Genomic DNA, 1,153,433 nt, shown 5'->3' with positions numbered 1-1,153,433 from the left:
TGCCAGAAATTGATTTAGAAGAGTGAGTACATAGTCTGAAAAAGAGTGTCTGTATATTTTGTAATATAAAAAGTCCCTGGACAGCTCTGGATGTCACAGGGAGATATAAGAGGGCATAAGGATGTAAATGTGGACATATAAAACCATACAAAAAGACTGAATACATTGTCACTAAAATAGACATTTATTCTTCTACAGACATACACACTGACATAGTTTTATCTGATGGGAGGTTATGAGGTTGTGATCTCGATGAAATGTCATCTCCTGTGAGCTTATTATGTCCTTGACCTAGCTGGGTAGGCCCTCACTCTCCAGTACAGCTCCCTATGACTGCCTGCCTAGCACTTTTCAAAATCTCTAATCACTTCCCCTTCGTTCTCCCACTAATTGTGTAGCACTCCTTTGTCTATCAGGTTCTTTGCAGGATCACCAGTGCCTAACTTGGTGCCTGGCAGCAGTTAGGAGATTCTAAAATATATTTGCTGAAAGAATGAACAAAGCTGTGAAGGGCCAACAGGATACAGCACTCCTTTGAGTTCATTTTTACAAATCAGATTTGATTTCATTTCCTTAAATACTTTTATTTACTGGCATTTTCTGAAATTACTCTGGGTTCTCATTAGTCAGGAGAAACTGATTCTATCTTCAGAGAGGAAGAGGAAAAAACTTTTAGGCACTTGTTCCAAAGGTCTTTCCAAATGATGTTGTAGTATAATTTGGCTTGAAAGCAAGGTCCAACATTTTATTACCTCCAAATTTATTCAGAAAAGCTGAAGGCCCGTGATAAGGCTCATTAAGTCGCTGAAAGACCTATCTTCACATGCCTTTCACACAAAAGGTCTCAACTTAATGCTAGGTAATTACCGTTCATTTTCCCCTGGTTATTTCTATTTCCTGAAGATTCCCAGGGAAGTTGGCCTCACTGGACACTCCCAGTCTGAGATGTGAGAACCGTAAGAAAGACCCATGCTTACTGGAGGATGTTTTTCGAGCTGCAACTAAGGAAAGACGATTCTGACTCTAGGGCTTAGAATTTAAACTTAGATCATCTACTAGTCACCCTCTTTCCAGAATCAAAGTCAAGAGAGATAAGTTCATGGCAGCTGTTTACATGTGAAATAGATCACTTTTCACCGCACCTGTTCCAAGCCTAGATGACTTTGGCTCAACCCTCAACTACATCACTTTCCAGTTGGTGACTCTGGGTCAGTGACTGATATTCACTGCATGTCCATTTCCTCATTCATAAAACAGGGCTCATGGCACTTACTATAGGATCGTTAGAATTAAACGTAAAGCACAGGGAATTATATCTGGTACATGTTAACTGTTCAATAATGTTATTTACTTATTAATATTAATTAGTGTCATCACCACCATCATCTCTGATATCCCATTTACAAGCAGGAAGTATCCCTGTTATTTATGATAAATTTGATCCTAGTCCCAACGGATCCATCAATGCTACTAGAAGAAAATTTCACTAACTGTAAAACAGCACAACAGAGGGTAAAGGCTGACCAGGGAAAACCCCTGCTGGGTATCTTCATTTCCGTTCGCAGAGCAGAGTGGTATGTAGCCCCCTCAGGACTTACGGAAGTCACCAGCCCCAAATCTACACCTATTTTTATTTTCAATCAGCTGAGGACTACAATTCATCTGTCTCCACTGCATTGGTCCTGCCAGCAGCCTTCTCTCCCAATGGGCTCTCCTCACTCCAGCGGTGTCCATGGATGATGAGCCACGTCACTCATAACTAGCTTCTTACGGACCATATCCAAGGCCCAGTAGACTTCTGGGAAGAGCAATAAGTAGATATCAAGTGAGCTTTCAGTAAATGTTGGTTATTGTGATTGTTGTTCTTGCCAAGAAAGGCAACCCATTTCCCAAAATACTTTTACTCCTGCCTATAGCTCCACAAAGATTTTCTGATTAGATTTGGTGCTTTGGTCCTTTTTTACTTGAGGTACAACGGTGACAAATAGACTGGATTCAGGGAACCTTGGACTTGAATCCCTACTCAGCCTCCTTTTTTCACTGGTTATTCTACTTATGTATAAAGCTGAAGAAAGAAGCTCATGGGTTCTCTGTGTTAGACAAATGAAAATCAGTGGAAACAATAAAATAATCTTCTACTTAGAGGAGAAAACAAGTCTCTCCATTTGTTTTCCAAAATCTCCAGGCTACTGAATTTGTCCTGGCCTCCGCTCCTCCCGTCTTCAAACCTCTGCACCTCTTTCCCCTGCTCCTTGATGCTTTGGGCTATGAGAACACGAACAGCTCTCTGGCACAAACATCTTCAGAGTTCTGCCACAAACACAGATTCCTGCAAAAACCACACGTAAACTGACCGGTGAGGAGAAGCTAAGCAAAATTGATTTCGTATATGGCCCCTAAGCTACAAGAGATAAGTATAGCAACTAAGAACATGAGCCCTAAACTCAGGTGACCTAGGTTCAAATCTTGGCTCTGCCACCCAGGGCATGTCCCTTAATACTCAAAGACTTAGTTCATTATCTAGAAAGAAGGCTGATAATAATATCAACTTCAAGGGACTGCTTTAATGATTAAATGAGATTATTGTGTGTCACTCTGTAAAACTCTTTGTATGGTGTCATGTATGTAGGTGATATTCAATAAACATTATTATGTTTAGATGTGTCCTGAGCATGTGGATTCCAAAAGTCTGTTTATATTAGAGGGTCATTATGGAAAGGCATTGTAGACTAAGTCCTCCAGTGGAGCAACCATTACCATATTTGAACCCAGAGCTTTAACCTCAAAGGGCTACAGAGATGTGGTCATTCAATAGCAAATCAAGACTCAAGTTGGAGCCAATCTGCTAAAACATCAAGAGACCTTTCACATTTTCAGAGATGTTTCCAGAAATCACCAGCCACTACGTCCTCGGGATTCATTCTCCAAAAGTGGCAGTTTTTAAAGAATTTTTAAAATCATAAGATGTTAACATGAAACTTGCTAAGAAGATAACCAGAATGTATTGGAAGAAGCAGGAACAGATGGTTGGCATGGAGTAGGGTCTTCTTGACCTAACTCTTTCTATCCTATCCTGTACGCTATGCTTTTTTCCCTAATGTAGAATGTGGATACTCTTAAGTCTAGAGAAAGAAAAAATGTGTGAATCACATAGTATCAATAGGATCTAGTTTCTTCCTAAGCCACCAGACCATTCTTGCCAGGTTAACAATTCAGAGAGTGGAAAACTACAGGAACTGAAAGTTAGCACGGCAAGGTTTAAGAGAGAGCATCACACCACTGAAAAAGAGAGATAAGTTGTATTTTCTCCTACACAACAGGTAACACAGTACACAGACATATCAAGTCTGCACTGGAGATGGTTACTGGAATATGTTTTAGGATCAGAATTTTACACTTGAAAACCCTATGTCTTAGGATCCTATATTTTGGATCCTATGTTTTAGGGTCAGAATTTTACATTTAAAAATCTACTGGCACAGCACTGGCCTATAGATCTGAATGGGTTCAGCATCTAGAAGAGGCCAAAATTCCCTGTGGTCCAGGACTTTCCATCACACAGACCAGGTAGAGGCTTTCTTTGAATGCTCCATCTCTCTTCAACCTCCACCCTCCCTATTTAACAGGGAGCAGTTAGTACACATACACGGTAGTGCGGTGTAAATGTTTAATAGCTAGCTGGGGGGTAAAGGAGATGATCTTATTGTAGTGTTTGCCACTATGGCAACACTTCCACCATAGCTTGTTTCAAACTAACACTGATAGCACTGAACAAGGAGTTGAGAAGAGATGCAGTATAATCTGCTCTCACAAATAGGTACAAGTTGACTCCAGCAATGCCTAAACTGTGTTTTAAGGGGATGAAAACCTCACTGACAAATATTTTTTTCAGATCCATGTGGTTGATGTAAAAGCAGTTTTCATATGGCTAATTGTGAGAGTTCAAGTATCACTTCCTTGAAGTACTAGAAACAAATATCATTCCTAATCCACTTTCTATCTGAATGAAATGCTAACTCTTATCATCCATCTGTGCAGTTCCTCTTGTAGTAAATGTAGTTTTTTTAAACTTTCTTTTCTCTTTTCAGTTCTACATCTGCTAGTGTTTTCCATTTGCCAGCTCCCAACATGTCCCCAATTACTTCTTTTTTATTTTATAGCCGACATGCTGATGTTTCATCAGTTACGACTGCTGAGTTCCACTGAGCATTAACAGTCTGCAGTGCCTCCAGGAGGGTACATAATTCACTAAGTACACCAAACCATTTTTTCTCCAAAGAATATTGTTTAATATAAATACATAAATACAGTGTGAGGTTAACGTAGTACAGAAGAAAGGTTTTTCCCTTGGAATCATCAAAAAAAAGTGAAAAAAACAAAACAAAAACCACGATTCGTGAAAGGCTAGTTTATACACAGGAACAAGAAATCACTTGCATTTAAGAAGTATGATTTCAATTGCCTTTTTTATCCTAACTGAACAAAAGGCAAAAAATTAATATAATTGAATACATGAACAAGTTGGTATTTTAACCTATTCAGTCAAAATATTTTTACTGCATGGAAAGGAAGCTAAAGTTCATAAGGCATATGAAAACTTGAAAACAGGATACAATAGATCTCCAAAATTATTGCTAAAATGATTTGGCTAACAAAAGCAAAGTAAAAGGAAGAATCAAGAAAAAAAATTGTGTTTGTTTTCAATTCTATTTTTTCTTATAAATATATAATCATACTCTATAAAAATTCCTGAATAACCTAAATGGACGAACAACAAATTTCCAAGCAGGTAGGAGGAACTCAGAAGTAAATGCCCTTAAAACACCAAAATTCAAACCACTCAAATCTAGTGGTGACTTAAAAGTGGGTACTGTTTCCCAAACTTTTATCAGATCAGTTTTTTTTTTATCAGTTGTATAAAAATCGGCAAATAACTATATTTTCGTCAAGATGTGAAAAATGAAACAATGAGGTTTAAACTGTTTAAAACAATGTAGTCACATGTTCCACTGTAGCCCAGAGTTCTATGTGAGGAGGGAGGATGATAGAACAATCATGATTTTCTGCTGTGTGTGGTGGGGAAATGGGAAAATGGATGGGAGGAAGGATAATCTTCGAGGGACATTTTTTTAAAACAACAGCAATATTTGATATTTATGCAATATCATTCAATGGGGTAAATCCCTAACATATGTGATCTTCTCAAGTCCCCGCAACCCTATGAAGTATTACTGATCCCATTTTACAGATGAAGTAACTAGACAGAGAGTCCCCACCCCAAGCAAGAATTCCATGACCAAGATCCAAGCTCAGCCATGTCTCACCTCTGGTAGGGGTAGACCTGGGGGCAGGGCACACAGGCTTGGAGGCACCAGCCACTGACTTTCATATTGCAACCTCTAATTTTCAATCACAGTCTTAGCAAACACCACCTCATTACCTCTAAAAATCTTAAAATAAAAAAATAAAAAAATAAAAGATGCTACTCCCGCAGGATAGGCTCTAAGGCCAAACTGCTGCTCCCCCACTTTTACTTCACACCAGCTATTCATCTGCTGCAACGCCACAGTGAGTAAGTGGCAGAGTTAAAATTCAGATCCAATTATGTCTGACTCCAGAGGAGCAAAAATTTTAACATTCTAGGCCAACTGTATTTTGCTTCCGACAAGAGAAACAATAGTAGTGATTATATCAAGCTCTCAAATCTATGTATGTACTCAGAAAAAAATAAAAATAAAAATAAGTCATTATCTCCAGTTCCTCCTATGCCTACCCTGTGGTTTTCAGCAACTATAACTATCTGCAGAATTCCTTGCAGATGGCCTTTTCTCCAAGATCAGAAGTCTTCCTGGCTCTTGCCTCAGAATAAGTTTCCCCATTTTGGGTAGAGACATGCCAGACTCATCCTCTAACCCAGTTATTCTCAAAGTGCGGCCTCCAGAATAGCAGCATCAGCATCACTGGGGAATTTGTCAGAAATGCAAATGCTCAGGCCCTACCCCATACCTACTGAATCAGAAATTCTGGGGATGAGGCCAGACCTGTATTGTAACAAACCTACCAGGTCATTCTGATACCAATCAAGTTTGAAAACCACAGTGGCTTGAGAAATCTGTGTAAAAGTTTCCCTGGACCTGTGGGAGTAGCAGCCTAGCAGTCCTGCCTTCATCCCTTGTTCATAGCTAAGCTTACAAAGCAGGGATAGACAAGTGTTCTGCAGGGAGGCCTTCCGCTCTCAATCCCAGACTAAATCAGGCACCCGTTCTCTGCGCTCCCATCACAAGTGTAGCACTGCATAATTAGACATTCATTCATGTTGAATGTCACCCCCTCCCCCCCAACCAAACAGTGAGCTCCAGAAGGCCTATTGTAACTCCAGGGCACAGCCTAGGGTTTGGCATATAGTAAACCTTCAATAAGTATTTTATGAATCAGTAAATCTTTAAAGTTCATAATGCTCAAAAAGCTTCTACGACATATATAAGTCCCACAGCTACATTTTCACACATTGTTCAGTCAAATATTTATCAAGCATCTCATTTGGTCAGATACCATTCTAGGCGCTAGGATCCAGCAGTGAATGAGACAGAAAACCAAAACCAAAACAAAAAACTTATCTTCCTGCCTTCTGGGTCTTATTTCTAGTTGGTAGAGGCAGAAAATAAAAAAAATAAACAAACTGGTAAAACCCAGTGCCATGTTAGATGGTGATCAATGCTATAGGAAGGGAGCCAGGGAGTCCCGGGGTGGGTAGGGAGGGAGGCTGCAGCTTGAATGGGATGGCCAGAGTAGATCCTGGAAGAGTCTTTAAGTAAAGATCTCAAGAAAGTGAAGAAATAAGCTCTATCCTACAAGTACCTCAGAACACACATAATGAGCTGAAGGAACACGGGGACAAAGTACCCCCTCAAGAGGCTGGAAGAACAGCAGAGAGCATGGAATGGAGTGACCAAGGAGAAAATAGGAGATGAGGCCAGAGAACCACAATGGGGTGGAGGCAGGCAGATGATGTAGGACCTTGCAGGCCACTATTATGACTGTGGTCTCTTCTCTGAGGGGAATGAGAAGTTTGTGAGCAGAGGAGTGATCTTGTCCCCTGTGTAATAACAGAATCCATTTGGCCTCTGTGTTGAGAGCCAACTGAAAGAAGTGAGGAAAGAAGCAAGAGAAGACCAGTGAGGGGACTGCCACCATAATCCAAACAAGAGGTGCTGGCAGCTTGGCCCCAGGTCATAGCACTGGAATGCAAGGAGCAGGTGGATGCTGGGTTAAAGCCCGGACACTCCCATGGCTGCCAATAGTTTTTTCTGCCACTTAACTGTTCCACATGATACAATCAAACTCTCAGGAAAAAAATGTATTATATAAGAGACTTGTATAGATGAGATGAGCATCTTGAATTCTTAAATAGCAAAGAAAATATAAAGTTAGCAAGTGGAATGCCAGGAAGACATACCTGGAATAATCACATGCAAGGGATTGGTAACCTAAAAGGGTGAGGAGAGAATAGAGCCCCCTGACAGTTGTACCTCTCACAATTAAATATTAAGCTTTCTTAAGGATACCTCTTTATATTTACCACCTTGCTCTACACATAGAAGATACTCTTAATGCCCATAGGTTGTTGATTTTTTTTTTTAATTTTTTTTTAAATTTATTTATGATAGTCACACAGAGAGAGAGAGAGGCAGAGACACAGGCAGAGGGAGAAGCAGGCTCCATGCACCGGGAGCCTGACATGGGATTCGATCCTGGGTCTCCAGGATCGCGCCCCTGGCCAAAGGCAGGCGCTAAACCGCTGCGCCACCCAGGGTTCCCAGGTTGTTGATTTTAAAAGAGGTTTTGGTAACAAGAAATATAAAAAACGGATTAAAAGTACAACATAAAGACTGTATGACCACATACTATACTTTAAGTTCACTTATTCAGGTATTTTCCTTTTCTTTTTCTTGTTTTAAAGATTTTATTGGGCAGCCCGGGTGGCTCAGTGGTTTAGCGCCAACTTCGGCCCAGGGCGTGATCCTGGAGACCAGGGATTGAGTTCCATGTCAGGCTTCCTGCGTGGAGCCTGCTTCTCCCTCTGCCTCTCTCTTTCTCTCTCTGTCTCTCTCTCATAAATGAATGAATGAATGAATGAATAAATAAATAAAATCTTTAAAAAAAAATTCCTCTCCCTCCCTCTCCATCCCCCTTGTCCTCTTCCCCTGTGCAACCCCTAACCCTGGTCCCTTGCACATGTTCTCTCTCTCTTAAATAAATGAATAAAATCTAAAAAAAAATTTTTTTAAAGATTTTATTCATTCATTTGGCAGAGAGAGAGAGAGAGAGAAAGAGTACAAGCAGGGGGAATAGCAGAGGGAGATGGAGAAGCAGGCTCCCCACTGAGCAGAGAGCTCAACTCAGGGCTCCATCCCAGAACCGGAAGATCATGACCTGAGCTGAAGGCAGATGCTTAACCAACTAAGCCACCCAGGTGCCCCCATTCAGGTATTTTCTGAACACTTCTTAGGGAGAAGGTGCTAAACCAGAAGTTACAGATTCACAAAGGTTCATACTGTTAATTTTTTAAACCTGAAGAGTAACCAAAAAATTTTAATGCAAGGACATCATGAACAAAATAGGTCATAATTAGAAAAGAAAAATGAATAAATGCCACTGACAAATAAAGACCATGTAAGACCTATTCGTTTAATATAAGATTCACAGAGGACAGTGGAAAGCCAGGGAATAAATGGAAAACCTACAATTTTGAAGTGAAATAGTCATGGTTCTCATTCTAGTTCTGCCAATTACTTGCTGGGTGACTGAGCACATTACTTCACATTCTTGATCCTCTATTTCTCCAATTATAATAAGAGATAAAAGTAAATATTTCTTAAACTTGTCAGGAGGATTAAATCCCATAATTCTAGGCAGAGAGTAGGTAGGCAATACAGGTTAGCATTCTTCCCAAATTTCTTCTTAGTATAACCTGCAATGACTTAAAAGTGGGAATATCCCCAGAACTGAAATATGCTTTCCATGATTTCATGACTTACATGTGCCTTGTGAGTCTGTCCCATTCACATAGGTCATAGGCGGGCCTGTCCTCATCAGGTGCTCTCTTCGTGTGCCAAACATGATAATTCCCAAAACAACAGCAGCTGTCACTTGAGGCTTCTTTAGTTTGTTGATTTCAAACCCCTGCACTACTGGGATTTCGACTGATGTTTTAAGTTTGAACAGAATAATAAACTCTGCAGGCTCTCAAAAGAGAAACACTTATCTTGTGAAAAAAAAAAAAAACTAGTTGGGTTTTTCTTGTTTGTTTGTTTAATTGTCGGGTATTTATTCTGAGGGATTCAAGGCTATCTCCTACCTGTTTTTTCTTCTTCTCCAATGCTCAACTTGAACATCAATCAAAAGGTTTGCCAGCATTTACAAGTACAGGCTCTAAACACGCTTTCTACATGAAATCTGTTCCTACCTAGGAAGAGTGCTGTGCTCCAAAAACTGTGACTTACAGAAATTCAAAGGTGCAAATGCCAGGTCTAGTGAGCCATTGCTGAATTATATATGTCGCATCATACAAGCTGATCTGTGATTCCCTCAAAGCTTCACAGCCCTTGATAATTGTGAATAAATAACATCCTTAAATCCAAAAAGACTAGAACATCCTATACTCAGAGTATGGATCTTGGAAAGCATCTGCCTACTTTGTATTTCCTAGAAATGTTCTTTGTGTTCATCTACAACGTGGGGGTTCCAATCTAAAACACAGAAAGGCAAACGTTCAAGCCACATGGTCCCTGAGTATGACACTGCCAATATTGAAATCATTGTATTTGTTCACATTGAGAAGATTAGAAGGTGACTTGGGGCATCTAAACAGAAACATGGGGGGATCCCTGGGTGGCGCAGCGGTTTGGCGCCTGCCTTTGGCCCAGGGCGCGATCCTGGAGACCCGGGATCGAATCCCACATCGGGCTCCCGGTGCATGGAGCCTGCTTCTCCCTCTGCCTGTGTCTCTGCCTCTCTCTCTCTCACTGTGTGCCTATCATAAATAAATAAATAAATAAATTTTAAAAAAAATAAAAAAATAAACAGAAACATGTTCTTTTCCAGCCTGGTCTTTGTTCTGGATCTGTGGAACCTGAAATAATGGGAATGTGTGAAAGCACATGCAACTGCTTGGTGACAGATTGCATGGAGATGAAGGACCTCAAATATATGAAGATTTCAGAGCACGTTTTAGCTCAGGAGTGAATGAGCCGGACTCCTCCAAGGAACTAGTTCCACTCTGGAGATGAAGCTCAAGGGGAAAGCTAAATTCACTTTTTTACACCACAGGGATCAATTTAGTTAATAACCATTCTGCTGGGTTTGTGAACACCTGGACAAAAAAAAAAAAAAAAATCCAAAAACAAAATCTTTGAAGCTTAGGGAACCTGCATAGAATCAGGAGGGAAAAAGACTTGAACTTTGGATATCACAGCTACTGCATGCCATCTCCCTCCATTCATCAAGATGCTGCAAAAGTAATTAGGGTAATAAATATGAAAAATGTTATACTTTTTAGGACACTAGTGTTTTAGATGTTCAGTAAATGATATCTTGCTTCTGAATTTCCTTAGCAGCCTCACATTCTTAATCATGCACTTATGTATTTAATCATCCAGAAAAATCTTATATCTTTTCTTTTCCTGATTGCACGGTAATGCTTGCCTATTATAAAATATTCAAATGAAATAATATTACATAAAGAATAGAGTTTCTGGAAATCCCAGAAACATGTATATTTGTTAATCATTACATTCTAGGCTCCATATTGTTGGTGCATTGGAGTTGTCAAACCTCATCAGACAACTCCTCCTGTCTTAAAAGAAGAAATAAAAAAAGTCTAGTAAAAGAGATGGTAACTATAAAACATAACCAAAATATGAAGTAATGCAAGCCATAAGAAAGAAACAAGGAAATGCTACAGAAGTCAGAGAAGGAAGAAATTACTGCTAGCAAAGTATGGCCAAGGAAAGCTTCCTCTTCCTTTGCAGATAATGATCTCTGGTTTCCACCATTCCCTGTAACTCCATGTGTCACATTACTCAGGAGTCCTGCTACTCTGCACTAGACTTCCTAAACTAACATCTAAGAGCTTTCATCTAAAATTCTGAATTCCACTTTCTGACCACTTCCCCAAAGATTCAGCAATTCTGAATTCACAGCATACCACCAAATAAGGCAAACATGAAGGAAAGAAATCACTTGATCATTTACCACTTCTCATTATCATTGTTCACAGGAATCAGGGAACATAAAAACAGTAAGACTAGAAAAGGAGAAATGTCAAGGTGTCAAGTTTCCTCACACCCCTTTCCAAAAAAAAAAAAAAAAAAAAGACAAAATAAAGAAGGCCTAAGTTAGGAAGATGGGTAAGAGATAGAAACATGGGAGCACTCCACACACATTTCACACTTGATACACAAGAGCTAGGTAGAGCTGGAAAGATGCAGGATAAAAGCAAGCTTGAAATACATAAACACTGTGGTGATGGAAAAAATCCAAATTTATGATTAGATCTAGGGAGGGAGATAGCAGAGTATGAAGAAAAGAATCAGGAGACCAAAAGTCACAGAAAGCTCTGTCTCTAATAAGCTGGGATATCGAGAATGAAATCCTTAACCTGGACATGATGATTCTCATCATTAAAATTAGTGATGCTAGAAAAATAATAATAATAAATAAAATAAAATTAGTTATGCTGATGCTGTATGTATTCAAATGAGATAGTATATTTGAAAGCATTTTACAAAAAATCATATAAAGCATTTTGCACAAAACACTGGGTTTAGATAGTTGGCCTAAGTTCCAATGAAGATCTGTAAATTCAAGACATACATCTGAATTCTCCAAAAGACCAGTCCCAAATTGCTACTTCCACTGACATTTAGAAGTGCAAAGGACTTACATGACTCAGTAAATAAAGACAATACCTCCTTAAGGACTAGGACCATGTCACACCCCCTGTGTTCCCGTAGCATCTACATAGCACCCAGCACAGAGTAACTCCTCAATACTCTGGAAAGCTGAACCAATCTTCCTCCTATTCTACATTCCTGTCCCTTAGCAACAACTAATTGTCTGCTGCACTGTTAGTGGACATCAGTAAGTTGCCATCTCAGAGACAAAGTCAAATGGGCAGAAGGGCATTCCTATAGCATCCATCTTTGGTTGTCATTTACACACTTCCCTTTCTGGGCACACTCAACTGAAGGTAATAAGCAGTCTGTCTGGGCTGAAAGCCTCCCTGACACTGGCATAGCTTACCACTCACAGCCTTGTTCAGGAGAGGACGGCATGTGTGGGTACAGGACCTGAGAGGTGGCCCAGGCACCGAGCAGTCTTGGCAAACATGGATAGCAACAGCCCACTCTTGGCCCTCAGCCACTGCCATTTGCCTGTCATTTGTAAAAACACAGAACAGAACACATGCCTGCTCTACCATGCACTTGCTTCACAGCAACATCCTGACAATTTTGAAATATAAAACAGATTTCTTTGTTAAATGGATATAAGCCAGACCTGAAAAGAAATTCTTTATAGGTCATTGGTATAATATTGGAAAGGAGCTTTATACAACTGAGTCTGCTTTTCTTGGGATCTGAGCAGGACTAGCAGGAAGACTGGCCAGCAGCTGCCCAGGATGCCAATCAGGAAGAGGTACTAAAGGGGACGCCTGGGTGGCTCAGCGGTTTAGCACCACCTTCAGGGGTGATCCTGGAGACCTGAGACTGAGTCTCAGTGGTTGGGCTCCCTGCATGGAGCCTGCTTTTCCCTCTGCCTGTGTCTCTGCCTCTGTGTGTGTGTGTGTGTGTGTGTGTGTGTGTGTGTGTGTGTGTCTCATGAGTAAATAAATAAAATCTTAAAAAAAAAAAGAGGTACTGAAGTATCTCTAGAAAAATAACACAGTGAAGAAAACAGCATTCGTCAGGACTTTCTTCAAGGAGGAAATTGTGTTTAATTGTAACAAATACTTTGATGAGACAATTAAGACAGGAGGAGAAGTAGAATGCTCTAGAACAAAACAAGGTCAACAAAATGCTTTTATGTAGGGTAGAATCAACCACCAAAGTTGATTGAGGTGAATTGGGTAAGGAGACCAGGATGCTGCAATCTGTCATCATCCTTTTGAGTAGCATTGCTCAAATCTGGCATTTCATTTGATTGCTGAAGAGACACCAAAAATTGGTCTGCTTGGGCAACCTACATGTCTTGATCAAGCCCTGCTTGAGGTTAGAAAAGGTCTGGCTTTTTCTTTCAGCTCTCCTCCCATTCCCCAAAGTCCCTGCCTCCTCTATACCATGGACACATGTACAATTCAATTACACGTATTTATTGAACAGCTGGGAAGAGAGAGATGAGCATGGCACAATCCTGATCCCAGAGGAGCACATACTCTAAACAACTAAGTTAATATAAGGCAAACAGATGACAGCTCTGAAAGAGAAATGTCCAAGTACAAATATGGGGATATAGAAGGGGCCAAGGAAAGTCTCATGGAAGATGTGACATTTATGTAGGGTCTAAAGGGATCATAGGAGCTAACCGGGTGCAAGAGGATAGAGGAACTCAAAGCTGATAAATGAATGTATCAACACATGACAGCCTAAGAGAACATTGTGCTTTCAGCAATCTGCAGAGTCTATAGTGGCCACAAAAGCAGGCAATGTGCTATGGAATAGCAGGAGATGAGTCTAGAAACAAAGGTCAGAGCCAAAATTTGAAAAGTCTTTGGATGCCATGCCAAAGAGTTGGGATCCTACCATGGAAGCACTAGGGAGCTACCAGTGATTTTAAGCTAACATAGGAGAATATATGTGGTCAGACTTGTGTCCAGTAAAAGCATGCCAGTAGCAATGTGAAAATTAATGAATGGAAGTGGAGTGCCACGGTGAAGGTGAGAATTGCCATGGTCTAGGATGAGAATGGGAAATAGAACAATGGAGACATTTCACAGATACAGTCAATGGGACCTGGTGACTCTAGTGCACAGTGATAAAGAGGGAAGAGTTCCTCTCAATTAATTAATTCCTACTCATCCTTCAGATCACAGATCAAATGCCACTCTTCCCAAAGGAAGCTGTGCAAATCCTAGGAATAAATTAGGTCCTTTCATGACATACTCTCAAAGCACATTGGACTTTTCTTCCACAACAATTACTTCAGTTTGTAATGCTACGTTTGTGTAATAAATCAAATGAATATCTATATCTGCTATTACACTATGAGCCTCTTGAGGGTCTATTTTGTTTTCCGTGTATCTTGAGCAAATAGCAGAGTGTCTGACTCATAGTAGGTACTCAAAAATTATTTCTTTGACAGCAATGGTTGAAGGAAGGCAGTGAAGGATCATACAAAGGCTTATATACTGCAGTATACCAGCGACATGATAAGCCCATGAACTAAGGGTACAAAAAATGAGGAAAAAATGAAAATGGTGAGAAGAAAATGAATCCCAGCTTGAACATGGGGACTTAGAAATACCTGCAAGAATTCCAGATGGAGATTCTCAATAGCTTTCGACTCAGGAGAGTCAATCTGGAGATTACAGATTTAGGAGCTATCCACCAGGCTGAAGAAATAGTAGTAACCGATTTACTCAAGTTGACTATGCAACTCCAAAAAGAAGAGGCCCAAAGGTGGAACCCTTGAAAAAAGCCAAATGTAGAATCAGCTAAATGAGACAACAAAAATTCTTGGAAAGAAAAGTTTGAGAGCTGGGAGAGGACCAGGAGAGAGGTAGATTTCAAGAGACCAAGCAAGGCAGAGTTCAAGATAGAAAGGATGTTTGACAAGTTCCGATATTCCAAGGCATTAGGAGGTGGCTAGCAGGAGTAATAAAGAGGTGGGTTCTGTGATCAGGCAATGATGTCTCCTTCCAAGGCAAAAGACCCTTTTTTTTCTTTTTCTTTTTTTTTTCTCCAATAGATTTATTTGAAAAGGAATGGATTTTGAGGAGAAAAAAACATGAGGTAGAGGTATGGAATAGAAAATAAATACAAATGTAAGCTGTTTTACTAATTGTTTTATAACCACAACAAATTCGTACAGAGAATGCCCTGTACAAAACAACACAATAAAGTTTCAAAGCTCGAGGTGTTCCCCCAGGCAGGGCTGAAGATTTCAGTCTCTGGTATTTGGAATTTAGGCTGCAGTCCTTAGTTTTGGATGGATCACTGGGTGTGTGACACAGTCCATGCTTTCAACCAGATTTGAACAGAAGAATGGCCACTTGGCCCAGGTAGAAGTAGATGAAGTGTTTGGTTTCATGTGTCACATAACTACTGAAGTTCCTCCCCACAATGCAGTGCCAGGTGGGGTTGTACTTCTTGTCAAACTCCTTCTTAATATGGGCCGCAACATCCTTCTCTATGTTATATTTCTCCAATGCCTGAGTCACACACTCCACCGAGTCCTGTTGCATCTCCTCCGACATATCAGCGTTTTTATCACGGCCTTTTGGTTGCACATGGTTACCAAGGAGCAGGGGGCGGCCAACTGCAACGGTCTCCTGGGGGAGGGGCTGGCGATGCTCAAACCTGGCTGGAGCTACGGTCGCTAAAGAAAGCCTCCAAAGAAAGGCTAAAAGAACAATATAAGATGAGAACAACATGGGTGGAGAGAAGAAGACTGAAAAACATCCAAGAGAAAGGGATTAATTCATTCTCTTACTCATTTAATTAGCTCTTACTATGGGCCAAGCACTCTACATTAGAGGTGTAGCAGTAAAGAAATTATGATGGTCTGTGGGACAGAAGATTTAAGAGGGGACAGGATGAAGATCAAAGAGAAAGAGTCTGACCTTGAAAATCCATGAGATCTCTCCTCCTTCTGGGCTAGAAAGGAAAGAGAAATGATCCAAGCCTAACGATTACAGATTAAAGAAATACTATGGAGGCAGGAGACTTCAAGGCTGTATTGGGTTGAGTTTCCCTGAAGGCAGAACCTGAGATGAGAGCTTGGGTGCAGAAGTTTAATTATAAGATGATTCCAGGAAGTAAGGATGAGGGAATACAGAAAGACAGGGAAGGATTAAAACCAATGGAAGGGTATGTTATCAAGTTTGCCACCGAGAGCAAGGGTTTTGATTGGCCAGGACCTCCTAAGAATGCATACAGAATTATGCACCTAAGAATGAAAGGATGGAGCATGTATTCACATGTTCAAATCCCAGGGATTGATGGGAGCCCCTGAGGGCAGTTACTTCCCCCACACTTCCAGGTTCCTCTTTGGCCCAGGCTTGGCAGGCTCGTACCCTGAGAGAGGGTCCTGGGAAGGAAGCAGAAAAGGCACACATCAGATGCTACAGCTGGGAAGCTGACTGGGACAAAACTGGTTACCACAGTTGTAGCTGAAATCAGAGATGATGAGCTGTGACAATTGCTACCAGGGGAATCAGCCACAAAGATGTTATTGGTGAGAACTATGTAGAAATGATAAATCTTTCAACCTAGGCTGCTTAAGGAGGCAAGGGATGCTGGAGAAAATGGCTTGGGTAATTCTTCCAAGGTTTAAGCTTTTTGGCAATGCTTCTGGCCTCTTTATGAAGGGATGAACTTAGGGACTTATTAGTAGCTAAAAATTGAGATCATGAAGAAGGCTTTCATTCCCACAGGACAAGAGCCATGATATTAACTGCTGATACTTACTGAGTATTTGTTATGGGGCAGGCACTTTGCAGCAGCATCAAATGAATTATCCCTACAACCATGTATTGTAAGAACTGTCATCGTTCCTTTTTTACAAGTTAAGAAACTGAGGCTAAGAGTTTTCTAAATGTTTAAAATCTATGGAATAACAACCTATTTCAAGTATGTGTGTCAACAATCCACACTTGCATACTTGTGTCTAAACACAGATACACACACATACACAAGATAAAACAAGATATGAGGATTTCCAGAGAATATAGTTTGGTTAGCTTCCCCATCCATGTCTTCATTATGTGGACAATAAAATATTTCTAAACTCTATGGAATGAACTTCTTTAATTTTTTTTATATATACCAAATGATCAATCTATTTTCTACAATTATACAAGACTAGAAATGAAGAAAATAGGGACCATTAGAGACGGAGACTGAAGTAAAAACCAACAACAAAATACCACTCAGACTACAGAGCTAAAGTAAGTCAACAAAAAGCATCACAAAGGGGGAAGCTAAAGCATGTAAAGACTTTTAAACTCATTACACATGAAAATGTAAATCTGATTGCAAAATTATCTGCATCTTTAATCTAGAAGTTCATAATCATGCTGGAGGTAGGAGCCAAAATTTAATTTAAAGAGCAATTTTGGCCAATCACCCCCTATTTTCCTTAACAAAAGAGCAGGGAGGGAGAGAGAAATGACATGGCTGATATCCACAGAAGGCCAGAGGAAGGAAAAGCAGATGTGTTCACATCACTGACACACTCGGGTCTGGCTTGCAGAGGCTGGTTAGGCAACGCTGCCCTCCCTGGAATGGAGCTGGTTTATAATTAGTTTAGGCTGTGGAGGCCTGTATCATTAAAAAGATGACAACTGGACGCTTGCCACAATCAAGATAATGTTTCATAATCAAATTAACTCGGCTCAAGAGCTTGATTTGGAGCCTGTTTATGGCTAACCATCAAATGGCTTCCAGGGTACATAGAGCATAAGATATGAAAAAGACACTAGGAAAATAAATAAATAAATAAATAAATAAATAAATAAATAAATAAATAAATAAATAAATAAAAGAAAAAAGAAAAAGACACTAGGTAAGGAGCACATGAAGTAAAGAAGCATGTGATGATATGGCCATTTGTTGGCCACAGAGCATTCCTGATGGGGGCGGAGGGCAAGGGGACAGTGAGCACAGAAGGAAGGGATTAGAAAAACCCCTCTATCGATCCTCAAAGAACTGAATACATTTTTCATAAAATCATATTAAAGCCACATGCTTTAAACTGTATATGGTTACATACTTCAGCACAAGTATTCCATCAGATCCTAAGTTGCTCAAAAGCAGGAATCTTCCAGTCATATGTAATTGCTGTACCATAACCTCATACATTGGCGGGAGCTATGTGTGGATCCAGAAAACCCTGTGTCTGTAGCATGCTGTTATAATAATTAGGAAAGGCCAACGTAGAAACATAGAAAATCTTTTTGATCTACTGGGAAGCAAAAATCATACATAGATGCACTGTGACCATGTATAAAAATAGGCATGTTTGAGGACAACTATAATGTTGATAATGTGCAAAGATGAAAACAGTAGTGTGGGATGTTAGAATTCTGCATATGGTGGTGTTTTTCCTAAAACTGTCTAATGTCAAAGTGTCATCTTTTCCATTTCAAAAGCTATCAATATCTTCATGTTGGAGGGAGGGAAGGTACCTGGCAGGCAATGAATCATTGGCATACAGGATAAGGTTCAAACTCCATGGCTTGGAGATCTGGTCCAGCCAGGAATGCCAGTTGCATATCCTGTCCCTCCTCCTTCCTTCTTCTCCATCAGACTTAATTACTTGTCTTTCCCAAAATGTATTATAGATCTCACTTTCCATTTTGTTCTTTCTTTTTTTCCCCCTGCACATATCATGCTCACTACCTGGAATACCCTTCCTCCCACCCATTCTTCAAGAGCTAAATTCTTCAGAAACAGCTAAAATGTCTCCTGACAAGGCATCCCTGATTCTCCATGCCCTACACCAATCTCATTTGTTTGCCCCACATCTGTGTTTCTAGAACAACTTATGCTTAGATCTCTCAGAGAGTCTGTCACACTATGTTCCATTCACTGGTTTACCGTCTCTCTCTTCCACCAGCCTACACACCATCTACAGATAACGTAAAGGTACCTGGGGTCACAGAGGCCAATGGATGACCCAAGGTCCTATTTAACAAATTGTGAGTGTGGTCACTTCATCAAGACTTTTTTGGTTGCAAGTAATAGACATCCATTGAAACTACTTTGTGCACCAAAAAGGGAATTTATTTGTAAGGAGACAAAGAAAGATACTTCTCAAAGCCCAGCCGTGGGAAGTGCAATCACTAAGGTCTGGACCCTGGAGCCAGAAAGCTTAGAGAATCAAGGCAGCTTGTCTCTTAATCAATCAGCCTGATTATCCTCCCTCTGCACCCCCTCCCACCTCACAGTCACTTAACCTGCATCTCTCATCTTTCCATAGGCCCGTTGTCTTTCTCCCTATTTCTCAGAATGACAGTTAGTATAGCAGCTGAAGGCCTGAGATCATACCACCTGGGTTCTTGCCTGGTCCTGCCACTACCCAACAATATGATCTTGGATAAATTAATTAACCTCTCTGTAAATCAGTTTCTTCTTCTATAAAATGGGAATAAGGAGATACCATCACAGGGCTGCTATGAGGATGATGAAATTAATCCAAGACTGGCTTTCCATGGTTCCCAAATTCACCTACGTATCCAGCGTAACTACAAATGCCTTAGACCCAAATTCACCTTCTGGGAGAGACAATCTGACTGGCCCATCTTGAGTGGGCTGTGCATCCTTGATCCACTGAGATATGGCCATGGAAGCCAAGTTACACAGTAAAACATGACTGCCATGGCTCACCCTTGAAGGGGAGAGTCAGGGCAGTTTTCAGAGAACAGGGCCATGGTCTAAGCCCACACCACAGGCAAAAGCCTACTGTAGCCACTACTATCCCCTCATCTTGCCCATGCAGCCACATCTGTGGGCCTGCTTTGGATTACAGCCGGGGCGCTTCCCCTCACGGCCTGCATGAGGCTCTCATCTACAACACATAGCTGCCTATCTGTCTACAACGGCACCTAAGGGAGCTCCACACGCCAGCACTTAATAAAGCTTAATGGTGATGATGGTGACACTGACAAGAGTGACGGTGGCACAACAGGCCACACCACAGGCTGCTATTGCTTCCCTGCAGTTTGCTGCAGGGCCCCGTGGCTTGAAGTGGAAGCCAGCACATCCTTCTAACTCGGCTAATGTGGCTCGACTCTGGGGCCACCCCTCATCAGCTCCTATCCAGCTGCTAGTTAGGTAGATTTATACCCCACTAAATCTATTGTCACACAGGGATTGCCTTCCTTGCAGCCAGGCCTTAAAGAACCTAGGCAAGGCCTCCAAAGACAATTAACCATTTGATTCAAAGTATGCTGTTGCCACTCCAGAATTTCCAAGTAAATGAGGTCTGCCTGGGGAAACTGCATCTTTGAAACAGAAAAAAAGTCACCACAGCCTTAGGCTCTAACCTAGCCCATAAAGTCCCACTGGCAGCTCTGTATCAAATTTTTGCTATCCTAGTAAAATCTCCCCAACAAAAACTAGATTTGTAAACCAGTACGTCTTTAAAGTCCCTTCACAACATGTTAGCTCCTGCAGTTTTCAAAACAGCCCTGGTGGGTAGGTATTGCTGTCATCATTTCACAGAAGAAACTGAGGCTCAGAAAGCTTATGACAGTTGCCTAGGATCATGCAAGCTGAAGCAACAGAGCCCTAATTAAACCCAAATCAGCTAGCTCCTTGCCCATGGTGCTTCCTCTACCATACCACTGCCTGCTGTCACTTGCTTTCCTGATTTCAAACCAAGAATCAACATCTCTAAACTGTTTGTGTGGACACATTTGAGCACCGTTGCTCTGTGGCAGTGCCAGATAAGGTAAGCTCTGTACCCACCCAACCAGAATACTAATCAGATTCACATAATTAGCTTTCATATAAGATTTCATTGGAAGAAATGAAGCAGCATACCTTATTTCTTTCACCATCACCACCTCCAACATCATCACATTTATTTGGCACTCCCTGGATACCAGACACTACGCCAAGTGTCTTACAAGCACTATCTTAGGTAACTCTCACAATGATGAGGTACTTTTATTACCTCCTCATTTTACATATTAAGAAACTGAGGCACCCAAAGCCATTAGCCTTGCCCAAGGTCACTACTATGTAGCAAGTAGCCAGATAGATACTTGAAGCAAGAATTCATTCTAGACCTTAAATCACCATTTCTAGTGTTTCAAGAAACCAATTCCAGGACTAGTATCAAGATCTTAATACTACTCTCTTTCATAAAAATATTCTGCCTTTGAATTTCTAGCTTGCAATGATAAGTAAAATACACTAGAGTAACTACCTCCAAACATTTCCAGAAGGAGGCAGGAAAATAAATAAATAGCCAAGGTTTCTCTAAAGAATTTGAATAGCAGGGTATGCATTTAATAGACATTACAATAAATGCTGCTCATAGCATGCAGAACAGTCTCACTTGCAAATGGTGAAAATCCCAGCTCATGTGTATGTGGCTTCATAATCATTCAAGTAAGGTTGCGATATATACATACATACAACTTTAAGGAATGCTGGTACTTTAAGTGGATTTGAAGAGCAAGAGCAGCCTAAAATCAGCCACCATCACTGAATACAGTCACTGGAAGGCCCAGGAATTCACTTTAGAAAATTCATCTAAAAAAGGACTCAGAAAATGGCAATGTTCACTCGTGAAATCAAAGACAACCTAAATATTCAACTCATCACCACCTATGAGGTTAAAGACCTTCAATGTCTGTTTGTACAAGACAATGATTGGTGGCGGAGTGTAAGGGGCAAGAGCACATTGGGGACAACTATCTCTGGGTGGGAGTCCTGACTATGTCATTTACCAGCCCTGTAGCTTTAGGCAAGGTGCCTAAACACACTAACTGGTTTGGTTATCCATAAATTTGAGTAAAAGTGGCACCTACTTTGATGGGATTTCTATGCTTAATAAACAACTATCAAGATGATGATACTGGTGATAATGATGATGATGACAGCAACAAAGATGATCATCCGACTGCTTTTACTCCTGGCAAAATGAGTAGATGGGAAATGGGCAAGTTCAGCACAAAAAGAACAATCTTCCTTTTTCTCTTTCCTGTTTTTGTTTGGAAATTCTTTGCACTGTTCATCTCTGTTCCAAAACCTGATCTCCTCTTGAGAGTCCCTTCATAGCTTCTGTTAGCAGAGAAAGGCATGTTTCTTCTCTTCCCAACTGGGTGAGAGCTGAGGACTTTGCCACTTGATGTAAGGTGACTCTCCTCTTTATATATAATTGTAACCAATGACAGCTGGCTTGTTTTGCAAATTTTCACAACAGGACCCAAAGTACAAGGCTCACTAACATTTGAAAATGTTACAGATTGGGGCCCTTGGCTGGTTCTATTAGTAGAACATGCTCTTGATCTTGGGGTTGGGAGTTTGAGCCCCACATTGGATGTAGAGATTACTTAAAAACAAAGTATTCACAATGTAAACACTGGAGCCATCTAGTTCAGTGCTATTATCACTTAGGTGACTATGAGGAAGAGGAAGGGAAGAGAATGAGCATCTTGAACACACCAACAGTATACCAGGCAGAGAACTGGAGCATCAGATACAGTTGTAGGTAATTGAATGCATAATCCGAATTTAGGTGAAATAAGTGTGAGAAAATGTACAGAATAAGTAAGGAGATATTTTCTTCTACTGCCCTTATCAAAGAATATCTGATGTTTGCAATAGCAGATGAGGGTGTATATATAAGCAGTACTGAACACATCATCCTCTCTGCTGCTACTAAGGATGTAAAAGAACTATAAAGAAAAGCTTTGATCATAATCAAAGGGAGGGGCAAATTCCGTGAGGACAGGAACCATCTGCGTCCTAGTAACCAAGGCATCTCAAGCACCTAGAACAGAGTTGGAGCAGTAGAAAGTGTACAAAGTGCTGGATAAATTAAAGTATGCATGGATTCTCCCAGTATGTGACTGCAATCAAAGTCCAAAGCCTCTGGTAGGTTTCAATGTCTTCTTCCTTATTCATCTAGAAGAATGCCCTACCTTGTTAGCCATCACCACCATTGACAATAATGAAAACATAAGTTCATAACAAAATAATATTTTAAAAATACATAGCATACTAGGTCATTAAAAATAGACTAGGGAGTATTTTACATTGAGACACTAGGGAACATCATTACTTTGAAATGTCACTTTCTGCTTTAATTAGTACGCTCTAATGATAAGTATATGTCATTCTAATCTAATGAAAGTCTTGAATGCTTATGGAATCTGGGTCACAGCCCTCTCTGGGAGGTACACGGATGTACAAAGAACAAACAGAATGCATGTGTTGATGTCAACCAGCTTACTTATCTTTATTAATATAATTGCCAAAGTTTCAAGTTTTAAAAATCTGAGAATAAATCTGTCCACCACACTGAGCACTCCCAGCATAGCAATTTGATCTCCGTTCACATCTCTCAAGACGGCCTAAGCTGTTTTAGTAAGGGCCACGTGAAACTCCCAGATTCTTGGAGGTATTCAGAACAGGACCACCTGCTCAGAGGCATATTTTTAATAAAGACGACAATAGTTCTGCTTCTGCACAGGGAAATTGATAAGGCTGTCTTTGCTTCCTTCCACCTATTAGGGCACTTTACCCAAGTACAGTGTGCTCACTCGTCAAAGCTTCAAAGACCCCAATAATGGACTTATCCTTTTCAAAGATAAGTTTTAGTTGTTGCTCCTTTCATTTAGCAGTTAGAATATAAAAGAACCAAGAGGGATACCACAAATACCTCTGATCTGCTTGTTGTGGCAATGTCAGATAAAGAAATTCTGTAGCCTGGAGAGATATCTGATTCTTTCATTTGAATGTCAATACCAAACACCTCTCCCAGCCATTCCACCAAAAGCCTGAAGAATGTATCTCAGAAACAGAACACAGGAAGCTATCGCGCCTGGATGTGGCTTCAAGTTCCTTTTTACAGCTTCTGGCAAAAAAAAAGGAAGATAGAAAGAAAATCAAAGACTGATGTCCTCTGCTTCATGTTCTCCCGATTCTGTCAAAAATGGAGGTCATTTATAGTTTCATCAATTGAGTGACCCACAGTGGACTCCAGCTTTCTCAGGATTGTAATGGCAATGTCAGTTCTCAAAAACACTCAAGCAAGTTACTAAGCTTTTAACCAGCTCCTTGCAATAGCTTGCTTGGTTACCCAGGGCTTCATTCTGGTGCAAATCTGCAACCCTGTGGAGACGACAGTTCAGCCTGGCCCCACCAGGGTCTCTCATTTACTATTCAGGTTTCATGCAGATCAGCTCATTCACACATCTGCAACGACCAAACCACCTCCAGCAACTCAGCACCCTCACAATTGCAAAGCAATTTCTCGGGGAGGGGCGGGGGGGTGGGGGGGCGGGTGGCGGCGAGTGAAAGCTTTACTAGCTTTTCACAGAAATGGCTCATGTAGATATTATCTTAAAATACCTTCTCTTTAAAAATTTTTTATTTTAAACTGAGAATTACATGCTGTGCTGAAATAGAATGGTGGTGGGTTCTGATTATATCTTTTTTTCCCCATTTCAGTTTCACTCTTAGCATAGAAAATACCAGGTTGCTCTCTTCTGCTCTCCTTTTTCTCCCTGATATTAAAAGTTTAATCTGCTGAGTCAAAAGCAGCTTTAGTATTAAACTTTCATCTTGTATCTGCCCCCTCCCCCAATACCTAAGAACAATGCGATTTTACATCAATTCCCACTATGGATGTGCTCCTGAGAACTGCATGCTAAATAAATCAAGGCAACTGGTGTGTTTGAATGGGACTCCAATCACTGAAGTGGGAAAAAGATACCTGGGTTTCCTAACCAGCTGTGATTACCTTTCCTTCTCTTTTATTTTTAATTTATTTATTTTAAGTGGGTTCCGTGCTCAACATGAAACTCTTGACCCTGAGATCTAGAGTTACAAGCTCTACCAACTGACCCAGCAAGGCCCTCTTCCTTTCGTCCTCCTTTAACGAACGGGCAAGAGATTTTCCAGTCCATCTATGAAATTCTTGTATTATGCTTCAATACCTTATTGGGTGACAATATGAAAAGATCTGCAACCATAAAAAAATGATTCTTATAAAAATGACAATGAGGGAATCCCTGGGTGGTTCAGTGGTTTAGCGCCTGCCTTCAGCCCAGGGCATGATCCTGGAGTCCGGGGATCGAGTTCCACATCGGGCTCCCTGCATGGAGCCTGCTTCTCCCTCTGCCTGTGTTTCTGCCTCTCTCTATGTCTCTCATGAATAAATAAATAAAATCTTTTTTTAAAATGACAATGAAAAATAATGTTTATAACATTTAAATCTCTTTCAAATGAAAAATTATCCCACAAAGTTTCTATAAATTACCTTGTTTTCACTAGGATTTTCTTAAAACATGCCATATCAAAAAGAGTGATCCAAATATACTGGAGTAATTGTTAACATTTAAAATTAGGCTGTTAAAAAATAAGAAATTGTTTAAAAATAATACAATCAGGCTATTGGCCTTTAAAAACCATATTCAGGATGCCTGGGTGGCTCAGCGGTTGAGCATATGCCTTTGGCTCAGGGTGCGATCCCAGGATCCAGGATGGTGTTCCACATCCTGCTCTTTGTGGGGAGCCTACTTCTTCCTCTGCCTGTGTCTCTGCCTCTCCCTCTCTGTCTCTCTGTGTCTCTCATGAATAAGTAAATAAAATATTTTTAAAAAGAAGAGGAAAGAAAGGAAAGGAAAGAAAGAAAGAAAGAGAAGGAAGAATTGATATTTGAGGCATAGCACACGCAAAAAGGCAAAATATTAACTACATCTATTAAAGTGAAATGTCCAGAATAGACAAATCCATAGAGTAGGTTCCCATTTCATATCAATGGAATCATATAGCATGCGGCTTTTGTGACTGGCTTTTCTCACTTAGCATATTTTCAAGGTAAATTCATGTTGTAGCATGTATCAATACTTAATTCTTTTTTAAGATTGAATAACATTCCACTGTATGGATATACCACATTTGTTTCCTTTCATTGTAATTGGACATTTGGATTCTTTCTACTTTTTTTTTTTTTTGGCTATTATGAATAATGTTGTATGAACATTAATGTATAAGGTTTTGTGTAGATATAGGTTTTCAGTTCTCTTGGGTATAACAAGGATTGCAAATGACCTAGGTGTGGAATTGCTGGGTCATTTTATAATTCTATGTTTAACCTTTTGGGAATGATAAACAGTTTTCCAAAGTGGCCATATCACTTTACAATCCTACCAACAACACATGAAAGTTCTAATTTCTCCATATCCTCACCAAAATTTGCCATTGTTAATTTTATGCTAGCTGTTTTGGTGCACATAAAAGTGGTATTTATATTTTTATCTTATTTTTTTTAAGATTTTATTTATTCATGAGAGAGAGAGAGAGAGAGAGAGGCACAGAGACACAGGTAGAGGGAGAAGCGGGCTCATGCAGGGAGCCCAGCATGGGACTCGATCCTGGGTCCCCAGGATCACACCCTGGACTGAAGGCAGTGCTAAACTGCTGAGCCACCCAGGCTGCCCTAAAAGTGGTATTTAATTATGGTTTTGATTTGATTTGCTTTCCTCAATGATGAAAATTGTTGGGGATGTTTTCACGTGCTTATTAACCATTTGTATACCTTCTTCAGAAAATTGTTTCATCAGGTCCTTCGCCCATTTTTCAATTGGACTATTTGTCTTTCTATTCTGGAGCTGTAAGTTTTTACGCATGTATACAAAGTCTCTTGTCAAATATATGATTTTCTTTCATCCATGGGCCATTTTTTCAATTGCTTGATGGTGTCCTCTGACAAAAGTTTTAATTTCAATGAAATCAAATTATTGATTTTGTATTTTGTTATCTGTGCTTTTGGTGTTAGATCTAAGGAACCTAACCTAAGGTCACAAAAATTAACTCTTATTTTATCCTAGGAGCTTTAAATATTAGTTCTTACATTTAGGTCTGTGATGCATTTTGACTAACTGTGAGGTAGAAGTCTAAATTCATTTTTTTTGCATGTGTATATCCAGTTGTCCTGTCAACGCTTGTTGAAAAGACTGTTTCCCCCATTGAACTGTCTTGGCACTCTTGTCAAAAAACAAATTACCATAAACATGAGGGTTTATTTCTGGACTCTCAATTCTATTCTGTTAATTTATTCTTACATTAGTATCACATAAACTTGATTACTACAGTTTTCTAGTAAGTTCTGAAGTCAGGTAATGAGAGTCCTACAACTTTCTTCTTCTTTTTCAAGATTGTTTTGGGTATTCTGGGTCCCTTGCAGTTCTATAGGAATTTTAGGATCAGTTTGTTCACTTCCAAAGAAAAAAAAACACCTGGGACTTGAAAAGGATTATGTTGAGGCTGTGGATTATTTGGAACAAAGTTTTCTGATCCATACATATAGGATATATTTCCATTTATTCATTCTTTAATCCCTTTCAACAATATTTTACAGTTTTTAGTATATCAGTCTTGTACTTCCTTACTTCCTGTGTCATGTTTATTTCTATGCATTTTTTTTTTTGCTACTGTTATAAGTGGGATTGTTTTCATAGTATCATTTGGAGATTTTTCATTGCCAGTGTACAGAAATAAAATTGATTTTTGTATATTGATCTTATATCTTGCCACATTGCTGAACTCGTTTATTAGTTCTAATAGTTTTTTAGTGGATTTGCCAATGCACTTTTAACTTAAACTTTTAAATTATTTTGACCCCCACTATACTTCCAAACATTAGTGTATGCTACTCTTATGCAACAATTATCTTCAATATTGAGCAATTAAATTTTGTCTGCTCCCAGCTCTCATGGCAGCCCCTTCAATTAACCCCTTAGCCTAATGACCACTACACTCTCCATAGGAAAGTGGAAAGAACAACATCAACAAGAAAAATTACTTCTTCCTTAATTCTTTCTATTTCTAGAAGTTAGTAAAACCATTCGGTATAGTAAAAGTAAACATGCTAAGCTACTAAAACTCTTCTGCCTAGCATTACTTTGCTAAAATGAAGTCAAGCAAAACGTAACCAAAAGTGGATTTTGACATTTCATATTTTGTTGAATACTGCTAGGGTGCTGGCAATCACTGTCTCTTACATACAAATTAACAGCCTACCATCTGTCAAGTGTTGGGATAATCACAGGGTTTAGTGCACAATATGGTTATTAGAATATGACCTGACAAAAAGGAAAAGAACACAACCTAATTTGGACTATAAAATCTATGATCTCACTTGCAAATGACAGTTTGACAAGCTATTATTCTGCATTTTGGCTTCTACAGTAAAAGCAGTTTTATGCATACGTAATTCTATTAGTTATACAGGCAACAGCCTGTGGAAGATTGCTTTAAACTATAAAATCAATTTGGTCATACAGTATTTTTTAACTAATTCTTAGACAAATATTTGCACCACGAGTAAGTGGGAATGTAATGATCTGAGCCTTCACATTTCCAAGTAAAGCACCAATCATTTGGCAAAAATGTCTTTGTGATATTGCTGCCAGCGATTCCACAGAATTCTTCAGGGCATATGCAAAGAAAGGGTTGTAGGAACTTATTAATAAAACCATTCACGTGAACATACATCAAAGTCAAAAAGTTGACAGTTTTGAAAAGTGTAATATATGAAACACTTTGGCATAGAATTTACTTCATCCCCAACAGTGACATCTGCTAATGAGCATCATTAATATTGCCTACTTTTATTTATCCTAATGCCTCATGGGTGCTATCTTTATGTACATTCCTCTGTAACACCTTTTGTTTTCATCCAGGGGGAAAAAATCCATACTGACAGCTGCCTCTAATAAAGAAAATAACAAATAACAACAAAATAATTAATAACAAATAATAATTAATTATTAATAACAAACAAATAACAAATAATAAAATAACAAATAAAATAACAAATAATTAATAACAAATAATAACAAAACTCTTCTCTTCTGGTTACAGAGAGAATATAGAGTGCCAAGTTCTTTTTATGGTTGTTTTCTGCCTCTCAAAACAGTGCATAAATGTGTAGTGTTCCTGAAGGTTATTTAAGGGTACACCCATTGTGTCTAAAACACATGCTTAAGAGAGAAATGCATTAATTAAGTCTCAAGGCAAAATGTTCTGTTGAGGTGACAAAACAAAACAGATTTTTTAATATTAGCAATTATATTACCTGGGGAGCTTAAGTGAGATAATAACTATATAATACATTAAGCAACTCACAGTGCAAATTATGTTGCTTTGTTTTAAACTGCACATCTTTCCCATTATTTTCACACTTGTTTCCTTTCACGGTAGAGAAAAATGATGTATTTTTCTGTCATGTTGGCTCAATATAAGGTGAGTCAGGGTGCCAAGGCTCTTCCACAAAGGATCTTGGGATCCAATTTTAATATGCTGAAATATGAATTTTAAGAACAGTGTGTGATGAATTGTAAGGCTGCACAATACCCCCAAATTTCGTAACACCGAGTCCTTCATGGCTATTCTCTGAAGACTAGAAAAAATTGATTAAAATTTGAAGAACTTTAAATATATAAAAACATATAAAATATTATTTACATCCATGAGTTTAGAATGATTCATCTATGGCAGCAACCCTGCTTACAAGTACAATATAAGATCAGTGAACAGAAAAACATAAACAAAAAGATACGGAGAATCAGGGAAATTTATTATTCATTTACAGAAGAGCCAGTGCTTTTTTTCCCTTTAGAAAAGAAAAAATTAAAAAATCTCAGGTTCAGGGCAGCTGGGTGACTCAGTGGTTGAGCATTTGCCTTCAGCTCAAGGCATGATCCCGGGGTCCCAGAATCGGGTTCTGCATCAGGCTCCCCACAGAGAGCCTGCGTCCCCCTCTGCCTATGTCTCTTCCTATGTCTCTCCTGAATAAATAAAATATTTAAAATAATAATAAACAAAATAAAATAATAAAGTAAAATTAATAAAATAGAAAATCCCAGGTTCTTTCTAGCTACCTTTGCTCTTATCACTTAGTATATTTATGAAACTTTTTTTTTTTAATGTGAAGGCTATCTGTCATGGATGTGACTTCATAAATGAACAAAAAGTGCCCTCTGGAAATCCTTTTCTCTCAGAAAGAATTATTCCCAAATTTGGAAGTCCAGTTAAATTCAAGCATTAAATATGTCAAAAAGAGAGAAAGAGGGGAAAAGAGGGATAGAGGGAAGAAAAGGGGCAGTGTGTGGGGGAAATCAATGCCTGGTCAAAAGACAGGAAAAAATTAACCAAATTATTTATGTGATGAGACTATGAATAATTTAATGTCTTTGGACTTTTATTCACTTTTCTAAACAAACACACATCGCTTTTTAATGAAAAAGCAACTTTATATGTATTTTTCTTCTCGGTTAGAGGAATGATTTACATACAATAGAATATGCAAATCTTAAGTCTACAGCTCCTTGACATCTTCATATGTATAAGCTCAAGGATCCTCCACCAAAAACAAGATATAAATTTATTTCCAGAAAGTTCCCTTGTGATCTTTTCCAGGCAATAGCTTTCTATCCTTCCATGTTTCTATCTTCTATCACCATTGATTCATTAAGTCTGGTTCCTGAGTTTTATATAAGTAGAATCACACAGTGTAGACTCTTCTGAAGTTTGTGGCTTCTTTTGTCAACATAATGTTTTTGAGATGCACTCATACTGTTGTATATATCAGTTGTTACCCTTTATTGCTGAGTAGTAACCCATTGTATGACTACACACCACAATTGTTTACTTGTTCACCCACTGAGAGACATTGGATTTTCTCACATCTTGGGCTATTATGATAAGCTGCTATGAACATCCTTGTGCAAGTCTTTTTTGTAGGCATATATACTATTTTCTCTCAGATTAAATCTTACAAAAGAAATATATGACATAAAATTTTTAATTTTAAAGTGAGATCTAGTATTTTTTTATGGCCATTGTATTTTAAACTAAAAGAAAATACTTAAAAATCAGAACTTCACAGTTTCAATCTAAGAGAAAGGGAACGTACAAAACTCAAAGCATAAATTTGTAACAATTTTATGCTCCCAGATGCAGAGTTCAAACCAAGATAAAAGAATTATAAACCTTGCTGGGACCCTAGAAAAATACTTATTGCTCCTCCTCCTGAAACTTCGTTGCTTCCAATGGAAAGATTTCCAAAGGGATGAAATTTGCCATAGGAACATGATTTCAATTTTTAGTTTTAACAATTAAAACTTCTCTCTAGCTGAAAGAATAATGGAGAAAGAAGTATAATTATAAAGTTAAAAGTAAACCTATCAAATAATCAAGAGGCCAATATGTCAGAGCTGAAAGGTCATCACCATTCAGGGAAAAAAGTTAGGGAACTGAGAAACCACTGAAATGGGACCAGTGGATGTGGAGTCATAGATGACATGTCCATGGTATCTAGCCTATGCTAGGGAAAAGAAGGGTTTTCTCTAGGGATGATGACAAATACAATCTTGTCATCATGTTGCTAAGAATCACAGATAGGATGGCTATAAATTATCCTCCAGACTGAAAAACTGAGACTAAAAGGGGTGCTAAAAATAAATATTATTTAATTTTGTAAAAAGATTTTATGATATTTATTTATTTACTTATTTATTTATTTATTTTAGAGACAGAGAGATTGCAAGCAGGGCGAGACACAGAGGGAGAAGGAGAGAAAGAATACCAAGCAAACTCTGCGCTGGTCATAGAGCCCATATGAGGTTCAATCTCACAACCCTGAGATCACGACCTGAGTCAAAACCAAGAGTCAGAGGCCTAACCAAATGAGCCACCCAGGCACCCCAATATTACTTAAATTTTAAAATATTTACTTGCCCATTTACAAGTTGGATTTTATTATAGTGGAAGACATTTAAAAAATAGTCCTATTCCAAAATAGTTTCCAAAAATAAAATTATTTTTATTTAAAATATGGACGTGTGTTTTTGTGTGTTTGCGTGTGTGTGTGTGTGTGTGTGTGTGTGTGTGTGTGTCGTAGGGGAGGAAAAATCCTCCTTTCTTCCTCCACCTTCTTTGGGTGTCTAAGATAGATTGACAAGAGAAAATAAAACTTCAATAAAATATAAACTTCAGTGACTTTTTACATGTTTATGAGAGCCTTTACAAGAGAATAAAGACCCAAAGAAGTTACCAGAGAGGAAACTTTTATCTTTTAGATGAAGAAACAATAAATATGTGAAGAATTGATATGACAAAAGGGTTTGGCCTATAGGTCGTAAATCGTGAAGAAGTAACTAGGAAAATACGGGTTCTGTCTTAACAAGGTTTGTTAATATAGCCTTCTTGGCCCTAAGTTCCCTATAGATAATCATAAGGATCCCTGTACCCATGTTGTACAGAACAGATACCTTTTATAGCAGAGATGATCTACTACTTTCAGGACTAAAGAGGGTCAGAGTATCCCCCTTGCACTGGCAATTTATTAAAGTATCTTTAATTCAAAATAATCAATATGCCAAAGTGACATATTTTGGGGTGATGATCTGAACCCCCGCTATCTGCATATTCAGGATAAATGCTAACCTAGACAAGATGCAGAGGCAACTGATATAAACTGAGACTCTCCCAAGTAAACTAAGACTCCAGTCCTAGCCAAGTGGGTACTCTTTATCTAGTGAGGTGTCACCTCCAACCCTCTCCAATGGACTGAAAAAGGTAACTAAATGGAACCTAAGAAGCTAAGGTCTTTTTGTGCATTCAGTAAATGATTTGTGAAAGTCTTTGGTGTGTTTGCCATTGCCCCAGACATAGGGAATACAATGGTAAATGGTTCAACCATCTCTGGACTTATGGGACCTTCAATTTGCCAGAGAACAAGAGGCAAGGATCAAATTATTAGAAGTGTGCTGTAAAGAGGTAAAATGCAGAGCTCTCTGAAAGCTTTTACATTGGTAGTTCTCATTGGGGTGGATATCGTCCTCTAAGGTGATTTTTTTTGGAATTGTGAGGGGCTATCTCACCAATGGGGAGTGTGACTCTCTGAAGGTCTCCAGGGATGCTAGATGTACAGGATAGGCCCACACAATGAAAAATGGTTTCCTGTGCCTCATGACTTTCACATGTCCCACCAGACATTCACACAGGTAGAAGAAAAACAATTTATGGTTATCTGCTTTATATATTTTTTGCACGTTTTTAATTTTCATTGAATTTTTCAGGCATGAAACTGACATGCATACCAAAGGAAGACTGTACTTTTTTGTTCAGCCCTTTACCAATTGTTCACTATTTCAGAAAAATCACAACATTGACAGCAGCAGGGCTTATGAGACTCAGTCTACCAATATAAAACACAATGGCATTAGTCTGCATTGGTATCTGTCCCATGCAAATATGTAAGAGAAAAATAGGCTAAGCAGCAAATAGTATTAAGTTGGCCATGACCCATGACACCTGGGGATATTCCAAAATGTATTCATTGAGAGCATCTTTAAATATTTCATTTTATTGGCATAATATATACCTTTTAAAAATTCTGCAGCACGGTGATAAAAAAAATCTGTATTGTAAAAATTACTGATTAAAATTATTTACTTACTTTGGATTTGCCTCTTGTTTCTCCGTCTTACACTGAAACTGTCCCTAGAGGTCTCCCACACAACTTCTTTATGACTTTTTATATTACTGTTTCTTTTTCCAATCCATTTCCTATTCCCTGTTGCCTACTGACAGGCTTTTTAAGAACTAGAGACCAAATATATGCCACAAGCTGAGGAAGGATTTCAATATTAGAGGTATTCTTGTGATTCTTCGATACTCCTTGGTCTCTCATCATAACAGAATTATTTTGCAACTTGCCGTACAAATAAGTCCAACTAATTTCCAGGAAGGCCAGACTTGCTTATGGTCTCTACCTCAAAGCTGTGTAATTAATCTCAGCATGTGAGCCCTACTTCAACTACATTTATTTCCCTCTTTTTCTCATCACATGTCATTCTTTCTCCCAAAACTAGTTTTTATTCTAGTGTTCCCATACCTCTCTTCTTCCATTTCTGCACTTCTTCCACAGAATAGCTTCTAAATCTTCTCTTAGATCCAATTTTATTCAGATCAAGTAGATAAAGCAATCAACTGATTCACTGTCTTCAAGTGGAGCTGTGCTTTGCCATTTACACCAAAATATTTTGTTTATTGTAACTCACTTCCCTTTTCTCTTTCCTTTACCTTACTAGTTAAAGCATTATACCAATTTTTAAAAGTATGTGGGGAGTGGGTATAGGCAATATTATCAAATGTATTTCATTCTATGATATAAAGAGAACATAAACTGTTTTTTTTTATAAAAGGAAGGCACTCATCTGATGAGATTAAATAGTTGAGTGGTAGTTGCTTAAGCTAAAACTCAGAAGATAAGGAAGAATTAGCTAAGTAGAGAAGGGATCGGGCAAGATAGGAAGAGAGGCCAAACTCTCAAAACCAGAATCCTCCTCTTGTAAAAAACACTGAAAGAATAGACAGTTTTTTACTTGAGCTCAGAGAAATCTGCTGCTAAAAGGTGGTGAGTGAACCAATTAAGGCACAGAGTTTTGTTGAGTAAAGGGCTAACTTTTCCATTTTAATAAGCTCAAGTGTTTTAAGATGTGTATTAGAAGAATACTAGTTTCCACATAGTGTCATGAGACAAAGTTTCCTTTTAAAATAAATTTAAGAAAAAAATAAGTAAACTTTTCTCTTTTAGTAAGTATCAGTACAGGTAGGGGTACCTGAGTGGCTCAGTAGGTTAGCATCTGACTCTTGATTTTCACTCAGGTCATGATCTCAGGATCCTGTAGGACTGAGTACCACATGGGGCTCCCCGCTCAACACGGAGTCTGCTGAAGATTCTCTTTCTCCGTCTCCCCATCCCTCCCCCCACTCTTTCTCCCTCTTTTCTCTCTCTCTCTCAAAAAAAAAAAAAAAATCTTAAAAAAATGATTTTCACCTAAGTTTCCAATATATATGTATTAGTACAGGGAGAACAAGAATATGGTAAATATATGGCTCCTATTGAATAACTGAATTTGGGGATGCTCTGAGTCATAGCATGGAGGTTGGCAGTGGAGGAGAAGCTCTGAGATGAGATGGATGAAGGAAGTAAGTGCCAGGTCAGGCAAAGTTCTGTAAACTGCTGTAATGTTTCAGGACTCTATCTTAGAAGCAACAGAAGGCCATTAAAGGATTTTAAACAGAAGAATGACAAGATTGTATCTGTGCTTTCATAAGATCAGTATGGCATCAATATAGGATCGGAAATAGGTAGGCCAGTTAGACAGCTGTTCCAATGGTCTAAATAAGAGACAGTGGTGGCCTAAAGTCAGGTGACAGTAACAGAGATGAGGGGAATTTGAGATATATATCCTGGAATCTAAAATGTCGTAAATTGAAATATGCCACTGGCTTTTCAGAGAACATGAAGAAATATAATACTAAAGGAACATATCAATTTTAAGATGTCATTATTCAAGACACAATAAACTATGGAAAATCTATGCTTCTTAGAATGGAGGAAGTATAATTTTTAGAGGGTAGAAAATAGGGTGTGGAGACTAATCATATGACTGATGATAATGGTCAACCAGTTGGAAAAAGTTGAAATTGCTAAGTTCTCCAGTCCTCAAAATTCTAAACAAACTGACTTCACTCCTTGGCTTTGTGGCTTTGATATGACAGATAATTTCAGTGATGCATATGGAATCTAAAATTCAGAAGATCACTGGAGAAATAAAAAGCAGAAATCCCTTCTCATGTAAAGATATACTTGAGAAAGGAATGTTTTCCTGGCCTGCTGGCCCTCTAATATCAGATACCTAAAACTTGTAAGTTAAAATTTGCTTCCAGGAAACAATGTTCACAGCACTCTGAAAGTCAAGGCCTAGTTGTGGCTATTATTATGACAATGATGATTTACAGCCAGTGCCCCTGGCCTAGGCCTCAAGGTTTGTTTACAATTTACAGTAAGAGGAGCCCAGCCTTAAATTATTGTTAACAAATCCTTGAAGTTAAAAAAAAAAGTTATGTAAATACATACATATCATCATATCTTTGCACAGTGCCAGTATCATAGCCAATGAGGTTTATCTGAGGCACAATTATTGCTAATTGAAAATACATAGTAATATCATCTTTTAAATTCATTGCTTAGAAAACAAGAGGAAGAAACATTTACAACTATATACGTCTCCTCTGATCGAAGTTTAAGTTCTCAAAAAAATATGGGATGCCTGGGTGGCTCAGTGGTTTAGCACCTGCCTTCAGCCCGGGGCATGATTCTGGAGTCCTGGGATGGAGTCCCAAATCAGGCTCCCTACATGGAGCCTGCTTCTCCCTCTGCCTGTGTCTCTGCCTCTCTCTCTCTCTGGCTCTCTCTCTCTCTCCTGTCTCTCATGAATAAATAAAATTTTTTAAAAAAATTATATACATATATATATCCTTTGACTCTGCTCCCATCATTAGGAAATTTCAATTACTCTATTCCTTTTGTGACTGCTTATCATTTAAAAAACCCCAAATCAGCTGACATTTAAAAAATTAAATAGGGCACATTTTCTGGGGGGGTGGTCCCTGTACTCCCACGGGTCAGTCTAGCCAAGCACATCTGATTATTCACGAAGCCATTTCTCACTGGGCCCAAGGAAACCTCCCAGAATGATAGGACCATTTACACCAAATGAACCCAACATATTACCAGAGTAACAATTGCCGTTACGGAGTAGACTACAGCTGCCAGGAGCAGTACCAGGGAAAATCCTTGGATGACAGACACCATGACAAAAGAGAAGGAAGAACCTTCAGAATCAGAAGGGAGGAGGAAACTCCTCATACAACAATCTTAAAAATATATAAGGAGGAAATCATATTTAAAGCAAACCTTTAAAAAAGCAGGGAAATTTTGTTATTTTTTTCCCCTCTGCCAGCAGTAGCCTTCTGGTATTAGCGCTGCAATGCATTTGCTTCTCCGTAATATTCTCAACACTAACAAGATCAGAGGAAATGATTTATTCCACCCCCTCTCCTGCTACTTCTGAACGGCAACGGGTGTCCTTGGGGACACAGGATTTCTGAATTGCTTTCGGCCATCTGATATTGCAGCTCTGCAGCCTTCCCTAGAATGAGCCAGAAAAATCAAAATAATTACATTAATGTTGGGAATCAAAGTTTATTGACTCTCCCTTGAGGTGGAAAACCAAAAAAGCTGGTTACAAAAGTTGCCAGCTTATTTAATGATACCACTGCCTCCTCCCCTGTCTTGTCAAAACAGCTTTTGAAAGCATTTTCAAATAAAGCCACCTTTGGTGTGCTCCAATTCAATAGCTTATCTATTCTCTTTTAAATAAAAGCTAGCGCCCATCATCTCGCCTTCCACTCCAGATCTCAAAGGGAAGACCCGACAGGGACAGGCCCTCTTCCTCTGCCAAGCCACTGCCAAAGGCAATTCTCCAGGGCAAAATCCCTGTCATCATGTCTGCTCCCCTCAGGAAGGTTCTGCCTCATTGAATATTCTTCTAAGCCAATGAGAGAATCAAGTGCACACCTCCCTAAGGTAGCAAACTGCATTTATCATAGCACTGATGGCTGCTGATGAAACTGGCAGCAGCTGGTTTCTCTCACCTTCCAACAATTCTTTGCAACATCCAAGTGAGGGAGGGATCTCATAAACACACCCATTTCAGAGATGAGCCCACGGACACAAAGACAAGGTGTTTTGCTGATATGTGTACCATTCACAGGATGGAGTAAAGGCCCTGCCTGGCAAATAACAGGCTTAATATAAAAGATTTCTTGAATTGACCAAATTAAACTGAAGTAGGTACTCAATTACTTGCTTTTTTAATTAAAATGAACCAAACTGAACTGAACCAAGCAAAATGTAACTCCCTTTATGCCTCGTCAACACTTCTTTTTCTTCTTTTTGTTTCTGTGGTTTGGTTCTTGGTCTAGGTTTGGTGAGGATTTTTTTTTACCTTTTTTTTTTTTTTTCAGATTTTTTTATTTGATTATTTGACAGAGAGAGAGAGAGAGAGAGAGAGAGAGCCAGTGAGCACAAGCAGGGAGAGGGGTAGAGAGAGAGAGAGAAGCAGGCTTCCTGTTGAGCAGGGAGCCCTACATGGGAATCAATCTCAGGATCCCAGGATCATGGCCTGAGCCAAGGCAAACGCTAAACCACTTAACCTACTGAACCAGGTCGGCACCCCTTTCTTTACCTTTTTTAATGAAAATTCCCAAATGCAATGAAAGATAAGTATAATGAATTTCCAAGTTTCCATCCACCCAGGGCCAACAAGGATCAAGATTTTCCCATATTTGATGTCATGTCATTTCACCCCTAATTTCTTCAAGCGTTATGCTGTGTAGAAAGAACACACTAGGCCTGAGGCTGCTATCCTTAGAAAGTCCGGATGCAAAGTTGACTCTTGACTGGTATCTGGAAACTTGGATTTCAGGAGGGTTCTTATGACCCTCAGAACTGAGAAAGATGGTTCATTATGCCTAACCTGTTTGTACAAACAATACAGTTTATCCCAAACACCTGCTTTCCTTTTGGGAGGCTTTAGTGTTGGTACATATTAGGCGAGCCACTTACATGACCAGCCCCTAATAAAAACCTTGGGCACCGAAGCTCTAGTGAGCTTCCCCATTAGACAACATGGCCCATGTATTGTCACAATTAGGAGAATCCCTGAGTAACTCCACTGAGAGTAGACACTCAGAACCTTGTTCCTAGTATCCTCTGGACTTCACTGCATATGCTTTTCCCTTTACTGAGTTTGCTTATCTTTCTGCTCTAATAAATCATAGCCATGAGTATGACTATATACTAAGTCCTGTGACTTAGTCCTGTTCAGCAAATCACTGAACCTGGGGGTGATCTTGGGACCCTGACCCTTTGCCTACCAACCAACTTAACCCTCCCTTCTTCACAGAAACAGCACTGACCCTGGAGAGATACCAAACTGGGAGAGAACCCTGTCCCGCTTTCATAGCACACTGAACTTCTCCTTCATAGCATTTATCAAAACTGTCCCTAAATAATGTTGAGATTAGGGGTGCCTGGGTGGCTCAGTCAGTTAAGCGGCCAGCTCTCAATTTGGGCATAAGTCACGATCTCATGAGATCAAACCCCACATCCAGTTCTGCACTCAGCAGAAGTCTTCTTGAGGATTCTCTCTCCCTCTGCCCCTCCCCCTGCTCGCTCACTCTCTCAAATAAATAAATCTCTTTAAAAAAAGTAATATTGAGACTATTTACTCATGGTCAATCTAAGTACCACCCAAGTACCTAAGCTTCTATTAGTCAGGAACCCTGTTTGGCTTGCCATGTATCCTTAGCAATGAGTACAGACAGAATTTTAAAAATCCAAGGGAATACAATACCTTCCCTCCAAGTACAGTATAAGAGGTACAGTTTCTATGATTTCCTCTGCATTTTACGAATTCATTCACTGAATATCACAAGCTTACTGTGTAATACTTACCATGTCCCAGTTCAGGTTAATATCTACTTCATTATCATCATTTTATACTTAGCAAGATCATACCAATGTTTTATCTTTTAGGTGAGGAGGCACAAATCTGCTCCCATCTAGGTAATGGTGACTAATACACCTATTTGCAACACATTGTAGGACTCTCTTTTCCACCTCAGAATCCTTTAGACTTTCTCATTCAAATGAAGACTCTTGGGATGATTTTTAGATGTCCACTAAAGTTTGAGAACCACTGCTCTGGGTCACTCTTAAAAGCAGAAGGGCATCTAAAAGTAAAAAACCCACATGGATATGACTCTTCAGCTGAATTTTTTAAAAGATGAATGTATCACAGGCTAAAATACAGAATAGATTATGCTAAGCACCTTCCACTATTAAAACACCACGACAACTGATAGAATAAACATATAACTTCCTTTAAAGGAAAGAAGGGAGCTGCCCAACTATTAAAGAAGGGACACATCTAATACATATACAGACAATTGTGTGCATTTAACTTGTGTGCTGAAACAGATCAAGTAGACTTTTTTCATAATGGATGAAAATAAAATGCGATAGAATACACTAGGATGGAAATTAGCAAGATTTTTAAAAATTGTTAAGTTTGAGTAATCCTGTACCCTATCTCATCAGGAACAACAAAAGGCCAACGGGAACACACTGATAGTTCAATTTGTGTTACAACTTCCTATAGCAAAGGAGGACTCTTAGAGGGGCACCTGGGTGAGCTCCGTCATTTAAGCCTTGGACTCCTGGTTTCAGCTCAGGTCATGATCTCGGGGTTATGAGATCAAGCCCCGTGTGGGGCTCTGTGCTGAGCATGGGGTCAACTTGAGATTTTTTTTCCCCCTTCCTCTGCCTCTACCGCTGCTCCTCCCCCCACTTGCACTCTCTCTCTCTCTCTCTCTCTCTCTCTCTCTCAAATAATAAAATCTTTTTTTTTGTTTTAAAGGAGGAACCTTGGGGGCAACTCCCAAAAAGGGGAATTATCAGAGCCTTCTTCTGGGGGGTTGTGGGATCAAAGGACACTGGAGTTGTTCTAGAAGCAGGGACCACTCAGAGCAAGGCACTGATGGTCAGAAGAGAAGGAGTCATTTTGTTTAGTCCCTTATGGGGTCACAGAATGACTCTGTTTAAGTCTTATTCTGAGTATTGTTTATGTTCCTGTTGCCAGCAAGGCTATGTTTTACTTTCTCTCACATATACTAGGAAATGTGTATAAAAACTTTCATAGTGGCACCATTCATAGCAGGAGGAAAGGAAAAGGAAAAGAAACAAACCAAACAGCCATTGATGGAAGTATACGTAAAACTTAAAATTAGAAAAAAAAAAAAAAAAAAGAACAAGGAATGATGATCATGAGGTTAGGAGTTACCTCTTAGGAGGCAGAGATGCAATAAAAAAGGCACACATTTGGACGTGAATTATTGGTGCTGTTTCCTTTTTAGGTTTATGACTATTTGTTATGTTGTGAAATAAGTAAATCAGAATGGGGTTAATGCCTGAGTCAAGGATGACGTTGTGCCATGAACTGAGGACTATATAATTAATCTATCTCTGTGACCTGAGGTCCAAGCTGTTTTCAAACAAAAAATAACAGTAAGTACTGTCACCTACATTTCCTTCTCAGGTGTACATTCTCCACATAGCATTTTTAGCCACGGCACAGTAAACATCAGTTGCATTTATACAACAGCCACAATAAACATGACTTTTTATTAAATGTAAATGTCACCACAAAGCAGAATCAACTATTAACTTTATGCAACCTCTCATCAATGAAACTATCAATGTGCCAAGCAAGTCACAGGATTCATTATCTATGCACATCTTTCAGAGGGCTTCCTAAAACACAGCTAATTTCCATAATTGGTAACCAAATAAAACCATCGGCAGCCAGAAGAACACCAGTCTTTTCAGGAAACTGTATGTTACATGGAAATGTCTAATTAAATGTATAGTGGGACATTCACACATGCATTTCATCTTTTGCTCTTTCATAAACGCTGTACTTGCTTCTCTATGTCACAAATATGATATCATCCAGGACATGAAGGCTGGAACACTTCACATGGCCCCCAGATGTTCACTCCTTCTACATTTTCCATAACATTTACTGCTTTAGAAATGTCCATATATTCCATGACAGTTGATTTTTTTTTAAGATTTAATTTATTTATTCATAGAGACACAGAGATAGAGAGAGAGGCAGAGACACAGGCGGAGGGAGAAGCAGGCTCCATGCAGAGAGCCTGACGTGGGACTCGATCCAGGGTCTCCAGGATCACTCCCTGGGCTGCAGGCGGCGCTAAACCGCTGCGCCACTGAGGCTGCCCCATGACAGTTGATTTTAAGGACATTTTTACAAAATAGCAACACCAGGTCTAAGTTCACTATGGCGGTAGGGTCTAACAGAACTGAAGGAACGAAAGCCTTTTAGCAAATGAGAACACGCAAATGACCCTTATTTTTAAAAAGCTCTATAAACTATGTCAGAGAGGGGAATCACATTGCCAGACATCATAAAACAACATACAATTAAACTCTAGCAGTCCATTAGATGACCCTTCTAAGCAGTTCTGAGGAGTAGATGGCTTAAAAGAAGTAGGCTGGGGAGCGCCTGGGTGGCCCTGTCGGTTAAGCATCCGACTCTTGATCTCAGCTCAGGTCTTGATCTAAGGGTTGTGAGTTCAAGCCCCACATTGGGCTCCATACCCCATGCTGCATTTCACATCCAGTGTGGAGCCTACTTAAACAAAACAAAACAAAGAAGTAAGCTGGGAAAAGTCTCATGATTTGCACATTGATTCAGTATTGCTGGTAGTTTTTTAGACCTAAGTGTAATTGCCCAATACTATTATCACTACAGAGAGGGAAAAAAACGGGGTCATTTTAATAAATATCTGATTTCTCTCTGGCTTTGGTCCAGCCCCCAGTTGCACTTTCTCTTACTAATATTGCAAAAATAATTGTGTCTCTCCCGATGCAATCTGAGGTGATGCTATTGGAGATATGTAGGACTAATGTCTTCACAAAATGTTTGATCTGTTGAGAGAAACACTAAGGAAATTAGCCTGCCTCATTGTTGAAAACGGGTGGGATATGTTAGGCTCGTGTTTGATGAGAACTATACAAAGGCAAATTATGAAAAAGCTCCCCTTCCTTCAGAGACAAAGTCTCACCCTAGGCTTGAACAGCCTTTCAACTCCATCCACATCCCCAGATGGGCACCTTTTATTCAGGGTATTATATAGGCCACCGGAAGTGTGGTCTAGGTGTATCTGCCATGTTTCTTCCTTACTCGCTTGGTATTTTCCCTTCCCCCCCCCCCCCCCCCCCCCCGTTAAAATAATCCTATCAGATAAAGAGTTCCTGAGATGTAAGGAGCATGGATGGCTTTCAGTGGATTCATCAACTCCCTGAAATTAAGTGCAAAATGAGATGCCTGTGGGCACATGCCCACCTTTGTGAGGAGAAGTTCCCAAGAACTCTGGTGCCAGTTAAAATGACTGTGTCTTGAGTTTCTGACATCAGGAAATGAGGGAAGGAATAAGATGAAGAATACACACCATCTGCCATCAGTGCTGCATATTTTCTTCCCAAATCACATTCAACAGTTTACTCCAATCACCAGGCTTTTCATCCCTATAAGCACTATTTAGACGTTAAATGTGCTAATGACTCACCTGGATAACTGGAGAAAACTGCATGTTCCTGCCCCTACCCCCACCCCACCACATCCCAGTCCTGAGGTTCAGACTTCTAAGGTCCGGGATAGAGCCCAGGAATCTGAATGTTTCCAAGTGCCTCATGTGATTCTGGGGCAGATGGCTGCAAAATCAAGCTTTGAGAAACATGCCACGATCCACCATCAGGCAGGAATCATGCCCATGGATTCATCTACTCACAGGAAAAAAAGAACAGTATTTGTTTCTTTGTAAAGATCGGACTTTGGAAATCTTAACTTCAATTATTCTGTGAGCCACAGGAAATTAGAAAAAACCTTTTTTGTCTGATTTGATTTTTTAGCAATTGCTATTACTTGACAGTCCCTGCAGTATGTTAACATGGTTATTATTGATGACTCTTATTACCTTTTCCTATGCAGTAAAACACAGGAATGTACACTGGAAGAGATGAGTATTATTCTAAAACAATCCAGGAAAGAAAGTTAATGGCAGTCATGTCTGCTCATTATTTGTGCAGAATGACTGCCATGAGGAACAGTGAAACCCCTTTTTAAAAGTTACATTGTGGCTTTAAATTGGGTTAACTCAGTGTGTGTAGCCATGAAACAAGTGGCTATAGAGATGTAAAGGATAGGACACTTTTCTCCATTCCTCTTTTGCCTTTTATTTTCCCTATGGTCTTTAATGCTTTTCTCTTTGGAATGGATGAAGTTATAAAGTTGCCTTACATAAAAGCTTTGCTTGAAAGATTGGTAATCGTGCACTTTGCTACTGAATTGTCCAGTCTATTCAATCTTAAAAAAGGCTCTTCTCTTTTGTTCAGCCAGGATTATCTCCTTTGCAGAGTATAACAGAAATATCTGTGTATAAAATTGAGAAATTGTTCATAAATATTATGGAAGGCTTTTTGAGCTGTTTACTCTTAGAGGTCTGACTTAGCAAACAGTAAGAATGCTTTCCTGGGTTGAGGACATTTTTACTTTTTTCTTTTAACTAAATCACCCATAATTCAAAAAAAAAAAAAAAGATACACATTTCACAGCATTTTCACCCATGATTACAGCAGAAGGAAACAAATTGCTATTTTTAAGAGGCAGTTTTAATATCTCTAACTACATTTGGGGGAAAAAAAAAATATATATATATATATATAATCAGCAGCGCTATCTCTGGTAGATAACTTATCTTACCATTTTTTATTTAAAATCTTTGTGCTGGGATCCCTGGGTGGCGCAGCGGTTTGGCGCCTGCCTTTGGCCCAGGGCACAATCCTGGAGACCCGGGATTGAATCCCACATCGGGCACCTGGTGCATGGAGCCTGCTTCTCTCTCTGCCTGTGTCTCTGCCTCTCTCTCTCTCTGTCTGTGACTATAATAAATAAATAAATAATAAATAAAAATAAAAAATAAAAAAATAATAAAATCTTTGTGCTGAACCAGCCAATGAAATGGATTATCCACTGATTTTGTTTCTAAAAGAAACAAAACTAGAGACAGCATGCATCACTGAAAAGTCAGACATATTAACACTAATTCAAAAGAAAAAAAAAAAAAGACCTCTCTAGCTAGAGGTTAACAACACAACTCGATCAAAACCAGTGACATTTTTTATCAAACATTTATAAAACTGCTGTTTTGAACTCTGACCTGCTACAAATTGAATTAAAAGGTGCTGTTCTAATTCTGTCTCCTGGTACACAACGGCATTGCTATAGAAAACAACAGACCCTGTTCTGCACACACCCAGTTTACAAGGTTAAAGGGAGAGTGATTCTTTCATTCTCTCAAACAACAAGGAAGTTTTTAACACATGGCTTCTGAGTGTGGCTGCCAATTAAGGAATTGTAGTACCTGCCAATGCTGGTTTAATATTTCAACAGAGTAAATCATCAATTTCAATTCACTAGCACCAGTCATCCTGTCAATTGACCAAATGATTATCCCTCTCCTAGTGAAGAGTACACCTGCCACAACTGAAGGAATTTTTTCTTTGTTGCAAACCCTCTGGAGGCTGTGCCAGACCTCAACTTGGCAAAACTTGTTTGGTTTTCAGGCTCACTGGGAAGGTGTCTCCCTTTGTTCTCAGAGGGGCTCCTGAATGAAGGTCAAATTCTACTGTCTCTTTCTGATTGCCACTCTCAAAGATTTTTTTTTTCTTGCTTTCTGCCATGAGAAGGAAGAAACTGTGCACAGGACATCTGTTAGGCTTGTGTTTAAAGAAATTTAACAAGGAATAACCAGCTGGACAATCTCCTCATTGTGGTGGGTCATATTCAAGGTGGAGTATAAATGGTCTGGCAGTAAATTCTACCCATACTTTTTGGGGAGTGTACAACAATTAAGCCATTGGCCTCTTGAGATCAAATTGAACTAGCTCTAAACCATAAATATATATTCATGATTAAAATACCTGTAGGAAAAGATATTGTTCTTTAATGGATATCTATGCATTGTCTAGATCATAAAGGGCACCTCCTCCCAGTTATCAGGTTTTCACGTTCTGATTCTGAGAGCTATTTCACAACTCAGTAAATTAAAGATAATGGATAATAATGCAAGAGAATTCTTGTCTACAAACACGCAAATGCTGTTCCATCCATGGTAGCTTTAATTGACCCTACCCCCACCCCAGAAACCACTTTTGCCTCCATTTGCAGTATTCCTGATCTATAAACGTGTTCTTTCGATTCTCTTTAGACTTGTTATGAAGATCTGGCTGGTTCTCTCATCATGAGGTGAGTATCATCTTTAATACGTGTTCATTTTACATCACTAGGAAAGTCATGAATTTTCCTTTTTTGAGAATAATCCTTTAATACACACATAAATCTTGGACTCAGGATATCCAGTTTAGAGTCCTTTGCTATTTGACTATGCCATGCTCCTTCTCACAGCCTCTGCACATGCCATTTCTCTGCCTGGAATGTTCTTCCCCACTCCCCGCTCTAGCTTCTGGACCTACTTTCTTCCTTCAGATTTTGACTCAACCATTATTTCCATAAGCAAGCTTCCTCTGACCATCCCTCCTCTCCATAGACTGGCTCAAATCTCCCTTTGATTTATATGCTTTCATTACACCACATACCTCTCCTTTGTTGCAATTTACACCATTGAAGCTTACTGATCTGATTTTTCTTTTTTGAAAGATTTATGTATTTATTTGAGAAAGAGAGAGCACTAGTAGGGGGAGGTGTAGAGGGAGACAGAATTTCCAGCAGACTCCCCGATGAGTGCAGAGCCCCATGTGGGGCTAGATCTCTCAATCCTGAGATCTTGACCAGAGCTCAAATCAAGAGACACACTCTTAACTAAGCTATCCAGGCACCCCTTGATCTGATTTACCTGATATCTGTTCTCTTACTAAAATAAATGTTCCCAGTGGCAGGAACCATATCTGCTTTTACACATCATTCTACCCCCAGCTCCAACCAGGTACCTGGCACACAGAGGGTTCAAATGTATGCAGCCTTAATATTTGCTGCATATATCAATGAAGCAATAGATCCAGGATTGGTGAATGGACAGGGTTATGAAGACTCCTGCTACAAATCAGAAGACTTTGAGACCAAACCAGACTCAAGCGAAGGAAAAAGAGACACCATACTTTGATGCAAGTGCCAATAATTTTGGAAGATCATGGAGATACCTGTTAGAGGGTCCAACGGCACTCCCTCAGCCTTTATACGGGACCTAGATCAATATAGAATCTTTCTGAAATTCTTCTCCCCTCCTCCAAAGGATTCTAAAATCCAAGAGAAGCTAGGTTTTCCTGGGCATTCTGAACCAGAACAAAGGCAAAGCATGTAACGAAAACAGCTTGAGTTCTTTATGGAACAAGAACAGCATGGTATAGAGGAATGCTTCTCAATGTACTCCCTATGCTGGCAGTATCACTGAGAAATTCTAAGGCCTCACCTCAAACGTACAAAGTCAGAAATTCTGGAAGAGAAGCCAGCCATCTGGGTATTAATAAGCCCTACAGTTGAATCTGATGCTTGTCAAAGTTAGAGAGCTGCTAGCACAGAAAGAATATGAGCCTCAAAGTCCCCCAGACTCTGCCATCACATAGTTGTTGAGGCCCAGGACAAATACTCAAACTCTCTAAGCCTGACTTTACTTATGAGGAAAATAAGAACAAAACTTATCTCACAAGACTGTTTTGAGAAGCAAAATGACTGACAAAATATGGACACTAATCATAACTGGTTTGTATTTCTCATTAATCCCATCATCATCACCACCATGTCCAGACTCCTAAGGCCTGGAAACCCAGAGTAGGAAAAGACAGGGTACTTCCTTTGCCTGGTACAATCAACAGAATTTGCATAGGAGTCTTAGGGATGGGGTAGGAGAGATTCAAAATTGTGTACCTTTACTGCCTTCTAGCTGATACCACCATTTTTGCCAGTGATTTATAATTAATTTCTTTATAATACAATAAGTAAGATATGAAATAAAACACAGTAAGATATTAAAAATAAAGCAAAATAACTTAGCTGGATACAGCACTTAAGAAGCTACACAATCATTTGGCAAACTAGTCGATCCCCACAGAAAACCTGAGAGCTATTATTTCATTCAGACAAGTGGACTTGCCCAAGGTCACAACAGCTGGTCCTTCCAGGTCATCTGCAGATCCAGAACTTGAACCCAGGTATTGTGATTCCAAATTCAGTGATATTTTTTCCCTCTATTTCTCACTGCCTATGCTTCTATTTTTGCTTATATTACTTTTCCAAGGAAACAGACACTCACCAGACACACTGTAGAATAAAATAAGCCTGACATTCTTTAGAGCACTTCTTGGACCCTGACATATGGTTCTTCTGGTTGTCTTTACTTATAAACTTCAAATTTAAAGGAGCAGTTCGTATTTTTTAACTCCTTATTAACAATAATTAGTCCCTTCTGACATAGGTTGTTTTTACTACAAAAAACATTTCATGCTGAACTTGAATCTGTTGACACCAGCCTTTTTAAGACCCAATCATCCAAATGTTTGCTTATAATACAGGGAGCAATGAAGCCTCTTCCCTGCTTCTAAATTATGATCACTTTCATGAATGTCACCCATTCATTGTGGCAATGAGTGTTCACAGAGCACTTCCTCCTTGCCTGGCACCATGTGAGAAGCGCTGGGCACACAGTGATGAACAGGACAGCCATGCTGCTTACCAGCCTGTAAGAGTTGGGGAATCAGCCAATAAGCCAAGAGATTAAGGAAGAAAGCCTCTGACCATAGTTAGCGTATTGGCAGAGGAGCAACAGGTATGAAGTAAGGAAGTGGCACCTACATCTCTGCAGGGGCTAGAGAAGCCCAGAGGACCAACTCCAGACAGGATGGTCAGGGAAAACCTCTCATCAGAAAAAAAACACTTGACACTAAACCTTATCGTGACACTAAATAATCTAACGTGAAAATACAATACTCAGAAATATGAGCTAACAGAATGGGTGAGTTAGGAGTGGATTATCTGCTTTAACATGAGGATTCAATCCAGGGTTTTACTTCAGCAGACTCTCCTAATATACATATATTTTATATCCCTACTCCTATTAAATATCATTTACATTAAATATAAATATAAAAGCTGGATGCTTTTTACACAAATTCGATTCACAATAAAATGAAACAGCTACTGCCAAAAACTTGTAAAATAATAATAAGGTCCAGAGGTAGAAAGAAACAAAGGAGAAAAATAAAACTGTTACTCAATGCTTTTTAAGGTCCAAGTGTGAAGCTACATTTTTTGACATAATTTATTTAGTCCATAAAACAATTCTGAGTTTTGGGAACATCACGTTTTACAAAGAAAGAAATCCAACTTCAGTGAGATGAGCTTATTTGCCAAAAGGTCTCTCAGTGGGTAAGCCACAGAACAGAAAATCTGCTAAAGCATAACAGAAACAGAAAAATCTGATCTTTATGTAGCAACTGTATCCCACCCACTCTGCAAAGCAAGGGGTCAACAAACCAGGGCTTAAGGGCCAAATCCGAGCAGCTGCCTCTTTGTACGGCTGCACACTAAGAATGATGTTTACATTTTGAATTTGGTTGAAAAATGCAAAAGAAGAACAATATTTCATGATATGCGAAAGTCATGCAGAAGTCAAATTGCAGCACCCTAAGTAAAATTTCACTGGGACTCAGCCACAGTAGTTGTCTAAGGCAGCTTTCATGCTACAAGGTGGAAAGAATCCACAGGGTCCCAAAGCCTGTAAGACTTTCTCTCTGGCCCTTCACTGGTTGCAAACTTGCAAGGCCAAGAAGAGAATTTACAGACATACAAGTAACAAACACCCTTGGAAACGTTGTTTCAAATATGACAGACAAACACAAATGCAAAGGGCCATAAAATGCCTCTGAAAGAATTTTTAACCTCATGGCAATTGCCTGAGGCTCTACTTTCCCAATTTCACCTGGAGGTTTCATTTCACTGGCGCTCCCTCCTACTGAGGAAGTCAGGAATCAAGTCTCCTAGGAGGGATTTAGCACGGTTCAACCAGAGCAACAGCTGCTGTGTTGCAGCTTGCATTCTCAGAAAGGAAGCAGCACAAGGTCTCCACTCTGCACTAGTTGGCTCAACTTGGGTCTTAGACAATACCGGTTGAGCTCCGGGAATGGTTTCAAACTGTTTTTGCTGATTTCCAACTGTATAGTCTCCTCTAAATATTTTCTGGTTCAAGTGAGTATGCTCAATTGTGAAAATGAATTCTTATAAACAGTCCAATCTGGGTGGATAGTCAATTTATACCACGAAGTTCAATTTTCCCAGTTAAGGGGGAAATGCACTTTTTCTTTCCAGTCTTCAGGCTACAGAGTTGAAGGCTTGAGCTACAGGCTATAAAATGTCTCTGGTTTTTCCAACATTCTGTGGCCATATATAATGTGTTGGTCTCTATGCCTTCTTTGTCATCTACCTATGTATGGACATTGTCAAATATTGGGTCATTTGGTACTTTTTTTTAGATTATTTATTTATTCATGAGAGAGGCAGAGACACAGGCAGAGGGAGAGGCACGCTCCCTCAGGGGAACCCAATGCAGGACTCAATCCCAGGACCCTGGGATCACGACCTGAGCCAAAGGCAACGCTCAACCATTAAGCCACCGAGGTCCCGCATTCTGTATTTTCAAAGGTAAACTGCAAGTTAATATTTAGGGCATATACCTTAAGGTCAAAGATGGCCTTTACCCTGTATGGCAACAGGGCTGCATTTCAATGGAAAACCATAAATCAGCTACAGCCCATTCTTCAGAACAGTCCAATTCTAGTTCTGTTAACGGTCTTTTAATGGTCTTCAAGCTCTTTTGCACTACCTAATTATAGGTAGCAAATAGATATGTAAAGTCTATCCTGACAGGTACTGATTTTAATTGACTTCCTCCCACACGGGAAAAAGCTTTTGTCTCAATTTGCAACTCATCTCAACATTTGTGTACTCTATATAAATTTGTGCTATTTTAACTTTTTCTTCAAGCCAGTTCTTATATCTCCCTGGTTCCCTCTTATCACACAAGTAAAATAAAATCTTTAGTGCATGCTCCTTTTTATATCTATAGGAGACTTGTGATTTTACCGTTTTCTGAAAATTATCTTCTATCAACCTAAAAGGTTGGTAAGAATCTAGAATGCATTATTTTAAAACTTTGAATTTAGAGTGATAACATGCCTTTTATGTGATGAGTTGCATCACATAATGCAACTCTGGTCTCCTTTTAATGCCGTTGGATGGCATCACGAAAGTTGTAAAAGAAAAACTGTACAGAGGAGCAAGAAACAGGTGTTAACATAACAAATTATTCAAATGCTCGTTAGGATGGAAGGAGAGTTTTTTGGGACTTTTTTCAGAGAAATCAGTCTCAACTCCAAATACAACAAAGACAGCTGGAGGTTTATGGCCAGGGAGCAGAATAAGGGGGTTAGTGGTTGGAAAATCACTGGAAGGAGACATCAAAAGGAGAGGATTCTTGCTGAACTGGTGTAATACGATCCATGGTCAAAGCAGGCCAAGGACCCAGACATCCGGGATGGGAGATGAAGAGATGAAGATCATTTAGGGTGACCACATATAACTCAGCAGGATTCTTGCTAAAAAGGGTTGGCCAGGTCAAAGACAGGATGAGGGTCAAAGTCAAGGCATAGTAGAGAACGAGACTCAGAAGCCAAGCCTAACTATGTTTGGTCAAAGAGAGAGTCACTGTTACAGGTACTAGCAAATGTATAAAAGGACAAACAAATCAAACACTATTTTAAAGTGAAGTGAGGGGATCCCTGGGTGGCTCAGCGGTTTAGCACCTGCCTTTGGCCCAGGGCGTGATCCTGGAGTCCCAGGATCGAGTCCCACGTCAGACTCCGGGCATGGAGCCTGCTTCTCCCTCTGCCTGTGTCTCTGCCTCAGTCTCTCTCTCTCTCTCTCTGTGTCTATCATGAATAAATAAATAAATAAATCTTTAAAAAAAATAATAAAGTCAAGTGAAAGACATAAATAAGGCACCTAATAACATGACCACACTACCTTAGTTTTAATTTGCAATTAAATTTTATTCCCAGGTTATCCTTATATAAGTAACCACTTAACAGAAAAATATAAAATGGCAAATTAAATGTTGTTTCAATTGCTACTGTCTCATAGACTAAAAGAATAATTTGACTCCTGAAACCAATATCAACTACATTGTTTAAAAATTTAGAAAAAAAAAAGAATTCAATGATATGTCAACTAAAGTGTGCCATGTACCTAATGTGTATCAAGAATTTTATAAAACATATGAAACAGAAACTAAGCATATACTATTCCCCATACTTTCATATAAGCAAAAGATACCACTATTAATCTCCAAATTCACCACCTCCAGCCTATAGAATAGAACAGGAGGATGAGGGCTATTTGTGAAATCTGAATGCCACTATTCACTACATTAAAACAGAATGGCAACAAATGGCAACAAGTCTTGTCTCTCAAAGTGTAGTCTGCTTCCCTTTCCCTGGACCAGTAACCTGGGCATCACCTGGTAGCTTGTTAGGAATGCACAGTCTCAGGCCTTACCTGCTGAATGAGAATCTGCACTATAACAAGATCCCCAGATCACTTTTATATACACCACAGTCTGAGATACCCTGCTCCAGGACTGAGGGAGAACAAAACTACCCCTAGAATTATTCTTAGCACATTCCTTCAGTTATCCCTTTTTTACATAAGAAGAGTGGTTTCTTCTGAAACAGAGTCAGAAGGAGAAAAGGTTTTGATTGTGACCCCACCAGCCTTCATTTGTTGCCTGGGGGTGGGCCTAGAGGTTCATGTTGATTACTTGGGCTTGTGAGTAAAATCAAAGTCATGGGGAAAAGGAAGAGGGTACAAAAACAGGAAGATGATGGACCCACAGGCTTTTGTCTTTAGAAGACAGGAAACAATCTCAATTACACATACAATATATATACATCAGTATTCAATATAGTAATTGTTAAATTATGACATAACTGTACAAGAGAACATAATCTAGGCATTAAAAAGAACAAGGTCATTCTTCACATATCAGTATGCAATGACCTAAGATATGCAATGATCTAAGATATGCAGTCTGCTAAAATAAATTTACCTTTATATTTTTTTTATTTTCTTAAAGATTGTATTTATTTTTTTGACAGAGAGAGAGAGAGAGAGAGCACAAGCAGGGGAATCGTAAAGCAGAGGGAGAAGCAGACTCCCCACTGAGAAAGGAGCCCAATGCAGGGCTCTGTTCCAGGACCCTGTCATGACCTAAGCTGAAGGCAGACTCTTAACTGACTGAGCCACCCAGGCACTCCTAAACGTAGCTTCAAAAATGCAAGAGACTGGTATGTCAACTACACTTCAATCAATCAATCAATCAATCAATAAAATGGATTTCTTAAAAATGTAAGGGAAAAATAATGCAGGGGCAGCACGGTATATACAGTGAGTTATTATTCATGTGAGGAAAAATACCTAATTGTGGATTTGCATAGAACACCTCTGGAAAGACACATATGAAAGGCACAATATTTGCCTCCTGGAGGGGAGCTGAGGCATAAGGGACACAAGTGGAGGGAGGCTGACCTTCCATTGTGCACTTAACACTTTTTGACTTGTGTGATGATATTATCCAATTGAAACAATTTTTTTTATATCCTGAGCATTAAAGAATACCTTAAAAAGGATATAGTCCAGTTCCCAAGGTAACAGAGGAATCCCTTCTTCATTTTCCCTGATAGATGGTCATCTATAGCTGTGTCCAAACACTTTCTGTGACACTTTCAGGGCTGAGATGTCAAGTGTCTAAAAATTATTCTGACACTGAGCTAACGTCCATGTTCCTAGAATGCTGCCCCACCACCCCACCCCCCAACCCCAACCCCTGTTCACCTTCATTTGATGCTAGTTTTCTCTGCAAAACAAACTAAGCCCCTTCCTCTCCCAGCCTTTATAACATTCGCCCAAGGCTTTGGTGGCTTTCTTTAGTCGGAGGTCACAAAAGCTGGCAAGGTAGGCGAGGAACGTAAATGAATCAGGCAGGCCTAGCCGAGACAAAATAGGCAGCGCATCCCTACCCCTGCAGACGAGGACATGACGAGGAGCGGGGAGCGCCACGGCCAGGAGGCCAGAGAGGCAGCCGGGATTCTTTTCCAAGGAAATACTGCCATAGAAGAAAAAGGGCCAGCTGTGGCTGTATCTTCCAAGAGAATTTGGAAACTGACAAATTTATTTTAAATACCTCAATTTTTAAAATGTTGGCAACCAAACTAATTCTTTAAAACACTGTACAGATGAAACAAAATACATGTGCAGCTGGATGTGGCCTGCAGGTCCCTGGTCTGCACTGTGTTCTGTCACCTTTCCTCCAGGGACCATGAGGATTTCTCTCTGTGTTGCCTTCTGGTTAAATTTGCTAGAAAGGAAAACAAAAATATCCCTCTTCAAAAACTTAATCAGTTATATTTTGATTTAATTTGACAATTTACTAACCCATCTATTACTCCAAAAGATGCTAGATAATTTATTTGCCAGTAACTGTGCTTGCAGACACAATTGTGCCTACAGACTAAACACACCCACAGTGTGTGTGTGTGCGTGCGTGTGTGTGTGTGTGTGTGTTTCTTCTAAAGACCATTGACATTATTACAATATCCTTGGTGGCAGGAACTGCAAGATCACTCAGATGGACAGTATTTCACAGTTGATTATGTGTGTACATAGCCCATTATACCACTGGGGTTTATTTGCAAAACATAGCTCTCATTTTCTTTTTCTTTTTTTTTTTTTTTTTTTAGCTCTCATTTTCCAATAGACTTTCAGTAAAAGAAAGTTTCTAAGAAAGTAAAATACAAATTTCCTACCACTCTACCCTGTGAGAACCTAAAGAGACTATTAGGCAATAAAAAAAAAAAAAAGGAAACTGAGGGATAAATTTAACACTTAAAAGTGACTCTTTTAGCAGGAGGTTTGGGCACCCAGCCAGGTTAAGGAGAAGTAGCTTTATACGCACATCTTAACAGCAGCCTAATCTCTGATCTTCACTACTCCTCACTTAAAGCCCGGCAACCCACTGAGTCATCACAGCCAGTGTGTCCCTTCTAACTTGTCATCTGTTTGTTGTCACCCTGTGCCATCTGCAGTGCTCTGGACTCTAACTGTGAAACTGCTTTATTGAAATAAACAGCAAGGGGAAAAGAACCCTACTGGTGGAATCATGACCTGCATTCATTGGGAACTTATGGCAGGGACCACATGACACTCGCATAAGGCTGATGGGGTAGGGGGAGGTCCCACTGCTAATAGGTAGATGCAGAATGGTGGCTAAAGGAAAGTGCAGTCGCTAGAGAAACACCACCATACATCTTCCCCTTGATACAGGGACTCAATTTTTGCAACTATATTTATGCTTTCGCCTCTGCTTCAGGTAACGTAAAAACAGACTAGGAAACTCCAAGGTCTTGTGGCACACACAGAATATGCTTATACTGATTATGGTCTAACTCTAAATACAACAAATGACAACATTTGCAGAGTCTCAAAACCAAGAACCACCATGATAAAACAGTTTTATAGTAATTCTGAAAAAAGAAACACTTATTTACAGATATAATTTATGTAAATAAATATTATCATTTTAAATCTCTTAATAAATAGGCATGTCATTTGATATAAAGCATCAGGAAAGGATTTTGAAACCTGTAATATCTATCTATATGGCAAATGGAATAGACACAGAGAGTGTGCAGCAGGGAAAAAACTGAGGATTCCATCTTTATAGATTAATTCTTGGTTAGCTTCCAAATGAAAACACTCTATTTGGCAGGTATTTTCTGTAGAAAGTGAACTTTTCACATGCAATAGCCATGTCAAACTTTGTTTTTAGTTGTTAAGACACTGGAGTATCTTTAAATCTCTTCCACTCATTAATTCTAGGAGATTATTTGCACACATTTCTCAGGATATTCCATTTTAGACATCTTGAAAATGTTATATAAATGAAATGGGCAATTAAGATGTCACCAGGAAATTCTATGTGCCTTCTTGCAATGGGATGCTTGAGAAGGTCCCATGATCCAAATTGGCCTATTCATGAGTCTTTCTGGAGCAGTAGAGGTAGGAGGTAGGGAGCCAGGTCCCAGTGCTGGTGGAATGCACTGCATGATCCTGTGGAAACCATAAAAGCACATCTTCCTATGCTTGCATTTCCTCATTTGTTACAGGGAGAAGAGACCTGGATCCTAATGGAGCTGCTATGCAACCCACAAGAAAGAATGAGAAAACAATAAAGAACACAATGATGATAAGGTTATATACTGCTAATGTGGAAGGAAGATATAAGAAAAACAAGGTGGTAATGCATAAAAACCTTGTAGTCTGTCACACAAAGCATATTTTTTTTTAAAAAGGCAAAAAAAATTAAAAGTAGCTCAAGCAATTTGAAGGCATATTCTCTCTTAAAGAAATGACAACAGGTAAACTCCATTTCCTAAGCCACCATAAATTTTTCTAACACCTTTCTCTGTCCATCTCTGCCACTCTTGCTCTGCATCCAGACAGCAGCTTGACTGCTCCATCAAAGGCACCTCACAGCTCTAAGAAATCTTTCATTAAATAATGAGCACCTGCCAGGTACTAGTGACTCAGCTTGATCTTATGATTTAGGTAACTAATCTAAGTTCCCAAATTAGTGGGATTTTGATGTGCCCTGGAACTGCAAAGATAAAGCAGGTCCCTTTTCATCTTTGTATAAGCCAATCATAGTTGACAAACACTAGTGTTGCAGAGTGTTTAACAAAGTGACTGGTGACAATTGTTCAGATAAGTGACAAATGTACAAACTGGAAATGTTGACTTGGGTTTTAGGTTTCCGTAGGTCTCGAAACATCCGTGGCCAAGGACTGAAACTCTCACCTGAATAAATACCTATCTTCAGAGTTTGAGCACTGGAGGCCACTAACGTGACAAAGACAAGAGGTATGCTTAGACCCATCAAATAACAGATCAGCGATTCATGCCCCACTGATGGGAAGCCAGTGCCGTAATCATCTTATTCCAAAGATAGCATAAAGATTTACACAGATGTCAAGGCTAGATGTCACTCTGCCGCCAGGGAGCTTGCCATGCGAGTCATACAAAACAAGTCAACACCTCAGGAAAAATCTTTCTAGAAAACATCAATTCCTTCTCTTTTTTATTAATATATTTTCTAGGGACACCTGGGAGGCTCAGTGGTTGAGCATCTGCCTTTGATTCAGGGTGTGAGCCCGGGGTCCTGGGATCGAGTCCAACATCAGGTTCCCTGCAGGGAGCCTGCTTCTCCCTCTGCCTGTGTCTATGCTTCTCTGTCTCTCATGAATAAATAAATAAAATCCTTTTAAAAAAGAAAAAAATATATATTTCCTAATGAATTTTTTCCCTGCAACAACTTCTTCTCAGATGCTACATATGCTGAAATTATTCTACCTTTTGAAAACTACCTTGAAAGCTTTACACTTTATAAAATCTTTCCTCTTCAGTTCACTTAAGAATCTATAATATCTGCCTTGAGGTTGACTTAATTTCGATTTATTCCAACTGGAAGCCTTCCTCCACTTTCTAGATATGATCTAGCCAGGTACAGTTTCATAGATTCAGCAGCATTTTCAAATAGGCAGCTGAATGATACTGATGCAGCTAAATCTTCAGGGCTCCTGCTGCATGGGCCCCTGGGGTGCTGGGAGTTGCTGGGAGTCAGTGGTCTAAGTGGGAGGAGACATCAAGAAGCATTCCTATTAAGCTTTTTTTGGGAGAGAGATGGTGAAAGAAAGGGAACCAAATTATAGAACTGTAATGTTGAAATGAAGATTTAACTTTTCTATCTAATTTTGTATTCATAATTTTTTTATTCTTTTTCTTTTTTCTTTTTTTTTTTTATTGGGGGGCAGGAAGAGGTGGAGGGAAAGAATCTCAAGCAGGCTCTGTGCTGGGTGTGGAGGTCATAGAGGGATCTCACAACCCTGAGATCACGACCCGAGCCTAAATCCAGATGGGATGCTTAACTGACTGAGACACCTAGGCGCCCCATTCCTTTTCTTAAAGAGGACTGCTCTCACCCCAAATAGTAAAGTTTCTGACCTCGGAAAACCTAAGACTGCCCTGACACAGAGGAAGGCATGTCAAAACACTTCTCTAGCTTGTATTCTCCATTGCTCAAGTATTCAAACTATGAGAAAACTCTGGGTCTTTAAAAATAAAATAAAGGCAAGGAGAAGAGCGAAAAGTGATTTTAAATGTACATCTTTAAGACAGCTGATTTTCATCACTATATTTTCTAGTACCAGAGTGTAAAGTAAAGTGAAACCGACAGAACTTTCTGGCTCTTTGACATTTCTTCCCCAATAACCTAAACTTTTAAATGGATGGGACATCTGGATTCTGAGAAGGACGGTATTATTACTCTTCCCCACAACATCAAGCCTAAGTGGATTTTTTTAATGTTTAGACTAGTGAACATAAAAAGCAAACATTTCTCACATGACTGATAAGTTTGCCTTTAACAAAACAACCCTGACCAAAAATTATTAGGAAACAGATCAGCAGCCCCACTGGACTCTGAAGCAATGTAATTAGGTAGTCCAACACTACATTTTGTCAGAAAACTCTGACAACCTAATAACCAGATTGTCATCAGATAGACATTGAAAAATGATACTGCGTTTGTTCCAGCATTAAAAATACCACTGCTTCCTGGGGTTTTTTGTTCTGTACAAAAATTTTTAAAAAGCTATAAGGGATGCATCCTGTTAGTCTGGTTGGTGTTTAAATGGGCCTGTTCCACTTAACGGATGGTGTAGGGAGGCTTTTTTTTTTTTTTTAATATATATGTATGTGTGTATGTGTGTGTATCAAGTTAAAGCTTAAGAATGAATTATTCTGAGGATCACTTGCCTGATTTGAATCATTAAAACATTATGTGTTAAGAGGAAAAATACAGAAGGGAATGCTTATAGTAATACTAACTGGCAATTAGTGAGAATTGAGGTTGTGCCAGATGCCATGTTCACTTCTCTGCACTCTTGGACTCCTCCCAATAACCATCAGTGAGAGGTGTAGTTGTTACTTTCAGAGTAGGAAAGGCAAGTTATTCAAGGCTAAGAACCCACTTACACACCCAAAGACACAACCCCATGTTCTTAGGTACTACAGTGTGCCACTGAAGAGAGAGCATTTCATTTGGTTTTCATGGGAGTGGGGTAAAGGTGTTGGGGTAAGAGATTTTCTTTTCAAAAAAATCATTACATGGGGTGCCTGGGTGGCTCAGTTGATTAAGCATCTGCCTTCAGCTCAGGCCATGATTCCAGGATCCTGGGGTCGAGGCCCCCGTAGGATTCCCTGCTCAGTGGGGAGTCTGCTTCTCCCTCTCTCTTTGCCCTCCCCCCTGCTCATGTTCTCTCTTGTGCACACGCACTCTCTGTCTCAAATAAATTAATAAAATCTTTAAAAAAAAAAAAAAAGAAAGAAAATCATTACATATTTGGCTGCCCAAAACGGGGTAATTCCAGCAAGCAGTCTAACATGTAAGCCAAACCCTATGTATTGTATGACAGTAGAAGAGAAAATTTTATAGATTCTTCACACAGATATGCAATTAAATACAGACGGATAGAAATACTAAGATATAGCCTTAGGTTTAAAAATACCTTAATTAGTCAATTATAAGAAGTTATCTACTAACCTGTACAAAAATGAACCTCAGGGAGTACATTTCTAAGATGACCTTTGAAATTCTAATTTCCAAAAAATTTACAGTTTTATCTATTAAGATATAAATGAGTTATCCCATGTAAAACACTGTCAAATTTGCACATGCAAATTGTGTGGCTGAACTAGTCATACTAATTTTTTCCAAAGCACATTGAAATATACTCGAATGCCCTATCAACCAACCTAACATTCTAGTTGCAAGGCACTTTAAAGTTTCTAAAGTGTTTTCCCCACCCTATTACTTTAATTGACACCCATGAGCCTACATTATTTCTTAAAATTAAACACACAAAAAATCATTCCAAATTTCCAAACATAATGTTGAGCAAAAAATGCTACATACAAACAAGGCTATTCTGTATGATTCCATTTATATAAAAATCAAAACCATGGTAAAACCAGTTTGTGATGTTAAGATTCAAAATAGTGGTGGCCTGGGCTAGGAGCAGAGTAGATGGCATGAAGAGGGTCATGGTCTATATTTTATTCTGGATGCTGGTTCATTGGGCATGAACTTTGTGAAAATTCATCAATGTGTACACTATGGATTTGCAAGTGTAAAAATCCTGTATTTTATAGTTACATAAAAAGTTGACATGGGGTGCCTGGGTGGTTCAGTGGGTTAAGCATCTGCCTCCAGCTCAGGTCATGATCCTGGGGTCTTGGGATCGAGCCCCTCATCAGGCTCCCTGCTCAGTGGGGAGTCTGCTTCTCCCTCTCCCTCCCCTGCCGCTCCCCCTGCTTGTGCTCGCTCTCTCTTTCTGTCAAATAAACAAAATCTTTATTTAAAAAAGTTGACATAAAACAATCCTTCTCTTCCTTCAACAGTCTGCCAGCTAAACCAAGACAAAAAATATACTGTGGGCAAAAAGTGGGCAGTCTGAAAACACACAGAAGTTTGACTTTGCAAACTACAGAGCTGCTGATAGTCTCATTAGGACCCCTTAGCATTCCTTTCCCTCACAGCATCAAACAATTCATATAACAATTTACTATATGAATTCCTGTAATGAAAGTGTGGGGAGGGTTGTAGTCAATCATGATGGTAAACTACAAATTCCAGAAAATGTTTGTTGGGATTTAGGCCTCTGAGGTTTCACTGAGTGGATGTACAGCAATGCTGTAGTAAATTTTCACATGACAGCTCATTACCAATGCATTTAGGATGTAAACACTTGACACATTTTTAGCAACACGAGTAGTGATTAGGTTCATTTCACTTTACCGGAAGTCAAAGATAATATATCAAATAGATTTTTCATTTTTTTCCCATCTCAACAATCAATACATTAAAAAGTAGCTTAAATCTAGCTTTGTTCTCTGCCTTCATAAATATGAAATATCCAGAAAATGAGAGTCCTTCAGTTTCTCTCATCCAATCAGTTTCCAGCATTTAGGGAGCACAGATCTGAAGTATGTTTTGCATATCTACCATGATTAAATACCAAGGTTCAGTTTATGTAGCTCTTTGGATAAAATTCATGCTGTTTCAAGGAATAACAGTTGATTTGGACATAAAAAATACATGCAATGTGTTAATAGATTTATTTGCCCGGTTTTTACTTCAAGCTAGACCACAGGAATTATAGGGCAGGGACATTATCGATGATGTTAATGGCTGTATGTCCAGCCCCTAGCAGAGTTACAGAAAGCACTGGAACTGATTACTGAGTCACTTCACCAATCTTGATGCCAAGTCAGAGATAGTGAATGATAGTTACCCTTTTAGGCCTGAGTTTCTCTGTTACCAAGATAATATTTCTTATAAGATATCTATGCATATATGCATATTCATTTCTTTCTTGTAAATAAAGTTTTATTGGAACACAGAGACATCCATTCATTCACATATAAGATATATGCATTTCATGTAAGTATATCTCCACCATTTTTTCAAAAGTTAGGATTATTTTCCCTTGCTCATACCTAATGTAAGAAAAATGAACATTATTAAGTTAAAATGATATTCTTAGCTTTACAGAACATCTTTTGGAGACACAGTAATCTAAATTCTGAAAGTAATTAATTGTTCTTTGTCAACAGAAAGTATTGGGCCCCAAAACTAGATTAAAAATCCAACCAAGTAATAACCAACAATAGTAATAGTTATACTATTTACCATTCACTTTTTCTTTTCTATCTCTTGCTCATTAACCATTAGGAGGCTCTTACTAATAAACAGATATATACTATAGAAACACCAATGTTTGTCTTTACAAACATTGTGTAGTTACAGCCTCTCCAGTGCATTTAGAAAATGATGTTAAAATAGACCTTTAGGAGTAAGTATTCCTTCTAGTACTTCCACAAAGCACCCAACTGAACAAATAAATTGGAGGACAGGGGGGAAAATAATCCAAATCACAAGCTAGAAAGAAGCCCAAGATGTCACTTGGCCTGTCATGTGCACATTATAAGCAAATTCAATTTCATTCCACCAGCACAGACTGTTCTTATTCCCCTGGGTCCCCTCTCTTGGCTCTGCCTCAAGACAGACCTATTCAAAGACCAAAAAACCCGCCAAAAGCCCCTGAATTCTGACACATCAAGCCCACAAAATTGCAGTAGCTTATTCTCTGTCCTACCCTAATTACTATTTCAGAGGAAAATCTCTCTTTGTTTTGACAATTTTTCCTGTCCCTTGTTTAAAATGGTGCAAAAGTAGATTCAGGTGCTATTTTTGGTACATGAAATAAATATTCCATTTATTCTATTGTATTTCTGGTACATAATTGTATGGTTAGGTGGTCACTACTGTTCATTCTGGCTGCTTTAGATACCACGTCTACTTTACATATTCTAACCAGCATTAGTCCATGCTCACATGAGCATTTAAGGAAAAACCCCGTGGCCACATGCCTCATAGTTGAAGCAAATTGGGTACTACAAAGGAACAATCGCTTCCTCTAAAGTATAACCATTAACTAAAAGAGAAGGTGTGACATGAGCCATCTATGACACAAGACATCTCTAACACTGGCAAATCATAATCCTCTAGGGTGAACCAGGTGGCTGCCTAGGAAATACAATCGCAGAGGAACTCTTTCCATCCTGATCAATTAAATTCTCTTCCTATGAGACAAAGTACAGTATTCCCCAGTTAAAGACCAAAGTTTTAAATGCAAATACACCCAGGGAAATTGTTCTAAAACTTCAGTAATTCACGTACTCCTTTCATGATTCTTATATTTATGAACATATGATCTAGCATTAATTCAATATTTTTCTTTTAATCAACTCAATTTTGCTAACCTAAATTTTTGGAAAGACAATTTTATATTGCCACTGTAAATATACACTATAATTTGTATCCAGCCAATATCACTCACCATAAATAGAAAGAAACTTTAAAAAAATGAATGACTACCCCAAAAAAAGGGTCCATTCATGTATTATGTAACATGTCATGTGCCACATGAAATACTGTAATAAATTGTTGGTCTAAATTCACACTAAAGAATACTAAATGAGTGATATCCAAATTCTCAACACTCCTCCATCTTATGCTCTGATTAAAGGAAAGACCACCAAAAAGAATAGGAAGGGCCTGAGAACCTGAAGAAGCAGGTGTGAAGGCTGCATGCTTGGGGTGGTATGGGGTACATGTCACAGGTTGAGAAATAAGGGTGCCAAGGAGCAGGTGGGTGCCCACTGCATAATCATTTGTATCTGGGGCTGTCCCTGCATATGTGTCATAGAGAAAGTCTGCTGTACTGGTTGATATGAAGGCCTTTCTCCACTTCTATGCACCATCTCTTTTACATGTCTGAGCTCACAAATTACCCATCACAAAGAAATCGCACACTGTTAATAGGTCTCTTCATTGTGGCTGACAGTGCAGAACAAATGTCAGTCCCTGTGCTGAGACCAAATTTCTGGAATACTAACAGGGGATCCCAATAGGAGGAGACACATTACCTAGAGGTCACCCCAATAACTCCTGGAACAAGCTCCTGAATTCTGCTGCTTCTTTGCCATATTTACCACAAAGTGCCGTATGTTCTAGCTCTCCCTTGGCTACCTTCTCTCCAATCAGAATCTCAGTTCTCAGAGCATCTTTCCATTGCTCTTAACACCTAGCTCTCAGCAAAACAGGTGACTAATTTATAGAAAAAGCAAGTGTGTGAATCTGAATGCATCAAGCATAAATGAATGAATGTATGAAAATAAATCAGCTTTGCAGAGAGGAGCACCCACAGGCCTAAGGCATGGCCCTCAGATTACCTAACCTGTCCAAAATTATCAAGGAACATAGAAAAACTCCCATCAGTATGCCAGAGAAATAAGTTCCTCTTCTTTGCCCTAGCCGAATAAAGATCTGCTACATTCTCTCTTTTCAGGTGCCTCCTTCTTACAAGCTGTGCAACCTTGGTACAGTTAGTTAACTTCTCGGAACTTCCTTCCCTCACCTGCTAACTTCTGAAGAAAAATATCTGCCCCATGAGTTGCGATAAAGAATAAAGGAGATCGAGCACTGGGGGTTATACTCTATGTTGGCAAACTGAATTTAAATAAAAAGTTTTTTAAAAAAATAAATGAGATAATTTTTTTTCTTAAAGATTTTATTTATTTATTCATGGGAGACACAGAGAGAGAGAGAGAGGCAGAGACATAGGCTGAGGGAGAAGCAGGTTCCCTGCAAGGAACCTGATATGGGACTCAATCCCAGATCCCAGGATCACACCCTGGGCCAAAGGCAGAGACTCAACCACTGAGCCACCCAGGTGTCCCTAAATGAGAGAATTAAAGAAAAATGACTACCATATTGCCTAGAATATATCATAAACTAAAAAGATGCTGGCTACACAATTTGAACCAGATCACAATACCACAGTAAGTATCAATGGCATAGGTTTGTTTTGTTGTTACAGTTTAACACCCACATGCTTTCATTCACTGTCCTGACATCTCCCTGGTTTCCCAGTGTTATAAAGAAAACCACATGCCCCAAATGGCATCACTTAGGTTAATGCCCCAAGTCAGTAAACCATGACTTAATACCTAATCTAACTGCAGTTTCAACCTCCAAAGAATATAACCTTTACCCACTCAACATGGGAATTTCCTGGTCAGCACTAGAAAGTTTACTGAGAAGCTCCTTCCATTCCCCTTAGGAGGGCAACCTTGCCTAAAACAAAAAATTCTTTGCTAAGGACTTCCTTTCCCCACCCTCCTACCTTTAAAAACCCTTCCTTCTCCGTAGCCCTTTAGAGCTCTCCTCCCTTGCTAGTTGGGAGGCTGCCCAATTCATGAATGGTATAATAAAGCCAATTAGATTGTTTTTATTTACTCGATTGAATTTTTGTTATTTTAACACAGTATCAGAATATGATGGTTTTGGTGTTCACAGAAAAAAAGGGGCAGATTAGCAGGTCCTAGTGGCATAAATAGGTCTTCATAAATGCATCTTACCAAATGCATCCTGGGTTGAGGATGGCCACAATTCACTCCCATCATGAAGCCCCCTGCATTTTTTTATTTATTTTTTGCTCTGAATCTCCTGTGCTTGCAATACTTATACAGCACTCCTCATTTCTAAATCAAAAAGTTGAGTACCTGCAGCCACAGGAGGGGAAGTTTAGGATCTGATGCCTGTAATATTTTTCAGACAGAAAACACTCTCCTAATGCCTCTACCCAGGAGATGGTAAACTACTCTGACATCTCAGCTGTTGCCCCTCCAAGCAGATTCACACACCTCTTGGCTAACACCCCCTTTGGGCAGGCATCTAATCATGTTTACAGTTATTCATTATGACTGGCTATACACAGATAGTGCCTTTGGTGTCAAACCGAATGGCCCTGTAGACCTCTAGCCCAAGAGAGCTGGAAGATACAGACATACATTAAATAAGACACAGGCAAAAACATAGCATCCACTTCCCTGAGATGGAAAGAGACTGAAGCTAGACCTGCTAGAGTCCTCCAGATCTCCAGTGTGGGGAGGCCCATTGCAAGCAGAGCAGGATCAAAAAATCTGAGTTGCTTCGGGATCAGAAAGCTTGCCAGAAAGCTTCTGTGGGTGTCTGCAAGCAAATATGCCAGCAAGAAAAAAGATGAACTGTTTTGCAGGGGAATCATCTTGCAGTAGAAGGATGAATATGCATGCTAAGTGCCAGGGCGTGTCCCTGAACCTCCGAGCTAGTATACATATAGTGCAATTTCATGCAACTCTCTGTCCGAGACCATGAAGTGGAGAAGTGCTTTTTACCATCTGCAATAATCTAAATGGGGAGTCTTGGGGGTGGGGGAGAGGGTGGAGAGATAATGACATGGAGAGATGGCCTCCAGTCCTCAAAATCCACTGTAATGCACACTCTGTGTTTAAACAAGGCGAACTTGCATTTCCTCAAAAGTCATTTAGACACAGTCACATAATTGGGAGTGAATCTAAAACCTCTAGAAAGAGCGGCACATTTTCCCACTGACACAGCTGTATTGAAAAATCAACCCATGGCTCTAAGGGAAATGAGAAAACACAACTGGTGATTTCTAGCAAGGCATCCAATCTTCATTTTTGTGATCCCTCAATTCTCAGTTCAAGTATAAACAGAACTTTTTTCTTCCCCTGAAGTAGGAAAAGGATTAAGTAGGCAGGACGCTTTCTGAGTTCTGTGTAGCATATGTTCATAAGCTTCCCTTTTGTAGCATTTATGGATTCATTCTGGAGTAGGGTTAAGCTGGAGCAAAGCAATTTGGCATGCTTGCATTTGCTTTATCGGGAGAAGCAAGTGCAGTCTGCAGGGGCCACCCTGACCAGAGTGGCAAAGAAGCTTCCTGGAACCCTGAGGGGGATGCTGATTATTTTCCTTACAGGGATGCTCAAACTGAGCCTTCCTCCTTGCAAATCGGAAAATGAGCTTCATGTAAATCACCCTCAGGAAAGTGGCGCCCCCCCCCCCAACCAAGAGTGATCATAATCAGGTAAACTTAATTTCTGACCAGCTTCAGCAATCACCCTGCAGTATCTGCACTGCCACACAACCTCGAGGTCAGCATTCCAATCCGCCCCAGTCCGAGGCCCGCATTCAGTGACAGATGGGATTTCCCAATCTGTATGTGGGCTTCCGTAGGCTCCTTCCCTGTGACACATACAGTGCCGCTCTCAATAGGGGTGTGGTAGAAGGATTTTTAATGCTCACAATGCAAATTTAAAAAGCAATTATTTACTTAACATTTTTAAATGGAAAAACCAGCACATGCCATTTTTAAAAATACATATCCTCACAGAAAACTGAACAGAAAGAACGACCCCAAAATGCCATAGGAGGTTGTGTCTGGGCAGTGGGATCTTGAGCAATTTCTACTTTGTTCTCTTGTGCTGATCCATTTCCCAAATAAACTTAAATGCAAGGGTATTATTTTTGTAATACGAACGAAGGGATTATAAAGTGGTTTAAAGATACAGACTGGCGTTTACCAGAGTTTCTCATCTGCAAACAAGTATTTCCATCAAAATAATACGATTGACCTGCACCCTTAAGAAAGCAGTACCACCTATCTCATGGTCCACTTTACTATTATCACCATCACTACCTACTTCGTAAGTACCTCCTGTATGCTGTACCCGGCAGCAAACATCAGTACTCAGCGAAGGAACTTAGGTAATAATTAAATTATTTACGTCACTGGGACCCTCCCAGTGTTGTTTAAGTTGGAGAACCTGAAAAACAGAGGAGTTTTAAACCCATCCACCTGCCCTATACTGCACCTCACCAGAGAAACTCTCCCAATCCTGCTGAGAGGGATTAACTAGAATTAAGTAGGCAGCCAGCCAGCCAGACCCTGGGCCCAGACCACAGCGGACTCCAGCAAGTGTGAGCACCTGACCTAGATCAAGCTATTCAGATACTTGCCCCTAGGAAATAGGAACGGGAGTCATTCCTGTCAGTCTCTAGCCACCCCTTAAAAAGGACAGAGGGAGCAGCAGGAATAGTCAGGGTGAACCTGGCTACACAGAACAGAACAGCCAGTATGCAGGGAGAAGCAGTGGGAGAGGATGTACCGTCACTGTGCTTTAGGATGGAGCCACTGAGAGTCAGTGTGGCTTATCCACTCACTGCACTTGCTCTAGAGGGTTAACCACTTCCCAGTCCAATGCCTCAGAAGCCCTCAGGCCAACCTGCCCTCAAATCCGTAAGCTAGCTGGTGGTATTAGAGCAAATGCCCTATCTTTTGTTGTTTTTGTTGCTGTTTTGTTTTGTTTGTTTCTTAAGAACAAATGATTCTGAACCAAGACGTAGGTAGAAGGGTCAAAACTATGAACCCTCTTTCCCCATTCTGCATGGCTGATTCCTACCCACAGCCTGGTCCTTCTTTCATATCTCAACTAAAATGTCATAAACTCAAGCCCTCTCAGACCACCAAGTATGAAGAGGTCTGCTCTGTTTTGCCTCCTATTGCAATAAGACTTCACTTTTACTTATATATGTATTATTTGTGATCTGTCTCCCTCCCTAGATGTAAAATCTCAGTTGGGCCCATGTTTCTTAACCTCCTGGCACATTTCAGGAGGTCAGTGATGTTGAAAACATCAGTTAGTCAAATACATGAGTACATATTCATTCGTTCAATATACAAATAATCATTGGGCACTTAACATTTGCAAAACGTGGTCCTTTCTCCATAAAGAACTAATGATCCAAAGAAGGATATTAGCTCTATATACAAAGACAAGAAATATCTACACAGCATATCACCCAACAGCCATCCCTTCTTCTGCCTTGAAAGTAAAACCTCATTTTTTAAAAAATCTTATTTATTCACGAGAGACACAGAGAGAGGGAGGCAGAGACATAGAGGGAGAAGCAGGCTCCATCCAGGAAGCCTGATGTAGGACTCGATCCTGGGACTCCAGGATCACACCCTGAGCCAAAGGCAGATGCTCATTCGCTGAGCTACCCAGGCGTTCCATAAAACCTCAATTATATTGGAGTGTCCTCCCTCCACAAAGCCATGTACCCAGGGAAAATGAGATTAACCTCAGCTCAGGGGTAAATCCTGATTAGTTTAAAGCAGAGAATGGGTTGCAGCTGCTCAGATATCATCTCTTTAGCCCCTAAGGCAGCTGGGCAGAACAGGGTCAAGAAAACCAACACACACTCACACCCACCTACCCACCAGCCACGTCCAGATATAAGCAGCCTCATCTGTTTAACAAACATGCTGACCAAATGTTATCATTTTCTAGGTGTACCCTGACAAGAATAAATTAAAATTGGAGAGCACCAATCCAAGCCAAACAAGGTAATCTCATCCAATGTGCCAGTGTCTGATTTAGGAAGGAGTACATGGCTGTAATCAGCCAATGTAACCTAACAAGAAGCCTCCTAGATGGGTTACAGGAAAGGTCCTTTGTTTTTAAAAAGGAATACAAAGAATAAATGTCTCCTATACCAATGGATGCTACCATATGTCCAGGTGACACTCCAGAATTTAACAGCCACCTTAGAACCATTAAGGCAGCCAGTCTGAGGACCAAGTCAAAACAGTGAAGATGGCAGAGGAAAAAAACAAGAAATGAAGACTTAAATGACATTGTTGAGCCACCAAATTAACACAACCTAGAGCTGCCCCCTTGGGATATCTTGTTCCTTGAGATAATTCATTTGCCTTATTCTGATGGCTTCTATTTTGCATTCAAATGGAAGTTGGTAGAGAAATTCACAAAATAATTGACAATACTTAGCAATCTGTCAACAACTTAGTGCTCAAAATCCTCTCATTGCTGCACAGTGACAACCATCAAAGGCACCCTGGTGGGTCCCCAGTCGCTTGGCACCAGGAAAAAGTGGATTGAGATTGGATTCCAGACATTCAGAGCCCACCTTCCCATCAATCATGACATCCATGGGGCTCAGCAGGTAGACATGGAGAGGGTTGGAAGCTTTTTTTTTTTTTTTTAATTCCCTTATTGTTTAAACCATTTCAAGTTACTTTCTGATTATTTACAGCCAAAAGCATTTTCACTTTTAAATCTATCTTCACATAATTAGCAACAAATTTATGTGACCTCCTGAGCAAAAGACTCAGGAGAAAATGGTGCAAAGATTCATGGTTCTGCCCACATTCCTCCAAATCTACAGATGATGGGCCTTAGGGGAATTTTTCCCGAAAGAGAAGACAATGAAATGCCACGGAAAGAATTAAACACGTGATCATCTGATGCTCTCTCCATCCTTAAGGTCATAAAACACACCACAAACACTGATCCATCACCTCGTCTCATTGATGGGCAGCATATTTTAAGGATATGAAGCTGTACATTTTATTATCCCTCCATATATCCCCTTTCTTATCTCAATTACTTTGAGAGAGTTTGCATTCCCTTTGTCCAAATGCAGAAAGTACTAGAAGGCCATCTCTAATCATCCCCCCAAAAATCTGGTCTCCACTAAGGATTTTTCTTTCATGGAAGGATATATGCTAGACACCAGCAAAAATGACAGGGATAAAAACAAATTTGAATTGTGTTATTCAAAACTGTTCTGTCTCCTTTCACCTTGTTTAGGTGGAATACTATTGAAGAGAAACTGGAGATTTTCTAGGTCCTGAAAGTAGTGGAGGCTAGCACTCAGTTTCCCAGGCAGATCTCCAAGGAAGTCACAGGACATTTGATGGGGATGGTAAGGAGATGCTGGGAAAATGAATACTGAGTCCCTGAAATCAAAAAGAGCCCAACCTCCTTTGGAAAGACACAGCAGGGCCACCCAACACTGCATGGACAAGGAACTTTCTAGAGTGACCAGCATAGACTAAGGAACAGAGGGCCTTTCCTGAATGTTCTGTGGAGAAGCCAAGGCAGCCCCAAGATAGGCCACTTTGACATGATAATTATTTTCAGTTAAAGAGCAATGAAACCCAGCAGATTTGAGATAAAGCTCTTTACCTGGTAGATAGGGAGGAACCTAGATAGCAAAGCCTGTTTCATGAAAGTCCTCTCTTTGACCCACCATTTGAGAGATCCAGCAAACACTTGTTTACCAAATATTTACTCTTTTTCATCTTCCTGTGAATTACAGTCCTTCCCTTTAAAGTCCCAAACGTGGGATACCTGGGTGGCTCAGTGGTTGAGCATCTGCCTTCAGCTCAGGGCATGATCCAGGGGTCCTGGGATAGAGTCCTACATCAAGTTCCCCACAGGGAACCTACTTCTCCCTTTGCCTATGTCTTTGCCTCTCTCTGTGTGTCTCTCATGAATAAATAAAATCTTTTAAAAAAAATAAAGTCCCAACCTCTACCCTCTTCTTAATTCAGAATGACACCTATACCTCATTTTGCCTATCTTTGGAATTTCAATGTGTATGTGGACTCTCCATATGTATGAAATCAAATGTGTTTCTCTCCTATTAATCTGTCTCATGTCAATTTGATTCTTAGCCCAGCTAGAAGGTTCTTGAAGGAGGAAATTTTTGCTCCTCCACATGTGCTATGGCAGACATGCAGCACTTCTGCATCAATGACACTCCCAACACCACTGAAAGTTCCCAACATTTTGAGGAAAAAAAAAAAAAAAAACCAAGTAGGCATGAATGTATGATTAAAATTCAGGTATGCAACATTCAAAGCAATTTTTCAAAATTAAACCTTTAAATAAGAATGCAAACTCAGTTTGTATTTTTAATTGGCTTGACATGTCATGAGCTCCCAAAGGACACATTACCAAGTCAAACTCCCACTGGTTATCAACATATTCCCACAAGTCTTGCTACTTACAAAAAGGAAAATTAGCTGTAAGATAGACAGTTCCATAGCTGGTGAACATTACTGAGTATTTTCAAAAAACATTCAAATAAAAAGCAATAACAAAATGCTTTTATTTCATTTCTCACTAAATAAATACCACACCTATTCATGGGAAGCCAGACTCTATTTCCCTCAATGGCTGGGAATTAATGATGACTGAATATAAAGCAAACAAGTGCCCTATATGCATGGCACTTTAAGTAGTTGAGATTCCCAAATAATACAAAAGCATTTTCAAGTCACACATGGGATATGAAGTGAAAATGTTCTTGGAGGAAATCTTCTCTAATAATACTTACCTACTTCAGAGGGTGCTAGGAAGCTCTATTAACACCAACAGAATACTTTTAGATCTTCAAATAAAAGGACTATAGAAATGCAAAGTATTATTATTATAGTTCTGAAATAATTTCACACCTAGGGATGAGAAAACCCCAGGCCAAATTTTACTGCTTCTCTCCTGCCTGATAAACAAGAAATGCCACAAGCATGGGAGGAAGGGGGGGTAGAAATCAAATAGAACAAAGACATCAAAGTTTCTCTTTTACTTGAGCTTTGTATTCCCCCTAGATGTCATTTTAGGGGACTCAGAGAAAAAAAAAAAAAAAAAAAAGAGTCCCTATGAGGTCAAGGCTGAGTACAGAGACAAGGTTCTTATTGCTTTTTTACCAGATAAAGTAACAACCGAGGTGAAAAAATACCCTTGTCTACATCTGTGGGGCACATTTCTTCCCAAAGCACTGGTCAAACTTAAAAATGGCCAGATAAATTATTACCTGAATCACCCACCAGTGTGATCTCACCTAGCAGGTCAAAAAGCAGCTGCTTTACCAAACACCAGGATTTCTACTTAGCTACTAAAAGCACAAGACTGTCATTTGCTGCCGCTGATGGAGGTAGTAGTGGTGATGATGGTAGTGGTGATGATGTTGAGGACGGTGATTACAGAAATGATAGGATATAGAACAGAAGTTCTCAAACCCTGCTGATCAATGGAATCACCTGTGGAGCTTTCTGAACTACAGATTCTTGGTCCCTATCTCAGATCTACTGATTCTGAATCTGAGAGACCTCAAGTTTTGTTTTGTTTTAACATAGCCATTAGGATAACAACTGAAGTGACAGTGTTAGTAAACAATGTCATGATTAAGAATGCAGGCTTTGTAGATGGGCTGGCTGGTGCTGAACCCCAATTCTGACACTTACTAGCTGTATGATTCTGGGCAAAATACTTAAGTCTCAAATCTCATTTATACATCTAAAATGGAAATGCTATGACTACCTACACCTCCTAAAATAGATGCCTAGGAAAGTGAGCAAATTTTGAAAGCATATGTTAATTCTTCTAAGGAAGACCAAAAGTTACATGTTAAAGAACACATTACCAACCAGACCAACATGATAATGTAAATACTACATATTGATTCAAATAAAAATTGTGATATAATTATGTTTAGGGGGCTGAGGGGACTAAAAGTGGTAAGAATGGGGAGTATCAAAAAATATTGCTAAAATTGATGTAGATAGGTTGCTTTGATAAAAATAAAAGTGAATTTTAAAAGATAATTTGTAACATGTAATATTGGATGCCTTTACATACTAGGGTTACTATAAGGTTTTTCAGTTTACCAAAACTTGCTTTTTAAAAACCTGATTGATATAATCCTTCCAAGTGTACCACCAAAATGTCCAGTTCTTTAAAGTTTACAATAACCATTTACTATGTCCCTGGCACACAGTAAGTCCTAAGTAGACATTTGTTGAATTGAACTGAGAATGGCAGAAATAAATACAAAGAAAGAAGTTCCTCTCTGCAATCAAGGTCACATCAGGAAAGAGACAGCAGCTCTGATATCTGGGATATCTGGGATGGATTTAACAAAAGGTGTGGGCAAGGTTAAGGGAAGCCAGAAGGGACAGTTCAGTACCAAAGAGCACAAATAAACCTGCTGCCACTTCAGACTTGAAGTGGAAAAGGGATGGTGCAGCCCTCAGAGAGTGGAAAGAGTTCTAGCTGCAAAAGAAAGGCCCACAGCAGGAACCGTGGCCTTCCTTAGAGGGACAGAGCCACTGCCAACTGCACTGCTGCAAGGAAGGTAAGGAATAATTTTCCAAAATCACATTCATGGATTTTAACCCAGTGCCTTCCATTGGCTAATTCAACAGAAAGCCAGAGAGCAAAGAAGACCAAGGAATGCTGACAGTAGGGGTTAGCCTCCTGGGGCACAGAGCCTTTCAGAGGAGCAAGGAGCTGGAGGCACAAAGAATATCCAGCACAAGCACTAAGCAGAGTTTTATTTTTGTTTTTATTTTTTTTAAGATTTTATTTATTTATTCATGAGAGACACAGAGAGACAGAGACAGAGGGAGGGAGGAGAAGGAGAAGAGGCAGAGGGAGAAGCCGACTCTATACAGGGAGCCCGATGTCGGACTTGATCCCAGGACCCCAGGATCACGCACTGAACTGAAGGCAGACGCTTAACCTCTGAGCTACCCAGGCATCCCTTACTTTTGTATTTAAATTTATGTCCCTTTTCTACCCAACCTTACAAAAAAATTTTAAAAGATACCTTCATTTTTCCACCTGGTTAACATAAATGGCATCATCACCATCATGCACTGATGTTATGCAGCACTTGACAAGTGGCTAAACACTTTCACATACATTATCTTTATGTCAACCTCAAAACATCTCTATGGAGTAGATAGAGCAAGGATTATCCTGGTTTCATCGGTGAGGAACCAGAGACCTTAAGAAAAGTTAAGATATTTTCCCCAGAATCATAAAGTTACCAACAACAGAGCCCAAACTGGAAGGCATGTTCCTTAACATTTCAGCTAAGGCTCTTTCTACCATATAAGGCAGCAATGCTACTTATTCACAGTAGGAGTGCAAAATTGATGTTCCTGTGGAAAAAATCATTAACCGACTTTGTTCTAGGCACTGCACAGAACGCAGAAGTAGTCAACAAACAAGACACAAGGGGAAACAGAGCAAACTTGCCCATTTCGTTCTCGAAAAACCACAAGCAGTGCCAGAGACCAAAATAATTGAGTTTTCAATCACATTTTACACATCGTTGACAAGAAGGTGTTCAGTAGGGCAAGGCAAGTGTTCAAAAGAGGAATAAAAATTCAGGGGAAAGTAGAAAAGTATGTAATGAGTTTTGTTTGGGGAGGCTGGAGTAAGTAGAAGGAAATCACAGTTCCTTCACAACCCCCAGACCACAGAGAGACCAGGGCCCCCAAAACTGGAGGAAAGACCTCTCTGCTCCTCTTGCTATTTCCAGCTCTACCCCCACATACACACACATCCTTTGAGAGCTGAGAGAAGCAGCCAGAAGTGACTTCACAGTGTGAAGTCCAGCAAAATGGCCCATTTTTGAAATAGAAATTGAGATCTCTACACCTTTTATAATCTACTGCAAAGTGTTCAGGTGCTTACACATGATGGAAGAAAGTAATGAATAGTATTTTGATTGTAAACCTCCAAACACATCCCGTTTATCCCAGACCTAGCTCCCTAATGTATAAACTACTCTACCACTTAGGCGTCTGTGATTACAACCAACTGAAGCCAGTTGGCTAATTTGAGGAAGATCACTGGAAGGAAACTATGGGCTCAGTGAATCTACAGTAGATTGGAAAATAAGGCTTAGTAATCATCAGTTGCCAAGACAGACATAGAGACTAGGGGATGGGGACTGCTAAGGTGGTTTCAGAGTAGGTATTTTCAGAGCAGAATGCCCACTGGAAGAATGGAGAATCCCCCAGCTCAAGATTCAGATTGCACATGCACACCCACTTAACCAAGCTAGTGATCATACACCCATCCCTAGGCTGAGTGTAGGCCCCTGGGTGAGGCCCCCGGTTACAGCTCCACTGTTAGAACCACCTCAAAATAAAATCAAGGTGCTGTTAGGAAGAGAAAACAGAAGACAGGGAAAGCAAGGGGAAGAGGGAGAAGTTCCTCTACACTTGCCAAGACTTAGATCGCTAATTTCTTAAGACTAGATTAATTAGTAATTGCCTACACACAGCCAAGGAAAAGTGTTTACCCTGATGCCTACAAAACTTCAACATGACAAATTTGACATCCAGAGGCCCCCTTCTCACTTTACATGAAAGTAAGTTTTTCCTCTCATTCCTAAAAACAAAGTAGAATATCTCCTTTTTTAGTACTGACATCCTCATTTTGAAAACATTAGCCTGAAGCTTCCAAAAAGCACAGACTTCTCAAAATGTCTAACAAATAAATTCAGAAGGATGCTGATCTGATGATAATGATGATGACGGTAGTATTAACAAGAGCAGCAGCAACTAACATCTCCTGAGTATCTGTTACAGGCCAGGACCTGTTCCGACCAAGCCCTTAATACCTAATAATAATTCATTTAACCTCCACTACAACCTTATGAGAAAAACAATATTATTACCTCCATTTCACAAACTATGAAACTGAGATGCAGAGGGAGTAAATAATGTGTCCATGGTCCAACAGCTGATAGAAGCCAACCAAAGACTAAATCCATGTCTGATCAAATACCAATTTAACAAAGGAATTTCACTGAGAGCAGAGGAAATGGAGTACCATGTGAAAAACAGTCTCTAAGAAAAATGGGAGCACCGTAACCATACCTAAAGATTGCAAAGTTCTGAAGATTGCCACATTATCACCAACTCCAATAATTTATGAGAATTTATTTCTAAGAAGCTATCAAGTACTGCTTTATTCCAAGATATGGCTCAGTGGTCCAGGGATGTGGAAGTTATATGGCTGAAAACCATTAGAGAAAGTTCCACGCCAACCAGACTTCATGCACCACAGTTTAGTCATCCCAAAGCAAATCCTCAAAATGGTGTTTTTATAGCTCATGTTTTGATCATTCAAAAGAGGCTTTCTCCAATTTCCTTTGTAAAATTCTTTTTCACCCTCGAAACAAACATTAAAAATTCAGCCTCAGAAGTAGATTTTTCATAAAGTTTAGGAATAACTTAAAATAGAAGGTAAATCAAAATGGCTTTTCAACTTTAACTAAAGTGGTCACGGTCATGATTGCTGTAATAAAAATGACAGGAAAAAAACCTAAAATTGTCAAAAACATAATTGATGATGAAAACAAATGTAAAATTATGGCATATTTCACCCTGGCCACCAAAGACTCTTGATGAAACTGCAGCCCTATAATTTCCCAGAATGAATTCTTTAAATTAAAATACTTCATGCAGAACAGAAATTAAACAATGAATCAAAGAACAATGCTGTACAGTGGTATGCTTATAAATATACCTAGCAAAGAGGAAACAATTACATTTTTCCATGTAAAACCAACGCGATTGCAATGTTTCACAGAAAGCTGATAGGTACTTTTCCCATTGCTTCGAACTTGGAAGTTCATTTCCTGTAACTCACTTAGATTCCACAGAGACTGGGCTGAATGAAATTAGCTACACCAAACTGGCTGGCTTGCTCCTTTCTACAAAACTAGCTCCTCCACACAACTGCACAACTGACTTTCATGATAAATTTCATCCAACCCAATTCAAATGCCACTCTGCATTTTAGTTTAAATGCTTTATTTGGCCAGCTGGTTTTATTTAACCATCGACTAGAAGCAGTACGAGTGCATTCTTTTTCCAGCTAGCATTAATCTTAGTAAACTTAGCTCCATTGGAATGTCTTAACTGCTGAGAAGAAAGCAAAAGTCAGCAAGCATACAATTGCATTTGGCTACTCTCAGCACATCATTTTATTTCTTCCTGCTCTCTGCTAACTATTGCTCAGCACTTTTGCCTAAGAGGGAGGACAAGCAGGTGGTTAAGGAAGTTGTCCTGTCAGCTATATCTTTAATCCAAGTGTTTAAATCTCTGAATAAAAGAAAAATCAATGTTGTAAAGGCAATGTTTGTCAAGGCCATGTAATAAATACACTTACCTTTACAGACTGTTCTCAATGGATTTTCCTTCTTTGCTGAGCTTCAAAGCTACAAAGAGATAAAAACGAAAGCAGGGAGTTATCTGCGAGTAAAACACCAAACGTTTTCTCTCTGTGCCTCTAAGTAGAATTTCCATATGCCATCATATGTGGTGACACTGGCCAAATAAGCCATTGATAAAACCCATGCTTCATACTCCACTAACAAAAGGCCAATAAAAGACTGTCATCAAATGAAAACAGCGCACACTTCTGGCCAGAATTAAGTCACACAAGCCAGTCAGACCAACAGTCAAATCTTCTTGGGAGTGAACTCCTGAACAGAATGAGAATGGCTTCTAAAGTGTAGAGATGAAAATAAAGTTAAACGTTACACAGCACACTCAACCTGACCCAGCATTTTATTTTCTTACTTTTTCCATTGTCATCTTTCTTGCGTACTCTATTTCCATTTCTCTGAAAATGTTTTCCATGGGAGAGCCTGTTCCATTGATATGAGGCCCCTGGTCCTTCCAATCCAGACCTCACCACTTGCGCCCATGAGTACAAAGATGCAAGATAACAGGTACAGTTCCTTTAACCTAGGTAGAAACTCACAAAGCCGAGGAAGCCCCACTTGATATTTCAAATCAAAATTTGACATGTTAAATTAAGCTCCCTGTGATCAAAAAATACCATGTACTCAGCATACATTGGTCAACACAGCAAGAGATGTGGTAAATGAGAGTTGTTAAGCAATGCAGGAGATCCACCCCCCCCCCCCCCTTATTGGAGGTTTTGCTTTCCATGGTTTCAGTTACTGATAGTCAATGGTGGTCTGCAGCAGATGATCCTCCTTCTGACAAACTGTCAGAAGGTCAATAGTAGCCTAAGGCTACTTGTCATGCCTACATCATTCACCTCACTTCGTCTCATCACATAGGCATTTTATCATTTCACATCATCACATGAAGAAGGGTGAATATTCTAAGAAAGACCACAGGGCAGCCTGGGTGGCTCAGCGGTTTAGCACCGCCTTCAGCCCAGAGCCTGATCCTGGAGACCTGGGATCCAGTCCCATGTCGGGCTCCCTGCATGGAGCCTGCTTCTCCCTCTGCCTGTGTCTCTGCCTCTCTCTCTCTCTCTCTCTCTCCCTCTCTGTTTCTCATGAATAAATAAATAAATAAATAAATAAATCTTTAAAAACAAAAAGAAAGACCACATTCTCCACATAACTTATTATAGAATATTGTTCTAACTTATTAGTAGTTATTGTGTTAATTTCTTACTGTGCCTAACTTATACACTAAATTTATCATAGTTACATATATGTATATAGTATAAACAAGGCTCAGTACCATTCAGTTTCAGCCATCCACTGAAGGCGTCAGAATGTAACCTTAGTCGATAAGCAGGGGACTACTGTAGTAATGATATTTCAAGGGGCTGATATAACATTCTCTATCAGTACATCATTACCCAGAGGGTGATTCCACATGGTCAAATACAATTGGAATATTCCTCTTTCTGTCATTCTTGGCTAGGTCCTCACATCTCCTAAAGGTGCAGTGGTTGGGAATGGCCAACTAATCCATGGTTTTCCCATGGTTTTTTCTTCCTTTCCTTCAATATCCTATATACCTCCTTTAGCCCTTACCGAAGAACCCATTACTGCTGATGCATGATCACTGAAGAACAAGACCAGACTTCTGGGCTGTGACAGAAATCTTGGAATATTAATGCAAGATATAAAGCCCCTCCATGAGACAACATCAGAAATTTCCCTATCCCCCTGTTACATGGATTGCAATGGAATTGGGGGAAAGATAATTTGGGGTGAACATAATCTTGGGAAGACTAGACAAAATAGTACATTGCAATTTGTAAAATATGAGAGATTTATGGTCTGGCATAGACACTGACCTATATATGCCTTTCCACTTTAAACACAAAGAAATGCTAAGCAAATCTGGTGATAATTTAAATATGTATATATCCAAATAGCCAAGCTCGAAAGAAAAGGAAAAGACAAATATAAAAAGATAATGAATGTAAATTTTCTAGAGTGAGACATGAATCCTCCTGAAAAAAGTACACTAAGACCTCAGAAGATAAATAAAAGCAAATCCACAGGTGGATACATCAGAAAGAAACCACAAAACACCAAAGATAGAAAGTCTTAAAGTCAACCAGAGAGAAAAAACAGACTCCTTGCAAAACAACTTGTCATCAGCAAAAATAAAAGCAAGACAGCAATGGAATAACATGTTCAAAGTACTAAGGGGAAGAAAAAAAAAGTTCAGCAAATAATGCTACAGCCATGCTAAACCAATTATCATTCAAGAATGACAGAGAAACAAGGACATTTTTCAGTGCGGGGGGGGGGGGGGGGAGGATTGTTTCCTGATCACAGAAGTTTACTTTTGCTAAAAGAGATACTAAAAGACATATTTGTTTTTTTTGTTTTTGTTTTTTTTTTAATTTTTATTTTATTTTATTTATGATAGGCACACAGTGAGAGAGAGAGAGAGAGGCAGAGACACAGGCAGAGGGAGAAGCAGGCTCCATGCACCGGGAGCCCGACGTGGGATTCGATTCCGGGTCTCCGAGATCGCGCCCTGGGCCAAAGGCAGGCGCTAAACCACTGCGCCACCCAGGGATCCCTAAAAGACATATTTGAATAAAAAGGAATTGACCCCAGGTAGAAGAGATGAGGAGCTAAAAGCAATGAGAAATAAAGACATTAGCAAGCATGATGATAAATCTAGTAAATTTAATAATAAATAATAAGTATTGAATAATAATTACTAAGCCTTGGTTCTAAATTCCAATAACAACTACGACCATTTTTAGGGTTTGCAAATAAGGTGAAATGAGTTGTTGGCTGCAATTATATGGAATAAGGGAGGGGAATGAATTACTTAGAAGGAAGAGATAGATACTGATTAAATTATTAAAGAGCATCATCGCTAGAATGCCAAGAAATACTGAAAACAACCCAAATATCTATCAAGAGTACAATGAATACATACATTTTTACAGTCTTACAATGGGATATTACACAGCTTTGAGAAATCAATGAAAAAGTCACACCCATAACATCTATGCCTCTCAAAATTATATAAAACAAAGACCAAATCACAGAAGACTATGTATATATTATTTCATATATACGACATGTTCAAAAGGCAAAAATATATACTATCTTGTTTTGGAATATAACATATAAGTGGCAAAAACTATAAAGAAAAGCAAGGATATGACTTACATGGAATTCAGACAACATTTAGCTTGAAGGCAAGGAAGGAGATGTAATGAGAAGCATTGGGGAAGATTCTAGAATATATGTAATGTTCTATTTCTTGGCCAGGGAAGAGGAATCTAAAATGTTCAGTTTATTATATATTGTATTATAATATAAAACAATACAATAACTATAAATAACTGTAGATAAACACCTCCAAGAATTATCTTATATGTATGGTCTATTTCACAATTTTAAAACATTTAAGAGTAATCACCAAAAGAATAAAAATGTCCAAACCAACTGAGAGAACAAAATAAAGAACAGAAAATTCAGTCGATTCTCTGTAGAAGACTAGAATGGAAGCAAAGGAAAGCACAGGCAGTAGAAAATACAAAAGAAAATACTTAAAGTAAGTTCAAATATATCACAAATCATAGTAAATGGATTAAAACATCTGTTAAAACATATTTTTAAATGGATTTTTTTTAACATTGCTACATAATGTTTAGAAGAAATATTTAAAACATAAAGGGAGTTTGAATGGGAAAGTATAGAAGACTATACACTAAGCAAACAGAAACCAAAAGTAAGCTGGTGGAAATACTAGTAGGCAAGTAGCAGTGATAGAATAGATACTTGCATCAGCTGCCTACTACTACATAACAAAATACCCAAGATTTAATGACTGAAGTTTAGTAATTTATTGTTTCTATGGAACAGGAATTCTGACAGAGGATGGTGAGCCAGTGCTTCTATATGCCACAATGCCCGAGGCCTCAGCTGAAAACCTTGGAAGCTGGGCTCTGGAATCATCTGAAAGCTCATTCCCTCAAATGTTTGCCAGTTGTTACTGAAGGTTAGCTGAGACCTTAACTGGGGCTATTAGCCAAAACACCTATATGTGGCTTCTCCACGTCTCACAATGTGGTGCTGGATTCCCAAGGCAACAGTTCCCAAATAAGGAGCCAGGCAGAAGCTGTATTCTTCATGGCCTAGGCTTGGAAATCATATTAATACCACTTAGACGGCATTCCATTGGTCAGGGCAGTCACAAACCCTCATCGAGACTCAAGGAAGAACAAAGAGAACAAAGGGTCCTTCTCTTGGCAGGAGGAGTGTTAGTCAGTGTTCAGTAAGATGAGCACATGGACTGGATAAATATGTTGGTGTAACCACCTGTGGAAAAAACAATCTGCCACAGCATTCTTTACAAGTGCATATGGAACTAAAGGAACAAGTGAACACATATTGGGCCACAAGGGTTGTCTCAACAAATACCACAAAACAGATATCAAACAAAGTTCTCTGATCACAGTATGTTAAGGTTAGAGATCAATTATGAAAAGAGATTTTAAACCTATGTTTGCATATTACCATCTTTAGGACAATTTTCCTTTCTGAGTTGGGGTTGGACAAGACCATTGAGTGAATCCCATTGGGTTCACATCAGGAGCCCAGATCACCACTTTGGTTGTGGATATAATGCATGTGAGGTGCCTGAGAGAGCTGAAAGAAATGTCCAGGTCAGAGGTCAGGAGATGGATATGTGTATCTATAGGTCAGACAGGAGGTTTGGGAGCGGTGAGTCTTCTGTGCCTAGAAAGTAACTGCAGATGTGAGTATGGACACGGCTGTCCAGGGAGATGCCACCAAGTAGGAAGGGAAAATCTGATTCTTGAGGAAGTTAAACAGTCAACAGTTTGTTGAGGATGATCCCCATATAGCAGAGAGAATAGTTGCCAGAGAAGTGAAACAAAATACCTTAAGTATCACAGAAAGGTCAAGTAATATAAGTACTAAAAATACCCAATGTGGGGTGCCTGAGTGGCTCAGTCCATTAAGCATCTGACTCTTGATTTCGGTGCAGGTCATCATCTCAGGCTCAAGAGATCGAGCCCTGCATTGGAACCCATGGTGAGCGAGGAGTCTGCTGGAGATTCTCTCTCTCCCTCTCCCCCTCGCCCTGCATCTGCTCCCTCTTTCTCTTTCTCTCTCTCAAATGAATAAATAAATCTTTAAAAATACAAAAAAAAAAAAAAAAGAAGAAATTTAAATGCCCAATGTGAAGATCACTGAAGAACTCAATGAGAACTTGGGACTGGTGGAGACAGAATTCAGTTTGGAGTCGGCTAAGAAATAAGTGGAAATCATTAAAAAAGAAGATGGCTAAGGGCAATCCTAGATATTTGGGCATGAAGGGGGAAAGAGTGAGAACAGTAAACAGGAGGAAGATTAAGGACAGAAAGAATGTTTTCTTGTGAGGTTGTAAACAGTAAAAAACCTGAGCATGTGTCAAGGTGATGAGAAGATCCAGTTGAGACTAAGAAGCTAAGAGCAAAAGAGCAAGAATGGGTGGCCAGGACTGCAAGTTCTCAGAATGTCATAGGGATAGGTGGCAGGATTGATCTTAAAACAGAACTTTGGGCTCATCTTGATCACATAATGCCTTATGACTGGCATACATGGTATTGACTTAAATTATTACTTCCTTCTGTGCATATGTTTTATCACCTTGATTAATGTCTAAACCCTTTAAGACCTATGGCCTTTATTGTTCAAACCAGCCACACCAGCCGGTGCATTGTGAGTCCTGCAGTAAACACTGAAATTTAGTAATTTGTTGAGTAGACAAGTAACATGGATTCTATAGTCTCGGTGCACATCTCTGGTGCCCGAGCATTTTCCACATAGGTGTGCTACGCATCCAAAATAGGAGCAGGTTAGAATAAAAAAACTTTGGTTTCAATGCCCAAAGAACATATCTCTAGACAAAAGTCAGAAACAGCCACTCAAACTAGTCTTCTCTTTCCCATGTCTGCCTTGACCAAAAAGCCAAGGAACTAAATTTCTATAGGCCATGAATACATTTTCACCTGCAGCAATAAGGCAGTACACCACCTCCCAGTCCCCTCAGGCCTAGATCATCCTCATTTTGCTCTGGAGCACACAGACTCTGGAACCTTCATATGACCTCCTGCAAGACAGATTAGATTTAAATCAATCCAAATAGATTTGGGCTTCAGCTGCTCCTAAAAGATATAAACACGGAGGTAGAGCAGAATTGGCCTGATTTACCTTGGTGGTTGTTCAGAGATAGCCACCTAGAAAATCTTTTTTTTTTTTTTTTTTTTTTTTTTTGCCACCTAGAAAATCTTGACCAACCCCAAACCCTTCACTCCATTATCCAGCATCCAACACCCTTTAAAACCAGTCTGAATGTAAACAAGCATTGTTGTCAAATATGGAAAGTTCCTTTGCCATTCATCTTCTCCCAATTGAAACCCATCTCTGGGAACCAACTGCCCCTGACTTACTGCAACACTGCCTGGAACTGAGGGGTTTCCCTCCACTGTTGCATTCTACAGCCCTCACCAGACCTGACTGCCACATTAAGGGATTGGTTATTGACCTTTAAGTCTTTAACAATTATCCACATATCTGGGAAAGAAGTCTGTTGGCTCAGGAATGAGGACAAGACACAAGAATGAAGACACTGAATAAATTCGGCCCTCGTCTTCCTTCTTATGCTACGTTCAGTGAGCTGTTACTGCCGACAAATTGTTGCAACATCCTTTCAAATGATAGCCAATTTTCAACTAAGAGAAGATTCTTAAACCTTTTTCTACGTATCAGTGAAAACCAGGCAGCTGGAAAACATAGCCCTGGTTAAACGACCTGATGATAAATGAATATTTTAAACACATGGAATTATTTGCAAATCTGCATACTGATTTAAATGCTCATAAGAAACAGCAGCAAAGATATCTGAAACTTGACATTTCTCAGATATATTCCTAGAAGTTTTATTTCAATTTATATGTATGTATTTCTAATAGAAATTCTAATTCAGATTTTGTGAAACTCTGATATATTTAGAGTTCAGAGAGGTGACCAGAATAATTCTCAGTTTTGTTATTCACCTAGAAAGCTGATCAATATTGTCAAAGTATGTGTAGAAAATCTTTCCACTAGACCCTAAGATCAACAGAGACATGGACAACATCTATCATGTTCTTTTTTTTTTTTTTTTTTTTTTTTTTACATCTATCATGTTCTGCATTGAATCCACATCCTCTAGAACAGTATCTGACACATAACATACACTCAATAATATTTGCTTTATAATAGAATATTGTAAGTTTGCTTTACTATTAACATTGAAAATTCTTTTTCTTTTTAAGGTCTTATTTTTAAGTAATCTCTGCACTCAGCATGGGCCTTGAACTCACAACCCTGAGATCAGGAGTCATCTGATCTCACCACCAACTGAGCCAGCCAGGCACCCCTAAAATTGAAAATTCTTAAACTAGGGCTAGTTTTGTTTATTTTTTTCCTTTTCTTCATTTGTATTCTAGGGCTTTCATAAGTTGAAAAGCTCTCTCTCTATGGAAGCCTACACTTGTATAGACACACATACACACACACACACACCCCACACCACTGCCACACCTGTTCAATGCTGTCATATTTGCCAGACACCGGAAAAGCAAATTTGCCAAGAGTATGAGCCCTGTGGAAAATCATTAGGTGACGTCTAAGGAGCTGCATACCAATCAGCCAATAATTAGCATGTTAAAATTCAGAGAACTAGTGACAAATCAAATTCCATGAAATCTCAGGGAGCATGACCCTGGCCGGGTTAGTGCCCTGGCCATGGGGAAGCAGTGGCTTTGTCTGACCAGTCAGAAGGACTGGGAAGTACCATGGCCAGTCTAATCCCAGGGGGAGACACTTTGACAATGTGACATTTGCACAGGGATGCCCTAATGTGGCCCTGCTATGTTTCCTCAAAATGGGATGACATTTCAAGTCAAACAGCTCTGCTCCCAAGAAGAAAAACCCTCCCCAAACTCGAATATAACCTGATTTTGAGAAAAATAGGGTCATCTGAGAGAGAAACTGAGGTTGTACAGAAGCAACGTTAAAATAATCAATTTTTAAGGAAGGTCAAACTAGATATTCAGTGTTTAACCTCATTTGTTATCATTCCATCATGACATAGACCTCAGAAAGCCTTAGTCTAAAAAACGGTTTTCATTTGAGCAAAATCTTGTTCCTGGAGCATCCACCTTGGATACTTTTTAATGAATGCCGAAACCAGTTACAAAATTGCGCTACCAAAAAGGTGTGGAGAGTGGCTGTCAGTGCACTGTGCCTCACCACCCCCCTGCTGTCTGGAACTGCTGTCCACATGCGAGTCTGTCCAAGGATGTATGGCCACTGCTGTTTCTGCTGCTTCCAGACTATCTAAGGTCACCTTCCTTAAGAGGAAGGTGAAGAACACCACCTCCCTATTTGGTTTGGTGCCCATATGCATTGGGAAACACACTCTTAAAAGGAGTCCAGGAGGAAGGGCCCATCCTTTAACCAGATTGACCCAGCTCTCAGGGTAAATGCTCTGCCTCCACCACATGCCTGCCTGTGCCCGGTTTGAATACATTCCCAGCCCAAGCCAAGGGTGACCATTCTGCTGGGCCTCCACTCTACTACAGGGTCAGGCAGCAGCCTGTACTCCTCCTGGCTCGTGGCCCGATGCTCTGATGGCCCAGCTACGTCACTGCGGAGAGGGAGTCTGGTTGTGCCCTCCTCTGAACTCTCCATCTGGAAGATTCTCTGGCCTCCTTCCCTCTCATTTTTAATCCGACAGACACTGCTGGACAGGGAAACTCAGAGCACACCAAAGTTCATCTTCCCTTCCCTGCTTCTCAGCTGGCTTAATCACAGGGGCAGAACGAGGTTGGCAGGGACTGGGATGCCAGGAATTAAAGGAGGGTCCCTGGCCACTGGATCACATGAGTCCTGCCTTCCAAAGTCTTAATTAGACTTCCTCTGCCTGGCACACCCACTTCGGAAGGTGGAAACCAGGAAGGTGGCAGAGTAAGATGCCAGGCTCACAGCAAGTATTCCACAAAACATTGGTTGAGAATGGTGGTCGCAGATGCCTGCTGGCTCATGGCTCTGCAACAACAGTCAGCTTTGAGGTCTGGGCCCCAGTGGCGAGATTTCTGCTCCCCTTTCTAATGCAAACAGTTATGCAGCGTTACTGGGAGTGATATTCAGCCACCAGCTCAATTTGGAAGCAAAATGATCTTAACAAGCAGTGGCAGACTTACAGATAGGCTGTGGAGTCTGGGGACCAAAATAAAGGACAAAAAAGAAGACCAAAAAAGAAAAAAGAGAGAAGGACTGATGGCGAATAGAAGAGAGGAAAATGAACAGAGCAAAGAGAAATGAGAAGGATTATGGGACTAGATACCTCAGTTCTACGACTCCAAAATGAGCTGTGAATGCAACAAGGGACTCAGGGGTGGAAGCAGTGTGGGGGAAAGCACAGAAAGGAGACAGAGCAGCAAATGTGGGGATTTTGATGCTCGGACAGATTCGAGGCTAGCAATGGCACAGATTCAACAGTAAGTAACATTTGAGAGGTCTCAAAAGACAATGAGTCTTAATTCTGTCCCGTTGTGCACCCTTTGAATTAAAGTGACACACCAAAATTTGCTATTTTTCTAAGAGGACATTGACAGATACAATGGGAACTCTGAATACATTTTTTCCCTCTGCATTCATTATCTCTGGCCCTTATCCACAGGCCTATTGCAGACTAAATTGGATTTTGGATCACTGGTACTGAGGCGCTGCAATTAATTAACAATAAAAACATAATATTTATATCCAGGCCTAACAACATCTGACACTTAAACCATTCTGCCAGTCGGGCAAATTCCATCCGACAAATTTTCATTTTAATGAACATGACAGGCCATGGTTTACATGATAGGCCAAGGAGCAGAATAGAGTTGATCTCTTGGCATGTGCTCTCAAGGCCGGGCCATGCTGCAGGAGAAACAAGCTGGGGAACTGTCAGAGAAAGAAAGACCAGACCCCAGGTCCACCCAGACAGACCAAGAACACATGTCCCACAACCAAGATCCTAGAATGCAACTGTCCTTGTTTCTGTGCAAGCTCAAAGTTAAATACCTACTGCCCTTTATGACCCACTGGATGATTTTTCTATCTTTGGGCTGCTGACATTTTCTTTGGGGTACGAAAATCCCTTAGTCCTTCCTAATTAAAAAGTGATAAACGTTTTGCAAGGCATCCAATAATGTGCAAAGTACACAAGTTGGAACTGATGCAGCTTTGTCAGTTGGCACAAGACTGGCCTTCCGTGTTCTGCCAGATGGTGTATCTCAGTAAGTCCCCAATCCCTGACTCAAGTGAGGGGCATTGTCAATATGATGCTGAAGCTGAAGCAGAGACTATCTTTAAATGCTATCTTATTTTGCATTATACTAATGCCAAAGGCCTAACATTTTTTCTTGCTGGAACTTTCACAGCTGAAGAAGTTTTCTTTTTTCTGTGACGCATTATTCAAGCCAACAGAGGATAGTACAGATGAGGAAAAAATTTCATCCCCATAAGAACCATGTAAATTTGCTGGAAACTAATGTTAGAGAACACATTTCCCAGCCTGACCTACTGTCGCTCCTCTATGGGTTATAGGTCAAAGGATATCGGGTGAGATAGTGTAGATTTCTCCAAATCTATCTCCACTACCCCAAAAATGTGGACGTAAAGGACAGCATTAAGGACAAAAAATGCAAAGAGAGCAAGGCAATTACAGAAGCTTAACAGATGTGGGAAGGAGCCAGTGAAAAATTAGCAACAAATTGTCAGTAGGAGCCCTTCTTATTGGAAAGGCCATATATTTCTAGCTCACTTATCTAAAACACTCTTTATCCTAGCTTTTACGTCAATTCAAAGGAAATGAAATAAGGTCCCAATTTAAAAGTAAGACTTCTTTGGAATATGGATTTGGTTCTTGAGTTCCAATCTCAGCAACTGAAAGAGCCACCTTCATGATGACTTATCTTCACACTGTGGCTCTGAATAGATCCAAAATGGTAACCATGTTTCATGTTACTTCTATATATAGCCATGACATCAGAATATTAAATCCTGAAAGGATAACAGCATTCCTGCTATTATAACCCAAATTTGAATCAGCATGGGGTTTTAGTTAAAGTGACAACCCATATGTAGAGTGTAGACACACATACCTGCACACATACACACACATACAAGTTACTTGAATAATCATACGTTTGAGGACTTTATATGCATTCCCCCACATATAACACTATGAGATAAGTACTATTAAGAACTGTATTGCACACTGAGGAAAAGTCAATTAGAGATCACAGACCTCCTGAAAAGGTGAAGTCCAATGTCACAGGCAGGTGAAACAGCAGAATTGGGGTACAAATTCAAGCCCGAGCCTGAGTTCTACACAACACAGCAGCATATGATGGCATCCGTAAGGGAGACAGCATGAAGGAATTGATTCCTTTTGGCAATAGTCAAAATATCTTTTAAATATCAGGTATAAAACATTTTCAGCCCACCAGATTCTTATTTAATTTTGAAAAATCAATTTTTATGGAGCTGTGATGTTTGTTAATGCCTGGTTGTGTTTTTGAAAAGGAAGGCCTAACAGAGAAAAGATGCATTTCTTAAAGTTGGGAAGAAACGCAAGACCCTAACTGGATTGAATTGAAAATATTGGACATTACACAAATGAATAGAATCTACAACTTTAACGTGCCTTTGTGGGAGGCATGGACTAAAATGGTCATATCAAATTCAGAACACAAAAGACTTAACATGCTTATTGTCGTAAACAAAGGTATTTGGTTAAATGAAAGTTCCATCAAAGCTTAATAACCAAATTCAAGTGAACACAAAGTAAAGGGTTATATACTTTCTGCGGTTTCAGTAATAGCTAATCTAATAATAGTAAATGGAGGGTTATTGTTGATTCCTTTGCCTCTGTTTCATAAATTAGATAAAGCAACCTGGCAGTTACAGTACTTTGAAGTTTTATTCGACTAAGTGATTTTAAAGCTATCTCGAAATATAACAAAGTCATGACTCGAATGACTGCTGAGCTGTACCTTGCTTCCCATCACCACGTTGGTACTTTTGACCAATGTTAAGTGGAAAGCTTCCTGTGAACTAAACCTATTCTGTAAAGCTCTGGTTACATCTGCAGAACTGACCATTTAGAAGGCAAAGTGTCACTGACATGGTGTTATCTGATACTCTGTTTCACCAGGGCCAAGCCGGTAAAATATAAACTGTAAGAGCAGTCAAGTGTTATTTATTTCTTCTGATGCAAAACTTGGGAACAGTAGAATTTCTCTGGTTAATGATTTTTTCATAGCGCATTTCCAATTTTCCACTACAGTTTATTGATCTGGAATACTAAAGCAGTTTTCTTCCTTAGCTAACGAACATGCCAAGCCCATGCCTGGGGTCCCACGAGAGATGTACCTCCAAAGGCAGCAGTGGTGGTAGCTCAGCAGGGAGCTAAGGAGCGGTACCATGAACCAAGGCATTTTCCTTACTGAAAGAATGTACTGGTCGAATCCTAGGCCTTTTGATCACAGGGAACACTTCCGTAGCCTCTGCACTCGGAGATGAGACTCTACCCCACAGTACTGAGAGCCAATGGGTTGCCCTTCCCAAAAGCAGTCTATTTTCCTGCATTTTCCCTCTGGTCCCCCGATATGGTTACTTTCAATTACCTTGATAGCCTAGGAAGAAAAATATCCCTCTCTCCATATTTCATTCACATAATAAGAATCTGCAAGCTGTTCTGTATGACAGATGAGAACTGTGAGCTGAAGCAACTTGTTCCGCCTGTCAGCCTCCAAGAACCCACAGCAATGAGATACAATCGTGATGACATTACTAGAGAAGAAGTGGGTCAAATACATGGTCACTTTAAAACAGAATGTCAACTGTTCTTTCCACTTCAGTAATTTGATGCAGTGGTGCCCCTCTCCCTGCCCCCCAAAGAAAAACAGAAAGAAAACAGCACTCACTGCTATTAGCATGTACATGTATACATACATACACACACACACACACACACACACAAATGCAACTATTATTAAAAGTATTGCTCCCAAAAGCCCTTTTTCAGCTTCTGACCAATCAGTCAACAAAAGTTTATTAAGTATTTACTAGGAGTCAGACACTAACTGAGGCAGAGTATTGAAAAGAGACACAGCCCCTGCCTCACAGAGTTTACAGTCTAGGGTAAAGGACAAACACTAAGAGATTGAAATAGATGTAATGAAGTACAAGGTACCGAAGGGGCTTATAAAATAACTAAGTCTTATGGATTAGAATGAGTTTCCCGGTGGAAGAGGGAAGCTGCCAAGTAGAATTAGTAGCCAAGTAAGAGGTGAGAAGGAAGAGCTCCAAGCAGAGGGCCTTTGTCTTCAAAAGGTTTCCTTGCCAAGAATCTAAGTCCTCAAGATGCAGGAGAAAGTATAATGGAATATAGGAAGCCATGAATCCACCACTAGGAGTAAGTCATCCTTTCCTTGTTTTAACCCCTAGTTCAAAAATTAATTAAAAGAAACATTTTTAGGGGGATCCCTGGGTGGCGCAGTGGTTTGGCGCCTGCCTTTGGCCCAGGGCGCGATCCTGGAGACCTGGGATCGAATCCCACGTCGGGCTCCCAGTGCATGGAGCCTGCTTCTCCCTCTGCCTATGTCTCTGCCTCTCTCTCTCTCTCTCTCTCTGTGTGTGACTATCATAAATAAATAAAAATTAAAATGTTTTAAAAAAAAAAGAAACATTTTTAAAAACACTAGTATACCTCAGTCCTATCTTGCCACATAAAGGTAAAAATTATCATAACCACATCTTCTTGCCGATCTAAATATTAAGGTAGATTTTAACTTTTAAAAAAATCTAATTGATCTTGACTGTACTGGTTAAAACCCATGGGCCATTTTTAAAAACATGTTTTGACAGCAGTGAAACATGCAGCACATACAACACCAAGAGCATAAATTTGTTCAGGGTACAAGAACATGAAAATTAACACAAGCAGTGGTAAATGTGATTTACAAAAAGACGCTACCAATGACTTGCCCCAAAGGTGGAAATTAAGAAAGAAAAGTTTCTCTTCTCAAATATTTGGTCATAAAGGTCCTGATTTGTTCTTGCAAAAAGCTGCTCATCCTTCTTATAGCACACAACTTTTTTTCCATGGGTTTAACAAATTGGAATGAGGAAGGAAACTGGATTTATTCATGAGTGTGCTTGCCCTTTCCACTAAACCCCAAAGTGTGACGTTTAGATTATTTTCTTTCCAATCTCATAATGCATCCCCAAAATCCAAAATCAATCAAAACTGCATTTACACTAAGGACTGAATTTGGCCCTAAAAACTCAATGACTGAGTGGGGTTACTAGTATATGGAGTTTGTTGTTGCTGTTGTTTTATGTCTTTATCTAGTAATTATCAGCAATGAATTTAGCAGTTACTCTAAAATGAACACAAGCCAGGGCTACTTTTATTTGTTTGTTTGATATTAGTTTCAGATATACAATATAATGATTCAATAATTCTACTCTTTTCTCAGTGCTCATCAAGGTAAGTGTACTCTTAATCCTCTTCAACTATTTCACCCATCCTCCCATCTACCTCCCCTCTGGTAACCATCTATTCTCTATAGTTAAGAGTCTGTTTCCAGTTTCTCTCTTTTTTCTTTGTTCGCTTGTTTAATTTCTTAAATTCCACATATGATGAGATCGTATGATATTTGTCTTTCTCTGACTGACTTATTTCACTTAGCATTATATCCTCTAGATCCACCTATGTTGTTGCAAATAGAAAGAATTCAATCTTTTATGCCTGAATAATATTCCATTATATATATACAATATATATATTGTATATATATTCCAGTCTGTATATAATATTTTATTTATATATATATATATATATATATATATATATATATATATATATATCACATCTTCTTTATCTATTTATCTATCAATGGACAGTTGGGTTGCTTCCGTAATTTAACATAATATAATGCTTCAATAAATATATATCTTTTCAAATTAGTGTTTTTATATTCGTTGGGTAGATACCCAGTAGTGGAATTACTGGATCATATGGTACTTCTATTCTTAATTTTTTTTAGCAACTTCCATACAGCTTTTCTACATTGGCTGTACCAGTTTGTTTTCCCACCAACAGTACATGACTGTTCCTTTTTCTCTACATCCTCACAACTAGGGCTACATTTTTTAAAATACCGTATGCTATTAAAAAAGATATACTGTATGCAAACCATGAGAATCCTGTTGCTTAGTTTGTATCTAGAGTTCAAGGCATATTTTAGGGGAAGTACTGGTCAAGTTAGAAAGTACCTACAAGAGGGCAACTAGATTTGGCGGAGGGTTCTGAACTTCACACAAGGAACAACTGAAGTACCTGAGGAGATTCAACCCAGAGAAAAGTAATAAGAGACACAAAAACCTACCTCCATATAGTCAGTGGATCACTATTGATAAAGGCATTCCATTTGAGCACTTCCTCTGCATAAGGCACTGGACAAGACAATGAAGATGCAGCACTGAGCAAGAAAGCACCAGTCCTTTTATCATGTCGAAGAGAAGATAGAGTTTTTCTGTGGCATTTCCCAGGTTATAGTGTAGCAGAGCAGAGCACAGATTCTGGAATCAGAGTACTAAAATCAAAGCCTGAGGTGGGCCAAATGGTGGCCCCAAAGAGACATGTCTGTGTCAGACAGAAGAGGAAAAAGACAGAGACAGCCATGTGAAAGAAATATGGCCACTTGGGGATCCCTGGGTGGCTCGGCAGTTTAGGGCCTGCCTTTGGCCCAGGGTGTGATCCTGGAGTCCCGGGATCGAGTCCCACGTCAGGCTCCCTGCATGGAGCCTGTTTCTCCCTCTGCCTGTGTCTCTGCCTCTCTCTCTCTGTCTCTCTCTCTCTCTCTCGAATAAATAAATGTTTTATAAAAAGAAAATTTTAATAAAAAAAAGAAAAAAATATAGCCACAAGCCAAAGAATGCCTAGAGCCACCAGAAGCTGGAAGAAGCAAGGAAGAATTCTTCCCTAAAGCCTTCTGAGGGAGGACACAACAGGCCTGAACTGTGACATTAAATTCCTTAAAAAAGGGGCACCTGGGTGGCTCAGCTGGTTGAATTCCTTAAAAAAGTACACAGGAGCTACCCTATGACCCAGCAATTGCACTAGCAGGTATTCACCCCAAAGATACAAATGTAGTGATCCGAAGGGGCACCAGCACCCCTGTTTATAGCAGCAATGTCCACAATAGCCAGACAAGGGAAAGAGCCCAGATGTCCATCAACAGATGAATGGATAAAGAGGATATGGTGTGTGGGGGAGGGGGGGAATAATACTCAGCCATCAAAAAATATGAAATCTTGCCATCTGCAACAACGTGAATGGAACTAGAGAGTATTATGCTAAGCAAAATAAGTAATAAGTCAATCACAGAAAGACAACTGTCATATGATCTCACTCTTTTGTGGAATTTAAGAAACAAAGCAGAGGATCACAGGGGAAGAGAGGAAAAAAATAAAACAAGATGAAATCAGAGAAGGAGATAAACCATAAGAGACTTTTAATCATAGGAAACAAACTGAAGGTCACTGGAGGGGATGAGGTGGAGGGATAGGGTAACTGGGTAATGGAAAAAAAAAAAAAAGAGTTGGGTTGATTAAAGAAAAAAGAAAAGAATGAAGTCTGAATCCTAAATCCTAATTCTCTCTATATTTCTAGCTCTGAGAATTTGAGCAAGTTACTTAACTTTTCTGGGTCTGTTTTCTTATCTGCAAAATGAAATTACAATAGTAATTAGTCAATATTTTGTGTAAACATGAAAAGCTATTAATAAATGTTATATCCAGAACAATGCAGGAAAAAAAAAGTACACAGGACATAATTTCTAAGCCACCATCCCTTAGATAAGAATGGAGGGGTTGCTCTTTATGCAAACTAGAACACGACCTATCTCACAGGCAAAGCTTCTTTATCTTCAAAGAAAATAAACCTACCTTTATAATTCTCTCCCTTCTTGGATTCAGAATGTTTCAGACACTGCCAACTACACCCTGGGAGACGAAGTCAAAATGTCCAGCAGGCCAGGCAGTAGGTCTAGGAAATTAAGATATAGCTGCCTGCTCCTATTAGTGGTATTGCTGCAGGGCCAGAATATCACGGTTCATTTGGGCCTGGTTTGGCTGAAAAGATACACGTTTCAAATAAGGCTAGACAGGAGAATAGATAAATAAAACTATGGAGGATTCACATAATGGAACATTATACAGCAGTCAAACCAAATAAAGTAAAGTACAGAATAGTGTATATTGCATGTTACTTTTTTTGTAAAAAAAAAAAAAAAAAAAGGAAGAAAAGTAATTTATATACATATTTTCCTATCTACATTAAAAGATACTAAAAAAATTCAAAAGAAACTAACCAAAGTGACTACCCCAAGGGAAATGGGGGCAGAGATAGGGGGATGGGGGCAGGAATAGCAAAACCGTATCTTTTTCTATGGTTTTGATTTTTGAACCAGATAAATACAGTACCTACTCAGAAAAAAATTTAAGTCAGCTGAAACTAAAAAAAAAACAAAATAATGTTATAACTCACATTGTGGGTAATAGTATAAAATGGTACATACAAAGAGGGCAATTTGATGATATATATCAAGGACTTTAAAACTGGACCTTGGACCTAGTGATTCCACTTCTGAAAGGAATTTAAGGAAATAATGAGAGATTTGTACACATGCACACACACACACACACACACACCACACATAGAGATGTTCGTTACAGAATTGTCATAGTTAAAATTTTGAAAAATTCCACAGGTAAAATAATAGAGAATCAGTCAAAGACATTAGGAAACATTCAAACAATTGAGTGTTACGCAGCTGTTAAAAATTATATTCTAAAACAAATACTTGGCAATAAAGAAAAATATTCAAAGCATATATTTGAAATGATTCATTAATTTTTCAGTAAAATTTGTAAAGCATCTACCAGGTGCTAGGCGCTAAGATGGATGATGATTAAAAAGGCCAGTTACGAGGCAGTACATCAATGGGTAATCCCATGTTTCTGTGCACTTATGACTAAACTAGAAGGATAAACACCAAAATGAGAGCAGTGATTACCTCCTGGTGGCAAGATTATGGGTGAAATATATTTTCTATAATGATCATACATTACTTCTGCAATAAGAGGGGAAAAAGGCATCACTTTTTAAAATCAGGCTAACAACTCCTAGGATCAAGAATGTATCACTTCCATCTCTCTTTGCTCTGCCCTCTCTGATTCCCTGAACACATACATGATGTCTGCTTCAGCCACAGCCATCCTGTGACTAGTAAGGAAAAGCCAGGAACACTGTAGATATGTCCCTGACATCGCTGAGCTGCTGAACTAGAGCCACAGCCAACATCCCTCGCCCCCTCCCCCATACATCTAAGTTCTCTTCTTCTGGGGAAGAAATGATCCTCTGTTTATTTAAGCCATTATGAGTCACGTTTTCTCTTACTTGCAGCTGGAAGCATTTTGTGCTAACAGGGTAACATACTAACTAATAAAGGGCCATGCGAAGGCTGGACCCAGCAGTCCAACATGTTTATTTTGATCACCAAGTAGAGCCTGAAGATTGACATTAATTACCCTGCCAGCTACTGGCTCCACAGTCTTCTCTGATGTCCTTGGGAAGCAGAAGCCAGGAGAAGCTATTAGTGGGGAGAAGCTGTTAGTGGGGAGTCTACATACACAGGGAGCAGCACCTGCAGTGAAGTGTAGCTTACTGCCACCACTTATAATATGATCCAGCATTTCCACTTCCAAGAAGGTAGCCTAAGAATCATGAATGTGACGATGCATTCACATAAATATTCTTCATTAATATATATATCAGAAATAGCAGTAGGAAAAGACAAATGCCAAACAATTGGAATAGGATGACAAATAATCACATGGCCCCAACACTGGAGTACTCTGCAGTCATTAATGGCATGGGAACACACACACAATACATTGATGAGTAAGAAACAGGTAACAAAGATACATGTGAAGTATGATCCCAATTTAGAAAACTAACAGAACCAACAAATATACACATGCAATAAAAAAGGATGGAAAAATTAACCTCTGAAATACTGACAGTACTAGCATGAGGGTGTGGAATGCCAATGTCATTTTTTATTTTTTGAACATTTCTGTCTTTTTTTTAATCTCCTAAAATAAATGTATTTTCTCATGCAGTTGGTAAGAAGTTTTTTTGTGTTTTTTAATAACCCCTTCTCATAGAATCATGTGAGTCCTCTGACCAAGATGTTGGTCTCATCAATGCCAACTTGGTCTAGTATCTCTGCCTGCAGATCCAACAGAATTAACAAGAAACAATTTACATTTGTGTTTTAAAAGCAGACTGATGCCAACAGCAGCAAGCTGAGATACAGAAAAAGATAGGGAAATTTTAGGTTTCCAAGTGAATTTGCATTACATAAATGCAGTATGTTTTCTTTAATTCCATAAATACAGTTTTGATGCTGCCAATTTGAGAAAAATATTGATGTTTCCTTAAATAAGTCTATTCTATATTGAAATTCATTCCCTTACATGAAATGGAATGATCTTGGAAACAATAAGAATGAATGCTGATGTGCTGTGTCATTGATAAAAAGCAAATCATTTACATCCTTGTCTTGATCCATTAGACTTCATTACACAGAAATAGTAGCTATCATGCAGGTCTGACCTTTCCACCATCTGAGGACAGCAGCCAGCAGAGCTCAAGCTCCTGAATCATACAACCTGGGTTCACATTCCCAGCCCTACCTCTGGCCAGCTGGATGTCCGTAAGCACTTACTCAACCTCTCTGAGTTTCAGTTTTCTCATGTATAAACACAGATAGTGAGAGTATCTACCTCGTGGAGTTGCCCTGAGGATGAAATGAGAGAATCCACACAAAGGTCTGAGTTTCAAACCCAACCCACAGTAATCTGATAAAAAGTAAGTTCTCTTTGAACATGGTGTCAACCTATATGTGGAGATAGATCATGGACCTGGAACTTTTTGTTTTACTTTTAATAAAGTACTTTTTATTTATTAGAAGGTACAGTATATAACTGTTAAATGCTAATGCATAGCTTTGAAGGGAAAAAAAAGTCTCTTGCCTCATTTCTTCCTATTTTCCAGCTGTCATCCCCAGGGGTATCTGCATTCAAACATTTTGGTTATCCTCTCTTCTCACCATTTTACCATTTGAGATAAAGCTCTTTTCCAGTTTTACTGAGAAATCACTGGACATACATCATTGTAGAAGTTTAAGATATATAGCATGATGGTTGGATTTACTACATATATTGTGAAATGATTACCCGAACAGGTTTAGTTAACAACCATCCTGTCATACACACACAAGAGAAAAGGGAAAAAAAAAATTCTCCTTGTGATGAGAACTCTTAGGATCTAGTCTCTTTACAACCTGCCTGTGTAGCATTCAACAGTCATCACGTTGTATGTGTCAGCCCTAGGACTTAGTTTGTCTTATAACTAACTGGAAGCTTGTACTTTTTGACAACTTTCTTCCCATTCCTTCTCCCCTGCTCCCTTCACCCCCTGCCTCTGGTAACCACAAACCTGATTGTATTCTATGAGTTTAGTGTGGGGTTTTGGTTTCGTTTTTGTCTTTAGATCTCACAAATAAAAGTGAGCTCAAACAGTATTGTCTGTCTGTCTGATTTATTTCACTTAGCATGATACTGTCAAGGTCTATCCAGTCTCATTTTTATGGCTGAATAATACTCCAGTGTGTGTGTGTGTACGTGTGTGTGTGTATCATAACTTCCTTAATCATTCATCCATCAAGGGACACTTACATTGTTTCTGTATCTTGGCTACTATAAATAATTTTGCTGTGAGGGACACGTGGGTCTCAATAAGTTAACCATCTGCTTTGGGCTCAGGTCATGATCCCAGGGTCCTGGGATCCAGCCCACACCAGGCTCCCTACTTAGCTCCCTCTGCCTCTTCCCCTCCCCCATTTGTGCACACTCTCCCGCTCTCTCTCTCAAATAAAAAAAGTAAAATCTTAAAAAAAATAATGTTGCTACGAATACAGAGGGGCAGATATCCTCTCCAGTTAGTGTTTTCACAGCCTTTGTATATATGGAACATTAGATTCTGAAGAGGCTCCCATATTCTAAGAACTCATTTTGGATAGAGATACTTGACTTTGAAGTACAGATTTGATATCATTTATTCCCTAGGTTAAATGAGATGCTTAGAGAAAACGGTGGATCTTACAGACCACTGCAAGCAGGAAGGGGAAAGCCTGACCGCTTCACAGTGATGCTGCCAGCCTGTTGTCTCTCCCACCGTTCCCAGCTGATTCTGGAGACTGCTGCATATGCTTCTGGCATTTAGAACTCGGAAGAGTGAAGAAGCTGGGGAAGGAATCCACAGCCAACACAGAGAGCTCCCAGTGCCATTCCATGATCTACAAGAGCCAATTCCCAGTATGATTCTCCTAAAGTTGAACTGGAGGAAGAAAGTGGCTCTGGCAACATACAGGTCTCTGTTGTAGACACAAGACACAAACCAGCCCAAGTCTTTGAGAACATGATTGAAATGAGCAAGACCCCTGAATCTTTTCCAACTAAATGCATACCTTTCCTAGCTTTTGTGATGGATAAAAATAATTAAATTGTCCCACAGAGAAATTTTTTAAAAAATAGTGTTTTTGGAGGTGTCGAATTAAAATTCATTCAGTATTATGTAATCCTTCAAATACAACGATTGTTTACTCTGCTTTGATTTCTAAGCTTCCCTTTGATGACAAATATTAATATTTATCATTTTTCTGATGTTGGACTAATGAGAATCTTAAGTGTTTATGAGAAGGCATTTAAATATTACAGTACGAAAAAAATAAATAAATAAATAAATAAATATTACAGTACGGTGAATGTGTTTGTTTTCTGATTCATATTCCTCTGTCTTAAACATCAACCAGCATTTATTTTTTTGTGCTGAATCCTGGGTGGCTGTTCATCAACATTTTCAGTAAGCTTTATATGGCCAGAACTGATGGCTTTTACATTTATTTGATGACCAAAGAGAACATGACAGTCCACCAAATAACACAGTACTATGGGAAAGATGTAGCTCTGATTTTCAAAGTGAAAATTGGCATCCATGTGTACAACTACCAGCCAGCAAAAGTAGACAGAGCTACCTTCCAGGTTTAATCAAGATAATATTTATTGAGTGCTAATCACATGTCAGGCACTGTGCAGGGGCATGCTTCACATCAACCCTCTCATTCGATTCTCACAACAACTAAGAGCTAAATAGTATTATTGTCTTCATTTTACATAAAAGAAAAATGCAGACAGGCTGAGTACTTTGTTCAAGATTATACAGCTAATGAGAAGCACAGACAAGAGGAACACCTGTGTGGCTCGGTGGTTGAGTGTCTGCCTGTGGCTCAGGGTGTGATCCCGGGGTCCTGGGATTGAGTCCAGCATCAAGCTCCCTGGAGGGAGCCTGCTTCTCCCTCTGCCTGTGTCTCTGCTTCTGCCTCTCTCTCTGTGTGTCACATGAATAAAAAAATAAAATCTTAAGAAAGAAAGAAGGAAAGAACAAAAGAAGAAAAGAAAGAAAGAAAGAAAGAAAGAAAGAAAGAAAGAAAGAAAGAAAGAAAGAAAGAAAGAAAGAAAGAAAGAAAGAAAGAAAGAAAGAAAGAAAGAAAGAAAGAAAGAGCAGGAATCAGTCCTCAGAGCCAGAGAGTAGGCTCTTATCTCTTAACTCCCAGCATTTGAAAATTCCTCTTATCTGTACAGCATAAATGGCCATCTGCATGAAGCAGCAGCCTTCAAGGCAACTCAGACTTTCAGATCTTGATGGCAATGATGAGACAGAACATCCTGTCCATCACAGGCCATGCGTTGCTTCACGTACAGAGACAGAGCAAGATCCACACCTTCAGGGAGCAAACTTCTAAAGAGGGAAAATAGACATTAACATAATAAACAAGGCACTCTCTCCAGTAAGGGGAGGAAATGGGAGGCTGTACAATTCAGGAAATGGTAAGAGGAGCTGAGGTCCAGGACTTTAACACATTTCACTTACCTCTGCCCTCTATGGAACCAAGACTTAGCTAACAGAGAAGTAATGGAGCAGAGCCCAGAAGTAGGAAGCACAGTGTGAAGTTCAACATCAAATTCTAAGTTAGGGACCAGGTGCTGAGCACGTGGCATCAGCAAAAGAGCCACCACTCCTGCCCTCACAGAGCTTACAGTCTGGAGGGAAGAGGGCACTGATCAAAAATAGAGGTTAAATAAAGGCTGAAAAAAAGTATAAGAAGTCAAGGAAGCTAAAAACACAGGAACAATTAACCTACAGAGGACTAAGGGAAAAGGTCATCATTCTGCTGACCTACAGAGGACTAAGGGAAAAGGTCATCATTCTGCTGACTCCATCTGTGACCCAGAGCAAGTCATTTCCCCTCTCTAGAACTAAGTCTTCAAATTTGTAAATAGAAGGGACAAGACTAGGTGAATCCAACAAACTTCCTTCAAGCTTCCTTCCAGCCTATAAAAATTGTACCTTATCTCTTCTTCCACCCACTCACCCACCTACCAATAGACCCAAACTGCTCTTACTTCCTAGTTCTCTTTTGTTCTCTGTTCATCTGCACCCTTCAAGCAAGGGCTCTGTTCTTGAATTTCATTGCCATGTGGCAGTTCAGGAAGCATATGGGTCTGACAGCCCATCAGAGGCAGAACTGGGTGCAGCAAACACTCTGCCCAGAACCCAAGTGAAGGCAATGAAAAGGGACTGAGTTAAACACATGGAATGCAGTGTCCAGAGAGCATGTTAACAGATAAAAAAGAAGACTTTTAATGGCAGGCACTAGGGAGGCATCAGCCAGGACCATAGCTGATGTTTTGACAAGAGGGAAGGAGAAAAGTGGAAGCAGGTGCTCAGAGATGTGGGTCAACAGAAGGAAGACCTGGGCAGAGCAAGGCTCCAACCACAGTACTGAGGATCAGGAAGAGGGCCATCACCCAAAGAATACAGTCCAGACTCCATCCTTTGATCTTTAGGCCCTGTGCAGCCAGACCAACCTCACCCAGTGCCAGCCCCTCTTCAATCTCTATGGTCTACCACAGATGCTTCTCTCATCCCTTTGAGCATGTCAAGCTCTTTCCCCATGTAAGCCCTGGGCACGACCTGGAATGCCACTTCACCAGCTCTTCATACAGCTCCTTCTTGCTCATCCTTTACTTAGGTCTCAGCTCAAATATCATCTCCTCCTCCCTGGCTACCCTACCTAAATAGGTTACCCATCCCCTTTTTGCTATCACAGTACCTTAAACTCTTCCTTCCCAGTACTTGGCATCTTATAATTACATCTGTTTGCCCAAGTATTGTCCATGTCCCCCACTGGACTCCTCAGGGCAGGGAATGTCCCCACCTTGTTCACTGATGTAGAACCACAGCCAGCACAGTGCCTAACATATAACAGGCCTCGGTAAATGGTTACCAAGTGAATAAATCAATGATGAACAAGGGAATGACTCACACACCCAATAAGAACTGGCAAGAATATAGTTGGAGATTAGGTACAGAAAGTGGGATACCAGGCCGATCAGAGATTGTCCAGACAGGAACCCAGGGAGATCCACAGTCAGAGCAAGCAGCAGCATCAAGTCGGATTTGCTACTGCACCTGTTAGCAGGCTATCATCCCATGTTCCACCTGCCTGCTTACCTTAACTTCCAGATATTACTTCCAGATCCTGAACCCACTCTCTGCTTACCTGCCACTAGTGTGAGCAGCCCCTTCATACCAAGAGAGTCTCACAGAAACCTGGCCAACCCGAAGTAACAGAAGCTGCTATGCAGACCTCTCATATCCAGTGATTAGTATTCATAATCATGAGAATAACTAATACATGCCAAGGGCGTTAGACATACAGCCTTAGTCAGCTACCACTATAACCCCCAATTTAAAGGTGAAGAAACAGACTTAGTCTAGAAACCTACCAATGGTCGCACATCTGGTAAATGGTAAAGCCACATGCCTTAGGTTTAAAGATCTGGATTTCTGAGCTCAAAAATAATAAAAATGTAAAATAAAATAACAATAATAAAAATAAAAGCTAATGTTTACTAAGAAATTCCTATATGAGAGATGCTGTGCTAAAATTTTATATGAATTATCCCATTTTATTCATATCTACCTATGAGGTACATACTACTATGCCTATTCTAGAGAAGAAAATAAAATTCTGCAAAGCAGAACAACTTGCCTAAGATCACCATCAGCCTACAGCAGAGCAACACACGTATTTGTGAACTCTAAACAATGCTATTCATTACATTAAAACAGAATGGTAACAGAGTAGGAGCCATAAAGAACCAGAACCTTGCCTTCCAAGTGCCTTCCATGGACCAGTAGCATCTGCAACACCTGGGAGGAGCTTGTAAGAAATGCAGAAGCTTCTGGCCTCATCAGGACCTTTGCATACAGTTTCAGCCAGTCCTCAACCCAGGAGTTGGACACAGCTGTTTCGTCTGTGCTAGGAAGCCAAACACAGTTAATTCCTCTAGGCCAGGGAAGTGTTGGCTAGTTGCCTCTTGGAAGTTCAAGAGCTGAGAGAAAGCCATAGCTTCGAAGAAGCTTTCTGCCCTGGTCAGAGGGGCCAAGAAACAGCCTCAGCTGCAAATTTATCTGTGGCCACTGGCTGCCTTGCTCTTACCCACTCAATCAGCAGATCCTAGCAACTGGGATTTCAAAGTGCAGTGGCCACCTGCTATTTATATAGCCCAGTATCACTTCCCCTTTTATGAAGGTACCAGCACCTCCCATTACTCAGGGTCTCTGTGTTACACCCATGCAGGCTGTGCACTGCACAACTCCAGAGGGAACCATTCACATACATATTTGTAAAAACAAAAAACTACCCAGAGCACCTGGGTGGCTCAGTGATTGAGCATCTCCTTTGGTGCTTGATCCTTTGGTCCTGAGATCAAGTCCCACGTCAGGTTCTCTGTGGGGAGCCTGCTTCTCCCTCTGCCTATGTCTCTGCCTCTCTCTGTGTCTCTCATGAATAAATAAAATCCTAAAAAAAAAAAAAATTTCCATCCCCCTCCACCTATCTTTTTGGTTGTTAAAGGTCTTCATAGGCTCTGCATTTATTTCTACCTTTCTGTTGCTTTTTCCTGCCCTCTTTAGGATCACTACCTCTCCATCTACCAGCTTCATTCCTGGGAGAATCTGAACAGGAATTGCCCGTGTTCCAGGGTTGAGAGAAACAACCTTACTCCAGCAGGTCCTAGCCCTGTCCTCTGTCTGTCCTCGGGACTCCACACACATACACAAACTCCTGCTTCTGGGTATCATTTAAACATCTCCTGGCACAACCAAGCCAACCAAGCAGGTACAGTCCTGCTTTATTTAATGTGGAGACGTTTTGGGGTTTTTTTTCTTCCAAAAATGAAGACACGGGAAGAAGACTTGAAGTCTTGCAGAAAATGAAAATTTTGTTCTTACCATATAGCACACACTTCAGTGATTAAATGGCTGCAGACCATACTCTCCTCCAAACTGCCCAACTAAAATATGCGTGCATTAAACCTCATGAGGGAGTACTGATACTTCCACATTATCTATGATGGGTTTTAACTCCAATAGCTGTGAGTCTGAGAAACTGCAAAATACACTGCATTTTAATGGAAATCTTACTATCAATAAAAAGAGGTAAATCCATAACAAGGAACACTAATAAACATATAAATAGACCCAGAAAGAGTCTTTAAGTTCCAGTATACTGTCAAATGTGTGCCTTCTGCAAAACTCTTAGCAAGTTTCTCATTTTTCTCTTCTATTCCCACTTATACATCATTAAAAGAAAACCTTGGCCTACGTACAAAATAATCCCTAAAATATGTAATTTTTTAACTGTATTTTAAACCCTCCAAGAAAAACACTTTTAAAAATTTTTTCTATTAAGTCAACACAGTAGAAAAATAAAACTACTACATTGTGAAATGACCTCCTAGTGAGTAAAAAAGCTCAGGAAAGGCTGAAAAACGAAATTATGGTTCGGGGTAATAGAAATTCAGGCCAAGAATGCTCCCAGATGCTGGATATAAGATTTTAAATGTAAATATTCAGATGCAAACAAACCTAAGGATATACATTTTCTGTAAGGAAAAAAAAAAAAACGTTTAAGAGGAAAGGACCCCCATATATTATGGAACACCCAGCAAATTAAAGATATTTCATCGAACTCACCTAATTATTCTGCCCTGAAATGGAGGGTGAGGGTAACTATTAAAAAAATTAAAAAGGAAAGTAATCTTTATAACAGGTAGCCTCGCTGGAAGCCTTCATTTCAGGCTACTGAATTAGAATTTACAAATGTTACTGGTTAAGCCTCACGTTAGGCCTGGAACCTACTTAATTTTTTTTTTAATAAAAATTTAAAGAATGTTACTGGTTAAAATGGTTTGTAGTTTATCTGAACAACAGTTTAAACCTTTACAATAATGCAGCCACAGCTCATGAAAGCACGTAACTCAGTTTCTTTCTCTGGAACGTAGTTGTAATGGTTAATAATTTTTTTCCAGCTATGAAGAATAAAACAAACTAAATATCAGGGAGAGAAACAAAGCCTGAACAAAATTGAAAATCCTGATTCAAGTGAGCACACATAGAGATACAAGGGCAGGGTGTGGGGAGGCCTTGGGTTTCACTTCAAGGAAAACCCAGGACACAACCTATAGTTAGTTCATCAGATTCCAGGAGAGCTTTGTGTCAAGGCTTATCATCTCTTTCACACCCAAAGTCTTAAAAACGCTCCTTTCTAGATATTTCCTTCCCCACAAAGGCCTTTCACCTATTAGATTGTACCTGATTCATTTCAAGATGTTCTGTTGTTAGAATCTATGCTTCTCATCCTAAATGCACTTCAGAATCACCTGGGAAACTTAAAAGGGAAGCTACCAATGCCTACCTCCCGTCCACACTCTAATTCGATTGCTCTGGATGGGACCAGCGCCAGGTGACTTGAACTTGTACCGAGGGCTGAGAACCACGAGTTGAAAAGCACTCCAAACAGGTTAAAATTATGTAAAGAAGGAGGCACTATAATTGGGCTTAAATAAATTTACATGAGGAGGCAAAGTGCCTCAAATTCCCACCTTAATCAGTTATAAGATGGTACTTTAAGAATCCCAGGGTAGGTTGTTTTTTTTTTTTTCCATCAAATTGAGACAGTCTCTTATGGGAGAAATGTATCTAGTTGCCCATAATACTCAAGTTTTTACCAAGGATCAAAGAATTTCCTCACTTCACATGTGAGACAGAAACAAAAACAGCACAATTAGAAGTGATCCATTTCAGGGGTGCCTGGGTGGCTCAGTCAGTAAAACAACTGACTCTTGATTTCAGCTCAGGTCATGATCTCAGGGTCATGAGATGGAGCCCTGCTTCAGACTCCACACCGGACATAGAGCCTATTTAAAATTCTCTCTCTCCCTCTCCCTCTGCCCACCTCTCACAATAAAAATAAAAAATAAAAAAAATTTTTAAAAAGTGATCTATTCCATGTAATAATTTAGTATTCAAAATATGATTTTACGAGATGCCTGGGTGGCTCAGTGGTTAAGCATCTGCCTTTGGCTCAGGGTGTGATCCTGGAGTCCTGGGATTGAGTCCCACATTGGGCTCCCTGCATGGAGCCTGCTTCTCCCTCTGCCTGTGTCTCTGCCTCTCTCTCTCTGTGTGTGTCTCTCGAATAAATACATAAAATCTTTTAAAAATATATGATTTTTAAAACATGGAACAGGGTGCATGAAGTTGTCGTTTTTGTTAATAACAATAAGAGTAGGGATCCCTGGGTGGCGCAGCGGTTTAGCGCCTGCCTTTGGCTCAGGGCGTGATCCTGGAGACCCGGGATCAAATCCCACATCGGGCTCCTGGTGCATGGAGCCTGCTTCTCCCTCTGCCTGTGTCTCTGCCTCTCTCTCTCTCTCTCTCTCTCTCTCTCTGTGTGACTATCATAAATAAATAAAAATTAAAAAAAAAAAAAACAATAAGAGTATATTCAAAGCTACCATTTGAGTGCCCAGTTATGTAAATATTCAGATACAAACAAACCTAAGGACATACATTTTCTGTAAAACAAAAACAAAAACAAAAAAACGTGGGACACCTGGGTGGCTCAGCAGCTGAGTGGCTGCCTTTGACTTGGCATGATGGGGGGGTGGGGTCTGGGCTCCTGCAGAGAGCCTGCTTCTCCCTCTGCGTGTGTCTCTGTCTCTGTCTCTCTCTGTGGGTCTCTCATGAATAAATAAAATCTTCAAAAAAAAATAAAATAAAGAAAATAAAAGTTTAAAAAGAAAGGACCTCAATATATTGTTAAAATTAAGTTAAAATTTAAAATACCACCCCACAATAGGAATTATTACCTCTGTTTCACAGATAATAAGGAAACTGAGGCTCGGCAAGACTAGGACACTTTCCCCAGAGCCACCCTGCAAGTGACTGGTAGAATCAAGACTAGCATCCAGGTCTTTGGCTCCCTAGGGTCCATTCTCTTAACCACTACCATCTCTCATCTACACCTCTCAAGACTCTCCTCAGTACTTGCTCCACAAAGTTACAGCCCACGGACCAGCAGTATCAGCCCGTTAGAAGTCCTGAATCTCTGGCCCATTCCAGATGTACTAAAGCAGAACCTGCAGCTTCAGATCAACAGGAGATTGATATGCATATTAAAGTCAAAAAACACAGGCCTACATGGACAAGTCTCTCTCACAAACTCATCGTCTTTACTGCATCCATACTTTTAAAGAAGAAATCCTATCATTTCATTTCCCAGTGGTTTCCCAAATGCCCTTGGAATAAAGTCCAAAATGCTTTCACAATACAGGTAACTGGACTCTGTGGAAGATTGCTGGTGCCTCCCTATCCTCTCATGTTCCCTCATCCAGTGATTTTTATATCCCAGACAGAAATCTTTCTGCTCCTCAAATCCCAGGATCTCCCTCTTCCTTTCCTATCTGCTCCTCAAATCCCAGGATCTCCCTCTTCCTTTCCTATCTTCCTCCCTCCCTTCCCTCCTTCCTGCCTTCCTTCCTTCCTCCAAGCCCTTCCCCGCCTAAAACTGATCACCACCCACCACCGCGACCAATTCCATGTTGGCCACATTCACCACTGCATCTCCTGCGTGTAATCGTGCCCCACCAACACAGAGCTAGGAGCAGGTAAATGTGCTGAATACATCCGTGCTTAGGCTACTGAGGGCTTCTGATGTTCCCTTTGTCCATTTGCTCTTTGCTCTTTCCTGTTTCTCCTTCCCTGTGCCCTACACCTCTCTTCTCTCACTGAACCTCATCAGTAACCTCGTGGCTGTTGGAGTTGTCAGCTTTCGAGAGACACACTACCATGTCCACATGTCCATTGCCCTAGGGTTATTCACCAGCAGGGTGATGACTGTTTCATTTTAACCCAGAGACAACTGGAATAGGCCCAGCCCTTTCCAGAAGTAGACAGAAGGCTCCACTGACAGGGGCAGGCCACTTTTCAATCTGAGATTTAATATATAGATGGAACCATAGATCAAGGACCTCTCAGCAGGCAATGTAGTCAAAAGCTTCACTATTTCTCTACCCACACAAAGAGTATCACTGTGCTGACAAGATCGATTATCAAAGTTGTGGGTAACTTCATACTTTAAATATGATGGCCAACCTTGCTATTCTAAGAAACCAAATGGCAAATCTTTTCATAAAGCAGATACCTGCCTCAAGTTGAAATTGTGGATAAACCTGATACATTTTCATATATTGTTTTCATTAATAACAAAAATAAGAGCTACTATTCATCTATTGAATACGAACTGTTGAGTGCATGATAACATGCTCAAAGTTTCAAAAACATTCTCTTATTTAATCTTTATCATCACTTTATGAGGTAGAAATGCTTATTATCCATATTTTACAGAGGAAACCAATAGCTAAGTAACCTGCCTCTTAGGGCAGGGCTGGGATTTAAATCATAGGCCTCCAGACTACCACTCTCTATGGCTTCTTTGCTATGTTTTGCTATTTGGATCACTTTCTCGTCTGAGAAATCATAGACATGGACATTCCCAAAGAAACAGCCCCTTGGAAGATGACCTCAAAGGCTGAGATTTTTCTTCGCAGTGTAGACATTGAAAGGAAAGCAACCTGCTACATCTTCTATTTCAAAGTATTTCTATCTTAAAAGAGATTCAAGAAAAAGATGTGGGAACAGAGCTCAGGGGTGCTTATGAACACAATTTCACAAATATTTTTTCAGCATCTACCAGTGGTCAGCCATGTGCTAGAAGCTGAATGATCAGACTGTTAGCTAGGAGAGCGCTGGGCAGGGCAGGGGGTACAGAAAGCAATGGGGAAAATATTTCCCATAAATACTGTTTCAGAAATGTTTAGCCAATAATTTATAAAAATGTTAGTTTATTATCTAATTATGTAGAAAGCTTCTTTCACGCACAGAAGGTGAGATACCTGCTTTATTATCTGTGACTATGTAAAATGTGTCTTCTAAACAGAAGTTTTACATAATTCTAGTAACTCATGTGTTCCCATATTAGAGGGTTAGACTATAACTTGTATAAATGCAAACAGTGTCAGATTTTGTTCTCAAGGACCTGAAAGAACGAAAGAGAAAAAAAAAAAAAAAAAACCACTGGGAGCCAAAATGAGACATTCCCAAAATAGAAAGGAAGCACTTTGAAGCTGCATGTATATACAAATAAAGAGAGGAGAAATATTTCCGAAAGTATTTCATCAAGTATTTACAGAGATATGGATAGGATGAGAACACCAAGTAAAAGAAATCATGAGCCTGAAAGGTCACATACAGTACTATGAGGCCTCCAGGAACCTGGCTCCTTGCAGAAACAACATGCCTTTGACACAAGGCCATGACATAAAGACCATGGATCTCTCTCCTCATTTACAAAATGAAGGACTTAGAATAGGTGGTTTTTAAGTTCCTTCTAGCCCTACTTTAGCACTTTAATCCATGTGGCCCTTGCACATAGAGATGAGCATATAAAGATTCTCAAAAAACATTTGTTGAATTAATGAAACATTACAACCTTACTACTAATAAGAAAAGAGACTTTACAACAATTGGTCCTGGCCTGTGGCCTACAAAGAATAAATTAGGAGAGCAACCATTTCCTAAACAGCTTCACATCTGGTGCTCCTTCTAGCTGACTGCTGATAGAATGAAAATAACCCTGGACTTGGAAATAAGACACTTGGGTCTAGTCTCAGCCCTGACACAAACCAACTGTGTGACCTTGGGCAAATGGCTTTACCACCTGGGCCAGTTTCCTCATCTCTAAAATAAAGGTATTATAAAGCTATATATAGCTAACATTTGTGGAACCTTTACTATATGCCAGGAACTGTTCCAAGATCTTTGCCTTAAATTTAAATAATCTCAAAGGTTTTTTGCAGCTCTAACATTTAGTCTGACTACAGAGAAAAAACATGGTATAATGGAAGGATTCCAAACTCTGTACTCAGAAACGTCAGGCTCCCTCTCACTGTTGGGTGGCGTCTTTTTTTAAGCAGTGACTGTTGGAAGACTGGGTTGCAATCTGAGGACTTCTTGTCCCTAGATGAGTTAATTTGGACAGGTTGCTTAACTAAAACTTTGTTTTCTAATATGTGAAAAGCATGTAAAATGGTTATGTCTCTCATGTAGCTTTTGAGTTATAGTTATAAAAGTTATAATAGTAACTATATTATAGTAACTATATAATAGTAACTATATTATAGTAACTATATAATAACTATATTATAGTAACTATATAATAGTAACTATATAATAGTAACTATAATACTAGCTATATAATAGTAACTACATAATAGTAACTATATAATAGTAATATATATATTATTATAGTATTATATATTATATAATATATATTATAGTAATTATATATATGTTATAATTATATATATTATATATTATAGTAATATACATATTATTAGAGTAACTATATAACAGTAACTATATAATAGTAACTATGTAATAGTAACTATATTATAGTAACTAATAGTAATTATACAATAATATAACTGATATATTACAGTTATATATAGTTATATATAATATATAATATAGCTATAAAAATTAATATAATTTTTATTATAATTTATATTAATTTATACAATAAATAGTATAGTAATAGTAATTTATATTAATAAATACATATTTATTTTATTACTGGGTGTGTGACCGTGGACAAATCACCTTCTAAAGGTTTTTCCTTATCTACTGATGGGAGAGGTAGTGTTATGAAAAGAAGTAATGTAAACATTCTGTAAATTGAAAAAAAAAACAACAAACAAAAAAACATTCTGTAATTTGTCGAGTGTTAGCTGTGTTTGAAAACATGCATATTCCCTAATACTTGGAAAAGCGTATACAATACTCTCCTAAGGCTTGTAACAGCATACACAATCAATGACAACGACGACAACAATAATAAAAGACATCTTTACAAGACACATCTCTCCAGTCCCCCAACAACAAAGGACAGCTTTCCTAAGCATCTCTCTAATCCCCGCTCGCCGCAGGTGGACACAGCGGCTGGCCCTCAAGAACGCAAGGCCACATGGAAGTTGTAGTTCCGAATCACACAGCGGACCCCCAGAACGGCTGGAAGTGAGACTTCATCTCCCAGGAGACACCTCGCCGCACCAAATGGCACGCTGGGAGATGTTGCTCCAACCTGCCGGGAAACAAGCAGCGGGACTCCAACTCCCAGAAGCCTCCGCTCCTCAGGCCGCGGGCGGTAAGATGGAGCCGGAGAGGGAGGTTACAGGTACACCACCTGCCTAACAGGTGCGAGTAGGGGCCTTTCTCAGTAGCCCCAGGCCCAGCACGGGGCAGCGCCTTTCTACAACCACCACTGGGATGGATCATTCTCTGCCGGCCCCCAGCCCATTTCTTGAGAGATCCGGAAAAATAAAGTAGCAAGCTTGCAAAGGGGCCGACTTTCACAAACGGAAACGGGACCTCCTTTCGCTTTCGGCTCCAGCTAGCATCCTTGGGCCACTTGGGCAGAGACCTTTAAGCTCTTTTTTTTTTTTTTTCCCCCAAGATAAAACACCATGAGTGGCTGGTCCGAGGTCCAACACAAGGAGGAGCATTTCGATCCTGGGGAGGAGCCTCCAACTTCGGTCCCCCTCCCCCCTCCCCCCTCCCCCGGCCCCACACGGATAGACCTTTAAAAATCCCTGCATATTTTTATACAAAAACTATATTCATCCATAAATAGTCCAAACGGGTGGTCATGGAGTTCCCCCACCGCAAAGAATCCAGTGCGGTGGTCAACTACACCGCCAGCCAGGTACGGCTGCTGGGGCGTCCCTGGAACCCCGCTGGCATGACCCCGTGCCTCAGTTTACCCTCTTACGCAGCACATGAGGGGCGGGCTAGGGTTAGGGCTGGTGGTCAGAATGGGTCCTCGGGACAGACGCCCCCACCCCCTGCACACACACACCCTCACCCTCTAGGAGCTGTGCGAGCCAGTCCCCGCCCCATGGGACCACGGTGGGGCGGGGGTGGGGGGGTTGTAAGGACCAGACGCGCCTGGAAACCAAGACCCGCACCCCAGAAACACTCTTCGACTGGGGCTTGCCCCTGCCCCTACCTTCCAAGATCTTGGCAGCTGGGAAGTGAAAGGCAGAGGGAGGGAGCGCGGGGCAGGAGCGGCGCCTGGGCGTGTGCCCACTGGGGTGGCCACCTGAGGGACCCGGGAACTGGAGGGCAAAAAGTCCCACGACGGGACGGAGCGGAAGGCGGACTACAATTCCCAGGTGGCGCCGCGGTGGCGAGGGGGCGGGACCTAGGATGGCCGCGGGCTTGAGGACAGAAGCGAGGGCCAATAGGCATAAAGTATGCGCCTAAGCCGGGCCAATCAGAAGCTATAATGACAGTGACGCTGAATAAGGGGTGCAAAACCTTGTTTCCCCAAGGGAAGCAGCTGGGGTGTGAACATCCTTGCAAAGGGGTTTTTGTCATGAACTTCACAATCTCGTTTTTTCGAAATGGCAAAAGAAATAAGATTCTTCAGGCTATGCTGCTTTTTTTTTTTTTCCCCTCCTTATTTCCTCCCAAACGTGTTGAGCTTCCCCCGCCCCACTACTCCTCACTGGCTGGATTTTCTTGCACTTCCTCTACTCAATCTGGACCATTCTTGAATCCTAAAGCCTTCTTTTCTTTATGCTTCTCTTATAACACGGGCTCGCAGTCTTTTACTTGATCCACTCTACGACTACACTCGGCCTTCCCTGGAATCCTAACTAAAATTGCACCGCAAACACCCTCGTCCCCTTCTTTTCTCTTTTTTTTTTTTTTTTTTTTTTTGGTGCTATTTTTCTACTCAGCACTTTTCCTTACCAAACACTGTGTGTAATTCATTTAACTTTTTTTTTTTTATCGTCTTGTCCTCCAGAATGAAAGATCTATGCAGATGAAGATTTTTTTTGTTCTGCTCGCTGCAATATGTCTAGCACCTAGAAGCATACAATATATATAGTAGGCACTCAGTAAATATACTTTGAATAATGGAATGAAATCTACAGAGTAGCCTTTGCTTTCTGTTCTCCCTTTTTTCGATGCAGATCAATTAAATCCATCCCTGACAACCGTGGAGGGGGGTGGTCCTGTGCTTGCTCCCTTTTCAAATTCAAAATCATTCTCGAAATAGTGCCTAGGATGCTGGAGCCATCACTGAGTCAGATGCGGTTCTTAACTTCAAGATGCTCCTGGCCTAGAGGAGTATGAGAAGCAAACCTAATTTTGCAATAAATAAAATTGCAAATTGCAGAACAGCTAAATTGCACAAGGTCATGCAGCTCATGAGCAGGGATTAGAATCCTGGCCTTCAGACTCTTGGTACTACACACCATGCTCCTTATAGCAATCTCCCTTCAGGATTGCCTGCTTCCCTTCTCTATCCTACCAATCCTAGTGCCAAGGAAGAAGATATATTTGTCAGTCATCTTTTACATTTAAGGAGAAACAAAGAGCAATTACACTTGACAAACACTGAGATATGTCCCTACTTTCCCTGACACCGTATCCTTTTTTCTTTTACTTTTTTTTTTTTTTTTTTTTTTTAATGAAAGAGAGAGTAAGAGTGAGCATGGAGCAGCAGAGGGAGAGGAGAGTAAGAATCTTTAGCAGGCTCCACACTCAGCACGTTGCCCAACACAGGGCTTATCTCACAGCCCTGAGATCATGACCTGAGCCAAAATCAAGAGTCAGATGCTTAACTGACTGAGCCACTCAGGTATCCCAATTTCCATTACTTTTTTCATCATTTTTTTCTTTGGCCTGCTTCATTACATGCAGGTGATTACACCAAGTCTTAGATCTCTCATCCTTTCTGACTTTTTTTTTTAATTTATTTTTTATTGGTGTTCAATTTACTAACATACAGAATAACCCCCAGTGGTTTCTGACTTTTGAACCCCACAGAGAGTAGCGAGGTGTCCTACAAAATGTCCTGGTGTGAAATACTGATGTCCCAGGAAGCTTGGCTCTTAGAGAATGTCACTGTGGATTATGGTCAATTTACAGGTCATCACACAGACACTCTGGCCACATAGAATACTAGAGAATTGTGAATAACCCGGTGAAATTGAAAACAATCACAGATGAAACAGAAATGTGATCAATATGTATACAGACTAATTTTGTGCATAGAAATTAAGACCCCTGTTCAGGCTTCCTAGCCTAATCTTTTGTCAATTTGGGGTTGTTTCCTATAACACTACAGTTCTTTCTAGCTTTCATGAGCACAGACTCAGCTCATCAGTACCAGCTTTTCTCAGGCTGAGTGGCATGAGAGATTTCAACATACGTGTCAGCAGCCAGACTAAATGTGGAAGGAATCATTTGAACCATATGAAAATGGAAAGTTCAACAACTAGACTCTTCTGAGACAGTATCAACTTATAGTCACTACATCTTCTACTTAGCAATCAAAAGGAAAATGTCATGAATATACTCAGGATCTAAACAGTGATATCTAATGATTATTAGATCACTGTTAGGCAGCCTAGTTTGAACATACATGTATAACTTCAGTTGTGCGTGATGCTGTTTGCTGGGCTCAAGGTCAGCCATGACCTTCAGCAATACACATATACATACGTAAGAAGCATCAACACGTGACACTCGCCTTGGACACGGGATATCCAAGTGCCAAGACAATCAGTGGGGGATGGCTGTCCGATCTGCAACTTGATTAATAATCACCAGGAGATGGTATCTTTGAGTTTTCCCAGGAGTATATCCTGAGATAGGTATTCAAGTACAAGCCAGTAATTGCAGGAAACACTAGTAGAATAGGAAAGTGAAATAGGGAAGGGAAGACAGATAAAAAAGCATGTTACTACAAGAGGTGATTGAGCTTAATCCTCCTGAGGAACTCTAGGAAACAATGTAGAACACAAGCCATAGACTGAGCTATCCCACCAAAGGGACAAAAGAACTCGGCTATTTAAATACTAATTCCCATTAGTCAGTAATTGGGGCCATTTTCAGCAGCAGTTAAATACCTGGCTCTTTAGGCCTGCTGTATGAAAAGGCAAAGTTATCTCAGTGTCCAAAGAAAGCCAGAGATACAGGTGCTGCCACTGGAAGTCAGACTGGTATATCCTGAAATGATAAGCAAGAGTGTCTGCTCCAGGTGGCTTTGGGTCACCATAAGCTCATAGTGCTGAGACTCACAGAATAAGAATAATTCAAAACTTAAAACACCAAAACAAAACAAAACAAAAAAGCAATTTACTACCTTGTCTACTTCATCATGTGAATAATTAAGATAGATAGTACTTTCTAAATTCTCACTAACACACACAAACAAAGCAAAATCTACAGCAACAAAAGCCTCTCACACTGGGAACTCTGGACACTTCAGGAGAGGCTCCGGTGGCACTGGGGTTTAGTAGAGAGGGGAGGAGAGACATCAAGAAAAAGAGAAAATGGAATGTAAAGAAATATTGCTGAAGACAAGATGTTACTCGTTTTTACAATATCGAAGAAACACAACTAAAGGGCTTCAGATCTTGGAGAAATTATCACTCAGTGCACATACTGGTCTTTAGACCTAAAAGACAGTTTTGTGAAAGACATTTATGGGTTATGCCATTAGAGCATAGTAAGTAGCTTTACTTGATGTTAGTTACCATTTGTGTGTCTTTCTCTCTATCATCTATCTCCTCCAAATAAAATGTAACCTCCACAAAGGCAAGAACTTCATTTATGCCTACTCAATTGTAGACAATAAATACAAAGCAAATAGGGTAAATAGTAGAAGGGTCTGACATTATACTACTCATTACATTCAGCTAAGCCATGAAGTAAAGAGACAAAAGTGACCCTGCAAAAACCTCCCATGATCACATAGCTTAAGATTATCCTAAAGTGTGGAAAGCCTGATGGTCACATACTCTTCTACTTAAATTAAACATTCTCAATAGCATCCTCTCCAAGCACACAGGACCTCCAGGAAAATCTTCACCATGGAAATAGAATTGCAAAAATGGAAAGGCATTTGAGGTCAAAGAGTTCAACTCCCTGCATAATTCATCTCAGCCGCTTATTACAGGTCATAATCTAGAAATTGGGGATATTTATTTAACTGGAAAAATCATCTCTAACAGGAAAACATTGTATTGGAAAAAATGATGCATTATATCTGTAATACAAAGCATAAAAAGGTTGGGAAACTCAGCTGTACCCAGATGCTCACGTCTCATTAACAAATTTCTCAGCCCATAATCATTCAGCTTTTTTGGCTGTTATTGGAGAAATCTGGTTATTAATAAGAACCATCTTGTGATATGCTGAAAATTCTCTAAATTTTTCCCTATCTTTTTTTACTCTCTGCTCTTACTTATCCCTTTGTTGTTCTGTGTTAAATATATTCCTTGGGTGGATTTGTTCATCAGATATTTAGAGATCGGTCTATTCCCTATAGTTAGTGAACATATGCATGCTGTCTCCTTTTAACTATGCCTCATAAATAATCACACTTAATCCTTCTTACTGCCATCTTTTGCAATCATCTTCCAGTTACCTAGAACATACGGTGCATGAAACTAAGCTCAGTGTCCAAGCTGTGATCTCACTAGGGTGGCTCAAAGATAAGCTATGATTTTTCATCACTCTCTTTCAAGAAATTATGCCTCTACACACATTACCCTGGTTTCACTGCAGCTTTAAAGACATTTCATCATTCTCGGGGAAAAAATCCTTTAAAAAACATTTCCTAAAAATTAAAAAGTATATTTCTTTAGTAAAAGACTTAGTGCAGAATAGGATGCAACTTGACTTCAGATCAGTTTTTCATTTATTTAAGGTTACTCAGGGGCCAGCCACCATGCACTGGGCTGGGATGCACTGATGAATCAGATAAAATCCCTGAGACTGTACAGTAATAGAAATCATAAACCAGTAAACAGGTGAAGAAATCTATGTGATGCTTTAGAAGTTGATACCATAATGAGTCAATTCTGCTACCTACAGTGGAGGAAAAAGGGAGTTCTAGGGAGAAGCAACAGCACGTGACAAGTGCCAGCACTCAGAGAGGGTAGATTCATCCATCCCCAATCTACAGTAGAAGTAGGGCAGTGTCCTAAGGGCCAGCTCAGGATGGTTTCACAAGCACACTTCTTAGTTTGCTAAAGGGCAATTGAGAGCTTTGTAACTATTAAATAAATTGCTCGATTTTGAGGCAAACAGAAAATGCATTTAAAAATTATTTGTTGAGCACCTACTGTATGCCAGGCATTGTTCTAGGTTCTAGAGATGCAATAGTAACTAAGTCATAAAAATTCCCTACCCTGGGGTTACCTGAGTGGCTTAGCTGGTTATGTGCCCAACCCTTGGTTTTGCACAAGTCATGATCTCATGGTCAGGAAATCAAGCCCTACCTTGGGCTTCCAATCAGTGGGGAGTCTGCTTGTGATTCTCTCTCACTGCCCCCCCCCCACACTCATACACATACTCTCTCTCTCTCTCTCTCAAATAAATAAATAAATAAACCTTTAAAAAAATTTCCTGCCCTCATGGAACTTCTAGTAGAGAAGAAAGATCATACCCTAATATACAAATTTATAATATATATAAATATATAATATATATAAATATATATAATTTATAATATATAATATATGGGGAAATTATATATAAATATATATAATTTATAATATATCATAGGATGATATAATATATCATTTATTATAATAAATGCTGTGAAAAAAATGCAGTGAGGGGCCAGAAGATGGCCAAGTAAGGCCTCTTTGAAGAAGTATCATCTGAATGAAGATTTCAGTGAGGTGAGGGGGCCTCAATGAAGTGAGGAAATCCATGGAAGAGTGTTCCAGACTGAGGGAACAGTATGTGCAAAGTCCTTTAAACAAGAACAGGCTGGGCATGGTGGAAGAGTAGCAAGAAAGATATGTGATAGGGGAGAGCAAATTAAGGAAAAGCCATGCAAAATGAGGTCAAAGGCAACCAGAGGCCAGAGCATGTAGGCCACAGTAAATCTTATGGGAATATGTTAAACTATTCCATAAATGTACTTGCCAGATGCTCTGTGTAGTCTGATCTATTTGGGTAATCATTAAAGGATTGTGTTACACATACAATTATCAAGGTCCGTAACCACTCATCCAAAACTTTTGGGACAGGTGTACTTTGGAAATTAATCTTACTGTTTTTAAAAAAGGTAATAAATTCCTATACCATCTAGTGAGTAACATTCCTAGAGCAGTCTTGGGACAGCACCCTGTCACAAATATTGATATTTCTTCATTAAAACATATATGGGATAAACAAACACTATAAATAGCCCCTATCAGGCCAGACTTTTGGTTTTCAAACCTTTTTGGATTTCTGCATTGCAAATAAGAGATTGTGAACCTACATTTTCCTCTGTGGTAGAAAACTGCGAGCATCAAAATGGTTGTAAATGATGGTTGGGGAAATAAGATGGGATGGGCAGCAGGAATATCTTTTATTCTACTTTATGCAATTCTGAACCTCTGAACATTATTTTTTTAAGACTTATTTATTTATTTATTCATGAGAGACAGAGAGAGAGAGAGGCAGAGACACAGGCAGAGGGAGAAGCAGGTTCCATGCAGGGAGCCCGATGCAGGACCCTATCCTGGGTCTCCAGGATCAGGCCCTGGCCAAAGGTGGCACTAAACCGCCAAGCCACCTGGGCTGCCCCTGAACATTATTATTATTTTTTTTTACCATGTATTAGATATGTCTAGTTTAAATTAAAAAATAAAATAAATGTGGATTCTAATGCTTTTATTCTTGTAGTCTTTGGGCATTCAACAATATGGATAAAATAGGAAAATATTTTAATGTAGTGAGGGGTAATAGGAAATAGAGTAATAGGAGTAATAAAGTAATAGGAATAGAGTAATAGGAAATATTGTTATTATGAATTATAAAATTGCTTCTGAATTTGAGTGTTTTAGCCATGACATTCAACTTTTGCTGTGTCCTCTGTATGCTTTTCAGATAATTGTTTTTCAAATATGTTTGTGGATTAGAGAGAGTCATAGTACCAAGATGACTTTGTAAGGAATGGGAAAATTCATTTCTAAAATTCAGTATAAAATGTATTTTTAAAATTTATGGTAAATCCTCTTGCCTAATGTTATAAAAAGTTTCTTCTGTTTCCTTATAAAACAGGGTCCATTCTCTGGACTTGTGGTTGTTTTTGTTTTGTTTCATTTTGTTTTTAAGGCGAATCTGTGGGGTTTTTGTCTGTTTTGATAACAGGATGTCATGCTTGTGATAAATACTTGCCTGAAAGAGATTTATAATGCACAAGCCCCTAAAATATTTAGACATTCTAAAATTATAATTTGCAACCTCCCTATTTCCTACCACTCTCCCCCAACAAAAATTCAGAGAGATGTATTTAACAGATGCCGTGTTCTGTGGTGAATATTATTGGCTATGTGGCTGAAAACTGTAATTAGCCATGCCTCACTGATTCATACATGAATCGTTTTGAGGTTTATTATTCCACCAGAATGTTAATGAACATGAATACAAAATACTCTGAGAGACTTTCTTTTTATCGTGGTAAAGTATATATGAGAAGGGAAAAATAGTCATTTAAAATAATTAATGATAAAAATACTTTGTATATAACTAGACCTTTGATTTTTTGAATAGTAAATAAGACTGTATAATTTGTTGGAGTCTCTTCTCTATGAAACACACAGCAACTTTATACACATCAATTAATAAAGCTTCCAGACCCTTACCAGGTAAATTTTAATAAAACCCATGAAGCCAAACTTTTCTGACCTTTGCTCTGGTTTCCAGCTAAGAATCTAGCTGACAAAGATGCTTACACATCTTTGAAAACAGAGTGGGCATGAAACCAGTGTTCACAGTTCAGGTGTCATTTATGAGTAGTGTTCTCCCATGAATCTAGTTGGAAATAAAAGTAATTTAGGGGAAATGGTATTTCAGCACTGCCTTAATCTAGCAGGGATTTTCTTCGTGAGAAAATTAAACCAAACACAAACTGGAAGTATGACTTAACTGGGCTGGCTTCTGCATTTAGGGTCACCAAAGCATACTGTAAATGGAAATCAGATTGCTTTAGAATCCAAGAACAAACTCTACTTTTGACCTTTAGAAAGCTCATGATGTATATGCCCACAAAATAAACAAAATAATTTCAAAGTAAATTCGTTGAGTGCACCTGACCTTTGAAACAGAGCAGATGATGTTAATCAGATTTGTACAACTTTAATCTAGCTCAGCCTCCATCTCTCCATGTAGTTTTTAAATATCATAAAGAAGAGTCTCACAACAGGGAATCTTTCAAATCAGAATAGATTTAGAAATGGAACAGAATGTATGACCTTGCCTCAAACAATGAAGTATAACTCGGACATGTAAGCAAGTGAGCATTATGACTATAACCCAATATACTGTGCTTCTGAGGAAAGTGACTTTTTCAAAATATTAACTTAAGCACATTGTAGGCAGCTTTTCAATATTACGGTAAAATATGGTTTGAGTTCTGATACTGTGTAAGGCACCTTGGGGAAAACTTTGAGTTGGAAATGACCTACATATTACAAAAAGGTGTTCCATCTGACCACTGCATATGTTTTTGGCCAGTCATTACATTTTTGCATTTCGGACTTTGAATGTCTCAGCCACAGCCTTTTTAGAATAACCTATTAAGTAACTTGGTATACATATGCTTATTTTCCCAGCATCACCTCTTTGGGTAGCCAACCTTGACCCCATTCCACAGTAATTCTTCTCAATCTGAGTAGCTCAGATGGAGCTGATCATATTTGTTTCTTCCACCAAGGTAGGGTGAAGGGCCTGCAGGGTGGTGGGAGGGGCCAGAGGGGGACTGGGCAGAGGGTGGTTCACAGAAAATAAGCTGGATCAAAGCACTCCAATGTACTTGGCCAGGGATGGGCACATGACCCAAGCTAAGCCATTCTCATCAGGTGTTCTTTGAGAGAGACCAAAGGAGATAGTCCCTCCTTTTCTCTGATAACAAGCTATAATGTGGGGCTGCTGGCTACTCTGCCCACTGAGGAATTAAGTCAAACAGGGGCAAGCAGAGCTGAGAGATGAAAAGATGAAAAGTCCCAGCTGGCATTGCATCACAGAATCCAATTTTGCCTAAAGCCACCCCTTAGATTTGCCAGTTGAATGAGCCTTTTCTTACTTAAGTTCATTTGAATTAGGGTTTTGTTACTTGCAGCCAAAGGAGTCATGGCTAATTCATAAAGTTCAGCTAACAGATACACTCTTAAACTATCCAGAATAAGAAAGTTAAATGAAAGGGATAATAGTCTTCCATTTACTTGTAACTTGGGAATTCTCAGAACCAGAGCCACACCAGCCTCTGCTCTACCCACATCAAAACTGTGCATGAAGCACACTCCGGTCATTTGAGGACTTGGAGATGCTTAGCTTGGAAAAGAGAAGACAAGATATTCCTGCTGGACTCAACCATGGGAAGGACTATTTTCTGAAAAAGAGTTTGGATTCATTCTGTAGAGTTAAAACTCAGACCAACCAGTGCTTGTCACTCAGAGAAATTTTCTATACAGTGTGATGGATAACTTTCTTAACAATGAGAGCCATCCTAGCAGACATAATGTGAGAGGTTACACGAAATGACATCTGAGATGCCATCCAGTTCTATAATTCCTTGATTCAATCAAAGTACGGTCATGATGATGATATTTGCAATTTATCATGAATCATCTCAACCTTTCAACAAATCACAAATCAATACAAATCAATCATATAAAAGGAGACCCAAAGGATGGGAAGTGTCAGAAAAGATTTCCTAGAGGGGTTAATACCTGTACCGTTTTAAATACAAATGCGACTTGATTTATATAACACCATGTTGAACAACACTGTATTCAACTCTCATTCTTTAAAAAGGAAAACTATTTTCCCTATGATATCTTTAATTAATGTCTTTAGAAATATGTAAATACATTTGTAATGACAATACAATAAAGTGTACTATAAGCAACTAACATTTTCTCATGTCTGGGATGTTTAGGTAGGCAAACAGCTAGCAAGCATTGACACAGCAGCATATGCCAGACAGTCTTGGCCAATGAATGTGAGTCCTCCATTATTGCACACAATCATTCACCTCTGAGTTGAGAGTGTTCTATAAAATGGTTGATCCTTGAACAATGCAGGGGTTAAGGGTACCAACTCCTTGTGTAATAAAAAATCTGAATAAATTTGACTCCCCAGAAACTCAACTACTAATAGCCTGCGGTTGACTGGAAGCCTTACCAATAACAAAACAGTTAACACATGTTTTATATGTTCTATGTTTCATATAGTGTATTCCTACAACAAACTAAGCTAGACAAAAGGTAATGTTATTAGGAAAATCATAAGGAAGAGAAAATACATTTATAGTAATGTACTGCATTTATTGAGGAAAAAGATCTGTGTGTAAATGGACCCAAACAGTTCAAATTTACGTTGTTCAAGGGTCAACTGTACATGTTTTCACTTCTCTTTCTGCCATTATTTTGAGTACTGGCAATTTATTTTGTGTCCTCAAAAGCATTTTTGACACTCAATGCTTAACAATGCATAACAAAGTGACAGCACCATGTTAGATACTAAATTGCAAGTTTTACAGAAGTTCAGGGTGCCTTCAAGAAGTGTTTAAGAAGACAGAATCAGGCAAATTGGAACTGAAATATATCTTTTGACATTATGAAGGGCAGCATTATGCAGCCAGGGAGAATCAACAAAAATTATATGGAAGCTACTTGGAAGAAATTATTGTCAGAAGCCACATCATGATAAAAGAGTTTTACAGAGAGCAGAGTGTAGTTACCATGTGAAGGACTGGAACACATCTCCATGGGGACAGTGGTAAGAAGACCCAGTATAGTGCCACTCACAGTAAAACTCATTTTTAGGAATGGAACACCCCATCCATCTCCTGCCTTCTCTCTAAACAGGCTTTACGAGTGCTGCCAACCAAGAGGGAAAGGCATTCAAGACAGAACACAAATGAAAAGGAAAAGAATTATAAAACAAGGCATTTTAGAGAACTGTAAACAGTTTCACATTACTGGAGAGGAGAAAGGGAGGAGGGTTAAAAAACGAGACTAGAAATGTAGGCAAAAGCCATATTAAGAAAGTGCCAATAAAAAAACAAAACAAAACCAAACAAAAAAAAATCAAAAAAAGAAAATGCCAATAAAACATTCTTTTACATGTAGGACTTGACCTGTTCAGCAACAGGGAGCAAATGATTGGCATTAGCAAGCAAGTGATACAATGAAATTTGAATTTTAGAGAATAATCTCTCTAGAAACACTGTGGAGGCTTGATTGGAGCTGAATATAACTCCAAGAAGGAGATCAATGAGGAGGTCACTGTTAACAACTAGATAATTTTTTCTGGCCTGTCAAATTACCAAATTAAAGTAGTAGTAGCAGTAGTAGTAATAATAAACATCCCCATGGTATAATAAATGGGTAAATTTCCCCAAAGCTATTCGCAATATGTAAATCAAGTAAGAGCTTTTGAAAGTTCAATACAAGGAGTTCATGTCCTTTGACCTAGTTATCCTATTTCTAGGAATCTACAGCAAGAGAATAGAGATGTAGACAAGTATTTGCTTAGTGATATTCCTTCCTACAGCCTTATTTCTGAAAATTAGAATTTTAATGTTCAACAAAAAATAATGGTTAAATATGTGAAATGTGTACTGCCATTTAAAATGTTTCTAAAAATATTCAATGACACGGAAAATTGCCCAAGGAATAATGTTAAATGAAAAAGCACAACACAAAATCAAACATAGAGTATGAGCTTAGTCTTCATATACATTTAAAAATTGGGAAATATATAAAAATGTAATTGCTGTCTATCCCTAAGTGGTGGAAATGTTAGTGATTTTTATTTTCATCTTTCCATATTTTTGATTTACTATCATGACCATGTATTACTCTTGCTAAAAAGTATTAGGTTGAATCATCTGAAACTGCTTGCTATGGGCTGAATCTTTTCATCAAAATTCATCTGTTAAAGCCCTAACACTCAATGTAATGATATTTAGAAACCAGACCTTTGAGAGATAATTAAATTTAGATGAAATCATGAAGGTGGGGCTCTCCTGATGGTATTAGTACCCTTACAAGAAAAGGAATAAACACCAGAACTCTCTCTATCTCACTCACTCTCTCACTGTCTCTCTCTGCATGTGCCCAAAGAAGGGGTTATGTGAGCTCAGTGAAATAGTGGCCATCTATAAGCCAGGAAGATATCCTTATCAGAATCTGACCATTCTAGCACTCTGATCATGGACTTCTTGTTACCAGAACCATGAGAAAATAAATCTCTGTGGTTTAAGCCACCCAGTGTGTGGTATTTTTGTTATGGTACCCCAAGCTGACAAATACACTGCCAAAATTGACTCCAAAAATAACAGTTCCATACAATTCAACCTACTTAAAAGAGAAATAAAACAAGAGACAATCATTGAAAATGCCTTTGCAATGGATGCTAAGGGCGAGAATTAAAGCAATAATAAGGATGAAAGATGCAAAAGATATTAAAATAGTAGGTTCTGTACCTCACGATTGATGGGATTGATAAGATACTATTAGTAAATAAGAGAGAGCATCTAGATATTGAGTCCAAAGTGTTTACACTAAGAAACTGGGTGGTGGCAATGATATTATCCAAGAGAAAACATATTTAGGGGCACCTGGGTGGCTCAGTCGGTTGAGTGCCTGCTTTCGCTCAGGTCATGATCCCAGGGTCCTGGGATTGAGCCCCACATCGGGCTCCCTGCTCACCGGGGAGTCTGCTTCTCCCTCTCCCTATGCTCCTCCCCATTCTGGTGCTCTCTCTCTCTCTCTCTCTCTCTGTTTCTCCATATCTCACTCACTCTCTCTCTCAAATAAGTTAAATCTTTTTAAAAAGAGAGAAAATATACATTTAGAAAAACACCTTCAGAAGCTAGCTTCTTAGATGGTCCCCAACAATCCCTACTTCCAACTATCCAGTCTTGAAGACTGCCTTTCCTCACATGTAGGTTGGTCAGGAATCTACCTCACGTATAATACAGCAGAAATGATGGTACATCACATCAAGATGGTTACTCTGGAAGAAGCCAGCTGCCATGTTGTGAGGGCACTCAGACAGCCTATGGAGAGGTCCATGTATTGAGGGACTGAGGCAACCCATCCAATAACCAACAACGAACTGAGGTCTGACAATGGCCACACAAGAGAGATTACAGGCAGATCCTCCAGCCCCATTCAAGCCTTCAGTTAGTTAACTGGATCCCCAGCAGACACTTGACTATAACCTCATGAGGCACTCTGAGCTGAACCACCCTGCTAGGCTGTGCCTGGACTCCTAACCCACAAAAAAGTGAGATAAAAAATGCTTATTATTTTAAGCTGCTAAATTTTGAAGCAATTTGCTACAAAACAACAGATAACTAATGTAACCAGAGTTGATTAATTTGCTCATCTAAAGAGCTGAATATTCCTTGAGGACAGCAGTCGTGTCTTAATATTTAAAGCCTCTTGTTGCAGATAGCTTATAGTTGACATTCAATAAATAATATTGCAAGCTAGAAAGTTTCTACCTTTCTCTTTCCAGGAGACTGGAAAAGCTGGCAAAGTAGTTTGGACACCTCCTGGTGGGGACCTACTAAAAGGTCATAAGATAGAACCATTCAAGACAAGGATTTGTTTGAGAAGAAGTGTGGTGAATGACTTTAGTGCTTGATACTTCTTTAAGGACTTGTCTTGCTTATAAGTGTACTTTAATAACCTTATGTGCTTTAGAAGCCCATAAATTCCAAATGACTCAAAATTGTAGCATTCTAAACCTGTAACTTATTCTCTCTTATAGAACAAACTTTGGAAAGTGTGGGCCTAAAATTTTTTAACTATAGAAATGTTTAGCATGATATTTTTCTCCAAAATCGTTTCAGTACTTTGAGTAATTTGAAGCCAGCAATTTTCTGCCAGCTTTCCTTTTTACTTTGGACTATTGCTGACCTTGATTTAAAGCCCAGTGTTAGTGAAATTCAAATTTTTATAGGTTATTTCACAAATTATATGATGCAATAGTTGGTTCAAGTAAACTATCTTTTGCACGGGGTCCATAACTGTTCTTTATTGTTCTATAAACAATTGATTGGTCCCATTAATGCTTGGACACATGTTAGAACCAAGGAGAAACAGAATGAAATGGACTAGATGTTTGTGTTTCTCCCAAAATTCACATGTTGAAATCCTAACTCCCAATGTTATTCAGAAGTGGAGCTGTCTGGAAGTAATTAGGTCATAAGGGTGGAGTCTTCATGGATGCAATTAGTGCCCTCATATAAAGGACTCTAAAGACCTCTCTAGCCTTCTCTTTCTGTCACATGACGATATAAGAAGTTGGCAGTCTGCACCCCATAAGAAAGCCTCACTAGAACCCAAACAAGTTAGCACCCTGATCTTGGACTTCTAGGCTCCAGAACTATGTAATATAAATTTCTTTTATTTCTAAGCCACCGCATTTATGGTACTTTGTTATAGCAGCCTGAGCTAAGATGTAATAAAGAAAGTCAGTCTCTTTTAACTGAGCATACAGACAATGATATCTGGTATCTATTCAGATATCTGTTACTGAGATAATTCCATAAACAGGTTTTACAAAGCCAACTCATATTCTTTTCATCCCAGGGCTCAGTGAAAAATAGAGGGAATTTGTGAATCTCTGAAATACACTGTACACCTGGTGAGAATGACATGGAAAAGTCTGGGAGTACTCTTCCACAATCCCCTTATTGAAAACTAAGGAATGAAAATCTTGCATTCTAGCCAAATGTAAGCAAAAGTTCACACGAAACATTGATGTCTCTGGATAGAACCACAAAAACTGAGAAAGAAGAGGTAGGAAAGCCAAGGAATAAATCCCCTGCTCATCTGAGGGAATGGATCTTGCAACCCTTTCTCATTTTTATTGCAGTCTAGTTCCATTTGACATCCCTTCAACCACCCAACTCTCTTAGCTCTTGCTTCAAAGACTACTTAATTAGGTACAGCAAATAAGAATTTCCCTTCCAGAACATAACTGGTTTTTTCTTTATTTTATATCATTTCATAATTCACTTTGATATTCCTTGTACTACTTCCATATAATTTGCAACTTTCAAACATTGGAAGATAGCATTACCATGTAGATTTCACTTAACTAAATCATAGGTAGTTTTTACCACCTTTAAAAAGAAATAGCGAGAACATCTTTAACCTTGTGTCTTACTGCAATTAAGATATCATCTTCAATGTTTTCCTCTTGCCAATCAATAAATAAAATATGAATTGATACAAATTCATTCATACTGAAAAGCAATAACAGCATTTTCCTCATCATCCTGTTGCACGCAAACAGCACTTCTACCTGTGTGCCCTTTAGAAAAGCATTTGACCTTTCTAGGCCTCTGCTCCCTAATCTGTACTAGGATAATAGTTCTTACCTTTAGGATTGTTGTGAGAACTAACTGAGATTATGTGGCTCTCTCCCAACAACATAGGTAGTATTACGTATAATATCTCCCAGGCATGAATAGAATTCTTGGGGTTTCCTTTTTCAAAAAGAATACATACTATTTTCATTTGTGCTTCATCATCTACAAACAAGCATTATAAGAAGGTTTTGTTGATTTTTAGATTTTGGATTGTAAGCAGCTACTGAGTTACAGCAACCCAAGATGCAATGGGCAACACTGAGAGAGGAAGTACGTAGGAAGTACGTAGGAATGTACATGTATGCACACATATGTAACTCTCTCTCTATATATATATATTTCACCTTTGCATATATGCAAAACACCAACCACACCATGTGGTAAGAAAAGGTAGAGATATTTATATTGAGGCAATTACTTGTATATTTACATATTTTGCTGTTCTGGTTGGAAGAAGGCATGGTTATTCACATGTACAACAATGGCTAAGAAAAAAATAGTGCATATAAGCTGTCCTTTCCCTGCCAAAGTGACTATTACAGACAGTTCATTCCTTTGCCCCTTCTCTTGATGGGTTTACTCCCCATTTCTCCAAGAGAAAGCTTGAGCTGAATTCAGGTGAGACAGAAGAATAAAATAAAAGGATTCAGGCCCTAAAGACTCTTTGATTTGCCTTTAAGTCCCACCCCTGCTCTGTTTAGTTCTGAAGCCTTGGCTAGTTATTGAACTTCTCTGAGCTCAGTTGACTCCTCAGCAAAAAGGGAATAATGAGACTAGCCACCTCCATACAATTGTAACAACGATCAAATGAGATAACATGAACAGCACTGTGCATACTACAGAGTAAGCAGTCAACAAAATGGTAGTGGTAGTGCTTCTTTTTTTTTTTTTTAAGATTTTAAAATTTTTATTTATTCATGAAAGACATAAAGAGAGAGGCAGAGACATAGAGGGAGAAGCAGGTCCCCTGCAGGGAGTATGATGTGGAACTCGATCCCAGGATGACCTGAGCCAAAGGCAGACTCTCAACCACTGAGCTACCCAGGTGCCCTGTGGTGGTGCTTTTTGCATGAGACAGGATATATGCTCTAGCTGCTGCAGTGAATAACAAAGATCGAAATATAACAAAGGTGTAAACAAGACAGAATTACATTTCCCTCCACTCAGAACCAATATGACAGCTCTATAGTGTCAGGGACCCAGGCTCCTTTCATCTCATTATTTTGCTGTAATCAAGTGGTAGCTTCTATCTCTGAGTCCGCATGGTTCTTCCAACGTCTCCCATCTTAACCTCAAAGGAAAAGTGGAAAGAGATTGGGTAGTTATTTGTTCATTTGTTTTTCTGGCTGTGTATTTTTGTGTAATAAACCAAAAAAAAAAAAAAGTGACATAAAACAGCAATTAATTGTCTCTCATGGTTTCTGTGTCTCAGGAACTCAGAAATGGCACAGTGAGAACGGCTTGTCTCTTCAGGGGCCTCATCTTGGAAGATTCAAAGGTTGGGGGTTACTCGATGACTGAGCACTGAAGCTACTCTAAGGCTTCCTGACCCACATGTCTTGACAGTTGATGCTGGTTATATCTGGACTCTCAGTTGAGGTTGTCAGCCAAAACACCTAGCTGTGTATTCTCTGTATGATTATTTGAGCTTTCTAACTATACCACACTGGGGTTCTGAGAGTGACCCAAAGAAAACTAGGTGGAAGCTTCATCACCTTTTTATGACCTAGTCAAAGGTCACATAGCATCACTTCCACAGCAATTGCAATCCTGTCCAGATTTCAAGAGGCGGGGGAAGCATAAACCCTACCACTCAATGGGAGGAGTTTCAAAGTCACGGTGTAAAGAGATCATATGGGGAGATAAAACCTGACAGTAGCAGCCTGTGATTGATAGAGCAACTTTATCATAGTAATTATTTGTTCATTCATATTTTTAATAGATATTTTTTTCAGTGTCCACGATATTTGAAGCACCATTCTAGGTAGCAGGGATTCAGTGGAACAAAACCAAGTCCCTGCCTTCATGGTAATTACATTCTAGCTGGGGAGACAGACAATAAACAAACACAGGTACTCTCCGCTTTGCAAAAGTTCACAGTACACCGCTTGGCTCTTACCAAAGACTCATTTTAGTACCTGTTTTCACCAACCAAAAGAAATCTGAAGAGGATTTTCACTTTAACAAAAAAAGACAAAAAACAAAACTAGTGTTCAGCATTTGTATTACAGGGAGAATGAGAGCTATTATAGAAACAGCGCACACCCTCACATTGAGAGTGACCCACCAAGCTCCCTCCCTGGGAAGTACACGCAGCATCTCAGGGTCAAATCGCCAAGAGCTTGGAACTGTGTCTATGAGCATCTGTGCTTTACCTCCATATGTACTGTGCATCCAATAGCAAGATGTGTCTTAAGATATTAGAAAAGCCTGACAGAAGCTATTTTTGGGTGTGAGAACAGACCTCAAATTTTTCCATACAAATTAATGGTGATTGCTTCTCCACTTTACACCATTGAGGCTTAGGAAAGGTTTCAAAGAATGCTCCATTTTCGGGCAGTGGGAGAAAACTGCATGTAATATATCCTTCAGTAGCGATGAACACTGAAGGAATTAAAGCAGAGCAAGGGCACAGCACGTCAATCTTATTTAGATAGTGTGGTGTTTTTTATTAAAGGACTAGCTGAAAAGGTGATGTCAACACAGATCTCAGTGGTAGGATGGACCAGCCATACAAGCTGAGAAAGAGCATTCTAGGCAGAGGGGGATTGCCCACATAAAGATCTGAGGTATGGGCAACCCCAGGTGGCTGCAGCCCAGGGCCTGATCCTGGAGACCCGGGATTGAGTCCCACGTCAGGCTCCCTGCATGAAGCCTGCTTCTCCCTCTGCCTGTGTCTCTGCCTCTCTCTCTCTCTCTTCTCTGTGTCGCTCATGAATAAATAAATAAAATTAAAAAAAAAAAAGATATGAGGTAGAATGTGCTTGGCTTGTTCTCAGCACAGGAATAATCACTTGAGACTAGGTTATTAAGGTGCTGTAGGCAGGAGTCAGAGTCTACACACAAGTACTTCAGGTCAACAGAAGTCCAGATGAGTCTGGACTTTATTCAAGGTGTTTTTAAAGCAATTAGATTAATGAAACCAACAGATAGATGATAGAGATAGATAGATAAATAGATGATAGATAGATAGATAGATAGATAGATAGATAGATAGATAGACGATAGATAATTTATCTGGTTTTGTAAAGGTCACTCTGGCCACTATGTAAGAGGGTAAGAGTGAAAGCAGAGGTTATTCTAGCAGTCCAGGCAAAAGGTAGGAGGACAACCCTGGCAATAGAAATAGTCAGATATGGAATCTGTTTGGAAGGGCAACAAGACCCACTGCTGGTCTGATATGGGGCATGAAGGAAAGAGGGACACAGAGGATGATTGCTGGATTTGAAGCTCTGGTTTCCATTGGAACTCTCCCTGGCATCCCAAAGCTAAAGGAAGTACCATGCAGTGGTTCACAGGCCCTGACAGAGACTCGGGGTCAGAGTGTAAAGACCTCCTGCAATGACCTCAAGTTCCTCTCATTCCCACCATGGGAGAACAGAACCAGCCCCACACCCTGAGGTGTAGCTGGCAGGGGGAATTACACTTCTCAGATGAGGAAAGCAGGAAGCAGGGAGTGGACCAGGAGTGGAGAAGGTTATTTTTGCAAGTAGCTGTGACACAAAAGAATCAGGAGCTCCCAGAGCAAAGCACTGTGGAGCACAGTGGAAATCAGGCCTGGTAATTCTCTAGGAATCGTGGCCTTTGCTTCATTCATGCCAGGCACCCAGTGGGCATTCCCTAAACACCACTGACCACAAAAATGATGTTGACTGGACAGCTCTGCCACTCACTGGACCAATTATTTATGATCGTTCAGCTGATTTCCCACTCTGGAAATAGTATTCAATTTTACTGCAAACACAATTAAGGCACATTAATGCAAATGCTTTAGCACCACAAAAATAGATCTTACCTCCCACTGGATGCCTTTATGCACTAAATTTGTGGCTAAGAGACCCATTATCAAAGTCCCAGGCAGGGTTCCCCTACGTGCAGATGAAGGCAGTATAGGAAAAGTCAATAGGCCCAGGTCAGTCCTACTGGTGTAGAGTCCACATTTTCCTTCCTAGCAGTCTTAGTCTACTTGTTTCTTCCTTAGCATCTTATTACAACTTCTTAATATATATATTTTTTTCATTTCGAAAACTAAATCTCAATTGATCCAGAATGGCAATCTTTCTATTTTTACTTGCTCTCTTATGCACTCACTCTCTCCCTTATGTTTCACACTCAAGTCAAACTGAGAAGAAAAAGTTTAAAATTACATGCCTTTTCAAAGTCATACAATTGAACCATTTTTCTTTAGAATATCTATTTTTTTTCCTTTCTAGATTTTCCCCTAGTGTTTATTTATTCAATGATTATGGAATGTTCCTTTTGTTGTTGTTGTTGTTAAAATTTTATCTATTTATCTATTTAATGAGAGACAGAGAGAGAGAGGCAGAGACAGGCAGAAGGAGAAGCAGGCTCCCTGTGGGGAGTCCAATGTGCTACTCATCCCGCCACCCCAGGATCACACCCTTAGCCTAAGGTAGACACTTAACCACTGAGCCCCAGGAGTCCCCGGAATGTTGTTTATTGATGTCAAAACATTTTGCAACTTAGATCCTATACATATCATCACTATCCTTCTCCACCAATCCCAATTTATGGAAAACAGAATGAGACAAGTGCAAATCTGAAGTGAATAGTAAGGACAGACTGGCTTCCTTTTGTGTTACATTGTACCTTCCAACCTCCACTCCAATTCCCTTAATTAACACATAACCAGAGAAAGCAATCTCCTGATAATGATCCCAGAACATGAGTCAAACAGAAAAAGAATTGTGGATTCTCTGAATCATAATATCCAGGGCTAAATGGAAAAACAGTGGGAATAATCCAAATATCCTCAATTAGCACAGTTAATCAATATTTGATTTATATTTCTTTTTTGCTTTTTTAAGATTTTATTTATGTATTTGACAGAGATTGAGCACAAGTAAGGGGAGTGGCAGGCGGAGGGGAGAGAGACAAGCAGTCTCCCTGCCCAGCAAGGAGCCTGATACAGGGTTCCATCCCAGGACCCTGGGATTATGAGCGGAGCTGAAGGCAGATGCTTAACCAACTGAGCCACCCAGCAGCCCCTGATTTCTATTTCTTTGAGACATTTAAACTATGGATTTTCTTCCCTACCTTAGTGATCTCTCAAATACAACTTTGCAAAGCCACTCTATGTGTGACAGATAATCTCATCTTTCTCCTGGATAAGATGGTTTAAGCCTTTTTTTCCCCTCAGGGCTTCCCTTGTCCTCATTTAACTGTTTTAATTTTATTTTTAGATCAACAATAAAGGCATATCTTGTCTCATTAAATTTTACTTATTAAATATTTGTATGTAAATAAATAACTTATTGATTCTCTAATCGTAGACACTGAAGACTCAGTTGTTTTTCCAAATTGAAACTCTAGCCCTTACCATCTTCTTACTTCCTGCTATTAAAGAAGTAACTCTATTCAGCTCTCCTAAACACTCATTGCCCTCTAAACCCTATCACTTCATTTATTAGGCTCATGAGACAATAACAGTAAACTGAAAGAGGGGAAAAAAAGCATCAAATTATACTTTCCATAGACTGTTACAGTTTTAAAATTTGTCTACAATGTTTTGATATTCCTCCTTAGAGTATGAGCTGAATTTAGTGACTGACTTCCAACAAGTGAGATATGCAGAAGTACTTGTGTGTGACTTTCAGGATTAGGGCTTAAAAGTCATTGCAGCGCCCATCTTGCTCTATCTGGATCCCTTCGACCACAGGAACCTAGCTGCCATGTCATAAAAACACTCAAGCAGCCCTTCAGAGAGGTCCAAATGACAAACAAGGCCTTCTGTAAATAACCCATCTTAGAGGTGAATCTTCCAGCTACAGTTAAGCTTTCAAATGACTACAGCCCTGACTGACGTCTTCATTAAAATGTCATGAGAGGAGTGTTATACTATATGTTGACAAATCAAACTCCAATAAAAAAATTTACAAAAAAAAAAAAAAATGTCATGAGAGACCCTGAGCCAGAGCCACCCAGTAAAGTTGCTCACTAATCTCCAGCCCACAGATACTGGGAGATAATAAATGTTAGTTGTTTTAAGCTGATACATTTTGAAATAATTTGTTATACAGCAATAGATGGCTAATATACTGATTATTTCACAGATGTATTACCCTCTTCTCTATTGAACTTACAGTACTTACTCATCCTACACTTACACCTCTGGAAGCACTTCTAATCATGGCAGTTGATTATTGCCTAGAATAGCTGCATATTTAATTGTCTGAAAAATATATGGCAGGGAGGCCTGGTTGGCTCAGTCGAAAGAGCATGCGACATGCTCTTCCACCCAAAAGAATAACCCAATGAACATGTGAACTTTGACCCTAAACATGTATCTTATCAAAATATCTCACAATCCTCTAATAACATAGTAATCAAGAACCTAAATTGTTATATTATCATCTTCATCCATTTAGGTTATTTCTGCATCCTTGTTAGCACGTTAGAGTATATCAAACTGATGTGAAAACCATTCATCTCAGCTGTGCCCCAAATTTTCCTCCTGTGGTGAAATTCTTTTACATTATAATGACTTTACTGGTACCATTGCTTACCAATCTCATTCTCTATTACTCTCACATAGGCTATAAAAATCTTAGTAAGTTGTTGGGAAAAATTAATTCAAACATCTATATCATTAAAGGTAAAATAATGTTCTATTAAAAAAATCTGTCTCAATTTCTGAAATAAGCTATGTGAAAATGCACTCAATCTTAGCCTCAATAGATTTTTTTCACCAGTAAAGTGATCTTTCAGATAATTAGGTCAAAACAATGCAATAAAACTTGAGATTATTGTTAAAATTTTTTTTCTCAAGCTACTATAACTGTTTTTCATATCAAGACTGGTTTCCTATATCTACAGGTGAATGATTTCTCTAATTTCTAACAGTGATCCAAAATGAATTATTTCCGGAGAGTTTTTATTATTTGTTTCTCTAACTTCACGGTTCATAATTCAGTTAAAGACTAAAGGGATTTTAAAATTTCTCAACAATGGGGGATCCCTGAGTGGCTCAGTGGTTTAGCACCTGCCTTTGGCCCAGGGCATGATCCTGGACTTCCAGGATCCAGTCCCACATTGGGATCCCTGCATGGAGCCTGCTTCTCTCTCTGCCTCTCTTTTTCTCTGTGTCTCTCGTGAATAAATAAATAAAATCTTTAAAAAAAATTCTCAACAATGGGTCTCATTGTTTTATATTATTATCGATATGATTCTTCATAGTAACATATTTTTACCTTTCACATTTTCCTTTTGACACTCGAGACTGTTCAATTTGTTGAAAGACAGAAGGCTTAAGAAACACATTAATCTGTTTTTCTAAAAATGTGGAATTCCTATAGTCTCCTCTTAAAATATGCATAATAAAAGTACATCTGTAGCATTTCTGGAAAATAACAATTTTTTCCAACTTAGCTATTAGGCAATTTCCTCTACTGTTTTCATTACTAAAGAACTTAAGATCAAACCAAGAATTACTATATAGTAAATCCCTCTACCTTTTTATTTGCAATTGGTTGTTGAAGGACACTCATCATCTTATATCTTGCCACGGAATTACTTATGCAAATGCCTTATTTTCTTCTCCAGTACATTATAATCTGTGTATAACTAGAGCTGTTCTTTCAAATGTTTGGATCTTTTTTCAGGTCCTAACTGAACCTCTCAAATTAACTACCTCTCAAATTAAGATCTTTTATGGGGCTTTTAGCCATATAGGATTTCAGAAACAATGTTAACAAAGAAATAATGGCTTTGGTCTTGATATAAAGCTTTTGAAATTTTCCACTTATTCATCCATTCTTCAAAGGTATCTATGAGAGATTAAATTATTGGTCCCAATTCTTCACTCTCCTGTGATATAATTATGTGCATAATTTTACATCTCTCTCCCATTTTGAATAAAACATATTTCTCTGCCTTGGTGATATCACACTTGGTCATTGACAGACTTGCTTTGGCCAAGGAAATGTGAATGGAGGCCACAAATGTGTTTACATGGGTTGGCTTGCCTCTTACGTTCTTGTTTTCTGTTACGAGAGCAACATTCTAGAGCTACCAGCTGGTTCAAATTGGGGGGAAATGAGAGAAATGAGGAGTAAATCTGGACTCAACATGTAGATTGTAAAAAGGTCAGATGATGCTAGACAAGCATAGCAGAATCATAGCCAACTGTAGAGCCATAAGCAAAACAAGATTAAATGCTTGTTGTTGTAAGGAATTGAGATTTATTTAAGGTGGTTTGTTACCGGGCATCATTGTAGTGATAGCTATCTATTACAATGTCCTCCCATTGGTCCTCCTGTCTTTGTTGAAAAAATTAAATGAGTTAATATACTTCAAGCACTCAGTAAATATTGGTTGTTGTAATCCTGTCTAATTCAGCAAATGGATATAAACTATGTAATTGGACATTGAACAACACAGGTTTGAACTGCATGAGTCCACTTACATGTAGATTTTTTTTCGATATATACAGTACAATACAATAGATATTTTCTCTTCTTATGATTTTCTTAATAACATTTTCTTATCTTGAGCTTACTTTATTATAATACAGGATATAATACATATAACATACAAAATATGTTAGTCAACTGTCCGTGTTATTGGTAAGGATTCCAGTCAATAGTAAGCTATTAATAGTTAAGTTATTGGGGAATCAAAAGTTGTATGTGGATTTTGACCTACGTGGGCATTTCACACCCCTAACCCCCATGTTGGCCAAGGATCAACTGTAAATTGAGAGATACAAGCCCCTAGATGTGCAAAAAATATATTTCCAACTGTTCTGCCATAGTAATATCATTCATTCATACTTACCATATGATGTAAGTACATGGTACAGTTGATTTCAGAGACATTAATTTCATTACAGGAAAATTAAAACATAGTACAGAAAAAAATCTAAGTTCAACTTCTGCTGAGAAGTAACTTTCTTGAAATCACAGGCAAATACATTTGTAGGGGAAATGAGAGGGTTAAAATGTGAGGCATTGATATGACTCATTTAATTATTAATTCAGCTTGGAAAACTATTTACCAGAAAGACAATGTTAATTTCTATCCTAATTGTTCACAACGATTTTTCTCTATAGTTAGCATTATTTTAGTAGCAAAAATGTTGGAAACAACATAAATGTATAACAATAGGAAGAATTAGATAAACTGTGATACAAACATTCAGTGGGATAGTATGAAGTCATATAACTTTCCTGTTGTAAGAAAAATGTTGCATAATATGAAAGCATGCCCATTATATATTGCTTAATTGAAAGAGTTATAAAATGGTATTTGTGGTTTAACTTCATAGTTTTAAAACTTATACTTAAAATGTGAAAAAGTACTTATGCTTATGCATTTATTAGAAGTATAAATAAAAACTACATTGAGAACCATTTTTATGTATTAGATTGCCAAAGACTCAAAGTTCAATAACACATTATATGGTGAGGGGTTATGGGAGAAGGTATGCTCATCCATTGCTCAGGAGAGTTGTCAGTTAGTGCAACTTTTATGAAGAGAAGTGGGACAAGGTCTATAAAAACCACAAATGCACATAACCTTTTATTCAGCTAATCAAATTCTAGAAATTTATCCCCAAATATACTTTATTATGAGTAAAATGACATATAAACAGATGTTATGGGTCCAACTGTGTTCTCCTCAAAATTCATATGGTAAAGCCCTAAACCCCAGGACCTCAGATTGTGATCTTATTTAGAGATGGAGTCTTTACAAGGTAATCAAGTCATAATGAGATCATTAGGATGGGCTCTAATTCAAGATGACGGGTGTCCATATATAAAGGGAAAATTTGAACACAGAGGCACACACATAGAAGGCAGACGAAGCTAAGAGGTATAGAGAAAAGATGGGCATCAACAAGCCATGAAGAGAGGACTGGAACAGATTCTTTCTCATAGCCCTCAGAAGGAACCAATGCTGTTGACGCTTCAATTTTAGATTTCTAGCCTTAGAACTGTAAGACAAGGCATAGAACAGTCTGAATATTAAGCTGCCATTTGGATGGGGTAAAAAGGAAAAAACATGCAGATAACTATTTGAATCTACTTAAAATATCTCTGCCAGAAGAAAGAATAGAGAAGAGTGGGAGCCTCTATAAAAGGGAACTGGCCAGCTGAAGTGCTAAAGGAGGAAGATTTTGTTTTGTTTTATCACCATTTTATTTTTTGAATTTTGAACTATGAGGCTGCGTTACTTATTCAGATATAATACATAAGTATGTGTGTGAATGTATATCCATACCTTAGAGAAATTAATTGAAAGGATATAAACATATAATCTTTGGGCAATGAGATAAGAAGTTATTATTTCTATTCTTGTCTCCTTTTTGCTTCAATTATTACCCTTGCAATTAGAAAAATCACTATGTTTTCAAAATATTAGATCATTCTTAAAATAGGACTGTTTAATTTTGCTTTGGTTTTTAACCAACATGGTAGAAGGAAGTACATTAATGGGACTTTAGGAAGAATTTGCCAGCCGTATTTTGGCCCGAGGAACAGAAAAAAATGCAATATTAAGTAATTTTTATAGTTATTATAAATTAACTTCTACTTCTACCAAGTCAAGAGTTATTTTTCTTTCAACAGGTACAAATGCAACAACAGAATTTAATATAAATAAATATAAATATAATATAAAACCCATCATTCATTAGGATGCCATTAAAACAAAATCCTCTTGTGTCTGCTCTGAGATTTAGTCTGCTTAGAACCAGTAACAGTCCACCACTATAATTTTGAAGAAGCAGGTACTATAGCATCATATGTTGAATAGCATTAACAAACTGTATCATATCTGAAAGACTGTCTCTCAGAGGAGAGAAGTGAAATTGAGGGCAGATAGTCGAGCCCTTTATCAGTTTATTAATGAAGTAGCAACCTCTTCTGTATAATAGATAACACCACAGGGCCAACCAGGCTAAAGCCAGCAGTGATACTATTGTACATGAAGTAAAACTGCTCCTATAGGCTTGCTGTAAGATAAACCATGAAAAAGAAAGCCCTGAATAATGTGAATTTTAATGTTGACTTTGAAAAGATTTCATTTTTCTATAGGATAATCTAGGTCAGCAATAGACCTTTACAGATTTGCTAGTATTAAAGGTCTATAGAAGGAAATTGCTTATAAAAAAAGACTGCACAATCTGTATTCTCTTGATTTTACAAAGCAGACAACATATCATTCATGGCCTCATATTTATCTTTAATATGTGACTATTCAAGAACAAGGTAGTTCAAATGGGTTTTCATTTTCTAGGTTAAAAATAAAATCTTGTCAAACTCAGGGGAGAATTTACAGAGCGCTAGGTAAGATTGGTTTTGCATTACAGGTGGATTTAACATCCCAATTTCTTGAGTCGGATCCAAATGCTTTTCAGTTCTTGTCCTCCTACGGCAGTTGGGATAAAATTTTTGGCTCTGCTTCAGAAGGGAAATGATACATTGCTGTTTGATGCTGGGCCTAAACAAAGAACATTAGGGCAAAATCATGTCTCCATAACTCCCAGTATTGTGAAGAATGCTAAAGTTTCTGGATAGAAGATACTCCAAAAATTACCTTGAGCAACAAGAGGAAGATATTTCCACATGCCCTTTGGAGACACTTTGCGAATGGTTTAAAGCATGTGTACAACTTTTTCCTACTCCTCCCTTGAGAGAGAGGGGTTTTTGTCCCCTCTCTCTGAATCTGGACTGATCTCAGTGACTTGTAAGCACAGAACGCAGTGAAAGGGAGGCTACATAGTTCTGAAGTTAGGTCAGAAAAAGCCATATAGCTTCTGCTTTTTTCTCTTGGGATGCTCAAAGCCAAGCGCTATGTAAAAGATCTGACCCCTGAGACCACCATACTGAAGATGCCATATACAGGCAGATAGTTAACATAACTGCAGCCATGTGAGCAAGCCATTTTGGATGTCCTGCTCACATATCTACAGCTCAGCCCACACCTGACTGTAACCTCATAAGATAGCCCAAGTAAGAACTGTGCAAATCAGTCCTCCATTTCCTGACCTACTTGGTCGGGAGTCAAATTAAGTGGGTATTTTAAGCTACTCAATTTCGGGAGAGTTTGTTACAATGTAATAAAAATCAGAGAACTCCTTTACACAAATTATAAAAAACAAGGGATCCCTGGGTGGCGCAGCGGTTTAGCACCTGCCTTTGGCCCAGGGCGCGATCCTGGAGACCCGGGATCGAGTTCCACGTCGGGCTCCCAGTGCATGGAGCCTGCTTCTCCCTCTGCCTATGTCTCTGCCTCTCTCTCTCTCTCTCTTTGTGACTGTCATAAATAAATAAAAATTAAAAAAAAAAAGAAAAGAAAACAGTATCTTTAAAAAAAAAATAGATGATGCTTCAGCTTTTTAATGTCTATAAAATCCAGAATCAGCAACCAGTCTTTATTCCTTATAAAGCAAGTGGTATTTTTCCAACCTGCTTGAATTTTTCTGGGCTCTTAATATTCCACCGATACTCAAATCTAGAATGTAGACTTGGCTAGAAGAGATTGGGCTGAGATGCCAATAACTTCAAGAACAATTGTTTGTCTCATTTACTAGCCAATACAACTGATTATTCATGAAAGCAGAATAAATGCTACTTTAGTGAGAATCAGCCCAGAGGAAGCCATTGTTCATGCTATGCTCAAGGGTCTAAGAATATTGACCATGCTGAAATACCTCACTTGAGCATAGACATTATGCTCATGTCTTTTCTTAACCCCTAAACATTTTCATTCTCTATATTGTTCAAGGTCAGAATAAAGTTTGGGATGTGTTTTTGTTTCTGTTTTTGTATTGGTCCTAGAGCACAATAACCTCAAAGCCTAATAACACAGGGCACATCTAGAGATGTCAGGATTTATGATAAAACTTAGTTAATAGCCCATGGTTCATCCACACAACTGATTGTTGCAGGACATTTAAAGCCCCAAACCTAAATTTATCCTGCATAAAGGTGGGATGGTTAGATAGATTCAGTGAACTTCAGTTCTCACTTGATTTGCTAATGAAGCTAAGAACTTCCTTAGATGCGTGAGCATTTTCAAGTGATAAATGACAAAGTACCTTGACCACATCCATTTAGATAACCTCCACCTGGGTTAGGATGAACTCAGGCAAAACAGACTGACTGGATTTCACAGTTCTGGGTCCAGTTGACTCATGACACTTGTCTCATCATAATGATAAATTCTCAAGCAGATAAGTAGGAGAGCTGTACCTGTACCTCAGCTAAGAAGGGATTTTAAGACTTTCTCTGAATTGTAATATTCTATATGAATAATGCACTGCTTCAAAGATGTTCTGTTGCAAAGAAAATTTAAATTTCTTCCTTACAGACATTTTAATGATTTTCAATCACCTAACCTCTTCCTTGATCACTTTCTCTATATATTAAGTGAAATTCAAGTCACTGGTTAAAGAGGTTATTCAAAATTATTCAAAAGAAGAGGTTAATCAAAATGATAAATCAGTTTGGGTAGTTGGAGATTTTCAGATAAAGAGCCCTAGATGATATCAGTTTCATGCTCATTATCCCTAATAAAATAAATCATTTACTGCGTATGTATTCCATGTCCATGATGGTTGATGCTAGATGGATGTAAACTGTGTTTTCCTGACTAGCATCCACTTCCTCTTATTCTGGCAACAGGGCCCTTATTTTCATTCAGGAAAATTACTCTTTCTTCATTCATAGGCCCTACATTTTGTGTGAGGCAGATCCCACTCCCTTTCCAAGTGTGGGGACATGATCCAGGTCTTGCCAAACAGAACATTTTATTTTATTTTTATTTTATTTTTTTCAAACAGAACATTTTAAGAAGGAGGTGAGAGAATCACAAGCCATGGGTAATTAAGAAATAGTTCATTCAAAGGACTCAACACTGTTGAACAGAAGATGAATTCCATGGAGTATGGAATTCAGAGGAGGAAGTGGGAAAAGGTGCAGGATAAGGGTCTTGGATGCTTGTTGAGGACTTTGGAATTTTTCCTGGGAGTCATTTGAGGACTAAAGGCAGGGAAGATACGAGATCATATTCATGTTTTTATAAAGTATTCCAGTCTGCATTGTAGAGAATGAATTTTGAGGCCCAGGTTGAAATCAGGGAGATAGTTGGGGAGATTGCAATATGAATCTTAGCATATAATAATTGTTTCCTGAACAAAGGCTGTGATAACATGGAGGGATAGAAGAAATGCTAAGGAGATAAAAGCTGATTTCTGATTGACTGGTGTTAGCTACTATTATTCATATAGTATACTCTCAATAAATATTATAATAAGCAATTGGCACTCCCCCCAGACACATGTTCCAGGGGCAAGTAAGATGTCTTTTGACATAATTTATCTTGGCTATCTGTTCCTTGGTGTTGAAATCAAGAAAAGTTACAAGCTGCTTTCTGTTCTAAAAAAACATTATAATAATATTTTAACAAGAAGAAAAACCTGACAGAATAAAAAATAACTGTTAACAGGCCAGAGTCAAATTGGGAAAAGCAGGATGCCAGAAGGCAAAAACTGAAGCACATGCTATTTAATATCGTTATTAATGATCTGAAGCGCAAAATAAATTGCATATTACTCTTATTTGCAGAAAATCATAAACAGTGAAAAGATAGATCCACAGCACAGAATAATCTAGAGACCTTGGAGAGGCACACGAGTTTAAGTGTGATGAGTTCAATTTACAAGAGCATAAAACAATGCACTTTGGGAAAAATACTATGAAGCACAAACATAAACTGAGAATTCTTCTAAAGAGTGAAAGGCTTAAGAGGATTTGGAAGTGAGAGTTGATAACAAATTCACAAGAGTTTACAATGTGCTGGTAGTAGCAAAAGAAAAAAAAGAAAAAGAAAGAAAGAGGCAGGGAGCAGGGAGGTAAATGTTCTAGAAGAGGAGCAATACGAAATTACTGGTACCGAGTGAGCAAAATAATACCTATGATAATCTAAATTATTCCAAGTCACCCTGTGAATTTCCAATTTCTGCTTTAGGAAAGTACCTAGCAATATATATCTCACTATGAAAATGTACCTCTTCATCTCTATACTTCTAAAATAGTAAGGAAACATAAATAAATAGGACTCTTTTCATGGTGAAAATAGGGCTCCCAAATACAAATTGCCCTTTAGCTTAAGGAATTGGGTGAACAATAATACAGCACTGTTAGAAGCTAGTTAACTTTTAAGAAGATAATAGTTACTATAGTTGTCAAGTTTCGCCATAGTTATCTGGAAGGGAACATCAAAGAAAAACACATTGTGTTCATTCATTTACTGATACAGCAAAATTGATTGAGAAATAATATAAATAATAATTAAACCGGGTATTGTCAATGCCTAGAGATACAAAAAAAAATGAATGAGATATAATTCTGCTGCAGGAAACAAGCCCTTAAGCTGATCATTGTAATCCCATGTGTAAAACCCAGTGATAGATGGACATGGGGACAGGAACCCAGAGGATGGAAAGAGCAGGGCAGTGCTAAGCTGGAGAAGCATTAAATAGTTGGTGAGGCTGGAGCATTAGGTCCAAGCTGAGAGAGGTAAGAAGTGACACCAGAAAATAACAGGATCCTCAAGGAGTCGCTGCAGTGTTAAACCAGGAAGGAAAATAGCCAGTTGGAGAGAATTACTCTGGCAGCCAGTATGGAGGCTGAATTTGAGAGAAACAAATTTGGAGAAAAATGACTTCTAAGGGTCCAAATGTGAGGTGCTGTAAGTAATATAAATTCCCCTGGATTTCCCTTAGGGAAGACCCGTTCCCATTGCCTTTAGGCTTGGTGGGAAGATATGGGTTGCAGACTCAAGCTAGGCTAATTCATCCTTTGTCTCTCCCTGGAATTTGAATTTTGAGCCAAGGGACAAAGGGATTGAAGACAGATGGAGCATCTTTATCCCTATGACAGTGTTCTCAGGGGATCACACTCTTTTCCCTGCATCCCCTAAACCTCACTATTGTCCTTCAACACCCCTGTTGGCCCCTCCTGAGGCCTCAGTTTTTCCCCTGGGTTGTCAGACCCTCCCTCTCCTTTTTGGGGGACTTAAGTTAGCCAAATACCCATTCTGGTACTTTTAACTGAAAAAATCAATCTAATTAATAAAGGTCTGAGAAATAGGAGTTAAAATAAACAGGGTACAGTTTCTAGAATGTTACGTTTGTTTAAGTAGGCTCCATACCCCATGTGGACTCTTAAGCAACTGAGCCACCCAGACACCCCTCATTTCTAGGTTTCAAACAACTTTTTGATTAATCAGCATTGGCTCAGAATATAACCATATTCATATATATACAAATACGTGCAATGTTTCTAAAAGAGTATGTACCAAGTTCCAAATTTTAAGAAGTCTTAAAACTAGCAAAATTAAATTAGCAAAGATTTATAAGTACTTCAAATGAATCGTTCCAAAAAGTTTATTTATGGAATTCCTGTTTTCAAGGCACAATTTAACTTTCATAGATACTGGGTTTTCCTAACTAGCATTCACAGAGACTTAAAGCTCTACTCTAAATCCCTTAAACACACATTGAAGAGGTATGTGAAATCAAGTCATGACATCATAAGAACCACTGAAAGGTGGGCGCCCCAGGCATTTTCCCTCAGGGAAAATGGGTAGAGTGCTTAAAATGATTTTTTTCCATTAGGTATGGCAATGAATCAATTTGAAATTATTGAGTAGCCGACATTGTAGCACAGAGGAATAATGTCCTGGAAGTCTTACTTAAATTACTGACATCAGATATTTGAAAATGAATGACTATGAAATCTGCCTACAGGTAAGACACTGTGTATGCAATTATTCTTTCAATTTCAACTAGAGAGACATGCTTTTAAAAAGCTTAAAAATGAAAGTTTTTTAAAAAAATTCCATTACCCATTGTATGCATAATTATACAATCATGGACACAGGGCTTTCTCTTTCTCTTATAATTGAAGATTGTAAAGGGAGGACCACCCCTACCCAGGAGTTAAGTACCAGCAAGATGCATACCATCGGGACACATTCCTGCTCAAAAATCTTTAAGAATTCTCCAATCCCAGAATGAGTCCACACTCCACATGCTGCTTTCAGGGATATCTGTCATCAAATCACAAGGTCTTCCAGATTTCAAGCTGTAGCACTGAACAAAATGCGCTCATTCTATTGCACTCTCTTGCCCTTGAATCCCTTCCTTGTGTATTTTTCCCCCACTACCACCATTTCTGTCTATCTGCCTGTCCATATTCAGTGCCTAAAGATCTCCTCAAAGCTTATCTCCTCTACAAGGGTCATTGCAGTCACCCAGAACATCCTGGTTTATTTCTCTCTCAAGCTCCCTCTACCAGTGACTGGCATTGATCAAACATCATTTTGTGTCCTTACTTTCTGGTTACATCTTTGCCTACTAGATCCATGAGTAGGGCATTCATTCATTCATCAAATAGTCCCTGAATTCCTACTGTATACAGACATACACCTCTAAGAAGGAATCCAACAGTGAGCTAATCAGACATAGACAACAGGCTAGTTGGCGAAGGAGGTAGAAACTGATTTTTTTATTAATCAAACAATCATGCAATTGAGAATGAAATTATTGTGTCCATTAAGATAGCTACAGTTTCGAGTAGCAGAAAAGTCTCCACCTCAAATTGGCAAAAACAATATGGATGTGTGCCACTTCTCATGAGAAGGTTGACAATAAGGTGACTCCACTTGTTTGCAGATGTCTCAGTGCTACTCACCTCTCTCTCTGGTCTGTATCGTTAGGTTGGAAGCAGATAACAAGCTGTTCCAGGCAACCCATCCTGGTCAGCAGAGGCCAAAAACAGAGTACTTTCTTCTAAATCCTCTTTTTAACAACAACAACAACAAATACTATCTCCCCAGCCAGCCTGGCACACATTCTATTTCATGTCCTGTCCCAAACTTGGTTATGGGCCAACCCCTTAACCAATCATTAGAAAGAGATTTACTAAGAGATCAAAATACAGACATCTTCTACTAAGTTACACAGGGAGGGACAGATACCTGAGCGAAATTTAAGTTTTATTACTAAGGAAAAAGGTGGAAACGAATGAGTAGGCAGCTAGCTGAGCCTGAAACAGCCATTTACTAACTACCGACTAGGTTTTATGAAAGGAAGAAACAGGATTCCATGAGACAAACAAGGGAACAGAGCATAGACTTGGTACAGTGAAGAGCAATGGTTGGATTTGCAAGACAGATAGGAGGTGAAATTGGCAAGTCTTGATGAACTGGCCAGCATAGTTAGGAGGATGGTAGCATCAGCAATTGCCTCCAGTTTTCTGGATTGCCTCTGCCTTGAATAAGTCAGATAGATGTTGGGGTCATTTCCCAATATAGCAAACATTGGAAGGAGAGTATATTTGAAAGGAAATCAAATCATAATCCTGGTTTAGTACACATGCTTTTTTTATCCTTTGAAACATCCAAGAATCAATGTCCATGAAGCAGTGGGTACATGGGTTTGGAGTTGGAGGAGTAATTTGAGTTGAAAATGTAACTTTGTGAAACATCTGTTTATGAAAGGTCATTTCAGCCAGGGTCATGAATGAGCTTTTTTTGACAGAGGAAGTAAAGACAGAAAAGGAGATGGATGAGTCAGGACTGAGTCTTGATGAATGCCAACATTTAATGACCACAGATAAAGATAACTGAAAGGGTTGTAGAGAAAGAAATGCCAGAGTTAGTAGCACATGCCCTACACATTTTAAGTGTATATCATATCACATCATATTTCCTATTTCTTGATTGGCTACAATTTCTTTCTTTCTTTCTTTCTTTCTTTCTTTCTTTCTTTCTTTCTTTCTTTCTTTCTTTCTTGTAGGCTCTATGCCCAATGTGGGACTTGAACTCATGACCCTGAGGTTGAGAATCACATGCTCTACCAACTGAGCCAGCAAGGCACCCCTACAATTACTCTTTCCATTTAATCCCATTAATTAATGATTATCACAAGAAGTACCTTTAAATAATACCATTTTTATCAGGTTATCTCCAATATACAACTTAGCACTTCATTTTACCCATGTATATTACCACTCTATAGAATTGCACTTGAACTACATACTTCTGTTTATTTCCCCAGCCAGATAGTATGCTCTCCATTGACAATGATGAGCTCTTGTATTTTATTTCCTTTGTTCTCAAGATCATAGCACAATATTCTTCCCACAGTAGTTATTCAGCAGATAATTTAATTGATTCTGACACTTCCTATACATTTATAATGTCCTTAATTCCAGGGCATGGAATAGGGTTATTGTTCTTGTATTGAGTTTAGAGTTAGGCGCATCTTATGGTAAAAAAAAAGAACTCAGATGAGGAATCAACCAGTCTATTTCTAATCTGCACCCATTATCACATTCCCGAGGTCAAAATTATCCAAAGGCATTTTTTTACTAACTATGGCTTTACTATTTAATCTGCAGCTCCTCATTATTTTTCTAATAGAATGCTCAATAATTTACAAAGTACGAAAATGAAGATTGTGACTTAGAAGAAACATGCGCCCTCCCTTTTTCAACTAAGAAGGAATTGCTAATAACATTAGACTGCTGTCAATCAAGCCACACCATTCTAATTTTATGCTCCTAAAATGTATTAGAATTCATTTATTCTCTGTCCCTTTAATGGCCAACATTTCAAATTAATTTTAGAAACTTAATGAATAATGACCAAAAGCTCTGCCACTTCTAAGGAGCTGGGTCTTAAACACAATCTGTGGTCACCTGGTGAACATCTGTCCCCTTTGGCATCTCCAGTAGAGACATAACAAAAGCAGTTGTCTTATGAGCCTGTAGAATCTTTTTAAGTAAAGAGGCAAATAAATGACTATCCAAATGGGCAACATAAAAATATCTCTGCCTGACTTTGAGGAGGGAAATGTTTTTACATCAGCCATTTGGAAAACAATGGCATGGTATGGTCAGCGAGGAAGAAAAGAATTGGTAACCACCCATAGTAAATCTTATAATGAAAACAGCCAGACCAGAAATTCCAGAATAGTTCTCTCCAAGTCTGTTGGAATTTTATGGCAGTATCTCTGATATTTTCAGTAGGAAAAACACTTGGCCCACACTTTCATCATTTGTGAGGATTCAAAAACAAAAGAGCTGGATGTGTTATAAGTTGTTTTACACCAACCTGGACAATTTACCTGCTTTGTATCCTAAAGCTCTATGTCCAACAGGCCATCAGCTAGGCTGTCAATCAATCCATAAACCCATATTGAGAGCCTTCTGTAAGTCCATGTGGAGAGGAAGCCAGGCTGTAGAAGCAAGCTTTCCAATCTGGCAGCTCTCATTAAATTCTAAAGTCACTTGTCTTTGTCTCTGTATTAAAAGAAATGATTTCATGTCCAGTTTCTCTTTTAAAAAGTGACAGAACTCAACCATGCAATATTCATTAGTTCTTTTTGGCAACTCCATTTAGCTAATGGAAATTCAGGTACATTCATGTGCAATTATTAGATATTGAAAAATTATGAAATGTCCAACTTTTCTTTTTATGACAAACAGATACTCACAGGTTTTACTCTAAGGTTGTGAAATAAACACATGCAGCTGTGACATGTCAATAAACTCATGTAACTGGCAAGTTTTCAGTTTGCTGTATCCACATATAATGTGGTAAGCAGCCAGTTACATCTTTTTTTTTTTTTTTTAAGATTTCATTTATTTATTTGACAGAGAGGGAGAGCACAATCAGGCAGGAACAGCAGGCAGACAGAGAGGGAGAAGCAGACTCCTTACCTGAGCAGAGAGCCCAATGCAGGGCTTGATCCCAGGACCCCAGGATCATGACCTAAGCTGAAGGCAGATGCTTAACTGACTGAGCCACCCAGATGCTTCCAGTTACATCTTTCTCAGCTTAACTCTACTGTACTTTTTCCAATAAAGCTGTGCAGCTACAAACCACAATTTACCTAAAATAGGAGAAGGTTTAGGAAGGTGGCCTGAAGTGGAAGACCGTGCATCATTTCTACACTTCCTTGACATTGTCGCCAAAAGGGCAGTGATTGGGAAAGAGGTCTGCACTGGAGGCTGATAGTGCTCTCTCTGGAGTCATTGGGTTGCCAATGACTTACAGCAATCTGTTTTGTGTGGCTGAGCCTTGGCTTCTTCATCTGGAAGATGGAGATAATATTAGTACCAAGGCTAGGAGCACTAGTTTCCAGAACAAAATTTAAGAGGGCACTGAAAACTCAATAGTCAGATAAATCATATTTTAATGCAATATTGTAAGAAATCAGATTGGCAATCTACAGCCACTTATTTTTGTAAATACAGTTTCATTAGAACCAGTGACAGCATTAGAGTGAATCAAGTAAGGTAGGATTATGCAAGTGTGGGATCAATTCTGTCTTTTTAAAAAATCTTAATATTTTAGGGGCGCCTGGGTGTCTCAGTTGGTTAAGTATCTGACTCTTGGTTTCGGCTCAGGTCATGATCTCAGGGTAATAGCATTGAGCCCAGGTTGGGCTCACAATGGGAGTGGAACCTGCTCAAGATTCTCTCTCTCTCTCCCTTTGCCCCTCCCTCTACTGTTTGTGGATGCTCTCTTCTCTCCCCCCACCCAATAAATAAATAAATAAAATAAAATGTTGCTATTTTTCATTAGCATGCTTTTTTGCATTAATTTTGAGTTTTTAAACTCTTGCACTAAAGTATGATTTATCTTGATTACTGTGTTTTTTTGGCACTCACTTGCTTTTCCCTAGTACCAACTCTCATGGCATTATTGAGAAAGTTAAATGAGGCAATGTGTCTTGATATTGGCCATTGGCTGCTCTGGGATCCCTCACTCTGAATCCTCTTGGTCCACCCCAACTGCAGTGCATGGTCTCCATATATACTGACAGCTTCCTATCTCATGTGTCCAACTTGTGTCTTCTGCTTGGGAGTTTTCTCCCATATCAGAGGAGCCTAAGTAGTTCTTGAGCAAGGCATTCAGAAATGCCAGGAATTTAGGGGGTTCCTGGGTGGCTCCATTGGTTAAGTAGCCACTCTTAGTTCCAGCTAGGGTCATGATCTTGAGGTCATGGGATCGAGCCCTGTGTTGGACTCTGCGCATAGTACAGAATCTGCTTCAGATTCTCTCTCCCTCTCCCTCTAGCCCACATGTTCTCTTTGTCTCTCAAATAAATAAATAAATAAAATATTTCAAAATAATAAAAGAGGGCAGCCCGGGTGGCTCAGCGGTTTAGTGCCTGCCTTCGGCCCAGGGCGTGATCCTGGACACCTGGGATTGAGTCCCACATCAGGGTCCCTGCATGGAGCTTGCTTCTCTCTCTGCCTCTGTCTCTGTGTGTGTGTCTCTCTCTCTCTCTCTGTGTGTCTCTCATGAATAAATAAATAAAATCTTTTAAAATAATAATAATAATAAAAGAAAGAAATGCCAGGAAGTTAGTACCTCCAGTGGAGAGATCTTAACCAATGAGGACAGTAGTTGGTAAATAGATACCTCCATTCACCATATGGAGCTTTCTTCCCAAAGGTAGTTGACAAGGAGAGATATAGATATAGCAAGACTAAAGGGAGGTAAGTGAAGTGCTCATCTTAGGAGCAATATTTAAGGGAGTGCCCAATACTCAGTATCAAGATAGAGCTTTCTTTTTTTTTTTTTTTAATTGAAGTGCAATGTACATATAACATTATATTAGTTTCAGGTATACAACATACTGATTTGGTATATATATATACATTGCAAAATGATCACCCAATAAGTCTAGTTATCCATCACCACACAGTTACAAAACTCCTTTTCTTGTGATGAATTCAAAATGTGAATTCAAAAATGTGAAGCAAATAAAAGGTTTCTATGTGTTTTAATTAGTTTCTCCAATTTAACCTAGTTTTTAAAGAGAAGCCAAATAGAGTCTGTCAAGAGCACATATCATATGCCTACTTCAGTGTCTGTTGGAAGGGCTGACTCTTTTCCTGTTTACACTCATCTCTTTACAACTTGGGAAACCTAAACATGAGATTTTTCTCTCCATAATCCTTCACAGTGGCACAAGATTTGAATATCTCACTTGTCTTTGCCAGTTTTACCTTACTCCTTTATTGAGCCAAACCCTTAGGAAAATCAGTGTTTTTGCTGCCAAGAGGGATTGGAGAAGCTATCTGGAACAGAGATGCATGGGAAGTGTAGTTTGTTTTGTATTTAGCTTCAAGGCTTCCATAAAAAGCATGTTATCCTAAAATAAATAATCCTGGAGAGCTGGGAATGTAAAACATGTATCTTTACTCTGTCAGAAGTGCAGCATCTTTTGTTCCATCTTGATCGGATTTCTATTTTTAAGGAAATCCTATATTCACTTGAGTAGTTCCTCACTGGGTTGTTTCTGTTCAACCTAAGACATAATCTTCTTCGCTCCCCAACTGCGTTTCACCACGGCTGCCTCCGTGATTGTAACATACATCAGCCAGCATTTCTTCCAACTCTACACATAAGCCACCAGTCAAGCAGATATTAGCTTTATCCCATTTGCATCTAAAATCGGAAGATCCATTCCTAGGAGAGCCCATGCAGAAAATACTGATGAAAGTCAATAATAAGTAAGAGTAGTCATGTTGGCACACTAAATTCAGCAATACTCCGGTAAACTTCCCCAAAATAAAAGCAGGCTATAAGGGAGTGTTTTTGCCAATAAATTTCAAAGTATTTTATTGAAACTCCATGCACAGCTCAGGAGGAAATTAAAAGATAGGCACGATTTCCTTTTTTTTTTTCCAGCAAATATCATAGCCTATTAAGCTACATTAACTTAATGCACAATGAATCCCATTTTAATATGTTAGATATCAAAAATACATAATGCTTTAAGCAGCTAAGAAATATGTTAATCAAAGTGCTAACCACACCATATGAAACCTAAGTAAGTGGGTGTTGGATTGTCGAGATGTGTAAAAGTTCAACAAACTTACCCAATCACAAATGTTGCCTCTGAAGAAAATATTAAACCTACCTTGAAATGTAAGCCATTCCAATATAGTTTAAATCATCGTGCAGAAAGCCAGTTGGAAAATTAGTTTTAAAAGCAAGTGATAAATTAATGTTATTAGAGTAAAATCTGAAATGGAAGAAATTGGTCAGATTTTTAGAAGATAGACTAAACAGGGCCATATTGAAAAATGTGTTTGTTGCTTAGCTTTTGTGATTTCAAAATTAGAATTTCCTTTAAACATTCTCAAAGTCTCTCCTGAATATTCTTCAAAATATATTAAGGGATGGATTAATCAGATTGCTTCAGGAATGACACATTCTGGTTAATCTAATTAACCAGAAAATCTTTTTCTCCAACCCATATCATTGAAATTCTTACTAGGATGCCTTATGAAGGAAAGTGTACTGAACTTCATCTTCCCTTGAGACTCTGTCATCTTGGATGATCAAGCATCACACAGAGCTCTGAAAGTGAAGCAAAGGTTCGGTTGCATGGATACAGATATATGGCCAAATTTGTGGTGTGTGGAACATAAGCCATACTCATGCCCTATCTCTTCCCTTCTCTCTAACATACAAAAAGCCTGCCTAGTTGGAATCAGACTTAAAAATAGATAGAGGTGGAGGTGGGTTCTCCACAGAACCAATAAGATGTATACAGAGAAATTTATTCTAGGAAATTAGCTCCTATGATTTGGGGGAATGGCAAGTCAAAAATCTGCAGGGGAGATAGGCAGGGCAGACAAGCTGGAAACCCAGGGAAGGGGTAATGTTGCAGCATGAGTCTAGTTTAGAGGCAGAATTCCCTCAGAGGAGGTCAGTCTTTTTTTCTCTCAAGATATTCAACTGATTGGGTGAGACCCACTCACATTGGGGAGGGTAATCTGCTTTATTGAATGTCTACTGATTTAAATGTTAATCTCATCTACAAAATAACTTCACAGCAACATCTAGATTAGCTTTTGATCACCTACTTGGATACTGTGGCTTAGCCAAGTTGACACAAAAAACTAACCATCACAAGTAGTGTAGAAGAAGTCACAAAATATTCACCAGGATAATAAAAAATACATGGAAGAGAGTTAGAGGGCAAGCTTGTCTACTTCACCTTCATATGTCAGGGCAAGAGAAGGAAAGGGCAGAAAGGCTAATATCATGCACATTAACCAAGGTCTTTTTTCTTTTAATCAGCTGGTTTAAATATCTCCTTAAGAGCCCCAAAGTATCCAGTCCATGTTGAATATTCTAGGATTCCATAGCTTTGCTCTGAGAACCTTGTGAAATGTCCAAGAGGCAATATAAAGACATCCTAATGGATAATAATGATTGAGTACTCATTTTCCATGCACTACCTGATTTCGCCCTCCTGGCAACCCTTTGAAGTAGACAGGAATACACTGTCATTTCACAGATCAGGAAGCTGAGGACCAGAGAGGTACGATGACCAGCCTAAGATCACCCACCAAGAAACGGGGCAGAATAATTACTCATAATAAGGTCCCTTGAATCCCAAAACTTACCTTCTTATACACTGTAGTAGACTGCATCCCTGTTTTCCTTCATTAATCATCAAACATACTAATTGTGTGCTACAAATAAACTATGTGCCAGTTAGGCTACAAATAAATAAAAAAAGGATAAGCTAAGGATTATTGCTGGTTTGTTCCTTACCTCTTCCTCTTCTGAATTCCCACTTAAAAAACTGAGCCAAGCCATCTACTGCATGCCAATTGTGTTAAGTCACTTCCTTATATATTTCCTTGAGCAGTTACTGAAAAGTAAAATGAAATCATCAGTCAGGCATAGAAAGGCAATTTAGGTATAAACAGCCAAAACAGGCAATATTGATCAAGGGAGCTAAATGTAACATGTATGACCTGGTATACTGTACATGAAAACGTATAAAAATTGCAATCACCTGAATTCTAAACTTGGAAACAAATGCTAATCGCTCTCCTCCTGAAGTGTTCATATAAGAGCAAATATGCTCTCAAGAAGCTCAAACCTTAAAAAATAAAAATTAAAAAATAAAAATTAAAAAAAAGAAGCTCAAACTTTCATTGGAGAAACAAAACTCTGCTGGATGAACCAGAAAGGGGCAAAAAGTCATTCAAACATAATTTAGCACAAGCAATCAGTATTTCAGTGGCCTCTAGGTGAGAAATAAGACGTTGGTTAAGAATTAGCCTCTTCTAGATCCTCCAAGAAAACTCTAGGAAAAGCTAGACTCCTGTCAAGAGGTAGGGAAAATCAGTCAGTGACACCATTTAAAAGCGGCATTCCTCAGCCCTGATAACAACCTTTTGTGACTTTCCAAATGGTTGTCCTCATGAGCTTTGCTTCCAAAGGTGTGTCCAAGGGAAAAAAAAAAAAAAAAAGCAACCATGAATTTCATCAATGTTAAGTAATAATATGGCCAAGTTGGCAGTGGCAGCCGGCTCTGGTCTCCAGCACCTGTGGGATTTGGACCCAGCCCAGGGTGTCCCTGCTATTGTGCTTCTAGATGGTCTATGACTACAGGATCTGTGCCTAGTTCACTCCAGTGCCCCCAGTACCCAATGCATTGCCTGGCATAGAGTGGGCACTCAGGAAATCAAGCAAATGAATTAAACTACTCAATGTGATGGAAAATTGCAGGGCAATCTGGCGATGGTATTCACTTCTGTAGGTTCTTCCTATATTTTTATGATTCTCATTTCAGAGAACTAGACTTTGGGCTTCCTTGTCTCAGGGGAGGTCTGAAGTCAGCAGTAATTCCTGTCTTATGTGGAAACCCAGTCACTGAACTGATTATTAATGGGTTTTCTGGAGCTAGTGGAGAGAGAAAAGTACCTTTAAAGGTTGTAGGAGGGGATCCCTGGGTGGCTCAGAGGTTTAGTGCCTGCCTTCGGCCCAGGACGTAATCCCGGGGTCACGGGATCGAGTCCCACATCAGGTTCCTGTGTGGAGCCTGCTTCTCCCTCTGCCTGTGTCTCTCCCTCTCTCCCTCTCTCATGAATAAGTAAAGGTTGTAGGAAGAGGGAGGGAGGTATTTTCAGGGAAGATGGGGAAGAGGACAAATGCTGAGGATCTTCTAAGGAGCTGGCCCAACCATGTCAGAACTCTGGAGTCACCAAGATCTCAGGGGGAATTACTCTGGAGTGCTTAAACAGGCTGAAATCTAGGCTCCCAATTTCCACCTCTGCCCTGATTCCAGTGCCCCAAACCTAAGCAAGTCATGCAGCAGCAGAGAATGATATCTCATGCTTTCTTTGTGGCCATGTGAGACCCACACTTGGTGGAGGGTAGTGGGGAGGGAACACGGGGTAGAAAAGTGTCCCAATAACGGTCAAGGTTAAAATTAGACTCACTCTGCAGGATGAGAAGGCTTAGGGCAGCCCAGGTGGCTCAGTGGTTTAACACCACCTTCAACCCCGGCCTGATCCTGGAGACCCAGGATCAAGTCCCACGTCAGGCTCCCTCCATAGAGCCTGCTTCTCCCCCTGCCTGTGTCTGTGCCTCTCTCTCTTTGTGTGTGTGTGTGTCTCATGAGTAAATAAAATCATTTTTTTAAAAGAAAAGAAAGCTTAAGCAAAGATTTAAGAAAATTAAGAAATGCAATCATTCATTCCACCTGTGGGATTGTAGATGGAACGTCATGCTGGCTATAGCAGCTTGGTTTACCAATTGCAAACAAGTGTAAAGTACTCAAGTGGTGATACATCTATCATCCAGTAAAGCCAGGTAAGTTGGTAAATATCACTTAGCAGGAAGCGCAGCCATGCAGAGCTGTGCAAGAACAGGGAGGTGCCAACATGCACCCTGCCTTGGTACAGCCTGACAGAGGGACCTGACTTCCATCACATGGGGTTCTTGTTTGGAGCTTCAGGGAAGGATACTCCATAGGTGGACACATCCAGCAGTTTCTTCAGCCCTTTCTTGCCTGGTAACTCAAACTATATGTCGGCTCCCCAGGATTTAGATGTTCCCTTCAGTGCTAGGATTTATGGTTCACCTTTGAAGCCCTACCACTGCCTAGTGAATGACATCTAATTGGTGCTAATAATAATAAAAATGACAATAATAACAGAAGTAACAACAAAACAACAGTGATACTACTACAGAGTTCTTACTCCATACCAGGGAATACATCCATCTCTTTACATGGATCAGTGAGGTAAACAAATGAAAAACAAAAAAATTCTATGTTACCATTTTTTATAGCTGAGAGGACTAGGATTATTTCCATTTTACAGATGAGGAAATGGAGAATTAGAATAATTTTAAACTTGCCCAAGTTCCCAAGACTAGCTGGTGGCAAAGGCAGAGTTGTGATCTAGACAATCTGACTCCAGAGCCTATGCTTTTAAGATATTACAGAAGGTTGCCTTCATATGCAGTTATTAACAAATAAGTAACTGCTAAGCATTCAAAGGTAGTCCCAGTTTCAGCGCAATGTATTCTCCAAACCACAAAGATCCAGACAGGCTAAATCCTGCCATGTCCCCCTGAAGTCCCCATTTTCCATGAAATACTTGAGAGAAGGTGATGGCAATGTGTGCTATGCATGATAGTTTATCACATCCTCTGTGCAGTGCAAGTAGATTTCCAGAAAGGGCATTTCAGCTCTGCTTCATGGAAAATGCTTCTTTTTAATGGAGAAATGAGGACAGTAAATCGGGAGCTCTCCCACTGGCAGGCTTGCATTCAAAAGAGAACCCAGTCCATACAATTAATATTTACATCTTTTCTTCAAAACTCCTTAAATATTGACTCATATTTTAAAACATGACATCCAGACCAATTCAATGTGAATGAAATTAAACCACAGGGACAACTTCATCATGTTGTTATGGCAACTTCTCATACAACTGTCCTTTTAGTCATTGAACAATTGCTAATTTCTTTGCTTTGCAAGAAGCCCCAAGTTGCTTCCTTAAAGGCTCATTCTGCTATCAAAGGAAATTGCGTATGATGGTGATAGAAATGTTCACAATGGTAACTTTTGGAAGAATACTATTTTATTATTAGTCACGCTTTGCATTTCAATTTCTTTTCCTCCTCAGCATGCCATTTGTGGTATCCCTGGCTTCCAACAGTTCAGCAGACTTTAGCAATAAAGGGGCTGGTTGCAACTTTGCTTTCCTTCTAAAACTTAGGCTGGCACAAAACACCAAAATCATTTGTTCCTGACAAGGGACTTTACATGCATCTGTGATTAGAAACTGAGTTTCTTAAAGGCTGAGAATGAAGTTATCTCTTCTCTGTGTCCTTCAGTTTAGCTAACTTGTTTACTGAGCAAACAACTTCAACAACATTGAAGCTCTAAGGTGTATTTTTAAATTATTTCCATCTTTTCCAAAATACATAAGAATTACTTTATTTTATTTTTTTAAAGATTTTATTTAGAGAGAGAGGGAGAGAGTGAAAGAGAGTGAGCAGAAGGCAGAGGGAGAGAGAATCTGAAGCAGACTCCACACTGAGCATAGAGCTCCACTCGGGGCTCGATTCCATGACCTCAAGATCATGACCTGAGCTGAAACCAAAGGGTCAACCATTTAACCAACTGAGCCATCCAGAGCCCCCATAAGAATTATTTTAATATTTTACCTTAGCAGGCCTCCATGGAATAATTCATGAAACAAATCAGGAATATGATGAGTAGTTATACCCAGAACCACATGCTTGGAATTAGAAGGCAAAATAAAGACGTTTATAACAGAGATGTTGATTCATGAAATACTAAAAAAGTCTGAGGAACCGTTCTAGATTAGAGAAAGTAGAGAGTAGAGACATGGTAACTGAATAAAACATGGGATCCTCAATTGAATCCTGGACTGGAGGAAAAAATAAAAGCAATTATAAAGGACATTATTGGGACACTTGGAGATATTTGAATATGGGCAGAATATTAGACAATGATCTTAAATTAAGGTTAAATGTCCTATGTATAATCACTGTATTACATATAACATGCACACATACACATGCATGCACATTTATGCACATATGTATATATAGAGAGATTTTTAAAAGCAAATGTGGTGAAATGTTAACAGTTGATGGATCTAGATGGAGTGTATAAAGTTGGTCGTTATGCTACTCTCAAACTTTTCTGTTCAAAATAAAAAAGAAGGGCTAGGAAGTCCTTGTGATGAACAGCTTCAAAATCTTCAGGGAGAAAAGTGGCAAAAAAATAAAGATGCAGTAATTGGGTAACAAAAGAATATGATAATCTGACAGTGTATGAAATTGTACAGAAATTCTTTGGGGACCAAAAGCATAAGTCTCCATAGAGATTAGAGACATTCATTACAGGAATTTTATTAATTAATTACAGATTTTATTGCACTTAAGAAAATACCTGTTGAATATCAGAACACAAATAAAATGATCCAAGATAGCTTTAAAAAGTGCCAGAAATGGGCATTAAAGCAAGTCAAGAGAGAAGACTAGATATCTTGGACCTGTCTACTTAAATGATGAGTCCATAGACAGATGAGATGCAGAGCTGGAAACCCAGGCTTTCAGCTGCTCCCAGAAGCACTGGCATCAATTGTGTGACCTCTCACCAAAATGTCTAATAGCCTCCAATGGCTGAACTCAAGTTTATAAGCTTTCCAAACAGCAGAAAGATCCAATAAACCAATATTGCTTCTCAAATTCATCTTAATAATGGATGCAAATCTGACAAATATTCCTTCTACTCATGTTTATTGTTCTTGTAAGTTGTTTTCAGATTTTAAAAAATTGATCAGTCTATTTCTTTTTTCAGTTACATTCTTCAGGAATCATTAAGACACAATATAATGGACCGGTAAAGGGTGTGTGCTCTGAAATCGCACTACCAACAGATTGAAACTTACTATCTGATCTTTCAACCTGAGCCCTAGCATCCTCATTTGTAAAATGGGGGAAATAAATACTTTGACTCTCACAGACTTTCTGTGCTTATTAAATTAGGTGATGCTTTGGGATAAGATGAGGCACACTTTAGACACGTAATAAACATCAGCTAATACTATTTATAACTCATTTCAATATATCTACATTACTTATTTCCTAAAACAATAGAGTAATATCTAAAAGCTATACACAGCAGATATACATTGCCTGTAGTTAAAAAAAGACTAATAAAAATAACAACTCATAACCATCTAGGATGTCTGGGTGCCACACAGAGTGGGAGAACATAAATAGGCTATAGAGTTTTAGAAATCTGAGTTTAAGTCTCTAATTTCTTTCTTCAGCTATGTGCTTTTTGGCAACTACCTAAGATCCTTCTGATTCCATGTCCTCATACGGAAAATGGGAAAAATATCACTTTTCCTAAACTGAGATGACAAACTGTAGGTACAATGCCTGTCACACAGCAGGCACTCAGGAGATTGTAGCCATGGTGATTCTCATTCTGCCAGCCTACTGAACAGGTGTGTCCAAAAACAAATCTATGTGAGTATAAATCAAATTTTTAAAATAATATTTCAGATAGCTTCAGATACAGTACACACTAATACAAGTATTTATTTCAGCTTTTGCTAACTGCCTTTGTAAACCCATCCATTGTTTTGTTTTACTTTTTAATTGAGGTTTAATATGCAGTAAAGTCTGTTAATTTTAAGTGCTCTAGCCACAAGTGTACAAGCTGATAAACTCTTACATACATACATATGCACACATCTGTGGACTCATTAGCCACATCAAGACACAGATCACTTCCAGCATCCTCAGGCCCATTTCAGCCAATACTATTGTGACTTCTATCCACCACACTTCAGCTGGGCCTATACTAGAAACTCACATAAATACAGTGGTACAGAGTGTGCCTTTTTTTTTAAATTGTGGTAAACAGTATGTGCACTTTTGAAGACATATTTTAAAATGTTAACATTTCCAGTGTGTTTCTTATAAGGTATATTCCTGAACTTGCCCCCCCCCCCTTTTTTTTGTACTTATAATTGGAAATCCCTTGTCTTAGTTTCACATTTTCACTCACTGTTTGTTTCAGATCAATTTTCTGGACATGCTCCGAAATTAATGGACTACATCCAACCATCTTTCAGAAACTAAATGATTGCTACTTGTGTAGATCCATTGAAATGAAAAACATGGGTGTGGGCATTCAAGTACATCCTCTAGAAAAAGAACACACAAGTGGCTGGTGGGTGCTATTATGTAACCAACAAGCATATTCTGATAGAGGAGGCTTACAGCATAAATGTTTCCTTTTGGAAGAAAAAAAGCAAAAATCCAATTGTATGTAGAGTTCAGGGGAAAGAACACCCAGTATGAAGAAAATATAACTCCAGGAGAAGGCTGAAAAACAGAATGAGAGAAGCAAAAAAAGCAAGAAAATATGTCAAAGCCTCTTAAAAATACAATGGGATGTTATGCCCAAGAAAATAAAGGCTACTTTTGCTAAACCAGGAGTGAGAACATATTATAAAAGATGCAAAGACGAGTGAATATGGAACCACTATTTTGTCTCTGCCTTTAACACGAGAATGGAGGAAGCAGGAGCTCCATAAGATAAATATTAATGAGTCTCTGGGAATATCAAGAAACAGAATTAATAAGAGGCAGGTAAAAGAATACTTATACAATTTAAATATTTATAAATCAGCAGAGCTGGATGAGATTCATTTGAACATATTCAACGAACCGGCTAAGGCAGGACGTACTTCCAATACTAGTGTTTGTCGTGGAGACTTATGTAGCAGAAAAATTTAAGCAGGCTGATTTAGTGTTGGAGATAAAGCAGCCAAAAGCAGATCCGGGAAAAGGTGGGCTAGTTAGCGTATCCAAACTACCAGTCAAAACCTTAAATGAAATCATAAATCAGTCCATGAGCACCTTGAGGAAAATAACATAGTAAGTAATAGCCAAAGAGGTTCATAAAAAATAGAGCTTGTCAAAGCAACTTAATCCATTTTTGGATATGCTAAGAAATTTGGGGAAGGTAATGGATGTTATAGACATAGTTTAGGGAGGCCCTGCAGATATCACCAGACAATTCATTTTGGACCTATCTTGTTGATGCAATGGCTATTGTTCTCATCCTTTCCAACAGTGAAGGGCAATTTCACCTGCACACTTAATATATGGGGATAGGACTCTCTATTCCCCATGACACCCCAGCATGGAATTTAGTCATTGGGTAAATGTAGTCCACCCAGAAGTACAAACTAAATGTTACCCAAATGACAAGGAGAAACACTGATAATACTGAAGCAAATCAGATTGACATCTTTTGGAGAAACAAGGGGTATGTGTGTGTGTATGGTGTGTGTGGATCTGCAATTATCACCATAATTCAGGAAAAAATGAATGTTTTTGCTCAATCTACTCATTTAATTATAGAAAATATAAAAGGATATGGAAACAGAGGCCTTTTAAAAAATATGCAGATCCAATCACACCACCAGGTTTTGCTGAAACTGTGCAAAAGCTTCCTGTTGCTCTTAGACCAGAATGGTTAGCCTGCTCTGAAAGCCTGACTAGTCTAGCTTGGGCTCACCTCTCCAGCCTCACTGATACCACACTCCTCCCCATTCTGGACAAGCCAGCTTCCCAAGCCTTCTTTCAGTTTTTCTAAAGCATCATGTTTTTCTTGCCACTGGATCTTTGCACATGCTGTCCTGCCTTTCACTTTCTTACTCATTCTAGTAAGCAGAGTTTCTACTCAAATCCCACTTATGGGGGGAAACCTTCTTTAACATCCCAGACCATATGCTTTCCATTGTAGTTTGGTCTAATAAAATAACATTTCTTTCCCAGAAGTGTTTATTTCAGAATGTAATTTGATGCTCATTTTAAATAATTAATATAGTCCATCCCTACCAAACTATAAGCTCCACAACTAAATATGGTTTTTGTGAAGATTGTATCCAAGACCTTGGAGTACCAAGCACAATACATATTTGTGATCAGGGAAAAAATAATGAAAACAGATGGGTTCTCTTCATAAAGGGTTAACTGAAAGAACATCTTTCCATTCTGAGTATTATAATATTCTCTTCAGTTTTCTTCTCAAGTAAGATAATGGGAAAAAGCCTTTAATGAGCGTCCTGTTGACAGAGGTATAAAAAACATGAGGCAGCTAAAACTTGAATTGTTGAATTCTATATTTGCACATTATACTTACCTCTGATGTGTTCCGAAATTTCATTTCATGGTGATAATGAATCTGTGGGAAATTAGCATTTTATCACTCTTCACATGAGAGTGTTAGTGAAGGTTTTCTAAGCCATGTACTGTGCAGAAAACAAAATGTTTTTCTGATAACTAACTTTGTGACATACCCTTACTGCTTCAACAGTGTTCATCTTTACACCTCAGAGCAGTCTAAACCTAGACTGAGGGAGAGCCAGTTAGAGAACAATATTCTATTCCCAGGTCAGTCACTGATGGGAAATTTTCTCCTTTTCCAATAATACTTCGATATTGAGACTTTTTAAAACACAGATTTGTAAGTTCCTAAGAACCCAGACCCCAGAATGCAAGGTTTTGATATATTCAAGGTCACACAGGAAGGAGTGACCCAAGGGGGGCTAGAACTCAGGTTTCTGGTTTCAGGGCATCGTTATTTCATTAGTTCATTCATTCAGGAAATGAGACCTCAACATATCCCACAAGCCTGGCACTGCTGGGAACCCTGGAAACAAAGATAGAGAAATTATCCTTGCCTTGATGAAGTTTGTTAATTTGTGTGAGGAACCAAGCAGAAGGGAATGACGACAGCACCTCTGTGGTGAGTGCTATCTGGAGAAGTTGCTGGTGGAGCCCCAGGCCCAAGGCCATCAGCCATTCTCTGACACCAGTGCTACTGTGGTGGGCAGCTCCAAGCCTGCTAACAACATCCCTCTGCAGGGGTTTAGCTCAGAAGGTTGGGTGTGACCACCTTGAAGACTGACCCTCAATCCGAGGGGGAGAGAAGTTGGTGGATAAATGTCCCACCCATGCATCCTTCAGAAGGACAGCTCTGAGGGGCATTCCACATGGTTTCTCAGAAAGTCCCCTAGAGATTTGGCTCCAATGTCAACAGTAATAACCAGTCAATACTGTATCTTTACTGGTTTTTTTGTCCTTCCCAGCTCACTCTCCCCATTCCTCACTCCTGCTTCCTAAGATTACCTCCCAAATAAACTCCTTGCACCCAAGCCCTTGTTTCAGGCTATTGGGAGAATTAACAGCACCTCACAATATCAGTGAATGAGATAGATGGATGGATGAATGAATGAATGAATGAATGAGGAGAAGACACTAGGGACAAGGTTGCAAACTAGATGGAGCATCTCTCTTTGTCTGTCCATAAGGTCACTATCTATAGGGCATGTTCTTAACTCTCTTGAAGAATATGTTGTTAAGTGCCAGTTGTGAGGATGCAAGATTGGTGCATCCATGTCAGAGCTGAAGTGCTTTCCTAAAGGAATGAAGATGTATGTGTGACAGGAAGGGAAAGACCCGGGAGCACAAAAATGCTGGGCTGGCACACCTGTGACCAAGAAAAGAAAGAAAAGAAAAGAAAAGAAAAGAAGAAAAGAAAAGAAAAGAAAAGAAAAGAAAAGAAAAGAAAAGAAAAGAAAAGAGAAAAGAAAAGAAAAGAAAAGAAAGGAAAACAATGAGCAGAGAAGGGTGTGGAAAAACTCTGAGTATTGAGGATTGCTTTTAGAGAAATAATTGTTAGGTGATGTGATTAAAATATCCCCTGAGCCTTTCCCAGGCATACACAGGCCCTTGTGCCTTCCAAGTGGCTGGGATTGTTCACACAGGACCATGTTTTCAGGGTCACTTTGACTCCAATGTGAGCTCCTGGGAACTGCTGTCATTCACAAAGATCCCTATCAAACAAAGGACAGTAAATGAGAAGTCAAATAGCAAAGGTGGAATAAAATGTCTGGCTAGAGCTAGCATTCCTTAGGCTTTTCTATGAAAACCACTGTTTCCTTACATGTCATGCCTTATAAGGGAGGAATAAAGATTCAGAGTGAGGGCAATACTGCTAATCAACATAAGCTGGATCTGGTCACTCCCCTATGATGTTTCCCATTGTATTGGGATGATGTCTGTGTTGGAGCCCAGGCATACAGTATAGTGCCTGGCACACAGTGGTACTCAATACACAATTATGAAAGAAAATCAGGAGAAAAAGGAGGAAGGGAGAGAATTAGATAATTTGATAATCAACCAGTGCATCATTAATCAAAAGATCCTGATGTATACTCAGGATCAATGCACATAGCCCATTCAATTAAATCTTTATAAGGATGAAAATATTAACATAATTCAGGATATCCTTGGATCTTTTGGTGGATAGGGGGACTGGGAAGTGGGTGAAGAAAATATTATGTTCCCATCGAAGAAGAAAAAGTGTTGTTTTTTTTTTCCTTCAGAAAACATCAGTGGCTAAGATGATGCTCTTATTGGTAATGAGATATGGGCTTTCTTCCAGAGAGTGACAGAGATCCTTCAAGCAAATCTCATGGCCTTTGATGTGAGCACTGCTGAGAAAATACTTTCAGCTGAACAAGTATGGGAGAGAAATTTGAAGAAGGCATTTCATGTTCTCCTCTGTTGCATCTTTGATGTACACAAAGGATTTAGTCCTAGAAGATGAAGACTTTATCTGTTTTCCTTCTTCCCTAAGGAGAACTTTGTTTCACATTTCCCTGTTGGGGCATGATCCTGGTGAGTAGGTGACAGATAATTACAGGGTTTTCTCATTACCCAACCAACAGGTTGCACAGAAAAGTATAACCCAAAAATATTTACCAAAGAACTTACCATTTATAATATCTATAATAATTTGATTTAAGTATTTCTTATCAATTGCAAATACCCATACTAAACTGTGAATTCAAAACAAATCAACTATTAGGGTACCTGGCTGGCTCAGTCAGCAAAGAATGCAACTATTGATCTTGGGGTTGTGAGTTCAAGTCCCATATTGTGAGTAGAACTTACTAAAAAAAAAAAAAAAAAGCAAATCAATAGCAAAGACAAATTGAAAGTCTCCTAAAGGATGCAAAGTTTCTTGAGGTCAATAAAAGTGATCTAGGAGAAGTGCTCCAAGTGTAAGCAAAGTCTCTGGCAAATGATAAATCAGCCTAGTTAAAACTAGTTAAGAGCTGAAAAAAATATGCAAAGTGGGTCAGAAGGCAAAAACTTCCACTTATAAAATAAGTAAGTCATTGGGATGTAATATACAACATGGTGGCTATAGTCAATAACACTATATTGCATATTTGAAAGTTGATAAGAGAGTAGATCTCAAAAACTCTCATCACAAGAAAAAAATGTATAACTATGTATAATAAACATGCTAACTAGATTTATCGTGGTGATCATTTTGCAGTATATACAAACATGGAGTCATTTGTTGAACACCTGAAACTAAAATAATGTTTTTTGTCAGTTATTTTTCAATGTTTAAAACCATAAGGGGATGACATAATAGCACTACAAAAAAGAAAATGATCTGAATATGAAAATAAGATACCCGTGGGAAAATTGACAAAAACCAAATATTTCCCTGAAAATGTTATTTATTATGAACTTGCTGCAAAACTTAAAATGAAGTGAAAGATGTCACTTTGTCAATTTGTGTTGAAAATTATGCCTTCTAAAATCATGACATGCTAAAAATTTAAAAAAAAGGGATCCCTGGGTGGCGCAGCGGTTTGGCGCCTGCCTTTGGCCCAGGGCACGATCCTGGAGACCCGGGATCGAATCCCACATCGAGCTCCCGGTGCATGGGGCCTGCTTCTCCCTCTGCCTGTGTCTCTGCCTCTCTCTCTCTCTCTCTCTCTCTCTCTGTGACTATCATAAATAAATAAAAATTTTTTAAAAAATTTAAAAAAATAAAATCATGACATGCTTTTTTATCTTAAAGATTAGTTCATAATTATGATAAATAATTATGTTATATTAAAATGGAGATTTAAAAACAATTTTAGTTAAACTTTTCAAGTTAGAGTTTTCATCTTTTGCTCTCACTATTTACTTAAAAAATTGATCCCTGCATTAGATGGCTTTACTTTCAGGGACCTCTTCCAGCTATCAGTTCTCCTTGAATGAAGAAGACCCCCTCTCTTCTTGAAATCTCTCCTTCTCCCACCTACAGCCACTTCCTTACTCCAGATCCCCAGTATTTCTCACTTAGGTGATTACACTACCTCCTATTGCCCTGCGTCTCGGCTCACCCCTCCACTTCTTCCTTCCCACTGCAGGCAGACAGAAACTCATAAAATACAAGCATGGCTCTCTCCCTTCCTCATGATCCTTTTATGGGTCCCATTGCCCTGTGTGCATACAAGCTTTTCATGATTGAACCCCTTTCTTCTACCTTCTCACCTCACCCATCTCTGACATCCTCAGCCCTCACTCCTATACAGCTGTGCTCTTCCTTCTAGCTTCTCACCAACCTCCAATGTGCTATCATGCCCGAAGCTCTGGTCCTTGCAACAGCCTAATGTCAATACAGCTGTCAATTCTCAACTAAGAGATCACTTCCTCCAGGGAGCCTTCCCAGATCACCTGCATTTGGTATCCCTCCCTTATGGTCAGTATCCTGCACTAACTGACAATAATAAAGCACTTATGACACAACACTGTAATTATCCACTAGGGATGAGAGCACCAGGACCAACACTTCAGAAGTCTCCAGCACCTTGCTCAGGACCTGGCCCAGAAAAGGGACCTAGTACATGTTTAATAAAGGAATGAATTAATGAAATGACTAAGCTAACCAAAGCAAAATTAAAGGAGCAAAGCTATGCAATTAAGCTGAGACATTTTCAGGTGTGGTGGATCAAGAGTATAAAAGTTAAGACATCAACACTGCTCCCAATGGTTGTTTTTGGGGAGTGGGTTTTTTTAACTTTATACACCTAACAATTATTTGATATTTAGTAAGAATGCACTATCATTATAACAAAAAAATTTAAAAATAATAAATATCCATAATCAAATGTTCACTCAGTTTTCAAACACTCTCTAATCTCCTTCTTAATTTGAATACTTCTACTTGTTCATTTGTTTCTAAGCTGTTAGAAAAACTTTAAAATAAAAGCTGTCGGGGATCCCTGGGTGGCACAGTGGTTTAGCAACTGCCTTTGGCCCAGGGCGCGATCCTGGAGACCCAGGATCGAATCCCATGTCGGGCTCCCATGCAGTGCATGGAGCCTGCATCTCCCTCTGCCTATGTCTCTGCCTCTCTCTCTCTCTCTCTCTCTCTCTCTCTCTCTCTGTGTGACTATCATAAATAAATAAAAATTAAAAGAAAATAAAAATAAAAAAAATAAAATAAAAGCTGTCTTAAAGGGACATGTTCTGGACATTTTTAGCTTGCCTGTTATGTGATGTTTACATAGGATCTCAAGGATTTTCATCTTTTATGGAATCTTATAATGTTCTTAATAATCACATGTTCTGATAATTTAATGCTGTTGTTTCAGAAGAGTGAGATCGATGGGGAGTTGGCAGGGACGACAGGGAGAATAGGATACGTTCAGAGGGAAGGGATTTCTAGTTTTCACAATATACCTTTCTGTGCTTTTCAAAAATGTTACAAGAAGCTCATCTTACTTTTGTAATAAAATAAAAGGTGATTAAAAATTCAAAAGCAAATATTGGCAAGCATTTTATGAGGCTTTTAAAAAATACATTAATGCCCCTGGCAACTCTGCAAGGTAGATATTATCATCATTTTAAAGATGAAGAAACTGAGACCCCAAGAAGTTCTATGACTTGTCCAAGGTCAAAAAGGTAATAGTCACACATGGAGGATTCAAACACGAGTCTGGTTTTAAGGTCAAGGTATTTTAAAAGTACTCTTTAAAAATGTAATATACCATATTTTCTTGTTTTATTAAACAAGCAGATAGTTGTTTGCTTTGGCGGATAAGTGTGTTACTTTAGGGATGGAGAGAGATTTATTTTCTTAGTTTAGGGCAGTAATAAAGCTTGGGGATTCAAAATAAATGCTTTCCTGGACTGAGGTACCAAAACAAGGAATCACACTAAGTGTCAAATTTAAAGCAAATTTCCTTCTAACGTTATTATTAGTATCTTAAACGTTATCGTATTTCCTAACTACTTGCTCAGCTTTGGCAACAATAAAGCTTTCATCATAGAGCCTCGACTGTAGGAGGTAAACAGTATTTTCTTCACATTTGTTAAAGAATGAATGTGGGGGGCAGTCCAGGTGGCTCAGCAGTTTAGCACCACCTTCACCCCAGGGTGTGATCCTGGAGACCTGGGAGTTCCACATTGGGCTCCCTCCATGGAGCCTGCTTCTCCCTCTGCCTGTGTCTCTGCTGCTTCTTTCTCTCTTTCTCTCTCTCTCTCTCATGAATAAATAAATAAAATCTTTAAAGAAAAAAAGAATGAATGTGGGTATATATGTATAAACATAAAATATATGTATTTGTGTATATTTTCATGAGTGTGTATTGTATATTATAGAGAAAATATGTACCAAATTTGCATCAGAGTTATGAAATTATAACTACATTTTAATTTCTCTGGAGTTTTCTGTACTTTTTCAATTTTCTAATTTCATAAGAAGAGAAAGAGTGGGTATAATTCTACAACATAGAGATTTATTATAAAATCATAGTAACCATGTGTATTGGCTCAGGAATAGACAAACTGACCAATGGAACAGAATAGAGAGCCCAGAAATACATATGGAAATTTGATATATGAGAAAGAGAATATGGCAGAGTCAGGGGAGAGGTTAGGGGCGGGGGAGAGATAATTCAATAAATTAAGCTGGCAGAAACCAGTTGCCCATAATAGAAAAATATGATTTTAGGTCCCTATCTCTAATCATACTCAAAAGTCAATTACAGATAAAGCAAAGACTTAAATGCCAGAAGGAAATAGAGAGGATTGAAATTATTAAGATACAAAGAACACTAATCATTAAAAAAAAAAGGCTGATAAATTCAACCCCATTAAAACTAAGAACTTATGCTAAGAACACCTTAAAGTAAGTGAAAAGGCAAGTCATAAGCAGGGAGAAAATATTTGCAATGATATAACCACTGTATTAGTCAAGGTTCTCCAATAGGAAAGAGATTATATCTGTATGAGATTTATTAGAGTAATTGGCTCACATGATCATGGAGGCTGAGAAGCACCACAATTTGCCCTCTGCTGGCTGGAGACTCAGAGAAGCAGGTGACATAATTCAGTCTGAGCCTGAGGTGTGAGAACCAGGAGCACAGGTGTTTGAGGGCAAGAAAAGACAGATGCTCCAACTCAAACAGAGCAAATTCACCCTTTCTCCACCTTTTGTTCTCTTCAGGTCCCCAAAGGATTGGATGATGCCCACTCACCCTACTTTATAGACATATCCATTACAGACATAACACCGTTATAGGCATATCCAGAAATAATATTTTACCAGCAACCCAGGCATTATTTTGCCCAGTCACATTGATACGTAAAATTAACTATTGCAACAGGCAACAGATTAGTATGGAAAAAATATCAAGAACTTCTACAAATCAATAAAAGAAAGCAAACAATGAAACAGAAAAGACAGGAACAGAGAATTCACAGAAATGGAGACACTTATGGCCTTAAATTAATATAAAAAGAGATGATCAACCTTATTAGTAATCAGAGAAAACTAGATCAAGGCCAAAATAGCATTTTATACCTGTTAGCTTAAGAAAAATAAGAATACCAAGTAAAAGGGAGGATGTGGTTCAACAAGGAAGGCTGACATGTTCTAGTGGGAGTATAAATTACTATAGCCACTTCAAGAAATAATTTCCTATTATCTGGTAAAATTGAACATGCACATACCTTCAGCCCAGCAGTTCTACTCCTGGGTGTGAACTCCCAAGGAGAATGTCCTGTTCATATGCCCATGAAGACATGTTCACGAAGGCCCATGAAAGCATTCTTCATAATACCAACAAAATGGAAATGACCGAAATGTCTATTGATAAGAAATCAGATGAGGGTATCTAAGAGAATGCCTTGTATATAGTAAACACTCAATAAACAGCTATTATCTTCAGCCCTGAGTATCCATGTCTTCATGCATAATATGGTAATAACAGTACCTGGTTTCCAGGAATGTGTAAAGAATTAAATGATAAGCATATGTAAGCTCTTGTCACATAGAAGGCATTTGATGAATGCTTCTGTCTCCTTACAGATCTGTGTGAGGGCTGGGCATGAACCATCTGGTTGGTAATGGAGGTCTGTACATAGGCTGCCAGTCAAAGCTTATTTACTCTCAGCAGGCTTCCAAGGCTAGTGGTTTTTGTTTTGAGTCAACATTTTAATGCTTACTTTATGCCAGGAAAGCACTATCTGAGGTCATACTACTGTTATCCCCAAATTTTACACATTTGGAAATCGAGTTCTGGAGAGCTGAGATGACTTGCCCCAGGTCACCCAGTTCGGAAGGATCCAAAAGATCTGGATTTGAACTAAGGTTGTTTGATCCACTCTCAAACCACCACTCTCTACCACTTTCCAAATGCTGCCAGAGCTGGACATAGACTTGATTAGGAAGTCAAGCAAAATCTCAACTGGCAGGGATTCCACAATCATCCTTCTATTACCTGTCCTGAGCTGAGGGCTTCTCTGTGTGTGTGTGTGTGGTGTTGGAGGAAGAAGACAAGTCTCCACAACTTGACAACCAATGGGAAACCTTAGAGCAAATGTCAATTTGGAGGAGCAGAAGCCACAAATGGTTAACAGCATAATTCCCTGAAGGGCATCAGAAAGTCAAGTAAGCAATTCTTGACCTTTTTGAAGCTATTATGAGGAAAACATAAAGAAACAATTCTGTGAGCTTAATGAAGGAACGCTGTGAAAAGTGTAATGGGCTATTTGTGCACATCTCAAAAGCATCATATAATTTGGCACAATTGGCAGTCTATTCTCCAGCATGACCAAGCAGAGTGTTGCTACTAAGGCCCAAAGTGCCTTGGCAAAGCCAGGTCCCCACCTCCATCCCTTCTCTAAAACCCAGGGCATCTATGATTTAATTCTAAGACTTAAAGAGCAGTGGCTGAAATGAAATGTGGCTAGGCTCATTCATTTTCCCCAAGTGCAAAAGTATGTTTTATGTTCCAAAACACAAACCCTATTTTGGTTTTGTTTTTTTCCTGCTACACATACAGAGTTCTTTTCTTTTCTTTTCTTTTCTTTTTTTAATTACATTTTCAGGCAATTAGTTCATTACATTGACTCAGCTCTTGTGATTTTGGTGGGGGCTGATGGAAGAGTGAGGTGGTAAAGTACTTCATTATTTTTAAAAATGGTTATTGGCCATGTTCAGTTCCCATATTTCATTCCCAATCTCATAAGGGCATTTAGTATGCAGAGTCTCCATATAGGATCATCAGCTGCTACATTAGCACAATGGCTCTTCTGGAACCGTAACAGTCTACCACGGAAATGATCCATGGATTATACAAGTTTATAAGGTCTGATACATTTACAAAGATTTTTTTCACCCTTTTCCATTATTTATTCCTCATTAGGCTTCTCCCTCCCTTTTTCTTTCTGCTTTTTAAAATGCAAAAATAATACACAAAGCCAGGAAGAAACATTCCCCAGTAGGTTTAACTAAAGCTAAGAGAATTCTAGAGAAATGATCCCACAAAAGCAATGGTTTCCAGTCAGCCCTGGGCTACACCTACATCATGTCCCTATAGAGTGTCTGTTTGTGGCACATATTGCCTTCCAAGTAAAGGAAGTATGTAGCTTTGGGGGCTAGAGTCTGCTAGCTTTTTGTGGTAGTTCCCAGTCTGGAGGACAGTTATGTTACTTCCATACAGTGTTGCTACGTTGCCTGTGAATGATTGGGGTCTATTCCAGGTCTATTCCAGGTTCTCAATCGTTCTAAAACTGAGTGGTAGAAGCAGGAAGCAAAACTGGTAACCCATGCTTTTGGAAAACGTGGGCATTTTTAATCAACTGACTTAAAAGAAAGGAAACTTTGTCTTAGGCTGGCAGAGATCAGAAGGCAGAGAGCAAACTGAAATATCTTCAGTGGCCTGAGAGATGCCGGAATTAGAGCCCATGTTTGTGAAACCCATAAACAAAAATTCACTTCAGCGAAGTGAATTTAATGATAACAGAATCTTGCCCTGGACAACTGTCACTGCTCATATTTGATTTAGATAATTCTTTACAAGCAACATAGTCTTGCCCTTCACTTCTGACACCAGAGAATAGATTGTTTTCTTAGAAATGGAATATTTGAGTACTGGGTATTTTTAGACATCTGTAGAAATGCATCCACTGGAATCAGAGGGTTGACCATAAGCATTCATCATCTCTCCCTGCCAAGACCCAATAGATGATAGTAAAAGAATGAACCCATAACAAAGACAAGCACTGAAGGGGGGTGGCTATCAATGAATAAGGCACTGGGACAACTGATCGATGAGTAGAGGATGGAAGCCTATTGGTGGATGAAGGAGAAGGAGCAGGGAAGTAGCTGCAGGGTGTGTAGGAGGAGACTCCATAGGAGGAAGGAGAAAAGAAGCTTAGAAACTATAGTCAAGATAGCCAGGATCAGCAGAGGCTAGGAATGAAAGAGAGGTTGACTGAAATCATCTTTGGGGAGACTATTTCCATTAGGTCCCTCTCTCATCCTCCCCTTCCCAACCCTGCTGCCGTGGTACAGCACTTGGTTGACAGAGCAACCATGGCTCCCACACTTCCCTTCCAGTTCCTCCATCCTCAAGCAAACAAAGCTATATCTCACCCTACTGCCATTACCCTCCAACCCCAGTATTTTACCTCCAGGCTGAGAAACCAGAGGACTCTTATCTGAAGAAGCTGACCTAAGGCCTAGGGAGGAAGGAATGCTAGCATGGATGCAGGCTGACCCACAGCACAAACCTCCACCTCCTGGCACTTGGAAGCTCCAGTTTAGAATCCAGCTCCCTGCCTCCTGAATTCATTCCCTCTCTGAAGTGAAATCAGGTAAGTAGTACTCCTTACCCTCACACTCAGAGTGCCCAGGCAGTCTGTCCATTCTAAGGCTGTCAGTACAGAGACCTACTGAGCCATAGACAAGAGCCATCATTGTGGTCATCATCAGTGTTGTTGCTGCCATCACCATCATTATCACTATCAGCACTATCATCATCATCATCCTCATTACCATCATCAGACACTTACTGAGCACTATCTGATATCATTTCTCAGATCTCTCAAAGGCATTGCAAACTCTTGCCTCAAACTGGGCTGACCACTTCCTTCCCCAACGTCCTCTCTAAACTCTTCCTCTTTCAATATTCTCTATCAGAAAATGGACCCACCAGATATCATAATTTACATTTATAAACCACATGCCCTATGCCAGGCACTGTTCTGAGCACATGACATATAATAACTCATTCAAACCTCACAACAGCCCTTGGTGAGAAGGGGAGCCAGGCTCAAACCAACAAGGACCCCCTGTAAGCATTTTGGATGACCTGGTCAAAGAGGTCTCAGAAGAAAGAAAATTAAATCTCTAAGATTCTGGTCATTTGTTGTGATTCTTTTCTCTGATTTTAAATAAAGTTCATACCAAATTTTACTTTTGTGTGTGTGTGTGTGTCTAGGTTTATAGTCCTTTTACCTACAAATGTTAGGCTCTCATTTCTGGGATTCAGCTCTGGACTATCTACATAAAACAAGAATCAGACTCATATGAGAGTTCTCATGGGAAACACTGGTACCTGACAAGTATATGGTGGAGCCAATGTGTACAGACTGTGCTTAAAATGAACAGGCACTTGTCTGTAGTGCTTTATGTATATTAACTCATTGGACCTATCCCCCACATTTCACAAAGGAGGAAACAGAGGCACAGAATATTTCAGTGATTTACCTAAGGTCCCAGGTAGCCAGGTTTGACAACTCAGCTGTTAACCACTACAGTACTGTGTCTTGAATAACTGAAAGAGAAGCTTCTGCCATTAAAAAATTATTGTTAAAAATCTTAGCTGTGCAATAGAACTGGTGGTATTTTTTTAAATTGTGTGCTCCCTCAAAAATTGAACATAGAATCACCATAAGATCCAGCAATTCCACTTCTAGATATGCACCCAAAAGAATTTAATGCAGCGACTCGAAAAGATACCCCTATACCCATATTCATAGCAGCATTACTCACAATAGCCAAAAGGTGGAAGCAATCCAGTGATCATCAAAGGATGAATGGACAAATAAAATGCAGTATAAACACACAATGAAATGTTATTCAGCCTTCAAAAGGAAGGAAATTCTGATGCATGCTATACTAGCTGAAACTCAAAGAAATGTTAAGTAAAGTAAGCCAATCACAATGAACAAATATTGTATGATTCCACTTATATGAAATATCTAGAGGAGTCAAAATTCACACAGACAAAAAAGTGGAACAGTGTTTGCCAGGGGCTGAGGATTAGAGAATGCTGAGTTATTGTTTAACAGGTACAGAGTTTCAGGTTGTAGAGATGAAGAAATTCTAGAGATGGACAGTGGTTGCATAACAATATGAATGTATTTAATGCCACTGAATTATACACTTAAAAATGGTTAAAATGGTAAAAATTTATGTTATTTTGTCACAATAAAAAAGCAAACACCAAATCAACAAACCCACCAAAAATATAAGTATAATCATAATTTTTAATTTATTTTTATTTTTAAAAAGATTTTATTATTTATATTCATATTTATATAAATATTATATATTATATATATTATATTTATTTCTATTATTTATTCATAAGAGACACAGTGAGAGAGGCAGAGACGTAGGCAGAGGGAAGAGCAGGCTCCATGCAGGGAGCCCGATGTGAGACTTGATCCCAGGACCACAGGATCATGCCCTGAGCCAAAGGCAGATGCTCAACCGCTGAGCCACCCAGGTGTCCCTAATCATAATTTTTTAAATGTGTGCTTGTCTGTTGGAAAAAAGATCTGAAGTATTAATAGATAAAAGAATATGCTGTCTGAGGTTTACTTTAAAATAATCTGGTGAGGAGAGTTGAGGGAAATAGGAGAATTGTAGTTAGGTTAGAGATGAACAAAGATTATTCAAATGTAAATAATTGTTAACACTGGGTTATGGTATATATAGGTGCATGATATGAATCTCTGTACTCTGGGTATGCTTGACAGTTTCCATTAAAGAAAAGAAAGTTTAAAGAATCTTATTCCAGTAGATAATGGGACAGCAGCTGCCATCACATTTATTAACCCTTCAAATAGAGACAGAGCCCAGGAGAGAAGCTGCCCACTTGGCCCATTCCACAGGCTCTTGAGAAGACCTCCATCTTCCACATACCCAACCACCTACCAGTAGGGTCACCCTCAGTGACCCTTAGAGAATTCTCAGAACCCTCGCTGTCAGTAGCTGCCCATCCATGGTGATCTCATTCTGCAAAATAAAAGAAAATGCCAGAGAAGACCCACATCATCAAGAATCTTACCTACAAGCTACATCTGCATCATGTCATGGAATTTACCAACTTTCCAACAAAACATGTATACATGTATTTTAAATTATAAAATTAAGGAATCTATTTTCTCTAGGGCATTATGAATATTTTTTTCTGAAGTTTCACATAGATGACATCACCACCACAACTACCACCATGCACGCATGTGCACACACAGACACACACACACACATCCCTGGATCAAGCAAACACAATAAATTACTGGCCACCATAAGCAAATGGTGATTTTTTGGAAATTCAACAAATCCAGAAATAATTATTTTAAAGCTTCCCCTCTCTAAACTTCTGGGATCATATGAGGCTGCCATAAATCTCCTCTTTGAGGTACCTTCACTCCCAGAGACAAAACTGAGGGTGAAACTGCCATAACTTGCCTCTTGGGGATGTTGTTACTAGCCAGAAAAAAAGGGAGAGGAATACTTACACCTGCAAAAACAAACATTACTACAAACTTTCCAACCTTCCATTTTGTTATCCCATTTGTTTTTCCTAAAGAAATTCATTTGTTCTTTCCATAAAAGCCTTTTCTCCCCACTCCCTTTTCCCTTATGAAGTGGGTGTATGAGCCTTTGGCTATTTTGTGAGTCACATTTTTCTGTTAACTCCCCCGTCCATAAATGAATAAAAATATGTCTTTTCTCATGCTAAGCTTTGGCAGTTTAATTCACGGCCCTCAAACACTGAATTTAAGAGGATAGAGAAAAAGTTTTTCCTCCCTGATAGTGACAAACACAGAAAAATTCTTGCTCTATTGGAAACCACATTCTACCAAGGAAATATATAGAAAGAGCAAATACATAAATGAGTATTTACAGATTGTAGTATTGCTGTGAATCAAATAGGCAGGTCAGTAAGAACTGGTATTCACCTGGTTAGCACTAGTACAAGGAAACTATTTGTTAATACTGGAGTCTGTTCTGAGTAGTTGGTACCTATGTGTAAGGATGGTTAAATGTGTAGACCGTCACACTTGGTGGTTTAGGAAGGCTTCCCCAAAGAGATGACAAAAGCATGAGAGAGAACCAGCATTGGGAGAACTGCAAGCAGAAGGAGGAATACACACAAATGGCCCCTGCCCCACTGAACTATAAAAGAAGATTTCAAAACGGATCAAGCAAGCCTGGTTAAGAGAGTCTTTCTGAAAACAGGGTCAGGGGGCCACAAGGGAGGAGAAATTTATGTCTTTCCTCATTAGAAGAACCATGAACTTTTTGCCAGCTGCAAGCCCTCAGCCTGTACTTAACCCCCTACTTACCATAACACCTGAGTCGTTGGCAATCTTTTTTTTTTTTTTTTTTTTTAAGGACATTTTACTTATTTATTCATGAGAGACGAGACAGAGACAGAGGCAGAGGCACAGGCATGGGGAGAAGCAGGCTCCATGCAGGGAGCCCGACTCGGACCCATCCCAGGACCCCGCCCTGAGCCAAAGGCAGACACTAAACCACGGAGCCACCCAGGCATCCCAGTCATTGGCAATCTTCATTTGTGAAAGAGCCAATGCAATCTGACAAAGTTTCCGTTCTTCATTTGCATATTGACTCAACCAGTTCCAGTTAACCGATTCTTATTCCTGTTTTGCTAACGGACCTGATTGAGAACTATATTCTAGAACCTTTTGCCTTTATAGCCCTGACCCCTCTTTGTCTTCCTGGGAACACAGATAGGGTTTCTCCTTGAATCTCTGTCTCCCAAATTGAAATGCCAAATAAATGCCTGTTCGATTAAATTTTTAGTGAATTCTCTCCTGGTCACCAAAACATAAAATGTCAAAGGTAAGTAGACGACAGGATAGGTGATAGGTTAGCAAGACCACATCACACAAAGACATGGCAATGCTTCTGTTTGTATGGGACTTCAGAATTTGGGAGGGTCACTACTGAAATCATCACTCTCCATGGTGGCAGTGGGGGAAGAAACTAGTGCTTATAGACAAGTAAAGGGAGATATCAAGGAAAAAGAGATAGGTCACATCTAAAGTCAGGAGATTAATAAAGTACTGGACGGCCAATTTAAGAGCTAAGACCTGGTGGGAGCTACAGACATCAGTTAGAAAGTTGAAGCTATCTGACCGTCAGAAACTATGGTTGTTGGGGGTAGGAAGAAGTCCTGATAATTGTTTTGTCCACTTCATCCCAGGGCCTCTATCACATGGTAGGCTTGAATACTGGAGAGGGTGTCAGTGAAGCTGAATTCAGAGGCAGAAATATAAAGACCAAGTGTTTTTATCAACCCATATAATATGGTTCCCAAACATCTGACCTGCCAATGTGTTTTGATTTTCTTTTATAGGAAATGTATAGAAAGGAAGGGTCATGCAATGATTTCTGGACTCAAAAGAAAAAAACATTAAAAAGGGCTCTTTAGCCCTCATCAAGTAAAAGGAGTCTGATCCCCTAGAGACAGGCTGTAACACCCAGGGCCTCCTAGAAGGTAGGCAAGTCTGTTGAAAGCACTATTTTTATGCAACAACAAAGGTCAGAGCTTCCAAAATTACATGACTCCAATATTCCTAGAATTCTGTCTGTAGTCATTTATTAAAGACTTGGATTTATTTTCTCTAAAGGAGAGTGAATTTTATGTCATCCTGGAGGAAATGCAGTATTTAAAGTTAACCTTATTACAGGAAGGATTCCTGGAAAGATATAATAAAATCCAACAGTTGGTGGATTGAAGCTGGAGGTCACTCTAATTAAGAAACTAAAGAGTAAATGGAATGCAAACAATCCTATTTCACACTAAACAATTTAATGTTGGGGAATCATTTTAACATAATGACTCAAGGGCAGAATTACATTCTCCCATGCATAGGCACAGCCCCCATTGACTACCACCAGAGATGCTGCTGATGCATATCTACAAACAGTTTGGGGCCTAGAGGCTGGTGAAATAAATTGTGTGAATCAATTTAAAATGCAGCCAGATGTTTTTGACTGAGAAAGCTGGGGCAGGGGGGAGTGGGGACACATAGATAGCCCACACGACAGAAGACTGAGGCACAAGCTGCTCTCCCAAGTCAGCCGTAAATTGGCTAACTTGACCTCTTTTCCTATTTTGCTATCTCTTGTTTCATTAAGGAAGAATTTAGATCAAGAAATTATTTCATTTGATAAGCATTCCTCCTCATTTTGAAGAACTCTGAGGAAAACAAAGATGGATTAACCTGAATGTTGATCTCAGGAAGCTTGGTTAATAGGAGGAACGATATGTGCATGTACAAGTTTAAATAAGGAAGACATTCAGAAAATAATCACCGATGTGTGAAAAAGTCACCTGCAGGGATTTCATGGAAGCATTATTGCAGTGAAAAAAAATGTTTTAAATAGGGAGTGGAAATGATACTTTGCTTTTTTAAAAAAGTGCCTATTAATGATGGAATAGTAGTCTATAGCCATTATAAAAGGTGTCAGAGAAAATATTTAAGAACTTAGAAAACTGTTGATAAAATATTAAGTAAAAAAAAAGAGCAGCTAAGTTAATGTTATCTACAGTGTGACTCTGTTTTTTAAAGAGAAAATATAAATATAAATAAATATTTTTATATTGATTTGTTTGTACAATGGAGGAAAAAAAGATTTACTGAAATATGAACAATGTTTATCTTCTGGTGGTATGAGTGGTTGTGTGCTTTCTTTTAACTTTTTTGGGTGTCTATATTTTCCACAGGAAGTGTATACAATTTTTTGACAACTGAAAAAGAAAAAAATATTAAAAGAAGGGTTTAAAAAGAAGACAGAAATGGAACACAAAAAAATTTGGAAGAGGCAGAAAATGTCTGCCTACCAGGCATCATCCATTTATTATTACAACATTTCTTACTGAGCGTCTCACAGAGAAAGTCGGTCTATGAGTAACTGGGAAAAGCAACAAAATACCCCCATTTTCAGGGCTTAATTTAGAGCATGTCTAAATACAGAAAGGGTCTGCTAGATAAGGATTCCTTCTAAATGCTTTTATGTGTGCTTGGATCATGACTTTCCCACGAAATGTTACTTTTTAAAAAAAGAATTAAAAAGGAAGAAAGGGAAGGGGGAGGAAAAGAGATTGTCAAATAGATTTAAGGCTCTTGTTTTACTACACATTTAACCGTTTGAGAATAAAACAAGCAGTCTCAGAACCAACTCACAGCTTTATTTTACAGCTTCATTGTTAAAAAGGGTTTGCTCACTAGTTTGCACGCTTTTTGTCTGGTTGTTTCCTTTCCCTTTCTCTCTGTGGCTTTCATGAGTTACCTTCAGAAGATAATTCAAATACTTGCTTCAGTTTTTTTGGTTCTTCTTGGTCCTCCATGCTTTGGCAGGTCTTACCTTACGTGGGTATAAGTGCTCATGCTACATCTCCTCTGCACCCACTATTTCATGAATCAAATGTTAACTAACTTTGTAGCAAAACAAATCCATCTGGAAATTGGCATTTCTACGATGTGTTCTTAAAACTGCTGTTCATCATTCCCGACGTGTGAGCATGTGTGAAAACTCCGAATACATTTAAAGCAAGAAGCACTGGAAAGGCAAGACATGCATCTAGAAGCCGGAATGCATGCCACAAAGGGAGGGCATACTCTGAGGGTCCTGGAGGCTAAGATCAAGGCATACTAAATATTTGACCATTTTGATTGAGTGCCATTATTCTGAACATGTTCCACTTTCTCTATTTACCCAAAGATTATTTCCCAATTGCAAAAAGGATTACAGTTATAACAAGTTAAAATACATAGCCCTTTTTCTTCATTAGTTAATTTATTTATACCCGGCCTTGCGTGCGGCAAGAGGATTTGAGGTAGCTCAAACAGGACTTGATGAACTGAATTATCCGGGGATGCATTCTTTTCCTATGTCGATTGCCACTTCCAAATGGATAATAGTAGTAAAATTAACAGCGAAGTAATGATTCAGCATCACTAACATCTTTGTACTGCCTACCAAGCTCCAGACTCTTTGCCAAATACTGTGCAAACATTTTTTCATGTAACCCTCACAACAACCCTATGAGTAGACAGTATTTTTGTCATTTCATTAAAAAGTAAAATGGGGTTTCTTTCTTTTTTTTAAAGATTTTATTTACTTTTTTGAGAGAGACCAGGTATGCACATGAGGCAGGATGCCAAGGGAGCAGAGGGAGAGGGACAAGCAGATTCCCTGCTGAGCAGGGAGCCTGACTCTGGGCTCAATCCCAAGACCCCAAGATGATGACCTGAACCAAAGGCAGAAGGCAAATGCTTAACCAACTGAGCCACCCAGGTTTCCCTAAAATGAGGTTTAGAGAAATGGAATACACAACAGCATTTAATTAGTAAGGGGTGAAATTGAGGTTAAAATCCAAGCCTTTGCAGCACCTGAATCGCTCAGTTGCTGAGTGTCTGACTTCAGCTCAGGTCGTGATCCCAGGGTCCTAGGATCAAGTCCCGCATCAAGGCTACCTGCGGAGAGCCTGCTTCTCCCTCTGCCTATGTCTCTGCCTCTCTCTGTGTGTCTCTCATGAATAAATAAATAAAATATTAAAAAGAAAAGAAAAATCTAAGCCTTTTCCAGAAAGTTATCTCCCTACCAACCCTTACAACTATATTCCTGGTGGGAGGTATCAGGCTGGAAGAAAAGTTTCTAATCAGTCACTTGAGTCCAGAAGCACCTTAATGACACACTAGACATAGATGATTAAGGCTGGAGGTTCAAAGACAAAATGTGTGATTATCTAGAGATGCTCAGAGTGATGGGGAAACATGATATAATGAGTTCCTATATGCTGTGGTGCCTGAGACATTCCCCTGGACTTGAGGGCAGTGACCACGTCTCATCCTGACCAATCTATCCCCAGTCCTAAACACACTGGTGTTCAGGGAATATTTGTTGAATGAATGCATGTAACATTGGGTTCATCAAATCAGAAAAGGAGCCTTCTTACGACGTGAGAATGTCCGAAGAGCCATGATCTTCAGGAATTAAAGAATGGGGCAGAGAGATAAGTCAATTTCCCTCAACAATTCTACTTCCTGATAATCACATTCTGTATAATCCTTCTCATGATTATAGACCAGACTTACTGGTCTGCTTTTAGTAAATAAAATACAAGAGAAGTGATGGGATGCCACTTCCAAGACTAGGTGAGAAAAAGGCTGTCTTCTGAGTTTGTCTCTTTCTGGTACTCTCTCAGATGACCACTCTCACAGGTGAATAATCAGGCAGCCTATGGAAAGGTCTAGATGGAGAAAAACTGGGGCCCCTAAAAAGGGAACTTAGAAATAGATCTTTAGAAGTTTACTGTCAGGGGTGCCTAAGTGGCTTAGTTGGTTCAGCATCTGCCTTCAGCTCAGGTCATGATCCGAGGGTCCTAGAACTGAGCCTTGCAGTGGGTTTCCTGTTCAGTAAGGAATCTGCTTGCTTGTGTTCTCACCCTCCTCTTGCTTGTGTTCTCTTTCTCTCTCTGTCAAATAAATAAAATATTTTTTTAAAAAAGAAGCTTACTATCAGCCATATAAGTGAACATGAAAGTGGATTCTTGAGACCCCCCATGAGCCTTGAAATGACTGCAGCTCCAGCCACATGAGGACTACACCCTCATGAGAGAATTGAACCAGAAGCACCCCGCCATCCATGCCTGTATTCGCAACCCAGAGAAACTATGAAATAATAAACAATTATTATTATTTTAAACTGCTCATTTTCAGGGTAATTTGTTAAAACAAACACATTAATTTGTATTCAATTAATGCAAAATACAATAAATAATACATTCCCTAGTAACTTTCAATGAAATGAGGACCATTAACATGCCTTGAAGGTATGAAAGTGGTATTACACCACTGATAACTGCCCCATTTATTACTTCCTGGCTGGTTTCCCCATAGTGATTAACTACAAACATCCTTACAAAAGAGAAGGACCATGTGCTCATTTGCAAGGGCAGCAAAGGAGTGGGGCAGGCTGAGGACTCTTGGTTCCATCCCACAACCAGTCCTAGGGAGAGAGAACCCTCAAAAAGATGTACTTGTCTCAGCATAGGGAATATAGTTGATGGTATTGTAATAGCATTGTATAGTGACAGATGGTAGCTACATTTGTGAGCATAGAATAAGATCTAGAGTTGTCAAATCACGTATCACGATGTTGTACATCTGAAACTAATGTAACATTGTATGTTAGCTATACTTTAATTAAAAAAAAAAAATGAACATGTTGTCATAGCTTTGAAAAGGGAAGACACCCAGGCATGGAGAATGTGTCTAGGAGTAAAAAAATGAAGTCCATGGAAAATTCATCTTGGTTCCTCTACATTCATAACACTTAAAAGTTGGGTGATGTATCAATTAGAATTAGGTTCAGCTATACAAAACAGAAAACCCTCAAGTAATACAGCCTTAAAGGAAAACAAGCTTATTTCTCTGTCGTGTAGAAACTCCCCCATAGGAGGAAGTCATTTGAGGACTAGTCTGACATCTCTAAGAAGTCATCCAGGTCCAGGCTCCTCTTATTCAGCCTCGAGGAGATACCTAGAAATCAGCCCCACCCTCCAAGTGTGACAGAGCAGATCCTGCTCCTAGATCCTCACTCCAGCAGCAGCAAGCAGGAAAGTGCAAGCAAGAGCACACTCACCACTTTAAATAGAGTTCCAAGAGTGTCATGAGACCCTTTTGTTTATATCTCACTGACCAGAACTTACATGGGCATCCCTAGCTGCAAATGATGCTACAAAACTTGCCCAGCTCAACGTCAAGGTCCTGTTACCAAAAGGAAGGGGAGAACAGACATAGGGAAGGCAAGCAGTACCCTCCACTACAGGTAATCAGACTGAGAGAGCACCAGTGGTTTATCATTCTAAGATTTCCACGATCTGACTCATCTCATATTTTTAACTTTCTTGTTCTTAAATTCCATTGAGCAGGACTAGACACCACTTTTTGTGCCTTTTCATCTTCATAACTTTGCCAACACCGGCTCTGTTGCTAGAGTCCCAGCCCCCACGTCACTATGCATCCAGCTCCACTGATGCCACCTCCTCTGCTGTTCTTTTCTTACTCTTCACCTTCCTCTGAAAGCTCATAGCACTGATTTGTGCCTTTGTCTAATTTAATAGAAAAAATCATGTAGCTGCTAGACATTGCATTAGGAATGCAAATATGAATTTAAAAAGAACAAAAAATGTACCCTCAAAAAATGTATCATAATCAATTGATAAATGTTTGTTAAATAATGAATGACTAATCTGCTTTGAAGTCTCACATCAAGTTTTGATTACATATGGTTTTTAAAATCACGTGCATAACAAAGGATGGAATGTGACACAATTCAATACAACTTCTTTCTTCTCCTAGGTGCTTGGCATCATGTTTTCCCATGATCCTGTCAGCCTTCATTCACACATTTATTTAATATCTACTAAATGAAAAAAAAAATCTACTAAATGCCCAACATTGTGCAAGGCACTGGACATAAATAAAAAAATAAAAGACCTGATCCCTTCCTCTGGGGACTTATCTCCTACTGTGAGATAATAGAGAATATATTCCCGGCACAGAGGTCCCAAACACTTGTCATTTCCTGGATGATGGAGCATCTTTTGTTTTAATGGGGCTTCTGGATGGGAGCTAGTGACCAGAAAGACCAAGTGATGATTAGAAGCTTAGAATTTTCAAGCCCAACCCCCCATTTTCCAGAGAAAGAATCCTAAAAATCCAAATAGCATGGGGTTCAGAGAACTTCCATGTACATGAACATATCCATGTACAAGGAGGGTGATGCATCCAACTCCAAGGGACAGAAGTATGTAGTATGTCAACCTTACTGATACCTTGATGATTAAACTTCTAAACTCCTGGAATGTGCAAAAATAAATTTTTGTTGTTTCAGCCACCCAGTTTGTGGTTATTCATTACAGCAGCTCTAGAAAACGAATTCAAGATTTAAAGAAATGTTAAGGAAACCACATCAACAGGACTGACTGAGTAAGCATGAAGGAAGATTTCGTGGTTTCTGGTTAGGCCAAGTAGGCAAATGATGGTGCTTTCATTGAAACATTGAACACACAAGGAAGGCAGAGTGGGAGGGAAAAAAACCAGGTTCAGTGTAGACAGGTTCTTCGGAGGTGTCTAAGGGCCATGGAGGTGACAGGTCTGGGAAGGGAATTAGACATAGCAGCACTTGAAACAACTAGAGTGGATCTTGCCCCTCAAATTGAAACTTTAACATATGAGGTGATTCAGGAATATTCCAAGACAGTATGTACTAATCTGCTAAAATGTGGAGCAAAACTATTTCAAGAAACTTGAATTCAGGGAAATTAATGTAGAAAAAATGGTCCATGTTTCTAATAGTAATGAGCAGGGTTGTTTCATTTTTATTATTAATTGGCACAGACCTGCATTAGCCTCTGACCAAGCAGGCTGTACCAACTCCAAGATTGGTTTCCATCACACACATGGATGCTCACAGAATGTTAGACCCAACCTCCCCTCCTAACAGATGGAAGAGCAGAGATTTTGAGGGAGAATGATTTGCCCATGGTCAGTAAGGTGACCAGGTGAGATTCCAGCACAGGCTCAGCCTCCACCCTGAAACTCACAGAATAAAAAGAATCTTGAAAAACCTCATCTGAAGGAAAACAAGGTGTAGTTAGATCTATAAAAGTTGAATGATGAGGGAAATGAATAGATGAAAATATTGTCAAGCTCCAGAGCCAGAAAAGCCTGGTTTCAAATCCAAATGCCATCCAGTATGATTTAAGATTTTTAAAAAATCTCAACAATAAGAAAATTATTGGTTGGCATAATTGGAAAAGTCCAGCGACAGGGAGGGGTTTGAATGTGGTTGGAGCAGGGCTCCAATTTTGTTTCCACTGCCTTCTAGGTTCTCTGCTTTGTGCAGCTTCATCCTCAGACTGGTTTCCTGCAGCAGCTTAATGCGGGTCCATCTCACACCCAGAGCACACAGCATCTGTATGTTGGTGTACAAAGAGCAGGGAGCAAGGGAGGTCTACCACGGTGCGGACCATAGGGGGCATGTTATCTGCAGAGAATTTTAAAATGACAATAAAAGCAACAAAAATGGATCTATTATTATCATCACAAAGCAGTGGCAATTTGAAACCAGGTCAGCGATAAAGTGCTTCTTCTAGCTGGACCTACTGCAACCACACCCAATGCTTAGCATATCAGTACATCTTGCTCCAGAATCTCCAACAAACGTCCTGACAGCCACACGGATTGGACTGGATTAAGTCAAATACCTGCACTTAGACTAATCATGGCCAATAGGAGCTTGGAATGTGCTGATTGGCTTAATTTAAGTCATTGGCTGATTCCCAAGGCAGAATCAGCTTTCCCCCATCTACTGGAGCTTTCCAGTTGAAATCTGGAATGGATGAGACGAGGAAAGGTGCATCACACCTGTGACCTCAGGCAAGTTTCTTGATACAAATCTCAGATACATGCTAGATACTGTCCTAGAAGCTCTACCTATATGTAAATTCCAATAGCAGGAGGTAGCTAATCTGATTATCCCTGCATATCAAGCAGGAGCCTAACAGAAAACAAATAGCATAGTCAGGTTAAAGCCCCTGGAGGAAGGCTTATTTGCAAAAAGGCTATTTTTAAAGTTGTAGGTTGGGTGTAGGGAACCACTAGGGAGCTTGCAGAGACCTAAGAATAGGAGTATTTTGTCACTACCTACAAGGACGAGGGGAGGGATGAATTGCCCCAAGCTGGAAGAGAGAGTGAGTTGTATAGGAGTGGTCTCAGCAACCTGTGAGAGGCCAGGAACATGTGGCTAAAAGCACAGTTAACCAAGACAAATTCACAGCACCAGAACCAGGAAATAAATACCCCACCCTCATTCTCCTTCTCCCAGCTATGCAGGGGCTCCTGTTGGCCAACCTGAACAGAAAGCATAGGGTGCCACAGCCTGCAGATGGCATTCATACAGCTAGCCTCTTAGAGCAGAAATTAGAGTAGAAAGGGTGGAGAGCAAATTTGGAGGGACAGAGAGAAGATATACAACACACTCCATTTTACAGATGAGGAAACTAAGATTTGGAGAGGTTAAGTCACTTGTCTGGTCCAGAGCACATCCTCTTTTTATTCCTTTTTCTTTTCTCCTCCCAGCTTTATTGAGGTACAATTGCCAAGTCAGAGTATACACTTTTATACTATTCAATCTCTCAGAGCAAGTAAAGCGTAAGGTGGAGTGCCGGACACATAATATTTGCTTCACAGATGTTATTTTTCTACTTCATTTTAGTCTCCACTGGCTAAGAGAAACCACTGATAAAATCAGAGTGTCCAGATCCTTCCCAGGCAGAAGCTCCCCCAGCAAATGAACTAAGGCTCCCTCCCAGGGAGTCAGCCCACAACTCACAATCCACACTGTGCCGAAGCACCCTGGAGACCACAATATAAATGTAAAAGACATGCTGCTTTTCCTCTCTGCATTTCTAAACGAACTGGAATTGCTGGCTATACCACGAAAATAAATCAAAATGTGAGAGTCTGTGAACAGTATCCATTCAAGGCGCAATTGATTTGTTACACAATGCACACCATAACCAGAGCCACACAGACTAAGTAAACAGGACGTCTGACGATATGCACACACTCTCACAAGCAGTGCCTGCATGCCCCCTCTTTCCAAGAAAATCAAAGCGTTTGACTGGCTTCCTCTTAATCCAATTCACACTCACCTCACTCTTGTCAGAAAGGTGGGTGGCAGATATTATTTATCATTCCAGTGTCACTGGTGGGCTCAGAAGGGTGACATGATTTACCTATTGTCAAACGAGTTTTCATAACAGCCTAACTCCATTTGACACATTCCTTTCAGCAAACCAAATATGCTGTCGGTCCATACCTTGAATGTGTCAAAATAATTTGCAAGCGACACCCACATCCCCATCCCATTTGATAGAGTTGGGTTAGTCATTTGGAAGAGTTGCTAAGGAGATTATTCAGAAAAGAAAAGAGGAATGCCAGAAAATCAGAGCTGCGGGGGCTTTGCCTCACTTGGACGAGGTTGATAATTAATTATAATACTGTGTACAAGAGATGATTGTGGGCAAGGGGTGGCTGCTAAGCCCCATGTTCCCATACCTTATTAAATGCTGACTGCATTTAAGCACCCAGTGAGGGGGTACTTCTGTCTCTACTATTTTACAGAGGAGGAATTTGAATCTAGGGAAATTAAGTACTTACCTGGAGGCAGGGTCAGTTTCTTGAGCATACAACTTTAGAAAGGACTTGCTTGGTTCAATGCTCTACTGTTGCCATCTTGGAATTCTTATTAACTTTTGAACAAAGGGACCTCCATTTGCATCTTGCACTGGGCCCTGCAAATAATGGAGCCAGCCCTGCCTGCAGGCATTCATCCTACAAATGTATGTACCAGGCACTGGACTAGATAGAGGGAGGTCAACAAGATATTCAAGTCCCTGTTCTCACGGAGCTGCCATTCCACTAAGGGAGAAAAATGACAATGAAGGGAACAGCAAGGTAACTATAGATTATGATGAATGCTATGAAGAAAGTAAACTGAGTGATGGGATAAAGTGCATGGGGCTAGGTAGGGTGCTATCTGATACAGGTAATCACCTCTAAACAGGTATACTTAATGAGGCTGAGGAAGAGCCAGTCTGGCAGGAGCGAGGAGAAAGGCTGGAGCCAAGAGAGTGCAAACAAGAGAAAAGGCCCAATGGAGGCAGGAGTCAGACATGCTGAAGAACCAGGAAGCAACCTCAGTTCCTCTGCTGCGTGACAGGGGCTGAAGCACAGGGAAAGGACAAATAAAAAGTACAACTGAGAATCAGACAGAGCCCAGATCTCACAGGCCTTTTTGGCCAAGGGCGGGAGCTTGGATTTGATGCCTCTGCCAAGGACACATACTAAGTGAGGGCCAAGAAGTGCTGATGCCTATTTTAAGATTACTCATGGGACACCTGGGTGGCTCCGTGGTTGAGCATCTGCCTTTGGCTCAGGGCATGATCCTGGGGTCCTGGGATTGAGTCCTACTTCAGGGTCTCCGCAGGGAGCCTCCTCCCTCTGGCTCTGTCTCTGCCTCTCTCTCTGTGTCTCTCATGAATAGGCAAATAAAATCTTAAAAAAAAAAAAAAAAAAAAAAAAAAGATTACCAGGCTATTATGTGGAATATAGGCTAGAGGAGGGCAAGGAGTACAGGAGCAAATCCTAACTCCAGCACCCACTACCCCTCACAGCTTCCAATAAGACCAACTGGCCAGAATGTGAGGATTCCATGAAGGCCGCAGGATAATCTACACATATACAAATATATTTATAGATATATATGTACATCTGTACAGTATTATGTGTGTATAAATATACAGATATATTTTAAGTAAAATATAAAAAACAATACACACACAAATATATCATTATTTCAAATTTACATCCAATGTATTAATTTGTGTTGGATTAATGCATTTTTATATGAAAACATGAGATTTAAAATTCCTTTGACATCTTTGCTTATTTGAAGAGTCTCCTGGGATTGCATGACGAGATGATTAACAACACCATCACCATTTTAAAACCATTATTAGGCACTTCCTAAAACTGCACAATCAGATCAAAATAAATAGAATGCTGGGAGCAATAGAAAACTGTGACTATTACCCAAAATCCACAATTTCACTTTTGTTGTTTCCCCGCTTGTCCCTGGCTATCTTTAAAGAACATAAGATGCTAATATATTTTTTTAAGATTTTATTTATTTATTCATGAGAGACAGAGAGAGAGAGAGAGAGAGGCAGAGACACAGGCAGAGGGAGAAGCAGGCTCCATGCAGGGAGCCTGACGTGGGACTCAATCCCAGGTTTTCAGGATCACGCTCTGGGCTGAAAGGAGGCGCTCAACCGCTGAGCTACCCGGGCTACCCAAGATGCTAATATTTAAAGACATACTTGTGTTTTGTACTCTTAAAGATTGATTTGTCTATTTCATATTAATTCAGCAAATGATAATAAAACGAATACTGGCAAATAAGACAGGTTCCTTGTCCTAAAGCTTCACACATATTTACTCATGAAACCTGACAACAGTAGAAAAACTCTATTATTACCCCCTTCACAGGTGATACAACTGAGTTCCAGAGGACTTAATAACTCCTCCTGTTAATAATTTCATAACTAGTCATACAATTAATAAGTGTCAGTGCTAGGGTAAACAGTCAGGCAGTCTAGCTGCAGGGCCATGCTCTAAACTAGAGGCTGGCAGATTGGGTTGATAAACTACAGCCTGCCCATGAGCCAAATCTGGTCCTTTTCCTGTTTTTATAAATAAAGTTTTATTGGAACAGCCACACCCATTCATTTACATGTTGTCTACCCCTACTTTTGTGACAACAGCAGAGATGAGTATTGTGGCAGAGATTACACGGCCTACAAAGACTAAAATACTTACTTGGTGGTCCTTTCTAGAAAATATTTGCTGACCCCTACTTTAAATCACATACAATATGATATTGCCTATGTGGCAGCCCCTGTTCTAGGCACTTGGAATAGAGTGCACACAGAATTAATGAGGCTCCTGCTCTTACGGTGCTTATAATTATATGGTGGATTTTGCAAGATTTTGTTTATGTGTGTGTGTGCAGAGGGACCATGTTCTGATGCTAACATTTTTTTTTGATGCTAAAATTTTTGACTGTCCAAATATAGATGATCCCTTACATCCCATTCCTTTGTTTAAAAAAAAAAATTGGTAGCACCAGAGCCTTGGGTGTCTTAAAATTACTTTGGGAGGAAAAGCAATTGATTTGATTCTAGAACTTCCATCACAGGCAAGTTACAAAGAGTGTGGCTCTGACCCAGCAGGGTAATTCTCATGTATAAAATACACCTGCCTATTAGAATTGTACAGCTGGCTTGTTCTTGACAAGTATGCCAATAGAAAGATAATTAATAGAAACAAAGATTGCTAAAATTGATAAACGTTTATATAACCAAATCTGAGCTTGCAACTGAAAAGGAAACCTGGCAAATACTGCAGGAATTAAAATATTTCTGAATCAAAACTCTACCTGCAATATTTATTTTTCCCCTCACACCCTCAGTAGTCCCTATTAAGAATTTGTGATTGTCAACGTTACCATGGCAACCTGTTTGAAGGGGCTGCCAATTGAGGCACCTCAGGCTTCCCTACAGCTGACACTCACCAATGATGCTCATCTTTGACTAAAGGGGTGGGGCACAAACTCTTGATGTAACCAGCATCCTATACCAAAGGACTTTTTTTTTCCACGTTATCAGATAATTAAGAATTCATTGAATTCCTAATATGAGCTGAATCCTGGTAAGATTTCACATTTATAATCAAAATGTGGTGAAAATCCATCAATAGAAACAGTTTGCTGATCATATTATCATAATTGTTGATTGAGTGATAGATGACATTAACAGTCTAAACACAGATTTTCTTCTCTTTTTAAAAATTCACTCTTAATTCTAACTTGTGGCCTTCCTTCATGAATTTTGAAGCCACTAATTTGGGATTTGTGATTCAAATTCAATCAAAATGTATTGAATTCCTACCAGGTGCCTTCACATGCATCTTTCATTTAATTCTCTTAGCTACACAACTATTCTTGGAAGTAGATATTATCACATCTATTTTGTAGATGAGTAAACAGAAGCTCAGAGAGGTTAAGTAACTTGCCCAAGCTCACCCAGTGAGAAAAGGGAAGAGATGACAGTCAAATATTAGTCTGCTTACAATATTGCCAGGTCCAAGCTAATGTCTGTCATTGCTTAGCAATATTTTCTTCATAGACTCTTGATGATATATTAGGGGGGGGAAGGGTAAATAGTAAATAAATGAGGCAATTATTTTCACATTGATCAAACTCTCTAACATCTCTATTCAAATCCCTAACATGTTTGATAATGACAAATAGCTCCCTTTCTTATCAGAGTAGTTTAGAGAATTTTCCAGTAAATACTTGGCTTATGGTTGAAATTATTGAATAACCTTGAAAGAAACAAATATTCACCATTTGTTCCTCTAGACATCATCATTGTCTGCCCTATTCTATGCTCTGGAAGGCCTTTAAGGACGAAGTCTTCCTTTCCCTCTGGCTTCCTTCTGGGCTCAGTAAATGGGCAGCACCATGGAGGATCAGAGGACAGAAAGAAAGCAAGGTATTTATTCCTTTTCCACAAGTTGACATTGGCTGTGTTTCTCTAGCAAATGCCAAGCGCCTTCTAGGGCACCTTATCCTAGAGCTGTAGTTCTCACCAGGTTTCTGCAGAAACACCCTCTTCTTATGTCTTCAGGAATAAAGAGTGGTAGAGCCTCTTCCCACTGTTATACTTGGGATGCTCCACCTTACCTTGATATTTTCCTTTTAACCCTGCCCTGCCCTTTACCAGCCATCCCTTTACTGAGTGCTCTTCAATCTAGGCTCTTGAAATGAGAGCTTATAGGTTTGAGACCATCCTCTTTCCTAATACAAGCATTACTGCTATAAATTTTCCTCTCAGCACTGCTTTTCCTATGTTCCATAAATTTGATATGAAGTCTTTTATTCAGTGCAATGCTGTTTTTTTTTTTTTTAATTTCCTTCCTGATTTCCCTTTTGGCCCAAGGATTACTTAGAAGTGTGTTGTTTAGTTTCCAAGTGTTGGGAGATTTTTAATGTTATCCTTCTGATATTGGTTTCTAGTCTGATTCCTTTGTGGTCAAAGAACATACTCTGTATGGTTCCAGTTCTTCTAAATCTGTTGAAGTTTGTTTTATGGCTCAACATATGGCTTACCTTGGCATATGTACCATGAACACTCACAAAGTATGCATATTCTACTCTTATTGGGTGGTGTGTTTTATGAATGTCAGTTCAATTCTGGTGGTTGGTGGTTTTGTTGAGTTCTTCTACATCCATGCTGATTTTCTGTCTAGCTATTCCATCAACTAAATTTTCAGGTGTAATTGTGGGTTTGTCCACTCCATCGTTCAGCTCTATCATTTTTCATTTCATGCATTTTGGAGTTCTGTGTGTGGCACCTCAGTTACAGCCTGGTGAGGATAGGGCTTGGCTTCTCATACCATCTGTGCAGACAGGGATAAGGATGGGCAACAACTTCTTCTTTATACCCATTGTTTTCTAAAACTTTTCTATTTTGCTAATCTGCCCTTTTCCTGCTTCTTTGGTTAAATAAAGCATGCTTTCACTGGGGCTCATTTGATCTGCATCGATGGTTTGGAACTGCCAGTTTCTTCAGCAGCCTTCTGGGATATATGAGAGAAAAAAGAAAATGCAAAGGGACTTACTGCCATGTTGTTATTTGGGTCCTAAGGTCCCTAGCCAGTCTGCTTTCTCTCCACCTTTCATAGTCTTCCTATATTTGTTTTATATTTGTAATAGAATATGCTATAACATAATAATTATACATACTATATAATTTATGTTTATTATATCAAATAATTACTATAATATCTCTACTATCTTTAGTAGTATAAATAGTAGAGATAGTATCTCTACTATCTTTATCTCCAGAGTTTTTTACTTAGAGAAGAAATAGGATGAAATATGTTATTCCATCTTCCCAGAAGCAGAAGCCTTCATGTCAGATAGTTTGGGGGGAAAAATTAATACAGAGAACTAGTTACAAAAGGTTAGATGACCTGAAAAGCTAAACAGAGAATAGTAAAGCCACCTCAAGATTTGCAGTAGCAGAAAGTGGCTACTACTCTAGGACAGATGGCACAAAGAGAGTACATGGTGTTACCAGAGCCCCAAAGCTGGAGCTGCTCAATGGGACTTTGAACCAAAAAAGGAAGGGGTATCCCACAAACAGCATGAACTATGAAGGAAATACAGCCAGTGATGGAGTGTCATCTCCATCTCAAATAGAAAAAGAAAGAGAAAAATACATTGGCTTATCCCCTCCTCCATCCCTCCAGTCTCCTTCCAGTGCCTTCCAGTGGCCAAACTCAGCCAGAAGCCACTTGTCAGGGGAGCTGGGGAAATGTCATTTGCAGGGGTCAGCAATATGGATACTGAACAGAGCAGGAGGAGTCAGGGAGCAGGTCTCAAGGGGAGCAGATAAATGGCACAAGGATGAATAGTTATTTCAGAAGTGCTTTGGATTTGGAGTTCAGAATCTCTAACAGAAGTATAGGATAATGGCAAGAACACAGTAACTATGTCAGAGGCCACAGGAAAATAACATTATTAGGTGGCTCAGTGTGTGCTGAAAGAGGAAGACAACTGGGCTGGCCTACCCAAAACATCTAGTTAACTTCCTAAAAAATCCATCCTTTTTCCTCTGGCTATAACCACCTAGCCTGAAAGATAACAAACACCAAATATTTATTCTTGTGACTATGCTATATTTAGACTCCAGTGTTCTGATGGGGGGGGGGGATGAATAACTCTAGAGGCATTAGGTGTGTCTCCTTCACTGATCCTTTTTAATGATGTGTTTTCTTTTCATTCATTAGTGAAAGCAACTGCGTGCACAGTAGTTTTCAGGCACCTAGGTGATCTGAGTAGAAGTTGGCTATGCTACCACTTTCAGATGGGTATAGAAAATTATAAAGAACATTAAAAATGCTCTGTTTGAACAGGGAAAAGTCAACATTGCTACAAATAGATGTTCTATATCTAGAAGTCTCATGGGTAGATCTATCCGCAGAGAAAATCAACAAGCTTCAGATGGACGACTACCATTGCACCAATGATATTAATTCGGTGGCAACTCATGCGCAATTTCTTGGAAAGGATCTAGGATAAATTTAATTCAGCAGAATTTGTGACGTTAATAAGAGAGAATGATGAATGGAAGAACTCCAGCCAAGTATTTTAAAGAATGCTTTCAAAGAACCCATTTTAATGAACAGCTACTGTATTCATCAAAATTCTTATCCTTTTATTACATTTGGAAAATATATTCTGGAAATGTATTTCTAAACCTAGGAGATTAAATCAACATTTTTATAAAAATATTTTATAACTCAAATTTATTAGTATACTTCTCTCAGGGGTCTGGGGGGGTTAGTTAGATACTATATGAAGGAATCTATGTACAGGACAAATAAGCTATATCTGTTCTCATAAGTGAGTAACTGCTTTGATTGATGGTTTTTTCCTAATTAGTACAGCAAACTATAGCCATACTGGTGTTGGAAGACCAGTGCAATAAATTATCCTTCAATTGTCATTCAAAGCAAAGTTCAAGAGAGAACTAAACATTAGGCTAGGGGAGGAAAAACCATAGTACGCATGGTTTATTAATAATGTACAAGAATGGCTAGCATAGTACTTGAATGAGATGGAGGTGATGAAAGTCAATTAAAATCTTGAGACAGTTTTTGAGATTTGGAATATTAATTAGAAAAAGCAACTGCAGAATACTGGCATAACCAGACACACATTTGAAATCTTGTTTGTAGTTCAAGAAGCCCATTTTGTAAAGCACACTTGAGAGACTGAGAAGATGCACCTAGAAAAAAGCAATTAAAATAATTCAGAGCTGGAAGACGTTAGGTCAACTCGGCACACGTAGTATAAAAGGATACGATGGCCATCAGGATACACCAGGAAAACCACTAACACAGCTACTTCTGTGGGACTCTTTAGTGGCTTTTTTTGTAGGTTTGGATTTTTTGTTGTTGTTGTTTTTTGTTTCTTTTTGGCAAAGGCCACTTTAAAAACACAAATACAAGAAAGTCAGTTATAAGCAGATAGTGTTGCAAACTATTATGAATTGCCTCATTCAAGCATATGTGAAAGAAAAGCCATTTCTGCTCTGGTTAAGCAAATCATATCTGTCTACAATAGAATTAGAGATGCCACAGACTGGGTAGCTTGGCTTTATTTCTGTGACAGGATGTCTAGTCTGCAAAAATAAAAATAACTAACATCTTTGAGAACCTTCTTGTGTACCAAGCCCTGCAGTAAGCTTCTCAATGCTTTAGGCTCTCCAGAATATAAGCTATAGGAAGGCAGGGAAACTTGTTTGTGCTGTTTTGTCCCATCTCTGGCACATCTTAGGCACTCAATAAATACATTGTTGATGCATAATGTAACATACACTGGGTAGCATTTTTTTAAAACAGTTTATTTACTTTAGAGAGAGTATGCAAACAAATAGGTTGGGAGGGGGAACAGAGGAGGAGGTAAAAGGACATAGAATCTAAAGTAGACACTATGCTCAACATGGGGCCTGATATAGGGCTCTATCCTACAACCTTGAGATCATGCCCTGAGCTGAAACCAAAAGTCAGACGCTTAATCAACTGAGACACTCAGGTGCCCCTCAATGGGTAAATTTTACTTACTTTTACTTTTTAGTTACTACATGACTTGGTTTCTAGCTCTACTACTTGCCTTCTAGCTCTCTCACTTACTCTTTCTGATGGAAGTTGGCTGCCATATTGTGAGCTGCACTCTGAAGGGGCTCAGAACTGAGGAACTGAGTGAGAAACTGAGGCCCTTAGTCCAGTGTCCCATAAGCTACTTGGCTCTTGAGACCAAATATATGAGTGAGGCTGAAAGTAGATTCTCCAGCCTTAGTTAACTTCAAGATGACTGTGGTCAGCCTTAGCCATGTATTCTTGTGAGAAATCCTGAATTACTTACCCACCCAATCCATACCTGGATTCCTGACATACAGAAACTATGAGATAAAAGTATTTGTCCTTTTGAGCTAGGTTTGTGTAATTTATACACAGCTATAGATAGTTAATACATAAAACTACAGAAAAGTAGTCTTTTTTTAAAGTTGAATTTTAGGTGTTTTTAAAAAATATTTATTTATTTATTTGAGAGAGAACAGGAAGAGGAACAGAGGGAGAGGGACAAGAAGACTCTGTGCTGAGCTTAGAGCCCAATGCAGGGCCTGATCCCAGGACCCTGAAATCGTGACCTGAGCCAAAATCAAGAGTCAGATGCCTAACTGACTGAGTCACTCAGGCACTCCTGAGTGTTTGGTTTTTTTTTTTTATTCTAACATAATTTTCTACTTTTACCTCTTTATGGAATGAATTATTGTTTCTCAAAAATTGACTTTGCTTTGGCAATGTGCTAACAGGTGCTCCTTCCAATGACCAAAAGATGGAGGCAGTATTATAATTGAAAATTTAATTTTCCCATTTTATATGCTGCCCTAGCTTATTGACAAAGGGGGCTTTATAAACCATTTGTAGAAAATTATAATTGAGTCCAAGTTCTAAAAATACTTTAAAATTCATTAGGTTTATTCAACACAACATTGTACATATCATAATGATACAAAGTGCGAAAATTGATCTTCAGACACCTTCCTATTGAAGTGAAAATGGGCTCTGTCGGGTATAATGACATCCATCTGTTTTCTTCCTTATAGGCAGACAACAGCTGTACAAATGAGTCCGAAGGATTCACACCATTTCACCATTCCATTCTAAATACAGTAGTCCCCCCCCCCCCATCTGTGGGGAATACATTCTAAGACCCTCAGTGGATGCCTGAAACTGTGGATAATACCAAACCCTCTATAGAGTTGACCCTTCAAAAACACAGGTTTTGAACTACACAAATCCACTTATATGCAGGGTTTTTTTTAAAATACAGTACAGTATTGTAAGTATATTTTATCTCCCATATGATTTTCTTAATACTTTTCTCTAGCTTCCTTTATTATAAGAATACAATATGTAATACATATAACATACAAAATATGTGTTAATCAATGTTTATGTTATCAGTTGAGGCTTCTAGTCTAACAGTAGGCTATTAGTTTAGTTTTTTTTTTTTTTTAAAGGATTGTATGTCTGTCTGTATGTATTTATTTATTTGAGAGAGAGAGAGGGCAAGGGGATGAGAGGGAGAGGAAGAGGGAAAAGCAGACTCCTCACCGAGCATAGAGCCCAACATGGGGCTCGAACTTACAAACCCAAGAACATGACCTGAGCCAAAATCCAGAGTCAGATGTTTAACAATCTGAGCCACCCAGGCACCCCACTATTAGTTAAGTTTTGGGGGAGTCAAAAGTTTAGGCAGATTTCGACTGTGCAGGGGGTGGTGCTCCTAACCCCATGATGTTCAAGGGTCAACTGTATACTGGTTTTTTCTCTGTACATACATATGTGCCTATGATACAGGTTTAATTTATAAATTAGGCATAGTAGATAATAAAAATAAAATAGAGCAATTATAACAACATCCTATAATAAAAGTTATGTGAATGCGGTCTCCCTCTCTCTCTGAAAATATTTTATTGGAATGTACTCACCCTTCTTGTGATGATGTGAAATGATAAAATGACAACATGATGAGATAAAGTGGGGTGAATGATGCAGGCATTGTGACCTAGCATTAGTCTACTACTCACCATCTGACAATAAGTCAGAAAGACGATTACCTGCTCCTGGATGGTAGTTGACTGCAGGTAATTAAAACCATAGAAAGCAAAACCACAGAGAAGGGAGGATTACTCTATGGAGAACTCCCTGTTTTCTGGCCCCCAAGTTCCAATGATACCTATATAGTAGAGCTTACTTTTGTACCACCAATGTTATAAACAATTTTATAAGATAAATTTAATACTTTAATGGAACCAAATAAATTTAATCTTTGAAATTGGAAGAGTCTGGGAATACTAACCACACTAACTCCATCTTTGACCCTCCATTTTGTTCATGCCAGGCAATGACCTTGGTCAGAGCACAATGCTCCAGACCTCAGTGGAGGTTAATGTATATCCTCACCGGAATGTGGAAGGCTTGTTTGGATCTTTCCTAAAATGGCACACAGAGGGCTCACTTTAGATAACTAACAGAGATCCTCTGGCACTCAGATGGTGCCACTTTAGATAACTACCCTGTGACCTCATCACCACGCCCCTCACTCCACAAAAGCTGGGAATTAAGGTCTGGACTGGGCAGAGAATGACGGTAGAGAATAGCTGTGTACCACCTGGATCATCTGTCAGCCTGATCCCCTCTGTAAGTAAGTATATATTTTTTTTTAAGATTTTATTTATTAGAGAGAGGTAGGGATATAGGGGCAGATGGCAAGGGAAACCCAAGAAGACCCCACAATGAGCACTGAGCCCAACATGAGGCTCAATCTCACAATCCCAATCACAATCTAAGCCAAACCAAGAGTTGGATGCTTAACTGACTGAGCCACCCAGACCCCCTGTCAGGAGGTTATCCTAAATAAAACTCTGTGTAAATGACATGGAGTGACTTGCTTCGTTTTTCTGTCTCAAAATGCCTACTCAGAAGGTTACTTTAGTGGCCCTCCTCTACCTCCTAACACAAGGGTCTTAGAGTTACCATTATGAATAGCAAGTATTATTCTACTTAATTAAAATAAGCCTCTTATCATGTAGCTTCACCAAAGCCCTTTTACTTGTCTCCTCAGACTAGAGGCATTCTGTTTTATCACTGTGAAGTATCTGGCATATGGTAGAAACTCAGAACTTTATGCCTAACGAATCAATACATGAACTCCACCTTCCTTTATTCATTCAAAGATGCTTCAACATAGTCCTAGTCCTCAAGGACTGGTGGGAAAAGGCAGGGAATATACAAATAATCATGATGTAAGATAGTAATAATAATTGCTTTGAGAAGTGTTCAAATTATATTGAGGATTTATTAAAAATACACAAATCTCTGGACTCCAGCCTTCATTTTAATGTTTAATTTAGAATGTAAGAGGTGTTGCAGTCAAACGTTTTCTGTAAAGGGCCAGATAGTAAATGCTTTTGGTTTTCCCAGCCATACAACTTCTGTTGCAACTACCCAACTCCACAATTACACTGCTAAAGCAGCTGTAGACAACACATAAATGAACGGATGTGGCCATGTTCCATTAATACATTATATATGAACATTTAAATTTGAACTTTATATCATTTCTCATGGTATGAAATATTGTTATTTTAATTTTTTCAACCATTTAAAAATATAATAACCATTCTTAGCTCATGGACTGTACAAAAACAGAGCTGGTCAGATTCAGCCTGAGGGCTATACTTTGCCAACTTTTGGCACAGATGAAAGAGCACAGACTCTGGAATTATCCTGACCTAAGTTTATTCAGCTTTACTCTTTACAACTTGTGACCTGAGCAAACTACTTGCCCATGTGAACATGCTCCTTCACCTGAGTGATGAAAGACTTCAGTATTACCTACTTCATCCTTGAGATGGCAGGAAACTTGAAAGAGAAAGAGAGAGAGAGAGAGGCTAAAAGGCCTGCATGCTAAAACAATGACTGTGCTACTTGAACTATCATAGTAAACATGTTTTCTTTTTACATGCCAATCAGGGAACTAATTTGGACATGGGATTTAATTAAATGCTGTTGGCTGCATCACTAATATACTCCTTTTTCTTCATCTTATTCTTTTACACAGTAGTCATTTCTTTTTGGCATTTGTTATTGTAATGTGATGAGACCTCAACATAACGTGTCATGGAGTGCACCAGGCAGCATCTTTTATTTTTATATGACTAGGTTTTAATGGGTTTTTACAATTTAGCTCTAGGACGTCTAGCCTGCCAAATCATTCAGCAAATGCTAAGGAAATTGTCTTAACTAGCACACTGCAAGTAAATGGTTCAATTTAATACATCATAAAAATAATAAAAAGAGGAAAATAAAATGGGTAGGGAAAAATCATTTTGGAGAAAAATCCTAGATTTCTCTTCAATTAAGATTTGAAGAAACAAAATTTACCTTTTATTTTTTCCATGTGAAGAGGGACAGGCATTATAGCTACTCTGATCATGATTCCTCCTCCCTCCCCTCAAAAAGACACATTTCTCATTTGATCACATTTACTTTACACTGTGCCTGACAAGTGGTCAATCCTCCAGTTTCATTTCAACAATCTGTCCCTGATAAAGGGGCGTCTTAAAGGAATAATGTCTTAGCTGGAGATAATGAATATTCTAATAACAGAATATTATGCATTACACTAGAGGCAAGTGGATAGTGGTGGGAGTGGTAAGGCAGTAGAGTTATAGAGAGAAAACAAGCCCTTCCCTGTGATATGTGGGATCCAGGGAAGAAAGTACAAATAGAAACCATGTTGAAATATTTAGAAGCAGGACGCCTGGGTGGCTCAGCAGTTGAGCATCTGCCTTCAGCTCAGGGTGTGATCCCAGGGCCCTGGGATCGAGTCCCACATTGGGCTCTCTGCATGGAGCCTGCTTCTCCCTCTGCCTATGTCTCTGCCTCTCTCTATATATGTCTCTCATGAGTAAATAAGTAAAATCTTTTTTTTTTAAAGAAATATTTAGAAGCTATAAGTCAAACTAGCTCCTTGCCAGCAACTCACCCATAGCTCTGCAGCCCAATGTCCAGGAATAACCCTCCAGCCTGAATGTTAAAAGCCTGTTGGACCTAAAACTACAACACTGCAGTAGCATGGGTATACTGGGCAGGGCAGGGTGAAAGGTAGACCTCAACTCACACCCAACTCTTCTGAGTGGTGATTGGACTGAAAAACTATTAGAACTCATGATCAAGTTCAGCAAGGTTGCAGAATAGAAGATCAATGTACAAAAAGCTATGGTATTTCTTTTCTTTTTTTTTTAAAGCTATGGTATTTCAAGACATTAACAATGAGCAATCCAAAACCAAAATTATGAAAACAATTCCATTCACAGTAGCATCAAAAAGAATACAAATACTTAGGCATAATTTTTTAATTTAAATTCAATTAGCCAACATATAGTAGTAGTACATTAGTTTCAGATTTATAGAGTTCAGTAATTCATCAGTTGCGTATAACACCCAGTGCTCATCATATCACATGCCATCCTTAATGCCTGTTACCCAATTACCCCATCCTCCCACCCATCTCCCCTCCATCAACCCCATATTTGTTTCCTATAGTTAAGAGTCTCCCATAGTTTGTCTCCCTCTCTGATTTCTTCCCATTCAATTCCCCCTCCTTCCCCTATAATCCTCTGTGATATTTCTTATGCTCCACATATGAGTGAAGCCATATGATAATTGTCTTTCTCTCACTTATTTCACTCAGCATAATACCCTCCAGTTCCATCCATATCGATGTTAAGATTTCATCCTTTTTGATGGCTGTATAGAATTCCTGTGTGTGTGTGTGTGTGTGTGTGTGTGTGTGTGAGAGAGAGAGAGAGAGAGAGAGAGAGAGAGAGATCTTCTTTATCTATTCATTTGTTGATGGACATCTGGGCTACCTCCACAGTTTGGCCATTGTGGGCATTGCTGCTTTAAACATTGGAGGGCAGGTGCCCCTTTGGATTACTACATTTATATCTTTGGGGTAAATACCTAGTAGTGCAGTTGTTGATCATAAGGTAGCTCTATTTTCGACTTCTCAAGGAACCTCCTTACTGTTTTCCAGAATGGCTGTACCAGCTTGCATTCCCACCAATAGTATAAGAAGGTTCCCCTTTTTCCACATCCTCATCATTTGTTGTTTCCCAACTTGTTAATTTTAGCCATTCTGACTGGTGTGAGGTGGTTTCTCATTGTGGTTATGCTTTGTAATTTCCCTGATGCTGAGTGATGTTGAGCATTTTTTCATGTGTCTGTTGGCCATTTGTATTTCTTCTTTGGAAAAGTGTCTGTTTGTGTCCTCTGCCCATTTCTGACTGGATTATTTGTTCTTTGGGTGTTGAGTTCGGTAAGTTCTTTATAGATTTTGGATACTAGCTCTTTAAATGATAAGATATTTTCAAATATCTTCTCCCATTCCATAGGTTGCCTTTTAGTTTTGTTGACTATTTCCCTTGCTGTGCAAAAGCTTTTTATCTTGATGAAGTCGCAGTAGTTCATTTTTGCTTTTGTTTCCCCTACCTTTGCAGATGTGTCTAGTAAGAAATTGCTTCAGCCGAGGTCAAAGAGGTTGCTGCCTGTGTTCTCCTCTAGGACTTTGATGGATTTCTGTCTCACATTTAGGTCTTTTATCCATTTTGAATTTATCTTTGCATATATTGTAAGAGAATGGTCCAGTTTCATTCTTCTACATGTGGCTGTCCAATTGTCCCAACATAATTTTTTGAAGAGATTTTTTCCATTGGACATTCTTTCTTGCTTTGTCAAAGATTAGTTGACCATAGAATTGAGGGTCCATTTCTGTGTTCTTTATTCTGTTCCATTGATCTATGTGTCTATTTTTGTGTGTGTGTGTCAGTACCATAGTGTCTTCATAATTACAGCTTTGTAATATAGATTGAAGTCCAGAATTGTAATGCTACCAGCTTTGGTTATCTTTTTCAACATTCCTTTGGCTATTCAGGGTCTTTTCTTGTTCTATACAAATTTTAGGATTATTTGTTCCAGCTCTGTGAAAAATGTCAATAGTATTTTGATAGGGATTGCATTGAATGTATGGATTGCTCTGGGTAACATAGACATTTTAACAATATTTGTTCTTCCAATCCATGAGCATGAAATGTTTTTCCATTTCTTTGTCTTTTCGTCAATTTCTTTCATAAGTGTTCTGTAGTTTTTAGAGTACAGATCCTTCACTTCTTTGGTTAGGTTTATTCCTTGGTATTTTATGGTTTTTGGTGCAATTTTAAATGGTATGGATTCCTCAATTTCTCTTTCTTCTGTCTCATTGTTAGTTTATAGAAATGCGACTGATTTCTGTGCATTGATTTTATATCCTGCGACTTTGCTGAATTCCTACATGAGTTTCTAGCAATTTTGGGGTGGTGCCTTTTGGGTTTTACACATAAAGTATCATGTCATCTGCAAAGAGTGACAGTTTGACTTCTTTGCCACTTCTTTTATTTCTTTTGGTTGTAGATTGCTGAGGCTAGGACTTCTAGTACTATGTTGAGTAACAGTGGTGAGAGTGGACATCCCTATCATGTTCCTGATGTTAGAAGAAAGGCTCTCAGTTTTTCCCCTTTGAGAATGATATTCACTGTGGGCTTTTCATATATCATTTTTATGATATTGAAGTATGTTCCCTCTATCCCTATACTGTGGAGAGTTTTAATCAAGAAAGAATCCTGTATTTTGTCAAATGCTTGTTCTGCATCGATTGTGTGGATCATACAGCTCTTGTCCTTTTATTAATGTGATGTATCATGTTGATTGATTTGCAGATGTTGAACCGCCCTTGAAGCCCAGGGAAAAAAATCCCACTTGGTTGTGGTGAATAATCCTTTTAATGTACTGTTGGATCCTATTGGCTAGTATCTTGGTGAGAATTTTGGCATCTGTGTTCATCAGGGGTATTGGTCTGTAATTCTCCTTTGTAGTGGGGTCTTTGGTTTTGAGAGCAAGGTATTGCTGGACTCATAGAACAAGTTTGGGAGTTTTCCTTTCATTTTTATTTTTGAAACAGCTTCAGAAGAATAGGTATTAATCCTTCTTTAAATATTTGGGAGAATTCCTCTGGGAATCCATCTGGCCCTTAATTCTTGTTTGTTATGAAATTTTTGATTACTGCTCCAATTTCATTGCTGGTTATGGGTCTGTTCAGGTTTTCTATTTTTTCCTGTTTCACTTTGGTAGTTTGCGTGTTTCTAGGAATGCATCTGTTTCTTCCAGATTGCCTAATTTATTGGCATTTAGTTGCTCGTAATGCATTCCTATAATTGTTTGTATTTCCTTGGTGTTGTTCATGATCTCTCCTCATGATTTTATTAATTTGGGTCCTTTTTCTTTTCTTTTTGATAAGTCTGGCTACCGGGTTATTGATCTTACTCTTTCAAAGAACCAGCTCCTAGTTTTGTTGATCTGTTCTACTATTCTTTGGTTTCTATTTCATTGATTTGTGTTCTAATCTTTATTAATCCTCTTATGCTAGGTTTAGGCTTTATTTGCTGTTCTTTCTCCAGCTGCTTTAGGTGTATGGTTGTGTATTTGAGACTTTTCTTGTTTCTTGAGAAAGGCTTGTATTGCTATGTACTTCCCTCCTAGGGTCACCTTTGCTGCAACCCAAAGGTTTTGAACAGTTGTGTTTTCATTTTTTTCCATGAATTTTAAAAATTATTCTTTAATTTCCCACTTAACCTATTCATTCTTTAGTAGGGTGCTCTTTAACCTCCACATATTTGAGTTCCTTCCAAATTTCCTCTTGTGATTGAGTTCAAGTTTCAAAGCAATGTGATCCAAAAATATGCAGGGAAAAATCCCAATGTTTTGGTACCCATTGAGACCTGATTTGTGACCCAGTATGTGATCTATTCTTGAGAATGTTCTATGCACACTTGAGAAGAATGTATATGCTGTTGCTTTAGGATGGAATGCTCTGAATATCTGTGAAGTCCATCTGGTCTAGTTTATCACTCAAAGCCTTAGGAACAACTTTAAAAAATGTACACTCTGAAAACTATGAAAATATTTTTTATTAAAAAAAACCTAAATAAGTGGAAGGACATTCCATGTTCAGAAGACTTAATATTGTTAAGATGGCAATATTTCCCAAATCAATCAACAGATTCAACGCAATCAATGTCAAAATTTCAGCTAGCTATTTAAAATAAATTGACAAACTAATCCTACAATTCACAGAGTAATGCAAGAGACTCAGAATAGCCAAAAAATCTTGAAAAAAGAAGAGCCAAGTTGGAAGAGTCCTTCTTCCTAATTAAACAAAAAAACCCTGAAAAGCTAGAGTAATCACTAATCAAGGTAATGTGGTATATATCTATAAGGGTAGATGGATAGATCAATGAAATAGAATTAAAAATATAGAAACATAATCTCACATTTATGGTCAATTGATTTTCCACAGAAGTGCCAAGACAATGTAATGAGGGAAATAGTATTTTTTTCAACAAATGGTGGGGTGGTGGCATATCCACAAACAAAAGACGGGGTTTGATCTCTGCCATATAGAAAATGTGACTCAGTGTGAATTATAGACCTCAACATAAGAGGTGCAAGTAAAAACTTCTTAAAATGTAGGAGATAAATAGTAACAATCTTTGGTTAGGCAAAGCCTTAGATACAATACCAAAAGCACAAATAACAAAGTAAAAATAGATAAATAAGACTTCATAACAAATTAAGACCTTTTGTGCATCAAAGGATAACTTCATCAAAATGAAAAAACAACTGACAGAATGGGAGAAAATATTTGCGGATCATATATCTGATAAGAGACTTGTATCCAGACTATACAAAGAACTCTCACAATTCAATTGTGAAAAAAGACAACCCAATTTTAAAATGGGCGAAGTATTAGAACAAACATTTCTCCAAAGAAGTTATACAAATAGCCAATAAATATATGGACAAATGCTCAACATCATAACTCATTAGGGAAATGAAAATCAAAGTCATAATGAGATAACACCTTTCATCCATTAAAAAGGCTATAACCAAAAAGACATGACAAAAGTGTGTGTTGGCAAGGAGGAGAAAAAATCAAAAAATTTTTTCAATGTTCAGCTTCCTTTAATGACCTCCATCTCCCTGAAGGGCAGGTACAGGTAGCTAGGTGATGGCAAGAGATGTTTACTTGAAGATCTTGCCCTGATTAAGGGTTTTCCCCACATGCTGGAAGGCCCCCTCCCAGGAAAAGTACTCTCGAACCAGCATCTGGGTCTCCTCACTGCCAGGATCCAGTTTCCACCATGTATAGGACTCGTAGTTCCACCTGCCAATCTGGACTCAGCGGAAAGCCTTGAGAAGACCCAGACTCCAGAAATGGAGCTGCTGTTGTTGGTTCCAAAGAGGATGACACTGGCAAAGGCATTCTTCCTCAGCTTGTACAACCGTTGGAACATTCCAGTGATGAGGTTACTACTCATAAAGGTCTGGGTGAGCTCCTCAGGGAAGCGGTACTCAGCGTACCACAGGGACCAGCCATCCTTATCAAAGTTCTCCTAGAAATACAGCAGCGCCACAGAGTGTCCTCATTGGAGTACTTGTGCTTAAATTCGTCCAACACAAAGGTACTCTTGGGCAGGTGAGCAAAGGGGTCTTTGGCCTTTGGCTCAGCAGCCAGTGCTTGCTCACATTCATCCATTTCCTCCTCAGGAGCAGGTGCAACAGCCGCCTTTTCCTCTTTCCGCTCAGCCTGGGGCTTCTGCTTCTCTTCCCAAGAACCCTTCTCTTTCTGTGGGGTGTCCTTTTTAGGTTGGCTCTCTGCAAACTTTTTAGCATCAAACTGGGCCATCTTCTCACAGTTTCACATCCCCTAAGACAGCCCGGAACTGGGGCTGGTTAATGCAGGTAAGGAACCAGCAGTTGGTACTGGGGAAGGCCTTGTGGAAAGAAGGTTCCAGGACCTGTTTATAGAGCCACAACAGGGTGCAGACAACTGTGACATCAGCCAGTGTCACACGTCCACCCACCAGGAAAGTCCTCATCTTCAAATGAGTATCCAGGAGCCCCAGAATTCGCCTCACTTCCTCCTTTGCATTCTCCGTGTCCTGCTTGTTGTGGTGCATGATGCCCAAGGTAGGAAACACCCAGGTACTGGCTGGGGGCACTATGTCGCTATCAGCAAAGCTCACCCACTGCACCACCTGGGCTGCTGCCTCTGGAGTACTTCCCCACAGCTCCTCATTGCTCACATAGTAGGCAATGGCATTGCTCTCAAACACACAGAATCCATCGTCACCCTCAAATGCTGGAACCTTGCCAGCAGGAAATTTACGGAGAAATTCAGGGGTGTGATTGGTTTGGCCAAAGTGGAAGTAGGGTGGTGCAGAGAGCACGCAGACCTGAGCCCTGCTATACTGAGCAGCAATGAGAGCCTTGAAGGCCCTCCGGTTTTCAGGATATGTGTACAGGGTCCAGGCCGCCATGGTGATTCCGCAGAGAAAGGGGAGGGTTTGTTTTAATGTATTTTAACTTAAATCCTAAGGTAACCTAAATGGTCTTGGATGGCAACTGACAAACTTTTTCTTCAAGGGACAGATATTCAGTATTTCAGGCTTGTTGGCTATATACTTATCTAGTCTATGGTTGCTTTCAAGCAACAACACAATTTAGACAAATGGGTATGGCTATGTTTCAATAAAACTTTGTTTATAAAATCAAGCAAGGGACCCACAAGCCTAGTTTGCCAATCCCTGGTCTATGGAAGCCCTGTACTATCTTAAAACCAAGACTTCTGGTGTGACAGAGTGCACAGTTGAGAAATAATCTGTCTCAAACTTTCATGGTATTTTTCTCCTCACCTCCCTAAAGTGAAGCCAAGGCTTTATATCCCAGCTTCCTTTGCCCCAGGGGAGAGTTAAATACTTTGTTTTTAATAACCTTCCAATCACAGAGCAATATAATGATAATTATAATAATAGCTGACATTTACTGAAGGTTTAGTAAGTACCAGACATGGTACAAAGCATGCTTTATGACAATTAAATTATTTCATCATCACCATAACCCTATGCAGTGGAATTGTTATCATTCCTATTAGCTAGGAAACTGAAGTTTAGAGAACTCCAACACATAGGTAGTTCTAGAAAGAGTAATGATTTCAACCTGGGCAGAGCCCATGATTTTTAACTGCTACATGTATAAGAGTACACAAATTTGTGGCACAAATAGAAGTTTTTAAAAACTGAAAGGAAGTTAAATAGTCTCACCCCTTAGAAAGCTGGGGCCTCTAAAGCCAGAGAAATGGAAAAGCTCAATGAAGGTGAGGACCTGTGCCCCATTCCCATGCAGAATGTATAGGATGACAAGAGCTTTGGTGGGACAAGTATATGGGTCTCTGTGGGACTGAGCAGCAAGCTTAATGGTGTTGAAGGATGGTATGAAGACTCGGTAGCCAGGGAAGAGGAGTGCCTTCAGAATTCCCCTCCCTCAAATGAACTCACAGGAGGAAGAATCTGAACAGTCACCATTAACTGGTTTTCCTGGACACTCTTGAGTCCCTAGAACCATTTTCTAGCACTGAGAGGAAGATTGGCCAAAATAATGCTGAGTAGACATCATGCCAACTACATTGCTGAAGTCTAAGTTAGATGTAGTTTAATTTGGCAAACTAAAAAAGTACTTGTCTCCTTGAAACCAAGAATCATAGAACAAATTCATAGTACAAAGTTGGCTGAGGCATGGAGAGGGATGATGAAGAGATGCTATCTGGTGACAGAAGAAAAAATAACTTTATGTTTCTTGTTTGAAGGAGTAGGGGAGTAAAGGTCATTGGAGGAACTAGTTCTGAGGAATGGGCAGGGTTGTGTGTGATGTAAACAACCTAATCAATCTTCATATATCATAGCAGGAAGTTACTTGATACCTAAGAACTCAGACCAAACTCACTTTCTGTTTCTGTACTAAGCAATACTGGGACAAAACTATAAATAACTTAGTTCCTTGCTCCAGGGAATACCTGCTGCTGGTAGATAAGACCAAACTACCTAGATAGCTTACTTATCAAGTCTAAGTCTGCTCATCAACATTTGCTTCAAAGTATCATCTCGTGCCCACCAATCTAAAATTAGTATCCCCCTAACTCAGCCCAATTCCTATCAGTTTCTGCCTTGCAAGACTTGCCTTAAATCACCCAAAACTTTATACATATCCTTCTCTGTTTTACCCTTCCTGAGAATCTAGTAAGATTCTGGGAAAGTGACCTTATTAATGCAGTAAATCTAATAAACCTAAATTTTCTTGATAAACAAGGCTTTCTAGTAGTCTTGAAAGGACTAAGGAGTTGGCAGTCGACAATCCAGGGTGGATAAATTAAAAAGTAGTAGGAAAAACATTTAGAGATACTAAAGGAATTCCCTGAAAACAGAAATGGTTAAAAAAAAAAAAAAAGAAAGAAAGAAATGGTTAAAAGAGTCTCCCTCTAGTGGTGGGGAGAGATAGAGCACGGGACAATTGTATTTCCTGTTAAGTCTTTCTGTACCAATAGCTTTTTAAACCATGTATAAATATTACTATGGTAAAATTTATTTAAAAGTTTTAAATACTAGTAATAGGAACACAGTGGCTTTCAGGCCATTCCCCCAAACCTTTGTTTATACCAAGAGAGCAGATATTCCTCTTTCTGGATTCAGCCCTGAAAACATAATGTAATACTGAGCTAACAAAGAAGCACTGCAAGTTATATCCATTCTTGTGCCACTATAAAGTCACAGCTAATAGACATATTTTACAAGCACGGAAATGAGGCCAAAAGAATCTAAAATATTTCCAGAGTCCATAATGCACCCTTCAACTGCTGCTGTACAACTTCTTAGGTTATCATGATATGTGTGAATTGATCTTATTTGGGATTGGGTCCTCGACCTGCCCCTGCTCTCACCACTCGCCTTCCCAGCCAATTCCTACTCTTAACTCACCTTCAACGAGAAAATATCGCAAGGGAAGAAGTCATTTTTCTTATAGGACAGACCTTTTCTCGCAGCTCCAATTATTTTTTAATCTCAAACCTTGGAGAGGAAATTACCTTTTCAGATTAGAAACCCCTCATTTGTGCCTAGCTCCAGCCTGAGTTTACATATTGAGTACCTTGCTATGAGGGCACTGTATTTGAGAAGTATTAGGAAGATCTATGGTGAGGGGGGACACCTGAGTGGCCCAGCAGTTGAGCTTCTCCCTTTGGCTTAGGTGTGATCCCAGAGTTCTGGGATCGAATCCCACATCGGGCTCCCCTTTGGGGAGCTTGCTTCTCCCTCTGCCTATATCTCTGCCTCTCTTTGTGAATAAATAAATAAATAAATAAATAAATAAATAAATCCTTAAAACACAAACAAACAAATAGGAAGGCCAATGGGGGAACAAGTGAGGGTTATGGAAGTCCATTGAAAGGTCTCAGCAGGGATCCCTGGGTGGCGCAGTGGTTTAGCGCCTGCCTTTGGCCCAGGGCGCGATCCTGGAGACCCGGGATCGAATCCCACGTCAGGCTCCCGGTGCATGGAGCCTGCTTCTCCCTCTGCCTGTGTCTCTGCCTCTCTCTCTCTCTCTCTGTGACTATCATAAATAAATAAAAATTAAAAAAAAAAAAAAAAAAAAAGAAAGGTCTCAGCAGACCAAATACAAATACACTTCAGTTCAAAAAATAGTTGTGTCTGTGAAAAACATCTTTGAAAGTACATTTTTGGATAAAAACACACACATACATACACAAATGGCATGTGCAAAGAGCCTCTTTCCACAGTCAAAGACCATAAAATAAGTTGAATCTGGATCTCAGAATGTCCCCTTCCTTAAACTCCACAAAGACCATAAAATAAGTTAAATCTGGATCTCAGAATGTCCTCTTCCTTAAACCTTGAAATAAAAAGAAGCTATCCAGAGTCAAGTTCCCCTCACTTCAGAATCCAATCCCAGAATTGACTAAGAGACACATTCATGATAGTGATGTAGCTTATTTTTTAAAATACTTCAACTCCTTGTTGGGGTGAAAGCTATAGAAATACTAGTAAGTGTGCACTGAATAATCATTCATTCAACAATATCTATCAGGTGTCTCCACATGGCAGGCACAACTCCAGACACTAGGGATGAAGGTGAACAAGACCAGAGTCCCTGACCACAAAAAGTCCCAAACTAGTCATCTGTACCCAGTAGGCACATCATAAATGTCAGGGGATCAAATGAATCAGTAAGTTTAAAAATTAAGTCAAAAGACAATAAAATCACTCGAGTGTTAGACTTTTCTGATTCTCTTATAACACATTTTAAAATGCTAATAGGGATCCCTGGGTGGCGCAGGGGTTTGGCACCTGCCTTTGGCCCAGGGCGCGATCCTGGAGACCCGGGATCGAATCCCACGTCAGGCTCCCGGTGCATGGAGCCTGCTTCTCCCTCTGCCTGTGTCCTCTGCCTCTCTCTCTCTCTGTGTGTATCTCTCATGAATAAATAAATAAAATCTTTAAAAAATAAATAAATAAATAAATAAATAAATAAATAAATAAATTAATTAAAAAAATGCTAAGAAAAAGTAAGTAATGTGGAAAAGCATTCAATGATGGGAAATATATACGACACTACCTTACAGAAAAAGGACAATACAAATTCTATACATAGTTTTGTTTGTCAACAAGAAATACATAGGAGGGGGAAAAAATCTGAAATGCAACAATCCAAAATGTTAACTGTGATTTTCTTTAAGATTAGAAATTACTTGTTATCATATTTTTACTTTTTCCTTTTGTTCAATTTTTCTACACCAAGCACACATTGTGTGTATAAGGAGGGAAAATTGGTTTTATAAGAGAAAAACATCGCTATAGTCATTCTGCACTTAGCAATGGAACGAAGAGATCCTCAGAAAACAGACCATTGACAGGCTAACCAGTTTCCATCAGCTTTGACCTCCGTATCACAAGACAACTTTATTTTCCTGTCTCAAATCTCATCTCTGTGTAGCATGATGGAGTTGCTAATGTTTAGAAAAGGAAACAACTCTGGGTCTAGGAGAAAGCCCCGCAGCACAGAATGCAGGAAACAATCAGGAACTTGTTTCAGGCAGGGAACACTTGGCACAGGGGAGCTCTTAAAATCACACATGGCTGAAAATGTTGTCAAATGATCTCTTGGTTTTTTTTTATTTCTTCAGTTCCCTAACTCATGAAACTGTAACAGTGTATTTCATATTTACTTTCTATTAAAAAAAAAAAACCTTTCCTTAAAACATAAATCGTAGGTCTTGTGGAACAAATAGACACTGACAACTACAATAATAGCTAATGTTCCTGCATACTTGCTGTGTGCCAGGCACTGTGCTATACTTTGTACATGCATTATTTTATTTAATTGTCAGGCCCATGAAATAGGACTCATCCAACACACTTAAAGATGAGGAAACAGAGAGATGGAAGGAACTTGCCCAAGATCCCATTACTAATGGTAGCAGAGGTGGCCTCAAACCCAGGCCTGGCTGCATCTCAGACTCCTAATAACTAAGATCCTTAATTATTTACTATGATTTTTCTCTGCCTGTAACAACAAGAAATTTTCAGGATGCGATATTAGATACTTTTTCCCAAAGCTGGGAAGAAAAATGCAAGGCTTAAGCTTTAGCCATCTCTATCTACCCTTTTATCCATCTCATTTTTTTCCAGAAAGTGAAGCTTTGGAGAAGTAAACGTGCTAAAATAATTTTTTAAGACTAAAAGAACTAACATATATTATGTGATCATTTCCACATCACTTTTTGTCTTGTATCTTGTACTGAAAAAACACATGCCATACCATTATTGGATATTTCTGCCAGTCTCCAGGGGTCCAATATAGAAAACTGTGTAGGCAGGATAATATTCTTGCTGATGAATTTATTGCTTCAACTTAACATTTAGGATGTAGTAAAAAGAATCAATAAGCATATACTCTTCTTGGGACTCATAAACATTTATTTAAATAAACTCAAAGTACCTTTTGTGTATATTCAACACATAAACCATTTGAAATTAGAAATTGGATCTATTCCCTTAAAAATCTCAGATGAAATTATAGTATATGGGAAAGGGACTGTATGAGACAACAATGACATGTACATACTCAAGGAGCATTATCCTTTTCTATTTGATAATTATGTAAACTGGAGAGGTCAGATGTCCCATTTCTATTCATGGTCAGTAGAGCAAAGAGTAGTGGTTCTCAAATTTAGGGCTCTTAAGAAAAATTGAGACTCACAAGTTCCCATTTCAGATTCTGCTGGCTCTGGACATCTGGGGATCACTACTTGACAAGTGTCCCCTGGGATCTCATGCAGGTGGCACATGGCTCAAGCCATGAGCCATTAATGAGCCATTATGTTGCCATGAACAACAGTGAATAAGAGCATGGGCTCAAGAGCCCACCACACCTGTTTGCATTATGGCCCCACCATGTATGAACAAGGTGTCCTTCATCAAGTAACTTAATCTAGAGTCTCTAAGCCTCAGTTTCTTCATTTGTGAAATGGAAAGATAGCAAAAGTGTCTTTCAGAGTTAGGAGAATTTTAAAAAATAGATTTTATATGTATATAAATATATTTTATTGTTTAAATTTTTAATTTTTAAAAATTAAAATATATATAATACAGAAATACATATATAGAGAGAGAGTGAGAGAGCATTACACAAAGTAAATGCTCAAACACTCTAGCTTGCTGATATTAAATTATTTTAAAAGATGAAGCCCCAAAGCTCTAAAACCTCCTGCTGTCATGTTCTTTTTATTTCTCAGCCTTCTCTCAGGGATACTGACTTGCCTTCATATTTTCTCTTTGTTAAATCTTCCATGAATATTAATCTTAACTTGCTTTGATCATGAGGTCCCCAAATTTTGTAAATGCAGTATTAGGCATTCAAACAGTTCTCTCTACACTTCAAAATATTAGAACATTAGGAGAATCTGTTGCCTAATTTGGCCTTCGTTGGTATAATAATTGTAACTGGTCTCCCTGGATCCGTTTAGGTGGTGAATAAAATAAATCCCAAAGCACAGAAGATCAATTAATTAGTTATCAAAGTACTGTGCAGATGTTTTCTACTAACAGCATTCTGCATATCTATTTGATTTTTTAAAGGTTATATACATGCATCCAAGAATTGATACTACAGTTTCTATGATTTTTGAATAACAGTTGGATTTTTCCATTTCTAAACATTATAGAATCTTTGCCTAAAACATTATGCTATAGTTTGTATTACAAAGCATGGTAAAATGTTTTAATATTGAAATTCAGGTTTATAGGGGATTTGTGTTTTTTACTTTTTATTGATTTTTAATATTCATACAGCTAAGTACACAAATCTTAAGGACATTGCTCGATGAATTTTGACCAAGTGAGCACATTCCTCTAACCACCAGTGAAACTGAAATTTAGAATACCACCAGCACCACAGAATGCTCCCTCTTGCCTCCTCAGTCACTACCGCTCCCACAGGTAACCACTACTCTGACCTCCATCACCCTGATTAATTTCATCTACTTCTGAACTTTAAATAAATGGAATCATGAAATATGGATTTCCTTCAGTATTAAGTCTGTGAGATTCAACTATATTTTTGTTTGTAATGGTAGTTCATATTTCTTGCACACACATATATCATATTCCATTGTATGTATGTATTACAAATTATTTATTGATCTATGGACATTTCTATTTGAGGCTATTATGAATACAGTGACTCTGAACATTCTTGCCCATGTTTTTTAGCACATGTGTGCACATAGAGCAGAATTGCTGGGTGGTAGGGTAGGCATTTGTTTAGTTTTAGTTAACATTGAAAAAAAAATTTTTATCAGGGTACCTGGGTGGCTTAGTCAATTAAGCGTCTGACTTCAGCTCAGGTCACGATCTCAGGGTCCTGGGATCAAGCCCCACATGGGGCTCCCCACTCAGCAGGATAGACAGGAAATCTATTTGTCTCCCTCTGTCCCCTACCTTCCACTTGTGCTTGCTTTCTCTCTCTCAAATAAATAAATAAACAAACAAACAAATAAGTAAAATCTTTTTAAAAAAATTTATCAATTTATATTTCCACCATCAGTATATAGAGCTCCAGTCTTCAACATCCTCACCAATTTGGGTATTTTCTGTCTTTTCGTTTTAGTCATGTTGGAGGTTATATAGTGATAATGCGTTGAGGTTTTCATTTGCATTCTTCTCATGACTGATTAAACTGACCATCTTTTCTTGTCTGCCTTGGACATTTGCATATCAGTTTTTTAAATTCCTCAGGTTTTGCCAATTTTTGTTTCGAGTTATCCATTTTTGGTTTTTATTTTTAATAAATTTGGGGGGATAATTTTAGATTTTCAGAAAAGTTGTAAAGATAATACAAGGACTTCCTATGTATCACTCACCTACCTTCACCTGGTGTTAACATTTGAAATTACCATGGTGCACTTGTGTTAAAGCTTAGAAATCGACAATGGTACTTTTTTTTTTTTTTGGTATATTTTTATTAACTAAATTTCAAGCTTTATTTGAATGTCTCCATTTTTTTCCACTATATTGTTCTTTTTCTTTTCCCTAATCCAGACCAGGCTAGCCATTGTATTTAATCATTATGTCTTATTAATCTCCTCTGCTCTACAATTTCTTAGTCTTTTCTTGTCTTTCATGACCTTGACATTTTTGAGAGATATCAGTCAGGTACTTTGTAGAAGTTCCTCAGTTTGAATTTGCCTAATGGTTTTCTTATTATTAAATAGAGATTGTGGGTTTTGGAAAGAATAATCTGACATTTGCAAACACTTGCTTTATGACCCAGAGTGGTTTATTTTAATAAACATACCATGGGCACGTGAAAAAGAATGTATATATTTTGCATTTGTCAAGTGTAGTGTTATACAACATGCACAAGTTTGTTAACTGATCAAATATTCTATATCTCAACTAAATTTTTTTTTTGAGACAAGTATTAAAACCTCTCACTATGAGGGAGAGGGAGAGACACAGGCAGAAGGTGGGCCCCATGCAGGGAGCCTGGCGTGGGACTCTATCCTGGGACTCCAGGACCATACCCTGAGTGGAAGGCAGGGTCCAATCCACTGAGCCACCCAGGGATCCCCTCTTTTGTTTGGTCTTACACATCGTATCGGTTTCCATCTTTGTATTACATCTTTTCTTTGCCTTCATTTGGAAATATGTAATGGAAAATAAATTCGTTTTTAATTTAAAAAAAATCCTCTCATTATGATAATTATGGATTTGTCTATTTCTCCTTCTATTTATAACTGATTTGTTTTTATATGTTGGAGTCTATGTCATTAGGTGCATACAAATTTAAGATTGTTATATCTTCCTGAATAGTCCATTAATCATAAAATGATTCTTTTTATCTCTAGTAATAGTTCTTGCATCAAAATTTGTCTACTACTGGTACAGGTAAACCACCTTTCTATGGTTAGAATTTACATGCTATATCTTTTTCTTTCTTTTTCATTTCAATTTTTCTGTCTATATGTTTAAGGCATATTTCTTACAAGCAATATATAGTTGAAGGGTTTTTTAAAATCCAGTCTGACAATCCTTGCTTTTAATTGAAATGTTATACCCATTCACATTTAATATAATTACAGATCTTCTTCAAACTTATGATGGCATTACATCCTGATAAACCACTATAAGTTGAAAATATCCTAAGCTGAAAATGCATTTGATGCACCTAACCCATCAAACATTGTAGTTTAGCCTAACCTACCTTAAATGTGTACAGAATATTTACACTGACCTACAGTTGGACAAAATCATCTAACACAAAGGGCAGCCCAGGTGGCTCAGCAGTTTAGCATCACCTTCAGCCCAGGGCGTGATCCTGGAGAGCCGGCATCCAGTCCCACGCCGGGCTCTCTGCATGGAGCCTGCTTCTCCCTCTGCCTGTATCTCTGCCTCTATTTCTCTCTGTGTCTCTCATAAATAAATTAATTAATTAATAAAATCTTTTAAAAAATCATCTAATACAAAGCCTAGTCTGTAATAAAATGTTGAATATCTCATGTAATTTGCTGAATACTGTTCTGAAACTGAAAAACAAGATGGTCATCTGGGTACAGAATGGTTGTAAAAAATGAATTGTCTGCTTACTTTCATGATCCTGTGGCTGAGTGCCAGCAACATTAGAGAGCATCAGGCTACATATCATTAGCTTGGGAAAACATCAAAATTCACAATTTGAGGTATGATTTCTACAGAATGCATATTGCCTTCACAGCATCACAAAGTCAAAAAGGCCTAAGTCGGGCAGCCCGGGTGGCCCAGCGGTTTAGTGCCACCTTCAGCCCAGGGCATGATCCTGGAGACCAGGATCATGTCAGGCTCCCTGCATGGAGCCTGTTCCTCCCTCTTCCTGTGTCTCTGCCTCTCTCTCTCTCCCTCTGTTTCTCATGAATAAATAAAATCTTAAAAAAAAAAAAAAGGCCTAAGTCAAATCATCATAAATCAGATATTATCTGTACTAATATATTTGAATTTAAATCTATGACATCACTATTTGTTTTCCATTTATCTGATCTTGTGTTCCTTTTTCTCTCCTTTCTTGTATTCTGTTTGATTAAATCAATTATTTTACCTTTTTATTAGTCATAGATTTTTGGTTCATTTAATATTTACATTTTGATATTGCAACATACATCCAGAACTTAATAATCTACCTTCAATTAGTAATTGTGCCACTTCCCAGCTAGTGCAAGAATCTCATACTTTAACTCCAATGACTCTTTCCCTGCCTTTTGTGCTATTGTTGTCATATATTTTAATTCTGTAGATTATTTTTTAAAATATTTATTTATTTTAGGGGGAGAGGCAAAGGGAGAGAGAGTTTCTGAGGGATGAGGCAAGCTCAGGGTCCCCCTACTACTCTGCCATATTAACTCACACTCTGGGAGGCGAGTGAGTCTTAAGCAGACTCCACACTGAGCATGGAGTCCCACATGAGGCTTGATCCCACAACCCTGAGATTATGACCTGAGCTGAAACTAAGAGTCCAACCCTTAACCACCTTAACCAACTCAGGCACCTCAGTTCTACATATTGTTTAAACCCACTTGACCTAATTATTATTGTCTTAAACAATAATATTTATTTGGAGTTATCGATATATTTATCTTTTCTCCTGCTCTTCATTCCTTCCTGCATTTCCATGCTCCCAACTAAGATCACTAACTTTCTATGAAGAATTTCCCTTAGTGCCTATCTTAGCATGGATTTTCTAGCAATGATTTTGCTCCATTTTTATTTGAATGAAAGTGTCTTTAAAAAAAAAAAAAGTGTCTTTATTTCATCTTCATTTTTGAAAGATTTTTACCAGGCATAGAATTCTTCTTTGGCAGTTATTTTCTTTCAGGTGTTTATATTATCATTGGCTATCTGCTAGCTTTCATCATTTCTTTTGAAAGGTCAACTGTCAGTTTATTGCTGCTCCTTTAAAGGACATTCACCTTTTGTTTCTTGGAATATGATTTATATTTTTTCTTTATTGGTGTCACCATTTTTTGCAGTGATATTTTGTATTTATTCTTTTTGGGGTTTATAGGGCTTCATGAATCTGCAGTTCGATATTTTTCATTAGTTTTGGAAATTATTTGGCCTGTGTTTTTTCAATATTTCTTCTGCTCTATTTTCCTTCTCTTATCTTTCTGGAATTTTAGTTAAACATTATTAGATATTATTACAAAGTATTATATTGTCTCTACTCTCTTATTTTTATTTTCTATTTTTCCTCTGCACTTGAAGCAATATTTTCTGTTTACCTACTTTTGGCTCATTAATTCTCTATTCTGCTATGTCTAATCTACAGTCAAATTCATCTTTTGACTTCTTAATTCTTTTTGCTCTAGAAATTCTATTTAGTTATACTTTTAGATTCCAATTTTATGGTGACATTCTTTATTATTTTCCTTGCTTTATGCAACATGTTAACCATGTTATTTTAAATAATATCTCTGTTGACCCCAATATTGTATTGCTTACAGACCTATTGTCAAGTTTTTTGTCTTAGCTTTTTGTCATTTGGTCCTGTTTCCTGGCATAGCTGGCAATTTTGGATTGAATGTTGACATTATGCATGAATGATTGTAGAGACAATAGATGATATTATAGTTCTCCAGAGAATATTTTATTTTATTTGCCTGAGAGGCCGGAAATTTTGATCCAATTAAAAACTGAAATAATTGGAGGCTAGTTTTAAGACTTTGTCAGGGCTGGGATGCCTGGGTGGCTCAGTCAGTTAAGAATCTGACTTTTTTTTTTATATATAGTTATTTATCTTAGCATCTGACTTTTGATCTCAGCTCAGGTCTTGATCTCAGGGTCATGAGTTCAAGCCTCACATTGGGTTCCATGCTGGGTGTAGAGCCTACTCAATTAAAAAAAAAATTTTTTTTTTAAACACTTTGTGAGGGCCGATCTATTACTGACTTATCCCTATCACCAGCCATGACACTTCAGAGGTCTATTTTTAAAATCTGGGAAATTTACTGAGATCTCTTCTCCTTGGCAGGTTCTAAATTATAATTTTTGTCTCTCCTTAGCACTGTGAGGCTGCCAAATGCTCTGATTAGCTTTTTAACTGCTTAGCAACTACTTTTTTCTGGGTTTCTCAGGCTCTCATTCCACTCATGCTCAGCTTAGGAATTAGCCTTATGTCTGATTTTAGGTTATAATAGATAATTCAGTGCAAACTTTGATTTGCTTTACCTTTCCCTTCATTTGAGGGGAAATTGTATGGTGAATTCCAGATCACTTCTCTGAAATTCCTGTTTCTTCAGGATCTTGGCTCCATAAGTCTTGGCTACATTAATAGCTCTGAAGTTAAATTTGTGGTTCCCCATCCCCAGTGAATATTGCTGCAAGCTCTAGGTTTCTGCTTTCTCTTCAGTCTCTATGCCCCACGAGGGTAATTAACAAATGTTCCAGAGCAAAAGCATCAGTAAATGTAGGACTCACCTTTTGCTTTCCTCCATCTTCTTGAGATGCTGGCCCTTCAAGTTTTGGACACCTTAATTATTATCTGATGGCTTCAAACAGCTATTATTTTGAATTTTACCGAGATGTTAAAGTTTTTCTCAGAGGGGAGGTTAATTTAATACTAGAGAACTTGGGGGAAGCCCGGGTGGCTCAGCGGTTTAGCGCTGTCTTCAGCCCAGGGCATAATCCTGGAGACCCAGGATTGAGTCCCGCATTGGGCTCCCTGCATGGAGCCTGCTTCTCCCTCTGCCTGTATCTCAGCCTGTCTCTCTCTCTCTTTCTGTGTCTCTCATGAATAAATAAATAACATCTTTAAAAAAATACTAGAGAACTTGGTTTTAATTTACCTTACTACTGGCTCAACCACTAACAAAGTTGAAATCAACCTTTAAGTAGAGCAATACTGTATCATAGTTAGTATCTGGGATGCATCTGATTTACATTCTTATTCTGGAATAACAATCACTAGTACCCTCTTTCACTCTCAAAAGTGTATGCAATAAATGATTATTCTACCTCTAAAGTTATTTTGTCTTTCTTCTGGCCTCCATTAAGATAATCATTAATTACTTATAGAAGAATGCTAAATGATAAAAAACAATAAAAGAGAGAGAGAAATTTTGCTTTTTTGCAGTTATTGTGGCATGAGGCACCATGAGCAGCAAAGTCTCCTGTGACACCCTCTATGAGGCAGGGCATGAAGTCCTACACAGGAACCAGTTGAAGCACTAGAAGTTTCTGGAGACCATGGAGCTGCAGATCAACTTGAACTATGACCCTCAGAAGAACAAATGCTTCCTAGGCACCATTAGGCTTAAGTCCACTCCCTACCCCAAGTTTTCTGTGTGTGTTGTGGGGGACCAGCAATACTACAATTAGGCCACAGCTGCAGATATCTCCCATGTGGACATTGAAACTCAACAAGAATAAGACATTCATCAAGAAGCTGGCTAAAAAGTATGATGCTTTTTTGGCTTTGGAATATCTGAGCAGTCAGATCCCATGAATCCTGGGCTGAGGCCTGAATAAGCCTGGCAAGTTCCCTTCTTTACAGACCCACAGTGAGAACAGGTGGCCAAAGTTAAGAAGTGAAGTCCATAATCAAATTCCAGATGAAGAAGGTGTTGTGTCCAGCAGTGGCCATTGGCCACAATAGATGATAGATTATGGACTCTTGTACATTCACTTAGCTGTTTCTTGATGTCATTGTTCAAGAAGAATTGACAGAATGTCTGGGCTTCATAGATTAAGAGCACCGTGGGCAAGCCCCAGGGCTTATACTAAGTTGGCACAGGCTAGGTAAACCTTACTACCACCACTAACACACACACACACACACACACACACACACACACACACATTTCATATATATTACTTGTGCATGTCTTAGAATTGTTTCTTCTATTTATTTGAATATCTGACACATCATTGTGGAACCAAAAAAGAAGATCTATTTTTAAATCAAGATCTCTATTTTTAAATCAAGGAGATTTCCACAGGTTCAAGTGGATAATCAATTTCAATGTCTAAAAAGTTATAATATGTGTGAAAACTTAAAGATGTTTATGAATACAATGTGTTCATTTATAAAGGTTAACTGTTTTTCTATATGTTTAATTCTCACAGTCTCTCAGGACTAGAAGAAACCTTAAAATGATTGAACTCAGCCATATATTCCTTTTACAGATAAAGACATTGAGGTTCCAAAAGTTAATTTAGGGTGACCTGATTTATCCAACATCACAGATAGATCTTGTACTCTTCTGACTCATAGTCCAATACAATTCCATCTCTACAAACTACCCCATCCAGTGTTTTCCTATTAGCAAGCTCTTCCTGTTCCTACAACAACAAACACTTCCCACTCCTATGTCTAGTACACAAAGATAAAAGGTTTGGGGATCCTTCCATATTGGGTTATGTAGAGGCAAGATTTATAAATTATAAAAAAGGGCAAGATTTAGGCCTTTCATACTAGGCTATAAAGGGCAAAAGATCTTCCGTGAATTTCATAAAGTAATCATGAATATTTCTATTCACTAAACGTTTGCCAGAATACCTACTGGGTAGTCCCCAAGGATTTTGAGATGCAGATGGTTCATTAGGATTCTTTGTTTATTTCAAATGGAAGAATTTACAGAGTACATGATTTATTAGGTAACTGCAGCAGACACATCTGGTGCCCTGAGTCGCATCCACCTAGTCTTACATCTGATTTTAACCAGATTGGAATAGATAATTCCATGCAAACTTGGTTTTGCTTCACCTGATAGCATCTCACCCATAGTCCACAGAGAATCTCTAGCTTCTTCCCCATGGTTCTCTTGGATACTAGCGGGATTTTTCTTGGCCCTTATATCTGTGCAGGGAAAGAGCAAACTTGACCAATGAACATGAGTTAATGGACAAACATTCATACTTCCTAATCATTGCATAGACAATTCTGGGAAGTATTCTGTGTATTCCTTAGGATGTTTCAGTAGAATGAAGCTCTGCTATCCACAATGGCAGTCTTGAAACATACCCTTAAGTTTCTCTTTTCTCTCATTTCTAACCTCTTTCTTCGTGCTCCTTCATTCCTGCCCCAATATCACCTCTCAAATAAACATGCACACAAGTCTTTGTCTCGGGGTATGCTTTTGGAGGAACTCTAACCACATAATGCTCAAACACTAAATCCTTCCCATATAAGATGTACCTGTTTCAAACCTCTCAACTTCAGTTTCATGTATGAAGGTTCCTCCATAGCTTCTATTTCTATGGCATGTTTTGCTAGACAGTAAAGGATAATAACTATAATGAATGTGTTCTATTATGATGCCATCTAGTGGCAAGGATGAATCAAAATTCATGGCATCCAAGTGACCATGTTGTAAATATTAAATATAAACCCTGGCAATTTCACATCACATGAGATAGATAGATGCATTCAAGAGCAGGCAATCTTACCACGATTCCATTGAAGGTCAAAAAGATAAATGTTTGTGACAGAATATTAAAAGGTTGGGATAATTTTATGATATGTAGGTAACACAAGCTAAGACAATGATAAAGATAATCAAATCTCACGCATGAAAAGGCAAAAGCTAATCGCCTACAAGGTCAGGTAGAGCTTTACCTCTATGTTTTGATTTAGCTGAGCATAAAGCCATATTAAGCACATCAAGTTGGTGCACACAGTATAGAAATCTGCCCCAATAGCCAGTACCAAAGAGATCTCAGGGTAGAAATAAACAGTAACATGAAATAATAATAATAATTATTATTATTATTAATAGCAGCTATCATTTAATGAGTACTTCTTATGTTACAGGCCCTGTGCTAAATATTTTATCCATGTGATGTCATTTAATTTTTAAAACAACCCTAGAAGGTAGGTACTACTAATATCCTCATTTGCAGATGAAGAGGCTTAGAAAAATTAGTAAAGTTCTCAAGGTCATACACCCAGTGAAGAGCAGGGGGAAGTTGAAACCCAAGTCTGTGTGGCTGGCTGCAAAGTCTGTTCTCTCACCCAGTTCTCATTCATGCTGCATCCGAAATCATGACTAATTTTATACCAAGTACATTGTTAGTGATTGTTATCAATAATGACCTCCCTTTTTACAGATAGAGTGATAAAACAGTCACTGTTAAATATCTTGCCTCCGGTCACCTAGAAATCAGTGGCCTGCCTGAATTAAGACTCTTTGGTCACTAGACTCCAGTCAAAACTTATACTCTTTCTCTTGACTGACTTCTGCCAGCAATTAATTTATAACCTTAAGCAAAAGATCTGATTGCCTTATCTTAGATTATGTAACTGCAAATGCTATTATCAGATAAGATATTCTACAGAACTATGAAAAAAATCTATCCCAGAGAGTTTAATTCTGTGACATCTTCTGACAGTGAGTTTCATAGTTCAATCAGGTTTGGCGTGAACCAGAACTCAATGGTCAGCATATATTTTCCTACTAGTTCATTCTAACACAAGAATCAGGGAAGAGAATGGATTTATCATCAAAGGGCATATGGAGTTTGATCATGATAAAAAATAGAATCTCCCCAGTTACAGGCATATCCTCTTAAAAGAGAAGAAAAAAGCTTCCAGATTCTGTTCAACAACCATTAGTGCAGCTTTGGGTGAAATATTTAAACTTTCTAGACCTTAGTGTTTCATCTTTGAATAAGAAAAATGAAATCAATGCCATGTAGTGGTGATGCAGATTCATCTACATAAATAACCAGAATAGCACATGATATGTGGTAGGACCTTAAATGATTTTTATTTTCTTTTATACCCTTCCTTTGTTTCATTAAGAATTGTTAAGTTGCTTATGAAAAAAAGTCTCCAAAAAATATTATCTCTCTTCTTCCTTCTTCTAGTCCAAAGAAGAAAAGTTCTTGCAGCAAGTTGAACACCATATAGGACTTGAGAAATTAATACACTTGGAATATTTGGGCTTCCCAGTAGAGGACAATTTAGCAATATCTAACACCTTACAAATGTAAATACCATTTGATCTACCAATTCCACCTGTATGAATTTTTCCTGCAGATAAATGATTGATGTATAAAAATATTCACTACAGCATTAATTTTAACATCAAAATATTTTTAAAAATCTAAATGCCCATCAGTAGAAGATTGGTTATATAAATTATGGTACATCTATAAACAAGAATAATACACAACTAGAAAAATTTCAGAATGTATTTTTTAAGTGAGAAAACAAGGCATGTAGAACATTATGCATCATATGCTATTATATTACAAGAAAGGAAGATAAATATATGTTAATATTTGCTTGTATGTGCATAAAAAAAACTCTAGAAAGGTACCTGAAAAATTGTGGTTTCTGGTGAGCAGGTTGGGAAGAAACTGAATCCATGTGTGAAAGGGGTGAAAAGGAGATTTTCACTGTATTTCACTTTTTCTAACCACTGGCAAAGATTTAATAAACTAGTTAAAATTTTTAAATATTTTATTTTAACTTTTTTAAAAGATTTTATTCATTTATTCACAAGAGACACAGAGAAAGGCAGAGACACAGGCAGAGGGAGGAGAAGCAGGCTCCATGCAGAGAGCCTGATAAATATACTCAATCCCAGGACTTCGGGACCACTCTCCAAGCCAAAGGCAGATGCTCAACCACTGAGCCACCCAGGCGTCCCAATTTTAAAATATTTTAATTGGACTTGTACCCACTTCCAAAAGATAATAGGATATTGAAGTTTGCTATCTTATCTCACATATCTTCAAATAGACAAATGAATTAAGTGGGCCATAATCTACTAGATTTTTCCATATAAAGACCGTCATCTTATCCTAGAGGCAGAGAATTATCACTGTTTCTATTTTGGTCACTATTTTATTTTTCTGATGCTGTTCCAGTAATAGAATCATACAGTAGCCATTTGTAGGTGAAGCACAATTTCAGGACTGACGTTTAACATAACTGGCAACACATGCCACATACCCTTAATTTCCACTCCAAGCAAACCTATGACATTTAATTGGACAGTGAATCACATTACTCATTTTTTTTTAAATGTCAAACTCTTGCACTTAAAATCAGAAGTCAGAGGACCACATGATGAACTCTCATTTGATGGTGTTCTATTTAGTGAGCATTTCTTTTTTTGAACTCTTATTTTCCCACTTCATATGTGTACTCTAGCATGAAAACATTAGAACAATAATTTTTTTTATGATGCCAAAGAGTCATCCCATTACATTCATGATACACACTCAACAATATAACTTAAACGTTCAGACCTAACTTCTTGACTTCCTATATTAAAAATGCTACTACCCTCACACTCCCCACCACAGCTCACCACACTACCAATTCACCTAGATGCTTAGGTCACAATCATTAGAGTCAACCTTGATTGCCTCTTTTTCTCATGCCCCACATCCAGTCTATCAGCAAACTGTGCCAGCTCTACAAGAAAATATGAAGAGCAAAGACTTGTAAACTAAAGAATATAATTCTAAGTAAATTGTTATTAAATGTTATTCCAAAGCAAAGAGAAGGAAGATAATAATAATTACAAGACAAGAAATTAATGACATAGGGAACACAAAATAATATAAAAAATTAACCAAAAAAGAAAAGTTGGCTCTTTGAAGAGATGATCAAATTTATAAACCTCGAGCTAGACTAAACCCAGAAATTATGACTATCAGGAACAAAAGAAAGATATCACAACAGATTCGATAGACATTAAGAGGATAATGAGGACTAACAATTTTATATCCATAATATTGACAAGTTATAGGAAATGAAAAATTGTTTTTAAAACACAACTTACCAAAACATATAGAGAAAAAAAATATAAAAATTGGAACAGGGCAGCCCGGGTGGCTCAAGCGGTTTAGCGCCGCCTTCGGCCCAGGGCCTGATCCTGGAGACCTGGGATCGAGTCCCACGTTGGGCTCCTTGTATGGTGCCTGCTTCTCCCTCTGCCTGTGTCTCTGCTTCTCTCTCTCCTCTCTGTGTATTCTCAGAAATAAATAAATAAAATCTTAAAAAAAAAATTTGAACAGCTCAATAAGTAAGCGCAAATGTAAAGCACTAAAGTAAAATAATATTTATCCAAAATGACTTAACTTTCTACATAGAAAATCAAAAGCAATCTATTATTCTAAAACTAGAATTAATAAGTGAATTTAGTGAGATTATAGGATACACAATCAAAATACGAAAATCAGTTGTATTTCCCTATATTAGCAGCAATTAGAAAATTAAAACTTAAAATACCATTTTTAATAGAATAAAAAACACTTAGGAATGAGTTTAAGTGGGAAAATAGTACAACTTGTATGCTGAAAACAACACAACATTGCCAAGAAAAAATAGAGAAGTCATAAATAAATGAAGAGGCATACCATGATTAGAACACTCAATATTATGAAAATGTCAGTTCTCTTCAAATAGATCTGTAGATTCAACAATCCAAAACAAAATTTCCTTGGGATTTTTTCTTGTAGAAATTGACAGAAGTAATTCTAAAATTTATTTGGAAATTCAAAGAGGATAGGATAGCCAAAATAATCAAAAACAGAAAAGTTAAATTGAAAGACTCCTATGATTTGATTTCAAGATTTACTATAAACCTACTGTAATTAAGACAATAGTTGCATGATTATTCAATGGGGAAGGAACATGTTTTTTCAACAAATGATGCTGAATTAAATATATATTGTATGAAGAAAGATGAAATTTAACCTCTGTGGCACATTATAAGGAAAGTTTACTTGAAATGAAACACAGATCTAAACATAAAACCAAATTTGATACTTCTAGAAAAAAATATGTATAACACCTTCACAAGGTTTTTGAGGTAGGCAAAGATTTCTTAGATTTAAAAAGCATTATTCATAAGGGAGTTTTTCCAAAATTCTAATTTTTTGCTTGAAAACTCAAGTTTTATCATTGGTAACAAATCTGTCGGTTGTTTTGAAAAGACAGGCTCACATTATTCATTCTTGAGAAAAATTTTGACAAAATGTCTGCCAAACACCTAGGTCTAAATAAACCATAGTTTGTTCTATGAGAAAAACAGCTACTCCAGCTTACAACTCAAACTATCACCCAAATGCTCCCCAGCCTAGACACAGACATTGAACTTTGTTATACAGCATAAATAAGTAGTTTATGCAAATTTCCCCCATTTTGTCATACAGAATATTAAAAAGACTTGAATTCAGGAGTGCAGATTTAATAAAAACAAATCATTTATTCTTTTCCAAAAAAGACATCCTTAAGCAAAGCTTTTTTTTTTTTCTTTAACTGTAATTACATGGCTGTGAGGAATACAATTTCAAGGACAGTTTGGTGCGCTGCCTTGACTCATGCTAAGGCACCAACAGTTTTATCCACCCTTGCTTTAGCACCATTAGAGCAAATGTCAATACAGTGAAGTCAGCAAATAGCATTTTAGTATTATAATGAAAATTCTTTTGACCTATGAATTGCCAGGGGTCTGCAGATTTTCTGAGCTACTGTTCTAGGAGACAGAAATACATGTAAAGGCCTGAAGGAGACAGATTAACGAAAGCCATAAAATCGGCTGCAACTTACATTCATTCATTCATTCAGTTAAGTAATTAGTAAGTGCTATGTTCCAGGCACTGCTGGCACTGGGCATATAATGATGAACAAAATAAGTCCTCTCTTTTCTCAAGGAGATTTCATGTAAGCAGGGGATTAGGTGGGTTGAAGGGTAGGAGTAGAGAAGAAAATACTTATGAATTAGTCCATTGTGTGAATATACTACAGTTTGTTTATCCATTTACCTATTAAGGGACATTTGGGTTGTTTACATTCTTGTTGTTATTAGGAATAAACATGATGCGAACTTTTGTGCACTAGCCTCTCTTTTTTTTCACGTAATCTTGACACCCACGGTGAGACTTGAACTCATAGCTCTGAGATCAAGAGTTGCATGCTCTACTGACTGAACCAGCCAGGCACCCTCACTAGTCTCTTTTTGGACATATGTTTTCATTTCTCTTGAGTAGATAACTAGTTGTGCAATGGCTGGGTCATATCATAGATAAATGGTTCTCAGCTGGGAGCAATATTGGCAGTGTCTGGAGACATTTTTGTCATGACTGAGGATATCCTTCTAGTGGATGGAAGCCAGGGATACAGCTAAACATCCTACAACACACAAGACAGCATCCACAGCAAAGAACCAACTGGCCCAAACTGTCAAAGTGTTGAGGTTGAGAAAACTTGGGTCAGATATATGTTTACATTTTAAGGAAACTTCTAAACTGTTTTCCAATGGAATTGTGGAATTTTGCACTCCCAGCAGCAAGGTATGAGAGTACCAGTTGCAGAGAGAGTGCCAGTTTCCAAAACTTTTTTTTATCATCCCAATAATTTTTGTATCCATTAAATAGTAACTCCCCATCCCCACTGCCCTCCAGTTCCTGGTAACCTCTGCTCTTCCTTCCGTCTCTGTAAACTTTCCTATCCTAGGTACCCATAGAGGTAGAATCACACAGCATTTGTCCTTTTTTGTGTTTGGCTTATTCACTCAGCATAAGGTTTTTAAGGTTCATCTGTGTTGTAGCAGGTATCAGAATTCATGCCTTTTTAAGACTAATATTCCATTGTGTGTATATACCACATCTTGTTTATCCATTCATCTGTCAATGGATGATTTTCTGTAAATAATATTGCCATGAATGTTGTACAGTACCAGAGGCAATACTCTCAATATCTTTGAGCATATACTTGGAAGTAGAATTTCTGGATCATATAGAATTCTATGTTTTACTTTTTGAATAATCCTCAATAACTTTCAAGAGTTATAAAAGAATTGGAAGCAAAAAAGTTTGAGAACTGCTGTCCCAGAACATCCCAGCTTTGTCTGGATAGCTCCTGCTTGTTATTCAAGGTAAAGATAGGCATCCCTTCTTAAGAAGATGTCAAGTCCAAGCCCTAGGTTGCATTATGAGGCCCTCCTCTGCATGGCCCATGCGTACCTACCTCTTGACTCTTAGTATACTGTATTTTATCAACTGTTAACATCACCTTCCCTTCTCTAAACTATAAGTTATTTGAGAGTGACATTCAGATCTCTTCATACACTTGTGTGTATGCTTGATGTCTGGAATATAATAGTGCACAAGAAATATTGTGACTTGTATTTGAAGGAAATTAAAAATGATTATTTGAAATGATCCATAGAAGCACTGACAAAGAATTTCACTCATATATCGCCTTTAATTACTTGACAATGGCTTCTTGGAAGACTGTGTTGAGAAGGATTCTGTGGGCATCTAGAGGCTCAGCAGTAAGAAAACAGGGACTAATTAGCAATGCAAGCAGGCTATAGAAAGATCTATACTTAGACTGAATGCTAAGTCTCTTTCAGTGCTAACATTCCATGAAGGAAAATGTCATTATTTTTGTCTTCAAATCTCATCCTTATTAGTTTAGCATAAAAATCTGATACATCTTTTATTAGTAAATTAAATGTGACTATGTTGCAAAATCCACTGGATAAAAAACACAAATATTCCATCTTCAGTCTGCATCTCTACCTCTGGATCCTACCAAGATCAAAAGTTCCTTACAGAATTCTTCATGGATTTTTACAAATACATCAATGCAATTTTATGATAATATGAGGCTGTTAGACTTGAAATGACTCACACTGCTTTCATCTGGGGACACATTCCTTACCCGAGTAGCATTCAGACACAAATATATACAGCCTACATTTTCCGTTTATTTCTAGTTTCATGTCTTTGGTTTTATTTACAAAAAGCTATACATGGCTAGAGAATGAAAAACATTTGAATACGTATTATTTCTCCAATCTCTCCTGTTACAAATGGATATTTATTGGACTTAAAGAAATTATTGGCTAGGCTAAAAAAAAATTAATGATGTCTTAGAAGAAAGACTAACAGGACAATTTAAATGGGGAGTCTGAAATCTTTATGGCCTCCATTTCAGGAAAAAAAGGAAGACATCTATAAATTAAGTGTGGGTATGTTATTACCCATGTGGGTGACATAATATGCTGGTATATCACAGTATTAATTTATCAACAGATTGATCCATAGATGTTCAAATTGGACTGGAGATGTTACTCCCAGAGAGATCCTTTCATTTGTGCTGTTTAGATGTGTTCTAAGATTACTAGACCTCAGAGAATGAGCTATGTGCTTATCTTAAACTCACCCTGGGCAGTGCGGAAACAATAAATGAGGAATTGAGAATTTCATGAAAATCTAAGTGATACTATCTTCATAAAGGAATAGAAAAACATCTTCTAATTTCTTGAGGATAAAAGACAAAGAACAGGGATGCTTTTTTTACATGTATATATGTAGGGAACAGCTGATAAACAAGGGATGGGATACCAAATGACCTTACAACCAAGGTACAAAAAATACTGCCCTGAACTATAGTTTAGCACTTTTTGCTAAAACACGCTCAGATTCATTATTTCATTTTATCCTCCCAAGAAACCTGTGAGGTAGGTAAGGCAGGTTTCATTATTTCCAAGATTTATCTAACACTCTTGCCACTATTTTGTGATGAGACTCATGGATCCAGAGAGAAGTATTCCTTGCATTATGACCATATCTGGTGACTCACAAGAGCTGGAAAAAAGAATTAACGAGTATGTATTATGAGGGATAGGAACATGCCCTCTTCACTTGGGAGTCTGCTTTCCCTTAAAAATATTCTACCAACAAAATTAACAATAAACATATTTGTTCTGCTGTATTGAAGTGGGGATTTCCAGACAAACAACTTTTGACTTGCCAGCACTGGGGATAACCATAAAAGGTGACCCCAATGACTACGTGCAAAAAAATACTGGCTCTTAATTTCATATCCCCTTCTTAACTCTCTCTCTTATTTAACCCTTTCCCTGACCTGTAGAAGATCAAAAATTGATAAGGGGAATAGGAACATTTTACATGAGACAATGCAAAGACTATAAATTGCCCTGTGTAGACAAAGCCCATATTTCTATTTAATTTAAAACTAATATATGTATTACTTATTCCATACCTTATTAGAAATATAAATGGGGGCAGCCCCGGTGGCTCAGCGATTTGGCACCACCTTCCGCCCAGGGCCTGATCCTGGATACCCAGGATCGAGTCCTACGTCAGGCTCCCTGCATGGAGCCTGCTTCTCCCTCTGCCTGTTTCTCTCTCTCTCTCAATCTCTCTCTCTCTCTCTGTGTCTAACAAATAAATAAATAATCTTAAAAAAAAGAAATACAAATGGATAGCATTTATTAAATCTGAATAATATACCAAGCAGAGTAAAGAAACTTAAATATTTCTTTTAAAAATTCTTATGTAAAAATGTTGCTTATGAAAACACTAGGTCCATCTCCAAATGTACTCTTCTGTTACAGTGAACTGAAGCATTTCTTTAGCAGCAGGCGGGGAAGAGTAGTGGGTTAGCTGTGTTTATCAGGATAGCTTGCTCACTTGTTTATGGTAGACATTATTCTGACACATGACTGGTGCCTGTTAGACATTTCACATACCATGCGTGACATAAACATTTGCTATTTTGTTCTTCCTTTTATATATGCTTGAAATTACACATGTGCATACATATATATATATGTGGATATATATTATCATATGTGTATTTATATGCATACATATATAACATGTATATTACACGTTTTTAAAAGAAAAACAGATATCTTTAAAGCATTTCATCTTGGCTTGTAAAGTTGAAGGCGCCACTGCATGAGGGGGTCCCAGCTCCAGTGCCCACTAGGTTCTGGTCTCTAGACCCCTACTAACCAAGTTCACATTAGACAAAAATGGCTTTGAGTCCGTCCTCTACACTAGGTCTTAGAACCAAACTCAATTGTTCTGCAGATGCCTTCCATTTGTGGAGGTAATAAGAATGTTACATAGTATCATATAGTAAGACACATATTTTAATTTGACAATATTTCAGAAAGCCTATACTGACTCTTGTTTCACCTATAGTTGAACAAATATGGCCAAAAGGTTTCCTTGCTCCTCGTTATCTCCATCAATTTAGCCTGGTTGCGTAATACTGTTTAAGAGGACATAGTGCAGCTAGACTTGGTCTTAGCTATCAACAATTCACTCTAAATAGATAAGAGGGGAATATCATTTCCTTTCCCTTATATACTAGTGGGTAGAGCCTAAGTTCTGGAGTCACATGAGCCAGGATTAATATTCCAGCACTTCTCCTTTTTAACTGAGTGACCTTAGAAAAAAACTACCTATGTGGGCCTTAGTTTCCTGATTCATAAAATGAAGACACTGAACGGCCCCACGTCAAAGAGTGGTTGAGAGAATTAAATGCTTCGGACATAGGAAGGCATATGTACATAGCTATAAAACATGGATCCTGATCTTGACAGCAAACAATGTTATGAAAGAGTACTCCAGTCTAAAAGTCTTATATCCTGACATCTTTTCAGTTAGACCCCAAGGTGGGTACATACATATAATGACTTCTAAAGCCATGCTGAAGTTTAATGTTGTCTTTTTATACCTTTTGCAATTAATTATTGAAATTAATAATTGAATTTCCTGGGTCTATTTTGCCATTGAACTCAGTTGACTACTTAAGTTTTCTCAAAACTTCCTCTTTCTGAGATGTTGCTCTCGACTAATTCTTCTCCTGCCCACTAATTTCCTCTTCTCCTTCTCTCCCCAACCACAAACATCCATCTTCCCAATGGGCAACAGAATAAAAGAAAGAAGTAGTTCTGTGTTGATATAGACAGATTTCCCAAACATCTGGTAAAATGAAACAAAATTATTTTCACTAATAATTTACTTTCTTTATTTTTCTTATTTTTAAGTATCCTAAATATGGAAATATGTATTAGTTTCCAAGGGCTGCTATAACAAAGCACTACAAACTAGATGGGTTAAACCCTAGAAATTTATTCTCTCATAGTTTTGGAGGCTAAAAGCCCAAGATCAATGTGTCAGGAGGGTTGGTTCCTTTTTGGAGACTCTAAGGAAGGAACTTTTCTTTGCCTTCTTCCTAGCTTCCAGCCCTGGCTGGAAATCCTTGGCATTCTTTGGCCTGTTGACTCATTGCTCCAATCTCTGCCCTGTTGTCACATGGCATTTCCCTGTGTTTCTCTGTCCTCATGCAGCATTCCCTTCTCCATGTGTCTGTGTCCAAGTTTTCCTTATTTTATGAAGTCATCAGTCACTGACTTAGTATGTGCCCTTCCTAAACCTGTATTACCCTGTTAATACTTAAAAATAATTAAAATCAAGGGTGCCTGAGTGGCTCAGTCAGTTGAGCATCCAACTCTTGCTTTGGGTTCATTGATCATAGGGTCCTGGGATCAAGCCCCACATCAGGCTCCATGCTCAGCAAGGAGTCTGCTTAAGGATTCTCTCCCTCTCCTTTTGCCCTTCCCCTACTTGTACCCATACATTCTCTCTGAAATAAAATAAATCTTGAAAAAATAATTAAAAGCAAAGCATATAGTTATGGGTTAAACTGTGTCCCTCAGAAAGATATTTCAAAGCCCTAACCTCCAGAATCTGAGAATGTGACCTTATCTGGAAATACATTTGCAGATGTAATCAAGTTAAGATTAGGTTACACATATATACAGATATAAATTTACATATTATATAATAATTAGTGCCCTGTACATTTCTATTCTGGTTCTTCCTTCTCTATTCCCATCCTGTCCAGAGACAATCAAGCAGGATGTCCTCCTTTGAGGGCTCCTTTTCACCACCTGGCTGATTCTGCTCATTAATATCTCTCAATTCAAGCCCTCCTTCCAGCCTACTTGGGCTATGCTTGAGTCCAAGCACTCATTATCTCTTACCTGCACCATTGCAATCACTTACTAATTAGTCCCCCGGCATCCAATCTTGACCCCTGAAATCCATCACTTCCAGGGTAGCTACAGTTATTTATATAAAATGCAAATGAGATAAGTTGCCCTGCTACGTTGCTTCCCTTCCTTCAAGTTCTTCAATCCATACATCCAACCCTCATTACTTTCCTTAATCATCCCTTCATCCAGATAAGGCTGTCTCTCCTTCAACTAAACTACTAACATCAATGGATTGCAGATCATACTTCTTTTCCTCTGCTGTGCTAGTCTCTACTAGGAATGTCCTGCCTCAGCCTAATTTTTACAAACTTTAGGATGTATTCCAGACAGGCCATGTCCTCCATGAAGCCTCTCTATCCCAGGCAAGGCAAAGTGTTTTTTTCATATGTGTGACCAGAGCATTTTGAGTACATGCTCTCTTAAACTTTCCCATGTACATTAAATAGCAAATTCTGTCTTTGTCTGTAAGCACTTCAATGATGAATGTCATGTATTTTACACCATGTATTTGAAGCATTTACCCCAGTCCCTGGCACAAAGTAGGTGCTAAAGAAATGTTAGTTGAGTGTTCAGGAAGATACACTTTATTATTCAAGAATTTCCAAAAACTGTTAATTAAAAAAAAGACCATTTATTTTTATTTTTATAATATCACAAAACATTTATTTTATATAGACCAAAGTTTCTCAACCGTGGTACTATTTACACTTGTGCCAGATAATTCTTGTTGCAGGAGCTGTCCTGAGCATTATAGGATGTGTAGAAGTATCACTGGCCTCTACCTATAAATTCCAATAGCTCCTAGTCTCTGTGACAACCAAAATATCTACAAACATTGTCAAATATCCCAGGGAGGGAAGGGAAGACAAAACTGGCACCCATTTAGACTCACAGATATAGACTGAAGTTCAATATAGATTCTGAATTTCATAACACCTGTAAAGGCAGGAATTCCCATAACATTTCATTTAGTCCCTTGGGATATTAATTATCCTTTGTATAAGCAAATCTGCATAGTTTATCATATTTTTAAAGGCATTTAAGGGGCACTTGGGTGGCTCAGTTGGTTGAGCAACTCTTGATTTTGGCTTGGGTCATGATCTCAGGGTCATGGGATGGAGCCCTGAGTCAGCTTCTGTGCTCTGTTGGAAGTCTGCTTCTCATCTACTCCTTCTGCCCCTCCCCCTGCTCTCTCTCTCTCTCTGTCTCTCTCTAAAATAGATGGATGAATCTTTAAATACACACACACACATAAAGGCATTTAAATCAGCTGCATCTAAAACTTTTAAGAGTTTTTCTAATATAATTACCTTATAAAAAGATGAGATCGTGTCATTTATTGTTCTATAAAAATACAGGTCTGTTTTTTAAATATAATATAAAACAGGGGATTCCTGGGTGGCTCAGCGGTTTAACGCCTGTCTTTGGCCCAGGGCGTGATCCTGGACACACAGACATAATCTCTATTCTCTGAAAGTTTATGGTCTAGTAAGTGGAGATAAAAAATAATGAAATAGTCACACTGATGGGAATATAATTACAAACTGAATAAATACATGCTATGAAGTAAAGTGAATAAGGAACATGATCTAAACTTGAGAAAGTGACACTTGAGTTGAGACCTGAAGAAGAAATCTAAGAAATTAACTAAAAGAGAGATAAAAAGAGGAGCTGAAGGTGGAGGGGATGGCATGAGTAGAGGCCCTTAGCTGGATGGAGCATATTGGGGACTGAGTGAAGAGAAGAGTAGAGCCTAATGGAGCTGAGGGAAGGCTAGGGCAGCCAGGCAGGGCCTGTTGGGCTGTGTTGAGGACAGAAAGAAGGGTCATCAACTGTTGTAGGTGGAAGAAGTCACTCTGGTTGTGGTGTGGAGAATGGATGGGTAAAATATGCAGGGGGACCAGCATCTTACCAACATCAACATCCTTATCATTCCTTAAAGCTCAGGCCAAAGATTCTCTGTTCTATAACATGGATGAACCTTGAAAACATACTAAGTGAAAGAAGCCAGTCACAAAGGGCCACATACTGCATGATTCCATGTATAGGGAAAAATCAAGATAGGCAAATCCATCAAATAGACAGTAGATAAGCGATGCCAAGGGACATGGTAAGAAGGGATGGGTGACTGCTAATGGGTACTGGGTTTCTTTATGGGGAGATTAAAACGCTTTTGAATTAGATAGTGGTGATGGCTGCACAACTGTGTGAATTGCTGAAAGTCAATGAATTGAACGCTTTATAAGGGTAGATTTTATGGCATGTGAATTATATCTCAATAAAGCTATTACCAAAAAAAAAGCCCAAAAAGCTTTATTATGTCTTGGGAGAAACGGGGTTCTAAATTCCTAAGTAAAAACAAGGTTAAGAGCTAACTTTTAAATTCTAAATTTTAAAGTCATGTTCTTTAAAATGCTCCTTGCATTCTAAAATTCAATTAGCTGAAATGTAAGAATTATATTGAAATAGAGGGATTTAAACAAGAGCAGCTGATCAATGATTTAAAAAGAGCCCCATAATTCCCAAATCATAGTTTTTGTTAAGAAAAATTGTAAAAGTACCAGCCACTGGGAATTAGATCAATTGGAATTTTACTATTTTGTCAATTCAGTCAAATAGTGGATTTTAAATTTCTGCACGATTTTCATTTTCTACCCAGACAGCCACTTAGCAGATATGTGATATCAATCTTGATTTCCAGCCTCAGCTTTCTCTATGAATTTAATGGGGGAAGTAATTGTGCAAGAATGTGTTTTAAAACACAAATCTCAACCACCCTATTATTACATTTACAGCTGATTACCATGTGAATTGCTTTTATACTATGCAGAATATCACTAACACTGTTCTTTCAAGGGGTACAGTATAAAGTATAGGATATAAGGAACAGCCTTATTAATAGTGATACCAGCTAATATTTATTTTTAAATTCATATTTGAATTAAAATTATTATCTAGAAAAAAGAACTAATGTGAGAGGTCACTTTCTACATCAGGACTTTTTTTGGCATGACAGAAAATCCAACTCAAAACAATGTAAGTGAAAATATAATTTAATGGCTTTCTTAACTGCAAAGTTCAAAGGTGGTGCTACCTTCAGGCATAGCTGGATTGGTTTTCTGCAAATTGGGAATTACAAATTTTCTGCAAATTTTCCCATTCACCAAACTCAACCAGAAGTCAGAAGGTGCAAGAACTTTTATACTTGCCCATTCAAGTCAGCCTTTGGAACAGACTCCAAATTGGTTTCATTTTTGTACTCCAGGTTGTCTTGTTATTTGCAAATTGGTTTTATTTTCATGCTTAAGGTGTCTCTCATGATGGCAAGATGGGAGCAGCAGCTCTTTCTTTCTCTTTGCCTGCATTCTTAGCAAAAGACTCATTGTGTCTCTCAGGTTTAAACCACGCCATGTGTTCAGTTTTGGACCAACCACCAGAGCCAACAGGACTGGCCATGTTGGTTAACTCAGGCCTGGGCCATATGCTCAGCCTTGCAGGACAGAATCCCATTTCAACTCATATGGGCTTATAATAGGGGAGGGATAGGTACGGATACAGATATTGTTGCTAGAAAAAAGAACAATGGTGGCTGGCAGGGAAAAATAACAAATGTCTGTCAAAGCTTCCAGCTAAAAGATGGGCCAAGATACAGGGGAGTGGGTGGGCAAATTGACAATAACCTAGGAAATTGAGTGGATCCCTCCTGGAGTATCTTCCTAGCTGACCACCCTTCTCTGTAAATCTCTCCATTTGCCTCACAGGTTGAGCCAAAACCTTCCACTTGACCCTCTGTATCCACTCTGCACCCTTCTAATCATGCTTTCTGTCCCAAAGGCTGATTTGAATGGATAAGAGTAACAGTCCCTATACCTTTTGACCTCTAATGAGTTTGGTGAGTGGGGAGCACCCACAGTAGATCTAAGGGAAAAAGGAAGGGTTTCCTGCAGATTCGTTACAACCCTCAGTCAGCTATTACAGTCCCTGCTTACTTCCCCAGCTTTGTTGAGACACAACTGACATATGATAGTGTGTAAGTCTATGTTGTATAACATGATAATTTGACACACATATATATTGCAAAATAATGACCACGAGAAGGATAGTTAATATATCCTTCACCTCACATAAATACTTTAGTTGTGGCGGTGATCAGAATATTTAAGATTTACTCTCTTGGCAACTTTCAAGTATAAAATACAGTGTTGGGACACCTGGGTGGCTCAGTCGGTTAAGTGTCTGCCTTCAGCTCAGGTCATTGTCCCACGGTCCTGGGATCAAGCCCCAAGTTGGGCTTCCTGCTCAATGGGGAGTCTCCTTCTCTCTCTTCACCCTGCTCATGCTCCCTCTGTCTCTCATTCTCTCTCAAATAAATAAGTAAAATCTTTATTAAAAAAATATAGTGTTGTTAAATATTGTCATCACAATGTAGATTAGGTCCCCCTTTATGACCACCTTCTCTTCTCAAACTTTCCTTCCTGGCACTGGTAATCCCTCACTGACTTGCCCTTTTAAGTGTAAAGATGGTAAGGGTTCCTGGGGTACAACACTTTTCTTTGTGGGGTTTCCTAAACCCTGCCAATAGTTTTGGAAATAGTCCCATAATTAAGCCCTCCTTGAATGATCATAATTTGAGTACACCATCTGTTCCCTTCTGAGACCCTGACAGATATATGTATTGAATGTGGCAGACATGCATTTACTGTATGACCTCATTTTATGTGTTGTTCCAAATATTCACATTTATTCTATGAAATAGGTATTTTTTTAAAGATTGATTGATTGATTGATTGATTTGACAGAGTGAGGGAGAGAGCACAAGCAGGGGAGTGGCAGAAGTAGACTCCCTGCTGAGCAGGGAGGCCAATGTGGGGCTCCATCCCAGGATCCCAGGATCAAGACCTGAGCCAAAGGTAGACACTTAGCTGACTGAGCCACCCAGGCACCCCTGAAATAGGTATTCTTAATCCTTGTCTGATAGATGAGGGAAGTTAAGCTCAGAAAGGTTAAATAAATTGACAAGGATCCCACAGGTAGTATGGGAACCAGATGACACCAGTCTAATTATTCACTCTGTATGTCCAAATTGCATTATCTCTGGCCTGGACTGTGACTTTCATTCTTGCCTTCTTATACTTTTTCTCCATACAGCAGCCAGACATCCTCTGTTTCATAGATTTGCCAAGCTTTTTAGGAGGAATCAAAGAAATAGCAAACAATACACATAGTAAAGAGCCTTACAAATGTAGCATATTAAGAGTACATTTCTCTTGATGAACATTAAGTAATGTTTAGAATTGTTGAATCACTATATTGTACACCTGAAAGTAATATAGCATTGTATGTTATACTGGAATTAAAATTTAATATATATAAATAATAATAATAAAATATAACATATATATATACACACACACCATATTTATATATATACACACACCATAACATATATATGTATCACTGAATATATGTAGATCCTCTGGTCACCCTCACAATTAGATTCCTTGAAGCTGGAGGATCTGAGGGAGATATCAGAGGAATTGAATCTAGGCATCCAATGTGTCTGCACTCAGCTCATCTATTACCTTCTTCAGGAAGAGTTTGCTGATGCTCTGGGATGGAGAGGTGCCCACTCTGTGCTCCATAGTATTTATCCAACCATAGCACTTATTCCATGTAGTGTCACTATTATTTTCTGTACCCCACATTCTACATCATGATAATCATCCATTTACTTCTCTGTCTCTTTCTATATTACAAGTTTCCAGAAGGCAAGGTCATAGCCTAGAATATAGGATATATTCAATGTGCTGAATGGGAAACATCTGCAGCCTAGAATATCCACAAAGCTAAAATTCAGAATAGAAGGAGAGATAAAGAGTTTCCCAAACAAACACTAAAGGAGTTTGTGACCACTAAACCAAAACTGCAAGAAATACTAATGGGGACCCTGTGAGTGGAAGGGAAAGACCAAAAGTGATGAGAACAAGAAAGGAACAGAGAAAATCTCCAGAAACAGCCACAAACAAGTAATAAAATGGCACTAAACACATATCTATCAATAATTACTCTGAATGTAAATGGACTAAACTCTCCAATCAAAAGACATAGGGTGTCAGAACATATTTAAAAAACAAGATTCTTTTATATGCTGCTGACAAGACACTCATTTTAGACCTTAAAAAGATGCAGATTGAAAGTCAAGGGAATAGAAAACATTTATCATGCAAATAGGCATTGAAAGAAAGCTAGAGGGGTGCCTGGGTGCCTCAGTCCATTAAACATCTGACTTTAGCTCAGGTCTACAATCCCAGGTTCTGGGATCGGGCCCTGCATTAGGCTCCCAGCTCAGCAGTAAGCCTGCTTCTCCCTCTCCACCCTCCACATACTTTCTCTCTCTCTTGCTAACGATCTCTTTCTCTCAAATAAACAAAAATAAAATCTTTTTTAAAAGAAAGCTAGAGCAGCAATATTTACATTGGATAAACTGGACTTTTAGCCAAAGACTGTAACAAGAGATGAAGAAGGGCACTATATCATAATAAAGGGGACAATCCACCAAGAAGATCTAACAATTGTAAATATTTATGTCCCTGACATGGGAGCACTCAAATGTATAAAACAATTAGTAACAAACATAAAGGAACTAAGTGGTAATAATACAATAATAGTAGGGGATTTTAACACCTCACTTATATCAATGGACATATAATGAAGCAGAAAACCAGTAAGGAAACAATGGCTTTGAATGACACACGGGACCAGATGAACTTAATAGATATATACAGAAGACTGCATTCTAAAGCAGCAAAATACACATTGTTTTCAAGTGTACATGGGACATTATCCAGAATAGATCACATACTAGGTCACAAAACAGGCCTCAACAAATAGAAAAAGATTGTGATTATACCATGCTTATTTTCTGACTGCAATGCTATGAAACTTGAAGTTAATTACAAGAAAAAGTGTGGAAAGACCACAAATACTAAACAATGAATGGGCCAACCAGGAAATCAAGGAAGAAATAAAAAATACATGGAAACACATGAAAATGAAAACACAGTGGCCCAAAACCTTTCAGACACAGCAAAAGTGGTGTTAAGAGGGAAGTATGTGGCAATAGAGGCCTACCTTAAGAAGCAAGAAAAATTCTCAAATAAACCACCTAACCTCACATCCAAAGGAACTAGAAAAAGAACAACGAATGAAACCTGAAGCCAACAGAAGAAGGGAAATAATAAAGATTAGAGTGGAAATAAATGACATAGAAACTAAAAAAACCAATAGAAGAGATCAATGAAACCAGATGTCGGTTCTATGAAAAAATTAATAAAATTGATAAACCCCTAGCCATAATTATCAAAAAAAAAGAGGAAGGACCCAAATAAATAAAATCACAAATAAGAGAGGGAAATAACACTCAACACCATAGGAAAATGATGAGAGAATATTATGAAAAACTATATGCCAACAAATTGGACAATCTGGAAGAAATGGATAAATTCCTAGAAACATATAAACTACCAAAACTGAAACACCAAGAAATAGAAAACTTGAGCAGACCAATAACCAGCGAAGAAATTGATTCAGTCGGCAGCCCCGGTGGCGCAGCGGTTTAGCACCGCCTGCAGCCCAGGGCGTGATCCTGGAGACCCGGGATCGAGTCCCACGTCAGGCTCTCTGTGTGGTGCCTGCTTCTCCCTCTACCTGTGTCTCTGCCTCACTCTCTCTCTCTCTCTCTCTCTATGAATAAATAAAATAAAATCTTAAAAAAAAATTTAAAAAAATTGAATCAGTCATCAAAAATCTTCCAGGTCCAGCTTCATATGTGAATTCTATCTAACATTTAAAGAAGAGTTAATACCTATTCTTCTCACACTATTCCAAAAATAGATATGGGAGGAAAACTTCGAAATTCATTCTGAGGACAGCATTACCCTGATACCAAAACCAGATAAAGACTCCACTAAAAAGGAACAATATCCCTCATGAATATGGATGCAAAAACTCTCAATAAAATACTAGTAAGTTGAATCCAACAGTACATTAAAAGAGTCATTCACCCTGATCAAGTGGGATTTATTCCTAGGTTGCAAAGGTGGTTCAATATTCATAAGTCAATCATGTGATACACCACATAAATAAAAGGATAAGAACCATATGATCCCCTCAACAGATGCAGAAAAAGCATTTAACAAAGTTCAACATCCATTCATGTGAAAACCTTCAACAAAGTAGGGTTAGAGGGAACATACATCAACATAATAAAGGCCATATATGAAAAACCCATAGCCAATATCATTGTTAATGGGGAAAAACAGAGCTTCCTTTCTATGGTCAAGGACAAGATAGGGGGGACGCCTGGGTGGCTCAGCAGTTGAGCTTCTGCCTTTGGCTCAGAATGTGATCCTGGAGTCCTGGGATCGAGTCCCACATCGGGCTTCCTGCATGAAGCCTGCTTCTCCCTCTGCCTATGTCTCTGCCTTTCTCTCTGTGTGTCTCTCATAAAGAAATAAAGTCCTTAAAAAAAAAAAAAAGAACAAGATAGGGATGTCCACTCTCACTACTGTTCTTTAACATAGTACTAGAAGTCCTAGCCACAGCAATCAGACAACAAAAATAAATAAAAAGCCTCCAAATTGGCAAGGAAGAAGCAAAACTTTCACTATTTGCAGACAACATGATACTCTACATAGAGAACCCAAAAGATTTCATCAAAAAATTGCTAGAACTAATATATGAATTCAATAAAGTCACAGGATACAAAATCAACGTACAGAAATCTGCTGCATTTCTATACATCAATACTGAAGTAGCAGAAAGAGAAGTTGAGGAATCAATCCCATTTAAAATTGCACCAAAACCATAAGATATCTAGGAATAAACCTAACCAAATAGGTAAAAGATCTGTACTTTGAAAGCAATAAAACACTGATAAAAGAAATTGATGACGATACAGAGAAATGGAAAGACATTTCATGCTCACAGGTCAGAAGAACAAATATTGTTAAAATGTCTATATTACCCAAAGCAGTCTATATATTTAATGTGATCCCTATCAAAATGCCGAAAGTATTTTTCACAGAGCTAGAACAAACAATCCTAAAATATGTATGGAATCTCAAAAGAACCCAAATAGCCAAAACAATCTTGAAAAAGCTTGAGACACCACAATTTCAGACTTCAAGTTATATTACAAAGCTGTAGTGATCAAGACAGTATAGTACTGGCACAAAAATAGACACCTTGATCAATGGAATAGAACAGAACCCAGAAATGAACCGCAAATTATAAGGTCGATTAATCTTCAACAAAGCAGAAAAGACAGTCTCTTCAACAAATGGTGTCGGGAAAACTGGATAGCAACATACAAAGAGTGAAACTGGACCACTTTCTTACACCATACACAAAAATAAATTCAAAATGGATTAAAGACCTAAATGTGAGATAGGAAAGCATTAAAATCCTAGAGGAGGACGCAGGTATTAACCTCTCTGACATCACCAATAGCAACATTTCTAGATATGTCTCCTGAGGCAAGGGAAACAGCAAAGATAAACTATTGGGACTTCATCAAGATAAAAAAAACTTCTGTACAGCGAAGGAAACAATCAACAAAACTAAGAGGTAACCTATAGAATAGGAGAAGATATTTGCAAATGACATATCTGATAAAGGGTTAGTATCCAAAATCTATAAAGAACTTAAACTCAAAACCCAGAAAACAAATAATCCAGTCAAAAAATGAGAAGACATGGATAGACATTCTTCCAAAGAAGACATACAGATGGCCAACAGACATATGAAAAGATGCTCAACATCACTCATTGCCAGGGAAATACAAGTCAAAACTACAATGAGATATCACTTCACACTAGTCAGAATGGCTAAAATTAACCACACAAGAAACAACAGGTGTTAGCAGGGTTGTGGAGAAAGGGGAATCCTCTTACACTGTTGGTGGGTATGCAAACTGGTGCAGCCACTCTGGAAAACAGTTGGAGTTTCCTCAAAAAGTTAAAAGTGGAACTACTCTATGATCCAGCAATTGCACTACTACATATTTACCCAAAGAATACAAAAATACTGATTTGGAGGGATACATGCACCCCAATGTTTATAGCAGCACTATCAACAATAGTCAAATTATGGAAAGAGCCCAAATATCCATCAACTGATGAATAACAAAGGTGTGGTACACACACACATATTTATACACACATTACTCAGCCATTAAAAAAAGGAACAAAATCTTGCCATTTGCAATGATGTGGATTGCACCACAGAGTATTATGCTAAGTGAAATAAGTCAGTCAGAGAAAGACAAATACTATATGATTTCACTCATCTGCGGAATTTAAGAAACAAAACAAATCATCGTAGCAGGGGAAAAAAGAGGCAAACCAAGAAACAGACTCTCAACTATAGAGAACAAACTGATGGTTACCAGAGGGGATGGGTTAAATAAGTGATGGGGATGGAGGAGTGCACTTTTGAGGAGCACCACGTATTATATGTAGGTGTTGAATCACTAAATTGTACACCTGAAACTAATACTACACTGTATGTTAACTACCTGGAATTTAAATTAAAACTTTTAGGGTAGCCCTGGTGGTGCAGCGGTTTAGCAACGCCTGCAGCCTGGGGTGTGATCCTGGAGACCCTGGATCGAGTCCCACGTCGGGCTCCCTGCATGGAGCCTGCTTCTCCCTCTGCCTGTGTCTCTGCCTTTTTCTCTCTCTCTGAATAAGTAAATAAATCTTTTTTAAAAAAAAAAAAACTTTTAAAAACCTCACCTTAAGTAGTTTCTACTAACATGGATCAAATAATTAAATATATTGTAAATAACAAGACACAGGTTATTCACTGTTGGACACAAGGCTTTGGTGGAAGAATGAATGGATGGAATTCAAATAAGGTCTTTACTGTAGTTAATGCTGTCAGAGCAGTGTTAATTCCCTGGTTTGGATTGTTGCGTTGTGCTTATGTAAGATATTAACATTAGAAGAAGCTGAGTGAGGGATAATGAAACTTTCTGGACTATTTTAAAAACGTTTCTGTAATCTAAAATTGGTTCAAAACGCCACTGTTTTGTGGCACAGTCTTTTAAAGCCATACTCCTGGAATCTAAATAGGTGATAAAATTTTACCAAGAAGTTCACAGTGTAACATATTAATAGCTCACTGTGTTATTCAGAATCACAGACTTCACAGTTGGGATATGAGCTTGGCAGTCACAGTCCATCATTCTACTCTTGAGGAATCCCCTTGGTATTGTCCCTGACAGCTAAAACCTTTGCTGGGACATCTCCAGGGACTGCAGTGTACCAGTGCTCCCCATAAATGAATTGTGGAAGAAGAACTTGAATTGCTAGAAATGTCTTCCTCTTTCTAACTACCAAGCTGAAATCGATCTCTTCTTGGTTCTCTGAACCCACATGGCGACACTTCAGATACATAAAGAATCATCATCATTCCTCCTGTGGTTTTTCTTCTTTGAACAAAACATCCTCAATCCCTCACCCTTTCCAGATGGCATAATGATGTTTTAGCAAGGGGCTCTGATGCTTTGACACAGCCATCTCCGAATTTTTTCTTCAAACACAGAACTCTTCCTCAAAGAAATTCTTATGGAAGCTAGTATGTAAAATAGATGTAAGTAAAATTCCTTTGCCAAAAGTCATGAGTGAGAGGCCTGAGGACTATCCAATTCCAGCACCCCCCTTTCCCTAGTGGCCCTTGAAGTATATACTTAGAACTTTAAAACTTCCAGAATATGTCATAAACTCCTCCTTAAACCAAAAACAAACCTTTTCTTAAAACAAAGATTTGAAAGGACATGGAAATCCCAGACCTTCCAAGGCAGGTTTGTGGGGGAGAGGTTTTTGGATACATGCTTTCTACCACCCCCAAATTATACCACGTGGACAATTCCTGACTGTAGGGTGACACATGGTGGTGATCATAACAACAACTAAGGCTTTATATGTATTAATTCAAGAACCAACTGATGTGGGTATTAGGATCATCCCACTTTATAGATGAGAAAACAGAAGCATGAAGGCAAACCAACTTATTCAAGGTCAACAGAAGTGATAGAACTAGGTTTTTAACCTAGATCTCTCTAACCCTAAACCCTGCCCTTCACCGCTGTACTCTCCTGCCCCTCTGGAACAGAAATCTAGAGGGATTATGAGACTCCAGCCCTCTCATCTCTTGTACACTAGTTACTTTACAGTTTGGAAGTTGTCCTGGAGTGGATTCAATAGGGAATCCATCATAAACACTGGGTCTCTGACATCAAGGCTCTACAATATAACCCACATCTCTTCCCCTGGATATACCTAAGTTTAAACAGCATTATCTGGCAATGTACTTGCTCTGAGGTCCTGAGGATTAAGGACTCTTAGTGTGGCTGGTCCATACATGAGGAAGGGTGATCTATAGACATACTCAGGTGAATGCCTAGCAAGGCAGTGGTTCACCCAAGAGCCACTTGTGGTCTTGACCTGTGGCTGTTCTATCCTTTCATTCAGGACAGATGCTTCATGAGCCTTAGTCAGCAGCCTCCCTTCCCCAAGCGAGGGCTGGGAAAGCGGTGATCTGTTGTCACCGCCTTTCTGGCATCCATGCTCCCTTTGCTGCTGGTAACACGTTTCCTTTTGATAGAAATCTTCCACTCCCACCCTTCAGTATCTGGGGTTTGGGTCACCAGACCTCACTTCCTCAGCTCTGCCACAGAGCATATACCTGGCTGAGCCTGGATAATCAGCAGATTCCCACTTCCATTTGATCCAAGCTAAATCAACGAGATCCAATATTGGGACAACTGTCGGAACCACTAGAGAAGACATCTCCCTTTTCTCTAGGGCTTCTCTGTAGAGAGGTTGTAAATCGAGCAGCCATCTTGTCACCAGGAGACAAGCTGGATATCGAAACCAAGGAGGGGGGAAAAAGTCAACAGATGAAAACAAACAGATTTTCAGAAATCTTCCCAGACCCAGGATCCTGCTGTGCCTAGGGAAAGCGTATTACACTTACGTGAACTTATTTTTTTTCCTCAGCACTAATCTAACACACTATATATATTACTTATTTGTCTTATTTATTTTCTCTCTCCCCAGTAGGAAGGTAAACTCCATAAAGACAGAGATTTTGTGTATTTGTTCATAGCTCTATCTGGAACATAGTTGGTGCTCGATAAATATACGTGGAATGAATGAATGAATGAAAGAATGTCAAGTGAAATAATTTTAAATGCTTTTTGACCATTATAAAAAGAGTCTTTCTAGGGAGAATCAGGATGGAAACATTCCTTGTGACCTGAGACAATTTCTCAATTTCAAATATCTATTCAATAAACATTTGTTGAGCATTTACTTATGGCAGTTTCTCTGCCAAACACAAAGATAAATAAAAACGCAGTTGGTGCTCTCCAAGAGCTCTGAGTCTGGTCTTCCCCAACAGCAAGTAAACACAGTGGGAGAACAACCAGCTTTGAAGTAGGAACATAACATCCATCCACAGGAAGACAGGGTGCCAATCTCTGTGTGTCTCCATCTGTCTCTCTGTCTCTCTCCCTATTTACAGACTGACCTGCAAACTCAGAATGAGGAGTCATAAATACCAGAGTCTGGAAATTGGCTACACAAGTTAGAAAGACAAAGATAGAGTTTAATTAAGGAGAGAATAGGAGAAATAATAACTTAAAAAAAAAACACAACTCAATAAAAACTAAACTTGGATTTATGTGGCAATGGTGAAGCTGACTCAATACTTGGCCTCCACTCCCTTTAGGTAGCAGGGAAGCTATTGCTACTAATTTGAGAAGATTGTGGGGATACATGTGGCAGTGAGGGAGACAGGAGTCTCAGAAAGAACAGTAGATCTAACTGTCTGTCCCCATGGGGGCAAATTGTGGCTCCATCAGGATCCAAGGTGCTTAGCCATCTGGTTATCTCATGGTCTCCTCAGTGGGAGCCTGCAGAGGTCCTCTCCTAGAGGCTGCTGTAAGCATGACAGCCACCCCCGGTTTGCTTCTCGACTTCCTTTTTCCTTTCTTCCTTTTTCCCTTCTGCCCTCTCCCAACTCCCTCCCTACTTCCTTTCCCTCCTTCTTTCCTTACTTAGCTTCGTTATTTATAATTGACATATTTAAAATTCATAGTATAAGATTGGATATATGTTTACTCCGATGAATCCACTACGATCAAAAAAGTAAACGTATTTGTCACCCCCAAAATTTCTTAAACTCCTTTCTAATCCTCTCCCTATCCCTCCCCATTCCCATTCCCACTCCCAATCCCCAGCAATTGTTGATATGCTATCTGTCACTATAGATTAGGTCATATTTTGTAGAATTTTTAATAAAAGGGATCATACTGTATGTACTCCTCTTCTTTGGTCTCTTTTGCTCAGCATGTTGATTTTGAGACTTATCAATGACATTGTGTGTACCAAAAATCCATTCCTTTAAAAAATTTATTTATTTGAGAGAGAAAGAAAGAGAGCAAGCATCTGCAAGCACCAGTGGGGAAAGGGCAGAGGAAGAGTATCTCAAGCAGACTCCCCACTGAGTGTGAAGCCCAACAGAGGGCTTGATCTCATGACTCTGAGATCATGGCCTGAACAGAAATCAAGAGCCAGATGCTCAACTGACTGAGCCAGCCAGGTGCCCCAACAGTCCATTTCTTTTTATTGCTAAGCTGTATTCCACTATATATACCACAATTTGTTTATCCATTTACCTGTTAATGGATATTTGGATTTTTTTAGTTTTTAGCTATTATGAATAAAGCTGATGTGAACATTTGTATATATGTTTTTGTATAGACACATTTTCATTGTGACTGGGTAAAAAAGCTAGGAGTAGCATGGATGGTCTTACAGTAAGTACAAATTTAAGGTTGTTTAAAATGCCAAACTTTTTTCCAAAGTTGTGTGCCATTTGACATCCCTACAATTGTGTGTGAGAGTTCCAGCTGTCCCTTGATAGTATATCCATTTTTTTAACTTCAGCCATTCTAATAGATATGATGGTATATACTTCTGGCTTTAATGTGCTTTTTTTTATGAATAATAATATCCAGCATCTTTTCATGTGCTTAATTTACCATCCATACATCTTAGGTAAAATGTCTGTTCAAATCTTTGCCCACTTTTTTAATTAGATTGTTTGTTTTTCTTATTGTGCTTTGAGAATTCTTTATATATTCTAGATACAAATTTTTCCTAGTATTTATGATTTGCAAATATTTGCTCGCAGTTGGTGGTTTATTTTCTCATTCTCTTAATTGCATTTTTTTAAAAGCAGAAAATTTTCATTTTTTTGAAATATTTTATTTATCTGAGAGAGCACGAACAGGGGAGGGAGGGCAGAAGGAAAGGGAGAAGCAGACTCCTGCTGAGCAGGGAGTCAGACACAGGGCTCAATCCCAGGACGCTGATATCATGACCTGAGCCAAAGGCACATGCTTAACTGACGGAGCCACACAGGAAACCAAGAAAATTTTGATTTTGATACGTCCAATTTATTAACTTTATTATGGTTTGTGTTTTTGATGTTGTCTCTAAAACATTTGCCTAACTCAAGGTCACAAATATTTCCTCCTTTTTTCTTACAGAAGTTTTATGGTTTGGGGGTTTACATTTAAATCTACATATCATTTTGAGTCAATTTGGGTCTGTAGTGTGACGTATGGATTGAGGTTCATTTTCTTGTATACAGATATACAAATCATTCCAGCACAATTTGTTGGGAACACTATCATTTTTCCATTGAATTGTTTTTGGAATGGCCTTTGTCAAAAAAATCTTGATTGGGGCACCTGGTTGGCACAGTTGTTAAAGCATCTGACTCTCAGTTTCTGCTCAGGATGTGATCTCAGGGTTGTGAGATCAAGCCCCATGTGAGGCTCCACACTTAGCGTGGAGTCTGCTTGAGTTTCTTTGGCCCTGAGCCAAAGGCAGATGCTCAGGATGCCTGGGTGGCTCAGTGGTTGAGTGTCTGCCTTTGGCTCAGGGCCTGATCCCAGAGTCCTGGATTGAGTTCTACATTGGGCTCCCCACTGGGAGCCTACTTCTCCCTCTGTCTATGTCTCTGCCTCTCTCATGAATAAATAAAATCTTTTTAAAAAGAGGGGGGGCATATGCTCAAACACTGAGTCACCCAGGTGTCCCCTGGAACATCTGTTGACAAATTTATGCCTAAGCATTCATTTTTTCTGATGCTGTCATAAATAGCATTGTTTTTGTAATTTTACTTTCCAATTGTTTGTTGCTAATGGAGTTCCTTCTGTTTCATTTTTATTTAGAGAAGATCTCATAAAGCCAGGCCATCTTACAAAGCACCATCCTGAGTTGCTGTCTTAGATGAGCAATCAGCTCGGTCTAATCAGCTGTAGCCAAGAGTCCAGAATCATTTGGTAGAGAGCAAGCCCCATGCCCACCTCGAGGATTAGCCTATGGTCACTGACCCCCAGCAAGGATAGCCATTGATTAACCCATTCCATCCACAGGATGAAATTATCACTAGCAAGCCAGTGAAATGATTTGAACCAAATGTAAACACAAAGCTTTGAAATTTTGCCTAGGAAACCTCTCTATGGCTGTGGGAAGGGCCAGCAAAAGAGAATCTTGCAGTAGAAGTTAATATTTATTTCTTCTGGCATCTCTAAATACAACCATCTGGTCCTAGAGACCAGAGTGTTACAAATTCTACCTACTGCAAGATCTAAATTCCTAGGAAACCATATATCTAATGATATATCCCAGACCTTTAACTTACACTCTGGTCTGTCAACAACTCTGCTTTTAACTGGTCTGCTAAGCATAGAAGACAAGACAGTCCACTGAGGGGAGGTTCAGAGTAAAGATAGGTGAACTCCTATCTTTGAGGGGACTTAGAACTTTGTAACTAAGCCACCACCCACCAAAAACGGGACAGCTGAATTTTAAAGGAAGACATTTCTAAGCCCAGCTTATTGGTGAATTATGAGGTCTTTCAGCACAACTCCTATGCCTTGGTTTTGTCTTTTTTTTTTTTCATTCATTAATTTATTTTTTTTCATCAGCAGATATCCATGAAGAATGACATTGGGACTCCATGCTAGGGTGGCAGTAGGGAGGCAGGAAATACCAAGATGTATATAATACAGGATTCCTGCTCATAAGGAGGGGAAACCCACACACCACTACCATACGAATAAAGATACAAGGTGGAGTATTTGGAACTGTGACTTGTCAAATATAAGGCACTGTTCTGATGTTCAGTATTTTATATTTCAGAAGAGGAGATAATGCTATGGAAAGCTAAGGAAAGACCTCACAGAGGATGCAGGAGGGTGCAGTCTGGCCTTACAGTAAACAGGGATTATTTCACCAGGAGAGAGGACACAGAAGGAGTCTTGGTTTTTGCCTATCCACTTCACTGAAGAGCTTAGTGCGTTATGTTGGAGGGAACCTAGAGAAGAGAATGTGGTAGAAGGGATGTGGTCAATTGTTTTTCCAAAGATGGCATATTTCTCACCAAGAGAAAGAGTCTAATTCCCTGCCCTGGAATGTGACATGGTTTCTGTGACTATTTCAACCAAGAGAATACGACAGATGCAATGCTAATTGCAAGAGTAGGTCACAAATTTTCATTTCTGCCCTTTTCACCAAAACACTCCATCTAGAGCCCTGAGCTGCCATGTACCCACTCCCACTGCCTCCCCCCCCCCCCCCCCCCCCACTCCCCACCCCACCCCCCCCACCCCCCCGCCCCGGGATTGCCATGTGGCGAGGAAGCCCAACCTAGCCACTGCTAGGACTGTATAGAGAGAGTCCTGAGACAATATAAAGAGAGAGAAATGGCTGGCTGGCCCACGACTGCTCCAGCTCCAGTCACCTCTGATTGCATGAGACACCCCCAGCTAGAACTGTCCAGTCATGCCCTTCTCAAATTACGGACCCAAAGAACGAATGAAAGGTAAGGAAATTACTACTGTTGATTCAAGTCACTGCGTTTCTTTCTTTCTTTTTCTTTTTTTTTTAATTTTACTTATTTATTCATGAGAGACACACAGAGAGAGGCAGAGGCACAGGCAGAGGAAGAAGCAGGCTCCATGCAGGGAGCCCGAGGTGGGACTCGATCCTGGGTCTCCAGGATCACACCCTGGGCCAAAGGCAGATGCTCAACTGCTGAGCCACCCACGTATCCCAAGTCACTAAGTTTCAAGGTGATTTGCTACACAGCAATAGATAACCAGAAAAATGAGATAAGAACTGCCTCAGCTATTTTCTTTTTATTCATTTCATGTCAGATTTGGATTTGGTAGAATCAGCCAGACAGGGGCTGATTGGGACATAGAGACAAGACTGAATTCTCCAGTGCAAAGGACAGAGATTAAACCCAAGAGTAGGAGTAGAATCCAGATAATTGGTTAGAGACACTGTAGACCAGGCCCTACTAAGCTTGGAGGAAAGACAGAATAACCATGAAAGCAAGGTTGCTGCTAAACTTCTAAACAAAACAAGGACTCGTGCAGAGGGCAAAGACAGGGACCTCACTACTCAAACCACTGGCAAAGTCACATGAAAATAAATAATAATTGAAGTTTCAAGATGAACAAGAAGTGGGACTTGACACTGAGTTGCAAAACTTTGGCCATAGTGTTTCTCCCAACTAGGAAAGCTAATCTGTCCTGAGCTTTTAGCGGTGTGGGGCCTGTGATCCCACCTGTGCGGTTTAGGTGGCGGCAGGATCAGGAGCTGGGTGCCAGTCAGATTATTTTGTTCCCAGCCAGCCCTGATAACTACTTCCCTCCACCAACACCCCCTCCCAGAGACCTCTAAAGAAGACTGAAAGAAAATAAAGTCAAAGGAGAAAGTGGAGGGGACTATAGGTGGTAACCTGGAATAGTCTACACCCATTGAAAAATCAATTTGGGCACACACCACTGAATTGGCAACATGTATCAAAATATGCCTGGAAGAGATTTTGAAAAAGACAAAACACCATGCAAACATATAAGTAACCTAATGATTGCTTTGACAGTGTTCACAGTAGCTACATCCAAACCTAAAAGGGGAACATTAACAATCATATTTTCCAATAATTAGGTGAATTACCAAACACTATGGAGGCTGCTTTTTAAAATGATATTTGATAGCACAAATAAATATTCTTATGATATTGCTTAGTTTTCAAAAATTTCCTTGAGAGCAGGTTCTTGGTCTCTGTATTTTTATTTAGTCATTGGGAAGGGAGGAGCAGAGAGATTGGGAGAGAGAGAACCTTAAGTAGGCTCCACCCTCCGGGCAGAGATCTACTCAGGGCTTGATCTCACAATCCTCAGATAATGACCTGAGCAGAAATCAAGAGTCAGAGGCATAACTGACTGAGCCACCCAGGTGCTCCACTCTCTATATCTCTAAACATTCCTGTAACAACTCTCTACACCAGCAGGTCCTCAAGAAATGTTGGTACAATGAATGAATCCTTAGTTAATTTTTGGTGAGGACCTACTATGCACCAGCATGGTTTTAAGTTCCCTGCACATGTGAAATTATTCCACCTCCACATAACCCTAGGAGGTAGATACTATTATCATCCCTGTTTTGAACAAGTGAAAATAGGAGCAGAGGGATTAAGAAATTTGCCCAGTAAGTGGTAGCACAGCCAGGTAGGGACAGGTAACCTGGCTCCCTGACATTGTATTGTCTCTTGAGCTGGATGAGTCTTAAAGCAGTGATCTGAAGAGAGGTCAAAAAATTACAATTCAGTTTGTCTTTACCAAGACCAGACACCTAAATCATCAAGAAAAAATACCATTTACTAGATCTCATGATGACTGGTAACAGTAGCAAAGATTCCAGAATTAAAAAGGAGTGGGAGGGATCCTAGGATAGTCTTTATTTATATTTTTAATTTCTTCTCACAGGCTAGGGAAAATGGAGAAGGCAGACAGGGAAAAAAGGAAAACAGACTTGTTACTGGGTAACTTGGAATCACTACATAGGAAAGAAAGACTCCAGTAAAAATATTTTAAATGCATTATTCTGGAGTCCTCTACTTCTGGATCCATGCTATTTCCCTACTTCTCTGTACGCGTTTGTTTCAGCACCTATAACACGAGCATAATTTCTCGTAAATTAATTTAGGTCTGTTCAGGCGATTAAAAAAAAAGCTTACCATCAAGAATTAAGACAAAATGAAACTAGAGAAATAGGCAATCAACTCCTCAGGAGATTCTCATGCTGTTTCTCGGCTGCTTCCAGCCTCAGCTTAAGACAGTCCCCCCTCCCCCAACTCTGAACCAGGACTGATGCTGCATGCACACTGGCCACTTGAGGTGGCGAGGGCACCTGCACCTCGTTCTTCCCCTCCCACCCTTCTCCATTTCTCTGCCAGCATTGGGAATTTGGACCTGAAGAGTCAGTGGCGGTAAAGTAGATGTGAACCCAAATCCTCCTCCTCTCTACCTTCTGCAGGTGCAACGCAGAACATTCCAAAGCTGTGGGCTCCCTACACCCGCCAAAGTGAGAGGGCATATGGAGCTTCTCCTTGTGTTTCCATCCATTTCTCCCTTCTCTCTGCACTCAGAAGGAAATGGGTAAGGTTAGATAAAATTGCTACTTAATAAGGGGTTACTGAGTGTGTAATTGCTCCCAGAGTGTCTTTAGAATGATAGTCCGCTGGTAGGAGCCAAGCTTCCTTCAAAGAATCTCGCTGAACTGCCCAAAGACTGCAATTCCGTTCATTTGTGGTTATTTGAGTAACACACTAAAGATTAAGGAGCATCATTTATTAAAAGCTTTCTCCTCTCACCTCGTCTCAAACAGGTCAGCAAATTCAGAAGTTCCAGGCTTTAATCCTCCAGTTGTGGCGCGAACGGGTCCTGAAGTTAGTGCAGAAGTGACTCCAGAACCTTCCGTGGAGCATCAGAATTTCCTATAGCAAGTAGATGTGATCTTTGACAGGGTTGTAGGCAGATCACTGCACCATATAACCTTTTAGAGCTTCAGAGAACTTAAGGATCACGATGAAGCTCACCTGCCTTATTTCACAAAGTAGGTCACCCGGCTGGGAGGGGCAGTTAGTGCTGCTGAGCGCTAAGCCACCAGTTGCTCTCTTCCCTCCAGGCACACAGGCCTGGCATGACCACAACGAAGTGCCTGGTGGTCCTAGAGGGGTGGGCACAGTCTGCCGCGGCAGGCCCTGGCTCCAGTTGACACCACTCTGTCGTGTTATTAGCACTTCTCTTGAGGAAAAGATGGTCCCCCTCCCCTACCCCCCCCCCCACTTATTGTTTTCAAGGCTTTCCCCTCAAGGCCCGAGGGTGCCAGTGGGACAGTGCAGGCCTCCGCACGTTCACAGGGATGCTCACCGTGCTGCTGTAGGCCCCCATTCCAATTCCCGGGCTGCGGGGCGCATGGTGGGGGGGGGGGTCACTCCGTTTGGACTCCTGATTTGCCTCGGGTCATGATGGCAGGGTCCTGCGATGGATCCCAGGGGCAGGCTCATGCTCCCGCTATAGGTGCGGAGCCGGCTTGAGCATCTCCCGCTCTCCCGCTGCTCCTCCCCCTCTTGCGCAGGTGCAGGGAAGCGCAGGTGCAGGGGGCGGGGCCTAAAGCGCAGGTGCGGGGGAAGCAGATGCACCTGCTGGCGTGTGCGCCCAAAAGCATCATCATCATCATCATCATCATCATCATCATCATCATCATCATCATCATCATCCTGAGCTCTGCGCTCTTCTCTATGGTGAAATTACCTGAACCCACTTCACCATATCCACTGGAGGAGTCCCCCCACCCCGCCCCAGGTAGGGATGCGGTCGGACTTCCAAGTTGCTCCCTCCTCACATCTAGTCGTGGGACTTGGCACTTCTTACAGGAGGCAGCCCGGCCAGTCACATCGGAATTCAGCTGTTTTCCCAGCGCTTTTTCCAAAGTGCCTTACTCGGGAGAGCAACAAAAGCAAGGTGACCTTTCAGGAGTGTCTGTGTCCCCAGATTGGGGGTATCCAGAAGTCTCAGACTTCGTGCGCTCAGCTTCTGGGGAGCCAAACAGGATTAGGGGTTAGACACCCCCATACACACACTTCCATCTTTCCATTCTCTCTGGAATCTTGGAGGGTTTTTTCTTGTTGGTGGGTTTTTGTTTCATTTTTTGTTTGTTTTTGCTTTGGCTTTTGTTCTGCGCCCCCCCCCCCCTTCCGGAGCCACTATTCTGGGGGTTTTGTTAGCTTCCGTTAAAGCTGTTCTAGGGGATCCCTGGGTGGCTCAGTGGTTTAGCGCCTGCCTTTAGCCCAGGGTGTGATCCTTGAGCCCTGGGATCAAGTCCCACATCGGGCTCCCTGCATAGACCTGTGTCTCTGCCTCTCTCTCTGTGTTTCTCATAAATAAATAAAATATTAATAAAAATAAAGCTGCTCTGTTCAGTTGCTATAGGCAAATTACTTTTGTTCTTTTTTGCTATAATTTATTCCTCAGGTCTTGGGGAACAGATTGGCTGCAGGTTAGCTCTCAGGAAGGCATCTTCACTGGGGCACAATTCACAAGGGAAATAATACCATCATGTGCCATCACTTGTTTTCTTGTATCCATGCTGTGAATTATCCACATACAATTTTAATCTTTCTCTGTTACTCAGGGTGACTCTAGGCTGCCACTCATGGGAGAGCTCACTGAAGGCAGGGACCTCCTGTTCCCCTCACCTTTCTAGGATTATGGACAATGTCTGAAAAAAGCAGGCAGTCAACAAGTGTTTGTTGAATGAATAATGGTGAAATGTTCCGAGGATACAAATTCAGAGGATTGTTTTTTAATCTTACAAAAAGAGCTATGAAATTTAATGGGGTGCCTGGCTGGCTCAGTGGGTAGAGTATGTAACTCCATTTCATGTTTGTGAGTTCAAGCCCCAAGTTGGGTGTAGAGATTATTTTAAAAGCAAAAACAACAAAGAGCTATGAAATTTGAGAGGAGGGGGAGGTGACCTAGTGATTTGGCTTACACATTTCACCATTTACCATTACTAATAGGGATGATTAACCACTGTCTGTGGTATCCTGCTTATGCCTCTGCCTCTCTCTGTGTCTCTCATGAACAAATATATAAAATCTTAAAAAAAAAAAAAAAGAAGAAGGAAATCTACTCAAAATAAGAAACAAACTGAGAGGGGATCCCTGGGTGGCTCAGCGGTTTAGCACCTGCCTTTGGCCCAGGGCACGATCCTGGAGTCCGGGGATCGAGTCCCGGGTCAGGCTCCCAGCATGGAGCCTGCTTCATCCTCCTCCTGTCTCTGCCTCTCTCTCTCTCTCTCTGTCTATCATGAATAAATAAATAAATCTTTTTAAAAAATCTTAAAAAAAAACAAACTGAGAGTTTCAGGAGGTGAGGGGTTGGGAGGATGGGGTAACTGGGTGATGGGCATTAAGGAGAGCATGAGATATAATGAGTACTGGGTGTTATATGCAACGGATGAATAACTGAACTCTGCATTAGAAACTAATGATACACTATATGTTAGCTAATTGAATTTAAGAAACATAATCAAAGTAGCTCAAATGAAAATGGGAGGTGGGGGTTCATTGTAATACTATAGCAACCTCACAAAATTCAAGAAGAGGAAACAAAGTTTAGCTGGGCATTATGCAAACCAGAGCCTAAAGAAGATGACCAAGATTCATAAGAGACTCAGAAAGAGAGGCAGAGACATAGGCAGAGGGAAAAGCAGGCTCTCCGTGGGGAGCCCAATGCAGGACTAGATCGCAGGACCTTGGGACCTCGGGATCATGACCTGAACCACTGAGCCACCCAAGTCCCCCAGTACACTTTTAATTATAGAGAACAATCAAATGGTTACTAGATGGGAAGAGGGTGGGATGGAGGAGTAAATTAGGTGATGGGGATTAAGGAGTACAGTTGCATGATGAGCACCAGGTGATGTATGAAAGTGTTGAATTACTATATAGTACATTGAAACTAATACAACACTGTATGTTAACTACACTGGAATTTAAATTAAAACTCAAGGGGTCCCTGGGTGGCTCACACAGTTAAGCATCTGACTCTTGGTTTTGGCTCAGGTCATGATCTCAGGGTCCTGGGATGGAGCCCCACATCAGGCTCCATACTCAGAGGAGAGCCTGATTAAGGATTTTCTCTCTCCTTCACCCTCTGCCCCTCCCCTGGTCTCTGGCTCTCAAAAATAAAATAAATAATTTTTTTAAAAAAACAAAAGTAACACTTAAAGAAAAAGATGTTGCTTTATTCTTCTTTGTACACTTGGTACCTAGAATAGAGGCTAGTACATAGTAAATATTCAGCAATTATCTAATGAATGACTGAATGGTGCCTGGCTGAGAATGAATGTCCATTAAAGAATATCTATCATCAAGAAGACACACAATAAAAAATGTTGACAAGGATGTGGAGAAACTGGAACTCTCATAGATTGATAGAAGATAAAATGGTGCAGCCCCTTTGGAAAACAGTTTGGAAGCTTTTTAAAATGCTAATTATAAATTTGCTGTGCAACACAGCAAAATCACTCCTAGGTATCTAACCAGAAGAACTGAAAATATATATCCACATTATGGCGTGCACACAAATGTTCATAATGGCGTTATTCATGATAGCTAAAAAGTGGAATATATCTATCAATTGGCAAGTGGATAAACAAAATGTGGTGTGTTCATACAATAGAATATTATAAAAATTAATTATTAATAAATGCTAAAATGTAGACAGACCCAAAAAATATTAGACTGAGTGAAAAAAAAAACAAATGCAAAAGACCACATATTGTATGATTCTACATATATGAAATGTTCAAAAAAAGGCAAATCTGTAAAACAGAAGTAGATTACTGGTTGCCTGAGGGTAGGTTTGGAAACAAGAAATTACTGCTAGACGAGTATTTCTTTTGGGAGTGATAAAAACGTTCAAAATTTAGATTGTTGTGATGATCACACAACTGTAAATTAAAAATCATTGAATTATACATTTTAAATGGTGGATTTTGTGATTAGTGAATTATACCTCAATAACAATGTTTTAAAAATCTATGAGACTAAAAATGTCTTATATAGGTTAGATTAGATAACCAAACCCTTTGGCTGGTTTTTAATTGTATCATTTTGCACTGAATCCACTGTTAGTTTTACATCCTCCTGGCAATCAAGCTTGTATAAAAATTATCTGAGCAGCATCAGAGCTAAAACTAAGATGATATTGGTTGGAGTAGCCTCTTCTTCATCTTCATGGCCTGGATGACCAGTAAACCATTCCTCACAACTTAGGCAGTTTACTCATCTGAAGAATTATTATACATTGCTATTTTATGGGCTGTTTGTTTGGTCCAGAATACAGAGCCAGCTGGTCGTTCTAGATACCCATAAAAACTAAAGTAACTGTCTAATACAGAATGCAACATCACTGTATGGAGAGGGATGAACATTACATTCTTCAATAATACATACTGTGATGCTGCTTCTATAATCTCTTAAACATGATCTTGCCATGTAGAAGAGATTAGGGCTGGAAATGGCATAAGGATATAGGAATAATCAAATATTTCTCAGCCACCAGCACCCTCCTCTCTCCTAAGTGGTAATGGAGGCCTGGTGTTGAGTAAATAGCAATTCTAATAATAACAATATCATAGCTAGATGTTGTGTGCTTTTATAATTCAATTTAAAAAACTAATTTTATAGATGCAGGTGACTCTAACTCCATCTTTGCCATTAACATGATGCTTGAATACATGAATTGAAGTAAGCAATCACCCAACTGGTCTACCGTTTTCCAAAAAATACTTGTGCTCTAAAAAAAAAAAAAAAAAAAAATGTATGCTTTGCTCGGTATTCTGTATGGGTCATAAATAATGTGAAGTATGATTCAAAGAAAACTGACTTCCAGGGCGCCTTAGTGGCTCAGCAGTTGGGCGTCTGCCTTTGGCTTAGGGTGTGATCCTGGAGTCCCGGGATCCAGTCCCACATCAGGCTCCCTGCATGGAGCCTGCTTCTCCTTCTGTCTAAGTCTCTGCTTCTCTCTATCTGTGTCTCTCATGAATAAATAAATAAAATCTTTTAAAAACAAAGAAAACTGACTTCCTTATTTTTTAAATAAAGAATTGAATCACATAGACAAGCTGATCGGTTAGTTAAAAGTTCTTAATGCATGTATAAATATGCATTAAATATGTATACATAAATGTTTGTATTTTTTTCCACAATTGCTCCAGTGGATTTGATATAGGTACCTTCTCTGATGATCAAATTGAGCCAATAAGTGTTTGATTAATCTCTGTGGTGAACCTCTAGCACTGTATAGTCATAGACAAGACAGTGATAGGAAATGCTAGTCAAGGAGATTTTTCAAGGCAATAGAGCAGGGCCTTCAGTCGGGTAGAAAAGAAAAGAATTAGCACCAAAAAAGTGAAGAAACAAAAGTACTGGCCATAGTCTCTAGAAACACACAGGGGAAAAAAAAACAAAAAACAAAAACGGGTTAAAGATTCTCAAATGCAAAATCAAATGATAAAATGTTTCCTAATTAACCAAAGCACCTTGTAGGTATTGATTATGACTTAGAAAAATAATAAACTTGTGCATCATAAATCAAGCAGAACATATTCCTTAAGGCATGATGGATGGAAAACAATGGGTTGAAACTTATTAAAAGCTCATTGCAAAAATAGAACATTTTTGATAGTAAGCTGTTGATACTTCCTGTTTATCAAATGATCTTCCTAAATGAAATAGATCTTGAAACACATTTTTCAAGATACTGATCTTTCTGCATTAATAGGGAAAAAGGGGGGAAAAAACATCAGTCCAAAACATTACATGACTCAATGTCTTAGGGACATAATGGGATTATAAGTAATGAGAGTTTGATACTGATTTTGGGGGGCTATAAACAAAATAAACTGTGGAATTGAGGTGTCTGTCTTTATATGCAAGATATTTATCTTTATTTTGATCCATTTAAAAGATACCTGAGCTTAAAATGGAAGACCTGGAAATAATACCATTTTTGGAACTCTAAAGTAAGAAAACCATGTTTAAACAGCGTGAGAAATGGAAGAATGAGTATTCAAGAGTGTATGTATGTACTGGCACTAATTTGGATTAATGAGGATAAGGCCAGTCTAAATTAGTAAAATATAAACTGGAAAGTATCTGAAAATGAAATGAATGTTGTTTTTCTAGTATATGCCCCTGAAATGGAGGGAAAAAAATGGCTAACGAAGTGCTGGACCTGATGTTAGGATCAGTTTTAATTGGTAAATGAGACTCATTTGTAATATGCATTAATTGCTTCTTTTCACCTATATTAATCAACAAGTATTTACTGAGCTCCTTACCACATGCCCACCCATGTGCAAAATGCTGGGGAGGACACCAAAGGGACACAAGAGGACTAACATAAATCTGGCTGTCTTAGAGATCAATTAATTTATAAAGTAGCCTACCCAATTAGAAGCCAAATATTTCTAAACAGTCAGGGATCCCTCAACATAATAAAAGAACATATTTCATAAAGAGTCCTTTTTATGGGCATTCATCGTTGGCCTGTACTATCATTCATTGATGCCTTGGGACTGTCCAGGAGCAAACAGTTCTGGAATATTTTCATTCATTTTTACTTAGCATCTTCTCCAACTGCTGCTGGTCTGCCTTCGGTAACAACCATCTCACTTCTAATTTCCTGCTTATCCTCTCTACCCTTCTCTCATGGGAAACAGGTTGTTTCCCATTTTATTTTTGTTTTAATGATTTTCATCATTTTAATCAAATCATGATTTCACAATTTCATTTTAATTTATTTTCACTTTAATCATTTTCAGGGTAATCATTACAACAACAATAAACACTTCTGTATGTCAGCCTCTGGAGTAACCTGCTCAGGTAGACATCTACTCTTTGCCTATTTCTTTTAGAAATAGCATCCAGATTTTACTTTGAAGAACTCCTTCCACTTTTCATACGTTAATACACACACACACACTTACAGTTCATTTGGTTTAGGGAAGTGGACATGTGATCTTTCCTGGCCTCTCAAAGTATTCCATCTCCCTGACTATAGTCATTGGTCAAGCTTGGCCCAAGTTGATCCAATAAGAATTAGTTGCACTTTTGCTGGAACTATTAGGAAGGAGATTATCTCTTTCTTCTGTGGTGATTAACTATAAAGATAATAATATAAAACTGGAGAGGCCTCTTAGTAACAATACCAACACAGAAGAAAGTAAAACCTAGGAGATGGGAAAAGGAGCTGAATCCTGATGATATGAAATTTCCTAGATTCAACTATACCTGAAATCCACTTCTAGATTTTTTTGGTTATCTGGGTCAGTATAGCCTCTTTTTTGCCTTATGGCTTTTTTAAAAAATATTTTTATTTTATGTATTCATGAGAGATACAGAGAGGCAGAGACAGGCAGAGGGAGAAGCAGGCTCCCTACAGGACTCCCAGCATTCCAGGGTCATGACTCAAGCAGAAGGCAGACACACAACCATGGAGCCACCCAGGCGTCCCGCCCTGACATTTTTTATTCAGTTTCTAATCCTTGCAACTAGAAATACCTGCTTAATAAACATACTGTTACATTTGATTTCTCTAACTATTCTCTGGGGAAGATATTATAATTCTGTACAATTTATCCATCAGAAATCTGAGACTCACTGAAATTAAGAATTTTGCCTAGTGACCCAACTATTAAGTGACAGAGCCAGGACTCAAATCCATGTCCATCTAACATCTATGGCTATGCTTTCTAACCCTTGAGGTCATCTTCCATCACGCCTCTTTTCACTCTGTGTCTCCAGTACTTAACACAGCTCTGACACATATTTGGTATTCTGTTAATGTTTTATGATGGACTTGCATTAGAAGACAGAGGAACAAGCTTCCTGCCTAATGGTCAAAGACATATAATAAAATAACATGGAACTAAATAAACTGGGGATTAGGGATTGTAGGGGGTGGGAGAGAAGAATGAGGCAGATTTAGACTAGAAAAAAAGAATTGGGGAGAATTCCTGGCAACTGGTCCAGTTAAATCATTTAAAAACAGTTGATTCTCAAAAGTGGGTTAAACATTATCTAAACTATCTTATTTATCTCATTCATTTACATTATAACCCAATACTTCACAGATAGTACAAAGGTAGACTTCAAAATTGCTAAACTTGCCCAAATTCCTAATGAGTAAAGGCAAATCAACATAATCTTCTCCATATTCAAGACAAGCTTTTACATTTTGCTATTATATCATGACATAGCTTTTTTTTTTTTTTTTAACTCACACTAGTTAATGATCTCAAAAGGCCTACTTTCTGCTCATGTTCTAAGGGCTGTGATGCTTATCTGAGGACAAACCTCTCACAGAGTTCAAAGGGAACTCTGCCCTCAGATATGCTCTGTGGAATTGTGTAGCAAGACAAGAAACAGCCTCCTAAACGGGCAAGAAGACACATCTGTCCTAATTAAGTAATACCCTCTGTCGCCTCTGGCTTAATCATACCCCAAATGTCATTAGTCCCAATGTACATACAGTCCTATGAGGACCAGCACTGCAGTGCTAGGCAAAAATGTGCACTATGAAAATGGCTGCTAAATTATATCCACATTGTGGATCTCTGCCAAGGATGGCTGACAAGCCTCACCTGGCTAGCTCGCTCATCCTTTGCAGGTCTGAGTCCATTAGGCAGATGATGGGGGAGTGAGGCTAAAGCAAACTGAAGATATTAAGACTCCATACATCCATGAAAATGGATGATCGCATAGAGATTTCATCCCAAGTGATAGCCCAGGAGGCAAAGAACTCATTGAGAAACTCCATAAACTGTACTGATTATTTAGCATATGTAAAATATGTGAAATCACACTAATAGCTTAGGCTCACAGAAGGCTTGCTGTAATCCAGACAGTTTGCTAAGTTTCCTGCACTTCTTGTCTCATCCTCATAACTACCCATGGGGTTGTTACTGTTCTTTACCACTCTGATTCCTTGGCTAGGGAGAATGAGGCTTAAATGAATTAAATAATTGGCTCAAGGTCACACAATTTGTGATGAGGCTGGGTTCAATCTTTTTTTTTTTAATGGGGTTCAGTCTTATGGCTGGCTGTCTTTGTCTGGAATGAGAGTACTTCACCACCACATTATACCATTGCTATAAAGGATTGAACAGAAAATTAAAGATGTCCACTGCAATGCAAATTGGTTCAACTGCATTTCTTTTCAATTTTTTTTGGTGATAAAATTAGCATAACATAATACTTACCATTATAACCATTTTTAGGTTTACAATTCAGGGGCATTAGGTGTATTCAGTGTCGTGCAACTATCACCACTATACAGCTCCAGAAACTTTTCAATCCTCCCAAACTGAAACTCTGTGCCTATTTAGCAATAATTTCCCATTATTCCTCCCACTAAGCCATGATAACCACCATACTACTTTCTGAATTTGATTATCCTATGTATCTCATATAAGTGCAAATAAACAATAATTGTCCTTTTGTATATAGATTGTTTAATTGACATAATGTCTTTAAGGCTCATTCATTTTGTAGCAAGTATCAGAATTTCTTTTTTAAGGCTGAATAATATTTAACTGTGTATATATACATTTTGTTTATCCATATATCTGTCAGTGGACATTCAGATTGTTTCTACCTATTGGCTATTATGAATAATGCTATAATATCTGAACATCAGCATACAAATATTTATCCAAATCCCTGCTTTCACTTTTTTTTTATTTTTTTTTATTTATTTATGATAGTCACAGAGAGAGAGAGAGAGAGAGAGGCAGAGACACAGGCAGAGGGAGAAGCAGGCTCCATGCACTGGGAGCCTGATGTGGGATTCGATCCCGGGTCTCCAGGATCGCGCCCTGGGCCAAAGGCAGGCGCCAAACCACTGCGCCACCCAGGGATCCCCAAATCCCTGCTTTCAATTCTTTGGGGGATATGCCCAGATATGAAATGATGGATCATATGGTAATTCTATGTTACATTTTTTGAGGAACCATCTTTACTGTTTTCCACAGTGGCTGCACCATTTTTCATTCCCACCAGCAATGCCCAAAGCTTCCAATTTCTCCACATCCTCATCAACACTTGTTATTTTCTGGTTTGTTTTTTGGTTTTTGTTTTTTCAATAGCTATTCTAATATGTATGAAGTGGTATTTCATTGTGATTTTGATTTGCATTCACCTAATGATTAATTATGTTGAGCATCTTTTCATGTGCTTATTCACCATTTATATATCTTCTTTGGGAAAATATCTATTCAAATATTTTGTCCATTTTTAATTGGGTTGTTTGATTTGTTTTTGAGCTGTAGGAGCTCTTTATATATTCTGGATACTAATCTCTCATCAGATAGATTATTTGCAAATATTTTTTCCCATTCTGTGGGTTGCTTTTTTACTTCGGTCATAGTATCTTTTGATGCACAAAGGTTTTTAAGTTTAATTGCATTTTAATGAAAAAGTATTTATCTCCTAGGCACACAGCATTATAGTCAGAAAGTGAAGCTAAGTTGGGTGACTAAAATATTCTGCATCAGGGAGTGAGGCACACAAAATGCATTATATAATTAAAGCCATACAGGGACATTAAAAACTTGTGGAGAGCAAGGTACAAAGGGAATGATGACTTATATCAACAAGAGGGACCTGGAAATCCTTGTAAGAGTCATCTCAAGTGGGAATTGTTGCCCAAGAAGTAAAGTTGGAGAAGGTAGAGATCCTTGATGACTATCTGCATATTCCCTGAGGGAGAAAGAATAGGTCCGGCCAGGGAGACTGAGAAGTTAGATGAAAAGGAAGGGATCTGCTGATTGCTATAGGAGATCGGCATGTACTTTGGGCAAGAAGTCTTTGCATTGAAAGACTAGCATTCAAGTCTTAGCTTTCCCAGATATCAAGGATGTGGAACTGTTTGGAACAAGTCACCTAATAATTCTGAATGTCAGTTTCATTCTAAAGACAGGACAAGACCTGCCCTTTCTATATTCATGTTTGCTCTAAGGATTGGGTGAGATAAGATACTTGTCATAAACTGCAATGCGCTGTCCTTATAGAGTTATGAAAGCCAAGAAGAGATATCAAGCAAGAGGGCATGCTCAGTTCTTTAAAATTTGGCAAATTATTGAAAATTTTAAGACAAAGATACAGCAATCTGGAAATCCTCGGTGTCCAGAGAAGCCTCTTTAGTGGCAGAGGAGGAATGAAGAGGCCAGATTACCATTGGTTGAAAAGTAACTGGGAAGAGGAAGGAGTGAATTCTGTGGAGAATGCCCTCAAGGTGTTTGACAGTGATAATTTGAAAGAGAAAGGATGTGGGAAAGTCATGTGGATCTGATAGGGATGGCAAATTCATGGGATCCACAACTGCCACAGGAGTCCATGTCTACAAGACTTTTCCCTGGATGACTAATCAGAATATCTCACCCATTTATCACATGATAGCATATAAACCAAATCAATCCCTTCAGACAAGATTACAGTTGTAGGTACTGGAAGATGAGGCATTCTTTCCTCTGAGGTTACCAAATCGAAGTAGTAAGGTGAGAGTTCTCATTGATCTCACACCCATTCCACTTTCACTCACCTGGTCGTGTGGTAAAAGTCTATCCATAGTAGAAAAGAATGAGATCAACACTGAAAGAGGAACAGAACCATGTGAGGAAGAAACATGCACCCCAATACCAGCACCTGACAGTGCTTTCTGGGTCTAGGACATAAAGTCATCAGACTAATATCCAAAGATCACATCCAGCCTTCCACCTGTTTTTATATGGCCTGTGAGCTTAGTGCAGCTTTTACATTTTTATATGGCCGGGGGAAAAAAATCAAAGTAAGAATATGTAGTGACACGTGAAAATTGTATGAAACTCATATATAGTGTCCACAAATAACGTTTTATTAGAAAACAGTCATGCTCATTTATTTACATCTTATCTATGGCTTTTGTGCTTCACCTCAGAATTGAGTTGTTGTGACAGAGATCATAAGGTGGATAAAGCTGAAAATATTTCCCGTTTGGCTATTTCAGGAAAAGTTCACAGATTCCTGCTCTAGAGTAAGGCCAGTGCCAACCCTGAACTGTGACATGAGTCCCCCGAAATTTAAGCTAATGGGAGCTGAACCTCTATCACTCACAACATAGTGATTCCTTAAAAACATCCTTTTGATTTTAAAGATGAGAGATGAAGTTTTGATGGAATAAGTGCCCGACGTGTTCATACAGTTAGTGACAGAAGTTTTCTAGCATCCTGTCTCTCAGTTTTGCCATATAGGCTGGCCTCAAGAATGTGCAACTGGAGCGAGTCCCTGGCCTCCTTCACCCCCAAATCCAGTTTAGAAGGATTCGGTACTTGGATTAATGCTATGTTACGACAATCTTGAATTTCTTAATACATTTTGAACAAGGGGCCCTGCACTTTCATTTTGCACTGGGCCCGTTAATTATGTAGCCAGTCCTCATGCCACCTACCCAGCCTCCCCAACCCTGTAAACTGTAACATTTTCTAGTCACTTTCCACATCCACATTATAATTTTCTACCAGCCTAGCACATTAGTATTAGAGAAAATGCGATTGTAACAGCCATCATGTTGTAATTCCAACATAATTTATATATAGTTAAAAGCACACATTTTCCCACTTTTATAATAAAATTAAACTTCTCCAAGGTTCAAATAAAATAGCAATAATTTTATTTTTCATGTGATTTCATCATTCTCTTCACCATAATTGTTTGGTATTTATTTTTGTATTTCACTTGTACTCCAGGAGGGATATGGTACAGGAAATAGATTCAGTAATTCTGCAAGTTCGTAAATTGTGAACAGAATTTCCAAAATGGTGCCTGTTATTGAAGCATGTGCTCATGATGATAATTCAAGTGAAAACATTTATGAAGTGTTTCGGTATCCCCACAGCAGAGCAATGTGTGGGTCAAAAAATTTATAGCACAGGGCAAACCACAAGACTTAGCTGCCTAGTCAAACTCCAATCTCTGCCCAAAGCAATTGGGTTCACAAAAATGAACCTAAGAAATATAAGAGAAAGGAAGAGTTAAATCACATAGTATAATGTGACTCTCCACTTTTTCAAACATTAACCTATTCAAGCTATGTTGAGTTTTTATGTTTGCAAATTACCAAAGTAATACATGTTTACTATAGGATATTTTTTAAAGTAAAGGTAAGGAATAATAAGAATGGAAAACCATCATCATTTTACTACCCAAGATAGCCATGACTAACATTAATTTTGCCCATTACTAATATTTAGAATATGCCTTTTCTAATCAATTTTCTATGCATACATAAAACTTTCAAAAATGGAATCTTACTGTATTCCATGTTAGGAATTTGCTGGGGAGCATTTCCCCATGTCTTCATTATTCTTCCTCATTGCCATTTTAATGACTACACTCTATATCACTGGGATGATTAATTTTTTCTGTCATCTGGACTAGGTTGAGAGATGCCCAGATAGCTGGTAAAACATTATTTCTGGGTGTGTCTGTGAGGGTGTTTCCAGAAGAGATTAGCACTTGAATCCATAGACTGAGTGAAGATCCTCCCTCACCAATGTGGGGCAGCTGGGGGGGGGGGGAGGGGGGGGCATCATCTAATCCTTTGCAGACCCAAAAAGAACAAAAAGGCAGAGGAAGGGCAAATTCTATTTCCCTCTCTCTCTCTCTCTTTTTAAATCTTTTTTTTTTTTTTTTATCATGATAAGTGCACTCCTAATCCCCATGCCTTATTTCCCCCATCCTCCCACCCACCTCCCCTCTGGCAACCTCAGTTTGTTCTCTATAGTTAAGTGTTTGTTTCTTAGTTTATCTCTTTTTTTTTTTTCCTTTGCTCAAATTTCCTTTGCTTAAATTCCACATATGAGTAAGATCATATGGTATTTGTCTTTCTCTGACTGGCTTATTTCACTCGGCCTTCTCTCTCTCTCTATACCACCTCTTCTTTATCCACTTATCTTTTTTTTAAGATTTATTTATTTATTAATTTATGATAGACATAGAGAGAGAGGCAGAGAAACAGGAGAAGGGAGAAGCAGGCTCCATACCAGGAGCCCAACGTGGGACCCAATCCCGGGACCCCAGAGGATAGTGCCCTGGGCCAAAGGCAGGCGCCAAACCACTGAGCCACCCAGGGATCCCCCTTTATCCACTCACATATCAATAGACACTTGGGTTGCTTCTATAATTCAGCTATTAAAAATAACGCTGCAATAAACATAGAGGTGCACTTATCTCTTTGAATCAGTGTTTTGTATTTTGGAGGTAAATACTCAGTAATAAAATTTCTGGATCATAGAGTAGTTCTATTTTTAATTTTTTGAGAAACCTCCTTACAGTTTTCCACAATGGCTGCACCAGTTTGCATTCTCATCAAGAGTAGAAGAGGGCTCCTTTTTCTCCTCATTCTCACCATCCTTGCCTTGCTTTTTGTGTTTTTAATTTTTAACCATTCCAACAGGTGTGAGGTGATATCTGATTGTGGTTTCGATTTGCATTTCTCTAATGGTAAGTGATGATAAATATCTTTTCATGTGTCTGTTGGCCATCTGTTTTTGTTGTTGTTGTTGTTGTTGTTGTTGTTTTGAAAGAGAGAGTATGAGGGGGTGGACGGGGAGAGGGAGAGGGAGAATGAGAAGCAGACTCCCCACTGAGCAAGGAGCCAATGTGGGGCTTGATCCCAGAACCCTGGGATCATGCCCTGAGCTGAAGGCAGATGCTTAACCAAGTGAGCCACCCAGGCAACCCCATATCTGTGTATTCTTTGGAGGAATGTCTGTTCATTCTTCTGCCCATTTTTAAATTGGATTGTTTTTTGAGTATTGAGTTGCATCAGATCTTTATTTTTTATTTATTTTTTATTTTTTGCATCAGATATTCTGGGTACTAGTCCTTTATCAGATATGTCATTTGTAAATGTCTTCTCTTATTCAATAGGATGTCTTTTAGTTTTGGTGATTGTTTCCTTCACCATACAGAAACTTTTTATTTTGGCATAGTCCTAATAGTTTATTACTTTTATTTCCCTTGCCTCAGAAGACATATCTAGGAAAATGTTGCTGCAGCCAATGTTGGAGAGATTACTGCCTGTGGTATCTTCTAGGATTTTTATGATTTCAGGTCTCACATTTAGGTCTTTAATCCATTTTGAGTTTATTTTTGTGTATGGTATAAGAAAGTGGTCCAGTTTCATTCTTTTGCTTGTGGCTGTCCAGTTTTGTCAACATCATTTGTTGAAAAGACTATTTTTTCCATATTTTTCTTTGTATATTAATTCCTCCTTTGTCAAAGATTGACTATGTAATTGTGGGTTTATTTCTGGATTTTCTGTATTCTCTATTCTATTATATTGATCTATATATCTATTTTTATGCCGGCATACTATGTCAGTAGTTTAAATGACTACTGCTTTGTAGTAGTGCTTGAAATCAGGAATTATGATACCTCCAATTTTGTTTTTTTCTTCGAGATTGCTTTGGCTATTTGAAGTCTTTTATGTTTCCACACAAATTTTAGGATTGTTTGTTCTAGTTCTATGAAACATGCTATCAGCATTTTGATAGAGATTACATTAAATCTGCAGATTGGTTTTGGTAGTATAGACATGTTAACAATATTTGTTCTTCCAACCCATGAGTATGGAATGTCACTTTTCTTTTTTTTTTTTTGTATTGTCCTTAATTTCTTTCATCGATGTTTAATAGTTTTCAGAGTACAGGTCTTTCATCTCTTCGGTTAAGTTTATTCCTAGAAATTTTATTGGTTTTGGTGCAACTGTAAATGTGATTGTTTTCTTAATTTCACTTTCTGCTGCTTGGTTTTAGTGTATAGAAATGCAGCAGATTTCTATACATAGATTTTGTATCCTGCAACTTTACTGAATTTGTTTATCAATTCTAGTAGTTTTTTGGTGGAGTCTTTAGGGATTTATTGTTGGTTTTTTTTTTTTTTTAAGATTGTATTTATTTGGGGATGCCTGGGTGGCTCAGCGGTTGAGCATCTGCCTTCCACTCAGGGCGTGATCCTGGGATCCTGGGATCAAGTCCTACATTGGGCTCCCTGCATGGAGCCTGCTTCTCCCTCTGCCTATGTCTCTGCCTCTGTGTGTGTGTGTGTCTCATGAAGAAATAAATAAAATCTTTAAAAAAATAATTCTCACTTTTTTTTTTAATTCTCACTCTTAAAAAAAAAAAAAGATTTTACTTATTTGTTTATTTGAGAGAAAGAAAGCACAATTAGGGGGGAGGAGCAGAGGGAGAGAGTAGGGCTCAGTCCTGAGATTATGACCTGATCTGAAGGCAGATGCTTAACTGACTGAGCCACCCAGGCACCCCTAGGGTTTTCTATATACAGTATCATGTCATGTGCAAATAGTGAGAGTTTTACTTCTTCCTTATCAATGTAGATGTCTTTTATTTCTTTCTGTTGTCTAATTGTTGTGACTTAGGACTTCACGATGTTGAATAAAAATGGTGAGAGTGGACATCCTTGACATGTTTCTGACGTAGGAGAAAAGTTCTCAGTTTTTCACCTTTTTAAAAAAAGGTTTTATTTATTTATTTGACAGAGAAAGAATGAACACAGCAGGGGGAGGAGCAGAGGGAGGATGAGAAGAAGGCTGTCTGCTTAGCAGGGAGCCCAATGTGGGGCTCAATCCCAGGACTCTGGGATCATGACCTGAGCTGAAGGCAGGTGCTTAACCAACTGAGCTACCCAGGAGCCCCAGTTTTCCACCTTTGAGATGATGTTAGTTATGAGTTTTTCATATAAGGTCTTTATTATGTGAAAATATGTTCTCTCTAGACCTACTTTGCAGAGGGTTTTTATCATGAATGAATGTTATACTTTGTCAAATGCTTTTTCTGCATCTATTGAAATGATCATATGGTTTTAATCCTTTCTCTTATTGATGTGACATATCATGTTTATTGTTTTGCAAATATTAAACTGCCCTAGCATCCCAAAAATAAATCCCATTTGATCGTGGTTTATGATTCTTTTAATATACTATTGGATTAGGTTTGCCAATATTTCGTTGAGGATTTTTGCATCTCTATTCATAAGAGCTATGGCCTGTGGTTCTCTTTTTTATAGTGTTTTTATTTGATTTTGGTATCAGAGTGATACTGGACTCATAGAATGAATGGAAGTTTTCCTTCCTCTTAAATTTTTTGGAATAGTTTAAGAAGAATGGGTATTAACTCTTCTTAAATGGTTGGTGAAATTCAGCTGTGAGGCTGTCTGGTCTTGGTCTTTGGTTTTTTTTTTGGAGGTTTTTGATTACTGATTTCATTGCTGGTGATTGGCCAGTTCAAATCTACTATCTCTTCCTGCTTTCTCTCTCTCTCTCTCTCTCTCTCTCTCTTTGTAAGTAAAGACATCTATCTTCTCTTCACCTCAGATATTATAGAGTTCTGATTCTCCAGCCTCCAGAGCTCCTGGTTCTGGGCCTTCAGCCTTAGATTGGAAGTTACACCATCAATTCTCCCATTTCTCAGATCCTCTGTCTTAGACTAAATTATACCCCGCCAGGTTTCCTGGTTCTCCAGTTTGCAGACAATATATAATGGGACTTCTCAGCTTCCATAATTGTGTGAACCAGTTCCTATATAAATATCCTCATGTATATCTATCTATACATATCCTATTGATTCTGTTTCTCTGGAATATTCTGCCTAATACAATTATTTATTTAACAAATTCCCTATTGTTGAATATTTGGATTATTTCCAATTTTCAACCATTCAAAACAACACTGCAAAGAACATCCTTATAAGTTCACCTGTGTTTCTTTCTTTTCTTCATTTTATATCGAAGTCTAAAAGAAGTAATCCTTAATCTCTGATTATACAACTTTCCATTTCCATAACACTATTGACAAGAGAGCTTAGTTGAAAAAAATATATATATATATACTTTCCAACAGTTGCATAGCACAGTGCCTACATATAGTATTTGCTCAACAAATGAAGGTTATTAATAGCTCCAAGAGAGCATAGCCTCCTTGACATCAAATTCAAAGAATGGTTTTCCTTAGCTGCCATTTATACACTTTGACATAGCCTTTTTAAAGGGATTTAAATGTTGGTGTTATACTATCCCTCAGGAAATAGGTTCCATTTGTTTCATACTCATGCAAAAAGTATATTTATATGTGTTTTTGCTCCATTTATAGTTTAGCAAACCCCTCATCTCAATATTTCAAGATTAGAAAAAACCATTCTTAAAAAATTCAAAGAACACATAAAACCTTTGCGCTTATAGGGATGTATCATATGCAAAACAGAGTTCACTATTATTCCTTCTAAAAATGGATTAAACTGGTTTTAGAAACAAATAAAGGGAGCTAAGGATTTTCACTTTTTATGTTACATTTAAAATACTTTATTGGGATCCCTGAGTGGCACAGCGGTTTAGCACCTGCCTTTGGCCCAGGGTGCGGTCCTGGAGACCCAGGATCAAATCCCAAGTCGGGCTCCCGGTGCATGGAGCCTGCTTCTCCCTCTGCCTGTGTCTCTGCCTCTCTCTTTCTCTCTCTCTCTCTCTCTCTCTCTGTGACTATCATAAAAAAATAAAATAAAATAAAATACTTTATTAAAACTGGAAGCTATTTTTAATTTTTAAAAATAGATTAAACACTATTAGTAAGAAGGTGAAATTTCTTCCCCACTTGTTCCAATAACCAAATGAGCTACCCTCAGTTGAGCTATGGAGAACTTGGGTCTTATAGATTTTTAAGCAACCAGGCTTCCAATGTGGCAAATCTTCATTTAGATGTCAGCAGAGAACTTCTATATATTTCAGGTTTTTAATGAGTGTCTAAAATAATCATCCCTTTAGGCACATTAAGGATTACCTTAGATAATGTTATGGCTTAGAACTCAATTTAGAGCCTGGTATAATGCTAACAACTAAAATGTTATTAAATAAACAAATTAGTCCATGTCATCAGATAATGCCTTTGACCATTACCATCCAAGATAACTTTTATTTCTTCCTTTTATTTATAATCACCATTGATTTATAACTTCTCTTGGTCCCCTCATCTGTAAAATGGGAACAGCAACGGTACTTTGTACAACTGTGAGCGTCCAATAACGTCATATATGTAAAGCACCTAGCAGCAAGCATAGAACTTGATAAGCCCTCAACAAATATTAGCTGCTCCCATTAACAGCAGCATCATCATTAGCATCACTATCATCATCATCATCATTATCATTCTAGAATGGAAATGCCATCTGTCCCACTCTCTTTTTAAGCAATCATGAGCCTTATTTTCTCCTTCTGAAAAAGATCATTTTACTACAGTTGATTTTCCAATACATTCCCCACCAGAGGGTACAATGTGGAAGGGAGTCAGAGTGTGAGAGCTGAAGGAGAAAGGGAGCCTGTTAATTTGGAAAAAGCAACATGTTCCAGAAAACCTTGGCCTAGTATATGAGAAAAATGGACTTAGCAATTACAACTGTTATGAAACTTGTGTTTTATGAAGCCAGAGGCTGGAACTGTACAATAAAACAACTCAAAAATATCAAAAGACCACTTTGGGTGGCCTGCCAGTGGATTATAGACATGACTTTTATATTGAGAGGGATTGTCTGGCATTGAATCAGAGGAACTATACTGTTTGAGCAGCAGGATATCAGTAGCTAGTTTGGGCTTAAATAAAAAAATCAAAAGTGGCAAATCAGTACAGCATAAACAAAACCTAAGAGATTTGTTATATACAGTGTAAAGGAAGAGGGAGTTCTCTAAACATCCAACTCTGAAGAAAATGCTGGAATTTTTTTTTTTTTTCTTAAAACCCTGCCTCTCAGTGCACTGCAACTTTTAAGGACTTAACTGATATTTAGGAGGACATTTAACATTGCAATCTGTATGGGAACATTCTTCAAGTTAATTTAAGAACAAATTTATTATAAAAGCTCATTTCTCTAATTATGAGGGGAGAGAAAAAAAGATTACAGGTTGGAAAGAAATGTGGCAGAGCCCAGAGGGGGGAAAAAAATCTCTCCAATTTCCTAACACAAAATAAGAGAAATGCAGAAATTGTCCTTTGTTGAAAACCACACCTGCAAAAGCTAATGAGAGCAAGGCATACCTCTGTGTCTGTCAACTGATGGTTGATAAGCAGCTAGTCTTATAAATGTTACTAGTTTAAAATGGAAACAAAAACATGCATGAGTTTTAACTCATAATTGGTGGGAAAGACTACTACTGTTTCCAGAACTCAGCTGCTTGCTGCTCCCTCTTTCCTAGACAGAATACTGATACAGGTGCCATTCAAGCTTTAAATTCATTTCTGCAGCAACCATGGCCATTTCTCTCAACCACTAGAACGTAACATATACCAAATGTACAAGGTAGCAAAAGGGAGTTATGTTTTAGGATGCTTAGGAGCCTAGCCTTCTGTTAAAGCAGGTAAATTATGAAATAGAAGAGGATACCAGTGCTAAAACTGAACACAAATAATTCATCATTTCTACCTGGAAACTTTCAAAATGAGTTTGCCAATAAGTTACTCCATTCTAACAAAGAGGACATTTCTGGGCATTGTAAATAATGTTGCTACACCTGCAGAAAGCCATCTCCGAGAAATAGATTTTTATAATATTAATATATTTTAAATGTTTATGACTGGACTCTGGTTTACCTAGGGGGTTAAAGTTCTTTATGTGAGAATCTTGTATGCTTCAGTGCCCAGCAACAAAGCCCAGTTGAGTGGAGATCTGGCCATTGGCCTTCCAGTCTTTCTAGAGACAATTTCTGAATGCTTCCTTGATTACAACTAATTATCTCAGGTCCAACCAGTATATATATATACATACATATCTAGCCCAGACTTTGCTATCAATGTCGGGAAAATCAGAATTCTCTTTTTGAACGCTGTCACCCACCATACGTTGGTGGATCAAGCCTCCACAGTGCCATCAGAGACAACTTTCTAAAACATAAATCTTATATTGTCAGGGCCATGTTTTAGAAATATTCAACAGAAAACTGTTTTCCTACTGGATTAGGTCCAAAATCTTCATAACAACCATTAGAAAAACCTATATGATGAGCATTTTAAGCAATTCATTTAATAGCAAACAATTACAATATTTTATAAATTATTAAATAAAGATTTAAAAATTTTTTCTCGTCAAGAATGTGCCCTGTGGCTTTTTGTCTATTGAGTAAATGGTTTCAATTTTTCCTGAGTAGAGCAGATACACAGTAGAGCAGTGGTCTCCAACTCAGGATGATTTGACCCCCAGAGGACATTTGGCAAAGGTCTAGAAATATTTTTGATCATCACAACTGGGAAGGGAAGTATCTAGTGGGTGGAGACCAAAGATGCAGCTCAATGTCCTACAATGCACAGGATGGCCCCCACAACAAAGGACTTATCCAGCCTAAAATGTGAATCATGCCAAGATTGGGAAACCCTGGGTTAAAACAATAAAATATATTGCTCATCTATGACCATGAAATTCAGGTTTGGAGTCTTGTCTACAAGAATGGACCTTAGAGGCTCATGCGTGGGCCCCTGTGAGAACTGACCTTCACTTCATTCAAGGTTACAGTGTACATTAAGGAAGGAATCAGGACTGTGTTGCACCAATATGCATGTGGCCCCCCTGGTGTGCCAGAACCTTCAGGTAAGGCAGGCAGGACAAAACAAATGAGCAAAGGGGAAAAAAATAGCCAAATCAAGAAACAGACTCTTAACTATAGAGAACAAACTGATGGTTACTAGTGGGGTGGTAGGTGGGAGGGATGGGTGAAATAGGTGTTGGGGATTAAGGAGTGCAATTTGTTGTGATGAGCACCAGGTGATGCATGAAAGTGTTGAATCACTATATTGTACACATGAAAGTAATGAAACGCTAACGTTTAAAAACAAAAGGCAGGAAAAGAGGTTAGAAGAGTTTAGAAAGGCAGGAAAGGAAAACAGGTTAGAGGAGTTTTTAAAGATGAAATGGCAAAGGAGACTCTTCTCATACTTGGCAGAGACCTCACTCAGCACAGGTAATAATACTCATTGCTGTAGGTCCTTATGAAGAACTTCAGGGACCCGAGAAGCCCCCTCTGAGACCATGCAGTGACAAATTCCACCCCAGCTAACAATCTGTTTCTCTATCTTTTGCCATTTAAGATTCTTACATCCTCCAACTTCATCTGCTGGCATTTCTATTAATCACCATCTCTTCAGGACAATGATACACCAGTGAAACAATGATTTTGGAAGCTAGACCGAGCTGAGAAAGAAAAAGCAATTCCAAAATCTCCCTTGAACATATCAAAAGTCAAGCTTGGGGGAAAAAAAAAAAAGTCAAGCTTGAAGGTCTGATTGTACATTTTTTTTACCACAAGCCAGAGGAACCTGGAAATGATATAAGGAAATTTCCCTGCTTCCCAGACAGGAAGCCGAGGGTATTTGCATGGTAAGGGAGTTCAAACAGGAATATGCAGGAAGCAGAAAGGAGGCCAGAGGTCAGGCACAAGGGTACTGATATCCATTCAAGGTCAAGAGCTTGGGTGGAAGACAGTAAAAATGCTAGATAGCATGAGATGGGAGCTGAAAGCCTCCGGGATTTGAGACCTACTTTCTACTTGTGATTATGGAAGGAGCCTAGATCCCTCTAACAAATGTGTAACAATAGAGAAAAAGGAAATATGGCATGTTTTTGGCAGAAATGGCATGGGAGGAGTCTGACGCTTCCACATGCACCCAGTGAGAAATACAAGATGGGAGACAGCAGTGCAGTGCGAGGTGACTGCCGTAGCCACTCCGGGTGGGCGACCAGTGCGGGCTCAGAGGCAGGGTGCAGCCGAGATGCAGGACGTCTGCAGCAAGAATGCCCCCCTGCAGCGTGCGAAGGGGGGAAAGCACACCAAAGGAAAAGGAACCAAAAACATGAAAGCTCTCCTTTCCCATCTCTGAACTTTAGTGGTAATTCCCAAGTGCGATCGAGGACATCTTCGTGAGGCCAGCAAACACCTGCAGGGACCAGCCTTGTGGACCACAGTCCGGAACCCAGGCCATGACAATACATGCGATTCATCTACGCAGGCACCAGCTTGGGAGAAAGAGGAAGAAAGGCAACTCTTTGAGAACAGCAGAACTGAAGATCTAGCCAAACGTCTACGCAAGGCTTAGGGAATGGGCACTTAAGATGTTTAGATAAGTTATTGAAATAAAGAAGCTATCGTTTTTGGCACATTGAAATTGTAGTATTTAAAATGTTGTTATGCATTTTAGTAGGAAACTCCTACTTACAAGGGATAATCATGAGGACTCTGAAGCACAAAAAGTAGTAAGTCTGCCCAGTTCACAGAGCCAGTAGGTGGGAGGACTCTGGCTTCCAAGATCACAATCTTTCCACCGTGTCTCCGTCATCGCCACATTCCAGCAGACCCTGGCACCCCGGCCCCCCTCAGCATGCCTTCCTCCCAGGCTCTGCGTCAGCCACAGGATTATTTCCTGAACGTGCCCTGCACTTTCCTCCTTCGTGCTCTTTAATTTTTCCTGTTGCCTCAATGCACACCCAGACCACCTTTTTCTCGTCTACCCAAATTACACCTTTGGGTAGACTGCAACCCTCTTTTGCTGGTGGCAAAAGGCAGGGAGAAACATCCTGAGAAACAAGCTGACAAGACTTCATTAGCCCAGCCAATTCCCAGAGAAAGAGAGCTACTGTCTCGCCCAGCCCGGCTTCCCCTGGCCAGAGGCTGCCAGGGCCCCGGCAAGGCAGCATTGGGTTTACAGTCGCCTCCTTGATCTTTGCTGGCTGCGACCATGTCCGCAGAGTCACACCAGGTCTGTAATAGCTGGTAAGCTCTCAGACTCGGAGGCTTGGGGCAACCATCCTGTCTACCACAGCCCCCCTGCCCCCTGACATTTTGTCCTTGCTCCTCGGGCACACAACCCTCTGTGATTTCTCCCCGACTTTCCTCCACAACGAAATTAGCCAGACCAGGTGCTATTTCAGTGTATCTCATTTGCATGTGGCTTTTCTCCTTATAATGTCATCAACGAGTTGAAAACCCCTCTGGCCAGACAATCCGAAGTGCCTTGGGCAAATACCCTCTCTATTTGGTTTATGGCCAACTGGTTTGCCTCATTCTCATGGTCAGGAGAATCTAAACACCCTGCAACCTCTTCTCTTACCGACCCTCACAGAGGTCTTCCTATATATAACTCCTCTGATTGATTCATGTTCCCTTAAATCCAATTAGGCTAGTAGAGCACTTTCCAGTAGAACTTTCTGCAGTGATGGAAGAGTCTACGTCTCTGCTGTCCACTATGGTACCCACATAGCCACATGTGGCTATGGAGATTTGAAATGTAATTTGACTTTTAAGTGTTTTTATTTAATTATAATTAATGTAAATATAAATAGCCGTAGGTGATTGGCAACTACCACACTGGACAAACATGGGGATAGAACATTCTATTTCAACCGATGTGACACACCAGAATATTTCCCAGCATATATTTAAGACGTACATGCTATATTTACATACCCACTAACCAAATGTGCCTTCTATACTTAATATGCAATTTAAAATACTTTTCTTCCTCCAATACAGTGGATTTCTCTTTTCTTCAACTATAACTATCAGCTGCTATAATCAATTCCAAAACGACCCCTTCAGCAAAGCTTTCCCTGTCATTTCTATAGGAGCAGTTTCCACTCCTTTCTGAGGTTCACACATCATTATGTACACGTATCTACCACAGAACCCATCATGGTGTATTAATTCATTGTCTCTATTTTCAGGTGCCCTCCCATCAGAATGTGCTCTCTGAAGGAGCAAAGAGACTTTCTTATTCATCTTCAGTTCTCCAACACGTAGAGCAAGAGTGGAGGTGGCAAGAATGAAATTGTTTGTTGAATGAATGAAAGAAAAAGGTCACTGAACAGAGACTGATAGAATGGTTGCAAATATTTTTTTTTTAATGAACATGGGAAAGATTAAACCTAGCTAGAACAGAGAGAATTAAAGTATCATCTGTTTTCTGTCTTTTTCTTTCATGTTTCTGTTTATGGAAGTCCCTGTGATCTACTGGAAAGATGCTATAGACTCCTACTTGCTAATGAGGCCTCTTCAGGGCCAGCATTAAGCAGTATTTGAGTTGTCAGTTACCAAATGTTGGTGATAGATGGGAGACAACATGCCTGGTGGAACAGTTCTCACCACAGTTGTCATATGCTACACACACCAACCCAAGACATGTCTCTGCAGACTTTTGAGCACAATTAATACACTGGAGTGTTGCCATCACTCCAGCCCCTCCAATCCTTTTTCCAAACCACCGCTTCAGTTGTCTTTTTAAGCACAATTGGTGTTAGGTCCTTTGTTGGATTCAAATGCAAATCCATTGCCAACCAAACTCCTTAACGTGACCTGCAGGACCCTATGTGATCTGGCACATGACCAAGTCTCCAGATGCAATCCAGACCGCACTCCCCATTTTGTTGCTTCTGCTAAGGGGGCCTTTCCTTTGCTTGCCTCCAGCAAGTTCCTTCTGACCTTAGAGCATGTGCACTTTCAGTCTGTGCTCCCTGAAACTCCCTTCTCTTTTTTGCCTAGTTAATGCCAACCTCTCCATCAGCTCTCAGCTCCAGAATCACTTAGTGGGAGAAGACTTTCCTAATATCCAGACAGTGCCAGATCCCCTTTTAAAAACAATGCATACCTCTCCTTAATAGCACTCATCACAGATGGTTTTATATACAGGTGTGAGTATTTGATTCATGTCAAATATCACATGCTTAGTGTCACATGGACCTGAGTGCACTTTTAAAAAAAAAATCATTTTAATATAATTTTTTAAGTAAACTCCAACACCAAATGTGGGTCTCGAACCCACCACCCCCAGATCAAGACTCGTGTGTTCCACTGACTGAGCCAGCCAGGCACCCTGTGAGTGCCTTTACTTTTGTTCATCATGTGACTGTCTGGCCTCTAGCACTGTCACTGGCACAAAGTGGACACTCAATAAATATTTCCTGGACAAACGAAAGAATGTATAAATGATCGGCACACACACAAAAATCTCCCTTAGGAGGAAGTCCAAAAATTAAATATTAATAAAGATCACAACTCAAATACCCAAGAATCTTAAGTACCTAAAGATCACAAAGATTGGTTTCCCTATAAAGAATCAACACATCAACCATGGTCTGACTTCTTTATAATTAAAAACAACAATAATGACTCCCAAACAAATAAGGTACTAAGATGACTTGACCAATTCCATCTCCTTCTAGGAAGTGATCCATCACTAAATCAGGGTTGCACATCACCGTCTGTAGTGACCAGCCAGATGCTTCCAGGAATAACTGGAAGCATTGATGTTAAAATATCCAGAGATTATCATTGCAGAATTTACTTCAGAGGTCAAGGATATGGACTTTTTGCTTTAACTATTTCCTGATAAAACAAAGCAGAAAAAAAATGGTTTCACTTTTCACATTTGGCATCTGGTCTTATACAAAACTATACTATGTACTTTATAAATATACAAAAAAAAAACACATTGAATACATACTGATACTCACCCATTCATTCATTCAACAACTATTTCGTGACTCATTAATATTGCCCAGCAATGGTGGACAAACAACGATATCTGGCCTCAGGGAGCCCACGCTTCAATGGATGGTAACAGCTAATATTTATTGAGCGTCTACTTTTGTTCCAGACACTGTACTAAGAGTTTTATGTGCATCATCTCATTTTACTACTCACAATAATCATGTAAATTAATACAACAAATATTTTTTTGTTTGAGGACTGCTCCAAATCCATAATTCTTAATACCTACTGTTTCCCTCCAGAAAGTATTCTTCCCAGAGGATACTCTCCAGCTGGGACTTTAGACAAAGGCTCAAGTGTCAGGTAACCCAGGTTTCTAGGCTAAGGAAGTGCTTCCTTCCTTGAATTTGAATACCAGGCAGAGAGAGAATGGGACTGAAAGGGACCACATTCAGACCAGACTCCTATGACAAGGAGACCACTCCAGGCGTTCTTCTCCATAACATGCACACTACCTTCAAATCTATGAGTCCCTGATACCCTGCTAATAAACTATTTTTGCTTCAGTTAGAGTTAGTTTGTGTTGCTTGCAACTCAAAAATATTGTCATTGAAAGGAAGACAACATGGGTTGAGAAATGTATCCAAAGTCAAATAGCTAGAAAATGGTAGAGTTGGATTAGAATCCATGCCTGCAGTCTGATTCTAGAGCTTTCTTCACTACTGAAAAAGAAGAGGTATCCACAGGTGCCATGGCTCATAGTGTAAAATTTAGCAGGTTCTGTGTTGTCCCACCTCAGTGTAGGCTTTACTAATGTGCTACCATCAACCTAATGGGTCCATGTCTCGCACTCTTTATCTGAGTTCAAAGAGCCTCCTAGAGCAGAAACGTGGAGGTTGGCTACAGCAATGGCGTGGTGAAGGTTTATAAGTAGAACCAACCACAGTCCCTAGGTCACCTACTACTATCACTTTAAAATGGTAACAGTGGCAGACAAACTGGCTACCTGCAGTAGTGGTTTCCCCTGGATAGCAGCCAAAATGACCTTGGAACTGAGTCAGCTTCCAGTTTGAATGGTACCTCCAAATACTCTCCCCTCTTCCCTAGCCAGGGACTTATCTAGTTCTGGGGAGTAGAAAAACTTACCCTGAAAACATGCATTTAAAATCTTAGGGCCAGAAGCCTCTTTCTCTGAGTATTAAAGTCTCTGTTGCAGCTTTCAAAGTGAATGACTACTCAAGCCTGGGGGAAGAAAAAGGCCCTCAGAGAACAAGTAAGAAAGCACAGGGGGAGGGAAATCCACAAGTTGGGGTTATAATTTTGCCCCATGACCTTGCTCCAAAGGAGGGCAATAATAAATGATCCCTGTAAACTACTGCAAGAATGAAATGTATGTAAATACATTGTTGGAGTCCAGTGAAGAGTCTAAGAGCGTTTCTTTGACTGTGTTGGTTGTGGATTTCTCACACATACAATAACAAGTTTCTGGCTTCCCTAGCACATATGCTTGAGCAATGTGTTGCTGTATCTCTGACAGTTGGTGACATTTCCTTTGCAGTCAGCAAGATTCGTACAGAGGCTGTGTGTCCAATGAAGAAACTAACATCCTAAGTCTCTATATTTTCTATTACTCATCATCTGTGCCTTCATCCAAACAACATTCATTGAATGCCTACTGTGTGCTCGGTCGCAGGGAACACAAAGATGAAACCAAAGCAGTGACCGCTCCTTGCCTCAAGAAGATGATATCTGTGCTTAAATAAGTATATTGCCCAGTGATATTGATTAGAACCAATTGCAAATAACATTTATTTGAGGACTTGCATTGTGACAGGAACTCTAAAATATTTTACATGCAGTATCTCTCTAATCCTCACAGCAGCTCTGTTATTATATGCATTTTAGAGATGAGAAGCATGGGAAAATTATATCATTTCATCATACTTACACTAGTGAAATAAGAATGCAGGTAAAGTACTTCTGGGTTCCAGAAGAGCCATGTTAGTGGTTTTAGGACCAGAAGCCTCTTTTTCCTGAGTATTAAACCAGGAAGGTTTTGTAGTGGAGACAGTGTGTGAGCTGGTGTAGTTACTCTACAGTCTATTAAGCTGGTGTTAAATGTGATCATATTTCTCTTGTAATTCTCACCCTTAAGTATCATTGTTAACACACATCCCTCGCCTGAGAATTGCTTATGAATCTGCAGGTACTGATAACAGACTTAACATGAAGACCTCAGGCTTATATTGATCTCTTTTCAAAGCTTGAAAAAGTTCCTTCTATTGGTCTGTTGTGTTTGAGATCTGAGAACTCGGTAAATCGGTTTAAAAATTGCTGCAGCGTTAAAAGATCAATCGAAGAAAGTGATATCTTGATGGATTTACCAATTGGCCAAAAGGCCATTAAACAATCAGAATTTTTCAACTGAGTAAGACTTTGGACACAAACTGATCTATCACTTTCAATTTAAAAATGAAAGGATGAAGACACACAGAGTATTAAAAAGGACTTGTCTAAGGGCACATACAGACTTGGTAGAGGAACCAGAGCTGGCACCCTTGCCTTCCAATCCCTAATCCAATGTTCCTTTTTATTAAAACAACAGCAACAACTTTACTGGGGTATAATTGAAGTATGCTCAATTGCATATGTTTAAAAAGTACAATTTGATCCATTTTGATATATGTATTCACCTGTCAAACCAACACTGCCATAAATACAAATATTTCCATCACCCTCAAAAGTTTCCTTATGCCTCTTTATTCCTTTCTATACTCCCATTCCCATGCAACCAAGGTTCTGCTTTCTATAAAGTTTGCATTTTTGGCATTTTTATATAAGTGGAACCATACAGTATAAAAATATTCTTTGGGGCTGGCTTCTTTCACTCACATACTTATTTTGAGATTTATCCATAGTATCCATAGTTCACTTCTTTTTGTTGCTGAATAGTATTCCATTGTACGGATACAACACAATTTGTTTAGCCATTTTTCTGTTAATGGACATTTGGGTTGTTTCCATTTTTGAGCTATTGTAAATAAATCCATCTCAAACATTCCTGTACATGTATTTGTGTGGATATATGCTTTCATTTCTCCAGACTAGATACCTAGAAGAAGACTGGCTAGATCGTATGGTAGGTATATGTTTATCTTTCTAAGAAACCACCAAACTACTTTCCAGAGTTGTACCATTTTACATCCTACCAGCAATGTATGTGAATTCTAGTTACTCCACATCCTCTCCAGCATTTAATAGTGATTTTCTTTTCTTTTAACTGCTATTTTTATTAGCTAGTAACCATTCCCATCACATTCTTCGATACTGTACTGGTAGAGGAATGCCTTTCAATTGCCTGAGGCTCGAGGTGATTTTTGTACTCTCATAACCCTTTCCTCCCCCTCTTTACTCAGTTTTGGTAGGATACAGTCTTTGCTCAAACGGAGCAAAAGAATAGATATTCTGAGAGGAGAAGTAAATGTAGAATAGGGAAAGGACTGACTTTTTTTAGAGGTGCTCCCTTTGGGGACTATGAAGGACGTGCCATTACCATCAGGCTGCAGGGGAGTAGCACTCAGAAGTTTGAGGAACAATATCAGGACCCTGAAGGATCCAATGAAAGGAAGGAAGGAGGGAAACCAATGAGAAGGCTTTCCTCTCTCATTCTGGTTGTTCCTTTAAGACTACAAGTGATCTTCTCTTTCTTTCCTTAGACCCTTTGAGAGTGGACACTTTCTATTGGCCATCCCTGCAGGAAATCTGCAAATACCTTGTATTCGTTATATAACTGTGACAGCTGCTATTAACCTAGCAGACACCTTGTGTCAGAAACTGTGCTAAGAATTTATATCTGTTTTCTCATTTAATTCTCAGAGCAGCCATGTGAGGTTGGTACTACTAGTTTTGTTTTATACATAGGAAACTGAAATATAGAGATGTTAAGTAATTTGTCCATGATCACCAAACTAGTAACTGGAAGAATAGGATTTGAACTCAGTTTTGTCTGATTTCAAAACCCAAACTCTTAGGCACTCTACTACCTTTCCAATGACTGAGTATGAATGTTGTGGATGTAAGTGAATAGTAAATGAATAGGAAACCCCTTCCAAGTCTAACCCTCAATGAGTCTATTCTGTAATATCATGAATTGATTGCAGGCATTGCATGCCAAATATTCTAGGAATTTCTGCAATCCTTAAATGTTCGCCAAAAGTAAGTCTTTCATGCTCCCTAGCAAATTCTGGAGGGAAGGGGGAATCCATATTTAGAATTTTGGTTACTGACTGTACCCATCTTTTCTGCCCATCCATTTGAGTTGATGTTACAGCAATCACTACTGTTTTTTCAGATGTGTGTACCTGCACGTACCCCTGCCCACAATGTCCAGTGGTTATCCACCTTTGGTGTACCTGGGGAGCTTGTTAAAAACAGAAATGGCAGGGCTTCACATTCTGACATTCTGATTCAGTAAGATTGGTTTTGAACCCAGCATCTATATTTTCAACAAGCATCCTAGGTAGAGAGACAATTACTACTTTGTAGCTGCCCCACCATCCATTCCGTGACCTAAAGTCAACCCATTTTTTTTCTTTGGGGGAATTACCTCTCCCCTGCTTGCTAGGCTTGATCCTGGTGGGTGAGTAGTTCCAGGCACTCGCCTCCACAGAAACCAAATCCCTTGCCCATCAACTGGTTTGGCCAAAGACTTAGCATATGAACAAAGCCTAACTAATCATATGCCTTTTCCTAAGACTGAGTTTTGAATGAAGGAACAAGTGGAGATGATGTCTTGTCTCAGCCATCAAGAAACTGAGCTTACTGCTTCTTGGCCACAGGGTTTCCTTAGTACCTACCTTGTCCCTTAATTCCATGAACCCGCATTCTACTTACCTAAATATCTTTTCAACAAACACCTTTTTGGTAGAGTTAGCTGGTCAGTTTCGAACCCTTGCAATCAAAGAGATTGATACCTTGATACCTCAGGCAATTTTAATGCATGACATCCAGAGGCCAGCCTTTGAGAAACATTGTCCTTAATTTTCAGTATTTCTCCACTTAACAAGTCTGGGAAAGGCTATGTTACCAGTACTAGCTATCTCCAGCCATCGTTCTCACATGAACAGCCTTGTCGAACCTTTTCAAAAGCATAAGGAGACCCTATTTTCACAATATTTTATTCTTCCTATTTTTCATACCATGCTTGTAGTCTCTGTTCATCATTAAGTTAGAGCTTTAGAATACTATTCTCAAGCTAGCAAACTCAGAATTACTAGCTCTTCTTTATTTGTACATCTTGAGGGACTCTGTTAGCTCAAAGTACAGGAAGAGTTGGTGGGCAAGTAGACATCTGACAAGTCACTAATTAGCTGTCTGGTAATGTGTTGATGAGGCCATGACCTCAGAGAACTGACTGCAATAGGAAGATCTATAGGAAAGCATGGAAAACCAAAAGAGCACCATTCTTAGCAACTCCTGATAAAATGATGACATTCCAATGATAACAATAGATGCTAATTGTCCCCTCAAAGTTTCTATGATAACAAGCCTTCGGTCACAGATTTCTGGCTAAAGAGCTAGTCATTGCAGAAGAAACTGTAGCAGAACAGAATAAGCGCTGTGACCCTCTTTTTCCAGCTAAGACAATCTTGTGGACTTCGGTGTTAACATGGTGTTATTAACAAACTAGTTTTAGGTGCTGGAGTTATCTTGATCTTTGGAAGGATGGATTTCTGGTGGGGGAGTAGACTTCTGAGGCTTTCCATTGAATAGCATCATTATTATTCCCCTTCTCTGAGGATGACAGCCCAGCATGCCTCTGGGAGACCATTTCTCCATCACCATCTGCATAGTTTCAGGGGGGCTGACACCACCTCCTCAGCTCCAGTGATGGCCACAGAACCTAGGCCTGGCCAGTCAGCACATCCACCCATTCTTCCTGGCTACAGTGATAGATCTGAGACGGACATATGACTCTAGCCAGATCAGTGAGATCAGATGTAGACTTTTGCTGGAGCCAATGAGAAGAAGGTGTTTTCTGCCAAGTTTGTTAAGGTAGTTAGATCCATGCCAATTTTGCCACTATCAAGGGAGAGCCAGTTTAAGAATTGAACCAACTCAGAGGAAAGTAGAGACAAGGAGGCCAATTCCTGGTGTCCCTGTGTGAGCCCCTGAATCCAGGCATGACTGAAGTGGCACTACTTATTGGGCTTTCAATTATACCAGCTTATAAAGTCCTGTTTCGTTTGGCTTACATTATTTTAGGATTGGGTTTCTGTCACTTGCACTTGAGTCATGCCTATGGGAAGCAATAGATTGACCCTCACAAAGGTCATTCCATGGGCTTGTTAATTCATTCATCTGAAACTTGATAAACTCCTCATTCTGGTCTAGGAGGGGAAGTGATCAGCATAAGGGAAGGACAGGAAGCTCTTATAATTGAATCCTCCTGCTACAAACACTTTCCCACACATTTCCCAAGCTATGCGGCAAAAATCTCGTTGCCTTGCCTTCCTTCTGCACAATGTTTTCAAATTCAGAACATATGCTGAAACATTCCAAATGAACTTGACTTCCACTGTTTCTCTTTCCTCAGGAAACCATTTCCCTTCTGTGGCCTCTCCTAACACCTTGATGATTTTCTTCCAGTTGTCATTTCTTTAGGAAGCAAGAACACCTTCCCATCCAGCCAAGGTCATTAGCCCTAGCACTGCCATCCCACACTTGGAGCAAGTTCTTCATCAGAATAAATCCCAGAGCGGAGACCCAGAGAAGGCAGGTCAGGGTTGCCTCCTCGAACTCATCCCATTGTGCACACTCTGCTTCTTAACGCCTTCACACCTCAGTGAGGGACTCGGGTCCATTAATATTTAACGGCCTTTCTGATGTGATTGGATGGAATTCCTGAGTATCCCAACATGCCTCACTTGTGTGAAGTTATAAAATCAATTCGCAGCTTATCACCATCCTTGACTCCTCACAAGTAATTTATTGCCCAACCCTGTGAACTCTGTCCTCAAGGAGTTTAAAAATAAAACTCAGATTGCTTAAAAGAAAACACACAGGGGTTTTCAATACCACTCCACCAGGGTGCAGGTAATCCAAAGATCCTCTGCTTTAGATCTATGACAAAAATTCAAGTCTAAAGCCTTGCAGAGCATGACTAGAGACAAAAGATTAAGGAAAAGTGAGGGGAAAAAATAGTAAAATCTAGCAAAAACTGGATGTGTGAATACAAAGAAAAAGACAAATTGGAAATCATGCTAGAGTTTCTTGCTCAGGAAGTTAGACACCAAATAGAAAACAGCCATGGATTAGAGCTAGAAAATTAAAAAGCATTACTTTTTTTTTTTTTTTTTTACAAAACTAATACTGTGTATTATAGAAATAGGAATCACCTGTAATCACACTGCCCAAAGATAGACATGGTTAAGTTTAGTGTGTTCCTTTTCTGCCTAGATATATTCATTGATCTAGAGGGATGGGATTTTATTAGTATTATTTATCACAACCTGTTTGTTTAAATGCAATATTTTATGATCATTGCTCCACATGATTAAAATTCTAAACATGATTTAAAAATTTTGTTTAAGTTAATTATTCCATATTTCAGACATAGGAAGAGGTATAAGAATATCATAAACAACCTATATCTGCCACCCAGTTTAAGAAATAATCAGAAACACAGTTGACACTTTCTGTATATGCCTCTGGAGTAACTTTGTCCACCCCACTCCCCCTTTGATTTTTTTTTTCCTGGATGCATAATGTTCCCTCATAGAAATGTATCATAATCTAATTCTTGTTGTTAAGCATTTAGACTATTGCCAAATTTTCATTATTATAAATAACACTATAATGAACATCATCATATATACATTTTTACACACATATCTGTGATTACTTCCTTAAGACAAATTCCTCGAAGTAAAATTGCTGTTGCCAAGTTACCCTCCATAAAAGTTCCAACCAATTACGCCCAGCCTTTTTGGAAGAGCCTACAAATTAGCTGTATGTGGGGCTTCGGGGAATCTTCATAAAGAACTAGTTTCTAGTTCATCTTTTCAACTAGCTGCCAGGTGTTCGCTCCTGGGTGCAAGCTCTGTGCTAGGCACTGAGGGTACAGAGAAGAGTATAGCCCTGACCATTTAGCAGAGAAGAAAAGTGCTGGAACAGGAAGTGGAAGATGTGTGTGCTGGAGAGGCAGCCTAGCAACGTGGTTAGATCCCTGCTATGGGCGCCAGACTCCTGCCGTAAGCAAGTTATTTAACCTCTCTGCGCCCCAGTATCCTTATCTATAAAACAGAGGTAGTCAAATTTACCCAGCATAATCCGTAAATGAAAGGCCAAAAAGACATGAAGCACAGCGCCACTTGCTCAGAAGGCAGTGTTACTAATTCACCTACATGCAGAGTATCTGTTGGGAAAAGCAAAGGATAGAGGAGGACAGAGCTGCAAGTCAGAAGCTAGAAACAAATGGAGAGCATGGGCAGTAGGGAGAGCAACAAGGTTTATGCTCATGGACCAAAAATGCAATTATTCTCCTGAGGAAGAGGGCCTGGGAAATGCTCCATGCCTATGCTCCTTTGTTCACCCCCGAAACAGATGAACTAAATGCTTCCTGACTGTGATCCACTCCACCTGCCTGAGGCTACATCTGAGCCATTCTGAGGCAAGTTACTACAGGGGCAGGGGCTCCCGTGGAGAGGGGTGTGTTTTCTGCCACCAAGAAATAAAAGAAAACGCTGCCTTTTTATTTGCCATCACACTCATCACACTGTCAATATAATCTCAGTGTATTGATGTACCCTCTGTATCATCATGTAGAAAAAAAGCACACTACAGACAGTATGTTGCATATGATCCCATATATTTAACTATAACTGATTCATTCATATAATAATGGATTAAAAAGTTTTTTGAAAACAAAACAAAAACAGAAAAACAGAAACAGTCCCATAAATACAGAGAACAAACTGGAGGTTGTCAAAGGGAAAGGGAGTGAAGGGACAGGTGAAATGGGTGAAGGGGATTAAGATGTACAAATTTCCAGTTATAAAATAAATAAGCCACAAGGATAAAAAGCACAGCACAGGGAAAACGGTTAATAATATTGTAATTGCTTTGTTTGGTGACAGACAGTGAACACACCTATCATGCCGAGCATTGCAATATATAGAAGTAAGAATCACCATGTTGTACACCTGAAACTAATATAACGTTGTGTGTAGAAAAAAGTGTTTATTGAGTTCTTACTATGTGCCTGGCTCTGTACTACCAGCTGTGGGACATAATGAGGATGTGGTCATTACTGTAGGGGGGTTTCCATTCCAGCAGCAGACACTGACATTGATTATGCCATAAACTTATATATTGTTTGATTTCTATAAAAAAATCATGCTTAGGTACTACTGTATTAATACAAAAACAAAAACCCTAACTTTTTAATTTTTGGTTTCAGAATAATGACTGATCTGTAACAGCTGTAGGACAAAAAGCGAAGTAAATGAAAACACAACAAAGCACATAAAAAATGAACCAGGTCACCGGAAGCGCAGAGAGCCATGGTCAAAAGGAAAAGCGCAGATGCTTCAGGAAGAGCAGCGGATTGAGATGACACTGCTATTCCTAAGAATCTCATTCAATCTGTTCCAGAGCAGGGGTCGGTAAAAGCTTTCTATAAAGGGCCCAATAGTAAATATTTTAGGCTTTTCGGGCCACATGGTCTCTGCCACAACTACTTGAGTCTGCCAACGCAGCGTGAAAGCAGCCAGCGACAGACAATACGTTGATGAATAGGCGTGGCTGTGTTCCAGAAAACTTTATTTATGGATACAAGAGTCGAACTCATATGATTTTCATGTGTCGTGCAATATTCTTTTCCTTTTAATTTTTTTAACCATTTAAATAAAAATCATTCTTAACTTATGAGGTAGATTTGGCCCACGCACCGCAGATCGCCAACCCCTGATTTAAACAGCTATGGGATAGTCCATTTCATGAATAGTCCAAAATACTTTTTGAGATTTTATTTATTTGAGAGAGAGAGAAGGAGGAAGAGGAGCAGAGGGAGAGGTACAAATAGACTCCACGCTGAGGGCAGAGCTGGGCGCTGGCATTCGATTTCATGACCCTGAGATCATGACCTGAGCCAAAATCAAGAGTCGAACACTTACTGAACTGACTAAGCCACCCAGGCGTCCCTGGATAGTCCAAAATATTTTTAACAAATCCCCAATTGGTGAAATTTAACTCATTTCCAGTTTTTCCTCATGACACCCAGTGCTATGATGAACATTGTACGTACGTCTTTGCATCCATGAGTGCATAAATGACTATTTTTTACCTGTCTCTGTATCCACGCCCATGCCCCCAGCACGAGCCCATTTGCAAAAACCGTATGAGAGAGATTCTTGAAATGGTCCTGCTGAGCTCCAAATGCAGAGGATAATATTGCCTTTTTTATTCACCAACCTAATAATTCTATTTATAAAGGGCTGTCAATTGCCTGCTATGAATTATTCCATATGAACCCTGCTGCTTATTTTCAGTGATGCCCTGTGCTCAGTTTTAGCAGAATTTCAAGATGGCCTTCGCAGATTCATCCAGGAGGCTGTCAGAAACACTCCACAGCCGTGTGCCAGGCCACCCTGAGTCACCGAGATACCCTTGCTCCCAATGTCCCTCACCAGCTTCTTTCCCTATCTTTGTTTTAGACATTCAGTCAGTTTGATATGAGATTTCCTTCCTACCTCCTCTGAAACTCAAATACTTGGATGGGGGTTTGGTACATTGGTAAGTTCTTTTCCCCAGGGATCCTCAACTTCTATTTATACATGGCTATCACCATCCTGTCTACGCAATTCCTATTTTTCCCCTTTGTTTGCATTGCTCTAAGTTTTTACAGAAAAGATTTATTTTAGTTTTTTGTTTGTTTTTTGGGTTTTTTTTTTTTTTTTTTGCAAAAGGACTTCAGGGTTGCTGTAAGAAAAACAAATAGAAGCTCATTAAACTCTCTAAAGTAGACATGAAAGTCTTCCCTAGTCTATGTTCCTGACCCCAGCAGCCCCCACCTTTAGAAGCAGCTATTATCTTCAGGCTCTTGGGACTCCAGCTGGAACTGTTTGTCTGGATGGCCTTAAACAAGTCACTTAACTTCTCTGAGTCTTAGGGTCTCTGTAAAATGGGAGAGAGGATTCCTGTCACCTCAGCTGGAAATCATGCTTACAAAGCATTTAACACTTAGCATAGTGCCCAACCATAATAAATACTCAAGAAACACTTGCCGTTTTAGTGTTATCATTAATAGTTTTGTGTTATCATTCCTCTGTGCAAATGCAGTCATAATTTTTTAACATAGTGTATAACTGTTAACATAAATGGTATCTTTCTGTGGATAAACTTTTTAATTTTTTCAATCACTTAATTTATCTAGAACATTTATCTTATTCTCTTAAATTTATAGAATTCCAAGGCATGGGTATCCCATTATTTGTTGAATCGTTTCACTACTGATGGGTACTTAGATTTCGATACTGGAAAAATCCTTGAACATACAGGTTCGGGTGTCTACAAGAGTATTTTTCTTAGGATGAATTCCCAAAAATGGAATTGCCGTGTCAATAGGTATAGGCATTTTTTATATTAATAATTATGGCCCAGGGCAGACTCATCTGTTCAGCTCCCGGAATATTTCCAACTTTCTGCTTCTCAGAGCCTCCAAGGGTTGTACCTCCTGGTGCCCTTGCCAGTAGAAAGGCCATGTGACTTGGCCAATAAGTAATGAGCACAAGGGAGATCCGTCATCACCATTTTATTACCAGTTTTAAACCATTCGAAGCCTTCTTTATCTCCTGCCACAGTGACCAGCGATATTCCAGATAGTGACTTCTCCACCAGCCTGGGTCCTTTAGTGGGGACAATGTGGGACAGAGTCTCAGCTGACCCACCACAAACACACACACAAATGAGAATTAAACATTTGTTTTCTTAAGTCACCATTATTTGGGAATTGTTGGCTGTTACAATTAACCTGAATGACACACTGCCAAATTCCTCTCTCAAAAAGCCTTTATTAATTCATATGCCTACAAAGCGTAAGTGAAAGAGCCACTTTGCTATATCGCTTTTGCAACTTTTCTTAATTTTATAGATTTCTCCTTTCCATTAGTCTTATTAGAGATGATCGGGGGGAAAAAAAGATGTGGAATGCCTCAGCTACTTACCAAGGCTTTCCTAATTTCACATGCCTCCTTATTTATTAGTAAATCTCTCTCTCTCTTTTTTCTTTCAGAAAAACCCCACAATGCTAACATATAACTAATGGCCCTGCTGATGTTCTTTAATTGCCTTTATCCCCTGAACATTATCTAATTCCCTGTTGCTGTCCGGATCTTATGTTCACTAGCTTTAACAAGTGTTCCATAATCCCACCCACGTTTCTCCCTACCATCTTGATTTCCACAAGAAACTTTTTTTCTCCTCATAGACTAAATGAGCAGCCACTATATTTCATGTGATTATATTGAATGGTCCTTTCAGAAAAAAAAATCACATTGACAACTATCTTACCTTTATTTTTAACAAGGAGGGGTAAATGTGGGTGTGGATCCCTAAACCTAGCCAGTCTTTAAGAACCAGCTCAAAAACCACATACTTCATGAAGCTATTCCTCATCATCCTCATCAAGGTAATGGCTCCCTCTTTCAAATACCATGTACATTTCCACATCTTGTTCACAACACTCACCTTGCGGAACTGCAATTAGAGGGATCTGCTTTGCCCTTCCAATTTCCCTTTTACAATCACATCATGCATTTATTTGCAACATAGTTTGCTATCACTGCATTACAAAGTTATTGATTGGGTAGCAGCTCTCACTGGGAGAGAGGAAACCATGTGACTTGGAAAAAACCTAGAAGTCTTAAAATCTGAATGCTCAAATTCACAAACCCCTGATGCATTCTTATATTTGTTTTTCTACAAATTAAATGATTCTTCTACTGAGGAAATCTAGGAAGAAAGGGAACAAAGGATGTATTTTATGATAACCATTGGCATCTGAGCAAACTCTCCATTGGGACGAATCTATCTATTGCTTGGAGGCATGTAGTAGAACAGCGTGAACTAACTCAGGCCAGTTTGGCTAAGTACAAACTACCTAGGGTTTTTTGTAGACTTGGGTTCCCAGAGGGCAATTTAAGTTGTTCAGCAAGCAATTCTGACACACAAACATTTATGAGACTTATCAGCAAGCAAGCACAAGAATACTCAGATAACCTCCAAGCCCAGTGACATCCCACCTCTCTGCTTTATGTTCCCACTGTTCTTTGCATGACAAATTCCCTTGAAATAGACACAACAACTGGGTGTTATGCTATATGTTGGCAAATTGAACTCCAATAAAAAACATATATATATATAAAGAAATAGACACATTCTTTTTTTCTTTTTTTCTTTCTTTTTTTTTTTTTTTATTCATGAGAGACACAGAAAGAGAGAGAGAGGCAGAGACACAGACAGAGGGAGAGGCAGGCTCCATGCAGGGAGCCTGACATGGGACTCAATCTCCGGGATCACAACCAGGGTCGAAGGCGGTGCTAAACCGCTGAGCCACCGGGGCTGCCCTAGACACAACATTCTTGAGACAGGGTTCAGTTAGCCTCCTAGCCAGTGTAAGGCAACCAAAATCATCCAATTTGTTGGATAGAGGTTAGAATCAAGCTACCATTCCAAAAGTTGGGGAGGGTAAAAAGCTCACTGGAATTTCGTGTCCTATTCATGTAAGATTGAGAAATAAGTGTCTCTATAATTTTTTAGTCATTCTATATATCTTGAACCCGAGCCATTTTACCAGTAAAAACCCCTGCTAACATTTAATTTTTTATTAACAAGACCTTTGGTATTGGTCAAGGATAAATATAGTTGAAGCACTTGTGGTTTAATTCATCTGGAGTGTAGTCTTATGAATAAATGCAAACTAGCCATTTCTCTAGTGTATCCCCAGTCAGAGAGCCTGCCCCTGGGGTGTAGCTTAACACTAATCAAGCATATATTTAGTTCATATTATCTCTGCTGGCATAATTTAAAATCAATTGTGAATATCAAAATACAAGAGGTCGCTCATGTGAGAGTTTAAAACATAAGAATTAGTATATTTAAGCCAGGCCTTGAAAGCTGGAGTGGAGGTGAACACTAGGCTCAGTAGGCACCTCTCTGTGTATCTCTCTGGTCATATTAACTTTTGTGGCAGTGTAATAAAAAGGAGAATTTGATTTAAGAAGATATATCTCCTGGTAGAGTAACTGTGGTTAGTGGGAACATTTGAAAGGTGAGCCTCAGCTGTCCAAATTTGTCAGGGAGATCCTACCCCATTTGCCTCTCCCCACTCTATCCAACAAGCATCCAACAAGTTCTAACTAAATGTTACAAATTCTAACACACAACTCTAAGATCAGGCATAAACAGTAGTAGATCCTTTGTTCCTTTTTTATTGTCTTCAAGAAGGATATAAAAGAGGCAAGAACTATTCTTGGCCCTTCATGCAACTGTTCCTTCTCACCCTCCACCATATCTCACTTCCCCGATACAGATGTGAAATTGACACAGATGTAGAGTTGAAAGAGGTGGGTCTGGACAATCCTTATTTCTCTCTCTCCTCCTCCCCATTGTCACTGCCCTCAATGAGGGATACGCTTTTTCTAGCCATAGTATTCTGTATAGTATCTCACTGTGTCCCTGTAATTCCTCCACTGAACCAGGGGGCAACATTTTAAGGTACAAATACTTGCATATGGCCTTTATCATTCCTTTAGTATTTACATAATGTCTTTTAAGTGTTTTTAAAATGTGTTTTAGGTCAGGATTAATGGATAAAAAGTGTTGAATGATAAGGTTCTGAGTGTCTATCTAGATTTTTTAATACTAATTCTTATGGAAATAATTTCCCATTATAGGTCTTTGAGCCGTAAGTTGCATTTTTCCTGAGAGATGGCCTTGACATGTGGTAAGGACTGCCCTTGTTTACAGGCATGTTTATGTTCCCTGCTAGAGCACACCAAGCACAGGATCTACATCTCTTTCGTCTTTGTATGTCCAGCATCTAGCTCAGTGCAATGGAGCATAATAGGCCTTCAGTGTGAGTTTCATGAGTAAGTAGTTGGGTTCTTCCACCATTTGCCAACAATTAGTGGCTATTTGTGCTTAATTTAACTATAATCCTGGCTGCATGTAGACTTAACTTTGTTCTGAAATTATTTTTGCTACTCATTGTGTTTAACTGTATCCTAAGTGCACATAGAAGAAGTTTAGAATATAGTTCATTTTATTTTTTCCCTAGTACTATTTCTACATTTTTACAGAAGGATGGTAGGCATTGTACCAACCCTACAGAATTTTTGCATAAAATTATGTCAGTAGTTGCCATTTTTTTAAAAGACTCCAAATTGTGGGGATGATTGGTAGCTAAGCAATTGTATAACTGGAATAAACCTTGGAGATAATTTAACAACACTGGTGTACATTTTTTGTGTGCTTACTATGTGAAAGGCTTTGTGCTAAGTACCTTATAAACATGTTCTCATTCAACCTCTTTTCTTTTTTGCTTCAGACTCTAGTATGGCTTGGCACAGCACCATTACTGATTCTGTCTTCATTGAGAATGTTGATATTTTGATCATCATGAATTTTTTTGCATTAATTTTGACTTTAAAATATGATATTAAAACATTATTTATCTTGATTGCTGAGTTTTTTGGCATCCCCTTAAATTTTGCACCTTATTTCTGGCAACAGCTTTAAAAGATTAGGACTATTATTTTCCTCCCATTAGAGATGAGGACACTGGAAGTCAGAGTAATTACATTTGCCCAAGGCTTCTAAGCACCAGTAATGGAAGAACCAAAACTGGAATCCATATGACTTGACGTATCAGCCCTCAGCTTAGGCACATAATTTCACAGATGGGGAAATTGAGAAGCAGAGGGGTGTGAGGATGGTTGGAGTTGCTCAATAGCTTCACAGCAGAACCAAACTAGAACCCAGAATTCCCCACTTATCACTAAAATAGCACCATGAGCTTTTCATTGCAGATGCATTATACTTAATCTCGAGGCTGTATCAGGCTGCAGAATTCAATCTTTTAGTAAATGTTTATTAAGGATCTTCTGGGTGCTGCACACTATGTACATTGTATAATGATGGCTGACCTTCCTGCCATGGAGGCTGGGAGTAGGTAGTCTTGGAAGCCACTCATTCATTCATTCATTCATTCACTCTGCTAGGCTCTGGGATACACAGAAGGATGAGATTCCAAGAGGTCCCTAAAAAGAGAGGTACAGAGATATGCAACTAAAAATTTGGGATAAAGCATAATACACTCAACCAAGGAGGGACTCAAAAGGTATAGAGCATCTGTTCCATATTCTGAATGATGGGTAGCTTTGGTGTAGGGAGCACCTTCAGAATTTAAAATGTTATGTGATATGCTGGCAGAAGAGGATTCAGAGAAATATAAAATAAGCTTCCTGCCTTTCAGAAGTTCACAATCAACTTGAAGAAAAGGCCTACACACACAGAACATGTCCAGTATTTACCTGACTCCTTAATTTGATAGTTGACACTTTTTAAGATTCTCATAGCTTCTAGCCCTTCTCTGTCATGTAACCCTTCATTCATTCCTTCAATAATTAAGAATGTATTGTACCTACTATGTGCCAGGCATTTTTCTAGGTGCTAGAGATATAAACATACATTAAATGAACAGAGCCTCTGTTCTCAGGAAGCTATATAAACAAAGAAACTAACTTTGCATAGCAGTGAACACATAAAACAGGGTGATGGAACAGTTTGGTAAAGGAAGGCTTTTGAGCTGAGACCCAAATAATGAGAGGAATCCAGCAAGCAATGATGTGGAACAAGAACATAGGAAGCAGCAAATGTCAAGACTCTAAGTAGAAAGACCATGGCTGTGCTGGTAACAGCAGGGAGAATGGTTCAAGATAATGTAAGAGATATGCGAAAGGCCAAACCATGTGTTGCCTCACAGGCCAGGATAAAAAGTTAAGATTTTAATGAAAATTTATCCATCTTGGGGGTGCCAGGGTGCTTAGTTGGTTAAGCATCTGCCTTCATCTCAGGTCAAGATCCCAGAGTCCTATGATGGAATCCTGGGATGGCTTGGGGCTCTCTGCTCAGTGGAGAGTCTGCTTCTCCCTCTCCCTCTGCTCCTCCTCTCCCCCCAGTTTGTGCACTGCCCCCACCCTTGCATTCTCTCTCAAATAAATACATAATTAAAAAAAAAACTATCCATCTTGTAATTATTTAACATCTACCTTCCAAACTAGAAAATAAGATACTTGAGGACAGGGCTTTGTTCCTTTTGCATGGCGCAGTCTTGCCAACACATAGCATAACAAATGGTATAGTATTGGTGCTCAGTGAGTATTTTTGGAGTGACGAAGAATACACAGAAATAAGTCTTTTAGGAACTCTGTCATTCTGGTGGAATTTTGGATACATATTGTCTGCTTTAAAAGTTCATTTTGACATATTTATTTTTAATGTCTTTTTCTACTCCTCAACCCCCAATTGTACTTATCCATCTGTGTCTGCAAAAGCTATAAAAGATAGATGGTGGTAGGATAAGGGGTCCTTGCTGAAAACTGTGTCTTAGAATTTGACTTCAGTAAGAAAATGGATGGTCCTCTCCCAATCTCAGGATTTAAGAGTCTAATAAATATTCAGTCCTTGGGTTAATGTAATCTAGTGTAATAATGTCCCAGCTCTGGGGACTCAAGACAGATCTAGACACATATCCTGGCTCCACCATTTAGGCAAAGTTACATGACCCCTTTAACCCATAGTTTTTTCATATAAAAGTGAGGAGATGAACAGCATCCAGCATATAGAACTGTTGCTGTAATCAAATCCAATAACATATACCACAGTGAACATGGAGGGGGCCACCCACAGCCCAGTTCAGGGAAGAACTCACTGTGGAGCTGCAGGGAGTGCAGGCAGCAGGCATTCCAGCTGGCACTTCTCTCTCAGCTGCAGAGAGCCCCTCATTCAAGGTCATGCCCTTCCTGGAGTAGCCCGCACCTCGTGAGTGGATGAGGTGTAAGTATGTGACTTGGGTCTTTCAGCCTAATGCAGGATACCAGGATGGCTAATACTCACCCCAGAATTCCCCACCAGGTTGGCTGAGAATTTAAGGGGCCTTCTTCCTCTGCCCTGTCCTGCTTTCTCCTCCTTCCTTTCACACTGTTGATCCCCAATAAACATCCTACACCCCAAAATCCAGCTTAGCGTCTGTTTCTTGAGAACCCAAACTGAGACATGTGCTAACTGCTTATTGTTACCATTGTTATGATTATTGTTATAATTGTCCCTAATGAAGACAAGAGTAAAACTGCTTGCTTGTTCTCAATATGATATTCTACAATGGTACTGAGACTAAAACTTTTCAATGTCATTGCAGGGACTTTTTTTTTTTTTAAGATTTTTTTTTTTATTCATGAGAGACACACAGAGAGAGAGACAGGGACATAGGCAGAGGGAGAAGCAGGCTCCTTGCAGGGAGCCTGATGTGGGACTCAATCTTAGGACCCTGAGAACATGCCCTGAGTCAAAGGCAGATGCTCAACCACTGAGCCACCCAGGTGCCCCACTGCTGGGACTTTTAGGCCTAATACTCTGTCTGTTGGTCTGTCTGTCTCTCTCTCCCTCTTGCATGTGGATTCATTCATTTATGCTAAATCATGAGTGACTGTGATGGGCAGGCTAAACACTGAGAATGAGGACAATACATCAGCATTACACAACCATTTGAATTGGCCTCAGCCAGGCACAAAAGGTAAGGGAGGGAACATACCACCCTCAGTAAGTGACCTTGCAAATGTATAGTTGTCTGTCCCTGGAGCAGGGACTGCAATTAGGAATGGGAAGGAGGAGACAATCCAGAGGCTCCACAGACCATGGCAACAGCAAATTACTCTGTTGACAGAAAGGGAAAAGTTATAGTCAGCCAAGGTCGGTGTGTCTACTAGCCAGTCCGTCCATTTTCTCTCAGGCTTATCCATAGGTGACAGGGGAAACATGTGACTTCCTGAGTGCATGGAGATTCTGGCTCCAGCCATGGCCAAAGCCAATGAAGAGTAATGAGCAAATAGTCAAGAACATACAAACACAATCAGGAAACAGAAACACTTCTAAGGTCCTTTTATTCAATCATTTCCTGAGCTTGCTGGATCCAAAGCCCAGCGATGATGCTGGGGGTAAGAGACACAGAAATAAGTCTCTTATAATAAATAAGACAGTCTCTAGCTTCAAGAAACAAATCGCCTTTGAGTAGAGACGAAGACCTACACAGGCCAAATATATGGAAAGTAGAACATTCTTACGAGTGTGTGAGAACACCACAGATGTGTGAATATAAAGTCATTTTTATTTTCTCATTTATCCACCAGAAAGAAGAGATTTGCCTTATACCCAAGGCCTTACCATGTCTCTCATTACAGGACATGAGTTCAAATACCTTAATTTGAAGAATGAATTATTGAACCAAAACAGACTGCAACAGTGCTAGTTTGGGATAATTATGAGGGTCATCTAATACTGTTTTTTTTGGGGGGGGGTTAAGGAGGGGGAAGAGAGACTCCCCACTGAGCACAGAACCAGACGTGGGGCTGAATCTCATGACCCCAGATCATGACCTGAGCTGAAATTGAGTCAGATGCCCAACTGGCTAAGCCACCCCCACTGCCCCAATATTGCTTTTAAAAATAGATTTTAAAAAAGATTTAAGACATATAGAGAAAGTCTTCCTGAATGTATGACCTCACATATCCACAAGTCATATTATTAGTAAACAAACTTTTGAAAGACCATTTTAGAAAGCAATCCAGGACTTTCATGTCAGCAGGGCAGACACTAGATAAACAACACCGCTGAATGAAACAAGTAAAAAGCTGGATTAAAAACATAAAAACGTCTGTTTTAGTGCTTTGCTGGGCTAGGTTGGAAAGAAGGATTCTCCAGAGGCCAGGAACAGAAAAAGCATGGTTCCTGGGAGACATTTTTTAGAGACTGGAGACCTTGAAATTTCACATTGACAGCTGCTCAGAGTGGGTGCCTGAGGGGTGGGGTTGGGGGTATGAGGGGCACTAATTTGGTGTTCTCACATAAAGTAGAAACCCAAACAGGTTATACCCTCAGTGCCAGGAGTAAGGAAAAATAAACTGTGTACTGAAAGCAACCAGAATAAAGCAGGTCTGAATGAAGGCAGGGAAAAAAAACTCCCCTGAGAATTTGTAACTACAAGCTAGCCTTTGCCTGGGTTTGCAATCCAAATTCTACTGTGTGATCACACAACACTCCCAAAATAAAATTTAAAATAAAGGAAGGAGCGCCTGGGTGGCTCAGTTGGTTACATGTCCAGTTCTTGATTTCTGCTCTGGTCATGGGGTAGAGTCCCTGCATTGGACTTCACACTGAGCATGTAGTCTGCTTCAGATTCCCTTTCTCCCTCTGCCACCTCCCCTTGCTTACTCCCTCTCTCTCAAATGGAAAAATAAATAAAATCTTTTAAAAAATAATAAAAGTAAATAAAATTTAATATAAAAGAAGACAGGATAATTTAAGGCTGTGTCTTTTCATTCATAGAACTATAACAAAAACATTCATCTTACACAGATACACTTAATTATCATGTTTTAAAAAAACAGAAAATTTAAAAGTTATAAAAAGAACAGTTTTCAACAAACTCTATGTATTCTACTGAATGAATAAGAAATCATAGAAAGTTTTAAGGACAGCAACCACAGGTAGCTCTGAGAATAAAGGCTCACAAGAAGCATACTACAAAGAATGATTTGTTCTATTTGCCTAACTATTTTCTTTTTCCTTTTTTTCCTTCCCTTTCTGTGAGAAAAATGAGATACTAAGCTTTGGGAGACATTTTGTACAGAACAAAGTGATATGATACCCCTTGTTAATTTGCTCAAGAAATGACAGCCAGTAGCGTTCTTTGCTTATATCATTATTGAAACTTACCAGGAATGATATTAGACTTCCCCTGGTCTACATGGGACTTAGCCAAGAAGATCTCAAAAGCCTTTACAAGACAAATCGGAAAGAGGAAAAATGTTAGATATTGTTGATAAGTATTCATGTCACCAGGGAAAAGCAGTAGGAAGAGAATAATTATCTGACATACCTATGTTTTCCTCTGGTAATCAACTTCACTCTTCTGGATGTTTGAATTTGCTTTATTTGATCAGAGGGAACCAAAACTATTAAACATGATTTAAATAGTCAGCCTCCATATTTTATCCAAATTGATTCTTTTTCCTCTATTGTATCATTTCCCCACACCTCAACACTCCTTTTTGCAGACATCCCTATTATATATAATTCCAGGTAATTCAAACATCACCCTACATTTAGCTGTTGATAGACAATGAGATGAGGCTAATGTTCACCAATACCTAAATAATTAGTAGTAGCTCTATTATGAGAACAGGGCTTGGTACTCAAGTTGGAAATTTTTAAATTCCCAAATCAAGATGTTTCAGCATGACTCCCTTCAAACTATGAAGATCTGCAAAAAAAAAAAAAAAAAAAAAAAAAAAAAGGAAAAAAGAAAAGAAAATAGATCTGCATACAATTTGTTAAACATAAAGGTATTTCCTTAATAAATCAGAACTAATCTCATCTTTATGATAAATGTCTTCAATAGGAAAAGCTAGAGCCTATCCTCTTCATTTATTTCTAAGGAAGTCCATAGTAAATAGGTGGATGACTGTTCTCTCACTAAAGTCAGACATTTAGCTATACTCACCAAAAATTGGCAAAAAGATTATACTGCATTGCAATCTAGGGAGGAACATAAAAGTGGGCCATGAAATTAAAAAGTACATTTTGGAGAGAACCTTTGTTGGTTGTTGTCACCCCTGCATATCCTCTATGCCTTTTCCCTTTCTAATAGGACCTCAAACTTATCAGACACCAGGTTTGGCTGGAATTAAATTCTCCCAAGAGTCCAGGGATAGGCTCTGACTGATATATGTCAACCAGTGTTTCCTTATAGCCAGAGTGAGTGGCTTTTTGGAGAAATTCTGAGAAAGAATTCTCTTTTCTGAGGGAGCTACCAAAATAATTCTTTCTCCTGTCCACTAAAACAGAAAAGTGTCACCCCTATTCCTGATGCTAGTCTTTGGTGTCCATAAAAGATTCCAATCTTTAAATGAAACTGATGATGGAGAAGAAGTATGGAGAAACAAAAAGAAATAAGGCTCATAGTGACATGGTTGAGCCCCTAGATCAATCTATACCTGAAGCCTGCCATCCCACTGCACTTTTCAGTTAAATAAAATGGTAAATTCCCCTTATTATTTAAACTACTTTAAATGGATTATCTGTTACTTGTAACCAAATGTTTATAAATAAAAGATACCTGCAATCTAGTTAATTATGAATGGAGACTCGAATTAGATTAGAAGATAAATATCCTTTAAGCACCATACTTGAATAAAATTACCCAAATATCAGAGAGTCACAGCTTAGACAGGATAGGGCATCTTACTTGATAAGAAAATGTAGCCTGGTGTTTAGTAAAGTTGAATCCATTACAATGAAAAGATTTTAACATTAACATGTAGAGAAGTCTATTATTGCTGATAGAGTGGCAGATTTTGTTAAAACACTTCAGTTCAGTGAGAAAAAAGAGCTGAGGCTAATACCTCAGTCCATCCCTATGCATAAACTGTGAAGAAAAAAAAAGAGCCAGTGCATAATTTCCTCCATCGTCTCCATGGCAATTTGCAAAGTCTCCATCATGAAATGTTTAATCTAAGAACACTATTTTGTTTTGCTTTGTTTTGTGTTTTAGCAGAAATATGAGAATTCAGGGATATTCTTTGGACATCCCAGATAAAACAAAGACTGGGGGGTTTTGTTTCATTTTTGTTGTTTGGCTTTTTGGTTTTGTTTCTGGTTTGTCTTTTTTCCCCCCCATTTTTCTCCTTTCCAGTTAAACACTTCTAAGAAGAAGCACATTTAGGGGGGTTCCTTGGTGGACTGCATGCTCCTCAGTTTGTCTGGCCAGTGTCCACCACCTGTCCTCCTTTCCCCCATTCATGTGGTTACAACATTGGCTTCCTGATAGCCATGATTAGTTAATAGGTCCCTGCCTATTGGATTCAGTTTATTGATTAGGGATGTATGCCTATTCCATGAAGCTAAGGAATTTCTTCTCTAAAAATGTAGGTTTAGAACCAAGAGAGTGTCAAGTTAACTTGCTCCCTGACACAGAGATTGCGTGGCCAATCTTAACCATGTAGACTGGAAAAGTTAAGAAATCAAGTCTGCAGTGACATTATAATAATAAAGAGAATTCAAAAACAGTTACCGAGTGCTTACCAAGTAGCAGGCATTGTGATAAGACCTTCACACTCATTACTGCTTCATGCTCAGAACCACCCATGAGGAAGCTGTTGTTATTATAGTTATTTTACAGATGAGCACAATGAGTGGTTAAGTAAATTGTTCAGGAACAGAGGGCTTGCTTCAGAGCAAAGATTCAGACAATCTGTCCGACAATCTGTCTTCAGAGCATTGGCTCCGAACCTCCAAAACCCATCCCCGATGCCATTCAGCCCCTGAGGTCTTCCCTCTTGGAAACCTGTAAAACCGCACTCAGTATTTCTGTTTGTAAAGTTTCCCTTTTTTCTTAGTTTAACTTGGTTTCTGTTTCTTACAATCAAAAATGTCTTAAGGAGCACATTAGTGACAATAAGGAATCAACCTTTATAGCTCCCAGGAAGTCAATAAACAGTGAGTAAATGGAGAAATAAGCAAACGAATGTCTCATTACCACAAAGCTGTCTCTGCAGTGGGCTATTGGGCATCTTAATTCATGGACAACTTTAGACTCAGATTCTCTGTGCAATGCCTCTCATTTGTGCCCTGTACACAGCAGATGCTCCAACCGTGGACATTTTGGTAGTAGGTGGATAATTTCCTGGCAATGAAGCAAGTTCTTCATGTTCTTGAGAGGTAGCACAGACAATACCCTCCTCTGTAGTCTTGGCATTTGGAAGCCCAGATGTAGGACTCAATCAGTAGTTAGAATCCAGGGGGGAAATGATGCCTTTAGGTTGAATTTTTTAGAAAATAAGCCATATCACTTATGACAAGATTAAGTCAAGGCTGAGAATTGAATTTTGGAGTCAAGCAAATCTGAATTTGACACCCCTACCACCTCCCTGCTGACTCTGCCTCTAGTGGCTTTCACACTAGGAAAATTTCTTAATGTTTCTAAGTTTTCTAAATTTTAAAATATTACTTTGGGGATTGAAAAAGTATCCCCATAGAAGTATGAACAAATAAATAACAATTAACAGTATTTTCCTCAGAATTAATTGCCATTGCAGCTTGGCTTATTTGCCTCTGCCTTCTGTGTTTGCTTGTAGGCTAATTGATTGGTTTAAGAAAAAAAAAATCACACAATGATGTTCCTAAAAATAATATATGTTCAATATAAAGAATCCAAACAATGCAGAAAATAAGAGGAAAGCTTGTTTTAATCACCCCAAATCCCACCTTCCAGAAATTCCTATTACATATATCAGATGAATATTATTGTGAACTTTTTCTAGGCATGTGCAGAGAAAAGGTTGTCTACATAGGTAGACAAACTGCTTGATAAATAGATTAGATGGCTGGATGGATAGAAAAGCTTTAGTAAAATCAGATATTTTAAAAATCAGATCACTTTTTAAAAGATCAGATGGCTTTTAAATAAAATATTAAATTTAATTTTATTTGACTTTAATAGGAAAAAAATCTGAAGGGCATTATTCTTGAATTTTTTAAGTTCTAATTTTCTTACATTGAGATCCCCAAGTTCCAGCTGATGCTTATGCAAGCATCCCCAGCACCCCTCACATCCATGTACCCTAAATTTCAGAAGGTCATCCCATGCTTGTTTGTTTGTCTTAATTGGGGCAAAAAATATATATATATGTAATATATATATAGTAAAATTCACCATTTTAACCATTTTAAAGTTCACAGTTCAGTAGCATCTGGCACATTCACAATATTGTCCAAATACCACCTCTATATCGTTCCAAAACATTCTTATCACCTCAAAAGGAAATTAAGCATGTATTCTCTCCTCCCTCCTTCCTCCAGTTCCTGACAATCACTAATCTGCTTTCCATCTCTATGAATTTGTTTATTATAGACGTTTCATATAAATTGGATTCTATAATATGTGGCCTTTTGTGTGTGGCTTCTTTCGTTTAGCACAGGTTCATCTGTGTTATAGCATGTATCAGCACTTCACTCCTTTTGATGGCGAATACTCTTCCCCTGCATGGCTATTCCACACTTCGTTCATCCATTTACCACTTGATGAGCATTTGGGGTGTTTCCACATTTTGGCTATTGAAGTAATACTGATACGAATGTTCAAGTACAAATTGTGGGGACACCTGTTTTCAATTCTCTGGGGTTCATACCTAAGACTGGAATTGCCGGATCACATGGTAATTCTGTGTTTAACTTTTGGAAAAACCACCAAATTATTTTCTGTATCAGCTGCACCATTTTACAACCCCTGTTTTCATTTTCATCACTCACACCACATCTTCAAAAGCTTCCTTCTGAAAGAGGTTAAAAAACCCCAAGGCCAGTTCGAATATCTTCCCAACCAAACTCTGCCAGTTGCTCTCTCTTTTACCTGCATGATGCAGTCAATCATGCAAGCATGTAAATGCATAGCTCTGTGTCAGGATTTCCAATCTAGAACCACTACCAATCAACCAAACAGGAAACAGAAATTAAACCTCTTGTCCTCCTTGCAATAGGCCTCTTTTCATCTCTTACTCACTTAGGCCATCTTGCTAACTTGGAGAGCCCTACTGGTTTCCCCGGTCTCTGATGGCTACTTGTTTTTAAGACCCAGATCAGACCCATTTTCCAAGATTATTCCAGTTCCTCTTCTGGGAACTCCCAGAGCCAATTTATTGTCTGCGCCCCATAGTTTGTGCTTATTTTGTACCACTTACTATTATCACTTTCGTTTATGTGCAGAGATATTCTCTCCGGGATAAAGGGTGATAAGCACACACATTCGAATGCACAGAAAGTGGGTCATAGAAGTCAGACAGAGCAGGTTTGAGTTCACACTGTATTTAGCTGTGAACTCCCAGGACTACCTCCATTTGCTCTCCTATGGAACGGGGCGGGTCAGTGGGGGGGCGGGGGCATCTGACATTGTAGGCTGGGCATGATGATTAGAGATAATGCTTATAAAGCATATAGGAGGTCACTGGTAAATTGTAAAGATACAATCTACATTGTCATGAATATCTTGTATCTCCCATGTGTCGCTGACAAGCAATGCACATAGTAGGAGCCCAGAAAATGTTAGCGGATTGTTGTTTTCATTCTGTCAGCTTTGAGTAAAGTGTAAGAACCAGGAAGTATCTCTTCCTTTTTTTGTTATTTGTTAGTATTCTGTGCATATTCATTTTCCTATCTGTTTACGCTCATCTCTTTCCAAAATGTTGATGAGACATACTCTCTTGTCTAGATAGTCTCTTCCCCCAAAAATCCTCTCAAAATAGTCATGGACACAGGAAAGTGCCAGAAGGCCTACTTTACAATCATATCTGTTAATAGATAATAATTCAATCAGGCAAATATAGTTCCCGTTTACTAAGTGGTCACTGTGTGCCAGGCTCTGACTCTCTGACTCTATTTCACATTGCTCCCCCAAACCCCCACCATAACTCTATCATTTGAGAGACACAATTAGCATTCTTCTCAGGTGAGGAAATCAAGGCACAGGACGGGCACATAGTTTCTCATCGAGTGGCAGAGGTGGAATTTGAACATGCCATCTGACTGATTCCAAGTCCATGCTCTTAACTCATACACTATACGCTCTCGCTCTAGCCCATTACTGACCTTTCCAGAAGGAGCAAGTTTTTAAATCACATGGAATTTCACTTTATCAAGCACTGACAAAAGTGAGTAAAAAGGCCTGAGAGAAATTGGTTTGAGTGTATTAACAAGGAAGAAGTGAAATGAAATGCCATCAACACTAATATACCCAACTCATGAGCTTCACTGGAAGTTAGGTGACACAGGTCAAATGGCATCATCCCCAAATAAATAAAAAGTAACAGCTTTCAGCCACAACACATTTCAACATGAATGAAACCTGCTGTGATCATGCAGTCTTTCAATCATGAAACCAATGTTCATGACACACTGTGCTGGGCACTGTGCTGATCACATGATACTTTTGAATGTTGAAAGAGAATTTATCCACATGTTTAACTGTTAGATATATTGTACTTTTCAGGAAGGACATTGAAGGTACTTTGTTCTTCTGGACGGAACTGGTAATTAGCTACGGGGAATGAGGTTAAAGAGGAACTTGAGTTTGTATTAAAATCTCGATCGGTTTCTCCATCAATATTACGATAATTTGAGTAATTCTTATCACTTTTTTAATGTGAAAATTACATGTCGACTAAGCCTAAGAATTTCAAGTGTTTAAAAAAAAAATCAAATCAAGATGGAACAATTCAAGCATGCTATCAGAATGAGACCACACATCCTGCAGGTGCTTATGCTCTGGCTATGGGAGGCAGAATAATGACACATCCCCTCCCCCAAAGATTTCAGCATCCTAATTTCTGGAACCTGGGAATAGGTCATGTGGCAAAGGAGACTCCACAGATGTGATTAAGTATCTTGAGATGGAGAGATCATCCTGGATTATTTGGGTGGGCCCAAAGTAATCACAAGTGTCTTCATTAAGAGGGAGGTAGGCAGGACAAAGAGGAGACGGTGAAAGAAACAGGTTGAGGTGACATACCCAAGGGTCAAGGATGTACGTGGTCTCTCCAAGCTGGAAAGGCAAAGAAATAGATTCTCCCTTCAGAATCTCCAGAAGGAATGCAGCTTGGATGTTAGCCCACTGATCATGAGTCTCCAAAACTGTAAGATAATAAGTTTGTATTGTTTTAGGCCCCTGAATTCATAGCAATTTTTAAAGAGTAGTAATAAACTTGCAGATAGACCTTTTTGAATCATAGGATGGTCAGACAGCAAATTACCTCTGAATATCAGATATGACATCATTTAAAAAGAGAATAGGAAGTGTCTTTTCATACTACTCTTTTAAAAACCTTGAGGAAACTCAGCATGTTCCATTTAGGGAAGGCAAAGGGAAGATAGAAGGCAGAATGGTATACTGTGCAATCTGACCTTGTGGAGAGGTCAGGGCGTCTTTTATAAACATGGGGAAAACAGCAAATTCAAAAGACTGTTATACACACAACCACTCACTATGCGGTCCCGTTTCAACACACAATTACAGTCAAAGAAACAACAACTGATAGAAAATCATGAGTCAGAGAATCTCCATTCAAACTTTCAAGAAAATTATAAAGGGGAACATTCATTCTTAATAGACAATTTTTGGGGGCACCTGGGTGGTTCAGTCAGTTAAACATCCAACTCTTGATTTTTTTAAAAAGATGTTATTTTTTATTCATTTTTTTAAAAAGATGTTATTTTTTATTCATTAGAGACACAGAGAGAGAGAGAGGCAGAGACACAGAGGGAGAAGCAGGCTCCATGCAGGGAGCCCGATGCGGGACTTGACCCTAAGACCCTGGGATCACGACCTGAGCCAAAGGCAGACGCTCAACCACTGAGCCACCCATGTGTCCCTTGACTTTTGATTTTGACTCAGCTCATGATCTCAGGATCATGAGATTGCGCCCCTTATCGGGCTCTACTCTACTGGGCATGGAGCCTGCTGGGGATTCTCTCTCTCCCTCTCCTTCTGCCCCTCCCCTTCTCTCTAAAATAAAAAAGATAATTTCTCAAAATCCTTTTGGGGCTTCTCTCATTCTCTGTTTGTAGCAGTAGCTCCAAAAAACTCTCTCTCTCTCCTACCCAAAACTTTCTGCAATATTCAGCTCCGTCACCTCTCTAGCCTAGCTCCTTTCCCCAATCCAAGCCTCAACCTTGAACATATATATCTGTGACTCTCAAGCAGGAACTGCTAGACATCCTGCAATGCACATGCTAGCCCCCAAAACAAAGAACTATTTGGTACAAGTATCAAGGTGACAGATATGTAGGTGAACTGAGTCTCTCCATCTTGATCTTCATTTAGGAACACCTGTATCCTATACAACAAAGGTAGCTCCCTGACTAATGCATCAATCAGCAATACTCCTTGCTCTTTAGAAATGAGGATAGGAAAACACTTGCAATCTCTCATAATCCAATATATTGTTTTATCTCTGTCCCGTGAGGATGAAATAGGATAACATATACAGTGTCCAGCATGGCTGAAAAAACTATGGATGCTAATGGGTGCTCAAAAACATATTAGTTCCCATCTCTTTTCCCAGAAGGGAACAAAAAATCCAATTTATTCATAATATGGTATCCCCAAGATAATAGCATCTCTGCCTACTGAGTCCTCCCACTGCATAGCAGCCTCAGATTTTTGAATATTTAAATTATAGAAATTGTTCACCTGCTATAAGAGAGTAATACATTCCCCAGGAGAATTGGGTTTTAGAAATAAGAACATCAGAAAATAGCAAAGAGGATTATCAAAACCCAGTGTTCAACTGCAGAATATTGAAGGTTCCAATTAATGTTTCAGTGTTTAAAATAAACAAAGATTTTTGTCAAGTTGCATTCACAATGTGTAAGAAAGGAAATGACTTCTACCTGTTTTTCAAAACTACCTCATTTTTATTATGATGACCATGAAAGCCTTTGCACTGAAATACAGACTATATATATTGAATACATAGAATCAGAATATTGAAAATGGAATATATAAAATTTCCATTTGTCTGTATATGGGCTTTTTAAAAACTGTGGTAAAATACCCATCTCATAAAATTTACCATTTTAACCATTTTTAAGTGCACAGTTCAATGGCATCAAGTACGTGTACATTGCTGTGTAACCATCACCATTATCCATCTCCAAAGCTTTTTTCATCTTGCAAAACTAAAACTCTACCTAAGAAATTGTGACTCCTCCTTTCCCCTTCCCTCCAGCCCTGGCAACCACCATTCTACTTTCTGTAGAATTTGACTACTCTAGGGACCTCATATAAATAGCATCATATTTGTCCTTTTTTGACAGGCTTATTTCATTTAGCATCATATCCTCAAAGTTCACCCCTATTGTACCATGTGATAGGATTTCCTTCCTTTTTAAAACTAGACAATATTCTTTTGTACCTATATATAACATTTTGTTTGTCCATTCATCCATCAGTGGATATTTAGGTTGCTTCCACCTTTCGCCTATAAAAATAATGCTGCTGCTATGCACATGGGAATAACGTGTGTTTTTAATGCTTGACTCATGTGGATTAATATTATTTATTTTTTTAAAGATTTATTTATTTATTTATGATAGACAGAGAGAGAGAGAGAGGCAGAGACACAGGAGGAGGGAGAAGCAGGCTCCATGCCTGGAGCCCGACGTGGGACTCGATCCCGGGACTCCAGGATCGCACCCTGGGCCAAAGGCAAGCGCTAAACCGCTGGGATCCCCAACTCATGTGGATTAAAGAATGCATCCAGGTACATGAGATTTGTACATGTTTAACATGGAACTCATTTTACTTCTACTGGCCTCTGAAAGCATTGCAGTAAGTTCATTTCTAAGGCAAAATTAAAGAAAACAATAACCAAAGATGACATAATTATAGTAAAGCCAAGATTATCTATACAGTTTGATGTGGTGCTTGGCACAAGCTACTCTGGGCAAATAACATTCTAATAATATTTTTTATCATTTGTTGAGTTCTTACTAAACACTGGATACTGAGATAAGCATTTCATACATATTAATTCATGATCATAATGATGCTATGAGAGGTATACCATTATAATTCCCATTTAGCAGATTAGTATCTAGCAGTTGAGCATATATACCAGAGCCACATTGCCTAGTTCCAAATCCTGGCTTCTCTACCTACCAACTATGGGACCTTGGTCAAATTATTTAACTGTGCATTAATGTTCTTGTGAAATAATAATAATACTATCCACTCCAGAGTACGGCTATCGAGATCCAGATGATGTATGTGAACTTTCATTTCAAGACTTTGCATGCAGTTAGTACTCAATAAATATTACATGTTAATATTTATATCTACTTTTTGTTCAAAACAATCCAGGTACGTTTGCTCTGCACTCTTGGGAGTCCAGAGTTAGGTCTGAAGAGTAAGTATAGAATTTGCAACTAATGTTAATATTAAGGTAAACATAATTAAGGAATGCTATGATTCTTGGGGCATGGGGGTAGCTCAGTGGGCTAAGCATCTGACTCTTTATTTTGGCTCAGGTTATGAACTCAGAATGCTGGGATCAAGCCCCACGTCGGGCTCCGTCCTCAGTGTGGAGTCCACTTAGGATTATCTCTCTCTTTTTCCCTCTGTCCCTCCTCCCAATCGTGCTTTCTCTCCATTTCTCTCTAAAATAAATAAATACTTTTTTAAAAAAAATGCTATGATTTTCAAAGTTGATATTTGTATCAAGTACTAATCATCAAAGCTGTCAACCCCATTTTTTGTGTAGCTTGTTACCTTCGAGTCCGACCTAACAAGACCCTGCTTACCTCAGTTCTCTCATCCTTATCCAACAGACAGGAAACATATGCCCAAGTGTGCAAGGCAAAATCTTTGCATTGAATTAAGTCTACCAAGTAAATTGTTCTTAAAAAGAAGTCTACTTCTTCCAATAATAAATCCCTAAGTGGCTCCTGTAAAGAGGTGACTTTTGGTCAAATGTATCGACTGCTTTCTATGTCTTCACCTTATCAATGAAACCACTGACATACTGAAGTTTTGCTGACTAGAAGGCCGTGCACAAAGTCCCCAACAGATGGGGCTGGGACTTTTCTGACTTTGTCATTTATAGGCTCTTACATGTGCTATTTCATCCACCTGGCATATCCTTCCTTCCCAATGGAACTATTATCCATCCTTCAAAGAAGCCCAGTTCAAATACCATGTTCCTCCATGAAATCTTCTAAAGTCTAGGCAATTGTAAGTTTCTTTCACCCTTCAGCTGCAAGTGCCAATTCATACATTTCTAATGATCCTTATCACATATTTCTTTGCTTTATTTGCATACATATGTCTAAGAACGTTATCTATCCTTTTCATGTCTGGAATCTTCATAGCACTTAATACGGCATGTTACGGATGCTCAACAAACACTGACTGGTTAGATGCTACCTATAGACTATATAGCAAAAATTTGTAGATGCTACCTGTGAGATTGAATCTGATCATTTAAACCACATACCTTATCTATGTACCCCACAACCACTCTCAGAGTAGAGAATGTTGGATCAATTTATTTGAACAGATTATTTGTTTTGCATTACCTTCACAATGTTTAAATATTCCAGGTCAGAAAATGTAAGAATGAGAAACCCAGGAAATCAAATAAGAGCATCTTTGTTTATTACAGAAGGAAAGAGCTACTGCTTATACTTATTTAGTGCTGCCTTAATGACCAAATGGAAAGAAAAACAGACTTTGGGATGACTTCAATAGTGTGCTATGGCATTTCCCAAAGATAAACAGTCAAACAACAATTTCAAAAGTCATTATGCGTAATCCCAAAGGACACTAAACTGGACCAAATCTTATTGCAAACAAACAATTTTGGGTAGGAAGAATGGTTGGAAATACACAAATATGGACCAATACCAATTTGCAACTTCTGTGAAGAGAAAGTGGATGGCCTTTTGGATTTATCAAAGCTATTTATTAAAGTCCACAGGGCTATGGATTAAGAATAAAGTATTAGAGAACTGGCAAGATATAAAATCCATTGGCTGATGTTACTTGTAACTAAGGAGTTCACCCTAAATATTGAAAGGGGTCCATCCATTTCACCTTGAAGAATTGAGTAATACATATTCAGAATCATCAGATCCAATATAAACAAAGATGGAAAATTGGCAAGCATTATTTTCCATGAATAATTAATGTGGGATTGGCTAAAGGCAGATTCCAGGTTATTTCTTGATATAAAACCAAACTCACTGAATTACCTCCAGGGAAGTTCCCCATGTGTTAAATGGAAACCAGAGTCCCAAGATGCTAGACCTTGCTCTTGGAAAGAGAAAAAGCTGGCTATGTTTCTGATGTTATCACCAGAAACTCCTGCCCACATGCTTAGTGATTCATATGCCCCATCTTCCTTTTTTTTTTCTCCAATTAAAATCATATAAATGCAAAATTTTAAGCAGTTCAACACATTTTACTGAGTATATCTATGCTGTTTTAAGACAAAAGATGATTGGAGCAGTGTTAAGAAGAGGCCAGAACTGTCCCCTGACCCAGACTAACCAAAGCCCACCCTGTGGCTGCATCCTGGCATCCAGTGCCTACATCCCTGCCATTGCCCCCATGCCCAAGAGAAATGCTAAAGTGGATGCTACCAGTAATAAAGCCAAGGTGAATTTCTGCAGGGTTATCTGCTAAATCTGCTCTTCCAGAACCAGAGTCCAAGCCTAAAAAGGCCCCTGCAAGGAAGGGAGAGAAGGTACCCAAAGAGAAAAGGGGGAAAGCTGATGCTGTCAAGGATGAAATAACTCTGCAGAAAACAGAGATGCCAAAACACATCAGGCACAGACAGCTGAGGGTGCTGGAGAAGTGAAGCATGTGCATTCTTGATACCTGTGCACTTGTGCTGAACTGTACAGTTTGAAATACTATTTTTTATCAAGTCTTATAAAAATGCAGAATTTTGCTTTAACTTTTTTTAAGGTATGTTGTTAGCACACAGAACACTTCATTGCTATTTTGGAGGAAGGGCATATGTTACTAATAGAATATTTCTGAAACTAGATTGTAGATCAACTTGGAATGAATTGACCTTAACATTTAGTTTTATAACCCATGAATATGGTGTGTGTGTATAATAAAATGTGTGTATATATATATATATATATATATATATATATATATATATAATGTGTGTATAGATATATACATGTGTATACACATGTGTATATATATACACATTTATTTGGGTCTTCTTTAAAATCTCGTCAATATTTTCAATGTAAAAGTCCTGGTTATCATTGGTAGATTTCTAAGTGTTTTGTGTTTGGGAGCAGTACTGTACATGGAAATTAATTTTATTTTCTCATTTGCAGCTAACATATAAAAATACATTTCACATGTGTTATAAATATATTTTACATATTGTATATTATAAATACATATTTTAATTTTTCTGTTATACTTTGTTGATAATGGTAGATTATATTGATTAATTTTCAGATATTGAATCAGCCTTGCATACTGGAATAAATCTAATAGTCATGGCATATAATTTTTTCCATATACATTGGTGGATTTGGTTTGATAACATTTTGTTGAGGATTTTTACATGTAAGTTCATGAGAGAGATTGGTTTGTGGTTTTCTTTTTGTACTATTTTTATCCATTTTTGGTATCAGGGTGATATTGGCCTCATACAATGAATTGGAAAATGTTTGCTCTTCTACTTTCTGAAAAAGAATGTATAAAATTAAGATTAACTCTTCTTCAAATGTTTCAGAGAGTTTTGCATAGAGCTATCTGGGCCTGGAGATTTCTTTTTCAGGAGCTTTTAAACTATCAACTTAATTGCTTTAATACAGGGTTATTCCGATTGTCTATTTGTTGAGTTTGGTAGTTTGTGGTTTTTAAGGAATTGCTCCATTTCTTCTAAATTGTCAAATTTACGAAGATAAAGGTGTTCATGATATTCTTATTATCTTTTTAATGGCTATGGGATCTGTAGTGATATCCCCTTTTTCCTTCCTAATATAGGGGATTTCTTACATATATATATATATATATTTAAGATTTATTTATTTATTTGAGAGAGAGAGAGAGAGCATGCACATGCCCACACAGTGGGAGAGGGGCAGAGAGAGAGAGAGTCTCAAGCAGACTCCCAACAGAGGACAGAGCCTAATATGGGGCTCTATCTCACAACCTAGAGATCACAACCTGAGCCAAAACCAAAAGCTGGATGCTTAACCTACTGGCACCACCCAGGTGCCCCATATATATATTTTTTAAGATATTATTTTTGAAGTAATCTCCACACCCAATATGGGGTTTGAACTCACAACCCTGAGATCAATAGCTGCATGCTCCACAAACTGAGCCAGCCAGATGCCCCTCTTTCTTGTATATTTTTATTTTTGTCCATTTTACCAAATGCTTGTCCATTTTATTGATCTTTTAAAAGGTTGAGCTTTTTTCCCCATTGATTTTCACTATTGTTTTTCTACTTTCAATTTCACTGATGTCAACTCCTTTCTTATTTCCTTCCATCCACTTACTCTGAGTTTATTTTGCTCTCCTTTTTCTAATTGCTTGAGGTAGGAATGTAGTTTATTGATTTCAGATCTTTCTTCATTTCTAGTATAAATATTAGTGCTATAAATTTCCCTCTCAGCATTGCTTTAGCGTCATTCCATACACTCTACTTTGTTGCTTTTATTCTCATTGAGTTAGGGGTTTTTTTTTGAGACTCTTTTTTTTGAGTCATAAATTATTTGCACTCTATATGATTTCAACTCTTTTATTTTTTTTTAATTTTTATTTATTTATGATAGTCACAGAGAGAGAGAGAGAGAGAGAGAGGCAGAGACACAGGCAGAGGGAGAAGCAGGCTCCATGCACCGGGAGCCCCACGGGGACTTGATACCAGGACTCCAGGGATCGCGCCTTGGGCCAAAGGCAGGCGCCAAACCGCTGCGCCACCCAGGGATCCCTGATTTCAACTCTTTTAAATGTGTTGAGGTTTTTTGTGTTTTTATTTTTGTTTTAAGGCCAGGATATGGTCTCTCTTGGTGAATGTTCCATAGGCTCTTCTGCTGTTTCAGGGATAGAGTATTCCATTTACAGCACTAACATTCTATTGTTTGATTATGTTGAAATAACATGTGTGGGGCACATGAGTGGCTCAGTCTGTTAAGTGTCCAACTCTTGATTTCAGCTCAGGTCATGATCTCAGGGTTGTGCGATTGAGCTGGGCATGGAGCCTGCTTTTTTTTTTTTTTTTTTTTTTTTTTTTTTATGGAGCCTGCTTTAAATTCTCCTTCTCCTTCTTGCTCTTCCTCTGCCACTCCCCACTCTCTCTCTCTAAAAAAAAAAAAAAAAGAAAACAAAGAAAAAAGAAGGAAGGGAGAAGGAGGGATAAATAAAGGAAGAAAGAAGAAAGAGATAGAAAGATATAGAAAGAAAGAACATCACAGAAAGACAAGAGAAGAAGACCATACCCCCCGCTCCTCTCCCCCTCTCTCCCCTCCCTCTCGCCCCCCCCTCCATCCCCCCCCCCCCCCAACCCCGCCTCCCTCCTCCCCCCCTAAGAAATCCACAGAATCCCTCTCAGCAATAAGCAAAACCAGTATGTAGCATGTGCCAAGAGGGGATATAATAGTGGGTTTGTCTATTTCTCCTTTCAACTCTATCAGTTTTTATCCCACATAGTCTGAGCCTCTATTGTTTGGTGCATACACACTGAGGATCATTACATCTTCTTGGTGGATTCATTCATTTATCATTATGTAATACCTTCTTTGTTTCTAGCAATTTTCTTTCTCTGAAAACTACCTTATCATGTAATATAGACACTCCTACCACTGTTGATTGTTTGCATGATATAGCTTTTATCTTCCTTTTACTTTCATCCTGAAGTGAGTCTCTTATAGTTGGGTCTTATACAGTCTACGAATCTGTCTTTGTATTGGTGTATTTAGACCATTTACATTTAAGGTAATTATGTGATCACAAAAGTCTGTCTTTTTCATTACTTCTTTATGTTTCCTTAAATCTCATTTCTGTGTTTCTCTTGTTTTGATTTCGTGTTCATTACTTGAACATTTTTTTAGGATTCAATCCTGCCTTATTTATATTATTTTTAAATTCATACCTTTTATAGTTTTCACAATGGTTACTCTGGGAATTGTAATATACACATGTAACATATAACATTGATATCAACATTTTACCCTTTTGAGTGTAGAAATCTTAATTCATTTAGAACCTTCTATTTCCCTTTCTTTTAAATATTATTGATTTGAACATGAAGTCGTATAATAATTTTTTTCAATAATCAAATATTACTTATTAAACTCATGAGGAAAAGGATAATTTATTGTATGTAACCATATTCCCATATGCTTTGTCCATTCACCCTTCTTCCTTCTTGGTACTCCAAGATTCTTTTATCATGTCCTTCCCATTTGAATTCCTTGGCTAGTCTCTAAGGGTAGATCTTCAAGTCACAAATTTGTTTTGTTTTCCTTTGATTGAGAATATTTTTATTGTCCCATTAATCATGAATGATAGCTTCACCAGATCTAGAATTCATGGTTGACAGTTGTTTTCTTTCAGCATCTCAAAAATAATGTGGTACTTCCTCCTGGCCCTCATGGTTTCAGAAATCTGCTTTCAAGATTCAAGTCATAAATTTGTTTTATTTTCCTTTGACTGAGAATATTTTTATTTCCCTATTAATCATAAATGATAGCTTCACCAGATCTAGAATTCATGGTTGACAGTTGTTTTCTTTCAGCATCTCAAAAATAATGTGATACTTCTTTGTGGCCTCCATGGTTTCAGAAATCTGCTTTCAAGATTTCTTTCCAATATCTTCAGTTTTCAAAGTTTAATCCTATGTGTCTTGGAATGGATTTCTTCAGGTTTATCATATTTGGTATTGCTCAGCTTCTTGGATCTGTATATTTATATCTTTTACAAAATTTGAGAAAATTTTCATGATTGTTTCTTCAAATACTTTTTTTGTCTTCTATTTGCTTTCTCCTTCTGAGCCTCTGATGATACAAATGCTAGATTTGTCATCATTCAGTGAATCCTATTGTTCTGTCCTCAAGTTCACCAATTCTATTCTCTCATTTCTGCTCCACTCTTGAAGCTATCCAGCACATTTTTAAAATTTCTGGTACTGTATTTCTTAGTTCTGTGATTCCCATTTTGGTTGTTTTATAGTTTCTACTTTTTATTTGAGAATTCCTTTTTTTTAAATTTTCACTTGTTTCAAGAGAATTTGTAATTGATGGTTGAAATCTTTTTTATACTGGATGCTTTAAAATCTGATTTATCTCAATAGTGTTAGTGTCAGTTGATTATACTTTCTTAGTCATTGTGATATTCTTGGTTCTGGTATGTCAGGTGACTTTCAATTGTATTCTGTACATTTTGTCTATTTTATTAGGAGACTATGGGTCCTATGTAAATTTTATTTTGGCAGTCAGTCACTTTAACTAGGTTTAATGTGTGGGTCTTGGATGACATTTGTGGGCTATGTTCTCAATGGCAGTTTAATTTTTAGAGAATTTCTGGTGTTATTTTGATTTGCTTGGTTTATCTGGTATGTCTGGTGCTGTCTGCTAGGACAGAAGAGGTTTCCCCAGGGTAGGCTACCAGATGTTTCCTGCTGAGGGAAGGATAAGGTAGGATCACCCCAATAGGGAGATCTTAGCTGCCTTGGTGTCTTTGAGGAAGAGGGAAGAATTTTGAGCCCCTGGGAGACAAAGAAGTCTCCTGAACTAGACCAGTGATATATTTGAGGCTCTCCTGCAAGCTTGTACCTGTCTGCCTTGGTATCTCTTGGCAGAAATGGAGAGTATCAGGTGTGGCAAAAAAAAAAAAAAAAAAAAAAAAAGGAAAGAAAGAAAGAAAGAAAGAAAGAAAGAAAGAAAGAAAGAAAGAAAGAAAGAAAAAGAGACATCAATCGAGTTTTAATGTTAAACCTACCTTGCATGCCTGGAATAAATGCTACTTATGATATCTCATCCTTTTTATATTGTTGCATCTGATTTGCTCATTTCTTGCTAAGGATTTTTGTATCAATGCCTCTGAGTTTTGTGCATCTAAGTTTGGGTGTTAGGGTTATGCTGGTCTCATAAAATGAATGAGGAAGTATTCTCTCCTCCGTTTCTTTTTTTTTTTTTTAAGATTTTATCTATTTCTTCATTAGAGACACAGAGAGAGAGAGAGAGAGAGAGAGAGAGAGAGACAGGCAGAGGGAGAAGCAGGCTCCATGCAGGGAGCCGGATGCGGGACTCCATCCTGGGACTCCAGGATCATACCCTGGGCCAAAGGCAGGCGCCAAACCGCTGAGCCACCCAGGGATCCCCCTCTCCTCTGTTTCTTAATAAATATTGTATAGTGGTGGTTTGATATCCTCCTTGAGTGTTGGTAAATTTCATCAGTGAAACCATCTGTGCCTGGAGGACATTTTATTTGTGGGAAGATTTTTGACAATGTATTTAATTTCTAATTGATATAGAGCTATCAAAGTTTTTTGTTTCATCTTGTGTTGGTTTAGGTAAGTTGTATATTTAAAGAAATTCATCCAGCTTGTTAAATGTTGACATAAAGTTTATAACATTAAATTGTCCTTTTAATACCAATAGGACCTATAACAAAAACACCTATTTAACCATTGGTGATTTGTGTTTTGTTTTTCCTTTGATCATTCCTAGCTAGAGGTTTGTAAATTTTGGTGATTTGTGTTTTGTTTTTTCTTTGATCATTCCTAGCTAGAGGTTTGTAAATTTTGTTGATCATTTCAAAGAACCAACTTTTTGATTGGTTAATTTATTTTATTGTTTACCTTGTTGACCTGCTCTTATTCTTATTTTTTTCTTAGTATTTGAGCTTACTTTGCTCTTATTCTAGCTTCTTGTAAATATACAATGTTTAGTCATTAATATAAGTATTAAAGTTTCATCTTTCTTTCTGAATGCTGTTTTTGCTTCATCCCACCAATTCTGACAGGTTATATGTTCTTTATCATATGGTTCAAAATATTTTCTAATTTTCCCTGTGATTCCTTTGATTCATGAATTATTTAGAAGTAGTTGTTTAATTTCTAAGTATTGAAGGGTTTTCTAAATATTGCATTTTTATTAATTTTTAATTTAATTCCTCTGCAGTCAGAAAATAAACTTTGTATGATCGAATTCCCTTTAAATTTATTGAGACAGGGATCCCTGGGTGGCGCAGCAGTTTAGCTCCTGCCTTTGGCCCAGGGAGCGATCCTGGAGACCCAGGGATGGAATCCCACTTCCGGCTCCCAGTGCATGGAGCCTGCTTCTCCCTCTGCCTGTGTCTCTGCCTCTCTCTCTCTCTCTGTGACAATCATAAATAAATAAAAATTTAAAAATAAATAAATAAATTTATTGAGACTTATTTTATGACCTTGTTTATATAAGGTTTATTTTTATAAATGTATCATGAGCCCTAGAAAAAAATATGTATTCTGTAGTTCCTGCTATAGTAACATAAATATCAGTCAAGTCAGGGTGGTTGATTGTGCTGCTCAAGTTTGCCACATCTTTACTAATTTTTTGGTCTAGTTTTTCTATAATTTCTTGTGATGGAATATTAAAATCCAGCACTATAATTGTGGAATTAATTGCCTTTCTCCCTTTAATTCTGTCAATTTTTCCCCAGTATTTTGAAGCTGAGAAGTGAGAAACAGCAGGATATAGACAAGAAGCCTACATTCAAAGATATGTAAGACTGGGCATGAAGTAATGTAGGGGCTATTAATTTTCATCTTTATTAAATAATAATTGTGTGGGTAGTAATAACAGCATTATCATGCTGTTCCCAGCATATACTGTAAGACTTTATTACAATAAAAATAGTGTTATCAGGAGAATCTGCAGGCATTTCCAGAACAAAATATCATTAGATGGAGTTTAAATGAGATCCTTTATAGAAAATTATCTTAAAATGTATAAACATAAGTAGGAGTTATCATAATCATCATCATTATAAAATCATAAATAGAGTCTTCTTCTACCCAATTCCGTGCTAGAGAAGGCTGTGTTCTATCAAGTCATTAGTACCCCTAAAGTTTATTGGAACTGTTTTAAAGACTCTTTAAAGAGTCATTAAACTGGTAGTCAACAGGAACTATTTTCTATGGGAAAAAAGGGAAGTGGAGAGATGAAAATATTTTGAAAATTGCAAAAGGTACATTACATGGAATACAACATGACAAAAATTAAATAAATCTATGCACAAGCATATGGAAAGTTGACTAGAATACATGCTTAAATGAAAAAAAGTTGGAGAAAAATATGTAGTATGGTTTTTTTAAAATGCACAAATCTACAGCTGCATTTGTTTATTTGTATCGGCCCGCACCCAGAATGAAACTGTTAACCACGGACAACTCTGGGAAGGGTTATTTCAGGATAGGAAATGAAATTGTTAACTGTGGACAGCTCTGAGGAAGGGTATTTCAGGACAGAGCAGAACCTTTAAGTGAAACAAAGAAGAACTCCTCAGTGAATTTGCCTCAATAATGCAAGGCTGGGTAAGATTACTGGAGTAGTTTTTTCATAAGTGCATGAAAATAATCTTCCCTGAGATTAATGATAATTATACATTGTAACTTGTTTGTTTTATTGGATTTTTAATCAAACTTAAAAAAAACTAAGCAAATATAAAGCTACCTCCAGAGCACTGCAACACAATAGCAGCCTTCTTCTGTGCTGTCCCTTATGAGATTAATTAAATTAGATTGCCTCTTAAGGGATCAGGAATTCTCCAAAAGCCTAAAGAAAAAGACACATAGGGCTCCCTAGCCACAACAACATTGAATCAACTCAGTTTGATGGGATGGTCAGTGAGACACACAAGGATTTGCTAGCTGCCTGTAGCATCTTTAAACAAATTCATTTTGTCCTAACAAGATTGCCAGCCTGCTCAAGCATGGTCATTTAGGATGTAAAGATATATGTATGTAATAGAAGTGATAGTACCATTGTGTCTGAAAGCAGATACTTTTCGTTGGCAACTTAACAGCGACTTTCCTACCCTAACTTCTTGCCACCAGAGCCTCCCTCATGTTCCAAAGGGAAGCTGAAAGTCCTGATAACTCAATTTCTGAGCCTCCTTGAAGTTAGGGTGTGGCTATGTGACCCAGTCCTGTCCAATGGGACTTGAAGGGGAAATTTCTTGGGATAAAGAAAGAAATGAATAAGAGAAATCTCTTTCTCCCTTCCTGCTTTTGGACATCATTGCTTTTTGCTACTGCAACAGCCATCTTGTAAATTTGAGGAAATAGAAGTCACTGATACACTTGTGGATCAAAGAGCAGAAAGATGGAAAAAGTCTAGGCCCATCAATCAGCTGGGAACTCCACCTTGGAGTCACTACTTCTGTACTTCTGTTTCTTTGCTTTTGGATATAGAGGGTTCTGCTCATGAGTGGAACAGAAGATGTGGGCAAAGAAGAGGTGAAGAGTTAATACATATCTTTGGCATAGCTAAAAGGATGGCCAGAGTGTTACAGCAGAGGTTTTAGGCTTGTGAACAAGGAGACATTGTAACAAAACACTGTGAGATTGGCATAAAGATATGTGTATATATATATATATATATATATATATATATATATATATGATATCTATATATCTATTTATCTATATATATCAATGGAATTGAACAGAATCCAGAAATAAACCCATACATCTATAATCAATTGATTTTTGTTAAGTAGGCCAAGACCATTCAATGAAGAAAGAACAGTCTTATCAACAAATAGTTCTGGGACTTGTTATCCACATGCAAAAGAATGAAATTGGACCTTTTGTTCATATCATATACAAAAATTAAGTGAAAAATCAGGTGTCTGACTGCCTCAGTTAGAAAAATGTACAACTCTTGATCTCAGGGTCACAAGTTTGAGACCCGGGATGCCTGGGTGGCTCAGTGGTGAAGCACCTGCCTTCGGCCCAGGGCGGGATCCTGGAGACCCGGGATCGAGTCCCACGTCGGGCTCCCTGCGTGGAGCCTGCTCCTCCCTCTGCCCCGTGTCTCTGCCTCCCTCTCTGTGTCTCTCATGAATGAATAAATAAAATCTTAAAAAAAAAAAACAAGTTTGAGTCCCGTGTTGAGCATAGAGTTTATGTTTTTAAAAAGTTAACTCAAAATGGATCAAAGACCAAAAGACTAAAACTATAAAACTTAGAAGAAAACATAGAAGTAAATTTTCATGACCTTGGATTTGGAAGTGATTTCTTAAATATGACACAAAAAGTACAAGCAACAAAAGATAAAAATAGGTAAATTAGACTTTATCAAGAAAGTGAGAAGACAAAGCACAGAATGGGAGAAAATATCTGCAGATTGAATCTAATTAAAGGTTATTTAATACCCATAATATATAAGGAATACCTATAACACAATGAAAAGACAAATGACTCAATTTTTAAAAATGGGCCAAAGGACTTGAATAGACATTTCTCCAAAGATCTACAAAAAAAAAAGATCTACAAATGACCAAAAAGCATATGAAAAGATGTTCAAAGTCACTAGGAAATGCAAATCATTAAAAAAGTTGTTCAATGTTATAAGGAAATGCAAATCAAAACCACAATGAGATCACACCCACTAGGTTGGCCATGGCAACAACAACAACAAAAACAAAAATGGAAAGTCAGTGTTGACAGGGAGATAGAGGAATTAGAACGTTTGTATGTTGCAATTAGGAATGCAAAATCATGTAGCCACTATGGACACCAGTTTGGTGCTTCATTAAAATGTTACACATAAATTTACTGTATGACCCAGCAATTTCACTCGTAGGTATATACCCAAAAGAACTAAAAACAGGTATTCAAATACTTCTATAAAAATGGTCATATATCACTGTTCACAGTAGCCAAAACTTGGAAATGACTCAAATGGCCATCAATGGTTAAATGGACAAACCACATGTGATATATCCATACAGTGGAATGTTATTCGGCCATAAAAAGAAAGAAGTACTGATACGTGCTACAACATGGATGAGCCTTAAAGACACTATGCTAAGTGAAAGAATCCAGACATAAGACGCCACAGACTATATGATTCCATATATGTGAAACATCCAAAATAAGCGAACCCATAAAGCAGAGAACAGATATTATGGTTGCCAGAATTCAGAGTATGGCAGAGTGAGGAATAACGGCTTAGTGGGTACAGAGTTCCTTTTGGGGTGATGGGGGGTTTTAGATACATGGGGTGATGATTGCAAAACATTTGAATGTACTAAATGTCACTAAATTGTACACTTTGAAATAGCCAATGGTTAACTTTATGTTTTGTGAATTTGACCTCAGTTTTAGTTAATGTCCAACAGGATCATAAAATATACCTTTATAATTATTCCACCAGCTGGAATGTAATGTCATCTGGCTAAGCCCTATCAGACAAAAACCTGCAAGTTAACCTCTGCCTCTCATGAGTCATAAAATGGCCTTGACAATAGAACATTGACCCAATACTGCATTGAAGAACACCCAGCAAGCGCTTCCTTATTTTTAAGTTTTGGATATTTTTTTCTGACATCACATAGCATCTGAATAACCAGTTCAGACTTCACTCTTATTGAAGAGCAAAACCATCTTTGAAGAGGGCTTCCTTTTCCTTTCTTTCTTTCTTTCTTTCTTTCTTTCTTTCTTTCTTTCTTTCTTTCTTTCTTTCTTTCTTTTTAGGAAGCAGACCTTCATCATCAGGGCCTTACTAGTCCATTAGAAATGCTGCATTAAACTAGAAAATAAAAGTATTGGGATTTTGATGTCTTTCCTCCCTGGAGATTTCTTAACCCTTGTTCAAATTTGCCAAATCATTCCCAGCGGTCAACAAGCCATCTGTATGTGGGTCTATCTATCTATCTATCTATCTATCTATCTATCTATCTACTTACTCATAGTATATATTTTATCTATGTCACCAATGGGTAAGGAAGAAGAATAGTGTCATTCTCTCTGCTTGTAGAGTTGGATTTTCAGCCCTTGCAAGTAAAGCAAACAGAAAACCCTTTTGCTAAAAGATTAGAGAGAGGCAGAGATAGAGACAGAATTTTTCTTTTTTTTTTAAATTTTTTATTTATTTATGATAGTCACAGAGAGAGAGAGAGAGGCAGAGACATAGGCAGAGGGAGAAGCAGGCTCCATGCACCGGGAGCCTGATGTGGGATTCGATCCCGGGTCTCCAGAATCGCGCCCTGGGCCAAAGGCAGGCGCCAAACCGCTGCGTCACCCAGGGATCCCCGACAGAATTTTACTGTAACACTTCAAATTATACTACTATACTTTTGTATAGTGTATTAGTGTATTATAGTACACTACTATACTTTTGGGAGGTTTAGGGGGCAAGAATTTCCTGTTTCTTTTTTTTTTTTTTTTTAAGATTTTATTTATTTATTCACAAGAGACACACACAGAGAGAGAGAGGCAGAGACATAGGCAGAGAAGCAGGCTCCCTGCAGGGAGCCTAATGTGGGACTCCATCCCACGACCACCCCAGATTACGACCTGAGCCAAAGGCAGAGGCTGAACCACTGAGCCACTTAGGTGCCCCTTTCCTGTTCCTTTCATAATCCTTCCTGCTGGACTAAGAAGCAAATTGACATGAGACAGATTAACAGGAGAAAATCAAATTAATAGTGTCTGTACAGTGAATCCACACAAACATGGAAACTCCAAAGACAGGCATAATGAGGTATATATGTCATTCTGAACTAAGGAAGGGGGTATTGGGATCTGAGACTTCAAAGGGAAGGAATGCAATTCACAGGAAGATGAAAAAGAGTAAATGTTTGGTAAATAAATGTTTGCTGGGCCACTCAGAAACAATGGGACATAGAGGACTTTGATCAAACAGGCTTTGCTAGGTTTCTCCCCGCTTCCCACACCTGCTTTCTATCATAATGCAGTTATCCACAGCGGTAGCTCTCTTCCTGCAGCCGTTTCTCTATCTAAATTCTTTTGTGGTGGTTGGGGTAGGTAAAGAGCTTTTTCTCAATCTACTGGTTTTCAATCGCTTTTTAACTCAAAATAATCTTCATGCCAAAGTGCCCTTCTTGGGGCAACCTGCCCTTGTCCACCAGAGGTGACGGAACTCGAAAATTCAAAGAAAATTGAGGATTTTTTTTGACGGGGGGGGGTGCGGAGAGGCAGGAAAACACACATAGATACATAAACCCAAAACACCGCAGACAATTTCTAAATTTTAGGTGGTTTTGTACTCCCAGAAAGGTTTCTAGCAAAAGTATTCCTACTCTGGTTACCCCAAACCATCAGAAGGGGCCAAAGTAAACCATTGTAAAATGCTCTGTGTGATCTAGCTAACCCATCTGTGTACAAAGCCTCCAGTCTGCAGCTTTCATCTTTTTGCAAAGATCCACAGAATATATGAAATTGCTTCCTTTATTTGTAGGTTCCTGAAATGAGGAAATAAAATTGTGAATAGGAGGAAAAAAAAAGCATCAAAGAGGAAAATGTCTTCATAGGCTTGCTTTTTTGAGTTGTTTGCTATTTTAACTAATTAGCCTACTACTGTTAAAAGATATTTATTTTGAAAAACTTCCTTATTTTGCTCTACCACATTTATTTGCTCAGTGTCACTCTTGTGTATATTAGTGGTCAGTAGAGTCTAGCACAGCCTTATTCAGCATGCATTTCTGTTTTAGGCTGAAAATGACATGCGCTCTCTACATCAACTTCTAACTAAAATTCATCTTCCTCACTTTCTTCTCAGCTTGAGTACTTTTTATAGGCCTTGTTGCATCTCTTATTCACAAACTCATTTTTTTCACCTGCTAATTTACTTTTAAATTACTTATTTTACCATGCTATACAATTGTATTCAGTGATTCTTGACTTAGTAAACCTTGGCCTATTTCAGAAAAAAAACTTTCAGAATGGTATATTTTCTTTTTGAATCTAGAGTTAAAAATAAGATTTACTTTGCATGCATCATTAAAGGTGATAAATCTCCCAGCTTCAGTTAAGAACATAACAGCATCAAATGTCATAGAAGCTCCTTCTTTATGCCACTTATTTCATTATGAAAGTTAAGGTAGAATTTAAGGTCTTTTTAAAAATGTCATCGAGTTGATGAACAATGCTTCTGGAAATTTGAGGAATGAGCTATAAAACCAGGGCTGCTAATCAGTTGCCATGCACCAGCACCCACTATGGCTTTTTACAGCAAGTATCCCTGCTCATTGGACCAGTGTCCATCATAACTGATCCAGCATCCCTCTTTGAATGGGCTTCCCCAGTTTCAGCACTGGAAGTCCAGCCTCCTGGAAACCTTTTCAGTTCTGGGGACAGTGAGACAGCTGGTCACCCTAATAAACCCTCCCAGGAAAACCAAACATTATTCATTTAAAATCACCTCAAGTCCACATTTTGTAAACAATTCATCCTCTTCAGGTTGTAACACACCCCAGAGATTTCTTTAATATTCAACTTAAAACATATTTAAGACCAGAATGGAAATTACATGGGTATCATGTTAGAGAAGCCTGGTAGCAGAAAGACTAATTTGCATTGGCATTTATAATGGAGAGAATTTACATATTACTTGCGAAATTAAAAATAAAGATTTTTAAAATGAGACAGATTTGGAAATATGCCTAAAATATGTTAATCTGAGAAGAGTATAGAATAGAATTTCTTCTGCTGCTGAGATTTGTTATTGTTTTTAAATTTGAATTTCATTGATTGGAATAGGTATGAATTTACATAGTACAAAAGTTCAAAAGGAACAAAAAGTGTATGTACAATGAAGCATCCCACCCCTGTCTCCCAGCTCTTTCATTGCCCAAACAATTGCTATTGATTTTTAATATATTGTTCAGAGATCTTCTGTGCAAATACAAACAAAGAAATTTAACTTTTAGACAATAAAATGGTAATTTCTGAAGACAAGATCAGAGGGGTGCAGAGAAGCTGAGTTTGGAGTTGAAGGGAAGGACTTAGCAAGCCAAAAAGACAAGGAAGAACAAAGGAACAGCAATGGGTAAAGGCACAGAGTATGGAGCAGCTTGGAGCATGTGTGGAAAGGCAAACAGTTCAGGTCAGCGCTAAGGAGGGAGGCATGAAGGGGGGGAGGGGCGAGGGGAGTGAGAGATTAATCTAGAGAAACAGGCAGACCCAGGACAATTTTTTTCAGTATGAAAGCACAATTTTTATTTTAAATGAATGTGAGCCAAAGAGAAGCAGATTAAGTCTCCCCAGGGGTGGGATTTGGTGGAGCCGGGAGACAAATCAAAGGTCTCAATAGGCAGTTCTCTTAGTGCCAAACCCTGTTCGAACCAACCCCTGGATAACGTTTTAGGTGACATAGTTTGGAGGGGAAAAGATGTGTACATTTAAGACCAAACTGAATTTCTTTCAAAACCAATGTCCATCTGTAGCAATTGAATCACAAGCAAAGCTTTGACAAAAGGTAGACATGAGAGGGAACAATTTCAGCAAGGGCCCTACATCCACCTAGACTGCCTTGAGAAGCTCTGTGTGTCTTTAGATCATTGGAAAGTGCTGCTTTAAACAGCTCTCATCAATCCCACCTCCCACCATCTTAGCTCAACAGATGTCACAGCTGCGATCTTCGAAGACACGGTGTTCTCTGTGACTGAAACTCTCTACTGAAGGAGCCTAAGGAACACTGTCCTCACTTGTGCATTCCTTCTGCATGTCAATAAACTTCTGGCAACTGTAAACATGTTCCCAGTTACTGAGCCAATAAATAGAAACACCCGTCCTAGAGAGGATAACTTGCACCATCACATAGAAATTTCTAAGAAAGAAAAGAGACACAATGCAAGATAGGAGATCCCTAACCTGGCTTTTAAGAATTAAAAAAAAAAAAAAAAAGGATTCAAGACATCAACCTTGACTTAGTAGGTCAGAGTGTGGGAGAAATGATAAAAGACTCTAGCTTTGGGATGCCTGGGTGGCTCAGCAGTTTAGCGCCTGCCTTTGGCCCAGGGTGTGATCCTGGAGATCTGGGATAGAGTCCCACATGGGGCTCCCTGCATGGAGCCTGCTTCTCCCTCTGCCTGTGTCTCTGCCTCTCTCTCTGTGTCTCTCATAAATAAATAAATAAAATCTTTTTTTAAAAAGGCTCTTTTTTAAAAAAAGCACCACAGGTGTTATTATGATCAATAAGGTTTGGGAAATTCCATCTGCTAAGCCAAAATGGGATAGAGCCCTCAATCTTTTGTAATTATAGACTCATTTCAGATGAAACTAATTGCACTGTGAATGTTTGTTTGTTAAGATTTTCATTATTTATTTGAGAGAGAGCGCATAAGCAGAAGGGAGGGGCAGAGGGAGAGGGAGAAGCAGACTCCCTGCTGAGCTGGGAGCCCCGATGCAGAACTCTCTCCCAGGACCCCGGGATCATGACCTGAGCCAAAGGCACACACTTAACCGACTGAGTCACCCACGCACCCCTGTACTGTGAGTGTTAAAAAGTTTCTAATCACTTCAGTTGGGAGACTCAAACTCCCTGGCGGTTTGTTAGTCTCCAAGCAAAGGAAATGGCCAGTGGAGAAGAAAGTCCTTATTGAAAGCCATTGTCAATGGGTCATTTAACTGTATTGGTGTACCTGAATGCAGTAGATGTGTTCCAGAAAAGAGTGAATAAATCAAATTTTTATAAATGGAATTTTTTTTAGTGTACTAGGAGACCCAGAGGGATCTTGTGGGGCATTTTTCAAGTCAGTATTTTATTTTAAATATAATGCATGCTTCATAGTTTAAAACAAATTCATACATAGCAGAGAGGAAAATAATATGAAAGGTAAAATCACTCCTTTTTCTCCTCACTTCACCCAAATAATCACTTTCAACTATTTCTTGTCTCCCAGCCATTTTTGCTACATCTTGCAGCATGATTTTATAGAATGCTTGCCCCTTCTTTTTCTCTTTTCATTACACAATGAACTCTACTCCATGTTACAAGATGGAGAATCCTCTTCATTCCAGCAATTACTGGATGGATGTACCAGGCATCAATGATCTACATAATTATTCCCCTACTTATAGAAATTTAGGTGATGTCTTCTCTCTCTCTCTCTCTCACACACACACACACACACACACAATACTGCTCCAATGAACATCTTTGTACATATAAACAAGTATGTCTACAGGGTAATTTCTAAGTGAAATTGCTGGGTGAAAGTATGTACATACCATGTATGTTAACTAACTTGAATTTAAAAGCTTAAAAAAAAGGAAGAGGGTGTGTGCATTTTAATTTTGGTAGACATCTCAAAAAATATTCCCTAAAAAATTACACCAGCTTCCATCCCCAACAGCAGTGTGAGATAGTCTCTTCATTCCCACAACCTCATCTCTTCATCCTCTCAAACTGCTTCATCTAGGTCTGTCTCAGTGACAAAAAAAAAAAAAAATTGCACCTCATTCTTGCTAACTAGCGTTTATTTTATTACAAGGGAGACTGGTAGATCTTCCTGTGTTTATTGATGACTTGGATTGTTTTTTCCTGTCTACTGAAATTTTTTCTGCAGAGGATCCCTTCTCGTAGTGATCCTTCAGCTGCCACAATTTATCCCTTTCTGAATTTGGGTCATCAGAAATCAGCCTGAAGAGGTCATAACCATACACAATTCACTCTTATTTTGAATAAGGTATTACTTGATCCTGCTTGCATCCCATTTCTCTCCTGTGCTTTACTGCCAAGAGATGGTCTCTTATTTCTTTTTCATCCATGCGTTTCTCAGTCCTGGAGATCTGGCGTCTGTTTCCACCACCCTAATGAACATGCTCTCCAGAAGTTTAATGAAGGCCTCCCATGACTAAACCCGCAAGATCTGCTCTAATAATCATTTCCCTCAATTTGTGGGGGTGCTTAGATGCTCTTACACCCCTTCACTGCTAGGCATCTCAGACTCCATGGGTGATACTAATAAGAATACTCTGTCTTGGGTTTGTTGGTAGGTTTTTTGTCGTTGTTGTTTTTAGATTTTTAAAAGATTTTTTTAAAAAATCTTTTTTTAAGATTTCATTTATTTATTCATGAGAGACACATTGAGAGAGGCAGAGACAGAAGCAGGCTCTCTATGGGGAGCCCGACATGGGACTCAATTTTAGGACCCCAGGATCACGCCCTGAGCCGAAGGCAGATGCTCAACCACTGAGCCACCCAGGTGCCCCTGTTGGGAGGCTTAAATGAAAACATATGAGTGTGCTTTGTAAGCTATAAAATACTATCTACATAGGAATCATTACTGTTGTTCACCTGGGCCCCCACAGTTCCAAGCACAGGCTTACTGCTTAAGAGATCCCTCATTCTTAGTGGCCGACTGTTGTACTGCCTCCTTTAGTTCTTTCTCTCTGTCTTCTTTCATCCTAAGAGATTGACTTATATTAAGCACCTACTATGTGCCGAGCAGCATTCAGCGTGTTGGGGAAACAGCAGTAGCCACTTTGGGGAAAACATTAAGTGTTGATGAAGTACCCACATGGTGCTTAGAAGCCTGCAGGGATAATGATGTTTAATCCTCCTATCGATTCTCAGAGGCAAGTATTATTTTTACTTTGTTTTAAAGGTAGGAATCTGAAACCTAGAGAGCTTAAGTAATTTCTCCAAAGCTACACAGCTAGTTAGTGGGAAGGTCAGGATTTGAATCTAGATCCCTATAGTTGCTCCATAGAATGTTCATTACACTACATCCCTGTGTTATTCTGCTATTGGAAGAGTTAGGTAAGATCCCTTAGGTGCTTCAGGAGATTGATGTAGGAGGGGATGAGATAAGAAAGTGCTTAATAAAGGCAGACTCTTCTAGCTGCACGACCAAGAATGTTAACATAGTTAACTCCAGGAAGAGCAGATACTAGACAGGACTGACACCTGCAGCGCACATGCCTCAGGGCGCTTAGATTTTCCAGGTGAGCACAACAGCAGACCCGCATGGTGATCAGCCTTGCCACAACCCATTACCTATTTCCTCTTTTGCCACAGGGGTCCATAACAACCCTGTCTTATCTACTCATTTATGGGCCTCTTGCTGTAGGGAATGACAAGGGATCAGGTGTCATGCTACAGCCTTGAGTCCCAAGAAACACTTTTATTTTTTTAAGATTTTATTTATTTGAGAGAGAGAGATAGCAAAAGAGAGCATGAGAGAGGAGAAGGAGAAGCAGACTCCCTGCTGAGCAGGGAGCCTGTTGTGGGACTTGATCTCAGGACCCTAGGACATGACCTGAGCCAAAGGCAGATGCTTAACCGACTGAGCCACCCAGGTGCCCCCCTTAAGAAAGACTTTTGAGCCAGGTCCCTGCAGGCAGAGAACAGTGTCCTTCTTTGGGAGAGAAACTTCAGCACTTCAGTGTGTGGATAGTATTCCCTTTAAGCAGGCACCTACAGATAGGGATCCTGGGTCATTTTGCAGATTCACTTAATAGATGAGAGACAGACAAAGTTCATTGGCCAAAAAGTTTTTTAAAATGATCTACACAGGGACACCTGGGTGGCTCAGTGGTTGAGCATCTGCCTTTGGCTCAGGTCATAACCCCAGGGTCCTGGGATCGAGTCCTGCTTCTCCCTCTGCCTATGTCTCTGCCTCTCACTCTGTGTCTCTCATGATTAAATAAATACAATCTTTAAAAATATATAAAATAAAATAAATGACCTACACATCGCTAAATGGTTTCATCAGAGAATACACATGGTCCCATGGGACATAATCCAAGGACTATGATAACAGTGATGGCTGCTGCCATTTTCCATCCAACCTAAAGCAACATCAATTGTAGAACATGCCACTTTTTAATGTGCAGTTAAGAAAAAAGCACTGCCAGTTAAATTGTGACATGCCAGTAGCTGTAAGCAAATCCTCATTTCTGAGGAGGTTAAAAATGTGGGGAAAAAAATCATGTGCATCTAAGGATTGATAAACTTGGTCATGGTAAAAGCAACTAAATTGTAGGTTTTTTTCCCCACTACCTAAGCAGTCTTCCAGGTGCTTTGCATATTGTTGTATTACTCAATCTTCAGAACCTTGTGAAGGAGGCTCTGCTCCCCCTTATTCACAGGTGATCTGTGCTCTGTGAGGTTTGGAGACTTCCCTGCCACACACACAAGATCACAGAAGCGCCGCTGGAGCCCAGGTCTGTCGAGGCTCAAGTGCGATTTCTGTTGCCACCCTCCACCAGCTCAGAAAAGGTCAGTGTGTCCTTTGCAATGCCCAGCAGGCAATGTGGAGTCTCTGAGACCAAGCTCCAGAATGAGTGGTGGTGGGAACAGTGCCCAGAGCTGCCACCTGCCAAATGAGCCTGAGATGTGAACTGCAGAAGACAAGTGTGGTTCCCCAAATAGTTTCACCAAGGTCATCTAACATCAGAGAACAGAGAAAAGTTCAACACAGAGTCCGGCATGTAGTTTACCTACAGGCCATTATTCATCTCAAGCAATGAGCTGATGTAGTGAGGGTGACAGTGACCACAGTGGGTGGGACTCACTCAACTCATCCTAACTTCACTTGAGGTAGCTTACTTTTGGAATTCGAGGAGCATCCACAGACAAGAATGGCTGGCCAAATTGAAGCAGAAGCAAGTTCTCCTTCTGAACATACTCTCTGAGAAACTACCAATGAATGTTCAAAAAGCACTTGTTGCACTATGAACACTTTTATTATTAAACACCTGCTCTCAGCTCAACCTCTCCACACCCTTGTATGGAGCCACCTTATCCTCATTTTCACAGCTGAGAAAATACACAAGAAGGAGGTCATCCAAGTAGGGGTCAGAGTGAAATAAAAGTCAGCCCCCTGGCTGCCCAATCCCATTAAAACCAGTTTGTATCAGGAGAAGGAAACAGGATATTTTTACAATGGAAATCAGTGCTGTGATTAACAAAGGATAGCAATGTGGCCCTGCAGGCAGCACTCCCAAACTGACCCAGTCTTGGGACTCCCATGGGGATTCTCATTTAAAATTCTGATGCCAGCACCCTCTCCTTCCAGACAGCCTAAATCAGATTATCTAAGAATAGATCTAAAATCTGTGTTTTAAAAAGTGACATAAGTGCAAGATAGTTTGGAAAACCCTGCCCTGAGAGCAGATCTAATTTCAATGCCTGGGGAGCCACTGGAATAGGTATTACATGCATGAATGAATTGCTGGACTCCATAGGACCCCTTGAGACAAATGGGTAAGTGAAAGGTTATTGGTTCTTACCTATCACTTTCTCTAAAAAAACACCTTTCAGGCAATTGCCTGGACATTGATGAGGGGTGGCTACAGAATAAGAAGGAAATTCAAGACTCCAAATTGAGGGGGTATTTTAATGGCTCTTGTGCCTCTTTGTAGCCCTGTAAGTATTCCCACTTTATAGTTGAGGATTCCAAAAGCCCAAATAGATTGGTGGTTTGGTGAAGAGTCAGGTATGAATGAGACAAATGGGAGCTGGAGAGATAGCAAGGTATATAAGGGTGAGCTTGGCATTTAAGGAAATCCAATCTCAATTTGGAAAAAATCTCAGGTCTTCTAAAAATCATTAGGCTTTGAGTTCAGAGGAGTAAATCCCACTCTAAAGGAAATTAGGTTCCAACTTCTTCTGCCATTCAAACTCAACTGAAAAGGGTTATCGAAGTCCAAATACATCCAAGTATTCCAAATATTCTACAGATGTCACAGGATGAGGTTTTTAAAAAATTGGTTCACAGTCTTATTATCTTTATTAATAGGGTGGAAAAAAGATTCATTGCAATTCAGCTGCACTCGTTTGTGTTTTTAACTGCAAAGTGGCAAACTTACGAGAAAGAACTTTAACTTCTACATAAATCCAAACAAAATTACTGTCCTTATGAGTGTCGTTAAAACAGTCCCCTAGTTCTATTGATCAAAATTCAATATGAGAAGAAATTCTTGTGCAGCTTGTTAAAAATGCAGATTCCTGGCTCCAGCTCTTGAGATTTTTAATTCAATAGGTTAGGTCTGGAGTGAGGCCAGAAATGTGCATTTTCAATAAACTGCCCAGTTGAATCTTGTCCTGGGGACCCATTGATAAGATTCTGTAACAGTAAAATTTATTTGTAGCTGCTCTGCACTCTTACTATTTCCTTTCACTCCAAAGGAGCCTGTTTTTTTAATTCAATTCAGAATTGTCAGAGGTGGCTGAAAGAGCTCTGAGTTTCAACAAAAACAGGTGAATTACCAGCAGAGTGATTTATGAAGTGAAATAACTCACTCATTTAGGCAAATCGGCTCCCCCTTGTGGAATGTGTTCTATGGCAGGTACAGACCTCATAAATGAACCAGAGGTCTCGGGGCTGTTGAGCTTGTCGACACAACTCAACCAAGACTATTATTGTGGTTCTCGACACTGAATTCTGGGAAAGCCATTTGGTTCCCTGAGTCCTTCTTCACTTGATTTCTTGCATCTGATATGATGCTCGGAGTTTCTGTCTCACCGATGGCATGAATAGAAATTAATTGAATTAGCCATCTCCAATTTTCATTTTCACAAACCCACTTAGAATTTAATTCTGCAATGTCTGCTTTCCTGAAAGCCCTCTCTTTTTAGAGGTAAAATCCATAGATAAACAAACCACCAATGAAATTTTTTTCCCTTGGCTATTTCCAAAGATAGATAAGCTAAATGAATTTTGTATAATAGGTTCCATCATCATTTCTAAAACCAATATTTTTTTCAAAATCTCTTAATTCTATGATAATCTCTTGTAATGTGTGTTTGCTGTATTATTTAAGATTATTCACTTCTGCGATGGAAAATAAGAGAAGCAAATAGGGAAAGGAGATGAAACTAAATAAAGAAGCAAGTAGCTTATGAGTCACATGAGACATAGATAAGCTGAGTAGAGGAATACATGTGCCAACATAGACAGGAAGGGATGGACAAACCAAGAGGCACCAAATATTTCTGCTATATGCATTAAGAACAAGATTTTGTAAAAAGATATTGTGTAGGGGGAAAAAAAGCTGTTGTGTAAGGAAATTACATTAACACCATGGTTGCTTCCAAGTACATGAATAGTGATATTTGATCTATGAGGTCTTAAATTGGCTCCTATTGTTGACACTCATCCTGATAGCAGGGTTTCTGCCCAAGAAGCAATCATGGCTATTTATCTGGCTTTTTGGCAAATTATAGATATTAACCAGGGGTGCTTGCTGGTGTGTCTCCAATAGAGCAAGTGTGTTTTATGATTGCAGGTAACTTACGTCTGTTGGGTACATTGCTCATATCTCACTTTTCATCCTTGTAAACACACCATCACTGGGAAGAATGATGTGGCAGAGAAAGAGAGAATATGCAAATGTGTCCAGAATTCAGATACTGTGGGCCTTTTGCCCCATTGGTACCCTATGTTAAATATGTTAACCTATCCCATTTCTTCTTCCTTGCTTTGCAATGTGTGTGTTTTTTTTTTTTTAAGGTTTATCTATTTATTTGAGAAAGAGAGAAAGTGTGAATGTGGCGGGGGGGGGGGTGCAGAAGGAGAGAGAGAATCTCAAGCAGACTCCCTGCTGAGTGTGGAGCCTGACTTGGGGCTCGATTTCGTGACCCTGAGATCATGACCTGAGCCAAAATCGACAGTCAGGTCACTTAACTGACTGAGCTACCCAGGTGCCCCTGCAATGGGTATTTTAAATTACTTCAATAGAACATATGATTTGAACATCTTATGTTTGGTTTGTGAGCCTTTCAGTTAAGTCACCTCTGAGATACCTTGCCTGGTAGTTCATATGGAGACTATCACTGATTGCATCAGGGTGTTTTCTCACACACCTCTTATTTTTATATTGTCTATAGGTTGTTTCAAAATGTGTCAACAGAGACACAGTAGAGTGAAAGGCTATGGACCCAGGTGTGGGGGCAGCTCTTGGAGGGAAGAGAAATTTTGAGTAATAGACTCAGAGGTCAGGAAGGAAGTCCCATGGACACAGGGCACAAGAGATACCTTCCCACATGGACAAGGAAGCAGAAAAAGTGTTGTGAGTATAGGGAGCATAGATGGATGACATTGTAATAGCACTGTATGCTGACAGATGGTAGATACACTTGCGGTGAGCACAGCATAAGGTATAGACTTGCGGAATCACTATGTTGTACGTCTGAAACTAATGTAACATTGTGTGTCAACTATATTTAAATAGAAAAAAAAAAGAAAACAAAAACCCATACATAATGAGATGAAGCACCTTTGCCTGAAACACAGAATGAATACTACAAACATATATTCCTTAAAAAGAAAGAAAAAGAAAGAAAGAAAGAAAGAAAGAAAGAAAGAAAGAAAGAAAGAAAGAAAGGAAAGAAAGAAAGAGAAGAGAAAAAAGAAACACTGAGAAAACCCCCAGATACCTATTCCTTCTTGAAAGACTCAATAGCTGTTCCTGGCTTCTGTCTCTATTTTTCCTGAGACCTGCTTGGCACATACACACACACACACACACACACAGGCCATTCTTCGATGTCTTCATTGATAATCAAGTCTTGGCTGTGTAGACTATCGGAGAGAAACTTCCCTACTTTCACCAACAGCCCAAGACCAGCAGGAAAACTCACAGTGTTCTGGATATCATACTGTGCCATATGGTTTCCTTTCTCATCTAAGAATATGTCGTCCCTAGCATTGTTTGCAAATTGGATTTCCTCAGAAGTGGATGAAGCTAGAAATAAGACATAATTTAGAAATGAGGAATGCATTCAGATTGGTGGTGGCAGGTCCATATTTACCAAACAATCCTTCTTTTTCCACCCCATTACCTTTTTTTCCCCTTGGTAGGTACTCAATTTTGTGTGCCCACTATCTCACAGACTCAGTGAGGCCAACTTCTCTCCTAATAGGAACAATGGGGGAGTAACCTAATGGGATCAGTAAATTTCTATCATGTTGCCAGGAGGGTGGCTCAGACTTGGGTTCTGATGCAAATCTAAAAAATAAGGTCTTGGCAACAACAACAAAAAAAACCATTTCTTACACTATACAAAAAGTAATAACAAGTAACAAAAATGCTTAAAGATTTGAATGTAAGACCTAGAAACCATAAAACTCCTAGAAGAAAAGATAGGTGGAAAGCTCCTTGAAATAGGTATTGATGATGATTTTTCAAATCTGACAACAAAAGCAAAAAAACAAACAAGTGGGACCACATCAAATTAACAAGCTTCTGCACAGCAAAGGAAATTATCAACAAATTCAAAAGGCAAACTGCAGAATGGAAGGAAATATTTGCAAATCAGATGGATCTAAAAAGGGAACTAATATGCAAAATATATAAAGAAGTCATAAAACACACTAGCAAAAAAAAAAAAAAAAGCAATCTGTTTTAAAGATGGACAGAAAATCTGAACAGACATTTTTCCAAAAACGTACAGATGATCAACAGGTGCACGAAAAGACACCCTGCATCATTAGTCACCAGGGAAATGCAGGTCAAAACCACAATGAGACATCGCCTCACCCCTGTTAGAATAGCTATTAGTCAAAAAGACAAGAAATAACAACTGCTGGCAAGGATGTGGAGAAAAGGGAACCCTTATGCACTGTTGGTGGGAATGTAAATTGGTGAAACCACTTGGAAAACAGTATGGAATTTCCTCAAAAATTAAAAATGCAACTATCACATGAGCCGGCAAGTCCACTTCTTGATATATATCCAAAGAGAACAAAAACATTAACTTGAAAAGATATCTGCACTCCCACATTCATTGCAGCATTATCTACAGCAACCAAGCTATGGAAACCACGTAAGTGTCCATCAGTGGATGAATGGATAAAGAGATTGTGGTGTATATATCTGATATATAAACACCATAGGTGTATGGTGGGGGTGGGAGGGTGGGAGGATGAGAGGAATGGGTGAACTTTCTTTTTCTTTTTAGTTTAATAAATTGAATTTAAAAAGATGTAACACAGAGGATGAACTTTGCAGTAAAACAAATGTCATTTCAAATCCTGAGTCTAACAATAGTTATGTGAGTTACTTTTAAAAAAACCTAACATGCATTAGGTATGTGCACGACCATCTAGGTGTGGCAGATTAGCAGTTAAAATGTCCTAGTCAAGAATCTACACTCAGTTAGCATGTAAAGGATCCTAACCAGGAAATCAACACACCACAGAAACCCCTTCCCCAAGAGCTTCAAATATCTCTATCTGAAACTGCACCAGAAGTTTTATTAATTAGCATAAAAGATGTTAAAAATAAGTTTCCATGTGTGAAATGATGTGAAGTTGGCAGGAAATTTTGTGCAGGCATCTTCATTCTGGCATGGATGAGGTATAATTATCTGGTGAGCCCAGAAGCCTACCGCCTCCTGAGTGACACCTAAAGTTGACAATTCAGTTCTGTGTCATCTCGACTTACTAGAGGATTCTTTCACCTGATTCAACTAGAAGGTTGGTAGATCCTGCCATTGCAACATGGCCACATTTGCCTTGAAAGGAACCTTTTCCACACAACGCTATAAAAGAGCCTAAAATGACAAAGTCGAGGACTCTACGGAGCTCACGAGATTAGATACGTGATTGTTTTGTGTCTGCTTGTTTGCATAGCAGAATTATATATGACACTTGACATTGTTTTTTCATTCAGTAATAGTTTCAGGAAGAACTTGAACTCTCACCTACCCTGATTATTGGAGGTTATCAATATCGAATGAAAATAGCATACAAATTGTAAACAGCCAAATTTACTTATATTAATTTGAAGCATATATTAGTTTTCTACTGCTGTATAAAATTTAGTGGCTTAAGAAGATAAGCATATATTATTTTACAGTCTCCATGAGTCAGGAATTCAGGAGTGGCTTAACTGGGTGGTTCTGGCTCAGGTTATCTTATGAGGCATTCACTACCAAGTTGTCAGGGTGCACATGGTCTCAGTATATCCAGAACTTCAGATTTCTTAAGAGAAGGTGGGACATAGGTATATGGGTGTACAATTTCCAAAACAAAACACTACAAGGATAAAAAAGAGTCAGTGAGCCTCCTTCAATCAACGTTTGCCATTTTATAATGTCTAAACTTTTCTAAAAAAGCAAATCCTGCTGATTTCAAGATGATATGAGCAAAAGTAAGGCAGTAATAAGCAAGGTCTAATTAATAAAGTAATACTTTAAGGGTTGAAAGATGAGACCTTCACACACATATATATATATATATCACATAGACAAAACTATTCACAGAAAGTGAATATCTACTATTATCTTAGTGTTCCTGATGAACTCGAATACTAACAGATGCCTTTTGTAGAATGACGTTCGTAATTTTTTAAGGCTTAAAACAAAGATCTTTGAGAAATAGGATGGGGAAAAAAGGTATAGTGGAGGAAATTGGAACTGGCAGCATTTAAAGAAAATGGACTTATAATCAAGTATGAAATATACTGGATAACTTTTTCCCCTTTCCTCTTTCTGAAAATAAAGCAATTTTGGTGTTTAAAAAAATAGTTAGATAGGTAGGTAGGTAGGTACGTAGATAGGTAGATAGAAATAAAAATAAAGGTATTGAGATACAGATATGCCCTAAATTCAGCTTGTTGCTTTTGATGATTTAAAAATAAATGCTATCACAAGGTGCCTGGGTGATTCATTCAGTTAAGCCTTCGACTCTTGGTTTCAGCTCAGGTCACAATCTCAGGGTTGTGAGATCTTGCACTGCTTCAGCTTTCTGCTCAGTGGGGAGCCTGCTTTTCTCTTTCTCTCCTTCTCCTTCTGCCCCTCCTCCTGCTCATTCTCTTTCTCAAATAAATACATAAATAAATCTTAAACAAATAAAATAAAAAAAATAATTAAAATAAAATAAAAATAAGTGGTGTCAGGGCTCCTAGCTGACTCAACCACAAAGCAGGCAACTTTGCCTTGATTTTGGGGTTGAGTTCAAACCCCACGTTGGGTATAGAGTTTACTTAAAAATAAATAAATACAAATAAGAGCTATCAGTTCTCTTATTTTATCAAGGCCCATGTCATTCATTTTACCCCCAAAGTATTTATTCTGTTCTAAGGTACAGATTACAACTGAGAAATAGAAATAATGTTGTAGGGCATCTGGGTGGCTCAGTCGGTTAAGCATCTGCCTTTGGCTCAGGTCATGATCCCAGGGTCCTGGGGTGGAGCTCTGCATCAGGCTCCCTCCTCAGAGGAGGGGGGGTCTTCTTCTCCCTTTCCCTCTGCTCTTGTGTGCTCTCTCTCGCTTGCTCCCTCTCTCAAATAAATAAAAACTTAAAAAAAAAAAAAGACATAGTGATGTAGTGTGCTTGCCTTAATAATGTGAACTTTAAAGTCAGTAAAACTTGGGACACCTGGGTGGTTCAGTGGTTGAGCATTTGCCTTTGGTTCAGGTGATGATCCCAGGGTCCTGGGATGGAGTCCCACATCAGGCTCCCTGCATGGAGCCTGCTTTTCCCTCTGCCTGTATCTCTGCCTCTCTGTGCTCTCATGAATAAATAAATAAAATCTTTAAAAAAAAAAAAAATCAGTAAAACTTAACCTACCATGCTTTCAAATTTAAATAAGAAATCATGACTTACATTTTGGAACTGAGGCAGAGTAGATGTCGATAGGTGATTTGTGAAGGTGAATGACTACTGTAGATATAATCACAGGTTAACATCAGGAGGGTATTGGTTAGAACTTGAGTTTTTAGCTTCACATTCTTGGTTTAAATTTTCAGCTTAAACAAGTTATTACATGTCTCTAAAGTTTTTATTTTTTGATTTGTAAAATGGAGATAATAAGATACACACTTCAACATGTCAAATAATGAGATCATACAAGTAGCCCTATACATGTTGTCAGTGCTCAAGAAATGTCAGCCACTTGCCTTCCATATGGCTGCCTCCTGGTAGAGAAGTTGACCCACCTCATATAGATCTTCCTCACCCTAAAATCCTCAGGGTTCCTTGTAGGTCTCAATTTGGGCCAACAGATGCTTTTTTCAAAGATAGTTTAACATCACACGTGGGTATTTGTTAAGTCCTTGAAAAACTGCTGGAATGGTCATGGTGTACAGGTTTAAATCCTGGAATTCTGGCCATGACCTCCTCTTAAAAAAGGTAAATCACTTAAACTCTCAGCTTGTTTGCCTGGAGAAAAGAATAAAAAGTCACTTCCCCAACTGTGATATTAATTAGTAGAAGTAAAGTGTTTTGTAAATGCAGAATATGGTTAATTTTTAAAGGGTAAAATATAAATGTTAAGTGCAAGGAATTTTATCACGCTGTGGAAGAAATGTAACTGTTCCAATGCTTTTTTTGCAGAAAAACATTACATGGTGATGATAATGCTTAGCTTTCAGAGACCTGAGTTCATTTTGAGCAGAGCTAAGAAGAGCCTTAGGAGATGAGAAAAGTTTTTGAAATTGGAGGAAAAACAAAAAGCACTAGGAATTTTATAGGACCGCTTTCTCTGTGAGATCCCTTTAGTAAAAATGAATTTGTTTCCAGTTTCCAAAGATTTCCACTACTGACTATCTCTAGCTTTAATACAGGCGTAATAGCACTCAAATTTTCTCTTTGTCACGAAGGGGCTCTCTGTTGAGTATTAAATTGCTCATTTCACTTGTGGAAGTGAGGGTCCTTGAGTCACTAAATCAATGTAATGGATTTTACGAGCTGGTTTAGATCAGTGAGGTGTTCTAGAATAACGACTTGCTTAAAGAACTATTTAGCTTTTCAAAATGGAGGTATTATCCATTTGACCAATAAAGTGCACATAGAAATCCCAAACGGGGGAATAGTTGTCATGGCCCACCTTGGAAATAAGTGTTGCTCATGAGCAAGGAAATTGATTTATTTTTTGGTGTTCTAAGGGTGCTGATTTTATTTTTATTATAGTCTTTAAAAAATCCTCTGTGGGAGGAGTGCCTGGCCGGCTCAGTTGGTGGAGCATGCGATTCTTGATCTCAGGGTTAGAAGTTCGAGCCCCATATTGGGTATAGAGATTCCTTAAAAAGAAAATCTTAAAATAAATAAAAATAAAAATCCTCTGTAAGGTAGAAGATTAACATTGTCCCTCATTGACCGGAAGAAATTGGGGCAGTTGGATTTGGTGATTTTTTTCTAAGCTTGTGACTTACACTAATGAAAGCCAAGATTAGAATCGCTAACTTCCTGCACCCTCTCCTTGCTCCACTGGACCCACTCCATCCCAGGCAAAAGCACTTCACTTCACTGTTTGCAGCCCCTCCCTATTCTTTTTTCCTTTGTCTGACCTTCCAAAGACAGGCATGTTAATAAAGTCCTCTCTCAAAATGGCCTGCCTGGCACTTGCCATTTTCAGACTTACCATAAAGAACAGGCTGGTGACACGCCAGCACTCTGTGAATTCCTTTGAGGGGGACAGCATGCCTCTGAAAAGAGGCTAACCGTGGTGGTAAGAGCCTGGGAACGGGTCCTATGAGACGCGGATGGAATTAGATGACAATAGGGAAACAAAATTGGAAGAAGGCCTGGAAGAGGAAGCATTAAGGGAAAAAGACAAATGGTAACTGATGTGCTGCAGTGATTGAGAACAAGAGCTGGAAATCAAAAGACGTAAACTGCAGGAAGGAAGTTAAATGAGGAGGAAATTTCTGTCTCCTGGCTCTGTACAGAGATGTGGGTAACTTGATGACGGTGGTGATGATGTACTTAGAGGATCTGAGTACAATGCTGTCCAGAGCAGGGAAATGGACTGCTGAGTTTGTTGGGCCTCTTTGAGCCACAGGGTTTCAGCCAGTGCAAAAAACTCAAGAAATGACTCCAGGCAGGCAGGGGCTGAAGGATTTTGGTCAAAAGCACATTCGGGTTGAGTCCTAGATGGAACTCAAGTCTATATAGATATAGATATAGATTAAAAATACACACACACACACACACACACATATATTTTAAAGACTATTTCATGTCTACCTATCTTTTTTTAAAAAAAGATTGATTCATTTCAGAGAGAGTGAGCATGTAAGCAGGGAGGACCAGTGGGGCAGGGAGAGAGAATCTCAAGCAAACCCACACTGAGTATGGAGCACGAAGTGGGCTTGTCATGAGGCTCAATCACACCATGGTGAGATCATGACCTGAGGCAAAACCAAAAGTTGGTGACTCAACTGGCTGAGCCGCCCAGGCGTCCCTCAAGTCTACATTCTTTCTTTTTCTTTTCTTTTTTTTCTTTTTTAGATTTTATTTATTCATGAGAAACACAGAGAGGCAGAGACATAGGCAGATAGGCAGAGGGAGAAGCAGGCTCCCCGCAGGTAGCCCAATGTGGGACTCAATCCCAGAACCCCAGGATCACTCCTCAGGGGGAAGGCAGATGCTCAACCGCTGAGCCACCCAGGCGTCCCTCAAGTCTACATTTCTAACAAGCTCCCAGAAGACACTGTTGCTGCTGGTCAGTCAGTGGACTACATTTTGAGTAGCAAAGCCCTAGGGCTAGGCTGTTAAATAGAAATATTAGAAATATAACATGAGTCACAAATGTAATTTAAAGCCGTCTAGTAGCCATCTTACAAAAAAAGAAAGAGAAATTAATTTTAATAGATTTTATTGAACCCCATATATCTAAAATATTATTTTACCATATAATCAATATAAAAAGTCTTCATGAGATATTTTACTTTTTTTTCCCTATACTAAGTCTTTGAAATCTGATATGTGCTTTACACTCTACAGAACAAGTCCTTTCTATGTTGGGCAGTGCAGGTGTAGACAACCCCAGCAAAAAACTTACGTGGACCCAAATGCTATTGGCAAGCTGAGAAGTTTTAGTACCAGAACTCACTTGGGTGGGAAGCAACAAAGCTCTGGGACATAATAAATTCCCTGCTATAGAGCAAGAGACCTCAAGGTTTAGTTATTTACCAGGATCCCCTGTAGACAGGGTTGAAAATGCAGATTCTTGGGCTTCACCCCTAAAGATGAAAAAAAAACCCATGTTTTGTTATTTTAAAAAATGTGAACATTTGTTCCCCAAAATAGACAAATTGAGTATTAGATGTCTTCTCCTTTTAAAATGCTTTTGCTGTGCTTATTAGAGAAACTGGGTTGTCACTTCTTGATTTGGCTTATTGCTTCCCCATGGCATTATTTCCCTTGTTCTTCTGTTCCTTGTATTTCTTGCAAACTGGCATTTAGTACTCTAGAGTTGATGAGATTCAAGTCCGAGAGATTTTAGTTGGAGCGGGAGATTTCCACCCTGCCTCCACATGGGAAACACCTGAGAGCTTTAACAATTACAGAGGCCAGGCTCCCTGCCCCAGAGCTTCTGGTATGGTGTATGGCCTGCACATCAGGAGTTTTAAAAGCTTCTGAAGGGAAAAGCACCAGATCAAACTCAGGCTTGAAGAAAGGCAAGTGCTTAACCTCCTTATCACTCTGCCCTAAACAGCCTTGCAAAGGAGCTTCAGCAAACAGCACCGGGCTAAGATTTAGAGTATCCAGAGGAGCTGAAAATACTATCAGTATCGAACTTTCCCCCCAGAGAATCTGATGTAATTATTCTGGGTAGGTCTTGGTATCTTTGGTGTGTGTGTGTGTGTGTTGTTGTTGTTGTTGTTGTTGTTGTTGTTTTTAAGATTTTATTTATTTATTCATGAGAGAGACAGAGACAGAGACAGAGTCAGAGGGAGAAGCAGGCTCCCTGTAGGGAGCCCAATGCAGGACTCTATCCCAGGACCCTGGGATCACAACCTGAGCCAAAGGCAAACACTCAACCACTGAGCCACCCAGGCACCCCAATATCTTTGGTTTTAAAGTCTCCCCCTGGTTATTCGAATGTATGGCAAGGATTGAGAAAGCAAAGGCTGATGGTGCTTCTCACATTTTCAAGAGCATATAAATCGTCTGAGGATTTTATTAAAATGCAGGTTCTGATTCTGAATGTCTGAATCGAGTCTCAAGTCCATCATCCCTATTGAACCCCCAAATAACACTGCTGCTGCTGGAACCACCATTTGAGCAGCAGGAGTGTTAGATGGACAATATGCCTATGGAGCCAGAAAGAACTGCCTCCAGATTATCTTTTTTGTGACTAAGAAGGCATGTGGTTTTCAGCAAGTCACTTCACCTCTCTGAGCCTTTGTCCTCACCCACAAATTTGGGCTAATAAGCCTATCTGTAACCCATCCCATGCCAGTGCTCAGTAAATGGGGCCTCATTACTGGCTGATGTGAATAGCACAGGGGATTGAGGTGGATGTTGAGTTTCTTTAGAGACCTTAGGTTCTTTTCCCATTGGACACTGGATCGTTTCCGGAGATGTTTGGCCATCCTTTGTTAAAAACTGACAGATCGGGCCATTTAAATAAGTATTCTGAGGCCAGCATCCGTAGTCCCCTATTTGGTGCCAGACTTTTTGCTTGGCAAAGCAGAATTTGAGGTTATCCATGACCTGTCTCCTCACTTCTAGCCTTCATTACCTCTGATCGTTTCCCTCCCACTTTGCTTCCCCCAGTGCTCCGGATTAATTGTCTTTATGTCGTCGTAAATCACAGCCAGCACCACGTGTTTCTGTGACTCTGTTGAAATGAAAACTCTCTTTTCTCACCATCTGCCTGGCTCGCCCCTACGTCTGAACCTCAGCGGGTTCTCCCTGCCGACTTTCAGCACTCAGAGCACAGGCCAAGAAGAACTGAGTCTATCCTGAGGTTGAGAAAAGAAACTCTCCTGTTAACATAACTTATGAACTACAAGTTCAGATCCTCTATTTTTAGCCATATGGAACAATTTGGAAGTCCATAAATCACGTGACTCTGTAAACTAAACCAAAACCACCTCTTTTTTGCATTTTTAAAAAAAACTTCTATTCATCCTGTTTTCCAAAGTTGGCAGACAAAACAACAACAACAAACTCCCCCCACCCCACCAAAAACAAAAAATCAACCTGTATGCTGTGGCTTCCTGACTTAACAAATGGGCCTTCCAGGGGCTGAGTGTTAACAGCACACAGTGGAAACCCATTAACAGGGGGTCCCTGGGTGGCTCAGTGGTTTGGTGCTTGCCTTCAGCCCAGGGTGTGATCCTGGCACCCTGGGATCGAGTCCCACATCGGGCTCCCTGCATGGAGCCTGCTTCTCCCTCTGCCTGTGTCTCTGTCTCTCATAAATAAATAAAATCTTTAAAAAAAAAACAACACATGATTAACAGCATTAGTACTTTTCCAGCTCAACAGCCCTCTCCTATCTGAATTCTTTTCAATATTTGTCTGTTTCTTTCTCTGTACTCCTCATTCAAGCACCCGGCTTCCTCTCAATTTCAAGTTCCTGTTATGTCTTTTGAGGGATCAAATAAATTAGAAGACTTTTTATTTGTTTCCCAGTAGAGATGTTCTTATATTCAGTAAAGTGACTGAAAATGCATTTTCTATTCAAATTAAAGGGGGATAAAAGATACTCTCCGTATCGGTATTTTAAAAGCAACTATTTATTCACTGATTCAGTAAGCAATTATTGAGTGTTGGCTGTATTAAAAACATCATGCTGAGTGCTAGGGAGGGCACCTACAGAGATGAAAATAATGAAAACATAAAGTCTCTGTCTTGAAGGACCTAAAAATCTAGAAAGGGAGAGAAATCTACATATAGGAGCACCTATTATATGAGCACAAAGTGAAAGATATTTTTTCAAAGCCTTCCCAGGTCCTTGTACCTGGGCTCACAATGCAAATATTATCCATTGTCTTATTTTAATTAGTTGCCTACTGTCTGTCTCCTTGGCAGGGCTCAATGGTCTCTGGGTCTAAGCAGGGTCTGGTACACAGAAGGTGCTTGATGAATGAGTGAAAGAGAAGAGGAGGGAGAGAGAGACACACTGACCGACAGGGAGGGAGAATTAACTTGGGAATGACCTCAAGAGGAAGAAATGATGCTTGTGCCGCAGACACTCACAGCCTGTAGAGCGAGGCGACATTTAAGTCAGATCTTCAAGCCTGGTAAGAATAACTCTGGGTAAAAATGAGGCGGAAGAATGGATCTAGAGGATGTAATGCTAAGTAGAATAAATCAGTCAGAGAAAGACAAATATAATATGATTTCACTCATATATGGAATTTAAGAAACAAAACAAAATGAACAAAGAAAAGAAGAGACACACATAAAAAAAAAAAAAGACTCTTCACTTTAGAGGAGAAACTGGTGGTTACCAGGGGGTAGAGGAGGATAGGGAAGAGGGAATGGGGATAAGGAGTTCATTTACTGTGATGAGCACTGAAGTAACGTAGAGAATTGCTGAATCACTCTATTATACCCCTGAAACTAATATAACACTGTATGTTAATTATACTGGAATTTAAAAAATGAGGCAGAAGACATTTAGACTTCAGAAATGATATGAGGAAAGGGGTGGAGGCAGGAAAGGTAGGGCCAATCTGAGGAATAATTCTTGACTTTGCTGCTCCTACTAAGTCCAAGATAGGGATTCTGAGAAATTTTAATAAGAGGGAGAATAAGTAGTAGAAACCCTCAGTAGTGGAACTGCCAATGACAGCTGGTAAAAGGCCTGGTGTCAAAGCCATCCCTCCTTTGTTCATTAACCCGACATGTTCGATTATATGTATTGAGCTCTACTTACGTCTGCATTCTAGTCCATGTTCTCGGGACCCAGCAGTGAGAAATGCAGGTAGGTGAGCTTGTTGTCTGTAAGAGGCTTATACTCCAGTGGAGGGAGGGGAAGGTGATGAGTGAATAAAACAACTGGACCATGTGCATATGGGATGTGATAATTTACCATAAAGGGGATAGAGTGCCATGAGAGGAAGTGACCAGTCAGGGTGGTCAGGGAAAGCCTCCCTGAAGCTGAGTTCAGGGTGATGAAAATAGTATGGCCACACCAATAATTGAAAAAAGTAACTCCAGCAGAGCAGTGATCTTAACCAGGGGTGATTTTGCTCCTAGCCAGCGGGTAATGGCAATGTCTGGAGACATTTTTGGTGTTCTCATCTAGGGGGATAGAAGAGCGCTACTGGCATCCATTGGGTAGAGGCTACTGATGCTGTTAAACATCCTAAAATGCACAAGCCAGCCCTCACAGCAAAGAATTATCAGCACCCAAATGCCAATAGAGCCCGTGTTAAGAAACCTGAGCTGGAGGGATGGGCAACTGTAAAGACCATGAAGTGGAAATTCACTGTGAAGCCTCCAAAACACACAAAAGGCTGTGGATGAGGGGCATCTCGGTGGTGCAGTGAAGCCTCTAACTCTTGGTTTTGGCTCCAGTCATAATCTCAGGGTCATGGGATTGAGCCCCAAATTGGGCTCCACCACTCAGTGGGGAGTCTGCTTGAGATTCTTCTCTCCCTCTCTCTTTGCCCCTCTCCCCACTTGCTCTATTTCTTTCTCAAATAAATAAATAAATCTTAAAAAAAAAAAAAAAAAAAGTAGCGTGGATGGGACATTCTGAGGCCTGGGAGAATAGAAGGTGTCAAGGGAGCTATGTGGAGCTGGGTTGGCTTTGGCAATGAGCACACTGAAATTGTAGTGCTTCAGAACAATTAACCCGGACCCCGCAGCTGCTCCAAATTATGATTTTTAGGTAAACAAAGTATTTCATTTAATAACTTCAAAATAAACCAGTCATTGTTTTGGGCTGCTTTCTCCAGCTCACTGCTATTCCAATAACAGAGCAAAAAATGATTTCAGTACAATTTTCTTCCGAGAGTGTAAAGAAAAAACCTCCAAACAATTGGCCCCTTCATTCTGTAGATCAACAAAATTCCTGCAGCCAAAAGGGACCCAGAAAAATGGAATCTTGTTTAACCTTGCTTAATCCAATCCAGTCTTCTGTCATACATCTTTACGGCTCTTTTGCCCACCCAAATTGCTAATGTGGAAAGAAAGACACCTTCATTACTGAGAACTCAGACATGATGGATGATGATGTAATGATTGATTTGCCATTGTTGGAAAACTGAGCTGTACGTGTTAAGACCTCAGCAGAGAGAAGCAAGATTGAACAGAAAAATGGCTATTAATGTGGTTGCGGAGAAACATGAAATAATGTGCCTTTAGAGGCTTTTGATGTATATACAAATGTATCATTTTATAAGCATACTCATACATACTTAGTTATCACTTATTTTATCATTCATGCACGCTACTAATACTATTGATCACCTACTATGTGGGGAAAAATGTATTTGCTGTTAGAAATGAAAATAGGGGCAGTCTTTGCAAAGAATTTATGGTTTCGAGATAAAATACCATGTAGTCAACAGAGTACAATTCAGAAATAAAGACATACCAGGTAGAAGCCAGAGACATCCATTGTTTCTGCCTGTCTGGCATATATTCTTTTTATTCTAGTAACAGTGACTTGATTTTTCTTGGAGCAACAACATCTCCCACATTCTCAGTCCCTGTCAGTTTTATCCTCAGGTAGGGTGGGGCATATGTATGACCCAGGCCTAGCAATTAGCTATTCCATTTCTCTGGCTGTGATGGATGGCATCCAAAATGCCAGGATGGACACATGACCCAAGGTGGTGCAATGAGTCAGTCCTATCAATGTAAAGGCCAGGCTTGAAATTAATCTAGCCTAGTGTAAAAAACACAGAACTGGAGAGATACTAATACTTGCTGACGTTGTTTAAGCCCCTGAATTTAACTATTCCTGAAGTCAATGTTATGTGAACCAGAATTTTATTTTATTTTTTTTCTTTTTTTTTTTTGAACCAGCATTTTAAAATTGTTTTTAAAATTTACACATAATAGAGACACCTGAGGGGCTCAGTCAGTTAAGCACCTAACTCTTGGTTTTGGCTCAGGTCATAATCTCAGGGGTGTGGAATCAAACCCCATATTTGGCTCTGCATTCAGCACAGAGTCTGCTTCAGATTCTCCCTCCTTCCCCCTTCTGTGTGTTCTGTCTCTCTCAAAAAAATAAATAAAATCTTTTAAAAAATAAAATAAAATTTACATACAGTAAAATAGACTTATTTTTTGGTGCATAGTTCTGTGAGTTTTAACACATGCACATGAATATGTATAACTACCATCAAAATCAGGATACAAACAATTCCATCACCTCAAAAACTCTCTCCCTCATGCTGCCCCTTTATAGTCAAATCTTTTCTACATTCCTCACCCCTGGCAATTACTATCTGTTCTCTATCCTTATAGTTTTATCATTTCCAGAATGTTACATAAATGGAACCATACAAATGTAAATTTTGAGACTGGCTGCCTATATTTGGGATAATGCCTTTGAAATTCGTCCAAATGGTAGCATGTATTAATAGTTCAAACCTTTATATTGATGAGTAATATTCTATTGTTTAGATGCCCCACAATTTTGCTTATTCATTCTCCCATCGAAGGCACTTGGGTTGTTTCCAGGTTCTGGTGATTATGAATACAGCCTCTGTAAACATTTGTTCATAGAGTTTTGTGCAAACATAAGTTGCATTTCACTTGGGTAAATACCTAAAGTGGAATTTTAGGTCTTATGGTAAGCATACGTTAAACTTTATAATATTTTCCATAGTGGTTGTACCATTTCTTATCCCCACCAGCAATGAATAAGAGTTCCATTTGCCTTGTATCCTACCTAGCACATGGTACATTAGACTTTTTTTAAAAAGGGGATTCTAGTGACTCCTGGGTGGCTCAGCAATTGAGTGTCTGCCTTTGGCCCAGGGTGTGATCCTAGAGTCCCAGGGGCGAGTCCCACATTGGGGTACCTACAATGGAGACTGCCTCCTCTCTGACTGTCTCTGCCTCTCTCTCTCTCTGTCTCTCATGAATAAATAAATAAAATCTCAAAAAAAAATAAAAAGGCATTCTAATATGTACGTAGTGATATCTTATTATGATTTAATATTCATTTTCATAATACATTATTATGTTGAACAGCTTTTCATGTATTTGTCACCCATATATCTTCTTTGGTGAAGTGTCCATTTATATCTTTTGCCCATTTTTGCTTGTTTTCTTATTGTTGAATTTTGAGTTCTTTAAAGTCATTTGTTGGATATGTGATTTGCAAATATTTTCTCTGAATCTGTAGCTTGTCTTTTCAGTCTCTTAACTGTGTTTTGTAGAACAAAATTATTTATGTTGCTGAAGTAATATTGATTTTTTCTTTTACGAATTGTGCTTTTGATATATTATTGAAAAATTTGTCTAACCCAAGATCACAAAGATTTTCACTAAGACTTCTAAATTTTTTAATTGTTTTATGTTTTAAATTTAGATTTATGATCCATTTTGAGTTAATTTTTGTGTAAGGTATGTGGCATAGGCTAAGGATTGGGGTTTTTTGCAATGAATGTCCAACTGTCCAATATCATTCATTGAGAGAAATCCTTATAAATTGCCTTTGTACTTTTGTAAAAATGAATTGGCCATATTTGTGGATCTATTACTGAATTCTTTTTTTCTATTTCCTTGTATTATGTGTCTAAACCTCCGCCAACACCATATTGAGTTGATTAATATGGCTTTATAGTATGTCTTACAATCATGTAATATGTGAGGCTTCCAACTTTATTCTTTGTTTTTTTGTAATTGATTGTCTATTTTAGTGCCTTTTCTTTTCCATACATTTAGAATCATCTTGTCTGTATCTAGATAAGGGTCCTCCTAGGATTTTGACTAGAAATGCATTAAATCTATAGATTTATTGAAAGTTTACATTTTAACTATAATGAATGTCCCAATCCATGAACATGGTATATCTTTCCTATATTTAGCTTTACTTTGATTTCTTTAATCAGTATTTTGTAGTTTTCAGTATAATGATCTTACATATGTTTTGCTAGACTTATACCCAAGCATTTCATTTTTTTGGATGTATTGGAAATTAGTTTTTTGGTTTTCAGTTTCCTATTATTTACTGTCTATATATAGACATATGAGTTATTTTTGTAGGTCAACCTTGTATCCTAGAACGTTGCTAAACTCACTTATTAGTATTCAGAATTTTATAGGGATTGCATTCAATCTATAGCTGGTTTTAGATAGGATAGATATTTTAACAATATGAATTCTTCTGACCCATGAATATGGGATGTCTTTCCATTTATTTATATCTTCTTCAATTTCTTTCATCTAAGTCTTATAGTTTTCAGTGTACAGATCTTTCATCTCCTTGGTTAAGTTCATTCCTAAGTAATTTATTTTTTTAAATGCTATTGTGAGATTGTTTTATTCCTTTTTAAGATATTTCATTATTAGTGTATAAAAATGCAATTAATTTCTATATGTTAATTTTGAATTCTGCAACTTTACTGAACTGATTGATTAGTTCCAATAGTTTTAGGGTGCAGTGTTTAGAATTTTCTCTATATAAGATCATATCATCTGCAAACAAAGACAATTTTACTCTTTCATTACTATTTTGGATGCCTTTTATTTCTTTTTCTTTTAAATTCCAGCATACTTAAGTTATATATTAGTTTCAGGTGTACAATAGAGATTCAACAATTCAATATGTCACCTAGTGCTCATCATGACCAGTTCATTCTTAATCCCCATCACCTATTTCACCCACTCCTTTATTCCCATCCCTTTCAATAACCATTAGTTTGTTCTCTATAGTTAAGTATCTGTTTCTTGGTCTTTCTCTCCTTTTTTCTTTGCTCATTTGTTTTTTTTCTTAAATGCCACATATAAGTGAAATCATGTGGTATTTGTCTTTCATTTATTTCTTTTTCATGCCTGATTGCTTTGGCCAGGACTTTCAGATATCCTATGTTGAATAGAAGTGGCGAGAATGTGAACTCTTATCTTATTCCTGCTCTTAGAAGAAAAACTTGCAGTCTTTCATTGTTGAATATGGTGTAAGGTGTGAGCTTATCATGTATGGCCTTTTATATTGAGGTTTATTCTTTCTATGCCAAATTTGTTGAGTGTTTTCACATGAAAGGATGTTATATTTTGTCAAATGCTTTTTCTTGCATCTATGAAGATGATCATATGATTTTTATCTTTCATTCTATTAATGTGGAGTATCACATGTATTGATTTGTATATATTGATCATCCTCGTATCCCAGGGATAAACCTCATTTGATCATGCAATATAATCCTTCTTATGTGTTTGCTATTATTTTATTGAGAGTTTTTGAATTTGTATTCAATGGGGATACTGGCCTATAGTTTTCTTTTCTTCCAGTATCCTTATCTGACTTTGGTATCAGGGTAATGCTGGCTTTGTAAAATAAGTTTGGGAGTGTTCCCTCCTCTTCATTTTTTGGAAAGTATTTGAGAATGATTGGTGTTAATGCCTATTCAAATACTTGATAGAAATCACAAAGGAAACCATCGGGCCCTGGATTTTTCTTTGTTTGGGAGGTTTTTGATTTTGATTTCTTTTTTGGGAGGTTTTTGAATCTCCTTACTTGTTATCATTCTGTTCGTATTTTCTATTTCTTCATGATTCAGTCCTGGTAGGTTGTATGTTTCTAGGAATTTATCCATTTCATCCAAGTTATTCAATTTTTTGTTGTACTATTCTTCATTATATCCTCTTTTGATTCTTTATGTATCTTTAGTGTCAGTTGTATGTCTCTTTCATGTCTGATTTTATTTATTTGAGTCTTCCCTCTATTTTTCTTAGTCTAAGAGTTTATCAAATTGGTTTGCCTTTTCAAAAAAAACCTCAGCTTTTTTCATCGATTGTTTCTATTATTTTTCTGGTTTCTATTTCATTTATTTCTGCTCTAATCTTCATTTTCTTCCTTCTACTAACTTTGGGCTTAGTTTGTTCATCTTTTTCTAGTTCCTTGAGTTGTAAAGTTATATTGTTTATTTGAGATATTTCTTTTAAAAAATGTTTTTACAACCTATCACTGTGAACTTCCCTCTTGGTACTATTTTTGCAGCATCCTATAGGTTTTGGCATGTTATGTTTCCCTTTTTTTTCCAAGATATTTTAATATTTAATTTTCTTTTATTTCTTATTAGGCACATTGGTTGTTCAGAAGTACTTTGTTTAATTTTAACATATTTGTGAATTTTCCAGTTTTCCTCCTATTACTAACTTCTAGTTTCATATCACTATGGTCACAAAAGATATTTGGTATGTTTTTTTTTTTTTTTAAGATTTTATTCATTTATTCATGAGAGACACAGAGAGAGGCAGAGACCCAGGCAGAGGGAGAAGAAGGCTCCATGCAGGGACCCCGATGTGGGACTTGATCCCAGGACTGCAGGATCATGCCCTGGGTGGAAGGGAGGTGCTAAACCACTGAGCCTCCAGGCGTCCCTATTTGGTGTGATTTTAATCTTACATTTGCAAAGACTTGTTTTGTGACCATTATATAGTCTATCTTGAAGAATGATCAAGGTACACTTGAGAATAATGTGTATTCTGCTGCTGTTTGATGGAGTATTCTGCATGTCTGCTAGTTCACTCGGTTATTAAAATATGGTTCAAATCCAATATTTGCTTGATTTTCTGTGTACATGATTTATCCATTGTGAAAAGTAGGGTATTTAAGCCTCCTTCTATTCTTCATGTTTGTGGGTTTGATTATTGGAAGATTATTGTGATCCTCATGTTTCTTTGTTTTTTCATGTTCTTTGAAGTTTTGCATGCTGTTTGTGCATTTTAAAGTAGCAGTCTCCTTCTCTGGTCTATGCTAAATAACCATTCTAATGTGTCCAAACATATAAATGTATATATAAGTTTTATATATACATATATATAAATTAAACTAAAAAATTAGAAAAAAATTTTCTCCAGTGTTGTACTGGAACTTCTCCTCCAGAAACCTGGACATCCACAGAGGCTCTCTCGTCTGTAAGTGATAGTCTAAGACACTGTTTTTCATGGGCTTTCAGACTGTGGCCAAGAGGAGCTAGAGCCAGTTTGCAGGTCACTGCAGGGTACACAGTTGATACTGAGATCTGTCGGCCTATTTTCTGATACATGGGTGGGCAACTCCTTCTGGGCTACTTCATGAATGGTGCTGGATCCCCTAGCTTCCTCAAGTACATTTTTGTGGATGAATGTCAAGTTTTGTTGTTACGACAAAAACAAGAGACATCTTACGCCACCATGATGTTGATGTCACTATTATAAATGTTTGTTTTTTTTAGAGGGGGTGTGGGACAGAGGGAGAGGGACAGAGTCCAGCACAGAGCCCAACTAAGGGCTCAATTTCACAACCTTGATGTTATGACCTGAGCCAAAATCTAGAATTGGACACTCAACTGACTGAGCCACCCAAGTGCCCGTCTCTGTTTTTTGTTTTTTTAAAATAAGTTTATTTTAAAAAGTTTAAAGGTATCAGAAATATAAAGAAGAAAATAAAAATTACTGGTAGTTTTACCATCCTAAGGTAATCATTTAAAATATTTTAGTGTATTTTCTTCCAGTAACATACATATATTTATTTTTTATAGAGTTAAGCTAAAACTATGAATCTGTGTTTCCATTTTTACCTTACAAAGCAAAGTAAGCATTTTTCCCATGTTCTCATAAATATAACTTAAATCCTATGTAATAATCTATTATATCAATGATAGGTGTTTCAGTTGTTTTTTTTTTTTTGTTTCAGTTGTTTTTATGTATAATTTCCTGTTATAAATATTATTGCAAGGAACACCTTTATAACCATTTTTGAAAGATTTTTATTTCTGATCCTCCTCTTTTTTTTTAACTAACATTTATTTTCCCCCAATGATCGACAATACTTTCCCATAATCCTTTATGAATATGTCTCTATTATTTTACTTTTATTTATTTATTTTTAGATGAGCAAAGCTCATCTTTTCATTAAAGATTTTATTTATTTATTCATGAGAGATACAGAGAGAGAGAGAGAGAGGCAGAGACACAGACAGAGACACAGGCAGAGGGAGACGCAGGCTCCATGCAGGGAACCTGATGTGGGACTCGATCCTGGGACTCTAGGATCAGGCCCTGGGCTAAGGCAGGCGCTAAACCCGCTGAGCCACTCAGGGATCCCTCTATTATTTTATTTATTATTTATTTAGGTACTGTATTTTATTTATTCTTTTTATTATTTTAAAAAGGATTTATTTATTTATTCATGAGAGACTCAGAGTGAGAGAGAGAGAGAGAGGCAGAAACACAGGGAGAAGGGGACGCCTGGTGGCTCAGTGGTTGAGCATCTGCCTTTGGCTCAGGGTGTGATCTTGGAGTCCCAGGATGGAGGCCCACATTGGGTTCCCTGCAGGGAGCCTGCTTCTCCCTCTGCCTGTGTCTCTGCCTCTCTCTCTGTGTGTCTTTCGTGAATAAAAAAACAAAACAAACAAACAAACAAACAAACAAACAAAAAACCACAACACACAGGCAGAGGGAGAAGCAGGCTCTCTACAGGGAGCCCAATGCGAGACTCGATTCCGGATCCCAGGATCATGCCCTGAGCTGAAGGCAGATCCTCAACTGCTGGGCCACCCTATTCTTTTTTAAAATTTAAGTATAGTTGACACCTATTATCTGTTTTAAAAGTTTATTTATTTATTTTTTAGTAATCTCTACACCCAAGATGGGGCTCTAATTTACCATGCCAAGATCAAGAGTCACATGTTCTTCCAACTGAGTCATCCAGGTGCCCCTATTATCTCTGTTTTAAGAGAGTACTAAAAGTTAAATTCCTGGGCTAAAAGATATAAATATTTTCAAGTTTCATTGTATATATTGACTAATATTTTTTCAGGACATTTACCAAATCATATGCCACTAGTACTATACAAGTACCCAGTTCACTGCATTTTTACCAGCATTTAGCATTATCAAGGAATATTCTGCATGAGAATTTTCTCTCCCTTTCTCCTTTTCTTTTCTTTTCTTTTCTTTTCTTTTTTCTTTTCTTTTCTCTCTTCTCTTCTCCTTCCTTCCTTCCTTCCTTTTTTATTGTTTTTTTTTTTTTTTTTTTTTTTTTTTTTTAGGGGGTTAGGTTGCTGAGATATTGTATATGTGAAAAAAAACCCTGCCTCTTTGGAAAAATTTGGGAGCTTCCTTCATTAACAGAAATCCTAAACAGAAAACTTAAATCCATTGGTTCCATATATTTCATATTTATTTCAAATCCCTTTATTTTCTGCAATTGTGGAAAATATTATGTCTGTGAAAACTATTTTAGGTTTTAACACATTCAATTTCGAAAGCAATTACAATTTCATTTAAATAGCAGCCTAATATTCCACTAGATAAATAGAACTATTTAATTGATCTGCTATAGTTGAAAATGTACTTTTTTCCAATTTTTAGCTGGAGATAGTGGGATGAAGATTCTTGTTCATGAATTGTTACCACCATCTCTGATTGCTTTGGACCCACCATGTTTGTGAATCATGTTACTGTGATTTTGGCTTTGACTTTAGCATTTAGGTCTGGTAGCTAGGCTTTAAGACTTATCTTCTGAACCTCGTGTATTCCAGTGACTGAGCCTCTACCTTACCTCGCATTCCTTGGTAGCGGTACTTCCAATGACCCCAGTGTCTGATGCCTTATTTTTTACTTGTTTAAAATAAAAATAATGGGGGGAGGTGTTCCTGGGTGGCTCAGTTGGTTGAGCCTCTCTTTGAGGCTCAGGTCCTGATCCCAGGGTCCTAGGATCTAGCTGGCACCAGGACTCAAGGTCAGTGGAGAGCCTCTTTAAAATAGGAATAATAATAGTTCCCACCACAGAAGACTGTTGTCAAGGCTTAAATGAGATTATAGCTACTTTTTTTGCTGCCTATATTTCTCCTGTTCCATATTCTTCTAGTGTGCTGAAAATCAAAGTACGCCTTGTATCTATTACGTTTTGTCAAGTCTGTTACCTTAGTCCAGGCAGAAGTATAGAGCCCAAGCAAGGTCAATCAAAACACATTTTGGGGAGTCAGTATGGAATTGGGATACATCTCCATTTGAGAACAGGTATCACTCAGAGCCAGAAAAGAAAGTCAAAGGAAAGGTAAGCAGAACCATCAGAGCTCAAGAGGGAATTTGGAGTCATCATTGAAGACCCTGGATACAGTTTACCTAAAGCTTTAAACTTCCCACCAGTGATAGAAATCATTAACTTCCTTTCTTTGCCCCAACTAGTCCATTTGGTGTGTGTGTGTTTTAATAGATTTTATTTATTTTTTCATGAGAGTCACAGAAAGAGGCAGAGACATAGACAGAGGGAGAAGCAGACTCCCTGCAGGGAGCCCGACGTAGGACTCGATCCCAGGATGCCGGGATCATGACCTGAGCCCAAGGCAGAGAGACTCTGGACCACTGAGCCACCCACGTGCCCCAGTGCTTCCGTTACTTGTAACCAAAATGGCTTTATCAATCATTTTTGCTGACAGTATTTAATCCTACTTTTAAATAGTGTATTAAAATAGTGCCACTACTTGTTCATTCTCTTTAGGCCACTGAATATAGGGCATTATATAATGACAAGAATCATTATTAGAGGTCTTTGAAGTTTCTCTTTTTTATAATTTTTCAGAATAAACATATTTTGTTGTCTTTATTTATTTTAGCCTAAAATAAACATTGCCTCTGGTTTTGAAGTCAGAATGACTAGGCTTTCTGTTGTCATTGTTTTTTTTTGCAAAGATTTACTTGTGAATTTGAAAACATAGTCACAAGTGTGGTTTGTCTATACGTGAAAACCATTTAAGGGGAAAAGGTTAATGGCCTCTCTGCAGTGTCCTAGCGCCGCTCTAACAAAGTACTATAAACTGGGTAGCTTAAAACAGCAGGAATTTATTGGTGCACAGTTCTGGATGCTAGAAGTCCAAAATCAAAGTGTTGCCTGGGCCAGGCTCCTTCTGAAGCATGTAGGGAAAGTCTTTCTTGCTTCTTCCCAGCTTCCAGTGTTTGCTATCAATCCTAGGTATTCCTTGGCTTATAAATGTGTCACCTCAGTCACATGGCCATCTATTTCCCATGTTTGCACATTGCCTTCCCTCTGTACTTGTCTGCATCTGTGTCCATATTTCTTCTTTTTGTAAGGACATTGATTATATTGGATTAGCATACTCTAATGACCTCGTTTTAACTTCCCTCTGTAGAGACCCTGTTTCCAAATAATGTCATATTCTGAGGTACTAAGGGTTAGGACTTCAGCATTTCTTTTTTTTAGGGAGACACTATTTAACCTACAGGCATCATTTAGTTTTAACAGATTAGATTTTTGCAAAGGCCACCATTCCTCTCATCCTCATTTTCATACCCCATTTGCAAGGAGAGTTTGCTGCTTCTTCCCATAAGAATTAGAGTCTATTTCTCCCTCTTCCTAAACTGGGGGTTTTAGATTTGCTTTGACCAATAAATTGCAATGGAAGTGATGTGATGTCTCTGGTGAGTCTAGATTTCAAGATACTTTGTAGCCTCCACTCTCATTCCTACTAGCCCAAGACCATTTTGTGAGTAAGTCTGAGACTGGCTGCTGGAATTGTCAGTGGATGAGAATTGAGGTGTCCTAGCCAACAGCACTAATTGCCAGGCATGTGAGTGAGGCCATCTTGGACCAGGCAGACCTAGTTGAGGCTCTGGCAGCTGGTGCTAGAGCTGCATGAGTGACCTCGGACATGACCAGCAGAAGTACTGCCTAACTGAGCACAAATTGCTGGCCTACAAAATCAACATTAAAAAAAAAAAAAAAAGGGATGCCTGGGTGGCTCAGTGGTTGTCTGCCTTGGGCTCAGGGCGTGATCCTGGAGTCCTGGGATGGAGTCCTGCGTCGGGCTCCCTGTGTGGAGCCTGCTTCTCTCTCTGCCTGTGTCTCTGCCTCTCTCTGTGTGTGTATCTCATGAATAAATAAATAAAATCTAAAAAAAAAAAGTGTTTCAAGTTACTACATATTGGAGTGATTTGTTACACAACAATAAATGATTGATACAGTAGATCTGAGTCTTTTGTTTACTATCTCAATCACCTTGGCTAAATCACTTACTTCTAAGAGCTCCTGCTTCTTTCTTTGTAAAGTGTGGATATTTTACTGATCTTTTGCAATCAGTTCTAGGTTTCAAGATTTTAGTTTCAATTTAATAAAAACTCAACTCAAAAGGGCAAAAGGAATAAAAGGAACTTATCAGCTCAAGTAACTGAGAAGTCCAGGGGTCTGGTCTGGCTTCCAGTAGGACTTACTTTAAGGACTCAAGTGATTAAGTTAGAGGTTTGTTGGCTTCCCTCTCTCCACTTTGTTTTTCCACTGAGTATCAGCTTCATTCTCAATCAGGCACCTCCCAAGTGGAGCCCTCCTTTCTTGCTGAGGCTTAAAGTCATCAGTCATTCCAACTTGACAAACCTAGGAGGAAGTCTGACTTTCACTGGACCCAGTGGAAACTTGTGGCTGTTACTAACCCCATCAGGCCAGAAGGTTGAGATGCTCCAAATGGTCAAGGCTGGGACATATGTCCATGCTGAACCAGTGAGGTAGAAAGGTAGAGGATAGCACTGGAGGAAGAAGGACCAAGACCATCCAGTGATTGGTACAAAGGAAAACTGGGGTGCTGTTACTGGAAGAAAAGACATGGAAGTTAAACAGGTAGAAAGTAACATGTTCACCCCTTGTTGCATAGGCTTGTTGAGCAGATAACAGTAATAGCTTACATTTATTAAATGCTTATTAGGTACTCTACACTGCTCTAAGTACTTCACTCTTATTTTTTATTTTTTTGAAGATTTTATTTATTTATTCATGAGAGACACGCAGAGAGAGGCAGAGACATAGGCAGAGGGGTGAAGCAGGCTCCAGGCAGGGAGCCCAACATGGGACTTGATCCCGGGACTCCAGGATCACAAACAGAGCCAAAGGCAGATGCTCAACTGCTGAGCCACCCAGGCCTCCCAGTACTTTACTCTTTTTTTTTTTTTTTTTACTTCACTCTTTTTTAACTCATTTTAATCTTCTCAATTTAGAAGTAGGGGCAGTTATTACTCTCTCTTTACAAGTGAGGAAACAGGCATGAAGTAGTTAAGTCACCCATGTTCAAACAGGTATAAGTCACATCAGAAGTCAACTAAACTGGCTTGAGAGTGATCACGTGTAACTGTCAGTCTATATTCAAAATGGATCACCAACACTATGGTAGGCAGAACCCCAAGATGGTCCCCCAAATTCTACCTCATGGTGTATAATCCCCTCTTCCAAGAGTAGGTTAGGCCTATGAATGTGATCGGATAGTTACTCCATTAGGTTATATCTTACGCCAAAAGTGATGGGATGGTCACTCCCAAAACTCCTACATAGCTGTCTGTAGGGAGATTCTTTGTTGGCAGGGGCGAGCGGCCATTATGTGAGAGGGCCGCGTGGCTTGGACGGGAAGACCATCACTAGCTGAGATCTCCCTCCAGCCAACAACCAGAAAGAAAATAGGAATCTCTCTGTCCTACAACTACAAAGAATTGAATTCTGTCAATAATCTGAATGAGCTGTTTGGAGGACCCTGAGCTGCAGTTGAGGATGCCCGGTAGACACCTTGATTTCATCCTTGGGGAGAGCCTGAGCAGAAGACCCAGTTAGGCTGCACACCAGCTTTGGACCTACAGAGCTGTGAGATAATAAATATGTACTGTTGAAGCTGCTAAGTTTGGGGGTAATTTATTACCAACACTAGCCCTCTCTCCTTGTCGCCTTATCATCTTATCAGGGTATGTTTTCCCTCCTTTGGCACTCCCAGGGCCCCTCACACCAACTCTCCTGGGGTGCTCACCATATTGTGCAGTTCCCACATTTCCTGGGAGGTGGGTTGTAATCATCACGTGGGCTCATTGTCAGGTTCAATGCCTGGTCATTCTGTGCTGTCAACACTTGATACAGTGTCTGGTATGTATGAGCTGTTCTGTAATTGGTCGTAGAATGAATGAAAAGGCATCCTGTGTGGCATTCATTCAAATTTCTGTTTTATTATGGGACGTGGTAAGGCCTGGGTTGTGGGTGGGTGCTCTCAAAAGTAGTATGCAAAACATCGACCTAGTGCCCCAGGACAGTCACCAGCCTGGATCTAATTCAACATTAATTTTTAGGGTGGGGCATCCTATACCTAAGGGTGGTGGCAATTTACTCTCCAAACCCATGTGAGCTTTCCCCCACTCCTAAGCCACTTCTCTCACCCACATTTCAATGTCTTCTCAAACCATCAGTTTCTTTGCGTTTGCAAATCTCTGGAGGCAGACAGGCCTCAGAATCCTAGCTCTACTACTCACTAGCTGGGGAATCCATTATTTTACTCTTCTGAGCATGCTTCTTTGTCAATAAAATAAAATAATCCCTCCTGCTGGCAGAACCCTTGTAGCCATTCCAGGGGAGAATGTATCCTGCACTTGGGAAGTTAAGCTGCATAAAGGTCACAGGTCTTGCCCTTTTGCTACCCGGGAGTGTAGTGTTCCTACTATGCCCTGCACAGTAAGCGCTCAATGAATTTGTTGAATGGACACTTGGTGGAAAGAATTCGGCAACAGTGCCTGGAATGGCAGCAGGCATTCCACAAATGGCAGCTTTTATTATGTACATGTTGCAAAGCAGGAAACTCACCTGGGGATATCTACCCAGGTGTGTTCTGTTCTGATTCAAATTACACGGGATTTTACCATTCACTCTTTAGTAAGGTAGCCAGACAAGCAGGGTCCATTTTAACCCCTCTCACGGCTCCTGCTGACAAAGGGACATCCCTTAAAGACAACACTCCCGAGAAAACTGAGCCTCAAGCATTTATGGGGGGGGAGTCAGGATTCCAACAAAACCAGGAAGGAGCAAATTCCAAAGCAAACAAACTCATTACCCACACTGAGGGTGGGTGTTCACCCCTGTTCGGCTAAAGATAGAGCACTGGGCCCTCCCCGGGAACTTCCTGGCTTTTATTAGTTTGTAACCCCAAACGTAACTTTTCAAAGGTTTTTCTTTTGGAAGTGTGGGTGTGAAACTGCTTCCCTCATCACATCTTGCAGGAGGATCTCCGAACATCTGTACATTATTTGAAAACCTAGCATCCGGTTGGGATGTTTGGGTGGGTGGGTGGGTGGGGGGCCCCGTGTGATGGGATCAAACAGCAGGGGCGCGTTAAAAACATTTGTCAGAAAGCCTTTCTAAACAGAGGCGGAAAAATTAGGCAAAAATTACAAATGGCAAATTACCTTGGCTCGCTTACAGCGTTTCATCAGAAGCCGGCCTCCCCCACTCTCGGCACCCGCGGAAGGGGAGAAAATAGGGCGCTTAGAAGTCTGAGCGATAAGGATCTTCTCACCGAGAGCCCAGGGACAAAACTCATTACAGATAAGCCCAGTCCTCCCGTTTCCACCGGACGCCTCTCCTCTCCCGGGTTGCTAACGAGGCAGCCGCTCCCCGGGCAGCCGCCAGGAAGCCGGGCCAGCCCCGCGGCGCTGCTTTCCCCCAGCCCGGGGCGAGGGGCGCACTTCCCGCGCTCTCCGCACCGCCCGGCCCGAGCGCGGGAACCTTCCCTGCTCCCGCCGAGCTGCGAGTTGGGAAAACTCCGCCGCCGAGGCGTCGGGGCGAGAGGGGGGAGAGGGTGTGCGACCGCAAGGGCTGCGTTTTGCAAGCCTGGGATCGATATCTTCCCCTCCCCCCACCCCCAGCCGCGGACTCGGCCAATGGAAGCCTGAAAGGAGGGAAAAAAAAAAAGAAAGAAAGAAAGAAAAAAAAAAATCCCGACGCAGCCCGAGTGCACAGGCCTCTCTCGGCTTTGTTTCCAGGCGGGGGGCTGTGCCGGGCTGGGGGCGCGAGCGGGGACTGGGCAGGGCGCGCCCCGCGGCGGCGCTGCTGGAGCCGAGCTGGGAAGCTCTCCGCCCTGCCCTAAGGAGGAAGGCAGCCGCCCGACCCCCGTCCTCTCCTCCGACCCCAATGCAGCCCCTCTCTCCAAAGGCCCGGGATCTGCGAGCAACGCGCACGGAGAGGCGCCCTCTCGCCAAGCCCGCGCAACGCTCGGCGTCTTTAAGAGCTCGCAGAACTGGAATCTGGCAAAGACTCGCCAGCTCAACCAGGCAGCCGCCCTCCTCCGTGTCTCGGAGACCCGGCCAGAGCCGTCCCCAGCTCCCCCCCGCCAAACTGGCTGAGCCGAGCCCGCAGCCCCGCACCCGGGTGGAGGGCGGGGGGGGGGGGCGCGAAAGCGCGCGCGCGCGCGCGGGGAGAACCCGGCGGCGGGACCCCCTCCAACGCGCGAGCCGAGAGCGGCTGCTTTAAGAGCGCGGTGAGCGCGCGCCCGCCGCCCGCGGCCCCGGCCCGCGCGCCCCCGCGCCCCCCGCCCCCGCGCCCGCCGCCGCGCGCTCCCCCCTCCCCGGCCCGCGCGCCCCCGCGCCCGCCGCCGCGCGCCCCCTGCTCGCTCGCTCGCCGGCTTTAAAGTCTCTGCCAGGATCCATGCTCACATGTTACTTCCTGTATGGAGGCATGGCCAGTTTCCAGCCCCGCGCTCCTCGTTCCTCCCCAGCCTGCGCTGGAGCCACAACTTTCAGGAGCATGGACTGAAGGCGCCCTCGCCCCTGCGCCCCTCTGAGATCCTTTGTGTTTTCCTCCGTTTCCTCCGGCCGTTTCTATTTCGGGGGGCTCCTCGCTCCCCCCGCCTCTCCCCTCCCCTTCCCCGCGCGCAAACATGCCTCCTTCCTTCCCCGGGCCCTGGAAGGAGCTGCCTGCCTGAAGCCGGGAGACGCCGCGCCGCGCCGCGCTCAGCCCCGCCGCCGCCCGCCGGCTCCCGGGCTGCGCCGCGCCGCCGACTCAAGTTGGGGATCTCCGGCTGCTCGCCGCTGCCGCCTGCGGTCCTGCGCGCCCCGGGCCCCGGGCATCGTCGCCGGCCGCCGACCGCTCGCCCTGCTCGCCCGGCTCGCTCTTGTTTCTGAACGGGAAGCAGCCCTTCTCCGCCGAGGATCGTCCCCAGCGTGGCTCCGCGTTCCCGGTCACTTTTTGAGATTTTTTTTTTTTTTTTCCCCGGGGGGCGCTCGGCGGCTTCCCGGATTCCGGGGGGGACTCGGGCCACCGAGCGCAGGGGGGCCCCGTGGAGCGGGCGAGCCGGGGAAGAGCCGGGGCTTCGCGGAGGCTCACTCGGAGGCGAGAACTTATTCAACAAGTTTACCCCCCCTCCCCCTGCCTTCCTCTTTTCGATGTGCGTTTTCGGACATGCGGAGGTTACTGGAACCGTGTTGGTGGATTTTGTTCCTGAAAATCACCAGTTCCGTGCTCCATTATGTCGTGTGCTTCCCCGGTGAGTGCCGGCCGCGGAGCGGACCCGGCCCTGGCCGGCGCGCGCGGGGGATGCGGAGTTGTCGCCGCGGCACCGGAGCTCGGGCGCCCGTCCCGGGGACCCCAGCGAGGGTGCAGGGGGGCCGGGCACGCAGAGAGGAGAGAGGCATCCGCTCCGCTGGTTCTGGCGGCGTTTAGGGAGGCTGGTGGTTGGTGAGGGTGGAAGCAGGAGCTGCCCGGGAAGGGGGACCGGGGCCGTAGGGGTCTGCTCTTGCTTGGGTTCGTGGCGGGGGTGGGGAGGGGGGGGGATGTCTTGGAGAGCCCGAGTGGGGAAGATAATAATAATAATAAAAAAGATCGCTTTGCTGATCCGCCAGCGTTCGGGAGAGCGAGAGCTCTGGGGGCGGTCGAGGAGCCTAGGGCCAGGGAGAGGATGCCTCTGTGGTTTGGGGGGGGGCCCAAGGTGCGCCCCTCGCCCCCGAGAGGATCGAAGGAGCTCCGGAGGAGGGGGACTTTGCTTTGCTGCCTCCTGACCCTTTTTGGAGAGGCTGGGGTTAGGAGGACGGAAGCTGGAGGCTGACGGTGGAGGATCGGGGATGTTGGCAGCAGCCTGCATTCTCGTGCCCGGGGCGAGGGGCGACCCCCGCTCGGGGCTGGGGCGCCGCGGGGCTGCGCTCTGGTGCTGGAGTGAGGCAGCCCTCCCGGGCGCGGGGGCCCGGGGCTGGGAGCGGGCGGTTTAGGGAGATCGTGGCTCTCCCCCGGCCCCGGCCCGCGGCGGCCCCTGCACCCTGCACCCTGCAACTCTGCTCGGCGGGGCTGCTCCAGTGGGGGCGCAGGGGGGCGGGGGTGGTCGGCGGCTGGGTGGCTGTTCGCGCCGGGGCGGATTTTCTTCCTGTCTCGCGCGCCCTGCCTACCTTCATCTTTGCCCTTTTGCAGGCTGTTCCCGGCTGGCCGAGCTAGACTAGACTCGCTTCTTTCTGGCCGGCTTAAGACGGGAACAGTATTGGCCACGGGTGACGGTGATAAATGAGCACACGCAGCGGTGTGCGGCTCGGCGACCCTCCACTTCCAGCCCTCCGCTGGCCGAGCCTCCCGCAGGGCAGAGGCCAGCCGCCTCCCTCGCCCCTCGTGCAGACACCCCCACCCCTGTTCTCCCCAGTGCAGCCCCCCACCCCCCACCGGCTACACCTACACCCCGGTGCTCCTCGGAGTCTGTCCGGCCCCCTCCCCGGGGGTGGAGGCCACGTCCTCTGCCCTAGTCGGGGAACGGGTGGGAAGGAGGGGGCGATTCGCTTTTTGATCTCGCTGTTCTGAGGATAGGGAACCCCTCCTTTTTTTCTGCCCTCTCATCCAGTAGCTCTTGGCTACCCAGAGGTAGGTAGGGGGTTATCTGAGCGAAGGAAGACAGGAACGTGCCCTGATGTTTCTGCCCTCCCTGCTCACGGCCGCCTGTCCCCGAGCGGCCTGAGCGCAGGGTTTTGGTGCAGCGGGTCCTCCAGCTCCATCGTGCGCCCTGCAACAGGGCGCGGGCGCTCTCGCTGCCCTCGGGGACCCGCTCGGGGAGCGGCAGCGAGTGTCCCTTGTGCAGGCACACGGGTGGCTTCGAGGAGCAGAGAGGCAAAGCCCCCCTTGCCCCTCTGCACATCCTCCATCCCCTCGGGACCCGCAGGGAGCTCCTGCCACTGCCAGAAACCCAGCTCGGATGGCTCGCGAGGACGTGCGTCCACACTAACCCTGAGGCCTGCGGTTGGCCTACCAGGGTCCTGCCTCCACGGGGCTGGGGATGGTGTGGACATTTCCCCTTAAAAAAAAAGAAAAAAAAAAAAGCCTTCTCTCCCTTAAAAGACTTGCTCAGTATTTGTGGTCCCCCCCGCCCCCATCTGCTCCTTCTAGACTTTCTGTGCCTTGGACTTGCCAGCCCGAGGGGGCTCAGGTGCACGGTGGGGTCGAGCTTTGTAAGGGTCGCGCTTTAAAGGGGGCAGTGGGCGGCAGCCTTGCGAAATAAGGAATTTTAATTCCACTTCTGGCCTTCTCCTTAGCTCGGGGGACGGCAGCCAGTGGGTTGGCCGTGGTTTTCTTTTTCCTGGTGTCTGAGGAAGCTTGAAATCCAAAATGGGACCTCCAGCGATGCCGCCTTCGTGGGGCTTGGACAGTTTTCATCTTCCACGTCTCCTTTCCGTGCCCACGCCGCGAGGTGAAATAGCACGCTTCCTCGCCCCTCAGAGCCTAAGGGAGAGGGAAGAAGGGGCAGGGGTTTGGACAAGTGCCTCTGGAGAGGGTGCCGCCAGCAGCCCCTGGAACCGGGCAAAGTTAAAATGTCAGAGCCGTGGGAGACGCCGGCTTTCCGTTTTTCGAGGGTGCCGCGACGCCTCTGGACCTCAGGGGGCGCCCCCGAGCCACTGGTGGGGCTGCCACCGCCTCCTCGGGTCCGGCTCGGCCTTGTGGGTGCGGCGAGGGGGCGCGCGCGCCCGGGGCGCGAGGCTCTGGGGCTGCGGGTGCGCCCCGGGCGCAGGGAGCCAGCTGGGCTCCGCTGGGCCTTGCTGCTCCTGGGCCGCTCGGAACCCGGGGGGGGGGGGGCCCGCGTTCTCTTTGGGACCCCCTCTCCTCCCTTCTCGCCTTGCATCACCTCGCAAGCGTTTATCTGCTTGGCACGACGGATAAAGATGCTTCTGTGTTGGATCAGGGTCCTCTTTTGCGAGGTCTGAACCCCAAATCCCTTGTTATTTTGTTTCCTTTCAGAACGACCAACTTTCCAGTTGCATTTGTTCGCAGCTCTTGTTCAGGAGGACAGGGGAGCTGTAATTGGGGAGGGTTTGGGAGGTAGCCCTGCCGCGCATCTTTTCCCCAGCTGGTGGGAAACAGTGGCTTTTAGTCTCCTGACAACAGTATGGTATATGGCAAGTGTGGGAACTCGCATCTCGGTAGCGTTTCAAGTGGAGTTTCCACTTCTCGGAGCAGAAGTGTTATCAAACATGTTTTAGTGGCTAGTACATTCTTTTCCTACATCTTATGAAAAATACTCTGTTATGGGAAGATTTGTGAAACCAGGAAAATAAGAGGGACCCTATGGATCCATGAAAACAGGAAAATAAGATGGACTCTATGGATCCATGAAAACAGGAAAATAAGATGGACCCTATGGATCCCTCTACCCAGTTATAGTAATTTTGAACTTGGTCTTTTCTGTAACCTGCCACCTTCCCTAACACCTCAGTATTTTAAAGCAAATCTTATACTTAATTCATTTCAGCCTTTGGCATACCTATCTAATCGTTGGGAGTTTAAATGCCTGCAACAGGATATAAAATGCGGTACTTGAGAGGGTTAACATTTTATGTATTTTACATTTGTAAGCTATTCAGCAGAAACGTAAAAAAAAATTTTTTTTTATTGATTTCTTCTCTCTTTCCGCCCTCAGAGTGAAACCGTTCTCTTTGATTCTGATATGTTTGTACCATAATTACATTACATCTAGGAGGCTGACGTTGGAAACACTTCAGATGGATAAGCTCTGCTGTGTACTTTGGATGTGTCAGAATCAGAGTATCCGTGATTGATGTCCAGTGAATCTCCTTCTCCGCTGTCTCTTGGTGCATTTGCATGTACACGCTTATTCCTGATGGACATCCTGTATGGCCTTCTCAGAAAAATGCAAAAATAAATTCAAAAGTCAGCAATTTTACTCTTTCGGGATAGAGTGAGAAATCATGCAGGTCTCCTTCCTCCCCCCACCCCCCAACCCCCACTTGAGATGTCCTGTTTGAACACGAAGATTTGTCCAGTCTTGAAACTTGGTCCTTCTGCCACAATTGTGGAATACAGTCTTTGATGTTTCCGTCTAAAGCTGTTTCTTCTTCCAGAGTTGATGAAGTTAGAACATTAATACAAGCAGTCTTATCAGGACTTTTTAGAAATGGGAAGTTGCTGTTGCTGGAGACAGAAAGGTTAAGGAAAGGTTGGCTGAAATGAGAAAAAGAACTATTCAGTAGTGAAGCATCTCCCCTTAATTATAGACTTAATTGCATGGAGTAGAAGATTATATTGTTTACATGAAGCAGTGCAAGGACAACAAAACCAAACCAGACCCCTTTTGCATACATACATCTTTGTATTCTGAAAAATTCCCAACTTAACATAATCAGTTAAATGTTGGTGCACCGGTTGAAATGGACTTCCTTACCCTTCATGTAAGATCATCAAAAGTGCCACAAAATAGCAGTTGTTACTACGGACTCTCTTTCTACCATCTTACCCCTCCGTTGTTTTTCTGGAGACTTCTTGACCAGACGGGCAATCCGGAACACTTATATTAACCTTACCTAGGTGAAGACAGCAAATTAAATGTAGCTAGTGCTTTGTTGCTTTACCTCTTTACTTTTATGCTGTGAAAGGTGTTTTTTTTTTCTTTTTTAAATCTGAATTTCAGCATTTTGTCTAGTATGTAGAACCATGCGATGGTATTTCTAAGGTAAAGATTGTAAGATGGATGTGCATTCTGAATTGCAAGATTAAAAAAAAATATGATTAACGTTTTCATCCTGGGGCACATCTTCCATGTGCCCCATGGAAGCATAAAGCACAACTTCCAAAGTTATCTGAAGTTTTCTCAACAATTCTTGATTCTCTCTACCCCCTTCCCTCCCCATTAAGCCCTTGATGTGCTTTGGTACAGGTTGACCACTATCAGGTGATGAGTGGTAAGCACTAAAACTATGTTTTTGAATGTGTGGAAAATAAAAGGCCTGTGTGTCTAATAATATAAAGGAGGCCAAGGAAGTGTGCCCAGCTCCCACTAGAGCTTGATGTAGGCAAAGCTTGTGAGTACTGAGCAGAGGCTTTGGGAAAGAAGGAAATGTTGCCTTGAGAAGAGCCTTGTGGCAGTGGGAGTTGCTTGTGGTATTTGTCCCAGAATGAGGTTGCTTTGATACACATAAGGTCCTCAATATTTGCAGATATTGGGGACCAGGTACTTGGGGTTCTCTGCCTGAGAAATGGGAGGATAGACTGTTTTCCTTGTAAAGAAGTAAACCCAGGACTGTAGTAATGTTCTATGCACTGAAAAGATCCGAGGCACATTTGTAAGGTAAAGGGTTATCTGTTACTTTGTTTTGATTTTTTTTTGGGGGGGGGAGGGCAAGGGGGTGGAGTTGTGTTTACTAGGAATCGTAACCAAAAAAAAATCACTTCAAAAATGACATGTGTTGAGGTCCCTGGTTTAAGCGTCAGCCTTCGGCTCACGTCATGATCCCAGAGTCGTGGGATCGAGCCCCACGTTGGGTTCCTTCCTCAGCCAGGAGCCTGCCTCTCCCTCTCCCTCTGTCTGCCACTCCCCCTGTTTGAACTCTTTCTCTGTCAAATAAATAAAATCTTTAAAAAACAAACCAAGGGATCCCTGGGTGGCGCAGCGGTTTGGCGCCTGCCTTTGGCCCAGGGCGTGATCCTGGAGACCCGGGATCGAATCCCACATCGGGCTCCCGGTGCATGGAGCCTGCTTCTCCCTCTGCCTGTGTCTCTGCCTCTCTCTCTCTCTGTATCTGTCATAAATAAATAAAATATAAAAAAAAAAAATAAATAAAAAATAAAAAACAAACCAAAACCAAAAATGACATGTGTTTTAAAAAACCTTGTTTAAAAAAAATAAAATAAAATAAAAAACCTTGTTTACTTTTCCCTGCGATTCTTGGTCTCCGTGTTCCAAGACCGAGGAATTATTAAAATCTCTTTAAAAAAATAAATCTGAAAGTAAAGTAGGTAAATTTCATTTTCGGGAAAGTCTGATGATTGAAATATATGAGATGAATTTGTGGTTTGCTCCTATTCTGAAAAGGATGAGGAGGTTTATAAGAGATGGCTGTGCAAGATTGCTTGAAGTAGCTAGAGGGCTCCATGTGCCATTGTCTGTTCCTTTAGGGACACCTGTGATTGGAGGGGCCCTTTCACTGGGTATCATTTGTAGCAAAATCTTTGGTGTTCTGACAGAAAAAAATATATAATCCATGTGAGTTGGTTTGCCAGGCATATGCAGGTTCAGAGGTTTTAGGAGTATAGTGCTCGATATGCTTATTTTTAAAAACATTGTAAAAAGTGCTTTTAGGGCTACGTGGAGGAATGACAGCTGATCAGGTTGGAGATATGTGTGGTTTCTCTTTTCGAAGCCCCTCTAAATGAATTGGGAGGTGTTACTGCTGGACTGGGAGTGGGTGGTGCTTTTCATATTCAAAGAGAACTTTGGTTCTCCTGAGGCTCACTGTGCTGGTGTGTTGGCATATGGCAAGGAGAAGTCTTGTAGAAGCCTAGAACTTGTTAATAATTTTTTTTGTTTGTTCTTAAGCCAGGTAGCTATGGAGAATTGTACTGAATATATATATATATGTATGTGTATGTATGTATATATTTATAAATGTTTTATTTATTTATTCAGGAGAGACACAGAGAGAGGCAGGGACTCAGGCAGAGGGAGAAGCAGGCTCCCTGCAAGGAGCCCGATGTGGGACTTGATCCCGGATCCCGGGATCACTCCCTGAGCCGAAGGAGGGCGCTCAACCGCTGAGCCACCCAGGCGTCCCTGTACTGAATATATTGAAGTATATAAGAGTATGGTCTCTGCAGCCCCTTGCCTCTCCCATGACTAGCTGTACTGCCTTAGGCAAGTTATTTAACCTCTCTGTGCCTTTTTTTTCTCTTTCTCTGTGGAGTGGCATAGCGACAGTACCGACTCCTAAGGTCTTTGTGCAGCTTGAGCAAGAATGCGTGCTAAAGGACTGAGAACTTTGCATGGTAAACAGTAAGTGCCCAGTACATTAGCCATTTTTATTTGATGTGTATTAAAGAGATTTGGGTAGGAGTATATGGGAAGAGGAGACTGGTCCTGAAAAGGACAACTGTATGTAAAAGCAAAACCATTTTAAAGGTATTTACATAAACTTGCACAGAGGGTTTTGTACTTGGCTTTGCTGTTGCAGGTGAGGAATTATAAGGACTGGCGTGAGGGCATCCATGTAAAATTCGTGAAATGGCTAGTTTTTGAGGTTTAAAGAGAGGAGAAAGCCTCAACGTGGTCTGAGAGACCTCCTTGCTCACATTACAAAGGAGGGTCTCCACGTTCCCAACTTTAAATGGGAAAACTGTTTTCCACAGGCTTAAAAGTGCCATGTGGGTACCTGGGAGGCTCAGTGGGTTAAGTGTCTGCCTTCAGCTCAGGTCATGATCCCAGGGTGAGGGATCTGAGCCCTGCATTGGGATCTCTGCTTAGCAGGGATTCTGCTTCTTTCTCCTTCCCCCGTCCTGGTGCATATTCTCTGTCTCTCTCTCTCACTTGCTCGCTTGCTCTCAAATAAATAAATAAATAAAATCCTAAAAAAAAGGTGCCACATGAATCTCCAAGAGCCTCGTGTGGTGTTATCCTTTGTAGAAACCTGCTTGGCCCTGCACTCTGGGATGTCCATTCTTCTAAGGCCTTCTGGACTGTTGTAACCAAGGAGGATGGGTTTGCCTGTTACTGTCATTTCTGGGTTTTGATTTTATGTTGCTAATGGGAAGCAAACTGTACTATTTGGGTTTTGCTCTTACTTTGTGCTTGTATGGCACTTGGACACAGTTGCGTCCCTGTCTCCACATCTTCACGGATTCAGACCTGCAGAGCATGCAGGAGAGAGCCACACACCACACCGTGCGTAGCTTCTGCCCTCGAATCAATTTTTTTTTTTTGCAAACTGAAATCAGCATGATGGTTTTCTGGCCAAACAACAAAATGCGATTTTCAACCACTCGACTTAGCTATTTTGGGGCTGTGGCAAAGTGACACAGTTGGCTGCTAAAATCTAGCAACTAAAAAAGAAGAAATGAAAGCATAGTTCATGGAATATGTAACACTTCCATGTAAGAAAATAGGACAACTGGTCTTATTTTTGGGTCTGTGATAGTACTTTTCTAACAAGGAGAGTGAAACAGGTTTGTCGATTGATAGTGCAGTGGGTATACTTTTGAGGAATTCACACTGGTTGTATGAATCCAAGAGGTATTCGAATTCTCACACCACTGCAGCCTTGTAAACTCCATAGTACACTTAAATCAGATAAATGCATCAATTTGGAATAGTTTGGATAGAAAACACAGCCATAAACAATTTACCAAATATGAAAGCATAGGCCAGATTAGTGAGGAAATGTCATTGACTTTTCGCAAGAGTGAAGTTAGTCACGCATTGTCAAAAGGATTTATTTACAAAGTGATTGTTATTTATAAATGGTTTCTCTTTTTTTTTGTTTTTTAAATCACTTTTCCTGAAATGTTTCTGTTCAGCAAGTGTGGAAGCTAAGAGCTAGCTGTGCTCATGGCTGTGGCACCAGGTATCTGGGCTGCCTTGGGTGAATTACCCAACATCTTATGGAAGTGGAGTGGAGCTGTATTGGGGGTCTGGGAGGCCCAGATACACACGTAGCTCTTCTTTAGGAACCACTCTAGGACCCCCGAGCCCCAGGTTGAAATTGTTTTATTACAGTAGTGTTACCTTGTGCAAATGGGTCTCAGTTTTTTAATCCATAAAATGGGAACAATAGTTCTACTAACTCAGACTCACCAAGTGCTTGCCATTATCTAGGCGTTGTGCCTAAACTTTTTATGTACCTTTGATCTACCTGAAAGTAGAAACCGTGAATATCTCTACTTTAGGATGAAGTAACTAAAGCTAAAGGGAGTTGTCGCTTGTCCAAAGTGTCACTCTAGTAAGTGAGGATAGCTAGAATGTGTCTCTCCGGTCATCTCTCAGGACAGTTGTGAATTTGTTGCTATTTGTTTGGAAACCGTTTTTTCTAATTACATAGGAAGGCCAGTTAAGAGACAGACCCAGCCTTGTGTATTTTGCCCTACTACTTTTCCCATATAAGCGAGGACCATAAACACTGGTTGAAGTAAAGGTATCTTCCTGCATTTGCCACAAATAAATAAGGAAATAATGCAATTAGTATAGGACTTCATTTGGTTGCATTGAAGGGATGACCTTTCAGCAAATTACCTTAGCTTCTCAGTAAGGTGATAATAGCTATGGACAGAGTGAGTTTGTTGGTGGTAGGTTTTTTTTGACTCCTCTTCAGAATGATCTAATGTAGTCTGGAATTTGAGAAGTTTTGTTTGGGGCATCAAATATAGTTATAATACTGTGGTCTTTTTTTTTTTACTTTTTTTTTTACTGTGGTCTTATTATTCTCCCATATATCATTTAAGTGTGGGCCACAGGTTCTGGAGCTCAGCTTTCGTGGTTGTGCCCTTTTTTGACTGCAGGAAAATGTCCGAGGGAGTTGAACCTGGTGGCGAGAGATGGTTTAGGTTCTGGATTTTTCCTCTGCAGTTTACTTATTTAAAAAAATTTTTTTAAAAAATATTTTATTTATTTATTCATGAGAGACAGAGTCAGGGACTCCAGCAGAAGGAGAAGCAGACTCCCTGTGGGGAGCCTGATGTAGGACTCGATCCTAGGACCCTGGGATCACACCCTGAGCCAAAAGCAGACGCTCAACCACTGAGCCACCCAGGCTTCCCTCCTCTGCAGTTTAGAACTAGCCATGGAAGCCAGCCAAGGCAGCTATGGAATATAGCCAAGACCCTCCATTTCTTTGTTTTTTCGTCCCCCCCCCCGCCCCTTAACTAAATGGCTTCTGAGATTGGTCTGGAATTTTAGGGATCATTGATACCAGGCTGGGCACTTTGGGAAGTTGTGGCCTTGCTGCAGTATGCAAGTCAAATGCTCACTGCATATTATTGTGATTTCTGAGGTGTACTTCTTGTTAACTTTCCTCTGAGAGCTTGCTTCCTAAGGCTCTGTCCATGAACTCTTTGATTATGTTGCTAACCTTGAGACAGACTATCCCGAGGGAGTAGCAAACAAGGTGGTGAGTGGATCTTGGTTAATGGAATGCCTGTGAGCAATTTTTTTTTTGTTTTTAAACATTAAACCTTATTTCTCCAGGAGTCCAGATAAAAAATGGAGGCTTGTTCATATCAGTGAAGTTATGTATAGCCTTTAAAGCTAACGTGATTTGTGATTGGAGTAGAGGACGGGATTCTTTGTCTAAAAAGAGAATGCAAAGCTAGTTCTGGCTCTTACTGTGGAAAAGAGACAAGAAGATAGGACAGTCATTTGGGTTATCTGGAATTTCGCAGGGAGCATCTGGTCATACTATTTTGGCCATACTGTGTTGAAAAGAAAAAAATGAAATGACAAATTGGGGCATTTTGCATTCATGCTATGAACAAGTATATCCTGAGAAGTTACAGTGTGCCAGGCACTGTACTAGGTACTGAGTGGTGGAGGGGGGAGTGGCGGGGGCCGGTGGTGACAAAACTCCTATCCTCCTGGTGGCTCCCCATAGAAGTCTGGGTTAACTCCTGAAAAATGGGAAGGTATTGCAACCTAGGTCTGTGCCCTTGCTTGGCAACAGCAGTAAGGCTGCATTCAATAGTGGCTGCCCCCTGAGATGGGGCACTCACCTGGCCCGCAGAGGTTATTTACAGTACTCCTCTGGTCCCTGGAGCTGTTTGCCATCTGTGTGTAGGTTTCTAAGTTTCTGCCTGAGGGAAAGACTTTTTTTTTTTTTTTTTTTTTTTTTTTGCTACTGCTTGTTTGAGGTATTATCTGGACTGGTTGTGTGTATATGTGTATGCGTATGTGCTACTGCAAGGACGACCATCACTAGCTGACACAGTGACTTCATTCCTATCAGTCTGGCCCATGAAAGCTGGAGCTGGTTGTCTCCTTGTTTGCTCTGTAAATGGCCTGCTGCTTGGATATTTCACAGGAACGTGGTGCCTTCTATTGCTGATCTAAATTGCTGTTGACTTGTTCAATTAAAAAAAAAAAGTTGTTTTAAAAAATGTTGCTTGATTTAAGAACTAGCTCTCTCAATCACTTTCTTGTTACCAAACAATCCAGGAAGGGGATGATGGTGGCGGAGGGTGAGGCTGGTAAAAGAGGATAGTGACCAATATAGAAGGATCTGAGTACATTAATACTGCAGATGTCATTTTAGTGGGTCCCTTGCCAGATATTTTAATCTTTTTCACATAACATCCCTTAGCCATTAATTTTCCTATGATACCCATGCGTGGATTAATGTATGATAGAAATATCCTATCTTAATTTTTCCAACAATAACCTATGAGAGAACTTGAACTTTGAATTAAGTAGAGTGGACAGCTTTTGGCATAGACGAATGGAGGATTTGCGGAGTGATTCCTTCACCTTCATTCCAGCACACGTTCTTCAAGCAGCAATTATAATATAATATACGGTATATTCACATGCATTCCTCATGTATGATTTAGAGCCAGAGTAGATTGTTTACTCTTTGAGGCCAAGATGTCATTCCTTCTTTCGTCTGCTGTCTTCAATATCTAGGTGGTGGTAGTCCTATTTGAGGACTGATAAAATACATGCTCCCTAAAACATTTAAAAAAAGCACATTTTACAAGTCATTGATACCATTCTATGTCGTTTCCAGAAGTCTCACATTTGTATATTGTATTCTCATTGGAGTTATGAACTCCAAGGTTAACATCTTCCTTAAGAGAATTCAGAGTGAAAAAAAAAAAAAAAGAGAATTCAGAGTGTATATGTTGTCAAGGTGTTTGAAGTCCATCTTTTAAAGAGAGAGAAGCTAAATTTGTACTTTCTGTTACTGGTCACCAAGATACCTTTCTAGAAACAAAATCTATTCTAATTGAGTCAAATGTCTTAAGGGGTAGCAGGGTTATGTTTTGATGATCACAAACTTTTCCTTTTTTCCTCTCTGTGGAATAATAGGCTATATTCTGTGAACTGCTGTTCATTTACATCATTAGTACCCTTGGATTTAGGGTTGATTCAGAAGGAAATAGGCATCCTCATTGCTGCTGTGGTAGTGACATGATGTATCTAGAGGGCAGCAGAGCTTGCTGGAGCTGACCAAAGAGCCTGAAGATAAATGTTGATCTATTGCCTCGTAATGGCTTTGGCCAGGCTGGTCCAGGAAAAGGCCTTGCCTGAACTGATGCTTTTTGCTTGTGTGACAACCAATGTTGACCACCGTGTCGAGTGACCTTGATGAGATAGATATTCGTTGGTACAGCATGGTGATTCCAAATGTGCTTAGACAGAAGCTAAGTTTTATAGAACATATTGCTAGTCGATGCCCACCCTATTTTATTCTTCTTCCATCCGTTTGTTTTCTCTTCCATGTGTGCAAAGGCCATGTGGAGGGTGAGGACAATCACTTGACAGTTTGAGGCATCAGCCCCTCACATTCTCAACTGATCAGCTTGTACAGAAGCTGCTGAAATTATTTCATGTGATAGAGGGTGGATGAACTCTGGCATTAGAGTTCTTTCTGAAGACTTTTTAGGATGTGTTTTTAAAAAGAGAAGGCTTCTCAGTAACTGAGGTAAAGGGGACTGCTGGTTCTTGAGGTTTCCGCCTGTACTCAGATGCCAAGTGGAAAAAAAAATTGATTTCTGGAGAATGTGGGGCGGAGGGGGATTGTAAGCACTGTGACCAGAGAAACGAAGGAGTCTACGGAAATAATTATTTTATTTTATTTATTTATTCATGAGAGACACAGAGAGAGGCAGAGACACTGGCAGAGCAAGAAGCAGGCTCCATGCAGGGAGCCTGACTTGGGACTCCATCCTGGGGTTCCAGGATCACACCTTGGCCAAAGGCAGGTGCTAAACCGCTGAGCCACCCAGGGATTCCTGGAAATAATTCTTTTTTTTTTTTTTTTTTTTAAGATTTTATTTATTCATGAGAGACACAGAGAGAGAAAGAGGCAGAGACACAGGCAGAGGGAGAAGCAGGCTCCCCCGACATGGGACTCGATCCTTGGTCTCCAGGATCACGCTCTGGGCTGAAGGCGGCGCTAAACCGCTGAGCCACCCGGGCTGCCCCTGGTAATAATTCTTAATGCGCCTGGGGACCTATAACAATTTTGAGGAAATGAGACAGGTGGATTCTGGTGAAACAGGCCACTGGCGAGTGCGTGGTTTTCAAATTGCGCAGGTCTGTCCATCAACTTATGTAACTGGCCCAGCTTAGCAAATCCTAGCTTTGTGTTTTACTTACTTGGTCCAGTGACTTAAATTAGTTTCCTCATCTATAAAATAAATGAGAGTGTGGCCATCAGGAACATTTTCTATTGACAGAGATTTACCAAAGATGGCTATTAGGTTTCAATTTGCCCTGTATGCCTCCGGCTTGACAGAGCAGGTTTGCAGTTACCCTGGGTATCTCATTACTGAAATGATCTGTGTGAGGAGGAGGTGCATATATCTGTTACTGGGGGGCCCGTTCTTGTGCACCTTGGGTGACTCTGTGAAAGTCAATAGGATGTATGTGTTCATGTGTATTTATCTCCTTCTTGCCCCTGTGTTATTCTGCAGTTTTTCTCTACGGGGATTGGAAATTGGCTTTTGAGGTGAAGGTCCTCATGGCCTTAGCCTTGACAGACATTGCTAAGTGATCACAGACCTCTTTCCTGCTAACACCTGAACTGGGTCTTGAAATTTTTGCCAAGAGTTGGCCCGGGAGAGGACTTTTGTGCCTTCGCTCTGCTATTCTGAGACATTTAGTGGCCTTAGAAAATAGCATAAGGAGAGATGCCTGGGTGGCTCAGGTGGTTTAGTGTCTGCCTTTGGCTCAGGGCGTGATCTTGGGGTCTTGGGATTGAGTCCTGCATCAGGCTCCCCGCAGGGAGCCTGCTTCTCCCTCTGCCTATGTCTCTGCCTCTCTCTCTCTCTATGTCTCTCATGAGTAAATAAATAAAATCTTAAAAAAAGAAAAGAAAGAAAATAGCATAAGGAAAAGCATTTCCAAGGGGCCTTTATATTCTTGCTGCCATAAGGTCAATTTTTAGGCCATGGAGCTATTTTGAAATTGACCTGAAAGAGCAGGTATCAATAGCAAGCCTCATGTGCAAAGGTTTCCTGATCCATGACATTGATTTTGGCTCATATTTGACACATTCATTTCATTTATTCAGGGGGAAAAAAAAAATCCAACCTCTTGATGATGGTTACATCATATTCTAATTGGTGAGCTTTACTGACGAAGGTTTAGGGACCTAAAATTAGTTGCTTATTTTTCCTTTCTTCAAAGCCCAGAGGTTTTGCATCAGATTAGGACTCCTGTAGGACTGTTTGTATTCCAAAGTGACACCTTTCTGAATTCTTAGCTATTTAAGTAAGTGTTAAGTATGGGCTTGGTGACAGCAGTCTTTAAAACTGTGACTGACTAAACGGATTTTTCCCCATGTTGTTTATATCTGGTAAAGTGTCTTGTGTTTACTCTGAATAAATTCATTGTTACCTTTAGGTAGCTTGTTTCTCAAAATTTGAGTGGTCCCCTGATCAGTGTTATTTTTGCTACCAAAATTGGAGAGCAGAGATAAAAGGTGAAAGGAATTCTTCTGTGAAGCTGACGTGAGATAACTTTTTTGGTAATACACCAAATACCTGGATGATGTCAAGCAATCCCACATTTGTTCCTTGGATATGAATTTTTCCCTCTCCAGGTCTCCTCTGTTTGATATAGTAGCCACTAGCCACACATTACATTTTAAGTGTAAAATGCACACTGAGTTTCAAAGACATATGGAAGAAGTATGTGAAAGAGCTCATTAAAATTTTACATTGATTGTCGATTGAAATGATAATATTTTCAATATATTGGGTTAAGTGGAATATATTATTAAAATTTATATCGCCTGTTTCTTTTTACTGTTTCACGTGATGTGACTACCATAAAACTTAAAATTACATATGTGGCTCACATTCCTGGCTTGTATTGTAATTTTATCTGGTAGTATTGTTTGAGAATGCTCTTTCCTGCCTTATCTCGCCCCCATCTGGGGCCCCCTGTGTGACAACGATCACCTCTCTTCCAATTCTGTACCTCTTTAACACGTAGGGCCAGGAGACTCCTGTCATTGGTGGAAGGGCTTGCCTCCTGGAAGATGCTGTTGCTAGCAGACACTAGTCTGGGTATCAGGATAGAGAGTTGAGGTCATTTAGTTGTGTGGGCGTCTCTGCCCACCTGTGAAATGGGGTAACAATCACTGCTCAGTGAGGTTGTTGAAGAATTTAATGAGAAAAGCCGTGTAAGGCAGTTGACACAGACCTGACAAAGGAAGCACTTGAAAATAATAACCATTATTGTTATTTTTACTAGCTCCTGAGTGGGCATTTGGCAGAGTTCTTGATCTCTCCTTCTTCTGGTTCCAGTTGGTGTGATGTATTATGAGATCTGTAGAGGGTGGCAGGCCAGGCTGCATGCTTTTGAACTGCCAGCCTCTGCTACGTTGGACATCCTGGACAGTGTAGAAGACCGGGAGCATTCTGACTGAGCTCGGGCTCAGCAATTTGAAAGGCAGAAGGGATCTTAGAGATCTTGAGACATTGTAAGTTGCTCGTGGAAGCTTGCTACCAAGAGTCCGAATCCATCCCAGTGCCCGTCCCCTCCTGCCTTGTGGGAGGAGGCTGCAGAACCTCTCTTCATGTAGCACCTTAGGCCCTTGCATTTGTTCTCCTGTCTTTTTGGTTTTACTTTGGGCCAAGTTCTCATTTCTAGTTAAAAGCCAAGTTCATACCAGATCCAAGCCCTTGGACTTCGGGTTATGACCAGTGGTCCAGGCATTAACAACAGTGCGATTTTAGAGCTGTCCGTAACCCTGTGAAGATGTTTGGTTGCTTTCTCTAACAGAATTTGAAACTAGGAATCTCTTCCAAGCAGAGTAAATATTCTGGACTCGCCAACTTGCTGCTTAATTATGAAGTGGAAGATGGGGAAAATGGGAGAGACGAACACATTTTTTGTTGGATGGCCCGGGTCCACCTAGAAGGGTTTCCAGCCTTGGGTCCTCTGTGTCAGTGCACATCAGCAGGTCAAGAACTTGGGCAGGGGTGACGATGCTGGAAGGAAATGGCTAGTTGGGCTAGGAAGACCCATCCCTCCCTATTTAATTGTTTTCAGGTTCTGGATGGGAATACTTCCTTCTCAGGGAATGTTTGGCAGAATGGACACATGCCCTTTGTTTGGTGCAGGTGATAAGAATCTGGGTTTCAGTTGTAAGTTCCTTTACGAGGGATAAACAAGGATGTTGAAGTCTTCAAGTTAGGGTGTCGAAGGAGCACTAGGGGGTCCTCAGGCCTCACCTTGAGTCTCTGGTGGGAACCCACAGGAGGGGTGGTGTGAGCAACCGTGCACGCCCACGTGGGAAGGGGGAGAAATGGAGTTCTCTGAGGACTTCCCTGTTCTCTTTGGCATAGCCAGATTTCAGAGTGGTTCGTAAAGGAAAGTTGCCCTCCAGACCTTTCTGTCTGCATAGGGTTCCAGTGTTTCTGTTGCCAGATTATCAGGGCACCTCCCTTTTCAGGTTTCGTGTGATCACCTGTGTCTGTGGCTGCTGCCAGCTGCCTCCCTCCTGGCCCTTGACTAGGTCTGGGAGTTTTATAATCTTGAGTAATGTTTTCTGCTTTAAGCCCTGATTTCTAGGAAGAAGACCTCCCTCCCGAGCCATTCTTGCAGGGGAGGGTGAGGGTATCCAGAAATTTGGCTAGTACTCCTTCTCTATGCTAGGGGCCAGACACACACCCTATTTGAAATCTGTGTATTTCCCAGGTGTGCAAATAGAAATTTTGCTTAGTTAAGAAACTTGCCCAGCATCTGATATATTTGAAAGTAGGGATCTACTTAGGTCTACCCTGTCTCTGACTCCAGAGCCAGAAATCCTTCTCTTAACAACACGGTGCTGCTATTAATAGATAATTGGCTTTGCACGTCTTGTAAATTGCACTCGCTGGTGTGAACTCCGGGTTCATTCTGAAAAGGCAGAAGGCCAGGTGAGCAAGGACTGCAGGCTAACTTGCATAGATGTCTTAATTCTTTCGCACTTGGCCAACGTCAGGCTTACATGGAAGAGGGTCGAGTCTCTGTGTGTATTCTGACTTCTAACTAATGGTGATGAAATGCTAGAATGCATTTTAAACCAATAAATGATATGTATGTTAATAAAAATAAGGAAAAAAGCCTCACTGGGTAAGTGTGTTTTATTCCCGTGGCCAAGAATAAAGTCAAAGGACTTAAAGATTATTATTTTCTTTTGGCTATAGAAACCTTTCAGGAGCTCTTGGTAAATTACCTTGGATAACAGGGTATAATTATACCTTTCATCCACAGAAGGCATGTTTGCAAGGTACTGTGTGATTTGTACAGGTTTCCGGAGGTTTCCAAGTAGCTCCAGAGAAGTAATGTCTTTGATGGAGGGAAAATATTTCTGTTTCCTTTTTTGCTATCTTAGTCTCACAGCATAGCCAGGACACGTTCTCACTCTGACTTTTATAAGGCTCTGGGGCTCAATCCACTCAGGTATTTTTAACAATATTTTAGGCATCATCCGCAGTCAAGAAAGCAACCAGGTTATTGGGGAAGCATTTTTAACTTTCTTGATGGTGGATACTTCTAAAGGCAGAATTGGTAGACACTCTTTGAATAATGAACCCACCTCACTGAGTTCTGTTAGTTCTTTCCTGGAGGAGCTGTTGTAAATCTAAAGCCATCAATTCCCTGGGAGAAAGTTGCCAAGGTTTGTTTTCTTCTTTCTTTCTTGCCACACCTGTTAATTAGTTCCAGACACTAGCTAATCAGATGGCAAGCTCAAAAGCTCAAGGGTGAGAATCAAGGTCAAATCAGTTGTCTTTTCTCCCTACAACTGAAGCCCTGCTTTTAACAGAAAGGGTTTGCAAGAATATTTTCCCTCTGTCTCCAAACTGTGTTTGAGTCATTTATGAGTATAGCCTGCACATAGCTGTGGGGCTCTTTGTCTCCTGTGATATTAAATTTGTGCTCACTGATTTGAAAGTCTGGGGCTACAAGAATGTAGAGGGACAAAGAGTAAGTGAGAGAACCTAGAGTGGCTGCTTCATCTTGGCAGTTGCTATATCCTTAAGTCTTTTGGCCAGAAATGCTAAATATGTGAATAAATATGTAGAGATATATTTATATAGCATATAAATGATACAAATTACAAGGATAGCAACATCAGTGGCCAAAGTGGTAAGTTGTTTTCAATACATTATTTCTCTCTTGGCATGACTCTTGAGATAGATATTGCTTCCTTAGGGGCTTATGGAGTTGATGAGAAATTGAACAGGTTAGCCAGGGTAGTGAAGGCAGCTAGAAGGTAGTGTAATTTGAACCCAGGGAGCCTTTGCCTGTGTTTGACAAGAGTGGGATCATTGTTGAATTTAAGCATACACTCTTGTGTCTTTTGGGATGCTGGGAAGGGCAGGCTGGCCAGGTTCACTGTGGGGTGAAGCTGTTGACTTCTGGACTTTATAGAAATGAATGCCTGAACGGTCCAGTGGGATGTCATGTTTTGTACCTATGAAGGGAGGGCACCTTCTCTTTTCCTTGCATTATTGCAAGGAAAGTAATTGATTCAAATAAAATAATAGTGGAAACTCCTTGTGTGTAGCACTTTGTTTTGTGGTGGGGGTGTTCTAAAGTGTGCAAATTGGGGAAGTAAGGTAAAGACCCATAGAAAAGTTTGCCTAGCTGTTTGGGGCTGAGGATATGATAAAATGGTAAAATCCTGATTCAGTCTCTAAGTGTTCAGGAGCAAGAGAGATGAGAAAGATAACCTTCCTGGGAAGAGGTGCCCTATAAGCCTGTGAAAGCCTGGCTGATACTTTATATGTGCACATGAAGTAGGGGGAGCCAGTGAACAGAGCAGTGATGATCCTATTAAGGTGGGTTGACTAGTGGGTAAATGGATGTATTCCAAGAGCAGAGTCAAGCCATTCTAGGATGTGGACCCATGTCTACCTTTACCTTACCTGCTTCCTCATGGCATAAAGCCGTTAGTCACTGTCTGCTTGTGGATAGATACTGCAGAGGTGTGAGAAGCATGGGAGCCAATGTTGGATGCATTGACTGGCCCCTGAATGCCAGGTTGAGGCATTTAGACTTGATCGTGGAGACTGTACAATTGCATATGGGGAGACTTTCTCACAGTGGTCTTGTAAACTTGAGACTGTAGTGTGTTCTTGTTTTGTCATGGGCTAGATTTGTGTCTCTTCCCCAGTTTACTCATCCATAAGATGGGATAATGGTTAAAATCACATAAAGTTAGAATTTAGTGAGAATGTAAATAAGGCACTGTCCCCTGCAAGACAGCTATGGTAATTATTATTATAGCACTCTGGATTTTTGCCTGCCCACCATCCACCCCCTTACGCTTTTTTACTATTAGCATCCTGGCTACTCTTGGGGTATTGATCCATCTAGGACCTTTTGCTGATCAGGGGGCTCCATCAATCTCTCTTTGAGGGTGGCACAAAACCCAGGTGAAGCTGGTCATGGTCTGACCTTTTCTCCCTGGAAGTGGAGGATTAAGTCAAGTGACACATGAATACTGACATCTCTCCTCATTCCTGCTGTCTCAATCCCCAGAGCTCCTCTGACCCTTGCCCTTTCAGAAGCTGGATTGTTTGGCTGTTGATTAGGATTCTTTGAGATGTCCCCAATCCTTTCAATACATTCTTTTTCTGCCTATGTTAACCAAAAGTTGATGTCGGCCATTTTCAAAGGGCACCAGTATCAGCTGGAAATACATAAAACGGTTGGTCACCAGGTGTATTGAGAATGACAGGAACGGGCTCCCCTGCCTGCCTGCAATGGTTCTTTAATATAACAGTTTCATTCCTCCGTTTGGTTTTTCGAGTTCATTCATTTTGAGCTTTTTATCTCCAGGAATGCGAAGAGTTTTATTTTGGTGCTAGGGACAGCTTCTCTTGAGGAGACATGCTGATAACACTTAGCCGTAACTGCTTTTCTTGATTTTATTTGTAAATGAGAATCCTAAGGATCTGTAAGGAAACGAGCAAAACTTAATTGAACAACATTTAGAGACGGAATTAAAAAAAATAATAAAAAGAGTCCATAATGGTAAGAGGCCCTGGAGGATGAGATTAATGCAGAGCTGTGAGTCTGGGTGTGTGTTTTGCCCACATCTCACCCTGTCTATCATGTTTTAACTGCTGCTTAGACCAGAGGTCAGCAGAGTGTCTGATGGCCTCCAGAGCTCTCTCTTATCATATCTTGTCCCTGCTAACAGTTTTCTGTGCTGGCATTATTGGACAGCAAATGTTCCAACCTAAATTAAAATCAATAAGACGCAATTTCATTTTGTTTTTAACTACGGAGACCAGCGCTTCCAGCAGAGCACCGTACTTTCAAGTAAAGTTCAGTTTTGTTTTGTTTTGTTTTCTTCTTTCTGGCTGGGGCCCCAAACTCATTAATTTTTCAGCGTAAGACATTAATTTTTCAGCGTAAGACATTACCGATGTTACCCTGCTTTGATACAGGTCTTGTCATCATCCTCTGTTTTACAACTGGGATCGTTGGCATCTGAGTTGCATTTGTGTTTTGTCGGTAGGTCCTTGGCAGTGAAAGAGCTGTTGGGTTTGTCCAGCTGTCACAGGAGAGGTAGTTAGAAATGCAGGACCTCAGCGCTGCCCCAGACTGATGGAGCTCCAATTTACTCTCCAGCAACCAACACCCCCCCCCCGCTCCCCCCGCCTCTGCTCAATGATTTCCAGCACCTTTGGAGTTTGAAGACTGGTCTCTGAGTCTGAATGGGAATGTTACTTTAATCTCCTTGGTTTTTGTAATGTTTCCTATTGAAGTGTAACAGATGTTCATTGTTGAAAATAGGGGAATTCATAAAAGCACACAGAGGAGAATATACCCATCTGTAACCCCAACACCCAGTCATAACTGATGACTGACCATTAAGTCATTGGCCTGTGCCCTTTTGGTGGGTTGTTGAAGCATTAAGAAAAAAAGCAATATTAGAATCATATCGTGAAAGATACTAAAACCTCTTTTCTTCAGTGTAAAGCTTAATTCTTGGAAGAGGAAAGATGATCCAAGATCTCCTTCCGTAAGTGACAGAAGACTCTTAGAGACCTTCTTTTCTCCCAACCCTGTGTCATTTGTTAGGGACCTACTATGTGCCAGGTACTGCTCCCTGCCTGTAGGACCCTTAAATCATAACCACAGAACATGAAAATTGAGACCCTCACTGGGCTTTTGCATTTTCTGGGTGCATTTTCAGCATGCATTTTCTGGGTGGTTGAGACAAAGGAAAATAATTTGCCTTGCTTTTTATGGAATTTCCTTCCTATTTATTTATTATTTATTTTTCCTTTGCTTTGCTAATACGGATTTGGAATTAATTGCTCCTTTAATTGCTTCCATTAGGTGGTAGATTCCTCTGATTGAGCAGACCTTTCTGTCTGAAAATATCTCAGATTTGAAACTTAAGGTCGGGGAGGACAACTTCATTGGTGGGGGAAGAAAAGGTGGTTGTCTTGGCAGCAGAAGCTTGCTAATTACCCTGCCAGTTGTAATATCTATTTATGATGGAGGCACTGGGGACCCAATTAGCAGGTCATTTTCATGTAAGGGTTTTGGGATCGGACTGTGGTGTGTGAAGATGATACGGCAATCAGCAAGCACCTTCTCAATGCAGGGGCATCGGGGATGGGTTTAGGTCTTGTCGCCTGCTATTGCCACAGCTCATGGATAGGAAACTAAAACTCTGCTGTTCTCTCCATTCATTGGAATCAGCAGTTTCTAACTTCTTGTCTGCAGGGCCAACAGCATTAAAAAGTTGCTACTCTTAAGAGAGGCTAGCTTCCCAGGAAGGAACTGGCCATGGTGATGAGGCCAGGAGGGTGGTAAGAATCAGCGACCTAGGAACACAGGGATGGGAGGAGAGGTTGTGGGATCATCTCTGTGGTCTGGATTTGCCATTTCTTTTTTTTTGGGGGGGGGGGCGTGGGGAGGGCGGTAGAGGGCATGGAGGAGGTATCTTCTTTTCCTGGACAGGATCTACTTGGATTCTTTCACTAGTGTTGATATGAAAAGACAGGGCATCAAGAGACACACTAGACAACCTTTTTATACCCCTGTTTATTCCTTATCATTTATAGGGCTAAGTATCACCTTGCTAGGTCTTCATCCAGGTATGTCTTCCTGCTTCTATTCCTGTGATACTTGGTATGTGCCAAGAGCAGAGAGGTTGCTTGTGAGCAGGCCACTAAGAGGGTCACTGCTAGGGGGGCTGGGGAGTATTTTGCTTCTTTTTTCCTTCACCCAGGGCAGAAATTCAGGTCCTATGGTAACATCAGAAACCATCTTGATATTATATAAGCATAAGACAATCATTAACAGCAGAAAATTAACACAGAGACGGTTCTATTATCTAATCTATTGACCTCATTCAAATTCAGTCCATTATCCTACTAATGACCTTTATAGGCAAACAACACATTTTAAGTTTATTTTTTTAACTTTTTCCCAGTTCAGGATCTATATGGTTGTCCTGTTTCTGTAGCCTTCTTAAATCTGAAACTTTCTTTGTGTTTCATGAGCTTGCCCGTTGAAGAGTATAGGCCACTTATTTTGTAAAATCTCTCTTACACTGCTTTTGTGTGATGTTTACTCATAACTAGATTCCTGTTGTTATTTGTTCTCTATTGCAGCTGGCTACCTGGTTTTCGAGAAGAAACATGTGGAACTTGCCTCAGCTCCTCTCCATCCCCCGACCCATCCCTCGTCCCAGCTTCATGCCTCAACTCTTTTTGATTTGATACCCTTACTAGGGCAGAAAGTTTTGAACATATACTCCTAATATACATATTTCTCTAAATTATAGGTTATATTAGCCTGGGCTGCTTTAACAAAATATCACAGAATATGTGGCATAAACAACAGAAAATTATTTCTCATAGTTTTGGAAGCTAGGAAGTCCAAGCTAGGAAGAGGTGCTGGCTGATGTGGTTCTTGAGTAGGATTCTCTTCCTGGCTAGCAGACGGTCATCTTCTTGCTGTGTGAACATGGCAGAGAGAAAGCACACACGTGAGAGAGCTTTCTTTTTTTTTTTTTAAGATAATTTATTTATTTGAGAAAGAGAGAGAGAGAGAAAGCAAGAGGGAGGCAGAGGGAGAGGGAGAAGCAGGCTCCCGCTGAGCAGAGAGCCTGATGTGGGACTCCATCTCAAGACCCTGAAATCACGACTTGACCCGAAGGCAGATGACTGAGCTACCCAGGTGCCCCGAGAGAGCTGTCTTTTGTTTCTTCTAATAGGGGCACTAATCCATCACAGATGTTCCACCTCCACGACCTAATTACCTACCAAAATGCCCCACCTCCAAATACTATTACATTGCAGGTTCGACCTTCAACATATGAATTTTGGAGAACAGAATTCATTCCGTAGCATAGATGTACTATTACACTGACGTTATGTATCATAAAACGTTCCCAAAATACAAATTCTGAGGGATAAATGAATATATATGTATTTATATATATACACACATATATATTCTCATACATACACATGTATATGAATGCACAGATATTCTCTTGTTTTCCTTCAAGTAGCCCAGTGTTGGAGATTCCTGCAAACAGCAGCTAGGGTCAGCTCTCTCAATAGGGAGGAAAAATTAGTTGCATGATAGGTTGGGATTTCTTGGTCTCTCTAGGTTGTAGGATTTCCTCTGACACAGTGGTCAGCACACCATATAGCAAGGGACCAAATCTGACCCTACTGTCTGTCTCTGTACAGCCGGTGAATGTAAGAATGTTTTACATTATGGGGCCCTTGGGTGGCTCAGTCGGTCAGGTGTCCCACTTTTGATATCAGCTCATGTCATGATCTCAGGTCATGAGATTGAGCCCTGTATTGGATTCTGTGCTGGGTGAGGAGCCTGCTTGAGATTCTCTCTCTCTCTCTCTCTCTCCCTCCCCTCCCATCTCTCCCCCTGCTCATGCTTTGTCTCTCCTTCTCTTAAATAAATAAATAGGATATTTTAAGAAAAAAGATTGTTTTACATTATTAAATTGTTGAAAAGATTTAAAAAAATAGTTACTGAAGTTAGGTGAAAGTCCTGTCTTTCGAATTTAAGCTCCACAAATACAAAGTTTTTTTTTTTTTTTTTAAGATTTTATTTATTTATTCACTATAGACACACACACACAGAGAGGCAGAGATACAGGCAGAGGGAGAAGCAGACTCCATGCCAGGAGCCCAACGTGGGACTCGATCCCAGGACTCCAGGATCACGCCCTGGATCCTGCCAAAGGCAGGCGCCAAACCACTGGGCCACTCAGGGATCCCCCCACAAATACAAAGTTTTTTTTTTTTTTCAAATACAAAGTTTTATTGGAACACAGCTACACTCCGTTTTTTACAAGCAGCAGAGCACTGTATGACCTACATGCCCAAGCTACTTATTATATGGCCTGTTAAAGAAAAAGTTTGCCACCTTCTCCACTCTGACATGTTATTAACGAAACTACCACTTGCTAACTGATATGTGCCAAGTCTTGAACTTAGAGCCATGCATGTATTAAGCTTTATCACAGTCCCGTGAAGTAGGAATCTGCTAATATATCTTTCTAAAATACTGTCTCCATCCTCAAATGAGAAACTTCGATGCTCCCAGGGAGAAAAATGTGCCCCACATTACATACCTGGTAAGTGAAGGGGCTGGAATTTTGAAAGCAGCTCTTCTGCATCTTGGCTTTTGATAGTTCAGGGTCATTCTGGACTTGAGAAGTCAGGTGGTTGCTGGGGTGGTTGGGGGGTCAGTGTGGGCAGTCCAGCCATTAGATGGGTATGTATGATTAGGTGAGCCTGCCCATTGCTGTGTGTTTGGCATACTGGGCATCTGGTGACTGCTTAGTAAAGGGTTGAAGGATGGATAGATAGATGAATAGACGATGCTTAAACCCAGCCTGGAAAATGAAAGTGGAATATAGGAGGTGTGGTCAGGTCAATCCATTAGGCCAGATTTATTGAAAATGGCCCCTTCAAGCTGGGTTAGAGCAAGAGTCCAGTGGCCTTAGGAAATCTAGGCAAGACACTCAGGAGAGTTGGGAATAAGAGATGAGGCTAAAAGCCATGAAAGTGTCAGACCGGAGGTGTCCCAAGTACCTGGTGAGGGTCCCTTTGGGTGGCACAGGGCTTTGGGAATGCTTAGACTTTGTCTCTGTGTCCCATGGACGTGTGCCTTCTTAGGAGGATATCTCTATTTCTGATAGAGATGATGGGCCTGAAGCAAGGTGTCACCTACTATTGAGGTAGACATCCCTGGCATTAGTTTTTTCTTCAATTAAATTGCATATCATAGATGCCTATATTTTTTTTCATAGAACATTTCAGCTAAAGCTTAAATCTGTTGGCTACTCCTCATTCTGCCTCCCCAGAGTGTGAAGCTATTTTCATAGATTTACATATATATTTATACAAATACATAGATTATTTTAACACAAACAATATACTGTATCATCTACTGCCTTTTTTCATCACCATAGTCCTTTTACTTGCCATGTAGCGTTCCATCTTTAAGACTCTGCTGCGGAGGGTGGTAGCTTTTCCAGCTGATGATCATTAGTTGCTTCACAGAGAATAAACCTTTATATGCACCTCCTGGTGCACATTTGCCAGTATTTGTTTAGGTCAATACAGACAATTAGAGCTGTTAGGTCATAGCTAAGATCTGTGCTCCCTCTGGCCCTGGACACCTGAGGGTATGGGTCACTGAGCCTTGATACTTACATATATTCTTCCTTTCCCTTTCCCTTTCCCTTTCCCTTTCCCTTTCCCTTTCCCTTTCCCTTTCCCTTTTCTTTCTTCTCTCTTTGAGGTTGAGAGGGTAGGGGGATGAGCTTGCTGTGACATTTGCAGGACAGGTGTCCACGAATTCAAGGATGTCCCACGTATTTGTCACAGGCCCCACAGGGGGTTTTCTCCCCTTGGTTTGTTGTGGAGTGACAGAAAGGGTGTGTCAGATTTTCCAGGGCATCCTCGCCTTATTGCTAAACTGTCTGAGAAGGGGCCCAGAGGTATGTGAAACCTATCTGGTGACAGGGCAGGAGGAAGCTGTGAGCAGTACAGGGGGATCTAGGGAGAACCCCTGATGATGGTATTATACTTGGCAGTGAGCTTGTGATATGCTCCTACTTTGAAATATTCACTGAAGCACCATCATCGAGGTGGTGGGGGAGATAGCCTTTGGAACTGGGTATATGGATTTGGTTTGAGTCTTGTTTCTAGGCCTACCCAGCAAGTTAGCTGCTCTGAACCTGGGTTTCTGTGAGGATCTTTCAGAATCATTCCTCAAAGATGAGATTCTCAAAGACAGTGGATTTGAAGGGCCGCACGCAGTGCCTGACCCCTTACTAGGTGCTACTTTGTCCCAATTAACTGAATTTGGTGCCAGAACTAGAAAGGATAACTAAGACATGGTCTAGCCTTCAGAGTACTCACAGGCTAGAAACTGACATTTAAATAAATGAGCAAAAGGAAAATGTTTGATGAGCCCAAAAAAGACAGGAGAAACTGCTTGGAGTTTCCTAGTAAGAGACATTTAAAAAATCTAACTGAGACATTAAAAAATATAACTGAAAAAAAAAAAGCCTGTTGATTTAATATTTCCTTTCTCTGGAGCTTAAGCTGTGTTAGAGCCAGTGGATAATGCAGCATACCAGTTTTGCTTTCATATAAAGCTTATACCCGAGGTGCCTGGATGGGCTCTGTCAGTTAAGCATCCGACTCTTGGTTTAGGCTCAGGTGATCACGGGGTCGTGAGATCGAGCGCCAAGTCAGGCTCTGTACTCAGTGTGCAGTCGGCTTGGGACCCTCTATCCCTCTGCCCGCCCCCCTGCCCCCCATTCACTGTCTTTCAAATAAAATAAATCTTTAAAAAAATGAAGTAAAGTTTATATCTAACCAAAATAACTTCAAGTTAGTTTCTTTTTTAAGTAATTCTAAGAAATACCCATTTTTCTGGTAGGGGGGAAGGGGTGGATTTGCCCATCTGTGAACTTGACACAGTGCTTTAAAAATAATCTTCTTTTTGTTAGCTATACCCCAATAAAGCTGGGAGGGGAGGGGAATCATCCTCCACCTCTCTGAAGTCTGGTTGGTTCTCTTCAGTCCCACACTGGATGCTGGGCACGCAAACCCAACACAGGTTCTGAACGGACCTATGGCATTTGTTCTGGGATATTATATATCTTACTATTCCAAGTGTCATCCTCTGACCAGCAGCATCAGTATCACCTGGGAACTTGTTAGAAATGTGGAATCTTAGAATCTCAGACCTCACTCTGGATCTATTTTTTTTTTTTTTTTAAGATTTTACTTATTTATTCATGAGAGAGAATGAGAGAGAGAGAGAGACAAGCAGAGACACAGGCAGAGGGAGAAGCAGGCTCCATGAAGGGAGCCCGACGTGGGACTCGATCCCGGGTCTCCAGGATCAGGCTCTGGGCTGAAGGTGGTGCTAAACTGCTGAGCCATCCAGGCTGCCCTGGATCTATTCTAGTGAGATTCCCCAAGTGACTCCCATGCACATTAATATATGAGAAACTACGGGCGGGGCACCTTGTGGCCAAGTCCGGCACCTTGGCCATATCCATGTATACCCTCTTGGCTAGCTTTTCCACACATACACAGCAGGCATTTCTGTTCTCCATCAGAGCAAATACCTTCAGAACCCTAAAAGTGAGTCAAGAAGGGTCCCACTGTGGTGAATTGCTTTTTGGGAGCCCTCTATTTTCCCTTTAGCCCAGGAATCAGCATTTCCTTTGTTAACTAAGTAAAAATAATGAGATTAAGAAAAGAAGAAGGTGATCTAGATTTTGCTCACAGTCAAGACAGCTGTGGTGGTACAGGTGGGAATTACTGCATAAGGTTTAAAGTCTTTTCCTTAAAGTAAGCTGTTGTATACAGTTCTCCTTTTCTTAGCTAAACAAAATGAACTGGGTTTTGAAAATTGGAGATGGATGAATGAGGTTTTTATAATAATCACTTGCATTTACTCATCAGCTCTTGTTCTCTTCATTTCCTTTCAGATCAAGGCATTTTTAATGAGGGAAGGCATTAGAAAAGGGGCCAGGGAAACCAAAACACAGAAGGAAAAATTCTGCTGAGCTCTGTAGCTGATCTCCGTTCTTTAAAGTGCTTGAAAAGTAATATTTTGTTGCTACTAAATCTAATTAATAGCTAGCTGGTACTCATCAAGACCTCATTTCTTTCAACCTTGAAGGCAATTGGAAAGATACACAGATCTGTGTATTATCACAGCAAACAAATTCTCTTTTTCCCCCCTTAATCATTTAGAGCTTTATGAGCAATGTAGGCAGTGGATGGACAGCTGTGTTTAAAAAAAATGAAACGCATCTCAGGGTGTTCATTGTGGCATGTAATAAATGTGTATTGATTGATAAAATTACTTTAAAAAAATGTAATTTTGCAACCAGAGTCTAAACTATGTACTAGGCATGGTTCTTAACTGAGTATCCAGCCTGCTTCTGAGTACTAGGTTGGAATCAACAAGTCTTCAGAAGCCTGCCCTCTGTTCAGCATGGGCTAATCAGCATGCCATGGACCAAAATGGATTTAAACACAAAGAGAGGATGAAAATGCTCATCCGGGAGGAGGGTACTGGGGGATTACAGCATAGAGCCCTGCATCTCTGCCCATGCAGAGTGCAGCTGTGGGCTGTTAGTTACGTGGGCATTTCTTCCATCCTGAGCGGACCAAGTATGAATTGACTTGGTGGCTGACGTGCTGATAGGCTCAAGTAAACTAGGTCAAGCCTTAATTGTGGCTATCAGGCATTGGGAGTCCAAGCAGAATAGAGGCAGCGATTGCAAATGCAGTTTAGTTGGAGGACAAGACCGCTTCTGAGGGCTGTGCGTGTGCCCCTCACCCTCTCTGCCTTCCAAATCAATTATTCCTGTTGAAGCACACCCAAGACATGATGATGTTTTGTGTTAGGTAGAGTGTTACTCAGTTTGGCAAATATTTATTAACTACTTTGTGCCAGGTCCTTGGTACAGCAGTGTAAGCTTCAAATCTACCATTTGGTTGGTGGTGCCCTTGGAGCCAACATCCAAAAGCACTTTGCATGTCCGTAACTTACACTATGCTAATAATCTGGCAGCCCTGCTTTTAAGCCTGACTCTTAGCAATAAAGCATGACAGAAAAATCTGCACAGTGTGTTTGGGGAAATAGCTTACAGGAAGAAACACGATGTTACAACAAAATTGGCCTGATCTAAGCATAGCTAAGGTCTGAATCGGCAAGGGATTGTTACAATTAGTGCATTTCCCCCCCCTTTTAACCATTCTTAATCTGTTGTGGGAGAATGAAGGCGTTTTTCTTAATCCAGATGAAAAGCGAGAAAGCCTGTCTGTTTGTTTACAGATGTTTGTCATTTAGTCAAAACACAGATGACAGTGGATGGTTTTTGGTTTCCATCTGGTCATGCGGCATGTGTCTGTGTACACAGAGCAGTGATAATCTCCTGTCCCCCTGGACAGAACCCAGCAAGACATGGGGTATTTCCTTTGTACCCTGGATGTAGGAGCTTTGCCATCTGTGCTTGCTGATGAGTGATTCATTTCCAACCTAGGTGAATCGTAGGATCTGCACAGTCATATTCACATTTTAATAAGTTTATTAATTGTACTTCTATCGTTGGCAGGCGGGGAGGAAAGTCTGTATAGTGTTACTTAGTTGCTCCAAGAAGTCGCCTGAAGTAAAACTGAAGAAACTCCAGGATGTCCTTTCTTAGAGCTGGGAATGCGTCCTCCCAGTTTGGGCGCTCTGCAAGATGTGTCAGTGGTGTTGCAGTTGTAGCAAAAGAATTAGATGTCAGAGCTTGGGTAAAGGGGTATTATTCCTTATGCCCATGTGAGGGGAGGTGTCAGGGAATTTCATTTATAGCTTGATAGTTTGGCCCTAGGCCTTCACTCGTCTACTAAATGAAATAATTAATGTCATGTTGATGAGGGAGTGGGTGGCGTACCATTTATATACACACAGCAGCTGGGAAGCCCTAGGTGGAACCGTGTCTCAGATTTCTCTCCGTGACTGGATCTGGGTCTTAGACTTTATCAGTTTTACAGGTGTGGGTAGTTGGTTTACATAAAAGGCGAGAAATCTAGCTAATGTTCGTATGAGGTAAAAGATTAGAAAGTTTATGTTTTATTTCTTTTTATACTTTTGTTTCTTTCAGTAAACAAAATTTAAGGAAGCTACAGACTGTGAAATGTTAGTATCATTGTATTCCATAGCAAAACCTGAAAAATTGAAAATATTTTTGAAAGGGAAGCTATTTTTCCCCACTTAATTTATACGTAGGTCACTTTTTTTGTTTTTAAAGAATTTATTTATTTGAGAGAGGGAGTGCGAGAGGGGTGGGGAGGAGCAGAGGGAGAGGGATAAGCAGACCCTGTGCTGAGCGAGGAACCCCAGGTGGGGCTCGATCCCAGGAGCCCGAGATCCCGACCTGAACCGAAACCAAGAGTCGGATGCTTAATCCACTGAGCCACCCATTCGCGCGTCCCACCCCCCCCCCCTCCCCAGCTCACTTTTATGGCAAAACCTATTTAGGCATGAGGACAATTAATTTGGAAAAAATTTGAGCATCTCACTTTCTATTTGGTTTCAGCAGGTATGGAAAATGTATGCCTTTTAGATCACTTTTTGGTAACATTGGTCAAAAGCTATCCTCAGACAGGTCCACTTGGGTGGCTTAGTCAGCTGAGCGTTGGACTCTTGCTTTCAGTTTAGGTCATGATCTCAGGGTTGTGAGATTGAGCCCATTTTCAGTACTTGCTGAGTTTGAAGCCTGCTTAAAATTCTCTCTTCCCCTTCATCTACTCCCCACCACCCTCCCTCCTAAAAAAGAGATATTTTCAGACAGAATTATTCTTCAGAAGTTGCTTATTTCGAAATGCTTAGGTTAAGGCAAAAATTTATCTGTGATTACCTTTTTATTCTTAAACCTTTTATTTTTTTAAAAGATTTTATTTATTTATTCACTATAAACATAGAGAGAGAAAGAGAGACAGAGACACACTGGCAGAGGGAGAAGCAGGCTCCATGCTGGGAGCCCGACCCGGGACTCGATCCTGGGTCTCCAAGACCATCCCCTGGGCCAAAGGCAGGCGCCAAACCGCTGCGCCACCCAGGGATCCCTATTTTTTTTAATTCTTGAACCTTTTAAAGTTCTTTTCAACATTGTTCTTTGTATGTAAAAACACTGGATACTTACACTTCGCTTAGGACTAAGTGGAATTTTACTTTAAGTGCACATTACTTGTGTGTGTGAAACAACATACATAATTAATTCATTTCTACAATTAACAGGATTATTTTTTGGAGAAAAACCACCCCAAAACAAAAAGCAAACCAAAAGACCAAATTTCACCAGTGGTTTTTCAGATTTTGTGTTTCAGCATAGAATCTGTTATTCCAATCTGATTTTTCTTGTTGAAGCACAGAATGTGAAACACAAAGAATGCCTTATTTATTTGACAAATAATTGAGGGGTGGTACACAACACTTTTCTAGCCACCATAGGTTTTAGAATGAGGTATTTGTTTTTGATGGAGTTCAAACCGCTATCATTCCTGATGAATACTGAGGTCTGGGGAGTCAGACCCCTTCAGGGCCACAGGGAATTAGTAGTGGAATGGTTTAAAGTTCATGTCTCTGAATTGCTAGTTCCTGATTGTTTTCTTCTTTGAAAGAATGATGAGCAAACATAATTGTACACATGTGAATTTAGAGGCTCAACTGCTTTTCAGGATCAAATAATTTACTCAAGGTTTTTATGCTATTTAACCAAACTTTTAGTAACTGTATATGGGATTGAAAAAAAAAAAGATGGTATGAAACATGTAATGTCAAATTTCACTTTCCCGATCTGTTAGGTGTAGGATACTGCCAACTGACCACATTGTCTAAGGCTGGTAAGTCATTCAAGGGTCTGATTTCATCTTTTTAGCATGTTGAGTTTGGTGTTAAGTCCCTGTCCTAACTTTAATAAATTTGTTTTAACAGCCTGTGTATTATTTGCATCTAGCATGTTTAATCAGTTAAAATGGATAGATTTGCAAAGACATTGAAGATCCTGTATTTCTTTGACAGATTTCATGAGTCATTTAATCATTTTATTTTGCCACGTATTGATATTTATGTGAAAATGGAGACAGAATGGTCTGTGTTAGTTGTAATTAAAGTCATTTTACTAATATGAAATTTATCCCCTTAAAGCATTTGGAACCATTATCTTGGAGTATAAAACAAAACAAAACATTATCCTAGCATGAAAAATCCACTTAAAGGCCACAGTTGTTGCTACAGTTTGCTTTTCTTTACCAACTAAGATAGGGCTTTGAAACCAAGGGGCATTGGCCATGGGAAGGAGCTATTGGCATGGAATGAATAGAAATTTTGCACAGGCTTGTTTTGAAACTCGGATACTTCTGTTCAGGGTTGACTGGTCTCAGTGGTAACAAGCTTAAAATGAAATAATGCCTTTTTGCCAACACCATCTTGATTCTTCTTGTATGGACTGCTTGAGCCAATGTAACACATAATGTAGAGCAAAACAAGGAATCGATAAAGCCATTAAGTAGCTCACTGTCTGGCTAGGAATGTTGATGAATGGCCCCGCATTTCCCCTTGGGTGTTTTTATTCACCAAGGGAAGAAAAGGAGTGGGCCAACAAAGTAGAGAAATTGAGAAGAACAGTTTTTCATGCCTGAGTGAGGCAGTTTAGCTAGTGTCTCTCTTTACTTTGAAGACTTCTTATCTGTGAACCAGGACCTGCAAATGGTCATTCTGTGCTGCCCCCTTCCCGTCTCTTATTTTTGGGGTTTATTATTAGTTGATGATTGAGTGGAGAGATATCAGACATATTCATGAAACTCAGGCTTCAGTTAAATTCTAACACCACTTAGAGTCATGAGATCAGTGCCCAAGAGCATGGGTACAGTGGTGTACACTGGGGCCACAGAAGAAAATGTGCACTTGTATTTCGGATTAGTTTGCTAGGGCTGCCGGCACAAGGTACTACAGTCTGGGTCGCTTAAACAGCAGAAATGTATATTCTCACAATTCTGGAGGCTACAAGTCTAAGATCAAGATGGACAAGATTGGTTCCTTCTGAGGGCGGTGAGGGAGAACCTCTTCCAGGCCTCTCTTCTAGCTGCTGGTGGTTTGCTGGGCAGTCTTTGGTGTTCCTTGGCTTGTAGAAGCATCACTCTGATCTCTGCTGTTAGGTTCATGTGGTTTTTCCCTGTGTGGATGTCCGGGAGCAATTTTCCCCCTTTTTATAAGGACATTAGATGTAGTGGATGAAGGTTCACCCTAATGACTGCATCTTAACTCATTACTTCTGTGATTACCCTATTTCTAACTAAAGTCTTATTACAGGGTACTGGGAGTTACGTACCGGGGTCTGGATTTATATGATTAAGAGGGGCAGAATGTAATTCATAACACATGCATTTTATGGCTGATTTTGTGTGTTTCTAAAATTTTAGGAGTGGTTTCAAGTCAGCAAACCCACAGATTCAAAATTAGTAAACACCAACTGTACTTTACAGTTCTTTTTTTTTTTTTTTTTCTGGGTGCTTTCACCTATCTTGTGTTCCTTACCACAGCAAACAATTATATTCATGTTTGTGAAGGTCGGAGGTTTTATAATAGATTAAAATAGAGCAGACTGTAGATGAGCAAGAACACCTCAGAATCTTATACTCATCTTCTGTTTTCTTCTGGGTATAGAAAAACATAATAAATCCCAGTCACCTTCATGAAGACTTTAATTTACTTGAATCAAGCTCAGTGGGTGGCAGCTGTTGGGATTATGCAATACGTGTATTGTATCCTGATAGAGAACATACATTGTACCTTTTGAGTGATGCAAGCCATTTGTCAAAGGTAATTTTGACTCTTGTTAAAATCTTGTACACTGGCTTTTGTACTTAGCCTCCTCACCAACCCAGATGGTAGTCTTTCATTAGATGAATGTTTGGTCAGATAGGTTTTTTGCTTTGGCAAAAGAAAAAAGTGTCTTAAAATGAAGTTTTTTTTTTTTAAGATTTTATATATCTATTTATTTGAGAGACAGTGCGCATGCGCTGTGGGAGGAGCAGAGGGAGAGAGAGAACCTCAAGCAGACTGTGCTGAGCATGGAGCCTGAGGTGTGGGGATTGATCCCTTGACTTCTGGAGATCATGATCCCAGCCAAAATCAAGAGTCAGTTGCTCAACCTACTGAGCCACCCAGGTGCCCCTGATGAAGTTGTTTCCAAGTCTACTTTCAGCAGTGGAAGTTATTTTGCTAAGAATATGTTGCTTGATGACGATTTTTAAGATTTACTTTCTTAGCAATCTTCAGGTACACAATACAGTATTATTAACTATAGTTGCCATGCTGTACATTACTACATCCCTGTGACTTATTTATTTTATACGAGAAGTTTGTATCTTGACCACCCTCCCTTCACCTTATTTGGTCCTCTCCCTCGGCCTTATCTCTGGCAACCACTAATCTGTTCTCTATATCTGTTAGCTTTTTGGGTTTTCTTGTTGTTTTATTTTTTTATTATTATTTTTTAAAGATTTTATTTTATTTATTCATGAGAGACAGAGAGAGAGAGAGGCAGAGACACAGACAGAGGGAGAAGCAGGCTCCATGTAAGGAGCCCAATGTGGGACTTGATCCCGGTTCTCCAGGATCAGGCCCTGGACTGAAGGTGGCGCTAAACTGCTGAGCCACCTGGGCTGCCCATGTTGTTGTTTAAAAAAAATTTTTTTTAAAGAAGATTTTATTTTTAAGTAATCTTTGTACCCACTGTGAGGCTTGAACTTAGAACCCCGAGATCAAGAGTTGCATGCTCCACTGACTGATCCAGGCAGGTGCCCCATTTTACTACCTATTTTAAATAGACCTATTGTAAAAAGCTGACATTGAGTAAAGTTAAGCATGTGGTATCTGGGATGAAGGGGACAACCTGCTCTCTTGCATAATCTCATTTGAGCCCAACAGTAACTCTGTAAGAGCACGTACTGTTAGGATCAGCATTAAGCCAAGGCTAAAGTTGTCCAGGGTCAAGGACCTAGGAAATAGGGATAGAATTCCAGCCTTTTGATGCAGCATGTAGCTGCCTAATAGGATAGATGTCTTTCTGTGATTTGTTAATAGAAATCTTCTTAGGCTTCTTTTTCAGGCCCTCCTAGCTTTTTGCCAGTCTGCGTGTGCTGGAAGGGCTGTGGCTGTCTCTGTCTTGCTCACTTGGGTCTCCAGAGTGCTTAGCTCATAGCTGTTGCTCATTATACATGTGTCAGTTGAATAAGAAGGATAAAATAGGGCTCCTGCCCCCTTGTAGAAAGAGGGTCAGACACCCAAGGCTGTGGCTGGTAACACAGTTCCAAGGGAAATAAGACCAGCTTCCTCAGGGTGGTACCAGCTAAGCATCCAGCTTTGGGTTGGAATATGTGGAGCACACTGCGGCTGGGGCTCCCGTCCATGGGATTCTAATTTTCTCTGTGGGTCACACTAAATAGTCTATTGTTCATCAAGGAGAGGGGAAATTGATTTCAAATTACTCCTGTATTGGTTAAAAACCAAACTGCCACAAATGCTTTATGGGATCAGGGAGACGATAGGCCCCAGGTTTTAGCTGCCCTAGAACGTGTTTAATTAACCGAACACTGTCTATTACCATCAGACAGCAAGTGTGACCCCACTTTTGCAGAGGGGCTCGCCTTCGATGGCCACATTCCCAGGGCCAGGAGTAGTTTAGACCTGGAAGAGTGGCGGATTTATGCTCTGTGTGCTTCTCTTCTCCTACATGCAACGTTTCCTAGGGTCAGGGAGCTGTTTGTGCAGGCCTGTGAGAATGAATGGATTGTTACATTCCCAGGAATTTTGTGAGCTGGTTATTAAATTATGCATAATCTTTTTAAGCATAAAATTATGTAAACTTACAATGAAATTATATTTAGAAGTAATAAGTACCCCAACCTCCTCACTTCCTAATTATGTTAATACATCGTACTGTTATCTGTGGTGTTGAGCTTATGTCTGTGGTATCTGTATGGTAGAAACGATGCACGATGGTGTAATGTGGTCATCGCTTTGCTACATCGCATTTAGTGGTAGCTCATTGGTAGTTTGAAATTAGCTGTGCTGGCAATATTTAAACCATGGAAATCAGCAAATGATACAGACCAATCCCCTGTCCCAGAGCAGGGTGGCAAAATATTTACAAATACAGCACTGATTGGAGCCATCTTCCATATTAATTTGCTAGGGCTGCCATAACAAAGTACTGCAAACTAGATGGTGTAAAACAGCAGAAAATTATTGCCTCATAGTTCTGGAGAATAGAAATCTAAGGTCATGGTGTCAGCTAGGTTGGTTTCTTTTGGAGGCTCTCAGGGAGATTCTTCCTTGCCATTTCCTAGTCTCTGGGCCTTGCTGGCAGTCCTTGGCATTCCTTGGCTTGTAGGTGCATCGCTCTGCTCTCTGCCTTCATCTTCATTCATTCACATGGCCTTCTCCGTGTGACTGTGTGTGTCTTCACAAGGCCATCTTCCTTCTGGGCCTCTTGTCCTTTATTATAAGGACACCAGTCATTTTGGATTAACGGCTCATCCTATTCTAGTATGGCCTCATCTCTAATTACATAGACAGTGACCCTATTTCCAAATAAGGTCACACTTTGAAGCACTGGGGGTTGGGACTTTAACACATATTTTTCTGGGGATGCAATTCAACAGCCTGGACCCCCTAACAGCCTCCAGTGGCCTTACATTTCCTATTGGGACACTTGCATTTGCCAGCTCAAGTAATAAAAATAAACATAAGAGCCCACATGTCCAATAATTTGGTGACATACTACATACTAAGATTTTTTTCTCCACATGTATTCTCATTGGACCCTCTCTGCCGCCCTGTAATGTAAGTGTGATTATTCCCATTGAACAGGTTAGGAATTTGGTTCTGGGCAAATTGGGACAATTGTCCTAGATATTAGGACATATTAGATATTTGAATCCAATTCGTATCCAAATATTGCTGCCTTTAGTCAACTTACTTGCCATGAGTCTTACTCCCCACAGCCCTGTTAGCTGTACCAAATCCACATGGAGGGCTAATTGTGGCATAGTAGGAGAGAAGGAAGAGCTTATGTTTTATAAACTCTTTGCAGAATCAGGCACCAAGCCTGGTGCCTTCATCTGTGAATTACCTAATTTAATCCTGATGCCAAATCTTTGAGTTGTTATAATCTGTGTAGATGAGAAAATGGAAGTATAGGGTGGGATAAAATGAATTCTGTTTACTGGCTGGGAGACAGAGGTGATAGAGGAGATGGCTGAGATAGGAGCCCAGTCTCTCTGGACCAGAGACCATTCTTGTTGGGTTTTACTGTGTTGTCTTTCATGAAGCCCACATCTGATACATGGTCACATGCCATTCCTAATCCTTCTTGTTGGTTGAGGTGTTAGATGTGTGTGTATTTATTTTCTCATTGAGTAAGTACTAAGAGAGCCCTAATAATATGCCAAGGACAATGCTAAGGTGTGGGTTATGACTTGTAAATAGATACTAACAGCTCAACTCTCAACTAGAAGGCTTTAGATTCCTCCATGGCCAAGCTTCTTTAAAAGGTCACAAGGTCCTCTATCTCACCCATTTTAATCTGGTATATTTTGTTTTCTGTTGTGGTGTAATAAATCACCACAAACTCAGTGACTTCAAACAACACACACTTAACTATCTCACAGTAACCATGGAACATGAGTCAGGGAATTAGTTGGGTCCTCTGCTCAGGCTGAAATCAAGGATGTGGGCCAGGGTTGTGGTCTTATTTGAGGGTCAGGATCCTCTTCCAAGCTTGCAGAAAGTTGGCAGGTTTGCAGTTCTTCGTGGTTGTAAGACTGAGGCCTCATCTTCTAAAAGCTGCCTGCCTTTGCCTGCTCTGCGGCCATCTCCACATCATGGGTGTTTGCCTCCTCAAGGCCAATAGGAGAGTGACCCTGCTGCTGCTAGGCTCTCAGAAACTCACATGATTAGGTCAGGCCCACACAGGTAAGTTCCCACTTTATTAAACTGAAGTCAGCTGATTGGACATTAATCACATCTACAGAATCCCTTTTCTGTTCAATGGCTAGAAGAGAACCATAGTTTTCACTCCTATTCAAAGGAAGGGGATTATGCAGCTCCCAACATAAGGGTGTTGGTCACAGGCCATCTTGGAATTCTTTTACTAGATACAGTAAAAGACTCTTCCACCCTTTTGGGTTTGGACTCATGTTATTCCCACACGTTCCCTCCTTTACCTGAGCTAAGTATATCCACAGAGTTCATGAACAAGTCACTGAGTTCAGTGAGTGTTCAAACTGTGTGACTGGCATTGTATGATTAGCATCTGCTTTACCAATCCTTGTGATTAGTATGACGCTAAGAAGATTCTTTATAGAGTCCTAGTTCTCTGGCTTCATCTCCAATACCTCTGTTCTCTATTACTAAACTATTCTTAATTTCAAAAAATTGCATTTTTCAGTTGGAAGAAAATCACAAAGTAGCTTAAGGAGATAGAAATTACTAGTGCCATAGTACAAGAGTGTTATTAGTGGTGGGTTCAGGCATGGCTGGATCCAGGTTTTCAAACCATGTTATCAGCGCCCCCTCCCATTTTTAAAAATATTTAGTTAATTTATTTATTCATGAGAGGCACAGAGAGAAGCAGAGGAAGAAACAGGCTCCCTATGGCGAGCCAGATATGAGACTTCAATCCCAGAACCCCAGGATCATGCTCTGAGTCCAAGGCCGACCCTCAACCACTGAGCCATCCAGGTGTCCCTTCCCCTACCCTTTTTAAGAGCCTCTTCTGGTAGCTCTTGTGATGTTGATAGATAGCCACCCTCACTCCTCTAACACTTGGCAGATTTAGATGATATAATCTCATTTCTGAGGAAAAAAACTTATTCTGAGTCTAGACATCATGTCTTACTCTTAACTATCAAGACTTGGGTCACATTTGGCTAGATCAGTAACTGGACAGGCTCAGATCATGTACCCACATCACTGTGACTGGAGTAGGGATAAAAGCCCCACAGTAGGCTCTTGCAATGGCTTTCTCTTAGGAAAGAGGGGTCTTTGCCAAGGGAAGAGAGAGGGAGCATTGTCAGGTGAAAAATAACAAATACCCAGTTTGGAACTTGGAGAGATAGATACAGCCTAATGGATTATCCTTAGTATGATGTCAGGGATCATCTTTGGTATGATTGGTATTCCTTAACCCTCCTTCCTCAGCACCATAGCTGGTGAAACAGAAGTGGTGTGGACAGCCATCTGTGAAGTAATAAAAGCTTTGGGTAAGTGGCAGTCCCCGGTAGGTTTTCATTTTAGTGTAAATCCTCTGTCTTCTTGACACAGGTCTCCTTTAAAGACTTATGAATATTGTCCTGAGAAAATGTCACATGAATTCAAGAAGTCGGATCAAACTATGTTCTTTGGGATTCATTAAAACTGAAATGCCTGGGGCCAAATGCTAGCCAGATGCATCAAACGCACTAAAACTGAGACAGCACTGAGCTCGATCACTCTGATGCTCTCATTTTATAGGATTTTTCTCTACCACAAAAAGGCAGCTTCACAAAATCTTTTCAATCCTATATGACTTTTTTTGGGGCGGGGAGGGGGAATCTGATAACATCCCTCTGCTGCTCCTTAGAACTGAATTCTCTGTGAAGAGGCCTAGAGGTAGGTATTCCTCTTGCTGGGTTTTATCAGTTTGAGGGCTCACTTCCTCTTGTTGGGTTTCTGGGAGGGCTGATGTTGTGGTTGCAAACTCAAATTAATGCTCTCTGAGCTCAAGAAGCTAAAGTAAAGGAGTGAGGAGAGCCAGAGGGAGAGGTGGGTCTCTGGAGAAGTGGACACAACTCGCCTCTTTTCCAGGGACAGCTCTATTCACTTTGATTGTTGCCCCGAGGGAACTGGAGCCAGGGTTAGAACATTCCAATATTTCAGGAGAAACTAGAGATCTTAAATCTCACTGAATTACTTCTGATTTAAAATTTTTCTAACGACTTTAGTTTTTATTACACCGCTAAGGCTGAAGTAATTATCTTCTGGCTAGGCTTGTTCTCTGGGTGGCCAATTTTGGTCTCTGGTGTGCGTCTTGCCCAAGGCCTGCCATGGTTGCTGTTTGATGCCTTACAGGATCCACTTCCTTCCTCCTCACAGAACCTCAGTTTTGGACAGCCCCCACCCTCTGTGGACCCTTGTAGCTGGGGGAAGGGGGTTGGGTTTATTTGATTTCCATCCCTTACTAGTGAGTGGTTCAGGATTGGCCACGTGATCTGATTCTGTCCAGTGGAATGGGAGGATGTGTCTGCTGGGCCCTCCCATGGAAAGCTGCTTCTGTGCTTAAAAGCCAGGGAAGCTATGGTCTCTTCTTGTCTTGGGTGCTGTCAGGATGTACCACCCACAGCTGCTGCAGCTATCTTGCTGTCAGCCTGGGGGTGAAGTCAAAGTTGAGGACGGACCTGGATGGCAAGGGAAGAACCTGGACGGCAAGGGAAGAGCCTGGATTCTTGTTGACATCCTAGAAGGGCTGAATCAACCAGCCCTGAAGCCTGCCCTTCCACTAGATTTCCTGTTCTTTGAGATAATAAATTCTTTCTTGGTTAAGGCAGCGTGAGTTGGCCTGAGATACAGACTGGGAGAGAGACTCCAGTCCATTTGTAGACCCCATGAACTATTGGTGATAAAGAATGCCTTTCCTGATGCCAGGCTTAGGCAGTCACTGCTTCCCTGCTGGATGATAGAAGGATTTGTTCTTAAGCTTTTACTTTGATCCCTTGCTATTGCTCCTTTGCTGTTGCTCCCTTGGAATATTATCTGGAATAATACTCCATCTTTCTGTTGAGAAGGATGGTCTCCATGGGGAAGAGAAATCTCATCAGTTACATCTGCCATGGGCTCCCAGAGTGGTGGGCAGACCATGAGTTTACTGTCAGTGCTTTGTGGTCAAGATTCAGCTGAACATTATACTGAGGACTTTGGTGTCTGAGGGTTAGAGAAGGATTAATAATACCTGAACTATGACCTTTACCATTTAGGAAAGGGTTCTTGAGGTTGATAACCTTCATTATGGAAAGAGCCTCACTCTTCAAGGAAAGGCTAAGCTGTGTTTCATATAATCCACAGTTTCAGGCCCTTAGAAGAGTACAAAACAGAAAGAGGTCCCTGCCTGACCTTTACTCTGAATGTAAATCCAAGGGAAGCACTCCACTATCTGTAAATGTTCCAGTTGTTGTTTTTTCTTTTTTTCCTCCTCCTTCATTAAATAAGGAATAACATTGTATTTTAAGATGTTTTCTTATTTCTATCAGTTTATGCAGATTGTTTTTTCCAGCTTTTTTCTGATTGTTAAAAATTAAAGACTACCCTCTATTAATAGTGCAGATACGCTCGCGCATGTGCAATTGATATTCACATTTATTATTATTATTATTATTATTATTATTATTGTTTTGATCTAGCATGGAGGGCAGTGAGTAATGTGGTAAGTGGTGTGAACTCTGCTGCTACAGTTGGGGTTTGAATCCCAGCTCTGCCACCTACTGGCTATGGGTCCTTGGCAAATTGCTGGATTTCTTTGTGCCTCAATTTCTTGATCTATAAAATAAAAGTAATTATAGTGCCGACCTTGTAAGGATGTTAGGATTAACAATTTAATGCGTGGGCCCTTTTAAAGTGCTTGGAACACTGCCTGACACACTGTAAGTGCTGTGTGTGTTCGCTACTAGACAGCGTCACAATAATGGTAATAAAATCTGTAATACTACTACTGGCTGTAGCATCAGGCTTTGTTAAGAGATTTTGGAAGACCTGAATCATTTGGTAGATGTAGTGTCAGTGTCTCTGAGATTACAAGTGATTTATTGCTGGATATAAAAAATTACCCTAGGAGGTAAGCACAGGGGAAGGAGTCTCCATGGGGCAAGGATGCTGGGCTGTAGCCAGCAGTCTTCGTAGCAGATGGATAAAGAGATTACATAGCGTGTTTGCCTAGATGGATTTGGCTGTGCTCAGGGTGATGGTAAGTACAGGAACTGATTGTTACTTAAGAGCCCCTCACTAAAGCATGCAGCATTTAATAAGACAAATATTTCCCTGTTAAATGACCATTCCTTTCAAAGGCAGGCGGCTCTGTCCTTCCCTTAAATGTTATTTATTCTCTGACTGTCTTGTTCTCTTTTTCCGAATTGCAAAGGCCGTATGAGTATTTGAACAGGAATCCTAATCATTTTGAAATGATTAAAAGTATGAGGTTTAGAGCCAGTGATACCTGGGCCATAGCTCTGAAGACACCTCATACTGCTGTTATCTTGTGAGGACCTCATGAGGCTGTTGGACAAGCTCTCTGGGGTTCAACCTCTGAAATGGGGGGGGGGTAACCATTCATCTGGGTCTGCAGATCAAATGGAATCATGTATGTGAAGTGGCCAACAGATGACATGGTGCCTTCATTTTTTTTTTTTTTTCAATTTTTTTTTCTGCTTTGTTTCTAACCACCATCGTGGCTACCAAGTCAGCAAACCTGAAATGCTTTTTTGAGGACTTTATGTACGTTGTGTCATTTCTGCTGAGTTTTCTGAGAAGGGAGCCTATTTAGGAGGTAAAGAACAATTTTTCTTTTATTAGTAACTACATTTTTTTTAGTGGGCCTTCAGTTTATTTGGAGCTGTTTTCCTGAAATTTGTGGATGAATGAAAGCAGGGATTGCCAAACTTCTTCTGTAAAGAGCCAGATAGTAGATGCCTTTGGCTTTGCACGCAATATATCTCAGTTGTGTTCTAGCTCAGAAGTAGTTAGACCATACATTGTGAATGGGCATGGCTGTGTTCCGATGAGATTTTTATTTATGGATGCTGAAATTTCAATTTCATATATTTTTCAGGTGTCACAAGATACTCTTCATTTCCCCCCTCAACCATTTAAAAGTATAAAAACGCTTCTTTTTGTTTTTTAAATATAAAAGCCATTCTCAACTTGAAGACCATACAGAAAAAGGCTATGGATTAGAGTTTGCCAACCTTGCCTTGAAGGTTTGGTAAACTATACTATATAATCCAAGCAGCAGGGAAGGCTCTCATTTACAAAGCTTGTCTGGCCAGCGTCTTGGAATCGGAAGTGTCTTCCTGTGACTTTGGTGGAGACTCTGCAATTTGGTCAGGTTCAGATGCTGTTTTCTTGGATGGCCTTTACCCAAAGTGAGGTGCATCCAGCTTCCGGTTCAGTGTAGGTTCAGTGTAGCACGGGGCCTATTTCCAATTAGAAATGTTAATGCCTCGAGCCTTGGTAGCTGCTGGGCATGAATTGCTTGATTGCCTCCCTGAAAAGCTGTTAACTTCTCCACTGCTTTTGTGAAAGGAACTTCAGCTTTATGCATTCTCCAGTCTATTTTGTTCCTTAGGTGTTTTTTTCCCTCCTGTGTCTTCTCTGCATTAAAGGTGCATTAGTGTATTCTCAGTGCAACACTTTAGAGTTCTTGGAATGGGCAGAGAGCAGTTATATCCCATAATAGCAGGATAATCAATGGAGAGAGATAGATTGCCAGGTTGTAAATCATGTGAGAGAATTTGATGATATCAGCTTCGGGGGAATGGGATCCTATTACTCGTTCTGAATTCTCTGGTTCCTGGAATTAATTTTTTTTTTTTTTTTGGTGCTTGTAATCGTTTGATGGAGCAGACTTTGCCGTGAACGAGAGGATGACAAAGAACAGGTCAGCTGTGTCCCTCCATTCCTCCGTGCCCTGCTCACCCCTGTATAATTTCCGACCTGCGGTGTGAAATGCTGTTTCTAAAGCCACAGTCCGCACTGCAGAGTGGGATACACTTAGACTGTCAAAGACTTGAAAGAGCATTTATTCCTCCATATTCAAAAAGTGAAGAAAATCACGACCTTTAGACCAGGACACTCAGAAACCTAGCAGCATCCTAGCAGATGCAATTACTGGCAGTAGAAAGCAAAGAGCTTTTTTTTAAGACTTCATTTTTAAGAGAAATAAACTGTACCTTTTACTTTCTGACTTAATGCAGTGAGATGAAAATATGCTATAGGCTTTTTTTTTTTTTTAAAGGCATAGACTAGAGACATTTTGGAACCTTTCATCTAGCAAATCCGGCTTCCCTTTAAGCAGGGAATCAGGATTGCTTCAATATTTAGGTATTAATATTCCCTTGTGGCTCAATTAGCTCCTTGAAATGAATTTCTCGGCACTGCTGTCACAATGAAAGAAAGACATGCTGAAGTGAAAGAGAATTTGTGTGTTTCTTAGATTGGAAGGATGTGTTGAGTCAAATGAACATCCTCTCAAGGTTAAATTATCTATTTAAAACCCTCCCAATTACAGTGCCAGGTACAATCTTTGATGAGATTCAGGGAGAACAAATGACTTAATCGGTGGGAGAGAGATTCTCTTTGTATAGAGGAAAGCTATGAAATCAAAATGCACTGGACATTGTTTATAATTGGGGGAAAAGGATTGCTTCAATTGAACATGGTGTTGTTTCACTAAAACATGTACCGATATTGGGTGACTGAAGGCCTCGTAATAGAAGAGGGTATTTTTGCTCTCTGTGGTTTGAAAGAAAGAAAGAAAAAGAAAGAAAGAAAGAAAGAAAGAAAGAAAGAAAGAAAGAAAGAAAGAAAGAAAGAATTGTGAGTTGATCACAACAGAAAATCCCCAACATTATACCGTGACCTCTCCGTGCAGTTTGATCCAAGGAATTTGGATTTGCCAATACGGTTTTATTTAAAAGGTGGTCTTTTGGTCCAGCCTTCTAGTACAATCACCCAAATCCTTGACTGTACTCCAAATTTTAAATCTTGATTCTGGCCAGCGTTTTTCATTTCTTCTTTCCCTAACTTTGTCTATCTAGGCCACTGTCCTGCCAGAGTTAAAATACAGTGACTAACCTTTTTAAAAAAGTGCCTCTTTGCTTTCAGAAACATCTTCCCATTCATTACACATGGCAAAATCCAGACTCTTACCTAGCAGCCCTGCTCTGTCTGGCCTCAGCATCTCATGCAGTCACTTGCTCAGAGTACTCCTGATGATGTAGTCTTTGAATCTAGACTCTGGAGCCAGACTGCTGGGTTCAAATCCTGGCTGTGTTACTAACCAGCCTAGTGACCCAGTGAAGTTACTGAAGCCTTGTCGTGACTCAGTTTGCTCATCTCTAAGCTGGGTGTAATCATAATTCTAGTTGATAATACTTAATAATAAACCTATGTAAGGTTGTGGGAAATAAGTGAGTGAAAATATGGAAAGAACTTAGACCATGGCTTTGCACTCGGTAAGCACTGTGTAAGAGTAGAGGATGGAACTGTGTTGTTTTAAAATTAGCATTGTAATTGTTATCTCTTCTCTTTGGAGTTTTGTGTACAAGAGTTTTCTTCTCTTGTACATCCCAAGTTCTGGGTGACTGTCCCCATCCAGAAAGGGCCCACCCCTTCCATAACCACCTTGCACTCTACCCAGTACGGTTAAAAAAGGGTTTTTTTGAATCATAGGGAAAATAACAACAACAAATCAAGGAACTTACTTACCCCTGAACTGGGTTGAATTCCTCCCAACCCTGGTGCCCTGTCATCTCTGACCAGTTGTATGTGTGTTTCCTGAACAAGGACATTGTCCTATCAGTCACAATTCATCCATCAAAATCAGGAAATTCCCTCTGATCCAGCACTCCCATCTAATCCTCAGACCCCATTCAAATTTGCTGGCATTGTCCTAATGAAAAAAGGAGCCATTTGGGATCATGTGCTACCTGTTAGTCTCTTTAGTGTCTGGAACAGTTTCTTAGGCTTCCCTGGACTTTTATGACCTTGATAATTTTGGAGATAACAAGCCAATTATTCAGTACATTGTCCATCAATTTGGGTTTGTCTGAGGCTTCCTCACAATTAGATTCAGGTTATGTGTTAGGGCAGAAATATCAACAGAAGTGAAGCCCTGATCCTTTCATTGGATCTTATCAGGTGGCACATGATTTCCATATGTCCATGGCTGGGGATGTTAACTGATCAAAGTTGATTAAAGGCGGCATGTACCAGACTTCTTTATTGTAAGGTTACTCTTTTTTTCTCCTTTGCAGTATTTTGTGGACAGATGTTCCTAAAGTTTTAACTTATTTGTTTATCATACCAATTTCTGACACGTGGATTTCTATTTATTTAGTAGGTTGTAACCAGTTACCATTATTTTGATGTTCACATTCCCCCTGTGTTTAGATAGTGGGAGTTCCTTTCAGCTGATTCCTGTGTCCTTTGTCCTAATGTGTTGCCATCATTATTTGAGTACTTCCTTCCTTTTTGGAACAACAGGTTCCAGGTTCATCTTGTGCTTTGCTGGTCCCAGGCCTGGATTTGGCTCGGGAGCTGAGGAGCCATGGTTCCTTTTAGAGGAGGATGGCATTTAGAAGCCAAGATCTGGGCATTAGATGTGTCCATTGCTTGTGAGATGTTACTGCTTCCAGACCCGTTCGGTGGACACATGAAGGGATTATATATGTATATGTATACCTTTACATCTGTATTAATTTCTGCATTTTTAAAAGTTTCTGCATTTATATGTATTAAAAATCACAGGTTCACTACCTTTGACTCCATTTCAATAACACATGGTTCAACTTTGTTTTCTCCTCTCTGTATTTATAATTCCTTTCTTTTGACAGTGAGTAACCTGGCTCTCACTATTTTAAATGTCTGTCTTTATTCAATCATCTCACCCCATATTGGGCCACTCTTCATATAGACACTCTCCAACTCTGAGATACCAACACTCCATGCTAAGCCAGACTCTTCCTCAGGTATATGTATGCCCTCTTCACCATACTTAGGTGCCCCTTCTGGACAGATGGTACTTTTGTGCAAAGAAAATGGTACCTCCTCTTCCTGGCAGAGAGCAGCCCATGCAAGGGCACTTAGCTTGGCATGTGGCATGTATATGCTGCATTTTACTTATTTTGATTGACTTGTGCTGTATATCAGGTACCCACATTTTATGTGGCAGCGTTGTTGACTCTACCTCTGACTAGGCTGGATTGGGTGATGGTGGGCTCCTAACCTACACTGCTGCTGCTCTTGCAGGTATGCTGCTGTGTTGAACCAAGCAGGTTTGAGGTGCTACTGGTAGTTGATTTCCTGCTATTGGCATTTGGAAACAGAAAGTTTGGTTCAATAAGATGGAATAAAGTAGATGGACAAAGAAGATGGAGGAAGAAGACTGTTGGAGACTTTTTAGAGGGGTTGAATGCTTGATCCAAGTTTGTGTCTGAGGCTAGATGCATCCCTGTCCTTGGTATTTGGGTGACAGTGTCATATTCTTAATTAATTCACTCTTGAAGGTAAGCTACCCACCTAAGCCAAGTCACATGGCCAAGTCCCAAAAGACAGAGGAGTCCACCATAGAAGGAACAGCAAAGTTGACTGGCAAAGGGCCTGGATAGAGGGGCCAATTATCCCTTCCACCATGGAGAGGTCAGATTGTCTGCCAGAGGCTAACCTGTCAATAAGTGGCGGTGCTAGGAATCCAATGAGATCTGTCCAATTAGGGCGTTGACATTTAATCACTCTTCTATTGCTTCTGGATAAAATCAGGGCTTGATCTGTGTGTGGTTTTATCAGGGTGTATAGGCAATTTAAAAGAGTGTTCCTCTCTCCTTGCTTTCTTCTGCCCTCTTGTACCTAGGAAGTTTACTTTCCAGAAGATAGTGTTAATCAGATATAGAACTTCTTCCAAGAACCAGATGGCCTTCATTTCTTTCTTCCTGATTAGCTATATAAAGCTAATTGTCCAACTGAGAGAGGCTTAATTTTACCGGCTTTCATGGGAGGCACACTTATTGTTTACAGCTTTCCACCCCCCTCTTGCCTTCTTTGCCAGAGGCTCTGCTCCAGCAGGGGAGCCTGACTCTAACAAATTTTGGAAGAAGTTAGATTTTTCCAAGGAGTCACTGAGTAGTGGAGAGACAATGACAACAACTTGTCTTTAATCCTACAGGTTAAAGGTCTGTCCGTGTCATTCTTAGGGCCTCCAGTCTCTATCTTCTTTGTATTTATCTTATTTTAACTGGTTTTGACTGACAACAGGAGTTTGTATGGTGGGTTTCAGATAATGTCTGCATTCATGTTCTGTAGGCAGAGGGCTGATTGTGCGGGAGACCATATTAAGGGATTGTAATATAAAAACCACGCTGAATTATAAATGTGCAGGGACACATTATTATAACTCATTATTAAGCTTACAAAGAGGCCAAGTGGTACTTGGTAAATCTTATTATTTTGTGTGGTAGAAAACTATTTTGCATCAGTGGAAATATTACATGGAAGCATTGTGCCTTTTATGCAGAGTAAAGATAATAGTGGCTGGAATACAGGATCAGCCATGTGCTGTGTGAAAGATGGCAGGCTTAAAAAATCCATTTGTATTTCTGGCAAATTGTCTTAACATAATCCACATGCCTTTCTAATTTAAAATATGAAAGTTAAACAAAGTTTATACTGAAGTTACATCCATTAGGAAACTGGCAAAACAGTCAAGTCTCCCAAGCCGTAGCTCCCGCATTAGATGTGTCTGTGTCTCCTGTTCATATTGAATTGTGAATTCACATTGCATTCCCTTGCAAGGATGTGCCATTTTTAATTAAGACTAAAACATGGTGGGGTATTCTAAATTAGGCCTGATTATAATTGCAGATGGCAATTGAGCTTTTGGAAGCTGGTTTCTTTAACTGTTAAATAAAAATTGTCTTTTTTAGTGTTGGTTTGCAGAAGTTCAGCAGTGGTTGTTTAGGGGGAAGAAAAGAAACCTTTCATCTCTTTATTGCCGTTAAACTAAATACCACAGCATATCCATCCATCTTCTATGAGGGGGGTTGACTCTGAAGAAATTTTTCTTAAGGGATTCTTGACAATGGAGTAAATGAAAAATTTTGGCCTATACAGCTGAACTTTCTGGAGGCTTTCTGCTGCTGATGAATATGGAAAACCCATGACAGATATTTTTCAGGTGTTGTTGTTCTCTGAATAGTCCTTGAGCCAATGCAATGATAGAGTGACAGGTTTGTTGGTTTGTTTGTTTTTTAATAAAAAGAGTATTTTTAACTATCAGTAGACAAAGTGGTCAAAATTAGTGCCTTAGCATACCTTTTAATGTTTGGTAGGCTAATTGGATTTTGTTCAGTGTCTCAGAAAGGTTTATGGGCATGATAGACTATTGCCTGGGTGTTCAGGGGATTTATGCATGTTGTTCCCTGCATATGTGAACCATATACTTTCAATTTCTGACTGTTGATGGGCGCATAGACCCAAGTAGACCAGTGGTTTGCAACCAGGGGTTCCTAGTTTTGCCCCTTCCTTCCCCCAGGGGGACATTGGGCAACTCCTGGAAACATTTCTGATTGTCAGGACTGGGAGGCCGTGCTAGTCATTTGCTAGTAGAGGTCAGGAATGCTGCTAAACATCCTACAGTGCATGGGACAACCTCCCACAGGAAAGAATTATTGGGTGCAAAATGTCAACAGTGAGGCTATTGAGAGACCCAGCAACAAACAGTGAACTCATCATGCCTGCCTTTGTCTCCTGTGGTAAAGATGGGCATGGATTCACCATGAATCTACTTGTATTTTATCCTTCCATTACAGCGCCAGTGGGTAGTATACTAAACACGAATTGATTTAAAAAAATCATATTTTCTGGAAGAATTCAATAGGGAAGTCAAAGGTGAGCAATGTGTTAGGTAAAAGGCAGAAGTTTGCAACAGGACAGGTAATGGATTTGCTTTATGGGCTTTGGTGAAAGCAGGTTACTCTACTCTGTTCCACCCAGGAAGTCTGCCTTAGAGTAAATGCCGCCCTTCAATGTTGGCTCTTGGAAGTCATGGCTTCTTAACAAGCTGGTGATGAAAGGAACTTCATAAGCAACATCACGCACTTGTGTTCCGCCTCCACACCGTTTTTGTCTAATGAAGATTGGCTGTGTACAGCCACCACTGCTTAATTTTGTTGCATTTTGTGTACACACCTCAGAAAATTAAGAGACCAGGGAACTGGCATTGAGTAGAATAATAAAAGGACTTTCTTGAATGGTGACACTTTTGATGTTTTTTTCCTGCCATACGTGACTGGAGGAATAAGGGGTAAGGACGTCATGGGGCTTATAAACAGCTGATAACAACAGTCTTCATTTACATTTTGTAGCTTGTGTGGCCCCCCCTTCAAGCACATGTGTAGGGAATTGAAATTGCAGTTTGCCTATTATGTGTTGGCAGTAATCTTTCAAAAAAAATTTTATGTTTCAAAATCAGGCAGCCAACAGCAGTAGCCAGTGATATATAGGGCTATTGATGTGAATTGAATTTGCAGAGGGAAAATGGGATTTGGTTGCAGTATGAACTCATAATGAGGTGGCCCCATAGATTTGTAATGGTCAGCCATTGTTTGTGCCCAGAATCAGCTAGGCATCAAATACCTTTCAAAGAGACTGAAATGAAACTTGAGTTTTGTTGTTTCTGTTTTTTTTTTGTTTTTCCCCTGTAGTTTAATGAAGTGGTTCCAAAGTTGTGTTATTTAGTTCAGCTGTTGGGAGGGTACTGGGAGGTAACAGGTTCCCCTTCTAATAAGTGATCAGTGAAGACTGCTAATTATTTACTGTCTTAGCAGTTAAAAAAATTGGACCCATGCCCCCAATAAATGTCTATTTATTGATTTTTGTATATGTATGTTTTGTATATGTATGTTTATATATGTTTTGTATATGATTTTAAACTATCATATAAATTATAAATCATAAAGAAATGGGAGCCATGAAGCAAAAAACATACAGTAGAATGTTATTTTTTTCCCCCCTCACCCCTAAGGAACCATGTTGTGCAGATGCAGTCCTTGGGTGTTCACTGCTAGAAATGACAGGTGCTAATGTTGCCTTAGGAGACATTGTCAGGTCATGGACAACATTGAGCTGCTTTTCTTTCCATGTAAGTGTCTTAATCTTGAACCTTAACTCTGTGTGGTGGGAGCTGCAGGTGGAATTGGATTGATACTAGGCATTCAGAAGTGGTTTCCTCCCTGGATACGGAGTGTAGGATGGACTAGAATAAGTCCATGAAAGCTGACATCTCACGCTTTTATCTGGATGTTCTGCCTTAGAAGTTTTACTTTCTGATTTATCTTAGTTATTTTTTTTTTTCTTGTTCTTTTTTTCCCCTCCCTCCCCTCCTTCTTTGTTTTCTTTTTTTGTGCCGGGGAAACTGGGACACATTATTTTCCATATATAGATGTTTTCTTCTAAGGTCTTTCTGCAAGGGGGTTGAAGTTAGAATAATTATAGTATTTGAATGAGTGAATGAAAGAATCAATAGATTTATCCTTTAATTTGAACTATACTGGTTGGATAATCTTGGTAGGCAAGCTGGTGAATTCCTCCGATTCTGTTTTCCTATCTGTGCAGTAGGTCTTTCTCCCAACCACATATAGTTTCTGGAGGATGGAAACCAAGTCTTAAGTTTCTTTCGTTGTTGGTTGCCTTTTCTTGCCTCGCTGTCCAACACCATGCTGAGTGAGTAATCAAAGAACCAATTCTTAGTTGTCAGGTGAAAAGGCATTTTTGTGCTGAATCAGAAGACTTAGCTTTGGGTTGACTCAGAAGACTTTGGAATTAGGGAAGGTAGAGGAGGAAGGGGAGCTGTGGGAGGGATTTCAGAAATGAGATTTTGCTAATTGTAATTAGTGCCAAACAGAGGTTGGTACACTTCTGTAGTTTTGTGTTGTCAGTCACTTTGGATGATAAATTTTTTTTTTTTTTTTTGCTATTATTTTTAAGTGACAGATTGCAGTACATATTTTAGGACCTGCCACCCATTTTGATTTGAAAGATTATGTTGTTGAAATTTTAGACACCGCAGGTAAAGACTTAATTTTACTAAACAACAGGGGCAACAAGGGGCTTAGGAATTTTGTAAATTACTTTGCTCTTACAACTAAAAGTGTTTTTCTCTGATTTATTATGCAAATAATTGTAAATCCTGTAACTGAGCAGAGCAAAACTTTTCATGTCTTTCAGAATCTGTTTTCTGGTTTTGCTCATTCTGTAACAGTCTTACCTTAATAGGCAAGAAGTATAAATGGTGTGGATTACTGAGCAAAGACGAAAGGTAATATATTTTGGTTATTTCCAGTTAGCCGACTGCCTCTTAATGAATCCGATTAAGTACCTCAGTCACTTTTTTTTACCTGTTGTCTTTAGGAAGGCGCATTTGCATCCTAAATGCAATACAAGGAGATTATTATTTGGTACCTTTACTAAAAGTGATAATATCCTTATTTTCCTGTTCTAGAATTCCAAGCATGATCTGCTAAAGCTGAAGGAAAGACTGATTTCCAACTGTGTGTCTTAATATCAGGGAAATATCTCATACTCATATCATGACGATGCAAGAGGGTTTCCTTAATTTCAAGCAATGCTATCGATTATGACTGTCTTGAGTCAAAATTTGGCTTTGGAAGGATACTACAGGCTTTTTTTCAGGATTGGGGAAAAATGGGATAACTTGCAAAGGGCAGGAACCAGGATAGTGTTGCTGATGGGCAACTGGTGTTAGAAAGAATTGGCCATGTCTTGTTTTTAGGAATGACACTTGACTCAAAACCCAGAACTTTCCCTGGTAAGATTCTGTTCTGCTTGGTTGGGGAAGACCGGAACCTGCATGAGAACACAAAGGAAAATGGGAGGATTATATAACCTGGAGGTGGAGGACCTGGAGGGGCTCCAGCTCACTCATGAGAGCCCTGATGAGTGAGTGAGGTGTTCAGGGGGTGGTGCAGCTGTGGATGGTCAGGCTAGTTTTTTGTTGCCTTTGCATTAGGCTAGAGAATTTTGTCGCCTTTGCATCAGGCTAGAGAATCTAACACTGGGAAAGAAAATCTCTTCAATTAACAGAGACAAAGTATTGACGAGGAAATAGAGTGGATGCCTATAAATAGAGGCCTCCTATAATTGGAAAGGAGCAATTAAAGACAACTTGAAGAAAACTTCCAGTTGCTGTTGGTAGAAGCCAAGGAAGTGACTACCTGTGAAAGCCTTCACCTGTTTGAGGATTATAAATATCACTTGCACAAACAAATACCCGAGGGGATAGTAGCAGGCAGTGTAAGTCTATTCCTAAATGTTAGTGCCAAGTACCAAATGCATCCTCTAGAATTTCCTCAGAAAATACTCTTTTGGAAGCGCATCAGAGGCTCTGTTGGCCTGACTGCTTCCTGGGGTGCCCAGAGGTGCTCCGTTTACCTAGAAACCCAAAAGGAGAAGCCGCTGAACTCAAGAGGCCAAACCCTCTCCAACTCTTTTTCAGTTAGGACCACTCCTTCAGTAGGTTTGCCAGGGGTTACAGTAGAATATGGTGGTTCTGTGGATGGAATTAAGATGAAACTGGATTTAAATCTCAACTCTCCTGTTTCATAGCTGTGAACTTGGGCATGTTTTAACGTCTTTGAGCCTCTGGAGGATTTGCTTAAATCAAGGTCTTTTCCCTCCTTATTTCTAACCGAATCCTTTGTTTTCTTGGGGACAGCAATAAATCTAACTAAAAAACTACATTTCCCAACTTCCTATGTTGCAAATAGGGATGGTCGATGAGTTATAAGTAGAAGTTGTTTAGGAGCTTCCAGGAAAGCTGTTCTGAAGGGATTTATTTGGGTGGGGAGTATGCTTTTTAAAATTTTTTTTCACAATTTGCATTTTAGATGTGAGATCTAGATGTGATGGCTCAGAGCTACAGCAGCCATTTTGAGACCATGTGGGAAAAGGTCAAGGGAATTGCAGGGACAGGGTCATCTTCGAGTAGTGAGTGTCTGCTTGCAGCCACTTACCTCCAGACTTCTTGTTAGATGAAAGTAATCAATCCTTACGTGTTTAAGCCCCTGTAATGGGTCTCTGAGAGCAGCATCAGAATGCAATTCCTGATCCCAAACTTCAGATTCCTCACCTGCAAAATGAGGATACTAGTATGTGAGTTGTGAGGTCATCGTAAGGGTTTTATGGCAACATGTGTAAAAAAGCACTTAACATCATGATTGCATTTGCTACGTGTCTTTTGAAATGATTGTTACCATGATCACATATTACATACGTATCACATATAGGTACATGTATTTGTTTCCTAGGATTGCTGTGACAAAGTACTACCAAGTGGGTAATTCAAACAGCAGAAATTTAGCTTTATAGTGCTGGAGATCAGAAGTCCCAGATCAAGGTGTCTGGCGAAGTTGGTTCTTTCTGAGGGCTGTGAGGGGAGAGTCTGTTCCAGGCCTTTCTCCTTGGCTTATAGATGGTTATCTTTTCTCTGTGTCTTCATCTTCTCTTGTTATACATGTTTGTGTGTCCAAGTTTTCCCTTTTGTAAGAACACCAGTCATATTGGATTAGGGCCCACCTTAATGGACTCATTGTAACTTGACTATGTGTTTTTTTTTTTTTTTTTTTTTTTTTTATATTTATGATAGTCACAGAGAGAGAGAGAGAGAGAGGCGCAGAGACACAGGCAGAGAGAGAAGCAGGCTCCATGCACCGGGAGCCCGACGTGGGATTCGATCCCGGGTCTCCAGGATCGCGCCCTGGGCCAAAGGCAGGCACCAAACCGCTGCGCCACCCAGGGATCCCTTGACTATGTTTTTAAAGACCTATTACTAAGATACTGGGGATCAGGACTGCAACATAGCCTTTTTTGGGGGACACAGTTTAACCTGTAAACATACATACATAATTTATCATCAATGAAATTTTTCATTCTTTTTCTCATTATGAAAATTCTTTATAAGAACATCAAATACTTGCCTATGAAAAATTGCCTCCCCCCCCTCCAAAAAAAGTGTCCTGTTTCATAAATGGCTTTTCTTTTTCTTTTTTTCTTTCTTTCTTTTTTTTTTTTTGGCTTTTCTTTATACATTTTAGATTCTAGAATTAGAAAGGGCTAGTGAAAGAGCCCTTTGTTTTAATTTTAGGGCAGTGGCTATCAGCTCTTATGGCCTTCTTGGATATGAGTATTTGCTGGGTAGCTCTCAGGTCCATGAGTAAGAAATCTAAGAGTCTGCTCTTTGTTATTCCATATTCTTTAGAATTCTTTAGAGTGAAATATCAGTATGGTCACAGTCACACATGCTGTGAGTCATCGGGTGCTCTTGGTGATTCGTGTGGCGGTTGTGCCCAGAACACACCACCTCAGGCTAAAGTATCTGTAACGATGCTTCTAAACATCTCAGCCTCCAGTGCAGGTTCTGTAGGGCAAGACTTGTTTAAATCACATTTTGGTTATAAACATTTTTTAAAAGTGTTGGAATACCTGGGGGGCTCAGTGATTAGCATCTGTCTGTCTGCCTTCGGCTCAGGTCATGATCCCGGGGTCCTGGGATCGAGTTCCATATGAGGCGCCCTGCAGGGAGCCTGCTTCTCCCTCTGCCTGTGTCTCTGCCTCCCTCTCTGTGTCTCTCATGAATAAATAAATAAAATCTTTTAAAAAATGCTGAAGTTTCTACCATTGGAGACTTTTTTTCAACTTGGTTTAAATCTGGAAGAAAAAAATGTTAATGCAGTGTTCTTACAGCTCCTTTCTTTTTCTTTGCAAATATTTCAAGCATTGAGACTTGCCTCTTGAGTGAAGCAGAGTAGTTTATGTATTAAATAACTTTTCTGTCCTGATAGTGTTTTTTTTTTTGTTTGTTTTTGTTTTTGAAGATCACTTTTAAGCGACATTGTGTATTTGTAGGGGCTTGTCTTCAAATAAAAGGCATAATTGAAATACAGCCGGATAGGAATCAAGAGTGCAATTCAAGTGTAAGGTAAAATTGATGACATCCCTTATTGCTTTATAGATGAATTACCTTATGGTGGCCTATTTCCAGATAAAGCTTTTTTAAAAACTAAAAATGCATTTTTTCTACACTCTAATCGTCCATACTGACAGCAGCAAAAAAGAGGCTGATTTTTTCCCCCTCCCTTAGCAGTGATAGTAGAAATTGCTTATTACTTGAAAATCTATATTTGCCTGCTGGTGTGCCATTAAAAAGGGATTCTGTAGCCTGAGTTCTATTTTTTTTTTTTTTTTTTTATGTAACAAGACATAAGAGGTTGCATTTTCCATATTGGCAGATTGTGGAAAGGGTGGGTTACTCGAACGTGGTTTCATTTGGAGTGTCCAAAACCTGCAAGTGCCAAAGAATTGGGAATGTTTACAGGGGAGATTGAACAAAGATGATACTGGAGTTAGTTTTCTGTGCACCCACCAAGTTACTGACCTTCTCAGAGTCAGGAGCTCAGCCCAGGAAGGAAGATGACTGCTCTTTATTTAACTGGTGCTGCTTGTATTCTGTCTTGGATGCCCACCTCCCAACATAGTCAGCAGTAAACGCCTGGAGGAGAGGTAGACTGCTTGGCAGATCATTAAATTGTCATCCGGTGTCATTTACGTGGCCTGTCTCACCACCTATGTCTTCTTGGAAAGAAGACTGATAATTTGAATCCAATCAAGCCTCTTGATCAAATGCTGGGGAATAGAGCATAATGTAAAAACGACATGCCTGGAATACAATCAGCAAAACCCAGAGCGAGAGGAATTCTATGCTTCACATGACTCCATTTATTCAACAAATGTATTGAGCAGTTTAAAGAGTAAGAAAAGAACCTTTAGATGAAGAAGGATTAAAGAGACATATCAACCAAATCCAAATGTGTGGACTTTGGATCCTATTTGATGAAATCAATAGTAAACTTTTTATTTTTTATTTGAGATGGGGAGATATGAGTACAGATTATTTGACTCACAGCATTATTATTACTCTTTGGGTATAGACTGAGATGGCAGTTGTGGAATTATATTTAAAAAACAGTCCTTATCTTTTCGTGATAGATATGGAGTTAGGGGGAAAATCATGATGCTAGGACTTACTTAAAGTGAATCCAGCTTGAGTAGGAAGAGTCGGGGCTAAAAGAAATAAGATTTTTCATAAATGATAGAGTAAGATTTTTCCTATCTGATAATTGTTGAAAGCAGGAGATATGTAAGGATTCTAATCTCTATTTTTAAAAAATTTTTAAAAAAGATTTTGTTTTTTCTTTTTAGAGATAGAGTGAATGAGAGCGAGTGAGCACAAGACGGAGGGGAAGAGGCAGAGGGAGAGGTAGAAGGAGATTCTCTGTTGACCAGGGAGCCCTTATATGGGGTTCGATCCAGGACCCTGGGATCATGACCTGAGTCAAAGGCAGCGCTTAACTGAATGAGCCACCCAGGCGCCTTTAATCTCAATTCTTGAATGTTTGAAATTTTCAAAAGAAAATTAAAATATGGGAACTCTGGGTGGCTCAGTGGTTTAGCGCCACCTTCAGCCCGGGGCGTGACCCTGGAGACCCAGGATCGAGTCCCACGTCGGGCTCCCTGCATGGAGCCTGCTTCTCTCTCTCTGCCTGTGTCTCTGCCTCTCTCTCTCTGTGTCTCTCATGAATAAATAAATAAATAAATAAATAAATAAATAAATAAAATCTTAAGAAAAAAGAAAATTAAAATAAAATAATGAGCTACAGCTGACTTTATCAACTTCTTTTTGAATATTCTTAAGGCAATAAATATTTTAATATATAACCTTTCACCTCACAGTAATCTAAATATAAATATGGTCACTGACTTACAGGAACAAAGCCTTAAAGAATTGACAGTTTTTATTTAATGACCCATTTTCCTTTATTTGAACTCAGCCCTGTGGAATAAAGGGGATGTTTTATTCATCAGACTTTTCACTTTTTTTTATTTTAGAATGCCTTTGTAGGAATTAGCAGGTGTTTAATTATCAATGGGAGGATTCTTTATTTGCTGAACGCAATAGAAAGTCATTAAAAGAAGTTTAAAATATGAAAGAATCCAATGGGAGAACTTGGGGAGAAATGAATAAATCTGTTCTCCCGTGTCCTAGGTTTATTAAGGTCAAATGAGGTGCGGTTTAATGTTTTCCAGCTTCATTGTAAACTAAGCCAAAGGAAAATCTTTCTGCCCTTTGGTCAAACATTCCTGTGTGAAGAGAACACCAGCTACAATGGAACACTGCCAAGGTTCTTTGGGGTCATACCTTAGCCCTCCAGTTTAGATAGTTGAGATAAGTCAGGATTTATGGACACATTTATCACCGATCTCCTCGTTGAGCCATGACTTCCACATTTGCATTTTCTTTCATGCTATGAGTATTTTTTGGAGTGCCCACTGAGGAACAAAGCTAACCAGAGTTAAATTTCCTTGCTTTTTTTAACTAGAACATAACTGTCCCTTGCTCCCTCTCATCTTCCCACTCACTTTCTCTTTCTCTAGCAACATTGCCCTATTAACTTCCCAGTGATGTAATGCCCATGGTGGTGGTAAATTATTTGGATCTGGGGGGAAGGTGTGATTAAGTTGAAGCAGTTTGGAGGTGGGAGGAGAGCTATCATTGATCCATCTCTGACCCTCTGCCAGGGACTGCATGAAAAAAGGTCTTAATTTATTCCATCCAAAATTTCTGTAAGGTAGGAATTCTATTTTGCAAGGAAGGAAAGAAGCTTAGAGAGCTTGGATGACTTGATTGGGATCTCATGGCTCCTAAGCATCTTCGTTGGTTCATGCACCCTGGTTTGTGTAAAGTTGTGTTTCTAACCAACATGCCATATGTATTCTCCAGGGTGTAAGTAATGAGGGCAGTTTTTCATTGACACAGTGACCATCTATTTTTTTTTTAAAGATATTATTTATTTATTCATGAGAGACACTCACAGGGAGAGAGAGAGAGGCAGAGGCACAGGCAGAGGGAGAAGCAGGCTCCATGCAGGGAGCCCAACGTGGGACTCAATCCCGGGGCTCCAGGATCACACCCTGGGCCGATGGCAGGGGCAAAACTGCTGAGCCACCCAGGAATCCCCTGACTATGTATTTCCACCAGGATTTGCTTCTTATTGACTCCATATGGGAAGTTGGGGGGGGGGGGGAAGACCCTGGGAGATGGGCTTTGGTGTCTTTGGATAATTGACATTGGGCACATACATGGAATCAAGATGGCCTAAATTAAATCTGTAACTTAAATATTTTCTGGAAAAATATATTTTCTGGAAAAAAAATATTTTCTGGATAAAAGAGGGGCACAGGAAGGACATACACCAGTAGTTTGGTTACCGCGAGATGGCTTCATTAGCTCTTGGTCTATATTGCTGCTTTGCTTGAACCTCAAAGGTGAAAAGGTCTCCATGATGTAATACAGAGAGATATTTGTGAACAAAGCTGCTTACAAACCCCACGCACCGACAGGAAAGCAGGATCTTAAAGCTTGCAACTGCCATTACTTTTATGGTCTCCAGTAAAAAGGAGATACAAAGGGTGATGGTTTACTGTATATTCGTTGGAAGGCACGTGGAACTTGTGAAGTAATAATAAATGGTGGATCTCCCATGATCTGGAGGCTCTTCAGATGAACCAGGTGTTGGGAGCTTGCTCGTCTTTGGCTCTGGGCTCTTTTCCCTCCAGGAGCTGTTCTGTTGGGCTGCTGAGGAGCACCATGCCAGGAGCAAAGCATTGGAAAACAGTGAGAAGGTGGATGGAGAGCAGCCATTTCAAGTAATGGACAGTAAATCATAGGATTGGCGAGGTTACTCAGGCTGCGGTAAGGTGCCCAACCATGCTGAGTAGGGACCGATGACTGAGACGTACATTTAAGTGGTATTTCTTGGCCCCGGGGCAGTGGGAATTGGTCAGCTTGCTGTGTGTTTTAAATGGATGATCTTATTGGTGGGAAGTAAAATGACGGAGGGAGAACTGTAGGCTTGCTTCCTGGACCTTATTCTGGACCTTTTTTATGAAGTCGTTGGCCAGAGCAACACTTTGAGATGAAGAGGTTGGCATGATCTTCATCCTGAAGTAGTTTCCTTGAGCTAACTCACTTTACATGAACAAATTCCACTATTCTGCTTTTCTGCCTCTTTATGTGAGTAGGAGAGCCACGCAGAAATAACATGTTTACATTTTTCTTCCGAGTTCGAGATCCGAAGCCAGGTGAAATACCTGGTGAATAATACCGGAGCCTTCCATGCTTTACTATAAATAGCAAGTTTTCCCTAAGTCAGAGATAATTTGTTCTGTTGTCCAACCCAGTCAGGAGAAAAAGTTAACTGCCTTTCTCTGGAGAGCTCTTTGGGGATCTTTTTAAAGACTGGCTCAGCTGACGGAATTCTCTAGTTCAGTTGACATGCTTTGCCGGGTTTGTGGTTTCATATGGTTCAAAATATTTATTATCTCAAGTTTCTTTGACAACCGGGTTAGAAAGAAGCATTCATGTACTTTCCCTAAAGTAGTATAATAATTGTCAAATCCTTAGAAGATGTATCTCAAGGAGGGAGGAGGACCATTTGCAACAACGTGGATGGGCCCTGAGCACATTAGGCTAAATGAGATACATCAGAGAAAAAAAACCCAGTACTACATTATTTATTTGTTAATTTATTTAGGGAGAATTTTAAGTAGGCCCCATACCCAGCATAGAACCCGATACAGGGCTTGATCCCATGACCCTGAGATCATGACCTGAGTGGAAATCAAGAGTCAGACCCCTAACTGATTGAGCCACATGGGCACCCTTACATGATATCACTTATATGTGGAATGTAAAAATTTCCAAATTCTTTATCCCAGGTACTCCTCCTGATTTGTAATAGCCTTTATAGCGTGGGTACTATTACCTGCCCTTACGAACTTGTCTGTGGACACAGAAATCTTTATACATAAGTATTAAGAACAAAGTACTCAAAAGTGAACATTTGTGCCAATTCTTTTCTCTGATTCAGACTTTTAACTGTGATATTACATTGCTGTCTTATAGATCCTGGCTTCCCTGCTTTGTTTTCTAGATATTTCTGTGTATCCTTCAAAATTGAGAGGGACTTAACCATAAAGTTCTACAAACCAGACCAAGAGCAAAGGATTCTATAGAAGTTACAAAACATCAACCGCCATAGACTCTGTGCCTGATTATGGTCTAGTTTCAAATCTTCCAATTCTAGTTCTTTCTACCTAGAATGCTTGTTGCATTTTTTTAAACTCCTACTCATGTTTTAACTGAAGTGTAGCTTATTCTGTGAAGTCTTTCCTGATCTCAGGAAGACGGATTCTTTGCCCCCTTATGTGGCCCTTGTATCTTGCATATGGCTTCACTGAAAAAAATGTTTTCACAATTATTTTCCTTAAAGTCTATAAGTTCTATGGAGAAGCTAGTTTTAAATCTGCATAGCATGGTAGTTCTCAAACTCTACTCATCAGAATCATTAGAATCATCCAGGACTTGAAACACAGATTGCTGAGCCCTACCTGGCAGAGGTCCTGATTCAGTAGGTCTCTGATGGTATTTGCATTTCTTTTTTTTTGTATTTGCATTTCTAACAAGGTTACTGAGGGTGTTGATGCTGCTGGCCTTGACCACACTTTGAGAACTGCTCATCTGTCAGCTGACCTAAAAACATGTTAAAAGAGGAGCTTATTCTAGATTGCTGTTTATCCCTCAGAACAAGTTGCTGATCAGTTTTCAGTAGAAAGAGGGATAAACAAGAAATCTCAGGTATGAAACAGATTCCCACACAACAGAGGATCAGAAGAGCTTACAGAAATCTACTATGGGTTTTTGTCTTCCCCTTGTAACCAGTTCTTTGGAATGGAGGAGAAAATAGAAAGGCAGACTTAACTCTGAGAAAAAGAACTTCAGATTTCAGTGTCTTCTGCTTTGAGTTTTTAGGTACTTTTATGTGTTTATCAAAAATACAGAAACTAATTTTAATTTGCATTATTTTGGTAAAGTGGATAGCACACAATAGGAATTAGACTTGGATTTTAAGCATTTTATAGAAACCATTGGATTTAAAATACTTGTCTGGGCCTACATTTAATCAAATTAATTCATTGGTGTTCTTCAATAAAATAATTTCACATTATGTGTTATAAAAATTTATTTATTTAAAAACATTTATTTATTTGCAAGGGAAGGAGAGAGAGAGAGAGAGCGCCCACTTGCCACATGTTTGTCCACAGGAGCAGTGGGGGCAGGGCAGAGGGAGAAGCAGGCTCTCCGCTGATCAAGGAGCCCTATATGGGGCTCCATCCCCAGGCCCTGGGATCATGCATGACCTGAGATGAAGGCAGACGCTTAATGGACTGAGCCCGGAAGTATAAAAAATTTACATAAGCCAAACTCATAAAAACAGAATAAAATGGTGGCTAGTAGAGCATGAGGGGGAGCATAGAGGGGTAGGGCAGATGTTTGTATAAATGTACACTGCGTAGTAAATAAGCCCTAGAGATCTAATGCACACCATAGTGAATATAGACAATACTACATTATAATTAACAAACTTGCTAAGAGAATAGAACTTAATTATTCCAGTCACTAAAGAAGAATTAAATAATGCTGTAGAGGTGTTAATTACCACTACAATGGCAATCATATTACATTATATAAATGAAAAAAATTAACAAGTTATACACCTAAAATTTACACATTATTTGTCAAATGAATTCAGAAAAAGGAAAATGAGACACAATTCAAATCTTGAGACTCTTCGGGAGCCAAGAATTGTTACTGGGTTGAGAAATTCAAGCTAAGAGGTCAAGTTTTACTGCCTTGAAATTGCACAGTTAAAAGAAAACATGGTTAGCAATTTTTTGCCTGATGTAAAGATCCACCCAGGTTTGTTATGTGAGTATATTATTATCTAAAGATTACATTTGTTATATACAAATACATGTTGCCAAAGTTTTTAAGCCCTTTGTTTTTGTGAATAGTTTGATTTCTGTAAGGGTGTTTATTTTACTCACATGTTGAGACTCTTGATCAGTAGGGCAAAGGGAAATTGCAAACACATGAAAGGCTTCCTCTCTTTCCGTGATGCAGGCCCTGGAAGTATAGATATGAACAAGGTATGTAACCTCTTTTCAAAAGAATTTGTAGTCTAGTGACAAAGATGGACGTGTAGATAACCAGTTGCAATAAAATGATGTAGATACTCTGATTGTGGTCTTGGCTGGGGGTCTTGGCTCCCAGCCAAGGCATTGGAAGCCAGTAAATAGGGAGTCCTCAATTCTGCAGAGGTGAGATTTGAGTCTCATGTGTAGGAGAAGTGATAAGATACACAGATAATGCTTATAATACTGAATAGAAAGTGATACGTATTAAAGGAGGTAGACTGATAAAAGTGTTCCTTGTTTCTAGAGAAAGGAATTACTTCTGTTTTAGGAGGTTAGGGAAGGCATCAGTAAGGAGGATGATAATTTTGCCATACATTCAGCGGCAAATTTCAGTTTGCAAAGAGCTTTCAAATATATCATCTGGGAGGCAGTTGAGCTATAGTAGGTTTGGCTCAGAGAGGTAGGGTGATCTACCCAGGGTCACATGTCAAGTGATGCAACCATGTATTTGAGTTCAGCGTTTCTGACCATTTATTCCACAAAGAAGCAGAGTGATCAGCTCGTATCACTTCCCTTCATTCCTCCTCCTGTCCCTGCCCAGTGGATTCCCAGCACATATTAGGGTAAAGCTTTCATTCTGGACCATAGCCTACAAGGTTCCATATGATCTGAGCACTGTATTCCCCTGCAGGGACTGGCCTTGGACAAGCCACCTTGCTTGTCCTGCACACTGGGTGTTTCAAGAACACACCAAGCTTGTTTTCATCCCAGAATTCTTAGGCATGCTTCTGTAGTTGTGTGGTAACTACACAGAAATCAGGGTGCCTGGCTGGCTCAGTCAGAAGAGCATATGAGTCTTGATCTGGGGGTCATGAGTTCGAGTCCCATGTTGGGAATAGAGATCACATAAACAAGTAAATAAATATTAAGAAAAAAAACCCCACACAGAAACCAACCCCTCACTTCAATGCCCTTTCTTGATTTGGCTCATTGTTAGGTTATTACCTCCTCAGACTTCCTTGACCTCTGCATCTAAGGCGCATGCCACCTTCCCATCAGCCTCCATCTCTCTGTGTTATCTCTGTTATGATGGTTGTTACCACTATCAGAAGTTACAATATCTTCTGTTCATCTGTTGTCTTGTATTCCCAAGTACAATGTGAGTTTCATGGGGGGAGGCAGTAGGGAATTTTCTTTGTTTTCTGCTATTTCCCTAGTGCCTGGGGTATAGGAGGCACCTGATAAATATATATTAAGTGAACAAATGAGTCTTTTAAGTGTTTAAGGTGTGATTGAGATTCTTCCAAGAGCTGGAAATGAACATCATTGGAATGACTGTAATTTCTAGCATGTAGGTTGGAAATCTGGAATTTTCTTGGGACAAGGCTGATGCAAAACACACATTTTAATTGCATTTTTGGATTGCTCATTACTACTGTATAGAAATATGATTGCTTTTTGTATATTCATTTTGTATCCTGCAACCTTGCTGAACTTCAACTTTGTCGAATTATTAGCTCTGATAGGTTTTTTTGGTGGATTCCTTAGAATTTTCTGTATACAAGATCAGGACATTTGCAAATAGAGATAGTTTTGCCTTTTCTTTTCAAATCCCTTTATTTCTTTTTCTTGCTTAATTGTGCTGGTTGGAACCTCCAGTATGGAAGTGAATAGATGGGATTCCCAGAAAAGAAGTGGTGAGAGTAGAAACCCTCATGCTTTTCTTGATCATAGTGGAAAAGCGTAGTCTTTTACCATTGATTGTAATAGCTTTGGGGTTTTCATCGATGCCCTTACTAAGATTGAGAAAGTTCTTTTTTCTTCCTTGTATGCCTAGTGTTGTTACTGTGAAAGGATGTATAGGGTTTTGACAAATGATTTTTCTGTGGTAAAGTGGACTTGTAGACTAGCAATTTTCTTTTTAAAGCACAGATTGCAAGACCAAAATTTTTTTCTTCACCCCCACACAGCAGAGGTCTGGGAGTCTCCCCCACGCCCCCAGCCCCTTTCCAAATCCTGTGAGCTCCCGAACTGCCTGGGGCAGTGTTTGTTGCAGGGTGAACTGTCTGAGAAGTATGCCTGGGCTTGTTCTCTTGGAACAACACTCCTGACAGGATGTTTCCCTGTTAAGTCCCAGGCACAAATTGCTGGAACGTGATGCCATACCTGCCATGTACACCGTTGCCATGTTTGTTTTGCGGGTGTAATACTGTCAAAGCAATGTTGAATGAACTGATTTCGAGCTGTTGATATAGTTCAGACCTTGGCAGTTCTCTAATCTTGAAGCTTTAGTGTTTGATTGCATTCGTTTGCCCTGCAAATAGTCAACCGTGTAAGTGATCTCAAAGTGAGAATATATCTAAAGCCTGTATTTATAATAGACAAGGTTCGAAGAAGAGCTGAGACCTTGTAAAATACACATATGGACTTCCTGAGTATGTAATAAAGACTTAACTTGTACCGGTTGGGGCCTGTCAAATAGCCATATTACAAGCATGATTTGGTGGCATGGGAGTTCTATTCTTGATGTTAAAATAACATCCAGCCAAGTGAGTTGGTGAAAAAAACAAGCTGTCAAATATGAGAGTGAAGGGTGAGGCAGGATATCCATAAAATCATATTGTGTTCGTTTAGCAAGTTCAGTAGTTTGAAGCATAGTCGCTTTTTGTTTGGAGAGTCTTCCCGTCCAATATTGTACCATACCTTCATTAAGATATTAAAATAGCACTAATGTTTCTTAGAACTTTTTGGATATTTATTGGAAAACAACATATATGCTGGGATATATACTGGGATCTCTTTTTAGCAGAGGGCCCTGCTCCTTTGGATCATTGAGTGTTATTGGATGGTATTTTAGTTTTAGTTGGATGTTTTTATATTACAGTCCATGTAGTGTCACTAAAAATGCTGAGATGCTGTGGCTTTGATTCAGATGGCTAAAAATTCAATGAGATCCTATGAGAAGGGCCTCATAATTTTACTGTTGAATTCTTACCAATTTGTCTATAAAGTATTGATTTATGTTATTATTATTAACTCCATTATACAAAATCAAAAGCTGAATCTTGTGCTGATTGCCTCCCTAAGGCCATATAATGAAATGGTAGAGAATGGATTTGATTGCAGGCAGCCTACCACCACATTTTGTGCTCTCAACCATATCCTAATTCAGTGACTAATTCTTCAGTTGCTTAAGTGTTATCTGTGACAAATACTAGAATTTTAGTGTCTTAGAGATAACTTTTTGAAGCTTTCAGCCCATAAGTGAAATAAGCCCGTTTGGTTGTATTATTGACCCAAAAAGTCAGATGGTCTCTGCTTGAATGCTTCCAGCACTGAAGAGCTTACTACTTCATGTTGGCCAACTTTTTCATTATTCTAACTTATTTTGTGCCAATCTATAGGTCAGATTGTTTTCCTAGAATTATAGTATGCAGGATTGTTCTGCTATCCCAAAGCAGAGTGTTTTTTTCATAGGAACCTTTTGTAAGCTGAGATGGCATAAAGCCAAGAAACAATTACGATTAATTTATATGAAAAAAATTTTGAGCATTCCCAGACCCCAAAAATAACCTCTCCTAGGCTTCTCTGATACCTTAGGACATATCTTGCTAATGGATTCACAGAATAAGTCGAGATAAAGCACAGATGCTCATAGACACAGTTCAAAGCCGTGGTGGCCTGATGCTGAGATGCTGAGTATAGTTCAGGAAGGAGCTTGGTGGGGCCACACCCACTGCTCAGGGTGCCTGCAGCCTTTGTAAAGGCTTGCTGCAGAACAGACATGGAACACTGTTTTCGCTTTTCACTCTTTTTCTGTGAAAGCAAAAATCCTCTTCCGATTTCTTTGGTTAGTGAAAATAGGTATGAATGCAGGTCTTTCTTGAAAGCAAAGTGATGTAAGGCGAAATTCTGAAAAGCACGGGGATATCTGTATTTCTATCTCTGCTTATTTTTTTAAAGATTTATTTTTTTTTTTTAAAGAGAGTGCATGCACGCACGCACGGGGGCAGGGTAGGAGCAAAGGGAGAGAGAGAGAGAGTGAGAGAGAGAGAGTGAGAGAGAGAGAGAGAGAGAAAGAATCTCAAGTAGACTGCCCACTGAGCACAAAGCCTGATGTGGGGCTTGATCTCATGACCCTGAGATCATGACCTAAGCTGAAATCAAGAGTCAGATGCTTAGTGGACTGAGCCATACAGACACCCTTGCTATCTCTGTTTAAACATATAGACAACTAAATACTTCAGATGTTTTTGTTGTTGTTGTTGTTGTCTTAATTTTCCCTCAACAGCCCCCCCTCCCCCAGGCATTACTAATCTGCTTACTCTTTTTATAAGCTTGTCTGTTCTGGACACTACATAAAAATGAAATCCTACAACATGTGGCCTTTTGTGACTGGCTTCTTTCACTTAGCATAATGCTTTCAAGGTTCACTCATCTTGTATGTATCAGAACCTTATTCATTATTATGGACAAATAATAGTCCCCTTATGAATATACCACATTATGTGGATGCATTCATCACTTGTTGGACATTTGAGTAGTTTCCATTTTTTGGCTAGTATGAGTTTTAATGCTGGTTTAAATGTTTGTTCTCCTTATTTTTGACGAACAGTCTGGTTTCACCCTGATTCTGCATTGTATTTACTTGTTGATTCATCTGAGTCTAATATTTTACATGGTAACATCTCGTATTGTGGGTTTTATTCGGTCTGGTTCCACTTTGTTGGATGTTTGAAATTTGGGTTTTTTGACCAATTGTGTGGTCTGTTCACTCCAACCTCGTGTCCGGTGCTAGCTGATTACATCTCCACTCTGGCTTCACTGAAATCATAGATCAAAATCCTGTTCAGTACGGAGTGGGTTCTCTGACACATGGCTTGTGAAGGTGGAGGAGGCAGGGCCACCTCCTTCCAGCCACTGGTCTGTGTACAGTTTGGCATCTAATACACTTTTATGTTAGTATGAAATATTTTAAATTATCAAAACTTTTTTGAGGGGGAAGCTTGGGTGGCTCAGTGGTTGAGCATCTACCTTTGGCTCAGGTCATGATCCTGAGGTCCTGGGTTCGAGTCTTGCATCGGGCTCCCTGCAGGGAGCCTGCTTTTCCCTCTGCCTATGATTCTGTCTCTCTCTGTGTGTCTGTCATGAATAAATAAACAAAATCTTAAAAAAAAAACAACAACTTGTTTTTAAACCTCTGCCAGCACCACGGTGTTCTGGTATTACAGGATTATCTCTGTCATTTTCTTATCTCTAGTTAGGTTAGTTAATTGTTTCATGTTCCAGCTCAGCCCAGAATTTGAATCCTGGCTCTTGCATCATTTATTACCAGAATGACCTTGGGCAAGTTACTGGAAGCTTGGTTAATTTCTCATCCGGAAAATGAGGATTACAGTAGCATTTACTTCCCGAGGTTGTTGAGAGGGCCGAATGAAGGAGTCGGGGTAGAGTCCTCATTGCTTGCCAGGCTCCCTGGTGACGGGAGGTATTTCATGAAGAAAATGGGAGCCAGATGGGCAGCCCGGGTGGCTCAGCGGTTTACCGCCGCCTTCAGCCCAGGGCCTGATCCTAGGGACCCAGGATCGAGTCCCATGTGGAGCTCCCCGCATGCAGCCTGCTTCTCCCTCTGCCTGTGTCTCTCTGTCTCTCTGTCTCTGTCTCTCATGAATAAATAAATAAAATCTTAAAAAAAAAATGAAAATGGGAGCCAGAGAATTTGCTGTGACTTTCTCAATGCCAAAGCTAGAGCTACACGCATCAGCTAGAATGTCTCCTGTTCCTTTGGAGCCTGTTCCCTGTTTCCGTTTCTGAAGGAAATGAAACTGTTGGTGATATCGGAGCTCACACCCGTGGAACTTTAGATGCTGTAGTAGTTGACCAGGTTCTGCACTGCCTCCTCCTCAGCATCTTTGAGTGTGAGTTTATCATTGTTGGCCACACGCCACAAAGATGTCAATCACCTCTCGAAACGCTGTGGGTCACCATCTAGAGACAACTGCCCAGGAGCATAGCCCTGCCCTTTGAGGATCTGCCTACCTTGTGATGGTGATAAGTGAGGATAGCTATCTTCCCATTCAGGTCTGCGAATTATTATTCATTCAGACTGGAATAATCTCTCGAGAGAACTGTGTGTTATCGCTGCATCATAATCGGATTTCAGTTTATCTCTTGGAGCTGTGACTCAGTCTTGTGGAATTCTAAGGACATCATTTAAAGAAAACGTGTCTGCTTGCTTTTCTAAAAGGGTGTTTGTTGCCCTCACATTTGTCAGACTTTCGGCTGTTATTTTCTCCTAGGATTTTATTTGTAAGTTAGCTCTGCACCCAACGTGGGGGCTCCAACTCACAACCCCAAGATCAAGAGTTAAGTGCTCCACCAACTGAGCTAGCCAGGGACCCCAGCCGCTGTTTCCAGAATATGGTACCAAGTTATCATTTGCAGATACTCACGTAGCCTCACCCTTTGAGGCCTTAGAAAAACCGAAAAGGCTCAGGGAAAAGAGGCATCTAATTGCTAATTCTCTTCAGATGCTATTGTAGAACTGATAACTGGTGTTTTCTGAATTCAAGGTGAAGGATATTTAAGTCAATATTTGTGTGTGGTTTTGTTTTTTTCTGTTATGTTGAGCAAAAAGTCAGGACTGTACTGTAGAGCAATGATTCTCAAAATTATGTTTAGAGATCAAAGGGAGAAACATCTTGCAAGAACCCTGTGAATTTATCTGAGCCCCACAAGAACAAGGTCCTTAAGATTTCTTTGTTGCTTGAATGTGCATTTTGACTGCCAGTTGTCAGGGTTCTTCCTGGGTTTGGTGTTCATAAATGTGAATATTTTATTTTTAGTTTATCATAGAAATAAAAAAAAAATCTTGAGCTTGTGGACTTTTGAGAAGTCTGTAGTGTTCTTCCTACTTCATTTTGAGAAACCTTGCCCCAGAGATGAGCTCACCGGTAGGAAGTGAGGATCTCTTTTGGTTTCTAGGGGCATGTAGTTGGCAGATTCAAGAAGTTCTAGATCTGACCATATGAGGTCATCTTCAGAGATTTTGTTTGCTTGCAATATTGCAGGTAATTTTAAAAAGATTATGTATGTATATGTATATATTACTTAAATCTATGTTTGACTTACTAACTTCAAATATTAGGCCATCTTATTTAGAGCTGACATCCATGTTTTTCTTAAATACCTGATATTTGTGCTCTACTGTCCTTGCATTTGTGCCTTGCCTCGACTGCTTTGAACTGCACTATTGCTTTGTCACTTGCTGACTTGGCTTCTTACTGGTCCCTGCCTGTTTCTATATGTGGCTTTCAGACCACTTGAGAAGGAGTGATGACTTGAGTGTGTTACCTGGGCTGCTACTTACCTGTGAGTGAGGAAACTATACTAGCTTCCCAGGGCTCCCAAAATTAAAAACTTAGAAGGAGAATCTATTCTTGACCTCTTTTTCCTTCCTATGGCTGTTGGTATACCTGGACTTGTGACTCCATCTCTGTGTGCTTCAACTGCCTCCACCTCTTCCTCCTGCCAAATCTCCCCATGGTCTCGCTCTGGTAAGGACGCTTGTCTTTGGATTTAGGACTCATCTGGATCATCTAGGATTAATATCTCCTGCCAGAATCCTTAACTTAATCACATATTCTGCTTGTAAGGTAGTATTTACTCTTTGATCATATAAGGTAATATTCATAAGTTCTGGAAATAAGGACATAGACTGAATTATTTGGGGGTGGTGGTGGTCAGGGGTCACTACTACTGTAGCCTAAAGCTGTAGATTTCTTCTAGCTGACAAGACATAAATGCAGAATGTTGGATGCTCAGCAAGAGCTGCCTGCTTGCTTTCCAGGGAATGAAGTGATGTATTGGTCTTCTGTTGCATCCTTCTGTTTTTTGTTCAGTAAAAACTTGGCACGTACTAGGGACTGGGTAGGCATGGGGGGTATACCCTTCAAAGCATTACAGCTGCTAGGTCTGTCCTTAATTGGGTTTGCATTCCACTGGAGACTCTGTGAGTTCTGCTTTGAACTCTCACCACCCACTAGCCATACAGACTTTTTCCTCACTCTCCCTGTTCTCAGAGAATCCTGCCCATCGTCCACGATTGACAGCCTCGTTTCTGGTTGAGTGCTCTATGTGAACAGGAAAATTCATAGTAGTCATAGGAGAGGAAATGAAGCGATGTGGTTGGTGGGCAAGGGACAGCCATTAATGTCTTGTCATTTCCCCAAAATGAAAGCTATCCTGTGAAGAGCTCAGCATAGAACCAGAGGTATATGATATGGCTATTTCCAACACCAAAATGGGGTTTCTCTCCATTGTTTGGTAGATGTTGATTGTCATCAGCATGATTGTCACCATTGTCATCCTCCTCTTCCTCTTCATCATTCTCTTCCTCCTCATGAGTTCGACTTGTAGAACATATGTGAAAGGTCAAGCTTGTGCCAAGTACTCTTGGCAATTAAACATTACCATGTTTAATTCCCATACAATTTCCCCGAGGGAGCGACTATTATCATCCCATTTAACAGATGAGATAAATGAGCCTTGGGGGAGAAGTTACTGTTTATATTCCTGTGGTTATGTAACCTGCCTCTTTATTCATCCTTCACAATGGGCTTTCAGGTTTTAAGGAAAGGAAGTCTAACAAACACAAACATTAAAGGCAATGCAATGATTTTTTTTTCAAGGTCCATTTGCTTTTGGATATTTCATATCTTGTTTGGTTTCTTAGTTCACTTTCAGAATATAATGGATCTGAAATAAACAGGGCCCTAGTCTTTGGAGTTTCTTTTCCTTTGCTGCTATAAGTGGGAAGGTCTTTGCATATCAGAGGAGAGGGTTGATGGATTGTATTGTGTCTCTCAATGTTTGGGAGTTTCTGAAGAGCTTAGCATGGAGATGTGGGAAAATCAGGGGAGAGCTCTGCCAGCTTTGGCTGGAGGGGATCCAAGCAGGTTGTTTTCTGATTATATGCAATTAGAAGCATGGTTACCGAGAAGAATCTGAAGCTTAACCATTTGGTCTTCTCCTTGAAGTACCCTGTTAGCTCTGAAGTACTTGGTTCTACTGAAATGCGTGGAATTCCTTTCTCTTCTCTTTCTTGTCTCCCTTCCTCCCTCCTTCAAATATATATAGAACACCTATCATAAAGCATTGTTCTTGGCATTGGGGCTACAGCAGTAAACAGAAACAGCTGAAAACCCTTGTGTCAATGGGCATTTATTTAACTGGGACAAAATGGAAACCGCAGGAGAGCCAGAAGCCACAACGCATGGTTATCCTGTGGACTGCAGCTATTGTGTGAGTACTTTGTTAGGGAGTGATTATTTTTATTAATCTGGGGGAGAGACATTTTATAAATGTTTATTTCTCCTTACTTTCTTTATTAATGCATTTTTAAAGGAAAAATCACTGACTTAGTTCTGACTCTCATTTAGGTAAGTGATTCCAATTCATTTAAGGCTTACCAGCTTCTGTGTTTTGTCCTGCTGCAGATGGGCTCAAGGTTCTGTTTAGAAGATGGACCCTTAGTACTTAGAGAAACTTAATCCAGGTTTAGGAGTGTTAACAGATGCCTTATGAAATCTGACAGGGATTAAGAATCGAAAGTAATTTCTTTGTTTGGTTTGGGGAGGGGTGGGGCCCAAATCTAGATGCATGGTCATGAACCATAATTTCAGTGCTTATGACTTAGAAAAATTAAAAGCTGGAAGTAAAGCTTTCTTGCTGTAAAGATCTGAGATTTAGGATGGATGGGTCTCATTTTGCTTTGCATTTATATTTAATGGCCCAGGTCTCTTTCCTGTGGGCTGGTGTACATTTAACTAATGAATGCCTTCTGAGGAGACCTTGCTGGCAGTAACGAGGTCATGCCCAGCCTCCCCATCTGGAAGCCCCGGAGGGAAATCTGGCCCAGTGACCAGCGGGCCTCTTGCAGGGCTTACCTGCAGACTTGTTTTCACGCTCCCTACTCGCCTGGATTGTTAGTTTATAAAAATCAAAGGCCCAGGCACAAGCCCACGTGCCAACCCTGAGTTATTAAATCTGCTCTTCTGGCCGTTTCTCACAGCCGCAGAGCTTGCCCACCAGCCACAGATCCTGACCCCGTGCTGTGCTGTGTGCCTTTCCCTGCCTTGGGCCGTCAGCCTTCCAATTTGTAAAGCCATCGTTAAATTGAGTTCAGACTGTTGATTCCATTTTTCTCGTGTACAGTTTGTCAGTTCTTTCTGCTTTAATGCCTCGTGTGAGGACTTTCCTTGGCCAGCCGCGGGGGGAGTCTTCGTTCTGTTCTCTTATGCCTGCTTCGGGGCTGGGGGCAGCCTAGGAACCTCTGGTGGTGCCAGGAATGCAACCGAGGAGTTCCGAGTGCTGGGCCACCTGGGCACGCAGAGAGGTGGCCCATCGCCCCCAGGACAGGTGTGCCTGTGCCAAGGGCACTGCTGAGAAAAGAGAGGCCTGAGCCCTCAGCAGACTCCTCTGCGATGGCTCTGCTGCACTTTGTACCAAGTGCGCCCCTGCTGACCTGGGATAATGTTTGAACTCCACATCTGGCTGAAAAGGAGAAAGGAGGCTTGTGCTATTTATAGCTTCTGATTATTCTATATGTAGTGGAAGCTTAGGTCTATGAGTATGTATGTTTTTTTAAAAATTAAGAATAGCTTTTGATACTGAGTAACCAGGTAGTAGATGAGTGGGAGTTTTTCCTTTATGAAATCACTGTAGCTAACAATGGAGACAAAGTGGTGGAAATGGAGGATTGCCATTTTGCAGCCACTAATGGATTGCCAAATCTAGGCATGGGCATCAACACTTAATCATATTACAAAAAAAACCCCATTTTATGAGCTTCTGGTGGTAGACACATTATATCTTAGAAAATAAACAAGTCTTATAACTCCCTGCCCCATCTACCTCTTACCCCCACCCACAAAACCCCCCCAAATCAAGACAAAAACCACATGTGAATCTATTCAAGTGTACCAACCTAAGGGAATTCTGGAGGAATTAAAAACATCATAAAGGGTACCATAGGAATACAGAAGGCAAATTCTAGACTGACCAAAGATTTGGATTTAAAAAAAAAAGGGGGGGGGATTTATTTATTTATTTATTTATTTATTTATTTATTTATTTATTTATTTTGGTGGGAGGGGCAGAGAGAGAGAAAGAATCTCAAGCTGACTCCAAGCAGTGTAGAGCCCTGTGGTGGAGCTTGATGTCAAAATCCTGGGATCACAACCTGAGGCGAAACCAAGAGTTGGATGCTTAACTGACTTCATCAACCAGATGCCTCAGATCTGGATTATTTAATGAGTAAATTGCAATGGGGAAATAAAAAGAGATGAAGAGGAAAGACCTACTGGTCAAGCTCTGTATGGACCTGATCTGGATCCTGATTCAAATGAATTAATTAGTCCAAACTAGGCACTTGGAAATTATAACATGGATTGGAAATGGTAGTATATTAGGAGAATATTTTAAAGTTGTTTAGGGATGATGATGGTTTTATGGATTTTTTTTTTTTAAGTAGGCTCCATGCCCAGTGAGGGGCCCGACATACGACTTGAACTCGACTCCTGAGATCAAGGCCTGAGCTGAGATCAAGAGTTAGAGGTTTGACTGAGCCACTCAGGCACTCCAATTTTATGATTTTTTAAAAAAATGAGTATTTATTTATTTATTTATTTATGGAACATAACATCAAGATTTTATTGTCTTCATAACAAAATATGAAGTTTAGAACTGGATCACTTGGCCCTTTCTCTTCTTATCTCCTCCCAGTTCAAAATGCTTGCATCGCTTAATAGCCAGCATTCTCTTAGATCTGCAGTTGGGCTCAACACATTCAAGCCTCAGCACAATCTTCTTTGTAGTTTTAGCCTTTTCCTGGAAGATTGGCTTAGTCTGTCCACCATAGCCACTCTGCTTCTGGTCATAATGCCGCTTTCCCTGGGTGTAAAGAGAATCTTTGCCTTTCTTGTACTGTGTCACTTTGTGGGGTTGGTGCTTACCACACTTCTTGCAGAAAGTCCAGCGGGTTTTCGGAACATTCACCAATCGTTGTGAGAGCGCTATCGGCACCATGAGCCTCTATTTAAAAAGTATTTATGGTTTCAGGTAATATGCAAGGAGGGAATTTAGGTAGGCATCATGGAAAAATATTGGCCTTGGGTTCATAATCCTGTGAGGCTGGGGACTGAATAAAATATATGGGAGTGGAGCTTCCATTTATATTTGTGTTTATTGGAAATTTTCCAGGTTTAGAAATAAAAACAGGAGATAGGGTAAGTTATCTCCAAAAAAAGCTTTTCCTAATATAAAAGCTACATATGTTCATTGTAATAAACACGGTAAAATAAATATGCTTTTGCATTAGTTACCTTGAATACCTTGGTGTACTTGGGTATATATTTGTCTTAGATTTCTTTTTTTGATGAAAATTGTATTCTGTTGTAATCTGCCCTCTACATTGAACTGTTTATTTTGCGTGTTCTAGGCCGTTACTCTTCTAAAACCTTTAGAATTGATCATGGAGAAATGTTTAATGCTTACACCATGATTTTATTTAACTGTTCCTTATTGTTAAATAAATGGTGCTTATAATTTTGGATATTATAATGAGTGCTGTGATGAAAATCCCTCTAACTAAATCCCAACACTTGGCCTACTTTCCTAAAATAAATTCCTCGGAAATCTAAGGCGTGTTTGTCCCTAGTGTATCGGGTAGCTTTTGCTTGCACACTGTGCTTGTGAAACGTTCTTCGCTTTCTTTCAGAATGGTAAGCCTCATCTTTTCAGTATCCTTCCTGTTTCATAAACTTGTCGAGATGTTCACAAATGTCCACACAATTGCCTGTTGTTCCCTAGATCTTTGAAAGGTGCCATATTCTCATTGGAGCTTGGAAAGAAGATATAATCTTTATTACTTAGGTGGAGCCTTGTAATGACTGTAAAATAAAAATGAATATTCAGCATTTCATCAAGCTAAAAACAATGAGGCCCGCCCTATGCTTTGACATTTATTAGTCTGAAGGGGAAATTTCCTTGGTAAGCATGGAGCATTGCAGGAGCTACCAGATGACTTTGCAGCATCAGTGTTCCAGACAGATTTGGGAGAAGAACATAACACTGCCCCTGCTAGTGTTTTAAAATGCTTTGGGTTGGGTCAGTTGGGTGCGGCCAGCTGCTAGGGTGGTACAGAGACCTCGTAGAAACGTATTTTGTGATCAGAGGTCACCTCTCATTTCTCTGTCCGGTTTTTCTTTTTTCACCCTGGCAGTGAGAGACTGGACCTTCCTTGAAATCCACTGTGTTTCCAAATTCCACACTGGAGCTTGTCCGTTTCTTTTCTCTGGATGCAGGGACTTTGGTAACTAAAGACTGAATTGTTTGGTTTTGGAGGTGGGTTAATGAGGAGTGGTAGCTTAGGTCTTTTTGGGCCTCTAGATAACAGAAATAGGAGTCGCTCATCTAATTTGACAGTGCTTAGGATGAAAACAAGAGCTCTACTTAGGCCTTCTGTGAACAGAACTGCTTAGGACCCTTGCTTAGTCTCGTGTCCTCCTCCTGATGGGGAGGTCTTTTTTGCACAGGCCTTGGAGAAAAGTGAGTGATTAACTCTAGTTTAGTGGTTAAAAGCAAAGGCTCTGTAATGCAGACAGGACCGAGTTTGCATCATAGCTGTGCCACGTGTAGTTTTGTGATCTTTTTCAGATGTGAACTTGTGCCTTCCATTTCCACATTTGTAAAATGGGGGACAGTAGTAGAACCTACCTCACAGGTTGGCTGTGAGGAGTCAATAAAATAAAAATGAAGTAATATATATGTTTACAGTGATTAGAGCAGTGCCTGGTGTGTAATAATGGCTTTATAAATAATAATTACTGATATGCTAGCTTTTTAAGAAGCATTTTAAGGCATCTCATCCAGCACAGCGATTGCATATAGTAGGCAGTTAGCTAATGCTTGTTACACGGTCAGTTTAATTGTATAACAGTTCATTTAACTCTTCTAGATCAACTGTGCTACCCTTTGGTTTGAATTTATTTACACCCCACAGAAAGGAGCAGATGAGGCTACTAGTTTTTCCTCTCATCAGGCTCTGTAGAATTCAATCCATTATGTACATAGCACCTACCCTAACAAGGGTGATCACGATCACATTTAAATTATACTGTGTACCTACAGAGTTTCAGCAGATGTGTGAATATTAAGTTATTAATAACTAATTGGGTGCTAATTACGTGCCCTGGGAGTTCTTGGAGCTGATAAAGAGGTGTCACCTACTGTGTCAGGCCTCTGTTCAGCCCTGGAAAATCATTTTTGGCAGATGTGCCGAAGTTCACTTTTGAGCTCTAGATTTCTGACATCGTCTTCCACAAGCCTTGGTTTTATTTTTTTGAGCTCATGAAACCTTCCCCTGAAATTGATGCGACTTCCAGTGGAAATTCCATTTGCAAAGATGGGATAGCCAGTAAGCAACCATAGTTTTTTGTCTGTGAGGAGATACTAGAACTAAGAGTCATCTCTGGGAAGTATTAAAAAATGTTGAAGGGAATCCATGAGTAATTCTAAAGGCCAGTGGGGTTTTTTGGTGTATTTGGGGAGATGCTCTATTTTTGAAGGAAACTTCAAGTTGGATCTTGCAAGATTTCACTTAAACGCTAAGGATACACATCTCACATTAGCCTCCCCATAGCCCATCAGTATTTCATCAGTCATTCTAATTCCATCCTAGTTGGTAATAGTTTGGCTTTTGTTAACTGGAAGAGAGCTCTAAGTTAGAAATCCTGGATGCAGGTCATCAGGCAAGGAATATGTTCTATGATATCTAACATTTATGGAAACATATAAAATTAAAGGAGCTATTTTTAATGAGATAATCATTGAAAATACTACCTCTCTTCCTTTTATCTCTCATTACTGGTAAGCTTTAAATTGCTGGAACAGGCAAGGTACTCTTCTGTCTTTAAGTCAATACAATGAGAGAGTGAGGTGTTGCTTCATGATTGACAGAACCCATTTGCTGCTAGGGACTTATTAGAATATTAGGGTTTCCTGATTTGCTTTGTCTTTTAAAATTAGCTTCATAAACGCACACACTTGAACAGACTCCTGAGTTTGGGTGTTACCTTTCCTCCTACCCAACTAAGAACATTTAAAAAGAATCAAAGCATTTCTAGGCTAGGGATAAAAATATATTTTAAGTGATATAAGGGAAAACTGAAGATGGAAGTAAATAAACGAGAGCTTAGGTTTAGCAAATATTGACAACGATTAACACCTCTTATTGGTCAAATTGGCTGAAAACCCAGTGTTTGAGTTGAACCACAGGAAATAAAAACTACCCAGTTGGGTTGTGGTTGATGGCTTTGTCCACACTACACATACCAGTTCCATCCTGTGTGTTTGCCTGTCTGCTGTCTGAAACCCCTTTCTGGGTTTGGGCCTTGTCTGCTCTGAGTCGTGCTGGAGGCAGAGCCTGTCTGACAGTCAGGTTTCCAGCTTCTCTTGCAGCTAATATGGGGGCATGTGACCTGGATTCCACCAGTTACATACGTCTCCCTTGGACTTTGGATCCATAGCTGGTATTGCCAAGATGCAGGGACAGAGGAAAAGCCATCTTGGCAGTGGCCACAACATCCTGTTGACAGGCAGCAGTGGGTAGTTGGAGGGGCCTCTTTGCCTTAACTGACTTGAGTCTTGTGCTTGGTTATCTAGCCCTGAGGTTGGCATGTTTTTTCTGTTAGTAAATATTTCAGGCTTTGTGGGATATACAGTCTTTTTTGGAACTACTCAACTCTGCTGTTGTAGTGTGAAAGCAGCCATGGACAGTATATATAGATGTGGATATAGTTTGCCAATCCCTGATCTAGCCTACCCAGTGATCCTGAGAACTAAGCTACCTCATACTTGCAACACATTCTTTTTCTTAGATTGGGCAAAATTGGTTTATTTTTCTTGCCTCCAGGATGCTCGTTCCTACTTGTAGACTCCTTCGTTCTAATTTACTGTATGGAGGGGCTGTAAAATCCCACCTGTTTTATACACAGATAGGGGCTGTTCCTACCTCCAAAGAGATGGCAGCTCTCAGGATAAAATATGGCTCACTCCCAATTCTCTGTAGTATTAATTCTTAACTGAATGTATACTCTTTGTCTAAAACTCTTTTGGAGTTATACATCCTGAAATCCTTGCATTTGAAACGTTGTTTCCCCCTAAAGGGTTCTGTGTACCCTTTACTTGGTCTCCCCTAATAGTACATTCTATATAATTGTAGTATGACTTTAAAACTAGGAGTTTGATTTAAAATTTGTAGACTTTGTTCTGATCTCACTAGTTAGGCACACACTCAGTTGTGTATGTGATGTGCCTGTGTGTTTTTCTGTGCATTATTATCATATGTGTAGACTCATGTAACCATCACCACAGTCAAGATATAGGACTGTTCCATTGCCACAGAGGTCGCATGTGCTTCCCCTTTAGAGCTGCACTGAGCCCGTCCCTAACCCCTGGCTATCATTAATTTGTTGTTGTTTAACCTTGTAACCTTTTGGGGCTGGTTTTCTCCACTCAGCACAATTCTTTGGACCCGTCCATGCTGTTGGTCCCTTTTTGTTGCTGAGTAGTGTTCCGTGGTAGGGATGTAGTTTGGTTTTGTAAACCGTTCATCTATTGAAGGACTTCTGGGTTTTTAGTCTGGGGATATTACAAATAAAGCTGCTATGAACATTCACATACAGGTTTTTGATTGAATTTAAGTTTTCATTTCTCTGAGATAAACACCCAAGAGTGCAATTGTAGGGTCATGCGGTAAGCACACATTTAGTTTTATAGGCAATTACCAAACTATTTTCCTTAGCTGGGTGCACGGCAACTTGTATTCGCAATGTTGGAAGGGTTCTTCCTGCCTTTTTATTTTATCCTCTTTAAAACCATTATCTCGGTTAGTTTTACTAAAACAATAATTGCAATTCTCTTACGTGCCAGATATTATTTATACTAAGCACCATACACATAGTATCTAATTTAATCCTCGTAACAAATCCTCAAGCAAGGCTGATACCATGGTTTTCTCATGAGAGGGAAACTGAGTCAGAGTGTAATTAACTTGTTCAAGTTCACCCAGGACATTAATAGGCAGATCTGCAATTCAAACTTTGTCTTTGGAGCTAGTGTTCTTAACCACCTCTCTAGACTGCTTTTCTCTAGACTGAAGATTTCTAGACAAATCTTCCTTTTTGAAGATTTTATTTGTTCATGAGAGACAGGAGAGAGAGAGAGAGAGAGACAGAGAGGCAGAGACACAAGCAGAGGGAGAAGCAGGCTCCATGTAGAGAGCTTGATGTGGGACTTGATCCCGGGACTCCAGATCAGGCCCCGGACTGAAGGCAGCGCTAACCCGCTGAGCCACCCGCGCTGCCCCTAGACTGACTGCTTTTCTAAAGTACCACTAAATGTTCGATTCACTCAGTGCCTTCAGATGTTTCCTTATAAAGTATCTCAAGTCTGATGATGGCATTTTTGAAGCCCATGATAGCCTGCCCACTTACTAACACTCTCCTGCACCTATTGTGAATCCTCTGTTGCTTTGGATCATATTTGCCCTCCTGGCTTTTGACGTACCTGAAGTCTAAGACTTTTCACAACTTCGTGGTAAGTGGGGGCTTAATGTTTGACTAAATGGATCTTGTTGCGTGGTCACCTGGGAATATTCTAACAGTGCAAGTGGTAAGGAATCTATCATGGTATGTGGTGAACTGGAGATGAAGACTTTGAGTTTTAACTCAACACATTTGTGTGGCTGTAGGTTTGTTACCTGTGGAAATTTGTTCCATGTCCAAGCCCTCATAACTGAATGTTAGGTGAACTTAACAGAATCTAACCACTAGAGATTCCCTGGCATCCCCAAGGAATCCATCCTTTTCTTCCTTGAATGCCTTTATGTGTTCCAGACACAGTTCTAGGTTCCAAGGACCCAGATGTAAGACACTTAGCCTACCCCCTATCAGGATACACACATTCACTAAAAGGAATGTCAAAAGGGAGAATCCAAGGAAAGAATGAAATGCTCTTACATACTCTTGTGATAGAAGAGAAATTTCCTCCTGGAACACACATCTTGAAATACCTAATTTTTTCTGTTCTGACACAAAAAGCCTTTCATTTTGTGCCAGTGGCTAGCTGCAGGGTGTTTGATTGGGGTGGCTCCAGGCTAATGTACCAAGGGAATGCCTGCACCTCCTAGGCTTTCTGCTGCAGAACACACGCTCCTGACACACTCATTTGGCTGCCATCTGGAATCAACTTCTTCCAAAGAGAAGGGGTAGAAAATGTTCTATTACGTTCTATTACTCTCTATTGGAAGAATAATGGCATATTGATCGAATGTTTCCCAAGAGAATGTTTTCATGTGCTTCCTGTATATTTCAAACTCTAAATAGGAAAAGGAGTAATGGTGGCAGTGGGTGCGTCAGGTAGTGAATCTCCACTTTGAAGACTCTGATCTTTGTTGAAGTAATTATTTAGTGAGAAAATAAAGGATGAGCCCATAAGCTAAGAAATGCATACAGGTTTAACACAGAGTAGTGATGTCCAGGAGCAGTCATGTGTGAGTTTACTACTGAGGTAGAAAAAAAGCTAGTAGAACTTTGCTCTCAATCAGAATAACAACTAGGTTATTGTGTTAAGTGTAGTGCAGGGTTCTTTGTATTTTGACTACTCTCAGAAGTATGTTTGTCCTATTTAACACTAAGCAAACTGACACTATTTTACTCAAGATCACATGGTTGGTGACGGGGCTTGTGGAGCCTGGGTTTGGGGTTTGGACTCTGCTTTATTCTGTCCCTAAACCTGTTATTTGAGCCAGCATGCTATATTCTGTTTTGCCAGAAGCAGACTGTACCCTTTACAAAGAGCAGCCAGGAGGTCCTAATAAACGTGGCACTGGGGTTTACTACTAACCCTAATAAGGGACATCTCTCTCTCTCTCTCTCTCTCTCTCTCTCTCTCTTCTTTTCGATTTCTCTTTGTCCTTAATTCTCCTTTCTTTTCTTCTGAAAAGGAAAAATAAAAATATAAGCACCAGGGGTTAGGATGCCTGGTAATTTTGGTCTTCCCAGTAGAAATGCAGTGATACATCCTAAAAATATGAAAAGCACAGCTCTATCCTGCTGTCGAGAAATGATCTTTTGATGCACAAGAGTTACAAAACGGAATCAATGAAGCCAAGGGTGGAGGCTACATATACCGTAATCCTGAAAACGTGGAATGCCAGCGAAGTATTACAGAATTGGCCATTGCCACATTCCTGGGAACATTAGCGGGAATGTGTAATACAAGATTTTTGTGGAATGAGACTCATGTTCGAAGAGCAGAGTGGAGAGCTCTGCACAAAACTGCTGAGAAGCAGCCAGAAAAGGGCTCATGAATGATTGAGCCCTGGCCAGGAGAAAGGATATTTGGCACCTGACTTAATAGGATGCACTGTTATCCAACGGTTGGATGTATCCGCTGTTTTCGGGAGGAGGACTGTGGGACTTCTCTTGGGGTGATGACTGAGGAAGGAAGTTTTGTGTTTGAGCCCATGTGTTTCTCACCAGCAGTGTTCTTTTCTGTGGAACGAATGTTTCTGAGCCCTAGTGTGAACATTTAATGGAATTAAATAAGCATTTCATCATCAAACGAAGTCAGGTTTTATTTTCAGATTTATTAATGGGATAATTTTTGGCTGCTTTGTGTTCTTTTAACTCTTGAATTGCAGATGAGTTCCTTTGTCAGATGTTTGCATTTGGAAAGGGCTTTCACCACTGTTTGGCTTATGGCTTGCTTTTCTTGTTTACTTTATGTGATAAACGAATTTTAACTACCAATAATAAAAGTTTTAGGAATCCTATTTACATCTGAACAATGATTTGGCAACTCGAACCTATATTTTTTTGCTCTGGAGTTGTCTAGTAAAAAGTTTATATGATTCTGCTGACTCTAATGGCTCAGATAAATTATACATTTATCTGTGTGTGTGTTTATATTTCTTTCTTCACTGCCTACACTTTTAGAACCCTATTTATCAACCTCAATTACACCGGTGTATTTGGACACTCTCAGGTTTTTTTAAAGGAAAAATGTAATTTCTGTATGCTACCAGATGGGTGTGTTGGCTATAAGCTAAAAATCCCAAAATACTTAACAGACCATCTGGTGTCTTGGTAGGGTTTAATCGATTAAGTTCTTGTGAACTGATTTCCAGGCTCATCAGAGGTGATCTTAACCCCCTTTGGATTTTTGTTTTTAAAAAGTTGTTTGTCTTCTATCCTATTGTTAATCTTCCCTTAGGATTTTCATACAAACTATTGGTGGTAGATGGTATCCACCGTTTATTTATGTGCACATATGGTGTCGGATTGATCAGTGATAGGGTGTCCTGAACACACCTGTTGAGGCTGGCGGATTAGGCTTAGTTCATGGCACAAAGCTTTTATCAGGAGATGGTAACTGGTCCAAAGGGGAGTTGCCCTTCCCTGGATTCATTGCCATTGAGCTGGAAGCTAAGCAATTTCTGTGCACAGACAAACACATTGGAAGTATTTTGGGTATGTACATTGTACTGGGTAGGTCATCTCTTAATACTATGGCTCTTGTGTATCTTGGGCAGTGTTCAAACTACCCGACATGTTGTTCTGTACAAGTCATCCAAGAGTTAAATAAATAGTACTATAATCCTTATTTTGCGGATGCACTGTTAGCCATTGGCTGAGCTGGTAACTTAAAGTCTGTCTGCGTCTAACTTTGAAGTTTGAATTTCCTCCACAGTGTAGTTCCCAGTGGATGACAACTTGCTAAGCCCCCTTTCTATGCCATGGACAGGACTAGGGTTAGTGGATCCTCAGAGGAACAAATGTTCTCCATCTCTGTCTTTCTGGAAATTTGCTCCTCTGGTACAAAACATTTTAAGTACTGTTAAAATCTTAAGTACTCTTATTCGTATTTAAGATAGGCATTTGGTTTTTCTACAATATGATTTTATTCTAATACTTTAAATGCGGGCTTGTCAATCTCAGCACTATTGATATTTGGGGGCTAAATAATTCTGTTGTAGGGGGTTGTCCTGTGCATTGTAGGATATTTAGCAGCATCCTTGGTCTCTACTGAATAATGCCACTGGCACTCCACGTCCAAAATGAGACAACCAAAAGTATCTTCAGACATTGCTCAAAAGTCCTCTGGGGGAAAATTCCCCCTATTTGAGAACTACTCTTTTAAAGTTACTGCCAGCTATTTGTCATTGGGTAAAAGGTCAAACACCTATTTTGGCAGCTGCATAATCTTCCTGTCAAAGAAGAGGAGATTTACAACACAGCCACCCATGTCATGAAGGTAGAAATTATGCCAAGCAACAAATTTGTATTATTTTATTTAAATTCAGTTTGGTAATATATAGTATAACACCCACTGCTCACCCCACCCAGAAAATTTATATTTATTATAGAACATTTTATTAATACATGTAACATGGTGGAGGGCCATTTAAAAAAATGCTTATAAGCAAAAAAGGGAAGGACATTAAGAAAATCACCTCTTAATCTAGAGATAATGTTGACTTGATCTTTTGTTCTTCAATTTTGTAGTTTTTAATATATCTCACGTATAGGAAAGACATAATATACATACAGGGATAGATAGACTGTCCATAATGTTTTGCTTTTTCCCTTTATATTGTGAATATTTCCCATTTCTTTCATTCCCCTTCTCCAGCATGGTTCATAATGCACAGTACACCTCATTTGCTATTCCTCATCCCTTTTTTTTCCTTTTTTTTCTTTTCCTCATCCTTTTTAAAGAGCTGTGATAGTAATCTTTAATTAATAGAACAATATTTATTTTTCTATAATTTTGATGTTAGACGTTTAATCTGTTTTTAGATTTTTTTTCTGTTCCTAATAATGCTTTGATTTATTCCCCAGATATTTATTTTTAACGTGCTATGTGCCAAGCATTGCTGTTTCAGGTACCCAGGGTAGAACAAATGAGCCAAACAGAGCCCTGCCCTAAAGGTTCCACCAGTCTAGCAGCAATCTTACAGCTAAGCCATTGTACATATTTCTGTGTTGTCTTGCTGAGATTCATTATGCCCTGCTGCTTTCTCCTATGTGTTGGCTGCCCTCCCCACCCCCCCCAACTTCCTTTGCTCATCTGGACCACCTCTTCCCACTGTAAAGACTTAGCCTCTGTGAATGGAAAGCTCTAGATTTCTGCTTGCCTGTGAGATTAGAATTAACCTTGGCTCAGACTGTTTCCAGTTTTCTAGCAAAATCAGCATGAGCCAGAATATACTAGAAACAGCATGTGTGTGCTTTGTTAACTGGGGGAACTGTCAAGGAACATGTAAAGGTAATTAAGGAATTTAATGTTACACAGAATATTGACAGAATGGTGTTTTTCTTGTGCTGGTTTTCATGGCTGGCCCCATGCAAAGCCCAGTGAGGCAGAGTAGAAGCATTAAAAAGATAGGAGATTTCGTGCCTTTCCTGAGTATTTGACCTTGGCGAATTACTAATCTTCTTGAGCCTCAGTTTACTCTTGTGCCTCATAGAGTTGTTGACAGAAGTGGATCAGATGTGTGAGCAGCATGTGGTTTAGGGTTTGGGGTGTGGTGCTTACTCAGAAGAGTGGAGGCTGCTCTTATTCCCATCCTGCGTTTTGACAGCCTTTTGAATCACTTTCCAAGTACCTGTTGTTTGCCTACCCTTTGCCAGATACTTGACATGCATTCTCAAGTCTTAATAGTATGCTCAGGAGATAGATGTAGGTAAAATTATGTCATTTTTTGCTTCATTTATTTTGAGGCTCCACTTTAAGGTGAATATACATTTACAGTGTCTTTCTGGTCTGTTGACCATTCTGTCCTTGGTTCTTACACTTGGCCTCAGGTTTGTATGGTTTAAACTTCCTGCAGGGGAGGGTTTTTGCTTGTTTGCTTGCTTGCTTGCTTGCTTGTTTGCTTGCTTTCTAAAATATTTTATTTATTTATTCATGAGAGATACACACACACACACACACACACACACCACAGAGAGAGAGAGAGGCAGAGAGACACAGGCAGAGGGAGAAGCAGACTCCATGCAGGGAGCCCGATGTGGGACTCGATCCTGGGACTTCAGGATCAGGCCTTGGGCTGAAGGCGGTGCTAAACTGCTGAGCCACCCGGGCTGCTCTCTTTCTTTTTTTCTGGGAGGGGAGGGGTTGGGAGGGGAGGGGGGGGGGAGGGGAGGGGGAGGCGGTATGGAGGGGAGGGAGGGCGGGAGGTAGGAGGGAGGGAGGGAGGTGATGGGAGGGAGGTGAGGGAGGAAGGAAGTAAGGAAGGAAAGGAAGGATGACGAATGAAGGAAGTCCTGCAATTGCACTCCGGTCAGTGCCGTTCCTTTCCTTTCCTTTCCTTTCCTTTCCTTTCCTTTCCTTCCTTTCTTTCATTCCTTTCCTTTCCTTTCCTTTCTTTCTTCTCTTTCAGTTTTTATTTATTCATGAGAGACACACAGAGAGAGGCAGAGGGAGAAGCAGGCTGTTGCAGACATGGCACCCATTTGTTCATTTTGTGTTTCTCAGACACATTTTGGTAGTGTATCGTCTAGGTATTCAACAAGTCTGTACCGTATACTGTGCTCACCCACAAGCACAGCTACCATCTGAAATCAGGGATCTTTGATATTACTCTTAGAATTATTTTGGGGCATCTCGAGCCACATCTTTATATGATGGTGAACTGTTCCGCCTTTGGGCTGTCCCCCCATCTCTTTCCCTCTCCTTAGGCCTCCCTACTCCCAGAGACACAACAATACTGAAATTAGGCCCTTAACCCTGCAGTTAATAACCCTACAATGGCCTCTAAGTGTTCCCCTGAAAGGAACATTTGGATTTTTAAAACAAATTATTTATTTTAGTGGGGAAGGAGCAGGGAGAGGGAGTCTTTTTTTTTTTTTTTAATTTTTTTTTTTAATTTTTATTTATTTATGATAGTCACAGAGAGAGAGAGAGAGAGGCAGAGACATAGTCAGAGGGAGAAGCAGGCTCCATGCACCGGGAGCCCGATGTGGGATTCGATCCCGGGTCTCCAGGATCGCGCCCTGGGCCAAAGGCAGGCGCCAAACCGCTGCGCTACCCAGGGATCCCCGGGAGAGGGAGTCTTAAGCAGACTTCGTGGTGAGTGCGGAGCCTGATGTGGGGCTTGATCTCACAACTCTGAGATCATGACCTGAGCCCAAACCAAGAGTCCGACACTTAGTTAAGTGCCACCCAGGCATCTCTGCATGTCTCTTATTTTAAATCAAAAGCTCAGGGATCCCTGGGTGGCGCAGCGGTTTGGCGCCTGCCTTTGGCCCAGGGCGCGATCCTGGAGACCCGGGATCGAATCCCACATTCGGGCTCCCGGTGCATGGAGCCTGCTTCTCCCTCTGCCTGTGTCTCTGCCTCTTTCTCTCTCTCTCTGTGACTATCATAAATAAATAAAAATTAAAAAAAAAATAAATCAAAAGCTCGGAATGATTAAGTTTAGCGAGGATGGCATCTTGAAAGCCAAGATCTGTTAAGAGCTAGGCTTCTTGCCCCGAACAGCCAAGCTGTGAATGCAAAGGAAAAGTTCTCAAAAGAAATAAAAGGTGCTACTCCAGTGAACACACATATGATAAGAAAGGAAATCAGCATTATTGCTGACATAGAGAAGGTTTTAGTGTTCTGGTTAGAAGATCAAACCAGTCTCAACATTGCCTTTAGCCAAAGCCTAATACAGAGCAAGGCCCCAACTCTCTTCAATCCTATGAAAATGAGACAGGTGGGGAAGCTCTAGAAGAAAGTTTGAAGCTAGCAGAGGTGGTTCATGAGGTTTCAGGAAAGAAGACATCTTTGTAAAACGAAAGTGCAAGGAGAAGCAGCAGCAAGTCAGAAAGTCTTGCTCAGATAATTAATACAGGCATGATTATACTAACCCATCTTATAGTGGAAGAAGATGCCTTCTAGGACTTTCATAGCTAGAGAGGAGAAGTCAATGCCCCGCTTCCAAGCTTCTAATAACAGGCTGACCTCTAGTCAGGGGCCAATAATACAAGTGGTGACTTTAGGAAAATGTTCATTTACCATTCTGAAAGCTATAGGGCCTTTAAGAATTTGCTAAATCTACTCTGTTTGTGCTCTGTACATGAAACAACAAAGCCTGGATGACAGCACATCTGTTTATGACACAGTTTACTGAATTTTTTTAAAAAAGATTTTATTTGTTTATTCATGAGAGAGAGAGAGAGAGAGGCAGAGACACAGGTAGAGGGAGAAGCAGGTTCCACGTGGGCAGGGAGCCCACCGTGGGACTCGATCCCTTGTCTCCAGGATCACGCCCTGGGCCGAAGGCAGGCGCTAAACCACTGAGCCACCCAGGGATCCCCCCAGTTTACTGAATATTTTAAGCTCACTGTTGAGACCTGTTTAGAAAAGATTCCTTTTAAAATATTACTGCTTTTTTACAGTACGTTTGATCATCCAAGAGCTCTGATAGAGATGCACATAAGATTAATGTTGCTCCCATGCCTGTTAACACAGCATCCATTCTACAGTCCATCATCAAGGTGTAATTTTGACTGTCAAGTCTTATTACTTAAGAAATATGGTGCGCCTGGCTGGCTCCTGACTGACTCAGTAGAGCATGGTCGTGAGTTCAAGCTCCATATTGGATCTGCAGCCTACTGGAAAAAAAAAAAAAAAAAGAAACAAATACATTTTTAAGAGTATAGCTGTCGTAGACAGTGATTCCTGTGATCATCCCGGGCAAAGTAAATTGAAGACCTTCTGGAAAAGATTTGCCATCGAAAGGCAATTAAGAAATTTATGATTTAATAGAAAGAGGTCAAAATATCAACATGAATAGGAGTTGGGATTCCAACCTCCCAGAGGACTTAGAGGTTCAAGACTTCTGTGGAGGAAGTAACTGCAGATGAGGTGGAAAGAGAAAGAGAATCAGAATTAGAAGTTGTGCCTGAAGCTGGAAGTGAATTGCTGCAATCTGATAATAAAACTTTAACAGATGAGGAGGTACTTCTTATGGATGAGTGAAGAAAGTGGTTTCTTGAGATGAAACCTACTCCTGGTGAAGATGCTGTGATGAGTGTTGAAATGACACAAAGGATTTAGAATATTACATAAACTTAGTTGACAGAGCAGCTGTAACCACCACCCTGATCCATCAACATGGAACAAGACCCTGCACCAGCAAAAAGATTAAAACTCCTTGAAAGTTCAGATTTTTTTTAGCAATAAAGTTTTATTTGGGTTGAGATGTGTATACATTGTTCCCTTAGACATAATGCTATTGCCCACTTAAGACACTATAATATCTGTGTAAACATAACTTTTATATGCGCTGGGTAATCAAACAATTAATTTGGCTCACTTTATTGTGGTGTTGGCTTTCTTGCAGTGGTCTTGAATGGAACCTGTCGTTATGTCTTAGGTATGGCTGTTTTACATGTTCCCAGAGCTATGGCTGGCATGTAGTAGGTGTTTAAAAATACAGATTGAACGAATATTATTATTGAAACATCTTAGTCAAGGGGTACCTGGTGGGCTCAGGTCATGATCTTGGGGTCCTGGGATTGAGCCCCATGTAGGGCTCCCTGCTCAGTGGGGAGTCTACTTCTCCCTTTCCCTCTGCCCCTCCCTCGCTTGTGCATGTGACTCTGTGTGTATGTGCATGTGTGCACGCACTCGTGTTTCTCTCTCAACTTAAAGGAAACATCTTAGTCAAGAAGGAATGTCAGTCATACTCAGTCTTTCTTAAAGGTATATTCTGGTTGATATGGTTACATACTTTGGCTATTTCACTTCTGAGTGTTGATGTCCTCTTTTTCATGAAAGGGTTTGCTTTCTTTTGACTTTGTTTCCCTGAGCATCCCTTACCTGATGCAAAAGAGCAGGTGACACAGAACTGGCCTGGTCTCAGTGATTAGCAAAGGTAGCTAATGCTCCTACAATCCCCAATTGTATTCCCATTGATACATGGGAATCAATCAGAGCTCACTGTTTGTTCTGTAGATAGAAGATGGCTTGGGTGGGTCATGTTCAGAATTCTTGAATATTGAAGACATTTTCCTTTGTTTCTTGGTCTTTGCTTTCTGGTTCCATAGACTTTACCTTGTTTTTCTATTGTAAACAAGGTTTTTATTTATTCCCCAGATACTATTTTTTTAAAAATTTTTATTTATTTATGATAGTCACAGAGAGAGAGAGCGAGAGAGAGAGGGAGAGGCAGAGACATAGGCAGAGGGAGAAGCAGGCTCCATGCCCTGGGAGCCCGATGTGCGATTCGATCCCAGGTCTCCAGGATCGCGCCCTGGGCCAAAGGCAGACGCTAAACCACTGCGCCACCCAGGGATCCCCCCCAGATACTATTTTTAACCCACTGTATGCTTCAGGCACCCAGGATAGGACAGTGAACAAAACATCCCTGCCCTCCTGAAGCTGAATGCTAGCAGGTAAATCATTGCATTTATATCTTTGGTTTGTTATTTTTTGGGGATTTATTGTCCCATAGTGTTTATTTGTTTGCTTGCTTGTTTTCAATTTGTTTATTTTGAGAGAGAGAGAGAGAGAGAGAGAGAGCATGGAGGGGGGCAGGGGAAAGGGAGCGAGAATCCCAAGCAGCCCCCTCCCCTGACCCCGCCCCCCCCAGCTTGTTGCATTGCTGGATCCCGTGATGGTGAGATCATGACCGGAGCAGAAATCAAGAGATGGACCCTCAACCAACTGAGCCACCCAGGCACCCTTGCCCTTGTGTTTTTTGAATGTTCTGTTTTCCAGCCTGCAACTTTCTTAGCTCAAAATGGAATCCATTGATTAAAAATGAAATGAATACAGGAGGCTTTAAAGCAGTTATTCACAGCGAGCAGTTGGATTTTCTTTTTCAAAGAGTGCCGCTCATGTGACTGCCGAGCGCTGGGCCATCCTCTCTGTCCTTAGGTTGATGGTAAACAGGCATCAGCAGGGAAGAGGCTCGTGCTTTGCGTGTTGAGAAGTGGGCTGCTGAGCAGCTCAGGTCCACTCAGCCTGGCCTTGCTCTTGTTGGTGATGTGAGGGTGCACTTGAACTCTGCTTCCTGGGCACGGACCCTGAGTACTCCCCTCATGGGCCGACAGCTCTGTGAAGAAGATGTTTGGAAAATTGAAGAGCTCCAGGCCCCAGGATGGAAGGGAAAGAGGATCTAATTTTTAGGGACTGCAAAAATGGGAATGTTCTAGCCTGGACCAAGCAGGTACAGATGTCTGTATGTTTGGGGCTGGTCACATTGCACCTGAACTTTGTGAATCCTGATGTCCCGACCAGAGGGTGTCCCAAGAGAGGGACTAGGTGAGGTCCTAGAAGTAGGCACTGGATTACCGGAAGGCAGTGTGCCATATGACTAAGATCCTGGAATGGCCCTCCAGCCAGGAAGCTAGCTGTGCCATTAACGATCTTGTGTGACCTTGCAGAGTTGGATGACAGTATGAATTCATTTCTCCATCTCCAAAATAGGAGTCCTATGTCAAACTTAAGCCCACTTCCCCACCCCCATCACACATGTGCTTTCAAATTTTGTTTTCTTTTTATCATTTATCACTGAGATAAGGGTTTGTTTTGTTGTCTATTTCCTCAACTAGAATGCTGTTCTCTTTGAGAGTCAGTTATTTGATTTTTTTTTTTTTAACACTGTTCTGTTCCAGCAGCCAGCACCTAATAGATGAAATATTTGTAGATTCAAAGAGTGAGTTAACTCGAGTCTGTGTACTGGAGTCTCATGGTCATTATCTTGTGCTCCCGGCCCCTCGTTCTTTGCTGCAGCCAGGAAAAGATTATCTCCAATTAAGAACTCAGTATATGTTTAGACATCATGGATTCTCCCCGTCATGCCCTTGGCACTTGACTTTTGAGTCTGTTTTCAGACCAGACCAGGAATGAGACGCTTGTTCCCATGGCTGGCTTTGGAGGATGTCTTTAGGAATTGCTGCTGACAGCCTTCTACTAGGGAGCATGAGCTCTGCTGTGTTTTCTCCTGCCCTGTTCCTGTTCCTCATTCCCCTTTCTCTGACAATGCCCAAGGCCTGGCAGGGACACCCTGGGGCTCCTGCAGCCTTAAAGACTTGCTGATCCCTGCTTTTAAGGGTCCTGAGCCATGGCCTGATGAACATCAAAGACAGGATGCTGGTGGTTTTTTATTTTTTTAGTTCCATAGCTGTCAGTTTGCTTAGATGTTTTCAGGGCTTCATAGAGGCATGTAAAATGTATGTTTGCTTTCATCGGCAAAGGCTATGATTGTGCAAGTCCAAACAGTGCCGCTCAGTTCAGTATTTTCTAGTTTAATTTTCGGTAGCTCTTGACGGACTCTATTCTGCTTCACTGGAGAGGAAGATGGTTTGATGGTGCTGTGCATGCTTCTTTAAGTGAAAAAGCCTTTGCAGAAAGTTTCTCCAGGCAGTAGGACGTAGCAGGAAAGACAGCTAAAAAATGGGAGTCTGAATTCTGATTTTGAGTGTTCACTACCCAAAAGACCTTAGGCAGATACTCTTATTTTTTTTATTTTTAAACCTTGAGGGTCAAGTTCTTCCTCTACCCAGAAGTGGATTAGATTCAATGTGGTATGGCCAGTAGATTCAATTTTGAGTGTCACTGGTGATTCATAGGTTGAGACTGCTTGGATCACTGTGTTGAGAAGGATTTGAAGTTGTGTCTAGGCTCATTGGCAAAGTGTCACGATTGACTTATGATTTTCCGTAGCCTCTTTACCTAAACCAAATGATACTATTTTTCATCCTGGATGGAATGTAAAGTTTCCTTTAAAAATAAGTTAGTTCAGTTGAAAGAATTGAGTTGGTTTTTAAAATAAGAGTAAATTCGTGTGTAGAGGGTATGGCTTAAGATACGGCGGAAACTATGAACATAGTATGAGAAAAAATGAAATTCTGGAAACATGAAGTTGGTGAATGTTACACTGTCTGACAGGTTATTCTTTTGGGGGTTTTTGTGCACATGGAAGTTCATTATTATTTCTGAAGGCAGTGCAGAGGTATTGAGTTGTGTTAATAAGTTTCTTTTTTTGACTGGGAGGTAAATCTGAACCCAAAACCTGCCCATGCACTCTCTAGAGAGAGGCTTTCTGTGTAGGATGTGAGCAGCAGTATAGAATGTAGAATAGTGTAGAAGTGAATCACTTGTACTCTGAACCTGGATTACCTCATGTTTACGTAACTAGTGGGAGGTAAAGTGATTTAACTTCTCTGATCCTCAGCTTCTCTTCATTAAAGTTGGGGCAGTAGTCATACCTGCCTCATGGTATTGGTACAAGGCTTAAATGGGTCGATTCAGGGGAGCCTCTAGTTTAGTACAAGATAGAATTCATGTGTTTATAACGATAATTATTGGACATAGGGAACCTTAAACAGTTCATTAAGCATATTTGAATATTTTCCTCCTCATCTTAAAAAAAGAGGTAACTTGCCTTACTGATTGCTTAGACTACTCAATTCTGGACTTTTATTATTTTTACGAAAGTTTGCCCCTCCCTTTTTTAAAAAAGGAAGGAAGTTACTTCTGGATGGAAGAGTAGCAAATCTTGACTTTGGTGAATATTTTATTTCCCCCCTAGTTTCTATATGCTTTTTCTTGTGCTTGTGTATATCTTATTTATCTGGCTGCCCGAGGCAGTTTAGAATATGTAAGCATTTATACAACTGAGTATTTCTTAGAATTATGGCATCTTTGGTGAATGACTCTTTCTAGGCTGAGACATTTTATCATACTATAAATATCAGAAACACTAGAAATTAAACAATGAGTTTGTTTCATTTTTGTTTATAAATCCAACCCTTTTATTTTCCAGTGAAGTATTTTTTAAACTACCTTACTTTTTACCTCCTCTACAGAGCGAGTAAAGGGTAGATACTCATTTGTGCATAGATATTAACATTTTTATGTAAAGACTGCAGGCCTAGACACATAAAATCCCAGCACCTATGAGCTACTTTTGAAATGTGATTGTGGAGAAGAGAATAATGATTTAAGAACATTGGTCTGTCAAAACAAAACGAAACAGAACAGAACAAAACAAAACACCAGTCCCTTATAGTTTCTTTCCAAATATTGATAATTTAAATTTTAATAAGCACCAGGCCTAACACCTCAAGTATGGTTTTCTTTTCTTATTATCATGTACACGTTGATCTAGATCTGGTGAGTAGACCAATCGCTCTCAACCAGGGGAACTCTGGAGTGGGCCCCTGGGGTGTGGATGGACCCTTGGAAGAAAGGCAAGAGTTGTCCCAGGGGAATAGTGAGGTGCTCTTGGTACTGGACCCTCTTACATCATGTGATCGCATGGGGTAGAGGTGACTGGAATCTCCAGAAATCCACCTCTGCTGTCTGGGCTGTTGCCCTAACCTGGGATCTGTTGCTTTCCCTGGGAAGTCAGTGCCCGCCAAGTTTCCAAGAGGGTGTGCGGAGAACATCAGCAGGCTGTGCCTCTATGACAGAACAAATCCTGAGTAACCCTGAGGGCTCACACAGGTCTGCCTGGCACCTGTGTCTGCCAAATACCTGGTCTGTACCAAATGGGTGGAGGTGTTCTAAGACCAGGTGGACTCTGTATACCTTGTCCTTGGGGAGATCAAGCACCAGAAGGACGCTGCCTCTGTGGAGAAGGCACGGGTGCTGACTTGTGTGGAAGGAATGAATCCACCCTAATTCAAACAAGCAATCTGGGAGCAGAGGATGTACCAGCAAGAGAGGGACAGCAGTTTGTAGGAAATGGCAATTCCTAGCAGCCTATCCCTGCCACCCCTACTCCCCACCCCTGTTCCTGGGGTCAAGCCCACTGGAGATCCTGGAGATGCTGCAGAGAAGCTGTGAGACCTTTGTATGGAACCAAGAGAAGAGAGGGAGAAGTTGTTTACATGGATTGTTCTCAGAAATGTGAGCCTAGAGAGCTGCACTAAAGTGTGATACCCTCCTACCAGTAGACTGTGGGAAGCCTGCCCCTGGGGCTCTGGGGACTGTGCCTGAGTAAGAATATAGAGGGTTCTGGAAGGTCCTTGTGAATAAAGGCCCCAGTGGGTGAAACCATGAGGGGAAAAAAAGAAACCATCTAAAATTCCCTTTTATGTCTACATTTGTAGTTAATAAACCTGAGCTCAGGGATCCCTGGGTGGCTCAGCGGTTTAGCACCTGCCTTCGGCCCAGGGCATGATCCTGGAGTCCCGGGATCAAGTCCCATATCAGGCTCCCTGCATGGAGCCTGCTTCTCCCTCTGCCTGTGTCTCTGCCTCTCTCTCTCTGTGTCTCTCGTGAATAAATAAATAAAATCTTAAAAAATAAAAAAATAAATAAACCTGAGCTCTCGCTCTTCTTGTGGCCAGAATTATATGGTAACAGTCATCTTAAAGTATGCCCACAAACTCTTTGATTCTCCTTCTTCCAGGAGCTGGAGCTACTGATAGAGCTCTTTTCTTGAGTATGGGCTGGACTCAGTGACTCATTTCTAATGGACAATAAGATTCAGATGATAGTGACTTTAGCAAGCAAGTGTCTGAAGAGACTTCTTCCCTTGGGTCACTTATTCTGGGGGGAGCCACCTGCCATGTTGTAAGGACACTCAAGCAGCCCCCAGAGGAAGCGCCTGTGGTGAGGGTTGGAGGCCTTCTACTGAAAGCCATGTGAGAGATCTTGGAAGTATATCTTCCATCCCAAGTCAGATACTCAGAAGACTATAGCATATCTGATACATTGAGTGAAGCCTCAGGAGGGATCCTATGTCAGAATTCTTGGCTAACCTGCTCTTGAATTCACAGAAACTATGAGATAGTAAATGTTTGTTGTTAAAGATTTTTATTTATTTATTCATTCATTCATTCATGAGAGACACAGAGAGAAAGCAGAGACATAGGCAGAGGAAGAAGCAGGCTTCCCTGCAGGGAGTGGGATTTGGGACTCAATCCTGGAACCCCGGGACCACGCCCTGAGCTGAAGGCAGAGACGCAACTGAGCCACCCAGGCGTCCCAATGTTTGTTGTTAGAAGCAGCTATGTTATGGGATAATTTGTTACACAGTAATAGATAGCTAATACAGTAGGAGCAAATTAATTATCACTGAATCCCTAAGCAAATTCCTCTCCTTGGCATACCCTTTGAATTGGGACCAACAATAGTGGAAACCCTGGGAAAGGTCTTCCTAGGAGCAGAAGGGAATGTTGTATGGTTAGAATTGGTACTTTGCACACCTAAGGAAGATCTGTTACAGTAGCAATTTTTAAGGACCTCCCAGGTAAGACTTCTTGATGGTGACTTGGTTCATATGACTCAGTCTGCAGGAGTGCAGGTGAGCAAGGGAGGGTAAAGCAGGTGCTGTAGATGCAGAATACAGAAATCGGCTTCTGATTAATCTCCAAGCCTGTTGTAACTCATTGACTTAGTTTTTAGAACCATTGGAAAGAGCCCAGACATTGGCATTCTCTACTAGGTTTGGTATGAAATCTGGCTTTGCCACTTAAAAGACTGTCATCTCCACGAAGATCAAGATGTGTCTGTGTCATTCCCTTCTGAAGACCTGGTGTTGGAGAATATGGAAGGTTTTCAGTAGATGTTTGTTGAGTGAGTGAATGAGCATCATCATGTGATTTGTGAGCCAAGGACAGTCTTTTCTAAATCTCAATATTCCTGTTCTGTGTAATGCAGATAAGTCAACCTTATCTTACAGGGTTACTGTAAGGGTTGAAGATAGTAAAGAAACATCTTTAAATGCTTGGCTTACAGGAGGTGGGCACTTATTTTGTGAAATCCTCAGAGAATGAATGTGAATTTTGATCATGTTCTTTCTGTTTTGGGGGAATTAGTCTGGATAATTCAGTTCCTTCCGTTGTTGGTGATGAATTCAGAAAGTGAATTGTTGGTGTTGGTCTCATGTCTGGATCATATTAAGTGGAATATCACCAAGTTCCTGCTCTACAGTCTCTTTGTAGTCTGGCTGATGTCACACCCCTTTCATTTCCAAGAAATTAACGTTGCAGCCATGAGTTGGAGTTACCCAGCAGGAAGCCCCATTCCTGAGACTCCTTGGGGTGGCCTTGAGCAGAGGATGGACCATCACTCCTCATTGGTCTCCTTCTGTCCAAGAGCACCTCCACATAATTTCTTTCACTAAGATTGTTTCAATAAAGTGACCTGATATAAGTTTATATATGTAATAAAAACAGTGCTGCCTTTGTGCTGTAAATAATAGCGGTGATAGTTTAGGGGTTAAAGCATAATGGGAAGATACTGAGTAGGAATTTTCTGTCTGGAGAGTTTTAACCAATTGATTAATGATTAACCAATTTCTGTCTGGAGAGTTTAACCAATTGGATGTATCCTATGTGTGTATGGGGGATACTTCTAACGAATGGAGTTTTCTGATAAGTATTAGCGCTACTATCAGTATCACTCCTGTTTGGGGACTCTTATGGAGAAATTCAGATTTAATGTTAATTTTTGTTCTGTTTTGTATTGCTACAGGGTGGTTCGGGGTGGAATTGTGAAAAAAGGAAACTAGTAGGTGGGGGTAGTGATTTGGATCATGTGAGTTCCAACCTTTCTGCCATTCAGAACTTGAGACCTAGAAGAGATACAAAATGGGAATGCAAAAAATACATTGTCTGGCCTCTTGCAATACTTGCCTGTATATGTTTATGTCTATAAATGAAAGATTTTATTTTTCCAAAATTGAAAAGTGCAGATGAAGCTCCTCCAGTGGAAATTTTATGTGCGAATTGGAGAAGTCCTGACCCTGAAAAGGACTAAGAAATCTGGCTCTTCGAGACTTCACATATTTCTGGCTGTATGAAATGGCTAATTACACTGGGAACCAGAGACAGGTGGCTGTGGTATCTTACTTGGTAAATAAAGAATGATGTTAACCTCTGCAGAATGCTGGTGGCTATTGAATTTGGGCAGAAAATCCTATAAAGGAAGGAGAGAGAGCTGCAGAGTGTAATAAACTTCCCAGGTGCTCAATAAAAACCCTGTTCCTCTTCTGCCAGCTGGTCAAGATCAAGGGCGCTGCTGCCAAGCTGGGGAAGGCTCCTTAGCAGTGGGAAGGTGATGAGATTTCTCCTCTTTTGCTATCTGTCTGAATTACTTCTGGGCCTGACAGAGACAGGGACTTGCTTTTGATAGCAGTTCAGGACTTTGGTGAACTTATTTCCCTTAAGTTAAACCCACCAGTCTTCATTTGCCAAATAATTTCCACTTCTGGGAAGGGCACATGGTAAACCTGACAAAGCTTGTGTGCAGTTCTCTGCTGATGACTTTGAGGCTGTGGGACCTGGAGCGGGGAGCCGAGCATTTGCACCTTCTTTTCCTGTGTGAGCTCATGGACAGAAGGAAAACCAGAATTTTGGGGGGCCTCAAGTCAAATGATACACACACAGTGTACTGGGCTGGTGGTTTTCCAGTTACTGGTTTTCTCTTAAGTTTAAGGCATTCAGCACAGCCTCACCACTACTGCTTGTTTGGACTGGATGATTCTTTGTTGTGGGGTTTCTCCCGGGTACTATAGGATGTTTAGCAGCATCCTTGATGCAACCAGCGTCCCCCTCACCACCCTACCCGTGATACCAAGGATGCCTCTGGACACACTGGCCCCTGACCACTGATAGAAAGGAACTTAAGAAAGCTTAATATTAGAGACGCCTGGGTGGCTCAGTGGTTGAGTGGTCTGCCTTCGGCGCAGGTTGGGGTCCCAGCATCCTGGGATCGAGTCCCGCATCAGGCTTCCTGTGAGGAGCCTGCTTCTCCCTCTGCCCGTGTCTCTGCCCCTCTCTGTGTGTGTCTCATGAATAAATAAATAAAATCTTTTTTTTTTAAATAAATAAAATCTTAAAAAAAAGAAAGCCTAATGTTAGATTTTTTTCCTTTGATTGAAAATGGCATTGAACGGTATATGGTATAAAGAAATGATTTCAATTTTAATATTATCTCTTATACTTAATGAAAAAAATTGCAACGATAGTGTATTTCCTTCCCCTTTTTTTACTCATTCATTGAATTGATGACTGAACAGATACTTTTAAAATTTAAGGCCAGCCATGGAGCACTTGGTGGCTCAGTGGGCTGAGCAGCCAACTCTTGATTTTGGCTCAGGTCGTGATCTTGGAGTTGTGGGATCCAGCCCCATGTCAGGTAGATTCTTTCTCTCTGCCAATCCCGCTTCTGTCTTTCTCTCTGTCTCTTTCTTTCAAATAAATAAATCATTATAAAAAAAAGTTAATCCCAGCCGTTGGCTTAAAGCAGCGTTAATTGCTTTAGGATAGACTTGAAAACAATGGTAGAATGGTCTCTTGTGACCACCAATCGTAATAGAAGAACTCAAATCCTAGGAGAATCGAAAATGAGTTCAAAACTTAAATGTGTCTCCAACAAGCTAAATTTAGATTGCACAGATTATGTCTTTGATTTAACCTTTTAACTTCTATGAATCTCTAAAAATTTCTGTTCCTTAGGTGTAAGTATTGGCATAGGGACGGGGAGAAAATATCTTTAACTTTTCCTGTAAAGTCTAGCATCTTTAACATAACTGTACTAGAAAAAAAATATAAATATTTGGTGCTGGTTGTTGGGTAATGATATTAGTCATATTAAAAATCATACTCATAGCCAACTTATGGTGCTTAATATGTGCCAGCTACTGTTCTAAGCACTTTCCCTATATTAATGTCACTTGCTTCACAGAACAATCCCATGAGGTAGGTTTTGTCATGACTGCAGTGCTCTTTGCATTTTACAAACAAAACCAAAGCAAAGAAGTTCAGTAATTTGCCCAGAATTATCCAGCTAATATGTGGCAGCCTGGCTACTAGTTTTTAACCTCATTTTTGCTTATTCTAAGATTTGCTCCACAAGACCAAGGCTGTGGCACACCATAGTCCCAACGAGCAAACATCTGGCCCAGATGTATGTTTTTATAAATCAGGTTTTATTGGAATACAGCCATGCCTGTTTGTTGGCTGTTTTAGTGCCCATGGCCATTTTCTTGCTAAGATGGCAGAGTTGCATGCTTGCAACAAACACAGGGCTGGCCAGCCCTAAAATATCTACTTGTCTGGCCCACCCCTGCCAAGACCATTTTCATCCACATGTTAGTGCAGAAAGCTGGCGTAGGAAGACTAATCATAATTCTGTAGACTTTTCATGTATGATTTAGTTAAGATTCATCTCCTACATTAAGCGCCCAAGTATATGGTGGTGTTCATTTTTAGTGTTACAGTGGCTGGTAAGACATTTCTAGGAAACCCTTCTTCCTCTGGGCATTCTCAGCAATTCTTTTTGGGAGGGGCAGAGGAACAGGTAAAGTTAAACCCATCAAAAATTAGAGGTAGCGTAGCAAAGTAGATAGAGGGACATTTGTCAATGAGTGTGCAATTAAGTTGTGCAGCGATGGAAAATGAGTGTGGATAGTATTACTCTGCAAAGTGGACTTCAACTCCTTTCAAAATTTGAATATAGCACTCTGAAAGTTCTATTCTTGCTTTTCTGTAACAGTTTCAGAATAGAAACTGACAGGCCCCCTGCCCCCTTTTTTGAGAGAGAGAGAGAGAGAGAGAGCACGTGCACGCCTGTTGAGGGAGTGTGAGCAGCAGGGGTTTGGGTGTGTGGGAAGGGGCAAAGGGAGAGGGAGAGAGAGATTCCCAAGCAGGCTCCATGCCCAGCCCAGCGATCCCATGACTCAGGGATCGTGACCTGAGCCGAAATCAAGAGTCAGAAGCTTGACCGACCGACCGAGCCACCCAGGCATCCCTGACAGGCCTATTTTTGTAGAAAGCAAATGGCAACATGTGGTGGTGGGGGTGGGGGTGGGGGGTGGGGGGGTGGTGGAGGTGGGGATAGAAAACTAGAAATGAGATCCTTTTTTCTTTTCTTTTCTTTTTTTTTTTTGAGATCCTTTTTTCAAATCAGAAATGATACAAATTTTACAAAAAGTAGTAGAGGGAATGTATTGGGCTTTAATTGGTTTTATGGTTTTATCACTTTTTTAAAAAGGTTACTTTGTGAGCATTACCCCTCTGTTGAAAATTGTAGGCATCTCCTGAAGTTTAATGAGATCTTGGAGTAAAATCACAACAAATGTGACTTTCCAACACTTTCAAGGGATATTATTTTTTTAGACTAAAAGTATGTTACACTAAGCTGTCATTTACTAGGAGGATTCACTCTACCACATAGTCTCCTCTTTATCTGAAAAAAAAATTTTTTTTTTTGCAAAAAATCTTTTTAAAGATTTTATTTATTCATCACACACACACACACACACACACACACACACACACACACAGCAGAGGGAGAAGCAGGCTCCATGCAGGGAGCCTGATGTGGGACTCGATCTCAGGACCCCAGAATCATACCCTGGACCATAGGCAGGTGCTAAACCACTAGGCCACCCAGGGATCCCCTCTCTTTATCTGAAATTACTATGAACTGCAACAGAAAGCTTTTTGTGGTTTATCTCCACATTATGTCACCTAATTCACAGAATACTTAGGATATATTAAATCAATGGTGGCCTAGTTTTTTTAGGCTCACTTATTACACTGAACTTTAGTTAATATAGAGATGCTTTATAATTATAGTTTTGTCCCCTGGTAAAACTAATACTGCGCCTTGCATCTTTTATGTTGATGTGCTCTTCTACATTCTCCTTGGTGAAGGCTGCGGGCAACTCTCTAGAATGGGTAATTTAAATTTTTGATTTTTAGAGGCACCTGGGTAGCTCAGTCGCTTAAGTGCTGCCTTTGGCTCAGGTTATGATCTCTGGGTTCTGGGTTCGAGCCCCATGTTGGGCTTTCTCGTCAGTAGGGAGTCTGCTTTTTTTTCTCCCCCTGCCCTCCCCACTGCTCGTTCTCTCTCTCTCTCTCTCTCTCAAATACAAATCTTTAAAAAAAATTAAATTTTTTTTTGATTTTTAAGTTAAGATGGGACCAGGCTTATATAATCAAAACAAAAAGTACCAGCAGGAGTGTTCATTTCATAGATTTTTCAGTGCTTCATTTCCTGTGGGATTGATGGATGGTTTCTGTGGTGTAGAGTTGCTCACTGAGACCCAGAATTGGGTCAGAAGGCCCGATTGCAGGGTGGCATGCGGAGACGCCAGTCTCGTGTGAAGGCCCGGGAGGAATGTGGAGCCCGTGGGATGACAGTGTAGTCACAATCCGCTGCGTGCCCACGGCTTACAGTGTCTGTAGGGGCGCCTGCGCCTGTCCTTCCTTCTGGCCTTCACAGCCTCACCCCCACAGAGAATTACAGTGTGATGCCTGTTTCACATAGCCTGTGTTACTATGTGTGCTGGGACCTACAGTATATTGTTGAGTGATGGAATAAATACTTTTGCCTTTTTCTTCTCCTTTTAAGGAAGGAGTTTCGTGCAGGTTCATCTCCACATTCGGTAGGATGCGTATTATTTTTTGAGGTATGTGTCCTCTGTTGTCACAAAAGTCAGCTGTGCTGGAGACAGACCGGTATAGATTGAAAAGGGATTGTGACACGCCCCACCTTTGACTGGTTGGGCAATAGGAGGAAGTGGCAGGTGGCACCGGGCGGGGGCTCTCAGTGAATGAATGTTGGTGTATGCAGTGAAGTGGGGCTGCTGCTTTTGGGGAAGAGGATGCTTGATAGGGAGGCTGCAGCCTCAGTTCTGGAGTCCAGCTGACCTCGATTTCGGTCCAAACCCTGGCTGTTTGATGTTGGACTTTGTTCAACCTCTTTGAGTAGTATTAGTTTGTGTTTTAGTGCCTTTAGGCTGCTCTCACCGAAATACCAGGACCTGGATGGCTTACAAACTAATTTCTCCCACTTCTGGAGGCCAGGAAGTGCAAGATCAAAGTGCCAGCTGACTCGGTGTCTGATGGGAACCATTTTCTGGTTCATAGTGTCTCCTCGGATTCTCACACAGTGGAAGGTACAAGCCAGCGCTCTGGGGTCTCTTTTTTAAGGAGACTAATCTCAATCATGAGGGTTCTGCTCTTTTGATCTAATCACCTCCCAGCAGCCCCACCTCTTAATACATTTTTGTAAAAAAGATATTTTATTCACATATCTGCCAGAGAGACGAAGAGAGAGCACAAGCCGGGGAGGTGGGGTGGGGAGTAGCAGAGGAAGAGGGAGAAGCAGGCTCCCCGCTGATCAGGGCTCATGATCTGAGCCACCAGGTGCCCCCACCCCCCCACCTCTCAATACATTATCTCACCTTGGGGGTTAGAATTTCAACTTAAGAATTGGGAGGGGACACAGATATTTAGACCATAGCGGTCCCCCATGTCTCTTTGGGGATAAATACTTGCTTGGTACACAGGGTCTTGGGAAGGTGTTGAAAAGCTCAACACTGGGCTTGGTATGCAGTAAATGCTCTGTAAGTGTTAGCTTTTCTTTAGTTGAATCTGAACGGATTGAGTTGCATTGGAACTCAGTATGTAGGTTAGTGGCTAATGTTGAGAAACTTTTTTTTTTTTTAAGATTTTATTTATTTATCCATGAGAGACCACAGAAAGAGGCAGAGACATAGGTAGAGGGAGAAGCAGGCTCTATGCAGGGAGCCCGATGTAGGACTGTATCCCAGGACCCCAGGATCATGACCTGAGCCCAAGGCAGACACTCAACCACTGAGCCACCCAGGTTCCTCTAATGTTGAGAAACTTGGGCAGACCTTGGAGGGGGTTGACTTATCCTGAAATCAGGTTCTTTTTGAAGATTTGTTACCTCTTTCAGGCCAACTATGTCATCCAAAGTTGTCAGGGAATTAACTAGTTCCCAGGGGTCTCAAAATGTCACTGTGGCTTTCAGAAACACCAAAGTTATTTTTAAGAGCACTTTGCTTGGTAGGGGTCCACTTTGTTATATTTGCTTAAATTATGTTACAAAGCACTGCGGACTTGTAATCGGTGTTCAGAATGACATTATCTGCCCCCATAGTGATCAGCTCCACATCTTTTACTTTCTTATCTCTGCTTCACATATGGTGAAATTCCAAAGCTAGAAGTAAAGGAGAACCACTAAACTCATTAACCTCTCTGACACGAAATATGAACCTTCCAGAAGAGGACTGGCTCTGGGAGGCAGAGTGTTTAAAATCTCTTTCAGCCCCACTGATTTTTTTTTTTTTTTTGAGTCCTGGTCAGAGTTATTAGAATTAGTGCAAGTTTTCACAACATGGAGGAATTTGGCTTTTTTGCTGTCTGTGCTGTGATCATTGAAATCCCAACCCTCTGCAGGCCTGTTCTAACTTGTGGGGGAGGTGTGAAGTAGAAACTTCAAAAAACTGGAAGAATCCATCCAAGTAAGGCAACGCTTATTAACTTGGCATCAGTTTGAGAACATGATTCAATTGAGAACACGATAGATTGTGGTTTAATTATTCTGTTTCAGGTTTTAGGATTTCCCCCAACATGGGGTAGATGCTTTACAGAGAACTGTTTCTTGCACTTCCTCATATTTTGGAGTCTATAAAGTTATGTTATCTCTGCAAGTAAACCAAAAGTTGTCTCTGCATGTAAAGCGAGTGTTTTGCGCTTTCTGAAAGTAATTGAAATTTCTGTGGATTAAGAGGTTGGCTACGGTTCTTGCCAAACCCCTGGTTTACACTATTTTTGGGTAAAGAACCCATGGGATAGAATACCAGATTGAATCTTTACAAAGTTGGCCTCCTATTGTGATCTTTCAGTCTACAAAGTGAGGATACTCTATTATAGATGTGACTGTACTTCAGTGGTATTATTGAGTGCAAACGTGGCATTAGGCCATCAGACTGACTGTGAAATAGATCCCCACGTGGTCTTTTATTTAAATATGTACTCTAAGGCACACTTGATTGGATGGGGGGATTGGAGTAAGTAACATGTAAATTCCTTAGTTTAAGATGTAGTAGGAGGGGCGCCTGGGTGGCCCATTTGATTAAGCTTCTGACTCTGCTTTCAGCTCAGGTCTTGATCTCAGGGTCCTGGGATGGAGCCCCCAGTGGGGCTCCCCGCTCAGTGTGGATTCTGCTCTCTCTCTGCCCTTCCTCTCACTCACTTGGTGAGAATTAATAAATTAATTTTTTAAATGGAGTAGAAAAAAGAAACATTTTGTGCATGAGAAAAACTCATTGAGCATCTCTGAGACAGACGTACAAATGTCTACTTGAGTAGAAAGATCTGGGTACTGATTTCCATTTACTCTCTCATTTTTGGATTTTACTATTACTTATTGTATTTAAAGCCATATCGGAATCCCATACTGTATTTTTTTTAATTGGGGAGGGGAGAAGGAGGAGAAGATCCCTTAATTCTCCCAAAAGTTTGATGTACTTCCGGATCCTGTTTATTGAGCAAATGTTATTGAACACCTGCTTGTTGAATTGGTTAAAATTGAATTTAAAATAATTTTATCTTGACCTTTCCTTTTTGTAATTTTTATTTCACCTTAGGAGGTAGCTGGAGAAGTCCTGGAATGTCTTTTAGACTCTGAATCAGAATTACTGTTTAGAAGTTGTCAGCTAGTGTCACTAGGTGATAATTCCCCTCTGTGTGAATGTCATGGTTACAGTCTGCTTTTTTGCCTCTAAAAGAACAATTATATTCAAGAAATTTCCTAGTGCATTTAAAAACAGCTGGGTGAAAGTCGTTTTAAATCCCCAAATCCAACACATTAGTTCTTTTATGCATTTAATTAAGCAGAAGTTAAAATAAATTAGAACAGAAGACATTCAGTGCTGATTGTTGAATCAACAAAGCAAGAAACAGCCTAGCATTACCCAACCACAGATGTCTGTCACTCAGCACTGTTGCCCTATAAATTTGCATCAACTCTTAACATTTTTTGAATAATGATTTCTTTTCTAGTAAAAACTGACACGTGATGTATAGCAAGCAATATTCTTTCTACAGACTTCTGCGTGTGTGTGCGTATGCGTGTGTGCGTGTATGTGTCTGTGTGTGTGTGTGTATGATTTCTCTTCTCTTATACTAACTTTATACTGCTGGCTTGAATCATTTTTTGGGAGGGAGGAGACTAGCCTAGATTGGTTTAGGAAAATATAGAAAACAGGAAAAAAAAGATTTGGCAGTAAGTGTGGATATTAGTGGAAATGAATCTGGAGATTGTTTCATTTTTAGTACTAACGTATTCCTAAGGACAGGATGAATTTGAGTTTAATTTGTCCTTATAATGCAAGTCATATATGTCTGGTTCATTGCATAAGTACTTGATTAAAAACACATCAGCCAGAAACATAGCTATATATAATCTGATCATCCATAGATAGGTATTGCTGTTACCATTTAAGTATATGGATTTTTTCTTGATATATATATTTTGTGCTTTTTAAAAATAGCAATGTGTTTTATAGGCAGTCTTATATTGCCTTTTTTTCCCCTTTTGCTAGAATATCATGATTGATGTGGTGTCCACTGTTGGTTTCCAAATAATCTTTGAGAGAGGTGAGGGTATGGCTGGTGTTGAAACTCAAACAAGATTTTGCCATTCATTTTGGATACCTTTTGCAACCGGGTGATGGGTACATGTATGTACATACATAAGGGTTCACTATATCTTGCTTTTGCATAAATTTTGAGTTTCCCTTAATAAAAAATTTATATCTGTTGTGTCACTTCATCCTAAACATCTCCCCAGGTCTATAGGTGAACATTGCCTTTATCATCCGTATGAGCTACAGGTTATGTGATTGTAACATGGACCATAACTGATAGCACAGTCATGACTTAACCATTACCTTGATGTTAGATCTCAGTTTTTTAGACCATTCTTGCAATTGGATGCAAACTTGTTTAATCATTTTCTCAAGCACTTGTTGGTTAAATTTTATTTGTTTTCAATTACTCAATAAAAATCTTGATTAACTGAAGAGAGGAGAACCAGAAATCTATATTTAGCAGTTACTAAAGTTTGTGAAATCAGTAAATTCTCTGAATGTGTAGTTATAATCAGATAAATCTGTAGTTTCTCATTGACCCACACAGACACACACATATGCACTCGCACGCAAGCACATACACAGAGTTTAGTCCATGAAATAATCTTTATTTCCTGAGGTCTTGGTGCCTTGATATATTTTAACGCATGATGCAGTTTCCCTTCACGTTTCTGGAGACCTCTTTTGAGTACATGGGGAATGCATAGTTCACATGTGGTCTGTCATCTTTGTGTTAAGCTACTAATTCCCATTTCTCCGCTGAGGGCTATTCTAGGCCTTGCCCTGGCTAGGGGTCAGTGGAACCAGGTAGAACAGAGACTGGGTAATTATGTGATCATGGACCAGCAGTTTCTTATCTGATTCTATAGTTTGAGAATCTTGAGTGGGAAGTACTATGTTCTGTCTGTCTCAAGTTAATTTGGGTTAATTTTGGGTTAATTTAATATCAGTCTCTTTCTCTTACATGAGCTTACATATTAGGGCAGGTTCTGTGTTAAACAACTGAATCTTTAGAGCAGGCTTTGGAGGCAGTTTCTTTTATTCTCCCCATTTCACAAGTGTGGAAATGAGGTCTAGAGAGATAAGCTTGCTTACAGAAGATCACACTGCTAGAGAGAGAGTTTTGGACACTGTTGTCAACCAACATAGGATTTAGGAGCTTGGATCAAGATCCAAATGGATCAGTGGTGAATTTTTGGTAGATATGTATTTACTTAGTAATTATAATGTATGGAAATGGAAAGTCTTAGAGAACTGGGATTAAAATTTGCCTATTAGTTATGTGTCTTAAAGTTTCTTTTCTATCTATGCCTCAGTAGCTAAATGTTATTAGCTTTCCATTTTCAGCCCTCTTAATTTGATTTGGAATAAACCAAATTGCTTATGTGTGCAGTCCTAGAGTGGTAAAGTGGCTTGTTTATTTGATATATATATATATATATATATTTTTTTTTTTTTTTTTTTTTTTTTTTTTAAGATTTTTATTTGAGAGAGAGAAAAAGAGAAAGAGAAGAAGCAGATTCTGCTGAGCATGAAGCCTGATGCGAAGCTCGATCCAGGACCTTGAGATCATGACCTGAGCTGATGCAGATGCTTAACTGACTGAGCCAGCCGGGTGCCCCATGATATATATGTTTTTAAGTTAGCAGTTTATGAAAATTGGCAGCCTCCTTTGATGTGGAGCACATAGAGCATAAGTTGCTTGAAGTGCTTTTTATTTTTGGCTGTGGCATGGGGGTAGGACATGGAAGCGGCTAGTAGAGTTTTGAAAGGTAGCATCTGAACAGCTCTTTCTTATGGATTAAAATTTATGAAATGTTTTTGAAAAGTTCAATACCCAGAGGTACAGATATCTCGTTTGGAAACACAACATGTGTGCAGATCCTGAGCAGAGAGTCTCGGTGTTGAGTAGATTAGGATGCTTTATCATCATTAGTCCAGGGGTGCAAGACTGCCAGGAGGGAGGAGGCAGTGGCAGGGATGAGCAGGCGCCACTCAGCAGCTTGCCATGGCAGTCTCAGGAGCAAGCCAAAGGCATGGGTGCACGTTCCCTTCCCCGTGCCAGGGAATATGGATGATGAATGTAAAAGGATGGTCTCTTTGAAAGACATTTGAAATCTAGCAGCCGAAGAAACCATTTGGAATACCTGAAGGGGTAGCCTGATGAATTGAAAAAACTGAAGGAAGGGCATACTCATGTTTGGCCCAGGGAAGAAATCCTTAACATGTTTTTTTAAGATTTTATTTATTTATTCATGAGAGGTACAGAGAGAGGCAGAGATACAGGCAGAGGGAGAAGCAGAGGGAGAAACATCAGGAAGCCCGATGTGGACTTGATCCCAGGACCCCAGGATCAGGACCTGAGGCGAAGGCAGACGCTCAAACACTGAGCCACCCAGGCGTCCCCTCAATATGTGTTTTAAAACTTCTGCTTAGTGATGTGGTCATTACAGATAAAATTGTCTGAATACACAAAGTGGGGATTCAAGAAGAGGGAAGAGCCAGGTGGGATTGGGACTGTCAGGTATGACCTGAAGGTTTTTTTCTCTCCTCTCCTCCCTTTAGTTTTTCAGTTATTTTTTAAAATTTTTAAAAAATTTTATTTAAATTCAATTTGCCAACATACATTATAACACCCAGTGCTCATCTCATCTTGTACCCCTCTTAATGCCCACTTACCCACCCTTCCCCTCCCCTTTGTCAGCCCTTTGTTTTCCAGAGTCAGAAATCTCTCATTGTTTGTCTTCCTCTCTGATTTTACCCCACTCAGTTTCCCTTCCCTTATGGTCTCTTTCACTATTATATTCCACATATGAGTGAAACCATATGGTAATTGTCTTTCTCTGATTTACTTATTTCATTCCATATAATACCGTCTAGTTTCATCCACATCTCTTCTTTTTAAAAAATATTTAAATATTCAATTATTTATTTATTTATTTATTTATTATTTATTTATTTATTTTACAGAGAGTGAGTGAATAGAGGAAGGGGCAGAGGGAGAGGGAGAAGCAGACTCCTTACTGAGTTTGGATCCCAAAACAGGGCTCTGTTCCAGGATCCTGAAATCATGACCTGAGCTGATAACAAGAATTGGTTCTATAAAGTGGCTGAGCTACCCAGGCACCCCTGCCCCTCTCATCTCCCTAAGTGGAAAGAAGTGAATTCCATTGTATCTTTTCCCTGTCTTCCCATCTTTGATCTCTCCAGCTTGGAGCATGCCAGATGAGATGGCTACCTCCTTAATAAAATGTTCAGTGGCTGAGAGCCTAAAGTGAATTTCCATCCTAGCTTTCCATGTTTCTAGAACAGCATCATCTGAGCTATTTCACAATCCTGTCCTAACCATGTCCCATTTTGATGACTATTAAAAACAATCCAAAAACTTGTCTGTTTTCTGTTGGATTGAAACTTTCATGCCCATTGTCACATCCAGTATGCCTTTTGGATTGTTATTCCCACCCCTAAAGTTTGGGATGCCTCTGAATGCCCACCCTTATTAAGGATCTCTCTGTTAAGTTTTTTAAAATTGTATTTATTTATTCATAGAGACACACAGAGAGAGAGAGAGAGACAGAGAGAGAGAGACAGAGACACAGGCAGAGGGAGAAGCAAGCTCCATCCAGGGAGCCTGACGTGGGACTTGACCCTGGGTCCCTGGGATCACGCCCCGGACCAAAGTCGGTGTTAAACCACTGAGCCACCTGGGCTGCCTTCTGTGTTAATTTTTTTTCTTCCTCATAAACTTTTCTGGAATATGTTTTTGTTTTGTTTTGTTTTTTTTCTTAAGTGAGAGAGTCATCCCTGAGTTAAGTTCTATGAGTAGGAGGAGGAGAGAATATTCATGAAGAGACTAGCTTGATGTGATTGGAAAGATGGATAGAAACACTGCAAGACTGTGCCGTAGTCAAACTGGATAGTGTGGAAAGCTTGCTGCCTCAGGGATGAATGTATATACAGAGTCCCAAATGGTACATTAATTGATTTTGATTATATGACTCCAAAGCTTGAGGATTTCAAACTGTTTTCAAACTAATGGCCGCCACATTTGGCAAGGAGCCCAACTGTGTCTTGGGTTCATTATAAAAGGAGATCTTGACAGCTCATCAGGAGGACAGAATGCCTGCTAGGTTTTTGAGTAGTTGCTCACTTTCAGAGGAACTTGCAGTGTTTCCTTAAATGGTACTAGAAATTTAGGGCCCCTACCACCTACCAGGCCAGAGTGACTCTGGTAAGCACTCTTGGAACCTTAACAGTGTGATCTCAAGGTCTCATTAGATTCCAGCTACTAAAACCTCTGATGATCAGAGGTTTGCACTGTTTAATGGAATTCGATGAGAAGTTAAGGCTTTTCCCCAGGAGAAGTAAAATCCGTGACATTTTGCCCCTTTCAACTTGTCCCACTTTTCCGCAACTGTCCCGCTCCTGGAACTTTTTCTCTTTCTCAATTTCACTTGTCCCCTTAAGCAATTTACTAATTAGACATTAAAATTTTCCAGCCTCACACTCCCAAAGCAAAACTGATGAACACAGCAAACCAAAGCATTTGGGTTAGAAAAGAACAAAGACAAATGTGCTGCAGAGATTTGAAGCTGGAGCCAGTGTCGGTGACCTGACCAGGGTGAAGATCTATCCCGTCAACACCAGCCTGTCCTAGTGTGATTATTTAGAGTGCCCACTTCACTCTCAGACATGTCTCATTTTATTTTATTATAATTTTTAAAAAGATTTTATTTACTTCTTCATGAGAGACATACAGAGAGAGGCAGAGACACAGGCAGAGGGAGAGGCAGGCTCCCTGTGGGGAGCCTGATTCTGGACTCCATTCCAGGACCTTGGGATCATGCCTTGAGCCCAAGGCAGATGCTCAACCACTGAGCCACCCGGCTGTCCCAGAAATGCCCCATTTTAGACAGTTAATTATGAAGTTACCTTAGCAATGAGTGGGGGTGAATCAAGTAGGCTGGTGGGGGGATGTAGTGAGCAATGGGCCCTCCTCTCTAGGGGGTGCACGAAGCCAGTGCTGACTTGCATGGATGTGTACCTACTTGTTTCCCAATTGAGTTTCAAGTCTCAAGCTGGAAATCTGGACTGTTAGGTAAATGTCCCAATTTTTAAAAATTGGCTATTATTCAGCTTTATAATAAACACCGTGGGACAGGCAAAATATATGGGTAATCCATCAACTACCTTTTTTTTTTTCAAAAAAAGAGTTTATGTATTTATTTATTTGAGAGAGAGAGCAAGAGTAGGAAGGAGGAACAGAGGGAGAAGCAGACTCCCCGCTGAACACAGAGCCCTACATGGAGCTTGATCCTAGGACTCTGGGATCCTGACCCGAGTTGAAGGCAGACACTTAACCGATTGAGCTGCTTAGGTGCCCCGTTGGCCACTTTTGAAGAAATTTCTCCATTCTTTCTTTCAAAAAACAAGACCAAAGCCAAAATAGGCTATAAAGGAGGTAAAAAAAGGGAAGATGTGGTGAGATACCAGCCCCTCGTATGGGGCATATGGGGAGAACAAACTTTTCCATGGCTACTTCTAATCATATAGTTCCCACAGAAGGTGCTGGCTGGGTTGGATGACTAGGGCTGCACAGTACAAGGGAGTAATTATTGGCACCTGGCTGGTGTTTGGTGTTTTTCAGCATAACTTGCTGGGTGATGGAAATCTGTACATGGCACGTGTCAAGAGTAGCATGGGATTATTTAATAGGAAATGAGAGTGGTACAGAAATCATTATTTTCAAATGCGGTCACGGCTTTTAGGTCATGAATTTTTGTTCTTTTCTGCAACCAGTTTAGATGAATAGCTTTGGTTTTGAGTCAGGTTGAGTTAATCTTACATCTTTATGTTCTCCTAAAAAAATACATACATACATATATATATATATATAATAATGTCCAAGCTTCCCTGGAGCCATTTCTGTCTTTGTGAAATAGGCGATTTAAGGTCTGTCCTGTCCTAAAAGCTTTTAGCTTGTGAAAAGCTTCTTTTCTGGCGTTTAAAACCTTCACTCTGTGTTTAGAATAAATGGCATTCTTGGATCTGTTAAATAGGCAGTTAATAATGCTGTAGAAACTGCCCACTGCACAACCAACCAGAAAACTTGCTCAGGGGGCAAGACATGTATTGGAATATTCTGTAATGATCAGATGCTGAAACATTATAATCAGCCGTGAGCCTACAATCTGCATTTTTAATTACAGTCTTCATTTACAGTGGAGTATTGATCTGCTCTTAGTTTGTCCTGAAGGTTGACTGGATCCCAGTAATCTTATTCATGTCAGAGTGCTTGCTGGGACCAGCTTGAATCCAGCTCTTTAGAGAAGCATTGTCACAGGGAGAAGTCTGGGTGGTTTGTTTCACCTTGATGTATTTTTCAATGTATGCTTTATTCTCGAGAGATGCTTTTTCCTCTTATAAAAAAATGTGGATTATAAGGACTCATGCCCCATGGACTTTCTGTGAGGTTTACCAGAGACAATTCATGTAAAATGCTTGATATGTGAACAGAATAAGCCCCACAAAAATGTTAGCTGTTACGAATTTTCTTATTCCAGACTTACGTTCTTTTCAATCCTGGATTTTTGGGTTACTAATCTCATTAACTATTGAGAAGAGTTGAAAAACGATGTTTGGCTTCATTTTCTTGATTATTGAAAAGTGAACTCGTAATGAAAACAAATGACATAAAATAAATTAATGGCATAATTGGTGAAATTCGAATATGGACTGTAAATTAGATTCTATTACAGCAATGCTAAACTTTCTGAATTTGATTATTATACTGTGGTTATGTAAGAGAATGTCCTTGTTCTTAAGAAATTGGTTGAAGGAGGGGCAGGGTGCCTGGCTGGCTCAATCAGTGGAGCATGCGACTCTTCTGGGGGTTGTAAACTCGAGCCTCATGTTGGGTGTATAGATTACTGTAAAATCTTAAAAAAAAAAGTCACAGAGGAACTTGGGATGGAAGGGGCACGATGCTTGCAAGTTGCTCACAAATAATTGAGTACAAAATTCTAGGAGAGAATGAGAAAGCATATGTGGTAAACGTTGACAAGAATGGGTCTGGGTGAAGGATCTACAGGAGCTCATTGTATTATTTAATCTCAGGGTTTTATTTTTTTTTTATTTTTGTTTTTTAAAGTGGGCTTGGGAGAAAACATGTAGCTGGTAAATGTTCCAAATTTATCACCTAGCAGAACTACTGGTTCAGTTCTCTTAGAGCTTCCTGTCAAGTGATGGATTTCTCCCAATTAGAGAGTTCCCTGTCCAACTGTCCTTTCCTACCCTCCAATTCTTGATTCCTGGGTATGGTTATTTGAAAAGAGAAACTGCATTGCCAGGCAGTGAGCGCTCCTGCTGTTTCATTTCTAACTCCAAGTCATAATCCTTTTGTTCATGACATTATAATCATCACCACAAGTGGCTAATTGTGATGTCACAAACGGAGGATTATGACTCAAATGAGGAATAAACAGCAGGGGCGGATTAATTCCTAAGCAACGAAGAAGGTTCTGTTTGGTGCAAATGCCCCAGGGTAATAAAATTTAAAACCAGAAATAGGCAAGAGGAAGACAAAGCTGAACATATGTGATCTATTAGGCAAATTGTCTTTAAGTGGAAAGCGCCCCTGCCCCCCTTCCCCCCCTTACTTAATTTTCCATGTGGTATGAATAGCTCCTCTATGGCAGATAAATGGATTTGTTTTTAAGGTCTAACAAAGCTCAAGGTGTCTTGCTGACTAATTACAGGGATGTCACACCTGGGCTGGAAAGGGAGTCATTACGGAGCCATCGAGGTGTTTTTATTTCCTGTAACGTCGGATTGCTCTTTGCAGTGAGCATTGCAAAAGTCAGGCCATAAAGATGAGCACAATGGCTGCAGACAGCTGGGCTGGTAATTGACGGCAGCCCCAACCTGGGGACCCTGGGCAAGGCTACGGCCCAATGAGACCGACATCAGTGGCACAGGCTCAGGACAGTTTTCTGAATGGGTTACATGTCAGTGGAGCTGTGGTAACAGCTGTTGCTATGGATTGGGCTAGAATTAGTAGTCAATTCTCCGCGGAACTATAATTTTCAATTCCAAGTCAAGGATATATTTTTTTCCCTTTTAGGAAATGTGTGGTTCCCATACTATTTGGTTAACCAAATACCCAAATTCTCCTCTGCAAATGACACTTAACAGCTTCTTTATCCCCGGGGTTATTTGGCTGTCTCAGGAGTGCTTTTGAATTTGTGGCCTTTTCTAAAACCGTGGTTTCTGTAGCCAAACTAAACTGGAAATCCCTTTGAATTGTTTTCCTCTTCACAGGACACAGTGTTCCCTTCTCCTGTCTGTTAAATTTAGTTCCCTCGCATCGTGCTGTTGGAGCCCTCTCTCGCCTTACTCACGACTTAACCCTCGCCCGAATTTTGGAAGCCTTCTTGACAAACACTGGGTGCACTTTGGCACTAGGCGTAGAGCGAATAAACCCGCATTTTAAAAACACGGCAAATTTAGTTATCAAGGAGACCTCCCATTTGAGTCTAGGCATTTAATAATAGCCTTGATGCCCAAAGTGGAAATTATGTGATTATTTTCTCGAGACTGTGACTCGATTGGGTTGTTATATTGGTAACATAGAGAAATGTGTAACTTCATCCGTGGTTTAGATGAAGCTGCTCTGCTCTGTGGTACCAGTGAGTGTGACATAACATGGGCTTGTAGTTGCACACTGGTTTGAGGTTCCCTGGAGACAGAACAGCTATGGGAAAGTCATGCCTCCCGTTGCCCCTGTTATTTTTTCTTTTCTTTTCTTTTCTTTTCTTTTCTTTTCTTTTCTTTTCTTTTCTTTTCTTTTGCTTGTTCTGTTCTTTGCTTTTCGTTTTTTCTTTGTGTTTTTTTTTTTTTCTTTCTTTTTTGTTCTTTTTGGAAGGGGGGGGGGGTTTTTTTCTAGGTTTCTTTGGGGATTTTTTTCTTTTTTCTTCTTTCTTTCTTTTTCTTTTCTTTTTTTCTCTTTTTTCTTTTCTCTTTTCTTTTCTTTCTTTTCTTTTCTATTTTTTTCTCTTTTCTTTTCTTTCTTTTCTTTTTTCTTTCCTTTTCTATTTTTTTCTCTTTTTTCTTTTTTCTTTTCTTTTCTTTTCTCTTTTCTTTTTTCTTTTCTTTTCTTTTTTTCTTTTCTTTTCTATTTTTTTCTCTTTTCTTTTCTTTACTTTTCTTTTTCTTTTTTCATATTTTATTTATTTATTCCTGAGAGATACACAGAGGGAGGCAGAGACATAGGCAGAGGGAGAAGCAGGCTCCCAATGGGGAGCCTGATGCTGGATTTGATCCCAGGACCCCAGGATCAGGACCTGAGCCAAAGGCAGACACTCAGCTGCTGAGCCACCCAGGCGTCCCATTTGTCACTGTTTTCTCTTTTGTTTCTTCATTTGTCCAGAGATATTTTCTCTATTTTTTAGAGTGACTCAAACAGAAACATTGCCGTGGTTGTGAGGCAATCACACATGGGTGTGTGTGTGTGTGTGTAGTGGTGGTAGAGGCACTTATTTTTCCTGCTGTTTCCCTGGTAGGACACTGTGACTAGCTCTTCCCCAGGATGTGCTGTCTGTATGCAGGTGTGTGTGGCTGTGTGTGTCCTTTCAGGACTTTCAAGGTGAGCGTACATTCAGTTTTTCCTTTGAGAATCTTGTCTGGAGCATTTACAGCTCTTCAAAAATGCAGTCATTTTAGTGTGGGTTTTTTCTGAGCCAGTAATTGCCACACTCCAGCGATATTGGGAGAAACAAAAGGAACATGTCCAAGCCCAGAGGGGCTCTGTCAACATGTGACAGGAGCTCCCAAACCTGGTGTGGTTGTTGAGTGCTGTTTGAGACGCAAAAGTCATAAAAGTGGGGGTTTCTGATCCTGGGGGCATTTGCAGCTTAGTTTGGTAGCCGAATCTGGACCATGTGAAATCAATTAGAGCGGTTTCAAAACCAAGAATCAACAAATGTGGATTAATGTAGATTAAAATTTGCCTGTACTATTCCAAGGGACTTGTGGATTTAAGTTTCATGGTTGATTGGAGAAGGCTTCCTGGAATAGTGCGTTTGGGAACCAGATTTTAAAAGAACCAGTACAGTGTGTGGCGAACATGATGATCTGTGCCATCAGAGGCACCTGGGTATGAGTGCTTTCCTGCCATTGATTGACCTTGGGACCAACTAGTTAACCTAAGTCTTGTCTCCTGGAGATGGATCTTTTCTCTGGCTCTGGCCCTGCCCTTTCTCTTTCCTTCTCTCTCTCTCTTAAGTACAAGAGTACCTGCCTACCCTATCAGGCCATGATTATGAGAGTTAATTGGGACAGTGCCTGTAAAGAGTTGGGCAAAGTGCCTGATCTTATTAAATTGAGACTCTGAAGTTACTGATGCAGGCAGAAACTATGCAAGATGGGGAAGCTGCCATGTACAAACGAGCACTGATGGACATGGGCTCAGCCAAGAGCTTTGTGGAGAGCAGGGTGGCTGGGTTAGAAAGGAAGTCTGATGAGGGAGATGAGGTTTGGTTAAAATTAAAAGTCTTCTTGATGATCCCAACAGGGTGCTCTATCCACATGTGATTAAGAGGGATGCAGACACTGAGTTAAGGATATAAGGGGTCTATCGGGAGTTAATGCCTGTGACAGATAAAGGGTGGAGGGAGGTGGCATTGGACGGGGAGAACCTCAGAATGTGCTGGAGACACAGTCTCAACCAACCCCCTGCGAGGCTCTGAAGCAAAGGTTGCCCATTACAGGAGTTGGGCTTTGAGCAGAAACATCTAGGCCCTGGTACCTCTGAACCCTTTACAGCCCTTGCCTGGGAGATGCCTGGGAAAGAGCATCTTGGCCCAAAGCTGCTTGGATTCTGAAGTTTCCTTTCATCGGAACAGCTAGCTCTTTCCTGAAAGGAGATCTAAGTTATTCCCTCTTCCAGGGTATGGCCCTTACCTGCATAATTGGCTGTTAGCCCACCAACAGGTATGGAAGGGGCGTTTCCTGGCAGCCTGGCATAAGACAGTGCCAGGTCTCTCATTGCCATGATCTCTCATTTGGTCTTGGCACGATTGCTTACCGCTTGAAGGATTGTGAATTTGAATGTGGTCATTGTGAACATGTGCTAAGCATTCCCGGGGGTCATGCATTGTGGTTATCTCATTTAATGCTTCCTACATTCTGGCCTGAGGAGGGACTGGTATCAATTTTTTTAATGGGAGGATGCATACATGCGTGTATGTCCACTTTATGGACAAAGAAACTGAGCTTTCGAGAATTTAGATATTCAGATTCTCCAGGGTCACTCAGCTCAGGAGTGGCAGAGATGGAACTAAAGCTCCTTCTGCCCACCAAGCCTGTGATCCTGATTGCTCTGCTAAGATGGGACAGGTGGAGTTGGGAGCTAGGGGAATGAATGGAAGGAGGATTTGGCCCACGCCAGTACCCTGAGACCTCTCATTGTTTTCTGTGCCAGGGTTAATGATCTTTAGAATTGATCTATGATCTAAATAGTTGTAAGGTGTGGGGAGTTGGGGAGCCTTAGACATCGCTACTGGGGGGTCTTGAAATTGTTACAGCTTCTATGAAAGTATTAGGCTATGTCTGCCATAAATACACGTCTATAACCTTTGATCCAGCAACTCTGCCCCCCAGGTGAATATTCTGCAGAAGAACTTCCACAAATGCCAAATGACTTATGTCAGGGTTATTCATTGCAGCAGCTTTTGGATTTGGAAGCAATTGGGAACAACCTGACAGCCCATTAATAGGGTCTGTTTTAATAAATTATGGTATGCAAGATAATGGCACATGTACAGCTGTTACAATCAGCGCAACAACTCTAACTGAACTGATGCATATGTTTATCTATATATCTATATTTCCTGGCTATCTGGTTAATGGGGTGGAGGGGAAGGCAAGGTGCACAGTAGTACCTAGATCTGGCTACTTTGTTCTGAGACACCTTCAGGAATATCACTAGTTTTGTGGTCATAGGTGTTGCCTTGGGAAGTAGGTGAGGGAATGAGATGTTGTTTCTACTGTGTGGCTTTTTATACCTTTGACTTTAACGTCTATAATATGTGCATGTGTCATCAGCTCAGAAAATTCAAATAAGGAAATAGCCCCAAACCAAGTGACTTAAAAATGAATTAGACACTGGACCTTCGGACCAGGGAAGAAGAGATCATGTAAAGTTGATGAGTTGGACAATATCTACATTGAAATGAAATGCAAAGTATCTGTTTAGTTCCCACTGAGAGGAGAACAACAAGGAGATTTTCACCAAATGTGGAGGAAATGTGTTGAATAGTTCCACTTGAGAATCTTACTTCCTGGATTATCTGGAACTTATTTGAGGGGATACCTGAAATTGGTACTTAGCCATTTGCCAGGTCACCCACTGACCCAGATTTGTGGTAGAGGGCACCTATGCAGCTGTGTTAGCTCTGTTCAGAGTGACAGCCAACATTCATTCATGTAACAACCACCGGACAGTGGTTGGGGGAGAGTCCCCACTTGGATGATTTGGCAAGGCCGTGCGTGGGCTCTGGGGCTGGACATTAGGGGACCTGGTCTGACCTGACTCAATCTGGCTTTGGGATGCTTTTGGAGGTTACTGGTTGATGTTCCTTTCTTCCTCCCAAACAAAAGTGATTTGCAGTGAAAAGAAAATGAAACCGTTAACTTTCATATTTATACAAAAGTATGAAAAAAAGTGAGATGTTAGGAAAGTGTGAATTATTTCTTAAGTAGGACTTTGTAGCTTCGTTGGTCATAGAAATCTTTTTATTAACACATTAGACAAATTCTTTAGGGGCCAATTTGCATTCACTTAGAGAAACATTTGTGGGGGTGGCGTATAATGTGCAGCAATACCTGTTCCTTTTTGGGAAATCAATTTGTTAAATAGCCCTCAAAATATGACAGCTTTATGGTAGGATTATGACTTTTTTTGTTTTCATGTCTGCTAAAGGGCTAACAGAATAAGACAGTTTAATCACATGCCATTATGTTGATAGGGGTGTGGGAAGCACCGACAAGCTTCCTGAAGTGGAATTGGGTACGTGGTTTTTGCAAGCCGCTTCTTAGCAGAAATCACTTAAGTACAATTCTGCGATAATTACATGGTTTGGAGACATACCCACTGAGCACCTTTTCTAAGGGTGTCTGCCCTTCCGGAACTGTGGCTGACATCACCTTCTCTACCTCAGGCCCATTGACGTGGTTGTGAGCGAAGATGTGTTGGCCAGGTAGGGATGTTGTCTCCAGAGAAAGGCAGAGAGGGAGGCCTCCCCTGGAGTAATTCATGTTTCCAGCCAGATTTGTATTATTTACAGGGGATTAGGCAGAGACCAGGATTTAGACCAATGTTGCCCTGGAAAATTGTTTGCTGACCTCAAACCTAGAAAGGGCTGTGTGCCAAGGAACCTAGGGAGCAGCTCCCCAAGGGGTAGCCTCTATTCAGTTATCAGAGCTGGGAGAATTGGAGCTGGATAAATCCTGGGCACTTCTGAGGCCCTCTTTCCTAGGCAACCTCCATCCTTCTAGAGATGCAGAGGCCCCCAGCTGTGGAAGCGGGTCTTGAGCTTGTCGGTGATTAGCCGCACAGCAGGAAGGCTCTTCTGCATTCCCTTTGGTCCTGGAGCTCTTCGGTGGATTGGAGCAGTCTCATCTGGCTCCTCACTGAGTGGCATGCATCTAACTCTGTAAGAGAAAGGAGCCAATGTCCTGTCGGGCCCTGCTCCCCCAGCCTTGTGTTTTCCATACCAAAGGACCTCACACTTCGACTTGCAGAATTCAACTTTAGTGCCCTTGTCAGCTACTACTTTAAATTCTGTGTCCTTCTCTGTTTCTGGGTCACTGCCTAGTAAAATGGTAAACATGGCCATATCCCTGCTTCCCTTTTCTAGCGTGTCTTGTTGTGTGAGGCCTGTCAGTGGCAGAATCTTACATAGGCTGGCTTGACCTTGACTTGTCTGCCAGACTCATGGACTGTCCTGTGTCCTATCTCAGCGCATGGGGGGGGGGGGGGTCCTAACGTGTCTGCTATAACCTTTCACTTTACAGAGAGGCCAGAGGTTGAGGTTTGGTGATGGGCCTGCAGTGGTTGAAGGAGCTCGTGATGGTGAATGAGCTATGAACTCAGGCATTCTGAGTTAACCCTGCACTCTGGATTTTATGTACTGGGAATGAGAATTATATTTCACTGTTAGCTCAAGGAGAACATTTTGCAGTTCATATTTGGAGCTGCTGTAACAAAGATCCCCAATCCCATCTGCAAGTGATTTGGTGATTGGAATGACCTGTTTGGGGGAATGACTCATATAACTGCTCCTCTATCATCATATGCAGTGAAGAGTTTACACCTTAGATGGGGGCAGCCCGGGTGGCTCAGTGGTTCAGCGCCGCCTTCACCCCAGGGCCTGATCCTGGAGACCTGGGATCGGGTCCCACTTTGGGCTCCCTATATGGAGCCTGCTTCTCCCTCTGCCTGTGTCTCTGCTTCTCTCTCTCTGTGTCTCTCATGAATAAATAAATAAAATCTTAAAAAAAAACCCAAAACCTTGGATGCTTCATCTTAAGCAATTTCGACTTTACTCTGGTACAAAAGGAATATACATTCAGTAGAAATTGTATTTCATATTTTGAATCTGGATCTTTTTCTGGGCTGATGACATGTGTAAGATCCTCTTTCTGATGCTGGGCAGCAGCAGCCCAGCTCCTAGGCAGCTCTCCATGATCATGAAGGTCAACAACTGACACTTAAAACTACTCTGTACCCACACAACTATGCCATTTGTACAACTGTGCTGTACAGTGCTTAGCAAGTTACATGAGCTATTCAACACTTTGTTTATAAACTAGACTTTGTGTTAGATGATTAGACCCTTAAGGTAGGGTAGGCTGAGCAATGATGTTTGGTAGGTTAGGGGTATCCAGTACATTTTTGACTTAATAATTCAACTTACGGTGGGTTTATTAGGACATGATCCCATTATAAGCCCAGGATGATCTGTATATTTGTACATTCTTCCAGCTGTGTGGGTGCACAACGCACATGATCATTTGTTTCTTGGATCTTAACTCTAGAAGGATTTTCAGCAAGACTTCATACATATTGTTGATGGTTTGACTTAAAATGTGGACTGTGTGGCATATACAAAGTTCACTTTGAAGGGGCCTAGGGATAAAGAAATAAGTTCACTTATAAAAAAAAAAGTTATCACTCTTCTTCTAGAGCAGCTGAGTGAGACACAGTGAGAGGCTGAAGAGGCTAACCAATATGGAAGACCTAATGACCCTTATAGGGTGATGAGCACTGTTGTGTCCTTGGAAATTTAGGAGCCAGAGCTGATGTGGCAAGGGCAAATATGAATTGCAAGCATTGTTTGCGTCAGATCTGCTTCTCTCAGAAGTAGTGTACTATAGGTGACAGTAGCATTAGAAATTCCAGTCTTTGTATTTATTGACAGTAGGTAAATTCTGTCAAGAAATGGTGAACATTCAAGGATGTAGTCTTAATGATGACAGAAAGAAGCCCATCTCATTTTAAATATTTTTTAAAAGATTTTATTTATTTATTTGAGAAAGAGAAAGAGAAAGTGAGAGAGAGAGAGAGAGAGAGAGCGAGCGAGCGCACAAGTGGTAGGGAGGGGCAGAGGCAGAGGGAGAAACAGACTCCCTGCTGAGCCAGGGAGTCAGACACTTAACGTACTGAGCCACGCAGGCACCGTGAATTCTATTTCATTTTATTTTATTTTATGTTTTATTTATTTATTTATTTATTTATTTATTTATTTATTTATTTATTTATGATAGTCACAGAGAGAGAGAGAGAGAGGCAGAGACACAGGCAGAGGGAGAAGCAGGCTCCATGCACCGGGGAGGCCGACGTGGGATTCGATCCGGGTCTCCAGGATCGCGCCCTGGGCCAAAGGCAGGCGCCAAACCGCTGCGCCACCCAGGGATCCCTCTATTTCATTTTAGAGTGTGCTTGTCCCATAGTTGTAATTAGTTGATCAGAGAAATCAAGGATGTAGTCAGCTTCTTCCACTAGAAGGTTTTGGGAATCTCCATTTATGTTTTGAAAATTCTGCAGCTTCTAAGCTTTAGTAGAGTTAGAAGCCGTGTTCCTCTGAAGTGCTCTGCAATGAAAGCACATCTGTGGAGAGACTGGCAGTCGGGCAAGGAGCATACCTTCTAGCAAGTCTCCTTGTTCTTCCCATACAGTGGCTTCCAATACTATTGTTCTTTTGTTTTTCTCCCCCTGGTCTCTTCCTCTGGGCATTGTCCAAGCTGTTCCCTGGGTTCGGTGATGGGGGAGGTTTGCCAGACTTTGTTCTGGCATTAGCCCCAACGGGGCAGTGGACCTGACTTGTTGTGACAACTTCACCAGCCCTCATTGTTGGTGGCAGATGGCTGGGGATGCAAATGCTGTGACTGGGGTTACTGTGCTGATTGCTTGGAGGAGCAGAGGCTTCATGGTTCTTCAAGGACGTTAAATCCAAGAATGGAGTAAGTGTGAGATAGGTGACAGAGACTTACTAAGGGGTCATGGTCCGATCCCTTTGTGAGTCTTTGTTCCGGGGTAACTTGTTTCCTGATTCTCTCCAGGACTAAAGGCAAGTGCATAATTGTCCCTGGGCTTGAATGGGACATGTGTTAAATACAGCAGCTGTTTCAAAACCCTGTCTGACTTGCTTTCCATCCCCTGGACATTTTATACATGCAAAGCGTGCACAGGAGTGGGGGATAGGTTGAACAGACTTGCATACCATCAGGGAAAGCCTGGGACCCTAAGCACTCAGTGTGTTTTTGCCCTCCAGGTCCACAAAGGGATAAATTCACCCTCCCTCCCCATCAGCGCACATTAAGGTCAGCATTGAACCATTTATAGACACCACATCCTAAGGAAACCATTCACTCAAATGGTTTCTGGTAGTTGAATCCCGTTCTCTTTGAAATGCCCTTCTAAGTATTTGACCAGAAACAAAGCTCTTTGAATAACAGCAACCGTCTGTTGGCTTTTGAGCTTGTGTCAGGCTTTTGGTAGAGAGTGGGGTTTTTTTTTTCCCCCCAAGGAAATTTATAGATGATACACTCAATGCCTGGCAGTTTTAGATCTCAGCGCTGTCTTCCTTGAAAGGCACGTTTAGTATTTCTTCACATGTCTCAGATGAAACTGCTTAGCAATGATTGATTTTTGGAGGGAATTGCTGTGATTTTGCATGGACAAAAGAAAATCACATTATCTGTCGATAGAGGAATGGTTAAATAAAATGTGGAATATTAGGAATGTGGAATATTAGGCACCCTCCAGTGATATAAGCCTATGTATATACGGACATGAAAAAATGTTTAATGTTGTTGGGTGATAAAAGCAAGTTGCAGGACAATATGTGGTATGCTACTATGTGTGTGTTTTAGAGAAGAGAAAGGACCAGCCAAATGTGTATATGTATCTCTGGGTATATATGTGTAGTCACTTAATAAAATGACTAAAAAGCTATAAACCAAACTGCGTACCTTCATGGGAATGGCGGAGCACTGTGAGAAAGGAGACAAAGAGTGACCATGGCGCTTTGTTTGGATCTATGTGTGTCCTAACCTCGTAATGAAGATGCCTTTATACAATATGGACATACAAAGTTTGGAAAATATCCCAATGAGATTAGTACAGACAGTACTTTGCCTGAGGTCACCATTTGGGTTTCCACCAAGAACAGATATAACATCAAATATTTAAGTAAAATTTTAATGATCTGAAGGGCAAATGGGGATTTCTTTTTTTCTTTTTTTTTTTTTAAGATTTTATTTATTTATTTATTCATGAAAGACTGGGAGACAGAGAGCGCCAGAGACAAAGGCAGAGGGAGAAGCAGGCTCCATGCACCGGTAGCCTGATGTGGGATTCGATCCCGGGTCTCCAGGATCGCGCCCTGGGCCAAAGGCAGGCGCCAAACCGCTGCGCCACCCAGAGATCCCGCAAATGGGGATTTCTTAAGAGCTTGTGGGTACAGTAAGTAAAGGGGACTTAGGTTTGAACACTGACTTATAAAAAATTTACTGATGGGAACAGGGAAAGGGGATGTTCCATCACATATAGGTTGAAGATAGTACATTTTAGGTTATGGAGCATAGGTAAGCAGGATGAAGGATGAACATTATGTGCTATATTTACTTATATTCTTTTTGTACATTGGACTGCTAAACTGTCATATATGATAAATAATGAGTTTTTGGGATACTTGGGTGACTCAGTTCCTGCCTCTTGATTTTGGCTCTAGTCATGATCCCAGGGTCCTGCAGTTAAACCCCAGGCCAGGTTCTGCATTGAATGTGGAGCCTGCTTGGGATTCTCTCTCCCTCTGCCCCTCCCCACCCCCATGTGTGTACTCTTGTTCTCACTCTCTCTCTCTCAAAAACAAAAAATACTCAGTTTTATTTTTATTTTATTTTATTTATTGTTTATTTGACAGAGAGACACTAAGAGAGAGAGAGAGAGAGAGAGAGAGCGCGCAAGCACACCAGCCAGGGGAGTAGCAGGCAGAGGGAGATGGAGAAGCAGGCTTCCTGATGAATAGGATGAGTGGGGAGCCCCACCAACGCTGCGGATCATGACCAGAGCTGAAGACAGATGCCTGACTGACTGAGACACCCAGACGCCCTGAGTTATATGTGGTGCTAGTTAATGGGTTGATGGAGAGTTTTGTGTTGCACATAAATTGCAAATAACATTTAGAAAAATTTAACATGGATATTAGCAACTTTTATTTATTTATTTTTAAAGATTTTAAAAATTTACTTTGGAGAGAGAGAGAGAGCAAGCAAGCTCCAACTGCCAGAGCCACCCAGGTATCCTGGACTTTCGCAACTTTAATGATATACAGAGTGGAGGTTTGAGTAGTGATAAAGAACATGCCCTGAGGAATTTGACGAACCAGTATTCAAGTCTGCATTGCACAACTTAGTAGTAGCACATCCTTACTGTAAGCTTTCAGCTCGTGGTATTCAGATACAAAACATGAGTAACAAAATTACTTGACTCTATGCAGTTGGTGTATTAAGTGTGTGAAATAGTGTACAAAAATGGCCTAACTACAGTTTGTGGCACATGTTATTTGATGGCTGTTACCTGCTATTACTCCGCATTATATTGTGGAAATGATCAGAAGTGAAAAATTCATGGCTAAAGTTAGCCATTTCTATGTAAGCACATTTAAACTTTTTAGTGTGTTGTACATTTTATTCAACATCTTCCCAGCTCTTTTATGAACAGTTGTTTTTATAGCAATTGGATATGATATAAGAGGAAGAATTTTTATTAATTGGTTGCTATTCCATGGAATAAAAATGAAAAAAAGATTAACAGTGGGAGAATATTAAAAACGCAATTTGCCCATTCATTATCTCAGACAATTCAGTTTTATGGAGAGGTAGGCATCATATTAACATCCAACTATTTAGCAAGATGTATAAATGATTAATATGTGAGAAATTCTGAATTTAATACCTGTCCCAAATTTGTTAGAATAAATGATTTTTATGTTTCCATTAGGTTTTTGTGATGGGAAATAATATATTTTATGTAAGGGAATATTCAAATGATTCTACTTATTACCCATGGGATGTTCTTAAACTTGGCACTGTATTCCTTTTTGCTAATGTATTCTGAATTCTTCTGGTTGAATGCCGGTAATGTGTTATAACTGAATGTACGTCCATATCAGTATTGTCTGTCAGCCAGCATCCAGTAGCTTCAGCAGACATTTGCTGCCCACTAGGTGGCTGGACTTAGTGTTAACCAGGGTCAAAAGATGGTTGAGTCCTAGCCCTAGAAGGGTTTTGCTCAAATACTCTGAGAAAAGAGACAGAAGTTATAATCCACTACAGAACAAAGATACTAAAAGGGGTGTGTGTGTGTGTGTGTGTGTGTGTGTGTGTGTGTGTGTGTTGGGGTTGGGGGTGCGGAAGGAGGGAGAGGAAGAAGACACAGTGAAATCTGGATTCTGGGCTCCTGTAGGGAGAGGAGATAAGAGAGGCAAGACTTGGCAAAGTAAGTGGTGTTTGAGTTGAGTTGGGGAGAACCAAGTTGGGCTTCAAGTTCAGCATGGACATTACAGAAAGAAGGAACAACATTTTAGGTAGAGTGAAGAGTGTGTATTAGGACAGGTAGGCATAAAAATGCCAGCTCTTCAGGGAGTGGCTGAGGGACGTATCAGAGACAAAACTGAAGTAAGAAGGTAGGCAAGAAGCCAATTCATGAGGGGCATTGTGAGTCTTTTATAGGCATTAAGACTATAGTTAGTAAATAGAGGTTTGTAAAAGGCTATAAACTTCCAGCCGTAGCATGAATGAGGTGTGAGGGTCTAATGGAAAGCATGGTGACTACAGTTGATGACACTTTGTTATAACATTGACATTTACTAGGAGAGTAGAACTTAAAAGTTTTCAGGCCTCCCCCAAAAGAGAGAAAACTGGTGAGGTGCTGGATGTGTCAATCAACTAGATGTGGGGAATTTTTCTTTTATGATGTGTATGTACATGAAATCACCATGATGTGCACTTTAAATATCTTAGAGTTTTATAGGTCAGTTACATCTTAAGAAAGCTTAAATGACCAGTTAAAAAATAAAAGAACTGCTTGGTGTGGATATCATTTTCCACAGTCCTTAGTCCAGCCTTCACTTTGCAGACCTTACTCCTAATCAGTGTGGTAGGAGTAAGGGCTGGTAGGACCAGTTTTCCTGCTGTCCCTCCTTCTCCAAACTAGTATTTAAGAGGAATACTAGGTGGCTCAGTGGTTGAATGTCTGCCTTTGGCTCAGGTCGTGATCCCGTGGTCCTGGGATCGAGTCTCAAATTGGGCTCCACGCAGGGAGCCTGCTTCTCCCTCTGTCTATGTCTCTGTCTCTCTCTCTGTGTCTCTCGTGAATAAATAAATAAAACTTTGTAAAAATAAAATCAAAAGAACAAGAAAGTTTTCTGCCTTTCTACTGTTTAACCATTACATTCTAAGTTTTTATCAGTCCAATCACATAAATAATTGCTTTTAGTAATTAATATGAGCACTCTTTAGAACATGGACAAAGCTGGAGAGAAAAGGATGTAGCAGTAGGAAGGTGTGAGGTATTTATACTTTATCTCAAGCTTACAGTCATTTAATACACACACACACTCACACACACTCACACATACTCTCACACCCTACCTATACACATTTTCCTCCATCTATCTCTTTCTTATTTTCTCTTTTCTTTCTTTTTTTTCTCTTCTTTCTTTCTTAATTTCTTTCTTTCTCTTAAAGATTTAATTTATTTGAGAGAGAGATAGAGCATGAGTAGGGGGGGAAAGGGAGAGGTAGACTCCTCACTGAGCAGGGACCCCCCTCCCCGCCCCATGTGGGGCTCCATCCTAGGACCTGGGATCATGACCTGAGTGGAAGGCAGGTGCTTGACAGACTTAGCCACCCAGGTGGCCCTACCTCCATTGTTCTGATGTCTGGTTACACTCATTTATTCCAGCTCTCTTTTTCTCAGATTTCATGTTTTCTCATCTTTTCTGATGCAAAATTCACTGATGGGTTAAGGACTCCCTGATATCAAATACACCAAGGATTTCTTTTCAAAGCAGTAAATATTACACATTAATCAAAAGGGCCAGGACTGATTAACATGATCTTTCTTTACTCTCTAGGTCTTTAATAATAATAATTTAGAAAGGATTATAGCTAGTAAGGAGCCATTATGGGAATAGATTTCTTAAAGTCCCTTACATATTAAAAACATAGTGAGATAACATTATTTATTTTACATTGATTGACAGAGCTTAATATATTTGACAAAGCATCAAATTAATAAGGGTATGGATAAAAGTACTATCTACTGCTGGCCTCTACAACCGTGTTAGTGGGAATACATGCTTGGTTTAGAAATCTTTGGAAGGCAATCTGTAAGTTTCCAAGGAACAAATACATACATTTGGACTCTAATTCCCACTTAATGTGAATTTATCCTGTGGAAAAACTTGCACATCTGTACCAAGATTTAGGTATAGACATAGTAAATGCATGAAACATGAAACAACCTAACTATGCATAATTAGAATTCTTGTTACATATTTGCCTAGTGGTGAACTAGGTAGCCTTTTAAAGAGGTAAAAAAAAAAAATGGAGGGGCCCCTGGGTGGCTCAGTGGGTTAGGCGATGACTATTGATTTTTGGCTCAGGTCCTGATCTCAGAGTTGTGAGATCTAGCCCTGTGTTGGGCCCTGTGCTGGGCTTGGAGCTTGCTTGAGTCTCTCCCTCTCACCCTACCCCTCCTTGTACCCGCCTCCCCAATCCCTGTGCCTTGCAGAGCCCCATGGATCTTCTCTATTTTAAGCATGATGTTGAGATTTTAGAGTTTGATTTGATTTGATTGTTTTTTTGACTCTTGACTATTCAAAATACTCTTTTAAAAAAAACTGACATTTCTTTTTTTTTTTAAGATTTTATTTATTTATTAGAGAGAGAGAGAACACAAGCAGCGGGGAGGAGCAGAGGCAGATGGAGAAGCAGGTTCCCCACTGAGTAGGGAACCTGATGTGGAGCTCCATCCCAGGACCCCGAGATCATGACCTGAGCTGAAGGCAGACACCCAACAGACAGAGCTACTCAGGTGCCCCTGAAGTCTGACATTTCTATTAAAGATATGATGAGATGAGTTCTATGGCCAGTGTGACTTATTCCAGATTGCAGTAGTATAATTCAATAGTATTTCTCTATTTGTCTTGTTTTAATAGTATTTTTGCCAACTAAATAATTGTAATAATCAAAGATGCTATTGATTATATGATACATAGAGTCAATTTTGGGATTAATTAGAAACTACTGCATTAAACACATTAATCTTTTTTTTTTTTTTAAACACATTAATCTTAAACAAATACATCTTCAGTTCAAAAACGATGGAGTGAATGAATGTGTATTTAGGTAAGGGGGATGGTGTGAGACAGATTTAAGGAAAGGTTTTCAGAACATTCTAAGGCACCATCGATATGGATTGAACTGATTGGAATGTAAATACAGGTTCTTCAGACTAAGACTTGGAGGGTGTTGCCATGAGAACAGACCTCATCAGTGCTTCTTTTTAGAGTGCAGAACCCATAAATTCCCCCTAATGCTTATGTGGTCAAGTTAAGTATTTCTTGTTGTTGTTATTGTAAAGGGCCACAAATTGACATCTTAAGTGCATAGCCATTTAAGAAACTCTAACCACATGCTCATTTCTATTTTCTTTTTCTTTCTTTCTTTTTAGTGGTAGATGGAACTTTTATTAACCTAATAAATAGTACCTACCAAAAATCTACAGCAGACATCATACTCAGTGGCTAATGTTGAAGCTTTTCCTCTGAGATCAGGAAGGATAAAAGGATTCCTATGATTATTACTACTACTTGTGCTTTTCCTTCTTCTCTCCCTTCCTCCCCCTACCCATTCTCCTTCCCCTTCCTCTACTTTCTCCTTCATTTCCTCCTCCTTCCAGCTTTATTGAGATGCACTTGATGTACAAAAAACACACACTCATTTCTAATGTAATCCCGTCTTTTGTTTTATAAGCCTTTTTGCAGAGGGGCTGCATGAAGACACCTTCTTGTATGTCTACACTAGCTCGGCACTTTAGTGTAAGTGTACAGATAAGCAGGGAATTAACCCGAGGACTAGCTAGTTGTGGAAACAACTGGAGTCCTGTGCTTTGTTGAATAGAAAAATACTTTTTCTGAGTTTAGCTAGAAGATTTTTTATTTTCTTTTCCTGGAGATCTTTTGAAAAGTTACCGTGTTTATATTGTCTTGCTTCTATCAGGTCATGGCTGATCTTTGATCTTCTATGGGTTTGCATATTGCCTAATCCACTGATAAAGTCTTGTGCCCTGAAAGTCCCTGAAACTTTGAGTTTTAAATTCTTAATCTGTACAGTGGGGTGTGGCGGGATTGCCCTCCTGGGGTTAGCTGGGAAGATTGAATTGATCCATGTAAAGTGCTCATAGCACAGTGGCTAGCGCATGTGAGATGGCCAGTAAAGACTGATCATTATTGCTGCTGCCACCACCACCACCACCATCATCATCATCATCATCATCTTTTTCTGTAAAAGGCCAGATGGTGAATATTTTAGTCTTTGCTGGTCATACTGTCTCTATGATGACTACTCAACTCAGCCCTTGTAGCAGGAAAGCAGCCGTGGATGATATGGAAACAAATGGGATGTAACTTTTTTTCAGTAAAATTTTGTTAATAAAAACATTTTAAAAAACAGGCTGGTTTTAGCACATATACAATTTATAAACAACATAGCTGTGTGCCAGTAAAACCTTACAAAGCCAAGCAGGTTGGATTTGGCCCATGGGGTATAGTCTGCTGATCCCATTTCTGTGGTTGTGGTTCTCAAACCTTTAAATCTTGGGTATCCTTTACACTCTTAAACATTAGGGAGGACCTCTAATTGCTTTTGTTTATGTGGGTTTACATCTATGGATATTTACCCTATTAACGTTTTAAACAGATAATTAAAAACTATTAAATCAGTAAAAATAAAACTAATAAAATCGTAGCATGTTAGCATAAGTAATGTTTTTATGAAACGTAACTAATTTCCAAAACAAGAAATGTTAGTGGGAAGAATGGCATCGCTTTATTTATTTATTTTTTGGTTGCAAATATCTTTCAAGTCTGGCTCAGCAGAAAACAGCTGGATTTTCCTAACTGCTTTTGCATTCAATCTGTTGTGATGTTTCAAGTCATGAGCTCTCTGGGGAGGTTCCCCAGAAAGCATCTTGTGGCACCACCCCTCCAGGGGTCTCAGGACCACACTTTGAGAATCCTTGTTTTGTCGACATCATTAAGGGAAATTGAATTAGGTGCTATTAGGTGCTACCCTGTAAGTACTAACTTCCATTTCCTTCCATTTGGAATGATGTACTTTCCATTTCCAAGTTCCTTTGTCCTCTTATTCTGAGCCAAAAGTGAAGGTTGCACTGTTTTTCCCTCCCCCCCCCCCCCCTTGCAGGAGGCATATTTAGTCATGTGGTAAGAGTTTATGAAAGCAGGTTCGCTTTATTTTCTGAAATGATTGTCACCTTAGCTTAAATTGTCTGCTGCTGGATTGCAGTGGAGTTTTACTACTGTAAAGAAACAAAAGCCAGGAGAGAGGTTGAATTCATTGGAGTAAAGAGGAACAAAAGAAGGGAGCTTCAGAACAGGAAAATGCTTCTGATGACAAAGGAGCCTAAAAGAATGATTTGCATAAAATTGAAACACTTGAAAAACTCCTAGAAAATAAGGTTAAATGCGAAAAGAGACTCAACCCTAAAGTGGCTGCTTTTGAAATAACTTTGCAGTATTTTCAAGAACAAATGTCTTGTACTTTAGTGTTGAGGGCCCTTGAACTCTAGGGCAAAGACACTTGGAACTCTGGATTATTTGGGAGGGGCATGTGCAGAATGTGTCTCCATGGTCCTCTTGGAATTGATTCTTATTTAGTGAACAGGTGGCTTTGAATACCTTTGGATTTTTCATACACAAGTGTCCTTATTCCTTTGTATACGGTCCCTTACCCCCATGGATTTCCATTGGCTGATGGAACTTGACTTTCCAACCAAGCAGTAAGTTGGCCTCAGGCATTGCTAAAACCATACTGTGAGATCCACATATAAACCCATATATGTGTGATTTTCCCCATAAAAAAGGAAAATTACTTTATCTAGATCTGTTTTGTTCGTAGATACTGGCGAGCAAATAGATTGGGGGATGAAACTGCAAATAAGCTGAGAATGTGCAACATCAAGATTTTGCGTAGCCCTGACTAGATAGAAATGAATATTGAAGTAATTCAACACGGTGCTAAAAGCTTGTACCTAATTGCCTTTTCTGTATATTTAGCTTAACTTTAAGGGAAATTTATAACTAAATTGGGCTCAATGAATTCCCTGGTTGCCTACTTTTATTACACATGATAACATATTTCGGTTTAATTTACCTCTTAGCACAGCGATCCTTTGGTGAGGAGTCGAGACTATGTATCTGGAAGGTGGTGAAGTGAACTGGACTGCCTCTGGCTGCTGAACACTAAGGTTTCTCAAAAGAAAGAAAGAAAAAGAAAAGGGCAATGAGCCAGTCCTACCTTGTTTGAGGACGCTCACATTTTGGGGTTTCTGCATGGGAAAGGATAATAGGCCTGTTCGGCTTTGTCACTCTCATTCTGTGTATGTACCCCCCATCCCCGCCCCCAGTCCCCAATTATGACAGCTGGTACTTGTAGCCCCCAGTGCCCCCATGAATCTTAAATTGTAGGCTTTTATACTCCACAGGAAATACAATTCAAACATCCTAACAGGTCTGATGGCAACAAATATGCATCCCTGCTGTTAATGCTACCCCTGTCCGCTTTACCTCCAGCCAGGTCAAAAGGCCCTTCTTCCATAGAGGGAACCCCAGCAATTAGCAAGGAAGTGACAACGGTGGACGAGGGTAAGGCTCCTGGTTTTCTGGAAACATGTAATGGAGTTGGAGTAGTTGCTATTCCCCACCCCCTCACCCCCACTGCCCCCCTCGCTCGCCCCTTTGTCTGTTTACTGCTAGCTACATATTTCTTCCTGTGTGTTCACGTCGCACTCCGCCGTCGCGCCAGATGGGCTTTTTCCTCTGGTGATTAATCAGGCTGCACGCTGGGCTCTCTGATTCTTTGGGGACCGTGTTTCCGCATGGTCTTGTCAGAACATGCAGAATAGCAGTGCAGTGCTTCTCCCATTTGCACCCACTGCTAACAAGGTATGTGACAGCTCCTCAGCAGCACCTTGGCGGTGGGAGGCGGGAGGCAGGGGTCAGGGGGGCAGCTGGACGTGTGATTTCATTTGCAGACCTGTAGGGCTGAGTCCAAGGAGACCCCAGGTCACATATTCTTATTTATGCATCTCTGGTTGCATGCTGTTAGCAGAAGGATGTAGCTGTTCTATTTGTGTGTGGTTTTGTGGGCCGCAAGGTGGTGGTTAAAAACAGCCAAAGCCCACCCTGAGTGGCTGGTTGTTCCCTCTATGGTATGCTGATGGAGAAAAGTAAGTATAGAAATAGTTTGAAGGGTTCTGATCATGATGTGGAACATAGAAATCCTAGCAGCCTGTGTGTTAGGAGGCATCTTGGTAAGGTTTAATCCATCCTTACCTCATTCACTGTTTTTACCACAACTGGGTGAGAATGCGGGCTCTTCTCTCCATTTCTCTTCCAGGAAGAGAAATTTGAGGCTGAGGAAGTTAAGTATCAGATCGTTAGTACCTCAGCTATTAAGTGGCCAAATTGGATTTCTGTGTTTTTACTTTTCTTTAAATAGTTGAAAATATTTTGGAGGTTGAGTTACACTATAAGTTAATATATAAATGAGTTTATGTATTAAAATGTAATTTAATTGATGCTAATCACAATATTTAGTATATTGAATATATGTATAACGTATTAAAAATGAAAACAATATATTAAACTTTAATTTTATTAAGTTAAATTCTCATATTTAATATGTATGCATGCACAAATCTTAAGTGTAAGTGTGTGGCTGGATACATTTCCATAGGGGTGTTCCTATTTTCACCTGAGTGATCACCTTCCAGAGCAAGATACAGATCATTTTCAGCATCTTGGCCACACTAGGCATTCATCTCCACCCTCAACAGAGTGTCCACTAATGTGATTTCACTCACCATACTTTTTTAACCCTGATTTTATTTATTTATTCATGAGAGACATAGAGAGAGAGAGAGGCAGTGCCATAGGTATAGGAAGAAGCAGGCTCCCTTGTGGAGCCTAATGTGGAACTCAAACCCCTGAGCTTAGGATCATGAACTGAGCTGAAGACAGATGCTCAACCACTGATGGGTCCCCGAGTTACCCAGAATTTCTGTCTGACTTGGTTACAAATCAAAGGTATCCACAGTTCCTTCCTCAGATTCAGTATTTGCTAAAATGACTTGGAACTTGGGAAAGCAGTTTACTTACTAGACTGTTTATTACACAAGGTATATGAAAAGATGTAAATGAACAGCCAGATGAAGAGATAAACAGGGCAAAGTCTGGAGGGTCCCAGGCACAGGAGTTTCTGTCCCTGTGAAGCTTTGGGGTGTGTCACCCTCCTGGCACTTGGATGTGTTCTGGTTTAAACCTGAAAGCTCTCCCAACCCTATGCTTTTGGGATTTTGTTTATTGTGGCTTTCTAAAAGTCATCTCATTAACATAAACTCAAGTGTGATTGAAAGAGGCTTGTTCATTTTTATAGCTGTTAACACTTAGGAAATTCCAAGGGTTTCAGGAGCTCAGTGTCAGGATCTGGGGCAAAGACCAAACATATATTTCTTTTTTTTTTTTTTTAAGATTTTATTTATTCGAGAGAGAGAGAGAGAGAGAGAGAGAGAGGCAGAGACACAGGCAGAGGGAGAAGCAGGCCCCATGCAGGGAGCCCGATGTGAGACTTGATCCCGGTCTCCAGGATCATGCCCTGGGCTGAAGGCGGCGCTAAACCGCTGTGCCACCTGGGCTGCCCAAACATATATTTCTTATTATAGGTCACCTTGTCACATGATTTTCTTAGCAACTTGTGTTTCCCTCACTTATATACAGGTGCCAGACCATTAAAGTGCCCATCATTTCAGTTTGTTTTAGACTTCTGCCTTTTTGTAAAAATAGATAAAGGATACCAGAAGAATGTGTCTTCTCAGGATTGCTGAACTAAAAGGTTATGTAGAAGTTTCAGTTACAGTAACGTCAGATTCCCCAGGATTGGAGTTGAGAGTAACTATGTTTAACTAGGCTGGCAGTTTTTCTATTTTGGCTTTATTTTATTTAATACCAAGTCTGGGTAACAAAGGTTGAGTGATCTAAATTCAGAAGCCAGAAATAGTGTTTCTAAAACATTCCACAGCTTGGAGGAGTTGACATCCTTTTTTTTCTCTGCTCCCCTTGTGTTAATTGGTTGTGTGGCCTTGGGAAAGCCACTTTCTCTCATACCTTAATTTGTTCAATTTTAAAATGGGATGTATAGGATTGCTTCAAGATTTCTTAACCTTTTCTTGGCCTCTCCGATCCCTTTGGTAATCGGAAGGATGACTCTCTCCTTGGAGAAACAAATACAGATTTGTGTCAAGCCTTATTTGAGCTTGTTCATGTCTATTTCCTCAAGGGTTCCTTGGTTAATAAAGGATATTTTCAATTCTAATCTTAGATGAAAGTTTACCTCCCTGGATTTTGGAAGAAAATCTCTTTTATTCCATTAGGTTTAATGTTTGGATGCTGTGTATATACTGTCATAGTCAAAATGATTATGATACTCCATGGTCACTCATGAGTTGGACACATAGTTGGTTGCAGGTGAAGTAACATCTTTGTGCACTGCCACTCTGAGGCAGTCTTATGCTGTGAGGTTGGAAAAGTGGGTAGGTAAGTCAGACTCCGGCCCTGCCCTCCTGGGATTTATGGTCAGGGGACAGGAGGAACAGGATCCAATACGGTGAGGAGCTGCTGGAGCGGAGGGGCAAAAATGGGTTATCTGCAAAGGCAGGTAGTATAAAGATCAGTAGGTTCTGGAGGTAGACAGAGGTAGACCAGATGGGAGTCTCAGATGTGTATGGGCCAGTTGTTTAACTCCCTCTGTGTCTTGTTTGTCTTTCTGTGAAAAGATTATACATAATAACTGTACCCACGTTTGAGGATTTTGGGGAGTTTTAAATAAGTCCGTGCAGTTACTCAGCCCGGGCTATAATTGACACGTTGGACCAGGTCATTCATTGTTTGGGCTGACCGTCTTGTGCATTGTAAGATGGTTAGCAGCATCCTTGGCGTCTACCCACTAGATTTCTCCCTTTGTAGCAACCAAAGATGTCTCTAGGCATTGCCAAATGTCTTGAAGGAGGTAACATCGTCTGCCTACCCTCACCCCCTTGAGAACCCCTGGCTTCATGCTAAATTCGATTCTCTAAATGCTATGGGAAAAGTCTTGGTGACTATTGCCTTAAAGAAAAACTTTTTTGAATAAGCCCTAATTCCTTATCTGATACCCCATTGGTGGAAACAAACAGAAAATACTAACAAAACCCAGGTAACAAAAGTCTGTTTTGTTCCCTGCTTAATGAATTATTGATGTGCTCTCTGAGATGAACTGCATTCATTCAGGTAGGATTAACACCCACCTGCTTCTTGAAGCATCATTGCTATTGCCTGCCCCCTGCCCCCCGGCTGCTGTGATGTGACAATTTCTGTTACCTGCCCGTTTGCAGCCCAGCTTCCCACAAACAGACTCTGTTCTCCTGCTCCTTGTTCAGAGCAGACCTGCTAAATAATGATAAAGCCAGGCAACTCTCCCGAGAGTGCTAGCCTGCTGTGGGTGTGGGCACAGGTGCCAGGCCATGGGTGGGCTTAGTGAACGATGATAAAAGACACATGCAGGAAGAGCTTGGGGTGCCTGAGACACATGCCCTAGGTATTGTCTCCTCACTGGTTAATGACCATACACTGAGATATCAACTAAGAAGTGGGGTGGGGGGCACCTGAGGCTGGCATTGTGCTGGTGACGATGCCTGGGATGGGCATGAATAGTAGGTGGCAGTGAAGCCGGTGCAAAAGCCCCCGGATGCTGTGGATTGCAGTAGCTGGGGCTGGTGGGTTTGGTTGGTGGAGGAGCGTGTTGGAGGTGGGGAAAGAGAGATTCTTTCTTTATCCTCCCTTTTCTTTGTTCTAGGATGTTGTTTGGTTTTCAGCTCTGGATTTTGTGGACCGGCTTAAAATAAAATTAGAGGGCTGATGTAAAGTAGCTGACCTTTAAATTTGCCCATTAAGGATGTGTAAAGAATAAAGAAAAAGAAACCATTTACTATGAATATCATTGCATAAAAGAAAAGGTGTTTTGTTCTCAAAGAAATAGGAGGAACATAACCAAGGAATAAAGGGGAGTCGTTTAGGTGGAATAAATTTGGGGTTACGGAAGGGAGCTAGTGGTCCTTCTTTTCCCTTCTTTCCCCAGGACCCAGGAAAGAGGTCATCAAAGCTGCTCCATTGTTGTACTGTGTTGGAGAGACTTGGTACCTTGTGTCGAGTGATGGCTGCATTAGTGATCAGTGCTCTCCCACGTTTGCCAGCCCTGGTGGGGACTGGTGGTTGGGCAGAGGCTGTGGTGCCCCTTATATTTGAGGTGCCCTCCTATGGGCATTTGCCCCATTTGCACTCCTCTTCCCATCCTTTCCCTTTGACTTTCTGCTAAATGGCTGACAAGTGTGTAGCAGTACACAGGCATATTCCCACTCTCAAAATGTGGTAACTCTTCTGCTTTTGTTGTTTTTGTATCGGGCAGCTGTGTTGTAAGAGAGTGGGTCCCCAGTGTCTCCCCTCAGCCCCCCAGGTCTGGAGGGATGATTGAAAGTGCAGAATGTGATGCCCTGTTACTGCAGACAAGATGAAGTGCTTGCAGTTCACTGACATGCTCAAGTGCCGTGGACATGAAGGCTTAAAGAGAGCAGTTGGAATTTGGCGGTACCTGTCATTAAATTAAAGAACAGATCTGTAAAAAAAAACAAAAAAACAAAAAACCCTGGGAGAATGCACAGGATCCAGCTGGGAGTTGTCCCATTGAGTAAGTGCCCAGTACAAGCTGCATCTTCAATATAAATCCAGGCCCTGACTGGTTTTCTTTTGCTAATAATTGGGCAACACAATATCTGCAAAGTGCAGGGAGCCCCTCATTTCTGGCTTTGGAGAATGAGTGTTGAAAGTACATTTTGTTGATTTCTGTCTTTGATTTTTATCTTACTCTGCCAGTGTGTTAATATCTTTAATTTTGTTTTTTAGTTAGAAAACAATATATGAATACATTACAGTTAAAAACATTTTAATAATACAGAAACACACCTGACAGCCCTTCCCAATTCCAGACCCCTTGAAAGATAAAAGCAATGAAATTTGTGAATTTACTGTGCTTTTACATATGGGAAGTATCTAATTTTTATATTACATGAATTATACACAATTGACCCCTGATCAGCATGGGTTTGAACTGCATGGGTGCACTTACATATGGATCTTTTATGATGAATACACTATGGGACTGTAAATGTTTTCTCTTGCTTATGATTTTAATAACATTTTCTTTTCCTTAGCTTGCTTTATTAGAAGAATACAGTATATAATACATATAACATACACAATATGTGTTAATGGACTAGTTATGGGTAAGGGTTTTGGTCCATAGTTGGCTATGAGTAGTTAAGTTTCTAGGGAATCAAAAGTTATATGCAGATTATTGACTGTGTAGTGGTGGTTGTGGGGGGAGGTCAGTGCCCCTAATTCTTGTGTTGTTCAAGAGTCACCTGTTTGTGTATTTAGACAACCTACTTTTTTTTCCCCTTAATATATCTGAGATCTGCACAGGTCATGCCATAAATGACATCCCCATCTTTGTTCATGGCTGTATAGCATTCCACAGTATAGCTATGCCATAGTTTATGGAACTGTTCATAGTTGTATGCTACTACAAAAAATGCTGCAGCGAAAACATAAAACTCAGTACCTGCATATTCTTGCACATGTGCATTTTTTATCCATGGTTAAATACATAGAACTTTAATTGGTATTAAGGGTATTTTTAATTTTAATATATATATTTCCTCCTGAAAATGTTATGTTGCTCTGTGTTAAGCTTCTATTAACAATGAACGCAAAGACTACCCTCCATTCTGTATGTCCTAGCCAATTGGTGATAGAAGTCCATTAAAAAATACTGAGTCACTAAGATGGGGTGATCTGAATACCGTCTGTCTTCTCTACGAGCAAGAGGACTGTTTCAAGTCCTCACTTGAGCAGTGATCAGCCTCCAGCAGCAACTGCAGAAATCAAGGGACACTTCTACTCACGCATAAGTAGATCCTTTAACTCACCAAAACCTTTGCTTATTAGATCTTTCCTCATGAGCTGACGGTTAATTAAGTTGAATAGTGCGTTAAATTTAGCTCTGGATGGAGAACATCAGTCTGGGTTTCTTTTTTCTTTTTTTAAAGATTTTATTTATTTATTCATGAGAGAGAGACAGAGACATAGGCAGAGGGAGAAGCAGGACTTGATTCCAAGATCCTGGGATCACTACCTGAGCTGAAGGCCGACACTTAACTACTGAGCCATGCAGGTGTCCCAGGTCTGGGTTTCTTAAAACATGTTCTGGGAATGTGTTAGTTTTCATGTGGCTATTTCCAAACCACCTTTGAGGTGACTTGCCCTAAGAGCACAAATCAAACAGGATAAATTTAGAAATTGTCACAAGGTCTGGCAAGTCTGGAGTCTAAGTTTGTCAGTAGGAAGTAAACACTAGTAGTAAGACCGCAGTTAAAACAAAGCAGCCAGCTGCAGGTAGGTTACTTTGGTGCTATGTGCGTGTAGGGCTGGGGCTTTTGTGACTTAAGTCCAGTCAATGCTTTAGTTCATCCCACAGCCCCACGAAATCACAGCTCTTATTATCTCCAGCTTATAGACAGGGCACACTAAGGTACATGAAAAGCAGGCTACATGTTGATGATACAGCCACTCAAAGGATAAGACAGAAAATGCACGTGGCAAAGGTCTGAGTTCAAACTCTTGACCAGGAGTCAGCCAATGTGTACCGCCACCTGCTTCATTACAGCCCACCGGCTAGGAATAGTTTTTATGTTTTTACATGGTTGCATTTTAAGGGATTACATAAATACCAACATAACTTTGATTTTTGCCTCTCAGCCAACAAAGCTTAAGATGTTTATTATTGAGCCCTTTCTGGAAAAATTTCGCAACCCCTGCTCTTGACTATTAAGTCAACTACCTGGGACTCAAAGGGGAAAGGCAGGTAGGCCAGTGGTTCTCAGACATTAGCAAGGGTCAGAATCATGCTTGTTCCAACACACATTACTGGGACCTAACCCTGATGTCTGCAGTGGGGCCAGAGGAGTGGCATTTTTAACAATTTCCCTGGGGGGCCTGATGCTGCCATTCCTGGGAACACAATAGAAGCATTGACTGAGTAAGGGAAACGAGGAAGAGAAATGAAGGAGAAATGAGACCAGCAAGAAAGTCTCACTCCGGTTGTTGACAGTAGCAGCAGCCTCTCCAAGGCTGAGCCATAGGTTTGTAGAATGATGTAAGTACCTAATGCAAAATTGTGCATTAGGTAAAGAAAGCTCCTGTGTTGAGAACAAAGAAATTTCAAATACGGGGGCAAAAGCTGGGTGAAAATAGCTAGCTAGTACTTCAGAACTTTACTTTTTCCTCTTAAATATTTTCATCATTCATGTGGTTGAATATATATTTACACTTGTTTTTCATTTAAATGATAATTGATATCAATTATTGATAACTTACTATATGCCAATCTCTGTGCTAAACTCTTAAAATAATCCTATGGGATTAGATAATAGTATCTCCATTTTAAAAGGCAACATGTTAAGAGCAGTGAGAAGTAATTTCCCATCCAAGTGGCTTGGCTGGTAAGTGGCTGCAGATCATTTAGCCTCTTACTCATGATACAATGTCACCATTACTCTCTTAACATCCCAACTTCACCTTCCTCCATGGCAACCACATGTGAATCCTGTCTTTCTCTTCAAACTTAGAAACGTGTTACCCTGGGAAAAAAATGGCTCGTTAGGTAAATTGCAATGAATGTTATTTTCTTAGAAAAAGCCTTTGATTCTAGTTTAACTGTCATAATTCTTTTTAAAAATTTGAATTATGGAAAAATTTTACATACAGAAAATACACCAGACACTCAACTCACATGGAACGGATGCTAATAGTTTGATTACAGTTGCTTTAGAGTTTTATTTTTTTTTAAGGAAAAAACACTATAGAATCGATCAGCTCCTAAATATCTGTAGTATTTGCTTTCCTATTCAGCGGTGTGCCTTGTTTTGTTTATGTTTACTTCTATAAGTTCCTAAAATATCAAAACATGCAAGGGAAATCATATATGTCAGCTTCAGCATGTGACATTATCATCGATTATGTGTTGACAATTCACTGAGTGATGACATTAGATGAGAGAGGTGTTCCTTGATGTTCCAGGGGAGGAGGGAGTGGGAATTTGTAGGCAGCAAGCAGGTGGATAACATTTACCATCTTCAGGAATTTCTGTTTGGCACCCCAATTCCCCCACGTTCATTATCCAGGTGTTTTGTTGTTGTTTCTTTGTTCTGTTGGATTCCCTAGTGTCTTCAAACTTCCTAGGATATGTCCTTGGGTTTGGTTCTTTAATTTTTATCAGAGTTTTGACAGGTTCTTGGAAGCCACAGTATTTTTTTTTTTTTTTTGGAAGCCACAGTATTTTTTTTAAGTCACTGTAGCAGCCAGGTGTTTTGCTAGGCAAGAGGGAATAGTAGAGAATGGGACAGATAAGAAACCTATCCCATTGAGCTTATTATATTCGGGTTGTTTCAGTTCTCATCCCCACCTCCCCAAATTTTGTACAATATGATTTGTCTAAAAGTAATACTCGAAAAAAAAAATAAAAGTAATACTCGTAGTTAAGTGGAGCCCCGGATTTTGCATGCTGGTCTCAGCATTTGGTAGTGGTTGCCATCATCCCAGTGCTTGTGGCAGGCAGAGTGCCCAGTTTTTGGTTCGTAGAAGGTGGTCACCTTATCTATTACATGGCAATGAGGCATCCACATTCTTATTAAATGGCCTGCAAAAGTTATGTGCCCATTTTCATTTCTTATTAGTTGATGTGCTAATTGCATGGGTGATTTAAATGTTAAAAAGGCTTTAAAGCATTTGTTGTAATAATTAACAAAGGATTGGTAGGTTACAAATGAATGATAATGCCATATTTTAAAAATACAATGTTATATATCTGTGCAAAGTGGTATATGTCATGAAACATTAATATTCAAATGAGAGATTTGAACTGAATGATCTCTAAAATCCTTTCTAGTAAGTTCTTTCTGGTTTTCTAAAGTACGAGCACTATAGCTACTAATATATTTCATGAGACATCAACTGTGTCCCTTCTGAAAATCTCAAGGAGAGGCCACAGCCTACGTTTTGTCATATATCAGTGATTAACTTGGGTAGTGTACTAGGGATTGCTAATTTTCTTCTCTTCCTTCTCAACAATAGGAGCCCAGTTTTTCTAGGTCGACACAGAGCTGCATGGAATAAAGTTCAGCTGTTAGCCTCTGTGGTTATGTGTTATTTAAATGTTGGCTGATGGGATATAACTGGAAATGGCATGCAATATCCAGAAAGTTTCCTTAGGGGGAAAGAGGCATTCATTCCTTCATTATTTCTTACTTCTTGTTAGTTGGAATGTGCTCATAGTGGCTGGATCTTGAGCTGTTACCTAGGACCGTGATGTCAGTATTATGTATGGAAAACGGCAGAGCCATAAGATAGAAGCAGTTGGGGCAGTGCTATATATATTTTATATATGTATATATTTATGTGCGTATTACTTCTTGCAGAAAGACCCCTGGCTGAGAGGTTGATTAAGGGGCTGAAATTCAATATAGCCTCTGCTTCCTAAGGTGTGTATCTGGAGAAATGTTGGGCCTTTTACTTTCTACAAAAGGATCATGTGCTTACTAAGTCTTGTACCCACAGGGCTGCTTTCACCCTGAGTTGTACCTTTTCCTAATTTATTCAAAGGTGCCACAGGAGCCTTATTGCTGTGGAATGTCTCAGCATCCCCAGGCTGCCCTAACTTTGAACTTGATTCATAGTAGAGAGAAGTAATCCCATATCCTGTTTTAGCCACTGTTGTTTTGGCATTTTCTGTGACTGGTGCCTTCACCTAAACCTGATAAGTGTATCACTTCTTTGCAAGGGTTACTTTGGACTTGGACTTGTTTGCTTGCAAACAACAGAAACAGAATCTGGGCAAGTTAAGTCAACTAAAGTTCTATGGAAGGTTATCAGGAGCTTACACAATAGAGCAGCATGGGCAAAGACCAAAGAAATACCAGGAGACTGGGAAGTGGGAGAGTCTGTTCAGAGGTATGACTCCTACCACAAGGAACAATAATCCCCCATCCTGTCTTTTCTGCTTAAGGAGCTCAATTGTGATTCAATGGTGGCATGAGAGCAGGGTGTCCAGTTGGTGAGACATAGATGCTTGTGTCCTGACCCCTTGGTTTCCAGTTCCTGTAATGGGAGTGTGCACATCTGGATTGACTTTTTTTTTTTTTAAGATTTTATTTATTTATTCATGAGAGACACACAGAGAGGCAGAGACATAGGCAGAGGGAGAAGCAGGCTCCCCAGAGGGAGCCCCATGTGGGACTCCATCCCAGGACCCCGGGACCATGACCTGAGCCAAGGCAGACACTCAACCACTCAGCCACCCAGGTGCCCCTGGGTTGACTGTTTAACTGCCTGCATTGGAGGAAGCAGGCTTTCCGAAAAGGAATGGATGCTTCTTGGAGGATGTGGGATGAGTGCTGAGCACCAAAAAAGAAATCAAAGAGAATTAATAGAAGAAGACAGAGACGGCACCTTCGGCTCCTCTGGTAAAGCATGGCTCATTTGGTAAAGCATGAAACTCTTAATCTGGGGGTCGTGAGTTTGAGCCCCATGTTGGGTATAGAGATTATTTATGAATAAATGTCTTGAAGAAGAAGAAGTTGGTGATAACCGGTGATTATACCACTGGGTACTCTCAAAAGAAGATATGGAATAGAGTGAATGCTAGTTTACCACCAAGGTTTCTCCTCCCCCCCCTCCTTCTTATTCTTTCTCCTTCTTCTCCTTCTTCTTCTCCTTCTTCTCCTCCTCCACCTCCTCCTCCTCCTCCTCCTCTTCTTTTTGGTGCCTAATTCTCTACTGTTTAGAAGTGAGTGTTGTTTCTGTGTTTATGAGTCCACACAGTGATCACTAGGTCCTTACTGCCAGCCTGTCATGTACCAGGCAGTTGCTAGAGATGAGAGGGACATAATGACATAATGGATGGAGAGGGCTGTCCCTGTGGTGATAAGAGTCCAGAAGCCTGTAGAAGCTACAAACTGGTTCTGGAGTCTTCACTGAACTACCACCTGGCACTCTTCCCCATTATAACCCCTGAGCGAATGGTCTGTTTGTTTTTCCCCTCCCAGATTTGGGGCTGATGTCTTAATTCTGAGGGTCTCACATCATCTTGAACCCCGCGGAGTTATGTTTCTGCCTCTGAGGTGCTATTTTGCGGTAGTTTTATGGTTTTTCTTTATGAATAATTTACCCGTAGAGCCCTAATATCTTTGTACGACAGTGAATTTTGGTGTTCATCAAGATATGTCTCAACTAGAGGAGAGAAATCAATTTCTTATTACAAAGCAAAGTAAAACATAAGATCATCTTCCCTATGGGAAAGCAATATATTTTATAAGCATTTGGATTATTATTTAAGTCAGGAACCTTTGGATATATAAACAAATTATTGTTCCTTCTCACAAAGAAAATAGTATCTTCATTACTCTCTTTATGTGTGTCCTCATCACCGACTCTTCTTATTGGGTTATAGAGTGTCCTGTAGCCACAGTATTTTTTAGGGGCTAAAAGACAAACCTGTGCTTAAACCCTCTTGTAAAAATATTTGCCTAATCTTTTTATAAGAATTCCCAGGGACATTGACTCCATAACCTCTTTTGGTGACTTATTTCTTTGTTAAACCCTTCTAGCCCTTATTGCAAGAGATATATTGGTGCTCTTGTCTTTCATAAATGTTTCTTGGAATCACATGCTGTAAAAAGTTTCTGTGCAGGGCCAGCCCCGGTAGCGCAGCGGTTTGGCGCTGCCTGCAGCCCGGGGTGTGATCCTGGAGACCTGGTATCGAGTCCCACATCGGGCTCCCTGCATGGAGCCTGCTTCTCCCTCTGCCTGTGTCTCTGCCTCTCTCTCTGTATCTATGAATAAATAAATAAAATCTTAAAAAAAAAGATTTTATTAAAAAAAAGTTTCTGTGCATCTTAAATTCAACAGTCCGTACTAGCTATTTTTCTTTGCCTCTTTTGGTTAATCTCTTAATGCCTAAAAGAAAGAAGAATAGCAGTAATAGTAATGGTTACAATTAAGTGTTTCCTAAATGCAGTGCATAATCCTGACGGTGATCCTTTGAGGTGTATAGTTATTATCCCCATTCTACAGATGATGAAACCAAGGCTCAAATTATCAGGGCCAAAAGCAAGAGAACCAGAGCTTGCCTACAGGAAAGGAAAATCATTCTTCTGTTTTCCCACAATTGATACCTACTTTATTTTACAGTAGGTGCAACTGTAAGGAATGGTTTGTGTGTGTGTGTATGTTTTTTAAAAGATTTATTTATTTATCTGAGAGAGAGAAGGAGAGAAAGAGAAAGAAATTCAAGTAGACCCTGCACTGAGCAAAGAGCTGGATGTGGGCCTTGCTCTCATGATTCTGAGATCAGACCTGAGCCAGATGCTTAACCAAGTATGCCACCCAGGCACCCCAATGGTTTGTGTTTTCTTGTAGGTCTTAGAATATATTATATAGTTCATAAAAATTATATTATATATATATTTATATATTATATATATTACATTATACGTATATATAAGTATATATATATAATCTCTTGTTTGACCCAAACACTATTTATAAAAAAGTAAGGCCCTGGAAGCCATAACTTATACAGAAACTCCAAATTCCTTCTCTTACTGTTGACCCATTATATTGAGGAAAGAATTTGTTAATGACATTACTTATTTTCCTTAACTACATTTTGCTCTCGCCCACTGTAATGACACATAGAAGTGAAGTGAAAAATGCCGCGTAGATTTGTGCTGCATGCTGAAGAAGCCACGGGCTTGTGTGACATATCCACTTTCATGCTTTTTTGACTTTAGTGACTTAAAAGGTTATGGTGTTTGATACTGTCCTTCAATGTTAAAATATAGGACTGCTTTATATTCATTATTGGGGTCGAGGGGGAAAGCACGAAGGTAGGAATTTCGCCAGTGTCTTTGTTGCTTTGAAATAAATGAAGGAAATTTGGTGCGCTCCGAGTAGCAGCTTAGGTACCAAGCAAGTTCAGTGCTCCTTGACTTAGTAGCTTTTCTTTGGCAATTAGATACCAGGGCTTTCTGGATGCAGAGGGCACTGAAGTGGCCCAGAGACTCAATAGGACAGCTTGAGGAGCTCACCAAGGGGAGCCAGATTTTGCAGCAAGGTTGTGATAACCTTTTGGCTTGGTGCCCTGTCCTCTCGCATCCTTTCCCATTTGTTAATAGAAGAATGGATTTCAACACTGTTGGCTTCGAGCAGTCATTGAATTGTGATGCACACAGTGAATTTGAAGTTTGGTTCTTAAGTTGATAGGGGGTAAAGAATCAGCATTGGATTCCTACCTGGTTCTAGCTTTATTGGCTTCATAAATTGTCCCTAACGATCCATCATGAATGGTGTGTTATCGGCCATCACCTGGCTTACTAAAAGCCACGAAAATCCCTAAACCTCATTTTAGGCAAGGATTTCCACTTTGGCTCTGGCAAAAGCTTTCTCAAACAGCAAGGATGAAATATATGCAACATTGTGTTGCTTTTCCTGCAACTGAACCATAAAGCCCTACCAGAGAGAAAGAAAAAGGGCAATTGCGAATGAATCACAGAAACCTTTAGGAAGGAATCTGTCTCCTTGACTTGTGTCCATGAAGACATAATGGAGGAGTGGCCCTGGGGTCATTTACTTACCTGAGAACAAAAGACTCCGATCTTCTCCAGCATTTACCAGGTCCTGCCGCTTGGGGCCTTGACCAGAGGTTGTGGGCATGACTGTGGTGTGGAGCCTTTTCTTACCAAAGCATCTGGGGAGTGGCATCCTTGGCCCGAGCCCTACTCCCTTGTCCCTGTCCTTTGCAGCTGCTGTAGGCTCTTCTGGGCCTCCGTGCCTCTTGTCCTCCCTCATGCAGCCTGAGCTAGCGTCTTTTGTGGCTGTCTAGATAGTGGAAGAGAAAGGGAAGTGGGAGGAAGTAGAATTAATCTGTTGGTACCCCCCCCCCCCGCCCCGTATTGTTTTGGTTTCTTCCTCCTGTTTTCCTCTTCTCAGCCACTGACCCTGTTTCATGGCAGGTCTGAAGTGTTCATTACCTTCAGATCTTAAGTCTGTCTCTGAGTTGAGTCTGTATGAGTAAAGGCTTAGGAAAAGTGGGGCTAACTGTTGGGTTGAGTTTCTCTGGTCATTACTTTTCTGATTCTTTACAGAATGATGCAGAAGTGTCATGGGTCAGGAGGTACAACATGTTCTCTCTTCCCTTGCTTTTATCCTCCCTAGTATTCCTTCCAGCACTGCTGAAGTCTGTTGTTTCCTCTTGACTGCGGTGTTTCTCAGCTGGGGGGCATTTTGCTACTAAGAGGAAATTTGGCAATGTCTGGAGATGTGGTCACATCTCTGCAGGAGGAGCTTGCTAATGGCATCTAGTGGGTAGAGGCCAGCAATACTGCTGTATACATCCTGCAGTGTACAGGGCAGCCTCCACTCCCCACCCGTGTCTAGCCCCAGCCCTCCCTCCATTGCAAGTTATTGTCCTGCCCCAAATGTCAGAAATCCTACTCTATTGAAACATCTCCCTGGCCATCATGTGACCTTGTCTTGTCTGGCACATGCATCACTTATTGATTGATCTGTCTGAAATGTATCATACTGGTGTCCTAAACTGGTTCATCATTTTCCCTTTAATTTGTATTGCACACTCTTTTGCCAGTCAAGGCCAAACTAATCACTGCCTTAAAGGATCACAGGTTTCCAAAGTAGGGGACTCCGAGTAATTCTGAGTTCCTTGGAAGTAATGCCAGTTATCAACCATTTAGAGGAAGATGCTTGAGTAATCCACAGTGTAGCCCACCAGCATTATGTGGGCTGGTGAGAGTAGGGGTTTTGAAGTTGCGTGTTGGTCCATCTCTGAGCTGTTATCATTTAGGTTGATCAGTTACTTTGTGCCAAGCCATGTGCTGTGTTATTTCCCTGCCCCTGTTACACTGAGCCATTTGTCCTGTGGGGCTCACCTTGGCTATCGCTTCCTCTAGGAAGCCTTCCTTCATGCCTCAGGCTCAGAGTCATATGCTCCTTCCATGTACCTGTTCCTCTGGTAGCAACTCTCAACTCCTTGAATCAAGTGGCTTGTTGACTTGGAGGGCCAGCACTTTCTACCTTATAATTTATTTCTCCTGGACTCATAGTAGGGCTTCTGTAAATATTTGTGGAATAACTATATCAAGGGAAACTAAAAGCCAGCACTTAGCTTAATTACAGAAGGAATTACAGAGGAAAAAAAAAATAGAAACTCAGAGTCAGAGAACATGTGTTTTGGTGTTGGTTCTCTGACTCTCATTTATCAACTAAGTGGATAAATAAGTGGGCCTAATGAACTGATTCTAAATGGGGAGCCTCTGGGTTTCTTGTAAGCACACTAATGTGTACCGTGCTCTTACTATGAAAGTTGATCTGTATTATTAAAAACAAAAGGATTTGTGTGTATCTGGGATCAGCAGCAATTGTGAAATTGTTAACACCGATCTTGCCACTCCTGATTGGCATCCCTCTTCCCCAGCAAGATTGCTTTCTGGAGCATCCAGCACCATGAGCACTTCTTTGACCCCGGCCCCTCACTCCCTCTGCTGCAGCCCTACTAGCCTTCTCTCTGGTCCTCACACTTCCCAGACACACACACCTGCTTCAGTGTTTTGTAATTGTTTTTCCCTTTGCCTGGCATGTTCCTTTCCCAGAGGCTGCTATGGCTCGTTTTTGACTGCCTGTGGGTCTCTGCTCAGATGTCATATTTTTGTAAGGCTGTCTCTGGCCACTTTGCCTCAGATTATAGCCCATTCCTGGCCACCCTGTCTGGCCACTCCATCTTAGATTATAGCATGTTCGTTCCTGACTTGTTCTAGCTGTGCTCCCCGATTATTTCTTTCACCTGAGCACATTCTATCTGTTTTGACATTCTATATGTTCTACTTTAATTTAGCTCATTCATTTTATTCTTCTGTGCACCTCTACACCTCTTATAATGTAAAAGCACCACGATGGCACGGGGATTTCTTGTTCATTGTCACTGAGTGGAAACATGCATATGGAAAAGTGCAGACATGATAGTGAATGGCTTAATGAATGATTACAGTTCAAACACACCCAGATAACTGGTCTCCAGATCAAGAAACAGAATGTCACCAGCACTTCAGAAGGAACCTTCATGTCTCCTTCTATTCGCTGTTTTTCACTTCAAGGCTACCACCATCTGAGATCTGACATCACAGATGAGGTTTGGATGGTAGGTTTGCAACTTTGTCAGTTGCTTCACTGCCGTATCTGTAGCTCATGCGTGAAGCAAACTCTGGTTGAGCGAATTAAACCAGTATTGGAAGTGAAATCTGCACCTCTGATGTAGCTGGATGTCTAAAGCCAACCTACTTTTCTGGATTAATCCCAGTCATTGGGAAATGCAATTAGAGGCTTTTGAAGTATCCAGTTGCAAGACACTGGCTGCTATAACTTAGCCAATTAGATTTGTCACTTGTTTCTGCTGTGTTGGCCTTGATTATTTAAGTATTTTACCTGTGATCTCTTTAAGTCCACTCTTCTTGCTCGTAATTTTAATTTATTGTCTATTCTGTTTGCTAGGCACTTAATCAGACATCTCTCTGGTGATTGTCTTACAGGATTATTTAACTTCTTCTTGCCTTTCAACTACATTGTAAATTCAGTCAAGCATAATAAATTTGCACCGAATTTTACTCCTTCAGTCTTGATTCTTTCCTAGCTGGAATTACTGTACATTTCTGTTCCTGGTCACTGGCCACTATCTGGGACTCATGGAGAATTGGTTACTGTTCCAGCTGGATGCCTACATTAGATCTGCAACCTGAATAGTTTTAGTGCTTTAAGTAATAGAGGGTCATCGTCAGATTTGATTGTACTGCTAACTGTTTGAAATTTGATAATGAATTTAAGGATGCAGTAGCTTCCACTTAAGGCACTGGGTTGGAACTGTCTCAGTTGTAGAAATGTGTAGAATTTCAAGGATGTACATTCACTGCAGAGGTACTATATAATTGAAGGGGAAAGTTACTGGGCCTTTATCTTGGCAGATGGCCAGAGAGGTATTCAGAGGAGGTACTGTTTTTAGCTCACACACATCACCATTATCAGCTGATGCTGGGCTTGACTATCTATAGGATGGGATATTATGCAGTCATTAAAAATTAAGAAGCTGAGCATCGTATTTGAGGACAAATTTTGTGTTCTGCTTTTCATATGGGATATCATGCCCTATATATTTCCCTAAGTCAGGAAGTGCCTGGAGGACTTGATTTTCTTAAAACCCACAGAGACCACACACAGTCTGGGTCAGACTGCCTTGTAAGTAAGACCCATGTATTATTTCTGATGCTCTCTGCTGCAAGTGAGAAGAGACCCAACTCTGAGCCAGTCTAGAGACCCAAGTTAGTGGATTTCCAGGTATTTGGGGCCAGCCACTCCATTGAGAACTCAGGCTGTTTACAACTTTCTGCTCTGTCATCTGTGCAGCAGATTTGTCCTCAGAGTCGTTCTGCTCATGGTGGCAAGATGGAGCTACACAAAGTATTGCATCCAGACCAGCAGAAAGGGGATTAGGTTAGGGCCATTTGGGCTACTTACCTGGTGCCCTGAATTGAGGCAGATTGCTTGAGGCTCATGGCTGAGTGGTAGAGGGGGGAATTGGGATGGAAAGTGGGTTCTGATCTATAGGAGGAAGCAGGGCAGGTAAGGGTGGTGAACAGATATGGGATGTCTGTCTAACCCATTTGCTAGAAATTAGAATTGTGATTTTGGAGCTCTGCTTGCAGAAGTCTCCTCTAAACATTTCAATTTCTATGCAACTATTTGATATATGAATGTCAATATCAAATTCATAGTCCTGTTTCCCCTTAAGTTATAATGATAACAACTTCAAAGGGAGAGTGGTTGTATCATTGGGTAATTAATAATGGTGGATATTTTAACGTTAAGTCTGTTTACTTTGATGAAACTTTAAAACTTTTTTAAAAAAGATTTTATTTATTTATTCATAAGAGACACAGACAGAGAGGCAGAGACACAGGCAGAGGGAGAAGCAGGCTCCTCGCAGGGAGCCTGATGTGGGACATGATTCCGGATCCTGGGATCAGGCCCTGAGCCGAAGCAGACGCTCAACCCCTGAGCCACCCAGGCGTCCCACCCCGAAAGTTTAGACCTTAAACAGATTGCTTTTTCTTTTTTTTAAGATTTAGTATCCTGTCTCCACACAGATGCTTAATACCTAGTTATGTAATTGTGAGTGTAAGAATAAATGTTTTTTATGTTTTGTTTTTAAGAACTGTATGAAAAAATTTCAGGCTGCATTTTGGAGTTACGATAGTAACGTTTTAACTTGAACCCGTTGAGGGATAGAGATGGAACTTCCAGGATTGTTTGGGGATGGGGTTTGTGGGAGTAAGCAGATGTGGATGATTACTTTAAAGGAGCTGGATTTGTAATCTGTTCCTGGGTTAGAACTATTTGGTATTCAACCTAGGCCAAATATTTAGGGCTATGTTTTTGCTCTCTTTCCTTTCTTTTCAGGAAATGTCTTTGTTTTAGAAATGATATAATCTGTTCCTTAATTGGTACATTGTTCAAAGGCTTGGTAATGTGTGTTAACATACTCTTGTTTTATTTCCCAAGTATTTTATCAGATGATCAACAGGAAATTACAAATTTAAAATAATGGTGGCTTTTCCACTTCTTTCTCCTTCACATCATTAATTTTCACCATCAGATTATCTATGAGGATATCTTTCAAGAAATTGCTAAGCTTCATCTGCTCTGCACCCCCTGCAGTCTCCCCACCCCCAAATGACTATAGTAAATGGGATGTGTGTGTAAATTTGGGGGAGAAAACAAGAAAAGGGAAACTCTCATGGTCTCATTGTCTGTAAACATAACATTTCTCCTGATACGATTTCCTTACCTCTGTGTGATGTTAACAAAATGGGTTGGTTGGAAAGCAAAAATTATGGCCCTTGTTAGACTGTTTAAAGTATTCTTTTTTTTTTTTTTTTACTTTTAATTTTGAAATAATTCTAAAAAAGAAAAAGAAAAAATTCTAGATTGATAGAAATGTGCAAATGTAGTACTGATAGGTCCCATGTACTCCTTACCCAGTTTCCTTCATTGGTTCCATCTTACATAATTATGGAAAAGTGTCAAAACTGGGAGTTTGACATGTGTGTCAAGGTGTGTGTATAATTCTGTGCCATTTTATCGTGTGTGTAGATTGGTGTACCTGTCACTGAAATCAAGATATAGAACGATAACTTATTGTGGTGAGCATTACGTATAGAATTGTTGAATCATTATGTTTTTGTTTGGTTTTCTTTTGTTTTTGTTTTTGTTTTGTTTTGTTTTGTTTTGTTTTGTTTTGAGAGAGAGAGAGAGCACAAGCGGCAGGTGTGGGGGTGGAGGGGCAGAAGGAGAAAGAGAATCTTAAGCGGCTTCACGTTCAGTGTGGAGCCCCACACAGGGTTCTATCCCAGGACCCTGAGATTGTGTCCTGAGGCCAGATCAAGAGTTGGACAGTTTAACTGGCTGAACCATCTAGGCACTTCTTGAATCTCTGTGTTGTACACCTGAAACTAATAGAACATTGTCTGTCAACTATATTTCAATAAATAAAATGTATAAAGAAATGATACAGAATGATTCCATCATCAAGAAGATTTCCCTCATTCTACTCCTTTACAATCATAGGTCTTTCCTTCCTCTGCCACCCCCAATTCCTGGCATCCACTGATCCTTTTTATATCTGTATAATTTTGTCATTTTGAAAATGCTACATACATGGAATCATACACTATGTGACCTTTTGAGATTAACTGTCCCCCTTCTTTAAAAAGGATAATTGACATACAATAATATATTAGTTTTAGGTCTACAACATAGTGATTCCATCTTACACACATGAAAAAGGTCACCACCATAAGTCTAGTTACCATCTCTCACCATACAAAGTTATGGCAGTATTATTGACTATATCCCCTATGCTAAATATTACATCTCCGTGTGTTACTTATTATATAACTAGAAGATTGTACCTCCTAGTCCCCTTCACCTGTTTTCATCTATCTTCCCCTCCCCCGTCTGTGTTTTATATTGTTTTATTTTTTGGCTTCCACATGTAAGTGAGGTCATGTTATTTGAGTTTCTCTGTGTGTGTGACCTATTTCACCTAGCATGATACCCTCTAGGTCCATTTGTATTGTCACAAATGGCAATATTTCATTCTTTTTTATTTCTGATTTTCCATTGTGTGTGTGTGTATATATATATATCTCACATCTTCTTCATTCATCTCTCGGGGCTGCTTCCATATCTTGGCTATTGTAAATAATGTTGCAGTGAACAAAGGGGTGCATAATTCTTTTCAAATCAGTGTTTTATTTTTTCAAATGAATACCTAGAATTGCTGGATCATATGGTAGTTCTATTTTTAGTTTTTTGAGGATCCTCTATCCTGTTTTCCGTTCCCACTAACAGTGCACAAGGGTTCCCTCTTCTCCACATCCTCATCAACCCTTGTTAAAAGTCTTTTGGAAAATACCTATTTGGACAGGTGTGAAGTGATATCTCATTGTGGTTTTGATATGCATTTTCCTAATGGTTAGGTGGTTAGTGATGTTGGCTTTTTTTACTCAGCATAATATGCTTGAGCTACATCCAAGTTGTTGGGTGTACCACTAGGTATCCAGCCTTATTTTAGAAGTATTTCGTGGCATGGACACATGACAGTTTGTATAACTGTTTACCTTCTAAGGGAGGTTTCATTTCTTCCACATGCTTCCAAAGTCAGTTATTAATAGTCATGTACAGTCTTTTGAATGGGCATTAGTTTTCACTTTTCTGGAATAAATACTCGGCAGTACAATTGCTGGGTCATACAGTAAATGGCATTTTTTTTTTTTTTAAAGAAACTGCCAAATGATTTTCAGAATGCCTGTACCATGCCCATGGGCCCACTGTTAGTGTATGAGAGATCTAGCTTTTCTGCATTCCCACCAGATTTTGGTGGGTTTCACTGTTTTTTAATTTAGGTATTCTGCTAAGTGTACAGTGAGAGCTCATTGGGGTCAAAATTTGCATTTCCCTTATGGCTAATAATGCTAAATAACCTTTCATGTGCTTATTTGTCATGCTCTCTGTTGAAATGTCGCCTCATGTCCCTGGCTCACTTTCTCATTGCACTATTTGTTTTTTTACTGTTGAGTTTTGAGTGTTCTCTATATAGTGGAGATCATAGTTTCCTGTCGGATGATATGTGGTCTGCAAATATTTTTCTCAGTCTGTAGCCTCTTTCCTCATCCTCTTAGGAGGCCCTTTACAGGACAGAAGTTCTTGTTTTTGATGAAATGTAATTTACTCATTTCATCTCCTGGATCATGCTTTTGGTGTCATTTTTAAGAGCTCTTCATTGAGCCCTGGTCCAGAAGATTTCTTCGTGTTCAGTCCCCTGAAAGGTGTATAGTTTTGCATTTTACATTAGAATTTATGACCCATTTTGAGTTAATATTTGTAATAAGGTATCAGGTTTAGGTCAAGATTCTTTTTATTTTGCCTAAGGATGTTCTACTGCTCTATAGAGCACCATTTGATTTAAAAAAGACTATCCTGCTTCCATTGAATTGCTTTTTGCGCTTTTGTCAAAAATCAGTTGTCTGTGCTGTGCAGGTCTCTTTCTTGGCTCTTTATTCTGTTCCATTCATTGATCTGTGCGTCTGTGTGTCTGCTAGTACCACACGGTCTTGATTACTGTAGCTGTATAACCAGTTTTAAGATAGGGTAGAGTGAATCCGCACTCTATGTTCTTCTCTTTTGATGGTATTTTCTTTTGAAGACTCGATTCTCTCCTCATCCCTCATTTTTCTGTTGCTTGGAATGATCACTGTGTTCAATGTAAATGACCTCAGTGCCCTTCCAGAAGTCTGCACTTTCGGGGTGCCTAGCTGGCTCAGTTGGAAGAACATGGGACTCTTGTTCTGAGGGTTGTGAGTACAAGCCCTGTTTTGTACTTAATAAATAAACTTCAAGGAAAAAAGAAGTCTGCACTTTAACGTGGTACGTTTTATTCTTAGGGTCAATTCCAATGGATTGGTAAGGTCTACCTATAATCTGTTTTTTTCTTTTTCTGAATTCCAGTTTCGAGCAGGAATGAAAAGACAAGGTCTAGCTCAACAAGAGAGTGTCGTGAAATTTGAGAGATGTCTACCTTGAGTTTAGGGTAGGCACATGGTGACAACAATTCTGGGTTTCTGCTTACTGGTACCAAATAAGGCACTTTTGGATTTATCTGGAGAAGAGCCAGAAGTTTATGACTCTGGCTGGGATGGGTGGGAGCGGATAAGCCTTCCTCACATATTTAGCCTAACCTCTCCAGTTTAAATATTTCCAGTGAATCATCATACTCTATGACCTTGTAACATAAATCTGAGAAGAGCTGCATTTCTGACTTTGTGGAATTTTTTCCACCATAAATAGAGATATGCATAGATTAATGGTTGAAAGATAAAGGATTTGGTTGTTAAGATATATCTAGAAAAATTGGATAAATAAGTTTTGGGGAATATATTATTAAAAGCTCAATTTCTCTAAGGGAAGTTTACTACCATTGAATGGAAAACACCAACATATTGCTAAACATAATTGTAAGTAGACATTGTCCTACTTAGGAAACATTCATTCATTCATTCATTCATTCATTTATTCGAGACACACAGAGTGAGAGAGGCAGAGACACAGGCAGAGGGAGAAGCAGGCTCCATGCTGGGCGCCTGATGTGGGACTCGATCCCAGGTCTCCAGGATCAGGCCCTGGGCTGAAGGCAGTGGCTAAACCTATGAGCCACCCAGGCTGCCCTTTATAATCCATTAAAGACTATTTGATTGAATTATACCTTCTTTAGTGTCTGTTTTCTAAAACACCTGATGCCTAAAGTTTCAGCATCTGAATCATTATTGTTGTATATTTGCATCTCCAGAAATCTTCTCTAGTAGATTGTCGGTTCCCTTGAGTTTGTGATACTTTAAGCTATAGAATTTTTGATGGTCCATGGCATCTTTCTGAGTGTGCTGGTTTGGAAATGGAAGAGATGAGAGTGGGATAGCCTGGGGCCCAGGTTGTTCAGGAGAGTGGTTTACATTATTGCTGCGTCGACTCGTGATTTTCAGAAGTTAAAACCATGACTCTTACACAAATGGAATTAACACATATCAAATTCATATCATTAATGAGGCAAACAATAATATGGTTGGAAGAGCTGTTGGAGGACTTGGTATTTTTAGCAAATAAAGAAAGTCAGAAAAAAAAAGTCAGATTATGATTGCTGGTTAGCTCCAACAATGGTGGATAGTTACAAAGCCATAAACTAATTCTTTAGCTTTTGTGTTTTTTTTTTTTTTAAACTGCATGGAAATCTCCAGGTTAATGTATAGCTTCACCAAATCTTGCCTTTACTGATAGTGAATGGTGAGTTAAACATTACTTAATTAAATTATTTTGAGTGAGTTTGTTAAATTCAGCTGCAATGTGACATTGAAAGGGACTTTGTGCATTCTCTTTATTCTATGCTTTGGATAGTATTTTTCATCAGCAGTTTGTGAAGCTTCAGAAAGACCAACAATGCTTGGGTTTTATCCACTCTACGGTTTTGCTTTTGGCTAGCGTTGATAGCTGGTTTGCCTGGTGAGGCACTTTCCAAGCTTGCACTTGAACTTTGTCATATTTTCATTGCTTTTCTCTTTCTCTATTGGTATTTTGCACTTCCATTCTCACCTCCATCCTCACTTCTTTCTTTCATCATGGTAGAACGCATTTATGCTTCTCCTCTTTAATGCATGCTGGCAAAAGAATGGACGGATTCCTGAATAATTTTTTTTTAATTTTTATTTATTTATGATAGTCACAGAGAGAGAGAGAGAGAGAGAGGCAGAGACACAGGCAGAGGGAGAAGCAGGCTCCATGCACCGGGAGCCCGAAGTGGGATTCGATCCTGGGTCTCCAGGATCGCGCCCTGGGCCAAAGGCAGGCGCTAAACCGCTGCGCCACCCAGGGATCCCGGATTCCTGAATAATTTAAATCGCTTTGGTGCCTTTGGCTTGGACACAACCCTGCCATGTCTTACCTACGTGACCTTGAGCATATCCCTTAACCTGGAAGCCTCTCTTTTGGCCACCTACAATGGGGTGAATGATGGTGCTTACTTTGTAGGGATGCTGTGAAGATTATAGGATTAAAGGAAAAATGATCCTCAAACAGATTCTTGAATCTTGTTATTTTGCATACTAGGTGTTCTCTAAAGGATTACAAACCCCCTTGCTTAAGAGGACCAGAGAGGCACACTATAAATAACTGAAGGGTCTTACAAGAGCAGAGACAACTGGCTACTGATACCTGGCATCCCAGCTGGGGAAAGATTGGTAACTGGTAGTTATGGTGGCAAAGTTTACACTAAGTGAAGGTGGCTGCAACTATGCATCTCAAGCCATTTGTTGCTATATGGTTCAGAATAGCTTGCTTTATTTATTATCTTATTTTTAAATATTTTACTTATTTATTCATGAGAGACTCACAGAGAGAGGCTGAGACACAGGCAGAGGGAGAAGCAGGCTCCCCATGGGGAGCCTGATGCAGGTCTCTATCCCAGGACCCCCGGATAGCGACCAGAGCCAAAGGCAGATGCTCAACCACTGAGCCACTAAGGTGCCCCTCAGTACAGCTTTATATTAAAATTGTTTAAGCAGAAGACTGGATTGTCATATGTTATTTCCCTTTGTAAATGTTGGTAACTGATTGGCATAAGGAACTATGGTCATGGGCTCTATATAGGAGACCACCAGTTTGCCATGTTTGCTCTTGGTTGATTTAGATTATTCAATAACAGAAGTAAAGTTGTTCACGTTAGACCATGAACTTGAAGTAACTGAAGTAGTTCGTCATTTCCCCAGTCTCTGCTTTTATATAGAAGATAGTTTCTTTAGGGCAGGTTGGCAGGACCTGTTTGTGTTGGTACTTTTAATTTTTACAGAAATGAGCTTTACTTATATTCTTACACTTTTGGAGTTCTAAGATTTGACACTATTTTTTCCTTTTCTTCATTAAAGTATAATTGACATACAGCATTTTATTAGCTTCAGGTGTACAACATTGATTCAACAATTCTGCACATTACTCAATGCTCATCATTAGAAATGTGGACACTATGCAACATTATTACATATTATTCGCTGTATTTTTTTTATCTGTGTGGCTTACTTTATAACTGGAAATTTTGTACTTCATTTATTCATCTTCTTCATCCTCTTCATCTGTTTCTTCTGTCTCCCCAATGTACCTCCCCTCTGGCAACTACCAGTTTGTTCTATGTATTTAAGAGTCTTTATTTTTTGTGTGTTCATTTTGTTTTTTAGCTTCCATGTATATGTGAAATCGTACGGTATTTGTCTTTGTCTGTCTGACTTATTTCACTTAGCATTAAACCCTCTAGGTCCATCTATGCTGTACTTAACACTTTTTTTTAAACTGACTCTTTTTTGAAAGATGACTATGCATTAAAAAAAATGATCCTATTGATTATTGGAACAGAGGAGGGAAATACACCAAAATTTTGACAGTGGTATGGTCATTTTTATTTTCTTGTTTATGCATTTAATGTACTGTCTTGTCTTTTTAATGTACTCTGCTCATTAATGTCTTTGCCTAATGTCCTTATACAACGGATATTTATTGCTTTTCTTGATTAGAAAAGCAATAAATGCTATTAAAAACAGACTTCACTGAGGAAATGCCTAGATATGTGATAATATGGTTATTGATCAGTTTCATGGTTCCAAGATTTTTGCCAACAAAGTAATGGTTCATTATTTCATTTGTTCCAGGAAAATGATGGTGTGGTGTATCTTACTGTGCTATTTAGATATGTTTAGACAGGTCTTTTTTAGGTCTACAGTAATTTCTTTGGTGAAATGGGTTTTTGACCACTATGGGGAAAATAAGTTACTGGTTCTACTCTTGGGCAGCTTGCCTGCAAGGGATGCCGTCTGTTTTGGCAGAGCTGGGGGCTTGCCCTGCTGGGCTGGAGCCCACCAACTGTTGCAGGCAGAGTGGCTCAGCTGTTGTGCTTTTATACTAACTGTTATTAGCTGTGCAGACCTTTATGGTTCAAACCAGGCCACATCTGTTGTGAGTCTCATGACCTTCAAAACCCAAAGCAGAAAGAAATGCAAAACTCCAGGCTTTCTGTAGACAGGTCTGTTTAGAGGGCTTCATTAAAAATATTTTTCTAAAGTTATTTTGTAAAAGATTTTCATTTTCCTTGTCCTCTGTTAGCAGTGGATTTACAATGTTGAAGATTTGAACAAATTAATGTTGCTCAGAATGTGGTTTGTTGACAACTTGCATCTGATCCCAAAAGGAATTAGTTTAAAAATTTCTTCCGGAGCCTTACTGTTAGACCAAGAGGATCAGGTTTTTAGGAGTGTATTCTCGCACCAACATTTAAACCAGTGATCTGTGCATTAAGGGCAGAGTGCCCAAAGGGACACCCTGTTCTCTTTTAAACAGGTGCGCACAGAGTTAGCTGACACTAAGATCAGTGGTTATGGGGAGAATTGGGCACTCCCAGGAATACCTCGGCTTCTTAGAAAGTTTGCTTTTGGACATAAGATTTTTGGGAAAGGTCCTAAAATCACGTTACCTGGAAAATGTTCATGGTCATTGTAAGAACAGTAATTGTACTTCCAGATTGAACATGGTGATTCATTTGGTTATGTTTTCCAGAAATAGTAATATTTAAAATATTGTTCTTTTTGTATATGCTCTATGACTCAACACTTAGTTCCTTCTGTGAAATAAAATGTGCTGAATGCCAAATACTATGGTGTTCCTGCAGTGTTCTATGCCAAGCCATTAGATCTCCTGATGCATTTAAGACCTTATATTTCCATTGCTACAGCAATGAAGAGACCATTGGCCCATATGTCTCTATCAAAGTCCTCCCTCCACTGCACCCCCAACCAAATTAATAGTCACTTGAATAGAAGAACAAAAAAGAAGTTGAATTTTTTTATTTGGGGCCATTGGAGTAGATTTGAAGAAGGAGGATTTCGGTAGTATTCTCTAGATCCTGAGCATAGGAGCAAAAGAGACTACAGCTGACTCTCACTGTGTTATTGAAATCTTTTTTTTTTTTTAATTTATTTATTTGACAGAGAGAGAGAGAGAGCGAGCAAGTAGGCAGAGTGGCAGGGAGAAGCAGGCTCCCCAACAAGCAGAGATCTCAATGTGGGGCTCAATCTCAGGACCTTGGTATCTTGACCTGAGCCAAAAGCAGATACCCAACCTATTGAGGCACCCAGGCACCCCTATTGAAATCTTTAAAGCAGTGTTTCAGACATTTTAGATGGAGCAGATTTATTTTATCCAATATGTCCAAAATATCGCTTGAACATGTAATTAGGATGAAAAATAATAATGAGATATTTCACGATCATTTCTTCTTACAAAGTGCTGAAATCCTGCTTGTATTTTACTCTTACAGCACAGTTCAGTGTAGCTCCATGTGGCTGGTGGCTAGTGTTTTGGAAACGCTTCTTCTAATCCCCTTGTCACCCTTAAAATGTGAACATATGCCTGCATGGAACATTCTTTTTTTCTGTTTTAGAGAAAGTGAATTGTTTTCTCAGCAGTTACTCGGTGTTAGCGTAATGCCTTCCTGTGTAGGCTGTAGTGTTAGAATTCTCTTTGCAAGCCTCATAATAATTTTGAGGAATTATCACTTTTATTATAGTATTTTTAGTTGCAACTAGAAAGTTTTTATAGTGGGAATTCTTTCAGTGTGAAATCTCTTAAATGGACAATAAAAAAAAAACACATTGTTTCTTTTGCGACACAGGATTTGGGCATCTAACCGAGGAAGCGGGGTCTTGGAGACAGAATACATAAAATTAGATTTTAGATTTGTCCAGAAGAGTAATGGCTCAGAGGTCACGTTGGATCAGTAGTACAAAAGGTTCTGTGTTGATGTTTTCTGTTTGGATCTTTGTAATTTTTCTTAAGAACCTAAATATGGGGCACCTGAGGGGCTCAGTTTGTTAAGCATGGGACTCTTGATTTCGGCTCAGGTTGTGATCTCAGGGTTGTAAGCTTGAGCCCCACGTTAGGCTCCACACTAAGTAAGCTTGAGATACCATCTCGGTTTGTGGCCTTCCCCCTGCTTGTGTGCGTGCTTGCACGTTCTCTCTCTCTCTCTCTCTCTCTCTCTCTCTCTCTCCCCTCCCTACCCCTCCGTCTCTGTAAAATAAATAAGTAAATAAAATCTTAAAAAGAATCTAAATATGAACTATCCATTTTCATGTTGCAGGCCCCCAGACTTTATAGGGGAGTCTCAGTTATTTTTCCTATCCTCTTTGCATTCAGAGTGTCTGGGTTTGAATTCCTTCTGCGTGGATAATGTCATGTGACTTGGATGAAGGACTTTGCCATTCTGTGCCTCTGGAAAGAGGAATGCTGGGAGGGTTGGTCCCTCAAAAGTTCTTGGGAGAATTGACTCCTCAAAGTTCTTGTGAGGATTAAATGAGATAATCCAGCAGAAGAGTTTGGCACAGTGCCTCCCAGCATGTAGTAGGTGCTACAGAAATGATAGCTATCTTCAGCATCTTTACTATACTAATGATCTTAATTTTAGAAACTAAAGCAATACAAGGGAAAATTTAGGAATGAACGGGTTTCCTTGACATTGAGATAATGTTTAAAAAAAATCCTTCCGTCTTCCTGAAACATATGTTAAAAATCTTTGTTTCTGCTGCAATATCTTTAGCCTCGTTTCTCCTTTCCATCCACTGTTCTGTCCTGAGATTGAGCATCTCTTCATTTTGGGAAAAAATATTTTAATAAGAACTTTGATCAGAACATCTCTATTAAAGGACCCTCCACCCCCTAACTCATAGTGTGAAGGGAAAAGTCCTAAATGCATTTCATGAGTTACCCTCTCTGTTTCTGAAACCTTGATTACTGAATAAGCCCAAATATCATGTACGATTTCTGAAACACATAAATCCGCAGCTTTTCTGGTTCCATTGTATTAAGTATCAAAGAATGGATTAACCTGAATGTGGACCTGGCACAAACGAAAAACTTGAGGTTTCTGGTAGCTTCTAATACCTTCTTTTTCTCTCAGTTCTCTCTCACCGGTTATATAGAGGTGATATTTGGAAGTAAATGTGTTTAATAATCCTTTGTACATGATGTTGCAAGGAGTGTTTGTTTTCCAGAATTCACTCAGGATTTCTGTAACCTGCACTCCTGTAAGTTTGGGTACATGTGTCGTACCCATTTGTGCCAGAGTTTTCTATGGCATGTGCTACACTGTTCTTATCTGTTGTCTGAAAACCACAGAACAGTTTCATTCATTTTTTGCCTAATAGGGAAGCTGCCAAAGATATAGAATTTCCTTTTGACATCATTTTATTTATTTATTTATTTATTTATTTATTTATTTATTTATTTATTTATTTATTTATTTTAAAAAGAGAAACTGCCCTTCTATTCTCCTTCCCAGTGCCCGTTTGATTGACTGTATTGCAGGGTCATAAAAGGATTTAAATTCAGAGTTGAAAAGTCTCCTTGCAATTGATTTCATTCAGCTCCTTGTATACAAATAGATATTGAGAGGGGAAAAAAAGCAATATTGAACTGAAACTTTCAATTTTAGAGTTGATCTTTTTGAAGTCAGAAAACTGCTTTTCCATTTGACTCTTCAAGTGGATTTTGCAGGATAATTGGTCAGAGTCATAGAAGGCTTTAGAAAAAGCACAACCAAAAAAGAAAAAGAGAAACAAACTCTACGTATTTAATAGCTGCCATTTCTTCACCAGAAGAGAACTTTTGGTTAAATAGCTCCTTTTCCAAAAATGGGAAAAAAATCTCCCTCCTATAATTAGTTTAAGCAACTGCTTTTAAAGCTAGTTAAAGCAGACTTAGAAATGCTTTAGCCCTCTTGATGTGATCTGGTGACAATTTTTATGTGGTTAGAATTTTTAATTAAATCATTTTATTTAAGATTGTAATAGCCCTTTCAAATTATTTTCGTTGAGACTTGCATTGTGTTATTTCAAGTTAATAACTCCTCTTCAAGCAAGCAGAATGCAGGATATTTCTTCTGATGATTTCTTTGTGCAATTGAAGAGAACAAAGCAAACCTCATTCTTTGCTGGAATGGAAGCAAAAGTAACACCTAATAAAAATAGAGCTAATAAAAATGAACTTGTAGCCCTGGGATATTCTGACCAGCATTAAATTCCTTGGGTTATTTTTTACCCTTCTTTTTTAAAGATTATTTATTAGTTTAGAGAGAGAGAGTGAGAATGGGGCAGGGAGGGGCATAGGGAGAGGGAGAGTCCTGAAGCAGACTCTGCATGAGCAGACAGCCAAAAATGGGGCTTCATCCCAGGAGGACCCTGAAATCATGACCTGAACTGAAATCAACAGTTGGCCACTTAGCTAACTGAACCACCCAGGTGCCTCATATTTTTTAACTTTGAAAATCCAGGGTCTAGTCTAATTGATTGAATCAAAGAGAGCTGATGGGAGGCCTGTTTTCTAGTGTGTGAGAAGGGAGAAGCCTTCCTAGGGAATTTGAATAACAAAGAGAGTGGTATATTTGGTAATCTATATCCTTACAAGCCACAAAGCATATTTGTTCCTAAATACATTTTCGTGATTATAAACAATCCTGAAACGGTTGTTGGGGACAAAAATCTTTGTCGTGTGCAGAGATGAATTACTGTAGATTTACTAATTATCCTTTACTTAGGTCAATTTTCTATTTCTCACATCCAATTGGTAGGAGAGAGAGGTTTCTTTTAAGAATCATTTGGGGGAAAAAAAAAGAATCATTTGGGAGACAAAGAGAAGTCAAATAACGTTTAAAGCCATGCTTGTGTCCATGTTTAAGCAATAATAAAATTGTCCTTAAAAAAAAAAAACACACATAAGTTTCTTCTGAAATCTATAATGAAATGCTTTGTACTTCTCCAAGTGGTTATTTTTCTTGTGTGATATTGAGGGTATAATTCTATTCAGTATATATAGCTCCAAGAGAAAATCTAGTGTTAATGAGTATCTTGTTTTCTTTTGCTTATTTTGTTTGTAAATAGTTGTATCTGGTTTGCTTTTCATTAACTGTTATCTATTTTTATTGACACTGTATAAGCAGTTACTGTATAAGCAGTTAATTGCTTGATCACATTAGTGCAAATCCTAATTCTGGTGAAAAAGACAAAGGGGAAGTTGTAGAAAACATTAGCAAAATAAAACTAAAAATGAGTTGAGTAGGCTTTTGGCCAGGTTACTGGAAATAGTAGGCAATAGTTTGCTCTCCAAAATGTTATCTCCAGGAGCAAGGCTTCTTTACCTGCAGGTGCAAGTACCCAACTAATCAATGATTTGTCTCGCCTCACCCTCGGGGCCTGGGTGATGAACCAAGGCGTTCTGCTTTTGTCTGCCTCCCTGCAATCTGTTCGTTGCACATCGCAGTCCTCTTTTCAAAGCATACATTGATAAAAATGTCCTAAACTTAGATTATGGTAATGATTGCACAACTCTGTACACATACTAAAAGCTATTACATTTCAATAAAAGTGCTTTAAAAGAAAGCATATGGGATGCCTGGGTGGCTCAGTGGTTGAGTGTCTGCCTTGGGCTCAGGTTATGATCCTGGGGTCCTGGGATTGAGTCCCCTGCAGGGAGCCTGCTTCTCTCTCTGCCTATGTCTCTGCCTCTCTCTGTATGTCTCTCATGAATAAATAAATAAAATCTTAAAAGAAAGAAAGCATACTATCAGACCTAATTGGCTGACCCCTTGGAGTCCTTGGGTGTCTTCCCAAGCTCATTTCAAAGCCCATTATTGTCTTGCAAGATCCTGCTTTTCTTTATCCTCAACCTCCTTTTTCTCCCTGAAGCAGCTCACCGAGCTTTGGCCAGGTTGGCCTCTTATGCCATACTCTTTTCTGCCTCAATATCCTCGTGCTTGGTGTTCCTCTGTCTTGGACTCTATCTTCCTGTCTTGCTGATGCCTTCATCAAAAATGGTATCTCCTTCTTTGACTACTCTATGTACATTCCTTCTCTACTTGTATCCTCTATGACTATACTTGTGTGTATTTCATTTCATTTTCATATTTGTTTCACCATGCGTATCAGTTATAATTTATGTGTTTATGGATTGGGTCCCCCCAATAGACTGGAAGCTCCAAGAGAGAAGGAGCAATGTGGGGTATGCATCGTTGAATGTCTGGATGTAGTAGCGTCCTGCCATGGAGAGAACATGAATACTTGCCTACATCTTCCAAACTCCTGAGGAATTCTCTTTTTAGCCAGAGGAGTGAAGAACAACTTACATAGATAGTAAGTTTGAAGATAGAGTAGGCACTTTGCTGACTGGAAGCACAGAGCTCTGGGCAATAGATGGCTACCAGCCACTGAGTATCCAGGCTGGCCAGGATTTAAGTGGTACCTTTAACACGGCCTAGAAGTCATAGGTTTTTGGGTTTACTAAGCCAGTCTGATCTGGCTCCACCGTGATTGGTGTCTTGAGCAAAGGAGTGTCATGGTTGGAGTGGCCTCTGTATTTAATCTTTTAATCTTCAAGCTCAGGACTTAGGCCTACAATGTGTTTTCTGGAATCTCCTATGGTTGTGTATTATCTTGGTGAGTATTTTTTTCACTATGCCCATTTAGCTAGGGTTGGTAGATGTGCCGTGATGTGGAAATAGGCGCCCAGGAACATTTATTATTATTATTATTTTTTAAATCATTTGTAATTCTTTTTTTTTTTAATTTTTTTAAAATTTATTTATGATAGTCACAGAGAGAGAGAGAGACAGAGAGAGAGAGAGAGAGGCAGAGACACAGGCAGAGGGAGAAGCAGGCTCCATGCACCGGGAGCCCGACGTGGGATTCGATCCTGGGTCTCCAGGATCGCGCCCTGGGCCAAAGGCAGGCGCCAAACCACTGCGCCACCCAGGGATCCCGCAGGAACATTTAAATAAGTTTTTCTTTCTTTCTTTCTTTTCTTTCTTTCTTTCTTTCTTTCTTTCTTTCTTTCTTTCTTTCTTTCTATAAGCTTTCTTAAAAAATACACTTATAAGAAAAAAACTTTCTTGATCTTTTTTTTTGTTGTTGTTTTTCTGTAAAAAAAAAAATACCCACTCACTCCAGTAGTTTTCATTTGGTATTTCATAGGGACTGTGTGTATAAATGACTCCGCTTTTATTATAAAAGACCCACATTATGAGGTTTATTCTTTTTTTTTTTAAGATTTTATTTATTTTTTCATGAGAGACACACACACGCAGAGAGAGGCAGAGACACAGGCAGAGGGAGAAGCAGGATCCATGCAGGGAGCCAGATGTGGGACTCGATCCCAGATTCCAGGATCACACCCTGAGGTGAAGGCAGACACTCAACCGCTGAGCCACCCAGGCGTCCCAAGGTTTATCCTTTATTTCTCAAGGATAAAAACTTATTAGGCAGTCACAATGACAGATTCTAAACAAAAGAAAATATGAAATATGTATCACTTTGTTTCCCTAACTCAAGTTGTAACTTAATATTTATTTCTGCTTGAATAGAAGTGACTTTCTTTTTCATAGACAATGATCAATGTTTATATAATTGTAATTGGTATTCTCCACATCATGTTAGAAAAATCACTATTTTTTTCTGTTCGTATTATTGGAACATGATTTTATCTTAGTTGCCAGTAGTAGTGGGAAGAGTAGCCTAGATAACTTCTTTCCTTTAAAACTTATTTTTGTAGTTGTCTGGTTGGCTAAGTTGGAAGAGTGTGCAACTCTTGATCCCAGGGTTGTGAGTTCAGGTCCCACAGTGGGCATAGAGCTTACAATAAAAAAAAAAAAAAAATTGCTGGTTTTTGATTTTCTGAGGCGCATCTAGAAGCTGTTTTTTTACTTTTGAGCAAGTGTAGTAGCTATTAGCTCACAGATATTTGATTATTAAAATTCAATTTTATGAAGAATACTTGTAGTATAATGTTAAGTTTATAAGCTTGATAGTAAGTAGTATCTGGTTCAGGTCTTTGTATTCTTGGGCAAGTTACATTACCTTTTGTGAGTAATTGTTCCTAAGCCACAAGATTATTGGAAGGATTATACAAGCCACTGTATTGATGGTACTTGCTATTCACATGGCATATTGTTGCTATCCAAATTCAGATCTCATTAAAACATATAGATATTGAGGTTCTCTCTGAATTTTTCCAATCTGGCAACCAATTAAACACACACACACACACACACACACACACACACACACCCCCATACTTTACCACATTATACCATACCGCAGGTGAAACAAAATACCTGGAGAGATCAATCAATGGCTGTATTTAACATCGTGGCCATCAGGGTGAAATCTCTGACCTAGATTAGTTAGTTGTGTTGATCATTAAGGATTCAAAGTGATGATGAAGTTGTAAAATTGGAAGTATAGGTTTGTGGCAGTGGGAATCACCACAGCCCTATCCATGACTAACCCTAGTTTTCTTGATAATTTTTTAGAGTCAAGAAACTTGTTTCTTTGAGAACCAAACTGCTAAAATGGATTGGAGGGGTTGGTTGATTTATTTTTATCTGATATTATAGAATATTTGAAGCCAGGAGCCCAATCCTGTTTTAGAAGGGTGGCTCTGAGGAAGAGTGAGCCATGATATTTTTTCAGATTGTTATTGCAGATGTCTAACAAGCCCTTGTATAAATCAGTTTTCTCAGTATACCTCTTCTTGGACTTGTTGGGAAGCATCTATTTTTATTTCTGAGGGTTTTCAGCTAGGATATAGTTGATAGCAAAGGGATGTCTCTAATATTTTGACCCTTCTAGTCTTACCTGATTAAAAAAAATAGATTCTGTCTTTTGTGTGTGTATTTAAGAGAGAATGAGAGAGCATGGGTGGGGGGAGGGGTCGGGGGAAAGGGGAAGCCACTGAGCAAGAAGCCCTATGAAGGGGCCCCATCCCAGGACCATCACAGGATCATGGTCTGTGCCTAAAGCAGAAGCCCAACCTTCAGAGCCACCCCGGTGCCCCAGATTCTGCCTTCTGTAATCAGTGTTATTTTAGAGTAAAATCACGAAGAGAAGTTCAGTCTTTTGCTTCTCTACCTGACTTTAAGCAGTCATTTTTATAACCTATTTTGTGTTCTTTTTTCCCCTGCATGGCTATGTGATTCCTCTTTCCCAGAATTGCAATCTGTTTTACTAAAAAAAAGTCATGGCTCTATGTTAGGTCTTTTTATCACTTTAGATGATGCAAGTATATATATATATATATATATATATATATTGTAGCTGGGACAATAAGTGTATTTGAATATGATAAAATAGGTAATCTACTGTAATATACTCTATTGTGTTTGAGGTTAGTTCAGTATCACAAACAACCGGAGGGATCATTTGTAATGCAGTAGTTACAAAGGAATGTACTTCTTGATTCTACTTTGTGGGATACTCACTAAGTACATTTTACTACGATTAATTGGAATACAGGCACAAAGGAGAAGAGAGACTCATCAGAATATTTAATTACTTTAACTATGATTTGATACTTCTGCCCATTGTAGGCACAAAAAAGATAAAGATTTATTCATTTTAGACTATTGTGTGGGATTTAATGTTCTTAAATGCTCTTTAAAATTCAGAGAAAATTATGCTTGTTAGAGATTTTGCCATCCTTGAGGGATCTTTAATTTGTTTGTTGTATGAGCAGTTATAATAGATATAAACAGCCTGCTTAACTGCTTGTCTGCCATTCTGGAAATATGCATTTTGGATGTGAAAATGTGAGTTCCTATACCTATTTTTAGTGGGCTTATTTTTGGCAGCAACTCTGGCAGAGAAGTAGGACTCTTTATATGAGAGCCATCCATCCATCATCTTAAGTAATTTTCATTCTGGCACTAGGGAACCAGAATTTCTTTGTTCTGATGTTTTCAATTTTGGATGGAAGCTGACCAATTCTTCTAGGCTTCTATGTCCTTTGGAATGACCTAGAAGGGGACGTAAGTTGAGTGGAAATGCCCTCAAGTGTCACAATACTATTTTGCTTTGGGTACAAGATGTGTGATTATGTTAGAGATGGAACTTTGGTGTGTTCTAATCATAAACTTACTCGGCTTGACCTTTGCATAACCTCTGCAACTACTTTCCTCTATAGGACATCATGACATAGCTGGGATCGAGTAGATATTGTTGGTTCAATATGGTAAGATGAAAACAGTAATATGAAGGAATGTTGTGGGTGTGTCGAAATGCTTAGTGACCATGTGTCTTTCCTTCTTGGTGGGCATCTCAGACTTCCACCCATTTTCAGATACACAAATGCATGTATGAATGTACCACCTTTGACAAAAAACCAGCCATTAGTTGTAGTCTGTAGTTTCAATTCACACATTTGCAATTTTGTAAGAAAAATATTTTCCATCGTTTCCATTCAGTTTTATCCTATGTAGATTCAGTGACCCTTCCCTCTGACAGTGGAGCCTAAGAAAATATGCTATGTCAAGAATGTTATTTAATGTAGAGTTTAGAGGGGTTGGTCTCTTTGTAAGAAAAATGTTCAGCCTGCACATTAACACAGTAGATTTCAAACAACTTGAAACTCTTTATTTCCCCCAAGTCAAAATTTCAGTGAAACACTGAGAGTCAGGATTGCACAGAGTCCTCCTGAAGATATGTATGGTTAAGGCAGATGGGATACACATCTGCTTTTATATTCCCAGAATACAAACATTTATTGTTATAAACTATGTCCGGTGGCTCTGGGAAATTAAATCATGTACATAGGAAACAGTTTTGTGATATCTTCAGTGGTAGGTAACTCTTAGGATATTTTTATTGGGAAGGATTGGGCCTTTGGGTCCGGAAACATTTTTATCTTTTTTGCTTCAGGCTGGAAATGAGGTAGGCTCTAGAGAAGTTCTGAGAGTTGGTAGAGTTTATGAAATCTCCCTGATGAAAATACCTGTCACTCATCTAGCTCTCTGCATAGCAACCGACCTGACTTAAGCTTCCTCCTGCTGAGCGAGGCGTAAGCATCATTGGCTAGTTAATGCTATTGGTTTTGAAATCTTCACTTTCATCCTGTCAAAATTGAGAGGCTCAAATTCTCCTGGATGATGGGAGTAACTGGGTGTTAACTTTCTAAACTCATTTCATTATTGTACTATTCAGACCCTTGAAGGCTGCCCTGCTTTGATATTCCCAGGTGCGTTAGCTGTGTGTGTGTGTGTGTGTGTGTGTGTGTGTTGTTTGTTTGTTAAAGTCACACTGGAGACTACCTCTTTTGAGGTGGTGTCTACAGCATTGTGCCCTGTTGGGCATCTATTGTGTCTCTCCACTTGTTCCATCACTGTGATCCCAATTCCTTGAAGCATTATCACAATACTACAAGCCCTCTTGAGCTTTCTGCTGACAGATGACTTCAGCTCCATTAACCATAGTAGGCTTGGTCCTGTAGAACTTGATAGAATATATGTTTGTATTGCACTGACTCCTCCCTCTTGTTAGTCACACGATAACCAAAGGCAGATTTATACTTATTGTCTATTACAAAAATTGAAAATACATATTTTCATAAGCATGCTCCATTTTTAATTGTGTAATTAAGTTGCTGACATAAGCAAGTATGCAATTTCACATTAAGGTAAGGATCCGTAAAGGCATGTATTTGCATAATTTAATTTTCTGCACGGAAGATATTTAAAATCAATAGCATGATTCATAGCCTTACCATATCCTTGCCATGCTGCTGTTGGTTGGCTGTTAGAGTTTAGAAGAGTACAAAGAGTATTAAAATTGATTGAATTTGGTGTGCTGAGTCTGTATCTTTACTTGGGAACCACAGATTGTTTCATTTTGCAAATCTCTGCTCCTTGCCAATAAAATATTATGTTGCTTAATATACTCAATATACATTTTTTGACTGCTGTTCAAATAATTTCTAGAAGTTGTTTTAAAAAATGTTATTATATAATTAAAATATATTTGAGGAGGGGACTAAAGATTTTGTTTTGTTTTAAATTATGCAAGTGCCTTTCGTACATGATTATATTCTTATGGAAAAAGAAATCACACGTGACTGATAATGGATGGAGTAAAAGGTTAAACTAAATATAGTTATCTTTAATGAATAGTTTATGTGTTTCAAAGAAATCTGGTGCCAGGGTGATAAAGTCCTTTGCTTCCCTGTTCATTTCTGAGTTGTCTCCCTAAACAATTGCTTATGAGGTGCTTGGGATCATTCCTTCCAGCTTCACGTTTTTGGTGTTTGCCTCTGCGATAGTGGGCAGTGACTAGATAGTGAGAGGGTGGGGAAACGGTCATGGTTTTGCTTGTATAAACACACCCATATACATACACATGCTCTTCACCCCCACACGGACACCATCATCAGCCTTTACATTGTTCACGTGTGTGTGTATTCACTCACCCATTCTTTCACTGATTATTGAATGCCTGCTATATTCCAAACTCCATCATGGTCGGTAGCTTGAGAGTCTCCTTATCTCCAGGGAGTTTAGAGCCCCTCGGAGGCCATGCAGCATGTTCTTCAGAAGCAGGTGGTTTTTGTTTTTGTTTTTGTTTTTTTGGTCTATTCCTCATTTCCTATGTGCAACCTACATTGTATCTCAGTACTTTGGGTGGTATGATGAAGATAGGGGATAATCCACCTTCCTTGGGATGGCCCTGCCCTCTGTGTTCCCTCTTGTCCAATGGTCTGTATCCACCCAAATGACACCTCTTCTTTTTGTCCCAAGGGAACTTCCTTTTGGTAGTTCTGCTCAGCTGAGATCCCTACACCACAGTACGCTGCATGTGGATGGCTGGGAAGTTAAACTACTCTTTGGAGTGTGTATTCCGTTACACTGCAATGTCAGTGGAGGACCTTCTGGTGTTTACCTCCCTTGTTTCTTGAATCGGATATATCTTTGTAGGTTTGCTTTTTCCACTGAGTGTTTAGTGGGTTTTGGGAAACTGGCAAGTGTGGGTCCATGGCTTCTATCAAGTCTAATTAAAGATGAATCTAAGGACTTGGAGATTTTCACACTTACCTGATGAAACTTTAGACTCTGTTGCTTTGCTTTTCCAGCAGGATGGGTAACACAGCTGCCCACACAAAAGCCACTCCAATGAGAGATGGTCCTGGCAGTCCTTTGTTCCCTACCCTAGTGTTCTCAAAGGTTCCAGAAGATGAAAGCACTTCCTTTTCAGGAAAAAAAAAAAAAAAAAAAAAAAAGGACTAGTTGTCGATACTGTGATTCTAGATAACATCTTCTGTACAAAGTATAAATTAATATCCTTGAGGATAACTCCATTCCTCCTTTACTTTTATTTGTGAGCTTTCTGGTTCAGTTTAGATGTAGCTAAATTCTGAGGTTGACGCCATATTGGCATGATTTCTACAGTTGGCAGTTCATCTCTGCCTGGCTAGCCTTTTCCCAGTGTTAACTTAGCGTGTCAGGTTCCAGGCTGTGAGGGTGAATTGAGAATGTCAATGTTGAAGGGGATGTCTGGTTGAGCTCAGCAGGGAAGTTTGTGTTTTTTATCTCTAGTTCCAGAAGAGAATCACCCAAACAAAAAAAAAATTTTTTTTTTCTTTATAATACCTGTATTCCATATATTGGTACTACCCCAGATCAGTTGAATCTGAATCTCTGGTGGTAGGGTTTAGGGCATAGATGTTTTTATTTTTCTTTGTTTGTTTTGCTTTGTTTTATTTTCAAAGCATCCAGGTTGAGACTTAGAGCTCTAGTCCTACAATGGTCTTTTATGGAGAAATTGATGATCAGGAGTAGAGTTGACTCATTTGAAGGTCATCAAGGTCACCTTTAGTGTCATTTGGGGATCTTTTGTATACAAGGGACAGAGGGGTGACCTTTCACAAGTACTTGGTTATATAAAATATAAATATATATGTAAAGTGTTCCACGATATCAATTTCAAATTACCTTTGTCATGGGCTTAAATTTTGTCAACAGAATTGATCTATAGATTTTGTTTCCTATAGTGTGGTTACATTTTTGAGGTCCTCTGCTGCTCACTTTCTGCGTGATCCCCAACCAGGATCCTGAGAGGCTTCAGGATCCTGTTCTAATACTGGCAGGAAGAAAGAAAAATCTCTTTAATTGGCTGAAGTCCCCATTGCTAAACAGATCACTGGGACCTGGGGCGAGGTTTACAATGATTGGCTGCCTTAAGTTGGCAGGGATGGGGTGACAGGACATGGCTATGCATTGCATGACTTTGGGGTGTCAGGAGTCTCTGCAACAAATTTCTAATATATTTCTAATATATTATTAGGTATTTTAAAAACACTCTATGAGAAGGGGTGCCTGGCTGGCTCAGTTGGTTAAGTGTCTGCCATCGGCTCAGGTCATGAACCTGGAGTCCTGGTCAGGGGAGCCTCTGCTACTCCCTCTACCCCATCCCCCTGCTGAGGCACACACCTGTGCTCTCCCCACCACTTGCGCACATGCTGGAGCTCTCTCTCAAATAAATAAATAAATTCATTCATTCATTCATTCCTAGGGAAAAAAAAAATAAAACACTCCAAGCCCAGTGCTGATTTAGTTGCTCTGCTCACAATGTCTTATGTTTTTTGTAACAATGCTGTGAAGTTGTTGCTACTTTTACTTCCACTTAACAAACAAGGAAATTGAGGCTCAACACTGTTCCCCATTTCCTTGTTCAAGACAGTGTTTTACTCCTTACCTTGATAGAGGAAGGATTATTTGGGAATAATTGTTTAGAATGAACTAGCTCTAAGAAGCATATTAGACAGATACATAAAAAGTTTCCCACATGCACAGAAAATAAACTGAACAATTATTTATGTAGCATGCTTTAGTGGAGGGAAAAAATAGATTAGGAGTGTAGGAGATGGAAATTTTATTTTTGATCCCTAGAAGCTCAGAATGGTCAACTTCTTGGAGCTTTGCATGGCTCATCTGCAAAATCGTAGGATGGACTGGATGGTGGATACCTAAACCTTCATTATACTTTAAAAATGACTAATGAGCAAACAAACAATATTGGGTTTACTTTTTACATGTGTGTTTGAATTTTACAAGATTCTGGCTTCCCCATAAGGGGGGTGGGGGAGGGCCTAATGTCTATGGAATATCTTTAAGCATTTTTTTCTCTTAAAGCCACTCTTTGGAGCTGACATGGAAGATCTTCCACCTCTTATGATGGGTTATGGCCTGATAAACTCATCATAAATTGAAAATATCTTAAGCTTTTTAAAAATGTATTTAAGACACCCAACCTATCGAATGTTATAGCTTAGCCTAACCCGCCTTAACATGCTCAAAATACTTAAATTAGCCTACAGTTGGGAAAGTCATCTAACACAAAGCCTAGTTTATAATACAGTGTTGAATATCTCATGTAACTCCTTGATTTTGTATGGGATGTGATGTATGTATGTATGTACAGCATACAATAATGCTATATGGATGCTGATGATTGTAAGTGTGTTGGTTTCCACCCTCGTGATTGTGAGGCTGACTGGTAGCTATGGCCTTTGCTGCCCAGCCTCACAAGACAGGATCCTACCCTACATATTGCCAGCCCAAGGAAAAGATCGAAATCCAAATTTGAGGTTTGGTTCCTGCTAAATGCATATCAGTTTTGCAGAGTTGTAAAGTTGAAAAATTCCTACTTCAGTCGGTCATAAGTTAAAGACTTTCTTTTTTTTTTTAATATTTTATTTATTTATTTATGACACACACACACACACACACACACACACACACACACACACACACGCAGAGGGAGAAGCAGGCTCCACGCAGGGAGCCTGATGTGCGACTCGATCCCGGGTCTCCAGGATCAGGCCCTGGGCCCAAGTTGGCGCTAAACCGCTGAGCCACACGGGTTGCCCAAGACTGTACTTTCTACGTTTCCTAATTTGCCATCGTGGTGACATCATTATCATTACTTTGGCTAATTTGGGATGGAGAATATATTGTTTTCCTGGTGCCATCTTACTCTTAAATTGAATCTACAGTTCCCCTAACCATTTTCCCTGCTTTTTCAAAGCACACCTGATTTTGTTTGGGTGCATTTAAATATTAACATAGACAGCTGGGATGCATGTTTGAAGTGTAATTCCATTTCATTTTGGATTCTGGGCACCTGTAGTATTTGTCTACTTACATGCCAGTGTATTCGGGTGTGGGCTCACAAGAATAGAAATTTACATTCATGAATTGGCTGGGAGGGGTGGGCTTCCAACACTATATCAGGCAGTTGGAAGCTCTCTATAATGGTGGAGAAGATTGGATTCATTGTGAGTTTTCAAAACATACACCATTAAATGGAATTTCTTTTCGGAGCAATGTTGGCTTTGTGGGTTTCATGTTTCTTATCTTCATGTGTAACAGGTGACTATCTGGGGTCCAAAGGATATGGAGGACTGGTACTTACTATGGTCAGTCTCCCAGGCCTTAGACTGGGAGGTGCTTGATGGTAGAGGCCCTGGCTTTGATGTGGGCATGCTTATGTGTGATTCCCTGATGTCTTGCTTGCTTACCTGTGTTACCTGGGACCAGTTCCTTAGGGTGTCTGAGCCTTAATTCCTCCATCTGTAAATGAGATGGGATGACCCCTTTTTCTTTGAAGATCAGATAAGGCATAGAGGCCTCTTGCATCTAGGACATACATAGGCTTATACATGTAGTCAGAACAAAGACCACAGGTTCCAAGTGTGCTGTTACTAGTCCTATGACCTTGGGTAGGTTAAAGCTACTTAACTTCTCTAAGGTTCGGTCTGCTTATCTATAGAATGGGCTTGTTATGGGCTTCACTGGGTCTGTGGCCCGGTAGTGTTCAGATAATATATTATATGTAAAGTGCGAGTGCACCATGCTTGGTGGCACAAAGGCTCCTTGTAAGCTACTGTTAGTATTAATATTCATCCTGGAGGCCCATTAGTCTCGCTAGGCTACCCTATTCTTTTTCTGTAAAATCAGTAGGTTCTCTTCCATTACCCTTGGGGTGTGTGCTTCTAGGAAGTCACCTGTGGTGTGTTTGACACTCTTCCTCTGTCCAGTGGAGTGAAGACTTTGACTCATTGTGCTCTCCCCCTCTTCCAGCCCTCACAGAAGGCTACGTCGGGGCCCTGCATGAGAACAGACACGGCAGCTCGGCGCAGATCCGCAGGCGCAAGGCTTCAGGAGACCCGTACTGGGCCTACTCGGGTGAGTTGATGGGTTCCAAACCTGGTTTGCACAGGCCAGTTGCCATCCTTTTAAGCTCCCCAGAAAGGACTCTGAATCTCTTTCACATTGAACTTATTTGTTCAGACCTTTTTGTAGTTCACTAAGAGTTGAAACACTCCAGCCTGTTTTTCCTCAAGGTTATAAGTACCAATTTATTTCTTCCACCTGTTTTCTCCACTTGATCTTAGCCAAAAGGCCGAGAAGCGATCCACCTGTTTTCTCAACTTGCTTTTCCCCCTCAATTTGCATTTGTTTCTGAACTTTACTTGTTAATGAGTTATTGTACCAAACTTGTAATTTCCCAAAAGACACGGTCTTTTCTCTTCTGTCTTTTCAGTAGCTGTGATTTCGGAAAGCAGAAAATACAAGGCTAGTCTTGAGCTGCTAAACGTCTGCTAAATATTACAAAGCGTCACATATCAAAATGATCTGTTTTGCTTTAATCTAAATAATGCAACTTTATTTTCAAATCAGATCTCGTTAGTTGAATATATTTCAGCCCTCTATGGTATTCTGCATTTCTTTTCATTGTTGCTTTTAAGCTTTTAGCCTTCCAGCCAGGGAAGACAGACAGCATTGTTAAAAATATGTTGAATATTACATTGCAAATAATATTCTTACATTCTAAGTGGAGAGAAATGAAGACCTGTAAGAATATACAGATGTTTCTGGATTATATTTCCAACAAGTACCCAAAACATATAGGTGGATTGTTATTTCTAAAAGAGATTTTGATGCTCCAATATATATGGAAAATGTATTATAGCTAATTAAGGAGGAATGGTTGAAGAAGATAGACCATTTTGGAAATTACTTTGGCACTAAATAATTCAAATAATTTGTCTGAAAAGGCTTGAAGCCACAAGGTATTAGTATTAATAATAAATCTGTGTTTATGCAACGTCATTGCATATAGATTTTAAAGGCATTCTTTTCATAATGATGCTCTGGTTTAAGTCCCGAATTTCCACCTGCAAATCTTGTTAAATTTATGTCAGTGTAAAATTTATAGGCTTGATCTTTAATTACACCTTATCTATTGGCTTTTTGCATCCTTTTGTCTATTGATAAATCTCCTGCCCCTACAGGGAGAATAGCCTATCTGTTTTGTTTTGCAAGGAACAGATAGTGATTCTGAAGTCTTCCATCACACCCAACTCCCTGTGATTAGAATTATCTAATTAGAGCCTTTTTGTCACCATTTCTGATAAATGAAGGAAATTGTGAGATGAAGGCCAAAATTACATATATATATAGCTTCTTGCCAAGAAACCTGAAGAAAATTTATCATTTTGTACTCTGTGGCTCTGATACCAGTTAGGAAGAGGCGTAAGTGGCCTGCTATTTACAGTTCATCAATTTAGAATAACAATGCTGTTAGTCAGGAAATTGGAAGTTATACCCCATCAGCATCTCCAATTCCAAATGGCAGTGAAGAACTGAAAGTCCTAAAACTTTTCCCATTATTCAGTTAAGAAGGGATGTAAGTGCTGCAGTCTTTGGAAGGGAGCAATTCTTGATATCCTTAGCTCCAGTGGACTTAATGAGTGTCCATTTTGCATTTCTGGAATGCATTTCTGGAATGGATTTGGGAGCTACCTCTATAGGTGGATGGGCTAATAGTTCAACTTGAGGCTTTGACACCCCTTTTCTGTAAAAGCCAGACAGTAAATATCTTGGGCTTTATAGGGTGTGTTGGTTTCTCTAGTAACAGCTCAACTTTGCCAGTATGTGCAAAGGCAGCCATCATAATCCTAGATAAACTGGCTGGGTTTCCATAAAGATGTATTTATGAACACTGAAATTTGAATTATGTGTAATTTTCATGTGTCAGAAAATAGGATACTTCTTTTTTATTTCTTTTTTCTCATTTAAAAATATAAAAGCCATTCTTAATTTACAGGCTGTATTAAAGCACATGGCCAGTTGGATAGGGCATACAGGCTATACTTTGCCCACCTGTCTTCTCGATGGGATGTGACAGTCATATGAGGAATCCCCCAGAAGATACAGATTGGTTTGGAAGAACCAGTGAAGTTATTTGCTTAGGGACGAAATGGAGAAAATAAAATGTAAAAGGAGAAGAAAAGAATGAGACAGGTATCAATTAATGGTACATAGTCCTCATACTTTTACCAGGCCTTTCTGAAAATTCCACATTATCAGGGGTTGCTTCACACCAATTTGGGAGAATATCGATTCTCCTGCCAATAAGACTTGGGAGCCATCAGAGACACTCCTTAGCATTTGGCCAGTAGACAAAGACAGGTCAGAAAGGGGTTGTTGTCACTTATGACATTTCTGACCAAGGCCTTGAAACCACAACAAAGTAGATGTGGGCTCTTAGGTGCAGCAACATACACCTCTAGGTGTAAATGCTGCCTGAACAGTGGGGCTGCTGAAAGAAAGACTTGCTGTTTGTAGGAGGAATTGTTTATAAATTTAGTAAAAGTGAAGCAGGCCATTTCTGAAGATGAGTTTGATGGTTCAGATTTTAATTTCATGACTGTAATTCACAGATGTGTCTTAGTTTCTCCTAAGATGATACTGGTTTGTTGGGTATGTGGTATGTGACAGTATGAATTTTGAGGTCACACAGACTGTGGCTTAAATATAAGTCATAATATCTTTATGACACTGGGAGGACATTTAATTCCTTGGAGATGAAGTCTCTCCATCTTTGAGTTGTGGGTAATTAACAATACTTCCCTTGTAGAGTTGTTATAGGGATGAAATGAAATAATATGTGTGAAAAATCTAAGATAGTTTCTTGCATCAAGTACCTAATATTCCTGCTGCTTTAGACACTATTATTATTTTTGCTGCTGTTGATGTTATTAGTGGGATTCTCAGTGGGTAACTGTGATGGACAGTGGGTGGGTACTAGGCTGTCCTGAGAGCTGAGTAAGCTGAATTTCGTCAGTTATGATTCACAACAACTCCCCATTAATTTTTGGGAATGAGAAGTTTAAACAGATTATCCTCAAGTTCAGGGCTTGGCCAACTATACAACCTGCTGCTGGTTTTTTTTTTTTTTTTTTTTTTTTTGAATAAAGTTATATTGAAACACAACCATGCCCATTCCCTTGGGTATTGTCTGGCTGCTTTTGTGCTGGGGTTGAGTAGTTGCTACAGATTGACCAAAAAGCCTAGAATATTTTTATCTGACCCTTGAGAGAAGTTTACCAATTCTTGCTCACATTGAGATAGCTTTGGTTTTTGAGCAGATGTTAGCCTGACTCATAAACAGAACTGTTCAGAGATTTGGAAAATGTATGTATATATATATATATATATATTTTTCCCCCTCCCTTGCATTTTCTCTTGAGCTGGAATATCCTCAGCAAGTCTCCTAGTTAGCATTCAGAGTGAGTCTGGTGATCCTGCTTTTGGAAAGGACTTGGGAGGAACAAAGACATGAGTGGAGTGGGATGTGCTTCGGGAGATGGATCAGGAAGATGGGTGGGTGTTGGTGGTTTTGAGGCCCCCCACCCCTGTATCCTCCTGAGTAGGTTGGTTTTGTGTGGATGGGGTTTGGTGCCTGATGGTGACCCAGTTATTTCACTGGCACCCTATCCCAGTCACTTGAGGAGAGTTGCAGAAGTTTTCGAGCTGTGGAGATCTGTATTTAGGATATTGTCATCACAGTAGTTCATTAATATCCGTGTAATTTTTACATTAGGACTAACCAAGTTATTTCATTTTGTCTGTATCACTTTGGATAATGCACATATCTTCATTATATTTGAGATGCTAAAATCTTTACGTCTGTAGGCTTATTAGACAGTGCCATTGTGAACACTTACAGCTTTAGCACAAGGGACTGTTTATTGAGGAAATACGTACTCTGGTCCCATTAGGATCATCTGAAGATAGGTTTTCTCTCTGGTTCTTAATTTTGTCTACTGTAAAAGAGAGGGTCATAATATCTGAGTTCAGTGTGAAACTATTATGGATAGGAGTTAGGAAGTAGAACATAAATGTAAGATACTATTATTGTTCACTGTTAATAGCTTTGTAAGTTGAAGACTACTTTATGTCTTTGGGTTTATTTTCCTTATTCCAAGACAGGGCTAAAAAGGGGAAAAATCTCTTTCTATATTGCATATAGAATTAAACTGGAAAAAAAAACCCCTAATAGATTGAATCAGAGTTTCTCACTGGAAATATTAAAACAATTTTTCTGTTAGGTTTACTTGCCTTAAGACACAGATCTTTTTCTGTGTTACCTGAAGTGATGACAGCTCATGAATTTTGGAATTTGCCCAGAACTTCTGTAATTAATACACAAAAAGTAACAAATGCTAGGTAGGTCATTGTTGCCGGAAAGGGAAATGAGAAACAAATCTGGAGCAAGTTCAAGGGGAAATTGGAGGCATTTTTATAAAGCTCTCTGTTTTTTTCTCCTACTCGTCAGAGTCTTGGAGGAAAAACAGGTTGTGGTTTCTCCTCCCATCCTTTTTTTTACTTCTCCCATTTGGTTTTGTGCATTTCGAATAATCAATATCTCATGTTCCTTCGCTATAGCAAGATTCTGTGAATCAATACAAGGGGGACAATTCTCATCGTTAGAGGAATCCAAAATTTCCCGCAAGAAGTGTCTGGTGTTGTGCTGAGAAGAGGCCCAGCAGGATAATTCTAAGAGGGATTCCAGCTGTGGCCAGGACGTTGTAGGAGGGGACATCCAAGGTCCCTTTCAATTGTCCTGGGTTTGATGACTTACTCAGCTGTAAAATGGAGATAAAGAGGACATACCTTGCTGGATGGCTTTGGGGATTAGAGGTAACTTCTATAAGCACCTGGTATAATTCTTGGCCTCCGTTCTGGAGTGGAATACGTATTACCCACTTGGAGTTTAATTATATGCCACCCCACTACATTATTCATATAAACATCTCGTTTTATAAGGCACATGCATGTGTGTATGTGGTGCATGTAGGTGTATGTTTCATTTCCCCAGCTAAATGTTGAGTAATTCCATAGGTTTTTTTTTTTTTTTTCCTACTGGGTATCAGAGTATCTCATTTTATGCATATTTAGTGGATATTTTTCAAGTAGGTGAATGGATGTATAGATAAATGAACTCCTGTCAGATTCCTGGCTTGGGAACTCACTAAGGGGATCCTGCCATGAAATTCAGGTAAAACAGTGGGTGATTTACAGAAGATTTCACCATTGGATCCTTTTAAGTAATCAGCTCCCCTGGTAAACTAAAGGTATAATTAAATTCCTAAAATATCATTTCCATGATTATTTTTAATAATGTCTATAAAGGGTAAAGCAAAATACACATACCTGCAGAAGCCTGCCTTTGTCATTAGAACAATGGAAGCCATTATAGAACCTCAGAGTTTGATATTAATATTGTATTAATTGTTCTTTTCCTAATGTTTCCTGTGAAGTTTCTAAAGGGAATCATTTCCCTAGAGACACTCTATTTGCAATAGAGAGCTTATGATCTGATGGAACCATACCATTGGGGAGGAATCAGTCTTGAGATTCATCCTTCCAAGTGTAATTCAAAGTTACCTTTATTTATCGTGATGTCTAGCCTGACCCCTCTCCCCCTTATTTATCCATCGAACACACTTATTAATTGCTTACTGTAGGGCAGCCCCAGTGGCTCAGTGTTTGAGCGCTGCCTTCAGCCCAGGGTGTGATCCTGGAGACCCGGGATCGAGTCCCATGTTGGGCTCCCTGCATGGAGCCTGCTTCTCCCTCTGACTGTGTCTCTGCCTCTCTCTCTGTGTGTCTCTCATGAATAAATAAATAAAATCTTAAAAAAAAATTGCTTACTATATGCCAGGTGTTATACTATAATGGGGGGTGGTGTCCAAGAAGCTCCCAGAATTGCTCCTGCCTGATCCCAGCTGTTAAAAATGGGCAAGTGTTTGCCTGAACATGTGGAATCTTTGAGCCATGAAATGATCTTGTAGTGACTGGGGAACTCAGAGTAGCTCTGTAAGTCTCAAGCCTATGGTAGGTTGGAAACAGTTGAGGGAATAATGCAGAATGTTGCACCTTGATGGGTCTTACAGTATTCTTCCAGTGACCTAGAACATCTATCTGAGGGTGATAGGGAGGCCTTTAAGGGTTTCATGGTGGGAATGGACTAAGTTGGTTTTATATTTGAGTAAGACCTCTGGTTGAAGGGTTAAGGATCTGTCAGTGGTGGAAGAACGCAGGATGAAAAATGATGGTGTTGTATCATCAGAGATTTGAGAGATAAGAGGAGAGAGTTGATGGGAATTCATTACCATTAGTAAGTGGTTGAGAACACAAAGTCACTTGTCTAGGATGATCCCTGGAATGGTTGAAGATGGCACTACCTTTAATTTAAAATGAGTAAAGAGGAGTGGAGGGTTGGCTGTGAAGGTAAAGATTTTGGACTTGAGCCTATTAAGATATGGTATAGTGTTTTGTCCATACTTCTTACAGTCTTAAACTTGATGCTTCTTGAACAGGACCTTTATCTGTAATGAATCTTGGTATTTCCCTGTTCTTACTTAAATGTTTTGGAATAGGAGGACCTCAAGGTAGGGAACACATTGTAGAACAAACTGTTTCTTCCTATAGGTACTCTTTTTCTTTTACACTTGATCTGTGATTACAAGGATAGATAGGGTGAGAAAAAACACATATGGTCACACACTAATCAGGACTTTATGTATAAAAGAGAAAAATGTGTTGCCATATGCTTAAGATACCTTGAGCATTTTTCAATACTTGGCCGAATCTGGCTTCCCCCGCCCCCACCTGTTGGAAAGAAACTGTTCTCATATCTTACTGATGCCTTCTTTTTTCTTGTCTTTTTCCTCTTTTTTTTTAAACTTCTAATCTTTGCCACCTGAGTTCTTAAGTTTTTTGGCATCTTTTTCTTTAGAGATAGATTCACAAATGTTTGCACAGTTAATGGATGCTATTGTATGCTGTAAGAGGACATCAATAAATTCCTTCAGGTCCTTGTGACCCTTTGAAAAGCATCTTAGGAAGGTGAAATATTGTTCAGTACTGTGTTGGTATCAAACAATATATATCAATGATTACAATTTTAATTGTTGCTATGATGGGACATTTAAAATGTGGCTAAATGGAAGACTGAGACTTTGGGTTTTAAATTGACTCTGAAGGTAGCATGTTGGTAGAGTCTTTTTGGAGGGCTCTTTGGCAAAATCTGTGAAAATGTTAAATATTGATAGTCTTTGATCCAGCACTTCTGTTTCAGGGAATTAGTCTTTTAGAAACACTTATACACATACCCAACATGACATTGTGTTTAACAGCCTAAGTAACCGTAAGTAGGGATTTGGGGTAATTGTAGTATATCCTATGATGAAATTCACATTAAATATCCACCAAAATGAAATAGATATATACATTAGAGTAATATGGTTAATCAGGTTTCTATTAATGAATAGAGCTGAGTGGTCTGGAGACTATACACAGAAGTTAATTGTGATTATTATTGAGAAATGAGGGCTATTGTCTTTTTTACATTTATATCTATAATGCTTTAATATCTTAAAGAATTATATCGAGAATATTTAAATTTCTTATACCAGTCCATTCATAATATTTCCTGAAGTAATCCTTTTATTTTTGAATAGTTGATTGGCTTGTATTAAATTTAGGCAGTTTTCTTTATAACATTTTTTAAGAGAGAGGAAGAAAGGAAAAATTAAAGGAAAGCCAGAAGGGAGGCAAAAGGCCTTTTGTCTCTTTAATTGGCTGTGTCCAAATTTTTTAGGTGGAACATTTCACTGGTATTTCAACTTTTATAAAATACTGATATGAACCATGCAGAAATTAATGAACTGATATTGACTCAGTTTGAAAATGAACATCAGGATTTATTGAGCAATGCAGTAAATATTGGCCTGGGCAGAGATAAGGTCAATATTTGCTTTGATACAACATAAGTCTTAATATTCAATAATCTAGAAATTTACTGTTTACAGAAGGTATCCAGAGTTATCTGTAAATATATGTTTTTCATATCTGTGATGAATCAATCAAATATCTTTTTTCTTGGTTACAGATTTGAAAGGATGATGTTCTCTCCTTTGAAACTAGCTTGTTGGGGGCAGTGGTGGGGGGAGTGTGGGTTATTGGAAGGATATTATTTTAAAATTTCAATGGGAAAATATGCCTAGCCTCATACATGCCTAAAAAAATTGGAAAGCAATTATCTGAACGTGCTATGTAATTTATGTTAAGGCAACTCATCTTTTTTCTTACCTGATACTATATACTCATTTATTAGATCTGATTTGGTTCATAAAACCCAATACCCTGACTCTATAAAACGGGGAAATGTTCTGTCTTTCCCATTGGATATTGTTAAGTAATGTTACATGGATTTTTTTTTTTTTTTTTGCAAATAAAATGTCATTGATATATATCATGATGAGTAACACTTTACTGACCTCTCCCAGGTTGAAATTATGAAGTTGAACTGCACTTCCATTCCTTATTTTGTTGTCTCTTCTCTCATTGGGTGGGCCTGGTAGTAATATTAAAGGAAGAGCTGTCTTCCTGGCTTGTGAACTTTTATGACTGCCCATCTGTAGCTGGTATGTGTCTAATATATGCTTAAAGATTGAATTCTCTCCCTGTTTATTTAAATTCAGAAGGGAACTCAGTCCACAAGGTTAAGTATAATTCATTTTGTACCCAAGCAGAAATCTTATAGAGTCTGGTTCTGCTTGGTCCACCTTGAGTGTTCTTTCAGTCTGATGGTGGCATAGACTGGTGATGTTAGCCTTCAGTGGTTTTGTGAAGTGATCCTGAAATTAATCTCACCTCTATTTTTCAGCTGGTCATCTCCCATGACCCTACTTGAAATCAGTAGCATTAAGGGTAGTGAATCTTCTTCGTTGTCTCTCTTGCTAATAAAATTTAACCTGTCTTCTATTTCATTTATATTAACCCCAATATCTACCATGTGACGGGACTTTGTTTAGTGGTAACGTGTAAAACACGGAACCTTGCTTTCTTGAGAAATACTTTGTAGTAACTTTAGGAATCCTTTCTTTTCATTAAGAATATTGTAGTGTATAATAAATAATATTTTCCCTGAGCATAGTATTGAATGTGATTTTATTTCATATGAGAAATGACTTTAACCTGCTATATAAGAACCTGACTTTTAACATAATAAAGTCATTTCTCGAGTTGTTTATCAAGGAGAAACTAACAGCATGGTGCTAATCGGTCTTTAATACTTCTGTCACTTGCTGGTATCTCTTTTAAACAGAGATGGGTCTTGCCCAGAGCCTTTAGCTGGGAGAGTAGTTTAGAATTTCATCTTGTGGCTTTTATAATTTCCTGGTTACTCTTCATATCTGGCAGGCCATGCTCGTTTTCCATTCTGGTTTGTTAAATTTCCTATTAATTATATATTTAAGATTTTATAAAAAGTGAGCATGTTTAAAGAAAAGTTTAAACTTAGCATTTGTACAATTGATACTCCAATATGGCAAAATAAATCTCCTCTAGGAGATATTGTTACCATCCCAGAATTGAAAACCTCTTATCACATGCTCTACAATCAGCCTGTATCTGTGATGTGAAAAATCACGAAGGGTAGGGGCAGCCCGGTGGCTCAGTGGTTTAGCGCTGCCTTCAGCCCAGGGTGTGATCCTGGAGACCTGGCATCGAGTCCCATGTCGGGCTTCCTGCATGGAGCCTGCTTCTCCCCCTGCCTGTGTCTCTGCCTCTCTCTCTCTGTGTCTGTCATGAATAAATAAATAAAATCTTTTAAAAAAAAATCACAAAGGGTAAAACGTTTCCATGAATTGGCTTAAAAATTAAGGGAGATATTTATGCCCTAATTTGTCAAGTATAGCTCCCTGTGTGTCCTCGTTCTAGTATACCCATATAGATTATTAAAAATCTTAAAATTCACACTAGGCTAAGCCCCCTGAATGTCCTCACTATCACTTCTTGGCCATTTCTGAAATCTTCCCCAGATCAAACAGTGGACCTATGTCTACCTTCGATTGTTACTGGTTATTGTCTCTGATTTGTTAAATATTTTTAATAGATGGAGTTTCAGAGTGAAAGGGGTCTAATGGGGCATGTTTTATACTCTTCAGGCCACATGGTGAATTCTGTTGACCTTGACATCTTCCCTGGGCTTGGGAAGCAACTTGGTCCAAATTTTCTGTTTATGTAGATCCACATTCTCCCAGTTGGAAGGCCCATTTTCTGGGAGGAAAATAAGCTCCTTCTAGAAGCTGAATGAAAATTTGCTACTCCCAAAGGTAACATTTGGTTGCTCTGCCCCAATTATTATTGACCTCCCCTTCCCCCGCCTCCCGAAATCATTTTTCTCTGTTCCACCCTTAACCCTAGTTCCAATGTTAAGAAAATGCTCTTCCTTCTAGTAGGCATGCATGCCATTTGTACATTTGGTATTGATTGGTTGTTGAGAAATTTTAGCAGGAAAATGAAATATGAGCTTCTTCTAAGGTGTGTGAGTAGTATCTGCAAAGGTGAGAGGAGCCATTTATAGTGTGTTTCTGCTTCTGGGACTCACTGTGATAATGCAGGTATTTTCTCCTCTCTATTGTGAAGTATATAGTCCACACTCTCCTCTTGGGGAATGAGTTTTGACACTTTCTGAAGGTCCTGTGGCTTTTACATTCTTACATCACCTCTTAATGAGCTATCTTATATAACATTCTTTTCCTGTAAAGATTGCCCTTTCTCTCACCATCCACTAGGGTGGGAAAAGGAAATTTCAACACTCCCGGCCAATTGGACCCATACCTGCTGTGCCAGAAAGAACTAGTCAAGATTTGCTTTACTTTGTCTCATGAGGACTCCTGGCTGCTGGCAGTAGTACCAGGATTTTTCTCCCATATTCACACAGAAGTCATTTCCGGGAGCATGTCTGCATATAAGGATTTGTTTTTGCATCTGTTGCCATGTTTTAGACTCTGGAAAAGCCTTCCTGCTTCTCCTGGCTTAATAATAAGGGCAGTTTATGATCTAACATAGCCCTGTAGAGGCAGGGCACTTTTAGGCTGTATGTTTGTGGTCTGCTATTTTTAATGTATACTCGATTGCTTTGTCTTAATTGATGTTCAAACCAACCCTCTGAGATAATGCCATTTTTTGCAGAAAGGCAAAAGTTGGTTGGGAAGTGGGCTTCCTAGGGAGCAAATTGGAGACCTCTCTTGAGCAATGACACCTGTCTGTCTGCACCTCTCTCACCCCAGCCACTGTAGCTAAGTTTGGAAGTGGGGCAACATGATGTTTGCAAACATCCTCTTAAATGCAAAGCATTAGGTGCTGATGTTGATTTAAAATCTTCCTGAAAAACTTGCATACACACCAAATGTCCAAGCTTCTCAAATCCAGAAAGGCCTCATACAGGCCTCCCTTCCCTTTGATGGTCTTAGGGAACTGTACTGTTATAAGACCCAGCATTATCTTTGCTGAGGGTCTATATATTTGGCTAGAGAAATCAGGGACTTTTAATGAGTGAGGTGTGTGTGTATGTGTCTTCCTCCCTCTAGTCTTCAGTTCACTAAGTTGTTCACTGAAGGAGTGTTTATTAAACACTGGCCAGGAGGCAGGCTGAGTTCTAGGCATTAGGGTGACAAAAGAGAACAATAAACAAAATGCCTTTCCTACCTGGTGGAGGCTGACAGGGAAGCATACACAAATAGGTAATCTCCTCAAATAATGCTATAAAAAAGTAAAGTAAGGCAATTGAGAAAGATGAAGGGCAGAGGTGCTATTTCAAAAGGAGAGGCCAGAGAAGGCTTCTCTCTGCTGAGGAGAGACCGGAATATAATGAGACTAAGCTCTGTGGATCTACGGCGCAAGCAATCCAGGTAAGACCATGAGAGGACACAGTGGAACCCAAAAGAGGTTAAACGTTAGACCCGAAAATCACTCTGTTAATTTCAGTTGGGCCTTTTTTCTAGAATTTTGATTAACTCTGGTTGCTGTAAAATGTCTTACAAGGCCCAGAACAGCCTCCACAACACAGGATGATCTGGCTCACAATGTCAATAGTATCAAGGTTGAGAAACTATGCTAGGGACGTGCCAGAGCTTATTGCTTTTACATAGCCTGTTGCCATGATGTGATGAGAATTCCACCTTTCTAGTTAGTTATTGATCCACAGGCTCAAATGTGGACAATTGAGCCAGGTTTCTGTGGCAAGAACTCAAAATGTCGAGTCATGATGGCTAGCTAAGGCATTATAGAATTCATTGAGTGGCCTGATGTTCAGTCCTCTCTGGACACTGGAGAGAAGACATGGAAAGCTTGGCAAATTGACTATTCTAGGAGTTTATGCATGAGAGCATAAAGGAATGAAACACAACAGTGGTTGTGTGGAAAAGCTTACCTTTCACATCATGGGAAGGCAATGAATGATGGCTGCACTGCAGTAAAGAGGTGGTGAGGTTGCTTTTATTGTTATTGTTTTATTTTTGAGGACCCTGGTGACTATTCCATGTGTCAACCCTTTGATCTAAGAGGCTGCTATGAAATAATATCTTTCTTAGTATTGCTAACCATGAAGGATCCTCCAGAATAGCTGATCAAGCCACTGTAGCATTATGAGAAAATTTATAGTTACCCCGTGTGAAACTTGACAAGTCACTTCAAAGCTGGGCAGGGCATAGCAAATGTTCTGAAGAGATCACTTTTAACAAAGAGAGTAGAAAGGAAAAGAGAGCTATGAATGATGATTGGCAGGTCATCATGATCTAGCATTTTGTCAAGTGTCTGCTGCTTAATATTTGATACAAGTTATAATAATGTTATAATAATGGCCATGGATTCCTCATCTTCTGTGGGTGGATTAAACAAAAATCACATTGTGTGGGGGGCATATAAATGGAGATATGTCTATTTAGTTAGATAAGTCATTGTGCCCTAAACTTTCTACAGAGTAAATGGCTATTATGTATTTGCCCTCTTGTTCCAAGCCCTTTTGTACATATTTAGATATAAATACAGATTTATATGGTTACTGGCCCAGGAGCTCAATGTTTTTTCTCCTTTGTCTTTCAGAAAAGAATGATGAATGTTAGTGACACTGAAGGTTAAATATACCAAGATCTAATATATTTATACTGATACTTCTATAGTAGGTCTATTGAGAATTTGAAAAGTTTCAGGATCACTCTAATGTCAGGCTGGCACAGAAATATTTTTCCTTTATATATATATTTTTAAAAATACTTACGTATTTATTTTTGGGACGGAGAGAAAAATCTCAAACAGACTCCCTGCTGAGCTCAGAGCCCAGTGCAAGGATCTGTCTCATGAACTTGAGATCATGACTTGAGCTGAAAATCAAGAGTTCAGGGCTTAACCAATTAAGCCACCCAGGCACCCATCTTTTCTTCTCAAAGAAAGAAATATTCTTTCTTTAAATTGGAATGATAACACCTTATTAACATATTGATACATCTATTTAGATTATCTTCGGACATGTATTATTCCAGTTCTTTTAGTCCGCACAATCTGAAGATCAATTCCAGAAGCCTTAATGGTGAAGATGATGTGAGAGGCACCTTCCTGCTCAAATAAATCTTGGAATTACTGTAGCTTCTTTTTCCCATCTGGGATTCTTTTCACATCCCTAATTACAAAGGACTTTATTCAGTGATTGATATTGACAAGAGACTTTCTTTTTGGAGTATTTTTTTTCTTTTAATTTTTTTCTCTTAGTTTTTGAGTCTAACATTTCTGATTGATTCCACATTTTCTAGGTCTCCATCTGCATATGAAAAGGAATGGATTTGGGATTTTAAATCTCTGGTGAAAATACAAACTGTGTTATACATAGGAAAGTATGCTCCTATCACAAATGTATTATTTAACACCATTATTATGTTAAAATATATTTTCCTAATTAAAAATTCTGAATATAAGACAGCTACTCATTTTTAAAATATGTGACTTAGAATAATACCATGCTTTGCCTCCCATTCCATTTTTTAAATAAGTAATTTTTAGTGGTAAGAAAGCTACAGTGTGTTCTTTTACTCTATTTTCTGGTTCAGGACTTATTCCAATATGTAATAATTTCACTGTAGTAAATAATTTTTCCTAATTTTCTTCAGGTAGACAACTCAAAATGTATAGATTCTCATTTAAGTAATTTGTCTAAAGCTTGCTTCACTGAGCGCTGCCCTTTGCAGAATGTATTTTACAGGATATTAAGAGCATTTAAAGTATTCTTTCATATTAATTGCTTGGCATTTAAGTGTTTAAGTTACCTTAATAAATTACGTACAGCTATAATATAGAAAGTGGAAAATACAGACTTCCAGAGTTCAAAGATACTTCATTGGTGGGTTGAATGCTTAAAATACAAGTTCAGATGAATATTTGATATTTGATTTTGAGCTCTCATTACAGAACAGAACAGATTTATGTATTGGGAGGACAGGAAATATAATAATTAGACATATATTAATTGATTTCAGATTTTTGTCTGTAAAATACTAGTCATAAATATGGTTATTAGAATACATGTTTATGGTCTTGGAATTTGATTCAGAGAGTGAGTTATTCATCAAAAAAGACACTAGTCCTACCATTTATCACAACGAATTGTGAATTTATATCTCTGTAACTCACAGGTGTGATGAATGCTTTTTTTTGGTAGGGACGTTTACTACAGAAATTAATTTTAGACATTGGGAGACTTTTATGGCCATTTTAACTGTTACTTAAAGATTTAAACAATTTTACCGATTTCTTGGCGTTAGCCTCTGGGAGTAGAGTTTCTGTGGGCAAAAAGATTATCATTTGAGCAGAAATTGTTGGAGTATCTCTGTGTTTCCCTGGGTAGTGAGTCTAAGGGGAAGACATCCTTGCCAATGGGCTAGTAAGTAGAGGTTGTTTCTCAGCATTGTTCCAAAGTCTGTGCCTGGAACATGAATTCAGTGGGCTGTCAATAGGTTTTCTATGGGAGCGTCTTGTGGCCAAGGAAGATGGAGAATTGCTGAAGGAAAAATGCAATGCTGCTTTCCTTATTGCAGGAATTACCAGAAACTTTAATATCCCACTCTTGGATACTTGATCTTCACTGTGTGCTCAGAAGAGAGGCAAAGGGTATGTGGGGACAGAGTGTTGATAGGTTAGGTAAGAGATTGATTTTTGGGAACTGGATCAGAATCTTTTGCCATCATTATTTCCTAAGAGCTTTGAAAGGGCCATGCTCCTATTCTAGAGTATGACTATAGGGAAATTTCAGTTGGAGAGGATGAGTTTCACATGATTCACACATCTGCTGTGAAGTGCAGAGGTATGCTTAATTCCAGGGAAAAGCCATGCTCATGTGCATCAGAAATATTTTCCACTTTCTTCCTTACTTAGTGGAAATGGAACATTCGTGTATAAGAGAATTCCTTGGGGGACGAAATGCTATTTAGTTTAGTGTGATGAAAATATGTATTCGAGTCACCATAAATGAAAATATTTACAAGAAATGACTGCATTTAAATTTATGGACATGTGTTTTGTATAATACCTTCCTTAAGAGGGTGTTGATGTATGGGATTGTGGGATGGTTTTATTTCATATTGAATTTGGGATAATAGAATTGTTACCAACAAATGGGTAGATGACAAGAATAAACCCCCATGAAGGGAGTTTGTGGTGACACTGAACTAAAGATTTTTCTCAAACCAGACTACACGTAATTGGGCCTTAGCTGGGGAAGATTAAGTTTGGATATTAAATTTTAAGAAGGAAAAAGGGATGCATAGCATGGAGAGAAGGAAAAGAACAGGGAAAGAGAGTACAGAGAGAAAAGGATGCTGTGATTCTCTCATTGTCCTTTTGTTTTTCCTGAGTGTGAAAACTAGCACACACCCCCTTTGGGAACATGTTTCCAGACATTGCCACATGTCCCTTGGGGGGCAGGCAGAGCAAAATCGCTCTTGGTTGAGAGTTGATGCTATTGAGCATGTAAGACATGATAATAATGGATGGTAATAGTTTGCAATAGTGTAGATTATTAGATGCTAAATTTGACCATCATATTTGACCTGACAAATTTATTTAGGTAACTATCAAAGGTTTCTTATTTGCAAGTGGGTGATCTTAAGTGTTTCTTCCCATTTGTTATAACAAATGTGGTGTTGTGGGTTTTATTTTCCCTTGACTTGTGCTATGTCAGCCCTGGAGAGCAATGAAGTTGATTGTAACTCAGATTGAAGATGAAGAACAGTAAGGCGTTGCCTTGTTAACGGGATATATGTTTGCCTCTGATTAATACAATTTATTGTTTAAGATTAACATTTAGGGATGAATGATTGGGTGTGTTTTTAGACCTTGTCTACCTTAGCAGGATTATAGCTGTAGCACCTCATCTCACATTTGCTTGCGTGAGGAATTAAAGATGCTGCCTGAATTAAGTCAATACAGTAGACAAGGTCATAAGGTTAATTAGTTGAATAAGTTAGCCTGCAGAATACACACACACACACACACAGACATACAATGTATATATAGTATATATGTTTTTTATGTCTGGAAGTTGGGAACACTAATTCTTTGAATGATTTCTTAACTTTGCATACACTTCTCCCGCCCCCCAGCATTTAATCTTGTTTCATTCAGATCATCTCTAATTTCTGTGGAAATCGCTTCATAAAGCATTTAGAAAGAGCTGTGATTTGAGATCATCTCTTAAAAAATGGAAATTGCGTATATCCAGGTTATAATTTTATCTAGATTTGGAGCTTAATAACTCCTAATATTATTTTCAAATTCATATTTTAATGTGATTAGAAGTGAGCTTTTTAAATTTCAGAGCAAGGAAGCAAGCTTCTTCAACTTTTCTTTTGCCTGCCAAGTAACGTTTTTTTCCCCTTGTCGTGAATGACAGTGCCCTTTGTCACACCTCCTTTTACCTTCTACTCTTGTGTCCTAGGCTTTTAAATTCTGTTTGGCAGACTTTTCCCTCTTCCCTCTTTACTTCTCTCTGTACCTAGAGAAGTTACCCCTACCTCTGGCTCTTGTTTCTCTCCTGGGACAGCTGCACCTCTCATTTGCCACAGCCACCTTTATTTTTCCAACTTTTTGTGTTTCATGTGGTGGGAGTTTGGTGAGGTGGAGGGAACGTTCAGTGAATGGAATGTGGACCCTTACCTCTTTTACAGTGTCCAGTGCCCTTAAAAAAATTAGGACAAAGAGAAAATAAAGTGCATTCTGATGAAACTTTGACACTTGATCATAATGAAGCTTTTAGTTCTCGTACTGTTGAGTGGAGGCTGGAAAATCTGCCAAACCTCTTACTCTGCATTCACGCTCAAGTTTGTTCTCGTATCTAAGAAGCAAGGAAGAAAATGGTTGTGCAAACTTGAACACCTTATCTTTCTGTATTTTTTTTGACTTTCTATGTAAGTTGAAAGGCATATTAATTTCATGTTTTGATGGTTGTCTGAGTTTCATCGGGACCATACAAGCTGTCCTTTATGTGTGACTTATGACTGTGTTTTAACTCACATTTAAAGATCATTGGGATGCTGAAGGTTGTTACTTGAATCTGTTGGCTTCTCTTGTAACTTATTTGGTTTTGCTGTTTAATTACCATGGAGATGGGATATAAATCTAATACCGAAAATAATTATTATACCTATGCAACTCATTTTTCATACTTTGGCTTAATGTGCTTCTATTCCAGTGAACTTTGGGAACAATGTTAAAATGATATTCCCTCCTCCCCTGGCTTTTTGTTTGTTTGTTTATTTTTGTTTGAGAGAGTGTAACTATGCCTGCTTAGGAGCAGGGAGGGGAGGAGGGTGGGAGAGATAATCTTTTTTTTTTTTTCCTAAGATTTTATTTATTTAATCATGAGAGGCACAGAGAAGAGTGAGAGAGAGGCAGAGACATAGGCAGGGGGAGAAGCAGGCTCCATGCAGGAAGCCTGACGTGGGACTCGATCCCAGGTCTTCAGGATCATACCCTGGGCTGAAGGTGGCACTAAACCCCTAAGCCACTGGGGCTGCCCGGGAGAGAGAATCTTAAGCAGGCTCCACACTCAGTACAGAGCCCTGGAGCCTGACTTGTGGCTCTTTCGATCTCAGGACCCTGAGATCATGACCTGAGCCAAAATTATGAGTCAGCAGCTTAACCAACCGAACCATCCAGGTGCCCCTCCTCCTTCTTTTTCCTTTGCTGAACCATAGTAGGTTTCAGCAGATACGAAAACTTTGGTAACTACTCTAATCCTTGTACACGCATGGTATTTTCCCTTTTTTGAATCATTGCTTTTCTTTTTTTGCCAACATTATTCTCTTAACGTAGAGTAGATATTCATTTGAGTCAATACATAAATGTCTATGTTTTCTTAGTCACATTTCATACTATAATATAGATTTAGATGTACCATAAGTCATTCAAACATTTCCTTAATAATTGACATTTGCATCATGTCCAGCTTTATGGACACTACCAAAGGGCTTTGGAATTCACCCTTACATGGTTGTTCATTTATGTATGTATGTATATATGTATTTAATTCTTTTTTAAATTTTTAAAAATTTATTCATGAGATGTGCAGAGACACAGGCAGTGGGAGAAGCAGGCTGCCTGCTGGGAGCCCAATGTGGAAATCATCCCAGAACCCAGGGATCACTCCCTGAGCTGAAGGCAGACGGTCAACCACTGAGCCACCCAGGTATCCCTTGTGTTTTTAGTTTTGTTAAAGAGATCATCAAAAATAAGGATGCAAGGTCAAAGAATATGGTGTCACTTTTTCTCATGCATTTCAGTACATAAGTTTTCAGATTTGATTATTTCTCTTTCACAAAGAGTGGGAGAAATGAATGGAATAACCCCGTTATATATAGACTGACAATAAGTGAATTGGTCAACCGTGAAAGAATTGGCTTTAGAGCCAAGTACAACATTTAAACAGCGGATGTAGATTTGCTGAGCTTAAACTTAAAATATGCAGGTGCATGTCTTAATAAATATGTATGTTGAGGGCTGCTGTAGGGTAGCGTGTGATGGAGTTGTGTTTGGGGATATTTAATCTGTTCTATCAAATCTTTGGAAGGATTTCTGGACAAATGTAGTCCTGTGGAAACTATTCTGAAAAAGTGATAATACCATACTCTAATAATTGCTTAAAGTTATAGATTTAGGGGATGGAAATTTACCAGATATAACTATTAAAGGAATAAAGTGATCCAGTGGTTTGCTTGCCCTGTTGTATATAATTTATTGGCATGAGAACTATTTTTTACTTGAGTTGAAGAATAGGAGGGAGGAAGACGACAGGTTGATACCTAACTATTGATCAGTGACAGCAAAGTAGCAAAGGACCTCCGTGTGGGGGAAGTTACAGGGACACTATAGACTTGGAAATTTGATACATGTGGCCAAAATGAAACATTTTTGGGGAGGATGGTGGTTAGTGGATAAGTAATACTTTATTGAACTTTTCATTTTTATGAAGGTATTGTAATGATTAATGTCTTTTAATTTCTTCCATCATCCTGAGATGAGGGCTTGGTTATTATTGTTATTTATAGGTGTGAAAATCAAGAAACTTAGGGCTAAGTAATTTGCTTTCTGCCCACTTCTGTATCCTGAGATCCTAGAAGAGGCTCAAACATGTAGCATGTGGTTAATAAAAGTCTGTTCCATGAGTAATAAAAGTACTTTAAAGCTTCTACCTCTTTACTTATGCATCCATCGAGGGCTTTGAGGGTATCTAAGAGATTGCAATCCTTCCCCAAATTTGACCACATAAAACACAGCAAAGCATGACCCTGATGGTTGATTTAAAAATAAAACAAAACATGAGCACCTGGGTGGCTCAGTGGTTTAGTGTCTGCCTTTGGCTCGGGTTGTGATCCTGGGGTCCTAGGGTCCTGGGGTCCTGGAATCGAGTCCCACATCAGGATCCCCACAGAAGGACTGCTTCTCCCTCTGCCTGTTTTTGCTTCTCTCTGTGTCTCTCATGAATAAACAAACAAAATCTTAAAAAAAAAAAGAAATCCTCAAAAACTAGTTTATTCACCATGGCAAAGTCTAAATGAGTTCGGTGACCAAGGGGTCTCCATAGGGATAGCTCTTCACATCAGTCTGGCTGGTGCACTGGGAAAGTGCACCCCTGCCAGACTGCATGGCTATTCATTTGTATGCTTCAGCTAATTATTTTTGCAGAAGATAGTATGGATATAAATATCTCATTTGGAATTTGTTTCCTGGCCCTTGGAAGTTTGGCTTTTTATATACTTAATGTGACAGTTGGTACTGGAGCTGTTGCATAAGGAGTCCTAACCAGAGCAGCGCCAGCGGACATCAGGGTGTGTGGATTTTGGCAGTCTCCGTTTGATGCAAATATCAAATCTGTTCCACTTTGTTCTTTGTGTGTGAGACTGGATATGTCTTGACCACTCTCTTGGGGAGATTTTGAAGTTAAACTTGTTGTTTCATAATTAGTACCAATAGCATCGACTCCAGAGGAGTGTGACAGGATTGGTGCATGCAGGCAGTGGAGAGTGAAGGGCACCTGTCCTCTGGTATCTGAACCCCACTTTCTTTCCACATGAGGCTATTGATCAGCTTCTCAGGTTGCCATGAAAACACAACCCTAAAAAAGGTTACTGGTTAAAACAAGATTGAAATGGATGCCTCAGTGACCCAGAGATTAAAGGGTCTGACTCATTCCCTGAAATGAAGAATTTATTCTTTGAACACCTGGTCCATCCAGTTCCAAGTTGGCCCCCTCTCCTGCAGTTTCTATAGCTCTTGATTCCCTGGTAGGTGCTCTCTCCCGTCACCCCCACCCCCAGGAATAATTTTAAGCAGCTTGCAATTGAGTGTGACATTTTGTCTTTTAAAGAAAAGTCTTTCAACATTTTAAACTTGCAAGACTGTAGGAGTGCTCACATAGAGACATGGCCTGCCTTATTTCTTGAATATGGGTGTATCTTTTTAATAGCACTAAAATAATGTTGCAAGACAAATGCTAACCTCATAAAGGAAATCTTCCTTTTGACAATTTAGTTGATATAAAAAGATAAAGCCAAGTCTTATCAAATGCCCAACAGACTTAAAAATACTTTACATAGATAGCTCACTTCTGTGTCAAACCAACACTGAAGATCTTAGCTGAGGGTTGAAGGTCCTGGTACCAGTAGATTAGGTTGATCTGACAAGTTCACATCTCCAGGTCTTTCTCTTTGTCATGACAGTGATTTGGAGGCCAAGGGGTACTATTTGATAAGAGACTGGAACTCCTCTCCAGTTCAAATGTGTTTTGCTATTTTCTTCTTTGGATGGACAAGGGCCATGAGGCTGACTCACTGCCTTTGAAAGTGGGTAAGTTTTTTGAGCTCCAAGTTCCCATTGTTAGAATTTTAAATTTAGTTTTATTGAACACATGGATATAGCATTGGTGCTTTCCCCTTTGTCAAACATGAGTAGAAATCCCAGATGTCACTTGATCGTTATGGAACAAAGTTCGTGTCTGTTAATTATCTTCTTCTGATTGGACTAGTTCTTCAGCCTCAGAAAATTGGGGGAAGCTCCTGTCAGTAGTGAGCCTTCTACCCATGGGCCTTACTAGGGTGGATCCATGTTCTTTTACACAAAAAAATCTTTCCCTTTAACAGCATGTGCCAGTTTCTTTATGTTCTCTGGTTGCAATCATTGGTAGCCTTAGATTAGTCACACTTTCTTAGACTTTCTTTTTTTTTTTAATTAAATATTTTATTTATTTATTTGAGAGAGAGACGGAGATAATGAGAGAGCACAAGCAGTGGAGGAGAGGGAGAAGCAGGCTTCCCACTGAGCAGGGAGCCTGACACGGGGCCCCATCCAGGACCCCGGGATCAGGACCCGAGTCGAAGGCAGACGCTCAACTGACTGAGCCACCGAGGTGCCCCTGTCTTAGACTTTCTATGTCAGCACCAAGAACATTTGTTACTCCTGAACATTCTCTGATTTTTCCTGCAGCTGAATTCGAATTTAAACAGATTTTGAATCTGGGGTGGCCTCTTGTTGTCTGTGAAAACCCTCCCCGTCTTTAAGGAGTATTTCAGAAACCACTTCTTTGCCTTAAGTTTGCCAGAGTTTTCACTTTGCTCCATCCTCCAATTTGAATCAATTATTGTATGCTTCTGTGGCTTTCTTATTTGTTGTTTTGGTGCTGAATATTATCTATCCAGCAACTGATGTTCTTTGCCTTTTGAGATTCTGGAGGGGCAAACTTGTTTCATTCCTCTCTGAATTTCTGTTTGGCCTAACCAGGTATTGCACACAGAAAAATTCCTAAATAAATATTTGAAGTATTATATTGAATTATGCATCCTTGGAGAACACAGAAATAACATTTCTTCTAGTCAATAAATAATAAAGTGTTTACTTGGTAGCTTTATTTCGTAAAGATCCATACCAGTGCTTTCGGATAGAGTTCTTTGCAGTGATGGAGATGTTCTGTTCTATGCTTCCTAATACCATGGCCAATAACCAAATGTGCCCATTGAACATATGAAATGTGGTTAGTGTGGCTCAGGGACCGAATTTAAATTTTATTTGATTTTAATTTAAATTTAGATAGCCATGTATGGCTAGTGGTGGCTGAATTGTATAGTGCAAGCAGAGAAATAACTATTTTAACCAGGATCTTTTCCTCTTTCATTTCAGCAATCTTTTTAAAGCACCTGTTGGGTGACAATAAAATTTTGGGCTATGGTGATACCAAGCGAGTTTGTTGATTCTAGGACTTGAGAAGCTCTCATGGTACTGCCGAGAGACCAACAAGATCCCAGCACTCATTTATGCAGGACAGTGTGAACTGTCAGTATAATCAGAAAATTGGGGAAACATAAATGAAGGTGGCCTCAGCCAAGGATTTTTTTGCAGCTACAAGTGTGGAATTGGGTCAGGGCTGGAGGGGTCATGTCTTTCATCCATTTCTTTGTCTCTGAGCCCTGCCACTTAAATTTCCAAGGTTTTCAGGTATCAGGTGTATTTAGTTTATCATTGAATCTCCAGTGCCTACCACAATACCTGCCATGTGGAAGGCACCCAGGAAACTTATATTCATTCCGTTTATTTGTATAGCAAATACTTGATGCTTTGGTAGAGGCCAGGTACCATGGGCTCCACTGGAAAACATGACCCTTCCTGGTCTCTGATTTCATAACACTCATCTTAGTGTTGCAGTCTGGCAAGAAATTGGTGAATATCAATAGATAAAACTGACCTGTTAGAGTATATGAGAGAAATGAATGGGTCTGTGTTAAATAACAGCCATCAGGGTCTTGTTTCAGGTAGGTGGTGAGTAATGTAATAGTCATGTAATACATTGGAGAGAAAGAATTTGAGGCAGAAGGAGCATCACATACTGAACAATGAACATGCGGTGGGAAAAGTGCTTGGCTTGCTCTAGCATATGACCTGAGATCGTGGAGCTTAGAGAAGTAAGAGTTGGAAGTCCTGTGAGATGAGGTCCCATTGGGAGGGAAGGAGGACGGCAGGAGTCAGAGGCTGCAGAATATTGTAGGATGTAGAAAGAGCCTAGAATCCTGGGGATCATGAGAAATCACTAAAGGTGAGCAGTATGTACATTTATTTCAAGAAGAGTTGCTTAGAGATGCACACACTCAACCACTTTAAGGAAGAGAAGTTTGTAGAATTTTAGTCCATCTGAGAAGTTACTGAACACTTATGGTCAGTTACACAGCTATTTTGAGATACCCTCCTTTTGGCCAAAGATTAAAATCCATTAAGAAACTGCACAGGGTTCTATATTCTCGTGGGAGTGCTTGAAGCAAAGTAAACTGGGGGAACATCTGATGAATCCTCAGAGAGACAAAAGTAGAGGACATAATGCTGCACAAGTAGGTTTCGACTGTAGGTCTCATTTTAAGAGGAGCCCCCCTGCGAGAGGCAGTAATTGGCCAGAAGAGTGTGATTGCTCCTAATTGCCTTCCTAATTGCACATGCGGGTGTTGGGGACTGAAGGCCTGGTGCTTGGCACTGTACATCACAGATGACTTGTCCCTGAAGACACAAGACTAAAATATCTCTCAAGGATGAATCTTTTTTTCATGGCCCCAGCCGGCAGTGGAGATGGAGACAGGAGAGGTTAGGATCTGGGTTAGTGAAGGGGCTTTTGTAGGTAGCTAGGCACGAGCCAGCTCAGAGAGCACTCATTCCCCCAAACCTTTCAGCCCAAGGAAGATTGATTTCTTACCTTCTTACGTAAGCCCTTGCTCATCATCAGTAGGGTGTGCCAATAAGTTGAGATAGCATATAAGCTGTCAGTATTCTGCTCATATTTCCTTTTCTCCTATGTGCTGGCACACGTAAGTTTTTGCTTGAGGGCTTTCTAGAGCCACAGGAACCTGCCCGTGGCAGTTGGGAAGAACTAGTTAAACACACACCTCATGCCAACAGCTTTCAGGCATTGGTTGATCGGAGTTGAATAATGCTTCCCTGTGTCCTTCCCCCTCCCCTGTTTCTTGGGTCACCTCCTAAATGAAATACTAGTACTTAAATCTCTTTTTCTGGATCTGTTAATCTGTTCCTGGGGAACCCCAAACTAAAATACTCTATATTAGGAAAAGTTGATTTAACAACTCAGTGTCCACAGAGCTTCATTACTAGACAGGGAAGTCACATGAAATCTAAGTATTTCTCTGGGAATAAGACAAAGTCAGAGTTAAGTTATTACATAAACTGGAATCACATGATGACAATTTACTTGAAACTAGTCATTTAATCAGCAGCTCTGGGCAATGACAATCAGATGTTGCTTTTTTTTAAGTGGGCAGGACTATTTTACGAAGCTGGAAAATATTAGAATATTGAGAGAATATTAGAATATTATAAGCAAGACACTAAAGCCCCTCCCTCAGTGAAAAATTTGGGAATGCTTTAATGAAATGATTGCGAATTTCCTTCATGAGACTAAGAGGCACGTTAGATTTGTCTCTGATTTGGTCAGCAGATATTTTGTTTGTATGTTTTTTAATTAATTTCCAACTTTTAAACATAGGGAATTTTAATTTAAAAGGCCAGTATTAATATCTTCCTTAAATTAAACACGCAGTGCACACATTCTAAGTGAAACTGTAAAATCAGGCGGTCTGGCCTGGCATTCCTCTATGACCAGCAGTGCTTCCTTCCAGGCAGTTTCTGCTGCTTTGTAATTTCTTGTGCTCTGCCATCTATATTATCTGCCTGGCCCCGTGAGACAGTTGAATTTGCATCCATGATCTAAGAATTTGTTTTCCGTTCATTAACTGTTTGAAAACTTAATTCTTAGGAGCCTAGCCAATTAGCTTTAAATACAGAGATAAAAGATCTATGAATTTAAAATGTGTGCCTGTGTCCATCCTTTTTGTTTTAGAAGGTGATCTACTCCATGGTGTGATATTATAAGTTAATGGGATTTGGTTAACAAAAACATCGATTAGCTCACATCTCTCCCAGAACCATCTCTAGAGGGAATGGGGAAGTATTTTTGTAATTATGTAGCTCTTAGAGTATCTGACTTGGGTCTCTTTAGTTATGTTAGCTAATTTCAGATGACTTCTGAGTGTCTGCCAAAAAGTTGAGGGACGATGTAGATATTAAGGTTTGGGTAGGAATTTCTGCTTGGTGATGACCTCTGTAGGAGGAAGGATTCCCCGTCTTTGCTGGGAAATTCATAATTGATTCCCTCCTCCCACCTACATTTAAAGTTCATAAACCCTTAGGAGTAGAAGAGTCAGTGAAATGAAATTGCAAATGTTTCATATAAAATAGGCTTATTTGTATGCACTTTTCAGTTAAAACATTGAAGGATGACTGGGTATATGTGCATATATATGTGCATATATGGTCTGTCTTCCTAGGAATTAAGTGGTAGGATAAAAACTGTGTATCTTCAGTTTGATGATTGTCCTTTGATCACAATTTCAGATCTATTCTGTTTTGTTTTGTTTTGTTTTTTAAACTCGTGAGAAATACTCTGTGTTGTGTGGAACAGTGAGTTTGATTCATGTTATCTCTTTCCACATTCTGACCCCTCTCTGCAGAAAGTTTTGTTCATGATCATGGTAGACTTTCTGTCAGTGTGCTAGCACTGCTAACACATCTACTGTTAGATATAGGCAAACAGTTGATTTTCAGTTGGATTATTATGAGAATATCAATTAAATCATTATTCCCCTCATTTTTCTTAATAAATGGGATTTAAATTGGTCAGAACTTCTGGCACCTCACTGAATGAGTATAATTCCATTTGTAAGAAAAGACAACAATAGGCAGTTACTTTGTGTAGGCTCTTTACAATATTGAGAAATAAGGTACTTTGTGGTTCCATTTTCCTTAGGCATTCATTAAAACTTAAATGAAAGAGATATGCCTGTCTCATTTACCATCTCTTCAATGTGAGATGTGTATTTTTCAGGTATCACTAGGCTGATTTGACCATCCAGTCAGTGCTAATTTAATAATAAGTGAGGACAGTGCTTTATTCATCAGTTGAGTCATGTGTTAAATCAGTCAATAAATTGAGTGTGAACTATCAGCCTGGCCGATGAACCCTGCCTTTAGTTAGTATGAAAAACAAGAGAAATAATTTCACCAGTCATTGATTTAAAAGCGTGATGTGTGCAAAGAAGTTTGGTGTGTGTCTAAACAAGAGTATTGGGTGAACCTGAAACTGAAGTTTTAAGGAGGCAGGTAGAGTTAACTGTGACAGAGTGGTCTAGAGAGTCAAAGGCCAAAGTAATTTACATTTTAAAGTATAGTCATTGGGACACCTGGGTTGCTCAGTGGTTGAGCTTCTGCCTTTGGCTCTGGGTGTGATCCCAGGGTCTGGGATGGGTCCCATATCCCTGCCAGAAGCCTGCTTCTCTGTCTGCCTGTCTCTGTTTCTCTCTGCGTGTCTCTCATGAATAAATAAATAAAATCTTTTTTAAAAAATATATTTATTCACTTTATGATAAGCACTGCCCTGGGTACTTAAGCACTTAAAGGGCGTTCATTTGTAGTTAGGGCAGGAGAGATACACGTGACAATTCACAGAATCCTACCATGTGGTAACTTCAGTAATAGGCAGGTGTATATTTGGTTGTGGGACCTAGCTTTAGTCTATTCTGAGGTGTGGCAGGGTGGACAGGGAAGATTTTTTGGGAGCAAGGAATCATAATTAATAATAAATCAAGGTTATCTGGCTGAGAAAGGTGGTGTGTATTGAGGATAGAAATTGAGATTGTTTGGGTTGGGTTGGTGTTGGTGGCAGCCTGTTTGATGCAGTGGGCAAAGTGGAGTAAGGTGTGGTGAACAGCTGGCCTTGCTCATCACCGAGCTTCCCCAGGAGGATTCTGAGCCCTGAAGGAACTTGAGGGCAGAGCGTAGAGATGGATGAGCCAGGATTGCCAAGCAAGGGTTTCACCATTGAGAGCCTTTGTGCCACACTTTGGAATTTGAGATGGAGACCAATGAGAGAGATCTGTGCAAGGAATTACCTGAGTTAATCTGATGTGCCAGAGGATAGCTTGCTGGAAAAGTCCAATGAGTCACTGTCTTGAGTCTAAAGATTAGGATGGTGCGAAGAGTTGAGAGTCAATGAGATGGCTGAAGGAGAGTTTAATAGATCCAAGCCCCCTGAGAAATGCCAATTTTTAAGGAGCTGGTAAGGGAAGAGGAACCCCCCAATGAAGACTAGGGATAGTGTGCAGTGTGAAGTTAGAGGGTTGGGGTGAGCCAGAAACTGCTTGGAAAGTAACACCTTCCTCACAGGAGACCCATCAGGTTCTCAGTGGCCAACCAGAACTGCACAGCTACATGCTGGCAGGGGTGGGGTAGTGCCGGCTGGGTAAGAAGTGGTGGCACTAGCACATATTTTAAAATTCAGAAGTGTGTGTGAGTGTGTGTGTGTGTGTGTGAGAGAGAGAGAGAGAGAGAGAGAGGAAGACCGTGAAAACGGGGGGTAGAGTGTGAATGTGTGTGTATGTGAGAGAGAAAGGGAGAGTATGTTAGAGAGAGAGGGAGAGAGGGACAGAGCATGTGTCTGTGTGAGAGAGAGAGTGTGTGTGTGTGTGTGTGTGTATGTGTGAAAGAGACAGAGAAAGAGAATGCATGTGTGAAAAAGGGACAGAGGGAGAGAATGTGTATGTGTGAAAGAGGGAGAGAGTGTGGTGTGAGTGGGAGCGAGGGAAAGAGAGAATGTGTGTGTGAAGGGGGGGGTGAGTGTGTGTGTGTAAAAGGAGTCAGAGTTCATTCCTGGAAGGAAGGTGTGTGGATGGGGAAATCGAGGCTGCATTCAAAGCTATCGAACTGTCAGCTTCTGTGAGGTACCAGCTAGTCGATCTTCTAGGTAATTTGTTTAAGTTTCTTGTGCACGGTATTGAGAAACTAGGAGCTTGATAATTTCATTTAGTGATCATGATCTGTTTCTTCTGCCTCCCCCCCCCCTTTTTTTTATATGTAGAAGCAAATATCATTAACAACCAAAATGACCTGTATGCTCTCATTATGAGATACAATTCTTTTAAAGAATTTAGTATGCATATCCTTGACCTTTTTTGGAATTAAAAATTATCTTGAAAATTTACCTCTCCATCTGTAATTTCTGTGGTGTGCTCAAGAACAGCTTAATAGTCTGAAAACGGATGAATTTAAAATTAGAGAGTTGAAGGTCGCAACCCAGCAGTGATAACTCAGCTAATGAAATATTCATTTCCAACTACAAAGTGGCACTGTATATCAATATGTTGTCACTGTCTGTCATCGTTACGTAGAGCGCAGGTATATTTATGCATTTATAAATAGCTGAGGGGAAAAAAAGAGGCTAATTACATGCAGAAGCGCGACAGAAATTTTCATGGCTCTGCTTCTAACGGGCACTGGCTAACCATTTTTCCAAGCCATGTTTGTGAATTAAGTATAGGTTCTGCACATTAACCTTTGCCGTATTTGGTTTTTAGAATGTTGTAATTAGAGGGAGGACCATGCAGGAGATATCCGTGCTTTTTTTTTTTTTTTTTAGGTCATGTCCACACCAGGGGTTTGTTTATACAAATGTAAAACAAAGTGCAGAATTTAGCACTTAACTAAAAAAATCAAATGAAATACCCTTTGGATTGAATAATCTAGAAAATTGCAGAAGAGATATATATTTATATAATTAGCTTTACCAATTAAGAATAAATTTACTTTCGCAAAAAAATCAATGTCATTATCCAGATAATTCAATCTAATTAAAGTCCTTCCCAAATCCTTAGACTTTCATTAGCTGCATGTTTCTGGATAAAGCAGTATTTTGGGTGTTAAATTAGCTTTATAATTTGTGTTGGTCTTGCTCTATTTTGTTGGTGGAGACCTGGCTTCAATTGATGGTGCACACTTGTTAAACAGACGTCCTTCAGGGAGAAAATAAAATGGGGGGATATAAAGTGTTACACAGCAAGTTAATAAGTAAGCAGGCTGGCACTCATTGACAAATCTACTTCCCCCTCTCCTCCTCCTCCACCCATTAGCCTTTTCCTAAACCCTTTACCTAAACCAAAAGGGACAACCACTAGTTAGATTTATAAATAAATGCCACCTTAAATGAACGTCATCTATAGATTCCCCAAATCATATGTGTATCTTGCTTTTTTCCCCCATTCACTGTGGAATTAAAAAAAAACCCCATATTTTCTCTTGTTATCGGAAGGAGGTGGAGTAGGTGGTATCAGATGTGCCCGTCAGAGTAGTTGCTCAGAAATTAAAAGAGGAAGATTTGCCTCGGGCAATTGGCACTTTATTTTAGATCTAAAAAATTCATTTTGTTCCTTTTCTTCTTCTTTATTTGTTCCTAGCTTTTAATGTGAGAAAAGAACACTGATTGTAGTTCAGGCTAATAACCTCATGACCAGGAAGGCACACGATACAACACAGCTTCTTAGTTCAACCAGTAGCTGTGGGTTGACTTGATAGCTGAGCCGTGGATTTCATTCTCTCATTATCATTTGGTCACTAGATGTGGTCCTTTATCTTTGGAGAGCCTTAAGAAATATTTTGAAACTGGTAGGCTGATTGTCCTACTGTTGTGGGAATTCTTGAGTCCTTGGAGAGTTAAGGTAGGGAAAATCTAGGAGTGAGTAAAGAAATCCACACTAAAGATGGTTTTATATCATTTGGTAGCATCAGAGGCAGGAGTGGTATTTTTGGAGGAAAGGAAGGCCTGCTTTTTTTTTTTTTTTTAAAAAGATTTATTTATTTATGATAGAGAGAGAGGCAGAGACACAGGAGGAGGGAGAAGCAGGTTCCACGCCAGGAGCCCGACGCGGGACTCGATCCTGGGACTCCAGGATCACGCCCTGGGCCAAAGGCAGGTGCCAAACCACTGAGCAACCCAGGGATCCCCCAGGAAGGCCTGCTTTTACCTTTATGGTCCTTTGATTATTTGTCTAATATTTTTTTTTAAACACTAGAAATGGCATATGTCTATCAAGTTTTGGAACTAATATATTTTGAAATGTTGATTCTCTGTCTGATTAAATCATGTAGACTTAGAGTATTCTAAATCTGAGGAAAATTAGCATGTTGTCTTTGAAATGTCCCAGTAGGACTAGAAGCCATACCCACTGCAATTGTTCTTATGTGATGGGGGAAAAAATTGATGTGTCTTGTGTTACCACTCCGGTTTTCCACGTCTCACTGCTGGTTTCTCTAAGCAAAGTGCAGTTTCAGTTTTTAACATATATCCCAAAAGGAAAAATAGTAGGTGATCTAAAGTGCTTCTTCAAATGTGCTGTATAACAGATCAAAAGAATCTCAGATTTTTTTCCGCAAGAGCTGGATCATTTGTGTGGAAAGGGGTGGGTGTGGGGAAGAACAAGTTCTTTAACCTGAGAATCAAGAAGCTTGTTGAAGTGTCCCTTCCCATCCTCACCTCTAAAAAGGTAGTTTTTGAAGAGCACATCCCAGGGATGAATAATTTGTAGTAGTTTTTCAGTATTCACTTGTATTTCTTGTTGCTGGTTAAAGTTGAGGACATTATTTTGGAAAGAATCCAGAAACATGAAAAACTGCCAGCAAGGAATTATTTAACTTGGATGGTTAGTCTCTGTTCTCCCTTGTTCTTGGGTGGACCTAGCAGCTTCGGTAGAATCACACTGTCTCTGTTCAAAAAAACATTGCTGTGTTTGGTTTTGGTGGATGGGTTACCTCCTTGGTATTTGAAACCGTGAAGGTTGGGAGTGGTGTCGTTCACGTTTGGATTTTCAGTGATCTGTGAAGTAAAAGGCCCCTCCTTAACATAGAACCTTTTACTCATACAGGCAGTAACCGAATCACCATGGTCTGCTTTATTAGGTCCTTCTGGAGAGCTCATAATTTCTTGATCATTGACCCCACGGACCATAAATGTCTCCCTTTACCTGTTCTGGACCTTAATGTTCATTCCTTATTAGAAGCCTTTAATTTTGGTGTGATGGACACAATTATATCACAATGGTTCCTATGGAGTTGTTAAAATCAATTTGTTCTTAGAAACTTCTTAAAAGGCCGATTTATTGACTTGATGGGCTGTAAAGCCATTTCCGATTATTAGGAGAATCGCCTTTTTAGGTAGGCACTCTTGTCCACGATGGCTGTTGTAATACCCCTCTTTACCCAGTGGAGTCCTATTCAAAGTACTACAATTAGGCCATTGATTCCCCAAGGACATGTCTCTACTGATATACTTTCTTCTTGAAGATGGCGCCTGATGTGGGAGAAACTGCCAACATGTGGGTTTGTATGAAAAAAAAAAATAAAGGTTCTGAAGCAATAGCCAGAGTATCTAAAGATAGTAATTCCGAGTTTGAGAGCCTCCTGCTGCTTACTTCTTCCTCTGTCCTCAAAATTGGCCATGTTGGCCAACTTCTTTTCCTTTCCCAGTTTAATAGCGATGTATTCCCATGGTTCAGAGTGCTATTTTCAGCATCTGGCTGTACTGCATGGGATAGTCTAAGTATCAAGACAAAGACTCAACATTTCTCCTGGGGGTTCAGGTGCCTAGGATGACTATATTTATAATCATTATTTTAACTGCATTTATCGGAGTACATAGGGTCACAGAGGGAAGTGATTGTTGAGATAGCTATAAAACTATTAACATTGGTGACTTGGTCTTACTTATGTAAGACCATTTTATTACCCACATTACATAACAAGATTCTAGTAGCGGGTCTGACAACTATCATCATATTGAAGTTGTCATGAATGCCTGTGGTGTTTCGAGATCACCGGCAGTAGCAGTAAGGTGAGTGATTTCTGATGATGATAAATTCTCAGGTACTGCACACAGTACCGTGGTTTTGCCAACATATGTAAATTGAAGGAAATACCAAGTGCTGGCAACTAGTTTGAGGTGGTTGAGAATAAAACTTTTCTTTCTTTCTTTCTTTCTTTCTTTCTTTCTTTCTTTCTTTCTTTCTTTCTTTCTTTTTTTCATTTCAAGTCCACAGATCACTGGAATTCTAGCTACAGGTTTTGCTAGACCAGAGGTCACACATTTTTTTTTCTGGGAAGAGCCCATAATAGATACTTTTGGCATCATAGGGCATAGAGTCCCCGTAGCATCTGTTCAGCTCTGCTACGTGAGAGTACTTGTAAACAATACCTAAACAAATGGTCAGGGCTGTGTTCCAGGAAAACTCTATTTAGAAAGAGACCTGGATTTGATCCGTGAACCGTGGTTTACTGACCCCTTTTTTAAATGAAGGCTCTTGCTAATAAGTAAGACTCAACGTGGACATTGGCAGACAGATTCTCACTTTGGGACAAATTATCAATATTATTCTTTGTTATTTTGCATATGGCTTTCTTATCACTCATGTTTGGGGGCTGCGTCTTACACTCCTTGCATTAAATTCAATTTAATAGGCGTATGTCTTGAGCACTGGTATGTCTCTTTTCACAATGCAAAGATGGTCAAGAAGTACTCCTTGTCCTTCCTGCACCTCTTCCTGGTTACCCACAGATGGGTAACTCTAAGTACTGTGTTACCAGTGCTGCAATGGTTAAGCATGAAATGCTACTGGAACCACGAGAAAGACAAAAATAATAGCGCATTCCTCCTTCACAAAACCACTTCGTGCTTTTCAGTTAAAATTTTATATGGATGATTTTCTTTCTTTTCATGACCCCATGTCTGAAAATGACCATGTCTTCATTTACATAAGTATTTTATTTGAAAAGGGCAGAGAGCTCAGAAATCCTAAATGTTTAGATTATGGTAATGTAAATTTGTTCACAGATGGAGATAACATATTACTTCAGATATATTGTGTTCCATATGAGTTGGTTATTATTTTAGGCTTCTATTTTAAGTAAGGTGAGGTAAAGATAATGCTAGAAAAGTAGATCTTTCATCTGGAGGAGTGAGTTTTGTGCATAAAGTGATTTTTTTCCCCCTTGCAAGGGCTGTCCTAGTTGAGATTTTTGTACAAGTTATAAAGGACTTCATTTTCCCCGTACAATCAGAGTCAGCCTGGCCAATAGGTTTTTCATTTGCTGTGTTTACTCGGATGGATGGTGTCCATCCTGACATTGCAGAGTTCACAGGCTGCACCTGTGTGTGTGTGTGTGTGCGCGCGCGCGTGACTGGTGTGAGCACTTAGCTGTGACTGTCAGGGCCAGTGGAGGACAGGGGGTTGCTGCCCTCACCCCATCTCACACCTGCACTGGGGAACCCTGAGTGCTGATTGTTTTCCAATTAATTTAGGAAGTCCTTATCTCTTATAGTTGCTTGCACTCTCCTCCCCGCCCCCCAACACTTGTCTTCATAGCTTTCCTAAAGAGCCTGTTGATTAAAAAGATTTAATTAATTAATTAATTAATTAATTAATTTATTTAAGAGAGAGAGAGATCACTAGCAGGGGGGAAGGGCAGAAGGAGAAGCAAACTTTTTGCTGAGCAGGGAGTCCCACGCAGGGCCTGAGATCTGGGATCAATCATTACCTAAGCTGAAGGTAGACACTTGACCGACTGAGCCACCAAGTGCCCCTAAGAGCCTATTTATTATGAGCTTGTATTTGAGTGAAAAAATATTTAGTCCAGTGGTTTAGATTTCAATCAAACTTTATGACACAAACTCAGACCAGAGCAGTATTACTACAAATAGCAATAGTGACTTTATTTGAGCTTTTAAAACTAGATAAGAATTATCATGGAGAACAGAATTGCTATTGATGTGTTACTGACCTTCATGGATTAAAATATGGATACATTTTTTTGGGTAAGATTACGAATGTACACTTTGGCTGCATACACACGTGACAAAGTTTGGGTGCAGAATCTTTATAGGTATTTACTTTGCCATTGGTTTCACAGCTTCACCAAAGACAATTTCTCAGCCTCAGAATCCCTTCTAATCTCTAAAGTTCTTTGACTTGCCAGATTTTTTATTTCCTTGTTGGTAATATTTTTTTTCTCAGATTCAATTATTCACTTTGTGATTTAATTATTTTATCTAGTAAAGTATGCTTGAATAAGTCATTCATCTCTGCCATTGGTAGGTACAATGATTGATTGGTAGATAAGTCTTTGTATATCAATAAGATTGAGTGTATGTAAAATCTGATCTCTTGATCTGTTGTATATTACCAAAAGAATACTTGCTTGAAAAAATTATAAATCAACACCGCTTTTTTTCCCTCTTACTGTGCTGAGATGAGGCGTGGGTCATCAGTTTAAAACAACAGCAATCTGGTCTGTTATTGCCGTGTTGGTAAATTATTCATGAAACGGGAAGAGGTATGATGTAACTTTTATTATTTGACTTTACTTCTCTACATATATTTATGTATAATTAATCCAGAGCTATTAGCTCTCAAACTTTGAGAATGGTTTTGGGAAGCCATTTCTCAGTGGGCAGGACAAACGGAGAACATTTACCAAGAACATTTACCTACTTAGAATGTCTTGTTTCTTAGATTTGCAATTCAGGCTTGCTCCCACGGAGGCTGGGAAATTATTTCTTATTGTAAAGATCCGTTCCTTGAGACTTATCATTCCCTGGATTCAACATCATCAGGTATCTTGAAGAACTAAAATGATCCTATTATGTAAATAATCTGCTTGTGGCAAAGATTGGTCAGGTATTTGTAACAGTTTTACATGCCCAGGACTGCTATATTTATGATAAATTTATTTGTAATCTTTTCTTAGTGATTATTCTACAAACCACAAGTCCCTGCGCTAGTTGGGACATTAAGATACTCTTTTGTGTTCGGAGGAATTATTTATTAATGAATTAATTTTAATCTCATCTCACTTTTTTTTTTTATTAATGGTTTGCTGAGCTTTAAGAGAAGAAGGCAGAAAAATACATATTTAATGCATCTCCGTGAATAATAAGCAGGATCCAGAGTTCTAAACGCTGGAATCCTTCAGTTATTAAGGCTCAACTTTCTGCTCGGGTTGCTGTGACCTCAGAACACAGACTGTTTTGGATGGACAGGAGAGGTGAGAGGGTCTGTAGTGGTGTGGTGTAACCAAAGGGGGCTCTGGCAAGTGCGGGGATGCTGAGCACCTCCTCTTCCCCAGCACAGGAGACTCTATGGCTTTCCTTCACCCACCAGACTACATGTAGAGGCCTCGTGTTGGCATACACCACATTCCTCTGTTCTGGGCCCCTTTCCACTGACGACTTCAGGAATTTGGGTTCAAATCTTAGGTATGCTTTTCACATCTTCCGTAAATCTTTTATCCATGGAATGTTTTCTGCTTTCTTTTCTTCTCCCAGCTCCCAGTTTAGCATTCATTGACTGAATAGAGGCTTTGAGGGTGGCACAAAAAATATAAGCACATGGAGGAAAAATCCCCAAGATTGGACAGATGTGAGAGTATTTGAGAGGTCTCCGGAATTGTCCCTCTTGGTCCTACCCATCCCTTCCCCAGGTCTTCTCTGCACCCCCCCACTCTATACAGTGCTTGTAGAGTGGTCTATCTCAGTGAACAGATAAGGCAGGAGCTAGTTACCTAGATGGGTGCCTTTCACAGGGACAGAGATGTCACCCAGGCTTGTCAGAGTCCCTAGACATAGTGGTGGTTTGAAGACTGGTTGTGCGTCCCAGGTAAGCATCATGAGTGTCTTTCTTTAGTTTGCTAGGTGGATCCCTCACAAACAGAGAGTTTCTCTTCTTATTGTTTATTTATTTATTTTTAAGTAGGCTCTATGTCTAATGTGTAGGGCGTGAACTCGCCACCCTCAGATCAAGAGTCCCGTGCTCTACCAACTCAGCCAGCCAGGTGCACTCAGAGCTTCTCTTCTTTTGGTTGTGTTTCTCATCCAAAGAAGTGTGTGTTGCAGTTTTGGCTTTGTGAGGACAACGTTTTGGTCTGAGAATAAGAAAGAGAATCCGAGCCATGACACCTCTTGTGGTCCCTGGAACCAGCTCTACCCGAAGCCTCATGCTTTAAACTTCCCAATGATGTAATTCCAAGTCATTTAATTCCTTTTTCTTTCCTTTGTCCACCTAGATTTATGTCCCTTTCAATTAAAAGGTACCCAAGAATACACTGGGGAAGAGGAGCACAAAATGTCACTGATTTAATAACCAGAAGCTATTGTTATTTGCACGGGGCCATAACCTGCAAATTGACATGAGTTTAGGTACAGCTTTCTGGATGCTGTCTACTTCTCTTCTCTGTGGCCACCACCACCTGCCCTCACGCCCTTGCTGATTTCCTTTTAACTAAAAGAATCAAAGTTAATTCCTGGTTTGGCTAGGTTGTAAAGAAGAAATTGTGCGAATCATCTGTTCTCTCTTTCTTCCTGTCATACAGAAATAAACAGCTTTTTGATTATTCAGTTAGAGCAAAACTGATGTTTTTCCGTGGCATGTTGAAGCTGTTCCCACCAGATAGATTGTTGGACTAAACTGATCGCTGTGGAGGAGGCTACATCCCCCCAAGTGGATAATGACACAAGCTTGGAGTATGTGCTTCGTGCTAGAGGCCCACTTTGTCTTTGGTTTGTTGAAGTGCCTTAGCACTGTATGAGCACAGAAGTTGATTTTGGATAAATGCTTTTTATCTGCATCCTGTCTCTTTTTTACTACTTCCCCCTTATTCTACTCCCACCCCAATTTTACTTTTTAAAAAGCAGAATAAAATTTGTTTTGCTTAAAAAAAAATTGTTTTGCTTAATTATTATGGACTTGTGTTTGGGGTATCTTTTTTTTTTTTTTTAATTTTAGGGATATGTTAGATTCACTGTTTTTAAAAAAATTCTCCTTGTCTTTATTTTCCTATTGCCATCTGTTCGTTTAAATTTTCTCAGATTGTTTATGGTTTCAGTTTTTCCCTCCATACATTTTCTGGCATTTGGCTCTCCTTTTCTGACACAATAGGTCAGGCCTTCAAAAATCTGGCCCCTATGTAATTTGACTTTTTCTGCAGTCAACACACTGCCTATGCCTTCTGAAATCTTTCATCTCCTAGGTCTTCGAGCAGATGTTAACTGTTTAAATATTTTGTTGTTTGGGTGTAAAGAAAATTGAAATGTAAGACGTCAGTGATAGCATGCTTTGTTATACCAGAGCAGATTGCTGCCTGGAAGTTGAATATGGAAGCATCTTTAAAACATGGAGTGAGTTCCCCTTATGCATTTTAGCCATAATCTACAGGTTGTGTACTTTGAGAAATGAGTTAAATCCATCAGGTTATAATGAGTATTTTTGCTGTGTCTGGAGCATACCCCAAAACTGGTGTTTTTATTTTTTGAATTGGTTTACAACAGGACCTTCCCTGGTGAAGGCTTCAACCTTCTCCGTGGGAATGAGAGAGGAATCAGTCGTGTTTTATATTCTATAATTTCCGTATCATGTTGTCTTAATGATGGAGTTTGGACTCATTTGGTTATAATCTGAATGGCTAAAATAAATTAACAGTAAGTTAATGATGTTGTAAAATCGAGAAGGAAAGCAGCAATTAGAGTAGCATCACTGACCAACTTTTGCTCTAAGCCTCATATATTTCTGACACCCGGCCAGGTGTCTCATTTAATCCTTCAACCAGCTCTATACATCCATCCCAATGATGGTCCCATTTTACAGACAAGGAGACCGAGGCTGAGAAGAGTTAACCTAGGCCTTCCTAGGTCCTACAACTCAATAGTAGTGGCGCTGGAATTTTCAGTGTTGGTAGTCTGAGTCCAATTGCTCATGGGCTGAGCCTCTGAATAGTATTTCCTTGTGGTGAATGTCACGAGTATTTAATATCACTAAATCTTTCGGGTTTTTTCATCTGTAAAAAAGAGATGGAGAGGCGCCTGGGTGGCTCAGTTGGCTAAGCGACTGCCTTTGGCTCAGGTCATGATCCTGGAGTCCTGGGATCCAGCCCCATGTGGGGCTCCTTGCTCAGTCGGGAGTCTGCTTCTCCCTCTCCCTCTGTCTCTCTCCCAGCTCATGCTCTCTCTCACTCTCTGTCTCTTAAATAAATAAAATCTTAAAAAAAAAAAAAAAAGGAAGGAAACAGTTAACCTAGCTTCAAAGTGTTGCGAGGTAAATGGTAAAGTACAGATGCCTGGCTTGTAAGTGCTCAGTAGATACCAACTATCATCATCATTATTATTAAGGCTATTGATTCGTGTTCTTCTGTAGAACTTTATGATTACTGTGCCTTCCAGCCCCCTACCCACCCCCCCACCCCATCCCAGAGGCCTCTGGATAGTAAATGTTGATCATGGCTTTGTGTGGAATCAAACTGTTAAAAAACAAAATTCAACTGAGTAAATTGGAAGATCTAATTGGCTTTATTAAACGATTCATGAATTGGGCAGCATCTCATGTAGCAAATCAGAAAGGAGCTCCCAGGAGCTGTACAAAATGAAGATTTTTATAGGCAGAAGGAGGGCAGGACAAGGAAGTTTTACAAGGCTGAATTATTTTAGGCAAAGTTACCTTCCTTTAAGGGAAGGCAGGGGATCTTATCAAACTGATTACCCACTAGTGCTGACCAGGAAATTCCAGACTGATTGGTTTAAAATTCCACCCCTTGAGAGAGGCTGAAACTGAATTAGGTTAGATAGTAAGGCTTGGTTTGCTGGCATGGAGCATACTTTATGTAGCACAGGTGTCCTCATTTTGGCCCTATTGTCTTTTTTTTTTTTTTTTCTAACACTACCTTTGGGTAGATAATGAGTCACCACCTCTGTCTGACATGACATATTAAATAATTGAACAGCAGCAGATTTCTCCTTAACTTTATTCAGATTTCGTCCTTGGCCTGTTCCCCACCAGCCAAAATGAGGAGAAATTTGTAGCTCGGGCCCTCACGTTGAAAGTGGGCATTAATATTAGCAAATTCTCTTTAATAATCATCACATTAAATTTGATAACCAGAGGGGACGTCCTCAGAGCTTATAACTGAAAGTAATGTCTCTGGGAGACAAGGGAGCATTTCCCAAATGTTAACTATTGAGCAAGATTAAAGAGAGTGATGACCTGGGAGTCCGTTGGTCGATATTATTAATCCTGTAGTCCATACTTGGGTAACTCGAGTTAGGTTTCCGGAGCATTGGCGGCCCTTTAATCTTAGCTGAAGAAATAGAAAAGAAGATTGTAGAAAGCAGTCCCAAAGCAAAGATTATTGATAGTTTTTCCTCCCAAAATGACTCAAAACAAAAGAGGACTGTAATAAATAATGGTTCTCAACCCTTGAGGTCATTGACGATGAGTCATTAAATCCTGCAGCCGGGGGAGAGCCAAGAGATGCCTGTACTAGAGCTTGAACAGCAGAACTTGGTTCCTGGGGGTGAATGAAGCAGTGTCATTGCTGAGAAAGGACAGACGCCTGGTCCACCTCCTGTGTGTGAGGAGGTTTTTGGCAAGAGCTCGAGGGGGTAGCCTGGTGGCTGCTCTTATATGCATCTTGACCATACCTTTGGACCCTTGTGTACATTGTTCCTTCTGCTTCTTTTCTCATTGCTGAATCCCCTCTCTCTGGGTCACTGGTTAAATGTTGATGCCCTAGGGCTTGGTGGCACAAACTGAGCACTCAGAGCTCTTTGGAGGAGGAGGAAACCAGTCATGGACGTTCCATGCGTTTTGATTGAAGTGTTGATCTCTCCCAGCTGAAGGGCTACTTTTTGGATCCTCTTTTTACATGCCTGGAAATAAGGAACCAAGTGAGGGACCGCAGGGACAGGTAGAAAGCACGCTTCTGTTCTGTCAGGTTATTGAAGCCTGGGGCATCATGTGAACCCGTTCCTGCAATTCCCAGAGGCTAGGTTGCCCTTCACCAACTCTTTGCTTCTAGTTTCCATTTTGTCTGAAATACTGGGAGGATGCTTCCCCTGTTATGGGCTTCCCCTGGGGATTATAGGATGTAGTAGATCTCATGGATGCTGAGATTTTTTTTTTCTTTCTTTTCCTTCATCACATTTTAACATCTCTGAAATCAGAATGTAATTTTCATTTAGTGGTGTTTGAAAATGGTTATTGGGTGTTGTTGTTTTTTCCACACTTGAACATCCCCGAGATTGGGATGAGTCTTTTCATCTATCAGTGGTGTCTTCACCTTCATGAAATAAGGTAATTATGGGAGGTGTGTCTGTGTGAGGTGTCAACTACATGTTTGTTTCCTTATCTTTTTCCCTCTATCACAAAGCAGAAGAAAATGTTGGTACCAACATCACCATGAGAAAGAAAGGGAACTTGCAGAAGCAGAAGTGCAGGGCTGAGAAGTGGGAGGCTGCGTTCTTTGAGTTGTAGCCTTAGTTAGCATCAAATAGTAGTCATCTCAACTCTCTCCACCCTCCTTTGTAAATCAAGATTTTCAGGTTTTATGGATTGTCAAATAGGTTTCATGTCTTGTACCATTGATTGCCAGGGGCTCCTTGAGTCTCTGCGTTCAGAGTTGGGAAGCCAAGGCCTGGGTCCTTAGGCAGGTGTCAGAATCGTTCAGTGCTGCCTGCCAGGAGCAAGGTTTGGAGGACACATCTTTCCATTGCCCTATATTTTCACTCCTGGCATCCCTGAGCTCAGCTCTAATCGTCAATGTCAAAAAGAAGGAGAGTGGACAAATCGGGAAATGAAGGTAGACGGAAGAGAAAAAAAAAAAAAGAAAAGAAAAAAGGAAAATCAGGGGCTGTGGAATTTCTTCCTAGCATAAAATAAAAGAAGTAGATTTTGAGACTGTCTACTGAATCCAAACATATAGTACTTCTGTGAAACAGTAGTGCTTTTTCCTGTCTTCTTAAAATACTTGCCTACATTTACAGATAATGGCATGGAATACTTCTCAAAAGAAGAAACTTTTTCCACAAAGACTCCCCCTGTCCAGCATGGTTTAGGACATACGCACATACATACGTTTATTTTATTTATGATTTTATTTATTTGAGGGGATGACAGACAGAGCAGGAGTGGGGGGAAGGACAAAGGGAGCTGGGAGAGCCACAGTCTCCCTGGGATCAGGGATCCCAACATGGGGCTTGATCTCAGGAGTCTGAGATCATGACCTGAGCCGAAGGCAGACGCTTAACCATCTGAGCCACCCAGGTGCCCCTGTCCAGGGCTTTTATAGAGTTTAGTAGCTGGGATGTAGGAACGATGACTATTGGAAGTAATGGATACAGCCATAACTGTAAATTGCAACTCCACATTTTAGACTGCTCCCCCAACCCCCATAAGTTCCCACCAAAATACCGTAGCTGACAGTAAATGACAAAGAGCTCTAATGATAGGTGAAGAAGGATTCTTTGGGTGTTGAAAATGATATCATTGTAATAATCAATGGAGTGCTGGTCAAAATGCTTTGCAATTTACTGCTCTTCTTCTGAGGTTTCTGTACAAAACATTCCCCAGAAAAGAATAAAAATTTTTTAGTTCCGTTGCTTTTTAAAAAGCCTATTCTTTACCATCGTCCGGAGGCATTCAAAGTGCTGTGGTAGTTGCCCTTTTTTAAAAAAAACTTTTTGTGATTTTGAATCTTTCCATTTTTACCTTTACATAGGAGGGGACACTTAATGAAGGTTTTTTTGTTCTTGTTTTTTTTTTGTGTTCTTTTTTGTTTGTTTGTTTTTGTAAATGTTTTCAGGTTGCGTGTTTGGCTTTTTTGGTTGTTTTTTGTTTATTTGTTTGTTTTGTGGTAGACGTTTTCAGTTAGTAGTTTGTTGAAAAAATAGCCAGTCTGATAGCTTAGATAGCTCGAGTGACAATTAAATAATCTGCCTTTATGGTTGAGTAGCAACTAGAGAATGAAGCTGTCTATGGAACAGGCTAGAAGCATGATGACTTCTGGAGTGCCTGTTGATGAGACAGAGCTTCACAGGACTGGGGCCAGCCTTCCGTTCCTGAGCACAGTTCCCTTCATTGCTAGAACTGGAAACTGAGGGCTTCTTGATCTTTCACACCTTTCCTCCAACTTGTTAGGGACATAAACATTTTAAAAAAATAAATCATTTGTGTTACATGGTTTTAGACTTAGGGAAAGATTGCAGAGATAGTACAGAAATTTCCCGTATACCCTATATCCAGTTTCCCGTATTATTGACCCTCTTACATTAGTTGGGAGCATTTGTCACAACTAATGAGCCAAAATTGATACATTGTTATTCAAGTTCACATTTACTCAGATTTCTTTAGTTTTTGCCTAATGTTCTGTTCTGTTCCAGGATCCCATCCAGAATACCACGTTAAATTTAGTTGTCACATCTCCTTAGGTTCATCTGGATCGTGACGGTTTCTCAGACTTTGCTTATTTTTTGATGATCCTGACAGTTCTAAGGAGCATTCCCTAAATACTTTGTAGAATATTCTTCAATTTGGGTTTGTCTGATTGTTTTTCTTGTGATTAGACTATGGTCGTAGGTTTCCGGGTGGAAGAAAACAGAAGTAAAGTGACATGGTCACTGTATCCTACCTACAAGTACATGCTATCGACACAGTTTATGCCTGTTGACGTTGACCTTGATCAGCTGGCTTGCAGAGGTGTTTTTTAGGTTTCTTCACTGCTAATTAAGAACCTCCCGGCCCCTGCTTTCCCACATTGTACTCTTTGGAAGAGATTCACTATGAGTAGCCATATCAAAGGAGTAGGGAATTAGGCTCTCTTTCCCTCTAGAGCATAACCTCGTGTTTCCTCTCCAGAACAATAAGTGTATTTATTAACAACAATTGAATTCCTAATTTGAGACCGTATACTTCCCAATTTGGAGATGGTACATATACTACTCACATTTGAGTGGAGACACAGAAGCCAGACCAGCCCGGGTGTGAATTTCAACTCCCCTACTTCCTGTGTATCCTAGAGAAGTTACTTAAACCCTCTGTGCCTCATTTCCCTCCTCTGTACCAGAGGGCTAATGATGGGAATAGAGTGAACATTAAGCGAAATAATCTATGCAGTGCTTACCCCAGTGCCTGGCAAATTGTAACTGCTTAGTAAATATTGTTGAGATTATATAGTAAACTACTTTGTGTATGTGTGTGTCTGGGATTTGAGGGGGGGGGGTGGATGTTGTATTGATTTTAAATTTATTTGATGTGATTTTTTTTCATAGAGCCATCTTTATGGAAGGTGCTAGGGCTTCCAGGCGAGTTGAAGACAGATGTCATGCTGCTCCAGCACCAATTTTGAAAATCAGAATGTTTAAATACGGAACCATATGGTTTAAAACCATCCTGAGCCCTGGTAGAGGCTAAAGAGTTTTTAGTAGAAGGGCCCCAGGCGTAGAGTCTTGTGGGCCTTCTCAGGGTCGCATCGTGGCGTCGTGGCCGCTCTAGAGGTGCCGCCTGTGGGGAGGATGTCCACGTTCGAAGCCCAAGCTCCTCGTGAGGGTGTCGTGGTGCTTATTCCTGCTGCTCAGTGTCCGTGTTTCCGGCTGAATGAAGACAGGAAATTTTCCTGAGGTGATAGGAGCGGGCAATGGAGAGTGACCTGGGTGTGGACGTAGCTATGAACGGTTCCCATGAGGAAGGGGCAGGATGGGAAGCAGACATCTGCTAAAGGCTTTGTTTGCAGTGTTGCTCAGGTGGAGCCCCTGATCCAGCACCGCTTTCAGCGGCCCTGTGGGAAGTGACTTCCTGGTGAGGTAAAAACTGTGTAACCAGCTGCTTCCACAAAACAGATGCACTGGCAGCTCAGGGGAGTGCTTGTGAGGTGCGAAATGGCTCCTCACTGCTTAATTTCGCTTCAAAAGCACACATATTTTCATGATTACTCCCCAGTGGTGTGTACCTGGAGGGTATCTGTGTGTGTGTGTGTGTATTTACACTCACACAGAGAAAAGAGGGATGGGGGAGGGTAAGAAAGGGGGGGCAGTCTGAGCAAAAGAAGGTGATGGTTGTACGAATAATCCAATGTCAGGTGCAGGCAATAGACCCTCAGCTCAAGTCGGTTTCAACAAAAGGAAAAGAATAAAGTTTGAGTCGTCCTCAGTCTCGGTTGGCTCTGGGAACCTGAGACTGTGGTCAGGGATGCTGTTTATTTCCGTCTCGGCTCGGCCACTCCCAGTGACAGCATTATCCTGATGCTGGTTCTCCGTCATGATGGAGAGGTAGCCGTCCACACCACAGGAGGCAGGAAGGGTTGTTTGCAAGCAAGAACTTTATTAGAGTACCTGGTGGCTCCGTGTTCCAGATGGTGTCAGGTGCATCCTCGCTCCATTGTTCATGTAGCTCATTATCTAGTTGAGGTTCATGCTACAACTCTGAAGTCTGAGTGGATTGATTGATTGATTTTCTGATTTATTTAAAAAAGATTTTATTTATTTATTCATGACAGACACATACAGAGAGAGGGAGGCAGAGACACAGGCAGAGGGGGAGAAGCAGGCTCCATGCCAGGAGCCCGACATGGGGCTCGATCCTGGGTCTCCAGGATCATGCCCCAGGCGGAAGGTGGCGCTAAACCGCTGGGCCACCAGGGCTGCCCCCGAGTGGATTTTTAAAAAACATTTTTAAACTATGGTTGTTATCAATAATAATGCAAAAATAGAGAGATTAGTGTAATATGCCCCCATGTATTCATTACCCAGCTTGGGTGGAATTTTTTTTCCCCTAATTTTTAAAAAGGATTTATTCATTTATTTTAGAAAGAGAGTCAGAGAGCACACACAAGAGCAGGGAAGAAGCAGAGGGAGAGAGAGAGAGACTCTCAAGCAGACTCTCAGCTGAGTGCAGAGCCTCACACTGGGCTTGATCTCAACACCCTGAGATCATGACCTGAGCTGAAATCAAGAGTTAAACACTTAACCAACTGAGCCACCCAGGCGCCCCCGAGTGGAACTTTTTAAAATCATAGCTCATGACTGGATAGGGAAGGCATGATCTCCAGACTTAAACCAGGCTTGTTACTGAGAGATACTGAAGCAGACGCTGGGAGTCTGACTGAAGAGGTGAAGCCCACTACAGTTAGTGTTCATTGTATAGACGGTAAGGGAGGCCAGTCCTGTTGGATAGGTTAGGTGGGTGTGTCTAATAGTAGTACAATGTGCTACAGAAGAAATGGCACTGACCATTCCCTTCTTTGTTTACGACTGCATTTTGGAGAAAGCTGACTGGCATTTTTATTGTAGGCCTACCTTCGTTTATCATTAAGGTAACTATATATTATGGTGGAAGCCTGTTATCCAGGTATAATTATTAATTATGCCTATGTTCATTCTCAAAATTGATTCTTTTTGGATGATAAATTATGTGGTCAACTAACTTACCAGCTCCTGATAGAAATGCCTATTATCTGGGGGCACTTGGGTGACTTAGTTAAGCAGCTGCCTCTGGCTCAGGTCATGATCCCAGGGTCCTGGGATTTAGCCTTGCATTGGGCTCCCTGCTCCAGGGGGAGTCTGCTTCTTCTCTCTCTCCCTCGGCATGTGTGTCATTTCTCTCAAATAAGTAAAATCTTAAAAAAAAAGAAAAAGAAAAGAAAAAAGAAAGGTCTATTATTTGATTTGATGACTGTCCAGCTCTTTGGAGTGCCTCTCTGTTATAATACCAGTTTCATAGCAGTTATGCTAAATGCACCTGGCCATTGTGTGAAGGCCACACGTAAGGAGGGGTTAAGGGGAGGGAACCGTGGGAGCTGGAACCCCCTTTGCCCAGTCTAAAGGCATTCAAGTTCATTTTTGCTCAAAACCCATGCTGGTTACAAAAACATCTTTGCAGGCTGAATTCGTATCACAGGACCCTGGTGTATTTATCTTCCTTTTCATAGATAACTATTAATGATCAAGACCCTGGGTAGGCAAACTGGAACTCACAAGCTCAATTCTCATCTTTCTGCCTTGTTCTGTAAAGAAAATGTTATTGAAACACAGTCACACATATTTGTTTACATATTTTCCATGGCTTCTTTACGCCGAGACAGAGCCTGAAATACTCACTCTCAGGCCCTTACAGAAATTTGCGGAGTCCTGTTCTAGAACAGAGTTGCCCATTAGAAATAGCATGTATTTTTTTTTAATTTTTATTTATTTATGATAGTCACAGAGAGAGAGAGAGAGAGAGAGAGAGAGAGAGAGAGGCTGAGACATAGGCAGAGGGAGAAGCAGGCTCCACGCACCGGGAGCCCAATGTGGGACTCGATCCCAGGTCTCCAGGATCGCGCCCTGGGCCAAAGGCAGGCGCTAAACCACTGCGCCATCCAGGGATCCCCAGAAATAGCATGTAAACCATAAATGTGAGTCACATATGTAATTGAAATTTTTTCAGTGGTTACATTAAGAAAATAAAAAAGAAACCAGTGAAATTAAATGTAAGAGTATATTCAATCCAGTGTCTCCAAAATATTATCACTTCATCATGTAATTAACAAAATGTTGTTAGTTAGATATTTTATGTTTTCTTTTTCCTGCTAAGGCTTCTAAATCCAGCGTGTGTTATATAAACCATAAGCACATCTCAGTTCCGACTGAGCCACAATTCGAGTGCCTAATTGGCCACGTGTGGCTAGTAGCCACCGTGTTGGACACTGTGGTTCTGGCTCTTCCTGAAGCCTTTCTCTGAGCACATTGCGACTCACAATACCTTTTCAACTCATGTTCATGTTTTATAGCACACTTGATGAGATTTTTCTCTGCTGAAAGAGTTTTTCTTGTTGCTTCTTACATGTTGCCCTTTTACAAGAAATCAGTGCTGGGATGTGAGTGGTGGTTCTCCCTGGGTGACATGCCACCATGCACTAGCTCTTGAGTCGTTTCTCCCTCAAGAGATTCAAAAATATCTATTTGGTGTGGATCTTCTAGGTCTGTTAGAATAATTGCCACGCATTTGAAAAGTTAGAAGTTGCAGTGCCGGGTCTTTTGTACTATTTCCTCTAAGACATAACTGTCAGGTGTGAAAAATCTCCTGTGGCTAGATCCATTTGTTGTATTAATCACTACCTTTCCCTTGGAGTTGATTTACGGTTCAGTGAGAAATTCTGAAAAATGCTTAGTGCAAACAAACCACGTTCATTCACGGAGAAAGACTGGAAGGTAGGTTTGAGGTAAGGAACAATAACAGTTTCCAAGGCCCCTGGGAAAAAGTGTTTGGTCACTTACATTCCTGTGAGTTTTCCGAGAGTAACATCAACCTGCTATTCTGTATATGGGTCTTGTAACATCTTATACAGAAAAGCCCAGGAGCAGTGTTAATTATCCCGGGCAGCTCAACTATTAAAAGTATTTTGGGGGACACCTGGGTGGCTCAGTGTTTGAGCGTCTGCCTTTGGCTCTGCTCGTGATCCTGGGTCCTGGGATCAAGTTCCACATCAGGCTCCCTGCGGGGAGCCTGCTTCTCCCTCTGCCTATGTCTCTGCCTCTCTTTCTGTGTCTCTCATGAATAAATAAATGAAATCCTTAAAAAAAAAAAGTATTTTTGGATTAATTCCAGGTTCCCATTGTAGTTTAATATTTGATACATAAAGACTTACAGTTCATATCGTCTTTCTTCTTTTGTTAGAAATATGTGGACTTTGGGCGAACAATCTGGGGTTAATGGTTAGAAGAAAATTGGCGCACTCTTCACTAAGGCATGAGCTCTGTCTGAATAACCCAATTCTGGGGACAGAGAAGGTAGTCTCAGGTTTTAGCTTTCAAACTGCCAGATGTGGTTTGCTTTTATTTTCCCTAAATAGTACTGGAATCTTCTTTATCCCAGTGGTACCTTGTGGTAGACTGTATTTGGCAACCTCTTCTACCAAGGGGTTAAAATAAATCTGTCTCATCAGTGTCTTTCTGTTTAAGGAGAGTTTAAAAGTGCTGATGGTTAGCTTTACTTCCTCATATGCTCATTTTTTATTTTTACTGCAGAAGTTACTGACTTTTCCCCCTGTCTCTCTCTCTCTTTCTCAAAAAAAAAAAAAAAATAACTTCATTGATATGTCAAAAAGATGAAAAGATGTTATAAACATACTTTGACTTTTCTGTTTCTTCGCTCCCATGCCCACCGCTCCCCCTCCCAACTTTTAAAAATAGGTTTCATAGAATCAAGCATTTGCCAAAGCAGCAGTTTTGAAGCATAAGGTTTCCCCCTTTCCTGATGTATAAATGCTAACCCTCCTCCCTCCTTTGCAGACACAGGCATTTTCCCTTTTTGGGTTTTAGTTTAAGATAGCACATTATGAAGAGTTTGACAGAATCTTAAAAGTAAATGTCTATCGATATATTTGCTGGTGCTCTGGCTCCAGCTTCATTGGTGATGGGGACACAGGCGAGGGAAACTCACTTAGCCTGGACAGACCTGCAACCTTCCTCTGCCAACAATGCTAGGACTGACCTTAGTAATGATAAAGGGACTATCTCTTGGTTTAAAGCAGTTGTTTTGGGCAGTCCGGGTGGCTCAGCAGTTTAGTGCCTGCCTCAGGCCAGGGCGTGATCCTGGAGACTGTGGGATCAAGTCCCAGGTAGGGCTCCCTGCATGGAGCCTGCTCCTCCCTCTGCCTGTGTCTCTTCCTCTCTCTGTGTGTCTCATGAATAAATAAATAAAATTAAAAAAAAATAAAGCAGTGGTTTTCAGCTGGGACAATTTTGTCTTCAAGGGGTCTTTTGGCAATGTCTGGAGACTCTTTTGGTTGTTGTATTCGCACTGGAGCTACCAACATCTAATGGTTAGAGGCCAGGGATGCTACTAAAACAACCGACAATGTGCAAGACAGCCTCCCACTAACAAAAACTTACCTGCTCAAAATGTTAGCGGTGTTGAGGTTGAGAAACCCAGGTAGAAAGGATGCTTTCTAGGATTTAGCTCTGGCCTGTGTGTTTCTTCCTCTAGTCTTTTTTTAAACATGCCAATTAATGAAAAGCCACTAAATGTATTCATCATAAATTGTCTCAAAGAAAATCCCATGTCTACCCTTCTTAGAAAAAGGAAAGGAAAAAGAAGAAAAAACCATCAAAGTGGTCCTGTGGTATGAGCTATCCACTGATGATACTCCCTCAGAGGACAGTTTTCTGGGGTAGGGCAATTAATAGAGCCCAGAAGGTTGTGAAGTCTAAGTTAAAGGGTGTCCGAGATTCATTCCCCAGGTGGACCACCCACTGGGATATGTGATGGTATAAACTGCAATTAGATCTCATGGTGTATTTACTTTTTGATGGGAAGAAAAGAAAAGAATGCTCTTTAGTCATTCTTACCAGAGGAGAACTCATATTTTTCACTTTAAGGTGATTTCTTTTGAAGGGTATATGCTGGACACTGAATAGAGGGGAAATGAATTTACAAATCTTGTGCTTTGCAAAGCATGACGTGACCTTTTATTTTTATATTGTGGATTGTGTTTTCTATTAAGTCGTCGATCATATTTTCTCTTTGCCATTTAAAAAAAGAAAACATGAACCTTTTTGCAGATTTTAGTACACAGTGGCAAAATGCGTTAGCATGATGCCTAAGGTTCTGTGCCAGGGCTATGGAGCTAATTTCTTTTGAATTGACAAGTATCAAGCACACTACACATAGTTTTGTGTGCCTAGGCCTGTATAGGCTGTGCTGCATTTTTAGCTTGAGCTTATGAGATGGGGTCACTGAGATGACACTGGAGCATTTTCATTTTGGTTTTGGCGGGAAAGTGAGAGAGAGAGAGAGAGAAACCAATTATATCAAGCATGCTGGATTGAATAATTCTAAAATGGATTTTGGGGGCATTAATGGTGTTGTCAAGAAACAGGTTTCTAAAGTTAGTGAACCTACTCATCTGTCAGTGCAAATGTGTCTAAGCAGTGTCTCCCAAAATAATCAAAGGTTATTTGCAGTATAGGGTTAAAGACCTTGCTTCACCAATCCTCCTCATTCAAGTTCTAAATACATCTGCCCTATCTGCTCTGTGATTCATTTTAGATGCAACTAGTGGAAAATTGAATTTAATGATTAAGTCCTTTTGATTTCTGAGTCGTGGAAATTCTTGTGTTTTTGTGCTTTTGGATTTGCAGTGCATCTTAATGAATATCCTTTTTTCTTCTTAAATTATCTTAGAAATGTGATAGAGTAGTTAGTGGGGTTGTGCTAGTTATGTCTGTGGGCAAACGAAGGAAAAGGAAGTGACAAAATAGGTTCTGATCAGGGCTGAATCTCACAGAGTGGTAATTATTCTTTAAACACTTAAATAGAGTTTTACCTATTAGAAGCCTCATAAAACCAGCGTCCACCATCTATCTGATTTTGCTGTTGATGTAATTTTAGGAAATCAAATGAACCGAGATGGAAATTAGGTTTCATCCTCAGTGGCTTGTGTACCCCTCTAAGTTCTATTAGATTTAATAGGAGTTTTGCAGGTGGAAACACAGCAGGACTGCAGCTTTTATCACTCCAGAGAGCAGGCCTTTCATAAACAGAGAATATAAAATCATGCCTTTTATCTTGGCATTTAAAAATTCTTCATTTTCTGCACCCACGTTATTTATCACATGCATGGAGAGGACAATCCAGGATATTGTATTTTGAAAAAGGGAAAGAGAAGCCATTCAAATTCCTATTAAAATGAATCGCACGAGCTGTACATCACTTTCTAATTTCTGAAATGACTTGTAAATCATAGGGAAAGAGGGCATTCTACCATTGGTCAGGGGAAAAATGGGAAATTTAATAGTTTGTCAAAGATTAATAAGAAAGGATTACCACTTGGAGAGACCCAGACTTGGTGAGCAAGTACGTTTTGAAGTTCATCAAGCTTATAAGCAGATGGAGAGTTTAATTAAAGTTACTTGTCATTACTCAGGTTTGCTTCTGCTCTTTCCCTGGAACAGAAGTGTATGCTATGCCCATGACATTGTCAAAACTTAGATTTGACCTCGAGTGCTGTGTGTTTTTCTTTCACGCTCTCTCTATTCCCCTTTCATCTTTTAGGAGCTGATGAGTATCTTTTAATTGTGGTCCATTCTATGTCTTGATCAGTATAAATTCCAGTAGTCAACTTTACTTTATTCATTTATTGTGCTCTATTTTATGTTTTAATTAATTCTTTTGCTAATACTGATTCAAGTTGAAATAGTCTAAGACTGCTAGGAAAAAAGTTGTGTGCGGTTGTGTGTGTGTGTGTGTGTGTGAACATGTACGTATGCACGCATGTGTAAATGCCATGTTGACTAACAGAATCAAATGTGTGTGTGTACATATATGTGAGTGTGTGTGCATTTATTATTAATGTTATTAGGACGATATTTGCCATTTCAAATTCTGAGCTGCATATGGAGACTATTTATATCATTCTTCTAAGCAATGCCCTCCTTTCCCTCTTGTTCCGGCAAGAAGCTCAGAGAATGACTTTATCTGGGAGGCCACATTTTTGATCTCATGTAGAGCTAGGAGCACTCTGACATATGGTTCAACAATGGCACCCAGGCTCAGGCATCCAGCACTTGTGGTGCTTCTGTTAACGCCTGTTTATCAGATTATTGAAAGGCAAGCTGCTTTCCTCAGAATGTGCGTCCTACTCCCCGAGTATATGTAATCCTACCTGGATACCGTCCTGATATCATTATATAAGCAGAACTCTCAATAGACACTGCCGAAACCCATAGAATGCGCTCTTTAGGATCAGGTCTTTTCTGTGGATATAACCAAATATGTGGGAGATTTAACAATCACAGTCTGAAGCTTTTCAAAATGGTCGTTGTTGGAGACGAAAGCCAGAAATGATGACAAAATCCACTGATATTTTTTCTTTTTTTGGCATGGTTATTTTAAAACTGGTTATGTTACAGAAGTGTCAACAGTTGGAGTATGGAATGGACTGGAATCCAGGGGTTTGCAATCTTGCAATTCATCAGAAACCCCCAGGGCCTTTGTAAATGACGCCCATCCCTCTTTTCTTAACTATGAAATCTTTTGTTTTCAAGCACCCCAGATAATTCTTATGCAAATAGTCTCTTGGTCCAGTTTGGGGAACCCCTAAAACAGATGATCAATAACCTTCCCAGGAAGGAATTGATTTCGTTGAATGTAAATTATTTTAAATTCCATAATGTGATTTTGGATCTTAAAGCTGATTTAATTATATAACATAGACCTTCCTTTAAAAAAAAAAAAAGATTTTATTTATTTATTCGTGAGAGTCACAGAGAGAGAGAGAGAGAGAGAGAAAGAGAGAGAGGCAGAGACACAGGCAGAGGGAGAAGAAGGCTCCATGCAGGGAGCCTGATGTGGAGCCCGATGTGGGACTGAATCCCGGGTCTCCAGGACCATGCCCTGGAGCTGAGGGCGGCACTAAACCACTGGGCCATTTGGGCTGCCCAGACCTTCCTTTTCATAAAACACACAAAGATTTCAAGTTAGGCCTAAAATTTTTGGAACGTATAGTACATGGGCACAGATCTGCTGGCCTAGATAATACTGAATTAAACTCCTCCCTTTCCTGCCCTCCCGCATAGGAATTGGCCAAGGTATCCCAGTGAAGGTAGGATATTCTCAAAACCAAGCCTATTGTTCGAATCTGGCAGTGCGTAAGGCTTTTCAACTTAGGTCCACTCCTAATGGAGCCTTTTGATCCAAATGCTTTAAAGTTAGACCTTTTGTATCTTAGTTGATGAAAACTGAGGTGTAATATAACATTAAACATTTTGTATTATTTCTTTCTGGACCTCTTGAATTTGAATATGGTTTTGCTGCCTATGAGGTATGTGACCTTAGACGGGTGACTCCATCTTGCCACAGTTTGTTGTGTAATCTGTAAAGCGAGGGTAACAGAAATCATGAAGTTATCACAGGACAAACTGAAGGAGTGTGCAAAGCATTGGCTCGCTGTCTTCTACATTTCAGGGGCTCAATAACCGTTGTCTCTTATCATTGTCACAGAGGGCGGGAAAGTTATGAAATGAATGAATGGCAGATCTTACCTTAGTCAAGAGCTTGCAACCTCAAATTTGGCATAAGGTGTAATTTAATGACCATAGTACAAATGGGGAACGGCTGAAGCCTCTGAGGGAAGAAGGGAGAATGATTTGCAAGCGTTCAAATATGATTGCTTAGGACTTTCTGCTGCATTGTGATAGGAAGCAGCACATCCCTTGTGAAGTGGCTTTTTCAGCTGAGCCTTGAGAGAAAAGCTTGAAGGAGTGGGACAGATAGAAGAACCCAGTGGAAGATGAAATGATGTTGAGTAAAATAGTGTCTGGCACACAGAAGGTATCCAAGAAATAATGGCTGAAAGCACGTGGCTTCATGGATAGAAACTTGCTTGTGAACTCTGGTCCTATTATTTTTTGTAAAATGAGTGCGATTACACTGACCATGTGGGGCTGCATGGAGTAAGTGAAGGCTATATGTGATTTGCTTTGCGGGATACCTGGCATGTTGCAAGCTTCCAAATACTAGGGGCTAGTTGTGTCATTATTCTCTACTGGTATGAAGGGGAACAGAAAAACATTAGCTGGCAGTATAAGTGTGCACCAGATGATGAAGACGTTTTAATACTGAGCTAAGGAGTTTAGGTTTTATTCGCTTGACAGGTGGGAGCCATGGAAGCTTTCTGATCAGGTGCACAGACAGTGAATGAGTCTCCTCTCCTGATTGCAATAAATGCCTCAGGGAATAGCAGAAAAAGAAGTTTTTCTCCATACTCCTCTTTCTAACAGGGAGTTAGTTAGACCTTTTCCAGAAGCTCCATTGCACACATCACCTTGGATCCCTTTGCTTGGGTTTGGATCGTTGGTCCCATTCCGTAGTTGTGCGTGTCTGAAACGTGGTCAGCCTCTTGTCTCTGTAGCTGGAAGATGACTCTCTGTGTGTGATGGGAATGGATCTTGGAGCATGCAAGATTGCATGATTGCAAGATTGCAACCAGCAATATCTGTCCTTGGGAGTATAATGGCATGCTGGAGCCCAGAGAGTGCTCAAAAGGAGTCACGGGAAAAAAATAACAATATCCTGGCACAGAAAACAGAGGGAGAGGTCAAGGGATGTGTAAAAAGCTGTTCAATTTGCTTGTCGACCCAACATGAGTTCAAAGGACAGGTGATCACTTCCAGGAAGAAGTGATCTACAGGCAGGGGAAATTTAGGATTAGACTACAAACAAGCCTGGAAGTACAGATTTGGGAAACATTTGCTTGGAGGGTTGAAGAGAACCCCTGAGATTCCCAAGGAAGGAAAGAGTAGAGACGATTAGGCAAGAACCAACTAGTAAGGCTAAGGGGATGATTTCTGTTTTGGGAGCTTGTCACAGGCAGCGCCACGGGGGGCCTTACTTAACATTGTGAAAGCCACCCCCTCCACTGCTTTCTCCACTGGCCTTCATCTCCTCTAAGGCGCGTGACCTTGAGACAAGCAGCAGTGTGCTTGTTACACCCGCCCAGCCAGAAGACAAGTGCCTGTGGGGCTGCCCCCTCACTCCCACCTCTTCTGGACAGATTGCTCCTCTCAGCTCCATCTGTATAGAAATTCCATTGTCTCCACTGTGGCCACTACACCGGCAAGTGACAGCCCCCATTAGGTCCATGGAACTTCAAGATGGGTAGACAGACACACCTTACTATGCTTCCAGGTGGATGAACACCCCGTACTGCTTCATTGGCTTTGGGCTGGGCTCTGTGGTTCTCTTTGGTCAGTGGAATGTAGCAGAAGTACATGAGGAGAGGGCCCAAACGTGCTTGCCTGGTTTTCCTTGGCCTTTCTGCTCTGCCAACTGCCTCAAGATTAGCATGTCCCAGATTCCCTGGTAGCTTCTGGTCCCAGAATGAGAGATGTGTGGAGAATCCTGGCCCCAACCTGCAGCTTCTGCTCAGTCATCTGGCACACCTGAATACCAGTGAGAGAATAAACCCTTATTGTTATCCACAACCAAAATGCTTTTCACTTTTTTTGGGGGGATGGGGGGTTAGGGTGTTTTTGTAGCAGAAATCTGACCTGTCCAGCTGCCACATGGACTTATGTATCTGCTCTTCATCCAGGAAACCGAGGAGCTGGAGTGGTCAGCAATGAATCAATCCATTGATTCCAGGAGCATGTAATCTGCCCCCTGTTTGACTAAAGCTGAATTCCAGTGAAGTGTCCTAGGCAATCATGCCTGCTTTCCGTATTGCAAAATGATACACTTTTTCACAAAACACAACTTCAGCTTGCATATTCTGATTGATAAAGGCAATATACAGTATTAGACTTAATTTCAAGATGTAATCAGCTGTGTCAGTCACATAAGGCAGTACCATGGACCTTTTCCAGATTCCCAGAGGCTTAAAAAATAAAAACTCCCTGAAGAGTGCTGACAGCACACCTTGCCTACTATTATAGCTCAGGCTTTGTTTTGTTCTCCTGCCATTGCCAGAATATCATTAGGTTACAAATCAGATCTAACGGTTCAGATTATTGTTCATCTTGAGCTCTGCGCTTTCTCTCCATTAGTTGTGACATAACAGAAATAATTTAATTTATTTGTGGGCCCGTCTTCAAAAGAAGCTTTTATTTCAAAATGTGCTTGAGGACGTAGTGGGGAGAACCACGGGTTTATCCTCTGTGTCTCAGGAGGTAGAACTAGGATATAACAGGTTTTGAAATACATGCGGTTTTGCAGGGTAAAGAGTTGCTTGTACCCTGGCATAGCACGTCCTTGCTGCAAAGAACAGATTTCTCTGGCAACTTCTTTTTGGTAGCTTTAGTTATCTTTTTTTTTTTTTTTAATGGTCTCATAACCATAATTGTAGATTGTCTCAAAGGCAAGTGAGCAGTGGTCCTGACATTTATTCATTCATTCAGCTTTGTCAATTCATCTGTCAGCCATTCAACAAATATTTATTCTCCAGCTTCATTTCAGGGCATGATCAATTTTCCTTTTGTACATAATAATCTTTCACACAAGGTTGGAGATTATTCAAAATGGATATGTACATTTTACAATACGGAGAAAACTCGCCAACATAAAGTCAGATTTATTTCAGATTGGTCAGGTTAAATTTCCTAAGTTCTTATACAATGCCTTTGGTTAACTGCTTTCTACAGGAGAAGCTGAGGATTATTCTAACCATATGTATATGCTTGTGCTTACCAACTTAAACTCAGATTCATCACTGAATCTCAGATGAATCTCAGATGAATCTCAGATTCATCACTAGGTTTCTGGGTAGCTTCTCAATGAGCAAATGCTTTCCGCAGTAGAGATTCTTCAGGGGCAAGGATATCAGCAAAGTGGCTCTGGATCTTTAAAGAATTGCTGTGTTCTTAGGGCCCCTCTGATATGTACCCTACATAGACCTTGGTAATCCTTCACATTGGTCTAGTCCTGAGTTAAATCTAGTGTTGTGAATGGGAGCGTAGGAAGTATTTTTGAGGGCATTTTGGGAGATTAAAAAAAAAATTCTGTGAACAAGTGTCTGGCTGGTTTGATGAATATTTAATGTGCGCCTACTGGTTTAGGATGCTGGATTCATTTAAATGTTCATACCTGTCTTAGGGTCTTAAATGCCCCATGCTTTATGGAGACATTTAAATTTTAAATCCTATAAGCAGTTCTATTACTTGCAATGAATAATAGCCTAGATTACCTTAAGTAGGTTTCCTTCCATTATTGTTAGCCAAGACCAGGGTCTTGAGAAACTAGGACAGGTCAGTGAGGTAGAACATAGTAAAAATCTAGCATAAGGTATTGCATGGGGGTCAACTTAATGGCAGAGTATGGTGTCCAAGGCTTTAGACGGAGTGAGGAAAATAGGAACAGGTATCTGCTTCTGTGTGTGTCTGTGTAATTGTATTGGTTTGTTTATCAGTCATCAGAGTTCGAAGAGTTGTGGATGCCTTTAATGTAATAGTAATAGTTGAATTGTAGTTGGAGTATTAATAGACAATTAGTGAATGCAAACGTGATTCCTGGCCTATTGCTATAATCTTTACATGGAAAATCTTGTTCCATTTATTCCAACAATCTTACAACAAAGGGGCTGTGAATATTCTCATCTGGCAAAAGAAGCAGAGTGGTTTCTTTATGTCCCCCAAAAGAACAAGTGGAGAACGTACAAGGGACCACTAGAGCAAGGCCCATATACAGCAAGTCAAATTGCAGAAAAGCAAGTTACTAGCAAACATATCTCTCCTTGGGAATGCCAAATTTACTCTCTATTAACCAGCAAAGCCTAGCCTTGGATCTGTTCTTTTATACAAGAGCTGGGATAATGTAATGGCTACTGAACACAAGCTCCAAAGCAAGATGGTTCCAGAGTGTATCCCAGGGCCAGACTGGGATGGGCTAGTTATCACTGGGAACAGTTAAGTAGCCGACTCTACAACCAGAGGGTCCAAGTTCAAATCCCATTCCACCACTTACTAATTGGGACTTTGGACAAATCCCTTAACTTTCTCCACCTCAATTTCTTCATCTGTAAAATAATCTCTCATAAGAATTAAGAAAGGATTAAGATGACAACTAAAAGGCACTTAGAAGAATGCTTGTCACATACTAAAACATTACATAAATGTTTATTTATCTAAGGTAACTGGGAGAGGTTTGGGAAAATAGATTTCATTATGTGACTGCTTTGTGCTGAGTACATAAATGCTTTGCATACCTTATCTCATTTATTCTGGGCAAGAATTCGTTTTTAGCCCTTTTTTATAAATAAAGATGCTGAGGCTTAGGGTGGCCAAAGTAGAAATGGAATTCAAAGTCACATCTGCCTAACTCCAATTCTGGTACTTTCTTTTTTCCTCTGGAGGGCTGCCTCAGACTTAGTTCTGTGTGACCTGCCTGCTAGTTTGGTCCTTAACGGCTGCTGCTTTCTCAGATTTAGTTTTGTTTATTATTAAAAGAAATCCCATTGTTTCATTTCGCTGGCTGTAATCTTGTTTCCAATGCAGCCTAGAGATGGCATACCTTACAATGGGGATCCCATTTCCCTGTGTCATCTCTCATTTGAGCTAATAGGTGAATACGAGCTTATATTGGCAAGATTGTAGGGACCCAGATGATGGGGCTTCATTGTTTTACTGAGCGAAAATAGTTTATCCATTCTCTATTGCCAATGCTTATTGAGAGCCATATTGCTCTGTGGTGTCAGTCATTACCAAGCAAGATGAAAGATACAGTGACTGCTTATTAGGTTAAGGGAGGCCCATGCATCCATCCAACAAATATTTATAAAGCTTGTGTTACATGCTGGCACTGTTATAGGCACTGGGATACAACAGTGCGCCAAGCATATCAGGTTCCTGATGTGTCTTAGAAAAGTAACTAGAATTGGAGAATTCTAGAATGGGCCTCTCATTATTTTAGTTTTACTTAGTTATAGGCTATTTTATTTCATCAGAGCACTGGTTACTAATTGTTTTAACCCCTGGAAATGTCACTGCAAATGAAGACTTTTAGCAGCAGAACTGTTGCCTCTGGTTTGCTAAGTGTTCCTTGCCTGTTGAGTAAGTTCTTTTAAGTTTGTTATGAAATCCAGAGGATAACTTCAAGATCATCTAGTCAAACTCTAGATGAGGAAATTGAGGCCAAGAGAGAGAGAGATTCACATAGCAAAGCAACTTAGTTCTGAGTAGGAATTTTGCCTTGCTATTCTTTGGTGTCTTGGTATTCTTCAACAGAATTCAGGAACCCACAACAAGTGTTAGACTGTTAACTGTATCTCATCTAACTACTAGACAGTTTCAACTTTATTAGTGTTGGCTGCATCCCATGTAACTACTAAAAAGTTTATGGCTCTACTGACCAAGGACTCTCTTCCCAAAAACTTACCCATCACTACAGATACTCAAATTGTTGATACATTGTTTGAAAATGGTAGGGGCATCTATAGTTATTTTTGCAATGGCCACTGGGAGACATGATGAAGGCTGGCTGAGGATGATAATGAGGGAAGTAGGAATGAAGAGATTTGAAGGCTTTGGTGAGACACAATTAACACCTTACTGTGCTAATCAGAGCAGCTTCACTTGTAAATCCAAATGGAAATAGAGCCTTTTTGGGGAGATAATTTACTAATAAAATTAATATAAGTGTAGTGCTAGGAAGCCTTCTGATAAGGACATGAGGGTTTCATTAATCAGTTCCCTTTTTGTGTATATATATTTTGTGATATGTTTACAAAGAGCTAATGATAATCTAAAAAAAAGTATTGCTAAACCTTTTTTACTTAAATCACAAATTATTTAATAAAAACAAAAACAGCACTTGAAAAATTTTACAGGTAACATTGATAGGTGGGACTATTTGCTTTGAGGGGAGTTGAAATATTTTTATGTACCTCTTAATATTTATAAGTAATATAAGAAGATTAATCGTTTTGGCTTAGACTCATTATAACTTGAGTTTGCAGTGAATTCTGGGAAGAGACCATCAATGGTGATAGCTTTTAAATCCAAGTTTCCCCAAGTAAAATATAGAGCAATGGGAAAGGTAAACTACAAAACCCACAGATAATATCTGTGATAAAACCAGGTTACAAAGCTATCCCTGTCATTCTCAGAATATGTGTGGATGAGACAAACTACTGGACAGCTCTAAGACCTGTGTAGAAGTAGCCCTAGAAGTGAGGGAAGATCTGAGCTCCCCAAATCAGCCACAGAAACCCACTGCAAGATATGGTTGGCCCATATGGAATGTGCATCCCAAACCAAGAGCAGTTTCAAGCTCTCTGATTCCTGGCTGAGGGCAAACAGCTTTTGAGGTAGCAAGGTCTGGTGATGTCTGGGCACTATTGTTTTATGATCTAACACACTGAATGTCCCTTCCAAGGTAAAACTCAGCATCCAGGGGCAAGTGTTGGGAGTAGAACCCAGACTGAGCAAGATGGGGCAGTGAGGGTCTCTGGGAAGAGACCATCAATGGTGATAGCTTTTAAATCCAAGTTTCAGTTTTTGATGGGAACAGGAAAAGCAGCAGAGCGGGACCTTTGAACAAGAGAATCTCAACTACCAACACCCCTCACCACAAAGTTGGGGGATATTTATTTCAAATAAGAAACAAGCAGATTATAGTTAAACGCCATGCAAATTTATTATATTGAAGAGAACATAAGGAACAATACCCAAAGAGTTGACAAGTATATACGTGACATTTTAAAATAAGACAAAAATATTAAGAACATGAGAGGAAGTATGAAAGAGCCTTCCATCAGTATTAGAGAAAATCAGAAATGATGATTTGAAAGGAAAAATGGCAGAATTCAGGAAAAAGAAATAAAACAATAATTTTGGAAATTAAGAATAACTAGAAAAAAATGCAAGAGCAAGTAAATGCAATTGTTAGTGCTTAGAGAAAAACAGAGGACATAGAACATTTTCTTTTGCTTTATTTCTTTTACTTCTTTTACTTTATTTTTTTATTGATTTACTTTAACTTATTTTATTTACTTTATTTTTTTTTAGATTTTATTTACTTATTTGAAAGTGAGAGAGAGGGAGAAGCAGACTCCCTGCAGAGCAAGGGAGCCAGTTGCAGGGCTCCATCCATCCCAGGACCCTGGGATCAAGATCTGAGCCGAAAGCAGATGCTCAACCAACTGAGCCATCCAGGTGCCCCAGAACATATTAATAACCAAATGTATGTGAATGAAAAAGATTTCAGGAGAAGTTGTGTAGAGGCTATCTTAAAGAGAACCAAATATATATAAGAGGAGTTCCATATAAGAAATTGAAGTTAAACAGCAAAAAAGAATAAGACAACTTTATTGAAAGAAGACTTCTTTTAGCAAACTGTAGAAAAGACCACCTTGTTCCTCATAAAATCACCGCAGATCATTACTGAGATATATAGTATAGTAAAAGTACCATCCTTAATGAAAGGAAAAAAAAAACAAACCTTTGAACATCTAGGCAAAAAAACTTTATTACTACAAGGGAAAGAAAATTAGATTCTCATGAGACTTTTTTTGGACAGCAATGAATATTTTATGCCAAAAAAACAATGGAGTATCATATTTAAGATCATCATGGGGGATAAAATGTGAGCCATGAAGTTTGTGACCAGCCAAACTGATCTTCAAATACAAACCAGGAGACAAATTACCGCAAAATGTGCTAGAAATCAGGGACTATTATTCCTATGAATTCTTTCTGGAGAATTTAGTAGAGAAAGCTTCAGAGAAGCTTAAAATATGGAGAAGCATTGATGATAAACATCCAAACAAGTAGCTAAATGGTTGAGATAGGATCTTTGGCTTTGTAGAAGTAGTTCAGGTAACAAAGCCACAGTTCTGCCTTGGAGATCATCATGATTTTAGTGTCCAGTGGGTTCAGGGAAGATTGCACTAGTGGTGATCTAGTTTGACCACCCTGCATCCATTTATTGATCAAGGCAATAATCACTGAGGGCATTACAAATAAGGGGATTCCTAGACAGGATGTACAGGATGACACTACTGATGAAGTCGTTTTGCCAAAGAGATGTGGAGCTTTAGTTTGATCAAGCTTCTAGGTCTATCTATAAATTTACAGAAAATAAATAGGGTAACATGTTAAATCACATCACGGGGATATAAAGAGTAAGATTGGCAGAAACCAGTTGGGAAACTCTATAGTACAAAAAAGGTGAACCCATAGATTTAAGCATATATTGATTTATATTAATGTATGGACAATTTTTGGATCCTGAATCAAACAGACACATTGTAAGATAGGAATAATAATGTAATTGGGAAGATGTGAATATTGGATTGTTAGGAATTGGCAATTCATATTTTGTATCTTATCCTATTTTTACTTTTGCTTTTTAATTTTTTTTAAGATATTTTTATTTACTTATTTGAGAGAGAGAGAAAGAGAGAGAGCATGGCAGGGGGAACATAGGGAAAGGGAGAAGCAGGCTCCCAGTTGAGCAGGGAGCCCAATTCGGGGCTTGATCCCAGGACCCCAGGACCATGAACTGAGTTGAAGGCAGATGCTTAACTGACTGAGCCAACCAGGCCACCTGACTATTATTACCAATAATGAAAAAGAATAAATTAAAAACAAAAAGTTTTGAGTGACCAGTTAGTGAACATGGAATGCTGAATAACTCACTTGAGATTATAGTAGATGTATTAGAGTTCTCCAGTGAACAGAACCGGTAGTATATAAATAAATTAAAATAAAACAAGCCAAGCAAATAAAAATAGGGATTTGTTTTATTGAATAGGCTCATGTCATTCTGGAGGCTGCAAAATCCCACGAGACCCAGGAGAGCCAGCTATAGAAGTCCTGTCTGAGTCAGAAGGCCTGAGACGACCAAATTGACAGGTCATTTGTCAGGCAGAGCTGGACTTCTTATTTCTTTGCCTTATTGTTCCAGTCAGACCCTCAACAGATTGGCCTTTGCTACCTTGGGGAGAGCCCTCTGCTTTACTCAGTCTACTGATTTAAATGCTAATCTCCTTTAGAAATACCTTTGCAGACACACTCGGAAATAACGGAAATAACATTCTACCAAATATTTGAGTAGTCAAGTTGACACATAAAATTAACCATCACAATAGAAAGCACTTTTTTATTTCTCACTCTTTTGTTCCTTTTGCCCTTTTGCCTATAGGTGATCAAACAGTAATTATCAGTCTGGTATTGCTGTGGTCATCAAAATGAAAGAGTGAGTTTTGCTGTTGAGTAAATTGAATCTATGGTCGCTGGGGATCTTCAAGTAATAGCTACGGTATTCCTCCTCAGGGGTTCCTTTGTCACACTTCCTGTGTTAGGGTAGTGGGAAATCGCATGTGAGTGAGATTTCCTAGTGTTCCTGGCCCCTTGGAGAACTTGAGTACTTGTTACCTGTAACACCTTTATAAGACACGGAATATTTTCTTCCCCCATTTTTGGATTTACTGTGAACTGTTACGGGCTTATTTCTTTCTGTACACCAAGCATTTCAAATGTTGCTTTCCGTAGAATTTTTAAAGGCTGTTTCTTTTTTTTTTTTTTAAGATTTTATTTTTATTTATTCATGAGAGAGAGAGAGACAGAGACAGAGACACAGGCAGAGAGAGAATCACGCTCTATGAACAGAGCCCTATGTGGGACTCGATCCTGGGACTCCAGGATCATGCCAAGCCAAAGGCAGGCACTAAACCGCTGAGCCACCCAGGCATCCCTAAAGGCTGTGTTTCTTACGGATGTTTTGTCTCTGTTGTACTATTCATCTCAATATAGATTTACTTTGGCTCTTGACAACTTCTTCTCAGCCTTAAGAGTCTTCACTTCTTCACTAATATTAACAATAACAATAACAAAATCATACTTGTTCTCCATCAGTTCTCATTTGTATGCGCTCCTCGGGTGGATAGAAAACCTGAGAGGTTTTACTTTTTTTGACATTATTGAAAGCTTTACGGTAGGTTGTATTTCTTTCAATTTTGAAAGCCAGAAACCCAAGTCATGATACATGACTTGCTATGGATTAAAAGCCAAAGAGGGCAATTTAGGAGGACCCGTAGGGTACAAAAGAGAGGCATAAGAAAAGAGACAGAAAAGGTTAAAGAGGTATAGACAGTAGGGTGTGATGAGTTGTGAACTATGTATATGAATAACAAATAAGTGATGATCATACCAGTGATTGTAAGAATAGAGAATATTCTCCTAGGAAACATGGTAGGCGCTTTTGTAGCATTACACCACGTGATTTCATGGCAGTTGTTTGAGAGAGCCACCACTACTTCTTCCATTTTATCAATGAGTAGTCAGAAACCTTGCACTGGGCTGGCCTGGCCTAGCCAGTTGGTGAGGGACTGTGACCCCATAATTTAACTGCCTCTCCACATATCGTGGTAATGTGTCTCACTCCTTCTCCCAGGGATTAGGTAACCATACCCTAGACAGGTTCAGTAACTTCCCTCAGCACTTGTGTTTCCATCAATGGTAGAGGCAAGAAAAGAATCTCTGTTTACTGACTGGGAAACATTATGACTTTGCCCAGTGAGTTTGTATTTGGAATAGCTTCTCGAAGGCAACATTCCTGTCTTTTCAGTGCTGTTTCTTTGACTTCCTTGCCTGTTTCTTATTGTTCACCTCTTTACTTTCAAGCCACATTCCCAAGTATGGCGGAAATAATGGTTGCGTTTCATGTTATACTTGGAAAAGATAAAAGGCAGCCTGAAAATAACTCTGATCTGTTGGGAATGTTGGCTTGGATGTTGAGAGAAATTTTTTCTTGTTCCTGACTTTAGCTTTAACTTTTCCATTCATGAGGAGGTACATGTTAATGTGGTCTCTGAACTTTATTTGCAATAATTCACCAGTGGAAGAGCACTCACAGCCAGCTCTGCTAATGAATGTCGAACAGCGACCTTCTGTAAAAAGGAAAGAAAAAAATCTTTGCTGTTCTCACAGGGATCCTTCCTGTTTGGAAAAACCAAATAGACAAGAAAAATAAATCAGGCACTTGAAGGAAAGGAGCTACATCCTTGAGTGTGTTATATTTATAAAAATTCTAATAGCCCAAAGGTTTTCTTTCCAGTTTAAGGAATGAGAACTTTCCAACATGAAAATGACTATTAATTGGGTTATTTTGGTGCTAAAATAGTCGCTGGTTTGTGGTGAGCAGTCTTGACTCTTCCAGCCATACACAGCAGGAGAATTTCCTCTGTGACTGTATTCTGAGACCTTCCCCAAAAAGAGGCAGAGGGAAGGCAGTATTTGTTTTAGATCCTTAATATGGCCAAGAGTGTTTGAGAACACCTTCTATGTGTTCCTTTTCATGAAAAAAGGAAAATGAGGGAGTGTCTATTCTTGAGGCCAACAGCCCCGTGTTACATTCCCTAGTTAGGAGTTCATGAGGTATTGGATTACTTCAGGCGGAATATCTTCCACCATCCGCCCCATCCCATCTTGGACTCATGGCTCCTGAAAGTTTGGTTGGCTTATGAGATTGATGGAGCTGGAATTAACGAACCAGTTGCACAACGGTTATTAATTAGTAAAATCACTCTTTAATGCAAAGGAGTAAGTGCATTTTTCGTATGTGAAATCTGTGCAATTAAAATGGGATAGATTTTAACTTAGCAGAAGCCATGGAAAAGTTAAAGATTATTGTGATTATGTATATTCTTTTTATCTTGCAGGTTAGATGTTAATGTGTTACAAAATAGAACCACCCCTTTCCCCCACAACCCTGTTCTTTTTTTTTTTTAAGATTTTATTTATTTATTCATGAGAGACACACACACAGAGGCAGAGACATAGGCAGAGGGAGAAGAAGGTTCCCTGCAGGGAGCCCAATGCAGGACTCAATCCCAGGAGGCTGGGATCACGCCCTGAGCCAAAGACAGATGCTCAACCACTGAGCCACCCAGGTGCCCCATAACTCTCTTCTTCATGGAGGTAAAAATCACATGGATTCACAATGCAATTAGAAATTCATAAAGTGGGACCCCGGGGGGGCTCAGCAGTTAAACACCTGCCTTCGGTTCAGAGCATAATCTTGTAGTCCTGGGATCCAGTCCCACATTGGGCTTTCTGCATGGAGCCTGCTTCTCCCTCTGCTTATGTCTCTGCCTCTTTCTCTCTCTGTGTGTCTTTCATGAATAGATAAATAAAATCTTAAAAAAAAAAAGAAATTCATAAAGTAGGACAATGGAAAAATATCGTTAATTCTTGAATGTGTTTATTGATGTTCTATTTGAGTGTTTAAAAATCTTTTTATTTTTAAAATTGCAGCTTTCTTGAGATATAATTGTCACAAAATTGTACAATATTGAAAATACACATTTTGGTGATTTGGTTTTGTATATGGGTCTGAAAAATTAGCTGATGCTGTGAGACTCGGGTCAGAGACCTTAAGTAGTTTCACAAGCCAGACTAAAATATTCCTGTTGAGTTATTTTGAACTATTTCTGGAATTTTCTCTAGAAAACACTTGTCATATTTATAGATGAACATGTTCATTCTGCCTAGGAAGCCAGGCTGAATTTTCATTTGTTTGCTTCCCTGTCTGGTAAGATTATACTTCTTAAGACAGCAAGCAGCTTTCACCCACAAACCCCATAGAGGCTTCTATAACCAGGCTGCTCAGGTAGGGTAGTTTCGTAGAAGCAAACCAAAATTTCCATTGAAAATGACTCCCCTTGAATCAGGGCAAATTTAGCTGCAAGTTCATTCCATCATGAGGATTTTTAGTCTCCGTGAGAAGCCTTAAGTCCAATTGTGATTTATATATGGTCAAGAAAATTTTGCGCAAGGTAAGCCAAGACACCTTAACTGTGCTGCTTCTCGTGTTTATAGCCCTTGCAAGGTTCAACTGGCTTCCTTAGGTTTAATGACCCACATAAGATAGAGCCTAGGAGAGTGGAGGGGGTGGAGCTTTACATGCTGTTGCTTTCATGAGGTGTGGCCCAGGGAGGTGGAATGACAAGGCTAATGGAGACCTTCGAGAGTAAAGTAAGAGACTGTCTTCTGACCCTGGCCCCTCCGTCTGTTCGGAGCATGATTTGTGAAGATCAGAATACTGAAATTGCACCATAATGCTTACCGCTGATATGTTTATGGTCTGTAGAGACTTTCTGGATTATTTGGCAGAACTCGAATACATTACACATCATGCATCTCAACACTTTTAGGGATCATCAGTTAAGAGAAACCCAGTGGGCTTCCCAGGTTTTATTTTGAAGCCCAGTAAATTAAATGCTTCATGTAGAAGACTGCTCATATTGAACATAGAATCAGTAGAACAACTGTAAAGAAATGTAAGTAGGAAAAAAAAAAGGGAAAAAAAAAAGAAAGAAATGTAAGTAGGTACTGGAGGTCATTTAAGATATGAGTTTGCTTCTGAATATGGTCTATAGAAATAGTAAAGACCAGAATATACGGAGGAGAAATGTGGATATCTTAGTATTCTGTATGTTTTGATTCGGTGACTCTATTACATATATTATAGGTAAAAATATTTTTAAAATAAGAGATAATATTACGTGGTAGTTAAGTTTCACAAAGTTGGGAGTGAGACCAGATTTGATGCTAGTGCTGTTACTGCTAATTCTGTGGTTTTTGTTACTAAAATGAAATTAATAGAAACAGTTTTGTAAGATTAATAGAAATAATTCATTTAACTTATTTAGCAATGTCATGGTACAGAGAATGCTTAAAATTTCTTGCCCATTGTTCTAATTAAGAACTCTCTCTATAGTTTTGAGAAGATAAGAACGTTTTTGAAAATTTTATATATGTATTTTTAAAGAAATTGGTGAGTGTGGTCTTTGCATGGTGTGGACTGCAAAAGCCCTTCATTTGTTTCTCTCCCAGAGAGTTGGAGTCTTATGAGTAAAAACATTCATCCCTTTTCTGTCAAGGGGACCCTTCTCCCCCATGGTGTGTTGCATATGGTGAATATCAATGCAAATACATTCAAATCAGGGAGGCGCCAGGAGAGTAATGGGCAGTGATGCTAAGTAGATCCGACATGATAATGACATGAAGGTTATTGGTGATTAATGCAGGTCACTGGGGATCATGGGAAATGCATGTGTCCTTTCACCTGACCCTCCCACCCTCACAAAAGTTTTTGAGAGTGATGTTAGGGTCACTCAGTCCTTTTCTCCACATCTTTCAGAACTTAGAAATCTGATGTCTATATAGTTTTTCCTTTCTACTTCTGGCGGCAGCTAATTTATTAAAATTATAAGAATGGATGGATGTTTAATGTTTGTGTTAGTAGCAGCCTGGAGTTACATATATATGTATTTTTTATGGTAGTAAAAACTTGCTTCTTACCCTACCATGTGTTTATTCCACCACTCTGTATAACCTTTTTTTTTTTGTAAGCAAAGATGAGTGACTCCTTTGTGCCTTACCTGTTAAGTACTATCGATTCCTTTGTGCCTCACCTGTTAAGTATTATTGGTCTAAAATCCCTTTGTCACAATGCTCAAATGTCAAATTTTGAAAAGGCAAAGTTTTATTTATTTATTTTTTAAATTAATCATGTGGTGGCAAAGCCTACCTGTCCTGAATGACAGAAGTAGTAATGTCTGTGCTTCAAAAAATGTTTTTTAACTCTATACTTCTAGGCGGATGGTTACATTACTCTGCCCTGCCCTTTCTGAGTTGAGTGTGGCCCTCATACTTGGACCAGATATATGGGATGTGAGTGGGTGTGAGTAGTGTGACCTTTCTGTGGAAGCCTTAAGAGTGAGCGCATGCTTTTCTGTGTATCCTTTCTGTTCTCTACAGTCAGGGAAATGTGAGGCTGGAGCTTCTCAGCCTGGCTACTTGGGTGCATCTAGTCTCCTAGATGGCACATTTGGAGCATGAAGAAAATGTCTTGTTTGAAGTTTCTGTATTGGAGGACTATTTGTTTCTGTAGCATAACCTAGTTTACCCTGAGAAATATGGGGAAAAATAAGACTTCTGTTTTTAGTCTCTAATATAATTGTGTAAAAGATTTTATTTATTTATTCATGAGAGACACACAGAGAAAGGCAGAGACATAGGCTTGGAGCCTGATGTGGGACTCAATACCAGGACCCCGGGACCAGGACCTGAGCCAAAGGCAGATGCTTAACCACTGAGCCACCCAGGCATCTCAGTCTCTAATATAATTTTTTAAAAAAGATTTTATCCATTTATTCATGAGACACACACACACACACACAGACACACACACAGACAGACAGACAGACAGAGACAGAGACACAGGCAGAGGGAGAAGCAGGAGCCCGTTGTGGGACTCGATCCTGGGTCTGCAGGATCACACTCTAGCCTGAAGGCAGGTGCTAAACTGCAGGGATCCCCTCTAATATAATTTAGTGTATGTTTCAACTCCTGGTTCCTACTGTGATCTTTTTATACTATGTTCCCAGTAGGGCTTAGTCTTCTCCCTCCACCCCTCACCGAAACAGTCCACATCCTATGGGAGGAGGACAGACTCGAGGTACAAGGTTCATTCCTGGATCCAAGACTAGACATCTTTTGGGTGCCGTTTACTACTATAAACATTCTTCCCATGGCTTCTTGGCATTCTGCAACATCCTTGATTTGCCTTTTGGTACATGGAAATGTCCCTGGCTGTAGGGATTGTTTCTTGACATATTTATTTGTCTATGTATGTACTTACGTATGTATGTGTATATTTATACATATGCAAATACCTGTCTAGAAAGATAGATCTTCCTCTATCCATCAATCATCTATCTATTCCCGGGAATTAGATTATACAATCGCCAAAATGATATAAATATTAATATCAAGTAGATAAAATAGAAATATACTCTCTTCAAAAATACAGATTGTCACTAGTAGTCCTGTCTTTATATAGCTAGTTTAGAGGTCTAAGGAGATATTACCTACTTTGTAGAATTATTTCAAGAGGAGAATACATGCTGTGCTCATTATATAGTACCTTAAAAATATCTATATTAAGAGATAATAAGATAGCACATTACCTCGTGTGTACTACTTGAAGAGAGATACTTAGTATCCATTTATTTGGAAATATGAGGTACTGTTCTTACCATTAAAATTTATTTTTCCTTAAATCTTTTCCTTAAATCAACTCATGACCTTGGATCAAGTCAATTCTGGTTTATCTGCTTTTATTCCATGTACAATAATTAGTTTTTGTTTTGTTATTAGTACTGAGTCATTGCTACATTTTTGTTGTTGAGTGTGTGATTTTATTCTTCAGCATGCCTTTTCTTCTTAGTATATCAAGTCATGTTCTATGGATTTTATATTCCACACACTAGTATCAAATAAAGTAATCCTCATTCATATTTTAAAAGTTTAAAATCCAGGGCTGGCAATGGGGTAAGTCACTTTGCCATATGCAATGATTAAGCTTAAGTGTCACATTTGGAGCGATTTTTAATATCTGTCTATACATCTGTCCATCCTTTCATATGACAACACATGTCTTGTACTGCTCCAGTGTATTAGACATGGCTGGCAGCATCTGGAAATGTGCAAATGAAGAAGTTCTGCTTTGCCTTGGACAGAGTGGACAAGGTCAGTTTTGTACATGGCCCAACCCCTGCATGTGCACGGTGCTGCCACGTGGTTAACACCAAGAGTGAGTGACTGAAGGCCAGGACCTATGGCTGGTCATTGCCATACCCTCCAACAGGTGCTTTATCTGTCCTCACAAGGGGCTACTGTGTGAACCCAATGGAGGGAGGGACTAACCTGCATGGTTGGGGTGGGGTTTGCTGGAAAGGCTTCAGGTAAGGTGGTATTGGACTTCAGCCGGTGGGAGTTGACTTGGTAAAGACTTCCGGAATGTGGAGGGGAGGGGAAGACAAGTCTTGCCTACAGCGACAGCAGCTTGTGTGAAGGCACAGTGGCAAAGATGATGTGAAAAGAGGTGAGCTGTAGTTTTCATTTCCCTGAGGGATCTCTTTATTTGGGCCAATATCTTTTATGTTTCCTTTTTTTTCCCTATTGATCATAGGTATCGTCTAGTTACTATGTGACTGAGCCTCTACTCAGAAGAGGTCAAAGCCCAGACCATTTCTCCAATATTTACAGGATTAAGTTTGGTTAAGATATGCTTCCTTTGATACAGATACACATCCTTTGCACATGGTCTGTGTGTTTGTATTTGTGTGTGTTTGCATGTTTGCGTGCATGCACATTTGAGAGAGGAGGAACAGACTTAGTAGGCAGCATGAGCATAAAAGATATTTGGTATTTGTTCAGATACATGTATCCCAACAAAGGAGAAGTAAATGTCTCTGTGGTATCCCACATAAAACATGAAGCACTAAATAATATTGAGAGCGCCTCGCTGAGCCCTCCATGAATAGTACATTAATGTCAAGGAAGTGTTGAGGAATTCCCAGAGAGCATTGTAGTTCAATAATGACCGTTATTTATCACAAACGTGCACTCTGTTTGTTCACATTGGGTAATGAATGACCTTTCTGTTTCCGTGGCCAGAGCCAAACGGGCCTGTGTCGCTGCTGGTGCAGGCCGGGGGCTATTCATCATGCCTCACTTAGCCGATCACTGCCTTAAACGACACCACCAGGGAAATGCTCCGGCTTAAAGGATCATTCCAAAAGAAAGCCTTCGTGGGTTAACTACTTCAAAAGCAAATATTGTCTAACCCTCCCTGCTGCCTCTCTGTTTTTTTCCTCCTCCTCCTCCGCCTCCGCCTCCTCCTCCTCCTCCTTCTTCTTTCTCTCTCTTTCTCTTTCTCTCTCTCTCTCTCTCTCTCTCTCTCTCTCTCTCTCAATTTCTCTCGGATTGGACTCTACTAGACCTTGAATTAAATCACTTGACAGTGTTGTCAGGGAGAATGTAGTAATCCACAAGAAAAGGCTGTTTCCAACATTGATGACTGTCACAGGGTTTTGTTGTTGTTCTGTTTCTGTGTGGCATAGCTTCCTTTCTTCTTTTTCCCCTACTGAAAATTTTTCTCATCCTTGGAGTGAGAGGCCCAGAGTCCAGAAAAATCACTTACTTAGCCAGTCTATCGTGCTCCCGAATGTGGAGTAAAAAGTTGTCTTGCTCGTGGTGTGTTTGGTTCTGTTGGTTTAGCATGTAGCTAGGGAAGACCGTTTCATTCACATTATTTTGGTAATGCCATGCCTTGAGGTTCTTGTAGCCTCCAGAGGGGGCGTATCTTACAGAAGAGAGGATGAAACCCTTTGCCCGGGATGGTTATAATATTGTGGGGTGGAGCTGGCGTCTTGGTTGCACATGGTATTTGTCCCTAAAAGTTAGATTTACAACAAAAAGCTGGTCAGATTTGTTCACTTAAAAATGTATTTAAAAGCCAGCTCTGAGAAATACTGTGATGTCATCTGGCATAACCCTGGGACTGCTGCCAGTTCTGGAAACCTGTGCAGCAAATCAGAATTGCCATATTTTTGGAAACGTCACTGTGTGAATTTTGAGACCGTTTTGCTTTGAAATTGTACGTTGTGAGCTGTTACTCGCTCATGATGCTATAGTTTTCGAGGTTGGTAATGTTTATTTTAGTTGCATGATTTATTCCAACCATAAAACAGAAAAAGAAAATATCTATATTAAATGTGTGTGTGTGTGTGTGTGTATGTGTGTATGTGTGTTTTAAATGGTGGAAAGCCAACTTTGGGATCTCTCTAGGTTTGCTGATCCTTGATAGATACCTTGACAGTTTTATCTTCATCTTTGTCTACATTGTTTAAAACTGGTGGTGGTTCTTCTCATCAGGAGCTAATAGCACATCATGATCTTTGGAGCAAAAGTAAAATTTGTGCTTTATTTTATATAGTGACTTTCAGTTTTTGGACCTAATGAGAATGTTCAAATCATAAACATTCTGTTTCAAACATATGAAGCCTTACCTCACATAGTCTAGTATTTTCAAGTTTTTGAAGCACATCAGGACATTTCTTGTGGTCAGGTATTGAAAGCTAAGGTAACACCCTATATATTTCTATGATATTTCTGTAGAGGGCTCAGTCGGCCCATAGCTCAGAATATTCCTAGCGAATAATTGGCAAACTTTTTGTTGAAACATATTAATAATGAGTATAAACATCTGTCTCAGAAATTTCATGAGAGAACAAATACTTGCTGATGCTGAAGAAAAGGAATACATTGTCAAAAAGCAAAGCAGTCGGGATGCCTGGGTGGCTTAGTAGTTGAGCATCTGCCTTTGGCTCAGGGTGTGATCCTGGGGTCCTGGGATCGAGTCCTGCATTGAGCTCCCCTGCATGGAGCCTGCTTCTCCCTCTGCCTGTCTCTGCCTCTCTCTGTGTCTCTCATGAATAAATGAATGAAATCTTAAAAAAAAAAAAAAAAGCAATGCAGTCAAGTGAACAATGTTAACTCCTATAACTTGCATAGAACTTTTGGGATAATTTTTACCTATCATAACTATATAGTGAACAGAAGGAACCTTTGTAAATTTTATTTCAGGGGACACCTGTTTTCTCCCCATATCACTCTGCTTGCTTGATGCTCAACACAGGTGAAAGTGGAATTGGACTCAGGCCACCATTCTCCATTGGCTTCCATCCATCTGTTAACTTTTACTTATGTTAATCCAATTGCTCCATGTATACGTGTTTTCCCTCATTAATGATTTGGGAATTTCAGGAATGGATAAGTTGTCATAATGCCAGTGGTCATGGAAGCCAAGACAAAGAACTACCAAATTTGGGGTATTTTTTGACTGATATCTTTTGTGGGAGATGATATTTTTGAGACTTTTTCCCCCATTGAGAAAAGGAGATAGGTTTTTAGTAGAAATTGTTGGTTCAAACAGTATGTATATACATATATATGGACCCCTGTGCTATAGATATACATATATATACATATATATATCTGCATACACACACACGTACACACACCTCTATGACGGATATTTACGTTGGTAAAAATTCTCTATATACTTCAGATTAGAAAACCAAAAGAATTACTTATTCAGAGAGAAAAGACGATAAACTCACGTCTTAATTGTTAATGATTATTCTAGGTGGCATATTTGTTTTAAAAACAAAACAATTTAATATTTTACAAAGTATTTCCAGGTGAAGAATTTCATTTATATATTGATTTATATAGTTGTATCTTATAAAATATCCCAGAAAGAGTCAATCAAGAAATTATATCTCGCGAAATAAGTGTAATCATGTTGTTCAGCTTAACAAGAAGGAGGTGCTTTGCATGCACAACTCCATGCAAATGAATTCACATTTCCATGGAGCCGTAGCAGGCATATTCTCTCCACAGCTGTGCTTTTAGTTTTGACATGGTGATAGAAGCTCCACTTTCAAAATTATTGGATTTCGAAATAGGGTTTGGAATATTGAATTTGCTGCCTAAAATAATGACTATCTTTCCCCCCCCCAAATGTTATATGTGTCAGGCACTGCTCAAAATCTTTTGCCTGTGCTAATGCATTTGATTCTCCTGACAATCTTCTGACGTCGTAGGTATTGTTAACAGTATCATTTCTGGTGGAATTCTTGAGGCATAGAGAAGTGAAGCATATGGCACAGGTTCACACAGCTGGTAAGAGACTGGTCTGAACTTGAACCCAGGCTTCCTGGCACTGGCAACCACCTCCTATGTTGTCCTCAGGGTATCAGACCCTCCCTTCACATTATGTCACCTATTTTCCCAGGGCTCCTGCATGGAGGGTATAGTTATCTTCATTTTACAGCTAACAAAACTGAAACTCAGAATAATTCCCTGGGACTAGAGTATTGGTATTCTTATCTTTATTTTTTCTTGCTTCTTTTTATTGGACAGATGGAGTGGAATTGGCTGAAATAGAGGTAGAGTCTCTTGATTGAAAGTTTTCAAGAAATTCCACAGAAGACCCTAAATATTCTATAGGGTATATACTTTAATATGTTATGTTATGCTTAATATGTTGCTAAATCTATCAAAATTAAGCAGGCATACTTTTAATATAGCAATTCTCGTTAAAAATTAGCAAAAGAATTCACAAGAGATTTTTGCCAGCTTTTACTGGTTTAATCTAGTTAACTTTAGAACTGTAGATTTTATGCTTGAGATAGTATTTGTGGGTATTCTCCATATCAGAGAAAGAGAGACTTTGAAAAGTTGTACGGAACTTGGGTATCCAGGTGTGTCCTTTTATCCCCTCCCTCTTCCCCCTGATTCCTTATTCTTTCAGGGTTGAAGTTTTTCCCTTGGAAGCTCATCTATAAAAGGAGAGCTCTCAGTGTTAGGTATTATTATTATCCACGAGGTTATGGTTTTTCTTTCTTTCTACTCTACATTACTGTTTCAGTTAGATGTTGTGCAGTGGCTTACTTTGGTTAATGAAGTGAAGGTCAGCTCTAGGACTTAGGAAGTTTTTTTTTTTTTGTTTTTTTTGGCAAATAAACATGACAGATAGCTTATTCTTACATTCTTTCTTTTAGTTTGTCAGAAAAGACATTTGCCTTGGAAGGAAATTATTTGTTGTAGCCTCTGCTTTGACATGTTTCTCCTCTCAAGTCATTTCTTCACCCACACACAAAAATCTCCTGTGGTTATAATAGTTGGAACGAACTTTGATAAAAATTGGTCTTGGAATCATCTGGAATATTTTTATTGTCAAGTTTGTTCATAAAGATTTCTTTGCAGCCTTAAGAAGATCTCTTTCTCACAAATAATTCTCCCGGGAGTGGGACAGTTTATAGTACAGAACTTTCTTTACTGTTTTTGCTTAAATTATTTAAAAACCTGCACCCCGATGTTTATAGCAGCAATGTCCACAATAGCTAAACTGTGGAAGGAGCCTCGGTGTCCATCGAAAGATGAATGGATAAAGAAGATGTGGTTTATGTATACAATGGAATATTCCTCAGCCATTAGAAACGACAAATACCCATCATTTACTTCGACGTGGATGGAACTGGAGGGTATTATGCTGAGTGAAATAAGTCAATCAGAGAAGGACAAACATTATATGGTATCATTCATTTGGGGAATATAAAAATTAGTGACAGGGAATAAAGGGGAAAGGAGAAAAAAATGAGTGGGAAATATCAGAAAGGGAGACAGAACATGAGAGATTCCCAACTCTGGGAAATGAACTAGGGGTAGGGGAAGGGGAGGTGGGTGGGTGGCGGGCACTGAGGGGGGCACTTGACGGGATGAGCACTGGGTGTTATTCTATATGTTGGCAAATTGAACACCAATAAAAAAATAAATTTACAAACAATAAAAAAAATAAAAATCTGGTTCAGTTGTGTGCTGATTTTTGGTTTCTCATCCTGAATGTTTTTCAGAATGGACATATCAGGAATCCAGGGTTCAGTGCTTAGACACTTGGATTTTATTTCAGATTATCATTTCAAGCCAATGAAGGCTTAAATTTTAGGCTTCTTATTTGTTCGCATTTTGGGCTTTGTTTTATATTGACATTCCCTTTGTACTTTCTATCTTTATTTCAGTTAAGTATGGAAATACACCTGTTTTGCAGCATCGTAAATGTCAGGTCCATTTAAAGATTATTTACACTTGTATTCAGAATTATGCTGTCAAGGTTGGTGCTATCCAGGTCTCTCTTGCACTGGCCGAGATAGGCAGCTATTGTGCTTATGGTGATTATATTCCTATGACTCTACCTCAGGGTTCCCTTGGAAGAAAGAATTTAGGTTATTACATCATCTTCTATCCTGCTCTTCCTGTATCTAGTGTTCCACCATGGAGTCAGTTGTCTTTCTCAGGTGGATCATGTCATTGCCACTATTCAGGTCTTTGGTTGTCTGACCTGTTGGCATCCTGATGTCTATGTCAATGGTTCTCAAACCTGTCGATTAGGATTACTGTTGAGCATTTGATGAAAATACAAATACCCAGTCCCCACTGCAAGCTCATGGCTCCTTGGGTGTTTTGGGCATTGTTCTTAGAGGTGTGGCCAGGAACCATTCATAAGTGAGACCTTCCCAGTATCTTTTCTTCTTTTCAAGCCCTTGTTCTTGGTATATGCTTTTATTAGAGTATGTACCTCTTGTCTGTTTCATCCTCTCTGTAATTGGCACCTCCTACCTTCCACCATGTTTTCTGAGTGTGTAGTGCATAGGAAGAGCACGGAAATAAATGGTTGAAGTGAATGTGGTTTGCAGTTGTAATAATCTGGGGTCTGGTGTTGGTATGCATGGGTGGTAGGCTCAATTCTATAACAGGCCACTACGTTTTCATCTCTCCTGCCAACTTCATTTAGGGATAATGATACTAAGTATAGCAGCTGCTGTTTACTATGCTCTTAATATCTTCCACACACCTTGCTTAATACCTTTTTAGTTTTCAGCTACAAGATGCTTTCAGGGTTTGATTTTCAGGGATCATCAAAAATAGGTGAAGGAACTGCAGCTAGGTGCATTAGCATGCTAGGGCTGCCATACCAAAATACCACAGACTAGATGGCCTAAACAACATAATTTATTTTCTCATAGTGGGGCTGGAAATCCAAGATCAAGGTGTGGGCAGGTTTAGTTTCTTCTGAGGCGTCTCTCCTTGGCTTGCTGACTGCCATCACCTGGCTGTGTCCTCCTGTGTTATTGCCTCTGTGTGTCCTCTTTTTTTTTTTTTTTTTTTTTTAAGATTTTATTTATTTATTCATGATAGAGAGAGAGAGAGAGAGAGAGAGAGAGAGAGAGAGAGATTGGCGGAGACACAGGCAGAGGGAGAAGTAGGCTCCATGCAGGGAGCCTGATGTGGGACTCAATCCCGGACCCCTGGATCATGCCCTGGGCCGAAGGCAGGCGCTTAAACCGCTGAGCCACTTAGGCTGCCCTCTGTGTGTCCTCTTATAGGGACACCAGTCCTACTTGATTAGGGTTCCAGCCATTTGATGTCGCATATTCTTTTTTTTTTAAGATTTAAAAAAAAATTGATTTATTCATGAGTGATACAGAGACATAGGCAGAAGGAGAAGCAGGCTCCCTGTGGGGAGCCTGATGCTGGTACTGGACCTTACATATTCTTAATTACCTCTTTAAATCCCCTGTCTCCATATACCATTACTTAAGAGGTCAGGTCTTCAACATACCAATTTTGGAGAGGGCATTATTCAGCCTATAACCCCAGCCAAGGTTAAATGGCTGGCCTGAAATTTCAGATCCGGTAAATGGGAGGGAACTGAACCAGTAAGCCAGAAATTCACAACAAATGGTAAAGATACCACAACCATTGTCTTCAACTTAGTATGTGGGAAGCACTTCACTTGGAAAGGTTATGCTGTTGGGTGGCCTACCTCAGATCAATTGAAGAAGATTGTTCTTTGTATTAAATGATTAATTAATTCTAGAGGATTCTGCCTGACTGTAAACTAAGGCCACCAGGGTATATTTTCTTTTCTTTTTTTTTTTTCTTTGTCAGATCCCTTTTTGATTTAATTAGAAAATAACATTGCCAGATTTAACCTCTTAGTAAGTTTTAGCATGCCCTTGAGTTTTTGATGTTCTTGACTCAGTCAGTTTAACTGCTTTGTAGTCCTGGTCTTCCTTGAGACAACTGAGGGCCTCAGATGTGTTTTTCTGGCCTGCATGGTGATAGAATCCAGGCTTTTCCTTTAAAATTCTCCCTAGCAGTTAAAGGCTACAAGTCCCCTAAGTAAAGATGATCCCTTAAGTAAGCGATGTACTTCAGTTTGTTGGTGTGGACTGAACTTTTGAACCAGATACCAAGTTGGAAAAACCTTTAAAACTTGTCTACTAAGTTTGTTTGTTTGTTTGTTTATGTCGACTAAGTTTTATTTGTAACACCATAATATTCGTTATCAAACGACTGGTCAAAAAGTGAGAAATGGAGTATTTCTTACCATTCTCCCTGAGCTTTTCCTTTTTTTCATTTGCTATCTTCTGCTAAAACTGTCATTTGGAATTAGTTCTTGTCTCGTGTTTCTGTAAATAAAATTGATAGCGTGTTATTAGTGTCTTTGTTTCCCGAGTTCTGAGAGAATGCATTTAAAAAGGAACTATATAAAAATCTCAGCTTTTCATGCTAAATGGGCTGGTCTTTAAGTGAACAATAGTGTGAAGTTAGCACATATTAATTAAAATGTCTAGGAACTGAGCGCTTTAGGGACTCCACAAAGATTGAGAGAAGTATACAGGTTTCTTAATTTATTTAATTTAATTTAATTTTATTTTATTTTATTTCATTTCATCTTATCTTATCTTATTTTATTTTTATTTTATTTTATTTTATTTTATTTTATTTTATTTTATTTTATTTTATTTTATTTTATTTTATTTTACTTTATTTTATTTTATCTTATTTTATTTATGAAAGGCACACAGTGAGAGAGAGAGAGAGAGGGAGAGACATAGGCAGAGGGAGAAGCAGGCTCCATGCACCGGGAGCCCGACGTGGGATTCTATCCTGGGTCTCTAGGATCGTGCCCTGGGCCAAAGGCAGGAGCTAAACCGCTGCGCCACCCAGGGATCCCTTTTTTAAAAAAAAAATTATTTTATTTTATTTTATTTATGATAGGCACACAGTGAGAGAGAGAGGCAGAGACACAGGTAGAGGGAGAAGCAGGCTCCATGCCGAGAGCCGACAAGGGATTCGATTCCGGGTCCCCAGGATCGTGCCCTGGGCCAAAGACAGGCACCAAACTGCTGCGCCACCCAGGGATCCCAGTATACAGGTTTCTGATGTATATGTTATTACCAGAGAATTTTTAATGTTGTAAACAAATCTAAAACCAACAACGTAAATCTCCCGTAAGATAATCAATCACTTTCCTCCATGGGTTTAAAAAAGCTGAATTGTCCTAAGAAACATCACTGAGGAAAGAAATACGGGTGTTTGTTTCACAGGAAACTATCAATTTTATTGGTGGCAGGAACAGCTTATTCGATGCCTTTGCTCTGTTACATGCCTCTTGAGTTGATAAATACACCTGAAATGTATTTACTGTTAGATCTGAGTTTGGCCTCTGTAGAATGGAGGTAAGACTGTTATTTCAAGTGCATAGACAGTGGTGGACACGAGAATGTTCTGTGTCTTTAAAAATATGTCCAGCTGCTCCTGGAAGAGCCGCAGGTCAGCTGGGAAGATAAATGCAGAAATAAACCAACATAAGACAGTAAATATTCTACAGTTGCCAGAAGAGGGGAATGTCAGGGATGGACCAGCTCCAAGAGCTCTGGCCAGAGATGTGGGGAACCAAGCTTGACAGAGTTGGGGCTTGAAAGGAAAAGATTGGAATTTGCCTAACACAACTTTACCTAGCAACATAGCTTTCTTGTCTGAAAAAAAAAAATGCTGTAAAAATATCTTTTGATGAAGTTTATTTTTAAAATTACAGAGTCAATGTGTGCTCAATATAGAGAAGCTGGAAAATAAAGAAAAACTTGGAGAAATAAAAATAACAAATAATAACATTAAGGAAAAAGAATTGCTTTTGACATTTTGTGGGTTTTATTCCAGTGCGATTCTCTGGCTGGGTACAGTCTCAGCGTTCACCCTCGTACCCCTACCTACACACAGCATTTTCTTCATAATAAAACTCACCCTCCTCACACATTTGGTTTATTTTGTAATACTAATGCATCTTAGAGCTGTGTGTTTTTTATGTGGTGCTATTTCTTTTTCCTCCAAAAAAGCTGCTATTAAAATGACTGTGTATTTCAGAATTCATGGAGTCTTAGAATTTAGAGAATATAGTGCACATATATTTATATATACACTTAACAATTTATATGCATATATATATTTAGATGTGTGCCTGCATTTTTTCCTTGATATCATAAGCATTTCCTACTAGTAGTAAGGTCTCGGTACTTATAATGACTAACCCTTGTGAATTTGTGTGATTGTGTCTCCATTGATATGATTTTGTTGTATCATTTAGGTTGCTTTTAATTTTTTGACTAATTATAGTTAACTTTCTTGAGAACATTCTTTGTGAATTCTCTGTCTAAATATCCAGAAACCATTTTGATTTGTATTCTTCTAGTTACTGAATCTTTGAAGTTTAAATATTGAGGGTTTTAAGCTCATATTATCTAAAAAGTGAATGTCTCACATGTTGAATTATGATTTGGGATACGTATCGAATTGTTCTAAGGCAACAAAAAAAACCAGGCTTTCATCTCTTAAGCTAAGTGATCTGATAATCAGTTAATAAGTGTGTAATGAGGATGATTTGGGGTTTATTAGAAATGATGTCACAGTGTAAATTGTGTTAACTATTTTTTGCTTTGGTCATGTTGATTTGAGCATGGGTTTACATATTCTTTTATTCATCAAAGAATCCTTGAGTGCCTAATTCTGGGTAGGGACTTTTGGATGTGGATGAATGGGGCAAAGAATGTATTTTATTTCTTTGGAGGAGGAAGGATTTGTGTTGAGACAAACAATAAGGTAAGGAAGCAAATATATATTTAACCTTTAGATAGGTATCTCTTTTGTTTTACCATAATACCTTTTATCCATCTATTGATTATTTTGCAAAGGACAATGCAAATGGCAAAAATAAAAAGTATTGGCTCATAAATTGTGACTATTACAGAAGTTAAACCAAAAACATTTTTTTAAAAGATTTTATTTACTTATTCATGAGAGAGACAGAGAGAGGGGCAGAGACATAGGCAGAGGGAGAAGCAGGCTCCCACATGGGGAGCCTGATTCTGGACTCCATCCCAGGACCCTAGGATCACACCCTGAGCCCAAGGCAGATGCTCAACCACTGAGACACCTGGGTGCCTCTAAACCAAAAAATGTTAAAAAGGTGTTTTATATGTACTTAAGATAGTCATAGTGAGGGGGGAAATACCATTTATTTGGCTTTCCAACTCAGATAGTTGTTGAAAAGACATGAATTAAAAGTGAGGACTTTTGCTGCATGTTCCAAATGGAGAAATTAAGAGCCTATTGCTTTCTTTACAGTGGTTTTATTTTTGTGATGGTTTTGTTTTGTTTTTTCCTTTTAAAAGGAGGGGATTTTTTGTTTTGTTTTGTTTTTTGTCCTGTAGGTATAAAGTCATTACTCAGACTAATGGGGCATTGAACTAACCGGAGGTACAAGGTAGACTCTTTTTAAACCTTTATTGAATCCTTGATTGTCAAGTCAAAGAAGCTGTGATTAAACCTAGTGCTCCTTCCCCTACCTTGCTGTCCTCCAGAAATGTTTTCATGCTTAGGAAATGGCACCAAGAAAGAACAATTAGGTATTCAATCCACTGGCATTTTACTAAGTGAAGTTAACCAAAAGTAAAGGACAAAGAGAATACTGTGGATTGGTGAATTTCATTGGTTACAGGTAATTGTGTAAATAGAGGACCTTAAATGGATGTGCCACCTGGTGAAGGGGGTTCACTGTGGTAGGATCGTTGTATCATCTCTCTCTGAGAAGGGTATTCCAAGGTGATGGAGACAGAGGACCCAGAACCTAAGGGAGCTAGCTTCCTGAGGTGCAGTTGGGGATGAATCACGTATTTTTGGTGGAAACAAGGAGGGAACATGGGCTGCCACCTAAGTTAAAGGCAAAGGCAAAGGCTGTTTAGCTAGGGATTTGCATAAGTCCTGTGGAAGGCTTAGACCAGCAGTGAGAACTGAAAAAGAAAGGTCCAGCTTTCTAGGATGCCCAGAACGACCTTACTCTATTGCTGGCCTGGTGGTTTAGCAGCCCTGTGTAGATACACAGTACCAGAGTAGACAGAGGTGTGAGATGGACCACAGGCTAGCATGGGAATCTTTTACGATTATGGTTAGAAATTGATACGTTAAAAAAAAAAAAAAAAAGGAAATTGATACATAGAATCTAGACAGACTCAGTCAAAATAATCACTATGGCTTTTTATAGAAATTTGCAACCTGGGGATCCCTGGGTGGCGCAGCGGTTTGGCACCTGCCTTTGGCCCAGGGCGCGATCCTGGAGACCCAGGATTGAATCCCACATCGGCTCCCTGCATGGAGCCTGCTTCTCCCTCTGCCTGTGTCTCTGCCCCTCTCTCTCTCTCTGTGTGACTATCATAAATAAGTAAAAAAAAAAAAAAAAAAAAAAAGAAATTTGCAACCTTATTCTAAAATTTATTGGAAATACACAGGGCATAAATAACTGGCAAAAAAATCTGAAAAAGAAGAGTTAGAGAACTGAAACTGGCTCATGTCAAGATTTAATATTAAGCTACAGTAATCAAAAGAGTGAGGTCCACCAAAAGCTCGAACACTGAAACAGGAAACAACTTAGAGGTCCATCAGCGGGTGAGGAGTTCTACTATATATAGCACATCCATATAGGACATTCAACTCAGAAAGAAACATAGGAAGAAATGTACCATGAATACATGCAACAACATGGATGAATCTCAAAAATGTGTTGAGTGAAAGAAGCCGAGGTAGACAATGATGATGTGTATGATTCCAGTTCTACAAAATTCTAGAAGAGATAAAAGTCTAATGATGAAAATCAGATGTGTTGTCTATAGTACCTGGGAGAAAATTGAGTAGGAGGGGCATGAGGGTACATGCTGGGGTTTTGGAAATGTTCTGTAACTTGATTGTGGTGCTGCTTATACAATTATATTATTTTGTTAAATAGTCAAATTGTATAGTTAACGATGAGTGGGCTTTGTTTTATGTAAATTGTACATTAAATAAATTGACTTAAAATGAAAATGAGAGGTAATTAGGCTGCTTCCTTTTCTCTTTGAAGTTATTCCTGAAAGGAGGGTTTAGAAAGATATTCCTTAATAGCTATAAATATAAATTTCCTAAGTGATACATGACATGACCATAAACCACGATGTTATTTTACTTTGCCTGAGTTTTGCAGCATTTAAGTGAATAGAATTGAGAACTTTATTTCTTTAAAGAAGCATTCCATTTTTAAAGAGATTTTCTGCTCGAGTACCTTGGGTATCAGGTGTTGGCATCAGCTAATAATGTATTTCCTCTTAGCACTGTTAGGGAAGGATTTGAGCTAAGATTTTGAGTTTTATCTTTTATTTATTTTTATTTTTTAAAGATTTTTATTTATTTATTCATAAGAGGGCACAGAAAGAGGCAGAGATGTAGGCAGAGGGAGTAGCAGGTTCTCCGTGGGGAGCCTGATGTGGAACTTGATCCCGGGACTCTGGGATCATGACATGAGCAAAGAGAGACACTCAAACCCTGAGCCACCCAGGTGCCCCCAATTTTGAGTTTTAAAGGAAACATCTTTACTAGTCAATAGAATCCTCCCAATAAAGTAAATATTTTTGGTATGGTAATACAGAAGGGAGGAAAATTGCATCAGGGATATACCTCTTGGATTTGGGCGGTACAGAAGAATTTGGGTAGTGCCAAAATTATTAAGCTGTTGTACACACTGTCTAATCAGTGTTTTAGCTTCTTCCAAACATTTTAGTTAAATTTCCCTGTAAATTGTCTCCAGATTGTCTCTAAGGGTAGGTACTATGTTTTATTTGGTTATATCTCTCTTAATTTCTGTGTGTACACAGGTCTGTTTTTAGGCCCTGTGCATATATTTTATCTTTATCTGTTTTTTGGCAGCACCACAATGTAGAATGCGATTTTTCTTCTAATGCAGACCCTTGATATTTATCTTTTCCTTTCAAATTATTTCTGGTGATTCTTGTTCCCAATGAACTGTAGACTTAACTTCCGAATAGTGGTGGTAAAAAGACTGGTGAAAATTTCAATTGACCTGCATCGCAAATTTAGATTTTCGTTGCAGAATGAGTCAATATGAAATTGAGATAAAAGAAGGTTTTTTTCCCCCTCTAAAATAGATACTTGTTATAATTCAGGCCAAAGTAACAGAATTGTAGAGAGATTTCATTAAATTTCATCTCATTAAATATAATTTGGATTTCTCTTTACACTGCAGAGGCCTCGGCATATATTAATAAAGCCAGTGGCTATAATAGGGTCTCAAATCTCAGTGGTTCAACAAAATAAGAACGTTGGCTCCTAACTCATGTAAAGTTAGTAATGCAAGTCCAGGTTGTCATTCATAGACCCAGGTTCCTTCTGTCTTTCAGTACTTCATTCCCATCTTGCTTGGGAGCATATTATGGGTTGGGTCTAGAAGTGGTGCACTTGACATCTGACACGTTCCATTGAGCTATATGATTTCTTTTGTTCACTCCTGTGCTGCAGTGAGGGAGTTTGGGAACTTTACTGTACGTATCATCAGGAAGAAAAGGAAATGAGTTTCATAGTAGCAGAAGTCTCTGCTGCAGCATATAAGTGCCCTGAACATGTTAAATAGACATTGGGTTGCTTTCATGTGAACCTTCAGAATATTGCCTGCCTGGCCATGGAATACATGGACACATGTAATGAAGGTAGATTTGGACCATCCACTCTTGGGGTTTATTTCAGGCATTGACTAGGGTCAAGATTGAAGATCTGAGCCCAGGAATGTTGCTTACAAGGCTGGTGAGGGAACATATGAGTGTGTTTATGTCTAGGTGTTATGCACGAATGTGTTGGACTTAATCCACTGCCTTTTAAGAGTGTGGCGTTCTCTCTAGAAACAGTAAGAAACTGTTCTGCTGTAGAGTGATGGTTGCACATAGATTTGATAGATGTTTGGAGGGACAGATTTCTAACCTTGACTCTTTTGGATTAAATGCGGTACAGGGTGTGATAGCATACTCAAAGGCAGACTTATTTATCTCTTCCCTCTGCCCAACACTGCATTGTTTCCTGTAACTGTACTTATCAAGTAAAACCAGAAACTTCAACTTCATAAACAAAATTTTACTTAGGTCTTCCATTTCTTGTTCAGCCACGGGGTGCCATTCACAACTGTCATGTCTTATTTCACATTTCCATACTCAAAGACGAGAATTGCTATGTGGTCATTTGCCTAAAGTTATTAACTATTAGCATTCTCGTACAGAAATCTGTATCTCATATTTATTTAGCAACTTAATATTCCTGGCCAAACAACGTGTTAGGTTTGCCAAATAAAATAGAGGACCTACTTACACTGAAAATTATTTGTCCTTTATCTGAGGTTCAGATTTTAACTGGGCATCTGTATTTTATTTGCTGAATCTGGCAACCCTGGTTTCTGGAACTATATTATCGTGTAACTGAAAAAAAAATGGTATTAAATGGCTTGATAGTTTGGAGATAAAACTACAATAAATATTGTGATGCTGAAAGATTTTTAGGTCTATCTAAACCAGGGTAAGGCTGTATCTGACTTATTTGTTGCTCTGTTCCTAATCTTGTTATACTGCTTGTCACATAGTAAGTGCTCTGTATCCTTTACTCATATGATTGTTTATGAATAAAGGGGAAATGGATCTGTTCATTTTGGCATTCTGTTTCTTTTAGGTTTGTCACACTTTCCCTGGCAGCCCATTTTTAAGCATCTTGTGGGTGGAGATTGTTTCATATTCTTCTTTTGTGTTTTCAAAGTAATAGTGATTTGAAAGGCACCTTGTCGGTAACCAGTAGGAGCTCCATGAATGAACAGTTACTGATCAAGGGGTTTTGGTGGGTGCAGAACGCTGAGAGAGGTCGATTATTTGGGAGAGCAGCTGTGGTTACCATGTTGAAATTTAACAGAAAGGATTTTAAGCTATAGATGAGGACAAAAAACCTAACAGTGAGGACGATTAAACTGTGGGGTGGCCTCTTGAGGCAAACTGCAGAGACTGTTGCTTTAGTTAGTCAAAGGCAAATGCCTCCACTGGGAAGTTGTCTATTGATCTTATTATCTGGGGACTTGAAATAACGTTTCAATTTTCCCCTTGAAAAGCCATGATGTCGTTTTTTAAAATCGCATACTTCATCCTTAAACTCTCATGCAAAGCCATTACTTGAGCTAAACCTTTCTCACCAGAAATATCTTCAAGGAACACACTCCTTGTAAAGGATGTGTATTGTGGAAGATGAGAAAAGAAAGTGTTTTGGTTCTCTGTGCCACATGGCAGGGCCTCTTTCCAAGGTGAACCCCTTTGGAGGCTGTGAAAAACTTATTATTAGAGAGCATAGTTTTTTTCCATTATGCTATTGACACGTAAGCATATGTGTTAATAAGTTGTGTGAAATCAAATGACAGAGTGGTTTAGGGAGAGAGTCTAGGAATCCTGAAAGATGTCACTTGTGGACCATTCATTTACTCTGTAACCTGAAGCCAATTGCTTACCCTTTGAAAGCCTCAGTTTGTTCATCTATTAAATAGGGATAATAAGGATAATGTTGGGGTTGGAGGATATCTGTATAAAGCACTCACTTCAGTGTATAATATCGGATAAGTGTTATAAAAATTTGAATTGCTATATTTTATTATTTACACATGTACTATTTAAAAGATAATTATTGTTACATTGTTAAGACCTAAAGCCACAATAGCAAGTAATTAATCCCTATAATAGCAATTAATATCTGAGTGATGAATTGTCTTCCCAAAAGAGGCAGCTAGGAGTGTAATCATCCATGTGACGGTTGCATGTCCCAGGAGAGTTTCAGAAGTTAGATTGTAATGGAAACAGCTGTTGGATCAGCTCAAGGCATAGGCTTTGGAGTAAAAATATTCCGCATCTTGATTCACCCTGACATAGATAGAGGCTCTTTGACCTTGTAAAAAGTACAAGTACTTATCCTCTGAATTTAGAGGAAATATTTTGGGGCTATGTTGTCCAATATAGTAACCTCTAGCCACAAGTGGCCATTTAAATTCAAATTAATTAGAATGAAATACAATTAAAAATAAGCTCCCCAGTTCTTCGGTTTAAATCATATTCCCTCAGAATTTGTATGTTGAAGTTGTAACCCCCACTACCTGAGAATGTAATCTTAATTGGCAATTGGGTCATGGTAGATGTAATTGGTTAAGAGGAGAACATTCTGGAGTAGGATGACCCCCTAACCCAGTCTGACTCATGTCCTTATAAAAAGGGGAAATTTGGATGCAGATATAAACACAGGGGGAATGCCATGTGGACGCAAAGGCAGAGTCCAGGGTGATGCTTCCATAAGCCACGAAATGTCAGAGATGGCCAGCAAGCCACTAGACACTGGGAGAGAGTGGCATGGGACAGATTCTTTTCACAGCCCTTAGAAGGAACCAGCCCTCCCCACACCTTGATCTCTGGACTTGTAGCCTCTAGAACCATGAGACTGTAAAGTGCAGTTCCATAGGCCACCTCATTTGTGATAGTTTGTTATGCAGTCCCAGCCGAGGAATGCATCTAGTCTCCCTAGCCATGATTCAAAGCTGGAAATAGCACCATGTGGATTGTGGCTCCTGGATTGGATGGTGAAGCTATAGATTATTGCGCTCATTGCAGAAAGTTCGGTTAGACAGTACTCTTGGAGAGATTCTAGGCTGCTCACAGCCCCTAGAGTTTGAGCTAAAACAAAGTACAAAAGGTTGAATGAGTTTTATGAAGTATATTCTTTGTCCTGAAATCCAGGGCAAAACACATAAAAGATTTAAAAGGGGGAAAAAAAAAAAAAGCTCTGCCTTAAAACTGGGCTGGTCAGACAGCCAAATATTCAGGAGGACTTCCTGTTCTGGCGGAGATGGAGAAAGAAGCCAAGACACCCTTGTCTCATGTGCAGGATGAATCTCGGCTTCTGCTTCCATCGTTACACTCTTACATAATTATATTCTATATATAGAGTTTCCCTTTGTATCTATCCCTGCCTCTCCCCCTTGTTTTCTTCTTCAGGCTACATACAAGTGCTTGCAGCCACTCCTTGCCCGCCTCCCCCCCCAAAAGCTGTAAATATAAAGCAGCCAAGGGTTTGCCCCTCTGGTTTTACAACTACTTGGTGATGTGCAAGGGTCAAAGAGCCTTTCCCAGTTCCCAGCCATGGCTGAGGGCCTGTTATGAAACTCTTCTGCTCCCTTTCCTTCAGCTGGAACGCCAATGCCAGAGAACCTGTCTGTCCTGGGAGTGGCTCAGGTCACCAGGCTGGCAGGGAAAGCCTCTCAGCCCTGGACTAGACCTTGGAACCTCTCTGCTGTGGAGGCCCCTCCTCCTGGATGAGGATTGCAGTTTGCTCATGGTGGTGGTGGTGGTGGTGGTGACCCCTGCTGGGGTGAAGTCACCATCCTCTCTTCACTCTTGGTCTTCTTTTCAAGAGCTTGTACCTTGGATGCTGGTCAGGCTCTTAGGGTCCTCGGTCAGGTGAAAACTGTCTGTTCACCTGACCTTGGAGTGGCAGCTTTCTGCCCTGAAATGCCTCTGTGAGCAAAGTTAGCCTTCAATGAGTCACAATTGAAGAGGAAATGCCTGAGGAATATTTGCCCTTTTTTTAAAACCTGTTTAAGGGTGTTCTTTTAGAGAAGTGAGGCTATAATGTAGAGTATCTTTTTTTTTTTTTTGAGTATCTTTAATATACCTTTTATAGCAACTAATATCTTGAAAAGTTATCTTTTCATATTAGAATTGTTATTTCAGACTATTTTTATTCATTTAGGATTTTGTTAAGCTGAAGTCATTGCAATAATGAATACAGAACATAAAGAACTGTTCTTCCTTAAATAGATCAGTATAGTGTTTCTTGGGTTGTTTTATACTTAATCCTAATACTCTTTATGAAAAAAAGACCTTGACATGTATGTTATAAATAAATCCATTACTGTGCCCTACTGTGTGCCAGGCATTCTGCTAAGCACAATGCATTCATTTAAATTTTTACGCTAAATCTTATAAAGAAGCAGGTGTAATCTTCATCTGGTAATGAAGACAAGGAAACTGAGATCGAGGGATGTCTCATACCCAGATCCACTGCCTGGAGAACAGTGTGAAGCTTATTTGACATCAAGGCCCAGGCCCCCTCCCAGAGAGCTTGTGGAAATGTGATTTCATGAAACATTGTTAAAACCCAAATTGTGTTTGTTCTTGCAGTCTTGGGAGCACACGGGGCCTTTTGCAGTCAGGACAAGCCCATTTCCTTTCTCAGTGGGAAACACTCCAAGTATTCCTCTTGAAACAAAAACGCCAAGGATTATTTTTGCAGACTTCTGTGGACTCGTTTTTGGACAACACCCTGGAACAGGAAACCACAGTTTCTCCTAAATTTGTACAGGATGGAAATAGATAACATTCTTTATAAAACCACTGCCACAATTAGTGCTTTCAAATCAGCATAACGGTGGATGGTTTCATTTATGCATGTCTTACCTGAATAAATTACTGGAACCTGCTGTATGGGAAATTCATGAATAATTTTATAGGGCTTTATTTTATAAACTGGATGTGCAGCAAAAAGATATGTGCCGTTGAGGAAAAAGAGCACTATATGACTGAAGCTGTTTGAAAGCTTTTCTTCGAAATAGATTTGAAGTCAAATAGGGTACTGCCCGGTTGAGTGATGAGAACAGGATTTCCTGTGGCTACCTGAAGCCTGAGTATAGCTAATTGTGACTGGAGCAAATGTGGGGAGCTTAATGAAATAGGGGGATAATATGTAAGAGAAGTGTACACAGTAATAAAAAAAGTTGACTGCACTTTGATGTAGAATTTTCCTTGTCACAGAACAGTAGACGAAACCATTCATAGAATAAGTCCCAGTTATACCCATGGTGGATCTGAAAGGATGGGGTTACTCAATGAATTTACCCATCCTTGTGCCTGGAGTCATCTTTCCATAACAGTTGGAACTCCTTTTATATTTTGAGTCTGTTTCTACAAAGTTCTGGTAGTTGAATAGACTTAAGTTGAATTGAATTTTTTCAGGCTACTATATTTATATGGTTATTTCAAAATTATTATAAGGAATACATGGGGGATCCCTGGGTGGCGCAGTGGTTTGGCGCCTGCCTTTGGCCCAGGGCGCGATCCTGGAGACCCGGGATTGAATCTCATGTCGGGCTCCAGGTGCATGGAGCCTGCTTCTTCCTCTGCCTATGTCTCTACCTCTCTCTCTCTCTGACTATCATAAATAAATAAAAATTAAAAAAATTTAAAAAAAAGGAATACATGGTTATATTCTAGAAAAAAATTGAAATGTCTTGTGCAAGCATCATTCCTTCATTTGTTCCCTAATATGAGAGGCTTTTCTTTCTTCCTCTCAAAAGACATCACTGGTTTTGTGAATATATTAACTCCTCTTATGCTTTTTAATGTGTATATATGGATCTTCATTTTTCCTTGGGAAATATTTAATGTCTTTGTTTTTTCCTTTTAATTTTTAAGGATAGAAAGTATGTTTATATGTGTTTATTTGTGTGTATAATTTTTTTAAAAAAATACTTGTTCGAGAGAGTGTGAACGAGAGAGAGAGCAAGAAAGAGAGAAAGAGAGGGCATGATCAGAGAGAGGGGCAGTGGGAGAGGGAGAGAAACCTCAAGCGGACTCACCATTGAACTTAGAGCCAGACACGGGACTCCATCCCAGGATCCTGAGATCATGACCTGAGCTGAAATCAAGAGTCGGAGACTCAACTGATGAGCCACCCTGGTGCCCCTAAATATTTTACTTTTTAACATTTACTGCCCTGCTTGTGCCTTGCATATGTTGTCCACATTAGGGCAAATTTACTTGCATTTCCATTATTAGATGTTTAGCTTGTTTATATTTTATTGACATTAAGAATTATATTGACTGAACATCTGTCTATGTGCCTTTTGTACACTTGTGCTATTGTTTATGGTAGGCATATTAAAAATTTTAACAGTGCAGAAATTTTAATAGGGCAAAAAATGAGAGCAGCATCTTTAAGCAAATTTTAAGGATGCTTTTTGCAAAGCAAAACCTACCTTTGTGTGAAATAGGGTATATTTAAAGGTAGATCTCAGTTTTGCTTCCCTGTTTAATGTCTTATCTGCAGCGATATGTCACAAGACCCCCACTGGATGCTTGAAACCATGGATTGTACTGAACCCTATATATACTATCTTTTTTCCTATATATACATACATACCTACGATAAAGTTTAATTTATAAATAGGCACAGTTAGTCATAGCAATAATAAAATAGAACAGCTATAGCAATATACTTTAATAAAAGTTACATGAATGTGGTTTTTCTCTCTCTCAAAATATGTTCATTTATTTTGTGCTCACTCTTCTTGCCTATGACCTGCATTGTGATAAGATGACAAAATGCCTACATGATGACATGAAGTGAGTTGAATGATGTAGGCATGTGATGTAGCTACGGTTGACCTTCTGAAGGTATGTCAGGAGGAGGAAGATCATCTGTTTCTGGACCACACTTGACCACCAGTAGCTGAAACCACGGATAAGGGGGAGCAACTGTACTAGGTTTCTTAGAGTTTACCGTACCAGTGAGCTTGGTGCCACGTTTGTTGGGCTTGTCAGAATGCTGACAATAACCACCCCTTTTTCTGTCTGCTCACTGATAGTAGAGTACCTTGACTGTTGAACAACTGCTGGATGGTACCAACACTGACTTCACAAATAATATAAGAGTTGACTTATGGTGTGTCAGTGTCTCAGACAACAAAAGGCTCTCTGGATAAGCTTGAGGAGAGATGGACTTTACTGCAGAAAGATAGGGGAACTGGTGAACACTCTGGGAAAGCCAAAAAACCCAGCTCAGAAAGAATTGGATTCAGGGATGTATCTGCTCCAAGTTTACTTTCACTATTGTGTTTAAAGGTCTCTCAGTTGTATCATGGGGCTAGTCTAGGGTAAGGTGAATACCTTATTTGAAAAGATTTAGTTGGGAAAACATAATAATGCAAAAGGAAATCCAGCTGCTTTTAGTAGATGGCAGGACACAGAGTTGGGCTGTTGAAGATGCACAGTATTTGCTGTCACTGAATAAATGTACCAATATCTTTCATAACTTATTTTATTGATACTATTTTCAAAGTTTGGTTTTTCATATCTAAAACTTGCTTGCTCCCATGATAAGGGAACTGGGTGTTTGAATTAAAGTATCCATTTTCAAAGAATAATCAGATGAAGATGTAGTATATGTAAAACACATGTGAGTTTTCAAATGCCTGAGAATTGGCATCAGGAGGCTTGGAATTATTAGGCTAGTCTTGATGGTTACTTATTTATAATGATGGAAAAGTATTCTGATGGGGGTTCTCAAATGGTTAGCACAGTTCTTTTCTCTTTTGCCTTCAATAGCATAATTTTGAAAGTTGAAATGAGAAGATGTGGTGAAGAAGTAGTCATTTTAAGTTGGAGCTATATAGTTCTCTAATGATTTAGATTATGGTTATGTAGATGGCTGACCCTCAGAAACTGGGATGTAATGAATGTCAGTGGCTTCAAGTTACTAGGTTTTGAGGTAATTCATTATGTAATAACCGATAACACACGCAGGATCAGTACAGTTGGACCTGCATTTTTGGTTGGTGGAAAAATGTTTCTGATGATTTGGGGATTAGATGTTAGAGAATTGAACAAAACCCGCTGTGTTTGCCCTCTTTTTAAGATGTTTAAGGACAATACTAGATACTCATTTTCATTTTTATTTTTTTTTTAATTTTTTTATTTATTTATGATAGTCACAGAGAGAGAAAGAGAGGCAGAGACACAGGCAGAGAGAAGCAGGCTCCATGCACCGGGAGCCCGACGTGGGAATCGATCCTGGGTCTCCAGGATCGCGCCCTAGGCCAAAGGCAGGCGCCAAACCGCTGCGCCACCCAGGGATCCCTTTTTTTTTTTATTTTTATTTTTTTTTAATTTTTTTATTTATTTATGATAGTCACAGAGAGAGAAAGAGAGGCAGAGACACAGGCAGAGAGAAGCAGGCTCCATGCACCGGGAGCCCGACGAGATACTCATTTTCATTCTCTGCCTCCACCCTTCCGTAAATGTAATCTTTGAAAAGCAGGCATTTTGCTTGTCGTTCATTGTGTTTTTCCAAGTGGTCTTTCTTTTTTCATGGTCAGTTCTAAAGTTGTAATGAAGATTGCGCTGACCTTTCTTGAGAAACTGCCATGGTGGGTTATGTTTCCAGCCTTTTGTACAATGAGTGTAAGATGGGTGGGAGACCTAGGATAACAAATTAAAAACAGAATCTGACATTAAGATGCAAGTCTAGCAGTAGATGTATCCACTTCCAAAATTCTTATGTTGTTACCTGCACAGATTTGAAAATATACTCATACACTATCAGACTCTAGCTCCAATGACGTTATAATTATTGAGATGAGTCTTGGGTAAAAATACATTGCTCCTTATGAGTGCTGTTGAATCCCAGATAGGTGAGGGGATGAGCATTCTGTCTTAACTCCTAGAAGTCACCTACTGTCATCTCTGATCCACTGTGGGAACATATCTGCAAAGGATACTGAGTCCCAGGAAGTATGGATCATTGGGGGCCATTTAAATAAATATTTATTTCAGAGAGAGCAAGAGAGAGAGAGTGCACATGAGTGGATGGGTAGGGGGAGCAGAGAGAGAGAGAGAGAGAGAGAGAGAGAGATACTGAGCAGGAACCCTGATGTAGGGCTTGATCCCAGGATCCTGAGATCCTGGCCTGAGCCCAAGGCAGACATCCAATTGACTGAGCCACCCAGGCATCCCCACTGGGGACCATTTTAAGGCTGGCATGCATCTTATCTAAAATTTCAGCTTTCTCATACTCCTGCTTTAACTTTTTCTCCTTGGAACTATTTAAATTATTTTATTCATTGATCTTACTCATCATCTGTATCTCACAATAGAACGTAAGCCCTAAAAGGTTGGGAGTTTTAAAGTTTTGTTCACTGTTTTATCCCTTGTAAGTCATGGTCCTAAAGGCACTGTGGCTCCTGCCTTGGTCTCATGATTTCTTTTGGAACAAGCTGACCCAAATGTCATCAGGGTCTGATTTGACCTACTTCAGTCTGTCTGTCCTGAAGAAATTGATGGGGGAAAGATAGGCAAAGACCTTACTCTGCATCTTCTGTTTAACTCCCATTTCCCTACCTTCACCCTATACCCATCTCAAAACATGGAGATTTTTTTTTCTATTAAGATCTATGCCTCTTGAAAAACAACCAAAAAATATGTAAATCTGCATATCTCTCTACATGTATATGTGTGTATACATATGTGTGTATAGACACACTATTTTTTTTTTTTACCTAGCCCTACTGGGGAGACTGTACTAGTAGTGCACTATAAATTTTTTAAAAAGATTCATTCATTCATTCATTCATTTATTCATTCATTCATTTATGATAGAGAGAGAGAGAGGCAGAGCAAGAAGCAGGCTCCATGCTGAGAGCCCGACACAGGACTCGATCCCGGGACTCCAGGATCGCGCCCTGGGCCAAAAGCAGGCGCTAAACTGCTGAGCCACAGTAGTGCACTATAATATATGTATAGCAGTAGTAATTTGCAGGCTCATCAAGTGCTCGGCCTGCCGAGGGACACTGATAAGACTCAGGTCTTTTTCTGTCCTTTGAGCCATCTGAGTGAGAGCAGTACTTACCTGAGATCGAAACCACGTGTCAGGTAAGAGCACCACTCTTTGGAGAACCACATACCCTCACAATCTGTCAAGTGGGGTGTGTAGAGGAAGAGAACATTGACTATATGAAGGGATACTTTATACTTCTGGTTTGCCAGATAATACTGCAGGTATATCTGCATGTTACACTAATGAATTTGAGATTCAAAACCTCATCTGTTTTAGATTCTTTTCCCTCTTCACTGACTGAGTCAAATATTTGCATGTCTTTTTTCTAGTAACGCTGGAGTGGAGAGTTGCTGGTGTATAGAGGTATAAGATGGCTGTGCTTTAGATTTTCCTTATTGTCATTGCACTGGAAGGAGAGCACAGTTCAGTACAATTTTCCTGTTGGAGTCCAAGCATCTCCTTCCCTGTTTTGTGCCCAGACTTGTGTTTAGGGCCCTAGAAAGATTGCTGAGCTCTCTAACACTACAGCTGCTGACCTGAAGGCATGATTGCAAGGGAGTGACAGTAGTAGTAGGATTTAAAGCTTTCACGGAGTGGGGGTGGGGCAACTGTACTCTTTTCATAGTTCATCTCTCCCCTTTTATTTCTTGTAGGAATTTTTTCCCCACGTGTTTCTCGAAAACCGCGGGCTTTGTGATCATCTCATTGCATTTTACAAGGTTAAGTCTTTTGTAATTAATCCCCTATATGCTCTCATGGTGCAGATAGAGATGCTGTTATATCCCTTCTAAAAGAACAGGATTTTTGCCCAAGTCTGATGGCTTTTCCAAGTGTATTCTAGAATTCTCTGGCTTCTTGTAGTCTTAACAGAATTTTACTTTCTATATTTTGGTCTTCTGAGTAAAACTTCAAAACTCAGTTTGAAGAAAGACTGGAAATAGCTTTAAAAAGTTTATGTTCAAGTAGACTTTATAGTTCTGTAATGTTTTACTTAGGGATATAAAATATGATGGTAGGGGTAGACCTTTTTAAAGTAAAGCACATTCATAATTATAATAATTTCTTACTTTTATTACTCATGTTCTTGGTTTGAATAGTGCTTCAGGCTTCATACTAGAAAGCTTGCTGTGGTTGAAAGTCTCAGGTTGTATGAACATGTTTTGCTGGGGGTCCTGGAAGACCATATTGGGTGTGACAGGCATCAAACCAAGAAAGCTTAGGGAGAGACACCTGCTGGAAGATCAGGGCATTGTGGAACCTGGGAAAAGCAAATGTCTATATACCCCTCAGGGCACACCTGGGCATACTTTTTCCAACCCTTGGAAGGACTTTGTGTTCCTTTCCTGTCTTCCCACCACTGTTGCCTTTATTGTTTCAAGTCGGCTGGTGGAGGTATTAGTGATCATGGTCAGGGGTGATGATCTCAATTTCTTCTACTTATATAGAAAGCTGAGACCAAGAATGATGTTGGAGTGTTTGGGTGGTTCAGTTGGTTAAGCATCTGCCCTCGGCTCAGGTCTCCTGGGACTGAGCTCCACATTAGGCTCCTTGTTCAGTGGGGAGTCTGCTTCTCTCTCACCCTCTGCTGCCCTCTGCCATTCATTCTCTCTCTCTCTCTCTCTCTCAAATCAATCAATCAATCAATCAATCAATCAATCAATCAATCGTCTGGAAAAAGAAATTTTTTTAAGTTTCTTTAAGAATGATGCTAATTGTAAAATACCTGTAACATAAAATTTGCCTTTTTAACCATCATAAATTGTACAGTCAGTGGCATTTAGTACATTCACAGAATAATACAACCAGCACCATTACCTCGTTCCAGAACTTTTTCATCACCCTAAATTGAAACTCCATACCCATTAAGTACTCATTCTCATCTTCCCACCCCCCAGCTCCTGGCAACATCTAATCTACTTCCTAAGACCAGCGATTTTTTGCAGGATATTAAAAATATGAGGTTTAACTTTCAAGCTATAGATAGCATGAGAACAAGCCAAAAGGATGAGTTATGTTGAAGCAAAGTCCACAGTCTAACCCAAAGTTTTATGCTGCTTTTTACCACCCTAGCTCTGGTTCTAAACATCTTAGGGTGCATCCTTCCCCACTTTTTCTCATTGCATGTGCGTATGTATTCACATATCTTTGATTCATTTTCTTATTACTTATGTATATGGGGTTATACTGAACACATTCCTCTGCAACTGTTTTTTTTTTGAGCATACTTTATGGAGATTGTTCCAGATCGGTGCAGTTTTGACTGAGTTCCTCTACAGCTCTGTAGTATTTTGTAGCGTGGATAGTCCATAAATTACTTAGTCATGCTACTCTTGGGAGCCCTTAAAGATTTAGTAATTAATCCAGAGGAAGTTCCGTGATGAGGGCCAGGCAGGTAGAATTAGCCCCTTTTGTATATTAGGACACTGAACCTCGGAGAGATGTTAGATCATTTATCTTAAGTCAGACAGAGTACTGCTTTGTGTTGCTCTTAGTCATTTTGAGGTCTTAAGGATTTAATTCCAGCAGATTTTTTGTATTATTGCATGCTGCTTCCTTAATTTTAAAAATAAAATGCCCTTTGTTTGTTGGCTATTTCTTTTTTCTAGTTGATTTTCACTCATTCTCCTATTTTTGTGTGTCTAATATCTCTTCACTCCCACTACAGAGCCTCAGACACTTAGTATTTGGCCGTTTGCAGTTGAGCTATGATTATCTCATTGCTCTAAAAATCTCATATTTGACATCTTGCTTAGAGTTAGATTTAAAAAGGCCCCTCAGATACCCTAATGTGTGCCATTTACCTGAAGGATGTAGACTCAGAGAGGTCAAGTGACTTGCTTAAGTTTATACAGCCCTCCAGTGGCCAAGGCAAGACTTGAACCCACCCCTCTTTTCATCATACACTATCATGCATGCCAGATAGACCACATCTCCATGCAAGTCCCATGGACTGGAGCACCATGTGAGAAAGATTCTGAAACTCCAATTCATGAGTATATATCTGCTACGAATAGAAGAGGGATGACTAATGGTGGTACATGTGCCATGTATTGCCTGTGCTCCAGTGTCCTGTGCTGATGGTGGTGATGCTGGAGTTTGACTAGAGATTTATGATATTTAAAGAGTTGCAGTTGTCAACCTGGGGACCAATCACAAACTCAGGTTCAAATCTTATGTGTTACAACCCTTTGGGACTAATCAGTCAATATTTGCTTTAATTTTTTTTTTTTCTTTTTGAGTGGTTGAATTATCAGATGCTAATTGATGCTGTTACTTACTGGTGTCTTTTTACTCCTCTTGGGAAGACTGATACCATTCCTAACTTTTAATTGTTATATTGCTCTTGGATGCTATGTTTGTGGGATTGGCTTATTCATTTTTTTCCTGCAATCAGGTAAGACTCTCTTTTTCCTTAGAAGAAATGACACTGGTTGTAGTTAGAGCTGTTTCAACCTCAGCACTTCGGGCCTTGGGACTGGATAATTCTTCTTCGCGAGGGTTTGTTCTGTGCATTGTAGGATGGTTAGCCACATCCCTGGCTTCTACCCGCTAGAAACCAATCGCTCCACACATCAGTCTTGACAACTGTGAATTTTTCCAGTCATTGCCAAATACCTCACCCTGTATGAGATCCACTGGGTTAAACTAATGCATGCTTTAATTGGTTTGAGATGATTTTTTTTTAAAGATTTTATTTATTTATTCATGAGAGACAGAGAGAGAGACCGTGAGAGGCAGAGACACAGGCAGAGGGAGAAGCAGGCTCCATGCAGGGAGCCTGATGTGGGACTCGATCCTCGGTCTCCAGGATCACGCCCTGGACCAAAGGTGGTGCTAAACCGCTGAGCCACTGGGTTTGCCCTGGGATGATTTTTTTTTTAAAGCTTATTTTCTCTTGTCCATTTATATTTCAGGTGTTAGAAATGATAGGAAAATAAACTCATTATCTTTAGAAAGACAGTAGGACACTTTGCTTCTCTATAGTACCGAATAGGAAAAACTACAAATATAAAAGCTCATTTTGCAACAATAGGTGGCACACTACTACCAGAAGCTACTTCAGAAAGTGGATGGAGGACATCATTTCATGAGTGAATGTATTTCAATCCATTTTTATTAACAACATTGCCAACTTCTTTTATCTTATTTCTTTTGAAAAGATGTTCTATGTCACAATGCTTCTACAGCCAATTTTATTTTTAAAAATGAGTACAAATTTACCACTTAGTGTAAAAAACAAACCTATAATAACTCTGGTGTTTATAATAGAAAGATCATATCATCATGGGAATAAACCAAATTAACTTTGATGTGTCAATTATTTTCTCAGTACAGTACATAAAAAGACGTTTTAAAATTTTTCCTAGGATATTAGTGTTACATGTATAATTTTTTTAACAGGTAAATGAATTTTTACTCTCTGTTAATACTTTAATGAAGAAGCTTACTATTATATATGGCTTTTGTTGAAGACAGATCATGAGATGCCAGCTGCAGGGAGCTGAAATTATGGCAGCCCAATGCCTACTTTAGAAGTAAAATACCCGGGATCCCTGGGTGGCGCAGCGGTTTGGTGCCTGCCTTTGGCCCAGGGCGCGGTCCTGGAGACCCGGGATCGAATCCCACGTCGAGCTCCTGGTGCATGGGGCCTGCTTCTCCCTCTGCCTATGTCTTTGCCTCTCTCTCTCTCTGTGTGTGACTATCATAAATAAATAAAAAAATTAAAAAAAAAAAGAAGTAAAATACCCTAAGCTTTTTTATTATGGTGTCTTTGTGTATAATTGGAGAAGACCTTACATTGAGTTTTAAAGATTATAACCATGGTGTTTATATCTAGCATGATAGACTAGATCATTACAAGCTTTTTAAAATAAACTATCCACTAATAAGTTTAAAAATAAACACTGTCCCTTTTCTATTTTAGTAAATATCACTTCCACTGTTTTGTATATCCAGGTTGTGATGAGAAAATTAGAATATGGAGACAAAATTCTCTGAATGAATATTTACATTTTTATGATTGTGTCCTTTGATTTGTTGTGGGCTTGGTTTTTAAAAACTGTAAATGGAATAAAGATTAACATAGTGGAGACTCTCAAGAAGAGTGATAATCTTTTTCAAAACAATTCTATTTTAAATACATTTTAGTATTAATGTTTTAAAATGTTTAAAGATGGGATGCCTGGGTAGCTCAGCAGCTGAGCATCTGTCTTTGGCTCAGGGCATGATCCGGGAGTCCCAGGATGGAGTTCCACGTCGGGCTTCCTGCATGGAGCCTGCTTCTCCCTCTGCCTGTGTCTCTGCCTCTCTCTCTCTGTGTCTCCCATGAATGGATAAATAAAATCTTAAAAAAAAAAAAATTTAAAGATGCTTGGATTTTTTTAATCATTAGAATACTATTGATCATTTATTACATACCTGCTATGTGCCTTGCACTGTTTAAGAACTAAGGGACATTTTCTTTCTGTAATCCATATAATAATTTTGTAGGAATGGGGAAGTTGAGTCTTAGGGAGCATTATTAAGTAGCTCACTTTACCATATTATTGAATCACAGAGCTGAGATTCAAACCCAGGTCTGATTTTTAAATTACCCTTTATCTAAAAATCCTAGAATGTCACAGCAAGGAAAAAAGAGAGTGATCATGAAACAAAATCAGTTTAATTTTTTTCTAAATAGAAAATCATCATTTATTAGCTCCTGAATAAACAATGGTTCTAATAACAGTTATCAATACGTGTTTATAGCATTAGCTGAAAACTTTGTGGGGAACTTTAAAATGAATGTGTGGATGATGCTAACACTAACAAACCTACACATCAATCTTTAGAGATTCTTTTTTACTATTTATGAAGTATAGTTGACATACAATATTGTATTAGTTTCAGGTGTCTAACATAGTGATTTGATAATTATATACATTATAATATGCGTACCATGGTAAGTGTAGTTACCACCTGTCACTCTGCAATGTTATTTTCATATTATTGACTATATTCCTTATGCTATACTTTCATCTTCATGACTTACTTATTTTGTAACTGAAAGTTTATAGCTGTTTACCCTCTTCAACTATTTAAGCATCCTCCCACCTACCTCCCCTCTGGCAACCAAAATTTTGTTTTCTGTTTTGGGGCATCTATTTGTTTTTTGTTTATTGTTTTTTGTTTTTGCTTTTTGTTTGTTTGTGGTGTGGTTTTCACATACAAGTGAAATCTTAGGGTATTTTTCTTTCTCCATCTAACTTCTTTGACGTAGCATAGTATGCTCTAGGTCCATTTATGTTTTTGCAAATGGCAAGAGTAAATTCTTATTTCTTCCCATACCTCTGTCCCCAGTTTGCTCCTTCCTTTAGGTATGGAAAATTTGTTCAAGTACAGTCATATAGGAGCCCCTTGTACAACAGACAGAAGGATAGTTTCTTGTTTGAGCCTGTGGAGGGTTGTCCATAAGTACAGCAGCTAAGACATGAGGAGTTTTATTTGTCCACTGCTAAACTGGTCAAGACTTTTATTTTTTGTTTTGTTTTATTTTGCTTTGAATAACCAAGAAAATGTAAGAATGGTCAGACTGGTGAATGACAAGCATATTGAATAGATGCAGAACTAATGACCTGAACTAAATGTCAGCTCCCATTGACTCTGATGACTCCTCTCTGCCATTAGGGGGACAAATGGCTTTTCCTCTTCGGGCATAGAAGGATTGCTGATTTTGAAAATTAAAATATTTGTGATAACTGATGCTTCACATCACAAGTAGTTACCTACTTTTAGTATAGGTAACATTTTTGCAGAACTGTAAGGTCATATCACAACCAGGCTATTGATATCAATACGATGCACCTGTATTGCTCAGGTTTGCCCAGATTTCTTGTGCTCATTTGTGTTTGTGTGTGTACAACGTGCACATGTGTGCATGTTATGTTCTGTATGGTGTTATCACCTGTGTAAGCTCATATATCTACCACCACAGTGTACAGCTTCCACACCAGATGGACACCTCATGTTGACCTTTTTTTATCCATGCCTACCCTCCCCCAAACTTCCCACCCCTGCCCCTATCTAACCTCTGCCCAGGCAGCTACTGCATTTCTAAAATTTTGTCATTTCAAATGCTATGTGAATGGAATCATATAATAAGTGATATTTTGGAATTTGGCTTTTATCTACTCAGTCTGATTTTGTAGTGAATCATCCAGATTGTTGAATATATCCATAAGTGGCTTGTTTTTAATGCCAATTTTTTAAAAAAAAATATGGGCTGCTGTTTTAAGACAATCCTTAGGAAGCACTCTTTCGTGATAGTAGTTTCAGTGACAAGGTGTCAGAGGCAGGTTTTTGCTATAATTGTTCTCCAGAGTGTCCACTGAGTAGCCTTTTTTTTATTAAGTTAAAAAAAAATGGCACAGACATCTCTCTTTGATGCTTTCTTCAAACTGGGGGCCGAAGACAAAATCCCATGAAGACATCGATCAAAGATAACCATTGCAGGAGGAAGTCCTTGAGGGCAGAAAATGCTGTCTTCTTTTTCCTGGCTTGGCTTGCCACCATTGGCTGTTTGTGGAGTCCTGTCCTTTGTCTTCAAAGCTTTGGAGAAATGCTCCACATAAAAGAAAATGAAGCAGGGGCCACCAAAGAGGCTTGTCTTTGTTGTTGTTTATGAGGGAAAGTATTGTTCTCTGCTATTGGCAAAGTAATTTTCAGCTCCAGGTGAGCTGAGATCACTCACAGTGGTTTTCACAAGCCTTATAGGAAGGCCTGGCGTGGTGTTAATTAGAGATTGGAGAGGGAGTGCATGTGTTGGCATACTCGATCAGTTTGGAGTTCCTTCAGAAGGCTGGGGCACTCCTCTGCTGTCATTGCTTCAGAGGGCAGTTCATGTATGTGGATACCTGGGGCCTGTATTATGTTATTTAAATTCTCTGCCATGTATCCTGATGGTAGGGAGCCCTGCTGTTTTAGACGTGTGTTATGAGTTTAAAAATCAGATGGAAAGAATTTTATAGGGGCAGAATTAAGATAGGACACAAGCAGAGGTTGATGGGGTTCAAGTTGTATCATCATGTAATACATGCATTGAAAATTTCTTAATACGGTCACTTAGAATAATGTTCTGCCTTGAAATTTGGCCAAGGAACCATAATTAGCATTAGGGTCTAATTAGAGTCTTATACTAATTATTGGAGTTATTTGTAATGTGGGTATTTTCCAGACTTAAAAGAGTGGCAGAGTACAGTTACCTTTTACTTATCTGGGCTTCGTTTTCTAGACCTGCTCATAAAAATCTATTTCAAGGGATTTCCTTCCTGTTTCCTTAATTTCTGCGTGCCATCAACTCAATTTGTATTTCTGCAAAGACTCAAGAGCATTTACTGGAAAGTTCTAAGGTTTCTCCTAATATATGACCCTGGGCCTGATATTTAACCTCTCAGGGTCTTAATTGTCTCCAGTGTAATGTACAAGATTAGATTTTACTTGATGACTCCCAAAGTCCCCAGTTTTAGCAGTCAACAAAATCTGTGAGTAGAAAGTGTAAGACCTGCTGCCTTTATCTGACCCAAGATTGATGAGATGGCGGGTTACCTGAAATTTCTTGCGAAGATTTCCGAAGTGCCTGTTTAATGAAAGCAGCCAGTCTCGTTCATTTTCTAGGGCTTAGGACCAGGCAGGCACAGGCCAGGTGCTTCACACTAGTTGGGGAATGAGCTAACAGTGAAGTGGTGCTGTGAAATCCCCTTTCTCCACCCTCTCCTTGTAGTGAGGTTGGTTTCACCTGTCTCACTTGTGAGGCCTGCTTTGGTAATGTCAGTGCAAGTTTAGGTGGTGGGCATATAGGTGTTCACTAGAAAATTCTTTCAACGTTGTTGTATATTTGAACATTTTCATAATAACATATAAGAAAATATCAAGGGGGAGTTTTGTGGCTTACACTTTGGGAGCAAATCAGAGTGTGTGTTTAGCTGAAGGCTCCTATAATGTAGACTTAATTCCTGGTCTTTTCAGGTGTTTTCCTCAGGGTATTCCTGTGGGGTGACAAATGTCTACAGGGTAGGGATTTGTAATGGGTGAGGGAAACCACCATTTTTACTTTACCATCTCTGCTTATTTACTGTGAGGCAATTTATTCCAGTTTTTCATCATGGGGGCTTGAATGCCCTGTGTCATCAACCCAGCATAACCCTGGGTTCCTGGTACAGGGCTCTTATCCCTCCTGTTCTTTTCAAGCCTTGCATGAGCTTGTCTCCACCTCCCTGCCCCCAAGCTCCTGGTCATCATTCAATTCTCAGCGTATCATTTAAATCAGTAAAAGGGGGACTACTGGGTGGCTCAGTGGTTGAATGTCTGCCTTTGGCAGCCCAGGGCATGATCCTAGGGTCTGGGGATGGAGACCCACCCACATCAGGCTCCCTGTGAGCCTACTTTCCCTCTGAATTACATATCTGCCTCTACTCTCTCTGTGTCTTTCATGAAAAAATAAATAAAATCTTAAAAAAAATAAATCAGGAAAAGGAAAGGCCAGTTTTGTGTGTATAGTGAGTGTACAACTCAACTTTTTCCCACTTTCATTAAAAGAGAAGTCAGCAGGTTAAAAGAATTACCTAGTATGAACCTCAGAGTTGCCTCATATACTTAGCAGAACTCATTTATCAGCGCCAAGTCTGAACAAGCTGCCCAAGGTTGGGTTCATGCTGGTTAAGGAACATAGCAGTGGAGCCAGATAGCTCTGGGCTGGAATCCGAGATCTCACCTCCTCCTAAGTTAGGGGACTTTAGGTAAGTCACTTACCTTCTTTGAATCCCCAGTTCTTCTCATTTGTAAAATGGGGATGGTAAAATTACTTACTATATGGATTTTTTGGGGACTAAAATAAATGATACCTATAATATTCCTTTGCACCTGGCATTGATAATGACCAATAAATGTTACCTAGGGTAGTAGAATTCTTCTAGGCACCTAATTAGATGTGTTATATCATTTCACTCCTTTATTTATTTACCTAGAATTTCGTTCAGTATCCCCAGGAGTCAAAGATGTTCTTCTCACAGACACATGGGGATGTTGTCCTGTGACACTGATCCATAAAGATAACCATCTTTGTCCAATAGATTGGCAAGTGGATAGTGCTTTCCTCGACCCCCGATTTCTGGGTATGGAGGTTCTCAGCCCAGTTGTAAGCAAAACAGCTAAGCTGAGCATCTCAAGGATTCTGGGAGACTTAAGGCAAATCCCAGAAGTATTAGGAAACCAGAGTCATTTGCTTGTCACTTTATCTTTCTCTAATAAACTATCAAGTTCAGTTTTGCATGGTGAATGGAATTTGTTTCAGCTCTTAATTTTTCACCTTGTCCCCATAATCCTCTGGCTGCCATTGACGTCTCTAAACTGGTTCACCAGCCACCCGAAGCGTTTAATAACCCAGGCATTTTAAGGTTTCCTCTTCAACATCTGTGCTTTGGAAATTGAGAGGAGACCACAGTTCAGGAAATCACTCGGAAGGAGGCAGGGAGGACCACGGGACCCAGCTCCTTGCAATGTGTAGCAACTGTTTTCTCATTTTTTACCAGATTCTCTGCTGTTTAGTGGTTCTCCGGAAGCTCTGTTGTGAGATTTCCATGTCTTTGAAGAGTTCTCCATGTGGGCATGCCGCTTTGACACCGGTGCATCCAGTTGTTCACCCACACAAACACCATTTTCTCTTTTGTTCCATGCAGTGCTTCATGGTCAAGTACTAGGCTGTGTCTTGGATGTCCAGAGACGGGGGTGTCATTTTTGCTAACCAGTGAGGATGATGGTGCTTTCGTCCTGAGGGAGACTGAGGAGTTGCTTTGTGTATATGGTTTGGATATCTGTGGGGTCAGATATGATGCAGATTACAAAGTTGCCATTCATATCTGTTCCTCACTCAATCCATGTCAACCATATCCATGCACAACAATAGTGATGATGACAGTAGTAGTAACAGCAGCTGCCAATGAGAGAACTCCATGATAGGATCATCTCATTTAATTCTCTAAAAGTCCCATGAGGCAAGTAACTGTTTTTCCCCTCATTTCCCACCTGAGAAAATGGAGCGCTCGGGATCTCAGTCCAAAGCAACTGTCTTGTAAGCAGTGAAGCCAAGATTCAAACTGAGAAAGTTTCTACTAACTGTGGGTCACTCCTGACTGTTAGTTTCAGCTGTGGAGTAGGTGAGGGTAGGCACGATGTCCTAATACAGATGGCCTCATACCTGAGCATAATAAAATCATCCTATTTTGGACTTGGGCACCCCTCATGCTGACAGGGCAGGTGGCAGCAAGCTGCTTCCACAACATGAGCATGGCACAGCTTGCCTGCCTTCTCATTGACTGAACCCTTACTCCCTGCCTGTACATCCCCTGCCATGGTAGCCAGATTTTCGGGCCCACTGCCCCAAGGATAAAATGTATTTCCTCCAAGGGCCACATAGTCACAGCAGCCACAGAAGGCCTGGGGTGGTGTAACGGGGTTATTTTCTACTGGCTTTATCTGTACTCTTCTAGGAATTACTGAGATTCGGCAGTTGTTCAAAAGGCACTGACATCTAATTATCCTGTAGACAGTTGCCATCACAAGGCTGCAGAGTTAAGTCAGCCTTGATACAGCTTCCTTTGCCAGTCAGAGCCACCCTGGCTTGCTTATAGGTGTAATCTTTAACTCTTTTAATGGGCCAACATAAGAATATTACAGAGATTGGGTTAGTTGTAAATAAATCAGGAAACTCCTCTGGTCCAGCTAAGTCACACAAACACCATCTCCACTGCATCCAGAAGTGGGCTGACTCATCTGTCCCCTCTGTAGGGATATTGCCTCTGGTTATTTTCATTGGATATCATTTATTATTCTACACTACCTAATGAACACCTGTACTTCCTTTTACCCAGTCTTTTTTTTTTTTTTAAGATTTTATTTTATTTTATTGAGACACACACAGAGAGAGGCAGAGACACAGGCAGAGGGAGAAGCAGGTTCCGTGCAGGGAGCCCGATGTGGGACTCCATCCCAGGTCTCCAGGATCACACCCCAGGCTGCAGGCAGCGCTAAACCCCTGTGCCACTGGGGCCGCCCCCTTTTACCCAGTCTTGATGCACATATAGAAATGCTCTTCCTTTTGCCAATGGTAACACACACTTCTACTCATACTTCAGCCATGATCATGTTCCTTAACTCTGGCCTCACAGAGGAGCAGATATGACATTGCCTGGGATCTGGAAGGCTTCTGATCCTCTGTCTGGGGTGGTGTGAGGTTAGAGCTGTGACTGAGGACCAAAGGGTGAAAGGGGTAGCATGTCCCCATTTTAGAGCAACCTGGCTGGGAGTTGGGGGAAGAGAAGTGGGCATAGTTCCTTCTGTTAAAGTGACATTTATTTAGAGTCGCCCCTCCCTTCCCCCCAAACAGGTTGCTTTTCTTTATGGAGACTTGCATTTATATGGAAGAGATACCAGGGGAGTGCTAGGGCCCAAGTTCTGGGGAGGGCTTGACAGTAGAGTCAAGGCTTCTGTTTAGCTGTGAGAGCACCAGCCTTTGAGCTAGCAGTAGTTCTTGCTCAGAGTGCCCAGGATTGGGAAGGAAACTCTACCAGATGGCCTCCTGGCCCCAGAAGTTCCTTCTGGAGCTGAGCAGGGTTTTCTTGTCACTGTGATTCAGCAACAGCAGGCGTTGATGGCGCCCCCACCGGGTGCCTGGCATGGCTTCCTACCTCCTGCCTCCCACAGCCTGCAGCCTTCCTCCATGGCTAAGGAGTGACTGCATGTGGTGGCAAAGCAGCAGCCCCCATTGAGCTACGTGGTTGCCTGAAGTGAGAATGGTTAAATGGGTAATTGATGGAAGCAAAGAGCCAAGGGAAGTGGGTCCCTGCTGGGTAGCTGGTTAGTTAAGGGGCTGTGTGTCTATAATGGGGTTGAAGTTGGTAACTTCCGAAATTCCAGTCCTTCCCTTCCCTTCCCTTCCCTTCTTTCTCCTTTGTGTTTTATAATCATAACTTCAGCAATTCATTGGTTTTTTTTTATGAGCCATAACTAAGCTCTTTCCACCAAGTGTTCATTTGATCTCTCCGTGACTCCGGAATTCATATTAGCAATAGGGGAATGGAGGCCTGTTGAAGTAAAGTGAAGTGTTCAAGGTCATGCATTTTGGTAGGTCTACAGACACTGGGCCTGGCGCCGGCTCTCTGGAACTCCACCCTGTACCTCTTCTCCATCTGTCTCTGTAGCTCTTTCTCCCTCCCTTCCTTGGAGATTGCTGAATACCCATCTTGTGCTAGGTTGTGAAGGAGTTCCAGACATAAAAGGCATAGGCTTTCCTTAATGCATTCCTTAATGAAGTTGTTGGGGGACAAAACAGATGCTTCTCACCCTTTGTAAGATGAGGGGAGCCCAGAATGGTATGGACCCCAGCAGTGAGCTCCCACCTCAGCCTGTGGCCTGCAGTGGGGCTATAAAGTTTGAGGACTACAGAGAGTCTGCTGACCTGAGCACCTTTCTCCAGGTGACCCTGAGCCTGAGGCGCTGGTGTGGTTCCCTTCCTCTGTGGCTGTCCTGTAGTCGTGGCTTAACAAGTAGGGTTGGTTTAGGTACACCCTTGTACTTCTGGTCTCCCGTCACTCCACTTTCCTTGCTCTGCTGTCTGATGTCTCCCTTTACAAAGGGAAGAAGTACAAAGGAGGAGAGGAGGGACATAATCTGGAGACCTGGGTTTGTGCCAGGCACTGGATTGGGCATTTAAAATGTTATGTCTTGGGGTGCCTGGGTGGCTCAGGCAGTTAAAGGTGTCTGCCTTCAGCTCGGTCATGATCCCGGGGTCATGGGATCGAGCCCCAAGTCGGGGTGCCCTTGCTTAGCGTGGAGACTTCTGAACCCCACTCCTGCTTGTGCTCTCTCTCAAATAAATAAAATCTTTAAATGCCATTTAAAATGTTATGTTCTATCATCCTCATAAAAACTCTATGCACTGGATCATGTTCCATCTTATCTCACGTTGAAAAGAGTCCTGGGATCAGAGAGGGTAAGGTATCTTTTATGTCTGTTCTTTGTTCAAAATCCTCTTGTGGTTCCTTGCCTCTCAGAATAGATTCCAGAATCCCTGAGTTCCAGAAGAAAAGCCTTATATAATCTTGCCCTTCTTTCTCTGACTGCATTTCCTCCCACTCTGCCCCCGTGCCCTGGCCTTTCTGCTGTCCCTCCAGGTGCTGTGCACTTCCCACCTGGGGCCCTGGCTTTTGTGCCCTCTCTTGCCTGGCTCATCTCTGCTTTCAGACTCTCTCCTCCTTCTGCTAAATTTTTCTCATGTGGGTTTGATGTTGAAGGTTTTGATGGGCAAAGGGAACACATTTGGCTTATAGAATTGCCCTGAGGCTAATTTGTAACAGAACATTGTTTGTGAAGGGTTGGATTTTTTGTTTGAGTAAGCACAAGTAAGGCAAACAATCCAGGGTCAATGTCAAATATGTTCCTTATGGTTTTCAAACTTTCTAGGGCCAACACTGTCTAGTTCTCATATTTAGTATTTTAGATTCCTTTGGGCATCACTCTTCGTACCTGGAATAGCTTCATGTTTAATTCAGTATGCACATTTATAACAAGGTCTTATTTGACAACTTGCTTTGGCATTTTTTTTTTAATATTTCAGCAGAATCATGGGATTCCTAATCTTTGGGTTGTTAACTTAAGATTTCAGCAGAATCATGGGATCCCTGTCTTTGGGTTGGTAACCAAGACCTAAGATCTTTTTCGGTGGAGCAAGTCTGATGTCCTATGTGGCCTCTCTGCTTTGCAAATTGCGAAGAAGATGGGACTTCATTTGCTAGTTGCTATGGCCTTTCCTGTCCCGAATTTTAGTTTTCTGTGAGACATCTGTAGTTGGTCCCCTGTCCCAGCTTCACCGTCAGTTCCACATCAAGTGATGATACTGTCTATGAGGGATTGGGTTCAGATGATGGACAGCACCCAGATCCGTCTACATACAGATTTCTCACTTCTATGAAGCATCTCCATGTAATTCAGGATTTACTTTCTGTTTTAACTTAGAAGTGTCCTTGCCCAGGTCCCGGGGTGTGGTCCTATTGGTGGTGCGGGCTGTACAGAACAAAATGAACATCTTGTGATCAGTCTGTAGGCAGATCTTTGTGAGAAATTAAATCATGTTTCAGTATTTCGGCTGCATGACAAAAAAAATGTCAAAACCCTGAATGAATATTTGTTTTTCAGTCAGGCAGAGTGATTGAGTGCGCCAGTAGATTCATTAATGTGTTTACCTGCAAACATTTCTTTTTTTTTTTTAATTAATTAATTAATTTATTTATGATAGTCATACAGAGAGAGAGAGAGAGAGAGAGGCAGAGACACAGGCAGAGGGAGAAGCAGGCTCCATGCACCGGGAGCCCGACGTGGGATTCGATCCCGGGTCTCCAGGATCGCGCCCTGGGCCAAAGGCAGGCGCTAAACCACTGCGCCACCCAGGGATCCCATCCTGCGAACATTTCTGAGTTATCAGTGGTCTGCTGCAATGTTTTGGGTATCATTCTTGATTTTGTCACTCTAACGCCTTTGTGGCACTCTTCTCTTTTTCTCTTCCTAGTGTCACCAGGACTCCCTCCTCCCTCATGCTCTTCCACTCCTTCTCCTTGTCATCACCACTGATTATTGAACATGGTTGAGTAAACCTTCCCTGGAAAGAGCCAGACCAAAGACAATAGTTCCCCCCTCTTCTTTCTGGTTTTGCTTCACCTTATACTGTATCATTTCACATTATCACAAGAAGAAGGGTGAATACACTACAACAAAATCTTTTGAGAGAACAAGAGAGACCACATTCACATAACTTTTATAGCAGTGTATTGTTATAATCATTCTATTTTTTTTAAAGATTTGATTTATTCATTCATGAGAGACACAGAGAGAGAGAGAGGCAGAGACATAGACAGAGAGAGAAGCAGGCTCCATGCAGGGATTCTGATGTGGGACTCCATCCCAGGAATCCGGGATCACGCTGTGGGCCGAAGGCAGGCGCTCAACCACTGAGCCACCCAGGTGTCCCAGTCATTCTATTTTATTATTGTTATTGTTGTGAATCTCTTACTGTGCCTAATTCAGCTGTATCATAGGTATGTATCTATAGGAAAAAGCAGAGTATATACAGGGATTGGTAGTATCTATGGTTTCGGGCATTTACTACGGGATGGAATGTGTACCTAATGGATAAGAGGGGATGTGTGTGTGACCATTTTTCAGGCTTTCTGGCCCCCTGGTTTCCGCTGCAGCTGCTGGACTCTGCTGCGATGGCACAAAAGTAGCTGTGAGACATTCATAAATTAATGAGGGAGCCTGTATTTGGCTTGCAGACTATAGTTGCCCACTTCTGGCTTGGAGGGTGAAGTAACTTATCCAAGAATATATAGCTAATAGTGCCAAGTGGTAAGATTTGAACCCTTGCTACCCAATTCTAAAGTGTCTGTGTTGAACCTCTGTGTACTTTGCAAGACATTTGTTGGACTGTTTATCAACTCACTTGGGCCTTCCTCTTTTCTCCTGAGAAATGTGGTTAATAGTATTCTTTTAGGGTTATTTCAAGAATCAAATAACAGTATATGAAAGAATAATGATATTACATAGGAATTAAAATAGGTCTTTAATAGATGGATAACTGTTACACAAAACTTTTTACCCGCCTTTTCTTTTGACTTGTAATTATTGAAATGCTAATTAGTAGATAGAATCTCACTTTTTTTTAAAATTTTATTTATTTATGATAGTCACAGAGAGAGAAAGAGAGAGAGGCAGAGACACAGGCAGAGGGAGAAGCAGGCTCCATGCACCGGAAGCCCGACGTGGGATTCGATCCCGGGTCTCCAGGATCACGCCCTGGGCCAAAGGCAGGCGCCAAACCGCTGCGCCACCCAGGGATCCCAGAATCTCACTTTTTACTGTTAGGGAATAAAAACACAGATGTGCCTATTTTTTAACCTTTATATACATCAAGGAATAGATTGAGCAAATAAACGTTTCAACTATTTACAAAGTTCTTTCTAGCTTTTCAGAGTGTATTCCTTTACTGAGTTTGGACTCGTTACCCTGTCCCTTGTCTGAGGGATCAATCAGGTAATGTAAAAATAATATGCCACTTATCTCTTGCTTCTAAATGAATATCGTTACTTTTTTTATGACAAGGTAGCTACATGCGTGGGTAAAGTGCATTCATTCACTCTTCGGCTCAATAAGACATATGCTGAAATGCACATAACCACTACCCATGTGGATGCTGAGAATATTCCTAGTACCTGGTAACGATTCCCTTGTACATCTTCCTTATCTGTAAACTGCCCTCTCCCAGAGGCAACTGCCATTCTACTTTATGTGACCACTGACAAATGTTCTCTGTTTTCCATCTTCATATACATGGAATCATATGATAGGTACTTTCAGTGCCTGGATTTTTCTCTCTGTCTATCTGGAAGATTTGTCTGTGCTGTTACATGTTCTGGTAATTTGTACCATCCCCCCCCCCCCCGCCTTTTTTTCCCCTGTGTTCCAGGTCATTGTATGTTTGTCTTGCCATTTATTTATCTATTCTTCTGTGGATGGGCATTTGGGTTGTTTCTGGTTTCAGGCTAAGTGAATAAAGCTACTGTCAACTTAAGTGTAAATACTATTTCTTTGGACATGTGTATTTTTATTTACCTTCAATATATGTGTTATTTATTAGAGGACATTAGAATGTTTGAGAGTGTTTAAGAGCCATTGTGAAAGAGTTTTATTCCAGATATGTGTGTATTGGGGCTTTAAAGATAAAACACTTGAATACATAATTTTGAAGATATTTCAAGCATCTTTTTTAATAAGATCATAAACAGTGATGATGCATATTGTCTTTGTTAATTAAAATATAATATTAGGTTTTAAAATCATCCACGCAAGAAGACATGTGATATACAGAATGCCCTGCATTATCGTTTCCATCATTTTAGAAAAGAAAGTGTTTATATTATTGTATAAACATCATTTTTTTTGCCTTTTGATGGGAATACATATAGTTTTTTACACAATATACTCTGCTGATGCTAAATTTTCCATATTAAAGTGGGAAAAATGATTCTTGCCTCCCTCTTTTGACTGTCAGATGATCGTATAAAATCTGCAAAAGTGATGTATAAACAACAAAGTTCTATTGAGATATTGGTTAAAATAGAGGCAGTTGTAACAATAATAACTAGGTTGTGAGAGGCTTCCCTTTGTGAAATAAATTAAATAAATTTTCATTTACAGAAAGCCCCACTAATGATTATGACTGTTATGTTTTATTTTATTTTTAGAAATTAGCAGCATAATATAGTTGCAAATCAATATTCGAATCAGGGGTTTTGAGGAACCTGAGATTACTTTTGTTTTTAGACTCTCATACTCTCTGTGCTTCCCTTTCCTTGTTTCTAGAATGAAGGGGCAGTAAGTAGAGTATCCTGAAGGTTCCTTCCAGCCCTCCGCTTTCCCGACATTCCCTTTTATTGTTAAAAAGCATAAAAAATGCTGACTCTCCACTGAGTGTTTGATTCTAATAGAAAAAATTTCTCCTCTGGGCGCAATAGGATCATGGGATGGATTGTTTGACGGAATCTGTAGTAACTTCCGTGAAAAGAAGAAAGATTTGTTGATGTGTTAAAAAATGTATTTTCTCTCTTTTGCTAGGGTCTGACTGTTGTGTTCGGAGCCTCTGGGTTTCAGGTTAGTTACCTTAAAAGTGACAAGTTTGCACAGGGGAGAAGGACAAAGACTCATTTCTCTCTAGCCTTCTATTTTAGAATTCATCTTGCGTCCCACTTTCCATTGATTCGGGGGGTAGTAGCTTTGGTAGTCAGGGCAGCAGGTTCTAGAAATCAACCGGGGCCTTTTGGAATCACAGCTCCCAAGCAACAGCGCCTGCTTGCCTTCTCTTTTGAAGGAGATAAATGGCTCTCTCTCTCTCCCTCTCTCTCTCTCTCCCTCTCTTTCTCTTTCTGTCTGCCTCTCAGCAAGGCTGTTTAACTTTAAAGGCCAGAGGTATGAAGGATCCAGGGATCTGTGTTTTAAAGCTGGGTGTTCTTGCCCAGCATTTCAGAAGCCAAGCTCAAAACGCTCAGCTGAAAATACCCGCTTGCTCTATCTACTCAGCCAACGCAGGAGCAGCTGATTCTAGGATAACAGAGCTTTTCTCATAAACTCCATTTACTGTTGAAACCTCAGTAAAGGGAGACACTTTTAAAATGTCTTGTTATGGGGAGGATTGGGCCAAATAAATACATTCCCACGGAAAATAACATATACACTTGTAGGAAAGGGCAGTCTCTGTAGAGTAGCTGGTATTTGAAATGCAATAAGACTGTTGGTTCTAGAGTCAGGATGAGTTGCTTTCCAGTGTTTGGCTCTGCCACCAGCTAGCTTTGTGATCTTGGGTCAGTTACTTCTCTGCACCCCCATCTCTAAGATGGGGGTCACGCTTAGTTAGGGGATGGCTTGATCCTGCAGGCAGTGTCTACTTTGCCTGGCCCTTAGTAAGTGCTCACTCAACATTACCACAATTTTTTCCCTTGACTATCTGTGAAGTGTATCATAACATATAGAGAATGGGCTCCTGGGGATCCCTATGTGGCTCAGCGGTTTAACGCCTGCCTTTGGCCCAGGGTGTGATCCTGGTGTCCCGGGATCGAGTCTCACATCGGGCTCCCTCCATGGAGCCTGCTTCTCCTTCTGCCTGTGTTTCTGCTTCTCTCTCTCTGTGTCTCTCATGAATAAATAAATAAAATCTTAAAAAAAAAAAAAAAAGAGAAAGAGAATGAGCTCCAGCAATTTCTCCTGGGGAGCCTTTCAAGTGGTCCATCTCTGTGAGCTGGACTAGTGCACACTTGTTGAGAGGTGAACAATCTCTTGGCCAATTTGTCTGTCTTGGCCATGTCTGCATGGCCAGTCTGTGTGTTCCCAGAAGAACCCATAAGTCACGGCAGAAGTAAAATACCCAATCTGGCAAAACAACTGGGTTTGGGATGGAAGATGCTTTCCTTGAAATCCTATTCCTCATTTGAGATCCATCTTTAGAAAATCTGAGGAGTTGATTTTGGCTCAGACTCATCCATCACTGGAATGATGAAGGATCAACAAATGAAATAATAGAGTTACAAAATGTGATTCCCACTCCCTTCCTTAGAAGACTCATTGGATGGGAGAAAATTGATGCAGCCATTTGGGGAAGCTGTTCAGTAAAGTGGAAGATGTATATACTTTATGATCAGGTAATTCCATTGGTACTTTTAAAAAAATCCTCTTTATACATTAGCCTGGGCGACATGTACAATAATCTTCATAACAGCACAGTTTGTGATAGGGAAAAACTGGCTCAAACCTCACATGATTTTCACCAGGCAGTAAGTAAATATATCTGGTATATTCATTCCTTGGGGGACCATGCAGCTGCTAAAATGAATAAACAAGAGCAATTTATCGACATGGACACATTTTCAGCTTTACCTGTAATGTTGCCTACCTTTAATATTAAAAGAGATCTAAAGCAAGTACAGCAGAACATTGAATCTTGTTAAATAATGGCAGTGGCTATATGGATGTCAGTCATATTGTTTCAGTGTATTTGAAGCATTTCTTATTTTTAGATAGCTGGTAGAAAAGAAAGAATCCATAATATAGGATGGGTTATATGGGTTGCTTTTGGCATTTATTTTTATGTTCTAAAAACAGGCACGGCGGAAGAAGACCTCAGGGATTGAAAGCATGGACATTGGTGTTAGATGGGCATGGATTTGAGTCCTGGCTCTGTCACTTAATGGTTGGGTCACTAGGCAAAGTTCTTGAGGGAAATTATGGTAATGGGTGGCACAAATGAAGTGTTTTGCGTGAATGTGGGTCTTTTTTTTGTGTTGGGGGTTTTTTTGACCTCATGATCTCCTTACCATGAAGATGTTTTTTCCCCACATTGGCTCTCTAATTTGAGAAAAAATGAGGGGCACGTCAAACAAAATGCAGTATCTATGAAGAGCTGAGTGTGCAACATGCTGAGTTGGCTTCTCTGGGGTCCGTCTCTGCTCCCACTCCTAACCGTTGTGGGGCATGAGGAGGAGAGCCAACCTTCCGCCCTGTTGCCTCTCTATAAAACTACATCCAGTGGAGTAGTAGGCAGTGAATGAGGTTATTTCTGTTGATTCAAACACTAGACAGTGTTTGACTCAGAATGAATGTTAGCTGTTTTTATTATTATAGTTTGCTGTGGGGAAAGAACTCTACAATGCAGTGTCAGGGCCATAGCAACAGCAGCTCTGCCTCAGTCTCTGTCACAGCCTGGTGAAGCCAGGGCCTTGTAGCTAGCACTCAACCTCGCCATTTCCTCAGTACTCAGCTTGTCTTTGCAGCTCCAGCTCTCCCTGGGCACTGCCCCTGTTTCTGTCTGTTCCACACCTTGAGATGAGGGGCTGGCCTGGCAGCCTTTGCCAGATTCCATCAACCAGCTTGAGGAAGCTCATCACCTCCAGTTTGATCTTGTTTTTATCAAATGTGTTTCTTAAGCAGCCCATGCAAATGTTTTCAATGTTGGTGATGGAACACCTACAAACACCTTCACTTTAAATTTGTACGACTTTGGTGGGGTGATCTCCACCAGGGGTGGTTGTGCCCCTAGTAGACATTTGACAATGTCTGAAGACAAATTTGATTGTTATGACTTGAGGGGAGGGAGTATGTGCTACTTTCAGCTAGTGCATAGAGGCCAGGGTTGCTGCTGCTAAGCATCCTACATTGCACAGGATAGACCCCACAACAAGGAATTCTCTAGCCCTGAATTTAGTTGTGTTGAGGTTGTGAAGCTCTGCCCTTGGCCTAAAGAGAATTGTAGACTGAAGACCACAGTAGGAAGTTTCAGGGCCTCATCACATGAGTGTTGTTTCACTGTGAAATAAATCTTGCACCAAAGACTGACATAGAGCCAAAGACAGCAGGCCAGGGGAGGAGCAAACCTGTGAAGCACTCCCTAGCTTCAGGCTCCCGACAGCAGGTGTTTGGGATAAGCCCGAATAGAAAATTGCTTCCTTTAGACATTCTTCTCCCTCTTTTCCCTCTGCCATGTGCCCTTATCTGAAGAAGGGAGATTCAGAGTGGATAATGATCTTGAGAAATCTGTTGCTCTGGCTTTTGATCCCTCTTCTCATTTTCTTCTTCTCTTTTCAGAGTGTAGAAATCTTATGTCAAAGCACAGACCTGCTTAGAATACTGAGTGTTAATCGAGGCTGGAGCCTTCTTTCTGCTGCATTCAGGTTCAGCAACTGACACGCTAAGAAGTATTTCCTATTGATATCATTCAGGAACCCTTTCAGGAGGGCCCTGGAACTGTGAGGGGATGGTATAAAGCACTTGAATCCCATCTGCAAGGCAGAAGGCTTTGGAGAGAGAGTATCCTCTTTTAGAGGAATATAATGTTTTTAATGTTAATTCTACAGGCTATCTGATTAATCAGCAAACTCCCATCTTTATGTATAAAGGGAAATGAAGGTTACCTCGTGGCTTGAAAGAGCTGTTTGCTCCGTGTTTATATTTTGGGATTTGGATAGCTAGTGATTCAGACATCTATCAGATGGAGGGCTGTCTGCTTGGAGCTGTGCCTCAGCTGCGCGCGCACACACACGTGCACATGGACACGCACACACGTAGATGAACAGATTTTATATACTGGCTTCATTTCATGCCTTTGCTGAGGTCCTTCTATTCTTTGTTTTAAAAGTGCCGTCATTTCTCGCAGGGATGTAACTGGAGAGCAAACTTTGCAGAGATGATTGAATATGTTTTCACTTGTACTCTCTGCCGAGAATCAAGGTGGCCAAATTTTATTTCATTCTTGACCCACTTGATAGGAACACAAGGTGAGAGACACAACTGGCAGTGGGGAGGGCTCATAATTGAAATCTAATCCCTACTTTGAAAAATCTTTTTTTTTTTTGAAAAATCTTAATCATGATTGACTAAAAGTTTTTCTTGATGAAAAACCATTATAAGTAATGCTTAAAATTTTTTGTTTTTTTTTGTTTTTAAAAGAATTTATTTATTTTAGAGAGAGAGAGAGAGAGAAAGCACATGCACATGAGTCGAGGGAGGGGCAGAGGGAGAAGGAGAAAGAGAATCTCAAGCTGACTTCTGCTGAGTGCTGAGCCTGACCCAGGGCTCCATCTTATGACCACGAGATCATGACCAGAGCCCAAACCCGGGAGTCTGCTGCTCAACTGACTGAACCACTCAGGAACCCCCAAACTTCTCATTTTTGTTAGCCCTATGTCAATAAAAGAGATTTTTACAATTAAAATCAGTGGTTCAGAAGAACACAACATTGCCTGTTATGGCCTTCTTGCCAGAAGTGCATAATCTTATTACAATTTTGAGATGACATCAGGTACCTCAAATTGAGAACTATTTTGCTGTAATGAATGAAGACACGTTTGTCAAGATCAGGAAGACTGATGAACAGACTGGCGGAGGCTAAGGAGAAATAACTCAGTGCAATATGGGAGTGGGAACTGGAAAAAGGCATTAAGGGAGAACCTGGTACAATTCAAATAATGTTTGTTGTTCAGACAATAGTATCTTGCCAGTGTTAACTTCCCAGTTTTGATCATTGTACTATGGTTGTCTAAGATGTTAGCATTTGGGGAAGCTGAATGAGGGGTAAATGCAAACTTTGTGCTATTTTTGGAACTTTTCTGTAATTCTACATTTTTTCAGTACAAATTTGTATTTTAAAAAAGCAGTAATTAGTATGTGTGACTAAACTAAGTTAAACAATGTCCGTTGTCCCCTTATCCAAGTAGCAATTTAAATAGTGCTTCACATAAATAGTTCACAAGTGTGTTTTATGAATTACCCAACCATGAAGGTATTGGTTGCAAATATTCAATAGCACATTTATTTTTTATTTTTTTAAAAATATTTTATTTATTTATTCATGAGAGACAGAGAGAGAGAGAGGTAGAGACACAGGCACAGGCACAGGCAGAAGCAGGCTCCATGCAGGGAGCCCGATGTGGGACTCGATCCCAGGATCCCAGGACCACTCCCAGGGCCGAAGGCAGGTGCTAAACCGCTGAGCCACCCAGGGATCCCCACACATTTATTTTTTAAATTGAGAGGGTGCATTACATTTTTTTAAGTTCGTCCTTGGCATTTAAGAAACAATCATAAAAGTAATTAGGCTTATTGTAAACATTTAAATGATACAAAGCAAAGATGGACATTCTTCTGGATTGCTATCTCTACTTCCCCTGACATTATCACTGTGCCACCTTCCACTGTGAAAAGTTCAGTGCAGACATTTCCAGGGTTTCTAGTTCACCAAGTGACTGAGTCTACAGAAGATCTATTAAGCAGAATGGGATCACGCTGTATAAGCCCTTCGATAATTGACACTGCCTCCCCCACCTAACTCAGGGCTTTCTTTAGTATGTGTATTTCTATCTTATCTGCTGTAAAATATTATTTTTTGGATCCTCCATAATGTATTCATTCATCTGCTTTTTTATGGAAATTTCATCTGTCTTGTAGATTTCATTCATCAAGTGTTAAGCAACTCCTCTCTTTGCATTCCTTTTTCTTTTTCTTTTTTTTTTTTTTTTTAAGATATGTAGCTTTTAATTCAGGCCTGTATTTTTGTACCAGAGAGAGTATGGAGTCTTTGCCTTGTGCAATCTTTGCTTTCCTTTTTAATTATTTTGTATCTAAGAGTGTAACTTCTAGACACCAAATGTCTGGGTCCAAATATAATAACATTTTACATTTAATCTTCAAAGAAGCAGAGTCATATTTAAATCTGTGGTTTCCAGCTTTTATTTAATTTTTAGACCAATGTGGACCTGCAGGGAGCTCAAAAGTGTGACTTTGTGTTTGGATATTTATTCCAAAGTACTGAGAAGGCGGATGTTGTACAGCAATAGAGAAGTGTGTGCGAATGCTGGCCTGGCCTTCAGAAGTTAATATTTTGTTTTTAAACTCTGGTATAAATGCTTAGGCTCCTGGCAGGGGGTTAATAAGTAAACCACAGAGATGCCACACAGGTGCCTACATTTGGTTGTTTTGTAGTTTATCAGGGGACCAGAAAGGAGGGGGAAACAGCTGAGTAAACAGTTCTCAAAAATTTATCATATTTGAGTGGTTCATAAAAATACACTAAGGAGAATGAACTTCAGGAATTGTGTGTAGGCCTTGGTAGAAAAAATAGCAATTTTTCTATTGCTCAGAAAGATGTGCCTGGGATGCTAATATGTTTTCATATAGGCATTTCTGAAGCATTGGGAGTGATAAAATGAAAATGGTGGCAAAACCAGGGAGAAGAAATAAAGTGAATACTAGTTGGAGAAGAAAAACATCCCTTTGGTTCCCAAATATTTAAACTCTAAACAAGCAGTTCATGTTATGGAATTTATTGTGTTAGTGGTGACACCTTTCAAAATTAGGAAAAACAAGTTGTGTTCTCGAATATAGAAGGCTGGCATAATTACCGAAAGTACAGTAAATGTCCCATTCTTTGGGTTTAATCTTAACATAATTAGCTCCTTGCACAATAGGGTATTAATTTGAAATGTTGCCAAGGCTTATTAAGTGAGAGAAGTACTTCCTGAGATCTCTGTTGTTAAATTTGGGACTTTCTGTAGGAGATAATTTTCACTAGAATTGTCAGGGTATCTGAATTGTTGCTAATATTCTGGCCTTTATCACCAAAACTCACTGAAACACTTAACATTTTCAGTTTTATTGATGGAGCCTTTTATGAATATTGGGGAATTTGCCCAATCACATGGAAAGAAATTAATTTCTGGAGACCTGACAAGTCCATTTGCCCAGCAGAACCTTCCTTATTCAGTGACTTGGGTAGTTAAGTGGGCAGAAGTAGCATTTAATTCCTTCCTTGATTTGGGTTTTCTCTAATTGTTTATTGCTGAGTCATGGCAAGAATATAAAATATGAATACCAGTTTCCTTCTTTTTTATGCCTGTTTTGGTTGTGACTTTGACATTTCCCCAGGTTTGTAAAACACAGTAGAGTCCTCCCACAGCTTTGGGGTTGGAGAGCAACGTATTTTCATGTGCTTTCATAGTTTGTACATGTATCAGTGATATGGTTTAACCAGTAGTGCACGCTATTCTTTAAGATCAATAGCCTGTGTATACTCGAATTCCTTGGTGTTAACTTCCTTCCATGTAGTAATAGAATATCAAGAGTTTTATAAAAAGCTTATTTCTTCAGTAAGAAATAAGCCCAAGTTATATAAAATTCCTTACAAAAGTGATTGGGGAGTGGGAGCTATAGGATGATGAGACAGTTTACCTCACAGGGTGGTCCAATGACTTGGTTGATGACTAGGAAGGCAATGGAAACCTAGATAAGGCTTCTAGGCTGCATATTTCTGAGTCTTCAGGATCCATTTAGACTGAATACTAGGGCAGTTTTAAGTCTTCTTATAGATGAACATAGGATGTGCTTTTTATTAGGCCTTTAATTTAATTCCATGATACTTCGTAGTTTGTAGTATACAAGTCTTTTACTTCTTTTGTAAAATATATTTCTAAGTGTCTTACCCTTTTTTTGTTGTTTTGTCATTTTTCCCCAAATTCTCCCACAATTTTATTTAGAATCACAAATCTAGCAGATTCTCAAATGCTTCTTAGAACAAACACATGCACACAAATGCACATGTGCACACCCCATGTGGCTTATTCTTTCTGATGTTGTTTTAAATGGAATTGTTTACTTAATTTTGTTTTTGGATTATTCATTCCTAGCATATAGGAAAACCACTGAGTTCTGTATATTGATCTGTGTCATTTACTAACTCCTTTCGGTTTTTCGTGGTTGTCTTTAGGATTTTCTCCATATAAGATCGTGTCATCTGCAAGTGGAGATAGTTTTACTTACTCATTTCCAATCTGGGTGACTTTTATTTCTTTTTCTTCCTAATTGCTCTGGCTAGAACCTCCAATATAGTATTGACTAGAACAGGTGAGAGTGGTTATCCTCTGTTATTAATGTGTTTTCAGGTATACTTTCTTCTTCTTGGACTGTATATATAATCTTAGGTGGTGTGTTATACGTCTTTACGTTGTAATGAAATAAACTGAAATTCGTTTTACAGTTGAGGATGTGGAAGAGTGAACCAGTGGTGGTGGTTTTCACTGCAGTATGCTGCCCTTTTTCCGAATTTGTTGTTATGTGGTCACATGAAAACTGACCCAGTGATGGTTCTAGTGATAGATAGTTTTCTATGCATCTTCACTGCATTGCAGTATAAAAAAGAACTCCCTGACTGTTGGCTCTATTAAAAGAATAATCTCATCTGGCACATGATTAATTTCATTCACTTATTCACCAAATATTTATTTTTGAAGATTTTATTTATTTATTAATGAGAGATACAGAGAGAGAGAGGCAGACATAAGCAGAGGGAGGAGCAGGCCCCCTTGGAGATCAGTGCAGGACTCGATCCCAGGATCCCGGGATCACAACCTGAGCCAGAGGCAGACGTTCAACCACTGAACCACCCAGGTGTTCTGTCACCAAATATTTAATGAGTGTTTACCAATACTGGGCATAATTGATGTTCTTAGAAGTTTGTAAGAAACTGATAGTGTAGTTGCTTGCAGAAAAATTAATACTCAAACTGACAAATATAAAATTTATTTAGACTATTTCCTTCCCACCACCTTTCCTAGAATTCCTGTTTTAAAATGCATTCAGAGACAGACATTTGACATAGTGAGAAGGTCTGAAACCAGGTAATGTGAGGAAGAGCTAGAAGAATCAGGGAGTGAGTGAATGAAGTTTAGCCAAAAATCTTGGGCTATAAATAAGGAAGGAAGGAAGTTACATGGTAGTGGTTCCTATTATTTGTCCTCTGGACACAGTGACATGTTGGTTAGCATTCAGATGGTGGCCAGCCAGGTATAAGTTGGAGTAAGAGAGATTTTAAGGCCTTTTATACCAGGAGATAGTTGCTGGGTCAATGTTTGTCGTTGTTGTTGTTGTTGTTGTTGTTGTTTCTTGGAACAGGTTAGACTGTACCACTGACCACTTTGACAGAGCGTGCTCTCTTTTTTTTGCTGCAGTCCCTACTGTCCTCTACTGAGTCCATTTGGCCTGTTTCATTCATTTGTTATCTTCTTGGTATCTTGACATCCTTATCATAACATTTGTGTCCATATTATATTATTTTATAATGGGATCTTTCTAGCTATTTTAGATGTCCATAAGTAGAATAGGGCGGGAATCAGTGATAATAAAAGTGATAGCTCCTTTCTTCAAAGGAAAGTTCTCGTTGGGCAGCCTAGGTGGCTCAGTGGTTTAGCGACTGCCTTCGGCCTGGGTCGTGATCCTGGAGTCCCGGGATTGAGTCCCATGTCGGGCTCCCTGCATGGGGCCTGCTTCTCCCTCTGCTTGTGTCTCTGCCTCTTTTTCTGCATCTCTCTGTGTCTCTCATGGATAAATAAATAAAATCTTTAAAAAAAAAAGTTCTAGTTATTTTTCTTAGAAATATACAGTCAGGGATCCCTGGGTGGTGCAGCGGTTTGGGGCCTGCCTTTGGCCCAGGGCGCCATCCTGGAGACCCGGGATCGAATCCCTCGTCGGGCTCCCGGTGCATGGAGCCTGCTTCTCCCTCTACCTGTGTCTCTTTCTCTCTCTCTCTCTCTCTCTCTCTCTCTGTGTCTATCATAAATAAATAAAAATTTAAAAAAAATACAGTCAGCTAGATTTATCATTTTTAGGTGCAGAACACTTCACTCAAGTACTCTAATAATACTCCTCCTTACCCTCTATCTCCAGTATATAGACATGAAGAGAAAATCTTAGTACAGAGCCCTGTCCTCTTGGAATCCTGAATAGTTCCCAATGGGCCACTTAAGGACTATGGGACACATGTAGAAAATCACTAGCTTTGATAATCATTGGAAATCTACATTCCACTACAATAATGTTTCTCGATTTTTGGCACCATGACCTTGTGGGCTATGTAAATTAGCTGTTGTGTGTGTGCAGCAGCCTGTATGTGGTAGGATGTTTAGCAGCATTGCCTGTTTCTATCCAACAGATGCTACTATCGCTTTCCTCCCCATGAGATGACAATCAGTAATGCTTCCAGGTATTGTAAATGTCCAGGGGATTGCAGGGGTGTCAAACTGGCCATGGTTAAGAACCACTGACTCTGCTTTAGCTTGGTTTATATCTTTTTAGTCTTAAGTACACATCTAAGAGGATTTACCAGGTTTCTGTGATGATACATCAACTCTAGGGAATTATGTATTTGACTCCTCCATGATTTATTTGTAAACTCAATTTTATTAATATTTTTCTTACAGGACTCATGAAAGTAAGTGCGGACAAAATATGTAGCAATATAGAACTTAGAGAGTGAGAGTATAAACATCACAATGGTTTGGATTGTTAGCGTGTTTATTTCTGAAATTGTTTTGTACAGGCTATTTCTAAACATTCCTGTCACTCCTTTGAAATACATATTTATTTCAAGTGTTAATCAACTTTCCTGGTAACCACTCTTGTGAACTATATTCTTACAACCTCCTACCCTCCACCTTCAATCACACTGCACATATAACAACACACACATATAACAGACCTGTTGGTTTTCCGCTAAAGTCTCAAGCTGGGGGTAAGAGCATTGTGGGATGGGCATTTCACATTTGATTAACTCTGTTATATATCATTAGTCTTGGGAATGTCCCTCCTTCCTTCTCAGTAAGGTACTTGCCAAATCTTTAATTTCCTGAGAACATAAGCTGGGAACAATCTTCCAAATGGAAAAATGATTTGGCATTTTGAAACGTAATTAAAGAGCATCTGAGTAACTCATAAAGTGCGGGTCAGTGAACTGCATGGGCTGTGTACACAATGCTAGGGACTAGTTGGAAAGCTATCTCCCTTGAACTGAATGACTTGCTCAGATGGATTTGCATTCTGAAAGATTGGGGCTGTTTGAAATAGGTTTATACCCTTTGGGTAACCAGAATGTCCTGAAAACAGTGCTGTTCTGATATGACAGTTTGAATTATATTAATGTACTTACTGTGGAATTACTCCTAATTGCATTAGACAGGTGAGTTGTTGTTCTTGGTCATGATCCTGTTGTGGTGACATAGTTCGTATGAGGTACTTTTAAGCAGTGTGCAGTTTTACTTACTTGTAATTTTCCAGAAAAGTATGGATGTCCCACCCACTCCCATGAATGTCAAAATTCATAATGATAGATGTATGCATATAAATATCTTATACCTCATGCTAGTTGATACCTTAATTTTTTGAGTATTCCCCTCTGGGTTCAGGGTGCCCTGGGTTTGCTTCCATCAGAATCGTTATTAATTGTCTTCTAATTACCTGTTCACTTCTTTGTCTTTCCTGCTAAATTGTGTAGTCCTCAGCACCAGTGTTTATACTCACTTTTTTATTCCTGATTTCTTTATTTTTAAGATTATATTTATTTATTTTAGAGAGCGAGATCATGAACATGGGTAGGAGCAGAGGGAGAATGAGAGAGAGAATCCCAGGCAGATTCCCTGTTGAGTGTGGGGCTTGATCTCAGGACGCTGAGATCATGACTTGAGCCAAAGTCAAGAGTCCGTCACTTAACCAACTGAGCTACCCAGGTGCCCCTTTTGGCCTATTTCTATATCATGTATGTCCCTAATAAAGTAGACATACAGCAGATGTTTGTTGATTACACGAGTACTTGGTATCCTTGGGTTCTTCCCAAATCTCTTCACTATTTATCCTTTTGCATTTCCTCTGCTGCCCTCCTGAGGCTCTGCCATCTTGGTTGGGCCATTCTAGGAGATGCTTGATGGTCACCCTAATGACCAGTCTTCCTCTTGAAGCAGAAGTTACTTTTATAACCTTCAACTCCAATGTTCTGAATTTCTCAGGGCTGCTGCTGTCTGTAGTTGGTCACCAGTAGTTGAATTTATATGGACAGGGTTTTTGAAGCTGGGTCATTGGGTTGGATATACTTCTTGGGGATTTGACATTTTTTAAGTGATCACTGTCAAGATAATGAAACCTTGGAGAAGAAAAAAAATGATATAAAATTGACATGCTTAACTACATACCCGTCTTCTGACCAAAGAACTCCTCAGCTACTTTCTGTGCTCATTACTGGATCAGGCTCTTTGAGACTCTTGTATACTGGCAAGGGTCCTTCTGTTCCCCATTCCTGTCTATCCTTCCCTGTGAGTTTCCACCTGGGGACATTCTGGGCCCTTCCACAAGCCTACAAAATATAAGAGCCCTATCATTTGGAAATTTTTTCCTGATTTTCTCCAGGCTGCATAATCTCTCCTACTAAAATGTCCTTTTAGGATACTTCTAAAATAATACTCCTCATTTAGTAATTCAAACCTCACTGTGTTCCAGAAAAGGAAGTAAGGGAGCTTATGGAATAAGGAATAGTCAGTAAGAAATCCATAGGGACAAAAACCAGTGTCTTTGGTGGTTGGATCTAAAACATGGCGAGAAGTGAGATTAATATGAAAATGCAAGTCATAAAATTTGAAATAGTTTTTAATGGCTTGAAGTACTTCTCCTTTTATGTTTTTTTCTTTCCACAATTAATTAATATCCATCATCTCATACAGATCCAAAAATCATATAGAAATATATTATTTTCCTTTCCTTTAGGGTCTATCTATTCTCTTAACACTTCCCTATAGCATACAGCAGTGTTAGCCAAAGTCATCACGTACATTATGACTTATTTCTCCTATAACTGGAAATTTTTGCCTTTGACCACCTTCTTCCACCTTAGTTATATTCTTTTTTCATTTTTTTAAGATTTTATTTATTTATTTGACAGAGTGAACGACAGAACATAAGCAGGGGGAGGGGCAGAAGGAGAGGAAGAAGCAGACTCCCCACTGAGCAGCGAGCCCAAAGCAGGGCTCCATCCCAGGACCCCAGCATCATGACCTGAGCCTGAGGTAGATGCTTAACCCCCTGGGCTACTAAGAGGCCCTTACCTTAGTTATTTTCTTGTCTTCCCATACAAGTTTTTAATAATCAAAATGATAGAAGACAATAAGTAATGTGTGGTATCTTTGGGACATTTTTAGCCCTTTCCATCCTCTCACCTCTAATGAATAGTTCTGGAAGTTTCCCATTTTTTCTTCCTGACTTCCATTTTGAGACTTACTTATATGATTGCTAAGCTGATATGTATATTACTGGAATCAAATGAAATAGGAGAAAGTATATGGATTTAGGAATTGATACTAAATAGTTGGTACTATTCACTTTGCATGAAGCACATGGTGTGCTGGCAAGCTGTAATGACTTTTGAGGTTATCTGAGATGGTGGGCTACCGTCTGGAGCTTAGAGCCTAATCTAGTAGGTGATGTAGTCTGCAAAAGGTAAGAAACCGGATGCATTAATTGGTTAGAAATTGTGTTAAGTGTTAAGTCTTTTGGAGGAAAGAAAGTTTGAGATCTGCCTTGAATAGAGCTTGTAGAACAGGTCTTTTCAGGATTACATGGAAGCTGAACCACAAAAAAAGTGTAAACCCTTGAGATTTTCTTGGTTGTTGAGGTAGAGGGTTGTCTCTGGTAGAGAGAACAGTTTACCCAAACACCTTAGGGCCAACGAAACTGATATGTATGAAGAAATGAGGAGTGTCCGATTATTATTGGTATAATAATTAAATGTTTTTCATGGGAAAGTTGGAATTCTCCTTAAAGGCATAAACTTTTTATCTTTGAGGGTCCTCATCTCTTTTTGGTTTAAAGAAGCAGGTGTCTGTACAAGGCTACGTGGTACTTCAAGGATTCCACATGCCCCTTCTATTAACTCTAAGGGAGTGATCTTCAAATTTGATTCCTGACAGATTTAAAATGCCCCTAGCAAAAGAAAACCCCAGAGGAAAAACATGGTTAAAGCTTGGGATAGTGGGATGCTTCAGGTTTAATCAGAATACCTGCTCTTATGCTCAGAGCCGCATATAGATCTGTCTTGCATTTGTAGTCAGTAAATAATGTTGACATGTAGTGTTTGCTTTCATCGTCAACTAGAGCCAAATGTCATTTATTTTACTCTGCCAATTTGAGAGCCATGCTCTTTTATGAAAATACAAGTAGATGAGGTGTAGAGGTGGAGTTTTTGCTGTCTTTTCAACCAATTTGTGAATTTCATAGATCATCTAACAGGGTAAACTGTGACAGTTTTGCTTAGAATCAGACACTGGGCAAAATTTATTCTGAATTTTTCCTATAAATCTCAACTTTGCTGTTCCATTTCAAAAAAAAAAAAAACCCAAAACCCCCCAAATCTCACCTCTCTGGGTTTCTTTTTAATACTGTGAGATAAATAGAAAACACACATAAGCCATAAAAGCAAAAATTACTAGGCATTCTCCACCTCCAAGAACTAGATTTTATTGGTATGTTCTTTCCTAGTTCCTTTTTTTGGTATGTGCATGTTCAAATTGACTTAAGCAGAAACTCTTATGTGTGCAATTTTATTATCCTGCTTTGTTCTTACCTCTTCCCTGTCCCCCAGTGAGTGTCTGTTAATTGAGAAAGAAACCAAGTGTCAGATCAGTCTACCCATTTCATCATTGGTAATGCTGAATTGAACAGCACTTCTTGAATCTACAAGTGGACCATCCTTATACCTTTTTCTTGAGTCTAAGCCTTGGGATGTGTCTATGGGTAGATGGGGCATGCAAGGTAGATCTAAAGCAATTAGACAGCTAGAAGATTACCCTGCAGGGACAGATTGCATACCAGTTAGAGAGAGAGAGAGAATTTATCATAGACAAGCTCTCCCTAGAAAACCTATGATACTTCACTATACCTATTAGATCCTCCTTCCAGTTTTTCCAAATCAGGAAAGCCATCTCTTTCCTTGGGGGAGAAGTGGATGGAGGTGATTGAGATGGAAAATTAATATTTCCCTCTTCCAAGGAATGGAGTATTGAAACATTTCCTTTCAGGCCATTTGAGGATAAACATAAAAGTAAGCATTTCTGTTTTGAATTTACAAATCTTAATATTATGTTGAATGGCTACCTACCTAATTCATTTATTTATCTATATTTTTTATGCCTTTTGATGAGAGTGATGTTTTTGTTTTATTGAATATTTTGATTTGAGATCACAGGGAAACCATTGCAAAGATGGGTGACCTGGAGTAAGTAGGATAGTGTTCAAGGACATTGGCGTCCGATGTTGGTTATTCTGCAGCTTGTCTGTGTGTCTGCTAGAGTGCACCTATAGCTTATGATCTGCACAAGTCAGAGGGAAAGGTTGAACACTTGAACTGGGTAATGGGAAAGCCAGTGGGAAGGGTTACTGGACACAAGACATGTTACTGGGGAAATACTTACTAGTTAGTCATGACCCATGATCATTTGGAGCTTCCTTAACTAGCTCTTCCATTTTACATTTCTTTGCAGATTTGTGTATTATAGATAATCTTCTTCCAAATAGAAGGGTTTTATTTTCTGCTTAATTGAGTGTAAACAATTGATTACATGTTTGCTTCACAGACTGTGAGTGTTGTGGCATTTTTCTGCTGTTGGAGAATTGATCAGTGAGAGAAACTGGACTTCTCTCTCTCTCTTTTTTTAAAGTGAAGTTTTGATTAGGGATGAAGCCAAACAGTGCTCAGTGTTCATGGACGATCAAGCAAAGCAATGAAGCATCTTGTGTGCTCTGCTAATAAGAGTAAAAACTCTCCAGTTCCAATTTTCTGATTGTCTTCCACTTAAACATTATCTGTAAATACTATTTTTAAAATATTAGTGACCTTAGTATCTTATTTTGAAGTGCCATCGTTAAGTACTCATTTCAGCATGGTAAAACAAATTCAGCCCTTCCTGAGGAGAGCTAGGAAAGTCAAAAACAAATCTACGGGATGAGACTCTGCTGTGATTGCTAAACCCCTGGCAGTCATTTCTTCACCCTAACCAACTGACATTAAACCAATTTTAACAAGACCTCTAGACATAGTGAAAAACACATGCTAAGAATAAAGAGTCCAGCAAAACTTTGAAGATTTTCTCACTTAGAGATTTCCCAATGCACTCTTTTACAGTCATGTTCCCGGTCTTGAAGTGTATTGAGATTTCTTAAGGCTAGGAAAAAGTATACACAGGCAGACCATAAGGGAAATTTATTTACCAAATTAATGAAATTCTTGGAAGGTTGGATGTGAGTTACTGTTTAACCTTTTGTTTGCTGTGTGGTGGCTTTGGAGAGTAGTCACATTATATGGTTGGATTCCTCTTGCTGTGCAAATTCAAAACCATATATTATAAGCTTTAATTATGGATGATGTCTTTCAGGAAGCTAAAAAAAAAAGGTGGTGAAAAAAGCTGACAGTTACATCATCCATATTTATTTAGGGCAAAAAAGAGGACCTTAGAGTATCTTTGCATATATTCTTTACTCAAACAAAAATTAATATAACTTATCTAAATATTGCTGAGGTAACATTCTTGGAAATGCAAAGATATTAGAGGAACATTACTCAATCTAATTTGTCATAGGAACAATGTTATAGATTCAGTCAAAGAGTTCTGGAGAATACCAAAGTGGATGAAGGTGATATCAAATAAAGGAGATACGTTTAAAAAAAAGAGAGAGGGATGTAGAGGATACTCAAATATGTGGTTTCCTGACCAAGGAAATTATCCATGTCTTTCTCTACACCTTTAAGAGTTTTTTTGGTAACCCTGTATTTTTATATAATTTTAAACTTCAAAAAGCAGTTGAAAACATAATAGAAAATTATCTATGTGTCTTTAATGTGGAGTCTTCAATTTCTTAGTCAATTCTTTTCTCTGTATTTTATAAAGTTTCAAACATTATGCCCCATAACTTACCAGTAAATATTTCACTATATCCTAAGAAAAAAGGTATTTTTGAACATAACAAAGTAAATTGTCTGAATCAGGAAATTCCATATTGGTGTAATACTGGTATTTAAATCCACATTCCATATTCAGATTTCACAATTTGTCTGTATTATGTCCTTTACAGCATTTTTCTCTTCAATCCAGGGTCATGTGCTGCATCAGTTGTAATGTTCTTTTAGTGTCCTTTAATCTGGAACAGTTCCTCGGTGTGTCTTTGCATTTTATGAAATTGGCATCTTAAGAAGAAGAGGCTAATTCTTTTTTGCAAATTGTTCCTCAAATTAGATTTCTCTGATATTTCCTTACAGTTAGATTTAGGTCATGCATTTTTGACTGGGATAATCATAGGTGATACTGTGGTTTTTTTTAGTGTATCAAAGGGGGAAGAATTGGATATAAGTGATATATATATATATATATATATATATATATATATATATATATATAGATTGTATTGATTTATTAGAGAGAGAGAGAGAGAGAGAGCACAAACCCACAGAGGAGCAGAGGGACATGAAGACTCCTTGCCAAGCAGGGAACCAGATAAGGGGCTCAATCCCAGGACCCAAGACCATGACCTGAGCTGAAGGCAGACACTTAACTGACTCAGTCACCTAGGCACCTCTTCAAGTGATATTTTTAAAAAACTGAATATTATATCCGGTATCCACCAGATTTCTCAACTGTGAAGCTATTATATTCTCAGGTTATTATTAATAAATGGTCTGTTGGATGATACTATATATTGGGGCAATTTGCTCTTTTTCCTCAAAACTTTACCCTCTAGTTTTACTATCCATTGATAACTGTTGATGATGCTTGGACAGTTGCCAAACAGTGATTTTCTGACTCTGTGATTCCTTTAAAGTTATTTCTCCAAATTAGTTGGCATTCTACTGGAAGGAAGTACTTTCTTTTCTCCCCAGATTATTTGTTTATTCACTCATTGATGTTTATCATGAGAACTCCTCTATTCTTGCTTTATTCAATGGCTAAAATCCTTTATTTGGGGTTTTAATTGATTGTCCTAGATTTGGCTAGTGGGATTTCAAGCTAATTCCTGTGTCACTTGAATATGTCTCTATTATGTCTAACTTGATAAGTAAAGTTAAATTTTAACACAATAGTGGAATATTTATATGCCCCCACTATGTGGATATTTTAACCATTATAATGTTGCTTTGTCCTGTCAGTAGTTTTATGTATGCTCGCCAAAAGGCTGTGGTTCTTATTTCTGGTGTATATATTTGAATTGTTAACTCGTTTAGACATTATGGTCTACTTATAGTTAATTAATATGGTCTTAAAATGGAATCTTCGAATAAGTAGATGATTCTTAGGGGGATGGCATCATGCTCTGCCCCAGAAATCAGTCATGCCCAGCCAAACTATTTCCATAATGAACTGCAGATGTGATTTCATGTGTATTTCCTTTTTGTTATTTTAATATTTAGGTTATTTCCCTTGTCACTTCAGAGGCAGGCCCATATTCATAATCTGGATTTAATTAAAAAGAGAACCTTATAATACAGTGCCATACCTGCAAACAAATCGATGTCAAAGAAACTGAGGATCGAGAGGATTCTCTGTCAACCACATGGAATCGATTTAACAAGTGTTCTGCTAAGGGACGGCCAAATCATGAAATTTTGCACATAACTATTCTCATACTTATTGAAGAAAGATATTTTCAGTTTTTCCCACTTAAGCTTTTCTGCAAGGGGTATGGGGACAGCTGTTACTTTCTTTTTAGTAGCAGAGTATGATTCATTTTGCAGTCTGAAGATCAAACTGAAAATCAGACTCAATTATTATCCTTAAGGTATCTATTGGATGGAAGATAATCCATAGCTTGATATTTAAGGTTAACTAGATTGCCAAATTTAACTATAGGAACAATTTAGCAAAGGATGTTGTCATTTCAAGTCTTGGATTCTCTTTATCTCCAGTCTCTGTGGACACCTATTTTTGTCTTTTGGATTAACCAAGCCCTGCATTTTCCCACACAAGGTGATGGGTGATGGAAGTACTGATAGGTATTTTGGTTTTCTTTCTTCTTCCTCTCTTTCCCCTTCTCGTCGTCTTCTCTTTCTCCTCCTCCTTCTTCTTCACTTCTTTGCCTTTTCGTAGTCCGGTTTTGTCAATTTTCTTTTCAGGTCCTAACTCAGTAGCTCTGTAGTCTTTGAGCTAAGACATCTGGAAGCTTTAGCAGCAATGAATTTACAGGCATTCCTTGAAGGCTATGTTACTACATTTTATCTCTTCTGGTTCTAAACAGGCAGAGGGTTGAAATCAAGTCTCCTTCTCCAACTTTCAAGTTTGAGAAAGGGTATTTGGTATACAAATTGGCGTTTTACATCTAAATTCATCATGAGCCCTATTGCAGTCAGAGGTTTTGACCGAAGACATTGCTATGTCACTATGAGATAAAATGGGGCATGGCCTGCAGTATTTATCCTTTTTCTTTTTGCTAGTGTCAAAAGATTGCTTTTTGTTTTAGAATTAGTAATGTACTTTTACAAACCTTCACCAGTTTGTTGGCTCTTTTCATGGGTAGGAAGTGTAGGTTTCAGGTGTCTACTTTATCTGTTTAAAAATTATTAAATTTAACATCACCAGGACCTTCCTCGTCCTCCATCCCACCCTGCATTTGTGGTCAGCTGGGTGTCAGATCTACTCCCTAAGAGACCTTTTTTCTGAATCCTCTGAATGACATGAGTCTATATGGAGATGGTCAGTGTGCAAACCATTTAATTTTTGTCTTCCATTGGAAGCTTGGCCTACTTACAACAATCCTTTCAGTCAGCCATTTATTTGGCACGTCAACCTGGCATTCATCTAATAGTGTAGAACAGATACACGATTCAGAGAACAAAATACTAGGTAAAATGCTCTTATGGAGACATTTACCTTCTGGAAAGCACATAGAATTACTGAGAACAGTAGAGATAACCAGAGGTTGGTTTTACCATAGAAAAAGGAATAGAATCTAGGTTCTTAAAGAGATGGTTCTAGGACAGGTCATTGTGATTTGTTACACATCAGTTACATACTACAACTTATCTGACCCTTTAAGTTATTATGGTCATTATCTCACTTTGTAGACCATAGTTGATGTAAGATATTCACCCACACAAGTATAAGTCCTTATGGAAGTTGGCACTTTTTGAAGAGCAGTTGTGTGATTTCACTCAATTGTTAACACAAACTGGTAATTTTTTTCAGTGTAAATGGATCTAGCTGATTTTTGAAATAATTTCTTGGCTGTCACTATGAAAGTAATAATAGCTTAAGTTCTACCGAGTGCTGGTAATGTGCTAGGCATTGTGCTATTCTTAAGAATGATTTTCATTCAGTATTCTCCAGAGCTTTGTGAAGTAGTTAGTATTATTGTTAATCTCCATTATATAGATGAGAAGGCATATCTCAGCTTAAGGGACACTTTCTAATCCATCCAGCTAAAGTTCAAGTAGTAGAAACTAGGTTTCCACCTCATACAGTGACTGTAACACTGAGATCGATGCCTGGACTTCTCCTTTTGTTATCAATTACTGAAACGATGACCCAGGCATACTTTGTTCAGTTTTAAACAACATGGTCTTAAGGATTTAGGCTAGCTAACAACTGAGGAGAAGTATAATAGAGAATAAGAATCAGACTTGATGTGCTCAAACTCCCATTCCCTATTTCTAACTGTTTCTATCAGGGCTATAACAGATGTGATTGCATTTGGACCGTTACCTTGATAGGTGGCATGTCATTATATGCAACTACTGACGAAGTGCAGGTGACTACTGCTGGAAGCCATATGCCGTCGGGGAGGGAGCTCATTGGAGTGCCCGGAGTGTGGAAAATTATCAAGGTTTTAGGACATAGCATATTTTGAGAAAGTGAGTGAGTCTGTAAGCTGTTGAGAAATGTTAGAAAAGGACACATTAAGCATCAAGAAGTATAAGACGTGAGGTTGTAACCTTCAAATTCCTTTATTAATAGTGAGGGTAATAAGAACACTATTAATTGAGCACCATGTTGAACCACATTGTATGTAATAACTAATTTAATCTTCATGAGAACCCCACAAGGTAGATATTGGTTTATCTCTTATTACCATGCTGAGCAACTAAGACTGAGGGTGCTTCAGTTATATTGACTGACCACTACAGTTCAGCTGCCTCTGGTTTGATGTCCTCTGCAAAGATCCATTTGCAGATTGGACAATATTCCCTCTAACAGGAAGGTTTTCCTTAGAATTAGATATAATTAATTCCCCAAGTACATTTTGGGCTCTTTAGGTGAAAACATTTCCTTCTAAACCTTGAAGGAGCCATGTCTGTGAGTTCACCCTTTTGTTCTTAGTCCCCAATGTAGCCAGGTTCTCAATGGAGTGCAATAAATATTTGTTGGCCAGTCTTAGATTCCTGAGCTGAGGCATCTAGTTATGTGACTAGGGGACAAAAGAAACATTTTGTTGGTACAAGCAACTCTTAAAAAAAAAAAAAAAAAAGATTTATTTATTTATTTATTCATGAGAGAGAGAGAGAGAGAGAGAGAGAGAGAGGCACAGACACAGGCAGAGGGAGAAACAGGCTCCATGCAGGGAGCCTGACATGGGACTCGATCCCGGGTCTCCAGGATCACACCCTGGGCTGAAGGCAGGGCTAAACCGCTGAGCCACCTAGGCTGTCCGGTACAAGCAACTCTTAAGGCATATATCTGCCATACGTTTCCTTGGTGTCAGCCTTGTGAACTACTGCTTAGATAATGGGAGAGGTGGTTTCTGCATAGTTAAGTTTTCCCTTATAGATTGAGTGAGGGAAGTGGCTGATAAAGATGCTGATCAGGTTATCCACAGAGAAAACAACTGACACCTAGTATACAGACTAATTAGAAATGGCCAGCTCTTATCTCATGCCACAGGAAAAGAGATCAGTTGAAAAGTAACCAAATTCCACCCGAGAAAGATGTAGAATCAGAAGTGGTTTGCTCCACTGGCAGCTGAGAAATAATAGATGGGGATGAGAATGGGCGAGAGCCCATTAACAGTAACAAAACACATTCTTATCTAGGATCTGTGCTGAGTCTCAGAGACAGCCATATCTTACCTATTTTCATTTTCCAACAGCTCTTAGAGGGAAGAGCAGTTATGAATCCCCCTTTACCGATAATAAATGAGACTTACCAAAGGTAATTATCTAGTTGAATGTCACCCAGATATTAAGTGGCAAAACTGGGATTCTGACTTTGTCTTTGAGGTTGCTGAATTGATGCTCTTAAAGCATAGTGATTCCAAAGAAAGTCATTTCTTGAGATGAATCAGACTTAAGAGGATGATGGGAGTAAGAGATTCCACTGTCCTTGGGGGTTTGCTTCCCTTTAGTAGCTCTAAGTTATTAAGTTTATTCTCTAAGTTATATAAGTTTATTTATAGTGTGTTTATTCCTCTTGTTAAACTCAACACAAGTCTTCTCTATGTCAGTGATGTTCAACCTCAGTGTAACTCATATGTTGGGCCGCATAATTCTGTGTTCTGGGGCCTGTCCTGTGTACTACAGGATGGTTAGCATCATCCCTGGTCTCTACCCCCAGAGGCCAGTAGTGCAGTCCCCATCTGTAACAACCGAAATGTCTCCAGACTACTCTATATGATGAAGAGATCCATAAATTGTAAGCAAGGAATTATTTCCTCATGGGTTTGAGACTTTGATACTTTGTTCACAATGGCTTGCTAGTTCCTTTTCTTTTCTTTTCTTTTCTTTTCTTTTCTTTTCTTTTCTTTTCTTCTTTTCTTTTTTCTTTTCTTTTCTTTTCTTTTCTTTTCTTTTCTTTTCTTTTCTCTTTTCTTTTCTTTTCTTTTCTTTTCTTTTCTTTTCTTTTCTTTTCTTTTCTTTTCTTTTCTTTTCTTTTCCTTTTCTTTTCTTCTTTTCTTTTTTCTTTCTTTCTTCATACTCTGCCTTAGTAGGTCTGGGAAGGAGCCAAGGAATTTGCAAAGTGATTGATATGGGTTATTTCTGGAACCATACTTTTGGAGGAAGTGGTCCCAGAGAGATGATACTCCCATCCTTTTCTATAATCTAGCCATGCTTCCTACGTAGCAACAGGGCATAGTACCTTTGTGGATATTGAAATGCTTTTTTCGCCTGTCCTTTTAATCTTCCTTTGATCTGCTGGTCTATCTTGCCAGTAATTAAGTTTACAGTTCAGCTAATGATTTGCTCCAGGTTTTCCAGCTTGTAAAATCGCAGGCCATGCATATAAATGTGTAGGATTTTGACCTTATAAACTGAGGAGCAGTTATCCACATATCTTAAGATGGGGAGGCCACCTTTTGACTTTGAAAATATCACCAGGAAGGCATTTTATTTTAGGAAGTTTTGTGTTCCCAAATATCTGTTTATTGGGCTTCTTGGTAGCAATTTAAGGCAAAGTTTTATTATGAAGAGGGGCTAAAGCAATTGATAAGAATGAAGTTTGGGATTTAGTGATGTAATTTAGATTTTATGTGTTACTTATCTCTTGTTGCTGCAGATAAGCAAGAGTTGGTTCTCTGGGTGAATTCTGCTAGTATTCTGCATTCCTTGTATTCTGTTAAACTCTCAACTAGGAAGACTATCCTTCACATTAAAAAGGTGTCCTTTACTTTACAAAACGCTATTTTGGAAAAATAAAAAACAGAACCAAAACCCCTCACTGTTTTAGGTTTGCCTTTGATAAATTTAAAAGTGATACCACTTACCTTTTAGGCTCCTCACACTTCAGCAATATATCTGTCCTGGTCAGTGGCCTACGTCTTTTGTTGTTGTTGTTAATTTCCATTTTTATTAAGATTTTAGATTCACATGGAAGTCGTGTAAAACAGTACAGAGAGATCTCTTATGTACTTTGTCCAGTTTGCCCCCATGGTAATATCTTACAAAACTAGTATGGGGGATCCCTGGGTGGCGCAGCAGTTTGGCGCCTGCCTTTGGCCCAGGGCGCGATCCTGGAGACCCGGGATCGAATCTCACGTCGGGCTCCTGGTGCATGGAGCCTGCTTCTCCCTCTGCCTGTGTCTTTGCCTCTCTCTCTCTTTCTGTGTGACTATCATAAATAAATACAAAAAAAAAAATTAAAAAAAAAATCAAAACTGTAGTATGTTCCAGGATATTAACATTGATACAATCCATTGATCTCATTCAGATGTCTAGAGGTTAATGTATACTTTCTTGTGTGTATGTCTGTGTATAATGTTCTATACAATTTCATCACCTGCATTGGTTTATGTATCCACCATCTCAGCCAAGGGAACTGAAACAGCTCTGATACTATAAAGACCCGTCAAGATTCCCTTTTGTGACCATACTCCCCTCTTTCTGACCTCCATCCCTAACTCCTGGAACTCCTAACTACAGAAGGTGGCCACTTCAAAAATGTTATATAAATGAAATTTTACAGTGTGTAATCTTTAGAGATTGGCTTTTTTCACTTAGTGTAAGTTTAGTGGATTCATCTAAAGTGTATGTGACAGTGGTTTGTCTGCTTTTACCGTAGACTATGTATGTACTAAAGATTAACCTTTCACTTGTTGAAGTATATCTGGGCTGATTTTGGTTTTTTGCTTACAAATAAAACTGCTGTGAACATTCATGTACAGGTTTTTGTGGGAACCTAATTTTCAGTTCTCTGTGATAGATGTCCAAGACCATAATTGCTAGGTTGTGTGTGAGTTGCATGTGTAGTTTTAAAAGAAGCTAGCAAATGGATTTCTGGGGGGACCCTGTAGCATTTTCTGTTCATTGTAGAAGGGATCTTGTTTCTCTGCATTCTTGCTAGTTTTTATATTATCACTTTTTTTTTTTTTTAAATCTTACCCATTCTGGTAGGTGTGTAGAGATAATCTCACTGTGGTTTTTAATTTGCATTTTCCTATGGCTAATTATGTCCATATCTTTTCATATGCTGATTTTCCATCTGTATACTCTCTTCAGTACGCACCTTTCCATGTCCATTGGACATTTTCTCTTCTGATTGGACTTCTTTTCTTTTGTCTTCTGAATTTTAAGAGTACTTTATGTATGCTAAATACTAGTCCTTTGTTGGATTTTTGATTGGCAAATGTTTTTCCCACTCTTTAACTTGTTTTTTTTTATTCTTTTCATATGGACTTTCCCGGAGCAAAATTTTTAGGTTTGGATTAGCTTCAGTTTATCAGCTTTTCCTTTAGAGATGATGAGTTTCTTTCAAGTCTAAGAACTGTGTGCTCAGCCCTGGATCCCAAGGATTTTCTCCACTGTTTTTTTTCTTAAAAGTTTTAGTGTTTTACATTTTACATTTAAGTCCATGATCCATTTTGAGTTAAATTCTGTATAAGATATGAGGTTTAGGTCAGTGTTCATTTTTTCCCCCTATGGTTGTCTAATTATTCTAGCACCATCTGTTGAAAAGGCTACTCTTTCTTTATTAATTTTAGGTCCTCATTAAAAAGAGTTGAGGATATTTCTGTGGGTCTATTTCTGGATTCTTCCTTCCATTCCATTGATTTATGTGTCTCCCACCCTTTTAAGATTGTATTTATTTATTCATGAGAGAGAGGTAGAGACATAGGCAAAGGGAGAAGTAGGCTCCCTGTGGGGAGCCCCATGCAGGACTCATTCCTAGACCACAGGATTGTGACCTGAGCCAAAGACAGATGCTCAACCACTGAGCCACCCAGGCACCCCTATGTGTCTATCTGTGCACACTGTTTTGATTACTAAGACTAGCCTACTAAGTCTTCATATCAGGCAGAGTGATTTTTCCCCTTTTATTCTTCTTTGTCAAGATTGTTTTAGCTATTGTAGGCCTTGTCCCTTGCCACATAAATTTGGTAATAAGGTATTTTATGTCTGCAGAAAGTTTGCTGGGATTTTTATAGGAATTTCATTAACACTATAGATCAGTTTGTGGAGCACTGACATTTTTACTGTGTTGTGTCATACAGTCCATGAACGCTGTGTCTATGTTTATTTAGGTCTTCTTTGATTTCTTTCAGCATCATTGAAATTTTCTGCATACAGATCCTGCACATGTTTTGTTAAGTGTATACCTAAGTTTTTAATTTTCTTTGGAGATATTTGTAAACAGTATCATTTTCACTTCTGTTTTTTAATTGTTACTATATATGAATGTGACCTATTCTTTTGGGCTCATCTTTTATTCTGTGACCTTGCTTAACTCACTTGTTTGTTCCAGGATGTTTTCATTTGTAGATTCCTGGGGTTTTCTGGGTAGACATCATGACATCTGCAAAGAGAAATAATTTATTTCTTTTTTCTTCTGTATGCTTTTACTTCATTTTCATGCCTCATTTTAGTGGCTAGAATTATAGTACTATGTTATATAAGGGTAATGAGAGCAAACATCTTGTTCTGGATCCCCGGGGAATACATTCATGTCCTCCATTATTAAGTATGATGTAGGTTTTTTGTAGATGCTGTTTCTTTTTTTAAAATTAAAAAAAGATATTTATTTACTAGAGAGAAAGCACTCCCACACCATGGAGAGGCAAAGAGAGGAAGAGGGAGATGCAGACTCTCTGCTCAGCGGGGAGTCCAACATGGGGCTGGATCCCAGGACTCTGGGGTCTGGATCTGAGAGTCTAAGGCAGAAGTTTAACTGAATGAGCCACCCAGGTGCCCCAGTAGATGCCGTTTTGTAGATCCTTTTTTCACATTGAGGTGATTCTTTTCTAAGTTCTGCAGAATTTTATCATAAATGGGTATTGGATTTTATCAAATGCTTTTTCTATAGCAATTGATATGATCATATAACTTTTCTCATATAGCTTGTTGATATGGAGGATTGTATGCCTATGCCTTTTTTTAATCCTTCAATTTCACAATTTTCATGACATTGTGTTTGCAGATGGAGTCAGGAAGCCTGTATCTTTTTAAGCATTACACACAGAGATGCACTTCCTTCATTATTCTCATTTTATTTCTCTTGTCTTCCTCTTGTTCAGACTTTTTATTGTTGTTTCTATTGTTAAATGTCTACACATTATGCTTCAGATAGTCCAGGCCAGAAAAGTTGGATTAGGTACTGTTAGTTCATACATTTGAATCATCGGAGTTCATACTTAAACCTAGCTTTTCTGATTTGGCAGTAGAAATAGGTGTGACATATCACATTTCATTGTTATTTGTAGGTATTGTCACTCCTCAGTATATGATTTTTTTAATGGATTTTCTTTTAGATTGGCGAATGCTTATGGGAAAGGACTTTATATGGTAAGAGGTTCGTCTCTTGATGGTTTATATGCTGCAAAGTGATTAAGTACAGGGAAATAGAGAGCCAAAAGAGGATTTAAAAAAAAAAACTGAGAAAAATAGAAAATGATTATACTGATTCTGGGGTTAGATTAATCTAGCTTCATCCTGAGATCTGGGAATTAGTAATAGGTCCCTGCCCCATATGTTCAACTTTTTATAAGTTTTTTCTTTTTCTTTTTTTTTTTTTTAATCTATGAATTGGGAATATCTCTCTTGGGTGGATAAAATGAAATACAAGACAACCACTGCTTAGTCCCTAGGAACCTTGAACATTCTTCATCAGTGGTTGCTAGTTCTGGTCATAGTGTTGCTAGACATGGAATGAGTAGGTAGTTCCAGCAGGGAAGAAAAATGAAAAGTAGAAGATGGTTGTAGAATGAATGCTGAAATGGAATTGCTACTATTATCAGGTAAAAGGAACTAAAGGAGAATTTTTTTCAGGAAAAAGGCCAAAATGCCTGAAACTGTTGCTTTTGAGTGTGAACATGATGAAAACCTGTGAATGGAAAGTGATATCTAATGGGTTGTTAAAGGCAGCTTCCTGTAGGAAAGCTGCCAGTTGTCAGTTTCTGCTTTGGCATATTCCAGTCTTACCTGCAGAGAAATGGCAGGTGGGAGGTTAAGGGGTCTTCCAGATGACCCACCACTAGCAAGTCCCAAACCAGATGTCCCTGCAGACTCATCTGGGGAACCGTGTTATGTGAACAGATTTTCAGGACCTGTTTCATGGATTCTGAGTCAGTAGGTTTGGAGGAGGGCCCAGGAATCTGTATGGATTCTTTGAAACAATGGTCCCAGAAAATTCTGAAATGGAGCTGAAAGGGGAATGAGATCCACAAGGATGAAGTCACCACTTGAAGTACAACAGCTGTAGTAGCTTTTTAGAATTCTGCTACCAATTTTGTGTGCAACCCCAGGTAAAGTGCTTGACCTTTTTGTACCTTTGTCAACTCAGCCTTTTGAAAGAGGAAGCATATGGGGCTCTGCCTGGTTCAGTCAGGAAAGCAAGTGACTCTTGATCTCAGGGTCATGAGTTTGAGCCCCACTTTGGACATAGAGCTCACTTAAAAAAAAAACAAAAAAGAGGCATAAGGGATAAAAACTCTGACCCATTTTACATGGTTGTTGTTAAAAATTACTTTTAAAAAAACTAGAAAGCACTTTGCAAATAGAAATTGCTATATAAAGGCCTTTTTAAAGAAATGTAATTTTCTAACACAGTTTTAAATACCAATAGTCTTGTTGAGTGCATCAGCTCAAATTGAAAGTATCAAATGACATGGTATCATGATGTCCAGAACCGAGAGTTGGAGGCAATAAGGAAACAACAGAAGGTTGTAGTGTCTTCTTCTTCTTCTTTTTTTTTTATCTGTATCATCATTTAAAAATAATGCTGATACTAACTAACCTCTAAAATCCACATTTGCCCATTTGGCTTGTTTTGTGTTTTTAATAGGCTACTCCCACCAATCTGAGAATTTAATTAGAAAAATAAATGACTTTTACCATTCATTGCTGCTGTGTTGTTCATTCTCCCTCCCCTAATCTCTCAATTAGAGGCTTGCTCCTTCCTGTCACAGACACATCTGTGGATCTGTTAGAAGTCTGTAAATTGATGCACACCTGCAGAGTTGGCAAAGACTCTGTTAGTCCTGTCCCCTGATGCAAAGTGTGCTCTCCTGTCATTCAGGCATCCCTGCAGGAGTTCCTGAATCTGTTCCCCTTCAGATCTGCCACCTTGCAATTGCCAAACCACCCTTTCTCCAATGCTGAGACAAAAGGAGGCCCGTTAATGCAGAGGTACATAATGTAGGTTTGGGATTTATGGATTATAAACTCATTTTTCATCTCAAAAATCAGTGGCAGTATTGCTGAGATGGGAATGAAAATCAGACGGGCTAAAGGAGAGAGTCCATAGGAATGCAGAACATGTTAGAATTCAGAACATGTTATTTTAGGCACTTGTTACCATATTCATGTTTTGTAGTTAAAAAAAAAAAAAGATGTAGGTGGTTGTACAGAATAATTGTTCTGGAGTTGGACTGGCCAGGTACAAGTTCTGGACCTGTTGTGGCCTCAGGCAAGAGTTGTGGCCTCACTAAGCCTCTGTTACCTTTATTTATTTATTTATTTTTACAGATTTCATTTATTTGAGAGACAGAAGACGTGTGCAGGTGCACAAGCACGAGTGAGGGGCGGGCAGAGCAAGAGGGAAGAAGATAACCTCAAGTAGACTCTGCATTGAGCTTAGAGCTCTATGCAGAGCTCGACCCCATGACTCCGAGATCCTGACCTGAGCTGAAATCATGAGTCAGCTGCTTAACTGCCCAAGCCACCCATGTGCCCCTCTGTTAGCTTATCTTTAGTCTGGTGATGCTAATAACAATGATCTCATTGAGGTGCCATAAGCTCAATGGAAATCAGGATACTCTTAGTATGGGTCCTGGCCCTGCTAATAAAGGCAGTGATGCCTTGTGGAAATAGAAGGCAAACCAAGTGAATGGGTTTGGATCTCAGAGGTTGGAGTAGTTTGCATTTAAATATTGTTAAACCCAGGAACCAATAAATTTATCTGTTTGTATTGCTTACCTTCTGTGGGATTTTCTCTTAAATTGTATTTTGTTATCAGGCTGGTCTACGTTTGTAGTTCTTGATATGCCTGAAACCACACAGTGCTAATATGTGATTATTTACAATGTGTTTTTACAAGGTAATGAGAAGAAAGGTTGAATTGGAATGCTACTCCTATTTAAAATTGTTTTGCAAAATGTTATTGGATGTCTTTTTTTAAGCAGATGACTGGAAAGTGTTGTCTTAATGGATTTGTCTATATTGACTGCTGATGATAGGAAAATGTTTTAAGTTGCTCACTCTGGGTGATACACATTGAGATTAGGTAGAGTTAGAAATAAAAAACTTTGAATGTAGTGCTCTAGCTCCTTTGGAACCTATAATTCAGAAGATACATCTGCGAAATATGCGCACAGTTTATACGCTCCCCAGTTTCAACTGGAGATCCCTCAAACCATAGAGAAGTAGTCTCCTTTTGCACTATCCATTGAGACTAGAACAAGTATTAATAGCATCCCAGAATCTCAGAGCCTTTTCTTTTTTTAAAAAAAAAGATTTTATTTATTTATTCATGAAAGACACAGATAAAGAGGCAGAGACACAGGCAGAGGGAGAAGCAGGCTCCCTGCAAAGAGCCTGATGTGGGACTCGATCCTGGGACCTGGGATCATGACCTGAGCCAAAGGCAGACACTCAACCACTAAGCCACCCATGTGTCCCTCTTAGAGCTTTTCACACTGCCTCTAGGATAAGCTAGTGTGCCAGTTGGTCTCCTAGGGTGACCACCTGCTCCTAGGGTCTGAACCATCCTACTGTTGACAAATTGAGGGTTCAATTTTAATTTTTTTAAGACAGGGAGGGAGAGAGAGGGAGGCTAAGAGAAAAATCTTCATTTTCTCAATGAAGATTTTTATCTTGTTGGGAAACATGGCAAAAAGAACAGATTGGATGAGACTGTATTTTCCTACCAGCTTGGTATGGAGAGTTTGAAAATTTAAGTCTAAATAGATTAATGGGTTTTCACCTAGTGTGGATTGACCCTATCTCACCCACTATGGGATATACCACATGTTGACCAGTTAGCCTGCTCTCTAGGCCTGCAGAGAGAGAGCCTTTCTTTTCTTTGCCTTTCAGATGGATTGAGATTGAAGAGGGATGGCATTGCTGTTAGAATTTTTGCCGAATTATGGGAAAAGGATTAGATAGGAAAACACCCAGAGTATGTGGTGTTGATGTTAGGACTGCTGAGCTGAGTGGCATCAAGCATAGGTTGTGTGCTTGGAGACAGATGCATATAGGCCCAAGAGGACAATGTAACTGCTTGGAGCCCTAGTCTCCATCAGCTGTATCTTGAGATGACTAATACTTTTAATTCATCAAGTAGATGATTAATGACACTTTTATCTCACCATTGCTATTTTACGAACCACTAAGGAATAAATCTCATTACTGATTTAACCATATATGATATATTGCTAAGGATACCATCAACTATAGGATCTATCCTGATTTCAGAGAGATGAAGATGTGAGTTGTAAAATATAGCAGCAATCCTAGCATAAATGTATCAGAACCATAATAGTTAATACCTGTTATATGAGAGTGGTGTCCTAACACATAGCGAGCGCTCAGTAATCACTAGCCTTCTTCCCTTTCTCTTCTCTCCCAGTGCTGTTTTCTTCCTAACCAATTGGTAAATCTTTTCTGAGTGCATACTACATATCTGACCTTGTTTGTGTCTGGGATATATCTGTGAACAAGGAGACTTAAACCCTAGTGCAGGCGGGGCTTATACTCTACTTTGTAGACCTAATAAGGGACCTGCTGCCTCACTGACCAGAAGAAGCGTTGCCCTTGAGTGCTCAGCTCACTTTCCCATCAGCAAGAGCTGCTTTTCTTGGCCATGTCATTGAGTTTGAATGTGTCAATAGCGTATATACATACAAGGCCTGCCAAACTCGTTACCGTTTCATTACCCTCTGGCGTTGTCTGCGTCAGTTGTGATCTGACTAAGCAGATAGCTTCTCTGAGATCTCTCAAACCTTGCAACGCCCCACCTCCTGTTTCTCCCCATGCTGGTTTTTCTCTCTACCTGGTATTTTCCACCCTCAGCCGGGAACATGCAGCTTGGAAGTTAACCTCTTTCTTGATGGCCTCCCTGGCCCTTCCATCTGAATATGATTTATCTTCTTAGACCTTTCCCCCAAGGTTCCTCTGCATTTGCTTCTGCCGTGCTCCTCTCTGAAAGCAGTGCAGTAGCCTTTGGGATGTAGTATCCTGAAGAAAGCCCAGTGAATGAGTGCAGGCCACAAATCCATGATTTTATGAATGCATATCTGCTAGTCACACTGAATTACACACATGTATATTCTTTGTCTTCTAGTTGGGTCATATGGCAGTCCAGTATTTACTCAGTTATTTTTATATTTTATTATCAGGAAGCATGTCATTAAAATCTGAAGCGCGCCCCCCCCCCCCCCCCCACGCCCACATCCCTTTCCTTTTTATGTGTATCTATTCTATCTTCTCAGATTTCTGGACCAACTTAAACTTGTCATCCAGAAAGATGGATGTCATTCAGGTATTGGCAGGAAAGAGACGCTTCTGTAAATAGTCTTTTTCACATCTGGGTGTTCAGTTTCTCCTGCTGGGGCTGAGGGAATTTGATGAGCTTTGGGTATTTTTTTTCCGTACTCAGGACAGATCCAGCCTGTGCTGCTCTGTGCCTCCGCTCTGGCATAACCTCATCCTGTTCTTCCTCGTTTCAACACCCAAGTGCAGCTGTGGGGCCCTCCATCCGCTTCAGTCGTGCCAGTACCCACCACTTGAAACTGGGCCCTGCTGTGATTCTAAGTCTCCATCCAGAAGGAGCTGGGTTTTTCACCCCCCTCGGGACTCAAGAGACTGTGAAAGTCTTATGAAAAGGAAGAACTTTGTGCCAAGAGAAAGAAGTGCAAACACCCTCTGTTTTCTGCCTCTAAAGCAGGGGCCAGTGGTTTCTGCTGCTGTGTTTTTTTATGTCATTTGACTAACCATCTCCCTACAGGCCCAAGCAAATGTGGGCAGTGCTGATCCAGCCTCCCAGGACCCTTGAGCGTTCCTGTGATATGGTTATTTTACTGCTTGCAGCATGACTGTAGACTACCTCCTTTACAGGATGAAAATTTTTCCTCTCAGATGCCCACAAGCCTCGGGCTTCTATCTACCTAGTTTTATGGTCAGCTTTGTAACTTTTACATAATCTTCAAGCATACAGCTGGGTGTTGCATTGCATTTAAAGTGTTACTCAGATTTTAACGCAGTCTTTTTAAAAAGCCATCCCCTAGGTAGCTTCAAAAAAGGTGTAAATCTAGTCTATAAAAGCCTTGAGAGGCCTATATGTATATATGCGCGCACGCACGCACACACACACACACACACACACAGTTGGCATTTAAATATGTGTATTGGCATTTCACACTTAGATTCTTTTTCAGCTGACACAAGTCAACCAAGTAAGTGTAAACTGGGTTTTCAGCCCCGGAAAGTAAATTGTTAAATATAAGTGAAGTATAAAGTGATCTTTGATTTTAATCAGAAAGACTTTCTTTTTGATGCTCGAGAGCAAAGTTGTAAATGGATAGAAAATTGTACATTTGGCTCCTGCTGTCTGTTTTTTCCAGCACTTTGATGAAGGAAGGGCTTTTATCAGCACATAGAAGACCTCAAAGGAAATGCTTTTTTAAGAAACAGGCTCCTCCCTGTTCAAAAGATTGCCACACTGTAGATAACTGAAAACCAGATGTAATAATTAGAGGGTTGTTCTGATGATCTGACTGCGCTGACCTATGCAGTTGATATTACATTCACATACATGTCACTTATTGCATGAGAGCTGGGTAGGGCACCTAGATTTCTTGGGGGTAAATGGAGGTTTAGAGAGGTTTCGGGGGCCTGTCTATGATCATAGAACCGGGACCCCAAGTTGATTTTCCCTCCTTTCAGGGGTGTGGCCATACACTTTCCTAGAGTCACATTAGAATCTGTGAAGATGTTATCTCCTGGCTGGTTAAGTTCTTCAGGATCACCTGCCCTGCTGTCTTTTGGCCCTTTCTTCAATCCTTAGGATTCTTTCTCTGCCATCTGAACTTCATTTTCTGGACTCAGTGTTTATCTTCTCATTTGTAGCTGCTCTTTTAACAATTACTTGGCATAGTTTACTAGTTCATCCATTTCTTTGTTGAACACTGAACACAGATCCCCAGGACTGGAGAGTCTCTTAAATGCATCTTCTAGTACATTACACATTTTGGGGCTGCATCTGAATGAAAGACCCACACATTGAAGACAAACCTTCTGAAATCAATCAAGCACGTTCGGATGTTTGTCCAACTTTGTAGGATATTCAGATGCGCTCTGGTGGAATAAACAGAGGGAATACTAAAAAACTTTCAACTGAGTCAATAGAAATTAAAATAAGAGCCCAAGTATTTCTTCGCTCTTCATCTCTGTCCATTTGACTTTCCAAATATTTCTCCTCCGTACAACATGGAGTATATTTAATAATATAAAGCTCATGTCACATTCATCATGTCTCAAGAGGAAGGTCCTTTGTATTTTGGCAAAAATATGCTCTTCAGAAAAAAACATGTAAATATTTATTTTTTCAACAATGTGTTTCATTTTTAAAGAGCTGTGAACTTACATAGCCTCATCTTTTATGCCTTCATTCAGTTCCACAATTGCATGTGTCCTCATTAAAGTTGGAGGGATTCCTTCCTGCTGTGGAGAAAGTGCAATCCTAGTTGAAGGAAACATTTCAAGACCTGGGATTTAAGAACTATGGTTTTTGTATTTCTGTTGTAGAACTCTAACATATTTGAATTAGGTTTTTAAAGGTCTGACTTCTATTGCTCCTGGGTAAAACATTAAGAAAAAACATTCAGCTTTCTCTTTGGGAAAGAGCTCTTTTTTTTCGCCTTCCTTAATAGAAAACAGAAGTACTTGAACCAATAAACAAAATTATTGCACTTTTGATTTGGACAACTGAAACACATAAAATTTGAAATTATAGAGCATTTTCTTGAGCAGTGTTTTTTAGAGGTAACACTGTCACAGTATGCTATGCGTCCTGCCTCCTTCCTCGTTTCCCTCTCTTCTCTTTCACATTGATGGTGTCTCTTATACTTATTCAGTATAGAGTATGCCTGGTTTGTTCCTGTTACTACAAAAAGCTTAAGGGTGACTCTCAAACCCAAGACTGGTTTAACACTCAATGATTAGAAAACCTTCAATCTGGATCTCCGGGCACTCCATCTCTCACTGTGCTCATGCAAGACATCACCAATGGATCCATCTTCCTAGCAGAGCTCAAATATGCCCCTCTGGGTGTTTTCAGCACAGCTCTGCAAGCTGCCTCCTTCATTCATTTCAAGATGAAATCTGTCTGTCATCTTTGAATGAGAGTATCTATATTGAAGGTCCTTTTATGGGCAAACCCCAGTGCTAACAAGGGATACATGAAAATTTTTTATTTTAGGAATTTATATTTCTGGTTCAGGGGGTTCCTCCTACTGGAACTGTAGCACCATAGTAGAAGCATAAGCAAAGTGCATCTCAAAGCTCCTGTAATTAAGAGGCTATAATGGTCACTGTCTGCCCAGGAAAATCTTGAGTTACTCTGATTTGATCTGAAGTCAGACTGTCTGTGGAACTTCTTTCTTAATTGTAGTAAAGTTGAAGAACTTGCTTCCTATGTAGGTTTTGAACGGAGACCCAGGTATGGCTTTGAATCCATTTCTTAAAATCAATGTTGGGAGGTCACTGGCTGCCTCAGGGCCCAGTTATACACATCAGCTTTGGAGGACATGCTTTGAGTTTTGAGTAATTTAGGATCAACAGTTCAATCCTGTATAATTTAGTGACTCAGCACAGTAATAAACCCTGGAAACTTCTGCTTCTGTTTCTTCTCTGCAGGAATTAAGGGCAGATAGAAAGAATGCAAACATGAATTAATTTGATTTTATGTGCTCAAGCAGACATAATGAGAATCTGTTGGTGTGGCATGTTACCACCAGTCTACATAAAAATGAATAATATTGACATTAAAAGAAAGAGCATTAATTATGTTGCCCTGGTTGTGGACTTAAATCATTTTAGGGGCTTATGCTTATACATCATGGTCTCAGGTCCCTGAATTTGTTGGACATTACAGGGAAGCCGACATGGTGCAGGTATTTGAAACATTGTCCTGCCTGTCCCAGGTACAATCTCCCCGTGTTCCTTTCATTGACTTGCTCTTTCACTAAATAATGCTACCTTTTCTCAGAAAGACTTAAAAAAGGCTTTTGTGTTCTCTAAGAGTAGAAATGAAATGGGTTTTCCCACCCTTTTTGATAAGCAGGTACTTTAAATAGCAGGGCTATTCTTGGCTTCGGGTCTTGGCCAATTTCATGATAATTTTTTGAGCACTTGGGAGTCCACATGCTCAATGGCAACTTTTCAGTAGGAAGTTCAGATACCAGTAACCAAAGATTCCAGATTTCATATTATAAGAGGTCAAGCAAATGATACAAATTGTGTAAGTATCTCATGGAAAGTTAGGTGCTATTCTCTTAGGCTAAGGAAGGGTGGCCTTTCCAGCCCGCTTGCTAATATGAATCTGTTAAGTCTGGTTTTTCAATCTTTAGGACCGCGCAGTTTATATGGAAAGTTAGCAGAATCATTATCAACAACACAACTGGAATTGATAACAATTGTTAGAAAAACGTAATTGCTAATATTGCTGTCGTGATATCTGTAGATGATAAAATATCAAGGAGGCTTTTATCACTGATAGAGATTAAAGTTTGTTTCAAGGGATGCCTGGGTGGTTCAGTGGTTGAGTGTCTGCCTTTGGCTCAGGGCGTGATTCTGGAATCTGGGATCTGGGATCAAGTCCCACATTGAGCTCCTTGCTGGAAGCCTGCTTCTCCCTCTGCCTATGTCTCCACCTCTCTCTCTCTCTCTGTGACTCTCATGAACAAATAAATAAAATCTTTAAAAAAAAAAAAGTTTGTTTCAAAATCAGTTAGAACTTTTATTTTTGAAATTTGGGCATAAGGTTCAGAAGGTATCATCTACTTTATGGTATATTATCATCCTCGGTTTGTGAAGAGGCCCCTCATAGCTTGTTTTATCACTTCATTATTTTCTTCCTTCAGTCTGATATCATTCTTTTGTTCCCCAAAGATTCTCACTAACAATGTTTTTGACTCATCTGGGTGTTTTTGTGCTATAGAACTCATCCTATTATTATAGTTTTAATCAGTGCCATCTTTAAAAGTCTCTCAACCCTTTTTATGTATGTCTTGTTCATTCTTTTGATTGATGTATAGTATTCCGTGAACCCATCCATCTGCTTCTACTGACCCATTCCCACAGGGAAGGACACCTTGGTTGTCTGTAACCTTCTGGTTTCATAACAGTGCTCTACCATGATCATCTTCATCCCCATTGCTTTGTGGATCTTGATTTATAAATCGCTGTGTATATATGTATGTATAGATGATTATATATGTGTGTATATGTTTGTACATTTGTGTATGTATCCCTTCATCCATCTATCCCTCCCTCTCTCCATCCATCCATTTATCTAAAATGGGTTTCTTGAAGTTTACAAATACAGTGAATTTGGTGATTGAGTTTCACCAAAATCTGTTCTATCACCTCCTAGAATGACTGTACGATTCTACCTCACCAATGTTGGTATATGGGAATCTCATCGCCTGATACGCTCATCTTTGCTGATCCAGTGGGTATCAAATGGTAACTAAGTAATCCTTTTAATTTTGGCTTTTTGTTTATTGCTACTTAAGTTCAGCCTCATTTTATATATTTAACTATTAGAGTTTCCCCTTCTGGAAATTGCCTATTCAAATCAGTTTCTGTTTTGAAACTTGCATTTCTCTTGCCTTTCTTGTGGTGTTTCCTGCGTTCTCTGACGTTTGTGGGAGAAGTTTGCATGAAGTAATTCTGCTGTACTTGGAGCAGACTCTGTGACTATGAGATGCCAGCTGAGGTTACTCCTTGCATGTCCTTTCACCCTTTACCAGCCTCAAGACTTGCTTGTCCCTCTACAGTTGTTTCTCACCTGCTCTTTCCACCTGTACTTCTGCCTCCCTGCAAAGCAATCCAACAAACTGGAGTAAAGGCTGTCAGGTCACTGCTTTGCTTCAGACCTTCAGTGGCTTCCCTTGGCTTTGAGGATCAATGTCTGAATCTGCTCAGTCTCCAGGCCTGCCTGTTTTTTAATCTGCCTCTGGTCCTCCCCTTGTGGTCTGTTCCAACCACAGAAGGCTTCTTCACCTTCTAAGGCCTTCTCTGCCTCAGCCCAGGCTGTATCCTTGGCTTCCTTTTCCTGCCCTCTCTCTGCCTGGACCTTCCCACAGTATCTTCAGGAAAACCTCCCTGATCTTCTTCACCCTCAGTTAGGTCACTTTATGGCCTGGATGGCCACCTCTACTTCCTTCTTTGAAATTCTTTCTCTACTTAACAATATTTGATTTTTTTGTTTGTTTTAAAAGCAAAAGGGAAAGGGCAGAAGCATTTCCCTACTCCATGAGGTCAGTACTTGCATCTCTATTTTTCTCTACTGTATTGCAAGCATCTAGCTTAGCACTTGAGATATAGAAGCAGAATTAGGATTTGTTGACAGGAGGATAAAAGTATGTACATTAAATGCTAATGCTGTCGCTTTGGTTTTGCATCTCATTTTTGCTAAACATTTGGATTGAGGGACACCTGGGTGGCTCAGCAGTTGAGTGTCTGCCTTTGGCTCAGGGCGTGATCCCTGGGTCAGGGATCGAGTCCCACATGGGGCTCACTGTGGGGAGCCTGCTTCTCCCTCTGCCTGTGTCTCTGCCTCTTTCTCTCTATGTCTGTGTCTCTCATGAATAAATAAAATCTTAAAAAAAAAAAAAAAAAGAAAAACATTTGGATTGATTAGTCTATCTGGACCTACCTTTGATTCTACCTTTTACATTTAGTATATAAATGTATTTAATTGCATTTTTCTTGTTGACTGAATGGATATATTTAAATACATTTCTCTCTGTTAACATTGTCTACAGTTTTATTTTTAATAGGGTTGTGTGAGCATGTTATTAGATTAAATATCATTATATACTGAGCTGCTGTGTCATGGTTTGTATAATTGTTCCCTTATTTTGAAGCATTAGGTTATTTTCAATTTCATTACCTTATAATGAAATATAATATTTCTTGGTATAAATTAATTTCTCTTTTTCCCCGAGTTATTTCTTTGGAATTACTAGTTTGGAGCGGCTCTTATTAAAGGCTGCTAGATTGTTTAGAAAGATTGAAGTTGGTTTCATTGCTAGGCCGTGTGTACCTGTTTATCTAGAGCTGCACCAAAATTGAGTTTTATAATTTCATTGTATTTTAGTAGGTCTGAAGTGTAACTTTAAAGTTGTTTCAATTTGCTTTCCTTTCTCTTCCAGTAAATCTGTGCATCTTTCACCACCATGATTTATGCCTTCAATTTCCTCTGCTTAAATTGTCAGAGTGCATCTTTTGACATCCTACTAATGTAATCACATATTTTCTTTTTGTGAGTGAAGGAGCAAGTAGTCAGGGTCTTACCTTCCTGCTTACTATTTTTAGTTGACTTTTTAATTTTTTTCTTTTTCTTTTTTTTTTATTTATTTATGATAGTCACAGAGAGAGAGAGAGGCAGAGACATAGGCAGAGGGAGAAGCAGACTCCATGCACCGGGAGCCCAATGTGGGATTCGATCCTGGGTCTCCAGGATCGTGCCCTGGGCCAAAGGCAGGCGCCAAACCGCTGCGCCACCCAGGGATCCCTTTAGTTGTCTTTTGAACCTTACAGGATTTGCTTCTAAGAATATTCTTTGATACTCTGAAGAAAATATGCAACAAATTAGAGCGAGCTTTAGAACTACCCCTTTTTTAGAAGTTATTCCTATTTAAATGTTCTTTTGGCGCTTAAGTGGTGGGAAAACCAAGTAAAAGCATTAACACTTATTTTTGTGTGGGTGGGAAATATTCCACCAAAAAGATGGGCATGTATGTCATGGAGAGTGTATTTTCTTGGTTCCCTTTTAAATTTAAAAGTAATTTATGCATTTATATTCCATGGTGTCCCAGCATCATTTAGAATTAAGCCTTGCTCATTGAACTCCAACTGCAAAACTTCATTTAAGTGTGACTCAATTACCCTTTAATGTACAAAAAAAAAAAAAAAAAAAAAAGCCAAAGGAAAAAATCCATCAGAATTTGTCATTATGATTGATTCTTGTGCACAGAAGACTGGCAAATCTTTTCCAAAACTTTCATGACTTTTTTTTTTTTTTTTGATCCTTTGCCTTTTTGTTTGATATGCTGGAATAATCTGCATAGTTTTGATATTTAATTCCCCTTATTCTTGTCAATTGGGAGCTTAGATTGGGAGGTTGGCATTTCTTTATTCTCTGTGCAGTTAGGGGTTTCTTCTAAAGCATTTAAATTATGCAGAGCCTAAAATTATTTCAAGAGTAGTTTGATAAGGGTAGTTTGATTTATGGGGAGGAAAAGTAGTGCATGGACTCAAGTCAAGTCCTAGCTCAATGTTTAGATGTTATTTTTTCACTATTTAAAAATATTTCTCTTCCAATTTCTTTTCTCTTCACTGGTTTTTCTCATGCTGAAAATAGCATGTATTTTTTTTCATGGATAGGGCTGCAGTGGATAGCTGAGCAGGATGTTCACTCTGCAAGAGTGCTAGCCCAGAGCACATGGTGGCTGCATTCCAGAACTAGGGGTACCTTTTCCCAAATCACAAATACTCTCTATGTAGTGGTAGTCATATCTGCTGTTACATTTGCATTTTTCACCATGATGAATGTGTGAGCTTAGTAGTTGCTAAGAGTTCTCTAGGTTTTGTATTTCTATGTGGGTTTCTTTTCTTTTGTCTATTTATAATCTTGCTTTTCTAATCTTCAAGAAGGGATATCCAGTGTTGTGGGCCTTTTTTTCAATCTGTTTATAGCATATTCCTCAATAAATCAGCACCCTTAGCTAGATTAGCATTACTCTGTCCATTTAAGCTTAAATGAGTATACACCATTATGTTACTAACCTAAGGGAATACTCCCTAGTTTTTAGTTCTTTCTGGTGCTTTCTTCTCACCTGTGGGAATGTCTAGTTTTTCAAAGCCATGTAAGCTGAGAGGCATGCTCTTAGAGTTAAACAGAAGTTAACTAAAGAGTTTTCTTTTGTCTGTGTTATAACAAAAGAAGAGCTTTCCCCCTTTTTCAGCCTAATTGAGTTTATTTCACAGTGAAGTCACAAAGGATCTGGTTTATTTCCCATCTGAATGGAAACTTTGGGTCATGAGTTCTTTTATTCTTCGGAGCACCCTTCCAGCATCTATCTTAAGTGGGAAAGAACTTTGGGCAGATGTTCCCATAATTGACGTCATGATCACAAATCAGATGAAAGTCATGATAAAGATTCCTTTGGCCTCTTGCATTTTTCCTGTGTTGGAAAGGATTCATTTCACTTGACATACCATTTCTTCCTTGTGTCTCCATGTTGGCTGAAGACCCATGTTTATTGATGTTCTTGGGGTGAGTTTCTAAGATCCAGTTTAAATCAATGCCCTCTTGGGAACTTTAGATTTCTGTTCTCCATTCATTTTCAAAGACATGTGCTGGGTACTCTCAGCCGTATTTGGCAATTCCTTGCTGTCTGGTAGTCATCACTGCCTATGTCTCTTTCCTTCTATGAAAATGGCAGTCTAGGAGGGGGATATATACCCATCCCATTGTTTTTCCTATTCCATGCTTAAGCATCTCAAAGTATTCTTCAAAGGTAAGTCAGAACTATCTTTGTGTTAATGGATAAAATTGGTAGTCTGAAATGACATTGGTTTTTCCTTTTTAGAGTGAAACCTCTGCCCATTTTCTTTAGGTTAATTTGCTTCCTCAGTTATTACCAAAGAAATAAAAGATCGATTCTACAGAGTAGGCCTGATTCCCTGGGTATATAAATTCTAGAAAAAGAACTGTAAAGGTATACATAAGGCTAAGACATCATTACTTCTCTGAAGAGAACGAGGGAATGGGTCAGGAAAAAGATAAGGGATACATTTTGTTTCACCAAACACGACTGTATTGTTTGACTATTTTACAATGAGAATCTGTTACTTACAAAATAATTTAAGTGGACACGATTTTAAAAATTATTCAGTGTTTTCTGAGTATTTCAGGACATCTCTCACTTTTCTGCCTCTTGGCTTGAGTATGGCAGTGGCAGGGGAGTGGAGCTAAAATCCTGATTAATGTGGAAGTATTCGTGTTTCTTTACCATTTTTAGCAAGAGATGGCTTCCAGTTGGAGGAAGGTGTTGTTGTTCTGTAAATAGAGCTGTGAAATATATCTTACTTGTCATCATCTTACTATTCTTTGGCCTCTCGCTAGACATCACCATAAAGTCTGTAGATCCCTCTTCAGATGTTATCTGTTGAGCCTTTACTGAGTAAGATCATGTAGGACTTTATTTTTGATTTCTTAGAAGTTCAGGGAGTGTTTGTGTCTAATTGTTTTTTCAGGCAGTCTATGTAAATGGAAATTAATTTTTCAGCCAGAGTGCTCCATCTTAAGAAGTATTATCCAGGTTTACTAAACACCATGTTATCACTTGATTTAATGTCAAATACCTGAACCTGAATCATTGAAGGAAAGTCCAAATAGTAACACCAAATTTGAGACAGCTGAGGTTGCATTTAAAACTCCTAGCTGAACAGAACAAATAATTCCAGCCTGTTCTTGAATTAATGTGTCAGGGGCCTGTATGACTTAGCACATATGAGGGAAAAGTCACCAAATAAACTATTCAACTGTTGTTGATTCTTATGAATAGAAAATATACTGAGCACTGTTAAGTCAGATGTGAATATTACGGCCCTTTAACCCATCAGCCCAATGGAGTCCATTGTATTTGACATGGGACATGGAAGAAATTTTAATTTACCCTTAGACAGGAAAGTGAAGGAACATTCTCTTCTTCAGCCGTTAAAAGTTGGCTCTGTATTTTTCTTTGTTGGCTCTTGTAAATTGGGTTTTTTTCAGCATCCTATACTTATTTTTGGCTATATATATATATATATATATATATATATATATATATATATATAAGCCATAATCTGGGGATCGCTGGGTGGTGCAGCGGTTTAGCGCCTGCCTTTGGCCCAGGGCGCGATCCTGGAGACCTGGGATCAAATCCCACATCAGGCTCCCAGTGCATGGAGCCTGCTTCTCCCTCTGCCTGTGTCTCTGCTTCTCTCTCTCTCTCTCTGTGACTATCATAAAAAAATAAAAAATAAAAAAAAATAAAAAATAAAAAAATAAAAAGCCATAATCTTTATTAAAAATACAGTTCAATTCAGAAATAGGGCAGTATTAAAAATTATTTCAGTCACCAGATTACCATAGTCATAAATTAATTTTGAAGATCCTAATTTTAGTGCTAGATGGCACCCAAGAGACCATGTTGTATCTGACCTCCTGGGGTTTTTTTCTATAATGATTTCTAGAGGTGAAGTAATGACAAAGCAAGTCTCACTTTCAAATACGGTACTTTTTGGGCAGCCCGGGTGGCTCAGTGGTTTAGCGCTGCCTTCGGCCCAGGGCATGATCCTGGAGACCTGGGATCGAGTCCCACGTCAGGCTCCCTGCGTGGAGCCTGCTTCTCCCTCTGCCTGTGTCTCTGCCTTTCTCTCTCTCTGTGTCTCTCATGAATAAATAAATAAAATCTTTTAAAAAAATAGGGTACTTTTTTATATCTAATATGAAAATAGTGATAATTTAGGTTTAAGATGGGAGTCCATAGATGCTTGTTTACTTTTTCTCTTTAAATCTGTTCTGGAAGAAAATGAATAAGTATACATTATTGTTATTTTATACGCACACACACATATTTTAATCATTATATGTTTTTAATTACTTAACTTGTATTGGCCTCCATACATTAAAATTCCTATATGTATTTAACTGTCATACCAATCATATGACAATTAGGTACTGTTGTGCTCATTTTTAAAATGAAGAAACTGAGGTTTAAGAACATTACATGACCTGCCTTGAGGTCATTTAACTGGTGGTATGTGGTAGATCCATTTCCATTCCAGATCTCAAGCTTTTAATCACTGTTTATAAAACTCTAGCCAGTGCCTTTATAAGTTTAAACATTACAACATTCTAAAAGTGTCAAAATAATGGAACCACAGCAATGGTGAATGATGCCCTTTCTTGTAGATAATTTTTTTTTTCTGTATTCTGAGCTGTTCTCCTATTAAGCCTTCGACCTATCTTCATCCCAGTGACGCTGAAGCTGGAATCCTACAGAATCAGCTGTACTGGCTGATGGCAGATGCATTTTGGGTCAAGGTGGCAGCCAATGCTTTTTGTGTCCCCCCGCAGCTGTTGAGACAATATGAATCTGTGCGGTGGAGGTCTGCCAAGTTAGACTCGCAGCTCCTCATTATGCTTCGGAACTCACACTTTCCACAAACCTCCTGCCCTGCAGCGGCTCACATCAGTGCATTGCTATGTCAGGCTGAATAATTCGCAGCATTTAGCACTTAAATTGGCTCATTGCAGACAATCCAATTAGAATAAAGTCTATTATCGTTTTGGTACCTTGGAATGAAATGGAGTGTTTAAGCGATGAACATGCCACGTTGCTGGCAGTTGCTCCATGTCTAACTCATCGTCTTGCAGGTCCTTAGTGTCTTGCTTAAAACGACGCCCTGCCTTGGTGTGAGCCATGTATACGGTTTCTTAACACACCTGTCTTATGCAAGTTTTCTTTTGATATGTCAGTATTAGGAGACTCCTTAGAGCTCAGCAAACACCTCTTAAAATCTTAGTTACATGTCCTGCCAACAAGGAACATTGAGTTAAGGTTGCTTTTCAGACTGAAGTGAAGAACCTAAACAGACCTTGATGAATGAGGTGGTAATATCCTGCAAGGAACAGACCATGCAGCTTAGAAATCAGTAAAATGGAAGTTTGCAGCAGGAAGGAGTTTATGGAATTCTTGCTTCCCCCTCTGCTCCCATAACTTGGCCAGTAATAAGTGAGAGAAGGGGGAGGAAGGGGGTCAAGGCAGCATGGTAGAAATCATCCAAGAAAGAAGCTGAACAAAAAGTCCCTGCATTGAGTCCAGGATGGATGATGGTTTCTAGATGTGGTGTGGTGGGTTTGTGAGCAATAATTTTGATGTGAGGGTGAAAGTGGGATGTTTTGGGGAGACTAACTCAGAAAGAAACAATCAGTTGTTCCTTACTGGTGTATTAAGGACATAGATACATTTGGGCTGGTCAGATTTATAAATTAGGGGGAAAACAGTGTTCAATGGGTATTTATTTATTTATTTTAATTACTCTAAGATGCATCATGCTGTTCTGAAAATAGCACTGCATTCCACACCTGGATTTGATATTCAGCTGCATCATTTTCTAGTTGTGTGACATATCAACTAGAGATACACCAATTAATTTTTTTTCAAACTTCATCTATAAATGAATGGAACGTCCCCTGGACAAGTAGTAGCGAGGGTAGGAGGTAGTATGTAAATGTCACCTGCATTTAGTAAAATCTGTAAATGTTGACTGTTTATTTCAGTTATGTGCACAGAAATCACATGGATAAAGAAGGTGCTTGGAACAGCTTCCTCTGCCCCTTTAAGGTTTTGAAAGGATTGTATTTGAAAGGATCATGAATGGATTGGGGGCCAGGGGCTGGAAATGCCCTTGCCATGCCATGAATATAGTGGTGATGTAAACCATGTCCCTCTACCTCTCCTTCCTTTTTTGTCTACCATACATTTTATATAGCTAGCCAACTGATCCTCATTGATTTCTTTTACACTGTGAGTCAAAAAGGCTACCTCATTTCCTGGGGAAAGAGTGGTTCTGTAAATATCCTTTTATCCATCTGTAAATGCTATTAATGACTTCTTGAGATTTCTGTGGTTTTAAGAATTGAACCAGGGAATCTCTGCAGTCTGCTCCCACAGGGTAGGAGGTGAGTTGGTTTTTAACTCGGTTCCCAGTGGAGGAAATGCTCCCAAAGGTCAGGATTGCTGCTTGTAATGCTTGTGATGGCCTGCATGCGAAGTTCCATGCCTGATCTAGACTCAGTGGTGTCCTCAGTGAGCACAGCTTTCCAGCTGCAAAGGGAGCATTGCATGTTGCTTTTCCATGGAGTCTAGCCATCAGATAATTGCTTGTCTCCTGCTCCATTCCAAGTGCTGTGTGGAGGGCTGGTGACGCAAATGTGGTTGATCGTGTATGGTGGAATGGGGGGTGGTTTTGGCCTCTCCAGAATTAAGAATGTGACATTAGTAGCAGAATATCTAGACAATGGTCTAAGGGTTGCTCTCTGTTTATGTTGCAACAAATAGAAAGCAAATAAAAAGCCAGACAATATGCAGATTCATTTATTGATAGACCTAGTTGTCTACTAACCTACAATTAAATTAATTAAACAAGGAAGCTGTTAGACTCAGGTGGCTCTAATCTCATGGCAGCCTACATCACAAACCATATCTTAAGCCGGTAAATGCCTCAAGGTGAAATTGACACCCGAGGACAACCAGTCATAAGGGGCCGACAAAGCTGTAAGCCATGGCTAATCAATAGTTTCCTAACTACTTCCTCCTTTTCTCTCTCTCCCGGGTCACTTTCCCCAACACCTGTTAATGGATTGCTCCTAACCACTTCTGGTTTTGTGTGTTCCCATTTGAATGAACTTTTGCTCAAATACACTCTTAACGTTTGTCATATGCCTCAGTTGGTATTTGTACAAGCTGCTCTCCACGTGGTTTATGAAAGCAGCATTTTTAAAGCAAAAGTGCTTCAGAAGATGGATGAAAAGTTGTTACCCATGCTTCCCTTCACCCATCCGTCTTTCCCTCAGCAGTCTGTCATTAGCACAGGGGCACAGTCGTCTTCCTGGGGCCTGCCTTACAAGCAATCACCAATAGTTGCTGTCTATTAATCCTATTAGTTACCCCTGAGGAGATGAAAAAAATTTGTCACATGGTGATACACTGGCATCCCAGGCACCAGTTAGGACATTCTCTTGAGTCTTGCCTAGGACAGGATGTGCTGTTAGTGTGGAACTCAGCTATGTTCCAGCCATAGGTAGTCTCAGGAGGTGTGGTGATCGCTATCTCTGTGGTGAGAGAGGGAGATATTCCCTTGATGACAAGATGAGTATGTGTCTTCCCACCCCCCACCCCATGAGGAGATAATGACACATGCCTGGATACGTCCACACATCTCAGTTCTAGAACATCTCCCTCTTGTCAGATATACTTTCCACAATATTTCCAACACTGTGCCTATGGGAGGCCATGTCTGGAGATGCTCTGCATCTTTCATCATATACTCCTTTTTTTTTTTAAATTTTTATTTATTTATGATAGTCACACAGAGATAGAGAGGCAGAGACATAGGCAGAGGGAGAAGCAGGCTCCATGCACCGGGAGCCCAACGTGGGATTCGATCCCAGGTCTCCAGGATCGCGCCCTGGGCCAAAGGCAGGCGCTAAACCGCTGTGCCACCCAGGGATCCCCCATCATATACTCCTGTTGTGAGTGTGTGTGTGTGTGTGTGTGTGTGTGTGAGAGAGAGAGAGAGAGAGAGAGAGAGAGAGATTGATTGTTGCAGGATCCAAGGAGAGGCTTCCTTTCCAACAGGCTCAGGGGCTTGCACTTCCATCTGGAACATGCATCCCTCTCCTCCGTCCACCTCTGCCTCTACCACCAACTCATGTAATTTGCTCCTTCACTCCATTCTGGTCGCTCTTCCAACTTTACCTTCCCAGGGTGACCTACAAATAAGCCTCTGTGACACAGAAATTCTGTCACATACTATTCCTTTCTCCCAGCTTCCTTTAATTTTCTTCAGAAAAATAATCCCACCTGCCATTGTTTTCAGATTCCTCCATTAGAACTTAACCCTTTGAACCCTGTTGTTTTCTTAGTGCTAGAGCTTAATAAGAACTAATGAAAATCTATTAAGTTCACTAATGCTTACATATCACGTCAGTCTTTTTTCATTAATTTGAGCCCTTTAAACTATTTGTCCCTTTCCCCAATCATCACACAACTAACCTCTGTCTTACAGGTTTGCAGCTGGAGGCCCTGGCTTTGTAATAGTGCAAAGAGTAGACTTAAAGATAAATGATATGTGCTGTTCTCACGTATTTTTTATGTGCTGAGTGAAGTCAAGTGTTTTCCCAAAAGGAGAGACCTCATACTGTAGCTGTCTGTTTCTTACTGATGTTCCCTTGAGGAGGAATGTATAGACACAGCCTGCAATAGATTGGTAATGATCTGCTTATATACTACTTGCAATATCTTTTTCAGGAACAAGCAAATACTATAGGATGGCGAGGGGGTTCCCATATAGAAAACGAGGCATTTGGTGTCAAAATAGTGTATAAGGAGTGGTGCCTGGCTGGCTCGGTAGGTAGAGCATGCGCCTCTTGATCTCAGGGTCCTGAGTTCAAGCCCCATGTTGGTTTAGAGATTACTTAAAAAAAATGTGGGGAGATGCAATTAAATTTTTTAAAAGGGTAAAGTTGTTAGATAATATATTTGGATGATTTTCTATATTTTTCCTTTAAAAATGAAACCACAACAAGAATATCTTACCATCTAATTAAGTTTTCATCTGACAAATGCATAAGAGCGGAATGAGTATTATACCTATTTTACGGATTAGAACCTGAAGCTTAGAAAGGTAAGATGAAGAGCACTTGGGTGGCTCAGTTGTTTGAGCATCCAATTCTTGATTTCAACTCAGGTCATGTTCTCGGGGTCCTGAGTTCAAGCCCCATGTTGGGCCCCACGCTCAGCAGGGAGCCCGCTTGAGACTCTTTCCCTCTGCCTCTGCCCCTGCATGCATGCTTACAAGGTTTTTCTCTCTTTCTAAAATAAATAGATAAATCCTAATAAAAAAAGGTAAAATGGTCTATGTAAGTCTCTAAACAGGAATTCCAGCCACGTTCAAATTCCATGATGTATGTTTTTTGTTTCATCATTGTGTTATGCAATGAAATAGCATGGAGGGGGTGTATGGACTGCTAATATTATCAAGGAAACTCTTCATCTTTGAAAATAACTAGTAAGCATCTATTTCTATCATACTGTTTTGCTCCAAGACAGTTTTGTGAAATGTTTCGAGGTCTCTTTAAGATATCCTGTAGTAGCTCTTATACTGCAGGAAGTTAGGGCTTTTATCATCCTTGGATCTTCTTTTTCCTTTACTTCCTTTATTCAAAATTTATGCTTCCTATTGGGCTTACAAAAGGCTGCTGCTTCTGTGTGTTCTCTCTGTTGTGGACTCAAGTTGGCTGGAAAACGGGATGTCCACTGCACATTTGCACAGGATCTGGGGTTCACACAGATTCTGACCTGGATTTCCAGGTCTTGCCGTCTACTGCTTCTGGATAAGGCGAGTCCAGATTTGGAAACTCCATTCTGTCCTGCCTGTAAGTAGCCTATGAGGAAGGAAATGGAGTTTGTAAAGGACAAAGAGCAGGTTATTGTTCTTAATAGGAGGCGACAGGAAGAACTGTGATTTTTAGCATATTCTAAGTAACTTACATTGAAGAGACAGAGAAGGGGATGAAACTTCAAAACATCTTGATTAAAAAGCATGGGCTTAGGAATGCCTGGGTGGCTCAGTGGTTGAGTGTCTGCCTTTGGCTCAGGTCATGATTCTGGGGTCCTGGGATCAAGTCCCACATCAGGTTCCCCTGCAGTGAGCCTGCTTCTCCCTCTGCCTCTGTCTCTGTACCTCTCATGAATAAATAAATAAAATATTTTAAGTATGGGCTTAATTACAATTTGGATAACTTGTTGAGTGTCTCCTCTAAGCCTGGTATGTGCTAAAAAGCAGCATCTGGCAATAAACAAGATGGCTTAAGGAGTTTACTGTCCAACAGGGAAGACAGCTATTGAAGAAGTAATTACTAGTTTTGGAAGTGATGTCAAGGTGAAGTGGAGGATGAATAAAGGATATGGATAGATACTTTAATGATCTAGGCCAAGGGTCAGCAAAGTTCTTCTGAGAATGACCAGACAGTAAATATTTTAGGCTTCAGGAGCCAGGTCTCTGCTGCAAATACTCATCTTTGCTATGTTAGGACAAAAGCAACCATAAACAGTCAGTGAACAAATGGATGTGGCTATGTCTGTCTGGTATAACTTTATTTACGAAAACAGATAGTGGTCTGGAGTTGGTCTGTGGGTCATAGCTTCATGACCCCTGATTTCAGCTTTTTCTACTTTAATTTCATTGCTGTCGGCAGTACTTCAGCCTTGTCGTTCTTACTCTATGATTTCAACATGGCTCCTTAAGTCTCATAGCACAACCTCCATGGCAGAGGCCAATGAAGGAGTTAAGGGAGGAAACAAAACAACTTTTTCATCATAGGAAGTTTAGCTGACATCCCCTTTCAAGCCCTTGGCCAATGTTGGATCACTGTCCCAACCCTATGCCAGGATCTAGCAGGATCTCAGATTCCTATTGTTGTCTGGCTGGAGCATGACCCACCATTCCTTGGGTTGAGTTGGTTGCTGTTCCAGTAAAATCAGGGTTCTTGGAGTGAGAAGAGAGGGGAAGGCAGATTGTGAGGTAGCCCACAATGTTTCCATAGGAACCGAACTGGTTGCTCTCAGCTTGATCCTCTGACCAGGGACATTGCATCACCTGAAAGCTTTTTGAACTGCACGACGTCATACTTCACGCAGAACTACTGAATCAGAACGAAAACTGCATTTTAATAGGATTTTAACATTAAAATCCTAAACATTAAACATTAAAATCCTAAAATTTTAACATTAAAATTTGAGAAGTGGTGGTCTAAAGGGCCATCCTAAGGATGGTTAACCTGAGATTGGAGAAAGAGTATAATGAATGGTTGCTAGCACCCCCTTGACTTCTGTTCCTATAATGCCATTTTAATTGCAGTTTGTAGTGATATTTCACATTTAAAATCTTAGTACAATTTATGGTTTTGATTGTTCAAAGTAAACCACAGTTATAGAGAGGACCCATCTCATCTCATGCCCTTTTTTTCCCCTCAGCAATCCTGTGTTCATCGTATTAGGAGATTGAAACAAAAGAAAACAAAACACAAAGTCCGGGGGAGTAAAGTCTATTGAACATCATTCTTTTGGGACGCCTGGGTGGCTTCGCTGATTGGGTGTCTGACTTGTGATTTCAGCTCAGGTTATGATTTCATGGGTCATGGGATCCAGCCCTGAGTGGGGCTCCCTGCTGAGCAGGGAGTAGGCTTGGGATTATCTCTTTCCCTCTTCCTCTCTATCCCTCCCGACACTCACGTGCTCTCTCTCTCTCTCTCTCTCAAATAAATAAATAAATCTTTTTATAAAAAAAAAAAAAGTTGGTCTTTCTTACCCATACTATAGTACGTATAGGTGATATGGCATTTTCTTGTCTTTATTTTGCATATAATTCTCCATCATTCATTATGGGCAACTGCATGAGTGCATATGACTGTCAAGTGTCTGGATTCTATTTTTGACTACAGGAAACTCCGGAGTTAAGCAACCAAATTCCATTTCAGAATTCTGTTTCTATTTTTTGTTCTTGTTCATTTGATCTTTTCCATTGGTAGGCACATTAGCTTCCAAAGCATGAAGAATGTTTTTCTTCCAGCTGTATTCTGCTCAGAGTGCTGAGGGCTTCCCCAGGAAATAAAAGCCTGACTAAATGGAAATGTGACTGGCCTCATGGTACATCTTTAGGTCCCAGCCAACAGGTCTTTGCCTGCGGTCATCTTTGTAAGACTTGCAGCACATTCTAAGGCAGAGCTCTCAACTGTCCCTTGGAATTTCATTAACTGGTGTGCTGTTGGGAGCTAAATATGGGAAGAGGCCTATTGAAGACTGTTCCTGCCAGCTGGGCAGGTCTCCCACTTGGCTGTTTGGAGGATAGTTATATCCTGTACTGTTGAAACAGAATGAACTTGGCCACGAGTGTCGGCCAGAAGCCCTCTATCCCATTTATGCGGCCATGCTGGCTGGGTTCTGAGAAGTGCATGATTTCATTTGGGAACTCACTGTGGTTTGCTGCTAACCATCTGAGTCTGCAAAATGATGCCTTTTAAGCATGACCAGGACAAAGTAACCCTGGGGCTATATTTGGTGTGGTTTGTCTGTAAGGTTTAAAGGCTCACTATAGGATTTACTTGCTTTATAAAATTGAGGCCTCCTTTAAAGTTGTGTCATTCTATGGTTTATAAATCGGATTATCTTTCTGTTGTAGTGGTGGTAGCTTAATATTTAATAGAAACTGAGATAAGATTCTTCTGTAAAGATTTCATAAGTGTTTGTTTGGTAAAGTTGTTCATTTTCCCTCTCTCCAGGTGAAGTATACTTTACTCAAAGAGGGATGCCGAATGGGTGTTGGGAAAGGGCTGGTCATGCAGCCATCTGTATATAACTTGGGTGTGTTGTCTGTGTTGGCCACCCATCTGAATGTGAAGGAGAGTTTTCCATGAAGGTATGGAGGAAGACAAATTAGCCAGATGATAGATTACCCACAGTGCCATCCTTTTCCTGCTATAAGGAACATGGAGTGAGAGGTTAAGTGACTGACATACAGTCATGTCATTTATCAGCAGGAGGAGGAAGCAGGGCTGCCTGGCCTTTGGAGCTTGCTCTGATAGCTCACACCTAATTGTTTGAGTCATCCCCCGGTGGTTCTCCTTCTCCCTTCTCTGGGCCTGTGAACCTGCCCTGGACACCTGGGAAGTATGACAACACGGGATACCTAGTTATACCTCCTGAAGAAGGCAGCTTCCCCACAGGAGCTCGTGAAACACTGAGGCAATGTGAGTGTGTTTGTCAGCCACAAAGAATGTGACCATTTTTCACCTCAATTGAATGGAGACTGAAACCCAATCACATTGTCCAAATCACACTTGTTCTTTTGTTTCCATGTCCATTTTGTATCCCTTAATTTTCGGGGGGAAGATTAAATTACATGAATTTACTGAAATAGAAAACATAGTAATTGTCAGACTGCCCATAGAGGGATTTACTTACCTTTCATGGATGGGACCAACATTTCCTAGAATATGTTGCTGAAGTTTATGAGCTTTTAAATGATAGAATGTTGTTTGGGGGTCTCCGTAAAACTAAAGCTTTTCTACCCCTGTGATAATGTGACTTGGAAAGACCATGACACTGGTGGCTTAATTTTTCTTTTTTCATTTTACTTTTAACTTCTGTTTAAAAAGTTTTAGATTTATTTTCAAAATTGCGAAGATGTTGGCAATAAAGTGGTTGAAAATGTCTTACCTCTTTTCAGGTTTGATAGGTTTATGTAAAGGTATCAACTATATTGTGACAGTCTCTAGATGTCATAAAATGTCATTTCCCTATCAAACTGAGATTGGAGTAGAACAGTGGTTCTCAACTAAAGGTGATTTTCGTTCACCTCCTTCCCCCCAGTAGGGGGTGACATTTGGCAATGTGTGGAGACATTTGTGGTTGTCACAACAGGGAAGGATGTCGCGGCTGGCATCTAGTGGGTGAAGGCCAGGGATGCTGCCAAACATCCTACAATGCACAGGACAGATCCCACATCAATGAATTATCTGGTGAAAAACCGTCAGTGGTGCTGCTGTTGAGAAACCTTGGAATAGCAACCAAAACCAAATGTTCTGCCCCTGAGCTTTTTGTTATTTAAGTGACATTTAAGACATCACCAAAAACATGTCAAAAATGTATCAGGCATTTATCACATGCAAAAAGCATTGTGTTTTAAAATAACAAGTGTGAGTCTTTGGAGCCAAATTGTTTCCTGGAGGTTGTTCTCTCTTTGGGAAAGAAGGCTGAAATACTATTTCACATTATAAAATTTGAGTTTTTTGAAGAATTATGTTTATGTTTTTAAAAATTATGATGCTTTACAAGACTGACTTTTTCTTCAGTGATTTTTTTTTTCAGTTCAGTGATTTTTGAACTATCCCCTATTTCGTCCTAAGATTCCTTTCCTAGACTAGAACTCAACATTTAATTGTAAAATGAATAGCCCATTCTCGTTCCATATGCTTTTCATTGTGAGCTTCCTTTGAGGAAAAGCCCATTAATTGAGTCAAATTGTCCTTCGATGTGGGTTTTTCATTGTGGATCACTGCCCAAAAGATGATGAATTAGATTGTTAGATTCATTTCAGTTGTGACCTGAGATGAACAGAAATGCACTTGAAAAATGAAGCATGGGTTGTTTATTAGACACAGTGACACCACACCTCAGACTCATTACAGATATTTAAGGCAGGCTCTTATCCCTCCAGCCTGCACTAGTTGAGTAGAGAGAGCTCTGGTTGGATTCTTGGAAAAGTGACATCCTTTTGACCTTGAACTACATTAAAGTTTTCATGTATTTAGTTTCTGCTGCTTGATTTTTATTTTCTTTGTGTGTATCCTATGAATACAGATTTGTGTATACCAATTTCTATTAAATAAAGGGCACTGAATTGTCAGTAATGAAATCTCAGGTTTTAATTAAAGTTATCAGTAATGCCCTTTCTTGTGCTTGGTATTTGGATATTGACATATTTAGTGATAGAATAACGGAGAATGGGGTATTTTTTTTGCTTCTGCAAATTGCTTTTAATTCTTCATGATCAGGTTGACAATTGCCAGTGTAAGTATTTATAGAGAAAGATAAAGATGGAGCTACCTACACTGTATCTATAAATACAGCCGTACATACAAAATGTGATGGTGACAGCCATTTTGACTGTAGCAGATGGGTGTGTTTTGAAGATTTGAATATAAAAGATTTATATTTATATAAATTAGTCTCTGTATTTTGTGCAACTTTTTACATTAAAGGGTGATTTTGAAAGAAATTTTGACCCAGAGACACCAGAGAATTAGTCTTAACAAGTTTCCTTTGGAGGAAGGTTGATGATTTTCTTAGATCAGAGTTGTTGTGCTATCTTGTGCTCTTGCATACATTCTCTCTCTCTCTCTCTCTCTCCCTCTCTTTTTCTCTCTCTCTTTCTCTCTCTTTTCAGGAATGTTCTGTGAAGTTAACTGCCCAAGGAAGGTCATCACATTAGTTCACTTTGGGGTATAGGACTGGATTTTTCATGATACCTCTTTCTTTTTTTACCTACTATTAAGAACTGTTTTCCTTATCAGATGGTTGGAGACCAATTAGAAGCAGAAAAGGAGGGAGAATACTGAACATTATTTGAATAACAAAAGATCTCAACACTCTTAATGTATATTAGCCTATGATTTTTTATTTTTTGAACCAGTCATCTCTTGGCATCATCTCTGGGTCTCTCAAAATTAAATAGTAGTTTAAGAAATGATGCTGGTAATTGTGCTATTGAATCGCTCCAAAGGAGACCATAAAAAAAGGCTGTGAAGCTGTAATCCATTGCTTATTAAGGGCCTATAACATTCCTGTGCCCAGGGGAACCCTGGATCTGCCCCCACAGGCCACTCTGACTTGGTCCTCCTGACTTGGTCTTCCACTGCCCTATCTCTCTGCCTGCTTGTGCTTCAGCTGTACCCTCTGCTGCTTCATGATGCACTGTTCCTATCTGCTCTTGGTTCTCTGTTCCTGGCTCGTTGTCACTCCCAGTGTCTCTACTTGAAGGCTCATTCCCAGTTGTGGCTAACTCCCAAATTATCTTGTTTCAGTTGCTTTACATGATTTTTAAAGCTGCTAGGGCAGCGCTGGTGGCTCAGCGGTTTAGCACTGCCTTCAGCCCAGGGCCTGATCCTGGAGACCCAGGATCGAGTTCCACGGCCTGATCCTGGAGACCCAGGATCAAGTCCCACGTCGGGCTCCCTGCATGGAGTCTGCTTCTCCCTCTGACTGTGTCTCTGCCTCTCTCTCTCTCTCTCTCTCTCTGTGTGTGTCTCTCATGAATAAATAAATAAAATCTTAAAAAAAAAAAAAGCTGCTACCTCATGAAGGTAAATTCCTGTGGAGAGAAACTATCTCAGTTTTATTGCCAATCTACTCTGCCATTCTCGACCACCACCTGCCCCGTGGAGTTGAGCACTCAAGTAAATGTTTATTGAATGGATGACTAATTTTTCTACCCCAAATTATTTTTTTTAGAGATTTTATTTACTTGAGAGTGAGCGGGCACATATATGCACATACTTCCTGAGGGAGGGGCAGAGGGAGAAGCAGACTCCCCACTGAGCAGGGAGCCAATGCCTGGGTTGAGTCCTAGGACCCTGAGATCATGACCTAAGCCAAAGGCAGACCTAACTGACTGAGCCACCCAGGTCTCCTCAACCCCAAATTATTTAAATTGTAATTTTAATGTTTAAAGGAGTAGACATCCATTTTTCTGGAATTGTGCTTGACAGTATTTGATAAGTAAAATATCATTCTGCAAAGACATACTGGTTTTCTATTCCATTTTATTCTACAGGGTGATGACCTGTCTACAGTCCTTTTAGTTCATTTCTTTTTCTTTTTTAAGATTTTATTTATTCATGACAGACACAGACAGTGAGAGAGAGAGGCAGAGACACAGGCAGAGGGAGAAGCAGGCTCCATGCAGGGAGTCCGACATGGGACTCGATCCCGGGTCTCCAGGATCACACCCCAGGCCGAAGGCGGCATTAAACCGCTGAGCCACCTGGGCTGCCCATTTTAGTTCATTTCTTAACCAAGTTGTACCTACTTTGCCCTCCATGCCACCTCTGGAAGTAAGCAGAACGGACCGGATCTTCTGGAAGGGCATTGTGTGTGCCTGGCCCCAGTGGGTTATTGCTCAAAGGACAAGCTTTCCCTTTCCTGGACTTCCCAGCCACCTCTGACTATGATGTGTTCTCATTTCCCTCAGCCCAGGCAGGTATGGGACTTATGATCCACCATAAGTGGATCCAGACTTATGATATATATTTGATTATATTTTTGAGGACAGCCAAACTAGCAATGGAGTCAAGGCTCCTAACTTTGTGGTAGATTAAAAGAAAAGAAGATATACCTCTATTGGAAATATAAAAACCAAAACAATGCCAGTAAATTGTCAAAGAGTGATGATCCTAACATTTTTCAGGGTTCAACCTGTGTGAGTTGTTGGCTGAATATCATGGCAAACTCTCATCTTTATGAACAACATGGCCTTCCTGTTCTCAGCTCCAAAGTGAGACCTTTGGGCTGAACGTTTTTTAAGATTACCCTTGAAATATTGCTCTTCTTTATTATCTTACTTTCTTATCAACCAGCAAAACTATTTTACCCCCAATATAATAATTATCCTTCATTTTCATTTTCTTTTTTATGACTTGAATCATATTTTCTGTGAGAAGTATTTCCCCCTCCAAAATCTGTTTGCCGTCTCCCCAGGTCAATTCAATAGCTACTGCTAAATGCATGTGATATGCGGGCTACAGATATGGTGCTGTCTTGCTTCCTTCTTTAGCTGATAGTTTGGTAAAGATTTGTCGGCCTGGGAGCTGCATCTTTTGGTTGGATATTGCATAAATTCTTGTTATATAGCACTGCATGGAATTATCCCAACATGCACATTGGTGTTGAACACAGCAGACCATAAAATTCCATTTCGTTTCTGTTGCATAAACATAGGATCACAAATAGTGTGATTATTTCTGGCAGCCTCAGGCATCTTAGCTAGGAGGAAGATGTGGGAAAATATGAATACTTAAATGTATTATGAGCTTCCCAGCACGAGCTGACCAAGTGCCTTTGGTATTAGCCTTTAAACGGGTCAAGTACAATAACATCTAATACCATTATTGGCTGACTTCTTACTTTGTGCAAGGCACTGTTTTCAATTGCCTTGTCACAGCCAGTCTTCAACCTTGTGGTGTGTTATATTCTCATTCTACAACTGAGGAGGCTCCAGGAGCCCATGAGGCTTGGCAAATTGCACAGGAAGAGAAAGAAGGTGGTGGGCTTGTAACCCACATGCTTTGAACTCAAGACTTGTAACCACCACCACCACCACTGTGGAAATCTTGGTCATGTAGTTAGAAACAATTCACTTGTCTCACTGTTTCTTCGATCTTCATTGGCTTTCCTTTGCAGATTTTTCAGGTGTAACATGCCTCATTATCAAAAGGCAGGCCGTCCCTGCGAGTCACAAGGAAGGCTCAACTTGACCAAGATTAGAGCTAGAAAAAAACAGTTACCACCCCTCCACACACTTGCTACTTTACTTTTAGATAAAGGGGCACAAGTCCAGACTGGTTATGCTGGCCATCTGGAAAGGGGACTGCCAATTATGAGACTTCTATGGCTAAGAATTTGTGGTCAGATGAGCAGAATTGTTTTGAGCAGAGTCTCTGCTACAATTCTCTGATGGGGTCTCAAAAGTAAATATCTGCAGGAAGCCAGGCAGGGATTATAAATATGTAAAACGGGAGGTATAAGACAGTAGGAAATGACAGTGCCTCGATCTGCATGGAAGGATGCATTCTCTTTTCAAGTTAGAAGAGTAAAAGTAATAAAATCTTGAAAACTTAATGGCTTTTCAGAATGTTGCTGGGATACAAGTTTGTGTTCTCTGCATTAGAATGTCAGTCTATGGGGACACCTGGGTGGCTCAGAGGTTGAGTACCTGCCTTCAGCCCTGGGCGTGACCTGGAGTCTCAGGATCAAGTCCCACATGGGGCCTCTCTGCATGGAGCCTGCTTCTTTCTCTGCCTATGTCTTTGCCTCTCTCATGAATAAATAAATAAAATCTTTTAAAAAAATGTCACTTTATGAAGACAGAGACCTTATCCTTTTTTGCTCTTTTAGGTTCTTAATCATAGTTGTATAGGGTACCCTGTAGACACTCATTGAGTCTGTTGTGAATAAACTGTAGGCCTCAGTTTCCCTATTTGTAAAGTGGCCATAATGGCTCAGGGTTGTTGAAATAAAATGAGATTCTATACAGAGTGCACTTTACGTATCATATCTGGTGATTATAAGTGATAACTGAAATGTTGGTTGTTAATAATAGTTTCCACTTATCGATTAATTGATTCCTGCCATGTCACTCCTTCCTTAACTCGGTAGCAATAAACTTTTGGAAAAGATTATCTGAGATTATCAAAGTATGATTCACATTGACAGTGATGACCTCTGCTGCTCTTTTAATCCTGTTGTTTCTCTACATTTTCTAGAGTTTGATTCATACTCTGTATCTCACCAGTGGCAATAGGACATGATGAGATCATCCAACAGATTTCCCCCTTGTCTCCTCAATGATGCCAGTCTCTTCATTCTTGGGCATTCATATCAAACATGTAATCAGTATATCAGCTAGTTTGAAAATAGTCTCCACTGTAAAAATTCCCTCCATTAGATATCTGTGCCATCAAGCCCAAGGAAAGCAAATTTCCTCTCTGCAAGTGAGCCATGTGGATTGGGCTGGGGCCTCTTCTTTCATTCCTGCACCTGTGTTTTCATGCCTGAATATTTTATGGATACAGTTATAATTACCTTGCTTTGTGAGAACATTTAGCTTGTTCTACTGGGTGTTTTGATTCTTAGTGATGGGGGGGAATGAATGTATCCAAGTTCTATATCTTAATTAGAGTAAAAACTAAGGTGTCAGTCTTAAACACAGCTCTCATCATAGTAAATTCTATATACACATGTATGTAGATATGTGTATATATACTTCCGTATTTTCACATATGAAGTGGAATCTCTGACATTGCATATTCTGATATATGTCAGAATGCCTGCTAGAGATAGATGCTCAAGTGATCTAGAGTAGATTATATTCTTGCATTTGCCCTACAACTGGAATTCTCTTCTGCTGTGCTCTGAAAGTAAGATTTTCCTATGAAATCTTTTGTAAGCCAAGATATGGTATAAAATGAAGAGGTAATTACCATTAATTTACATGGAAAATTTTTTGAGCATTCCCCGACTCCCCCCAAATAACCTCTCTTAGTCTTTTCTGATACCTAATGACACATCTTGTGAGCGGATGCAATGAATCAGTCAAGATAAAGCACACATGCTCACAGGCACAGTTGAGAGCTATGGCAGCTTAATGCTGAGAGGCTGAGTATAGTTCAGGGTGAAGCTTGGTGGGGCTGCTCTTGCTGTACAGGGTGTGTGTGCTACCTTTCATGGCTTGCTGCAACACAGTTTTTGGATGCTATTTTTGCTTTCCACCTTTTTGGGTAAAAAGCAAAAAATCCTCTAATATCTTTCCATTAGTGAAAACAGTTACTAATATAGGTCTTCTGTAAATGTGAAGTGTTGGAACGTGAATTTGCAAAAAGTAGGGGATACCTGTATTAATCTACTATTCACAAAATCCTAGCATTTTTTCTAGGCATGTGTATTTGTATTCTCCAGATGTTGTATTATCCTATTGACTGCTATAACAATGGCCCATGGAACTGTGGCTTAAACAATATAGTGAATTTGGTTCTCATGGAATAGTTTGCACTCAAGCAATTTGGTGCTAATATGATGACACTGTCAGAGACCCAGGCTGCTTCTTTCTTGTTATTCTGCTATATATGGTATGTCTGGTGATCTCAGGTGGCCGCCCCAGCTTCTGCCATCAGATCTGTCCTCTGGCCAGAAAGGTGTGAAAGGGAAGTTGAAGCTATGTCCCATTGCCTTTAAGAACAAGTACTTTGAGTTGTCCACACCGTTTCCATTCTTGTCCTGTTGGTCATAGTTGACTCCCATGTGTGCACCTAGCTGCAAGGGAAGCTGGGAAAGGTAATATTGAGCTGGAATGACCATTTTCCCAGGAAAAACTTAGGGTTTCTGTTACTCATTTCTTTCAGCTAAGTTGACATGGTCTATAAACCTCGCACTTTGAGTAACCTGTTTGTCTTCTTGAATGCGGTGTCCCCAGAGCACAGATCTGCTACTGAGCTGATGAATCACTGATGTGTGATGTCTATTACTTGAATGAATGGCTAAAACGGAGTCATTTCATCTTTGCAACATGAGGTGCAGCTCCCCACAAATCTTTCACCCTCCTTTCATTGTTCTTCTTTCTATTCTAAGGTTTTACCGAACCACTCCATTCCTTCTCCCATATATGTGCCCTTAGTTGCTTTAAAGATATCTGCCAATTGGGATCCCTGGGTGGCGCAGCGGTTTGGCGTCTGCCTTTGGCCCAGGGCGCGATCCTGGAGACCCGGGATCGAATCCCACGTCGGGCTCCCGGTGCATGGAGCCTGCTTCTCTCTCTGCCTGTGTCTCTGCCTCTCTCTCTCTCTCTCTCTCTCTCTGTGTGTGTGTGTGTGTGTGTGTGACTATCATAAATTAAAAAAAAAAAATTTTTAAGATATCTGCCAATTGTTTAGTTCTCATTGTCTGCCCTCACCCAGGCCCAGCACCTACAGTTCTTTTGACTGTTGCACATTTTTGCAAGCTGAGGTCCTTCCCCCATACTTGTCTCTCACCTCCAAGCACATTCCAGTTTTGCTCATTTCTCATTTGAAAGTGTGATCGACAGAATGGAGCACAGCTTCTCAGTTCTGCAAGTAACAGATGGACAGAGAATACTCTGCTTCGTGTGCTTTTGATGGACACCCCGTCTTCTCCAGACTTTTGACTGCAGCCTCTTTCTGTGTGGCACAGGAGTGGCCAAGACATGCGGGTGCATACATACCCACCCACATGTGTGACCCCTCCAAAAATACACATTAAATACATTTCATCACAAGTAGAAGGGATGAACTTTCCTTATCCTTTTCTAGACTCTGTAGGAAACACTGTCTAAAGCAGTGCCGAGTCTAGGCCACTAGGTCATTGATATATTTTGTGCCATTCTTGGCATGGTACTGTTTTGACACTCTGACTTGCAGCAAATTTCTTCTTTTTTCCCCCTACTCTAATTCTCAATGCTCCCACTTTTTGGAAAAATGTTAAATTTTCTACTTATTTGCAGGATGTCTCAAATCCAAGGATATGCTGTTTACATTAAATATGTCTGACTTGAAATTATATTAATATTTGCCACCTTTGCCTAACCCTGGGATGGACCAGGGCATTGTTCTAAGCACTTGATTTAGAATATTTAATGACCCTTTGGAGTAGGTACCGTGTCCATCCTCCTGAAGACAACCAAAGCTAAGCGAAGCAAGTAACTTGCCCATTTTTTCTTTTCGGACATGAGATTCAGGACTAAGATGTCTGAATGCAGACCTCATATTCTTGAGCAATCATTAAGCTTTACTCTATTTACATGTGAGTTTGGTGCTCAGCTTTACCAAGGTATCCCATGGCTGTCATCACAGTTTGGTGTCCATTAAGTAAATAATAAATGAAACCCAGAAATAGTCACAGAAACTCCTTTCACCCTCCCAATGTGTATACATGAGCGTGCACACATACACACACCAGTCAAAACGGAACTGAGCCCAATCTTTTGGAGACACAGTGACTCCCAGAGTGGAGAGTTGTATGTTGAGAAGAACTGATTTCCATTGCATCTCTGTGGCTCACATCATGTTGTTTTGCTTTTCTTTTGCATGTCTGCTGCAGAGTGGGGGTAACCACATTTGAGTTATTTGTAACACTGCGAGGGTGCAGGGTTCTATCGCAGAAGCTTAAGGTCTGGATGTGGAGATCATGTGTTATTTATAGCTGGCACGTGAAGAGAATTTTCAGAAGCTATCATTGGGAGGGAATACCACCCATGATTTTACTTTATAGAAAACAACAACCGCCCAAACACCCTCTTGAAAAAGTCACACTAAGGTATGTTTGGTGTAGAAGCAAAACTTGATTCTTTAAGAAGTTCAGAAAAATGAGGTCCACTTAATAAATTCTTTGCTTTTAGCCTCACAGGTATCTTGCAAGTCAAGTGACCAGGCAGCCTGAGGCTTTCTTTCTTTCTTTTTTTTTTTTAAGATATTCCTTAGCATGTTCAGAACTAAAATAGGAACCTTCTTGAAAGACAGTGCATTGTTGCCTCCTGTCGCTTAGATGGAGATGTATAATTGAAAGAAAGAAAGAAAGAAAGAAAGAAAGAAAGAAAGAAAGAAAGAAAGAAAAAGCAAGCAAGCACTGTGGGTATTTCAGTTGTAAAATGTTTCATTGAAAGTCATAAGTTTTGGAGGACACCTGATCTGTGAAAGGAACTGCATTCTTGGGAGTCAGCAAGTAAGGGATTGAATATGTCCACCAGATTTGCCTTCGTGTCAGTTCCTTTTGATGAAGAGTCACTGGCCATTCCACTTTTACTCTGGGCTCAGCACTGTTGCACGCTGTCCTTTTGAATCCCGTGGGCCCTCACACAAGGCTTGCCACATTATCATGACATTATAGATATTACGAGCTGCAGTCCTGTGAACCAGTTCCAGAGTCTGGCCAGACCACCCATACCAACTGGTTATCACATCCAGTTTTAGGAGCCATTTGAAAATACCCTTCTTGTCATTGAGGATTTTAAGCTAATTGTCTTTGTCTTATTCAAAGCAAATGCTTAAAAATGTAAAAGCAAGTTGCTTTTGATAAAGGCAGCTGAAGAAACTTCCCTTTATGGATTATCTGTTCTCTTCTTTGAGGCCTGGAAACTTGGAAACATTTTCACAGCTTCTTGCTTATTTTAGAGGCAAGAAACATGCAGTCAGAGTGATCACATTTTTAGATTTATAACAGGTGACGGCGAAGGAGAACACTGTGCTCATCGAACTGCTGGTGTCACTTCCAACTCCTAGCCTCAGTATATTTATTAACATCTTTTGAGTAAAGTCTTAAAATTATCTATTAAGCACAATTTTTCACCCTTTCTGACAGATTACCGGTGCTGCCAAGAAGCTTTTAAGCTGTAAATGAAAAGGAAAAACAATCTCGCATTTGATCTTGGGTTCCCCCCCCTTCTGTGAATTTATTTTAGAAGAGAATTTTGCCTTGAGTACTTTTATTGGAATTTAAAACTATAGTACCACCTTTTCTTCCTGTCTGGACTTAACATTTCCCACTGTTCTAAGACTGCATTTGAAGTTAACTGTCTTATCTTAGGAAAGGTTTTAAAAATACTATTCCTTTTAATCTAAATTTCTTTTCTCTGTAGTTAACCAAATCTGAATGATTCATTTTAACAAAGCTTTAATCTGTTATGTGTGTGGTTTTTTTTTTTTTCCACCCTCCTGGACAGCTTTTTCCTCCTCTCTTTTCCTGTCTTCCCTTCCTTCCTTCCTTCCTTCCTTCCTTCCTTCCTTCCTTCCTTCCTTCCTTCCTTCTCTCTATTTTAAATTATTTTCCAGATTTACTTGGATAACCATAGGGTATGGATGGGTGTGTAAACATTTTATATGACCATAAACTTTGAAAATCGTATTTCTTTTTTTTTTTTTAAAGATTTTATTTCTTTATCCATGAGAGACCCAGAGAGAGGCAGAGGCACAGGCCTAAGGAGAAGCAGGCTCCCTGTGGAGAGCCCAATGCCAGACTTAATCTCAGGGTCCTGGGATCAAACCCTGAGCCAAAGGCAGATGCTCAACAGCTGAGCCACCCAGGCGTCTCTGAAAAGAAGTTTTAAGAGAGTATCTGCATTGTCTTATTCTGAAAATCAGAGACTTTCTGATTTGGAAAAGGGATTTTGGTATGCCTTAGTTTCTCTGGACCCGCATGTAAATAGAAATTTATTATTATTTCTTAAGTTTTTAAATTTTTATTTATTCATTAGAGACACAGAGAGAGAGAGAGAGAGAGAGAGAGGGAGAGAGAGACAGGCACAGGCAGAGGGAGAAGCAGGCTCCATGCAGGGAGCCCGACATGGGACTCAATCCCGGGTCTCCAGGATCACATCCTGGGCTGAAGGCAGCACTAACTGCTGGACCACCCGGGCTGCCCTGAAATTTATTTTAAACTAAGTTCTACTTTTGTTGTTTTGGGGAATCTGTAAATGCCAGTGGAGAAGGGAAATGGATCCAGTCTTTGGTACCTGTGATGAATATAATATGAAATGTGTTAAGTGTTATATTAGTGGTATTTTCTAATACTCCTTCAGAGGAGCCTGCTCATGAAAGCTGTTACCAATTTGTCATTTGGGGTGTGGTCTGATGAAATATGTGCTGTTGCTCTGTATTTCATACAAAATGGAGTTCAAAATGGAGAATGACAGTTTTTATTATCACGGCCTATTTATCTTGAAGACGTCAACAGGTAGATCCTCTGGAATGAGAAAAACTATTAGCATTGGTTAACATTTTGATCTAGCTGTTTTTAGTATCCAGATTATGGCTTTGGGCATGAAAACTTTTTCAAGTGTCGTTTAATTCTCTCTTATATCTTTTTGAATGGAAAGTAAGTTCAGACATCAATGATGATGACTTGAAAAGACCCGCTGAGGTTCGGTGTAAATGTGTCATTTCAAATAAATAAATAAATAAAAAATAAATGTGTCATTTCAATTAGAACACATAGAAATTACTGAAACTATTGGCACACCAGAAGCTGGTACAGCTTCAGTGTTCATACTTGCCATTTTGGCAGGTGTTTGGATGCTGTGTAGGTTAGACCAAACTGGTCATCACACTTGCAATGCATTTGGGAGTAATTTTTACACAAATTAAGGAAACTTTTAACAATAAAACATTATTTTCTGATGCAAAGCAGCTCTATATTTACTCATGCTCAGATCGGAAAGCTTAGTAGAATAACTTGATATCAGGTGCCTCTAAGCAGATGTCAGACAAGCTCCTTACCTCCAATAAGTTTAAGAAGAGGATGCTTACATAGCAAAATTGAGTAAATATGTGCAGAGCTCATAAAAAGTCATAAGTGATTGAACCTAAAAGGAAAAGCCAATGCTTAATGAAATTGCAGTGTGAAGATATACTGCTAAATCTATCATCGTAGCAAAATGCCAGGCAAACACAGAGAAATTGCCTAAGACTTTCTAAGATCCCTTTTTTTTTTTTTAAGGTGTAGGCAGGTGAAAGAAGTAAGGCACCACTAAGTAATCCATATTCCCATTTCTGAAGTCATGGACTTCTAGTTTTTATGAATAGTACATTAAATGGTTTGAGAGGTAACTTTATTTTCATGAGGCTGGTTGCAGATCTGTTGACCAGATAGAAAATGTTGACCCAGGTTTGCAACATTGAGAGAGGAATGTTTAACGTCATTCAAGGGCCCAAATAATGCAGACTTTTTTTATTTAGGAAATAATAATTACCGATTTTGGTAAGCTACTGAAAACTCTAGCTTCCCTTTTCATGAAGGGGTGGAGTTTCTGCATCTCCAAGTGTGTGTGCAGCTCAGTGAGCTATCTCCTGACCATAATGCATTTGGTGTTTGTCCACGCATGATAGATGGGGAGGTAGAGCAAGAGGAAATACTAAAGACCTTTTGGATTGAATGAAAAGAAGTCTGCACTGGATCCAAGTCTTGTCTTCATCATCACCAACTTGCTTTTGAGGTGGTTGTGTTACTTAATTCCTTAGTACCTCCTTTAAATTTCAAACAAGTCATTTTTATAGGAAAATAGGGAGGAAATAATCATGCAGGTGACAGTTTGTTATGGCACCAGTTGTAAATGACATGCACGCACGAACAAAATTTGACTAACGCTGGACTACAGAGCCTCTAATCTCCATTCTTAGAGAATACTTTGAAAGCGATTTTGACATTTTATTCTATCTTTACCACTTACTGATTTCTGTCCTAATTGTTTCTGCACCCGATTTGGCATATGTTTATGTATGTGTCATGTGATTATTTCCAGTTTTGTTATATCAGTAGGATTTTGCATTTTCTTTTTGGGAAAAGGTCAGATTTTAGTTTGGTTTTTATGGAGTCCTGTGGATTCCGTAGATACTTGTTGTATAGTGGTCACACTGATGTGGTCTGATGGAAGTAGTTCTGTAATTGAGGTTGGACAGGTTGACATTCTGATCCCAACATTAGCTAGTGGTGCTTCTTGGGCAAATTAATTGACAGCACTGTACATTCAGAATGGGAAAGAAAAGTCCTATTTCACAAACTTGTGGGGATCAGAGTTGATTCTCAACTATGTCTCTGTAGGAACCATTATCCTGTGATCTCCTACAGTGCTTCATTCATATGCAACTCTTATCTTTGTGATTCTCTACAGGGCTTTTCCTGTGGGGCCAGAGGATTGCTCAGGATGCCAGTGAGGGTACCATAGAATATGACTTTGTGCTCAACTGACCACTTAAATTTAGCTCACAGTCTCTCCATACTTCTTCTTTTTGTCTTTTACAACAGTTTTTAAATTGCCCATCTTGGCTGTATATGGTTCTTCAACAGTTTGGCTCATACTTTGTTGATTTACACTTTGTTTTGAAAGAAATGTTTGATATGCTATCTAGCACTGTAAAACCATAGATACTTTTTCTGAAAAAATCAGAACACTTTGCATCATGACAAAAATTAGCCAGAGTGGAGTTGGTATAGTGCTCTTGCCCTAGCTATGACCCCCTCTGGCCTTGTAACTCAGAGCTAAATGTTAATTGCTATTTGTCACCACCTATTTGCTCTTGTTTTCCAAGTAGAATGAAGAAGCGAAGTACCTGTTACCTTCATATACCTATTAAATAAGGAAAAACATAGGCCAAGATCAGCCAGGATTTCCCCTGACTCTCCTGAGTCAAATAAGTTTACTACTCAGCCCCTTTGATCATTTTGAATTTATAGACTTTGTTTGTGGGCCAGAATCTGCCTAACAAATATTTATAATATTTATTGCCCACTTTATGCTAAGTACTGTGCTATGTGTATTCACGTATCTCACTACATTTTCCCATCCGATGTTTGAGATTGATAATGATTATTATCATTATTTCTGTTTTTTTAAGAGATGAAGAAATTGAGACTCAGAGAAGTTTGTGAACTAACCTCAACTAACACAACTATTAAGAGCCAGACAACACACCCAGACTGAGGAAGTTCTCGATTATTTTTATCCTTGTTTCCCCAAAGGCGCCCAAAATCTTGAAACAAAGATATAGTCAGTTATTATTTTCATTATTTTGACAATAAGCGAGAAAACATTGCTTCTCCCTCCATTAAATATCTTTTTAGAAACTGTGCTAGGGGATAGAAAAAGAGACTTTTTTATAAGCCTTGGAGCAAGCTTCCTTCCCAAGCACGAGTGATCCAGGAGGTAAGTGCAATCTCCTTCATGTAGACACTTCAGACTTCCAGATTATTGTTTGCTAGTAGTAAAAAGGGCAGTATTCACAATTGGAATGTGGAGAGTGGTGTGCACAGACTTTTGTCTTGGGACTGGTAGCAGATCTGCTGGCCAGATGCAGAATGTTGACTTTGCTTTGCAACATTGAATATTCCAGCTACGGGGACAGATCATTTCAAAGTTCAAGTGATTGGTGTGTAAGCAATTGTGTTTTCGTTTCAAGTTTTTTTCTGATGTTGAGGCACCAGCTGCTGAAAAATCCTCATGTAAAAAACAGATACAGCAAAAATTATTATTTATAGTGCAAAGAGCACTGAATTAGGAGATGGAGTTTTAGGGTGTTTGACTTAACCCTGTCCTAGTCTGGGACACTGGACAGATCATCTTATTGTTCTAAGTCTGCTTTTTAAAAAGGCTGATATATAAATGCTAATAAAATCATATATACAACAGTTCTTATCCTTTATGTTTACATTGCCTAGGCCATACTGAAGAACACAGGGCAATTAATAAAGTTTTATTGATTTTTAAAAATATATATTTATTTATTTTAGAGAGGCAAGGAGAGGAGGAGAGGGAGAGGGAGACCAGGAGACTCAGCTCTGAGCAGGGAGCCTGACACAGGTCTCATCCCAGGACTCTGAGATCATGACGAGCTGAAATCAAGAGTTGGGGCAGCCCTGGTGGCACAGCGGTTTGGCGCCGCCTGCAGCCTGGGGTGTGATCCTGGAGACTTGGGATCGAGTCCTACATTGGACTCCCTGCATGGAGCCTTTTCTCCCTTTGCCTGTGTCTCTGCCTCTCTCTCTCTGTGTCTATGAATAAGTAAATAAAATCTTTAAAAAAAATGAAATCAAGAGTTGGATGTCTAATGGACTGAGCCACCCAAACACCCCAAGATTTTATTTTTAAGTATTCTCTACACTCAACATGGGGCTTGAAGTCATAACCCTGAGATCAAGCGGCATGTACTCTACTGACTGAGTCAGTCAGTTGCCTCAATAAATTTTTTTTATATTTTATTTATTTTTTCATGAGAGACAGAGAGAGAGAGAGAGAGAGAGAGAAAGAGAGAGAGGTAGACACACAGGCAGAGGGAGAAGCAGGCTCCATGCAGGGGGCCCGATGTGGGACTCGATCCTGGGACTCCAGGATCATGCCCTGGGCTGAAGGCAGGCGCTAAACCACTGAGCCACTCAGGGATCCCCTGCCTCAATAAATTTTTAATGAAGGGTAGTTTTATCATGTCTTTGACTTGCCTCCGTCATCATCTTGCCTAAAATATTTAATTCTCTTGATGGGATACTTGGGGATTTTTCATATCAGTCACTTAGTATGAGTCCCTAAAAACAAAGCATGAGTGAAGTGAGCAGACTCATGCTCTCAGAAGATGCGATAGCTGGTAGGCTAGAGATCATCACCAGTCCCAAGTGTGGACCCAGAGGAAATCGAGAAGCAGTGATTTCAGTGGTAATCTCAAATCTGGGGTTATCTCTTTATAATTCTTTTAGTTCCCTTACACTAAAAGTGATTTTATCATTGCATTTAATATATATCGAATGACTACTGTGTGCCTGGGAAACAGCAGCAAACAAAATAGCCATATTTCATCAGTTAGCATTAGGGTTTCTCGACCTCAGCGCTAGTGACAGTTTGTGGATACTCACCTGTGCATTCTGTGAGGTTCAGCAGCATCTGTGGCCTCCACCTGCGAGATGCCTGGAGCATCACCTCCCAGTTGTGACAATCAAATCTCTTTAGACATTGTCCAGATGTCCGCTGGGGAACAAAACACCCTGGGTCAAAAGCCACTGTGTTTATGATGCACGGTTTTTCTGTATTAGTGTCCCTGTCATTGGAATGCTTCTTACAACTGGTGACCTCCTATAGTCAGGAGCACCATGCGTGAGTCTTCCTGGTGTGTGGGTGGCATCAGATAGTAGATGAGCAGACTCTTCAGCTATCATTTACTCTGACTCTGTCTTCAGAGCTCACAACAGGCTGGCTGCAGTACAAGTCTGGAGACCAGATTAAGGTGACTTTAAGTGCCTCCCAGTTTGAAGAACTCTGTGACTTTATGAAAGACTCAATCTCTTTTTTCCAAAGGGCCAACTTCATGCTACACAGTAATCAAATTGTCTGATTTCGAACCCTTTAAATTTATCAGGGAATGGTTGGGGTAGCTGTGAGGCTCTGACTTCCCAAGTATAATCCCGGAAAACATTTTGTTATTTTAATTTATATTCTTTTCCTCTGGAATGTACTATTACCAACAATAGTTTGGGTCTCATTAAATTTTTTTTTAACTTACATGAGTAGCATTTGTCTATATGATTTTAACTGTTGAGTCAAAACCTTTGGGACCTCGACAAGATGGCATCATTGGCCAGCTGCCTGCCCTCTATCCCCACCCCTGCTCCTTGAAAGAAATTCCCTTTGGTGTTAAAGGTATTTTGTAAAGTGCTCCCTAAGATCTATCCTACAGACTGCAGTGGTTGCTGAGAAAGAAGTGAATCATATTTAAGCTACTGTGTATGTCATGAAGACTTCCACAGAGTATATATGCTTCTCTTCTTTTCTTCACCTGGCTCTTCTGTTTTTTTTTTTTTTTAAGATTTTATTTATTTATTCATGAGCAACAGAGAGAGAGAGAGAGAGGCAGAGACACAGGCAGAAGCAGAGGGAGAAGCAGGCTCCATGCAGTGAGCCTGAAGTGGGACTTGATCCTGGGTCTCCAGGATCATACCCTGGGCTGAAGACAGACGCTTAACCACTGAGCCACCCAGGCGTCCCTTTTTTATTTTTTTATTTTTTAAAATTTTTATTTATGAGACACATAGAGAGAGAGGCAGAGACCCAGGCAGAGGGAGAAGCAGGCTCCATGCAGGGAGCCTGACATGGGACTCGAACCCTGGTCTCCAGGATCATCCCCCAACCCCAGGCTGAAGGTGCTGCTAAACCACTGAGCCACTGGGGCTGCCCCCACCTGGCTCTTCTGTGAAATGTGTCTGCAGTGGATAACAAAGGGTTGAATGTGAGTTTGAGATCCACTGTAAAACAGAATATCTGTACATGTTTTAAGGTATACAGTCTTTGTTAACCAATTGTAAGCAAAGTAACAGGGATTTTTTTATACTTTAGCAAACATCTGATAGAGCTGACCCTCAAAGTCCTAGAAGGAAAACTTTAAATAGAGGCATATCTGGGAGATGGCATGAACTTACCTCAACCACTAAGGATTCATCTACAGGTTTCTCAGGAAAACTGTCATCTCATGCTGTAAACATATGTATGTTTATTCAGGTAATTTTGCTAAATTAATAAAGCTAACAGGGGCTACTGTTTATTGAGCAGTTAATGCATACCCAGGCACTATCCTGAGAACCATGAATATAAAATTAAAACGACAGTGACCATGAAGGTCGGTCCAACAGTAGACATGATTGCAATTCCTGTCTCATAGGTGAGAGAAATGAAGCATAGAGACGTGAAGTGGCTTGCCCAGCCTGTGTGGTTATTTAACATCACTGTAGAAATGAGCTCTCCTCTGCCTGGCCACGTTTTTTGATTGATTGAATTCATTCATTCATTCATTTTATTTCCAGTATTGTCTTACCCCTTGTATCAAACTATAAATTGTTACTTAGAATACTGGACGTGTGATTCAGTTATTGAATATTCAGACAGCTCAAAATTAAAAACCTACGTTGCTGGAAAGTTCTTAAGGCATGGCTGGGGATTAGTATTTTTTCTTTTTTTCCTTCCTCATCTAATAACCAGGGTCTGCTCCCTCCTCACTAGCAGGAAATAAAATCTCACAGAAGAAGTTTCAAACATTTCTATCAGATGTGTGATCAAGGCTCTGCTCTCAGAATAATAGCACAAGTGGCAGAAGCTGAGAACAACATATCTTTTTTAAATGTTGACAAATAAAAATGTTCATTCCTGCCTTGCCTGCAAAACCTGGAATGGGGAGCAGAGAAGGATTTTAATTTAGAGATGATTTCCTAAAGACTTAGGTTGTAATTTAAGGAGAACCAAGGGAAAGGGCCAGGCCCACAATCTCACTTTTCCTGGGACTATTTGCTATGATAGTGAGCCCACCATCCTCCTCAGGGGTTTCTTTCTTACTGCTTGAATTGCAACATGCACGTTTTATCCAGAGGGGTTGCTTATCCACAGGTAAGGCAAGTGTAGGTGCATTTCACTGCCATGGAATGGAATTAGCTCTGTCTTGATTTTGTAAATGAGAGTCCAAAAATACCTGTGCTCAGTAATTAGTACTGCTTATTGCATCAATGTGCTATTTTGGCACTGCTCTTTTCTGTTGCAGAAATTTGAAGACATCTGTTTACTTTCAACGCTGAAAGACCTTTTCAAGCACGCTATATTTGTAGGACATGAGCTCGTTCTTACATTGGAGTTCCTTTTGGTATCTTATCTCTTCTAGAACATTTTTACTAAATTATTGAAAATTAGTGAAAACATTTGAACAAATTTAGACATGGTATGATGAGAAATGACAGCCTCTAATACAGGGTAGAGTGTTCCATTCAAATCCCTTCTTGGGAGATGTGTTTTAGGGGTTTCTCGCAGAGATTTAGCCCTTTAGAGAAAAGGCCTAGGTTTCTTTTAAAAATCACCAAAGTGGATTGACGAGGGTGACATTGCTTTTATTAGTGGTGATAATTAGTCCAGCTTAATTATGTCAGCATTTGGGCTTTTGATCCTATGCTAATCTGTGGGCCTATGAAGGAGACAAACTTTCGTAGACTAAGGGTCAGTTTTGTGGTTGGCCTGTGTAATGAGCATCTCTTCAAAGTGTATAGAATGATTGTTTAAAAAATCCACAGCAGTTAACGAAGCCTACTTACAACTGACTGGCCAGTCCTTGATTTATACCTGAACATAAAATACGTGATACGGGGCTGGATTGATTTTAGCAGCAGTGGTTTCAGACCAGTGGCTCAGCAACTTGGGAATGCCAGAATGAGATCAAGTACAAACAGGTGAGGTATTAAAGGAACAAATATTGACGATGTCTGGGGGAATCTTCAGATTGGGTGAATCCCTGAGGACTTGCTCAGGAGCATGTGACAACATCCAGGACAACTTGTAACAAAGCAAAAACGGGAATTTATAAACTGAAGTAACTGAAGGATCTGGTCCTGGTTCTGGATTCCAGCCTGACTGGGTCTGTGTGCTTTGGCTTCCTTTGCATGTGGGTCCTTCCTTTCCTTGTAAAGGTTTCTAGTATTCACAGGCTTAAAACATCCTTCTGGCTTGCAATACTAATGGATCAAGAAAGCCTTTCCCTAACATTTCCTGCAAAGGTCTTATCCTGGGACCAGCACTGCATCCAGAGAGAGAAATATGTTTAATAGCTGGTTCTGGATTTCTGCCTGCCTCCTTTTTCAGAGGAGGCCCTGGCACCTTTCTTGCCTTTTTCAGAAAGATGGAGTATGGATTGAGGAAATAGTTCTCCCAAGGGAAATCTGAGTGTGTCAACAGAAGGAGAGAAATTGATTCAGGCTAGGCAGGAACATCCACTCTTCTACAAGGAATCAGGAAGGAAACTGTGGTCTGATTATTCATTCATTCACTCATCTTTTCAACAAAGAATTATTGGGCACCACTTATAGCCAGGGATTGTTCTAGGTGCTGGGAGTTCCAACAGTGTGCAAAACCTTCCCAAATGCCTTTCTTTTGGAGCTTATTACATTCTTATGCCTTGTTGGAGTGGTCAGTAATGGAGTACCTTCTCCAAATATGGAGTGATGGTTGCTATAGATACAGTGAAGGACAGAGGGGTTGACTGGTTCTGGAATGGCACAAGTAATCAAGGGAACTGGAGATTGGGTGTATTAGAGAAAAGAGAAAGGATGGAGAGAGATTTGAATACCTCTCAAGAGGAGGCTGAGGGCGGATACCTGGAGTATTTTATAAAGCACAGAGGGATTTAGCATATGTGTGTAAAGAGCCTTTTTGTTAATTGGGAGTGAGAGTTAATGTATTTACCTTTGAGGATGCAGTCATGATACTGTGTTATTTTAGATGCTTTGCCTGCCCTCGAAGAAGCACTGAGTTGATGATCTAATAGCTCGTTACCACTGTTAATGTCTATGATTATCTTTGTCACAGTGGGAATATAGCTGTCAGGGAAAGAGAAAGGCATTTCTTCTTCACTTTCAGTAACAGAGCTCAACTTACTAGCACTCCAAAGAAGAAGCAAAGGTACTTAACGAAAAATATAATCCAAATAATGCCACGGGACTCTAACATGTAGTAGATTTTAATGGCAGGGCTCAAATGGTCTTGCCAGTGGCCTCATTTCCCCTCCCCCTCGTCTGTCCCCCCCCTCCCCACCCCAAAGAACTCTGTTGTTTAGAGCATGACCTGATGACTCTACAAACAATGGCAAAAACAGCTGTGATACAGCTTTCTGTAACAGGAAAAAATGGGGTTTAAGCAAATGGGAAAATAAAAATAATACAGTTTTTCTTGTTGATGGCAACAGAATGAGGAGTCTGGCACTGTCTATTTTTTGAGGGGTCTGTAAAGGAGAGGATCTGATACAGGCTGTCTGGTTAAGGATAGTAGCATCAGAAATCAGGTATGTGGAGGAGAGCCAGGCTTTGGGCAGTGATGGGGGAGAAACCATAATTCAGGTGAGGCTTTGTGTGGCATTTACCATGTGCTGTTTCCTTCACAAGGGCCTCATGTGCCTTCCCTTTTGCACAGTTCACCCTTCCTGTGAACCAACAGTGTCCCAACTTTACACATGAGGAATTTTTGACAGAGAGAGGTTAAGGAGCTGTTTCCACAGCTGGTATATTGGCAGCTTGGCAGCGAAACCCTGGACATTACTAAGCCTTTGGTTTTTAATGACTGTCTTGAATATCTGAAATCATCTGGTTAAGCTTTGCAGAGGTGCGCAGGACCCTGCTCCTAGATATTCCCTGAATGGCTTTGCATGATCAGTAAGGTAAAATCTTAAATGACTTCACATGGATTGCAGAGTTTTTTCGGAACTAGCTCCTGCAGATAGTTCCCACACTTGCACTGAAATCTTCTATCCTTCCTGATATTCATGTTGCTCCCACCTTCTATCACCTCCCAGCAGCCGCCCTGTTGCTATCTGTTGTGCCCATAGGATTTTGCTTATACCTCTGTTATGGAAATTTTGCTTCTGGTTGTGTTTTTCCATGTGGGAGTTTTGGGGAGTTGCCATCTTACAGAAGTTGTATCTTGTGATTTTTTTTTCACATAGTAGGTAGTCAGTGAGGCAAATGCTCAAAGAAAAAGTGGAAATGGTAGGTTTAAGAGGATAACTCTTGGTGTTTCTTGTCAGATCGAAGCCTCGGTAACTTAAGGAATAGCAATCATATCTCGAGTTCTTATTAATATTAAAAAAAATCATTGAGGGGCACCTGGGTAGTTCAATCGGTTAAGTGTCCAACACTTGATATCTACTCAGGTCATGAGCTCAGGGTCCTGGGATTGAACCTGGCATCAGACTCAGCTCAGAGTCTGCTTGTCACCCTCTCCCTCTGCTCCTCCTCTGCCTCATTCTCTCCCTATTTCTCTCTCAAATAAATAAAATCTTTTAAAAAATCATTGACTAAGGATTCTTTTAGTATAGTTGTGTTAGGGACAGGTTGCATTTGCTTTCTTGCATGTCTGGTAGTTGGATTTAAAAGTCTTCATTCACCCAAGAAGTCTTTGTTTGTACCTGAACTGGCTGATTCAGTCCTCATAATCACTTCACCATATTTGTGCCTGCCACAGGAAATATGAAAATGGGTATTTTTAGAACCTTAGGTTTAAATTATTAATACAAGGAGTCGAAATTGGAAAGAGAGCTCGGTGCTACGTGGTATGCTATATTCATAAATATTTTCAGGTTGAAGAGAAGAATGTCCTGGGTTGAATCATGTGGGTTTGCAATAATCCTTTGTCTTGTGGTGTAGACAAGTACTTCCTGTACAGATGAACCCAGGAGTTGCCAAGCCATGCCATCTTTCCTTTCCAGCTCACTGTCTGTGCAGAACTTGTATTGCAGGAACTTGGAACTGGATAAAAAATCATTTTCTTATGGAGTGCGAGAGGCCATGGATTGTTCCATAGTTCTCAAAGACAGTAATCGTTGTCAGATGTGATAATGCATACCATGCAGAATTTAGGAATGCTTCAATCTTTTTTAGCCTGTTATGATCTTATCTTTTCTATTGGAAAAAGGTCTTCTCCTCTCCCATTTGAGCTCATTCTCTTAGTTACTAGAATTGGAAGTGACAATCACATCTAATCTAGGCTGCCCAGTGTTTTCTATGGGGCCTTGTCTCTAACGATTTAGGAAATGTTCTTATTGGATCAGAGTAGTTCCTCCAACTGTGGCTTTTAGTATTCTTGGTTTCATAACAATTCTGTCTTTTCAAAATTTGCTTGGCATATGTGCTTCTTTAACCTATTTAGACTATATCTTTGTGCTATTTTGGAAATCTATCCTTTCACCTAGTATTATAGATGTCACATCAAGGCTACATATTTTCCTCAGGCAGCCTTTTCAGCAACATTCATCTTTGTATAGGGGTGGGAATTCTTCACATGTTTAGATCTGGATCATTCAGCAGCAGGATGCATCCCAATCTGCCTTCTTTGGTCTTCCTGAGAGCAGAGAACTCACCGAATTTTCCTGTGTATCTCCAGTGCCCATTTCACTGACTGGCTCTGAGGCCAGGCTACTGAAACTGTTTGCAGGGAAATGAATGGGCAAGGCTATCTTCTGGGCAAAGGACTGGTTTTTTTTGTTTATTTTATTTTTTTTTTAATTATATTTATTTTTTTAATATTTTATTTATTTATTTATTCATGAGACAAGGAGAGAGGCAGAGACATAGGCAGAGGGAGAATCAGGCTCCCCAAAGGGAGCACAATATGGGACTAGATCCCAGGACCCTGGAATCAAGATCTGAGCCCAAGGCAGACTCTAAACCGCTGAGCTACCCAGGTGCCCCTAAAGATTTTATTTCTTTATTTGACACAGAGAGAGTGAGAGCACAGGGCGGTGGAGCAGCAGGCAGAGGGAGAAGGAGAAGCAGGCTCCCTGCTGAGCAAGGATCCCAATGCAGGGGTAGATACCAGGACCCCATGATCATGACCTCAGCAGGAGGCAGAGACACTTAACCAACTGTGCCACCCAGGCACCCCTAAGGACTAATTTTTACTAAGTGTGTAAAAGCATGTGCTCTGTTGCTGAGAAAGTGGTTTTCATGAAGTCCTCTTTGTCTGATGGTATTAAGAAATAATGCAAACCAAAATAAAAATGAGAGAATCAAAGTGTCACCCTTCCTTATACCTCAGAAGTGGAAGCCAGTTGTGCTCATCAGTCTTAGAAAGGACTGCAATCCCAGGGCCCCAGGAAGCCATCATTGACCTCATAGGACATTTCCGCATCTGGCCTATCAGCCAGGATTGTAAAGTTTTTGTGGGTAGTTTTGCTTTGAGCAGTGAAGGGGAATTCTTTGCAGTTTTGGGATCTGGAGTGACAAGCCATCATTTTAACCACATCAAGGCTCTGAATGATAAAAGGGTCGAATCATTGTCATTCATTAAATTCGTTTTAACTGTTGGAATTCCTCTAAGGATCCAGATGGAGGCCCTTTCTCTTCTCACTCTGCTCTGTCTCCCCAGGCAACCTTATAATGGCTTAAATTACCATTTATTCCAAAAGCACTCTCAAATTGATATTTCTAACTGAGATCTCCTCTTTGATCTTAAGGCCTATGTAGCCTACTTCTTCCTCAGGACAACTTAAAACCTAGCTTGGTATTTGCCCCCCTTCTGCTTCTTTTACCTCCAACCTGCTCCTTCCCAGTCCTTCCTGTCCCAAGGAATGGGAGAACCATAAGTTCTTTCGCATTAACCTCAAACCTGGGCTTCCTTTTTCCCTCTGTCTTCATTAACCATTAGCTACTAATATGTCAGTTTTACCCCTGTCTCCTGAATCCACTTTCCTCATTGTTCACACTCTATAATAATCTGTGGCCTGGATGAGTGTAGAAGCCATAGAACACCTCTCCAGGCCTGCTTACTTGTGACCCCACTGTGTTTTGCACAGAAATCTGAAATGTCTTTTAAAATGGCAATGTCACTGTGTTGCCCTCAAATGTTGGACAGCCTTTGTGTCTTTGCTATCAAATCTAGGAATCTTCCCAGATCCAGCATGGCTTTGCTCTTTTGTAGGGCCGGGCCTTCCTTTCCTTCCTTTCCGTTCCTTTTCTTTAGGGAAGGGGGCCTTTCCTTTCCTTTCCCTTTTCCCTTCCTTTTCCTAGGGGGAAGCTTTCCGTCGGTTTCTTGTCCTTTCCTGTTTTTTTCCCTCCCTCTTCTCCCGCCTTCCGCACCTTCCTCCCTCCTCCCTCCTTCCCGTCCCTTCCCCTCCCGTTCCTTCCCCTTCACCCGCAGTTCCCTTTCCCTCCCTTTTCCTGAAGTGGGGGGGGGCCCATTCCGCTTTGGTCCCTTCCTTTCTTTTCCCTTTCCCTTTCCCTTTCCCTTCCCTTCCCTTCCTTTCCCTTCCCTTCCCTTCCCTTCCCTTCCCTTCCCTCTTTCCTTTCCTCTCTCTTTCCTTCTCTTTCCTTTAATTTCCCCCCCCTCCCCTTCTCTTCTTTTCAGATTTATTTATCTTAAATAAAGGGAGAGAGTCCCAGGCAGACTCTCTGCTGAACATGGAGCCTGAAGCAGGGCTTCATCCCAGGACCCTGAGATCAAGACCTGAGCTGAAATCAAGAGTTGAGGTCTTGGTGAACTATTCTCCTTGGGCGCCCCCAGCAAGACTTTCTTCATGATCTCTCCCTGCCTACCCCCTGTGGCCCACTTCAAGTCCACAGTTGCCCTGCAAGCCTTACGCCTACAGCTGAATCTCATTGAAACTCATTCACCTCTACCCCCATGTCCAGTTTTGCCTTTCCAGTGTCACCAGTTAACGTTCTAACTCATGCATCAGGTCTCACCTTACATCTTCAGCCCCAGGTAGGCCAGAGCCTTACTCTTTCTCACCACACCCTGTACCAACTTTGTTCTGCTATTGACTGTTAAGGATTACTTGCAAGGAGAAGAGAGAGAGAGAGAGAGAGAGAGAGAGAGAGAGTGAGAGAGAGAGAAGGTACTGGCATAGGCATACAGGTGAAAAAAAATGGTTAGAAAAGGAATTGAGGGTAAGCTTTGCTGTGGTGGACTTTGTGTTTAGTACTTTGTGTTTAAAAACTGATGTGAACTGAGAAGGCTACCTACTGTGTGATTCCATCTATCTGACCTTCTGAAAAGGCAAAACTCTGGAGACTGTATAAATCAGAGCACCTGGGTGGCTCAGTCCATTAAGCGTCTCTTTTTTTTTTTTTTTTTTTTTAATTTATTCATGATAGTCACAGAGAGAGAGAGAGAGAGAGGCAGAGACACAGGCAGAGGGAGAAGCAGGCTCCATGCACTGGGAGCCCGATGTGGGATTTGATCCCGGGTCGCTGGGATCCCGCCCTGGGCCAAAGGCAGGCGCCAAACCTCTGTACCACCCAGGGATCCCTAGCGTCTGACTCTTGATTTAGCTCAGGTCATGATCTCAGTGTCCTGAGATTCAGCCCTGAGTCAGGCTCTGTACTGAGCATGGAGCCTGCTTAAAATTTCTCTCTCCCTCTGCCCCCCTCCCCCAATTTGTGTGCTCACTCTCAATCTCTCTCTCTCTCAAATTAAATAAATCTTAAAAAAAAAATAGTATCTATCAGGGGTCCTCAGGGGTTGGTGGATGGGGTAATGAATGAATGGCAGAGCATAGAGGATTTACTTAGGGCAATGAAAATACTCTGTGTGATACTATAATGGTGGATACATGTTATCATATATTTGTCTGAACCCATAGATTGTACAACACCCAAGTGTGAGTCCTAAGGTAAACTAAGGACTTTGGGTTGATAAGGCTGTATCAGTGTTGGCTGGTTCATCAGTTGTAACAAAGGTACGACCCTGGTACAGGAGGTTGGTAATGGGAGAGCCTATGCATGTGTGGGGATAAGAGAAATCTCTTAACCTTTCTCCCCATTTTGCTATGAATATAAAACTGCTCTAAAACCCCCAAAACACCTGGTTAGAACCCCTATATCAGTGCCTCTGTAGGAATGTGAACCGTTCTGGATGCCAGGCAGCACTTCTAAAGGTTTACCTAAGGGCTTCCTAGTAAATTAATGTTGGATGTTGCAGTGGCAATTAAGCAGTATAGTAAACACGAGTGTTGTGGTTGTTCTGTAGGGGAGGGGTGATTCTTCTCACAGGCTGGGTGCCTTTCCTGCTGCTCTTATAATTAACATAATTTCTAGCCCCAAGGCTCACTGCTGATCTTTCTCCTCCAGTGTAGAGGGACTGTGGAGAGAGATGTACCTTATACTCTTTTCACTCTTCTAATTCAAGTACAGTGAAAGTGAGGGGACAGGAAACAAAGACTTGTTTAAACAGTACATGTGGTCCCACTGGTCTCCCAGATGTTGCGGCCTCTTCATATGGGGACTTCCTGCATGTGATTCTGAAGTTCAAGATATGTCTATTTCCCAGACATAGGGAAGTAAGTTGTAAGCCAACTACTGTATTGAGGGCTCTCCAGACAAAGAGAGATGGGTTGGAACGCTGGGGAGCAGGCAGGCTTTCTGGCCTTCCAGTTGTCTCCCTACAGGATTTTGGAGGGTAATTTTGATGATATTCTACTTGGTTTCATATTTTCTGCTGACTTTGACACCGAAATCCCATACATGCCTAACTTCCCACTCCCCCAGCCAAAGGTACTGATCCCCTGCCCAGGTGTGAATGCATGCATAGTTCCCCTGCTGAACTTCTCTTGTTCTGAGATTCATTGTTTCTATTCTGTAATGATGATGTGTGGGGAGAAGTACCAGTGGTAAACTTGGGTGCGCATGTTTGTTTTACAGTGCAGAGAGAGGCTGGGCAGGCAAAGGTGTTGAATTACAGGATCCCTGACTCTCAGGGTAGGGAAAGCTATAAATACCATATGTTGCCATCACCTTGATAGACCGTATATGATAAAATGATAGATAAAGGTAAGGTTGGCTTGTAGGTCCTTTCTATTTAATGAAGTAAGCAATAGGGACCTTCAGAGATTCATGGGGGAGACATTTCTTATAACCCTGAAAAATGGGACACTTTTGGCAGGCAAGATTGGAGAGGGGAGAGTGGACTCAAGAGAAGGAAGGGAGAGAATTTAAGAGGATTTTTCAGATACTGACACTCATAAGATACTTTCTTTTATCCCTTAAGAAATCCCAAACTGCGTCTATTACTTTTTCTTGTGCTAGGTGATAGCAGTGATTCACTGGAAATATTTTGTGGTGAAATTATGGGAATTCTGCAGCATAAAGTAGAAAGATCAGGGGATGTGCAGGGGACAACATTGCAATGAGAAGTGGAGCAGGAGACTGAACAAATCAGATGGGAAAGGCTGTTTTTGAAGAGAAATCAATTCTGTTAAATGGGATGCATGCATCAGAGTTGGATTGAACAATACCAACATATCCTGGGAAACTTCTCTAATAATGTCTAATCGAATCAACTTGTGATACACTGTTGGAATCATAGTATTATTTCAGTCTAATGACCATACATACTGGCATCTATCAGCAATTAATCTAACATTAACCCTCATCTTAGTTTTTGGATATAAGCCATGGTTTAGGCTGAAAACATCATGGATAAGAATTGCTGACTGTTCTGGACCTGTGTATATATGTCATAGCCTTGTATTTTATTATTATTTTCCTACTTCACTCTTTTTCAGACCTTCTGCTGTGGGACCCAAGTCGTCTTTATTATTTGTGACCTGATAGGATATTAGATGTTTTTTAACTGGGAAATGTTAATGACCATTTTTTTTTTATGAGAAGTAAATGTTGTATAAATTGAATTTTAATGCTTTTATTGTTCCAGAGGAAGATAAAAACCATTAGCTAATGACGATGGTAATGTTCAAATTGTTTTTAATTTTAAAATAATATTTATAACCTGCAATACTGTGCTGTCTCATTTTGGAGTTAGGATAAATTTATGAACATCTACATAAATGTATGTGAATTAGGCACTTAATAAAATGGCTTAAAAGTACAACTCTGGCTTAAGTCTATTTATATGTATGTTTGGAACTTAAGCAATATAGGTATCTGGCTAGAAATCTGCCTACACAGTTGTAACTGAATGTCAAATTCCCCTACCGTCAGTTACCCATTATTAAATATATCCTTGTCTTAAATTTACTTTGGCAGAGGTACGTGCCTGGTGATTATCATATTGGGTTACTCTGGGGAGTTAAAGATTTATGTTATGTTTTAGTTCCACTGAAATCATAGCAGTCACAGTCCATCTATATAGCACTCACACACGTATCTATATGTATATGCAAAGATGCTTGAGAAATTCTTTTTTAACAATAGCTTATTTTAATATTTTCTGAAATAAAATAAAAATGCTGTTCCATATCACTGTGGAATGTGATAGGATTCTTATTTACTTCTTCACTCCCCAAATAGGTTACACAACATAACATGTTATGCTCATTAAAGAACAGAATATTAATTTCAGAGAGAGTTGCCATGTTCATTATTTCTGTTGAAAGGAACAAATACTCACCCCATCATTTAACTTGAAGATGGAAGAGCATATGAACTAATGAAATGTATTTATTAAAAATGGAATTTTGTCTTTGACTGTCTTGTATGTCTTTATTTCCAAGAGACATGGGATTCCCATCCTCCAAACAGTGCCAAGAGGAATTATTTTTAATTTTGTTCCATTAATTATTTACATTGTATATATCACCACAACATTCAGCTCTCATACACACACACACACACACACACATACACACACACACACACACCTGCTCAAGTGCTCACCGCATATGCACACATTTGGTTCACGGGGAAAGAGAGTAATAGAAGAAGGTACAATTATTGATACGACTATTCCAGGTCTGTGCACACTCATCTCAGTGCCTTCTTATTGCAACCTTTGGTCAGACTTTATGTGTATTATTATCCCTCTGCCTTACTCTTCTTTGCAAAAATACTTAATGAGGATCGAGTAGATCATAATCTGGTTTGATTGGAGAGATCCGGAAGGACTGATAATTTACCAGTTCTTGTTTTAAAAAATCATCTTGACATTCAGCTCTATGGATGTACCAGACACTAAATCTAGAGATTGTATGTAGGAAAACTGAAAGCAAATAACCAAAGGACAAAAAGCATTGTTACTGCTATATTAAAATGAGAAATAGACTAAAACTTCATATCTATATGTTGAGATTTTTTTACTGGTAGAGTACGGTGGCTTATCGAGCCATTGCAGGATGTAGTGACACTTTTTCTAAAAGATTTTATCTATCTATCATCTATCTATCTATCTATCTATCTATCTATCTATCTATCTATCTATGACAGGAGGATAGTGGGTGAGCTAGGGGAGGGGCAGAGAGAGAGAGAGCGGAGAGTGAGAATCTCAAGCAGACTCCCTTTGGAGCTAGGATCCCAACATAGGACTCCATCCCACAACGCTGAGATCATGACCTGATCCAAAATCTTGAGTGGGGAAACTTATCCGACGGAGCCACTCATGTGCCCCTGTAGTGACATTTCTAATTAGACTGGTTATATGACATCCAGGTGGGGTTTTTAGTTATTGGCGGCTTAACCATTTCTCTTTGTCCTGGAACAGTACCTCAGTGTACTTCTTACTCCATTTATTTATTTATTTATTTATTTATTTATTTATTTATTTATAATAAATTTATTTTTTATTGGTGTTCAATTTGCCAACATACAGAATAACACCCAGCAGGACCTCAGTGTATTTCTTACTCCATTTATTTATTTATTTATTTATTTATTTATTTATTTATTTATTTATTTATAATAAATTTATTTTTTATTGGTGTTCAATTTGCCAACATACAGAATAACACCCAGTGCTCATCCCATCAAGTGCCCCCCTCAGTGCCCGCCACCCAGTCACCCCCACCCGATCTAGCTGCGACATCTTCTTACTCCTTTTAAGCATTCATTAAGGAAATTGTTTTGTGTCGTATCTATCTAAGATTTGCTTCTTTTATTCTATTGACTGGTTTAAGATATATAGATAGGAAGTTTGGTCAAGAACTTGTTAGCATCCCACATTAATATTAACTTGAAGTCTCTCCTTTGCATCACTAAATCACTACAAATAAAAACTTGTACTGTGATGCATGTTGCCTGTCTATAAATATCACCTGAAACAGAACAAATAAAGCCGTGTATGTTTAACTGGGAAGAGTTGAGAATTAATGCTAAATTAAAATATTGTCATACAGATTAGTGTAGTCATACTTACAAACAGTCTCCGATGCCATTCCCTTTACTGCGAACGCTGAATAATAATTATCTTATGAAGGTAGTGCATTGTAAATATTTATAAACAGAAATGTAAAACAGTGAGACCACAGTGAATAAATTATTTTGAAATATTTTAAAATCCAGTTTTTATATGCTTTTTAGTAAAAATTATTCATGGTGATCAATATTTCTTTCTCACTTGCCATCTGCTCTGCTTCTTTGGCTGTGCAGTTCTAGGTGAATGATGCAGTGTGCTGTATAATGCACTCTACAAATTTATTGACTTGGATGCAGCATTTTTACGGAGCGCATGCAAACATGTAATTACTAAACATTGGTCTTCTGGTATAGGTAATTGCCAATTCTTTTCCATTCCTGAGAACAATTAGGTAATCATTAGGCTTGCAACGGGATGCCTTGTCTTCTTGTAGGTGTCATTCCGTGAGTTCTCTATAGGAAAGTGGAAGAAATTCATTCCACAGATTCCTGGAGTGAGTGTCAAAAGAATTTTATTTTGTCTTTTACAAGCAATTTAGTATTTTCCCTTTACTTCTGTGTAAAGATCCCTACTTTCATGCAGTTCCACTTTAATTGACTTTTCAGCAGTAAGTTTTGCACTATTGAATCAGCCCACCTGCAAATCTCAGATAAGGTCTTTGGGGTGAAACAATGGCACTTAGGTGGTTTGGCCACCCCTCTCTTAATCTGAAAGCAGATGTCTGCAGTTAATAATCTGTGACTCTTGTACTTTTCTTCTCTGTATCTGGCTAGGAGGATTTGCCTTAATGAAGTCTATGTATGTGTTTTGTTGGTTTGTTGGACACATTTTCCATTCCCCTAAGCAAACCATGTAGACCTATTTAATTAACTAGCTAATTAATTAATTTCTCTATGTGGTTGGGCTGGTTATAAATATTCAAGAAATTTTCTTGAATCAGGTAAAATCATAGCAACCTAGTTATATTGCTTGTATTTGAGGACAGATGAGGGTCACGGGTTCTTCATGCTGCCTCTCCTGTGAAGCCGTCTTTGCTTCTCCTACTTTGAATTGATCACTGTGTTTTGTATGCTTCCATAGTGATGGGGTTTTCCTTTGTTGTGTTCTTTTATGAGTCTGCCTTGCTTAACTTGCCTTCATGATTGCCTCCCTACTGGATGGCAAAGCCTTCCAAGACAGGAACAGAGTCTTATTCATCTTTGCTTTGCTTTGCATAACACAGAATATGCATTTGATAATTACTTGTTAAATTGGAGATAGTTAGATTCCCTACACTAAATACCCTCTGAACCCTCCTTGTATTGGTCAAGGATTATTGAGTAGCAAGAAGGGAAATCTGCATGAACTAATTTTAGGCAAAGGCAGGAATTTGTTTGGAGACCATAGTTGTTTCTTTCAGACCCATGAGACAGGTGTCATTTTCTCTTCACCTGAACCACTGGAGCCCAGAATGATCTTGCCTTTCATTATGCTTTTAGAGAATTATACACTCTTTTCATTTCACAGGTGCTTGGGCCGAGCCCGCCCTGCTCCCCAACTTCCTGCATTCTTCTTGTCCTTGGCTTCTATATGGCAGGCTCTGTTCATACTGTCCCGAACCCCAAGACAGCCCCTTCCTCACTTTTATGTATCCATCAGGGCTCAGATAAAATGTTACCTGCTCAGCTGAAGTGTGGGAAACCCCCCGCACCACGACAGTTCTACTTCACTTTGACTTTTTCAGAGTTTTTTCCTTCGGTGCAGCCAAATATATTTGTGCTCATTTGCTTGTTTACTGCCCACTGAGATGCAAACCCTTGGAGCCCTAGGTTGCCTCTACCTTGTTTGCCTTGGATCCCAGTGCTTGATATACAGTAGGAGCCCCATACATGCCTCTTTAACATGCAGTTGTTGAGCTGCAATCCATCTTTCCAATGTGCGACAGAGCCTCCCCCGAGCCCCTGAAACTGAGCCCTGCGTTGGGCCATCTGTATAACGGTGATAAATCCCCTGTTTGTGTAGTCAGCTGCCCTGCCATGAACGTAGTGCTCCATAACGTGCATAATATAATCATTTAGCTTTTGGGGTGGTTTTTCTGCATCATTTGATCAAGTCATAAACTTAAGTTATGAAGTCAACTCTTGAGACTGAGACTAAGTAAAACAGATCAATGGGATCTGTCTCAGGAACAAGAAATTTAACATACTCTGCTTGACAGCTGACTACAGCCATTGTTTTTGCTTACCCAATGCAGGACTAATTCTCCAAAAATGGCAAAGCTGTTTGTTCTTTGCTCTTGTTTTTGTTTTGTGGTGAGCAAGGTAAGAATTTTCTTTCCCTCCCTTCTGGATTAGAGGACGAGACTGTTTTTGGCCTGTTAATTTTGTTATTAAGAAATAACATCTTGGGGCACCTCCGTGGCTCAGTGGTGGAATGTCTTCCTTTAGCGCAAGGTCCGGGGATCGAGTTTCGCATGGAGCCTGCTTTCCGCAGGGAGCAGGCTTCTCCCTCTGCCTGTGTCTCTGCCTGTCTCTGTCTCTCATGAATAAATAAGTAAAATATTTTAAAAAAAGAAATCACAGCTTTATAGTGGGACTTGGGGAGGTATCACATATCACCGTGTTCCAATAGTGTCTTCTCTTCTCAGTACGCAGCTTCTAAAATTCCTATATGGGATTTAAAGGGTGGTCAGTGATGTGGGTAAAAATTTGTGCAGTGAAGTTCTTGCCCCTTCAGTAATCAGCTGTGTTTTCTTGGGCAAGTTTATAAACCCATTAGCCTGTGGTTTTCATTTGTAAAATATGGATGCTACTAGTATTATTGCTTGAGCAGAGACCCAGTAAGGATTCATTAGGGTGCTCTGTGTTCTTGGGGTGCCGGGCTGGCTCAGGCAGGAGAGCACATGTCTCTTGATCTCAGGGCTGTGAGTTCAAGCCCCACGTTATATATAGAGGCTACTTTAAAAAATAATACCATGTGTTCTCAACACAGAGGCAGAAGAGTAAAGTGTTTCATAAACTTTGTCATCACTGTCCTCAGTGGAGAGTGCTAGGAGACCTTTAAAAGGGCTTATAGGAGACCTTTAAAAGTGCTTATAGATATTACCTAAAAGAAAGCCAGGAAAGGGAAAGGGGGACTTCTATGCACAAACATTATTTTGGGTGAGATAAACATCCATAAACATGGACTCCATTGTTATTTATTGCTTTGAATTTAGCTTTCCTTATTGTTTCCAGATGACATCTTCAGGCATGTGTGTGATTTGCCCTCAGCTGTGGTTATAGCTTATGGCCCAGGTACAAACGGACATCTTAAAAGTCTAAAATTTACCTGACTAAGCACAGGAAAAACAAACCACTTTACTTCATTTTGTTGCCCACATCAGATTATGTTCCATTTTCTTGGGGAAAATGCCGCTTAATGCTTTGCTTTGGTCTTGAAATAATAAAGTTTAGGCTCATTGTCCTTCAAGGATCGGACATGCTCATCTTGACGTCTTATTCTGTTTGTCGTACTTATTTTTAAAATATGGGACATCGGGTGGCTCAGTGGTTGAGCATCTGCCTTCAGCTCAGGTTGTGGTCCTGGGGTCCTGAGATTGAGTTTCATATCCGACTCCCCGCAGGAAGCCTGCTTCCCCTTCTGCCTATGTCTCTGCCTCTCTGGTCTCTCATGAATAAATAAATAAAATCTTTAAATCTTATTTAAAAAATAAAAAGATAAAAATCTTTTATCTTATTTAAGATAGATAGAGAGATAAATAAATAAATAAATAAATAAATAAGTAAGTAAGTAAGTAAGTAAGTAAAGTGGGAAAAATCCAGCCTTGTTTGGATTGAAATTGAAAAATTGTAAGGTTTCTTTGGATCTGCATTTCCTAATTTCAGCAATGGTGCTGAGAGCAAAGGTTCTCTCATTAGAACAGTTAGTTTCCAGTGTAGTCCCTGGACTAGCAACATCAGCATCCCCTGGGATCTGGGAAGAAACAGGCACTCTGGATCCCACTCCAGAGTTTCTAAGTTAGAAACTGTGAGGTGGGTGCAGAGACCTCCCTCAGGCCTTTTTGGTGGTGCTTATGCAGTGTTTGAGAAGCTCTTTGTGAGCTTGGGCTTTGACATTCTCCACAGTCCCCACCCTTCCTTGTAATCATGCATCCAGCTCCACTTGTTGAGTTAAATAACCTTCCTAGTACCCACCGGCATTTTTGTCTAGGAACTGTTATGGATTTTAGAGTTGTTTTGTCTGTGTGTTGATTTATGTTCTTCTTCAAACAGATCTGACACCTTAAGCTTTTAAGTGTCTCTAAACCTAAGTGAGAAATACACCATGAGAGGGATACATCTCCAAGAGTGTGTTTACCATCTTTGAAGACGGTAGACAGCTGTGTTGACTCTCAAGACAAGATCAAGGATAATGGACTATCTAAAAGGAATTTATTAATTTTATTCTTTAAGACATAAGGGAATCAGCTCTTTCTAAGTACGGTGGAAAACTGGTTTAGAATCAGGTTTACCTGGTTGCGGAATCTCAGCTTTGCTCCCGAATGTGATTTGAGTGCTCGTCTTCCACCTCTCTGAGCATAGTTTTCCTCATCTGAGAAGTGGGTATAATTCATCCCATTTCAATGAGAAATGCTGAGGGTTAAGTCATGTGTAAACAGGAACCTTCTCCTTAGCTTCCACGTTCATTTGCAATCAAGTGTTACCTGGATTTTTTTTTTTAAGATTTTATTTATTTATTCATGATAGACATAGAGAGAGAGAGAGAGAGAGAGAGAGAGAGAGGCAGAGACAAAGGCAGAGGGAGAAGCAGGCTCCATGCCGGGAGCCTGACGTGGGACTTGATCTGGGACTCCAGGATCACGCTCCGGGCCAAAGGCAGGCGCTAAACCGTTGAGCCACCCAGGGATCTACCTGGATTTTCTGAAGAATGAACACACACATTTGGAAGTATAGTCAAAACTGGTGAACTTTATTTATTGATTGATCAGTAAGCCATATATTTATGAATTCATACATTACTCTTTTATGTGCATGACTCACACTTTGAGTTACTATTTTTGAGTACCTAATATGTGTCAGGCACTCTTCTAAAAACTGGAACAACGCAGAACTACTCAGACTATTCACAGTTTTATGGGCCTCATCTTCTAATTTGGAGATGAGGAGAAGAGACAAGAGGCAAGTGTATGAATAAATGGATTTTGTGATTTCACTTATTCTTTCAACTAGTGTCCAAAACAATACTTCAATCATGACACAAAGTAGCTCATTGAATACCTCCGGGGAACATATAAATAGCTGGAAAGCAAACTTTATGAATATAAACAGAATTACAAATATCACGAGGAACCTGCTTTAGGAGGTATAGACCACAACGGTTAATGTGTTATCTTTTCAGGAATATTAAACTAATTTGATGGGACAGAGAGACCCATTTTATTCTATAATCGCTGAAGTGGTTTGGAGACATTCCCAAAGATATTGGCAGGATGGCTTTATAACATAAACCATGACTTTGAGAGGATAAAATTAATCAGTAATCTTTACTGAGGTAGAAAATGGTGAATGAGGTGGCACATGTCATGGGGAATATCCCTTTTGTAAATTCGGGGAGTTTCTTGAGCAGTCTCCCCGCCATAGTGTCCACTCCTGGCTAGTGTCATCATGTTTTTATTTAATGTGGGGTTATGCGTTGATCACCCACCCCCACTGTCTCTGTCATAGCAAAATGTTAGCTGGAGATCAACACCCCGTATCCAACGTTGTTCGGTTCCAAATTGCTAAGCTGCCCTTCACTGCAAGGAAAGTGATACGACCTGTTCTGTGTTTCTCCAGGCGCCTATAAAGCCAATAATTCTTCATTCATGTGAATCTCCTCTTGTCTTTATTGCCTCTGCCCCCTTTTTCCACTCTTGATTATAGTTCCTTTGTCCGTCCTTGTTATGTCACGGCTTTACATGCGTGGCTCAGCCTGAGCTTGAGGCTTTGTTCTCTCTGCTCTTTTAAAGCCTCTTTGAAGAGTCACAGGGTAGTTCCAACCCACACTGTTGTCATTTGATCACATGCCGTTTCACTGACCTAGAATTTTAGAAGAAAATGTAGTCTAGATTAGGTGTGTTTAAATTATTCAGTCTTATTTTTTAAAGAAACCCAGCTAAAATGAAATAACAGCATCTTTAGTAAGGAATCGAGGATACATATGATGCTAAGTTAAAGCTTTAACGAGGGACCTATGTTCATGAATAGAAAACGTACAAGTTGTTTGTAACTGGGATCCTTTGAAAACAAATAGAGATTTCTGTATGCTCAGTCATCTTATGGGCCTACTGTGTGTTCAGTGTGATGTAATAATGATGCTTAGAGTATTAATAGCTGATCCTAAATATGTAGTATCCTCACTTAAGCGCTTCACTTCATCCTAGTGTTATGAAGCATGTATTATTATTATTATTATTATTATTTTAAGATTGTATTCATTTATTTATGAGAAACACAGAGAGAGGGACAGAGACATAGGCAGAGGGAGAAGCAGGTTTCCTGATGGAAGCCCGATGCAGGACTTGATCCTAGGACCCTGGGATCATGCCCTGAGCTAAAGGCGGATGGTCAACCGCTGAGTGCCCAAGGCACATATTATTATTACCCACATTTTACAAACAAGGAACTTGAAGTGTAGAGAGTTTAGGAAATTTGTTCAGGGCCACTTCCCCACTGATTGGCAAAGGGGGGAGATCCAGTATTCTGGTTCTAAAATTCATGGCCTTTATCACCGGCTATGCACGTTTTCTTTCCTTATTGAACATCTCATCTAGTGAAACCTGGTCTATACAGTTGTATTTTCAGTAGTCTCAAAGCAAAACGTTCCCATAGCAAAAAGCAAGTCTTTATTCTAACCCTTGTCTCATTACCATAGAATCCAAATTAATGGAGTTCAAAGGAATGAGATTTAACCATAGTTACCATGACTCTGCACCTGACATATGACTTTTGTGTGTTAACATGGCCTTCCATGTTGACTGACACTTACATGTGATATTTGGTTATGGAATTTAACTGGGGAGGCAACTTGTATGCTTAACTACCTGCTGGTGAAATTTTTAATGCCTTGGAATGTGTCAGAGTCAGTGGAGCATTGCAGGTTAATTACTTGCGTGCACAACAGGCAGCGCTGTGAATAGGTAGCCAGCAACAATGGGAGGATGAGACATTATTTGAGACCCCTAAAATTAGGCTGTTTAGGAGTCATTTTGATGAGTAGGGAATGGGGAATGTCAAGAAGTCCACTTATGACCTTGTTCTAATGGCATGGTTAGCCTGCAAACCAACCCATTATTTTAAGTAGGTACATTGATGAGAGGCTGACTTGTGGTGGTAGTGGTTCCAGTGGAGTGACATGACAGGGATTCAGCGTTCATCATGCCACATCAATTTCATGGGAAAAGACATATGTTAAGATGATTAGAGCCACTGGCTTAGTTCCCATTCATTTGTCAGTTTGTTTTTCACTTCTTCATTCAAGAAAGATTTACTGGGTACCTATTATGTGCCAGATACTTCTGCTCTACTCTATGAGGACAACAGGGAGCAAAATGGACAGGTGGCTCTACAATTTCTATATGAGATTCAGCCACTGCAGAGTGGGAGGAAGTTGGAGCCAGCAGGAAGTCTTACGGCAACATTGGTATAAGCAAGACTGTGCTTCTACTTCGCTTGTATGTGTATTTCGATAACTTTAGGGGGATCCACAGCCACTGTTCTCTCCTAGCTATTTCTTGGAGATACCATTGAAACGTATTCTTGGTTCTGGTGGGAAGTAGTTGTCATAAACACTATAGGCCCAAATTCTTCCAGTAAATGGATAAAACTAGGATTAGTGGTCCCAAAGGAAAGCAATGTGGTTTCCCAAGGTCAACTGGCCTAGAATAGGAGACCAAGGAGGTTATTCCTTGAAAAGTGACTCCTCTGCTGTAATTCAAATGTGATACTGGGCATAGGCCTGATGGCATAGGCACAAGGCCTACTGCAGGTATCACAGGGCTGACCCAATTCCATATTACTGGTAGGGAGATGGGCCTGTCTATGGAGGCTCTTGATTGTCTCTCACATTGAACTCTAAAGCCGTTCTAACAAATGAGGCAGAATGGAGTGTTAAAAATCTCCATTAGAAAAATTGTATTATTACTCATTTTATCAGCTAGACTTTTAATTCATCTCAGCTTTTCCAACTCCCTAATCTCTGCTCTACTTGTCAGAAGTAGTAAGAAATATTATCTTACCACAGGAATGGTCTCAAGCCTCATTTCAAGTGTTAGTGATGCATCAAAACCCTCAGTGTTGTATTAGCTTCATTCTAGATGTCTAAATTCATTCCCTTACTGGGAAGGAAAGGTATATAGTTAAAAGCAGAAAAGGGCTAATGACATAATATTTGATAATCATGACCTTCTGATTAGAAGTGACATTATTCCAGATTTCGTGTACATGTATTTAGCTAATTAAACAAATGCTTTCCATGTTGGTTAAGATACCTTGCATACGGGGGTCCCTGGGTGGCGCAGCGGTTTAGCGCCTGCCTTTGGCCCAGGGCGCGATCCTGGAGACCCGGGATCGAATCCCACGTCGGGCTCCTGGTGCATGGAGCCTGCTTCTCCCTCTGCCTATGTCTCTGCCTCTCTCTCTCTCTGTGACTATCATAAATAAATAAAAATTTAAAAAAAAAAAAAAAAGATACCTTGCATACGAAAGCCTGGCTGGCTTGGTCGGTGGAGAATGTGACTCTTGATCTTGGAGTCATGAGTTTAAGTCCCATGTTAGGTATAAAGTCTACAGTGGGGGGGGGGGGGGGGGGGGGCTTTATATCCCTGACTATTGTTGTAGGGAAACATTCTTTGAAGTGGAATTTTTGGGTCAAAGGGAATGGATGTTTATTTATATATATATATATATAAATATATATATATATATAATATATATTTGATTATATATATGTTATATATATGTTATATATGTTATATATAAACAAAAGGTTGTATGCATTTTGTGAATACATGTACTTATATAAATACAAATAGCTTTTAGATTTTCTCTATTGGGCATGTAAATCGAGTATTTCAGTAAGAATACAAATGGTGTACAACTAACTTTAGGTATAAGATCATAGTTTTCCATGGAGAGCTAGGAATGGAAAGAATGTACATTAAAATATATCAAAAGCAGAGTCCAAATATGGAGAAATTTCCTTGAGATCTTATTCTTCCATGAAATAATTGATTCTGACCTAAGTGGTTGATAATGTTTTGATTATACACAGGTACTACATTTTGCTATTACAGTGATCTGAACTATTAAAAAGTAAAGAATTTTCTTTTGTCAAACCTTTATGGTTGTAGCCATTGTTATAATCATCGTCAATATTTGACTTAATATCCTACTTTTCCTGCTTGTCATAATCGCTTCCCTGGTCATAATCATTTTCTCTGCTTCAGAGCTCTGTTATGATCCACCAGGTGAGGATGCTCTCTCATTTTGGGACAGGCATTTAGTTCTTCCTTTTTTTGTCATTAAGAATAAGGATATGAAACATACCTACTCATAGCTCTTTACTAACTGGGTTTTGTCGAGTCCCTATATCCCCACATATAGCTCCTTGGGCTTAAATGTGAAACTTGTTACAACAGTAATACATATTGTGAGAATTCTACCTAAAACATTTATGCTAAATAATGGTGGCTCTGGTATTGTCATAGAGTACTTCTGCCCTGGTGGCGGTGGTGGTGATGGAAATTACTAGTGGTTTTTCGTGTGATAGAAATTGCTTGATAGATACTCTGAACATGGTAAAGTCAAGGAGCTGCTACTTCTGAGTTGTCTTTGGGCTATTCATTCAAGCCCCCTCAACTTTACTCACCAGTTAAACAGGTGGCAAGAGAGAGTATGGTGAAGGATAATGATTATGGTGGAAATCCCTGGGATTAAGGATGCTATTTCAGGGGAATTAGACAAAGAAAATAAATGGTAACACAGGTGGTCCACCTTAAAGAACATTTGCAGGGTCATTATTCCTATAGATCACATTCATTTAAACTCTAAGTTCTTCTAAGACATGGTATGTGTTCTGTGGATGATTTATTAAAAAGTTGATGTCATGTATGATATGATCATGTATGGTTTGAGAAAGAGTACAGATGAGTCTCAGATTCATCAGAACTTGTATTTTCACTCCGTGTGGACTTAACTCCTTCATGCATCAGTTTTCACATCTATATAATGGGAGGGTAATACCATATTAAACACAGGGCAGGATGAGGAGTGAAATGAGATATTATAGGGCAATGCCTGGTTCAGTGAGTGGTTCATAAATGGTAGGTAGTGACAGCCACAGCAAGATTGACAGTGGTTGCCCAAGAAATGTGTCTCCCTTATGGCACAGAACCTTACCCCCCCCCCCCAACAGTGTTCCAATGTACCCAGGACATAGACCTGAGCCCTGGAAAAAGCCTTGGATGAATATTTGTGTTAGTGAATGCATAATAAAAGTAGTAAATGGTTATTGATATGTGGCAAGTGAATTAATTATTCTTCTTGGGGAATTTTAATTAAATACAGGAAATAGAAAATAACAGTTGGGCACACAATAGTCCCATGCTGAATTGTGTGGTACAAGTTCTCGTTCTCAATAAAAATATTGAAGGAGATCAGGAAGGGGAGGAGCAGGACATGGGCAAGTGTGTCAATAGAGTGTGATCAGGCAAAAAAATGAGGAAGTGAGGTGGCTCTGAGCTTTGCAAACCATGCTGTTGAGAATTATTTTCTTCTATGGACAGCACTGCAGACGCGGTGCCCTTCATTCCCTCCATCTTGCATGTGCTTCGTGGCCCCTGGTGAGCGCATCTGGCCATCCAGGACTAAAACAGGTGGCATCTTCCAGCTGCACATAGCCAGCCTGGCGAGCAGACCACCTGGCCTACTGTGTCTTCTGGCTGCCATGGGGGGAGGAAAGATACAGAATGTTTTTCCCCTTGGAACACTGCAGTGTGGAGTTGTACATATCCTTGTGCTTCTCAGTTATATCTGCAGGGTAGATTTATTTACGTGGCTGTGCAAATTAATTTGAAACCAGTGAGGTGGTTTTGGGGGATGACATTTCAAAGTAAATAGGATAATTTTTAGGGCAACCTGTCTGCAGCCATAGATTCCTATCATTTCTTTTTAGCATGGATAATTGTTCGTTTGCCTCCAGTCATAAATATTGTTGGTTTTTTTTTTTCAGATTTTATTTATGTATTTGAGAGACAGAGAGAGAGAGAGAGAGAGAAAGAGAGAAAGCAGAGCGAGCAAGCAAGAGAGAGAGAACACACAAGCTGAGGGTGGAGCAGATGGAGAGGGAGAAGCAGACTCCCCGCTGAGCAGGTTGCCCAATACAAGACTTGATCCCAGTACCCTGGGATCATGACCTAAGTCAAGGCCAGATGCTTAACCGACTGAGCCACTGTGGTACCCCTCGAGCTGTAAATATTCTTTTTTTTATTATATTTTATTTATTTATTCATGAGAGACAAAGAGAGAGAGAGAGGCAGAGACACAGGCAGAGGGAGAAGCAGGCTCCATGCAGGGAGCCTGACGTGGGACTTGATCCTGCATCTCCAGGATCACACCCTGGGCTGAAGGTGGCACTAAACCACTGAGCCACTGGGGCTGCCCAGAGCTGTAAATATTCTTAAGAAAGTTGATGAAATGGCAGTTTTTGAACCATGCGAGGTGTCTCTTCCAGTTGTTTGTGTTTAAAATGTCAATTCAAGTTAGTTTAATTCACCATTATAGGGGTTCTGGGTGACTTTTGGAGGGTGCTAAGAAAGTCATCTCTAATGAGAAAAAGGAAAGAATGACTTTAGCTCCTTTGCCATCTGCCAGTGTTTCTTTGTTAAGAGGACCATACCTAAGGTGTTTTTTTTTTTTTTTCTTCCTTGTTTTTTAAAAAATTACCAACAAAGAAATGCAGAAAACAGAACTACCTAGTGAGGTCTGAAATAAACATAGTGTCCTTACTCAAATTTGTTGTTGAGGTTTGCTACTTTTAAAAACTAACTTAATATATGCATCTGCAAGTTATAAGTAATACTTGACAGACACATGTGTTTTGCCTTCAAATTCTAGTTGTTAATGTGTAACAAATTTTCCATAAATATTGAAGGGAAAAAAACACCTATGGGATTAGAATGGGTTGTTTGACATTATCAATAGTAAAGGTAGATTACTATCGGTATCTTAGTTGGATGTTCAGAATCTATTTTGAACTCTCAACGAAAATTTTAGGATCTGTATCTAAATCTTAAAGTGATATTTAAATCTTAGCTTGAACTTGGTAGGTCTACAATGGCAGGTTAGGGCAAGAAACCCCAGTAAATTAATTTGACCAAATTAGCTCACGTATAGGAAGTTATACCTCTACTTTGGCTACGTTTCCTAAAACCTTCTAAAACCCTGAGGGTAACTATGTAATGTTGATTAACTATTTATTTATTCTGTCTCCTGCAGTTATTTTATTACTGTGCTGGAGTGGTTTGAATATTAGTGAGTGGTAGTTTCAAGGAGCCCTTGGTTTCTAAAAGTGAAGGTTGCTAATTGTAGGTTCACCATCATGGAAGGGCACAGCTGGGCATATTTGAATGAGATCCCATGGAGGAGGAACCTGGCCCCACTGGTAGTATATCAAGAGGAGAAAATCTTTTCCACATTTGGTAGAGGCAGTGCCAGGAACTCCCTATTTGTATATTGATTTCCTGTGTATGTTATTCAGTGTTTCTGGTAAAAGAACACAATTCAGATTCTACTCCTCTGTTATTTCCATTGATCTCAGGATTCTCGGTACTGTGTATAAACTAAAAAATGCTAGCATCTTGAAACAAAAGGAAATCATAAAATGATGAGTAACAGTGGTGCATGACCAAGTTACTTTTATTAAAAACTGCATTCCTAGAAGTTTGATTGCCTTGTATCATGAGAGAGGAGATGTAATGTTGGTACTTTCCAGGTACAAATTTCTCTCTGAATCATTTCATGAAATGGAAGTGTTCTGAAACTGGAATGTGCTGATGACTGTACAACTCAATAAATTGACTAAAAGTCATTGAATTGTATGCTTGAAATGGTGGAATTTAAGCATATATCTTATACCTCAATAAAGTTGTTTAAAACCGTCTCTATTTTAAATTGAAACCATATTGTTGTTTATATTTGCTAGGATATTTACTGACCTGTGTATGTATATACAGCGCACATGACAGGGAAACCCTTGTCCTTACAGAGTTTGCATTCCAGTGGGGGTGGTGAGTAGATAACAGGCAACGTACAAAACAAATATTTGAAATATTAGGAGGGCTTTGGAAGAATAAATACAAGGAAGAAAGCATGTAGAGCTGGGGGCATAATTTAGTGGTGAAGCAGGTCTCCTTGAAAAAGTGACAGGTGGGGAATCATCTCAGGGCAGCGAGGAGTTATTTGCTAACCTGGCTAGGCAGAGAGGACAGCGGGAAAATGCTGGATGTGTTCAGGGACAGCAAGGAGGCCTGTTTGGCTTGATTGTGGGATCAATGTGGACAGAAGTAGGAATGGTGATCAGGAAGGTAATGCATAGCACCTCGTAGACAACTTTTCAGGTCTTTGGCTTTTTCTCAAAATGAGGAAGGATTCTGTTGGGGGGTTTAAGTCAGTGGCTTATGTTTTAACAAGATCACTGACTGTGGTTTCCATGACAGACTGAAGGAGAGGAAAGAGAGTCAAGGAGTCAGGGGTGGAGACAGTTGCAATGATCCATAGGAGAGATGATGGCAGCTTGGGTCGGGGTGGAAAGCAGGTGGGAGACGCCAGCTTCTGGATATGCTGTGAAGGTACATCCTAGGATTTGCTCCTGTATCTGAGGAATAACATAAAGAAGGTTTGATGTTTGACACCAGGATTTTTGTTCTGAGTACTTGAAGGATGCCGGTAACATGGTGAAGAACACATTGTATGAAGTTTAGGATGGAAGATAGATCTGGAACTTCAGGTTTGCACAGATGAAATGTGAGATGTTCACTGATCACTAGTGAAGATGTGGAGTAAATAGATGGATTTAAGACTGGGTTTTGTGGTCCACTGTCCCCCTGGGCTTGCAGCTTCTGCCCAGGCGTGTCATGGAGGTCAGAGTCAACACTGTTTTCACCACGTCTGCCTTCCAAGCTAGCAGAGAAGTGTGAGGCTGAAGGTATTGACCTCCATCTTTTATCCATCCCCAGTCTCAGGAGGAGCATGCATGCCCTTAGAGGCTCGGGACTTTTTTGGGCAAATGAGGACCTCAGTCCAAAAGCAATATTAGGTGTTAAGCTTTACTCAATATTTTGACAGGGTATGAACAGGTAGTGGAGTAGTTTGATTGATTTCTCTTGGTGTCTGACCAATTTTCTTCTGCTTAGAATCTTACTCAAAGGGGGGGGGGCAAATGCAAACCCTAGTTTGTAAAGCAAACTCAGGATAATATATTAAGTACGTTAAGTTTGCTCAGAATTACATATGACCCAGTAAAAATGGTTAAGAACCTACTGCTTAAAAAAAATGTTTGTTCTTTATTAAATCCTTTTCCCCCCCTTGTTTTTCTAAGTGTTTATGGAGTGCTTTGGGTAGAATATTTAATGCTAATAAATGAAAACAACCTCTCTTATCTTGATATCTGAATGGTCTAAATTCCCCAGTAAAGAGTGGTCCTACAGTTGAGTACTAAGGCTACAAAGAGAATGAAAGCTGATTAGGGTATGTTCCCTTCTCTTTGTCCAGCATCTTTGAATATGATTATTTTATATTGAGGCTTTGTCTGCATTAGCAGTTTTATCTGCAAGGAAGGGACTTCTAATTTGCTAATTAGAGAGCTTGTTTTTCACAACCAGGATCCCACTGTTTTGGAAATCACTAAGCATTTTCTCTGGTATGTGAGCGCCTGCACTAAAAAAATTCCAGCTAAGTTCATCAATATGGCAGACAGGCATCGATATATACTTGCCTTGTCCTGTGCTCCAGTTCTCGAACCCAGAAAGAAAATGTATGTTCTATCTCCTGCTTACTCACAAGCTATAGGTCCTTCAGTTTCTTTATAATTCGATTATTTTTGTATGTCACCAAATAACATTCTTCATTTTATTATCTAAAGAGTGCTTAGTTTCTTCTCTTTTCTTTTTGTTTTTTTTTTTTTAATATTTTATTTATTTATTCATGAGAGACACACAGAGAGAGAGAGAGAGGCAGAGACATAGGCAGAGGAAGAAGCAGACTCCTCCTAGGGAGCCCGATGAGGGACTTGATCCTAGGACTCTGGGATCATGCCCTGAGCCAAAGGCATTTGCTCAACCACTGAGCCACTTGGGCATCCCTCTTCTCTTTTCTTTAAGGAGTCCCAGGTATAGGAGTCCCACCAAAGAAGTATAAAATCGTGCTTTGTTTTCTTAATATTATACCTGCTATATGTCATGGTATTGATACTTAATCAACTAGTGGGAGAATTACAGAACCAGCACCACCAGCCACATCTCAAGCAAAGCTTTTTCTTTTCTTTTCTTTTCTTTTAAGGATTTTATTTATTTATTCATGAGAGACAGAGAGAGAGAGAGAGACAGAGACACAGGCAGAGGGAGAAGCAGGCTCCACGCGGGGAGCCCGATGTGGGATTCGATCCCAGGACCCCTGAGTCAAAGGCAGACGCTCAATTGCTGAGCCACTGAGGCGTCCCAAAGCTTTTTCTTTTCATCAAAATGTAGTTATTTACTGTGATTGCCTCACCACTGTTTTCTTTACAATTGTTTAATATTGTTTTAAAATACTGTTAAACCTTTTGTTACCTCAAGTAGGGAAGACCCTCTTATTAGTACAAAAGGATATATGATTTTAATTAGTTGTACATGTAATTTTTGTCATCGGTTTTTTCTTCCGTTTTAATTCTGCAGCGTTTTTGGTTTTTAATATGGTAGTTATTGGACCTTCTGTCCTGTAAATGGCCGTTTGTAGACAACAAAAGCCCTTGCTTACTCATTTCATTTACCTTTATTTGCCTACTTAGCTTTGTGCTCCAACTAGAAGCACATGGTTTTATTGAAAATGTCAATAATTTGATGATAATAATTTTTTAAATTTTATTTGCTGATTATGAGGAGCCAATGTCAAAGCTACCAGTAGGTTATTCTCCTCAATCTATGGCCTTGACTAAGACATTCAGTCCTTTAATGGAGCAGCTTGGATCTAGCCATGCGACCCAAGCTGAAATTGACCTCCAGATTTGGTTTCTTTTTTATTTATTTATTTTTTATTTATTTTATTTTTTATTTTTTATTTTTTTCATATTTGGTTTCTGTCAGTACTACCCAGAAGTCTCTACCCATTTAAATGTTATGATAGCAGAATATTAAAAGGGAAGACAGGAATCTCTGGAGCTAAGTGTCTGAGTTTGAATATTGGTTCCTCTTTTTGCTTAACCATGTGTTCTAAATACAAAGTAACTTTCTAAGCACGATAGCTTCATCCATAAAATGGGAATAGTATTGCCAGGAATGAATAAAATAGTCTAGGGACTTTGTTCCATTGTCAGTGACCTTTAAATATTAGGCTATAAATAAAGAATGTAAAGTGGGAAGATTAAAAGCTGTTTACTAGGGAAGTGGTCTTGGACCATTGTGATCCTCACATGCATCATCTATATGATAGGGATATTAGTGAAGATCCAGCTGATGATGGACTTGATGATTAGGTGACATGATTCTTGTAAAGAATTTACCACAATGTTTAGAAACAGTACTCCATGTCATGGCTTAGGACTACTCATGGCTCTTTTCATTATTCTCTAAACACGGTTTCTTTTTTTAAGATTTTATTTATTTATTCACGAGAGACGGGGGTGGGGGGGTGGGGGCAGAGACACAGGCAGAGGGAGAAGCAGGTTCCATGAAGGGAAGCCCGACATGGGACTCGATCCTGGGTCTCCAGGATCACACCCTGGGCGGTGCTAAACCACTGAGCCACCTGGGCTGCCCTAAACACAGTTTCTTTGACCCCCACTCTTGATATTGGAGGCTCAGAAATGTGGATTTTACTCTTTTTGAACATCTCCAGTGCATCAACTCCAGCACTTGCCTTTGGTTCAGCATTTGGGACCACTGTTTCCATCATCACCATGGCCATCAGTGGGCCGACAATCTTGCCACTTCAATCCTGACATGAAATTATAGTTCACTTACAAATAAAATCATTGGTATTGTTCTATAGGATGCTTTTTTTTATGGTAACCGCAGCCTTTGCCATTGATATAGTTAACTCACATCTATGATTCTTACAATTGCATTTGTTTATTCTTCATCAATGATCAATTTCATTCTTAAAAATATAATGGTGATTCTTAAGATTTTTGAAATTTCTCATCAAACATTTTATTTTGATCACACATTTTTGACAGAATGAAAAACAAGGGAGCTGGCCTTTTCTGTGTTTTTCCTGATTTACTCTTTTTTGATATTCCCCTTGTATGCCCTGTTTATATCATGCAACCTTATTTATCCAATGTTTGCACTGCCAAATGTGGGTAACAAGGGTGAGGAAGTTCAAGTGTGTCCTGCCATCATATGTTCTAATGTTCTACAAGAGAGGATCCTTGTTACTACCTGTTTTAAGCTCAGCAGTGTGTAGAAAACATTAGTAGATTTTCAAGTACAACCAATATAGGTATCTGGATTTCAGAGAGAGCTTTGACAGAGTATCTCTTGATATTCTCCTAGTTGAGATGGAGAAATCATGATTCATAGTAGATTGAAAAACTCTTCCCAGGGAATTCTGGATAATGCACCACTGTAATGATGGAAAGTTCTATCTTTGGCTCTGGCCTTTTGAGTATTTTTATCAACAACTTGACAGACGAGATGTATTTATTAAATTTGCGAATTGGCAAGGTGGCAGGAGGCAGAGTTCTGAGATTAGATGACAAAATCAGGATCTCCTCAGCTCCTGAGAGGCAGGAATGATGGGTGAAAATTAAATATGATCTAAAAGAGAAGCAAGAGGTAATGCGGCCATATGGACAAGTTGTATGGACTATTCAAAGCACAATTTCAGGGCTTGCATAGCCACAGCAAGTAATGGTGAGGAACATGATGACTTCTCAATAATATTGGTTCTTTTTATATTTGTATCATTTAAAGATAGAAAATCTGCTTTAATAAGGATCTGACCTATCCATCATAGGAAAAAGATCCAAGGATCTTTTCTGTCCACATACTTGCATAGTACTTTTTATTCTTAAATGGACGCTTTTCTATTTTCTGTTTTGTTTTCTTTTTGCTCTATTTTCTATTTTTACTTGTTTTCTAACATTGCCCCCTTCCTCCAGGGATCCTTTTAGAAATTTTTGTCCTTAATCACACCTAGCCCATGAAATTTTAATGTCATAGGTAGACATAGGCTGTACATGTGATTATGGCTTCTATGTATATCTGTGCTTTAAAGCTAAAAAGAGTAACATTCTGCCCCCAACAACAAACTTTCACTCACTGGGGCAATATTGCCCTCTTGAGAGTGCATGCCATAATGTATTAAGACCTCAGGAGTTCCAGAGTCCACCGAGAATATTCAGAGGTCTAGATCTCAGAAGTTTTTTGTTGGTGTTGTCGATTACAAAAGTACTACATATGGTCTCAAAATAAATATCTTCCTACATTTTAAAGAAATGAAAAATCTCCCATCTCTATTTCTTCCTCGTTTACTAGTGTTATGACTTCTTTAATATGCTTCTGAAGGCATTTCATGTACATACAGCAAGTATTATATATATATATTTATATATATAAATATATATATGTTCACATTTTTAAAACAAAATTGGTAACATGATTATAATGTACGTCAGTTTTATCACTAAAAAAAAGTCATTTGGGGGACACTTGGTTGGCTCAGTTAGTAGATCATAAGTTTATGTAAAAAAAAAGTAACTTGGAAGTTTTACCATTTTAGATCCAAGAGCTGCCTTTTTCTTCTTTATCTCTCATTCCTCTCTATTCATTGCAATTGATTTTCTAGTTTTAGTTAACTAGCCCTTTGGTAATGGATGTGTTTCTGGTTTCCAATCTTGCATAATACCAACAACGCTGCCATGACTAACCTTAACCTTGTACAAATGCAAATATATCTGTTGAATTAACACCAGGGTCAAAGGAGCACGCATTTCTTGTTTTAATTGTTATTGCCAAATTTTCTTTGATAAGTATTATGTTAATCTTTCAGTAGGCCTAAATCAAAGTGCTTATTTGTATACATCCTTGCTAACAGTGTGTAATCAAACATCTTGATGTTTACTAATTTAATAGGTGAAAGAATACATCTATAAAATTTTAATTTGTATTTCTCATTATTAATGAGGCACAGCAACTTTTCCTACATTAAGTGTCCATTTGTATTTCCTTTTTAAAAAATCATTGGTTCATATCCTCTGCCCGTTTTCATATGGGGTTTTAAGGTTATTGATATCTAGAATCTTGGTTTACTAAAGAAGATACATACTCAAGAATTTTCCCTTTTGTGACATGAATGGCAAAAGTTTTTGATGATTATTCATCTTTTGATGTTACTTATGGTACTTTCTGGAATCAAATTAAATATTTCTATAATATATTCTATTTTATCAACTTTTAAAAATATTTACTTTTTAAAAAAAAAATTTAAAATCAGTTTGCCAACATATAACACCCAGTGCTCATCCCATTAGGTGCCCTCCTTAATGTCCATCACCTGGTTACCCCATCCCCCCAACCCACCTCCCCTTCTGCAACTCTTTGTTTTTTAGAATTAGGAGTCTCTCATGGTTTGTCTTCCTCTCTAATTTTTCCCCACTTAGTTTCCCCTCCTTCCCTTATGTTCCTTTTTATATTTCTTATATTCCACATATGACTGAAACCATATTATTTTATCAACTTTTATCAATTTTTCTGACTTTGGGGTTATACATGATATGTGGAAATGTTTTTCCTGCTCCACATTTCCCCACAAGTGGTTCTTGTGGTTTTATTTCTTTATTTTAAATGTTTAAGTCTTGGATCCATTTGGAATTTATCCTCTAGTAAGATTATCTGCTTTTGAACCATTGAATAGGATTAGGCAATGACTGTAGTTTCCTTAGCAAGCCTCCATTGATTGATATTTGCATGATTGCCAGTTCTTTCATCTTATAAACAGAAGGTTAGATGGTAAATATTGTAGGTTTTGTTGTCTTTTTCACAACTATTCAACTCTGGTATTAGAGCACAAAAAAAAGCCATAGTTAATATGTAATGAATAAATGTGGCTATGTTCCAATAAAACTATTTACAAAAATAACTGGTGGGAGGGATGCCTGGGTTGCTCAGTGGTTGAGCCTTTGCCTTTGGCTCAGGGCATGATCCCGGAGTCCCCATATCCAGTCCCACATCCGGCTCCCTGACATGGAGCCTGCTTCTCCCTCTGCCTGTGCCTGTGCCTCTCTCTCTGTGTCTCGCATGAATAAATAAGTAAAATCTTCAAACAAAACAAAACAAAACACAACAAAAAAACCTGGTGGGCCAGATTTGGCCCACATGCCATACTTTGCAAACCCTTGTAGTGTATGGTGCATAGTCACATAGATCTGGAATTAACTCTTTAGTCTGTCATTTACTATGTGAGGTCAAGTTTCCTAGCTCCTATGCCTCAATTTCTTTATCTTTGAAATGGGGGAAACTAGCACATGACTTGACACAAGTTGTTGAAAGGATCAAAGAAGATAAGATGTCGAAACTTGTCATCACAATGCCTGGCATACATTTTAAACTTCGTAATATTACATTAAAATGTTACGTAACTTGATAGCTGAGGTTTTGGTGAGTGCCTCAACCTAATTGTCGAAGTTTTGGAATATAGGTGAAATCTGGTGGGGTGAGGTCCGAACTGATGACAAAGAAAGAATTCTTGAGAGATCTTTGGTGCAAAATGGTGGTTTTATTAAAGCACATGGACAGGACACATGCACTGGAAGAGCTGCTACTCTGGACTGTGAGGAGTCGCTGATTATATGCCTGGGAATTGGGAAGGGATTGGTGATAGTGTACTCTCTAAGGAATTTTGGAAGCAAGGTTTCCAGGACCTTGAGGAGGGCTAGCTATTGTTGGGAAAGGGTCACTTATTACCGTCTAATAAAACCTGAGTCATGAGACCCTTCAGATATATATATATCGGTGGGCCATGTGCTTGGAGAATGATTGCCAACACATATCTTGGAGGAAATTTCTAAAGGAATTTTTACATGTTTAAAGTAGGCTTACAGGATCCTGGATGTCGGGCTAAGATTGCATTTTGCCCTTAGTAAGGTATTAACGTCCAGGCAGTTGAGTCCATAGAAGAATGTCCCTTTGCCTGTTTCAAGGATGTGTCAATGTGCTACCCTCAGCTAGTCCTCTGTTCTCCCATCACTGATCCTTGCCCTTTTAAAAAGATACTTATTTATTGAGTACCTTCTGTATACCTTATGAACAAAATACCTGACAAATACCTGACATCATGGAGCTTATTTTCTCATGGACTATATATAAGGAAGAGAAGTGAACAAGGTTAGGAAATGGAATTTGGATGGGACTGCTAGTTCAGATAGGCTAGCAAAGACTCCTCTGACTGGGGGAGGTGGAGTTGATGTTCTTTTTGTCACTGTCACTTCTGTTAAATCCTTTTAATTTTCCTTCTTGATTCCCTTTATTGGAAGTTACTTACAGTATAAATTTATTGAAATAGAGAAAAATACGAGTTACAGTGAGCTGTTCACAGTGTGACAGAGACACAGGATCCGTCATGTTGTTTTGGCTTTACCTCATAAATGTGTTGCTTTATGTCTAGACATTCCCCCAGATAGTGTTTAATAGTTAATACATTTTAGAGCATACATTCTTCCTTTTATAGTTGCCACAGGAAGCATGTTAATCATCCTGTCTGCACCCTCTGAAGCGCCACCCAGTCCCACACACCCCCTCCACCCCGGGCCCCTCAGCTGTTGAGTGAGTGCCTCATAAAACTGTTTTTAATTTCTTGTTCTTTCCCTCTCAGCCCTTGTGTCTGTGGGTTGTTACATAGTCTGTTAGCCCTCCCAAACAGCAAACTCTGGGCTATTTCCCTCTTCCTACTTGTGATGGAGATTTCTCCTGAGCATGTGGAGTGTGATGCTGGCATTCAGGAGTCATGGTGAGAAAAAGGCCCTCCAGACTAAGACAGGAAATCCCAGTCTTGTCTGAGCCAGACCTCAACTGTCAGTTCACGGGATGGGACTGCGAACTATGGGAATAAAGCGTGGTCACCCGGATGGGTCATCCCTACCTGATGACTTGTGCTGTGGCTTGTGTCTGAGGCATAAGCCTTTGGTGAGAGGCAGCCATTCCCATGAAGGCTTTCAGGGACTCTTACCCCTAACCCCTCCGTTATCAAGAGGAAGAACGGACAGCAAAGGACTTCAGAGTTTATTCCCTGGCCTTTTGTCTAAATGAGATCTTTAAACTCTTATTCAGGTTTATCCCTCTCCTACAAGGACAGAGGATAGCTAGAAACATAGGAAGGAAGGGGACTCAGGAGTTGTTATCCTTATATATAGTCCATTTTTATCATTATAATTAGACATTTTCACCTTAGTGATGAATGTAGAAAAAGCGTTGAATAATTTAGTTTTTGGTCTCTTTGGACAAATATTCTGATTCTGTCCTGTATTTTTAAGTCACAAAGAGCAGAAAGCCCCTACTCAAACTGTTTTATACACAAAAACATATATAAAACTGAAAAGTCTAGAGATGGAATTTAAATTTCAGGAATGGTTTGATCAAGCTGGCTTCCTTCCTTCCCTCCTTCTTTCCTTCCTTGCTTCCTCCCTTCCCTCTCCATTCCTTCCTTAATCTCCCTTTCATCCCCTCCTCCTTCTTTTTCCTCCTGTCTCAGTACTTGTCAGGTTTGGCCTCTGGTTGATTTCCCTTTGGTTCCAGTCCAGTCTGCTCCCTTCCTCTTGTTCATTCACATTCTGGGGGGAGGGTGTTTTCCCTCAGGCTCTGGAGCCTTATTTTTTGTCATACCAACCTAAAACATTCCCTCTGACCAGGGAAATTCCATGCGCTAATTGGCTTAGTCCTCGGTTAACACCCTTTCCCAAGCCAATTACTTGTTAAGGGGGATAAAATTAAACTGATGGCCAAATACCAATCAGACATTATTTCCAGAGCCAGAAACAGGGTCAGGCTTTCCAGAATTTAGGATTTGAATGTAATTTCCACAAGAAAGTCTAAATAATCATGTTTATTGAGCAGTTACTATGTGCCAAGTACTGTTGGATATGCCCTATGTGTAATAACTTATTCAGTACTTTTCACATCCCTGTGGCCACCTGTAGGAATGTGTTCAGCAAGGGTGAGTTTTGGCTAGGCTATTAACAAATATTTTGTATGACTCGTTCATTCTTCCAGATGTATTAAACTCTTACAAGTTTTAGTGGTAATCCGATACAATCTTACAGTTTGTGTGTAAGGAAATCATTTTATGACTTGACTGCCGCTACATCGAAGTCCACCTTCCAGAATTGAGACTGGAATGAAAACGCAATTTGGTGGCAGGCTGTCACCACCTGCCTCTCTGGTGCTCTTGACAGGCATTGCTAACTGATCTGGTCTTTACTGATAAGTAATCCTACAGTCATTTGGAGCTAACATGCGACTTAGAACTTATTGGCCATCTTAGATCTAGAACTCAGATGGCTATTGCATTACCCAGTGCTCTTTCCACTATATCATGTGACCATTTTAGTGCTTGGATGATTATGTTAAGTTCTGTGGATGCAATCAGAATTCTAAAAGATCTTTGTCACGTGAAGAGTATTGACTGGTTGAAGACGTTGTTGATCTGAAGGTTGAAGGCTTCAGGTCTGGAGCAAACTTCCTATAGATTATAAATACCTTAGATGTTTGGCATTGGCTAGTAAGAATTGTATTTTTTTTTTAAGTTTTTTTTTTTTTTTTTGATAGACATAGAGAGAGAGGCAGAGACACAGGAGGAGGGAGAAGCAGGCTCCATGCCGGGAGCCTAACGTGAGACTCGATCCCAAGACTCCAGGATCGCACCCTGGGCCAAAGGCAGGCACTAAACCGCTGAGCCACCCAGGGATCCCCAAGAATTGTGATTTTTGTTTTTTTGTTTTTTTCTTGTTGTTAATAGTTCAGATACTTTTTGTAAACAGTTCCTTGTTAATTATTTAAAGATTTTACTTATTTATTCATGAGAGACAATGAGAGAGAGAGAGAGAGAGAGAGAAGCAGAGACATAGGCAGAAAGAAGCAGGCTCCATGCAGGGAGCCCAACGTGGGACTCAATCCCAGGACTCCAGGACCACGCCCTGGGCCGAAGGCAGGCACTAAACCGCTGAGCAATCCGGGGATCCCCCCAATTCCTTGTTGTATCTACAAGAAACAAGAAATGAAGTTGGCCAACTTTAAACAATATTCATTAGATTTTGAGTACATAAGCTATCTCAATTATTAATAGGAATTTTGGCCACATGAGGTTGATTCCACTTGAAAGATACAATTTTTTAATACCAGGTACATCTAAACATGCCTTGTTGCAGACTTTGTCTTTGAAGGGCCAGAATCCTCTAGTCTGAATTGCATACCTGCCCCTAGTGTGTCTGTTTTACTGCTGTCATCCCACATACTCATGCAGACGTCACTAATCAATCACCCAATCCTTTTTTTTTCTTTAAGATTTTATTTATTTATTTATTCATAGAGACACAGAGAGAGAGAGAGGCAGAGGCACAGGCCGAGGGAGAAGCAGGCTCCATGCAGGGAGCCCGACATGGGACTTGATCCAGGGTCCCCCAGGATCAAACCCCAGGCTGCAGGTGGCGCTAAACCACTGCACCACCAGGGCTGCCCTCCATCACCCAATCCTGATGAGACTCTGTAAAGCCTGAATTTTGTGGCTCAGAACTCCTAGGTAGTCATTCCTGGAATCGTTTCTCTAAGCAATACCCTCTTTAAAAAAAAAAAAAAAGATTATATTTACTTATGAGAGGGGCAGAGAGAGAGAGAGAGAGAGAGAAGGAACTCACAAACAGGGGGAGGGGCAGAAGGAAAGGGAGAAGCAAATTACCTGCTGAGCAGGGATCCCAAAAGCCCAGTCAGTCTCTGCACCCTGAAATCATGACCTGAGCTTAAGGCAGAGGCTTAACCGACTAAGCCACCCAGGTGCCCCACAATACACTCATTTTTAAGGACAATATAATGGGCTCCAGTGAGATCTTCAGCCTCAGGATTAGAACTGAGGACCTCGATTTAGAAATTTGTGTTGTTTCCTATTTTACCTAAAAATAGTTTCAATATTCAGTCCAAAGATAGAGATCTTATGAAAAAAGTGAATAACAGTTGGTATTAAAGAGAGAAGAGAGGCATTTAGTGTTGAGCATCCTCCTTTGGCTCAAGTTGTGATCCCAGGGTCCTGGGATTGAGTCCAGCATCAGGCTCTCTGCAAGGAGCCTGCTTCTCCCTCTGACTTTCTCTGTCTCCCATGAATAAATAAATAAAATCTAAAAAAGAAAGAAGAAAAAGAAAGAAAGAAAGAAAGAAAGAAAGAAAGAAAGAAAGAAAGAAAGAAAGAAAGGAAGGAAGGAAGAGAAGAGAAGAGGAGAAGAGAAGAGAAGAGAAGAGAAGAGAAGAGAAGAGAAGAGAAGAGAAGAGAAGAGAAGAGAAGAGAAGAGAAGAGAAGAGAAGAAGTAGTTTCCATGTCTGGTGTTATTACCTGATGTTGTTTCTGGTATTATGGTTACTTATTGATATTACCTTAAAAATACACCATTGATGTGAAATGGAGGAACGAAGTTTTTATTCCTAAAATTTAAAAACAAAAAACTTACCCAACTATTTTATTATCTGGAAGGAAAATTTACATTTTCTGAACTGGTTTAAAGATTAGAACATTACTATAAATAATCGAACAACTTCATAATTATGCATGCATAATAAATGAAAACTCTGGAGACGAGCAATATGAATGCTTTTTAGCACTTTTTCCTTTTTTCATATATACGGCAATAAATGCACAAAAGGTAATTAAGTTCCTGGTAGTGGAGAATGCAAAAGAATCACAAGCTAAACCCCATAAAGCTTTTTAATTAAAAAATGGAATAGTTTTAAGTTGTGTTTTAGATTTGGGAGAAAAAGCATTAATTATAATATTAGGTAAAAAAATGAATACTAATATTTTTGGAGTGTTGCTGTTGGTTAAAAGTAGACAACAAGATGCAGGGTTATAAGCCTGGATTCAGGTAATACTTTTAATATAAGTTCCTTGAGGGAGGCATTAATAAGCATATTTGACTAGAAACAGCACATAACATGTATATTAGTTTTGTTTTTAATTAGATTTAGACAGAATTCATTATTTTTAATGGCTTTTCATTAGTGAACAGAAACCGTTATTTGGATATATTATGGTAAAATAAATTCAAGGTGTATGCTTATTTTCTGCAAAGAATCTCTTAGGTATTTAAGGAAATCATTGTTTGGAACACAGATCATATATAGATAGTTGAAATTGCTCACTTTTATACAGAAGTATGATTTATATGCTCTAAAAATAGTACTTTTATCTTTCTCAAGTCAGATATTAGTAATGAACTATAATTAAAGGAGATAGTTTACTTATATTGTTGAAAAGTCATATTGCTAAACATTTGTGTCTGTTCATATTGGACTTTTCAAGTAAATTTGCTGGAAGTGGGAGTCAAAGTTAGGTGTTTCTCCCCGATTTTTATTTATATTTTCTTTGAACACAATAACTTAGTTTTGGTCCAAAATTTATGTATGTCAGTCAAGTTCTTCGGGTTAAATCTGCCTTGAAGAAACACTGATTTTGAAGTGGAATCTCAGAGGTGAGCCCAGATTTACAGTATTTGCCATTATTATCAAGTGGGGAATTATGTCTGCCTTAAACAGGCCAATTGGAATTAAAGTCCACTTGTGTGATTTATTCACCTTACTGTAAAAATATGTCTTCCTTATGCTAGCCTACTGAATTTGTAGCATCTAAAAATGAGAAAAATACAGTGGCTTGTTAGTGGTACACCAGAGAGATGGAAGTGGGTTCGTTTAATGCACAAATGAGCCGTAAATTCGGCTAATAATGTTCTTCCTTAGCTATAGTTTTTAAAGGTGAATTTCTCCAACTTTACAATGTTTTTATTTAACCTTAAATAATGAAATATCACCCACAAGCTTACTGTGTCTTCTTCAAACCAGTGTCTCTCTTTGGTTTTGCTGAGTGGAAATTCCTTTCTGCAGAGAGGTTACAGTAGCAATCCCAGCATTATCTATAAATCAGTGCCCCTCTTCTTGGTCTGTTAGGCCATAGACCTGCCCCCAAATATATAACAGCAAATCCAATAAAATCTGGGTATTCGCAAAATTTAGGTTTTCTTTGGCTTCTGAGCAGTTTAATAAATATTTCTTCATCTCGTCAAATGAACCACAGAAGGACCCTATAGATGGAAGAACTACCAGGAAATAAACATGGGTCAATTATTATTAACTGACTCTACTTCATTCAGAGTTCATGAGTTCCCCTGCTGATTTCCATCACTCAGTTTGCTTCCATCACTCAGTCTAGAATATCAACATGCTTTTTGTTTGGTTTGGTTTGGTCACCACTCTTTAGTTTTCTTTGGTCTGTGACAGATTTTAAGTCTTGGTTTTTTTGTGACCTTGACATTTTTGAGGAGTATCAGCCAACTGTTTCATACTGTTCTTCAGTTTGGGTTTGTTTGATGTTTTCCTCATGATTAGACAGAGGATTTTTAGAAAGAATTCCACAGAGGGATGTACTTTTCTTATGACCTTTATCAAGATGTACATGATGGTGGTCCTTGGCATAACAGGTGATGGTAATTGTCACTGTTTGGTTAAGGTGGGATTTCCAGTCTTCTCCACTGGGAAGTTGCTCCTTTTTTTAGTTTTTTTTTTTTTATTTTTATTTTTTCTCTTTGAAAGCTAGGTACTAAGTTCTAGCTAGTCCTGTGATTAGACTCCACTTCCCAGATGATCATCTGTACTTTTGACTCTTGTCCTCTGCAAATGGGAAGCACCAGCGCCCATTACAATTCTCAGCATTTCGAGGAATGACTTCCCTGAAAGGTCACCTTCAAAGTCCTGCCCTTGGGGAGGTGAAGGCTCCTTCTCTCTATTTGTATATCACAAAATGGACACCTGCATTGACCGCCCCCTGAGCCATTGATTGATTACACTGAAAATTTGTTTCTTCCATTAGATAGTCAAGTTCTTGAGGGCTCACTACATGTTTTTATAACACAATAGCAGTGGCAACAAGAGTAGCCATTTACTGAGTTTTCATTGTTGGGCATTTTAAAAAGTACTTTCCATTTTTTGTCTCATATAATCCTCAAAACTATTTTTTGATGTAGACACCACTAATTTTTCCCATCAGACATTTGAATTGACTGAGCCACTGGTAGCTTCAGTTTTCTAAGGGAACCCCACGGGAACTGCGGCACCTCCACCTGCTGGCACCCATAACATAGCACTGTGCCTAGAACTGCGCAAGTGTCAATTCCATATTGAGGTGTCTACAGTGATGAATTCATTAATGAGACTATTTTTCTTTGTCTTTAATTGGCTTTCTTTAAATAGAGAACTCTGTTAAAGCATAGAAGAAAAGATTGGCAGCTGAGTGGCTCAGTTGGTTAAGCATCTGCCTTTGGCTCAGGCATTGATCTCAGAGTCCTGGGATCGAATCTCTCATGGGGCTCCTCGCTCAGTGAGAAGTCTGCTGCTCCCTCTGCCCTTCCCCCTTGCTTTTGATCTCTCTCTCTCTCTCTCTCTCTCAAATATATAAATAAATGAAAATATTTTTTTAAGATTTTACTTATTTATTTATTCATGAGAGACACAGAAAGAGGCAGAGACATAGGCAGAGGGAGAAGCAGACTCAATGCAGGAACCCTGATGTGGGACTTCATCCTGGGACTTGGGGATCAGGCCCTGAGCTGAAGGCAGATGCTCATCTGCTGAGCCACCCAGGAGTCCCAAAAATCTTTTTTTTTTTTTAATAAAAAGCATAGAAAAAATAAGAACCTTAAAAATAATCATGTTTCACTAAAGGTGTTGAAAGCAAAGTTCTGTCACATTCCTTTCTCTAAAGAACACGTAATTGCTTTTGGTAGGCCTGTTAAATTTGCACACAGATTACATCATGCACATCATATACCTGCAGCTTATTTTACCATATCCTCATTCAGACTAATTTAACATATTATTGATGAAAGAAAGGAGGTTGATATCCTGACTCTTGAGACCAAGGGAGTCAGGAAGACTTAGGAGGAAGTCTAGAAGTGTAGAAGTGTAAAATTCAAACCAAGATACCGCCGTAGTGTCATTAGAAAACAGGACTATGCAAATCTTTAGGCTCATCTTTTAATTCATTTATTTGTGCCGAAAAATATGTATCAGCAACACGCCTTCGGTAGGACCTTGTGCTAGGCAATAGGAATAAAGCTGAATGAGCCAGAGAAGGAACCTCTTCTCAGAGAGTCATGAACTAATGAAGAAGACAGATGTTAAGGAATGAATGACAAATGACATGAGGATAGGATGTCCCAAGGAAAACAGGCACCCATTGCCAGGATGGTACATGAGCCTTGTGTATACCTCACTGGCAAGGGTGTATTTACACAGACATCAAACATTTAAGCAGGAAAAAAAAAAAAAAAGAAAGAAAAAAACAACACCTTTAGGCAGGAATTTCAAATGCATTCACTGAATTCATTAAAATGAAAATATATTTTAGGGATGCCTGGGTGGCTCAGTAGTTGAGCATCTGCCTTTGGTCTCAAGGCGTGATGCTGGGGTCCTGAGATTGAGTCCTACTTTGGGTTCCCTGCAGGAGCCTTCTTCTCCCTCTCCTTATGCTATGTCTCTGCTTCTCTCTTTGTCTCTCATGAATAAATAAACAAAATTAAAAAAAAAAAGAAAATATTTTTCATCACAGATTGAGATTCCACTGCCAGTGTCCACAGTCTCTCGCTGCAAATATGGTAGCAGAATGTCTCCATTGAGACCTCATTCCTACAGGACTCAACAGGTGAATGGCAAATTACTTTTGGCAGCCCACCTGCCCTCTGGTTTCTACCCCCGTGCTCCACCCTGTCCTCTCTGGGAAGGTAGCCTGGTATATTAGATTGCTGTGTCAGAGCTGGTGAGCTGTCGAAAATGGGTCCAGCTGCCAGCTGCACATAGCCAGCTCATTCTAAGGAAGAGTCAGTAAGGGGATACTCAAGTGCAAATGACTTTTCCATCTTATTTTATTTTATTTTATTTTAAATGTATTTATTCATGAAAGACACACAGAGAGAATGAGAGAGAGGCAGAGACACAGGAGGAGGGAGAAGCAGGCTTCATGCAGAGAGCCCAACGCAGGACTCGATCCCGGGACTCCAGGATCACGCCCTGGGCTGAAGGCAGGCACTAAGCCACTGAGCCACTCAGGGATCCCCCTCCATCTTATTTTAGACGGATAATGTCATAACTGAGGGGTGAAGGCTTCTTGGTGATGGCTTTTCACCCCAAAACTAGGTTTAAGTTAACCACGGTCTTTATTTAGCATCATGTTTTTTACTTAAAAGCATTTATTCAAAGTTCTGAAAAACAAAGCATTCAAGACTGTTGGATTGTACAGCTGAAAATGATTAATGATACGATTCTTGGTTCTTTATAAAGTGTCTTAACACTGAAGAGATTTATACAGTGTGGAATGGTGATGGCGTTTCGATGTGAGAATAGGTAATCAATACCTCCAAGCTAGAAAAGTCTTCTATTTCCTCCACTAATGACATAGGGGTTTTTGCAAGGCAAGGGTGTCTGGAGCATGCAGCACTCCAAAGAAAAATTAATTTAAAATCTGAAGTGGAAGATCAGTTTCAATTAAAATTACACTTGAATGTACATTGGGTAGAAGTGTGAAAGCAAGCATGTAGTCGGTTTAAATCTTCAGATTGTTACCGGCGAATAAATGAATCCCACTGGTACAAACCCTGATTATATTTTTATAGAGTGCTAAATTATATTTCACCCATGCCTAGAAGATTTTGAGAAATAATATGAATGGCAAGTACTTTTCAGAGGTTGCAGAGTACTTTTCTTTATTAGTAGGATAATTATCAGATGTCCATGTTTTTACAAATGATTGCTAGCATTCTTATTTCTTTGGAGTCATACATGTTTGGATTTATTTTACCATGCATTTTTTTCCCTATCTACTATAATTTTATCGTACTAGTGAGTTTCTAAAAGTCTTTACACACAGACACATGTGCACACATGATATTAAAATATTAGTTTCCATAATTTCCATAGTTCCATGGGCCATAGAACATATAGGCCCATGAGACACATTAGCAATCCACTTTATTTATTTGGAAGAAAATTTAAGGAATGCAAGGAAAATTGGAGCTTTTCCTTATGTCTCCTTTCCTTTCCTTTTTTCTGTCAAATATAATGATACAAGATGGAAATAAAGCTTGGCTAGAATATATGCAAATGCACACTCTGTTCCTTTATGACTCATCAGAGTTTTAGGGAATTTGACCAAGAGGTGAAGAAACATGAGTGAAAAGCCCTTGATGTTTCTTCCTTTCGTAAGGAGTCTTACAGTCAAGAAAATGATGATGTTAACTTTTTCTAGAAAGCCTTATGTCGCTTGTAAATGATTTTGAAAAGTGCCCTGAGGTTGCTAAACCTTTGCCAAGCAGTGAGCATGTTCTTTCTGATACTGTCTTTTATCTTAGTGTTTGGGATGAGAATTAGGGAAAATGACCCAGTCCTAGAAAGACGCCAAGTTATTTGCCAGATAGCAAGAATATGCATCACTTTTAGGGAGTCCCATCAATTGCTCTTGCAGCCTTGAAGCTTCCATTACTGTGACTGAAAAGATGTTCTGTGGTTTTTTTTTTTCCCCCCCATGGGACCATTGTTTATATCAGCTTTGAGCTATATTGACTTACGGGGTTAGGGACATTCATGGCCTATGTGATTGTGGCAGTGGGTTGGGCACAGGTGTGTGGGCTTGTATTCAGTAGAAGGGAGACTACCAGTGTCTCTGTTCCTCCCAGCACATGAGGCTAGGTATGGCGTGTGGTATGAAAATGATGGGTGGGTTGGTCTTTCAGATCACATTGGCCATCCATCCTCTTCTTTCTGATATATGAAGAAATTTTAAAGCTATAGAACTTAGGACTCCATGTATATGTACATGTAGGTGTATACATATATTATACTTCATTGACTGGGAAACCTAAAAATTGTAAGGTTTAGACTTACCTGATTCTTTAAAAGAGATAATATGTTAATTTTTCTAGCAAAGGATGTTTCCTTTCAACGGGCTACTGTTGCCTTGTCATGTCAAGAAGGTTCAAGGCTGGATGCAGAAAAATCTCAGAGCCTGTTCAATTTAATAGACCTCACCCCCAGATTATTTCACTTCCCAGTAGTGCAGACAAACAGGTGCAGTATGTTTTCTCTGCCCATGCTTGATTGGTACCCAGTAGCATTCTGCACAATAGTCACGTTCTCTTTTTTTCCACTCCATATATCCCCCCCAAAGCCTGTATTTAATATGAATGCTGCATTCAATCTGAAGTTACCCTTATACCCCATCCCCTATGCCAAAGATAGATTGAGAAGACGAGGTTAAGTCCCTGAATACAGAAATTTATAAATTCTGGCCAAACTGAAAAATCTTCCACAATTAACCAAAGGAAAACCCTGCCTCATTGCCCCATTATTTGTAATTGCTCTCATCCCATATTATGTTTCCTTTAATTTTTATTTTTTTCTTTTTCCAGTTCACAGACTCCTAGGAGCTAATAGGAAAGTTGTGTTTGGTATACCATTGGTAACTGCAAAACATGCAAAACAGAGGAAGGTGTTTTCTTGTGAATAAGTGCTTTGCTTATTTTGGAAGACTTATTTAGAATTTTTTAGAAATGTGAACAACTCTGACAGCCCTTCTGCTCCGCTTCCTTAATCTGATTACAGATAAAATAGCAAATGTTTGATTACAAATCAAGAAGAAAAATTATCTTAAGGAACATGTCTTTTCTTAAATTCTTCTTGCCATACCAGGCAAATTCTTAGTTCCTTAGTTTTCAATGGACTAACATCTTTGGAGTGGGAACATGGGGGAGAATGCACCTTCAGAGATGCAATGCTTGCTTTCATATGTCCTGTTCATTCCATCCTGAGCCCTTGAGTCATGAAGATTGAAGTATTATTTTCTTTTAACAGGTGCGTATGGTCCTGAGCACTGGGTCACATCTAGTGTCAGCTGCGGGGGCCGTCACCAGTCTCCCATAGACATTTTAGACCAGCATGCACGGGTTGGCGAAGAGTACCAGGAGCTGCAACTTGATGGCTTCGACAATGAGTCTTCTAACAAAACCTGGATGAAAAACACAGGGAAAACAGGTAGACTATGACTTTACTAGTTAACACATCAATGTGAAATATTTTTGAATGATTCTAGTATTTACCTTACCCGTGATTGGCTCCTTAAGTAGTACATGTTGCTATAAAGAATATAGAGATGAATGAGATTTTTGGAATCAGCTCTTGGTTGAGAACTAGCCACTTGCTCTACTAGTTGTGCGACTTGGAGCAAATTAACCACTCTGTGCCTCAGATTTTAGAAATACAGGAAAGGTGCCTAATAATATAATATCAGCCTCATAGGGTTGTAAGTATTTAGTGAATCAATATATGTAACGTGTATGTAGAATGGACTTTTAGAAACCTGCTCTGCTCATTATGGTGGCCACTAGCCACATGTGGCTATTTAAATTTAACAATTGAGTGAGTAAGATTAATGTTCACTCCCTCAGTTGTAATAGCCACATATCTTTTTTGTTCTCCACCCCCCTCCCCGACTTTGTTAGGTTGTCTATGTGCAGTGTTTGAAAGCAGAGGATACATATTCAGATCTTTGTGGGTTTTTTTGTGGGGGGAAAGTAACTTGACTTTTATTTAACATTATGTAAGTTTAATGTTTACAATGGATGATTAGATACATGTATATATTGCCTAGTGATTACTATAATTAGATTAGTTAACGCTCCCATCTCCTTACATCCTTCCTCCACTTCCGTCCCTCCCAACCTCCCTCCCTTCTTTCCTTTCTTTTGGTGAGAACATTTAAGACATACTTTTTTAGCAGCTTTGAAGTATGCAATAAAGTATTGTTGATTATAGTCACCATGATGTATGTCCCCAGAACTTCTCTTATAGTGCTTGTTTATATCCTTTGATCACATCTTCCCATTTACTACATCTTCAGTCCCTGGCAGTCACCATTCACCATTCTATTCTCTGTTTCTAAAGTTCAGTGTTTTTAGATTCCATATATAAGTGAGGACATATAGTATTTGTCTTTCTCTGACTTACTTTACTGAGTGCATTGTCCATAAGGTCCATCCATATTGTCATAAATGGTAGGATTTCTTTCATTTTTAGGGCTGAATAATATTCCAATATATATTTTCTTCATATGGTTATCAGTCAATAGGTGCTTAGGTTGTTTCTATGACTGTTGTGAATAATGCTGCAATGAACATGGGGGTGTAGATATCTCTTCAAGATAGTGATTTCATTCCTTTGGACATATACCCAGAAGTAGAATTGCTAGATCATATGGTAGTTCTATTTTTAGTGTTTCACAGAACTGTTCTACTCTTTTCTAGAGCAGCTGCACCAATTTATATTCCTGCTAACAGTGGACAAGACTTCCCTTTTCTCTGCATCCTCACCAATACTTTTTGTCTCTTGTCTTCTTGATAATAGCCATTCTAACAAGTGTGAGATGATATCTCATTGTGGTTTTGATTTGCATTTCCCTATGATTAGTCACGTTGAGCACGTTCCTTGTATCTACCTCTTGGCCTTTTGTGTGTATTTGGAAAATACTCATGGTCTATTGCCAACTTTTAACCAGTGTTATTTAGTTGTTTTGTTTTCTTTGGATTTTTTAAGTGTACTTTTGTTATTGTTGTCTTTTGCTACTGAGTTCCATGAGTTCTTTAAGTATTTTGGGTTATTAAAATCTTTATCACATGTATAATTTGCAAAATTTTTTTCCTATTTAATAGATTGCATTTTCATTTTTAAAATTGTTTGTTTTGCTGTGGAGAAAGAAGCTTTTGATTCAATGTGGTCTCACTTGTTTGTTTTTGCTTTTCTTACTTTTGTGTTATGTCACTAAGACTGATGTCTAGGAGCTTTTTTCCCATGTTTTCTTCTAGGAGTTGTATTGTTTCAGATCTTACATTTAAGTGTTTAATTCATTTCAAATTAATTTTTGTGAGTGATGTAAGGAAGGAGTCCACTTTCATTCCTTAGCATGTGAATATTTCATTTTCCCAGCACCATTTATTGAAGACACAGACTAGACTTTTCCATTGAATGTTCTTGGCTCTCATGTCAAATATTAGTTGATTATATAATACTTATTTTTGATCTCTAGATTCCGTTCATTGGTCTGTGTCTCTTTTGATGCCAGTATCATACTGTTTTGGTTACTATAGCTTTGTAACATAGATTAGTTTGAAATGCATCCAGTTTCATTCTTCTTTATCAGGGTTACTTTGGCTATTCATTGTCCTTTTTTAGTTCTATAGGAATTTTAGGATTGATCTTGCTATTTCTGTGGAAAATGCCATTAGAATTTTGATAGGGATTGCATTGAATTTGTAGATCATAAGTAATATTGTATTAGCTGCATTTCAAATGCTTAGTAGCCACATATGGCCAACAGTTACCATGTGGAGACAGCACAAACAGAGTGCATTCTATCATTACAAAACGTCCTATTGGACAGCTCTGTGCCAAATGGACAAATGCTAGTAAAATTCTTACCTTCCTTGAGTTTTTGCTTTAATATTTCCTATTATATATGAGCACAGAGGAACGCTTTCTCATCCTTTAGTATATCAGGCCAGCAACTTGATTCTCCTACTTCTTTTTACCACTATCACTGTCACTTGTCATTTGAAATTTATGAATACAGAATAGTGTATTTTCACCATTGCTAATACCAAGGGCTGCCTCTCTTCTTAATCAGTACTGTGTAATTATCAGTTTCAGATGGTCCATGGAATTAGAGAGTGCCTTGCTGTGCCCCATTGTCTGATTTGAAAATAAACACATGTGTGTTATATATCTGCATAGTCCTACATGGATTTTTATTGGTACTAAATATATTTTTAGTATTTTATTTTTTAACTCTTATAATTACAACCCATTAAAACAAGCTTGCTTTCGTGTTCTCTCTCTCTCTCTCTCTCTCTCTCTCTTTTGAAAGGATTCCTTTGTAACCAAGGATGTCACTACAAACCACTCTTAGTAATACCTTTCAAGAGCCTTTCCTGGCCATAGCACCCACACTGGACTAAAATGACTTCACTATCAGTCCTTTGGTTTCATTTTTATTGTAGATCATAGTGTTGCCTTTTCTTTCTTTTTTTTTTATTTTTTTAAATTTATTTTTGAAAGAGAGACAGAACTTGGAAAATGGTGGAGGGCAAAAGGAGGGGGAGAGAGAAACCCAAGTAGACTCCACTTTAAGTGTTGAGCCAGACATGAGGCTAGCCCCAAGATTAAGACCCAAGAGGATATCAAGAGTAAGTGCTCAACCAACTGCACCACTCAGGTGCCCCAGAGTTTCCTTTTCTTTTAACCTAAGTGGCTGCATGTGTAACTTTGGGAGGATCCATTTTCTTTCTCTAAATAAGCATTTGTCTGAGATTATTCATGGCTGATTGATTTTGGTTGGCCTGGTTTATTCATGGAATTGCTTCTCACTCAGCTTGGTGATTCCTGGCTTTGGGTTCTTCATAATATTTTTGTAATCAGTTCTTCTTGCCTCGTAGACTCTCTCCTGTACTTTGAGTCATCCATTAGTGTAGCTTAGAAAAATGTGTGACTGATACAGTAGTCTGTACACACTATTTCACTCCTACCTCTGTCCCTCAATTTAGATTGTATATTTATTGTTAAAATTCAGGATTTCTTTACCAGTGGTCCTGGTTTTATTTCCAATGCTTTGGAGAACCGTGATGAGAATATTAACTCCTCTGACAATCTGCATGTGGTAGACAGGAGCATTGCCCATACTGGGTGTAATCAGATCTTGGAGTTGAGTGCCACCTCAGTGCCATGTGCCAGAAGCCTGCCAAAGGCAATTCGTTGGGCTCTCTGATGCAGTTTTCTACTTGACTTGCAACGCTTGACAGCCTTCTGCAAAGATAACACGTTTCAGTGACAGCTTTCAGCATGGTATCTCCAATGACAGGTTTTAGATGAGTGTGGGGTTCACTCAATGCAAGTTGATTCATGACCTTGGTCTTCCAGAAGCCGATTATCAATCTCTGTCACTGCACTGACTTCCTGGAGTGATCCACAACTTGTTGCATATCTGTGAGTGTGTGCGCCTGGTTTTAGAGCACAGCCATCCAAATATGAGCACATGTGTCTCAGAAATTTCAGAAGCGTACCTTTCTGAGAAACAAAAATATATCCCCATTACTTCTCAAACTGTACTTACTACTGTAAAATTCATGACAGCATCCTAAATTATATCTCAGATAATTTAAGATGATTCTATAGGACTGTTTACAAAAGTGTGACAATCACATATATGCAATTTTAAACAAGAACATGGAATTGACTTTTCATTCTCTTAAGTTTCAGTTTATGGTCATTTAGAAACCTGGGTGGAGAAATCACCCTGTGCTGTTTTTCCTTGTTTCCTTTGTCTTTTTTTTTTTTCTTAATAAGCACAAACTTAGGAAGTTGTGTCATTCTGTAGTTCTTAAAATGCCAAAGGAGTTCATAAATTTTCCAGTATTGGGATCCCTGGGTGGCGCAGTGGTTTGGCGCCTGCCTTTGGCCCAGGGCACGATCCTGGAGACCCGGGATCGAATCCCACGTCAGGCTCCCGGTGCATGGAGCCTGCTTCTCCCTCTGCCTGTGTCTCTGCCTCTCTCTCTCTCTCTGTGACTATCATAAATAAATAAAAATTTAAAAAAAAAAAAAAAATTTTCCAGTATTTTGGAGAAATGAAGATTCAGTTGCTTTGTGTATTATGCATGGATGATACCAATTCAACTGAACAACAGTATACATATAGTGCAGGGGGCTGTGTCTAAATTAAGGGTGAGGATTGATAATATTCATTATGAATAGTATCGATAGGTATCCTGGATAACATTAGTTTAGGAAAACATACATATTATCAGCGTTAACTAAAGATGAGCTAGTGGTGTTCCAGTGAAGAAATCTGGATTGATGAAGGAGGAGACCTCAGAGTATGAGATGAAAGTGGCCAGCAGGGGAAAAGCACCAAGTGCTACAAATGTCCAAAGAAGAAATCCCTTTTGGTGGTACCAGGGGAGAGGGGCCAGGAAAGAGAACATACAGATGCAAAAACATGCCACAGTGGTCTCCAAAGTTCAGTCCTGGTCCCAACATAGCTCGTGCAAAGACAAAGGGCTTCTCAGGTTTGGCAACCTTAAAAGCTGCACAGCCCAATATCCCACGTAAAGGCCCACAGAAGAAGCCAAGATTCAAAGAAGAGGCAGAGAAAGAATGAAATTCTTCATTGGGGAAAAAGGACCCACAACCAACTCTCAAAAATCAGAGGCCATGTTCTTCACTACTATTAGTCAATCTACAAGAAAAGCTCCCCACACCCTAGAGCCATGGCCCAGAAAACCTGAAGTTCCTCAGTCGACCTATATTCAGAGTCAGCTGGAGGGAAACATCGAAAATCCTTGAAGAGCCTTTTCAAAATACCTAATTCCCGACCCCTATTGCACCCTTCTCAAGTACTTTTTTAAAAGCCTTGACAAGTATTATGGGTGTATATTTGTGGGCTTGTAAGAACCCACAGGAGGAAGTAAATCCATTTTTTTAAGTTGGTCTTCTCTGTATTTGCTAATATAATAGTAGAAAAACAATGCTTCTCACTGGTCTTTTTTATTATTAAAATGTATCATTTGCTTCTGAGTAAACTGTTGGCATTCCAAAAAACATTTTTTTTTTAAATGAAGAACACTCATATCATTGAACTATGGTTTTGCCAGATGTTACCCTCTTGGGGAACTGGGCAAAGGGAACACAGGACCATGGTATTATCTCTTACAAATACGTATGAATCTGTAATTACCAGAAAAATTTAAAACGTAATTAAACAAAAGCCCCACATTAGCCACATGTCCTTCTTTGCTGCAGTTGTTCATTTTACATTTATCTTGGATACCTTGTTGAAGAAAAAACTTTTTTCTCCTTCACCATTAATTTTTAACCAAATACGTGGGTTTTTTTTTTTTTTTTCTCCAAAAGTCTTCTTTTGAATTTTGTTCTTCCAGAAAATAAATTCAGTAGTGAGTATTTATTTTTTTGTGATGGAAATTTACAGGTCACTTATCTGTAAAATAGACTGTCTTTTGGATATTAAAATATGAATATAGAAAGTTAATATTTAAAGCAGCCTATTACATACAGACAGTAACTTTCCCATAAAACAGTTTTAATGTTCATATCTGTCTTAACCCCCTGAGAGTGCTATATATCCAATCCAGCATAATCAATAGAGCAAGTTAGTTGTACGTAGCCCACTTCTCGAAAGTTGTCTAAAATATCTTTACAAGACAGATAGCATCTCTCTTTTTCTTCCTGAGGAGCCATAACTGTCTATTGTGCCAGTTCTCATTTGATTTCATCTTAAGTTATTTCCCTTTCTTTCATTTTTGTAGAATGAAAAGATAATGCATTCATCAAGAACATTTCAAGATAATCTTGCTGTTCCTAGCATTAGCTTCTAGCTAAATGATCAGAATTTAAGACTTAGACGGTGCTTCTGATGTATGTTAATAAGCCATGGGCTCCTATGAATTTTAACTATTTGGAGGGCTTTTTGGTGTTTCATGAGTTTTTCTCTCCACCCACACTAAGGACAAATAGTAAAGGCATTTGTCATCACGTATATTACTTCTCTTTTCCCACTTTATATTTGTTCACTGTGTGTTTTTTTCTTTGCCTACATTTTTTCCTGTTTATCTGCCTATGCCCACAGTGCCTGGCATCAATGGATTCAGGAAATAGTTTTTAAATTAATAAAAGTGGATAGATTACAATAGCCAAAGTATGGAAGCAGTCCAAATATCCATTGATAGATGAACAGATAAATAAGGCGTGGTATATATATATAATGGAATATTACTCAGCCATTAAAAAGAATGAAATCTTGCCATTTTCAATAACCTAGTTGGAGCTAGAGAATATAATACCAAATAAAATAAGTCAGAGAAAGACAAATACCATATGATTTCCTTCATGGTAGAATTTAAGAAACAGAACAAATGAACAAAGGAAGAGACAAATGAAGAAATAGACTCTTAACTATAGAGAAGAATGTGCTGGGTGAAATAGGTGATGGGGATTAAGCGTACACTTACAATGAGCACTGATTATTATATAGAATTGCTGAATAATTATATTGTATACCTGAAACTAATATAATGCTGTATGTTAACTAACTGGAATTAAAATTAAAACTTAAATAAATAACATAAATACATGTTTTCCTATTTCAGAGGTCCAAATTCTTAAGTTCTTTCATCCTGTTGTTATTCAATCTTGCCTGAACTCTGGAATTCAAGTCAGAGCTATTTCCCTGGGTCTGTCTTTAGCTAGGTAAATTACAAGCTTTGTTTCATGTCTGCTTAGTTCCATTTCTTTTGTCTGAATCCCATAGCCCCAGCCCTTGTGCCATGGTGGCAGAAACTATTTTATGGGTAGATGGAAGCCAATTACATACCAGTTACATAACCAATGACATAATGGGGAAACCAGTACTATTTTATACAAGTAGACTTTAGTAAAATTTGGATTTTGGGGGGTCATTTTTGAAGCCTGTCTTTCATTTTTAGGGCACAGGGCTCTCTGCTAGATTGACATCTGTCATATCTTGTATGATTGAAGGGTCAGCTTATCCACTTTGTCCATCTTTCTCATTGTAGCAGTCAGTTAACTGAGACTCAGGATTGCACGGCTTGACAGCGTTTGGATTTCTCAGGCCGTTCCAACATAACACGCCCAGTCTTTCTTTGACAGATGACTGCAGTAACCTCCCAACTTTTGTTCCTGCCAACTAATGTTGCTTTATTCCCAGGCCTTCTTCACTTAGTAATCAGAATAGTTTTTTTTTTTTTTTTTTTTTTAAATATTTTATTTATTTATTCATGATAGTCACAGAGAGAGAGAGAGAGAGAGGCAGAGACACAGGCAGAGGGAGAAGCAGGCTCCAGGCACCGGGAGCCCGACGTGGGATTCGATCCCGGGTCTCCAGGATCGCGCCCTGGGCCAAAGGCAGGCACTAAACCGCTGCGCCACCCAGGGATCCCTAATCAGAATAGTTTTATTTCCCAAATCTAATCCTGTCTGTCTTTCTGTCTCACCCTCTTTCTTTCTTATTCTCTCTCTTAGCCATGTCAAGGACTATCCATGTCTCCTGAGGATCAAGACAGACTGATTACTGTCTCTGCCTCATTCCCTAGCTTCTGTGTCACCCCCTGCTGTCTGGACACCAAACACCTTGGGTTCCTTTTACTTACTCTCACTACCACAGGGCCTTTGCATGAGCTTCTTTTTCCTGGATGTGGTTCCCTTTTGTGAGCTCTTCTCAAGATTGCTCTGTTAACTCTAAGCTCATGTAATTTGATCAGTCCTTCAAGATATCCACTCCCCTTCTCCTGTCTGGGGTTGCACACCACTTGTCCCACTTGCTTGGTTGCTTCTGCTATTAATTTAGTTGTCAGGACCTCTCTTCCCCCCATGAAGAAAAGAGAAAAGAGCCATGCCTGATTTACTAATCTTTTCTTCCCCAGTAATAAGTTGGTAAATATTTGAAGAAATAAATGCTAGTGCTAGACCTCCTGTTTCTTGACTTGCAGAGCAGAACATTTCCCTTTTACCAAGGACCCAAAGCATCCCCTAATGGACACCTGTATTGTGGGTGGTCTGGGCAGGGGGTTACACCATTAAGATCCAATTATAGTAATCTTTTCTCTTTTTATAGTGTTAAAAATTGGTTGGGGATAGTGAAGTTTAGATAGCAAGCATCTAGTTTCCCTTCCATCCATTTTTGTTTAACTTTTGGCACCTACTGCTATTTACTCAGATTTTGGTGTGAACATTTGCTTTAGCCCAGCATCATATAGATATGTTGAGTTTAATTTATAAACAGTGGGTGGATGTCCTGCAAACAGTGCTGTGAATGCCAGATACTCAGTTATCCCTGTGAGCTTGGGAGAAAACTAATGCCTTATCCTTTTCCCCTCCCCCTGTGCACAGCCTAGAGTAGTGTTACAGTTTGGGGAGCCTCAGACACACAAGCGGAGTCTATTAAAACTGAGGCTTCTCTCCCTAGGATAATAACCTTTATAAACAACACTTACACACTTACACAATGTCATCTTTATGCTCTAATGTCATATAGCAATTACTGTTCTAAACATTCTTCATTTGTCATTCTTGTAACCTCCTAGCAAACCTGTGAAGCTACTATTGCATTATTCTAATTTTACAGAATGGGGACTTGGGTACCAAGAAGTAGAATGCCTTTCCCACAATTGCAGTATGACAGATGGTAGTATTCAAATTCAGACTCAACTGGCTTCAGAGTCTGACTTCATATATGCATCCAAGCTCAGAGTATTGCTTCCTGTCTCAGCAGGGTTTAGACCCTGAAGCCCATGGGTAGCTACTGCCATGGACTATGAACCCTCGCTTAAGAAACTCCAAATGTGAAGCCTCAGCTCCCTCCATGCCCTCCCTCATTAGGCTGTGATTCCATCCCAGTCCACAGTAGCAGTTCACAGCCAGAGAGCTTTGTTCTGGAAAGTCCCCTCCCATGTACCTTTTCTGCTTACCCCTCCCATCTCCATTCTTTATTTTTTTTTATTTTAAAATCTTTTAGCAAATATTTTATTTATTTATTTATTCATGAGAGACAGAGAGAGAGACAGAGAGGCAGAGACACAGGCAGAGGGAGAAGCAGGCTCCACACAGGGAGCGCAATGTGGGACTCGATCCCAGGACCCCAGGATCACGCCTCGGGGCCAAAGGCAGGTGCCAAACTGCTGAGCCACCCAGGGATCCCCATCTCCATTCTTTAGCTGTTACTTGCTACCTTCCTAATTGTCACCTAATCCAGATTCAATTTATTTATATTGTTTTAAATTTTAAATTAAAATTCAGTACTCCTAGAATGGAGCCTAACACGGGGCTTCAACTCATAACCCTGAGATCACGACCTGAGCTGAGATCAAGAGTGGAATGCTCAACTGACTGAGCCACCCAGGATGGTGGCTTTCTTTATTATTATTGTAGTATTATGTGCTTACTGTTTATTTTTCAACTGGCTCTCTTTATTTTAATTAAATGAATTGATTATAAAGGAACACTTTTTACCAACACTTTAATGGAAAGACCCGTGCTATTTGACATAGACGAATATAAGCATGTATGTCTGTGTTCTATGAAAATAAATCAAAATTACTGATGTTATTATATTCAGCATAATACTCTTGGGCCAGGGGGGAAATGAATGACTCTCAGGGAAGTGTTGAAGAGCAAATCAGCACCCAATTGAGATTTTTTATTTCTCCTTGATATGACCAAAGCATAGAAAGGATCAAGAAGAGGAAAAGCCTTTTTACTCTATGTTGTAATGAATTCAGAGCATCTGCTCAGCACTTAACAATCTCTCTCACGTATTTGGGCCGCATCTATTCTTGCTGTTTTCCCTGTCCTAGGACACTCTCTTTTGTGCAGAAGTCAATATGCTTTAGAATGGAATTTGAGGGGTGCCTGGGTGGCTCAGTCGGTTAAGCATCTGCCTTCAGCTCCTGCCATGATCTCAGGGTCCTGGGATCGAGTCCTGTGTCAGGCTCCCTGCTCAGCAGCAAGTCTGCTTCTCCCTCTGCCTCTGCCCCTCCTCCCTGCTTGTGCTCTCTCTCTCTCTCTCTCAAATACGTAAATAAAATTTCTTTTAAAAATGGCACTCTATCTGAAAAAGGAGTCATACCTGTGTGGGCACCCCTCTGTACTGGACGTCCGCTCCATCCGTATCTCCACAGATGAGTCTGACAGGAGTCTCCTCCTTTGGATGTGTGCTTGCTGGGTTTCTGGCACTGCTTTGTTAAGGGGTTTCCGTGCATTATTTCCTTCAGGCATCAAAAGAGTCTTGCCATTTAGACCCTGTTAGTGGCATGTGAATAGCAGTGGAGACTGAGATAGCAAGAAGTGAGGTAACCTGCCCAAGGTGACACTGCTCTGAGGTAGCGGAACTGGACTCCAGCCCAGCTGTGTCCATCTTCTGAGCTCTTGGCTCTCACTATATTCTGTGTTCTGTAGGAAGTGCCTTTATGCTCTTTTCACAGAGCTCTGTGTCATCAGGGGTCATCAGAATATGGTTACATGATAGCTCGGGAAGTTCTCACTTCCCAATTTTATAGGTAAACAAAAATATAAGCCACATTCAGAAGAGGGAGCAGGTACACATAGCATGCTGTGAGGAATACAGTAAAATGAAAAATGAGATTAATGTTTCAGATTGTACAGTTCCCTAATTATGCTTTTAATTATTCATATAAAACAAGTAAAATGACCCCTGACAGAGACATAAATGATTTAGGTAAAATCAAATATTTATAAGATACTGCTGAGTCCCTGGGTGTATTGTAACAGATGCACTCAAAATGCTTTGCCTTCATCCTTTGGATGCAAAATGTTAGGTATAGAATTTATAACAGGATGAGAGTACTCAACAGTATTTGAGACACTACTGAGCTAATCCATAGGTATTTTGGCTTTAGAACTAAGGGCATATGACTGGTTTAATAGATTTCATTTTATAAAGTATCCTACTGTATTTTAGGGATCACAAATGACAACCCCTGCTTGTTTCTGTGTACTTAATGGTTTAAAAAAAAATCAAAGAGGGAATAAGATTCCATGACATCTGACAATTATATCCTTATTTCAGTTTCGGTCAAGTTCTATTGGAACATTCATTTATGTATTGTGTGTGGCTGTCTCTGTGCCACAAAGACTAGGTTGGGTTGTTGTAACAGGGATCCTACAACCCACAGAGACTTAAATATTTACTATCTTGCCCATCACAGAGAATGTTTGCCAACCCCTGCTAAAACATGCCTAGCACACAACAAAGGTGAAACAGCACCGTGTCATGTTTAATCAGCACAAGAAACACTTGCTTTGACTTTGTTTCATTTCTTAATTTGCTGTCCCACTAATTGCACCTTCACTGTATATTTTTCAGAAATTGGAGAAAACCCGTCTTTTGAATGCAATAAAAAGGGATTTATACGAGCGGGGGATTCCTTTACTTGCTTTTAATACTTTTTTTATAGAGAGCAGTACTGAAACTAATTGCACTATTTTAGAGATGGGTCATTAGCCTAGTCCCTATCTTTTACAGAGACCTAATTTTCATGCAGGATTTCTCTCTAAAGCTTGAACTGGGATCTTTTTAAGAAAAAGAAACAGTTATGATACAAGAGCTTTTCTGTAGTTTACACAGATTTGGCTGGTGATCACAAACCATGAAGTATATTGGTTGACATCTTACCCATATTTAGCAGGAGTAAGTGTTTGTTGAATAGATGCATGAATTCACTTTAGAAAACAAACAAACAAAAAAAAGGGAATATATCACTTATAAAATAAAATCTCTTTGTTATGCATTTGGACACTGCATTCCTTTTGGGAAAGTAATTGCTATGCTTGTATCAATCCGACTTATTTTTTCTCAATTTCTCTTTCCCATGTTTAAAGGAAGAGGAATAAGTTTTTGAAAGTTAGGGTTGAGGGTAGTCTGGGTGGCTCAGCGATTTAGTGCTGCCTTCAGCCCAGGGCGTGATCCTGGGGAACCAGGATCGAGTCCCATGTTGGGCTCCCTACATGGAGCCTGCTTCTACCTCTGCCTATGTCTCTGCCATTCTCTCTCTCTCTTTCTTTCTCCCTCTCTCTCTCTCTGTCTCTCATGAATAAATAAATAAAATCTTTAAAAAAAAAAGTCTTTAAAAAAAAGTTAGAGAATTGGCTAAGATTCTCTACATTATGGAATTCTTAGGGGTTCTTTTGGATGTGCTAAGTAAAATTTTCCTAAACATGGAGCATTAAATTAAATCTAGTTATCTGCAATTATTTGAGTGGCTTAATGAATAAAATTTTCCCAGGCATCATTTTCAGATACTATGAATGCAACCCCTACCTGGCTGTATGCCCACTGATCTTGCCCTAGAATTGGAAGAAACTGCAAATTTGATTTCCTGGCATCTTTGCCTAAGCTTTCTTTCTTTCTTTTTTTTTTTTTTTAAGATTTTTATTTTATTTTTATTTATTAATGAGAGACAGACACAGAGAGAGAGAGAGAGAAAGAGAGAGAGGCAGAGACACAGGCAGAGGGAGAAGCAGGCTCCATGCAGGGAGCCCGATGTTCGACTGGATCCTCGGTCTCTAGGATCAGGCCCTGGGCTGAAGGTGGCTCTAAACTGCTGAGCCACCCGGGCTCCCCATTGCCTAAGCTTTCTAATCAAAGAAACTTGCCTCATATCTGGCATTCCAGACCTTGAACCTTGGGGTAGTCCCAGGAGTCGGTGCTTACAAAAAGAAAAATTTCCCTCTCGAGATACTCTTGGTCATCAAGCAGACTTAGGGGACCCTGATTCAGAGCATCTTACTCTGTTACTTTCTCCATTCCTTTTTTTTTTTTTTTTTCCGCCCCATCTGTGAAATGGATAAATTCTGAGATCATTCCCTGGGAATTTTCGTGATTTAGAGTGAACTGGTGCTTCAGAATATTTTGTAGCTAGATTGTGCTAATTTATTCAAACTGGTGTTTTTGACTTGTTTTTTAAATAGGAACGTGAGGAAATAATTCACATCATGTAATCATGAACTTTATTTGAAGCAAAGGAAGAAGTCATTCAAGTTTTTGTTTTGAAACTCACTTTGTTCCCCTTCCCTTCCATTTTATACAGTTGCCATACTTCTAAAGGACGACTATTTTGTCAGCGGTGCTGGCCTGCCTGGCAGATTCAAAGCCGAGAAGGTGGAATTTCACTGGGGCCACAGCAATGGCTCTGCAGGCTCTGAACACAGCATCAATGGGAGGCGCTTTCCTGTGGAGGTGAGAACAAGGCGAGATGTCTAGTGTAGCCCTGCTTTGTGTCTTCACATTCATGAGATGCTTCATCTTTACTGCCAGTGATTTTGCAAAAATCAAATTTGTACCATCCATACCTTTGTCTCTGGAAATCTTTTATACACAGCCTGACAGGTATACGTTCCTCCTCAAGCTTCTCAGCTTTGTTTAACTGGAGAAGCATGGGGAAGTCATGAGCATCATCATGGTTTCAGTAAGACTCACCCTTGACCAAGGATTTTCAGCCATTTCTTTCATGTGACACAATTTCTTTACTCTGTCTATATCAGAAGTCCTACTTTCTAAAGGTGAAATTCTGTATGAAACTCAGATGACTGTTTTCACCCTTTAGAAAAGAGAAAAGCTAGTTGATAAATGAAGAGGCATCTCAGAACCTTCTCTCAGTGGGGAAGCTGTTGCAAGGTTTGTTTGCCCGGCCAGCTGTCGAGAAAGAGGCTATGGCCACTGGTGGTATGACTCTCAGTTAACATTGCTGGGATCAATGGTGACATTTTGCCTTTTCTGTGTCAATTTTCTCATAGATCCATGCTGCTAGACAGAGGAAAGTCGTGGGTACAGTTGATGGTTTGTATCTTTTTGGTGAGGGTGGGGGAAAGAGCAAGTGTCCAAACTCCTTCATTAATGTTGGCTGGGGGCAATATACCCCTTGCATTGCTAACCTTATTTTTACCTCTCATCATGATCAGGATATGGATATTCTTTTGTTGGGGCACACAGGTTTGTTGATTGTTTGGTTCTCTGTGTGGTAAGCTTTACAACTTTGAGGAAGAGCTGCATGGGCATGCATTCAAGCCTCTGATTGGGCTTAAATATGGAATGACAGACAGCTCTTAAAATTTTATAACTTCCCTTAAGTCCTGACCTACCTTGATAGTCTGATGAATACTTGAGACCCACCTCCGTAAAGGGAAAGTACATGGGTGTACACACTGATTTGCACTCTAGCCCATTTATGGAACCTTTAGGGCATCCTTGAATCAGAAGTGAAGAATCCCTATAAGATGAGAAAATTAGTAGTCTTTCTTTGTTTAGAGATGCTTCTATTCATATATAAATTTGTTTCTTATTTGTGATTGCTAGAGAAATCAGAGATAACTCTTCTGAGAAAATACTTCATATTTTTTTCTTGTTCAGCTGACAGATTCTCAGAATTAAGATTTTTCTATCTGTGGATCTCTCTCTACTAATCATACTAGTTCAAGGTCTCCTGAGTAGGGTTTCTTTTTAATGGGCTCTCTTCTTTCTTTTATACCGAATGAGTCATTTCTTAGAGATCTTGGTACTTGGAAAATGTGATTCCTAGAAGCAAAATTGTATTGTCCTTTTAGAAGTTTGGGGTTTCCCTTCTGTTCTTGCTGACTGGTTCCCATTCGCAGTGTGAGTTGAAGGGATAGTCTTGTGTCCAGCTAGTTTTTTTCTTGAAAGCCTCTTTATCTTAGAATTGCACTGCCATTTGTTCTGCTAGTGTTGTTCAGACAAAAGACTTGTGCTTTGAAAGACTGAAAACTTATTTTGGCAGCTACCTTGGTAAAGAAGAGCTCTAGAGATGGGAATGTGGAACTTTTGCCTCATTCTTAATTACATCCCTTAATGTGGAGATGGCCTGTCTCCTCGTATTCCATTCATATTTGGAAAAATGCATAGACTAGATGCATGTTCTTTTTTAAAAATCCCTACTTTGAATGAATATTTCAGTTTTCTTTTACTCAGAGAATGCCCTGAAATTCAGAAGCTAATTAGAAATGGCAGCTACAATGCACAGAATTATTGTTCAACCAAGTTGTTTGAATTCATTTCTTTTAAGTAATGTCAGATGGTAAGGCTGCCTGTATTAATTGGGTTCCTCATCGAGGCCCATCTGGTTTGTAGCTTGTTGTTTTTTTTTTTTTTTTTAATGTGATAAACATGTTAAATTACTTAGTGGATATATTTGGAGGAACTTGAATTTCAGAGATCAAAGGTAATGGGATTAGATTTAACTTTAAAATATGCGAGGAAAGTTGCTCACTTTTGCCCCAAACATGTCTGTAATATTTTATGTTAAATTGCTTTGTTTGAGCTCTTTATCAATATGAACTCTCCCCGATGTTCTTACACTTTGAACATCTCAGACTTGGTTTATTTCATTCCATATAACAGGTTGTTTTCTAAGAAATTTAAATGAAAGTAAGAAGGGGCGCCTGGATAGCTCAGTTGGTCGAGCCCACCATCCTTGATTTTGGCCTAGGTTGTGATCTCAGGGTCATGGGATCCAGCCCCAGGTCAGGTTCCTTGCTGAGCTCTCTCTATAAAAAATAAATCTTTAAAAATATGAAAGTAAGAAATTGTAATTTATCATGGGTCATTTATCGGCACTGGTGACATTATTTGTCTCATATACAGAGTTGGAGAAGAGTCATGGTTGAAGATTGCCCTGGGATCGGTAGAATGTAGCACTGGTTCTCAACTAGAAACAGTGTTCCCCACCCATGGGAACATTATGCATTGTCTGGGGACATTTTCATCTGTTACCATTAGGCTCAGTGATATGCTACTAGAATCCAGTGATCAGAGATGCCAGGGATGCTGTTAAACATTCAATTCATAGGGCAGCCCCCAGACAAATTATCCTGCCCCAAATGTCACTGTTATGAGATTCCAGAGCAGAGAAAGTGGTATGTTTAGTTGGAATCGAGCCTTCCTTTACCTGTGTGGCATCATTCTAAGTCTGTTCATCCTGAGGACTCACTGCTTGAGAGGTTGTTCTATGTTCTTGTGGGTTTTAGAGAGGAAATGAACCTCACTTGATGGGTAAGAGCATTGCTGGGCTTGATTCCTTTAGGTTCCATTTGAGGTTTTGTCATAACCTCGGGTATTGAATTCAGCTCTGCAGGCTGCTCTGTAAGCATATGCCCTGCAAGAATCTGAACCTGCTCTATTGAGGGTCAGTTGCAACAAAACCAACTTTGTAGGTTTTTCTGCTCCCCGGGAATTCCTTGAGGTCACCTACAACTTTGTACACATCCAGAGATCAGACCTCCCCACATTTTCCTGTCTGGAATCCTGGGCTTGTTTTTGGAGTTCCTACACTTAAAAACATCCTGTCTAATAGAAAAATAAATGGCCTTATAAAAACAACATAAATGCCCTTCAATAGCCAGCTTTCATTACAGCTCAGTTTAAGTTAGGAGACACAGTCAGAAGCAGATTACAGTGCCACACCTAGGAGTTTAGACACAATTTAGATGCTCAGATACTCTCACTTTCTATTTTAGGCAGCTTTTTGTTCCTTGTCTAGCAGCAAATTTTTCTTGAGTTCCTCCTGTCATGTAGGCACTGGGTTATAAAGGTGACCCAGAAAGACAGTGTCCCTACCCTTAAGGTATTTACTCTCTGGTAATGACACAGAAATTAAGCAAACAGTCACATAAATAGAGCCGTGTTGTATCAGTTGTGATACTGTCTCTGAAGGAGAGGGATATTTTGTCATGAGATATAGAAGACCTCCAGACAGATAATTTATGAAGCTATATTTATTAAGTGATATTTATTAAGGGGAAAGAGATGAGTTGGAGCCTGCCCATAGAACAAGGTCATGCTAAGACCCTGAAGCAGGAGATCTTGGTAAGTTGAAGGAATAGAAAGAGATCATTGGCATTTTGATAGACAAGATAGTACCCCCCCCCCCAAAATGTTTACTCTCTCATCCCTGAAACTCATGAATATATATATTACTTTACATGGCAAAAAGGATTTTGGAGATATGGTTAAGAATCCGTAAAGTGAAAAGGCTCAGAACATTCCAGTGATTGAAACAGTTACGTGTCCTGTTCCAGTTCTTCCATGGCTTTTCATTCAGCTTTGTATTACCTCTGCAACCACAGTTGTCTATGGCAGCGTCTACCCTAGGTTTTCTCTCTGTCCCTGCTCATTCCTTCTTCTGTGATTGGTAACTTAAACAAAGGTTCATGTAACACTAATAGGATTGAGTCATGCAGTGTTTCCACTAATAACTGAAGTTGGAGTTAATGCAAAGAGAAATCTCCAGATAAAACCTTTGATAGCTCCATTAAAGTGGAGGCTCATTGCATATTTGTTGTCTAAGGTAATTAAAATCTTGTTTATTACCATAAGAGATCGCAGGAGTTGTTGATTCAGACTTATTGGTACTTTATGAGTTGAAGTCTTCAATAAGCTTAAATGATCCAAATTGATTGTGTGTGCCCTTTCCAGTGAAACTCACAGCTGGTTCATTTCAGCTCTGTTTAGATCATCCTAGCAAGTGAATAGAAGCAAAGGCATTATTCCTAATATACACCAGGTACACATTACCATATGGTACAGGTCTGTAATCCGTTAGCTGAAACTTATGAGGCCCAAAATTTCAGAATTCAGGATTATTTCTGGAAAGGTATTGTGATGCATATGCTATACATATTACTGAGGACACATAGCGAGGTCTCTACTCCTTGAATGCATTAATAATTCTGCAACATGTAGATGAATATTCACGGTAAGTGGGAAATCTCAGTATTCAAAGTAGCGTCACATTTCTTCACATCAAATTTTACCACTAAATTAGTTTTTGACCATAAATCATAAATAGCAATAATAACAAGATACCTTTGGTCTTGAAAGCTTCTGAGATTTCATAATCATTGATGAAGAATTTATGGACCTGTGTTTTATTTTTATTGATTTATTTTTTTAAGATTTTTATTTATTTATTCATGATAGACACAGAGAGAGAAAGAGAGGCAGAGACACAGGCAGAGGGAGAAGCAGGCTCCATGCCAGGAGCCCGATGCGGGACTGGATCCTGAGACTCCAGGACTGCGCCCTGGGCCAAAGGCAGGCGCTAAACCACTGAGCCACCCAGAGATCCCCCTGGACCTGTGTTTTAAAAACTGAATTTGTAGCATGGCTCCACTGGTTTAGGTTGCTAGGAGCATGGGTTAGTTGCAACCATGACATGAATGTGTTGAATTATTTGTCCCTATATACCAGAACTGATGGTGGTGTATTACATTCTTAGCATTAAGTTTTGTTCAGAGGGCAAGAATTTACTTGTTTTAGGCTGACATTTCTCTGTGATTCTTTCCCACTTTAACATCCTGCGTAGGCTGACAATTGTTATCAGTATCCACATCTTTGAGTGTGTTACTTTGACCTGATGCTGTCTTCCCTCCTGTCTGCCCAGCTCCCATCTTCCTGCCTGGAGTTAGGCTGGCGTTAATGCCTTTCATTTTGTGAATTGGGTCTTGGTTCTTCCAATGTTTCTGTTACATTCTGGTTAGACAAGTATCTTTCTCTTGGACTCCTACTTTACGTTCCGGGTGACTTGCATCCGCCTTCCTTCTCCCAGGTGAGCTCGTGCACTTGTGGCACCCAGGGAGGCCTCCCATGATGTCAACTCTCTACACTCATGCAAATATGACAGGCTACTACACAACTCTGATGTGGGCCCATCCACCAGAATCTGAGCCCCCATTTCAATCCCTGGCTTCCCATAGTGCGATCTTGTAGAGCACAGATAACATGTTTAGGTTGGCTAGCACTCCTCTATGGATTCCTTTTTTTTTTTCTGCTAGAAATAAATTTCTATTTCTTTCTTTTTTTTTTTTAAGATTTTATTTATTTATTCATGAGAGATAGAGAGAGAGAGGCAGAAGGAGAAGCAGGCTCCATGCAGGGAGCCTGATGGTGGGACCTGATCCCAGGACTCCAGGATCACGCCCCAGGCCAAAGGCAGGTGCTAAACCACTGAGCCACCCGGGAATCCCCTCTATTTCTATGCCTTCTTGAAGATGTATTTTATATATTGGCCAGTGTTGAAGGCTTCTTCTCCACCAAAGAAATCTGTTTACTTGTATTTAACTCAGATTTTTTTTTTCTTCAGACTTGTATAAAACCAGTGTCCCGCTATCTCCTCAGTTTATGTTAGCAACATCACTCTTTTGGAAATGAGATATAACTTTCTCCTGTCCTTTTCTTTTTTTTTTTTTTTTTTTTTAAAGATTTTTATTTATTTATTCATGATAGTCACAGAGAGAGAGAGAGAGAGAGGCAGAGACACAGGCAGAGGGAGAAGCAGGCTCCATGCACCGGGAGCCCGATGTGGGATTCGATCCCGGGTCTCCAGGATCGCGCCCTGGGCCAAAGGCAGGCGCCAAACCGCTGCGCCACCCAGGGATCCCCTCTCCTGTCCTTTTCTATTCCATATTCCTTGTAAAAATTGGAGGGGCACCTACGTGGCACATTTGGTTAAATGCCTGACTCTTGGTTTGGGCTCAGGTCCTGACCTCCGGGTCACATGGGGCTCCATGCTGTGTGCGGAGTCAGCTTGGGATTCTCTCTTTACTTCTCCCTCTGCCCCTCCTCCCAGTCATGTTCTGTTTCTCAAATAAATCTTAAAAAAAAAAAAAAAAAGGAAGTGGAATCCCTGTTCAAATAAATATTCCAGAAGACATCGATGATGATTTTGATTTTATTTATCTTGAAAATTGTAAAACCAACTTGGCTTTTTCACAAAACAGTTGTCATTAGGAACGCCATAGTAGCTTGCTTTGTCTGTCATTAGAGCTGTCATTAAGGAACACTGAGGGGCTCCTGACTGGCTCAGTCAGTAGAGTGTCTGACTCTTGTTCTTGAGGTAATGAGTTTGAGCCCCATGTTGGGTGTAGAGGTCATTTAGATAAATAAAACTTAAAAAAAAAAATAAAGGAAGATTGAGACATTTTCTTTTAAAAATAAGTTTTGCTACCTCATACTGTTTTTTTCTCCCTGCCTTGAAATTCCTCCCTCCCTCCCTCCCTGAAATTCCTGGAATTATTGCAGTTTCTCTGGAAAGTTGTTTTGTTCCTGGAGAATCGTTCGTGGGTGTACTCAAGGCATGGCCTGTTTTCCTTATTCTGCCTCTTGATGGAACCCTGGAACTGTCAAGGAGATTATCTGATGTTTGCTGCTGGTCAGCTGGTGTTTGCTGCTCAGTGGTAGGGCCAATCATGTTTTTCTCTGTAGTGACTTCCATTAAATGGAGAGGGAATTGGTTGAAATGTAATTGATGACTTTATTGAAATAAAGATTTCATTTTAGAGCAGAACGTTTCATCCTTTGCTAGTGAAATACTTGATTTCCATCTGGTTGATCTTTTATGTATGTATGCCCTGGGTTAATTAAGAAGAACATATGAAGGGGCCCTAATGCTCAGCATTTGTTCAGTGGAGAAGTTAATGGTTGGTTGTACAAAGTCAGAGAGAACTGGTTTGGCAAGGTGAAAGCAGCCTTGGCCTCTGGCCTTCATAATGTCCCATAGCCCCTGTCACACATAGTCTTCCTTAGATGTGAACTTGGCTCCAGGATGTTTGATCGTCTGTCACTGACATGTGGTATGCAGATACCTGGTTGGATTGTACTGAGAATCCCAGAAAAGCAGATGACCATGTGGACAGAAACCCAGTTAAATGGAGATAATTTCAATCTAGAAACTTGATGACCCCAGGGGAGCTCTCAGACAAAGAAAAAGAAGGCTGATGGGTGGTGGTGATGGTGTTGGAGGTGGTTCTGGTGGTTGTTGTTGGTGGTGGTTTATAAGCATTGTCTGTGTCGGGAACATTCTAGATGTTACCCCATTTAATCCTCATTTACCTTATGAGAGAGGTAAGTGTATAAGTGACCTAAGGTTGGGACAGCTGAGCTTCTGAGAAGGTAAGTGGCTTGACTGAAATTTACTGTTTGTACTTCAGAATCTAGGCTTCGGCGTCTACAAAATCTTAACTAGAATTGTTTTTATTTGATAAAGTCACTTCCTTATTTTTCTTGTCATTGCTTTAGGTTGTTTTTAGAATCACTGATGTAGTAGAAATAATTTTGTTGGAATATTAACTGCTATTTATTATATAACAGGAAAGGAAAAAGAATCAAAGGACTTCCTGTGTACCTGAACCAGTAGTAAAACTTAGAGACAGGAGAGGAAACTTAGAGACAGGAAAGGAAAAAGAATCAAAGGACTTCCTGAGTACCTGAACCAGTAGTAAAACTTAGAGACAGGAGAGGTGAGAGGAACTGGAAATGCTATCAGGTCTTTGCCTAGAGATGTCTAGAGGAAACACTACATATTTTGTCAGGATTGGCCACTTCTGTCTTTTTATTATTACCCACGTAGAGCAGCCCTGATAGGAAATAAAATGTAAGCCATTCATTGTACTTTTAAAATTTTTGGTAGCCACATTAAAAGAGGTAAAAAGAAACAAATGATTTTACTTATCTGAATAATTTATTTTATTTTATTTTATACAATTTGTGGTAAATAATCGTTATAAAAGCAATTAAATTTCTACTTATTTTAACAATCTATGAGTTTTACCCTAATACGTCAAAATATTACTATTACAACATGTAATCAATATTAAACAATTATTACTGAGCTATTTGACATCAGTTTTTTGTACTATCTTTGCAATCCCATGTGTATTTTATATTAACAGCACATCTAGATTCAGACTGGCCAATTTTCTTTTTTTTTTTTCAGACTGGCTAATTTTCAAATGCTCAGTGCTGCATACCCTACTTGAAACAGGCTCCAGACCACACTCAGGGAATTTAGATGATAATCTAGCCAAAGGCCTAACAAATTCTTTAGGAGAAATTTTTATGCTGAATTTGTGGTAATTTACACATTTTTTCTTTCCCCACCAAAAAATATATACGGTTTAGCTTGGTATTGCATTCTGACCTAGTTGTTGAAAGTCTTCACCTAGATGTGATGCAGGTTTTTTTCGTTATAAGCTTTCAGTATTTCCCATTTATTTATTTATTTATTTATTTATTTATTTATACAACATTTGTTCCCAGGGCTTTGAACACTGTTCTTCTCAGAATCTATTTCTAAGCTGAGAAACTCAAATAAAACTGACCCAGGGAGACCTTTGTGCATGGAAGGTAGAGACCTCAGGCGGTCAGATCAGATGTATTGTAAGTTCAGGTCAGGAGGATTTATGGGCATAGGGCTCAGAGAAACACTCCCCCATTGCCTCCCCTCCAATTTTTTTTTTTTTCCTGTCCTGTCAAAATTTGAGCAGTAAGGTTTCAAGCCATCTTAAATCTAAAGCCTTTAGCAAGTTCTTTAGTGCCACTGCCACTCAGAAAGAACAGTGAGGAAGATTTATAAGGAATAGAAAGAAGTCAAGATTGAAAGAAAGTCTATTTTCTTTCTTCCCTTTAAATCCCCAGCATAGAATTTCATAGTTCCCCCACCTCACCCTTTAATAGAAGGGAGAGGAAACTCCTGAAGCTTCCCTCCCTGCTTCCTTGGCCCGGCCCTGTATTGAACTCAGTTATTGCTTTGGGTACATTTATTGCGATATATGGAGACCAGCTGGGAAAATTCACCAAAAGTCTTATTTTACTTAAAAATATAAATTTCATCTCTTGAATGTTTGAGGATGTCTTCTAAGACAGGGCTTTAAAACTCAGGTTAATACAAGAAAGATATGTGGGTTAATAGTAAAATGACTCCTAAATCCCAGTTCTTAACTATATAGATAGAGCTTTGATTTCTGAATCTCCCTATTTAAACCTTTACTGCATTAATTTATAAAGTTCAGTGTTTCAGAGAATCTTCTTACTGTAAGCCTCAGTGTTCACCATTCCCTGATCAAGGAAGGCCACAGTGTAAGAAAATTTATCTGATTACCTCCTGACATTTTTCAGCCTGTTTCTGCCTCTAAATTTGCTCCAGTCCTGTCTCTGCCTCTCTCTCTAATCACTTTACTTATTCATATTTATTTATTGGTAAGGTAAAAGTGGCCTGAAGCATCATAATCATATATGCAGTAGCCCCTGGTACAGGTTCCGTTGGTTGGTCTAAATGCTGTGCACAAAGTGATATGTCGTCACATACATTTAGGAAACGCTGCCTTTCTCTTATAAGTTGATCATGGGCTAAGATAGTAAAATCATTAAGAAATACTCCAACAGAGAAACTTGTTTACTTTTCATATAACCAGGAATCTCCCAAACTTAGTTGACCATGAATCTCTTTTTCTTCCTCTTTCTCTTTCTCTCTCTCTCTCTCTCTCTGTCTTTCTCTTGTACTATTCTGAGAGGCTAATGATAAGGAGAATTTCCCACTTGGAGGAAATCCTGCCTCACACAGTTAAGTGGGGAGCTCTTTTTCATGCCTTGATACTATATAAAATGTGTTGTTGTTGTTTTTTTTTTTTAATTTATGATAGTCACAGAGAGAGAGAGAGGCAGAGACCCAGGCAGAGGGAGAAGCAGGCTCCATGCACCGGGAGCCCGTTGTGGGATTCGATCCCGGGTCTCCAGGATCGCGCCCTGGGCCAAAGGCAGGCGCCAAACCGCTGCGCCACCCAGGGATCCCCTAAAATGTTTAAATTATGTTATTACGCTCTTCTTTCATTTCTAAATGATCAGCAGTGTTCATTCAGTTGATTAACAGAGCCTTCTCTGTGTAGGACATGGAATGCCTTGGCATTTCATTTCAATGGGTGCTAAGGACCTGAGGCAGAAGCCTTCCGTGCACCTTTGAGCAAGCAAAAGGCAGAGCGATAGAAATACAGTCAGCAAAATATTTGGGGTCCTGGTGATGAGAGTCCCGGTGGACCATGGGCAGCTCTGTGACTTTTACCCCAGATGAGACAGAAAGCCCTTGGAATGTCCCCAGCAGAGAGTGGACATTTTCTGGCTTACATTTTAGAAGGATCCTTTTGGCTGTACATGACCACAGGAAACACCTGTGGATAGTGAAGTCAGAAGGTGATTATGATATTTCAAGAGAGGTGATGGTGGCCTGCCTTAGAGATGGATATAGAGGAAGATATGGAATTCTGATTATTTTGAAGGAGGAATATGCTAATCAAGAGAGATAAGATATGCTTATCTTTAGTGATAAAGTTTGTATTTCCTGGTTTAAAAAGGAAAGCAATTTTAGGATAAAAAATCATGGATAAGTGACGAGTCTCTAATATTTTATAGCATTTTGTTTAATTTTTAAAAAGTTCTTTTAAATTGATGATGTAATATTTAAATTTTATTTGTGTTATATGGATTATATACCAGGTTTGATTACATACTATCTCTTGTACACTACAGAAGAATGTTGGAGAGACTACGTGGCCGTTGGTTGAGAGTCCAGCTCTTGGTTTTGGCTCCGGTCATGATATCATGGGTCCTCGGATCCAGCCACACATCAGGCTCTGTGCTTAGTGGGGAGTCTGAAGATTCTCTCCCTCTGCCTCTCCCCCAACTCTCCTCTCTCTTTCTCTCTATCCCTCACCCCCTCTTCCCCCTAAAATAAATGAATAAATCTTTAAGAAACAGAAGAATATCCCGTGGTGACATGGTGAAACACAACAATAATAAAACAAACCCCCTTTGGGAAGGCTTACTTTGAATTAATAGGTATAAGTGCTTCAAGCAGTTCCTGGCACAGACTAAGAGTTAGCTGTTAGTATTGTGTCTGGATCCTCTACTTAAATTAGGCAGCATCTCTTCAATTCATCTGTTTCTTTTCTTTGCTACTATTTCCATCCTGGTTCAAGCCATGACTGTGCTGGCCTTTGACTGCTGCTATAGATTCCTGAGAGCTCTCTCTTGCCTCTCACCATCCGCTCCTTATCTAGTAACCAGAGTGTTCTTTGAAACACTTGAAGCACATTATGTTTTTCCTTTGTTTTAAAGAAATCTTCCAGAGGCACCTGGGTGGCTCAGTGGTTGAACTTCTGCCTTTGGCTCAAGGTGTAATCCCAGGGTCCTGGGATTGAGTCCCTCATCGGGCTCCCTGCATGGAGCCTGCTTGTCCATCTGCCTGTGTCTCTGCCTCTTTCTCTGTGTGTCTCACATGAATAAATAAATTCTTGAAAGAAAGAAATGAAGGAAAGAAAAGAAAAAGAAAAGAAAAGAAAAAAGAAAAGAAAAGAAAAGAAAAGAAAAGAAAAGAAAAAAGAAAAGGAAGGAAGGAAGGAAGGAAGGATGGAAGGAAGGAAGGAAGGAAGGAAGGAGGAAGGAGGGAGGAAGGGAGGGAGGGAGGGAGGGAGGGAGGGAGGGAGGGAGGGAGGGAGGGAGGGAGGAAGAAATCTTCCAGTGCCTTTTAGGTCATATGTTGGATAAATCCAAAGGTCTACTTTGCTCTACCAGGCCTTACCAGATGTGGCTCCTCCTGCTCCCACCTCTCAACCTCCATGCCTTGTTTTCACTGGGTCTAGAAAGTTCTTTCCCTGATTATCCCTTCTTTTGTGGCTCATTCCTTTCTAAGTCCTACCCATGGTGACATTCCACTCTCTCTCCTCTTAACTCAGCCCTTTTTGTTTCCTATTTCCCAGCTTCGTTTTGTTCATGGCACCCATCACTTTTTGAAATTACTTATCTATTTGTTTACTTGTTTATTAATTTGCCTCCCCCACCCCACCCGCGTACACTGCCCATCAGCTTCTGGAGGGGAGAGGGGCCTGTCTGTCTTGTTGGCTGCTGAATCTCACTGCTGATGGCTGCAGTCCCATAAGAGTAAACCAGTATCGCCCTATTATATCTTCATCTTCTTGTCTCAGTGGTTTTAAAGGGTGTAAGGAGCTCTAAATCCTGAGAAGGAAAACATGTACTTCATTCATAAAAAGGATGTTTAAAGAAGCAAATCCTCCCCTAAAACTACCTCTCCTATTAAGGATGTGAAAGACCCAAATAAATGAGTTACTCCCAAACAAACACAATCATCCTGTTGCCTCACGCTGTGAGGCTGAGGGGTTAGTTGTGCAGCTCACAAAAATGTTCTTTTTAAGGCCTGTTCTTCCAGAGTGTAGCTCTTATATTAACAACCATTACATCTACATATCAAGACAGATTGTTCCAATTAGTCAATGAGGTCCAGGTTTTTGAGAGCTGTTAATATGTACATGACCAATTACTGTAGCAGAGTTAAAAGGCATGCCTTTGGGAATTTTAGATTGAGATTATCAGTTTCATTCATCAGGCAGGAGCCCACAAAGTTATTTGCTGCCTTGCTCCTTCTGCAGATTCATTCACTAGAAGGTTCTCTAGTGCCTGTAAATAAATGTTTATGAAGTCGCCAAATTCCTCTGCCCCACCTTCACCCCACCAGGCCAGTGCCTGACTCTGTAATCACTGAGAACCAGGCATTGTGATTAGGATTTGGGAATTTCATAGTGAAGAAAACAAATAAGCGCTTTGACTTCATGACACCTAAGAGACCAGCAGGGTGAATCATAACCAGAAGTTACTTTAAAATCAAGCAGGCATTTTTAAAAGTTTTCTAAAATCGAATTTATGTAATTTTCACTCATTCCTTATTATTGCCAACTGGAAACAAAACAAAACAAAAGCACTCATTCTGCTTTTCCACGCTCAAATAAAATGCTCTATATTCTTCACGTGAATGCTATGCCTCTCCACAGTGCTCAAAGTTCCAGTGTTTTACTAGAATCCCATGATTCACACAGGAACTGGATTTGGAATCAAATAATAATAAAAAAAAAAAAAGAAAAAAAAAACAAACAAATAATAGATGATCTGTAGACTCTGGGGAATGTCCTCCTCTTTCCACTAGACTCGGCTCTTCGACTGACTGAGGCCAAGTCAATGTCGAATATGTCTCAAGTTCCCCCATTTGAGTTCAGATATTGTTGCCTCTTCAAATGCGAACAGAAGGGAAAGAGCAAAAATAAGAGTTTTTATATCTGTTGCACATATTAATAAAACTCATCAGATCCACTCCTCATTTGGAGTAAGATGTATTAGAAGTCTTCTCTGAGGGTTGGATGCGACACTAACCAGGGATGAAGGAGGCCCCAGAGACCATGTGAACGAGGGTACAGACTGGGGAGAGGAAGCATCAGATCTTGAAGACACACTGGATTGATTGATCCTGGCACTTGAGCCTGCCTCATCTGGAGAGCAGATGATTGGCATGAATCATGGTGTGCAGGTAGAGCCTGATAGAGTGGGTCTTGCTATTTTCAAAGGGATTCTCATAGATAAAGGAATCCCCTTAGTCTTTTGGTGCACAGAGTGGAATCAGGACCTATAGAAGCTGACTCTAATGAAGAAACTGGTTACAGCTGGGGCATAGCACCCTGGCCACATAATTGAGAAGAGATTTTCAAAATCACATTCCCTCAGTCCCTCTGGGGACCTCCTTCATTAGGTGTCAAGAAGTAAAATATATTCCCCCATAGTTTTTCTATCAAAACAATTCCTGGGAAAATAAGGTTAGGTAGTTCTTCAAAAGATACCCACTGTGTATACTTAGAGACCTCTGTAAACTGCATCATTTAATCATCACGACTTAGAAACATCTTTCCATAAAAACAGCAGTTAGTAACCAGTATCTCTTATTCTCAAGATAAGAAAAATGACTTAAGGGAGTCATTGCGAATGAAATCTCAGAGCCTAACACTGAGTTTTAAAGATTTTAGTGGTCTGAGATTAGGTACAATGTTCATGTGATCTCAGAATGATCTCTGTTACCATTTTGATCTGGGTTTTTTTTTTTTTAATATTTGGCAGGAGGAGGAGGGTAAAAGTATAGTTAGTATTAAAGTGAATCATAGCCTACTTCAGTCACTTCACATTTTATGAGTATTTTCCATATTTTGAAAAATTCTTCACTCCTTCAAAAATAAAATCTAGTTTTCTTGCTTGGACCTTGCTGCATTCTACAAATTTTTCACAGTTAGCAGATTTAACTTTAAGATTGAGGAAGAAAATAACGGGACAATGAGTAAATTAATGTCATTTCTAAGACCTTATTTTTTCTAAGCAGAAGCAGGTACAAAGACAGCATATGAGAACATAAAAAATAATTTTTTTCTCAAATTGCATGCAAATAGTTTCATGGTCTTTTGATTATCAAAGTAATGTATGTTCCTTATAAAATAATTCAAACAACACATGAGCAAAGAAGAAAGGGCATGTTTCTCTTGCAAATACATACTATACCCTTTAGAAATGCCATTATGCACTACCTAATTTTATAGGATCATTCCCACTTACTAGATGATGGAAGTCGTCCATTGTCAGTAAGTAGCTGTCTGCATCATGATGTTAAATGCTGCTTCACTGAGGCTTTGAGCCAGATTGCTGGGAGTTCAAATCTTGTCACTGCTACTTATGAGCTCTGTGAATTTGGGCTTCTGTTTAACCTAATTGAGTATCACATAGTAGGTTGATAAATTTTTGCTTCTTTTTATGGTGTGTGACATAATTTATTTTAGCAATGCCTCATTGATGGACATTTTGGTTCTACCTTTTTCTCCTATTATAACCATTACAGCTCTATAGAACATACATTTGGGATAAACTTAGGTTCTCTGGAGACCAGCCATATGACGTGAGGGAAAGGTACAAATTATCTAAGATGCTTTTTGGATTGTTAACATTTGGGAATATAAGCCAACATTAGTCAGAACTTCCAGCTTTTTCAAAAGAAGCTCAAAATCGTATTCATCTGTATACTAACTACACCGTTTGTGTAAACTACACTCTCCTGCAAAAACACAAAACATAACAAAACAAAACTCACTATTTTGGTTTTCAATATTTACTGGTGGGCAAGAATTGATGATCGCATAGCGTTTCATATCCAGGGTGTTTAATCTCAGTCCTAGAGTTTTTTGTGTTACTGCTCACCGTGTCTGCCTTATCTTCATGAATTAAGAATGTTCAGGCTATGGAGTGCCTGAGTGACTCAGTTGATTAAGCATCCGACTCTTGGTTTCAGCTCAGGTCTTGATCGCAGGGTTGTGAGATCCAGCCTCCAGTTGAACTCCATGCTAGGTGTGAAGCCTGCTTAAAATTCTCTTTCTCTTTCTCCCCTCTACCCCCTTTCTCTCCCTCTCCCTCTGCTGATTGTCCCCCATCATGCTCCCCCACATCTCTTTAAAAAATATGTTAGGCATGGTTTACGAAGTCAGCTTGGTATTATATTATATATTATTTTGATACTATAATTTGGTGGTTTTGTATATAAATTCTGAAACTCCATATAATAATAATAATAATAATAATAATAATAATAACTTTACCCACCGGCATGTAAGTTCCTAATATGAGACTAATAAACTTCCTGAAATTTAGGAGTCTTTTCTTTCCTTTTTGTTTTTCCTTTTTCTTGGATTTAGTGCTTTATTTAGAGTCTGGTATTTTTTTCTGTGCTCCCCTGAAGCCCCCTCTAAAATAGTAAAGAATCTGGAGAGAAAGGAACAGATTTTTATTTTGTACAGGACTAATTTGTCTTCTACTTTCTAATGTACAAAGTAAATAAAGCTTACATAAAATTTTATTCATAGCCTCATTACTAGTCTCATGAATTTTCTGGAGTCCTGAAAGCTCACAGTGAAGGCTGATGCTGTTTATTCTATCAGCATCAATGGGCACAGACCATTGCTCTTTTGTAAATTTCCATAACCTTAGTGCCAAGCACAGAACCTTGTATGTTGCAGGTGCCCTATTTAAATTTCTTGTAAAATAAAAGAATACATCCACTGCTCTCTGTCTTAGTTAATTTAGACATATAAGGAGCCTTCCAAGCTCAGGTTCACAAGAATTAACTCATAAAATGTCTCTATCTTTTAGTGAAATGTAGTCCTAAGGCCCGCTCTGGCACAACAGAATCAGTATTGATGGGCATTTTGTTTTGACATACTGACTGGCAGGCACAATGCTTGTCACCTTCCGTTGGCTCAGGAGAGAGGGTGGAAAGTTCAGCAGATCTTACCCAACAGGCTTTGTTCAATTTAAGTAGCTTACGGTCTGAACGATGGAGAAGGAGATGAAAACTGGCAGGGAGCTGGGATTTGAATAGGACCTTCAATTTATTTGACATGTCTAATGATCTTATGAATGGGGATGGATCCCTGGTTTTTGGTGATAGGTAGAAAGATTGGCTTCAGGATTGATAGAGTCTTGGGTGGATTAGTAAATCGATTTGCTAAGAGCTAGAATGATACACCTTTTTGGGTCTGAAATTCACCCCAGCAACTACTTAAGATAACAAACCTAGTGGCACTAGCTTTTCAAAGGTATTTTGCACATAAGCTGTAAGTGGCTTTTCTGTAGAACTATTATTTCTGCAGAAATAAAAGCTATTATTTTTGTTCATAAAAACAGGTAATTGATTGCCTAGTGATATATTGTTTATCTGAAGCCTCTGATTTTTCCTGGCTGTTCTTTTTGTTTTTAAAATATTGTTCTTTAGCCTTTTTATTGTATGTTTATTAAAATAATATGATAAGTAAATTCAAAACAAAACGATCTCATTACTTAGGAAGATACTCCACTAATTAATTAAATTTGACCTCAAAAGGCTGCAGCTTAACGTTACTGCTACATATTTGTAGTTAAATTACCTTTTCTAAATAGTTTAATAAAACAGAAAAAAAACCCAATAACAATGCCTGTTTTTTATTCAGTAAATTATACTTCTCTGTTACATTTACACATAACCCTGAATCAACTTCAGATATGAATATATTAGCAAACAGATGTTAAGGTTTTTACCTTCCTAGTCCTTAGAAAATCAGAACTTTTCCTCTGCTAAAGATGGAATTGATCAAAGTCCGTCATGATGGCATTGACATCAATTGTCCATTAGTATACATTTTCTAACTGTGTAGCCATCTGGAAATTTTAGCCAAAGTCCACCCCCACCCCTCCACCCCCTGCTCCCAACCCTGCTCTCTTAAGTTCTCTACATCTTCTTGTTGGGATTTCTCCAGGCATTTTCTTCTTCTTCCTTTTTTCTTTTTTTTTATATTTCATTTTTATTTTTTAGTAATCTCTACGCCCAGTGTGGAGCTTGACCCCTCTACTCCAAGATCAAGAGTCAGATGTTCAGGCAGCCCAGGTGGCTCAGCGGTTTAGCGCCACCTTCAGTTCAGGGCAAGATCCTGGAGACCCGGCTTCAGGTCCTGCCTTCGGCTCCCTGCATGGAGCCTGCTTCTCCCTCTGCCTGTGTCTCTGCCTCTCTCTCTGTGTGTCTCTCATGAATAAATAGATAAAATCTTAAAAAGAAAAAAAAAGTCACATGCTCTTTCTGCTGAGCTAGCCAGGTACCCCATTCAGCCATTTTTCTTTAGTTATTAGAAATGGCACCATCTGGTTTGGAATGTTTCTGATTGTTAATGCATTTCTCCAAGTATTGTTTTGAATATGTATTACTTTATTCTCTCTTCATCATATTTGGATAAACACACAAAACACACAATCAGTACAAAAAAAATCATTTCTAGGCATGGTTACCAAAAATGACTAAAATTTCTGAATTTTCGATGACGTGAAAATCTGCCTTTTTATAACTAATATGGAAACTCAGAGAGACTGACTGTTCTGAGATCCCAGGGCCAACTTTGGCAATGCCACATCTTGATTATGAAGAAGTTTAAATCTACTTTCCAAGTCTTTGGTGAACATTAAGGAAGGTAATGGTTGTTATTGTGTTTTAGAACATATTAGAACATAGATAAATGTAAGGTTTATTGAAAATATAGACAAGATTACAAAATACTGGGAGCACTTGGGTGGTGCGATTGGTTAAGCATCTAACTCTTCATCTCAGCTCAGGTCGTGATCTCAGGGTTTGAGATCAAGCTCTGTGTCCAGCTCTACACTCAGCTTGGAGTCCACTTAAGATTTTTTTCTCCCTCTGCCTCTCCCCCCTGATGTGAACAATCTCTCTCTCTCTCTCTCTCTCTAAGTAAATCTTTTAAGAAAAGATTACGAAATACTATGCAGTAATCCTTCAATAACAGTGTTATTAACCTCATTCCTTTTGGGGAATACTGAATCCTCAATGGAAAGCTTATCTTAGAGGCATATAATAATTGTCTTTTCAGACATGAAGAGGTTCAAAGAAGTCTGAATGTGGTCAATTTTGAAAAGACAAATGAAGTAAGGCTGTTATGAGAGAGTCTGTTTAGTTGTACCTACCAACTCTTTCTAGACATTCACTTTCATCATTTTCCAAATGCTTTGTGCCTTAATTCAGTGCTTGGGTTTAACTGAACCTGTTGGTAGTAATGAATGAATTTCTTTCTCTATCAAAACATTGTTACTGATACCCCCATGTCTCCATCTTTTCATGATGTAATTTACTTTGGCAATAGCTAATGAAAATCCACTGCTTTATCTTTGTCGTGTGTTTGCTAGAAGAAAGTTCTAGAACATACACCTTTTGAATGCCAGGCTAACCTCAAAAGATTATTCAGCTCTGTTACTGTCATGAAATGTTTTTGATTTCTCATTCCATTAAACTGAGATAGGCTGCACTACTTGTATTTTATCAGATGGGATGGAAGGTGGACTGAAATGAGAGTTGAACTGAGTTTCATTAGCTGTATATGAATTTTCCACTTTACTCACTTCTGAAATCTTTTTGGCATTTTACTGCTTGCCACTTTTTATATCAAATGGGTATTTGAAGAAAGAAAGTAAGTATTTTTAGATGCAAGTCTTCTTGAACTCCTACTGCATCTTCTGATAAAAGTTGATCAATTAATGAATGAATTTAAACTCAGTAGGTCTGATAAATGCTTTAGACTTGAATTTCTATTACTGGGCTTAGGATAATGAATTAGTCTTTGCTTTGTGCTTTTTGTTTTAATTTTTGTTTTGACAGAAGATCTTTGTATTTGCCAGGATCAGGTAATGAGAAATTATTTACCACATTGTCAGTAATTACTGGTCTTGAAAACCTGGTTGCTACCTTTGTCATTAAGATTTACACTTAGAGTACTTTTTTGTTTATTAGTATGAGAGTGATCTTCCTGGAGTGTGAATGTCATGCTTGTGACCCCAGTGAGGAAGGGAGATGTTTATGTAATAGGTTGGGAGTTAGACCAGGAGGTTTTTGTATGTGGGCAGTGAAGCCAGAGTTAGACACTGTAACAGAGAGTGGGATGAAGCACTAAAAATTTTTAATATGTGGTGGCTTAGCTGTCACTACCCACCTCTGTGCTTAAGAGAAGAGTGTATTGTAAAAAAAATTATAGGTCTGAACGCATATATATATAGCAACACACATTCTTGATGCAGATGTACTAGTGTTATCATGAGGAATTTTGCTTTATGTTTTGCTTTGGCCTTCAAGAATTTAGTTATGTGACCTTGGCAGGAGCACTGGGAAGTACTTTGAGTGCATGCGGTTGTGTGCTTCTACCTACAATTATTTTTTTTAGAAATACTCAATTCAATATGATGGAAAACCATTTTCTCAAGTTCTTTTGATGACTATTTTTCCTATATCACAGTAACCAGATTTATTTATTTATTTATTTATTTATTTATTTATTTATTTATTTATTTCAAATTGAGATGACCTGGTTTTAAGTTACTAGGACTTCAAAAGGGAAACAAGATTTTTGTTTCTTGACAAATGTAAAATATAATGATTCTGGAGTAATTTCTTTCCGCTTTGAATTCTTTTCATTCGACCGCAATTATTCTAATTTTTTCCCCTTTAGTATCTACCCATCCTTAAAAATCAAGTTTCAGAACAACTCTTTTTTGAGCAATATAGAAATTATTAATGTTTTAGCATAAAAGCACGATAAAACCAATTTTATTGGGAAAAATAGCTGGGATAGGCTGTGTAGAATCTTCAGTGATAACCTAATTAGTTTTTATCCAAGCTATAAGAGAAAACCTCAAGCATTGTCTTCCTTAAGTATTGGTTTTTAAAAGGCAAAACCATTTTTATATCCTTTCTCATATTTTACTGATATATTTATAATCACAGGTTTTTCAGAAAGGTTAATAGAAATTGCAATGCTGTATTGTCATGATACTTAAATGATTTCTTTTTCAATAGGGCATGTTATTAAAGAAAAAAATTATTTCCCAATCCATGCATTAAACAATGCAATGCTATCTGTTTTAAGGCTTGGTAATCAATGGTGTAAGTGAGGCTGGTTTATTTCTCATAGATTTACTAGCGTCACTGCATAAATAGCCATAATGGAATTGATCTGTTAGGCTGAAGCAGCTTTTATCACATACGAGGCTTTAATGATGACTATGTTAAACGTTGGCCTTTGATTAGCCGTAGTCTTCCTTGGATACGGAGGCTTTGGAAACTTCATGCTTAAAAGATTGAAAACGTGATATTTTTGACAAAATTTTTTTCACATTAATTACTTGTCCATGTGTTTTACATCCTGGACAAGTCCTCATCTTGCATGTATCTTTTCTGGCACTCAGTAGAGTTACAGTTTCTGCAGGCATCCCCTTTGTGCTCATCTCAGAGACACAAAGAACAATGTGGTGCCTAAGCTCCAAAGATTTGAACTCGGACATGGACCTGGGTTTAGATGGCAGCCTCTTTGCTCCTGCCCATGTGACCCAGACATTTAACTTGATTCTGCAAGTCTCAGTTTTTTTTTTTTTTCATCTTAAAAATGGGAATGAAAGTACTTTGAAGATTGTTGGATAAAACAGAACAATCATGTGTTGATGGTACTTGGCAGCATGCCCAACATGCAGACAAACAGGATAAAGATTGTTACTATTATCAACTATTATTACTACTACTGAGTTGAATCAAGACTCATGCACAGCAATCATTGAGAGTCAGCATGGGTATTATATTCTCTTGAGGAAGATTTAAATTCTGGGGTGCTTTTCCTTTTATCATAGTGCCTTTCCCCCAAGAGCTATTTAATAGGGTAAATTGGGAATGAAGCTCATTATATTAATCCTGAATGGGTTTTCTGCAAAAGATTTTAAAAATCACTAGTTAATAGGGCAGAGAAGACCTACCTTCTGGGCAGATCTAGCTCCAAAGAGCACTGGAATGTGAGGACATCTTTCTATGTACTATCCTATGCCCTGACTGTCCCCAGAACAATCCCTTAAACTGGCTTTCACTGCTTGTACTTTATTCTGATTCTGGTCATAGAAAGTGACTGGCAGCTTCAGCTCAGAGCCACCCACAGCTCTCCTACTGCCACGCCCATCCCTCTCCTGAGAGATGCAGTTTTCACCCAATGGGCTTGTGTCCAAGGAAATCAGCTCCTCAGACACCCATTCAGCAGATAGAGTCTTAGATGTTCAGGATCCTCGCTGAAAGCAAATGCCTCCTTAAAAACAATTTGTTCCTTACCTGAAAAAGCCTCTCTACCATGCTAAATCTAATGTCTCCAAATATTTTCAAGTGCCAATTCATATATTAAGCCAAGCAGCTGATGAAAATTTACCTGTAGGCTGGCTTAATCTGATTTTTACCTAGTCAGAGGCCTAGCCAAAGAAATAAACTTTCTTTGTGAGCACAGATTTCCAAATCTGTCAAAAAAACATGACCCACAGCCAATGTGATTTTTTTTTTTTTTTTTTTACTTTTTTGAAAGATTTGCTAAATGATTGCCCAGGGAATGTGTGTGTGAGTGTGTCTATAGGACAAGGCCAGGGGTTAGAAGACAGCCACATTTTTATGTTTCAGTAAGTAATTTTCCTTGTTGTAATAAAAAATCACATCCCTTGTTGGAAATCTGGTTGGTGCCCAAATGCTCCGGGCAAGTGTTTGCAACTCGTGATTATTTATTCCCCAGATCTTTTTAGATATGCTATGTGTGAATCAGCTCAGCCTGCATTTAAGGCTTGAAAAATGTTCTTTAGGATTCCTTAGTATCAAAGCATCCATTAATTGCTGAAAGGGATAAGTCAGTGGCTTACTGGAAGTCAGAATCTGCATGATGCTTTGTTCTGAAGGGGAGAAAAGGAGTCCTCCATAGTAAGGAGAACCACTTTTAGTGATACTCTTTTAATATCCTGTTGAAAGATACACATTTTTTTTTATTATAAGAGTTCTTTAAAAGTGATCTTTTTCTGATGACATCCACATTATACTGGAAAATATTCTTGTGTTTCTGGCAGTGATACACTAATTACTGCCTATACATTTTTAATAGTTTAATCTGTCATATTCTGGGATAGAAGTGATTCTGATTCCAAACAAAACTGAAATGCATGACCAACCACATTATGAAATATGTGGTTTCATTAAATCCTGTTGTTAATTCAGTCAGAAGAAAATTATTTAGTTCAAATAGAGGAACAGGAATGCTGAGGTATTATGATTGCATGTCCGATATGCACAGACCTTACTATTTGTAGGCATACCTGCCACCATATTATGTTATGTTGCTTGGTAGCCATCAAAAAATGAAGTCATGTCACAATTTGAAATCAGAAAATTGTCTTTTTTTTTTTAAGATTTTATTTATTTATTCATGAGAGACACAGAGAGAGAGAGAGAGGCAGAGACACAGGCAGAGGGAGAAGCAGGCTCCACGCAGGGAGCCCGACGTGGGACTCGATCCTGGGACTCCAGGATCATGCCCTGGGCCAAAGGCAGGCACCAAACCGCCGAGCTACCCAGGTATCCCCCAAAAATTGTCTTATACTGTGGCTTTGTTTGCATTCATGGCTTGCCCAGAACAAAAACCCATTCTGGTCAGCTTAAACACAAAGGAATAGTTTATTGTAAATATATAGGAGTTTCTTGTGGAACTCAAGAGTAACTGTGGGAAGAAAGGGGCTTGGAAGTGGACAGAATTTTTTTTTTTTAACATATTCAGTTCCTGTTTGTCTTCCTGATTTGTTCCCTTATATCTTCAGATATACATAGGTTCTCTCAGTCATGGTGATACATACTGGTTAATGAGACTTCTTGGGGTCATAGATTTGATTCTGATAGTCCCTTGGGCCTAAGACCAAAGACCTAAGAAAGATAAACTAATTGACCCGGTTGGCTCAGGTGGTTCTTTTCTGGTCCAGAAATGGCCATGGAGTAAGAACAATATGTCAGGCCTGGGCCTATCCTGTGATCCTCTGTGTGGATGTTTCCAGAGAAAAGGCATCTGGCAGAGTCCCTAAAATGTCCCTTGCCTCACACACTAAGAACTTTTATATTTTTACCTCTGAAAGACTCAGTGCTCTTGGGCCAGCATCAGATCTCAAATGATGGTTTTGCAAGAACGCTCTATGTATGATCGAGACAAGGTTTCGCAAGCATGACTGACACAGGTCTGAGTTAGAGTTTATCTGCAGACACTACTTACTACTTCATTCTTCCATTTTCGCATGCTTCAAATTTGCCTCCTAGAACAGAAGAGGAAGGTGTCTATTGTTTAAAGGCGGGCTCATTATCAAAAGGTGACCAGAGGTGTCCTAGCTACCATTCACATTCCTAGCACGCACTTAAAAACTGCTAAAACACTAGGTATTATTTATGAACAAGTCAAAATAGCAGCATGTCCTCTGAAGGGACGCCTGGGTTATTTATTTATTAATTTATCCATCTCCGTTGGAAAACTTACCATCTGGATGCTGTCCACATTTTAAAAACACATAAATTAAAATCCAAGGCAAGTTGACTATAATGTGGGTGACCTTCAAACTCCCTCTTTTCCCAGACAGCATTTCCTATTCTGATGGCACAGAATGAGGGGGAGGAAAAAGGAAAATGCATGCACACAGATATATCTGTTCCTGCTTGTTTGGAGAGATCAGGTCTTCCTTCATAAGACCTTGCATTTACCTTAAACTTTGTATTATAGGCGATGATAAAGTGTGAGTTATGAATACCATCCAAGAGTCACATTCCTAAAATAACACAGTGCATTTGCTCTTGCCTGGCCACTTTACCCCTGTCAGAAGGCATTGTCCAATCTGATTTTCCAACTTGCATTTTCTGGCTCTGCTTGAATGACTTCATAAATTGCTTTCATGATTATCCTTACGTTCTCTTAGAGGATCTGGTTAGGTGTGTAAATATATTGTTTACAATTTGCCTCCATCATTTATTATTCTGAGTTATTCAAGTTTTAAATTACACAAGGCTTTTAGTGAAATCATGTGTGTCCAAACACAGGTTTAACTTTTATGCAGAAATATGTCTTAGGTATACACACAGTTCTAAAATGACAGAAATGTTTTCCCTTCTTTAAAACTTAAGTCACTTCCTGCATTTCTTTTATCTAAGTCTATTTTAGCACGTTACCCCCAAAAAAGTGTAGTTTATTAAAAATATGTTTTTGTTGTTATTGATATTCATGTAGTAACCTAATGTCAGGCTGTCAAAATTGTCATAGATGAGTTGCTTATAAAAACAGTCTAATTGAAATAGTGCTTTAGGGAATTTGAGGCAGGTAGGAGGACAAAATATACATAAGACTAATTAGTATTTTTTAATAGATGGCACAACATTTCTATAAATTAAAACTTTCAGCCTAGGGATTTATTCTACAATTGTGGTTAAATAGGTATTAGTCAGCTTCAGCATGTCTCATAATTACGGGTAAAGGGAATCAGACTTTTACTGGAAATGCCATCACTGATCCATCAGTGGACTTTCAAGTGAGTAGTGAGGTGCAGATCTTGGAATGGTGATGGTTTTATAAATCATAAAATCCAGTTTGGGATGTGAGGTGTGCTCATGCCACTTAATGAACAGCAAACTATGAAATGGAGACTGTTGAGTTGCAGACAAATCTAAGGATATGACATGAGTGTCTCTAATGGGATTAGTGGTGCAACAATCTGAGGAAGACAGGAAATTGTCATTGACTTCATTCAGGATGAAGACTGACTCACCTCTGGAATGGGATTGAAATTTAGACTGACCCCCATGTCAGGGGACACACTTGTTTTGAGAAACACAAAAGGAGCCAGGAGTATCCGCTGCCTTTGTAATAGTCAACCAAAGATGCCAGTCTCTATGTTAGGTGAACAAAGTGGAACTAGTGCCCTAAGTGCCGTCAACAGACAACAGGTGACCTACAGGCTATGGGGAGAAAAAAAAGATAAGTGATTTATCTAGCCTGAAGGTTCAGGGATGACTTCCTGAGAGGAGTTACAGACTCTCTGAAACTCGGAGAATATGGAAGAGTTGGGTAGGAGAAACTGAGGAACAGTGTGTTTTGGGCAAAGGGCACAATATGTCAGCACCCAGAGATTAGGGAGAGAATGGCACAGTTGAGGAGAAAAGCCCAGGATGGCTAATGGACAGAATGAAAGCATAAGAGAGGAGACTGGAGATGTGGACAGTCATGAGTTTGTATTCTATCCTAAGGGAAATGAGAATCCCTTAAAGTGTCCTGAAGAAGGAGAACAAGGTGATAAGAATTATCTTAGGTAATTACCAGGATTGTAGTGTGAATGATGCAGTGGGTTGAGGAGGCCTGCAGTCTGAGATCACCTTGCGAGGCTCCAAAGGTAATACAGGTAAATGTTACTTTCCTAGATATGGCTGGAGACCAATACCAGGGAAAGACGTGGACTGCTTTGAGCGGTATTTAGGAAATGAGATTGACAAGGCTTGATATTGGTTATGGAAAGAAGACAGAGAGATGATGTCAAGGGTTTTGGTTTGGACAACTGCATCCCAAGTGTTGCTCCACTGAGACAGTGTGCCCTGTAAAGGCCCTGAAATCCTGTTTTAGACATACCAGGGCATATCCAATGGGAGATGTCTAAGAAGCCAATTCGTTAGATGGATCTGTGACTCTGGAGACAAGTCAAAATTGTAAAGAAAGATTCAAGAAGTGTTCACATGCCTGCACAAATTCATGCCTCCGTGCTGATGAGGGTGACCAGGGACAGTGCAGTGGTCATGAGCCATGAATGACACCAGTCTTTAGGAGACACCTGGGCAAGAGGGCTCTCCTGAGGAGACCGATATGGGATAGTCACAGAAATTGAAGGGAAGCCCATGTTTGCAAGGGCAGGGGACACACTTGTTTTGAGAAACACAAAAGGAGCCAGTAGTACCAGGTGTTCTCTTTAAAGCCACACAGAGAAAAAAATAAAAAAATAAAAAAAAAATAAAGCCACACAGAGCCAAGGATTCCAATGGAATTCACCTACAGGAAGAAGACAGATTGGTGACCATTGCCCAAGCAGTTGCTTTAGATTTAATCATTATGGATTTAAATAGAAATATTCAACACACCATTTGCTGAACCAACTTGAATACTGAATATGCTATTAGAGGAGATTCTGAAGTTTCCAGTGGCTAAGCTGGCAGCCCCCATAGACCCTTTGTGGCCAGGAAGGAACAGAACAACTGAATTTTATTGAAAAGCATTCCAATTTTACAGAAGTATTGAAGGAAGGAGGGAAGCAACAAATCTGATTTAGTGAAGACATTTTCCTTGACAGCAAGATTTACTCCTGGGTTATAAATTTGCCATGATCGAGACTAAAATGCAGTGAAAGTTAAATTTCACCTATATCTCATTCAACGCCTAACGTGATTTAAATGACAAGATTTCAGAAGTGACATGTAGCCTTGGATCTAAATATATTTTTTATGGCTGGAAATTTTAATTTCAGATCAGTGAAAAATCATGACGCCTCTTCATGTATAAGAGACTTAGAGTGGAGTGTGAGGCCGGTGCAGATGGTTTTGTCAGGCAGAACTATTAATGCTAAAGGGAATCAGATGGCAAAATTTGCACAGGCTTATCTATAAATTCGCTCCTGCAAGATAATATTGAAATGGTTGAATGACCGACCTAGTTCTAAGATAGAGACACGACGAGTTCATCTTGTTGTAATCTCATACTGGATGTTCAATGTTCCTGTGACATGCTGGCATAGACCTCCTATAAAAATGTTATATGTGCATGACCCCCACTCCTGCCTCCCACCCCTGGCTGCCACTGGGAATACTCTTTCTCCACTTGTTTCAGTGATCCTTTGCTTTCAAAGGACCTTGCCTTCCCTGCCTCAGGACCTTTGGACTTACTCTTTTGGCTTGTCTTACTTTTGAACAGACTTCTCTTTTTATTAGTCTCAGTGCGCATGTCACTTTGGGAAGGGGTCTTCCTGCTGAGATCTAGTGTTCCCATTCCCTAGTCTCACCCTTATACTTTTTTTGAGTGAATGAAAATTAGGAAGGGAAGGAAGAAAGGAGGGAATTTGGTAACTACCACTTTGAACCACTCTTGAGGTTTCAGTGACCTTCTTGTCAACTGATGATTCTCAGAGAAAATGATAACACAAGCTAATGTTTATTGAGTGCTCATTATGTGCTGAGCATATGGATCATTTGAATTCTCACAGGAACCTTCTGATACCAGTATTGTCTTCATGCACATCACAGGAGGAAACTGAGATACAAAGAGGTTAAGTCACCGGCCCAGGTCACCCAGCTAGTAAGTGCAGTACATGATGTTAAGGCAGTTCAGACCTTGGAGCAGCTTCTTCTGTGAGCTCCAATGGTGGATGTGGAGTCTTTTGAAAGGCAGATGCTCAAAGCCGAGTGCTGAGTCTCTTGCTAGGATGTCTTTCAAACCTCTCTTGGCTCAACTTGCTAGTTTGTTGGTTATACTTACTTAGCCATATACATACCTTAAGATTCTTTTTTTTTTTTAGATTTTATTTATTTATTTATGAGAGACACACACAGAGAGAGAGAGAGAGAGGTAGAGACACAGGCAGAAGGAGAAGCAGGTTCCACGCAGGGAGCCTGACGTGGGACTCGATTCTGAGTCTCCAGGATCACGCCCTGGGCCGAAGGCGGCACTAAACCACTGAGCCACCCGGGCTGCCCTACCTTAAGACTCTTAACAGCTGGTGTAGGTGTCTGTCTTCGGAGAGTGATTATTTATTTGATCTAGAGAGAGGACTTTTGACTGCACTAAGTCAGCACTCCCTACTCCCAAAGTTTAAAAGTATCCATCCCAGCAGAAGAAAACTATGAATGATTTTAAAATAAATGAAATCAACGCTGTGGCTTTGCTGGGTCTTCCGGTTGATTGTCTGCAAGTGGGCTTGAGGCCTCCACAGCAGCCAGTCACTGGAGATGCTGGTTCGATAAATGTAATGGAAGCAATCTGACTCTATTACTTATAAATTAACTTAGTCTGTGAGGCTGGTCTCATCCCTGGCTGCTTTTTTGGGGAGCAGGTCTGCTTTGTATTGATTCAGGTGATGGATGAGAATATTAAGCGTTCTGAGGCAGGACAGGAACCCTACATTGTAGGGCTCCTCCTCCAGGCCCCCAGCCTCTGACTTAGTGCCATGGGATCAGAAATGCAAACCCTGGGACAAGTTTAAAGTTGAAATCTGAACCTCAAAGCTCTGCTTGGACCTTGAAAACGATACTGTATTCAGACTGTGCATTTTGAAGACTGTTTTCTCTTCGCCAACTTCAAGTCAAAGCTAGAAGAGAGTGACATGAATGCCTGGTCATCAGTCAAGGCTGATATTTCAAAAAAACCTTTGCAGTACCTGGAAGCAGGGAGGTAGTTCCTTGAAACATAAAAGCCAATCAAAAGGGTTGCAATTCGGCTTTCATGCCCTGACAAATAGACAGGGTGCGGTGAGAAGGTGTAGATTCATCCAGGACATTTTAGAGCAATTATAACAATAATGCATTAAAATGTCAGTAGGGGAAATGATTAATTGAATTTGCCCTCGTTTTTCTCATTTATTTGCTTTTGGTCCTGTCTTCACTATCCTCTGTTTAAAAAAAAAAATACAAGTAGTCCTGTTCTGCGGAGTCCCTCACTTTCTCTCTGAAGTCCTTTATTATTGCAAAGTGACATATGTGAAACCTTGCCACTGACATTCATAGACTTATAATCCTACCCCTTCCATTGCTTTATTAATGCTTTGGCTTTCAGCATAAAAGCCAGCATATTGAAAACCACAGAAAATTTCTGATTATGACACTGACATTTATCATTCCTCTAATGGAGGAGGTATAAGCTTCTAGGCGGAAAGTTGGCGGGTGCATCCAATGCAAAATTCCTCACTTTAAATGCAGTGCTTGCAGAGAGTAGCTCTCGTCTCCGGCACTGGATACTGTTTACATCTCACACAGTTGTAGGTACATGCCCCACAATTGGTGGGAACACTTAATTTTTAACTGTAGGTTTAATGTTACGTCAATTCAGTGGTGCATCCAACATATTATGAAGCACTTTCTATGTGCCAGACACTATCTATGCACTTGGGATATATGAGTAATAGAATTCTTATCATCAAAGAACTTCCATTCTGACAAGAGGCAGGCAAACCAAAAAAAAAAAAAAAAGCCAAACAAACAAACAAACAAAAACATTATAAATTATCATATGTTAGAAGGTGAAGAGTACTCTGGAAAAAAATATATACATAGTGTACGTTAAGGGAAGTCATTGGGCCGGGGATTTGTTGGGGGTCATGGGCTACAGCTTAATAGGCCTCATTAAGAAAGTGACATTTAAGTAAAGCCTTGAAGGAGGCGAGTCTGACCTGGAATATCTCTGAGCTCTCATAAAGAATTCCACATTAGGTAGAAAAAATCTGTATTGGAGAATATTAAATCCTGGGTTGCTGGAAACTAAAAACCCTTTCCTTTTTTTCCAACTTCTAAGTCCTCTTTCCTTTTATTCAAGCCCTGGCAATATTTGAGAATACTGGCCAACCCTCCTGCCACTCCTCACTTTAAGGGGAACAGGACAAAACTGGGAGCCTTCAGAAGGTGACATTTGTGTGTGATGCTTTCAGTTTGTCATGAGATCTGTTCAGGAGTTAAACAAATGGAGGGTGTGGGCTTCAGGCATGCTTTTGCCTCACTTTTATTGGCCTTCACTGTGATTCACTGACCTGATTCCGTTCTAATGGTTCACTTATATATGCAACTTTGTAGGAAGGGAAAAGATAAAAATGTCCCCAGAGCAGTTTTACTGAGATTTTTGTCCAAAAAGAAACAGTGTAAATAAACAGCAAGAGAAGCAGTAGCTAAGGCAATGTGCTGCAGAACAAGCCAGAAGACAAATGCTGGGTAATTTGTACCATCTCTGATTAAATGGCCATGAGCAAATCATCGAGGCCTCCGGGGCACTTTCCATTGCTCTTTGTTGTGGCTGTGGGACAGCACACGCATGTGTGTAGCTCTGCACACAGATAACTCAGGCCTAATTGCCACCATTCCCCCCCACCCTCAGAACCACACACATAGTATTCCCTAATGTACAGAAGCCAGTAATGGTAATTATTTCATGATAATCATCTTTCTGGGCCCTTATCTAATCTCACAATAACCTTATTAGAGAAGTGCTTTTATAAATCCTCAGTCTACAAATATGGAAATGGAGGCCACGTGTCTTGAAATTTAACGATGCCTATCCCATCCAGCTAGTTAAGTAAAGGGGTCAGGGTGGGAACCCAGGCAGGCTGGCCCAAGGGGTCATGCAAGAATACATCCAGTTATATCCAGATAAGTCCTTTATATTGACTTGGTGCCAGATCATAGGGCCTATGGGATTTGTCTCTTGATGTCGTAGGTTAACATCTCCAATACTCACATCTTTACCTTAATCTGTCTCTCCTTATCCATGTGCTCTCTATACTTGGATCTCCTTTCTCTAAAACTCTGGAGAGTTAATACCTATTTATAAAGTAGGTCACCTCTACCTGCCACTTCTCTGGTGCTTCTGGAAGATTCAGGAATATGAACATACCTGCAGAAGGACCAATGCCTGCTTTTCCTTGTAGCCACAGGCAGTGGCTGGCAGAGAGGGTGTTCAATACAGGTTTGCTGAATTCATCCACATACTTACGCAACAGTGTTTATTGAGGACGTAAATATATGCCAGGCAGTGCTCCAGAGCAGGGTTTCTCAAACTCAACAACTACTGGTATTTTGGGAAAGATAATTCTATGTTTTGAGGGCTGTCCTGTGATCTGTAGGACGTTTAGTAGCACCTCTATCCTCAACTTGTTAGATGCCAGTAGCACCTCCTCTCACGTTTTGACAGATACTGCTCAATGTACTTTGCAGGGTGAGATGGCCTCCATTTGAGAACCTCTGCTAGATGCTCCATATACACAGACTTGTTCTCATGCACTCAAATCAAGCTCTTTGTGTCTAGTCAAATTTCCAATCCATCAAGGAACTTTCCTGCCATAACAAAATACCAGTGATTGAGTGGCTTCAACAACAAAAATTGATCTCTCACATTTCCTGAGGCTGAAAGGCCAAGATTAAGGTACCAGCAACGTAGGTTCCATTTTGACCAACACATCTTGCTGTGTGCCTATATGACCCCTTCTTGGTGCCCTGGGAGAGAGAGCGAGCTCTCTTCTGTCTTTATATAAGACAGACTAATCCCATCATGAGGATCCCATCCTCTTCATTACTTCCCAAAGTCTCCATCTCCAAAAACTGTCACAGTGGGAGTTATGGCTTCAACGTAAGAGTTTTGAAGGGACACAAACATTTGGCCTACAGCACAGAGCCTTGATGTGTTGGAACAATAAAGAGAGAAGATGAACTCATAAAGAGGAGAGTTCACTCTCGCTCCAGCTTAACCATTCTTAGCCTCTTTCTTGACTTGTTAAATAGAGAAAAACTGTTTGCCTCATGGGTTTGGTTTGGAGATTAAAAGAAACAGTTTGCCCCCAGATGTGTGATTTTTTTTAACAGGAAAGAGATTTTTTTTCTTTCATTTTCTCCAGAAGTCTGACTCACCACTCATACCCTTGGTTGGTGATACAGGACTACCGTCAAAGGTGGAAAAACACATTGAAATAGAAGCTTGTAGTATGGTGGTATATTCTTTGTTTGGCATTTGATTAAATGTGACATTAAGGGACACCTGGGTGGCTCAGTGTTTGAACATCTGCCTTGGCTCAGGTCGTGATCCCCGGGTCCTGGGATCGAGTTTTGCATCAGGCTCCTCACAGGGAGCCTGCTCCTCCCTCTGCCTATGTCTCTGCCTCTCTCTCTGTGTCTCTCTCATGAATAAATAAATAAAATCTTTAAAAATGTGTAATTAAATTTATTATAATTTATCTAGTGAGTAATTATGCTTTATCGTCACCAGAATTGTCACAGCAGAAAAGAGGCAAAGGTACTTAAATGGGGATTTATCTATCTATATATAGATCTAGAGATGTATTTTTTTTTCAAGTAGAAGTGTGTATATGTACAACTAAAGTAAAACAAAATTTTTTAAGCTAGTAAGAACCTTCTGGAAAGTTCCTTACCATAAAGAATCAGTTTTTATGCAATGGGGGGAAGGACTCTTTTCCTTTCCTGAAATTGTGGAAACAAGATGAGTAATAGCCATGTGAAAGCATAGAAGGTTTTCCAAATACTTGTTTGTCCCACATTTTCCTTTTCTCAGGGCAAATCATAGTCATGTACACAAATTTGAACTTTATCGACTTGGGGGTAGATCTAAAGAGAGTCTATGTACAGAACTATTATTTACCATTCCAAGAAATTAATTTCAGGGATGATAGAAACAAATATGGCTGTGTGTTAAATTGATTTCAGAATATTTTTGGGGTGATAGTCTTTGTAGGGACTTCTCCAGCTGGTGATCCTTAAATATGCTTGATACAGAGTCTGGTCTACTGCCAGCACAGCTGTAAACACTTGGCGCCTTTGCTTTGTAATCGTTATGGTACTTGCCTTTTTTTTCCCCCCAGAGTAGTGCTAATCATTAAGTATGTTTAATAAAAAATACCTTCTCAGACTCTGAGTGACTCTATGTGTTAAATATTTTAGAAAGTTATTCCACTCAGTGAGACACTCTTGACATTAAATAGATTTAATAAGAAATTGTTGGTTTCTGATGGTTTTCAGTGTTAAGTATTTTTTATAGGTAGTTACTTTTCCACCCGACAACCAGCTCCAAGTGTTTAATATTTAAAAAGTTGCTTTTATAGCTGCTTGGTGCATCTGTGTATAAAACATAGCATGAGGATTGCCTCTAAATTTTGAAAGACTCCTCCTAATGAACATAAGAAGAAAGCATTTTCATTTTCTAAGCATATTTATATTTCATACACCAAAGTAGATTCCAAGTTTCACAAATTGGAGACAATTTTCCCCCCAAATATCAGTTTTAATATCTTGTAAGACACCAGACACAAAGGCACAATTGAAGAAATGTATTTATCTAGCATTTGAGCACCTACAGGGAATGTGTTGTGGGTAATGATTAAGACATATAATTTTGTTTCCCATGGAGGCTCTCTGAGACGTTACAGATAAGTCAATTTGTCTTCACTGAGTTTATCTGAAGTTGTACATGGTTCCCAGGAGTGGAGTTTTAAAGTGGAACATAGAGCAGCGAAGTTCAGGAATTCAGAGCTTGGTCAGCGACAATGGGTAGGAATGAGTCCACAACTTGATTTGTGTTTTGGGAGAGCTCCATCCTAGGCCTGTATAGTTTATCACTCTGAAAGCCCTCGTGTGCCCTCAGCATGTACAGCAGCTTTCATAATCTTGCTGACTCTGGTCAGGTGTCTCACTCAGGCTTGGCGTTGGGGTTGACATGCTGCAGGAGGCAGATGGAGAGATTAGACAGAGATAATGATGTTCAGAGACCGAGCTTTGTGTCCTGACCCTGACCACTTGGCTTAGTCAGTTTAATGAATACTTAACCACTCCTTAGATCATTTTCTTCCTCTATAAAATGTAGATAGTAATATCTGATTCTTGTGATTGTGAGTTTTATTTTTTTAAGATATTTATTTATTTATTCATTCATTCATTCATTCATTCATGAGAGACACACAGAGAGAGAGAGAGAGGCAGAGACACAGGCAGAGGGAGAAGCAGGGTCCATGCCGGGAGCCCGATGTGGGATTCGAAACTGGCACTCCAGGATCACGCCCTGGGCCGAAGGCAGGCACTAAACCTCTGAGCCACCCAGGGATCCCTTTGATTGTGAGTTTTAAATGAGCTAGTGTCTTTTGAAGTTTTCTGCTCAGCATCCACAATATATTAAGTATTCATCAAATATTTAATGTTGTATTTTTGTGTACGTGTGCAGCATTGTTTCAGAGAAGGATTGACTTAGAGACATAGACATAGAGGCATCGTATTGCGATGTCAAATTCGATAAGTCCAGGACACAAAAGGTTGTTTCTTTTCTTACAGCATTTGAAGAACACTGACATACTTTCCTTCGTGTGAGCCATTGTGGTCAGAAGGTTGAGACGATACCATATATGAATTCTGGAACCATATAGGACTCTGTCTCAAATTGACCAAGGATTGAGATTGTCCTTGAATTTGTTCCCCTTTGTAATGCAAGGGGATTCACTAAAATCTCTCGTTGCAGATAAATCTATGACTCCTTACTTGGAATATCCAGATCTTTCTCCCACTGTGTTCAGAAATCACCTCCCCCACCCCAACATCTGGTATTTCAGGAGATTCTCCTGGATTAAAGAGGTGAACCAAAAGAAATTTCTCATTTCTGCCTTGCAATCAAGATCTTCTACTAGACCTTTTTGCCCAGATATGATGGTGGTGATGCCAGTGATGGTGGTAATGATGATACTGATAATTTTGGTGATAGAGATATTGGCAGTGATCGTGGTAGGTGAGAGTGATGATAATGAAGATGATCTTAAAGGATTTTGATGATGATACCTTTGGTGATGATGGCAGGTCCCTTGTATACACTATTACCATGTGATAGACATGGTGCTAAATACTTTGCCTACCTTATCCCATTCTTAATTATGTAACATCTTCATTCCTCTTAAATGAACAGATGTTAGTTTACTCAGGGCTTTAACATAGGAAATGGAAATAGGTCAGAATCCAGACCTGCCTCAGCCCCTGACTGCTTTGTGTACTGCCTCTCAGAGGCTCACTGAAGATCTGGCCTCACTGCTGTGCCAGTTACTTCTAGAGCTCCTAAGATAAGCTCAGAGATGGGAACCTGTGACCTGGAGCTTTCCCTCCACCTATGGAGGCAGAGGTAGATATAAACAATGTTTCCAACATTTTTGGAACATGGCCCCTTCTAAAGCCATCCCAGGAACTAGTGTGGAATAAGCCTGGAATTTGAAGGTGGGATCCAAATGACCATGTGCCTTCAGAACAAGTCCCAGGATGATTCACTTTCCATATTTTAAAGACTTGTAACTTCTACAATATGTCCTTCTTAGACTGAAACTCTTGCTGTATTTAAACTCTCTGATCATCTGACAGTTATTCCAGAACTCATGCTCTCTTCCTGTATTACTGGCCCTTAAGACTGATGTTTCTTTACCTGAAACTTTCTTCCCACTGCTCTCCCTCCCCATATGGCCAATCTTTGCTGTAGTTGCTTTATTCTAGAATCCTTTAGACCTCCAACTGCCTACTCGGTTGCCTCTCCTAGGTGTTCTTGGGTCATCTTCTCCTTTCATAAGCTCTGTCACAGCATGCTTGTTTCCTCCTTGTCTTTCTCTTGAGACCTTGAGGTTCCTGGAATTGCTAACTCAGCCTGGTCCATCTCTGTGCTCAGCATTTGGAATATGCCTCAGTAGAAGGTAGGTACTCAGTAAGGTTTAGTTGCCTCCTTGAATCAATTCATGTCATGTTTGTATATCTGAACCATATCAAGGAGCATAGAATAGAGTTAAGGTTGTAACCCTTTTATCTTAGGCCCACAGTGTAAAAGGGTCAAATCTTTTACTTACATACAATTAACCAAGATGTAGTAAAAATAAATTTCCAATTGGAAGATACTCTTCAGGGTATACTTTTTTTTTTTTTTTTTATCATTGAGCAACATGTGTCAAGGAGGTTATTAGGATAATGGGGATAATAAACCCATCAGTTTGAAATTTTCATTTTTAACAGACAGAAGACATAAGGAAAGGCAAAACTCATTTTCCTTCTCTGTTTAATTTGATCATATAAGATTATCCCAACAAATATGAGGAAGCCCAATATGTTTTTTCATTAGGCTTCTATATTTATTTTGTAGAATCAACGCTATAGGTACACCTCCAGCATTTTGCTTTCCAAAATGTAATATTGTTTATTTTCATATCCTATTTTCTCTCTCCAGCAGCACACATCAAGACTTTTTAAATCAACATTCAATTATCGCCAAATGACTTTTCTGCCTATTCCAAAATGATTTTAATGCGGCGGTGTTTATTTTATTAAAGAATTTTTATATCTGCCTTGGGATAATGCAATTAGAATTTGTCCTCTTATGCAATCACCACAGAACCCTTTGCATGAGAGAATAAAGAAACACAACAGGGAAGGAAGGTGGCTTTGTTTTATTTCTAAAGGACAGATTAGATTGTCTTATGTTTTAAAAGGTCTTTTGCAGCTCTCTGGTGAAAATTCAGCAACTTGAGGAACTCTCAAATGTGTGGAATTTAGGGCATCTTGATTTTGGTGTAGAAAAACAAGCTGACGTCAGGGCTCAGTTTTATTTCTAAAGTTCTGCCAGTTTTATTATCAGGATCATGATAGTCTCTCCTGGGTTTCCAAAACGTAGAAGGACCCAATTCCATTCAAGGGGTGGTATGAGTTAGAAAATACATGAAAGAGAAAGCAAAATTATCACTGAAATGCAGTTTGAAATCTCTGTTAGAGCCCGTTTGATAACAGGGCAGCTTTTTGGAAATCATAGTGGGCTAGTGTGCAAATGGTTCATATGTACAAAGAGCTAGAAACAACATGGAAGATTAAAGTGGAAATTTTCATTTTTCTTGGGTAAGGCATTTGGGGGGTAATCCGTTCCCAGTGGTAATGGAGCCAACACCCTCTTACCTAGCCATGAGCTCCTCTTTCTTTCTTCGGCTCTCTTTGCAATCTTTCGGAGTGACTATCACATTTCAAATGCTGCCCATTTTCAGAGGCACATTGCCAGAATCTGATTAGGAATGCAGATTCTCACCTTTGCTGCTTAGTAGCTGTGCAGTAGTAGGGAGCAAGTCATCTAACCTCTCTGTGCATAGTTTCCCCATCTTTAAAGTCAATAGTGATGCTTCCCTCTTGAGGTTATTGTAGGATGAAATGAGCTGTTGCATTTACCGTGGTTAGTTCAGAGCCAGCCACACAGTATATACTTCTGAAATCTTAGCTGTGGCTATTAATAAAAAATACAAATAATCAATAACATATATTATGCAGCCATATTGTCATTATTGTTAATATCCTTCTAATCTCAGATATGTCATTGCTCAGCCCAAATGCCAGCTCTTCCATTAAGCTTTCCCTCGTCACCCATTGGAATTAATTACCCTTCTGTATTCTTATTTACTTTTTCCTGTATGTTTCTTATAGCCCTTAATACTTAATGGATTTTACTATGTATGTCCTGGAAACTTGGGACCATTTCTTACCCATCCTTTTAATCAAGCCTGAGCAAAGTAATTTATTTTAAATTAAATAGCATGGTGGTAGAGGAGAGGATAAAAGATGGTGACCTGGATGGGTATTTTAATTTGCTTTCATTGCAAGAATGGGGAGGAGACAGCGTCGGGGGTAAGGGCAACCATTTTGTGAAGCCCTCAATAGTTGCCCCAGAATGCTACCTTGATTCTTAGCTGTATGTTTGAATGTTAGCTTTCAAATGATGCAAACTCTATCTTAGGTCGAATATTCGTTATCCAATTCAGGAAGAAGTTTCCCCAGATGGAAAGCCTTGAATTATTTATGCAGTGTTTATCTCTGAGTTTACTTCCCATCACAACCAATTAAGGCTATTTGGTTTCATTAAAAATAGCATTTTCTCATTTGGGAAAACATTTATCTGAAGGAAATTTAAATTTACCCACTTGGAGGCTCCAAAGCTGGTGTCGGGTTAGCTGTGCAGCCCTTAGCCAAGAAACAGAAAAGGAAACTGATACATTTTTCTCCTCACTGGACTTTTTTATTCCTTTTAATTCTTCAGAAGACAAGAATTATGAGGCATCCCACCTTGTTTTGTCCAGTTTTTAGATTTGAATCTCTACAAATCAGAAAGCGTATGAATAGCCCATGTAGGTAGATTGCATGGCCCTGAAAGCTACTGTCCCCTATTGTGTGAAGTGCCCTTAGTCATGAGTTGTAATATTTTAGTACATGTAGAGTGGGGCAGTCACTCAGTGCTCACCACTGTTCTCTAGTCATTATCTTAAATAAAATATGTTAAGTCTTCTCTTAGTAGGTCATGACCTATATAACTCATAGGTTTTGAGCTCCTCCTTACCCCCAAGCCTACTGGAATGCCATTGAAAATTGTACTTAAGCTTTACCTTTTATAGTCCAAGCTTTGCATTCTTTCATAGATACCATTTTTTAAAAGCTTAATTTATTTTAGAGAAAGAGAGTGGGGGGGGGTTAGGGGGCAGAGAGAGGGGGAGAAAAAGAATCTCAAGGAGACTCCCCACTGAGCACAGACCCTGACACAGGGCTCAATCTCATGGTCCTGAGCTCATGACCGGAGCCAAAATCAAGAGTCAGAGACACTCATCTGACTGAACTCTCTCCATTTTTGAAATGGGAGTGAATTACACTTTGGTTGGGCAGATGCCACAAAGGGGTAGGGCCAGAGACTGAGTGACTGTTCAGCCAGGGCATCTCAAGGACAGTGTTCCAGCTGGACCCCCACAGTCTTGAGTGCTTCATTAGGTGGTTGACTCTGAGGGGTGCTCTGTTCCCTCACCTTCCACACCTGAGATGGTGGCATAAAGCTGCATTTGCCTCTCTCTGTTGTTATTGAAGACCATAATTATCAACTATGGAATGCTAGTTACCCCACTAGGGCACCTTCCACTACAAACCTTCTACAGAAGGTCAGTTATAACCTGTTAGGTAAGAATGGTATTGGAGTAATACTTAAAATTGGATGATGTTGCTCTTTCCCCAAAGATGTCCTTGTGCATTTGCATCTCCTCTGCCCTGTCTGTGCTTTAAGGTACGTGCAAGGATGCCATTCTGTAGAATTTCTGTTTTTTTCCTTCCCATGTGACTGTCTACCTTCCACTGACCTTTTCTTTCGAGAGGACAACAGCAGTACATAATAGAGGAATTCTAAGTGCCTTATGTGTATAACTCCTGAGCCCATGCTAGACCTCACAACCTGATCATAGAATTCTTTCCCCTGAGTCTAATAGGATTTCCTAATCCTTCTGGAAGATTGGAGCCAAGCAGCCACCACCAATTAGTCAGCATTCGCATGCTACATTAAACCTATTTGCAACCTTTGATTCAAGTTCAACTCTTTCTTCCCAGTGTTCAGCCTAGGGGAGCTTTCTGTCTCTTACCATTATGTGCTGATTTTTTTTTTTTAAATTAAACTTTCAGAATTCATGTACCACCTACAATCTGAACTAGTCACATTTTCTCAGTAGTCAGATTTCTCAAAAATCTCTGTATATGTCAATTATACCTCAAAGGGAAAAAAACCTTTAGTGTGATTTCATTCAAAGGAAGAATATTGAAAAAAAAAAAAACTGTGGGGAAGATCATCTTTAAGTTTAGCAGTAGATATTGTTACTTATCCAGATTGTTTTGACCCCATCCTTGAAGGATATTTTAGACCTGCTGTAAACATTGGAAAAACATGCTGATAATAACCACTACCGTTTATTGAGCACTAAACTGGGTACAGGACTGTGTGCTGAGCTAATTATGAACATTATGGCACTTAATTCTCACAAATGTGCTAAGTAGGTAATATTACAATCCCGTATTATGAGTGATATGAATGGGGTTTGGAGAGGATAATCTGACCATGTGTATAAGTGTCAGAGCCACAAAGAGAGCCCAGAATTAAAATTCCTATCTTCTGGATTTGCATCTTCATCTTGAATTTAAATCCTAGTCTTTCTGTTTAAAATATGCTGTCTGACACAACCCCATCAACTTCTATTTCATGTCCCTGTGCTGAATGCAGGGATTTATTTGGATTTCTTGTTTCACATGCACAACCTCCTGTTATTTACAGAGTATCCCTGACTGCCTTGCTCACAGTTTTAGACTGGCATGAAGTTCAAGTTTTTTTCTACCCCATTCAGCTGTCACCTTATATAATATGAATTTCCCTCTCTCTTCAATGCTGGATGTCAATGCTGGCTTCCTCAGAGATAGCACATGCCTCAAGATGGTAGGACCCCTTCGTCCCAGATAGAAATCATTCCACTGTCTCTGAGTTCATCAGTGCAGTAAGCTTTACTTCTTTCCTGTCCTTACCACTCCCTCCCTTGCCTTCTTAAAACGGATTTCAAGTTGAGACTTACACGAATGAAAAAAAAAAAAAAAAAAAAACTCAGCACGTTTATTGAGCTCCAGTCTGCAGTTAAAACAGTGGGATGCATAGTTAATTTCACTCGTATTTTTGTAAATGTGCATTAGTAACCTGACACTCCATTAATTACTATATTTCATATTGGGAAGTGAAACTTGCTTTTCTTAGAAGCCTGCTGAAAGTAAGACAATTACCTCTGCAAGCCGCCTCTCAGTGTTTCATATTTAATATAACATGTTAACATAATAATGTTGTTTTATGGAGAAAAGATGGTGAATTATATACTGATGATAAAAAAGCCTATTCTAAAAAAGAAAGAAAAGAAGGTGACAACGAATGTTGCTCTTTCCTAGGATAGAAAAAAACACACCCCCATGAAATAGTGTCTACACATAAGCCAAAAAAAAACCACTCAAATCTAGTCAGGTGCTGATGGGTAATGGGTGCTGTAACCTGCTCTTTTGGCAGTTTATAACTTTTCTGCGACCTGCTTTTGACTCTTAGAGGTTGAGGTTAGCTCAATCTCGACTGTCCCTACTTCTCCCAAGATGTGTATTTTGTGACCACTAAGTGTAGACATAATAGGGAGAAGTAAATCCTTCTGTCTATTCAATGGAAAATTATAGTGGCTTTTAATCACCTCTTCTAAAGTTGAGAGGTAGGAAAGCCAGTAATGTTATCAACAGGAAGAACAACTTTTGTAAATTTATGTCTTATCACCTTTTTAGTTTACCACCCAGTTTCTCTGAAGCCCTAGAGGCTCCTGGAACACTTACAGACTGAAATTGAAGGAAAATGTTGTGTTCCTTTGTTCTCCATCTACAATCATGCACGCTTCCAGCATTACATAACTGCTGTGTCATCACATTTTATTTGATCTGTAAAGGTGAACGTGTTCTTTTTCCCCTCTTGCAAGGAACAAAGCCAGAGAATATGTATAATTCAAAAATTGGTCCAGTGAAGGCACATAACTTTCATTTATTTAAAGGCTCTGAGTAAAGGAAGTTTGAGATAAGCTTGAACAAGTGACCCGCTGCCTGTTTCTCTTTCTGGCCTTTTCAGAGGGGATACAATGTATAACTGAATTTTTATGAACTGAATGAGGACATGGAAAGAAGGAAAAAGAGTTGGACACAAATTTGAAGTTGGTAACATTGAAAAACAGTGCGAGAAGGCGAAGATCCTAAAAAGTATTTAAAAAACAAAACAGGATCTAGGCAAAGAAAAATCTCTCATTGTACTGCCTTTGTATCCTTCATCTAACTCAGTCCCAAACTACTTCCTGTCCATTTGGGATTTATATATAATAGTTCCCTCTTAATTCCTGGAGGACACATTCTGAGACCCTCAGTGAATGCCTGAAACCACAGATAGTACTAAACATTATATATATGAAGTTTTTTCCTATATATTCATAAACTAGGCACGATGAAAGATTAACCACAACAATAAAATAGAACAATTATAATAATATATTGTAATAAAAATTATGTGAATATTGTTTCTTTCTCTAAAAATATCTAATGGTACTGTACTTTCTTCTTCACGTCCTGATGTAAGATGATAAAGTGCTTGTGTGGTGAGATGAACTAAGATGAAGGACATAGGCATTATGATGTAGCGTTAGGCTGCTACTGACCTGATGACACATCAGAAGTAAGATCATCTACTTCGGACTGTGGTTGACCATAGGTAACTGAAACCATGGAGAGAAAAACCATAAATAAGGAGGGAAGACTATATTGTGAATAGCATGTTTGCTTTCATAAGGTTGTGCCCCAGACTATATTTTTTTTAAGGATTTGTTGAATTTTTTGAGAGAGACAGTAAGAGCACACACAAAGGGATAAGGATGGGGGAAGGGAAAAGGAGAGAGAGAAACTCCAGCAGACTCTACACCCAGTGCGATGCTCCATCTCATGACCCTGAGATCATAACCTGAGCCAAAGCCAAGAGCCCAATGCCTATCTGACTCTGTCACTCAGGCACCCCTATGTGTGCTCTTTTTTGCCTTGAAAATGAATTTTAGTTTATAGAATTTCTCCATTTCTAAATAAATTAATGAGCTTCCCAGTCATTTGATATACTGTGTACAGAAGGGTTTGTTTAGAAGTAATTTTGAATGTCTCCGTCTGGTAAAAATGTCTTTCCCATTGGAAATATTTACATGGCAGTGCATGTTTAATGAGTTTACTTTGAAGATGCTCGTTGTTTCATGTGATCAAATGCATCTTTACTCAGTAACTTTCTGAGTGATATGCAGGATTTTCACTGTCTTGTGCCCATTAAAATCATCAACTGGATTTTTAGATTTTTGCTTATCTTTGCTAGATAAGTAGCAAAAGATGCTAGAAGGTAATTTGTTCTTCAACTTGCATGGGTTCGCAATACCATGACAGGTTGATGGGAAAACTTCTAGGGAAACTTAGATATAGAACACTTTATGAACTCTGCAGTACTCAGCTTGCATGGTAAGTCAAAAGGAATTCAAAGCAGGGAAGAAAAACATTCCTGAGCCATTCAGATAAATTCTGAGGAATGCTAAAATTTGTTGGCTGAAGTACAGTGGTGTTGGGAAATAGTTTTTATGTGACTTTCTATAGAATTTATCTTGTTTCCCTTGCATGTTGAAAAACATCAAGGTGGTGTTAAAGTAGGAAAATATTAGAAATAATTGAATATATGATTAAATTGACACCAAGGAGTTTTTTTTTTTAAACTGTCAATGAACTAAAAAATCAAGCTTGTTCAATGTTTTCGTACACATCAGTAGTATCAGAAGAAGGATAATACCTAAATAGGGAAATTGTTAAAAGAGGTACAACAGGTAAAACACAATAAATTCAAAGAAAAATAGGATACAGTGATTCTTGACTTGTGTAGAAAATAACAGAAATACACACTTGGCAAGAACTTGAGAGACAACCCAGTGGCTTTTTTTTTTTTTTTTTTTTTTTTTTTTTACAGAAGAAAATTGACTAACAGCTATAATAAAGACTTACACAGTTGTGTTGATATTGTTGTCATTAGGAACTACAGAATTTTCCTTAAGAAAAATCTCAGAATTTAGTGGCTCACTTAAGCACCAAGTCCAGGGGTAGGATTGGTTTATGACCATAAAGACAAATTATCAGGAAATTCTCTTGATGACCTGGCTCCTCTTCTCAAGCACGCAGTCTTCTTGGCATTGCTTACATCAACTCCAGCTAATACCTTCCTCGGTTCAAATCGCATGGAAAAGAGAATACTTCCTTGAATATTTCTAGGAAAGTTTCGTTAAATTTTGTCTTCCTCTGAATGGATCACATTTCCATCAATCCAAGACTCCATAGAAAGGTTTTTTTTTCTAAGGGTGGGGAAAAGAATTGTTATTCAAAGCAAATCACCACTTGGTTATCAGAGGTGGGGGTCAGACCTCCAGGTGTCCCATAGGTGGTACATAAGGCTACTTATATGCTGAACTCAGGCTCGCCTCCGGGTATCCTGACTCCGACATCAGGCTGCCATTCTTTCCATTGGGACTATTAATCTGACAAACATTTAACTGCATGTCATCTAGGAGCAAGGTATAGAAGGTAGTAAGTTTCACTACCAAATTGATCCCAGTTTGGATAGGAGAGGCACTAAGGTACTAGTATCCAGAGCTGGCTGCCATGAAAATCCTTTAGCACAGCTCCTCTGGACTTACTTAGTAGATCAGAATTTCTGGCATGGGAGCCCAGAAATGTGCTCTTTCAACAGGCCTCCTGATGAGGAACTACAGTACTACCAAGGAGTATTCTAAGTGAAGAAAAATGTCTTTCTATTAGTCATTTGCAGATTATTTTCTATCGTATGGGTAAATCAAGTTGGAGTTTCTCAAAGCTAGGGTCCTGGAGTACCTAATTTGGCATTAAACTCTTTAGATTCCAGGACCCCTAATGGAATTTCTGATTCTAGACTCAGGAATCCTTATTTTCTTCAAGATACTCAGGGGAATTCTGATACATGATAAAAGTATTCTCTGAAGTGAGCTGCATAACCTTGAGCCACTGGGGCTCAGGGAAGAGTATTTGGTAGAATGTTATTTTTATGTTTTTTAAAGGAAAGCTTTATTAATATTTGATATATACATGGCAGCTGGCGCCCTCACGTGGTCTGTGTGCCAGGTGGTCATGTCTTCTGTGGCACATATCCAGTGGAAAGAAAGGTGTGCCAAAATGCATGAGTTTTCAATTGCTTTCAGCATATTGCAGTCAATTGCATTTTATGTATCCCTGTATAAGTGAATCTATGTGTTAATATTATGTTTGTAACTAAGCGTCCATTCACCAAATAGCTCTGTCAGCTATCTTAATGGGTAAAAATTAATTAGGTTCTAATTGACTCATACAAGGAAACTATAGATTATCGAGATAACTTGGTATGTGATTTTATGTCCTCTGTCTCATCTGAAACAGTCTTGTGAATTTACCAAATAATAATGTAAAGATGAGCATTATGTTTTGAAATAATGTTTATTTCAACCCTGCCATATTCGGTTTTTATTTCATGTGTGTTTTAGAAGGAACATAATTGTATTACTTAGTATGGAAATACAGGTGGATCATTTATCAGTGAGCAAAAAAAAAGTGGCAATGCAGAAACATTTTTAGCAGTGTGGTAGGCACATGATCTTAAAAACATAGAGAACCACACTCTATTACTATCCTTGGAGCCCTGGCTCCCTATTATGGTACGTTTGGCTAGCCTTTCATTTCCTTATTGCTTGACTTTAAAAAGACAAAAGAGAAGAATCAAAAATAAACTGCCATTTAGCTTTAGATTTAAACTGTAAGGAAAATACCTCATTCGTATTTACATGTTAATAAATCGCCTTCACTCTGTCAGATTCATTTGCATGTTGCTTTGTTGATAGGAAAGAGGTAGATACCCAGAGTAGCCAGGGAGCTCATTCCAGGCCACACATTAATTTTTAAACTATTCTTCAGATCAGAGTCTCTTAAATTCCATTTGCTTTTTCAGTTTCAATGCCATTTGACAAAAGGATGTGCTAGTGTGCATTTTTCAGATTCGAAAAACAATTTGTTTCCTAAGGGTACATCAAACTCTTGACAGATATTTGAGTGTCATTTTTCTTGGTTTAATATAGACTGTATTCATATTTATAAATGTAATTACTCTCCAAAGGAAATCAGTAATTTGTGAGTGATTATCTGTATTTTGAACTTCACTGCCTTGCTTTTAATATGTTTGAAATTTTTCTAGCTGGTGCTTAGTATTCTGAAGGCATGAATTTGTTTGCTGTAGGAAAGATAAGCATGGCATCTGGTTCACACCTGTGGTGTTGGGGATAAAAAAGTATGCAGCAAGTTATATTTGGGGCCCTCCAGGTCTTCAGGGAATGGTCTCTGTTCTGAGATTTCTTCTCCTCTAAATGTGAACAAAAGTATAGACAGCCCTTCTCTCTCCTATATTCCCTCACTCTCAAGGCTTTTAAAGGGTCAGAAGACCCAAACTGGATTAGGTAATTTGGCTTACTAGCTATGCCAAGCCAGTTGTTCCTTCATTGCTGAGTTTTTGAAACTTTCTATCAAGTATAACATGTCTATAGTAAAATTTTTAGGTAGTAAGTGTACAGCTTGATGGGTTTTACTGCTATGTACACCCATGGATGTCAGGAACCTCTCTTTACCCCAAAGCTATCATTTTGCTAACTTGGGTCCTTCCCTGTCCTCTTTTGCCTGTTTGTGACCAAACTTAATCACTGCTGATAGCCTAGTTCTTAGTGCATTAAAATATTATTCTTGGGATACTAAAACTTCTGTGGCATCCATAACTCTGGGAAAACTCCTGCCTGCCTTCAGAATCTTGCAGTAGGCCCTCTATAGTGATCGAGCATCTATTGTTAGTTAACTACTATAGATTGTAGTTTTATCTCTCCTTTGGTCTTCTTTCTCTTCAATTGTCTTTAATAAACTTGTCACCAATTTTTTTTTTTTTTTTTTTTTTTTTTTTTTTTTTTTTTTTTTTTGTCACCAATTTTTAAGGTGTTAGTGTCTGCAAACCCATTTGTAAGGGTCACTGGATCCAATTGGCTTGCTGTTCTTGTTGGTCCTCCAGGGAGAGAAACATGGACCAGGTAATTTGATGAAAAGAATCAAGAAAGTCAGTGGTTCTTCTGAGTGTCCCTTGACTTCACCTGTCTGCGAGGGAAAACTATGTAGGGAGGAAGAGCCAAAGTGAACAATGGAGGTTGAGGCAGCTGCCTAATCATGTGTCTCATTGGGATATTTGAATTTTTCCAACTGTATGGAGATGGAAACAAAGCCAGGGATCTCTATTATGTTTGTGCTTTTAAAAAATCTGTCAGTCTTTTGAAAAATTACTTTACTTATTTATTTTTAGAAAGAGAGAGAGAGCAGGAGCAGGGGGAGGAGGAGAGGGAGAAAGAATCTCAAGCAGACTCCCCACTGAGCAAGGATCAGACAGGGGCGGGGGGGGGGGGACCCCATCTCATGACCCTGAGATCATGACCTAGCCGAAATCAAGAGTCAGATGCTCAACCAGCTGCTCCACCCAGGCACCCTAAAAATCACATGTCATAGTCTTCGTAGAACTGCGTATTCCTTCATTTTTAGGCATGTGGCAGCCTATAACAGGGCATTCAGAGATGGAAAAGATGTGATTTCCTTCTATGTGGCACTTACACAGGAGATGCATGTATGTTGCTAAATTAAGTTTATAGATAAGTTATAAAGGCTGAATGATAGCCTGTATTAGGAGCAGAAAGTGGTCCCTGCCCCCGAGGGTCTGTGGGGAAGCAGGTAGGCGAATGATTACTCCCTGGTCAGGAAGTACTTCACGTAGCAGGTGACATTTCATCTGAATCTTGGAAGATGATGAGTGGGAGTTTTCCAGGTAGAATTATGTCTTAGGCTTTCCTGCTTCTGATTGTTCCGAATTGATACACTCACATCACAAATTGCTATTGTGGTTAATATTGTAATTAAGGCCCAATTATGCTTCAAGTATTAGTGGAATTGAGTCCATGCTTTTACTGCATTGTAAGATTTAAGACAGCAATTAATATAGGACTATTATTATAGCATTACGCTCAGTTTAAAGATGACACTGTGCTTACTTCTTAAATTTTGGATTAGAATTGCAAAATGTGTTTTTTTTTTAAAAAAAAAGGCAAAGATGCAACAGAAGTAGAGCTAACGTGGCTGGTGTCGTTGAGGCCAGGCATGCTAACAGGACAGATACTGCATGTGGCCCCTCTAATGGCAGGAGTCCGGGCTGTGTGCTGCTTTATGGTGTCACTTTGCATCTCTCTGCATTTCACAGCAGCCTTAGAACTAGACACAACTCTGTTCAGTACCATTAACAGCTCTAGGAAACTGAGATGGGTAGAGTCCCCTGTACTAGTTTTCTAGGGCTCCCTTAACAAGGTACCATAAATAAGAGAGCTTAAAACAACAGAAATTTTCTGTCTCTCAGTCCTGGTAGCCAAAAAGTCCAGATCAAGATGTTGGCCGTGTTGGTGTCTTCTGACAGCTGTGAAACAGAATCTATTCCATGCTGCTCTCTCAGCTTCTGGTGCTTTGCTGGCAAGCTCTGGCATTCTTTGGCTTGTAGACACATCATCTGCCTTCATCTACGTATGACATTCTCGCTGTGTGTGTCTTTGTGCCAAAATTTCTCCTCCTTTATAAGGACATAGTCCTATTGGATTAGAGCCCATTCTAATGACCTCATCTTAACTTCATCATTTGCAGAGACCCTATTTCCAAATCAGGTCACATTCACGCATACTGCCAGGTTAGGACCTCTGCATCTTTTTTAGGGGACACAATTCAAACCGTGACATTGTATAAGCTCACACAGCTAGAAAGTAGAAGAGATAGAATTCAAATTCAAGTCCATGTGACTCCATAGCCCATGGCTCTAGTGACTGTGCCTCATACATTTGGGAAATGCATTCATATCCAAGTACATCAAGTGCTTCTAAATTCAGCAGTCAGTTAGCAAACGTCATGATATTAACATCTTGTCCAGACAGGACTGACCTAGGAATAAGTCCTGGTAAGAAGTGTTAGTCCAGTTGTCATGGACTTGGAGGGTTTAGGTCTCCACTCAGATATGTTAGGTGCTTGATTCTGTGTACAAAGAACAAATGAGTCACATTGCCTATTAGTCTGAATAGAACAGAGCTCCTCGACCTTGGCACTGATATTCTGGACTGGATAATTCTCTGTTGTGTCATGTGCATTGTAGGGTGTTTACGGGCCTCCTTAGCCTCTCCCTATATGCCAGTAGCACCGCTGCCACAGTTGTGATAATGGAAACTGTCTGCAGACATTGCCAAATGTTTCCTAGGGAGCAACATCACCTCCATTAGGAATAACATGTGGCCTGGCACTTGCTTTGGTTTGCCTGAGCTTCATGTTTATTTAGATGGTTGCCAGTTGAGAGAGGGAGGAAGACAAGCTGTCCTTGCTGAACTTTCTTGAAGCTCCATGGTGTCTATGAGCAGAAGAAGGACAATAGAGAGTTAAAGACCCTAAATGTACATTGTGTGCTTTCTGAACAATATGGTTCTTTTTTTTTTTTTTTTTTTTTTCAAAGCAAGGTAGTGGGTTTGGAATAAATTTGAGATAAAAGGAAGGGACTTTTATTTGAACATTAAGGGGTTATCCATGTTGCCAGAAAAAAGCAAATGACTCTAATGGCAGACCAGAAGTTGGTGTTTTTACTTGCTATTTTGGGATATATTTGAAATTGATATCAGGGTTTTAATGCGCCTTCTGTCTTAGAGAAAGGGAGTGGTTTGCCCTGGTTACACCTGCAGGATATTTGTGAGGTCTTTTACCCTCGTCTGTATGGTGAGAAGCCATGGTCATTCTCAGCCAGACAGTGGAGCAAAGTTTCATGAAATTCTGACTTAAAGCTCACCCACGTCCTTTAGCCTCCAGTCCACACTGTTTTCCACTGGTCAAAAAGATGGAGTATTGCTCTTTTTTTAGAGAAATGCTTCTTTGTGGGTCACTTTGCTGGAACACCCACAGGACACCATTTCCCAAGATGTGTTGGGTGTTACACCCCAGGGTGTTATCATGCCTCCACATCAGTCAGTGCATTTTCTCTTGGCCCCAACTATTAACGTGGTTGTGTACCCTGGTAACAGCTTGCAAAACTGGAAAACGAACTCAGAGCTCCCTTGCAAGGAATACCAAGTAACAAAGATGTCTCTGCCCAAGTGGTACTTGGACAGGTTCGAGGCTCTGAGAGCCACTGTGTTGATGAAAATAAAAAACAAACAAACAAACAAAAACATCTGCTATGCAGTTAACATTCCAAAAAGGTAATGCCTGAGAACTCCCAAGGGATCCTCATGTGCTTTTCAAGACATGGAAAACTCAGAAAGCTGTATGTTCCACACCACCCTCTGCTCCCAGACTGGGAACGAAAAACAGGGTATTTCCATGCAATGCAAATAGACAATCACGTGGGGGGATCTGTGGGAAGGACTTATTGAGCCAGCATGTTAAAAATACTTGAGGTGTAGGCGTTTGAAAAAATAATAAAGCTAATACTCCAACCTTTCGACCGGGACGTAGGGCTATATTAAAATGGAATACAATACTCGGAATAAAAATATAACCCCTACCCGTGACCCCTTTGCAAAGCCAACAATTGCATGTGCAGATGTGTTTCTCCTAGCATGCAAATCTTCATTGATCCAGCCATTCTCTATGCAGTTCAAAAAGCAGCATGGAAAATTGTGTTTACTTGGCCATAGTGCTTCACATATGCTATGTATCTTTCTGTGCCTTGTGTAGAATGACTCCATTCCTGACCTCTACTTAGTAACTTTGGGGGTGAGTATAATTTGCCTTGTGGTTGGAAGGGAGCTTGACAGCATAGTGACCTTTGGGTGTTCAGTTTCAATGCCTGCCCATCTCCTACATTTTGTATCCAAGTCATATCTCCTATAGATTCTGGTGGTCCCTTGTTCTTCTCCTGCATTTATGGCTCTGGGGAGTTTTTGTGCTGAGTCTGTGGCCAATGCCTCTGTGCTGGACTGCAGTAGAAGCCCTGATGGTGAGTGTGGCCCTAGTAGAAGGCAGCAACCAGGTTGAATTCAGTCACTAACAGCATTTGGCAGATTGGAGAGAGTTTGAATTACAGCCAAAGCTATCATTGACACAAACTAGGTCCAGAGTCCCTAAAGAAAAAAAAAAAAAAAACAGTTCCAGAGATAGAAACCTCTGGAGTTGAGTTCTGGTCTCAAGGCAAGGGCTCTCTCCTGCTCTGAACTGCATTATGGTGTCTGCTGGATGGGTCTTGCCCTTTGGCCATGAGTGATCATCACACCAAACAGAGATGGAGGCTCCACTCCGGATGGACAAAAGTGGATCATCCTCTCAGGCTTCTGACTGGCCCAGTGGAGTAGACCGCATCCCCAGGTATCTGATCTGTTCAGAAAGAACAAGTCTGGATTCCCAACCGTTTACTGGGTGTTCTTGAAGCAGTTCCTTCACTTTTCTCAATCTCCCATTCCCAGCCTTTAAGTGGTGTAACAGGAGTAGCACCTCTCTCACAATGCTTAAAAAAAAAGTAAAATTCCCTTACCTTTGTATAGCAGACAGTATAGTGGCTATTTCATAGGTGGAGCTTAAAAAAGTATAGTTTATGATTTTTAGAGTGGGAGTTTCTCCAATTCTTCTTCCTCAAACCTCATTCCATCCACCTATTGGCAATCATCTTCAAAGTGGATCTTCTGCAAGTTGCCTCTGAAGACTCTGATACCATTCCCCCAAACTTCCATCATCCATAAAACAAGCACTCACTGATTTTACAGCTGTCAGCCTTGTAAAAATATGGACTTTGCCTGAACTGAGAGGATTAACTTTAAAGCATCATAGAATCTCATGCATAGAATGCCCTTAGAAGAAAATTCAGGGAAATGAATCTGTGCTGTTGGAAGTCAAGAGATGGTGACTCTTGGTTGGAGCTTTGTAGGGCCAAGAGGTTTATGTGGATGTGCTCACTCTGAAACTTTGTGAAGATGACCTATGAGCGCACTTACAATGTTCACTATTCTGTATGTATGTCAGTACTTCCTAAAGTTTGGTAAATCTTGTCAAATCTTTGGTAAAACTTTACTTCCTAAAGTTTGCCATCTTGACAAGATTGGTAAATCTTGTCATCCATGTGCTTGCTGTTTGGTTTCCGCTTCAGTCTTTTTTGTAGTTGTTGTCTTTGTTTATTATTTCAAATGTCTACTAAAGACATTTTCACTGACAAATCTTTAGATAATACTGAACACATGAAGTTAAAATGGAAGCCATTGTATTACACTTACCTACATTTTCAGTTCTCAGAGGTAACCACGATTAAATTTCTCATAGATTGTCCCAGGATTTTTTTTTTTTTCCGCACCTTGTGTGTTTTGATATTTTTTTTCTCTTTACTTGAAAAAAAAAAAATGAGACAATCCATGTACCATCACTTGCCTGTTTAACTCCATAATATATCATGGGCATCCTTGCATATCAGATACAGAATACACATCATTCCTTTTAGTAGCTGCATAGTATTTCACAGAATGGATGTACCCTGATTTATTTAGTCATTCTCCAGTATTTTGATATCATAAATAATGCTTCTTGAACTCCATGAATCTCCCTTCTAACATCTGTGATACTGCTCTAAATCCCACACAAGGCAGCCACTTAAGCTGCTCTTGATGTGGAATATTTAGAATCATTAGGATTTGGGGCTAGGGTTTTTGTGAGGATGGCTCTGGAGATAATGAACCAGGTTTCCTGGGTAGACTTCTGAGTGTGTTCATTGTTTCATTACATGTTACAGATTCACGACAAGTAAAACAAACAAGCGTTTGAGCATAATTATATTTAATGTATAGTCTGTCTAGATGTGTTCTAGTGTTAGCTAATCAGGGGCATGACTGGAGCCAATCAATAACATGATTATTGGCTGACACTTTCTCCTGTAGATTCTTGGCTTAATGAAACCATGTCTTTGATATTTTCTTGTTTATATCCCCTCCCTTAAACTGTTTTTATTCCTAATTATTAACGGTTCCCTGCTGAGATGTAGCTATCAGAATCTCAAGATGTTCTCATTAGTAGCATTATTAACCCCCTTCCAAACTAGCAAGGCATCCTCTAGCTTGGACCCAAAGCTTGGTATATATTGCTTGGCTTTCTTTTAATCTTGACATTTGGTTTCACAATGGCTGACTATTGGAGAATGACAATGGGTTTTTTCCCTTGGAAATTCAGGACCTGATTAGATGGATAGATAGAGGAATGGACTGTTCCTTGATAAAGGAAGTGTATTAAAATGTTAAAGGTAGAATCTAGATACTAATATACAAGTGATAAGAATAGTATTCTTTCCAAACTCATCCAAAATTGTACTTCGGGGAATTCATCAAAAGGAGGATCACTCAGCCAAGAATATTTTTGTCTATAGTCATAGTGATGTTGGTGGAAGAGCTGTGTCTTCACCACAGAGGCCATCAACCTCTCCCAAAAAATCATTAAAAAAAAAAAAAAAAAAAAGCCACTCCCCAAATCATCCCTTCTAGGTTGTACCCAGTAAGTACATCAGCAAAGCTGTTGCTCTGCCTGGCTTTGGGCAACCTTGTTTTGCTCTCTAATTTGCTGATGTCTTTCTGATCAAAGATGTGGTCTGAGAGAATTGGTACTTTGTGTCTACTAGGTGTACAGTATGATTTTATGGCTAACAACGTAGAAAACTATTTGTCCACGTAAATAGATTTTTAACAAGAGTGACTAGATTGAACAGTCTGTGTCGATCAGAAACAGAAGCTCAAATTTTTTTCCTCCCCTCTCTCTTTTGGAGTGTTAGCTTGGACAGTTGTATGTTTCATCACAGGCAGAAATAAGTGAGGAGTGAATTGTGACAAAGCGGTATCAGGGATAAAACAGGATCATAGCCTGTGTGATGTTGTGCTGTCTGTCACTAAGGGGCTGATGGATTCATTCCTTGGGAGCACTTTACTGATAAGGCTGGTTTTCTGAGATCCCCAAACGGATCCATTAGCTTCATCTTCTCCCTTTGAAGCAGTGGTGGAGAGTTTGGTTTTGTTCTTTTCCTTTTATTTATTTTTTATTATTTTTTAATTTTTTTTGTTCCTTTCCTTTTAGATTTTTCTTCTCCCCCCCCCCTTTCATTTTAAAGAAGATCTCCACCCCCATCCCACCAGATGTGCTATTAGTTAGAGACACCAAGTATTTTAAACAGTTGCTGTGAAACAAACCTTCATGGCCCCAAACCAGTCCAAGCCCCCTTCCTAGAGAAAACTACTGTTATCTGTGAGTTTGTGCTATTTTACAGAGCCTTCCCCCTTTCTTAATTTTGTATATCTGTACAGATACATAAAGTATTTTGATTTATGACATTTTTAAAATGTCAAATGAGTATTTAGTTTGCATCTTGACTTTCTCCGTTAGCAATATATCTTTGGGAACTTTTAATGTCATTGCCTATTGGTCACCTTCTGTTCTCCCCTCCATAAGTCATTTTACCACTTCTCCTATTTATTATACATGTCCATTCTCCCCTCTCCCCCCCAATACCAACAATGGTGGAGCAAATATGTTTGTCTTTGTATTTGAAACACTTTGACAAAATCATCATTTTCTTATGAAAGAGCCTTCCTAAATTATAAAAAGGAAAATCATTAGAAAAATACTCAGTAAAGGTCCTTATTCTTATTGGCTATTGGGAAAGTTCAAAATAACAATGTATAAAATATATAAAAATGAGAAGATCCATAAATCCGCTGTTAGCAATGGTGTAGGAAGATTGGTATTCTTGTACATGTTTACTAGAATATAAAAGGTGTGTACAATTTTCAGAGGATAGTTTGAACTGCTTCTAGGTATCTGTCTTAGGGAAAAGATTTTGTGTTTATGGAAGGCATGTTCACTTTTCTTTTTAGTAGCCCTGATTCTTAACCTTTCTGGCTTGCAGAGCTCTTGTAGATTTTGACAAAACGCCACAGACCATGTGAGATCAAGGCTGAAAATGTGTCTTGAAGAGTTATCAGCACATGGTAGTAGATGGAACCATAAGAGTTCATCTAATGGAAAATGAAAGACACTGTCCAGTGCACACATACCTATCTTCAGGCAGTATTTCAGGCAGCCCTTCTATAAGCCAAAGCCATAGCTTAATAAATTTGTTTTCCCTCCTTTACCAGCCATCTTCGAAAGGTTTTGGCTATTAAGGAGAATCTCAATAATCAGAGAGGCTGTGAATGGAGTAGCAATGCATTTCCTCCAGTGTCAGAAATAATGTCTATTCATTTATTCCACAATCATTGCATGAGTGCCTATTATGTGCTTGGTTCTGGGGTCAGTGCCTCCCACTGGGTGATGTCCTAGCATATTGTATCCAAAAGTCCATCAGAAAGGAAGTCTCCACTTGATCTTAGCCAAAAGGCCAATAAGCGATAGAAAGGAATCTCTACCAGAGTTTAATAGGTGACCTGAGGAGCAGAGAGCTGTTCTATAACTAGTTGGGTTGACCCAGCTAATCTAAAAAATCCTTCAATGTGGGGATTGTCCCAAAGACACTAGAGGATTCGATTTTGATTTATAGAATTCACAAGCATTTGGGAAGCATTCAGGTTGTCTTTCACGTGTGTTCTCAGAAATGCTTTGCATGAACCTTTTCTTATGGATACTCTGCTCCGGCAGCATTAGCCTATGTAAGGCAAATTGCAGTTTTCTGTATAAAACTGCATAACTTTTCTTTGTGCACAAGCTTTCTTGCAGGGTTCTGGCTATGAGAAGGGGAGGAATACCACTATCGCTATACCTCTGTTAATTTTATTTAGCTTAATTGCAAATTCTTGGCATCATCATTTTTCCAACACCTATTATGGGGTAGAAAATGCAGTATCAGAAGTGAGGAGAGAACTATAATGGGAACTTTTGGGTGAGTAAGTAACAAATAAACTATATTTCAGGTTTCTTGTATTTCAAAACGAGAGCTGTATTGCTGATTCCTAGTTGGTTTTGAATGATTTATAACCTTTTATTTGTGGTTGAGTGCTGCAGTCTATGTTGTCATGGAAATTCTATTGAATTTATAGGTCCATTTATCCAAAATGATTTTCCAGACTTCATTTCATGGTGAATCATGTGGCTGTTACTACCAAGTACAAAGCAATTTCTAAAAAGTTTCATATTACAAAGAGCACAAACACTGCGGTGGTTATTTTTGTGTTTTTGAAATACAAATGAGTTCCAGATGTACCTAGGGATCCCCTCCCCCTCACTGTGTCCAAGGTGTTAAGCTCCACTGCATTTCAAAACCAACCTCATGTGTAATGTAGTTACGCAGGCAAAGAAAGATTGTTTTAATAGAAAAGAAAGTTATTACAGTAACTCCAGGAATAGGTGAAAGTGATTTCAACTTACTGGTTTATGCATAGGGGTAAAACTGCTCTTCCACTCTTTGGGCCCTATTGCAATGGACTTGTCCCCCACCCTTTAGAGATCAGTAGTGGGAAGAGGGAAAGAAAAACAAAATGCTTAACCATATCCATTCGCCAGGTTTCATGTGACAGTGAGTATAGACAAGATGTCTACACCTCAGCACTATCGACATTTTGCACAGGATAATTCTTTGCCTTGGAGGGCTGTCCCATACATTGTAGGATGTTGAGTAGCATCTCTGGCCTGTGCCCTTTAATGCCTGTAGCAACCCTTCCAGTACTGAAACCAAGCATGACTCTAGACCTGGCCAGTGTTCCCTGGAGTCCAAAATCACCTGTGGTTGAGAACCGCTACTCTGGAAACTTTGTGTGAGGAACCTCAAGATAACTAATAGGTGCTTCTCATTGCTAGTGGGAATTCTGATCAGTATGTTTTATGGAGAGGATTTTGTTTTATATTTTTTAAGATTTTATTTATTGGGAACCCTGGGTGGCGCAGCGGTTTAGCGCCTGCCTTTGGCCCAGGGCGCGATCCTGGAGACCCGGGATCGAATCCCACATCGGGCTCCTGGTGCATGGAGCCTGCTTCTCCCTCTGCCTATGTCTCTGCCTCTCTCTCTCTCTCTGTGTGACTATCATAAATAAATAAAAATTAAAAAAAAAGATTTTATTTATTTATTAGATAGAGCACAAGCAGGGTGAGTGGCCGGCATAGGGAAAAGGAGAAGCAGACATCCCCCTGAGCAGGAAGCCTAATGCAGGCTCCATCCCAGGACCCTGGGATCATGACCTGAGCCAAAGGCAGCCACTTAACCTACTGAGCCACCCAGGCGCCCCTATAGAGAAGATTTTAAATGTGTGGGTTCTACAATCAAATGCCTGAGTTTGAATTCTAGCTTTTTTATTACTCAGACAAGACCTAGAATCACAGGTTTAATTTTCTTTTGTATAAAATGGGGATAAGAATAGTACCTATCTCAGGTACCTGGGTGGCTCAGTGGTTGAGTGTCTGCCTTGGGCTGAGGTTGTGATCCTGGGGTCCTGGATCGAGTCCTGCATTGGGTGGCTCCTTGTGGGGAGCCTACTTCTCCCTCTGTTTCTGACTCTCTTATGAATAAATAAATAAAATTGAAAGAAAGAGAATAGTACCTATCTCAAAAAGTAATACTGAGGATGAAAGGAATTAATTCATGTAACGTATTTTAAGAATTGGATCATTTAAATGACCCTGTAGAATGTTTTATGGGCATGCTTCCTTGGCCATGTCTGACTTGAGGGAATGGCCAGGAAAGAGATGATGCTTGGTCTAGGCAATTGTTATGTAGTTCAAGGCTGGCTTGATTCTACACACTCAAGTACTGTCCCTTTAACTTGCTCTGTCAAACAGATGTTATCTTTAGCCTTTCCCTCAGATTTGAAGTAGCCTCCATGGAATAGAATGGGTCCCACAGAGGGATGCAAACTCTTCCCTGCTCTTACTGGTGGCATCATACTTTTGTTAATCCCAGTTTCTTTTCTTTTTTTTTTTTTTAATTTTATTACAACTTAATCAACATTTTTTATTTTATTATTTATTTATTTATTTATTTATTTATTTATTTATTTATTTATGATAGTCACACACAGAGAGAGAGAGAGAGAGAGAGAGGCAGAGACACAGGCAGAGGGAGAAGCAGGCTCCATGCACCAGGAGCCCGACGTGGGATTCGATCCCGGGTCTCCAGGATCACACCCTGGGCCAAAGGCAGGCGCTAAACCGCTGCGCCACCCAGGGATCCCCTAATCCCAGTTTCAAAAGCAGAGTATTTCATGAATTTTATTTAGTATTGAAATATCATAACAAATTAACAAATAAGAATACAGGTGAATTTATTTTCTTACTCTTGTAACCAGGCCTGAGATTAAGAAAGAACACTTATTAGCACCCCCAAAATGCCTTTTCCACTTACTGCTCCCTTGGTAACCACTGTATTGGCTTCTAACTGCATGAGTTTTCCTGGTTTTTGTACTTCATTTCAATAGAATCACATAGTTAACCTTTCTTTTTTTTTTCCTAATTGTTCTTCTTTTTTCTTTTTTTTTGGCTCAGCATTGTTTGTGAAATTCATCTATATTATTACTTTAATTGTTGTGCATATTCCATGGTGTGACTATGTCATGATTTGATTCCATTAATGATTAGCGTTTGGTTTCCAGTTCGCAGTTCGGGGTGACTGCAGTTTGTCCTTTCACTAACTTATTTCAATTTTTTTTTTCCTGTTAACTAATTGTTAGAGACATGTGAATCAATTGGCGGCCTACGATATGGCAGACATTGTGGGAGGTGCTTTCCTTGACTTATTTTGTTTACTCCTCACTGTAATCAATGGTGTATTTCTTATCCTCAATTTACTCATGGGGATGTTAAGACTCAGAGAGGGTGACTAATTTCAACTGGGTGACACAGCTAATTAAATAGAAGAGCTGTAGCTTACCACTCCCTTTCCTGAGGACATGAAAAGGGTAGCTGGCCAACACACAGGTAGATGTTGAACCTACTTCATTTGTGTCTGAACTTACGCTGAACTGTAGGAAATAACTCGTGCATCAGGCATAGTAAATCCCTGAAAAACTCAATTTAATGCTATAAGCAAGAGCTTGAATAGTTCCTTATCAAGGGAAAAATGCAAAGATTAAATGTTTATTAACTAATCGGGTACATCATCAAACCAGAAATTCCAAAAATCAACTGATAAATAGACTGTGTGTTATACAGAGACTTTTTAAAGGGATCCCAGAAAACATCCCATCACCTCATTGTATATGAGCTACAGCTCTAGTATGCACTTTGGATTCTTCTGCTCCAGAAATTTGGATTCCTGCTAAAGTAAAGTAGTTGAAGATAATTCCATGTTACAGGGAATGTAAGAAAGAAAAAAAAAAAAGGAAATAATTAAGGATTAGCGTACTCCGTGATTAATGATATTGTATAAAGCAAATGTTTCAGAATGTTTATTTAAATGCTACCTTGCCTGCAAAGGTGCTGAATACATGCTATTCTTTGGAGCACGGTTTTTCTAAAAATAGTCTTCCAGTGAAGGTTAGGTGAAGCCTACACACTTTTTTTTTTTTTTTTTTTTGTGCCTTGTGGTGTGACTCATTGGGATGTTGGCTGGCCTGTGGAAACCATTCATCTTCACCTTAATTCATATCTACCTTCTGGTCATCAAGTAATAAAGATACGCAATATTAAAAAGTGGAAGATGCTTAATTTGTTCTTACTTACTTTATTTATTTATTTATTTATTTATTTATTTATTTATTTTTGTTCTTACTTTACCAAAGCATGTGTTTAGTGGATGTGATGTGCTAAGTCATAACCCTAGTCAGACAGAAGGCGACAGGAAGCTTTGGAGCTCTCAAATGTCTTCTGTATACGAACCAGGTTTGACTTTACGGCCCAAGCTCTTGGATGTCCATTTTTGTCATTCCGTCATATTGTCTGTCAATTTCATGGCCATTTTGCTGCAAGCCACAAAGGTGTGAACTGCGTTTTAATAGGGTCTACATTCTCCAGAGGAAAAGCCTGTTAGAACTGAATGAAGAAAAAAAAAAAAAAAAGAACTGAATGAAGATGAGTGAGCTCAAAGTTCAAGGAAGCTTGAAAAGTAACTGGCTTGCAGAATGGTTTTAGAATGTGATACACGGTCACATGTACATGTATTTATATAGTTGCTTAAAATCAGTCCTAACCTTTGGGAATGTATGTCTCATTCAATGGGGGCTGGCAAGTCCAAAACTTACAGAACAGGCTGGAAATTCCCTCAAGAATTGATGTGGTAGTCCTAAGTCCAAAGGCTGGAACCTCAGGCAAAATTTCTGTTTTAGAATCTGGAAAGTCAATTCCTTCCTCTTAGGGACACTTCACACTTTCACCTTATTGGATGAAGCCTACCACATTATGGAGTATAATCTGCCTTTCCCAGAGTCTACAGATTTATTTATTTAATTTCAAAGATTTTATTTACTTATTCATGAGATACACAGAGAGAGAGGCAGAGACACAGGCAGGGGAGAAGCAGGCTCCCCGGGAGGAGCCTGATGTGGGACTCGATTCCAGGACCCTGGGATCATGACCTGAGCCAAAGGCAGACGCTCAACCACTGAGCCACCCAAGCGTCCCAGAGTCTACAGATTTAAATATTAAACACATCTAAAAAATACCTACAATGCTTAACCGAACCGCTGGGCACCACAACCTAGACAAATTGACACATAAAATTAACTGTCATGGGGGTAAAAAGTATAATAATGATTTTTTTAAAGTATCTGGGGGTAAAAACCATTTAGTGATATAAAATGAAATGCCTATATAATAGTTCTGCATTCAGAGTGTTTGTGTTATCTAGTTCTATATACTATATATATATCATGCTTTCCATAATTTAAAATACTAGATTTTCTTTTGTTAGAGTATCAGAATTGCAGGCTACTTTACTTGGGTAGAAAATGGTTTGAATTTCTTATAGATTAAGGAGAAAGTAATATAATCTGTGTTTATAAGCACCATACCTGGGGCCACTTAGCATTTCCAAGTGATTTTGGCATATATTTGCACTTTCCTGAGCATTTTCTCCATTGGTTTATTTTACTTATTTTAAAGATTTTATTTATTTATTCATGAGAGACGCAGAGAGAGAGGCAGAGAGACACAGGCAGAGGGAGAAGCAGGCTCCATGTAGGGAGCCCAATGTGGGACTCAATCCCTGGTCTCTAGGATCACGCCCTGGGGAAAGGCAGGAGCTAAACCACTGAGCCACCCAGGCATCCCCTCTCCAGTGGTTTAAATCCATTCATTCCCTTAGTATTCTAATCCCTTCTTGCTACTCAGCTATTTATTCCTATATATAGAAAGAACTCATTATATTGTTTTTGGTTTTATCATTTGTCTGTCCTTGCTTCCAGCCACTCACAGCCCCCACTCATGTTATTCATGCCCGAAATAAATTACTCCTATTTACAATGAACAGCACTCTTAAAGCTTTGGCTGGGCAGATATACTTCCTGCCTTCATTGATCTTCCTGTCTGATGGCAATGGCAGAAATAAAGAAGTAGAAGGTGCAGTGTTTAGGGTGTATGATCTGACATAGTAGCAGTTAAGGTGCAGCACAATCTACAGATCAAGTTAAATTAAGAAGTTATTATGCAAACATTTTGATTCTGATATCATCCTATCCCAGGAATCCAACAAGTAGAACCAGCAGATCATTTACTGTGTTTGGAATTCTGCTTTGCCTTTACTGCATATTTTTATATGTGGGCAAGTGTTTCTAATCCACCACCATGTTCTTAGCTGGCTTACTCCAGGTTGGTGCCAAGCATGATCAAAAGAATGCATTTCACCTTTTTGGTTCTGTTATTGGCTACCTCCTGTGTGTGTGTGTGTGTGTGTGTGTGTGTTTTTCCTGTGTGGTTTTTTTTTTTTTTTATTTATTTATGATAGGCACACAGTGAGAGAGAGAGAGGCAGAGACACAGGCAGAGGGAGAAGCAGGCTCCATGCACCGGGAGCCCGATGTGGGATTCGATCCCGGGTCTCCAGGATCGCACTCTGGGCCAAAGGCAGGCGCCAAACCGCTGCGCCACCCAGGGATCCCTCCTGTGTGGTTTTTAATTTCACTGCTGTCTTTCTTGTTTCTGTCTTCATTTCGTCCCATGTACATTTCATCTGTATCTGTTCTCCTGTCACTGTTCTTGTGTGTATTCTTCTACTCCATTGAAGATGGCCAACAATGTCCAGAAATATCTTGGGAATCTTTCAGTAGATTGCCTTTCATCTGACCTATTTGCATGCCTTTTCCTTACCTAACTAATCTTTTTTTTTTTCCCCCTTGGGTATGTAGGTAGGTTGGGTGCATGTTATAGAAATACAAGTTGTTTGAAATTAAAATGTTGAGCTTTCTAAATCATTAAAGAAGTCACTGTTGGATTTTTCCATTCGTGTTCAGGTCATGCATCTTGCCTCAATTATCATGGAGATGTGAGAGCTGACTTATGCATACAACTATAACATTAAATGATAGAAAGTCCACCTTAAAGGAAATGTCCCTGCTAACCCATCACCCACATTATTTTAGTTTTCATTTGCTGCATGCCTCACTTGTCCAAGAGCCTTTGTTTCCTTATGTTTTGTTTTGTTTTGTTTTTGTTTTTGTTTTTTTGTGATACATTTACCTATGACTCTAACTTGGGCATTCAAAAAAAAAAAAAGTTAACCTTCTCTCATTACTGATATTTCAATCTTTCTAATCACAAACTGTCTTCGTTTGTCATAGCACCTTATATGTAATGGGTAGTAAGCAAATATACTTGTCCATTGTAAAGAAGCACGGTAATTAGGACCTGAACTCTAGGATTGGAATAATTAGGTTCCTATACCAATCCCTCTCCACCTTTATTTAACAGCTTTGTAAAGTTTGGAAATCCTGGGTTTCTTTGGCTATAAAATGAGGATCATGGTGGTACCTACCTCAGTGAGTATTCATGAATGCTAGTAAAGTACCTGGCATACAGGAAGCACTCCCTAAATGTTTGGGAAATAATAACATTAATAAAAATACAGAAGGCTCTAGTTTTCACATTTGTTACTTTGTGTTCATTCAGCTCAACATAGCTAGTGATTCAAGTTGGAAGCCAGGCATAAAGATAGTTTTTATATCAAAGTGCAGCTTGAGTCATTTTAAAAATGGGGGGGTTGCATCTCAAGGTAGGAAAAAGGAGATGCTAAGTAGGTATTTTATTATGATTCTCTATGCATTGTGCTAGTACCCTTCCTTCAACAATAGAGCATTGACCCTGGCCAACCTTTTGCTCACAGGATCCATTTCATCCCCCTCCCATTTCCTGGAGGTATTGCTATTCACTCAGACACTTTCCATATCTATATTTTGGCATGTCTCCTGGTCACTGGTAGGGCTTTTTCTCTTTGTTAAATTCCAGTTTACAAATGTCAGATGATACCATGTTTATTCTGTTTTCTATCACTGTGATCTACCTAGAAAAATGTCTGGATGCTTTTCCAGTCCAGCCATTCCTCAAGGTAGAATCAAATGATCCATCCAGGTCTGTGAGGCTTGTTTATGAATTTGCAGGATTTTTTAGAACTGGTCCCTTGAATGTGTGCTGGTACATAGTCTACCAGTGGCTTTTTAACTGATCTTAATACAGTTTGTTTCTGTGGTTGAGGAAACTTACATGTCTCCTGGCACTCTGCATGGTAGAGCGACATCCATTTGTACGAAGTTGATCCAGCTCTCTTTCCCTTGCAAGGAAGGTCCTGGTTGGAATAGAGTCACAGAACCTTAATCTATATAGTTTTCTTGAAGAACCAAGTGTTCTAATCTCAGACATATTTGGAAAATACTGACTTAAGAATATAATGCCTTTAAATACCATTCCTTATTGAAAGGAACCAGAACACACCCAAATGGAGTTTTAGGGCTGGAGCAGGGAAACTACCAGATGAGTCTGGAACATCTGTGTCAGCTAATAAGGAGATGCTAAAAAATATATAAAATGATGGTGACATAGCAATATGACAGAGGAATCCATTTTAAGGGTTTCCTGCTGTGCAAAGGTCTCCTATTGAGACAGTTTGTACATTAAAATAAATAATGGTAATGGATTATAACCCATTCAATAAAACCAAATAAGTGAGTTTGTGTGTATATAAATAAATGAATGAATAAATAAATAAACTATGCAGAAGGGAAGGCCATTCCTTACACTGATATCCCATTCATGCATATAGAAGGAGTAGTGCAGTTAGAAAATCATCAATGAGTACTAAAACTAGTGCATAAAAGTTAGGTGACCAACAATGTATTTTTATGTAATCTTAAATAGCTCCCTACAAAAATACTTTTTAATTATAAAAGGAAAATTAGTGACTTTATAGTGGAAAAGCCAGGCAGACATCAACTTAACCATACAATCCAGTTAAAACCCCCCTTGTAGTGGGAGAAATCCACCGGATACACTTCCTGAGAAGATGCACGGTGAAGACAATGTCACTAGTGTGGAAATCTGCCCTAAATGCATCATCCAAATCAAATCATGAGAAACCACGCAACGGACCCAGATTCCACCTAACAAGTGACCTATACACTTCACGCTGTTCAGGGAAAGACTGAGTAACTGTCCCAAATAAAAGTGGGGGCAAGAGGGGTCAGTATAAAGAGATGTGACAACTAAGTGCAGAGTTTGATCCGAAATTGGATTCCTGGAATAAGAACCAGAATAATGATCTATAATGTACATTATTTGGGCATTTGCCAAAATTGGAAATGGATTGTGAATGAGATAATAGTATTGTATCAATGTGAAATTTGGTAATTTGAATAATTATATGGTGGTTATAGAAAAGACTGTCCTTATTCTTAGAAATTACGCACTTAAGTATTTAGTGGTAAAGGGGCATATTTTCTCCCACTTACTACCCAGTGATTCGTAAAAAGAAATTTTGTATCTATGTGTTCGGGAGGTGGAGGGAGGGAGAGAGAGAGAGAGAAAGAGAGAGAGAGGATGCAAATGGAATGAAATGTAAGTAGTTAGGGACACTGGTAAAGGCTGGTGGAAAATTTCATAGATCTCTCTATTGCCAGATTTTCCAGATCTTTTCCTTCAGTAAATGTGTACCATGATTCTTCAGGAGGAGGACTGATACACTAAGTAAGCATGATTTAGATTCACTTTATTAGGAAGAAAATGTTTGGTGATGCTAGGGAGAAGGCTCTGGGTATGGCTTTTGAGAGCAGTTACAAAAAGCCAGTGGGCTACTGAAGATATTTAGTAGCCACACAACATCTGCCAAAGATGGTTTTGGGAAATAGTTTTCCAGCTTCTGCCCCAATTTGTCTCATCAACAATAGCAACAAAACAATTTAAAGTCCAGTTCACTCAGCAAAACCCCATCCACCTGTTACTCTCCTATTTAAGATAGCTTCAAAAAAGTTAACCTAATTCAGTACATTACAACTTAAGAGAAAAAGTAAGGAAAATTGATATTTCAGACTTCTGCTACTGTTCTCTTTATGAGACATTTTATTATCTTGCTGGGTGGAGCCATGACTCAAAGACATATTCTGAAAATGAATTTCCTCACCCAGTCGTAAATGAAAATGCCCTTGGAAGAGGTCTTAAAATATTTTGTATCACACACTATTCAGGTGATGCATTAAACAATGCCATGCCTGCTCATGGGCTGTAGAATAAGAAAAACTTCTGTGAACTTACTTAATTTGAGGGCCTGAGTTTTCAAGGGAAACTTAAGTGTATTTTCTGAATATACTTGTGTGGAGTTTCTTTGTTGAGTTAGTAGCATTGTACTCAAAGCAATTCACTTAAGTATTAAACTATTTTAATCTGCACCTCATTGAATGGATTTTTCTCAATGTAAATGCATGATGTCTAAAGCTGTCCAAACCTAAAGGCAACACATTTGTAAGAGGCTGCCAGAATCGGTGAGAATTCACAGTAAGAAAAATAATTCGCTGCAAGGAAGAAAGTCCTCCAAAGGAATCTACCCGTCTTTCCTTCATCCACTTGGGTGCCTGACTTTTCCTAGAAAGTATCCTGATTGGGCTACCTGATTTTACCCTTCGGAAAAGAAATGTCATCTTATTCTTAATGTCTTCAGTCAACATCGCTCTATTTACTTTTGACCTATACTTCAACTACTTTTTCTGACTTAATTTTCCCCTCTGGGAATTTATCATTCAGTGTTCCATCTCCAAACTCCATTTGGGGTGTGGTTGTTCAGTTTGTTTTGGAGAACAACATCACATCATTTGGAAAGTAGGGAAATAGAAGTCATGGAAAAGAGCTAATGAATGATAGAGGAGATCTGATTTTCTATAAGAAGTAGGATCATTCCAGAGACTCAGTGGAATCACATTCTTACTAGAAATTTTAAGACACCTGGCAAGTATTAACCTTAAAATATGATGATGATGTGATTCCCTGGGCACAGATGAGGTGTAGGCCTGATGCTACTACATACTATACACTACGCTGACTCATTTGATCTCCACACCCACCCTACCAAAGGCAAATACTTGATTCTATACATGAGGAGCTGATACTTTGAAGTAAGCTTGTTGTCTGAGGTCTCATGGGCAATTAAATGAAGAAGCTGGAATCAGGACCCAAATCTGTTATTTTTATTATATATGCAGTATTTTGAGAATATTCCATGGTCTGTTTTTGTTCTCTGCATTGTACTGAAAATCAATGAGTATTCAAGCATTAGGATCATATCATGATTTTAAGTGATTTGTCTGTATTCTGCTTTTTTTTTTTTTAAGATTTTTATTTATTTATTCATGAGAGCCACAGAGAGAGAGAGGCAGAGACATAGGCAGAGGGAGAAGCAGGCTCCATGTTTCTAAATTCACTGAGTCTCACAGGCTTAGTTTTTTCTTACTTCAAGATGTTTTACCCTATTAAAATTTTGCTTCGTAATAGGGAACTTTCACCATGACATGAATATCAGGCAATCAAAAGGTGTTGGCGTTATTTATTTTGGGTAGCATAAAACCACTCTGGTATGTGTGATCGTGTGGTTTGTAGGGGTAAAATGATACGATGTCTGGGGTTTGCTCTCAAATACTTTAGAAAAGGAAAATAAGAATAGATGAATACTTTTGGCCAAATGTTAGGAAGTGAGAAATCTGGGTACCTTGTACCATTCTGTCTACTTTTGTTTAGGCTTGAAATTTTTCCTAATACATATTTTCATTGTTCTTTTACAGATGCAGATTTTCTTTTATAATCCAGATGACTTTGACAGCTTTCAAACTGCAATTTCTGAAAACAGAATAATCGGAGCCATGGCCATATTTTTTCAAGTAAGTTAACAGTGGCTCAAGTACTTCAACCAGAGAGTTCTCTATTTTTTTTTTAGTTCACCGAATTGTTCTATGTTTAATGAATGCATCTGTTTTCTAGTTCACACCTGTCTAAATGAAAGATATTTCATATTGTCTAATGTGTGATTTAAAATGTAAATAAGTATGTTTAGAAACATAATGAAAATTTTTGCATGAATTATTCTGATTTTATTGCTACTTGACTGGTGCACAGATTGAAGAACACATTTATCATCTAAGTTACTTCACTGCTGAAGCGTTTTGAACAGGTTCCTTCAGCATATTAAAAGGCTGATTTAAAAAAAAAAAGGTGATTTTCTTTGGAGCAACTTTAAGATTTGACATTACTTACAAGTAGATTAATAAATAGCATTATCACTTCTCTGAAGAGACCCCTTTTCTTTCCCTCCCAGAAATTCCCATGGTAACTAAAGTCTTCACTAAGACCATTTCCATGTTAGTACATTTATGAACTCAGATGCTTTCTTTCTTTTTTTTATTGTATTTGTATTGAGGGTTTCTTCTGGTTTTTCTGTTGGTTCTATAGCTAAAATCCAAACCTTGTATCCTTCCATAGATATGACTGTCCAGGCTTTCTTTTTATTTATTTATTTTTAAAGATTTTATTTGTTTATTCATGAGAGACACAGAGAGCAAAGCAGAAACATAGAGGAAGAAACAGGCTCCATGCAGGAAGCCCAGTGTGGGACTCGATCCCAGGATTTTGGAATCATGCCCTGAACTGAAGGCAGACACTCAACCACTGAGCCACCCCAGGTGTCCCTGTACAGGCTTTTCAATTAGTCACATAAAATAAAAGTAGTGTCAACCATCAAGTATCTTGAAAAAGTAGCTGAGATGAGACCTGGTGCTTTTTTGGGCCAAATGTAACCTAAGTAGTAGGTATATGACTTGTCTTTCAGTCTTAAAATTTGCCTGAAGACTATATCCAGTGTTTCTTTCATCAGTGAGTCACTGTTGGACAATGATGTCTTTCTGACAACTCAAAGGAATATATCAGACATTAGAACCTTTTCCACCGTGGGTCTTTGATCCCTGACTTTTGGGGCAAGGTTCTTTGAGATGGAGCCATTCTTGTTTGGAGTAGTTTTAGCGTGTGACATATGATGGACAATTCTATCCACTGCCTTCTCTCCCTCTTAATTACCCTCTCCTCCTTTATTTTCTTGGATAAAAGTTCAAATAGAAGACTATATATGAATAATTGAAAAACCTAATATTCTACCCAAACTTCAGAAAAGCAGTAAGAGTAGTGTCATTAGGATTGGTTATGACACTGGTTTTCAAAGTTTTTGTTTTCTGAATTACAAGTGAGCCAGGAAATAATTTCAATAAATCTTGCCAGCATTTTTAAAATAATGAAATAGAAAAAATCAGAAAGCATCAGAGTGTATTACACATAGATAAATATTTTTGTAGAACATTCTTTTTGGTTGGCCTTTTTTTAGTTGCTTTCTTTAGAGAGGCATACTGGGTATGTACTTGGTTATGCTATAAAACATACTTTTTTTATATGGTTTTTATAAAACATACCATGGCTTGTGGTCCAATGTTTTGGAAATTGTCTGTATATGTATTTGGTTGTATATGATATCTCCATTGTTCTTTCACACATCTGTTTTCCCTGAATACTTTCATAAATCACAGTTGAGCATAGTGTTTAAAGAGCTCATTCAATAAAGTCAAAGCTATTTACTTTTGAGTCCTCTCTCTTCTACTTAACAGCTGTATAATGGTGAGGGAGTTATTTAAACTATCCAACCTCAGTATACTTATCTGTGAAATGGGAATAGCAACTTATACACCATCAAGATTGTAATTAGTTGTTAAATGAAGCCCCTAACCTGGGTTCTGATGCACAGTTGACATTTGTTCAAGGCCAAATAAAGTATGTGTCCATATCCATGCAATTCTTTTTCTATTGGATGGAGACCTATGATATAGGTGTTTTCTTTGCATGAACAGAAATCTATTTTGGGCACTGCCCTGTGGGCAGTTTTCTTGGGTTCTCTCTGTATTTGTGCACTTAAACCATGATTGGTTTGCCTTATGCAATACTGAGGTGACTTGAGCCATTCTTTACCCCCCTCAAAGATTGATTGATTGATCTGAGAAAGAGAGCAAGCAAGCAAGCACGAAGGACAGAGAGAGAGAGGGACAAGCAGACTCTCCATTGAGCAGGGAGTCTGGTGCAAGGCTCAATCCCAGGACTCTGGGATCATGACTTGAGCCAAAGTCAGACACTTAACTGACAGAGCCACTCAGGCACCCCCACTTGAGCAATTCTTAAAACAATACCCACTTCCATGGCTAGTCTCCTGTTTTCTATTATTGTCCTCTTGGCAAGCTGCTTTCCTTGTAGCTACACCTCTACTTCTATCAAGTCTACCCACCATCAAATCTACCTCCTCTTTCTTCTCTGTCATGCCCACCCATGTGCAGCCCAACCTGGTCCTACTTTATAGGTTACCTTTCTTGCAGAAAGACAAATTTTAACAATGTTTCTGTGAGTACTGGAAGAACCAGTTCACAGTGTGCACCACCCAAACCCTTTCTGTTTTGCCAGCTGTTTAAACTCCTGTGAAGTATAAGAGTCCTAGGCAAGCAAAGCCTATTGGTGTACAAACCAACAGAACACCTCAGTGTGAAATGTAGGTTTTGAATTTTTAATGTATTTTAGGACATGACTGCTAGTTCACCCACAAAGATATATTTCATCTGATAAGTTCTTCTAAAAATTTTGGCTTGCTACACAACAAACAAGGTAGATAACATAAAAAAAAGAAATGTTTTTTAGATACCAAGCTGTGTTGAGCTGCTTTTTTTTTTCCTTCAAAGTGCATGTATGCATTTATATACCTTGGTTCACACTATGTCAAGCAATGGAGACGAAGGCAGCATTACTGTTACTTTAATTTGGCAGTCTAGTTATATTCCATACTTTGAGATCTTTGTAGTTTGTGTCTCCCTACAAGAATGTTAAATTTGGAATTTGGTTTTTCTTCTCCCAAGTAGTCAGATAAATCTTGATATATATTTTCAAATTCAAACCTGGTATCTTGCGCTTTGGTATTGAAGAAGTATTTGTCATCTATTGAACACTGATTCAGTGCCAGAAAGGGCACTAGTTGCTACATTCAATATAATGAAGGCAATCAGCTCCTACCTACTAGGACTTCACTGTCAGAGTTGTATGTGATAATAGCTAGAAAGAGGTGAGTGGAGAAAACCCTTATATTTGTAAAGAGGCTATGTGTTGACTTGGTGCTTCTTCACCTGAATATTAATTATCCAGAGTGACATGATGTGAATGACAAGCACATGTCTAGTCAAGGCTGAGTTCCATGTAGATGTTGTCATCTTGATGTTAGCTTTCTCCATACACTGGAGTAATTTTCTTACACCTTCAAATTTTCATTATCTTTATTTCTTTTTTCTTCCTCATTATGTGCCTGTTATTCTGCATAATTTCAGCTTTCTACTGCCTTTTCTCTGATTGGATAGTATAAAGTTTCTGAAGCACTGAAATAAGCACAAACTGGTGGACACATGGTTGACCAAGGAACTGTATGTTGGCCTAGACTAAAGGTTGCCTGCACGTGGTTCTCTTGTAGCTCATGATTGTGGAACCTACATAGTGTTTACAATTCTTTTCTTCAGTTAAATATGGAAGATATACGTAAAATGACATGATGATGTAGCAATAATTAAGATCTGAGTAGGGGCTGTCTGTCTACTTGGGAGGGAGCATATATGCCCATTGCAGCACAGTCTGCATGCTTTCATGTTAACGTGATCTTAAGATCATGACCCCAACTTGGGCACCAGTAACTTTACATGGTGTCTGACTTTTTTGTTTGTTTGTTTGTTTTTTGTTTTTTTTTAATTTTTGATAGAGAGTGAGCAAGTGAGGAGAAAGGGACAGAGGAAGGGGGACAGAGAGAATCTTAATAAGGCTCCACACTCATCATGCAACTGACACAGGGCTTGATCTCATGACCCTGAGATCATGACCTGAGCCAAAATCAAGAGTAGGACACTTAACCAACTGAGCCAGCCACCCAGGTGCTCCTGACATCTTTTGATTACAGAGTTGAAAGTCACTCTCAATGCTGAAGGATGGTGAGCCAGGTCCCCCTGGAGTCCTTTGTAGGAACACCATGCAGGAAGAAAGAATCACTTCCATGTAGGGAAAATAGTGAATCATGGCAGCCACATATGCTTGTGCACATTTGAGGCCACACAATTCTAGAAGGTGCATTCACTTCAGAGCCACTGATGAGTAATGATGTGTCTAGAGGAAAGAACACCTTTTTTTCTAGTTCACACATATCTTTGGATCAGCAGCCCTCTGCAAGATCTAGGAGAATGGCAAGGGGGAAAGTTGATCTGCAAGGGTTTTTTAAGCAAGTTAATTAAAATAAGACTTGGCAAGGGATGGAGATATTTGTTATTAAACCACTAAAGAGAGTAAGTGCTTGTGTAGTAGCTTATTTATATAAGTACAGGAATTAATATAATTGTTTTCTATTTGTTAAAGTAGAATCTCTACTATTCTTTGCTGTTAGCCTGATTTGAATTCCTATAAAAATGTAAAATACCAAATGTCATTAAAATGCTCTTTTAAAATATTCTATTATTCTGATAGAGTCTACATAGTTTATCTGTTTAAAGAAAGAAATATGAAAAACTTATGTTGACAGGAAAGCTGAAATGACAGTGGAATGATTAGGTAATCTGTGGATGTTTTGCTTTAGAAACAACACACAAAAAGGATTTGATTGGCTCCAGCTTAAGTTTATTGAGCAGAGAACACCAGGTACTCAGAATGACCTTACCTTAAGTAGGCCTGTATGTTTTTAGAAAAGAAATCTTCCATCATCACCATCTGGATTGGTTTTTCTTTGTTTCAGTGTTTCTTCACTGTTCCTTGTTGAACACTTTCCTCCATTTCTGGTCTGAATCCATGTGGCTTCTATCCCTGCAAACATATTAATGGCTTTAGTACCTGATGCTCCTACAAAGTTGATATCCCAAGCTTTTTGCAGTTTTGATTACTATAGGTTTACGGGTTTGATGACCGTGTTTTTTCAAGAAGCATATGATTATTGTCAAATTTATCATTTGAAGGGAGCATCTCATTTGTCATACTACATAGTGGCCATTGTTGTTGGAATGCCTAAAATTTTGTTTATACTTCCTGATTCTCTTGAACTATGGAATAATAAATGCATGATTTTTTAAGAGCAGCTACATTTAGAAACTTCTCATGCGATGTTCTCGCCAGCCTCCTTGTTAGACCTTTCTGGGTATCGTCTCTTCTGAATCTTTGCATCAGACGCAAAGATATTAAATTTTTATTATGTCTGCATCCAGCAGCCCAGTCAATGGCATGTGTCTTGTACATTTAAGAAATAAATAAATTGCATCCTGATTTATTTATAGATTGTCTTAAACTGTTTCTTTTTGACAACCTACTTTCAATGAGGTTTCTTCACTTAATGTTTCAATTTGGCTTCTCCTGGCAAAGTTGAGCCCCCTTTTCCCAGGAGTTTTGTTTTTGTTTTCTTTTTTCTAGCTCAGTTTAAATTTCTGCCCAGGATATGACCGCAGTCACTTGGTTTGCCCTGACGCCTCCGGTTCAGTGGTTGCCCCTTTTCATTTCTGCCCTCACTTGAGAGTCGAAAGCAAACTTCAACATTCAAATGTTTCACAAGTTGCTAACCCATTCTTTATATCATGTCGGTGGTACAGACTGCTTAATTATTTTTCTCCATCTGGAGAGGCTTAGTAATTAAATGAAATGGCAGCACCTGGGATTATTTATAGACCTTGAGAAGGCAGGAGGAGTTCTTGATGACTCATCTATCTAGGGCTGGCGAGGAAGGCTTTTTCTCCACTTCCCTGCATTTCAAGTTCCCTCCCGCCACCGCAGGTAGATGGGATTTGTCCTTCCTTTAACCCACTGTTCTCATGCCTTCCATCTTGCATGAGAGATGTTATTTTCCTTGCTTGCTTCTGCCTTTGTACTGTGAGATCATTGAGGACTGGGAGTCTTCACTTACTCATCACTGCATCTCTTGCAAGTGACTAACACTGTGGCTTGATTGTGCCAATACTTCTGAATTCAGTGGAGACATACTTAGGCTCTGTAGTCTTGAGTGAAAAGGAACAGCATGATAGCCTGTCAGCTAAAGAGTATCAGAAACAGGCCCTAGGAGGTGAGGGGCCTGAGAATACTTAGAATGGAAACTCTTTGAGGATGAGGTTCATGTCTTGTTTCTCTTCTGTTTGTACCCCCACCTCCTACATTTTCCTCGCCCTCCTATCAATGTCTTGACCTCAGTTACTGTTCAGGAAATATATACTGAGTAGAACTAAGTTCTAGGAAACCACTCAGGGTCCTACCAACAGCATGAATCATCTAGGTTGTGGCAGAGCAGGTCTAGATGGTTGTGTAAGCTTCACCTACAAGGGGCTGTGGCTATTTAGAAGTTTAAGATCATCTCTTGAGATAGTCAAAGACCTGAACATGAAGGCTACGAGTATCCTGATTCACTGAGGATGGTAACCCTCTGAGGATGGTAACTGGGGCTCCATTTGGGTCTAACATGCCAACAAAAGAATATATCTCCATTTATACACCTATGGTTATGAAAAGGCAACAGGGCTTTATAAATCTTAAAATAGTAATGCATTCAGAGGCCTCAAAGAAGTGTTTCAGTGCCGAGAATAAGGGGATATATCTGTATCAGAGAATGTTTTTTTATAAAGTTTCCTACCAGGGCATCTGGGTGGCTCAGTCAGTTGAGCATCTGACTTGATTTCAGCTCAGGTCATGATTTCAGTGTCTTGAGATTGAGCCCCTCATTAGTCTCCATGCTCAGCGGGGAATCAGCTTAAGATTCTTTCTCCCTCTCCCTTTGTGTCTCCTCCTGCTTTCTCACACACAGTCTCTCTCCCTCAAAAAAATGAATAAGTCTTTTTAAAAGTAATAAAAAAATAAATAACATTTCCTACCAAAATGCTCTTATCTCAGTAGATGGTAGATGGAGAGGCTCTCGTGGATTATCTTGCTGTGTTTCTTTCTGGCTTGCCTCTAGTTGTTTCTAGGTTGGTGATGGTTGGTGGGTTAGTTTTCTGTGTGTTTCAGGGTACCCATATGTATGTATCTGCGCTTTTTCTTGCTCTTGCTGTTCTGTACATGTCTATTTTTCTTCCTGTGTCCCCTCCCTTTTCTCCCTTAGATTCCTTAACTGAAAAAAACGTAATATTTTCTCATTTATTTATTCATGCACTCATTTGCTAACTCATTTGTTCATTCTGCAATATTTATTAAGCACCTTCTCTGTGCCATTCTCTATCAAAATTGCCAGTGTGTCCTCAGAATTCTAACCTGTCCTGAAAGTGGTTGGAGGTTGTGAAAAGAGTTGGCCTTTGAATCTTTTCTTCAATGGTAGCATCATTTTATTATTCGGATAGGAAAGGTGTATTAGGTAAGGGAGATGAAACATCAAGAAAAGAATACAACAATTATCTCTTGTGTACATTTTAAAAATGGTAAATAGTTCACTTTACGAAGTTCCTATTTGTGAATTTTAGAATTGGGTTCTCCTTTCTCCGTTTTTTTGTTTTTGTTTTTTTTTTCCTTTCCTCCATCTTTCTACAAAGCAAAACACCACTGTGAACGTTTAAGTCATCCTTTTTATGCATGGTGACTTCAGTCAATATTTTTATTTTTTTAATTGTCCCATGGGAGTCTTTTTTCTTTTTTTAATGATGAATACATTTGCTATCATTTCTATAGATAGTTCTGATTTTTTTTTTCTTACTTTGACCAGTCCCTTTGGGAAAGTGAAACAAGGGGCCCTAGTGCACAGAAAAAAAGGAAAGAAAAGAAGGAGGGGGGAGAAGAAATGTGGGAGGAGAGGGACACAAAAGAGGAGAAAGAAAAGGAAGGGAAGGAAGGAAGGAAGGAAGGAAGGAAGGAAGGAAGGAAGGAAGGAAGGAAGGAAGGAATTAGAAGAGAAAAGAAAGGAGTAATTAGGGATCCCTGGGTGGCTTAGTGGTTGGGTGTCTGCCTTTGGCTCAGGGTGTGATACTGGGTCCTGGGATCCAGTCTCATATCAGGCTCCCCACAGGGAACCTGCTTCTCCCTCTGCCTGTGTCTCTTCCTCTCTCTCTGTGTCTCTCATGAATAATAAATAAAATCTTAAAAAAAAAAAAAAAGGAAATGAGTAATTATATCCATCTACCAACATCCACCCCAAAAGCCAGTAACTATTTTTTTCTGGGAGAACTTGTGAATTTGAGTCAGCAAGTGGTGTTGAGTTGTAAAACTTCCTTCTTAGACTGCCTTTCGGGGTAACTGTAGTACACTGATATGATTCTTAATTTATTCCTTGCCAGTTGCTGCTGTTTGAATATCATCCTTTTCACATTTTCTGCATCCTTGGTTTTATCCAGTTTTAAGTTCACTTCTTTCACTACATTACCTAGAAGTGTAATTTCAGAATGTTTTGGGTTGATAGGAAGACTTTTTTTTATATATACACACAAAAATTAAAATACATATGTTCCAATTAAACTATTTTAACAGCTAATTGATTTCATAGGACTTACCATTAAGTGAAGGCTGGAGTCATTTTTAATGTTCAGTTGCAATTTTGTAGTAGATCTGTGGATGTACAACATTGAATTTATAGCCTATCAGGTGTTTTCAGTACATCTCTTGTCTGCAAATGGCCTGTAATTCAAATTTCCTCTAAGCAGACATTACGGAGGACAATTTAATAATTGGCAAAGCATCACATAATTAAGAGACTTTGAAAAAGACCATGTGAAAATCTTCTTTAATTAAATCATTGCACTTCAAGGTTGGTTACCAAGTACTTTGCCTCTGTATATCACTAAGTGAAAATAGTTTAGAATCTGTCATTTCATTTAGAATTTAGTTATTTTTGCCATTTGTTCTAATAGAAGTCATAGAATCAGATTGCCATAGTCTCAGAGAAAATATTGGGAACTCTATAGTGAGCCACCAGACAGGACAGCTGAGAGACCTAGCTCTCAGGAGTTGAGAGGTTGACCATGATCCTATAACTCTTTGACATCTACCAAGACAAGAGAATTCTAGTTTCATGACTCCTGACCCATTTCTCATATTTTCTAGTCTTGCTCTTGGAATGTGATGTAGTAGATACTTTGACAACACTTTTTGGGATTTACAGATAAAGCACTTTGCATCCCAAGTAGAGAAGCAAGTGGGAATTCTTTTTTACCCTACTCCTCCCCCCTAGATCAACTAGTTGAAAAGATGCTTTTAAATAGAATACAGGGGCGCCTGGGTGGCTCAGTCAGTTAAGTATCCGACTCCTGGTTTCAGCTTGGGTCATGATCTCACAGTCATGAGATTGAGACCCTGCATCAGGCTCAGCACCCAGCAGGGAGTCTGCTTGAAATTCTCTTCTCTCCCATTCACTCTACCCCTCCCCACTTTGAACATGTGCATACTTGCATGTGTGCATGCTCTTTCTCTGAAATAAATCTTTAAGACGAATAAATAGAATACAAATACTGCTAATAAAAATTAATATTGTGGACCCAATTCATGTAAGATGCCAAAATAAAGTGCCTGTATTCAGCATTATCTTCTTTAATCTTTACTGGGACCACCTCAAGGTATTATTATGCCCATTTTATAGATGCAGAAGCTTGAGGCGTGGAGCTTTTTTCTCTCAATGTCAGTTTCTCAAACTTATACAGGCCCATAGATGTTAGGGCCAGTATTTCGACAGCAACAGCCCGTCTCGAGTCTGTGCCCTTAGTTGAATACTGTATCAGAGAAGCTGGTATTTTGTTTAAAAGGGCAGAGAAAGAAGTAGATATCATTGGTTCCAGTTAGTATCATGTGTATAGAAGTGCTTCAAGACCTCTCTTAATTTCGCTGGTACCTGAAGAGTTCATAACTTGTGACTTAAAACTGTATTCTTATTCTTTTTGCCCATAGTGAAAACCTTTGATCCTATTCTAACTTCTCTTTAGCTCTGTGCCTATAATTATTTTATACATTTGGTGACAGGTTTTTTTGTTGTCGTTGTTGTTTTTGTTTTGCTTCCTTTTTATACAAGGGTTTAAAGAGTATTGAATAAATGGTGCTGTTAGATAAGGATAGTGTGAGTGAAAGGGGTAAAGACTTAAACAGTTACTTCTTAACTTTTTTAATGACAGTAGTTCTTATGGGGGAGGGGAGGAAAGAGGGGATGAGGGATCTTGCCTTGTGGCTATGTCTGGAGACACTTAGCTATCATACTGGGGTGGCAGTGCTACAGGCATCTAATGGATAGAGACAAGGGACACTGCCCAGTATCCTACAATGCACAGGTCAGCCACCCTCACAGCAGAAAAGTACCTGGCCCAAAATGTCAGTGCTGAGATAGAGAAACCCTGCTTCATGGTTATCAAGGAAGTATTTGAGGATACTTCAATGTTTTAATCTCAGTGGATAGGAGAGCTGTTTGCATTATTCGGCTAGTCGATGGCCATAGGAATAACTATTAAAATAAAAATAAAAATAAAAATAAAAATAAAAATAAAAATTTCATGCCTGAGAAATTCCCAGTCCCTGGCCAACCAAGATCTAACTACCTGGGGATTTAAAGACAGGGTATGAAGATTTACATGCCAAAATATTTAAATTGGCCCTGTTTTAAATCAGCTCAGGTATTCCAGGTTCACCTATGCCCCTTCAAATTAAAGAGCCCATGTGGGTATTTGTTCCAAGTACTACAATGGTTTGGGAAAGGAGCACCAATTTGATAAAACATTCCCTCTGACATAGAAAAGTAAACAAAAGTAAGAGCATGTGCAAATGCCTTTGAACTTGAAAACAGTGGGAGCTGGTTTGAAAAACTCAAGGATCAATGAAACTCCCTTGTGAAGGTTATAGGAGAACCTGCCTTTGCAAATCACAGTGCTACCTCGGTCCCTAGTCTTCATAGAAGTCATTTCCTGGAGCAGGATTTTTAAACTATTAATGCTGGTTCTATTTTAGAGACTTGTTATTGTCTCTGAAAATCTTGGTACTCTCTGTGCATCCAGACACTGTCCCAGAGGAATGATTAGCCATCTTTAACTGTATAAATCATGATGCTACTCACCTGTGGTGCTGCAACACCGGGTTGCCAGAGAAGAAGCTTGCAATTTTCTTTTGTAGTTACGGGTTACATTGAAACTACAGTTTGTTTCCTCTGTCTGTAGCTCCTTTTTTTTTTTTTTTAAGGTTTTATTTATTTATTCATGAGAGACTGAGAGAGAGGCAGAGACATAGGCAGAGGGAGAAGCAGGCTCCCCAGGGGAGCCTGATGCAGGACTCCATTCCAGGACCCTGTGACCATGACCTAAGCCAAAGGCAGATGCTCAACCACTGAGCCACCCAGGCACCCTGGCTGTAGCTTCTTAATATACACAGAATATCTGTACCCATCTGAAGCCCAGAGCTTTTGTTTCCTTGTTTAGGGTGATGCCTATCTCTGGAGGGTTCTTCTGACCCATACTTTCAAAGCACATGTCATGTAGCATTTGACTGGCATTTTAAGACAGACCAGTTTGCATAGATCTTTCTTAATGAGTGGAAATCCATTCAACCATTTTTACAGGATGTGATAGCAAACCAGTAAGAAACTGAATTTCACGTATCTCTGTGAGACATTTTCTAGTAACCCTCCTTTGGTAAGATTGTTTGGCCAACTGGTATTTTTCAGGAATGCAGCTCCTTTGGTTTGTGAGGGATTAGGAGACAGACAATGGGGAGGACTTCCAAAATAGAAATATTTTATCCATCCTGCCTTTTAACTTGCAACAAGCAAGATTCCATATGGGATACAGTAGAAGGCACAGTAGTTAGGGCTCACCTCATTTCTTTCTTAGGACTGCCCATGTGGCTTTCAAGACAATTATTAGCATACATTGGATCCTCCTCCATTTTTGGGCTTTGTGAGATCTGGGAAACATACTTATTGACTCACCTGGACACATTTGTACAGCAGATTGTTTTTCTTAGCCTTTTGTGTTTTCTGAATATACATGAAATTACGTGATTTTGATGTGCATGCAAATTCCTAGGTAGCTATATACAAAATAATGTGATGGCACTAATTAATTTAGAGCCTCCTTACTTAGAATTTGGGTTTGTCCAAAGCTGAGGGAAGCCAAGACTTATACTTGGCTTCCCTCAAAAAAGTATTAATTAAGCATATCAGTACTATAGACAACATTGAATGAAAAAAATTGCTTAATCTGTGTATATCAATTGGCATAATCAACCAATTTTATGCAGTAATCATTTGATATCAGTCCTTTGGTTCTAATAGGTAACTTTCATATATCATATAAATGGGTTTGGTGAGGAGTACTCTTAAAATCATACTACCGGTAATTGGTTTGTACCAAATGCATAAAGCAAAGTTATATATCTCTGAAATGATATCCAGTTCTGTTTATGATAATTCAGTTCCTAGAACTTCTAGATTCTATTACTTAGGTCTTACTCGACTTTTTGCAATGTTTTCCCTGGTAGCTTGGCATCCTTGAGCACCATTCTAATGAGGTTTCAGTGAATTATTTCTATTTTTAGGCACTCTCCAAAGGTGGCTGCCAGGCACTGGTTCTATTTTTTTAAAAAAACAACCAATTATAGGGTTTAGCGCCAGATGTCTCAGAAATGCAAGCAGCTAACTAACACAAAGCCAATTCCTAAATCTTTCAGGAAAGGAAATGAATATTTAGGGCCACATCTGAACTTGGTAGGCTTACTAGCCCTCCCTCTTTTTTAATGGCAAGCAGCCTAAAGCTTGGTTCTTCTCTATTTTACATTGTATAGCTGTCCTCATCCCACTAAAAGAGTTAAGACAGGTAAAATCATAAGTCTTCTAGAAAGAGATTTCTAGTTTCTGATTTTCTTTAAATATAAACAATAATTTTTTTAAAGATGCTCTGGTCATGTGTCAGGCCCTCTGCCAATTCTGTTAAGCATTCTACATACTTTATCCCACTTAATCCTATTGAAGGAGATTCTGATTCCAGAACGTTCCCCAGATGCTTAGATTCCCTTCGATTATGAAATCAGTGTCTAGAGGGGCCTCTGGGTAGCTCAGTGGTTGAGCATCTGCCTTTGGCTCAGGTCATGAACCCAGAGTCCTGGGTTTGAGTCCTGCATCAGGCTCCCTGCGGTGATCCTGCTTCTCCCTCTGCCTCTCTCTGCGTCTCTCATGAATAAATAAATAAAATCTTGTATTTATTTATTTATTTTTAAAGACTTTATTTATTTATTCATGAGAGACGCAGAGAGAGAGAGAGAGAGAGAGGCAGAGACACAGACAGAGGGAGAAGCAGGCTCCATGCAGGGAGCCCGACATAGGACTCGATCCCAGGTCTCCAGGACAACACCCTAGGCTGAAGGCTGCACCAAACCGCTGAGCCACCTGGGCTGCCCAAATGAAATCTTTTAAGGAAAAAAGAAAAAGAAGAGAAATCAGTGTTTAGGAAAACCACTAAAAAGGGTTGGGCTTTTGGAGTGAAAATTTCTAAAATTCTGACTTGCCACTTACTTGGCACATTCCTCAGGACAAATCTATTTATTCTCTTTTGCCTCAGTTGCCTTTGTCCATCATATGGAAATATTGATAGCCGATTGTTTTGTTGTGAACTTCAAATGAGCTCGTATATATGAAAGCCTGATGGAACAGACTTTGAACCACTCCATAAAATTTGCTAAAATAGTAACGATGATGGTGGCAATTAGTAACAACTAGAGTTGACATGCTAAAATAAAAGGGAATATTTGAACCGTTATTCTTGTGTATCCCGAAGCCTGGCCCAGAATAGATAACATTAAAATAAACATATTGCTTTTGGTGCATCAGATGTGTGCATCCTGCCAGCCTACTTGCATTTTGGTGGAGGGTGCTTCAGTTCTCTGATGGCCTTGGCCTTAAGACAAGATTCTGAAGTCTCCATGGTTGTTGGTGATGCTGTCACTCACTAATTCAAGAGGAGGTGACCAAATTCAAATTTCCTCCAGGAGCATCGACAAGTCTCTCTTACTCCTTTAAAGAGGAGCTAAAGTAATTAGTTGTAACACCTTGGTTGGTGAAATAAATAGTTATTTAATTAGAGCAACCAGTCATCTGAGAGAGAGACAAGTAACGTATGACATGGGCCCAGATGCCTGCAGATGGTGGGGAGGCCATTTGGAAGGGAGAGGGCCTCGTCAGATTTTCCACTGGCCCCCAGTGACTGCTTAATTCCTAGCAGTGAGTTTCTCTGCAGTGTTAAAGTTGTAAACCAGGCAGCCTTATGTGGCCTTATCTGTGCTGGAAATGTATCCTCTTTTATGAGACCCCTTATTAGTGTCTGCTTGGTTAGAGGCACTGCCAGCAATAATGATGTGATCGTTACAGATTTTTAAATACTAGTGCATGTGAATTATTGCCTGTTCTGGCAATTCATTTCATTTGTCCTTGTGTTTGATGTGCACTGAAGATTAGGGCTGTGAGGAGGAAGTGCGTTCCTTTCTGCATTTTTGGCAATCATGGCTGTGTTCCCCCTCATCGAAGGGGAATGAGATAACCCCGTACACGGGTCCCTCTCTCCTTCTCTCCTGTGGCCTTCTCTTGCTTCTTTGTTAATTCCCTTGCAAAGACATGGAGACACTACAGTGTGCCATATACAGCGGTCAGCACAGCATCCAGAGGATTGACTAAAGCATGGTCCCTGTTGTCAAGGAGGTTACTCCATGCTCTCTTGCCCTCCCTCAACATGTGTGCACACATCCACACACCTGCCAGCTCCTTAAGACAAGGACCTTTGTTTGTTTGCTGTTAATATTCCCAGTGCTGACCATAAGGATATTGAATGAAAGCAAGAGACATCACTTGAGAGTCTATTTGGTAAAGGAAATGGACTGTAAGATCTGACAGCTTGAGAAAATCCCAGTTCGGCCCATAAATAGCAGTAAAATCTGGTCAGTTTCACTTGGCCTTTCTGTTTTCTCATCTGGAAAATGGAGCCAATCATAAGAGACTGCTCTTGGATGGTGGTTGTGAGGTTTGTATTAGTTAACACAGGTGAGATGAATATGTGACCCACACGTAGTAAGTCTGTGATAAATGTTAGCTTTCGCTACAATTGAAGCAACAGCAGGCATTGTTTTTGATGAACTGGTAAAAAATTAGCCACCAAGCCTAACAGTTACGTGGATGGCAGAGTGGTTAGCCTGCGGTGTATGGGAGGGGAAAGGTATGTTCACCTGAACAGGGCTTATGACATGTTACCTGTGGGATTTTTTTTCCTCTTCTTCTTAGACTTATTGGGCTGAAAGGGCATGGACAGTTGTCCTCCACGGTGGCTGTGCAGTTTGATCGCTGAGCAAGCATTAAATAACATCGATGCTTGAGTCCATCTCCTGGGACTTAGATGTCATTGGTCTAGGAGGTGGCCTGAGCATCAGCATTTGTCACAGCTTCTCGTGTGATTTTTTTTTTTAAGATTTTATATATTTATTCATGAAAGAGAGAGAGAGATTGGGAGAGGCAGGGACACAGGCAGAGGGAGAAGCAGGCTCCATGCAGGGAGCCCAACATGGGACTTGATCCTGGGTCTCCAGGATCATGCCCTGGGCTGAAGGCGGGCAGCAAAAAACTGAGCCACCTAGGGATTCCCTCTCGTGTGATTCTTAAGTGCAGCACATGTTGAGAACACCCAGCGCGCACCCAGTGACTGCTTCTCAGGACTCTCTTCAGCTCCCTTGATTGTCTTCCATCCTCACTCCAACCCAGCCAGCCCTCTGCTTAAGAGGCGATGGTTCATTTAGGCCTTACTCTGTGGTGGTCTCGTTTTCTTGAGAGACGGCTGATTAGCCTCCCTTCCTCCACTTCTCAGAATAACACCAGTTCTGCTTGGATTCTGTTCTCATTTTGTAGGGGACGGATTCAGGAAGTACCATCATCTGTTGGTGACTCCACCTTGTTGTATTATCCAAAGTAGTATCATTCTCAGAGGTGTAGCGGAGCTCTAGTCATTTGTGCCTTCTCTTAATTTGGGTTAGAAGAAGCTCGATTATAAGAATTGTCTAGTGATAAGGCATTTTGAGTGATATGACAGGTATTGGAGCTCACATGAATCTACCCGTTTCTGCCCCTGGAGAGGGTAAGAAGGCAAAGTAAGGCCAATCTGGCTCATTAACCTGGGAACCGGGGTTTGGGATTGGGGCGTTGTCTTGGCCAGCTAGGTTTGCTTAGTGCTGGAGGTTGGAATAAAGGGCATCCCCTCTGGCTTGGAGATAGCTGGGGAATTGGGAGGACAGCTCCAGGAGAGAGGGCTGGGCTTGCTTTTCTTGGAGTGGCCCAGCATTAAGGAGGGAGGACTACCCTTCCGTTAGGGAGGAGGCTGTGAGTAGGAAGTTGGAAGGAAAAGAGAGAGCTTCCCCAGCACTTGTGAATAAATGTGGGTTAGTACAGATTTCCACTTTTGGTGAGCCCTGGGGGAATGTGGGAGAGAGAGACACAGTAAGTTTGCACCTCCCATCTTTGGTCTCCTGTTCCTTCTGTGACAAATAATATCAGGGAGGAGAGTTTTCTGGTTTTGTTGGCCGGTTTCTACATGTTATCTTCTTTGATGTCTCAGGTTTGTGCAGTGGGAACATCTCTGCCTACCTGACAAAGGAGGAAACCAAGGAACAGCCATATTTGATAATTTACCCAAAGTCACAGGGCAGGAAAATGGTGGGATTTGAACCCATGTCTTCCCTACTCTGGAGGCTCTTTCTCTCTTTTCAACCTCAATCTTATGCTACCTCCTCCCATCCTGTAAACTCCAAACCGCACCCACCCCCCCAGGAGTGTAGACCTGGGGTGGATGCCCCGGTGGCAGTAGTCAGGACCTAACCCAATTAGGACTTTAAGAGAAAGTCTTCATTGGGCAAACCTGTATTTTTGAACCACTGGTCCTGCCAGCAGCTCTTCTAAAACTTGGATAATGGACTCCTATGGGGCTCAGTGGTTGAGCATCTGCCTTTGGCTCAAGTCATGATCCCAGGGTCCTGGGATCGAGTCCTGCATCAGCTCCTACGGGGAGCCTACTTCTCCCCCTGCCTATGTCTCTGCCTCTCTCTCTCTGTCTCTCATGAATGAATAAATAAAATCTTCAAAAAAAAAATTGGATGATGCTAAGGTTCTGAGAACTTTGTGTTTTCTGCTAGCCTGCCTCCAAAGCACATGATTTTAATTAGCTATCTGTGGAACCTAGCTTCAAGCCCATCAAAATTGGGTTTTTATGATGGTTGCCATGCAGCTCCCTCAGTCCCGTTGCTTTAGTAAAAGATTTTGGATCTGGGAAGTTCCAAGCTCTGGCAGCACCTGCTAGATGTCTCCATACCAGAGCCAGGCATCCCACAACCCCGTGTCCCCATTAAGGCCATCCAGGACTGATGCCAAGAAGTCCCTAACACACAGGGCCAGAAGTAGTGTTTGTCTTGTGAGCCTGTAGGAGGCGTTGGGGGTTCTCCGTTGGCTGATGAGCCTCTCAGCTCCTGATGAAACTTTGGAAGCCCAGATGTTTTTGATGTTTCCAGATCAGGAGAGATTGTGACCTGCTACAAGGGAGCACTTTCTGTCCACGAGCTGACTTGGCCCATCAGAATGATAATCTACCTTCCGTGCCTTTATCTGCCAGCACCCAACCGTAATAATCTTCTCCTCTCTCGCTTTGTAAATGATGAAATGTTGCAGTGTTTTTCTGCCAGGCAAATGTGTAATGTCAGTCCGGATACCCAGCAAAGTACTGTGCCTTCAATTATATCCTTGTTGTAAAAGCTTCATTTAAAAATTCTTGGGCCATAAAGCAAAGTGAGGGCAGTATTTACCATCACAAGTTGGGAAGCAGACGTTCCTGGTGTCAGAGAGGACTCTGTTAGGCGCTGATGCTATTAGTCATGGAGAATGTCAAAGCTACATCCCCTGTGTGGCCTTCAGCGAGCCAGAGAAAGATATCTAACAAGAATTTTACGATTTGGTTTGGATGCTAGCTGAGTGAGGTCTTCCAAGGCTCCTCTGCATACAAATGACAATAGGGGCCTTGGCACCACCAGGACCACAGATCATGGGCTGTTCTGCATCCTCGGTGAAAGAACACGGTTAGTATCTAGGTCTTTCCAGCTTATGTATATAGAATTATCTGATTCCTTTCAGGTTTCATTCACCTAATATTTTTTGTGGCCAAGTGCATGCCAGTCTCTCTGATAGGCACCCCGGGACTGCCCTGGTAAAGACAGGTTATGTCTATAACCATGTGGTCTTTGTTCTTATAGAAATTGTAGTCTGTTAGAGGAAGAGATACTGATCATATAAATGTGCCAGTGAATGCATAATTCAGCTTGGGTTAAGTCCAGCATAGGAAAGAGATAGTTAGAGCTTTCAGGGCACATGATAGGGTTCAAGGAGTTGGCAGCTCCAAGGGAATAGCGTGCGTGATGAGGGACTCCAGTATGGGAAAACAGAGTGCCGGTGGACCTACAGAAAGATGCTAGGGCTGGAGCTGGACTCCACAGAACCTTGAAGGCCGTCAACTCTGGATTTTTATCTGGGAGCCATTGAAAAACTGGCCAAAGGGACCATTTTGGGGCAGATCAGGAATGCTGTGGAGAGAGAGCCAAGCTGGAGAGAAATCAAGGAGGATGCACTGTCATCCGTTTGTCATAAAGAAAAGAGATGGTGGTAGCTGGAACCTGGGGAAAAATGATCTCTTTCTATTACCAAGATTGTAGGAATTTTATGTTCTTATGTAGGAGGAAGAAAATTAGTTTCAGGCTCTGGGAGCATGCATTTGAAGCAGCGTGGTGACTAATGAAAATAACACTTCTGGGGTAAGAAAGCAGGTCAGAGGGGTTTGCAAATGCTGCTCACGATCTGGTTTGTAGACACATCCTCATTGTTGTTTTGATACCGGCAATTTCACTGCTTTTTGCATTTGATGTTTTCTCCTGTTGTGTTTATTTCCTTACTTGTTTTATGGACATTGTACAAGTGTATTGGATGGGCCTTCTGTCTTCTTTGGGTTCCATTTTAATTCTGGAGAGCTGGCCAGGGCTGTGATTTTGATGATCAGTTCATGTGTGTATCTTGCCCGGCGTTGTCATTGCAAATTCAACCGACTGCTTTCCGCTGTGAAAGTTAATTTAGCAGCCACATTGCAAAACCTGTAAACCCACAGATCGAACTTCTTGTGGGGAATTCATTCATGTGTTTTCCAAGTAGTTCTTAGATGTCTAATATATAAAAATTATAGTCGTCATTCATAATATCACATTATCTCTCCACCTTCTGTGTTTCAGGACAAATTGGTGCCCGGGCTAAAACCTGATTATCGTGATCAGAATAAAAGGACAAATTAGGTGGATGGTCCTTAGCTACAGTGTCCTTTAATGCCAATCACATTTACACTCTGTTACAATTTACGGTCTAAAAGACTTTCCATTTAGGTTTCTTTTATGGCTCAGAAGGATTTTTAAACATACACAGTTTACCAGCTCATCTTCAAAACACAAAGCAAAAAGCCATCCATCTGAAAAGTGAAATTATGGGGCCAACCTGGCTTAAGATGACACCATTAGGAACCCACTGTGAGAAGCACAAAGCCTCTAGCCAGTCGTTACTATTATCGTGCATTTAAGCAAAGGGCAAACTCAGATCCTCTTTGTAACTGATTGCCTTGTCCCACTTAGTACTGTAAAGGAGATATTGGTTGTAAAACCTAATAGTGTAAAATAGACTTGGTAAAGGATGGCCTTCCCAGTTCTTTTAGATCCTGCTCATGTAATCTTCCTGCTGCAGAGTGAGAATATGACTCTTATTAAATGCAGTTCAGGATGTTCTGCCAAAGGCGATATTACTCCAGACCTGTGACTGTTCCAGCAAATGAAAACCTAAATAAACCCCACAATAGCACCTAGTGTTCTTTAAAGGACTCCTGATCCAAGCAAGCATTTCCACATAAATAAATTAACACTGTCATGAGTAATGGTGCATTTTTGACATGCTCATGTTACTGGCGTATGAATGTGAATTTGGGGGCATGCCTCTTTTAGGGACAAAAGAAGAGTCCTCTACATGCCTCCCCTAATTTAGAAAACCCATAGCATAGTAGGGATCTGTTCAGAAAGCAGAGTTTTAGATGGTGTCCCTCGTATGAAATAAACTTCACTCAGACTTTTAGACCTTCTGTATCCAGAATGCTCAGAAAATAGACTTTTGAAGAAACCCACCCCCAGTATTCCAAAAGTTAAATTCACTGTTTTGTGAATTAAATATTAGTGAAAATGATATTGAACTATATATTTAATAAAGAATAAGTATGAGCTAATATGGTCAGAAAATACTTAAAAACTAGATACTTGTTTTCTAAAGGATCTCTTCCATGGAATTTCTATTATGCTACAGTCTTTCTATTTCAAAACATGGGTTAAATTAAATTATGTATTTTTAACACAGAGAAATGGTGTTGATTTTCCTCTTCAGTCCTCTTCCGATTTTCTATTACTTTATAAAGAACACAAAGTATATTATTTATGTTTTTAGAAATTATTGTTAAGTGGAATGACAAGCGTGGCCAAACATCATTATCTCAGAAAGCACTCTCTGGAAGAGGAGGCATTTGGGATTCTCAAAAGTACTTTCAGTAAAAAAAATTTTTTAAAGCATAGTATAATGCTAGGAAATTAACTTTAGTCGTTAAAGCGGGCAATAAATATCTCAGAGTAATAATTACCACCATCGTACTTTACCAGGTTTGAATGGTCGCTATCTTAGAGATTTACTAATCCTAATTAGACATTATATTCTTTTTTTTTTTAAGATTTTATTTATTTATTTCAGAGAGAGAGTGTGAGCAGAGCAGGGAGGCAGAGGGAGAAGCAGATTCCCCACCAAGCAGGGAGCTCAATGCAGGGCTCAGTCTAGAATCTGATCATGACCTGAGCTAAAGGCAGACGCTTAACAGGCTGAGCCACCCAGGCACCCCCAGGGATTATATTCACTATGGGTACTAAACGTTTGAAAGATTGTATAACTAACTGATGAAAGAACTGGAATAAATATTTTAATATTAATTTACCTTTCTATAGGGCTTGACAATTCATCAACTGCCTTTACTTAACATTGTTTGATCCTTAAGACAAGTAGGCAAATAAGACATTTCATCCCACCTCCCACCCTGGCCCTAGCTTATTTTCTGGTGATTTTTTCCTAGCAGACTTGAAGAAAGAAAAATCAGAAGCTAAGTAACTTGCCCTAGATCACAGAGCTGAAACTAGCTGGCACTAGATATTATGCCCTTGTTCTTTACTTCCCTCCAGGAAAGCTGATATATCTGTAGCTGTTGGCTTTCTCTTAGGTTTCATGGGTGGACACGTTCAGTGAAGATTCTGAAAGGCATGCTAAGTATTTTTATATTTACTCTTAGGAGGAGAACAAGGTCTAGTGGTTCCTACCCTTCCATGCCTCTGTCTCACCATTAACAGATGGTAGAACTCAATCGAATCCATGCACTGAAAGGATATAGCCGCCGAGTGTATTTTGACTGTAGGGAGGAGAGACTTAAAATTTAGTATGTCTTAGAAACAAAAGCACATATCTCGTCACTGGACAAATGCTGAGATGATGAATTTTTATTCAAATGTAGAATTTAGTGTTATTTGAGACGGAGATGCCTCTGACAGCTCTCAGCCTATGCACATAGGTGCATTTCTGATTGACTCTCCTGAAATTCCCGCATTTAAAAATTCTCACCATTGGTAGTAGAGTTCGGATCCTTGTCTGGGATTTGACTGTCTTAAGAGGATTTGCTTGTACCTGTGACTCCGAGTAAAGTGCTAGAATCCACAATTGGATTCATTTAGGGTTTTAATAACCATTCCTGCTTTCACCACGGCTTTTGGTTTAAACAAACCCTCAGTTCGGAATCTGGGTTTTTTGTTTTGTTTTGCTTTTTTGATTCTTTACTACCCATCACTACTTACATTAATTTTCAAAATGGTATTTTAGGCCTGAAATTTAATCCTAAGAAAGGCATTCCAAACTTTGGAAAAGGTTTGGGCACAAAAGTTTTCATTACACTATTATTTATGATAGGTAAAATTATTTATGATAGTGAACAAGTCTATACACCCAGTATTTCAGAAATGATGATGTAAATTTGGCCCGTCCTGAAGTTGGAATATTATGTAGCCATTAAAAGTTATGCCTTATGGAGATTTTAAATGACATAAGTGACAAAAATTACATTATTAAATAACACCATTATTGATAAAAATATTATTACCATAAGTAAACAAAGCAATTAAGAAGAAGAGCAAGCATACGTATGGTACCTGTTATGAGTTACTCATCAAAGTACTTACATATATCATGTCACTTGGAGGTAAGTATTCCTGGTACTTAGAAGAGAAGTACTTTCGATAAGTTCAGTTTTTGGATGAGGAAACTGGATTCTAGTTGTAAGGTCACACACTCAATTAGTGGAGGAGTGGGGTTTTGAACCCCTGAACTCAGCCACTACGGCTGTTCTTCTCAATGTAATGTTTATAACAAATGCTCTTGTCCATATTGCGGCATGTGTGCATGTGTGTATGGAAAAGTTAGAAAAGCAGGTGACTCAGTTTCCAGTGCTGGTGACCTGCGTGGTAGGAACATGGATGGCTTCACCTTGCTCTAGGTTTTCTATATCTTCTAAAGAGCATGTGCTGTTCTTGTTATTAGGACATAATGCAATTTTAAATAAATGAATAAAGGGGAGCCTCTTTTATACTTTCCAGAATTTCCTGTCACTCAGTGAAAACCCACCCTTATACTGTCATTTCTGTGTCTTTCAGTATCTGTCCAGTAAGACCAAAGTGGCCAGCTTCCTCTGCCATGATTTGGCATCACTTGAATGGGTTTGGACACATTCCAAATTTGCCTGGACAGTTTTCTACTTTCCAATCATATGCAAAAATCCAGGAGGCTCATGGGAATATATGATCTGAGTTCTGGATCCCTCAGATCCCGTCTCATAATTTTTAGTTGATTTGGCTAAATGCATGGGTAGATTAGCCATGGAACAAATACTACTAAAGACTTTATGGAATAAATACTGGGAAGCATTTTCAAATGGCGCGCTGTTTTCACTGAACTATGAACAGATGGGTTGTTTATGCTGTTTCAAATGCAGCCGGTTTTTTGAGGTGGTTTTGTGTGTGAGGATTTTTTTGTTTTTTGCTGGTAAAAAGTATAATTAGGGTTCTTTTGTTTTTCTCCTTGACTTTCCACTAAACTTACTTACTTAGTTATTTATTTATTTATGAGAGCAAGCACACATGTGCATGAGTCAGTGGGGAAAGGGAGAGGGAGAGAATCCTAAGAGGATTCTGCGCTCAGTGCAGAGCCCCATGTGGGCTCAGTCCTAGAACACTGAGATCATGACCTGAACCGAAATCAAGAGTCAGATACTTAACAGACTGAGCCACCCAAGCACCCCTCTACTAAACCATATTTCAATGCTTGCCTTTATAAACTATAATTTGCAATGATCAAGTCATACCCCGAATGCTAAAGGAATCTGTTGAAAGACATTTGAAAGAGTCTCTTTCTTTTAAAAATACATATGAAGGATACTTACCAGTAAAACATGATTGAAGATTTTACTTCAACATAATTGGAGGACTGTGATGATACAGATGAAAGAAGATTGGTCATGAAACAGAGTGATGGGCACATAGGAGCTCATTATTCTTCCCACTTCTGTTTATGTCGAAAAGTTGTCATCATCAAAAAAATGAATCCAACACCTAACTGCTCTCCCGGTGATTCTATTGCATCATGAGACGCAACAAATACAGTTTGGAAGGGAAATTTTCAGTTAAGTTCCATAGAACTTTAGTCTATAAAATGCCAAAACAAGCAGTTGAAATGTGAAAAATTCTGACAGTCTATCACATTGTTTGCATACAAGGCTTAACCATGCCAAAGAATAATTTGACTGATTTTTTTCATCTCAGCTAATCTTATAGTAATAATATTAATGGGTTTTGATAGGTGTAAGTATGGCTTTTGAGCTGTAAGCCTTGTATAAGCCCTTAGTCTCTTGCCTATGAACTTTTGTGCAAGTATCTGAAAAGTTCACTTTGATTTCAGACCTTCAGCCTTCTGGGCCATCCGACCTGTGCTCTCGAGACTGGTAGTACTTTTCCTTCTTCATTATACTTGCCTGGAATTTAACAGTGGATCTCTGGTTACCTGTGAACAAAATCAGCATTTTAGTTTGGCCCAAACCTACCCTGCAGGTTGATTTCTTCATCTACAGACCATTTCCTAGAAATGGAACTATACAGTCGAAAAAAGAATGAGCTTTTTGAAAGCTCTTGATACTCATTTTCAAATACTTTTCTGAACTAGTTGTGGCAATGTGTGTTCCCACCAAGTATGTAACAGTGCCCATTTCACCATACACAAATAAACACTATTTTTCAGAATCTCTCTTGATATGAGATAGGGAGGAAGTTCTCCTTTTTATTTATTTATTTATTTTTTTAAGATTTATTTTTTGATTTTAGAGAGAAAGCACGTAAATGGAGGGGAGGGTCAGAGAGAGAGGGAGAGAGAGGCAGAGAAGCAGTCTCACCGCTGAGTGCAGAGCCAGGTACAGGGCTTAATCCCAGGATCCCAAGATCAAGACCTGAGCTAAAACCAAGAGTTGGAGGCTTAACCTTTAAAAATCTCCTTTTTAAAAAAATTATCACAGTGCCTGGATGGTTCAGTCATTTGAGCATCTGCCTTCAGCTCAGGTCATGATCCCAGGACCCTAGGATCTAACCCCACATGGGCCCCTTGCTCCCAGCGGGGTGCCTGCTTCTCCCTCTGCCTGCTGCTCCCCCTGCTTATATTCTCTCTCTCTCTCTCTGTCAAATAAACAAATAAAATCTTTAAAAAAGTTATCACGGAGGATGGATATTTTCCAAGTTTTCATTATTGTTCACTTTTTCCATTTAAAATGCATTTATTCATAGATGCCCAAATTGTATTGTGATCATATTCATAGTACTATTTTACAGCAGGATACAGGATACCTCTGTTCTCAAACATAAACTTCCTGGGAAGGGTCCCAGATGAGAGGGTCCGGTCATCTGACCCATTTCTGCATTTGTAGCACCTGGCCTGGTGTCTGGTGCAGGATACTCAAATGTGCATAGAAGAGGATAGTGTCCATTTTTTAAAAATATTTTATTTATTCATTCATGATAGACATAGAGAAAGAGAGAGAGGCAGAGACACAGGCAGAGGGCGAAGCAGGCTCCATGCCGGGAGCCCGACGCGAGACTCGATCCCGGGACTCCAGGATCGCACCCTGGACCAAAGGCAGGCGCCAAACTGCTGAGCCACTCAGGGATCCCCCGATAGTGTCCATTTTGAGTTGGAATTTCTATAATGTTCATTATTAAGAAATCTATTTTTTTCATCAGTGCTTTCAAGAGGAAACCCCTGGAAGGTTCTGGGAAGCCAGTGGCTGTAATGTGGGAATAATTGCCCTTCTGATTTGTGAAATGTGCTCTCCATATCAGTAGCATCATGTAGGAAAACGAACAGTGTTGTGCTGAAATGTGCAAATTGATTGTATGATGTCACAGTTACCAGTAATTTCTCTTGCATTCATACCATTATCTAAATTACAGACTTAGTATGATTGACAAATTTAGGGAAGACTTTTTTTTTTAATTTTTATTTATTTATGATAGTCACACACAGAGAGAGAGAGAGAGAGAGAGAGAGAGAGAGGCAGAGACATAGGCAGAGGGAGAAGCAGGCTCCATGCAGGGAGCCCAACGTGGGATTCGATCCCGGGTCTCCAGGATCGCGCCCTTGGTCAAAGGCAGGTGCCAAACCGCTGCGCCACCCAGGGATCCCCAAGGGAAGACTTTTTTTTAAAAGATTTTATTTATTTATTCATAGAGACACACAGAGAGAGAGAGAGAAAGAGAGAGAGGCAGAGACACAGGCAGAGGGAGAGGTAGGCTCCACACAGGAAGCCTGACATGGGACTCGATCCTGGGTCTCCAGGATCACACCCTGGGCTGAAGGTGGGGCTAAACCACTGAGCCACCTGGGCTGCCCTAGGGAAGACTTTTTTTTAGCTTGTTGCTCTAGATTATTTTAGTAGCATTTTTCCCCCTTTCTCAGTCTTGGTATTAAAAATTAAGAGATAAATTAGAAGCTTTTTATTATTTCTTTCTTTCTTTTTTTTTTTTTTTTTTTTTTTTTAGGATTTTATTTTGGGGAAAGCTCTAAATCCGTCACAGTCTTAGTGAAATTTTGTGTCACTCCGCTCTCATCAGGTCACCACCACTTACAGAGCCAAGCAGAGTTTGGCCTTCTCTTCCCACATGTCTGCATGTGATTCTTCTAAAGAATAAAGTAACAGTCATCCCTTTCAAACAACCTCAGGTTCCAGTCCTATTTTTTAAAAAGCATCTTCCCTGTCCCCGTTGTCTGAGATGCACCTAGAAAGGCCAGCCCTAGAAAGGAATATTTGATTACCCCCTCAGTTTATTCCATCTCCTGTTTTCGTATGAAGAAAGTCAAGCCTATGATGCTTTCTCCTTCTTTTCATTCTGGTGTCATTTCGTGACAGATGGTGAATAAAAGCAGCGATCCCAGGCCAGGTGGCAGAGTATCTGTGTCTGCATTTTGACGACACCTGTCACTGGAGAATCCAGGCACACAGACTGAGAGAATGTCCAGGGACCAAGCAGAGGAAATGGGCAGCCTGGAAGCCCTACCAGCTGACAAGGGTACCGGGCTCTCGCCAGCTAATGCGGTTTTGGTGTAATTTTGTAGTTAGCCGCAAATTTTTAAGCAACTTGTGTTGCACAGGAGTTGCTCATAATTTGTTTCATGTTTTCTCTTGCTTGACTTTCCCACCATGAGGTGCAGGATTCTCTGCAAGAAATCATCAATGAAATAAAAGGGCCGTCGACATTTTGCCACCCTTGTGATTAACCAAGGTGTTTAGCTCAGGTTCTAGAATATTAGGTATATTTCTTATTCTCCAACGGCTTCAAACTGTGCTTTGGTAAAGAAAGCAAGCTCAAATGGTTTCATTAGGTGATCTGTGATCCAATATGTAGGTCATTGTCAAGTCGGTTGGCCTATCCAACCTAAAGTAATCTGCCAGCAGAGATCTGGCCCTGACTTCTTGCCGAGCTAACGTTCTGATGGGGTTCACAGAAACACAAGAACTGATCATTTTGAACTCTTGACATTATAGCATTTTTGACATAGGCAGAAAGAGGAGAAATCTACTTCAATTTTCTGTGTAATCAGCTATCTTTCTATTGGCCTTCTAATACTTGCTGTTCTGACATATAAACAGAGGAAAGAGAGAGAAAATGCATGTATGTATGTGTCTGTATCAGCATAAGTTTAGCTACTTACTGTCTCTTGAATATCATCATCAATCCATTCTGAGATTCTTGGACGTAGCAAAGCTTTCCACCTCTGACTGGCAACACTGATCCATCAAGGTTGCTATCCTTTGGCCATTTCAGCAGAGAATGAGCCTTGCCTGGTTTTGAATATGAAGTTTTGTGGCTTATGTGTCTTCCTCAAGTTATCATTTGCATGATATCCTCCACTTCAGGTCACACACCCTGCTACAGCCTATACTTTCTACCATGTGGGAGGGAAACCCACGTGCTTTACTTTCTGTCCAAACACAAAATGGACTTTCTGGCAACACTAGTTTGGAACCCTCCATGGACGTTTATTTTTATTTATTTTATTTTATTTTATTTTATTTTATTTTATTTTATTTTTTTTTAACAAATGGCAGACAGAAGGACATAGGACATTGTTCTGGGGCTGTTTCACCCAATTCATTGACTCAGAAACAATGTCGTGGTGCAAACAAAGGTCTCTGGGCATTGTTTTACGTTTATCCTATACTGCTTCCATGATAATGCACTTACTGCCTTGTTTTGTTTTGTGAGCCAAAAATGAGATTTGGCCATGAAATCCTACAGCTTTGGGTATTTGGGAATCCCTCTCTGATAGCCAAAATTAAGTAGCAGCTCTAAATGATATGGAGAAGTCCAAGCTAAAGAGCCTCCAATTCCTTGTCCTTGTTATCCAGAAATTGTCATTCTCTTGGTAATGATTTTGGCTTCATTCACTTGTACAGTCAGTCATTCACTTAATAAATTAGAATGAAATACCTGGTATGCCACAGACACTATTAGACCATCTCATAGCAATTTTAGTGTCCGGTGGAGAAATACACACTGGTGTTTGTGTTTATGGTATTAAGGACCATATAGAATAGTGGACTTGAGCATAATTCTCTTTCCTCATTAGGTTGCTTTTGATGAGGAACAGAATTTATTTAAACTCATCATTGGGAAAAGGCCCTCCCAATGCTCTATGGGAGTGAAATGTGGAACTGTCTGCAATGCCATGTGTGACAATGAGTTCAAAATTGTAGCTTAACAGGGTTTTCATAACCTGTGGTTCTATTTCTAGAAGTTCATCCTAAGGAGCTGTAAAGATGTTCATTTGAACTGTATATTCAATTTTTCACTATTTTTAAAAATCTATTGGTCTGATGGTGGGATAAGTTACATACATTGTGGTCTATCTATGCAATGGAATCATAAACAGACACTAAAAGTGATGAGGGCAAGCACCTGGGTGGCTCAGTTAGTTGAGCATCCGACTCACTTTGATCTTGGAGTAGTGAGATTGAGCCTCCTGTTGGGTTCCTTGCTCAGCGTAGTCAGCTTGAGATTCTTTCCCCCTCCCTCTTTCTCCCCCTCTGCTCCTCCACCCGCTCTCATACACACTCTCTGTCTCTCTCTCTCAAATTAAAAAAAAAAAAATGATGTTGAAGAATATTACCTGAAAAATTGAAGCTATTTTTGTACATGTACTTTTCACACATTCGAGAAACAGGAAAATGTTGGGGTCACCTGGGAATCTGACTTCAGTTTATCAATCACAGAGGGTCATTGTGAAAATTAGTGGGCTAATTCACATAAAGGGCTTAGCCGGGTATTTGGCACATAGTAAATGTGACCCATAATAACGTCGGTAATAACAATGATTGGAGATTGCGTCGAATAAAAACTAAAAATCTACACATCAAAACATTAACATTGTTTATGTACATCTGCATGATAGAATAAACTTTGATTTTGTTTTGTGTTGTTTTTTCAGTTTGCCTGAGTATTTTTTGAATTTCTGCAATTAACAGTGGAAGACACCTCAGTGAAAGAGTTGTGGTCACATTGGCATTATGAGCACCAATGTTTTTTAATAGATGTAGGATCTTCTTTGTTAACAGTGGAATTGGGGGGAAATGAAACAATTGCTTGCAGATATTTATGGCTAAGATTTCACCAAGACAAATATTATGCCGTAGTGATTGTCATTGGGAAAATTCATTGTATTTCTAGGGCGTCTGTATTAGCAGTGGTGGCCAAATAGCTGTATTAATGTTCTGGTGTGTGATTTGGGTTAATTACTGTCATAGTTTTATTAGGCTTTGACATGACTTTTTTTTTCCCCAGGAAGTAAAACTTAAGGATATATTCATTTCTAATAAAGGACAACTAAAATCAACAACTATAAAACCACAGTGTCTGTAGGAGAGTGAAGATTTCATAATATTGACTTTCCATAGAAAGCCTCCTTTGTTGTTTTTTTAAAGATATTGATTGATTGATTGATTTATATTAAAGAAGGAGGAGGGTTAGGGGCAGAAGGAGAGCGAGAATCCCATGCAGACTCCATGCTGGCTATAGAGTCTGTTGCGGGGCTCCCACAACCCAAGCCAAAACCAGGAGTCAGACACGCAACTGACTGAGCCCCTCAGGTGCACCCAGAAAGCCTCCTTTGATTTTACTTGCCTTTGGACATGTGCTAGTTTACCTGTCTAGAGAAGCCTGTTTAAGACCAGAAGGTTCTGGGAAGACTTTCTGGAGAAGAGACTGGTTGCATTTTTCTCTTGTTACTGTTAGAACCCTCTTTTTTTTCTAAAGTTTTTTGTAAAGTTAACCACCTCTTACTTGTCAGCCATTCTTTTTTTTTTAAGATTTTTTAAAAATTTACTTATTTGAGAGAAAGAAAGCATGAGCAGGTGGGGAGGAGCAGAGAGAGAGGAAGAAGCAGACTCCCCGCTGAGCAGGGAGCCAGATGACCTGTGGCGCAATCCCAGGGTCCTGGAATCATGACCTGAGCCGAAGGCAGACACTTGACTAACTGAGCCATGAGGTACCCCTCTTTATATTATTCTTTATATTAAATTATCCCTGTTCAAATTACTGATGAGACTTCTATCTCCTAACTGGACCCTGACCGGAAGAGAGGGGACAAGAGAAAAGCCACCTGCGAAACGAATTAATTGCTACTGAACTGCCAACTCATGACCAACACTCTATATTCTTCAACATGCTTAATAACTGATTTTATTTTAGTATGGATTACATCAGACATCCCATAATCAGGTGCTAAATATGCCCATCAGCATTACTGCATTGAGTACAAAATAAGTAAATACCCTTTATGCCTCCATAATATGAAGGCATTTATCCACTCAGCAGAGATTCATCCAGCAGTGTAGGCATGCTTGGCACTAGAAGAGGTGCTAAAAAAAGGAATGGTACTCTGGCCTTGCCTTGCTAGCTTGTCTTGGAGACGGGCCCTGGGTATGTGAAAAGTTAACCAACAATGCAATAAGAGTTTTCAAGGCAGCGTACCGTCCCATTAGCATTTGTATTGCTTCATATTTCCAGACTAAGTAATGTTGCAGAACACCAGTATTTTGTTCTGCACAACCCGCTCACATTTCTAAGCACATGGGCGTTCATTTGTCTTTTCAGTTGTTTTCCATTTTCCCTACATACCCGATACTTGCTGGTAGGAATTTCAAGGGTTGCAAATTGGTAGGTCCTCTGTAATCAATGAAAATAGTTTATGACACCAGATCTTTGAAATGGTGTCTGAATATGCACACTTTGGGACTTTAGGAGTTATCTCTTTTACTGTATAAATTACTGGAAGCCAGCTGTGCAGGATGAAGCAGGAGTGCTTTGTGGAATGTCAATGGTTTGGAGATTGTAGGGCTCTATGGGAAGTGATTCAAGTTTTAGAACCTTTACGCAGGCAAGATTCATGGAGCCAGAATGAGGGTCTGGTGTCCCTTCCTGCATGTGCACTGTATGGGATAATACTGAAGATGTTCTCTTCTCAAAATTATTCTAGAAAGTCCCTTGAGTGAAGCTATGTGCCCCTCTCTGTGTAGTTCTTGTAGAGGCGTTGGATCATATTGACAAGCAAATTGGTGTCTGGAACTCTGAAGTATTGGTGAAGGAAAGACTCTGGAGTCTGCTATAGCCCAGCCTTTCCCAGCACATATTTTGAGGATCCTTTCGCATACTGAAAGATGCTCGACCTTGGTCAAGTCCTGGGAAATGCTCTCTAGTCTAGAATATCCTCCTTCTCTTAGACACTGCCAGTGCATAACAAAGGCTCCCTGATAAGTCCTAAAATAAAAGGAACCTGTCATTTTATAACAAGGTATTCCTGAAATTTTATCTACGCTGGATCCTTTCTTCCTTTAAATATTTACTGTCCCACCAAAATATTGTTTTCTCTACACCAGTTAGGGAATCTAGCTGTTGTTTTTGAATATCCATCTTCAGAGCCTTCACCCACGTTTGTGTGTGTGTGTGTGTGTGTGTGAACCTTTAGGGCTCTTAAAAAAACTTTTTTTGGTGGCTCCTGTCTGAGAGTGGATTTCAATCTGCACTTGTTTGGGCAAACAGCTGTTTGCGCTTAGCTTAGCAAAACAGGCCTTTGTTTTCTGAGCCCAGGTCAAGGTGAGGCAGGGCTTGTTAAGGTCCCTGGAGATGTTCATTAGTGGCACTTTCTGTCCCCATCCAGGTCCCCGTGGGAAGAGAAGGGGATTCAAGTATAGGAACGAGTATGGGAATGTGGCCTTTTGCTGGCCACCTAGACATCATGCTCTGGTTTTACAATCTCTTGACAGTGTTTTAGGAAGAAAGCAACCCATTGCAAGCCAAGGCAACATGTTGGCATCACTCGGCCTGGGTTGGATTGTCTTTGCCAAAACACTTGCTTTAAGATAGGCGTATATGAATTAATTCATTTATTATGTGAGTATTTGCTATACATACAAATTTATCAAAACTGATATAGAGAGATAGGTCAACATCTGAATGCAGTGTTTTCTCTAAAGGCAAATGATTTTTTTTTTTCTGGTTCCAAAAATAAAAATGTTGTACAAATTTCAAACAGCATGTAGATCCCTGGGTGGCTCAGCAGTTTAGTGCCTGCCTTCAGCCCAGGGCGTGATACTGGAGTCCCGGGATCAAGTCCCACATCGGGCTCCCTTGATGGAGCCTGCTTCTCTCTCTGCCTGTGTCTCGGCCTCTCTTTCTGTGTCTTTCATGAATGAATAAATAAAATATTAAAAAAAAAATCAAACAGCATGAGGGCAGGGCCCATTACGGAGAGAGGAAAACTGGGATGCCTTGGCCCCTTGTGTGTTAAGAGAATCCTGCTGTATGTTCTATCTGTAGTCAGGAGTTTTAAAAGTGTTTATAAATATGTGTCACCTGGGCAGCCCCAGTGGCTTAGTGGTTTAGTGCTGCCTTCGGCCCAAGGTGTGATCCTGGAGACCCTGGATCAAGTCCCACGTTGGGCTCCCTGCATGGGGCCTGCTTCTCCCTCTGCTTGTGTCTCTGCCTCTGTGTGTGTGTGTGTGTGTTTCTCATGAATAAATAAATAAAATCTTTAAAAAGAAATATAAATAAATAAATAAATAAATGTGTCACCTAAGTAAGATGGAACTCTGCTATAAAGTGGTTTTGACCCTAACAGTGTGTCATAGCCATTTCTTGATATTGGTAGATATATTTTTTCCTTGTCCTGTTTTAACCACTTTTTGTCATTATACTGAATGTGATACCATAATTTAACTGGTTATCAATAGATTATCCCATAAATAGATATTTTTTAGTTGTTTCCAATTTTCCCTCTATAAATGAGCAGCACCAGAGTGTGATAGTCACATGTCTGTGCCCTTACCCACTTATCCAAGTTTTTTTCTTTATATAAATTCTTGGAAGTAGATTTCCTGAGTCAGTGAGTGTGCCCACTATTAATTTTGGAAGGCTATTACATATAATACTACTCAAACCAAGTATGCCAGTACCTACTTGAAAATTTTCTCATTCACACAGTGTATTTTTGATATGGAAGTCATTATTTTTAACATACAAAGTCCTTGTGCTGTTATTCAGTCTCATTCCTCCTCTCTTCTATCTCTAGTAGCCTAATTACTTCACCTATTTCAACTGTTGGAAGCATATAAGAAAGTCCATAGGAAACAACAACAAAAACATTGATCTCTAAACATACTAAGTTAATTTTAAAAGTAACCAGGTTTTTTTTTTAAAAGGCTTTATTTATTTATTCATGAGAGACACACACAGAGAGAGGGGCAGAGACAGAGGGAGAGAGAGAGAGAGAGAGAGAGAGAGAGAGAGAGAAAGAGAGAGAGAAGCAAGCTCCATGCAGGGAGCCCGATTGGGACCTGATCCCGGGACTCCAGGATCATGCCCTGGGCTGAAGGCAGGTGCTAAACTGCTGAGCCACCCAGGGATCCCCAGTAACCAGTTTTTTAATCCAAAATAAATACAGCACTATATACTCTTGGACTAATATTACTAGATAATAGCCTTGCCAAAATGGGATCCAACTAAATGCCTTAGTTGTACAGAGGCACAAAGTTATAGATTTCAAGCCATCAGGAAAATACAGATTTCCAGGCCATGATCACATTTGTCTCTTCTCTTATCATCCTGCCTCCTGCTTATTCTTTACCGCAGTGGCCTGACTTCCAACCAGAATTTTAATCTCCCTTAGGTTTCATGGGAGGTGGTATACAGAGGATCTCAAATTCATAGATAAACCTCCTATAGGTTTATCTTCCCAACTCATGCAAATGACTAAAAATCACGACTGAAAATTTTTCTTTCCCCTCAGGAGATTAAAAAGAATGTTTATCTCTGACACATACTCCCAACTAAAATTGTGTTCTTAACTTTTTAGTTATACCAACAGATATTCAAGGGATTGGGTATAGAAGCAGGTGGGTTACTGCTTTGTGAAAAATGATTGATCATGGAGGAAAGACTCTGAAACTCTTGTTTGCTCTTCACTGACCGCTAAGCCCAAAGAAGAGAATTAATATGTCACTTATATATGTGCTCGAAGTATTACTAATTTCTCTTTATTATCTGAGAATTTCAACTTAGATTATAGAGTGTAACTGCACCAAACATGGTATTGATTGATTCAAGACACATTCTCATAGTGGGAGGGAATATAAGTAGGAGGGTTATTACAAAGATAAACTTACTATGATATTTTTAATTAGCCAAAGTTTATGTATAGTGTAAGCAACTTTCCCAAGTATATTTTTATATTGCATTATTATGGTACAGTGATAATCGTATTTGAAGGTGCTTATTCCATAAATGGATTATAGCATCAGCTCTCATGACAGCTGAGGTTATTGAACCTGTGTTTATTACGAGGTTGAGAGAAGGGAATCGCAGTGAGTTTAAATGACTTGCCCAAAGTCAGCCTGATAGCCAGAACTGAAACCTGAGGATCTGCCCAATTCTCAGAGACCTTGCACTTGACCTGGATGCTCTGCTGATTCCCATGGTCCTGGGACAGGTGGTGGATCTGTCATTGTATCAGCCATGCCTTTTGGTGTCATTTGAATACAGTTCAAATTCAGTATCATAGCTGTGCTGCCTGCTTTCTTGGTGTTTATTGGCTGAAAACCTTCCCATAAACTACATCAAATTGGTCCAGGTTTATATGACAGAAAGAGACAGTTTTCCACTAAAATAGCAAATGTTGGATAAATAAATCATGATATATCCATATGATCGTATTCTCTACATTGATAGAAAAGAGCAAAACTATTGCTCCATGGGATGTAGTTGAATCTTGATACTGCAATGAGTAAAAGCAGGTGAAACAAGAGACTCTATGATTCTCTTCTGTATACATATAGAATATGGGGGGAGTATCAACTGGTGGGGAGTTGTACGGGAGCTTTCTGGAATACTGGAAAGGTTTGTTTTCATCTGCACTGAGATGACACCTGTGTATACGTGTATACGTAGAAAGTCCTACAGCTGTACACCTAAGGTTTGTGTTCTTTATTATTTTATGTTAGATCTCAATTTAAAATCCAGATAAAAAGTAAATCACAGCACACATCTCATCTGGGGCTTCAGTGTCCATGCGAGGGCCATTTTAACCTAAGGACATCTGCATCTTAGAATTGATGCTTAATGAGACCTCTTATCAAAGCATGCAGTATATTTTATGAAGGTTTTATTCGAAAGTTTAAGAAACTTTGAGAACTAAAGGGGATGCGCCCCATTAGCTGACAAACCACTTTATGTGGCTCATTCTCTGTACTCTTCTACCAACAGAATATTGCTCTGCGCTTCATCTAGCATTGTTGGACCTCACAGATTTAATATTCTAAAGACACTCTCATGTTTCCCAGAGCACTGTTAGCCTCTTTGAATTACTTTTGCAGTGGTATTAAGGTCTGACTAGCACAACACCTGCAAAAAGGTGTTCCTAGATTTTAGGAGATTTTCATGTGACGTTTACAGATGTACAGTTATTTCCTATGCCATAAAACTTTGGCAATTTCTGTGCCATCATTGGAAGTCTCCTGCTTCTTAGTTGAACTCTTTGTAACAATCATGAATCAATCAGCCATTCCCCAAAGACTTTTTTGAGGTCTTTTCAAACAAAGGAAAGCTCAAAGTCTGGTTGACACAGTACTAATACTATACCTTTTAATACTGTTGCATAGCTCATAGGCCTTGAGAACATTACAAAAAGAAAAATTTCATATTCTTGTGTTTCATTTGCTTTTGTTCATCTAATAGCTATATCTGCAGCATAATAGATCCTACTTCAATTCTTGGCACTTATTAGGTGCTTTGTAAATATTTGTTTATTTTATATTTCTTAAGTAGTCTCCACTCCCAATCTGGGCTCGCACTTATGACCTTGAAATCAACATTTCCAGACTCTACTGACTGAGCCAGGCAGATGCCCCAATATTTGTTGATTTTTATAAGTTAGTGAGTCAGTTAGTGAATAAGCAGGTGGTTGGTTAATTGTATGGTTTAGCACTGATAATTTAACAAAATATTTACTATTCAAAACTTATCAAATTCTTCACATATGTGCCTGGCACTGTGCTGTTTTGTGTGGATTATCTCATTTAACTTTCTCAACAGACCTATGAGGGAAATATGGTTAGTATATCCATTTCATAGATCGAGGACACTGAGGCTTAGGGAAGCAAGGTAATACATTTACCTGAAGCCAGGACTAGCAAACTTCCTCTAGAAAAGACAGATAGTGAATACTTTTTGCTTTGCTGTTCAACTCTCATAGCTAGAAAGTAGCCACGGACAATATGTAAACTAATGGGCTTAGATGTGTTCCAATAAAATTTTATTTATAAAAAGTTAGTGGGTACAATTTTCTCAATGACCATAGTTTGCTGGTACCTGTCACACCTCATCACTGATAGAACTTTGACTTGAACCAAGGCAACATGACTTTGAAGACCATATAATTAACAAATTAGGAAGAAACTATGATCCATTAAAGTAAAAGGGTAGGAAACTTGCTTTAGCAGTCTTCATTAATGATGATTTTATTTTATTTACTTGTTTGTTTTGCTTTTTCCTTTCCTTCCAAAGTCTTTCTTTATCAATCACACTGCTTTTCAGTTGTGAATTTGGAAGAAAATAAAACCAAAGCTCTCTTCATTATAATAGTCCCCTGGTCTGTATTCTGTGGGTTGTAATACTTGTCATATACAACCTTTCATTCTGTCCCTGCAGGTCCACCCTGGGAGGTATGCATCATTGTCCACTTTCCCAGAGACATCAAGTCATGGACCTCAGGTCACACAACCAGTACACATCCAGAACTTGAATCAGAGTCTTTGGACATAAATCCCATATTTCTTATGCTAAAATTTTCTCTTATCTTTTTTTTCTCTCTTATTTCTTTCCCCCTTTTTCACTTCTTTTATAGCTACCTGTTGTTCTTTCCAGAAAGCAAACATTAGTTAGTGTCTGCTCTGTGCCAGTACTCAGGTGGGTGGATCTGGGAATATAAAATCAAATTAAATGAAATATGATCCCTGCCTGCAGGTAGCTGTCAGCCTAGTCAGGGAGGCAGGTGTTTAAGCAGGTCATGATATGACAGAAGATGCATTATGGGTGGCTCCTGGTGATGCTGGAGGGGATGAAGACCTCCGACTTGCTTAAACTTTGAGAACCTCCCCAGCCTGGATTTCCTCAATGGACCAACCACCTGGGCTGCCCTCTAGGCTTTAGGTACTGACAGGCAGAGATGAGCACCATGGGGGAGGAACTAGAGAGTGATGAGTTAGCAGGTACTTGAGATGGGCCAGTGTGGATGGAATGGTTGGGGAAAGCCTCTAGTAGCTGAAGTTTGAAGAGTGAAATCTCTCCCTGCAAGGATCTGATTGAGGAACATTCTAGACAGAGGGAACAAGGCCAGGGCCAAAGTGAAAAGGCCCAGGAGTATCTGAAGAGGAAGGCGGAGGGAAGCCAATTCAGCTAGACTGGAATGAACTATGGGAATCATGGCAATAAGAATCTGCAGAGGGCCTTGGCCCAGATCCTGGAGAGCTGCTAAGCAGGCACGTGTTGTGATTAGATTTACTATTTAAAGGACTACTCTAACTCAGTGGTTCTCACTGTCAGAATCACCCAGGGAGCTGTCAAACATCCAGATGCCCAGATCACATCTTAGGTCAATCAGAACAGTGTTTCATCATTGTTGTTTGTTTTTCTTTTTGTTTTAAAGCTGATTAAAGGTGGTGCCAGTACTTGGAGGGCACAGTAGAGAACATAGGGAAGCCAGTTAGATAAAGCTGTTGGAGGTCATTTAGGTTCAGAGTGATGGTGGGCTAGGCAGCAGAATGGATGAGCTGGAGAGAGATGGTATATGAATTCGGATTTGAGGTATGGTTAGGATATAGAATCTTCTGCACTTGCTGATACATCATACGTGGTATGGAGAGAAAATAATTCCCTGGTTGGGTGAAAAATAATTCCTGGTCTACTGGGTGGAAAGATGTTACCACGTTACTGAAATGAAAGATTGACATAGAGGTAGGGGAGCTTATGCTTGGTTGGATTTAGCTTGTAACCCTGATACTATTGGTCCATCTGTAATCAGAAGTAATTGTATGTGTATCTTTATGTGTGTTTGTGTAAATCCTGGCTGGGTACCAGCAAGGCAGGCCTGCCCTTTTTTGGAAAGGGTAGCTATGGCTAGTTTTTAAACAATCCTGGGTGTGTTAGGCACTGTGCTGAACATTCATTTAATTCTCTTAATAGGGGCACTTGGGTGGCTCAGCAGTTTAGCGCCGCCTTCAGCCCACGGCGTGATCCTGGAGTCTTGGGATTGAGTTCCGCATCAGGCTCCCTGCTTGGAGCCTGCTTCTCCCTCTACCTGTGTCTCTGCCTCTCTCTCTCTCTCTGTGTCTCTCATGAATAAATAAATAAAATCTTAAAAAAAATAATTCTCTTAATAATGCTGTGGGATTAGAGGGCAGTAATCATGTTTTAACAGATGAGGAAACTGAGGTACAGTGAGATTGTAATTAACTTGTTTAAAAGATTTTATTTATTTATTCATGAGACACAGAGAGAGATAGAGATAGAGAGACAGAGACAGAGACAGGCAGAGGGAGAAATAGGCTCCATGCAGGGAGACTGACGCCGGACTGGATCCTGGGTTTCCAGGATCACGCCCTGGGCCAAAGGCAGTGCTAAACCCCTGAGCCACCCAGGCTGCCCTGTAATTAACTTTAACATGATCACCAACTGTCAAGTGGAAGAGGAGGATTTCTAACCTGGGTCTAGCAACCTGGTTTCAAAAACTCTGCTTAACCCCTACAGTAGTCTTATACTCGCAAGTTTCAAATGAGTTCATCACAGGAGATGCATGCTCATTGGTTTCCAAGAAGCGACTTATTCCCAGGTCATTACCAGTGGCAGTTTTCACAAAATAAACCTCTTCCTGGTTAAATATTACCTATACCTCCCCTACTGGGGCCATTGTTTTCAAGTGAGCTGCTGAGGAATTGGAAGATCCTGGGCACTGTTGCCTAAATAAGTAGACTACATGCTCTATGAAGAAATCATATTATTTTCTCAAAGGAGAGAAAGTTGGCCCAGTGAGACAATGATTGCTGGGAACAAACTTTCTGGCTTTCCATTTTGTTCTGCTACAAATAACACGTTCTATCAATCAAGGCCTGCTGGGAAAGATTTTGTCTTTCCTCATTGCAATTTAATTTTATCCTCTGTTGAACTCAGGTGCATTTTCAATACAAAGCTGAAGTGTTCAGTTAGCATTAATCTGTGTCCTACTTGAGGTCGGGCTGGCCCTTGTGTAGACTATTATGTACTTGAAAGGAGTTTTGCTAATTGGTAGATTTGAAGACATTTGTACACTTAAATAATTTTTTGTATCCCCCAAAAACAATGCTTAATGAAGGCTCTTAAATCAGATGCTCCAACTTTAATGACAGTACTCTGAAAGCAGTTTTCACTGCTTTGTTGAGGGATGCAATGAGATGTTTAGATGAGTTAACAGATTGATTTCAGAGGACAGTGACAGCATAAAGTCCCCCTTACAGTATCGGGCACCAGAGCCTTCACGTAAGTGTGTGGTTTGGAATAGGGAATGCCCCATGAGGTATTGCTTAGGAAAAGTGGATTGATACTTCATCAGTCTTCAGAGGCTACCCTGGGGGAGCAATCATTCAGTGCCCTAAAGGAGACACAGAGTAGAAATACCCCTTCCAAAAGGAAAAACCAAAAACAAAAGGTGTGGAGTATAATTAGTCTCCACTTAGCCTGGTTGCTGTGAATCAGAAACAGCAGCAGCTGCTCACACCAGTGCATTTTGCTGTGCACCTTGCTCAGGGACATCTTTCTTTGAGAAGCCTCAGGTTTGGTGCTACAATTTGTCAGTTTCCTATGGTTGTTCAAACATAAAAGCTACTGAAAACGCTTTATCCCAGAATTGATGGTGGATGTCTGTTTGCTCCATTTGGGATTTGCTCACTATTTTTACCAAATTTTCCTGGTTGGAACTTGGATTTGAAGCATATTGCTTCCTCTCAAACCCTAGAAGCTGTGATGTCACATAGCAGTTCAGATCTGTGAGAGGCAAGACCCTATTTAAAGGGATGGGACCTGCCTTGAATAGCTGATGCACCAGTGTAAGGAAAATGGTGTCATATGGATTCTTTAGGGAGGCCAGCACCCTCATCTCCCCGTGGGAGCAAGTGCTAGACTGGCAGATCTGTGAGGAAGAGGTCTGTGATTTGTTCAGTGCCATATCGCAGGACCCAGTTCTCGGCACGTGGTTATCTGTTGCTGAGTAACAGGTTACCACAGGCTTTTGAGCTGCTGAAACCACAGACATTTACTGTTTCAGTTTCTGTGGGCCCCTGGCTTCATGGTTTCTCACCTGGCTGCAATAAAAAGTATCAGCGTTGAGGTCTTATCTGAAAAAGTATCAGTGTTGAGGTCTTATCTGAAAGTTCAACTGGAGAAGGATTCGTTTCCTCAAGGACTGTTTAACTGAGGGCCTCAGTTTCCCCGTGGCTGTTGACTAGAGACCACCTGAGCCCCTCACCATATGGGCTTCCTTATCATGGCCATTTACTTCACCAAAGCATCATGCCAAGTAAACAATAGTGAGAGTGTGCTAGCAAGATGGAGGTTAGAATCTCTTTTAACCTAATCATCGAAAGCATGTCTCTTTGGCTCTGCTACATTCTACTTGTTAAAAGGAAGCCACTAGATCCAGCCCATCCTCAAAGGGAGGAGATTACACAGGAGCCTAAAAACCTGGAGTTGGGGCTGACAGAGGGCCGTCTTACCGTGTCAGTCTAGCACAGCATGCAGTTGGCACACAGGACATATTTGTTGAATGAGTGAGCGTAAGATCTGGGTTCTTGCCATTTAGGCCAAAGGCCTCATTCCATTCTTCCCCCATCACCTCTTTATACAACTAACTATAAGATGAGCAAGTTCATTTTAATATTTTATATATAATACCTACATGGTATTTACAGAGTCTTCCCCATCCCTCATAATGCTGTCTGCATGCTTCTAGTTTTTCCAATGTGATGACCTTACCTACTTCTAAGGAGGAGTGTTTTCAAGAGAAGGATCAACCTGGTGACCCCTTTGATCCGATATGCCTCATCTTTTGTATTTTTCTTGCTGCACACATGGTAGGGATTTAAAGCCGTCCCCACACAGTGCTCTCTGGATTCGAAGCCTTTTGTAAATGGAGTGCCCCGAGCAGCTTTTTGCTTCTGGGGAATGAGAAAGCAAGGGTGAGAGTTCACGTGTAATGTGTTTTGGTTGAAGCCACTTGCTCCCTGTGGAAGCAGTCAGCTCTGCTTTCTCCCCCAAGACTTTGATATTGTTGGGGCTTTTCAGTGCGTGGCAGGATTATTAACAAGAGAAAGGCAGAGCTGTCCAGCACTGCCACAGTGGATCGAGAGAAACTTACAAACGAGTCACTGAACCTGAAATAAGCTTCTCTTGCCCCAGGCTTCCCCAGATTGCATGTCCTTTTTTTTTTTTTTTTCTTAATTTCAAAAATCATAGCAGTATCTGTGTGAAATGGCTTGCACGATAGCCTTAGACTTGATCATACTTTGCTGGGTTGGAATTTCTTTTTTGCCTCTTTCCAGTTCAAGAGCAACCTTTACTTTGAGAAGTCTGGCAGGGGTGGGACAGGCAGGTTCTGGGTCTCTGTTTGGAACTGCTGTAAAGGCTTCCCCACTACCTTCTTGGCTCTGAAACACAATACATTAAAAAGACAAAGAAGGACAAAAATCACCATGTGGAAGTTCCATTTGTCAGGTGCCCAGCCTGCCCATTTTCTCTCTCTCTCTCTCTCCTGCCTTGGCTTTGAAATTGAGTTTTTGAGTGAGTCCAAAGCCAGAGGAAATGGCATTGTATACCCAGTCCGGGACAGTTTGATCCTCGTGAAAAGGAGAAATCGCCTGTATTGACAATAGGCGAGTCTGCTGCTGGCAAGATCCGTAGTTGTGCAGATTTGCTACTGGGCCTTGCTGTCACCCTGCTGGGTTGGTTTTTCCAGTAATAGACTCCTCCAAGCCAAGTCTGACAATTAAGTGGTAAATACTCTGGTGAGCAGGAGTGGTGGGAGCAGAGGGATAGAGAAGGTCAATTTAAGTAGACCAAGAGCATTAAATTCATTTCTTCCATGGCCTTCCCTGGCCACACATCTCCATTCTGTGGAGATGAATAACTTGCGAATTGACTGGTTTCCACTAATATTATGAATTAACAGTAAGTAAGCTGTGACAGTGCTCCAGCTCCATTTAAAGGGAGGAGGGGAGGGTGAATCCTATTAGCATTTCTAATTGTGTTGCCTTTTCATATTAATCCCTTCCCCTGGCTGAGGAATTAGTAGTTTTCTCATCTGTTGATGGAAACCAGTCCCAAGAGGATGTCCTGTCAAGTGCCGGAAAATAGATGATGATATGGGGCCATCCCCTCCATACCCCCACCCCTGCGCCAATAGAAGCTCCTGCCTCTCTTGTGAGATGCATCTGTGATGTTCTGCATATCTATGAGATTAGGCTTCAAGTACAATTCTGGAAATCTGTTGTTCAAAGTTAAACCAAGCCTTCTGGCCAGGAATCCACACTTGGTGACTTGCCTTTAGCTGGCTGGGAGACTAAAGTCCTTCCTTCCATGAAAGGCCCTATAGCTTCAGAGAGCACCTTTTCCCTTTACCATGCCTCATTCTGGATGACTTTATTCCATGGCAGTTTGGGATGCTAAATGCACCAAGGCCTCTGATTCTGCCTTTTGTAATCCCATCGCAGCAGTGACAGGAGAGAATAGAAAACATCGCTGGGATGTCAACAGGGGAAAAAAAAAAAAAGAAATTTCTCCCATCAGAAACTTAGGCTATAGGCTATACATGAAGAAAAGCCGTATTTGTGAGTATTTAAAAGAAAGTCGGGAGAAGTGTTTTCAATATGGATCAGTGGATTAGTGTTTTGATGCTATGTTTGTCTCAATGAACATAGACATGTTTCCTAAATTATTGACCAGTGTTTAATTTATTATAAAGAAATCTGGTCTGTGTTCGGTCACTGGGTCAGGCCTATCTGAAATGTAGTTTGTGAAAGTAGCCAAGTTAGGAATGGTTTGAGCCAGGAAGTTCTTGATAGCAACTTGAATCAAAATGCAGTGAGTGGTGACCGAGGTGTTGAAGTCAGAATGAAAGAAGCTACGGCATCCTTGCTACATGGCTCTTAGGTAAGAGGAGAAAGAAGAGAATTAGATCTGAAATCAGATCTCATGAGAAGTACCTGCCCTTGTCCTGATCAGACACTGTAGGTTCTGAGGACACAGCCGCTATCCCTCAGAGTGGATGGATCATCACCTCTGCAGTTCAGGAAGGCCATGTGGAGACTCTGGTCCTGCTGTTTGTCACTTTCCTTCACAGGCATGGTTTAATGGTGGAGCCATTCGTTCCCAGCAGGCATAAATCCTTTTTCCCACAAGACGATATTGGCTGGATGTGACATTTATAGGACTAAAGGAGCAGCTGGTGATGTCGGATTCAAGGCAAGTAGGTTGTCTTGGCCATCCTAGTTAGCAGATGGCCAGGACTTGATAGATTGAAGATTATCAGGATCCAAGTCAAGGGCCAAATGGCACAGTGGATTGGAAAAGTAGATGGCAGCAGACATCTGCAACACAGGCACATGCAGGCTGCTGGGGCCTCTGTGTTTCCGCTTCATCTTCTTTCCAACAGGAAAGACCATAGGTCCTTCTGAGGGCCAGGATTCCAGACACATCTCTAGAGATTATCGACAATGTGGTTATGAATCTGATAGTTGTTGGTTCAGTCCTTAGCATGGTCTATTTTTTGGAAAGAGAATTTTATGAAGATTAGATTTCATCAGGCATTTCTATGAATTTGGCCTTTTGCCCAAACCTACATGTCATGGTTTCCTGTATTGCTAATGTCTCTGTGTAGTTTGTTATATCTAAAGACATCTTAAAGGCTTTAATTCAGAGCCCTCTGTCGCTGGCATGCTGTCCTTTTGAAGATGACTAATGCTGCAAAAGCTGTTCCAAAATGGAAGGGCCAGGAGCTAAGTTTTGCTGTAAGAGCACAAACCGCAGGGGAAGGGGGGTCCATTTCTTCGAGGCCATTTTAAGCTCATTTGTGCAATTGCCACCTTCTCAGTATTACTGCACAACTCCTTTGATCTCCGAGTGGAAGGTGGCAAATTTCAAGAGCCAGGAAAACGCCTCATGTGGCTTTAAAAGGAGCAGCGTATTATGAAATTGAGTGGATGTCAAATAAAACATAAATTTGGATCTTTTGAAATGTGAGTAGGTATTACTTTTAGAGCCAAGCACATTGAGAAGTTCAGGGATGAAATTGCTGTTGTTCGACATTCATTTAAATTTGAGTGTTTGGGTCAGGTTCCATCCCCCTTGAATGTTGCATTTGTACTCAGCATTACACTCCAAGCTTTACCCATGTAATCTTCAGGACAGCGTTATGAAATTGTATCCCCATTTTACAGATGAGGACACTGAAAGGCTAAGGGTTCAGCCCTGACTCAAAATTTTATTTTCCCCCCACCCCTTGGCCTCCTACCCTGGATGGAGACCAGAATGTAAATACCGGTTGCTCAGACAGCCTTCTTCACTGTAGGCATATTTCAGAGCTGTCCAAATTGCTTAGCTTATGCTCATGAATTTTTTTTTAAGTGGCAAATTGATTGAAACAGTAAATGGAAGGGATTATTTCAGTTAGTGTTGTGCCTTTACTGGAACAAACCCACTTATTAGCATGCTATTTGGATTCCCACCCTGAATTTTGGAATCAAGACACCGACTGGAGAGTAAGCTTAGTATTATTAGTAAGCTACTTAGACCAGCCAATAATCTTCGTATTTTCTCCCTTTCTCCTGATCCATCTTCTCAACCCCAGTCATGGGGCTGTGAACCTACAGCAACAGGGGCTGTGGAGGTGAATGGGCACCATAGAAGGGTTTTCATTTATGAGGTTGCTTAGAGCCTGGGGTCAGGCTCTTGAGCTTGAATGAGTAATCAGACACAGAGATACTGTAGCCAGAAGGGTCAGAAAGTAAACTGGATTACCTTGCTTGGTTGTTTTCCTCTAACATGAGCTACAAATGTCATTGGTGGGTGTAAGTCATGGGGAACGTTTTCTTTGGCCTTTCTCATCATCAAGTAAGATTGAATGCATTAGAGCACCCCCCTGACTACAAAACATCCCCCTGCATGTAGTTGGGATTGAAAATCAAAATATCCGTGAAATGTGGCATGGTAGAGATGGGGTAACAGAGTTTTGGGGAAGCACATGAGTTGATTTGGTTGGCGACAAATACTGTTTCTTGGTATGTGGAATCTCACTGAGAATCGTTTATGACAGATCATACGTAAGCGAAGTGGATTGGTTAAGAAAATTATTGCTATTGTAGTTTGTCTCCAGTCTTCCACTTCTACACACACTCATAGAAACTCTAACAGTTACGTTTTATGCTGTAACAAATGATCCAAATTAATTAAAACAACAATTATTTTATTGCTTTTATGATTCTGTAGGTTAGCTGCTCAGCTCTGGTTGGTACCAGTTCAGGTGGTATCTGCAGACTTTAGGTAGCTCATCTGAGACTGGTGGTCTAAAATGACCTCAGCTGGGACTGCCTGTCTGTTCCATGTTGTCTCTACCTCCAGGAGACTAGCCTGGGGTTCTTCAGCTGGTGGTCTCAGGATTTCAAAGAATAACAAGAGAGGATAAACCTGGCAGGCAAGCTCTACATAAGCTGCACCCTACATCATTTTCACTAATGGCCCATTGGCCAAAACAAGTCACGTGCTCAAGCCCAGCTTCCAAGAGGGAAGACTTTGATATACACTCTTGATGGGAGGAGTGGCCACTTCAGATCTCAAAGATGTATATGGTGGAGAAGGCAGGAGTTTGTGATCCTTTTGCCATTTCCCATAGATGTCAGAGTAACTGCAGGTAGTTGAATTGGCATAAACTTCTCTATCAGACTGAATTGGGAAAACAAAGACCACATTTTGGTCTATAAATTCAGTTTGATATGGAATATTTCTTTCAGCTCCAATTTTATTCTTTGACTTTTGAAATTTGGCCACATTTACTGTAGACTCACTTATCCTGCATTCTTGAGTTGTGATTCCATTTATGACCATGTTTTGAATGTGTTAATAAGTATTTGCTATGGTGTAAATATAAATTCTTCATTTTGGTGTATTTTTTGTGAATGTTTGCCTTTTAAGAATGTTCTGTGCTCAACCAGGATGTAAAAGCCCTGGCTAGACCTTCCTGTCAGACAATTTGGAGGTACACTAATGCCAACTCCCAGAATTCCACTTTTGTGATTGGATACACACACGGTTCCTATTCACCGATCCTTTTTTAAGTACCTGTAGTGTTTATGATTTAGTACCAAATTCCACCTCACTTTATTAGTCTGTAAACATAACACCATACATAATGGCATCTGTGTTTGAATTTAGTCATGAGTCAGGACTCCAGACATTAATAGGTAATCATTGTTAACTCATAGAGCATGTAACCTGAATTTCTCAACCTTAGCTTCTGCCCCTTTGATACCTTGAGCCAGATAATTTCTTGCTGTGGGGGGCTATTCTGAACATTGCTAAATTTTTAACAGCAGCCTTGCCTCTACCCATGTGATGCTAGTAGCCCCTCCCCCTTCAACTCTACTTTTGAAAACCAACAATATCTGCAGATACGGCCCAATGTCCTTGGGATGGGGTAGAGGAGATAGGTAAAATCTGCCTCCTGTTAAGAACCACTACTCTAACTTGGAGATACTCTAAGTTTTCAAAAGTTACTCTAACTTTTCTACTCTAAAGCAGAAAAGCAGAAGAAATATGTGAAGTATGGGTATTGTCTGAGGAGCAGCAACTCAATGGACGGTTTGCAAGGGAGGAAGGAAGTGGAAAATTTTCAGTTATCTTAAAATTTTGACCTAAGATGGCCCTGAAATAACTAGGGACATTAAGTTGGGTCTTGCTACACACTCAAAGATTCACCAACATCTCAACTTCGTTATGTTAGTAGTGGATTAAATTAAATATCATCCCTGGAAAAAATTTCAGGAGATATGCTGACCACAGAGAATGGATTTTGAAAAACTATTTGGGAAAAGTTAACCATCCATACAAGTAGAGAAAATTATATCGTGATCCATTTAATACTCATAATTTAAACTCACAAATGATTGAATGCCAGTCTTGTTGCATCTTTCTATGCCCTGCTCACTTTCTGAATGGCTATCCACTCCTGGATTATTTTGGAGTGAAATCTAGGCACTATTTCATTGCATTTGTAAGTATGTCAGTATGTGTCTAAAAGAAAGTACCTCAAAACCAAAATTACAGTATGCTGGTGGAATTGTCACCTTCTAGAGAGGGCAAGAATGAGGATTTGTGCTGTGTAATATCAGAAAGTTAGGGAAAGATTGGGTAAGAAGCTTGACTTTTGGGGGAATTAAAAACCCCAGAGAGAAATAAAAGTTGGGAGACACTGGCTCTTTAAGCCCCGCTCCTGTCCTGTTCTCTCCTGCTTTGAGTCTTAGAAATCCCTCTTACAGTATGTGGTAAAGCACAGGAGACTGGATCCTTAGGAGAAAAGGCTGGCAGGGCACAGATCCATTTTCTAAAAAGGAGAGAAGTAAAAAAAAACACATCACAAGAAGGTATTGAAATATTCAGTCAATGATGGATTACTCTTTGATGACTTTCAATGACTTTTTAGGAGATCCGGGTGTACTTATAATAAAACAAAAGGAAAAGGAAAGTCTTATAGTTGCTTTTTAAGATTTTCCTGGGACTATGGTATTTCCCTCTTGTTCTGATGTATTCTGAGAAGTTTCTTTCTTTTGATTTAGACTTCCTCACTTGATTTTATGATGTCATAAATCTTTTGTGTTGGTGAGAGCCATGGTCTGTGTAAGGTCTATGCAGCCTGCTAGATAACCTCTATTTCCCCCCCTTCTCTTCAGAAGATTAAACTGAGGCTGTTGTGTCTGATGCCAGAATAGATTTAACCAATCATGTTTCCTTTACATGTAGGTCAGTCCAAGGGACAATTCTGCACTGGATCCTATTATCCATGGGTTGAAGGGCGTCGTACATCATGGTAAGTAAGCCACATACGTTTCTCTTTGTTGGTATGTGAAGAGCTAAGGTCTCCACCTAAAGGAATTGGGTTATCTGGCAGAGGACAGAGGGTGACCCCCATTCCTCATCCACTGATGTTGAAGGGCATTAGAGCCATTATTTGATGGGTAAAGAGCATGCCCATTTATTACCTGCAAATGGATCTGAGTTAACAGTAAGCAATTTGTTTCTCTTCAGGTACCACTTTGAATGCATATGTTATAAATCAAAGCACCCTAAGATATACCATTGGTATGCGCTGAACCTGCCACTGTCTCAGGTCTCTCTTAAAAATATTCCTCTTTCAAGTATCTCTGCATTAATAAATTTCTTTATTTGCCTCTCAGATTTAGGGGAAAAAATTTAAGTAGCTGTGACAAGTCATTAAACTTTGCTGCATGTGAGGAAGCATCATCAGCTACTAGCATGGAAAAAGCTAGACCATGTTCTGTGTAGCAGACGTCTTATCCTCGGGCATAAAACTGGGAAAGAAAGTAAGATAAATGGGTTCTGTCTTTCCCAACTGGTTTTTATTGGAGGAATTTCCCTGCAACTTTATTATCGGCAATGCATCATTACCTATGACATCAGAATCCTCTAATTTCAAAAGTACCCTTGTTGCAGGAAGGTATGGAGTCTTAGAGGTAATGTAATGATTTGCAAAGTTTTAATAATCTAATTAGAATTCCAAAGATATTGACAAAAATAGCATTAGTAACCATAATAAATCTCCCCTTCATCTCCACAGCTGTGATAAAACATCTTCACACCTTTCTGGGAGGATTGTCTTTCGACATTAGCCAACTCTGTAGAGCTTAACAGACATCTTGCCCCATTTCTCTCAGGGAAACTAAAACCAGTTGTCAGCATGCAGTTGAGGCAAGTAGGATTTGGGATTAACTGTGCTGCTCTTAGAACCATTCAGTCATGCAGCAGGTAACAAAAATAAACCTCGTAAAAGTAGGAAAATAGTGTGGCTGAAAGCAGTCGCATAGAAGTTGTGGAGGGAAGAGTCCATGACTTCTCAATTTCAGTTTGTGTCTCTAAAGCAAAGCCCTCACACGCAACTGGGAAGCAGGTTGTGTGGCAGTTCCTATAGGGAACAGAGCACCTTGGTCAAAACTGTTTCTGCCTGCACATTTGTGCTTTGATTTTGGTATGGTGGTGGTGGTGGTTTGGGGCAATAGGAGTATTTGCCTTGTACTCCAGGCAGCCTAAAAAGTGCAAAGAAAGCTGGTATTTGGGCAACATGCTGTGCATTTTTTCACAAAAGATCCCCTTGGATACTCAGTTAATCAAACTCTTCCCAGAAATCCCAGTTCATAGTGTAGACTGAGTTTGGGGTTTGAAATGGAGTAAGTGATGAACAGATCTTCCTTCCCCCTGACTTTTCTTCCTATTTTAAAACAAAACCATCATGGAGAGTTCTAGAATCTTCAAAACAGGTACCTCTCTATTCTTTGGTCAGAGAGGAAGCACTCCACCAGCAATGACATTTGAGTAGATCTGTGTGTGCTTACTTCCACAATGATAATTGAAGGAGATTCCATATGTTAAAGATAAGCAGAGGCTTCTGTTAGCTCCCAGATCCCCAAATCTCTGTAAACTCACTGTGTAGTCATCATTTGGTTCAAGAGCTCTGTGCTGGCATAATCATGTTATCCTTGTTCATTATCCACAATTACCCTCCAAGAGGCTGTTACATGTACGCTCTTCTATGTTTACCTGGCACTGGGAGGGTGACAGAGATGCCTGGGATGTGGTTTCAACACTCCTTCCTAATGCAGAAGTCAGAGGAGACCTACTAGAAAAAAATCCCCTGCAAAAGGGAGTTTCATTATTTATACAGCAAAAGTATGGTGTGCCCACTGTGTGTGAATAAGAGACACACAGGGAGGTGTCTGGAAGGAAGGTGAGGTGAGGTGAGGTGCCGCCTCTCATTTCCTCTAGCCTGCCCAGTGGGCTATCCCTCACAGCTTTTGCATTTGCTGTTTCTGCTTCCTCTGTCCGGAAAGTTCTTGCCTTAGCTCATTACAAGGGTGTCTCCCTTTATTATTTCAGGTTTCAGTTCAAATCCGTGCCTCTTCAGAAAGTTCTTTCTTAACTGTCCTATCAAATGCCCCAGCTGCTCCCCATGCCCATGGCTCCATCATATCATCCTAGATTCCTTTCCTCAAACCACTTAAAAGTATCTAAAATAACTTTGTGTTTTATTTACTCACTTTTTACCTACTGAACTGTCAGCTTTGTGGGGCCAAGACCCCCTGCGTGTATGTCAAATCACAGATGCCCAGTAAATGTTAGCCAAGTCAATGAGTCAAATAAACCCACAAATAAGTGGAGATATCAAAATATAGAACTGGGAGAAGAGGAGGAGAAACCAAAGGCCACTTGAGTTTTGCTTTGACTGGAAAGAGAAAGGAGTAAGAGAACATCTTGGAAACCTGGCTATGCCCTCCGGTCTCGGGCTGTTGCCGACTTCCATTGTGATAACACTCATCTCTTTTGTCGTTCTTCCAACAGAGAATGAACATCTGAAATGGCTAAAACAACTTTTGTTGGCATTAGAAGCGTTTTCAGTTGAAGGTCCTGTAAAGGATTTGAATGATCTGTTAATTTGATGGGACATAAATAATCATGCCCTTCACAGAATCTCTGGCTTGGAAATGATGATAGAAATGTGTAAAAAGGAAAAATCAATATGAATTTCTGTTACAGTTCAGAATTGGTTTTATTTCTTCAGCTCTGGGAGTCATATCCTAGAATATTAATTCCTCATTAAGTGAATTTGGGTTTTTTTGTTTTTGTTTTTGTTTTTTTAATAGGAAGAATCTTCTATGTTCTTTCAGCTGAAATGACGATGAGAAATCTGGTCATCCCCACCAGTGGTACTTGACATTTGTTCAACAGGGGCCTCTGGGAGGCAGACAGCAAGGTGGGGTTTTCAGTGCAGGCAAATTTATTGACAGGGAGTGATAAAGAGAGGAAGCAGGGCCACATGGGGAGAGTGTTGGGACTACAGTCCAGCTCTGGTATCTCTGAAGTGGGGAGGGAATCTAGGAGGACTAGCTGAAGGCAGCTCTCACAAAGTCTTGACTGATGCACCTCACTGATGCACCTCAGAGCCAAGCCTGTCTGTGAGAGGTGTCCTGTGTTAGGTTCCCCTGACATGCAGAGTCACCAGCTAGCACGTCCTATCTTGACCGGCCTCCAAGAGAACACTGTGGTCAAGTCCTGAAGGTATAGCCGCTGTAGGCTGGAGCTAACAAGGCTCCTCATGGCAGTGTGTCTCTGGAAGGAAGATCTTAGGCATGTACCTCCCTTGGCTGGCATGGAAGTTCACATCTTCCTTCCTGATCTTAGGCATGTACCTCCCTTGGCTGGCATGGAAGTTCACATCTTCCTTCCTGATCCCATTTCCAAAGAGGACTTTACTTGGTCCTCTCGCTTTTAAAATACTCAGAAGTGCTTAGAAGCAGTGCTTATTCCTCTCGTGCATAAGTACCTAATCCCAATGTACTACGAAGCTAGGCAGAGAGGGCACAGCCGACCTAGGCCTACCCTCCTTGCATTTATCAAGTCTCAGAGCGGGGAACATACAGTTAAGCATTGTCATTGCATTAAAGAGTGGGGAGCAGCAGGTTTAACCCAGATTTGGGAGTATAGAGGAGGCATCAGTGACCACTCAGGCAAAGTGACCACTGAGACCTAAAGAGTGCATAGAGACAGTGCAGGCCTAGAAGGGAGCAGTCAAGGTTTCAAGCAATGCCACTGTGGAGGGAGGTCCCTGGTGGTGGAAGTGCATATAGCATCTTTGAGGCTCTGCGCTCAGCAACATTGCTTCCTCACTGCTGGAGAGAGATATCTAGAAATCTCTTGGCAAATGTAGAGTGTTGTTTGTTAGGTGTTCATTTTTCCATGTAAATTGTGATTTTTACAAAGTTGAGAGCCATGAAGAAATATAAATAGAATGGAGAGATGTGATTTGCCATTGATTCTGGTTCCGTCTGTCCACTGGGCAATAGATGGAAGCACTAAAATGTATCGAATCAGCTGTTTTATTTACACACTCCCATCGGTATCCACCGGGAAGGAAAGATTTAGGGAGAAGTTGTGAATCCTAGTCACAGTATTGACTCGTTCATTTACAGTGCTTTTTGTATTCAAGAACTAGCACTTAATGGAAGCCACACCTGATAGAAATATGGGTTCTGAGAAACTTAGTCTAGTTCTGTTTTTTAAAAACACATTTAAGAAAAAAAAAAAAACCTTGTATGTGAATCAGTATAGAAATGCAACTACCCCTTACTAGTTTCACCCATTTGGCCAGTGCTCAGAAATGTACATTATATTTTAAGTCAATTAAAAAGTATTTTTTTTTCTTTTACATTTTTGGATTACCTACTTTTCTATTCTTCTTTTATGATATCCACCCAAAGAAAGTCTAGCAGGCTGCTTGTGTATGTATTCTAGAATCCTGTCAGAATGCATCAAAATCCTGACCACTCCCTCTTGTCAATCATCTAAGAGAGACTAATTTTTTTTAATTTTTGTTTTATTTTTTAAAAGATTTACTTATTCATGAGAGACAGAGAAGCAGAGACAGGCAGAGGGAGAAGCAGGCTCCCTGGGGAGAGCCCGATGCAGGACTCAGTCTCAGGATCCCGGGATCATGATCTGAGCCAAACACAGACACTCAACCACTGAGTCACCCAGGAGTCCCTAATTTTTTTTATTTTTGGAAAGAAACTTGCTAGTAGCGATTGCTTGGTTGTTGAACTATGACTCTGTCGTCTTTCCCCATCACTCCCACCCCCACCCCACCCCGCCTCTGTCACCGCTGTCTTCTGCTGAATGTACTGCCTAGATGAGCAGGACGGTACCTTTCTCCTTTAGAGGAACTACTAGAAATTGGGTCAGACTCCGGTCAGAACCAGATGGTTCACCCCATCCTGCCTCCTCAGGTTCTTCTGAGAAAGCTGTGAAAGCGCAATTAAATGATCACCTGAAAACACCCTTCAATTAAAGAATGGTCCAAAACGAGGTTCTTGCAAGTTTTAAAGTGATGGCAGCTGGGGCTGGGACAGGATCTAAACTTTCTTTGCGGAATAGCTTCCTCGACTGACTCATTTATTCACTGGGTGTATTTTTGAGGTGTCTTACACCCATTTTCTCCTCTGTCCTGGAATACTCATCAACTCACCAAATCTATAGACAGAGTCATGGAACAGCTAGAGTTCAATCCAGGCATTCGGCAGAAAGGGAAGATATAAAGGAAATTTGCACATATAAGTGACCACCTGGCCAAGCACGTGGTGGTAGGAGCTCATGCATCTGCATTTGCTCTTTTTTTCCATATTCCACCTGCTGGGATTGAGGGTCCTATAATCAAGAATAACCCCAATGAGACTCCAGACCTGAAGTGATCTGAATTTATTCTAAAATAATGGATAGGATTTATCTTCTACAACTGCTGATATGTCATTCACCACATACACTATTTAAAAAGAAAACAAGCCCCGAGCATGGCACCCTGGGCACTTCAGGACAGCTGCTCTGGGGATGCGGTTGGGGGGGCGGGCAGCCTTTCCGAAAGCCATGCAGCCATTTCTGCCAAAGTCGTACAACTGCCTTATCCTCTGAGCTGGCCAGTCCTCATGTAGGTATATACCCAAGAGAAATGTCCACAGAAAGACTTGTTAATGGGAGATTTGTTTATATTAGCCCCAGAGTGGAAACAGCCCAAATGTCCACCAACGGGAGCCTAGATATGCAAGTTGTAGTGTGGCCAGACAGCGAACATTATGCAGCGATTAAAAATAATGAGCTAGTTGATTTACATGACAACAGAAGAGCACATATTGCATGGTTCCATTTCTGTAAAGCTCAAGAACAGACAAAACTAGTCTTTGGTGATAAAAGCCAAATAATGCAGTGGAGGGGTATAAAAAATGAGAAGAAACATGAGGGAATTTTCTTGGATGATGAAAATATTATATATCTTGATCAGGAGGATGATTGCATGGTTATAATATAAAAATTCACCACACCATCCCCTTAGATTTGTGCATTTGACTGTTTGTAAATGAAAGAATAGCCCATGTATATTATACATTGACTTCCCCATGATAATACATTCACAGAGCTCAAAATCATTGGCAGCGTGCACCACATAGTCACATATTAAAAATCCTGACAGAGTCCAGCGTTGGCAAGGCTAAGAATGCCAGGAACTCTTATACTTTTCTGGAGCCACAGCCAGGTTGCTTCAGTATGCCACCCCCTGCGTATGACCCCTAGAGAACATAGATGAAAGTGTACCATGAGATGTGAACAAGAATGTCAGTGGCATGGTTTTCCCTAACTGCCCGAACCTAGAAATGCCCTACATGCCTGTCGTCAGCAAGCTAAGTAAACACAATGCAGGCCTATAATAGAATATTCTACTCAGATGGAAGGGGCTGGCATCTTGTGCCTGAGCACATGTGAGAAGCACCAAGTAGAGCAAGGGTCTGGAGAAGGTTTAGTGTATTCCTCAACATAAAATTCAAAACATGAGGAAACCCAGCCTATATTGTTTCAGGGTGCACGTGTAGGTGGTAACGCTAAGGGAAAAGCCAAGCAAGCAATTATTACTTTTTTAAAAAGAGGTGTGATAGTCACTTCTTGAGGCAGGATGGGAAAGTGAGGAAGCACCAGCCCAGGGAGCATGGCAAGGGCTTCTCCTGCCCTGGTCTCTCCAGGGTTCACTTCAGGATTATTTGTCAACAGTATCTTTATGTTGTGTGCACCTTTCTGCATGTGTATGAAATTTCACAAAGAAGACAGTCATTAGCCTTAGAAAGTAAGAGTTTCCGACAGTGATTCCCTCTGGGTCACATCAAGTTCCAAGTGGCCTTACGACAAGCAAAGAGAGGGAGCTAGAGCCCTTTCTTAAAAACTTTCACCGCACGTACCCCTGACAGGCTGTTTGTGACTCTACAAATTTATTGCAGGCTAAAGAACTGTGGCTGCCTTGCGAGTCTATCATTAAGAGATGACTTTGGGGGCAGCCCGGGTGGCTCATCAGTTTAGTGCCTGCCTTCGGCCCAGGGCCTGATCCTGGAGCCTGGGATCAAGTCCTGCTTCAGGCTCCCTGCATGGAGCCTGCTTCTCCTTCTCTGCCTGTGTCTCTGCCTCTCTCTCTCTCTCTCTGTCTCTCTTTCTCTCTGTGTCTCTCATGGATAAATAAATAAAAGCTTAAAAAAATGAGAGGACTTTGGGAGTCTATAACTCCCTTTGGAATTCACAAAAAAGAAATTGGAAACAAAGAGGATGAGGCATCAGGCCTCAGGTCTAAAAGCAAAGGCTTCCCACTGCTATGTTCTGGAATGTTCTGGCTCTGCGTTCCAGAACATGCTGGCTCTGGTTGGAACGCTCCAACCAGACAAGGGTCTAATTAGTCCGATAGGTACCACTGAATTCTGAGACACAGCTATCATGTCCCCTGTCACATAGAAAAGCAAGCAAAGGGAGCATTGGCTGGGGGGCCTGAACCAAGGTCTTCATGACTTAAGACTGGCTCTTGTTACTCCCAGACCATCTCCTGCTCTATTTTCCACCAGGGGTACCACCTGCCTCTTCCAGCCTTGATTGAGGTTCATCACATCAACTCTCAAAGGCAGAAAAATGAAGAAATGAAGAAAAATACTTCACAGGACCCTACTCTGTCATCATTCCTCCACACTATTGGGATTATCCCCTGGGCCTAAGATCTTGACATCATTTTTTCTGTCTGCGGCTCAGTGGCTCTCAATGGCTCAAGTTCCTGTAAAGTATCTTGCATGGACTTTGCAAGAAAAGGACAAATCCCAGAATGAGGGACTTTGGGGGAAAATTAAACTGTTAGGCAGAAATAGTCTGTGTCATTACAATCCAGCAGCAAGATAATGGGGCAGAGGTGCATTGATAGGGTTTGAGAGGTTCTTACCTGTTTTGTCGATGTGAACTTTAAGCTTCTATAATCATAGAGTCTATCTGTTGTCCTGTCCATGGAGGTCCTAATAAGTGCTAGTCAAGGTGTTGAGGGTAAAATGATAAACAACTCTTTAAGGAACCTAAGCACAGTTTTCTAGAGTGGTGGAGGGATGGGGTGATAGGGTGATGGGCACTTGATGGGATGAGTGCTGGGTGTTAGACTATATGTTGGCAAATCAAACTCCAATAAAAAAAATTTACAAAAAACTATATCAGAAAGGGAGACAGAACGTAAAGACTGCTAACTCTGGGAAAAGAACTAGGGGTGGTAGAAGGGGAGGAGGGCGGGGGGTGGGAGTGAATGGGTGACGGGCACTGGGGGTTATTCTGTATGTTAGTAAATTGAACACCAATAAAAAATAAATTAAAAAAAATTTACAAAAACAAAAATAAAAAAATAAAATGATGAACAAGATTTCCCCTGCCTTTCAGGAAATTTTAATATCATGAGAAACCTTTTATTTTTTTTGCCTTCCCATTCTTGGTGCTGAGAATTAAAAAGATTAATATTCTTCACCTGCAAAAGTAATCTCATGTGTTCCTACGAATAAGCAATTAGAACTTTGGAATGAGTTTTCTGAAAAGTGTGGGTTACAGGATATTTTTAAAGAAATGGAATTGGTTCCTTTTCACTTCTAATGTGGCCCTGAGGAACACTGGATTATGGAACAGTGCTTCTGAGTTGAGGCTATCTTGGTTTCAAATCATGGCTCTCCAGCCTGGGTGCTGTGTGATCCTCCACAAATTCTTGCATCCCTCTGTCCCTGCGGTTGTGCTTTGTTAGATGAGGATAAGAAAAGTATGTATTAATGCTAGACGTATTAGAATAGGGAAAGAACTGAGAGCGAAGGGTGCCTGGCACGAGTCCACTGTCCTCTAAATTGGCCTCCAGCAAGTGCAATCTGTGAGCCAAATCTGGCCCGCTGCCGACTTTTGTAAATAAAGTTTTATTGGAACACAGCCACACTCATTTGTTGACATATTGTCTATGACAGCTTCTGCACCACAGCAGCAGAATTGAGTAGCTGTAACAGAGCTACAGTCTGGCCTGCAAAGCCTTAAATGCTTACCCTCTGGCCCTTTACAGAAAAAGTTTGTCAAACTCTGCCTTAACTAAGTGGTAGCAATTTCGGGAGCTCTGCTAATAGAGTTGCCTTCTCCCAGTGGCTGGCTCATGTTGGGACCATGTAAATACCTATTCGGGCCATTACTTAACTACCATTTGACAGACTTTAGAGATGGGCTTCACTTTTGATTTTTTTTAATATTTTATTTATTTATTATTTATGAGAGACAGAGGGGGTGGGGCAGAGACACAGGCAGAGGGAGAAGCAGGCTCCATGCAGGGAGCCCGACGTGGGACTCAATCCAGGGTCTCCAGGATCAGGCCCTGGGCTGAAGGTGGCGCTAAACCGCTGAGCCACCCGGGCTGCCCTTCACTTTTGATTTTGCCCCAATCACCAACCAGTCCAAATGTTTTTCAACCAAATTAATGAGGGTTCTGTTTTAATGTTGACCTTAAAGAAAGTTTTCTCCCTTTTGAATGGGAAGCCCAATGCTATGTTATCGAGCAGCCCACTGATAGTCTTGAACATCGTACCACGCAACAAAATTTCCCATTTGAAGTTTATGTTTCCGGCATTTAATTACATAGAACTTTCCTGAAGTGTGCTATAAATATCCAGTACCCTGGTCTTGGTTAATTGGCTCACATCTGTTATGGATCCAGGAAGGGCAGATGCTTATCTGAACACTTTTGATCTCAAAATCTTCGAGAAACAGGCACACTTAAGCCATTTCCACAGTTTCCTGGACTTCGGTGTGTCATAACCACCGCTATAGATGTGAGCCATTTGCATTTCTTTTCTTAGCCAAAGCCAGGAAATGGGATGCTGTGCGGCTCCTGTTTTATCACCCATAGTGTCGTGAACAATAATGTTAAGACAGAAAATAACTTCAAAAGTGATACCCTCTAGGTCGGATTTGAATTTGAGGCTAGTTGTCATTTGGCCAGCCTTCTTTGTCACTATTTGATCATTTGAAGAGGATCACGGGAGCCTGAGGAAATGCCCTTCTCCCGATTGTATCAATGTGATGTGCAGAGCAAAGAGAGAGATTAAACTGTCTCCTGTCCTCTACTGAAAGGATGCTCGCTAAAGTACCAGGAGGCTACTTTGTGTGATTTTCTCACCTTGCTGTACAGATGTCACCTTGGTGTGAGAGAGGCACTGTGGTATAGTGTCCCAGAGCACAGGCTCTTGGTGTGAATACTTGTGCCTAGCACATGGTCAACACTCAGCATTGGCTGCTGTCGCTACCACCTTCACCACTACCATCTCTGTTACTGTTCTTACTTGTTGCCATGAGTCTGGAGGAGGCCATGTGGTGACAGGAAATGATTGTGGACCTGTGAGTGCTGCTGCCGTCGCTACCTGGGTATTGAAACACTTGAGTTAGTTGAGTCACACAAAATAAAATGAAATGAGAAAGACAATTGTCACAAAGTCGTTTGGAGTAGCCATTCCCTTTGAAATCAGGGAGAAGGGTCATGGGCCAGGAATCAGAAAGTGTGAGAAAGGAAGAAGCAGTAGCCTCTCATCTGTTAACGCCTGGCTGTGGACCTAGCCCTGCCCAGACGTTCTGGATGTATAATCTTAAGTAATCCTAGCCAGTCACAGATGGTAAACTGAGATTCAGAGAGCTTGGATAATTTGTCCCAGCTCATAGAGTGAGACAGTAATTTGAACCCAGTTATGTTAGATTATGAAATCCATTCTCTTGCCAGCTCTTCTGGGCCAGTTTCTGCTTCCAGCATGGACTAACTTCCTGAATATTGACAAAATCCACTTCATTTTTGTGAGCCTCAGTTTCTCCTCTGTGAATTAGGTCATTGATTGAGCATCAGAAGGAGGTTAATAGAAGGTACATACCCTGTCAGTTATGGCCACTGTGTAAGGGAGAGAGGCAAGCAGTGGAATTGTTCAGTGACAATCTGGGTTTTTGTCACTATATGAATCTGTATAATGTAACTGTCATGTTCATTTCCTTAATTGTCGACAAGTCTCTGCTCTTTGTGTTTCTCTGGAATATTAATGACAACGTATGTTTCATTCAAATGTCAACTGTTAAATCAAGATGCCACATTTGACCAACTGAGAGTACCAGTAAACTCAAAGAGCCTAGATGTTTTTGAACCAGGGTGGTGTGGCTGTTCCATGACCTTGTAGTGCCTCTCTGGGTGCTTAGAAGAATCTGTTTAATCATGATAGGCTCTTTCCTAATCAAGCTGCCTTTACTCAGAACCTGAAATAACACTAGCTATTCATCTCATTATATGGGCCTCTCAGATTTTCTCTGGACTGTGCCTGTAGGAAAAGCCAGGGAGTAGGATTTTAAATCTCTACCCACTGGTCGAGAATATTTCAGAAGCAGAAATAAGGTCCATATCTCTACAACCCCATGTAGTTTGCCCCATTCATTCTCAAATGGGATGGCTTGTTGCCATCCCATTTTTGCCATTGCTTTTAAATGTCTTACTCGTCGTATAGGAATGAGGTCAGCAAGCTTTCTCTGTAAAGGGATCAATAGCAAATATTTTAGGCATGGTTGGTCATATATTCTCTGCTGCAGCAACTAAATTGTGCAGTTGTAACCTAGAAGCAGGCATAGATAATATGTATACAAATAGCTGTGGCTGTGTTCCAATAAAACTTAATTTACAAAAACAGGTTACTAGGCTAGATTTGCCCCCATGGCGACTTTTGACTTCAGTTACTCAGTGACTTAGTTTGATCAATTTTTTTCAGCCATGTATGAAGGACCTAGTCTTTAAGACACTGTGTTGTGTACTGGGAGTATAGTCAGGAGCTACGGTCTTGTGGTAACAGAGCCTCCAGCCTGCTAACCTTAAGAGACCGCTATTAACCAATTACACAGCCTATACTGACACCAAAAGTCTATAGAGCTGTGACTGTGGGCAAGTTAGCAGCCCTCATCAGGATGTTGATACCTACCTCACAAGGTTGAAAAGCCTCATTTAGGGAAAAACTGGAGCAGTGCCTGACTAACCCTGAGTTCACACGCCATAAATGTGCACTGGTAAAAAGAGGTGATGTGCAGGACATCCCATGCGGAATGCATTCTTGGGGTTCAGGTCATTGAAGGTTTAACTGAGTTAGAGAACCTAGGCAGACGAACAGTTGGGAGTCGGTGCTGCTGCCTGGTCCTATGAGTGCTCTTCACTGTGGTCACAGAAAATGGGCCCTGACCTAGCTTCTGGTAGACTCATAAATATGATGGGGTTCTTTAGTGTGAATCTTATTGAAAACGTCACCTCGGTATCCTGTGTCATCATTCTGTGACTCTTATTTCTTCATATATTTTTGTCATATATTTGTAACATGACACTATGTTAGTTTCAGGTATACAACATAATGGTATGATATATGTATATATCGTGAAATGTTCCCAACACCAAATCTAGTTAATATCCATCATCACACATAGTTGCAGTTTTTTACATTTCATATTTTAACAATTCTAAAGTCAGGATGCATCTTACATTTGAAATCACATCATTGTCTAACTAGCAATGTGTTGCTTTTAGTAGTGGCATTTGAAATAATGATGCATCTTATAATCATTAGAGACTTAGATGTGAAAGAAATACAATACTTAGGACTTTTTTTAAAGATTTTGTTTATTTATTCATGAGACACACACACACACAGAGAGAGAGAGGCAGAGACACAGGCAGAGGGAGAAGCAGGCTCCATGCAGGAAGCCCGACGTGGGACTCGATCCCGGGTCTCCAGGATCAGGCCCTGGGCTGAAGGCGGTGCTAAACTGCTGAGCTACCTGGGCTGCCCCAAAATCTAGGATTTACTGGTTACTTAAAATACCTCAACTACCATGCTTGTTTGTTCCTTCATTCTATTTTCACATAACTATTAGGAACCTACTATGTTCTAGGCCATGTTTTAGTTGCTGGGTGTATGGGGTAAATGAGAAAGGCAAGGTTTTTGCCAAACTCTTGAGGGAGATAGACAGTAAACAAATAAACATACACTGGGAAGGAAATGAAGTAAATGTGATAGAATTAATGGCAGCAGGGACATAGAAGATGGGCTGTTCAGGATGGGCTCTCAGGAGATGACTTTTTTTTTTTTAAGATTTATTTAATTATTTATTCATGAGAGACACAGAGAGAGAGAGAGAGAGGCAGAGACACAGGCAGAGGCAGAAGCAGGCTCCATGCAGGGAGCCCAACGTGGGACTCGATCCCAGGACTCCAGGATCATGCCCTGGGCCGAAGGCAGGCGCTAAACTGCCAAGCCACCCAGGGATCCCCAGGAGATGACATTTGAACTGAGCCCAGCAGGGTGAAAAGGAATCTCCTGTATGGAGTGGTGATGGGGAAGAACATTCTAGGCAGAGGGAACAGGAAGGTGATGAGACAGGTGGGTGGTCAGCAAGGGTGAGAGCAGAAGGGCTGCAGAGGTAAACAGATCATGTAGGGCCCCATGGCCATGGTGAGGAGTCTGGAAGACAAACCATGAGAGACTCCTGACTCTGGGGAACAAACAAAGTGTTGCGGAAGGGGAGGTGGTTGGGGGGTGGATAGAGTGATGTGCACCAAGAAGGGCACATGATGTGATGAACGCTGGGTGTTATACTAGCTGTTGGCAAACTGAATTTAAATTTAAAAAAGAAAAGAAAAGAAAATGAAAATACTAATTCAAAAAGATATGCAGGAGTGCCTGGCTGGTTCAGTCAGAGGAACATACCATTCTTGATCTCGGGATCGTCAGTTCAAACCCCCTGCTGGGTGTTGAAATTACTAAGGAAAATAAATAAAAGATATTAAAAGGGACTCCTAGGTGGTTCAGTGGTTGAGCATCTACCTTCAGCTCAGGGTGTGATCCTGGGGTCCTGGGATCGAGTCCCACATCGGGCTCCCTGCATGGACCCTACTTTTCCCTCTGCCTATGTCTCTGCCTCTGTCTGTGTCTCTCATGAATAAGTAAATAAAATATTTTTTTAAAAAGATATTTAAAAAAGGAAAAGACAAAAATAACAAATGAAGTAAAGCCAATGGAAGATTTGAGCTGGGCAGTGTCAAAGTTAGATTTGTTTGTAAAAGCCAGAAGAGTTCTTGGTCTTCATTGAGATCATGTTTACATTAGGGCAAGTGAGGCACTCAGAGCCCTGGGACCCAGATTGGGGTAGTAGAAAGAGCCCAGTGCTGGGCATCTGAGACCCAGATTCACTCCCACCTCATTGCACAATCTTGATTCAGTCATTTTTTTTCTTTGGACTTCATTTTCCTTATTTGTAAAATGAAAGGGAACAAACGTCCTCTATAACTCTTAGGAACCCTGCAGTTCTTTGTGATTCTTGGGGGGATTCCCCAGGATCCCCTCATTGTAACATTAGGCTTATTCCTTAAAATCATTTGTCATGAAACCTTGAAAATAGCTATACCTTGAACATGGGTCACACCCAACTCCACTGGTCCATCTTTCCCATTCCTTCCTGATAGCCAACATCCAGTTCTATAGAACAGGTCTTGTTGCTTGTATGAATGTATGTATTTTTAGAGAGAGAGAGAGCGAGCATGAGCAGGGTTGCAGGGGATGAGGCATAGAGGGAGAGAGGGGAGAGAGAATATCAAGCAGTCTCCACACCTAGCATGCAGCCTGATGTAGGGCTTGATCTCACAGCCCTGACATCATGACCTGAGCCAAAATGAAGAGTTGGATGCTTACCCGACTAAGCCACCCAGGGCCACCTCATTGCTTGTGTTTAGATCATAAAATTAATTCCTTGGTTACTCTGGGAGGCTTTTGCCTCCATCTTAATTATAATCTAATGCTTTCTGACCTCCGTGATGGCTTCTAGAAGCCTCACTCTTAAATCCCCTGGATTCTGGCCCTTAGGCCCTTTATTTCCATCATGACTTCCATTTTCTGTTCTTGTGATCAGCAAGCCCTTTGGTCTGAGGCTCATCACACCCAAAGCTCTTCCCAGATCATACAGCCCATTCATGGCCCATCCAGACAGACTTAACCCTGAGCTGCTGACTTTACATTCTAGTGTTTTGGCATCTTCACAATTTTTAGCCAAATTCTAGATTGTACTTTAACCAGCAGCTGATTTTTTTTTTTCTTCCCAGAGCCCATCAGATTTTGGACTCTTGACTTTGTCTTCTACCTTCCCTCCTGCTCACTTTACTCCAGCCACACACCAAGCGGAATCCCTTTGCACTAGCTTTCTCTTTGCCTGTAATGTTCTCTCGAGGTTGCCGCATAGCTCATTTCTGCCTTCAGGTTTTTAATCAGATGCTTCCTTCTTAATGAGGCTGCTCTTCAAATTGCCATTTTCAAAATAGTAGTCAGGGGAGCCCTCATTGAGAAATGTGTCATTCAAATATGACTAACTTGTTAGCAGCTAAAAGGCATTTGGTCTAAAACCAGCCATGAATATGTCAGTGAAGAAATGTTTCAGGCAGAGCAAAGAGCCAGTGCAAAGGCCCCCGGGTAATGTGATGATGGCAAAGAGAGCAGTGTGGAGTGGCTATACCTAAGAGTCAGGAAGTAGCAGTGGATGAGGCTGCAGCGTGGGGGCCCATTTATACAGTCCCCACAGAAACTGGCCACTCGAATATGCTCAGCATTATTAAAAATGCAGACTCTCAGCCCCACCCCAGACTTCCTGGATCAGAATCTACATTTTAACAAGCTCTCTATCTAGGTGATGTGCATGGACATGAACTTTGAGCAGCGCTGTTATGAATCTTCTTCCCTCATTTAGAGTGACCTATGACCCAGTTTTTTTCCAATGTCACGCTCTCCCTACCCTCCCCAACACAGAGCGGAAGACCATTCCTACCACAATGCTTTTAAGTGGTTAAGGAAAACTTAATAGCTTTTCCTTATAAGAAGTTTTGGGGCATCCTGAAGAACTAAACAATCATGCTAAAAACAGAAGCTTGGGCTTTCTTTTATTTGTTTATCTTACATATTTCCCTAAAATTGGTTGACTGCTTGTTTGAGGGGTGGCAAAGATATTCTTCCCCTGGAGGCCACCACATTCTGCCCCATATACCCTCCAATGTAATACTTTGTTCACTGGGGCATGTGTGCTTGTGTGTGTTTTCAGTATGATTCCATGATTCCTGATTCCTGCATAGGTCTCGTCTATATTTTGATTGTTCATCATACCTTATAAAGGGCTTTCTTTCTTCCTATATAACCAAAGCATTGAAAATATTAGGTTATTAACACACTGAAAAATGCAATCAATCAGATGATTATCATCTAATGTTTTAATGATCACATTTTTAATCCAATTATGCATGTTTGAATCTTTCAAATTTTCTTTAATTAAAGATTGCCTCCTGGCACTGCTATCAGAAATAAGGAATTGAACAGAATTGAGCCAGATATAATTTAATGTTGAAAGGAAACTGCAAGGATAACTGGGCCGCGCTGGGTTTAATGGTTGACCATGACTTTAAAGCCCTCATACAAAATTTCCTAATTGATAAGAAAAATTTAATCATCTTCGGATATACTCCGTTTGCATTCAAATAAGGTATTTCTCTTTCTAAATAAACCTCCCCTAACTGATTATTCATATTGTCGTGCAAAATGCTTTAAAATGAAAGACAGAGTTGGGTGAAATGTAGACTACTTAATACAGTGTGTATTTAATATAAAAGTCATACATTATTCATTTTTGCAATTTGAATAACTTTGAATTTAGCATCCCTGTTCTTCATCTTTTTCTTTGATGAACAATTAATTATTAAAATATAATATTGTCTGCATACAGCGCTGGGATCCTTGAAAGTGGAATATGAGATTCATTCCCTTTCAATTCCTTTATCTGGTAATGCACAGAACCTGCTTATTATGGTTTAATGGAATGAATGAAGGTATAAATAGAGTGTTTCAAATATTTTTCTCAACTAGGTAAGTGGCTGGGATAGGAATGTTTTGAATTCAAATTACTAATTTGGATAAAAGTTGGAAGCAGCATGCCCTGATCAGAATGGTTTAGAGTCAAACTGCCCTTTTAAAACAAGAGCCATTTAACAAGCACTTAAATGTACTTATCCTGTGCCAGACACTCTCCTAAGCCCTTAACTAATGGTAACCTACTTAGTACTCATTTATTCATCTAACCTACTTAGGAGCTTGACACTATTGTAATCCCATTTTGCAGACGAGAATACAGTTACAGGAGAGGTTAAACAATTTGTCTTAGGTGAGACCTTTAAATAGACCAGTTAAGATTCAAATCCTGGCTAGAGCCAGGGACCTGGCTCTAGCACTTCCCTCCACTTTATAATACCTACATTTATTAAGATTTTCTTTTTTTTTTTATTAAGATTTTCTTAATGGAAGAGTTTAGGTTTTCACCTGAAAAGTGCTTTCTTCCCTCTTTCCAGTGGCTGCACTCAGGAAATCCCCATCTTGAGTCTAGCCTGTTCAGCACCCTGTGGCTTATGTGGGCTTTGTGGCCAATGCTAGAAGTAGAGGGCTACTGTCTCTAAAATTATTTCTAACTTTCAACTAAGTGTTATGAGCACCCCATTTGTCAGTGGAATACTGCCTATGGGACTGAGCAGGAAATGGAATTTTCAGAAAGATGAGTACAAATTGATATTTAGTTTGAGCTAGAAAACTCAAGGAGTAAAGAAAACAGCTCAAGAGTTAATTCTGTAATGTATGTTCACAAAAGAAGTAATCATTGCCCCCATCTTCTAGCTCTAGCTATCATGATGACTTTCTTTTTTTCTTTTTTTAAGATGTTTTATTTATTTATTTGAGAGAGAGAGAGAGAGAGAGAGAGCACAAGCAGGGGGAGCAGGAGAAGGAGACTCCCCACTGAGCAGGGAGCTCTACTCAGGGATTAGGACCTGCATCAAAGGCAGATGCATAACCAACTGAGCCTCCCAGGCACTCCTCATGGTAACTTTCTAACACTTGCACACCTTCCCACACGCACACATATCCTGCCAAACAATTGCTTTAAAAAACAAGGAAGGGACGTGTGTGTGACTCAGCTTTAAGGTTAAGTGGTCGACTCTTTATTTTAGCCCAGGTCATGATCTCAGGGTCCTGGGATGGAGCCCCGCTCAGCAGGGTCTGCTTCAGGATTGTCTTTCTGCTTCTGCCCCTCTCCCTGCTTGTTCATACTCTTTTTCCTAAAATAAATAAATAAATCTTTAAAAAAAAAAAAAAAAAGTTGGGGAGAATGTGGCCTGATAGCTAAATCCATTTCAGTGACTCTTGTTTAATGACCTTTGCCGTAAGAATGGTTTTTACATTCAAACACTAATTAAGTGAAATGTTATTCCCCTAAAAAAGAATTCTGTTCTTCTCATGGTAGATGTATATATTTTAAATTACCCTCAGTTGTTATTTGCATTTTGAATATCTTTAATAAGGTTGTGGAAATGTGTTTGTTAACGTAAGTACTCCTATAACATCTTTGATTTTGCCTCTTGGCCTGCAAAACCTAAAATATTTACTATCTGGCACTTTACAGAAAACATTTGCCAATCCCTGGCTTAAAACACAAAGTGAGCTGGTCTGCTCTCAGCCAAGTGCTTGCCTTGATAAATCAGGGCTCCCAAGGCACTGTGCTAAGCCCCTTACATTTATGAGCTTGCTTAATTTTCACAGCCTTCCTGAGGGGTAAATACTCTCAGAATTCCCATTTTACAGATAAGGGAAGTAGCTCAGAGAGCTTAAGACTGTTCCCTATAGTCACACAGCTGTTAAATATTAGTTGGTTCCAAAGCTCTCACTAGAACTTTGGCAAAGAAATTTTAACCTGGAGAATATGTCAGACATGATGCACTTTTAAGGCACTAGTAATGAAGGCTTAAAAAAATAAAAGGAAAAACAAGAAAGACACATATGCAAGTATTAAAAGAAATGTATGGTTTTTAAGGTGTAAGGGGCTAGGGCTTGACAGTTTAGAAAAATAAAAATAATGATAGTAATACAAGTAATAAGGATTAGAGTAAGAATAATATGTATCATTTATGAGATGCTTATTATGTTTCAGGCTCTCAACAGCCTAGGAAGCTTCAGTAACTAAGATCACAAAACTTACAGGTGGAGGAGTTGGGATTTGGACCCTGGGAGTTTAAAATCTGCTGTCTTCCCCAGCTTCCATAGGGACGGAGAAATGCTGATGAAGACAGTGATTGGATTTCAGCTTTCAGCTCCTGCTCCTAGGCTTACTGTTCCAGATCCTAAGTAGATTCTTTGAAGAAAGGATCCCGTCTGAGTTTCTGTGTTCTCAAGTTTTTGACCTCCCCTGTAGTCTTCCCTTTTCCCAGCAGTAAAATTAAAGAATTGGACTAAATTGGTGGTTTCCAAAGTGTTCCTAGGTTCCTAGCTCAGCTTTAACCACGGTGGGGCTGCATTTGAGCTGTTTGAGTTGGCCTCCTCCTCTGTAAGGTTTTGTTTGAATAAAGGGTTCCTTGGCTCTCCAAGGAACTGAACTAGGGTGGTCTAAGCCCCTCCCAGGTCTCAGAATCCCAACCCAATGGTGGTGACTATGGCAGGATCAACAAACAGCAAAGCCTCCTTCTCTGTCCCTCTCACTGTATCTACCCTCCCTGCCACCTTCTGATTGCACCTGATAATCACTTAAAGCCAGAACCTACCTCTGAAGCCCTTGGGTTAGTCAAGGACCAAAAAGATTCTTCTGTGTTTGTGGCAGCGGTCACACCTTCAATTTCCATCAGTCCCTGCCGAAACCATATGCCCGTACAAGAACTTATATGGGAGTCTTGATCCTGCTGAAACAATATGCCCTGTGAAATCCAGTCACCTCAGATTGGTGGGGCAGGTGTTTACATTCCTTAAAGCCGGGGGCTCTTCCTCGAGTGGTTGCTCTAGGTGGGGGCTTTGCTAGTGCAGGCTTGTGGGTATGGTCTTGTCACTACCGGTCTGCCTACAATGTGCTCAACTGCAGCCCTAATATTGGATCAGGCTTCTAAGGGAACTCTTAAAGATTTTCTTGGTCATTCATTCTGGAGCCCTTGATCTTAAGGCAGATTCGCGTGCTGTGGTGGGACGCCAAGTTCACCTACAACATGAGGGAAAAAGAAGAGGGTGATTTTGTGGTTTCTGATGCCAGGCCCTATGCTCCCTCTATTGCTTGGGGCCTCGTGTTGGTTGTTTACATAGCTCAGGAAACACAGAAGCAGCAAGCAAAGGCCAAAATTTTTCCTGCTCCCAGCCAATCCAGTCGCAGCCAAGCACGCTTGCAGAGATTTACCCCATCATTAGGTTGCTGGTAACCAGGTTTAAATTAAAACCCACACTTGCCAGTGGGCGGAGGGGCAATTCGGTGATTTCTGGCCTTTTATCCAGACAAAACCCGCTTTTGTCATTTTGGTTATAGAACCCTGTAATTTGAAGACTTTTGCATTTATTAGTTAATATTTAATTTTTCCTTTAAAAAACAGAATTGAAAATCTGTATGGGAATCTGAGCTTCTTGAATAATTGTGTCTCCTTCCCCAATCCCTACTGACCTTTGGCTTAGTCATTTAAACTCTCTATGCCTTGATTTCCACATCGTAAAATTGGAGTATTAAGAGTAAATACTCCATAGTGGTGTAAATTGAAAGCATATAGTGATGGTTAAAAATAAAGAAAGCCTGGATTCTAAACCCAACTACCTGTTTGTACATTCCAGGTCTGTAAATTGGTGATAATAATAGGACAACTTCATGGGGCTATTTTAAGAATTAAATAAATTAATCTTTATAAAGCTCTAAGAACAAGGCCTGGCATGTACAATAAGTACTGCTTAAATGTTTGCAACATGTAAACACTTAAAATAGTGTCTGGCATATAGTAATGAAGCTAAATAAATGTTAAGTTTTATTGAATTAATTTCTACCAAAACTAAATTGCCTGTTTAATTGTTTTAAAAGAGTTGATTTCTGTTGGGGTTTTTGCATTATCACCCAGTTTACAGAGATCTCTCCAGTCTGTGGATACACATCTGCCCAAAGACCTGTACAGTCATTTTGCATGAAAGAGGAGGAAGTGGGCACCTGGGTGCCTCAGTGGTTGAGTATCTGCCTTTGGCTCAGGTCATGACCTCAGGGTCCTGGGATCAAATCACACATCAGGCTCCATGCAGGGAGCCTGCTTTTCTCTCTGCCTGTGTCTCTGCCTCTCTCTCTGCATCTCATGAATAAGTAAATAAAACCTTTTTAAAAAGAGGAAAAAAAAAAAAAAAGAGGAGGATGGAGATGGTGGGATCCTGGAAAGACTATTCCTGTAGACACAGATGTGTCCAGGAAGTAACTTGGAGCCCTGAGGTCCCCCCAAGAATGTCCTTGGACCCATAGTGGAAGCTATCAAGGAGCTAAAACAAACCATTATCAGGACTATAATAGCCTTATTATATCCCAAAAATGGATTTTAAAAAAAGGAATCCCAGACTTAAATTCATTCAGGGCTAGAACTTTGGAGACCCAGAGGGAGAGTAGAGCTTTCTCCAATTTGGGAGAGAAGCTGAATGATCTACCGAGCCTGATTAGAACTATAAAACAGTGCCCTAAATTCTATTGCACTGTTTATTCCTGCCGCAGGACCTTGGCACACGATGTTCCCACCGCCCCAAATGCTCTTCTCCTCTTTTGCCCCTACCTCTCAGTATTCACTGAGTTAACGTTAGCATCTTCATTAACTGCATCAGAGCTGTCTGTGCAAGCTCTGATGTCACAGTGCCTGAATTCATATCCCAGCTTTGCCACTGAGGAGCTGTGTGACCTTGGCACTAACCCCTTACACATCTTTTTTTTTTTTCTCATAGAGTTATTGTCAGGTATCATTTTTAAGTCTTAAGTGAAATAATCATTTCTTCTACTTAAAGAAAGACCCCTCTGCTTTTGTAAAAAGAAGAAGCCTATTTTCAGGGCCCCATTTTAGAAGCTCAGGGTTAGATATTGGGTAGGGTTCACCCTAGATTTGGATAGGTGTTGGGGGAAACCATCATGAGATGTATCCAACTTTGGAGTTGAACTTTACCCTTGGCTTACAGTTTTCATGTTGAATCTCTCATGGGTGTTCCAGAATTTATGCCACTGACTGTTAATTCCTAAGTATCAGATGGGGAAGCATTCAGTGGCGAAGCAAGATTGAGAAGGGGTAGGTACATAAGATCAAGTCCATTTTTTTTCTGCAGAACTTCTCAGAGACTTGTCTGTGCTAGTGTTTTGCCTGTTTCCTTTGGGGAGAGGGAGGGACTTCAGGTTTCCCAGCTTTTGCTCTTCATGGAACCTGTTTTTCTTGAAATACAGTGCATCGTGGTGCCTCAGAACACACCCTGGGAAGCACTGCTTTGTTTGCTATGGCCCTCCCACCACCAAATGCTAGTGCTTCTCAGGATGTAAACAAACATAAGGCTTGTGATGTGGCACCAGCATGCTGGGGGTTTTGACTCTACGTCTGCAGCATAATATGACTTATCATTGTGCCTTTCTTTTCTTTCTTTCTCCAAACAGAGAAAGAGACCTTTCTGGATCCTTTCGTCCTCCGGGACCTCCTGCCTGCATCCCTGGGCAGCTATTACCGATACACAGGTTCTCTGACCACACCACCATGTAGCGAAATTGTGGAGTGGATCGTCTTCCGGAAGCCTGTCCCCATCTCTTACCATCAGGTAGATGTTCAGCCGCAAATGGGACCTCTATGTTCCCTTGTTTTGTGTTGACTTAACCATTTAACATTACTACAGTATACCAGTAGAGGTGCTTTTTTATTTTTTATTTTTTGATCCTCTGCTTCCCATTGATTCCTTCTTTCTTTCCAACAAACATGTTTTTGAACCCAAGAATTATAACATATAGAACATGGTGTCTCCACCACAAATTAACTGGCTGAGGAGAACTGCAACTATAAAATCAGGTATTAGGTAAGTATTCGATCTTGAGGTGAGAATAGCTGTCCTCGATGATGACAGCTTGTGCCAGAAAATCTTCTAAACTCTATATATGTGTTCACTCATTTAATCCTCAAGAACAACAGTACTCTGTTTCCCCATTTTATAGAGAAGAGGTACAGAAATGAGCTAACTTGCCCAGGACCACACAGCCATAGTGTCTGATCCCAAAGATGATGTTCTGAACTACTAAATCTACCAAAGTTCATTAAAGGGAGAGATTTGTATACATGATGAAATGAAAGAGTGAATATCATTGATTATTAAGCCCTTACATATGGCCATCTTACTGGTCAAACAGCACTTGAGAAATGGCTTTTGCTCTGAGATGGTGCACATAAGGACACGGCCTAGAGAGATTGGGTAATATATCCAAGAATTCATGGCTAATGAATGTTGAGGCTAGAAACAAAGCCCAGGTTTGTCTGATTCTAAAATCCATGTGACTGACCATTATACTAAATTACTTCTGAGTGTGTCCTGGGCTGGTTTCCCAGGATGGTGGATTTAGAAATTGGTAAAATGGAAATGGGGTTGGGGTCTGTGTCAGAGGAAGAGGAGCCACTGGGCAGGGGGCAGTAGGAAGGGGTGAGGAGCCTTGAAATAACCTCATGAGAGATAATAGATAGAAGGAGAAACTTCGTAGAGGGGATATATTAGTCAGTGTAATGCAGCATGCACTGAAGTAGAAAAGGAGTATGTTTCTTCTCCATAATTTCAGAAAATAGGGATGCCTGGGTGGCTCAGCAGTTGAGCATCTGCCTTCAGCTCAGGGCATGATCCCAGAGTCCCGGGATCGAGTCCCACATCGGACTCCCTGCACAGAGCCTGCTTCTCCCTCTGCCTATGTCTGCCTATCTCTCTGTGTGTCTCTCATGAATAAATAAAAAAAATCTTTAAAAAGAAAAATTTCAGAAAATAGAGCCAGCAACTAAATCCAGAGTAGGATTATAAGAAAGGGGATTTGAGCCATTAAGCAGGACTATCCAAAAATGGAAAGTTCTTATCAGAGCTGCTCATAGAAATGCCTTCCCAGAGTGTGACAGATAGGAATAAGGGATGTTGTAGAATTATGAGGTAGTATCAGTGATATAACTGAAGACACAGGCCACAAGATTAGGGATCTGGCTAAGATGGGGAATAGTCCAAAGATTTCCCTAATAAAGGCAGAGAGTACAGAATAGGGAGTGGGGGAAGTAGGGTTGGATGGTGTCCCAGTCAGGTCTGTTTTGGATTTAAGAAAGAGAAACCCACTTAAAGTAGCTCAAGTAAGGGGAGTATTTTAAGGAAACAATAGTCGAGGCATCCTGGGATGGAGAGGACTGCAACTAGGAAGCAAAGCCCTCTCTGTCCATCAGGGGCCATGCAGGCGCTTAAATCTTGGAGTTTCTGCCACTGCTTATTGATTGTGTACTTCTACAAAATTCTCATCCCTTCTTACTCCTAGTTTGTTTTTTTCTTTTCTTTTTAAAAGATTTTATTTATTTATTCATGAGAGACACAGAGAGAGAGAATGAGAGAGAGGCAGAGACCTAGGCAGAAGGAGAAGCAGGCTCCCCTCGGGGAGCCTAATGTGGGACTCAATCCCAGGCAGATAGATGCTCAACCTCTGAGGCACTCAGGTGCCCACCTAGTTTGTTTTCTTTTGGTTACCTGGCCAAATATGGTTCTCTAGTACCAGTTGACCTTTCAACTCAAGGGCCAGCTACCAACTGACCATAGTGAGGGTCCTATTTCAAGTATTCAAGAAGGTAGATCTGAACAGATGTTGGTCTGCCAACGTTTGGCTATCCTTGGGTCATGGGTCCATCCTTAAATAAACCAGCCGAGGCACCAGGCAGCTTCCTAAAACATCCAGTGCTGCCCTCTGGGGGTAAATGGAGCAGGTTTAGAAGCTATGTGCAGGAGAGACACCTTGTCCCTAACAAAGTTAGGGACTTATTGACTTTACTGCTGTTGGCAGACATTCTACTTTGAGATAGCTTTTTTTTTTTTTGCTTTAATTCTCTGATGACAAAAGAAGTGCTAGCAATTTGCTGCACAGGATCTGCCAGCATTAAGCAGATCATGAAATATGAAACGAAGTTTCTTCCTAATGGTGAAGCCAGCATTGTTTTATGAAAATAAAGTAAAATTGCAGTCCAAATATTTATATCCCCAGGGTTGGGGCAGGGGACTTTGAAAAGGGTTGCTTTTTGTCCATTAAGATAGATGCTTTTGTCTTAAAAGATACAAAGGCTTGAGATAATGAAGCTAAGAAATGCAATTCTGACCACTCCTTTTGCAGGACACTCCGTGATGGGGAGAGGCAAAGAGCAGTAATTGTTTAGTACTGGGTTTTATTAGAATTTCAGATATTTTGTGAGTCCAAACAAAAGGCAGAGTTGTAGGCTTGGATGTCTTGTCAAGTGTTTGTCAATTAGAAGTATTTTGACATTTGGTAACTGGGCATCTTAGAAACTGCTTGGTTAACATCTATTTATAATCCTAGCACTCACACACTCAGAAGCAGTAGAGGAGTTTTTCTCTGTAACTTCCAATATATGATTTATCTATAGGTAGTTTGCAAGGAAATAGTGGAGAAATAAATTAGTCATATTGGCTTCCCAGTTTCTTTACTATAAACCATCCTTAGACAATACTTTTATCAGACACAGTGTCACCTATTCCTCTCTCTCTCTTTCTCTCTCTTTCTCACCCCTTCCCCCAAGAGAGGAAAAACAGCTCATTTTCATGTGGCTAAACGGGATCCTTGGTTGGCACGCTGCATGGAGGTCACAGTGGTGTCAGCACTTGGAAGGGAAACCATTAGCCATCCAAGTATTATCACTTCAGACCTTCCCACCCTGACCCTGCCAACATTCTTTTGGAAGTTAGCACAGAATGTTCATTTCAGAGAGGCAGACAGCCAGTGCGGAAAAGCAAGTAGACGGAATTCCATGTCTGCTTCTGTTAGAAAGAAAACATTCCTAGTTCCCCATCCTTCTCTTTCTGCAAAGACTGTTTCCTCTGTTCTCTTTTGTCTTACACAATGGAGGTGCCTATAAGAGTGAAAACAAGAATGTGTTCACCGTAAAATGGAGTGGTTAGCACTTGTATGAGAACTTGAATGATGTGAATTTCTTTGAAGCCTTCCAGATATGAACAACTACTTATTTTGCATCTTTCGTGAGTCTCCCTGGACATTCAAACCAGCCCTATGGTAGCCAGTGAGCTCTGACTCCTGCTCATGTGGTAATATCAATCTAAATACAGTATCGCTAATGGAATCCTGTGTTGGCTTGGTTGGCCAGCAGTCAGTGTGGCTTAAGGGGTTGGTTCCACTAAACATCTACTGTAAGTAGTAGGTAAACATCATGTTGTGACTTTATCATCCAAACAAAATGTTGGCACTCTCAGTACTGGTTTATGAAGTCAAAGGAGCAAGACTAGCATGTTGAAATGGTGCCTGTGTTATGTTCATGATCAATCAGAGAACCTGGTGATCTGAATCCAGTATAGGGATGTGTTTTTTTTTGTTTGTTTGTTTGTTTTCCTAGAACAGTGGTTCTCAAATGATGGTGTGTTGGCCATTGGAAACGATCCCAACCTTCCCTTTCCAGGACTGTTTGCTTCCTGTAGTTTAAAATATGATACTGCCTATAATTTTTCCTAGTATGAATTTTGTTGAAGTGCTTCTTAGAGGCTCTATCAAAAAAAGCAGTAAATAAATATGAAGATGTCTAGTTTGTTTGCTTTGGGATATTTAATTTTTTTTCTAACAATAAGCTGGAGTGGTTAGGAAAGCTTTATTTGCAATACATTTTTTTAAACCAATATTATCTCTATCATAAAGAGCAGAGAAACTCTTTTGAATTAAAACCATGTTCTGTTTGGAGCCAACCTGCCTGGGTTTCATTCCTGGCTCTATTTTTCAGCCAGATGCTCCTCCACTGCTTACTCTCTGTGCCTCAGTTTTCATCTGTAAAATGGGGATGATGATAATAATACACCCACTTCTTGGAGTCATTATAAAAATTAAATGATGGAATGTGTGTGGCATGCCTAGACTAGTGCCTGGCACCACAGGGTGAGCCCAGGACATTAGATTGGAGTTTTTTTGTTGCTCTTATTAAATGATCACCAGGGGTGCCTGGATGGCTCAGTTGGTTAAGCATCTACCCTCAGCTCAGGTCGTGATCTCAGGGTCTTGGGCTCCCTGCTCCTTGCTCAGAGGGGAGTCTGCTTTTCCCTCTCATTCTCCTTCTGTACTCTGTCTCTCTCTCAAATTTTTAAAAGTCATCTTTTAGAATAAATAAACAAATGATCACCCAGGCTCCAGGGCAGCACTCTCCAATAGAAATAAAACAGAAGGCATATACATGATTTAAAGTTTTCTAGTTAGCCACATTAAAAAACATAAAGAGAAACAGGTGAGACTCATTGTAATATTATATTTTATTCAACCCAGTATATCCAAATTATTATCATTTCAACATAGGGGGCTCACCACATTTCTGGTATAACAGCTACCTTTGGCTCGTGGCTATCTCAGCCCTCAAGTTTGTCTCAAGGCCACAACAACTAATGAATCCCATAATTCAGAAAGTTTCTGTTCTAACACCACGTAATGCACAGTACACGTGGATAGAGAGGGTTTTTTAAATGGTGGGGGGAAGATGTCATTATTAATCCCAACAGATAGCTTTCTTTGGTAATTATGATTAAATTCATTTCTTTCTGTAGAAGGCCTTTCTATAATTGTCTTCATGCAAAACTGTCTATCGCTACAGGAGAGACACATCCTTGTGGTTAGCTAGCTATTCTTGGATTTTATTTTTACAGCCATGGTTCAATAAGTAAAACTTTGGATGCTCCAGGCTATTGGCAATTTAATATTCCATCACTTTGGTCTTGTTTAATAATGAGGCAACGAAGCAGGACCTGCCCTGTCACCCCTCAAATGTGTGGTGAATCTGAAGTGTCTCTGTGACCTTAGGTGTGACATTTCAGTTCTTAATGCTTATCCCAGAGTTTATTATTATGTTTATAATGGACGCTGGCTTTGTTTAACGGCCATTATATACCTATCTTATGACATATTGTGCACATCAGCCTTTTAATGGTTCATAATTATATTACTTTTGATTTTCTCTCATTTTTCTCCTTCAGCCATGATGGTGCCTTCCCCACATCTCGTGGATGAGAGCTCTTGCTGCACACGAGTAGCATGAATAGATTTCAACTTTCCTTTGATTTGAACCGACAGATTAAAAACTAATTATTCTCTGTAATATTTTTATAATAAAAACTAAGTTGAAATGATTTATATACACTTCCAGCCAACACATTTGCAATTCAAGGTTAAAATTGTTCTTGAAACAGCACCAGTTAAAATGCAATTACAACTCCCCAAGCAGGGATAAAAGAAAGAAATGTTTTACATGCTCACTTCAAAAGTTAAAAAGTCAATTTTACATTATAGAAATAAAAACTTTAATTTATTTTTACTAAATGATAAAGACTTCATTAGTTATGTTAAAGTAAAGATAAATCCAAGTGTGTTTATTACTTGCCTCTGGAAAAGAAAAGTGAATAAAAGCATGGGCTTTGTGTGGCACATAGCTTTCCCTCCTTGTGCCTGCCATCTTGTTCATGGGTCTTAATTCCCCCTGTGTTGAGCCAGAAAATGTTTCTGTCCAGAGTGCAGAAAAGTACAAATAGATTTATGTTGCCAGTAGTGGGTGCCCTGCATGAGTGTCTTTCAGAGTCAGCCAGAAGGAACTCTTTAGGGACTTCTGTTACCACATTGAGTAACTCCATTGCAGTGTTTCTCTTTCTGCGAATAATGCTGCAGACCTATTATGCATATGATGTGAAGTGGCTGAGGCCATGACAGAGTCATAGAGACTAGGTTTTTTTTTGTTTTTGTTTTTTTTTGAGACTAGGTTTCTAATCCTCGCTTCAGCTCTTTTTTTTTTTTTTCTTTTTTTTTTTTCTTTTTTTTTTTTTTAGGAGAGAGAGCATACTCGTGTGCACATGTACGAGAGCAGGGGCAGGGGGAGTGGCAGAGGGAGAGGGAGATCCCAAGGAGACTCCACACTGAACTTAGAGCCCAATGGGGGGCTCAATTCCACAATCCCAAGATCATGACCCAAGATAAAACCAAGAGTAGCATGCTCAACCAGGGGGCCCAATTACTCAACTCTTGTTTACTCTGTGATCTTAGGCAGGTCATGTAAAGTCTCTAAGCCCAGTTTCCTCAGTCAAAAATAATGATAATGATACAATAATCAACCAATCTTATGAGTCTCCTATGAGGATTAAGTAAAGAAAAGTACTTAACACTCTTATCACAATACCTTGCACATAATAAATGCTTAATAAATATTAGCTGCTAGCATTAATGATGTAATAATAGTGTTGTTAATAACGTTACCTTAATGTTATTGTTTTTTAACTAAAACAAGGGGCACCTGGGTGACTCAGTGGTTGAGTGTGGCTCAGGTTGTAATCTCAGGATCCTGAGATTGAGTCCCACATCAGGCTCTCCACAGGGAGCCTGCTTCTCCCTCTCCCTATGTCTCTGCCTCTCTCTCTCCATCTCTCAAGAATAAAGGAATAACATCTTGGAAAAAAAAAAAATAAACTAAAACACGTCAGGAACCAAAGTGATGTTTTTAAATTCCCTAACAAAGTACCTGTCACAGAATGCATTTGATAAATAGACATTCTGAGGAGGGAAGGAGGGAACAGTAAATAGAACATCTTACAGGTGTTGGAAGCTTATAATACAGTCATAGTTACCACATTCCTCATAAAATAAGAATAGTAATAGTAATGATAATAGTACTTAGTAAATATCTACCGTGTGCCAGGAATTATTCCAGGCACATTATATATAGCAACTCATTTAATAGTAAGAAAACCCACACGGGGTGGAATGTTAATGTTATCTCTATTGTACAAGTAAGAAAACCGAAACATAGAAACATCTAATACTTTGACCAAGGTCACACATTTAGCTTGTGGGGATTGAAAACAGGGTTTTGAACCCAGGTAGCAAGAGTAAGAGTTCTGAGGTTGGAGAAGTAAGCTCAGGCCGGATCCTTCGGGCCCTACCGTTAGAACTGAAGGCCCCTGAAAGTTTTTGAACAGAGGTTTCATGATGGCATCTCGTGTGTATTTTAAGAAGATTGCTGTGCTGCCATTAAGCAGATCTGGAGAGTTGATAGTTTGTCCTGTAGCTGCGGTTAGGGAGTCCTGCCATGCTGCGCAACTCTTCTCATCGTAGCCTCTGTAAATGGTGTCCCTTGGAATCAGAAAGTGGAGGTCCGGGTGGTAGTCAAGTTCACCTTTATCAAGTGTGGTTACAAGGCAAGGGTAAGGATCGAGGGACAACTGGCAGTAGCTGTGTAATGACTTATCAGTGGACTTCCCACCCATAGTGTCACTGTTCACCTGCCAAAGTGACAACATAGACTCCCCTTGCCAATTCAGGGATCGTGGTGGTTTCCGCTCAATGGCCACATATGCTAAGTACAATGAAAGAGGCCACTGACGATTTTCTTTCAACCTAGAGGAATGACAGGGTTTTAGTGAATGCTGTCAACATACCAAAGGAGATTTGATGAGTCGGCTAAGCTTGACCTCCTTTTCCTCTTTTGTATGACTGTCAAGCAAAGCTATGATCCAGTTGACAATATAATATCGTCCAGGTCATCAGTTCATTCCGAGAACCGTCACATCCTTCCTTGGAAATCTCTGGGCAAGTTGAGTTAATGACAAGGAAGCAGCGGAGCTTTTAAGCCATAGCATGTCATTAAGCTGTAAGAGTAATTTAAGCAAAAGCATTTTTGTGTTAAATTCAGAACCTGCCTCTTTTTACAGTTATATGACTAATTCTTTCCTGAAGCATCAGAAATAAACTTTTTAGAGAACTAAATGCTAGCTGTGAAAGAAGCAAGTCTTCAAGAGAATAAACAAACCTTAGAGTCAGATTGCCGAGACAGTCTCCGAGGCCATCCTTTTCTGGCATCTCAGAGATTAAACTATTTCAGGACAGATGGCTGCTCTTCCAGAAAATTTCCGGTCTAACTTGCTATGTATAGCAGCCTGGCCATTTTTGTTTAAATCACCCTGAAAGTTAAGGAATTCTTCCTTCTATTCAACTCACGTCTCTAAGGCTTTAATTTAAAACAATTTCCTCTTTTTGGCCTTCTCTAGACATTGGAGAAAAGCTGGTCAGCATCTTTCACATACAAGGGCCTTTAATCAAATTACTCCTAACTTGCCTTTTCTTCAGGCTAAACACTTCCACTTCCTTTAACCTTTCCACACGGGATTTATCCTCCGTCCCTTTAATCATTTTGGTTGGTCTTTCCCTAGACAGTCACCAGAGGGTCTTTGTTAATTCCTTCCATGTAATTTTCCAAGTTATTTTTTTCTATGAAAAATCTGAAATCTGGGCAGCGGTTTAGTGCTGCCTTCAGTCCAGGGCGTGATCCTGGAGACCCGGGATCCAGTCCCGCATCGGGCTCCTTGCGTGGAGCCTGCTTCTTCCTCTCCTGTGTCTCTGCCTCTCTTTCTGTGTCTCTCATGAATAAATAAATAAAATCTTTAAAAAAAAAAAAAAAAAAAGAAAAATCTGAAATCTTCTCTCAGGTTTTCGATGTGTTCAGTTCTTATTTGGGCTGTCCTATCAAGTGAGTACACATTGCCAGGTTGAGATTTGATTTTTTCAATACCTCCAATTACCTTCATCTAAGTGGTCACATTTGGCAAACAGTTCAATTTTAATTTTTCTGCTTTTATTGTTCTCTCTTCACTATTAAGATTTTATTTATTTATTTATTTATGAGACAGAAAGAGCAAGTATGAGGGAGTGAGCACTCGCAGGGGGAGAGGCAGAGGGAGAGGGAGAAGCAGACTCCCCGGTGAGCAGAAAGCCTGACTGGGCTCCATCCCAGGACCCTGGGATCATGACCTGAGATGAAGGCAGATGCCCAAGGGACTGAGTGACCCAGGTACCCCTCTCCACTGTAAATAAATAGCAAGCATCACAAGGAGGAATGGGAAGAAAGGCAATTGTGAATAGCTACCATAGGAGTTGTTAGAAAGTTATGTGACTAGCAGAGAATTGAAATAACACCTTAGTACCACCAGGCTACTTTTGCTTTTAGGCTGGTTGTGAGATCATTGTGGCTCTATTACCTTGATGAAAAAGCAGAAAAGGTTTCATGGTTTATTATCACTTTACATTTGCAGGAGAATTGGAGGGGAGGTGGAATGATAGGTGAATCCAGATACTTAAATGATTTTTCTTAGATGTGATCACTATGCACATTCATTGGTTTCTCATGCAAAGGAGGGAGTTTCAGATCAAGCACGTCAATTTTTGAAGCTATTTGAGAAACACTGAAGTTTGTTCAGGTCTTCAAGATGACAGTCCAGAAACCCAGGTTGTGAGTGCTTGGCTGGCTTAGTTGATAAACCATCTGACTCTTGATCTGAGGATCTTGAGTTCAAGCCCCACGTTGGGTGTGGAACCTACTTAAAAAAAAGAGAGAGTGAGAGAGAGAGAAAACAACATAGTCTTAAATCTTCTTGCGTACTTAACATTGGTGTTGGCTGCCTTCTGGTCCCCAAAAGCTTAGAGCAGCTACTTGGTGCCTGCTTGGGAAGCATCTGACATCACTCATCTTGTAATCCTCTCCTGCAGAAAGGATTCTGATTTGGTATTCAAGGAGCCAAATGGGCCAGAAAGAGTTCATTCAGTTTCTCGCTTTTTCATTCCATTTTCATCCCTCCCTTCAAGGAGTTAGTATTTTCCATGGCTGAACATTTTAGATTAACTTTATTTCTTTGGTGAACCAGGATAACTCTGTAGTCCACTGAGAACAGATCTCTGGCACCCAGCCCCTGCTTCATTCCTCTTATATTGTAAAAGATTGCTTTGTTATTGTTGTTTTTTTAATAAGAAGAAGATTGAGGGCCACAGAGAATCCTTTTTAATAATGGAAATATCCTGGAGTCCTGATTTTTTTTTTTCTTTGCTTTTCCATAAAGGTTTGGTCTCTATCTAATCTGTGGAAAGTATTTTTTAATAATATGAATATTAATGATAGCAACTAATCCTTACCATGGACTTATTGGCTGCTAAATAATTTACACATATCTTAATCTTTTCAATGATCTTAAGAGTTGCTCATATATCTGTTTCGTATAATATATATATATATAATGTTTATATATGCTGAGTTACTGATGCTTTAGTAGTTGGACTATGATTACCCATCTGGTAAGTCTTGAAATTGGGCAGTTACCTCATGAGCCACGCATTTAGCAGCTTTATGCCTTAGCAACTTTGCTGAACTGGATCCCTGGTACATACGTAAGAAGATGCTTAGTAAGAACTGAATCACTAGTAGTTATTGAGCTCTTCTGTGCCAGGGACTGTTTTAAGCACTGCACATGGACTCTCATTTCATCCTGGCACAGACCCTATCGGGGTAGATGCTGCTGTAATCATCACTGTTCTGTTGAGGAACGATTGAGGCTCAGAGCAGTTAAGCGGTTTTCTCAAGGCCACAGAGCAGTGGATCTGTGAAGCTAGAATTTCCATCCCAGGTAGTCTGGCTTCAGAACGTGCCAGTTTCACCGTAACCTTGTGCTCCTTCCCACAATACTAAAGGTCTTGCCGGGGGCAGAGCAGAAAGACTGGAACCCTTTGCTGAGACACAAACTAAAAGAGTTCTGTGCAGCCCTCCAGTGGAGTGTTGGCCTGGTTCGCTGGCAGGACACAAATCACAGCCGGATAAGCCCGTTGGCAGTGATTCCGGGAGGTGGCCTGTGGCCTGCTGGGTTTGTCCACCTCGGCACTGGGTGCGTCCTACTATTTTGTGTTCTTGTCACCCCCTGCCCACGTTGTCCCATGTAGCTGTTCTCATTCTTGGTCTTTTTTTTTTTTTCTTTCTTCTCCCCTCTCTGGTTCTCTGTTTAGCTCGAGGCTTTTTACTCCATCTTCACCACGGAGCAGCAGGACCACGTCAAGTCAGTGGAGTATCTGAGAAATAACTTCCGGCCACAGCAAGGTCTGAATGACAGGGTGGTGTCCAAGTCTGCGGTCCGCGACGCCTGGAACCATGACATGACAGACTTCTTAGAAAACCCACTGGGGACAGAAGCCTCTAAAGGTATATTTGGATTAAGTGCCCTTGCCCGGAGGAAGATTCCGTATCATAAATTACTTAAAATTAAGAGGAGTTCCAAACCAGCCAAGAGTTGGAACTTGGTGTTAAGAGCATATGTTTCTCTGCTAAAAGAGACTTGTCTGGATGATAAATAGAAGCAGTTGTGGAAATAGCTTCAGTTAAATAGATATGTTCAGAATTGCCCTTTTGACTAGTAATACGTCAGTCATTCTGTTGGTATTTTTACCTGGTAACATCAACACTAACTAGTTAGTGTCTAAAGGAAGCTTTTGGCCGCCTTACTTTTTACCTGCCCCCCAACCCCCACCTCCAGGCTTTGGGTTCAGGATGCCATCTCTAACCTCAGGCATCAGCACCTTTGACTTGCCTCTTGCACCCTCCCTACCTCCTTACCAACATCCGACATCTGACCTCCTATCCCACCTCCGCACCAGGCAAACCTACCCCTCTGGCTCTCCACCCCCTCTACCAGTCATCACGTGGCTTTTTTCTAAACCACTGTTTAACAGTTTGGTTCCCACATCCCATAAACATGAGTTTGTTATTTTCAGGCATCTTCATCTTTCTCTATTTCTACATTCTCTCTTTTTCTTTTAAAGATTTTATTTATTTATTCATTAGAGACAGAGAGAGACAGAGACATAGGCAGAGGGAGAAGCAGGCTCCTGACGTGGCACTCGATCCCGGGTCTCCAGGATCACACCCCGGGCTGAAGGCGGCGCTAAACCACTAAGCCATCCGGGCTGCCCTTATTTCTACATTCTCATGTGAACTGAACGTAAATTTCTCTCCCAGGAAACTAGAAAGTCAGAGTCTACCCTCACAGCTCAACTTCAGCTCTGTAATTTGTCCTCATTGTGGCTTCGAGCTCAGGCAAACACTTAGAGAATAAGGCTGATCAAAGTCCCAGGAGTTGGAAGGGATGAAGGGATAAGAGGAGTTTCCTTTGGGTGTGAAGAGATGGTTCTTTCCTAAGCCAGTGCTCTTCTTCTCTGAAATTGTGAGCTTGGGGAATATGGGAAGAGTTTGTATCATTAATCAGCAATGGACACGGACTGTGGGATTTTTATTGGGGTAAGTTACACGAGGACATTCTGTTTCAAGAGTGCTCCTGTCTCCAATAAAAAAGAACCAGTTTACTGGCATATGACCTTTTGTAGGAACAGGGGAGACTTATTCCACAAATAACTGCATTGATGTGCACTTTGATGATAAGAATGAGCCCATTTTCCAGGCTCATATCTGAAAAGAAGCTAACAGAAGAGGAAAAGGAGCTTAAGAATGTGATCATTTCCTTCCTGTCTGTGTGATTTTGTTTGAGGATGGTGAGAGAAGCTAGTCTGGCCAGACGCCATCAAGAAACGCTTGAGATTCAAGTAATTTGGAGCTGACGCTTTGTCAAGGGCGTCATTTGTCAGCTGGGAACAATGGGTGGGTTAAGCACGCAAACCTGGGAAATGTCTTAGGTTGGCTGGCATAACAAACCTCACTTGGGCTGATTTTGTTTTTTAACCAAGCTAAAAATAAGGAAAACGACCAAGCTCGAGAGAGCTTTCTCCCAAGAGAACCTGCTTGAGAAAAGAGGAATCTCAGAGGGATTGGATGTTTTGTGAGAGGTGAATGCAGAGGACATGTGGGGGATGACGAATTTCTATCACAAGTGAATGCAAGATCTGGGAGCTCAGAATTGCTGAGGTTATGACAGTTACAGAGCTCTCTCCTAAAAAATGGGCTGAGTATATGATATATCAGCTGTGCAGAGGGAACGCGTGGCCCGTATTACCCAAAAAAGTTACAGAAGATAATGGTTTTTGTCACGTTAAATTGTCAGAGGGGGCAAGATCTTCTACTGAATGGGCTTTCTCTGATTTTTGAGCAGAGCCATGGACCCATCCTTAAATATAAGGAATCAGTTCTTCATTTTACAGGGTTTTGTGGCAATTATCATGGTGTGTATTGCTGACTCCTAAAATGTGTGAATATTAAAATGTTTAGTGATCTTTTTAGAAGCAGAGAAAGATGTAGGTATAATTCTATTTGTGTTTTGAGCATATTACTGGAGTGTAACATACAGAAAAGTGCACAGGTAATAACGTGCACAACATGATGTATTTTCACCACCCAAATACATCTGAATAATCAACCCCCAGCTCAAGAAACTACATCACTGGCTTCCCAGGAGCACCTCATCTCCTTCTTCCTAGTAACTATCCATTCCCAAGAGTCACCACGACCATGAATTAGCTTTTCCTGTTGTTCAATTTCATAGAAATAGAATTTTCCACTCTGTCCTTTCTTGTATCTTGCTTTTTTTGCTCTACACTCATTTTGAGGGTCATCTATGCTGTTCCATGTGGTTGTGCTTTGTTCTTATTGCTGAATTTCATTGTGCATCTCTTCCTGAATTTATTTATCCACTTCCATATACATGAACATATGGATGATTTCCAAGCTTTGGCGATGATGAAAATTCTTGACCATGCCTTTTGATGAGCATATGGACACATCTTGATTGGTAAGAACCTGGGGGTACAGTGGTGGCAGCCCGGAGGACACATATATGTTCAGATTTGGATAGATACTGCTGAACAGTTTTCCAGAGTGACTATACCATGTTAATTTCTACCAGTGGTCTATCAAGGGTTCCTATTTTTTTATGGCATAGCATACATATCATAAAATATAGCTACCATAAATGTACAATTCAATAATTTTAATAAATTTAGAGTTACAGTTATGGTTATAGTTATATATAATCTGGTTTTTGAACATTTTCATCACCCTCAGAAAGTTCCTTCATGACCCTTTGCAGTCAATTTTTTCCCCTGTCCTCAACATCAGGCAGCCTCTGATATGCTTTTATCTGTCACAGAACATTAGGATTTTAAGATTTATCCATGTGGTAGCATCTGTCCATAGCTCATTCCTTTTTATTGTGCAGTAACATCCCTGTTTGTCATTTTTTTAATAACAGCTTTACTGATATTTCATTCACATGCTAGAAAGTTTATTATTGTTAAAGTGTGCGCTTCAGTGGATTTGAGTATATTCACAAAGTTGTGCAATCATCACAACTGTCTACTTCCAGAATAGTTTTATCACTTCCATAAAGAAAGCCCATACCCATGAGCAGTCAGTCACTCCTTCTTCCTCCCTTTCTTTCCCCCCCTCTCCTGCTTTCCCAGCCCAAGGCAACTTTCTATGGATTTACCTATTCTTGATATTTCATGTAAAGGGAATCATACAATAAATGCCTTTTTGTATCAGGCTTCTTTCAGTGTAATATTTAGGCTTAATATTTTCAAAATTCATCCATACTGGATATATCTCAGAATTTTCCATTTTATGGCCAAAGAATATATCATTGTACAGATATATCACATTTTGTTTATCTGCTTATCAATCGATAGATGTCCACTTTTTTTCCACTTTGTGGCTGTTATCAATAATACTGCTATGAACGTTCGTGTTCGAGTTTTTGGGTGGTCATGGGTTTTCAGTTCTCTCAGATAGATACCTAGGAGTAGAATTGCTGAGTCACAAGGTAAGTCCAGTTTTCTAGTTCTGAGGAGCTGCCAACCTTTTTGCCAGAACCACTGCACCAGTTTGCATTCCCATCAGCATTGTATGGGATTTCTCCACATCCTCACCAACACTTGCTATATGTCTTTATTTTAGCCATCCCAGTGGATGTGAAGTACTGTTGATTTGCATTTCCCTAATGACTGATGGTGTCCGTGTTTGTTTTTAAATGCACATTTCATGGAATCAGAATCACCGTCTACATGACCAAATGCTCCTCCTTTTTCTCCTCCCAAGAAAATTCAGGCTAAGCTTTGCGCAGTAGCAGTATCGTAGCCAATGAGGTTTATCCGAGGCGCGGTTATTGCTAATTGAAAATTCAGGTTAATTCCATGCCACTATGGCCCAAAAGCCAGCCACAAATGTTGGCAACCAGCAGGCAGCCTAGTGGTCAAGGATTATTGACTTTAGACATTTATACAGAGAAGAGTCCCTTTCTCTTCTCCAGTCTTCTGCAAAAAAGATTTGAAAGAGAAGGGTGGTGTCCTATAATCTTCAGGTAATTAAAAAAAGAAAATGAAGCCTGTCTGGTTAGCAATCTTTATCTATCATTATTGGAAACATTCAGTGCTTAGGAGATCTGTTGATCATGGAGCTATGCATTTATTGTGCTATTGTTATAGAGGAAGGAAAAATAAATTACATAAGGCAAGAGTCAGTAAACTTTCTTGGTTAAGGACTAGATAGTGAGCACTTAGTCTCGTGTCGTCACTATTTACTCAGCTCTGCCACTCAGCCATGGACAATATACAGATGAATGGGTGTAGAAAATGTCTTCCAAAAACACCTTATTTACAAAAATAAGCAGCAGGCCAGATTTACCAACTGGTGCTCTAGGGGATGGCTGAAAGTAAGATGGAGCAACTCAATCATAGGCTTAGTTTAAGGTAAATATTTTCTGCCTTAAAGATGGCAGTGACCATGACCATGAAGCATTGGTTGGTTCTACTTTTCCATTCTACCACAAGACCTTAGGACCAGTCAGATATTTATTAACTCAGTAACCAACCACTTACCAATTCACCTCAATACCTGGTCACAGCAGACGTGTAAGTAGGACCTCAGTGGACTGATTACAGGCCTGCACCTCCCTTGTTCCCTTGGCTGTGATCATTAGCTGGTGTTCATTGAGCAGCACAGTGAGGAATGCCTGAGTTGCTGTGCCCCCATCTTGCCCTTCTGTCAGGATGATTGGACATACTGGAATAGAGAAACCAGAATCAAGCCTTTCGGTGCCAGCACTAGACGCATGGCCACATACAACACCAAAAGAAAGGGGGGAAAAAGTCATCTTAATATTGTATTGTTGCTGAAGAAAGACTTATAATGGATGTCATCCATAAAAAATATAAAGCTTTAGTTCCAGTAAATGGAAACAATATTTAGGCTCGGTGGATTGTTCAAGGGACATCCAATTCGCCACTCTGCCCTTTGTCGGTAAATAACTTGGACAGACTTTAGGATTTAATGGGCTGTCATTTCAGTTATTCTGCAACACATCCCGGGCACATGGAAGAGCATTTGGTGATTAAGTGCTGAATACTGTCTATTGTGAAGACTTTTGGAACAGTGAACGGAGGAAAAATAACTTTCCTTCCAACAACATGAAACATATGGTTTATTAATTTAACGAAACCTGTTCAAACCGCAGTGGAATCAAAACCACTTGATCTGATAATTTGATTTGATGGCTTAATTAAAGTGGCACTGCATAATGTAATAAAAGCAAAGGAAACAGTGAGGACACTGGGTTGGTTGCCTGTGTGCCCCTGTAGTCTCCCAAGTCATGCCATGATTTTTGAAGGATGGTCTTTGCTTCTGCTGATGGAGGGATCTCTATTTTAGCTACATTTTCAATGGTAAAGATTGCTTCCTGTTTTCATTAAAAGCAGTTTTTTAAGAACACATACCACTGTGTGAGGATGTCTAAGTAACTGCCTATTTTAAATCAGAATACATTGAGAAAGAGCATCCATTTCCCACCCAAATAAGCAAACAAAGAAGTAAATCCATGATTGCTTTTAAAGAGTTTGACATTGAAATTCATGTTTGTTTGTTTGTTTCCCTGTTTGGGGAGAAAATATTAATGTTGTTCTATTTTCAGTTTAATCATTTCTACTCACCAGATTAATGAGCTTGAATTACTTTATCTTATTAAAAGAAGCCCTGATATGAGCACTTAATTCCTTTGTAGGCAGTTGTCCTCCCAGAAACTCTTCTAAAAAGTTATCTTGTTACTTTCAGAAACTTCTAGCACAGAAAGGTGCCAAGAAAAAAAACTTCTAACATAGCCCCCATGGAATGTTTTTAATCCCCTTCTTTCAGAAGTAACTGTCATTAGACATTACTTTTTAACCTTGTGAGTGATTATAAAAGAAGGCAAAACAGTAGGGCTGTCTTTAGGATTCTCTAGCATCCTAGGTTCTCATTCTTTTGAAGATCATGCCATACTGTATCAAACATTTTTTCATGCTCAGACATCCTAGGATTACTGTAACTTTCCGTAAATAAGTAAAGAGTTGGTATAACTTGCCTTTGGTTGACATGAGTTGATATTTTGTAGACATTTAATGTAGCAATAAGGACTTTTGCTTTATGTTTTGTAGCCAGTGAGTTTCTTATCACACCTGAGACATCTTCAAATGCCTTTGGGAAGCTTATTGACTCTAGAAGCTGTGCCTGAAGCAAGTGGTTAAACTGGGGGAGGCGAGGGGGCGGGGTTATGTGCCAGATGCTGTGCTGGCCTCTTCCATTCATGTCTATTCTTTAATCCTGAAAACAACCTGTGCGCTCTTCATTTCACTTTTTATTTACCAAATATTTGTTGAGCATCTACTGTGAACAGGTTCTAGGCACTAGAAATAAAGGTAGCAAGGGGGAAGAGTCAGTCTCTCATCATAGTGCTTATATTTTAGTGGAGAGAAGGAAATACACAAGTCAGTGGACAATGATAAAGCATCAGTGTTCTGAAGATCAAATAAGGTGGTGTTCTAAGAGTGTAGTGAAGCAGTGGAGAACCGATCTTCCTTGGGTAGGGCAGGAGGTGAGAAGGAGCCAGCCCTGCAGAATTTGTAGAGAAAATGGTCATTTGCAGAGGCCCTGAGGCATGGAGACCAGCTTGGGGATATGGGCTAATATTGAGTCTGGAAAAGACTTTTCTTGGTGTTCTTATGACAGCGGGAAGCCTTTGGAGGGTTTAAAGAAAGGCTATGGAATGATCTGAATGGCTTCTTAAATCCATCCCTCTCACTGTTATGTGAAAAATGTTTTCAGAGGACTTGGGGTGGAACTTGCAAGACCAGGATGTAGCTGATAGAAGTATTTCCTGCAGGATGACATTGGTTGCATGATGGCAATCCTGGTAGAGGTAGAAGTGTAGAAGTGATCCAATTAGGGATGGATTTTGGAATAGAACCTCTGAGATTTGACTAATCATTTGGATGGAGGCTGGGTGGGGGTAAGCAAAAAGAGAAAGGTAGTATTAACTTTTTCTCTTTAGCAGATGTGAGGGGTCTGGGACTCAGAGCAAGGGGGCATCCAGAGCCTCTTAGCCAGGAATTGGGAAAGCTGAGATGTGAACCAATGCAGCATTCTTTCTATTTTCCATGGGACTGCCAGCTACCAAATGAATCGACAAGCAGTGGCTTCTTTGTTTTAAGTGTCATTAGGTGACCTGAACAATATAGTGTATCACTCCCTCTCTGAACAAAAGAGCTTTAAAAATAAACGTACTTGTGGGGATTGGGTATTCTTCCTAAAGATTGCAATTTATCATCCTAAAAGAAATCATTGGGCTCAATCTTTATCTGCTTGGCTTGCATTTGGAGGGTTATCTTGGGTGCTCAGGGCACAAGCTACAGAAGCTGTGAGTGCAGGGTCATTCCCTGGGAGGGCCAGCGCACCCATCTAATGTGCATGCTGGGACCTAGTAGGCTGAGGGTCTTGTGCATCCTTGGATCAAAAGAGCCTGACACAGCACCTAGGACAGAGTGGGCATATAGTCATTGTCAGCTCATGAAATGAATGAATGAATGATGAGACAATATAAAGTGATGGGTAAAAATACAGATTTTGGAGTCAAGTAAACATGGACTCAAATTCTAGGCTAACCATTTACTCTAGTGCATCCTTACTCAAGTTAATACCCAAGTCTTGCTTCTTTGTCTGTAAAATACAGATAATAATAATAATCACAATCACCTCCTTGGCTTTGGCCTTTAAAATGAAACAGTATAGGGAACCAAGAGCCTGGGACATGGAAAGTTCTCTGCAAATAGTTGTACTTTCTTGTCTGTAGGTCAGCAGTGGTTTCTTTGTATGCTCAGGATAAACTATTATATGTGACATGATCAGTGGAGAACACATTGCAGAGTAAGGCAATCAGGCTCTCTTCCTGGTAGAAATGCAAACCAAGGCTGTTGGAATTTCTTAAAACCTTTCCAGTGAAATCCACAATCCTTATATGGTGCCCGTGTTTGGGCTCCCCTCCCCAGCCCCATCTTGAACTTCATTTCCCATGGCATCCTGCACATCAGTTCGTCTGCATCCCCCAGTCCCAGCAGGCTATCATCTCTGCCTAAAAGGCTGTTGCCTCACTTCTGCACCTCATCCACCCCTCCTGAGTCTTCAAAGCTCCACTCTAAGGATACCTTTCCCATGGAAGTTTCCTGACTGCTTGGCCCAGCTGCCTATGTTAGAGTGCCAGTACCTTTCTCTGGTAACACTTTTCACAGTTGGAATTTTTTATTCAGTTGTGTTTTTCCCCCCTAATGTCTAACTCTCCTGCCACCCTATAAGCACCATGAGGGGTGAGACTATCTTTTTATTTCTTTTTTGTTGGGGAGAGGGTACAGTGCTCATTGCTGGCTCCTCAGTAAATATTTAACTGGATGGATGGATAGATGGGAGGAGAAGAGGGAGGATGGATAGATGATGGATGGGTGGTTGGAAAGGAAGGAGTGATAGTTGGATGGATTAAGCTAATCCATACATGTCAGGTGGCCAGGAATTAAAGGATCCTTTCTACAAGGGTTGGCACAGTTGGGGCATTTATGAGTCTAGAGCAAACTGGGTCCTCTTACAGGAGGAGCATAGCTAGACATTGGGGTAGGATTCCACACCACTCTTAGTTCCTGAATTCAGAGCAGCTCTTGAGATTTGGGAAACTATCTTCTACTTTGACTATCAACTACTTAGATGGAAGTGATCATCTCAAAAACCCATGGACAGAAGTGCTTTCCTCTCCATCCCAAGGAACAACCACTCTACCACACCGAAAAGCAGAGAATGGGCACACTTAACATAGCATGCACTGATGTCAGGGTGCTTCCAGGAAGGAGTGCTGTTATGGTTTAAAAGCTGTTGAGTGGATATTGGTAACAGACACCAGGGGCTATCTATCATTGTCACACTTTATAAATATTACCTAATTACTTAATCCTCACTGTCTCCAGGCAGATAGACATAGTTTGATCTTCAAGGCCAACTTAGCAACCCTCCTACCGCTTCGACTTTTCTTTGCTCTCTAGAAAAATCTTCCCTGACATTGGGTTTGTTTGTGTAGACACTGTGGAGCTTGTGAACAGGAATCTAGAAATTGATAAAGGCCAACATCATCCATCCTCCCAGAGCGACACACTTCCCATCTCCTTCGCTAACCAGCATTCACAGCCCGTGAAGCATGAGGCTCCAAGATGTTCACGTGCATCTCCGTGGAGTCACAGGAGGAATGGAGCTGGGAGACAGACTATTTATCTTCACCATTCTTCCCACTGATTATACCTCAAACAAACACGTGCTAGTTGAGGCTGGTTTTCTTCAGGTATGAGGAAGGTGCAGAACCCTGGGCTTTCTCCCACCTAAAAAACCTGTCACCTCTCCCGTTCCTGGAGCCTGATAATCAAAGACCCATCTGTAAAGGCACAGTAGTGGGAGCTTGTGTTGAGTCCTCTGGAGGCATTTTTTTCTCTGCCTTCCCGGCCGAGCCAATAGTCCTTGTGGCTACAGGCTTCACTGTTGAGTCCTCTTATCAATGGTCTCATGATTCCAAAGCAAAGGTCTGAGTGTTTGAAATGAACATCTTGGCTGCCCCATTTCAAATCTTTGCCTGTGTTGAAAAGGTGCTGTCTACACGTCTGACACTAAACGTTAATAGGTATCAGCAACTGCGAGGAGCCTTGCAGTTTCTCTGCTCATAGGCTGCCACTAGCAAAGCCTTCCCAGAAGAGATGAGCCTTTTCAGTGAGGAATGAACTAACCACTTAAAACCTGAATTCCAACAACCAGCCAGAAGCCCAGTCTCCTCAGGGCGTGTGGATCCACATGTCAGAGACCAAGGGGGCTTGGTCCTCCCTGTGTGCTGAAAAGGTAATTGCCACCTGGGTCCACCAGGGGTGAGACCCATTCAAAGCCTGGTGTCTCCTTGCAAGCGGCAAGCTCCCTGTTCTCTCTCCCCTAGGGTCCTCTTGGCCAGGCCCAGGAGTGGCTACTTGAGGCCAGTCCCCAGGGAACAAGAGACCCTGGAACCATCTCATTGAGGACCATCCTAACAAAAGGGCCACTTAGTGCAGATGCCCATCTGGAGGTCAAAACAACGGTTGCAATCCAAACAGCGGAGTACATACTCTGAGCCACACTGAGATCAAATAATAGGAAGATACCAAGGAGAAGTCAGGAGATTTAAAGCTAACAAGGGGACTGTTGTGCAGAAGCCAGGACTGTCCTTTCAAATCTGATACCCAGCACTGGGGATATCTGTAAGAGAAAAAATTTTATATAGGGACCAAATTGAAACAAAGGGATCCTACCTACTGGATCATAATCATCTAGGATCAATGACTAACCCTATCAGTGTGGGTCATTAGTTGATCTCTTGATGTGGCTATTGGGATCACCTACAAAGGCAGCTCATGGGATCTTAGATCTTGGGTGATTTTTAAATAAAAAGTCTCACATCGCTAAGGGCAGCTATAAAACTCTAGGTGGCCCAGGCATTTCCTTGTCATCAAGAAGACCATCACATCCTTTCAGTAGTAGGAAATAGGAGACTCAGCCAGAGAAAATGCAGCCCCAACAGTAGACCTGCACCCTGGTATCTGGCACAGACCTCCATTTGGAGCCTGTGACCAGAGCAAGGCAGAGGGAGAAGGGTAGAAGTCAAGTGGTATTTCTGGAAAGGATGCTGAGCTCATTTAAAGTGGGCTAGGTCCACTTTGCCCTGGTGGCAGGAAATCACAGCATCTTCAACCTGAAAGGGAGGGAAGGAGGCCCTACAGTACATGGAGTCCAGTCTACCATCCTGTGTCTGAGAAGCAGCTGTCGTCAAGTGGAGCTGAGAACATGCATCATTCTGAACTTCACCACCTCCCTTAGCGCCAGGCTGAACAATGCTTTTTCCTGCACAGGACATGGACAACTCCCATGGCCTTTAACTCTCAGAGGAAGAGGGATATCACGCAAAAAAAAAAAAAAAAAAAAACTCCAAGGAGGTAGGAGACATCAGTAATAGTATAATGTGGGAAAGTCAAAACCACATGCTTGGAGGGCTAGAGAGTTGAATTTCTGCTTCAGCCTTCCTGGACACTGGCTGCTGCTGCTGCTGCTGCTGCTGCCTCTGCTGTATTTCGTGCCTGTGGCTCTGTTACACGCATAGCAGAGATAGCTGATAGGATAAGAATGCTTTCAGATTTGCTGTCCTCCATGGTTAATTGCCACACAGAGCATCTAATCCTCAGTTGTTGACTGAGAAACTGACTTGCACACCATGGTTCATGGGAATGGAGGGGATGCCATTGTGTGGTGTAGGGAAAAAAAAATCCACAGATAGATGAGAAAGACTTACAGTTCTCCCTCCTGTGTTGGAAAACCCCAGTTCTCCATCTCCTGTGTGTGTGTCCCTACTTTTATACTATGGAACATCTTGCTTTTTGGCCCTTCTGGTTATCAGATGGGGGGAGGGGTCCCCACCTAGCAGTACTGTGACACCAGCTGGATGTCCCACAAACTTAACTCAGTTCTGCTACTATCTCCCTGGAGATGGAGCGTCAGATCCCACAGATTCAGGGCTCAGTCCCAAAAGATTGTGTCCACCCCACGTCAGATCCCAGTCACAAGTAGTAGGTCCCCAGATTACCAAAAACTTCTGTCCAACTTGGCTACAAATCAGAGGCTCCCACCACCCCCCCCCCCCTTCATGTTTGATTAATTTGCTGGAGTGCCTCACTTGGGGAAACACATAATTACACTCACCAATTTGTTAGAGCATATGATCAGGGATAAATGATACAGATAAAGAGGTACATAGGACAAGGTCTGCAAGGGTCCCCAGTTGTAGGTGTTTCTGTCCCTTGGGAGTTAGGAGCCTGTTATCACTTAGAGATTTATAGGAGTTTCAGGAGCCCTATGTCAGGGATGTGATCAGAAATAAACATTAGAACAAGAAATGCTCCTAGTGCTCTTATCGCTTAGAAAATTGCAAGAGTTTTAGGAACCCCGGGCCCAGGAACCCGGGCAGAGACAAACGTATAGGTTTTTGGTTATCCCATCACCGGATACTGTTTGCATTACTTAAGACCCCATAGGTTTAAACAGTCATCCTTGTGCTTGACGGAACTTGGGGCCACCATGCACCAGAGTCTCTCCCATCATGAGACGGTGGCTGTCCGGCCAAGTCCAGCCTTCAGTAAGACCCACCCAGGGGTGAATTCTGTTAGCGACCCTTTCTCTTTCTCTGCTTGCCAGCCACACTAATTTTTTTTCCACTTTTCAGTAGCAGGGCTTTTGTACAAGCTGGGTTTTTTTCTGTTGGACAAGCTAAGCCTCCTTCCTTCCTGTTCACTTCATAAGCCTTACTCTTTTCAGTTCAAACATCACTCTGCTCATAAATCTTTCCTAACCAATCTCCCAAACCTGGGTCAGGGTCCCATATTAAACCTTCCTACAGGGGCACCTGGGTCGCTTATTTGGTTAAGCATCTGCCTTCAGTTCAGATCATGACCTTAGCATCCTGGGATCGAGCCTGTTGTCAAGCTCCCTGCCCGGCAGGATGTCTGCTTCTCCCTCTTCTTCTAACTCTCCCCCTGCTCATGTTCTCTCTCCCATTCACTCTCTCAAATAAATTTATTTAAAAAATCATTTTTTGGGGGGAAAAACGCTTTGTACAGAATAACTGTAATAATTTTGTAATTACATAATCCTTAATGCTGGGAATATTTAACAGTTTGGATGCCATGGACCCCTGCAGCCATCTGGTGAATCCCATAGACTTCTCCTCATATTGATGGTCTTTGGATGCATTAAATAAAGTAAAATAGATTACCAAGGAAGCCAATTATCCTCAGATATTATCAGAAAAAATTTTAATTGTAATATAGTAATTTATCTGCTTCTTGATGAAGGCATTAAATTATAAAATCTAGCAGCAGGTCTAATAACCATTGTAATTTTGAAATAATAATAAGCATGAAGGAAAATTTGAGATCTTGGCAACAACTGTAATATATCTGTGATTTCTTTTGCTGATGTCTCATAGGTCCTGCTAATTACTACTACTGCACTTTGTTGCAAGCATTTGAAATGTAAGGCAATGCTGAATTTTAGTTAGACATCACTGGAAATAAAAGTGTATTTTTTTCTCATCCATGTTCACAGATTTCCATAGATTCTTTTTTTTTTTAATTTTTTTTTTTATTTATTTATGATAGGCACACAGTGAGAGAGAGAGAGGCAGAGACACAGGCAGAGGGAGAAACAGGCTCCATGCACCGGGAGCCCGACATGGGATTCGATCCCGGGTCTCCAGGATCGCGCCCTGGGCCAAAGGCAGGCGCTAAACCGCTGCACCACCCAGAGATCCCCTATAGATTCTATCTAAAACCCCAAAGAAGCCCTACGTTCATAGCTCTGTTTTAGAGGAATTAAGTGGTTGGTATATTTCTCTCTCTGGGCTATAATTTCTAGGAGGTCAAGGTCTATGTCAAGTTGTGTTCAACTAGTTCCCAGTTGGTGTCCTGGTACATAATAGGTGCTCAATAAGTATTTAAAATAGCGACTCTTTACAGCACACTTCCTATACATCGGTCAGAATGTGCTTGTGCATTTTGTACATTTATCTTGAAAGTTTTACCCATGTTTTATCTAAGACCATACAGCTGGTATGTCCAGAACCAAAGCAGGCTGCCTCCAAAGTTGAAAAAGGGAATGAATGAGCCTCCTGGGTCTCTGACTCTAAAACAGGGATCCTGATGGAACCAGGAGCCCAATAGAATTACAGAGAGGATTTCATGGCATGGTTCATGAAATGCACTAACTCAGCCTAGAGCCAGGCTCATCAGATAGGACTTGTTACTATTGCAGCATCAGCATGGAATGACACAGCGTAAAGGCCTTGGGGGTGGGCGCCCTACACTGCCCCATATATTCCCAGTGTCCCTGTGATGGTTTGGGGGACCACAAACATAGACTGCATTTCTGATAGGGAGAATGGTGATAGGGCTTCATCCATCCAGGGCTTCGAAGGATTTGGAGGTTGCTCTGGAAATTGTCAAGAGACCTTACAGTCTCCTCTGTCGTTGAGAACGGAGAGGATGGGGAAGGCCGAGTGCAGAAGGAGGCTGCGATAGTGACACATAGTACCTGTGTGGGACGGCGCTCGCCTTTGAAACCTTTGAGTCACACTCCTGACACTCATGTTACCATCTTGTAGATAGGAGAATCGATGGAGGAGGTGTGTGAATAGAAGGCTCATGACCTTCCCATGGCTCTCCCACTGCCCACTCTGGTTTTGAGTCCAACAGCTTCGGTTCTAGTTCTGAACCTTTCTCTCCAAGTGATTGGCCCAGCCCTGTGACTTGGGCTCTCCGAACCCCATGTCCTCATCACCTTTAATGGGGAGAATAATTGAACCTACCTCTTGGATTTAGTATGCATGCATGGATTATCTAGATGAGTGCACGGAGCCTGGCCCTCGGCATGTGCTTGGCAGCTGGCAGCTCCAAATGGACATTAGTCAGATGTCATATAAACCAAAAATCCCAGAGCTGAGGCCCAGCATTGTATGATTTCATCCTTCCCAATTCTGGCCCTGTCACTGTGCTGCTTCCCTTTTGTGAGCTCTTGGGCAAGGGGAGGCGTGAGGGAGGGGACACCCCAGGGCATGGGGATTCCAGGTTTGAAGTCCTACATGGTCTGCTTTGGGGGATTTCATGTTTACCTAGGACTCTTTGATTCAACCCTTCACAAAGAAAAATCCTTCCCTGAGGCCATTTCTTTGGAAATTTCCCCTACAAGACTCCATTTTCAAGGGTTCTTGAGGTGAGCTGGGATGATGAAGAAGTGACAGGCATTTAAGCTGTGTAAGGCAAGCGAGGCTCCCTGGCTCCGTGCCACCTGAGTGGGTCTCCTCTGCTCCAGGAGAAGATAGTGCTGCTTATTGCCCGCTTTCTCTGCCAGGCAGGTCCCCAGGACACCACCCTGTGCAGTAGATGACATCACAGATTCCCCCCCTCACTGGCCCCCAGCTCCAGGCAGCAGCGTGACTTCTGTCGAAAGCATTGTGAAAAGTGAATCTGCACCAAGTTGCTGTGTCTGAGCACAGCTGTCCTTTGACTTCTGATCAGTAAAAAGCCTGTTGCCTGCGTGTGAAACTCAGGCTGCAGGGGTGCAGGGAGGAGGCCCTTCAGTAGTTTAAGGCACTTGTAAGTTACCACCAACGTTGAAACAGAGGCTGTCACATCAGTTTATCTAACACCCAGAAAGGAAGAGGGGTAGAGGTGGGGCTGGGGGGGAACTAGCATTTTCTAAGAACCACTGAGAAAATATCCTTGACATTGATTTAGAATCAGAGGACCTTGGGTGCGCTGCTAGAAGCCTCTTCATTATTTAACGAAGTCTGGGATCATAATTAAAGGTGGTTCAGAATGTAGGCAGAAATTCTCAGAGCTGGCACCGAGCATCATCTGAGATGCCTGTGTAAAGCAATCAGACACCGGTGAGAACGTAATCAGGCCCCTGAGAAGGGGAAGGCTGATGTCAGAAGCACCTCACAGGGGAATATTTGTTGAAAGAGCCAGGTACAGTGCCTCCCGCATGGTTAAAAGGCTTCAATTTTGTGTAAAAGAGGACTGGCCCACTCGGTGTGTTAGGTACAGCTTGCCATGGCTGTTGTCGAGGGTACTGGGCAACCCGTTGTGTGCCTAGGAGAGTGCTCCTGGCTACTCATTTTAGACAGGCGGGAAACTCCGTTGGCCATGGGGGCCAGGCAGCTGTGGGTGCAGTGTGTGGGTAGAGGCAATGGGGAGTGGTGGGGACTGTGGCAAAAGTAAGCACACCACCTGTCACTCTGAAGGGGAAGTTGCCTTGCTTGTCATTAGATGCAGGCCCAATTTAAAAATCCAGCAGTCTCTGTAAAATATGCCAATTTTTAAAACACTGTGTGGGCCCAGCAGCTTATCCCTGTATTGGCCACTGGGCCTGAGCCTCACAGATTCTTGTTCAGCCTCCTTATTCTCTATGAGCCTCACCCCAACCCTGTGAGGAGGATATTGCCAGGTATCAGCACCTGATGATTTTATAGATGAGAACACAAAGGTGTGGAGGAGTCTGGCCCCAAAGCCCAGGCTTTATTATACCAGCCTTTCCAAATTGTTCCATAAAATTCCTTAATGCTCTGTTTTATATTTTGAATTTTAAGGAGTTTTTTTGGAGAGTTTCCATCACTGAACAAAGCAAACAAAACTTGGAAATACAGAGCTCAGTAATGTGCTGTCTGCTTATTTGCCTGTCGTTTGGAGGGCATCTGGTCACTCCACCTCCTGCAGGCACTGAGCGTACCGGGAGTTTTGTCATCTTTACGGACTGCACATTTTTTCCGATTGGCAAACATCCCCTCACCAAAGGTGTCCCCGGGGACAGATTGTGTGGCACCGGTTCCGTAGATGAACTTTATTAGTGGTCCTGACTGAAGAGCAAAATACCTTCCCTGGTTGTGTGAATGAAATCTGAGGCCCTACTGGGGGGCTCTAGTGATGAAGGGTGTGGTCCTTGCCCTAGAGGTCACCAGAACAGAGAGATGGGATGCTGATGGGGACATGTGTGATGGGCAGGTTGAGGTGGGAGCGCAGAGACCGTGGAGGAGAAGTGTGAGGCTGAACCCAAACCTTTAAGGAGGCTTAAAGGAGGGTAGGGGGGTGTTGCTGGCCAGAGAGAAGGGTGGAGGACTGTGAGGCATGGGGATGGGTGATGACACACAGGACCTTTCCACCAAGAGAATCAGGCATTTACTCTGTCCACTCAACATGGCATTCATTCAGCCACTATTTATTGAGGGCCTGCTTCGTGCCAGGCTCTGCTATAAGCACCAGGGATCATGTGGCAGACAAGACAAAAAAGGTACCGGCCTCATGGAGTTTCCATTCTAATGGGGAAGTGGATTATTTATTGCAGATAATCAGTGATGTCAGTAATATGATTCCACATAGTATGAAGTGCTAGGAAGAGTCTCAGCTCTGTCAGGCTGTGTTGCGGGGCAAAATTCAGTGCTAAGAATGCAAATGTGGGTGGTAAACATCCTTCAAATGAAAGTTTGGCCTCCTTTTATCTTCCGGATAAGAGATCAGCAGACCACTGACCCATGAGCCAACATGACCACAACCTTTATTACCACCATGAGCTAGAAAGAATTTTTTTTAAATTTTAGACAGTTAAAAAAAAAATCAGATTTCCTAACACATGAAAATCCATGTGTGAACTGTATTTTTAGGTTTAAATAAATCGAGTAGAAAACGACTAATATAGATGACTTGATATCTATATGGTAGCTGTGCAATAAAAATAAAAAGGAGAATCCTATGAAATAGGAAGGTGGGATGCCTGGGTGGCTAAGTGGTTGAGCATCTGCCTGCAGGGAACCTGCTTCTCCCTCTGCCTGTGTCTCTGCCTCTCTCTCGTCTCTCATGGATAAATAAATAAAATCTTCTAAAAAAAAAAAAAAAAAGAAGAAGAAATAGGAATGTTGTGTTCATGAATAAAGTTTTATTGGAGTACACTCTCGCTTATTGCTGTACATATTGCCTGAGCTGGTTTTGCACTTGAAAGGCTTGAGTTCACTATTTGCAGTGGAGACTGTAGGGTTCAAAAAGCTGAGAATATTTGCTCTCTGGCCCTTTACCAAAAAAGTTGGCCAGTGCTATTCTGGGCCTTTCTAGTACTCTGCAAATACTGCCTCCAAAAATACTGGCCCAGAAAAACCCTCCCTCCCAGGGAGGTGGTGGAGAGAGATGGAGAGGTGTCGGGGCTCCTCAGCCTGCAGCCCCCCTGGCTCTGTGCCTCGGTATGTAGTCTGGGGCAAGTGTGGACCTCAGGAGACCTCTCAGTTAACTGAATTTCCACCCGAGTAGATGGGCTTCTTAGAGGCCAGACCTGGCTCTTTCCTGAGCTTCACTCAGTATTTTCTAGTACTTATATAGAAACGATGTAGCATCGTATGTCAATTCTACTCTAATAAACAATTTTTTTTACAAAGGCCCCATTGGACAAGAATTCTCCCTAGTTGTCACAGGATCCCCAGAGTCTCCAAAATGATAATCTCAGCATTTAAAAAGTTAAGTGCTAGTTTCAGATAAAAGGCTTTGATTTTAAATTGTATATATATTCCAGTACATGAGACAGTGGGGTTCTGTACTTCTTTGTGTGCATTCAAAACAATGATAGCAAGCTTTCTTCATTGACAAGGAAATATTTTCATGACTAGCTGGGTAAAACACAACAGTGCAACAAGTATAATGTAAAAGCATATCCCATGTACATCAAACTGTGTGTGCTTTTACCTGTGAATCAAGAGATACCTGAACATGAGATCTCCAGAAAGTTAACAAGTCTAGATTCTGGGATCTTGGGTGATTTTTTTTTTTTTTAGCTTTCTTCTTTTTTGTATTACTTGGGTTTCCTTTTAAAAACATTAACATGAATCATCTTAATCAAAAGAAAAATCCAGCTATTTTAATTTCAAAGAATAAATAAGAAGAATGGTTGCATCCGCATGTGGGTGATAGAATTATTTATGTGGTTATGATGTAACTGTTGGAGATATATGCATCCCCCTACAGCTCACCACTAATTGGAGCAGAGGAGTGATGTCTTCAGAATAAGAGAGATTAAATAAGAGTATGGTAGGAGGTGAGAAAAGAGGTAGAAATCAGGATTTCTGACAAGGGTCATCATTGTGAAGGATGGAAACTTCCCAGTGTATGAATCTCCTTCGTTCATTATTGGCACCTGGAAAGATGGGGTGTAGATCTTTCCCTGTCTTGTCCACACCCCCACCCCATGCTTGGTTTGGAGAAACCACCAGCCACTGAAGTTGGGGTATTTAAAAGTGGTATGTTAGCGGCACCTAGTGTCTTCATCCTGTCCCTGCACCCCAGCAGCTCGCTGGAAGCCTCCCTCCAGATTCCTCATTTGATGTCTCTGCCCTGGTGGCATTTGCTCGGTGGGCAGGGCAGCTCGATGCCTCCCGGGGTTCTGTGGGGCAGTGGGAATGCCTCATTAATTTATGCCTTCCTTCCTGTCTCAGTCATACAAAGTGAAGCTCTGCGGCTGAAGCGTGATTTGGCAGTTGAAGAGCAAAAGGATGCCTCCCTGTCAAAACCAATCTCCTCTTCCCCAGCAGTTGGGTCCTTAGAGCGGGGCCCGTGCTTCCCTGGCAGGAAAGCCTTCCTGCTACATTGAGCAGCCTTGGGCTTGGGCCCTTGGTGAGAAAATACGGGCGTCTGGTGCGCAGCGGGCTGCTTGCCACATAATTGATCTTCTGGGAGAGGCCGAAGCCCAGCCACGGTCCCCTGACTCAGGTTCTCCACTGTTGCTCACCTCCTGGGCCCAAAACCTGAGTGTGGTCCTCACCGCCCTCACTTCGCCCTCACACCCTTCGTAGTCCAGCACATCCCCCCACCCCTCAGTTCTACGTCTGTTTCCTCTAGAACCTGCTGTTCTCGTACCCTCTCCCTAGTGTGCAAGGCTGGCCCTCTGCAGCACCTCTTCAGTGCCTCCCTCTCTCCCTCCTTGCTCCTTCTCCAGGTCCTTCTACCTCGAAGTAGAAGCTCAAGGGATCTTGAAAAGTGCAAACCTTCTTGCATCATTCTCTGGTTCAAATATTTTTTTTTTTTGTAAATTTATTTTTTCTTGGTGTTCAATTTGCCAACATATAGAATAACACCCAGTGCTCATCCCATCAAGTGTCCCCCTCAGTGCCCATCACCCAGTTACCCCCACCCCCTGCCCATGTCCCCTTCCCCTACCCCTAGTTCGTTTCCCAGAGTTAGGAGTCTCTCATGTTCTGTCTCCCTTTCTGATATTTCCCACTCATTTTTTCTCTCTTCCCCTTTATTCCCTGTCACTATTTTTTATATTCTGGTTCAGATCTTTCTAGCAGCTTCTCAGTACCTGTAGGATCAAGACCAGACTTTGCATCTGGGGTGTGAGGCCTCTCACTCCAGCTGCACCCATCACTGCTTGCTCTTGCCTTGTTCTCTGTGCCTGTATCGAGGCCTTCTGGCTTCCTTCTGGCCCCTCAGGCCCTGTCCCTGCTCTAGTTCCTCGAGCTGCCCTCCCTTCCTCCCTTGACTCCCACCTCCTGTCAGCTCTCAGGCAGATGTGCCTTCCTCAAGGGAGTTGTTACCAAAGCCTGAGTCAGATCCTCCCATAACATGCTTGGAAAATATCTCTTATCTCTCTTCACATCCATCTGTGCTGTCTGGGTATGTAATACCAGCTTCATGCATCATTCCTGACTGAACCCCCATCTCCCCCTGTAGACCACTGGTTTCAGCTGGGCGCAACTGGCCTTCCAGGGGACATGTGAGGACCCTTTTAGTTGTAACTTGGGCAGGGAGTGCTACTGGTAGAGACCAGGGATGCTGCTGAACACCTTGCAGTGCACATGACAGCCACCCAAGAGCAAAGAATTGTCTGACCCATGGTCAGTAATGCTGAGGCTCAGAAACCCTGCTGTAGACTCTAAGCCCCATGGAGGCAGGAATGATGGCCACTGGGAGAGAATGCATTTGAAGGCCTAAAATGTCACACTTTTAAAGGCCAGCTTGACAGTGTCAAACCTCGAATGAGCTTGTCTGTAGATAGATGTAGAACCACCATGTCCCTTCAAATCTGCCAGCCACAAGGAGTGAAAAGGAGAATTTGCCTGGCTTTTCCTTATGCCCTACATCAGGGTCATTACATGAGATACTTCTGGTCCAGAGGAAAATCATCCCTGTTTTTGTGTCTTTGCTTTGAAATTATTTAAAGTCTCATTTTAAATTGTATTTGTTCATACTCTGAACTATTCACAGTAAAATTTCTTTCTTTTTTTTTTTTAAGATTTTATTTATTTATTCATGACAGACTCACAGAGAGAAAGAGAGGCAGAGACAGGCAGAGGGAGAAGCAGACTCCATGCAGAAAGGCTGATGTGGGACTCGATCCTGGGTCTCCAGGATCACACCCTGGGCTGAAGGCGGTGCTAAACCGCTGGGCCACTGGGACTGCCCCACAGTAAAATTTCATCTACAATTGTAGTGTGTGGAATACCCCACAAGTCAAGTGGCCTGGCTTCTTCAAAAAAGTCACCATGGAAAAAAGCCAGGGGACTGTAATAGATTTAAAGAGGCTAAGGTGTTGTGACAACTAAATACAGCATGAGACTGGAGGGGGGAATGGCTAGAAATAATCATTGCACACCATTAGGAAAGTTTGAATATGGATTATATATCAGATAATATTATTTTTTAAAAGATTTATTAATTTATTTGAGAGAGAGAGTAGGAGCTGGAGAGGCAGATGGAGAGAGAGAGAAATCTCAAGCAGACTCTCCGCTGAGCAGGGAGCCTAACGTGGGGCTTGCTCTCACGACTCCAAGATCATGCCCTGAGCCGAAACAGACAGTTGGACACTTAACCCACCGCGCCACCCAGCTGCCCCTCAGATCATATTATTGAATTAATGTTAATTTTCATAGGGATGCTAATGCTGTTGTGGTTATTGTCTTAGCTCAGCCTGCTACCACAAACTACCATAGCCTGGGTAGTTTATAAACAACAGAAATCTTTTTTTTTCTCATGGTCCTGGAGGCCGGCGAGTCCAAGATAAGGCATGAGCAGATCCTCTGTTGGGTGGGAGCTGGAGTCCTGGTTCATAGACAGCTCTCTGCTCGCATGGTAAAGGGGTGAGGGGATTCTCCAGGGTTTTTTTTTATAAAAACACTAATCCCCTTCACCATGAGGAGGACCTCCCCAAGGCCCCACCTCCAAATACTGTGACCTTAGAGATTAGGTTTCAGCAGATGAATTCGGAGAGGGGGATGCAAATATGTAGTCCAGTGCGGTTGTATAAGAGAACGACCTTATTCTGAGGAGCCACAGGCCTGAGTAGGAAGGAGTGAAGAGTCACCATGTTTGTAAGACTTGCTTTCAGTGATTTAGCAGGAAAACAACCGTGTGTGTGCATGTGTGCATGCATATATGTGTGTGTATGTGTGCACGTGTGTGCATTTGTGTGTGTGAGAGAGAGGGGTGGGGGAGAACACAGAGGTACAAAAGATTCGCAGCAGGTGAACCTCGGTGGCAAGTGTACAGACGTACTAGGTTTTCGGGGCTGGGATGTTGGAGGCCCCAGGAGCAGCGGGGGGGCCTGGTGTGCTGTCCGCAGAGCCCCTGAGCGTGGCCGTGTGTTGTCTCCAGTTTGCAGCTCCCCACCCATCCACATGAAAGTACAGCCCCTGAACCAGACGGCGCTGCAGGTGTCCTGGAGCCGGCCGGAGACCATCTACCACCCACCCATCATGAACTACATGATCTCCTACAGCTGGACCAAGAACGAGGATGAGAAGGAGAAGACGTTCACAAAGGACAGCGACAAGGACTTGGTAAAGCCTCCCTGTTGTGTTCAGAGCCCCCCTTGCAGTTAGGAGAGGGGTCCCTGCAGGTCTCTTTGCTGGGCGCCGCGCAGTGCACCTCATGTGTGTCTCCCAGCTGCTCGCTGCCCATGGGGTGTGGGGTGTGGCCACCACCCCCGGGGCTGTGCTTCTCAGTGCAGGGGCTGCCCGCGTGGGAGTCGTGGCCAGAGTCCACCTGGGCTCCCATCCACCCTCACACTTGCTTCCGAAGAACACCTCCAGGAGAAGCAAGGTAATTTCTTTGTAATCAGGCTTTTCGCAATGGGCTGCTTGTTCCTTCATTATAAAAACAACTAACAAAAAAATAAAATAAAATAAAATGAAATGAAATGAAATAAATAAAATAAAATAAATAAATAAATAAAAATAAAAACAACTAACCGCAACAGAAAGCTCCCAGTCAGCCCCTTTTAGCGGCTATGATGATTGTAAATATTAAATGAGGTGTGCCAGTACACGGCTGGTCCTGGCACATAGTAAGTGCTCGATAAATGCAGGCTATTATTACGGTAATTGCCCTCCTCCTCCTCCTCCTCCTCCTCCTCCTCCTCTTCCTCCTCTTCCCCTGCTGGTACTATGGTCACCTTCACCAGGCAGCTGTCCACTGTCCCCACCACTCCCTCTCTCACATTCGATCAGCCTTACACATGACCATTTGATGCTGGACGCCTGCGACCATGTGGTTTTTGAACCTGTGTTCTCAGACTCCCGACACTATAATATCTGACCCCACTTTGAACTGACCACACCCAGCGTAACTTCTCATGTGAACATTTATGTAAATGTTTAGTGGCCAGGACCCAACAGGGCCCTTCAGAACAGATGTTTGCAAATGCTGTCTTCTCTGCTGGGAAAGCACACACTCCCCAAAACCATGAGGCCTGAAGTTTTTGCATAGAAACTCAAAGGGACACATTTGGGCTTGAAAGCCTTGCACTTATTGTTAATCAAAAAAAAGGCTCTGGCATAAAGAAACCATAATTGTATGTGCACATGAAAAATGCAGTAGCACCAAGTGGGGTTCTTAATGACAGTTATCACTTTTTTTCGTTCCCAATACAGAGTCCCCAGGGCCCATTCAATCAGTTATAGAATAATACTTTTCATATTCTTTTAGATGAAGATTCTTTTACTTCATTTCCATTTATATTTTCAATTTCCCCACTAGACATTGTTATCTGGGTCACATTAGGGAATGATGAGCTTCATGAAATCAGAGAGAAATCTATTGAAAGGCACCCAAGGTTATGATGTGTTTTAACCTTTCTCTCATCACTACTGGAAGTCCATAAGGGATTTTTCTCTTTCTGGAGTAAAGATGACTTGCGTTAATCAGCAGAAACTGTCTAGGTGCTTCTGCGGTTTCTTGTTCTAAGTGGAAAATAATTAAACACACAAAGATAAATAGATAGCAGCTGGGAGTGAATTCTAATAAACCCCTGCATAGACGGAGCAAAGATTTTGTTCCTAACGAAGACAGAGCAGGGGTCAGAGGTTTAGAGCAGGAGGCATAAATTGGTTTCAGAGAAAGGGAAAGATGGAGAGAAAAACACGCTTTGACAGCAAGTTCCTTTTTATCAGAATTTTCTAAGGGTGGCTATTTTCTTTGGAGACACACATAATGAATTTCCTTAATTCCTCAAGAAGTCAGGAGTGCTGACTTAGTGACATCGAAGTGCTCTCTAACTTACGGTGACCATGGCGCAATCTAAAAGTAACACTTTAAAAAAAAAGTAACACTTAACTAAATCCGTGAAGCATTTTCCAGTTGGCTTCCTTCTTTCATGGCCTCCCTGCACACCTGTGGGGCAGGTGTCACTGCCTGCCTTTTCCAAAAGAAAGAAAGGCACCTTCGAGTGTTGGAGTAACTTGACTCCAACCCAGTGCCGTCCCCAGGAAGCCATCGTGAGGCAACGGCAGCAGGTGTAGCCAGTCACATTTGCACACATTTGCACATTTGCACACCTGTTCAAAGTATTTCAATGACCATGTCGGGGGTGGGGGGGGGGTGGGAAAACCCACTCAGTGGTTAAGTTCCCAGAGCTGTTTTCCATACTTGGCCCAGAATAGACGTTTCATCATTAGGAGGTCTTTGAAAATCAGTTGCTTTTGTTGTGTGTTGTTTCAGGAAGTAAGGACTGCCTGCTTTCTAGGTATTTTCCATTTTCTCATTTTTCAGAGGCTCTTGGAATAAAGTTTTGAGGAGTGCGGATCTGGATTTGGCTGGCGATGCCTGACTAGGGATTGACAAACATTTTCTAGAAAGAGCCAGATAGCAAAATCTGGGGGCTTTGGAGGCCATAAGTCTTTACGGCAGCTACTCAACTCTGCCATTGTGGGGTAAAAACTGCCACGGACAACAAACATGTAAATGAATGGGGTGTATCTGTGTGCTAATAAAACTTTATTTATAGAAACCGTGGACTGGATTTGGCCTGTAGTGACCTCTATGTTAGACCAGGGACATTCTTTCTGTTGTCCGGAGTGGAATACCTGTGAACAAGCTTTGCATGGCCTGTGTTACAGAGTATTTACAGAACCCTGTGAGGTCGCCACTTTCCATTTAACAGTTGAAGCTGAGGCTGAAAGGCATTGAGCAACTGACTTGGAATCACCCAGCTAGTGAGGGGTAACAAAGGAAAACCTCATGGCATCTGGTCACTAGTCAGGTGATCTCTTCTGGCATCATGCTCCCTATTCTCCATCAGTCGAGGTATAGCGAGGCCTTCGAAGTGCAAAGAAACCCACACACCAAGACTTTGTTATTGGTATTAAAAACTCTGCATGGTTCTGAAAATTCAATATACTTGATGATTATAGTTTATAGGAAAGGTATAGTAGTTACGGAAGAAGACCAAGCCTTGTGAGAAGGCTAGAGACACGTTCCAAGCCACAGTCAAGATGGATTTTGCTGCGACTGTTAATCCTGCACGTGTCTGTGTTGAAAACAGATTCGCAGCCAGCTATTTCTGAACTTTCTTTCCTTTCAAAGCGAGCCTTTGGTCATTAGGGAAGCATCATATCTGTCAGGCTTTGCCGTGGGACCCTGGAACCTGAAAGGAATACTTCACATTATCTTAGGTTTGAGTTTAGAAGGTAAAGCATGCACTGGCCTTCAAAACCCACTCACTGCCTTTTCATTCTCCACCTACAGAAAGCCACCATTAGCCACGTGTCACCTGATAGCCTTTACCTGTTCCGTGTCCAGGCCGTGTGTCAGAACGACATGCGCAGTGACTTCAGCCAGACGATGCTCTTTCAAGGTAAGGCCGGTTCCTTTCTTCTCTGGCCCCCCTGTGCCCCTGTGCTCTTCCTTTCCTAGGCTTTATCTTTTTTTTCCTGTGAAGGTGATTGGACAAAAGAAAATAAACCTGACCTAGGAATCAGTGTGGGGTTTTATTTTATTTTTTTTAATTATGATAGTCACAGAGAGAGAGAGAGAGAGAGAGGCAGAGACACAGGCAGAGGAAGAAGCAGGCTCCATGTACCGGGAGCCCGACGTGGGACTCGATCCCGGGTCTCCAGGATCACGCCCTGGGCCAAAGGGAGGCGCTAAACTGCTGCGCCACCCAGGGATCCCAAGTGTGGGGTTTTAAATTACACCTGAAATGCCTCAGGAATTTAGGCCTATCTTTTAGGTTGGGGGTTTCATAGGCCAGAAGAAGAGCAAAGTGTTGATTATTTTTTTGACTATTGATATTTTTCCAACAATGGGGAACCAAGTATTTGTCTAATACTCTCATAACAAAAATCATGTCCTACTTATGTTGTGGAATATTGTCTTTGGATTTCCAGCCTGACTCACTTAGCTAGTCTCTTAAGAACTAGAGCCCAAATGTACAGCACACTCTTCTGGCTTGCAAGAAGCACACAAATAAGCGCCTGCTTGCAGGATCCTTGAGCTTCTTGAGAAATAGATGCATATACCTACTGCTAGAGAGTCTAGTAGAAAGTTCCATGGCCAGGACTAGGGTGAGGCCAGAGAGGCATTTACCCTGGTGCAAATTTTAAAAGAGCACCAAAAAACTCAGTAATCAAGATATGTTATATATATTTTTAAAGATTTTATTTATTTATTCATGAGAGACAGACAGAGAGAGAGGCAGAGACACAGGCAGAGGGAGAAATAGGCTCCATGCAGGGAGCGCGATGTGGGATTCGATCCTGGGACTCCAGGATCACGCCCTGGGCCGATGGCAGGCTCCAAACCGCTAAACAACCCAGGGATCCCGATATGTTATATTTTAATGAAAAAATTTTTAGAAGCAAAATCAGTGCAAAAAGTTGGTAGACAAAATACCCAAATTCTAAATGAAGATAGGATCCATGCTGTCTTACTTGCCCCAACCTAATCACAGCCCTGATTCCACTGAAATATTATTCACAAAAATAGGCAGCCAGGCTATGGGCCATGGTTTGATGACATGCACCAAGACCAGCATGGAGGGAGGGACCAGGGCATTGGGCCTTGCTTTGCCAGCCTGAGGTCCCCTCTGATAAGGTCCTTCAGTTCCAATTTCAGAGAAACCTACACACCAAGCCAGTGGTCCTTAATCTTTTTGAGTCATGGATATGATGAGGGCTTTGGACCTTTTCTATAGAACGTGCCAGAATTTTGCATACCATTTCAGGGGCCCCATAAAGCCCACATACCTGGGCCCCTCCCAGAACTATTATCTCTGAACCTCTGCAGGTAGGGCCAGGAATCTGAGTCTTAACCAGATGGCCCAGGTAACTGGCCCGCACAGTGAAGACAGAAGTGCCAGTCGAGGGGCAGCCTGGGTGGCTCAGCGGTTTACTCTGCCTTCAGCCCAGGGCCTGATCCTGGAGACCCCAGATCGAGTCCCACGTCAGGCTCCCTGCATGGAGCCTGCTTCTCCCTCTGCCTGTGTCTCTGCCTCTCTCTCTCTGTCTCTCATGAATAAATAAATAAAATCTTGAAAAAAAAAAAATAAGAAGTGCCAGTCAAGAACCAAGGCCCAGCAATGAAGGCCGCAAGTTTGAGTCCTACTGCCACTCACTGTTTTTGGGACTCTGAGAATGTTTATTAGCTTCTCCAAGCAACAGTGTAACAGTCTGCAAAGTGGTAGTATTGACAGTATCGACCTCATAGGGACCTCGTGAAATGATACGCGGTAAAGCATGTTAAGTAATTGGTACCAGAATGCCTGGTACCAACTATAAATATCCCCCTGATATTAGGTTTGATATAAAAAATAATAAATGATGAACCCAGGGTAAGAAGTTCTCCAGCCTTAGATTCCCTGAATGGACCCTTTCTAGCTTTATAATTTGGCCTTTAAATATTCTTTGCTAATGTTCACATTATGTCACCCTTCCATTTAAACTAATTGAAAATGAGCACGGCTGTATTTTTTTTCACACATAAATCACACTCGCCACGTCCACCTGTGCCCTGAGTGTCTTGGCGGCTCTATGTTGAGGAGGGTCCATGGGCCAAAGCCGGGTCTGCATAGGCCCCAGGAGAGAGAGAGAGAGAGAGAGAGAGAGAGAGAGAGAGAGAAGGAGGCCACAGTGGGAGCTGGCTGAGGCCGGGGCCCTTGGAACTTTGGACACATAAATCATGATTAGGCCTCCCATGTGCTCCAACCAAGAACCTAGAATCTGCAGAACTGACTTTCCTGATTAATAGGCCGCTGAGCTTGCTGGCTTCTGCGTGGACTTTGAAAAATTAAATGTTTGTAATGTAATGTAATTCAAAAAGGCCTTGTCAGCTATAAATTCCAAACATAGAATATTTAAAATGTCTGATCACAGAGACTTTTTGGAAATGGCCAGTGTCTCCTTTGTCTACGGACTCACTTTGTTCAGAGGTGGACACGAGTTTACTTGTTTTATATACTGGTGTCTGTCCCTGTGTGTTCACATAGGGGCGTGGATCTTCTATGAGCTCTCCCCGTGGTGGCTTTTAGCATCTTCCCTACAGCATCCAGCAGGCAGTGTACACCTCTTACTGGGAGCCAAGTGTGATTTTGGCACAGTAGAGCCCAATGTACAAAACTGATCAACCTTTAGGACTTAAATCTTTAAAGGGAAAGGAACAAAGCTTAGAAAATTTCAGAGAAGCCTTGTTCAGAATAATTGGGTTTCCCAGTGATGAAATTCACATCTGGTTTGGGAGCCTGGGGAAGCCATGTGGACTCTTTACATTATAGTAAATATAACACTGTTTATATTCTGTATAACATAATAAATGTTGCATATTTGCCTCAATGTGGTAAATATAATAACAGTAATAATAGCAAGTGAAATCCGTAGAATGGCTCACAGTTACAGAGCATTTTCCCGTAAGTTAATGTCATCTGACCCCATGGCAGCTTTTAATGTACGTAGTATTTTACAGATGGAGGAGGAATGATTATCTAGGTAGTCAAGTAACTTGCAAAGAAATCACTTGTCTACTAAGCAGGGTCTGAATTTCTTTTTCCAAAGCCTAGTCATTTATACACAGCAACAGACCACCCCTAAAGAGTAAATATTACCCTCTACCCCCAGTAACTCAACAAAATGGATGAAAAGATTGATGGCTACATGTTCAAAGCCTGTCTGCAGTTCTCAGTAGTTATGGAAAATCATGGTTCTTGAGCTTTCTCTCTGAGCCACAGACCCATCAGGCAGCCTGAAGCCAACGGATCCTCTCAGCATGGCTTAAAATAAATAAGCATAATACATAGAAAAGGGAACCAATTATGTCCAAATGCAGTTGTCAAAATACTTTAAACAAACAAATTTGGAATGTAGTCATATATGCTTTTTTTTTTTTTTTTTTTTTTTTTTTTTATTAAAGCATTGAATGACAAGCAGTGGGCCTGTTGGCTACTGTGATTTCTGAGTAGGGGTGAACATAAATGATGCTCCAAGATAGCGATGACAATTATAAGACAGCACGGAAATATCTGACTTAGATCAGAGACAGCGTCACAGGTCCCGCTAGTGTGGCTGAGATTTGTTGCCTGCTTTCATGGTGGAGGAAGTCCACATGTCAATGAGAGGGTGGTGGGAAGACAGGTGCCTTTTTTTCTCTTGTCCCTGAACCCCATCGGGCCCATGGGCACCAGGTTAAGGGCTCCTGATCTGAACGGCCCTGGAGAAACTTCCTTCCTAGTCACCACGGCTTGAACCGACCCGGTGGAAATTGCCAAACATCAATGAAAAGCCTACGTGCTGAGTTCTGTTTAGTTGCTGGCCTTAATCAGAGCCCTTTGTAAAGGGCAGGTAAAGCAGATCTCCCGGGAGACCTGTCTTAACAAAGGGAGGGGGGTACACCTCTCGGAAGCAGCTCGGTATCGATCCTGGAACAACCATAAGATGGTAGGGGGTTATAGTTAGTCCCTGGCAAGCGCTGTTTGCTTCCCAGGCTGCTGTGTTTGACCTGGTTGTACTGACTTCTAGAGGAGTCTCCTCTCCATGTCCATCTCTTTACACGTCTGACTTTCCAATTGTGCAAAATGAAGTGTATCATTAGGTCAGGGGTTGAAGATACGGGTGCCCCTGGGGCCACACAGAGAGCCTGTACAGAGCAGGGGAGAGTTATCCATGCGAAGGTAGAGATCCTCCGTCCATACCGAAGGTACATGAGGGATGCTCAGGCCCATCAGGAAGGAGAGTTCAGTTTTCCCGAGTGTGAGGATTTTTCAGGATAAGCAAGAAATTGTGGGTTTTTTTGTTTTTGTTTTTGTTTTTTGTTTTGTTTTTGTTTTTGTTTTTGTTTTTTTTAGATTGAAAGCTATTGCAGCAAATTCAGTTTTTAAAAAAGCTTGCAGGCCAAACAAAAAATTCTGTCAGTCATTTGCCACATCTGGTTTAGGTGAAATCTTAACAAGTACACATTTATTTTGATTTTAGCATTTTAAAATATTTTTTTGCTAATTTTTCAGCACCATGTATATATATATAGGAAGTAAACTTTGAGTTTATATAACAGTACTGTTTTTTGTGTGTTTGGTGGGTTTTTCTTTTTAATTATACTGTTTCCTATTATTCACAATACTGAAGCAACTCAAATGTCTACCAACAATGACTAGATAAACAAAATGTGGTATATGCATACAATGGGATATTATTCAGCCTAGGAAAGGAAGGAAATCCTGACACGGGTCCAGCATAGATGAACCTCAGACATGTGAAATGAAATAAGCCAGTCACCAAAAGACAAATATGTATGATTCTTCTTTACATGAAGTATCTAGAGTAGTCAAACGTAGAAATAGCAAGTAGAATGGTAGTTGCCAGGGGCTAGGAAAAAGGGGAACATGGGGATTATTGTTTAGTGGGTACAGAGTTTCAGTTTTGAAATATGAAAAATTGCTGGAGATTGGTTGCACAACAATGAAAATATATTTAACACTACGCAAAAAGTGGTTAGGGTGGTAAGTTTTACGTTACGTGCATTTTACTACTATTAAACGTCTTTGTAAAGTTAAACTGTTTACAGAACTAACAGCACATGGCCAAACAGAACTGCAAGGAGCAAACACCAGAACGAGTATTATGGGGGTCATATAAGAATTTGGCCAATTAAAGCAATGATGGCGATATCTTATAGGGCTTCAAGACTTAAGTAGAATAAAATGACAATACACAAAAGGTGAGGCAGGTAAATAGAGTTAAAGCATTGTACAGTTCTTACATTTTTAGGAGGTAGTAAAAATATTAATTTAAGGGAAACTATAGTAAGTTCAGGATTCATATTATAATTACTGAATGGATAACATAAGAAATTATAAACAAGGGCAGCCTGGGTGGCTCAGCGGTTTAGGGCCGCCTTCAGCCCAGGGCGTGATCCTGGAGACCCGGGATTGAGTCCCACGTCAGGCTGCCTGCATGGAGCCTGCTTCTCCCTCTGCCTATGTCTCTGCCTCTCTCTCCACCTGTGCCTCTCATGAATAAATAAATAAAATCTTTAAAAAAAGAAAAATTATAAACAAAAATATAATAAGTAGTAGGGGGCACCTGGCTGGCTCAGTCAGAAGAGTGTGTGACTCTTGAGCTCAGAATGGTGGGTTTGAGCCCCATATTGGGTATAGAGATTACTAAAAATAATAATAATCAACCTTTTAAAAAGATAATAGGAACAGTGGAATAATATGAGTCCACTTATATGAAGTTCAAAGATAGACAAAACTTTGGCAGACGTCAGAAAGGTGGGTATTGAGTGGAGCACATGCACACCTGCTGAGGTGCTAGAGAACATCTGTATTTCAGTATGGGCGGTAGTCACACAGGTGTTTACAGAGAAAGTTAATTGGACTATGCACCTAAGATTTGTATATTTACTTACATTTTACTTCAAAACAGAAAACAAAAAAAAAAAAAATTTAAACTGGTAGCTTAAGACAAGAGCCAATGAACTACACAACATTCTTAGAGGGTTTTTTTTTTTTTTTTTTTTTAATGAATCACAAGCTAAGAAGGGCTTTTTGTTTGCTCTTGCTGTTGTTTTCTTTGTTATTTTTATTATTTTTTATTTTTATTGATGATGCCACGGGCGAAATGACAGGCACCAGGGCCGCGGACCTTGCTGCACTCAATGTGAAACACTACCCGGGCTGCCCAGGTTTTACATTTTTAAATGGGAAAAAATCTGCAGAGAAATACTATCTTGTGACATGTGGAAATTATATGGAAAGCTTAACAGTAAAGGTGTGTTGCTTACAATGTAATTTCTTTGTTTCTCAGCTAATACTACTCGAATATTCCAAGGGACCAGAATTGTTAAAACAGGAGTGGTAAGTAGCAGATGGTACTCATTGATTTGTCAATGGCCTGTTGTTAATTCACGTGCAGTTAAAACTGTTACCACGAGGTGGCAGTATGATGTTGTTAAACTGCTCACCCAGGGGCGAAAATACAGAAAAAATTACATTTCTCGCTGTTTATAATTCAGTAGGTCATGAAAAGAACCTATGGAACAGAATTAAAGCAGCTGTGTTATACTGTATGATTCTTATCAAGAGAAAAACTCTCCAGATTTGTAATTATTTGTCTGTGGGATCATTACAATATAGGAGGTCAAAGGAGTACAAAAGATCTGCTCCGAGCCCCTCATCCGACATATGCTAAAATTCAGAGGTTGTCATTTCTTCAGGTTACATGGATGTGCATATTTCTGGGGCCTCAATTCATATCTAATTGATTTGCCATTTCTAGTGTAACAATCTTAATATCAATCACAGTGTTGGTGATAACAGTAGCAGCTTAAAATGTACCAGCGTTTCCTGGACTTTTGGCACAGATTATTTTATTATTTTATTTACTCCTTGAAGCATCCCAGGACATCAGTGTTAGCATTGTTTCCATTTTACAGATGAGGAAACTGAGTAACATACTCAGCATCCCCAGACAGGGGGTCGTCAACTCAAGCCCAGACCATCCGACTTCTCGGTCTTGGGTGCCTTATTTTATTTGGTATTCACCATATCGTTAACCAGCTACAGAACCTAACATTTGCTAACCTGACCATCCTTAAACTGCAAAGTTTCCTAACTAAAATATGGTGATGACGTTATGAAATCAAAGTTGTTCTGGCTGTGTTGTTTTGAACTCTAGAAATGATGGAATAGAATTCTGGATTCTGATAGAATTTATTGGATTCTTTAAAATGAAATGGATGACTTAGAGCAACATTTCTTGTTTTCCCCAAAGGTACCCCTTGGTCAGCCCCAGTTTAGTGTGGTGGAAAGAATGGGCTGAGGCTCGAACATAGGCAGCCCTCCCTCTGGCCTTTAGCATCTCTGTGCCTTGGTTTTCTGACTTGCAAAATGGGGTGATGATCCTGTGTGCCTCCTGGCTCGGGTGGAAAGCCCTGGCAGCTAGTTGGCACTTGTGAAATGGAACCCTTCCTGCTGCCATGTACCTGGGCATAGATTTTTGCCGTGGATGGACCCAGAGACTCCGGAAGCTGCAGAGGTTGTAAAGGGCCCACCTCGAAGGTGCAGGGTTGTAGCGGGTCCCTAAAGCACACAGTGTTGAGCGTGGCTCCTGCTCCTGACCCTGCCGCTGCAGATGTGGGCGGCCACATGCCTTCTAGACCTAACTGCTGTGTGTTCTCCTCGAGGGCCCCTGGGATATGAGAACGCAGGGCTCCTGTCTCTTCCGCTATCACCCCAGGATCGTTCGACCGCCCGATGTTGCCAGCTTACTACTTGGTTGATGTTTGCTTTTACGCCAACCTTCATGGCACTTACTTTTTTTGGCCACTTGGCTTCCTCTTAAGCCATACTGGTGAAAAATTGGGTTTGATGGGCTAGTTACATTTTTTAATGCACTCCAAGTAGTTGTAAAACCATTCAGGCCAGCAGCGGTGGCCATCCACGGATGACCAGTGTCCTGCTTGGCAGCACGCTCTGAGCAACCCTGTGAGGAAGGTAAAAGATGAGTGAGACCCATCCAGGGTCCTCAGCAGGGCCTCCCTCCCAATCCTGGTGACTGACGCCGCTTTCTCTTCTGTCCCCTCCCTGTCCCCCCGCCCCGGCCCGGGTGACCCTCTGAAGCCCACGGCGTCTCCTGCCTCTTCGGCCGACATGGCCCCCATCAGCTCGGGGTCGTCCACCTGGACATCCTCCGGCATCCCCTTCTCCTTCGTCTCCATGGCCACCGGGATGGGCCCGTCGTCCAGCGGCAGCCAGGCCACCGTGGCCTCGGTGGTCACCAGCACGCTCCTCGCCGGCCTGGGCTTCAGCGGCGGGGGCATCCCCTCCTTCCCCAGCACCGTGTGGCCCACGCGCCTGCCCACGGCCGCCCCCGCCAGCAAGCAGGCCGTGAGGCCCGTGCTGGCCACCACCGAGGCCGTGGCCTCCCCGGGCCCCGACGGCGACTCGGCCCCCACCAGGGACGGCGAGGGCGCCGAGGAAGGGGAGAAGGATGAGAAGAGCGAGAGCGAGGACGGGGAGCGGGAGCACGAGGACGAGGGGGAGAAGGACTCGGAGAAGAAGAAGAGCGGGGCGCCCCACGCCGCCCAGGAGCCCCGGCAGGACGCGGCCAGCCCCACGCCCTCGGCCCCCAGCGGCACCGCCGAGGCGGGCGGGCCTCAGACGCTGCCCGGGCGCGGGCAGGAGCTCCCCGGCGTCCCCACCGGCCGGCCCGCCGACGACGTGAGGGATGCCCGCCCTGGCCCGGCCTCCGGCTCGGTCCCCTCCACCCAAGTGCCCCCCACAGCCACAGACGAGCGCTTCGAAGGCGGTGATCCCAGGAGGCCCCAGATGCCATCGAAAAGGCCCGTGTCCCGAGGGGACCGATTTTCCGAGGATAGCAAATTCATCACCGTTAATCCAGGTAAGAGGCCCGGTCCTCATTTGAGGCTCCTCGCTGCTGTGGGCAGCCTCACTCTTTTACAAAGAAAAAAAGAAAAAAATGGGATGGAAGATGAAGCTCCGGGAAGGGCTTCATGTTCCCGACATAGTGTATGTCCCTGGCATGAAAGATGTGTGTGTGTGTGTCTGTGTGTCCCTATTTTATTCTAATAAGAATGACCTCCTCTCTTGTTGCTCAGATAAGGCCCCCTGGGATATTTGTTTCCTGATAAATTCCACTTAGCTCAGAATAACCCCCAGGATTTAAACTACACAGTGAGGAACGCCTGGATGGCTCTGTCGGCTACGGATCTGTCTTTGGCTCAGGTCGTGATCCCGAGGGTTCTGGGATCAAGTCCTGCGTTCGGCTCCCTGCTCAGCGGGGAGTCTGCTTCTCCCTCTGTCTCTCTGCCCTCCTCCTGCTTGTGTACTCGCTCACTTTCTCTCTCTCTCTCTCAGATAAATAAATAAAATCTTTAAACCAAGCTACGTGATGAAGCCAATGAATGAAAAAAGGCATCAATCTTAAGTTTATTCATTAAGATTTCATTCCTTATTCACTTACTCAGAGCAGCGCCTGTGTTTATGGCCTGCCTGCTTGGTGCCAGGCGCCGGGCGTGTGCTGCCCCGGGGAGGCACAGCCTCTGCCTCTGGAGGCCTGCTGACCGTCCGCAGGACGCGGTGATGAGGATGCTCAGGGCCTGCCGGCGGGGAAGCCAGAAAGCAGGGCGCGGTGCAGCAAACAAGCCAGTCGCTGGCTAGCCAGGAAGCTAGCTAACCAAAGTTGAAGACTGCGAATGGTAATGGGAAAGAAGCAAGGTCCTGTTGAAGAGAATCATGAGGAGGGCAGGGACCCGTCCTGACTAACATGGGCCAGGCTGGGGAAGGGACCTTCCCCTTGAAACCAAAAGCAGGAGGTGCTCAGTGTGGGGAGAGCTGGTGTTAGTCCCTCCATCCTAGCCCAAGAAATAGGGCTCGCTCTCAGAGCCCCGTTTACTGTATGAATCACCCAGCCTATGGATGGTGAGACCAGGGCATGGCTGGTCTGGGCTTCGCCGTGAGGTGGGATCCCCGTCACCCATCACCCTGACCCATAGTGACGCGTTGCTCTATCCTGCGCTCAGATCCTAACGAACCATCCTGAGAGTCTCTGCGAGGCAGCCTTGAGCATGAGGGGGTTGTTATTGTTGTGAGGGGTTTTCTTAATAAGAAATTCTTCTTTTTGCCAGACTACAAGATGTTTAGCAACAATTTTTTTTGCATCTAAGCTGTTGTGGAGTTATAAGAGTGCAAAAAAAAAAAAGCAACTGGTAAATATTTATTTGCTTTTGCACTTGTAAACATTAAAATTCATCTAAAGCTGAGATCTCGTATGTTAAGATACAACTTAGAATAAATTTTCATGTTTTGAATTACGTTCCTCCTTAAAGCTGGTATGGACTCGTTTTTTAGAAGTTTGGGTTTCCAATGGGTGTTGCTCAGTTTGTCTTGGTTTTAGAGAAAGGTGTAGAGTACCCTCCTGTGGAGCCGAGTGAAGGAATTATTGGGCCGCTTATAAAGCTGATGCCATTCCTGCGTGAACTGTGACATTTCCTCTTGGAATTACTGAGAGACGGTAGAATGTCTTGCATTTGAACATATTAAAAGAAGTACTTACGGAGTACCGATTGTGTACAGGGCACTGCACGAAGCCTTGAGAATAGAACACAGATCAAGGCAGGCTTCTGTCCTCTGAGGGTTGATGTTCCAGTGGGGGAGCTTGAGGATATTCCAGTTAACAAGTGCATAACGTCAAATAGTGGTAAGTGGTGAGGGTTGGAGAGGGGGGCAGCGTGGCATCAAATGGTCAAGGCATGACATTTGAGCAGAGACCCAAGCGATGAGGAGGTAGCCATGCAAAGATTCATGGAAGAGCATTCTAGGCTGCAGGAGGAATAGCAGATCCAGAGACCCAGAGTGGGGATTAATTTGGAATGGTCGAGGAGCGATCCGAAGGCCAGTGTGTTGTGGACCCTAGAGAGTCGGAAGGGGAGGGATAAGGGATGAGTTCACAGGTGGACAGAGCTTAGACCAGGAGGGGGCTCACCATCCACGCTGAGGATTTGATTCTAATTGAAATGGAAAACCAGTGGTGGATTTCAGCGGGAGACTCGCTCATCTGATTAACTTTTGTGAAAGACCACCCTGGCCTCTTTGTGGAGGTTATCCAGGGAAGGCAAGAGTGAACACAAGAAGCCCAGCGAGGAGGTGATGGCAGTGGCGGCTTGGACCAGTGGGGTTTCTCCAAAGACTAGTGGTAGACCTTGTCAAATACGGATCTTCATGCTTGAGTGGCTCTGCCTGTGGACTCCGGACGCTGATGAGGTAGTCTTCTCCGCCTGTTCCTCTTAAACACTTCCTTGCCCACGCTTCCGGTAAAGGTGGCTGTCGAGAGCTTAGGTTGAGAGTGTTCACACCTCGAGAGACTGGAGAGCAGTGGGGACCTGGACCTGCTCCAGGTGGGAGGAAATGAGGCCTTGTGATAGGAGTCAGATTCCAGGGAAAGGGAAGCACATGGTGAACCCTGGGGATTGGCAGCCTCAGGTTTGGCTGGGGCATGTGGGTCTCCAGCTTCAACCCTCAGGCATCCACGTGTGCAATCTTGGCAGAGTAGTGTTTGGAGTCAGGTCACCCCAGTAGCCTCTGTCCCATATTCTCTCTGGCTGCTCAGGTGGTCTCTGCTCAGGTTCTCGTCTGTAAAATGGGGGAATAACAAGCTCTCAGTTGCAGGCGGGGGTGCAGATAAATGGAGTCGTTCTTGCTCTCCGCAGCCCAAAGGCCACAAAATCACAATGGTGACTATGGGGAGGCCCCCAGAAGGTCCTTCTTTTGTAGCATCCCTGGACATTACAGAGCATGCCAAGATTCTGGTCCCCAGTGAGCTGGCGTTCAAAATGACCTCCAGGAACTGTGTGCTCTTTCTCCAAACTGGTAAACTGGAGTATCTCCCTCACCAGGTTCATCTCAGTGGGAAGGTTCACGTCTCAAAGCCTTGTGGGCTATAAGGTCTCTGTGGAAGCTCGTCAACCCCGCCAGGTAGCACAAAAGCAGCCAGGACAATATGTTAGTGAGCAGATGTGGTTGAGTTCCAGCAAAGCTCTGTTTACAGAAACAGACAGCGGGCCTGGTTCGATCTGCGAGGCAGCATGTGCCGACCCCTGGTTTAAGCAGAAGTATGTGTGTGCTTGTTGGTTGATGAAGGATATGAGTGATTGAATGGAAAACCCCCAACCCCACAGCAGTCCATGAGTCCTGCCGCCTCCTCTCGTCTTGCCTCCAGCCTAGCATTTACTTTTTCAATAAAGTCACCATCGCCTTCATGTTAGTGGTGACGTTTTAAAGACTGCGTGTACATTTGTGTAAATCTCATTTAGTTTTTCTTCACAGTGAGTAAAAGCAATTATTGTAATCAATGTTTAGCATCCCTTTTTTTTTTTCTTTTTTGGAGATTGGGTGTGGAGGGGCAGAAAGGGGAGAGAATCTCAAGCAAACTCCCCACCGAGTGCAGAGCCCGACGTGGGGCTCAATCCCAAGACTCCAAGACTGTGACCTGAGCCTAAATCAAGAGTTAGACACAACGGTCTCAGCCACCCAGGCACCCCTATATTTAGCCTCTTTTTTTTAATAAATTTATTTTTTATTGGTGTTCAATTTGTCAACATACAGAATAACACCCAGTGCTCATCCCGTCAAGTGCCCACCTCAGTGCCCGTCACCCAGTCACCCCCACCCCCCCGCCCTCCTCCCCTTCCACCACCCCTAGTTCGTTTCCCAGAGTTAGGAGTCTTCATGTTCTGTCTCCCTTTCTGATATTTCCCACTTAGCCTCTTTGGAACAAGCATTCACATTTAAATTTACAGACTATGGGATCCCTGGGTGGCGCAGCGGTTTGGCGCCTGCCTTTGGCCCAGGGCGCGATCCTGGAGACCCAGGATCAAATCCCACATCGGGCTCCCGGTGCATGGAGCCTGCTTCTCCCTCTGCCTGTGTCTCTGCCTCTCTCTCTCTCTGTAACTATCATAAATAAATAAAAATTAAAAAAAAATATTAAAAAACTAAAAAATAAATTTACAGACTATGTTATAGTTTGACCAGCATCTCCAAAAGGCTCGTTTTAAATTCCCTTGAAGTTTGATAACATCTTTTTAAGTCCTGTGAGTAGCAGCTTTAGTATTAACTCACACGGAAGGAGGAGTCCTTCTGTGGAAGAAGTAGCAAACTCAGACAACTACAGAAGTCAGACAGGTGGTATCAGTGAGAGAAGAGGCCCAGGTGGTGGATATTAGGGAATAGTGAGGACTACAGCCAACCAGAGTGCCGGGGTCTTTTCTAAAGAGGACAGCCTCACTCAATCCCCTGATTGTAGCCAATGAAGAGATGCCTCGTGAGCCAGAAACCCAAGTCCTTACGTGCAGAGAATCTCCTAATTTTTAAGTGAGTTCCAATTTTTAAAACATTTTATTTTTTCTCCTTTCTTTCTTTTTTTTGTTTTGTTTTGTTTTGTTTTCACATATGCCAAACTAAACATATCCCTGGCTGGGTAGGTAGGAACCACTGGTGCTTGGCTTCAACTGTAGAGCTAATTGCTATAGTTACAGCTGCCCCGGAAGCCAATGGGAAGGATTAAAGGCCTCCATACAGCCACTCTTGTCTATTTGTTACCATCTGCTAGTGTGAAGCCCTCGATGGGATGTGTGCTGCATGGAAATCCGACCTGGCTCCTCTCTGAGCAGCCCCAGCCAGAACGTGGTGCAGGCCCCCCTCAGTAGCCAGTTGATGCAATAACATGTTCTTGGGGTGGTGTGCAGTATAGCATGCCCTAGCAGAAGCATTGGAAGGTGGGCGTAGTCTATCAAAGTATCATTTAGTGCTAGCGTTTTCCATTTTTGTTTCCTCAAATCAGGGAAAGCCCCTTTTCAGACTGAATCTTGCCCAGAACCTATATAAACACTCATTCACTGAAAGTTTGCAGCTGCCTCCTTTGGGGCAGCCCTGAGCCAGGTGCTTAAAGGATGGCCCAGTTCAGGGGCCCCCTACCACAGTCTCCTGGCCTCATCTTGTCCAGACCATGAGCTAAGAACGGTCAGAGTCAGTTTGGCCTCCTGTTCTGCCTTTTTTTTTTTTTTTTTTAAGATGTATTTATTTTAGGTGGGGGCCAGGGTAGAAGGAGAGGGAGAGAGAGTCACTAGCACGGAGCCCGACCAGGGGCTCGATCCTGTGACCCTGAGATCACAATCCTAGCTGAAACCAAGAGTGGTTTGCTTAAACCGCCTGAGCCACCCAGACACCCCTGCTGTTCTGCTTTGGGCTACAGTGGAGGGCGCCAAGCTCCAACCATACCACTGCTTTGTGCAAACCCATGAGGTACCCCTTTGGAACCCTCAAGCTCTGAGGAACCCATCTCGAAAACCTTCCATTATAGAAACAATAATATTGCTGGTTAACGTTAGTTCCATGCTGGTGTTGCCCCTGCTAGAAGCCCATGTTTGTAGTCCTACTGCACCCCTGTGGGGGCTGTGCTGTCCTTGTTGCCTTGGGCCAGTGAGTAAACTGAGGCTCAGAAAGCTAAGGAACATGTCCATGACAAGACAGAGCTCAGACACGGCCCCTGACTCCAGAGTCCAGGGGAGTCCTCCTCATGTGGTGCTGCTTTCCTTCTGGCTTTGAGCTTATTCCCCGAGTCGGCAACACAAGATGATTTCAGAGGACGTGTTAATCATTAAGTGAATATTTGAAAATGTACTTTAGAAAGAAATAGCGGTTTTCCGTTTATGGTAGATGTTCTCAACCAGAGAGGCTTCTGTCCCCCAAATATTGCATTTGGTAATATCTGGAAACATTTCTGGGTGTCACGCTTCATGGGAAGGGGGCTGCTCCTGGCATCTACTTGGGTAGAAACCAGGAATGCTATTGATCAGCCTGCACTGCACAGGCTAGCCCCTCACAACAAAGACCCACCTGGTCCCAAATGTCAACTGTGCTCTGGTCGAGAAACCCTGATCTATCACGTTAATAGGAAGTTTCCTTTTCAAAGTCCACTCGAGGAAGGCAATAGTTAAGGACAGAAATAAATCCTAAGACAGGTTTGTCTTCACAAACCTGGGGCAGAAATAGGGCAGAAATATGAGACTCAGCTGGAGTGTATGGAGGTGGAGGGAAATGCAGCACGCTTTATTTAAAATAGATCATGGCAGGCATTTGTGTGGACTCTCCAAAGAGTTTGCAGCCAGGGCTAGTTTTGGTGGTCAGGTTCCATTTCTTGGAGATGTTTTTTAGATTATCCTGCTTGTCCCTGTTCTTGGCTGTCATCTTCCTAGGAGCGTCAGATGGCATTAGCTGGGAGTGGCTTGATGGAGTTCTTCAGTGCCAGGTGGTTGTTTCCTCCCAGAAAGTATCTGGGTCCTTGGAGGTTTTCTTTCTTTCTTTTTTTTTTTTTTCAAGATTTTATTTATTTATTCATGAGAGACACAGAGAGGCAGAGACATGGGTGGAGGGAGAGGCGGGCTGCCTGCTGAGCAGGAAGCCCAATGTGGGGCTCAACCCTGGGACCCTGGGATCACGACCTGAGCCGGAGGCAGACGCTCAGCCACTGAGCCACCCAGATGCCTCTTCTTGGAAGTTTCCCCACTAAGTGATCTTTGAACGAGGACAGATTTTGCATCTCTCGGTGTGGAAAACCAGACCGCACTGAGAACAAGAAGGTTTCCAAAAAGGTTGGGGTCAGGAATTCAGGTTGTAGTGCTTATCTGACTTAAGGTGGTGTGCAGCCTCTGTCCCAACTGATGGCAGAGCCACATGATGTTGCAAAGAAGCGTCTGCAAAGCTGGCAGTTTGGTAGGGTTGGGATCAGCGTAGTTACGGGGCTTAGAATTAAATTGGGATTTATCAAACATCTTCAGTTTTCCAACACCTAATTGAAGGAGACACGACATACTATTGTTTGATTGTTTGAGTGTGATGAAGTGAGCTCTCTGTGAAGGGGTAAGGAGTGCTTATTCACAAGAACTCCGGGTGGTAATATAAATGGAAACACATGATGCTCTACTCCAGCTCAGGCATGGTAATGGGAGCACAGAGCCTGTGTCCCCCTGCAGGAGAATATATGCATTTGTAACGGACAGTCCTGTTTCTGCAACCATGGTTTAGATCGTGTCGGGGCTCCAGAAAAATAAAGACAAATTTTGTGGCCCTGTAAAAAAAACCAGCCACCTTTTCAGTTGGCCACCTTTTCAGGAGGCTACCATCAAAACAAAACAAAACAGAAAAATAACAAACGTTGGCGAAGATGTAGAGAATTTGGAACGCTTGTGCACTGTTGGTGGGAATGTGAAATGGTACAGCCGCTGTAGAAAACAATATGGTGGTTCCTTAAAAAATTAAAAATAGAACTCCCATATGATCCAGCAATCCAACTGCTGGGTATATACCCAAAAGAATTGAAAGCAGGATCTTGAAGAGATATTTGTACATTCGTGCTCATAGCAACATTATTTACAGTAGCCGAGGGATGCACATTTGGGTTGTTACCCAAACAGATGAATGGATGAATAAAATGTGGTCCATACATACAATGGGATGTCATTCAGCCTCAGAAAGGAAGAACATTCTGATACACGCTGCAACATGGGTGAACCTTGAGAACATTATGCTATGTGAAATAAGCCAGTCACAAAAAGACAAATGTTATGATTCCACTTGGATGAGGTGCCTAGAGTCAAAGTCATAGAGGCAGAGAGAGAAAGGTAGGTGGCAAAGGCAGGGGGTGGAGGGAGTTTTGCTTTAACGGGCATTGAGTTTTCATTTTGCTGGTGAAAAACAGATTCTGAAGGTTGGTTGCACAACAGTAAGAATACACTTGACACTACTGAACCTCACTTTTAGAAACGGTTAAGATGGTAAGTTTTAAGTGTTGGTTTGTTTTTTTTTTTACCACAGTTTTTGGGGTGTTTTTTTTTTTTAAGCAGCTGTCTTAATTCACGGATGTGGGTGGTTTTTAATGAGTGGTGTTACTCAGAACAAACGTAGTCAAGTTGCCCGCAATTGAACCACAGGCTAGATTATAACTGTGTAGTCTGTCCTTCTCTTGATCTTTCCTGAAAAGTGAAAGAATCCCGCTTTCGCCTACTCCTGATCGTGGTCTTTTGGATCCAAGCTCGTTTTAGTCTTGACAGCGTAGGGGTTGTTGTCCTGTAGCAGAAGTTGAGCCCTTACCATGGGGTAGGAAGCATTTCAGATGCGTCCATCTGATGTATCACTGCCTGTAGCATTTATAGTACATTGTACTCCGTTTTTATTTGCTTCTACTGGGATGAGAGCCAAGCCAGTAAAAGGCAAACAGCATTAATTCAGTGATGACATATGCCACTGAAAACTGTTTTTCTTTTCTTTTTTTTTTTTTTTTTTTAATTTTTTTAAAAGGCAGAATGGAGGCACTTTACTCAGATTCTGCTGGATGCTGAAATAAAAGCTGGGAGGAGGAAGGGGTATGGGAGGTCATTAATCCTTGCCTCCCTTCTACAAATGTTCAGAGCAGGTTAGTTAGCATCTTGCTCTAAGTATTATCTAGAAGACATTTGGGAAGCAGGCTCATTCTCTGAGTTCCAGTGCTGGCTGGCTCCCCTCTTCCTACCTTCCTACCTTCCCAGCAGCCCTTTATCACAGCCATGGAGGTGGAGGGAGAGGTGGGTGTAATTAGTTGGTACCCCCATCCCATTTCATCCCAGCACACATGGACCAGCAAGATGCAGCCCTAGAATGAGTATGAAAAAGGTCCAAGTTCACTGACAGGAATGGCCCCCATTGCATGGTTGGAGCAGTGGCCTGGTTAATTCCTAATCGGCTGAAAAATAAAATCTCTTTGGAAAGAAGTATTGAACGAGGAAAGGTTCCTTGTCCAGAAGCAGCTTCTTCTCTTGAGCCAGGTTAGTGATCTCAGAATCCTGGTCAGGAGTTTCTTAAACCATGACTCTTGCTTTTGATGATGAGGCCCTGTGAGAAGATGCAAGTCCGTGTTCTGCTCATTCCTCGGGTCAGAGTGTCCCCCTGCCCCCGGCAGACTGCAAGTAGACTGGCCAGAGTGAGCTGCCAGCAGGGCCAGGGGTGAGGACAACAGGTCTGGTGTGAGGCCTCAGGGAGCAGCGAGGACTGTGGCAAACTAGGTGAGACATGCCTTGCCTGAAGAGAGCGTGCTGCTGGGTTCCAGCTGATGTTTGCCTTGTGAGAATTCAGGCCAGTGTTGCCAACCTCAAACATTACTGGTAGGCGATCCCATTGTTGGTTTATGTGAACTCTATTGCTCATTAATGTTGGCAGCTACCTCACCATCTAATAATAATTAGTGGGGGTGGGGGTGCCAAGCCAGGCACACGTGTGTGGGCTGCCAGTTCACACAACCAACCCACGGCGGGCAGGAATCGAGGGCTAGTCCTGCTGGGAAAACCAGCCCATCTGGGTAAATCCGAGGTGGAGATGGGGAGAGGAAAAGCTCCATTCACTCAAAGGGCCTGCACTCATTTTGGGGTCAGGAATTTGGTCATCGGGAGGTAAGCACGCCCCCCAGGACCTGGGCCGGCCCTCTTAGGAGGCAGCTGGGCCACAAGCGAAGCTCTGAATGAAAGTGAGCCTCTCCCAAAAATGGGCAATGTCTAATTTTACCACTCTGGCATCACTATTGCTTGGCTCCATTGAAAGGAAGAGAAGAATGAACTCTCTGGATGCCACGTCTGTGTTAGGCACTGACTGTGCTTCATGCCTGGCCGGTGAGGCCATCTTCAGGCGCTTGGGACCCGCGCGGTCACGCAGAGCCCTGTGCTCCCCGCCAAGCTCTCCGTCCCCACCTTGGAACTCTTGAACTGGGGGCCCCCTGATTGCATTCCGCATCTGGCTCTGTAAATGATGTGACCAGAATTTGCACAGTCTTCCCCATGTTGGATTATCTCATTTACTCCTTATAAGTCCTCTGATGGGACTATTATCATGGCTTCCTTTGATAGAGGAGGGCCTGGAGGCTCAGAGACGGGCAGTCACTTACCCAGAGTCACCCAGCCAGTAAGGCCTGAGCCAGAATTTGTAATCAGGTCAGCCTGACTCTGAAGTGCAGGATGCTGATTGTACTGAATAGTTGATAGGATGTTCCGGTCTCTGGGGGCCTTAGCTTGGGGAAGATTGTTGGGGGACTGAAGGTCCAGGAGTAAGAGAATCTCTACCCAGCCCAGGCAGTATGTTATGTGTGCCTACTAGTTCCTGGTAGTTGACCATTTTATTACACTTTGTCCTTTGAGGGCCAGGCCACAGACTGAGTCAGGCAGCAGGACAGGCATTTCTTCGGAAGGACAGCAAGAAGTGTGGTGTGGTCTTATCTCAGGGCCAACTGTGAGGTTCTGCTTCCGCACTGGCAGCCTCTGGCGCTAATGCCTGGCTCATCTGAGCTTCTGTGTGATTGCCGCCTACACTCTCAGATCTTACAGGGCGATCACATTCAGCAGACACCCAACGAGCACCCAGCATCTGCCTTATGCTGCTGGGGTGTTGACAAGGGAATGGAATGGCGATGATGATCATCCCCGTCGGTAACATTAGCCAGGTGTCAAATGGCTACCTGGCAACGTTCTAAGTGTTTTATACGTACGGGTTCTTTGAATCCTCACGTCCCACGGTGTAGTAGGCAATATTATCGTCTCCTTCTCCCGATGAGGAAACGAATGCACAGAGAGGTTAAGTAACTTGCCCAGAGTTGCAGAGCTAGTAGGAGACCAGGCTTCACTGTTCTTCCATGTACAGATGGGAGTCAGCCCTCCCCCTGGGGAGCTTGTAGTTATAACTGAGTGTGCTGTGTACAGTAAGAGAAGCACATGATGAGGGTGTTGATGAGGACAAGAGTAAGTACGCAGCATTGCTCAATGCCAGGTGCGTCTTCCCGTTGAATTTCGCTACCACTCCTGTGAGGCAGGTTCTTTATATTTTTTATAGAGGAAGAACTCCAGGCCCAGAGTGATTCAGGTTATTGATTGAAAGTCACCTAGAAAGTGGCAGAGTCAGGATTTGAACCTGTGATCGGAACTCTGCTCAGCGCCCCAGAGATAGCACAGACCGAAGACTTGGGAGAGTCTTTCGCCTCACGGAGAAAGTAGCACCTGAACCAAGAGCGGGGGATAAGTGGGAGCTTCTGGGGCCAGCATGGGAAAGGCATTCCTGGAAGTGGGATGACAGGGATAGAGGTGAAGAAGTGGGGCCTACCGTGGCCTGTCAAGGTCACACTGGTTGGATGGGTGTTCCTGGAACATAGCGGGGGCGGGGGGGAGCAGAAGGAAATAATGAGAGTGGGGGGCAGGCCTAGCTGTCCTTGAGAGCAGTGAGGAATCCCCCCAGGGAGGGACAGGAGCAGAGTTCGTGTGGTTGTGTACAGATGCGGTGAGCTTCCAGGCTCCTGGTGCTGCGCAGACAAAGCAGCACAGTGAGTGTGACCATGAAATCAACCTTCTCGTGCCTCACGTGGAAGTCCAGTAGCACGTGTATTTTTGCCTGGCATCTAGGGCAACGACCCGGGCAAATCCAGCTGCTTGCAGAACAGCTGCAAGCTGTTTTCACACTGAGAGGTGTGGCTGAGGAGGTTCACTCCTCTATCCCTTCAAAACCAAATTCTCGGGACAGCTGGGTGGCTCAGAGATTGAGCGTCTGCCTTCCGCCCAGGGTGTGATCCTGGAGTCCCAGGATTGAGTCCTGCATCGGGCTCCCTGCATGGAGCCTGCTTCTCCCTCTGCCGGTGTCTCTGCCTCTCTCTGTGTGTCTCTCATGAATAAATACATAAATAAATCTTTAAAACACACACCCACACCCCACACACAAAATTCTCACACAAGCACTGTGAATGTTAGAGAAATGACTCAGTCACGCGACCTGAGGTTGAGCCTAGCCGGGCCCCAGGCTAGCTGTGACGTCCAGACCCCTGCTCTGCAGACTGTTCTCTCCTCTGGCAAGTCTTTTGTGAGACCCGAGGCTCCCTGCGAATCTGATGAAAACCGGCACCCTCACTTTGTGGGGGACGAGAGAGGGACAGATGTAGTGACGGACACATGGGATTTCTGGGACAATGGAACATGCCATTGACCCTCAGAACTTCTGGAGCATGACTCCGAAGGCCCAGAAATTCTGGAGCAGCCACTGTTCACTGGTTTTAGGATGGCAGTGCTACTCTAAGAGCTGGTGTTTCCAGTGACTGTTCAGAGAGATGCATGTGAGGGACTATTTTGGCCAACGGTCCTTTTCAGTGCTTTAGGATGAGTAGGACTTGGAGTTTGCATTTGGTCTCCTCCCCTGCCTTGCCTGTTACTACCAGGTTAGTAGCCCAGGCAAGAAGCCTTTTCTGTCCAGAGGCAGGGAGAGAAAGAAGACCTAGAGAGTTCCCCCAGTTTGCAAAGGTCTCCCAGGGTCGATACTGAATTCACCAGGCATGTGGCCTGTAATGTCAATCCTCCTGCCCTGTTTTCCATGAATAGGACTTTCTCCGTCTCTAAGATCCTCCCAACCATCCGCCAGATAATTGCCTGGCTGGGCTGCCCCCTGCTGGAGCCCAGCAGAGTTATTCTCGACGTAACTCCGGTTCTTGTAACTGGTCCCCAGAGCTTTGCTATTAGAGCATTAGGTGGAGGGAGAGCGTGCACATCTGATCCTTGGAAGCCTCAGCTGGCAAGTCTGCAGCAGCTTCCAATGCTCTTGGGACTAGAAGCTCTTCTTAATTCAGCTTCTAGGGCTCTGGCTGATGTGGCCACTACCGCTCCATCTCGGTCCCCCTCGTTCTCACGCTCACTGTCCAGAACACACTTCGTCCCTGCACTCCACCCGGCTAACTCCCCTTCTCCCTCCAGAACCCTTAGGCTAGGAACCCTCTTCCCCCTGTACACACCCCGTGGGCTCTCCCTGGCATCCCATTCATTTCATCCTAATTCCTTGCTTTCGTGTCCGCCTCTCCCCCTTGCAGTGATTCGCGCCCCCCCAGCACAGGGCTGTTGCTGTCTGACGTCCTGCTGCACCCCGATCCCCGCACACCATGTTTGGCACACTCTGGGGACACGGCCAGTAGCCGTGCAATGAGAGATTGTGGAGCGAGGGGTCCAGAGCAATGGGCCGGCAGAGTTAGGGAGCTAGTCTCTAAGCCGTGGAGTGCCGTGCTGCGCCTGGCCCTGGCCCCGGCCCTGTGTGATGCCCCGGGCTGCGCAGGAAACCAAGGAGGCCGTCACAGTAAGCCAGAAGAAGCCGGTGAAAGCTCTGTAACGCACTTCTTCGCCACTCAGGAGCAGCCTTGGCTCTTTATAGATCTGCTCCCGGGGCCAATCCTTTCTTTCCTGGTCAGCCCACCTCCTCTGGCTTGCAAACCCAGCCTGATTTCGCCACGCACTGAGGCCACCCTGCAGGGGGACACTGGGCTGGCTGAAAGCTGGCCCAGTTTTGGCCGCGCAGAAGGATCCTTGCTGAGCGCAAGTCAGCCTGCAGCCAGCTGCACATTTTTCCAGGGACCTCTTCCCAAGCTCACATTTCACCTTTGCTTCCTCGCCACCTGCCTCCCGTGACTGTGTGTGAGCACCCCGATCTTCCCAGCCCGCACACCGTCTCGGAGCTTCATGTGCGCCCCCTGGAGATTTCCAGCCATCTTCCCCGCGGTATAAAGGAGAGCGGGTTCCTTCTGGAGACTCCTGGGGACTTGTGAAGATCCCCAGGGCCTGCTTGGGTAAGGGGCATCTGCGGCCCAGGCCGGATCCCAGATCATTTCAGACTTCTTCTGTGAAGCTCTAGACTGGCTGCCCCCAGCGCGAGGCATAGCTTCCTCTCTCTGGTTGTCTGAACTTTTAAAAGGGTGGGGGTGGGGAGGCATGGGTTAAGAGGAAAAGCTGCAGAAACAGAAGCTCTGGGGGTCTGGGTGCTGGGAGCCTCAGAGTGGAAGCATCTGGGTGCTCCCCGTGGACTGTGCTGTAATCGAGTCTGTGAGTCTCTGGCTGGGAATCCAGGGTGAGAGCTGTTCCCCGACCTGGAGTCCCATGCCCACCTGACCACCCCCTTTGCCTGGGAGACTGGCAGCCCTGGATGATTGTCCCGCTGCGACTTTATCTTTTAGGGACAGGTGCTTTCCCAAAACAACTGGGTGTAGATACTAAAGGAAGGGGTAACGGGTGCTAAGCAGCTGAAGAATATACCCATTGTTTTACAGCTGGTTATCTGAGTAAAAGCCATCCTGCCCTTCCTCTGGCCTTGGCACTGGGGAGCCTGGGAGGCTCTCAGCCACCTCCCACCACTCCAGCCCCTTTCTAGAGGCAAGTGTGATGCTGTGATTAGACTTGAGCACATTTCTTCAGTGTATCCAAAAGCTGCTCTGGGTCATCATGTTCTTGGAGGGAAGCTGGATGTCCCTCTTCTATACAACTCTGTGTGAGAATGTCTTGACCTCCATCTACAAGTCCATCCCACTGGCAATTAGATAAAAAGCCCCCCCCTTACTGGGTTGGAACACAGTAGGAAATGGTGCCAGCTGTAGACTGCCCCTCCTGTCCCTAGGGCAGCCAGAGCAGGCTGCTCAGTCCTCTGGAAGCCACCCCAAACGAGACCAGAGCTCTGGATCTTGCTCTGGCCCCTCATTCCTCCGGTCCTCTAACTGCTATGTTCTTTTGCAGCAGAAAAGAACACCTCTGGAATGATAAGCCGTCCTTCTCCAGGGAGGATGGAGTGGATCATCCCTCTGATTGTGGTGTCAGCCTTGACCTTCGTGTGCCTCATCCTTCTCATTGCTGTGCTAGTTTATTGGAGGTGAGTAAGCCAGGCTGTAGCTACAGAGGGGGATGTGGGGGCTAGGTTCTGCTGTATGCACCCCTACCCTGGGAGGGGAAGCCCGTGGCCTCCTAAGGTGAGGCAGTTGGAGTGTTTCTAGGGTTACCAGCTGGGGGACCTGCTTTATCTGGAAGCAGCTGGTAAGCTAGAGCCACTGTTGAGATCGAGGCCCTTATGAGGAGCTTCTGAGATTTGATGCCAAAGAAGATTTTGCTTGGGAATCGGGGACGTTCAGATCTCAGCAGTGATACTTGCTGGATTCAAATCCCATTTCCTCCTTAAGCTTTAGTTTCTGCACCTGCAAAATGAGTGACTACATTTCCTAGCATTTCCAGTTTCTCTGAGGCCATGTTCCCCTTTGTTGTATCTGCATAATGACCCTTCTTGACTAAGATTTTTGTGATAGCCTTTTGCTGAAATTCGGGTGATAGGAAAACATTGGGCATATTATGTGGCTTTTAATACATGTCACATAAAAACGGCTGACTTTTGAAGCCCTCCCTGGATTATCATTGTCCTTGAACTGGTTTCACTGCTCCCCCTGGGAAACCTGCTTGCAACTTCTGTTTTAGAGTTCTGTGTTTTCGAGCTACATTCCCTGAGCCAGCTTAACCGAGTAAGGCAGGCTGGGCCATTCGATTGGCCTGGCTACCTTCTCCTCTCTGGCCACAATAGGAGGCTTCTGCCCCGGAACAAGCTTCCTCCGTGATGAACAGGTGTCCTGTATTTCATCTCCTGCTTCCTTATTGCTGTTCACTCAATTCACTTTGAGCTCCTGTTATGTGCCAGACAGTCTTATCTCCTAGAGCTAACTTTGTGGTTGGGGAGACAGGCCATAAGCAAAGCACGTGAATAAAATATGGGCTACTTGAGGTGACGCTAAGTGTGTGATGGAGAAAACTAAATCTGGTAAAGGGAGGGACACTCTAGGACTTACGGTGAGTATTCTGAGTAGTTAAGCCCTTAAGTAGCAAGTGATATTTGAGCAAAGACCTAAAGCAGGAGGGAGTCTCATGGGCTCCTCTGGGAGCTGGTTACAAGTAGAAGAAACAGCACGTGAGAAAGCCCTGTGGCAGGAATGTGCCCAGAACCTCTCAGGAATAGCTAACAGGTCAATGTGGCTGGAGGAGGCGAGCATGGAAGAGAATGATAGGAGAGAATACCAGGAAGAGATGGGGGTAGAAGGGAGTCTCGTCATGTATAACCTTGGGGGTCATTGTGAATACATTGCCTTTCACCTTGAGATAAGTAGGGTTTGCTACAGAAGTGTGTTGTGATCTGACTTCTGAGTTAGCTAGCTGCTGTGTTGCCAAAAGCCTGGAGAGGATCAGGGCAGAAGCTGAGCCACCAGCTGGGAGATGTGCTGAAGTAGTCCAGAAGGAGGTGATGAGGGTACTAGTGCAGGTGGTAGGAATCAGTTACATTTAGATATATTTTGAAGGTGGGATCAGCAGAATCCGCTGACAGAAAGGTTGTGGTTCCTTGGGCCTGTCCTTAGTTCAGTAGAACCAGGGGAAAAGGAAGGATTCATCTCCAGCTTCCCCAGGTGTCTGATGTAGCATTGGAAATACGACAGACTAGCTAGCTTGGGAACTTCCTGGTGTTTAGGGGTGAGCCCAGGAACCTAGACTCCCTTCCATGTTGTTCCTCCTCCAGGACAAAGTGCTTTGCAAACATCGGTCTGGAGCCCACTGGTAAACTGGAAGCTGCCTACCATGAGCTTAACTGAGCACATAGAAGTAACAAAAAGTCTGCACACTCTCTCTGCTCGGTACCGTGTGTGTGGTGTTAGCTGCAGACCTTCCCCATGGAGGAGCAGAGAGGGTGTACGGACGCCCCAGACAGGTGACTATTGCTTAGCAGCCCTGGTATGAACAAGTTCCTGCCTTAAGCAGTTCCAGCAAAAACCTCAAGACTGTTTCTGACTGGCCCGCCTTGGTCATCTGCCCACCCAAAAACCCATCCCTGTGAACAGGAAAGACCATGGGCTCTGTGGCCAAGCATCCATGCAGACCAGGCCAGCCAAAGCCTGCATGTTGACCCTAAAAGGCTACGTGTTAGAAGGGCCTGTGTAGTATAGGAAAGAGAACTTGAAGACCCTTTCATTTGAAATGCATTTTCCAGTTAGAAAATGACAACTGTATATACTCTTGAGCTTTGCGCAGTGGCAGTATCATAGCCAATGAGGTTTATCCGAGACATGATTATTGCTAATTGTATATACTCTTGAAAAACTTGGTCTGAATAGGAAATGTTTTGAATAATATTTGATGTATAAAATAGACTTATGGCATTCTTTTACATATACATACCTATCTGTATGTATCCAAAGCTTGATTTAAAGTAACCAGAAGTTTAAACTTCAGTAGACTCTGCACATAAGCTATTACTAGACTCTTAATGCCAGTACACACAAGTAAATGTGAACGAGAAAATTCTTACAGATGAAGGAAAGTAAAATTGAATTAGCATCAGGACGAATGAGTTGGCTAAACATGAGAACAGCCTAGAGGAGACAAGAACCCATTTTCTGTCCAACTTTTTTGTTTCTTATTAATGTGAAAGGAGGAAGCATTGGAGAGCTCACACAGAAAATTGGTAAGTGCGGAAGAGACATGCATTTCCCATTGGCAATGTGGTTTGGAAGCGAGGACAACAGTGCTTCTCTTCTGCCTCTTGAGGCACAGAGAGAGTGGATGATTGCCAAACAGACTTGACATAAGTAGAGCATTGAGGCAGATCAAAACCTTCTGGATTGTTTCCTCCGTGGCAGGCCTGGCACCCAGGGGTTCAAACCAGCTCACTGTGGTGGCCGTTTCTACACCAAGGACTGACCCTTTGCAGCTAATGTTCTGTTTCCTGAGTGTGTTTGCTTGGAGTTGTTGACACCACAATCAAATGAATTCATGAGACCGTAGAAATGAATCCTGAGCCCTCTGATTTCTTTTCCACCACTAGTGTCTCCTTGTACAATGATGCTTGTGCTTGCTAACGTTTCCCAAATCCCTTGTTAGTGCCAGGCACTGTGCCAGGCTCTTGGGTGGAACCATCTCCTGTGATTCTCCGATTAAACCTTAGGACAGGTACTCCTATTATCCCCATTTAAATATAAGAGACTGGGAGCTCGTGGCAGTCAAGGGACGTGCCAGGGTCCTGGAAGAAGTAGTGAACCCTGATTTTGAACATAGAACCTCTTCGCTCTAGAATCCATTACCTATAGCTACATGTTATGGAAGCTAAGCATGACTGATGTTCAGTCAAGTCCACTGGAGGTGGGATGAGCAGGGCCCATCAAGCCACCGCCCTACTGTGCACCTCACCTCTGTCTTTGGCCAGAGGAGGTAAAAGAACTAATGTTTGTTGAATGCCCACTATGGGCTAAGCAGTGTGCAGTATTCCCATCCACCGTGCCAGAATTTACAAAAACCTATTTCAGACTACCTTAAGCACAAGGTGAGGAAACCCATTGATTCATGGAATTGAAAAGTTTTGGAGCGTCAGACCCATCTAGAGTGGTGAAATCCAACAAGGACAGCAGGCAGGGTTCATTGCTTGCATTGTGTGCCTCTGCTTCCCTCCCTCTTCATCTCTAGAGTCTGTTCTCCCCATGGTGGCTTTTCTCTGTGGCTCTGTTCCCACGTGGTAGCCTCTGGCCCATGTCAGACCTACAGACCTACATCCTTGCTGCAGTGCCCCCCCTCCCCCCCATAGAAAGGGAATTTCTCTTCCCTTAGAGTTAAGTTTCAAGATGGTGTCTCTTACAACAGACTCAGGTCACTTGTTCACCCCTAGAAGCTTCTGGAGCAGAGGGTTTAAGACTTTTGTCAGGCCTGGCTCTTCAATTTAAGTCTGGAGCCCAGAAGTGAGGTCTTGCCATAGTGAAACACATGCTCTGAAACTGGGCAATGGGTGTTTTCCCAAAGGACCATCAAGGCCCAGAAAGGTGATCGGATGTAGGTGCCAGGCAGATAGAAGCAGCCGGGGTCAGCTCCAAAAGATGGGAAATTGGAATGAAGAGAGGAGGGATTTCTGCGAAGAAAAGAGAATTTAGACTTGGCTAGCAGAGAAATACATATGCAAGTAGGAGGTCGGAAACAAGGTAGGCATGTGAGCTCAGCCTGGTTAGCTTCAGGTTCTCAGGGAGGACTTTGCTGTCATGAATGCATGGGCCATGGACTGGAAAAATAAGGGCCACTTCCAGTCCCATCCCAGCTGCAGGATTATTGGAGCATGCGTGTAGCAGTTGAGAAGTGTTGTGTTGTTGAAGAAATGGTAAAGCTGTTTCTTCTGTTGCACAGGCGAGGGACCCATGTGCCACTTCCTGTGTTTATGCCATGCTTATATCGTACCTGTCACCCATCATGCTGGTCCTGGGGATTTGGGAATAAGCTCTTCTCTCCCAAGGTCCTTACAGTCTGCTGGGGGAGGCAGATGAGTACATGAAGTATAGAGAATGTTTGGAGGATGCAATCCAAGATGCTCTGCTAGCACAAAGGTAGGACTTCATCCAGTCTTGGAGAGGGTGTGGGATCAGAGAATGGTCACTGGAGAGCTGCTGCCCAAGCTGGGTTTTGGAGAGCAAGCAGCTGTAAGCTAGCGAAGAAGGTGTACAGGCAGGGGCTGGAGAGAATCTGGCCCCCGTAAGTGGGTACCCATGGTTTAGCATCACTGGAGCAGAGTATGGAGACAGCAAGAGCCAGATCCTGAAGGTCCTGGGTGCCACCTGAAGGGTTATGTACCTTACCCTAAGCATGATGGAAAGGCTACAGGAGCCACACTACAGGAAGAGAAGATGAGGAAGAGGCAGTGCTGTGTTAGTGAGGGCGCAGCACAGGCCCAGGGGCACACAGCCTGGGTTTGGAGCCAGCTCCACCTCTCACTACCCACGGCCTCAGAGCAGGTGTCTTTAGCAGAGGTGCAGTTATTCCCAAAGGGGCAAAACTGGGTATTGGAGAGCTAAACAAGCTTCTTATATATGAAACATGGGTATACATATAGTACACAAATACATAGCATATTGCTGGTGTTAAAATTTCACTGGGGGATGGTGATTAGGAAGATGTCTATAGAGGCCCCTTAGGAAGTGCACTTGTGATGAGCACCGGGTGATGTAGGGAAGTGTTGAATCACTGTATCGTTCATCTGAAACGATAGAACACTATGTCATGTTAACTCACTGGAATGAAAATAAAACCCTTAAAAAAGGCCCCTTAGGAGAGGTGCCGGGGGGGGAAACGACCGAGAAACTGGTCTCTGACAAAACGACTCTCCCACCTTCAGTTTCTCCATCTGCAGGACAGTTCAGAAATGTGCCCATTGGGCTCCCGTGAGGATTAGGTGTGCGCTCTGGGACATGGTGATCCCAGTGCCTGGCAGGTGGTAAATAAGCAATAAGAGCTGTGTTATCCTCTGCTTTAGGCAAAACTAAAATCTTAATTCTGGGTCCTGGTGTACCTAAAATGTTGTTCTTTAATAAAACCAGACTTACAGACCTAAATCGTTGCTGTCCCCTAAATGTAATCCATGTATAGCTGTCTCCTTCCCAGTCATATGTCATTGCTCAAAACAGTGCTTGAAAATAGCTTTTGGAAGTTTCTTCTAGAGTCCATTCTTTTGAATGATCTCAGTAGCATGAGGTATTTATCCTGGAAATAGCTAAAAGTCATGCTAAATATAGCATGGAGCTAAATATAGTATAAATATAGGTGAACCAACTGAGGGGAACTATTTTGGGCCAAAAAAGGAAAGGTTAATGAAATCAGTTTGCGTGACACTCCCAGTGGGCCTAGAGGTAATTCCCTAAGCATATCCCTGAGTAACTGGGTTAGAGACACGACCAACTCACCTCCCACCCCACTCGGAAGCCTGGTGGGCAGCCTCATTAACTCACGATCACCTGTGTCTGAGCAAGCTTCATTTAGCTGCTGCAGATGCACCCCAACACCCTAATGGCCTCCCAACACAAAGTTTATTTGTCACCTATGAATAGTCTCAGAGAGCTGGGCAGTTCTCTTGTACCTGCATCTTCTCTTTCTGGGACACGTGTTTCCCAAATGGCTGCAGCAGGACAGAAGAATCAAGGTGGCACCTTGTTTCCAACCACACGGCCCAGAAGCGGAATCCCTCAGTACCATTTCCTCACCATGGGCCACAGATAGTCTCATGGCCCCAAGGATACATGATAAGGTGCGGAGCACGTGGATATTCCTTGAGTGTTGCTGGAAATAGCCTTAATTATTCAGACCCACTGGCATTGTTTAGCAATGGGTAGGTTTCCTGGAAAAATTCTGGAGGCCGATCATTAGATCAGTCTTGTTATTTCACATTAGGCCCAAACTAGAAAATAAGGTAGGGACCTGGTTTGTTCTCTCTCTCTCTCTTTCTCTCCCCCACCCTCCCAACTAAAGGATTCCTAGAGGCCCACTGGAGACCATTTGAGCAGTACTTTTATAGGCATCAACATGGATGTGTAGAAGAAACTCCTTTCTGAATATTGGTTAGCTCAGGTGTCAGAGGTAGGATGCTACAGTTCTTTCTTCAATGGTCCTTGCAAGGATCTGCATGGAAGATCTGTAGGGGTGCAAATCCCTAACAATGCAGAAGTTGCTGTGAAGCTAGGAAGAAAATACATGCAAAGTGTTTGGGAGCAGGGGTCGGGGTCATAGGGCAGCTACTAAAGATAAAATCGATGAAAAATCAATAGTCACGGTTTGCATCCTTTTGCAAATGGTGCCCTGTGTGTGCCTTTTAAATATTGTAATCCATGTCAACTGTGCAATGGTTCAGGGCTGTTAAGAGTCCATAGAAATGAAGGAGAAGCAGTAAATCGAATAGTTTTTGAAGTGTGCCACGTCGGCCTTACTACTCAGGAAGAAAACAAAATGCACCTTTTCAATTACTAACGGTCAGAAAATGCATTCCAAGAGGTGCCCTGTCTTACCAAGACGAGCTGTTTGCTTGGCCCCAACGTGCAGACATTCCTGAGAAGACAGCCACGTGGCTGCTGCCACTCAGAAGAGGACAATTTTTGGAAGGTTTCTTTCCAACTTGGATAACTTGAGGTAGAGGCTGGGCGAGGAGCTGTGTGCGGACTGCCCAGTCAGCGTGCTCAGGCAGACGGCTAGTATATTACCTTGTTCCGTAGCATCACTTAGCTGCAGTGAGCAAGACGTTAGTGTGCACTGAGAATTAGGAGTATTGACAAGTTCTTTAGAAGATTCTTAAAAATAAATAAATAAAAATAAAAGATTCTTTTCTGTAATCTTGGAGAAAATTGCTTTGAAGGTAGCTCTTTCCTCTTTGAGTGAAATCTCACCCCTAAAATGACTTTGTATATCTTAAGGCCTTTATTAGCCGAGAATCTTTTCTCGAACCTTCACCATACTGCACATGTGCTTAGCAGATGACTTTGCCACCTATTCAACATTCGGATCCTAGGAATTACTACGTTTTGAGGATCTGAAAACCAAGGCTTGGTGAGATCAGGTGACATGCCCAAGTCACAGTGTTCAAATTTGGTGGATCCTGGGGCTGAACCCAGCCACTGTCTTAATCATTCATTACTTTATTTTGCCAACATGAGAAGTAGCATTTACTTCCTTCTGTAGCCTGTTTTGATAGCACATTTGTCAAAAAACAAAAACAAAAACCTGTGGTTTGCATTTGTGAAAATTATGTGGAAGAAAACTTTACAGGGCCAACTGTAATTTCAGGGGTTTGAGAAATGGAATATGTTTTGATGGTGAGACACATAACTTGATTGCTCTGTCTTATTCCAGCTCTAATCAGTGCTGGTATTACCTTGATGGCAAGTTAAGCATCTTATTGACCATAATTCTAGCTTGAAGAACTTTCCAGAAACCTAAAGCAGCTTTAATTCTCAGATTCAGATAGAGGCTGAGTTAACTGCATGGAGTCTGGAGCAGGAAACTGGAAACTCTAAGTGGTTATTGTGACATCTGATGCAGGTTGGTTAGTTTGGTATTAGGAGGATTTCACGATCTGATCTGAGAAATTTGTCTCCCTTCAGCACATGACTGAGCCATCTGTAAAATCTGTGGCAGATCCGTCAACACCAATTTAGCCTCCTAGGCAAACAGGAAAACAGTCTTTTTTATAACCCCTACCTTTACAGTTGGAGAAATTTTGCCATGTGCCGGTGCCTCTTCATTAAGAATGCTATTCACGAAAACAAGTGAGTTTTGTCAATGCTGCAAATTTTTTTGCTTTCCTGGATGTTCACTGGGAGACAGCATAGTAAATTGGAGGGGAAGCAACCACAGATGTGGCAGGGGGGAGGGGGTGGGTTGGGATAATAGAGGTTCCAGAAAATAGATACATGTGAACGTTGAGCGTGGGTATGTGGTAATACCCCTCTCCTGCCCAAGGAATGAATGACCACATGTGCCCCAACAGCACACGGCTCCCTCCTGTATTCCCCCAGAAGCAACAAGGACACAGCTGCCGTGAGCCCGGGCACAAGCTCTCCACCCATCCCCCTCCATCCCAGGGAAGTCACAAAGGACACAGATGCCATTAAGAGTAATTTCTCCCATGCGTGTGACCATGAACAGCTAGCAAAGGGTAAACACTCATCCCAAACCAGTAATTGTTGATACAAAGCAAATGTTATATTTAATCCTCCTAGCAGATGTGGGCGGTAGCTAACCTTCTCCCCAAGGGAGGAAAACGGCTTCCAGAAGGGGAATGACTTGCCCAGGTTCACAGAGCTGGTATGTTTTAGAGGTATTCAAGGGTTTGGTTTTGTTGACCTGAGACCCTTTATGGCTGGCCCGTTTATTCCTTCCTTAGTTGCTTGTTCATTCAAAGGTGTTTCTCAAGCATCTAGTGTATGCCAAGCATGGGCAATTGGGCAAGGAGAGAAGAGCTGATATCTTCAGGCATCTTGTAGGCTAATGGGGCAAATGAACAGATAAAGAAAGGTAATCCCAAATGTAGTTCCAGGCCGGTTTTATTTAGTTGATGTACTGTTTTCAAAAATCTGGATCATTTTGAAAATAGGAAGATTTTACTTAAAACTCCAGCTACCAGAATCCCTGGGTGGCTCAGCGGTTTGGCACCTGCCTTTGGCCTAGGGCACGGTCCTGGGGTCCTAGGATCAAGTCCCACGTCGGGCTCCCTGCATGGAGCCTGCTTCTCCCTCTGCCTGTGTCTCTGCCTCTCTATGTCTATCATAAATAAATAAATAAATAAATAAATAAATAAATAAATAAAGTCTTAAAAAAAAAAAAAAACTCCAGCTACCTGGATTCTTGTGATAAATTGGGTGATGTGGTCACATTGTTGTCATGTTCTTCTGTGGCATTAGTGGGCTGGATAGAGCTAACCATGGGGACATCTTTTGGGGGGAGAAGAGCCCCAGCTTGCCAGTCTGCCAGTCTCCCCCCATCCCTGCAGTCCCCTGCCTGGCCCCTGCATTTGGGTTCCCCTGAGTTACAGTAGTGACTTAGGGAGACCGTGCTCTGGAGTGGACTCTGGCCACTGCAGGGCCAGGAGGGAATGAGACAGAGTCCCGGAAGGCTCTGTGGAGGAGAGGATGGTGTGCTGTGACTTTCACCGAACAGAGAAAAGCCACAAATGCTCCAGGCAGAGTGCTGTGTCCGAGCTGACGGAGAGGCACTCGGACATGACATGATCAGTACTGCCAGAGGGAAGATGCTGTCACGCTGCCCATCGTCCATGCAAAACAAAGTCTACTTTTGTGGGTCGAATCAGATTCTTTTCTAGGGGATCCAGCCTGTACAAAGACACTGGGTTAGTTCAGTGTGCTTATGTGCAGAAGGCAATGGGAATAAAAAGTAGGTTCCTGTACTTTCCTCAAGTCTAGAAAAATCCAAGTTTCCAGCTCCCACCTTTTGGTGGCTTCGTGCGATCACCTTTTCTCTCTTCTGCAAACGCACCACTCACAGGACCCCTGAGATTCCAGGTACCACTTTTTTCTTTTAAAACTGGTGACTGCCCCTGTCACCCATCCCTTTCTGGAACCTGTATCTATAGCCATATTTCAAGATTTTTTTTTTAAATCATTAGGAATAATTTTTACTATTCGACCCTTCACATCCTGACAATGTGTCCAGCCAGCGGGGAGAGCTGAAGCGCTTTGCATGATGCCAACACATGGCTTGCCTCGGAGGGCTTGAGTTCATGACGTGGTGGTGCTGAACTGTCTTTGCTCGGAGATGCCGAAGGGCAGGGGGGTGGGGAGCCTTCTGGGTCCCCAGCTGTTCCTGGAGGTGGGCACTGTTCTTCTCCCTGCAGCTGTGTGCCTGGGCTCTGGGTCACGTGCCAGCTAATGCTGCCGATCCCAGGCAACTTTTTTGCTCAATAACCGTTTCCCAAATGGCTACTCGGGGGCCTTTCAGAATTCACGAGAACTGTCAGTTGTTATAGTAACCGGCCCCCTGCTGTCGAGTTGGCCCTGAGATGCCAGTCGAAGCTCTTGGAACAGGCTAACACGTAGTCATTAGACAAAAGCAGGGAGAGATTCGCTGCTGAAGGTTGCCATTTAAACATTTTCCATGAGTCTTGAAAGAAGGGATTGATTCTGTTAAGAAGGAAATGGGTGGATACATTTTTTTTTTTTTTTTTTTTTGAGCAAACTGACTTTTCAGGAAAAGGAAACTCGTACGTGGAGTCTCTTCTGCATCCCCGACACCTGCCTTTGGCCCTGTCGCCACCAAGTGTCCTCTCCCCCAGGGTCGATGGTGTCTGTCCTGGGGGCCTGCTCAGGTGGCCCCCTCATTTATCCAAGATATTAGTTACCGGCTCTATGGCATTTGCTTCTCAGTGACGTGTTGTCAGTTTACGGGTGGGAGTTTTAAGCGCCTGTGGTTGTGTGTGAGGAAAAGCTGCGGAGATAGCCGGCTCCGCTCCAGAATTCCCCAAGGAGTGAATCTGGCAGGATTCAGAGTAGGGCTAAGGGTTGAGAAGAAGTCTAAATATTTTAGGAAGCTGCAAATTTCAAGTTTCTATGAAGATTTGCAAAAACACTCCAACACGCTCGTGGTTTCTTCGGATTAATGTTCATCGCTGCACCGAGTACGTTCGTGATGTTTTGAGGACAGTTGTTGTAGTTGCAGACTGCACTCAACAGAGGGAGACAAGAAGTTCAGAATCACAGCACGCTCCCCACCCCCCCAGCCCGACCCAGGCACGCTTTGGACTCGTATTCCCAACTTTTGGCTTCTCCAAATTTTGGTTCGTGTGCCAAGCATTTTTACTCCATATAGAGGCTAATAATGATCAAAATAAACAAAAGAATTGTATTGGAAGAAGAGAAACCCAACACTGGAGAATTCAAGGATGTTCATCCCAGGGGAAAAAAAAAACAAAAAACAAAAAAAACCCAAGTGAATCAGAAGCTGTCAGATGTTCTCTGGAATCACATACCTGAATTCAGAGTTCTGAGTGGGATTCAAGAGAACCTCCAATGAAAGAGAACTTTGCTACAAGTGAGTGTGTCTTCGCTGTTCTATCCACAGCATTTGGAAAGAATAGGAATCATTCCAGTGTGAAATCCTATAGCCCAGGTTGCTAGGGGATTAAATATAGTTAAGTAAACACTTGCCAGTGTTCTCCTGGAACAAAAGTGTAACTTTCAAATGCGAGACACGAGACTCAGATGCTGCACTAAGTTTTAAGGGCAAACTAAATATCAGACCTAGTATATACTAGTAGCCTTATCAGTACTACCCCCACTTTCCCTGAGGCGCCTCTCCAGTGAACTCCCCAGTCTGGGTTGTGAATCAGGAAAGTGTCTGGAGATGAGAGGGATGCATGGGGAAAAGACAAAACCCTGGATTGATCTAACAACACCACCTTCACATATGTTTTATGACAGAGGGGAGGTTCAGATGACCCCTAAGAGATTCCTGTTGAGTTCTATTTACTTTAGTGGTGTTTTAAATGATCATATTTGCCAAAGCATCACCTCAAAGGTGGAAGGGTAGATACATGAATGGGGAAACCCAATAATGATTGGATTTGTGATTTCGTTACCTACCATTGACACCAGGACTGATAACAGGCTTCTAACATGGAATGACTGCTTTTAAGGGCAAAGTTCCCATTTTGTATTTCTTAACTAAGTGCAAAACAACCCTTGAGAGACCGAGTCACCTTTGTGTGTAAGCTTTCTCTTTTGAAAATGTCCCATATTGGAACTGATGACGGGTATGTCTATGTTAGGTGGGAGGGAGGGCATTCGTGTGGAACTCTTGGTGGCCAATTGAAAGTACTGTCTTCTACACCTGTTCTCTTTTGTTTTTTGTCTATTTAGAGGGTGTAACAAAATAAAGTCCAAGGGCTTTCCCAGACGTTTCCGTGAAGTGCCTTCTTCTGGGGAGAGAGGAGAGAAGGGGAGCAGGTGAGGGGCGGTCCAGCTTAAGGGGGGTGCCTCTTTGGCCGGGACTGGCTTGCTGGATTTTTGTTTTGTTGTCCTGGGGATGAAAGTCCTCTAGACAGCACAGTGCTGCAACTTACCTGTCTTGCCCCAACTCCCGAAAGTAAGAATTGCAAATACCAATGCAGCTTGCTGGTAGCTGGTAGCAATGAAAGTATGTCCTGAGTGTGCTTGCTTTGCTTTATTTGGCGGTCTGTGGGGGGCTGTTTTTATTTCTAGAAGGGGGCATACTGGGAATGTTCTTTGTTGGTGTGTATGTCAGCTGCATCTATTATCTTTCCAAAATTTCAGATGTGTGCATGTTTCAGAGCTTTAAAAAAAAAAAAAGCATGCATTTAGCCTTACAAGTGAAAAATGTGTTTTAGAAACCTAAATGTATAAATAAGCTAAGGAAGAAGAGTAGGAAGGGAAGAGAGAAGTGAGCAAATGGGGATATAGCATGTTTTTCCATAAGAGTGAAATTTTTTGAGAATGAAAGCGTACGCGTTCTAAATGGCTTAAATACTGGGAAAAATTATTGTCCTGGAATGATTTACAGTAAACCTTTAGAAGTCCGGATCATGTGATCTTAATCACCGCACATGCGCTCTTGATAATATTTTTATAAGGCTTATCTAGGCATACTCTACTTAATATGGTAATTAATATTTTAATACTGCCAATTAAGATAATTCACTAATACTGTGTTGTGAGTGGTTTCTTATTACTTTCAATGAACCAATTTATAGTATTTATCTTAGAATTTTTACTGGAACGATTTGTCTCCCTTGGTTGAGGATAAGTCTGATTATTAGGATGAAATTTTAGATACTTCTCCATCTAATCAGGTATACTTATGAGATCTGAGAAAGTATAGTACAAGAATTGTGGAAGATTAATGAGAAATTCTACGATCTATCTTCTTTTAAGCTACATGGCATGATTTTGGCCTTCTAAGGGAAAATGGGTAACTGCTGACACCGGTAATATAATTATTCTTTCTAAGATCTTTTTGCTTCCTGAAGTCTTCAATTTTCTAATCTGTTTTCAAAAATCCAAAGGTAAAAACTGAAATAGAAACCCCTCTGTATACCTTTCAACTTCTAATCTTAGAGAGTACCTTTGACATCATGTAAATGCCTAATATTCATGTCCAGTCTGTTCTGAATATAATGTGTTTCTGTCACACGTTAAAAAAAAAACAAACAGCATCACCTCATGGACGCCACAGAGATAATGCACATCTGATTTCTGCATTTTCCAGACATGCCTGTGATTAACTCTCACTTACGTTCCTAGCCCCAGGTGTGGGAGTGGGCTTATGATAGATGTATTTCAGTTTGTGGGTGGATGTATTTTGTTACAGGGTGTTCAGTCTTTCTGGTTTCTTCTCTACTTCTGAGTGCCGGAAGCTTGGTGGGGGGAGGGGCACAGTGACTTTCATTTAGATCTAGAAGTTGAGAACCATCTTGGGAAGCGACAAGTATTTATAGAATCCACCTGATGATGAATTCCATATTTGACTTTACTTTTTTGATGACGTAGTAGCAAAGAAAGAGCGACCTCGGCTCAGGGAGAGACTGGTTCTAACTGTGGTTCTACCTTTTCCCAGCTGTGTGACCTTGAGCAACTGAACAAAACCCTCTGAGCCTCAGTGTCCTCATCTAAGAGTAGGTCCAAAGATAGTTCCTTTTCATTGGGTTGTTGCAAAAATGAAACGAGGTAGTACATGGGAAACGCTTAGTGTGTGTAATATGGTACCCCATCCCAGCGGAGGAGGAGACAGAGATTCTGAGAAGTTACTCGTCTGGGCTACCCTGCTTGGGTGGCTGAGTTGGGACAGCCATTGGTGGTCTGTGTCCTCAGCAGTGCCCCCTCTCACTGCTTGATGTGCTTTGCTAATCAATCCATGATGAAGAGGGGGCCAGATCTCCCCCATTCCTTCTGCTGGCTGCCCTGCCATACTCTGCTCCTCTAAAGCCTACAGCTCCTCATTCCTCTTGATGGCTGTGTGGACTGAAGGGCCACCAGCCCACTCTCCCTTCTCCTCCCTCCTTCCTTATCCCAGGAGCATTGGCAGCAGCCTCCTGACCCAGTTCTGTCCTCTGCTACTCTATAAAAAGCCTTCCAGAGGACAGAGGCCCCGCCCTCCCCTACCAGGCTGCAGATGCATGAGGGAAGCAGGGCTGTTAGCCTCTGTCTCCCGCGTTGGCCTCTTTATATCCACTCTCGTTTCCTGTCCTGGTCTGCATCCCATCCAAATGTGCCAGGGAATCAGGAGAAGAGCCCGAAAAGCTGCCTGAATAGCGACCCTTCAAACAGTTAAAATAGCTGTTGCCAAGTCTATGCACATGAACCTCAGGGTACTACCCATTTGCCTGTTGGGTCTGACCTCACTCGCCTGGAACACTCTCTGCCCACAGTGGGAGGGGAGGCCTGTGTAGTCTGAGGGTGAACAGAACCCAGAAAAGCAGGACAGTGGCTGCTGGAAGTGATGCTGATTATCCACCCCCATCCCCACCAGGACAAAGAAGAAAACAACAATAAAAATCAGACCCAAGTGTTTAATCTAAAAAAAAAAAAAAAAAACAAAAAAAACTGTTGATTTAAATTTTGAATAGGTAATACTTAACATGGTTGAAAATCATAAAGTTTAATATTTATTATATATACCCCTCCATCTCCCTCTGATCACATACCCTCCTGACTCCCTACCTCCTCACAAATAGGTAACCATGACTGCTAGCTTGTTGTCTCTTCTTCCAGACGTTGGGGGTGGTGTGTGTAAGCAAATATGAATCTATAGCCCCAGATCTCCTTTTACACAGTAAAACACTGCATACACGATCCTTTGCCTTGCTTGCTTTGCTTAACGTGATTTTTGTCTTTGCAAATGTGGTTTCCTTGGTTTGGTTTTGTTTGTTTGTTCGTTTTTTACAGAAGCACAGTATTTCTTTGTATAGTTGTCCTGATTGATTTCACCAATCCTCTGTGGCTGTCATTTTGGTTGCTTCTAGGCTTTTATTATGATGAGCAGTACCAAGGTGAATAACTTTAAGTCATTGTGCATGGAGATAAGTCTATCTGTAGGATAAAGTCAGGAAACAGGCTGTGTCAGGAGCTACATGCATTTGTAATTTTGATGGATGGCGCCGAATTGCTCTCCCCGGTGCCATACCCAGGGCGGCTTCTATTGGTAACGTGCAAGCACCTGTTTCCCTGCACCTTCCCCAGCATGGTGTATTGTCAAACGGGGGCCACTTTTCCAACCTCATGGGTGAGAACAATGGTGTTAATATAGCTGGAGTGTGTTTTCTCTTATCAAGAGGGAGGCTGAGCATCTTTCATGTTTTTGCCCTTTGTGTTTCTTTTGCTCTAAACGGTTAGTCTTTCACTCATTTTCCCTTTCCATTGTTGGTCTTTTTCTAATTGAGAGATATCACTGTCAGCAATAAGGCTTGCAAATATTTTTTTCCTCATCTGTGGTTTGTCTGTGAACTATGTTCATACAGCGTCTTCAACTTCATTTAATCAAATTTACCCATAAACTTCTTTTGGTTTCTGGATTTGGAATCCTCATTAGAAAGGCTGTCTCCATTCTGCGATGACTTATTTTAGTACTTCTGTGGTTTCAAATTTGAATGTTAAATTCTTAAATCATTTAGAATTTGACCTGGTTGATAGTATGATAACTAAATCTACTTTTCTCTTCCCAGATGGTCCCAAGTATGTAAAAAGTACTACCATAGGGCTGTGTGGTGAAAAGACATGTAATACCTTGCAAGATCCTTAAAATGACACTCTTTCAGCTAAAGTCTGACTGACTTAGCATGTTAATGAAATAGTCACCAAAAAGTTTTTACTAGAACGCTGTATATTACAGGTGCTGAATCATGTGTAGTGAATGAAATGTGAGTTTTCATTTCCCACCTCCTGCCCAAAAGGAGTTAGACCATCATGTCCCCATTAACCAGCTCCATCAATGGCAGATTGTGTCAGTGCCTTAAAACAGTGGCAAGAGGAGGTGGAGAGTTCCTTAAGCCTCAGTCCAGAAATTCAGAACATTCCAAGCCAGGTTCGTAACTAAGTGTGGTATAGCTACCACAAAGCCCCTGACTTCAAGCCTTCTTTTCTGGTTAAGAGCTTGGAGGACTGGGAAGTACTGTCTAGAGCTCACTTGCTTAAAGCCAGCCACGATGTAAAAACTGCCCCGTTCAGGTTCTTGATCAGGTCAAAATGTGGTTTATGAGATGACCTCTGCTGTCTTCTCTCCTGGAAAGTATTAGCAGTATTTCAGTCACTCCAAGGACTGCTTGGCACACTTAATATTTAGCACGAAAGCGTCCTGTGCCGAGACCACTTAGGTGTATATAATTTATTTCCTCCCACATCCCTTAGATGCTCATTGCAGGAGTTTGTATCCGCCACTGAAATTCTTCCTGCAAATATCAGATCTTTGTCACTTGCAGCTGTAACAAAAGTTGAATGGCCATCTCCCCTGACCAAATAAGATCCAAAATATTTTGAAACATTTTCTCCTCATTTCATATATGTACCCTCTCTCACCTCATCCATCTCCATGGTTTGGTTCACTTTACCTCTTTCCTTCTTCCCTTCACCTCCTCCTCATATCTGACAGGCTGTACTTATCCAAGGTATGACAACCATATGTCCCAGGATTTCCAGAATTGCTCTGATGGGAAATAAGTCTCTTGATTATTCCCAAAAGTACTTTGATATTTGTCAGATCACATGTGCCTTTTATGGTTCGGAGACCATGAAAATGAGAAGTGAAATTCTGAATTCTTCTTTCTAGAAGGTTCCTTCCTGAAAATATAATGCAAGTATAAACTGAGTTGTACAAACAGAATTATTTCACATACAGTAAAGGAAACTGAACAGCAAGTGAGTGCTTGCATCCGAAAAAAATCACAACGCAGAACTTACGGTGGGCTCTTTTCCAAGTGGGACCCCTGAGTTATTTCAAGCAGACACTCCTCTTTGAGGAGAAGCCCAATAATGCCCACAGGCTTTTCCTTCTATTGTTGTCTTTGTCACTTCAATTTCTAGAAACATTTTGCCCTAATAAATCAGTCCACATCTTTTTAACACAGCTCTCAATCATCCTCCTTGAAGGCATGCGAATGTTCTCAACTTTCTATTTACAAGTGGCTCTTATTCATACATGGTTTACTACAACAGATCCATTCACAAAAGTAAATATTAATGTGATTTCTGTACTCAACAGCATGAAAATAAATGGGATTATTAGCAGGCATGGCACTGTAAATTTAAATGAGGGCAGTATATAAATCAGTTAAGATTGCTTAATTAATATTCAGCAGCCGCTCAGCCAACTGCCCGTTCTAGTCTGCAATTAGCATTTTGAGTTGCACACTGCTGACAAACTCCTTGTCACCCTCATATGATTATAGAACCATTGAGCTTAATTGGAAGATAGTGACTGGGTTTCTGATCCCTACACATCATCTGGTTATTTTGTCATCCCAGGTTTTTGTAGGACTCTAGGAATGGTGATGTGGTCTGCACTTTCCTGGGTCCCGGCAGTGGTGATGTGGAGGGATGTTGTAATGAGCTGGGGACCCAGGTTGAGAACAATGGGACCTCTCATTGCTTGTCAAAAGGGATGTATATTTTGGCCCAGATGTCTGTACATCTCAGAAACCTCTGCTCCTATAACCAGGGCTGGAGATGCTGCCTTTTGAGGACCCTTTCCAATATATACTTTGCTTTTGGAAAGTCTCCCATCACCTAAATTATTCCTAGTTGCCTGTCAGAAGAGCAGAAAGAGGTGTAAGGAAGAATGAAGATAGCAGAGGTTCTCTATGCACATACCTGGGAAAACACTGGAGCAACAGAAAGGAAAGCCTTTCTGTACAACTTTGGTTACTCGGGGTGTTCTGTGTTAACGGTGTGTCCAATTCCTGGAAGGAGATGGGGAGGGAGAATGCCAAGTCTAGAGATTTCTTTCTTATCTTTCTCATTTGCTGTGTTTTATTTGAATAGTAAGTCTCTAGAGCTTGAGTAATTATTGATACTGATAAAGTACTGTCAGAGCAGCTGCAGGCAAGGATTGTGTGTGTGTGTGTGTGTGTGTGTGTGTGTGTGTGCGCGCGCGCCTGTCTGTCTGTCTTTCCGTCTTTCTCTCTCCTCTCTCTCCCCCTTCCTCTCATCATGAGAACCAGTTAAACATGCCGGGCCTGTCATGTGCTGGCAGAGTTTGGGGGGGGTGTAGCTCAGAGAATTGACACTGATGGCTTACTGATACTGGTCAATCTTTACTGTATCCTAATCACATGTGTGCTGTGCTTTCTCAAGTACAGAATTATTGGTTTTTGAAAAAGCCTCTCTCTTCAAAGTCTCTCCCTTATTTAAAGGAATGAGAAGCTATTTTTAGAAATTTTAGTCCAAGACCAAATGTTCACGACTGTACACTTAACGTGTCCATGGACTTTTTCTAAGCTAGACTGATCCATCCATGCTTGCTCCTACCATGAAGCCTCAGGCACCACATGGGCCTGGACCACAGATCATGGGGTTGGGCTTGAAACCAAGGGAGCCACTCCCTAGAATCCATGTCAATTTGATGAGCTACTAGCAGGGGTATCACGCATTATCTTCTTGACTTCCAGACAAGCCTTTCCTAGAAGTCTTAAAACTTAAGAGCCCATGTTAGTTTTCTAAAAATGAATGAGTGAATGGAGGGTGAGAGAGAAAGTATGTTTGCTTTTTACTACTTAGAACTTTTCATGAGATGCACCTCTACCTAATAGGTAGGCCATCTTTGGTCAGGCACCAGAAACATTTGGCTTGGATTCAGGAGCTATGTGTTCTGAAGAATGCATATGTTTAAACAGTAGACTCATTCAGTGCAGAGAGGCAGTTTTTCTTTTTAAAGATTTATTTATTCGTGAGAGACACAGAGAGGGAGAAGCAGGCTTCCCTGCAAGGAGCCCGATGTGGGACTCGATCCTGGATTCTGGGATTATGCCCTGAGCCGAAGGCAGACGCCCAACCGCTGAGCCACCAAGGCGTCCCGCAAGGCAGTTTTGCTATGAGAGGTGCCTAAGGAGTGCAGCCAATTCAGGGGTTGGCATATGCACATCTCCCTTTTAGTTTGCATTCAGGCCCCTGTACCCCTTTAGTTGAAACTATTAGCTGATGGAAAAATTAGCTGATGCCAACTGGGGTGTCTTCTTGCTCCTACCTAGAAGCCTTCAGTGAATATCTGATGTAACTCTATCATGATATTTCTTCGTGGGGATGAGTTTGAGAGAGCCATCTTTTTTCTTTTTTTTTTAAGATTTTATTTATTTATTTAAGAGAGACAGAGAGAGGCGGAGACACAGGCAGAGAGAGAAGCAGGCTCCATGCAGGGAGCCTGATGCAGGACTCCATCCCTGGACCCCAGGATCACGCCCTGAGCCAAAGGTAGACGCCCAGCCGCTGAGCCACCCTGGAGTCCCTGAGAGAGCCATCTTAACTAGCATTTCAGTTTTGTTCCAAGTGACGGGACACTAGGAATAAGGACGTCAGAACATCCAAACTGCTTAATAAATAATACAAATTCGATTCCACGACAGAAACCAAGATCTAATTTGCTGGCAGATAAGGAGAGCAGTCCACAAAGGTGGTGTAAAGAATAGCTTTGGGAGGAAAAACTTTCACTTGAGAAATCTGTGATCTGAGAAAACACTTCTCCAGCATGGGTGGCAGAAACTATGCTCCAACTTCAAGAAATGCCACCCTATTTCTGAGAACTTAGGTTCCAACAGAAACAGAGCAGAAGACCTTTCAAATTCTTATTTAAGTATGTGAGATGCAGTTTATTTTTTTCTGTATTTGAGAGGATTATGTTAACATCCCTGAATTCTTAACTATGGTTTTTTTATCCCATCTGGGACCCTATAAATTCTAGATGCTTACTTTTTATCATCATTTTTATGGTGCATGCCGTTTGAGACTGCTTCATTTTCTTCAGTGGCTTTCTTAGAGCACTGGAGACTCTCTGGAACCATCCCCCCTGTATCACAGTGCTTCTTAACCAGGGACCATACAGACCAGCATCCCTGAGGGAGTTTTTCTAGATGACACAGACCTGTTCCTCCCACCCTAGAATCGCTCAGCTAGAATCACTAGGAGTGGGGCTCATCCAGCATGGGTGTTTTAAAAGCTCTCCAAATCAAAGTGATACATACGTACTGCTCATTGATGACCACCACTTAACTAAAACCCTACTGATATGTGCTGTGTGTGTGTGCAGTGTGTGTGTGTGTATGTGTGTGTGTGAGAGAGAGAGAGAGAGAGAGAGAGAGACTTCAAGACTCGCCAAAACTGAGGCATACCTAAACTGGGAAACTCAGGTCAGCAGAATATATGTTGTGTGTCTCTGACTCTCTCTCTCTCTCTCTGTGTGTCTCTCATGAATAAATAAGTAAAATCTTAAAAAAAAAAAAAAAAAAGAATATATGTTGCAAAGGTAGATTAGAGGAAGCAGAAGTTACCTAATTTGGTCATTGCTAAGCCAGGTCAGGGTCGTTGGAAAAAAATTATCTGTTCTCAGTTCCTTAGGGGGGACATATTGATGGGGTGGAGGCAGCGAGGAAGAAAAAGAGAAAAGAGTGAAAGGGAAGGACATAAAATGTATGCTGCGGATCTAGCAGACTGTAACAGGTAAATAAACTTGTAAATGTGTTTTTGATTCCAGCCGTGGTCCACTTCATTGTTTTCCTTCCCGTTTTCAGGTATTTGCGTAAACGAATGTTCAGTGTGGAGAAATTACAATTTTAGAAAATGACCCTTTATGATCTAGAATCTTGTTTCCTTCAAGGAGACCATAGTTGAAAAACAACTGGACCTAGACGGAAATTTGAAGTTGCGTGCACATGACGCACATGAGCATTCTCAGAAATTCTCTCTCCATTCTCCTGAGCTCAGAATTAGAGACCGTACTGCCTCTTTGAACAACACATCACGGTGGAAACATTTAGAGGAACGAAAACTTGTGTTTTCTTTTCCCTCGTTTTCAAAATGCCTGCCTTTACTTGATTATCCCCGTACACTGCTGATGAAGGCCAAAAACACTCTCTCGTGGGACTTCCCTGAAAGGAGTTAAAACGATGTCAGGTGATGTTGACCCTGAACAGCTGCTTTTCGTAGGTATGAATTTTCCCACAGTGTCTAATTTCTGCACACAAGAGTTCACCTCAGTGCAGTGAAGTCAATGTAGGGAAAAGTCCATACCAAACTAACAGCTGGGTCAGTCTCCTACTCAAAGGAGACCTCCAGGGGCACCTGGGTGGCTCGGTTGGTTAAGCATCTACCTTTGGCTCAGGTCACGATCCCAGGGTCCTGGGATCAAGCCCCACGTTGGGCCTCATGCTCAGCAGGGGGGTCTGCTTCTCCCTCTGCCCCTCCTCCCTGCTCCTGTGCGCTCCCTCTCTCTCTTTCTCTCTATTCTCTCTCAGAAGTTACCTAATTTGGTCATTGCTAAGCCAGGTCAGGGTCGTTGGAAAAAAATTATCTGTTCTCAGTTCCTTAGGGGGGACATATTGATGGGGTGGAGGCCTTTAAAAGAAAATAAAGCATACCTCCAGTAATTAGTGATTAAAGGGCTAAATATCTAAACATCCATAAAAATGGGAGAGGAAACCAGCGTTAATAGGTATGTCGGTTCCTACTTGTTATAAAGGTGTTAGGTCCAGTATGATGTATTGTGTTCCAAGCACAGGAGAAAACGGCCGTCTGTGGGTCTGCATGTGAGTGTGATTACAACGGTCGCCCCCGATGGATCTCCTTGCTCCAGTTTTGCTGCCCTGTCCACCACTCATCACATAGCAGCCAGAATGAGCCTTTTGAAGGAGACCAGTCAGACTGTGCCCCTCCACCGGTTAAAGCCCTGGGCTGCCTTCCCATTTTCCGTAGATCCTGGGGGAGCCTGTGGCCTTGGAACAGGCAGAATCTGGCTCCTGGCCGCCCCTCCCCCCTTCCCTCCTGCCGCCCCTCCCTGCTTTCACCTCTGGCTTCCTTTCAGTTCCTGCACCAAGCAAGCTCACTGTGCTCTGCTCCTCCTGAGGGAGCTGCCTGACCTGCCCAGAGGGGTCCTCCCCTGCCGCTTCCCATGGCTAATCCTCTTCCGTAGGGTGTAGGGTCGTAGGGTCGCAGGGTCGCAGCTCCCAGCTCCCGTGGCACTTCGGCCTCTATTACTTTCTTCATGGCCCTTGACTATTTGTTGACTTGTTTGCTGCAAATCTTCACCATGAGAACAGAGGCACCTTGTCTATCTTGTTGGTCAGACCTCTCTAGCCCCTCATCACCAATGACCAAGGGTCAATAGTAAAAGAAAAAGCGTGTGGAAGGGTGTACCCCACAATGTTAATAGTCATGCTCACTACGCAGAGGATTTGAAGTAACTTGAATTGATTTCTTTTCCTTTTTGTCTATCTGTATTTCCTAATTTTTCTGCTGACATCATGTATTATGTATGTAATTTGAATGGTTAGCCAGGCTTAAGGAAGTGGCTGTAAAGCTTCTAGGCAATTGCAGGGAGAAGGCATTTATCTGCACGCTCCGTGCTCTGCAGTTGGTATTGAATCAATGTTTTCTGAGTCCACTGAAACCTTTATTTTAGGGAAGGTATTTCCCCAAAGTTCTGTTGCCCACATGAGTCCTTGTGTGGGAGGGAAGTCTGTGTGACAGGCGCCAAGGTGCAGAGGTGGAGAGCTGTGTCTCCCAGATTTCTGACCTTCATCCGCAGTGGTGTGCTTTTCTCTGACAATCACAGGCTTATTTTGCTCCAGGGAAAATCCATTATAAACAGCAGCACATGGGGCACTGGGGTGTGATGTGCTTTGGTACACACTGCTTTTTTTTTTTTTTTTTTTTTTTCCCCAAAGAGAATGTTGGAATCGTTGGTTCCGCACGTAACAGTGAGTGAATGGTCTGCCTGCCTTCTTCCAGAAAAAGCATAGACAATATAGTTTATCCTTTCTAAGTCACCTGGCTTGAACAGTACCTTGACCAATAGCAATTCTTTCTACTAATAGCTTTATATACTGGAAATTTAATAAGTATAGTAATTATATCTTAAAACAGGAGACTGACTTGTGTGTGTGTTTCCCATTAGTTCAAGTCTGACCTGATGAATTGTATGTCATTTATTTCAGTGTTAGCACTTCGTGGGGCTAGTAAATACTTGAATGGTCCGGTATCTCAACTAAAGCAGGTTTTCCCTAGCTGTGCCACTAGGCGGTTAAGGTTTTACCTCATTTGTGGAGTCTGTCATCTGGGTTTTAACTTGAATGTTACTTCCTGGAAACCTGTGCAAATTTGGGGGAGAGAGGAATCCAAGATTATAAAACTTGATGACTGAATTAGAAACAGAAAGAAGCTATTCCCTCAGACAAGAAAATCATGTGGCTTTTTTTTTTCACGTGGATTTCCATCATTTTCACATTCAGTAGAAGATTTGGGTATTATCAGAGCCCTAAAACATTTTGTGCATTTCACATCCATGTAGCTTAAGTCAGGCTGACTGACATTCTTTCTCGATTTAGGTAAAGGCAGCTAAGGATGAGTGGTGAAAACTTGTTTTATTATTTATATTACCAATGCCAGGCAGTTCATGGGTGGGGGGGGGGAATCATTTTCAGCCCTCTGCAAGAGCAGTCCTGCAAGACATGTGCCGAGCAGGAGTGACTTATGTTCAGAATCCCCTAATGGCATGGAGCAGCAATCCAGATTGCTTCTAGAACAGTGCCCAAATGTACAATTGGTTGGAGCTTCTTTCCGTCTGGAAACAGGCACTGCTTAAAGAAGAAAGCCGTGCCCAACATAATCATCCCAGGATCCTTGGGATTAGATGAGCAAAGACAACTCTGAAGAGAGGTTGACTTGCTCTAGTGGTTGGAAGGCAGCCCCCAGGGAAAGCAAAGCAGTAGTGTGTATAAACGGGGCTTGGTGTGAGGCGCCGGAGGAGTGGGCTGGATCCCAGGGACACCGAGCACCAGAAGGATGCCGCCTGCTTGGCTAAAAGACCCAGCAGTAGGGCCAGCTATTGTGAAGCCCCTCCGCCAGATGAACAGGGACCCTTCTCTGGTCACAATAGCCATTCACGCTGAGCCGCCTCATTAAATATTCAGCCTGTGCTTCCGGCAGCTCATTAGGGCCGCAATGAGCAGTGACGTGGATGCTGGAAAGCCGAGGGCCAGCCAGCATCGGTAGGCAGAGGCTGAGTGAGCTGCTGATGGCTATTCTGTTCACTGCCTGTCCTATGATGACCAGTGTTTGCTCCCTGCTTTGCCTGAAGTACAGGTAAAATAAAACCGAGAACAGGCAGGTGACACCTGAGCACTTCAGGTTCTCGTCTCCAGTGTTGTCTGGCAAGGGCCTCGGATTTGGAGGGCTTGCCCCCTTCAAGCCCCCTGACCCCCTTCAGGAGCTGTCTGCAGGCTTCGGGGGCCTCTGCTGAGCACCAACAATGTGGTGCTATTGTGTACTTGGGCTGTTTGATGACTGCGTGTGGGAGGGTGCGAGGTGTGGTTTTGAACTTGGTGCGGGACGTTTAGAATACCAAATTACTCCTCCTCTGTAACAGGTCAGGTTTAGAAAGAGTGTGGGGTGATCTTAACGGTTTGTGCAGCAAGTTTTGCTCCGTTTATGCCAAGTTTTCGTGTATTTGAGCGCTTCACGACTAAGCTCTTCCCTTTTTGACGATCAGGATAGGTATGGTACAATAAAAAATAAATATTCTTCAGCGCTTGGGGATTCGTCCAATAGACTGAATGTTGTCCTTCTTAAATCTTGTTACTGTTCCACGGGTTTGCGCTCAGTGCTGTGTGGTATTTAAAGCTGGTAAAATCTGTGAAAGAAGAATTGAAAAATGAACTCGAAGTGTATTTCTCTGGTCTCACTGTTTGCATGTTTTTCTCTCTCCTACACAGAAAATGTTTTCAGACAGCTCATTTCTATGTGGAAGATAGCAGTTCACCTCGGGTGGTCCCCAATGAAAGTATCCCTATTATTCCTATCCCGGGTAAGTACGACACACTCGTATTTCCAATGGGCTAATTGTTTTTCTCTTTTGTTTGTACTTTTGTGTGACAGCCATGACAAAATATTATTTTCATAGCCTTTGAAAGCTTGCCCTGTCTACGAGATCCTTAACTAAGGGTGATTTAATGAAATTTTTGCTCCTTTATGTATCTGCAATGTGAGGAAGTCCTCTTTGAGAGGAGCAAATAACTATGAGTTAGTTAATACAGGATAGACTCACATGCAGGGAGGGGAAGTAACAGTAGACAAAAGGGAAAGCATAGATATTTGCAATCCACTTGGACTGAGTTTCATTTGGATAGGCAATTTGCTCAAAAATTGTTTTTAAAATCCCAATTTGTGATACATTTTTCTCGAGTTTTCTCCTGAGATTCCTTACTCTGAAAATACTTAGTGTTGGAAGTTTTGCTTCTTAGGATTTTGTGTGGAAGTCTAGGCATACCCTCTTGGTCCAAGGCATATTTCATTGGTCCTCAGGTAAAGGGATGAAATACTTCGTTAGTGTTAGGAGTAGGGGCTGGTGGAATGTACTGTGGTAAATCCTAGCAAATGCAGTAAATATTTAGAAGTTCAGCAGCGGTTAGTTGTAGTAGTTGGGATGTGGGAATTGAAGATGGCTCCCACCATGTTTATTTGGCATCCCTTCCCTTTTTTTGCCAAATTTGAACTTTCGTCCTCTGGGTTTCTTTACGTACTCTATCTTTAGCTATCTTTAGCAAATGTCTATCTTTAGCTATCTCCAACATCTACTCTCCTGGCATTTTTTTTTTTTTTAATAAACAGAGGCACTGCTTTTACTATAGCGCTGTGTCCCACACACCTGCAGCTCCCCTCATTCTCCAAAAAGGTCTTCACCATCTAATATACCATGTACTGTACTTGTGAGTTTGTTGTCTCTTCCTTCTACAATGAGAGCTTCATAAAGCCGAGTGGATGTCTCCTTAGTGCTAGAATACTACCTGGCACAAAGTAAGCATTCTTTAATTCTCTGCATAAATGAATTAATACCAGCAAACATTTCTTAAAGTTTTTCAAAGGCTGTATCTGTTGAAGCTCAAAGGTACAGTAATTCTCTTAGTGCCACGGAATGCTTCTGTTGTTTAAAAATCTTCACTAGGTGCAGTTACAGTTGAGGATTTAATTGGATCTTTACGTGTCTGTATGTGTTAAGTCATTAGGTATTGCTGGAATTTGCCATGTTTTCTCCATTCTGGTCAGCTTCTCTCACTAACGCTTGTTACACAGAAATAAGAAGGGTAGCGGAAAAGTCCTCTGGTTAAGTTCCTACTGGACCATTTCATGGCTGCAAAACAATTCCCAGACAGATAAGATAGGTTTTGTGTTATTCTCTGTTCTTCTTCACTGACCCTTACTCACCCTTGAGTCTTGGTGGAGGAAACTGCACTCTTGCCCTTGAGGGGAGAGGAAGCAGATAGGAATCCTCAGTCTCCCACTTGCATGGAAGGAGTAGTTTTTGCTGAATCTATAGGATTTGTGCACTAGCGTGTGTATGATCATTTCCCTCTTGCGTCCCCTAGAATATGTGTTCACGTCTGGAAAATGACTCAGCGTCTCTATCTCTGCTTGAATTGAGTCCCTGACAAACACAGCTGTTGGTATCTGTGCAGGTGAAATCCATTCTAAAAGATTAAGTGATGACATACTTCTTGGGCTGTCTTTCAATTTTGATTTTCTTTTCCCCCTGGTCAGGGAATCAGAAAACCTAGGATCTCGCCCTTGCTTCCGCCATGAATACTTTGGTCAATGCCTTGACCTCTCTGAGCCTTAGTTCCTAGAATCTGTAAAGTGAACAGGGTGCCTAATCTACCTGCACTTGAGGTAGTGTTAAAAACCACATGCTATATGTAAGAGCATTTTGGAAACTATAAGCCAGAAATGTCAGTTGTTGAAGCGTTCCTTCCCAAATCATGGTATTGTTCATCTGGGCAGCCGTGGAGAGCAAGCATTTGCCTGGTACCCAGGTTAAGATTGTCCCCAAACACTGAACCACATTCACTGGGTGTAGCCTACCACACCTTGCTCTTTGCCTTGGAATTGAGGATTTTCATTTCACTAGAATCCTCGGACAATGCCATCGATTGTGCCTGCCTTACCACACCTCTGGGTAGGTATTTCAGACCACAAAGGCTTTGAGTGTTTTTTGCTCCATTTCCCAGCTAACTGTTTAATCACCAAGGTAAATAATACAGTAGGCCTCCCCACCCGACCCCCTCTTTCCACGAGGCATATGTTCCACCAGCCCAAGTGGATGCCTGGAACTACAGATCTTATCAAACCCTATGTATATTGCTTTCTCCTATATGTACATACCTGTGAGAAAGTTTAATTCATAAATCAGGCACAGTAAGAGATTCACAATAATTACTAAAAATAGAACAATTATAACAATATATTATAATAAAAGTTATGTTGGTCTCTCTATAAAAATATCTCACTGTTCTTGTGATGGTTTGAGATTATAAAATACCTGCATAGTGAGGTGAATGATGTAGGAATTGTGTGGTAGCATTCGGCTGCTACTGTCCATCTGACCATATATCAGAAGGAGGGTCACCCGTGTCAGGACCACAGTTGACTGCAGGTAACTAAAACCCCCAGATGAAGGGGTTACTGTACTCACATCCCAAAAGCATTTCTTTTAAATGTGCGTTTTTTCTAATTCCTACTCCCTGGTAGTATAAGCACATGGAAAGAAAATTGCTTCAAATTCTCCACCGACTGAGAAATCCATGGTGTTTATTTGGAACACATCTGTAAGAATGAAGTAATTTAGATTCCACAGTGCAGCATGATGGTAAAGGACCTGGAGAAACCAAAAGTGAGGCCACTCTTTCTCTGCTTTCACAGACAGCACACCTTCATGGGGGGCATGCCAAGACAAACCAATTCAGTTCACCCTTAGCTGGGAAAGAGCTACTCTACAAGACCCTTCTTTAAAGATTTTTCCATTTAATCACATTCTTTCCTTTTTCTGAAACAAAATCCCCACTGACCTGTTTAATAGTCACATTTGTAAAGTATTTTATAATTTATGATGCACTTTAACAACCCACTGTTCTCTTTATTCTTATGGTTTCTTCGGTTATTAGCATCCAACTATGTCACGAATAAGAAATTCAATATAAGAAAAACACAACCTTTAATAAATTTGTGTTATTTTCACTCTAGTAAAGCTTTCAACACAACTTTTCGTTAGTGGAGACCTCCTTGGGATTCTTCTGAACGTTTTACCCGAGGAATTATCTCACTATTCTTATTTCCAAAAATAAAAGGATATTTACAGGGCTCATATGGATTGCTTGTTCTGCCCTGCTAGACCTCAGTTATATTTTATCCTTATTCAAAACCTAATAACAGGACTACTGGGCCTCCGTTATATCAACTTTTATCACTTGAACTACTTATTTCCTATAACTGATGGTTTAAAAAACGACATTTCCAGACAACCACTATAGTAAACTGAACCATTATACTGATTAAAAAATGTATGTGGGCAACAGGGTAAGATCGAAAATTCAGGCACCAAACTGTTATAAAATAGAGCTTTCTGGGTCATTGCTAGACTATGTAATAAGCCCTGTTCCTAGATCTTCCTTCACATTTACTTTTGTTTTCAGAAAACCTTATCATGCAATATGCATTGAGCATTTACTGACTACATGGTTTATTTTCTCTACAATCCTGTAGAGATAGGTGGGGTCGATGTCCTCTTCTTACAGCTGCAGAAACTGAGGCTCAGAGACTCTATTAATTCAACCAAGGTGATGTAAAGGGTGGAGCTAGCACTGGAATTCTGTGTGGCTTCGAAGCACAGATGATTCGAAATGGCTCTGCCACCCTTGGCATGCTATTCTGACAGTTCTGGTATATCTCAAGACTTGAAGCTCCTCATCGCTTGGATATTAATTCATTAAATCAAAGCATTTCAAATACATGTGAAGATCTCCTTTAGTTTTTTTCTGAGTTCTTGGTGATGATCTTCTTCTACCAGCACTGACCCTTTGCCTCTCCGCTGAATTCTTTTACAGTCCTCTGCATAGTTTAATTATTCTTTTGTTCAAGTTTCTTCCATATCAAAAACTTACCTCTGCTTTTGTTCCCTAGTCCTTTTTATTCTTTTAAATTCTAAGAAAAAGACTCTCCACCTACCTATACTTCCATTCCCTGTGCAAAAATAGGCCTGTGTGATTTAAATGACTTAGGGAGAAATTTATAAATGCGTAGAGCTTTTGCATGATTCTGCTGTGGTTAAAGTTCTTACAAAGCTCTGATTTTAAATCCCAAAGCATAAGTGGAATCAGTAAGTTACACTCACTTTTTAAAAAGTATTATAAGATAGGCAAATGGTTAAGGAGAGCTTTGCTAATCACTAGTCCCTTAGAGATAGCCATTTATAGAATTTTTGAGGAATTCTGAGTTATTAACTTTACTAAATAGGCAAATGGATAAGGAGAGCTTTGCTAATCACTTGCCCCTTAGAGATAACCATTTATGGAATTTTTGAGGAATTCTAAATTATTAACTTTACTAACTGAATTGAAAATTAGGAGTTTAGAATCTTCAGTATGTTCTCCTGATTTAACATAGCAAAGACAGTCTTATCAGAATGAACTTTTTTTTTTTCCTGATCTCACCTATATTAGGGAAAATGTGGAAATGCTAGAGGCTGTGAATATGGTGGCTAGGGTTGGTTAGCCACATTAGAAAGAACTCTTCTAACGCAACAGGATTTATCCAGCATGAAAGAAATTAAAGAAGTGCTTTTAAAATTAGGTTCCAATCACTATAAAAGTGACATCACTTCTTTCATCAAGAAAATATGGAATTATAGTGCCTGTTCCATATATGCGAACAGTGGTTAGTTGGTTGGTTGATTTTCCAGGTAAGCTGAAATCTGTCTTGTGCAGGAGAATGAAAGGGGCTTTGACTCTTAATATTTTTCACTAAAAGTTTTTCAAAACCCTGGTTATGGGTTCTCCACTGTTATCTGGGAGGCTAAAGCATAATTGAATGCAGTAACTTAACAGTCAGTCCCCTCATAATGCTTTCTAAGTAATACTTCTACAACATTTTTAAGATACTGAAGTGATCACACAGTTCCTTTAAGATCCATATTATTCTTAACATCTGCAAGTACTTTTAAAAATCTAGAGTTTCCAATTTGGAGATACTCATTTTAAAGGACAAGCTTCAATAATATTTACATTGCAGTTACTAAAGCATTATGTACATATGTTATCTACAGACTATTTTCATTGCATTATAGTATTCTCTAAGACTTTGGTTAAATTACAGCTTTTTAAAATGAAAACTTAGCTCACGAAATTAACCTGATTATAGAGTATGTTGTAAGGGCTTTTCTAAATGTGCATATTATCAGGGACAAATGTCCTTAGAAATGCTTTTTTGTGGAAATTAGAGAATCTAACTTGCTAATAAGAGTGTTACAAAACAAATTGTTGCTGCTAACCAGTAGCTTGGAAATCCAGAAATGATTCATGCCTTTCCAGCAGTTAAAATACATCTTAATAATTTGAAGGTCACTGGCTTCAGCAGGGTGCCAGCATATAAAGGGGTTTTAAACTGCATGTTTAAAACCCTTGGGATTAAACCAACCTTGTTGGCATATTTTATTTATACAGAGATTATCTCCAAAGGAGATTCATTGGTCTTTTGACTATAATGAAGCCTTTTCTTTATTGACTTCATTGTGTCATAAATGAAAAGAGATTTCTTTTATGGCAGGAAATAAAATGTTCCAATCTCTACAACACTCCTTGCATCCAAAGAGTCTGGTTTAAACAAAAATCTATTTGTCGTGCCCTAACTTGGAAACTAGAAGCTCAATAATGTTCTTTTAATTCATTGTTTGCTTTATCATCCTAAGTGGACACAGAGGTATTACCAAGTGCAGAGAGAGGCCTGAACTTGGCCTCTGGGAGCTGAGCAGGTAGACAAGAAAGAACGGAGTTCCTGAAATCCAGGTCTGTCCACTGGAGGGGTGGTAAACAGACCAGGTGTGGGACTTGGGGGAGCAGGGCTCAGGTCTGAGCAGGAGAGATTTGACTCGGGGTACTGTGCTGAGGCCTTATAGGTTCCCCCTGCCATTAGTCAGAATTGGTTGGGATTTGGCATAGTTTGTGGGAACTGCTACTGGTTAAGTGCACTTCACAAAGATTGGTGGTAGAGTGGGCGACTTAAGGCCCTCAGGAATGGTAATGGTACCCCGCTGGTATGGATGTTTTCTTAAATGGACTTTAAGCAAATCAACCCCAGCACTAAGTATCTTGGCAGGAAGGTAAACCCTACAACACTTTTTTTTTTTTTTTTAACCTGGCATCATCAGGGTGACCAGGATACCAGTGTGAAGTTTCCATGTTGACTGAAGCTTATTGGCTTAAGGCCAGCGTGTATCACTTCATTCCCTTTAAGTCAGAAAGTTTCTTTAAGAAGCATTATTGTGGTTTTCTGCCCTTTCTAACCATGTATGTTCAATTTAAGGTCTAGAGAGAGGTTAAATAAGGTGGAAGACAAGAGGCTTTGGGGTCACCCTGGCTCCACCACTTGACAAGGATGGTGGACCTTAGTCAAGCTCTTTGGTCTCTTTTAGCCAGTCTCCCCATGTAAAAAATGGGTAATCACAACCCCAAATCATATGGCCACACATGTAAAGCAGTTGGCACCATACAATAAATCCTAGTTATCAAGCATTTTCTAAATGCCAAGAGCTTTTATAAGTACTTAGGTCATCTGTTTACTTTCCATAACTCTCTATGAAAAGTTATCACTTCCATTTTACAGATGAGAAGAGGACATCACAGAGAGGTGAAGTCATACCACCAGACCATACGGCTCTAGCTTTTCCACTTACACTACTGCCCCTAAGTGCCTGGTATATAGGACACTTTCTGCCATTGGTAACTGATATGAATGACAACTAGACAATTTTACTGAGTGAGAGGCTGAAGACTCTGCCATGGAGCTGCATAACGAGCTGAGCCCTCTGCAGCACCTCCCTATGGTTGATATTCAAGAACAGCTTCGGCTGCTGACTTTTTCTTTCTAATATCAAAAAAGACAAGAAAGTGAACTTTTTCCCTTTTTGTTTATCTGTTCCTCCTGAAGAGGAAGGGAAAGCAAAGTGAGCACATGCGAGTAGGTCAGAACCATAGACTGATATAGGGGTGATTTCCCTCCACCGGCTCCAAATTACAACAGACAGAGACAGTGTATTACTGAGCGTCAATAATCTTGAGCTCTTTTTTTACCTCCATGGAATCCATCATCTTTGGTACTTTCTTCTTAGTAAATGTTGCCCCTCTCAGAATGCGCCTCTGAGTACCTACAAACCAGAGACTAATTTCAGACTTCATCAGAAGTAGTACAGAAGGATGTTTTGTTGTGGATTGCCAAAAATAAAAGGCCTCTTTTATATGTGAAGTTTAATTCCAATTACCAAAGGCTGAAATCTTGGAACCAAGTGTCAATAATTATATCAAATAACAGTCTCACTCTTAAGGTGCTGATTCTCAACTGACTATACCAAACATCTTATAGTGCGGTGATTTCATGATAACAGCAGGACTCTCATTGTTACCTAATTTAAATCTTGGGTATCTGAAAATTCTATAACTAAAAATATTGGCACAAAATTAAAAAGGAACATTGTATCCAGGATACTCTGTTTAATTAACCCGAGACACTCTGTAATTCCTTATTCTTCCTGGAAATTGTGCCTGGAGAATGAAGACAAATCGTGTCCCACAGTGTGGAGGAGCACAAGCTTCGTGTTCAGTACACCACGATTCAGATCTCAGCTCTGCTTGCTGAGTTATTGGTCACTTTGGACATGTTGCCTCCATTACCTTGTGTGTAATGTGAGGAGAACAATGTCCCCTTCACCTAGTTCTGGTGAAGCTAAATGTAGGGAAACCATTAAGCATAGTCTCTGGTGACCAGTAAAGGCTTAATAAATGGTATTCTCTTTGATTCTACTGACTATCTCTTGAGACCGTTTCATTATATCATAACCATCTCCCATCTAACCTGTAGTTAGTGAAAACCTTTTCCCATTTTTTCGAGCTCATATTTCTTTCCTTCATCAACACTACATCAGTAACGTTTATTCTCACCTGAGTCATCAAATCCATCCTTTTTATGACACTTGGAGTCTTCACCATGTAATTACACCCTGTTTTTGCTCACTCTTGCTGAAGTCCATTGCTTCTCCAACACAAATGTGCCATGGGCAGAGACCATCTCCTTAATGTCTGGTTGAGTCCTGGGTGCTCAATAAATGCCACATCCAGTGGTTTCCTATTCACTGTGCCCCAGACCACAGCCATTCTCTCTTGACCCTGGGTCTGTGGCCAGCTCCTGTCGTATTCCAGCCTTCAGTTCATCTTTCTGAGCTTATTTTCTCAACTGTGAGATGAGTAAGAAAATAGTACCTATCTCTCAGGGTTATGGGGAGGATTAAAGTACATGTTAATCCATCTAAAGGGCATAGAAAGTGCCTGGTCTGTGGTTAGTGCTACTAATGGTCTCTGTATTCATTAATGAAACATATATGTAGATGAAATAACATCTTTCAGATGGTTGTCCTCTAACACCACAGGGTCTTTCCAGATAAAAACTGAGAGGATCAGGTCTACAATGCTGTCCTAATTGCTTGGCCTTCTGCTAGTTACAGTAATTTTATAATTATCTGGCTCATGTTGAGAGAAATTTAATAGAAAAACTATAAAGAGGATAACTATTAGGACTTCTAATTAGTCATAGCCTTATATTCATCTTAATATTGAGAAAAAAAGATATGTTACCTTTCAGCTTTATTTATCTTAATTGAAAGACAATGTGTTTTCTGGGTAGCTGGTGGTGGTCAGTACCGTGTGTGTGTGTGTGTGTGTGTGTGTGTGTGTGTGTGCACGCGTGTGTCTGCATCTGCGTGTCTGCCCGTCTGGTAGTTTTATGACGTTACTGGTGGTGCCTGGAAACCCAGAGGGGTGTGGTTAGACTTCCTTGGATAAAGAAGCTAATTGGAGAGACTAGTGAGTCATATATTTCCATGATTATCATACTGAGCTTTGCTGGATTTTTTCTGCAAGGGGATAGCAGGCAGACTGATTTCTGGGCATGTATGGCATTAGCTTGGATATTATACTTGAGTGCTTGGCAGGAAAATATAAAAATATAAAAATATAAATATAAATTGTTACCCTGAAAACATTTTTTTAATGACTTGAGGTGGGCTTTGACTGTTAAAATGCCGTGTTTTTTGCCTTTCTTGATTTTTGACTTTGCAGAGTAAAATACCTTTAAAGCTGACATGTTTTCTTACTTTGAACTAGAGTCTGTGTACACCATAAATTTATTGGAATTCTAAAATCCTAAGTTATCATGGGATAAATGTTGCCCTCGGCCTATTGTGCTATTAATGATGTCCCCCTTGCAAACAGTGTTGTCTTTGGTTTCTAAGAAAGTTGGAAGGAAACGCTGCAGTCTGTATACTAGAATTTACAGGGGTAGGTTGTGTCCCATCTCACTCATTTTGCCTCTTGTCCAAAGATGAGTTTCTTTGGGTTAATCTTTCCAAGATTCCAATTTTGTACATATTAACCCTTATCTCAACTTCAAATCATTTCTTTGCCACTTGATCTTTATTGTAGAATTTGCTTACTTCTAAACATTTTAAGTGAAGTTGATCAGATAATTTTGGAAATTTTTCTTGAACTGTGCATTCTGCTCAATATTCTGGGGAAACGTTTTGGCTTCCGCTTACTTTGTTAATGCTGGTTACATCATTATGGGAGCTATAGATTTCTTGGGCGTGCAAAATGATTGCATATTCATGAACATCTTCAATCCTGAAATATTTGTAAATAACTTGGCAATTTTTTTCATAAGGTGGCCTATTAAAATGATTAGGTCTTTAATTGTTCACACAGAAAGAATTTGTACTTACGGAGCACCACCTATTTGATAAGCAACATTTCTGTGCTAAGCAATTTGGATTATGAACATATAAGTCACCTTCCTTAAACAAAATATAAGAGATGCTATTTTCCGCTTAAGAATGATTCAAGTTTGAAAATGTCAATAGATGCAAAAAGCCACCCTAGAGCTTTGCTCTCTCGAAAGAAAGTAGAGAAGGAATGACATAGTCAATGTTAACTGTCACCAGATGAAGAGAAATCAGATTGTCAGGCCTGGATCTATAACATTCTTGCCAAAGTAGGACCTCATTTACACATACAGATCTTCATACCCTTTGCTAAGAAAAGCATCTGTGGCAGTTTAGATGTTTGTGCGTTTGCCAAAGATCTTTCACTCTGAATAAAGTAAATGTCATGTCTGTTGTTTATCTCAAATTCAGCAGAGTATTTTTAAAAGGAAATATTTGCGGGGGAGGGTCGAGGGAAAGAGGTTGGGGAGCTCCAGTTAGTGGGGTGTGGCAGTTTTATGGCCAGTACTCAAGTATCAGACTAGATCTGGATAAATCAGCTTAAAACATACTTTGGGCTCATGAACTGAAAATGTCCTTTTGAAGTGACAACACTACAATAAATTGGAATGTGGAGTATTCCCGAATCTATACCTAGTCTGTCAACACCCAAAAAAATCCAGTTAATTCAGTCAAACTGATTATTTGGCATCATGTAGACACAGCTGTCTTGAACTAAAATTTTGAACACTTAAACATAGATGGCATTGTACCCAAAGCCAGCTGGTACAATGGCATCTATCTGTAATTGTGTATAAAGAGTGCTTAGATTTCAGAGACTGGAAATAGAATTTAATAGCACCAAGTTTAAGCTGGACCCCACTGAAGAGCAATTTTTAAAAAACCTTAGGTTGTGATAAAATTTCTTGACAAATAGGTGCCGTTAGTAAGGCTCAGACTTTCAGTTAAGAGTATAATGTGGTAATTTAACTGTGTAAATTGCCTTGAAGATTTAAAAAAAAGCATAATTCCCTACATACTTAAAAAAGAAAAACCCTGTATTTAACCCAGCTTCTAGACATTCAAAATCATACTAAGACAGAAATGTAAAATAGAAAGAAAGAAAGAAAAAGAAAGAAAGAAAGAAAGAAAGAAAGAAAGAAAGAAAGAAAGAAAGAAAGAAAGAAAGAAAGAAATGTAAAATACATCCTGAAACTTTTCTTGAGGACATCTACTTCAGGTGATAAAATTATATCACTCTTCACAAAAACCAAATGTTTGTCTTTAATAAACCAGTGTGACTTGTTTTATCAAAGTCTATTCTGTGTGACTCTGAATATCATTTTATTCCCACAGATGACATGGAAGCCATTCCTGTCAAACAGTTTGTTAAACACATTGGTGAGCTCTATTCTAATAACCAGCATGGGTTCTCCGAGGATTTTGAGGTATGTTTCAAAACTGGAAATTTCTAGAAGCCTCTTATTTTAGAAGGATTTTTATAAACTTGAAATGAATTCATTCAAGCATAGCAAAACAATACTGAGAAAAGTGGAGATTGTTTGTTTTTTTTTCTTTACACTTAGAATTCAGACAGGCATTCTTTTCTCCCAAAAGACTAGGTAAGAAGGAGTTGTTGGTTGCCTATGTCCTGAGCATATGCTTCTACAAAAGAACAGACTTAGTGGTGGGAAAGAGGCAAGTCCTCAAGTTGTCTTCATCGTCATCCTATAACTGGGACAATGGTCCTCATGCCAAGGGGTAGGGCTCGTATTTCTGGGCTTCCCGAGGTGTAGAGGAGACAGCAGATTTGCAGTCTGAGGAGCTGGCTCCACGAGAGGCAGTGTGCTTCCTCGTCCTTGGACCAGTCACTTCCTCTCTGATTGCCCAGTTTCCTCATTTTTAGAAATGATGCTAATGTCACTGACATCCCAAAGTTGGGAAAAGTGGATGATGAACGTCTTTGAGAGTGCCAGGTTAACTGTGAAGCCCCTGGAAAGGTTGGTGGTGGTTTTCATGATTATTAATCCTTGGAGAGAAGGATTTGGGTTAACAGAGCCTTGTGATTTTAAGAACTGTTGTGTAGGGAACAAGGTAGAGCGCGGCGCGCACCGCCCTGCCAGCTCTGGGTTCTGTGCCAGTTCAGCAGTGACAGGGTGTCAATGAGGAGCTATTAAACAGACTGCCCTTTTCTTCACTGAGGCGCTTAACTAAGGCACATCTCTGGCAGCAAGAGTTGTGCCGAGGAGGCCAAGTTTTCATGGCAGCTCAGCTGTCTTCTAGCTTTGTGGGTGAGTCGGTTTCTTTCTGTCTCATTCTTCCTTTAAAATGGAAATGATGATGATGGTGATGCTAAACTGGCCACCTCTTTTCACAAAACTGGTTTCGGGGATTAAACGATGTCATGGGAAGACAGCACACTGAGAAACACAGGACCCAAAGCCCCTGTCTCTGTGCAAATTCATAGTCCCCAAAGGCCATCATAAAGGCAATTACATTGACAACTGGTTTTAAATAAGGTCTTTCTCTTAGTGTTTTGTTTGTTTTTCTGAGCAAAACCAAAACAAAGGTGGTAGAGAGAAGGGACCCTCTGGTTTATTCAGCAAAGTCCTGTGTATCATGGAACAAATAAAAACATATCCAGTATTTAATGCGGCTATTAGATGCTTCCCCAAAAAAGGTGCCTATTCAGCTACAAAGAACATGGTTTAAAGTCAAACGTTTTGTATTCATGAGGACAGCAAATGTGTGTGCTGTTGAAGTGATTTAGTTCAATTGACTGTTGGCTGGATGACTGAGCAAGAATATTGAGGCATTTAACAATGTTGATGGTATTCAGGACAAACATTTATCCTCTGGAGAGCAGAATTTGATCAGGATGACCAAATGCAACTCCAGTTTCTCAATTATTTATGATTTGAGTCCCCGGTGCTATTCATCACAGCTGGTTTTGACACCATTTAATTATTCAAAATAATCAGCTACACCTCTATAAACTCGATCTGACTTAAAATGGGCTTTGCTACATCAAAATCAAGCCTGTTAACAAATTCTGGGCATTTGCACCCTATTTCTATCCTTAAAAAAAAAAAAAAAAACTGTGGCTAGAAGCTTTTGTCTCCTATATTGAACTTTATAACTTAAGTCTTATTTAGCTGGTAGTGAAGGGAGGGGCTCAAGAGGCCAGGGGCAAGGGATGCCTTGTCTGTGGTTGTCATTTCACAGTTCCCTCCTGGTTTGAAGGCTTAAAATCTGAGTTATTCAGAATAGGAACACTATCCTTTCTTCTGAAAAGAACAATAAGGCAGCAACATAAAGGGAAGAATGAGACAGAACAAATCCTTAAAATACTAATTGAAGGAGATTTCAAAGTATTTTAGAACAGTAGTAGGATTCCTCTTTGGCAGCTCTGCTAAAAAGGACAACTGGTAACAGGGTATTTAAGAAATTATTAAGTCTGTTTTATAAACATGGTAGTTTAGTTATAGGTATAAGAGAAGGTCAGGAGATTTTTTGTGTGTGCGATTTAAAGAAAAAACTGGGGCACCTGACCACCTCTGTCCAATGGAGCATGAGACTCTTGATCTTGGGGCTATAGGTTTGAGCCCCAGGTTGAGTGTAGAGATGACTTAAAAATAACAAAAATATTTTTTGAAAAAGTAAAAGAAAAACAAAACAGAATCCTCATTATGGTAGAATAGTAAAGTCAGCCCCAGATTTCCAGATCTTTTAAAGTGAAATAACAGAGGCCAGCATTTATTTAGCACTGCACCTGGATTATTTCATTTGTTCCCCAGAACTACCCCCATGGGGGGGTTGCTATTCTATAGTCTCTGTTTTACAGATGAGGAAACTTCCTCCATGGGAAAACTGAGGCTCGGGGTGGCTCAGTTTTGAAAAGGCAGAAGTTAGGTTTTAAGACTAGGCCATCAGACTCAAGCCCACATGTTTAACCTCAAAGCCCTCCAGACTCTCATTAAAATAGTGTCCTGTAGTGATCCAGAGTCAGAATAAAAACAGACAAACAAACAAACAAACCCAAGATTACCAATGATTGTCTTAACACTGATCATGCAGCAGACAAGCCAACAATTACCTTGGGCACAAAAAGAAAAAAAAAAGGCGGGGGGCTGGGGAGAGGAAAAAACCAAAATAAAGAGCCCCCGACCCCACTAAAAGTACTGGAGCACATTACGTGATGTTTGCATTCCAGAGGGTTGAGAATCTGACTTATAATAATCTTATACAACATCTGAATAGAGGCTTAAAGTTAGTTAAAGAACTAATCTTGAAATTATAAATACTATTTAACAATTGATGTTTGGGTATTAAGAGATAAAAACAGTTCATCTGACAGTTATGGAATACCTGTTATTCTGTGGACATAATACAAAGTACAGAGTTGAATTTGAGACCTTGCCCTCAAGGAGTTCAATCTGGTGGGTGTGGAGACCGGAGTGGACAAAGCAAAAAAAAAATGCTAATACTGATAGAAAGTTCTGGAGGAGGGCCAAGAAGAAAAGCTTCTATAATTTTTTACTATTTCACCAGAATTTCTATTTGTGCCATCTTATTTTAAAATCTTGGATGGAAGAGAAAAAAAATTGGTAAATAGCTGTCATATTTTCAGAACTTTGTTGCTTGGAGGAGAATGAAAAAAATGATTCGCTGGTAATTTTGAGTCTTTGTCTAGAGGTGGTGCAGCAAGTGTTTTGTCCTTGTCAGATAAATTTTGGAGACTGTTAAGAGCTGGCAATATCATACCTCTAGCATATTTTGCAGTCCCTGGAAATAACATCAATACTTGTCTCAGGATGGCATTCTATGACTGTATTCCCTTGGCTACCTGAGCTGATTTCAACGTCACTCTTCCTTGGCCTCCACAGTTCTCACCCAGGAAGCTTCCAAGGGCACAGTGCTAGCATTAGCTTTCAAAAGGAGAGAGTCTGAGGCTATGTGGGTCAACAGAATTAATAGGCAGGGGTCAGAAGCATCACTAGCTAGCTGGAAGGCTGAGTGAAGAGATGAGGCCAGAGGTCCAATACCCCTTGAAGAGATCCTTTGGGGGAATCGCCTCGCTTACAATTAACTCCAGCTGAGCTAAATTTGGGCCAGTTGTTCATCTTAAATCAGGAGAACAAAGCTTTGTCCACCTGAGCCCATGTGCTCGAGGGATCAGTGGCCACAATCATTTTATGTGAGATGCAGTGTTTCAGCGTTGCCAGTGATACACAATAGGACGTCGCCAGACAAGGGTCATGCTGCATGAGACTGCAGCCTTCAAGATGGAAGAAAAGGACTCTGAGTCCTTGTGACAAAATGCCACTTAGGGTCTGAAATGTCTTAAAAATTTTTAATCCTTAGCATGAAGAAAACCATAGTTGGGGTTTTTATGAAGAGTGAAGAGAGAGAGAGAGAGAGAGAGAGAGAGAGCCAAATCTCACAAATAACTTTATAGACCTGGTGCAGGAATTTCTGTGGTCTTTTCAAAGGGTGCAGAGGTAAAACTGAGAATGGGAAGGGAGCTGGTGGAAGATAGGATGGGACCTTGAAAGCCTGCCTAAGGAATCTGGGTTCTATCCAGAGCTTTCTGAGGAAGAGAATAATGAAGTCAAAGCGGCATATGAGGAAATTGGGTGTGAGAGTGGTTTGTAGCCTGAGCAGAATCAGGAAGATGGCATGTCACCAGTACCCAGCGAGGGCCAGTGCTGCTGCGTCAGACACAAGGCAAGCACCAAGCCATAGCGATGACCTAAACTGATCATCTTTGGTAGCACGTTCCCCTTAACACAACTGTAGGCTGCCTGAACTCCTACATCAAGAATGCTCCATATACTCAATCTATCACTTGGTCGCCTGGTCCTGGTGTGTTCTTGTCAGCTTCCTTTGTGACACTGAGTAATCTGAAAGATTTCCAGATGTATTTTTATTCAATCATGATTTCACATCGAGCCACAGAATAGTAGGACAGTATGTCTCCACATGCCTTTTGCTTCTCACATCATTGACTCCAGGCAGCAGGTGATTTAGCCTGTCTCCCAAGAAATCTGAATATATCGACTTGTGGTTATTTTGTTAAGTTTTTCTTGATTTTTAAATCTCTTGTTTTCACTTGGCTCTCATCTGTGATTCTGTGTCTATCGAGACTCCGAACATTCATTCTGAGAGTTCCAGCTCTGTTTTATGGACAGGACGATACAAACAAGCTTACATCTTAAACTATTGATCAGAGTGCCAAATAGGTAACTTTGCTATATACACTCCATCAGCCAGTGTCCCTTCAAAGGGTTTTAACACCTATTAAAATCACATTAACTTTGAAATGTCGGTTCTGATGGAGAAAAGCCACTCCAGGATCAGATGATATTATCAGCATCTAAATGAGCCAAACAGTTCTGCAAGGAATTACAGATGGACATTATTATCCACAAGACAAAATCAGAAGGCCTTAGGCAAACCCCTCGGGTTCTAATAAAATCAGATTTAACATTATTTATGGCTATTCTTTGTTTTCTGTCATTCACATAATTGGAAAAGTGAAATAGAGGCAACGGATCAGACCCAGGGTTTTAGATAACAAAGAGTTTGATTGGCCATATTGAATGACTGCTCTAAACAGTGCAGACAGCTGCTCCCAAGCAGTCTTGGTCAATTGCATTATATTATAATAGAGGCCCGAGCTCAGTCCATAGCTAGGGTGGTCAGATCCATACAATGGAAAAAAAAAAATCAATAAACCGAGTGACTATCAAACTAAAGTAGGTAAAGCTATAATCTCTTAACACAAGATGTTATAGCAACCCAGCCCATGCCAAAAGTATGACCTTCAAAACCCAGAAACAAAAGGATGTCAACTTATTTCAGGAATTTATGTATAGATTGAATTAATGTCTTCCAGAATACAAATCCATTTTCAAAGGTTTTCTGCCCCTGAAACTATTCAAATGAGTATTATGCCTTGGGCGTTCAAGGCTATTCTAAAAGGTCAGTACCCCCAAATACTTTGAGCATACCTTGCATGCTTATATTTTTGGAGATGTTAAAGATAATCAGACTCTTCACTTTGTGTCTACCCTCTATCTCATTTTAGAAAAAAGAACCAAGAGCAGCCTTAAGTGCCCCCCACTTTTTAAAGATTTTATTTATTTATTCATGAGAGACAGAGAGAGAGAGATGCAGAGACATAGGCAGGGGGAGAAGCAGGCTCCCCACAGGGAGCCCAATGCAGAACTCGATCCCAGGACTCCGGGATCACGACCTGAGTGAAAGGCAGACGATCAACCACTGAGCTACCCAGGTGCCCTGTTTATAAACCATTTTAGAAGAGAAAATAGAGTTTATCACATTTAGTAAATGTAAGAATTGTCATGAGACACACTTTTCCCCAAGAGGTATGTTGAATTAATATCTGTGGACTTTTTTTTAATGGACCACTGGGAAGGTCTACAATTATGAAAAATTAAATATACAGCTTCGAAGAATCGGGAGTTCATGAGTATGGCCTCTTTGAATAGGTAGTGACTCTTTGTTTTTAGACTTCAAATTGTTTGATCATGGTGAGTTAGTTCCTCTCTAGAGAGAAGAGAGGGACACCTCACTGGGAAGTAGTTTGTGACTATAAAAGACAGCCAGTTCTTTGTTTTCATTATGCCTAATGTAAATACTATGAAAAACACCCGTAACTGCTATGTATCTCCTTTGTGAAGAAAACGTCTGCATGCACCTAAACTCTGTTACATCTGTTACATGTAAAATGTTTCTCCTGATAATTTTCTGTCACTGGCTCCTGCTCTTGTAGCAGCTGTGCACTGCTAATGACGTCCCTTATTAGTTAACGCCAGTACTTTCTTGGGTTTGAACCAGACACTGTAGAAAAATCGACTTTACAGCAACCTTATATTACACTAATGGATGATGTTTACATTCGTGGCAAAGGGAGCAGAAGAGTTGCCTCTTCCACTGCTGTTTTTCTAAAGATAGATAATTTAAATAGAGTTCGCAAATAATTCATCAAATCTATATATATTTGAGCCACTTAGGACAGGTCACTGGGCTAATATATTAGCATCACTTCAGAACAGAATATAATCACGTTGCACTCTGATCACTATAAAACAAGCTATGTGGTCTATAAGCATATTGCAAATGATGATGGAGCTTATACTTCTGGAAAATTCTTCTTGCTTATCCTTTAAGACTCAGGTGACTGATCTGCCTGAAGCCTTCCTCTGTGTTCCCACTATAGTTTCTTGAGGCCTCTTTCCTATTAATCACATTTGACTGTCCTTATCTTTTGACTGGTTTTCCTCCCCCATCAGACTGTGACATATTCAACGAGAGATAATGTTTCATAATCCCCACGCCTAGGTCACAATCTGGAATGCAGTAGATTGATGAATTAGTGAAAAAATAAATCCTTTTATCTTCTTCACATCCTTAATACGTTTGTTATGAATTTGTCAGTTATGTCTGAAGTTAAGTTTGGGGAGGTAATGGTGGCTGTGGCTAGGGAGTAGTGAGTACTTCATGCCTTTGGATATATAGTTCTTTTCTTCCTTCACCCTTGCTAAACATTGAAAAGTGTCTAAAATCTTTGAAATCTTGATTTTTTTTTTCACCAGGAAGTCCAACGCTGTACGGCTGATATGAACATCACTGCAGAACATTCCAATCATCCAGATAACAAGCACAAAAACAGATACATCAACATTTTAGCATGTAAGTAATAAATTTTAAGCTATCTTCAACTGTGAGGAAATTAAATCTTCATGCTGGGGATAAGCTGAAAGCCAAGCAATCAGAATCAAGATGCCAGAAGAGAATGACACTTGCCAGTTAACCTCTCATTAGCCCATCTTCAAGAGTGGATGGGTGGGGAGGCATTTACTACTCCCTAAGTCTGTCATTAAGCTGTCAGATCTCAGCTTAAGAAAAGGTGATTGAAAGAAATGTTCTGAGCTTCACGGTTCTCACATGAAGTGATTTCATACCAGATGCTGGGAACCAAAGTTTGAATGTCCTGTGGCTCTCTTGACATTATTTTTAAGCAGGGAGAGCCAAGTTTTTAAACATAAGTAGGAATGCTGAAAATTGAATCAATAAGCTGAATTTCTTTCTTTCTTTTTTCTTAATAAGCTGAATTTCTAAGACTAGGTAATAACCTTAAGTGGTCTCTACCTCAAGTGATAGAGCCACCAGTCCTTGTGGCCCATGTGCTTAGTCCTTTCTACCATATTTCCAAGGTCAGGAGTATTCTGGCACAAGAGATGCAAACAAATAAGCACTCTTCTTACAGAGCCTTGTGGGAAAACCCAAGGAGCATAGGCATACTTCTGTGGCTACAATGCTACTTCTCATAGACATTGAGGTTTGGGTCACTGGCAGATAATATATGCTTTGATATTAAAGGCAGGGGCACACATGTTTATGGGTAACATGCACTCGGGTAAGGAACACATTCCATAAGATTTTATAGTGCATTCAACTGAACCATTTAAATTCGAACACTACTGTAGATAAAGCTTTTTATAATGCTTTAGCAAGATAAAAAATCACATACCATATGAAATTCACCCATTTAAAGTTAATTTATATTTAAATGGGAATTTAAATATAAACTGAATTTCAGTGGTTCTTAGTATATATTCGCAGTTGTACGACCATCACCACTATCTAATTTTAGAACCCTTTTAGCACCCCAACAAGAAACCCCATACCCATTAACAGTCGTTCACAATTCCTCTTTTTCCCTAACCCCTAGAAACCACTTACCCACTTTCTGTTTCTGTATATTTGCCCATTCCGGATGCTTCACTTAATTGGAATCATAGACTATATGGCCTTTTGTGTCTGGGTTTCTTCCACTTAGCAGGATGTTTTCAAGATTCATCCATGTTGTAGCTTAGATTGGTACTTCACTCCTTTTTATGACTGAAAAATACTCCACGGTATGGATGTGCCACATTGTGTTTATTCATTCATCATTTGATGGACATTTGGGTTGTTTCTACTTTTTGGCTATTATGAATAATGCTGCTTTGAACATTTGTGCAGACATATATTTTCAATTCTCTTGGATATATAGTTAGGAATAGAATAGCTAGGTCATATGGTAATTCTATGTTTAACATTTTGAAAACTGCCATAGTGTTTTGCAAAGTGGCTATACCATTTTACATTCCCACCAGGAATATATGAGAGTTCCAGTGTCCATATTCTCATCAACACTTGTTACTTATATAGAGAGAGATATAAAATAGCTATGCTAATGGTGTGAAGTGGTATCTCATTGTCATTTTAATTTGCATTTCCCTAATGATTAGTGATATTGAGCATCTCTATTTTTTATTTAAATTCAATTAATTAACATATAGTTTATTCTTAGTTTCAGAGGTAGAATTCAGTGATTCATCAGTCTTAAATAATACCCAGTGTGTTGAGCATCTTTTCATGTATTTATTGGACATTTGTAGATCTTCTTTGGGGAAATAGCTATTGAGATCCTTTGTCCATTTTTAAGTGAGATTATTTGTCTTGTTGCTGAGTGGTAGGAATTCTTTATACATCCTGCATACGAATCCCTTATATAGATAAACAGCAGAATATTTTCTCCCATTCTGTGCACTGTCTTTTCACTTTCTTATTGGTGTCCTTTGAAGCAAAAATTATTTTAATTTTGGTGAAATACTATTTTTCTTGTGTTGTCTGTGCTTTTGGTGTCTTATATAAAAAAACCACTGCCTAATCCAAGATCATAAGATTTACAACTTTGTTTCTACCAAAGAGTTTTATGATTTTAGCTCTTACATTTAGGTCTTTTATCAAAATAACTCTTATGTATGTGAGGTAGGGTGTAAGTTTATTCTTTTGCATGTTGATAGCCAGTTGTCCTAGCACTATTTGTAGAAAGACTCTTTTTTCCTCCACTGAATTGCCTTAGTGCCCTTACTGGAAATCAATTTACCATAAATGTAAGGGTTTATTTCTAGATTCTCTGTTCTCTTGCATTGATCTATATATCTATCCTTAGGCCGGTACCATTTTGTCTTTATGACAGACTATAGCTTTGTAGTATTTTTTGAATTTGGAAACTGTGAATGCTCCAACTTTGTTCTTTTTCAAGATTGTTTTGGTTATTCTGGGTCCTTTGTGTTTCCATACCGATTTTAGGATCAACTTTTCTATTACTGCAAAAGATGTAGCTGGGATTTTGATAGGCATTGCACTGAATCTGTGGATTAATCTTAATAGTACTGCCTTCCATCCATGAAGATGGGATGTCTTCCATTCATTGAGGTCATCTTTTCTTTCAAGGATATTTTATAGTTTGCATTGTCTAACACTTCTTTTGTTGAATTATATTTAAAAGATTTTATTTATTTATTTATTCATGAGAGGCACAGAAAGAGAGGAAGAGACGTAGGCAGAGGGAGGAGCAGGCTCCCCATAGGGAGCCCAGTGTGGGACTTATCCTGGGACTGGTTTCATGCTCTGAGGCAAAAGCAGATGCTCAACCACTGAGCCACCCAGGTGTCCCTCTTTTGTTGAATTTAAGTATTTTATTAGTTTTGATGCTATGATAAGTGGAATTGTTTACTTAATTTTAGGATCTTTCCTAACATTGATCATGAATCCTACAACCTTAGCTGAACTCATTTTTTTTTGTGAATTCCTTAGAATATCTATATAAAGTAATACCATCTACTAATATAGTTTTACTTCTAACTCTATAGATAAAGTTTTACAAGAAACATAAGTCATTTTTGAATAAGAGTATTGGTTCTACTTATGTAAGAGAATGAGGAGGTAACAAAGAGAACCAGCGAAGAGTCAAATTTTGCTCTTCTCTCTAGTCTTTGAATGGATGGACTCTGACAGTATTTGTTGGCCTACCCAGTTGAGGCTCACCTTGCCAAGATTGTAAGATTGTGTGTGTGTGTGTGTGTATATATATATATATATATATATATATATATATATATATATAAAATCTCATTTCTAACCATGTAAGTCAAGCAAGGATATATACACAGGTGTTCCTTGAGTATATCCACATGTATCATTATCTCCACTATGGCAACCCTTATTATTCTGGTGACTTTAGTGCTTGGCTGAAAGTATGTGGCAAAAAAGAGGGAGAAAACCCAAAGCAGCATCTGCATGATATGCCCAAAGGTCATGATGTTACCTGGAAAGTGTACCATCATGGTTTGATACAGTGTTCTACACTGTTTGATACAGTTTATGGTTTCATCTTCACAAATTCAATTTAGATGCAATTTTATTTTTCTAAGTTCAGAAATTTGGATTCTGGTGTTCGTGACGCCTGGTCAGAATCTGAGTATATCACCAGTCACTTGATTTGCCCCTATGTTACGGGCTTAGTATAGCAAAAAATGGGATGGGACTGTCATGAAACAAGTAAACTTACTGTGCACAAAACAAAACGTATGAACAGCTTTTTCTCATAGAGCCATTACAACTTTCAAGTATATGTGGATGCTACTGTACCACCTCTTGTATTGATCTATTTTAGAGAGGCTCTTACCTTTTAGATTAAATATGAATTTTGCAACTTGAAGAATATGTATTCTTATTTGTCAGTCTGAAAGATAATATAGCTGAGCTAAAGCATAGCAGTTTATATTCAGATAAATTGGTGGGGGGGGGGATTGTCATTTAGAACCTATTTCTAGCAAGCAGCCCTTCTGCATAATAAGTGTAGTCTGAGTTTGTCAGAACAACAAAAGCAATTGACAGTCATGAGAGTGGAGAGGGCTTTCAAAAAGTGCTTGATAAATAGTTTGAGGTCATTAATGTCTAGGCTAAACCACTCACTGGTCTCCTTGAACTAGCCTTTTATGATTATAACCAGAAATGTAAATTTACCTTAGCTCATTCTGTTCCTAGCTAGAAAAAATAAAATTAGGACCTTCACTTCTTTTTATTTCATTTGCTGCCCTAAAAACTTAAGCTTACTTTGCTGGGCAACAAGAGGCATGTATCCCATTCTCCCTTTTGTGTTCATAAGCTGAGGGAGGTTAAGTGGATCCTAAAATCTGATCATTGATCAGATTCCTACAATGAGATTACTTTCTCTCACTTACTTAGATTCCCTGCCACTCCAAGAGAACCTGACTGAATTTAGCAAAGGAAACTCCTGAAAATAGATGTTCAACAAATAGATGATGTTCTGGACCTCATATAACAATCACCTTTTTATATTTGTATTAATGGAAAAGGGACAGGGCCATGGGTAATCAGAGGTCTTAGTTTTAAAATCCAGGACAGGGACATTTTGGAGGGTTACAACTTGAAATCATTTTACCTGAACTAATAAGGATTTTAGTTTGCATTTTTTGGGCACTCGCAGGTCAGAGCATGATGTAGAAATAGAAATGTTCCTGTGTTTTTAAGTTGGGCTTCAATGCTGTATCCTTGAATTTTTAGTTGCGTTCTGACTAAAGTTTTCTTGGGGCAGTCTGGGAGATGCCACATTACCTATTTGCCTTGGTTTCTGCTTTAGAATGCTGGTAGCTTTTGAATTACACATTTTGTTTTTGTTTTTGTTTTTTTATCCTCTATAGATGATCACAGTAGGGTGAAGTTAAGACCTTTACCAGGAAAAGACTCTAAGCACAGCGACTACATTAATGCAAACTATGTTGATGTAAGTCAGAAATGTTTTTATAAACCTGTTTCTGATAATTAAAGAGTGCTACAGAGACTGTTGAACGTGTTTTAATACTGCACGGAGCTTTTACTAAAAACACAGCCTATTCAATAGAGAAGGCACTTGAATTATTAACAGGTCTGTGATACTGCTTTGATCTTACTTTGTGCTGTGTCATCTTTGAAGGGTTACAACAAAGCAAAAGCCTATATCGCCACCCAGGGACCTTTAAAGTCTACATTCGAAGATTTCTGGAGGATGATTTGGGAACAAAACACTGGAATCATTATCATGATTACGAACCTGGTGGAAAAAGGAAGAGTAAGAGCATCTTGGCTTAATATCTTAATCATGTACCTTCATTCAAAAACTATTTATGAAGCACCTGGTGTAGGGTAGGAACTTGACGAGGTATAGAGCGTTAAGGAGATGAAAAGCATCCTCTCTTGCCCATATCTTGCTTGTGGTCTGATGGGAAATAGCTGAGCAAGAGGGAATTAAATGTGGCAAGAGGAGTGAATAGAGTATAGAGAATAGAGTATAATGCCATAGAAGGGATAGATGCATCCTCTAGGACTAAGATTTTGTAAAGGAGCTAATATGTGAGGTGAGATGTGAACAATGAGAGAAGAGGAGTTACAGAAGGACCTTCTAAGAAATAGAAAGCACAACAAACAGGGAAGTTTGAAGAAACACAGTGTAGTGGGGGAACTACTGATAGTGGTGGGGGTGACGGAAACACTGTTGAAACACCTTGACCATCATTATGAGAACCTTTTCTTTTAAGATGATTAATATTTTAGAAGTCACTAGATTAGGAGTTTTTTTTTTTTTTAAGATTTTATTTATTTATTCATGAGAGACACAGAGAGAGAGAGAGGCAGAGACACAGGCAGAGGGAGAAGCAGGCTCCATGCAGGGAGCCTGATGTGGGACTTGATCCCGGGTCTACAGGATCACGCCCTGGACTGAAGGCAGCGCTTAAACCACTGAGCCACCAGGGCTGCCCAGGAGTTTATGTTACATGATGCGAATTTAGGCTGGAATAGATGCTAAGTCTCAAGTTCATTACTCAGAATTACTACATCTTCACCTTGACTGTGGAGTCCCCGTCTCACCTTTGGTGACCCAAGTTTTGTAAAATGAAGATTTTCACTGTTAGGAGACTCTCTTGCAACTCTGGAGGCAACACAAACCTCCTAACATAGTCAACCATATTTCTTACCAGCCTAATATAGGTTTCTTTCTAAGTACATTCTTTTGAAAGATGGTTATGATACTAGGTCCATTGCTTAAATGATCTTGCCCAAACTTGTCCCAAGGTTAACCTCTTCAGAGGTATGTCAACCGCTCAGCCATTGAGCCCCTATGTTCCTTTTTCAGTTCAGCTACATAATGACATTACCTGTTTTAAAGACGCTGGGAATCACATGACCAACAGTACAATTGTGGCATAAATTGCAGTTGGAACTGACAACGTTTTCCTCTTTGCAGCGAAAATGTGATCAGTATTGGCCAACAGAGAATAGTGAGGAGTATGGAAACATTATTGTCACACTGAAGAGCACAAAAGTACATGCCTGCTACACCGTTCGCCGTTTTTCAGTCAGAAATGCAAAAGTTAAAAAGGTACTGAAGGAATATGGGTGGGCTGCCGGGGCATTTCTCTCTAAACTTGTATGAAAATTACTGTACAACCAAGGCCAATTCTCAGAACCAACTTGGCTTTAAAAAAGTATTTTTAAAAAACATTTTTTCACAACCCATTTGATTGACATCAATGTATGCTGTGAAAGATGCTGGCAAAGCACATAATAGAATTTAACTGGCCTGATTAAATGCTTTAATCTCCTCATGAAGGCTTCATTTAAAAAAAAAAAAGAAGAAAGAAAAGAAAAAGAAAGAAAGAAAAGTACTCCTAGGTTTTGGTGACCAGCAATGAGAACAGCATCTGTTTGTTGATTTAGCTTTCCAATAGCAAACTTCTGACAGTTTTAAAGCATTATTTTCCCAATGTGTGTTCCAAGGAATGCTGACCATGCAAGATGCTTGCAAAAATGAGATTCTGCTATTTAATAAGTATGGAAAATGAATACTACATAACATGTATTCCCCTTTAGAAATACACACAATGCACACAAGTGGTCAATGCAAGTTAAGAAACCTCTTTAACTTGTTTTTGTCTAGTGTTTCCTAAGATGACTCAACATAACCCTTTACTATACGATTGTTAACATCTGATTTCCACACCTGATGAAAATGCTTTCAAGATATCTCGATTTCTTTTGTTCAAAATCTGCTGTTCCATCAAGATTCATGGATCATTACAGCATTACTAGGAACTCTAAGTAGATGTTCATTAAGAAAATGTAAAGTAATTGCTCTATAGAGACTTAAGAATGGTGGTTGGTTGTAGCAATGGGAGTAATTTTTTTTTTAGTCTTGTACATCTTTGAGAATGTGATCAAACTAAAGCCCTCCCACTTCCCAGAAGAATGCACATTCACATTTATTCAAAGTTTTACAGACAATTTCATTGGCTCCGAAACCCATCAGTGATCCAAGACTAACAGTCTTTTCTATGTGTAGTCCTTTCCTAGAATGGCAGAAGTATAGAAAAGTCAGGTAGCACTGTATTTATGTGTTCTAATAGAGATGTTAGCTGGCTTAAACTAACCAATAAGCAGCTTATATTTACAAAGCCCATTGCTCATGGAAACCCTTTAAGTATTTAACATCTCCCACTTTTATTTTACAAACCCACTAAAGTCGGAGGACGAAAGTCAAATAGGAACTTTAGGTAGTCAGTGCAACAGGAGAAAGTAACTGAAAAAGAGGAAGAAATAGGGAAATGAAAGTTAACAGAAGATTTCAGAAATCAAAGCCATCAAGCTTCTGAAGCACAAGGCCAAACACCTCACTTGCTCCAGTGTTGACTGATTAATGACCTTGAGTCATCAAAAAAATATTAATTTTCAGACTTTATAAGTTTATTGGTTATAAGAAAAACATACAATAGCAAGTTACCTGTTTGGGGAAATTTTTCATCCAAAGTAGTTAAAATGTAAAAAAGCTCAGCCACTTCAAGAAAACTACTTTGAAAAATTCATTTATGAAAGTGACAGGTAAATTTATTATTGACTCTGGAGATTGAGAATCACTTCCTGGAGAATGTACAGCAGCCACCAGCACTCACTCAGGCTCCTGAATGGCCCACCGTCAGATGACATCAGATGAAAGCAGAGGACTGCACAGCCTCTGAGGCTGGGGCAGAAAGTCAGAATTGAGGCTGTCTAGGCAGATTACAAAGTTCTTGAGATGCTTCCACATCCAAAAAAAACTGGTATGAACTGTTCATTCCTGATGTAGTCTTAAACCATTTTCTCTCCTAGATGCCTGATACTCCCCATCTAGGTAGTGTCTCCACTTAGGGCAGGGGACAGCCGCCAAGGGGAAAGTACCTGGCTCAGGAACAGTAGTTAGAGCACAGGAAATGGAAGGCTGTGTTTCCTATATCCTGACATTACTTTTATCCAGAATGCCCACCATCTGCTTAAAGACCTCTTTTTTTCACCTTTTTCCTAGGGTCAGAAGGGAAATCCCAAGGGTCGTCAGAATGAACGGGTAGTGATCCAGTATCACTACACTCAGTGGCCTGACATGGGAGTCCCTGAGTATGCCCTCCCGGTCCTGACCTTTGTGAGGAGGTCCTCGGCAGCCCGGACGCCCGAAATGGGCCCTGTGCTGGTGCACTGCAGGTGGGGCCAGCACCCTTCTTTTTCTCTCTTGTGCCTGGGATTCAACATGTGGAGTGGGCACACATGGAGGATGGGCCTGCTGGGGCCCTGCTATGTCTGATTTAGAAACTGAGTCTTCCACTGAAAACTGGGACTGGTACAATCTATGAGGGTTCTGCTATTTGAGGTTAAAACAAAATCTTCTCTTAGAGGATGAATCTCCAATTTTTGTGACATCTAGTATTAATAAAATCCCCATTGTTTACAGGGATTCTTTAAGTTGCTTCTCTTACCTAGAAATCTGAATTTAAAACACAAGTTCAGAGCTTTCTACACTAAAGAGTTTGAGATTTTGTTTATGGCTTTTCTGTAGGGGTCCTCTAAATAAAATTTATTGTAGGAGTGAAAACATTTTTAAGTTTTTAGTTGATATATTCTCTGAAAAAGACCTTTTTCAAAGCACTGGGAAAGCCTTCAATAATGACTTTTTTCCTTTTTTAACTACCTTACACAACTTTAGTAGGTAGTTTAGAAATACTTTTATGATGTTTCATTTATAATTGCATTTTTGGCTTTTTTTTAACTTTGGTGTTCAAATAGATACTGCCTCTTCCATGAGGTTATGTTGCAGAGCTGTGTGGCATTTTCTAAGCATTTCTTCTGGGCTGCAGTTCATAACATGCGATCACAAAGCAAGTCCGTGGCAGATGTTGGGACCCGACTCCTGTTTAAAACCCCATGAAAACTACATTATTTTGCTAGCCCATTAAGGAATCGCTAAAAAATGAACATGAAAGTCTGTCAGAGAGCTGAGCTATATCGATGGAGTAGTTGTGTGAGATGGGGGAACCTACTGGGGGATTCTGACAAAAGCGCCTTGTTAGTACTGCAGAACTCCCATCTTCCTGACTGTTGTGTTGTTGCTTTAACAGAAATGAGGAAATGTGAATAAAAGAGGCCAGATTTTGCAGGTGTGCCATTCTGATTCCATACCGGGCTGACTAAAGGAAGGCACCCCTTGAGAAGAACTTTCTGCTACTCAACAGACTAGGGAGGTGTGCAGAAAGGGGGTTTATTGAAAGCACAGAAAGGGAGCTCCTAGAATCACAGAGAGTTGGGTAGCCAGCCACAAACATAGATGTCAAGGATACAGACTTCCTACCTGGGGTCTCAGCAGGCAGGGTTCTGGTGTGGGGATGGCTCTGCCAGGAAGGACTGCTCTCTGACCTTCGTGTCAGTGGCTTGAGCAGCAAGCAAGGCTGAAAAAGGAAATACATGTGCAACATTTTACTCCAGCTCCTGTGGTATTTATAAAAGGTATTTATAAAAGGCTTTGTTCCCCATCAAGACTCGTGAGGGTGGAAAATGTCCTAATAAAGTTTTTGGATGCCATCCACAATGAATAACCTGTGTCAGCTCTCTTAGGTTATCTAAACTTGAACAAGGGTATTTCTAAGCCCACTCGATATTTAGATGGTAATTTTTCCAGTCCACAGTTAATGCTGGACACAATAGAGCAAGAGGTAGCAGCTGAGTGTCTTCCTTTCTTCCAGCGCTGGTGTGGGCAGGACAGGCACCTACATTGTAATAGACAGCATGCTGCAACAGATAAAAGACAAAAGCACAGTTAACGTCCTGGGATTCCTGAAGCATATCAGGACACAGCGTAACTACCTCGTCCAGACTGAGGTGAGGAGTGGTTGCAGGTGCTTTCAAGAGATTCTAGCATGTGCTTTATTTATTTTTTTAAGATTTTATTTATTTACTTATTCATGAGAGACACAGAGAGAGAGGGAGAGACATAGAGAGAGAGGCAGAGACACAGGCAGAGGGAGAAGCAGGCTCCATGCAGGGAGCCCAGTGGTGGGACTTGATCCCGGGTCTCCAGGATCACGCCCTGGGCCGAAGGCAGGTGCCAAACCGCTGAGCCATCCAGGTGTCCCTAGCATGTGCTTTAAAAGAAAGCTGAATGGTACTGGGGAGAAAATTCATTCTCCTAGGGCTCAAAGGAATTTACAGGTTTGAACTGGAAGCTATCCTGACCGTGAGACTATCCTCTGACTCACAGTTTTCCATTTCTGTGTGGATCTTATATGTGATTTCTCAGTAACTACACCAACACTTAGGAGGCAGATATAGCTGTATCTAAAGCTGTGTTTGATGCTATGGGGAATTAAACATGCTATCTGGCCTGAAAAGTAGCATGGTTCTGAAAGCCTTCATTAAATACATTTCTCCACTGCTTGCTACATTGAACCTATTATTTTGGGCATGATACAGAAATAAGTTATGAGGAATAAATAAGTAAGTGTTGGAGTGAGCCACCTAGCTATAAATGCTTGAAGGAGTTCACGGGGAGGTCCCTGTATGAAGAGTTGATCTGAGGTCAACTACATGCCTTGGATAGACGTGGCTGCCCCTTACCAGCTCTCCCATACTGTTGTCCCTTTTAGGAGCAGTACATTTTCATCCATGATGCCTTGTTGGAAGCCATTCTAGGAAAGGAGACTGAAGTATCTTCTAATCAGCTGCATAGCTATGTTAACAGCATCCTTATACCAGGAGTAGGAGGAAAGACACGGCTGGAGAAACAATTCAAGGTAGTGGTCTAAATAAACTTCCTTGGTCAAAAGGCAAGAAGTAAAGAAATGGCTTGAGTTTGGGGGTCATACCTTTTTGGCATGAATGTACAGACTAGAAGGGATTACCATTTGTATTTGTCAGATGTAATGGAAAAAGAATAAAGTTTCAACCTGAGTATGAATTGTTGGGATCCAAGTAGACAGCACAGTGTTATATTTCCTTCTAAGCAACTAATGGCTTAATCTGAAGGTAAATATCGGCAGCTCCAGGCCACAGTGATCTAATACTTTGAGTCAGTCACTCTAGTCTAAAAAAAAAAAATCCTCTGTATTTTGTCTGAACTAACTTATCTTACCCTTAAGAATGATTTATTTTTAGGATGGTATGTCAACAAATAAGCTATTTGAAAGACTATCAGATAATTTTAAACTAAAAAAGAGATGCTTAAGGCATACTAGAGAGAAGTTAACTCTCTCAAAGGATTCTTCCTTTGCTTGGATAAGGGCATGAAGAAGTTTAAAGGCAGTTAAGGTTAATATGTAATTAACTGAGGGAAAGACAAAAAAAAAAAGATTATAAGGACATTAGAGCAATTAAGATCATTAAGAGTGCAATCTTTTATTCTACTTTTAAGCACTGTCCCTCTAATTACTAAGTACTTTCTTATTAGTCTCTCATTAGTCTTTTAAATTTTTTTGTGTTATTCTACACGTAATTTTTCATTTTGTATCAAGATAAAAAGAATGAGGTGAATCTGTGCAGTTGTAGTTTTCATGGAAAAACTTGCTGTAGATTCTAAAACCATCATTTAAATACATGAGACTGCCAAGCAAATGGAGTGGAATCTATTTTTCATTCCATAACAATCTTAAGTTTCTAGCTCTCTTTTCCTAGCATCCTAACTATTAGAAAAACCATTTGAGGTAATTAATAATGAGGACATTGAATCTCATTTTAAATGTTTAAAATTAATTCTTAAGAAATTATGGTACTTAATTTTTTTTAAGTCCTACCTCTTTTATTTCTGCAATATTTGTTTCCACATACTTTGATGAATTTCTTTAAAGAGATCTCTTCATTCCACTGGAAACTAGGTAATTGGTTCTTTTGTAGGTACTAACCACTTCAAGAACTTAAGTAGAAAGAAAAAATGAAAATTAAAAACTTGAAAACTACACCCAGGACCCTGGACAGTAGAATGGAAGCATTTGGAGGTCATTTCCTTATGTTAAGATGGACCCTTACCCCTAAAAAAAACGCCAGAAGATTGACCATAGTGTTCCACCAAGCTACGTAAGAACAGGAAGAGTAACCAACTACTGGTCTACTTATCATGACATTAGAACAATGTTAGTTTAGTTCAACAGAAATGTCCTGAGAATCTAGGAAGTTAAGTTCAAGAAACAGGATTAGCTCTTAGGATCATAAAACAGTTTTTTCTAGTATAGACCCACCTGAATCTCATGCCTGTGAGAAATTACAGAAGACCGATTCCAAAAGTGTGACATTTTCAACCCAAAAATCCAGATCAATTCAATAAATACCTACTGCCCACATTGAACCTGTTACCAGAAGCCTATGGCCTGATAGTAGAAATAGGACAAGCATATATGTGACCACTACTGAAACACAAAAGTATATTCTTCAGGATAGAAAAATGTTTTTGCTCTTCACTAATCCGATTTTTGGGGAAGATTGTTTGTTTGTTTATTTAGGAGAGAGAGAGAGAGAGAAAGCACACACAATAGAGTACAAGCAGAGGGAGGAGCAGACTTCTTGCTGACCAGGGAGCCCAGTGTGGGACTCAGTCACAGGACCCTGGGATCATGACCTGAGCCAAAGGCAGATGCTTAACTGAATGAGGCACCCAGGTGCCCCAGAAATCCGATTATTGATAGCCTTTTTTTGCCATATCATCAAGCAAATGCTATCAATTATAACTCTGTCCTCTTGTTTCCCAGGTTTACTGAGATGTAACTGTTATATAACATTGTATAAATTTAAGGTGTAGAAAGTAAAGACTTGATGCTTGCATATATTACACAATGATTATCACAATAAGGGTAGCTAATATGTCCACAGATACACCTTTGAATGAAAGCTAAAATGTTGCTTTTCTTTCAGCTGGTTACACAATGTAATGCCAAGTATGTGGAATGCTTTAGTGCTCAGAAAGAGTGTAACAAAGAAAAGAACCGAAACTCTTCAGTTGTGCCATGTAAGATCTTAAAATCAGTTTGACTTGGTGGTTGAGTGTGTTAGTATTTTTCCATTGAATTTAATGTATTATGTAAAGAGGCAGCTACTACCAAGGGGAATAGTTATGCCAGGAAAATTAAGGCAGTTTGATCAAACTAGGAAGGGTGCCTGTCAGTGCCAGCAAATTGCTGCATCAGTGTGACATGAAGTCTAGCTTCCGTTCACCTCAAAATGCAAGAATTATGGTACTTCTACATTTGAACTAAAAAAAAAAAAAAAAAAGTAAAGCCATTATCACTGTGGCACTAATACTCCCAGAAAACTTGAGAGTCTCAGGTTAATCTGTACAACTGGAATGCATTATTACATTATTTTGGCTATTGAGATCAAGGCACTGTGGGTGGGTGGGGACCTTTGTATAAATAACTCAGGACCCAGCAGAGGATACGGTGGGTGTGCTACAGACACAAGCATTGGTGGTCATTGGAGAGATTATCTCTACTGACAAAGGCCATTGTTTCCTAAACATATGAAAAATATGGATAAGGGAATGGCAAAAGAGCAGAAGTACAATGTGTTGGTATAATTGTAAGAATATCAAACCAGGGCCAAAAATTATCTGAAATCCTCTGTCATCTCTGCACAGAGTGTTCTCTTCGTGATTTGCTGTGAAAACCCCTCTCACAGTAAGATTTTATTCCTCTAACGCCTCTATCCTTCTGGGAATGTGCAGTAGAATTCCATTTACATTCTGCCTTAGCTGACGCTTTAGCTTAGTTAAAAAATATAGGTAAGTTTTAAAATGAAAGAGGAGCCAGGGAAGTAGATTACTCACCAAGTGAATCTCAGAAAGCAGTATTGGTTCTAATAAGGCAAATGTGGTGTTTTTGTTGTTTTCCATATGATAGCTGAGCGTGCTCGAGTGGGTCTCGCACCGTTGCCTGGAATGAAAGGAACAGATTACATTAATGCTTCTTATATCATGGTGAGAGTCAACAGTTAATTATAAATAAATTCAATTAAACTAAAAGGTGCTAAAGAGCAGATAACCACCTATGTGGCTGATTTCATTTTTCAAATAATTTCTCGATGTGTAGTATAAAAATTAGATTTCTATATCTGGTGACCTCTAACAAAAGACTTCTTACCGGTGGGGGTACAAAAATACTTTAAGAAAACTGTGTGCTAAGGAATTAATTTCATTGTTAATTTCACCCATCTAGTGTTTGAATAAATGCAGAAATTGCTGTTAAGTAAAAACAGCAGGGGTAACTAGAAGGGAATTGTACGTGGAAAGAAAATTATCTACACGTGTTAACATATACATCTAAAAAATAGCCAAATGTACTGACTGCCTTTTTCAATTGTTTTAGTGTGGTCAAAACAATGCTGTCTTATTTCATGAACATATTTTACTACCACGATGTCAGAATAAAATGTTTGTAACTGCTGATTTTCCATCTTCCTAACTGAAGGGCTATTATAGGAGCAATGAATTTATTATAACCCAGCATCCTCTGCCACATACTACGAAAGATTTCTGGCGAATGATTTGGGATCATAATGCACAGATCATTGTCATGCTGCCAGACAACCAGAGCTTGGTAAGCAAAGCACATCTGCTATATATTAATGAGCCTGTGAGGCCATAAGCATAAATCATTTTGATACCTCAGCACAGGGCTCCACTGTCTGTATGTGCTAGGGAGGGCATCTAGACTTCTCTCATCTTCAGGTATGAACAGATTCCTTTTGTATTCTTAACAGTTACTGTCCCTGTCAGTTCCATTAGTTGATTCTCTGATGCTATACATGGCAGGGCAGTAGAAGGTTTTGGAACAGGTCCTTTTAGTATCCTCATTAATATGACCTAAATGTGACCTCTCAGTTGCTGTATGTCACATGTGAAAAACAAAATAGCAGCTAACATTTGAGTACGTAACCGTGTTTACATGTATTAAGATGCTTTAGTCCTCTCTACCCCTTTATAACACAGGTACTGTTATCTCATGGAACCCCTAAGAAAATTGAGGGAAGTAACTTGCCTAAATACATACACAAATAACTGGAGGCAGGATTTGAACTTGAGTGACCTGTCTTTTAATCCCTTTGCTATGCTGTTTGTCCCACTGCACGTCATAGAAGGGTTTTCCTACCCTCCCCAAAAATTTATATCAAAAGTGCTAATTAAGTATCATTATTTCTCCCCCATTTTATAGGCAAAGTAGATCCATTACAGGGAAGGAGATACAGAAAAACTATTTTGTTCCAATTTAAAGGTGCTTCTAAGACCTTGACAGCTACAGTCCCTTTCTCTCCTCCCTTGAGTCCTTCCCTGCTGTGGTCTCAAGACTATATAAAAGAATGGTGAATGAATTTATCAAGATAAGCTTAAGTTTCAGAATTAGTTGAGTGTTCAGAAGTTATTACGTGGACATGTAAGCCCACAAAATAAAAAGAAAAAAACAATGAGGAGCTGCTTCTAGAAGTATCAGATTAGTGAATTTTTTAATCAAGAAAGAACAGCCTGTGATTGAACCCCTAGTCTTGATGACATGCATTTGACTGTGTGCCCAGTCAGTAGGAACTTCTTCACTTTGTCGCATTTTGCTCCAGCTTCAGAATACCAAGACTGCTTCTGTATGATAGAATGGCAACAAAATTGAGAATCTTAGCTAAAAACTGGAGTGTAAATTTTCAAATTAGCTGGCAATAGGGGTCTATTCTGTTTGGCATGTGGAAATTGGAGGCATTTAGGGTTGTTAAAACGTTCATTTGTTGGATGAGTCAGTATTTTGTTATTGTCACTTAACACAGGACAGTCACCAAAAGTATCTACCCACAGGCTCATTTGTAGTGGGGAGGTTGGACCACCTGAGTCCGTACATGTTCCACAGACAGTGAGGACAGTGAACTGCCCTGGAACAAATCACTTCCATGTCCTGGGCTAAGGGAGACCTGGCTACAACCCTGCATGTCTGTATCCCCAGCTCCGGGGTCGAAAGATTTGTGAATGCATCGTTTTCCTAAAAATGTAGATTCTTTTTATTTGCTTTCTTATTTATCACTGTTATAACTTTACAAGACCATGATTCTGTGACTAGCCCCAAGTCACTGGTTCTGAGCTCAGAAAGCACTTTTATAGATACAAGCATCTTTACTCTACATATATATTTGTAAGCAGAATAACCACGAGACCAGAGCTCTTGCTGAATTAAGGAGCAGCATGTATTTTTCATAGTCTTTGAAGATAATCTGTTATTCCCTAGTTTGCTATCTGTATTCAGAAGGGTTTTTTGAGGGTGTTTTTGTTTTTAGGGTTTTTTTTTTGCCTTTCTTCCATTTTTATTAAAATTCCTTTGCCAGTCAGGCCAATTTGATAATTTACAAATTTCTTAGAGGTACATAATGTTATTCTCACTTTTCAGATACGGAATTTAAGGCCTAGATCAGTTTATTCAGGATCACATCCAATCCTAAATACTATGCTTATTAATCTCTGCGTATTGATTAAATTTATAGGCTCTATTCATTATTGCCTTACATTTTTAATATGTTAAAAGGGTCTGACTTCCATTTCCTTGGACAAAATGTATTAAAACCCCTGACAGTTACAGACTTCTTTTGTATAGACTAAACCCAATTGCTAATCTGTTTCCCCTTATGCTGAGCTTTAAAAATAAAAATGTACTTGGCAATAAGCTATATTGAAACTTGAAAGGGTGATAAGTCTTATTGGACTGTTGGCTCATTTCTGATGCAACAATGTAAGATTAAACAAAACCTTCTTTGTTTTGAACATTATTCAGAATTATTTCTGACTTCACTAGTAGTATCTAAGCATTTTCAGGAAAATGCCCATAGAAATATAGACATGCCAGGCAAAGTGTGCCATTTGAACTGCTTAGAAAAAGAGACATGGCAGTGGAGGTCAGGGGTCTTACTCTGATCATCGTATTTATCACAGTCTCCAACCTATGTACCCCTTAACTTTTTCTTAGGCCTCTACAGTTTTCAGGGATGGAATTCAAGTACCACGCCTGAATATTTATTTTTAATCCTAAAATAGATGAACATTTAAAGCTTGCCTGATTCAAGGCTGAAAGACTTTTTCTGTGTTAATCTCCTTTTGAAACCTAACATGGATAGATTAACTTTTCTTTGAAAGAGTACTTTGTACTTCGTGCCAACATAAGCTTATTTATGCATAACCTCTTTCTAGACAGGTTCTGCTGTTTACCATTTAGTAGCAGTGTGATTTGAGACAACTTAATGGACTTCTCTGAGTCTTGATGTCCTCCCCTGTAGGACACATGATAAAAATGCCTTACCTCACTAGCAGATTGTAAAAATTAAATAATGATGAAACTCCTTGGCAAACTGCTAATAATCAACTGTAGAACTGTTTTCATAATCCATAGGAAGTAAAAACTAGGATGTCTTGGTTGCTTAAGCAATTGTGAAATAATACACTAACTCCAGTGGAGAAATATTCTGTAATCTATCATAGAAAAAAAAAAAAAAGGTCAGCTCTAGATCATTTAATTTTAATATATCACCTCTAGAGGGAGCAATTTTGTTTGCTACAGTGACCTAGGTGGAAAGTGCTAGGAAATGGTTATTATCAAGGATATTTTAGAATCACCACTGAACTTGGCATGATTAGATGGTGACTCGGGAGGTATGGGAGATAGCACACGTGATATATCAATTTGCAAGAAAATTCAAAAGCAAATGTTTGACAGCACTGCAGAGGAATTTTTTTCTTTGGGGGGTTCCCATAGGCAGAAGATGAGTTTGTATACTGGCCAAGTCGAGAAGAATCCATGAACTGTGAGGCCTTTACCGTCACCCTTATCAGCAAAGACAGACTGTGCCTCTCTAATGAAGAACAAATTATCATCCATGACTTTATCCTTGAAGCTACACAGGTAACTTAAACCTCCATTCCTCATTAACAGCCATACATGGGCCCCGCATCGTCTTTCTAAGTAATAATAAAGTCACTTGCCACCCTCGAGACAGGCCTACGCATTTGAGTATGACTTAATTTTAAATATGTACACTTCCCTTTTTCCTTCCTTCAAATATTTGCTTTTTCCAGCTGGGTAGGTGAAATGTAACAGTTCCTCTTATTGAGCATGCATACAAATAGGTCTGTTGACCTAATTATGAAAACAATATACTAGAGCTCAATATTCTCTTTGCCACCAGAAATGTAAAGCTTGCAATGTGTTACAGAAGATAATAGACTTTTTTTTTAGTAAATGACATCTTGAAAATGGGGTGGAAAAGACAGAAGCTATCTTATATTAATAATTTAGATGCTCTAACCCTTTGTCTTTTTTCCTTTAAATTTATAGATAAGACAGAATAGGATATTAAGTCTCTTATAATTTATTGTCACTTAAGATTGTATTGTCCCCTGAACAAAACAGGATTCCACCATCATGACTTGGTCATTTTTTAAGGACAAGCACTCCTCCCTAGTATTTAGCATTTTTCTTTTTATCAGCCCCAGTCTGTCATTCTTCAGTTATCTCTAATACATACTTTCTCAGGAGCGAGTTCTAGTCACCAGATTACAGGAATAAGGAAATAAAGGATGGGCTGTGACTTGTTGTATTGGTTATAGGATGACTACGTCCTAGAAGTTCGGCACTTCCAGTGTCCCAAATGGCCTAACCCAGATGCCCCCATCAGCAGTACTTTTGAACTTATCAATGTCATCAAGGAAGAGGCCTTAACAAGGGATGGCCCCACCATTGTTCATGATGAGTATGTATCTATTTCTTAATTTTAAAATTCAAATATTTTTCTTGTTGAATTGCTAAGGGAGTGGAAGGGGAAGACAGACTCTCTCGCTTGTGGCCTTTCTGTGTTACCAATGTGTATAGGTGCCCGTTGCAGATGTGTTTGCATTTTAATGTGTCAGACCTTCCCAAGGCTCCAGATATTCCTGGAGGGTAGGTTCTAGAAAGGTGAAAGCACTATACCAGCTACAAAACTAGACTTGGCAAGCTTTCTGAGGTTTTATGTTTTAAAAACAATAAGTAAGCAGAGAATTTAATTAACTATTTATATTAATTATTTTTAATCCTTACAGTGAATTTCAGCCAACACTTATTAAAGAAAAAACTTTTTAAATATGGTTTAATTGATTAGGAGCGAGAAAGTTACTATTAATGATTAATCTAGAGTTTACAATGTGTTTTGAAGTTTAAAGAATGACTCAGAGAATAATTTGCCTCTAAGCATCCACATGGTATTCAAACCTAGACACCTTCCTCTCTAGTAAGAGGGAAAGAATCATAGGTAAACTTTATGGTATTTAGACGATATAATACAAACTTCATGGCTGGGATTGACCTATAAATCAGTTGTGTAATCCCAGATTGCTTAGAATCTCACAAGCCTTTAGCTAATATGGCACTGATTATAGATCCTCATTTTTCTTTTTTTCAAGATTTACTTATTTGAGAGGGCATATGCATGAGTGAGGGGAAGAGCAGAGGGAGAAAAAGAATCTCAAGCAGACTCTGCACTGAGCACAGCCTGACTCGGGGCTCCATCCCATAACCTTGTGACCATGACTTCAACCAAGAGTCAGATGCTCAACAAACTGAGCTACCCAGGCACCCCCTATAACCTCATTTTTGTTTTACTTCCAAGGTAGCTCCTTTGGTCAGCAAATTCTCAGTGCATCCATATGTTCATTAAATTAGCAACTACTTTGGAAGCATAGATATTAATCAATTTGAAAGTAAAGTTTATTGTTAAGTCTTTCATTTTTTTCTGAACTAATGCTGCATGAAGTGAACACTGACTCAGTACCTGTAACCTCAAATCTCAGTTCCCTTGTACTTGAAGATGGACATATTGTTGGCTGCTTCCAAAGAATTTTATGTTCTTTTTTAAGGAAATAACGACTATTTCAAAATGTTGACCCGACTCTTAATTAGATTAAGATTAGCTTTAGTTAAATACTCTAAGATGCCTAGAAACATTAAAACTGCCCCAGTGTTTAAATAGCATAGGCAGCATCAAAATAATTGTTACTGCTCTACGAAAATTTGGGGTATGCAGTTATAGTATACAGTTAGGACTGCTTCTAGAGTTTTTTTCCCCACTAATCTGTATTAGCTATTCAAATACCTCTGTGCTTTGCCAGCTTCTACCAATTCAGACTGAATTCTAATGCTGCTGTCCAGTTCTGTGACTGATTTTACTGGCATTTTGTCTTCAATTCAGTAGTGCAGTTAAACTTATATTTCATGGTAAGGGAAGTGAGAAAGAAAAAACTAGCAACTTGTTAAACTATTTAAAAGAACTATTTGATTCATTTGTCTATATTCAATTTGGGGGTATATTGTCTCATTCAGTGATTATTTTATGCCACATGCTGAATATGTCACCTCTGAAATTAATCAAATGTAGCTTGTTCTTAAGCCTACAAAAGAAAAGAGCAAATTAATTCTGAACTAGATCAGCACATGCCCACATAGTGAGCTGGATTAAAAGCCACCTGAAGAAACGTGTTCCTTCCTTTATCCACTCTTTGGGAGATAAGCAATTCTGTAGAAATTACTTTTCCACATTACTCAAGCAAATTTGAAATTTTTAAACAGCTGCTAGCTGTAGTGCAATATTCTGAACACCAGTTAGTTTTCAGTTTCCATCTTACCTACTTTTTGCACTTCTAAATATCCCTTCCTGGTAGCCTACAAATACCTCAAAATTTAGCACATCTAAAACCAAGCTCCTCATTTTCCCAGCCTGCCTCAGCCACTGAGTTGTGCAAACCAGAAACATAGGAAAGTCCTCTTGGTATGCCCCCTCACCTCCACATCTAACTGGCTCTGAGTCTTATTGATGTACACTTTCCAAATTCCTTTACAATCTGGTCAAAACAGTCCTTCATTGAATTATTTCCTGCAGGGCACCTTGCCCCTGGAAAAACTATTTCCTTTGAGGGTTTTTTCGGTCAACAGACACTTTAAAAGTCCCTCTCTTTGAAACGGTTCCTAACTCATCCCAAAGGTAATCATGTAAAATCCCTAACAAACATCACATTCTTACCAATGCTGTTCTTGTGTAGCACATCCTATTGCAACTACTTGTTCACAGGACTATTACCCCACATCGCTGAGACCAGCAAAGGTAACTTATTTGTCCCAGTCTCCATTGGGTGAAGTCAGTGCCTGACACGTAGTGGCTACTGTGCTTCAAACTGACCTGCAAATTAAGGATATGTACAATATCCTTAATATGAACTTTCTCCAGAGAGCCTTGTGCCTTACATTTTGTTTACTGTCTTTGCCTACTCAAAAGTAGAAAAGAGAAGGCCTGACTGCTTGCATTTAAGTCAAAGAGTTGAACTTTGAGTGGACAAATTTGGTATTTGGTCTTTACAGAGATCTCTTAACACCTTCTTTTAGGGTTCTCAGCTGTGTGCCAGATGGATGAAGTTTCTAGATAAATGATCTAAGGATAAAATTCCACACTCAAAAGTAAGCTGATTCTATTTGAGGAGAAGCACAGCTTAAAGGCAAACTGCTTTATTCACAGCATCCTATATTCAAGACAGTTTTGTTCAGAGGCAGATCTATAACATTACTGTCAAATTGTTTAAGCAGAGCCTACAGAAGAAGTTTGGAACATAAGCACGGTTTTTTACAGTCTCATGAGACTACAGATTAGATGTTCACTCACAGAAGAACAGTTTCTTGTGCAAATATTTAATGTTACTCACTTTGGAGATATATCTATCACCTTTTTAAATCTCCTAGCAAGCAAGCTAATTCCATTAACAATTCTCAAAGTACTATCTGAGGACTGCTGATTGGGAAGGAGGCAGGGATTTCAAAGGTCAAAACTATTAAAACAAAAAAAAAAAAAAAAAAAAAAAACTATTTTCATAATAATGCAAAGATACTGTTTGCCTTGTTCATTCTCACTCTGATGGCTATCATAATGTGTGCCTACATGGTCTTGTGTTTAATGTTTTCTCAGTTCCAGTTTTTGATATAGTATATTGATAGATATAGCCCAAATAAGCAGAAGCTTTTTGAGGAACATTTTCTTTTCATTTAGTCCTGAGATAAGCCATAAGAGGTACAGAAATATATGGACTTCTTTCTGTATAACTGCTACAAAGACACCCACAAATAACCTAATTCTGTTTTTCATTTGAACCTCAATATTACCACACTAGGAGGGTAATTTTAGGATCCCTTCTTCACATATGAGAAAATGGGCAGTGTGAAGCTAATAGAGCCTGTACTATTTGCTACACAAATAGCAAGTAATCAGAACCAGAACCAGCTAACATAATATGTGGGGTCCCATGTAAAATGAAAATACGGGAACTCTTGTTCAAAAATTAAGAATGTCCAGATAAAGAGTCCAGATGCTCACCAGACTTGAGAGAAGAGTGGATGAACTCAGAACCTCAACAAAGTAATAGAAAATACAAAAAAAGAAACAGTAACTAAAATGAAAAAATACTCTAGAGGGAATTACAGCATGTGCACATATGCTAACATTCCCATTATAAGGGTCCCAGAAGGAGAAGAGGAAGCAGAAGGTGCAGAAAACTTCCCTAACCTGGGGAAGGAAACAAACATCCAAGTACAGGAAGCAGAAACCACAAACAAGATGAACCAAGGGAAGTCCACAACAAGACACATAATAATTACAAAGATAGAATTTTTTTTTTTTTAGATTTTTATTTATTCATGAGAAACAGAGAGAGAGAGGCAGAGACACAGGCAGAGGGAGAAGCAGGCTCCATGCAGGGAGCCCGATGTGGGACATGATCCTGGGTCTCCAGGATCACACCCTGGGCTGAAGGCAGCACTAAACCGCTGAGCTACCCAGGCTGCTCAGATAGATAGAACCTTAAAAGAGAAAAGACAGGTTACTTAGGAAGCCCCATAAGGCTATCATCTGATTTTTCAGCAGAAACTTGCAGGCCAGAAGGGAAGTGACATGATGGATTCAAAGTGTAGAAAGGAAAAAACTCACAACCAAGAATACTGTATCCAGTTAACATTCAGAATCAAAGAATAGTTTACCAAACAAAAATTAAGAGTTACTCAACACTAATCCGGCCTTAAAATAAATGCTAAAGACAACTCTTTAGGTGGAAAAGCAAAGGCTGTAAGTAGAAGAAAATTTCACTGGTAAAAACATATATATATATAACAAAGGAAGTAGATCATAAAACTAGTATAAAGGTTAAAAGAAAAAAGCAATGAAAATTATGTATAAAGAATTACAAAATAAAAAGATGTACAATAGGACATCATATACATAAAATGTAGAGGGGTATAAGTAAGATGTTTGAACTTTAGCAACCACTAACTTAAAATAGACTTATATACTTAGGATGTTATATGTGAACCTTACAGAAACCATAAACCCAAAACCTAGAATAGATACACAAAAATAAAGAGAAAGTAATCAAAACATCACACTAAAGAAAGTCATCAGTCACAGGTAAGAGAGCAAGAGAAGGCAGAACACAGAACTACAAAAATACCCAGAAAACAATAAACAAAATGACATTAAGTACATGCCTCTCAATAAGTATTTTAAGTGGTTTAAATGCTCCAATCAAAGGATAGAGGGTGACTGAACGTATTAAAAAACAAAAAACCCTGTTCAGATGCTGCCTATAAGAGACTCACTTCAGCCCCAAATACATATACAGACTAGAAGTTGAAGGGTTCGAAAAAGATAGTCCATGCAAATGGAAATGAAAAAAGCTGAGGTAGCAGTATATATATATATATATATATATATATATATATATGACAAAATAGACTTTAAAACAAAGAAGGTAATGAGATAAGGATATTACATAATGATAAAAGTATCAATCCAACAAGGGGATATAACAATTGTTAAGTGCTCCGACATAGGAGCACCTAAATATATAAAAATATTAACAGACATAAAGGGGGAAACTGATGGTAATAAAATAGGTTATCCAGACAGAAAATTAATAAAGAAACATTGGCCTTGGACAACACATTAGGCCAGGTGGATTTAATAGATATATACAGAACATTCCATCCAGAACAGCAGAATACACGTTCTTTCCAAAAGTGTATGGAATATTCTCAAAGATAGATCACATGTTAAACCATAAAACAAGTCTCCATAAATTTAAAAAGACTGAAATCCCATCAAACATTTTTTCTGACCACAACAGTATGAAACTATAAGAAAAAAACTGGAAAAAGACAAACATATGGAAGATGAGTTAATGAAGAAATGAAAGAGGAAATCAAAAAATACCTAGAGGCAAATGAAAATGGAACACAAAATCTTTGAGGTTCAAAATCTTTTGAGATGCAGCAAAAGCAGTTCTAAGAAGGAAATTTATAGCAATACAGGCCTACCTCAGGAAACAAGAAAAATCTCAAACAATCTAACCTAGTAACCTAAAGGAACTAGAAAAAGAACAAACAAAGCCAAAATCTAGTAGAAGGAAGGAAATAATAAAGATCAGAGTGGAAATAAATGGAGACTATAAATAAACTACAGAAAAGATCAATGAAACCAAGACCTGGTTCTTTGAAAACTGGGCAACTTTTAACCAGACTCCTCAAGAAAGCAAGCAGACTCAAATAACATTAGAAATAAAAGAGAAGTTACAACCAAGTCCAAAGAAATACAAAGGATTATAATAGACTATTAAAAATTATAAGCCAGCAAGTGAGATATAAATCTAGAAGAGGGCAGCCTGGGTGGCCCAGTGGTTTAGCACCACCTTTAGCCCAGGGCATGATCCTGGAGACCCAGGATCGTGTCCCATGTCAGGTTCCCTGCTTGGAGCCTGCTTCTCCCTCTGCCTGTGTCTTTGCCTCTCTCTCTCTCAGGTGCCCCCCTCAGTGCCTGTCACCAGTCACCCTGTCCCCCCGCCCACCTCCCCTTCCATTACCCCTTGTTTGTTTCCCAGAGTTAGAAGTCTCTCATGTTCTGTCACCCTTACTGATATTTCCCACTCATTTTCTCTCCTTTCCCCTTTAATCCCTTTCACTATAAAAATTGGGATCCCTGGGTGGCGCAGCGGTTTAGCGCCTGCCTTTGGCCCAGGGCATGATCCTGGAGACCCAGGATCGAGTCCCATGTCGGGTTCCCGGTGCCTGGAGCCTGCTTCTCCCTCTGCCTGTGTCTCTGCCTCTCTCTCTCTCTCTGTGTGACTATCATAAATAAATAAAAATTTTTAAAAAATTATATTCTATCAATAGATTCAGGAAAAGCATTTGACAAAATTCAACAACTACTCATGATGATAAAAACTCTCAACAAAAGGGGTTTTCAGGGAACATACCTAAATAGAATAAAGGCCACATGACAAACACAGCTAATATCCTACTAAATGACGATAAGCTAAAAACTTTTCCTCTAAGATCAGGAACAAGAAAAAGATACCCACTCTCAACATTTTTACTCAGCAAAGTACTATAAGTCTTAGCCACAAAAATCAGACAAGAAAAGTAATAAAAGGCATCCAGTTGGTAAGGAAGAGGTAAAACTGTCACTATTTGCAGGTGATATTACATATAGAATGAATGAATTTAGTAAAGTTGCAGGAAATAAAATCAATATAATCTGCCACATTTCTATACAATAATAAAAAAATGGCAGAAGACAACACAATCCCATTTATAATTACATGAAAAAGAATAGAATAAGAATAAACTTAACCAAGAAGATGAAAGACCTACACTCTGAAAACTGTAAGACACTGATGAAAGAGACTGAAGATGACACAAATGTAAAGACATACCTTGCTTATTTCAACAGTTAATATTAAAAATGTCCATTCTACCCAAAGTGACCTACATATTCAATACAATTCTTACCAAATACCAATAGTACTTTTCACAGAGCTAGAATAAATAATCCTAAAATTTGTATGGAACTACAAAAGACCACTCACAGCCAAAGCAGTTTTGAGAAAGAATAAAGCTGGAGGTATCATAGTCCCTGATTTCAAACTATACTACAAAGCTGTAGTTATCAAAACAGCATAATACTGGCACAAAAATAGAAACCTAGATCATTGGAACAGAATAATGAGCCCAGAAATAAACCCATGCTTATATGATCAAGTAATCTATGACAAAGAAGGCAGTGATATAGAATGGGGAAAAGACGGTCTTTTCAATAACTGGTGCTGGGAACACTGGACAGCTACATGTAAAAGAAAAAAAAACACAAACAAAACTGGACCACTTTCCTATACTATACACAAAATAAACTCAAAATGGATTAAAGACCTAAATGTGAGACCTGAACCCATAAAAGTCCTAAAAGAAAACACCGGCAGTGATGTCTTAGACATCCACCTTAGCATCATTTTTCAGGATCTGTCTTCTCAGGCAAGGGAAAAAAAACACAAAGAGTTGAGACTATATCAAATTACAAAACTTTTTCATACTGAGGGAAGCAACAAAAAAAGGCAGCCTACTGAATGGGAGAAGACATTAGCAAATGATACATCTGATATGGAGCTAATATCCAAAATATATGAAGAACTCATAAAACTCAATATAAAAAATGCAAATAACCTGATTAAAAGTGGGCAGAGGACCTGAATCAACCTTTTTCCTAAGAAAACATCCAAAGATGGCCAACAGACACATGAAAGGTGTGCAGTATCCTAATCATCAGGGAGAAGCAAAGCAAAACCACAGTGATAAGTCAGCTCGCATCAGTCAGAATGGCTAATATAAAAAGGGAAAGTAACAAGTGTTGGCAAAGTTATAAAGAAAAGGGAACCCTTGTCCACTGTTTGTGGGAATATAAATTAGTGCAGCCACTGCATAAAACAGTACAGAGGTTCCTCAGGAAAGTAAAAATAGAAATGCCATGTGATCCTAATAATTCCACTTCTGGCTATTTATCAGAAGAAAACAAAAGTGCTGATTGAAAAAGATGCATGCACCCCTATGTTTATTGCAGCATTATTTACAATAGCCACAATATGGATGAAACCTAAGTGTCCATAAACAGATGAGAGGATACAGAAGATATGGTGTATCATACCATGGAATATTACTCAGCCATAAAAGGAAGGAACTCTCACCATTTACAACATGGGTGGAAGGTATTAGGCTAAGTGAAAAGTCCTTTAAAAACAAATACCACATAATTTCACTTCTATGTGGAATCTAAAAAAAACAAAAACAGAAATAGACTCAAATACACAGTGAAAATTATGGTTGTCAGAGGGTAGTGGGGAGATGGGCAAAATTGGTGAAGGGGATAAGTTAAACTTCAAGTTATAAGTAAATCATAGGGATGAAAAGGATAGCATAGAGAATATAGTTAATAATGCTTAATAAGTTGTATGGCCAATATACTTATCTTGGTGAATATTTCATAATGAATATACTTGTCAAATCACTAGCTTATACACTTGAAACATAATATTGTATATTAACTATACCACAACAAAAAAAATAATAACTTAAAGATGGCAGCAGGACAGCATTAAACTAAGTGTGGGACTCTTCTGAGGAGGAGACCCATCAAAGAGCAGGACTCTCCATAATACATAGATTGAACCCAGGAAGCCACTGTCCCTGGCTGCAGTCAGATCCAAATCTATCATCTAGCCCTGCTGCTTAACACTGCCTCCCACTGGTTGTCACAGGAAGCCCTCCTGCCCTCATCTTCATTTCTCCAGACTATATTTTTCCTACTTTAATTTCTCATTCACTTCCAAAGTTTTAATGTCTTAAAGTCTTGTGGAAGGCTTTTGTATTGCCTTTATTCCCCTGGATTGATGAATATTCAAGCCTTAATTCTGTCTTCCTTCCTGTCCTAATGATTTCAAAGGGAAACTTCACTTTCTTTGTAGTGACAGGGTTATAACTCTGGATTGCATTCTTTAAAAAAAAAAAAAAAAGATTTTATTTATTTATTCATGAGAGAGAGGCAGAGACAGAAGCAGGCTGCTCGCAGGGAGCCCAATGTGGGACTCGATCCCTGAACCCAGGATCGTGCCCTGAGCCAAAGGCAGACACTCAACTGCTACAACACCCAGGTGTCCCTGGATTGCATTCTTGATTATGATTTTTAAAACCTCTTAAAAGCAAAAGTAGAATAACTGTAATTAGATGGAAGAGTAAAAAGTATCATTAAATGGGCAGAAGCATATATACAAGGAACTCCAATGTTTTAAAATGAACATAGAGCATTTTAAAACATTACCTCTGTCAGGAACTTAAAGTACTTTTATTTCTTTGAGACATAGGCAAGGAAAGATGAAAATACATTTATTTAATTGCACTAAATAAATATTGCTCTCAATGGACACTTTGAGAAAGGCAAACTATCAAAGTCAGTGTATTTATATACTATTCTTGTTTTATCTAGATTATAAATCACTTCTATTACTTTTTCACCAAGTCTTTGTAGTTTAAAGTGCAAATCCATGAAACTCAACAGACATCCTTAATCCTATTTAATTCCTAAACTTCTGAGAATAGCCTTCATTTTTTCAGGCTTTATCCTTTCATTATAATGCTTGGTATATAGAAGATACTTAAATTATCTATGAATTTGACTAATTTGACTTAGTTTCTAGTCATGTATGAAATCTTACTGTGTAGGTACTTCCTTTTAATTTGGGTATTTATTAATTTAAGTGTGGCAAAATCTGGGAGAGGCAATCCAAGGAAAGACCACAGTAATACTACATGCGAGTACACGTTATATAATAAAATACAAAATACCTGACTTTTCTCTCTGAATGACTGTGGATAGCTTTAAGAAAGAGATTAAGTTGGGGTATAAATGGCTCTGAGTCTAAGAGTTTCACCATAACAGATTTAGCAAAGGTTAGATTATTATCCTACTGGAAAAAAAATAAATATACAGATGACTTTTTAAAAAATCACTAGTCATGCTAAAATAAGAAGGTATACTCACACAATTTAGAATCTGAGGGAAGCCAACCTGATGATCAAATCAAGAACAAAAAAATACAGTGAATCAGTTACTAGAGCAGTTATAAGAGAATTTAGAAACATATGCTCAGAAATTTAACAGAAAACTACGATATTTAATCAGAAACATGTATTATTAAACAGGAACAAATGAGAGTCTAAGAAATGTGAAAAACAAGAGATGGGCTAGTAGTAGTAAAATAGAAGTGAAATCAAACTCCATTATAAAAGCTAGATGGGTAAGTTCTAACATGTCTGAGAGGTAATCCATGTTAAGAAAGAGACTAAAGAAGAAGAAATACTGATTGACATTTTCTATAGACTAAATAAAGGGATGAGTAAAGTCTCATAAAACATACAATTTTGGAAAATGGTAAAGAAAAATTTAGGGAAGGCATAAAATAACATTGGGAAGGAAAAGACCTACCATTTATCTGTAGTTACATTAAAAATATTTGATAATTTGCCTAGGCGTGACAATGTTTACATATTTTTTAAAATCCTCAACTTTTAATTCTTATACTAAAATATTAATGAATAAATTACTTGGGATATGCTTCAAAGTATATATGGGAGAGGAAGTAGATGTGAAACAAAATTGGTCATGAGCACATAACCACTGTAAATGAGTAATGACTATGCGAAGGTGACTGCTTTTGCATGCGTTTGATATTTTCTAATAAAAGATTAAAAATAGAAATATATTAAAGAAAATAAACATTTGAAATTCTTTATACTAATAAATGTTGAAGTCTAGATAATAAGCACAATAAATGGTGTTTATTGAACACATGGTATGTACTAGCCTCTGTTCTGGGCTATTAACATGTATCAGCTCAAATTAAACTCATCTGATAAACAATAGTTTATATAATTTTATATATAATTTATATATACAATTAAAATTTTATAAATAATTGATTATATATAATAAACAATAGTTATACCAATGGATTACTGTGAATATCCTATTAGTACATGTAAAATACCAATAAGAGAGCCTGGCACATAGTAAGAACGTAACACACCTTAGTGTTTACTAAGAACTGAATAACCAGGTGAGTTCGCAAACTGTTAAGGCACATCAAGTCCTCACACCAGGCTATACTTGGACAGTAACGCATAGAGGAAATTTAATGTAACCATGATTTTTTTAAAAAATCAAAAAACAAAGCTAGTATAGAAAAGTATAGGGCAATCTTACTTATTTGATTATGGGTGTAAAAGTCTAAGTAAAATACTGTCAAGTAAAATCCAGTGTGTTGGGTTAAAAGAATTATGTATAGTGAAAAAGTAAGATTTACCCTAGAGCTGTAGAGGGGGTAAATGTTACCACTATTCTCTCGAGTGAATGCAGGACATTGTCAAAGGAATTTCTTAGAAAATCAATAGATGTTGGAAAGTGCAGAATAAAATCACACTCACTAATGATCTCCCTCCTCAAAAGAAAACTCTTAGCAAACTGAAAGTCAAAAGCCTCTTCTTTAACTTGATAAATGTTATTTATTGGAAGCCTACAGCAAAGATTTTTCTTTAATATTAAAAACTTAGAAGCTTTACCATTAAAGAAAACAATATGAACCTCCTTGCAAATACCTGTTAGAATGCAGAACTGATTCTAGCCAATGTAATAAAACCAAAAGATATAAGAAATATAAAAGTTGAAAAGAGACAAAACTGATATTATTGGTAGATAAAGATGTCACAACTTCCTAGAGAACCCACAAATTATTAGGAGCTTAACTGCATGGCTGGATACAAGTTCACCATGTGAAAATCAATAACTTTCCTATATATCAACTGAAACTACACAAAATGTCATAAAGAGAGGCCATGCTTAAGAGTAACAAACTCTAAAGCACCTAGAAATTACCCTAAAATGAAACTAGCAGAGACAATAAAGAAAACTATAAAATATAATTGAAAATTACAAAAGACCTGAAAAAAGGGAGAAAAGATCTCATGTTCATGAACAGAAAAACTCAAAAAGATGTTAGTTTCCTCAAACCAATAAATATATTCAGCACAAGCTAACCAAAATCCCCAAAAAGCCTGTGTTTACTGACAATCTAGCTTCAAAATTAATATGAAATGGGAAGGGATAGAGCAGTTAGAAGTATTAGGAATCAGTATGCAAGCAAAAATGAAAATATGTTTAAAGCACACAAGAAAAATGAAACAATGAATGTAAAGACAGCCAAGACTACTGTAGAAACTTGTTTTTTCAGATGTCAAGACTTATTAAAACTTTATGGGAATTTGGGGATCCCTGGGTGGCTCAGCAGTTTGGCGCCTGCCTTTGGCCCAGGGCGCGATCCTGGAGTCCCGGGATCAAGTCCCACGTCAGGCTCCTGGCATGGAGCCTGCTTCTCCTTCCTCCTGTGTCTCTGCCTCCCTCTCTCTCTCTCTCTCTCTCATAAATAAATAAATAAATAAATAAATAAATAGATAAATAAATAAATAAATAAACAAACCAACCTTAAAAAAAAAAAAACTTTATGGGAATTAGATTAAAGGGCCAGAGAGTTAAAAATAGGCTTGCATATATGAGAATTTAGTATATGATACAAAGGAAGCTCATGTCAATGAGAAAAGATGAGACTATCCAATTTTAAAAAGTAGTTATTAATGGGAAAAATAAAATCAGACCTTTACCTTATATCAAAATAAGATTCAGATGAATTAAACAATGAAATGTAAAAAATAAAAAGAGAAAAATGTAGGAGAATGTTTTTAAAATGCTGGGTTAGAAAAAGCCTTCTCGGGACACCTGGGTGGCTCAGTAGTTCAGCGTCTGCCTTTGGCTTAGGGCATGATCCTGGAATCACAGGATCAAGTCCTGCATCAGGTTCCCCACAAAGAGCTGGCTTCTCCCTCTGCCTAAGTCTCTGCCTCTCTCTGTCTCTCATGAATAAACAAATAAATGAAATCAATCTTAAAAAAAAAAAAAGAAAAAGAAAAAGAAAAAGCATTCTCAAGATTCCAGTAAAGCCAAAAATAAGACATGATCAATTTGATTATGTGTAAACCATACTTCAGTTTAACAAAAACACCTACAATGTTAAGAGAAAGTAGAGACTGGGGAAAAAAATTTTACAATCTATCCTACAAATAAAAGAGACAGAGTGAAGAAAAATAGCCAAAGTATATTAATAAACAATTTCAGAAGAATAAATACAGATGAGCCATAAATACAGAAGATTCTCAACCCCTCTGGTAATCGAGAAAATGCAACATTTTTTTAAACAACATTAGGAAACAATCTTCCACCTATCAGCAGAAGCATTTTGATTTTTTTTTTAAGCATTTTGATTTTAAAATGATGAGGAAAAGCAAGTACTCTCATGTTGGGAGATGTATAACAGGTAAAAACCACTAAAAGAAATATCACAGTATCTTTAGAACTAAAAATGGGCATAGCTGTGATCTAGTTCTCCTACTCATGGTACTTCTGCTGGCGTGCATAAGATATGAACGACATAAATGCCCATCTACAACGAAGAGAGTACATCCAGTATGCATACAGCACATGAAGTAATGAGCTGGCCTGAAATGTACTGATAGACACCTCTGGGTGGCTAGACCTAAATGCAGAGCAGGTTTTACCTCTAGATAGGTTACCTCTCAAATTAGGGCCTTCTTTTTTTTTTTGTATTAAAGATGTAAAACATCAGTACATGTAATAGTTTTTAACAGAATAGTAAGTACAATATATACAAATGCTAGTTTCATTTCTACCAGCATCACCACCTGGAACAATTCATTTAATCCCTTTGTTTTATCACTAATACACCACGTTCCTTGGAAAAATGGGGCTGCCAACCCAGCCTGATGAAGAAGTGTACCCTTCTAAGTGTGTGTGTGCGCGCGCACGTGTGTGTGTGAGAAAGAGTATGTGCCAGATTTTTCCAAGACTTTATTGAAGATACTCTTAACTGGCAGTTCCACTTCAGTGCCAAAAATAATTACCAAATATGAAATGCGTTTTGAAAATTTTCAGATTGTACTTTGAGCCATATAATTCCATTTCAAGTCACATTTTGTGACTTGAAATGGAATTCAGCTTTTTGGGATGGTTAAAAAATTTTTTTCAGATCCTTTCACCACCTCTACTTGTCCAGTAGCTTGTAGTTAGGTTTCTTATATTCTTTTTCCTTTTATGTCACCCACCTCATCCTCAACCTTATGTCTTCTATAGCCATCCCCAGTCTAATTTTGAACCTCTCATTTCATCTGGGATATCATGTTGAGCATCTGATAAGTCAGTCTGGGAGATTTTACATTCATGAACAAATGTCACCTTTATGCTAGCCTCTACATCTCTCCCCCTGTCCAGCATTTCATTCATTTCAAGAAGAGATGTCAATGCAGTCTATTTAGCTTCTATGGAAATATATGATGTTAATTTCATTCCATAAATTGAATCCCTTAGCAAATCTGAAATAGCATTTTTTTTTTCTTCTCTCCAAGGTATGGAGCAGTTTCAGCAGGAATGTTGTGTGCCCTTACCACCCTCTCCCAGCAACTGGAGAATGAAAATGCTGTGGATGTTTTCCAGGTTGCAAAAATGATTAATCTTATGAGGCCTGGAGTATTCACAGACATTGTAAGTACTTTGCTTCTTTGTAAAAGCTATTACTTCATCATTTGAAACTCGGGCTCACACTTGAATTAGAGCACTGGTTGTCACCTGAGGATGGTTTTGCCTTCCTGGGGATGTTTGGCAATGCCTGGAGGCTTTCTGGTTGTCATAACTGGAGATGGAAAAAAAAAAAGTGCTCTGGCACCTATTGAATAGAGCCCAGGGATGCTGCTAAACATCTTACAATGCATCATATAGACTCTACAACAAAGAATTACCTGCCTTAAAACATCAATAGTGCTGAGATGGAGAAACAGGTTTCTACAGTACAGTGTTCTCCAGTGACAACATACAGATATTTTATTATCTTAATTCACTGTCAACAGAATCAGTTCCAAAATAATAACGATCAGGGATCCCTGGGTGGCTCAGTGGTTTAGCACCTGCCTTTGGCCCAAGGTGTGATCCTGGAGACCCGGAATCGAGTCCCGCATTGGGCTCCCTGCATGGAGCCTGCTTCTCCCTCTGTCTCTCTGCTTCTGTCTCTCATGAATAAATAAAATCTTTTTAAAAAAAAAAGTAATAACGATCAAAGTGACATGCAGAATGCATAGGTCTTGATTATAAAAGCTCCAAGTCATTTTTTTAAAGTTTCTTAGTATAAATGTATATTCTTTTTTTTTTTTAATTACATTTTTAATTGTCTTTCTACCTTAGATGAATTGACTCAGCTGTTCTTTGTCTCAAACGGTCTTTCTCTTGTTTTTCAGGAACAATACCAGTTTGTCTATAAAGCAATGCTCAGCTTGGTCAGCACTAAAGAAAATGGAAATGGTCCCATGACAGTGGACAAAAATGGTGCTGTTCTCATTGCAGATGAATCCGACCCTGCCGAGAGCATGGAATCTCTAGTGTGATTTGGATCCCGAAAGGGCACTTAATTTGTAAAACTTCTGAAGACTGAGAACTTTTCTGAGGCCTTTTTTGCCAGACTCTAGGTTATACAATAACCCAGTTACTTTTTTACACTGATAAAAGTTTTGATATTTATTTTTTGCCATTTTATGTCTTAATGGTATCCTACTGAGCATTTGCACCTCTGTTCATTTCACACAGTGAAACGCAGTTTTCCCTAGTTTGCACTATATGATCAGTGTTACTGCCTATAATCTAATACTAAAGCAAGCCCTGATGTGACATTCCACAACATACATGCTATTTTTTAGTTCAGTACAGTGAAGGTCTTTGTTATGACAGTGGATCTTGGTTTTTTACTATTATGATTATTATTGCTAAAGCAGTTGCATCCTCCTAGCAGGCAATGCTGAGCTTTTCCTCAGTCCTCTCCTATTTTTTTCAGGCACTGCTCCATACGGTCTGCCTTCTGTATTTTAATGGAGTGGATGGGCATTGTTTTCTTTTAAAGAGTAGCAGGTTCCTGCGAGCTACTAAGACAGTCTATCAACCTCATGGCCTTGAAACAGTTCCATTTATGATGGTGAAGGTATCCATTAAGAAATTAGAAGGCTTTAAGAGCTTTATGTGAACATCATTTATTAGTTAAAATTATATTCATAGCTTAAAAATGCCCAACTGTGTCAAAATAAAGGATATCTCTGTATTACAGTTTTCACAGTAGCTATGTGGATGGTGTGTGTTATTTCCATCTTGACCCTCTGAAATAGCTACACCCTATAATGAGGGCTATCTTTTACAATAGAGATATGGCAATATTTTACACATCTCACCTATCCCTTTAGTAACTCTCCATTCATGCTTTTTGGTTTCTAATACCACACCTCATGACAGGTAGAATAATGAAAATTTCTGCAGGTGTATAATTTTGAAATTATCCTCTAAAATATCCCTATTATCGTATAGCTATCTAATAAAAACTACCTATATAGTTAACATTCTTTTCTTTCCTTTTTTGCCAAATGTTTCCTGATAAATCCCATAATTACATACATTCTACTTAGGATAAAAGTGAAAATACTGTATTAGCAAAATCTTGGGACTATGTAGATTCCCACACATGGATAAGTCTGATTTGGAGAGAAGAAATCAGAATCTTGAAGGGGAGATCAACATTCTCAAATAGATTTTAAAAGGAGATGGCATTGTATGCTTTGTGTGGTGTAGCCTCAGGAACAGACACACTTTACTCGAAGAGGCTGATAATCATTACACAGAGCCCAAGGAAGTTATTTGATCTAGCCTCTGGAGCCATATTTACCCTGCAGTAACTACATAATTTGGAAATTAATAAGAAATTTCAGTTCAGTTAGAAAAATAAGCTACTACTGAGATCTGTTCTTCTATTGCGTATTTGCATTTGAGGGATAACTTCTGTTAGAAGTGAAATCATCACCACCAGAACTGGGCCTGTTACAAAGAAAAGGGTTTTGGTTAATTTTTATGTCAATAAACTTCAACAAAAAAATCCATACTGGCTACTATCATACTATCTGGGTAGGCTCTGTACCATTAATGATAATCAGTGCTGAGGTTCTATTTACCTTAAATTGGCTGTCTATGAGGTTTGTCAGAGTGGTACTGTAGAACTAAAGCTGCTAAGGGAGAGGCTACAGGCCAGGTCTGGAAGTTCCAGTGCATAGGCCAGGTTGATGGAATTTTCATGAACTATATAACTTGCCAGGGTTAATCTTATGTTTTCATCACAGAAATTCTGCAACCATGGAAATAGTCTACTGTTCGTGAACTGTGTAGGTGGGGCTTAAAAAAAGGTGTGCAAGTGAGAAAAGTTTACTAAATGGTACGTGCTAGAGTAAACCAACACCTTTGCAGCCCCTCTGCTCCCATCACAGGTAATACCAGGAAGGTCTACTGAACACCCAAGAAAAAAAGCTTGAACATAGAAACACCACTACTGTCAGAAGGCCGAGAGGAATCAAGAAGGCAAGGTTTCAGATCATGGCAAGAGCTAAATCATTTCAGTCAATTAAGCAGATTACACTTCATTTATGTACTGATAAGAATAAACTGGTTTTGGTAGTTGGCACAGATTTGACTTTCAGAAGTAATGTTCAAGTTGGGACTCATGGTCCCTTGGTAGTTTTTTCTTATACAAGTGAACATTGGTTAGAAAACAGCAACTACTTCCTGCTGTGCTATTTACAGAGGGCTCAGGTCATGGAAAGGCCTAAGTTCCAACACAATTCTGTGACCATTTCTTACATAGGTATCATAGTTCTAATAGAAGAAAGATAGTAATTAGCAACATTTAAAAGGATGATTTGAGGTTCTCTGAGAAAGTATGTGTCCGTAGTGGGCTTGAACCAGTTTACAAATCCTAACACACTAAAATATAAGCAATTGCTATTTGCCCATCTTGCCAAGTGGTCCAAACTCACTTCAACGAGGACAGTTCTATTCAACAGTTCCTCACTTTCCCCACAGAGTGTATCCGGAATATTATTCTTCATTTGTTATCAATGTTAATATTCTTGAATCTTTCCAGAAGCAGAGAGCATCAAAGATGGTGTTTTCTTTGAGACATAAACACACTGCTTAACTGCATAAGAAGGTTATTACCACTTGCACTTAGAGGAAAAGGAAATAGCCACTGCAGACTAACATGTGCTATTTTATAAAATAAGCTTACTAGGTGTATGAATTTAGCTCTAGGTGAACAGAACACACACATCATAGGATACTGAGTTGCAGTGATCAGACCAAGTGGCCATGCTGGGCACCAGAGAAGGACCCATATTGCCATCAGGAGAACTCTTGCATCCAAAAGCCACATTGTCTTTTATATATGTGTGTGTGTTAAAATGTTACTTCTGAATTTCAAGAATAAGATTAATTGGTCTTCCTAAATTTTTATGCCTTGGAGCCTTTAGAGTCTATTTCAAGTTGAAGAGTCCAGCACGGTCAGAGAAGGTTATGGTGTTCAAGGTCTGGCTGTTGGAAATTTTAGACCAGAGTGACATACCGAAATCAACAAATAACCTTAATTATTTTATAATGACACAGCACAACTGCCTTGTTACGAATTTTTTCTTAAATGCATATATACTATATTTAAAAATTAAAATATAGATACCAATTTACCAAAGATACATATTACTAATTGTAAGCAAAAAATAAACCCAAACTCATCACAATTTAAGAAATAATAATCAAAATGTAGTTTGTCTTAAGAATTTAGCAGTTATACTGGAAAATGCATTTTCAACTCCTACATTCTAAAGTTTGTGTTCAAATGGTGCCAGTGAATTTTTTTATGAAGGGAAATGCCTGCTTTTTTTTTTTTAACAGCTAAAATTTCACTTACCCCTTTGCGCTTTCCCTTAGTTGCCATTAACATGCAATATTGGCTTTACTTATCTCTAGAAAGAAGGCATGCTACAAATAGGAAGGAATTGTAATAGTATTTGGCCTCTACTTTGTCTTAGCTGTTAAACCGTTTTTAGTATTTTTGTTAAATATTTGCAAAGGGAAGCATTTTCTACAGAGGATAATTAATTTCAAGAAAAATATCTTGAGTTTTAAGAAATAAACATCTCCAGAAAAGGAGACAGCCGATTTTATAAAATGTTGCAACTCTCCAACATTTGGGGTAGTGACTCCTTTTTTGTTAGGACATTTGAAACTAGCAAGCAGCCATTGTTTCTAAAAAAGAAAAAAGAAAAAAAAAACCTCAGCCTTCATGTTAATTCATGTTTCTTTCACTTCATTTTGAAATAGCTAAAATCATTAAAACTGTAAATATTTTGTTGCTTGGATAAGCATCTTCTGGGAACTTTGTATCTATGGTATATAATCATAGAATTTTATATTTTCATATAAAGCTAATTTTTTTCTAGTTTCAACTCCGTCATAGTTTTGTTTTTGTTTTTTGTTTTTGTTTTGGGGGGATTTTTTTGTGGTGGATATGTGAATTCAACTTTCTGTGTATTGAAGTAGCAAGAACCATCTTTGCATTCCAAAAGATCCAACATGTGTTATTTCTTTGAGGCAGTGATTGTGAAAATTGGGTTTTCTTTCTTAATTCCATTGACCATTTGTGCAATAGGAATTAGACATAATTAGTCACTGAATACATTCGTTGCATTGACCCATTTGGAAAAAGTGGTTTTTTTTTTTTTAATTTGTTCGGGGGGAGGGGTTTTGTAACCTGAAATTTTTCCCTTTTTCCTTCTGTTTAAAACTATATCAAATCATTCTATTATAGTGTTATTTAATATGTAAATTGTATTGCTATACATAAAATAAAGTATGGTTTTTGATGTATTCATTAGTACTGAGCATTTCTATGAAAATATATCCAATAAAATTAAGTTACTAGTCTCCCTTAACAGATCATATTCATACCTGCCAACCTTTTGTCTTAGTTTTCATGGTAGTAAAATAAAAGCTAAGAGTATCTTTACATAGACAGCAAACCAAAAAGAAATGTCTTTTCTGAGTTCTTCCATCTTTAAAGAATGAAGAATGACAAAGTTTTACCTATATACAGAATCAAACTTTATTCACATTATGAATGTGCTAAGTTATAAGCAGAATTACTATTTTCTCCAATGTTATCAATTAGATTTATACCCACTTCTCTCCCTTTTTACTATGTCAGATGAAGGATGTATCCTGCCAAGACTATTACTGTTGGAGAATCTATGAGATGTATGTAGGATCACTACAGTTGCTTCTACTTATAAGCAATTTTGACATTTCCAAACAGGAAAGGGTACACAGGTCTCAAACTTGGCAGCTTGGGCTCACCATTCTCTGTGAACTGCAGTGGGCTCACATCAAGAGCTCACTTCTTACTACCAGTGTCCCAATTTTTCTTTCCATGGGGATGAAGAGTTTACATTTCATTCTCCCTGAGTAACTGGAATTTAAGAAACAATATTAATCTAATCTATTCCAGCGCTATCTCTTAGACCAATTCCAGCAAAAAATAATGAATCTCTCTGTTGGTAAAACTCTATAGTTTTCCCAAAATTACACACACAGGGACTCTACTGTGTATCACAGAGCACAATGCAAACTGATGGCCCACCAATCATATTCATCCACAGATAAATATTATTTGGCTTGTAATTTTAAAAATTCACATTAGCTACCTACCAAGATCTTAAAAAAATGAAAACTCTGACATAAATATTCAGATTTCAGGCTCACATTCTCACATGACACTAACAAGCTGGAGTAGAGTCACAGTTGCCTCCTTTAAGTAATGCTTGGACTGCAGGTTCACCAGAGTCTCCCCCGTATATCCTGTCACCTTATGCCTGCCCCCATCAGCCACTTAAATAATCTGCCTGGATTCTATGAGCAGTCACCAAAGAATTTTGGGGTCATCTTCAGTCATTAAAATCGTAAGAAGCCAGCATGGGGGATGCCTGGGTGGCTCAGCGTGATCCCAGAATCCTGCAGTCCCACATTGGACTCCCTGCAGGGAGCCTGCTTCTCCCTCTGCCTATGTCTCTACCTCTCTCTGTGTCTCTCATGAATAAATAAATAAAATCTTAAAAAAAAAAAAAAGCCAGCATGTGCATTCCTAATTGCTTCTCAGTCCACCCAACATGGCTCCTCGCAGAAGCAGTTATAACTGTTGAAAATAATTAACCAAATTAATTCTCTATTACATGGCTTTTACTATCCAAATATAACTAGAGACAAGGAAGCCTCATTTCTGCTACTGAAAATGGGGCAAAGAAACAAGTGCAAAAAGCTGCAAAAATTCCCATTTTCTAACAGTTAAAATTCAGGTCGTTAAGAACTGTAAGATTTAGCAACAAGTTACTAGTAACGATGCCTAGATTCAGAGACAGATTTAAAGGCATTGGCTTTTTATGACTGTTGGTAAGACAGCATAAAGGCACTAGCAAATAAGAACTAGAAGTTGGGAACTAGCGAGGTAAAATTGGCTTTTGTGATTATGAAGTTTGGCAAGAAAGATAATCAGAAAAGAAAGAAAGAAAATTAGACTAGCAGTTTATCTGAACCTAACAATGACATCATGTTGCTCAAAAAATGAAAAATAGGATATTAACTTTTTCTGATTTATGGTAATTTGAAAAGCATTCGACTTGAATAGTTATTGGCCTATAAACTAATTCTCTTCCTTCCCTTCCCCACACTCTACTTCTGCAAGGCGTAAAGTCAGGCTTTGAAGCAAGAGCCAGTGGGCCTTGCAAAGCTTAGGAGAACATTCTAAATTGTAGATAAATTTAGCATTCTGTTAGAATTCATCCCAAAAGCATTTGCTCAATGTCTATCACAGGGCACATGCTAGTTATACCCTGTACAGAATGTAAAGTTGTTGGCAGAGGCATTTCAAGTCAGATGAGGCAGAAATTACAACTTAATCCTAAAAACTCATTCTTCAGTTCACTCAAAAATCTTTATTTGGTTTTATCGTAGAGATGGAGAACAAAAGATAATGCGCAACTGTTAGCAAAGAAGTAAAATCTGTAACCATAGACTCCCTAACTTGTAAACTGCTCACACAACTGTTTATTTTATATCAAACTTGCTGCTGGAACTTAGCATTTTCCCATGGGGGGAAAAATGTTAAAGAATAAGGACTATAGGGGACACCTGGGTGGCTCAGTGGTTGAGTGCCTTCAGCTCAGGGCATGATCCTGGGGTCCTGGGATCGAGTCCCACATCGGGCTCCCCCCCAGGGAGCCTGTTTCTCCCTCTGCCTATGTCTCTGCCTCTATGTCTATCATGAATAAATAAATACAATCTTAAAAAAAAAGAAGAAGAAGAAGGACTACAATCCAAATAGGCAAAGGGTCCAGTTAAGTTTGCCACTGATTTGGGGCAAGTTCTTGACTTCTCTAAGTACAATATTCCTCACCTGTAGAACAGAGAAATCAATGTTTACTCCCAGGACTGCTGTGAGGTGTGAATGAGATGCATGCAAAGCTCTTGGGCCAATCAATTAATATTAGCCATTGCAATGATCCTATCACCTACCTTTATTTGTTTTAATTGTTTACCAGACCTTTTGTCAATCATGAAATAAAAAGTCAACTACCTGAGCTTACCCAATTAGATAGAAACACTGAAAATTTTCCTTCATTGATGAGGAAGCTCATCTCATCAAAGTAGATCTAAGGGAAGTGGATGAAGATGAAGGTGGACAAGGAGAGTAGCCCATGTATCCTACAGTCCAAAAACAAGAGTGCCAGAGGCAGGGAATGAACACAAATACACAGTGCCCCATATCTTGAATATTTCTCTTCTAATGGTTTAAATCTCTCAGTGTATTCTAAGAACTTTTCTTAGAAAAAGCTCCATAGTTTCAGAAAAGTCAAACATTTGTGTTAATGTCAAACACCAAGCACAGAATATTGCATAGTATTAAGAAAAAGATGAATGTTGTTTCTACAGTAGCTTCAGTGCCTTATCTCAACTCCCAAGCCCTAGAAACTAATATGAACAGTGATAATTCCTTTTTCCTCAGCCAATTTTTTATCTTCCACAGCTCTCACTACTTTCAATATATCACTCTCATTATCAGTCATCATCTACTCTCACCCTAAATCATAGTTGGACTCTTTAGCCACTCACTACTGAGTGGGGCCTAAATATTGCCTAAAATTCTAAGCACTGAGGAAAAGATAAAATATTACAGCACCTGACCCCACTACCACCTCCTTCAAGAGTTCCCCTTTTGTTCCATGTTCTAAAATCGCTCTGGGTTAGATCCATAGGTAACCCGTATCTCTAAAGAAGGGTGTAAACCAGAGCAAGTGAATTATGGCTGCTCAGCTGGCAGTAACTGTAAGCTATTTTTCCTATTCCTATCATATTCTCTATTTATAAAACATAGACATCATGGAAAGCATGGTTTTGTTTACCGCAAAGACAGTCCAAATAAAAATACAGATAGTCTCTAGAATTTTATGGTATATTATGACACCTTCACTGACAATTGTGTTTACAATAATATTTTTTTAAAAGCCAAACACTTTAAAGGCCTTAGGGCTGCCCTATCCCCATAATTCAGGCAAAAGTCAACTTTTTCTTATAACTTTCCTATATCTGTAATTCATGGTCTTACCTCCCTCCTATTATAGCAGAAAAAGTGTCCTTACTCCTAAAGAAGACCAGCCCTTCCATCTTCCATGACTTGTAAATGGCCCATCCTTGTCCTCTCAAGGATTTCATTTATACCTTAGCTTTCCTATCAACTTGAGTCAGATGATATCTTGCTTTCTCTACTGAATCACTCATTTTTGGCATCCAAATACATTCTATTACCACCACCTTAGGAAAACCTTCTCTTGATGCCAAGAATCCTTTGACTAGCATCTCATTTAGTGTTTCCCTCTGATTATAAAACTTCTTGAGAGTTGTGTATAGTAACAAGAGCCATTCCTTTCTTCTATCCTATCAACCTGTGTAAACTGGGATTCCAGCAGAAGTAGCCCACAACTGTAAGTTCTCCAAATACCTTGTTCTTTTCCCTGAACTCCACTAATTTTCAGCAATCGACCACACCACTTTCTTCTTTCATCACTCACCAAATATTTACACAGCAATCACTATGCACCAGGAGAGTAAGAATTATAGCAGACTATCATTAACCATCCAAGCCATTAAACAATGGGGTGACATATTTAAAGTTGTGAAAGAAAAAAATTTGTCAACCCCAAATTCTATATCTAGTGAATAAGGTATTCTTCCACAATTTTATTTATATAAATGGATAAAACTTATTTCTTATTTAGAGCTATACTCTTGTTTTAAAGATTTTATTTATTTGAGAGAGAGAGAGAGCGCGCACGCACACACACACAAGCGGGGGAGGGGCAGAGGGAGAGAGAAGCAGAATGAAGAAGAGAGAGAAGCAGAAGTAGAGAGAAAGAATTTTTTTAAAGATTATATTTATTTATTCATGAGAGATACAGAGACAGAGAGGCAGAGACACAGGCAGAGGGAGAAGCAGGCTTCCCACAAGGAGCCCGATGTGGGACTGGATCCCAGACCCCAGGATCACTCTCTGAGCTGAAGGCAGCCACTCAACCGCTGAGCCACCCAGGAGTCCCGTTTGTTTTTGTTTTTTTTTAAGATTTTTTTTTTATTATTATTCATGAGAGACACAGAGACATAGGCAGAGGGAGAAGCAGGCTCCCCGCAGGGAGCCCAATGCAGGACTTGGGACACATCCCAGACTGGGATCACACCGTGAGCCGAAAGGCAGATGCTCAACCACCGAGCCAGCCAGGCATCCCAGTAGAGAGAATGTTATTATATTATCACACGTATCCTTTGCCATTAAAATAAGATTATGTTGCTCTGCTAAAGAGTCCAAAGACCACAGAAAACTACACCCAGTTTGATAACCATATTATGTAACAAGAGAAACAAATCTAAAACATAAGATTAAATCCATTATTGGAGAATAACCAGTGCATCTTCAAAAAAACACTTTGGCAGAGATCTGAAGAAATCATTGTTGAGTTTGTATGAGGTAGGCTACGTGCAAACCACATGAGATATGGTATAAAAGAGATAAAAGATATTTAACAATTGTATTCCAAAACATTTTTAGAGAATAAAACTCTGTTAATTAATCTCCTTTAAAAAACCAACCAATTTAATCTGGTTAATCTTCCTTGGAACATTTAATTGTTTTCTTTTTGTATCACATCAGACATTAACTCTTGGCTCTACTGTCATCATTCCTCCCTTCACTACTACCATTTATCTAATCCTATAATTCTTCTCCTCTTCAACTCACACCTTTATTTTAGCAAAGTCCATTCTATTCACTCATTGATGCAAAGACTCTCTGTTTCATTCCTATACTTAGACATTTGCTAGTCACTCCTCTCACTTAGAATGCCCTTCCCTTCACTCTTATACAATGCTCGGAGATTTCTCCTGGAAACTGTTTTTGACTAGTTAACCTTGAATTTTTAAGAGTAAGATGAACCACTTGGTTCTTATACTCTTGCTTTGACAATTTGTCCCAAATCTGTTCTTCATCGTTACACAGTAGTTGTTCCTGAAAAGTTAAAGATGGTGGGTAAAGAATGAGGACAAGAAATAGGTCACACCCTATAAAGAGAAACAAGCATAAAAAGATTAAATGGCTAACACCCCCTAAAAAGCCTTGGATGGAGTCATGTCCATTTAACATTATAAGCTGATGAATAGATAACCTCTCAATTATGACTATACGAGCTGGGGGCTTTAAGTAACTGAGGGTTGTGTAAATAAAATATATGATGAGTAAAGATTATTTATGTTCCTGATATATCTTTTTAACATATTTTTGTCGGAGTTTTTTCAAAATGAAAGTAATGTTCTACATAGAGAACATTCATGTTCAAACAGTATGCTGTAGGGGTGGACCGGAGCTCAGTACACATTTTTTTTTTTTTAAAGATTTATTTACTTGAGAGAGAGATAGAGTAGATGCAGGGGGAGAAGTAGAAAAAGAGGGAGAAAGAATTTCCAGTAGACTCCTGCTAAGTGAGGGCTCGCTCCCACAACCCTGAGACTTGAGCTGAAACCAAGAGTCAGACACTTAACTGACTGGAGCCACCCAGGCACCCCAGTCAGTCCATCTTTTAAATGTTAAGTCAGACTTCAACCAAGAACTACAATACTAGGGAAAGCAACTATCTTAACAGTTTTAACATTTATTAAACATGTTTTATATACTTCTCCTTGCATATTCTAAGCCTGGTAGAAAACAGAAACAAGGGAACCCTGGGTGGCGCAGCGGTTTGGCGCCTGCCTTTGGCCCAGGGCGAGATCCTGAAGACCCGGGATCGAGTCCCACGTCGGGCTCCCGGTGCATGGAGCCTGCTTCTCCCTCTGCCTGTGTCTCTGCCTCTCTCTCTCTCTGTGTGTGTGACTATCATAAATAAATAAAAATTGAAATAAATAAGTAAATAAATGAATAAAGTAGCTTCTTTAAAAAAAAAAGAAAACAGAAACAATGTAAAATAATATGCGGTCTCTTTGGTACACACACACCAAAAATATATACAGATCTGAATGTTATATAATAAAACATGACAGTTTATCATTAGGTCCCACACAAACTAGGATTATTACATAAATAAGTGTCATGGCAGTTCAGAGAGAAAGTTTAAGAAGGAAAGGACACTAAAGCAAAACCTTAAAAGATGGATAGATACTAAATGACAAATTAGTAACGAAGGACCTTCACTTTATGGGAATGTTGGGGAAAGTCTAGAATGAACAAAATTTTCATCTAAGAAAATGAGATGAGTTTGGAAAAGAAGATTGAGGTCTCTACCATAGAATACCCTAAATATCAGGCTAGAGTTTGGACTTGACCTTGCCTGAAGGTAAGAGCCATTGAAGATGAAGATATATCGGTAACATTACTGCCAAACAAAGACTTCACAACAAACCATTTCTCTAGGTTAGTCTATTAACTCAAAAATTTTCCTGAAAACATAGCTCTTCTCTAAGTTTTCTCATGCAGCTTTAAACAAGGCTCACTCTACTAAAAGTGGCCCTAGGAGTGAATGCATATTTTAAATGCAAACAGTATGGCTCTTTTTTAAACAGCAAATCAGAAATAACTGAATCTTTTTCATACATCTGGGAATTAAACAGTATTATAATTTTGTGCTTTCAAGAAACACCTCAAAGTCCAATAGATTTGTCAATTCTAATCTCCTGAGAAACTTTACTCTGTACATTCAAAAACATTTTAAAATTAACTTTAGATTATGTATCGGTGACTTATGAGAATTAATTTTTATAAGTTCCGGAATGAAAAATGAATACACAGTAATTTTGAGTCTAAAACACATGGGAAAATTAGTTCAGAAAGCCTAATAAAAAAATGTAAAGGACATAAGGACACTATTACAAGATTTACTTTAAGAAAATTTACTTTTATTTTCATATCAAATAAATGTATAAATACCTTTATTCACCTGCTAAATAAGCTTAGAATTTCTCAGTCTTTACAGCTCATGTTATCTCAGAGATGAAAGAAAATACTATATTTGAAAAAGACATTAACTGGATATTCATAGGCTAAATTGGAACAAAAATGCACTAGAGCCTTGCTAAATCATGAGTCTGTGAGATAGAACCATAGTCCACGTTAAGCAATTAATAAGATTTTTACCACACATAACAAGACTCTATGTCATACTAAAGAGTAATAGGCTAATAGATCTACTTTATCATTAGTGCCACTCAAAAGTAAAAACTTTGCATTTCACAGTACCTTTCATTCCTGAAACCACTTCCACATGCATTATTTAATTTGGTCCTCACGAGTATCCTGTGAATTAGAGAAAGAAAGTAATATTTTCCCTTTCTTGCAAATGATGAAACTGAATTCTTGAGGAGCAAATCTGGAGCTAGAATCCATGTGTTCTAATTCAACAATATCACCATTTCACCACCCTGCCTCTACACATTTGTGGCTGAGAGGCACTTCATCTGAGTGCAAGGCTGCCAAGATTTTGGAACTAGATGGCCTGGGTGCTCACATACTGGCCCTTTGATGACCTGGGCATCAGGTGCCACCTATGCCATAATCCACTATAGACCCAGGTCATAAATAAATTACTAAACAGAAGAAATAAAAGTCAATCAAATAAGTCTTCACAAAACAACTTAGTTATTTCATATAAATCTCCAATACATTTTTTAAAAATGATACCACATCTTTTCCTTTTCTAAGCCACCACACAAGACAGATGAGACTAGTTAAGTCTACTTTAAGTTCTTTTTATTCTATTCATCAGTCACTGTATCAACCTACTGTAATCATATACCAGAGACGGTTGTGCTCTACAAATTTACAGACCATACCATCTATTCAAAGGACTGAGACCATGAGAAGAGAACAAAGTATGATATGCCAAGCTTTTGGTTTTTCTTATAAATACTGTGAGAAACAAAATTTACTACCCCCACAAGCACCAAGCTAATGTGAATTAAATACTTATATATAAAAATATATACAGTAAAATAAAATGCAATCTCAAATGTACATGCAGGGATATCTCTACCAGCTTTTGGAATGGACTTCTATAGAACACATTTCTTCATGAAAATAGGCTTTACTTATATTTTAACATTTAAGACATTAAATATGTAATAGTTTTCCCAGTGGCATATGGTTTGAATTGATATTGGTAAATAATTATACATAAAACTACACTGAATTAAATGTTAGTAAAAATGACAAAACAAAACACAGGCAATATAAGCCATTGCACAGGTGTATGCCATATTACCAGTTGAAAAAAAATCTTGCAATTACAGGCCTACACTATTTATTTCACTTGTGTGTAATTACATTTTATACATGTTTGTTTAGTAATATCAATCCAAGACATCATTTTGAGAATATAATTAACTGGATGGTAGAACAGAATGTGCGTGTGTTTTACTATTTTTGTGTTTCTGTATTTCAAACAAGTTGGTCTTTGTTAGCTGTGTTTAACTGCCATCTAGAGTTAAAATGAATCCATTTCTTTTCCCTTCTACTACTTTTCAAATTTTTAGGCATATCAGCTAACATGTTTCATCTCTTTCATATCAAACAAATACTCTTCAGATGACAAAACTGTAAAGGACAACTTTATCCAATTTTTCAAAGTACTATTAACATTTCCACCAGGTGCAAATATTTTAGGTTGACTAAAACTCGAGGCTCACATTTAATCTAATTAAAACATTTTTAGTAATTAACCTAATACACATTTGGATATGGGGAAATATGTTAAAAACTTAAATTAATTTGCCATCTATCTCTGTGGCTTCCTACTTGTATTTTTATCAACCCAAGAAAAGCAGACCTATATATAAGGATATTCAGGAATTATTTCATATTGTAAACGCCTAAAAATATGATTATAAAAATCAGCTAAATCCCAAGTGAGTATTTATAAGTTTTTCATATTATTACATTAAAAGTAACATTTATATTCATATTCAAATTTGAGGTAAGAATAAACCATCAATACAATCAACTCAGCTTTCAATTAACATCTGAAAGGCAATACCAAAGGGATACTTAAGAGAAAAAAATCAGGTTTGAAAGTAAGATCTCCTGCTCTAGCAAAAGAAGAAATGTATTCATACGAAATGTTCAAAAGACTAGATAAACATCGCCTCGGGCTGTTCTCATATAAATGAGAATTTTAAAAAAAATTATCTGTCCCAAACACATTAATCCACCACAGACTTTTCCGACAATAGTTTTACATATCATTAGATCCTGAAGCAAAGAAGTTGCAATACGGTAAAACTGCAACTCTTGTTCTTTCTAAGAAAATTGTTAAGTTTTTAAGTGGGTGCATACAGCAAATGATAATGATGAAAAAAAGACAGGCTGGTGCAAAGAGCCTCAATTTTTTTTTAGTAAACACAGTCACAGAGCATCACAAAAGGTGGGAATTGCAGAATTCAATGCTCCGAGTAGCCAAGTATGCATTAGGAACGTTCTAAATTGCTTATTCAATAGTGGACTGCTAAAGTTGTTATAGGATCCTAACAGCAAAAAGCAGGGGGTTACATGGGGAAAGTAAACAAGCCAGGAGTGCTATGAAGGAGAAAACTCCTACTTCAAGAAAAGCCTGAGCTAAAGAGTTATGAAGAGACTAGAGAGTAAATTGAAAGCTGCTGGGAAATCAAGGAGCCAGGATTTAAAAAAAAAAAAAGAAAAGAAAAGAAAGAAAAGAAAAGGAAAGGAAAAAAACGCCTTTTAAGTTGTACACAGCTGGGAGGGTGTCAGTTTAAGACAAAAGAATTGTGTGAGCTTTAAATTACTGAAATTTAGGAAGGAGGAAATATACATATTTACTTTGTATACAACATACAAATAATTTGCTAAGAATTATCATGCGTGCTTTCAATTTTAAAATTCTAATGTGTTCTCAAGTGAATTTTAGAACTAGTGAGGTTTTTAATTTGCTCTCCCAAGTAGGAAAAAGCTTATGCAAATTCTCACTGAAAATCTCTAGGAATGAGCATAGTTTTATCATCATAGTCTTGTTCTCTCAGCCAAGAATGTGTACAATGCAGGCACCAGCTGTGATAATGATTTCTCTATTGCAGAGTTTTATCTGATTGGACCTAGATTGATAGCTGATTCATTGACAAAAGATCCTAAAGAAGTAGCTGGTTATGAATTCTCTCTGGTCAAAACCCATTCAGGGCCAATTTAAAGCATTTCAGAGATATTATGAGTATAGAATATTTTTCCATAGTGAACTGGGCAATCTATAACTGTGGAAAAAGATAAAAGTCTAATGACTGTATTTCAAAGTGAAGAAAAGCAATTGGGCCCACTTTGCCAAATTTCATCTGGGATTTCCTGAAACAAAATGGGAAAAAAAAAAAAAAAACTAACTCCATTTCAGGCATGAGTTCTTCATTTTCTTATTTGTCTACCCAGAGTACACCCAAAGGAGGTCTAAAAAAGAAGGCCTCTGCATAAACCATAACAGAATTTACTGTTAGTAATTTGAACTCTTTGAAACTTTCAAAGATCCTGGTATTCTTTTAATTATTTCTTACTCTTTAAAGCTTGTCCTTTTTCATCCTCAAGCCTTCCTATTCTTTACTTTCCAGTCTCCCCTTCTCCAATACTTCCTTCTCTTTATTATTGTCAAACCTCTGTTTTCTAAGTCTCTGACACCAGAAATGAAATCTTCAAAATTGAGGGAAATAAGGGGAAAAACATTCTTCTCAATGCTTTCTCTCCACTGGACCTCCTCACCCCAGATGTATTCTCTTGCACATACTTCTGTACATATCTCCTTCACTCAAAAGGTTTCATGCCCCATCTTGCCACCTGTACACCAAATTACAAAAACAGACCTCCAAATTCCAACCAATTTTCAAAATTCACCTCAGTCCTCCAAAATGTACCTACACTATTCCAGCTCTTAGTGCTCTCTCCTTTCTTCTCTATCACCCTCATAATCTGCAGGACACTTTTTAGTTACATATGCTCAATATACCGTATGCAACTACTTATAATACTAACATCAAACAAGCAAGGGCTCATTTACTTACAGTGTGATCATAAGTCATGTCTCTAAGCCTCAGTGTTCTCAGCTATAAAAATGGGGATAGTAAGTTAACAAGCAACCCTGTCTTGCTCACAGGGTTGTTTATGAGGATTAGATGAATAAATCATACACAGTGCCTAGTACAAAATGAGCATTGGAATATTAATCATTTTTATGTTGCCAGCCAAAATCCCCTAGCTTTTTAATGTATACCTTAAGAGCCCTCTAGGCTCTTGAGGGCAGGGACTACCTCTTAGAAATATTTAATAATTATATCCTTAAAATTTATGACTAAAGAGCACAAGGCTTTCTAAATAATGAGGCTAAAGGGACAATTTTAGCATGCTAGTGGACAAAACTATACCGGATTAGGAAATACTTAACTTTACTATACGTTTATAGAATGCCCCATTATGAGCCAGGCATTAGTAGGTTCTAATAATCTGCATGGTAGATCGCGAATATCTCACTCCAGGAAGTAACCAAACCTACCTAAGAAATACGGAAGCTGTTCATTGATAGCGCAATTGTCAGAGACAGGGCTTCTCCAGTCAAGTGTCTCACAGAAAAGATCAACTCGGGGCCGTCATGAAGAGAGGAGCTCTCAGAGCAGATCTTTAAGTAGAAAGTACTTTGTTTAGATCCTATAAAATGTATTATCAGAGTCTATCTAGATAACCTCTAAGTGTCTGTGAGGTATTCCTGATTACTGTTCTCCTAAAAATTTCAAGAAAATTCTAAGGTATTCCTTGATTCACTCCTAGGGCAGACAATGAGCTAAAGAAACTAGATTCAAAGTTAAAAGAGCTTGTCCCAGTTGTGTCCCCATGCAAACTTACATAAAGCAGGGAGGGGAACAAGGTTTGTTTTGAACAACATACGAATGCTTTCACGTGCAGCCTCTCAGTATTCTATTCCATGCAACCCCATTACCAATTTAAGAAACATCTGGGCAACCCAGGTGGCTCAGCAGTTTATTGCCGCCTTCAGCCCAGAGCGTGATCCTGGAGACCCGGGATCGAGTCCCATGTCAGGCTCCCTGCATGGAGCCTGCTTCTCCCTCTGCCTGTGTCCCTGCCTCTCTCTGTCTCTCATTAATAAATAAAATCTTAAAAAAAAGAAAAATCTTTATTTGTAAATTTACATAAGAGGTAAGAATGCCTTGTAACCATGCAGAAGCTCTACTTCATTCCGAGAACACAAGGCCATTCAAAGGTCTGTATTTCATCTTTACTAAGTACCTCTGTGGAATAGCTAAATCAAAAGTCCTATTAACTGAAGACGGACCTCTCTTAAAAGTACGATGGAATTTCAACCTGGGATTATTTCAAGGCCATTTCAGTTGCTGAGGATACAGTAAGTAGCAAATAATCAAAAATGCTTGTTCTTCGGATGTTCGAATTCTAGTAGGGGTGCACTGATACACACACGAATGAGTGATGGAGAAACCTGTGGAACAGAGTGTTCTGGAGAAAACTCAAGCAGGAGAGGGAGGACTGGAGGCCCAAGGAAAGCTTCTTTGAGGAAGTAGCATTGAAAGATCGAAGCACTTGGTCTTAGGTGGGTTTCTGGGCAATGGGGTTTCCAAGCAAAGAAACCGTGAAGTGCCATGGAGTCCCGAAACAAGAGGGGAGTTTCCTATAGATATTCTGGGAGTTTAAAAAAATAAAATATAAAATAAAATATATAAATAAAATAAAATAATAAAAATAAAATAATAAAATTAATAAAATAAAATAATAAAATAAAATAAAATAAAATAAAATAAAATAAAATAAAATAAAATAAAATAGAGCAGGGATCCCTGGGTGGCTCAGCGGTTTGGCACCTGCCTTCAGCCCAGGGCCTGATCCTGGAGGCCCAGGATCGAGTCCCACGTCGGGCTCCCTGCATGGAGCCTGCTTCTCCCTCTGCCTGTGTCTCTGCCTCTCTCTCTCATGAATAAATAAATAAAATCTTAAAAAAAAAAAAAAAAAGACACTTGGACTGAAGTCCCTAGCCCTCCGCCGTTTACCAACCCAGTAACCCATAGGAAGAAAACAGCTTGACCTCTCTTGGACCTGTCTTTAACCTCTGAAAATAAGGAGAGTACTTTGCATCTCACCAAGTTATGTCAAAGACGGGGGTGGGGGGAGGTGGGGGGAGGTTTAAGAACGCACTTTGCAGCACGAAGGCATTATTCCCAAGCATGTGACCCCGAGGGCTGCAGCAAATTTCCAAAAGGCTCTACCGAGTTCAAGCTCCGACCTAAGTAAAGGGTCAACCTGGTTTGGTTCCTCCGTCGAAGGAGGAGGATGTTGCCAGGTGTCACCAGGTGTCGCCAGGTGTCGCCAGGTGTTGCCGGGAAGGGCTGAAATAGATCATCCACCCGCACGCAAACCTCTCAAAACGCCCACCGTCGTATGATCATATGGACATCCTGTGTCCCCAGGACGGTGCGGGCTGGGGGCTCGGCCCCTGTGCTCTCCGCCGGGCCACGTGGGTGAAGCATCTTGAAGATCCAGAGAGCTTTTACCCACTGTGCAGACAATTCAAACACTCTGACGGACTTTTTTCCCCCTCCATGTCCATGATCTGTGTGTCATTCTAGCTTCCCTGTCTGAAGCATGCTCCGCCTCATTTTAAGACTCGGAATCACCGCCCGACGCTGCGGAAGCACCGCCGCGGAGACCCCTCCGCCGCGCGCCGCACACTTGGGCTTTCGCGCCAGAGGCCCGCCTTTTATAGCGACGTGATTACGTCACCTCGTCGCGCGTGCGCAGAGGCGGCCGCGTGGCCACGCCCGGGCCTGTGCGGGGGCGGCGGGGGGGGTGGTCCCAGCGTCCGCGCAGTAGCCGGCGGCCTCACCGGGAAGGTGTGAGCGCGGCTGGGTGAGTCATCAAGTCCCCCCCGCGCGGCCCCCGAGGCGGGCGAGTGCGCTGAGTGTGGGAGGGCGGCGCAGGGGCTCGCGGAGCCGCTGGGGTGGGGGATGGGGGCGGATGTTGCAGGGGACGAGCAGGGGTAACGGGGGAAGGTCGCGAGTTCTCGGGGGGGGGGGGGGGGTTAAGCAGGGAGTTGGGGCGCGGCGCTTGCAGGGTTGAGGACTCGGAGACCGTGCGGACCCCCGGTTCCAGAGGCCATCTGAGGTGATCTTAGGGGCTTGTCTGCAGTGCAAGGGGATGGCGGGCGCTGCGGGAAAGAAGTTACGGCGGGGCGGACTAACTTTCCGGGATTTCCTTGACGCTGCTTTGCAAAGGGGGAGGAAGGCGGCGACGGTGAGGTCCGCAGTGAGGTTAGGGGACGAGGGTCTGTAACCAAGGAGCCTCCCCGGGCGAGCCGGGCCGCGGTCGCTGTCCGCGGTGCTGAACCGGCCCTGCAGCAGGAACCCCGCTGAGGGCAGGGCAGTGATTCCCCTGCCCTGGGCTGGGCGCAGTGCCCTGCACCTCCATGCACGCGCTCCGAAGGAAGAGCTCAGTCTATCAGCGCTGGACACTCAGAGATTAATGCATGGGATTTGGGAAAGCCAATGCTTTGCTCCGGGAAAATAATTTCATTCCTTTTTTTCCCTGTCTTTCTTTCTCCCTTAGGACAGTCACCTTCAGCTTTTGCACACACACCGCCCAATGATTTGCCTCCAGGCCCTGAGCCTTCAGAGCACTTCACTTGATCTTTATCTGTATGGGTCCAGGCTCTTCAGTCAAGGTGAGCTTGCTCATGTGTGTTAAAATGGACTTCCCTAAACTCCCCAGATGGGAGTCCTGAGCACCCAGGGTAAGGTGAACACAGCAGTTGGGCTCTTCCCCCCGCAGTTATACATGAAAAAATACTTTCTTATTTGGAAAAGCGATGGTAGAACTGGGCAGTCTTCCAATAAAGGAAAGACCATGAGTTTCCAGTTGGTTCTCATACTTGTTTGCCTTTCTATGTGTGTGTGCACACGCATGAGGGATGGTGTTCCTGTGTTGAATTTTACAGAGTGGATTTTTTTCCCTTTCTGTTGATTCAATAAAATGTTTACTAGTCTTAGTACCAGCTGCTTGTTTGTTTTCAGTTCCGATTAAGGTTAAAGTGTGAGGAAGTAAGAGGAGGAAATGTGAAATATGTTGAGTTTACCTGATTCGTGGTGTTTTTGGATGCATCTGGCATATGAAAAACCGTGCATCGTAAATAAAAACGGTTTTGAATGCATTCGTTCAGTTTATACATTATTACATCTTATATTATTATTATATTAATGTATTATATACATTATTATATTTCTATTTTACTCTTCTTGGGAGAACCAGTCGGTGGCGATTGTAAAACAGTCCACTCTTGTAACGTTGAGGACATTACAGTAACTTTAAATGTTTTTGTTATTTAGCAGAAAGCTTATAAGGCAGCTCTGACTAAAGATGACTTCCTTGTTGGCTCAAGAAATTCGCCTTTCTAAAAGGCACAAAGAAATGTAAGTTGTTTTTTTTTAAAGGCTTATCTAAACAAATAAATTGTACCGGCTTTATTAATGAAATATTGTGTGCACAGAAGACTTAAAAATATGAAAGTGTGTTATTTAAATTTTCTAACACTTGAAGGATTTCGGTGTTAGGGAATTTCACGGTCTCTTAAGAATAACAAAGATTTAAAGGTATAGTTGTGTTCTCTTCTTACAATTCTATTATCTAGATAAATTCACCCTTCTTACCTTTGTAGGTTCCTCACTGTTACTTAATGGACTTCTCTACACCTCTTAACCAAGACAGGCTTTATGAGTATGTGACCTGGGTACTCACAGTCCCTGCACTTGGTTTAATGCTCTAATGTTGCTGTCTTGCAATTCCTAATAGTTTTTTTTTAAAGGAGCCCCACATTTTCACTTTGCATTAGGCCTTTCAAATTATATAACCGGTTCTGCAAGTATACTTCTCCACCTCTTTCTGTGGGCTCTCCTATTTTCCTTTTCTTTGATTAATTATGAGGACTTCTTTCTTGGCTTTCTAAGATCTTTTCCTTATAAAAATGTTCAAATTACTCAATTTTAATTCTACCCTCAAGAACAGCTGTATGAAACATAGCATTTCTAAGGATCTCCACAACTACCTGGAAAATGATTAGACTGTTGCATATAAATATAAATATATATATATATATATAAAGTATTTTTTATCATCTGACATTTTTGTTAATCATTTTAGAGGACCAAAAAACTTGTAAAATGAGCATTTGACCAATGAAAAAAATTTTAAAGTATATTGTATACAACAAAGTAGTTTGATAATTAACTTACAACTTTTTACATCTTTCTTCAATTACTGTTTCACCTTGTTGTGAGTATGCATACATACACACAGCCTCTCACTCATATATGGAACCATCATCTTTCTCTTGGAAAAAGAGGAAAAAAATATTTTTATTGCTTCTTCAAACATATGGAAGTTTAGCGCAATTCTAAATGTGTAACATGAGATTCAGGGGTATTGAAGTGTTAAGCAGAAGGTTTCGTATAGCAAGTTATATCAATGTATGTGTGTGGGGAGGTATATATAAGTATGTGTACAAAGGGATATGTATTACAGTTTGCATTTTCACCAAAATTAAAACATGTTTTTAACACTCTAAAATAATTGCAAAGACCATAGAGGCTAAAAAACCAGAAGCATATACTTATGATAGAAATGTTAATGAAAATAAAAATAATTTTACCCATACTTAAGACTTACTGAACTACCTAAGTTTTCAACTGTCTTATTAATTGACATAATAATTGATTTTCAAGATAGCTTGAACTTGAAATGAGGTACAATTAAGAAATAAATTTTTTATGTTAGTCAAGCAAAAAAGTACCCTTTAAAAAAACTTTATATAATTTTCATTTTTTCTAGAATATCACAAAGATTAATGTTACTTCAACAAATGGAGGATAAATTTATAGATAAAAACAAGGAAAAGGCATCTCAAATGAAAGCAGCTGAGACTGCTTTTAAAAGGAACCTTAGTCTTTTAATGGTAAGTTTCCATGACTTGAGTATAGATTTTTTTCCCCCCACCTTTGCAAAAAAAGAATTTAAGGGAATTTCATAATTTTGATATATATAATTTGTTTTGAGTAATAAATGCAATTAATGAAGTACCATCTAGTTTTTAAATCCATGTAAGTTGGATAATATGCATGTGCATTCTTTTTTAAATGAAAAAAAATGAAAGTTTGCTTAAGCTAAGTGTTTTTAATCAACCAGAGAAGTCAGTGACCATAGAAGGAATTTAAAGGTCACCTTTGTGCAAGAAGTAATAGATACAAGATGTAGCTTTCCATTTTCCATCTTCTTTTATTTATAGGGAGATCCTAAAAACCCATGAAGTACCTATAATGTTTTTAGATCCAACTCAAAACTATTTAACATCATAAAAACAAGAACAATTTGATTTTGCCCTACTGGGGCCACAGTCAACACGTAGAATTCATATCTAAGATAACAGATTTCCCAGATCTCTCTTGATAGTGATGGAGGAGGTGGTCAAAGTATGTGATTGCGCAGGGCCCCACCATTTGGCCAATGTGCCCATTTGGAGTAAAATCATATGTGTAACATTTTTGGCTGCTTGCTATACTTTGCTTCCAGAATTGTATGGCTTCATCCATAATTAAAACCCTAAAGTTTGCTTCCATTCAAGCTTCCAAGAGATCCTATGACTAAAACATTTGGTAGTAAGGCTATATTATTTAAGTTATAAAGCAGTGTTTTCAGTTTTTTATTGTTAAATATTTTCATCGATAGGCATGATATAGTTATCTTCTGTAGTCACTAGAGGATAAAGGAAGAGGAAAATTCAGTTATCTTCTCAGCTTCTGGCAGTTTGATCCACAGTAATTTAAGTCACAGCCATAGTGCTACCAAAGCATTCTATGTTGCCATATGTCTTCCTTGCCCAATGGTGTTTGCAATATTTATTTTTAAATGGAAATATATAGGATAATCTGGAATTTGCTGTGAAAAGTCAGAAAAACTAAATTAGAAGGCTTGAAGGCTTGATCGCTACTTACCTGCAACAAGTGCAGGTACTATTTGGATTTTTCAAGCATCTTCCTTTTAGTGAGCAAGTATTTGGTGAATGCCCGAAGGGTCCTTACTACTGAGCTAGTTCTGAGCAGAAAGTGGAGTTAACGAAATAATTCAGAGTTCTTTACATCAAATAGCTAACACGCTTAACTGATGACATAAGGTTGTTACACATGGAATATGAGATCTTAGGTGATCAAACATTAAATTATGTGAAATCGTTAGCTCTTTAGGAGTAGGTATAAAAAATCATGGAAAACTGTAATATTCTAACAAGTCTGAGAGGGGAAGCTAAGCTGGAGCTGTGTTTGAATAGGCAGAAGGCGAGGTATTCCATTGAATTCTTACAGAAGAACCAAGACCAAAAGAATGAGTGGCCCTCTTCATGTTTATGGGACCCTGAGCTAACTAGCTTGTAAAGTCATGGGAAACAAGGCTGGATATGTTTTGTGAGACCGACTGAAGAAGTTGAGACTTGATCTGTAGGGATAATACAGTACTAAACATGTTTAAGTAAAAGAAAAATAGAGACTTATATAAACAGCATATGGGTATTTAAGAAAGATTCATTTCCTATTTAGATGCTATGTGATTTGCTGAATGGAGAGATTAGATTTAAGGAGAAGAGCTAAGAAATCATTGCCATATCTGGAAGGAAGATAATGAACCTAGTTTCATAGTCATTAGAAACAAGTTTGGTATGGTGTTTTTTTCCCTGATATAAAAGTAATATATTCTCACTGTAAAAAAAACTTGAAAAAGCGAAGAAGATGAAATAGCATACTTTCCATATCATCCCACCCGGCTAGAAATTAATGTTTTTGTAAATTTCCCTTTAGTCTTTTATTAGCAGACATCCCCCCCCTACGCAGAGAGCGCGACATGGGGGCTCGATCCCCGGACTACAGGATCGTGACCTGAGCCCAAGGTAGATGCTTAACCAATTGAGCCATCCAGGCACCCCTGACTTTTTTTTAAACATACTTTGAATACTTGTATATGCAATTTTTAAAAATTCTGCCTTCCCTCTTATTATTTTGTTTTAAACTTTGGAAATAATTTTAAGGGCTCTACCATAGAGGTTATTGTCAAAGTGACCTAAATAGGACTTGATCACGGAATTTTCAGTTGAGAGGAACTTTAAAAAGCATATAGATTAGAGTTTAACTTAAGGCTTTAATTTTTTTTAGCATAAAATTTTTTTGCAAAGATTTAAAATAGGTAATAGTGGACCTGCTTTGGCCCAGAGGCCCATCCATTAAGCTCCTCCTTGCCTGCTCTATTGTGGCTTTAAGGAATGGTGAAAACCACTGACCTGCACTTGATTCCCTAATTTAGAGATGAGGAAACCATAAAGTGAGTACTCCTAATACCCCTTGTCAGGAACAGGTTCAGTTACATCAGGATACGTACTTAGGTACAGAGTACACTTTTTAAATGGTTCTGCTGAAATTGGAAATCCCTGTAAAGATACTAGCAAAATAAGAATAAGCTTATTTTTACTATCCATTATTTGACCTTATTTAGATGCTCTGACCAATATAAGAAATGCTAACAGGGGCTAAACTTTAATTTCTGGAAAGGAAGATATAATCCTAACACTTTTAAGTGATAAGGGTATATACTTAGAAAAGCCAAAGCTGTTTAAAACCAGTATATTAATAAAATCTTAAAAAAAAAAAAAAGAGCAGCCCAGGTGGCTTAGCGTTTTAGCGCCGCCTTCAGCTCAGGGCCTGATCCTGGGGACCTGGGATCGAGTCCCATATGGGGCTCCCCGCATGGAGCCTGCTTCTCCCTTTGCCTGTGTCTCTGCCTCTCTCTCTATGTCTCTCTTGAACAAATAAAATCTTAAAAAAAAAACAGTATATTATGAATTGAGTAAAATTAATGGATAAAAGGTAAACATTCAAAAATCAGAATAAAATATATATATTCTCATATGGAAAATATGAGATCATATTCACCTTAGCAATGAAATTATAAAATACTTGGCAATGCTCTTCACAAGGGATATGCATGATTGGTACAAAGATAATTCTTACACTTCAGTGGAAGATTTAAAATCTAAATGGAGACTTAAGCCTTTATCCTGACAGGGAAACTATTGTTTTTCTGAAATCAGTTCACAGTGTTATTTTATATTTAATAGAACGCCACCAAAATTTGCATCAAACCCAACAAACTTTCTCTAACTGTATTTGGAAAAATAAAAGAATGTTTTAGAAATGAAAATAACAAAAAAGACTAATACCCAAAGTTTCCAGCAGAATAGTAAAAGAATGGACATGAATTTAAGTAGTGAAGAAAATTCACACTGAAGGTTTAGTCAGTAAATATTCACAGAGGACAATGGATTGTTAGTTTCTGTTAGTTTCCCTCTTGAGAATAAAATAAAATGTATCTGCATTTTAAAAACAAATGTAATCGGTACAGATTTGGACAAGAAAATAGTGTTTCTATAAATACTTCCATGATGTAAACTGTCATCTCTTCGACCTTCCCTACCCCCTACCCCCACCAACAAAACTTAGTTTAACCCAAAAAGGCAATTTTGTGGTAGTGAACATCATCTTGTGAGGAAGACAGACAAATATTCCAGCGTGAGAAAGAATGGGAGTGTGCTACAGCAGATTAGAGCTACGGCGAGTGCTTCCCTTAAGGTGCGTTCTGGAAGCATTCTTGGGGCAACTGGCAGTTAGAGCCTTCAACAGACTGCCTTCCCTCCCCACTCCCAGAATAGCCAGTGACTTACAGGACTGAGTCCTCCTCACATTTCTCACTTTCTTCAATTCAGTAAAGAGCAAGTTTAATGAATGCTTGAGTGTTCCTTGTACCAGTGACCCCATATCTCCTGCTTTAGTATCTTGTTTTTTCAATCCCAGAAATTGCCCCTTCAGCAGATTAAAAGGTCAAACCCAGCCCAGCCATGGCTGGCTTCACTGTATATATTTATGGGAAGATCTATATTGCTGGGTTGGGAGGGAGGGACATTTCTAGGGAGGGAGAAAAAAAGAAATCTCAGTACAAAGAATTTTTGTGCTCATAGTTTATCTTTCCTAATCATGAGTCAACTCCTTTACAGAGGCTGCTGAATCCTGCCATAAAGTAGCATTTACACTACTATCCATACTGAAAACTTTTTGAATTGTTATAAAATACTTCAAACCTATGTAGAGGAAGGAATAGAAGAATCTATTTCCATGTGCTAATCATCCAGATTCAGTAATTTTCTTTTTTTCAAATTTATCTATTCATATTCATCAGACACACACACACACACACACATACACACACACATACACACACACAGACACGGGCAGACTTCACCTTCACAGGTTGCCCAATGCAGGACTCGATCCCTGGACCCGGGATCACACCATGAGCTGAAAGCAGACAGACACTCGACCACTGAGCCACCCAGGCATCCCAGATCCAGTAATTTCCAAAACAGAGGCAATCTTATTTCATCTACACCCCTCACCTTTACCCTCAGCCCTTCAAATTATTTTGAAGCTAATCTTCAGACATCATGTTGTTTTATCTATAAATATCACATCTGTTTCATCAGTGTTGGTCACTCAAAGATAAAGACTATTTTAAGTACAATCACAACTCCATGATCAATGTAAGAAATTAACAGTAATTCCTCAAATATTCAGTCAGGATTCAGATCTCCCTGAATCCTTTTTTTTTTAAACATTTGTTTGAATCTGGATTCAAATACAATACGGTACGTAATTGATTGATAAGGCTCTCAAATCCCTAAAAGTTCCCTCTGCCTTTTTTTTTTATACCCCTTTTTAATTTATTTGTTGAAGGAATTGGCTCATTTCTCCTATAGTTTCCACCTGTCTGGTTATTCCTATTACATTGCTGAGGTATCATTAGTATGTTCCTCTGTTTCCTGTACTTCCCATGAATTGATAGGACTAAGTTGTATTATACAGCAGAAATATAATGCAAGTAATTTTAAATTTTCTAGTAACAACTTTTTTTTTTTTAAGTTTTTATTTAAGTAATCTCTACACCCAACATTGGGCTGGAACTCATGACCCTGATCAAGCATTCCATGCTCCTTCCTATTGAGCCCCCCACCAGGTACCCCTCTAGTAACCACTTTTAATAAAGTTAAAACACATAGATTAAACAAAGTATTAAAATTAATTTCATACTTTAATTTTATATTTCAAATGTAGTCACTATTGAAAGTTAGTAAATATTTTATGTTCTTTTTGCTTGCCAAGCCTTCAGTGGCAAGAAATACATATACACTTCAAAATTCAGTGTACACTTCAGTGTATATGAAATTCATACACACTTCAAAATTCAGTGTATATTTTCATTTACAGGGCTTCTCAATTCAGACTTGTCACATTTCAAGTGCTCAGCAGCAACATGAGGCTAATGGATTCTGCATTAACAGTGCAGATGTAGAGGCCTGTCAGATTCAAGTTCAGTGTTTGGTCACCTCTCTTTCTGGAATGTTAGCAGTCATTGATGATCATGGCCTAGATATGTTCATTAAGGATTGCAGAAATTGATATTTAAATTCTTCGATTTCTTCTCATTTTATTGCTAATAATTTATAAGAAGATAAACTTCCCCTCACCAACTCTTTGGTTACACTGCAGTACATTTCATATAGGAAAAAAGCATGATGAGTGCTTGATTCTTTCTTTGTACTTGGTTCCCAAAAAAAGGTTGGTTCTCTAGTATCCTCCAAAAGTGACCAGTTAGATGTTGATGTTTTTAAATATTTCTGTGATTTGAAAGGTCTCAATCCACTTCAATTTGTAGTTCCACTGATGCTCAAATTATCCCATTTTTACCAAGTGGGAACCTCCAAGTTAGCTCCTAAATTTCTTTCACATGATCTTAACAGTCTTTGATTGTTTTCTCTCTTTCTGGTATGATATCTTTTAGGCCATCATTTGCTGCTTAGACCTCAATTTGGCCTTTGCTCCAAGTAGCCGTGGATCCTTTTGATAGGAATATATGTTTAGAGCCCTTAATCTGGGCACAAGGAGTGTTTATTACAACTTTTTTAAAGATAAAATTCATCAAGAGCTCATATGAATAATTCCATTTTGATTACATGATTGTAAGACTTTTAACTTAAAATCACCAGTCTTCTACCTCTAACATTTTTCTCGTTAAACAAAAAATTGCACTTCCTAAAAAATTTTCCAATACCAATGTAATTATGCATTTATTTTATCCCATGATATAGACAGCACTACCAGCAACAAGATGATTACGGAGTATGCTTTTAAGTCATACTTTTTACAATTCTTTTTGTCCTTGAGGTATATCTCACTACAGACGCTCAGTCAAAATACTGTGTTCTAAGACCACCTGATGTACTTTTTATTGATGTGGTTATCCCACCAACTAGATTAGATTTGTTTTGTCCTCCATTTTTAGGGATTGCTTTTTCATTTTTTCTATGACTGTGTACATTTTTAAATGGTCTAATGGCAGATTTCTAAGATAAGATATCAAGGTCTGGTCAGGTAAGTCTAGTCTCTCTTCATCTGCTCTTTTTCCTTTTCTTCCTCCACTCCCTTGGGTACCTTTTTTTTTTTTTAAGTTTTTAATTTATACTCAGGAAACATTTGACACCTAGTCATTTGTTTATATAATGAATATTTAAGTGTTTAGTATGCACCCTGCACTTTGTTAGATTCTCCGATGCTTAAAGGTTGTATGAGACTCAGTCTGTACCTCTGGCAGCATATAGTCAAACAGAAGGTTCTTAACTGGAAGTAATAGGATAAAACTCACTAAAGAAGGCAAAGATTCTTCAGTCAGGCTAAGGAATTCATACTTTATCCTCTGTGTAGTGGGTATCTGTTTTTTTTTTTTTAATCTAGGTAAAGATACTTAAAGTAGTAGTTTTAGCAAAACTAATCAATTTCATATGTGGTTAAAGTAAAATGAGATATAGTCCAAGTACATATTTGTTGAACAAGTAAGTGTGATAATAAGGCCACAGCACTGAGAATGGCATGGACAGGCTAGTGGAGACATCCTGATGGAATGATCTATGGACCTGTGAATTTTTAAATGTCAGAGAATAAGAACAGTTGAAGGTAGAAGATACAGCATAGGTGTTTAGGGGAATAGAATTCCTGCTATCGTACATCCAGTAGGAGTAAGTGGAGTATAAGTTTTATTAGGTTGAGAAATAAGGGCTAGGAAGAAAAGATATCTCTCCTTTTTTTTCCCCCAAAGAGACAGTCTTGGAGAGAAAAAAAGTAAAAAGATGAGGACAGATGTCACAAATCTTAAGAAAGCCCACACTTAGGATTAAGAAGAGAAAAGGGAGCCAGCTAAGGAGAAAGTGAAGTAGGAGTCAGAGAGGTAAGCAAAACATCTAAGAAAGTAAAATCTCACTTAAGAAAGAAGTGCTCTGGAAGGGTGATAATCCCTTGTCGACAGGCTACAGAGATGACAGTCAAGTTACTAACCATAGACCTGTTTTACCAGGCTGCAGATCCCTGCTCATATCTACTCTTTCATCACAAGTCTGATCTTCTAGGAGAGAGATTCAGTATCCTTATTTTACGGTGTTTAAGAGAAGTGTTTATCATCTTGTCTACAGGTGCTAGTGGCACCTAGATCTACCCACTAACAATACATTTATAACTGTTCTTATAATGGTGTCAATGAAACTGTGAGTCTATTGTTTGTTTGATTTATAAAAGCAAAAAATAACTTTTCTAGGACCTTGTAAAATCTCAGTGCAATCACAGAAGAGTTAATCTTCGCTATCTGTTGTAGCATTGGCATCAAAAGCTCTTTAGCATGTGTCTTAGCCATAAACTTCTGGTAGGGAATAGACACTGCTAATAGATGGGCTTTTTATCCCTAAATTGGTGGTTTTCCCCTTCAAATCACCTTCTTCGAGACAGCAGGTGCATTAATGGTTGTGCAACTTTGGGGAGTCCCTTTAGGGAATTTCCTGTTTTTCCCTTTTACATTTCACACCCATTCCTTGCTCCCGCCACTGCCATCTGCTCGCTCTTTTCTCCTGTTCAGCATTGGATTCTTCACACCCCACTCCCACGTCCTTTTCCATCTCTCTCCGTCTGTCCAACAGCCCTGTACTTAGATTGCTCCAATGCTTGTACATGGATCAGAGAACTTTCTCTTTTCGATCAACTCACTAAGCTCAAAGGAGAGACAAAATTTACACAGCCTCCAGCCAAGGCCTCTGTGAACTTGACAAACATAAGCAAGCACAAGACAACATAGGTGCCAATTTGGGGCACATTAAACAGAGCTCAGTGTTTCACTAACAACTTGGAGATTCCTTTATTTCTGGGCATGTACTTCATCCACATATCAAGGTTACATCTTTACCAGGGTATGAATTAAGTGTAATTACCCCTGTGTTCCTACAACCGTAAGAGAAAATGTACACACCCACAAGTTAAACTACAAATTAAAGCACAGTGCTTAACTGGCATCGGCTGATTGATGTACGACTCAGCCATAAAGCTGGCCATTGAAAATGCCCCAGAAATCTAGTCCTAAAAACATATAGCAAAAAGGTTCTTGTTGCAAAGTACTGAGGTACCTCATTGACTTTCTTTTAAATATGTGGAGGATTTGCATAAGTATAAAATTAAAAAATAGAATACTGAACAGATGAAATCTGTGACATTAATACACTATTTGCATGATCTGGACTAGAACTCTTTACTTTTAAGGTTAGCACAGTGTGGAGCAGACTGTCTGACTGTTTTTATATCTGAGTATTTGACCGTTTTTTCCATCTGGCTGTTTTTAATGGTTTTAGAGCTAAGCTAGTGTCCTGAGCAATTTTAGAAGAAAGTCCTTTTTGCAAGAATTATTGGCATTTACTATTTTAAATGAAAGGAAGACCTTGAAAGCGCCATGCACCCCACTGCCATTTTTTATTTTAAAATAAGAAATGCTACTTTCTCTATCTGAAACTGGTTAATTAAGTAGTGATCAGTCCTCCTCCTTCCATGCCCTTCCTTCAGTTCAGACTGTATATCTAGAGAAGAGCTGAGAGATTTGGGATATAGCCATTGCTATTACAGGTACCACTTGCGTGTGTTACGTAAATACATTTTGTTTCTAAAACGCTGATACCTATTATAGGACATAGAAGCAGCAGAAAAGTCTCTACAGACCCGGATTCACTCAATTCCATCACCAGAGGTGGTTTCTCTTGAGGTAAGAATCTTAAAGAATTAATGTTTAGGAAGAGACCCCATTCTGTTAGTAGTGAGTTGTAAGTGAATGGTGGTTGTATGTGTGTATTTCTCAGATTTATTTGTTTAGTAAAATAAGATCTGTCTGACTGATCCTTCCATGTCCACAGTGCTGTGCTTTGTACACAGTAGGTAACTGGTAAGTATCTTGATTTTTAAAAATGTATCAAGTGAAAATTTTTTAAAGATCCTATGTCTTTTCATCTAGAACAACTATCTTGTTAAACCATAACAGACAGTATGCACTCAATCTTAAGATGACAGCATGCCTCACCAAAGTGCTTTTCCTGTTGGCTAATGTTAGCACTTTGGTCCCTTCACCAAATTTCAACCAAAGCTATTTAAATGCATATTATCATGCAGCATAGTGTGGCTTTTGTCTGTTTTATTTTGCTCAGTTCAAGAACAGATTGGGAAGACTGTTGGCAAAAATAAACCCTATTTGGTATATGAATATATCTGTGATGAAAGGAAATTTACTCCATATAGAATAGTTTAATTTTATATTCTTAATGACCTTTTTCAAATACAGTTTTGCTTGCTGCCGAAGCAGGGATGTGAATAGACTCAAAATGAAAGGCTGAGAATTTGCCCTTCAATTTTCTGTGTCATCTAGGGTAATAAGAAAAGGCAGCGATCAAGGATAGAAAGAACTGTGGTACAAAGTTGTGCCTTGGGCATGTCTTTTTCTTTGTTGAATTCTCCAATACCTTCCTCTGGCCTCTACAGGCCCCGCACAATAGGGGTTAATCCAGCCGTGAATGGTAGAGAAACTCCCAACCACAGGCCTGGGTTGGTATTTTTCTTAGCTAGTCTTGCACAGCAGGATGACCTCTATTTTAAGTGTGTCAGGCTATTTCTCAGACCACATGCATAGAAGGATAGATATGTAGAACCGCTCACCATTTTCAACTTTCAGAACCCCTGTACCTTGTTAGTGTGCAGAGTGAGTCATTATGTGTTCTTAATGCTATGTAATTCTTTGGCTGAATTTCCCAAAATGAGATCGATAGTGATGAGCCAATATAAAATGCCCTCCTATGATACAGAGCTTTTTGGCAGCTTACTTTTCTTTGGCCCCCTTAGCACAATCACCCAAAAAACCATCAAAGCTTGTAGATATTATATGGTGATTTTGCATGAGCTTCTAGAACTTAGAGATTTGTTGTAAATCAGGCCAACATGATAGGTCTCAATTTCCAAGTTATTGGAATTAAAAATGGTTACATGATAATTGGTATTATTTTCTCAGTATACCAAAAAAAAAAAAAAACCAACCTGGGAAGAAACTACAGTTTACCATATCTAGTGTTCTTCTAAAAGATATAGTGAATGTGTATTTTAAGTGTTTGTCCCCATATAATTAAGGAGTCCATTTCCCTGAGTCCTGGACTATAACATACTAGTTATGTTTCAGTTCCTGACCGCATCCCAGGTCAGACCTTTTTATGTCAGTTGTAAAGCAGCTGTTCGTGTTCAATCATTTCATTGTATGGGTAATAATTTAGTATGGGATTTGGAACAGTAAACAAAAACATTTAATGACGGGTGTCCTAGAGGATACCACTGGTATTAATTACAAGGTTGGCCACAAGAGGGCGTGTAAAATCACAATAAAATCCTAAAACCTGTCATTCTGCCAGGCTCTGGTTTTACTGAGAAATTTGAAAATTAACACTAGTAAGTAGCCAGATTTCTTTCTAAAATTAACATAAAATATTCTGTAGAGGAAGTGCATTCTACGTATATGTGTGTGTGTGTGTGTACACGCACACACACACTTCAGTGAATAAACATTTAGACTATTATGAAGAGCCAAGTTCAATTGCTTGATATGCTTTTTTACTTTTGGATGTTGTTTTTTTTTTCCAGACTCTTTACTGGGCATCAGTAGAAGAATATATTCCCAAATGGGAACAGTTTCTTTTAGGAAGAGCACCATATCCTATCGGTGTTGAAAATGAAAACGAAGCAGAAAATACCATTCAAAATGAGGCTCAGGGATAACTTCTTCACGTACTCTTTTCAAAAAAAAAAAAAATCAAAACAAAACCTGTTTCATACAGCTGAATATTAAAGAATATGCAGATCATCTCAGGCACCTTAGGAATTGAACATGTTCATATTGTCCCATTACCTCCTCGATGACATGAAGATAGGAGAATCTGCTGACAAGCAGATTCACTTTGAGACCTGCTACTACTTCAGGGTCGTGAATTTGCCTTCTGCCAAACCCACGGGAGTGTTAACAGTGAATGCTGAAAGGTAAACTGTTTATTAAATAAGTTGCTAAATAAGCATTGTGTCATTTTTATTTTATTTTTAATATTTTTATTTATTTATTCATGAGAGACACAGAGAGAGGCAGAGACACAGGCAGAGGGAGAAGCAGGCTTCATGCAGGGAGCCCGACGTGGGACTCGATCCTCCGACTCCAGGATCAGGCCCTGGGCCGAAGGTGGCGCTAAACTGCTGAGCCACCCGGGCTGCCCCATGTTGTGTCATTTTTTAAAAAGTCATTTACAGTCATTCTCATCTAACCAGTGAATACCAGTTGTTCTAACTTTACATTTTCTAGAATGGTTTTGGTTACTTTATCATGGGGATTGGGTTTAGTACAGAAATCAAAGTGGCTGTTGGCCCATTATTATAGATTTTTTAACAGAAAAAATAGAGGCACTTAACTGCTTCGTTGTAGTATTTACTAGACAATGGATTCATAGGATGTTGTCCCTCATAGATAATCAAACCTCTGAAGGTTCTGGAAGAAGGAACTAAACTACAAAACATTCAGTAAGTAGCCAGTTTCACGGGGAGCTCAGACTTGGTTCTGAAAAAGGTCACCTATCAGAGCTAGGAACGCTTATTGGATTTTTGACTTGGTTATTTAAGTACTACCGGCCCTGTGAATGCAAGTGACTCCTCTCATCTTTTCATCTTTAAACTTGCCCTTCCGTCTCCCTTCTGTTTTCATTATTTGTGAAACAACTGTCAGAAAGCTTTGTGGCTCCTCACTCCTCCACTGCTTAAGCATTCAAGAATTTTTTATTTTTTCTGATTACAGAGGCAGCTCCTGCTAGTAAGGGTATCTATGCTCAGTACAATTTAAGAGTTTAAAATTTTCAAACCACTTTGTGTTTTTAAATGAAGACACTAGGACAAGCTTAAAAAAACCCCGCTATATTGAAACGTCCATTGTGCTGATAAGTTCCTTTAAACTACCATCTTGGAAATATCCTGTTGAGTGGGTGTTGGTGTGGGTAACAATAACGTTGTTTTCATAATATGCGCTGGCAGATTAGCACACTTCTCTACAGTGTTAACAGTTGTAATTAAGGAATAAACAGCACAGAGTGTCAGTCCGATGACAATTTCATCTATAGTGTCACAATACAAAATGTCACAAAATATTAGAACTGTTATATAACTATAAAAAGTACCGGCTTAAAAGCTGAAAGCCTTTTTAAAAAAGGAAGACAGAGAAAGAAAGAAAAAAGAAAACTGGCATAGAGACCAGAACAATTTATACCTTCTCAAGACTGTTCTGACATGAAAATAAATTGATAAATTTTTTTCCCTGTTACATCACAGTTTGGTTTCTAGCCATCCAGTTGATTTAGCAGGAGAATGCAGGGCTTTTTAGCAGTTTTGAATTGGTAAACAGATTTAGATGTAGTAGAAAGGAACATGAGGAAGTTTTTTTTTTTAACATCCAATCTTTCCCAGCATATGCACATAAGAAGGTGAATGAAGCGATGTGAAACTTATTTCTCTTTAGTCAAGTGAAAAAAAAAGGCTAAACATTTGTTGAGATGGTAAAATATTGTGTCAAGCAAGTAGGCACATTCCAGAATTAAACAGTGGTTGATACGTTAACATCCTCAAATATTTGAGTGCACACTTCCTTTGAGTTCTGTAAATTAAATCACCAGTAGGTTAGATTAAAATACAAAATGAATAGCAATTTAACCATCTCAGAAAAGGTGGTTTTTTTTCCTCCCCTAAATTGACTAACTTGCTAAATAGTTTCTGAAAAGAGTGTACATTTAATAGACCTGGGTTACGACTTGGGGCAGAAGGGATGTCACTGCTAGTTTTAACTATACCATCTCCCCCATTACTAGTAAATACCTCAAAAACTCCCACAGATGACTTTATTCCTGGCCCCCACAGAGCTTCCCCCCCTTCCCTCCTTGTAGAATGTAACAGATTGCACCACATGGTGTATGTTTAAAAAAAAATTTCCATAGGGACCTAGATACCCCATTAAAGGGCTTTATATTCCTCATGGCAAATTAGCTTTACATAGGAATTTCCAACCATTGTTTTCTGTAAGGAGGGAAGAAATACCATATCTTTTTTTTAATTTTATTTATTTATTCATGAGAGAGAGAGAAAGAGAGAGGCAGAGACACAGGCAGAGGGAGAAGCAGGCTCCATGCAGGAAGCCTAACAGGGGACTCGATCCCTGGACCCCAGGATCCCGCCCCTGGCTGAAGGCAGTGCTAAACCGCTGAGCCACCCGGGCTGCCCAGAAATACCATATCTAACATATTTTGTATTGCTCTTAGTAGGAATCAGATAAGGAAAAAGAAAGATCATCTACTTATACTACCCACCCACCCCCATCCCCGCCAATTCAGCACCCTTACCGTATGCTACATTGTACTTCCTACTCATGAAAACTACAAATTTTTTTTTTTGGCTTTTGTTTTTGGAGGTTTTCTATAATAATGGGATTTTCAAAATAAAGGTCATTTCAAGATTTTCTTTGCACAGCCTTTCTTGGATTATTGCAAGTGCATAAATACTCAAAGCTCATTTTCTGCTGGAACACTTTTAGTATATGAAATTATTAAACTATAAAATACTGAAGTCAGAAGGAGCCCAGTTTTTCTCCAAACTTCAAAAAATAAATCTTACTAAGGAAAAGCCCAATATTCTAGAAATCAGACATCTGGTCTTTCCTGGGCATTGGGAGCAGTGTGAATGAAAACAAGGTCAAATGCACAGTTTTTCTTTTGCATTACATACAAGGTGTTTTCACTTGTCAGCTGAAGACCTAAAGGGCTGTAATTATCTTTCTTCACAATTTGGTCTTCTCTGCCTCATCCCCTTTTCCATCAAAAAAAAAAAAAATTCTTAAAAGGGACGCCTGGGTGGTTCAGCGGTTAAGCGTCTGCCTTCCGGCCCAGGGGGTGATCCTGGAGTCCCAGGATCAAGTTCGGGCTCCCTGCATGGAGCCTGCTTCTCCTTCTGTCTGTGTCTCTGCCCTTCTCTCTCTGTGTCCCTCATGAATAAATAAAATCTTAAAAAAAAGAGAGATGTATATGTATTTATGTATATTTATTTTTGAATCAAAATTAAACTTATTTGGGCAGCCCAGGTGGCTCAGCGGTTTAGCGCTGCCTTCAGTCCAGGGCCTGGTCCTGGAGACCCGGGATCAAGTCCCACAATGGGCTCCCTGCATGGAGCCTGCTTCTCCCTCTGCCTGTGTCTCTGCCTCTCTCTCTCTCTGTCTCTCATGAATGAATGAATAAAATCTTTTTAAAAAATTAAACTTATTTGGAGATTATTTTGTTATATTTACGATAACTGGAGACAAGCCTGGGGGTAGGAGTGGGAGGTTTGGAAAAACCAGGGTTTGCAATCACAGGAGTAGAGTATTAAGCTTTAAACCCCATCAGGTAGGTTTTAGACTGTGAAATTCATGCACAAGGCCATGAATGTGTCTTTTACACAAAATATATTCTTTTCTTTTCCTTCCTTATTCTATTAGTCTTTTTTACTCTAAGCCAATTCGCATTCTTTACCTTTTTTTTTAAAAAAAAAAAAAAAGACTTTTAAAAAGTTGTAAATCTTTCTAAAGAGTTTCCACCCTCCCTGTTTCATGAATTGCCTAAACATAATAGCTACATGGCTTAAAAAACGCTTTTCATTTCAACAGTCTAGTTGACCGCTTCTACTTTAATTAGGATTCTAAGATATTTTTTAAAGAGTTTCTGACTAAAAATTTACTCTCTAGAAAAGGTACTAACTATAACTAGATAGTGAGTTCCAACATAAGAAAAAAAGAGGAAAAAAGCAAGCAAGCTGTGGAAAATATGGAGAAGGGAAAGAGAAATTACTTTGAGAAAGTTTAAAATTGAAGCAAGAAGTCCACCCCCCGCCTTCTCATGGTGTTTTTATTTGTTTCTCTTATAACTTAGAAGTTAGTCTACATAGGAAATTTAATTCCCTATTGCTAATAAAAGAACATTTAGCGTTTTCTGGGGCAAACATAGGGGCATGTCAAACTTCAGCAATTAAGGAGAGGATTGATATGTGGATTTGACACCTGGCATTGTGATCTCCTTTTCTAACAGGAACTGAGATTATATCCTTACTAAAATCCAAGACAAGGAAAATGATTCTAACAAAGACAGAGGCTAAAAAACACTTCTGGACTGTTTAGAGTCAAGTTTCCTTGCTTACAAGGGAAAAAGGACCAGGTTCCCTACTTTGTAGTAATGTTTCAAAGTTCCTGCTGTTTTAGAAAACTCTCATTTGTGGCTCAAAGACAGAGACTGAGACTCTGCTAAAGCAGTATCTAGATTGACCAGTACAAATCAATAAATAGTTACATTGAGAGGAAACAATGGAGTGCTCTTAGGTAAGAAAGGAATGATTAGTTTGTTTCTGTGTTTTTGATGATAGTTGGATCATTTAACCTCCACTGTTAAGGACAAGTGATTTCTTTTTACTCCTTCCTAAGTCAGGTTATCAATGTACAAGTGTCTCTGATGTTTTACAGGTTATCACTTTGGGGACATTATAGGCAAATTAGAGGGAGACAAAATTCCATGCATATAATTTGTGTAATCCATCTCTGTCTTCTTTCCTCTCCCAATACAACATAATCCTTTTTCATACCTAATCTCCAACCATTAATAAAGGTGTATAACACAGACATTTTATACTAGAATGCTCTGCCCCGGAAAACCAGTAATACTGAGATGTTCAAAGAAGCTAAATATAGAGCATTTTAAAATGATATCCAGGAAAACATAAATCTGGGTAACATTGAAGTATCGTTCATTCATTCATTCAGCAGATCTTACTGACTGTTCACTGGGTAGCATGCACAATTTTAAGCACCAAAGATACTGCAGGACACAAACTGCCCCTCAAATCCATGTCCTGGAATTACATTCTGGAGGGGTGGTGGGTGGAGAGGGTTGAAGATACTGGTTAAAATAAACAAGCAATACATAATATATTAGATGGTGATAAGGTCTAATACAGTATGAACATTTATAATATCTTCTCAATGCAAGAAAACATAGCAGATTCCACAGTTTCTTAGAAAATATAACTAGAAGACTTTTTTCACCCCTGTTCAAAGATCTTGGGTTGGGGTTTTCCAAAGAAGCAACATTTTCACTGCTATTAATTTGGATATTGTATAAGCTTAACAGATTTGTAATAAAGAATGAAATCCTCACTGTTTCAACAGATAATTTGTTACATGAATGTTCACAGCAGCATTATTCACAACAGCCAAAAAAGTGGAAAGAACCCAAAGCCCATCACTGGCTTAATGAACAAACAAAATACAGTATACAAAGGAAAGTGAGAGTAGCTATACTTGCATTAGGCAAAATAGACTTGAAGCCAAAAATAATACAAAAGGTTATTTTATAATAATGGTGTCAGTTCATCAAGAAAATATAAATATGTATGCACCCAACATCAGAGCACCTAAATATATTAAGCACATAATAATTGATCTGAAGGAAGAAACAGATAACAATATAATAATAATAGGAACTTCAACATTCCACTTTCACTAATGGATAGGTCATCTAGGCAGAAAATTAAGAAGGAAACATTGAACTTCAATCGTATATGAGACCAAATAAACCTTTTAGACATTTATAGAACATCCTAGCCAACAGCAGCAGAAGACATATTCTTCTCAAGTGCACACTGAACATTCTCCAGGATAGATCATATGTTAGGCCACAAAACAAGTCTTAACAAATTTAAGAAGCCTGAAATCACATCAAACATCTTTCCTGACCACAATAGGACAAAACTAGAAATCAATAAGAAAAAGCTGCAAAATTTACAATCACATGGAAACTAAACAACACATTCCTGGATAATCAGTGTGCCAAGGAAGAAATCAAAGGGAAAATTAAAAAAAAAAAAAACTCAAAACAATGAAAATAGAAATACCACACAGCCAAACCTATGGGATACTGCAACAGCAGTTCTTAGACATTTATAGTGATGAGTACATATGTTAATAGAAAGATCTCAGGTGGGACGCCTGGGTGGCTCAGTGGTAGAGCATCTGCCTTCTGCTCAGGGCGTGAGCCTGAGGTCCTGGGACTGAGTTCTGCATCGGGCTCCCCACAGGGAGCCTCCTTCGCCCTCTGCCTGTGTCTCTCCCTCTCTCTGTGTCTCTCATGAATAAATAAATAAAATCTTAAAAAAAAAGATCTCAAGTAAACAACCTAACCTCAAGAACTAGAAAGAAAACTAAGCCCAAAGTTAGCAGAAAGAAGGAAATAACAGATCAGAGCAGAAAATAAATTGGATACCAGAAGAACAATAGAAAAGATCAATGAAAATAAGTGTTTTCAATAGGTAAATGAAATTGACAGAACTTTGGCTAGATGAACACAGAAAAGAAAGAAAACTCAAAACCAGACATTTAAAAGGAGACATTATAACTGATACTACAAATATATATAGGATAAGAGATTACTATGAACAATTACATGCCAATAAATTGGATAAGCTAAAAGAAATGGATAAATTCCTAGAAACATACAACCTACCAAAACTGAATCACAAAGAAATAGAAAATCTTAATCAGTAATCACTAAGGAAATTAAATCAGTATTCTAAAATCTCTTCACCAGTGAATTCTACCACACATTAAAAAATAACATCAATTCTGCTCCATCTTCCCAAAAATCTAAGACAAGGGAACTCTCCTAAATTTATAAGGCCAGCATTTACCCTGCTATCAAGGCCAGATAGAGATATACAAGAAAACTACAGACCACTATCCCTGATGAATACAGATGCAAAAATTCTCAATAAAATATTAGCAAACCAAATGCAACAACACATTAAAATTATCATACATCATGAAAAATGGAATTTATCCCTGGGTTGAAAGGATGATTCAATACACATGAATCAATAAATGCGATACACTACATTAAATAGAACAAAAGAAACCATATTATCGTCTCACTAGATGCTGAAAAAGCATTTTACAAAATAAAACATTCTTTCCTGGTAAAAAACCTTCAACAAACTGAGAATAGAAGAATATATGCAACATAATAAAGGCCATATATGACAAGCCCACAGCTAACATCATACATGATGACAAAGATTAAAAGCTTTTCCTCTAAGAACAGAATTGTACCAAGAACAGGAACAAGACAAGGAAGCCCACTCTCACAAATCCTAGCTAGAGCAAGTAGGCAAAAGAAAGAAATAGAAGGTATCAAAATTGGAAAAGAAGAAGTAAAAGTATTATTTGTAAATGATATGATCTTATGTAGAGAAAAATCCTAAAGACTCTACCAAAAAACTGTTGGAACTAATCAACATATTCAGTAACATTACAGGATATTAAATCAACATACAGAAATCAGTTGCATTTCTACATGGTAACAATAACATATCTAAAAAAGAAATAAAGAAAATTGTCCCATTCACAAAAGCATCAAAATAATCAAAACAGGTAGGAATAAATTTAACCAAAGAAGCACAAGATCTGAACAATAAAAGCTGCAAGACTCTGATGGAAGAAACTGAAGCCACAAAAAAATGGAAAGCTATTCCATGTTTATGGATTGGAAGAACTAATATTGTTAAAATATCCAAAGTACCCCAAGCCATCTACAGATTCAAAGAAATCTCTATCAAAATTCCAATGGCATTTTTCAGAGAACTAGGACAAACCTAAAATTTGATGGAATAAAAGGCCATGAATAGCCAAAACAATCCTAAGAAAACAAAGCCAGAGAGATATCGCACTTCCTGATTTCAGATTATACTCAATGTAGAGAAATTAAAACAGTATGGTATTGACATAAAACAGAGACACTGACCAATAGAACAGAATTGACAGCCCAGAAATAAACCCCCAAATTTACAGCCAACTAATATTTGACAATAGAGCCAAAAAATCTCAATAGGGAAAGGACAGTCACTTCAACAAATGATGCTGGGAAAACTGAATAACCATATGTGGGGAAATGAAATTGGACCTCAATCTTTACTCAAAACAGATTAAAGGCTTAAATGTAAGACCTGACATGGTAAAACTAGAATAAAACACAGAGAAAATGCTCATGTCTCAGGAAGGATTTTTTTAGATAGGACACCAAAAGCAAAAGAACCAAAAAAATCAACAAGTAGGACCCTATCAAACTAAAAAGCTTCCGCACAGCAAAAGAAATGATCAACAAAATGAAAAGCCAACACACAGAATGGAAGAAAATATTTGCAAACCATGTACTGGTTAAGGGGTTAATCTCCAAAATACATAAAGAATTCATACAACTGAATAACAACAACAGAGCAATCTGACTTCACAATGGACAGAGGAATTGATTAGACATTTTCTCAAAGACATCCATATGGCCAACATGTTCATGAAAAGGTGCTTAACATCACTAATCAAAAGGGAAATATAAATCAAACCTACAGTGAGGTATCACCTCACACCTGTTAGGCTATCATTAAGAAGATAATAATAACAAGTGTTGAGTGTAAAGAAAAGGGAACCCTTGTACATTGTTCATGGGAATGTAAGGTAGTTCAGCCACCTTGGAAAATGGTAAGGGGTTTCCATCCAGCAATCCCATATGAGTATATACCCAAAATAATTGAAAAAAGATTATCAAAAAGATATTTGCACTCCCATGTTCACTGCAGCATTATTCGCAATAGCCAAGATGTTCAAAACAACCTAAATGTCCATCAACAGATGAATGATCAAGAAAATGTGGTGTATATATATACACACATACACGTGTACATATGTATGTACATATGTATATATATGAATATATTCATATACACAATTAAATGTTATTCAGCCCTAAGAAATAAGGATATCCTACCATTTGTGACAACATGGATGGACTTTGAGGGTCTTATGCTTAGTGAGATTAGCCAAAGACAAATATTGTATAATATCATGTCTATGAAAAAAAATATCATGTCTACGTGGAATCTATAAAAGCCAAACTCCTAGAACTGTAGAACAGTAGTTACCCAGGCCTGGGGTGCAGGAGGTGGGAAGCAGGAGATATCGTTAACGATCACAAACTTCACCAGAAAGGTAAGTTCTGAGGCTCTAATACACAGCATAATGATTATAGTCAATAATCCCATATTATATGCTTCAAAATTGCTAAGAGACTACATCTTAAATGATCTCATAGGAAAAGAAATTTTAATTATGTGATGTGATAGAGGTATTAGTTAAAGCTACAGAGGTAATCATAGTACACTGTATAGGTCTATCAGATCAACATGTTGTACACTACACAATGTTATATGTCAATTTTATCTCAATAAAAAAAATGAGGTATATACATACAATGAAATCTTATCCAGCCTTTAAAAGGAAACTCTGATGTGGCTACAACACGGATAAACCTTAAAGACATTATGCTAACTGAATTAAGCCAGACAGAGAAAGACAAATATTTATGATTCCACTTAGAGGAAGTACCTGGAATAATCAAAGTCATAGAGACACACAGTAGAATGGTGGCTGCCAGGCGCTAGGGAGTTAGAGTTTAATGAGCACAGAGTTTCAGTTTGGGAAGACGAAAAAGTTCCAGAGATGGATGGTGATGACAGCTTTACAACACTATGGATGTGCTTAATGCCACTGAAATGTACACTTAACAAAGGTTGAAATGGTATATTTTATGATAGGTATATGTTGCCATAAATTACAAATTCCTCACTAAATATAATCTGAATAATGTATGCTATTTGATTTCAATCTCATTATGTGTGACAACCAAGCATATGTAAGCAGGTTCATTTCTCCTAGAAAACTTGTTTATCATCAGTTAATGCTTTATACCCCATGTATTCCAATCCATTTGACCACCTGTCTTTTGAAAGGTCGGTATTCTAGATGATTTAATACCTATGAACCTCCTTATAAACAAGATCTGCTACTAACTGCCATTCTGTTTTCTCAGTGAATTGAAGTAGACTTATGTTTCTATGATGGTGGAAATGTTCTACATTTGCACTGTCTAAATATGGCAGCTACTAGCCTCATGTAGCTACTGAGCGCTTACCATGAAGTGGGCTTAACTGAGAAACTTAATTTTTATCTAATTTCAACTGCTGGAAAAATTTAGGTATGCCTCAAACAATCTGGGTATGTGAATATACTCTTTTCAACTAAGTTTTATGAAATCTAAATAAAGATCAAGTATTTCCATATCTTCCAAATGGAAATATGCTCTAAGGGTAAAACTCACATTAGATTTTTAAAGACATGGTGAACAAAAGAAGGTAGTTTCTTAATTTCTGCATTGATCACATATTGAAATGATGTTTTCAATTTATTGTATTAAATATATTATTAAAATTAACTTCACTTGTTTCTACTTTTTCTTTTTTTTAAAGATTTTATTTATTTATTCATGAGAGACATACAGAGAGAGGCAGAGACAAAGGCCGAGGGAGATGCAAGCTCCCTGCAGGGATCCCCATGTGGGTCTCTATCCTGAAACTCTAGGATCATGCCGTGAGCTGAAGGCGGATGCTCAACCACTGAGCCACCCAGGCGCCCCTGTTTCTACCTTTTCTAAAGTAGCTACTAGAAAATTCTAATTTCATATGAAACTTGTGCTCTATTTTACTGAGAACCTTTAAACTAGAAAATTTCCAAGAACCCTAGCAACTCCCTGAATCAGAAACTTTATAAGCGTTTTTTTTGTTTTTTTTTAGATTTTTAAAATTTTAGAGAGAGAGAGTGCATGTGCTCGAAGGAGAGAGCACGTGAGTGGGGAGGGGCAGAGGGAAAAGTAGACTCCCTGCTGAGCAGGGAGCCTGTGATGGGGCTCAGTCCCAGTACCCTGAGATCTTGTCCTGAGCTGAAGTCAGATGCTCAACCAACAGAGCCATCCAGGTGCCCCAAAGCATTTTTAAAAACTCACCCTCATATTTATTTTTTTTAATTTTATTTATTTATTCACGAGAGGCACAGAGATAGAGAGAGAGGCAGAGACACAGGCAGAGGGAAAAGCAGGCTCCATGCAGGGAGCCTGACGTGGAACCCGATCCCGGGTCTCCATGATCACGCCTTGGGCTGAAGGTGGCGCTAAACCGCTGAGCCACCGGGGCTGCCCTCCACCCTCATATTTAACAATAAAGACTATAATCATTGAATTTGGGGAAATTTTTAAAATTAAGTAGTTAATTGAGATTTTCATATTTCATTTCCAACAGAACACATTGGAAGTTAAGTGAAAGTTTACAAGAGCAGAGTAGACTATTGTTTCATCCTCAGAGTTGAATTAAGATGTATGTTCATTTAAAAATCCCAAGTCTAAGCACAATGGCTAGGAGATATTAGATGCTCAATAAATAGTTTTTGATGAATATTAAAACTAGGACTTGCATTTTACCAGACTCTTAATTAAAGTATATTTGATGAGAACATTTATTAAAGATGAAACAGCATCACAGCCGCTGGCCAGATGAAATAATTTGGCATTGGTTTTCTTACAGTACAAGATAAAAAGAAGTTGGATACTGAAACCAAAGGTTTGTTTTTCCTTAGAGGATCCTGCTAATCACTGGAGGCAATGTTAATACTTGGTGATAACAAAGCATGTTTTATGGGAAAAGTATGTTACAGACAAATGCTATTAATCATCAAATTATAGATGGTGAAATGGAAGCAGTGTGACATTAGTGGTTGTCAAAGTCACACCAGGAGATCCCCTCTCATAGCTGGGTGTTCAGCATTCTTAGTTTCTGCTTCTCCCCTGCTTCCAGTGCCACACCAACAGATTCTCCAGAGGAACCAGAGAGAATCAATTACCAGTTAAAATTAGGTTGAAAGGAAACCCTGCTTTCACAAAGCATGTATTTAACTTCATAAACTTAATAGGCTGGGCCTGAAATGGAATTAACATCATTGTCACTCACTGGTAAAGGTTCTGAGCCGACCTTTGTATTAACCTTCATTCAAAATTAACTTTTTAAAAAACACACGTGCACACACCAGGTCCTTGAAGTGCTCTATTCTGCTGCTATTGGTAATATCTATGTCATGAGAAATGGTGCTATTTCTGCATCAATTAAGTAGTTGTTTGCTCATCTAATAGAACTTATTTTATTTTCTCCCCTATAGGGGAGTTATAGGCTCCCTCTAACTACAAAGCTTCTTTCTATCTCACTCTCCCTTTTAGAACTGAATTGGAAGTCAGGTGCAATTCAATAAATATTTATTCCTGAGACCTGGAATGTACCAGGAATTATAAGATGAACGATGAGGCTGCCTCTGAGCCTCTTGTCTTTGGATAATCAGCCATATATACAGATAAAGTAGAGCATTGTAGATAGACCAATGTAGGACATCTATCATGGCCTGGGAAAGGTGGGTAACATCATGAAGAGGTAAGGAGGCAGAGAGAGAAAGAAACCAGTACTTCATTTTATGTATCTCTGATAGAAGAGTAGAAATTAGGGATCCCTGGGTGGCACAGCGGTTTCGCGCCTGCCTTTGGCCCAGGGTGCGATCCTGGTAGACCTGGGATCGAATCCCACGTTGGGCTCCGGTTCATGGAGCCTGCTTCTCCCTCTGCCTGTGTCTCTGCCTCTCTCTCTCTCTCTCTGTGACTATCATAAATAAATAAAAATTTATATATAAAAAAAGTAGAAATTAGCCAAGAGACTTCCCAGAGACACAATACTGACAGTGCTCTGGCTGTAGTAGTCCATAGATGTACACCCCTCATTTATACAAATCACTTCCTCACCTCCAATGTTCTCTCCAACTCTCTCCACAGAGACTGCGCCAGTTAAGGGCACCATCGCTTCCATCGTACCATGTCCAATGTTTGCTCTAAGCATGCATCTTCCTCAATCATTTGGCAGCATCTTCTCTTGGTTCCCAGAGCCTTGGCAATTCCTGTCTACTGGCTTCTCTTCCTAGTCTCTGACTCCCCAACCTTGGGTAGCTCTCGGCTCAGTCTTTGACCTTATTCCTCTCTCCAGCTACTCCGTCATGGATATTAAGCTGTCTGTGATGTTAAATATGATCCCCAAAGGGGACAACTCCCAAATACATATTCTCAATTCTGATTTTTCCCTTGAGCTGAATGCCCACTCAATGCCCACTCAACACTTGGATATCTAATAAGTACCTCAAATTTAACATGTCTCAAATGGAACTCTGGATTTCTACCCCTCAAGCCCGCTCCACCCAGTCTCTTCCAACTTTATAAGGGCCATCACTAGCCCTCCAGTAGAGCAGGAAAGTCCTAGCATCATCTAACTCTTCCCCCACCTACCATACATATAATCCACCAACAAGTCATTCTGGCTCATCCTTCAAAATATATCCCACACCTATTCCTCACTGCCTTGATCACCATAATCCTGGATGCCCTTGTCTGGACTATGACAATGTCCACATTATTCTCCAGCTTCCATGCATGTTCTTCTTTCTACTAGAGAGCAACTACAGTAATCTAAATGATACTCTTCTGCCCACAAACCCCCAAGGCTTCCTATTACTCTGTAAATAAAATAATCTTTATAATGGCCTCCAAAGTCCTTCATGATGTGGATCTTGCCTGTCTTTTCAACAGCAGTTCCTACATTCTGCCCCTTGACCTCTGAGCTCCAGCTACACCCATTTTCTTCCCTGTTACCTCAGTGATTTTGCACTTGCTAAGGCATCTCCTTGGAAGGAGATCTCATCCCGTTTTCATGCAGGTCTCTGGCTTACATGCCTTCCCTGACCATCTTCTCTAAAATAATACACTCCCTGCATTTTATCTCATAACTTCTATCACCTTACCTAAGTTATCCACATAATACATGTCATTGTACTATGTACCATTTATTGCTATGTTGTCTATAGTTCCCACTGAAAGGCAAGCTCCCTAATGGCACAGACTCCGTCTTGCCACCAGCACATCATCAGCCACTATCATGGTGCCTGGCACTACCACTCACTGAATATGTTGTGAATAAATTTAAAGAGAAAGAAGTTAATGTCTGTATAGCCCAGCTCAGAAACAGGAGGAAGGGATCCCTGGGTGGCGCAGCGGTTTGGTGCCTGCCTTTGGCCCGGGGCGCGATCCTGGAGACCCGGGATCGAATCCCACATCAGGCTCCCAGCATGGAGCCTGCTTCTCCCTCTGCCTGTGTTTCTGCCTCTCTGTCTCTCTCTGTGTGACTATCATGAATAAATAAATAAAATATTTTTTTTAAAAAAAGAAAGAAACAGGAGGAAAACCCAGCAAATAGTTCCAAATAGTGAGAGCAGAGAAGCCACAGCAGTAAACCCCCACAAAAGCCACTAGATAGGACAGCCAGCAGCCAGACAGTCACAGAAAAGGAAAGGACAAGAGCCATTCAAGGCAAGAAATAATGTTAAATCTTAACAATAATCAGTGGAATCACATAGAAATAATCAAGAAATAATAAGAATCAGGAAATCAGGAAGGAAAGATTAACAAAGTTTAATATCATGAAGTGTTGGTAAAGATAAGGGGAAAATGTCCTATTGTGTGCTGCTGGGAGGAGTGTAAGTAGGAGAAGCCACACGGCAGGGCAATTTCACAGTGTCTATAAAACCCAAAAATTCACACACCCTATGGCCCAACATTTCCATTCATGTTCTAGAGAAACATTCACACAGCTGGACAATGAGGCATACAGAAGAATGCTTACTGAAGCCTGGTTTGTGGTTTAAAAGAATTAGACATCACATGAATTGAAAGAAAGAAAGAAAGAAAGAAAGAAAGAAAGAAAGAAAGAAAGAAAGAAGAAAGAAAGAAAGAAAGAAAGAAGAAAGAAAGAAAGAAAGAAGAAAGAAAGAAAGAAAGGAAGGAAGGAAGGAAGGAAGGAAGGAAGGAAGGAAGGAAGGAAGGAAGGAAGAAAGAAAGAAAGAAAGAGAGAGAGAGAGAAAGAAAAGAAACAACATGAATATCCTCAATAGAGAAATGGATAAAAATCCTGTTACCTATTCATGCAATGTAATAACACACGCTAGTTAACCAGCATGAGATAAATCCCTATATAATAATATATACTCCTCTCAGGGACACACTTTGAATTTTTAAAATTTTTTTTAAATTTTTATTCATTTATGACAGTTACAGAGAGAGAGAGAGGCAGAGACACAGGCAGAGAGAGAGAGAGCAGGCTCCATGCACCGGGAGCCCGACGTGGGACTCGATCCCGGGTCTCTGGGATCACGCCCTGGGCCAAAGGCAGGCGCCAAACCGCTGCACCACCCAGGGATCCCCAGGGACACACTTTGAAATGAAATAGGCAAATGCAGAATTATTCAACATCTCATTTCTATTAAAAATATGAACACACAGGGGTACCCAGGTGGCTCAGTTGGTTAAGTGTCTGCCTTTAGCTCGGGTCATGATCCCGGGGGTCCTGGGATTGAACCCTGCATCAGGTTCCCTGCTCAGCACGGAAGTCTGCTTCTCCCTCTCTCTTTGCCCCTTCCCCCTGCTTATGTGTACATGTACCACCACCCCTCAAATAAATAAATAAATTATTTAAAAAAATAAAAATAAATATAAATATGAGCCCACAGAGTTACTGTTACTACTATATGCCTTACAAGGAGATAATATATATGGGTATGCCAGAGGGCAGAGAAGAAGTCAAAGGGGACCTTATCTTATTAGGTAACACTTTAATATTTCTAAGGGAATGCATGTGAAAATAGATGTTAAAGTATAAGGAAATTAACGGAGAAAATTGGGGGATCAGGTTGGTGTTAAGAACAGAGCTAACAGCAAGAAAACATGAAATAGGTATATAGGTCTATATTGTTGGAGCATCAAGATTGAAGCAACAAAGGGCAAAAATAGAAACTAGAAAGGCCACCTGGTGCAAACTGTGACAGTCTTACGGACTCGGGCTAAGTCCTGGATTTTATCCAATGATTCTACACCATTCACCCATGTTTGTTTGTTTGTTTGTTTGTTTGTTTGTTTGTTTCTTTCTTTCTTTCTTTCTTTCTTTCTTTCTTCTTTCAGATTTTTTTATTCATGAGAGACACAGGCAGAGAGAGAAGCAGGCTCCATGCAGGGAGTCCTATGAGGGACTCAATCCTGGGACTCCAGGATCACGCCCTGGGCCCAAGAGAGGTGCTCAACCACTGAGCCAACCAGGCGTCCCCACCCACATTTCTAACATAAGTCATAGCTTTGAGAATGATGGGAAGCTTGCTTCTCAGTAAGCAGGATTGACCTTACATGTTTAAATGTATCTTAAATCACTGCATTCTCTTACAGCCTTGCAAAATAATCATTATCTATAAGCCCCTCTCCTAATGTATAAAAGTTGTCTTGCTACTATCATTATATCAATTTAGACATTTTAAAAAACAACACAGACTGGTTTTGGCACCTACTAAATTGCCCATGCCCCACTTCTTTGAAACTCCAGGAAAACTCTTAAGTTGGAAAAAAAAAAAAAAAAGACAAAGTTGCTTAATTATAAAGATATTTTCAGTCTGAATATTTAACTGCTTTAAAGTGAGAGCATTCAGTTCATCAAACAGCAGATCATTCATTCATCAAATTTCTGCCGAGTTCAACTGTTTTAGGTGCTAAGGCTACAAGGATAAGCAAGGAAAGTCCCTACTCTTGGGAAGTTTACAAACTAGTTTACTATCTCTAAGTAAAGAGATGCTAGATGAACTGCCCTAACAGAGAAGTGTAAAATTACAACACTAATAAGTTCTATATAGGAGTGGCCCATACTGGTTTAAGCACATAATGACAGAATATGACTTAAGGTCAGGAAAGGCTTTGCTAGGGAGGGGGAGATTAAGATTCAAAGGAAGAAAAGAAAAAACCAGGAGAAGCAGTAATAGGTAAAGAAGTTAAACCTTCTTTTGACAAATGAAACAGCATATGCAAAGGTCCTGTGGCTGGAAAGGTAGACTGCAGATATTTCAGTGGACCTTTGAGAACACAGTTGTTGAGAAAATTTTGTCTCATGCTATTACCTAATTTGTCAATCTGAAGAAAGATGTTTAGATATATCACATAACTAAACATCGGCATCTTGCCCCACATAATGCTTTATTTAGTAGAGGACAAGGTTTTGAATCCATTATTTGGCTGAGGAGAGATTCTTAAACCTGAGGTTGTATCTCCTCTATTCTGAATTACTTAATCAAGTACCACCACTAGTCAAATCAATAGCCTCTTTAGAATGACTGGCTTGTATATCCATACAGTAAAAAAACTAATACTTCAGTTGGGAAAATTTTTTTAAAAAGAGTCAAAGCACTTCTGTATAAGCAATCACTTGCTGAAATTTTTGCTTGATGGGACCTTTAAGCATCTATAGAAACTGCCTATCTACAAGGAGGAAAATCTGTTCCTGAGGGTTCGACAAAAGCTCGTCAATGTCCTCAGCAGTGACTTCCCAGAATGTTTTTAATTACAACCTACATTAAGAAATATATTTCACCACAGATATACAGACACAGAAGCAAAAGTTTTCTGTTTCAAATAAACCACCTATAAAAAGATTTATTTTTAAAAAGAGTTCATCGGGTGAAGTAGAATTTATGATATTCTGGAGACTAAATATTATATGATATTAAATCATTGCTAACTTTTTAAGATTGATAACAATCACATTATGGTAATGTAAGAAAAGGTCTATAATTTTTTAAAAGTACATCCTAAAATATACAGGGGTGAATGAAATCGTGTCTGAGATTCACTTTAAAATATGTCAGCAAAGAAAAAAGACAAAGATGATATGGCACAAATCTTAATAATTGTTGGATCTGGCTGATGGATATATGTCGGTTCATTCCACTACTCTACTTGCTGTATATACTTGAAATTTTTCATAATAAAAGCATTAAGTTCAAATGAAAATGATTCATTCCACTCTTTCCCCTACCGTGTATAATGCTTTGATATTTTCTGTTCATTTTTAAATTAAACAATAGAAAGGGAAAAAATACTAGTAATGACCTGTATGTTGATTCCATGATATACTAAAGGTCTGTGATGCACAGCTTGAGATTGCTGGCTATCTTGGTCTCTGTTCTGCCCATACAAATCATTCTTACACAGAAGACACTTTTTGGTCACTTGAATGCAAATTAAAAACGAAAAGCCTAATTCTTCTCAATGTTTCCAACTTCTAAAAATGTAATGCTTCTTGACATTTCCATAGTTGTCTATTTAAGTTCAATGTAAATAGCTGCTGCTACTTTGGGAGTGCCTGATAATGTCTATCACAGTACAAGGATATATGTCTCTCTGGTGACATCTAAATGTTGATCTTGTAAATTCTACAGCAACACATAATGTAGTACAAAGATATGCCAAGTAGCATCAAAAACATTTTTTTCTCAAAATCTGGGTTTAATATAAATGTCAAATCAAATTGAGAGGAAAACAAATTATAAAGTATTTCAGATGACTTCAGCTAATTAATTATCTCCATTGATGATATTTTGAACTTTGGACACAGAGGTTATTAAATGCTTTCTGTTGTTAATTATAGTTGCTAATTTACAAAACAAATTAATTGTATAAGCTGCTAATTTTTTTTTAAAAAAAGACTAAATCTATTTTTGTACTAAGTGGGAATTTCCAACATTGAATAAGTCTATCTATACCCAGTGTTTTCATTGTGCTAAGAGGTGGATAAAAAAAACCCTATGATCCAAAAGATATATATATCACACCCTACCTTCCTTTTGCTAACCCAAGCAAATCATCCATCAGTTCTGCAATGCCACTGACTTGGTAAATATCTTTCTTACCTTCTTTTCCAAATTTATGTGTAGCAGACACTGTTGGCTGGCTATCTAGCACCCATATCACTGCTTCTTCCACCATCTTTCTTTTTTTTTTAATATTTATTTATTTGAGAGAGAGTAAGTGAGCAAGGGGAGGGAGACAAGCAGACTCCTTGCTGAGCAGGGAGCCTGACTCGGGGCTCAATCCCAGGACCTTGAGATCATGACCTGAGCCAAAACTAAGAGTCAGATGTTTAAATGAGTGAGCCACCCAGGTGCCCCCACCTCCTTTTTATTGGGATATCTCATCTCTCCAAGAATTAAGTACTTCCGGGAAGCTGCCCCACCCCCAACAGGTAGTTCCAGGGGATATACTCCAATTTATCTAGGCCAGTCATGCTATTCCTCTTCTTCTTGCCCCTGACAGGTTTAGGAATGAATGATGTGATAAAATTCTGACCAATGAGACAGGACAGCAAGTCAGCCAGAAGGGTTTCTGGGAAATATTCTCCTGCTCCTAAGAGATGGAAGATTGTTATTTGGACATCATCTGGCCTGCAGATGAGGCTGGGACGCCTAAGATATCTTTTCATCAGCCTCAAAGGAAACTTCACACAAGGGAGGGCCAATCTAAAAGAACCACAAAGAAACAGACCTGAGGCTCCTCCTTCTGACTTTCTTATAATATGAAATGATCGATTTCTTTGTCAGTTAAGCCACCTGCATGTACCTTGCAGTAAGAACTCTCAATGATACATTAGCTTTTTAAAATTCCAGGCAAAAAAAAAAAAATTCCAGGCAAAATATCATATCCATTATTTGTTAAGCAGTTTGTGAGCTTCAACTACTAGTGGACCTGTGCGATTCCAAAACAGCCGGTCTTTTCACCTCAAAAAACAACCAAAAGTATATGATGAGTTGGTATGGTATCAAGGAAAAACCCTAATGGCACAACTCTAAGTCTAGGGGTATTATAACAAATGGGGTAAAGTTAAATAGAGAAAGCAAAAAAAGTAGACAAGAAAATTGATGCCTCAGTTAACCCTATTAGAAAAAGGGGAAAAAAGAACGCTCACACATCTGAATTTCACACATCATTATCCCTAATACGTTTGGAGGCACAACTGTAAGGTGTCAGCTGCTAGAGAAGGATCTTAGAATTCTGGCTAATTATGAGACAAGCTGCACTCTTAAAAGGATGTCCAAATGGCTAAAGTTCTGAACAGACACAAGACAGGCTGACCTATTTCATTACACGATACTGCTGCGCAGGGTATATAAGCAGGTGATTGCTGAGGTTAAGTATCAGCAGAAGGAGAGACGCTGATCTCATCTTGCAGAGTGAGAGGAGGGAAAAAAAAATGACTGGATATTGACAACAGATCCTTTTGTGGGGAGGGGGAGGCTACGTCACCCTCATTCTGCAATTGATAAGAGATCACTGGGCAAGGAAACAATCACTCCTTTCCATTTTTAATTTTTAGAGAGGCATGCCTGTGCAAGAAAAGGTAGGTAGCTTTTGGTTTCCATTAACTGTAGGAGGGCAATGTGAAGATGTTTTGACTCTACAAAAAAAAATTCTTGGGCTCCTTGAAAGAAAGGAACTATGTAATTTTAAAATAAGAATAATTATGTATTTTATGTAAAAGAGTTATATGCTTGGCTTATGGTATTTAAAGCAAAATGATCATAGCATATGTTTGTTTTATTTTATTTGAGAAGTGACTTTCGAATTTAGAACATTGCCTAGCACATAGTAGGCAGACAGATCCTAGTTGAAAGACCATTTGTTGACTAATTATTAGGAAAAAAAAAGTTGAAAACGATGAAGGCATATATTGTTTATTCATCTGAATGGAGGGGGAAAGCCTTATTTAACTTTTAAAACTTTTAAATAAGTTTAAAATCTTTTTTGTATGATATACCTTCAGAATAAACTATTCCTATTATTACTTTTGGGTTTTTTTTTTTAGCTGACAATTTTTTAAACTAGCAAATATATTTTTAAACAGTTTCTAAGACTAAATGAAGCTTGATAATTAGGTGTAAATTGAGATGTGAGTAGCAATTCTATTTAAACTCTTTCAAATCCATTCTATACTTGTTAGTATTCTTAATATAACATTTGAATTTTAGAAGAATTTGAATGGAGATAATGTATAGGCATATCTGCCTGCTATGGAGGCTTCCATGGTTTATTTCAAACAAGTTTTTATTTTTTTTTAAATTCCATAAGTCTAGTCTAATATCTTAACAAGATTTTCACTAATAGGGGCAGGACATTATAAACCACATTTCAAACACGTTCAAAGTACATTTAATTTTAATGTGACCCACACATGTACTATTTCTTAGAAGCTTATCAAATCTAAGCCTTTGAAAATGCATACACTGTAACAGATTTTTCAAAAACATGATGGAAAATATATACCACCCAGCTAAACACTCTCTTGATTTAGAATCGAGGCCTATATGTTTCTATTTCCATAGTGACTATTGCTGTGGAATCGACATGTTTTAATTTAGATTTGAGATTATAAACATCATTTGGAGACAGAATTTATTTTCTCTCCTACAACTTCTGAAAATTGATCAGTCTAAGTGTGACAGAACAGAAGCAAATTCTGGAGCAGGATTTAGAAATTATCTGGCTGAAGAGGCATTGTATCTAACAAAAGGTGAGTATTGACAGAAACTCGTGGCTTTTTAGCCATTAAATTTTCTTTTGTTTCATACTTTATAAAGTAAGCTAAAGAAGGGATTTCTAATCAGACCTCCCTCTAAGCAAGTAATTATTTAAAAACACACACACAAACAAAACATAGGGTGATTAGGTGAATACAGATTCTGCAAAGATTTTTGTCTGAATTTCCTGAAAAGTTGCAATGAGAATTTTATCTTTACCAATTATCTAAGAAGAGTAACTACAGTGTGATTCACTTTTGGGTCAAATGAAACTCAGTAAACAATTGCTAATGAAAGGGACAGGGGAGAGCAAATTATATTCATTCATTAGTTTTTTTTCAATGAATTTTTCTGGAACCCCTACTATCCACGTGCCCAGGAAGCTTGTGGGCAGAGGAGGGAACCAGCAAGTAAAGCAGAGGCTGGTAAGTGTTATGGTGGAGAGCATCTAGGTGCTGGCTGAGCAGAAAGGAAGGAGGAGGGCGGGAGTGGGTAGCAAAGTGTCCTGCCATCTCTGCGAAAGGAATACACTCAAAGGAGGGGCTGCTTCTTAAAACAAAAACAAAAACTCAGACTACTCAATTTAATTTGGTGGAATGATACAGCCCAGCTGGCAAGAAGCAGGCACCATCCCACCTTGTGACCTGCAGTTATTAAAAAGCCATACTAATTAAGGTAACCCTTGAACAGCAGCATTTAGCTTTGGATGAATAAGGAAAAATGCTTCATAAATCTATTCTCTTCAACTCCTTCTGATTGCTTTTTTGTTTTTTCTCTTAAGAGTAGAGATAAGCCTAGAGGTATATGCACACCCCAAGGATTACTAGAACTGCCCCACCCTTCAAGCCAGCTCCTTAACCCAGAGAGGGCCTACATGAAAAGCAGCAAGAGTCTGCAGAGGGGAAGCCATGAGAGCTGTCAGCAGTAACAGGGCACAAAAGATGGCAAGAAAAGACATTTTGTTTCATTAACAATTAGCCACATTCACCAATGACAGCAGAAAGCAAAAAGCCAAGGCTTTGAAGTTTTATTTCAATAGTGTTTCTCTGAAAGTCCTGCAAATGCTTGCTGAAGAGCTGCAGTTAATTCACATGTGTCTGGTATACTCAGAAGGGACCAAATTTAGTATCTAAGTGACAGTCATTCTTTTAAGTGAGACTCGAGGAAGGTTTGCTAGAAATCTGAGAGCAATGAAGAACAATGGCGCAGATCAGAAAGGGCCAGACAGCCATTCATTTCCCATTTACTGAGCACCTACTATATGTTAGGGTCTATTCTGGGATCCAAGGATGCAGCAGTGAAAGAAAATTTATAAAGATCCCACCCTAATGTGAGTTTACACTCTAGTTGTGAGGAGATAGACAATAAATACAGCACAGAAGGGGCAGAGAGAATGTGTGACAATAAGTGTTTGTGTGTCTGTGGGCATGTAAGGGAAAGTTTCACATTACAAATAGATTGCTAGAGGAAGGCCTCCTTCAGAGAAGAAGATCTGAGCAAAGACCTGAAGGAAGAGAGGGACGATCCATGGGGGAAAGGGTTCCAGAGGAAGGCACAGCAAATGCAAAGGTCCCTGATGCAGGAGCCTGCATGGCATGTGTGAGAAACATCGAGGAGGTGTGAAGCAAGTGAGGGGAACAACGTAGAGGAGCTCAGAGATATCAACTCAAGGAGATGGTGGGGAGGAGGCTTGTAAATCACAGTAAGGCTTTTACTCTGAATGGTAAATGGTAAAGCATTAGAGAGCTTTGAGCAGAGGAATAACACGATCCTGTATTTTTCAGCAAATATTCAACTGAGCAACTACCATGGGCCAAGCACTGTGTTAGGCCATCCACTTGGGTGCTGGGCATATACTGAGGCACAGTCCCCATCCTCATGGAACTTATATCTGAGTGAGAAAGAAAGAAAAGCAAGTCAACTAGCTCACAGAAATCACAGCCAGTTGTGATAATGCTGAAAACAACATCAAGGACCTTACATCCTGATAGATAGGTGAGTGGAACGCACCATGAGGTTTCCTTTGGGTATGGGCATCAAGGAAGACTTCTTGGAGGTGGCAGTATTGGAAGGGAGTCTTAGAGGAGGCAGAGACCACCACAATCCAAACCTTGTATATTATTTTCCACACAATTTTTTCAAGGAAGAGGTATGTGACTTCATCACCGCTAGATGTGATGAGTGCCTACAACATGCTAGGCAACATGACAACATGACTGTGGTATTTCCAGTGTACCTGGTAGCAAACAAGAAAGGAACAAGTAAATACATAATTTGCATAACTCCTAGGAAGGGAAGAAATACACAGTGAGTGAGCAGGGAAGAACAGAGGAGAAACATCTAAGTTAATGAGGGGAGCATGGGGAGACATAGGCTCTTTCCCAGGATAAGCCTCTTTGTAGGCCAAACCCAACTCTTCTGTTACTACACAGTCTGTGTTATCAAACTCCTTCCTTTCCAAGGGAGACCTTTCTGAAATCAGCTATACTAGGAGGATGCGAAGGAACCAGCCACAAGAGTCAGGTAGAGGAGGGTAAAGGAGGCCACTCTATGGGCTGAGTACAGGGAACAGCATGTGCAAAATGCCAGAAGTGGGAAAGCTCAAAGAGAAGAAGAAATCAGCCACTATTAAAAAGGGGGGGAGGGGTGATGGGGGATAGCGTAACTGGGTGATGGGCATTAAGGAGGGCACATGATGAGATGAGCACTGGGTGCTATAGTATATGTTGGCAAATTGAATTTAAATACAATTTTTTAAAAAATTCATGGGGAAATGAAAATCTCCCAAATCTCTCCTCACTAGCAGACACTTTGGCATTTATTCTCCCAGAGGATGGAATGTATAACACTGCCTTGCAAAGCCACTGATTTCCCATGATCTAACCCGAAGTGATGTGATGAGTACTTTAAGCTTAGAGCAGCCACTTGTGTGTTCTACAAAGCACCCCTTGAGGGATGCAATTGCAAACATCAGTACATTCTTTTTCCAACACAATATTCCTTTGCAGTAGATAGTCAATGGTCTTATGTCAATTTTATAGATCTGAGAGAAAACCGTAGAGACCCCGTGCATCTTCTTCAAACTAATCTTAGTTCTACAGTTAAATCCCACATTTACTCTGGCTCGCTCAAGACATCTAACTCTGCTCTGCCCTCCTCCCCAGAAAAAACCTGCAAATTTTATTATAGATGTATAACATATGAGAAATTTATATGAGAGAAAAAGTCTGGCCAAGAGGACACTTTTACTAAAAGCCATGCATTTTCATGAACCAGCCACAGTAGTGAGAGGGCTTTGGCTTCTTGCATTTCTTTTTCCATGAACTCTGTGCCATGATTGAAGTTGGCTGGCACCTTCCAGTCACAACCCAACTGATGCTAACCTATAACAACTCGATTAGTATGTGGGTTTGTGAGCACATACTTCACAAGATTCAAGATTGAAGGGGTAATTCGAAAGGAAATCTATAAGAAAATTTGATCAAGGAAGCTGTTCTATTTGTTTTCTGGCGTTTCTTGAAGACAGCAGAATAAAACCCACTGTTATTCACGTTTTGCCTTAGGTCCTAGAAGATTCAGTGTCTGTCAAAGCCAGGCCTCTCTCTAACCCTTGTAGCTCACATAGTTTTCTATTTGTTACCTTGATTTTCTATTTATATTGACCACCTTATTCAATATATGGGGTTTTGGATAAAATTATATTGTTTTTGGAAAATGACATAATAATACTTCTTGCCCCAAATGTGCACATTTTAGGATTTGTGTTCTTCTAGGCTCAGAGCCCCAGAAATTAAATCCAGCCTTCTTCCCCTCTCACTGCTTGACCTCAGCCAACTTTTTTCCTAAAGTCTATGCAGAGATAACACTCAACAAATTGTTCCTACATTATGGGAATGCTGGGAAAAAAAAATAACCAGATCATATCCTGAGTGGCCTTCCTTCCTTTTTTGGAGGGGGCGGGTTTATTTCCCCAGCTTTACTGAGATATAATTGACATAGGACATTGCATACAAGGTGTCGATTTGCTACACTTATATTTTGCCATAGGATTACCACCACAGCCTTAGCTAATACCCCCATCAGGTCTCATAATTATCATTGTGTGTGTGTGTCTGTGTGTGTGTGTGTGTGTGTGTGTTTATGTATGGTAGTGGGGAGTGGGAACATTTAAAATCTCCTCTCTTAGCAACTTTCAAGTATAACATACACTATTATTAACTATACTCACAATGCTGTATATGAGATTCCTAGAACTTATTCATCTAACCGTACCTTTTGACAAACATCTCCCCAGCCTCTCCACCCTCTCTCACCTCCTCCAAGAGGTCTTTCTATACAAAATAACCCTACATCTCACCACTGTTATGCTGTATTTTTAACTTCTTTCTTCCCCGAATTGCTTGAGACAGAGCCTCAGTCCCACCTCACCCCGAATGCTCTATATTTATTCTGAACATAAAATGTGGGGTGTAAGTAGGGTTATAGAGGGTTTTCTTCCTCCAAAATTTTTTCATGTAGCAAAGTAGGCCATATCCACTTGGAAGATTCTTGAAACTAAAGGATGAAATCCAGGTAGACAATAAAAGATGCTGGACAAGAAAATCTCATCCTTCACTTCGGATGTTGTTTCTAAGGACTAAAAGGAGAAGGTGAGTCATAGGGGGAAGATTACTAGTCAGCATCCTTGGTTGTAAGCCACAGAAAACAACTCTAGCCAACTTATGTGGAAATGCACTGAAATGTTATGTGGGACCTAATAAAATAAAGAAAAAGTTGTAATACTAGGTTTGGAAGAGCAGGGAGTAGGTCAAATCAGGATGTATGTAAGCAGCAGGCTGATCCACAGTCTCCCTGGAATGAAGGTCTATCAGTTACATGTCATCTTATCCCTCTGCTCAAGGGTCAAACCCTAAGGAGATCATCTCTATGACCTAGTTTCTGCTCCTTGGCTATCCCTGGCCACTGGATGTGGCATGGGGAGCCTTCTTCACAGTTACAAGGATCTGTGCTCCGCAGAGGAAGGGAAGGTCACTCAGAGCAAAATCAGAATGCCAATAACCCGAAGGGAAAGGGGAGGACGGTCAGGCAAAAACAAACAAGTGAACCATCTTTGTGCTTATGAGCTGTTCAATAGTGGCCGTGATTGGCACCAAGACATCCTATAAGCCTCATCATTCCATGAGCTGTATAACACTTCACTCTATCGTTCCCCTCTCCTGACACTACAGCTAGGTCTCTGACTCCTGTGACTTCAGGAAGTGTGAGAGAAAGAGTGGTATCCTGGAAAGCTCTCACCCAAAAGTCTGTTAAGAGTCTCAAGTTCCTAAGACAAGCAACTACCTCCTTGTGGAAAAATATGGCCTACCCAATATAACTGTTAAACAGTCACATTTAAGTCAAGGATGTGTTGCTTCGGTGATTCCATCTGGAGACTTGGCTGGGAAACACAGGCTTTAAAAACATGGCAGCAGTATCTCTTTCTATAAATTTTTTTACTTTGATCAATTACCATGCCATTCAGTAGGAAAAATGGTATGTGGGTCAATGGCCTATAGCACCCACTGCCCAGGGATGACTTTTGTTTTCTGTAGTATACTTTGGAAAACCCTTTTTTGGAGTCCCAAGCAGATCTGAGCTAGACCAATCAATGGATACTTTGGAGCTGTGGGGAAGGGGCTCCTTTTTTTTTTTTTTTTTTTTTTTTTTGAGTACAAATGGATTAATTCTAGGGTCCAACTTGTGTTGTTTTGATGCTTCTTGTAGCTCCTGGGTACAAGAGGCATACTCATGCGGTGCCCACCACCTATTTCAAGTAGCCTTCTCCTACTTTAAGTACTATCAGGTTACTCTCTTATTTCCTTCCTGGTGTTTACCATAATCTAAGATTATTTCCCGACTCTTGGCTTATTTGTCCTCTGTCTTCTACCACTGGATAAAAGATCTACCATGGTGAAGTTTGTCTTGTTTACAGTTTCTCCACCACAATGCCTGGCACACAGCCTTCAATAAGTATTTGTTTTATAAATGAATCAGTACACAATGGAATGCAAGAGGCTGCCCAGACTTACCAAACCAGCCTTCTAGCCCATGGGGAGGAGAAAGAGAGGCTATCTTCCTTATACTTTCAGTACCTACTATGTGCCAAGCTTTGTGCACATAGCAGTGAACAAAGCAGACAGCCCTTGCCCTCCCAGCACACCGCACTCAATTGTTAAAGAATCCTGCAGTCCTTGATGAGCACCAGATGATGTATGGACTTGTTGAATCGTTAGATTGTACACCTGAAATTAATGCAACACTGTATGTTAACTATACCAGGGTTAAAATAAGGCATATTGCAGTCCTGCTTGCTTTGTGGACCAAGGAGCTCAAAATTATTTCAATGATGATTCTAATAGTAATTAGTAGTAAGAGTCAACAACTATAATTTATTAAACATTTACAATGTGCCTGGCACTTTACACATATTATCTCATTTAAATCCTTCCACTACCAAGTTAATGTTAAAGATGAGGCAGCTTGGTCTCAGAATGTTAAGTGGAAGCACCCACAGTCACATGGCTGGTGAGTGTTGAAATGAGCCGGTCTAGGTGACTCCAAAGCCTACAATATTGCAGCTACATACCCTGCTTCAGAAACAGGCAGGCTTCATTCAGCAGCCAGGCAGATAGGGCCAGCGTACTAGGGTAGCAATCTCTGCCCTCAGCTAGCTTTAGTTCCAGTAGACCACTCCATTGAACCAGGCAGGCAACTCAGAATGACAACGAGTGACTCCCGCCTAAGGTGCCTCAGCTTCCGGTGATGATAACTGCAGCCATTCCCACCTGAATGCCTGCAATAGAATCAGGTGTTTGACTTGCCTCACTGCACTGAATCCTAATAGCCCACTTCGCAGAGAAGCAATCTGCGGCTTAGAGAGGGCAAGCCTCCAGCCCAGAGTCCCACCGCTGCTCAGAAGCAGAACTAGGTTTCAAAGTCACACCTACCGTACCATAGCCCCAAGCCCCACCTATTTGGATCAATTCACATTCTTCAACTTCTGGGCTTTGGCTCCTGCAGCCTGAGATAGCTCTTCCTCCGCTCCTCCATAGCTAACACCTCCTGGTCTTTGAAGACTCCAATCAGGCATCACTTCCCATACAGTAGCATCTCAGACTTCCCTTTCTTCTGCCCAGTATCGGCCAGAAGTCTCAGCAGAGATTCTGTTCTAGAGCAGAGAGCCACAAAGTCCATGTGTGCATCAGGCTTCCGTCATACCCAGGTCCAAGGAGGTCTTTAGGGCGGATTCTTAATTCACTCTCCCTCTCCCCCTTTAATACTCAGTACCTGAAGGTCTCTGCTAACATTGTGGCAACTATGCCTACCCCACATCCCCGAACTGACAACCAACCTTCTCAGACACCCAGAGGAAAGGCTTGGGCTTTGGCAAAAGGCCTGAGTGGGACTTTTATTGGCCCTAGCTGGGTCAGGTGTCCAGTTGGGAGCCACTCCCTGCGGCCAGGACGATGCTGTGCTCCGATTGGCGGGGCCTGGGTCACATGCCCACCGTGGAGGGACTAGCCCCCACCTTAACCATATGGACTGAGAATGGGGGAGGGGTGACGTCTCCAAAGGAAATGTTGGATGTTGTTACCAGACGGGGAAATGATGATCAGCAGGCAAAAATAACAGATGTCCACTACACACCCAAACCCAGGCTGGATTGAATGCCCAATTTCATCTTCATAACCAAGTTTCATATGGGGATTTTTGTTGTATGTGATTTTTCTCCTCTAATAAGCTGTAAACTCTGGGGCAGAGGCCCTGCCCTTCTCTTCCTTGTACTCCAAACACCCCGTGTGTAGAGTTGGACACATTGGAGGTGTTCACGTCATATTTGTTGAATGAATGATCAGATGTATTCATTAATTTATGAAAAGCTGATGGTGTTATATCTTCTATCAAAGACAGAATCATGGTGGGGTGGAAAGACAGATGCTGAATCGTGTTTCTTAAAACGTAGTCTGGGAAACCAACTGCTTCAGGTTAAAATAGGGTCCTGGGCCACAGAGCAGATCTATTGACTCAGCATCTTAGTAAATAGGGTTCAGGTGCATTTTTAGCAAAACCTTGCTTGCGAATCTTTTATTTTTTTTTAAGATTTTATTTATTTATTCATGAGAGACACAGAGAGGGAGAGGCAGAGACATAGGCAGAGGGAGAAGCAGGCTCCATGCAGGGAGCTCGACTTGGGACTCGATCCCGATCCCGGGACTCCAGGATCACATCCTGAGCTGAAGGCAGACGCTCAACTGCTGAGCCACACAAGCATCCCCAAAAACTTGTTGTGAATCTTGTACACATTCCTGTTACAACCATGTCAGCGTAGCCAGACAGAATCACCTGAGTGAGTCAGCACTGCATTGTGTTCCACTGTGTGAACTAGAGGGAGTCAAACCTTCTCAGCAACTTCCTTTACTCCTCTTTAAAATGGGGCTAAGCAAACCTACCTAATATGCAATGAATCAACAAGATCATACAGGTAAAGTTTCTTTATAAGGTGCCATATTCCAGTTTCACTGCTTGAGCTTTTGTAAACATAATCACTAACTTCTGGAATACTTCCTATGTGTGTCCCAGGTGCTGTTCTAAGTTCTAGTTATATGTGTTAACTCACGTTAACCTCATGTCGACCTCATGAGATAGGTTCTCTCTCTCACTCGTGCATGCTCTCTCTCTCTCTTTTGAAGTATAATTGACTTGCAACATCATATTTTTTTCAGATGTGAAAGGTACACCTAATATTCCTATTGTGCAGATGAGTAAACAGAGACGAGATCATTTTTCCTGATAAATGGCCGGGCTAGCTAGGATTTGAACTCAGCTGCTTCGATGCCAGACCCCACTGACTCCACTTTCTGCTTATGGATGATATATTGACATTCCCTACGGACCCACTTTGGGGTGCAAAATGAGGACAGTGAAACTCTTGCGGGGAAAGGAGCTCCAAATATGGCCTCAGACTGAAAGACATTGAAGACAAATTTGAGAGAAGACAAATAACGACAATGGTGTGTCAGGTCATGTGGCCTTGACGGGACACCTTGGTGAAGAACTAATTATTTCAGGCTCTGGTTCGTCTGCAGTAGAAAAGTCTTATTTCCTCCCTTTTCCTGAAATCACCTTTCTAGATTTTATAACACCTCTGTGCTTTGAAAACCAGAACTAGTCTTTCATCTTAGATGACTGTTTTTATTTTTATTTTGAATTGGTATACTTCTCCTTCCTCATTCTTTACTTCTAGACACCAATATATTTTTTCCATGAAGCATGAGCAAAGCCTGAAGTGCAAGCCAAGCCCTCAGAAATGTGATAGCTGTTACCAAGGATTTGAGAGTAAGAATACAAAACCTAGAATCAAGATTTAAATGCTGCACTCTAGTATCTGAGATGGCACTGGTCCCACGTCAAAGATGGAATAGATAAGGCATTAAAAAAAAAAAAAAACAACCTACAAAATGTGTTCTGTGCTCCTTAGCTGGTGGACTGAACTGAAAACCCCATCTCGCTGCTAGATTCTGTTTACCTGGCTCTGGACACTGGGTGTAAAAGAACCTCCAAACACTTCGGCTGTTAGGAAGCCTGGACGCTTATGTTTAATTAAGATGTAATATATGTCTCATATAGACACATACCATTGACCTACTTTGTTCAAAAAAGGAAACATTGAAATGAAGTGGTTTCTGAAAGCCAGATGAACCACTATGAGAAACAGTTTTAAAACTTCATAACCAGTTCCATAAAGCCCTGTGTGATCAGAGTCCTCATCTCCTTGTCACTTCTGCACTATGCAAAATTAGGAAGGCAATCACCTGGTGGGGAGGGTTTTGCGTGGTCACCAGGAGGGAGCGGAAGAACTGAATGTGAACTGGTGACATATGGTGCTCCTGGGGGGCCTATGACTCTAGGAGAGAGAGAAGGAGCTTGCTGAATGCCAGGGGACTAATTACCAGAACTTTTAGGGAACCCTTAAAGGCTAGCCTGATAGGCTTTTCATTCACGAAAGAAACATCCAGAGGGCAGGGGGTGAGCACCAAGAGCTTCAGATCAGCATCTTCAAAGCCGGGGGCTGGTGGCTGAAGTTTGCTCTGTGGTGGAGAGCCCACCTTCCTGCCCCTTTCCTAGCTCTTGGCCTGTTGAGTTGTGTCCGGTGTCCAACAAGGGGCCTGGCCGCAGCTCCCTTTTCTTGGGCTAGGTACTTTCAACCAGTTTTGAGCAGCCCCATTTCAGATTGGCCTTTTTATGTTTGATATAAAGAATAGTTGTTGGCCAATTTCATCTTTTCATCGCTGTTCTCTAGGCCTGAATCCAAGCAGTTTGTCAGATGCTCATTAACTCCCCCTTTGGCTCTTTCTAGTGTGTCTCCTAAGCTCATTGTGCCAAGAACTAACGCTTTCTTTTACACGATTCTCTTTCTCTGCTCCATCAGGGAGACAAATTACTTTCCAAAAGGGATCGCCAGGGATGGTTTAATGAGAATTTCTTTGGGGCTAGGCATGGAACGCAATGTAGTTAACATTCGGTGGACTTAATTGGACTTTTCTTTTCTGCCTCTTTTTAAAAAAATCTGAAGCTATCCTGTTAATCTCTCATTTGTAATCAATTGTGTTGACTAAACAAAAGTCTAGGTCGTCTTTTCTTCCTGTCCCAGACAATCCTTTGTTGCCTCTAAATGCCTCATTCTTGAGTGATCCTGGTCGTAGATGGGCTCGATTGTTGACAGTTCATTATTGCGCTTTTGTCCATTTAATCTTTCTTGCTGTGTTTTGCATGTGCATGCCTTAATGAGCTCCGTTGGCAATTAACATGTTTCTAGGAGCAAACTGGTTGCTCAGACGTTTGAGAGGGAAGTGCAGGGAAAAGGGCAACGCAGCTGCCTTGAGGTTGTTTATTTCCCAGCGTTTTCTCAAGACTCCTGTCCTGTCGTTAGCAGCTCCCCCACCCTGACTCTCATCCTCCCTCCCCTTCCCCCAGCCCCTTCACCACCGGCACACCTGGATGCCTTGGTGCTCTAACTCTCCTACCGGAGCTCAGGCAGCTTCCTATCCTCCCGTGAGCCAAACAGCAAAACGGGGACCACATAGATCCACTTCTGCAGCCAAGGCAAGAACCAGCACAGTATCCCCCAAAATGTGTCTGGATGCTGGCAACTTCTCTGTGTCGCTCTTTGCAGAGAGGAACCTCTAACCCGCCTAAGGCAATAGGACTGTACAATCTGTTATGTACGAGGCTGTGGCTTTGGAAGAAGGAGGGTTTTTTTTTTTTTTTTTTTGAGTCTTGCTGGCAAGATTGCTGAAGTGTGAGCAGTCATGGACAGAACAAACATCTTGAAGGGGAAAAGATAATTGGAGTCTTTTTTGTGTCTGTGACAGGATTCCCCTCCCCCGCAATTTGATTTTTTTTAAATATTTTTTAAGGGCGGCCTCTTCAATTTAATCAAGGTTAGAATATTAATATGCAGCTGATGACTACCTTGTTTAAGTCATTTATTAATATTGCAATCTACACGTCATGCAAACAGTTTATTATTAAGAGGAGAAAAAAAAATCAGAAAACAGAGCCTTTCACCCATCAATTCCGATGCATGGTGAATAGCTAAGAAGGATCCCAGTGGAGATGGTTACTGAAAGGTTTAGGGTTGGCTTCAGAACTTTTGCTGGTTTAGTCACTTGGGCAGAAGGTTCCTGTTCTCTTTGTACTTCTCTGCAGGTGAAGGAATCCTTTCTTGAATCCCACACCTGAGGCAGACAGTAGAAACCCGGAGGAGCGACTTCAGACCTGTGGAAAGCAGAGCCGAGCCCTATAGGTACAGGAGAACTCTCTGTTTATCTGCAATTACTGCCAGATGTGAAATAACACCTTCTCAGGTGAGAGCGATTGACAGGAGCTGGTGTGAAGGTTAAGTAATAATCAGGTTATGCGGAAACAACCTCAAGGAGGTTGGAGCACGCCAGATACTGCTCAGGTGTATCTCAGAGCCAGTTACTCACCTCCCCCTGACTGTAGAGATGAGCAGTCCAGGAGAGAAATGCCTCCTGCTCCACCCATTACTTTGATCCATTTGCTGTCTTGTTTGCAAGCATGCCACCTTCAGAACCGTCACCTGGAAACAAATTTCTCCAGTTTTATGAGATGGGCGACCCTTTTAGTCTTTCTCCTGTGGAAACTTACTACAGAAGAATTTCTCAAAGTTCTCTCCCTTGAAGGTTAGAAAGTTATTTTCCTGCATGGGGGTGTCCCTTCCTTTTTTTTTTTTTTTTTTTTAATCTTTTCTTCTTAAAGGGAAAGAAGAGAACTTGATCACGATTTCCACACGCAGGCCAACTTTTTAACCCAATTCTCTAAGTGAATAATGTGCACTAAATTTTGTGGTGCCTGCCCCCTGCCCAAAGTTCTGAAACTATTTCAAAAGAAGGTGGACATGCCCTGATCATTATCTGGTCTCCAAGAAGTGAATCTGCAAAGGATCCTTTCAGGAATGAAAGAAGGAAAGGATATTGGTTAAGAGGACTGTCACAGGGCTGGGGGATCTCCCAGAAATGGGGGAGGGTGTGTGTGTGTATGTGTGTGTATGTGTGTGTGTGTGTGTGTATAAGGAGGGTCTAATAAAACCTGGTATGAGAACAAGGAGGAAAGCTGACTCCTCAAACCATCCCGCAATCCCCCTGGGGATAGATGTCTGGGAAAAGCAAGGCGATATTTCCATATCCTTAGCCGCCAAGTCCTCCTCGCCCATCCTGGGGTTTCCTGGGGTTTGTGGCATCCATGGAGATTTCGGAGTTAAATCTGCATATCCCTCTGGGTCCCAATCTCCCCTCAGCGAACTGCAGCCAGAACAAGCTAACATTTAAATTCCTCCTCGCTTCCTCGTCCCCCCTCCCCTCACTGCGTCTTCCCAGACTTGGGGGGGGGGGGAGGATTACAAAAAACGAGGACGCTCTCCTTTCAGGAAATGGAATTCTAATGTACACGTTCCTATTTCTGAATCGGAGGTACTAAAAATACTCCCGCGACAGCCTGAGGAAGCTGTCGCCGTCCTCTGTGCAAACAAAATCGACAATTCTCCTTCCCTGCGCAATGGGTCTGCAAATTGGGCGGGGGGGCCGGGACCCAACCTTTGGCTGTAACCAGGACAGAGCTTCCACGCTGCAGGCTAAGGTCTTCCTGTGGGTCCTAACCTACAAGTTCTTCCCACCCACCCACCCACCCCTCCTCGGCCCCCACGAGAACTGAAGGCAGTTTGGGTTCCCTAAAAGCAGCCCTGAGTTCGAATCCTAGCCTTACCCAGTCCTGGGACCCTGAGGCATGCCATTGTGGCTTTGTTTCTCTGCCTCAATTTCTTTCTCCATCCAAAAATCATCCCCAGCTTTGAGGATTGTTGTGAACATTCGAAAGCACTTGCGTCGAGGGCCGGGACCGGAGCAAGCCCTCGGGGAAACGTGAGCTTTTAGGATCGTAGAAGCCCCTGGCGCGAGCAGCGCTGAGCTCCTACTGTATACCCCCGGGTGTCGGGATAACCCGCCCTCGGGTCCCTTTCAGAGTTCCGAGGGAGTTTCCTTTTGCATTAACTAGCTTTCCCTCCAAAGAACCTCCACTCGCCGTGGAAATCCGCGTGGGATCGGCGGCCAGCTGCCGCCCCTAGCCCTTGCAGTGGCAAGGCTGCGTGGAAGCGCACTCCCCGGCCCCGCGCCACATCCTCCCCACGCTGGGGGAACATTGTTCCAGGAGACGTGGGCTGAATCGCGGCGCGAATATTAAGAGTGTGTGTGAGTGTGTGTGTGTGTGTGTGTGTGTGTGTGTGTGAGTGGGGGGAGGTCCGGCGCGCCGAGCCAGTAATCTGAGCTCTTGATTTTCCAGATTCGGATCAAACGGGGCGGCGGCGGCCGACCCCCTCCTGGGAATGATTAGATGATTAATGTAATGCTGTTTGAAGGGTCTCTGTTTTCTCTCTTAATTTGGGTCATTACTTAGGAAGCAAGCGTGAGATCATTTCATCAGCGTGCTCGGCGGCGGAGATAGCTATTCAGGAAATGGGCTAACTGCGCGGTAATCAGGGCGCGGGAGGCGGCGGCGGCGGCGGCGGCGGCGGCGGCGAGCTCCGGGAGTCCGGGTGCGCCCTCCCGCGGCAGGGCGCGCAGCACCCGCAGGCCGCCTGCAGCTCCGCAGCGCGGGCCGGGGAGCCCCAGAGCTCGGGCCGGGCTGGGGACCCCGGGCGCTGCAGCTCGTGTCTCCAGGAGAACCGGGGAGGACGAGACCCCCCCACCCCCACCCCACCCCCACCCCACCCCCATCCCCGCGCCCGCCCCTCAGGTCGCCCAGAAAAGGGAACGTGCCCAGCAGCTCCCCAGGGCGGGGAGGGGGGTGGGGGAGGCGGGGAGTGTCATTGCCCTGGCCGGTTGCCCCCCGCGCGGCAAAGCGATTTGCTGAAAGATGCACCTAAAACCGGCTCTCCTCCACCCAGCCACTTTTAACCCCTCCTTTTTCTTTTCTTTTTTTTTTATTTTTTTTATTTTTTTTATTTTCTCACCCAAATAAGGCAACACCCAGAATCCCAAGCGTCGGAAGAGTCACCAACGAAAAACTTGGCACCACGTGTAGGCCGATGCAGACCTTTGCTCCCTCGCTCCCGGTGTGTATGGGGAGGGGTTCTTAACGTGCAAGCGCCGCAGGGACCCCGGCTTGGCTTCACCCAGGTCCCAGCACCCCCAAAGGAAGCCGCATGGGGGCAGGAAATGCCCTAAACGCCTTTTCCCCTTCTCATCCTCTGGGGTCGCTGGGCTGACCTGGCGGCAGGGGAGAGGGGGTGGGGGGAGGTGGGGAAAGAAAACGCGCACTAGTGATTCTGTTTATTGAGTTAGACATGTATATATTCCGAGTTCGCTTGTACAGGAGGATTTACAGGGTTGTATAAAGATGGCTGGGGGCGCCGCGCTCTTCCGGGGAGTTCACGTGATAGGCTGGGGTGAAAACCCGCCGCCCGAGCAGAAGCGGAGGCCTGGAAGAAAATGCGTTTCAGCGCACTGGGTTTTTAAATAAGTTTCCCGAATGCACAAAGGTGGGAGCCACGCGTTTGCTGCCAGTCATCGAGGAAACGTTTAGCTTTCCAAAAAATATGCTGGTTTCGATAAATAGATTTTTAGCCTCTCTGCTATAGTTTTTTTTTTTTAATTTTCTTTTAATTTTAGAAATAAGTTTATACTTGTGATCTGTTTTGGGGCTGGATGGGGCTGGAAGGGAGGGCGAGGCAGCAGCTCTCAGCTCTGCACTGTCCGAGTCAGGTCCTTTGTGGAGGGGGCTGCAGGCCCCACGCTGTCGTGGAGTTTGCGCACGTGTTTCTTTAAGTCAAAGTTTCTGCAAAACCCTTTGCCGCAAGTGGCGCACGTGAAAGGCTTCTTGTCGTTGTGGGTGTGCATGTGGAAGGTCAGGTTGTAGACCTGGTGGAAGGCCTTGTTGCAGATGGTGCATTTGTACTGCTTCTCGCCGCTGTGGGTCAGCTTGTGGTTCTTGTAGTTGCCTACGGGAGACCAAAAACAAAAAAAGGAGGGAGGGGGGATGATGTAGGGTGTGTGTGTTGGGGGGTCGCCCCCCCTCCCGAGCGTCCCGGGGTTGGCTCAGGTGCCCACGCAAAGAAGGCGACGCTTGGCTAGGCGGGCGCGACCTCTCCGAGTGAAGAAGTTGTCAAACTTCGTCTGCGTCAAGCCGCAGGCTCTCACGACAGGATGGAGGGCCGAGTCCCGCGTAGCCTCCCCGCGCCCCTGCCCCGCCCGGGGCACAGGCCCCGCGCAGCGTCCCTCCCGCTGTGCTCGGCTGGCCCGGGGAAACTTTTGCACAACCCAAGGACGCACCGGGTCCTTCACCCGGCTGCTGCCTCGCTGGAAGAATTTCGCACGAAACCAGGCTTCGTCCCTCATTTTCTGTTTATCTTCTCATTTTTAAAGTTACTCCCTCTGGTCCCCCACCCCCCACCCCAGCTACCACCTGGAGATCCAAAAGCACCTTGGAAAACCCAAGCCGGGAGCCGGGCCTGGAGGTGCTGGGGACTGGAATGGTTTCCCCCAGTCTTGTTATTCCCAGGAGGTGGAGTTTGCCTCGATTTTTTTTTTTTTTCTTTTTCATCTGAAAGGGGTGTCCCGGCTACAAAGGCAAGCTTTTTTCTATAGGGCAATAGTCTCTCTTTCTCCTGCTTCCTTTCCCTCTGCCTCTTCCTTCCTTCCCACCTCCCAAATTGGGAGTCTCCCCATGCAACCAGCCTGACTCCAGCGAGGTCTACTAACCCGGCCTGGAGAGCTTCCACCCAAACCGGTCACAACCCGATTCCAAAGAAATGCTGCTGCCGAGCTTGCAGCTCTCACGCTCCCTCTCTGCGGATCCTTCTTTGCCTTCCCGCTCGCAGTGACCCGCCGAGTCCCGAGGTGAGAGGTGAGGAGAGGGCCTCGCCCCGCACATTACCTTTTTGGTGAAAGCCTTTGCCGCAAAATTCGCAGACGAAGGGCTTGTAGCCCGCGTGGATGCGGATGTGCGTGTTGAGCGTGGAGCTGCGGTTGAAGGCTTTGCCGCACTGGTTGCATTTATGCGGCTTTTCCTGCGGAAAGGGGCGCGCGCACAGTGAGGCCAAGGCCCTGGCCAGAAGAGGCCAGCTCAGGGGCACCTTGAAGGGGTTCCTTGAAGGGATACGGGCCCCCCGGGAGGGGTCAGGGGAACCCTTGCCATCCTCTCCCCAACACCGTCGCTCAGCTGCGGGGTGTTGCGCGCGGGCCGAACTGGACCCGGGGGCCACGTACCTGGGTGTGGATAATTTTGTGTCTGCAGAGCGTGCTGGCCTGGCGGAAGCCTTTGCCGCAGACTTTGCACACGAACGGTCTGGCTCCGGTGTGGACCGGCATGTGGCGGGTGAGGTTATAGTGAGCATTAAACACCTACGGAAGGACACGAGGGGGCCTTGTGGTGTGTCCGTCCGAGAGAGACTACAAACTGGGGAAGGCCACAGCCTACATCCCCCAACCAACACTCCCTTCGGGAAACAGAGCCCTTTTCATTTCTCCAAGTGCTTTCCAACCCTCTGTGCACGCCAGTCCCTTGTGGCCGCTGACAACCGCATCCCCATTTTACAGAATGGGAAACTGAGGCCCAACTAGGGCCCCCCCCTCCCTCCCACTGTGAGTAGTAGTGAGCTACAGGGCGCTCCTGAACTTGAGAAAGGGGCGGTCCAGGCTGCCTCGGGGAAGCAGCCATCCCTGCTCAGCCCTCCCAGCCCCCGCGGACCCGGGGCCTCACCTTGCCGCACACCTCGCAGGTGAAGTTTTTGGGCTTGCCGTCCGCAGGGCCCCCGGGCAGCTTGCTGTGGCCCTTGACGCCGCCGCGCTCGGCAGTCAGGGCCGAGTTCTCCTTCAGCACCTGCTCCAGCGGCGCGGGCAAGCGCTCCTTATGCGCGTAGGGGGCCGGATGGGGGAACTTGTCCGCGGCCAGGCCGGCCAACTTGGCGTTCTCCAGCAAAAAGAGCTTGGGGTGCGCAGCCAGGGCGGCGGGGGCCTGTGCATTGAGGAGGCCAGATGGGAAGAGGTGGCCTCCGAGGAGCTCAGACGGCGGGTACGCGGCAGAGTCCAGGTAGTTGAAGTAGTAGAGCGAGCCGCTGGCCGGCAGCCCCACCGCCTGGTTGATGACCTGCGGCTTGATGACCCTGCCCGCCGGCAGCGCAGACGGCGCCAGGCCCAGATCGGCCTTGCAGCACACGCCACAGTTGGTTTTGCACAAGCCGCTGGCGCCGCACACCGGGGCCCCCCCGCCACCGCCGCCGCCGCCGCCGCCGCCGCCGCCTCCTCCTCCTCCTCCTCCTCCTCCACCGCCGCCGCCGCCGCCGCCCGCCCGGAGGCTGCTTTTCCAGAGCTCCGAGTAACTGAGCAGCGTCTTGGACGGCACCTCGTAGCCTAGGGGCTGGAGGGGGATCATACAGGGCAGCGGCGAGCAGAGGTTGAGCAATTTCTTGCCCTGGCCGCCGTCTGCCTCCAGCGTCCCCGGCCGGGGCTCAAAGGGCGCACGGGGCTCCGACGTCTTAGCCATGATGCGCTCGATGGAGAAGGCCAGCGTCTTGGAAGTGGCCGGCGACGCTCCAGCGCGCGGGCAGGCCGGGGGCACCATGGTCTCCAGGGAAGCCGAGCTGGCCATGGCGCGCCGAGCCGAGCCTTGCCGTGCCGGACTGGGCCGGGGCGCAGCCTCTCTCCTCTAAGTCTGCATTCCGGAAAAGGCAGGGAGGGAAACCGCAATTTAATAAGCACCTTGTCGGGTCCAGGTCACCCATTTGCATTCAAATGAACAGGGGCAGAACAAAGTGCACCCAAGGGTACCAAATTACCGCCCATTAACCCGGCGCGCAAAGGAACCCACCAGCCCCTGCCCTGAGACTTTGAAAGGGGGAAGAAGGGGGGAGGGTTTACAAAGGAAAAGGAGAGAGAGAAAAAAAGAAAGAAAGAAAAGAGCCTCAAATTAACCCCCCCTGAGCCGCTCCCTGGACCCTGGCCTCCGCCACGCGTGCGGGGAGCTGGACAGTGAAAGGGCAAAGTTAAAGAGGACCAGGAGAGCCACCTCGCATTTACCTCTTTCCCCCACCGCCAAGGAGATGCGTTCCGAGCCATGCAGCGTGTCTCCTCTGTCACATTTTGATGGCAAACATCTTCCCCTCCGCGTGAGATCACTGTCTTTTACATTCAGCTGACATCACATGAAGTCACTTGAAGTGGAATGACATGGGCGGCGGCGCGGCTCCCGTAGCGGCCCCTGTGTTCCCCCGCGCCTGCCGGCCGCCGCCGCCACCGCCCCTCAAACTTTAAAAGGAGGCAACTGGCGCCCGCGCTCCCCTCGGGAAAGTGCGAGCGGTTCGCGAATCGGGAAGGAGGGAAGAGACGGGAGGGGGGAGGAGGAGGAATCGTGATGGTTTTGCCGGTGGAAAGAAGGTGGGGGGAGCCCAAACCCAGGCAGAGTTCTGTGCGTGATTCACAACTTTGGGGGCCTATAGGTTTGAGGGACGCGGGGAGGGCAGAGGGTCCTGCACGCGCCGCCCCAGAGGGCCCCCGGGTGTCCGTCTAGTCGCTGAACTATCCCTTAGCCCTCTGCAGCCGAGCTGGGCATCGTGCTAATAAACTGCCATTTACCCACGGAGCCGGCGCCAGCCCCGAACACGCGCAAATGATAATTACCTCATTAGGATGTGGCGCATGGACGCGGGCGCCGCGTTTGGAGGGGGGGGGGGAAACTTGTTAATGGGGAAATATTAATTTATGCAAAAACAACGAGCTCGCCTGGGCTGGCGTCGGAGGTCGGGGGAGAGCTCCCGCCGCCCAAGGACGACCCCGTAGCGTCCGGAAGAGCAAGGCCGTGCGCCCGCATCCCCGGGGCCTCGGCGCGCCCGGCAGGTGCGCCTCCTCCTCTCCGGCCGCCCCCTCCCCCCGGCCCCCCCGCCGCCTGCGGCTGGGGGAGACTGCACAGCAAGCTGGAGGACTGTTTGAGATCCTAATCGATCAGCATCGCTGATCTGTGATCGGGTTTCTGAGGCAAAGCCCGGCTCTGCTGCCTGGTTCAGGGGCTGCGTGCGGGGAGGATTCGGAGGGCAGCTCTCCCTGCTGATGGGTACTTACTGTTTGTATAATTGAGAAGGTCCAATCTCCACCTGTTTAAGGAGCAGATTGAAACAGCAGAACCTCCCCTGGATCCTATTAAAACGTTTTTCCTCCTAAGGCCATTCAGTCGAACCAATTTTCCGAAGTGATTCATAGAGCTCAATTCTGCCAAGGCAGCTCTTTCACTTTTAGCCACTAAAGCACCGCGTGGAACCGGGTTTTGTGTTTTTCTAAAATAAAGAGAAGGATTATCAGAGGGGAGAGGGAGGGGGCTTGAAGGGGGGCGGGCAGAGACTTAGTGTGGCCAGAGGTACAAGCAGAGGGAAGAAAAGGCCCTTTTCTAGACAGGCCCCAAGTAAGTTCGGAGGAATTCAGCGTTTTTGTGCCTGGCGCACAAAAGCAGCGCGCTCCACGCTCGGTTTGGAGGGGCTGAATTCATCTGTTTGCAGACCATTCCACCTGCGTATCACAACAAACTGCTCAAAGACGCTCCAGCACTTTCAACAGGCCGGGTGCTCTTGGCGACAACAAAAGTGGTCGAGGCTGAGGGTTCTTACCATGGTGGTTGGGAAGGAGGGGGGGAACGGCTAGCAAGAGAGAGAGCGAGAGAATTAGGTTTACGGAGGAGGAAGAGGGGGGGTGCAGGGGTTTTTTAAAAACTTTTGGACGGTTTTGTTTGCGGGACAATTATATCTTGCCAGCCGGCTTTTGCAAGACCACGAGCTTTGTAGCCGCAACCACAGTTTAAGAGGATTACGGTGGGTATAATATGAGCAAACAGGGCTGAGGTTTTGATAGTGAATTTCATCTCTAAAGATACAGGATCTCGTGGAGCCCAAGAAAATGCTACTGGAAGCAAACCCTTCCCTTTTGCTTCACTCAGGAACAGGTCTTGAGAAACTGAGCATCCAGCCCGAGGCCTCTCAGCTGCAAAACATCCCAGAGAACCACCAGGGAAAGAATGGTAAAGGTCTAGTTTTAACTGGAGGGAAAGCACTCCTTTTCCCCTTCAGAACTTCTCCCTGCTGCCCACTCCCCCTCTGACCTGCGATTTCACGCCCGAAAGCGACCTGACAGGTGAGGGAAAGGGAAAGCAAGGGGAGGAAACAAAGAGATGTCTCCAAGGGCAAGTGGCCTGGAGGGTGACATAAGTGGGTTGAATTTTTTCCCCCTGACCAGCTGGGAAACTGCCTCTGCTGCCCCTAAATTCATCAGGCACGAGCCTGTTCCCCTAAAACCCTCTCCCCAAACTTGCAGATTTCGAAGCTAAGAAAGAAGCTTGCTCCTTTGAAAAATATTTCCACATACAGCCCATTGAGTTTAGATGTTCAGAGAAGCAGAATTCCAGACCCAGTGCTACCCCCATCCCTATGTTAATGTGAAAACAATGTAGAGGAACTCCCCCCACCGCCCCCCCCACACACACACCACCACCACCGAACCCGAAACAGACCAACAACTCACCCCGACATTGAAATAGTATCAATACACCCGCAGGGGCTCAAAACCCGAATTTCTATCCCGACTTTCCTGCGGGTCTCGTTCAGTCACCGGCACTGCACCCCAACTCCCCTTCCAAACTGGGTAATTGTGGATCTCGGCAGCATCAGAGATCTGCTGGTTTGAAAGCTCCATCAGGCTGAAAGGCTTCCAAAGGCTTCCCGTGAACCTGCCTTGCCATCCCTAGCGCTTTTTGTAACAGCATAAGCCATCCCGCTCTCCCCGGCACCACAAAGGAGTGCTACCTCCACAGAAAGAAAACATTTGGGTAAAAACAAGTTGCCCCTAATGTGCCTCTCTTTCCAAATGTTGGGTGAATACACTGGCTTTTATAAAAGTATTTAATTAGCTTCCACAAACTTCTCCTTCCCTCGCCCGCAGATTATATTGAAGTGGAGGGTTGGAAACTGTTTTACACCTTGCCACTCACATGTTAATTAATCTCTATCTAACCCTAATTGCAGTTTATTCAAGCACCGCTCAACAGCTCACCCACACAATAAACACTGATCCTACTTTTATACATATTACTTCACGTTAACACATTGAGTAATTAACTCCAGTACCAACTAATAGTGCAAACAAATATTTTCTGTAAACGAGATGATTTCAGGCAGAATAAAAGAGGACTAGGGAAACGTGGCACTTGGTGGAGGGAGTGCTGAGACTTCCCTTCGCTGCCCCCCAACCCTTCAAACTCATTCTCATTTGCAGCATTTTTTTGAGGCTGAAATGTGAACAAAACAAAACAAAACAAAACGAAGAGGGGCAACCACAGGAATTAAAATTTGACAATTTCATTAAGTTGATGGCGGGGTTCCGTGAGATTAGGGGTCACTTTTTTCTACCTACACATTTTCAGTGATGGGTGGGCAGGAGAAAATCCAAAATAACTCCAACATGAAGGGGAACAGGAGGCTCCAGGGATCAGGAGATGTTTCAAGGATGTGACTCCTTCTATGGAAAATAAAGTTTCCCAAAGCTTCTTGCTCTTAAAGAAGTCCTGTCCGTCAAAGCAATGGTTCAAAGTTGGCCAAGACCGGGGGTGAGATATGAGAAGTCCCATCTCTCTCCCAATCCAGACTGGTACAAAAGCTCCACTTTGGAGGAGCAGGTGCCTTGGGTGGGCAACTGGACCAGGCTAGCCACTTTACCTGGTGGCACACGGTCTTGGCCCAGGCGAGGCCCACTAGGCCTCAGCGCCTACTGCGCCCAAGGGCCTCCTTCCGAGGCTGCCCTCCTACACCCAAGCCCGCCTCGGTCAGCCTCACCCTGGACCCTGCGGACCTCGGTCCATCACTCTTGGCCTGCCAGGCGGGACCCACCGTGGGGTCCTCCTCCGCTCTGAGGCCTCAACTGCGGGCCCATCTCCTTCGGGCATCTCCACTGAAAACCAGACGCTTTCGGCTCGGCCCATCTGGCCCGTGCTTGGTCCTCAGCACCCCTGCCACGGTAGGGCATTGCTGCCAGAGTTAAGCCTGACGCCCCTCCGCGGCCTGTGCTCTTCCCACGCTGCAGAGCAGGGTGCCAAGGCCGGGCGCTTCTGCGGCTCGGCTGGGCCTGACCCATGCCGCGACCTCGGGGATCTGCGGCTGTGGGACGCTGCACCCGTGCCAAGCCACTCGCACACCACTGATTGGGGATCCAGGCTCAACCCCAAGGACTGGAGCGCAATGTTTTAATTGAAATCGCAGGTTTAAGCACAGCTGGCGGCTGTCTATTGATTTTGCAAGGGCTTCTCTTGTGGGAAGCATATTAAATATGACTGGCGCTGCTAGAGCCTCTCCTCTCCTCCTGCACCCTCCCTCTGGCCTTTTTATGGTCACTAACCCGAACACTGTGTAATGATGACTTTTGTTTAAATTTTTTGTTGTTGTTGTTTAAGGCCAGAAATCGCCCTCACTTTAGGACAAATTACTTCGCAGACGCCTTCCCTGGGTGTAGACAACCTCAGAGGAAAATCCCCTTTCTTGAGCAAAAGCTCACACTTTGCACCACTTCTGGCATCACCGAAGAGGAAAGGCAAGCATTTCTACTACAGAAAAGGTGTTGCAGTTCCAGCTCTGGTCGCTTGTATCTCTTGGTTCTAGATGACAAGAGGCACTATTATTTTAAATATTATTATTATTATTATTATTATTATTATTATTATTATTTTCTCACCTGAGTATTAGGTTGCAATACTTAATACATCCTCCTGCCATCTCTCCAGGGAGCTGAGCAGCTTGGGGGCAGACGGTGTGCTCCAGGCTCCTGGGCTTGGGGGAAATACCCACCGGGCTGATTCCAGGTTTCCTCCCCGCTCCTCCGTAACTTGTTTGGAAAATAAAACAAAACACCCCCAAACCAAACTTTGTGGTTTAAGGACTCTTTCCTCCCTCCCTCTCTTTCTTACTTCTTTTTAAAGGGATATTTAGGATCTGATTTACACGGTGCCACGCTTAACCGCTGAACACAGATTAACTTCTGAAAAGAATTTTTTCTGCGATCCTCTTTTTCTCCACCACCCCCATCCCTCCCCAGGAAGCATTTTATTGAAAACATTCGGACCGGCTTGCCAGGAGCGGGATTGTCCAAGGCTCAGGGGCCTCCGCCTTCGGTGCGCGCGGTTTGCAGGATTAGTGCGGCCAGGAGACAAAGAGCCCCAGATACCCGGGCCGGGCGAGGCCGGGCGCGCCCGGGGAGCTCCCGGGTTCCGGATGCCCGCGCAGAGCGCGCGAGCACAGTCTCGGGCCCGGGCCTCCAGGGACAGATGGGCCAGAGCCATCTGCATCTGCCCGCGTCCTCGGGGAGGCTGCGGCGCCCACAGCCAGGGTGGCCGAGCGCCCGTCCCACTGCACCCGGCGGCGGTTCTGCAGCACCCGTTGCATTCGGGGACTAGTTTGCAAATCTCAGTGCACCCACAGACTGGTTTTCACCCTTGAACACGAGAGGCGCCTATAAGCCAAGGACGGCCGAGCTTTGCAGCCAAGGGGAGAGAATCAGGCGGTGGAGCAAACCTATCATGATTTCCAGAATCCTCCCACCCCCTCTGCAATCACATCAGAGGACATTAGCTACGCATTTGGAAATCTGGAAATACGCGCTCCTAGGCCAGAGGGATTCTCCCCAAAGAGCAGAGCAGATCTGCAGTCTCCACCCATTCAAGTTTAGTGCGCTCTTCTGACTACTGGATGCACATATAATCACAAATTAAATATATGTTTAAATTCGTATATAATTAAGTATACATATTTTAAAAATACATATATTAACATGTTATATATGCGTTATGTATGCGCATTGTATACATATGTGTATATGTATATGTGAATTCACTACAATCGACACCCCTTCGCTTAGAAATGCCATTTAATTAGGAATCTGATCCAGTACCGTCGCGCAGCAGTTTGTCAGCGGACGTGTCATTTTGCGAGAATGCAGTGGGGAAGGCAGTCGCCTCACGCAAATGAGTTTTCCTCTTGTGATGCGGTTTTGGTGTACAACCCAAAGGAAACATTCATATATGAAGAACAATAAATATATATATTACACACACTTAGACATATATACACATACATATACGTACATATATGTGTAATATATAACTTTCGTATATATATATGTCTATTATATTTCATATACATAAATTTCATGTATATATAATTTTCACACATATATATAATTGCATATATATATATATGAAATTAAAAGGCATTTTGGTGAGTGACTGGCCCTGCCTAGTTCCCGTGCTGTGGATTTCTAACTTCCTGGGAAGACGGCTTAGGATCCTCCGTGTTATTTAACTTGGCAGCTAGTTAAACTCCGCGGTGGAGCCTGCCCAAAGGTATTAGCGTTAAGTGCTGAGAGCTGGAGTTAAGCCGGCAGGGAAAAGGAAGGACTGGAAGGGGCAAAGGGGCGAGAGGAACTGATTTCAGATTCGTTCAAACTTCTGGAAATTTGCCGGGCCCTGTAGGTCAGCATTGGCTGGTCCGTTGGATAAGAACCTGAAATGCTATGATCACTTCTGAAGCAAAACTTCCCATTTTCTTGTTTGGTGGGTGGTATGGTTTGGTTTGACTTTGATAGGCACTTCCCAGGAGTATGGGCTAAAGTTCTTTCCAGCCTGGGTTTCTGGAGGTCTGCACTGTTTGGCTGAATCCCATCTTCTCCACTCCTGGGTCAAGATTTGGGTCTGAGTGCTCCACTCCAGTTAGTTTGTAGATGGACTTTGGTAAAGACAAAATGGCAACTGCAAAGATGCTGAGTAGAGCTCCTTCATGAATGAATCAGCCTCTTGCTGCTTCCATTGCTCCCTCACACAGACCCTCTCTCTTTGGGCATTGAGCTAGGGTATCAATCAGTAGGTGATTGCTTATTACTGAGGGTCCATTACATACCAGACACGGGACTGAGCTAATACTCACTCTACGCAATTCTCACTTCTTGTGAAGTATATAATCATATGCTCATTACACAGATTTGGAAAATTGAGGCTCTTGGAAGCTAGATAACATGTCCAAGGTCCCATAACTGGGAAGAGTCTGTTTTCAGACCCGGTACTCCTAACCACAATATTAAAAACCTAGAGCTAAACAACTAGCCTGAACTGCTGGCAGAATGTGATTGAACAACTGGTTGGCATTATTCTACTAAAGTTGAATATTGGCATTCATTAGAACCCAGCAATTCCACTCCCAAATATATACTCAACAGCAGTGTGTACCTATATTCACCCAAAGATGTGGACTAGAATGTTCATAGCAGTGCTATTAGTAATAGTCCTAAATTGGAAATTGAATAACCATCAAATGTGGAACTCATAAATAAATAATGGTTTGTTCACAAAATGAAATACTATATACATCAATAAAAATCAACAAACCACTGCTACACTAAATAGTATCAATGAGTATCATAAGCAATACTGAACAAAAACAGATCCAAAAGGTTACATATTGCATGATTCCGTTTTTAAAAGTTCAAAAATAGGCAAAATTGGGGAACATAATGGGGAGTTCTGAGGTGCTAGTAAGGGTTTATTTCCTGGTAGGGGTTCTAATTTGTGGATACCCATCAAGCTATGTACACTTATTTGAATATTTTTCTATGTATTTCTTATGCTTTTATATATCTGTTAAATACACTTATTTGGTCACATGTTTATATATCTATTATAGTATCTTTATATCTGTTAAATAAGTGAATAATCAGCATGAAGTTGTCTGATTTGCCTCCCTTCCCCAGATTCCCAAAGAGACAATGCTCACCTGCCTCTTGAATAATGCTCCTTGAATTTCTTCCTCTAGACCAGACAACACCATCAGTTAACTGGCCTCTCATATAGACTTTTAATAACAAGCTGCATCCAAACTCCTCACACAGTTGTCTTTGGAGCCTGGACCATTGATCCAACTTCCCAGGGAACCTGCAATGGACTCAAGAATGCTTGGCTTAATGAGGGGATTTCATTTCAACCATTTTTCTCACCCAAGACCTCAGAGAAAGGAAGGCAGCTTTGCCCTTGGACCTGTACTCTTCGCCCAGGGCACCAGGTGAAGAATGTCAGGCCAGGAACTGCCTCAAACTTTCCAGAGTCACAAACTGGCAAGCTGCCTTGAGGGGTTGAGGGTCTGGTTGAAGGCAGGAGGGTGGGGTACAGCATGATGATGGTAGGAACTGGCATTAATAGAAAGCCTTGGCAAGTCTTTAGAGCTCAACTCCCTGGGTCTTGGCCCTAAACAAGACCAGGGGGAAAAAGACAGAATCTTGGCTCTCTGGCAAGTGACCCAGTTAGCAGGACTAGCAGTTTTGCTCTGGGAGAGGATGGTGAAGTTTATTTTAGCAGGAAAAAGCCTTGGGATACAGAAATCAAACTAAATACTTAACAATCCCTTTGTGCAAATCTCCGGTGAATCCTGTGAGCAGCACTTGTTGCAAATCTGATCTCAGCATTTTAAGGAAGATACCAAGAACCTACAACTAAAGCAATTAAGGTAGGAGTGAGGAGGTAAGAACTGGTGCTCTAATTTAGATAGGCTAAAAATAATCTCTAGTCCTGAAAGAGCGAGAGGAGATAAGACCCAGGTGATATGATTAATTTATTAGTTAGCCAGCACACCTATATCTTCAGATTTTCTATATGGAGCACCATCTAGATCCCTGGCATATTGTGCTTACCCACATAGATGCCATCCCTGCCCTGATAGAGCTTACATTCCTTCATTCAACCAGTGGGCATATGTAAATACCTTCTGTAAGCCAGGCTTTGTGCCCAGAAATGGAGAATGGCTAATGGGTGTGGCTAGGTTGGTCCAAGATTCTCAAAGAGGGCAGTCAGAGGGAAAAAGTAAAAAACAAAAGCATACCCAAAGAACTCTCTGACAAGGAAGTTAGAAAATTTAAGAAACTCCCCATTCCAACAGAGGTGGCAGGCTGAACTAATAAAGAACAGGTTTTGGAAGGCATTTCTATGACGGGTGAGTAAACTCCTCTTTTGGCTGCTCGCTGCCTGGAGGTTTTTCTAGACATAGGATTCTGGTCTGGGTGGACTTGGGTCTCCGTGGAGCATGCTGTTATGGCACAATATGGCGATCCTTTCTGGGTTTTGTAGGGCTGAGTATCTTTGTGGCACTGTGGGTTCTAGAATCAGATTAAGTTAGAAGCCTGGCTGATCAGTCAGCAGTGTGTTCACAGGCAGGCTAGTTGCCCAGCTTTGGCAAAAGATGGCCATCTACTTGGGTACAGGGTTGTGAGAACTAAATGAGAAAATGCATCAAGCTCAAACACCCAGGACTGGCCACAGGAAAGCACTCCTCTAGTGTTTGCTATTGTTATTACAATAGCTATTGGTATCCATAACCACTATCTTTCAGCCTGACTGGGGGAGGAAAAAGGGCAAAAAAAGTACTTTCTCTTTTTTTCTCAAGGTTTAATTTTTTTTTTTTTTTTTTTTTTTTTTTTTTTATGATAGTCACACAGAGAGAGAGAGACACAGGCAGAAGCAGGCTCCATGCACCGGGAGCCCGACGTGGGATTCGATCCCGGGTCTCCAGGATCGCGCCCTGGGCCAAAGGCAGGCGCTAAACCGCTGCGCCACCCAGGGATCCCCCTCAAGGTTTAATTTTTTTTTTTTTTTAAGGTTTAATTTTTAAGTAGTCTCTACACACAAGGTGGGGCTTGAACTCAACCCCAAGATTAAGAGTTGCATGTTATACTAACTGAGCCAAAATTACTTTCTTGTTTTTGTACATCAAAACATTGTTTTTTTGTTTTTTGTTTTTTTCTGGAGAAAGACAGATGCATTAGTGTATATTCTTTTTATGCATTGACAGGGTTGACATCATATGATATGTACTGTTTTATAATCAGCTTTGCCATTTAATTATAGCATGACTATTTCCCCATGTTTTACATATGCTACTAAGACATATTTTAATGTCTCTGTAGTACTCCACTAAATGGCTTTAACGTGAGTTAAATAGTCCCTTGTCATTGGATATTAAGTTGTCCATATTTTTTTGCAATAGTTCCCATCAGGAACATTCCCATACATAAATTTTGTGCATAGCTAATTCCCATAGGACAAATTCCCAAAGCAGAATTACTATAGCAAATGATATGCATATTTTTAAAGCCTTAAATATCAACTGACAAATTGCCTTTCAGAAGTAGGTACATTGCCTCTTTCCCAGAACCTTCACTAACACTGGGCATTATCACTGAAAAAAATCCATACAAATTTGATAGGTCCCAAATGGTCTCTCATTGCTTTTTTTATCCATATGTTCTTGCCCAGGATACACTCAGGTACCAAGTTATGGTGGTACAGACCTGGATGATGGTAGAGATGAAGAAATATGGGAAATGATATCTCAAAGAGAGAACCTTTCAAAGAAAGGGTAGACCAGTGTCATGTATCTTGTGGCATCCAAATGGTTCCAGATTGCTTTAGGTTTTGAACATTTCCTTGAGAAGCCTCCTTACTTCTCTGCTCTTCAGAAAGCAAGCTGCTGGCCCCTCTATGTTTTCTAGATAGACCCTCTGTCCCTTCCTGGGTGAGCTCGCCCCTTATTTTCTGCATGTAGGTGCTGACCTGTAGCCAGAGGCATAGCCTCCCCATGAGTGGAGACCTCAGGCTTGAGGCCAAAGTGGTCTGCAATTCTCACAAAAGTCACCGAAAGAATTGTGCCCTGGCCTTGGACAGATGTTTGTAAATGCAAGCTCACTGGCCAGGAGGAGGATACTCCTGAGAACAGATGGACTGGTGCAGTGCATATCTCTCACCATGCCTAGAAAAAGAATAAAAAACTCCAGAGGAAGAAAGTTCTAGAAAATGAGAAGAGTGGTCCAGCCCATATCACACAAATAGGAGAGAAGGCACACAGTGGAGGATTATTTAGTCACAAGAGCTAGATTTTCATGTCAAATTTGAGCTTCTCCCTAACCAGTGAACTGCATGCTTTCTGTTACCTTTGTGATTTCTGTTGAATCTTTCCTCCTAAATAAAAAACAACCGAACCTTAATATGAGGGGTTTTCAGTGGGTGCCCAGAACAATATAATGAACCCACATACCTAACGCCAATAAAATCAATCCAAGGCCAATCCTGATTCCTCTATATCCCTATCTACTCTCCTCCTATTACTCTAAAGCAAGTCCTAGGCATAATAATTTGTCATCTGTAAATAAGTTAACTACCATCACCTAAAATATTAACAGTAATTTCCTAACATCATCAAATACCTGGTGTTCAGATTTCCAGTTTTCTTATAAATGTCATAATTTTAAGTAGTTTTTTGTTTAAATTATAATTCAAACAAGGTCCATACATTATGATTATCAA

The 1,153,433-nt window shown here is 40.2% G+C and overlaps 5 protein-coding genes, 6 long non-coding RNA genes, 1 other non-coding gene and 4 pseudogenes across 23 annotated transcripts in view; 6 read left to right on the top strand and 10 right to left on the bottom strand.

Annotated features, from left to right (window-relative positions):
* LOC119877318 overlaps positions 1-9,933 on the bottom strand; it is a 10,470-nt gene extending 537 nt beyond the window's left edge. Inside the window, exons 1-2 of the long non-coding RNA XR_005374849.1 lie at positions 9,039-9,933; positions 1-1,798 (exon numbers count right to left, since the gene is read on the bottom strand). The exon at positions 1-1,798 is cut by the window's left edge and continues 537 nt beyond it. This is a non-coding gene — a long non-coding RNA (uncharacterized LOC119877318). The remainder of the gene's footprint in view (positions 1,799-9,038) is intronic.
* Positions 1-111,951, bottom strand: part of FHIT (fragile histidine triad diadenosine triphosphatase) — a 1,445,250-nt gene extending 1,333,299 nt beyond the window's left edge. Inside the window, exons 1-2 of the mRNA NM_001308549.1 lie at positions 111,818-111,951; positions 76,955-77,003 (exon numbers count right to left, since the gene is read on the bottom strand). The gene's annotated coding sequence lies outside the window, so the exon portion shown is untranslated. The remainder of the gene's footprint in view (positions 1-76,954; positions 77,004-111,817) is intronic.
* On the bottom strand, positions 15,010-15,507 carry LOC102151929 (annotated as a pseudogene).
* Positions 22,670-63,786, top strand: LOC102151998. Of its 2 annotated transcripts, none has more exons than XR_005374838.1 (5): positions 22,670-22,826; positions 45,735-45,772; positions 55,753-55,880; positions 56,396-56,506; positions 63,616-63,786. It is a non-coding gene; the product is annotated as an uncharacterized LOC102151998 (long non-coding RNA). The 2 variants fall into 2 exon arrangements; XR_005374837.1 differs by having other exon boundaries at positions 55,753-56,004.
* On the bottom strand, positions 22,873-46,981 carry LOC119877316. The gene is made up of 3 exons (XR_005374843.1): positions 46,684-46,981; positions 29,088-29,261; positions 22,873-23,808 (listed from the first exon to the last, which is right to left on the bottom strand). It is a non-coding gene; the product is annotated as an uncharacterized LOC119877316 (long non-coding RNA).
* LOC119864811 lies at positions 35,903-36,045 on the top strand (annotated as a pseudogene).
* Positions 111,952-150,220: 38,269 nt separating the features above from the next.
* LOC111091296 lies at positions 150,221-165,908 on the bottom strand. Its single transcript, XR_005374847.1, has 3 exons — positions 165,802-165,908; positions 153,071-153,170; positions 150,221-150,967 (listed from the first exon to the last, which is right to left on the bottom strand). It is a non-coding gene; the product is annotated as an uncharacterized LOC111091296 (long non-coding RNA).
* Positions 165,909-205,258: 39,350 nt separating this feature from the next.
* LOC476570 lies at positions 205,259-206,556 on the bottom strand (annotated as a pseudogene).
* A 159,629-nt stretch (positions 206,557-366,185) lies between these two features.
* Positions 366,186-1,069,908, top strand: PTPRG (protein tyrosine phosphatase receptor type G). 5 transcript variants are annotated; one of them, XM_038565974.1, is made up of 30 exons: positions 366,186-367,022; positions 543,661-543,765; positions 775,450-775,629; positions 789,282-789,430; positions 856,729-856,824; positions 905,312-905,378; positions 927,965-928,122; positions 939,383-939,575; positions 961,901-962,085; positions 965,270-965,378; positions 971,815-971,864; positions 973,629-974,409; positions 989,126-989,258; positions 1,001,578-1,001,664; positions 1,014,642-1,014,733; positions 1,026,074-1,026,165; positions 1,033,339-1,033,435; positions 1,038,304-1,038,386; positions 1,038,576-1,038,710; positions 1,039,884-1,040,018; positions 1,041,975-1,042,147; positions 1,043,680-1,043,815; positions 1,044,580-1,044,726; positions 1,046,834-1,046,927; positions 1,047,817-1,047,893; positions 1,048,384-1,048,512; positions 1,051,693-1,051,839; positions 1,052,544-1,052,686; positions 1,067,350-1,067,485; positions 1,068,232-1,069,908. In XM_038565974.1, exons 1-30 carry the CDS (start codon positions 366,938-366,940, stop codon positions 1,068,376-1,068,378), a joined length of 4,341 nt encoding a protein of 1,446 aa, XP_038421902.1. In that variant the 5' UTR covers positions 366,186-366,937; the 3' UTR covers positions 1,068,379-1,069,908. The 5 variants fall into 5 exon arrangements, with proteins under 5 accessions (XP_038421902.1, XP_038421901.1, XP_038421904.1 ...); XM_038565973.1 differs by having other exon boundaries at positions 366,296-367,022; positions 989,129-989,258; XM_038565976.1 differs by lacking the exon at positions 543,661-543,765 and having other exon boundaries at positions 366,296-367,022.
* On the bottom strand, positions 441,635-442,028 carry LOC102157323 (60S ribosomal protein L36a-like). Its single transcript, XM_038565252.1, has one exon. It carries the CDS (start codon positions 442,026-442,028, stop codon positions 441,681-441,683), a length of 348 nt encoding a protein of 115 aa, XP_038421180.1. The 3' UTR covers positions 441,635-441,680.
* On the bottom strand, positions 706,514-709,107 carry LOC111091291. Its single transcript, XR_005374836.1, has 3 exons — positions 708,987-709,107; positions 708,120-708,321; positions 706,514-707,061 (listed from the first exon to the last, which is right to left on the bottom strand). It is a non-coding gene; the product is annotated as an uncharacterized LOC111091291 (long non-coding RNA).
* Positions 943,426-943,595, top strand: LOC119864847 (annotated as a pseudogene).
* LOC119864806 lies at positions 991,433-991,568 on the top strand. Its single transcript, XR_005375292.1, has one exon. It is a non-coding gene; the product is annotated as a U4 spliceosomal RNA (small nuclear RNA).
* A 9,354-nt stretch (positions 1,069,909-1,079,262) lies between the features above and the next one.
* Positions 1,079,263-1,092,717, bottom strand: LOC111091440. 2 transcript variants are annotated; one of them, XR_005374835.1, is made up of 4 exons: positions 1,091,480-1,092,717; positions 1,084,972-1,085,094; positions 1,080,675-1,080,731; positions 1,079,263-1,079,315 (listed from the first exon to the last, which is right to left on the bottom strand). It is a non-coding gene; the product is annotated as an uncharacterized LOC111091440 (long non-coding RNA). The 2 variants fall into 2 exon arrangements; XR_005374834.1 differs by lacking the exon at positions 1,091,480-1,092,717 and adding an exon at positions 1,086,639-1,087,171.
* C20H3orf14 (chromosome 20 C3orf14 homolog) lies at positions 1,087,221-1,101,848 on the top strand. 4 transcript variants are annotated; one of them, XM_038565970.1, is made up of 6 exons: positions 1,087,221-1,087,349; positions 1,088,046-1,088,160; positions 1,088,825-1,088,905; positions 1,090,320-1,090,443; positions 1,099,629-1,099,703; positions 1,101,614-1,101,848. In XM_038565970.1, the coding sequence occupies exons 3-6, from the start codon at positions 1,088,853-1,088,855 to the stop codon at positions 1,101,746-1,101,748; spliced, it is 387 nt and encodes a 128-aa protein (XP_038421898.1). In that variant the 5' UTR covers positions 1,087,221-1,087,349; positions 1,088,046-1,088,160; positions 1,088,825-1,088,852; the 3' UTR covers positions 1,101,749-1,101,848. The 4 variants fall into 4 exon arrangements, with proteins under 4 accessions (XP_038421898.1, XP_038421897.1, XP_038421900.1 ...); XM_038565969.1 differs by having other exon boundaries at positions 1,088,822-1,088,905; XM_038565972.1 differs by lacking the exon at positions 1,087,221-1,087,349 and adding an exon at positions 1,087,463-1,087,604.
* A 36,500-nt stretch (positions 1,101,849-1,138,348) lies between these two features.
* On the bottom strand, positions 1,138,349-1,144,841 carry FEZF2 (FEZ family zinc finger 2). 3 transcript variants are annotated; one of them, XM_038565273.1, is made up of 7 exons: positions 1,144,574-1,144,841; positions 1,143,128-1,143,339; positions 1,142,090-1,142,350; positions 1,140,774-1,141,724; positions 1,140,281-1,140,415; positions 1,139,949-1,140,081; positions 1,138,349-1,139,013 (listed from the first exon to the last, which is right to left on the bottom strand). In XM_038565273.1, the coding sequence occupies exons 4-7, from the start codon at positions 1,141,659-1,141,661 to the stop codon at positions 1,138,754-1,138,756; spliced, it is 1,416 nt and encodes a 471-aa protein (XP_038421201.1). In that variant the 5' UTR covers positions 1,141,662-1,141,724; positions 1,142,090-1,142,350; positions 1,143,128-1,143,339; positions 1,144,574-1,144,841; the 3' UTR covers positions 1,138,349-1,138,753. The 3 variants fall into 3 exon arrangements, with proteins under 3 accessions (XP_038421201.1, XP_038421202.1, XP_038421203.1); XM_038565274.1 differs by having other exon boundaries at positions 1,142,090-1,142,223; XM_038565275.1 differs by having other exon boundaries at positions 1,142,090-1,142,204.
* Between the last annotated feature and the right edge of the window lie 8,592 nt (positions 1,144,842-1,153,433).

Source organism: Canis lupus, chromosome 20, assembly GCF_011100685.1.
Source record: "Canis lupus familiaris isolate Mischka breed German Shepherd chromosome 20, alternate assembly UU_Cfam_GSD_1.0, whole genome shotgun sequence".
In the NCBI taxonomy this organism is placed as follows: Eukaryota; Metazoa; Chordata; class Mammalia; order Carnivora; family Canidae; genus Canis; species Canis lupus.
This window is presented reverse-complemented; position numbering and strand designations above follow the sequence as displayed.

Bases quoted from the DNA above. Each gene is read 5' to 3' on its own strand.
- C20H3orf14 (XM_038565970.1), top strand. From the start codon at position 1,088,853: ATGACTTCCTTGTTGGCTCAAGAAATTCGCCTTTCTAAAAGGCACAAA. The intron at 1,088,906-1,090,319 runs GTAAGTTGTTTT...CATTTTTTCTAG, and splicing joins TCTAAAAGGCACAAAGAAAT to AATATCACAAAGATTAATGT. The intron at 1,099,704-1,101,613 runs GTAAGAATCTTA...TTTTTTTTCCAG, and splicing joins CAGAGGTGGTTTCTCTTGAG to ACTCTTTACTGGGCATCAGT.
- FEZF2 (XM_038565273.1), bottom strand. From the start codon at position 1,141,661: ATGGCCAGCTCGGCTTCCCTGGAGACCATGGTGCCCCCGGCCTGCCCG. The intron at 1,140,416-1,140,773 runs GTGAGGCCCCGG...GTCCTTCCGTAG, and splicing joins CCTGCGAGGTGTGCGGCAAG to GTGTTTAATGCTCACTATAA. The intron at 1,139,014-1,139,948 runs GTAATGTGCGGG...GGTCTCCCGTAG, and splicing joins CAAAGGCTTTCACCAAAAAG to GCAACTACAAGAACCACAAG.
- PTPRG (XM_038565974.1), top strand. From the start codon at position 366,938: ATGCGGAGGTTACTGGAACCGTGTTGGTGGATTTTGTTCCTGAAAATC. The intron at 1,014,734-1,026,073 runs GTAAGTACGACA...TTATTCCCACAG, and splicing joins CCCTATTATTCCTATCCCGG to ATGACATGGAAGCCATTCCT. The intron at 1,026,166-1,033,338 runs GTATGTTTCAAA...TTTTTTCACCAG, and splicing joins GGTTCTCCGAGGATTTTGAG to GAAGTCCAACGCTGTACGGC.
- LOC102157323 (XM_038565252.1), bottom strand. From the start codon at position 442,028: ATGGTGCCGATAGCGCTCTCACAACGATTGGTGAATGTTCCGAAAACC.